The sequence below is a fragment of the Bombina bombina genome, chromosome 6 (assembly GCF_027579735.1).
Source record: "Bombina bombina isolate aBomBom1 chromosome 6, aBomBom1.pri, whole genome shotgun sequence".
In the NCBI taxonomy this organism is placed as follows: Eukaryota; Metazoa; Chordata; class Amphibia; order Anura; family Bombinatoridae; genus Bombina; species Bombina bombina.
Window position 1 is genome coordinate 1,045,836,363 of NC_069504.1, and position 852,500 is coordinate 1,046,688,862.

The window sequence follows — 852,500 nt, forward strand, 5'->3', positions numbered from 1 at the left end:
ACAAACACAAGACCCCCGATTAGCCGAAGGAACTCTCCTCCTTAAAAAGAAGATGACCAAAAGAAGATCTCCCCACTGAGAAGGTCCCAACTGGTAAGAACCCAGAAGACTAAACCTCCAAGCAGAATGCTCGCCGAGGAACGAAAGGAATAAAAGGAAGAAATACCCAACCTTCGGACCTCCCTAGGACACACTCTCCCCACAGACATGGAAGCGACAAAGTCAAAACCGCCCCGGAGAAAAACCTTTTTCAGAGAGATCTGAACGGAACACTGGGATACATTTCCCCACCCGGATTCCATGAAAGTCTGTAAAGACAGATACACCAACTCCATGAAGAAGACTCGACCTCGGCTGTGTATATCACTCTCCACCCCTGCGCCAGAAGGCGAACTGGAGGGCATAATCTGAAGGGTAAATTTCACAAGATCTCAAGAAAACTTCCTGTCCTAAAGACAAAAACAGCATCCAAGATCCACCTTGGTGTCTAGATCCAACTCAGAGGATCAAAAAGACACAAGAAAAACCCAAAAGGTCTATTAGCAGGCGAAGGTAAGAAACCCATAAAGGCCGAGGCCCGGGAACTACTGTAAAATCTGTAAGTAAGATACTGCTGCCTTAACCCCCAGATTCCAAGAAGGAAACCTAGGATCAGAACAAGGATTACTGTAAGACACGGCTCCTAAGAACTGGATATGCTAAAAAACTAAATTTATGCTTACCTGATAAATTTCTTTCTTTCTTGACATAATGAGTCCACGGATCATCTCATTACTATTGGGAATATCACTCCTGCCCAGCAGGAGGCGGCAAAGAGCACCACAGCAAAGCTGTTAAATATCACCTCTCTTCTCTCCAACCCCAGTCATTCGACCAAAGTAAAAGGAGAGAAAGGAAGCAACAAAGTGCAGAGGTGACTGAGGTTTATAGTATGACAAAAGCCTGTCTTTAAAAAACAGGGCAGGCCGTGGACTCATTTTGTCAAGAAATAAATTTATCAGGTAATCATAAATTTTGTTTTCTTTCTAATGACACGATGAGTCCACGGATCATCTAATTACTATTGGGAATCAATACCCATGCTAGAGGACACAGATGATATTGGAGGGACAAGACAGGGAACCTAAACCGAAGGCACCACTGCTTGAAGAACCTTTCTCCCAAAAGAAACCTCAGCCGAGGCCAAAGTATCAAATTTATAGAATTTTGATAAAGTGTGAAGAGAGGACCAAGTTGCAGCCTTGCAAATCTGCTCCGCAGAAGCTTCATCTTTGAATGCCCAGGAAGAGGAAGCAGCCCTTGTGGAATGAGCCATGACTCTTAGGAGGCTGCTGTCCAGCCGTTTCATAGGCCAAGCAAATTATACTCTTCAGCCACAAAGAAGTGAAGTAGCCGTAGCTTTCTGAACCTTGCGTTTCCCAGAGAAAACAACAAACAAAGCAGAAGACAGACGAAAACCCTCAGTCGCCTGCAAACAGAATTTCAATGCACGCACTACATCCAGATTGTGCAGCAGACGTTCCTTCTGAGAAGGGGGGTTAGGACACAAGGAAGGAATAACAATCTCCTTATTAATGTTCCGATCTGAAACCACTTTAGGGAGAAACCCTAAGTATGCAAAACTACCTTATCGGAATGAAAAATAAGATAAGGAGACTCATACTGTAATGCAGAGAGCTCTGAAACTCTATGAGCAGATGAAATAGCAACAAGAAACAAAACCTTCTAAGATAACAACTTAATATCTAAGGAATGCATAGACTCAAACGGAGCCTGTTGAAGAACTTTAAGAACAAGGTTAAGACTCCAAGGAGGAGTAACCGGCTTAAACACAGGCCTGATTCTGACCAAGGCCTGACAGAATGATTGCACGTCCAATACATCCGCCAGACGTTTATGTAACAAAATAGACAAGGCAGATATTTGACCCTTTAGGGAACTTGCTGAACCCTTCTCCAAACCGTCTTGGAGAAAAGACAAAATTCTAGGAATCCGAACTCTACTCAAAGCGTAGCCTTTGGATTTACACCAATACAGATATTTTCGCCAAATCTTATTGCAAATTTTACTGGTAACAGGCTTGCGACTCCACACTTAGATAAAATTAAGCGTTCAATCTCCAAGCAGCCAGTTTCAGAGAAACTAGATTTGGATGAAGGAAGGACCCTTGAAGTAGAAGGTCCTTTCTCAGAGGAAGTTTCTAAGGGTGGAGAGAGGACATCTCCACTAGGTCTACATACCAAATTCTGTGAGGCCACGCTGGAGCAATAAGAATCACCAACGCCCTTTCTTGCTTGATCTGAGCAATGACTCGAGGAAGAAGAGCGAACCGGGGAAATAGGTATGTAAGACTGAAATTCCAAAAAAAAATGCCATAGCATCTATCAGAACCGCTTGAGGGTCCCTGGACCTCAACCCGTACCTTCGGGAGCTTGGCATTCTGACGAGATGCCATGAGATCTAGATCCTACTGTCCCCATTTGAGAATCAAGCTGGAGAACACATCCATATGTAGTTCTCATTCCCCCGGGTGAAAGGTCTGACTGTTCAAAAAAATCTGCTTCAAAATTGTCCATTGCTGGAATGTGAACCGCAGATGTTGGGTTTGTGGGTTTCTGCCCACTGAATAATCTTGGACACCTCCTTCATGGCCAAAGAAACTCAGAGTTCCACTCTGATGATTGATGTAAGCCTCTGAGGTTATATTGTCCTACTGAAATCTGATAAACCAGATGTAATCTAAGTGATGCCAGGCCAGAAGAGCATTGGAGATTGCTCTTATCTATAGAATGTTTATGGGGAGAACATACTCTTCCCAAGTCCATGTCCCCTGAGCCCTTAGAAGGCCCCAGACTTCTCCCCAACCTATCAGGCTGGCGTCCTTTGTCACTATCACCCAAGTAGGTCTGTGAAAACAGGTTCCCTGTGAAAGATGATCCTGAGACAACTACCAAGGAATAGAATCTCTTGTCATCTGATCCATATTAATTTGCTGAGACAGATCCGCATAATCCCTGTTCCACTGTCTGAGCATGCATTACTGCAGAGGTCTGAGATGGAAACAAGCAAAAGAAATAGTGTCCATGGTGGCTACCATCAGACAGATTACCTCCATACATTGAGCCACTGTTGGCTGAGGATAGGATTGAAGAGACTGACAAGAATTGAAAATCTTGGATTTTCTGACTTCTGTCAGAAAATCTTTTATCAAAACGTAATCTATTATGGTTCCCCTTGTAGATGGAATTAAGGAACTCTTTTCCAGATTCACCTTCCAACCATAAGAGCGCAGGAAGGATAGGAGAAACTCCGTGTGGGAGTTTGCTAGATTAAAAGACTGGGCCAGAACCAGAATGTCGTCCAGATAAGGCGGCACCGCAATACCCTGTAACCAGAGCACTGCCAACAGAGATACCAGAACCTTTTAAAAATTCTGGGAGCTGTAGCAAGACCGAAAGGAGAGCCACAAATTGGAAGTGTTTGTGGATTAAAGCAAAACTCAGAAACTTGTGATAATCCCTGTGGATGGGAACATGAAGGTACGCATCCTTTAAATCTACAGTTGTCATAAAATGACCCTCTTGAACTAAAGGAAGAATGAAATGAATAGTTTCCATTTTGAAGAACAGTACTCTGAGAAATTTAGTTTAGACTCGAGATCCAAGATTGGTCTGAAGGTTCCCTCTTTCTTGGGAAACACACAGATTGGAGTAAAATCCCAGACCCTGCTCCTGAATTGGATCAGGAACTATCACCCCCATTTTGGATAGATCCCGAGCTCAACGAAAGAATGCCTCTCTTAATCTGGGTGACAGATAATCTTGAGAGAAGAAATCTGCCCCTGGGGGGGAAAGGTTTGTATCCCTGGGACCCAATGTATATCGCCCAAGGATCCTGAACATCCCGAACCCAAACCTGAGCAAAAAAAGAAAAAAAAGTCTGCCCCCCACAAGATTAGGTCCCAGATTGGGGGCAGACCCTTCATGCTCCTGTCTTGTAGAGGAAGAGGAAGCCTTGAAGTTTCGAAAGGAACGAAAATTACTCTGATGTCCCTTCTGCTTATTTCTCTTATCCTGAGGGAGTAAATGTCCTTTTCCTCTTGTAATATCAGAAATAATCTCAGTCAAAGCTGGGCCAAACAAGGTCTTCAATGAGAAACATCTGCTTAAAATAGGAGAAAAAGGGTACCGCCTTGGGGACCATTCCGGCTTCTCTCATTCCTAAACAATAAGTTCTGTAGCCCGATCTGGTACGGGAATACATTCCAGCATGGAAGGTACATCATAATACTTGTTAAGTTTACTAGACTTATTAGGGTTGACAACAACAGTAGTGTCAGTCGTCCAGAGTAGCCTCCTTGAGTAGTAAATGGAGCTGCTCTAGCTTAAACTTGAAGGATACAACTTCAGCATCAGAGGAAGGAATTACACTGTCAGAATCCGAGATCTCACCCTCAGATCCTACCGAAGAATCCTCCCCATCAGAAATATGAGAGGGAATATTCAGAATAGCCACAAATGAGTCAGACACCTTACGCACTGATTGTTTAGACTTTCTCTTGCACTTTCCCTGTAGCATGGGAAAGACGACGCATCAGAAAACTGCAGAAAACATGGAGGGTAACAATGTCTTGCAAAGAGACCCTAGACGGAGCTTGAGAGGAAGCGCAGGGCACTGTATTAATGGGTAATAAAATTTGGGACACCTGAGGAGAATATGCGGCATATTTTGAACATTGTCAGAAGACTCCTGGACAGCATCCGTCTTATACAATGTTGGCTCAAAAGGTCTATCCTTAAAAATGAATGTTCTCTCAACACATGAGGAGCAGAAAGGAATTGGTGGTTTAATGTTAGCATTCAAACATAAAGGACATCTGTAATCTATAACAGAGGCTTGACCAATCTTTAAAAATATCCAAATTTAATAAAAAAAAACAAAAAAAAACAGTTTCTTGACATTTTAAAACGAAACTGCTTTATTTTTGATGCAATGCAAAACGGAACTGCTGTATTTATTAATGAAATACAATAACTTTACAAAAAAATAAAAACAAAACCTCAAACAGCCTCTACACCTCAGCTACAGCTCTGCTGAGGTGCCTACCTTGCTTGATACTGTAAATATGTGAATGTGAAAAGCGGAGGTACACAGAGCTGTACAAATGATGCCAGATGATCTTTTAATCGATATGAATAAAAAATGGCCAGTTGCAATGTTTTTCTCCTCTGTATACAAGAAGGGAGAGAATAAGTGCGCAACTGCTAATTTTACCGCCAAACAAGCCCTGCGTAGGCGTAGCAAAAATAACGTCTATCCGACATTACCAGTGAAACTCCGTTAACTAACAGAAATGTCACAAACATTGAGCCAAGTCTCCTCAAGTCCCCAGTGCCTGCAATATACTGCCTTACATAATCCCCTAAAAACACTAGAGCCAAAGTCCAATATCAGGGAAATAATAAAATGCCATAAGTATTATTTTTCTTAATACTGTTTAAGAAAATAAAAGTTAGCACTTATCTCATAAAATCTGCCTGGCAGCAAAGCAGCTCACTAGGTTTGAGAGGTCCTCTCCCTCACATGGACCTGTGGAAAATAATAAGGGAAGCACTTTTATTTAAATATAAGGGAGGCGCCACCAATGATCTACTGAAGAGACTGAAATGGACTACAGCTACACCCTGGAGTAAAAACAGCACATACTTGTACTGCAAATAAAATGATAATCTCTTGATTGAAGAATCTTTCCAGACACCTAACTTTACCACTTCCTTACTTTAACGTAAGCAAAGAGAATGACTGGGGTTGGAGGGAAGGGAGGTGATATTTAACAGCTTTGCTGCCTCCTGCTGGGCAGGAGTGATATTCCCAATAGTAATTAGATGATCCGTGGACTCATCCTGTCATTAGAAAGAAAAGGATGAACCATAAAGACATCCTTCTTCCTAACAAAAGGAAGGGAGAACCTTACATTCTCCAACGCAAACAGGAACTAATAAGTTCTGCTTAAAAATCCTATAACCAAATTAGGACGGGAAGACCATCCCAATAATAGGGCATGCACCAACAGTGGAGGAAAATATTCCCCCAGTGCGATAGATACCGGTACAATGACTCAAACGGTCACTTAAAAAAAAAAACTTCCTTTCTCTGAGAAGACAATTGCCCAGAAGAAACCTAGTTCCGGTCTCTAGGTCCCCTAGATCCATATGACCTAGTATCAAGCACCCATCCCAGATATACCTTAACAGGTCCCGCCTGTTAACTAGGATAGATGGGCCTGCTGTACCTGGACCGGAAAACTAGAAGAAAAAAAAAAACTCCTCTTATATAGAAGGAGCAAACCCAACTAGCCTCCACAACAGGTCCTGCCTGTCATTCAGGATACAATGTATCTGCCGGAACAATCAAAGGCAAGAACGAAAACTTCTTAAGTTCCAGCAAAGCAAGAACAACTGAATAATCAAATTAAAGAAATTAAGCTCAAAGGCTTAAAATGTTTTCTCAAAATCATTGGGGGAACTATCACCCCGAACAGAAATCTATAAGCTTCCACCGGAAGTCTCCAACAGATCTCGACCATCAAAGTCGATAGTACCAAATATCCCGTGTGATGAAATATCTTTCTAAGAAGAGTTTCTAAAACAACCCAGAGCTCCAATAAAATAAATAAAAAAAATGTATGCTTACCTGATAAATTTATTTCTTTCTTCACACAGTGAATCAACGGATCATCAGCAATTACAGTTAGGAATACCACTCCTGGCCCGCAGGAGGCGGCAAAGAGCACCACAGCAAAGCTGTTAAGTATTGCTTCCCTACCCACAACCCCCAGTCATTCGACCAAGGGAAAGGAGAGAAAGGAAATAACACAAGGTGCAGAGGTGCCTGACGTTTATATAACAAAGAAAAAAACTGTAAAAAAAAAAAAAAAAACAGGGCGGGCCGTGGACTCACCGTGTCAAGAAATAAATACATTTATCAGGTAAGCATAAATTTTGTTTTCTTTCTAATGACACGGTGAGTCCACGGATCATCATCAATTACTGTTGGAAATCAAGCTAGAGGACACAGATGATACGGGAGGGACAGGACAAGTAACCTAAACAGAAGGCACCACTGCTTGAAAAACCCCTTTCTCCCAAAGAAAACCTCAGCCGAGGCAAAAGAATAAAATTTATAGACTGAAGAAAAAAAAAAAAAAAAAAAAAAAAAAAAATCAACAAAGGAGGCCAAGTTTGCCGCCTTACAAATCTGTTCTACAGAGGTCTCCTTGATGGACCAAGAAAAAAAAACCCACCCCAGAGGAGAGCTGTAATTCTCTCAGGAGGCTGCTGTCCAGCAGGCTCATAAGCCCTACTAATAATTCTTCTCACCAGAGAGAAAAAGAAGTGGCGGAAGCTTACTGGTCTTTGTCTATCCAGAAAGACAACAAACAATACAGAAAACTGATTAAAGTCCCTTGAATCCTGAAAATAAAATCTAAAGGCCTGCACAACATCTTAGTTGCGCAACAGATGTTCTTTATGATAAGAAGAATTAAGACAGAGAGAAGGAACAACAAGGTCCTGATAAAAATCTCTGTCTGACACAACCTTAGGAAGGAAACCAAACTTGGTACTAAGAACTTTCTTATCTGCCTGAATACAAGATAAGGAAAAACATACTGCAAAGATGAAAGTACGGAAACCCTCCGAGCAGAAGAAATACCTTTCCAAGCTAACAACCTAAATCTATGGAATGTATAGGTTCCAACAGAGCCTGAAGGAAAACCTTAGGAACAAGGTTAAGACTCCAAGGGAGCAACTGACTTAAACACAGTCCTGACTCAGACCAGGGTCTGATAAAAGGACTGTACATCCGGCACGTTCGCTCAACACTTGAGCAGCAGAATGGAAGTACCGAAATCTGACCTTTGAGGATACCAACAGAAAAAACTATCCACAAGGACTACTTGGAAAAATAAAAAGATCTTTGGGATCCTTCCATATCTTAAAGAAAATCTTCCCAGTGAAAGGCTTTCGAGTCGGAATCGTGGTCTCAATAACCGATTTGAAAAACCCACGTTTAGCTAACAAACGCGTTCAATCCTCAAGCACACGGCTTCAGAGACAACAATATTTGGATGAAGGACCCCTGCAGCAGAAGATCCTTCCTCACCAGAAGTTACCACTGTGGTAGAGATGACATCTCCACTAGATCCGCCTACCAGATCCTGCTATGCCACGCAGGAGCTAGAAGAAACCAATGCACTCTCCCACTTAATCAGAGGAAGGAGAACAAACCGAAAGGAGGATATGTCAACCTGAAGTTCCAAGGAACTGACACAATATCTATTAAAGAAGCTAGGAAACTTGAAGTTCAGACAAGACCCCATCAGAACCAATTCTGGAAACTCCCAATTGGTAGATAACCTGGAGAACACTTCGGAAAGTAGTTCCCACTCCCCGGAATGGGAAATCTGTCTGCTCAGAAATCCGTTTAGGAGATGTCCAATCCAAAAAACGTGGATGGCAAATAGACAGAAACTGTGAACACTCGCCCACAGATTAAAATCTGCAAACTTTTGTCATGACAAAGGAACACACAGTTCCTCCCTGGAGGAAGATGAAAGCCACAGAAGCCATGTTGTCTGACTGGAACCCGATAAACTGGGTTAAAGACAACTGAGGCCAAACATCAGAGCATTGAAAATCGCTTTCATTCCAAATGATGAAGGTGAGAATAAACTTCTCCTAGTCCCTACGCCTTCAATGATCCCAGACTCCCCCTCAGCCCAGCAGGCTGGAGGCCGCGGTCCCAAATGCCCTGAGACCAAAGAACCCGATAAAGCTGACACGGGAAGAGAATCCTGTCAGCTGAAGTAGATTCTCTGAGACAGTCCGGACAGTCCCCATTCCACTGTCTGAGCATGCACAACTGCAGAGCTCTAAAATGGTATCGATCAAGGGAATGATGTCCATGAAAGCCACTATCAGACCAATCAACTCCATGCACAGAAACTACTTGCCTAACAGACTGAAGAGAAAAGCAAGAGGGAGGATCTTGGCTTTTCTGACCTCTATCAGACAGAGTTTATTCGATAAAGAATAAATATAGTTCCTAAGCACACTACCCTTGTAGATGGGACAAGGGAGCTCCTTTTCACTTCCATTCGTGGAAAAATCAAAAACCTCAGAATTAAATCTTAATTTAATGGTACTCATTTTATTGACCTTGGAATGATGAAGGGCTGAGTCGGCCCTACTGGGAATTCAACCTGGATCTTGGATCTTTTTTGTAGTCAGGGCATTTACCAACTGAGTTACCTCAACGGCCATTGCTTGTAGAAAGATGACGCCTTAACCAATAGGACGTCCAGGAGGGACGCCCCTGAAAATCCCAGAACCGAAATTGCAGCCCAAAAAGAGAAAACACTGGAAGCTGAGGCAAAGCCATTGAACCACAACTGAAGGAGTTGTGCCGGAAAGGCTCAGACATCTGAGATAATTGAATGCAAACCTAAGGGTACGCATACTTAAAGACCAAGGTCGTTATAAACTGAGCCTCTTGCACCAAGGAAGAATGAAGCGAATAGTCTGCATCTTGAAGACGGGTTACTCTGAGAAACATGCTTAGACTTCACCGTCTAAATTATGACAGAAAGTTCCTTCTTTTTCACGAACAGCATGAAAAAGAAACTAAACCCTGTTCTAAACTAGAACTGGAACATTCACTCCCAGGGAACACCTTTCAGAACATGCCTCTACTTATCTTGTCTACAGATAATCCAGAGAAAGTGGAATACAAATGTATAAATATATAACAGTCAAAAATAAGCAGATAAATATTGCTTTTATACAGCATGAAAATAAAAAAAGTGCTGCCAAGGTAGGGAAAAACATAATTTCACCGACCCTAATAGCTTCACTTTCTCTGGGAAAAAGCCGAACATAAACAATTTAATTGAAGTCATACAAGGAACCCCAAAGGGAACCCAGAGCGAGGTGCGCTTAGTGAACCAAACAATCAATCTAGTGCACAAACCATATGGTTCCCGTGGGATCGGGCAGTGAGTTCAAAACAATTAGAATGAAAGGTGCAGGCGGCAAAGCTCCTCTGGTCCTCGGAGTGAAGGTTTCTGAAAATTATAAGTGAAAAAGAGGGCGCCACATAGCGTGATACTGTTGTTGTAAAATCAGAAGGCAGAATATTCAAAAAGGCTTACCAAATGGCTCTGCACCGTTCTATGACCGGTGCTATCAGGCAGACTAACACTCTCAGTGGTTAGCACACTGGGTGGCCTCAGCTGAACTGCAGACAGGTGGATCTCAGTGTTGCTTGATTGCAGTAACCAAACGTCTGTATAGACCATGTATTGCAGACTGCAGTGGATTTTAAAATCAAACACCTTTTCAGGTTAGATCAATAAAAATGTAAGACAACTTCCGTATAATAGAATTAAAATCTTTAATCCATAGAAGAATTGCTACGCGTTTCTAGACCAATGTCTGGTCTTTTCCTCAGGCATAAAAACAATATAATCATCATTTTTTTCAGTGACTGTTTAAAAATTAGATGCCTAAGGGATAACCCTCATATACACTGATCCATTCTTTTTTCCCAGCGCGAAGACCACTAACCGCATAGAAAAAAACATCTAAACAAAAGGCAGGCAGAACGTCAGCTCCGCTTCGTTCTCAAGCCGGAGAATAGAGCAGAGTAGAATACAAGTGCTCAACCCCTCTAAAATGGCACTGCTCCGTCATGCAGAGAAGGAGGCATGGCCAAAAGTCGGCACGGAAAAAAAACTATTCCGTTAACTAATTTCCTCTACTATGAGGTATATTGAACTTAAAAATCAGCAATTTTAACCCCTATGTCAGGGATCAAACCGGAGAGCTATATCCAAAAACTAGTATAATAGACACTGGCACCCTCGCACAGTTCCTATAATGTAACTAACCACTGGGGATAACACTATGCAGAACCATAAAGAAAGGCGCAAAATACTCTGTCTTAACACCACCTGTATCATTCCCTTTTCTGATGAACTAGGGAACCTAATAGGGTACTATATTATAACATAAAAATATATACAGCAACTAAGATTTACCCCAATGGTAGTTAACTCCTTCCCTTTGTGAAGGAGGATAACAGTCTCCATTTGTCTCATGCATTGTGCCTGCTAATGCCGTATCATCCAAAAGGAAGTGTCCCATTTAAAAACAGAGGGTCTTAACCCCTTCAGTGCCAGCCTTCTAGCCCCAGAAGAACAAAAGGCACTTACCTGCATTCTAGCTGTCCGGCAGTCAGACGACTTACAAAATTTGTGAGGATGCCGCTCCTCACAGAGACCTGTGTAAAAAGAAAGACAGAGTAAGATTACTCAAGTTTTCTATACCAGGGCAGCACCATGTTGGAAAAATGCAGCAAAGCCAACTTTACAAGTTCATAACTGCTTTAAAGCCATCACAGCCCTGCTGAAGAGACTAACGTGGAGTACAGCTATACCCAAATTGTGATGGAAGGCCAGAGCAATCTTGCCCAGACTTCAAAATAAAAAAAATCTTGATAGAAGAATCTTAATCAGGAGACCTAATTACTTCACCTCCTCCTTGCACAAGAGGCAAAGAGAATGACTGGGGTTTGTGGGTAGGGAAGTGATACTTAACAGCTTTGCTGTGGTGCACTTTGCCTCCTCCTGCTGGCCAGGAGTGGTATTCCCAACAGTAATTGATGATGATCCGTTGACTCACCGTGTCATTAGAAAGAATGAAAAACTATCCAGACCGGAATAGCAAGTAAAAAAAAAAACAGGCAAACGCCCTGAAAAAAAAAGGAGTGTGCAAACAAAAACAGGTCCTGCCTGTCATATGACACAATCCCCCTTAGAGCTCGTAACTAGGATTCTAAATAACATAAAAAACAAAAGGTAAAACAAGAAGACAAGGAATAGGATCCCATCCTCCCCTCGTCTAGTTAAAATCCTTACCAGATTTAGAGGACTAAGATTCAACTGACGCATCAGTACTGGGAACCTCTAACATTGCCAAAACCTCTTTCAAGGAGTAAACGCAGCCGTACCCTTCTAAATATAAATGCTAAGCACCCAAGTCAGCACACTCCGACCCTGGATGTTCTCCCTCTGAAGCTTCAGAGGAAACCGCATCCCCAGAGGTCTGATCGGACACAATCCTTATTTTACACGAATGTCCCTGGGCAGGAGAGCCTGGAATACCCCTGCGCTTACGCATAGCAGGAATAGGTAATATCGCTAAGACCGTAGAGATGGCCATGCGGAAATGCATAGTAACCTCTGGTGGAAACAAACCCCTTACAGGCGAAGTAGGATCAGAGCTTGGGAAAACTGCATATGTAAGAACAGAATGTATGGAACACACATCACTGGACGAAAAATCCTCAGAGGCCGATTGCTCAGTGGTCTCTAACATCTCAACATTCGTTGATGAGAACAGCTTATAGCGGCATACGGAACATAATTGAGAGGACTGGATTACCCAGGCCTCCTCACAATATACACAGGTATCAAATTCTGTATCCGAGGGATCCCCCTCTAAAATATCAGAATCCTCCATAACTTGTCCATCAAATTAAAGAAAAAACAAACAACTGGAACCTTATACCCCCAATGGCTGGGGCACTCACCACCTCCTATGACCCAGACAGATAGAGAAGATGCTCCTCTCCGCAGATACCCATTCAGGAATTGGAAGCAGGGAAAAAACATAATTTATGCTTACCTGATAAATTCCTTTCTTCTGTTGTGTGATCAGTCCACGGGTCATCATTACTTCTGGGATATAACTCCTCCCCAACAGGAAATGCAAGAGGATTCACCCAGCAGAGCTGCATATAGCTCCTCCCCTCTACGTCACTCCCAGTCATTCGACCAAGAATCAACGAGAAAGGAGAAACCAAGGGTGAAGTGGTGACTGGAGTATAATTTAAAAGATATTTACCTGCCTTAAAACAGGGCGGGCCGTGGACTGATCACACAACAGAAGAAAGGAATTTATCAGGTAAGCATAAATTATGTTTTCTTCTGTTATGTGTGATCAGTCCACGGGTCATCATTACTTCTGGGATACCAATACCAAAGCAAAAGTACACGGATGACGGGAGGGATAGGCAGGCTCATTATACAGAAGGAACCACTGCCTGAAGAACCTTTCTCCCAAAAATAGCCTCCGAAGAAGCAAAAGTGTCAAATTTGTAAAATTTGGAAAAAGTATGAAGCGAAGACCAAGTTGCAGCCTTGCAAATCTGTTCAACAGAGGCCTCATTCTTAAAGGCCCAAGTGGAAGCCACAGCTCTAGTAGAATGAGCTGTAATTCTTTCAGGAGGCTGCTGTCCAGCAGTCTCATAGGCTAAACGAATTATGCTACGAAGCCAGAAGGAGAGAGAGGTAGCCGAAGCCTTATGACCTCTACTCTGACCAGAGTACACGACAAACAGGGAAGACGTTTGTCGAAAATCCTTAGTTGCCTGCAAGTAGAACTTGAGGGCACGAACTACATCCAGATTGTGTAGAAGACGTTCCTTCTTTGAAGAAGGATTTGGACACAAGGATGGAACAACAATCTCTTGATTGATATTCCTGTTAGTGACTACCTTAGGTAAGAACCCAGGTTTAGTACGCAGAACTACCTTGTCTGAGTGAAAAATCAGATAAGGAGAATCACAATGTAAGGCTGATAACTCAGAGACTCTTCGAGCCGAGGAAATAGCCATTAAAAACAGAACTTTCCAAGATAACAATTTTATATCAATGGAATGAAGGGGTTCAAATGGAACACCCTGTAAAACGTTAAGAACTAAGTTTAAACTCCATGGCGGAGCAACAGTTTTAAACACAGGCTTGATCCTAGCTAAAGCCTGACAAAAGGCCTGGACGTCTGGATTTTCTGACAGACGCCTGTGTAACAAGATGGACAGAGCTGAGATCTGTCCCTTTAATGAGCTAGCCGATAAACCCTTTTCTAAACCTTCTTGTAGAAAGGACAATATCCTAGGAATCCTAACCTTACTCCAGGAGTAACCTTTGGATTCGCACCAGTATAGGTATTTACGCCATATCTTATGGTAAATCCTTCTGGTAACAGGCTTCCTAGCCTGTATCAGGGTATCAATAACCGACTCAGAAAAACCACGTTTTGATAAAATCAAGCGTTCAATTTCCAAGCAGTCAGCTTCAGAGAAGTTAGATTTTGATGTTTGAATGGACCCTGTATCAGAAGGTCCTGTCTTAGAGGTAGAGACCAAGGCGGACAGGATGACATGTCCACTAGATCTGCATACCAAGTCCTGCGTGGCCATGCAGGCGCTATTAGAATCACTGATGCTCTCTCCTGTTTGATTTTGGCAATCAATCGAGGAAGCAGCGGGAAGGGTGGAAACACATAAGCCATCCTGAAGTTCCAAGGTGCTGTCAAGGCATCTATCAGAACCGCTCCCGGATCCCTGGATCTGGACCCGTAGCGAGGAAGTTTGGCGTTCTGGCGAGACGCCATGAGATCTATCTCTGGTTTGCCCCAACGTCGAAGTATTTGGGCAAAGACCTCCGGATGAAGTTCCCACTCCCCCGGATGAAAAGTCTGGCGACTCAAGAAATCCGCCTCCCAGTTCTCCACTCCCGGGATGTGGATTGCTGACAGGTGGCAAGAGTGAGACTCTGCCCAGCGAATTATCTTTGATACTTCCATCATTGCTAGGGAGCTTCTTGTCCCTCCTTGATGGTTGATGTAAGCTACAGTCGTGATGTTGTCCGACTGAAACCTGATGAACCCCCGAGTTTTTAACTGGGGCCAAGCCAGAAGGGCATGGAGAACTGCTCTTAATTCCAGAATGTTTATTGGCAGGAGACTTTCCTCCTGATTCCATTGTCCCTGAGCCTTCAGAGAATTCCAGACAGCGCCCCAACCCAGTAGGCTGGCGTCTGTTGTTACAATTGTCCAGTCCGGCCTGCTGAATGGCATCCCCCTGGACAGATGTGGCCGAGAAAGCCACCATAGAAGAGAGTTTCTGGTCTCTTGATCCAGATTCAGAGTAGGGGACAAGTCTGAGTAATCCCCATTCCACTGACTCAGCATGCACAATTGCAGCGGTCTGAGATGTAGACGTGCAAAGGGTACTATGTCCATTGCTGCTACCATTAAGCCGATCACCTCCATGCATTGAGCTACTGACGGGAGTTGAATGGAATGAAGGACACAGCATGCATTTAGAAGCTTTGTTAATCTGTCTTCTGTCAGATAAATCTTCATTTCTACAGAATCTATAAGAGTCCCCAAGAATGGAACTCTTGTGAGAGGAAACAGAGAACTCTTCTTTTCGTTCACTTTCCATCCATGCGACCTTAGAAATGCCAGAACTAACTCTGTATGAGACTTGGCAGTTTGAAAGCTTGAAGCTTGTATCAGAATGTCGTCTAGGTACGGAGCTACCGAAATTCCTCGCGGTCTTAGTACCGCCAGAAGGGCACCCAGAACCTTTGTGAAGATTCTTGGAGCCGTAGCCAATCCGAATGGAAGAGCTACAAACTGGTAATGCCTGTCTAAGAAGGCAAACCTTAGATACCGGTAATGATCTTTGTGAATCGGTATGTGAAGGTAAGCATCCTTTAAATCCACTGTGGTCATGTACTGACCCTTTTGGATCATGGGTAAGATTGTCCGAATAGTTTCCATTTTGAACGATGGAACTCTTAGGAATTTGTTTAGGATCTTTAAATCCAAGATTGGCCTGAAAGTTCCCTCTTTTTTGGGAACCACAAACAGGTTTGAGTAAAACCCTTGTCCTTGTTCCGACCGCGGAACCGGATGGATCACTCCCATTAATAACAGATCTTGTACACAGCGTAGAAACGCTTCTTTCTTTATCTGGTTTGTTGACAACCTTGACAGATGAAATCTCCCTCTTGGGGGAGAGAATTTGAAGTCTAGAAGGTATCCCTGAGATATGATCTCTAGCGCCCAGGGATCCTGAACATCTCTTGCCCAAGCCTGGGCGAAGAGAGAGAGTCTGCCCCCCACTAGATCCGGTCCCGGATCGGGGGCCCTCGGTTCATGCTGTCTTTGGGGCAGCAGCAGGTTTCCTGGCCTGCTTGCCCTTGTTCCAGGACTGGTTAGGTTTCCAGCCTTGTCTGTAACGAGCAACAGCTCCTTCCTGTTTTGGTGCAGTGGAAGTTGATGCTGCTCCTGCTTTGAAATTCCGAAAGGGACGAAAATTAGACTGTCTAGCCTTAGCTTTGGCTTTGTCTTGAGGCAGGGCGTGGCCCTTACCTCCTGTAATGTCAGCGATAATTTCTTTCAAACCGGGCCCAAATAAAGTTTGCCCCTTGAAAGGTATATTAAGTAATTTGGACTTAGAAGTTACATCAGCTGACCAGGATTTTAGCCACAGCGCCCTACGTGCCTGAATGGCGAATCCTGAGTTCTTAGCCGTAAGTTTGGTTAAATGTACTACGGCCTCCGAAATGAATGAATTAGCTAGTTTAAGGACTCTAAGCCTGTCCGTAATGTCGTCCAGCGTAGCTGAACTAAGGTTCTCTTCCAGAGACTCAATCCAAAATGCTGCCGCAGCCGTAATCGGCGCGATGCATGCAAGGGGTTGCAATATAAAACCTTGTTGAACAAACATTTTCTTAAGGTAACCCTCTAATTTTTTATCCATTGGATCTGAAAAAGCACAGCTATCCTCCACCGGGATAGTGGTACGCTTAGCTAAAGTAGAAACTGCTCCCTCCACCTTAGGGACCGTTTGCCATAAGTCCCGTGTGGTGGCGTCTATTGGAAACATCTTTCTAAATATTGGAGGGGGTGAGAACGGCACACCGGGTCTATCCCACTCCTTAGTAACAATTTCAGTTAGTCTCTTAGGTATAGGAAACACGTCAGTACTCGCCGGTACCGCAAAGTATTTATCCAACCTACACAATTTTTCTGGTATTGCAACAGTGTTACAATCATTAAGAGCCGCTAAAACCTCCCCTAGTAATACACGGAGGTTCTCCAATTTAAATTTAAAATATCTGAATCCAATCTGTTTGGATCAGAACCATCACCCACAGAATGAAGCTCTCCGTCCTCATGTTCTGCAAGCTGTGACGCAGTATCAGACATGGCCCTAGTATTATCAGCGCACTCTGTTCTCCCCCCAGAGTGATCACGCTTGCCTCTTAGTTCTGGTAATTTAGCCAAAACTTCAGTCATAACAGTAGCCATATCTTGTAATGTTATCTGTAATGGCCGCCCAGATGTACTAGGCGCCATAATATCACGCACCTCCCGGGCGGGAGATGCAGGTACTGACACGTGAGGCGAGTTAGTCGGCATAACTCTCCCCTCGCTGTTTGGTGAAATTTGTTCAATTTGTACAGATTGGCTTTTATTTAAAGTAGCATCAATACAGTTAGTACATAAATTTCTATTGGGCTCCACCTTGGCATTGGAACAAATGACACAGATATCTTCCTCTGAATCAGACATGTTTAACACACTAGCAATAAACTTGCAACTTGGTTACAATCTTATTTAACAAAAACGTACTGTGCCTCAAAGAGCACTAAACGATTAAATGACAGTTGAAATAATGAACTGAAAGACAGTTATAGCATCAATCCTTAAAAACAACACAACTTTTAAAGGTTTGTTCCCATTAGTAAAGTAACAATAATTAAATTTGAAAAATAAAAATTACAGAGCAACGTTTTTAATCACAGTCAATATATAAGTCTCACAGCTCTGCTGAGAGAATCTACCTCCCTCCAAAGAAGTTTGAAGACCCCTGAGATCTGTTAGAGATGAACCGGATCATGCAGGAAATACAAGAGTAACTGACTGGAATTTTTTGATGCGTAGCAAAGAGCTCCAAAAACGGCCTCCTCCCCCTCACACACAGCAGTGAGAGAGAAACGAAACTGTCACAATTAAAACAAGCAACTGCCAAGTGGAAAAATAATGCCCAAATATTTATTCACTCAGTACCTCAGAAAATGCAAACGATTCTACATTCCAGCAAAAACGTTTAACATAATAAATACCTATTAAAAGGTTTAATGTACTTTTAACAGAGTAATTCCGGTGAAATACCATCCCCAGAATACTGAAGTGTAGAGTATACATACATGTCATTATAACGGTATGGCAGGATTTTCTCATCAATTCCATTCAGAAAATAAAAACTGCTACATACCTCAATGCAGATTCATCTGCCCGCTGTCCCCTGATCTGAAGCTTTTACCTCCCTCAGATGGCCGAGAAACAGCAATATGATCTTAACTACTCCGGTTAAAATCATAGTAAAAACTCTGGTAGATTCTTCTTCAAACTCTGCCAGAGAGGCAATAACACGCTCCGGTGCTATTGTAAAATAACAAACTTTTGATTGAAGTTATAAAAACTAAGTATAATCACCATAGTCCTCTCACACATCCTATCTAGTTGCTGGGTGCAAGAGAATGACTGGGAGTGACGTAGAGGGGAGGAGCTATATGCAGCTCTGCTGGGTGAATCCTCTTGCATTTCCTGTTGGGGAGGAGTTATATCCCAGAAGTAATGATGACCCGTGGACTGATCACACATAACAGAAGAAAAACGTGACCACTCCCGGTCAACATGCTGCTCATGCAGGACCTGGCCCTGCTAAAGAAAAAGTGCTCTATCTTAAAGAAACTGTGCAGCTCCCAAAATGAAAATAACCTGTACGTTCCATATTAGCCTAAAAGCCCAAACATTCTTACACATAAGCAGTCAAAATCACATAACAATATGATTAAAACTGTTCAATAATCCCCCTCAGGAGATATTAACCCTTGATTCTATAAAGATAAAGAGTCCCACTGTGACCCTGTCTTCTATCGTTATACATGTGTGTAAAATGATAAAACGATCTTACTGGAATCTATGCCGTGGAACAGTGATACGGTCCTTCAAGTTTGACAGATTGTAGCAGCACATCTGACATGGACTTGAGTGAAGAAAGCAGGCAGCGAAACTCGTCAACGCTGATTGCTTAAGGAACTGTTAATAGGAGTCTGGATGGGTTCGCAGAAAGACTCTCCCTGCATCTCCAGACTAACTCATCAATGCTCTCACTGAGAGGCTGACAGGATTACTTAAAACTCCAGTCCCATCTCGAAGAGTACTACCCTCCATAAGAAACTACTCCGAAATCTTCTGACACTTCTCTGCCAACCTCCTGTGACGAAAGGCAAAGAATGACTGGGGGGCGGATGAGGGAAGTATTTAAGCCTTTGGCTGGGGTGTCTTTGCCTCCTTCTGGTGGCCAGGTTCAGTATTCCCACAAGTAAGGAATGAAGCCGTGGACTCTCCTCATATTAAGAAGGAAATGTGCCTTTTTACCATGGTATTCTTTTTATTATCGGTTATTTTTAGAATGCTAACAGATTCTGCAGTGCTTTTCTTTGTTGAAAAGATACCTAGGAAGGTGTCTGGAGCACTACATGGCAGGAAATTAGTGCTGCAAGCAAGTTGCAAATGAAGAACATTCTAACAAAACTGCTGCCATATAGTGCTCCAGACAAGTGCACTCTCCTGAGCTTACAATCCTGCGTTTCAGCAAAAAAAGATACCAGGAGAATGAAGAAAAATTGATAACAGAAGTACATGTGAAAGTTGTTTAAAATAATAAGTTCTATCTGAATCATGAAAGAAAACATTTGGGCTCAATGTCCCTTTAACACATGCAAAGGGGTTAGACAACTAGTTTGAGCACTTTATTATTGCACTGTTTGCATGGAACATCTGTCCATTTAAGTTTAAATCTAAATGACCAATTACTTCAGATTTTAAGGCAAAAAAATAAATAAAATATGTCGGCATGTTAAAATGTTTTAACACAGTGTCCCTGTAATAAGTATATCAAACTTAGTAGACCTAAGAAGCCTCCTCACACTGTCACGTGCCCTATTACTAGTGTCCCATCCCCAAATGTTGCCCCACCCAGTTTGGACCTTCTAAATATAAAGCCAGCCCCATACCTTGCTCTCCTTTTCTGCCAGTCTTTGGAACATATTAGCATAGATCTTCCGCTCTTTTTCTTGCTGCTGGCGGATGCGTTGCTGGCACTGCCCTAGCTGAACTCTTGCAGCCTTGTTATTTGGATACTGTTGGAGCACTTTCAAGAAATCCTCCCGTGCTAGCTCCAGCTCATTCACCGCCATGTAGGCTTCAGCTCGTCGGAACAGGCCTTTCTCATTAACAGGGTCCAACTCTAAAGCCTGATGGAAGACAGAATTGTGGAAATAAGAAAAAAAACTCACGGTTGACACAGTGATGTTAAAGGGGCATGAAACTTTTTTTTTCTCTCTCAGTTATCAAATTTGTTTTACTCACTTTGTATCCCGTGGTGAAAAGTATACCTATGTATACTCAGTAGCTGCTGATTGGTGGCTGCACATATATGCATCTTGCCATTGACTTTCAGCAAACTCCCAGTCGTGCATTGCTGCACCTTCGACAAAGGATACCAAGAGAATGAGGCAAATTAGATACTAGAAGTACATTTGAAAGTTGTTTAAAATAGTTTTCTCTTTCTAAATCATGAAAGAAAAACTTTGGGTGTCATTTAAATTTAATAGAGTCTAGTAAGCCAATTATCTTTGCATACAACAATGTTAAAGGGACATAACGCCCAAAATGTTTCTTTCATGACTCAGATAGTAGAAAAGTAAATTTATGCTTACCTGATAAATTAATATCTTCTTTGGTAAGACGAGTCCACCGATTAATCCTTTACTTGTGGGATATTATCCTCCTGCTAACAGGAAGTGGCAAAGAGCATCACAGCAGAGCTGTCTATATAGCTCCTCCCTTAGCTCCACCCCCAGTCATTCGACCGAAGGTACAGGAAGGAAAAGGAGAAACTACAAGGTGCAGAGGTGACTGAAGTGTAAATCAAAAAATATATTCTGTCTTAAAATGACAGGGCGGGCCGTGGACTTGTCTTACCATAGAAGAAATTAATTTATCAGGTAAGCATAAATTTACTTTTCTTCTATAAAGGTAAGATGAGTCCAGGGATTCATCCTTTACTTGTGTGATACAATACCAAAGCTACAGGACACGGATGAACGGGAGGGACAAGACAGATGGTTAAACAGAAGGCACCACTGCTTGAAGAACTTTTCTCCCAAAAATAGCCTCTGAAGAAGCAAAGGTAACAAATTTGTAAAATTTGGAAAAGGTATGAAGCAAAGACCAAGTCGCAGCCTTACAAATCTGTTCAACAGAAGCATCATTTTTAAAAGCCCATGTGGAAGCCACTGCTCTAGTAGAGTGAGCTGTAATTCTTTCAGGAGGCTGCTGTCCAGCAGTCTCTTATGCCAAACGGATGATTCTTTTCAGCCAAAAAGGCAAGAGAGGTAGCTGTAGCTTTTTGACCTCTACGTTTTCCAGAATAAACAAACAAAGAAGATGTTTGACGGAAATCTTTGGTCGCTTGCAAGTAAAACTTCAAAGCACGAACCACGTCCAAGTTGTGCTTCTTGGAGCAAGGATTAGGGCACGAGAAGGAACAACAATTTCCCGATTAATATTCTTATTAGTAACAACCTTAGGAAGGAATCCAGGTTTGGTACGCAAAACCACCTTATCAGCATGGAAAACAAGATAAGGCAAGTCACATTGCAATGCAGATAGTTCAGAAACTCTTCGAGCCGAAGAGTTAGCAACTAAAAACAGAAATTTCCAAGATAGAAGCTTAATATCTATGGAATGCATAGGTTCAAACGGAACCCCTTGAAGAACCTTAAGAACTAAATTCAAACTCCATGGCGGAGCAACAGGTTTAAACACAGGCTTGGTTCTAACTAAAGCCTGTAAAGGAGATTTTAGGAGTATGAGGCGCAAATAAATGCTACAACCTTAAAAGAGTTTTAAATGTGTTGCTATATAATAGGACAATTAAAATAAAAGATACCTTTGTACCAATAAAGATTACTTTATTTTAAATCGTGAATAAACAAATGTGTGTTAAATTAATTCTTTTCAATCGGTATACGGATATTTTTATATACAATTCTGTATTTATATTTAAAGATCTGTCTATAAAAAGTCTATCAAAAATCTGTAAAAAATATATAAAAAATCTATTAAAAACAAATAAAGATCATAGAGGGGAATAGTAAAATTTCATGTAAATGTAAAAGATTGGAAGAATTATTCTGGATATATCCTGTCTGGGTATGAGAAGAACCTGACTAAGCCAAGTATATATGTGTTGGGAAAATATTCCACAAGTAATCTTAAAATGTGTAGTCGAAATAGATTTGCTAGTATATATGCAATACACCTAGTACATAAAAACCTAGAGTAGTGTAAATAAACATTCAATTCTCAATTGTTACACGTCAGTGGAAGCAGTTTCTCCTTATCAATTCCTATTATTGGCAGAATTTTTGAAGAATTTTAAAACAAAAACAGAATTTATGTTTACCTGATAAATTACTTTCTCCAACGGTGTGTCCGGTCCACGGCGTCATCCTTACTTGTGGGATATTCTCCTCCCCAACAGGAAATGGCAAAGAGCCCAGCAAAGCTGGTCACATGATCCCTCCTAGGCTCCGCCTACCCCAGTCATTCGACCGACGTTAAGGAGGAATATTTGCATAGGAGAAACCATATGGTACCGTGGTGACTGTAGTTAAAGAAAATAAATTATCAGACCTGATTAAAAAAACCAGGGCGGGCCGTGGACCGGACACACCGTTGGAGAAAGTAATTTATCAGGTAAACATAAATTCTGTTTTCTCCAACATAGGTGTGTCCGGTCCACGGCGTCATCCTTACTTGTGGGAACCAATACCAAAGCTTTAGGACACGGATGAAGGGAGGGAGCAAATCAGGTCACCTAAATGGAAGGCACCACGGCTTGCAAAACCTTTCTCCCAAAAATAGCCTCAGAAGAAGCAAAAGTATCAAACTTGTAAAATTTGGTAAAAGTGTGCAGTGAAGACCAAGTCGCTGCCCTACATATCTGATCAACAGAAGCCTCGTTCTTGAAGGCCCATGTGGAAGCCACAGCCCTAGTGGAATGAGCCGTGATTCTTTCGGGAGGCTGCCGTCCGGCAGTCTCGTAAGCCAATCTGATGATGCTTTTAATCCAAAAAGAGAGAGAGGTAGAAGTTGCTTTTTGACCTCTCCTTTTACCGGAATAAACAACAAACAAGGAAGATGTTTGTCTAAAATCCTTTGTAGCATCTAAATAGAATTTTAGAGCGCGAACAACATCCAGATTGTGCAACAAACGTTCCTTCTTTGACACTGGTTTCGGACACAGAGAAGGTACGATAATCTCCTGGTTAATGTTTTTGTTAGAAACAACTTTTGGAAGAAAACCAGGTTTAGTACGTAAAACCACCTTATCTGCATGGAACACCAGATAAGGAGGAGAACACTGCAGAGCAGATAATTCTGAAACTCTTCTAGCAGAAGAAATCGCAACTAAAAACAAAACTTTCCAAGATAATAACTTAATATCAACGGAATGTAGGGGTTCAAACGGAACCCCCTGAAGAACTGAAAGAACTAAGTTGAGACTCCAAGGAGGAGTCAAAGGTTTGTAAACAGGCTTAATTCTAACCAGAGCCTGAACAAAGGCTTGCACATCTGGCACAGCTGCCAGCTTTTTGTGAAGTAACACAGACAAGGCAGAAATCTGTCCCTTCAGGGAACTAGCCGATAATCCTTTTTCCAATCCTTCTTGAAGGAAGGATAGAATCTTAGGAATCTTAACCTTGTCCCAAGGGAATCCTTTAGATTCACACCAACAGATATATTTTTTCCAAATTTTGTGGTAAATCTTTCTAGTTACAGGCTTTCTGGCCTGAACAAGAGTATCGATAACAGAATCTGAGAACCCTCGCTTCGATAAGATCAAGCGTTCAATCTCCAAGCAGTCAGCTGGAGTGAAACCAGATTCGGATGTTCGAACGGACCCTGAACAAGAAGGTCTCGTCTCAAAGGTAGCTTCCAAGGTGGAGCCGATGACATATTCACCAGATCTGCATACTAAGTCCTGCGTGGCCACGCAGGAGCTATCAAGATCACCGACGCCCTCTCCTGATTGATCCTGGCTACCAGCCTGGGGATGAGAGGAAACGGCGGGAACACATAAGCTAGTTTGAAGGTCCAAGGTGCTACTAGTGCATCCACTAGAGCCGCCTTGGGATCCCTGGATCTGGACCCGTAGCAAGGAACTTTGAAGTTCTGACGAGAGGCCATCAGATCCATGTCTGGAATGCCCCACAGCTGAGTGACTTGGGCAAAGATTTCCGGATGGAGTTCCCACTCCCCCGGATGCAATGTCTGACGACTCAGAAAATCCGCTTCCCAATTTTCCACTCCTGGGATGTGGATAGCAGACAGGTGGCAGGAGTGAGACTCCGCCCATAGAATGATTTTGGTCACTTCTTCCATCGCTAGGGAACTCCTTGTTCCCCCCTGATGGTTGATGTATGCAACAGTTGTCATGTTGTCTGATTGAAACCGTATGAACTTGGCCCTCGCTAGCTGAGGCCAAGCCTTGAGAGCATTGAATATCGCTCTCAGTTCCAGAATATTTATCGGTAGAAGAGATTCTTCCCGAGACCAAAGACCCTGAGCTTTCAGGGATCCCCAGACCGCGCCCCAGCCCATCAGACTGGCGTCGGTCGTGACGATGACCCACTCCGGTCTGCGGAATGTCATCCCTTGTGACAGGTTGTCCAGGGACAGCCACCAACGGAGTGAGTCTCTGGTCCTCTGATTTACTTGTATCTTCGGAGACAAGTCTGTATAGTCCCCATTCCACTGACTGAGCATGCACAGTTGTAATGGTCTTAGATGAATGCGCGCAAAAGGAACTATGTCCATTGCCGCTACCATCAAACCGATCACTTCCATGCACTGCGCTATGGAAGGAAGAGGAACGGAATGAAGTATCCGACAAGAGTCTAGAAGTTTTGTTTTTCTGGCCTCTGTCAGAAAAATCCTCATTTCTAAGGAGTCTATTATTGTTCCCAAGAAGGGAACCCTTGTTGACGGAGATAGAGAACTCTTTTCCACGTTCACTTTCCATCCGTGAGATCTGAGAAAGGCCAGGACAATGTCCGTGTGAGCCTTTGCTTGAGGAAGGGACGACGCTTGAATCAGAATGTCGTCCAAGTAAGGTACTACAGCAATGCCCCTTGGTCTTAGCACAGCTAGAAGGGACCCTAGTACCTTTGTGAAAATCCTTGGAGCAGTGGCTAATCCGAAAGGAAGCGCCACGAACTGGTAATGCTTGTCCAGGAATGCGAACCTTAGGAACCGATGATGTTCCTTGTGGATAGGAATATGTAGATACGCATCCTTTAAATCCACTGTGGTCATGAATTGACCTTCCTGGATGGAAGGAAGAATAGTTCGAATGGTTTCCATCTTGAACGATGGAACCTTGAGAAACTTGTTTAAGATCTTGAGATCTAAGATTGGTCTGAACGTTCCCTCTTTTTTGGGAACTATGAACAGATTGGAGTAGAACCCCATCCCTTGTTCTCTTAATGGAACAGGATGAATCACTCCCATTCTTAACAGGTCTTCTACACAATGTAAGAATGCCTGTCGTTTTATGTGGTCTGAAGACAACTGAGACCTGTGGAACCTCCCCCTTGGGGGAAGTCCCTTGAATTCCAGAAGATAACCTTGGGAGACTATTTCTAGCGCCCAAGGATCCAGAACATCTCTTGCCCAAGCCTGAGCGAAGAGAGAGAGTCTGCCCCCCACCAGATCCGGTCCCGGATCGGGGGCCAACATTTCATGCTGTCTTGGTAGCAGTGGCAGGTTTCTTGGCCTGCTTTCCCTTGTTCCAGCCTTGCATTGGTCTCCAAGCTGGCTTGGCTTGAGAAGTATTACCCTCTTGCTTAGAGGACGTAGCACCTTGGGCTGGTCCGTTTCTACGAAAGGGACGAAAATTAAGTTTATTTTTTGCCTTGAAAGGCCGATCCTGAGGAAGGGCGTGGCCCTTACCCCCAGTGATATCAGAGATAATCTCTTTCAAGTCAGGGCCAAACAGCGTTTTCCCCTTGAAAGGAATGTTAAGTAGCTTGTTCTTGGAAGACGCATCAGCCGACCAAGATTTCAACCAAAGCGCTCTGCGCGCCACAATAGCAAACCCAGAATTCTTAGCCGCTAACCTAGCCAATTGCAAAGTGGCGTCTAGGGTGAAAGAATTAGCCAATTTGAGAGCATTGATTCTGTCCATAATCTCCTCAAAGGGAGGAGAATCACTATCGACCGCCTTTATCAGATCATCGAACCAGAAACATGCGGCTGTAGCGACAGGGACAATGCATGAAATTGGTTGTAGAAGGTAACCCTGCTGAACAAACATCTTTTTAAGCAAACCTTCTAATTTTTTATCCATAGGATCTTTGAAAGCACAACTATCCTCTATGGGTATAGTGGTGCGTTTGTTTAAAGTGGAAACCGCTCCCTCGACCTTGGGGACTGTCTGCCATAAGTCCTTTCTGGGGTCGACCATAGGAAACAATTTTTGAAATATGGGGGGAGGGACGAAAGGAATACCGGGCCTTTCCCATTCTTTATTAACAATGTCCGCCACCCGCTTGGGTATAGGAAAAGCTTCTGGGAGCCCCGGCACCTCTAGGAACTTGTCCATTTTACATAGTTTCTCTGGGATGACCAACTTGTCACAATCATCCAGAGTGGATAATACCTCCTTAAGCAGAATGCGGAGATGTTCCAACTTAAATTTAAATGTAATCACATCAGGTTCAGCTTGTTGAGAAATGTTCCCTGAATCAGTAATTTCTCCCTCAGACAAAACCTCCCTGGCCCCATCAGACTGGGTTAGGGGCCCTTCAGAAATATTATTATCAGCGTCGTCATGCTCTTCAGTATCTAAAACAGAGCAGTCGCGCTTACGCTGATAAGTGTTCATTTTGGCTAAAATGTTTTTGACAGAATTATCCATTACAGCCGTTAATTGTTGCATAGTAAGGAGTATTGGCGCGCTAGATGTACTAGGGGCCTCCTGAGTGGGCAAGACTCGTGTAGACGAAGGAGGGAATGATGCAGTACCATGCTTACTCCCCTCACTTGAGGAATCATCTTGGGCATCATTGTCATTGTCACATAAATCACATTTATTTAAATGAATAGGAATTCTGGCTTCCCCACATTCAGAACACAGTCTATCTGGTAGTTCAGACATGTTAAACAGGCATAAACTTGATAACAAGGTACAAAAAACGTTTTAAAATAAAACCGTTACTGTCACTTTAAATTTTAAACTGAACACACTTTATTACTGCAATTGCGAAAAAACATGAAGGAATTGTTCAAAATTCACCAAATTTTCACCACAGTGTCTTAAAGCCTTAAAAGTATTGCACACCAAATTTGGAAGCTTTAACCCTTAAAATAACGGAACCGGAGCCGTTTTGAACTTTAACCCCTTTACAGTCCCTGGTATCTGCTTTGCTGAGACCCAACCAAGCCCAAAGGGGAATACGATACCAAATGACGCCTTCAGAAAGTCTTTTCTAAGTATCAGAGCTCCTCTCACATGCGACTGCATGCCATGCCTCTCAAAAACAAGTGCGCAACACCGGCGCGAAAATGAGGCTCTGCCTATGCTTTGGGAAAGCCCCTAAAGAATAAGGTGTCTAAAACAGTGCCTGCCGATATTATTATATCAAAATACCCAGATAAAATGATTCCTCAAGGCTAAATATGTATTTAATAATGAATCGATTTAGCCCAGAAAAAGTCTACAGTCTTAATAAGCCCTTGTGAAGCCCTTATTTACGATCGTAATAAACATGGCTTACCGGATCCCATAGGGAAAATGACAGCTTCCAGCATTACATCGTCTTGTTAGAATGTGTCATACCTCAAGCAGCAAGAGACTGCTCACTGTTCCCCCAACTGAAGTTAATTGCTCTCAACAGTCCTGTGTGGAACAGCCATGGATTTTAGTGACGGTTGCTAAAATCATTTTCCTCATACAAACAGAATTCTTCATCACTTTTCTGTTTCTGAGTAAATAGTACATACCAGCACTATTTCAAAATAACAAACTCTTGATTAAATAATAAAAACTACAGTTAAACACTAAAAAACTCTAAGCCATCTCCGTGGAGATGTTGCCTGTACAACGGCAAAGAGAATGACTGGGGTAGGCGGATCCTAGGAGGGATCATGTGACCAGCTTTGCTGGGCTCTTTGCCATTTCCTGTTGGGGAGGAGAATATCCCACAAGTAAGGATGACGCCGTGGACCGGACACACCTATGTTGGAGAAAAAGTCTATCATCGCCTTTAGTATAATTAATATGTGCTTGTTAGATACCTCGTAATATTGATAAAACGTAGATATATCAGGTTTAAAAAACTGTTAATCAAAATTAGTACACGTAGATTGCGGTTCAAAGTCACTGGAAGTATGGTTAATAAATTATTTTGCTGCAAAATACAGTCGGCCGACTGAAAGGAAAAAGAACTATTTTTCTTCAAATGGTCATCATTATTATATTTTTATGAGTCTATTCTTTTTGCTATTGTAAGTAATAGCTGGATGCTGGGGATGTTATACACGTTGCCCGGGTTGTTGTATACGTTGCCAGGGCTCTACGGTCTAGGAGCAAACAATAAGTAGTAAGGAGCGGGGGTTTACTTACTCCTAGCCGATCCTGGATGTGGATACTTTTTTGGATCGTCCGCTCAGTTGATGTTGCCGGAGATAGTTTCTTTTTCGCTATCTTGATGTCCTCAGTTTTTGGTGCTCACAGCTTTAAGTGCAACAGCACATTTGTAACAGTATCCAGGTCCTCTCGTCCGCTAACAAATAGCGGCTACTTTGTAGCATAGATGTGAAGGCTTTGTTTATCAAATTGCGGTTCCTTTAGTGAAACAAGTTCAAGCAATTTTAAACAGCGTATAGCTTGAAAAAGGCCAAGTTTCACGGCCGAAACGCGTAGCAAACTACTGTCAAAAAGAACAACACTTACGGTGTCCCCAAGGACAACTATATCACCATTTCCAAAACCACTGTTTAAAATTGCTTGAACTTGTTTCCACTGTTTGAGCATGCAAAGTTGCAGTGGTCTGAGATGCAAGCGAGCAAATGCCACTACCATTAAGCCGATTACCTCCATACACTGAGCCACTGACGGGCAAGGAATGGAATGAAGAGCTTGGCAGATGGATAAAATTTTTGATTTCCTGACCTCCGTCAGAAAATTTTTCATGTCCAACGAATCTATTAGAGCTCAGCTTCGATTTGGCCCAAAGCATAAACCAGGGCCCTCAGGAGTTCGAGTGAGATGGGCGTGGCCTATTTTCACGCTCTATGTCTCCACAGCCTTACAGAACCGCACCAGAGCGGTTATAACTAGCCATGTGGGTTCTGAGACCAAAAAGTTAAGTCATGTGTGCCCTTAATAAAGCTGCCCAAAACGTTATTGCCCACAAAAACGTTAAAGCACTCCCCAGTCAAAAAACGTTTGCTCCCAAACATTTGCAATTCAGTGTCAACCATGTTTGTAATTGGCCCCATATGCAAGCTAAGTAATGCCCTTCTTTTAGCTCTAGGATTACTGCTTGCCCTTACCCTCCTGGGTATAATGTCAGCCTTTGTGAAATACACAGTCTCTCCAGATAAATATCACTGAACATACCTCACTGCTGCATAGCATGAAACCGTTCCTCACACTGAAGTTTCCTGTACTCCTCAGCCTCTGTGGGAACAGCAATGGATCTTAGTTACAAATGCTAAGATCATCATCCTCCAGGCAGCAGTCTTCATCCATCTGCTGCCTGAGAGTAAATAGTACACACCAGTACCATTTAAAATAAACTCTTGCTTGAAGAAATTAAAAACTAATATTTTATCACCTCTTTCACTTTACCCTTCCTAGTACTTAGAGTAGGCAAAGAGAATGACTGGGGGTGGAGCTAAGGGAGGAGCTATATAGACAGCTCTGCTGTGGTGCTCTTTTCCACTTCCTGTTAGCAGGAGGATAATATCCCACAAGTAAAGGATGAATCCGTGGACTCGTCGTATCTTTATAGAAAGAAATAAAGTTGTTTTAAATTGTATTCTCTAATTTGTTTATTATCTTGGTATCCTTTGTTGATGTTCGGCAGTGCTCTACTGGGATCTAGGTGAACACATCCGGTGAGCTAATGATGAAAGGCATATATGTACAGCCACCAATCAGCAGCTAGCTCCCAGTAGTGCATTGCTGCTCCTGAGCCTACCTAGGTATGGTTTTCAAGAAAGGATACAAATAGAACAAAAAGCAAATGTAATAATAAAAGTAAATTGAAAAGTTGTTTAAAATGGTATACTCTAGCTAAAAGATACATGGAAAATGTTGGGTTTTATGTCCCATTAAAAAATAGAAAATTAGGTATAATTATGTATGTTGGCCCTGCTTTTTTCTACTTCAGGAATTGGCTTTTCAGCAAAGAAATTCAACTAAGAAGTCACAAGCAGCTTCTGTCGACCTCCCATCATTTCCTAGAGGCTTTTGGGGCGAGGTGGTCCACATCCTTTCCAATTTAAAGGGACATTAAATACATTTCATGCACCCCCCTCTAATTATGGGTGCAGCTAATTTGTAATTCGGGTGATAGAGAAGTCAAGGGGACTAACTCTTAATAGGGGGCGCTATTGGTCAAATACAAAAAGTATAAATAAAACTAAAACAATGGTTTATTCAAATCAAAATGTGTCTGTATGGGGGAACTTCCGGGCAGCAGCCATGACAGGCTGCAAATTCATCAGCTCCTACAACTCTCTGCACAAGAATGTGTAAAATCCCTTCTTTATCACTCCATTACATATGTTTCTTGGACTTTGGATATACTGGAAAGTGAGCTTGTTTAAGCCATACTATTATTTTTTGAGCAGAGACAATACTCAGCGTACCAGAATAGTTTAAGGGTTGCGGCCTACCATCTCACCAACCCCCCGGCAGAGCACTAATTTGCTTCTGTCGTTAGGAAGCAGTGAAACTTCGCACAACACTGCAAATCTTTTTCTCCATAGGACACAATATATTCTCAGAAAACTATTGTTTGTCCCATCTTTGCTTACTGTGTTTCATTATATGCACGCTATGGAGATCCCCTCAAGTTTCATGGGGGAGTTGCGCAGTTTGCTACAAAGCCACCATGCGACCTTGGAAAATGAGCTTTTTATTGCATTTGATCGCAGCAGTGCTAATCCACCATACAAACCTACCCAACCTGAAGTTTGCGAGATCGAAAGAGGGGGGGTTGGCGCTTTGGGGCCCCAGCGTTTATCCCCTACCTCTGGCACATCGACGGACGTCAGACAGCCTGGAGTTATGAGAGCAGCTGTGTGGATTGACTCAAAGCTTGGGGCAAGGACAGCGGTTGTCTTGCAAATCCCTAATGATATGCCTCAGATCTATGTAGGCATCTCACAAGGACTCCAAGCAGAGGGACCGCAAATCATAAGGAACAACAGACAAGCGCTTCCAGCACAACAGCAAGAACGCTTTGCTAGCAGTTACAGCATACTGAAAAGTAACAACAGACAAGCGCTTCCAGCACAACAGCAAGACCGCTTTGCTAGCAGTTACAGCTTACTGAACAATAACAACAGACAAGCGCTTCCAGCACAAAAGCAAGACCGCTCTGGTATGATCCCTCTACTTCATACTAAACCCCCTCTCTCAGCTGTGATGAGGTTGCATGTGTTTCCCTACAATGCAGTTCCACGCTTGCCGGTTCTGATGTGGCCATATACGCATTATCGCATCGTCTGGGACCCAGGAGCTCTGCTTTTATTTCATGATCGAGGGGTGACCTGAAGGCTGTTAGGTATAGCAGCTAGCTGTTAACGGAACATTCTGGCAAACTATGCTAACTTTGGAGCCAATAGTAAGCTACCCCTTAAACCCGTTACTATTTCAAGCAGTGACTCTTTGCTCCCCATACCCTGGCTGATGGCCTCTACCGCATGGACTCTAAGTTGCTGTTGATTGTTACGTACTCTGTATCACCTATGAATCTACATATGTTGGCAAATAAGTGCAGTGTGGTGCTCTATACTAGTGAAATCTTATGCTGCTCATGACCTCTGTGTCTGATGCTTTATAGTATCCTATATCTAGGCACAGTAAGTTTCCTTTTTTCTTTTTTTTTACTCTGAGGTTTCAGCCCCCTTTACAAAACCCTCCTTAGTTTACCTTTAATGTAGGCTGGTCCTGCAAATATATCCTTACTCTGTGCTATCTCGATTTTCACACAGTTACAATTTTGGGTAGATGTAAAAGATTATCACCCGCAGGAGGTAGAGCTAGGACTACCTATTCTTAATTTATATAGCTAGGAATGTAACTGACAGTAAGGGAGATTTAGAGTATTATAAGTGGTTGAGGGCATATCCCGTTGAATATATTTTAGTATTACCATTTGGACATCTAGTACAACCCAGACAGTATGTCTAATTTAGTATCTCCGGGGGAATTCATACTATACCTTTGAAGTCATTAGTGCCAAGTGATTTAAAAGTACCTTCTGATTAACTGCTGTATGCCATTTAGCTCCATGGGTCCCTGCAATATCAATATAGCCCTTTTCCTTACTTGTGCAATAGTGGGGATCTTCAGACCTGCAGACGTATCTCATGTCATATGGACTTATGCTAATATCGCTCACTGACTGTAGGATAAGGATGTTTGCCATATCTATTATGTTTTCCCAGTAGTTACCAGGAGCAGCATGATATGTTGAGGGGGTTATGATTTGCAGATCATCTTTTTAACACCACTTCCTAGATATTTAGTTTTGCCTATTCTGTGCCATAAGAAAAGAAACATTAACGCAAGGTGGAGATTTATAATTAGCTCTTAAGAAATCCTAACAGGGCATCTAGTCTTTAAGGTCTATTTGTTTTTAACTTAATTCCCCTTCTTTCTCTAAGCAATAGCAGGGGTCTTTAAAACCGTAGCCGGGTCTTCTGCCAACAGTAAGCATGTCTTTATCAGTAAAAAAAATAAAAAAAAAAATAGTTTTTCTTTACATATATATAATAAGCGTTTAAACCTTGTTTATTGTGTCCTCCTCATAGCTAACAGTTACAGCATAATGAAAAAATAAAATCTGAGGTGAATGTAATGAGATCCATGAGTGGTCTCTTCTACTCCAGATAGTCTTCTGTAAATATCATTTATTTTCTCTTGTGGGCTGGGGTCCAAGAGTGGCCTCTTGTCATCGTAGAGAAGGCTTAGATTTTCATGGGCATCCATAAACTATGTCTTTACGTAGCACACTTGTTACCACCAATCTTAGACTATGTAGCTCATTATGTATTCTGTTTTTTTTATCTTGTTAATGCTACTTTTTGAAAGCCATTGTGAAATGCTTCACTGTTTTCCCTGTATGCCAAAACTTTACCTCAATAAAAATAAAAAAAATAAAAATAAAAAATGTGTCTGTATGTAATATACAACCTAAAAAAGTGAGGATGTATAGGGAAATAAAAAATACTAATACCAAAATGTTAACAAACAAAGATCTCTATGCGTAACTGTCTATTTATATCAGATGGTGTAACTGAAAGTTAGTGGATGAAGCTGTTGCTCTGTGATATCAATAGCAGGGATAAGGACGGAAGGCTGCACTCTCCTCACATGAAGATGTCATGAAATCTGAAGATGGAAGAAAACGAGAGGCGCCTGTGTGTACCTATAATAGAACACAATAATCGCAATCATTAAACCCTAGTCAGGGTACTCACATTTGTAAAGAGCACTCAGACAGTGCTGTTAGGTACAGGCTGGATATTTGACAGCAACCCAGTTCACTGATCAGTCTGAATACAGGAACATGGGAACATCAGATCTGGGGAAAAGGAAACATACAGGGCGCCTGTGTGTACCAGTAATAAAAAAGAGTGGTATCGGTATATAAACCCTAGTCAGGGTACTCACATTTGTGAAGAGCACTCAGACAGTGCTATCAGAAGCTGGCTGGATATTTGACAGCAATCCAGCTTACTGATCCAACCGGTGGCAGGAACACTGGAACTCAGGAACCCTTGGGCACTGGGGACCCAGTAACTTAAAAGTGAAAAAATATGTTGTAGAGGTGCTGCAGTTAGTGCAGCCAGGAACTCCCTGAGGGAGTGGTAGGTGATTGGTAAGCAAGTAAGGCAAGGTTCCAAGGAAATAAAATTATTAAAAGAAAATGTATTAAAATCAAGGTATGAATAAAATAATGGAACCAGAAGGTAGGGAATGCTAGCAGCCCTCCTTACAAATTGCAACGCGTTTCTCAGCGCTTTAAAACGCTGTTTCATCAGGCATACAATGTAAGCTATGGATAGCCTTTAAATACACATACAAGCCTCACCAATTGTAATACAAACAAATTAACTCATTAGCAAATTAACACCTGGGAATCCTCCCCCACAAGAGGGAGTTCTCAGCAGCTTAACCCATTGTTGGAAATGTATATTTCATTGATCCTATATATATTAATGACACAAGCCACCTTATGTTTTATAAGTTTTTAGATGTGTCAAAATTAACACACAGGCATCTATGCAAGGGGGATGTTCCACTTCATGCCCTGTTTACCAACTGCAGTGTTAGTTATAGCAATTTTTATATAGCTCTCTATTACTCAGAGCAAACTCCTTCCATTAGCTTTATTATCAACATTCTCAAGGAAATGCAATAAACATTAAAGTTTGTCTTACCTTTGGGGGAGGTTATTAGTATTAGTCTGTGTAAAAAAAAACATTTAAATCCGTGGGAAATATGAATGAAAATCATCATCATCATAGGTGTGTGAGAAGACCTGAACTGAGTAACAATATTAAGTCAATAATGTTGTGTAAAATAAGGCTGGGCGCCCCATAGGTTACTAACCTCGGCGTTGTCATTTGATACATAGCTGTTACATGTCGATGGGCGGGTGAGAAACAATCCTAAATGTGGTGGGTGTGGTAATATACCGCGTCCTACAGGTTACTAACATGGGCGCTGTATAAATAGTATGCTACGTGACTATGACGTGTAATGGGGGCAGGTTGACACCCGATATAAACTACAATGTCAACAGCCGAGAAATGGCCTTATATAAGCTGACGTGTGCACAAATATGAATTACTTGATGCAAGTGAGCTAGTACACCCATACGTTGCCTATTTAAAGCACCAACATGGTAACATATACCGGATAAAATTATTTGAACAGGCTGATCGATACTAGCTAAAATAAATACCTGACAGCCTCAGGACAGAATTTATCAAGAGAATCATTGATCAACAAGAGTGCATGTATAACTTACTAGCGTGTGTGAAAATCTAGACGGTACTCATATAAATTAATGAAGTGTCTGAAAAATACCAGTGATCAACTGATTTGCATGTGTAACTTGCTAACAAATGTGATAAGCTAAACAATATTCATACGAATTGGACAAGTGTCTAGGGTGAAACAAGTGATATCTGATTGCGAATTTGTGTATGTATGGGGGACTCAGTGTGCTGTATATAAAAAAATACATAAAAATTAATTAAGCATACAAGAGATGCGAGAGTAAATACAGTATGATATGCTACAATAAAAAAGGTGTAAGTGCTATATATAGTAATATGCTAAAATAAAAAAGGTGCAAGTGCTATAAACAAAATGACCACAGGTCATAACATTGGGGGGTGCAAATGGGATAAGTGTAGCTAACGTGATATCACATATACAGATATGTTAGTGGGTCATAACAGCTCCTAGCAGTAGTATAATATATAATGATCAGAGATAGGTCACTAAGAAATTAGGAAATGGTGGTGTCTTGTCGAAATCTGTGACCCGACTGAATTTGTGACCGTTACGTCACCACATTCCTGACCGCACACGTGACTGGTTGACCACCAATCGCCTACTACAGACACCTCCTTCCAGATTTCGACACTACACCATGAGGGGTTGCAGAATTTTGATTTTGCAGCCTTCACTGAAGCGCCGCTGCTCCACAGCTTACCATGCCTTCATACATTTATTAGCATTCCGAAACGGATACTACTAATATGGAAATGCCTATGAAAGTTAAAAATACGTTGAAACTTTGACAAGCGGCTGCTCCATTTCATTCTTTCTCCATTATATTCTTACTATCATGCTGCTGTTTATATTTTTTAAAATGTACCCGTTATCTGTATGTTTTTTTTTATGTATTTTTAACTTTCATAGGCATTTCCATATTAGTAGTATCCGTTTCGGACTGCTAATAAATGTATGAAGGCATGGTAAGCTGTGGAGCAGTGGTGCTTCAGTGAAGGCTGCAAAATCAGACAGGCTCAGCTGTCGAAATCTGGAAGGAGGTGTCTGTAGCAGGTGATTGGTGGTCAACTAGTCACGTGTGCGGTCAGGAATGTGGTGACGTAACGGTCACAAATTCCGTCGGGTCGCAGATTTCGACACTACAGTGGCCCTAATTTATTTATGTTTACCTGATAAATTTCTTTCTCCTACGGTGTATCCGGTCCACGGCTTCATCCTTACTTGTGGGATATTCTCAATCCCTACAGGAAGTGGCAAAGAGAGCACACAGCAAAGCTGTCCATATAGCTCCCCTCAGGCTCCGCCCCCCGTCATTCGACCGACGGTTAGGAGAAAAAGGAGAACCATAGGGTGCAGTGGTGACTGTAGTTTATAAAAATAAATTTGAACCTGACTAAAATGCCAGGGTGGGCCGTGGACCGGATACACCGTAGGAGAAAGAAATTTATCAGGTAAACAAATTCTGTTTTCTCCTACATTGGTGTATCCGGTTCACGGCTTCATCCTTACTTGTGGGAACCAATACCAAAGCTTTAGGACACTGATGAAGGGAGGGAACAAGTCAGGTAACCTTAACAGAAGGCACCACTGCTTGCAAAACCTCTCTCCCAAAAATAGCCTCCGAAGAAGCAAAAGTATCGAATTTGTAAAATTTGGCAAATGTATGCAGTGAAGACCAAGTCGCTGCCTTACAGATCTGTTCAACAGAAGCCTCATTCTTGAAAGCCCAAGTGGAAGCCACAGCTCTAGTAGAGTGAGCTGTAATTCGTTCAGGAGGCTGCCTTCCAGCAGTCTCATAAGCCAACCGGATGATGCTTTTCAGCCAGAAAGACAGAGAGGTCGCAGTCGCCTTTTGACCTCTCCTCTTACCAGAATAGACGACAAACAAGGACGAAGTTTGTCTGAAATCTTTAGTTGCTTTTAGGTAAAACTTCAAAGCACGAACCACATCGAGATTGTGTAACAGACGTTCCTTGTTAGAAGCTGGGTTAGGACACAGAGAAGGAACAACTATTTCCTGGTTAATATTCTTATTGGAAACCACTTTTGGAAGAAAACCAGGTTTGGTACGTAAAACGACCTTATCTGTATGAAACACCAGATAGGGTGAATTACACTGCAAAGCAGACAATTCAGAAACTCTTCTAGCGGAAGAGATAGCAACCAAAAACAAAACTTTCCAAGATAGTAACTTAATATCTATGGAATGTAGCGGTTCAAACGGAACCCCCTGAAGAACTATAAGAACTAGATTTAGACTCCATGGAGGAGCCACAGGTCTGTAGACAGGCTTGATTCTGACTAAAGCCTGCACAAACTCCTGAACATCTGGCATTGCTGCCAGACGTTTGTGTAACAAAACAGACAGAGCTGATATCTGTCCTTTTAAGGAACTAGCTGACAAACCTTTCTCCAATCCTTCTTGGAGAAAAACTAAAATCCTTGGAATCCTAATCTTACTCCATGAGTAACCCTTGGATTCGCACCAACAAAGATATTTCCGGCATATCTTTTTTTTTTATTTATGTTTTCTTTTTATTTTCAATTCAAAACAGCAGGTGAACATATGTAAGGTTAACAGTTTACAATCATGTCTGGACAAATAAATCATATTTCCGGCATATCTTATGGTAAATTTTCCTAGTGACAGGCTTTCTAGCCTGAATCAGGGTATCTATAACTGAATCCGAAAACCCACGCTTAGCTAGAATCAAGCGTTCAATCTCCAAGCAGTCAGTTGCAGAGAGACTAGGTTTGGATGTACGAATGGACCTTGAATTAGAAGGTCCTGCCTCAAAAGGTAGCTTCCATGGTGGAACCGATGACATATTCACCAGGTCTGCATACCAGGTCCTGCGTGGCCCCGCAGGAGCTATCAGAATTACCGAAGCCTTCTCCTGTTTGATCCTGGCTACTAGCCGTGGGAGAAGAGGAAATGGTGGAACGACCAAGGCGCTGCTAAGGCATCTACCAGTGTCACCTTGGGATCCCTGGACCTGGACCCGTAACATGGAACTTTTGAGTTCTGACGTGACGCCATCAGATCCAGAATGCCCCATAGTTAACTGGGCAAAAACCTCCGGGTGAAGTTCCCACTTCCCCGGATGGAAAGTCTGACGACTCAGATAATCCGCTTCCCAGTTGTCCACTCCTGGGATGTGAATTGCTGATAGATGGCAGGAGCGATCCTCTGCCCATTTGATGATCTTGGATACCTCTCTCATCGCCAGGGAACTCTTCGTTCCCCCCTGATGATTGATGTACGCTACAGTCGTCATGTTGTCCGACTGAAATCTGATGAATCTGGCCTCCGCTAGTTGAGGCCATGCCTGGAGCGCATTGAATATCGCTCTCAATTCCAATATGTTTATCGGGAGAAGAGATTCTTCCCGAGACCATAGACCCTGAGCCTTCAGGGACTCCCAGACCGCGCCCCAGCCCAAAAGACTGGCGTCGGTCGTGACGATGATCCACTCCGGTCTGCGGAAACTCATTCCCTGAGACAGGTGACCTAGAGACAGCCACCAGAGGAGTGAGTCTCTGGTTTTCTGGTCCATTTGAATCTATGGAGACAAGTCTGCATAATCCCCATTCCACTGTTTGAGCATGCACAGTTGCAATGGTCTTAAATGAATTCGAGCAAAAGGAACCACGTCCATTGCCGCAACCATTAGTCCTATTACCTCCATGCACTGAGCTATGGAGGGCTGAGGAATGGATTGAAGAACTCGACAAGCGTTCAGAAGCTTTAACTTCCTGACCTCTGTCAGAAAGATCTTCATTTCTACGGAGTCTATTATTGTTCCCAGAAAGGGAACCCTTGTGGACGGGGACAGGGAACTTTTTTCTATGTTCACCTTCCACCCGTGAGATCTGAGAAAGGCTAAAACAATGTCTGTATGAGCCCTTGCTTTGGGAAGGGACGACGCTTGTATTAGAATGTCGTCTAGGTAAGGTGCTACTGCAATGCCCCTAGGCCTTAGCACCGCTAGAAGGGACCCTAGCACCTTTGTTCAGGAACTGATGGTGATCTTTGTGGATAGGAATATGCAGGTACGCATCCTTTAAGTCCACGGTAGTCATGTATTGACCCTCCTGGATCGTTGGTAAAATTGTCCGAATGGTTTCCATTTTGAATGATGGAACTCTGAGGAATTTGTTTAGAATTTTTAAGTCCAGAATTGGCCTGAAAGTTCCTTCTTTTTTGGGAACTACAAACAGGTTTGAGTAAAAACCCAGTCCTTGTTCCGCTGTTGGAACTGGGTGTATCACTCCCATCTTTAATAGGTCTTCTACGCAACATAAGAATGCCTGTCTCTTTATCTGGTCTAAAGATAAGCGAGACATGTGGAACCTTCACCTTGGAGGAAGGACCTTGAACTCTAGCAGATACCCCTGAGAAACAATTTCTAGTGCCCAGGAGTCCGGAACATCTCTTGCCCAAGCCTGAGCAAAGAGAGAAAGTCTGCCCCCTACTAGATCCGGTCCTGGATCGGGGGCTACCCCTTCATGCTGTCTTGGTAGCAGCAGCAGGCTTCTTGGCCTGTTTGCCCTTGTTCCAGCCTTGCAATGGCTTCCATGCTGGTTTGGGCTGGGATGCGTTACCCTCTTGCCTAGTGGCTGTAGAGGTAGAAGTCGGTCCGTTCCTGAAATTGCGAAAGGAACGAAAATTAGACTTATTTTTAGCCTTGAAAGGTCTATCCTGTGGAAGGGCATGGCCCTTTCCCCCAGTGATATCTGAAATAATTTCCTTCAACTCTGGCCCAAATAGGGTCTTACCCTTGAAAGGAATATTAAGTAATTTTGTTTTGAATTGCAAAACCAGCATTTTTCGCCGCTAATTTAGCTAACTGGAAAGCGGAGTCTGTAATGAAAGAATTAGCCAACTTCAGGGCGTGAATTCTGTCCATGACTTCATCATAAGAAGTCTCCTTTTGGAGCGAGTTTTCTAGTTCCTCAAACCAAAAAGCCGCTGCAGTGGTTACAGGAATAATGCAAGAAATTGGTTGAAGAAGAAAACCCTGTTGAACAAAGATTTTCTTAAGTAAACCTTCTAATTTTTTATCCATAGGATCTTTGAAAGCGTAACTATCTTCTATTGGTATAGTCGTGCGCTTAGCTAGCGTTGAAACTGCCCCCTCTACCTTAGGGACCGTCTGCCATGCGTCCCTTCTAGGGTCAACAATTGGGAACATTTTCTTAAATATAGGAGGGGGAACAAAGGGTACACCTGGCTTCTCCCACTCCTTAGTCACGATATCCGCCACCCTCTTAGGTATCGGAAATGCATCAGTGTGTACTGGGACCTCTAAGAATTTGTCCATTTTACACAATTTTTCAGGGATCACCAAAGGATCACAATCATCAAGTGTAGCTAGAACCTCCTTAAGTAGGGCGCGGAGGTGTTCTAGCTTAAATTTAAATGCTATGGCATCAGGCTCTGCCTGCTGAGAAACTTTCCCTGTGTCAGAAATTTCTCCCTCACCGCCAAGTCAGATTGATGTGAGGGCACTACAGATAAATTATCCTCTGCGTCAGCTTGCTCATTTTCTGTGTTTAAAACTGAGCAATCACGCTTCCTAGGAAAAGCTGGCAGTTTGGATAAAAATGCTGAGAGAGAATTATCCATTACTGCCGCTAACTGTTGCATAGTAATCGCAATTGGTGCGTTAGATGTACTGGGCATCGCTTGCGCGGGCATAGCTGGTGTTGACACAGAAGGGGAGGATAGCGAGCTATCTTCACACCCTTCAGCTAAAGAATCATCTTGGGCTATATCTTAAAGTGCAATTGTACGGTCCTTAAGCTGTTTGGACGCTATAGCACATTTCACACATAAATTTAATGGGGGAACCACCTTGGCCTTTGAACATAGAGAACATAGGCTATCTGAAGGTTCAGACATGTTTAACAGACTTAAAAGTAACTTCAATGCAATAAAATTTATTTTTGACAAAAAACAGAATTTATGTTTACCTGATAAATTACTTTCTCCAACGGTGTGTCCGGTCCACGGCGTCATCCTTACTTGTGGGATATTCTCTTCCCCAACAGGAAATGGCAAAGAGCCCAGCAAAGCTGGTCACATGATCCCTCCTAGGCTCCGCCTACCCCAGTCATTCGACCGACGTTAAGGAGGAATATTTGCATAGGAGAAACCATATGATACCGTGGTGACTGTAGTTAAAGAAAATAAATTATCAGACCTGATTAAAAAACCAGGGCGGGCCGTGGACCGGACACACCGTTTGAGAAAGTAATTTATCAGGTAAACATAAATTCTGTTTTCTCCAACATAGGTGTGTCCGGTCCACGGCGTCATCCTTACTTGTGGGAACCAATACCAAAGCTTTAGGACACGGATGATGGGAGGGAGCAAATCAGGTCACCTAGATGGAAGGCACCACGGCTTGCAAAACCTTTCTCCCAAAAATAGCCTCAGAAGAAGCAAAAGTATCAAACTTGTAAAATTTGGTAAAAGTGTGCAGTGAAGACCAAGTCGCTGCCCTACATATCTGATCAACAGAAGCCTCGTTCTTGAAGGCCCATGTGGAAGCCACAGCCCTAGTGGAATGAGCTGTGATTCTTTCGGGAGGCTGCCGTCCGGCAGTCTCGTAAGCCAATCTGATGATGCTTTTAATCCAAAAAGAGAGAGAGGTAGAAGTTGCTTTTTGACCTCTCCTTTTACCGGAATAAACAACAAACAAGGAAGATGTTTGTCTAAAATCCTTTGTAGCATCTAAATAGAATTTTAGAGCGCGAACAACATCCAAATTGTGCAACAAACGTTCCTTCTTCGAAACTGGTTTCGGACACAGAGAAGGTACGATAATCTCCTGGTTAATGTTTTTGTTAGAAACAACTTTTGGAAGAAAACCAGGTTTAGTACGTAAAACCACCTTATCTGCATGGAACACCAGATAAGGAGGAGAACACTGCAGAGCAGATAACTCTGAAACTCTTCTAGCAGAAGAAATTGCAACCAAAAACAAAACTTTCCAAGATAATAACTTAATATCAACGGAATGTAAGGGTTCAAACGGAACCCCCTGAAGAACTGAAAGAACTAAGTTGAGACTCCAAGGAGGAGTCAAAGGTTTGTAAACAGGCTTGATTCTAACCAGAGCCTGAACAAAGGCTTGAACATCTGGCACAGCTGCCAGCTTTTTGTGAAGTAACACAGACAAGGCAGAAATCTGTCCCTTCAGGGAACTTGCAGATAATCCTTTTTCCAATCCTTCTCGAAGGAACGATAGAATCTTAGGAATCTTAACCTTGTCCCAAGGGAATCCTTTAGATTCACACCAACAGATATATTTTTTCCAAATTTTGTGGTAAATCTTTCTAGTTACAGGCTTTCTGGCCTGAACAAGAGTATCGATAACAGAATCTGAGAACCCTCGCTTCGATAAGATCAAGCGTTCAATCTCCAAGCAGTCAGCTGGAGTGAGACCAGATTCGGATGTTCGAACGGACCTTGAACAAGAAGGTCTCGTCTCAAAGGTAGCTTCCATGGTGGAGCCGATGACATATTCACCAGATCTGCATACCAAGTCCTGCGTGGCCACGCAGGAGCTATCAAGATCACGACGCCCTTTCCTGATTGATCCTGGCTACCAGCCTGGGGATGAGAGGAAACGGCGGGAATACATAAGCTAGTTTGAAGGTCCAAGGTGCTACTAGTGCATCCACTAGAGCCGCCTTGGGATCCCTGGATCTGGACCCGTAGCAAGGAACTTTGAAGTTCTGACGAGAGGCCATCAGATCCATGTCTGGAATGCCCCACAGTTGAGTGACTTGGGCAAAGATTTCCGGATGGAGTTCCCACTCCCCCGGATGCAATGTCTGACGACTCAGAAAATCCGCTTCCCAATTTTCCACTCCTGGGATGTGGATAGCAGACAGGTGGCAGGAGTGAGACTCCGCCCATAGAATGATTTTGGTCACTTCTTCCATCGCCAGGGAACTCCTTGTTCCCCCCTGATGGTTGACGTACGCAACAGTTGTCATGTTGTCTGATTGAAACCGTATGAACTTGGCCCTCGCTAGCTGAGGCCAAGCCTTGAGAGCATTGAATATCGCTCTCAGTTCCAGAATATTTATCGGTAGAAGAGATTCTTCCCGAGACCAAAGACCCTGAGCTTTCAGGGATCCCCAGACCGCGCCCCAGCCCATCAGACTGGCGTCGGTCGTGACAATGACCCACTCTGGTCTGCGGAAGGTCATCCCTTGTGACAGGTTGTCCAGGGACAGCCACCAACGGAGTGAGTCTCTGGTCCTCTGATTTACTTGTATCCTCGGAGACAAGTTTGTATAGTCCCCATTCCACTGACTGAGCATGCACAGTTGTAATGGTCTTAGATGAATGCGTGCAAAAGGAACTATGTCCATTGCCGCTACCATCAAACCTATCACTTCCATGCACTGCGCTATGGAAGGAAGAGGAACGGAATGAAGTATCCGACAAGAGTCTAGAAGTTTTGTTTTTCTGGCCTCTGTCAGAAAAATCCTCATTTCTAAGGAGTCTATTATTGTTCCCAAGAAGGGAACCCTTGTTGACGGAGATAGAGAACTCTTTTCCACGTTCACTTTCCATCCGTGAGATCTGAGAAAGGCCAGGACGATGTCCGTGTGAGCCTTTGCTTGAGGAAGGGACGATGCTTGAATCAGAATGTCGTCCAAGTAAGGTACTACAGCAATGCCCCTTGGTCTTAGCACTGCTAGAAGGGACCCTAGTACCTTTGTGAAAATCCTTGGAGCAGTGGCTAATCCGAAAGGAAGCGCCACGAACTGGTAATGCTTGTCCAGGAATGCGAACCTTAGGAACCGATGATGTTCCTTGTGGATAGGAATATGTAGATACGCATCCTTTAAATCCACCGTGGTCATGAATTGACCTTCCTGGATGGAAGGAAGAATTGTTCGAATGGTTTCCATTTTGAACGATGGAACCTTGAGAAACTTGTTTAAGATCTTGAGATCTAAGATTGGTCTGAACGTTCCCTCTTTTTTGGGAACTATGAACAGATTGGAGTAGAACCCCATCCCTTGTTCTCCTAATGGAACAGGATGAATCACTCCCATTTTTAACAGGTCTTCTACACAACGTAAGAATGCCTGTCTTTTTATGTGGTCTGAAGACAACTGAGACTTGTGGAACCTCCCCCTTGGGGGAAGCCCCTTGAATTCCAGAAGATAACCTTGGGAGACTATTTCTAGCGCCCAAGGATCCAGAACATCTCTTGCCCAAGCCTGAGCGAAGAGAGAGAGTCTGCCCCCCACCAGATCCGGTCCCGGATCGGGGGCCAACATTTCATGCTGTCTTGGTAGCAGTGGCAGGTTTCTTGGCCTGCTTTCCCTTGTTCCAGCCTTGCATTGGTCTCCAAGCTGGCTTGGCTTGAGAAGTATTACCCTCTTGCTTAGAGGACGTAGCACTTTGGGCTGGTCCGTTTCTACGAAAGGGACGAAAATTAGGTTTATTTTTGGCCTTGAAAGGCCGATCCTGAGGAAGGGCGTGGCCCTTACCCCCAGTGATATCAGAGATAATCTCTTTCAAGTCAGGGCCAAACAGCGTTTTCCCCTTGAAAGGAATGTTAAGTAGCTTGTTCTTGGAAGACGCATCAGCTGACCAAGATTTCAACCAAAGCGCTCTGCGCGCCACAATAGCAAACCCAGAATTCTTAGCCGCTAACCTAGCCAATTGCAAAGTGGCGTCTAGGGTGAAAGAATTAGCCAATTTGAGAGCATTGATTCTGTCCATAATCTCCTCATAAGGAGGAGAATCACTATCGACCGCCTTTACCAGCTCATCGAACCAGAAACACGCGGCTGTTTCTGTCCATAATCTCCAACAGTTAAACACTAAAAAACTCTAAGCCATCTCCGTGGAGATGTTGCCTGTACAACGGCAAAGAGAATGACTGGGGTAGGCGGAGCCTAGGAGGGATCATGTGACCAGCTTTGCTGGGCTCTTTGCCATTTCCTGTTGGGGAAGAGAATATCCCACAAGTAAGGATGACGCCGTGGACCGGACACACCTATGTTGGAGAAATGTTACCGTTTCTTTAAATAATAAAAGTGCACACTTTATTACTGAAACATCAAAAAAACCATAAAAAACACATCCGATTTTTATGAAATTTTCACCACAGTGTCATGCTTTGAAAAGGTTGCACACAAATTTTCAGACCAATTAACCCCTTAATGCCCAAACCGGAGCTAATAACAGCAGTTAACCGGTTAACACACTACAGTACTCTGCCACAACTTGCCCTGTGGCTTTTACCTTCCTTAGGGTTATTTTGGTAAGAATATAAGCCTCCCTGGAGCCCTTCCTGATGCCTCCGGACTCCCCACGTGAAGCTGCATGAACTGGCTAGTCAAAACAAGTGCACAATTGAGGCGCGAAAATGAGGCTTCCTTCCTCTGCATACCAGAGTGGAGGGGCCTTTCTGACTAGATTAGGTGTCCAACTAAGTGCCAGGCGCAAATTAATCCCCAAAAGTGTTTTAAGTTGATAAAAAAACACCTATTTAAGTTGAAAACTTGCTAAAAAGCAATTGATTAGCCCACAATAGTGTCAACCAGCATAAGCCCTTAAAATAAGCCATCCTTTTATTGCTGAATCTAATAACAATGGCTTACCTATCCCAGAGGGAATTTCTGACAGTCTTCTAGCATTACTGGGTCTTGTTAGAAAAATGACTGATCATACCTGAAGCAGTTAAGCCTGCAAACTGTTCCCCCCAACTGATGTTATCTGGTTTCAACAGTCCTGCGTGGGAACAGCAATGGATTTCAGTTACTGGTGCTAAAATCATAGTCCTCTTAGCAGAAATCTTCTTCACTTTCTGCTGCAGAGTAAATAGTACAAGCTGGCACTATTTTATAATAACAAACTCTTGATAGAAGAAATAAAAAACTACAACTAACACCACATACTCTTTACCACCCCCGGGGAGATGCTACTAGTTAGAGCGGCAAAGAGAATGACTGGGGGGGCGGAGCCTGAGGGGAGCTATATGGACAGCTTTGCTGTGTGTTCTCTTTGCCACTTCCTGTAGGGATTGAGAATATCCCACAAGTAAGGATGAAGCCGTGGACCGGATACACCAATGTAGGAGAAATATAACCTTCAAGTTTTTAATTAAACGCAGCAGAGTCTATGACTTCATTAAGGCCTGTGGGATACAGAGACGGAAACTTATAAATCCAATATGTTTCTCTCTGTCTTAGTTTTGTGTACCTATTGTATTTATGTGAAGATGGGACCAATCACCTACCACTCCCTCAGGGAGTTTCTGGCTGCAATAACTGCAGCACCTCTACAACATATTTTTGCACTTTTAAGTTACTGGGTCCCCAGTGCCCCAGGGTCCAGTGTTCCTGCCACCGGTTGGATCAGTAAGCTGGGTTGCTGTCAAATATCCAGCCTGCTTCTGATAGCGCTGTCTGAGTGCTCTTCACAAATGTGAGTACCCTGATTAAAGTTTATATACCGATACCACTCAGTTTTATTACTGGTACACACAGGCGCCCTGTATGTTTCATTTTCCCCAGATCTGATGTTACCATGTTCCTGTATTCAGACTGATCAGTGAACTGGGTTGCTGTCAAATATCCAGCCTGTGCCTAACAGCACTGTCTGAGCTGGGTTGCTGTCAAATATCCAGCCTGCTTCTGATAGCACTGTCTGAGTGCTCTTCACAAATGTGAGTACCCTGATTAGGGTTTATATACTGATGCCACTCTGTTTTATTACTGGAACACACAGATCGGATGTTACCATGTTCCTGTATTCAGACTGATCAGTGAACTGGGTTGCTGTCAAATATCCAGCCTGTACCTAACAGCACTGTCTGAGTGCTCTTTACAAATGTGAGTACCCCGACTAGGGTTTAATGATTGCGATTATTGTGTTCTATTATTGGTACACACAGGCACCTCTCGTTTTCAATCTTCTAATTAGGTTACACTGCAGGTATCTGATGGAGAGTTGCTGCACATAGGTCAGCACTAGAGTGTAGTTAAAGCTAGATTTAAACAAGGCAGCACCCATGACTAGAGGGAGGTGGGGAATAACCTCAATACAATGCTTATAAAATGTGTAAGTATTCATTGTTACATCCTGTTCACTCTTAAAGGGACACGAGACAAATGTAAAATGCTTTAAAAAAAAATAAAAAATAAAATCTTTCCAACATACTTTATTTCAGTTTTCCTGGAATTTAACTCTGAAATGTGTGGGTTTTCCAATTCTAATAACTGAAAGTGCACACTGCAGAATTCACAAGCTTAACCCTACTACATGTCTGTTCATAATTGGCATCAGCAGAGGAAGTAACGTCAAAAAAAATAATGCAAGTTTTGTTACCAAAATTACTGTGGCTAGCCTAGTTCTGCATCATTAAGAAATTCGGTTTTGCTCCTTCGAATGGAGAGACATTAAAAAAACAATTGAAGCAAACAAAGTGTTATTCTATTTAGAAAGGCTTTCCCACTTAATCGCAACACACAAACGTCTTTTAATTTTAAGGTGTTGTGTCCCTTTAACACGGTATATCTAACCATATTTACATTGTTACATCAAGTTACTGAGCTTTTTAGAGCATTGCTCCCTCCCCATTTACCTTCTGACAATGCTCCAGGGCTGCACGCTGTTCCACTAGTTTTAGGAAGCAAGCAGCTAAATTAAGGGAGGCTGCAAGGATCAGTGATTTTGCTTTGCTGTCCTCTTCTGGTGAGAGACCCGACTCATGTTCCAACCATGACATGATTTTCTTATACTGGTTAACAGCCTGACGGTAACGACCTTCCTAGTGAGAAGACAGCAAAAGGAGGTTACAATGACAAGAAGAGGAAAGAAAAGCAGAGTAACAAAGATGGTAAGAATAAAAGTTGGAAATAATTAAATATTTAACAACCTTCAGAGTGTGTGCACAAATAAAAACAAACAAACAATCTCTACTCACACTATTGAAGTAGACAGAAACATATCCAGTAGTTCCAAAGCATACAAATAAAATAAAATTAGATTAAAAACAGACTTTTTCTTTCACAATGCAGATAAAATATAGGGGGGGGGGGGGGGACTACGAAATTTATGATTACCTGATAAATTTATTTTTTGACAAGACGAGTCCATGGATCATCATCAATTACTGTTGGGAATATCAGACCTGGCTAGCAGGAGGCAAAGAGCACCACAGCAGAGCTGTGAAAGGGACAAGTCCCAAAAAACATAATTTATGCTTACCTGATAAATTCCTTTCTCCTGTAGTGTAGTCAGTCCACAGGTCATCCATTACTTATGGGATATTAACTCCTCCCCAACAGGAAGTGCAAGAGGATCACCCAAGCAGAGCTGCTATATAGCTCCTCCCCTCTACGTCACACCCAGTCATTCGACCGAAAACCAAACGAGAAAGGAGAAACTATAGGGTGCAGTGGTGACTGGAGTATAATTTAAAATTTAGACCTGCCATAAAAAACAGGGCGGGCCGTGGACTGACTACACTACAGGAGAAAGGAATTTATCAGGTAAGCATAAATTATGTTTTCTCCTGTTAAGTGTAGTCAGTCCACGGGTCATCCATTACTTATGGGATACCAATACCAAAGCTAAAGTACACGGATGACGGGAGGGACAGGCAGGATCTTTATACGGAAGGAACCACTGCCTGAAGAACCTTTCTCCCAAAAACAGCCTCCGAAGAAGCAAAAGTGTCAAATTTGTAAAATTTGGAAAAAGTATGAAGAGAAGACCAAGTTGCAGCCTTGCAAATCTGTTCAACAGAGGCCTCATTCTTAAAGGCCCAAGTGGAAGCCACAGCTCTAGTAGAATGAGCTGTAATCCTTTCAGGAGGTTGCTGTCCAGCAGTCTCATAGGCTAAACGTATTATGCTACGAAGCCAAAAAGACAGAGAAGTAGCAGATGCTTTTTGACCTCTCCTCTGTCCAGAATAAACGACAAACAGGGAAGAAGTTTGGCGAAAATCTTTAGTTGCCTGTAAATAAGACTACGTCTAGATTGTGCAGAAGTCGTTCCTTCTTTGAAGAAGGGTTAGGGCACAATGATGGAACAACAATCTCTTGATTGATATTCTTGTTAGTGACTACCTTAGGTAAGAACCCAGGTTTAGTACGCAGAACTACCTTATCTGAATGAAAAATCAGATAAGGAGAATCACAATGTAAGGCTGATAACTCAGAGACTCTACGAGCCGAGGAAATAGCCATTAAAAACAGAACTTTCCAAGATAACAGCTTGATATCAATGGAATGAAGGGGTTCAAACGGAACCCCCTGTAAAACGTTAAGAACTAAGTTTAAACTCCACGGTGGAGCTACAGTCTTAAACACAGGCTTAATCCTAGCCAAAGCCTGACAAAAAGCCTGAACGTCTGGAACTTCTGACAGAGCTGAGATCTGTCCCTTTAAGGAACTTGCAGATAAACCGTTTTCTAAACCTTCTTGTAGAAAAGACAATATCCTAGGAATCCTAACCTTACTCCATGAGTAACTCTTGGATTCGCACCAGTGTAAGTATTTACGCCATATCTTATGGTAAATCTTCCTGGTAACAGGTTTCCTAGCCTGTATTAAGGTATCAATTACTGACTCCGAAAATCCACGCTTTGATAAAATCAAGCGTTCAATTTCCATGCAGTCAGCTTCAGAGAAATTAGATTTTGATGCTTGAAAGGACCCCGAATTAGAAGGTCCTGTCTCAGAGGCAGAGACCAAGGTGGACAGGATGACATGTCCACTAGATCTGCATACCAGGTCCTGCGTGGCCACGCAGGCGCTATTAGAATCACTGATGCTTTCTCCTGTTTGATCCTGGCAATCAAACGAGGAAGCATCGGGAAGGGTGGAAACACATAAGCCATCCTGAAGGTCCAAGGTGCTGTCAAAGCATCTATCAGGACCGCTCCCGGGTCCCTGGACCTGGACCCGTAACAAGGAAGCTTGGCGTTCTGGCGAGACGCCATGAGATCCATATCTGGTTTGCCCCAACGACGAAGTATTTGGGCAAAGACCTCCGGATGAAGTTCCCACTCCCCCGGATGAAAAGTCTGGCGACTTAGGAAATCCGCCTCCCAGTTCTCCACTCCTGGGATGTGGATCGCTGACAGGTGGCAAGAGTGAGACTCTGCCCAGCGAATTATCTTTGATACTTCCATCATCGCTAGGGAACTCCTTGTCCCTCCCTGATGGTTGATGTAAGCCACAGTCGTGATGTTGTCCGACTGAAACCTGATGAACCTCAGAGTTGCTAACTGAGGCCAAGCCAGAAGGGCATTGAGAACTGCTCTCAATTCCAGAATGTTTATCGGAAGGAGACTCTCCTCTTGAGTCCACGATCCCTGAGCCTTCAGGGAATTCCAGACAGCGCCCCAACCTAGTAGGCTGGCGTCTGTTGTTACAATTGTCCAGTCTGGCCTGCTGAAGGGCATCCCCCTGGACAGATGTGGCCGAGAAAGCCACCATAGAAGAGAATCTCTGGTCTCTTGATCCAGATTCAGCATAGGTGACAAATCTGAGTAATCCCCATTCCACTGACTTAGCATGCACAATTGCAGTGGTCTGAGATGCAGGCGTGCAAAAGGAACTATGTCCATTGCCGCTACCATTAAGCCGATTACCTCCATGCATTGAGCCACTGACGGGTGTTGAATGGAATGAAGGACACGGCAAGCATTTAGAAGCTTTGTTAACCTGTCCTCTGTCAGGTAAATTTTCATTTCTACAGAATCTATAAGAGTCCCCAAGAAGGGAACTCTTGTGAGTGGTAGGAGAGAACTCTTCTCCTTGTTCACTTTCCACCCATGCGACCTTAGAAATGCCAGTACTAACTCTGTATGAGACTTGGCAGTTTGAAAGCTTGATGCTTGTATCAGAATGTCGTCTAGGTACGGAGCTACCGAAATTCCTCGCGGTCTTAGTACCGCCAGAAGAGAGCCCAGAACCTTTGTAAAGATTCTTGGAGCCGTAGCCAACCCGAAGGGAAGAGCTACAAACTGGTAATGCCTGTCTAGGAAGGCAAACCTTAGATACCGGTAATGTTCTTTGTGAATCGGTATGTGAAGGTAAGCATCCTTTAAATCCACTGTGGTCATGTACTGACCTCTTTGGATCATGGGTAAGATTGTCCGAATAGTTTCCATTTTGAACGATGGAACTCTTAGGAATTTGTTTAGGATCTTTAAATCCAATATTGGTCTGAAGGTTCCCTCTTTTTTGGGAACCACAAACAGATTTGAGTAAAACCCTTGTCCGTGTTCCGACCGCGGAACTGGGTGGATCACTCCCATTAGAAAAAGGTCTTGTACACAGCGTAGAAACGCCTCTTTCTTTATCTGGTTTGTTGACAACCTTGAAAGGTGAAATCTCCCTTGTGGAGGAGAAGCTTTGAAGTCCAGAAGATATCCCTGAGATATGATCTCCAACGCCCAGGGATCCTGGACATCTCTTGCCCAAGCCTGGGCGAAGAGAGTCTGCCCCCCACTAGATCCGTTTCCGGATCGGGGGCCCTCACTTCATGCTGTCTTAGGGGCAGCAGCAGGTTTTCTGGCCTGCTTGCCCTTGTTCCAGGTCTGGTTAGGTTTCCAGCCTTGTCTGTAGCGAGCAACAGCTCCTTCCTGTTTTGGAGCAGAGGAAGTGGATGCTGCTCCTGCCTTGAAGTTACGAAAGGCACGAAAATTAGACTGTCTAGCCCTAGGTTTGGCTCTGTCTTGAGGCAGGGCATGGCCTTTACCTCCCGTAATATCAGCGATAATTTCTTTCAAACCGGGCCCGAATAAAGTCTGCCCCTTGAAAGGTATGTTAAGTAATTTAGATTTAGAAGTTACATCAGCTGACCAGGATTTTAGCCACAGCGCTCTGCGTGCCTGAATGGCGAATCCGGAATTCTTAGCCGTAAGTTTAGTTAAATGTACTACGGCATCAGAAATAAATGAATTAGCTAGCTTAAGGGTTTTAAGCTTGTGTGTAATCTCATCTAATGGCGCTGAGTCAAGGGTCTCTTCCAGAGACTCAAACCAAAATGCTGCCGCAGCCGTGACAGGCGCAATGCATGCAAGGGGTTGCAATATAAAACCTTGTTGAACAAACATTTTCTTAAGGTAACCCTCTAACTTTTTATCCATTGGATCTGAAAAGGCACAGCTATCCTCCACCGGGATAGTGGTACGCTTAGCTAAAGTAGAAACTGCTCCCTCCACCTTAGGGACCGTTTGCCATAAGTCCCGTGTGGTGGCATCTATTGGAAACATTTTTCTGAATATAGGAGGGGGTGAGAAAGGCACACCGGGTCTATCCCACTCCTTAGTAACAATTTCAGTAAGTCTCTTAGGTATAGGAAACACGTCAGTACTCGTCGGTACTGCAAAATATTTATCCAACCTACACATTTTCTCTGGGATTGCAACTGTGTTACAATCATTCAGAGCCGCTAACACCTCCCCTTATCAATGCAATTAGTACATACATTTCTATTGGGCTCCACCTTGGCTTTTGAACATATTGCACAAAGAGATTCCTCTGTGTCAGACATGTTTAACAAACTAGCAATTAGACTAGCAAGCTTGGAAATACTTTTCAACTAAATTTACAAGCAATATGCAAAACGTTACTGTGCCTTTAAGAAGCACAGAAAAACTGTCACGGTTGAATAACAATGAACCGGATTAGTTATAGAGACCAAATTTTCACAGTAAAAGCATAAATTTAGCAAAGGATTGCACACATAAGCAATGGATGATTAACCCTTAATATCAGAAAAAACGTATAACAATTGAAAATATAAGCATTTTTATCACAGTCAAAGCACAGTCTCACAGGTCTGCTGTGAGTGATTACCTCCCTCAAAACTAGTTTTGAAGACCCCTGAGCTCTGTGGAGACGTCCTGGATCATGCAGGGAGAAAAAGACAGACTGTGACTGAATTTCTGATGCGTAGTAAAAGCGCCAAAATAGGCCCCTCCCACTCACAATACAACAGTGAGGGAAGCTCAGTAAACTGTTTTAAATTAAAACAAACGACAGCCATGTGGAAAATAATGCCCAAAACAATTTTTCACCAAGTACCTCAGATAATTAAACGATTTAACATGCCAGAAAACGTTTAAAATCTAATTTATGAAATGTCATTAAAAGCCTGCTGCTAGTCGTTCAACACTGCAAGTTAGGCTAAAAGTTATATGCATACAGTATTTTCCCAGTGAAGTGCCATTCCCCAGAAATACTTAAGTGTAAACATACATACATATCAGCCTGATACCAGTTGCTACTACTGCATTTAAGGCTGTACTTACATTACATCGGTATTAGCAGTATTTTCTCAGTCAATTCCATTCCTTAGAAAATAATATACTGCAACATACCTCTTTGCAGGTGAACCTGCCCGCTGTCCCCTGATCTGAAGTTACCTTACTCCTCAGAATGGCCGAGAACAGCAAATGGATCTTAGTTACGTCCGCTAAGATCATACAAGAAAAACTCAGGTAGATTCTTCTTCAAATTCTGCCTGAGAAGAAAAACAACACACTCCGGTGCCGTTTTAAAATAACAAACTTTTGATTGAAGATATAAAAACTAAGTTTAATCACCACAGTCCTCTCACACATCCTATCTATTAGTTGGGTGCAAGAGAATGACTGGGTGTGACGTAGAGGGGAGGAGCTATATAGCAGCTCTGCTTGGGTGATCCTCTTGCACTTCCTGTTGGGGAGGAGTTAATATCCCATAAGTAATGGATGACCCGTGGACTGACTACACTTAACAGGAGAAATACGTTCATGTTTCAAATAGGGCATGCATTTCAAATAGGGCATGCAATTTTAAACAACTTTCCAATTTACTTTTATCATCAATTTTGCTTTGTTCTCTTGGTATTCTTAGTTGAAAGCTAAACCTAGGAGGTTCATACGCTAATTTCTTAGACCTTGAAGGCCGCCTCTAATCTAAATGCATTTTGATAGTTTTTCACCACTAGAGGGCATTAGTTCACATGTTTCATATAGATAACATTGAGCTCATGCACGTGAATTTACCATGGAGACAGCTCTGATTGGCTAAACTGCAAGTCTGTCAAAAGAACTGAAATAAGGGGGCAGTCTGCTGAGGCTTAGATACAAGGTAATTACAGAGGTAAAACATGTATAATTATAACTGTGTTGGTTATGCAAAACTGGGGAATTGGTAATTAAGGGATTATCTATCTTTTAAAACAACAAAAATTCTGGTGTTGACTGTCCCTTTAAGCATCACTTCCCTTCCCACAAACCCCAGTCATTCGACCGAAGGAAAAGGAGAGAAAGAAATTAAAACACAAGGTGCAGAGGTGCCTGAGGTTTATATAAAAAAAAAAAAAACTGTCTGAAAACCAGGGAGGGCCGTGCACTCACCATGTCAAGAAATAAATATTTATCAGGTAAGCATAAATTTAGTTTTCTTTCTAATGACAAGGTCCATGGATCATCATCAATTACTGTTGGGAATCAATACTCAAGCCAGAGGACAAAGATGATACGGGAGGGACAAGACAAGTAACCTAACCATAAAGGCAATGCTTGAAGACCCTTTCTCCCGAAGAAACCTCAGTCGAGGCAAAAGAGCAAATCTAGAGACTTTAGAAAAAGTGAGCAAGGAAGGCCAAATCGCTGCCTTACAAAAATGTTCCACATAGGCCTCTTTCCTGAAGACCCAAGAAAGAACACCGCCCCAGTGGAGAGAGCTGTAATTCCCTTAGGAGGCTGCTGTCCAGCAGGCTCATAAGCCCTACGATAACACTTCTCAACCAGAGAGAAGAGAAGTGTTGAAAACATACTGGCCTATATGTCTAACCAGAAAAACAACAAAAAATACAGGGGACTGATAAAGTCTCTTGTAGCCTGTAGAGAAAATTTAAGATCCCGCACAACATCTAAGTTGTGCACCCAACGAACCTTATGAGAAGGAGTAGGACAGAGAAAAGGAACAACAAGTTCCTGACTAAAATCTCTGTCCGAAACAACCTTAGGAAGAACTGCTTTATCTACCAAAATACGAGATAAGGAAACCACACTGCAAAGCTGAGAGTTCGGAAACCCTCGAGCAAAAGAAGAACAAAACTCTCCAACATAACAATTAATATCTATGGAATGTGTAGGCTCAAACTAAGCCTGACTAAAAACTTTAAGAACAAAGTTAAGGCTCCAAAGGAGCAATTGACTTAAACACAGTCCTGATTCCGACCAGGACCTGAAAGGCGATTGTACATCCGGCACATCTGCCAGCCGCTTGAGCAGCAGAATGGCAATGCCGAATCTGAACCTTGATGGTACTAACAAATAACCCCTTTCACCTGGATAAAAGAGAAGATCCTTGGGGTCCTGTAAAACAGACATCAAGCGCCAGCAGCTGGATGCGAACCAACAACCTTTGAGTTGCAAGGCACAAACCACTAGGCTACATAGTCTGCTTTCATATCTTATAAAAAAAAAATCTTTCTAGGGATAGGCTTACGACCCTGATCTCCAAGCAGACAGTTTCAGAGAAACGATATTTGGACGACGGAAGGACCCCTGAGGAAGAATATCCTTCCCCAGCAGAAGTCTCCACAAAGATAGAGAGACGACATATCTACTAGATCCACCCACCAGATCCTACGAGACCACGCAGGAACTAGTAGAAACCCAATGCTCTCTCCTACTTGAACCGCGGAAGGAGGACAAACAGAGAAGGAGGATATGTCAATCTGAAGTTCCAGGGAACTGCCAGAACATCCATTAGAAGGCTTGAGGATCTCTTGACCTCAAACCGAACCTGGGTTTTGACGAGACCCCAGCAGAACCAATTCTGGAAACCCCCATTTGGGAGATAACCTGGAGAACACTCCCGGATGGGGTTCCCACTTTCCCGGGATTAGAAGTCTGACTGTTCAGAATGCCGTGTCCTAGTAGTCCCTTCCAGAAATGTGGGTGCAGATGGGCAATAACTGTAAGCACCTACCCGCAGAAAAATCTGAAACCTTACCTACGTGACTAAGGAACTAAAGTTCTTCCCTGGCAGGTGATGTAAAGTCACAGAGGCTATGTTGTCTGTCTATAACCCGATAAAATGGGCTAAAGACCACTGAGGTCAAACCATCAGAGCACTGAAAGACACCATCTGCCTCAAAGATTAAGGGAAGAGCAACTTCTCCCAGGAACAAAGTCCCTGCGTTATAATGCGAGCATCGAACCCGCTACCTCTTGAATGATAAGCGAGCACTCTACTTTAAATTGGCCTAGCAGCCCTTTGCTGAGTTGGCCCTGTCGGGATTTAAACCTGTGACCTTGGATCATTTAGACAGGCTTTTTGTAGTCAGGGCAATTACCAACTGAGCTACCTCACCTGCTTCCATTTGAGCTAATTCCCTGGCGAGTTCTCAACGAGTCCCAGACACCTCCCCAGCCCAGCAGGCTGGTGACCGCGGTCAAACGCCTAGGAAGGTCTCCAAAGCGAGAGGGCAGAGACCAAAATCTTGATGAAGAAAAACACGGAAAGGAGACTCTTGTCGATACATCTAGATACTCCAAGACACCCGGATAATCCCCATTCCACTGACTGAGCATGCAGAACTGCTGAGCTCTCAAACATTAATCCCTTGCAGTTGGGACAAGCGAGCTCTTTACCAAATCCACTTCCATCCGTGGAACAAAGAAAAAAAAACAAATTTAAACATTTCATGCCTAAATTAGGACAAAGGTAGTTGGAACAGAATGAAAAAAACTAGACCCTGTTCCTAAACTGAAACAATCCCTCCAAGGGAGGAAGATTCTGAACACATTTCAAGACGGCCTCTCTCTTTATCTGGGCTACAAAGAAACATGAGGAGGAGGAACCTACTCCTGGAAAGGAGAATTTGTAACCTTGGGACACTATACCTACAGCCCCTTAGGGATCTAGGACATCTATTATCCAGGCAAGAGAAAACAACTGAGACAGACTGCCCCCCACAGGATCCAATCCTGTTCTGGGGCGAACCTTCATGCTGGATGATAGTTAGCTGTGGTTTTCTTTACCTACGTCCCCCTGATCTAAGACTGACTGGATATCCCAGAGAACTTTGACTGCTCCTGCTTGGAAAACAAAGGGAAAGACTTCTTCTGAAGTACAAGGGAACAAAAGGCAGCAACAGAAATAAAAAATTGGCCTAACAGCCTCTGTTATTGATCTCCTTATTGAGTCCTCCAAAATGGAATCAGACAAAGCGTTCCAAAAAGAAGCCGCACTAGTCCATAAAAGTTTGTAAACGAACCTCTATCCTAACTAAGGATTGAAGGTCTCTAACCAGAATAGCAATAGCTGCACCATGATATTTAAAGGAGACAGCTATTACAGACAGGTGAAGGGGTAATCCTTGACATCCCCATCCCTGAGAATTTTCTCTTAATACGGTTGAAAACAGGAAAATGTTTACAAATGAATCCTAGTAAATACAGAATTCACTAGATAGAGGATTGACCACGACAGGAGAGTCAAAGTTTACCAAGTAGACAACCCCTCCTAAACAGAAAGGAGTTCCGTCTTGAATCTGAGAACTACTTCAGTACCAGATGAAGGAATTACACTGTCCAAGTTGGAGGTTTAATGCTCAGATGCTACTGACTATCCTGCTCATAAAACTATAAGAAGGACAAAATGTGTAGCAGCCACAAGCGGAGCAGAAACCTAACTATCCGATTCATAAAATAACCTCTTGCGATTTCCCTTTCAGATATGAAAAGCAGATAAAGCCACTGATGCCAAAATACACCTGGGCAGACAATTCTGCACGCAAATAACTTCTCTAGGAGATTGAGAGGAACCGCAGGGCACTGCATGTGATGCCATAAAAAGGCTTGGGGCGACTCAGGAGAAAGCTGTGGCATAACCTAAGCAGCATCATCCAGGGAGACATGAGGCTAAAATAATTTTTATAAATTAAATTATTTAAAATATTTAAACTGACACCTTCACTTTAAGAAATATGTATTTAGGAACAGAGCTCTGTTCCATACTAGAAAGGAAAATTATTCACAGAAAATAAAATAGAATTTCCTTAGGTGAAGGAAATCCAATAAAAAACAACGTACATTGCAATTACAGATATAGTAAACCCATAATGCACGGATGCCCATGAAAGACATGATGCAAGGAAGGTTCTGAATAACGCGCTTGTACTGAAACACAACTCTGTTTAATAAACGCTCTGATGTAATGTGCAGTGAAATTACAGAAGATAACTGACTTTTGGTAAACATTTTGGAATGTAAAACAGAACACTCTTAATAAAGTGACTTATCCGTCTCTAGCTTCCTTTGCTATAGGGCTTGCCCCCAACAAAAATCACTGCTCAGAACTCTGTTATTATTACAATATGGCGCCTCTCCGTTCCGGTGGGGTCACGTGGTCGGACCCAGAGGAAAAATAAATGGCGCCGCTGCACATTACTATAAAGAAAAATTGCGGAGTCCTAGATCACAAAGAATGGAGCGTGTTCCACGCTACATTCCTCAGCCAAAACTGGTACACACAATAAAAAATAAAAGATCTGTGTAGGTGATCATATGAACCCAGAGCCAACAATCTTGCTCTGCTAGCTAGGCACTTGAAAAATATTCTCACCGCCCTATAAGTTCTTCCTACTATGAGGATTCTGAATAACATAGTTATGTTAACATTCTAGCCGTCCAGCAGTCAGACGACTCACAAAACCGCTCCTCACAGAGACCTGTGTAAAAAGAAAAACAGAGTAAGCTTACTCAGGCTTTCTATACCAGGGCAGCAACATGTTAGGAAAACACAGCAAATCCAACTTTACAAGCCCTGCTGAAGAGACGAACGTGGAGTACAGCTAGACCCAAATTGTGATGGAAGGCCAGGGCAATTTTGCCCAGACTTCAAAATTTTAAAAATCTTGATAGAATCTTGATAGAAGAATCTTAATCAGGACACCTCATTACTTCACCTCTTCCTGTACTAGAGGCAAAGAGAATCACTGGGGTTTGTGGGTAGGGAAGTGATACTTAACAGCTTTGCTGTGGTGCTCTTTGCCTCCTCCTGCTGGCCAGGAGTGGTATTCCCAACAGTAATTGATGATGATCCGTGGACTCACCGTGTCATTAGAAAGAAAGCTAATATACTTCTATTATCATATTTACTTTGTTTTTTTGTATCCTTTGTTAAAAGCAGGTAGGTAGACTTGGGAGCATGCACAGTCACTACAAAGCAGCAGTTTTGCAAGAATGCTTTAACAGTTATACATTGTTAAAGGGACAGTCAATACAAAAATTGGTATTGTTTTAAAAAGGAAATTTATGCTTACCTGATAAATGTATTTCTTTCTTGACACGGTGAGTCCACAGATCATCTCCAATTACTATTGGGAATATCACTCCTGGCCAGCAGGAGGAGGCACAGAGCACCACAGAAAAGCTGTTAAATATCACCTCCCTTCCCTCCAACCCGTCATTCGACTGAATGAAAAAGAGAGAAAGGAAGTAACAAGGTGCAGGAGGTGCCTGAGGTTTGTATAACAAAGAAAAACGGTCTGTAAAAATACAGGGCAAGCCGTGGACTCGCCGTATCAAGAAATAAATCGGGTAAGCATAAATTTTGTTTTCTTTCTAATGACACGGTGAGTCCATGGATCAGTTCTAATTACTATTGGGAATCAATACCCAAGCTAGAGGACACAGATGATAAGGGAGGGACAAGACAGGGAACCTAAACAGAAGACACCACTGCTTGAAGAACCTTTCTTCCAAAAGAAGCCTCAGCTGAGGCAAAAGTATCAAATATATAGAATTTTGAAAAAGTGTGTAGAGAGGACCAAGTTACAGCCTTGCAAATCTGTTCCACAGAAGCTTCATTTTTGAATGACCAGGAAGAAGAAGAAACAGCCCTCGTGGAATGAGCCCTGACTCTCTCAGGAGGCTGCTGTCCAGCAGTTTTATAGGCCAAGCGAATTATACTCTTCAGCCACAAAGAAAGAGAAGTAGCCGTAGCTTTCTAACCCTTGCGTTTCCCAGAGAAAACGACAAACAGAGCAGAAGACTGGAAATCCTTAGTCGCCTGCAAATAGTATTTCAAAGAGAAAACACTGAACTATTTCCCAAAATGAATACACTGTATCTGTGTCAGACACAGGCTTAAGGGAATAAATGATGTGTTTGAATTTTCTAAAACAGGGGAGCTGTATTCATTCAGAGGTAAATCAGGTGTAGTAATTGTGTATACAAATATATGCAAGGTTCCAATAAGTCCTGTAACCCCTATTTTTTCACAGCCCCTTTGTTTATCAGTCAGTAATGAAAAATCCCACTGTATCGATATGTAGTGGTAACTTTTGTAATGGAAGTCCAAACAAACACATCAAATTACAAGAAACTCACTCACCCTCCTTCTTTCGTATAGGGCCCTGGAATATGGCATCGCTGTGGATCACAGCATAGTTGAAAATACCTTCTGTAGTATATGCGATGTTTGGTACATCCAGTGAGAGAGAGTGCTTGTAATGCTGCTGGGAGCGGTTTGAAGCCTGGGCAAACCGCCAAACAATGATACAATCAAAATACTTCCACACAGGTGAAAAAGGTTCCAGCAGTAAATGGATCGAGAAAAAGAGGTTTAAAAGTATATCCTTTATTAGTATCCGTAAAAAGTGTACTGTGTAAGTATCACAGAAAAAAACTTTGCAATATCACAGCCAGTAAGCTAGTCAGCCCAAAAGCTCTATATCAAACAGACCAACATGTTTCGTGCTGGTACAGCACATCTAGGTTGTGCAGCAGACGCTCTATCAGAAGAAGGGACACAAAGAAGGAACAACGATTTCTTGATTAATGTTCCTATCCGAAACCACTTTAGGGAGGAACCCTGAGTACGCAGAACTACCTTAATCGAATGAAAAATAAGGTAAGGGGACTGCAAGAGAGCTCAGACTCTACCATCCTAATATCTAAAGAATGCATAGGCTCAAACGGAGCCTGTTGAAGAACTTTAAGAACAAGGTTAAGACTCCAGGGAGGAGTAACAGGTTTGAACACAGGCCTGATTCTGACCAAGGCCTGACAGAAGGATTGCACATCTAGCACGCCCGCCAGACGTTTATGCAACAAAATAGATAAGGCAAAAATTTGACCCTTCAAGGTACTAGCAGTAGCAGATAATCCCTTCTCAAGACCCTCCTGGAGAAAAGATTAAATTCTAGGAATCCGAACTCTACTCCAAGAGTGTTGCTCTGGCTCTTTAGCAGGTGGCTATTAAGGATTTTGAGAAGGTTCTTTCCTTGTGCTGGTTGTGCATCCTGCTGAGAAGAGCCAGTGGAAACAGCTGCACAGCTGCTAAGACTGGAAGGGAGAGATACTCTATGCCGTGAGGAATCCAGTACATAATTGTTATCATACCTCATATCTTTGAGGTTGGAGTCTGTGAGTGCAATCTTGTATTGTAATAAAGGAATACGTTTTACATAAATACTGCACTTAGATAGTGTTTCTCTTCTGCGCTCTAGGTTGCTTTTTAATTTGGAGTTCGCTACTCCAAGAGTAGCCTCTGGATTCACACCAATACAGATATTTATGCCATATCTAATAGTAATTCTTTCTGGTAACAGGCTTACGAGCCTGAATCATGGTCTCAATGACCGACTCAGAAAAACTACGCTTAGATAGAATTAAGCGTTCAATCTCCAAGCAGTCAGCTTCAGAGAAAAGTGAATTTGGATGAAGGTAGGGCCCTTGAAGTAGAAGATCCTTCCTCAGTGGAAGTCTCCAAGGTGGGAAAGATGACATCTCCACTAGGTCTGCATACCAGATCCTGTAAGGCCACACTGGTGCAATGAGGATCACCGACGCCCTCTCCTGTTTGATTTGTGCAATGACCCGTGGAAGGAGAGCGAACGGAGGAAATAGGTATGCTAGACTGAAGTTCTAAGGAACCGTCAGAGTATCTATCATTACAGCCTGAGGATCCCTTGACCTCGACCCGTACCTCGGGAGCTTGGCATTCTGTCGAGATGCCATGAGATCCAGCTCCAGCTGTCCCCATTTGAGAATCAAGTTGGAAAACACCTCCGGATGGAGGTCCCACTCCCCCGGGTAAAAGGTCTGTCTGCTCAGAAAATCCGCTTCCCAATTGTCCACTCCTGGAATGTGGATCGCAGATAGACAGCAGTTGTGGGTCTCCTCCCACTGAATAATTTTGGCTACCTCTGTCATGGCCAAGGAACTCAGAGTTCCTCCCTGATGGTTGATGTTAGCCACTGAAGTTATGTTGTCCGACTGGAACCTGAAGCTAACTGAGGCCAGGCGAGCATTGAAGATTGCCCTCAGCTCTAGGATGCTTATGGGGAGAACAGACTCCTCCCAAGTCTATGTCCCCTTAGCCTTTAGTGAGCCCCAGACTGCTCCCCATCACAGCAGGCTGGCGTCCGTTGTCACAATCACCCAGCTGGGTCTGCGGAAGCAGGTTCCCTGGGAGAGATGTTCCTGAGACAACCACCAAAAAAAGAGAATCTCTTGTCGCCAAATCCAGATGTAATCGCGGGGACAGATCTGTATAATCCCAGTTCCATTGCCTGAGCATGCATAACTGCAGAGGTCTGAGATGGAACTGGGCAAACGGAATGATGTCCATGGCAGCTACCATCAGACCGATCACCTCCAAACATTGAGCCACTGACGCCGAGGAGAGGACTGAAGGGCCAGAAAAGAGTCGAAGATCTTTGATTTCCTGACCTCTGTCAGAAATATCTTCATTGATGAGGAATCTATTATGGTTCTCAAGAACACTATCCTTGTAGCTGGAATCAAGGAACTCTTTCCCAAGTTCACCTTTCATCCGTGAGAACGCAGAAAAGACAACATTATCTCTGTGTGGGAGTTCGCTTGTTGAAAGAATGGCGCATGAACCAGAATGTCATCCAGATAAGGCGTCACTGCAATACCCTGCAACCGGAGCACCACCAACAGAGATCCCAGGACCTTTGAAAAAATTCTGGGAGCTGTCGGAAGGCCGAATGAAAAAGCCACAAACTGGAAGTGTTTGTCTAGAAAAGCAAACCTCAGAAACTTGTGATGATCCCTGTGGATGGGAACATGCAGGTACGCATCCTTTAAATCCACTGTTGTCATGAATTGACCCTCTTGAACCAAGGGAAGAATGGAACTAATAGTTTCCATCTTGAAGGACAGTACTCTGAGGAACTTGTTTAGACTTTTGAGGTCTAAAATAAGTCTGAAAGTTCCCTTTTGGGAACCACGAAAAGATTGGAGTAAAATCCCAGACCTTGCTCCTGAATTGGAACAGGAACTATCGCTCCCAGGTCGGAAAGGTCGCGGACACAGTGTAAGAACGCCTCTCTTTTTATCAGGTCTACAGATAATCTTGAGAGAAGAAACCTGCCCCTGGGAGGAAAGGTCTTGAACTCTAGTTTGTATCCCTGGGACACTAAGTCCACCGCCCAGGGATTCGGAACATCCCGAACCAAGGCCTAAGCGAAGAAAGAAAGTCTGCCCCCCACAAGATCCGGTCCCGGATCGGGGGCAGACCCTTCATGCTGACTTTGAGTAAGTAGCGGGCTTCTTAGATTGCTTCCCCTTGTTCCAAGATTGCTTCCCCTTGGTTGGGCCTCCAGGAAGGCTTGAAATGATCCTGCTTGGGAGAGGGAAAGGAAGGATTACCCTTGAAGTTTCGAAAGAAACAAAAATTACTCTGACGTCCCTTCTGCTTATTCCTCTTATCCTGAGGGAGGAAATGACCCTTCCCCCCCGAAATGTCTGAAATAATTTCAACCAAGCCTGGCCCAAACAAGGTCTTACCCTTGTAGGGAATCACCAAAAGCTTAGACTTAGACAACACATCCAGAGACCGTGATTTCAACCATAAGGCTCTGCGGGCCAGTACTGCAAAACCAGAAATCTTTGCTCCCAACTTAATAACTTGTAGGGAAGCATCCGTAATAAAGGAATTGGCCAATTTAAGAGCCTTGATCCTATCCTGGATCTCCTCAAGGGGAGTATCTGTCTGAATAGAATCAGACAACGCATCAAGCCAGTATGCCGCCACACTGGTGACGGTAGCAATACACACCGCAGGTTGCCATTGTAAACCCTGGTGTACATACATATTTTTAAGTAACCACTCCAACTTCTTATCCATATATATATATATATATATATATCATCAGGTAAGCATAAATGTTATTTTCTTTTTAAAGACATGATGAGTCCACGGATTTCATCCTTACTTGTGGCATACAATACCAAAGCTATAGGACACGGATGAAAGGGATGGACAAGACAGGGAACCTAAACGGAAGGCACCACTGCTTTCTCCCAAAAACAGCCTCAGCCGAGGCAAAGGTATCAAATTTGTAAAATTTAGAAAAAGTGTAAAGAGAAGACCAAGTTGCAGCCTTGCAAATCTGTTCAACAGAAGCATAATTTTTGAATGCCCATGAGGAAGCAACAGCCCTAGTGGAATGAGCCGTAATTCTTTCAGGAGGCTGCTGTCCAGCAGTCTCATATGCAAAACGGATAATACTCTTCAGCCAAAAAGAAAGAGAGGTAGCCGTAGCTTTCTGACCCTTACGTTTTCCCGAAAAAAAAACGACAAATAAAGAAGACAACTGACGAAAATCCTTAGTCGCTTGCAAGTAAAATTTTAAAGCACGGACCACGTCCAAATTGTGTAGCAGACGTTCCGTCCGAGAAGAAGGATTAGGACAAGGTAGGAACCACAATTTCCTGATTAATGTTGTTGTCTGAAACAACTTTAGGAAGAAAACCAAGTCTAGTACGTAACACCACCTTATCCGAATGAAAAATAAGGTAAGGAGAATTATATTGTAATGCCGAAAGCTCAGATACTCGTCGAGCAGAAGAATCCAGAGATAACCACCATTGAAGAGATTCCCTTAACTCCTGATCTAGAGTTATTCGAGGAGACAAATCTGCATAATCTCCATTCCACTGCCTGAGCATGCTGAGCTGCAGAGGCCTGAGACGAAACCAAGCTAACGGTATGATGTCCATTGCCGCCACCATCAATCTGATTACCTCCATGCACTGAGCCACTGATGGCCGAGAAGTGGACTGAAGGACTCGATATGTATTCAGAATCTTTGACCTTCTGACCTCTGTCAGAAAATCTTTCATGGATATAGTCGATTAGAGTTCCCAGGAAGGGTAACCTTGTCTGCGGGATTAACGGATTCTTGTCCGGATTTACCTTCCACCCGCGATTTCTCAGGAAGGATAGCACAATGTCGGTATGGGACCTTGTTAGCTGATAAGATGATGCCTGGATTAGAATATCGTCCAGATAAGGCGCCACAACAATGCCCCGCGGTGTTAGAACCTCCAGGAGAGCCCCCAGAACTTTTGTGAAAATTCTGGGTGCCGTGGCCAGACCGAAAGGGAGAGCCACGAACTGAAAATGTTTGTCCAGAAAGGCAAACCTCAGGAACTTGTGATGATCTCTGTGGATAGGCACATGAAGATATGCATCCTTCAGATCCACTGTCGTCATAAATTGACCCTCCTGAATCAATGGAAGAATGGTACGAATAGTTTCCATCTTGAAAGATGGAACTCTGAGAAACTTGTTCAGACTCTTGAGGTCTAAGATAGGTCTGAAGGTTCCCTCCTTTTTGGGAACTACAAACAGATTTGAATAAAAACCCTGTTCCTGTACTGAACGAGACAAATAACTCCCATGGAAGAGAGGTCTCTTACACAATTTAAGAACGCCTCTCTTTTTATCTGGTCTGCAGATAATCGTGAAAGAAGAAATCTTCCTCGAGGGGGGGGGAAGAATTTCTGAACTCCAGTTTGTATCCCTGAGACACTATTTCTATTGCCCAGGGATCCTGAACATCTTGTAACCAAGCCTGAATGAAGAAGGAAAGTCTGCCCCCTACCAGAGCCGGTCCCGGATCGGGGGCAAACCCTTCATGCTGACTTGGAAGCAGCAGCAGGTTTCTTGGATTGCTTACCCTTGTTCCACGATTGGTTGGGTCTCCAGGTAGTCTTGGATAACGAATAGTTCCCTTCCTGTTTAGAGGAAGAGGAGGTTCCCTTGAAATTTTGAAAGGAACGAAAATTACTCTGTTGACCTCTCTGTTTGGATCTTTTATCCTGAGGGAGGAGATGACCCTTGCCTCCCGTGATGTCGGAAATAATTTCCTTCAAGTCAGGTCCAAACAGGGTCTTCCCCTTGTAAGGAATAGCCAGAAGTTTAGACTTGAATGACACATCCGCAGACCAAGGCTTCAACCATAAGGCTCTGCTGGCTAAGATGGAAAAACCCAAACTCTTAGCAGCCAATTTAGTAATCTGCAGAGAAGCATCCGTAATAAACGAATTAGCTAATTTAAGAGCTTTAATCCGATCCTGTATCTCTTCCAAAGAAGTCTCAGTCTTAAGAGACTCCGCAAGAGCATCAAACCAATAAGCTGCCGCACTAGTGACCGTAACAATGCAAGAAGCCGGTGCAATAGCAAACTCTGGTGAACATAGATCCTTTTAAGTAGACCCTCCAAGTTCTTATCCATAGGATCTTTAAAAGCACAACTATCCTCAATAGGGATAGTAGTCCATTTAGCCAAGGTGGAAATAACTCCCTCCACCTTAGGAACCATCTGCCAAGAGTCCCTAACAGCGTCAGCTATAGGGAACATCTTCTTGAAGATGGGAGAAGGAGAGAAGGGGATACTTGGTATCTCCCATTCCTAAGAAATCTCTGAAGTTCTCTTGGGAACTGGAAAAACAGAGTAAGAAGGAACTTCTAAGTAGCTCTCCAACTTACTCAACTTCTCCGGAGGGACCACTATTGAATCACAGTCGTCCAAAGTCCCCAAAACCTCCCTGAGTAACAGGCGGAAGTGTTCTAGCTTAAACCTGAAAGAAACCACTTCTGAATCAGTCAGAGGTAAGGAACTTCCTGAGTCAGAAATTTCACCTTCCGATAGGACCTCCATACCCTCCAACTCAGAGCCCTGTGAGGGTACGTCCGAGATCGTCATCATAGTATCAAAACTGCATTGACCACATAGTTGTCCTTTTTACGCTTGCCTTGAAATATGGGAAAGGCAGATAACGCATCAGAAAGTGTAGAGGACATAACTGCAGCTAAGTCCTTTAATGTGACTGCAGCAGAAACTGGAGAAGAAGTACATGGCACTGCTTGAGCTGGCGTTAAGGGCTGTGACGCTTGGGGAGAAATCTGCGGCATACTCTGCATCTCATCGGTAGACTCCTGAGAAGCATTCGCTTTGGACAATTTTTTTATCAAAGAAAATGTTTGCTCTATAGTGTAGAGCCCTCTCAATACATGAGGGACAAAAAAGGAACAGGAGGTTCCACATTTGCATTCAAACACATGGCACATGTAACATTCTGGACATCTTCCAAGTCCATGATAACTAAAAAGAAAGGAAAAATTGGTATTGGCCCTTTAAATTATACAGGCCCCTTAAATTTGTAGCCAAACACTATGTGTACAAGCACTAATATGAACAAGGTCTCTTAATACATCCTGAAAAATAACAGGATACTGCGCCTTTAAAAAATAAAACGTCCAACAATTTTACTGCACTGGATAATCTGTTACTCAATTTCTTTACTATGCCTTTTATTCCAGAAAAAAGAAATGAGACCTCCTCGCCTCAACAGCTCTGCTGAGGCGCCTACCTGCCACCAGGTACTCCGACCACTCTCCCAGCAAACTCCTGATCGGGTCTCAGAATGCTAAAATCCGCCTGCTTATCCAACCATGCGGTTTTAGCGTAACACCTGATAGCGATGAGGATCACTGATACACTGGATGTCGGGACTCCTGAGCAATTAGTAACTGCGCGGCTTCTCTACTGAAGCGTGCAAAATCTAACCCCGCCCTTCGTGGGCGTCAGGAAAAAAACTTCCCGGCTAAGACTTTAGTAAAAAAAAGCTGATCGCCGCTGTGTCATCCCAAGCGTAGCCCACAAAAGCACTGCCTTATACAGGAGCCTTCTTACTCAAAAAGCTCCAGATAAATATAGCCCCCTAGCGTCTTGCCCACAGTACTTATAAACAGTGTCTAGCAGAGGAGCCCTCACCGTAAAGAGCCCATGTCCCCCATTAACATAGTCCCAGCATAGGCCTGTAAAAGTGCAGTTTGCCTTGTCCAGTATGAAAGCCATACAAACTGTCTAATAGGGGAAGCCCTTCACCTAGAGAGCCCATGTTCCCAATGACATATGAATAAGGAAGTGCATAGTCATTTCTGAGATAAGATATGGCCCAGAAAAATAAAGACTGCACTTTTCCTCGATGCTGTCAGACAGCATGACAGCTCCCCCAGGATCAAGATGTCTTCTCCCTCCTATAGCCCTGTGAACACAGATAGGGCCTGAGTTAGTATCTGCTTAGGCCATCACCAGAAGGGCAGCAACACAGTATGGGAGGCGCAGTGAGAATCATGTCCCACCAGTCCCCATTGCTTTAAAGCCACCAATAGCTTTACTCTAGAGACTGACAAGGACTACGGCTACACCCTAGAATAAAATAGCACTCACTGGTACCATTTTAAAAATAATAAACTCTTGATTGAAGAATCTAATCTAACACCTCACTTTACCTCTTCCTATCACTAACACAGGCAAAGAGAATGACTGGGGTGGGAGGGAAGGGAGGAGCTATATATACAGCTCTGCTGTGGTGCTCTTTGCCTTCTCCTGCTGACCAGGAGGCGTAATCCCACAAGGATGGATGAAATCCGTGGACTCATTGTGTCTTTAAAAAGAAAATGCTTTATTTAAATTTGAAAATTTATGTAAAAAAATGTTACTGTCCCTTTAAATGTTAAAAGTAACTTTTTATTTTCTAATAGCAGAGCAGCGGCTCTAGAGAAACCCAGACAGCTTCTAAACCTCAGCAAGCCCTGCTGAGGTGCCTACCTGTCCTGCTGGTTACCGGAATCAATAGAAGTTAAAGATCCTCAGGCTTTCAGGTTAGGGCAGCAAAACTATTTGGGAGGCACAGTGAGGATTATACCCCACAAGTTCCCAATTGCTTAAAAGCCACCACTGCTCTACTGTAGAGACTGACATGGGCTACGTCTACACCCTAGGAAGAAGCAGAACAAAACTTGCTCTGCTGTAAAAATAAAAAAATCTTGATTGAAGAATCACCTAAAAACTTTACAACCTCCTTACTTTTAACATAGGCAAAGAGAATGACTGGGGTTGGAGGGAAGAGAGGTGATATTTAACAGGTTTGCTGTGGTGCTCTTTGCCTCCTCCTGCTGGCAAGGAGTGATATTCTCATGAGTAATTAGAGATGATCCGTGGACTCACCGTGTCATTAGAAAGAAAGATAGATAATGCCTTTACTAGCCATTCCCCAGCTTTGCACAACCAACATGGTTATATTAACAGACTTTATAACCTTTAAACCTCTAAATATTGGTCTGTTTCTAAGTCCCTAAAGACAGCCCCCATGATCACATGCTTTTGCATTTGTTTTTCACAACAGGGAAGCTAGTTCATGTGAGCCATATATATAACATTGTGCTGACGCCCATGGATTCTAACAACACAGCACTAATTGGCTTAAATGCAAGTCAGTACATAAAGTCATGTGGTCAGGAGGCTGTCAGAAGATGCTTAGAAGCAAGGTAATCACAGAGGAAAAAAAAAAAAAAAAAAAAAAAAAAAAAAGAGTATGAATATAACCATATAACCATGTTTTCTGTGCAAAGATTATCTATCTTTTTAAACAATAAAAAATTTGAGTTGACTGTCCGACTGTCCCTTTATAACATTGCTGCAACTAGTGCTTAAAATCATTATTGTAAAACTGCTGCTATGTACTTCTCCTAAGCCGACAGATAGATTAGATCAAGCTGTGGGAAGTCTATCCCACATCTAACTTGTGCACACACTCTCCCTGTTAGTTTTCCACTAAAAATAAAACAATGTTAACGAAAAAAATAACACTATTTCACGATTCATAAAAACTAAGGCCTAGTTTCCATTGCCGTTGTAAACTGTGTGAACTGCTGGTAACATACAACTTCTCCATAGACTTAAATGGAGGTATGTTTTGTTACAACCAGTTTATAACGGCAATAGAAACGAGGCCTACATTTGGCAAAGAACAAAAGGGACTGATGTGTGAAACAGAGAGGGTTATCAAGAGAATATATTGTAGCAGGAGAGCTAACAGGCACACATGGGCGATAATCAGATCCAACTGTTAAGAGTGAAGTAACAAAAAAGGCCAAAAAACTCGCAACCTAAACTGGACTAGCAGAAGTTAAACATGGGGTCTATAGTCAGTGCTGTACCTTAAAAAACTGTGTTCCCCGCTCCTTAACCAGAAGTCCTTGTTCCAGCTTTTCCTCCGTGTTCATTTCCCAAGACTCCTTTGCCTGTGGAGAAAACCAATATCAGAATATAATGACCTACTAGAAAAGGGCCACCCAAACTACACACATGGCCTTCCAAAGATTTTGTGTTCCTCTGCAACAATGAGCAGAACACACAATAGTAATTTGTGAGTCCCATGCCTCTCATTAGGCAACTGAATGTGTAATTATACCGATTTTCAAACCTTTGTGTAGAATACACAATTAAAAACTACATAGGAAATTAGTTTCTATTCATTAACTGATTTTAACTAAAAATGTAATTACATTTTTTATTTTAATTTCAGTAATCATCTACAGCATAAGTGTGGCCCCTGGCTAATAACACAATTAGTGACCAGTCCTCCATACCAAATTTTTGGGCGCCCCTGTGGAAAATCAAAATGGTCACTACAAAGAAATCATTTACATGTATTTACCAAGCCATGCATTTGTTTTCAGCATGTGCATGACTGTTGTAAATGGAACACTACAAGCAACATTACTTGGTAAACTTGCATAACCGGTTACGTGTGGCTATGAAGTATTTATAGCAATTTAAAATTAAAGCAACAGAAGATTATAAAGCCCTAACTGCTTTATTATTATTTATGTCTAATAGGTTAGAGATCTAACTGCACAGCATCTTTTATGGGAAATAATTCACTGCTAGTTGAAGTCAAGAGTGGATTCTGCTAAAAAAATAAAAATAAAATTATTGCAAAAAAAATTAAAAAATTGTAACATTAATTTGTTCCAATACATTAATATTATTGTTTAATTTGTCTAATTTTGACTTAAACACACACTTGAACTGAAGTTCTCAATTTCTATCCACCAAATTGTAACCCCTCCCCACATGTTAGTCAAATGGTGTCATGCCCTAGGTCTAGAGAATGAGTCCAACTGTCACTTCTATATTTCTATATCCTTTTGTACCTGATTACTACTGATACTTTTTTCTTTTTTTTATGCAATGCCATTTATTTTTTGCTTGCGTTTACCTATCTAGGGTGGTTGGTTGACTTTGCATTATTTACCTGCCATCTCCTGTATCCCACCTCTCATATTATTGCTCCTTTTATTTATTTTATCGCACCCTTTAGCTGTAGCAAGAGACATAAAGCAAGGGGGGGGGTTATCAAAAACGAAATAAATACACCGATCTAGTGAAAGATCAGTGATGTTTTTTTTGTCTTCCTATTATGTCCTATAAGAACCAGGATGTGTTTTATTTGCTACAGGGGAAAGAGATGTTACTAAAAGAATGTGCGCAGACCCACACTGGGGTACACCAACCTTTTCAAAGCTTTTAAGTTTGACTTCATATTGCACATCAGCACCAGGAGGGATCTGGAATTTTTCGTTGCCAGCACTTCCAAACCCATATCTGGAGGAAAGAGAATTTGACACATGGTATATTGGAGGAAAGAGTATTTGATACATGGTATATATTTAATGCCCAGATACACTAACTTTCATTTATTGAGCTTTTAAACTGTAAACTTAAATCTAGTATGCACATTGAATACCATGTCATCTGATGTTTGATCATAGAATGTTACTTGCTCAGTTTGTATAACAAGATATAATGCCCTCCACTAATATTGGCAACCTTGTTAAATGTGAGCAAAGAAGGCTGTGAATTATTGTTTAACCTTTTGATCTTTTCTTTAAAAAGTACACAAAAATACTCTGCTCTCATGTATATCAAACAATTGCAAACAACACAGGTTTACCCCCCCCCCCAAAAAAAAAACATTTGTTCAATATATGTGGTACAGTTATTAGCTCCCTTTTAGTCAATACTTTGTGCTACCTCCCTTTGCCAAGATAACAGCTCCGAGTCTTCTCCTATAATCAAAAATGGAGGAATGGGGGGCGGGGGGCAGAGCCAATGGCTGAAGCGTCAGTACGTCTTTTCTTGGAGCTCCTGACACGAAAACGTAATATTAGAGTTTAATTTATGTTTCCCGGCTTCATTTATACATTGAAACATTCAGATTTTCAATATCCCTGCGAACATTTAAAGAACTAAGTTGGGAGCTTCAGAACTACGTAACCAGCCTATGCTCTTCAGTGAAGCTACATAGTGAGCGACCACACAGACTTGAACTCTAATCTCATTGTATACATCTTGAAAAGAAGTTTAGGTCTGAATTGGATTCCCATACCTTGCGTTTGCATGTGAGACAACCCGGAGAAGTATTAAGACAAATCAAAATTACGTTGTGAGGCGGGATCCGCTGTTTTGACTATCAGTAGTTTCTGCAAGCAACCTGAAATATTGGCCCTCTTTGCTGTGCTCAACGATCCATGGAGTTTAGGCTGCAGCATACCCCCCCCCCCCGCGCTCCAGGAAACCACAGTGAGATAATTCTGCTACTACTATTACCCATATTTTTTTTACCCAAACAATCTTAGTGTTGCAAAAGGAACCCAGTCTTATTTGCGATAGTTTACACTAGTAGAAGTACAAGACACTCGCTGTTCCCAGTTCCCCTTGGAAACCATGAATATAATTGAAGCTTGGGAAACAGAGGTGCTGGGTCTTCTTCAGCGACACTTAATGGAACTTGAAAGTCAGCTGTGTCAAGTTGTGGATAAAATAGCTGCCTGCTATGAGGACACAGACCCCTTCGCCCGTAGAATTTGTTACCAGGTTCCTCCTTTGGGCGAGTTTGAGGAGAGTGATCATGGGTCTGAGAGACCTAGTACGAAGATACACCAGATGAAACCTACATTGCAAACCCTTGCTCCTCCAGAGAATAGATAGAAGGGAGCCAATTCAACCAAGTACTTGAAACCAGGGACTTTTGCATCAGCGCTTGAAAAAATGCCCTGCCGATCCTGACCATTTGGTGGAAGCTAGAGGTCTGGGGAAGATTCAATGTTCACTCTATCCTGATCTTATGACTTCATGTCTGCTCTTCATACTGTCTTAGGCTGGAAACAAGCTTCTGACATCAGTAATGCCTCAAGTAAAGTCGACATTGGTTGAATCTAAATATCCCCGAGACAATTCCTCTTCTGGGGCTCTTGTATTTCCCTCCTGATTTTGCTAAAATTCCTAGTATTAGACAGCAGGAGTTAGATATCGTGAAAGTTTCTTACTTGAACAATTTATCTAGCGCTGTACAGTTATTTCCACTTTGTTCTTTTACATAAGTTTCTTCTGTTTTGTCAGCAAAATGTGCTTCTTACTGTTATTGCTTGATACAGTCTTATAATAAAGAGCCCATTCCCCACCTTTTTGGAGAAAATTTATACCATAGGCATGTATGGTGGGACAAGATAATACAAAACTTAAGTTCACATAGGTTTAGAGCCATTTCTGGTAAACTGATCAATCTGAGTCAAGCTATTTCACACTATTTTATATCCAGTATCTTTGATTCATGAGGTAATCTCTAAGCCATTAAGTTGTTATGTTGCACGGAGAAGAGACACACTCCTATTTTATTTTAACACTATATGTATCCTTATGTATATTAAACTAGAAATGCTACCATATGAATTATCAGTAGAGAAAACTGATATTTGATTGGATTTGGAACATATCAATTTAAAATATGCTTTTACTAAAGCTTTTAGCATTTCTTTGGAATACACATTGTCTACCAATTAGGATTGAGATTGCTATGCAATATATGTAGTTCTATGTTTATCATTTGGTAGGACTATTTTATATTATGCCATTGAAGTGTTGTCTATGTCCGGGGCAGCATGATACTATATCACTTCAATAGACTACCAAATTTACCTATATAAGGCATTCCTTTATATATAGTTATTAATAAACATACATTTTACTATGAGTGCATCTACTGTTCAAGTTTATCCAGTTAGTAACTATTGTCCTAGATCATTGGTATAATGATATTTACAACAGTATTACATATTTTACAGTACAGTTGCTTAGGTAAAAATTTACCTTGACAGACTATCCTCTGCACTTTCATGCCTAGTAATATTGTTTCTATTTATATCCTTATCGGTGAAAGATATGCTTTCTGTAAATGACATCTCTCACTATTCACCAATTAGAATGTGCATTATATTTGCTATTTCATTAGAATTTTTCTTTCGCTAATTTCACATAGCCTCATGAGAAAGGTAGAACTCACACAACTATTAGAACTGGTTGGGTCCATGCATCCATATACTGCAAAAATATTCTCAGACACCAAAAATTCAATTAAAATACAAATAAATGTGCTGCAAGGATTCATACGATACGCCTGATGTGCATTTCATCGTTGGGCTTTTTCAAACGCGAAAAAAAAGCCCAATAGTTGTGTGAGTTCTACCTTTATTTAGTTCATTGTTTGGGAGACTACGTCCTCTTTAGTTACTTTAAGGCCTTTGGTGGAACTCACATAATGGGACAACAGTTGCCGATTGTTACATGACTGCACCTCTTATCTTTTCTATTGCTGATTAATTTTTTGTGTTTTTTAATTCTGGTGCTGTTTGGATTCCATCCAATTTGGATTCTTAGAATTTTAAAATATTTATTTTATTTGTATAATAAAAGTTATGTTTTATATTAACCTGTGATATAGTCACCCTACCATGTATCACTTTAAGTGAGCGCTCTTTATGCGCCTCTTGCTCTCTGTTTTTCTTCTCCTATAATGCCTGATGAGGTTGGAGAATACGAATCTCTCCAGATCCTTTAAATTCCGAAGTTGACACTGGTGGACTCTCCTCTTCAGTTCACCTCACAGGTTTTTTATGGGGTTCAAGTCAGGGGACTGGGATGGCCATGGCAGGACCTTGATTTTATGGTCAGTAAACCATCTTCTGTGTTGATTTTGATGTATGTTTAGAATCATTGTCCTGCTGCAAGATCCAACCACGGCCCATTTTAAGCTTTCTGGCAGAGGCAGTCAGGTGTTCATTTAATATCTGTTGATATTTGATAAGAGTCCATGATGCCATGTATCCTAACAAAATGTCCAGGTCTTCTGGCAGAAAAACACAGTCCCAAAACATTAAAGAACTACCACCATATATAACTGTGGGCATGAGGTACCGTACTTTTCCATATGGCTACCTCTCTGTGTGCACCAAACCCACCTCTGATTATTGCCAAAAAGCTCTATTTTGGTAACATCTGACCAAATAACCAAATCCCATTTGAAGTTCCAGTAGTGTCTGACAAACTGAAGATGTTTGAGTTTATTTTTGGATGAGAGTAGAAGCTTTTTTCTTGAAACCCTTAGAAATAACTTGTGGTGATGTAGGTGACAGTTTTGGAAACTTTCTGACCCAAAGACGCAACTAACTTCTGCAATTCTCCAGCTTTGATCCTTGAAGATTTTTTGGCCACTCGAACGATCCTCTTCACAACATGTTGAAACAATATAGACACATGTCCTCTTCTAGTTTGATTCTGTAATGCTCGTGGGATATTTCACTATCAGACCAAACTTGGCCAGTAGTCTTATCCCAGGGTCAAGTGGAATGATAGGAAATATCCCAGGGCAGAGAGAGAGTTTGTAAAATGAGGTTGCAGACAGGGCAGTACTTAGCGGCAACAGGAAGTTAATCCAGCAGTATGGCAGGTCAGGGGTAAACCAATAGAAGGACCCGGAACAGGCAGGAGTCAGCAACAAAAAGATATCCAGCAGTATAACAGTTAAGGGGTAAACCAATAGAATGTTCAGACAGGCCGAGTTCATCAATAGTTAAGCAATCCGGCAATGCAAAGGTTAAGGCAAGCAGAGTAGTCAAAACAGGTAGAGTTCATCAACGGTAAAGCAGTCCAGCAATTCAGGGGTTAAGGCAAGCAGAGTAGTCAAACAGGCAGAGTTCAGCAACAGTAAATCAATACAGCAATTCAGCATACAGATATACAGCACCCAGGAGCACAAGAAGTAACACCTATACTTGGACACATGTGAGAGAGACTGAGGCCTTTACATAGGAAAGACAGGGCAGGCAGTGATGTCATCACTGTGCTGCTGTTACACTGCCGTATCCCTACCAACAGGTGGAGTGCCTGTGTCCATGGTAACAGCCACAACAGAGCAGAAGAGCAGCGTGACAGATTTAGAACATTTGCAGTTGATTGGAACTTCTTAAATTTTGCCCTGATGGTGCAAAACAAAATTTATGCTTACCTGATAAATTTCTTTCTTTCTTGACATGGTGAGTCCATGGATCATCTAATTACTATCGGGAATATCACTCCTGGCCAGCAGGAGGAGGCAAAGAGCACCACAGCAAATATCACCTCCCTTCCCTCCAACCCCAGTCATTCGACCAAAGTAAAAGGAGAGAAAGGAAGCAACAAGGTGCAAAGGTTTTTAATACAACAAAAACCTGTCTTAAAAAATAGGGCGGGCTGTGGAGAAATAAATACATTTATCAGGTAAGCATAAATTTTGGTTCTTTCTAATGACACAGTGAGTCCACGGATCATCTAATTACTATTGGGAATCCATACCCAAACTAGAGGACACAGGGGACCCAAATTGAAGGCACCACTGCTTAAAGAACCTTTCTCCCAAAAGAAGCCTCAGCCGAGGTAAAAGTATAAAATGTATAGAATTTAGAAAAAGTATGTAGAGAGGACCAAGTTGCAGCCTTGCAAATCTGTTCCACATAAGCTTCATTTTTGAATGCCCAGGATGAGGAAACAGCCCTCGTAGAATGAGCCGTGACTCTATCAGGAGGCTGCTGTCCAGCAGTTTCATAGGCCAAACGAATTACACTCTTCAGACACAAAGAAACAGAAGTAGTCGTAGCTTTCTGACCCTTACGTTTCCCAGAGAAAACAACAAACAGAGTCAAAGCCTGACGAAAATCCTTAGTCGCCTGTAAATAGTATTTCAACGCACGCACCACATCTAGGTTGTGCAGCAGACGCTCCTTATGGGAAGAAGGGTTAGGACACAAAGGAGGAACAACAATTTCTTGATTAATGTACCTATCCGAAACCACCTTAGTATGGAACCCTAACTTAGTACGCAGAACTACCTTATCAGAATGAAAAATAAGATAAAGGGAGTCACACTGCAACGCCGATAGTTCTGAGACTTTGTGGGCAGAAGAAATTGCAACAAGAAAAAAATAACTTTCCAAGATAATAACTATATCTAAGGAATGGATAGGCTCAAACGGAGACTGTTGAAGAACAAGGTTAAAGGGACACTGAACACAATGTTTTTTTCTTTCCGGATTCAGATAAAGCATGAAATTTTAAGCAACTTTCTAATTTACTCCTATTATCAAATTTTCTTCATTCTCTTGGTATCTTTATTTGAAATGAAAGAATGTAAGTTTAGATGCCGGCCCATTTTTGGTGAACAACCTGGGTTGTCCTTTCTCATTGGTGGATAAATTCATCGACCAATGAAAAAGTGCTGTCCAGAGTTCTGAATAAAAAAATAAGGTTAGATGCCTTCTTTTTCAAATAAAGATATTAAGAGAACAAAGAAAAATTGATAATAGGAGTAAATTAGAAATTTGCTAAAAATTGCATGCTCTATCTGAATTACGAAAGAAAAAATGTGGGTTCAGTATCCCTTTAAAACTCCAGGGAGGAGTAACAGGTTTGAACACAGGCCTGATTCTGACCAAGGCCTGACAAAAAGATTGCACATCTGGTATACTCGCCAGACTTTTATGCAACAAAATAGACAAGGCAGATATTTGACCCTTCAAAGTACTCTCAGATAAACCCTTCTCCAGACCCTCCTGGAGAAAGGACAAAATTCTAGGAATCCAAACTCTACTCCAAGAGTAGCCTCTGGATTCACATCAATGAAGATATTTATGCCATATCTTATGGTAAATCTTTCTAGTCACAGGCTTACGAGCCTGAATCATGGTCTCAATGACAGACTCAGAAAAACCACGCTTAGATAAAATTAAGCGTTCAATCTCCAAGCAGTCAGCTTCAGAGAAACTAATTTGGGTGAAGGAAGGGCCCGTGAAGTAGAAGGTCCTTCCTCAATGGAAGCCTCCAAGGTGGAAGAGATGACATCTCCACTAGGTCTGCATACCAGATCCTGCGAGGCCACGCCGGTACGATGAGGATCACCGAAGCCCTCTCGTTTGATTCGAGCAATGACCCGAGAAAGGAGAGCGAACGGAGGAAATAGGTATGCTAGACTGAAATTCCAAGGGACCACCAGAGCCTCTATCAGTACAGCCTGAGGATCCCTCGACCCGTACCTCGGGAGCTTGGCATTCTGACGAGATGCCATGAGATCCAGTTCTGGCTGTCCCCATTTGAGAATCAAGCTGGAAAACACTTCCGGATGGAGTTCCCACTCCCCCAGGTGAAAAGTCTGTCTGCTCAGAAAATCTGCTTCCCAATTGTCCACTCCTGGAATGTGGATCGCAGATAGACAGCAGTTGTGGGTCTCCGCCCACTGAATAATCTTGGCTACCTCTATCATGGCCAAGGAACTCAGAGTTCCTCCCTGATGGTTGATGAAAGCCACTGAAGTTATGTTGTCCAACTGGAACCTGATAAACCAGGCTGAAGCTAACTGAGGCCAGGCGAGCATTAAAGATCCCTCAGCTCTAGAATGTTTATGGGGAGAACAGACTCCTCCCGAGTCCATGTCCCCTGAGCCTTTAGAGAGCCCCAGACTGCTCCCCATCCCAGCAGGCTGGCGTCCGTTGTCACAATCACCCAGGTGGGTCTGCAGAAGCAGGTTCCCTGGGAGAGATGTTCCTGAGACAAACACCAAAGAAAAGAATCTCTTGTCGCCTGATCCAGATGTAATCGCGGAGACATATCCGCATAATCCCCGTTCCATTGTCTGAGCATGCATAATTGTAGAGGTCTAAGGTGGAAACGGGCAAATGGAATGATGTCCATGGCAGCTACCATCAGACTGATTACCTCCATACATTGGGCCACTGACTGAAGGATTGTCTGAAATATTTTCATCGATAGGGTATCTATTATGGTTACCAAGAACACTACCCTTGTAGCTGGAATTAATGAACTCTTTCCCAAATTCACCTTCCATCCATGAGAGCGCAGGAAGGATAACAACATCTCCGTGTGAGAGTTCGCTAGTTGAAAGGATGGCGCCTGAACCAGAATGTCGTCCAGATAAGGTGCCACTGCAATGCCCCACAACCGGAGCACCGCCAACAGAAATCCCAGGACTTTTGAAAAAATTCTGGGAGCTGTCGCAAGGCCGAATGGAAGAGCCACAAACTGGAAGCATCTGTCTAGAAATGCGAACCTTAGAAACTTGTGATGATCCCTGTGGATGGGAACATGCAGGTACGCATCCTTTAAACCTACTGTTGTCATGAATTGACCCTCTTGAACCAAGGGAAGAATGAAACGAATAGTTTCCATCTTGAAGGACGGTACTCTGAGGAACTTGTTTAGACTTTTGAGGTCTAGAATTGGTCTGAAAGTTCCCTCTTTTTTGGGAACCACAAACAGATTGGAGTAAAATCCCAGACCCTGTTCCTGCATTGGAACAGGAACTATCATTCCCAGGTCGGAAAGGTCTCGAACACAGTGTAAGAACGCTTCTCTTTATCTGGTCTACAGATAATCTTGAGAGCAGAAACCTGCCCCTGGGAGGAAAGGTCTTTACCTCTAGTTTGTATCCCTGGGACACGATGTCCACCGCCCAGGGTTCCTGAACATCCCAAACCCAAGCCTGAGCAATGAAGGAAAGTCTGCCACCCACAAGATCCGGTCCCAGATCGGGGGCAGACCCTTCATGCTGACTTTGAATCAGTAGCGGGCTTCTTAGATTGCTTTCCCTTGTTCCATGACTGGTTGGACCTCCAGGAAGGCTTGGACTGTTCCTGCTTGTTAGAGGGAGAGGAAGGCTTACCCTTGAAGTTTCAAAAGGAAAAAAAATTACTCTGACATCCCTTCTGCTTATTCCTCTTGTCCTGAGGGAGGAAATGACCCTTACCTCCCGTAATGTCGGAAATAATCTCAGCCAAGCCCGGCCCAAACAAGGTCTTACCCTTGTAGGGAATCGCCAAAAGCTTAGACGACACATCCGCAGACCATGATTTCAACCATAAAGCTCTGTGGGCCAGTACTGCAAAACCAGAAAACTTTGCTCCCAACTTAATAAGCTGTAGGGAAACATCAAGGAATTGGCCAACTTAAGAGCCTTGATCCTATCCTAGATCTCCTCAAGGGGAGTAGCTGTCTGAATAGATTCAGACAATGCATCAAACCAGTAAGCCGCCGCACTGGTGACGGTAGCAATACACACTGCAGGTTGCCATTGTAAACCCTGATGTACATACATCTTTTTTAGTAACCCTTCCAACTTCTTATCCATAGGATCCTTAAAGGAACAGCTATCCTCCATGGGAATAGTGGTTCTCTTAACCAAAGTGGAAATTGCCCCTTCCACCTTGGGGACCATCTGTCAAGACTCCTTGATAGAGTCAGCTATTGGAAACATCTTCTTAAAAATTGGGGATGGAGAAAAAAGGGATACCAGGTCTCTCCCATTCCCGAGCAATAATCTCTGTAGCCTGGTCTGGTACCGGAAAGACCTCCACTGTGGAAGGAACATCAAAGTATTTGTTTAACTTACTTGACTTCTTAGGACTGACCACGACAGTCAGGTCGGAGTCGTCCAGAGTGGCCAAAACCTCCTTAAGTAACAACCGGAGGTGTTCTAGCTTAAACCTGAAGGATACAACTTCAGCAGAAGGAATTACACTGAGTCTTCACCCTCAGATGCTACCCAAGTATCTTCCTCCTCAGACTCCTGGGAGGAAACATTCAGAATAGCCACGACTGTGTCAGAAACCTTACATTTCCTCTTGCGCTTTCCCTGTAGCATGAGAAAAGCAGATATCCTCTGCGGTAACTAATGCGCTATGTGGGTAGCAATGTCATGCAAGGCATCCCCAACTGGAGTTTGAGAGGAAACGCAGGGCACTGCATGTGTGGACGATGTTGTTTGGGACACTTGAGGAGAAAGCTGCAGCATATCTTGGACAGGAGGCCCCTGAACAGCATCCGCCTTAGCTAATGATGGCTCAGATTCTAAAAGTCAATCCCTGTAATGTAAATGTTCTTTCAATACATGAGGGACGAAATGGAATTGGGGGTTCCACATTACAGTCAAAACACAAGCCACATGTAACATTTTGCAGGGCCTCTTGATCCATCTTAACTCAAATTTATAAACAAAATAAACTCAACAGCTTTATTTAAGTTTGAAAATATTAATACCAAAAAAAAAAAAAAAAAAAGTTACTGTCACTTTCAATTTTAAAAGTAAAAATAATTTCTCTTTTATTCCTTGGCTACCGCAAAAACAGCAGTGTACAATAACCCTCAGGCAGCCTCCTCACCTCAGCACTCCTTGCTGCGGTGCCTACCTGTCCCCCTGTGAACCGGATTCCTCAAACTATGATCCGGACTAAAGTCTAGCTGTTCAAAAACGGCTCTGTAAAACTTGTCACTGATTCCTTTAAGCAGAGACGCAGTAACACACTCCAGACTGAACCCGACATGAAAATATCCGGAAAGGCGCACAACACTAATTGCCGCCTCAGAAGCCCGGCCTTCCTATTCGTGGGCGTAACCTAACTAGAAAGAAGCCGGTTGCCATTATTATTAATGCCAGAGCCGTTACTTCCATAGTAAAAACACACTGACTCTGTCCCCCAAGAACCGGAATGAAAACCGGAACAATAACCATATCTGAGCCTTCAGAACTAGAATAAAATAAGTCTGAGCCTCTCTCCAAAAGACTATACGTCCCCAGTGCCTGCACACACAGCCTACTAAAATCCCATTAAGCCCAAATAGGATTGTTAGTGTCCCAAAATAAGGCTTAACTGAAAAAGTGCCACATTCATCAAGAAAATAAAATTAGGCACTTACCTGAAGAACAATCTACCCGGCAGCAGGGCAGCTCACATAGTATGAGAGGTCCTCTACCTCACATGGACCCGTGGGAAAAATAAGAAAGACTGAATAATCCTAGTGAGGCTTTCCGTATAGGGCAGCAACAATTGTTTGGGAGGCGCAGTGAGGATTATACCCCACAAGTTCCCAACTGCTTAAAAGCCACCACTGCTCTACTTTAGAGACTGACATGGGCTACGGCTAAACCCCTGGAGGAAGCAGGACAATCTTGCTCTGCTTCAAAATAATAAAATCTTGATTGAAGAATCTTCTTTCAGACACCTAAATTTTACCACCTCCTTGCTTTTAACGTAGGCAAAGAGAATGACTGGGGTTGGAGGGAAGGGAGGCGATATTTAACAGCTTTGCTGAGGAGCTCTTTGCCTCCTCCTGCTGGCCAGGAGTTATATTCCTGATAGTAATTAGATAATCCGTGGACTCACCGTGTCATTAGAAAGAGAAAAGCATTTTCAATGCTTTTGCTATTTTCTTATAGCCACTTCCGATTTTGTGAAGCTCAACAACCTTTTGCCACACATCACAGCTATATTCCTTGGTCTTACCCATTGTGATAAATGACTAAGGGAATTTGGCCTGTGTGTTACCTCATATTTATACCCCCGTGAAACAGGAAGTCATGGTTGAACAAATCCCTGTTCCTAGTCACCCAGGTATAATATAAATATATATATATATATATATATATATATATATATATATATATATATATATATATATATATATATATATATATATATATATATATATATTTTTTTTTTTTTTTAATGTGAATATACTTCAAATATATTTTTCTCATATGAATTCATGTGTTGTGTTTGCATTTGTTTAATATCAATGAGAGCAATGTATTCTTGTGTATTTTGTTAACAAAAGATCAAAAGGTTAAACAATAAAGGCAACTTTTCACAGCCTTCTTTGCTCATATTTACCAAGGGTGCCAATATTAGTGGACGGCACTGTGCATAGACTGTACTGTTGCATGTATGATCAAAATGCAGATCCTCATAAGACTCAATGTTATGGGGTAATATTCGATCTGCAAACGATTAATGCTGAATTTCTTCCCAGCACTAGCTGCAAAGATTGTAGTGCTCTGAGCGCACTTACAATATCCTGTATTTCTTACTGCTTAGTATTATATAGTACTGACTTACTTCGGCTTCAGATACAGCACTGCTTCTTCACCCTTCTCCATCTGCTGTACAGCTTTCTCTACACCAGGTGGGATCCCAAGGCTTTCTCCTTCTCCTACTTCAAACTGCAAGTCCCTTTCATCAAATACTCGTTCAGCATGTGTACCCCTCAAATACACTGTCAATATATACAAGAACAAAGATATTGTAGAATAGAATAACTGATAGTCCTATGTACATGCTTGTTATTCACATATATATAAGGTTACTACAAATGAGGCTACTTTATGCTACGTTAAACTATATTAGCCATTTTCAACATACATTTCTATATGTGTATTTAACAGAATGGCACAGCATATAAATTTGTTACACGTGGAGCCTAAGTGTGCAACATAGTGGCAGATCAGTTAAAAACATGTACCACTATATTATCCTACAGTAATGTCCCACGCTTATACTAATCTTATCAGGTATGTGGTATTGCCTATAAAACGAACACTGCTAGAAGCTATTTTGTTTGTAAAAAACAACAACATATAAACCAAGGAAGTCATTAATGGGACAGTAAAATAAATATTTATAACTTTCATGATTCAGATACAGCATGCTATTTTAAACATATTTCCAATTCAATTCTATTATCTAATTTGCTTCATGCTTGGTATCCTTTGTTTTAAAAGCTTTCCTTTGTATGCTAAGGAGCAGCAATGCCTTACTGGGAACTAGCTGCTAATTGGTGGAGACATATTGCTCTTGTCATTGGCTCACTAGATGTACTCAGCTAGCTCCCAGTAGTACATTGCTGCTCATGAGCCTATCTAGGTATGCTTTTTAACAAAGGATACCAAAAGAATTAAGTAATTTTGCCAATAGAAGTAAATTGTAAAGTTGTTAGAAAAAACAACAACTATGTTCTGTCTGAATCAAGAAAGAAAAAAGTTAGTTGTATTTTTTGTCATTTGGAACACATTTCAACTTTGTTTTCTTAATGTTGTACAAATGTTTATGCTCACACAGTTAAAGTTAGAACCTTACTGATCCAGAGCAGTTACTCCCTCGGGAGGCTGCTGTCCAGCAGTTTCATAGGCAAAGCAAATGATACTCTTCAGCCACAAAGAAAAAGAAGTAGTCGTAGCTTTCTGTCCATTACGTTAAACAGAAGACTGACAAAAATCATTAGTCGCCTGTAACAAGAATCTTAGTACACATACCACGTCCAGATAGTGTAGAAGCCATTCCTCCTGAAAAGAAGGATTAGGACACAAAGAAAGAACAACAATCTCCTGATTAATGTTCCGGTCTGAAACTACTTTAGGGAGAAACCCTAATTTAGTACGTAAACCCACCTTATCCGATAAAAAAAAATAAGGTAAGGAGACTCATACTGTAATGCCAAGAACTCTGAAAACTCTACGAGCAGATGAAACAGCAACAAGAAACAAAAACTTTCCAAGATAATAACTTAATATCTAAGGAAAACAGCGCCTCAAACGGATCCCCTTGAAGAACTTTAAAAACCAAATAAGACTCCAAGAAGGAGTAACTGGTTCGAATATAGGCCTGATCCAGACCAAACGATTGTACGTCTGGGAGGTCCACCAGACGTTTATGTAACAAAATAGACAAGGCAGATATTTAACCCTTTAGGGAACTTGCCGAAAATCCTTTCTCCAAACTTTCTTGGAGAAAGGATATAATTCTAGGAATCCAAACTCTACTCGAAGAGTAGCCCTTGAATTCACACCAGTATAAATATCTTATGGTAAATTTTCCTAGTCACAGGTTTACGAGCCTGGATCATGATCACAATGACCGATTCTGAAAATCTACGCTTGGATACAATCAAGCGTTCATCTTCAAGTAGTCAGCTACAGAGAAACTAGATTTGGATGAAAGAAGGGTCCTTGAAGTAGAAGGTCCTTCCTCAAAGGAAGTCTCCAAGGTGGAAAAGATGACATGTCCACCAGGACTGCATACCAAATCCTGCGAGGCCACGCCGGTGCAATGAGGATCACCGATGCCCTCTCCTGCTTGATTCGAGCCATGAGTCGATGAAGAAAAGCAAACAGAGGAAATAGGTATGCGAGACTGAAATTCCGACAGCCATTGTGGGTTTCCACCCACTGATCTTGGCTACCTCTGTCATGGCCAACGAACTCCGACTTCCTCCCTGACTGTTGATGTAAGCCATTGAGGTTATATTGTCCGACCGGGCCGAAGCCAACTGAGGCCAGGTCAGGAGAGCATTGAAGATTGCTCTCAATTTCAGAATGTTTATGGGCAGAACAGACTCCGACCGAGTCCATGTTCCCTAGTCTCAGAAGGCTGGCATCTGTTGTCACAATCACCCAGGAAGGTCTGCGGAAGCAGGTTCCCTGGGAGAGATGATCCCGAGACAACCAAAATCTCTTGTCTCCTGCTCCAGCTGCAATCGCGGAGACAGATCCGTATAATCTCCATTCCACTGCCTGAGTATGCTTAAATGCAGAGGTCTGAGATGGAAACGAGTAAATGGGATGATGTCCATTGCCGCTACCATCAGCCCAATTACCTCCATGTACTGAGCCACTGATGGGAAGGAGAGGACTGAAATGCTAGGCAAGAATCAAAAATCTTTGATTTCCTGACATTTGGCAGAAAAAAAATTCTATTATGGTTCCCAAGAAAACTACCCTTGTAGTTGGAATTTTTTCCAAATTCACCTTCCATTCGTGAGACCATAGGAAAGATAACACCATTTCCATGTGTGATCTTGCTTGTTGATGGATGGGAACATGCAGGTATGAATGAGTCCCTTAAATCCACTGTGGTCATAAATTGACCCTCTTGGACCAAAGGAAGAATGGAACGAAAAGCTTCCATCTTGAAGTGCGGCACTCTGAGAAACTTGTTTAAACTCTTGAGATCTAAATTTGGTCTGAAGGTTCCCTCCTCTTTGGGAACCACGAACAGATTGGAATAGAACCCCAGACCCCGTTCATGCATTTGAAATAGGAAGTATCACTCCCAGGTTGGAGAGGTCCCGTACACAGTCTAAGAACGCCTCTCTTCTTATCTGGTCTACAGATAATCCTGAAAGCAGAAACCTGCCCCTGGGAGGAAAGGTCTTGAACTCTAGTTTGTATCCCTGGGACACAATGTCCACCGCCCAGGGATCTTGAACATCTCAAATCCAAGCCTGAGCGAAGAAGAAAAGACTGCCTGCCCCCCACACGATTCGGTCCCAGATTGGGGGCAGGTCCTCATGCTGTCTGACTCAACAGCAGGCTTCTTGGATTGCTTTCCCTTGTTCCAAGACTGATTGGGCCTCCAGGAAGGCTTGGACTGCTCCTGCACGGAGGAGGGAGTGGAAGGATTTCCCTTGAAATGTCGAAAATTACTCAGACGTCCTTTTTATTTATTTCTCTTATCCTGAGGGAGGAATGACCCCTACCTCCCATAATATCAGAAATTATCTCTGTCAAACCAGGCCCAAACAAGGTCTTTTCCCTTGTAAGGAATCGCCAAAGGTTTTAGACTTAGATGACACATCCGCAGACCAAGATTTTAACCATAAAGCTCTGCGGGCCAATTTGGCAAAGCCTGAAATCTTAGCTCCCAGCTTAATAACCTGAAGGGAAGCAACTGTAATAAAGGAGTTGAGCCACTTAAGGGTGATTATCCTATACTGGAATTCTTCGAAGGGAGTGTCTGTCCGAATAGAAGCAGACAACGCATGAAACCAGTATGCTGCCGCACTAGTGATAGTAGCAATACAAACCGCAGGTTACCATTGTAAACCTCGGTGTACGTACATTTTCTTGAGCAACCCCTCTAACTTCTTATCCATAGGATCCTTGAGGAACAACTACCCTCTATGGGAATAGTAGTTCTCTTGGCTAGCGTGGAAATTGCCCATTCCACCCTGGGTACCGTCTGCCAAGACACCTTGATAGAGTCCGCTATGGGTAAACATCTTTTTAAATATAGGAGATGGAGAAAAAGGGATACCCAGTCTCTCCCATTCCTTAGCAATGATCTCAGAAGCTCAATCTGGTACAGGAAAAACCTCCACCATGAAAGGTACATCAAAATATTTGTTTAGCTTACTGGATTTCTTAGGATTAACTACGACTGTGGTGTCGCTGTCGTCCAGAGTAGCTAAAAAACTCCTAAATTAACAGACGGAGGTGATCTAGCTTAAACCTGAAAGATACTACTTCAGTATCAGCACCAGTTAAGCTCTGTTGAGGTGCCTGTCTGCCACCGGATCGAATAATTCACAACTAGTAGGCGTCCGGACTCTTTTAAGACACTTTAGAACAGAATGTGAGGCTTTTCTACTGCATCACATAACGTAGCAGAGAATACTCAAGCAAACATTGTCGCGTCTTAGCTCCGCCCATCGTGGGCGTATCAAAGTTAAACCTCCCGGGCAGGTAATGACTGTAAAAATAAAGCTGTCGGGAGTTGTGAAAATGCACCTAACCTATGAGCCACATCTCCATGTCCCCAGTGCCTGCTGTAACTGCACTTATAACATGTCCTCACACTCAAGGATAACCTTTGTGTCCTTATATATAATAAAGTGCAGATTTTCCTGTGTATATACCCCAGAAAATAAACTTAGCGCTTACCTTAGAAATCTGCCCGGCAGTAAGGCAGCTCACCCTCACATAGACCTGTGGAAAAACAACGATAAAGTCTGAGTAATCTTATTCAGACTTTCAGTATTAGGGCAGCATTAGATATATGGGAGGCGCAGTGAGAATTATGTCCCACAAGTTCCCATTGCTTTAAAACCACAACTGCTCTACTGAAGAGACTGATGTGAACTACGGCTACACCCTATCAGAACAAACAACACAAGCTTGTGTTATTTAACCAACAAAAAATAATAAACTCTTGATTGAAGAATCTTATCAAACACCTAATATTACCATTTCCTTGCTCTAATGTAGGCAAAGAGAATGACTGGGGTGGGAGGGAAGGGAGGAGATATTTAACAGCTTTGCTGTGGTGCTCTTTGCCGCCTCCTGCTGGGCAGGAGTGATATTCCCAACAGTAATTAATGATGATCCGTGGACTCATTGTGTCATTAGAAAGAAATGTATTTGCAAGTCATATGTGATTGGGGAAACCCAACATGCCAAAACAAAACATGAAATAGGTGGTGCAGTGGAGGTTCCATCAACCAATTAATAATGGGGATATGGGTGGGACCAGGGTCATTTCATTGGCCAGTCCAGGCACATAATTAGGTAGTAGGAGCATGGCTAAGTAGCAGAACAAGGGGGCTATTTTGTCCCTCCTCTTTCAGGTTCATCTTATTCCAATTTTCCCTCCCCCTTAATCATGTGACAGACATCAGCCAATCACAAAATGCATATACTTATAGAATGTGAACTTTTACACATGCTCAGTAGGAGCTGGAGCCTCTGAAAGAGTGCATGTTTTGATAACGGAATTATATTAGGATTTTTTTTATTTTTTATTTTTAAATTGCATGCTTCATCAATCATGAAACTTTTACTTTGACTTTAATGGCCCTTTAACATTGTAATTTTGTTAATTTACAAAATCAAGAGCAGTTCTGGTATACTCTTTTTTTTAAAAAACCTGGGTCACAATAGCAGAAAAATTACATGCTGTAATTTTTTTCAGCGAGTAATTTCAAACCTAGCAACCTTGCAATGTTGTTAAAAGCACATAGTTAAAAGGATATGAAACCACATTTTTCTTTTGTGATTCAGACAAAGCATACCTTTTTAAAAAGTTTCAAATTTACTTTTATTATCAAATTTGCTTTGTTCCCATGATAATTCTGTGCTGAAGAGAGTGCTGTCATATAGTGTTCTAGAAATGGGCCAGCTCCTAAGCATACATCCCTGCTTTTCAACAAACGATATTAAGATAACCAAGAGAAATTAATAGAAGTAAAATTTGAAAGCTGTTTAAAAATCGCACGCTCTATCTGAATCATAAAAAGAAAAAATTGGGGTCCCATATCCCTTTAAAGTACCGCAGGGGAGATAATAACTGCCGGTTCCAAATCAAAACTGCTGCTGACCAAATTAGCAGCGGCAGATGCACAGCTGGGTCACTCAACTACCTCTGCTAAATGGCTTACCGGCCGTATCTGCTCAGGATCGGCAGTTCTTCACGGCTAGAGTGGTAATTTAACTGTGTGTTTAACCCAGTTCTGGGGTTAACCACATAAAATTGCAGGGTAGCCAGTGTTAAAGTTTCAGTCTTTAAAGAGTCAAAGCATGTAATTTTTTTTTTTAACTATGATGGCCTTTTAATATTCCTGGTCTCCTTTCCTGTGGCCAAATAAGGGCAGATGTGAATGTACTTGGAATCTGAACTAACCAATCCCTTTGTAGAATGTGGCAGATATACATTTTCCCTACACTTATATATGAAGGAGGCACTCCCACTTTTCTGGGAGAAAGTGGAATAAGCCTTTAAGACGCATTTTACAGCAAAGGCTGGTAAAATAAATGAATGTATATTACAAATGTTGCTGTATTTTCCTTAATTAAACATTTTACAGAGAGAATAAATGTTGACTTTGATGTTCCTTTAACAAAGTAATGTTCACATATTGTGCTGTTAACATAGTACTATGTGATTTCATTATGTTTATTCCTTAGAACATATGGCTATACTGCATTTCAGGATACTTACACTCCACTATAGCCCCACCATTGGGCCTGGAGTAGCCTTCGCCTTTAACTCTAATCCTTCGTATGATTCCGCCATCATCTTCCCCAGAGAGGTCTTCACCTTGAAAGTCAAAAAGCTCCACCTAGAATGACAGATATCAATGAAGCAAACAGTATTTGAAATGTGTAACATAAGTGTGCACCATGTGAGCTAGAAGTGTGGTGTGAATTGATATTTGATATAGCCCATGATGCCATGCATCCTAACAAAATGTACAGGCCTTCTGGCAGAAAAACAGTCCCAAAACATTAAAGAACTACCACCATATTTAACTGTGGGCATAAGGTGCTGTACTTTTCCATATGGCTACTTCTCTGTGTGTGCCAAACCCGTCTGTTTATTGCCGAAAAGCTCTATTTTGGTAACATTTGACCAAAGAACCCAATCCCATTTGAAGTTCCAGTAGTATCTGACAAACTGAAGATTTTTTAGCTCGTTTTTGGATGAGAGTAGAGGCTTTTTTTCTTGAAACCCTTCGAAATAACTTGTGGTGATGTAGGTGACCACAATAGCCGTGCATGTCATCTAATATCCTAGCACGGCTATCGGTTTAGATGTGGAAACGTCACTTCATTGGTAAAGAGCGCTGTGCCGTGGGCAGCTTGAGGCTCTGACATTAGCGAACTGCCGCGGAACAGAAAGAGTAGGTTTAGCACCCGTTTTTTAGTAACTAATGAAAGAAACTATAGTTTCTTTTTAGTGATGGTAAATCTTAGCGTTTGTTTTTTTTTTAAACGCCCTAATTTACCATCCCTTTAAGGGTGCTTGGTGTATGGATGATATAAATTAAAAGCAAATGAGAACAATAAAAATGTGAAAAAGTGGAACACACAAGGTAAAAACCTGGTGAGTATGAGACACTCTGAAAAATGTGCTAAATTCACCAATCATAAGTTTAGGGGCCTATCAAGCTCCGTATGGAGCTTGAGGGCCCGTGTTTCTGGCCAGCCCTGAGGCTCGCCAGAAACACCAGTTATGAAGCAGCGGTCTAAAGACCGCTACTCCATAACCTGTCCGCCTGCTCTGAGGATGCAGACATCACTGCAATTCAACCCGATCGGGTTGATTGACACCCCCCTGCTAGTGGCCGATTGGCCGCGAATCTGCAGGGGGCAGCGTTCCACCAGCAGTTCACATTCAGCGATCCGCGATTCCGCTGATCGGATGATGTTGGACAGACACATAATAAATAGGCCCCTTAGTCTTTATGTAAGCCAGGAACACAACAGGAAGAGACATTCCACGACAAACTATGCAGGGGCTCTGAAAATAGTCTAAGCCAGCTTAGCCCCCCTTTCCCAAGTTATGTATGTTTGTGCACACCGGGTGTTGACCTCAGAGAATCCTGATTTCCTAAATACACATGCATTAATCAGAAAATGACTTAGAAGCTAGAAGAGCAGACAGCCCCACCCCCTCTATATGAAAAGACCCTTTAGACTGAATTTCCTTGGGATCTCCAATTTGAATATCTTAGACTGACATCATTGCTATTATCCTGGGGGTTCCCCAAAACTGGCATTAGGACCCTTACACAATGGGAAAGTAGAAGGATTGCAGGCAAACCTGTACGTGGTTCTTTGTCCTGTCATTACAAACTTTTACTCAACTGTTCCTCATTCTCTAAATCTTATGTCGTGAGGGACTGGGAGAAAGATTTGGGAGTAGTGCATCAGGACGAAATTTGGCAGCGAGCTATTCAAGATACGAAACTCTCAGTTCGCTGCTCTAACCTATTTGAAAATTATTACTTAGATGGCATTGGGTCCCAAACAGGTTGGACCGAATTTTTTCGCAGAGATAAGCCGATTGCTGGAGGGGTTGTGGCCAGAGAGGCACTCATTTACATATATGATGGGGTCGTCATAAACTAGACTTAGTTTGGTCCCAGATTGTGGATTTACTGCTCCAGCTACAATTGGTACAGCATTTAACTAGTGATACTGCTCTTTTTTTTTTACTACAGAAATTACAAAAACCAGCCAGGGCCCTTTGTATCTCCATTCTTCTCGCTACTAAATTAGCAATAGCCAGACAGTGGACAAAAGATACTCCTATCCCCCTACCAATGGTCCTAGACATTCTTGTCTACATCCAGAGAATGGAAGAGTACTCTTTAAGAGTAGAAGGACGTACTGACTTTTACTGTTCAATCTGGATCCCATGGGATGAAAACCAGCGGACTGAAGTGCAGTCAGGGTAGGAGCTCTAGACTTAAGCAGTCATACATAAGGTATAGCTTTACCTCGATATTGTCACCGCAATTTGCCCTCATCCATCCCAACACCCCCTCGAAGCCCCCCCCCTCCCCCTTTTTTTTCTCTCCCTGTCTCCTTTTTCTTGTTTCATATATTTGTAAAAAGGCTCTTCGGACCTCAACACAGAAATGTTATTGTGTTTATGTCTATGTTTTTTGCAGATTGTATGTCACTACAATCTTGTTTTACATTCCTAGTTACTTGAAGACTGTCTAGATGCACCAGATTTATGAGCTTTTCTCGTATATGATTCTAAGTTATTCTAGCAGACGTTAATTTGTGTGCCCTCCTTTGTATGTCAAGTGTGTGGACCCACCAGTAGTCCTGGCAGTCATCGTTGGCACTCTAGAACTTTCATGCGCTAAAAAATAAAACGAGGAGCCGCTTACTCAGGTTGCCATGTATTTTCCACTTTAATGTGACCCTCACTTTTGTTGAAATCCTGAACTATATCTCGAAAGTCTGTTCAACCTGTTGTATGAAGTGTTATTGCTACCTCAATAAAAATTAAATTTCTTTTTTTGTAAAAGACCCTTTAGACCAGTGGTTTAAACTTTAAAGTACAGGCCCTGGCTCCCATGCATTGTCCAGTGTAGACTCCCACAATGCACTGCTTTGATAAATGCCCTTTTTACTCTGTTATACAGTTCAAGTCTGATCACTTTACTTGGCATTCACAAGAAATAGATGACTGTGTATGTCCGTAGTGGGATACAAATCCCACCCTACGCTACTACTTGGGTAAATGTCACTTCCAGTTCCTAGTATATCCTGTATTAGAGCACTCACTCTATATAAGCGGCCTCCACGGGAGAAGAACACTTTGCCAGTGGCACCTAGATAAATGAAGCTTGATACCCCTGCTTAAGACAAACAGGAGCAGGTGGAGTCTGCAGACCTGGGTCAACATCTGACACTTTGGGGCTTGGCTAGGAGTCAGCACAATGTTATTAACAAATAAGCAAAACTACACATGGTTACAAAAACACTCCCAGATGGGCAATATAATTGGATCATCTACAAAACATTTATGAAAAAAAGAATGGGAAAAATAAGGTACTAAGTACATAAGGTAAAAATCACAAGTCACACTGGAACAGGAGACAAACAAGGAGGTCTTTTTTATGCAAATTAGATATACATGGTGGGTAACTATGGGAGGAAATCTGACTCCGTTTTACATTATGTCTCACCTCAAAAACCAACACAGCATTGGGTGGGATTTTAGGAGGACTGCCTGAAGCCCCATAGGCATACTCTGGTTTACAAATAATTTGACAAATCTCTCCAATTTTCATAGTTGCCACAGCAATGTCCCATGCCTTGATAACTTGTCCTGTGAAAGAGACAGATACAAAGAAATAGAAGGTAAGAGGCATGTGTAAAAAGAAATTGAGAACCAGTAAACACCTTGTATGTTTCTGCAGCCCTCAGAGAGATTAACATATCAGCAGAGCGTGAATAGTATTAGAAAATATTAACACCTTGTTTGCAGCAATTGTTTTTTTAATTGGTTAAACTACAACCACTAATTTCCATATAAAAAAAAAAAAAAAAAAAAAAAAGTCTCCGCTTAAAGGGTCATTAAAAATTTATAGAATTGGAATCAGCAAGTGCATAATACATTTTTTTTTTTAAAAACACCACAATGAAATAACACCTACTCTGAATTTTAAATGACCAGCAGATTTTTTTTCTGACAAAACAGAATTTATGTTTACCTGATAAATTTCTTTCTCCTACGGTGTGTCCGGTCCACGGCTTCATCCTTACTTGTGGGAATATTCTCTTCCCTAACAGGAAATGGCAAAGAGAGCACAGCAAAAGCTGCCCATATAGCTCCCCCTCTGGCTCCGCCCCCCAGTCATTCGACCGACTGTTAGGAGAAAAAGGAGAAACTATAGGGTGCCGTGGTGACTGTAGTGTATGGAATAAAATTTTTTAAACCTGACTAAAAGCCAGGGTGGGCCGTGGACCGGACACACCGTAGGAGAAAGAAATTTATCAGGTAAACATAAATTCTGTTTTCTCCTACATTGGTGTGTCCAGTCCACGGCTTCATCCTTACTTGTGGGAACCAATACCAAAGCTTTAGGACACGGATGAAGGGAGGGAGCAAGTCAGGTTACCTAAACTGAAGGCACCACGGCTTGCAAAACCTTTCTCCCAAAAACAGCCTCCGAAGAAGCATAAGTATCGAATTTGTAAAATTTGGCAAAAGTATGCAGAGAAGACCAAGTCGCTGCCTTACAGATCTGATCAACAGAAGCCTCGTTCTTGAAGGCCCATGTGGAAGCCACAGCTCTAGTCGAGTGAGCTGTAATTCGTTCAGGAGGCTGCCGTCCGGCAGTCTCATAAGCCAATCGGATGATGCTTTTCAGCCAAAAAGAAAGAGAGGTAGCAGTAGCTTTCTGCCCTCTCCTCTTACCAGAATAAACGACAAACGAAGATGATGTTTGTATGAAATCCTTTGTTGCTTCTAAATAGAATTTTAAAGCACGGACCACATCTAGGTTGTGTAACAAACGTTCCTTCTTTGAAACTGGATTCGGACATAGGGAAGGAACAACTATTTCTTGGTTAATATTCCTGTTGGAAACTACTTTTGGAAGAAAACCAGGTTTGGTACGTAAAACTACCTAATCTGCATGAAATACCAGATAGGGAGAAGTACACTGCAAAGCAGATAATTCAGAAACTCTTCTGGCAGAAGAAATAGCAACTAAAAACAGAACTTTCCAAGATAGTAACTTAATATCTATGGAATGCAAAGGTTCAAACGGAACCCCTTGAAGAACTGAAAGAACTAGATTTAGACTCCATGGAGGAGTCATAGGTCTGTAAACAGGCTTGATTCTGACTAACGCCTGTACATCTGGCACGGCTGCCAGACGTTTGTGCAACAAGACAGACAGAGCAGATATCTGTCCCTTTAGAGAACTAGCTGAAAGACCTTTCTCCAAACCCTCTTGGAGAAAGGAAAGAATCCTAGGAATTTTGATTTTACTCCAAGAAAAACCTTTGGATTCGCACCAACGGATATATTTGTGCCATATCTTATGGTAAATCTTCCTAGTCACAGGCTTTCTGGCTTGAACCAGAGTATCTATAACTGAATCTGAAAACCCACGCTTAGATAGAATCAAGCGTTCAATTTCCAAGCAGTCAGTTGCAGAGAGACTAGATTTGGATGTTCGAATGGACCTTGTACTAGAAGATCCTGTCTCAAAGGTAGCTTCCATGGTGGAGCCGATGACATATTCACCAGGTCTGCATACCAAGTCCTGCGTGGCCACGCAGGAGCTATTAGGATCACCGAGGCCTTCTCCTGTTTGATCCTGGCTACCAGCCTGGGAAGGAGAGGGAACGGTGGAAACACAAGCTAGATTGAACGACCAAGGTGCCACTAATGCATCCACTAGTGTCGCCCTGGGATCCCTGGATCTGGACCCGTATCGAGGAACTTTGAAGTTCTGACGAGACGTCATCAGATCCATATCCGGAGTGCCCCATAGTTGAGTTAACTGGGCAAAGACCTCCGGGTGGAGCTCCCACTCCCCCGGATGGAAAGTCTGACAACTCAAATAATCCGCCTCCCAGTTGTCTACTCCTGGGATGTGGATTGCAGATAGGTGGCAGGAGTGATCCTCCGCCCATTTGATGATCTTGGATACCTCTCTCATCGCCAAGGAACTCCTTGTTCCCCCCTGATTAATGATGTACGATACAGTCGTCATGTTGTCCGACTGAAATCTTATGAATCTGGCCTTCGCTAGGTGAGGCCAGATCAGGAGTGCATTGAATATCGCTCTCAGTTCTAAAATGTTTATCGGGAGAAGAGACTCTTCCCGAGACCATAGACCCTGAGCTTTCAGGGAGTCCCAGACCGCGCCCCAGCCTAAGAGACTGGCGTCGGTCGTGACGATGACCCACTCTGGTCTGCGGAAACTCATTCCCTGAGACAGGTGATCCTGAGTCAACCACCAGCGGAGCGAGTCTCTGGTTACCTTGTCTACTTGAATCTGGGGAGACAAGTCTGCATAATCCCCATTCCACTGTTTGAGAATGCACAGTTGCAATGGTCTTAGATGAATTCGAGCAAAAGGGACCACGTCCATTGCTGCAACCATTAGTCCTATTACCTCCATGCACTGAGCTATGGAAGGCTGAGGAATAGATTGAAGAACTTGACAAGCGTTTAGAAGTTTTAATTTTCTGACCTCTGTCAGAAAGATCTTCATTTCTACAGAATCTATTATTGTTCCCAGAAAGGGAACCCTTGTAGACGGGGACAGGGAACTCTTTTCTACGTTCACCTTCCACCCGTGAGACCTGAGAAAGGCTAATACAATGTCTATGAATAAGAGTACAGTCCGTACTCGAAACTAGTCAGACAATTTTCTATGTCTATTTTTCTACCCTGCCTTGCCTCTGTCGATTTTTGTACCTTTACTCATGTCTTTACAGCGGTTGTAGCTGTTTAATTTTTTAATGGCTTTTCAAATAAAGACTCATTGTTTTTAAGCTATCCACAGTAGTGCCTGCATCTTCTCTTTTTCCTATACCTACATAGTGGCTGGGTTTCGCCACTGCTACGGCACTCTGTTGGCTCTCTATGGAAGGACTATACTGAAACCGGCGTCACTTCCGGTTGTCTCGCTGAGCCCGCAGACGCTGCCAGGAACGCCGCACCTTAGTGTCTCTAATACAATGTCTGTATGAGCCCTTGATCTGGAAAGGGACGACGCTTGGATTAGGATGTCATCTAAGTAAGGTGCCACCGCAATGCCCCTCGGTCTTAGAACCGCTAGCAGGGATCCTAGCACCTTTGTGAAAATTCTGGGAGCAGTGGCTAAACCGAACGGAAGAGCCATGAACTGGTAATGTTTGTCCAGAAAGGCGAACCTTAGGAACTGATGATGATCTTTGTGGATAGGAATATGTAGGTATGCATCCTTTAAGTCCACGGTAGTCATGTATTGACCCTCCTGGATTGTTGGTAAAATCGTTCAAATGGTTTCCATTTTGAATGATGGAACTCTGAGGAATTTGTTTAGAATTGGCCTGAAAGTTCACTCTTTTTTTTTGGGAACTACAAACAGGTTTGAGTAAAACCCCAGACCTTGGGGGGCGGGTCCGAACACCGACCAAGATGGCTGCTTTTAACATAAGCTGAATTCTGGAGCTGAGAGATCTGCTGTCTATCGCTTCACAAGCATATAACTCAAGCCCTAAATTGCAATTGATTTGTAGTTTAATGTCTAAAGAACGGACTCATGTTTTTTTTCTTTTGAATTCCAGCCAAGCAGACTGGAATAAGTGAGGTACGCAGCAGAGGCCTAGTAATAGACCTGACTCCTCACTTACCCTCCCTAAATCCTGATATCTCAGGAGTAACAGCCTTACGAGCTGTCTTGCTACATGAAAACGCAGCGTTTGAAACTACATGGAAATAGCTTCTTCCTATCATTGATCTAACAGAGAGCAGCAAAACTGAATCCAGCTATGGATGAGATATATCAAGCGCTACAGACTTTGCTGGATCAGTTTGAATTCCAAATGCGCAACACTATAAAGGAGGCAATGAAACCCTTAACCCAGGGAAAATCTACCAGGGAGTTGTTTTGTCAAGACCCTAAAGGAGACCATAAACTTGGAGCGGTTAAGAGTTGGAAGGGCTTGGAGAGGAACGGCACCATGGCGGTTCGAGTCTCGGGTATATGTAGCCTTTTACCCATGCATCAATTCTTACCTACCACGGCAGCCCATATCCCAAACCTCGCAGAGAACCTGACGGAGACGCAGAGAGCAGACGGTACGGAGCGGCAAATGTGGAGGTCACAGAATTTTACTACGCTCCTACTGACCGACTCCATGCCCGAATTTGTATGTGACCACGTATGGTCCTATGTGTGGAGAGATGCGGCCACTCACTTCTGGCCATTTAAGAAGCCTGTTAAGTTTACGGGGACACGCAGCCAATTTTGGATGACTCATGCGGTGACAGGCCAGTGGAGGTCAGGATCCACCGGAGACTCTCACAGATGGTATTTATCCCTAATCATTGGGGAGTTTGAGCTATGGTTTCGAATGATGTCTCTCATACTTGGTGACACTGCTAGGGATCCTAGGGGGAAGTGGAGGTTATCTACCAGGGTTCAGTCTAGAGTTGGAATAGGATGAATCATTTTTACTATATCTAGATGCCAGCAGCATACACGGTACGGAAATACTATGAAGTGACATAACTGTCCATAAGACTTTATTACCCATGCTGCTACACCTTTACCTAGCCACTTATAATCTGCTCTCTGAGGACCCAAAATCTAGTTATGACTGTATGGTTTTATAATCAATTAGTACTAGTGTAACACGGAAGCTGGCAGATGCATTTGGTATGTTTCCTTTTCCCCCCTCTTTTAGTTTTGCATGCTACCATAGTCAGTGCATTTTATAATGCTGGTCACCTATGTACGAACAGAGTCATCAAACTTGACTATATTGATCCTACTAGAATGTGAGAACACTAACTGACTTTCACTAATCATAGCAATGTCTTACTATCTTGCTTGATTTATAATTCTGGATAATTAATGTTTGCAAATATTTTCGGACTGCCTATGTGGGTAGGGAAGAGTGAATCGCTGCATTAATTTAAACTCAGAGCCAATTTTATACCATGGCGCTATGTTATGCTGCGGTTTAATAATGGGGGTTTGTTTTCACTTGCGGTTCTATTATCTTAGATACATGTAATCTCGTATTTCCACTAGGACCCAAGAGCACCCACCCCATATGCTAAACTCCCTTCCTTTAACCTGTTATGTGATGGCTTTGTATATTTGTATGTAACCATAGATCTACGCTAGGTGAGTCTAATGTATAGCTATTAACTATGCTCATTTTCCCTTTTCTCTCCTTGGAGTTACAATAGACCTTAGAGAGCATACCTTAACGTAAAGCCACATAATAAGTTTGCTGTTTTATCCATTTTTCTGGAAGTTACTATCCTCCCTATCTAATTTTACCCAATTATACTAGTTGAATGTTTATGATGTCCTCATTGAAATGCTTCATGTTATCAATGTTACTGAAATAATCTTGTTATTTTATGCTCCTCTAGGTAAACCTTTTTAGTGTTTAGTACATTTTTCTGTTTTGGGGCTATTCCTCGACTATATCACCTGGTGACCTCCTCCTTTTATTTTGTCCCTTTGTAATCTGGCTCTTTTGGGGGATAATTATTCTTGTGCCTATATAGAAGATGACTCCCTCTTATATATCGTATAAGTTATTAGTATATGTTACCTTCAAGATTGCTGTATTTCTTTAGCATATTAAAAGGTCCAAAAGTGGCCTTATATCTATATAACCCTCCCACTACTCTTTATAATGCATTTGTTAGCGGTCCAAGAGCGACCTTGTTTATGTTATGGAGGTAGAAAATGGAGGATTTAAATTTGTTATTTTCTATTTTATCATACAGGCAGTATCTGTACAGGGGGATGTATTTTGGCATTTCACTTTCTTTTGCATTTCTTATCTAGGTTCTTATGCCCTTAATGTGAAATGTGTAATTATGTATATTGTAACCTGAGTTTGTGCCTGTAAACCTTTTCTTTTTCCTCAATAAAAAATTTTTAAATAAAAAAAAAAAACCAAAAAAAAACAAACCCAGACCTTGTTCCGCTGTCGGAACTGGGTGTATCACTCCCATCTTTAATAGGTCTCCTACGCAATGTAAGAATGCCCGTCTCTTTATCTGGTCTGAAGATAAGCGAGACATGTGGAACCTTCCCCTTGGAGGAAGTTCCTTGAACTCTAGAAGATACCCCTGAGAGACTATTTCTAGTGCCCAGGGATCCGGAACATCTCTTGCCCAAGCCTGAGCAAAGAGAGAAAGTCTGCCCCCTACTAGATCCGGTCCCGGATCGGGGGCTACCCCTTCATGCTGTCTTGGTAGCAGCAGCAGGCTTCTTTTTACCCTTGTTCCAGCCTTCTTGAACTCGTTTTTATGGCCACAGGACCCTCTCACATGAAGCTGCATGCACTGCTTCCAGAAGTAACTGCGCAACTGAGGCACGAAAATGAGGCCTCCTCCCTCTGCATACCAGAGTGAAGGGGCCTTCCTGACTAGATTAGGTGTCTAAACAACTGCCAGGCGTAATAAAAACGTTCCCAAAAGTGTTTCCAAGTCACAAAACACTCCAAAAATCATATAAATATTATATAAATCAATCGATTTAGCCCACAATAGTGTCAACAAGTATATAGCCCATTTATAAGCCTTCATTCTGTTATGAGTCTAAGAAAATGGCTTACCGATCCCATAAGGGAAAATGACAGTCTTCTAGCATTACTATGTCTTGTTAGAAAAGAGACTAGTCATACCTGGAGCAGAAAAGTCTGCAAACTGTTCCCCCCAACTGAAGTTCTCTGGTTTCAACAGTCCTGCGTGGTAACAGCAATGGATTTTAGTTACTGTTGCTAAAATCATACTCCTCTTAACAGAACTCTTCATCACTTTCTGTTGTAGAGTAAATAGTACAAACCGGCACTATTTTAAAATAACGAACTCTTGATAGAAGAAATAAAACTACAACTAACGCCACATACTCTTTACCATCCCCGTGGAGATGCTACTTGTTCAGAGCGGCAAAGAGAATGACTGGGGGGCGGAGCCAGAGGGGGAGCTATATGGGCAGCTTTTGCTGTGCTCTCTTTGCCATTTCCTGTTAGGGAAGAGAATATTCCCACAAGTAAGGATGAAGCCGTGGACCGGACACACCAATGTACACACCAATGTAGGAGAAATTTCAGTTATTTCCATTGTCCATGCCCCTTATATCATGTGACCGCATCAGTGAATCCCAAACACATATATAATGTAAACTCTTGCACATAGGAGATGGTGCCTCAAAGTGTGCGTACAAAAAGATTTTGCACATTTTGATCATGAAAGTAAATAGGTAAGTAAAAAAAATATATATAAAAACAAAAACAAAAAAATTATGGAATTTTAATTTTAGTGTCCTTTTATAGAGATGATGTGGCTTGCTGTTGCCCTTGTGTGTTGTGTTAACAAAATCACCATTGTTTGGCAAAAATTATAAAATAAACTGCAAGATTGGGCTGCATAGACAGTTGTGTTCACTTGGTTTTTCTGCCATATGTTATTTCTGGTTTCAAGACTGGAAATGCCACTGTTTTTAGACTTAAAAGGGACAGTCTAGTCAAAAATAAACTTTCATGATTCAGATAGGGCATGTAATTTTAAGCAACTTTCCAATTTACTTTTATCATCAAATGTGCTTTGTTCTCTTGATATTCCGTTTTGAAAGCTAAACCTAGGTAGGCTCATATGAAAATTTCTAAGTCCTTGAAGGCTGTCTCTTATCACATGCTTTATTTGCTTTTCACAAAAGAGGAGTACTAGTTCATGTGAGCCATATAGATAACATTGTGATCACGCCTGTGGATTGTGGCAAACACTGCACTAAATTGGCTAAAATGCAAGTCAATAGATAATAAATAAAATGTCATGTTATCAGGGGGCTTTTAGAATATGTTTAGATACAATTAGGTAATCACAGAGGTAAAAAGTATATTAATATAACTGTTGGTTATGCAAAACTGGGGAATGGGTAATAAAGGCATTATCTAGCTTTGAAACATTAAAATTTCTGGTGTAGACTTTCCCTTTAAAAAGGGACACAAGTCAAAATGAAACTTTCATTATTCAGATAGAGCACACAATTTTAAACAACTCTCCAATTCACTTCCATTATCAAAATGAGCACAATCTTGTTTCTATGCACACTTTCTAAGGCACCAGCGCCTACTGAGCATGTGCAAGATTCACACCAATATAAATACAGTATATGCATTTTGTGATAGGCTGATGGTTGTCACATGAAGCCGTGGGAGGGAAAAATAGAACTAACTTGAAAATGTGCTAGAAAGAAACATACTACTCATTTTAAACTAAAACTAAGAGCTTTAGCATTGTCTTTGTATTATGCATTTACGGATTGTGATATTCTGCTGTGTTTAGTGGTCCTTTAAGATTACAGGGTAAGGAGGGCAAAATAAATATTGAAAGTTTATTGCAACGGTTTTCATTTTTTATATTACAATTTCAGTGTTTACTGTCCCTTTAAATGGGCAATACACACGTTGTTTGTTCCATCAAAAAGATAATATTTAAAAAGTATATTAATATTACTGTGTTGGGTAATAAAGGGATTATCGATCTTTTTAAACAATAATAATTCTGGCGTTGACTGTCCCTTTAAATTCAGATACCTTGCCATGTGTTACCAGGGCTCCAACAAAAAATAATGGACGAACAGTAGGTGATCAGGATAAGCAGGTTGGGTGGTCATGATAAGACCTCTTGCCTACAGCCTCAATTTATTATATGCCCATACCAGACCACACATAAGACCTACGTCCCTGTAGCTCATTATTATAGCAAACATTCTTAATTATTATCAAATGTGTTTTGTTCTCTTAGTATCCTTTGTTGAAGAGTAAATCTAGGAAGGCAGATAGGAGCGGAGGAGCGTGCACATGTCTTTCTGTGTCAGCAATGTTTGCAACTATGTATAACATCGCGTAGGCCGATAGAAGCTTAGGAGCATGCACATGACTAAATAGCAGCAATGTTTGCAAATATGTATAAGTTATAACATTACTATAAACAATGTTGCAAACACTACTGCCAAATGGATTAAGGCATGTGCACCCTCCAGAGCTCACCTAGGATTACTTTTTAACAAAAGGATAGAAAGAGAACCAAGAAGATTTGATAATGAAAGTAAATTGAAAGTTGTTTAAAACTACACATTCTATCCAATCCACATAATTTTCATTGTCCCTTTAAATGGATAGTACCTTTATTTCTTCTGCAGTATTTACTTTATTTTTTAATGTAGCTCGAATGTAATTGGTACAGTTACTTTCTGCTGCCTGCCCCTTTGCCAAACTGCCTTTTCCCCCTTTCTTCTGCTGTAGCCAGCCCAGCCAATGTGCAGCCGTGCCACACAGACTATTAGAAATAATATGCAAGCTCGCCCTTGTTTTAAGAAAGCTGCAGCACCAACTGGACATGGCGACTGTATTCCAAGTAACCAGTGAATCTCGTGACAAAGCTAGATCATGGACTACATGCCGTGTGCGCAATTTATCCCAGGTAGAGAGAGAGTGGAGCCACTATATACTGCAGAAAAAAAATGGAAAGGGTTAGAAGGAACTAGCAATTAAAAGGGACACAGATCTAAATAAAACGTTCACGATTCAGATACAGCAGCAATTTTAAACATCTTAGCAATTTACTTCCATTAACAAATATGCAGTCTTTTTATATTTACACTTTTTGAGTCACCAGCTACTACTGAGCATGTGCAAGAATTCACAGATTATATGTACCTGTATTTGTGATTGGCTGATGGCACAGTAGAAAGAAGAAAAGATCTACTACTCATTTGAAGAGCTATTGCGTTGCCTTTTTATCATGCATTTATTGATTATGCAAATCTACGGTATTTACTGGTCCTTTAAGATTGCTGCAACATTAATAACAAGATTATCCCCAATTTAAATGTATCCAGATCTAGTTCACAAGTCCAAAGCAATGAAAAGAGCACTGGCATCATACCTTTCCCCAGGTCAAATGTGAATTTGTCCTTCCTATCTCTGCTGGAATCAAACTGAGTCCCATCCAATAGCCATCCTGTATAATGTACACTAACTTTGTCCCCAATCATAGGACATTCCTCCCCTGTGCCTTCCTTCTTTATCAGCTGCAAAGAAAAACAAATGCAGAGTTAAAAATGTGAAGAGACCAATCTGTTTCATACTAGAGAGCAATGATAGAGATGCTTTGGTGAATTTGTTCAAAATCTAAATCTTAATTCTCTGGCATGTAAGGACTTCAGGACAATACAGCCCTCAACTGCACTACTCCCCCTACATTTCAGACCTTGTCGTCAGATACTCTCACTCCCGTCCCCTTCGCTCTGCTCACGATCTCCTACTCTCCTCCTCTCTTGTTACCTCCTCACATTCCCATTTACAGGACTTCTCCAGACTGGCTTCCATCTTGTGGAACTCTGCCTTGCTCTACAAGACTCTCCCCTAGTTTTAACAGCTTCAAGTGCTCCCTAAAAAGACTATACTATTCAGGGATGCATACAACCTACACTAACCTTTCCTAACTCCATTGCTTTCCCCTTGAACCCCTTAGAATGTAAGCCTATGTGCCCAGCTGTTTGTAGATCGCCTTCATAAGGGCAGACTACAACCGTCCAACTCTCGGCAGGGCTCTCTACCTATGTGATCCCTATAAATGTTATCTTGTATACCACCTATGCTTAAAGCGCTGCAGAATCTGTTGGCACTCTACAAATACCTGATAATACCCAGTGTTTCACTCTGCTTCAACCCAGTGTAAATGCTTTGCTCTGTCTAAAATCTTTATTTTTTAGTGTGTCATTTTATTAACTTAAAAACTTTCCTGTGTCCGTTTTCCACTTGTGATAAGACATGTCATGTCCATTGTTTGCTTAGGTCTTGTGTTTTACCTGGTCTAATTTATGCTCTCTGCAAATTATGACCATGTGACTGCTATTACCCATTAATTGGATACTCGCAGCTTGGCAGGACACATATAGTTGTAGCATGCGTGTAGTTCATAAGTGTGTTGAGTTATACAAGGAGTTAGCTAAAGGAGTCAACTACATTTTTTTTTTTTTTTTTTTAATAATTTTTATTGAGGTAATAATTTGGCATACAAACACACAATTGCAGCAGTATACAATAGAAATCTAAATTTGCTTTTGACAGGTTACAATGCGAAGGTTATAGATTGATAGACATTACACGTGATCTCAGTTATACTAAACAAAGCGTAAAACATATTCAGCTGCTGCAAGAACAAAGAACAGGTACAACAACCATTCAAGAAAAATGCCAATAAAAGTTCTGAACCTTCTTATTTATCTAAGAGGCCCCCCTTGGCCCTCGTAAAACAGAAAATATTAAACAGCTATAGCGGAAGGTTACCCCAAAAGGTAAGAGGCCTCTTATGGACCTCATTATGAAAACCTCAGATTTTAATTTTATTGCACTATAGGTTTGTTAGGTAGGGGAAAAATGAAATTTCAGTGAAGTTGACCAATCTTACTAGTTCAAGCGAGAAAAGCAAGGTCAGCTTTATTATGAAATGTAAGAGTTGCAATTATAAGAGGAGTGGTAAGGGTTGCGGTATAAGCGAGATAAACCGCTCATTTAGCTCTCCCAATAAGGAGGTACATTATGGATTGGGGGGGGGGGAGGGGGTGAGTGTCTAAATGTGGTGGGTAGTATCAATTTAATAAGCAGGTTAAGATCTTATAGAGCGACATGACCATATATATCGGTTCATGAGGCTGTGGTCTACTGGGGGGAAGTTAGAAAAGAAATTACTACATATCATACCAATAGTTTGCTAGGCACGGTGGGGCCAAAAGGTCCATGCTCTCATATTGATATCAATACAATGCCTTCGCTTGCTAAAAAGGTTTAACAGTAAAGCTTTATGGGTGTATAGGTTGTCAAGGGGAAAGTAGGGATATACTGGCGACACACTGGACTAACATAACATTTAGGTTATTGCAAGTATATTAGCCCTAGATAATAACGATGTTGTTGCAGAACCAGCCTGCGTCGAAAATACCATATAGACTCTAAGGCGAAGTTATGTGTCACAACACAGCCATGACCATACGGTCAAGGTATAAGTTATACATTCTAAATATATATTGAATCTTGCAGGTGTATATATTAACATTAAAATAACCCACAGTATATCCAAGACCTATATAAATAGTATTGTGACTGGCACTAAAAACAAGATATTAAAAAAAAGACTGTATATGGAGAAGTTTACAGTTGCCACCAGTAGTGCCCCACCACTGTAATTATAGCTTACAATATATTTTACCTCAGGTCAGGAAAGAGTATTAAGGCACCCATTCCATCGCAAAGAGAAAAAAAAAAAAAAAAAAACACTCCCATCGTCTGGGCATGGAGTCAACTACATTTTAAACAGATATTTCATATTTCTAACCTCCCATGTCAGTTATACATGCTACACTTTCTCCTCTTTGCCTTTACCTTCTCCTTAAAGTCACAGATCCACCTTTCACAACCAACACTAAGGCCCAGATTTATCAACGGGTGGAAGCACTGGCAGCTGCAGGTTCGCATAAGCTTCTTAACCCACTTTGCCACCTGCTATGTGGCGTATGTTAATCCCCCAGACTTTTCTGACCAGTAGATTGACAACCCTTGCTTGCACGCAAGCAGGGGGAGGCGTTGCAGTGTGCAATGGTAAATGTGGGCAGCAATACGCGAAGTCAAGCGGACAGGGGCAAAGATGTACACCCCTGACCGATTTTCTTTGTCATCATGCGCATCGCTACTGGATTGTTGGTGGCCTAGTGGGCGGCACTCACAGGTTTCATGGGAGTGCTGGTGACATCACAAAGGGGGCTGATCCAGAGTGCACGGGAACTGGACGGGGGAAGGATAAACACAATAAAAAAAAAAGTGGTATGTTTAGAGACCCCTTATAAAAGTTTATTTTATAGTAGAGAAGTCCCTCTCTTTTGATTTTTTTTCCTATTTCTGTACTACACAATTGGGCCTCTCTTATGTATAGTATAACCCACAAAAGCCTGTATGGGCCCTTATTTCACATGTAGCTACCCTTGATGACAATTTAGTAAGTAGATCACAGTTACAGCAATGGTCACCTGGGCATTTTCAATACTATTTACTAAAAACTAAGCAAAAATATATATATTTTTTTTTTTTTTTTACAGTTTTTGCTGCAGCTATCACAAATGCCAACTATAATAAATGGTATATTGTGAATCTGCTGGGGCGCTGAAAAAAAAATATATAAATTTGTGTGGGTCACTTGCTGAAATTTGACTTACAATAGGGTTTAAATGTAGGTAGCAAAAAAAGTCAAATTGGCTAAGCACTAGGGTGTAAAAACACCCCCATAATTTATGCTTACCAGATAAATTCCTTTCCTTCCTGGCAGGGAGAGTTCACAACTTCATTCCTTACTGTTGGGAAATACAACACCTGGTCACCAGGAGGAGGCAAACACACCCCAGCCAAAGGCTTGAATACCCTTCCCACATCCCCCAGTCATTCTGCCGATGGAACAAGGAAAAAGTAGGAGAAACGTAATGGTATAAATGTGCTAGAATAATATAAAAAGGGAGCTGCCCGACAAAAAAAACCCCCAAAAAACGGGCAGGGTCGTAGACTCTCCCTGCCAGGAAGGAAAGGACTTTATCTGGTAAGCATAAATTATATTTTCCTTCCATAAGGCAGGGAGAGTCCACAACTTCATTCCGTACTGTAAAGGAAAATATACCCAAGCTCCAGAGGACACTGAAGGAATAATGGGAGGGAACAAAAAAAAAAAAAAAAAAAAAAAAAAAAAAAGAGGAGGACCCTATTCTGAGGGCACCACAGCCGAAGCAAATACATCAAATTTGTAAAATTTAGAAAAAGTGTGTAAGGAGGACCAGGTAGCCGCCTTACAAATCTGATCCATAGAGGCTTTGTTCTTAAAAGCCCAGGAGGAAGCCACTGCTCTAGTGGAATGAGCCGTTATTCTCTCAGGAGGCTGTCGTCCTGCTGTCTCATAAGCTAAGCGGATGACACTTCTCGACCAGAAAGAAAAGGAAGACATAGTGGCCTTCTGAACCCCTACGCTTACCCGCATAGATGACAAACAAAGAGGAAGATTGTCTGAATTCCTTGGTAGCCTGAAGATAGAACTTCAAGGCACGAACCACATCTAGATTTTGAATCCAGCGTTCCTTCAATGAAGAAGGATTAGGACACAAAGAAGGCACAACAATTTCTTGATTAATGTTACGTTCTTCCTATAGTGAAAAAAGGCAAAGAATGACTGAGGGATAGGGGAAGGGGGAGGGATATTTAAGCCTCTGGCTGGGGTGTCTTTGCCTCCACATGGTGGCCAGGTGTTTAGTTTCCCAACAGTAAGGAATTAAGTTGTGGAATCCCCCTGTCTTATGGAAGGAAAGGCTCTGCAGCAAAAGGGTTCAATCTATCCCTAAGACTATTCATCTCTCACCTCTTCAACACACATGAACTCTATTACTATCTCATATCACTCAGCCAATCATGCTTCACTGATACTAAGCTTAGACGCATGCATAAGACACACTAATCTCCTTTCTCTTACCAGCCTTTTCTCCTTGCATCTGGAGATGTCTTGCCTAACCCAGGTCCACCCTCTGCCTCTCCCTGCTCACAACCACACCTACAAAATCTTGGCCACATAATCCTCTCAGCCTAATTTAATGCACTTCTGTTAATACCTTGCAATTATCTTGTGCAGTTTGGAATACACAACAAGCTCTCTTCTATTTCTGACCTATTAATTTCAAGATTACTTAAAGGGACAGTACACTGTAAAATTGTTTTTATATTAATGTATTTTCAATAACTTGTTATGCCAGCTGCAGAGTATAAAATGAATGAGAAATTGCATTTTGAGGTTTATTTGTGTATATGAAGTAGCTGGTTTTGTGCTTTTAAACCACAGCCTATTACAATGGGTTGAGCTTCAGGTAATATATATCACATTATGTTATCACTTTGTGTACACACACTAGTTCCCTTATATTATATTTGTCTGGAAAACTAAAGTTCAATAATTAGAGAGAACAATGGAAAATTATGTTATTACTTAACTATCGTGCACCCCACTGTGTGTTTAATTTCTTCTGCTGGCTTTGTTTACTTAGGATTATCAATAGCCAAGACTTAAGTTTTAAAATGTTCAGTATAGGTTTGGAAATCACAGGCTAAATCAGCTATTTCAAAAGGCAAAATGGGGTAAAGGAGATCCTTGTAAAACAATTGAATACACTACAGCAGGTAAAATAGGACATTGGGAACAATTTGAATGGGAGAAAAAATTTGGGTGAACTGTCCCTTTAACCTATCGGCCCTCACAGAAACATGGCTCTCCTCCTCTAACATAACTGCTGCTCCTCTGTCCTATGGTGGTCTGCACTTCAGTCACTCTCTCAAGCCAGGAGACAGACACGGAGGGGGAGTGACATTCATTTTTTTCTCCAAACTGTACTTTCCACTGGACCCATCCCTTTGTTTCTCATCTTTTGACGTTCACGCTATCTGTCTCTTCTCCCCTGTAGCTCTCATCCTTCCCAGCATCACAATTTTTAGACCACTTTGAAGTCTGGCTCCCACGTGCCCTCTTTTCTAACATCCCTTCCTTCACCTTGGGTGAATTCAACATACGATTGACAATTCTAAAATGCCAGCTGTCTGTCAACTTCTATCCCATACCAGCTTTTTGGCCTGTCCCAGTGGACAACATATCTAATCCACTGTAAAGGCAACTTAATTGACCTAGTCTTTGCCATTTGCAAGCTCCAACTTCCCCTTTCTACTCTTTGACCACCATCTACTAACTTTCTCTCTTACTCTAACTGCAGCATCCTCACAAGACTTGGATCTCTCAGACTTTTCTGCTCAACTGAAATCTCAACTATGCAACATTTCATCCATGTCTTGCTCAGACCTTGTGGCCTTACAGTTTTATTCTAAACTAAAATCAACACTTGACAAAGCTGCACCCTCCACTGTGCATCATATACTTGACAACAACCATGGCACACCAAACAGACCTGCTATCTTCAGAGATGTTCACGGATTGCTAAACGTCAGTGGAGAAAATCACGCACCTGTGCCGATTTCCTGTCTTATAAATTCATCCTCAGATCATACAACTCTGCCCTCATCCTGGCCAAACAAGTCTATTTATCCTTAGTCGTGTCAACTCATGCATCCAACCTTTAACTACCTCCTATATCTGCCTGCACCTCTTTCCACTACCAAACTCATTGCTCAGATTATTGCTGACCACTTTCCTCCTGAAACAGAAGTTGTCTTCATTCTCCTTTCTTCTGCTTACCTCACAACCTGTCCTCTTGACCCTATTCCTTCACAACTTCTTCCCTCTCTGCTTCTCTAACCCCTGCCCCAACTCATCTCTTTACACAGCCTCTTGTCACTGGTACATTCAAGCATGTGTCAATCACAGCAATCCTAAAAAGCCCTTGCTTGACCCCTCTACCCTTTCTAACTACTGACTGGTCTCCTTACTTCCCTTTGTCTACAAATTATTGGAATGACTAGTCTATATATGCCTTACTAAATTTCTCTCAACTAATTCCTAAATTGATTCCATACAATCTAGATTCCTCCCTAAACACTCAACAGAAATTGCTTACTAAAGTAACAAATGATCTGCTTTCAGGTTTCAGCTAAAACAAAGGGTCACTACTCCTTAATAATTCTTCTGGATCTATCTGCTGTTTTAGACACAGTTGACCATCCTCCTCTCCTCTTAAAAATCCTACATTTGTTTTGCATCTGTGACACAGCCCCCTCCTGGAAAACGCCTGCTTTCCTTCTGTCAAAATCTGCCAGTACAGCAGAAGAAATACGTAAAAGTTAAAGAAGGTTTTCTGTCCTCCATGACGATCCATAGGTGGAGAGCGGTAAGCAGCCCTCCCAGTGGAATATAAGCTGAGTGGCTGTGAAAGACCTGGGAGCTCTTAAAAGTTATGGACTACCACAGTAATATATACACAAGCCACAGACAGTTGCTCAAGAGGATGATTTCAATGATGCACACTCTCACCCAAGACTTTCCTGTAAGTCTATCATAATTTGCACTTCACTGTTTATTAACTTCAATCAAGTTGCGCTGTCTGTTTCACATGTGTTTTACAAATACTCCTGAGTGAGGAACCACCCCTCATTCCCAAATACTACAAGCAGCAACAAGTGTATCAAGTGAAAGAGACTGGGACATCTATATACAGATTCCTTATATACATAAATAGAAGACTCCAAATACACAGATTTATAATGCGTTATAGAAAATAACCTAATTATATATTTGATATTTTATTCTCTCCTGGTTTTCTTCCTATATCTTAAACTGCTCATTTAGAGTTTCCTTTAATAGCATATATTCTGATCCTTTGCCTTTCTCAGTAGGCGTACTCTGTTCTCAACACCTCACCCCAGGTTTGCTTTCTTGCAGTAACACTTGACTCTGAATTCACATTTACTCGACATATACAAGTGCATACCAAATCCTGCCGTACACACCTAGGCAACATTTCCAAAATCCGACCTTTCCGGATGCAAGAAACTACAAAATTACTAACTTATTCCTTCATTTTGTCATGCATTGACCAATTAAATTTACTTCTAAATAGCCTTCACAAACCCTGCCTCTGCCCCTCCAAACTATTATAGTCTAGCCTCTACAATGGCTCACTATACTCTCTAGAAAACAAAATTTGAAGTATTAACCATTACCTATATAGCACTCAACAGCTTCACTCCCAACTATATTTCCTTTCATCACTAATTTCAGGTGGCCCTTGGTTTACGCCGGTTTAATTTGCGCCGTTTCAGAATAACAACCTTTTTTTCAGTCATGTGACTGCTATTGAAAGGCAGTGCACTAATTAAAATAGCCAGTAGGTGGAGCTTTCCGCTTGTGTTGTAGCAGTTATGCTACTTAGCAGACTGAAATTAATCTGTGTACACAGAACAGACCTTATCTATCGAGCAGCTTTCAAGCAACAAGATCTAGCAGCCACTTCCCTATTATCTTCCTGTCCAACTGCTTGAGGTGAAGGTGTCCAACTGCCTATCACTCCAGATTGAAATGCATAGAATAGGTGCAGACCCAATATTATCTAACAATGCAGAGAACTGTTTGCAGAAAAATGCAAGTAAAAAATGTTTTTGTTCATTAAACTTAATTTGATGATACAGTCTGTTGTGTGATTGTTTAATTAGGTTTATAATGCTGTTTAGCATTTAAAGTCTTCCTTTCAAAGCTTTAAAAATAATGTATTAGGTGTTATGTCAATTTTGAGAGGGGCTTGGAACCTAACTCCCTAACTTTCCATTGACTTACATTATAAACTGGGTTTCAATTTACAACCTTTCCTTCTGGAACCTAACCCCGGCGTAAACTGAGGGCTGCCTTGTAGTCCCCAAACCATGCTCTTCGATCAACCTCTGACCTAAGACTGTCCACTCCTATGGAATTTTGTGGCGCTATACAAATAAATAAATCTACAACATACACACGCAGTCCAGCTATTTCTGGTTTGAAGGACCACTAAAAACAGTAGAATTATTAAAGGGACACTGAACCTCAATTTTTTTTATTTTGTGAATCAGAGCATGCAATTTTAAGCAACTTTCTAATTTACTCCTATTGCCAAATTTTCTTCATTCTCTTGGTATCTTTATTTAAAAAGCAAGAATGCAAGTTTAGATGCCGGCCCATTTTTGGTGAACAACCTGGGTTGTTCTTGCTGATTGGTGGATAAATTCACCCACCAATAAACAAGTGCTGTTCAGGGTCTGAACCAAAAATTGGCTGGATCTTTAGCTTAGATGCCTTCTTTTTCAAATAAAGATAGCAAGAGAACGAAAAAAAAATAATAGGAGTAAAATAGAAAGTAGCTGCTCTATCTGAATCACAAAGAAAAAAAAATTGGGTTCAGTGTGCCTTTAAGTGCAAAATAAAAAATAAAAAAACAAAATAGCACTTATTCTGAATGACAAATAAGCAGTAAGAAAAAAAAATAGTTTCTCCCTCATTTGCCAGTCCCCTGTAACATGTGACAGCAATCAGCAAATCACAGACTAGTGTACATATACCCTGTGAACCTGTGCACATGCTCAGTAGGAACTGGTGCCTCAGAAAGTGTGTATATAAAAGAATGTGCAAAATTTGACAATAGAAATAAATTGGAAAGTCTCTTAAAACTGTTTGCTCTATCTGAATCATCAAAGTTTAATTTTGACTTTAGTGTCAAGTCAAAATAAAAACTTTTATGATTCTGACCGAGCATGTGATTTTAAGACACTTTCCAATTTACTTCCATTATCAAATTTTGCACAGTCTTTTTATGTTCACACTTTCTGGGGAACAAAATCCTACTGAGCATGTGAACTAGCTCACAGGGTATACATATACTAGTCTGTGATTGGCTGATGTCTGTCACATGATACAGGGGGCCGGAATATAAAAGAAGAAAGAAAAATCTACTGCTCCTAGGATTACCCAGTGGCTGTGGGTAAAGCCCATAATAAGATCATACTTTGGGCTTTACCCGGGTAATCCTAGGTTCTCGGACAGAACGCGTGTGCGACAGATAATAAGACGATAGACAAACGTTCGTCAGATAAGTCTGGTCTGTCCGAGAACCTTTAAAAGCACCTTGTGGGGGGGACCTATGGTTAAGTTCCAAGAGGCGGTTGCGGCGCTCAGGCTCTGATTAGAACAGAACTCTCTGTAGCGTATCTGCCCTTGGCCGTTAATGCATGATCTTATCTGATTAGTTGTGCATCCATTGACTTTACTGAGACACGGACCAATCAGATAATGCATTAACGGCTGAGGGAAAATACTCTCCAGATAGTTCTGTTCTAATTAGAGCCTCGGGCGTTGCAACCGCCTCTGAGAACCTAACCATGGGTCCCACCACCCACGACGTGCTTTTAAAGTTTCTTGGACATAATGTGTGTGCGATAGACAGTTTGGTCTGTCCAACCAAGAACACAAAAATATTTAATTTCATTTTGTTGTAAAAAAATATGGTATAAAACATGAAAAGTCCACATATGAAAAATAAAAATGTTTCATGTTGTAAAAATTTTTTAATTTCCTATTGTTGTAACAAAACATGGTACAAAACATGAAAATTCCACATATGAAATATAAAAATGTTTCATTTCCTATTGTTGTAACAAAACATAAGTGTTTGAGCAATCCAAAATAAAAATGTTTAATTTCCTGTTGGTGTGTTTTCCTAGCATTACCCAGGTAAAGCCAAATGTATCATTTTATTAGCTTTATCCAGAAGTGTCTGAGTAATCCTAGGAATAACTGGGTAAAGCCCAAAGCATGATCTAATTTTGGGCTTTACCCACAGCCCCTGGGTAATCCTAGGATTACCCAATTTCTGACTTTACCTGTAACATATATACATACATATATATATATATATATATATATATATATATATATATATATATATATACATACATACATACATACATATATATATATATATATACATACATACATACATACATACATATATATATATATATATTTCAAAGTAAGAAGAGGCACTCTCAGGTCTTAATAAACATAATTTTATTATTTCTTATTCAGTAAAGTTTTGGTCCTCACATGGACTTTTTCAAAATTGTTTTCGTGTAGAAATTCAGAGCGGAACATATCTTAATAATAAAATTATGTTTATTAAGACCTGTATATATACACACACACATACATACTACATCTGCTTTTATCAATGTTTCACATTATTTGTATAAACTTTGTGCACAATTACAACACACCTTTGCTCCACATTTCAGAAGCCAGCTCCCATCAAGCTGTGTACAAATGTATATCCAGTTCCTTTTTATTTCCAGGGAGCTTCACAAAACTTGTGAGTGATGCAACTCACCTTTTTAAATTAGTTGTTAAAAAAAAAAAAAAGAAGACATATTTAATCATAAAAGTTCTTTAATATCTCCTTGTACCACTGTGTACAAGTTTATATTGATGTGACTGTGTGGATAAAACATGCCTGTAGTATGGGAGTAAGTATATATATATAGCTGTTACTAGTATTTACATAAACTCTGAGGATACAGAAGCGTAATCTAACCCAGCAAATACCCTTCAATATTTCTATATATAAAACTAAAACTCTTAAAATCCACAATACTGCTAAATATAAATGTTGCGCCCCACGTGTAATTCCTTGCTGTCCCCAGTGGAACTGATGAGCACATAAGCCCCCATTACCTTCAGCACCCCCTGGTCGCATTTTGGAGTGATGTCTGTCCCCTCCATGGCTATGTTCTGGGGTCCCTCTGTTTTGAGTTCCTCGGCTGTCATTGTGCAGAAGACTGGGGATTAAGGGGCCCTATTAGCAGCTGTGTTGTAGTGTCGAGTCTAGTTCTGCGGTATACCGCGGTTATTTCAGGTCTCCCGGTAGCTCTGCTCGCAGACGCAGTACACAATGTGGAGCTCTCCTGCAGTGGAGCGCAGGATGCAATAGGCCGGAGTTCCAGTGTTTGCTATGGGCACCACCCCTTGCACTTGTCAGCAATAGGAGGAGGGATCTTCCAGGAGGGACTAGAAGTTTCTAGCAAGGATATATAGGTGTGACCTTATGTAAAACCTTAGTTTAGCTTTCTATATTATTTTCTCTGTAATATACCATGATTGTACTGTACATACGGGTAATGGTAGTTCTAATAAATGCTGTGGGTAATACGACAGTATTCGTGTCCCCAGGGACTAACAGGGGTGTGATGTTATGAGCTGTAATATAGCTGTTTTCTTATAGGCTTCCCCCAGGTGTCACACACATACTGTATTCATCTTTACAGTATTCACCCTTAATAATAAATGTATTTATTTGTACATTGGTATCATGTTTTATTAGTATACTGTACAATGGGCTGAGAAAATAAGGCTCACAGCATTTTTAAAGGGACTGTAATAATATCACACGTAATAAAGCTCACAGTATTGACAGATACACACATGTAAAGGGACGACAATATTTTTATAATCAGGCATAAATGTATCGTATGGCTCATAGCATTTATAGTAAACAAAAAGATCTGTCACGCATATTATAATAAAGCTCATACAACAGGGCAATATAAACCCAACATTTCTATCAACAGTTTCGGTAAACTGTATCAACGTCAGTTGCAAATAATACACTCACAACATTTACACTCAGCTAAAGGGACAGTCCCCTTTTTGACAACATAATAAGGCTCACAGCATAGTACAGTACACATAAAGCTAATAGGATTTATTCAAGATTATGGAGGAAAAAATCAATGTTAAATGTTTTGTAAAATCTATTTTCTTGTACTAGGAAAAAAAAACAAACATATATATATAACTCCCAGTCTACAAATATTACAGTGGGAGTTTTGTTTATCACCCAGTGTGCAATTATTCTTAAAGGGACACTGTACTTGAAAAAAATATATATCTGTCCAATCTAAAAGAGGATATTTCAAAATGTATTACATTGTTATTTTATGTAAATATATGTTTTTGTACTGAATAGCCCATTTTTAAATGTGGGAGTTGTCCCTATTAGCCAGTGAGCATACCTGGGTATCAGTTGCACACAAATCAAATCAGCTCTTTTTAACTCCTGTTTCACCTTAAACCCCATGAGATGGTTACTTTATCAGTTTATTTCTTATAACTGGCTTAAAGGGACATTAAACCCAATTTTTTTCTTTCATGATTTAGAAAGAGAATGCCATTTTAAACAACTTTCTAATTTACTTCTTTTGTCTAATTTGCTTCATTCTCTTGATATACTTTGCTGAAAAGCATATCTAGATAGGCTCAGTAACTGCTGATTGGTTGCTGCACATAGATGCCTCGTCTGATTGGCTCACCCATGTGCATTGCTATTTCTTTAACAAAGGATATTTAAAGAATGTAGCAAATTAGATAATAGAAATAAATTGGAATGTTGTTTAAAATTGTATTCTCTATCTGAATCATGAAATACATTTTTTTGGGTTTAGTATCCCTTTAAGTAGAAAGCATTACATAATAGGCTTTTGAAACTGGGAAAATCTAGGTTACAAAATGGACATACTTTACATTTATTTATTTAATACCAACTAACTTATTCAAACTAATTAAAGGGATACTGAACCCAATTTGTTTCTTTCGGGATTTAGATAGAGCATGCAATTTTCTAATTTACTCCTATTATCAATTTTTCTTCATTCTCTTGCTATCTTTATTTGAAAAAGAAGGCATCTAAGCTTTTTTCTTGGTTCAGAACTCTGGACAGCACTTTTTTATTGGTGGATGAATTTATCCACCAATCAGCAAGGACAACCCAGGCTGTTCACCAAAAATGGTCCGGCATCTAAACTTACATTCTTGCATTTCAAATAAAGATACCAAGAGAATAAAGAAAATGTGATAATAGGAGTAAATTAGAAAGTTGCTTAAAATTTCATGCTCTATCTGAATCACAAAAGAAAAAATTTGGGTTCAGTATCCCTTTAATGTAACCTTAAAAAAATCTGCATATTATTCTCATTCTAAACGTTCCATTGAATACAGCATTATGTCTAGGATTTTGTTTTACTGTTTTAAGCCTTTCTTATGACTACTTTTCATGCAAAAATATTTTCAATCATTAAATGACCATTTAATGCAGTAGCATTACATAATTAACAAGTGCATAATAAAAAGACAATGTTTTAACACCTACTCTGAATTTCAAATAAGCAGATTTTTGTTTCTTACAAATTTATTTTTTCTCCCATTTTCCGGCCATTTATATCATGTGACAGACATTAGCCAATCACAGACTAGTATACGTATACCCTGTGAGCTTGTGCACATGCTCAGTAGGATCTTGTTCCATAAAAGTGTGAATATAAAAAGACTTCAAAATTTGACAATGGAAGTAAATTGGAAAGTGTCTTAAAATTGCATGCACTATCTGAATCATAAAAGGTTATTTTGACTTTAGTGTCCCTTTAAATAGTTCTTCTTCATTAGCCTGATAGAAATGCGAAAGTTAAAGGGACACTGAACCCACATTTTTTCTTTCATGATTTAGATAGAGCATGCAATTTTAAGCAACTTTCTAATTTACTCCTATTATCAATTTTTCTTTGTTCTCTTGCTATCTTTATTTGAAAAAGAAGGCATCTAAGCTATTTTTTTGGTTTAGCACCAAGGACAGCACTTGTTTATTGGTGGGTGAATTTATCCACCAATCAGCAAGAACAACCCAGGTTGTTTACCAAAAATGGGCTGGCATCTAAACTTACATTCTTGCATTTCAAATAAAGATACCAAGAGAATGAAGAAAAATTGATAATAGAAGTAAATTAGAGATTTGCTTAAAATTGCACGCTCTATCTGAATTCCGAAAGAAAAAAATTTGGGTTCAGTGTCCCTTTAAATCTCTTTAACTGTGTGTAGGGAAATGCTGTGTGCCATATTGTGCCCTTTATTTAAAAAGATACGCCACATATTTTCAAGTATGGCTGCTTACAATTTGCACCAATAAGATGCATATTTTTATTGGGCTTATTCAAAAAGAAATGCAAACAAAAATGTGTCCTTTAATTCAAGATAATGGGTCCATATAAAGTTTGTATTCTTACTTTAAAAACATACAATGCTTCTATATTTGCTTGTAAACCACATGACAGTTTGTATTTTGTCTTTTAATCAGATTTGTTATAAAAATATGTTTGAGAATATACAAAAAATATGTGAAATTGCTCCTTTTTATGCTTCTTTTACATCTATTTAATTAATATCTATGTAATTAATATCTATTCAGTTACATCTATGTAATTTATGTTGGAGGTTTAGATTAAAGTGACAGTAAAGTTAAATTATCTTTAATGATCCACATTGGGCATGCAATGTTAAACAACTTTCCAATGTAGTTCTATTAGCAAATTTGCTTTATTCTCTTGATATCCTTTGTTGAAGACTAAACCTAGGTAGGCTGATAGTAGCTAAGGAGTGTGCAAGTGTTTATAGCTGTCTATGGCAGCAGTGTTTGCAACTATGTATAACATTACTATAAACAATGTTGCAAATTATCCAGAGGACCAAGAATTAAAGGGACACTCAGTCAAAATTAAAGATAGAGCATGCAATTTTAAACAAACATCCATTAACAAAATGTGCAGTCTTTTAATATTTACTTGTTTTAAGTCACCAGCTCCTACTGAGCAAGTGCAAGAATTCACAGAATATACATATATGCATTTGTGATTGGCTGATAACTGTCACATGATACAGGGGGAGTGGAAATAGACATAACTGAAATTGGTCAGAAACATTTTTTACTACTCATTTGACATTCAGACTAAGTGCTATTGCATTCTCTTCATGCATTTGTTGATTATGCAAATCTACTGTATTTACTGGTCCTTTAACCCCTTAACGACCGACGACGTATGGGGTACGTCCTGCACAAAAAAGCAGTTAATGACCGAGGAAGTACCCCGTACGTCGTCGGCTAAACTGAGCACTGGAAGCGATCTCGATCGCTTCCAGCCGCTCTAACAGTATTGCAGTGATGCCTCGATGTCGAGGCATCCTGCAATACTGTTCCCGACTGCCGGGACCAGGTTGATCACTCCCCCACGAGTGATCACTTCCGGTTTTGCTCCACGTGGAGCCCGGCAGTCTAGCAAAGCATCGGAAGCGATCGGACAAGTTTCAGATGCTCTGCTTGTGTGCTATGTGCCTCGATGGGTCGAGGCACTTAGTTAGGTATAAAAAATAAATAAAAATATAAAAAAGTATTTTATTATAACAAATAAAAGCCCTGTATAGCCCCACTTTTCCACCCCCACGAGGCTTCCAAGATGGCGATGCCCAGTGCATCATGGGGCCTCTGGGGGTGTCCCTAGCCTGCCTCTCACCCAATCTGAGCCTTCCACAAAAAAAATAAATATAATAAAATATCCCATTTGTCTCATCATGTCAATATTTGTAAATATTGACTCTGATCAGTGTGGATCTCCCTCCCTCTCTCTCCTCACTTGCGTTTTTGTTGGAGAGAGAGACCTGTGTTTAGGAGAGAGAGATTTATTTCATTTATTTGTTAAAAATTGAGAGACCCAAAGGCTCTTTTCAGAGCCATTAACCCCTAGCTTGCCAGTGATCACTATAAATCACTGGCATTTTTTTTAGGGGTTAATTTTTTGTTGTAATTTTTTGAGTGACCCAAAGGCTCTTTTCAGAGCCATTTAGCTAATTTAATTTTCAGAGCCATTAACCCCTAGCTTGCCAGTATAACTATAAATCACTGGCAGTAGCATAGCTGTACTTTTTTACTGTCTGTGCATTTTTTTAGGGGTTCATTTTTTTGTTGTAATTTTTTTGAGAGACCCATAGGCTCTTTTCAGAGCCATTTAGTGAATTAAGATAATTTAAATTTTGTGTGCATTTTTTTTAGTAATTTTTTTTTTCTGTGACAGATACAGTAATGTTACAGAAAACATATAGTGCTGAGGAAGTGTATGCAATCCTTGCATCAGAGTCAGATGCCTCTATGTCTGACTCAGACCCCAATTTTGACCCTGCCATATGCTCAAATACATCATTAGATGCAGTCTCAACTGATAGTGATGTATCTGTGGCTGCTAGCCCCCCTGCCAGAAGGAGGCGTGTTGCTGCCATTGCCACTGAAGAGTGGGTAACACCTCATCTCCAGAGGCCAGATATCCCACCCTTCACAGCAAATCCTGGCATCAATATAGATGTTGCAGGTTTTAGCCCCTAACAGTTTCTGGAGGTGTTTCTGGGCGATGATGTATTGGGGAACATTGTCGACCAAACTAATTTATATGCCCATCAGTTCCGTGCTGAAAAGCCTGAAACATATCTAGCAAAGCAGCAATGAGCCCCCATCAGTGTGCCAGAATTTAAAAAATTCTGGGCATTGACTCATAAAGAGGTCTATGGGTAAGCGCCTGTAGGGGGCGCGTAACGCATCAGACACACGCCTTTGTCCACACCTTTACCTGACTGTGAGTTCATTTGATGGATTATTCCGTTTTTCATTGGATTGGCATTTACTGTGTTTTCATCTAATAAATTGTGGATTTTATTTGCAATCAAAATTATTGTGTGCAGTGCCTGCAATTTTTTCTACTTCCATTATCATAAAGAAACCCTCTATTCACTTCTACTGGAGCAGTAGCCCCATCTGCTCTACCCCCATTTTTTTCCCAGAGTATGTTGAGGAAGAGGTATGAAATGATTCTACATTTCATGCACTTCAGCGACAACAGCCTGTGCCCCCCTAGGGAGCATCCTCAATTTGACAGGCTGTATAAAATCCTGATTATCCACTTTTCTGCCAGGTTTGCAGAGGCTTATACACCTGGAAGGAATATATGCGTTGATGAATCCCTGATGAAGTATAAGGGAAGGCTGGGATTAAAGCAATATATTCCTTCCAGGCACTCCAGGTATGGGGTAAAGGTGTATAAGCTCTGTGAGAGCGAGACTGGGTATACCACTTGTGCTGGGTGAAGAGGGCTCAAGGTAGGGTGATCTTCAAGGGGGTAGTGTTAGGTTTTTTTAAGGGGGGATTGGGTGGGTTTTAGAGTAGGTTTGGGTGTGTGGGTGGTGGGTTTTAATGTTGGGGGGGTATTGTATTTTTTTTTTACAGGTGAAAGAGCTGATTACTTTGGGGCAATGCCCCGCAAAAGGCCCTTTTAAGGGCTATTTGTAATTTAGTATAGGGTAGGGAATTTTATTATTTTGGGGGGCTTTTTTATTTTATTAGGGGGATTAGATTAGGTGTAATTAGTTTAAAATTCTTGTAATTCTTTTTTTTCTTCTGTAATTTAGTGTTTGTTTTCTTTCGTAATTTAGTTTATTTAATTTAATTGTAATTAATTGTAGGTAGTTTAGGTAATTAGTTTAATTATAGTGTAGTGTTAGGTGTAATTGTAACTTAGGTTAGGGTTTATTTTACAGGTAATTTTGTACTTATTTTAGCTAGGTAGTTATTAAATAGTTAATAACTATTTAATAACTATTGTACCTAGTTAAAATAAATACAAAGTTGCCTGTAAAATAAATATAAATCCTAAACTAGCTACAATGTAACTATTAGTTATATTGTAGCTAGCTTAGGGTTTATTTTATCGGTAAGTATTTAGTTTTAAATATGATTAATTTATTTAATTATGTTAAATTTATTTTGTTTAATTTAAATTATATTTAAGTTAGGGGGGTTAGACTTAGGGTTAGACTTAGGTTTAGGGGTTAATAAATTTAATATAGTAGCGGCGACGTTGGGGGGCAGATTAGGGGTTAGTAAATATAATGTAGGTGTCGGCGATGTTGGGGGCAGTAGATTAGGGGTTCATAAGTATAATGTAGGTGGCGGCAGTGTCCGGAGCGGCACATTAGGGGTTAATAATATAATGTAAGTGTCAGCGATAGCGGGGGCAGCAAATTAGGGGTTAATAATATAATGCAGGTGTCAGCAATGTTGGGGGCGGCAGATTAGGGGTTAATAAGTGTAAGATTAGGGGTGTTTAGACTCGGGGTTCATGTTAGGGTGTTAGGTGCAGACATAACTTTTATTTCCCCATAGGAAACAATGGGGCTGCGTTAGGAGCTGAACGCTACTTTTTTGCAGGTGTTAGGTTTTTTTTCAGCCAGCTCAGCCCCATTGTTTCCTATGGGGAAATTGTGCACGATCACGTTTTGCCAGCTTACCGCTACCGTAAGCAACACTGGTATTGTGGTGAGATGTGGAGCTAAATTCTGCTCTACGCTTACCTTTTTGCGGCTAACGCCAGCTTTAAAAAAAACTGTAATACCAGCGTTACTTTAGGTGAGTGGTGAGCTGAAACTAAGTGTTAGCAACGCACCCCTGTTACCGCAAAACTCGTAATCTCGCCGATAGTGTGTGTAAAAAGGAAAATTGAAAAATTACCACCATACACTTTCTCCAATTTTTTTGGCTAAAACGGTTGCTTCAAAGGCATCAAAGCACACCATATACAATACCTTGGGGTGTCAACAATCCAAAAATATACACTTTCATGATAATAAATAAAACTGGGGTACTCGATAGGCCCCAAACTAAAGATTGGCCTATCAGAAGAAATAATATCACTTTTAATAACTAAAATTACAAGTCATAAAATTGTAACATAACCTTCCCAAAATCCTGGCAAACCTATGTATGGGGGGCATAGGTGTACTCAGGGTGCCTTGCAGAAAACAACCTGAAGTGTTTTTTTGCAATAACTTACAACAGTCTCTCCTAAATCATAGTCAAAAAGCAATGTGTGTGTAAAAATGAAAAAATACCACCACACACTTTCTCCATTTTTTTTGGCTAAAACAGTTGCATCAAAGGCGTCAAAACACCCCATATACAATACCTTGGGGTCTCAACTTCTGAAATATATGCACGTTCATGGCAAGCAAATAAATTGGGGTATGTAAAAAAGCCCCCGAAAAGAAGATAGTCAGACAAGATATGTTACATTAGAAAAAAATCACAAACACATGTCAGAAGTTTGGCATTGCAAACCCCAACCAACCCAACAAACCTATGCATATGTGGTATCACTGTATTCAGGAGATCTTGCTGAACAAACACTGGGGTATTCTTTGGCAGTAACACATAACAGGTACTGAGAATCCATGCCTAAAGTACAATTTGTGTGAAAAATAACACACAAAAAATGACTACCAAAAAGTTTGACAGACTGATGGTTGAATAAGTGCATGGAAAGTGTTAAAATACCTGAATTTCAAATACCCTAGGGTGTTTACTTTTCAATGGGGGTAAATTACATTGGCCGGCTTCAGAAATGACCCAAATAAGACATGGGTTCATGATGACAGATGTGAAAATTCAAAGTTGGAAAACTGGAATGCACCCCCTAAAAATAAGGCCTTTTAGCCCCCTGAGAACCCAACAAACCTATTCATGGGTGGTATCACTGTACTCAGGAGATGGTACATTACTGACTGTAATTAAAGAAGAAAGGGATTTGGGAATTATTATTTCAGATTATTTAAAATTTGGTACACAATGCAGCAGTGCAGCCAGCAAGGCCAGTCAAATGCTTGGTTGCATTGGAAGAGGTTTTAGTAGCAGAAATAGCAAGGTTCTTATGCCACTTTACAGATCATTAGTTAGACCAAATATGGAATACTGTGTACAGTTCTGGAGACCATATCTTCAGAAAGATATAAATAAACTAGAAGCTGTCCAAAGGAGGGCTACTAAAATGGTACATGGTCTAAAATATAAAACGTACAAAGAAAGACTCTATGATCTAAATATGTATAGTTTAGAGGATAGAAGGGAAAGAGGTGACATGATAGAAACCTTCAAATATATGAAGGGACTTAATAAAATAGAAGCTGAAAGCATTTTTCACAAAAAAATAAATGCCAAAACAAGGGGTCACAATCTAAAGTTAGAGGGTAGTAGATTCAGGAGAAATTTGAGGAAGCATTTTTTTTACAGAAAGAGTGGTGGATTCATGGAATAAACTTCCATTTGAGGTGGTAAACACAAAGACTGTAAAGGAATTTAAAAATGCCTGGGACATGCATAAGGCTATCCTAAGGAAAAAGTAACATGTAATATGGGTAGCCTTAATGGGCCTTTTTGGTTCTTATCTACCGTCAAATTCTATGTTTCTATGTTGTTGAACACATATTGAGGTGTTTTTTTGCAGTTACACATAACAGGAACTAAGAATCCATGCCTAAAGTACAACATGTGTGAAAAATAACACAAAATAATGACTACCCAAAAGTCTGACAAAGACTAGTGGTTGAATCCATGGAAAGTGTTAAAATACCAGCATTTGAAATACCCTAGGGTGTCTACTTTTCAGAAATATATGGTTTGATGGGGGTAAATTACATTGGCCGGCTTCAGAAATGATCCAAATAGGACATGGGTGCATGATGACAGATGTGAAAATTCCAAGTTGAAAAACTGGAATGTGCCCCCTAAAAATAAAGCCTTTTAGCCCCAGAGAACCCAACACACTTATACATGGGTGGTATCACTGTACTCAGGAGATGTTGCTGAACACATATTGGGGTGTTATTTGGCAGTAACCCTTAACATTCTCAGTAAATGTATTCTTAAATTGCTATTTTGTAAAAAAATCACAATTTTTTCTTTCTTTCAAACTTTGGCATAGATTGGTGGTAAAATAGTTGCATGAAAATAGTCAAAATACCCCACGTTTAATACCTTACGTTGTCTTCTTTTTAAAAAAATATGTTTTTTCCATTTTTTCCCCTCATATTTTATATTTTTTTGTACAGTAAATTATAAGATATGATGAAAATAATTGTATCTTTAGAAAGTCCATTTAATGGCGAGAAAAACGGTATAAAATATGTGTGGGTACAATAAATGAGTAAGAGGAAAATTACAGCTAAACACAAACACCGCAGAAATTTAAAAATAGCCTTGGTCCCAAATGGTCAGAAAATGGAAAAGCGTTGTGGCCCTTAAAGTGTCAGTAAACCTTAAAAATACCCTTTTAATTTTTTTAAAAAACGGCTGTTTTACAGACCCATTCTCTGTGCTCTTCTGAGCGGGTCTGTTTGTTTCACACAGCGCATCGGGCCAGCTGTATAGTCACAGCCCGGGCCCGACCGCACCATAACACTAAGTGCAGCTCGCTCCTGCTGTCAGACAGGGTATATTATGTTTTACAAAGTTTGGCTAATATAATGTTATATAATTCTGCACTATGTGCAGAATTATATAACATTATTTTTGAGGTTTACTGTCCCTTTAAGGGGTTAAAGGACCATTCAATGCACTAGAGTTACATAATTAACAAGTACATAATAACAATACAATGCAATAGCGCTTACTTTGAATTTAAAATAAGCAATAGATTTTTTTCTGACAAATTTTTTTTCCTCCCATTTTCTGACCTCCAAACATCAGCCAATCACAGACTAGTATACATATACCGTGTGAGCTTGAGCACATGCTCAGTAGGATCTTGTTCCCCAGAAAGTGGCAATATAAAAAGACTGAGCAAAATTTGATAATGGAAGTAAACTGCTGCTCTATCTGAAACTTAAAAGTTTATTTTGACTTGAGTGTCCCTTTAATGACAAAGTGTAATGAAGCACTCACCAATTGCTCTGTTATGCTGATGCAGAGTTTAGTAAAAAGTAAAGAGATTAGAGAAACAGATTAGTTTTAAGAAATCTGACATAAAAGGACACAAATCTGACGAGCAATACAACAACTGTAAAAAAGGAACAAAACCATCTCAAGAAGATGGATGAGGAACTGGCAGATAGGAAAATAGTTTTATCAGGACAAATCGGTCTATGACAATATGTATGATTGGTCCAGATTTAAATAAAAAAGAAGAGGACATTGTAACCATAGAACTTCTAGGAGAGAGAGGTTGTGGATATCACACCTACGTCCATTTTAAAGAAGAAGAAACCAGAACAGAGTCATTGGCCTCTAGTTATCAACGTGTCTACCTCAAATACGCTGGAATTCCGCATCGTATTTGAGGCGAGGCTGATTCGCCTTAGTTATCAAGACCTAGACACCGGCAAAAGTAGAATTTAGTGACGTAAGCTTCGATCCGCCGGACTCAGTCCGACACAGATCGATTCTTACGTCACTCCAGATGTTCCGCACACAAGTTCTGCACAATCTGACTACTTTTGCTAGTTATCAAAAAACTAGCAGGTACGCTCGTCACTTTTCCGGCCCAGCGTACCTGGTTTTCAAACCGCCGCCCTGGAGGCGGCGGATTCAATAAGAATCAATGGGAGTCTGACCATAGCGAAAGTTCATGTTCGCTGCTGCCAGACATCCCATTGATTCCTATGGGAGCTGTCTACACCTAACACCCTAACATGTACCCCGAGTCTAAACACCCCTAATCTGCCCCCCTACACTGCCGCAACTAAATAAAGTGTTTACCCCCTAAACCGCTGCTCCCGGACCCCACCGCCACTGTAATAAACTTATTAACCCCTAAACCGCCGCTCCCGGACCCCACCGCCACTGTAATAAACTTATTAACCCCTAAACCGCCGCTCCCGGACCCCACAGCCACTATAATAAACTTATTAACCCCTAAACCGCCGCTCCCGGACCCCACTGCCACTATAATAAACGGATTAACCCCTAATCTGCCCCCCCTACACCGTCCCCACCTATAATAAATTTATTAACCCCTATCTTGCCCCCCCTACACCGCCGCCACTGTAATAAAATTATTAACCCCTAAACCTAAGTTAACCCTAACCCTAACACCCCCCTAACTTAAATATTAATTAAATACATCTAAATAAATGTAACTCTTATTAACTAAATGAATCCTATTTAAAACTAAATACTTACCTTTAAAATAAACCCTAATATAGCTACAATATAAATAATAATTATATTGTATCTATCTTAGGATTTATTTTTATTTTACAGGCAACTTTCAATTTATTTTAACTAGGTACAATAGCTATTAAATAGTTATTAACTATTTAATAGCTACCTAGTTAAAATAAAGAGAAATTTACCTTTAAAATAAATCCTAACCTAAGTTTCAATTACACCTAACACTACACTATACTTAAATTATTCCTATTTAAAACTAAATACTTACCTGTAAAATAAACCCTAAGATAGCTACAATGTAATTAATAATTACATTGTTGCTATTGTAGGATTTATATTTATTTTACAGGTAACTTTGTATTTATTTTAGCTAGTTAGAATAGTTATTAAATAGTTATTAACTATTTAATAACTACCTAGCTAAAAGAAATACAAAATTACCTGTAAAATAAATCCTAACCTAAGTTACAATTAAACCTAACACTACACTATCATTAAATTAATTAAATAAATTAGCTACAAATAACTACAATTAAATTAAATAAACTAAAGTAGAAAAAATAAAAAAAGCTAAGTTACAAAAAATAAAAAAAATAAGTTACAAACATTTAAAAAATATTACAACAATTTTAAGCTACTTACACCTAATCTAAGCCCCCTAATAAAATAACAAAGCAAAAAATACAACCCCCCCAACATTAAAACCCACCACTCACATACCCCTAATCTAACCCAAACCCCCCTTAAATAAACCTAACACTACCCCCCTGAAGATCATCCTACCTTGAGTCGTCTTCAGCCAGCCGACCACCGATGGAACCGAAGAGGAGATCCGGAGCGGCAGAAGTCTTCATCCAAGGGGCGCTGAAGAAGTCTTCCATCCGATTGAAGTCTTCATCCAAGCCGCGTCTTCAATCTTCATCCATCCGGAGCGGAGCGGAGCCATCTTCAGACGAGCCGACGTGGATCCATCCTCTTCTTCCCGACGACTAACGACGAATGAAGGTTCCTTTAAGGGACGTCATCCAAGATGTCGTCCCTTCAATTCCGATTGGCTGATAGGATTCTATCAGCCAATCGGAATTAAGGTAGGAAAAATCTGATTGGCTGATTGAATCAGCCAATCAGATTGAAGTTCAATCCGATTGGCTGATCCAATCAGCCAATCAGATTGAGCTTGCATTCTATTGGCTGTTCCGATCAGCCAATAGAATGCGAGCTCAATCTGATTGGCTGATTGGATCAGCCAATCGGATTGAACTTCAATCTGATTGGCTGATAGCATCAGCCAATCAGATTTTTCCTACCTTAATTCCGATTGGCTGATAGAATCCTATCAGCCAATCGGAATTGAAGGGACGCCATCTTGGATGACGTCCCTTAAAGGAACCTTCATTCGTCGTTAGTCGCCGGGAAGAAGAGCATGGATCCGCGTCGGCTCGTCTGAAGATGGCTCTGCTCCGGATGGATGAAGATTGAAGACGCGGCTTGGATGAAGACTTCAATCGGATGGAAGACTTCTTCAGCGCCCCTTGGATGAAGACTTCTGCAACTCCGGATCTCCTCTTCGGTTCCATCGGTGGTCGGCTGGCTGAAGACGACTCAAGGTAGGATGATCTTCAGGGGGGTAGTGTTAGGTTTATTTAAGGGGGGTTTGGGTTAGATTAGGGGTATGTGGGTGGTGGGTTGTAATGTTGAGGGGGTTGTATTTTTATTTTACAGGCAAAAGAGCTGAATTCTTTGGGGCATGCCCCGCAAAAGGCCCTTTTAAGGGCTGGTAAGGTAAAAGAGCTGGTAACTTTTTAATTTAGAATAGGGTAGGGCATTTTTTTTATTTTGGGGGGCTTTGTTATTTTATTAGGGGGCTTAGATTAGGTGTAAGTAGCTTAAAATTGTTGTAATATTTTTTAAATGTTTGTAACTTATTTTTTTTATTTTTTGTAACTTAGCTTTTTTTATTTTTTTGTACTTTAGTTAGTTTATTTAATTTAATTGAAGTTATTTGTAGCTAATTTATTTAATTAATTTAATGATAGTGTAGTGTTAGGTTTAATTGTAACTTAGGTTAGGATTTATTTTACTGGTAATTTTGTATTTCTTTTAGCTAGGTAGTTATTAAATAGTTAATAACTATTTAATAACTATTCTAACTAGCTAAAATAAATACAAAGTTACCTGTAAAATAAATATAAATCATACAATAGCTACAATGTAATTATTAATTACATTGTAGCTATCTTAGGGTTTATTTTACAGGTAAGTATTTAGTTTTAAATAGGAATAATTTATTTAAGTATAGTGTAGTGTTAGGTGTAATTGAAACTTAGGTTAGGATTTATTTTACAGGTAGGTTAGGGTTAGACTTAGGTTTAGGGGTTAATAATTTTATTACAGTGGCGGCGGTGTAGGGGGGGCAGGATAGGGGTTAATAAATTTATTATAGGTGGCGGCGGTATAGGGGGGCAGGATAGGGGTTACTAGGTATAATGTAGGTGGCGGCAGGGTCCGGGAGCGGCGGTTTAGGGGTTAATACATTTATTATAGTTGCGGCGGTGTCCGGGAGCGGCGGTTTAGGGGTTAATAACTTTATTTAGTTGTGGGGGGGCTCCGGTATAGGGGGTAGAACAGTGTAGTTAGTGTGGGTGCTTAGTGACAGCTTGTCAATAAAGCTGTAAAAAAGCCGAAGAGCAGCGAGATCGGATGAGTGATAACTCTCACAGTCCGCTGCTCATCGCCCCGTACTTGGTGCACGGCTTTTTGACAGCTTTTTTGATAACTTAGGAGAACGTATTCAGGTCCGCGGCGGCAATGGCAGGCGAGCTTAGGCGGGCGTATTGGACCGGCGAAGGCAGGTAAAGTAGACGGCTTGATAACTACCCCTCATTTTCTCCTCTACAGAATCAGAAACCTCTGAACCAGATCCAACGAGTTCTAATGAGAGCAGTTCTCTGTATTTCTCCCCTCACCCCTTGTCTATGTCTTTATCTTCACAGGTTGACAACAAGGATCCCACATCATTTAGGCTTAATAGCCCTATGGTTCTTTCTAGACAGAAATACAGTCTTCAGTGATATTGAGAAGTATTATATTTGTAAGACTGTGTGGTTCCTACTGTCCCACAACTACTTTATGTTTAATAGCGAGTAAGTTTGCAACATCATTGTCAGGGTTTTTTCCCTGTTTTGTTTGCCATGTGCTGCTGGCAGCCATTTTACTCACCTCTCTTGCTAACTATGGTGCATTGTGGGGGATGCTGCTCATTTCCTGCACTTCCTATTATGGCCAGACTGGTGTGCATCATCTGTGTGAGATAGGATGCTGTCTCAGAATTGTGATGTCATTACTTATTATTTAAAGGGCCTCTGTTCAGTATGCTTTGTCTTTGCGTTGTCTCAGACCTGTTTGTGAAAGTTCCTGTGTATTACCTGGATGTCTGACGTCCTTCCTGGTTCCTGATCCCTGGCTTGTTCCTGACTCTGCTGTTTTCCTTGTTCCTGATTCTGGCTCGTCTGACTATTTGCTTTGGCTCCTGACTCGGCTCATCTGACTACCAGCTCTGGTTTTGACTCCTGGCTTGTTATTTGACTTGTGGACTTTTTATTATTTTTTTGTTATTAATAAAGGTGCGATTATTTTTGCACTTCTCGTCTCAGTCTGATTCCTGGCACCCTGATATTATGCAAAGGCCATGAATCCTAATGGTTCTAATAATCCACATTTATCTGCCATCATTTCCAGGATGGATGAACAGGATCACTGCTTGGATCAATTTGCACTAGCCCCGCAAACCCTGCTGACTCGCACTGCACATTTGGACCAAAGTGTCCAACAAGTTATGGCTGCTCCTGTTTCTGCTGCTGCACCTAGTCCTACCAGGAGCATGTCCGGTTCTTCACCTCTACCTCAGCAATATGGAAGCGATCCTATTCTGTGCAGAGGGTTTTTAAACCAGGTGGACATTTACTTTGAGATGTTACCTCAGGCGTTTCCCTCTGACAGAGCTAAGGTGGGATTTCTCATCTCGTTACTCTCTGACACAGCTCTTGCCTGGGCTAATCCCTTGTGGGAGACTAATAAACCTGTGATTTCAAATTACCCTGAATTTGTGGCCTCCTTTTGAAGGGTATTTGATGTTCCGGCTCGCTCCTCCTCTGCCGCTAAACGACTCATGTCCATTCAGCAAGGTACAAGATCTGTTGCTCAGTATGCTATTGAGTTCCGTACGCTTGCCGCAGAGGTTGGTTGGAACAATGAAGCCCTTGTTGCCGCCTTCTTTCATGGGCTCTCTGATGCAATTAAAGACTAAGTTGCTGCCAGAGATTTACCAGAGGATCTCGAGGCATTGGTATCTTTTTTTATCCTAATTGACATCAGACTCAGAGAGAGGCCCTCTTTCAAGGAGCGCTTGCGGAAGCCTCCTGTTCCGTTGTCTCCTACGTGTTCATTCCCACCAATGCCTCCCTCTCCTCCCATGCCTCCTGGTCCCGAGTCACCAGGTACTGCTGAGCCGATGCAGTTGGGATTCACGCGTCTCTCCGCGGCGGAGAGGGCCTTTAGGAGGAGGGAGGGGCTCTGCCTCTATTGTGGGTTACAGGGTCACCTTTTGAAGTCTTGTCCTACATGGCCGGGAAACGCTCACACCTAAAGTCCTGTCGGGGGCTGACCTTGGGTGGTTTATCCTCGTCCCCGGAACCACTTAAGGAGAAACCTTTGGTCACGGTTGTCCTTTCCTGGGTGGACTCCTCCATAGTCACCCAGGCTCTTGTTGACTCTGGTGCTGCGGGATATTTCATTGACATTGCTTTTGTATCAAAGCACTCCATTTTGCCTCGGTCCGTTCCGCTTGCTATTGAGGCCATTGATGGTAGGCCCCTTCAGCCTGCACTCGTTACTCACGAAACTGCTCCATTGTCCATGGCTGTTGGGGCTCTCCATTTTGAAACCCTCCAGTTCCAGGTGATATACTCTCCGCATTTTCCGGTTGTTCTGGGTTATCCCTGGCCCCAAAAGCACAATCCCAGTCTCGACTGGCGCAGGTCCGAAATTTTGTCGTGGTCCCCGCAATGTATTTCCACTTGTCTTCGGAAACCAGTTAAAGTCTTGTGCACTTCTTCGGTATCTCAATTGCCAGAAGAGTACCAAGAGTTCCTAGACGTTTTTGACAAGGTGTGTGCCGGTACATTGCCTCCTTACCGGTCTTACGATTGTGCCATAGACCTGCAACCCGGAAACATTCCTCCTCTGGGCCTGGTTTACCCTCTGTCTGTTGCAGAGAATTGTGCTATGGAGGAGTATGTTACTGATGCTCTGTCGCGGGGGATCATCCGCAAATCCTGCTCTCCTGCAGGGGCTGGCTTCTTCTTTGTGAAGAAAAACGGTGGCGAGTTAAGACCATGCATCGATTATAGGGGTCTTAATCGTCTTACCATTAAGAATGCTTACCCTATTCCGCTCATTACGGAACTCTTTGAACGCCTCAAGGGAGCTACGGTCTTTACTAAACTTGATTTCAGAGGAGCGTACAATCTCGTTAGGATCAAGGAGGGCCACGAATGGAAAACAGCGTTTAACACCAGGAGCTGGCATTATGAGTATCTTGTAATGCCCTTTGGCCTATGTAATGCTCCTGCTGTTTTCCAGGAATTTATTAATGATGTCCTATGAGATATGTTGCAACAGTGTGTTGTGGTGTACTTAGACGACATCCTCATACACTCACCCACACTTGAGGCTCATTGTTCTGATGTTACACGGGGGAGACTAAGTGAGAACGGCCTGTTTTGTAAACTTGAGAAATCAGACTCAAGTAACCTTCCTAGGTTATGTTATCTCCGTTGCTGGGTTCTCCATGGATCCTGACAAGTTATCTGCAGTTCTGCTGTGGCATCGCCCAGTTGGTCTTCAGTCTATTCAACGTTTTTTGGGGTTCGCCAATTACTATAGAAAGTTTATTAAAAACTTTTCTTCCTTGGTCAAACCTATCACAGACATGACCCGTAAAGAGAATGATCCACTCCATTGGTCACCTACTGCCATTAAGGCATTTGATAGTCTTAAGACTGCCTTTGCTGCCGCTCCAGTTCTGGCTCATCCTAACCCTATCCTGCCTTTCGTTCTTGAGGTTGATGCGTCTGAGACTGGAGTAGGTGCCCTCTTGTCTCAACGTCCTACGCCTGAAGGTTCCTTGCATCTGTGTGGTTTCTTCTCTAAGAAATTGTCTCCAGCGGAGTGTAATTATGAAATTGGCGACAGGGATTACTGGCCATAATTTTGGCACTCAAAGAATGGAGGCATCTTCTTGAGGGTACTATCGTGCCAGCGCCCATTCTTACTGACCACAAGAATTTAACTTATCTATCTGAAGCAAAACGTTTGTCGCCCCGACAGGCCAGATGGGCGCTATTTTTGTCTCGGTTTAATTATGTGGTCTCCTACCTGCCTGGTAGTAAGAATGTTAGGGCTGATGCCCTCTCTCGACAATTTTCGCCTCTGTCCAAGGAGGAGTCTGTACCTACTCCTGTTATACCTCCTGACCATATTTTAGCTACCATACGTACTAATTTGACTTCTCCCTTGGGGGAGGAGATCCTGGCTGCACAAACCAATGCACCTCCTGAGAAACCTAGTGGTAAGTGTTTTGTTCCTAAGAATCTTTAAACTAAACTTTTGCACACTTACCACTATCCTAAAGCCACAGGTCACCCAGGCAAGAACCAAATGATTTGGTCTGTCACTCGACAATTCTGGTGGCCAGGTCTTCGTTCTGATGTTGCTGCGTATGTTGCCTCCTGCTCAGTTTGTGCACAGAATAAGACTCCTCGACGTCTTCCTGTGGGTCTTCTTCAACCTATTGCTAATGGTGAGCGTCCTTGGACACATCTTTCCGTGGACTTCATTGTCGAGCTCCCTGTTTCCAATGGCAATACTATTATCCTTATGGTGGTTGACTGTTTTTCTAAAAAGTCACATTGCATTCCCTTGATGAAGTTGCCTACCGCTGAGGAGCTTGCTTCAATTTTTGCCCGGGAGGTCTTCCGTTTACATGGGTTACCCTAAGAGATAGTGTCAGACCGGGGTAGCCAGTTTGTCTCCAGATTTTGGCGTTCCTTTTGTGCTCAAATGGGGATCCAGCTTTCCTTCTCCTCGGCATATCACCCTCAATCCAATGGGGCTGCGGAACGGTTTAATCAAGCTCTGGAACAGTTCCTCCGTTGCTATGTCTCAGATCACCACGATAATTGGTCTGAACTGTTACCTTGGGCAGAGTTTGCTCGTAATAGTGCTATTAATGCTTCCTCCAAGTTATCCCTGTTCATGGCGAATTATGGGTTTTCAACCATCCTTGTTGCCCGATTCATTCATGTCTCAGGGTATTCCGGCTTTGTAGGAGCATCTCCGGCAACTCCGTTCCACGTGGGTGCAGATTCAGGATTGTCTTCATCATTCTATGCAGCGCCAAAAGTTCCGGGCTGATCGTAGGCGTCTGTCCGCACCTTCCTACCAGGTTGGTGAGAGAGTTTGGCTGTCCTCCCGCAACTTGAACCTTTGTGTGCCTTCCAATAAACTGGCTCCCCGTTATGTTGGTCCTTTTCGAATACTCCGACAGGTCAATCCTGTGACCTACGCTCTTGACTTTTCTCCTGCAATGCGCATCTCTAATGTTTTTCATGTATCCCTCTTGAAACCATTGGTTTGTAATCAGTTTACCACTGTGTTCCCTCGTCCCTGTCCTATCTTTGTTGACAACCATGAGGAGTGAGGTCAGCAGCATTATTGACTCTCGTATGTCCAGGGGCCGCGTACAGTATTTGGTTCACTGGAGGGGCTACGGTCCGGAGGAGCGTTCATGGGTTCCGTCCTCTGATGTTCATGCTCCCGCCCTCCTCCGTGCCTTCTATGCCCGTTTCCCCAATATGCCTTTTGTCCTCCCGCAGGGGAGGGGTCGTTGAGGGGCGGGTACTGTCAGGGTTTTTCCCTGCTGTGTTTGCCATGTGCTGCTGGCAGCCATTTTACTCACCTCCCTTCCTGCATACTGTGTGATGCTGCTCATTTCCTGCACTTCCTTTTATGACCAGACTGGTGTACATCATCCATGTGAGACAGGATGCAGTCTCAGAATTGTGATGTCATCACTTTTTATTTAAAGGACCTCTATTCAGTATGTTTTGCCCTTGCGTTGTCTCAGACCTGTTTGCAAGAGCTCCTGTGTATTACCTGGCTGTCTGACGCCCCTCCTGGTTCCTGATCCCTGGCTTGTTCCTGACTCTGCTGTTCTCCTTGTTCCTGATTCCGACTCGTCTGACTACTCACTTTGGCTCCTGACTCGGCTTGTCTGACTATTCGCTTTTGCTCCTGACTCGGCTCGTCTGACTACCAGCTCTGGTTTTGATTCCTGGCTTGTTATTTGACTTGTGGACTTTTTATTATATTTTGCTATTAATAAAGGTGTGATTATTTTTGCACTTCTCGTAGTCTGCTTCCTGGCACCCTAACAGTTTCTCTGCTGCTCATGAACTTGGCTAGATAAACCTTTCAGCAAATTATAACAAGAGAAGGAAGCAATTAAATAATAGAAGTAAATTGGAAAGTTGTTTAAAATTGTATTCTCTATCTGAATCATGAAAGAAAAAATTTGGGTTTCATGTCCCTTTAATGAAGTTCCCTGTATTGCAATGACAATCATTAATAAAGCAATAACACCACCTAGAGGTGGAAATCGGGATAACATCCTTATAAAAAAGCTATTCTGGATATATAAATTAGACAAAATGCAACCTAAAGGGATGAATTCAAAATGGGACATCAGTTATTTTATTGATTGAAGGTCTCTTCTTGCTTTTATATAATTAATTGATCATCCATAATGTTGTTGATATATTTAAATTCAGATGAGTGGTTGTTTTGTGATTCTTTACTGTACAATATTATTATTGTTTTGAGTCATGTGCTTTATAATCCATTTGTTTTTAGTGTATATTGTATATACTTTTATTATTTGAGATGAATTAGTTTGTTTTCATTCGGCTAGTTTACGAGTTTTGCGTTATAGTGAAAAAGCAGCGTTATCAGGTTATAACGCTGCGTTTTTACTACCGCTGCTATTACGAGTCTTGCAGATTTAGGGGCACCACACACTTTTTTGGCCTTACCGTAAATCAACTTACGCAAATTGCATATAGTCTTTTTTCTATGGGACTTCCAAAGCGCCGGTATTACAAGCTTGTCCTGGGAGGCCAAAAAGTGAGCGGTACAGCCCAGTGGCGGCTCGTGGGCTATTCAAATGGGGGTTCACAATTCATGAACTAGGCTTATATATATATATATTTTATCCAGTTTAGTTTAAGAATATGGGAGATCTCAGGTGTAATCTGGTTCAGTTAGTGGTAATCATATTATAAATAATCTGAATGTGTTATGTATAGTATGTATATGTGTGTGAATGTGTATATGTTTATACTGTATGTGTGTGAATGTGTATGTTTGTATGTGTGTAGTGTATTTTGTGTAGTGTGTGTGTATGTTTGTGTTTATGCATAGTATGTGTGTGAATGTGTAGTGTGTGTGTGTCTGTGTCATTGATGACAAACATTATTGATTTAACCAACAACATACTTTGTTTTATAAAGTATAAATAAATGATTGGCATTATATAGGCATTTTGCTGCTTAAAAAGGGTCAGGAACTTTTCAGGCACTCAACCTTCACAGATGGGGCCTACGGAATAGACTGGCAAAATGTAAACTTGTATAGTTTTGTTGCAAACCTGTAAGATTTTTTAAAAACACAGTGAGATTTACACATTCTGGAGAACTAACCCTAAACACTGTGTCACACATTCTCATAGTGTGATCTCTGTGTTGGATATATATATATATATATATATATATATATATATATATATATATATATATATATATATATATATATGTGTAGGTCAAAAATTCCAGCAAGTTCGTTTTTCAGCTTTCTGTTCTGCCTTACTGCTGCTATGTGTACCTTTTCTCCTACTATAACTAAATATTAGTATTTGGAGCAGTATTTTTTATATCATTATCACTATTACTGTTCATCTAGTATTGTCTGCAGCACAAGTAGTACAATAAAACCAGCTTTGCACAGAAGGGTTAAAGAGAACTTCTGTGTAAAGCTGGTTTTATTGCACTACTTGTGTAGCAGACAATACTAGATGTGTCCAACCTGTGGAGACACATAAACACACTATTTATTTCAGTAAATATCTGAAGAGTCTTGAACTTGAAATGTCACTCATGAGTAAGATTTCATTAGCTAAGTCTTAGATCTCTCTAAAAAGTTAATTGAATGTTTATAGAAAGTATATGACAGTATACAGGGGCATGCTACTGGGAATGTGCACAGGGAACAATAGTGATAAGTATGGTACAGACTGCAATATGATGAAATGTTACTTGGCATCAACCAATTATGCTTAGATTGAGATCATATATTGTGTGGGCTCACTGTGTGCCATCTCTGTTATCTGCGTGCAGCAGAATGATGGTAAGTATGGTTACATTTTCTTTAGGAACATATCACATGTCCCAGTACTATATTTTTAATTTACAGCCTTATTTACTATCTAAAGCACATGAGCTCACACCTGTGCACAGGCTTCAGTAAACTAGCACTTGCTGCAGTGAAGTATCAGGTGTACTCACATTAAATGATACGCATCTGCCCTTACAATATTTGGCACAGTAGTTGGTTCGAAGTGAACAATTACTTGGGACGGGAGTCGTCTGGAAGATGCAGTGCAGATGATGGCTGCCACGGTGCCACCTGCCTAGTTCAGAGTCCTGAACACTCCTTTACCTCGTCTGAGTCACCATCCCGCCGTCGCTGCCACCACCACATGATGTGTCCACACGCGTACTGTACAGCTATTTTCGGCTTCTAACTGTTCAACGCACACTTCTATGCCTGGGGGAGTGGGTGGGACCGGTGGAGCTTGAGCTGGCTGATGAGATCACTAATATGTGGACCGGAGTAATCCATGATACACCCGGTCCACATATTAGAGGTGCAGGGGCTCCTAGCTGCCTGATGTATAGATGAGGTGACACCAACGCGGGAGGAGGCTTACTTAAGTAGAGTAAGTTCCTGCCTGGTGGTGTCACCCCCTATCTACATTTGTTGAACGCCTGACACTTATGTAAGCCAAGAACGGTCTTGACAAAGGTCCCTGCAAGGACCGAAACGTTGACCTAACCTATGAACCAATAAAACCTTTATGCTTATTAAGACCTGTGAGTGCCTCTTCTTTACTTGAGAAGTTTATATATATATATATATATATATATATTTATACATTCTCTTTGCAAGTTATTTTTTGCAAATCCTTGAACTAATATTGAAATCCAATTTGAGCGCTGGTATCACATCTTGGCTTTTACTTAATTCCGATTGGCTGATAGAATTCTCAGCCAATCGGAATCTAAGGGACGCCATCTTTGATGACATCATTTAAAGGAACATTCATTCATCGTTAGTCGTCGGAAAGAAGAGGATGCTCCGCGTCGGATGTCTTAAAGATGGACCCACTCCACGCCGGATGGATGAAGATAGAAGATGCCGTCTGGATGAAGACTTCTGCCCGTCTGGAGGACCACTTCTCCCGGCTTGGATGAAGACTTCTCCCGGCTTCGTTGAGGACTTCTCCCGGCTTCGTTGAGGATGGATGTCGGATCTTCAAAACTGTAAGTGGATCTTCAAGGGTTTATTGGGTGGGTTTTATTTTTAGGTTAGGGCTTTGGGCTGCAATAGAGCTAAATGCCCTTTTAAGGGCACTGCCCATCCAAATGCCCTTTTCAGGGCAATGGGGAGCTTAGGTTTCTGGAGTAAGGCTTTTATTTGGGCGGCTGGTTGTGTGGGTGTTGGGTTTTACAGTTGGGGGGGTTGTTTGTATTTATTTTCAGGTAAAAGAGCTGTTTTATTTGGGGCAATGCCCCACAAAAGGCCCTTTTAAGGGCTATTGGTAGTTTAGTTTAGGCTAGGGTTTTCTTTTTTTTTTTTTTTTTGATAGAGCTATTAGATTAGGTGTAATTAGTTTAAATATCTTGTAATTTGTTTTTTATTTTCTGTAATTAAGTGTATGTTTTTTTTGTAATTTAGGTAATTGTATTTAATTTATTTAATTGTATTTAATTTAGGTAATTTATTTAATTGTAGTGTAGTGTTAGTGTAACTTAGGTTAGGTTTTATTTTACAGGTAAATTTGTATTTATTTTAGCTAGGGAGTTAGTAAATAGTTAATAACTATTTAACCTAGTTAAAATAAATACAAACTTGCCTGTAAAATAAAAATAAACCCTAAACCCTGTAACTATTTGTTATATTGTAGCTAGCTTAGGGTTAATTTTACAGGTATGTATTTAGTTTTAAATAGGAATTATTTAGTTATTAATAGTAGGTTTTATTTAGATTTATTTAAATTATATTTAAGTTAGGGGGTGTTAGGGTTAGACTTAGGTTTAGGGGTTGATAAATTTAGAATAGTGGCGGCGACGTTGGGGTTATCAAATGTAGGTAGGTTGCGTGACATTGGGGGAGGGAGATTAGGGGTTAATAAATGCAGGTAGGTTGCAGCGACATTGGGGGAGGGAGATTAGGGGTTAATAAATGTAGGTAGGTTGCGGCGACATTGGGGGAGATTAGGGGTTAAAAAATATAATGGAGGTGTCGGCGATGTTGGGGGCAGCAGATTAGAGGTTAATAAGTATAATGTAGGTGGCGGCTATGTCCGGAGCGGCAGATTAGGGGTTAATAAATGTAATGTAGGTGGCGGCGATGTCGGGGGCAGCAGATTAGGGGTTAATAAGTGTAAGATTAGGGGTGTTTAGACTCGGGGTTCATGTTAGGGTGTTAGGTGTAAAAATAAATTTAGTTTCCCCATAGGAATCAATGGGGCTGCGTTACTGAGCTAAACGCTGCTTTTTTGCAGGTGTTAGACTTTTTCTCAGCCGGCTCTCCCCATTGATGTCTATGGGGAAATCGTGCACGAGCACGTACAACCAGCTCCCTGCTGACTTAAGCAGCACTGGTATTGGAGTGCGGTATGGAGCACAATTTTGCTCTACGCTCACTTCTTGCCTTTTAACGCCGGGTTTATGCAAACTTGTAATACCAGTGCTGTAGGAAAGTGAGCGGTGAGAATAAAGTGCAAGTTAGCAACGCCCTCATAACGCAAAACTCGTAATCTAGCCGATAGTGATTTATAATACACTTTGCTGATTTGCATCTGACAGCTTAACAGTGAGTTGTGAGCTGATGACGCAATCTATGATTAAGCGTTCTAGAGTGCAAAACGTGTATGATGAGCTAGATTGTCCTGCGTTTTTGTTTTTAATTTGATGAATTAAAATTTGTGTTGTTTAAAGGAATCCCGGGGTGTGGCATACTTCTGTACTTTGCCTTATCTTAGTGGCATGGTTCAGCAACATTTTGTCGGCACCCCGCGGCAGGCACTACGGATATCATTAATCCTGCATCGATCTGTTGCAGCAGTTTCCTTGTGTGTGCATGTGGACACACAATTCAAATGCCTGCAGGCAGAGCATGTACACAGTTCAAATGACTGCAGGCCACTGGTTTTCAAACTGATTTCAGCTGATTATTTCACCTGTGCTCAAGTTCAGATTCCCTCAAAATCTGGCCTGTTAAGGGAGGCCCGAGGATAGGTTTGAAAACCAGTGCTGTAGGCAGAGGCTTGAAAGATACTTTAGAGGTAATAGGCAGAGACTGGACACACAATTCAAATAGTTGCAGACAGAACCTTAAAAGAGACTTTAGATTGTATAAGGCAGAGACTGGATACGCAGCTTAAATGGCTGCGGCAGAGCATGAACTAAACTTGCCATCTTTTCTATAAAGAAATACTGGCCATGATCATTAGCATACATTTGCATAAATAATTATACAGCATAAATCAGAAACTAAAGCTGCTAGGAATGCTTTTAAATAACCATTTGTAATTAGATTTTAATAGACTAAGAAAAAGTTTGACCATGATAGCATCTTTATTTCTATATTAAATCTTTATTTTTAACTTTCACCCGGACCTTAAAAATAACAGCCATGTCTGTAAAATACTGGCTGGGTGACAACCCCGTTCTGAAAAATAAAGAAAAAGATGCGCCCTAGAGTATATGTGGGATCCTGCGACTACTAAGAATATCCCCTCCAAGATACACCAAATTAGAATATAAACAAAAAATGATTAAAGTAGCAGCGCTAGTCTAGCACGGATCTTATAGTGATTGAATAAACCATATAGAAATATTAATATTAGAAAAGTTAATATAGTATTTTATTCTGATAAAAAAATAATAGCCAAAAACGAATGTTTAAAAAGTAAGACAGAATAGGGACGTCTCCTTTAAAAATAACAGATACAATTAAAAAGGTGCATACGAAGAGAGAAGCGCTCTACCAGGAACAAACAACAGCTCAGTAGCTTGTTCTGTGGCAAGTTACCACCTAGGAGCAGCCTCTTTTAGCCCAGTTGTGCTTCTTGTCTGTGAAAGGCACATGTTGAGCAAAAAGAGGCTGCTTCTAGGGTGGTAACTAGCCATAGAACAAGCTATTATTCTATTGTTCGTTCCCAGGTTGAGCGCTTCTCTCTTTTTATTTATGCAAATTATGACTCTTAGGGAAGTCTCCCTAAGTGTGATGCGGGAATCCAGACGTGGACCCGTTGCTCAGTGTGCCTAGAGGGATATCCACACTAGGCCGAAACGTACATCTGGGGTTTTGCTGTTTCTCTCGTTCAGAGAAGGATTGCCTGGTATTTTGGGGCTGGACTGTACTGTTAAGTCAGGATCAGACTGATATGCTACAGGAAGGTTCTTCTCTGTAAAAGGCACATGTTGAGCAAAAAGAGGCTGCTTATTGGATGGTAACTAGCAATAGAACAAGCTATTATGCTATTGTTCGTTCCCAGGTAAAGAGCTTCTCTCTTTTTATTTATACAATTAAAAAGGTGATTTCAAACCTTGCTTAAAATCCACAGTAAAAAATTATTTAAAAAATGGTGAGCCACAATATAAAACCTCAGCGGGTTATTAATCTATAAACATCTTATAGATATATCAAAGTGTCAGATAGACTAAATGCAACCCAATATTGGTGTGCAAGTGAATTGGAAATTATTTTTTAAAGTTAGTGCTCGATGGAGTCTGAAAAACTTTTACCTTCTTATTTGGATGTAGGCTAACAATCCCCTCTGCGGATGTCTTGATAAAGCCCAGAGCAGGGCAAAACGCGTTGACCAGGACTCTCACATATCTTTGCTACATTGGACAGCACTATACTCGTCTGCTAATACACCCACCCTGAGTTCTAACTTAGAACGGAGGGAGGTATTTAAACACAGAAGGATTTGGCAAAATATTCCTTAAAGGGTTTTATTTCCTTTCATTCCTTTGTGATCCACTTCCATAGTGGTAACATTTATCTTGTTTTTCAAATAGTGCTATTCAACCGGTATACCAGACAATCAAGTGACCTCTGCAAAGTCAGCCAGCGGTCACGTGATCCACCTCAGGATGTGAATTCCAGCTTGCTGTAACACTCCCTAAGATGCAAGGAGATCCGGATCACCACCCAATTAGGACAACACATAGTGTGCGAGTCGCACACGGAGGTAACCTATATACACTGTCTTTCTTGTTTCAGCCATTCCTCTGGATGCGGTAAGAATCCGCCGAGGGGATGTCAGCCTACATCCAAATAAGAAGGTAAAAGTTTTTCAGACTCCATCGAGCACTAACTTTTAAAAATTGTCTCCAATTCACTTGTACACCAATATTGGGTGGCATTAAGTCCATCAGACACTTTGATATATGTATAATATGTTTATAGATTAATAATCCGCTGAGGTTTTATATTGTGGCTCACCAATTTGTCAAATAATTTTTTATTGTGGATTTTAAAGGGACATGAAACCCAAAATGTTATTTCATGATTTAGGTAGAACATACCATTTTAAACAACTTTCAAATTTACTTCTATTATCTAATTTGTTTCATTCTCTTGGTATCATTTGTTGAAGGAGCAGCAATGCACTACTGGTTTCTGAACACATGGGTGAGCCAATGACAATCTGTATATATATGCAGCCACCAATCAGCAGCTAGGACCTAGGTTCTTTGCTGCTCCTGAGCTTACATAGATAAACCTTTCAGCAAAGAATAACAAGAGAAGGAAGCAAATTAAATAATAGAAGTAAATTGGAAAGTTATTTAAAATTGTATTCTATATCTGAATCATGAAAGAAATTTTTTGGGTTTCATGTCCCTTTAAGCAAGGTTTGAAATCACCTTTTTAATTTTATCTGTTATTTTTAAGGGAGACATCCCTATTCTATCTTACTTTTGGCTATTATTTTACATATCAGAATAAAATACTATCGGCTAGATTTAGAGTTTTGTCGGTAACGACCCGCGTAGCTAACGCTGGCTTTTTTCTGGCCGCACCTTTAAAATAACTCTGGTATTGAGAGTCCACAGAATGGCTGCGTTAGGCTCCAAAAAAGGAGCGTACAGCATATTTAACGCCACTGCAACTCTCGATACCAGAGTTGCTTATGGACGCGGCCAGCCTCAAAAACGTGCTCGTGCACGATTCCCCCATAGAAAACAATGGGGCTGTTTGAGCTGAAAAAAAACCTAACACCTGCAAAAAAGCCGCGTTCAGCTCCTAACGCAGCCCCATTGTTGTCTATGGGGAAACACTTCCTACGTCTGCACCTAACACCCTAACATGTACCCCGAGTCTAAACACCCCTAACCTTACACTTATTAACCCCTATTCTGCCGCCCCGCTATCGCTGATGGCGTCCCTCGAATTCCGATTGGCTGATAGGATTCTATCAGCCAATCGGAATTAAGGTAGGAATATTCTGATCCAATCAGCCAATCAGATTGAGCTTGCATTCTATTGGCTGATTCCATCAGCCAATCAGAATATTCCTACCTTAATTCCGATTGGCTGATAGAATCCTATCAGCCAATCGGAATTCGAGGTACGCCATCTTGGATGACGTCATTTAAAGGAACCGTCATTCGGCGAGTAGGCGTCAGGAGAAGAGGATGTTCCGCGTCGGATGGAAGATGATGGCTCCCGAAGAAAGAAGATTGAAGATGCCGTTGATAGAAGACTTCAGCCGGATCATGGACCTCTTCAGCTCCCGCTTGGATGAAGACTTCAGCCGGATCATGGACCTCTTCAGCTCCCGCTTGGATGATGACTTCAGCCGGATCATGGACCTCTTCAGCCCCCCGCTTGGGCTTGGATCAGGACATCGGAGGAGCTCTTCTGGATCGATCGGTGAACCTGGTATGGTGAAGATAAGGTAGGAAGATCTTCAGGGGCTTAGTGTTAGGTTTATTTAAGGGGGGTTTGGGTTAGATTAGGGGTATGTGGGTTGTAATGTTGGGGGGGGGTATTGTATGTGTTTTTTTTACAGGCAAAAGAGCTGAATTCTTTGGGGCATGCCCCGCAAAGGGCCCTGTTCAGGGCTGGTAAGGTAAAAGAGCTTTGAACTTTAGTAATTTAGAATAGGGTAGAGCATTTTTTTATTTTGGGGGGCTTTGTTATTTTATTAGGGGGCTTAGAGTAGGTGTAATTAGTTTAAAATTGTTGTAATATTTTTCTGATGTTTGTAAATATTTTTTTATTTTTTGTACTTTAGTTAGTTTATTTAATTGTATTTATTTGTAGATATTGTATTTAATTAATTTATTGATAGTGTAGTGTTAGGTTTAATTGTAGGTAATTGTAGGTATTTTATTTAATTGATTTATTGATAGTGTAGTGTTAGGTTTAATTGTAACTTAGGTTAGGATTTATTTTACAGGTAATTTTGTAATTATTTTAACTATTTTAGCTATTGTACCTGGTTAAAATAAATACCAAGTTACCTGTAAAATAAATATAAATCCTAAAATAGCTATAATATAAATATAATTTATATTGTAGCTATATTAGGATTTATTTTACAGGTAAGTATTTAGCTTTAAATAGGAATAATTTATTTAATAAGAGTTAATTAATTTCGTTAGATGTAAATTATATTTAACTTAGGGGGGTGTTAGGGTTAGACTTAGCTTTAGGGGTTAATACATTTATTAGAATAGCGGTGAGCTCCAGTCGGCAGATTAGGGGTTAATGTTTGAAGTTAGGTGTCGGCGATGTTAGGGAGGGCAGATTAGGGGTTAATACTATTTATTATAGGGTTAGTGAGGCGGATTAGGGGTTAATAACTTTATTATAATAGCGGTGCGGTCCGCTCGGCAGATTAGGGGTTAATAAGTGTAGGCAGGTGGAGGCGACGTTGTGGGGGGCAGATTTGGGGTTAATAAATATAATATAGGGGTCGGCGGTGTTAGGGGCAGCAGATTAGGGGTACATAAGGATAACGTAAGTAGCGGCCCTTTGCGGTCGGCAGATTAGGGGTTAATTATTGTAGGTAGCTGGCGGCGACGTTGTGGGGGGCAGGTTAGGGGTTAATAAATATAATATAGGGGTCGGCGGTGTTAGGGGCAGCAGATTAGGGGTACATAAGTATAACGTAGGTGGCAGTCGGCAGATTAGGGGTTAAAAAAATTTAATCGAGTGGCGGCGATGTGGGGGGACCTCGGTTTAGGGGTACATAGGTAGTTTATGGGTGTTAGTGTACTTTAGAGCACAGTAGTTAAGAGCTTTATGAACCGGCGTTAGCCCAGAAAGCTCTTAACTACTGACTTTTTTCTGCGGCTGGAGTTTTGTCGTTAGATTTCTAACGCTCACTTCAGACACGACTCTAAATAACGGAGTTAGAAAGATCCCATTGAAAAGATAGGATACGCAATTGACGTAAGGGGATCTGCGGTATGGAAAAGTCGCGGCTGAAAAGTGAGCGTTAGACCCTTTTTTGAATGACTCCAAATACCGGCGGTAGCCTAAAACCAGCGTTAGGAGCCTCTAACGCTGGTTTTCACGGCTACCGCCAAACTCCAAATCTAGGCCTATATGAACTTTTAATATTTCTATATGGTTTATTCAATCACTATAAGATCCGTACTCGACTAGAGCTGCTACTTTATTCATTTTTTGTTTATAACCCCTTTCTGAACATGTGCTATAATGTTGTGCTCCTTTGTTCCACTACTGTTGAGCTCTCACACAGATGAGTCCTTACACAGTTGTAAAGTTGTGCTCCCACACTGCTCTCGCACACCCACAGGCTCCAAAAGAGAGCTGCTAGGAATGTAACCCACTACTAAGCTTGTGCGATGCCTGCTACAGCTAGTAGCTGCTCCTTTCTCCTAATAATGTAACCTGCACGGGAAAGTGTTTCATCAAGGAGAACATGCAATCAAATAAAACATTGAGAGACAAATATGGGAGACACGTTTCCAATTTGCCCAGAGATTTTTCCATTTTTTAAGCAACTTTCTAATTTACTCCTATTATCAAATTTTCTTCGATCTTTTGGTATGTTTATTTGATAAAGCAGGAATGAAAGCTTAGGAACTGGCCCATTTTGGTTCAGCACCCTGGATAACGCTTGCTGTTTGGTGATTACATATAGGCCTATAGTTATCAAGGTCTGGCGGACCTGATCCGACAGTGCGGATCAGGTCCGCCAGACCTCGCTGAATACGGCGAGCAATATGCTCGCCGTATTCAGCATTGCACCAGCAGCTCACAAGAGCTGCTGGTGCATTGCCGCCCCCTGCAGACTCGCGGCCAATCGGCCGCCAGCAGGGGGAGTCAATCAACCCGATCGTACTCGATCTGGTTGATTTCCGGCGATGTCTGTCCGCCTGCTCAGAGCAGGCAGACAGGTTATGGAGCAGCGGTCTTTGAGACTGCTGCTTCATAACTGCTGTTTCTGGCGAGTCTGATGACTCGCCAGAAACACGGGGCATCAAGCTCCATACTGAGCTTGATACATATGCCCCTTAGCCACCAATTAGCAAGCGCTACCCAGCTGTTGAACCTAAAATTGTACGGCTCCTAAGCTTTCATTCCTGCTTTTTCAAATAAAGATACCAAAAGATTGAAGAAAATTAGATAATAGGAACGTTTTCATTCCTGCTTTTCAAATAAAGATAGCAAGAGAACAAAGAAAAAATGATAAAAGGAGTACATTAGAAAGTTGCTTAAAGGGAAACTGAACCCAATTTTTTTTCTTTTGTGATTCAGATAGAGCATTCAATTTTAAGCAACTTTCTAATTTACTCCTATTATCAAATTTTCTTCATTCTCTTGGTATCTTTATTTGAAATGCAAGAAGTTTAGATGACGGCTCATTTTTGGTGAACATCCTGGGTTGTTCTTGCTGATTGGTGGATACATTCACCCACCAATAAACAAGTGCTGTCCAGTGTCCTGAACAAAAAATAGCTTAGATGCCTTATTTTTCAAATAAAGATAGGAAGAGAACGAAGAAAAATTGATCATAGACGTAAATTAGAAAGTTGCTTGAAATTGCATGCTCTATCTGAATCACAAAAGAAAAAAAATTGGGTTCAGTGTCCCTTTAAGATTGAATACTCTATCTGAATCATGAAAGAAAAACTTTGGGTTTAGTATCCCTTTAAGGATCATTGGCCAAGCAGATTTTTCAACCCCTGTATACAACACTTGCATCAGACATAAAACCCAAAGAATATTGTTTAATGATTCAGATAGAGTGTAAAATGTTTTAAAAAAGCTCTCAAATTTACTTCTATTATCAAATTTAAATTGTTCTCTTCATATTTATTTAAAAGCAGGTAGGAAGGTGTACGAGCTTGCACAAGAAAAAAAGGTAGTAGTCAGCGCCAAATGAGAGGGCACACAAGCTAACTATAGGATAACGATCACCTAACAGGATTGTATTATATATAGAACAAGTGAGGGGAGGTATAGGAGCGCGATATAGAGAGGGTAAAAAAATAACCAGTACTAGGGTATGTTCAGTATGACTGAATGGAAATAAATGCAAATCTTTAATAGGACAAAGTGGAGATGAATGTATAAAGGGTTACTGTATACGTATGGGTATGAATGCAAAGTGTCAACACGCTATAGTATTTATAAGAAACAGTATGAAATGGTTATAAAGAACTAATTAAATCCAGCATAAAAACTGATTAATAGAAAACAGATTTAATCCAACATAAAAACTTAAAAATAAAAGTACTGTATAGCAAAAAGTAATATAAAAAAGAACAATAAATATTAACCTGAGCTCAGATGTACATAATGGACCTCACAGGGCCCTAAAAACCAAATATAGATATGTGGAGGGGACGTCCCAAGAAAAATAAAACAGCAAATGTCCCAGAGTGAAATGAGAACAAATTGTCCCAAATGAAAGTGGAGTTTGAGATGCTTGAAAAAGGCTTCAGGTCCAGAGCTAACCAGGGACATTTAGAAATACCTGTAAAAAAGAAAAAAACAAACTGATGCACAAAAACTTCTTTTAGCCCAGCTAGAACTTTTAGTTTTTGTGCATCCGTTTGTTTTTTCTTTTTTACAGGTATTTCTAAACGTCCCTGGTTAGCTCTGGACCTGAAGCCTTTTTCAAGCATCTCCTACTCCTGGGTTGTTTTTACATCGGACTTTCATTTGGGACAATTTGTTCTCATTTCACTCTGGGACATTCTCTTTTTCGTGGGACGTCCCCTCCACATATCCTTATTTGGTTTTTAGGGCCCTGTGAGGTCAATTATGTACATCTGAGCTCAGATTAATATTTATTGTTCTTTTTTATATTACTTTTTGCTATACTTTTATTTTTAAGTTTTTATGTTGGATTAAATAAGTTCTTTATAACCATTTCATACTGTTTCTTATAATAATTATCGCGTGTTGACACTGCATTCATACCCATACGTATACAGTAACCCTTTATACATTCATCTCCACTTTGTCCTATTAAAGATTTGCATTTATTTCCATTCAGTCATACTGAACATACCCTAGTACTGGTTATTTTTGCCCGAGTACCCTCTCTATAGCACACTTTAGCCCCTATTTTGGTGACGCTCCTATACCTCCCCTCACTTGTTCAATATATGGCAGCAGTTTTATGTGTACATCATATGTTATGCATTTGCCAGAACAGTTGGTGGCAAATGCATTTCCTGAGGTTCTTTTGGGTTGGATGCCAGAAGATCTAGGATTGACACAGTTCCCCACAGATCCTCTGGCATCCACCCAAAGTTAAAGGGACATGAAACCCAATTTTTTTCTTTCATGATTTAGAAAGAGCATGTAATTTTAAACAACTTTCTAATTTACATCTATTACCTAATTTGCTTCATTCTCTTGATATTCTATGCTGAAAAGCATATCTAGATAGGCTCAGTAGCTGCTGATTGGTGGCTGCACACAGATGCCTCGTGTGATTGGCTCACCCATCTGCATTGCTATTTCTTCAACAAAGGATATCTAAAGAATGAAGCAAATTAGATAATAGAAGTAAATTGGAATATTGCTTAAAATTGTATTCTCTATCTGAATCATGAAAGAAAATTTTTGGGTTTAATGTCCCTTTAACCTTGGGGAATGACATTTACATTTAATCCCCTCACAGGCAAACGCAAAAAAGACAGTGGAGATGGGGGGAATTTCGGCTTCCATGTGCCTGCTTAAGAACGCCTACACTGTGTGTTATTGGGAGATTTAGGAACTCCTCCACCGGCATGTAACGGCCAATCAGCGCTTGGTAAATATTCTGCCTAGTGGGATATGTGAAAATGCTGTGCACAGGAGGTTGATAGGAGCTTGTCACAATTTTGTTGGTGGAGCTGTGTTGAGAGGTGAGGGATCATGGGTGGTTAGTGGGTGTTCCAAGGGTGGGGCTAAGGGAAATTCTGTAAAGAGGGACATATGGCTGTCTCAGAGTACAGAGCTCATTATCAGGGACTGTCCCAGTGTCCCTCTCAAATAGCAACATTTGGGAGGTTTTTGCAATGGCCAAAGACCCTTCCCAACCTGTGACAAACCCACAGGACCTGTTCTATATAGCAGTCAATTAGTGTTTATTGTCCCTTTAAAGTAACAGCATACACCAATTTGCATATAACTGCATGTAAAAGACACTACTATAAAGAATAATATGCACAGATACTGATCTAAAAATCCAGTATAAAACCTTTTACAAACTTACTTAGCAGCTCCCAGTTTACTAGTTGTTGAGGTTAGGCTGGGACAGCCAGTGAAAGGGGCTGAGAAACAGCAGACACCCCCCCACCTCATGTGAAAAGACAGATTATACAAACAATAGCAGCTAGAATCTGTAGACATTAGTATAAAAAACAGTCACTCCCAGGTGGGCTATATAAATGGATCTTCTACAAAACATTTATACAAAGAAAATCTACTGTACAATGTCGCTTTAAAAGCAGCTCCCTTGCATTAGTCCAATAATGATACTACTGACTTTATTGGTGGTTGAGTTCGTACTCGTGACTGTCATAGAAATTAGACAATTACGTGTTTTTTATTGTTACTTCCGGTACTCTTTCCCAAAGTTTCTTATTCTACATGGTACAAATCAGTTATCCATAACACAAATCAGACACCAAAGATAATCAACGCATTCCTAAAGATTTGACTCCTTCCGCAACACAACACAATTACTAAATACCGGCGTCTTCCTTATCCTGCGCATCTACCAATCTTATTGGTTGCAATTAAAGCAACTACGGCTAACTAGATTTTATGATTGGTGAGTAACTATAAGTGGGTGGGATTTGTGTAAATTGCTGCGATCTAATTGGCTGCAGGTTTTCTTTCCTCTTGTGTCTGTAACGCGGGAGAAATAGCCGGTGTTTACATCTGAGCATTGCGTGATACATAGAAGGTAATTTATACTAATAAATGAACACGTGACTGGCGCTTCATTAAACATTTAACCATTTATTTATTAATTAATTAACAAATGCAATAATTGGTGTTTTATATCTAGTGGCCTTCGTCAGCATATACAAAATATGAAGTGATCTAAAGATTCCCCCAGGGTATATTATTATAAAATGCAGTTTATCAGTGTTTATAAAAATCTATCTGAAAATTACAATAGGAGCTACTCTCCTAAATTACATGGGGGAAGAACATGACGTTTACACCATACTGCTGGGGACAGAAGCACTGCAGTAAATGTTTTATCTATATGTAATTATCAATGAAAGAAACACCACAAAAACCATCAGAAACATACCGTAATTCAATACATTTATACAATGCACATTAGAAGATATATGCAAATATATACGTGTAACTATATATATAATATATATATATATATATATATATATATATATATATATATATATATATATATATATATATATATATCCTATGACCCTGCAACATGCTCAGCCCTGGGTGCCACTGGCACTCACAGGAAGCTGTGCTGTCCCCAGAGCCACAAGCAGTTAACCCCAGACAGGTCTGGGTGCAAGAACCATAGGGAAAATTACAAAACAAATTAATAAAACACACAGAGAAAACCCAGCACTCACTTACAAGCTCTCAGCTAAGATTTAAAAGCAAAAATGGAAAGGTTAGTCACCGCATCTGGCCAAATGGGACAAGCTCAGGCACCACGTCAAGGTCCTCTCCAATACCTGAGACCCCAAAACAGCCACACAATGCAAGCTTTCAAATCCTGTGCACCCTTTTTTTGTTTTCAGTTTGTTTGGATTTGAAAGCTTGCATTGTGTGGCTGTTTTGGGGTCTCAGGTATTGGAGAGGACCTTGACGTGGTGCCTGAGCTTGTCCCATTTGGCCAGATGCGGTGACTAACCTTTCCATTTTTGCTTTTAAATCTTAGCTGAGAGCTTGTAAGTGAGTGCTGGGTTTTCTCTGTGTGTTGTATTAATTTGTTTTGTAATTTTCCCTATGGTTCTTGCACCCAGACCTGTCTGGGGTTAACTGCTTGTGGCTCTGGGGACAGCACAGCTTCCTGTGAGTGCCAGTGGCACCCAGGGCTGAGCATGTTGCAGGGTCATAGGATGTGTACCCGGTCCGGTATGAGAGTGCAGTTCCCTTCCGTGTTTTGTATATGTCTAGGGTGATTACATATTCCTGTGCACCCTTTTTTTGTTTTCAGTTTGTTTGGATTTGAAAGCTTGCATTGTGTGGCTGTTTTGGGGTCTCAGGTATTGGAGAGGACCTTGACGTGGTGCCTGAGCTTGTCCCATTTGGCCAGATGCGGTGACTAACCTTTCCATTTTTGCTTTTAAATCTTAGCTGAGAGCTTGTAAGTGAGTGCTGGGTTTTCTCTGTGTGTTGTATTAATTTGTTTTGTAATTTTCCCTATGGTTCTTGCACCCAGACCTGTCTGGGGTTAACTGCTTGTGGCTCTGGGGACAGCACAGCTTCCTGTGAGTTCCAGTGGCACCCAGGGCTGAGCATGTTGCAGGGTCATAGGATGTGTACCCGGTCCGGTATGAGAGTGCAGTTCCCTTCCGTGTTTTGTATATGTCTAGGGTGATTACATATTCCTGTGCACCCTTTTTTTGTTTTCAGTTTGTTTGGATTTAAAAGCTTGCATTGTGTGGCTGTTTTGGGGTCTCAGGTATTGGAGAGGACCTTGACGTGGTGCCTGAGCTTGTCCCATTTGGCCAGATGTGGTGACTAACCTTTCCATTTTTGCTTTTAAATCTTAGCTGAGAGCTTGTAAGTGAGTGCTGGGTTTTCTCTGTGTGTTGTATTAATTTGTTTTGTAATTTTCCCTATGGTTCTTGCACCCAGACCTGTCTGGGGTTAACTGCTTGTGGCTCTGGGGACAGCACAGCTTCCTGTGAGTGCCAGTGGCACCCAGGGCTGAGCATGTTGCAGGGTCATAGGATGTGTACCCGGTCCGGTATGAGAGTGCAGTTCCCTTCCGTGTTTTGTATATGTCTAGGGTGATTACATATTCCTGTGCACCCTTTTTTTGTTTTCAGTTTGTTTGGATTTGAAAGCTTGCATTGTGTGGCTGTTTTGGGGTCTCAGGTATTGGAGAGGACCTTGACGTGGTGCCTGAGCTTGTCCCATGTGTTCAGCTAGCTCCCATTAGTGCTCTGCTGCTAATTTGCCAAAACCATACATAGAGAATGAAGCACATTTGATAATAGAAGTAAATTCCGATTATCCTAGCATAGTGAAGGAATAATCTAGATTTTATTAAAGACGCAGAGACGAGTTTTTTGCATAACCTTCTTGTTACTACCTATGCAGCTTTTTACAGAATAACGTTCAATAAAATATAGCCAAGTTGAACATAACAGTGACAACAAGAACAACCAATGAAAAACAAACATGCAAATGAGCTGATGAAACAAGTCAAGGAGCATAATCGTAGTGCTTATAAACTGCCCACATAGTCCCAATTCCTCCTCTTTCTTCTATGATGCGAAGATGTAGAAAGTTCATAAGGAAAGGAAAAAAATAAATTTAGGAATCCAGAGAAGAAAAAACAATTGGAACCCAGTTGAAAACTGGAAAAAATCTTCAAACTGGAACGAAACTGAGGTATCTTGGGGCATCTGACGATGAACATCAAACTTGCTATGAAAAGGTGGCAGAATTTTATAGAAAGCACAGAGACTCCTATTTTGCTAACTTAAAGCAAATAAAAAATTAGTCAAGAAGAGAAGAAACAGCATTAGCAATAGGCTTAAAATAAAATTGCTTGAATGTAGATTCAGAAGACCAATCTGCTGCGTTAAGAATATCTTAAAGAGGAGAAGATTTAAGGAAAGCTTTGGAAGCTGAAGCTTCTCTGACAGAGTGAGCTGAAAAAGAGTCTTCTACTCCGGATAACAAGAGAATCCATTTCACCCATCTAGCGATAGATGTAGAAGTGACAGGCTTATAAGGAGAAACAAAAGAAATGAGAAGTTAAGAGGAAGACGAAGACCTAAGGGAAGAATTTCTGGATTCATACTCTTTAAGGCAAGAAGCGACACAAAGATTGGGTTGATCGGGGAAAAAAGGATAAAAAATAGACATAGAAAAAGATTTTGTTCTACGAGAAATAATAAAGGTTACTCCAAAGGGAGAAAACATTTTAGAATTTATATCAATGGCTCTAACATCTGAAACCCTGCTGAAAGAGAGAATACATAAAAGAGTAGCTAATTTAGCAGACTGTTGTTTGAGAGAAAGATCAGAATTAGATGGCCAATTTTGAAGGAAAGAAATGACCAGGTCTATATCCCAGAAAAATGAATATTTTGAAGAAGGGGGATTTTTAATCCTGATGGCTTTAAGTAAACGACAAATGTGAGGATGTTTACCAATAGGAATATCATTAATGAAATCATGGCTAGCAGAGATAGTAGAACGGGCCAGATTAATGGAACACCAACTACCCCATCTAAACCAGGCTGAAAATAAGGCTTTTTTGTTGCCTGGAGCCCACAATTCTTGGAGAAAAGATTGAGATCTCTCCGAAAGAGCTTCGAGGGTCCAGGGTCCCCTGAAATTTTCCAAGCTACAAGGTTCAGGGAACCGTCCTGAATGAGGGGATGGGGACGATCTAACGGGTCCAGAAGTAGATTGGGAAGGAGAGGGATAAGAAGAGGGGGAAGAAAGGAGAGTTCAAGAAGAGAGGGGTACCAGGATTGGGTTGGCCAGAGGTGAGTGATCAGGTGAAGGGAGATCTGGGACCTGCAAAGATGAGCAAGGGTTCTCAGAATCATGGAAAAGGGAGGAAAGGCATAAGCTCCCTGACTTGGCCATGTTTGGAGAAAAGCATCTGTTGCCGAGGCCTCTGGATCCAGACGCCAACTGAAGAAGGGTTTCATTTGGAAGTTGGACCTGGAAGGTAAAAGATCTATTACAAAGGGACCCCTCAAGGAATAGAGGGCTAGGAACATTTTTGGAAGTAATTTCCAATCGATGGAGTCCTGAATATGATGAGAACCCCAGTCTGCTGCAACATTTGAGAGGCCAGGGATATATTCGGCCTGGATGGAGATTTTGTTCCTCAGACAATGGTGAATAAATTATTTTGTGATGTCTGAAAGAGATTTTGATTTGCTTCCGCCCAAGCGATTCAAATATCTCACGGCTAGAGCTGCAACAACTAATCGTCATAATCGATAATAATCGATTATGAAAATAGTTGTCAACGAATCTCATAATCGATTAATCGATTAGTTGGTTTGCAATTAATTGGTCTGTGCACAACACCAGCTGCTTCACTCCAATGAGCTCCTGCATATGGTATTGTGTTTTATGGTTAGGTCCTTAGCCTAAAGGACGTCTACTTTTCACTTTTTCAGGACAGTATATGTTTACAACTACCCCTGGCTTATGTGCAACCCAGATATAATAGTCATCATTTGGATTGTTTATAGTAAATCCGGTGATTTGGAACTATGCTTTTCATGATATAGTGCCAAGCTTGTTGTTTACACCTTGCACCTAGATTGATGGGAGTTATTTAAATTGATGTGCACTATTATCTGTTTGCACAATTATTAGCGTATTGCTTGCTATTGCTGATTATATGTACTGTATAAATAAATGTGTAAGGCTTTGTCCTGTTATTGATATACAGTCCTTAGCACTTTTGATTTTGTTTTTTATTGTTTTTTTATATTTTTAATAAATTGTGATATGAACCAGATTCAACCTTTATAAGTATATATCCGTTAGTTTTAGAGCGGACTAGATATTTCCCCTAACCTTATAGCTGGTTATTTACCATTGCATATAGATATTCAATATATTTGTATGTTAGAATGAAGTCAGGCTTACTTTATTGAGAGGCCCCTTGCCAAGGTAGAAAACACTTAGCATTGGTGAAGAGCTAACAAAGATAAATATCCCACTTTGGTGAAATTGGCAAAACTCTACTTATACAACTCAACAGCCTTTTCTCTGCTGCAGGAAATATAGCTGCAAACAGAGAACCAGCCTTAGCCAGAAGCATGTGGACATGTTGAGATTTTTGCATTTCAATTCAAAGTTTCTGAAAGAGTGAATAACAGAATGTTATTAACAGTGATAGTCTAACTCTTTCTAGTTCTACCTCTTTTCAAACAGTTTGTGGTTTTGTTTTGTTTAATTATAAAACTGTGCTCTGCTGCTTAAAAATTGAAGAAACAGTTAATGTAAAGTTTTAAATAAAAAGAGAGAAGCGCTCAACCTGGGAACGAACAATAGCATAATAGCTTGTTCTATGGCTAGTTACCACCCTAGAAGCAGCCTCTTTTTGCTCAATATGTGCCTTTCACAGAGAAGAACTTTCCTGTAGCATATCAGTCTGATCCTGACTTAACAGTGCAGTCCAGCCCCGAAATACCAGGCAATCCCTCTCTGAACAAGAGAAATAGCAAAACCCCAGACGTACGTTTCGGCCTATTGTGGGCCTCGTCAGTGAGGTGCAGCCATATCCCTCTAGGCACACTGAGCAACGGGTCCACGTCTGGATTACCGCATCACACTTAGGGAGACTTCCCTAAGTGTCATAATTTGCATAAATAAAAAGAGAGAAGCGCTCAACCTGGGAACGAACAATAGCATAATAGCTTGTTCTATGGCTAGTTACCACCCTAGAAGCAGCCTCTTTTTGCTCAATATGTGCCTTTCACAGAGAAGAACTTTCCTGTAGCATATCAGTCTGATCCTGACTTAACAGTGCAGTCCAGCCCCGAAATACCAGGCAATCCCTCTCTGAACAAGAGAAATAGCAAAACCCCAGACGTACGTTTCGGCCTATTGTGGGCCTCGTCAGTGAGGTGCAGCCATATCCCTCTAGGCACACTGAGCAACGGGTCCACGTCTGGATTACCGCATCACACTTAGGGAGACTTCCCTAAGTGTCATAATTTGCATAAATAAAAAGAGAGAAGCGCTCAACCTGGGAACGAACAATAGCATAATAGCTTGTTCTATGGCTAGTTACCACCCTAGAAGCAGCCTCTTTTTGCTCAATATGTGCCTTTCACAGAGAAGAACTTTCCTGTAGCATATCAGTCTGATCCTGACTTAACAGTGCAGTCCAGCCCCGAAATACCAGGCAATCCCTCTCTGAACAAGAGAAATAGCAAAACCCCAGACGTACGTTTCGGCCTATTGTGGGCCTCGTCAGTGAGGTGCAGCCATATCCCTCTAGGCACACTGAGCAACGGGTCCACGTCTGGATTACCGCATCACACTTAGGGAGACTTCCCTAAGTGTCATAATTTGCATAAATAAAAAGAGAGAAGCGCTCAACCTGGGAACGAACAATAGCATAATAGCTTGTTCTATGGCTAGTTACCACCCTAGAAGCAGCCTCTTTTTGCTCAATATGTGCCTTTCACAGAGAAGAACTTTCCTGTAGCATATCAGTCTGATCCTGACTTAACAGTGCAGTCCAGCCCCGAAATACCAGGCAATCCCTCTCTGAACAAGAGAAATAGCAAAACCCCAGACGTACGTTTCGGCCTATTGTGGGCCTCGTCAGTGAGGTGCAGCCATATCCCTCTAGGCACACTGAGCAACGGGTCCACGTCTGGATTACCGCATCACACTTAGGGAGACTTCCCTAAGTGTCATAATTTGCATAAATAAAAAGAGAGAAGCGCTCAACCTGGGAACGAACAATAGCATAATAGCTTGTTCTATGGCTAGTTACCACCCTAGAAGCAGCCTCTTTTTGCTCAATATGTGCCTTTCACAGAGAAGAACTTTCCTGTAGCATATCAGTCTGATCCTGACTTAACAGTGCAGTCCAGCCCCGAAATACCAGGCAATCCCTCTCTGAACAAGAGAAATAGCAAAACCCCAGACGTACGTTTCGGCCTATTGTGGGCCTCGTCAGTGAGGTGCAGCCATATCCCTCTAGGCACACTGAGCAACGGGTCCACGTCTGGATTACCGCATCACACTTAGGGAGACTTCCCTAAGTGTCATAATTTGCATAAATAAAAAGAGAGAAGCGCTCAACCTGGGAACGAACAATAGCATAATAGCTTGTTCTATGGCTAGTTACCACCCTAGAAGCAGCCTCTTTTTGCTCAATATGTGCCTTTCACAGAGAAGAACTTTCCTGTAGCATATCAGTCTGATCCTGACTTAACAGTGCAGTCCAGCCCCGAAATACCAGGCAATCCCTCTCTGAACAAGAGAAATAGCAAAACCCCAGACGTACGTTTCGGCCTATTGTGGGCCTCGTCAGTGAGGTGCAGCCATATCCCTCTAGGCACACTGAGCAACGGGTCCACGTCTGGATTACCGCATCACACTTAGGGAGACTTCCCTAAGTGTCATAATTTGCATAAATAAAAAGAGAGAAGCGCTCAACCTGGGAACGAACAATAGCATAATAGCTTGTTCTATGGCTAGTTACCACCCTAGAAGCAGCCTCTTTTTGCTCAATATGTGCCTTTCACAGAGAAGAACTTTCCTGTAGCATATCAGTCTGATCCTGACTTAACAGTGCAGTCCAGCCCCGAAATACCAGGCAATCCCTCTCTGAACAAGAGAAATAGCAAAACCCCAGACGTACGTTTCGGCCTATTGTGGGCCTCGTCAGTGAGGTGCAGCCATATCCCTCTAGGCACACTGAGCAACGGGTCCACGTCTGGATTACCGCATCACACTTAGGGAGACTTCCCTAAGTGTCATAATTTGCATAAATAAAAAGAGAGAAGCGCTCAACCTGGGAACGAACAATAGCATAATAGCTTGTTCTATGGCTAGTTACCACCCTAGAAGCAGCCTCTTTTTGCTCAATATGTGCCTTTCACAGAGAAGAACTTTCCTGTAGCATATCAGTCTGATCCTGACTTAACAGTGCAGTCCAGCCCCGAAATACCAGGCAATCCCTCTCTGAACAAGAGAAATAGCAAAACCCCAGACGTACGTTTCGGCCTATTGTGGGCCTCGTCAGTGAGGTGCAGCCATATCCCTCTAGGCACACTGAGCAACGGGTCCACGTCTGGATTACCGCATCACACTTAGGGAGACTTCCCTAAGTGTCATAATTTGCATAAATAAAAAGAGAGAAGCGCTCAACCTGGGAACGAACAATAGCATAATAGCTTGTTCTATGGCTAGTTACCACCCTAGAAGCAGCCTCTTTTTGCTCAATATGTGCCTTTCACAGAGAAGAACTTTCCTGTAGCATATCAGTCTGATCCTGACTTAACAGTGCAGTCCAGCCCCGAAATACCAGGCAATCCCTCTCTGAACAAGAGAAATAGCAAAACCCCAGACGTACGTTTCGGCCTATTGTGGGCCTCGTCAGTGAGGTGCAGCCATATCCCTCTAGGCACACTGAGCAACGGGTCCACGTCTGGATTACCGCATCACACTTAGGGAGACTTCCCTAAGTGTCATAATTTGCATAAATAAAAAGAGAGAAGCGCTCAACCTGGGAACGAACAATAGCATAATAGCTTGTTCTATGGCTAGTTACCACCCTAGAAGCAGCCTCTTTTTGCTCAATATGTGCCTTTCACAGAGAAGAACTTTCCTGTAGCATATCAGTCTGATCCTGACTTAACAGTGCAGTCCAGCCCCGAAATACCAGGCAATCCCTCTCTGAACAAGAGAAATAGCAAAACCCCAGACGTACGTTTCGGCCTATTGTGGGCCTCGTCAGTGAGGTGCAGCCATATCCCTCTAGGCACACTGAGCAACGGGTCCACGTCTGGATTACCGCATCACACTTAGGGAGACTTCCCTAAGTGTCATAATTTGCATAAATAAAAAGAGAGAAGCGCTCAACCTGGGAACGAACAATAGCATAATAGCTTGTTCTATGGCTAGTTACCACCCTAGAAGCAGCCTCTTTTTGCTCAATATGTGCCTTTCACAGAGAAGAACTTTCCTGTAGCATATCAGTCTGATCCTGACTTAACAGTGCAGTCCAGCCCCGAAATACCAGGCAATCCCTCTCTGAACAAGAGAAATAGCAAAACCCCAGACGTACGTTTCGGCCTATTGTGGGCCTCGTCAGTGAGGTGCAGCCATATCCCTCTAGGCACACTGAGCAACGGGTCCACGTCTGGATTACCGCATCACACTTAGGGAGACTTCCCTAAGTGTCATAATTTGCATAAATAAAAAGAGAGAAGCGCTCAACCTGGGAACGAACAATAGCATAATAGCTTGTTCTATGGCTAGTTACCACCCTAGAAGCAGCCTCTTTTTGCTCAATATGTGCCTTTCACAGAGAAGAACTTTCCTGTAGCATATCAGTCTGATCCTGACTTAACAGTGCAGTCCAGCCCCGAAATACCAGGCAATCCCTCTCTGAACAAGAGAAATAGCAAAACCCCAGACGTACGTTTCGGCCTATTGTGGGCCTCGTCAGTGAGGTGCAGCCATATCCCTCTAGGCACACTGAGCAACGGGTCCACGTCTGGATTACCGCATCACACTTAGGGAGACTTCCCTAAGTGTCATAATTTGCATAAATAAAAAGAGAGAAGCGCTCAACCTGGGAACGAACAATAGCATAATAGCTTGTTCTATGGCTAGTTACCACCCTAGAAGCAGCCTCTTTTTGCTCAATATGTGCCTTTCACAGAGAAGAACTTTCCTGTAGCATATCAGTCTGATCCTGACTTAACAGTGCAGTCCAGCCCCGAAATACCAGGCAATCCCTCTCTGAACAAGAGAAATAGCAAAACCCCAGACGTACGTTTCGGCCTATTGTGGGCCTCGTCAGTGAGGTGCAGCCATATCCCTCTAGGCACACTGAGCAACGGGTCCACGTCTGGATTACCGCATCACACTTAGGGAGACTTCCCTAAGTGTCATAATTTGCATAAATAAAAAGAGAGAAGCGCTCAACCTGGGAACGAACAATAGCATAATAGCTTGTTCTATGGCTAGTTACCACCCTAGAAGCAGCCTCTTTTTGCTCAATATGTGCCTTTCACAGAGAAGAACTTTCCTGTAGCATATCAGTCTGATCCTGACTTAACAGTGCAGTCCAGCCCCGAAATACCAGGCAATCCCTCTCTGAACAAGAGAAATAGCAAAACCCCAGACGTACGTTTCGGCCTATTGTGGGCCTCGTCAGTGAGGTGCAGCCATATCCCTCTAGGCACACTGAGCAACGGGTCCACGTCTGGATTACCGCATCACACTTAGGGAGACTTCCCTAAGTGTCATAATTTGCATAAATAAAAAGAGAGAAGCGCTCAACCTGGGAACGAACAATAGCATAATAGCTTGTTCTATGGCTAGTTACCACCCTAGAAGCAGCCTCTTTTTGCTCAATATGTGCCTTTCACAGAGAAGAACTTTCCTGTAGCATATCAGTCTGATCCTGACTTAACAGTGCAGTCCAGCCCCGAAATACCAGGCAATCCCTCTCTGAACAAGAGAAATAGCAAAACCCCAGACGTACGTTTCGGCCTATTGTGGGCCTCGTCAGTGAGGTGCAGCCATATCCCTCTAGGCACACTGAGCAACGGGTCCACGTCTGGATTACCGCATCACACTTAGGGAGACTTCCCTAAGTGTCATAATTTGCATAAATAAAAAGAGAGAAGCGCTCAACCTGGGAACGAACAATAGCATAATAGCTTGTTCTATGGCTAGTTACCACCCTAGAAGCAGCCTCTTTTTGCTCAATATGTGCCTTTCACATAGAAGAACTTTCCTGTAGCATATCAGTCTGATCCTGACTTAACAGTGCAGTCCAGCCCCGAAATACCAGGCAATCCCTCTCTGAACAAGAGAAATAGCAAAACCCCAGACGTACGTTTCGGCCTATTGTGGGCCTCGTCAGTGAGGTGCAGCCATATCCCTCTAGGCACACTGAGCAACGGGTCCACGTCTGGATTACCGCATCACACTTAGGGAGACTTCCCTAAGTGTCATAATTTGCATAAATAAAAAGAGAGAAGCGCTCAACCTGGGAACGAACAATAGCATAATAGCTTGTTCTATGGCTAGTTACCACCCTAGAAGCAGCCTCTTTTTGCTCAATATGTGCCTTTCACAGAGAAGAACTTTCCTGTAGCATATCAGTCTGATCCTGACTTAACAGTGCAGTCCAGCCCCGAAATACCAGGCAATCCCTCTCTGAACAAGAGAAATAGCAAAACCCCAGACGTACGTTTCGGCCTATTGTGGGCCTCGTCAGTGAGGTGCAGCCATATCCCTCTAGGCACACTGAGCAACGGGTCCACGTCTGGATTACCGCATCACACTTAGGGAGACTTCCCTAAGTGTCATAATTTGCATAAATAAAAAGAGAGAAGCGCTCAACCTGGGAACGAACAATAGCATAATAGCTTGTTCTATGGCTAGTTACCACCCTAGAAGCAGCCTCTTTTTGCTCAATATGTGCCTTTCACAGAGAAGAACTTTCCTGTAGCATATCAGTCTGATCCTGACTTAACAGTGCAGTCCAGCCCCGAAATACCAGGCAATCCCTCTCTGAACAAGAGAAATAGCAAAACCCCAGACGTACGTTTCGGCCTATTGTGGGCCTCGTCAGTGAGGTGCAGCCATATCCCTCTAGGCACACTGAGCAACGGGTCCACGTCTGGATTACCGCATCACACTTAGGGAGACTTCCCTAAGTGTCATAATTTGCATAAATAAAAAGAGAGAAGCGCTCAACCTGGGAACGAACAATAGCATAATAGCTTGTTCTATGGCTAGTTACCACCCTAGAAGCAGCCTCTTTTTGCTCAATATGTGCCTTTCACAGAGAAGAACTTTCCTGTAGCATATCAGTCTGATCCTGACTTAACAGTGCAGTCCAGCCCCGAAATACCAGGCAATCCCTCTCTGAACAAGAGAAATAGCAAAACCCCAGACGTACGTTTCGGCCTATTGTGGGCCTCGTCAGTGAGGTGCAGCCATATCCCTCTAGGCACACTGAGCAACGGGTCCACGTCTGGATTACCGCATCACACTTAGGGAGACTTCCCTAAGTGTCATAATTTGCATAAATAAAAAGAGAGAAGCGCTCAACCTGGGAACGAACAATAGCATAATAGCTTGTTCTATGGCTAGTTACCACCCTAGAAGCAGCCTCTTTTTGCTCAATATGTGCCTTTCACAGAGAAGAACTTTCCTGTAGCATATCAGTCTGATCCTGACTTAACAGTGCAGTCCAGCCCCGAAATACCAGGCAATCCCTCTCTGAACAAGAGAAATAGCAAAACCCCAGACGTACGTTTCGGCCTATTGTGGGCCTCGTCAGTGAGGTGCAGCCATATCCCTCTAGGCACACTGAGCAACGGGTCCACGTCTGGATTACCGCATCACACTTAGGGAGACTTCCCTAAGTGTCATAATTTGCATAAATAAAAAGAGAGAAGCGCTCAACCTGGGAACGAACAATAGCATAATAGCTTGTTCTATGGCTAGTTACCACCCTAGAAGCAGCCTCTTTTTGCTCAATATGTGCCTTTCACAGAGAAGAACTTTCCTGTAGCATATCAGTCTGATCCTGACTTAACAGTGCAGTCCAGCCCCGAAATACCAGGCAATCCCTCTCTGAACAAGAGAAATAGCAAAACCCCAGACGTACGTTTCGGCCTATTGTGGGCCTCGTCAGTGAGGTGCAGCCATATCCCTCTAGGCACACTGAGCAACGGGTCCACGTCTGGATTACCGCATCACACTTAGGGAGACTTCCCTAAGTGTCATAATTTGCATAAATAAAAAGAGAGAAGCGCTCAACCTGGGAACGAACAATAGCATAATAGCTTGTTCTATGGCTAGTTACCACCCTAGAAGCAGCCTCTTTTTGCTCAATATGTGCCTTTCACAGAGAAGAACTTTCCTGTAGCATATCAGTCTGATCCTGACTTAACAGTGCAGTCCAGCCCCGAAATACCAGGCAATCCCTCTCTGAACAAGAGAAATAGCAAAACCCCAGACGTACGTTTCGGCCTATTGTGGGCCTCGTCAGTGAGGTGCAGCCATATCCCTCTAGGCACACTGAGCAACGGGTCCACGTCTGGATTACCGCATCACACTTAGGGAGACTTCCCTAAGTGTCATAATTTGCATAAATAAAAAGAGAGAAGCGCTCAACCTGGGAACGAACAATAGCATAATAGCTTGTTCTATGGCTAGTTACCACCCTAGAAGCAGCCTCTTTTTGCTCAATATGTGCCTTTCACAGAGAAGAACTTTCCTGTAGCATATCAGTCTGATCCTGACTTAACAGTGCAGTCCAGCCCCGAAATACCAGGCAATCCCTCTCTGAACAAGAGAAATAGCAAAACCCCAGACGTACGTTTCGGCCTATTGTGGGCCTCGTCAGTGAGGTGCAGCCATATCCCTCTAGGCACACTGAGCAACGGGTCCACGTCTGGATTACCGCATCACACTTAGGGAGACTTCCCTAAGTGTCATAATTTGCATAAATAAAAAGAGAGAAGCGCTCAACCTGGGAACGAACAATAGCATAATAGCTTGTTCTATGGCTAGTTACCACCCTAGAAGCAGCCTCTTTTTGCTCAATATGTGCCTTTCACAGAGAAGAACTTTCCTGTAGCATATCAGTCTGATCCTGACTTAACAGTGCAGTCCAGCCCCGAAATACCAGGCAATCCCTCTCTGAACAAGAGAAATAGCAAAACCCCAGACGTACGTTTCGGCCTATTGTGGGCCTCGTCAGTGAGGTGCAGCCATATCCCTCTAGGCACACTGAGCAACGGGTCCACGTCTGGATTACCGCATCACACTTAGGGAGACTTCCCTAAGTGTCATAATTTGCATAAATAAAAAGAGAGAAGCGCTCAACCTGGGAACGAACAATAGCATAATAGCTTGTTCTATGGCTAGTTACCACCCTAGAAGCAGCCTCTTTTTGCTCAATATGTGCCTTTCACAGAGAAGAACTTTCCTGTAGCATATCAGTCTGATCCTGACTTAACAGTGCAGTCCAGCCCCGAAATACCAGGCAATCCCTCTCTGAACAAGAGAAATAGCAAAACCCCAGACGTACGTTTCGGCCTATTGTGGGCCTCGTCAGTGAGGTGCAGCCATATCCCTCTAGGCACACTGAGCAACGGGTCCACGTCTGGATTACCGCATCACACTTAGGGAGACTTCCCTAAGTGTCATAATTTGCATAAATAAAAAGAGAGAAGCGCTCAACCTGGGAACGAACAATAGCATAATAGCTTGTTCTATGGCTAGTTACCACCCTAGAAGCAGCCTCTTTTTGCTCAATATGTGCCTTTCACAGAGAAGAACTTTCCTGTAGCATATCAGTCTGATCCTGACTTAACAGTGCAGTCCAGCCCCGAAATACCAGGCAATCCCTCTCTGAACAAGAGAAATAGCAAAACCCCAGACGTACGTTTCGGCCTATTGTGGGCCTCGTCAGTGAGGTGCAGCCATATCCCTCTAGGCACACTGAGCAACGGGTCCACGTCTGGATTACCGCATCACACTTAGGGAGACTTCCCTAAGTGTCATAATTTGCATAAATAAAAAGAGAGAAGCGCTCAACCTGGGAACGAACAATAGCATAATAGCTTGTTCTATGGCTAGTTACCACCCTAGATGCAGCCTCTTTTTGCTCAATATGTGCCTTTCACAGAGAAGAACTTTCCTGTAGCATATCAGTCTGATCCTGACTTAACAGTGCAGTCCAGCCCCGAAATACCAGGCAATCCCTCTCTGAACAAGAGAAATAGCAAAACCCCAGACGTACGTTTCGGCCTATTGTGGGCCTCGTCAGTGAGGTGCAGCCATATCCCTCTAGGCACACTGAGCAACGGGTCCACGTCTGGATTACCGCATCACACTTAGGGAGACTTCCCTAAGTGTCATAATTTGCATAAATAAAAAGAGAGAAGCGCTCAACCTGGGAACGAACAATAGCATAATAGCTTGTTCTATGGCTAGTTACCACCCTAGAAGCAGCCTCTTTTTGCTCAATATGTGCCTTTCACAGAGAAGAACTTTCCTGTAGCATATCAGTCTGATCCTGACTTAACAGTGCAGTCCAGCCCCGAAATACCAGGCAATCCCTCTCTGAACAAGAGAAATAGCAAAACCCCAGACACTTGGGGAAGTCTCCCTAAGTGTGATGCGGGAATCCAGACGTGGACCCGTTGCTCGGTGTGCCTAGAGGGATATGGCTGCACCTCACTGACGAGGCCCACAATAGGCCGAAACGTACGTCTGGGGTTTTGCTGTTTCTCTTGTTCAGAGAAGGATTGCCTGGTATTTCGGGGCTGGACTGTACTGTGAAGTCAGGATCAGACTGATATGCTACAGGAAAGTTCTTCTCTGTGAAAGGCACATATTGAGCAAAAAGAGGCTGCTTCTAGGGTGGTAACTAGCCATAGAACAAGCTATTATGCCATTGTTCGTTCCCAGGTTGAGCGCTTCTCTCTTTTTATTTATGCAAATTATGACACTTGGGGAAGTCTCCCTAAGTGTGATGCGGGAATCCAGACGTGGACCCGTTGCTCGGTGTGCCTAGAGGGATATGGCTGCACCTCACTGACGAGGCCCACAATAGGCCGAAACGTACGTCTGGGGTTTTGCTGTTTCTCTTGTTCAGAGAAGGATTGCCTGGTATTTCGGGGCTGGACTGTACTGTGAAGTCAGGATCAGACTGATATGCTACAGGAAAGTTCTTCTCTGTGAAAGGCACATATTGAGCAAAAAGAGGCTGCTTCTAGGGTGGTAACTAGCCATAGAACAAGCTATTATGCCATTGTTCGTTCCCAGGTTGAGCGCTTCTCTCTTTTTATTTATGCAAATTATGACACTTGGGGAAGTCTCCCTAAGTGTGATGCGGGAATCCAGACGTGGACCCGTTGCTCGGTGTGCCTAGAGGGATATGGCTGCACCTCACTGACGAGGCCCACAATAGGCCGAAACGTACGTCTGGGGTTTTGCTGTTTCTCTTGTTCAGAGAAGGTTGCCTGGTATTTCGGGGCTGGACTGTACTGTGAAGTCAGGATCAGACTGATATGCTACAGGAAAGTTCTTCTCTGTGAAAGGCACATATTGAGCAAAAAGAGGCTGCTTCTAGGGTGGTAACTAGCCATAGAACAAGCTATTATGCCATTGTTCGTTCCCAGGTTGAGCGCTTCTCTCTTTTTATTTATGCAAATTATGACACTTGGGGAAGTCTCCCTAAGTGTGATGCGGGAATCCAGACGTGGACCCGTTGCTCGGTGTGCCTAGAGGGATATGGCTGCACCTCACTGACGAGGCCCACAATAGGCCGAAACGTACGTCTGGGGTTTTGCTGTTTCTCTTGTTCAGAGAAGGATTGCCTGGTATTTCGGGGCTGGACTGTACTGTGAAGTCAGGATCAGACTGATATGCTACAGGAAAGTTCTTCTCTGTGAAAGGCACATATTGAGCAAAAAGAGGCTGCTTCTAGGGTGGTAACTAGCCATAGAACAAGCTATTATGCCATTGTTCGTTCCCAGGTTGAGCGCTTCTCTCTTTTTATTTATGCAAATTATGACACTTGGGGAAGTCTCCCTAAGTGTGATGCGGGAATCCAGACGTGGACCCGTTGCTCGGTGTGCCTAGAGGGATATGGCTGCACCTCACTGACGAGGCCCACAATAGGCCGAAACGTACGTCTGGGGTTTTGCTGTTTCTCTTGTTCAGAGAAGGATTGCCTGGTATTTCGGGGCTGGACTGTACTGTGAAGTCAGGATCAGACTGATATGCTACAGGAAAGTTCTTCTCTGTGAAAGGCACATATTGAGCAAAAAGAGGCTGCTTCTAGGGTGGTAACTAGCCATAGAACAAGCTATTATGCCATTGTTCGTTCCCAGGTTGAGCGCTTCTCTCTTTTTATTTATGCAAATTATGACACTTGGGGAAGTCTCCCTAAGTGTGATGCGGGAATCCAGACGTGGACCCGTTGCTCGGTGTGCCTAGAGGGATATGGCTGCACCTCACTGACGAGGCCCACAATAGGCCGAAACGTACGTCTGGGGTTTTGCTGTTTCTCTTGTTCAGAGAAGGATTGCCTGGTATTTCGGGGCTGGACTGTACTGTGAAGTCAGGATCAGACTGATATGCTACAGGAAAGTTCTTCTCTGTGAAAGGCACATATTGAGCAAAAAGAGGCTGCTTCTAGGGTGGTAACTAGCCATAGAACAAGCTATTATGCCATTGTTCGTTCCCAGGTTGAGCGCTTCTCTCTTTTTATTTATGCAAATTATGACACTTGGGGAAGTCTCCCTAAGTGTGATGCGGGAATCCAGACGTGGACCCGTTGCTCGGTGTGCCTAGAGGGATATGGCTGCACCTCACTGACGAGGCCCACAATAGGCCGAAACGTACGTCTGGGGTTTTGCTGTTTCTCTTGTTCAGAGAAGGATTGCCTGGTATTTCGGGGCTGGACTGTACTGTGAAGTCAGGATCAGACTGATATGCTACAGGAAAGTTCTTCTCTGTGAAAGGCACATATTGAGCAAAAAGAGGCTGCTTCTAGGGTGGTAACTAGCCATAGAACAAGCTATTATGCCATTGTTCGTTCCCAGGTTGAGCGCTTCTCTCTTTTTATTTATGCAAATTATGACACTTGGGGAAGTCTCCCTAAGTGTGATGCGGGAATCCAGACGTGGACCCGTTGCTCGGTGTGCCTAGAGGGATATGGCTGCACCTCACTGACGAGGCCCACAATAGGCCGAAACGTACGTCTGGGGTTTTGCTGTTTCTCTTGTTCAGAGAAGGATTGCCTGGTATTTCGGGGCTGGACTGTACTGTGAAGTCAGGATCAGACTGATATGCTACAGGAAAGTTCTTCTCTGTGAAAGGCACATATTGAGCAAAAAGAGGCTGCTTCTAGGGTGGTAACTAGCCATAGAACAAGCTATTATGCCATTGTTCGTTCCCAGGTTGAGCGCTTCTCTCTTTTTATTTATGCAAATTATGACACTTGGGGAAGTCTCCCTAAGTGTGATGCGGGAATCCAGACGTGGACCCGTTGCTCGGTGTGCCTAGAGGGATATGGCTGCACCTCACTGACGAGGCCCACAATAGGCCGAAACGTACGTCTGGGGTTTTGCTGTTTCTCTTGTTCAGAGAAGGATTGCCTGGTATTTCGGGGCTGGACTGTACTGTGAAGTCAGGATCAGACTGATATGCTACAGGAAAGTTCTTCTCTGTGAAAGGCACATATTGAGCAAAAAGAGGCTGCTTCTAGGGTGGTAACTAGCCATAGAACAAGCTATTATGCCATTGTTCGTTCCCAGGTTGAGCGCTTCTCTCTTTTTATTAATGTAAAGTTTTAGTCTGAAGTTTATATTCGTAACACTCATTATGTGGATTTTATTTAAAACATAGAAAACTATTATTGATTCTCTTTTTATCCGATTAGTCGATTAATCGATTATGAAAATAATCGTTAGTTGCAGCCCTACTCACGGCAGAAATGTTGTCCATGCGGAGGATAACTGATAAAGGAGAAGAGTTGTGAACTAAACTCCTTATTGCAAAAGAACCCGCAAGAAGTTCTTTGTAATTGATGTGAAGGCTTCTCTCCGTATTTGTCCATTTGCCTCCAGTAATAAGAGGACCACAACGGGCGCCCCAACCCGAGTTACTGGCATCTGCCTCTATTATCGGATTCAGAAAATTTCCAAAAATGGCTCTGCCATTCCAGGCATCCATATTGCAAAGCCACCAAAAGAGTTCTTGATGGGCTTCTAGAGAGAGAGAAATCAGATGAGAATAAGCATAACCTTTGTGGAGGTGTAGGATCTTTAAACGTTGAAGGGCCGGGTAGTGAAGTGGGGCAGGAAAGATCGCTTGAATGGAGGAAGAAAGGAGGCTGATAATTCCAGCTAAAAGTCTCAGGAGTGGAAGGTTTCTTGAGAACAAGTGCTATTTCTTTCTTTATGTTGGTAATTTTGTCCCGGGGAAGACTGAGGGTAGAGGAAATGGTGTCTATGAGAAGTACCAGAAAAGTAAGATTCTGAGTGGGAGAGAGAACAGATTTTTCTTTGTTTATGAGGAAACCCAAGTTTTCCAATAGAGAGGTGGTAAGTTGGAGATGAGATAAGAGAGTGGAATGATCTTGGTTCATTAAGAGGATATCGTCCAGATATGATTAGACAAACACCCCTGAATCTGAGCCATGCCGTAACAGGTTTCAGAATTCTTGTAAAAATCCAAGGGGCAGAGAAAAGGCTGAATGGAAGGCAAGTGAATTGTCAAAGGATGTTGTTCCAAGAAAAACAAAGGAATCTCCTGAAATCCTGATGGATGAGAACAGTCAAATAATCATTGGTTAGATCCAAGCGAACCAGCCAATTCCGATCCTGAAGACAATCTCGAAGAAGATGAATGCCCTCCATCTTGAAGTGCTGGTAACAGACTGAGGCATTCAAAGTTCTGAGATTTATCACTGGACAGAAGAGACCATTCTTCTTTTTGACCAGAAACAGAGTGCTCACATAACTGTTCTCGCTCCTGAGGACCAGTTCTATGGCCTGTTTTGTTACTAGGGATGACACTTCTGAGTCTATGGTAACTATGTCTGTTTTTGAAAATAAGATGGGATTTGGAAGATACAAAATCTATTATGGCTCCAGAAATAGTTTGGAGAACCCAGGGATCTAAAGTGCGAATTTTGGAGAAATACAGCGAGTTTTCCACCTATTTTGTTGGGAAAAAAAGGGAAGGAAAGGGGGTAGGAGACGATTTACCTGAGTTAAATCTGGAACGGCCTCTGTGACGAAAGGACCTTGATGGCCAGGATCGACCTCTTGATGGGAAGAAGGCAGGATTCTGCGCCTGATTTTGTGATTGGTTTGAATAATAGTATTGGGACCTGGAGTTATATGCGTTATAGCTGGATCGCCCGGGAAAACGGCCCCTTCTTTTCCCAGCCCTGTCAAAACCACTCGATTATGTGTATAGGGTCTTTTTAATGGTAGATTTTGTCTTTGACAAAGTATTGAACGTCTTTGCATAATTAATAATTTTAAATAAATATATGTCTCAGATAGTTTGGGATCTAATTTGTGAAAAATGCTTCTCCTTTCTGTGACTATGGTCTCATTAGCGTTGCCAAGGAAAGCAACAGATCTTAAAATCCATTCCCTAATGACAAAAGGATCAAGGGAGGAATTGGAAGCAATAGCCTCAGTGAGATCAAATTTTTTTGCAATGGGATCAGTGGTATCCATAAGCTTATCCTGACAAGCCCTAAGTAGGCGGTCAGAACCTTTTTTAAGGTTGGAACCTTGGGGACCAAGAAATTTTAAAATATTGGAGTCAATTTCAGGGGTAATGGTCGAATTTTTAGGCAGGGAGGGTCTAGGGCACTCGGCTTTGAGTTTTGACCTAGAGGATTTTTTAAGGGAATTACGCAGGTAATGGTCCATATAATCCGCAATTTCCTTAGAAGGAAACCATTCAGTAGAATTGGGATGTTGGAGTTCATCAGGTTTGGTCAGGGGATTACCCAAAGAATCAAGGAATCTTTTTTTTCTTTCTGAGGCAAATTAAGATGGGCTTTTTTGCGTCACTCATATTTAATAAATTCATCAAAATCAGAGGAGAAAGCATCAGAGGGGATGGAACGATTATTATCTGAAAAATATTCTTACTCAGAAGAGGAGATGATATCATAAGGTCTTTTGTGAGCCTTAGGGTCAGAGACTGATCTCTTTAAAAGAGTGAGATCAGAATCTGAAAAAATACGCCCTGATACACGGCTCTTATGATCAGGGGTTCTGGTGCCTAGAGTAATCTGCCGGCCAGCAGAGGGAATATCTGCGATTTGCAGAGTATGAGGAGAGTCTGGATGAGACAGACTAGACGTTCTTAAGTGCAATTGTTTTGGGGAAGAAGGGGTTAAATGTTTGATTTTTTGATTTGCACTTTTTTAATACAGACGTATTGGGGTTAATGACAGCCATAAGGGAGTTGATTTTATTATCCACTTGTGAAATAAAATTGAACAATTTATCATTCAAGGAATTTACAGAAATCTCCATGTCCTCTGGCTGAGACATTGTTATATAATCAAAGAGGCCAACAATACCAGTTAGCATAAAATGATTGAAATTTGTGGAGTTGAAGAAAAAACAAAGTGAGTATTTGGCAACCTGTAAAATAAAATAAACATATGGGGACACTTAGTGGAGAAAATAAATTACTGCAGTATGTAGAATGAAAAAAAATTTAAACTGGTTTCTTACAATGTATCCGAAAATGTACCGGTTACAGAGGAACAGCTGAGGAGGCTGTAAATTGCTGACAGGCTCTGTGTCAGCTCTGAGGTAATTGAGTGGGGCGTGTCGGAAGACGCGTAATGGCAGAGGAGAGACAGTAGAGGAAATAGAAAAAACGGCTGAAGTTAACACAGCCCAGGAAACGAAGACTAAAGGAAAACCTTCTAAAACAAAGTGAGGCAAGCGGTAAGGACCGCAACCTAATACACAGAAAAACAAAGTAGTATGAGGGATAAAATCTTTTTTATTTATTAAAATGGAAAATAAAAATACCCTAGATTATGGGAAAATTAGCTCACAATTTTAAAACCAGAAATGGGAATATCGCTATTAAATACAAATGTACTGAGAAAAGGAGAATGTACTTATCTGCACAAGCAGCAAAAAGAAAGAGGAATTGGGACTATGTGGGCAGTTTATGGGCACTACGTTTATGCTCATTGGCTTGTTTCATCAGCTCATTTGCATGTTTTTTTATGTTTTATTGAATGTTATTCTGTAAAAAGCTGCATAGGTAGTAAAAAGAAGGTTATGCAAAATAGGAGTCTCTGTACTTGTAATAAAATATACAGCCACCCACATACAACACACTCTCCCTTCTAATAAGCTCTTCATTTTTTTTTTTGCTGGCATAATGAAGTATTTGGTGATAATACACTACATTATGGAATTCTGCAACACATAGTATATCAAGAGTTTAAGAAATCTTATCTCATGGGGTAAAAAAATGTAATCTAACGGCCAGATTACGAATTTTGCATTAGGAGCTATGCGGTGCTAACGAGCAGTTTTCTCTCACCACTCACTTACCTGCAGCGCTGGTATTACAGGTTTTTCTAAACCCGGCGTTAAATGGCAAGAAGTGAGCGTTAAGCAAAATTGTGCTCTATACCAAACTTCAATACCAGCGCTGCTTAAGTCAGCGGTGAGCTGGTCATACGTGCTCGTGCACGATTTCCCCATAGACATCAATGGGGAGAACCGGCTGAGAAAAAGTCTAACACCTGCAAAATAGCAGCATAAAACTCAGTAACGCAGACCCATTGATTCCTATGGGGAAACACATTTTATTTTTACACCTAACACCCTAACATGAACCCGAGTCTAAACACCCCTAATCTTACACTTATTAACCCCTAATCTGCCACCCCCGACATTGCCGACACCTTCATTATTCTTATTAACCCCTAATCTGCCGCTCCGAACACCGTCGCCGTCTACATTATAGTTATTAACCCCTAATCTGCTGCCTCTAACATTGCTGCAACCTACCTACATTTATTAACCCCTAATCTGCCGCCCCCATCGTTGCCACCACTATATTAAATGTATTAACCCCTAAACCTAACCCTAACACCCCCTAAATGAAATATAATTAAAATAAATCTAAATAAAATTACTATAATTAACTAAATTATTTCTATTTAAAACCAAATACTTACCTGTAAAATAAACCCTAAGCTAGCTACAATATAACTAATAGTTACATTGTAGCTAGCTTAGGGTTTATTTTTATTTTACAGGCAAGTTTGTATTTATTTTAACTAGGTAGAATAGTTACTAAATAGTTATTAACTATTTAATAACTACCTAGCTAAAATAAATACTAATTGACCTGTAAAATAAAACCTAACCTAAGTTACACTAACACCTAACACTACACTACAATTAAATAATTTAACTAAATTAAATACAATTAAATAAATTAACTAAATTAAATACAATTAAATAAATTAAATTAAATTAGCTAAATCACGAAAAACAAACACTAAATTACAGAAAATAAAAAACAAATTACAGATCTTTAAACTAATTACACCTAATCTAATAGCCCTATCAAAATAAAAAAAAAAAGCCCCCCCCAAAAAAACAAAAACCTAGCCTAAACTAAACTATCAATAGCCCTTAAAAGGGCCTTTTGCGGGGCATTGCCCCAAAGTAATCCGCTCTTTTACCTGTAAAAAAAAAAAAAAAATACAAACACCCCCCCAACAGTAAAACCCATCACCCACACAACCAACCTCCCAAATAAAATACTAACTAAAAAAGCTAAGCTCCCTATTGCCCTGAAAAGGGCATTTGGATAGGCATTGCCCTTAAAAGGGCATTTAGCTCTTTTGCAGGCCCAAACCCTAATCTAAAAATAAACCCACCCAATGCACCCTTAAAAAAATCCTAACACTAAACAACGAAGATTCACTTACCAGGAGAAGTCTTCATCCAAACGGCAAGATGTCCTCAACGAAGCCGACAGAAGTGGTCTTCCAGACGGGCAGAAGTGGTCCTCCAGAATGGCAGAAGTCTTCATCCAGACGGCATCTTCTATCTTCATCCTTCTGGCGTGGAGCGGGTCCATCTTTAAGACATCTGACGCGGAGCATCCTCTTCAAACGACGGCTTCTTCGTAATGAATATCTCTTTAAGTAACGTCATCCAGATGGCGTCCCTTAGATTCAGATTGGCTGATAGAATTCTATCAGCCAATCGGAATTAAGGTAGAAAAAATCCTATTGGCTGATCCAATCAGCCAATATGATTGAGCTTGCATTCTATTGGCTGATTGGAACAGCCAATAGAATGCCAGCTCAATCCTATTGGCTGATTGCATCAGCCAATAGGATTTTTTCTACCTTAATTCCGATTGGCTGATAGAATGGGGAGCTTAGGTTTTTTTTAGTTAGTATTTTATTTGGGGGTTGGTTGTGTGGGTGATGGGTTTTACTGTTGGGCTGTTGTTTGTATTTTTTTTTTTACAGGTAAAAGAGCCGATTACTTTGGGGTAATGCCCCGCAAAATAGATAGTTTAGTTTAGTCTAGGTTTTTTTTTTATTTTGGGGGGGCTTTTTTATTTTGATAGGTCTATTAGATTAGGTGTAATTAGTTTAAAGATCTGTAATTTGTTTTTTTATTTTCTGTAATTTAGTGTTTGTTTTTTTTGTAAATTAGCTAATTTAATTTATTTAATTGTATTTAATTTAGTTAAATTATTTAATTGTAGTGTAGTGTTAGGTGTTATTGTAACTTAGGTTTTTTTTACAGATCAATTTGTATTTATTTTAGCTAGGTAGTTATTAAATAGTTAATAACTATTTAATAACTATTCTACCTAGTTAAAATAAATACAAACTTGCCTGTAAAATAAAAATGAACCATAAGCTAGCTACAATGTAACTATTAGTTATATTGTAGCTAGCTTAGGGTTTATTTTACAGGTAAGTATTTAGTTTAGTTTAGTTAATGATAGTAATTTTATTTAAATTATATTTAAGTTAGGGGGTGTTAGGGTTATACTTAGATTTAGTCGTTAATACATTTAATATAGTGGCGGTGACGTTAGGGACGGCAGATTAGGGGTTAATAAGTATAATGTAGGTGGCAGCGATATTAGGGGTTAATAATATTTAACTAGTGTTTGCGAGGCGGGAGTGCGGCGGTTTAGGGGTTAATATGTTTATTCTAGTGGTGGCGATGTCCGGAGCGGCAGATTAGGGGTTAAAACATTTATTATAGTGTTTGCGATGCGGGGGGGGGGCCTTGGTGTAGGGGTTAATAGGTAGTTTATGGGTGTTAGTGTACTTTTTAGCACTTTAGTTATGAGTTTTATGCTACAGCGTTGTAGTGTAAAACTCATAACTACTGACTTTAGAATGCGTTAGGAATCTTGGAGGTAGAGGGTGTACCGCTCACTTTTTGGCCTCCCAGGACAGACTCGTAATACCAGTGCTATGGAAGTCCCATAGAAAAAAAGGTTTACGTAAGTCGTTTTGCGGTAAGCCCAAAGAAGTGTGCGGTGCCCCTAAACCTGCAAGACTCGTAATAGCAGCGGTAGTGAAAAAGCAGCGTTAGGACCTGTTAACGCTGCTTTTTCAGCTTAACGCAAAACTCATAATCTAGCCGTAAGGTTTTAAACTATTATTACTGTTAACTTCTTTTTAGGAGATGACTGGAGAGCCTACAGATCAAACCACCTCTAAATTCCCATTCCCTTATCAGCCATATAAAATCCAGGAGGAATTCATGACTGAGCTGTATAAGGTCCTGGAAGCTGGGAAGGTTGGCATATTTGAGAGCCCAACAGGAACGGTGAGGGTTTACATTTTTTTTATGGAATTGTCTGCAGAAAATGTTGGCATATTAGAAATAAAAGATAAGGGCGATATAAATATTGTTGCAAGTTTTAGTACAGTATTCATTTTACCTGCTTTTCCTGTAATTAAAGTAAGAAAGTGTGTTTTTTATGCTCGCTCAAGAAGTTAAAATACAACCATGTCCATCCTATATGCTGCATAGAGATTGGTTGATATGTGCAGGAACTCATAGGTATCAGTCCCTAATTGGCCACTTTAAAGGGACAGTAAAGCTCAATTTAAACTTTCATGATTCAGTCAGGGCATGTAATTTTAAACCACTTTCTAATGTACTTTTATCATCAAGTTTGCTTTGTTCTCTTGGTATTCTTAGTTGAAATCTAAACCTAGGTAGGCTCATATGCTAATTTCTAAGCCCTTAATGGCCGCCTCTGAATGCATTTGACAGTTTTTCACAGGTAGACAGCGCTAGTTCATGTGTTTCATATAAATAACATTGTGCTCATGCATGTGGAGTTATTTAAGAGTCAGCACTAGTTGCCTGAAATGCAAGTCTGTCAAAAGATCTGAGATAAGGAGGCAGTCTGCAGAAGCTTAGATACAAGGTAATTACAGAGGTAAAAAGTATTTTTCTTTCAATTACAGTAATTGTTATGCAAAACTGGGGAATGCTAAATAAGGGATTATCTTTAAAAAAAAATGTTTGTTGTTGTTTACTATCCCTTTAATGGAGATGAGAATTCAACCCTTAACGACTGCTACATACCCTGTAAGTCGCTGGTTGTTAAAGGGACAGTATATACTCATCTTCATTTAACTGCATGTAATAGACACTACTATAAAGAATAAGATGCACAGATACTGATATGAAAATCCAGTATAAAACTGTTTCAAAACTTACTTAGAAGCTGTCAGTTTGGCTCTGTTGAAAAGGTAGCTGGAAAGCCCACTGCAAGTGGCAAATAAGACACCCCCCCTCCCCCTTCTTTTGCATATGAAAAGACCCTTTACACAAACAGGAGCAAGCTGGAGAAGGTAGCTGACGGTATTCACAAAAAACTTTGGGGCTTGGTTAGGAGTCTGAAAATCAGAGCAATGTTATTTAAAAATAAGCAAAACTAAACATTTATTTAAAAAAAAAACCTTTATGGGCTATATAAATAGATCATCTACAAAACCTTTATGCAAAGAAAAAATGAGTGTATAATGTCCCTTTAAGGGATTGTCTGCCTGTAATAGTGCGTCTTGCCGCAAGCTGCAAGACTGTGCTATTAGAACCTTCCTCCTGCAGGCTTGCTAAAATAGTGTGGCAAGACTGTGCTATTGAAATACACACCCCTTATAGAAAGACCAGCGACGTACAGAGTTAAGAGACTTTTCAAAAGGGGTGCCTATGGTCTGCAAATTAATGCAAGTGATGCTTAAAATGGCAATTTTGACTGCTTTAAAAACATTTATTATGTATGCAGATTTTTTTGCAATACAGTGATTAATTTCTGATGCATATATAAAAATGACTTATATGTCCCTTTTAGACACATTTTGAAATATTACTTACAACATTTTGCTTTACTCCAGTATTAAAGCGACACTAACATCAAAATTAAGCGTTCACAATTCAGACAGAATATTCAATCTTTAAAAAAAAACAAAAAAAAAAACTTTCCTGTTCCATTATCAAATTGTGCAGTCTTTTTTCTATGTATGCCTTCTTAGGCACCATCTCTTACTGAGCAAGGTGCAAGAGTTCACAGTGCATGCATATGAGTCTGTAATTCACTGGAAAGTGAAGGAAATGTTGAAATTTGTTGGATAAAAATCTACTGAAAATGTAAGTAAATTCTATTGCACTGTGGTTTCAATGTGCATTTGATACAAATCTTCTGTTATTAATGCTCCTTTAATTTGATAATATAATATTTTTTTTTAAACCGCTGGCATCTTGCTTAGCCATAGCTGGGTGTAATTTAACTAGGGATCAATGTAAGCAAATATGCTGCTCATCTTTATGTTTGTAAAGTCAAATACTTACACTAACATTTTAAACTATATTACAAGTTAAGATAAGTTATTTAACTTTTATCTGATCACAAGTTTTGTTCAGTAAAAAAAATGGGTTCTTCTGGACATACAGATGAACAACCTTGACATTTTATCGTAGTCTATAATCATTTGTGAGATAGTGAACCTATTATACACTTCTCTCGTTTTAGCTGTAAAATGGTATTTTACTGTTTATTGAAGCATACCATTTCTACGTGTTCTTTGTAAATCAAAAAGTTGGTTTATTGTATGTTATAATTAGCTAATTAAAATGTATCTCTCTCCATTTTAGGGGAAGTCTTTGAGTTTGATCTGTGGTGCCCTCTCTTGGCTACATGACTTTGAGGAGAAGAAGCGCCAAGAGGAAGCTCAAGTATTATGTGAAAAAGACAATGAGGAGAAAGGGAAGGAAGAGCCGGAAAAGTCACTCCCCAAATCTGTCTCAGAACCTGATTGGATAACCCAATTTGTACAGAAGAAAGAGGAATTGGATATGAAGAACAAGATAAAGGTGCCAAATTTACTCCATGTTCTTAAACACTTTCTCATACTGCGGTCTCCGGATGCTAAGAAAGAAAAGAAACAAGCCACAGCGCTGAATAAGCGTACATAAAGCAGCTGTAAGAAAGGATTCCCTCTCTTTTAGGGGTTAAATTACACTGTCTGCAGAAATCTGCAGGCTGGTAATAGTATACAGCTGCGCTGCCCTCAAAGGAGCAGCTAAATGTGTAGTAACTGGCTGAAAGGATAATAAATGTGTATATATATTTAATTTAAAAAATATCGTTATGAATTAAAAACTAAAAACACTTGCACATATAAAATAATAAAACAGATTAGTTTTCACAAGCTAGTTTGCATAAACAGTGGCCAGAATTCAAATACAAACATCAAATATACACCATTTCACATATAAACAATAATATGTATATTGCAATAAATAATAACATGTATATTGCAATAAATAATCCTCCAAAATCTAGGGAATATAAAAGTTAAAAGTCTGTGGCCTAGAATACGAGTTTTGCATTAGCCTTAAAAAGCAGCGTTGTCCGGTCCTAACGCTGCTTTTTAATGCCTGCTGGTATTACGAGTCTTTTTTGGCCAGACTTGGAAATACCGCAAATCCAATGGGACCATAGCGCCGGTATTACGAGTCTTCCAAAAAGTGAGCGGTACACCCTCTCCTGTCAAGCCTGGTACCGCATTTTAAAGTCAGTAGTTAAGAGTTTTACACTACAACCCCGTAGCATAAAACTCTTAACTAAAGTGCTAAAAAGTACACTAACACCCATAAACTACCTATTAACCCCTAAACCGAGGCGCCCCCCCACATCGCGAACACTAAAATAATATTTTTAACCCCTAATCTGCCGAACCGGACATCTCCGCCACTATAATAAATATATTAACCCCTAAACCGCCGTACTCCCGCATTGCAAACATTAGTTAAATATTATTAACCCCTAATCTGCCGTCCCTAACATCACCACCGCCTATCTACATTTATTAACCCCTAATCTGCCGCCCCCAACGTCGCCGCCACTATATTAAAGTTATTAACCCCTAAATCTATGTCTAACCCTAACACCCACTAACTTAAATATAATTTAAATAAATCTAAATAAAATTACTATCATTAACTAAATTATTCCTATTTAAAACTAAATACTTACCTATAAAATAAACCCTAAGCTAACTACAATATAACTAATAGTTACATTGTAGCTATCTTAGGGTTTATTTTTATTTTACAGGCAACTTTGTATTTATTTTAACTAGGTACAATAGTTATTAAATAGTTATTAACTATTTAATAACTACATAGTTAAAATAAAGACAAATTTACCTGTAAAATAAATCCTAACCTAAGTTACAATTACACCTAACACTACACTATAATTAAATTAATTACCTAAATTAAATACAATTAATTACAATTATTTTTTTTTAATCTAAAGTACAAAAACAAACACTAAATTACAGAAAATAATAAAGAAATTACAAGATTTTTAAACTAATTACACCTAATCTAATCCCCCTAACAAAATAAAAAAAGTCCCCCCCCCAAATAAAAAAAAGCCCTACCCTACACTAAATTACAAATAGCCCTTAAAAGGGCCTTTTGCGGGGCATTGCCCCAAAGTAATCAGCTCTTTTACCCAACATTAAAACCCACCACCCACACAAGCAACCCTACTCTAAAACCCACCCAATCCCCCCTTAAAAAAACCTATACTAACCCCCTGAAGATCACATTACCGGGAGATGTCTTCACCCTACCGGGCCGAAGTCCTCAACAAAGCCGGCAGAAGTGGTCTTCCAGACGGGCAGAAATGGTCCTCCAGACGGGCAGAAGTCTTCATCCAGGCGGCATCTTCTATCTTCATCCATCTGGCGCAGAGCGGCTCCATCTTCTAGACATCCGACGCGGAGCATCCTCTTCATCCGACGTCTTCTTGAACAATGATGGTTGGTGATCCAATCAGCCAATAGGATTGAGCTCGCATTCTATTGGCTGATTGGATCAGCCAATAGGATTGAACTTAAATCCTATTGGCTGATTGCATCAGCCAATAGGATTTTTCCTACCTTAATTCCTATTGGCTGATCGAATTCGATCAGCCAATCAGAAATTGAATGGACGCCATCTTGGATGACGTCACTTAAAGGAACCGTCATTGTTCAAGAAGATGTCGGACGAAGCAGATGCTCCGCTTGGAATGTCTAGAAGATGGAGCCGCTCTGTGCCAGATGGATGAAGATAGAAGATGCCGTCTGGATGAAGACTTCTGCCCGTCTGGAGGATCACTTCTGCTGGCTACGTTGCAGACTTCGACCCGGTTGGGTAAGGTAATCTTCAGGGGGTTAGTGTTAGTTTTTTTTTAAAGGGGGATTGGGTGGGTTTTAGAGTAGGGTTGGTTGTGTGGGTGGTGGGTTTTAATGTTGGGGGGGAATTGTAATTTTTTTATTCAGGTAAAGAGCTGATTACTTTGGGGCAATGCCCCGCAAAAGGCCCTTTTAAGGGCTATTTGTAATTTAGTGTAGGGTAGGGCTTTTTTATTGGGGGGGGGGGGGCTTTTTTATTTTGTTAGGGGGATTAGATTAGGTGTAATTAGTTTAAAAATCTTGTAATTTCTTTATTATTTTCTGTAATTTAGTGTTTTTTTTGTACTTTAGATAATTTTATTTAATTGTAATTAATTGTATTTAATTTAGGTAATTAATTTAATTATAGGTTAGGTTTTATTTTACAGGTAAATTTGTCTTTATTTTAACTATGTAGTTATTAAATAGTTAATAACTTTTTAATAACTATTGTACATAGTTAAAATAAATACAAAATTGCCTGTAAAATAAAAATAAACCCTTAGCTAGCTACAATGTAACTATTAGTTATATTGTAGCTATTTTAGGGTTTATTTTATAGGTAAGTATTTAGTTTTAAATAGGAATTATTTAGTTAATTGTAGTAATTTTATTTAGATTTATTTAAATTATATTTAAGTTAGGGGGGGTTAGGGTTAGGGTTAGACTTAGGTTTAGGGGTTAATAACTTTATTATAGTGGTGGCGACGTTGTGGGCGGCAGATTAGGGATTAATAAATGTAGTTAGGTTGCGGTGACATTGGGAGTGGAAGATTAGGGGTTAATAAATATAATGTAGGTGTCGAAGTTGGGGGCAGCAGATTAGGGGTTAATAAGTGTAAGATTAAGGGTGTGTAGACTCGGGGTTCATGTTAGGGTGTTAGGTGTAGACATAACTTTTATTTCCCCATAGGAATCAATGGGGTTGCATTAGGAGCTTTACGCTGCTTTTTTGCAGGTGTTAGTTTTTTTTTCAGCCGGCTCTCCCCCATTGATTCCTATGGGGAAATCGTGCACGAGCATGTTCAGCCAGCTTACCGCTAACGTAAGCAGCGCTGCTATTGAGGTGAGATGTGGAGCAAAATTTTGCTCTTCGCTCACTTTTTTGCGGTTAACGCCGGGTTTGTAAAAACCTGTAATACCAGCGCTGTCTGTAAGTGAGCGGTGAGCATAAACTGCTCGTTAGCAACGCACAGCTTCTAACGCAAAACTCGTAATCTAGGCGTGTGTTTCTTCAAAAGGTCTTAAAAGTCTTTTATTATGTCTTTTTGTTAAAAGAGCAAAGCCGTTTGTTGGTTAGTAGTTTTAAGCCAGCGTTTCATTAGTGTAAGCTGAAGGGCTGAAGAATTGCAAATAGCTGCAGAATGGGGGCGAGATAAAGGACAGAGAAATCCTTTTAAGGCAAATATAAAATTCCAATAGCAAGGTGTATTTAAATACTTACACCGAATGCCTTTAGTTGTTCACCTGGTGTCCAGAGCTATTTCATTCTTCCTTTCCTCCGAGCTTGAGAAAGGCTGTGAGCAGCCAAAACGCGTTGCTCGTTATTCTTGGAGGTGTGTCAAACTTTGGCTTCCGTAGCCCTAACACAAGGACGCTGCAGGAGTTCATTGAACTCGCAAAGATTCTATGAAGTATAGCAGCAGATTTATTTGAAATATCCACGGAGGCGAGGGAGAGTGAAATAGCTCTGGACACCAGATGAACAACTATATATGTGCAAGTATTTTTTACATTTAAAAGAGCTGTTTAACTTAGGACAATGCTCTGCAAAAGGCCCTTTTTAAGGGCTATTGGTAGTTTAGTTTAGATTAGGGGGTGTTTTTATTTTGGGGGGGGCTTTTTTATTTTCATAGAATTAGGTTTCATTTTTTTATTTTTGATCATTTTGTTTATTTTTTCTGTAATTTTAGACTTTTTTTTTTAAATTTTAGATTATTTTTTGAAATTTAATGTTTATTCGGTTTATTGCGATGTGGGGGGTTGCGGTTAAGGGGTTAATATTTTAATTATGTTATTTGCTTTGTTTAATTTGCGGATTAGGGGTTAATTACTTTATTATCTTGCGATGTGGGGGTTGGCGGTTTAGGCGTTTGTTAATATTTCTTGGGGGCGCTTAGTTTTTTTTTTGTTTATACTTAGTATGGGCGGTTCGTTTTTTTGTGTTATACTTTGTTCGGGGGGGTTAGGTTTTTTTATTATTTCGTGCAGGCGGTTTATGTGTTTCTTAAGCACACAAATACCTAGTTCCTTCTATGTGAATAAAAAGCTCAATCCTCAAAAATCTAAAGGATCTCCTAACCGATAGACAAATATGCATACAATGTCACCAAGAAAGGGTTGGCGCTAAAAAAGCTATTCGTACCCCACTGTTATATCTTTATATCATGTAAATAATATTTATATAAAAAACAAATAGTAATGGTAAATGAGTATAATGGTGTTGAGAAAAAATAGTGATTTATTATAGAAATCAACTCTTAAAAAAACGGATGCATCCGTTCACATTTCATAAATACATATTTCTTAGTTTGCAATTTGAGTGCATAAAATCATATAATACACATACCAAATAGTTTTTTGCAAATCAACAAATTTCTTGCAAAACGATTACCGGTACTTTCTTGCAAATTAAATGTTTAAAAGTCTGTTAAAATGTCTCTCCTTGAAAATGGCAATTCCTCCTTGTGGAATTGATACAAAAGAAGAGAATTCCTTTTATTTTAGTAGTCTATACAGTGTATCAATGTTTCTTCTTTTACTCACTGTTTATCCACAAAAGTCTGTTGATGTTTTATCACGTGACTGAATTTGACTGTTCAGAAATCCTTCAGTTTTGTTGGTCTCCACCAATGGCTGTTAAAGTGTACAAATTCAAATCCCTCTTTAAGGGTATTGCCGATTTTTAGAATGAACTAGCGTTTTTGCAGCTCAAGGATATCTGTGCAGTGTTACTGACCTTGCTAGTAGCAAGTAACTGGGAATTATACTTATGAATACCTTGGAGTAAATACTTGAGATATAAAGTACCCAGAGATTCAGTATACTTGCTAGATTCTTAGCTAACATTAGTATTTGTTCTTTAGGTGATAGTTACAATTTGAATTGTATGTATTGAACACACAAACGTATACTTCAGCAGTTTCTACGCATTTCAGCCCTTGGGCCTTTATCAAGATGCCTGAAGGTTCATTATTTCGTCCTTATATACTGGATATCCTGATCTTCATTTGCCTTTGCAGGTGTTTTTGATCCTTCATTCATAGAATTAACTGTTTCAAACTTTTTTAACACATATATCATAAAAGATCTTTCTTTACAGGATTTTGTACAATTGTACAATTTAAAGAAGTTTTTTTTTTTGTTATTTCATGCGGGCGGTTGCTTGTTTTTTTCCCTTAATGCTTCATTTGCCTACGCTGCATCTATGTAATGCTCGTTGAATATTCCACTATCAGACCAAATTTGGCCAGTAGTCTTCTTATCCCGGCGTCAAGTGGAATGATAGGAAATATCCCAGAGCAGAGAGAGAGTTTGTAAAATGAGGTAAGCAATACTCAGCGGCAACAGGAAGGTAATCCAGAAGTATGGCAGTTCAGGGGTAAACCAATATAAGGACCGGGAACAGGCAGGAGTCAGCAACAAAAGGATATCCAGCAGAATAGCTGTTCAGAGGTAAACCGATAGAATGGTCAGACTGGCAGAGTTCAGCAACAAAGTATCAATCCAGTAGTTCAGGGGATAAGCAAGCAGAGTAATCAAACAGGCAGGGTTCATCAACAGAGTATCAATATAGCAATCCAGTAAACAGAAATACAGCACCCAAGAAAACATGAAGTAACACCTATACTTGGGCACAGGTGAGAGAGACTGAGGCACTTACATAGGGAAGACAGGGTGGGCGGTGATGATGTCATCACCGTGCTGCAGTTACACTGCCGCAACAGGAGGAGCAGCATGACAATCCAGGTGGATTCCGAAAATGGCAGGGTGGTTAAAGAATCCACAGCCAACATTCTTTTGGCTGACTCGAGTAGCCAACATTCCTTTGAGGATGCGTGGGCAAGTGGCGACGGACGTGTTAAAAACGCAATTATAGTATAGATTTTGGGTTGACTTGCCCTTTAAAAAGCCATATGAAATAAAGATGGCTGCACAGTTGTTCTGGAAAACTGATGGTTTCCTTTTTTCTCTTTTTAGGAGGAGCAGCTACGAAGAAAGAAAAGAGAAGAACGTCTGGAGCAGATTCGACATAATGTGCAGCTGAAGTTTGCTTCCAAAAGGAAGGTAAGTAATGTACAAATCCTCACAGAAATTAGCTGATTACACAACACATAGTCTAAGTGGAAATAACCTCTGGGGCTGTAATATGCGAGGGAAATCAGGAAAAAAAAATGTTTTCTTCATTCATTCATTAATCTTTATTGATTTTGTCCAAAGAAAACATATGTTACAATTGACATCTCTTTAAATATAAAGCTTTTACGATATTGTTCAGATACTTGTTGGGTAAATACAGCTCAAAAAGGTAAGGGTGAAGCAAGGAGTAACTGGTGCAATTCTAAATGTCCAGATTGCAATATAATATCTCCAGATGAAATGTGTGTCAATTACAAATAACAATTATTTAACTTAGATTATGGCAATCCTAATAATAGAAAAGGAGAAAAGTAGGATGAGAAAGGAAGAGGGGGATAAGAATAGAAAGATCAGAGGAAAAGGGGAAAGTTTGTGAACCAGACCAGGGAGAGAGTTAGGGAGCAATGAAGCGTGGGCTCTTATCATTGAGGTAGAGCAGTTTGAGCATATTTGTCATCTGATTGACTCATATTAGTGTATTTGTGTTAGCAAGATTTCACAGTAAAATGTAATATCTTGGAATATAGCTAGTTTATTTAATCTGAGCTATGAATACTCTTTGATTTCCATCAATTCTCTAGTTCTCTCTAACCACTCGGTGATACTAGGTACATGTGTGGACTTCCAGTGTCGTGCTAACTTTGGCCACTTTGGAAAAGAGTGATCCTAATTTTACATTTATCTTGGGTCTATTATGTAAAAGGACCATGGTAGGTGTGAGTTTAAATGATTCTCCCAAAAGAATCCAAAATATAGATTCTAGCGACCTCCAAAGGTCTCCAAACAGGGACACATCCACCAGATGAGGAAAACTCTTTTTCTCTTGTAAGGTGTATCCAGTCCACGGATTCATCCATTACTTGTGGGATATTCTCCTTCCCAACAGGAAGCTGCAAGAGGATCACCCACAGCAGAGCTGTCTATATAGCTCCTCCCCTAACTGCCACCTCCCAGTCATTGTCTTGCAGCTCTCAACAAGGGAAGTAGCTAGAGAGATGTGGTGCATTAATGTAGTTTATCTTCAATCAAAAGTTTGTTATTTTCAAATGGTACCGGAGTTGTACTATTTTAGCCTCAGGCAGAAAGTTGAAGAAGAGTCTGCCTGTGGTCTTTGATGATCTTAGCAGGTTGTAACTAAGATCCATTGCTGTTCTGACACATAACTGAAAGATGGGTAACTTCAGCTGGGGGAATAGCGTGCAGGGTCTCCTGCTCTGAGGTATGTGCAGTTTTAAATTTTTCTAGAGAAATTATATGCTAGAAAATGCTGACAATACCGGATTTATTTAAGGTAAGCCTGATTACAGTGATTTAATAACTACTGGTATCATGCTTGCTGTAAAGGGTAATATTTTTATTATTTACTCACATTACTGAATAGATTTAACGTTTGCTTGAAGGTGTATGAACGTTTATTACATATTGGTGATAAAACTTTATTCTGGGGCCCAGTTTTTTCCACATGGCTGACTAGATTTTGGCTAGGGATAGTTTTTTAAGGCCCTCTCACTGTGAGTACAGGTTGAGAGGGGCCTATTTTCACGCCTAAATTGCGCATTAGTTTTTGTAGTTTGAGACATCCAGCTTCCCTGAAGGAGTCCCCTGAACATTTAGGACCTCTCTAAAGGGTTTTTGTGCCTTCCAAAGTCGTTGTATGGGCAGGTAGGGCCACAGTAGAGCTGTGGCAGTTTGGTGTGACTGTTTAAAAACGTTTATATAGTTTTTTTGATCCGGTTTTGAAACTAAGGGGTTAATCATCCATTTGCAAGTGGGTGCAATGCTCTTTTAGCCTATTATACACACTGTAAAAATTTTGTAAGATTTACTGCTTTTTTCACTGTTTTGCAGTTTCTGTGATTGTTTTTTTTCTCTTAAAGGCACAGTACCGTTTTTATTTTTTGCTTGTTCACAGTTATTAAAGTGTTTTCCAAGCTTGCTGGTCTCATTACTAGTCTGTTTAAACATGTCTGACATAGAGGAAACTCATTGTTCATTATGTTTAGAAGCCATTGTGGAACCCCCTCTTAGAATGTGTACCAAATTCACTGATTTTACTATAGATTACAAAGACCATATTCTGGCTTTAAAAAATGTATCACCAGAAGAAATTGACAAGGAGGAAGTTATGCCGTCTAACTCTCCCCACGTGTCAGATCCTATAAATCCCGCTCAGGGGACGCCTAGTACATCTAGCGCGCCCATTGCGTATACCTTGCAAGACATGGCGGCAGTTATGAATCATACCCTTACAGAGGTATTATCTAAACTGCCAGGATTGCAAGGAAAGCGAGACAGCTCTGGGACTAGAATAAATACAGAGCTCTCTGACGCTTTAGTAGCTATGTCTGATACACCCTCACATTATACTGAAGCTGAAGCAGGGGAGCTTCAATCTGTGGGTGAATTTTCTGATTCAGGGAAGATATTTCAATCTGATTCTGATATGTCTACATTTAAATTTAAGCTTGAACACCTCCGCGTATTGCTCAGGGAGGTTTTAGCAACTCTGGACGACTGTGACACTATTGTAGTCCCAGAGAAATTATGTAGATTGGATAAATACTATGCAGTACCTACTTACACTGATGTTTTTCCAATCCCTAAAAGGTTTTCTGAAATTATTACTAAGGAATGGGATAGACCAGGTGTACCGTTCTATCCCCCTCCTGTTTTTAAAAAGATGTTTCCTTTAGACGCCGCTACACGGGATTTATGGCAGACGGTCCCTAAGGTGGAGGGAGCAGTTTCTACTCTAGCTAAGCGTACCACTATCCCTGTGGAGGACAGTTGTGCTTTTCTAGATCCAATGGATAAAAAATTAGAGGTTACCTTAAGAAAATTTTTATTCAACAAGGTTTTATTCTCCAGCCTCTTGCTTACATTGCCCCAGTCACTGCTGCTGCGGCTTTCTGGTTTGAGTCCCTAGAGGAGGCTCTACAGGTTGAAACCCCGTTGGAAGATATTATTGACAAGCTTAGGGCCCTTAAGCTTGCCAATTCATTTGTCGCTGATGCCGTTGTTCATTTAACCAAGCTAATGGCTAAAAATTCAGGTTTTGCTATTCAGGCGCGCAGGGCGCTATGGCTTAAATCCTGGTCAGCTGACTTGACTTCAAAGTCTAAACTTCTCAACATTCCCTTCAAAGGACAGACCCTATTCGGGCCTGGACTGAAGGAGATAATTTCTGACATCACTGGAGGAAAAGGTCACGCCCTTCCTCAAGACAGGTCCAACAAATTACAGGGAGTGCAGAATTATTAGGCAAGTTGTATTTTTGAGGATTAATTTTATTATTGAATAACAACCATGTTCTCAATGAACCCAAAAAACTCATTAATATCAAAGCTGAATAGTTTTGGAAGTAGTTTTTAGTTTGTTTTTAGTTATAACTATTTTAGGGGGATATCTGTGTGTGCAGGTGACTATTACTGTGCATAATTATTAGGCAACTTAACAAAAAACAAATATATACCCATTTCAATTATTTCTTTTTACCAGTGAAACCAATATAACATCTCAACATTCACAAATATACATTTCTGACATTCAAAAACAAAACAAAAACAAATCAGTGACCAATATAGCCACCTTTCTTTGCAAGGACACTCAAAAGCCTGCCATCCATGGATTCTGTCAGTGTTTTGATCTGTTCACCATCAACATTGCGTGCAGCAGCAACCACAGCCTCCCAGATACTGTTCAGAGAGGTGTACTGTTTTCCCTCCTTGTAAATCTCACATTTGATGATGGACCACAGGTTCTCAATGGGGTTCAGATCAGGTGAACAAGGAGGCCATGTCATTAGATTTTCTTCTTTTATACCCTTTCTTGCCAGCCACACTGTGGAGTACTTGGACGCGTGTGATGGAGCATTGTCCTGCATGAAAATCATGTTTTTCTTGAAGGATGCAGACTTCTTCCTGTACCACTGCTTGAAGAAGGTGTCTTCCAGAAATTGGCAGTAGGACTGGGAGTTGAGCTTGACTCCATCCTCAACCCGAAAAGGCCCCACAAGCTCATCTTTGATGATACCAGCCCAAACCAGTACTCCACCTCCACCTTGCTGGCGTCTGAGTCGGACTTGAGCTCTCTGCCCTTTACCAATCCAGCCACGGGCCCATCCATCTGGCCCATCAAGACTCACTCTCATTTCATCAGTCCATAAATCCTTAGAAAAATCAGTCTTGAGATATTTCTTGGCCCAGTCTTGACGTTTCAGCTTGTGTGTCTTGTTCAGTGGTGGTCGTCTTTCAGCCTTTCTTACCTTGGCCATGTCTCTGAGTATTGCACACCTTGTGCTTTTGGGCACTCCAGTGATGTTGCAGCTCTGAAATATGGCCAAACTGGTGGCAAGTGGCATCTTGGCAGCTGCACGCTTGACTTTTCTCAGTTCATGGGCAGTTATTTTGCGCCTTGGTTTTTCCACACGCTTCTTGCGACCCTGTTGACTATTTTGAATGAAACGCTTGATTGTTCGATGATCACGCTTCAGAAGCTTTGCAATTTTAAGAGTGCTGCATCCCTCTGCAAGATATCTCACTATTTTTGACTTTTCTGAGCCTGTCAAGTCCTTCTTTTGACCCATTTTGCCAAAGGAAAGGAAGTTGCCTAATAATTATGCACACCTGATATAGGGTGTTGATGTCATTATACCACACCCCTTCTCATTACAGAGATGCACATCGCCTAATATGCTTAATTGGTAGTAGGCTTTCGAGCCTATACAGCTTGGAGTAAGACAACATGCATAAAGAGGATGATGTGGTCAAAATACTCATTTGCCTAATAATTCTGCACTCCCTGTAAGGACTAAACAGTCTAGTTTTCGGCCCTTTCGAAACTTCAAGAGTGGCGCAGCTTCAACTTCCTCTAACACAAAACAAGAGGGAACTTTTGCCCAGTCTAAGCCGGTCTGGAGACCTAACCAGGCTTGGAACAAGGGGAAACAGGCCAAAAAGCCTGCTGCTGCCTCTAAGACAGCATAAAGGAGCAGCCCCCGATCCGGAAACGGATCTAGTAGGGGGCAGACTCTCTCTCTTCGCCCAGGCTTGGGCAAGAGATGTCCAGGATCCCTGGGCATTGGAAATTGTGTCCAAGGGTTATCTTCTGGAATTCAAAACCTCTCCCCCAAAAGGGAGATTTCATCTCTCACTTTTATCTGCAAACCAGATAAAAAGAGAGGCATTCTTACATTGTGTTCAAGACCTTCTAGTTATGGGAGTGATCCACCCAGTTCCGCAGGAGGAACAGGGTCAGGGCTTCTATTCAAATCTGTTTGTAGTTCCCAAGAAAGAGGGAACATTCAGACCAATCTTAGATCTCAAGATCTTAAACAAATTTCTCAGAGTTCCATCCTTCAAGATGGAGACTATTCGAACCATCCTTCCTATGATCCAGGAGGGTCAATATATAACTACCGTAGACCTAAAGGATGCTTATCTTCACATCCCGATACACAAAGATCATCATCGTTTTCTTAGGTTTGCTTTTCTAGACAGGCACTACCAGTTTGTGACTCTTCCCTTCGGGTTGGCCACGGCATCAAGAATCTTTACAAAGGTTCTAGGGTCCCTTCTAGCGGTCCTACGGCCGCGGGGTATAGCAGTAGCCCCTTACTTAGACGACATTCTGATACAGGCGTCGACTTTTCAAGTTGCCAGGTCCCACACGGACATTGTTCTGGCATTTCTGAGGTCCCATGGGTGGAAGGTGAATGAAGAAAAGAGCTCTCTATCACCTGTAACAAAAGTTTCATTCCTAGGGACTCTGATAGATTCGGTAGAAATGAAGATTTTCCTAACGAAGGCCAGATTGTCAAAACTTCTAGACTCTTGCCGTGTTCTTTATTCCACTTCTCGTCCTTCAGTGGCTCAGTGTATGGAAGTTATCGGTTTAATGGTAGCGGCAATGGACATAGCACCGTTTGCCCGCCTACATCTCAGACCGCTGCAACTTTGCATGCTCAGTCAGTGGAATGGGGATTACACAGATTTGTCCCCTCTACTAAATCTGGATCAAGATACCAGGGATTTTCTTCTCTGGTGGCTATCTCAGGTCCATCTGTCCAAGGGGATGAGCTTCTGCAGGCCAGATTGGACTATAGTAACGACAGATGCCAGCCTTCTGGGCTGGGGTGCAATCTGGAACTCCCTGAATGCTCAGGGCTCTTGGACTCAGAAGGAGGTTCTCCTTCCAATAAACATTCTGGAATTAAGAGCGATATTCAATGCTCTTCAGGCTTGGCCTCAGCTAGCTGCGGTCAGGTTCATTAGATTTCAGTCGGACAACATCACGACTGTAGCCTATATCAACCATCAGGGGGGAACAAGGAGCCCCCTGGCAATGTTGGAGGTTTCAAAGATAATTCTATGGGCAGAGGTTCACTCTTGCCATCTCTCAGCTATCCATATCCCAAGAGTAGAGAACTGGGAGGCGGATTTTCTAAGTCGGCAGACTTTTCATCCGGGGGAGTGTGAGCTCCATCCGGAGGTATTTGCCCAGCTGATTCAACTATGGGGCAAACCAGAACTGGATCTCATGGCGTCTCGTCAGAACGCCAAACTTCCTTGTTACGGGTCCAGGTCAAGGGATCCCAAGGCAGCGCTGGTAGATGCTCTAGCAGCACCCTGGTCCTTCAGCCTGGCTTATGTGTTTCCACCGTTTCCTCTGCTCCCTCGGCTGATTGCCAAGATCAAGCAGGAGAGAGCTTCAGTGATTTTGATAGCTCCTGCGTGGCCACGCAGGACTTGGTACGCAGATCTGGTGGACATGTCATCCTTTCCACCATGGACTCTGCCGCTGAGGCAGGACCTTCTACTTCAATGTCCCTTCAAGCATCCAAATCTATTTTCTCTGGGTCTGACTGCTTGGAGATTGAACGCTTGATTTTATCAAAGCGTGGTTTTTCCGAGTCGGTCATTGATACCTTAATTCAGGCTCGAAAGCCTGTCACCAGGAAAATCTATCATAAGATATGGTGTAAATATCTTCATTGGTGTGAATCCAAGGGTTTCTCATGGAGTAAAGTCAGGATTCGCAGGATATTGTCTTTTCTCCAAGAAGGATTGGAGAAGGGATTGTCAGCTAGTTCCTTAAAGGGACAGATTTCTGCTCTGTCTATTCTTTTGCACAAGCGTCTGGCGGATGTTCCAGACGTTCAGGCGTTTTGTCAGGCTTTAGTTAGAATCAAACCTGTGTTTAAACCTGTTGCTCCGCCATGGAGTTTAAATTTAGTTCTTAAAGTTCTTCAAGGGGTTCCGTTTGAACCTCTGCATTCCATAGATATCAAGCTTTTATCTTGGAAAGTTCTGTTCTTGGTAGCTATCTCTTCGGCTCGAAGAGTTTCAGAGTTATCTGCTTTGCAGTGTGATTCCCCTTATCTGATCTTCCATGCAGATAAGGTAGTGTTGCGTACCAAACCTGGGTTTCTTCCTAAGGTGGTATTTAATAAGAATATCAATCAGGAGATTGTTTTTCCGTCACTGTGTCCTAATCCTTCTTCAAAGAAGGAACGTCTATTACACAATCTTGACGTGGTTCGTGCTTTAAAGTTTTATTTACAAGCTACTAAAGATTTTCATCAAACATCTGCATTGTTTGTTGTCTACTCTGGACAGAGGAAAGGCCAAAAGGCTTTGACAACTTCTCTTTCCTTTTGGTTAAGAAGTATAATCCGCTTATCTTATGAGACTGCTGGCCAGCAGCCTCCTGTAAGAATTACAGCTCATTCCACTAGAGCAGTGGCTTCCACATGGGCTTTTAAAAATGAGGCTTCTGTTGAACAGATTTGTAAGGCGGCGACTTGGTCTTCGCTTCATACTTTTTCTAAATTCTACAAATTTGATACTTTTGCTTCTTCGGAGGCTATTTTTGGGAGAAAGGTCTTACAGGCAGTGGTGCCTTCTGTTTAATCGCCTGCCTTGTCCCTCCCTTCATCCGTGTCCTATAGCTTTGGTATTGGTATCCCACAAGTAATGGAAGAGAAAACAAAATTTATGCTTACCTGATAAATTTATATATATTTGTGGTGTATGCAGTCCACGACCCGCCCTGTCATTTTAAGGCAGGTATTTTTTAATTTTTAAACTACAGTCACCACTGCACCCTATAGTTTCTCTTTTCTCTTGCTTGTCTTCGGTCGAATGACTGGGAGGTGGCAGTTAGGGGAGGAGCTATATAGACAGCTCTGCTGTGGGTGATCCTCTTGCAGCTTCCTGTTGGGAAGGAGAATATCCCACAAGTAATGGATGAATCCGTGGACTCGATACACCACAAGAGAAATAAATTTATCAGGTAAGCATAAATTTTGTTTTATCCCTTGGTACAGGAGAAGTGGTCACCAATGAGATCAGAACTGTCTAGAAGTTGCAGGAACAGGGTAATGTCCACTCCAGAAGCTTTTAAATGAATGTAAATTTTGATGCTAAAGTGCCCGGTTTTTAAAAATTCGATTAAAAACAGGGACACTTTAATTCATCAAAATTTACATTTCACTCGTGTTGTGAAAAAATACTTACCTTTTAATCTTGACAGATGCTCCAGCTTCCTCCGCCTGTCGCAAAGCCTCTTCCTGGGTCTAAAATGAGGAATCCGGCTTCCTCCAATCATGGCATTGAATCAGACACTGATTCCCCCGGGGGGGTAGCCGTTATTGGAGGATGACCGATCCATCATTTCTGACGTCAGAAAAGGCTTGCGACGACTGGGGGAAGCTGGAGTGGCTGTCAAGTTTAAAAGGTATTTCTTCACGAGTGAAATGTAAACTTTGATGAATTAAAGTGCCCCTGTTTTTAAAGCGAATTTTTAAAAACCGGCACTTTAGCATCAAAATTTACATTCACTTTAACAAACAAATTGGGACCATCTCTGAAGGTAGATTTAACAAGCTAATTTAAGGTGTATCAACCAAAACTTTAATTAAAAGAAGCTTGTACATCCTGTCAGGTATGAGTCTGCCCTTGTTGAGTGTGCCTTGTGCCCTGCAAAAAATAGCTAATTTTCAGCTAGATTTAGAGTTTGGCGTTAGCCGTCAAAACCAGCGTTAGAGGCTCCTAACGCTGGTTTTGGGCTACCGCTGGTATTTAGAGTCTTGTAGTTAAGGGTCTAACGCTCACTTTGTAGCCGCGACTTTTCCATACCGCAGATCCCCCTACGCCATTTGCGTATCCTATCTTTTCAATGGGATCTTTCTAACGCCGGTATTTAGAGTCTTGGCTGAAGTGAGCGTTAGAAATCTAACGACAAAACTCCAGCCGCAGAAAAAAGTCAGGAGTTAAGAGCTTTATGGGCTAACGCCGGTTTATAAAGCTCTTAACTACTGTGCTCTAAAGTACACTAACACCCATAAACTACCTATGTACCCCTAAACCGAGGCCCCACCACATCGCCCCCACTCTAATAATTTTTTTTTAACCCCTAATCTGCCAACCGCACACCGCCGCAACCTACGTTATCCCTATGTACCCCTAATCTGCTGCCCCTAACACCGCCAACCCCTATATTATATTTATTAACCCCTAATCTGCCGCCACCAACGTCGCTGCTACCTTACCTACAATAATTAACCCCTAATCTGCCGACCGGACCTCACCGCTACTATAATAAAGTTATTAACCCCTAATCCGCCTCACTCCCGCCTCAATAATATAATAATAAATAGTATTAACCCCTAATCTGCCCTCCCTAACATCGCCGAAACCTAACTTCAAGTATTAACCCCTAATCTGCCGACCGGACCTCACCGCTAGTCTAATAAATGTATTAACCCCTAAAGCTAAGTCTAACCCTAACACTAACACCCCCCTAAGTTAAATATAATTTAAATCTAACGAAATAAATTAACTCTTATTAAATAAATTATTCCTATTTAAAACTAAATACTTACCTGTAAAATAAACCCTAATATAGCTACAATATAAATAATAATTATATTGTAGCTATTTTAGGATTTATATTTATTTTACAGGCAACTTTGTATTTATTTTAACCAGGTACAATAGCTATTAAATAGTTAATAACTATTTAATAGTTACCTAGTTAAAATAATTACAAAATTACCTGTAAAATAAATCCTAACCTAAATTACAATTAAACCTAACACTACACTATCAATAAATTAAATAAAATACCTACAATTATCTACAATTAAATCTAACACTACACTATCAATAAATTAATTACATGAAATACCTACAAATAAATACAAATAAATAAACTAACTAAAGTACAAAAATAAAAAAAGCTAAGTTACAAAAAATAAAAAAATTAATTACAAACATAATAAAAATATTACAACAATTTTAAGCTAATTACACCTACTCTATGCCCCCTAATAAAATAACAAAGCCCCCCAAAATAAAAAAATGCCCTACCCTATTCTAAAATAAAAATAGAAAAGCTCTTTTACCTTACCAGCCCTTAAAAGGGCCTTTTGCGGGGCATGCCCCAAAGAATTCAGCTCTTTTGTCTGTAAAAATAAACACAATACCCCCCCCAAACATTACAACCCACCACCCACATACCCCTAATCTAACCCAAACCCCCCTTAAATAAACCTAACACTAAGCCCCTGAAGATCTTCCTACCTTATCTTCACCACATCGGGTATCTATCACCGATCCGTCCAGGCTCCGAAATCTTCATCCAAGCCCAAGCGGGGGCTGGAGATCCATCATCCGGCTGAAGTCTTCTATCAAGCGGCAAGAAGAAGTCCAGAAGAGGCTCCAAAGTCTTCATCCTATCCGGGCAGAAGAGGAGATCCGGACCGGCAACCATCTTCATCCAAGCGACATCTTCTATCTTCATCCGATGACAAGCGGGTCCATCTTGAAGACCTCAGGCGCGGATCCATCCTCTTCTTCCGACGTCCTAAGTCCGAATGAAGGTTCCTTTAAATGACGTCATCCAAGATGGCATCCCTCGAATTCCGATTGGCTGATAGGATTCTATCAGCCAATCAGAATTAAGGTAGGGAAAATCTGATTGGCTGATTGAAGTTCAATCAAGTTTGGCTGATTCAAGTTCAATCCGATTGGCTGATCCAATCAGCCAATCAGATTGAGCTTGCATTCTATTGGTTGTTCTGATCAGCCAATAGAATGCAAGCTCAATCTGATTGGCTGATTCCATCAGCCAATCAGATTTTTCCTACCTTAATTCCGATTGGCTGATAGGATTCTATCAGCCAATCGGAATTTGAGGGACGCCGTCTTGGATGACGTCATTTAAAGGAACCTTCATTCGGACTTAGGACGTCGGAAGAAGAGGATGGATCCACGCCGGAGGTCGTCAAGATGGAGCCGCTCGTCATCGGATGAAGATAGAAGATGCCGCTTGGATGAAGATGGTTGCCGGTCCGGATCTCCTCTTCTGCCCGGATAGGATGAAGACTTTGGAGCCTCTTCTGGACTTCTTCTTGCCGCTTGATAGAAGACTTCAGCCGGATGATGGATCTCCAGCCCCCGCTTGGGCTTGGATGAAGATTTCGGAGCCTGGACGGATCGGTGATAGATACCCGGTGTGGTGAAGATAAGGTAGGAAGATCTTCAGGGGCTTAGTGTTAGGTTTATTTAAGGGGGGTTTGGGTTAGATTAGGGGTATGTGGGTGGTGGGTTGTAATGTTGGGGGGGTATTGTGTTTATTTTTACAGGCAAAAGATCTGAATTCTTTGGGGCATGCCCCGCAAAAGGCCCTTTTAAGGGCTGGTAAGGTAAAAGAGCTTTTCTATTTTAATTTTAGAATAGGGTAGGGATTTTTTTTATTTTGGGGGGCTTTGTTATTTTATTAGGGGGGCTTAGAGTAGGTGTAATTAGCTTAAAATTGTTGTAATATTTTTATTATGTTTTTAATTAATTTTTTTATTTTTTGTAACTTAGCTTTTTTATTATTTGTACTTTAGTTAGTTTATTTATTTGTAGGTATTTCATGTAATTAATTTATTGATAGTGTAGTGTTAGATTTAATTGTAGATAATTGTAGGTATTTTATTTAATTAATTTATTGTAACTTAGGTTAGGATTTATTTTACAGGTAATTTTGTAATTATTTTATCTCTGTAGCTATTAAATAGTTATTAACTATTTAATAGCTATTGTACCTGGTTAAAATAATTACAAAGTTGCCTGTAAAATAAATATTAATCCTAAAATAGCTACAATATAATTATAATTTATATTGTAGCTATATTAGGGTTTATTTTACAGGTAAGTATTTAGCTTTAAATAGGAATAATTTATTTAATAAGAGTTAATTTATTTCGTTAGATTTAAATTATATTTAACTTAGGGGGGTGTTAGTGTTAGACTTAGCTTTAGGGGTTAATACATTTATTAGAGTAGCGGTGAGGTCCGGTCAGCAGATTAGGGGTTAATACTTGAAGTTAGGTGTCGGTGATGTTAGGGAGGGCAGATTAGGGGTTAATACTATTTATTATAGGGTTAGTGAGGCGGATTAGGGGTTAATACATTTATTATAGTAGCGGTGAGGTCCGGTCGGCAGATTAGGGGTTAATTATTGTAGGTAGCTGGCGGCGACGTTGTGGGGGGCAGATTAGGGGTTAATAAATATAATATAGGGGTCGGCGGTGTTAGGGGCAGCAGATTAGGGGTACATAGAGATAACGTAGGTTGTGGCGGTGTACAGAGCGGCAGATTAGGGGTTAAAAAAAATATGCAGGGGTCAGCGATAGAGGGGTCGGCAGATTAGGGGTTAATAAGTGTAAGGTTAGGGGTGTTTAGACTCGGGGTACATGTTAGGGTGTTAGGTGCAGACTTAGGAAGTGTTTCCCCATAGGAAACAATGGGGCTGCGTTAGGAGCTGAACGCTGCTTTTTTGCAGGTGTTAGGTTTTTTTTCAGCTCAAACGGCCCCATTGTTTTCTATGGGGTAATCGTGCACGAGCACGTTTTTGAAGCTGGCCGCGTCCGTAAGCACCGCTGGTATTGAGAGTTACAGTGGCGCTAAATTATGCTATACGCTCCCTTTTTGGAGTCTAACGCAGCTCTTCTGTGAACTTTAAATACCAGCGGTATTTAAAAGGTGCGGGGGAAAAAAAGCCAGCGTTAGCTACGCGGGTCGTTACCGACAAAACTCTAAATCTAGCCGTTTGTGTTTAGTAGACTTAAACTATACAAGAACAACATCCATCTTACTAAAGTTGACTTTGTCAGCTCCTTATAGCCTTAAGTGATGATCAATAAAATATTCAATCTTCTACAAAGTGTGAGATAGATATTCAGACATTTCACTTGATCCAAAGTATGTTGATTCTGATCTTCTAGCAAAGAGTTATCGTGAAAGCAAAACAGAAAAATTAGTCAATCTCCATCTGTAAATAAATAAAGCAATCAATCAGTCCAGAAATATCTCCTCCATTGTATAAATATATCTGAAATAAACATTTATATCTTTACAGAAAGATAAGAAAGAGAAAATAGATATTTCTCTTGTAAGATGTATCGAGTCCACGGATTCATCCATACTTGTGGGATATTCTCCTTCCCTACAGGAAGTGGCAGAGAGAGCAGCCACAACAGAGCTGTCTATATAGCTCCTCCCTTAGCTCCACCCCCCAGTCATTCTCTCTGCCTGCTTAACTGCTAGGAAGGGCAAAGTGAGTGTGTTGACAAAAATGTTAGTTTTTATTTTCTCAAGCAAAAGTTTGTTATTTTAAATGGTACCGGTATGTACTATTTACTCTCTGGCAGAAAAGGGATGAAGATTTCTGCAAGGAGGATGATGATCTTAGCATTTTGTAACTAAGATCCACTGCTGTTCTCACAAGGGCTGAAGAGTACAGGAAAACTTCAGTTGGGGGAACAGTTTGCAGGCTAAACTGCATTAAGGTATGTTCAGTCTATTTTTTTCTAGACAGACTGTGTTATTTCTAGAAAAGGCTGGCAATATCCCCATGAAGGAAAGGTAAGCTGTATTCAGTAAAAGAGGAATCCAAGCTTGCATAAAGGGCTTATAGTTACTGGTGACACTAATAGGAAAAACGTTTTGGTTTAGTTACAAATAAAACGTTTTTTGAGGGTCTTTAAGGGGTCTTTGTGGCTTGTTTAAGGGTTATTAACCCACATAGCTAGTTTAAGAAACACTCTGTGGAGTTTTTTAGGCCCCATAACATCGAGTGAGTGAGAGGGGCCTATTTTCAGTTGCACAGTTTATTTACCTCAGAAGCATCCAGCTACTTCTCCAGAGATTCCTGCTGTATTTGAGGGCTGTAAAGAGGTTTTTTTCCCCACAAATCGTTCCTAAAGGGCAGGTAGGCGCCACAGCAGAGCTGTGGCAAGGTGCTGAACATTATTTTACCGGTTTTGAAGTTTTTTCAATCCGGTTTTTACATTAAGGGGTTAATTGTTTATTTGCATAGTTGTGCAAAGTTACTAAGGCTTTATGATGCTACTGTAAAAATGTTGTTGTGTTTACTGCTTTTTTACACTGTTTTTCTGAGTTTGTGCAGCTTTTTTTCTCTTAAAGGCACAGTACCGTTTTTGTTTAAAGTGTTATTTACTTTGATTAAAGTGTTTTCCAAGCTTGCTTGTTACATTACTAGCCTGTTTAACATGTCTGACACCAAGGAGAATTTTTGTTCTATGTGTTTAGAAGCCATTGTGGAACCCCCTCTTAGAATGTGTCCCACTTGCACTGATATGTCTATAAATTATAAAGAGCATATTTTAGCACTTAAAATATTGCAATAGATGATTCTCAGTTAGAAGGAAATGAGGGTTTAGCATCTAGCTCTCCCCAAGTGTCACAACCAGTAACGCCCGCACAAGTGACGCCAAGTACCTCTAATGCGTCAAATTCATTTACTTTGCAAGACATGGCCACTGTTATGAATAAAACCCTTACAGAGGTTTTCTCTAAACTGCCTGGTTTACAAGGAAAGTGTGTCAGCTCTGGGTTAAGAACAAAGGCTGAGCCGTCTGACGCTTTAGTAGCCGTATCCGATATACCTTCACAATGTTCTGAAGTAGGGGTAAGGTATTTGTTATCTGATGGTGAGATTTCTGATTCAGGAAAGACGCTCCCTCAGACAGATTCTGATATGACGGCCTTTAAATTTTAAGCTTGAACACCTCCGCTTATTGCTCAAGGAGGAATTAGCTACTCTAGACGATTGTGACCCTATAGTGGTCCCAGAGAAATTGTGTAAAATGGACAGATACTTAGAGGTTCCTGTTTACACTGATGTTTTTCCAGTCCCTAAGAGGATTGTGACTATTGTTACTAAGGAGTGGGATAGACCAGGTATTCCGTTCGCTCCCCCTCCTGTTTTTAAGAAAATGTTTCCCATATCTGACACCATACAGGACTCATGGCAGACTGTTCCTAAGGTGGAGGGAGCTATTTCTACTATTGCTAAGCGTACAACTATACCTATCGAAGACAGTTGTGCTTTCAAAGATCCTATGGATAAAAAATTAGAGGGTCTCCTATAGAAATTTTTTGTTCATCAAGGTTTTCTTCTCCAACCTATTGCATGCATTGTTCCTGTAACTACTGCAGCTGCTTTCTGGTTTGAGGCTCTAGAAGAGGCTCTCCAGGTGGAGACTCCATTAGAGGATATTATGGATAGAATTTAGGCCCTTAAGTTGGCTAATTCTTTCATTACAGATGCCGCTTTCCAAATGGCTAAATTAGCTGCAAAGAATTCAGGTTTTGCCATTTTAGCATGCAGGGCGTTATGGCTTAAGTCCTGGTCTGCTCATGTGTCATCAAAATCTAAATTGTTGAACATCCCTTTCAAAGGAAAGACCCTATTCGGGCCTGCACTGAAAGAAATTATTTCAGACATCACTGGAGGGAAAGGCCATGCCCTCCCTCAGGATAAAACAAATAAGATGAGGACCAAACAAAATAATTTTCGTTCCTTTCGGAACTTCAAGGGTGGTCCCGCTTCAGCTTCCCCTGCAGCAAAGCAAGAGGTGAATTCTGTCCAATCCAAGTCAGTCTGGAGACCTAACCAGGCTTGGAACAAAGGTAAACAGGCCAAGAAGCCTGCTGCTGCCTCTAAGACAGCATGAAGGGTAGCCCCCGACCCGGGACCGGATCTAGTAGGGGGCAGATTCTCTCTCTCTTTCCTCAGGCTTGGGCAAGAGATGTTCACGATTCCTGGGCTTTAGAAATTGTGTCCCAAGGATATCTTCTGGACTTCAAAGACTCCCCCCGCAAGGGGGAGATTTCACATTTCTCAATTGTCTGCAAACCAGACAAAGAGAGAGGCGTTTTTACACTGTGTAGAAGACCTACATACCATGGGAGTGATTCGCCCAGTTCCAAGAGCGGAATAAGGGCTAGGTTTTTTACTCCAACCTGTTTGTGGTTCCCAAAAAAGAGGGAACTTTCAGACCAATCTTGGATCACAAAATTCTAAACAAATTCCTCACAGTACCATCTTTCAAGATGGAGACTATTCGGACTATTCTTCCTCTGATCCAGGAGGGTCAATATATGACTACCGTGGACTTAAAGGATGCGTATCTACACATCCCTATTCACAGAGATCATCATCAATTCCTCAGATTCGCCTTTCTGGACAGGCATTACCAGTTTGTGGCCCTTCCCTTCGGGTTGGCCACGGCTCCCAGAATTTTCACAAAAGTGCTAGGGTCCCTTTTGGCGGTTCTAAGACTGCGGGGTATAGCAGTCGCGCCTTATCTAGACGACATCTTAATACAGGCGTCGACTTTCCAGCTAGCCAAGTCTCACACGGACATCGTGTTGGCTTTTCTGAGATCTCATGAGTGGAAGGTGAACATAAAAAAGAGTTCTCTCGTCCCTCTCACAAGAGTTTCCTTCCTAGGGACTCTGATAGACTCGGTAGAAATGAAAATATTTCTGACGAAGGTCAGAAAATCAAAACTTTTAATCACTTGCCGAGTTCTTAATTCCATTCCTCGGCCATCAGTGGCTCAGTGTATGGAGGTAATCGGACTTATGGTAGCGGCAATGGACATAGTTCCTTATGCCCGCCTACACCTCAGACCACTGCCACTATGCATGCTCAAACAGTGGAATGGGGATTATGCAGATTTATCTCCTCAACTGCATCTGGACCAAGAGACCAGAGATTCTCTTCTCTGGTGGTTGTCTCAGGACCACCTGTCTCAGGGAATATGTTTCCGCAGGCCAGAGTGGCTCATAGTAACGACAGATGCCAGCCTGCTAGGCTGGGGTGCAGTCTGGAAATCCCTAAAAGCACAGGGCTTATGGTCTCGGGAGGAATCTCTCCTCCCGATAAACATTCTAGTACCGAGAGCGATATTCAATGCGCTTCAGGCGTGGCCTCAGCTAGCTGCAGCCAAATTAATCAGATTTAAGTCGGAAATCATCACGACTGTAGCCTATATCAATCATCAAGGAGGAACACGGAGTTCTCTAGCGATGATGGAGGTAACCAAAATTATCCGATGGGCGGAGGATCACTCTTGCCATCTCTCAGGAATCCATATCCCAGGGGTAGAGAACTGGGAGGCGGATTTCCTAAGTCGTCAGACTTTTCATCCGGGGGAGTGGGAGCTCCATCCGAAGGTATTTGCCCAGCTGACTCAGCTATGGGGCACACCAGAATTGGATCTGATGGCTTCCCGACAGAACGCCAAACTTCCGCATTACGGATCCAGGTCTCGGGATCCCCAGGCGGTACTGATAGATGCTCTAGCAGTGCCCTGGTCCTTCAAACTGGCTTATGTATTTCCACCGTTTCCTCTCCTCCCACGTCTGTTTGCCAGAATCAAGCAGGAGAGAGCTTCGGTGATTCTGATAGCGCCTGCGTGGCCACGCAGGACTTGGTATGCAGACCTGGTGGACATGTCATCTGTTCCACCGTGGACTCTGCCAATGAGGCAGGACCTTCTAATCCAAGGTCCGTTCAAGCATCCAAATCTAATTTCTCTGCGTCTGACTGCTTGGAGATTGAATGCCTGATTCTATCAAAGCGTCGGTCATTGATACCCTGATTCAGGCTAGAAAGCCTGTCACCAGGAAAATCTATCATAAGATTTGGCGCAGATATCTTTGTTGGTGTGAATCCAAGGGTTACTCATGGAGTAACATTAGGATTCCTAGAATTTTGTCTTTTCTCCAAGAAGGATTGGAGAAGGGATTATCAGCTAGTTCCTTAAAGGGACAAATATCTGCTTTGTCTATTCTTTTACACAAACGTCTGGCAGATGTCCCAGATGTTCAAGCGTTTAGTCAGGCCTTGGTCAGGATCAAGCCTGTATTTAACCCTGTTGCTCCGCCATGGAGCCTAAACTTGGTTCTTAAAGTTCTTCAAGGGGTTCCGTTTGAACCTATGCATTCCATAGATATTAAGCTTCTATCTTGGAAAGTTTTGTTTTTAGTAGCTATCTCTTCGGCTCGAAAAGTTTCTGAGTTATCTGCTTTACAGTGTGACTCACCTTATCTTATTTTTCATGCAGATAAGGTGGTTTTATGTACCAAACCTGGATTCCTTCCTAAGGTTGTTTCTAATAGGAATATCAATCAGGAAATTGTTGTTCCTTCGCTGTGTCCTAATCCTTCTTCAAAGAAGGAACATCTGTTGCACAATCTTGATGTGGTTCGTGCTTTAAAGTTCTACTTACAAGCAACCAAAGATTTCCGTCAAACATCTTCATTGTTTGTTGTCTATTCTGGTAAGTGGAGAGGTCAAAAGGCTACGGCTACCTCTTTCTTTTTGGCTGCAAAGCATCATCCGTATGGCTTATGAGACTGCTGGCCAGCAGCCTCCTGAAAGAATTACTGCTCATTCTACTAGAGAAGTGGCTTCCACATGGGCTTTTAAAAATGAGGCTTCTGTTGAACAGATTTGTAAGGCGGCGACTTGGTCTTCGCTTCATACTTTTTCCAAATTTTCCAAATTCGATTATTTTGCTTCTTTGGAGGCTATTTTTGGGAGACAAGTTCTACAAGCAGTGGTGCCTTCCGTTTAAGGAACCTGTCTTGTCCCTCCCTTCATCCGTGTCCTAAAGCTTTGGTATTGGTATCCCACAAGTATGGATGAATCCGTGAACTCGATACATCTTACAAGACAAAACAGAATTTATGCTTACCTGATAAATTTCTTTCTCTTGTGATGTATCGAGTCCACGGCCCGCCCTGTCTATTTAAGACAGGTAGTATATTTTTATTTTAAAAACTTCAGTCACCACTGCACCCTATAGTTTCTCCTTTTTCTTCCTAGCCTTCGGTCGAATGACTGGGGGGTGGAGCTAAGGGAGGAGCTATATAGACAGCTCTGCTGTGGGTGCTCTCTCTTCCACTTCCTGTAGGGAAGGAGAATATCCCACAAGTATGGATGAATCCATGGACTTGATACATCACAAGAGAAAGAAATTTATCAGGTAAGCATAAATTCTGTTTTTTGTTTGGTGGCACGCAACACCCTATACAATACATTAACTTTACTATTATTTTAAAAAAAAAAAAAACTAATTTTGGTGCTTATAAGTGGTGCCAAGGACTAAAGTATGTACTCTTTAAGGGTTAAAGGGACACTGAATCCAAACATTTTTCTTTCATGATTCAGATAGAGGATGACATTTTTTTAAACTTTCTAATTTACTCCGATTATCAATTTTTCTTAGTTCTCTTGCTATCTTTATTTTAAAAGTAGGAATGTAAATCTTAGCAGCCAGCCCATTTTTGGTTTAGCACCATGGATAGTGCTTGCTTATTGGAGGCTTACATTTACCCACCAATAAGCAAGCATAACCCAGGTTCTCAACCAAAAGTGGGTCGGCTGCTATGCATCACATAACTTTTTTTAAATAAAGAAAGCAAGAGAATGAAGAAAAAAATGATAATATGAGTAAATTAGAAAGTTGCTTAAAATTTGGTTTAGCATCCCTTTAAGGACACTTTGAGAGCTGCTATCCCTCTACAGTTGAGCTTTTGTTATTTATATGGCAATCACCTTCCAAAATTAGGAGTTTGAGCTTCTGTCCTTTAAAAAGGTGGTGGTACAGGCGATCTCCATGAAAAAAGAGAAATGAAATGAAGGGTTGGGAAAGTGAGAACTAATAATTATAATAATCGCCAGCAAGCTAGGGTTGTTACCCCTCATTCTAAAGATGCAAAAATGCTGTACAGATGAATTTTGCCATACAGACATATTATCTTTTTATTTTAATTTTTAGTAGGTTTTGCTTTTCCATTGGTGAAAAAAATTGAGCATTGTTGCTGAGACTTTAATGGAGGAGGGCACCAAGGTCCTTTTGGGACTCAAGTCATTTGTTCCCTGTTTTACATTTATTTTGTAACGATCGCAATTTTTTCAGTTTGAAAGTTATTGTGCTGTAGTTTGTTATTTGGGAGGTTATTTTGGTTTTCATTATGTATTTAATGATTTTCAGAAAAACAGTTAAGTCAGCAACAATGAATAATAACAGTTGTCTAGCAACAAAATATTAAATGTGGCACCTTACTGATGTCACCAACAATGATTTAAGCGAGAGAGATATAAAAAGACTAAAGAAACAAGATAAGAGGTGAAGGGTCACACCCTATTTTAGGGGAGCACAATACAGAAAAAACATACACAAAAAACAGGGAAGAGGTGGCGCCTATGGCAGTCTGATGTATCTTATTTATACTAAACAATTAATAAAAAAGTCTCATAAATAAAATGACTAGAATGGGTAAATGTCAGAATTAAATGAAAAATGTATTAACACAAGTCTAAATGATCTATTCAAATTAATATTTAGTACAACTATCTTCCTTTTATAACACTGTCTAAAATGGCTAAGGTTTAAGAGACACCAGTGTCTATCTTGTGTATCTTTAGTTAAAATTAAGCTGAAAAATCTCCATCTCTGGAGCAATATCTTATAACAGCATAAATAACATATGAGTCAAATACAACCCAAAACAAGCGATTAAAATAAATCTTAGGAGCGCTCACATATAATTGTCCAGGAATATCAACCGTTCTGTGTATATGTATCCGTAAGGTACATGCTGTTTATTTTTCAACTGAAACGAAATTGTCAGGTGTTAGTAATTCCACAGTCATATGTCCAAATTCAGATTGGTTTTTCCAATTACCACCTTTCTTGTCTTTTGTTTTTATCAGCCATTGTAACCAGAAAACAGGGTGATTGTAAATTTACACCTAAAACGTTATAGAGTATTCACTGAAACAAGACGCTTTCAGATAAAGGTGGTAATTGGAAAAAACAATCTGAATTTGGACATATGACTGAGGAATTACTAACAGCTGACAATTCCATTTCAGTTGAAAAATTAACAGAATATACCTTACGGATACATATACACAGAACGGTTGATATTTCTGGACAATTATATGTGAGCGCTCCTAAGATTTATTTTAATCGCTTGTTTTTGGTTGTATTTGACTCATATGTTATTTATGCTGTTATAAGATATTGCTCCAGAGACGGAGATGTTTTCAGCTTAATTTTAACTAAAAGAGTTACAAGATAGACACCGGTGTCTCTTAAACCTTAGCCTAATAGGAAGCTATTTTAGACAGTGTTTTAAAAGGATGATAGTTGTACGAAATATTAATTTGAATAGATAATTTAGACTTATGTTAATACATTTTTCATTTAATTCTGACATTTACTCTTTCTTGTCATTTTATTTATGAGACTTTTTTATTAATTATGTGTTTAGTATAAATAAGATACATCAGACTGCCGTAGGTGCCACCTCCTCCCTGTTTTTCATTTACAAGATACGACGAGTCCACGGATTTCATCCTTACTTATGGGATATCGCCTCCTGGTCAGCAGGAGGAGGCAAAGAGCACCACAGCAGAGCTGTATATATAGCTCCTCCCTTCCCTCCCACCCCAGTCATTCTCTTTGCCTGTGTTAGTGATAGGAAGAGGTAAAGTGAGGTGTTAGTTATAGTTTCTACAATCAAGAGTTTATTATTTTTAAATGGTACCAGTGAGTACTATTTTTCTCAGGGAGAGCTGCAGGCTTTTCAGCAATGAGGACTGGGGAGATCTTCATTCGCGACTCCCATACTATTTGCTGCCCTGATGATGATGGTCTTAGCATATATTATCTAAGACCCTGTTTGTTCCCACAGATCTGCTGGAGGTGACGAAAAGAACATCTTAATTGTGTGGGACAACTTCATGCTGCGCTCAGCATTAAGGTATGTACAGTCATTTGCTTCTGGGGAGACTGAAGTATCTCAGAACAGGCTGGCATTTATTCCCTATACCGGGAAGGGGTAGTCAGTTTGCACAGGGTACAGTGTGCATGGGTCTCCCCTCTTTATTAGGTGAAGTGCTATCATTGCTCTAATAAGTGATTAACCCGGTGGACATATTGAAATTGTGGGCTTGACGCTGGGAGATTGTGGAGCTATTACACAAGTGTTCTAACGTTAGCTTGCTAAGCTGATGGCAGGACAGGGGAGTGTGTTTTTTGTTTGAGGGGCACATTGGTGGTTCACGGTACACTTTCTGATAGATTGCGTTGGTTACCACCATTTTTATTTCCCATGCGGTTTTTACTATTGCCAGGGACTTAGCGTTTCGCGAGCTTAGCGCACAGTGGTTATCCGGATCCTGACGATCGGCAGCAGGTCTCTAGGCTCCGGTGTGGCCTAAGTCAGCTTGTGTCTGTAACACTCACAAGCAGTCTTAGGAGCGCCGTTTACGGAGTGTTATTAAGTGACTCGTCCGTTTCCTAGGAGGAGGTAGGCGCCGCAGCAGAGCTGTGGCGAGGTGCTAGTGCTAAAGTTTGTCACTAAAGAGTTATGCATTATTAGACTGTATAGATACAGGAAAATATACTAAAAGTCTTATTGTGCTTCCCTGTTATTGCATGGTTTATTACGGGGCAGTAAAAACTATACGGCTTTGATTTTTAAAGAGACAGTACACTCGTTTTTCAGCAAAATTTTCTCTAAAGTGTTTGCTTTCATTTTTAATTACATTAAAAACGACCAATATTGCTATTGCTGATTTTTGTCATGGCTGAACTTCAGGAAAGTACATGTTCTATGTGTTTAGATGCCAATGTGGAACCCCCTATTACTTTTTTTCCCTCATGTACTGAGAGGGCTTTACAGTTTAAAGAACAAATTTTCTTTAATGCAAGTATATCTAAAGATGTTTCTCAGACTGATGAGACTCAGGGTATGCCGCAACTTTCTTCCCAAGCATCACAACCTTTAACGCCCGCTCAGGCTACGCCATGTTTTTCAACTGCGTCGCTTCATTTACCCTGCAAGATATGGCTGCGGATATGTCATCCACTCTTTCAGAAGTTTTATCTAAGTTGCCAGTCTTACAAGGCAAACGCAGTAGGGCAGAGACCCATGTGGTCCCTGCAACTTCTGATGCTTTGATGGCAATCTCCGATGTACCCCCCATGGCTCTGAATTGGGGGGTAGGGAGGCCCTGTCTGAGGGGGAACTGTCTGACTCAGGAAGTGCATTGCCCCCGACAGATTCGGACGTCATGTCCTTCAGGTTTAAGCTTGAACACCTCCGCCTTTTGCTACGAGAGGTTTTGGTGACTCTGGACGACTGTGACTCTATTGTGGTCTCGCCAGAGAAATTGAGTAAGATGGACAGATACTTAGATGTTCCTTCTTATTCTGATATTTTCCGGTTCCTAAGAGAATTTCGGAAATTATTGCAAGGGAATGGGAAAGACCGGGTATCCCGCTCTCCCCTTCCCCTATTTTTAAGAAAATGTACCCTATAGCTGACACCGTTCGGGATTCTTGGCAGACGGTCCCTAAGGTGGAGGGAGCTATCTTTACCCTGGCTAAGCGTACGACTATCCCTATCGAGGACAGTGTGCTTTCAAAGACCCCATGGATAAGAAGTTGGAGGGTTATCTCAAAAATCTCTATGTTCATCAAGGGTTCTTATTGCAACCGGCGGCCTGCATTGTAACAGTCACGTCTGCGTCTGCTTTTTGGTTTGACGCTCTAGAAGAGTCTCTTAGGACTGAGACTTCTTTAGAGGAAATACAGGATAGAATTAGGGCCCTTAAGCTGGCTACTTCTTTTATTACGGATGCTTCCTTTCAGATCACGAAATTGGCGGCTAAGAGTTCGGGATTCTCCATCTTAGCACGAAGAGCCTTATGGTTAAAATCTTGGTCTGCGGATGTATCCTCTAAAGCCAAGCTTTTGGCTATTCCTTTCAAGGGAAAGACCCTATTCGGGCCTGACTTGAAAGAAATCATTTCTGACATTACGGGAAGTAAAGGTCACCTCCTCCCTCAAGATAAATCTAAGCAAAGGAGACGACAGAGTAATTTTCGTTCCTTTCGAAATTTCAAGGGAGACCCCTCTTCCTCTTCCACTAAACAAGAAGGGAATTTTTCACAAGCCAAGCCCACCTGGAGACCTAACCAGACTTGGAACAAGGGTAAACAACCCAAGAGGCCTGCTGCTGCTACCAAGACAGCATGAAGGGGCGGCCCCCGATCCGCTACCGGATCTAGTAGGGGGCAGACTTTCTCTCTTTGTCCAGGCTTGGATAAGAGACGTTCAGGATCCCTGGACACTAGAAATCATGTCTCAAGGGTATCAGTTGGAGTTAAAAAATTCCTTCCCCAGAGGAAGGTTTCTTCTTTCACGATTGTCTGTAGACCAGATAAAAAGTGAGGCGTTCTTACACTGTGTAAAAGATCTCTCCTCCAAGAGAGTAATTTGTCCCGTTCCAATACAGGAACAGGGGCAGGGGTTTTACTCAAATCTTTTTGTAGTTCCCAAAAAAGAGGGGACGTTCCGACCCATTTTAGATCTCAAGAGTCTAAACAAGTTTCTCAGAGTTCCATCCTTCAAGATGGAGACTATTCGGAAAATTCTTCCATTGATCCAGGAGGGTCAATATATGACTACCGTGGACTTAAAGGATGCATATCTTCATATTCCTATCCACAGAGATCATCACAAATTCCTAAATTTTGCCGTTCTGGACAAACATTTTCAGTTTGTGGCCCTTCCTTTCGGTCTGGCCATGGCACCCAGAATTTTCACAAAGGTTCTAGGGTCTCTGCTGGTGGTTCTCAGGCCGCGGGGCATTGCAGTGGCGCCTTATCTGAACGATATTCTGATCCAGGCATCATCTTATCAGCTGACAAAGTCACATACCGACACTGTTCTGTCTTTTCTAAGGACTCACGGGTGGAAGGTGAATCTAGAAAAGAGTTCACTAATTCCACAGACAAAGTTCCTTTCCTGGGAACTCTAATCGACTCTCTATCCATGAAAATCTTTTTGACAGAAGTCAGAAAGTTAAAGATTCTGAAAACATGCTGATCTCTTCAGTCCAATCCTCGGCCATCAGTGGCTCAGTGCATGGAGGCAATTGGATTGATGGTGGCTGCAATGGACATCATTCCATTTGCTTGTTTTCATCTCAGACCTCTACAACTGAGCATGCTGAGACAATGGAATGGAGATTATGCAAATTTATCTCCTCAAATAGATCTGGATCAGGAGACAAGGGACTCTCTTCTTTGGTGGTTGTCGCCGGATCATCTGTCCCAAGGGACGTTCTTCCGCAGACCCTCATGGGTGATAGTGACAACGGACGCCAGTCTGATAGGATGGGGTGCAGTCTGGAACTCCCTGAAGGCTTAGGGTGTGTGGACTCGGTCGGAGTCTCTACTTCCCATCAATATTCTGGAGTTGAGAGCAATATTCAATGCGCTTCAGGCTTGGCCTCAGTTGGCTTCGGCCAAATTCAGCAGATTCCAGTCGGACAACATCACGACTGTGGCTTATATCAATCATCAGGGAGGAACAAGGAGTTCCTTAGCGTTGACAGAAGTATCCAGGATAATTCAGTGGGCGGAAGCTCACTCTTGTTATCTGTCGGCAATCTACATCCCAGGAGTGGACAACTGGGAGGCGGATTTTTTGAGCAGACAGACGTTTCATCAGGGGGAATGAGAACTCCATCCGGAGGTCTTTGCCAACCTGATTCTCAGGTGGGGAAGGCCGGAGCTGGACCTTTATGGCATCTCGCCAGAATGCCAAGCTTCCGAGATACGGATCCAGGTCAAGGGATCCTCAGGCCGAACTGATAGATGCCTTGGCAGTGCCTTGGTCGTTCAACCTAGCTTATGTGTTCCCGCCGTTTGCTCTCCTTCCCCGGGTGATTGCTCGAATCAAACAGGAGAGAGCTTCGGTGATCCTCATCGCTCCTGTGTGGCCTCGCAGGACGTGGTATGCCGATCTGGTGGACATGTCATCTCTGCCACCGTGGAAGCTTCCATTGAGGCAGGACCTTCTCATTTAGGGACCCTTCCATCATCCAAATCTAATTCTCTGCAGCTGACTGCTTGGAGATTGAACGCTTGATTTTATCTAAGCGAGAGTTCTTTGAATCGGTCATTGATACCTTGATTCAGGCACGCAAGCCTGTTACTAGAAAAATTTACCATAAGAAATGGCGTAAATATCTTTATTGGTGCAAATCCAAGGGCTACTCATGGAGTAGGGTTAGGATTCCTAGGTTTTTATCTTTTCTCCAAGAAGGATTGGAGAAAGGGTTGTCAGCAAGTTCCTTAAAGGGACAGATTTCTGTTTTATCTATTTTGCTACACAAGCGTCTGGCAGATGTTCCAGATGTTCAATCTTTTTGTCAGGCTCTGACTAGAATCAGGCCTGTGTTTAGACCAATTGCTCCTCATTGGAGTTTGAATTTAGTTCTTCATTTTCTTCAAGGGGTTCCGTTTGAACCTATGCATTCCATAGATATTAAATTGTTATCTTGGAAGAGTTTCTGAGCTTTCGGCATTACAATGTGATTCTCCTTACCTTATTTTTCATTCTTATAAGGTAGTGTTACCTACCAGACCTGGCTTTCTGCCTAAGGTTGTTTCCAATAAAAATATTAATCAGGAAATTATTGTTCCTTCATTGTGTCCTAATCCGTCTTCTAAGAAGGAGCGTCTTTTACATAATTTGGACGTAGTCCGTGCCCTGAAGTTTTACTTGCAGGCGACTAAGGAATTTCGTCAATCATCTTCATTATTAGTTGTCTTTTCTGGGAAACGTAGGGGTCAGAAACCTACGGCTACCTCTCTTTCTTTTTGGCTGAAGAGTATCATCCGTTTTGCATATGAGACTGCTGGACAGCAGCCTCCTGAACGAATTACGGCTCATTCCACTAGGGCTCTGGCTTCCTCATGGGCATTCAAAAATGAAGCTTCTGTTGAACAGATTTGCAAGACCGCACACACTTTTTCCAAATTTTCCAAATTTGATACTTTTGCCTCGTCCGAGGCTGTTTTTGGGAGAAAGGTTCTTCAAGCAGTGGCGCCTTCCGTTTAGGTTCCTGTCTTGTCCCTCCCTTTCATCCGTGTCCTATAGCTTTGGTATTGTATCCCATAAGTAAGGATGAAATCCGTGGACTCGTATCTTGTAAAAGAAAAGGAAATATATGCTTTTTCATTTACGATACGACGAGTCCACGGCCCACCCTGTTTTTCTTTTTGTTAAACTTCAGTCACCTTGGCTTTTCCTTTCTCTTCCTAACTTTGGTCGAATGATTGGAGTGGGAGGGAAGGAAGGAGCTATATATACAGCTCTGCTGTGGTGCTCTTTGCCTCCTCCTGCTGACCAGGAGGCGATATCCCATATGTAAGGATGAAATCCGTGGACTTGTCGTATTGTAAAAGAAATAAATTTATCAGGTAAGCATAAATTTCCTTTTTGTCTGTTCACATATTGCTGCACATTTTGGTGAGAGGTGCGGCCAGTGAGGTTGGCTGTTCTGTTGTCTTGTAGCATCAGTCATACAAAAATCTTTTGTTACAGAAAAAAACATAGCAATGCTCAAAAGAAAAAAAGAGATCTTATACTTTAAACTCTGTACGCTCCCCTTATAGCCAGCAAGCAATCGACTAAGAAGATGAGAGGCATGTGCCCCTAAGCTAAGTATAATGGAGGAGATTTAAAGTTTAAAAAGGTTATTGGTAGGGTGACAGAGAGTCATCAGGCTTTATGGATTATATAAGTACTGAGAGAAATAGAAAAAAGAAAGGTGTGTATGTGTGTGTGTGGGGGGGGGGGGGGGGGAGAGTATTCAGGGAACCTTCATTATTTATTTTAACTATTTATTACAATTATTTTTCACTTCAAATTGTTTTTTAAAAAGGACACTGATTGATTATCTGAACAAGAGTTATAGGTAATCTAGTTTGTTTGTTTAGCTCCTAAAAGTTGATATTTTTTTGCAATAATAAATATATTATATCTTAAAATAGAGAATGTGGAATTATGATGTTCTGAAGGTCAATTTTTTTCATGCATGGTTTAACCAGAAACGAATCCAAGAATTTGTATTTTTAAATTCAGACTACATTAATAAAACCAAGACTGGTAAATCGCAAAATCTTTGGATAGTAAATATGATTTCTTTCGAAGTGTGTTTGCCAGTTATACTGTTCTTTGATGTTTATTGGAATCTATGTATTTATGCCATCAGAAGTGGCGCTTTTAAAGGGCCATTATAGTGCAGAAATGACATGTTTTAATACTAGCATGTAACTTAGTGACCCTGCCAGTCCATGTGTATTACCCCCCCCCCCCCTCCCCAGCAAATGGATTAAACACATACACCGAGATTACGAGTTTGGCGTTAGCCTTAAAAAGCAGCATTGAGAGGTCCCAACGCTGCTTTTTACCTAACGCTGGTGTTACGAGTCAGGCAGTATAGGGTCTACTGCTCACTTTTCTTCCACGACTCGAGGCTACCGCAAATCCCCTTACGTCAATTGCGTATCCTATCTTTTTAATGGGATTTGCCTAACGCTGGTATTACGAGTCTTGGAAGAAGTGAGCGGTAGACCCTCTCCTGTCAAGACTTCGACCACATTTAAAAGTCAGTAGTTAAGAGTTTTATGGGCTAACGTCGGAACATAAAACTCTTAACTTAAGTGCTAAAAAGTACACTAACACCCATAAACTATCTATTAACCCCTAAACCGAGGCCCCTCCCCCGCATCGCAAACACTATGATAAAATTATTTAACCCCTAATCTGCCGACCGGACATCGCCGCCACTTTAATAAATGTATTAACACCTAAACCGCCGCACTCCTGCCTCGCAAATACTAGTTAAATTTTATTGACCCCTAATCTGCCGTACCTAACATCGCCGACACCTACTTACATTTATTAACCCCTAATCTGCCACCCCCAACGTCGCTGCTACTATATTAAAGTTATTAACCCCTAAACTAACCCCCCCTAACTTAAATATAATTTAAATTAAACTAAATACATTTAACATAATTAAATAAATTAATCCTATTTAAAACTAAATACTTACCTATAAAATAAACCCTTAGCTAGCTACAATATAACTAATAGTTACATTGTAGCTAGCTTAGGATTTATATTTATTTTACAGGCAACTTTGTTTTTATTTTAACTAGGTACAATAGTTATTAAATAGTTATTAACTATTTAATAACTACCTAGCTAAAATAAGTAAAAAATTACCTGTAAAATACTAACCTAAGTTAAAATTACACCTAACACTACACTATCATTAAATAAATTACCTAAACTACCTACGATTAATTACAATTAAATTCAATAAACTAAATTACGAAAAAAAAGCACTAAATTACAGAAAATAAAAAAAGAATTACAATAATTTTAAACTAATTACACCTAATCTAATCCCCCATATAAAATAAAAAGCCCCCCAAAATAATAAAATTTCCCTACCCTATACTAAATTACAAATAGCCCTTAAAAGGGCCTTTTGCGGGGCATTGCCCCAAAGTAATCAGCTCTTTTACCTGTGAAAGAAAAATACAATACCCCTCAACATTAAAACCCACACACGCCTACTCTAAAACCCACCCAATCCCCCCTTAGAAAAACCTAACTCTAACCCCCTGAAGATCTCCCTACCTTGAGCCGTCTTCACCCAGCTGGGCACAAGTGGTCCTCCATACTGCAGAAGTCTTAATCCGATCGGGGCAGAAGAGGTCCTCCAGACGGCAGAAGGCTTCATCCAAGCGGCATCTTCTATCTTCATCCTTCCGGAGCGGAGCGGAGCCATCTTCAATCCAGCAGACGCGGAGCCATCCTCTTCAAATGACGTCCTAACGAAGAATGAAGGTTCCTTTAAATGACATCATCCAAGATGGCGTCCCTTGAATTCCGATTGGCTGATAGGATTCTATCAGCCAATCGGAATTAAGGTAGGAAAAATCCTATTGGATCAGCCAATAGGATTGAGCTCACATTCTATTGGCTGATTGGAACAGTCAATAGAATGTCAGCTCAATCCTATTGGCTGATCCAATCAGCCAATAGGATTTTTCCTACCTTATTTCCGATTGGTTGATAGAATCCTATCAGCCAATCGGAATTCAAGGGACGCCATCTTGGATGACGTCATTTGAAGGAACCTTCATTCTTCGTTAGGACATCGTTTGAAGAGGATGGCTCCACGTCGGCTGGATTGAAGATGGCTCCGCTCAGAGGGATGAAGCTAGAAGATACCGCTTGGATGAAGCCTTCTGCCGTCTGGAGGACCTGTTCTGCCCCGATCGGATTAAGACTTCTGCCATATGGAGGACCACTTGTGCCCGGCTGGGTGAAGACGGCTCAAGGTAGGGAGATCTTCAGGGGGTTAGAGTTAGGTTTTGTTAAGGGGGATTGGGTGGGTTTTAGAGTAGGGGTGTGTGGGTGGTGGGTTTTAATGTTGGGGGGGGTATTGTATTTTTATTTTACAGGTTAAAGAGCTGATTACTTTGGGGCAATGCCCCGCAAAAGGCCCTTTTAAGGGCTATTTGTAATTTAGTATAGGGTAGGGAAATTTTTATTATTTTGGGGGGCTTTTTTATTTTATTAGGGGGATTAGATTAGGTGTAATTAGTTTAAAATTCTTGTAATTCTTTTTTATTTTCTGTAATTTAGTGTTTGTTTCTTTCATGTAATTGGCAAGAGTCCATGAGCTAGTGACATATAGGATATACAATCCTACCAGGAGGGGCAAAGTTTCCCAAACCTCAAAATGCCTATAAATACACCCCTCACCACACCCACAATTCAGTTTTACAAACTTTGCCTCCTTTGGAGGTGGTGAAGTAAGTTTGTGCTAAGATTTCTACGTTGATATGCGCTTCTCAGCATTGTTGAAGCCCGATTCCTCTCAAAGTACAGCGAATGTCAGAGGGACGTGAAGGGAGTATCACTTATTGAATACGATGATTTCCCTAACGGGGGTCTATTTAATAGGTTCTCTGTTATCGGTCGTAGAGATTCATCTCCTACCTCCCTTTTCAGATCGACGATATACTCTCAATTTACCATTACCTCTACTGATAACTGTTTCCGTACTGGTTTGGCTATCTGCTATATGTGGATGGGTGTCTTTTGGTAAGTATGTTTTTTATTACTTAAGACACCTCAGCTATGGTTTGGCACTTTATGCAGTTATATAAAGTTCTAAATATATTGTGGTATATTGAGGTTTACAATTCAGAAAACAAGTATTTGTGCAAATTTTATAAAGGTTAGCCCTAAAAGTAGAGCTTGTTGCTCTTTTTTGAACTAATCAGAAAATAACTTCTATGTATCCTGATTAGACAACATGAGACATTTAATATATGATGAATTTATGTATTAACTACAGACTTAGGTGTTAATAATGATAAGGATTTATAAATAAGATATATATCATATGTTCAATATATATCTAAATGAGAGCCACAGATGAGTAGAAATACTGACACGGTCTTAATCAGTAATGATAGTAACAGGAATTAGACAGAATGATCTCCTTTTACTTCACGCATTCACACACATCCTAAAATATTTACAAGTTCAGACACTCCGCAGACACACATTGTTCGTTTGTAACTGATATTGCAGATAACAGGATTTGCCCAATAATTCAGAATGGTGACAACAAACAGGCAGGTAAGAAGCTTAAAGGCTTTAGTTTTGTTCGTGTACGTTACCACCTTGAGGACCGTGAGTGTTCCGTTACCACAATGGGAGATCCGTGTCTGGGACTGGCAGCGTGTGTGAATGCGGCTTACTTCCGGGTAGCGGTAAAAAAGTAGATCCGGCCGTTCAATGATCCAAGCTCGGTAATAACAAAGTTGCGACAAGATCATAAGATATTCAAAGGTAGCAAAAGTAAATATTGGAATGTTACTTTGCTCAGGATTCAAGTGATAGGAGACCTGAAATAAGAATAGCTACAACAGAGTAGGTATGACTTCAATAATCAGGCAGTGAATGAATGTTACAGGTAGTCCTTAAATAGGGAGGAGACCACATAGGAGGGGTTAGAGTTAAAGGTATACCACATCTCCCCCCCCTTCAAGGAAGCACCCCAGGGGATTCCAAGCTAGGTTTCTCAGGATAGCGGCGATGAAAATTTCGCAAAAGACGTGGAGTGCGAAGATCAGAATGAAGTTGCCAAGAGTTATCCTCCGAACCATAACCTTTCCATTTCACAAGGTACTCCAACCTCCGCCTATAGATCCTAGAATCCAACACAGCTTCGACTTCATACTCCTCCCGATCATCAATCAGTATCGGAGGTGGTCGAGACAAGGAGAGGGACTGAGGTGATGGAAGATATGGCTTCAACAAAGAGACATGGAAAGAAGGGTGAATTTTAAAATCCTGAGGAAGCTCCAATCTCACAGCATTGAGGTTGATTATTTTGGACCCAAATACTGATTTGCAAGCTTTTTACTAGGAACGGAAAGCTTAAGATTTTTTGTCGAGAGCAGAACTAAATCTCCAATTTGATAAGAAGGACCGGCTGTGTGATGGGTATCATACAACCTTTTCTGATAATCTTTAGCTTCTGAAAGATGTTTTTTCAGGATGTCCAGCCTTTCTTGTAAAGTAGTCGCAAAATCCAATGCAGAGGGTGAGTTCACCTGTTGAGAGGATAAAGAGATGGTGGTAGGATGATATCCGTAAGTAGCAAAGAATGGGGATAGTTTAGTTGATGAAGAAGTGGTATTGTTGTAACAGAACTCCGCCAAAGGTAAATAAGATGACCAATCATCCTGGAGATGAGTTATGTAGCAACGAAGATATTGCTCAAGAGTTTGGTTAAGTCGCTCCGTAAGACCATTTGTCTGGGGGTGAAATGCAGTCGAGTATCTTGAATCAATCTTGATTAGCTTGCATAAAGATCTCCAAAAATTAGAGGTAAACTGAGTACCACGGTCAGTTATAATAACTTTAGGCAGTCCATGTAAGCGAACTATGTTGTCTAGGAAAACGTGAGCTGTTGTGAAAGCTGTAGGGAGACCTTTTAGGGGAATGTAATGGGCCAGTCTTGTTAGATGGTCAATAACAACTAAGATAGTATTGTAATGGTGGGATTCAGGTAACTCGACTATAAAGTCCATTGATATGGTACTCCAGGGTTTGTCAGGAATGGGCAGAGGAGATAAAAGACCTGATGGTTTTTTGTGTACTAACTTATTTCTGGCGCAGGTATCACAATGTTTTACGTAATTTGTTATATAAGTATCCATGAGTGGCCACCAATAATTTCTTCTGGTTAGGTCAATAGTTTTAGAAATACCTGGATGACCCGCTAGTGTCCCATCATGGGTTTGTTTAAGAATGGAAGATCTCATTTGTTGGGGGATATAAAGTTTAGAATTATGGTAAAAAAGACCAGTATTGGAATATTTCTGACAGTCTATTCCATGTGGTGGTTCATGCTTTAATTCTTTTAATACCTCTTCTTCTAAAGGTGTAAGTAAACCTATATTTTTTTCTTTTGGAATGATTTGGTTGATTTGATCTTGAGTGTTTTGATCATGTAGTCTAGAGAGAGCATCGGCTTTGGTATTCAAGTGTCCCGGTCTGTATGTTAAGAGAAAATTGAAACGATCAAAGAATATTGACCATCTTGCTTGCCGTGCAGACAAGGTCTTACTTGTTTTTAAAAATTCAAGATTTTTATGATCTGTATAAATCTTAAAAGGCAGTTTGGAACCTTCTAATAAATGCCTCCAGTGGTCTAGGGCACGTTTTATAGCTAGAAGTTCTTTATCTCCTATGCTATAGTTTTTCTCAGCACTAGTCAACATTTTCGAATTGAAAGCAATAGGATGAATCTCAGTCTTGTTCTTATCTTGTTGTGATAATACTGCACCGATACCTGAGTCGGATGCATCGACTTCAAGGATAAATTCCAAATCAAAGTCTGGCATAGCTAGGATGGGTGCTGTTGTAAAATATTCTTTCAACTTGTTAAAAGCATGAGTTGCGGATTCTGTCCACTTAAATCTTTGTTTTTCACTAGTAAGTGCTGTTAAAGGTTTAACGATTGAAGAGAAATTTTTAATAAACTTTCTATAGAAATTCGCAAAACCAATGAATCGTTGTACAGATTTTGTTGAAGTTGGAGTAGGCCAATTCAAAATTGCTGAAACCTTCTCCGGATCCATTTGTATTTTGTTGGGACTGATGATATAACCCAAGAATTTTATTTCTGTGACATGAAAAGAACATTTTTCCAGTTTAGCATATAATTTGTGTTCTTTTAAACGAGTTAGTACCCAGCGTACATGCTTTTCATGTTCCTGTGGTGTTCTAGAATAAATTAGGATGTCATCTAGGTATATTATGACACAAACGTCAATAAGGTCACGAAATATCTCGTTTATAAAAAACTGAAAAGTTGCTGGGGCATTACTCAGACCGAAAGGCATTACGTTATATTGAAAAAGGCCATATCTGGTTCTGAATGCCGTTTTCCATTCGTGACCTTCCTTGATTCTAATCAAATTATAAGCTCCCTTTAAATCTAATTTGGTGTAAATAGTTGCACCAGTTAGACGTTCCAAAAGTTCAGGTATTAAAGGTAAGGGGTACCTGTTTTTTATTGTGATGTTATTCAATGCCCGATAATCAATAATAGGTCTTATGGTACCATCCTTGTTTCTTACTAGAAACATTCCTGCAGCTGCAGGGGATGTGGAGTGGGAAATAAATCCCTTACGTAAATTTTCGTCTAAGTAATTTCTAATATATTGAAGTTCCTCTTGAGAGAGAGGATAGATCTTACCATGAGGGATTTTGGAACCAGGTATTATATCGATAGGGCAGTCAAATTCCCTATGGGGTGGAAGGTTTTCTGCCTCTTTTAAATTAAATACTTCTGCCAAATCCTGATAACACGAGGGTAAACCATTATCAAGAGACGCTATGGTTTGATGTGGGTAACAAGTGTTTGAGCAAAAGGCAGAATCTAATGTTACCTTATTTGAAACCCAATTTATGGTTGGGTTGTGTTTCTTCAACCAAGGGTACCCTAGGATGAGAGTATGCTGATGTATGGATATAAGATCGAAAGATAAATATTCGGTGTGTCCCTGAGATGATGTTACAAGCAGGGGAACAGTATGATGTGTAATAGGTCCTTGTTCTATGAATGAACCATCTATTAACTTAATGGACACAGGGTTTTGTTTGCAAATAACTGGTATTTTATTTTTATTTACATAGGTGGAATCAATATAATTGCCGGAAGCGCCTGAATCAATTAATGCCTTGGTTTGGATATTTTTCTGGTCCCACTGTAAAAAAATGGACAAAGTCATGTGTGTATCATTTGTAATGCTGTAAATAAAGTCACTGGTTATTGTCTTACCATTCTTTTGTTTCTTCAACAAAGGACAAGTGGATACTGCATGTTCCTTTTGAGCACAGTATAAACAGAGATTTTCCAACCTCCTTCTAATTTTTTCCTCTGGTGGCAGAGGTCCTCTAAGAACTCCAATCTCCATAGGGGTAGCACTGCCATGAGTTCTATCATGACTTGTTGTGACTTGATAAGGTTTCCTGGATGGGTTATCATAAGAGGCCCTCTCTGCTCTCCTTTCTCTCAAACGTCGATCCAAAGAAGTGCTTAATTTGATAAGACCCTCAAGGGTATCTGGGATTTCAAGACGGGAAAGTTCATCTTTGAATGATTCAGACAAACCCAGGTGATATTGATTCTTTAAACTGATTTCATTCCACTGAGAGTCCTCTGCCCACATCTGAAACTCAGTGGTATAATCTTCCACATTTCTCTTACCTTGTTTTAAAGACCTCAATCTCATTTCAGCATTTATTTGAGTATTTGAGTCTTGATATAGACTAGTCAAAGCGGAAAAAAAATCATGTAATTAATCTAGGATAGGGTTATTGTTTTCAAAAAACCTATTAGCCCAAGTCCTTGGTTCACCTTGTAGGAAATATATTGTGGTACATACTTTAATCCGCTCAGTGTGATAAGTCTTAGGTCTAAGGGAAAATAATAAGTTACAGGCATTCTTAAATTCCCTGAACTCAGAACGTTTCCCTGAGAAAGGTTGTGGATAATTAATATGAGGTTCAGGTGGATCATGAGGCTTTTGTGAAACATAATCTTTAACTATTGTTTTAAGTGCAGCATTTTCAGTCTGTACTTCAGTCACTGCTCTTGCTAAATAATCAAGTTTGAGATAGACATTATTAAACTCCTTTTTTATTTCATTGGGATCCATAATGGTAAATATTTAGAATCAAAAGAAATTTTGATTGTCTTTGGGCCTGATTATTATGTGGTATATTGAGGTTTACAATTCAGAAAACAGGTATTTGTGCAAATTTTATAAAGGTTAGCCCTAAAAGTAGAGCTTGTTGCTCTTTTTTGAACTAATCAGAAAATAACTTCTATGTATCCTGATTAGACAACATGAGACATTTAATATATGATGAATTTATGTATTAACTACAGACTTAGGTGTTAATAATGATAAGGATTTATAAATAAGATATATATCATATGTTCAATATATATCTAAATGAGAGCCACAGATGAGTAGAAATACTGACACGGTCTTAATCAGTAATGATAGTAACAGGAATTAGACAGAATTATCTCCTTTTACTTCACGCATTCACACACATCCTAAAATATTTACAAGTTCAGACACTCCGCAGACACACATTGTTTGTTTGTAACTGATATTGCAGATAACAGGATTTGCCCAATAATTCAGAATAGTGACAACAAACAGGCAGGTAAGAAGCTTAAAGGCTTTAGTTTTGTTCGTGTACGTTACCACCTTGAGGACCGTGAGTGTTCCGTTACCACAATGGGAGATCCGTGTCTGGGACTGGCAGCGTGTGTGAATGCGGCTTACTTCCGGGTAGCGGTAAAAAAGTAGATCCGGCCGTTCAATGATCCAAGCTCGGTAATAACAAAGTTACGACAAGATCATAAGATATTCAAAGATAGCAAAAGTAAATATTGGAATGTTACTTTGCTCAGGATTCATGAATGAATGAATGTTACAGGTAGTCCTTAAATAGGGAGAAGACCACATAGGAGGGGTTAGAGTTAAAGGTATACCACATATATGTATTGTACTTATATTTGCCTTGAGTCAGGTTCATTATTTCCTTCTTTAGACTGTCAGTTTCATATTTGGGAAATATTAACATCTTTTAAAGAAATTTTTTTCTTACCTGGGGTTTAGTCTTTTTTCAGTTGACTACTTCTTGCAAATTGCGGGCAGCATTAGGCCTGCGTTTGCGTCAAACGCTAAACTTTATTGCTTCATTCTTGTCGCCAAAATTTTTTTGGCACGGAAAAATACGTCTATGACGCAGCTTCGTCATTTCCGGCGTCATACTTGACGTCGAGACCTTTCACACGGTTGCGTCATTAGTGACGCGAGTGTGTCATTTCCGGTTTTTCATTATTTCAATACCCCATTGATGTTTGCCTCTTGCTTTTTTTCTATCAGAGGCCTATGCTATTTGCATTTTTTCCCATTCCTGAAACTGTCATATAAGGGAATAGATAATTTTGCTTTATATGTTGTTTTTTTTCTTACATTTTGCAAGATGTCTCAATCTGATCCTGCCTCAGAAGTTTCTGCTGGAACATTGCTGCCTGACATCGGTTCTACCAAAGCTAAGTGCATTTGTTGTAAAATTGTTGTAATTATTTTGCCAAATGTCATTTGTAATAGTTGTCATGATAAACTTTTACATGCAGATAGTGTATCCATCAGTAATAGTACATTGCCAGTTGCAGTTCCTTCAACTTCTAATGTGCATGATATACCTGCAAATTTTAAAGAATTTTTTTCTGATTCTATCTTGAAGGCTTTGTCTACATTTCCACCTTCTAATAAACGTAAAAGGTCTTTAAAAACTTCTCATTTAGTTGATGAAATTTCAAATGACCAACAACATAATAATTTATCCTCTTCTGATGAGGATCTATTTGATACAGAAGATCCTTCCTCAGATATTGACACTGACAAATCTACTTATTTATTTAAAATAGAGTATATGCGTTCTTTATTAAAAGAAGTGTTAATTACTTTGGATCTTGAGGTAACCAGTCCTCTTGACGTTCAGTCTAATAAACGTTTAAATGCTGTTTTTAAACCTCCTGTGGTTTCTCCATGGGTTTTTCCTATTCCTGAGGCTATTTCTGATATGATTTCTAAGGAATCGAATAAGCCAGGTACTTCTTTTATTCCTTCTTCAAGGTTTTAAAAATTGTATCCTTTACCAGCAAAATCTATAGAGTTTTGGGAAAAGATCCCCAAAGTTGATGGGGCTATTTCTACTCTTGCTAAACGTACCACTATTCCTATGGAAGATAGTACTTCCTTTAAGGATCCTTTAGATAGGAAGCTTGAATCTTATCTAAGGAAGGCCTATTTATAATCAGGTCATCTTCTTAGGCCTGCAACTTCTTTGGCTGATGTTGCGGCTGCATCAACTTTCTGTTTGGAGAATTTAGTGCAACAGGAATTGGATTCTGACTTATCTAGCATCATTCGCTTACTGCAATATGCTAATCATTTTATTTGTGATGCCATTTTTGATATTATCAAAATTGATGTTAGATCCATGTCTTTAGCTATATTAGCTAGAAGAGCTTTGTGGCTTAAATCTTGGAATGCTGATATGACATCTAAATCTAGATTACTATCTCTTTCTTTCCAAGGTAATCATTTATTTGGTTCTCAGTTGGATTCTATTATTTCAACTGTCACTGGGGGAAAGGGAGTTTTTCTGCCTCAGGATAAAAAACCTAAGGGTAAATCTAAGGCTTCTAACCGTTTTCGTTCCTTTCGTCAGAATAAGGAACAAAACCATAATCCTCCCCCCAAGTAATCTGCTTCCAATTGGAATAAATACAAGCCATTTAGGAAACCAAAGTCAGCCCCTAAGTCCGCATGAAGGTGCGGCCCTCATTCCAGCTCAGCTGGTAGGGGGCAGATTAAGGTTTTTCAAGGATATTTGGATAAAATCTGTCCAAAATCAATGGATTCAGAGCATTGTCTCTCAAGGGTATCGAATAGGATTCAGAGTAAGACCTCCTGTGAGAAGATTTTTTCTCTCACGTATCCCAGCAAATCCAGTAAAAGCTCAGGCTTTCCTGAAGTGTGTTTCAGACCTGGAGTCTTCAGGGCTAATCATGCCAGTTCCTCTTCAGGAACAAGGTTTGGGGTTTTATTCAAATCTATTCATTGTCCCAAAGAAGGAAAATTTATTCAGTTTTGAATCGTTATGTAAGAGTACCAACTTTCAAGATGGTGACTATAAGGACTTTTCTGCCTTTTGTTCAGCGAGGACATTATATGTCCACAATAGACTTGCAGGATGCATACCTTCATATTCCAATTCATCCAGAACATTATCAGTTTCTGAGATTCTCTTTTCTAAACAAGCATTACCAATTTATTGCTCTTCCATTTGGCCTAGCAACAGCTCCAAGAATATTTTCAAAGGTTTTGGGTGCCCTACTCTCTATAATCAGAGAACAGGGTATTGCGGTGTTTCCTTATTTGGACGATATCTTGGTACTAGCTCAGTTTTTACGTACTGCAGAATCTCACACGAATCAACTAGTGTTGTTTCTTCGGAAACATGGTTGGAGGATCAATTTACCAAAAAGTTTCTTGATTCCTCAGACAAGGGTCACCTTTTTAGGTTTCCAGATAGATTCAGTGTCCATGACTCTGTCTCTAACAGACAAGAGACGTTTAAAATTGGTTGCAGCCTGCCGGCACCTTCAGTCTCAGTCATTCCCTTCAGTGGCTTTGTGCATGGAAGTTTTAGGTCTCATGACTGCAGCATCGGACGCAATCCCCTTTGCTCGTTTTCACATGAGACCTCTCCAGCTTTGTATGCTGAATCAATGGTGCAGGGATTATACAAAGATATCACAATTAATATCCTTAAATCCCAATGTACGACACTCTCTGACATGGTGGATAGATCACCATCGTTTAGTTCAAGGGGCTTCTTTTGTTCGGCCAACCTGGACTGTGATCACAACAGATGCGAGTCTTTCAGGTTGGGGAGCTGTTTGGGGATCTCTAACAGCACAATGGGTTTGGAAATCTCAAGAGGCGAGATTACCAATAAATATTTTAGAACTCCGTGCAATTCTCAAAGCTCTTCAGTTTTGGCCTCTGTTAAAGAGAGAACCGTTCATTTGTTTTCAGACAGACAATATGACAACAGTGGCATATGTCAATCATCAGGGTGGGACTCACAGTCCCCAAGCTATGAAAGAAGTATCTCGGATACTTACTTGGGCGGAATCCAGCTCCTATCTAATCTCTGTGGTACATATCCCAGGTGTAGACAATTGGGAGGCGGATTATCTCAGCCGCCAGACTTTACATCCAGAGGAGTGGTCTCTACATCCAGATGTGTTTTCTCAGATTGTTCAGATGTGGGGTCTTCCAGAGATAGATCTCATGGCCTCTCATCTAAACAAGAAACTTCCCAGATACCTGTCCAGGTCCAGGGATGTTCAGGTGGAAGCAGTGGATGCGCTGACACTTCCTTGGTGTTATCATCCTGCTTACATTTTCCCGCCTCTAGTTCTCCTTCCAAGAGTGATCTCCAAAATCATCATGTAACAATCATTTGTGTTGCTGGTGGCTCCAGCATGGCCACACAGGTTTTGGTATGCGGATCTGGTTCGTATGTCCAGTTGCCCGCCTTGGCCACTTCCGTTACGGCCAGACCTACTATCTCAAGGTCCGTTTTTCCATCAGGATCTCAAATCATTAAATTGATTAATACTATGTTACAAGCTCGTAAATCTGTCTCTAGAAAGATTTGTTTTAGAGTTTGGAAGACTTACATTTCATGGTGTTCTTCTCATAAATTCTCCTGGCATTCTTTTAGATGGTTTGGATAAGGGTTTGTCTGCAAGTTCCTTGAAAGGACAAATCTCTGCTCTTTCTGTTTTATTTCAAAGAAAGATTGCTATATTTCCTGATATACACTGTTTTGTACAGGCTTTAGTTCGTATTAAGCCTGTTATTAAATCAATTTCTCCTCCTTGGAGTCTTAATTTGGTTCTGAAGGCTTTACAGGCTCCTCCATTTGAACCTATGCATTCTTTGGACATTAAACTACTTTCTTGGAAAGTGTTGTTCCTTTTGGCCATCTCTTCTGCTAGAAGAGTTTCTGAGTTATCTACTCTTTCTTGTGAGTCTCCTTTTCTGATTTTTCATCAGGATAAGGCAGTTTTGCGGACTTCTTTTCAATTTTTACCTAAGGTTGTGAATTCTAACAACATTAGTAGAGAAATTGTTGTCCCTTCCTTGTGTCCTAATCCTAAGAATTCTTTGGAAAGATTCTTACATTCTTTGGATGTGGTAAGAGCTTTGAAATATTATGTGGAAGCTACTAAAGATTTCAGGAACACTTCCAGTCTATTTGTTTTTTTTTCTGGTCCTAGGAAAGGTTAGAAGGCTTCTGCTATTTCCTTGGCTTCTTGGTTGAAACTTTTGATTCATCAAGCTTATTTGGAGTTGGGTGAGGTCCCGCCTCAGAGAATTACAACTCATTCTACTAGATCCGTCTCCACTTCGTGGGCTTTTAAGAATGAAGCGTCAGTTGATCAGATTTGCAACTTAGTCCTCTTTGCATACATTTACTAAATTCTACCGTTTTGATGTATTTGCTTCTTTGGAAGCAGTTTTTGGTAGAAAAGTTCTTCAGGCAGCTGTTTCAGTTTGATTCTTCTGCTTTTGATTTAAGTTTTTTCTTTCAAAAATGAAAATAAACTTATTTTTTTGGGTTGTGGATTAATTTTATCAGCGGAATATGGTTGTTTTTATTCCCTCCCTCTGTAGTGACTCTTGAGTGGAGATCCATATCTTGGGTATTGATATCCCATATGTCACTAGCTCATGGACTCTTGCCAATTACATGAAAGAAAACATAATTTATGTAAGAACTTACCTGATAAATTAATTTCTTTCATATTGGCAAGAGTCCATGAGGCCAACCCTTTTAATGGTGGTTATGATTTTTTGTATAAAGCACAATTATTTCCAAATTTTCTTTGTTGATGCTTTCTACTCCTTTCTTTATCACCCCACTGCTTGGCTATTCGTTAAACTGAATTGTGGGTGTGGTGAGGGGTGTATTTATAGGCATTTTGAGGTTTGGGAAACTTTGCCCCTCCTGGTAGGATTGTATATCCCATATGTCACTAGCTCATGGACTCTTTCCAATATGAAAGAAATGAATTTATCAGGTAAGTTCTTACATAATTTTTTTTTTTTTTGTGATTTAGTTTATTGAATTTAATTGTAATTAATTGTAGGTAGTTTAGGTAATTTATTTAATGATAGTGTAGTGTTAGGTGTAATTGTAACTTAGGTTAGGATTTATTTTACAGGTAATTTTATACTTATTTTAGCTAGGTAGTTATTAAATAGTTAATAACTATTTAATAACTATTGTACCTAGTTAAAATAAATACAAAGTTGCCTGTAAAATAAATATAAATCCTAAGCTAGCTACAATGTAACTATTAGTTATATTGTAGCTAGGGTATCGGTAAGTATTTAGTTTTAAATAGGATTAATTTATTTAATTATGTTAAATTAATTTCGTTTAATTTAAATTATATTTAAAGGGACAGTATACTGTAAAATAGTTTTTCCCTTAATGTGTTTACAATTGCTTTTTTTACCAACTGCAGAGTAAAAAATGTATGTAAATTAGCTTTTTAAGGCTTATTTGTGTATATTAAAGCTCTTATTTTGTGTTTTGAAGCCACAACCTAATAAAATGGGTTGAGCTTGTAGGTATAATCCAATCTCATTACTGTATCACATTGTGCAAATATACCTGCTTCTTTATCTTATATCTGTCCTTAAAACAATCACCAGTACTTTGAGAGAACAATGGAAAATCAACATTGTATTACCTTATCTCTGCTATATTGCATTGGGAGTGTAATTTCTTCTGCTGGCTGCGTTTACAAAGCTCATCTATAGCTGGTACGCGCGGCCACAAACTTTCAGAATAGGTGGGGATACCACATGCTAAATCAACAATTTCAAATGCCAATATAAGGGTAAAGGAGCTACTTGTAAACAATTTAATACACTCCAGCAGGTAAAGTGGATCATTGGGAACAAATTAAAGTAGAGAAAATTTTTGAGTAAACTGTCCCTTTAAGTTAGGGGGGGTTAGATTTAGGGTTAGACTTAGGTTTAGGGGTTAATACATTTATTATAGTAGCGGCAACGTTGGGGTCGGAAGATTAGGGGTTAATAAATGTAGGTAGGTGTCGGCGACGTTGGGGGGGGCAGATTAGGGGTTAATAAATTGTAACTAGTGTTTGCGAGACCGGAGTGCGGCGGTTTAGGGGTTAATAAATTTATTAAAGTGGCGGCGATGTCCGGTCGGCAGATTAGGGGTTAATAATTGTAGGTAGGTGGCGGCGATGTTGGGGGCGGCAGATTAGGGGTTTATAAGTATAATGTAGGTGGCGGCGATGTTGGGGGCGGCAGATTAGGGGTTTATAAGTATAATGTAGGTGGCGGCGATGCTGGGGGCAGTAGATTAGGGGTTCATAGGGATAATGTAAGTGGCGGCGGTGTCCGGAGCGGCAGATTAGGGGTTAATAATATAATGTAGGTGTCAGCGATAGCGGGGGCGGCAGATTAGGGGTTAATAAGTGTAATTAGGGGTGTTTAGACTCGGTGTTCATGTTAGGGTGTTAGGTGTAAACATATTTATACATAGGAAACAATGGGGCTGCGTTAGAAGCTGGACGCTGCTTTTTTGCAGGTGTTTTTTTCCAGCCAGCTCAGCCCCATTGTTTCCTATGGGGAAATCGTGCACGAGCACGTTTAGCCAGCTTACCGCTACCGTAAGCAACGCTGGTAATGAGGTGAGATGTGGAGCAAAATTTTGTTCTACGCTCACTTTTTTGCGGCTTTAAAAAAACCTGTAATACCAGCGTTGGCTTAAGGTAGCGTTAGAAAAAAAAGCCTTGTTAGCAACGCACCCCTGTTAACGCCAAACTCGTAATCTAGGCGATAGTTAATGTACAACCGATTGGAAGCTACAGAGAACGGCTGGTGACACAGTCAGCAGTTGTAGTTGCACGACCCATCTGTGTGATTGTCGTTTCTGATTGCCCCTTTGCAGTGATTAAATACATAGACTTGCAAGGAAACTAGAGCTAAAATGAATGGCCCTTCAAGTCGATTGTTTAGATTAACAAAAAGTGGTGTTTTTTTTTTTAACATGACATGAAAATCAAAATTAAAGTTTCGTAGCTAGAAGCAGTTTTAAGAGATTTTTAAATTTACTACTATAATCAAATTTACTTTTTGGTATCCTTTGTTAAAAAGAATACTTTAGGAGGCGCAGGTTCAGCAGTACATTACTTGGAGGTGGTGATTGATGGCTACACACATATGCCTCTTGTTATTTGCTTACCAAATGTGTTCAGCTAGCTCCTGGTAGTGCATTTCTGCTCTGGAGCCGAGTTTGGAGGTGAACACAGTCGCTAGTCACGGGTATAATATGTGCGTAACCACCAATCACTGGCCATATTCAACTCAAAATTGGCTGTGCATTGTCTGGAGTTACTTTAAAGGGACAGTCTACTCCAGAATTCTTATTGTTTACATAGGTAGATAATCCCTTTATTATCCATTCCCCAGTATTGCATAACCAACACGGTTATATTAAAATACTTTTTACCTCTGTGATTACCTTGTATCTACGCTTCTGCAGACTGCCCCCTTATTTTAGTTCTTTTGACAGACTATAAATGTGCTTACTCTTAAATAACTCCATGGGCGTGAGCACAATGTTATCTATATGGCTCACATGAACTGACACTCTCTAGCTGTGAAAAACTGTCAAATGCATTCAGATAAGAGGTGGCCTTCAAGGGCATAGAAATTAGCATATGAGACTATCTAGGTTTAGCTTTTAGCTAAGAATACCAAGAGAACAAAGCAAATTTGATGATAAAAATTAATTGGAAAGTTCAATCGGGTCTATTTATCGAATGGAGCTTGATGACCCATGTTTTTGGCGAGCGTGCGGGCTCGCCAGAAACACAAGTTATGAAGCAGCGGTCTAAAGGCCGCTGCTCCATAACCTGTCGGTCTGCTCTGAGGCGGCGGACAGAAATCAACCTGATCGAATACGATCGGGTTGATTGACACCCCCTGCTAGCGGTCGATTGGCTGCGAATCTGCAGGGGGCGGTATTGCACCAGCAGTTCACAAGAACTGCTGGTGCAATGATAAATGCCAACAGCGTATGTTGTCAAAATTTATCGATGTGTGGCGGACATGGTTCGCTATAGCGGATCATGTCCGTCCACACAATGATACATGGAGGCCCATATCTCAATCATGAAAGTTTAATTCTGACTAGACTGTCCCTTCCCTTTCACTATCGGCTAGATTTAGAGTTTTGTCGGTAACGACCCACGTAGCTAACGCTGGCTTTTTTCTGGCCGCACATTTAAAATAACTCTGGTATTGAGAGCCCACAGAATGGCTGCGTTAGGCTCCAAAAAGGGAGCGTAGAGCATATTTAACGCCACTGCAACTCTCGATACCAGAGTTGCTTACGGACGCGGCCAGCTTAAAAAATGTGCTCGTGCACGATTCCCCCATAGGAAACAATGGGGCTGTTTGAGCCGCGTTAAGCCGCGTTCAGCTCCTAATGCAGCCCCATTGTTTGCTATGGGGAAACACTTCCTACGTCTGCACTTAACACTCTAACATGTACCCCGAGTCTAAACACCCCTAACCTTACACTTATTAACCCCTATTCTGCCGCCCCCGCTATTGCTGACCCCTGCATATTATTATTAACCCCTAATCTGCCGCTCTGTAAACCGCCACTACTTACATTATCCCTATGTACCCCTAATCTGCTGCCCCTAACACCGCCGACCCCTATATTATATTTATTAACCCCTAATCTGCCGCCAACAACGTCGCCTCCACCTGCCTACACTTATTAACCCCTAATCTGCCGACCGGACCGCACTGCTATTATAATAAAGTTATTAACCCCTAATCCGCCTCACTAACCCTTAATTCCGATTGGCTGATAGAATCCTATCAGCCAATCGGAATTCGAGGGACGCCATCTTGGATGACGTCCCTTAAAGGAACCGTCATTCGTCGGGAAGTCGTCGTCGGAAGAAGATGGGTCCGCGGTGGAGGTCTTCAAGATGGAGCCGGTCCTCATCGGATGAAGATAGAAGATGCCGCTTGGAAGAAGATGGTTGCCGGTCCGGATCTACTCTTCTTCCCGGATAGGATGAAGACTTTGGAGCCTCTTCTGGACTTCTTCAGCCGTCGGATGATGGATGTCTAGCCCCCGCTTGGGCTTAGATGAAGATATCGGAGCCAGGACAGATCGGTGTGATACCCGGTGAGGTGAAGACAGTAGGAAGATCTTCAGGGGCTTAGTGTTAGGTTTATTTAAGGGGGGTTTGGGTTAGATTAGGGGTATGTGGGTGGTGGGTTGTAATGTTGGGGGGGGTATTGTATGTGTTTTTTTACAGGAAAAAGAGCTGAATTTCTTGGGGCATGCCCCGCAAAGGGCCCTGTTCAGGGCTGGTAAGGTAAAAGAGCTTTGAACTTTGGTAATTTAGAATAGGGTAGGGCATTTTTTATTTTGGGGGGCTTTGTTATTTTATTAGGGGGCTTAGAGTAGGTGTAATTAGTTTAAAATTGTTGTAATATTTTTCTTATGTTTGTAAATATTTTATTATTTTTTGTAACTTAGTTCTTTTTTATTTTTTGTACTTTAGTTAGTTTATTTCATTGTAGTTATTTGTAGGTATTGTATTTAATTCATTTATTGATAGTGTAGTGTTAGGTTTAATTGTAGGTAATTGTAGGTATTTTATTTAATTTATTTATTTATTGATAGTGTAGTGTTAGGTTTAATTGTAACTTAGGTTAGGATTTATTTTACAGGTAATTTTGTAATTATTTTAACTAGGTAGCTATTAAATAGTTCTTAACTATTTAATAGCTATTGTACCTGGTTAAAATAAATACAAAGTTACCTGTAAAATAAATATTAATCCTAAAATAGCTATAATATAATTATAATTTATATTGTAGCTATATTAGGATTTATTTTACAGGTAAGTATTTAGCTTTAAATAGGAATAATTTATTTAATAAGAGTTAATTAATTTCGTTAGATTTAAATTATATTTAACTTAGGGGGGTGTTAGTGTTAGGGTTACACTTAGCTTTAGGGGTTAATAAATTTATTAGAATAGCAGTGAGCTCCAGTCGGCAGATTAGGGGTTAATGTTTGAAGTTAGGTGTCGGCGATGTTAGGGAGGGCAGATTAGGGGTTAATAAGTGTAGGTAGCTGGCGGCGACATTGTGGGGGGCAGATTAGGGGTTAATAAATATAATATAGGGGTCGGCGGTGTTAGGGGCAGCAGATTAGGGGTACATAAGTATAACGTAGGTGGTGGTCGGCAGATTAGGGGTTAAAAAAATGTAATCGAGTGGCGGCCATGTGGGGAGATGTGGGGGTGCATAGGTAGTTTATGGGTGTTAGTGTACTTTAGGGCACAGTAGTTAAGAGCTTTATGAACCGGCGTTAGCCCAGAAAGCTCTTAACTACTGACTTTTTCTGCGGCTGGAGTTTTGTCGTTAGATTTCTAACGCTCACTTCAGCCACGACTCTAAATACCGGAGTTCGAAAGATCCAATTGAAAAGATAGGATACGCAATTGACGTAAGGGGATCTGCGGTATGGAAAAGTCGCGGCTGAAAAGTGAGCGTTAGACCCTTTTTTGACTGACTCCAAATACCGGCGGTAGCCTAAAACCAGCGTTAGGAGCCTCCAACGCTGGTTTTCACGGCTACCGCCAAACTCCAAATCTAGGCCTATGTGTTTAAAACAGTTATGGGATTTAACAAACCAGTTTGTGCATTTATTGCTGCTCTTTTATGTAATTTAATTTGCCATCCTATCTAGTAATATGCGATGAAGAATATTATGCTTGACTTTATATTTTCAGAGGGAAGAGGAAGATGAGACAATGCGTCTTCTTCAGCTCAGTCAGGCGATACTGTCTTCAGGAGAAAAGGATACAGCTCAGGCTCTTGATCCTGGAGAGGAAGACCTGCTTCTTGCTGAATATGAAAGTGATGATGAGAAGAAAAAGGGTCTTGAGTAAGAAACTGATATTACTATGCTACTATCCTATGATGTTCGTCTATCTATCTTCTGTCGTGTATATATAAATAACTCTTAAATAGACAATTAAAATAAATATAAATGTCATAAAAATCAGTTGAAACTCCCTAGGTGAAAAAATTATTTCTTTCCTAAGATATGAGTCCACGGCATTGTCAATTACTGTTGGGAATATCACTCCTGGCCAGCAGGAGGAGGCAAAGAGCACCACAGCAAAGCTGTTAAGTATCACTTTCCTTCCCATAATCCCCAGTCATTCTCTTTGCCTTCGGTGCAAGGAGGAGGTGAAGTTTTTGGTGTCTGAAGAAGTTTGGATTATTTCACTTCAATCAAGATTTTATTATTTTGAAAGCCAGAGTAGGTTTGCTTTGATCTTTCCTCTCAAGATTGGGTCTAGCCGTACTCCACTTTAGTCTCTTCAGTAGGGCAGTGGTGGCTTTAAAGTAGTTAGGAACTTGTGAGGTGGGCCTTACTGCGTTTTTCTAAACATGTTGCTGCCCTGGTATAGAAAGCCTGAGTAGGTTTACTCTGTTCTTTCTTTTTTCCACAGGCCTCTGTGAGGAGTGGCATCCCCTCATGTCGGGTAAGCTGTCCTCCTGCCGGACAGCTATATGTGCAGGTAAGTGCCTTTTGTCTTCTGGGGCTAGGAGGCTGGCACTGAAGGGATTAAGGACTCCCTACAATTTATATTGTTCACAAAATCTTTAATGGAGGATATTTATGGCAGTGGACAGGCACTACATGGGCATGTGATTAGGAGATTTAGGGGGTTAATCTCCTTCAAGGCAAGAAAGGAGTTAATCCTGCCTTAATCCTGCCCTATTTCTCTGTATTAGTGGTGTCTTTAGGAGAAGCGCTCTTTTTCACTTACAGCGCCATTCCTATGGGGAGAGTACACTGTATCATGCTATGGGGAGTGTGCACTGTGGCATTTCCTCCGCGTTTTGATAGAAAGCGGAGCAGTGTCCTTGTTATTATTTTATTGTCCTGTATGATGCTTGTTTACATATTAGGGGAGTAAAATCTCCTTGACAATCATTTGTAAGTGTTGGCAGGGTGAAGCGAGATGTAACAGAACTACGCTTCATCCCCATGCCATTTTTCATGGCCCGCCTCCTCAGTGAAGTGGAGCGGCGCCATTTTTGGATGTTTTGACGAGTTAGTGTCCGTAACTCTGCCTTAGTGTCCGTAACTCTACCCTGATAGCGAGAACGGAGCAGAGGTCTTGTTATGTCTATCTCTGGATCTGCAGAGCAGTTTTTTTATAGAGGCCGCCCTGATAGAAGTGTTATTTGTTGATAACGTTTCCTGGATGGAAACATTAATCAAAATAAAATAAAAATAAAGGGCGAATATTTTATAGTCCTCAATTTAAGGTCTGATTTCTGGACAATATATTAAACGAAGGTAATACCACTGTAGTTAGTGGTAAGCAAATCACATAGTTAAAAAGGAGGCTTAATGTTTTGGGACTTTTGTTTCTTGGGACAGTGTCTGTTCCTAGGAACTAGGGATTATTGGCTTTGAGGACCTAATAAAGATTTTTGTCCCTCATATTTAGGATGTTTTATAGCATAATAAAGATCATGTCTCTCAGAAAAATTTGAGAATTATTTGTCTTGCACTTCAGTGCTGCTTGAATAGCATAGATGTTAGGTAAGCATTTTTTTGGTAACTGTTACTGGTTTGATTACCTATTCTGGTAGGGCACAAATACCCAAACTATTGATTGTACAGATAGTTTGTTGCCTTCTGAGCCTCTTGTCTCGAAGGATGATACTGTTCAGGCATTGCCACAGTTTTCTCGTCTAAGGTCCTCTATGGTGTCACATGCAGTGCTCTGCGGTTCCTCTCAATCTCCTGGAGGAGTGTATTTGCCTGCAGATTTGCAGCTCAGGTATACTTTACGGTATCTGCGGCTTTATCTGCTTTGCCTTTCCTACAGGGTAAACGCAAGAGGATATTTAAAGTTTCAGATAGTAGGTTTCTGCTCCACATTCTGCTACACAGGCTGCTCTTTCTCCAAAGTCTGGTTATGAGGATTCGTTGGTAGTTTATGAGGGTGAAATCTCAGATTTGGACAGTATAATTCCTTCATCTAATGCTGAGGTGATCTTCAGATGTATGCTTGAACAACTCGTGGATTGTTAAAGGAGGTTTTGGCTACTTGGACGACATCGATACCCCTGTCATTGTCAACCCTTGGAGTTCTGGTAAACTTACCATTCTTGATGTTCCTTCCTATGTGGAAGTGTTTCTAGATGTACCTTGGATATTTATTGAGGAATAGGAGAAGCTAGGAATACCGTTCTCTCAGTCTCCCGTCCTTTAAAATATTTTCCTTTTGCTGACTCCATTAAAATGCACAGTGCCCTGAGTAGAAGGGAGCTTTTTTACTATGGCTCAGAGGACTTCGATCCCTATGGAGGGTATCTGCTCCTTTTCGGATCCATGGATAAGAAGCTGGAGGTTTCGTTGTTCATTTTGAGCAATTCCTTGACGCGCGTTTCGCATCTGCTTTATGAAAGGCGCCTGCAACTCCGAGTTTACTTCCTTATAAAGGCCGTTAAGCCAGTCAGTATTTCACAATCAGTGATGTCAGTCTCAATCCGCCAATCGTGACTAGTTACACACGATTGGTTACGTGCAGAGGGTATGTACTTCTAGAGCCAATAGCGGGCTGTCACTTGTGACATAAAATGACACGCCCAACTGTCAGACACAATATTAGAACAACGTCCCTCGTTGTGTTATATAATGATTGTAGTGGATGAACACGTTCAACGGGAGTTGCACCCGTAGTAAGGACAAACATTAGCTACAGTGTTTCTATGAAGATTTAAAAGATACTATATCAGACACTGCTTTCTAAATCCTTGTTGCTTATGTCATCCCTGTGCTCCCTTATTCTTTAATATAATAGATTAAACACACACTATTTTCATTGGTAGCATGGTCCACATCTTTATTTTTTGTTAATATACTACTATTAAACGTTATGTTTTATTTGTATTCATATTCTCATACTGCACTCCACTTTATGTGTATATGGTAACCACCTTTCAAGTGTGCCCACCAATACAACTAAAACACTGTCAACTATATATTCAATGACATTACCTAGAAATATAACCTAGCTTCTGATTATTGTTATATTTGTATACGTATATTATGATGTGTCTTATAAAAACCTCAATAAAAGATGAATAAAACAAAAAATAAAATTATATAGGTCAAATTATAGAGGATTTATTTGATCAACTGTCGAGCCATATTTCAAAGTTAAAATGCAGTGTTTTCATCCGCAAAAGAGAGAGCCATTTAAGGACCAGCCTCTCCATGATTTTTCTTTAACCCCTTGGGCCAAAACATAGTAGATCAACGTAGATCTACTTTGTAAGGTACATAGCCCGTACTCGTACTGCATAATGTAGACTTGTGTTGAAGCTTCAGGAAGTCCAAGTAGTCTCGGTTGTCAAGAGAAATCTGAGACTTGCTATTTGTGGGCTTTTTTTAGTGAAAGAGAGGGCAGAAGCTGTACTACCAGTTTTGGGTTTTTTTTCTGCAAGATATATACTATAGATTTGGCAACCTAAAAATGGCAAACAGATTTTATAATTTGATTTTGATATTGACCCCTCTGAATCAGAATACCATCCTTACCCAGCGAGGAAACAAGTGTCACTGATGCCGATCCCCATATTCCCCCCATAAGATCAAAGGCCAATCTCCACAAGAGCAATTTGAAGTCTTGTAGTGGCAATTTAATTTAGAATCCCCCCTTTTTTTATAGCCCTACAATTCCTGATTTTACGAAATCTGCTGGTATCAATGTAGACATAACTCATTTTAAACCAGCAGACTTTTTAAAAATATTTTTGTTAGATGCTATTTTAGAAGAAATGGCTTGCCAAACTAATCTTTATGCAGAGCAGTGCTTGGCTCAGAAATCACCTAGAGATCCCAAAAAACATTGCAGAATTAAAAAAAGATTTGGGGGCTCACACATAAGCCAAGCATCAAATTGTATTGGTCTACCCACCCTGTATTATCAACACCTCTGTTCCTAGCAGTCATTCCCAGGGCAAAATATGAAATGTTAAAGGTAGATTACAATTTAAATAATATATTCCCTCCAAAAGTATATTAAGGGAAAGACTGCTAACTGGATTCACCTGGCTGCCCATCATTCCTTACAACAAGTGAGAAAAATGTCTGGGACCTCATTAATTTCTTGTTAGGATATGTGTACCATCTTCATGTTGATAATTATTATACTTATTTCCCCCTTTTCAAAATGTTATATTGCTTTGACACTGTAGCCTGTGGAACAATTTGAAAAAAATCGTAAAGGTTCCCCACAGCAATTAATCTCCAAGAAGCAAAAGGCAGGAAAAACAGTAGTGTTACGGAGAGAAGAACTCCTAGCAGTCAAATTTAGTCACAGAAAAGCTGTGTATATGTTAACAACTATACACAATGAGGGAACAATGCAGTTTGCATTGTAGAGTACAACAAATATATGGGTGGAGTAGACCTCACTGACTAGATAATGAAACCAGAATCTAGTATAAAAAGCATGCTGTCCATATGCTTCAGATGGCTCTTTTTTAATACTTTTTAATTCAGGTGTCTCTTTAAATCGTTTGCATCTGGCAGAAAAACTCTTTCCTAAATTACTAAACAGAGCTGATTACAAGCCTTTTACTTAAAAATACAGAAATTCCCCAAAACCTTCAGTATGAGAACATAGCAAGACTAACTGACAAACATTTCCCCAGTTCTATCTCCCCTACAGCAAAGAAGGCATTTTCCCAAAAACGCTGCATAGTTTGCGCAAAAAGGGGAGTGAGGAAAGATTTACATTTCTTGGTAAAAAAAAGCTGTATATAAATAATTTGACAATCCCAAAATGTGTGTATTATTTTAAAATTAAATTGAATTGCCATGCTTACCATAAATACGGATGGCTGGTAGCATGAAAATCATATAAATGAATACAGGCTGTTATTCCATAGCAAACATGCCTTTGCCCAAACATAAAAAATCCCCTTTCAGATCTGTGGTGCATAGCTTCAATTAGCAGCCTTCTATGATCCTTTGTCCAAAAATATCTAGACCCATATTTACCATCACATGTCTAAAATCCCCTTTCAGAGCTGGGATTCACAGCTGCAATTAGCGACCTTGTAATTACCAATACCATTGACAAGCTATGAATGTCTGCTATTTCAGAACAATGGGGATTCCAGGGAAGCTTTTACAACCATGGGCACGATCCGATATAGATCGTAGTTTGCGGCACAAGCGAGGGAACCCCCGTCGCCCGTAGTTTCAGCTCGCAACTCGAGCTATCCCATATACGGCGCTGTCAGAGGCTAAAGTGCCGTAAGTATGACAAACCAGCGATGTCCAGAAATCTGCGTAAGTACAAATTTCTGGAGTCGCCAGTGACTTACGGCACTTTAGAAACTGCCGGCGCCTACAAAACCTGACTAAGTTATAAAATCACCCGTAATGTCTAACACGCCTCCCAAACATAGCCCGACACGTCTAACCCTCTATCCGCTATCCCCCCTCACTATCCGAACAATAAAAAATGTATTAACCCCTAAACCGCCGCTCCCGAACCCCGCCGCCACCTAATAAAGTTATTAACCCCTAAACCGCCGCTCCCGGACCCCGCCGCCAGCTATATTAAATCTATAACCCCCTAATGTGAGCCCCTACCCCGCCGCCATCTACCTTACCTACCCCCTAAAGTGAGCCCCTTACACCGCCGCCATCTACCTTACCTACCCCCTAAAGTGAGCCCCTTACACCGCCGCCATCTACCTTACCTACCCCCTAAAGTGAGCCCCTACCCTGCCCCCATCTACCTTACCTACCCCCTAAAGTGAGCCCCTTACACCGCCGCCATCTACCTTACCTACCCCCTAAAGTGAGCCCTTTACACCGCCGCCATCTACCTTACCTACCCCCTAAAGTGAGCCCCTTACACCGCCGCCATCTACCTTACCTACCCCCTAAAGTGAGTCCCTTAATATAGTTAATATAGTTATTATATTATATATATTAACTATATTAACCCTAATTATATTAGGGTTAATATAGTTAATATCGTTATTATATTATATATATATTAAGTATAATAACCCTATCTAACTCTAACATCCCTAACTAAATTCTTATTAAAATAAATCTTATTAATATTATTAATTAAAATATTCCTATTTAAATCTAAATACTTACCTATAAAACAAACCCTAAGACCTAGATTTGGAGTTTGGCGGTAGCCGTGAAAACCAGCGTTAGAGGCTCCTAACGCTGGTTTTGGGCTACCGCTGGTATTTAGAGTCAGTCAGGAAAGGGTCTAACGCTCACTTTTCAGCCGCGACTTTTCCATACCGCAGATCCCCTTACGTCAATTGCGTATCCTATCTTTTCAATGGGATCTTTCTAACTCCGGTATTTAGAGTCGTGTCTGAAGTGAGCGTTAGACATCTAACGACAAAACTCCAGCCGCAGGAAAAAAGTCAGTAGTTAAGAGCTTTCTGGGCTAACGCCGGTTCATAAAGCTCTTAACTACTGTACTCTAAAGTACACTAACACCCATAAACTACCTATGTACCCCTAAACCGAGGTCCCCCCACATCGCCGCCACTCGATTACATTTTTTTAACCCCTAATCTGCCGACCGCCACCTACGTTATCCTTATGTACCCCTAATCTGCTGCCCCTAACACCGCCGACCCCTGTATTATATTTATTAACCCCTAATCTGCCCCCCACAACGTCGCCGCCAGCTACCTACACTTATTAACCCCTAATCTGCCGTCCGCACGCCGCCGCCAGCTACATTATCCCTATGTACCCCTAATCTGCTGCCCCTAACACCGCCGACCCCTATATTATATTTATTAACCCCTAATCTGCCCCCCACAACGTCGCCTCCACCTGCCTACACTTATTAACCCCTAATCTGCCGAGCGCAACTGAGCGCTACTATAATAAAGTTATTAACCCCTAATCCGCCTCACTAACCCTATAATAAATAGTATTAACCCCTAATCTGCCCTCCCTAACATCGCCAACACCTAACTTCAATTATTAACCCCTAATCTGCCGACCGGAGCTCACCGCTATTCTAATAAATGTATTAACCCCTAAAGCTAAGTCTAACCCTAACACTAACACCCCCCTAAGTTAAATATAATTTAAATCTAACGAAATAAATTAACTCTTATTAAATAAATTATTCCTATTTAAAGCTAAATACTTACCTGTAAAATAAATCCTAATATAGCTACAATATAAATTATATTTATATTATAGCTATTTTAGGATTTATATTTATTTTACAGGTAACTTTGTATTTATTTTAACCAGGTACAATAGCTATTAAATAGTTAAGAACTATTTAATAGCTAAAATAGTTAAAATAATTACAAATTTACCTGTAAAAGAAATCCTAAACTAAGTTACAATTAAAACTAACACTATACTATCAATAAATTAATTAAATAAACTACCTACAATTACCTACAATTAACCTAACACTACACTATCAATAAATTAATTAAATACAATTCCTACAAATAAATACAATTAAATAAACTTGCTAAAGTACAAAAAATAAAAAAGAACTAAGTTACAAAAAATAAAAAAATATCTACAAACATAAGAAAAATATTACAACAATTTTAAACTAATTACACCTACTCTAAGCCCCCTAATAAAACAACAAAGCCCCCCAAAATAAAAAATGCCCTACCCTATTCTAAATGACTAAAGTTAAAAGCTCTTTTACCTTACCAGCCCTGAACAGGGCCCTTTGCGGGGCATGCCCCAAGAAGTTCAGCTCTTTTGCCTGTAAAAAAAAAACATACAATACCCCCCCAACATTACAACCCACCACCCACATACCCCTAATCTAACCCAAACCCCCCTTAAATAAACCTAACACTAAGCCCCTGAAGATCATCCTACCTTGTCTTCACCATACCAGGTTCACCGATCGGTCCAGAAGAGCTCCTCCGATGTCCTGATCCAAGCCCAAGCGGGGGGCTGAAGAGGTCCATGATCCGGCTGAAGTCTTCATCCAAGCGGGGCAGAAGAGTTCTTCCATCCGATTGAAGTCTTCATCCAAGCGGCATCCATCCGGAGCGAAGCGGCAGCATCCTGAAGACCTCCACCGCGGAACATCCATCCTGGCCGACGACTGAACGACGAACCTAACACTAAGCCCCTGAAGATCATCCTACCTTGTCTTCACCATACCAGGTTCACCGATCGGTCCAGAAGAGCTCCTCCGATGTCCTGATCCAAGCCCAAGCGGGGGGCTGAAGAGGTCCATGATCCGGCTGAAGTCTTCATCCAAGCGGGGCTGATCGGAACAGCCAATAGAATGCAAGCTCAATCTGATTGGCTGATTGGATCAGCCAATCGGATTGAACTTGATTCTGATTGGCTGATTCCATCAGCCAATCAGAATATTCCTACCTTAATTCCGATTGGCTGATAGAATCCTATCAGCCAATCGGAATTCGAGGGACGCCATCTTGGATGACGTCATTTAAAGGAACCGTCATTCATCGTTCAGTCGTCGGCCAGGATGGATGTTCCGCGGTGGAGGTCTTCAGGATGCTGCCGCTTCGCTCCGGATGGATGCCGTTTGGATGAAGACTTCAATCGGATGGAAGAACTCTTCTGCCCCGCTTGGATGAAGACTTCAGCCGGATCATGGACCTCTTCAGCCCCCCGCTTGGGCTTGGATCAGGACATCGGAGGAGCTCTTCTGGACCGATCGGTGAACCTGGTATGGTGAAGACAAGGTAGGATGATCTTCAGGGGCTTAGTGTTAGGTTTATTTAAGGGGGGTTTGGGTTAGATTAGGGGTATGTGGGTGGTGGGTTGTAATGTTGGGGGGCTTGGGTATTGTATGTTTTTTTTTACAGGCAAAAGAGCTGAACTTCTTGGGGCATGCCCCGCAAATGGCCCTGTTCAGGGCTGGTAAGGTAAAAGAGCTTTGAACTGTAGTAATTTAGAATAGGGTAGGGCATTTTTTTATTTTGGGGGGCTTTGTTATTGTATTAGGGGGCTTAGAGTAGGTGTAATTAGTTTAAAATTGTTGTAATATTTTTCTTATGTTTGTAAATTTCTTTTATTTTTTGTAACTTAGTTCTTTTTTATTTTTTGTACTTTAGCTAGTTTATTTAATTGTATTTATTTGTAGCAATTGTATTTAATTAATTTATTGATAGTGTAGTGTTAGGTTAATTGTAGGTAGTTTATTTAATTAATTTATTGATAGTCTAGTGTTAGGTTTATTTGTAACTTAGGTTAGGATTTCTTTTACAGGTAAATTTGTAATTATTTTAACTATTTTAGCTATTAAATAGTTCTTAACTATTTAATAGCTATTGTACCTGGTTAAAATAAATACAAAGTTACCTGTAAAATAAATATAAATCCTAAAATAGCTATAATATAATTATAATTTATATTGTAGCTATATTAGGATTTATTTTACAGGTAAGTATTTAGCTTTAAATAGGAATAATTTATTTAATAAGAGTTAATTAATTTCGTTAGATTTCAATTATATTTAACTTAGGGGGGTGTTAGTATTATGGTTAGACTTAGCTTTAGGGGTTAATACATTTATTAGAATAGCGGCGAGATTCGGTCGGCAGATTAGGGGTTAATGTTTGAAGTTAGGTGTCGGCGATGTTAGGGAGGGCAGATTAGGGGTTAATACTATTTATGATAGGGTAAGAAAGTAAGGGCAGAAATAGGCGACATTAAGCTATCAGACCATGCTGTAATTCTATTAGATTTAGAGTTAAAAACTTTCCAAAAACAAGCTAGCAATGACGTATTTTTTCCCAAACATTTAGCAAAAAATGCTAGTTTTCAGAATTGGCTGAAGAGCAGATGGCAAGAGTATGCATTACATAATAGGGCATATGAAAACAAATCCGAAATATTTTGAGAATGTGGTAAAGCAGTACTAAGAGGGGAGGTAAAGGCATACCTCTGCAAAAGTAAGAAAAAAAAGAAACAACAGGAGGAACAGCTTTCCAATGCAGTAAGGAACAGTTTTAATGCATATATAGCCCACCCAAAGAGAATGTTTTGGGAGAAATACATAAATTTAAAGACCCAGAGAGACCTACTTATAAAGCAAAATATGATTCAGGAAGAAATGCGTATAAAAGCACTATACGGTGGCTTCAGGGGAAGGTCAGCCAAATATTTAGCGTCTATAACCAAAAGTAGAACTAAAAATAACATAGGGGCAATTAAACAAGGGTCACATAGAGCTACTTCAAATAAAGAGATACAGAAGATTTTCATAGAATTTTTTAAGAATATATATACAGCAAGGATAACCAATACAGAGACCAAAAAGAAATTCTGGGAGAAGGTAAAATTACCTAAATTGTCACAGGACATAATGGAAAGTATTAATTCACCAATCTCATTAATCGAAATAGAACAAGGGATAAGAAAGCTCAAAAGTAATAAAGCACCAGGGCCTGACAGACTACCGGCGGAATTTTATCAAATATTAGTAGAAGAAATAACCCCGGTCCTATATAATGTATATAATGGCTATTTTCTATATCAGAAGCAATGCTCTTCCAGCTTTGCCGCGTCCAACATCTCACTCATCCTTAAAAAAGATAAAGACCCAGAAAATCCAGCATCTTACCGTCCAATTTCATTATTGAACATAGACTATAAGCTATTGACTTCCATAATTGCTAACCGATTAAAACCCTATATATCAGATATCATTCATGATAACCAAACGGGTTTTATGCCTGGGAGAAACCCTGTTAAAAACATTCGGAAAACAATGTTGATAATAGAACATATACAAAATAAAATCAAAAATGACATAGGAGGTGGGATGTTGGACGCGGCAATATTAGCTGTTGACGCTGAGAAAGCATTTGACTACATTAGCTGGGACCACTTATTTACAACCCTAGAGAAATTCGGATTCAAAGATAATATTATAAATGTAATAAAAATCCTATATAACAATCCGATGTCAGCGGTAGTAGTCAATGGTTTAACATCTGAAAAGTTTAGGTTACAGAGAGGGACGCGTCAGGGTTGCCCCCTATCCCCCCTGTTATTTAATCTATCGATCGAACCTTTTGCAATTCATTTAAGAGAATGCCTGTCAGGAATTATTATTGGTGATCAAAAAATGGTGCTGTCGCTCTATGCTGACGATCTACTAGTTTACCTAAGTAATATTGAAAAAACTTTACCATTATTATTAGAAGAAACGCAGTTATTTAGCGAGATATCAGGCTACACGATTAATTATGGGAAATCAGAATTGTTATGGTTAAAGAAGCCTCCGAAGTTGAAAGGACCACTACCTTTTAAAGAAAAAAAGCATATTAAGTATTTAGGTATTATGCTCTCTAATTGTATGACGGAGTGCTATGAATTAAACTACCCTAGGGTATTCAGGGAATGTCAAAGAAAATTATCAATATGGTCCAATCTTCCTATTTCTATAACAGCTAGAATAATGTTAATCAAATCTGTTATATTCCCTAAAATTCTATATCTGTGCCAGAATATTCCTATATTACTATATAAAAAGGATATTAGAGATTTCAATAAATACTGTACACAATTTATATGGGCTGGGAAAAGGGCAAGGATCGGACTAGATAAATTACAACTTAACAAACTAGCGGCAGGGCTGGATTTTCTGAATTTAGAGATATACAATCTAGTTACCACATTAAAATATGCAATGGACTGGATAACGTCCCAAGAATATGGGATAATTGGCAGTATAGAAAATTATATGGCCGAACCATTTAGGTTGGGAACACTGTTACACTGCCCTATAAATAGAATACCCAAGAAAATTGCAAAAATTACAATTTTCATTAATACTATAAAGGCGTGGCAAAAGGTATGTTCCAGAGTACAGGTTAATCCATACTGTACAGATGTGCTCAGCATTGGTGGCAACCCAGAATTCCAGCCGGGTCTGTCACAAACAGTATTCCATCGATGGAAAAGGAAAGGCTTAATGTTTGTTAGACAATTACTGTCGGAAGACCTGTCAGTTAACTCATTCATAAACCTAGCTAAAATTTACGATCTGCCGAAGAAAGATTTCTTTGCTTTTTTACAAGTACGCCACTTCATTAATAGCTTACAAACCAAATATAACCCCAATTGGTCTATGGGGGTGTTAGAGAATGTCATTAAGCTATATGAAAATGGCAAGACATCAATCTCAATAACTTACAATGTAATTAACTCATTTAATAATGAAGAGCATTTACGGGTGATAAAAGATAAATGGCATAGAGAGTTCCCAAATCTAACGCCAAAAGATATTGAGCAATCTTTGAAGTTATTGGGTCCCAACTAATTGGCGAGAATCACACTTGAAGCTAATTAGGAAAGTCTATATAACTAATAGGAATTTATCCAGATGGTACGGGACTACTGTAATGTGCCCGAAGTGTAGTGCAGAGGAAGCGGATATCACTCATTATTTTTGGAGTTGCGCTAAAGTAAATCAACTATGGAGACAAATTAATTATTGGATTAAGAAGAAGCTCGATATAGAATTTGAGATTCAAATTTTTCATGTTTTTTTCCTAGTAAAATATTCAGATAGAGCTAAGGAGAATGACTTAATTAATACTATAATCTTTATAACTAGAAATCTAATTCTGAAGGACTGGAAAGGGACAAAGGCTCCCAAACTGGTGGCATGTAAAAATGGAGTAGTTAAACAGTGTATGTTAGAACAATATGACTCACGAGAACCATCTAGTCCGCTAGAAGAATTCTTTTTTAAGAAATGGAAAAAGTTAATCCTATCGTTACCTCTGAATATACAAATTCAATTGACAGCCGCGTTTAGGAATACAGAATACGTAATGATTAACATCATAGCAGGATTATTCCCGCAGAGTTGGGGTGGATGGTAGAGGAGTCAGAGAGAGAGAGAGGAAAGAAATGGAGAGGGGGGGCCCTTATAAATTTTTTTTTTTCCCCCCCCTCTCTCCCCCCCCATTATCATGATATTCTATAATTAATATATTTGGAATCTTTTACTTTTTGTCTTCTTTCTGTTTATATTAAATATAAGAAGAAGGTTATGTTTAAGATATTAGATTACTGGTGTTTGTTGTTAGGGAAATTATGTGAACCCTAGCTATAAGAGTTAACTTTGTATTAGTTAGTTCGTAACTATAGATGGTACTATAAGAAGTTTATTTGTAAACATGAATAATGAAGAATGTACTTTCTCCAACATAGGTGTGTCCGGTCCACGGCGTCATCCTTACTTGTGGGATATTCTCTTCCCCAACAGGAAATGGCAAAGAGCCCAGCAAAGCTGGTCACATGATCCCTCCTAGGCTCCGCCTACCCCAGTCATTCTCTTTGCCGTTGTACAGGCAACATCTCCACGGAGATGGCTTAGAGTTTTTTAGTGTTTAACTGTAGTTTTTATTATTCAATCAAGAGTTTGTTATTTTGAAATAGTGCTGGTATGTACTATTTACTCAGAAACAGAAAAGAGATGAAGATTTCTGTTTGTATGAGGAAAATGATTTTAGCAACCGTCACTAAAATCCATGGCTGTTCCACACAGGACTGTTGAGAGCAATTAACTTCAGTTGGGGGAACAGTGAGCAGTCTCTTGCTGCTTGAGGTATGACACATTCTAACAAGACGATGTAATGCTGGAAGCTGTCATTTTCCCTATGGGATCCGGTAAGCCATGTTTATTACGATCGTAAATAAGGGCTTCAAAAAGGGCTTATTAAGACTGTAGACTTTTTCTGGGCTAAATCGATTGATTATTAACACATATTTAGCCTTGAGGAATCATTTTATCTGGGTATTTTGATATAATAATATCGGCAGGCACTGTTTTAGACACCTTATTCTTTAGGGGCTTTCCCAAAGCATAGGCAGAGCCTCATTTTCGCGCCGGTGTTGCGCACTTGTTTTAGAGAGGCATGGCATGCAGTCGCATGTGAGAGGAGCTCTGATACTTAGAAAAGACTTTCTGAAGGCGTCATTTGGTATCGTATTCCCCTTTGGGCTTGGTTGGGTCTCAGCAAAGCAGATACCAGGGACTGTAAAGGGGTTAAAGTTCTAAACGGCTCCGGTTCCGTTATTTTAAGGGTTAAAGCTTCCAAATTTGGTGTGCAATACTTTTAAGGCTTTAAGACACTGTGGTGAAAATTTGGTGAATTTTGAACAATTCCTTCATGTTTTTTCGCAATTGCAGTAATAAAGTGTGTTCAGTTTAAAATTTAAAGTGACAGTAACGGTTTTATTTTAAAACGTTTTTTGTACTTTGTTATCAAGTTTATGCCTGTTTAACATGTCTGAACTACCAGATAGACTGTGTTCTGAATGTGGGGAAGCCAGAATTCCTATTCATTTAAATAAATGTGATTTATGTGACAATGACAATGATGCCCAAGATGATTCCTCAAGTGAGGGGAGTAAGCATGGTACTGCATCATTCCCTCCTTCGTCTACACGAGTCTTGCCCACTCAGGAGGCCCCTAGTACATCTAGCGCGCCAATACTCCTTACTATGCAACAATTAACGGCTGTAATGGATAATTCTGTCAAAAACATTTTAGCCAAAATGAACACTTATCAGCGTAAGCGCGACTGCTCTGTTTTAGATACTGAAGAGCATGACGACGCTGATAATAATATTTCTGAAGGGCCCCTAACCCAGTCTGATGGGGCCAGGGAGGTTTTGTCTGAGGGAGAAATTACTGATTCAGGGAACATTTCTCAACAAGCTGAACCTGATGTGATTGCATTTAAATTTAAGTTGGAACATCTCCGCATTCTGCTTAAGGAGGTATTATCCACTCTGGATGATTGTGACAAATTGGTCATCCCAGAGAAACTATGTAAAATGGACAAGTTCCTGGAGGTGCCGGGGCTCCCAGAAGCTTTTCCTATACCCAAGCGGGTGGCGGACATTGTTAATAAAGAATGGGAAAGGCCCGGTATTCCTTTCGTCCCTCCCCCCATATTTAAAAAATTGTTTCCTATGGTCGACCCCAGAAAGGACTTATGGCAGACAGTCCCCAAGGTCGAGGGAGCGGTTTCCACTTTAAACAAACGCACCACTATACCCATAGAGGATAGTTGTGCTTTCAAAGATCCTATGGATAAAAAATTAGAAGGTTTGCTTAAAAAGATGTTTGTTCAGCAGGGTTACCTTCTACAACCAATTTCATGCATTGTCCCTGTCGCTACAGCCGCATGTTTCTGGTTCGATGAGCTGATAAAGGCGGTCGATAGTGATTCTCCTCCTTTTGAGGAGATTATGGACAGAATCAATGCTCTCAAAATGGCTAATTCTTTCACCCTAGACGCCACTTTGCAATTGGCTAGGTTAGCGGCTAAGAATTCTGGGTTTGCTATTGTGGCGCGCAGAGCGCTTTGGTTGAAATCTTGGTCGGCTGATGCGTCTTCCAAGAACAAGCTACTTAACATTCCTTTCAAGGGGAAAACGCTGTTTGGCCCTGACTTGAAAGAGATTATCTCTGATATCACTGGGGGTAAGGGCCACGCCCTTCCTCAGGATCGGCCTTTCAAGGCAAAAAATAAACCTAATTTTCGTCCCTTTCGTAGAAACGGACCAGCCCAAAGTGCTACGTCCTCTAAGCAAGAGGGCAACTCTTCTCAAGCCAAGCCAGCTTGGAGACCAATGCAAGGCTGGAACAAGGGAAAGCAGGCCAAGAAACCTGCCACTGCTACCAAGACAGCATGAAATGTTGGCCCCCGATCCGGGACCGGATCTGGTGGGGGGCAGACTCTCTCTCTTCGCTCAGGCTTGGGCAAGAGATGTTCTGGATCCTTGGGCGCTAGAAATAGTCTCCCAAGGTTATCTTCTGGAATTCAAGGGACTTCCCCCAAGGGGGAGGTTCCACAGGTCTCAGTTGTCTTCAGACCACATAAAAAGACAGGCATTCTTACATTGTGTAGAAGACCTGTTAAAAATGGGAGTGATTCATCCTGTTCCATTAAGAGAACAAGGGATGGGGTTCTACTCCAATCTGTTTATAGTTCCCAAGAAAGAGGGAACGTTCAGACCAATCTTAGATCTCAAGATCTTAAACAAGTTTCTCAAGGTTCCATCGTTCAAGATGGAAACCATTCGAACAATTCTTCCTTCCATCCAGGAAGGTCAATTCATGACCACGGTGGATTTAAAGGATGCGTATCTACATATTCCTATCCACAAGGAACATCATCGGTTCCTGAGGTTCGCATTCCTGGACAAACATTACCAGTTCGTGGCGCTTCCTTTCGGATTAGCCACTGCTCCAAGGATTTTCACAAAGGTACTAGGGTCCCTTCTAGCTGTGCTAAGACCAAGGGGCATTGCTGTAGTACCTTACTTGGACGACATTCTGATTCAAGCGTCGTCCCTTCCTCAAGCAAAGGCTCACACGGACATTGTCCTGGCCTTTCTCAGATCTCACGGATGGAAAGTGAACGTGGAAAAGAGTTCTCTATCTCCGTCAACAAGGGTTCCCTTCTTGGGAACCATAATAGACTCCTTAGAAATGAGGATTTTTCTGACAGAGGCCAGAAAAACAAAACTTCTAGACTCTTGTCGGATACTTCATTCCGTTCCTCTTCCTTCCATAGCTCAGTGCATGGAAGTGATCGGGTTGATGGTAGCGGCAATGGACATAGTTCCTTTTGCACGCATTCATCTAAGACCATTACAACTGTGCATGCTCAGTCAGTGGAATGGGGACTATACAGACTTGTCTCCGAAGATACAAGTAAATCAGAGGACCAGAGACTCACTCCGTTGGTGGCTGTCCCTGGACAACCTGTCACGAGGGATGACTTTCCGCAGACCAGAGTGGGTCATTGTCACGACCGACGCCAGTCTGATGGGCTGGGTGGCGCGGTCTGGGGATCCCTGAAAGCTCAGGGTCTTTGGTCTCGGGAAGAATCTCTTCTACCGATAAATATTCTGGAACTGAGAGCGATATTCAATGCTCTCAAGGCTTGGCCTCAGCTAGCGAGGGCCAAGTTCATACGGTTTCAATCAGACAACATGACAACTGTTGCGTACATCAACCATCAGGGGGGAACAAGGAGTTCCCTGGCGATGGAAGAAGTGACCAAAATCATTCTATGGGCGGAGTTTCACTCCTGCCACCTGTCTGCTATCCACATCCCAGGAGTGGAAAATTGGGAAGCGGATTTTCTGAGTCGTCAGACATTGCATCCGGGGGAGTGGGAACTCCATCCGGAAATCTTTGCCCAAGTCACTCAGCTGTGGGGCATTCCAGACATGGATCTGATGGCCTCTCGTCAGAACTTCAAAGTTCCTTGCTACGGGTCCAGATCCAGGGATCCCAAGGCGGCTCTAGTGGATGCACTAGTAGCACCTTGGACCTTCAAACTAGCTTATGTGTTCCCGCCGTTTCCTCTCATCCCCAGGCTGGTAGCCAGGATCAATCAGGAGAGGGCGTCGGTGATCTTGATAGCTCCTGCGTGGCCACGCAGGACTTGGTATGCAGATCTGGTGAATATGTCATCGGCTCCACCTTGGAAGCTACCTTTGAGACGAGACCTTCTTGTTCAGGGTCCGTTCGAACATCCGAATCTGGTTTCACTCCAGCTGACTGCTTGGAGATTGAACGCTTGATCTTATCGAAGCGAGGGTTCTCAGATCCTGTTATCGATACTCTTGTTCAGGCCAGAAAGCCTGTAACTAGAAAGATTTACCACAAAATTTGGAAAAAATATATCTGTTGGTGTGAATCTAAAGGATTCCCTTGGGACAAGGTTAAGATTCCTAGGATTCTATCCTTCCTTCAAGAAGGATTGGAAAAAGGTTTATCTGCAAGTTCCCTGAAGGGACAGATTTCTGCCTTGTCTGTGTTACTTCACAAGAAGCTGGCCGCTGTGCCAGATGTTCAAGCTTTTGTTCAGGCTCTGGTTAGAATTAAGCCTGTTTACAAACCTTTGACTCCTCCTTGGAGTCTCAATTTAGTTCTTTCAGTTCTTCAGGGGGTTCCGTTTGAACCCTTGCATTCCGTTGATATTAAGTTATTATCTTGGAAAGTTTTGTTTTTAGTTGCAATTTCTTCTGCTAGAAGAGTTTCAGAATTATCTGCTCTGCAGTGTTCTCCTCCTTATCTGGTGTTCCATGCAGATAAGGTGGTTTTACGTACTAAACCTGGTTTTCTTCCAAAAGTTGTTTCTAACAAAAACATTAACCAGGAGATTATCGTACCTTCTCTGTGTCCGAAACCAGTTTCGAAGAAGGAACGTTTGTTGCACAATTTGGATGTTGTTCGCGCTCTAAAATTCTATTTAGATGCTACAAAGGATTTTAGACAAACATCTTCCTTGTTTGTTGTTTATTCCGGTAAAAGGAGAGGTCAAAAAGCAACTTCTACCTCCCTCTCTTTTTGGATTAAAAGCATCATCAGATTGGCTTACGAGACTGCCGGACGGCAGCCTCCCGAAAGAATCACAGCTCATTCCACTAGGGCTGTGGCTTCCACATGGGCCTTCAAGAACGAGGCTTCTGTTGATCAGATATGTAGGGCAGCGACTTGGTCTTCACTGCACACTTTTACCAAATTTTACAAGTTTGATACTTTTGCTTCTTCTGAGGCTATTTTTGGGAGAAAGGTTTTGCAAGCCGTGGTGCCTTCCATTTAGGTGACCTGATTTGCTCCCTCCCTTCATCCGTGTCCTAAAGCTTTGGTATTGGTTCCCACAAGTAAGGATGACGCCGTGGACCGGACACACCTATGTTGGAGAAAACAGAATTTATGTTTACCTGATAAATTACTTTCTCCACGGGTGTGTCCGGTCCACGGCCCGCCCTGGTTTTTTAATCAGGTCTGATAATTTATTTTCTTTAACTACAGTCACCACGGTACCATATGGTTTCTCCTATGCAAATATTCCTCCTTAACGTCGGTCGAATGACTGGGGTAGGCGGAGCCTAGGAGGGATCATGTGACCAGCTTTGCTGGGCTCTTTGCCATTTCCTGTTGGGGAAGAGAATATCCCACAAGTAAGGATGACGCCGTGGACCGGACACACCGTTGGAGAAAGTAATTTATCAGGTAAACATAAATTCTGTTTTTATTTTTGTAACTTTGAGAATTAGTATCAATAAAGCTTTTGAAAAATCAAAAAAAAAAAAAAAAAAAAAAAAAAAAAGAGGCTCCTAACGCTGGTTTTGGGCTACCGCTGGTATTTTGAGTCAGTCAGGAAAGGGTCTAACGCTCACTTTTCAGCCGCGACTTTTCCATACCGCAGATCCCCTTACGTCAATTGCGTATCCTATCTTTTTAATGGGATCTTTCTAACTCCGGTATTTAGAGTCGTGTCTGAAGTGAGCGTTAGACATCTAACGACAAAACTCCAGCCGCAGGAAAAAAGTCAGTAGTTAAGAGCTTTCTGGGCTAACGCCGGTTCATAAAGCTCTTAACTACTGTACTCTAAAGTACACTAACACCCATAAACTACCTATGTACCCCTAAACCGAGGTCCCCCCACATCGCCGCCACTCGATTACATTTTTTTAACCCCTAATCTGCCGACCGCCACCTATGTTATCCTTATGTACCCCTAATCTGCTGCCCCTAACACCGCCGACCCCTGTATTATATTTATTAACCCCTAATCTGCCCCCCACAACGTCGCCGCCAGCTACCTACACTTATTAACCCCTAATCTGCCGTCCGCACGCCGCCGCCAGCTACATTATCCCTATGTACCCCTAATCTGCTGCCCCTAACACCGCCGACCCCTATATTATATTTATTAACCCCTAATCTGCCCCCCACAACGTCGCCTCCACCTGCCTACACTTATTAACCCCTAATCTGCCGAGCGGACCTGAGCGCTACTATAATAAAGTTATTAACCCCTAATCCGCCTCACTAACCCTATAATAAATAGTATTAACCCCTAATCTGCCCTCCCTAACATCGCCGACACCTAACTTCAATTATTAACCCCTAATCTGCCGACCGGAGCTCACCGCTATTCTAATAAATTTATTAACCCCTAAAGCTAAGTCTAACCCTAACACTAACACCCCCCTAAGTTAAATATAATTTAAATCTAACGAAATAAATTAACTCTTATTAAATAAATTATTCCTATTTAAAGCTAAATACTTACCTGTAAAATAAATCCTAATATAGCTACATTATAAATTATATTTATATTATAGCTATTTTAGGATTTATATTTATTTTACAGGTAACTTTGTATTTATTTTAACCAGGTACAATAGCTATTAAATAGTTAAGAACTATTTAATAGCTAAAATAGTTAAAATAATTACAAATTTACCTGTAAAAGAAATCCTAAACTAAGTTACAATTAAAACTAACACTATACTATCAATAAATTAATTAAATAAACTACCTACAATTACCTACAATTAACCTAACACTACACTATCAATAAATTAATTAAATACAATTCCTACAAATAAATACAATTAAATAAACTTGCTAAAGTACAAAAAATAAAAAAGAACTAAGTTACAAAAAATAAAAAAATATCTACAAACATAAGAAAAATATTACAACAATTTTAAACTAATTACACCTACTCTAAGCCCCCTAATAAAACAACAAAGCCCCCCAAAATAAAAAATGCCCTACCCTATTCTAAATGACTAAAGTTAAAAGCTCTTTTACCTTACCAGCCCTGAACAGGGCCCTTTGCGGGGCATGCCCCAAGAAGTTCAGCTCTTTTGCCTGTAAAAAAAAAACATACAATACCCCCCCCAACATTACAACCCACCACCCACATACCCCTAATCTAACCCAAACCCCCCTTAAATAAACCTAACACTAAGCCCCTGAAGATCATCCTACCTTGTCTTCACCATACCAGGTTCACCGATCGGTCCAGAAGAGCTCCTCCGATGTCCTGATCCAAGCCCAAGCGGGGGGCTGAAGAGGTCCATGATCCGGCTGAAGTCTTCATCCAAGCGGGGCAGAAGAGTTCTTCCATCCGATTGAAGTCTTCATCCAAGCGGCATCCATCCGGAGCGAAGCGGCAGCATCCTGAAGACCTCCACCGCGGAACATCCATCCTGGCCGACGACTGAACGACGAATGACGGTTCCTTTAAATGACGTCATCCAAGATGGCGTCCCTCGAATTCCGATTGGCTGATAGGATTCTATCAGCCAATCGGAATTAAGGTAGGAATATTCTGATTGGCTGATGGAATCAGCCAATCAGAATCAAGTTCAATCCGATTGGCTGATCCAATCAGCCAATCAGATTGAGCTCGCATTCTATTGGCTGATCGGAACTAATTTCGTTAGATTTCAATTATATTTAACTTAGGGGGGTGTTAGTATTATGGTTAGACTTAGCTTTAGGGGTTAATACATTTATTAGAATAGCGGCGAGATTCGGTCGGCAGATTAGGGGTTAATGTTTGAAGTTAGGTGTCGGCGATGTTAGGGAGGGCAGATTAGGGGTTAATACTATTTATGATAGGGTTAGTGAGGCGGATTAGGGGTTAATAAGTGTAGGCAGGTGGAGGCGACGTTGTGGGGGGCAGATTAGGGGTTAATAAATATAATATAGGGGTCGGCGGTGTTAGGGGCAGCAGATTAGGGGTACATAAGGATAATGTAAGTAGCGGCGGTTTACGGAGCGGCAGATTAGGGGTTAAAAATAATATGCAGGGGTCAGCGATAGCGGGGGCGGCAGATTAGGGGTTAATAAGTGTAAGGTTCGGGGTGTTTATACTCGGGGTACATGTTAGAGTGTTAAGTGCAGACGTCGGAAGGGTTACCGCATAGCAAACAATGGGGCTGCGTTAGGAGCTGAACGCGGCTTTTTTGCAGGTGTTAGTTTTTTTTTCAGCTCAAACAGCCCCATTGTTTCCTATGGGAGAATCGTGCACGAGCACGTTTTTGAGGCTGGCCGCGTCCGTAAGCAACTCTGGTATCGAGAGTTGAAGCTGCGTTAAAAATGCTCTACGCTCCTTTTTTGGAGCCTAACGCAGCCTTTATGTGGACTCTCGATACCAGAGTTATTTTTATGGTGCGGCCAGTAAAACGCGGGCGTTAGTTTTTCGGGTCGTTACCGACAAAACTCCAAATCTAGCCGTAAGATAGCTAAAATGTAATTAATAATTACATTGTAGCTATTTTAGGGTTTATATTTATTTTACAGGTAACTTGGTATTTATTTTAACTAGGTACAATAGCTATTAAATAGTTATTAACTATTTAATAGCTATTGTACCTAGTTAAAATAATTACCAATTTACCTGTAAAATAAATCCTAACCTAAATTACAAATACACCTACACTATCAATAAATTAAATAAACTACAAATATCTAAACTAAAATACAATTAAATAAACTAAACTAAATTACAAAAAAAACAAACACTAAATTACAAAAAATAAAAAAAGATTACAAGATTTTTAAGCTAATTACAACTATTCTAAGCCCCCTAATAAAATAATAAAGCCCCCCAAAATAAAACAATTTCCCTACCCTATTCTAAATTAAAAAAGTTAACAGCTTTTACCTTACCAGCCCTTAAAAGGGCCTTTTGCTGGGCATGCCCCAAAGAAAACAGCTCTTTTGCCTGTAAAAACCCCCCACAATACCACCCCCCAACATTACAACCCACCACCCACATACCCCTATTCTAAACCCACCCAAACCCCCCTTAAAAAAAACTAACACTACCCCCCTGAAGATCTCCCTACCTTGTCTTCACCCAGCCGGGCAGAACTCTTCATCCGATCCGGGCGATGTCTTCAATCAAGCTGCAGAGAAGTCTTCTTCCATCCGGGCGATGTCTTCAATCAAGCGGCAGAGAAGTCTTCTTCCATCCGGGCGATGTCTTCAAGTAAGCGGCAGAGAAGTCTTCTTCCATCCGGCGTTTTTTTCAAGCAAGCGGCAGAGAAGTCTTCTTCCATCCGGCGATGTCTTCAAGCAAAGCGGCATCTTCAATCTTCTTTCTTTGCTCCTCCGCCGCGGAGCATCCATCCGGCACGACGACTGAACAAGGAATGAGGTACCTTTAAATGACGTCATCCAAGATGGCGTCCGGCGAATTCCGAGTGGCTGATAGGATTCTATCAGCCAATCGGAATTAAGGTAGAAAAATCTGATTGGCTGATTGAACACCTCTGTTTGTTACTTAAGCAGGTTTTGGCTACCTTGGACAACTCCGACACTACTGTCGTAGTCAATCCTAAGAAGTCTAGCAAGCTAAACAAGTATTTTGATGTACCTTCTATGGTGGAAGTTTTCCCTCTACCAGATCGGGCTACAGAGATTATTGCTAGGGAATGGGAGAGACCTGGTGTCCCTTTTTCTCCATCTCCTATTTTTTCTTTTGGCTAAGAGAACCACTATTCCCATAGAGGATAGTTGTTCCTTTAAGGATCCTATGGATAAGAAGTTTGAGGGGTTGCTCAAAAATATGTATGTACACCAGGGTTTACAATGGCAACCTGCGGTGTGTATTGCTACCGTCACTAGTGCGGCGGCATACTGGTTTGATGCGTTGTCTGATTCTATACAGACAGACACTCCCCTTGAAGAGATCCAGGACAGGATCAAGGCCCTTAAGTTGGCCAATTCTTTTATTACGGATACTTCCCTGCAGGTTATCAAGCTGGGAGCAAATATTTCTGGTTTTGCCGTTCTGGCCTACAGAGCCTTATGGTTGAAGTCCTGGTCTGCAGATGTTTCGTCTAAATCTAAGCTTTTGGCGATTCTCTTCAAGGGTAAGACCTTGTTTGGGCTGGGCTTGGCTGAAATTATTTCTGACATTACGGTGGGTAAGGGTCATTTCCTCCCCCAGGATAAGAGGAATAAACAGAAGGGACATCAGAGTAATTTTTGTTCCTTTCGAAACTTCATAGGTAAGCCTTCCTCTCCCTCTGCCAAGCAAGATCAGTCCAAAACTTCCTGGAAGACCAACCAGTCTTGGAACCAGGGGAAGCAATCTAAGAAGCCTTTTAATGACTCAGTCAGCATGAAGGGTCTGCCCCCGTGCCGGAACTATAACCTGGGGGGGGCAGACTCTCCTTCGTTCAGGCCTGGGTTCGGGATGTTCCAGATCCCTGGGCGGTGGACATCGTGTCCCAAGGATACAAACTGGAGTTCAAGACTTTTCCTCCCTGGGGCAGGTTTCTGCTCTCAAGATTATCTGTAGACCAGATAAAAAGAGAGGCGTTCTTACACTGTGTTCGAGACCTTTCCGCTCTGGGAGTGATAGTTCCTTTTCCAATGTAGTAACAGGGTCTGGGATTTTACTCCAATCTGTTCGTGGTTCCCAAAAAAGAGGGAAGTTTCAGACCAATTTTAGATCTCAAGAGTCTAAACAAGTTCTTCAGAGTACCGTCCTTCAAGGTGGAAACCATTCGTTTAATTCGTCCCTTGGTTCAAGAGGGTCAATTCATGACAACAGTAGATTTAAAGGATGCGTACCTGCATGTTCCTATCCACAAGGATCATCACAAGTTTCTGAGGTTCGCCTTTCTAGACAAACACTTCCATTTTGTGGCTCTTCCATTCGGCCTTGCCACAGCTCCCAGAATGTTTTCAAAGGTTCTGGGATCCCTGTTGGTGGTGCACGACATTCAGGTTCAGGCGCCATCCTTTCAACAAGCTAACTCCCACACGGAGATGTTGTTATTCTTTCTGCGTTCTCACGGATGGAAGGTGAATTTGGGAAAGAGTTCCTTAATTCCAGCTACAAGGGTAGTGTTCCTGGGAACCATAATAGATTCCCTATCAATGAAAATATTTCTGACAGAGGTTAGAAAATCAAAGATCTTCAACTCTTGTCTGACCCTTCAGTGCTCTCCTCGGCCATCAGTGGCTCAATGCATGGAGGTGATCGGTTTGATGGTAGCCGCCATGGACATAATTCTGTTTGCCTGTTTCCATCTCAGGCCTCTGCAGTTATGCATGCTCAGGCAATGGAACAGGGATTATGCGGACCTGTCTCTGCGAATTCTTCTGGATCAGGCGACAAGAGATTCTCTTCCTTGGTGGCTGTCTCAGGATCATCTTTCCCAGGGAACCTGCTTCCGCAGACCCTCCTGGGTGATTGTGACATTGGACGCCAGTCTGCTGGGTTGGGGGAGCTGTCTCGGGCTCTCTAAAGGCTCAGGGGACATGGACTTGGGAGGAGTCTGTTCTCCCCATAAACATCCTAGAGCTGAGGGCAATATTCACTGCTCTTCTGGCCTGGCCTCAATTAGCGTCAGCCTGGTGTATCAGGTTCCAGTCGAACAACATAACCTCAGTGGCTTACATCAACCATTAGGGAGGAACTCGAAGTTCCTTGGCCATGACATAGGTAGCCAAGATTATTCGGTGGGCAGAGACCCACAACTGCTGTCTATCTGCGATCCAGGAGTGGACAATTGGGAAGCGGATTTTCTGAGCAGACAGACTATTCACCCGGGGGAGTGGGAGCTCCATCCGGAGGTTTTTTCCAACTTGATTCTCAAATGGGGACAGCCGGAGCTGGATCTCATGGCATCTTGTCAGAATGTCAAGCTCCCGAGGTACGGATCAAGGTCGATGGACCCTCAGGCTGTACTGATAGATGCTCTGGCGGTCCTTTGGAATTTCAGTCTAGCATACCTATTTCCTCCGTTCACTCTCCTTCCTCTGGTCATTGCTCGAATCAAACAGGAGAGGGCATCGGTGATCCTCATTGCACCGGCGTGGCTTCGCAGGATCTGGTATGCAGACCTAGTAGAGATGTCATCTCTCCCACCTTGGAGACTTCCTCTGAAGAAAGACCTTCTACTTCAAGGGCTCTTCCTTCATCCAAATCCCGTTTCTCTGACTGCTTGGAGATTGAACGCTTAATTTTATCTAAGTGGGGATTTTCTGAGTCGGTCATTGAGACCATGATTCAGGCTCGTAAACCTGTTACCAGAAAGATTTACTACCAGATATGGTGTGAATCTGTATTGGTGTGAATTCAGAGGCTACTCTTGGAGTAGAGTTCGGATTCCACGAATTCTGTCTTTCTTTTTTATGACACGATGAGTCCACGGATCATCTTAATTTCTAATGGGATATTCACCTCCTGGTCAGCAGGAGGAGGCAAAGAGCACCACAGCAGAGCTGTTAAATAGCTCCTCCCTTCCCTCCCACCCCAGTCATTCTCTTTGCCTACGTTAGTGATAGGAAGTGGTAAAGTGAGGTGTTAGTATAGATTCTTCAATCAAGAGTTTATTATTTTTAAAGTAGTACAAGATTGTGCTGCTTTGTTCTGGGGTGTAGTCATAGTCTATATCAGTCTCTTCTGTAGAACATTGGTGGCTTTAAAGCAATGGGAACTTGTGGGACATAATTCTCACTGCGCCTCCCATATATTATTGCTGCCCTAACCCTGAAATCCTGAGGAATATATATTCAGGAATTTTTTTTTTTTCACAGGTCCATGTGGGGTATAGGACCCCTCAAACCTGGTGACCTACCTTTAGCTGTCAGGCAGACATATGAGGTAAGTGCTTGTTTTTTTTCCTGGTAGCATAGAGGAAAAAGAGCACTTTATTATACTTCATTATATTACATAAAGGGCTTATGGTTGCTCTCATAGTCTGAGAGAACCAGACTGCGTGTTACAGGCACTGGTGCTGGGAGATAAGCACTTGAATGGTGGTTCTGTATCATGGCGTTTATTTTAATATGATATAACGTCCGGGAGAGTGTTGTGATGGTTAGCCACGCCCATGATGGACGGATCTTCTGTATTGCGGATACAGACCGGATAGTTCCTCTGCCTAGAAACGCATGTTTTCTTTCTAGATCAGGCATTTCTAGGTCCGGAGGGTTGCTGAATTGTTCCCCTATTGAGTCCGGATTGATTGCCAGGAGGGAGTTAGAGGCTCCGGTCTTGCAGTCAGGTAGGCACCCCAGCAGAGCTGCTGAGGTGTAGGGGAGTCATTTTTATTTGTGTATGGGTGTTTGAACACGGTTTCTCTCACATACAGTAAAAAAGTTACACTTTTAAATTTAAAGAGACATGCCAAGCTCCGAAGATACGGGTCGAGATCCAGGGACCCCCAGGCGGCACTGATAGATGCTGTGGCGGCTCCTTGGACCTTCAGTCTAGCATACCTTTTTCCTCCGTTTGCTCTTCTTCCTCGGGTAATTGCTCGAATCAAACAGGCGAGGGCTTTGGTGATCCTCGTAGCACCGGCCTGGCCTCGCAGGATTTGGTATGCGGATCTGGTGGAGATGGCATCTCTGCCACCTTGGAGACTCCTATTGAGGAAGGACCTTCTGATTAAAGGACCCTTCCATCATCCAAATCTAGTTTCTCTGAAGCTGACTGCTTGGAGATTGAACGCTTAATTTTATCCAAGCAGGGATTTTCTGATTCGGTCATAGAGACCATGATTCAGGCTCGTAAGCCTGTAACTAGAAGGATTTACCATTAGATTTGGTGTAAATAACTCTATTTGTGTGAATCCAAGGGCTACTCATGTAGTAGAGTTAGGATTCCTAGAATTTTGTCTTTTCTCCAAGAAGGTTTGGAGAAGAGTTTATCGGTGAGTTCCCTAAAGGGTCAAATCTCGTCCTTTATATAGCCTCTATTTTGTTACACAAACGTCTGGCTTGTAGCCATTTCTTCGGCTCGTAGAGTGTCAGAGCTCACGGCATTACAGTACGATTCTCCTTACCTTATTTTCCATTCAGATAAGGCAGTTTTACGTACTAAATTAGGATTTCTTTCTAAGGTTGTTTCTGATCGGGACATTAATCAGGAGATTGTTGTTCCTTCTTTGTGTCCTAATCCTTCTTCTCAGAAAGAACGACTTCTGCACAATTTAGACGTGGTCCGTGCTTTAAAGTTTTACTTACAGGCGACTAACAACTTTCTTCTTCTTTGTGATTTTCTCAGGAAAACGTAAGGGACAGAAAGCTACGGCTACTTCTCTTTCTTTTTGGCTGAAGTGCATCATGCATTTTGCATATGAGACTGCTGGACAGCAGCCTTCCGAGAGGGTTACGACTCATTCCACGAGGGCTGTTGCTTCCTCATGGGCATTCAAAAATGAAGCTTCTGTGGAACAGATTTGCAAGGCTGCAACTTGGTCCTCTCTTCACACTTTTTCAAAGTTTTACAAATTTGACACTTTTGCCTCGGCTGAGGGCGCTTTTGGGAGAAAGGTTCTTCAAGTGGTGACTTCCGTTTAGGTTCCCTGTCTTGTCCCTCCTGTATCATCTGTGTACTCTAGCTTGGGTATTGAATCCCATTAGTAATTAAGATGATCCGTGGACTCATCGTGTCATAAAAAAGAAAAGAAAATTTATGCTTACCTGATAAATTTATTTTTTGACGCGATGAGTCCACGGCCCGCCCTGTTCTTGTAAGACAGGTTGTTGGTTATTATAAACTTCAGACACTTCTGAACCTTGGCTTTTCCTTTCTTTCCTTAACTTCGGTCGAATTACTGGAGTGGGAGGGAAGGGAGGAGCTATTTAACAGCTCTGCTGTGGTGCACTTTGCCTCCTCCTGCTGACCAGGAGGTGAATATCCCATTAGTAATTAGATGATCAGTGGACTCATCATATCAAAAATGAAATAAATTTATCAGGTAAGTATAAATTTTCTTTTTCTCCAGGAAGGTTTGGAGAGGGGTTTATCGACATGAACCTTGAAGGGACAGATATCTGCCTTGTCTATTTTATTACATAAACGTCTGGTGGATGTACCTGACGTGCAATCGTTCTGCCAGGCCTTGGTCAGAATCAGGTCTGTGTTCAAACCTGTTACTCCTCACTGGTGTCTTAACCTTGTTCTTAAAGTTCTTCAGCATGCTCCGTTTGAGCCTATGCATTCCTTAGATATTAAGTTATTATCTCGGAAAGTTTTGTTTCTTGTTGCTATTTCTTCTGCTCGTAGAGTCTCAGAGCTCTTGGCGTTGCAGTTTAAATCTACCTTACCTTATTTTTCATTTGGATAAGGTAGTTTTGCGTACCAAGTTAGGGTTTCTCCCTAAAGTGGTTTCGGATAGGAATATTAATCAGGAGATTGTTGTTCCTTCTTTGTGTCCTAACCCTTCTTCTCATAAAGAGCGTTTACTACACAATCTAGATGTTGTACGTGCATTGAAGTACTATTTGCAGGCGACTAAGGATTTTCTCCTGTCCTCTTCCTTGTTTGGGGCTCTAGCAATGTGTGGAACTTCAGGTTACTTGCGGAAGCTTTGCGCGGCCATTTTTTGGCATGTTTTTCCCTAGTGCAGGGGCGGTTCTGCCAGCCATTCCATGTGACTGGGTGTGGCTATCTATCCTTCCTGTTGATCTGTGGCACAGGAGACGTAGAGGTTTCTGTAGTCCGGGTCCTGGAAAGGTGGTGAGTGCCCCGGCCATTGGTGGTATAAAGGTGCCTTTTTTTTTTTTTTTTTTTTTTTAAAAAATTTTATTGAAACAGTAAAACATTGCACATGTTACATATCATTATGAAAAAAAAAATAAATTATCAATACATCAATACATCATGAAAAAAAAAAAAAATTATCAATACATCATGATAAGATCCCTACGCTGTATAGCTTCAATAGTCACAAAGTATTACTAGTTGAAGTCCTGTTTCGGAGGGTATCGATAACAGGTACCCAGTCTTTGTTTTAGTATCGTTAGTGGGTAATGGTCAGGGCCCAGGGTGTCTCCCTGGTTAGGATGTGAGGTGTGTTCAAAATAGTGCGAAAGGTGCTAATGAGGTGTCTGTGCTATAAAGGGGGGGATATAAGATGGGTATTCGGGTCTTTAAGCGAGTGTAGATATTCCTCCCAAATGAAACACAAATCATGGAATTCCCCTAAGTTTCCTATTTTGGTATAGTGGTATTGTTCTAGTTTTAGAGCTGTGGTTACTCTGTCTCTCCAGAACTGTAGTATTGGTAATGTATTTTTTTTCCAATTATAAGGGATGTATCTCTTGGCCGTATTTACCATAAGCGTTAACAGTTTAAGTCTGTATATACAACGTATCCGGGGGCGGACATTGAACAGAAATGTCCACGGTGTGTGGGGGACAGGGGAGCCCAGAACTGTCTCTATTTCCCTGCCTATGTCTAGCCAGTATTTCTTTACAATAGGGCAAGTCCACCAAACATGTGTAAATGTGCCCCTGGTTCCACATCCCCTCCAACAGTTTGTATCATAAGAAGGGATCATCTTCCCCAACCTATCTGGAGTGTAATGCCATCTGCATAGTAGTTTAGTGTTCATTTCGGTAACCTGTAAAGAGGAGGCGGAGGAACTCATCTGTCTAAAAATTGTATCCCAAATTTTGGGTGATATGTGTTCATCTAATTCTGATTCCCACTTTTGAACATACGATGGTTGGTGTATGGCTTGATGTGAAATAAGCAATTTATAAGACATGGATAAGGTGCCTTTGCTTGGTAATGGTGCATGGCACATGGACTCAAAGGGTGTCAGGGGTCTAGAGATATTGTTCTTGTTAGCATGCGTCTGGTGGCTATGTGAAACTTGGTGGTATGTCAACCAGTTATGCTGGTTAAGGTTTAATATATCCAAAACCTCTCGTTTAGTTTTAAGCTTTCCATTTTGTAAGATCCTGTACAAAGACATGCTTTGGTGTATCATTGAAATATTCTGAGCACTTGTATGAAGTTGAAAGGGGAGCTGAGTATTGTGGGTCAGGAGGGACAGCGGTGATTGAGGGGATGAGATAGATTTTTGGGACCTTAGGGTTTTATACCATAACCGAAATGTTTCCTAGACAGTGAGTGGGTCAATAGGCTGAGCAGGGTCGGCGCGTGCCTGAGTGGTTGGAGCCCAACACCGGTCACCAAGCTGTGTGGCCCCACTGAGTTTAGCTTCTAAGGTCACCCATTCCTTATGAGCCATATGCTTACACCAGTCCACTATCCTTGCCATGTGAGTTGCCTGTTTGTAAAATTGGAGATTTGGTACTCCCAATCCTCCATGCAGTTTATTACAGTATAGTGTTTGGGTGGCGATTCTTGGGCGTTTATTACCCCAAATAAAGGAATTTATTATTTTTTGTAGCTGATATAGTGACTTATCTGGGATAGGGAGAGGGATTGCCTGGAGAAGGTATAGAATTTTGGGGAGAATGATCATTTTTATAGAGTTGATTCTACCTTACCAGGACAAGGGTTTTTGCTTCCAAGAGGTCAAAGTGGTTATGATATGTGTTTTAAATTTAACGGGATTATTTTGTGCAGATGGGGGGTGATGTAAACACCTAGATACTTTAGTGCCACAGGTTGTTGCTTGAATTGGTGCATTTCCAAATGGTGTAGCTCGTTTTGTGGGGTTCCTACATTAATAAATTCTGACTTGGAGTAGTTAATTTGGAAATATGACATCTCTCCAAATTCATGTAGCTGTGACATGAGTGCAGGTACTGAAGTTTCCAAATTTGTAAGGGTTAGGATGATGTCATCTGCATATAGGGAGGTCTTATATTCCATATGATCTATGACTATGCCCTTAATTTTCGGGTTGGATCTAATGTATGTGGCCAAAACTTCCATTGCTAAAATGAATAACGTGGGGGACAGGGGGCAGCCTTGTCGAGTGCCATTCTTGATGGTGAATGGATCGGATAGACAATCATTTAACTTAATTTTGGCCGTGGGGTTATTATAGAGGGCGAATATTTTGGTAAGGAACTCAGTGTTAAAGCCAAATCTTAGGAGCGTGTGTTTAAGGAAAGACCAATTCAAGCGGTCGAATGCTTTTTCAGCATCCATAGAAAGGACTACCGTGGGGATGTTTTGTTTACTTACGTATTCCATGAGATTAATGATTTTAGTGGAGTTGTCCCTTGCAAGAATTTTAGCGTATAATTTAACATCTACATTTAGTAGAGAAATGGGTTGGAAATTTGAAGGGGTCGTGGCCGGCTTGCCTGGTTTAGGCAAAACCACAACATGTGCTTCCAGCATCGAGGGTGGGAACCTTGCCCCTTGATTTATTTCATTAAAAATAGTAGCCAAGTGTGGGGCTAAGGTGTCTTGAAAAACTTTATAATATTTCGTGGAGAACCCATCTGGCCCTGGGCTTTTCCCATTTTTCAGTGTTTGTATGGCTTTTTTTATTTCAGGGACAGTGAAGGATGAGTTAAGTTGCTTTAATTGGGTCTCAGTAAGCTTGGGTAAAGGGCAGTTTTTGGTGTATTCGCCTAGTATCTTCTCAAAACTGGGCAAATCATTGGAAGAAGGCAGGTTATATAGCTCTGAATAGTAGGCGTGAAACGCCTGGAGAATTGCAGGCGTAGTGGTTAAAGGTGGTTTGTTTGGGGGCTTTAATTCATAGATATGTGATTTAAGTTTTTTCTTCTTCAGAGCTCTTGCTAGGAATTTACCAGCTCTGTTGTTCTCGTAGTGGAAGAGACTATTTAGTTTGTGTGAGAGGTTGTGGTGTTCTATTTGCAAAAAGTCATCTAAAGCTTGCCTAGTCTTTGATATTTCGGCCAGGATATTATCATCTAGAGGGGAATGTTTATGTGAATGCTCCAATTCAGAAAGTCTAGTAGTCAGGTTGTCATATTCTACCCTTTGTGCATAAAGGTGCCTTTTTAATAAATAAAGTTAGTCTAACCAAACGCGCAAGCGATGGAGGACTCTGACGCATTGCAAGGCTCTCCTTCCTTAATAAAGTCTCATTCCTGTGTTTATTGTGAGGAGGTTCTGGTAGATCAGCTTGCTCAGCTATGTTCCACATGCCTTGATAAAGTTACAACATCTAAAAGTAAATAGATGTCTAGTACTACTGAGCCGTCCACCTCTGAGGGTTCTTCGTCCCGGGAGGTGCATTCCCTGCATTCATCTCCGATTGCACATGCAGCGGGGTACAACCATTACTCCTTCGTTGGCCGTCGGACTATGCGGTTTTCGAAAGTGATCCATGCCTTACCACGTTCTGCTAAGCGCAAGCATATGGCTTATCATAGCGGCCCGGCCCAGGGTTTGTCCTCACCGATGGAAGATCCAGAGGCTCTATACGATGACAAGGCCCACTCCGATTCTTCGGAGGAGGTCCCTTCTGGGTCGGAGTCAGTGTCATCTAAACCTCCGGCGTTGGAGGAACCTGGTTATAGGTTTAGGATGGATAATTTGCGCTTTCTGCTATGGCAGGTGCTTGCTACTCTGGAGGTTCCGGAACCTAAGATACCGGAGGAACCTGCGATTCCTAAGCTTGACAAGGTATACTAGGACAGGGTAGTACCTCAGTCTTTCCCGGTTCCCGTTAAGATGGCTAATATTATTACGAACGAATGGGAGCGATTAGGTTTTATTTTTCCCCTTCTATTTCCTTTAAAAAGCTTTTTCCCGTTCCGGATAGTTCGTTTGAAGAGCCCATGGATAAAAAGCTGGAAAACATGTTGAGAAAGATGTTTCAGCACATGGGGTTTGTTTTTCAGCCAGCAGCGGCCGTTGCGGCGGTCTCTGTAGCTGCGACATATTGGTGTGAATCCCTGTGTGAAATGGTCAAGCGGGAGACATCCATCGATGAGATACAGGAGAAGATTAAGGCGCTGAAGATCACCAATTCTTTCATCTGTGATGCCAATATGCAAATTATTTGCCTGGATGCTAAGGTGTCAGGTTTTTCTGTTTTAGCGTGCAGGGCTCTGTGGCTAAAATCTTGGTCTGCGGACATGACCTCTAAGGCGAGGCTGTTGTCCCTACTTTTTCATGGAAAGATCCTGTTTGGTCCAGGATTGGATACGATTATATCCACGGTTACGAGAGGCAAGGGAGCTTTCCTACCGCAGGATAAGAAGGCTAAGCCTAAAGGATCTATTTTTCGTCCCCTTCATGCGGACAAGGCCCAGCGCCAGCAACCCGCAGCGAAAGCGGACTAGTCCAAGGGATCTTGGAAGCCGGCTCAACCTTGGAACAAGTCTAAGCAGAGCAAGAAGCTCGCCGAGACTAAATTGGCATGAAGGGGCGGCCCCCCACCGGTCTCCGGATCACGTTGGGGGCAGATTATCTCTATTCTCAGACGCATGGTTGCAGGACGTTCAGGACCCTTGGGTTCTAGAAGTAGTCTCCCAGGGTTACAGGATAGAGTTCAGATCCCATCCGCCCGAGGGCAGATTCCTCCTGTCAAACCTGTCTTCAAGACCAGAGAAGAGAGAGGCCTTTCTAGAGTGTGTGAGAGATCTCGCCTCTCTCGGGGTTATCGTACCAGTACCCTTAGCAGAAAGGGGTCTAGGGTACTATTCCAACCTTTTTGTGGTTCCAAAGAAGGAGGGCACGTTCCGCCCGATTCTGGACCTAAAGTGTTTAAACAAGTTTCTGAGTGTTCCATCATTCAAAATGGAAACGATCATATCTATTTTGCCCCTAGTTCAAGAGGGACAGTTCATGACAACTGTAGACTTGAAGTACGCTTACCTTCATGTGCCAATTCACAGGGACCACTACAGGTTCCTAGGATTTGCATTTATGGACCAACACTTCCAGTTTATGGCCTTTCTTTTTGGTCTGGCGACGGCCCCAAGAGTCTTCACGAAGGTTCTGGAGGTGCTGCTTGCAGTTGCCAGATCCAGGGGCATTACGATGGCGCCTTACCTGGACGACATACTAGTTCAGGCGACGTTGCTCAGCCTCGCAGAGGATCATTCGAGGGCTCTTCTTCTTCTGCTCCAATTTCACTGTTGGAAGATCAACTCAGGAAAGAGGTCCCTGGTTCCCAGCAACAGGGTAGAGTTCCTGGGCACGATAATAGACTATGTCCATGAAGATATTTCTCACAGATCAGCGGCGCAGGAAGCTTGCGTCCACCTGTCTTGCCCTTCAGTCCTTCACAAGCCTGTCGGTGGCTCAATGTATGGAGGTATGGAGGTATGGAGGTAATAGGTCTCATGGTGTCAAGCATAGATGTCTCTCTATCTCAGACCTCTTCAATTGTGCATGTTGAGACAGTGAACAGCGATCGTTCAGATCTATCACAGCTGATATCCATGGATGCTCGGACTCGGAACTCCCCCTCTTTATGGATTCGTCCGGAGCAACTGTCCATGGGGACATCCTTCTTGCGACCGTCCTAGGAGATTGTGACCACGGACGCTAGTCTGACTGGATGGGGAGCTGTTTGGGGTGCCAGGATGGCACAAGGAAAGTGGTCCAGGGAGGAGCCTCTCCTTCCGATCAACATCCTAGAACTACAAGCGATTTACAATGCTCTGAAGGCATGGCCTTCTCTGGAGTCAGTCAGTTGTATCAGATTCCAGACCGACAACATTACCTCGGTGGCTTACATCAACCATCAGGGGGGTTAGATGAGCTTCCTCGCGATGAGAGAGGTGTCTCGGATTTTGAAGTGGGCGGAGTTCCACGACTGCTGGCTCTCAGCGATTCACATTCCAGGTGTGGACAACTGGGAAGCGGACTTTCTCAGCAGACAATCCTTCTATCCGGGGGAATGGTCTCTTCACCCAGAGGTGTTTGCGGAGATTTGTCACAGATGGGGAGCGCCGGAGATAGATCTCATGGCGTCCAGACTCAATTGCAAGCTATCCCGATACGGGTCGAGGTCCAGGGATTCCCAGGTGGAGCTGATAGATGCCTTAGTGGTTCCTTGGGGATTCAGCCTAGTTTATATTTTTCCACCGTTACCACTTCTACCTCACGTAGTGGCACGCATCAAACAGAAGCGGGCCCCGGCCATTCTGATTGCTCCTTCATGACCGCGAAGGACGTGGTTAGCAGATCTGGTGAGGATGTCATTCTCTCCGCCGTGGAGGTTACCCTGTCTTAGCCAAGAGAGGCTTTTCAGAAAGTGTTATTGATACTCTTATTCGGGCAAAGAAGCCAGTTATTCGTCGTATCTACAATATGGTGTGGAGGACTTACTTGTCCTGGTGTGAGAAGCATGGATATCCTTGGCATAAGGTAAAGGTATCCAGGATTCTGTCCTTTCTCCAAGATGGGTTGGAGAAGGGTCTTGCCGCTAGTTCCTTAAAGGGACAGATTTTGGCATTATCCGTTTTGTTGCATAGGAGACTCGCTGAGCTCCCTGACATTCAATCTTTTGTTCAGGCTCTGTCTAAAATTAGGCCTGTCTTTAGACAGGCGGCTCCACATTGGAGTTTAAACTTAATCCTTAAGGTTTTTCAGAGGGTTCCGTTTGAACCTATGCATTCCATAGACATTAAGATTCTGTCTTGAAAGGTTCTCTTTCTGTTGGCTATTGCATCGGCACACAGAGTATCTGAACTTATCTGGTGTTTCATGCGGATAAGACTGTACTTTGCACTGGGTTGGGCTTTCTCCCCAAGCTGGTGTCTAACCGGAACATCAATCAGGAAATAGTTGTTCCTTCTTTGTGTCCTAACCCTTCTTCTTCAAAGGAGAGGTTACTTCATAACCTGGATGTGGTTCGTGCCTTGAAGTTCTATCTTCAGGCTACAAAGTATTTCAGACAGTCTACATCTCTTTTTGTTGTGTATTCTGGGAAGCGCAAGGGGCAAAGGGTCTCTGCTACTTCTTTGTCTTTTTGGTTGAGGAGCTTGATTCGCTTGGCTTATGAGACAGCGGAACATAAGCCTCCTCATCAGATCACGGCTCATTCAACTAGAGCTGTGGCTTCGTCTTGGGCCTTCAAGAATGAGGCCTCTATGAAACAAATTTGTAAGGCGGCTACCTGGTCCTCCTTACACACTTTTACAAAGTTTTACAAATTTGACGTTTTTGCGTCTGCGGAAGCTGTTTTTGGGAGAAAGGTTTTGCATGCTGTGGTGCCCTCAGATTAGGGTCCGCCTTTTGCCCTTCCGGTTTCATTCAGTGTCCTCTAGACCTTGGGTATATGTTCCCAATAGTAATGAATGAAGCCATGGACTCTCCTCCCCTTTAGTTGGAAAATATAAATGATGCTTACCTGATAATTTCATTTCCATCGAGGGGAGGAGAGTCCACCGCTCCCGCCCGTATCTCCGTTGGGCGGCCCTAAATTTATTCATCTTGTGGCACCTTTTTTACCCTGATATTTCTCCTACTGTTCCTGGTTCCCTCGGCAGAATGACTGGGGGATGAGAGGAGTGGGAGAGGTATTTAAGAATTTGGCTGGGGTGTCTTTGCCTCCTCCTGGTGGCCAGGTTCTAAATTCCCAATAGTAATGAATGAAGCCGTGGACTCTCCTCCCCTCTAAAAACAGGTTCACATTTTGGTATCCATGAAATGAGCAATGTGAAATTGTACATAGATGAGAGGTGAATTTTCTACCTTGTATCTCAATCAAAATGTATCTTTTTGTAAATAATAAGAAATTGTTAACATATTGCGATCTTGTTGGCACTGATGCATTCATCAATAGTGGGTTTTATACAGCATTTGACTTTTATACTATAATATTTTAGTGATGTGCATCACTGCCTATATGATATGCAACCTGGTTTCACAATATTTTGTGCTTCTAACTTTGTATGCGTAGCTTACGTTATTGACATGTTCCCAAATTCCACTGCATATGTAATAGTTAAATTCATGTAAGCTTATGATCCTCTTTTTGTTTTTATTCTAAGTGTGTCTTTTATCTATGTATATGCCAATGATTAGGGTTTTGATTGGCTTTGTGGATCATTTCCCCTTTCGATAATTACCTATGAGATGCACCTGTAGAGCAGCTCTGATGAAGTGCCGTTTGAGGCAGGAAATGCGTCAGCTGTAAGAGGTCTGATCTGCTGTGCCCTTTGTGTTTTTAATGAAGAGTACCCAATAAAATGGACTTTAAATTTTATTCACTTCTCTCCGGTTTTTGATATAACGCTTTCCAAAGTAGGCTGTTTGCTGTGATTAGATTACAAATTGGGGCATTTGGGAGAAGCCTCCGGCATCTTTGGTCATATACTTATGCCATTAGACTTGTAGTGGTAATGGATGCACTCAGACCCCTGCAACAAATATACCTGAGTTTGGTGTTTGTAACCCTGTGAGCTCCCCTACATGTTGCTTATCTGCAGAGTTTTATAGACCACAGAATTTGAGGAAACAGTGGGTGTGGTAAGTCTGAATGCTTTATCGTATTTATTTTCTGGTAATTACTAAATAACACTGTGACTTTCTGCATCTTGTGTTACAATGTACAGTATATATATATATAAGTGTGTTATTTTCTATATAAAGTAATCCCTAGTTACTGCAGTCCTGTACCTCTGCTGTGGAAAATAAGTTTTATTATCCTGGTGTAGAGAAAGAGTGGTGTCATGTTAGCCACTAGATTACAATAAACATAAATTATTCTGCAAACAAATAACATCAGAAATGTATAGGCCAGGGGTGTCCAAACTTTGCTCTCCAGAGGTTTTGGAACTACATTTCCGATGATGCTCAGCCAGCATTTTATCTAGCTGAGCATCATGGGAAATGTAGTTCCAAAACCTCTGGAGAGCAAAGTTTGGACACCCCTGGTATAGGCAATACCTTGGAGTTTATAGGCAATACTATGGAATTTATGAGATATGGCTAATGCCACAAATTCAGATACTTACAAGGCTGCAAGCTCTGCCCACCTTCGCGAATCACTAAAAAATGTATGTCCGGTAACTTATGATGGAAGCTTTGGGCACAATATTCTTCATTCTGTTTTACAATTTAACAAATAACTTTCTCTTGCACTGTTTGTGATCTTTCACTTTATTTATGTTGTATATTACTGCTTGGATTCTCGCTTGCTGGTGAACTGGCATCTACTGTGAGTAGGACGGTGAAGTTTCCTACCTAAAATTAAGTAATTGTATTTATTCACTCAGTATAGTAAACAAATAATAATAATTCAACAATCCCTCCCTTTAGGCATTTCTGGTTTACATTTTTATTGTGAGGGTTAACTGTTCTGATCCTGCGGAAGCCTGGCCGTATGCATTACATGGTTCGGAAAACGTAACGCGGTTGGCAAATATTACACAACACCTGAATGCATCGTCTATATTCAGGCTTTTATTTTGATCTGTATTTTGCTTTTGTTACTTTCTAACTGTTGTGAATAAAATGTTATTTCTTTCTACTGGGTCAGGAATGTTTCCACTACAGCTAATTGTCTTGTGTAATTGCTGCAGGCTGGAAGAAGATGACGACGATTTGGAAGAAGAACATGTAACCAAGGTGAGGAAATATATTGTTCCTTGGAGTTTCAATCACAGAATAAAAATTTTATTGTATGTTTATTTAGCAAATCATACAACCTGTAAAAAAAATGTTGGTTAAATTCCTGCAGTATGCTTGAGACGGTGGAGAAAGCTTTGTATTCAGCTTAAGATAATTTCTTATATGGACCAATAAATCTTTAAAATCATGTTGCAGTACCTAAAGGCAGGGCTCAAAAAATTTCTGGTGAAAGGGTGTCTCAAACGTTGTCCTGGTGCCCAGATCTATGAACCCTAGTGTTGCCTCCCATTTGTTTGCCTCCATGGTCAGCGCTGCGGAATCTGTTGGCGCTCTACAAATACCTGATAATAATAATAATAATAATAATGGTATACTGACTGATTGTAGAGGACATCCTGCAGCCGCTTGCATGGCACTGTGAGCTGCATGCAGGATAAATCCGTGCACACATAACAACTACAACTTCCATCATGCCATGCTTCATTGAATGAGCTTCAGGGGCACAGATTACTGGGTATTGTAAGTTACTTCATGCAAGTTTTTTGACAATTAACAACAGTTGTAGCAGTGATATGATAGATTGATTTCCATAGTGTATTTACCAGAGTCTCTGTCTCTCCTCTCACTCTTCTCTTGTTTGCTTCTGTCTCTTCTCTTTCATGAAGAATTGTTTGACTGGGTACTATCTTTTTTTATAAATCTGTATTTTCGGACCCTTTGAAAATCTTATCCTTAGTTTTTGATTTACGGCTTTGACCAGCAGCTCACGCTCTCTGTTCTCATCTGAGCTGCTGGTCAAAGCCGTAAATCAAAAACTAAGGATAAGATTTTCAAAGGGTCCGATCTAAACAAACTCTGAAAGTAAAGAAAAAAATGTATGGCTTGAGCGGGACTCCGGGAGCTTAGAGAGAGGGGTGGAATGGTGACACAGCTTAGTGATAAAGATAACATAATATATTTATGAGACAGCAGTCGCCTCGCTGAGCTGTAACTGTGTTGGAGGATCCCTACCCATCCCTCTTTCCCTTGCACTACATTGAGGATTTTTACAGTCTAGAGTAAATATTATATTATTTTAATAATCGATAATGAATGTTTATCTTACAGCTATATAACAAACAATAGCTGAGGCCAGTTCAAAAGATATGCTGCTTTAGCAATAAAGATTATAGCTGCAAACTTTATAGGAGCAGTAGTTTTTTAGTTATGCTGTGAGCGTGATGTCTATATGCGTGCACGCTCACAGCAATAAGCAGACTTACAGTTTTCTCAGCATCACTTTCACCCATGTCTTCACGGAGCGGTCACAAAATAAAAAAATAAATAATTGAACATCTATAATAAAAAAATTAAAGGTATTTGCATTTTAAAAACTGAAAAAACATTATGAATAAAAAAAAACACAAAACCCTAATGCCAAGTGTTTAAGGTCCCTTTAAGGACAGAATTGTTTCACTTTATTACCATTTCATGACTACCTAAATATGTGCATGTGTTTTTAGTTTTATGCCTCTTGAATATATCTTTCTCTATTGGAGTGTTTTGAAACATTGTTGCAGAGGCTGTGTAAGCTCTCTTCAAGCTTTTGTAGCAAGTTTATCACTGATTAAGAAATACTTAAATTTGTCAAAATATGTCAGGCATCAAACTCTGTATTCACTTATTAATGCATTCTTAATTAATGTGTAATCATATTTCAGTAGTGTTCCCCTGGGAAATCTCAGTTTACATTAAAGGGTCATTGTATGAAAAAAACAAACCGAGAAATACACCATCCACATTAAATGGCAGCATTTAAATGGACATAGATAGAATGAAGCATTCAGAGTAAAGATTAGTCTGAGAATAACATGTAAATGTATTTTTTAAGTTTCATTAGCTGTTTAAATATTGACAAAATTAGTGTAAAGTTTTAGGGGCATGTGTATCAAGCTCCGAATGGAGCTTGATGCCCCGTGTTTCTGGGGAGCCTGCAGGCTCGCCAGAAACAGCAGTTATGAAGCAGCGGTCACAAAGACCGCTGTTCCATAACCTGTCTGCCTGCTCTGAGCAGGCGGACACACATTGCCGCAAATCAACCCGATCGAGTACAATCGGGTTGATTGACACCCCCCTGCTGCCGGCCTATTGGCTGCGAGTCTGCAGGGGGCAGCGTTGCACCTGCAGCTCTTGTGAGCTGCTGGTGCAATGCTGAATACGGCGAGCGTATTGCTCGCCGTATTCAGTGAGGTCTGGAGGACCTGATCCGCAGTGTCGGATCAGGTCCGCCAGACCATGATAACTAGAGGCCATTGTGTCTATAAAACAATGTGAGATGCAATGTTGTAACTTAGGTTACCTTCTCTGCTCATTGGTTAATAGCTACATAGAGTTTTTTACTTAAGTTAGTAGGAAGTGGTCAGGTAATAGTGATGTATTAGTTTTATTTTAAATTGTAACTACTTTTACTTGGTATTTTTTAAGGCAAATAAATATTATGTTTAACTGCTGCTTGTTTATCTGAATGATAGAATATTTGTGAGTTAAGTGTCCCTTTAACAAACAGTTTCTTAAAGCTATCCAAGTGCTTCAAAACTAGTTTTGTTTTGTATTTCTGCAGTACTTGCTGGATGTTTGTGTTATGAAATTCCTAACTATAATTGAAATGTCTATGTGCTGTGTGTCCTACAGATTTATTATTGCAGTCGAACACACTCACAACTCTCACAGTTTGTTCATGAAGTTCAGAAGAGCCCTTTCTTCAAGCAGATTAGGCTGGTGTCTCTGGGATCACGGCAGGTATAGTAAACATTGTATGCTCAATGATATCATATTTTCTGATATAAGCCTAACTTTATATACTGATTACTGAAAAGTGTGTCATTTCTCCAACATAGGTGTGTCCGGTCCACGGCGTCATCCTTACTTGTGGGATATTCTCTTCCCCAACAGGAAATGGCAAAGAGCCCAGCAAAGCTGGTCACATGATCCCTCCTAGGCTCCGCCTACCCCAGTCATTCTCTTTGCCGTTGCACAGGCAACATCTCCACGGAGATGGTTAAGAGTTTTTTGGTGTTTAAATGTAGTTTTTATTCTTCAATCAAGAGTTTGTTATTTTAAAATAGTGCTGGTATGTACTATTTACTCTGAAACAGAAAAGAGATGAAGATTTCTGTTTGTAAGAGGAAGATGATTTTAGCAACCGTTACTAAAATCGATGGCTGTTTCCACACAGGACTGTTGAGATGAATTAACTTCAGTTGGGGGAAACAGTGGGCAGACTTTGCTGCTTGAGGTATGACACATTTCTAACAAGACTTGGTAATGCTGGAAGCTGTCATTTTTCCTATGGGAACCGGTAAGCCATTTTCTTAGTTTAGTATAAGAATAAAGGGCTTCACAAGGGCTTTAAAGACTGGTAGACATTTTTCTGGGCTAAAACGATTACTTTACAAGTATATTTAGTGGATTATAACTATAAATAGTTCTTTTAATCTTGGGGATGTATTAAAAAAACGGCAGGCACTGTATTGGACACCTTTTTCACTGGGGGCCTTTTCTAGTCATAGGCAGAGCCTCATTTTCGCGCCACTAATGCGCAGTTGTTTTTGGAAAGCAAGGCATGCAGATGCATGTGTGAGGAGCTAAGAACCACTGAAAAAGCTTATTGAAGGCGTCATTTGGTATCGTATTCCCCTCTGGGCTTGGTTGGGTCTCAGCAAAGCAGATACCAGGGACTGTATAGGGGTTAAATGTAAAAACGGCTCCGGTTCCGTTATTTTAAGAGTTAAAGCTTTCAAATTTGGTGTGCAATACTTTTAAGGCTTTAAGACACTGTGGTGAAATTTTGGTGAATTTTGAACAATTCCTTCATACTTTTTCACATATTCAGTAATAAAGTGTGTTCAGTTTAAAATTTAAAGTGACAGTAACGGTTTTATTTTAAAACGTATTTTTGTGCTTTGTTATCAAGTTTATGCCTGTTAACATGTCTGAACCATCAGATAGACGATGTTCTGTATGTTTGAAAGCCAAGGTTCCTCCCCATTTAAATATATGTGATGAATGTGACATAGTGTCCAAACAAAGTAGGGACAATGATGCCACTGATAATGATGTTGCCCAAGATGATTCTTCAAGCGAGGGGAGTAAGCATGGTACTGCATCATCCCCTTCTGTGTCTACACCAGTCTTGCCCACACAAGAGGTCCCTAGTACATCTAGTGCGCCAATCCTTCTTACTATGCAACAATTAACGGCTGTAATGGATAATTCTATTAAAAACATTTTGTCCAAAATGCCCACTTATCAGAGAAAGCGCGATTGCTCTGTTTTAGATACTGAGGAGCATGAGGACGCTGATGATAATGGTTCTGACATACCCTCACACCAATCTGAAGGGGCCAGGAGGGAGGTTTTGTCTGAGGGAGAAATTTCAGATTCAGGAAAAATTTCTCAACAAGCTGAACCTGATGTTATTACTTTTAAATTTAAATTAGAACATCTCCGCGCTCTGCTTAAGGAGATGTTATCTACTCTGGATGATTGTGACAATTTGGTCATTCCAGAGAAATTATGTAAGATGGACAAGTTCCTAGAGGTCCCGGTGCCCCCCGATGCTTTTCCTTTACCCAAGCGGGTGGCGGACATTGTAAATAAGGAATGGGAAAGGCCCGGCATACCTTTTGTTCCTCCCCCTATATTTAAGAAATTATTTCCTATGGTCGACCCCAGAAAGGACTTATGGCAGACAGTCCCCAAGGTCGAGGGGGCGGTTTCTACTCTAAACAAACGCACTACTATCCCTATAGAAGATAGTTGTGCTTTCAAAGATCCTATGGATAAAAAATTAGAGGGTTTGCTTAAAAAGATGTTTGTTCAGCAAGGTTACCTTCTACAACCAATTTCATGCATTGTTCCTGTCACTACAGCAGCGTGTTTCTGGTTCGAAGAACTAGAAAAGTCGCTCAATAAAGAATCTTCGTATGAGGAGGTTATGGACAGAGTTCAAGCACTTAAATTGGCTAACTCTTTTATCTTAGACGCCAATTTGCAATTAGCTAGATTAGCGGCGAAAAATTCAGGTTTTGCTATTGTGGCGCGCAGAGCGCTTTGGCTAAAGTCTTGGTCAGCGGATGTGTCCTCCAAGAACAAATTGCTTAACATCCCTTTCAAGGGTAAAACGCTGTTTGGCCCTGACTTGAAAGAGATTATTTCAGACATCACTGGGGGAAAGGGCCACGCCCTTCCTCAGGATAGGTCTTTTAAGGCTAAAAATAAGCCAAATTTTCGTCCCTTTCGCAGAAACGGACCAGCCTCAAATTCTACACCCTCTAAGCAAGAGGGTAATAGTTCTCAAACCAAACCAGCCTGGAGACCGATGCAAGGCTGGAACAAGGGTAAGCAGGCCAAGAAACCTGCCACTGCTACTAAAACAGCATGAAGTGTTGGCCCCCGATCCGGGACCGGATCTGGTGGGGGGCAGACTCTCTCTCTTTGCTCAGGCTTGGGCAAGAGATGTTCAGGATCCTTGGGCGCTAGAAATAGTTTCTCAAGGTTATCTCCTGGAATTCAAGGAACTACCCCCAAGGGGGAGGTTCCACAGGTCTCAATTGTCTTCAAACCAAATAAAAAGACAGGCATTCTTACATTGTGTAGAAGACCTGTTAAGAATGGGAGTGATTCATCCTGTTCCATTAGGAGAACAAGGGATGGGGTTTTACTCCAATCTGTTCATAGTTCCCAAAAAAGAAGGAACATTCAGACCAATTTTAGATCTCAAGATTCTAAACAAATTTCTCAGGGTTCCATCGTTCAAAATGGAAACCATTCGAACAATTCTTCCTACCATCCAGGAAGGTCAATTCATGACCACGGTGGATTTAAAGGATGCGTATCTACATATTCCTATCCACAAGGAACATCATCGGTTCCTAAGGTTCGCCTTTATGGACAAGCATTACCAGTTTGTGGCACTTCCATTCGGATTAGCCACTGCTCCAAGGATTTTCACAAAGGTACTAGGGTCCCTCCTAGCGGTGCTAAGACCAAGGGGCATTGCAGTAGTACCTTACTTGGACGACATACTGATTCAAGCGTCTTCTCTGTCAAAAGCAAAGGCTCATACGGACATAGTCCTAGCCTTTCTCAGATCTCACGGGTGGAAAGTGAACATAGAAAAAAGTTCTCTGTCCCCGTCAACAAGAGTTCCCTTCTTGGGAACAATAATAGACTCCTTAGAAATGAAGATTTTTCTGACAGAGGCCAGAAAATCAAAACTTCTAAGCTCTTGTCAAGTACTTCATTCTGTTCTTCTTCCTTCCATAGCGCAGTGCATGGAAGTAATAGGTTTGATGGTTGCGGCAATGGACATAGTTCCTTTTGCACGAATTCATCTAAGACCATTACAACTGTGCATGCTCAGACAGTGGAATGGGGATTATACAGACTTGTCTCCGACGATCCAAGTAGATCAAAGATCCAGAGACTCACTCCGTTGGTGGCTGAACCTGGACAATCTGTCACAGGGAATGAGCTTCCGCAGACCAGAGTGGGGTCATTGTCACGACCGACGCCAGTCTGGTGGGCTGGGGCGCGGTCTGGGAACCCCTGAAAGCTCAGGGTCTATGGTCTCGGGAAGAATCTCTTCTCCCGATAAACATTCTGGAACTGAGAGCGATATTCAATACTCTCAAAGCTTGGCCTCAACTAGCAAAGGCCAAATTCATAAGGTTTCAATCAGACAACATGACGACTGTTGCATATATCAACCATCAGGGGGGAACAAGGAGTTCCCTGGCGATGGAGGAAGTGACCAAAATAATTCAATGGGCGGAGAATCACTCCTGCCACTTGTCTGCAATCCACATCCCAGGAGTGGAAAATTGGGAAGCGGATTTTCTGAGTCGTCAGACTTTCCATCCGGGGGAGTGGGAACTCCATCCGGAAATCTTTGCCCAAATAACTCAATTATGGGGCATTCCAGACATGGACCTGATGGCGTCTCGTCAGAACTTCAAGGTTCCTTGCTACGACTCTAGTAGATGCACTGATAGCGCCTTGGACCTTCAACCTAGCTTATGTATTCCCTCCGTTTCCTCTCATTCCCAGGCTGGTAGCCAGGATCAATCAGGAGAGGGCTTCGGTGATCTTGATAGCTCCTGCGTGGCCACGCAGAACTTGGTATGCAGACCTGGTGAATATGTCATCGGCTCCACCATGGAAGCTACCTTTGAGACAGGACCTTCTTGTTCAAGGTCCATTCGAACATCCGAATCTGGCTTCACTCCAACTGACTGCTTGGAGATTGAACGCTTGATTTTATCAAAGCGTGGGTTTTCAGATTCTGTCATTGATACTCTTATCCAGGCTAGAAAGCCTGTCACTAGGAAAATTTACCATAAAATATGGAAAAAATATATCTGTTGGTGTGAATCTAAAGGATTCCCATGGAACAAGATAAAAATTCCTAAGATTCTATCCTTTCTACAAGAGGGTTTGGAGAAAGGATTATCTGCAAGTTCTTTGAAGGGACAGATTTCTGCTTTATCTGTTTTACTTCACAAAAAGCTGGCGGCTGTGCCAGATGTTCAAGCTTTTGTTCAGGCTCTGGTTAGAATCAAGCCTGTTTACAAACCTTTGACTCCTCCTTGGAGTCTCAATTTAGTTCTTTCAGTTCTTCAAGGGGTTCGACTTGAACCCTTACATTCCTTAGATATTAAGTTACTATCTTGGAAAGTTTTGTTTTTGGTTGCAATTTCTTCTGCTAGAAGAGTTTCAGAGTTATCTGCTCTGCAGTGTTCTCCTCCTTATCTGGTGTTCCATGCAGATAAGGTGGTTTTGCGTACTAAACCTGGTTTTCTTCCGAAAGTTGTTTCTAACAAAAACATTAACCAGGAGATAGTTGTGCCTTCTTTGTGTCCGAATCCAGTTTCAAAGAAGGAACGTTTGTTACACAATTTGGATGTAGTTTGTGCTCTAAAATTCTATTTAGAGGCTACAAAGGATTTCAGACAAACATCTTCTTTGTTTGTTGTTTATTCTGGTAAAAGGAGAGGTCAAAAAGCAACTTCTACCTCTCTCTTTTTGGCTTAAAAGCATCATCCGATTGGCTTATGAGACTGCCGGACGGCAACCTCCTGAAAGAATCACAGCTCACTCCACTAGGGCTGTGGCTTCCACATGGGCCTTCAAGAACGAGGCTTCTGTTGATCAGATATGTAAGGCAGCGACTTGGTCTTCACTGCACACTTTTACCAAATTTTACAAATTTGATACTTTTGCTTCTTCTGAGGCTATTTTTGGGAGAAAGGTTTTGCAAGCCGTGGTGCCTTCCATCTAGGTGACCTGATTTGCTCCCTCCCATCATCCGTGTCCTAAAGCTTTGGTATTGGTTCCCACAAGTAAGGATGACGCCGTGGACCGGACACACCTATGTTGGAGAAAACAGAATTTATGCTTACCTGATAAATTACTTTCTCCAACGGTGTGTCCGGTCCACGGCCCGCCCTGGTTTTTTTAATCAGGTCTGATGAATTATTTTCTCTAACTACAGTCACCACGGTATCATATGATTTCTCCTATGCATATTCCTCCTTTACGTCGGTCGAATGACTGGGGTAGGCGGAGCCTAGGAGGGATCATGTGACCAGCTTTGCTGGGCTCTTTGCCATTTCCTGTTGGGGAAGAGAATATCCCACAAGTAAGGATGACGCCGTGGACCGGACACACCGTTGGAGAAAGTAATTTATCAGGTAAGCATAAATTCTGTTTCTTAACATTCGTTTAACAGTAATCATGTTTGTGCTAGACAAGGTCTATTCTTTAAAGGGATATTAAACACCATGTAAATGATAGATACAATTATAATGCCAATAAAGTTGATTTTGATTTAATTTGATATAACAATAATATGCAGAAATATTTTTTTTAAATTATATTAGCTGTATACATATTGAAAAAATAATTCTGTTTTATTATCCATAAATCAATGGTTACCGCCATGTAAATGTTGTACCATAGATTTCCTTCTATGTGGAGGCCAATCAGGGACAGGTATAAATGAGTCACTAGAGTGTGTAACCTATGACTGTGTGGAATGTAGAAGTGTAAAGGTACAGTAAACCTTGATATTTTTATATAAAAAGTTTAGTTATGCATAATGACACAACTTTGCAATAGACTTTCATTATTTATTTTGCCCCCTTTCCATGAAATTTAGCTCTGAAAATTTAGGTTTTTCTAATTCTTAGAACTTAAAATGCACCCTACTGGCTTCTTAATACTAGCCCTGTTACATATTGGTTTATAATTGGCTTTAACATATAACAACTGCAAAACAATGCTCTTTATACTAACATTATGATGGTAGCTAGCCTTGTTGTGTGCTGTCTTAAAGGAAAAGTCTAGTCAAAAATAAACTTTCATGATTAGAGCATGCAAATTTTTATTTTTTTTTATTTTTATTTAGAACTAATTCAGAATGCATTTTCCTTTAGGTCAGTAAAACAGGATTAAACAAAAATATTTATACAAACACACAGTACTACAGGCCGAAATAACAAGTGGAAAAAACAAGATTTTAAAAAAAAAAAAAAAAGAATACAGGCCCGTCCCTTTTGTTCCCAACCATAAGATAGAATTATTCTGTATCTGAATTGGGGTTTTCTCTTGTTAAGTGTATCCAGTCCACGGATCATCCATTACTTGTGGGATATTCTCCTTCCCAACAGGAAGTTGCAAGAGGATCACCCACAGCAGAGCTGCTATATAGCTCCCCCCCCTCACTGCCATATCCATTCATTCTCTTGCAACTCTCAACAAAGATGGAGGTAGTAAGAGGAGAGTGGTGTTTTATAGTTAGTTATTTTCTTCAATCAAAAGTTTGTTATTTTTAAATGGTACCGGAGCATACTATTTTATCTCAGGCAGTATTTAGAAGAAGAATCTGCCTGCGATTTCTATGATCTTAGCAGAAGTAACTAAGATCCACTGCCGTTCTCACATATTCTGAGAAGTGAGGTAACTTCAGAGGGGGAATGGCGTGCAGGTTTTCCTGCAATAAGGTATGTGCAGTTAACATTTTTCTTGGGATGGAATTTGCTAGAAAATGCTGCTGATACCGGATTAATGTAAGTTAAGCCTAAATGTAGTGATTTAATAGCGACTGGTATCAGGCTTATTAACAGAGATACATACTCTTATAAAAGTGTAATATAAAACGTTTGCTGGTATGTTAATCGTTTTTATATATGTTTGGTGATAAAACTTATTGGGGCCTAGTTTTTCTTCTGTTATGTGTGATCAGTCCACGGGTCATCATTACTTCTGGGATATAACTCCTCCCCAACAGGAAATGCAAGAGGATTCACCCAGCAGAGCTGCATATAGCTCCTCCCCTCTACGTCACTCCCAGTCATTCTCTTGCACCCAACGACTAGATAGGATGTGTGAGAGGACTATGGTGATTATACTTAGTTTTTATAACTTCAATCAAAAGTTTGTTATTTTACAATAGCACCGGAGCGTGTTATTGCCTCTCTGGCAGAGTTTGAAGAAGAATCTACCAGAGTTTTTACTATGATTTTAACCGGAGTAGTTAAGATCATATTGCTGTTTCTCGGCCATCTGAGGGAGGTAAAAGCTTCAGATCAGGGGACAGCGGGCAGATGAATCTGCATTGAGGTATGTAGCAGTTTTTATTTTCTGAATGGAATTGATGAGAAAATCCTGCCATACCGTTATAATGACATGTATGTATACTCTACACTTCAGTATTCTGGGAATGGTACTTCACTGGAATTACTCTGTAAAAAGTATATTAAACCTTTTAATAGGTATTTATTATGTTAAACGTTTTTGCTGGAATGTAGAATCGTTTGCATTTTCTGAGGTACTTGAGTGAATAAATGTTTGGGCATTATTTTTCCACTTGGCAGTTGCTTGTTTTAATTGTGACAGTTTCGTTTCTCACTCACTGCTGTGTGTGAGGGGGAGGGGCCGTTTTTGGCGCTCTTTACTACGCATCAAAAATTTCCAGTCAGTTACTCTTGTATTTCCTGCATGATCCGGTTCATCTCTAACAGAACTCAGGGGTCTTCAAGCTGTGAGACTTATATATTGACTGTGATTAAAAACGTTGCTCTGTAATTTTTACGTTTCAAAATTAATTATTGTTACTTTACTAATGGGAACAAACCTTTGCTAAAAGTTGTGTTGTTTTCAGGATTGATGCTTTAACAGTTTTTTTTTTTTTTCTTCAGTTCATTATTTCAACTGTCAGTTAATCGTTTAGTGCTTCTTTGAGGCACAGTACGTTTTTGTTAAATAAGATTGTAACCAAGTTGCTAGTTTATTTGCTAGTGTGTTAAACATGTCTGATTCAGAGGAAGATACCTGTGTCATTTGTTCCAATGCCAAGGTGGAGCCCAATAGAAATTTATGTACTAACTGTATTGATGCTACTTTAAATAAAAGCCAATCTGTACAAATTGAACAAATTTCACCAAACAGCGAGGGGAGAGTTATGCCGACTAACTCGCCTCACGTGTCAGTACCTGCATCTCCCGCCCGGGAGGTGCGTGATATTGTGACGCCTAGTACATCTGGGCGGCCATTACAGATAACATTACAAGATATGGCTACTGTTATGACTGAAGTTTTGGCTAAATTACCAGAACTAAGGGGCAAGCGTGATCACTCTGGGGTGAGAACAGAGTGCGCTGATAATACTAGAGCCATGTCTGATACTGCGTCACAGCTTGCAGAGCATGAGGACGGAGAGCTTCATTCTGTGGGTGACGGTTCTGATCCAAACAGATTGGATTCAGATATTTCAAATTTTAAATTTAAATTGGAGAACCTCCGTGTATTACTAGGGGAGGTTTTAGCGGCTCTTAATGATTGTAACACTGTTGCAATACCAGAGAAATTGTGTAGGTTGGATAAATACTTTGCGGTACCGGCGAGTACTGACGTTTTTCCTATACCTAAGAGACTAACTGAAATTGTTACTAAGGAGTGGGATAGACCCGGTGTGCCGTTCTCACCCCCTCCAATATTTAGAAAGATGTTTCCAATAGACGCCACCACACGGGACTTATGGCAAACGGTCCCTAAGGTGGAGGGAGCAGTTTCTACTTTAGCTAAGCGTACCACTATCCCGGTGGAGGATAGCTGTGCTTTTTCAGATCCAATGGATAAAAAATTAGAGGGTTACCTTAAGAAAATGTTTGTTCAACAAGGTTTTATATTGCAACCCCTTGCATGCATCGCGCCGATTACGGCTGCGGCAGCATTTTGGATGGAGTCTCTGGAAGAGAACCTTAGTTCAGCTACGCTGGACGACATTACGGACAGGCTTAGAGTCCTTAAACTAGCTAATTCATTCATTTCGGAGGCCGTAGTACATTTAACCAAACTTACGGCTAAGAACTCAGGATTCGCCATTCAGGCACGTAGGGCGCTGTGGCTAAAATCCTGGTCAGCTGATGTAACTTCTAAGTCCAAATTACTTAATATACCTTTCAAAGGGCAAACTTTATTTGGGCCCGGTTTGAAAGAAATTATCGCTGACATTACAGGAGGTAAGGGCCACGCCCTGCCTCAAGACAAAGCCAAAGCTAAGGCTAGACAGTCTAATTTTCGTCCCTTTCGGAATTTCAAAGCAGGAGCAGCACCAACTTCCACTGCACCAAAACAGGAAGGAGCCGTTGCTCGTTACAGACAAGGCTGGAAACCTAACCAGTCCTGGAACAAGGGCAAGCAGGCCAGGAAAACTGCTGCTGCCCCTAAGACAGCATGAATCGAGGGCCCCCGATCCGGGACCGGATCTAGTAGGGGGCAGACTCTCTCTCTTCGCCCAGGCTTGGGCAAGAGATGTTCAGGATCCCTGGGCGCTAGAGATCATATCTCAGGGTTACCTTCTAGACTTCAAATTCTCTCCCCCAAGAGGGAGATTTCATCTGTCAAGGTTGTCAACAAACCAGATAAAGAAAGAAGCGTTTCTACGCTGTGTACAAGATCTGTTATTAATGGGAGTGATCCATCCGGTTCCGCGGTCGGAACAAGGACAAGGGTTTTACTCAAACCTGTTTGTGGTTCCCAAAAAAGAGGGAACTTTCAGGCCAATCTTGGATTTAAAGATCCTAAACAAATTCCTAAGAGTTCCATCGTTCAAAATGGAAACTATTCGGACAATCTTACCCATGATCCAAAAGGGTCAGTACATGACCACAGTGGATTTAAAGGATGCTTACCTTCACATACCGATTCACAAAGATCATTACCGGTATCTAAGGTTTGCCTTCTTAGACAGGCATTACCAGTTTGTAGCTCTTCCATTCGGATTGGCTACGGCTCCAAGAATCTTCACAAAGGTTCTGGGTGCCCTTCTGGCGGTACTAAGACCGCAAGGAATTTCGGTAGCTCCGTACCTAGACGACATTCTGATACAAGCTTCAAGCTTTCAAACTGCCAAGTCTCATACAGAGTTAGTTCTGGCATTTCTAAGGTCGCATGGATGGAAAGTGAACGAAAAGAAGAGTTCTCTTTTTCCTCTCACAAGAGTTCCATTCTTGGGGACTCTTATAGATTCTGTAGAAATGAAGATTTATCTGACAGAAGACAGATTAACAAAGCTTCTAAATGCATGCCGTGTCCTTCATTCCATTCAACTCCCGTCAGTAGCTCAATGCATGGAGGTGATCGGCTTAATGGTAGCAGCAATGGACATAGTACCCTTTGCACGTCTACATCTCAGACCGCTGCAATTGTGCATGCTGAGTCAGTGGAATGGGGATTACTCAGACTTGTCCCCTACTCTGAATCTGGATCAAGAAACCAGAAACTCTCTTCTATGGTGGCTTTCTCGGCCACATCTGTCCAGGGGGATGCCATTCAGCAGGCCGGACTGGACAATTGTAACAACAGACGCCAGCCTACTAGGTTGGGGCGCTGTCTGGAATTCTCTGAAGGCTCAGGGACAATGGAGTCAGGAGGAAAGTCTCCTACCAATAAACATTCTGGAATTGAGAGCAGTTCTCAATGCCCTTCTGGCTTGGCCCCAGTTAAAAACTCGGGGGTTCATCAGGTTTCAGTCGGACAACATCACGACTGTAGCGTACATCAAACATCAAGGAGGGACAAGAAGCTCCCTAGCAATGATGGAAGTATCAAAGATAATTCGCTGGGCAGAGTCTCACTCTTGCCACCTGTCAGCAATCCACATCCCGGGAGTGGAGAACTGGGAGGCGGATTTCTTGAGTCGCCAGACTTTTCATCCGGGGAAGTGGGAACTTCATCCGGAGGTCTTTGCCCAAATACTTCGACGTTGGGGCAAACCAGAGATAGATCTCATGGCGTCTCGCCAGAACGCCAAACTTCCTCGCTACGGGTCCAGATCCAGGGATCCGGGAGCGGTTCTGATAGATGCTTTGACAGCACCTTGGAACTTCGGGATGGCTTATGTGTTTCCACCCTTCCCGCTGCTTCCTCGATTGATTGCCAAAATCAAACAGGAGAGAGCATCAGTGATTCTAATAGCGCCTGCATGGCCACGCAGGACTTGGTATGCAGATCTAGTGGACATGTCATCCTGTCCGCCTTGGTCTCTACCTCTAAGACAGGACCTTCTGATACAGGGGTCCATTCAAACATCAAAATCTAACTTCTCTGAAGCTGACTGCTTGGAAATTGAACGCTTGATTTTATCAAAACGTGGTTTTTCTGAGTCGGTTATCGATACCCTGATACAGGCTAGGAAGCCTGTTACCAGAAGGATTTACCATAAGATATGGCGTAAATACCTATACTGGTGCGAATCCAAAGGTTACTCCTGGAGTAAGGTTAGGATTCCTAGGATATTGTCCTTTCTACAAGAAGGTTTAGAAAAGGGTTTATCGGCTAGTTCATTAAAGGGACAGATCTCAGCTCTGTCCATCTTGTTGCACAGGCGTCTGTCAGAAAATCCAGACGTCCAGGCTTTTTGTCAGGCTTTAGCTAGAATCAAGCCTGTGTTTAAAACTGTTGCTCCGCCATGGAGTTTAAACCTTGTTCTTAACGTTCTACAAGGAGTTCCGTTTGAACCCCTTCATTCCGTTGATATAAAGTTGTTATCTTGGAAAGTGTTATTTTTAATGGCTATTTCTTCGGCTCGGAGAGTCTCTGAGTTATCAGCTTTACATTGTGATTCTCCTTATTTGATTTTTCATTCAGATAAGGTAGTTCTGCGTACTAAACCTGGGTTCTTACCTAAGGTAGTAACTAACAGGAACATCAATCAAGAGATCGTGGTTCCTTCCCTGTGCCCGAATCCTTCTTCAAAGAAGGAACGTCTTCTACACAATCTGGATGTAGTTCGTGCCCTCAAGTTCTACTTGCAGGCAACTAAGGATTTTCGACAAACGTCTTCCCTGTTTGTCGTGTACTCTGGTCAGAGGAGAGGTCATAAGGCTTCGGCTACCTCTCTCTCCTTCTGGCTTCGTAGCATAATTCGTTTAGCCTATGAGACTGCTGGACAGCAGCCTCCTGAAAGAATTACAGCTCATTCTACTAGAGCTGTGGCTTCCACTTGGGCCTTTAAGAATGAGGCCTCTGTTGAACAGATTTGCAAGGCTGCAACTTGGTCTTCGCTTCATACTTTTTCCAAATTTTACAAATTTGACACTTTTGCTTCTTCGGAGGCTATTTTTGGGAGAAAGGTTCTTCAGGCAGTGGTTCCTTCTGTATAATGAGCCTGCCTATCCCTCCCGTCATCCGTGTACTTTTGCTTTGGTATTGGTATCCCAGAAGTAATGATGACCCGTGGACTGATCACACATAACAGAAGAAAACATAATTTATGCTTACCTGATAAATTCCTTTCTTCTGTTGTGTGATCAGTCCACGGCCCGCCCTGTTTTTTAAGGCAGGTAAATATTTTTTAAATTATACTCCAGTCACCACTTCACCCTTGGTTTCTCCTTTCTCGTTGATTCTTGGTCGAATGACTGGGAGTGACGTAGAGGGGAGGAGCTATATGCAGCTCTGCTGGGTGAATCCTCTTGCATTTCCTGTTGGGGAGGAGTTATATCCCAGAAGTAATGATGACCCGTGGACTGATCACACAACAGAAGAAAGGAATTTATCAGGTAAGCATAAATTATGTTTTTTCCACATGGCTGGCTTGATTTTTGCCTAGAAACAGTTTCCTGAGGCTTTCCACTGTTGTAATATGAGTGGGAGGGGCCTATTTTAGCGCTTTTCTGCGCAGCTAAAATTACAGACAGAGACACTCAGCTTCCTTCTGCATGATACAGGACATCTCTGAAGGGCTCAAAAGGCTTCAAAAGTCGTGTTTGAGGAGGGTAACAACCACAGTAGACCTGTGGCAGTTGTTGTGACTGGTTTTAAAAACGTTTTTGTCATTTATTATTCCGTTTTTGTTATTAAGGGGTTAATCATCCATTTGCAAGTGGGTGCAATGCTCTGATATCTTGTTACATACACTGTAAAAATTTTGTTAGTGTAACTGCCTTTTTTCACTGTTATTTCAAATTTTGTCAAAATTTGTTTTTCTTATAGGCGCAGTAACGTTTTTTTATATTGCTTGTTAACTTAGTTTAAAGTTTAAAGTGTTTTCCAAGCTTGCTAGTCTCATTGCTAGTCTGCACAAACATGTCTGACACAGAGGAAACTACTTGTTCATTATGTTTAAAAGCCATGGTGGAGCCCCATAGGAGAATGTGTACTAAATGTATTGATTTCACCTTAAACAGTAAAGATCAGTCTTTATCTATAAAAGAATTGTTACCAGAGGGGTCTGTCGAGGGGGAAGTTATGCCGACTAACTCTCCCCACGTGTCGGACCCTTCGCTCAAGGGACGCACGCTAATATGGCGCCAAGTACATCAGGGACGCCCATAGCGATTACTTTGCAGGACATGGCTGCAATCATGAATAATACCCTGTCAGAGGTATTAGCCAGATTGCCTGAATTAAGAGGCAAGCGCGATAGCTCTGGGGTTAGACGAGATACAGAGTGCGTAGATGCTGTAAGAGTCTGATACTGCGTCACAATATGCAGAACCTGAGGACGGAGAGCTTCAGTCTGTGGGTGACATCTCTGACTCGGGGAGACCTGATTCAGAGATTTCTAATTTTAAATTTAAGCTTGAGAACCTCTGTGTATTGCTTGGGGAGGTATTAGCTGCTCTGAATGACTGTGACACAATTGCAGTGCCAGAGAAATTGTGTAGACTGGATAAATACTATGGAGTGCCGATGAGTACTGAAGTTTTTCCAATACCTAAAAGGCTTACAGAAATTATTAGTAAGGAGTGGGATAGACCCGGTGTGCCTTTTTCCCCACCTCCTATATTTAGAAAAATGTTTCCAATAGATGCCACTACACGGGACTTATGGCAGACAGTCCCTAAGGTGGAGGGAGCACTTTCTATTTTAGCAAAGCGTACCACTATCCCGGTTGAGGACAGTTGTGCCTTTTCAGATCCAATGGATAAAAAATTAGAGGGTTACCTTAAGAAAAGGTTTATTCAACAAGGTTTTATTTTACAGCCCCTTGCATGCATTGCGCCTGTCACTGCTGCGGCGGCGTTCTGGTTTGAGGCCCTGGAAGAGGCCATCCATACAGCTCCATTGACTGAAATTATTGACAAGCTTAGAACACTTAAGCTAGCTAACTCATTTGTTTCTGATGCCATTGTTCATTTGACTAAACTAACGGCTAAGAATTCCGGATTCGCCATCCAGGCGCGTAGGGCGCTATGGCTTAAATCCTGGTCAGCTGATGTGACTTCAAAGTCTAAATTACTCAACATTCCTTTCAAGGGGCAGACCTTAAGAAATTATTGCTGACATTACTGGAGGTAAGGGTCACACCCTTCCTCAGGACAGGGCCAAATCAAGGGCCAAACAGTCTAATTTTCGTGCCTTTCGAAATTTCAAGGCAGGTGCAGCATCAACTTCCTCTGCTTCAAAACAAGAGGGAACTTTTGCTCAATCCAAGCAGGCATGGAAACCTAACCAGTCCTGGAACAAGGGCAAGCAGGCCAGAAAGCCTGCTGCTGCCTCCAAGACAGCATGAAGGAACGGCCCCCTATCCAGCAACGGATCTAGTAGGGGGCAGACTCTCTCTCTTCGCCCAGGCGTGGGCAAGAGATGTTCAGGATCCCTGGGCGTTGGAGATCATATCTCAGGGATATCTTTTGGACTTCAAAGCTTCTCCTCCACAAGGGAGATTTCACCTTTCAAGATTATCTGCTAACCAGATAAAGAAAGAGGCATTCCTACGCTGCGTGCAAGACCTCCTTGTAATGGGAGTGATCAATCCAGTTCCGCGGACGGAACAAGGACAGGGGTTTTATTCAAATCTGTTTGTGGTTCCCAAAAAAGAGGAAACCTTCAGACCAATTTTGGATCTAAAGATCTTAAACAAATTCCTCAGAGTTCCATCATTCAAGATGGAAACTATTCGAACCATTTTACCCATGATCCAAGAGGGTCAGTACATGACCACAGTGGACTTAAAGGATGCCTACCTTCACATTCCGATTCACAAGGATCATCATCGGTTCCTGAGGTTTGCCTTTCTAGACAGGCATTACCAATTTGTAGCTCTTCCATTCGGGTTGGCTACAGCCCCAAGAATTTTTACAAAAGGTTCTGGGCTCACTTCTGGCGGTTCTAAGACCGCGAGGCATAGCGGTGGCTCCTTATCTAGACGACATCCTGATACAGGGGTCAAGCTTTCAAATTGCCAAGTCTCATACAGAGATAGTTCTGGCATTTCTGAGGTCGCATGGGTGGAAAGTGAACGACGAAAAGAGTTCTCTATCTTCTCTCACAAGGGTTTCCTTCCTAGGGACTCTAATAGATTCTATAGAAATGAAAATTTACCTGACGGAGTCCAGGTTATCAAAACTTCTAAATGCTTGCCGTGTTCTTCACTCCATTCCGCATCCCACGGTGGCTCAGTGCATGGAAGTAATCGGCTTAATGGTAGCGGCGATGGACATAGTGCCATTTGCGCGCCTGCATCTCAGACCGCTGCAATTATGCATGCTCAGTCAGTGGAATGGGGATTACACAGATTTGTCCCCTCTACTAAATCTGGATCAGGAAACCAGAGATTCTCTTCTCTGGTGGTTATCTCGGGTCCATCTGTCCAAAGGTATGACCTTTCGCAGACCAGATTGGACAATTGTAACAACAGATGCCAGCCTTCTAGGTTGGGGTGCAGTCTGGAACTCCCTGAAAGCTCAGGGTTCATGGACTCAGGAGGAGAAACTCCTCCCAATAAACATTCTGGAGTTAAGAGCAATATTCAATGCTCTTCTAGCTTGGCCTCAGTTAGCAACACTGAGGTTCATCAGATTTCAGTCGGACAACATCACGACTGTGGCTTACATCAACCATCAAGGGGGAACCAGGAGTTCCCTAGCGAAGTTAGAAGTCTCCAAGATAATTCGCTGGGCAGAGTCTCACTCTTGCCACCTGTCCGCGATCCATATCCCGGGCGTAGAGAACTGGGAGGTGGATTTTCTAAGTCGTCAGACTTTTCATCCGGGGGAGTGAGAACTCCATCCGGAGGTGTTTGCTCAACTGGTCCGCCAGAACGCCAAGCTTCCTTGGTACGGATCCAGGTCCAGGGACCCAGAAGCGACGCTGATAGATGCTCTAGCAGCTCCTTGGTTCTTCAACCTGGCTTATGTGTTTCCACCGTTTCCTCTGCTCCCTCGACTGATTGCCAAAATCAGACAGGAGAGAGCATCAGTGATTCTGATAGCGCCTGCGTGGCCACGCAGGACCTGGTATGCAGATCTGGTGGACATGTCATCCTTTCCACCGTGGACTCTGCCTCTGAGACAAGACCTTCTAATACAAGGTCCTTTCAACCATCCGAATCTAGTTTCTCTGAGACTGACTGCATGGAGATTGAACGATTGATCCTATCAAAGCGTGGCTTCTCCGAGTCAGTCATTGATACCTTAATACAGGCACGAAAGCCTGTCACCAGAACAATCTACCACAAGATATGGCGTAAATATCTTCATTGGTGTGAATCCAAGAATTACTCATGGAGTAGGGTTAGGATTCCTAGGATATTGTCCTTCCTCCAAGAGGGTTTGGACAAAGGATTATCAGCTAGTTCTTTAAAGGGACAGATTTCTGCTCTGTTTATTCTTTTACACAAGCGTCTGGCAGAAGTTCCAGACGTTCAGGCATTTTGTCAGGCTTTAGTTAGAATTAAGCCTGTGTTTAAACCTGTTGCTCCTCCATGGAGCTTAAACTTGGTTCTTAAAGTTCTCCAAGGGGTTCCGTTTGAACCCCTTCATTCTATTGATATCAAACTTCTATCATGGAAAGTTCTGTTTCTGATGGCTATTTCCTCGGCTCGAAGAGTCTCTGAGTTATCTGCCTTACATTGTGATTCTCCTTATCTGATCTTTCATTCAGATAAAGTAGTTCTGCGTACAAAACCTGGGTTTTTACCCAAGGTGGTTTCTAACAAGAATATCAATCAAGAGATTGTTGTTCCATCATTGTGTCCTAATCCTTCTTCAAAGAAGGAACGTCTTTTGCATAATCTAGATGTAGTCCGTGCCTTGAAGTTTTACTTACAAGCTACTAAAGATTTTCGTCAAACATCTAACCTGTTTGTTGTTTACTCTGGACAGAGGAGAGGTCAAAAGGCCTCGGCAACCTCTCTTTCTTTTTGGCTTCGGAGTATAATCCGTTTAGCCTATGAGACTGCTGGACAGCAGCCCCCTGAAAGGATTACAGCTCATTCTACTAGAGCTGTGGCTTCCACCTGGGCCTTTAAAAATGAGGCTTCTGTTGAACAGATTTGCAAGGCTGCGATTTGGTCTTCGCTTCATACCTTTTCAAAATTTTACAAATTTGATACTTTTGCTTCTTCGGAGGCTGTTTTTGGGAGAAAGGTTCTACAGGCAGTGGTTCCTTCCGTTTAAGTTCCTGCCTTGTCCCTCCCATCATCCGTGTACTTTAGCTTTGGTATTGGTATCCCACAAGTAATGGATGATCCGTGGATTGGATACACTTAACAAGAGAAAACATAATTTATGCTTACCTGATAAATTTATTTCTCTTGTAGTGTATCCAGTCCACGGCCCGCTCTGTCCTTTTAAGGCAGGTCTAAATTTTAATTAAACTACAGTCACCACTGCACCCTATGGTTTCACCTTTCTCGGCTTGTTTCGGTCGAATGACTGGATATGGCAGTGAGGGGAGGAGCTATATAGCAGTTCTGCTGTGGGTGATCCTCTTGCAACTTCCTGTTGGGAAGGAGCATAACCCACAAGTAATGGATGATCCGTGGACTGGATACACTACAAGAGAAATAAATTTATCAGGTAAGCATAAATTATGTTTTTCCATATATTCCCTATTTAGAAAAGACATCCAACCAAAAATAGTAATAAACAAAACAAAAAAAAAAAAAAAAAAGGGGAGGGGAGGGGGAAGAAAGCGAGAGAGGAAACAAGAGAAGGGAAGAGACTGGGAATTGATTAATATAAGGGGGAATATATTACCATAGCCCAAGCGCAATCAATTCTGAATTCCTAAAGGGATATATCAGGCAATCAATTTCACTAATTGGCTGATTAGAATAGCCATTAGAATTACAGTAGCTCTTATTCTATTGGCTATTCAAATCAGCCAATAGAATTAAAGTAGCTCTCATCCGATTGGCTGATTTGAATTTGAAGGCTCACATCACGACTGTGGCTTACATCAACCATCAAGGGGGAACAAGGAGTTCCCTAGCGATGTTAGAAGTCTCAAAAATAATTCGCTGGGCAGAGATTCACTCTGCCACCTATCAGCTATCCATATCCCAGGTGTAGAGAACTGGGAGGGGGATTTTCTAAGTCGACAGACTTTTCATCCGGGGGAGTGGGAACTCCATCCGGAGGTGTTTGCACGATTGGTTCTTCGTTGGGGCAAACCAGAACTGGATCTCATGGCGTCTCGCCAGAACGCCAAGCTTTCTTGTTATGGATCCAGGTCCAGGGATCCCAAGGCAGCGCTGATAGATGCTCTAGTAGCGCCTTGGTCCTTCAACCTGGCTTATGTGTTTCCACCGTTTCCTCTGCTCCCTCGTCTGATTGCCAAGATCAAGCAGGAGAGAGCATCGGTTATCTTGATAGCGCCTGCGTGGCCACGCAGGACTTGGTATGCAGATCTAGTGGACATGTCATCTTTTCCACCATGGACTCTGTCGCTGAGACAGGACATTCTACTTCAAGGTCCTTTCAACCATCGAAATCTAATTTCTCTGAGGCTGACTGCCTAGAGATTGAACACTTGATTTTATCAAAGCATGGTTTCTCCGAGTCAGTCATTGATACCTTAATTCAGGCACGAAAGCCTGTCACCAGGAAAATCTATCATAAGATATGGCGTAAATATCTTTATTGGTGTGAATCCAAGGGCTACTCATGGAGTAAGGTCAGGATTCCCAGGATATTATCTTTTCTCCAAGAAGGATTGGAGAAAGGATTGTCAGCTAGTTCCTTAAAGGGATAGATTTCTGCGCTATCTATTCTTTTGCACAAGCGTCTGGCGGATGTCCCAGACGTTCAGGCATTTTGTCAGGCTTTAGTTAGAATCAAGCCTGTGTTTAAACCTGTTGCTCCACCTTGGAGCTTAAATTTGGTTCTTAAAGTTCTTCAGGGGGTTCCGTTTGAACCTCTTCATTCCATAGATATCAAACTTTTATCTTGGAAAGTTCTTTTTTTGGTAGCTATTTCCTCGGCTCGTAGAGTTTCCGAGTTATCTGCCTTACAATGTGATTCTCTTTATCTGATCTTCCATGCAGACAAGGAAGTTCTGCATACCAAACCTGGGTTTTTACCTAAGGTGGTATCTAATAAGAATATCAATCAAGAGATTGTTGTTCCGTCTTTGTGTCCTAATCCTTCTTCAAAGAAGAAACGTCTATTACACAATCTGGACGTGGTTCGTGCTTTAAAGTTTTACTTACAAGCTACTAAAGATTTTCGTCAAACATCTGCTTTGTTTGTTATCTACTCTGAACAGAGGAGAGGTCAAAAGGCTTCGGCAACCTCTTTCTTTTTGGCTAAGAAGCATAATCCGCTTAGCATATGAGACTGCTGGCCAGCAGCCTCCAGAAAGGATTACAGCTCATTCTACTAGAGCTGTGGCTTCCACATGGGCCTTTAAAAATGAGGCTTCTGTTGAACAGATTTGCAAGGCGGCGACTTGGTCTTCGCTTCATACTTTTTCAAAATTCTACAAATTTGATACTTTTGCTTCTTCGGAGGCTATTTTTGGGAGAAAGGTTTTACAGGCAGTGGTACCTTCCGTTTAAGTACCTGCCTTGTCCCTCCCTTCATCCGTGTACTTTAGCTTTGGTATTGGTATCCCACAAGTAATGGATGATCCGTTGACTGGATACACCTTACAAGAGAAAACATAATTTATGCTTACCTGATAAATTTATTTCTCTTGTGGTGTATCCAGTCCACGGCCCGCCCTGTCATTTTAAGCAGGTATTTTCTAATTTTTAAACTACAGTCACTACTGCACCCTATGGTTTCTCCTTTCTCTGTTTGTTTTCAGTCGAATGACTGGATATGGCAGTTAGGGGAGGAGCTATATAGACAGCTCTGCTGTGGGTGTCCTCTTGCAACTTCCTGTTGGGAATGAGAATATCCCACAAGTAATGGATGATCCGTGGACTGGATACACCACAAGAGAAATAAATTTATCAGGTAAGCATAAATTATGTTACTATAGTTGCGGCGGGGTCCATGAGCGGTGGTTTAGGGATTAATAACTTTATTTAGGTGCAGGGGGCTCCGGGAGCAGCGGTTTAGGGGGTAAAACAGTGTAGTTTAGTGTGGGTGCTTAGCGACAGGGTAGCAAGAAAGCTGCGAAGAAGCCGATGAGCAGCGAGATCGATGACTGTCAGTTAACAGCAGTCCGCTGCTCATCGCTCCGTACTTGGTGCGCGGCTTCTTGACAGCTTTCTTGATAACTTTGACGAACGTATTGAGGTCCGTGGCAGCGATGGTAGGCGAGCTTAGGCGAGCGTATTGGGGCGGCGAATGGAGGAAAGTAGACGGCTTCATACATAGAGGCCTAAGTGGCAGATATATCATTGTCTGGACGGACACGGTTCACAGGTAGGAAACCTGTGTGTTTGAGATTGCAAATTGCATGGAGCATTTGCTCCCTGTATTTATCATTTGCTTGTGCAGTGCTGCCACCTGCTCTGTGTGAGAGCAGGGCTTGTCAGTCAGCTGCTTTATAAATATCAGTAGGCTTGTATGAATGTGCCTGCAACTCATAGGGGCATAAACTGTTTGATAAATGTGCTTATTTGCATTAGATATCCAGAGGGTTTGGAATCACATTGTCATTCTAAAAGCTCTTATGTTTTTTTCTTCTTTTTTTAGTTTTTTTTAGCAAACGTTATTAGGTTATTAAAACCTTTACAAATCACTTTGTGCAGTAATTGTGCATGCTTGGTCTGACTGAGGAGGGCAGCAATGTCACAGTAATGAAAACGACTGTTGTCAGAAGATGGTGAAATACTTATTGGAAAATATCTTTCAAGATGGAAAACACTGCAGTTTTAATTTTGATCATTGAGATATACATAAGATGCCTTATGGCCCCCATTAGATTTTACACTTTTGATTAAAAATTTAATCTATATTTAAATGTTGTCTATTCGCTATCTCACTTGTTTGGAAAGATCTGTATTCTTCCTGTTTTTTCAAAAGATTTATATAGATAGATATATAGATATATTAGGCTGCACTCTGGATTTAACAATTATAATTTAATTAGTAATGTAATTAAATTAACATTGTTAAATCTGAAGAGTGTGACCTCTACTTCTTGGATCTATTGTATTTTACTGAACCCTGATCATATTGACTTTTTCGTCTGTGTGGGTGCGCACAAACAGCTTGGTGTGTGTATATATGTATATATAAGAGTGTGTGTGTGTGTGTGTGTGTGTGTGTGTATGTATGTATGTATATATATATATATATATTATATATATATATATATATATATAAAATCAGTTAGCCGGTAGCCAAGCACTCCAGCCTTTGAGGTATACAAACAACCTGGGTGCTGTCCTCTATAGTGTGTGTGTATGTATGTGTGAGTGTGTGTGTGTGTGTGAAAATATATATATATATATATATATATATATATATATATATATATATATATATATATATATGTTGAAATTAGAAAATGAATAGAGTGCTGGCAGTCATAGAAGTTCCTAGCAGAGCTTGAGATTTTTTTTAATAATTATCATCTCTTCCTTCTCTCTCTCAACTATCTTTCTCTACTCCCTCCTCTCTTCAATCTCTCTTTTTACCATCTCCCTCATCTCTTATGCCATATCTTCTCTTTACACTCTTACTTCCCCTTTATCATATCTCATCACTCTTTCTTTTTTTTTCTCCGATTTCTCTTAAAGGTACAGTCTACAATATAATTTTCATTGTTTTAAAAGATAATCAATTTATTACCCATTTCACAGTGTTGCATAACCAACTCAGTTATATTAATATACTTTTTTACCTCTATGATTACCTTGTATCTAAGCATTTTCTAACAGCCCCCTGATCACATGACTTTTTATTTATCATCTATTGACTTGCATTTAGTACTGTGTTGTGCTAACTCTTAAATAACTCCTTCGGGCGTGAAGAAAATGTTATCTATATGTCCCACATGAACTAGCAGTCTCCTGTTGTGAACAGCAAATAAAAAAAAATGTGATAAGAAGCTGTCTGTAGTGGCTTAGAAGCAGGCAAAAATGTAGAGGTTTAAATGTTATAAAGTATATTAATTTATCAATGTTGGTTGTGCAAAATAAATTTAAAAGCAAACAGGGATTTCCAGATGTGCTGTCCAAGCAGTTGTTGGCCAAGAAATCTTAGTGCAACAGATGAAAGACTAATCATACTTACTTTCCTTCACAATCTGAAGATGTCCAGCAGTGCCATCACCCCAGAATTGTCAGAAACCAGTGGAGCTTAGGTACACCCAACTACTGTCTGTAGAAGTCTGGTCAGAAGTGGTCTTCATGGAAAACTTGCGGCCAAAAAGCTATACCTCCTGATCTGGAAACAAGGCCAAGCAACGCAACTATGCACAAAAACACAGGAACTGTTGTGCAGAAATTTTGCATCAGGTGCTCTTGACTGATGAGTGAAACTTTGAAATATTTGACTGTAGCAGGAGGCAATTTGTTAACCCGAGAAAGGCACAGGGAGGGTCTGATTTTACCCAAATGTATTCTGCAGCTTAAGAATGACCCGAAACATACAGCCAAAGTAATTAAGAACTATCTTTTTTTTCTTAAATTTAAAGAGTCCACAGCTTGCATTCATTACTTTTGGGAATTAAGAACCTGGCCACCAGGCATGGGACAGGAGTTTTAAGTAGTCCTGACAGTCTCTCAGTGAGGGCTTGGATGAAAGTTAAGAGTCCGGAGATGCAGGGAGTTTCTTTCTGCAAAACCATCCCGACTCATATTAACAGCTCCTCAAGCATTCGGCGTTGTCGAACTTCGCTTTGCTGCCTGCTTTCTTCTCTCAAGTCCATGGCGGAGGCGATGCTACTATCCGCCGTTACACTTGAAAGGCTGTGTTCCTGTTCCACAGCGCAGATTCCGGTAAGATTGTTTCATTTTATTTTATTCATCAATGTACTGTAATGTTAATGTTTCCCGAGAGGCACCACCTTGCGGGTCTAACTTATCATAAGGGTCTCAGAGAGTCTCTTTTAGTATCTTGGAGTTAAAGGTTAATATCTCCTGAGGGGGGTTTATAATCATGTTTAATTGAACCTGCTTATGTGTGATGTTTACTGGGCTTGTGGTTTGGAACATTGGGGCCTTTGGAAGTGACGCAGTCTTTTGGTTGGGCGTTCTTTTTTGGATTGTACGGTTCACCTTGTTTTTGGGCGTGGTTCCGTTTTCCACTTCTGCATTCCCAACCGTGTGGCAAAGGAAAATTTCTAGTCCGCAGGGGTCTGGTCATAGGAGGTGGTGAGTGCCCCAGCCATTGGGGGTGTCAGGTGCCTTTTTTGTTTTTACTACTTCAGTCTATATTTATATATCCTCTATCCAGTTATGGAGGATTCTGATGCTGAGACTATTTTGATTTCAGATTCAGACTCTGTGTCCGGTGACGAATCCGGATTGGCCGGTTATCTTTGTTTTTCCATGTTCAACTAAGCATTCGAGAGGACCTGTGGGATCGTGAGGTGGCAAGGATTGTTTCAGTGCATACAACCTTCAGACATAGATGACCGGGCAGGGGAGTGTTCCGCTGCGTCAATATCGGACATTTGATTCCATCAGAACCTAAAAATCCCCCAGGTGGTGGAGACATGAAGGGCTTAGCGCCCTTTTACCACGGTTGAGTGGTTTGGCCTTCTGTTTGGCCTTTTGGGCTCGATCCAACAGCTTGTACAAGATAGCTGTTTAGCATGCGGAAGGTTTGCAGTTTACAACCTGTTGCAGCTATTGACACCTTGCAGGTGTATGCGTATGCTGTTTATAGTATAGCTAGATGCAGCTCCTACTGCATGAGACCTTTAAAGGGACAGTAAAGTCAAAACTAAACTTTCATGATTCAGATAGGGCATGCAATTTTAAACAACTTTCCAATTTACTTTTATCATCAAATTTGCTTTGTTCCCTTGGTGTTATTTTTGAAAAGCTAAACCTAGCTAGGCTCAAACTGATTTCTAAACAGTTGAAAACCGCCTCCTAGCTCAGAGCATTTTGAAAGTTTTTCACAGTTAGACTGTGCTAGTTCACATGTGTCATATAGATAACATTGTGCTCACTCCCGTGAAGTTATTTAGGAGTCTTCACTGATTGACTACACTGCATGTCTGTCAAAGGCACTTAGATAAGGAGGCTGTCTGCAAAGGCTTAGATACAAGGTAATCACAGAGGTAAAAAGCATATTAATATAACTGTGTTGGTTATGCAAAATTGGGGAATGGGTGATAAAGGGATTATCTATCTCTTTAAATAAGAAAATTTTTGGTGTAGACTGTCCCTTTAAGTCTTTGTCCATTGTCCCCGGTTGACTTGGATCTCCTTTTTTTGGATCTGTGTTTCCGGATGATGGTTGCTCCCTGTGGGGACTTTGTTTAGCTCGGGGTTTCCCGGAGCCGGAAAGTGTTGGTGCCTTTATCTCCCTTGTGTCCTCTGCTTACGCGGAGGTGATGGGGGAGTCTAGCACTGCTAGTAGGTTTTTTTTTTTCATGGTCTCCCTTGGTTGTCCTGAGGCTCTGAGCAGTCTCTTCATATGACTTCTAGCCTTGCCCCTTGGAGCATTGGACTTAGCTAGGGGTGGTTCCTTCCTTTGGTCGGGGCTTTTGAGTTCTTCTCGCTATCCGGATTCTCTGGATATGCATCCATTTCCCTTTTGTCTGGCCTTTTGGCCAGTCGGGGTGTTTAGTTCTAGGGTAAGGTTTCCCTGAACTATTAGATACCCGGACCTACCTTTCTCCCTGAGACTTCCGGTTGCTGAGGCTCTGCTTGTCCTTTTTCCTGACCCAGTCTTGGGTTGTTTTGGAATCTTGGATCTTAGGGCTGGTAGGGGTGTTCTACGGTAGTGGGAACTTTGGCTATGTTCTTATCCCATCTACCTGACCTGGTCATGGTTGGCCAGGTTTTCGGAGTATTTATTACTCTTTGCAACAGTGTATCCCCTGTCATCTAGTGGCTAGCTGTGTGGCCTGCGCCTCAAGGCTTGTTGGTTTATACCCAGCTGTTGGCGCTAGAGGTCCAATTTCTGGTGCGCCTTAGGGTTGCATTCCCCTGGTCAGCTTGCCAGTGTACCTGTGGATTACCTGCTCTTCAGGTGAATGGGTTGGCTGTGCCTTTGCTTGGCAAGATACTTGTAGGGGGGGTCCTTTCTAGGACATTTGTGTTGAGGATTTTCTTCCTATTAGCCAGTGGCTTCGGGCATTGAGGACTGTAGTTGCCCTTCCGGCATCGTCCCTTTTCTTTAGGGGATATTCTCCTCCCTATGGAGATAGAGTCCTTGCTTAAGGTTTCTCCTGGATGGGAGGCGGAAAGGGGGATTGGTTTCCCCTGGGGTCTTGCTGACTCCAACGTCAGACTTGTTGGGCCTTTATTTTGATAGATCCTTAGGTCTAGGGCCTTGTTGTCTGTTTTCAGAGTCAGGTTGTACTTGTACTCTGTGGGGATGGCTGTGCTATCCTTACGCTAGTTCCTGTACCAGTTTCGGGATTATCTTGTTCTGTCTTGCACACTGAGGCTGGGTTGGTCCAGCTAGGTGTGGGTCTGCAGGTCAGGATGACCGAGCGGTCTACGGCTCTGTGTTCAGGTCGCAGCCTCCTCTGGATGTGTGAGCTTGTTCAGTCTATCCTGTCTAGGGTATAGATTTTCCTTTCAACCTGCTTCATTGATTTCAGAAGAGAGTTTACTCTTCCTTCGGGTTCTGAGGGTATACTCTTCTTTTCAGGGGGCCTCGATTGAGGTTTGTGTTCCCCTTTTTAGGGACCTGTGTGTAGGTCTGGTGGCTTAGGTCGCCTGGAGCATGCCCTCTGTCTTGGGGTTGCTTTTGCAGTCTTTTTTTCTTGCTTGACTGCTTCTTTTCATCGCAGGTACCCTCTGTGTCGTCCTGTTATGGACTCTGTGTTCTCAACTTTGGGGATTTTTCTCTGGGGTGTATTACACACTTTTCCGGGTCGTATACTTTGGTATTCTATGTTCAGACACTGGGAGGACTTTGCCTCTTCAGTTACTTTCGGTGCTTGCAGGATGATGGAGAGACATCTGTTCTGCCTCTGTGCCCGGTCATATCCCAGGTTTCGCTTGGGATAGGCTTGGCCTCCTTTCCCTGTTTGGGCCCCTTTGGGCCTCTGTGAACTGGGCTCCCTCTTGGAAGTGTTCTTTTTCTTTTACAAGATATGACGAGTCCACGGATTTCATCCTTACTTATGGGATATCGCCTCCTGGTCAGCAGGAGGAGGCAACGAACACCACAGCAGGGCTGTATATAGCTCCTCCCTTCCCTCCCACCCCAGTCATTCTCTTTGCCTGTGTTAGTGATATAAAGCGGTTAAGTGAGGTGTTAGTTTAGTTTCTTCAATCACTTTACAATGTGATTCTCCTTACCTTATTTTTCATTCCGATAAGGTAGTGTTACGTACCAAACCTGGTTTTTCTTCCTAAGGTTGTTTCCATCAAGAATATTAATCAGGAAATTATTGTTCCTTCATTGTGTCCTAATCCTTTTTCTAAGAAGGAGCGTCTGTTACATAACTTGGACGTGGTCTGTGCCCTGAAGTTTTACTTGCAGGCGACTAAGGAATTTCGTCAATCATCTTCATTATTTGTTGGTTTTTCTGGAAAACGTAGGGGTCAGAAGGCTACGGCTACCTCTTTCTTTTTGGCTGAAGAGTATAATCCGAAGTGTCCTATATAGCTTGGGTTTTGTTTTCCCAAAAGTAATGAATGCAGCTCTTTCCATTTAAGAAGAAAAACATAAATTATGCTTACCTCCACAGCTCCCCACCCTTACTTTTATGTGGGGCGTCTTTATTATTCTTCTGGCACCTTTTACCCTGGTATTTCTTCTACAATTCCTAGGTTAAGCTTTCAACTAAGAATACCAAGAGAACAAAGCAAAATTGGTGATAAAAGTAAATTGGAAAATTGTTTAAAATTATATGCTCTATCTGAATCATGAAAGTTTTTTTTGGCCTAGACTGTCCCTTTAAGCCTTTGGCTGGGGTGTCTTTGCCTCCTCCTGGTGGCCAGGTTCTTAATTCCCAAAAGTAATGAATGCAACTGTGGACTCTTTCCATCAGAAGAAAAGGAAATTATGAGGTAAGCATAATTTATGTTTTAGCATAAAGAAGAAACAAGGAGTCCTGGAAGTGATAGTATGGCCCCCAAAGATCCCTGATTTCAATAACATTGAGTCTATCTAGGATTACATGAATAGACAGAATCAACTAAGGTTGCCTAAATCCACAGAAGAACTTTGGTTAGTTCTCCTAGATGTTTGGAATAAAACATTAATGATTTGCCGATTATTGGGTTATATAAACAGCATCAATATCAGATTTCTTCAGGATTCTAATACTCTACTCAGTGAGGCACCATTTCAGCCACTATTTGCTGTATTTATGATACTGGAGCCACAGGACGGACTATACAGGTCTAGAGCGGCGGCTCATTCCTAGGCAGCGTTACCCCCCAGATTCTCTGGGTTACTTTGACACCTCTGGATTGCTCACCACTAAGGTATCACACCGTACCCACTATTTCTTGCACTAAAACGCTAAAGGGACTGGTATAACCTAAGTATGATAACTGGGGCGCTTACACAATGCTTAGACGCCATCTTCCCAAAGCTGGAAAATCTTCTACAATCCATAATGGACAGAGCACCATCGGAACAGCTTCTGAGACAAGAAGAAAAGGATATTGAGAGATGGGTTACTTTAGAAAATACCCCTAATGTGCAGTTTCCATCTAAAGGGGAGGAGAGTCCATGGCTTCATTCATTACTTGTGGGAATTAAGAACTTGGCCACAAGGAGGAGGCAAAAACACCCCAGCCAAAGGCTTAAATACCTCCCCCACTTCCCTCATCCCCCAGTCATTCTTTGCCTTTCTTCACAGGAGGTTGGCAAAGAAGTGTCGGAGGATTCAGAGTAGTCTCTTATGGAGGGTGGTACTCTTCGGAATGGGACTGGAGTTTTAAGTAGCCCTGTCTGCCTCTCAGTGAGAGCTTGGATGAAAGTAAGAGTCCGGAGATGCAGGGAGAGTCTTTCTGCGAAACCATCCCGACTCAGATTAACAGCTCCATAAGCAATCAGCGTTGACGAGTTTCGCTTCCTGCTTTCTACACTCAAGTCCATGTCAGGAGCGATGCTACTATACTGTCACACTTGAGAGGCCGTGTTCCTGTTCCACGGCGTAGATTCTGGTAAGATCGTTTCATTTTTTTATACACATAATGATAACGCAGAAGACAGGGTCGCAGTGTGATACCTCTTATTTTTATAGAATCAAGGGTTAATATCCCTGGTAGGGGTATTATTGAACAGGGGGGGGCTTGTACATAATATTGTTTGTTGTGTCATTGCTGCGATATGTGTGAGATGTGGCTCTGGCAATGGGTGGACTTTAGTTTCATTTCCGGGAGTATTTGCGTGGCAGATTTGGCGCGCTTTCTCCACAGTTCAGGGGCAGTCCTGCGAGGCATTCCTTCTGTTGGGTTGGGCCTATCGACTTCCTGGCTTGACAAGCGGCGCAGGAGACATAACGGTTTCTGTGGTCCGGGTCATATGAGGTGGTGAGTGCTCCGGCCCTTGGAGGTTATAAAGGTGCCATTTTTATTTAGAGTTTATATAGTCTGTACTAAAGCCGCAAGCTATAGAAGACTCTGACGCGTTAGAGGGTACTCCCTCTTTAACTAAGTCTAGTACCTGTGTTTATTGTGAGGAGGTTCTGGTAGATCCGCCTAATCAATTGAGTTCCACATGCCTTGATAAAGTCACGACATCTAGAAAGAAACGGATGTCTAGTACTACTGAGCCTTCCACCTCTGAGGGCTCTCCGTCCCGTGAGGTGCGTTCCCTACATACATCTCCAAGTACACATGGAGCGCCCCAGTGCATGCCTATTTCTGCTACAGGAGAGATCCGTTTGCCGTCAGATTTTGCGGATTAACTGCAAACGACGGTCTCTAAGGTGATAAGTGCCTTACCACATTCTGCCAAGTGCAAGCGTAAGATAAAATATGTCCATTCGGCCCAGGAGTCCTATACTCCAATGGATATCTTGGAAAGATTATCCGCTGACGAGGATGACTCGGACTCTTCGGAGGACGTTCCTTCTGGAGTCCATGTCATCTAAAGCTCCTGCTGAGAGGAGCCAGACTTTAGGTTTAGGATGGAGAATTTGCGCTTTTTGCTGAAACAGGTACTACCCTCGAGGTTCCGAAAAAGAGGAACCTTCGATTCCTAAGCTTGATAAAGTGTATGAGGACAGGGTGGTACCTCAGACCTTCCCGGTTCCTGTTAAGATGGCTAAGATTATTAAGAATGAATGGGAGAGATTAGGTTCTTCCTTTTCCCCTTTTTCATCCTTTAAGAAGCTGTTCCCCGTCCCGTCATTTAAAGAGCCCATGGATAAAAAGTTGGAGAACATGTTAAGAAAGATGTTCCAAAATACGGGGTTTGTTTTTCAGTTGGCAGCGGCGTTAGCTGCAGTTTCCTGAGCTGCGACATATTGGTGCGAGTCTTTGTCTGACATGGTCAAAAGGGAGTACACGAACAAAAGGAGTTTTCCGGATTATAAACAGATTAAAAACAACACAGTTCATCACAGGGTGCAAAAAGGTTGACAGATATTAAGCGTTTCGGCTGGTGCCATATTCATAGACCTACTGAGTGCTAAGTCAACCTACTATAAAAAGAGGCTGATTTACAGCCATTGGAAAAGAATGTAATTGATTCTTAAAGTAACAACATCACATATATATAATACCTGCAATGGGAATGTAGGATTTGTTAGAATGATATCCAACTTGAAGTGAATTTAGATGTGAATATTCACACTGAAATAGTATAATAATTTCCTCTCTATACAAAAATGAGTACAAGAAAAGGGGTTTATGCCTATATGACCTCTCTGAAAAACCAATGAGGGTCAAACACCTAGTAGTAAATCAATAATATGCGTGCCTGTGGAAGTGGTTAATATGTGATCACAATCTATAAACCTTTTCTTCTGTTAATGCCTGTTGATATCCAACTTTCAAAAGCAGTCCGTGATAGGACAAATTAACAACAAGATACAGTCTCACCTGGATTCCTTTGTACTACCCCAACAACACCACGCTATGCGGCCACTATAAATACATAAGAAATTCTCATTCCCAGTAGTTGATAACATCGTATTCAGAATTGAATCCTTGAATTTAAAAATCCAAAAGATTTCTTGTCTGGGGAGTAATCTATCTTTGTCCCCTCCTCTTTTTGGTATTGTAACATGTTCTATTGCCCTCCATTTGAAAGATTTAGTATTCTGCTGGTGTATGTCTAAAAAATGTCTAGAAAGGGCTGAACATCTATTTTTGTTATGTATATACCCAAGATGTTCTCTGATTCGTGTTCCTATATCTGTTGTTGTCATTCCCACATATTGAAGCTTATGTTCTATGCATTTAATAAGGTAGATGACATATGTTGTAGAACAAATTATACAACCCTTTCTGCTAGATTACGAGTTTTGCGTTAGAGGCTATGCGGTGCTAACAAGCAGTTTTCTCTCACTGCTCACTTATCTACAGCGCTGGTATTATGAGTTTTCTGAAACCCGTCGTAAAAGACAAGAAGTGAGCGTTGAGTAAAATTTTGCTTCAAAACTCACTCCAATACCAGCGCTGGTTAAGTCAGCGGTGAGCTGGTGTAACATGCTCGTGCACAATTTCCCCATTGGAATTAACGGGGAGAGCCGGCAGAAAAAAAGTCTAACACCTGCAAAAAAAGCAGTGTAAAGCTCCTTAACGCAGACCCATTGTTTCCTATGGGGAAATACATTTTATGTCTACACCTAACACCCTAACATGAACCCCGAGTCTAAACACCCCTAATCTTACACTTATGAACCCCTAATCTGCCGCCCCCTACTTTGCCACCCTCTACAGTATAATTATTAACCCCTAATCTGCCGCTCTGGACACCGCCGCCACCTACATTATACTTATGAACCCCTAATCTGCCGCCCCCAATGTCGCTGCCACCTACCTTCACTTATTAACCCCTAATCTGCCGCCCCCAACGTCGCCACCACTATAATAAACATATTAACCCCTAAACCGCCGCACTCCTGCCTCACAAACATTAGTTAAATATTATTAACCCCTAATCTGCCGGCCCTAACATCGCCACCACCTACCTACATTTATTAACCCCTAATCTGCCGCCCCCAACGTCGCTATATTAAAGTTATTAACCCATAAACCTAACACCCCTTACTTAAATATAATTAAAAGAAATCTAAATAAATTTTCCTATGATTAGCTAAATTATTCCTATTTAAAACTAAATACTTACCTATAAAATAAACCCTAAGCTAGCTACAATATATATAGTTACATTGTATCTAGCTTAGGGTTTATATTTATTTTACATGCAAGTTTGTATTTATTTTAACTAGGTAGAATAGTTACTAAATAGTTATTAACTATTTGATAACTACCTAGCTAAAATAAATACAAAAGTACCTGTAAAATAAAACCTAACCTAAGTTACAATTACACCTAACACTACACTATAATTAAATTAATTCCCTAAATTAAATACAATTAAATAAAATGAGCTAAAGTACAAAAAAAAACCCCCCACTAAATTACAGAAAATAATAAACAAATTACAAGATTTTTAAACTAATTACACCTAATCTAATCCCCCATACAAAATAAAAAAGCCCCCCAAAATAAAAATGCCCTACCCTACACTAAATTACAAATAGCCCTTAAAAGGGCCTTTTGCAGGGTATTGCCCTAAAGTAATCAGCTCTTTTACCTGTAAAAAAAATTACAAATCCCCCCCAACATTAAAACCCACCACCCACACAACTAACCCTACTCTTAAACCCACCCAATACCCCCTTGGAGAGAAGTCTTCATCAAAGCCGGGTAAAGTGGTCCTCCAGACGGGCAGAAGTCTTCATCCACACGGCATCTTCTATCTTCATCCATCCGGCGCGGAGAGGGTCCATCTTCAAGACATCCGACGCGGAGCATCCTCTTCATCCGACGGCTAACACTTTTCCCGGCTTCGTTAAGGACTTCGGCCGTAATCAGTTTAAAAATCTTGTAATTTGTTTATTATTTTCTGTAATTTTGTGTTTTTTTTTCTTTTTTGTACTTTAGCTAATTTTATTTAAATGTATTTAATTGTATTTAATTTAGGGAATTAATTTAATTATAGCGTAGTCTTAGGTGTTAGTGTAACTTAGGTTAGGTTTTATTTTACAGGTCAATTTGTATTTATTTTAGCTAGGTAGTTATTTAATAGTTAATAACTATTTACTAACTATTCTACCTAGTTTAAATAAATATAAACCCTAAGCTAGATACAATGTAACTATGAGTTATATTGTAGCTAGCTTAGGTTTATTTTATAGGTAAGTAGTTAGTTTTAAATAGAAATAATTTAGTTAATGATAGTAATTTTTATTTAGATTTCTTTTAATTATATTTAAATTAGGGGTTGTTAGGGTTAGACTTAGATTTAGGGGTTAATAACTTTAGTATAGTGGCGGCGACGTTGGGGGCAGCAGATTAGGGGTTAATAAATTTAGGTAGGTGTCTGCGATATTAGGGACGGCAGATTAGGGGTAAAATTTTTTTAAGTGTTTGCGATGCGGGAGGGCCTCAGTTTAGGGGTTAATAGGTAGTTTATGGGTGTTAGTGTACTTTTTAGCACTTTAGTTAAGAGTTTTATGCTACGGCATTGTAGTGTAAAACTCTTAACTACTGACTTTAAAATGCGGTACCAGTCTTGACAGGAGAGGGTCTAGCGCTCACTTTTTGGCAGACTCGTAATACTGGCTCTATGCACGTCCCATTGAAAAAATAGGATACGCAATTTACGTAAGTGGATTTTCGGTATTTCCAAGTCTGGCCAAAAAAAGTGAGCGGTGAGCCTGTACCTTCAAGACTCGTAATATCAGCGGGCGTTAAAAGGCTGCTTTTTAAGCCTAACGCACAACTCGTAATCTAGCTGTTTGTTTTGAATATCTGTCCTGTCACACATGAATAAAAATCCTTGCCCACCGATAGAAAATCACATGACTTACATTGTGGGTGTCCACATGGAAAGTTCCATTAGTAGATAACCAAGAGCTAGTGCTAGATGTTTTAAGATTACTGATGGAGAGTATATTGCCAATCGTTAAATTTCTTGACAACACACATCTGCAGCCATCCTCTACTACTTATTTCAATTTTTTTATCACCATATAGAATGGGAATTTTTTTTTAATAATACTACAGATTTCTGGATATTCTGTTGAATGTTTAGTAATAAAAAGTGGCTGCTTTGTATCTGTTTTCTTTAGTTTAGGCTGTAATGTATCTCCGCTCTTGAGAGTTTGTGTCTCATGGAAAATCTTATTAATTTCTTTAGGTTTATACCCTCTCTCCTTGAATCTCTTTTTAAGAGCATTACTTTGTTCAAGAAATCATTATTGTCTGAACACAGTCGTTTAGTTTGAATGAACTGACTCTTTAAAATTCCCCTATATACATGTTCAGGATGAGCACTTTTAGCATGCAAAATAGAGTTACCTGCAATCTTTTTGCTATACAAGTTTGTTTCAACTTTCCCAGTGTCTACTGACCCGGATAATTCAATGTCCAAGAAGAACATTCTTTCTTTGTTCCACTCATTGGTGAATTTAACACCTGTGTCTTGTATGTTTAAATATCGAACAAACTGCTCATCTTCTAGTTCCCCAAATCTCCAAATGATAAGCAAATCATTTATGTAGCGTTTGTATAAAATGATGCCCTCCCACAAGGCATCAGAATACACAAACCTACATTCAAGCCAACCCATAAAAATATTGGCATATGATGGGGCAAATTTTGCCCCATCGCACTGCCTCGTAGCTGCAAGTAAAAGACCCCATCAAACATAAAAAAATTATGTTCAAGGAGAAATTGTGTGACTCACAAGATGAATGCCTTTTCAACATTACCCATGTCTCCATCCAGATCCAAAAAATAACCAATGGCCTGGAGTCCTTTGTCATGTGGGATGCTGGAATACAATGATATAACATCAGTTGTCAACCAGCTATATCCCTCCATCCAATGGAAATCATTCATCATGGACAGGACATGGGTAGTGTCTCTTAAGGAACTATGGAGTGATTTTACTTTTCTCTGTAAAATAGAATCCAGCCATTCTGACAGTGGACTGAACAATGACCCTATACCCAATTCAATAGGGCGGCCCCTCACATTGTCCATAGACTTGTGTACCTTTGGTAGATGATGGAATATGGGGACCACTGGATTTTCAACCACCAAATACTTGAATGTATTCCAATCCAAGATCCCCAAACTTACCCCATCATCCACCAAAGATCCCAGTTCTTGCTGGAATAAGGCACTGGGATTTCTTTGTAAGACACGGTAGGTGAGTGGATCATCCAACCAGGGCCGCCACTAGCAATTTTGGGGCCCCTGACTTAACCATTGATCAGGCCCCCCCCTCCCTCTCCTTTGACATGTGCAATTTTTGACCAAGTGACTAAAACGTATATGCACTTTATTCTATATAATAGTGTCTATTTAAACTTGGAAATGTTGTAAAGGTAGTAACATACACTGAAACACACACACACACACTCACACATAAGGATTCACATATAGACACTCTAGCACAGAAACTCAGACACAGACACCCAAACAGACACTTAGCACTTGTTTACATTGACCTGACAAGTAATGAGGTACACTACAGTTTTGTAAAAAAGGAGAATTAGAAAACAAAATATGGAGTTCTGATTATCTTTTTGTAAAGGAAGATGCCAACTAAATGATGACAACAGCATGCAGTGGCTGAAAGGAAGGGCCCTGAACTGCCTAAACAATAATTTAACGGTTAAATGGTAAATTGGTGACTTCCAGAAAGGTCTCATTAGTCTCAAAATCTGTAGAAAGATGTGAACAATCAGTAGTAAGGTCAAAATGTCCTAAAGAGGAACAGACAATGGACACACACACACAAACTCAAACTTGCACATACACCCAAGGAAACACCAACAGAGACAGCCTCAGAAAACAAACAAAGACATACATACACACACACACACACACACACAGAGACACCCACAGAAAACACAGAAAGACATACATACACACCCTCACTTAGACATCCACAGAAAACACACAAAGACATACACACACCCTCACAGAAACACCCACAGAAAACACAGACATACACACCCACCCTCACAGTGGCATCCAGAGAAAATACACAAAGACAAACACACGCCCACCCTCACAGAGACACCCATAGAAAAAGCTCAAAGACATATGCACACACCCTCACAGACATCCACAGAAAATGCACAAAGACATACGCACACACCCTCACAGAGATACCAACAGAAAAAAATACATACACACTCATAGAGACACAAACCAAAGCACAAAGACATAAACACAGACACCCACAGAAACACTCACAGGAGGAAACATGTATGCACCTTGCATCCCCTAAATCAACAGTGTGTGACATGCATGATAAAGAAAATGCAGAAATTAAGAGATCACTTTTTAAAGAATCATATTTGTAAATGTGCAAACAAAAATAATTCTGTGAATTCAAAATTTTACATTAATGATCTGGGTAGATGGCTAGATGAAGAAAAGTACTTTTAAAAGGTTGACATATGTTTGTTTGATATTTTCCCCATTTTCCCCAACCAAGAGCACCACTTCAAATATAGTGTACAAATGTTCCCATTTGTCAGCTGTACTTGTGGATTTTGAAAAAGCTGTACTCTATATGGTCTTGGGGGAACCATAAGCTGTGGTACTCATACCATTAGATCTGGTTAAATTCAGGATTTAAACTTGCTGGTATGCATTTCAAAATTAAGTCAGCTGTAGAGTAAACTGAACAGTTTTAAGTTAACCTGTCTCATTTCCAACACTGAGCAATCTTAGTCTGAGAGTATAACATGTTATGCAGATGTAAGAATTTTAGATAAAATGCCCCCTTGTATCTGGAAAGTCCTTGCATAAAGGGGCAGTAAACTGGAATGTAATATATATATATCATTTGTGTATTGAGGAGGAAACATTTCTGCATGGTTTTAAATATAGAATTTCTACAGCATTGTCAAATAATCATAAATACATTGCTGCTAAAAAAATGTGTTTTTATGGACCCCTGGCCCCACCATACAACTACTACCACACTGAAGTTACAATCTTAAATTGCACAAAGAAATAAAAAACATTTGCTAAGTAATTCCTACCTCCTCTGCAAATGAAAATGATCAGCCGTCTGACTCAGGCACACACTCTACAAACAAAGTGCCAAGTCTGTCTCACACTGTGCATAGTGGTTTAGTGCACACTCAAATCCTCTCAAATGCTAATACTTTACTCCTTGTAATAACATTTCCCATGCTCAATTAGCACTCTGCTGTAGTACCCACTGGTGGCTGCCAAAATTTAATTTTTTTTTTTTTTTTAGTTCTTTCCTCATGGGGCCCCCCTAGCCCATTGGGCCCCTGACAAGAGTCACCCCTGTCACCCCCTGATGGCGGCCCTGCATCCAACTGTTTTATTGCTTCCGCTATATAAGTCTCTAGGTTCATAACCACTATACTACCTCCCTTGTCTGACTGGCAAATTACTAGTTGATCATTGTTACTCAGTTCTTTAATGACCATATTCTCTCTAGGGGTTAGATTGTTTTTTGAAGGTGTGGTTGTCTTACTGGATTTTGGTTCTTAATTTCAAAAGTTTCAGTGTTATCATCAAAGAAATGTTTTCCAAGAGTCAGTTTCCTGACAAACTTGTTGACATCCAGGATTGTATTGAAAGGATTAAAGCTGCGTGTGGAAAAAATCCCAGCCCGTAGCTTAAAACTCTCTCTATGTCAGTCAGAGTGTAATCTAAAAGATTGATTACATTAGTGTTTACACCTTATTCTCTGGTTTTTCCCTCAGTTCATATCTGTGGTTTACTTTTGTTTTGGGCTGTATACCTCACCCTTCTGTTTGCTTCAGTACTGACCGAAAAACTTGGGTTTTAACAGTCTGTTGTTTACTGTTAACAGTAGGGGGCAGAGTATTCACTTTAGCCACTTGTAATTCGTTTGTTGCTAATTGTTCTTTTGGTCTGGCTCCCAAATCAGCTATTAGTGTGTTGCTCATGTTGGTATTGATTGAGGTGATGGTAGTGGGTCTATGTGTGATATTCTGTACAGGGGTTAAAGGACATGCTTCAGAAAAATTCAGAGAGGAAAATTCCTCATCAGTAACCTCTGGATCAGAAAATTACACTTTATTTTGATAATGCCCCTTTGTATTTCTGCGTTTCCTAGGTGGCTTACCCGTGCCACTAACACCTAGATTCATCAGAAGTGTAATTAGTCTCAGAACTAGTAATTTGGGTGTTATTGGTGCTATTTTTCTTATTTCATTGTCTTGGCCAATTTTTTTGTTGTGATCTTGGTTTTTGCCAAATGAATACCTTATCAGTGCTGTAATCCTTCTGATATTTTAGGAATTTAACATGTTTGGTGTAAATAATCTGTTGTTTAGATGATTCAACAACAACACCCTGTAACATTTTATCATAATCATTATACTCAATAACATCTTTGCACTTATTCAACTCTAATTGTAATGCAACAATATAATTTCTAACAACAAGAAGCTGATTGGTTTTATATTTAACTAGCATAGTTAAATTAGTTTCAAAGAACATTCCAACAGGATCAGATTCCAATCGTAGATGAAAGTGGAATCAGTAACTACAAATGTGGGGCATTTTTTAACTCTCAAACCCCTGGGTATCATATCCAAGTCCAAATATTTCTTGAGTATCCATGTATCCAACTTTAGTCTGGTTTCCTTTAATTTCAGGAGTTCCATATTGTAAAACATATCTCTAAGTTTAATGCCTAAAGACTCAGAAGTAAAAAAGTCATCTAAATTGATATCATCCAAATCTTCATCTCCCAAAGCCAGTAAAGAATAAAATGGTGTTACCCTGTGTTTCTTCCATCTTATACTGTGAAAAAGTGCCGTAGCAAAGTATGAACTGTGTATAGTAGGTATTATTATCCCAAGGAATAGGAATAATCAATGTAATATATTCAGTAGAGTCCTACTCATAAACTGATAATTCTCTTGTGATCAAGTTGTTGAGGAAAAATTGCGTCTGCAATCAATACAAAAAAGGGGGAAGTACACCTGGTACAAAGTCATATATCAGTAAGCGAATGGTGTGTATAGTTTTCACACATCAATAAAGTCCCGGCAAACAGCTAGGCAAATATGCACTCACCCATCTTCAGACCGTAAAACCAGTTCCTATGTATTCCTCTCCTGTTCACAAACAGAGACGTTCCCGGCGTCTCTGTCCTGCAAAGAGCAATTCCATCAGCTGTGGCGATGTTGCGTGTATGACCATGCCCCAAACTGCTTTAGCCAGTTACAGGATGCTGCGTCTTGACGTGTGCCTCTGGGACCAATGGTGAGCGAAGATGACTGGACGGTCACAGTAGGGGGGGTAGAATTCAATCCTTCAGCATATGCCTGCGTAAATCATCGGGGCACCGCTATTAACGTAGGGCTAAGGCTTGAGCCATAAACAGGAGACAATCCGGACAAAAAAGGGACTCCTCGCTATCCCTTGAAAGCATTGAAGTACACAAACAAAAGGAGTTGTCCGCATACAGTCTCTAAAAAAACGATCCTTTATTATAAACAGATTAAAAATAACACAGTTCATCACAGGGTGCAAAAAGGTTGACAGATCTTACGCATCTTGGCTGGTGCCGTATTCATAGACCTACTGAGTGCTAAGTCAACTTTAAAAAGAGGCTGATTTATTATTATTATTATTATTTTTATTATCGGTTATTTGTAGAGCGCCAACAGATTCCGCAGCGCTATAAACAAAGGGGGGTACAACAAAACAATTATAGGGTAGAGGGCCCTGCCAAGAGTTGCACTGTTGTAGTCAGCTCTTAAGAAGGTGACCTACAAAGCTGGACTTTTAGGCTTACATGCTAAGAGGGTTCAGGGGATTGCAGTGGGGGAGAGGAACTGGTATTAGGAAAGGTTAGCGTAGGTTGTATGCGTCCCTGAACAGTAGAGTCTTTAGGAAGCACTTGAAGCTTTTAAAACTAGAAGAGAGTCTTGTGGAGCGAGGCAGAGAGTTCCACAAGATGGGAGCCAGTCTGGAGAAGTCCTGTAAACGGGAGTGTGATGAGGTGACAAGAGAGGAGGAGAGTAGGAGGTCATGAGCAGAGTGAAGGGGACAGGAGGGAGAGTATCTGGAGACAAGGTCTGAGATGTAGGGGGGAGCAGTGCAGTTGAGGGCTTTGTATGTCAGAGTGAGAGTTTTGTGTTTGATCCTAGAGGCAAGAGGAAGCCAGTGAAGGGATTGGCAGAGAGGTGCAGCAGATGAAGAGCGACGTGTAAGGAAGATGAGTCTGGCAGAGGCATTCATTATGGATTGTAAAGGAGATAGGCGGCAGGTGGGGAGACCAGAGAGGACAGAGTTGCAGTAATCAAGGCGGGAAAGAATGAAAGAGTGGATTAAAATATTAGTTGTGTCTTGTGTAAGGAAGTGTCTAATTTACAGCCATTGGACAAGAATGTAATTGATTCTTAAAGTAACAACACCACATATATAATACCTGCAATGGGAATGTAGGATTTGTTAGAATGATATCCAACGTGAAGTGAATTTAGATGTGAATATTCGCACTGAAATAGTGTGTATTTATACAACAACCTCTAAAATATAATATAAGAAACGTGATTTTGGAACTTTTGTTACAGGGTGAAGAAAAACAAATAATATACATGGTCAAGAGGGAGACTCCCCTCGACGAGATACAGGAGAGAATTAAGGCCTTGAGGGTCGCTAATTCTTTTATTTGTGATGCCAATATGCAAATTATTCGCCTGAATGCAAAGGTGTCAGGTTTTTCCATATTAGCCCGCAGGGCTCTGTGGCTAAAATCGTTGTCTGCGGACATTACCTCTAAGTCCAGACTTCTATCCCTTTCTTTTCAGGGAAAGATCCTGTTCGGTCCAGGATTGGACTCGATCATATCCACGGTTACGGGTGGCAAGGGCGCTTTCCTACCGCAGGATGAAAAGGTTAAGCCTAAGCGATCTACTTATTGTCACTTTCGTGCGGACAAGGCCCAACGCCAGCTGTCCACCGCGAAAACGGACTCTGTCTTGGAATAAGTCCAAGCAGAACAAAAAGCCAGCCGAAACAAAGTCGCCATGAAGGGGCGGCCCCCGACCGGTCCCCAGACCAAGTAGGGGGCAGATTATCTCTCTTCTCAGAGGCCTGGTTGCAGGATGTTCAGGACCCACAAGTATTGAATGAAGCCGTGGACTCTCCTCTCCACGATAGAAATGAAATTATTAGGTAAGCATAATTTCTATTTTTTCACTAGCAATATCAAGCCTGTTTAGAGGGTGTGAGCAGAAGAATCTTTACACTCAGTGCCGAATTGGGAAATGGCACCAGCAGAGCTAGACCTATCGGCGGCACCGGAGGGTCTGGGTGCAGCCAGGGGGCGGTATAAATCACTCATTTCGACACTTTTGGGCTCGGCTTCCATCAACTTTTCGGGTTCTGGTTAGTCACCTCCTATCCTTCCAAACATAACGGAAGGGTCAGCCCTCTATAAGATCAAACAGAACTCAGTTTATAAATTCTACACTATCCAAGTGTTTTTATCATCTGGTGTGATCAGAAGAAGTGTACTCACGAAAGCAGCAGCTACTAAAATAGGCCATGTTGCTGAGAAGGTGACTTTACACATGTTCAATGCTCTATTCCCATTTGGAACAGATATACTGCTGCATGGCCCCATACTTGAATTGGCCCCACCAGGGCATCTGCGTTATAACTATGCTGGCACTATCGTCTTTCTAAAGTGACATTCATACTGCAGTGATGCCAATATGCAAATTATTCGCCTAAATTCAAAGGTGTCAGGTTTTTCCATATTAGCCCGCAGGGCTCTGTGGCTAAAATCGTTGTCTGCGGACATTACCTCTAAGTCCAGACTTTTATCCCTTTCTTTTTAGGGAAAGATCCTGTTCGGTCCAGGATTGGACTCGATCATATCCACGGTTACGGGTGGCAAGGGCGCTTTCCTACCGCAGGATGAAAAGGTTAAGCCTAAGCGATCTACTTATTGTCACTTTCGTGCGGACAAGGCCCAACGCCAGCTGTCCACCGCGAAAACGGACTCTGTCTTGGAATAAGTCCAAGCAGAACAAAAAGCCAGCCGAAACAAAGTCGCCATGAAGGGGCGGCCCCCGACCGGTCCCCAGACCAAGTAGGGGGCAGATTATCTCTCTTCTCAGAGGCCTGGTTGCAGGATGTTCAGGACCCACAAGTATTGAATGAAGCCGTGGACTCTCCTCTCCACGATAGAAATGAAATTATTAGGTAAGCATAATTTCTATTTTTTCACTAGCAATATCAAGCCTGTTTAGAGGGTGTGAGCAGAAGAATCTTTACACTCAGTGCCGAATTGGGAAATGGCACCAGCAGAGCTAGACCTATCGGCGGCACCGGAGGGTCTGGGTGCAGCCAGGGGGCGGTATAAATCACTCATTTCGACACTTTTGGGCTCGGCTTCCATCAACTTTTCGGGTTCTGGTTAGTCACCTCCTATCCTTCCAAACATAACGGAAGGGTCAGCCCTCTATAAGATCAAACAGAACTCAGTTTATAAATTCTACACTATCCAAGTGTTTTTATCATCTGGTGTGATCAGAAGAAGTGTACTCACGAAAGCAGCAGCTACTAAAATAGGCCATGTTGCTGAGAAGGTGACTTTACACATGTTCAATGCTCTATTCCCATTTGGAACAGATATACTGCTGCATGGCCCCATACTTGAATTGGCCCCACCAGGGCATCTGCGTTATAACTATGCTGGCACTATCGTCTTTCTAAAGTGACATTCATACTGCAGTGATGCCAATATGCAAATTATTCGCCTAAATTCAAAGGTGTCAGGTTTTTCCATATTAGCCCGCAGGGCTCTGTGGCTAAAATCGTTGTCTGCGGACATTACCTCTAAGTCCAGACTTCTATCCCTTTCTTTTTAGGGAAAGATCCTGTTCGGTCCAGGATTGGACTCGATCATATCCACGGTTACGGGTGGCAAGGGCGCTTTCCTACCGCAGGATGAAAAGGTTAAGCCTAAGCGATCTACTTATTGTCACTTTTGTGCGGACAAGGCCCAACGCCAGCAGCCCACCGCGAAAACGGACTCAGTCTTGGAATAAGTCCAAGCAGAACAAAAAGCCAGCCGAAACAAAGTTGGCATGAAGGGGCGGCCCCCGACCGGTCCCCGGACCAAGTAGGGGGCAGATTATCTCTCTTCTCAGAGGCCTGGTTGCAGGATGTTCAGGACCCTTGGGTTCTGGATTTTGTCGCCAAGGGATACAGGATAGGGTTCAGGTCTCATCCGCCCAGGGGCAGATTCCTTCTGTCAAATCTGTCTTCCAGACCAGAAAAGAGAGACGCCTTTTCTCCAACATTGGTGTGTCCGGTCCACGGCGTCATCCATAACTTGTGGGAATATCTCTTCCCCAACAGGAAATGGCAAAGAGCACAGCAAAAGCTGTCCACATAGTCCCCCCTAGGCTCCGCCCACCCCAGTCATTCTCTTTGCCGCTGAACAAGCAGCATCTCCACGGAGATGGTGAAGTGTATGTGGTGATTAGTTGTAGTTTTTTATTCTACTATCAAGAGTTTGTTATTTTAAAATAGTGCTGGTATGTACTATTTACTCTGAAACAGAAAAAGATGAAGAGTTCTGTTTGTGAGAGGAATATGATTTTAGCAGCAGTAACTAAAATCGTTTGCTGTTTCCACATAGGACTGTTGAGATGAAATAACTTCAGTTGGGGGAAACAGTTAGCAGACTTTTCTGCTTAAGGTATGACTAGCCATATTTCTAACAAGACTGTGTAATGCTGGAAGGCTGTCATTTCCCCTCATGGGGACCGGTAAGCCATTTTCTTAGTCTCAAACAGAATAAAGGGCTTAATATGGGCTATAAAACTGGTAGACATTTTTATGGGCAAGATCGATTGCTTTATTTGGGCATTTTATAAAGATTGATGTTGATATTCACACTTATAAAATTTGGGGAACGTTTTTTTAACGTCAGGCACTGGTTTAGACACCTTTTCAGTCAGGAAGGGCCTTCCCTGTAGTAGGCTGAGCCTCATTTTCGCGCCATTACTGCGCAGTTTCTTTTGAGAGCAGGACATGCAGCTGCATGTGTGTGGGTCTGAAAGTATTTGAAAAGGTTCCTAGAAGGCTTCATTTGGTATCGTATACCCCCTGGGTTTGGTAAAGTCGCAGCAAAGGCTGTAGCTGGGACTGTAGAGGGGTTAAAACTTTAACCGGCTCCGGTTTCTTCATTTTAAGGGTTAAAGGTCTCATTTGGGGTGCAATGCTTTGAATGCTTTAAGACACTGTGGTGAAAATTTGGTTAAATTTGAACAATTCCTTCATAGTTTTTCACATATTCAGTAATAAAGTGTGCACTGTTTAAAATTTAAAGAGACAGTAACAGTTTTGTTTAAAAACGGTTTTTGTACTTTATTAACAAGTTTAAGCCTGTTTAACATGTCTGTGCCTTCAGATAAGCTATGTTCTGTATGTATGGAAGCCAATGTGTCTCCCCCTTCAAAATTGTGTGATAATTGTGCCATAGCGTCCAAACAAAGTAAGGACAGTACTGCCACAGATAGTAAAGTTGCCCAAGATGATTCATCAGATGAAGGGAGTAGACATAGTTCTACATCATCTCCTTCTGTGTTTACACCAGTTTTGCCCATGCAGGAGGCCCCTAGTACTTCTAGCGCGCCAATGCTTATTACTATGCAACAATTGACGGCAGTAATGGATAACTCCATAGCAAATATTTTATCCAAAATGCCTGCATATCAGAGAAAGCGCGATTGCTCTGTTTTAAACACTGTAGAGCAGGAGGGCGCTGATGATATTTGCTCTGTCATACCCTCACACCAATCTGAAGGGGCCATGAGGGAGGTTTTGTCAGATGGGGAAATTTCAGATTCAGGTAGAATTTCTCAACAGGCAGAACCTGATGTTGTGACATTTAAATTTAAATTAGAGCATCTCCGCGCACTGCTTAAGGAGGTGTTATCTACTCTGGATGATTGTGACAACCTGGTCATTCCAGAAAAATTGTGCAAGATGGACAAGTTCCTAGAGGTTCCGGTGCACCCCGACGCTTTTCCTATACCCAAGCGGGTGGCGGACATAGTGAATAAGGAGTGGGAGAAGCCCGGCATACCTTTTGTTCCCCCTCCTATATTTAAGAAATTATTTCCTATGGTCGACCCCAGAAAGGACTTATGGCAGACAGTCCCTAAGGTCGAGGGGGCAGTTTCTACACTAGCCAAGCGCACTACTATCCCTATCGATGATAATTGTGCTTTCAAAGATACTATGGATAAAAAATTGGAGGGTTTGCTTAAAAAGATTTTTGTACAGCAAGGTTACCTCCTGCAACCTATTTCGTGCATTATTCCTGTCACTACAGCAGCGTGGTTCTGGTTCGAAGAACTAGAAAAGTCGCTCAGTAGAGAGACTCCGTATGAGGAGGTTATGGACAGGGTTCACGCACTTAAGTTAGCTAATTCCTTTATTTTAGATGCCGCTTTGCAGTTAGCTAGATTAGCGGCGAAAAATTCTGGGTTTGCAATTGTGGCGCGCAGAGCGCTCTGGCTAAAGTCTTGGTCAGCGGATGTATCTTCCAAGACAAAATTGCTTAATATCCCTTTCAAGGGTAAAACTCTTTTTGGGCCAGAATTGAAAGAGATTATCTCAGACATCACTGGGGGTAAGGGACACGCCCTCCCACAAGATAGGCCTTTCAAAGCCAAGAATAAGTCTAATTTTCGTTCCTTTCGCAATTTCAGGAACGGACCGGCCTCCAACTCTGCAGCCTCTAGACAAGAGGGTAATGCTTCGCAAACCAAACCAGCTTGGAAACCGATGCAAGGCTGGAACAAGGGTAAGCAGGCCAAGAAACCTGCTGCTGCTAACAAGACAGCATGAAGGAGTAGCCCCCGATCCGGGACCGGATCTAGTAGGGGGCAGACTCTCTCTCTTCGCTCAGGCTTGGGCAAGAGATGTTCAGGATCCCTGGGCACTAGAAATAGTTTCTCAGGGTTATCTTCTGGAATTCAAGGAACTACCCCCAAGGGGAAGGTTCCACATGTCTCACTTATCCTCAAACCAAATAAAGAGACAGGCATTCTTACATTGTGTAGAAGACCTGTTAAAAATGGGAGTGATACACCCAGTTCCAACCGTGGAACAAGGAATGGGGTTTTACTCAAATCTGTTTGTGGTTCCAAAAAAAGAGGGAACTTTCAGACCAATTCTGGATTTAAAGATCCTAAACAAATTTCTCAGAGTGCCATCGTTCAAAATGGAAACCATTCAAACGATTTTACCTACAATCCAGGAGGGTCAATTTATGACTACCGTGGATCTAAAGGATGCGTATCTACATATTCCTATCCACAAAGATCATCATCAGTTCCTAAGGTTCGCCTTTCTGGACAAACATTACCAGTTTGTGGCTCTCCCATTCGGGCTAGCCACTGCTCCAAGGATTTTCACAAAGGTACTCGGGTCCCTTCTAGCGGTCCTAAGACCAAGGGGCATTGCAGTGGCACCTTACTTGGACGACATTCTGATACAAGCGTTGTCTCTTTCAAAGGCAAAGGCTCACACAGACATCGTTCTGGCCTTTCTCAGATCTCACGGATGGAAAGTGAACATAGAAAAATGTTCCCTGTCTCCGTCGACAAGAGTTCCTTTCTTGGGGACAATAATAGATTCTTTAGAAATGAAGATTTTCCTGACAGATGTCAGAAAGTCAAAGCTTCTAAACGCTTGTCAAGTTCTTCACTCTATTCTACGGCCTTCCATAGCTCAGTGCATGGAAGTAGTAGGGTTGATGGTTGCAGCAATGGACATAGTTCCTTTTGATCGAATTCATCTAAGACCATTACAACTGTGCATGCTCAAACAGTGGAATGGGGACTATACAGACTTGTCCCCAGTGATTCAAGTAGATCAGAAGACCAGAGACTCACTCCGTTGGTGGCTGACCCAGGATCACCTGTCCCAAGGAATGAGCTTCCGCAGACCAGAGTGGGTCATCGTCACGACCGACGCCAGTCTATTAGGCTGGGGCGCGGTCTGGGACTCCCTGAACACTCAGGGCCTATGGTCTCGGGAAGAGTCTCTTCTCCCGATAAACATTCTGGAACTGAGAGCGATATTCAATGCTCTCCAGGCTTGGCCTCAACTAGCAAAGGCCAGATTCATAAGATTCCAATCAGACAACATGACGACTGTTGCTTACATCAATCATCAGGGGGGAACAAGGAGTTCCCTGGCGATGAGAGAAGTGACCAAAATCATAAAATGGGCGGAGGATCACTCCTGCCACCTATCTGCGATCCACATCCCAGGAGTGGAAAACTGGGAGGCGGATTATCTGAGTCGTCAGACATTCCATCCGGGGGAGTGGGAACTCCACCTGGAGATCTTTGCCCAGTTGACTCAATTGTGGGGCATTCCAGACATGGATCTAATGGTGTCTCGTCAGAACTTCAAGGTTCCTTGCTACGGGTCCAGATCCAGGGATCCCAAGGCGACTCTAGTGGATGCATTAGTAGCGCCTTGGACCTTCAACCTAGCTTATGTGTTTCCACCGTTTCCTCTCATTCCCAGGCTGGTAGCCAGGATCAAGCAGGAGAGGGCCTCAGTGATCTTGATAGCTCCTGCGTGGCCATGCAGGACTTGGTATGCAGACCTGGTGAATATGTCATCGGCTCCACCATGGAAGCTACCTTTGAGACAGGATCTTCTAGTACAAGGTCCATTCGAACATCCAAATCTAGTTTCCCTTCAGCTAACGGCCTGGAAATTGAACGCTTGATTTTATCTAAGCGTGGGTTTTCGGATTCTGTAATAGATACTCTGATACTAGCCAGAAAACCTGTAACTAGGAAGATTTACCATAAAATATGGAAAAGACATATCTGTTGGTGTGAATCCAAGGGATTCTCATGGAGTAAGATCAAAATTCCTAGGATCCTTTCTTTTCTCCAAGAAGGTTTGGATAAGGGATTGTCAGCGAGTTCTCTAAAGGGACAGATTTCTGCTTTATCTGTCTTATTACACAAACGACTGACAGCTGTGCCTGATGTTCAAGCTTTTGTTCAGACTTTGGTCAGGATCAAGCCTGTTTACAGACCTTTGACTCCTCCCTGGAGTCTGAATTTAGTTCTTTCAGTTCTTCAAGGGGTTCCGTTTGAACCTCTACATTCCATAGATATCAAGATGTTATCTTGGAAAGTTCTGTTTTTGGTTGCTATCTCTTCTGCTAGAAGAGCTTCTGAATTATCTGCTCTGCAGTGTAATCCGCCCTATCTGGTGTTCCATTCAGAAAAGGTTGTTTTGCGTACTAAACCTGGTTTCCTTCCAAAGGTTGTTTCCAACAAGAATATTAACCAGGAAATAGTTGTGCCTTCTTTGTGTCCGAATCCAATTTCAAAGAAGGAACGTTTGTTACACAATCTAGATGTAGTTCGTGCTTTAAAGTTCTATTTAGAAGCTACAAAGGATTTCAGACAAACGTCTTCTCTGTTTGTCCTTTATTCTGGCAAGAGGAGAGGTCAAAAAGCTACTGCTACCTCTCTTTCCTTTTGGCTGAAAAGCATCATCCTATTGGCTTACGAGACTGCCGGACGGCAGCCTCCTGAACGCATCACAGCTCACTCTACTAGGGCTGTGGCTTTCACATGGGCCTTCAAGAACGAGGCTTCTGTTGATCAGATATGTAAGGCAGCGACTTGGTCTTCCCTGCACACTTTTGCCAAATTCTACAAATTTGATACTTTTGCTTCTTCGGAGGCTATTTTTGGGAGAAAGGTTTTGCAAGCCGTGGTGCCTTCCGTTTAGGCAACCTGATTGGCTCCCTCCCTTCATCCGTGTCCTAAAGCTTTGGTATTGGTTCCCACAAGTTATGGATGACGCCGTGGACCGGACACATCAATGTTGGAGAAAACAGAATTTATGCTTACCTGATAAATTATGGTGTGTCCGGTCCACGGCCCGCCCTGGTTTTTTTAATCAGGTTTGATGAATTTATTTCTTTAACTACAGTCACCACGGCACCTTATAGTTTCTCCTGTTTTTTCTCCTGTCCGTCGGTCGAATGACTGGGGTGGGCGGAGCCTAGGAGGGACTATGTGGACAGCTTTTGCTGTGCTCTTTGCCATTTCCTGTTGGGGAAGAGATATTCCCACAAGTTATGGATGACGCCGTGGACCGGACACACCGTTGGAGAAAGTAATTTATCAGGTAAGCATAAATTCTGTTTTTAGACTGTGTGAGGGATCTCTCTTCTCTCTGAGTTATTGTACCAGTACCCCCAGCAGAAAGGGGTCTAGGAAGGAGGGCACGTTCTGCCCGATTCTAGACATAAAATGTTTAAACACATTTCTGGCTGTTCCATCGTTCATAATGGAACGATCAGATCAATTCTGCCCCTAGTTCAAGAGGGTCAGTTCATTACGACAATAGACTTGAAGGATGCCTCAACAGGGATCACTTCAGGTTCCTGAGATTTGCGTTTCTGGACCAACATTTCCAGTTTGTGGCTCTTCACTTTGGTCTGGCGATGGCTCGAGAGTCTTTACGAAGGTTCTGGGGGCACTACTTGCAGTGGCCAGATCCAGAGGCATTGCTGTGGCTCCCTATTTGGACGATATCCTAGTCCAGGCGCAGTCGTTCAGTCTCGCAGAGGATTACTCCAGGGCCCTTCTTTCGTTTGTCCAATCTCACGGTTGGAAGATAAACTCATGAAAGAGCTCCCTGATTCCCAGCAACAGGGTGGAGTTCCTGGGAATGATAATAGATTCTATATCAATGAAAATAATTCTCACAGATCAGCGATGCAAGACGATTGCGTCCACCTGTCTTGCCCTTCAGTCCTCCTCCAGTCCCTCGGGGGCTCAGAGTATGGAGGTAATTGGGCTCATGGTGTCCAGCATCAATGTCATTCCATTCTCCAGGTTCCATCTCAGACCTCTTCAGCTGTGCATGTTGAGACAGTGGAACGGCGATCATTCAGATCTATCTCTGGATTTCTCTGGATGTTCGGATGAGGGATTTCCTTTATTGGTGGATCCATCCGCATCAACTGTCCCAGGGGACATCGTTCCTGAGACCGTCCTGGGAGATTTTGACCACGAACGCAAGTCTAGCAGGATGGGGTGCTGTTTGGGGTGCCAGGATGGAACAGGGAAGGTGGTCTCGAGAAGAGTCACTCTTTCTGATCAATATTCTGGAACTTCGAGCAATTACAATGCTCTAAAGGCATGGCCTCTCCTGTGGTCATTCAACTCCATCAGGTTCCAGGGGAGGGGGGGGGCGAGGCTCCCTAATAATGAGGGTGGTTTCTCTGATATTGGAATGGGCAGAGTCCCACAGCTGCTCGCTCTCAGAAATCCACATTCCAGGTGTGGACAATTGGGATTTTCTAAGCAGGCAAGCCTTTCATCCGGAGGATGGTCTCTCCATCCCGAGGTGTTTGCGGAGATTTGTCTCAGATGGGGGATGGCGGAGATAGATCTCATGGCGTCCAGACTGAATTGCAAGCTACACAGATACGGGTCGCGATCAAGGGATCCCCAGGCAGAGCTGACAGACGTATTAGTGGTTCCTTGGGGGTTCAACCTAGTTTACGTGTTTCCATCGTTGCCACTTCTACCTCGAGTAGTGGCCTGCATCAAGCAGGAGTAAGCTTCAGCTATTCTGATTGCTCCGTCGCGGCCGCAGAGGACGTGGTTTGCGGATTTAGTGGGGATGTCATTGTCTCCTCCATGGAGGTTACCCTGTCGCAGGGATCTGTTGGTACAGGGTCCCTTTCAACATCAAAATCTAGAGTTTCTGAGGCTGACTGTGTGGAGATTGAACGCTTAGTCTTAGCTAAGAGAGGATTCTTTGAGAAAGTGATTGATACTCTTGTTTAAACCAGGAAGCCGGTCACTCGTCGCATCTATCATAAGGTGTGGAGGACTTACTTGTCCTGGTGTGAGAAGCATGGCTTTCCTTGGCACAAGGTTAAGGTATCCAGGGTTCTGTCCAGGATGGACTAGAGAAGGGACTTGCTGCCAGTTCCTTGAAGCGACAGATTTTGGCTTTATCTGTTCTGTTGCACAAGAGGCTCGCTGAGCTTCCTGATATCCAGTCTTTTGTTCAGGCTCTGTCTAGAATCAGGCCTGTTTTTAGACAGTCCGCTTCTCCCTGGAGTTTGAACTTGGTTTTGAAGGTGCTGCAGAGAGTTCCGTTGAATCTATGCACTCTCTTGACATTAAGTTACTTTCTTGGAAGGTTCTGTTTTTGCTGGCTATTGCATCGCACCCAGAGTATCTGAGTTGGCGGCCTTGCAATATGAGCCTCCGTATCTGGTTTTTCATGCTAATAAGGCTGTTCTTTGCGCTGGTTTGGGATTTCTTCCCAAGGTTGTGTCTACCCGTAACATCAATCAAGAAATAGTTGTTCCTTCTTTGTGTCCTAACCCTTCTTCTCCTAAGGAAAAGTTACTTCATAATCTGGATGTGGTTCGTGCTTTGAAGTTTCATCTTCAGGCTACGAAGGATTTCAGACAGTCTCCATCTCTTTTTGTGGTTTTATCAGGGAAGCGCAAGGGGTAGAAGGCCTCTTCAACTTCTTTGTCCTTTTGGTTCAGGAGCATGATTCGCTTGGCCTACGAGACAGCGGGACATAAGCCTCCTCAGAGGATCACGGCTCATTAAACTAGGGCTGTGGCTTCTTCAAGAATGAGGCCTCTATGGAGCAGATTTGGCAGCTACCTGGTCCTCCTTACATACCTTTACAAAATGTTACAAATTTTACGTTTTTGCTTCGGCATTAGCAGTTTTTGGGAGAAAGGTTTTACAGGCTGTGGTGCCCTCAGATTAGGGTCTGCCTTCTTCGCCCTCCCGTTTGCCATTCAGTGTCCTCTAGAGCTTGGGTATTTGTTCCCACAAGTAATGAATGAAGCCATGGACTCTTCTCCCCTTTAGATGGAAAATATAAATTATGCTTAAATGATAATTTAATTTCCATTGTGGGGAGGAGAGTCCACGGCTCCCGCCTGTTGCTCCGGTGGGTGGACTTAAATTTAATTTTATTCTTCTGGCACCATTTATACCCTGATATTTCTCCTACTGTTCCTTGTTCCCTCGGCAGAATGACTGGGGGATGAGGGAAGTGGGGGAGGTATTTAAGCCTTTTGCTGTGGTGTCTTTGCCTCCTCCTGGTGGCCAGGTTCTTAATTCCCACAAGTATTGAATGAAGCCGTGGACTCTCCTCTCCACAATAGAAATTAAATTATCAGGTAAGCATAATTTCTATTTTTTCACTAGCAATATCAAGCCTGTTTAGAGGGTGTGAGCAGAAGAATCTGTACACTCAGTGCCGAATTGAGAAATGGCACCAGCAGAGCTAGACCTATCGGCGGCACCGGAGGGTCTGGGTGCAGCCAGGGGGCGGTATAAATCACTCATTTCGAAACTTCTGGGCTCGGCTTCCACCGACTTTTTTCGGGTTATGGTTAGTCACCTCCTATCCTTCCAAACATAACGGAAGGGTCAATCCTCTATAAGATCAAACAGAACTCAGTTTATAAATTTACACTATCCAAGCGTTTTTATCATCTGGTGTGATCAGAAGAAGTGCACTCACGAAAGCAGCAGCTACTAAAAAAGGCCATGTTGCTGAGAAGGTGACTTTACACATGTTCAATGCTCTATTCCCATTTGGAACAGATATACTGCTGCATGGCCCCATACTTGAATTGGCCCCACCAGGGCATCTGCGTTATAACTATGCTGGCACTATCGTCTTTCTAAAGTGACATTCATACTGCAGTATGGCCCTACTTTAGGCATCTCCACAGTACATGTAAAACTATATTAAAATGTTGCTAGACTGTTATACCCATAGATTGTTTTGCTAGAAGATCTTATATTTTGATTTTTTTTTGGTTTAGAAATTTTTAAGTTCTTATTATAGTTGGCTTTTTTTCCTTTGTGTTAACTGATTATGTAACATGAGGGACCACTTAGTTTGGCGCTTTGTAGGGGGATATATACAATACAAGTTCAAGACAAATGTAATGTAAGATTTATATTTGCAAAGCCCATTTAGATTCTCACTGTTGGTGGCCGAAACAGTGAATAATAGGGTTACCTACTTTACCCCTACTTAGGCAGTTCTATAAAGACTTGGAAATATTATGTCCCCTTTGTCGCAACAGTTTCCCAGGTTCCTTGCAAGGTTTACAGGTTTTGAGGACTGTACTCAAGGTTTGTTTCTGGATGTTTTATAAGTACATTTGTTTTGAACATTTTTATTTTGTTCATCTTTTGTATGTAATAAAAACAAAAATTACCTTTGATATGACTTAAAGTTAAAAAAATAATAATGCTGTTTTTGATTTTTCTTCTGTTCACTCACTTTTGATAAAAACAAACTTAACATTTGTATATTAAAAAGCATTTATACTGTACAGCATTTATATATATATAAAGTTACATTTAGATGTACTATTGTGGTGAATGCTTCTATTAAAGAGACAATACATTCCTAAGTACAATTACAGTAGCATTGTTTTTCCTTCTGTACCTGCAGCTCTCTTTAACCCATTAGAGAACCCAGATGGCAAAGCTGGGCATCTTTATGCTGGGTGGCGCTATCTTGTAGCTTGTGTAGTGTTGCATCCTGTGATAGAAACAGTGAGCTTTTACAGATCAGTGATTTTAATGGATTTTTGACAGCTGTACTTTGCACTTTCGATTATCTTGCACAATAGAAATAAGAAGCTTTACATATATTCAGTTTTTAACAGTTTAAAAGTTACACAACAAATAAAAAAAGCCCTCAAGAATAATTTAGAGAAATGCAGCCACTGTTAAAATGTACAGCTCCCGCTCTATATTGTGCACTTTAAACTGAGGTGCACAGTAATGCTTGTCAATAAAACAACAATATCACAGATCTGTGAATGCACACTGCTTCTGTCACCATGGGCATGAATTCTTAAACTCCAAGATGACGGAGCCCAGTTTTAAGATGCAGAATTTCACCAACCTGCACTTTAAATGGTTAAAAATAGAGGAAAAACGGGGGCGGAGCCTGGCCACGCAGGGACATGGTCGCTTAATTCCCGGCTCCTAAGCCCTGTGCCTGATAATAATTAAATAACAAGAAGGAATATGCCTAAAACATCTTAAAAAATATAATACAGGAGTGTGATCAATCCCTGCATGTGATCCTTATAACTTTTTGAGCAATCGGCGGATCTTTTTCAATACAGAAGACTGCGGCCTACCGGGACCGCTCACAGCACCTCGCTGACTGGCATCCTACCTCGCGTATTGCGGAGATATCCACCTCACTGCACCCGATTCTCGGGATATCGATAATCTCTTGAGGCAACAGATCAAGCGGCTCCCCGCCGAACGCCACAAAAAGCGGACGCATGATCAGGCCGCAAGGCTCTAGTCCTCTCGCAGTGCTTAAACAACGGCAGCAGCGGCTGTATGACAAAAGAGGCTAGAGGACCCAGAGGACAAGACACCGGTAAGAGGGGAGACCTGTTTGAGCACACACAGGGGTATACCCCATCAATAAGAACCTCATACACGGGGTAACTCAGCTAAACATCATAGCACTGGGCCATTGGGATATCCCCACACGCTGCAAAGAACACCCTATTTTGTATAACCTAGCACCTCTCATAGCATCCACCAGAGAGATACTAGAATAACCAAATACGACCTGCACAAATAAGCTTCTACATCTGCTGGTACACAGGGGAAAAAACTTATGCTGTGAGTTATTTACACCATTGGGCAAAGCACACGTGGCCACTGTAGCTATTCTCAACCTAGTCTCTGACAGCTCTGTGACCATGTCTAGCAGGAAACATAATAAAGGTGACAAAAACATTAAAAGCACCAGCCTAACTAACTTTCTGAAAATGCCTAATACTTGTTCGGATCAACCCCCTGCAGAAAACACAGAGCAGACCTCCCCACTAACTTTCGCTCCAAGTCCTCTGCCCGACATGCAGCCACAGGAACCTCTAACAAGAGGTGACTTAAATGTAATCTCCTCTAAAGCAGACATTAATGTGGTCCTAACAGAAATGAGGTCTTTATTTGGAGACTTGAAAAGAGATTTCCAGCAAATCAGCCAGCAGGTTACCACCTTAGAAACTAAGCAGATAACCCTGCAGGCCCAAGCCGATTCAAACACACAAAGGGCTTTTGAGCAAGAGGGGGACATCCAATTTCTCCTAACCAGGGTGGAAGACTTAGACAATAGGGGGAGAAGGAACAATCTACGCATCAGGGGGGTGCCGGAATCTGTGAATAATACAGCCATTGAGGGCTTCCTACAAGACTTTTTCCGCACCATTAAAGAAACACCGAGCTCCCCTGATATTATGCTAGAAAGGGCACATCGGGCCCTCCGACCAAAACCCCCCCCCAAAGCCCCCCCGAGGGACATTATTGTCAAGTTTTTGAGTTATAAAGATAAAGATACCATCGCTCAGAGGGCCCGCGCCATCAAAGACCTCACTCATGCTGGTATACCTATCCAGGTTTTCTCAGACCTGAGCCAAATTACCTTACAAAAAAGAAGGGACCTTAAGTTCATTACCAGTGTTCTTCAGCGCCATAAAATTCAATATAAGTGGGGGTTTCCTGTATCGCTTATAGCCACCCGCAATGGGAAACAAGCCATCTTTAAAACCCGCACAGACCTCTCTGATTTCTGCAATATTCTGGATGTAGACATTCCAGTACCCGAAGAAGCAGGATCCAGCCAAAGTGCTCCTGATTTACCAACCACAAATAGGGACAATTAATAGACTTTGCACGGGACACTCATTTGATACCTACCGAACATTTCTACTATGCCCTATTTCAACATCAGCTAAGTTTTGTTATAGTTATATTGTACTGTTTTTCTTGTAACTGGTTAATATGTCTTTCTTTTTGTCTTTATTTTGTTTTTCTCCCCTACCAGGGTATACTGTCTTTATAGACCAGCCTATTGGAACCATGAGTCACTAAAGGTTTGCACAATAGTAACCCCATATTTGTAGAGATATCTCTAACTATGCCACCCTAGCCTAATAGCGGTAACCAAAGGCCCCTTAATTTTAGACCTTAATACCTATGATTCATTATGGGGGGAGTACTCTCCCTCCCTGAACCTCCTTTTGCAGTGGCAGCCTTATGAGGCACACTTTCTCTAAATAGACCAGGTCAGTTTATAGACTACACTAGAGGCTTTCAGACCCCTATCCTGGGAATCTTTAGCCTTTGTTTACCTACTTGAGCCTCCTTTATTTACATTGTTTTTAAGTGGTTCTCATGGCTTTATTTGGATGTAATTTTAACCAGGAATCTGTTGAAGCTACTGTTGATATATGTATGTTGCTGATGATGTTGCATCTAGGGGAATAATATTATTGCTATTCTTGTCACTCCTGACCACGCTCTAATCCTTCTACGTCTTCACTATTCTTTCATTTGCTAACCACATCAGGCACAGGGATACTTATCCCACACTCTTTGATACTTTCTGCTTTCTCTAAAACTTCTTTTTCTTTTTTATTCCTCTTTCTCCTGTGTACAGAGAGACAACACTGCCATCTCTCTAAAGTACATACCCTATCTGCTGCCCACACTGGACGTCCCCTTTCACTAGGGTCTGCGTCTAATTTACTTTCATTCTTTCTGATTCTTTCTTTACACTCCTCTCTTTTTCCCCTCCCCCTTTAAGGTTTTTTTTTTTTTTTTTTTTTTTTTTCTTCCCTCCTCTCTCACCCTCCCCCTTTGCCCCCACCATGCCATCCCACGGGGCACAAACCCTCACTTTGTTGACCATAAACACCAAAGGACTGAACATACCTGAAAAACGCTCCCATCTAATTAGAGACGCTATCAGAACACATAGTGACGTTGTCTTCATGCAGGAGACTCATTTTCGTAAGGGCAGGGAACCGACCTGGACAAATCCTAAATTTCCGACCTCATACTTTGCCTCAGGCCCATCAAAAAAAAACGGTGTCGGAATTTTGATTAAGCATTCTGCACCTTTCTCACCTATACACATAGAAAGAGACCCTGAGGGGAGGTTTCTGATTGTAATAGGCCTACTATTCAACAGACTCGTCACATTAGTGAATACATACTTTCCCAACCAGGGACAAAACAGTTTTCTGACCAGACTAACCAACAAGATCCTAGACCTGCGTAAAGGAGCTTTAATTCTTGGGGGGGACTTCAATCTCCCTCTAGACCCAGTCCTAGACACGTCCAGAGCTACGGCTTCTATATCTAAAAAAGTGATTAGACAATGCAACTCCAGACTAGAAGAGTTAGAAGTTCATGATACATGGCGCACTCTTTACCCCACTAGGCGCGACTTTACCTTCTTTTCCCACCCACACAACCTGTACACACGTCTGGACTACTTTTTTACAGATCAGTCCACACTGGCGGGGGTTATAGACTCCCAAATACTCCCCATGACATGGTCGGATCACTCACCTGTCCTGTGTAAATTAAATTGGCCTTCTATCCCAGACAGACCCCACATTTGGAGGTTTGATGACTTCCTGTTGAACAATCAACCAATTAAACTGCAGATAGAGACTAGATTATTAGAGTACTTCCAACACAACAACACAGGGGAGGTCCCAGGCCCAATAGTGTGGGAAGCACACAAGAGTGTGCTGAGGGGGGAACTGATCAAACAAAGAGCTCTAAACTCCAAACAGCTGAGACTTAGGTACTCCACCCTTCTCCTTAAAATCCGAGATCTAGAGATTAAACATAAAAAACTGCCCTCTGACACCGCGACTACCAAAATATTGCAACAAGCCAGAAAAGAGATCCAAGATATACATTCAATTGATCACCAAAAAAAGGCATTACAATTGCAACAAACATACTTTGAATACGGGGATAAACCCGGTAGGCTTCTGGCACGCGCTTTAAAAAGAAAACAATCAAAATCCCATGTTCACTCCATCTTTAATCAGCATAATCAAACCTGTGTAGATAGCCCTTCAATTGCGGAAACACTTAGATCCTACTACCAGAAGTTGTATAACTTAAAAGATGAGAAGGTATCAACTTCGGAGGCAGAAAGAGATCCCCCCCTTCCCCATATTGAGAGATATTTGAGCTCTCTCACATTGCCGACACTGTCGGATAAAGACAGAGAGGAACTGGATAACCCCATCACGGTAAAAGAGGTAACCAAAACCATTGAGGAGCTGAGTACTGGTAAAAGCCCCGGCCCTGACGGCTTTAGTGCCAAATATTACAAATTATTTAAGGATATCCTTTCGCCACATTTAGCAACCCTATTCAATGACATTGGACACACTCAAAATTTCCCCCCAACCATGTTACTAGCACACGTTACCACTATCCCAAAACCCGGGAAGCCACCTAACCGCCCTGAGAACTTCAGGCCAATTTCCTTACTCAATGTAGACCTGAAGATCTACGCAAAAATCCTCGCCACAAGACTAAATGTCTACTTGCCCCATTTGGTTTCACCTGACCAAGTAGGTTTTGTTCCCGGCCGCGAGGCTAGGGACAACACAATAAAAGCCAATCTCTTAGTAAATCACGCCCGACACAATAATATCCCTTCAGTGCTTATATCAACTGACGCGGAGAAGGCCTTCGACAGGGTCAGCTGGGACTTTCTTGCAGCTGTCCTGTCGAAAATGAATTTCAGCCACTCTTTCATACAAAAAATATTGGCCCTCTACTCGAAACCTACTGCCCAAGTTAAAGTTAATAATATTTTATCTGAACCCTTCGACATCACAAATGGCACAAGACAGGGCTGTCCACTCTCACCTCTGTTATTTGCCCTTTCTATAGAGATCTTGGCGCACAAGATACGTGCCAATCATACAATTTCTGGGATACGGGTGGGTGGCCAGGACCACAAAGTCTCGCTCTACGCGGACGACGTTCTTTTGTCTATCTCCAACCCTTTGACCTCTCTTCCAGAGATTCTAAAGGAGTTCGATGACTATGGCAAAGTATCTAATTTCCACCTAAATCACACAAAGTCTGAGATTCTAAATATAAATTTATCCCAAGCTGAGCTGTGTCAAATCCCGCACATATGCAAACTTAAAATTAAAACCCAAACGCTTAAATATTTAGGAATCAACCTGACCCCAGATTCAAATGGCCTATTCGGAGCTAACTACCCCCAACTGTCAAAATCAATAACAGACGACCTATCTGCTTGGAAAAATAAGAGAATTTCATGGCTGGGTAGGATAGGTGTGGTAAAAATGAATATCCTCCCCAGGGTATTATATTATTTGCAGACCTTGCCGACCCCATTCCCAATACACTTTTTACGAAAGTTGCAAGGACAACTAGAGACATATATTTGGGGGGGTAGAAGACCCCGAATCCCTAGACGCACCTTATACTTGGCCAAAGACAAAGGAGGTTTAGGCATTCCATGCCTCCTATTATATAAAAAGGCAATTAACCTTCAAACACAAGTGGAATGGTGCACTAACTCAATAGAAAAGACTTGGGCCCAAATTGGACGCACGATTTTAGGAGTACAGAACCCGGGAACACTGAGCTGGATCTCTAGTAAAAATAGGCCAAACATAATCTCCCATTACCCTTTCCTTAGTGAATTTCTCTCACAATGGGATAAGACACTTGTCGAACACCCACATATCTCCTCCCTCCCTTCACCACTATCTCCATTTACACACAACCCCGACATCCCGTTTTCGAACACATATCACATAAATATAAATAGGGCACAGATAGATCAAACAATGTTTCATAGACTGCTCCTAGATGGGAGATTGAGACCCCTAGAGGAATTGCAGCAATTGGGAGTTCCTCTCACTTGGTATCATCACAGACAACTTCAACACTACTTAAGCACTACTAAAAAAGCAATTTACATTACAAGACAATTTACACGGTTGGAAACACTCTGTCTACTTCCATCCGCCCCAAGACACTTAATCTCAATTATGTATAACCTGCTGTCTTCTCATAAAGACGTTGGCTTGCCTTCATTTGTTAGAAGGTGGAACACAGAGTTGGATGGGGAACTGACGGATACAGACTGGGATAAAATATTTTACAACCACGCTAAGGCATCTGTCTCCGCCGGGATCCTTGAATCTAACTATAAATATCTGTCTCGTTGGTATTTGACACCAGAAAGAATTAGAAAATTCTATAAGAAATCAGATGGCAAGTGTTGGAGGGGGTGTGGTGAATCTGGCACTCTGATCCACATTTGGTGGACGTGTGACCTGATCCAACCCTTTTGGAATTCTGTCTTAGACACGATTGACTCCAAATTAAATGTCAGGGTGAGCAGAAATCCGAGCTTCTTATTATTCCACGGTCTCCCTAAGCTAGTAGAAAAACCCAAAAAACACCTCTTGTATATAATGCTCAACAGTGCTAAAACCCTAATCCCCAAATACTGGAAAACGACCCAAACACCTCAACATTCAGACTGGGAAAATAGGGTGGACAGGTATTTGACTCTGGAGAGATACAGATATATGAGGGATGACAAAATAGAACTACATGAGTACATGAAGGAAATCTGGAAGCCCTTGATCAGATAAAGTCACAAGACATGAAGAAACATCCCCTTCCTCCCTCTTTCCTTCCCCCCCACATACGCTGGGGTTAACCCCTTCCCCCCTTTTTTTTTTTTTTTTTTTTTTTTTTTTTTTTTTCTCTCTTTCTATCATCCTTCCTTTTCTCTTTTCACTAACTACTGGCATGCACTGAACCCTATGTCGCATGCCAGACCCTAGCGTACAGGTGCGCACAAAAGCACTTGAGTTGATTATTGTTGTTACTGTTTTTGAGATGCATGTTGCAGAGTTTGGTATACATCGCTACACTCCTCTCTCAGGTTGCAGAGGATAAGACTCAATGGAGTCACGAACTGTTTTCCTTCTAAGATCACGGACATTAGTTATCTAACTTCCTCCTGTAAGCTTTTGTGTAATAATCATCCCCTGGTTTTGCCATCTAAATTCTGATTTAATGGAGTGTACTGCTTTATGATTCTTATGTGATGCTATTACCTTTCTGCCATTGTCATTTCTTGTTATTTTCAATAAAGCCTTTTGAAATAAAAAAAAAAAAAAAAAAAAAAATAGAGGAAAAACAATATGGTGAGTAATAATAAAAGGGATAGTCTAGTCAAAATTAAACTTTCATGATTCAGACAGAGCATGCAATTTTAAGCAACTTTCTAATTTACTCCTATTATCAATTTTTCTTTGTTCTCTGGCTATCTTTATTTGAAAAAGCAAGAATGTAAGCTTAGGAGCCGGACCATTTTTGGTTCACCAAGCACTACCCATGGTGCTGAACCAATAAAGGGCCAACTCCTAAGCTTAAATTCCAGCCTTTTCAAATAATGATAGTTAGAGAACGAAGAAAAATTGATAATAGGAGTAAGTTAGAAAGTTGCTTAAAATTGCATGCTCTATCTGAATATCTGAATTATGAAAGTTTTGACTAGACTATCCCTTTAAAGTAAAGTAGTTGTGCCCAGCAGTTTAATGTCCCTTTAAATCTTGAATTAGTGGTAAACCTTTCAGGATTAGAATATATATATGTATATAATGTGTATGTATATTTATAAATATATGTATATAATAAAATACATTTACATTATGCTGAAATCTCAATGTAACACATTTAAAAAATGCAAATCTATAAGTTACCTATCTTCCTGTAGAACATGTGTGTGAATGAGGAGGTGAGACGTCTTGGTGCTGTGCAGCTCATCAATGATCGATGCATGGAGATGCAGAAGAATAGAAATGGTGAGTAGGAGTGTGTCCGTGTGCTGTAGCTGTAGTAATTGTTTTAGCCAGGCCTAGGACACCTAGGTGTTGAATAGTATTTTATCTCTGTGTCTCATTGTAGCCTTTGGATATTATAAATCAGAAATTCTTTGGGCTGTATTTTTAGAAAAGAAAAATGAGGAGCCAGAAGGAAAGAAGCAACGAGGAAGCCGGCTTTCTTGTCCTTATTATTCATATGAACAGATGCAATTCCTCCGTGATGAGATACTTGTTGAAGTTAAGGACATTGAACAAGTGGTGTCAATAGCCCGGGGGGCCAAAGCCTGTCCATACTATGGAAGCCGCTTTGCTATACCTAATGCCCAGGTATGAGCTGTAATACAAAGACAGAAAGAGAGAGTGAGTGTTTTATAGCTGTGTCTAGGAAAGATGGGATGTATCTGAGAGAGACCAAACAGCTTGGCACAGCACTACAATAAACAAGAGTGTACTGATTGTGTTTTCATATGGAGAGCACTGAGTATCTATTTAAGAATAGAAATAGGGGTACTAATAATTAAAAGGACACAAAACTCAGAATTAAAGGGTGAGTAAAGTCAAAATTAATCAAATGGACTGGATAGAGCAATACATTTTAAACATATTTGCAATTTACTTCTATTATCAATTTTACTTGGTATAATTTGTTAAAGAGTAATTCTAAGGGAGCTCAGGAGCGTGCACATGTCTTTAGACATCTGGCAGCAGTTTTTGCAACAATATTTATAGTGATGTTATATACATAGTTGAAAACACTGCTGTCATTAAATGCTAGATACGTGCATGTTTTAACCTCCTATCAGCCTACCTAGGGTTTATAGAAATGTTATACATAGTTGCAAACATTGCTAATGCTAATGACACTTGCATGCTCCTAAGCTACCATCAGCCTATCTAGATTTACCCTTCAACAAAGGACACCAAGGGAACAAAGCAAATTTGATAATAGAAGTAAATTGGAAAGTTGTTTAAAAGTATGTGCTCTTTCTCAGGGTTCTTAAAACCTTTTTTCCCAATGCCCAATGCCATGAAACCACATGTCAGTATATGGCCGGGTTATAATATAAAATATTTAATAATTATCCTTTAAAATAAACCTCCAATAAAATGCATATACAAAACAATAAAATTAATGTAAATTCCTTTATATTAGTTAAAATTTATAGACACATTTAATTATATTTATAGAGAACCAGATATAAATCAAAACTGTACAAGTTTAAACTATTATAATATGCTATGCAAAGATCATAAAAAATACCTTATTTATTAACCTTATTCACAATTGAATTTCGTTAAAATACCACAATGAGATACCAAGATATGAGCCACTAACATTCAGACTGGTACAATTAAGTTATTTAACCCACAAATGATTTTATACAATTCTAATTACAGCATTAGAAGTATATATATTCTTAATGTAAACAGTCAGTTTAAATGCCAATTTATCTTAAGCTGAAATAAATTCTTAATTACCTACGTTTAAGACCAATTCTAAAATATATTTGTATATTTGCAAAGATAAATTACTTAGCATTACTAATTAGTTGTGAAATACACAGGGCTATGAAATACAAGTTTTAAACTACAAATTGTCCTTTTAAAATTACTAACTGCAAAAAGGTATGGCTTTACTGGATAGGTAGGCAAGAACAATCATCTAAGGTCTGAAACTCACATGAGCCGATGCGGGGCTGACGGGGGTGCGCCGTGGGAAGAAGTGTCTCTACCCTCCAGGTATTGTAATATTCTTAAAAAGAGACACTGCTTTATATGTGACAGGAAGTAGAAAGTGTTTGGTTTGTTTATAGTTGTTACTTTACTAATTGACTTTATTATGTTTGATATGTTTACTACTCATCCCATAATTATGTAGCCCATTTTTCTGGATGTACAAGATAGGCTAAGATCAAGGAGACAACATGCTAAGGAGCGATAGCTCCATTCTATGATCTGTATTCTGTTATATGGGAAGGTATGCATGTGGGCAGATGGATTGTTGATATGTCCCGAATACTTATATTTTGGAAGGGATGAGATTGTAATGATAAAAGTACTTTTTTCTTTGTGTGTTTATTGCAAACATTTTCAATAAAAAGTATTTTAAAATAAAATAAAATTACTAACTGCAATTTAGTTATAGTTACTAAATACCTTTGATTTAAATATTATATATATATATTTAGCAATATCGTATACTTCACCCAAAATGACCAAATCAATAATTCAGCTTCCAAAACTTGTTTTGCCTCATATGAAAATTAGGGTATTTGCAATATGGATAATAAAAAGGTAGCCCAATCTTGCTTATAGTGACTGTGTTCCAACGCAGCCAGTTATCCATTCACCAGTCTTAGCAAAAAGTCAGCAGCCTTCTTTTAATTCCTCTTGCATTCAGCTTTTTTTATCTTAATCATTGGTGAAACGATATGATAGGCCCTTCGGATCTGCACATCTCATAGGTCATCTTGGGAGACGCCTCCCTGAGCTGTAATACCGTCTCTGATCTATAGGTGGCAGCAGAAAACCAGGAGTGCAGCCCCACCATCAAACATTGCTAACAATTTAATACATTCTTATAAAGTGATTATTTATCATACTATAACTTTTTGCATTAATAAAACTCGCTTGTCAGCATTTATATTTCATTTAGCATAATAGAAAATGTACAATTTGATATCAAACGCCAGTAATGGATCAATTTCTATGATAAAATAGAAGATATCCATGTTTATGGCTAAGGACATCTTGTTGTCTGTAAAACAAAGGCAACAAAAAATGTTAAACATGTATACATCTATCTGTAGTATTTATCAGCTCAGCAAATATTTATCTATATACATATGTGTTACTTGAGTATTTTAAATAGATTTGAAAATTATAGACAAATTAGTTATATGACTTTTTAAGTATACATTCTGCTATTTAAAATCAAACGGCTAGATTTAGAGTTTTGTCGGTAACGACCCGCGTAGCTAACGCATGCTTTTTTCCCCCCGCACCTTTTAAATACCGCTGGTATTTAGAGTTCACAGAATCAGCCAATCAGATTCAAGTTCAATCCAATTGGCTTATTGGATCAGCCAATCAGATTGAGCTCACATTCTATTGGCTGATCGGAACAGCCAATAGAATGCAAGCTCAATCTGATTGGCTGATTGGATCAGCCAATCGTATTGAACTTGAATCTGATTGGCTGATTCCATCATCCAATCAGAATTTTCCTACGTTAATTCCGATTGGCTGATAGAATCCTATCAGCCAATCGGAATTCGAGGGACGCCATCTTGGATGACGTCCCTTAAAGGAACCTTCATTCGTCGTCTAGTCGTCGGAAGAAGAGGATGGATCCGCGCTGGAGGTCTTGAAGATCAGCCGTTCGTCATCGGATGGAAGAACATAGAAGATGCGGCTTGGATGAAGATGTTTGCCGGTCCGGATGTCCTCTTCTGCCCGCTTGGATCAAGACTTCAGCCGGAGGATGGATGTCTTCAGCCCCCCGCTTGGGCTTGGATCAAGACATCGGAGCCAGGACAGATCGGTGTGATACCCGGTGTGGTGAAGATAAGGTAGGAAGATCTTCAGGGGCTTAGTGTTAGGTTTATTTAAGGGGGGTTTGGGTTAGATTAGGGGTTTGTGGGTGGTGGGTTGTAATGTTGGTGGGGGGGGGGGGTATTGTATGTTTTTTTTCCAGGCAAAAGAGCTGAATTCTTTGGGGCATGCCCCGCAAATGGCCCTTTTAAGGGCTGGTAAGGTAAAAGAGCTTTTCTATTTTAATTTTAGAATAGGGTAGGGCATGTTTTTATTTTGGGGGGCTTTGTTATTTTATTAGGGGGCTTAGAGTAGGTGTAATTAGTTTAAAATTGTTGTAATATTTTTCTAATGTTTGTAAATATTTTTTTATTTTTTGTAACTTAGTTCTTTTTTATTTGTTTGTACTTTAGTTAGTTTATTTCATTGTATTTATTTGTAGGTATTGTATTTAATTAATTTATTGATAGTGTAGTGTTAGGATTAATTGTAGATAATTGTAGGTATTTTATTTAATTAATTTATTGATAGTGTAGTGTTAGGTTTAATTGTAACTTAGGTTAGGATTTATTTCTCCTACATTGGTGTGTCCGGTCCACGGCTTCATCCTTACTTGTGGGATATTCTCTTCCCCTACAGGAAATGGCAAAGAGAGCACACAGCAAAAGCTGTCCATATAGCCCCCCCCTCTGGCTCCGCCCCCCAGTCATTGTCTTTGCCGCTCTGAACAAGTAGCATCTCCACGGGGATGGTAAAGAGTATGTAGTTTTATTTCTTCTATCAAGAGTTTGTTATTTTAAAATAGTGCCGGTTTGTACTATTTACTCTACAACAGAAAGTGATGAAGAGTTCTGTTAAAAGAGGAGTATGATTTTAGCACCAGTAACTAAAATCTATTGCTGTTCCCACGCAGGACTTTTGAAACCAGAGAACTTCAGTTGGGGGGAACAGTTTGCAGACTTTTCTGCTCCAGGTATGACCAGTCTCTTTTCTAACAAGACATAGTAATGCTAGTTTTCCCTTATGGGATCGGTAAGCCATTTTCTTAGACTCATAACAGAATTAAGGCTTATAAAATGGGCTCTATGCTGGTTGACACTATTGTGGGCTAAATAGATTGTTTTATATCATATTTATATGACATTTGGAGTGTTTTGTGAATTTTGAAACACTTTTGGGAACGTTTTATTACGCCTGGCAGTTGTTTAGACGCCTAATCTAGTCAGGAAGGCCTCTTCACTCTGGTATGCAGAGGGAGGAGGCCTCAATTTCGCGCCTCAGTTGCGCAGTTACTTCTAGAGGCAGTGCATGCAGCTTCATGTGAGAGGGTCCTGTGGCTGAAAAACAGACTCAGGAAGGCTTATTTCTGTGGTGAATAACCCCTAAGGAAGGTAAAAGCCGCAGCAAAGTCTGTGGCAGGGACTGTAGAGTGTTTAAACCGGTAAATTGAACAATTTGCTCCGGTTTGCTCATTTAAGGGTTTAGAGACTTGAAATTTCAAAGCATTAAGACACTGGGATGTAAATTTTGTAAAGATCGGATATTTCCTTCATAGTTTTTCAAACATTCAGAAATAAAGTGTGCTCTTTTTATTATTTAAAGAGACAGTAACGGTTTTGTTTAAAAACGTTTTTATTGCATTAATAACCTGCCAAAATCTGTCTAACATGTCTGTACCTTCAGATAGCATATGTTCTGTGTGTATGGAGGCCAAGGTGGTTCCCCCTTTAAATGTATGTGCAAATTGTGCCATGGCGTCCAAACAAAGTAAGGACAGTACTGTCACATTTAATAAGGTTGCCCAAGATGATTCTTCAAATGAAGGTAGTGGGGATAGCTCATCATCCTCTCCTTCTGTGTCAACACCAGTTTTGCCCGCGCAGGCGATACCTAGTACATCTAGCGCGCCAATGCTTGTTACTATGCAGCAATTAACTGCAGTAATGGATAATTCTATAGCAAATCTTTTATCCAAACTGCCAGCATTTCCCAGAAAGCGTGATTACTCAGTTTTAAATACAGAGGATGAGCAAGTTGGCGCTGACGATAATTTATCTGTTATACCCTCACATCAATCTGAATTGGCAGTGAGGGAGGGTCTATCTGAGGGAGAAATTTCTAATTCAGGAAAAGTTTCTCAGCAGGCAGAACCTGATATCGTGGCATTTAAATTTAAGTTAGAACATCTCCGCGCCCTGCTTAAGGAGGTGCTAACTACTCTTGATGATTGTGACTCTTTGGTGATTCCAGAGAAGTTGTGCAAAATGGACAAATTCTTAGAGATCCCTGTGCACGCTGATGCCTTTCCGATACCCAAGAGGGTGGCGGACATAGTGACTAAGGAGTGGGAGAAGCCAGGTATACCTTTTGTTCCACCTCCTATATTTAAGAAAATGTTCCCCATTGTCGACCCCAGAAGGGACGCATGGCAAACGGTCCCTAAGGTTTAGGGGGCAGTTTGAACGTTAGCCAAGCGCACAACTATTCCTATTGAGGACAGTTGCGCTTTCAAAGATCCTATGGATAAAAAATTGGAAGGATTGCTTAAAAAGATATTTGTTCAGCAAGGTTTCCTTCTTCAACCAATTTCGTGCATTATTCCTGTCACCACGGCGGCGTCTTTTTGGTTCGAGGAACTAGAAAATTCGCTCCAAAAGGAGACTCCATATGATGAAGTCATGGACAGAATTCACGCACTATAGTTGGCTAATTCCTTTATTTTGGATGCCGCTTTTCAATTGGCTAAATTAGCGGCGAAAAATTCAGGTTTTGCAATTGTGGCGCGCAGAGCGCTTTGGCTAAAATCTTGGTCGGCGGATGAGTCGTCAAAACAAAATTGCCTAATATTCCTTTCAAAGGTAAGACCCTTTTCGGGCCAGAATTGAAGGAGATTATCTCAGACATCACTGGGGGAAAGGGCCATGCCCACCCACAGGATAGGCCTTTCAAGGCTAAGAACAAATCTAATTTTCGTTCCTTTCGCAATTTCAGGAACGGACCGACTCCTAACTCTGCAGCCTCTAGACAAGAGGGTAACACTTACCAGCCTAAACCAGCATGGAAACCATTGCAAGGCTGGAACAAGGGTAAACAGGCCAAGAAGCCTGCTGCTGCTACCAAGACAGCATGAAGGGGTAGCCCCCGATCCGGGACCGGATCTAGTAGGGGGCAGACTTTCTCTCTTTGCTCAGGCTTGGGCAAGAGATGTTCCGGATCCCTGGGCACTAGAAATAGTCTCTCAGGGGTATCTTCTAGAGTTCAAGGAACTTCCTCCAAGGGGAAGGTTCCACATGTCTTGCTTATCTTCAGACCAGATAAAGAGACAGGCATTCTTACATTGCGTAGGAGACCTATTAAAGATGGGAGTGATGCACCCAGTTCCAACAGCGGAACAAGGTCTGGGTTTTTACTCAAACCTCAAAAAAGAGGGAATTTTCAGGCCAATTCTGGATTTAAAAATTCTAAACAAATTCCTCAGAGTTCCATCATTCAAAATGGAAACCATTCGGACGATTTTACCAACAATCCAGGAGGGTCAATATATGACTACCGTGGATTTAAAGGATGCGTACCTGCATATTCCTATCCACAAAGATCATCATCAGTTCCTGAGGTTCGCCTTTCTGGACAAACATTACCAGTTTGTGGCTCTTCCATTCGGTTTAACCACTGCTCCCAGAATTTTCACAAAGGTGCTAGGGTCCCTTCTAGCGGTTCTAAGGCCGAGGGGCATTGCTGTAGCACCTTACCTAGACAACATTCTAATCCAAGCGTCGTCCCTTTCCAAAGCAAGGGCTCATACAGACATTGTTTTAGCCTTTCTCAGGTCTCACGGGTGGAAGGTGAACGTAGAAAAGAGTTCCCTGTCCCCGTCCACAAGGGTTCCTTTTCAGGAAACAATAATAGATTCTGTAGAAATGAAGATTTTTCTGACAGAGGTCAGAAAGTTAAAGCTTCTAAACGCTTGTCAAGTTCTTCAATCTATTCCTCAGCCTTCCATAGCTGAGTGCATGGAGGTAATAGGATTAATGGTTGCAGCAATGGACGTGGTTCCTTTTGCTCAAATTCATCTAAGACCATTACAACTGTGCATGCTCAAACAGTGGAATGGGGATTATGCAGACTTGTCTCAACTAGCGAAGGCCAGATTCATAAGATTTCAGTCGGACAACATGACGACTGTAGCGTACATCAATCATCAGGGGGGAACAAAGAGTTCCTTGGCGATGAGAGAGGTATCCAAGATTATCAAATGGGCGGAGGATCACTCCTGCCATCTATCTGCAATTCACATCCCAGGAGTAGACAACTGGGAGGCGGATTATTTGAGTCGTCAGACTTTCCATCCGGGGGAGTGGGAACTCCACCCGGAGGTCTTTGCCCAGTTAACTCAACTATGGGGCATTCCAGATATGGATCTGAAGGCGTCTCGTCAGAACTCCAAGGTTCCTCGCTACGGGTCCAGATCCAGGGATCCCAAGGCGACGCTAGTGGATGCATTGGTGGCGCCTTGGTCGTTCAATCTAGCTTATGTGTTTCCACCGTTCCCTCTCCTTCCCAGGCTTGTAGCCAGGATCAAACAGGAGAAGGCCTCTGTGATTCTAATAGCTCCTGCATGGCCACGCAGGACTTGGTATGCAGACCTGGTGAATTTGTCATCGGCTCCACCATGGAAGCTACCTTTGAGACAGGATCTTCTAGTACAAGGTCCATTCGAACATCCAAATCTAGTCTCTCTGCAACTTACTGCTTGGAAATTGAACGCCTGATTCTATCTAAGCGTGGGTTTTCAGATTCAGTTATAGATACTCTGGTTCAAGCCAGAAAACCTGTGACTAGGAAAATTTACCATAAGATATGGAAAAATATATCTGTTGGTGCGAATCCAAGGGATTCTCCTGGAGTAAAATTAAAATTCCTAGGATACTTTCCTTTCTCCAAGAGGGTTTGGATAAAGATTTGTCAGCTAGTTCTCTAAACGGACAGATATCTGCTCTGTCTGTTTTGTTGCACAAACGTCTGGCAGCCGTGCCAGATGTACAGGCGTTTGTACAGGCGTTAGTCAGAATCAAGCCTGTCTACAGACCTATGACTCCTCCATGGAGTCTAAACTTAGTTCTTTCAGTTCTTCAAGGGGTTCCGTTTGAACCCTTACATTCCATAAATATTAAGTTACTATCTTGGAAAGTTCTGTTTTTGGTTGCTATTTCTTCTGCTAGAAGAGTTTCTGAATTGTCTGTTTTGCAGTGTACTTCACCCTATCTGGTATTCCATACTGATAAGGTAGTTTTACGTACCAAGCCTGGTTTTCTTCCAAAAGTGGTTTCCAACAGGAATATTAACCAGGAAATAGTTGTTCCTTCTCTGTGTCCGAATCTAGTTTCGAAAAAGGAACGTTTGTTACACAACCTAGATGTGGTCCGTGCTTTAAAATTCTATTTAGAAGCAACAAAGGATTTCAGACAGACATCATCCTTGTTTGTCGTTTATTCTGGTAAGAGGAGAGGGCAGAAAGCTACTGCTACCTCTCTTTCCTTTTGGCTGAAAAGTATCATCCGATTGGCTTATGAGACTGCCGGACGGCAGCCTCCTGAACGAATTACAGCTCACTCTACTAGAGCTGTGGCTTCCACATGGGCCTTCAAGAACGAGGCTTCTGTTGATCAGATCTGTAAGGCAGCGACTTGGTGTTCTCTGCATACTTTTGCCAATTTTTACAAATTTGATACTTATGCTTCTTCGGAGGCTGTTTTTGGGAGAAAGGTTTTGCAAGCTGTGGTGCCTTCCGTTTAGGTTACCTGACTTGTTCCCTCCCTTCATCCGTGTCCTAAAGCTTTGGTATTGGTTCCCACAAGTAAGGATGAAGCCGTGGACCGGACACACCAATGTAGGAGAAAACAGAATTTATGTTTACCTGATAAATTTCTTTCTCCTACGGTGTGTCCGGTCCACGGCCCGCCCTGGCTTTTAGTCAGGTTTAAATTTTTTATTTCTGTACACTACAGTCACCACGGCACCCTATAGTTTCTCCTTTTTCTCCTAGCCGTCGGTCGAATGACTGGGGGGCGGAGCCAGAGGGGGGGGGCTATATGGACAGCTTTTGCTGTGTGCTCTCTTTGCCATTTCCTGTAGGGGAAGAGAATATCCCACAAGTAAGGATGAAGCCATGGACCGGACACACCGTAGGAGAAAGAAATTTATCAGGTAAACATAGATTCTGTTTTTCTAGGTAATTTTGTAATTATTTTAACTAGGTAGCTATTAAATAGTTATTAACTATTTAATAGCTATTGTACATAGTAAAAATAATTACAAAGTTGCCTGTAAAATAAATATTAATCCTAAAATAGCTACAATATAATTATAATTTATATTGTAGCTATATTAGGGTTTATTTTACAGGTAAGTATTTAGCTTTAAATAGGAATAATTTATTTAATAAGAGTTAATTTATTTTGTTAGATTTAAATTATATTTAACTTAGGGGGGGTGTTAGTGTTAGGGTTAGACTTAGCTTTAGGGGTTAATACATTTATTATAGTAGCGGTGAGGTCCGGTCGGCAGATTAGGGGTTAATAAGTGTAGGTAGGTGTCGGCGACGTTGAGGGGGGCAGATTAGGGGTTAATAAATATAATATAGGGGTCGGCGGTGTTAGGGGCAGCAGATTAGGGGTACATAAGTATAACGTAGGTGGTGGCGGTGTGCGGTCGGCAGATTAGGGGTTAAATTTTTTTTATTATAGTTGCGGCGATGTGGGGGGACCTCGGTTTAGGGGTACATAGGTAGTTTATGGGTGTTAGTGTACTTTAGAGCACAGTAGTTAAGAGCTTTATGAACCGGCGTTAGCCCAAAAAGCTCTTAACTCCTGTTTTTTTCTGCGGCTGGAGTTTTGTCGTTAGATTTCTAACGCTCACTTCAGCCACGACTCTAAATACCGGCGTTAGAAAGATCCCATTGAAAAGATAGGATACGCAATTGGCGTAGGGGGATCTACGGTATGGAAAATTTGCGGCTGCAAAGTGAGTGTTAGACCCTTTAATGACTGACTCCAAATACCAGCAGGCGGTAAAAACCAGCGTTAGGACCCCCTAATGCTGGTTTTGACGGCTACCGCCAAACTCTAAATCTAGCCGTAAGTTTTTACCATGTCTGGAAAGTGGGATGTTCTGTGTATTGTAGCTCAGCAGGGACAATTTATCTTGTAGATGGTAAATTACAATTCATGTTTGTATATTCAGTCATTCCCACAGACGGACTGTCTATAACTCACAGGGGTTCCGGTGAGTTCATTACTCATCTTGGGCAGGATGCCCATATATGGGCATACCCTTCTGCGGCTCCATCATTCTAATATTACTTTGAAGTAATTTGTTTTTCTTTGAAATGACTAATGGCCAAATGTTTTAGAGCAAGAAGAAAGGGTCAGTGACAATCTGATGGGAATTTTAGTTTCACACCTTAGCAGGAAATCTTTGAAAGCAATCATTTGTTCTCAGATGTGGAATACATTGTAATTTTGCATATTGAGTGGGGAGGGGAGGATTGAACTGTGGTCAGCCAAGTATCTAATGTCTTACAAATAAATGAATCATTTGGTGCTAACAGCCATATATACAGTATATTAAATAATATATATACATACATTTATTATTTAATAATCTTCACAGATTCCTTGACACACATACCTTTACGACCCTATTTTTATGCTCGGTCTGAAAATTTCTGAAGTAATATACGACAAGATACCTGCAATCTTTTGGCAAAGTGTCTAAAATGTGTGTGTACTTTGTTCCTGATTGTCACACTTTTAGAATGTTGTAAAAGGTAATAACACACACACACACTTATACAACACACACACTCTCATACAACACACACACCATACACACTCTCATACGAGACACACACCATACACACTCTCATACAACACACACATCATACACACTCTTATACAACACACACACCATACACACTCTCATACGAGACACACACCATACACACTCTCATAAAACACACACACCATACACACTCTCATACAACACACACACAATACACACTCTCATACAACACACACACCATACACACTCTCATACAACACACACATCATACACACTCTCTTACGAGACACACCATACACACTCTCATACAAAACACACACCATACACACTCTCTTACGAGACACACCATACACACTCTCATACGAGACACACACCATACACACTCTCATACAACACACACCATACACACTTGCATACAACACATACACACCACACTCTCATACGAGACACACACTCACATATAACACACACCACACACAATCTCATATAACACATACACACACCACACACACTCTCATACAGCACACACACTCTCATATAAAATATACACACCACACTCTCATACAACACACACACACCATACACACTCTCATACAACACACACACCATACACACTCTCATACAACACACACACACACCATACACACTCTCATACAACAGACATACACACCATACACACTCTCATACAACACACACTCTCCTATAAAACACTCTTCTATAACACACACCACACACATTTGCATACAACACACACATCATACACACTCTCATACAACACACACACTCATACAACACACACATTCTCATATAACACATACACACCACACTCTCATACAACATACACACTCACCACACACACATACACACAATACACACTCTCATACAACACACACACACACCATACACACTCTCAAATAACACACACACTCTTCTATATCAGACACACACACTCTATCCTACAACACACACACAAGTCCCGACCCGTAGTTTGAAAAACCCTGCTCTATCTGAATCATGAAAGTTTAATTTTAACTTTACTTTACCTTTAACCTTTCATGGTTTAGGTAATTTAGATTTTAAGTGACTTTTCAGTTTACTTCTATTAACAGATTTACATTGTTATCCTAGGTAGTCTCAGGACCAGAAGTGCCCAACTGGGTCGTAGCTGGTTATTGGTGGCTAGGCACATATGACTCTTATTGACTCATGTGTGTTTAACTTTTTCCCTGTATAGCATTTCTACTATGCACCTGACTTAAATAATGTGTTAAACTCTTTTGCACATAGTTATTGAGCATTTTGTTATTGCTCTATTGCTTGCACATAACACATTTAGAATATTTTATTTTAATGTTTATGCCCCTTTAAATATTAATGTATTGCATTTTGGATTTCTCTTTCAGCTGGTGGTGTTACCGTATCAGATGCTTCTCCACGATTCCGCTAGGCAAGCATCAGGGATAAAGTTGAAAGATCAAGTGGTTATTATTGATGAAGCACATAATCTGATAGACACCATTACCTGCATGTACAGTTCTCAGATCTCTGGATCCCAGGTGAGAATCCTTGACACCCAGCCAAGAATCTTTGTATTCAATTTAAATTATCTTTAAGACTCGCTTATTCCGGTTATTACCTAAACTCTTCATTGCGGCTCTTAGCATTTTTGGTGTCTGATATATTGCTTTGTTTAATTAATGTACATTTTTATCTCTGCCGCAAGCAAGCCTTTTTCACACATCAGGACTTCAAGACTTCCAAAATTGTCAGTGATATGATTATCAGAATTTGATTCTATGTCCCTGCTACATCAGCTGTGCAAGTACTTTCACTGCAGGGTGAATATGTATTAGGTCACATGACATCTTGAAAAATCCAAGTAGAACATCTCTCATTTTGACAGGCACACTGCTTTGTGTCTGAGATTATGTAGGATATCCAAATAATTTAATCTTCCAAAACCGTTAACCATTTCAACTGAAGAAATTATTTTACGTTTATTCCTATGCTTTCTGCTATATTTATTTTTTTCCATTTATCATTTTTGGATTAATTGAATCTGAGCTTCATGCTATATAATTCATTTTACAAGTTTCAAACCCCCCTTGTTTCAGGGGATATTTTCACTATAAAGTTGTAAACCGGTAAATAAATATGCAACATGTCTGAACAGATTTAAAGATGAGTAATATAGGCTGTAGTATTATTATTATCGGTTATTTGTAGAGCGCCAACAGATTCTGCAGCGCTATAAACAAAGGGGGAGTACAGCAAAACAATTATAGGGATCAAATGGGTAGAGGGCCCTGCCAAGAGTTGTACTGTTGTAGTCAGCTCTTAAGAAGGTGATCTACAAACAGCTGGACTCTTAGGCTTATATGCTAAGGGGGTTCAGAGGATAGCAATGGAGGAGTGGAACTGGTATAAAGTAGGGTTAGCATAGGTTGTATGCATCCCTGAACAGTAGAGTCTTTAGGGAGCGCTTGAAGCTTTCAAAACTAGGGGAAAGTCTTGTGGAGCGAGGCAGAGAGTTCCACAAGATGGGAGCCAATCAGGAGAAGTCCTGTAAACGGGAGTGCGATGAGGTAACCAGAGAAGAGGAGAGTAGGAGGTCATGAGCAGATTGAAGGGGACGGGAGGGAGATTATCTGGAGACAAGGTCTGAGATATAGGGGGGAGCAGTGCAGTTGAGGGCTTTGTATGTCAGAGTGAGAATTTTGTGTTTTTAATCCTAGAGGCAAGAGGAAGCCAGTGAAGGGATTGGCAGAGAGGTGCAGCAGATTAAGAGCGACGTGTAAGGAAGATGAGTCTGGCAGAGGCACTCATTATGGATTCTAAAGGAGCTAGGCGGCAGGTGGGAGGACCAGAGAGGACAGAGTTGCAGTAATCGAGGCGGGAAAGTATGAGACAGTGGATTAAAATCTTAGTTGTGTCTTGTGTAAGGAAGTGCCTAATTTTAGAGATGTATTTAAGGTGGATGCGGCAGGCTTTAGCCAAGGACTAAATGTGAGGAGTGAAAGAAAGATCTGAGTCAAATGTGACCAGCAACAGAGGCTGCGTTGGAGCTTTTCTGTTGCTTCTTAAAGGGACATAAACCCCACTTTTATTTCTGTAAAAAAAGCCTATCATAAGCAACACTTCTGTTTTATTAGAAGCAATCATCCTACATGGCACATTTACTAATGGACTGAACTCATTTATTTTGGTCATAGACAAAAATAATTGTTCTTTTAATCATCCACCTGTGGGGTGGTTTCATAGTCTAAAGCACTTTAAAAGCAGTTGATTTGTTTAAGTTCCTCAGTTTCTGTCTTTTGTTGTACTCTCACTACTTCTAAGTATATCACTTTCTCTATAAACTGTCTTTCATCGAGGTAATAATAATTGATGTAACCATACCAAACCTTGCAAATTAAACAAATAGAGAAACACAATTGTTTCAATCGCATCTCATTCTTTCTCTCTGTCTCTTATTTATATATTCGGTCCCTAAGAGGATTTCAGAATTTTTTTGAGTAACTATAAATAAAAGGAGAATAAAAGGAAATTCAGTTTACACAGTACCATCATTGGTTATATGAGATACAATAACTTGGTACATACATAAACAATTGTGCCACTTCTTATAAAACAGTTTCGCCTAGAGTTAAAGTTTTGTCGGTAAAGACCCGCGGTGCTAACGAGGCTTTTTTTTTCCAGCACACCCTTAAGACAACCCTGATATTTACAGTTGTCTGAATGGCTGCGTTAGCCTCAGAAAAGGGAGCGTTGAGCATAATTTAGCTCCACTTCAACCCTCAATACCAGCACTGCTTACGGTATCGGTAAGCTGGAAAAACGTGCTTGTGCACGATATCCCCATAGGAAACGATGGGGCTGAGCTGGCTCAAAAAAAACCTAACACCTGCAAAAAAGCAGCGTCCAGCTTCTAACGCAGCCCCATTGTTTTCTTCTATTGTTATGTTCTGTAATGTTATGTGTTAGAACAGGTGGTAAATAAGTTCTGGTACCTAGTATCCGCTATAGCAGGACCACTCAGCCTCACACCAAACCTTGGATTCACACAGATTTAACTTACAGGAATCCGGTTTTGCTCATTGAACTGAGGGTCACTACTGCAGGGTACAGAGTGAATACGGAGCTGTCACGCAACCAGATTACAGGATGTCTGTATCTCAACAGATAGGAGGAGTATCTATAGATTGGATAGGTAATTAATCAACTAATTAACTAGTGATTAAATGTGATATAGCTGACACATATACAGAGAAGATAGATGGTGAAATGGAATGTAATACAAACAGATGTAGTACAAAGAGATATTGTTATAAGGCCAGAATGTAATTGTTAGGAATTCAGCACTTGAGGGAATATCTTATGTAGATAGAATGATATGTTAGATTATGTTAACAGATATTGTTTATGCAAGGATAAGTTAGTAACAAACGATAAGTCACTTAGTCAAGTTCAGGGTGGTCACAGCAAATGATGTTAAGCAAGCAGCAGTTCAAGCAGAGTAGGCAATGTAACAGGCAGTTGAAGTTAATCCTGCAGTTTAGTGATAGTAACAGTCATTGAATACAGTGCTAGTTAGATTGCTTAGTTGAGAGACATAATGATATCCAAATAGAGTAATAAAATATACAGACCAATTCCTGATGGTTATTTGGAAGGCTAAGTCAGAGCCAGATGAAAGCCTTACTGTATCCTGGATGATTGTTTGTTGAGAGGACACAGCGCGGTACACGCGCTGCAGACACGCTGAGATGCCGGGTGTGACGTCACAGCCACCCGGTGTAACAGTTAGGGGAATTGAATGCTGCTCCTTTGGTTCCTAAGAAACTGCAAGTAACAGAAGAGGCAGACCGGCACACAGCAATAGAGGATTAAGGTAGGCTGCCAAGATTCAAAGCAGCAAGTAAGAAATCCCCACAGCTTGAGGAAAGGGCTAGGTGTCTTCAGAGAGGAGTCACATTAAGTAACTGATTCAAATTACCAAGCGAGGAGCATAGAGAGGAGGGGCCTTAAATAGGGAGAGAGGATTCAGAATTAAAGGGACAGGATTGTAATAGTGAATACCCTGACAGGACACCCCCCTCAAGGAGCCGCTCAGCGGACCAAGGACCTGGACGGTGAGGATTCCTCCTATGGAACAAGGAAACCAGGCGCGGAGCCATAACATTAGTAGCAGGCTCCCAAAAATCTTCTTCAGGTCCATAACCCTTCCAACTGACCAAATACTGAAGGCGGTTTCGAAAGTATCGAGAATCTTGAATAGAATCAATCTCGTACTCCATCTCATCTGTCACATAAGTTAGTGAAGTATCCATCGAAGATGTAGCCCTGATAGAAGCATAGGGTTTAAGGAGTGAGACATGAAATGTTGGATGAATTCTCATGGAAGAAGGTAGTTGAAGAGTGACTGCATTAACATTAACAACATTCTTAATTTCAAAGGGACCCAAATAAAGTGAAGCAAGCTTTTTGGAAGGAACCTGTAATCTTATATTCTTCGTGCTTAACCAAACTTTATCTCCCACCTTATATTCGGGAGGTTTAGAACGTCGTAGATCGTAGTAACGTTTTTGAGCTTTTTGAGCATCGAGTAGTAGTTGTTTTACAGTGGCGAAACCTTTCACTAAGGTATTGATTTTATCATTAACAACAGGTATAGGAGAGTTTTTCGGAGTCTGAACGTCATAAGAAGGATGAAAACCGTAGTTAAGGAAAAATGGAGACATTTTAGTGGAGGAATTGAGCATGTTATTATGAGCAAATTCAGCAGTGGAAAGGAGAGAATGCCAGTTATCTTGTTCTAGAGAACAGTAACAACGGAGATACTGTTCCAGGGCTTGATTTGTTCTCTCAGTCTGCCCATTGGTTTGTGGATGAAAAGCTGTACTTAACCTCCTAGAGATGTTGAGGGATTTACAAAGATGATCCCAAAATCTAGAGGTAAACTGAGAACCTCTGTCAGTAGTTATGGAATTTGGTAGACCATGTAATTTGACAATATGATCTATGAAAAGAGTAGCTGTTTCTGGAGCTGTGGGTAGACCTCTATGTGGCAGGAAATGGGCCATTTTAGAAAAAAGATCAACAACGACCATGATAGTGTTGAAGTTAGCAGAAGGTGGCAGATCGACAATAAAGTCCATGGCAATATCTGCCCAAGGTCTTTCAGGTATTGGAAGAGATAGAAGGTATCCGTAGGGACGTGTATGTTGATGTTTTTTAGTAGTGCAAAGAAAACATGTTTTGATGTATTGCTTGATTGTATCAGACATTTTGGGCCACCAATAATTCCTTGAAAGGATATGAAGAGTCCTATGTACGCCAGGATGACCTGCTAAAGAGGAATCATGAGCTGCTGCTAAAAGCTGATTCCTGAGAACCTTGGGTACATATAGTTGGTCATGATGATAGAACAGTCCATCAGAATGTTTATTTAAATTGAGGTGTGTTATTAATGAATCCTCCTTCTGTTGCAGCTTTAGGGTCTCCAAGAAATCATTTGTTAAACAAATGATTCTGTCCGCAGGTATCACTGAGGCAGGTGTCAGATGATCTTGTGGCTTAGGAGGTATACGAGAGAGGGTATCTGCCTTAAGATTCTTAGAACCTGGACGATAGGTGATCACATAATCAAAACGTGAGAAGAAAAGGCTCCAGCGGACTTGACGAGAAGTCAGGGTCTTGTTTGACTTTAAATACTCTAAGTTACGATGGTCTGTGTAAATAGTAATAGGAAATTTTGTACCTTCCAGGATATGCCTCCAGAATTCCAATGGGGATTTAATGGCAAGCAATTCCTTATCACCAATACCATAGTTTTTCTCAGCTGAGCTCATGACACGAGAATAGAATGCAACAGGATGTAATGGCTGTTCTTGAGAGGCCCTCTGGGACAGAACAGCCCCTATTGCAAATTCAGAAGCATCAACCTCAAGCGTAAAATGACAACTGGGATCTGGGAATTGCAAAATAGGGGCTGAAGTAAATTTATCCTTGAGAGTAGTGAAAGAGTCTTGAGCTCTACTATCCCATGAAAACCTGATATGTTTCTTAGTTAAAGTTGTTAATGGTTTGACAATATGTGAGAAATCTTTAATGAATTTTCTATAAAAATTCGCAAAACCAAGAAACCTCTGGACATCTTTTTTACAAGAGGGTACTGGCCATTTGAGTATAGCTTCTACTTTACTGGTCTCCATAGTAATCCCAGTAGGAGAGATACAGTAACCCAAAAATGAAATAGAGTTAGTATTAAATATACATTTCTCTAGTTTGGCGTAGAGATGATGTTGTCTTAAACGAGATAAAACTAATTTTACATGTTTTAAATGGTTTTCAAAAGTGTCTGAATAGACAAGAATGTCATCTAAATAGATAACAATACATACATCCAAAAGGTCGTGAAAAACATCATTTATGAAGCACTGGAAAGTGGCTGGGGCGTTGCAGAGCCCAAACGGCATTACTGTGTATTCATAAAGTCCGTATCGTGTACGGAAAGCCTGTTAACCACTCATCCCCTGCTCTCATCCTGATTAAATTGTATGCGCCCCTAAGATCGAGCTTGGTGTAGATGGTGGCACCCTGAAGACGCTCAATTAGTTCAGGAATGAGAGGCAGGGGATATCTGTTTTTCTTAGTACATTTATTCAGTTGTCTGTAATCTATAATGGGGCGTAAACTGCCATCTTTATTTTTCACAAAAAACATAGCAGCACCTGCAGAGGAAGTGGATGGACGTATAAACCCTTTTTTCAAGTTTTCGTCTAGATATTCCTTAAGGTGGGCTAGTTCAGGTTGAGACAAAGGATATATATGACCATATGGAATGGTGCAGTTAGGAATGAGATCAATAGGGCAGTCATACTTTCTATGTGGTGGAAGTGTAGCTGCCTCAACCTTATCAAAAACATCAGCATATTCTTTGTAGCAATCTGGTAATGTGTCTACATTAATATGACAAAGTGTATGAGAATCAGTGCAGAATTGCTTGCAATACTGGGAATCAAAAACTACAGTAGAGTCTGTCCAAGAAAAAGTGGGGTTATGCATAGACAACCACTGAATACCAAGTATCATAGGGTAGACAGAACTTGGTAAAACATCAAAAGACATCAACTCAGTATGCCCTGAGTCTGAGGTAACCTTAAGTGGAACTGTATGGTGTGAGATAGGACCAGAACTAAAAAATGAACCATCAACCAAACGGATGGCTAGTGCAACACTCTTTTTTATTAGTGGTATTTTGTGCTTATCAACAAAAACTAAATCTATGAAATTCCCAGATGCTCCAGAGTCAATTACGGCCTGTACGTCTATCTTCTGCTGATCCCACTGTAACGAGAGAGGGATTGATAAATGAAGCAAATTATTATTAACCATATTTACAGTGTGCTTAAATCTCACTCTCTTACCCTTCTTTTGACGAAGGAGAGATGGGCAATCCCTTACGCCATGATCCTTTTCAGCACAATATAGGCACAAATTAAGCAGTTTGCGTCTGGCTTTCTCTTCAGGCTTTAGAGGGCCTCTAATCACAGCAACATCCATGGGTTCATCAACATTCTTGGTAGCATGGGTAGGAAGATTTGCATGATAGGGAGTGTATTTCTTAGGAGTAATGTCAGTTGTGGATTTTTCATATTTCCTTTCCCTGAGTCTTCGGTCAATACCAATACATAAAGTCATGAGATCCTCAAGGACATCTGGAATGATACCTCTAGCAAGTTCATCTTTTAATGAGTCACTGAGGCCCAAGCGAAATTGATTTTTCAGAGCTGGGTTGTTCCACAAAGTGTCAGGAGCCCATCTTTTAAAGTCCGTTATGTATTCCTCTACCATCCTTTTCCCTTGGCGTAAGGATCTCAAAGCTGTTTCAGCAGTATTCTGCTTGTTATGATCCTCATATAAAAGGGACATCGCAGAAAAAAAGGAATCAAGAGAATTTAATATGGGATCATCAGTCTCATAGAAAGCGTTGGCCCAAGATCTAGCTTCTCCACGCAAAAAAGAAATCACAGTCAAAACTCGGATTCTGTCAGTAGGATAAGACCTAGGTTTCAAAGTGAACATAAGAGTGCAAGAGTTTCTAAAGTCTCTGAACATGGACCTGTCCCCAGAGAATTTCTCTGGCGGACTCACAACAGGCTCAGGTGTAGTCTCAGAAGTAGATGGTTTAGTTGCCATATGCTCATTGATAAATTTTCTAATATTCTGGTTCTCAATTTGTATCTCTCTTAAACCCTGTAACATACTATCCATACTTTGTGCTAGAGAACCCACTCTATTGGAAAGCTCACTCAACTGCATGATAGTGGATAGAGGTACTTTTATTAGGCTTGGTAATATGTTATGTTCTGTAATGTTATGTGTTAGAACAGGTGGTAAATAAGTTCTGGTACCTAGTATCCGCTATAGCAGGACCACTCAGCCTCACACCAAACCTTGGATTCACACAGATTTAACTTACAGGAATCCGGTTTTGCTCATTGAACTGAGGGTCACTACTGCAGGGTACAGAGTGAATACGGAGCTGTCACGCAACCAGATTACAGGATGTCTGTATCTCAACAGATAGGAGGAGTATCTATAGATTGGATAGGTAATTAATCAACTAATTAACTAGTGATTAAATGTGATATAGCTGACACATATACAGAGAAGATAGATGGTGAAATGGAATGTAATACAAACAGATGTAGTACAAAGAGATATTGTTATAAGGCCAGAATGTAATTGTTAGGAATTCAGCACTTGAGGGAATATCTTATGTAGATAGAATGATATGTTAGATTATGTTAACAGATATTGTTTATGCAAGGATAAGTTAGTAACAAACGATAAGTCACTTAGTCAAGTTCAGGGTGGTCACAGCAAATGATGTTAAGCAAGCAGCAGTTCAAGCAGAGTAGGCAATGTAACAGGCAGTTGAAGTTAATCCTGCAGTTTAGTGATAGTAACAGTCATTGAATACAGTGCTAGTTAGATTGCTTAGTTGAGAGACATAATGATATCCAAATAGAGTAATAAAATATACAGACCAATTCCTGATGGTTATTTGGAAGGCTAAGTCAGAGCCAGATGAAAGCCTTACTGTATCCTGGATGATTGTTTGTTGAGAGGACACAGCGCGGTACACGCGCTGCAGACACGCTGAGATGCCGGGTGTGACGTCACAGCCACCCGGTGTAACAGTTAGGGGAATTGAATGCTGCTCCTTTGGTTCCTAAGAAACTGCAAGTAACAGAAGAGGCAGACCGGCACACAGCAATAGAGGATTAAGGTAGGCTGCCAAGATTCAAAGCAGCAAGTAAGAAATCCCCACAGCTTGAGGAAAGGGCTAGGTGTCTTCAGAGAGGAGTCACATTAAGTAACTGATTCAAATTACCAAGCGAGGAGCATAGAGAGGAGGGGCCTTAAATAGGGAGAGAGGATTCAGAATTAAAGGGACAGGATTGTAATAGTGAATACCCTGACAGGACACCCCCCTCAAGGAGCCGCTCAGCGGACCAAGGACCTGGACGGTGAGGATTCCTCCTATGGAACAAGGAAACCAGGCGCGGAGCCATAACATTAGTAGCAGGCTCCCAAAAATCTTCTTCAGGTCCATAACCCTTCCAACTGACCAAATACTGAAGGCGGTTTCGAAAGTATCGAGAATCTTGAATAGAATCAATCTCGTACTCCATCTCATCTGTCACATAAGTTAGTGAAGTATCCATCGAAGATGTAGCCCTGATAGAAGCATAGGGTTTAAGGAGTGAGACATGAAATGTTGGATGAATTCTCATGGAAGAAGGTAGTTGAAGAGTGACTGCATTAACATTAACAACATTCTTAATTTCAAAGGGACCCAAATAAAGTGAAGCAAGCTTTTTGGAAGGAACCTGTAATCTTATATTCTTCGTGCTTAACCAAACTTTATCTCCCACCTTATATTCGGGAGGTTTAGAACGTCGTAGATCGTAGTAACGTTTTTGAGCTTTTTGAGCATCGAGTAGTAGTTGTTTTACAGTGGCGAAACCTTTCACTAAGGTATTGATTTTATCATTAACAACAGGTATAGGAGAGTTTTTCGGAGTCTGAACGTCATAAGAAGGATGAAAACCGTAGTTAAGGAAAAATGGAGACATTTTAGTGGAGGAATTGAGCATGTTATTATGAGCAAATTCAGCAGTGGAAAGGAGAGAATGCCAGTTATCTTGTTCTAGAGAACAGTAACAACGGAGATACTGTTCCAGGGCTTGATTTGTTCTCTCAGTCTGCCCATTGGTTTGTGGATGAAAAGCTGTACTTAACCTCCTAGAGATGTTGAGGGATTTACAAAGATGATCCCAAAATCTAGAGGTAAACTGAGAACCTCTGTCAGTAGTTATGGAATTTGGTAGACCATGTAATTTGACAATATGATCTATGAAAAGAGTAGCTGTTTCTGGAGCTGTGGGTAGACCTCTATGTGGCAGGAAATGGGCCATTTTAGAAAAAAGATCAACAACGACCATGATAGTGTTGAAGTTAGCAGAAGGTGGCAGATCGACAATAAAGTCCATGGCAATATCTGCCCAAGGTCTTTCAGGTATTGGAAGAGATAGAAGGTATCCGTAGGGACGTGTATGTTGATGTTTTTTAGTAGTGCAAAGAAAACATGTTTTGATGTATTGCTTGATTGTATCAGACATTTTGGGCCACCAATAATTCCTTGAAAGGATATGAAGAGTCCTATGTACGCCAGGATGACCTGCTAAAGAGGAATCATGAGCTGCTGCTAAAAGCTGATTCCTGAGAACCTTGGGTACATATAGTTGGTCATGATGATAGAACAGTCCATCAGAATGTTTATTTAAATTGAGGTGTGTTATTAATGAATCCTCCTTCTGTTGCAGCTTTAGGGTCTCCAAGAAATCATTTGTTAAACAAATGATTCTGTCCGCAGGTATCACTGAGGCAGGTGTCAGATGATCTTGTGGCTTAGGAGGTATACGAGAGAGGGTATCTGCCTTAAGATTCTTAGAACCTGGACGATAGGTGATCACATAATCAAAACGTGAGAAGAAAAGGCTCCAGCGGACTTGACGAGAAGTCAGGGTCTTGTTTGACTTTAAATACTCTAAGTTACGATGGTCTGTGTAAATAGTAATAGGAAATTTTGTACCTTCCAGGATATGCCTCCAGAATTCCAATGGGGATTTAATGGCAAGCAATTCCTTATCACCAATACCATAGTTTTTCTCAGCTGAGCTCATGACACGAGAATAGAATGCAACAGGATGTAATGGCTGTTCTTGAGAGGCCCTCTGGGACAGAACAGCCCCTATTGCAAATTCAGAAGCATCAACCTCAAGCGTAAAATGACAACTGGGATCTGGGAATTGCAAAATAGGGGCTGAAGTAAATTTATCCTTGAGAGTAGTGAAAGAGTCTTGAGCTCTACTATCCCATGAAAACCTGATATGTTTCTTAGTTAAAGTTGTTAATGGTTTGACAATATGTGAGAAATCTTTAATGAATTTTCTATAAAAATTCGCAAAACCAAGAAACCTCTGGACATCTTTTTTACAAGAGGGTACTGGCCATTTGAGTATAGCTTCTACTTTACTGGTCTCCATAGTAATCCCAGTAGGAGAGATACAGTAACCCAAAAATGAAATAGAGTTAGTATTAAATATACATTTCTCTAGTTTGGCGTAGAGATGATGTTGTCTTAAACGAGATAAAACTAATTTTACATGTTTTAAATGGTTTTCAAAAGTGTCTGAATAGACAAGAATGTCATCTAAATAGATAACAATACATACATCCAAAAGGTCGTGAAAAACATCATTTATGAAGCACTGGAAAGTGGCTGGGGCGTTGCAGAGCCCAAACGGCATTACTGTGTATTCATAAAGTCCGTATCGTGTACGGAAAGCCGTTAACCACTCATCCCCTGCTCTCATCCTGATTAAATTGTATGCGCCCCTAAGATCGAGCTTGGTGTAGATGGTGGCACCCTGAAGACGCTCAATTAGTTCAGGAATGAGAGGCAGGGGATATCTGTTTTTCTTAGTACATTTATTCAGTTGTCTGTAATCTATAATGGGGCGTAAACTGCCATCTTTATTTTTCACAAAAAACATAGCAGCACCTGCAGAGGAAGTGGATGGACGTATAAACCCTTTTTTCAAGTTTTCGTCTAGATATTCCTTAAGGTGGGCTAGTTCAGGTTGAGACAAAGGATATATATGACCATATGGAATGGTGCAGTTAGGAATGAGATCAATAGGGCAGTCATACTTTCTATGTGGTGGAAGTGTAGCTGCCTCAACCTTATCAAAAACATCAGCATATTCTTTGTAGCAATCTGGTAATGTGTCTACATTAATATGACAAAGTGTATGAGAATCAGTGCAGAATTGCTTGCAATACTGGGAATCAAAAACTACAGTAGAGTCTGTCCAAGAAAAAGTGGGGTTATGCATAGACAACCACTGAATACCAAGTATCATAGGGTAGACAGAACTTGGTAAAACATCAAAAGACATCAACTCAGTATGCCCTGAGTCTGAGGTAACCTTAAGTGGAACTGTATGGTGTGAGATAGGACCAGAACTAAAAAATGAACCATCAACCAAACGGATGGCTAGTGCAACACTCTTTTTTATTAGTGGTATTTTGTGCTTATCAACAAAAACTAAATCTATGAAATTCCCAGATGCTCCAGAGTCAATTACGGCCTGTACGTCTATCTTCTGCTGATCCCACTGTAACGAGAGAGGGATTGATAAATGAAGCAAATTATTATTAACCATATTTACAGTGTGCTTAAATCTCACTCTCTTACCCTTCTTTTGACGAAGGAGAGATGGGCAATCCCTTACGCCATGATCCTTTTCAGCACAATATAGGCACAAATTAAGCAGTTTGCGTCTGGCTTTCTCTTCAGGCTTTAGAGGGCCTCTAATCACAGCAACATCCATGGGTTCATCAACATTCTTGGTAGCATGGGTAGGAAGATTTGCATGATAGGGAGTGTATTTCTTAGGAGTAATGTCAGTTGTGGATTTTTCATATTTCCTTTCCCTGAGTCTTCGGTCAATACCAATACATAAAGTCATGAGATCCTCAAGGACATCTGGAATGATACCTCTAGCAAGTTCATCTTTTAATGAGTCACTGAGGCCCAAGCGAAATTGATTTTTCAGAGCTGGGTTGTTCCACAAAGTGTCAGGAGCCCATCTTTTAAAGTCCGTTATGTATTCCTCTACCATCCTTTTCCCTTGGCGTAAGGATCTCAAAGCTGTTTCAGCAGTATTCTGCTTGTTATGATCCTCATATAAAAGGGACATCGCAGAAAAAAAGGAATCAAGAGAATTTAATATGGGATCATCAGTCTCATAGAAAGCGTTGGCCCAAGATCTAGCTTCTCCACGCAAAAAAGAAATCACAGTCAAAACTCGGATTCTGTCAGTAGGATAAGACCTAGGTTTCAAAGTGAACATAAGAGTGCAAGAGTTTCTAAAGTCTCTGAACATGGACCTGTCCCCAGAGAATTTCTCTGGCGGACTCACAACAGGCTCAGGTGTAGTCTCAGAAGTAGATGGTTTAGTTGCCATATGCTCATTGATAAATTTTCTAATATTCTGGTTCTCAATTTGTATCTCTCTTAAACCCTGTAACATACTATCCATACTTTGTGCTAGAGAACCCACTCTATTGGAAAGCTCACTCAACTGCATGATAGTGGATAGAGGTACTTTTATTAGGCTTGGTAATATGTTATGTTCTGTAATGTTATGTGTTAGAACAGGTGGTAAATAAGTTCTGGTACCTAGTATCCGCTATAGCAGGACCACTCAGCCTCACACCAAACCTTGGATTCACACAGATTTAACTTACAGGAATCCGGTTTTGCTCATTGAACTGAGGGTCACTACTGCAGGGTACAGAGTGAATACGGAGCTGTCACGCAACCAGATTACAGGATGTCTGTATCTCAACAGATAGGAGGAGTATCTATAGATTGGATAGGTAATTAATCAACTAATTAACTAGTGATTAAATGTGATATAGCTGACACATATACAGAGAAGATAGATGGTGAAATGGAATGTAATACAAACAGATGTAGTACAAAGAGATATTGTTATAAGGCCAGAATGTAATTGTTAGGAATTCAGCACTTGAGGGAATATCTTATGTAGATAGAATGATATGTTAGATTATGTTAACAGATATTGTTTATGCAAGGATAAGTTAGTAACAAACGATAAGTCACTTAGTCAAGTTCAGGGTGGTCACAGCAAATGATGTTAAGCAAGCAGCAGTTCAAGCAGAGTAGGCAATGTAACAGGCAGTTGAAGTTAATCCTGCAGTTTAGTGATAGTAACAGTCATTGAATACAGTGCTAGTTAGATTGCTTAGTTGAGAGACATAATGATATCCAAATAGAGTAATAAAATATACAGACCAATTCCTGATGGTTATTTGGAAGGCTAAGTCAGAGCCAGATGAAAGCCTTACTGTATCCTGGATGATTGTTTGTTGAGAGGACACAGCGCGGTACACGCGCTGCAGACACGCTGAGATGCCGGGTGTGACGTCACAGCCACCCGGTGTAACAGTTAGGGGAATTGAATGCTGCTCCTTTGGTTCCTAAGAAACTGCAAGTAACAGAAGAGGCAGACCGGCACACAGCAATAGAGGATTAAGGTAGGCTGCCAAGATTCAAAGCAGCAAGTAAGAAATCCCCACAGCTTGAGGAAAGGGCTAGGTGTCTTCAGAGAGGAGTCACATTAAGTAACTGATTCAAATTACCAAGCGAGGAGCATAGAGAGGAGGGGCCTTAAATAGGGAGAGAGGATTCAGAATTAAAGGGACAGGATTGTAATAGTGAATACCCTGACATCTATAAGATACGATGAGTCCACGGATTCATCCTTTACTTGTGGGATATTATCCTCCTGCTAACAGGAAGTGGCAAAGAGCACCACAGCAGAGCTGTCCACCTTGGACACTCCATTCAAGCATTCAAATCTAGTTTCTCTGCAACTGACTGCTTGGAGATTGAACGCTTAATTCTATCTAAGCGTGGGTTCTCTGAATCAGTTATAGATACTCTGATCCAGGCTACAAAGCCTGTCACCAGGAAGATTTACCATAAGATATGGCGGAAATATCTTTGTTGGTGTGAATCCAAGGGTTACTCGTGGAGTAAAGTTAGGATTCCCAGGATATTGTCCTTTCTCCAAGAAGCATTGGAGAAAGGATTGTCAGCTAGTTCCTTAAAGGGACAGATATCTGCTCTGTCTATCCTGTTACACAAGCGTCTGGCAGAAGTGCCAGACGTTCAAGCGTTTGCACAGGCTTTAGTCAGAATTAAGCCTGTCTATAAACCTGTGGCTCCTCCATGGAGTCTTAATTTAGTTCTTTCAGTTCTTCAAGGGGTTCCGTTTGAACCTTTACATTCCATAGATATTAAGTTATTATCTTGGCTAGTTTTGTTTTTGGTAGCTATTTCTTCTGCTCGAAGAGTTTCAGAATTGTCTGCTTTGCAGTGTGATTCACCCTATCTGGTGTTCCATGCAGATAAGGTTGTTTTGCGTACCAATCCTGGTTTTCTTCTGAAAGTGGTTTCTAATAAGAATATTAACCAGGAAATCATTGTTCCTTCTCTGTGTCCAAATCCAGTTTCTAAGAAGGAACGACTATTACACAATCTTGATGTGGTTCGTGCTTTAAAATTCTATTTAAAAGCAACTAAAGATTTCAGACAAACATCATCCTTGTTTGTTGTCTATTCTGGTAAGAGGAGAGGTCTGAAAGCGGCTGCTACCTCTCTTTCCTTCTGGCTGAAAAGCATCATCCGATTGGCTTATGAGACTGCTGGACAGCAGCCTCCTGAACGAATTACAGCTCATTCCACCAGAGCTGTGGCTTCCACATGGGCTTTCAAGAATGAGGCTTCTGTTGAACAGATTTGTAAGGCAGCGACTTGGTCTTCACTGCATACTTTTGCCAAATTTTACAAATTCGATACTTTTGCTTCTTCGGAGGCTATTTTTGGGAGAAAGGTTTTGCAAGCAGTGGTGCCTTCCGTTTAGGTTACCTGACTTGTTCCCTCCCTTCATCCGTGTCCTAAAGCTTTGGTATTGGTATCCCACAAGTAAGGATGAATCCGTGGACTGGATACACCTTGTAAGAGAAAACAGAATTTATGCTTACCTGATAAATTACTTTTTCTTACGGTGTATCCAGTCCACGGCCCGCCCTGGCAATTAAGTCAGGTTAAAATTTTTTCATTTAAACTACAGTCAGCACTGCACCCTATGGTTTCTCCTTTTTCTCCTAACCGTCGGTCGAATGACTGGGGGGGCGAAGCCTGAGGGGGAGCTATATGGACAGCTCTGCTGTGTGCTCTCTTTGCCACTTCCTGTAGGGAATGAGAATATCCCACAAGTAAGGATGAATCCGTGGACTGGATGCACCGTAAGAGAAAGTAATTTATCAGGTAAGCAACTTTCTAATTTACTCCTATTATCAATTTTTCTTCGTTCTCTTGCTATCTTTATTTGAAAAAGAAGGCATCTAAGCTTTTTTTGGGTTCAGTACTCTGGACAGCACTTTTTTTATTGGTGGATGAATTTATCCACCAATCAGCAAGGACAACCCAGGTTGTTCACCAAAAATGGGCCGGCATCTAAACTTACATTCTTGCATTTCAAATAAAGATACCAAGAGAATGGAGAAAATTTTATAATAGGAGTAAATTAGAAAGTTGCTTAAAATTTCATGCTCAATCTGAATCACGAAAGAAAATTTTTGGTTACAGTGTCCCTTTAAGCTTGAACACCTCCGCTTGTTGCTCAGGGAGGTTTTAGCGACTCTGGTAGATTGTGACCCTATTGTAATTCCACCAGAGAAATTGTGTAAAATGGATAGATATCTAGAGGTTCCTACTTACACTAATGTTTTTCCGGTCCCTAAGAGAATTTCGGACATTGTTTCTAAGGAATGGGATAGACCAGGCATTCCGTTCTCTCCCCCTCCTACTTTTAAGAAAATGTTTCCCATATCTGACACCATTCGGGATTCGTGGCAGACGGTCCCTAAGGTGGAAGGAGCTATTTCTACCCTGACTAAGCGTACAACTATTCCTATTGAGGACAGTTGTGCTTTCAAAGATCCTATGGATAAAAAAATAGAGGGTCTTCTAAAGAAATTGTTTATTCATCAGGGTTTTCTTCTACAACCTATAGCGTGCATTGTTCCTGTAACTACTGCAGCTGCTTTTTGGTTCGAGGCTCTAGAGGATTCTCTTAAGTTTTCAACTGGTTAAATTAGCGGCAAAGAATTCAGGTTTTGCCATTTTAGCGCATAGAGCGTTATGGCTTAAGTCCTGGTCTGCTGATGTGTCATCAAAATCTAAGCTATTAGCTATTCCTTTCAAAGGTAAGACCCTATTCGGGCCTGAACTGAAGAAGATAATTTCCGACATCACTGGAGGAAAAGGCCATGCCCTTCCTCAGGATAAGACAAATAGAATGAGGGCCAAACAAAATAATTTTCGTTCCTTTCGAAACTTCAAAGGTGGTCCCTCTACCTCCTCCCCTGCCACAAAGCAGGAAGGGAATTTTGCTCAATTCAAGCCAGTCTGGAGACCTAACCAGACCTGGAATAAAGGTAAACAGTCCAAGATGCCCGCTGCTGCTACCAAGACAGCATGAAGGGGAAGCCCCCAATCCGGGACCGGATCTAGTAGGGGGCAGGCTTTCTCTCTTCGCTCAGGCTTGGGCAAGAGACGTTCAGGATTCCTGGACTTTAGAAATCGTGACCCAGGGGTATCTTCTAGAATTCAAAAATTCTCCTCCAAGTTCACGGTTGTCTGTAAACCAGACAAAAAGAGAGGCGTTCTTATGCTGTGTAGAAGACCTATATACTATGGGTGTAATCTTCCCAGTTCCAAAAGCAGAACAAGGGCAGGGGTTTTACTCCAATCTGTTTGTGGTTCCCCAAAAAGAGGGAACCTTCAGACCGATTTTAGATCTCAAAATTCTAAACAAATTTCTCAGAGTCCCATCGTTCAAGATGGAGACCATTTGGACAATTTTACCAATGATCCAGGAGAGTCAATATATGACCACCATGGATTTGAAGGATGCGTATCTTCACATTCCTATCCACAAAGATCATCACCAGTTCCTCAGGTTCGCCTTCCTGGACAAGCATTACCAGTTTGTGGCCCTTCCTTTCGGGTTGGCCACAGCTCCCAGAATTTTCACAAAGGTGCTAGGGTCCCTTCTGGCGGTTCTAAGGCCGCGGGGCATAGCAGTGGCGCCCTATCTGTACGATATCTTGATTCAGGCATCAACTTACAAACTAGCCAAATCTCACACGGACATCGTGTTGGCTTTTCTAAGATCTCACGGGTGGAAGGTGAACATAAAGAAGAGTTCACTTGTCCCTCTCACTAGAGTTCCATTCCTGGGAACTCTGATAGACTCGGTAGACATGAACATTTTCTCTTGTTAAGTGTATCCAGTCCACGGATCATCCATTACTTATGGGATATTCTCCTTCCCAACAGGAAGTTGCAAGAGGATCACCCACAGCAGAGCTGCTATATAGCTCCTCCCCTAACTGTCATATCCAGTCATTCTCTTGCAAGCCTCAACCAAGATGGAGGTCGTAAGAGGAGTGTGGTGTTTTATACTTAGTTTATTCTTCAATCAAAAGTTTGTTATTTTTAAATGGTGCCGGAGTGTACTGTTTATCTCAGGCAGTATTTAGAAGAAGAATCTGCCTGCGTTTTCTATGATCTTAGCAGAAGTAACTAAGATCCATGGCTGTTCTCACATATTCTGAGGAGTGAGGTAACTTCAGAGAGGGAATGGCGTGCAGGTTTTCCTGCAATAAGGTATGTGCAGTTAATATTTTTCTAGGGATGGAATTTGCTAGAAAATGCTGCTGATACCAAACTAATGTAAGTAAAGCCTTAAATGCAGTGACAGCGACTGGTATCAGGCTTATTAATAGAGATGCATACTCTTATAAAAATGTAATATAAAACGTTTGCTGGCATGTTTAATAGTTTTTATATGTATTTGGTGATAAAACTTATTGGGGCCTAGTTTTTTTCCACATGGCTGGCTTGAATTTGGCCTAGAAACAGTTTCCTTAGGCTTTCCACTGTTGTAATATGAGTGGGAGGGGCCTATTTTGCCGTTTTTTTGCACAGCAAAAATTACAGACACAGACATCCAGCTTCTTCCTGCATGATCCAGGACATCTCTGGAGGGCTCAAAAGGCTTCAAAGTCGTTTTTGAGGGAGGTAAAAAGCCACAGTAGAGCTGTGGCAGTTGTTGTGACTGTTTGAAAAAAAAAACAAAAAAAAAACGTTTTTGTCTTTTATTATTTTTTGGGTATTAAGGGGTTAATCATCCATTTGCAAGTGGGTGCAATGCTCTGCTAACTTGTTACATACACTGTAAAAATTTCGTTAGTGTAACTGCCTTTTTTCACTGTTATTTCAAATTTTGACAAAATTTGTGTTTCTTAAAGGTGCAGTAACGTTTTTTATATTGCTTGTAAACTTGTTTAAAGTGTTTTCCAAGCTTGCTAGTCTCATTGCTAGTCTGTTTAAACATGTCTGACACAGAGGAAACTACTTGTTCATTATGTTTGAAAGCCATGGTGGAGCCCCATAGGAGAATGTGTACTAAATGTATTGATTTCACCTTAAACAGTAAAGATCAGTCTTTAACTATAAAATAAATATCACCAGAAGATTCTGACGAGGGGGAAGTTATGCCGACTAACTCTCCCCACGTGTCAGACCCTTCGCCTCCCGCTCAGGGGATGCACGCTAATATGGCGCCAATTACATCAGGGACGCCCATAGCGATTACCTTGCAGGACATGGCTGCAATCATGAATAATACCCTGTCAGAGGTATTATCCAGGTTGCCTGAATTAAGAGGCAAGCGCGATTGCTCTGGGGTTAGGAGAAATACAGAGCGCGCAGATGCTGTAAGGGCCATGTTTGATACTGCGTCACAATATGCAGATCATGAGGACGGAGAGCTTCAGTCTGTGGGTGACATCTCTGATTCGGGGAATCCTGATTCAGAGATTTCTAATTTTAAATTTAAGCTTGAGAACCTCCGTGTGTTGCTTGGGGAGGTATTAGCTGTTCTGAATGACTTTAACACAGTTGCAGTACCAGAGAAATTGTGTAGGCTGGATAAATACTATGCGGTACCGGTGTGTACTGATGTTTTTCCTATACCTAAAAGGCTTACAGAAATTATTAGCAAGGAGTGGTATAGACCGGGTGTGCTTTTTCCCCCACCTCCTATATTTAGAAAAATGTTTCCAATAGACGCCACTACACGGGACTTATGGCAGACGGTCCCTAAGGTGGAGGGAGCAGTTTCTACTTTAGCAAAGCGTACTACTATCCTGGTTGAGGACAGTTGTGCTTTTTCAGATCCAATGGATAAAAAATTGGAGGGTTACCTTAAGAAAATGTTTATTCAACAAGGTTTTATTTTACAGCCCCTTGCATGCATTGCGCCTGTCACGGCCGCGGCGGCATTCTGGTTTGAGGCCCTGGAAGAGGCCATCCATACAGCTCCATTGACTGAAATTATTGACAAGCTTAGAACACTTAAGCTAGCTAACTCATTTGTTTCTGATGCCATTGTTCATTTGACTAAACTAACGGCTAAGAATTCCGGATTCGCCATCCAAGCGCGTAGGGCGCTATGGCTTAAATCCTGGTCAGCTGACGTGCCTTCGAAGTCTAAATTACTCAACATTCCTTTCAAGGGGCAGACCTTATTCGGGCCTGGTTTGAAGGAAATTATTGCTGACATTACTGGAGGTAAGGGTCACACCCTTCCTCAGGACAGGGCCAAAGCAAAGGCCAAACAGTCTAATTTTCGTGCTTTTCGAAATTTCAAGGCAGGTGCAGCATCAACTTCCTCCGCTTCAAAACAAGAGGGAACTTTTGCTCAATCTAAGCAGGCCTGGAAACCTAACCAGTCCTGGAACAAAGGCAAGCAGGCCAGAAAGCCTGCTGCTGCCTCTAAGACAGCATGAAGGAACGGCCCCCTATCCGGCGACGGATCTAGTAGGGGGCAGACTTTCTCTCTTCGCCCAGGCGTGGGCAAGAGATGTTCAGGATCCCTGGGCGTTGGAGATCATATCTCAGGGATATCTTCTGGACTTCAAAGCTTCCCCTCCACAAGGGAGATTTCATCTTTCAAGGCTATCTGCAAATCAGATAAAGAAAGAGGCATTCCTACGCTGTGTGCAAGACCTCCTAATTATGGGAGTGATCCATCCAGTTCCGCGGACGGAACAAGGACAGGGTTTTTATTTGAATCTGTTTGTGGTTCCCAAAAAAGAGGGAACCTTCAGACCAATTTTGGATCTAAAGATCTTAAACAAATTCCTCAGAGTTCCATCTTTCAAAATGGAAACTATTCGGACCATCCTACCCATGATCAAAGAAGGTCAGTACATGACCACAGTGGACTTAAAGGATGGCTACCTTCACATACCGATTCACAAAGATCATCATCGGTTTCTAAGGTTTGCCTTTCTAGACAGGCATTACCAATTTGTAGCTCTTCCATTCGGGTTGGCTACAGCCCCGAGAATCTTTACAAAGGTTCTGGGCTCACTTCTGGCGGTTCTAAGACCGCGAGGCATAGCGGTGGCTCCGTGTCTAGACGACATCCTGATACAGGCGTCAAGCTTTCAAGTTGCCAAGTTTTATACAGAGATAGTTCTGGCATTTCTGAGGTCGCACGGGTGGAAAGTGAACGAGGAAAAGAGCTCTCTATCCCCACTCACAAGAGTCTCCTTCTTAGGGACTCTTATAGATTCTGTAGAAATGAAAATTTACCTGACGGAGTCCAGGTTATCAAAACTTCTAAATGCTTGCCGTGTTCTTCACTCCATTCCGCGCCCTTCGGTAGCTCAGTGTATGGAGGTAATCGGCTTAATGGTAGCGGCAATGGACATAGTGCCATTTGCGCGCCTTCATCTCAGACCGCTGCAATTATGCATGCTGAGTCAGTGGAATGGGGATTACACAGATGTGTCCCCTCTGCTAAATCTGGATCAAGAGACCAGAGATTCTCTTCTCTGGTGGTTGTCTCGGGTACACCTGTCCAAGGGTATGGCCAGATTGGACAATTGTAACAACAGATGCCAGCCTTCTAGGTTGGGGTGCAGTCTGGAATTCCCTGAAGGCACAGGGATTGTGGACTCAGGAGGAGAAACTCCTTCCAATAAATATTCTGGAGTTAAGAGCGATATTCAATGCTCTTCTGGCTTGGCCTCAGTTAGCAACACTGAGGTTCATCAGATTTCAGTCGGACAACATCACGACTGTGGCTTACATCAACCATCAAGGGGGAACCAGGAGTTCCCTAGCGATGTTAGAAGTCTCAAATATAATTCGCTGGGCAGAGTACCACTCTTGCCACCTGTCAGCAATCCATATCCCAGGTGTGGAGAACTAAGAGGCGGATTTTCTAAGTCGTCAGACTTTCCATCCGGGGGAGTGGGAACTCTATCCGGCGGTGTTTGCTCAGTTGATTCATCATTGGGGCAAACCAGAGTTGGATCTCATGACGTCTCGCCAGAACGCCAAGCTTCCTTGTTACGGATCCAGGTCCAGGGACCCAGAAGCGACGCTGATAGATGCTCTAGCAGCGCCTTGGTTCTTCAACCTGGCTTATGTGTTTCCACCGTTTCCTCTGCTCCCTCGACTGATTGCCAAAATCAAACAGGAGAGAGCATCAGTGATTCTGATAGCACCTGCGTGGCCACGCAGGACTTGGTATGCAGACCTAGTGGACATGTCATCCTTTCCACCATGGATTCTGCCTCTAAGACAGGACCTTCTGATACAAGGTCCTTTCAATCATCCAAATCTAATTTCTCTGAGGCTGACTGCATGGAGATTGAACGCTTGATTCTATCAAAGCGTGGCTTCTCCGAGTCAGTCATTGATACTTTAATACAGGCACGAAAGCCTGTTACCAGGAAAATCTACCACAAGATATGGAGTAAATATCTTTATTGGTGTGAATCCAAGAATTACTCACGGAGTAAGGTTAGGATTCCTAGAATATTGCCTTTTCTCCAAGAGGGCTTGCACAAAGGATTATCAGTTAGTTCCTTAAAGGGACAGATTTCTGCTCTGTCTATTCTTTTGCACAAGCGTCTGGCAGAGGTTCCAGACGTCCAGGCATTTTGCCAGTCTTTGGTTAGAATTAAGCCTGTGTTTAAACCTGTTGCTCCCCCGTGGAGCTTAAACTTGGTTCTCAAAGTTCTTCAAGGAGTTCCGTTGGAACCCCTTCATTCCATTGATATTAAACTTTTATCTTGGAAAGTTCTGTTTTTGATGGCTATTTCCTCGGCTCGGAGAGTCTCTGAGCTATCTGCCTTACAATGTGATTCTCCTTATCTGATTTTTCATGCAGATAAGGTAGTCCTGCGTACCAAACCTGGGTTTTTACCTAAGGTGGTTTCTAACAAGAATATCAATCAAGAGATTGTTGTTCCATCATTGTGTCCTAATCCTTCTTCAAAGAAGGAACGTCTTTTACATAATCTGGACGTAGTCCGTGCCTTGAAGTTTTACTTACAAGCTACTAAAGATTTTCGTCAAACATCTACCCTGTTTGTCGTTTACTCTGGACAGAGGAAAGGTCAAAAAGCTTCGGCAACCTCTCTTTCCTTTTGGCTTCGGAGCATAATACCCCTAGCCTATGAGACTGCTGGACAGCAGCCCCCTGAAAGGATTACAGCTCATTCTACTAGAGCTGTGGCTTCCACCTGGGCCTTTAAAAATAAGGCCTCTGTTGAACAGATTTGCAAGGCCGCGACTTGGTCTTCGCTTCACACTTTTTCCAAATTTTACAAATTTGATACTTTTGCTTCTTCGGAGGCTGTGGTTCCTTACGCTTAATCCTGCCTTGTCCCTCCCATCATCCGTGTAATTTAGCTTTGGTATTGGTATCCCATAAGTAATGGATGATCCGTGGACTGGATACACTTAACAAGAGAAAACATAATTTATGCTTACCTGATAAATTTATTTCTGTTGTAGTGTATCCAGTCCACGGCCCACCCTGTCCTTTTAAGGCAGGTCTAAATTTTAATTAAACTACAGTCACCACTGCACCCTATGGTTTCTCCTTTCTCTGTTTGTTTTCGGTCGAATGACTGGATATGACAGTTAGGGGAGGAGCTATATAGCAGCTCTGCTGTGGGTGATCCTCTTGCAACTTCCTGTTGGGAAGGAGAATATCCCATAAGTAATGGATGATACGTGGACTGGATACACTACAAGAGAAATAAATTTATCAGGTAAGCATAAATTATGTTTTTCTGACGGAGGTCAGAAAATCAAAGATCTTAACCACCTGCCGAGCACTTCATTCCATTCCTCGGCCGTCAGTGGCTCAGTGTATGGAGGTAATTGGACTAATGGTAGCGGCAATGGACATAGTTCCGTTTGCTCGCTTGCATCTCAGACCACTGCCACTGTGCATTCTCAGACAGTGGAATGGGGATTATGCAAATTTATCTCCTCAGATAAATCTGGATCAAGAGACCAGAGACTCTCTTATTTGGTGGTTGTCACAGGATCATCTGTCCCAGGGAATGTGTTTCCGCAGGCCAGCATGGGTCATAGTGACGACAGACGCCAGCCTCTTGGGCTGGGGTGCAGTCTGGAATTCCCTGAAGGCACAGTGTGTGTGGACTCAGGAGGAGGCTCTCCTTCCAATAAATATTCTAGAACTGATATTCAACGCGCTTCAGGCGTGGCCTCAGCTGGCTTCGGCCAAATTCATAAGATTCCAGTCGGACAATATCACGACTGTAGCATATATCAATCATCAAGGGGAAACCAAGGGTTCTCTAGCGATGATAGAGGTTTCCAAAATCATTCGATGGACAGAGACTCACTCTTGCCATCTATCAGCAATCTATTTTCCAGGAGTGGAGAACTGGGAAGCGGATTTTCTCAGTCGTCAGACTTTTCATCCGGGGGAGTGGGAGCTCCATCCGGAGGTGTTTGCACAATTGATTCATCAATGGGACACACCAGAATTGGATTTGATGGCATCTCGTCAGAATGCCAAACTTCCTTGTTATGGGTCCAGATCAAGGGATCCTCAAGCAGTACTGATAGATGCTCTAGCAGTACCGTGGTGGTTCAACCTGGCTTATGTGTTTCCTCCTTTTCCTCTCCTTCCTCGTCTGATTGCCAGAATCAAATAGGAGAGGGCTTCTGAAATTTTGATAGCACCTGTGTGGCCACGCAGGACTTGGTATGCAGATCTGGTGGAGATGTCATCTCTGCCACCGTGGAAACTGCCACTGAGACAGGACCTTCTCATTCAGGGTCCGTTCCAGCATCCAAATCTAGTTTCTCTGCGGCTGACTGCCTGGAGATTGAACGCTTGATTTTATCTAAGCGGGGATTCTCTGAGTCGGTCATAAATACCTTGATTCAGGCTTGAAAGCCTGTCAATATGAAAATTTACCGTAAGATATGTCGTAAATATCTTTATTGGTGCGAATCCAAAGGCTACTCTTGGAGTAAGATCAGGATTCCTAGGATTTTGTCCTTTCTCCAAGAAGAATTGGAGAAGGGGTTATCAGCTAGTTCCTTAAAGAGACAGATATCTGCTTTGTCAATCTTAATGCACAAGCGTCTGACAGATGTCCCAGACATTCAGTCGTTTTGTCAGGCTTTGGTTAGAATTAAGCCTGTGTTTAAACCTGTTGCTCCGCCATGGAGTTTGAATTTAGTTCTTAAAGTTCTTCAAGGTATTCCGTTTGAACCTATGCATTCCATAGATATTAAAGGGACAGTTCACCCAAACATTTTCTCCCCTTTAAATTGTTCCCAATGATTCATTGTACCTGCTGGAGTCTTTTAAATTGTTTACAAGTAACTCCTTTACCTCTATTTTGGCATTTGAAATAGCTGATTTAGCCTGTGGTATCCCAACCTATACTGAAAGTTTCTATACTGGAGTATATTCTTTTGAATAGCCTAAGTAAACACAGCCAGCAGAAGAGATTACACTCTCAGTGGGTTGCATGATAGTTAAGTAATAAAATGATCATTGTTCTCTCTAAGTATTGAGCTTTGGTTTTCTAGACAAATATAAGATAAGGAAGCAAGTTTATGTACGTAAAAGTGATAACATAATGAGATATTACCTGAAGCTCAACCCATTGCAATAGGCTGTGGTTTAAAAGCACAAAACCAGCTTCTTTATATACACAAATAAACCGAAAAATGCAATTTCTCATAAATTTTATACTCTGCAGCTGGTATAACAAGTCATTGAAAATACATTCATATAAAAACAATTTTACAGTGTACTGTCCCTTTAAGCTTCTATCTTGGAAAGTTCTGTTTTTAGTTACTATCTCTTCTGCTCGAAGAATTTCTGAACTATCTGCATTACAATGCGACTCGTCTTATCTTATATTCCATTCTGATAAGATGGTTTTGCGTACCAAACCTGGATTCCTTCCTAAGGTTGTGTCTAATAAGAATATTAATCAGGAAATTATTGTTCCTTCTCTGTGTCCTAACCCTTCTTCTAAGAAGGAGCGTCTGTTACATAACTTGGACGTGGTTCGTGCCTTGAAGGTTTACTTGGAAGACACCAAGGATTTCCGTCAAACATCTTCTCTGTTTGTTGTCTATTCTGGAAAGCGTAGAGGTCAAAAAGCTACGGCTACCTCTCTTTCTTTTTGGCTCAAAAGCATCATCCGTTTGGCATACGAGACTGCTGGACAGCAGCCTCCTGAAAGGATTACAACTCATTCTACTAGAGCGGTGGCTTCCACATGGGCTTTTAAAAATGATGCTTCTGTTGAACAGATTTGTAAGGCTGCGACTTGGTCTTCCCTTCATACGTTTTCAAAATTTTACAAATTTGACACTTTTGCTTCTTCGGAGGCTATTTTTGGGAGAAAAGTTCTTCAAGCAGTGGTGCCTTCTTTTTAGATATCTGTCTTGTCCCTCCAATTCATCCGTGTCCTGTAGCTTTGGTATTGTATCCCACAAGTAAAGGATGAATCCGTGGACTCGTCGTATCTTATAGAAGAAAAGTAAATTTATGCTTACCTGATAAATTGATTTCTTCTATGATACAACGAGTCCATGGCCCGCCCTGTCAATTTAAGACAGATTATATTTCTCCTACATTGGTGTATCCAGTCCACGGCTTCATCCTTACTTGTGGGATATTCTCAATCCCTACAGGAAGTGGCAAAGAGAGCACACAGCAAAGCTGTCCATATAGCTCCCCTCAGGCTCCGCCCCCCCAGTCATTCTCTTTGCCGCTCTAACTAGTAGCATCTCCCCGGGGGTGGTAAAGAGTATGTGGTGTTAGTTGTAGTTTTTTATTTCTTCTATCAAGAGTTTTTTATTTTAAAATAGTGCCGGCTTGTACTATTTACGCTGCAGCAGAAAGTGAAGAAGATTTCTGCTAAGAGGACTATGATTTTAGCACCAGTAACTAAAATCCATTGCTGTTCCCACGCAGGACTGTTGAAACCAGATAACATCAGTTGGGGGGAACAGTTTGCAGGCTTAACTGCTTCAGGTATGATCAGTCATTTTTCTAACAAGACCCAGTAATGCTAGAAGACTGTCAGAAATTCCTTCTGGGATAGGTAAGCCATTGTTATTAGATTCAGCAATAAAAGGATGGCTTATTTTAAGGGCTTATGCTGGTTGACACTATTGTGGGCTAATCGATTGCTTTTTAGCAAGTTTTCAACTTAAATAGGTGTTTTTTTATCAACTTAAAACACTTTTGGGGATTAATTTGCGCCTGGCACTTAGTTGGACACCTAATCTAGTCAGAAAGGCCCATCCACTCTGGTATGCAGAGGAAGGAAGCCTCATTTTCGCTCCTCAATTGTGCACTTGTTTTGACTAGCCAGTTCATGCAGCTTCACGTGGGGAGTCCGGAGGCATCAGGAAGGGCTCCAGGGAGGCTTATATTCTTACTAAAATAACCCTAAGGAAGGTAAAAGCCACAGGGCAAGCTGTGGCAGAGTACTGTAGTGTGTTAACCGGTTAACTGCTGTTTTTAGCTCCGGTTTGGGCATTAAGGGGTTAATTGGTCTGAAAATTTGTGTGCAACCTTTTCAAAGCATTATGACACTGTGGTGAAAATTTCATAAAAATTGGATGTGTTTTTGATGGTTTTTTGATGTTTCAGTAATAAAGTGTGCACTTTTATTATTTAAAGAGACAGTAACGTTTTTGTCAAAAATAAATTTTATTGCATTGAAGTTACTTTTAAGTCTGTTAAACATGTCTGAACCTTCAGATAGCCTATGTTCTCTATTTTCAAAGGCCAAGGTGGTTCCCCCATTAAATTTATGTGTGAAATGTGCTATAGCGTCCAAACAGCTTAAGGACCGTACAATTACACTTAAAGATATAGCCCAAGATGATTCTTTAGCTGAAGGGTGTGAAGATAGCTCGCTATCCTCCCCTTCTGTGTCAACACCAGCTATGCCCGCGCAAGCGATGCCCAGTACATCTAACGCACCAATTGCGATTACTATGCAACAGTTAGCGGCAGTAATGGATAATTCTCTCTCAGCAGTTTTATCCAAACTGCCAGCTTTTCCTAGGAAGCGTGATTGCTCAGTTTTAAACACACAAAATGAGCAAGCTGACGCAGAGGATAATTTATCTGTAGTGCCCTCACATCAATCTGACTTGGCGGTGAGGGAGGGCCTGTCTGAGGGAGAAATTTCTGACACAGGGAAAGTTTCTCAGCAGCAGAGCCTGATGCCATAGCATTTAAATTTAAGCTAGAACACCTCCGCGCCCTACTTAAGGAGGTCCTAGCTACACTTGATGATTGTGATCCTTTGGTGATCCCTGAAAAATTGTGTAAAATGGACAAATTCTTAGAGGTCCCAGTACACACTGATGCATTTCCGATACCTAAGAGGGTGGCGGATATCGTGACTAAGGAGTGGGAGAAGCCAGGTGTACTCTTTGTTCCCCCTCCTATATTTAAGAAAATGTTCCCAATTGTTGACCCTAGAAGGGACGCATGGCAGACGGTCCCTAAGGTAGAGGGGGCAGTTTTAATGCTAGCTAAGTGCACGACTATACCAATAGAAGACAGTTGCGCTTTCAAAGATCCTATGGATAAAAAATTAGAAGGTTTACTTAAGAAAATCTTTGTTCAACAGGGTTTTCTTCTTCAACCAATTTCTTGCATTATTCCTGTAACCACTGCAGCGGCTTTTTGGTTTGAGGAACTAGAAAACCTCTTATGATGAAGTCATGGACAGAATTCACGCCCTGAAGTTGGCTAATTCTTTCATTACAGACGCCGCTTTCCAGTTAGCTAAATTAGTGGCGAAAAATTCTGGTTTTGCAATTGTGGCGCGCAGAGCGCTTTGGTTAAAGTCTTGGTCGGCGGATGTGTCGTCCAAAACAAAATTACTTAATATTCCTTTCAAGGGTAAGACCCTATTTGGGCCAGAGTTGAAGGAAATTATTTCAGATATCACTGGGGGAAAGGGCCATGCCCTTCCACAGGATAGACCTTTCAAGACTAAAAATAAGTCTAATTTTCGTTCCTTTTCAGGAACGGACCGACTTCCACCTCTACAGCCACTAGGCAAGAGGGTAACTCATCCCAGCCCAAACCAGCATGGAAGCCATTGCAAGGCTGGAACAAGGGCAAACAGGCCAAGAAGCCTGCTGCTGCTACCTAGACAGCATGAAGGGGTAGCCCCCGATCCGGGACCGGATCTAGTAGGGGGCAGACTTTCTCTCTTTGCTCAGGCTTGGGCAAGAGATGTTCCCGGACTCCTGGGCACTAGAAATTGTTTCTCAGGGGTATCTGCTAGAGTTCAAGGTCCTTCCTCCAAGGTGAAGGTTCCACATGTCTCGCTTATCTTTAGACCAGATAAAGAGACAGGCATTCTTACGTTGCGTAGAAGACCTATTACATTCTTACGTTGCGTAGAAGACCTATTAAAGATGGGAGTGATACACCCAGTTCCAACAGCGGAACAAGGACTGGGTTTTTACTCAAACATGTTTGTAGTTCCCAAAAAAGAAGGAACTTTCAGGCCAATTCTGGACTTAAAAATTCTAAACAAATTCCTCAGAGTTCCATCATTCAAAATGGAAACCATTCGGACAATTTTACCAACGATCCAGGAGGGTCAATACATGACTACCGTGGACTTAAAGGATGCGTACCTGCATATTCCTATCCACAAAGATCACCATCAGTTCCTGAGGTTCGCCTTTCTGGACAAACATTACCAGTTTGTGGCTCTTCCGTTCGGTTTAGCCACTGCTCCCAGAATTTTCTTAAAGGTGCTAGGGTCCCTTCTAGCGGTGCTAAGGCCGAGGGGCATTGCAGTAGCACCTTACCCAGACGACATTCTAATACAAGCGTCGTCCCTTCCCAAAGCAAGGGCTCATACAGACATTGTTTTAGCCTTTCTCAGATCTCACGGGTGGAAGGTGAACATAGAAAAAAGTTCCCTGTCCCCGTCCACAAGGGTTCCCTTTCTGGGAACAATAATAGACTCCGTAGAAATGAAGATCTTTCTGACAGAGGTCAGGAAGTTAAAGCTTCTGAACGCTTGTCGAGTTCTTCAATCCATTCCTCAACCCTCCATAGCTCAGTGCATGGAGGTAATAGGACTAATGGTTGCGGCAATGGACGTGGTTCCTTTTGCTCGAATTCTTTTAAGACCATTGCAACTGTTCATGCTCAAACAGTAGAATGGGGATTATGCAGACTTGTCTCCCCAGATTCAAATGGACCAGAAAACCAAAGACTCACTCCTCTGGTGGCTGTCTCTAGGTCACCTTTCTCAGGGAATGAGTTTCCACAGACCGGAGTGGATCATCGTCACGACCGACGCCAGTCTTTTGGGCTGGGGCGCGGTCTGGGAGTCCCTGAAGGCTCAGGGTCTATGGTCTTGGGAAGAATCTCTTCTCCCGATAAACATTGGAATTGAGAGCAATATTCAATGCGCTCCAGGCATGGCCTCAACTAGCGGAGGCCAGATTCATCAGATTTCAGTCGGACAACATGACGACTGTAGCGTACATCAATCATCAGGGGGGAACGAAGAGTTCCCTGGCGATGAGAGAGGTATCCAAGATCATCAAATGGGCAGAGGATCGCTCCTGCCATCTATCAGCAATTCACATCCCAGGAGTGGACAACTGGGAAGCGGATTATCTGAGTCGTCAGACTTTCCATCCGGGGGAGTGGGAAATTCACCCAGAGGTTTTTGCCCAGTTAACTCAACTATGGGGCATTCCGGATCTGGATCTGATGGCGTCACGTCAGAACTCAAAAGTTCCATGTTACGGGTCCAGGTCCAGGGATCCCAAGGCGACACTGGTAGATGCCTTAGCAGCACCTTGGTCGTTCAATCTAGCTTATGTCTTTCCACCGTTTCCTCTTCTCCCATGGCTAGTAGCCAGGATCAAATAGGAGAAGGCTTCGGTAATTCTGATAGCTCCTGCGTGGCCACGCAGGACCTGGTATGCAGACCTGGTGAATATGTCATCGTTTCCACCATGGAAGCTACCTTTGAGGCAGGACCTTCTAATTCAAGGTCCATTCGTACATCCAAACCTAGTCTCTCTGCAACTGACTGCTTGGAGATTGAACGCTTGATTCTAGCTAAGCGTGGGTTTTCGGATTCAGTTATAGATACCCTGATTCAGGCTAGAAAGCCTGTCACTAGGAAAATTTACCATAAGATATGGCGGAAATATCTTTGTTGGTGCGAATCCAAGGGTTACTCATGGAGTAAGATTAGGATTCCAAGGATTTTAGCTTTTCTCCAAGAAGGATTGGAGAAAGGTTTGTCAGCTAGATCCTTAAAAGGACAGATATCAGCTCTGTCTGTTTTGTTACACAAACGTCTGGCAGCAATGCCAGATGTTCAGGAGTTTGTGCAGGCTTTAGTCAGAATCAAGCCTGTCTACAGACCTGTGGCTCCTCCATGGAGTCTAAATCTAGTTCTTTCAGTTCTTCAGGGGGTTCCGTTTGAACCTCTACATTCCATAGATATTAAGTTACTATCTTGGAAAGTTTTGTTTTTGGTTGCTATCTCTTCCGCTAGAAGAGTTTCTGAATTGTCTGCTTTGCAGTGTAATTCACCCTATCTGGTGTTTCATACAGATAAGGTTGTTTTACGTACCAAACCTGGTTTTCTTCCAAAAGTGGTTTCCAATAAGAATATTAACCAGGAAATAGTTGTTCCTTCTCTGTGTCCTAACCCAGCTTCTAACAAGGAACGTCTGTTACACAATCTCGATGTGGTTCGTGCTTTGAAGTTTTACCTAAAAGCAACTAAAGATTTCAGACAAACTTTGTCCTTGTTTGTCGTCTATTCTGGTAAGAGGAGAGGTCAAAAGGCGACTGCGACCTCTCTGTCTTTCTGGCTGAAAAGCATCATCCGGTTGGCTTATGAGACTGCTGGAAGGCAGCCTCCTGAACGAATTACAGCTCACTCTACTAGAGCTGTGGCTTCCACTTGGGCTTTCAAGAATGAGGTTTCTATTGAACAGATCTGTTAGGCAGCGACTTGGTCTTCACTGCATACATTTGCCAAATTTTACAAATTCAATACTTTTGCTTCTCGGAGGCTATTTTTGGGAGAAAGGTTTTGCAAGCAGTGGTGCCTTCCGTTTAGGTTACCTGACTTGTTCCCTCCCTTCATCCGTGTCCTAAAGCTTTGGTATTGGTATCCCACAAGTAAGGATGAAGCCGTGGACCAGATACACCAATGTAGGAGAAAACAGAATTTATATTTACCTGATAAATTTCTTTCTCCTACTGTGTATCCGGTCCACGGCCCACCCTGGCATTTTAGTCAGGTTTAAATTTATTTTTATAAACTACAGTCACCACTGCACCTTATGGTTCTCCTTTTTCTCCTAACCATCGGTCGAATGACTGGGGGGGGCGGAGCCTGAGGGGAGCTATATGGACAGCTTTGCTGTGTGCTCTCTTTGCCACTTCCTGTAGTGATTGAGAATATCCCACAAGTAAGGATGAAGCCGTGGACCGGATACACCGTAGGAGAAAGAAATTTATCAGGTAAATATAAATTCTGTTTTTTTGATTTAAAACTTCAGTCACCTCTGCACCTTTTAGTTTCTCCTTTTTCTTCCTATACCTTCGGTCGAATGACTGGGGGGTGGAGTCAAGGGAGGCGCTATATAGACAGCTCTGCTGGTGTGCTCTTTGCCACTTCCTGTTAGCAGGAGGATAATATCCCACAAGAAATCACTCGTCGTATCATAGAAGAAATCAATTTATCAGGTAAGCATAAATTTACTTTCCTATGGGGAAACACTCTCTAAATCTACACCTAACACCCGAACATGAACCCCGAGTCTAAACACCCCTAACCTTACACTTCTTAACCCCTAATCTGCCGCCCCCGCTATCGCTGACACCTTTATTTTATTATTAACCCCTAATCTGCCGCTCCGGACACCACCGCAACCTACATTATCGCTATGAACCCCTAATCTACTGCCCCTAACATCGCTGACATCTATATTATATTTATTACCCCCTAATCTGCCCCCCCCCAACGTCGCCGCCCCTACCTACACTTATTAACCCCTAATCTACCGACCGGACCTCGCCGCCAGTATAATAAATGTTTTAACCCCTAAACCGCCGCACTCCCGCCTCGCAAACACTATAATAAATTGTATTAACCTCTAATCTGCCCTCCCTAACATCGGCACCACCTACCTACAATTATTAACCCCTAATCTCCTGCCCCCAACGTCGCCGCTACTTTAATAAAGTTATTAACCCCTAAACCTAAGTCTAACCCTAACACCCCCCTAAGTTAAATATAATTTAAATTAATCTAAATAAATTTACTATCATTAAATAAATTATTCCTATTTAAAACTTAATACTTACCTATAAAATAAACCCTAATAGTTACATTGTAGCTATTTTAGGATATATATTTATTTTACATGCAACTTTGTATTTATTTTAACTAGGTACAATAGCTATTAAATAGTTAATAACTATTTAATAGCTACCTAGTTAAAATAATTGTAAAATTACCTGTAAAATAAATCCTAACCTAAGTTACAAATACACTACACTATCAATAAATAAATTAAATAAATTACCTAAAATTAGCTAAACTAAAATACAATGAAATAAACTAAACTATAATACAAAAACAAACAAACACTTAATTACAGAAAATAAAAAATAATTACAAGAAGTTTAAACTAATTACACCTAATCTAAGCCCCCTAATAAAATAAAAAAGCCCCCCAAAATAATAAAATGCCCTACCCTATTTTAAATTACAAAGTAATCAGCTCTTTTTCCAGCCCTTAAAAGGGCTTTTTGCGGGGCATTGCCCCAAAGTAATCAAGCTCTTTTACCTGTAAAAAAAATACAACCCTCCAACATTAAAACCCACCACCCACACAACCCTACTCTAACCCACCCAAACCCCCCTTAAATAATCTTAACACTAACCCCCTGAAGATCTCCCTACCTTGAGTCGTCTTCACCCAGCCGAGCCGAATTCTTCATCCAAACGGAGCAAGAAGATGTCCTCCATCCGGGAGAAGTATTCATCCAAGTGGGGCAAGAAGAGGTCCTCCATCCGGTAAAAGTATTCCTCCAAGCGGCGTCTTCTATCTTCATCCATCCGGAGCGGAGCGGAGCCATCTTCCATCCAGCCGTCGCGGAGCCATCCTCTTCAACCAACGGACTAATGACGAATGACGGTTCCTTTAAGGGACGTCATCCAAGATGGCGTCCCTCGAATTCCGATTGGCTGATAGGATTCTATCAGCCAATTAGAATTAAGGTAGGAAAAATCTGATTGGCTGATTCAATCAGCCAATCAGATTGAAATTCAATCCGATTGGCTGATCCAATCAGCCAATCGGATTGACCTCGCATTCTATTGGCTGATCGGAACAGCCAATAGAATGCAAGGTCAATCCGATTGGCTGATTGGATCAGCCAATCGGATTGAACTTCAATCTGATTTGGGGATTGGATCAGCCAATCAGATTTTTCCTACCTTAATTTCGATTGGCTGATAGAATCCTATCAGCCAATCGGAATTTGAGGGACACCATCTTGGATGACGTCCCTTAAAGGAACCGTCATTCGTCGTTAGTCCGTCAGTTGACGAGGATGGCTCCGCTTCGGCTGGATGGAAGATGGCTCCGCTCCGGATGGATGAAGATAGAAGACTCCGCTTGGATGAATACTTCTACCGGATGGAGGACCTCTTCTTGCCCCGCTTGGATGAAGACTTCTACCGGATGTAGGACATCTTCTTGCTCCGCTTGGATGAAGAATTCGGCTCGGCTGGGTGAAGACGACTCAAGGTAGGGAGATCTTCATGGGGTTAGTGTTAGGTTTATTTAAGGGGGGTTTGGGTGGGTTAGAGTAGGGGTGTGTGGGTGGTGGGTTTTAATGTTGGGGGGTTGTATTTTTTTTACAGGTAAAAGAGCTGATTACTTTGGGGCAATGCCCCGCAAAAAGCCCTTTTAAGGGCTGGAAAAAGAGCTGATTACTTTGTAATTTAGAATAGGGTAGGGCATTTTATTATTTTGGGGGGGCTTTTTTATTTTATTAGGAGGCTTAGATTAGGTGTTATTAGTTTAAACTTCTTGTAATTTTTTTTATTTTCTGTAATTTAGTGATTTTTTTTTATATTATAGTTTAGTTTATTTAATTGTATTTTAGTTTATAGCTAATTGTAGGTAATTTATTTAATTAATTTATTGATAGTGTAGTGTTAGGTGTATTTGTAACTTAGGTTATGATTTATTTTACAGGTAATTTTGTAATTATTTTAACTAGGTAGCTATTAAATAGTTCTTAACTTTTTAATAGCTATTGTACTTAGTTAAAATAAATACAAAGTTGCCTGTAAAATAAATATAAATCCTAAAATAGCTACAATTTAACTATTAGTTATATTTATTTTATAGGTAAGTATTTAGTTTTAAATAGGAATAATTTATTTAATGATAGTAAGTTTATTTAGATTAATTTAAATTATATTTAATTTAGGGTGTGTTAGGGTTAGGGTTAGACTTAGTTTTAGGGGTTAATAACTTTATTATAGTAGCGGCGACGTTGGGGGCGGGAGATTAGGGGTTAATAATTGTAGGTAGGTGGAGGCGATGTTAGGGAGGGCAGATTAGGGGTTAATACAATTTATTATAGTGTTTGCGATGCAGGAGTGCGGCGGTTTAGGGGTTAATACATTTATTATAGTGGCGGCGAGGTCCGGTCGGCAGATTAGGGGTTAATAAGTGTAGGTAGGTGGCGGCGACGTTGGGGGGGCAGATTAAGGGTTAATAAATATAATGTAGGTGTCGGCGATGTTAGGGGCAGCAGATTAGGGGTTAAAAAATTTTATTATAGGGTTTGCGATGTGGGGGAGGGGCCTCGGTTTAGGGGTTCATAGGTAGTTTATGGGTGTTAGTGTACTTTATAGCACAGTAGTTAAGAGCTTTATGTTCCCGCGTTAGCCCATAAAGCTCTTAACTACTGACTTTTTTTGACGGTAGGAGTATTGTCGATAGAGGCTCTACCGCTCACTTCTTCCAAGACTCGTAATACCAGCGTTAGGCAAATCCCATCGAAAAGATAGGATACACAATTGACGTAAGGGGATCTGCGGTAGCCTCGAGTCGCGGAAAGAAAGTGAGCGATAGATCCTTTCCTGTCTGACTCTAAATACCAGCGGGCGTTAAAAAGCAGCGTTAGGACCCCTTAACGCTGCTTTTGACGGCTAACGCCAAACTCTAAATCTAGGCGTTTGTTTCTTTATTGTAATAAAAAATTCACTAAGCAGTGCATTATACTTAAAAAAGCAACAATGAAGGGGGCTGAGTCCACAAAGCCAATCAGCATCAGAAGTTTTGTTTGTAACAAAGCAAACTATTCAAAAGAGATCCTCTGATCTGACACGTTTCGCACATAAGATTCTTCAGAGATTATATGTAATAGAAATCATTGTAATATGTATTTCTATTTTAAAAAGCTTTTACCTTTTATATTTTTTTAACTTAATTTGTATAGGGCCATTACTTCCTGTTACAGCCCCACAAGGGGGCTGGGGTCTATACAGGAAGACAAATAGTTTTCTTTCTAATGACACGGTGAGTTCACGGATCATCTAATTACTATTGGGAATATCACTCCTGCCCAGCAGGAGGTGGCAAAGAGCACCACAGCAAAGCTGTTAACTATCACTCCCCTTCCCTCCAACCCAAGTCATTCTCTTTGCCTACATTAGAGCAAAGAAGTGGTAAAGTTTAGGCGTTGGAAAGTAGATTCTTCAAGCAAGATTTTATTATTTTTTAGCAGTACAAGATTGTTCTGCTTTGTCTTAGGGTGCAGCCGTAGTCCATATCAGTCTCTTCAGTAGAGCAGTGATGGATTTTAAGTAATGGGAACTTGTGGGGTACAATCCTCACTGCACCTCCCATGTATTTAATGCTGCCTTAACTTTGAAAGCCTGAGTAAGATTACTCAGTGTTTGTTTTTTTCCACAGGTCCATGTGAGGGAACTGGCCTCTCAAACATACGGCTAGATTTAGAGTTCTGCGGCCAAAGGGGTGCGTTAGCTACGCGTGCTTTTTTCCCCCCGCACCTTTTAAATACCGCTGGTATTTAAAGTTCACAGAAGGGCTGCGTTAGGCTCCAAAAAAGGGAGCGTAGAGCATATTTACTGCCACTGCAACTCTAAATACCAGCGTTGCTTACGGACGCGGCCAGCTTCAAAAACGTGCTTGTGCACGATTCCCCCATAGAAAACAATGGGGCAGTTTGAGCTGAAAAAAACCCTAACACCTGCAAAAAAGCAGCGTTCAGCTCCTAACGCAGCCCATTGTTTCCTATGGGGAAACACTTCCTAAATCTGCACCTAACACCGTAACATGAACCCCAAGTCTAAACACCCCTAACCTTACACTTATTAACCCCTAATCTGCTGCCCCTAACACCGCCGACCCCTATATTATATTTATTAACCCCTAATCTGCCGCCCCCGCTATCGCTGACACCTGCATATTATTATTAACCCCTAATCTGCCGCTCCGTACACCGCTGCAACCTACGTTATCCCTATGTACCCCTAATCTGCTGCCCCTAACACCGCCGACCCCTATATTATATTTATTAACCCCTAATCTGCCGCCCCCAACGTCGCCTCCACCTACCTACAATAATTAACCCCTAATCTGCCGACCGGATCTCACCGCTACTATAATAAATGTATTAACCCCTAAAGCTAAGTCTAACCCTAACCCTAACACCCCCCTAAGTTAAATATAATTTTAATCTAACAAAATAAATTAATTCTTATTAAATAAATTAATCCTATTTAAAGCTAAATACTTACCTGTAAAATAAACCCTAATATAGCTACAATATAAATTATAATTATATTGTAGCTATTTTAGGATTAATATTTATTTTACAGGTAACTTTGTAATTATTTTAACCAGGTACAATAGCTATTAAATAGTTAATAACTATTTAATAGCTACCTAGTTAAAATAATTACAAAATTACCTGTAAAATAAATCCTAACCTAAGTTACAATTAAACCTTTTTTTTTTTTTTTCTTTTTTTTTTAAATCATTTATTTATATTATAGCACAAAGTACATTTCAACCAACAGGAATTTGTCAAATAACTTGTTCCTAATATAAAGAAAAAAAACAACATGAAAGAAAACATTCAGAAAGAAATATTAGCCCATTGCAAAAAAATAAAGCATAAAGCAATTCTGTCTTCCTTGAGTAAACAAAGTCGAAGATTAAGTTCTTCCTAAATTTTTGATTTATATACAATAGGTAAGTAGCATTCTTAGCTCAATAATCGCTTCTATAGTCTTAAACTTAAACTTTTATTATTGTACAATTGTACTACCATTTCCTATTTACCTAAAAATAATAAAAAACATAACACAACAAAAACAGAAAAAAGGGAGAAAAAAGGGAAGAAAAGAAAAGAAAAAAAAAGAAAAAAAAGAAAAAGATCTTCCTTCCTTTGCACAAGATCTCCCCCTCTCCCCCACCCCCCCAACGCGCCATCCCCCCGCTACCAAATACCCAATAGGACTATTTCAGAGTCTTTGAATGGGGTTATCATATACTCTATTTCAGCTACAGAAAAGGTTTTGATAAATTTTGACCATTTACTAAAATAAGCTACAATTTCACGTTCTGAGTTCAGGTCTGTGGCCAATTGTTCTACCCGGTATTGTCTTTTAAGGTAATTCTTTACCTCATTTATTGTGGGAATAACTCTGGTTTTCCATTTTTTGAATATCAAATTTCTCGCGGCCAGAACAACTAGATTTAATATTTTAGCATCCCTGAAATCATCCTTGTTACTTGACAGGAAGATTATGGTTAGGGGAGTAAGTTTGACAAATTTTATTTTCACCACCTTAAATATCCAATACTCTATTCTATGCCAAAATTGTTTAATTTTTGGGCACAGCCACACCATATGCAACAGGTCTGCGGCCAATAAGCTACATTTTGGGCATTTCTTGAAATTGTTATTATTCCATCTATAGGCTTTATCCGGTGTATAATATATCTGATATATAAGCTTTGTGTGAGATTCTCTCCACGTTTCAGCTAAAGTAGTGTCACGGATTAACGTGAGTGATCTCATAATGTGTGCTTCCTTGTCAATATTCATAGATAGATGATCTGACCATTTTAGAGCTAGTTTCTCTATATTACCGCTACCTTTCTGAGAATTAAGATATGAGTACAATGGAGAAATTGAGCAATGACCTGCCTTAATCAGGGCTGGCCACGACTCTAGTCTCCCCCAGGTCCATTTCCAGTTAAACTGGGCATATAATTGGCTAGTGTAATGACTAGCTTGCAAATAAGCGTAGAAATCTTGATTGCCAAGATTGAATTCTAATTTCAGTTCTTGGAAAGATTTAATAATTCCTGTCTCTGTATGATGTAGCTGTGCAACAAGTCTAAGCCCTTGTTCATGCCATTTTTTCAAATGTGGCGCTTGTGAGCCCTCTTGAAACTCTGGGTTCCCAATAAAAGTTTGGTATCTGGGAATGTTAGTGTTTACTCCTGCTATTACCCCGATCTTTTTCCAAGCCTGCATTATTACAAATAATGTTTTAAAATTCTTCACCTGTTTAGGTATTAAGTGCATCGGAGTGTGTAGTAGCGATACTGGCTTAAATGGATAGATTATACTGTTCTCTAACCTGTTATCCGTGAAGTAGTCGGCTTCTGCTACCCAGTCTGCCGCCAGTCGGCCTAAGAAAACTAAATTGTACAAATATAAATTTGGCAGAGCCAACCCAGCAAATTGTTTCGCCAAATATAATCTCTGCAAGGAAATTCTAGGTTTCCTTGACTGCCATATGAATTTTCGAAGCGCCGTGTTAAGTTTCTTGATATCTTGTGTCTTAACGAAAAGCGGGAGATTTTGAAGAATATATGATATCTTTGGAAGAATTATCATTTTATATAGAGCAATACGCCCAGCCAGAGAGAGAGGCAGAATTTCCCAATCTCTCATAAGTGTAATGGCGCGTGCAATAGATGGAATGATATTTAAAGAGTACCACTCATGGGGATTGGCTGATACTATGATCCCTAAATATCTAAATGAATCAATGACTGTCTTGAGTGGGTTATTTAAATATGAAGTATCGGTCTTTTTTAACCAGAGTAGTTCTGTTTTTTGTTTGTTCATTCTATACCCTGCAAATTGGCCAAATTGTTCGATTATATTGAGCAATTTTGGAATATTCCTAGAGGTGTTAGAGACATATACTAGCAAATCATCCGCGTATAACGCCACCTTCGACTCGTGATTATAGATTTTAATACCTTCGATATGTTTTCTGATTTTTATGGCAAGGGGTTCGATTGCCAAATCGAACAAAAGAAGGGAGAGCGGACAGCCCTGCCTCGTGCCCTGCTCTAAGCAAATGCTCTTTGACTCTTGCCCGTACATGGCTAGTTTTGTTGATGCCTGAGTGCATAAATTGTTTATTAAGTTCAAAAAATTATCCTGAAAGCCGTATTGTTTCAGGGTGGTTAAAATATGATCATGGCTAACTCGATCAAACGCCTTCTCCGCGTCAATCGCTATTATCGCTGCGTCGATAAGACCCTCAGCTGACTTTTCTTTGCCGTTTCTAAAGTAGTCAATAGTCAAGAGGTGTTGTCTGATCTTAGCTGCCGAGCTCCTTTTTAAAAGAAACCCCACTTGATCACTGTGAATAACCTCAGCTAGACCTTCCTGCATTCTTTTAGCCAAGATTGAAGCAAATATTTTATAAGTTACAATTAAACCTAACACTACACTATCAATAAATTAATTAAATAAAATACCTACAATTATCTACAATTAAACCTAATACTACACTATCAATAAATTAATTAAATAAAATACCTACAATTAAATACAATTAAATAAACTAACTAAAGTACAAAAAATAAAAAAGAACTAAGTTACAAAAAATAAAAAAATATTTACAAACATTAGAAAAATATTACAACAATTTTAAACTAATTACACCTACTCTAAGCCCCCTAATAAAATAACAAAGACCCCCAAAATTAAAAAATGCCCTACCCTATTCTAAAATTAAAATAGAAAAGCTCTTTTACCTTACCAGCCCTTAAAAGGGCCCTTTGCGGGGCATGCCCCAAAGAATTCAGCTCTTTTGCCTGAAAAAAAAACATACAATACCCCCCAACATCACCACCCACATACCCCTAATCTAACCCAAACCCACCTTAAATAAACCTAACACTAAGCCCCTGAAGATCTCCCTACCTTGTCTTCACCTCGCCGGGTTCACCGATCCGTCCACCGAAGTCTTGATCCAAGCCTCCGAAGTCTTGATCCAAGCCCAAGCGGGGGCTGAAGTGTGACGTCCATCCTCCGGCTGAAGTCTTGATCCAAGCGGGCAGAAGAGGACATCCGGACCGGCAAACATCTTCATCCAAGCCGCATCTTCTATGCTCTTCAATCCGATGACGACCGGCTGATCTTCAAGACCTCCAGCACGGATCCATCCATCTTCACCGACGACTTCCCGAAGAATGACGGTTCCTTTAAGGGACGTCATCCAAGATGGCGTCCCTCGAATTCCGTTTGGCTGATAGGATTCTATCAGCCAATCGGAATTAAGGTAGGAAAATTCTGATTGGCTGATGGAATCAGCCAATCAGATTCAAGTTCAATCCGATTGGCTGATCCAATCAGCCAATCAGATTGAGATCGCATTCTATTGGCTGTTCCGATCAGCCAATATAATGTGAGCTCAATCTGATTGGCTGATCGGATCAGCCAATCGGATTGAACTTGAATCTGATTGGCTGATTCCATCAGCCAATCAGAATTTTCCTACCTTAATTCCGATTGGCTGATAGAATCCTATCAGCCAATCGGAATTAGAGGGACGCCATCTTGGATGACGTCCCTTAAAGGAACCCTTATTCGTCGGGAAGTCGTCGGTGAAGATGGATGGATCCGCGCTGGAGGTCTTGAAGATCAGCCGGTCGTCAGCGGATTGAAGAACATAGAAGATGCGGCTTGGATGAAGATGTTTGCCGGTCCGGATGTCCTCTTCTGCCCGCTTGGATCAAGACTTCAGCTGGAGGATGGACGTCACTCTTCAGCCCCCACTTGGGCTTGGATCAAGACTTCGGAGGCTTGGATCAAGACTTCGGTGGACGGATCGGTGAACCCGGCGAGGTGAAGACAAGGTAGGGAGATCTTTAGGGGCTTAGTGTTAGGTTTATTTAAGGGGGGTTTGGGTTAGATTAGGAGTATGTGGGTGGTGGGTTGTAATGTTGGGGGGGGGGTATTGTATGTTTTTTTTACAGGCAAAAGAGCTGAATTCTTTGGGGCATGCCCGCAAAGGGCCCTTTTAAGGGCTGGTAAGGTAAAAGAGCTTTTCTATTTTAATTTTAGAATAGGGTAGGGCATTTTTTTATTTTGGGGGGCTTTGTTATTTTTTTAGGGGGCTTAGAGTAGGTGTAATTAGTTTAAAATTGTTGTAATATTTTTCTAATGTTTGTAAATATTTTTTTATTTTTTGTAACTTAGTTCTTTTTTATTTTTTGTACTTTAGTTAGTTTATTTCATTGTATTTATTTGTAGGTATTGTATTTAATTAATTTATTGATAGTGTAGTGTTAGGTTTAATTGTAGATAATTGTAGGTATTTTATTTAATTAATTTATTGATAGTGTAGTGTTAGGTTTAATTGTAACTTAGGTTAGGATTTATTTTACAGGTAATTTTGTAATTATTTTAACTAGGTAGCTATTAAATAGTTCTTAACTATTTAATAGCTATTGTACCTGGTTAAAATAAATACAAAGTTGCCTGTAAAATAAATATTAATCCTAAAATAGCTACAATATAATTATTATTTATATTGTAGCTATATTAGGGTTTATTTTACAGGTAAGTATTTAGCTTTAAATAGGAGTAATTTATTTAATAAGAGTTAATTTATTTCGTTAGATTTAAATTATATTTAACTTAGGGGGGTGTTAGTGTTAGGGTTAGACTTAGCTTTAGGGGTTAATACATTTATTATAGTAGCGGTGTGGTCCGGTCGGCAGATTAGGGGTTAATGCTTGAAGTTAGGTGTCGGCGATGTTAGGGAGGGCAGATTAGGGGTTAATACTATTTATTATAGGGTTATTGAGGCGGATTAGGGGTTAATACATTTATTATAGTAGCGGTGCGGTCCGGACGGCAGATTAGGGGTAAATAAGTGTAGGTAGGTGGCGGCGACGTTGGGGGCGGCAGATTAGGGGTTAATAAATATGTAGGTGTCGGCGATATTAGGGGCAGCAGATTAGGGGTACATAGGGATAACGTAGGTGGCGGCGGTGTACGGAGCGGCAGATTAGGGGTTAAAAAATTTTAATAGAGTGGCGGCGATGTGGGGGGACCTCGGTTTAGGGGTACATAGGTAGTTTATGGGTGTTAGTGTACTTTAGAGCACAGTAGTTAAGAGCTTTATAAACCGGCGTTAGCCCAGAAAGCTCTTAACTACTGACTTTTTTCTGCGGCTGGAGTTTCTAACGCTCACTTCAGCCACGACTCTAAATACCAGCGTTAGAAAGATCCCATTGAAAAGATAGGATACGCAAATGGCGTAGGGGGATCTGCGGTATGGAAAAGTCGCGGCTGCAAAGTGAGCGTTAGACCCTTTCCTGACTGACTCCAAATACCAGCGGGCGGTAAAAACTAGCGTTAGGAGCCTCTAACGCTGGTTTTGACGGCTACCGCCAAACTCTAAATCTAGGCCATAGTGAGCTGCAGTGCTGCCTGGAAGAAGTCTAAAGGTAAGTGCTAACTTTATTTTTTCTGGGACACATTGCAGAAAATGAAAGGATGGCACTTTAAAATATGATTGTGGGACAAGAGACATTCAACTATTGCTAGGGGGATAATTTATTATTGGCAGCAATAGCAGGCACTGGGGACAAGGAGATTTATGGCTCAGTAGGTGGTGTTTTTATTGTTACTTTACTCCCTGCGGCTTTAGTAATACATTTAGCCGATCGGGAGGTTAACGTTGTAACGTCCACAATAGGTGGGGTTAGCTGAGGCGGCATTTTCTGTTGCAGCTTTTTCCCCCCTACACTTCCTGTGTTCCGGAGCGGAGAAATAGCTTCATCACAGACATTAGCAGAGTTGCGGTTACCAGTCTACATTTTACAGAAAAATAACAGTTGAGTCCGGTTTTTCTAGCAGAATATTCACTCCGTTTTCAGTCAGGCTGGAAGCACCTCAGCAAAGCTAAGCTGAGGTGTAGAGGTTGCCCGGAGTTTTTTTTGTGATACTTTATATTTTTATTGCAGAAAAATAAAGCAGTTTTCTCTTACTTGGTGTATTCAGTCCACGGATTCATCCTTACTTGTGGGATATCCTCAATCCCTACAGGAAGTGGCAAAGAGAGCACACAGCAAAGCTGTCCATATAGCTCCCCTCAGGCTCCGCCCCCCAGTCATTCTTTTTGCCGCTCTAACAAGTAGCATCTCCACGGAAGGGTAAAGAGTTTGTGGTGTTAGATTTGTAGTTTTTATTTATTCAATCAAGAGTTTGTTATTTTAAAATAGTGCCGGTTTGTACTATTTACTCTGAGGCAGAAAGTGATGAAGATTTCTGCTGAGAGGAAAAAGATTTTAGCATGTTGTAACTAAAATCCATTGCTGTTCCCACACAGGACTGTTGAGTACCGGAGAACTTCAGTTGGGGGGAACAGTTTGCAGGCTTAACTGCTTAAGGTATGCTCAGTCATTTATTTCTAACAAGACCTGGTAATGCTGGAACACTGACAGAGATCCCCATGAGGGAAGGTAAGCCATTTTCTGAAACACAGTATAGAAGGATGGCTTCAGTTAAAGGCTTAAATACTGGTAGACACTGTGATGGGCTAAATCGATTATTTTATTGATGGAATATTATATTTATTTAAGTGTTTGAAACGCTGTAAACACTTTTTGGGGTTTTTATTTCGCCTGGCATTTTATCAGACGCCTAGTCTGACTTAGGAAGGCCCCATAACTCTGGACTGAAGGGGGAGGGGGCCTCATTTTCGCGCCTCAGTTGCGCAGTTGATTTTCAAGATAGCTCATGCAGCTTCATGTGTAGAGGCCTGAGAGTGCAGGAGGACATCAAGGAGGCTTATATTTCTGCTACAAATAACCCTAAGGGAAGGTAGGGCCGCAGCAAAGACTGTGGCACCGTGCTGTAGTGTGTTAAACCGGTTGTTTACTGCAATTTGCTCCGGTTTGGTCATTAAGGGGTTAATTGATTTAAAAATTTGTGTGCAATCATTTCAAAGCATTGGGATCATGTGGTGAAATTTTCATAAAGATCGGATGTTTTTTAGTGATTTGGAAAAAAAAGTGTGTGCTTTTTATTATTATTTTTTTTTTTTTTTAAATAATTTTTATTATTTTGAAAGATGAATGAACATAAGAGCATCAAAAGCATGTACATACATATCAATTGTACATAAAACAGGATTAACAGGATTAACCAGAGATTATAATATATAAAGCAGTCACATATAATGAGGGATACAAGAGAGAATGCTGAGTGTTTGAGTCCATATTCGGTGTCTGTTGGTCAGCAATCTTACTCCCACCTCTCCAGGTGAGAGTGCTAAAGCCCATTTGCTGTGAGAAGAGAACCATATTGCTATTAACCCATATAGATCAGCAAACTCCGTAGAGGTTTCATCATAAATGTTCATACCAAAATTATAACTTAATCATAGAACATGACAATCAGAGATATCAACCAGGCTATATAGAGAAAAGGGAGAAAAACTGTGTCAAGCTATCAAATAGGGGAGGGGGAAAGAACAAAAAAAAAAAAAGGGGAGAGAAACACACACCGACAGGAGATATGAGCGGGGGGATTTGGGAGGGGTTCAGATAGGGGAAAGGGAAGGGGAATGGGCAGGAGTATTTATGTAATATTAGCCACAACCAACCCGAGGAACCCCAAGTTCCCCAAAGTGTCTGCAAGAGGAATTACTCTGGACGAAATGCCCAGATTTTGGTCTGAAGGTCTGCTGACCCATGGACATGGGAGACATAGGACTCCATTCTTTTAACAAAGTCCAATATATCAATCACCTGCTCCCAAGAGGGGGTGACGCGTTGCAGCCACATACGAGCTACAGCTAGTTTAACAGCCAGAAATAGATAAATACAGAATAGTTTCTGAGGTAGTCAGTTTTCTGGGTAAGACGTGAAACAGACATGAACTGGGGGACAAGGGTAAGTGAATACCCCCCGAAGAGCAATATCGGATTGCTTTTTGCCAAAGCGGCTGAATCTGTCGACAAGACCACCAGATATGATGAGGCGTTCCCAACTCCTCACAGCCCCTCCAACATTTGGGTGAATTGACTGCCGAGATTTTAAACAAACGGATAGGAGTCATATGCCATTGGAGCATAACCTTGAGGAATAACTTGTACAGAGTTGTGCAGTGTATAGCTTTCTTGGTAAGTTGGACTGCAATCCGCCACTGTTGTGGCTTGTGCGAGACCATCAGGGAAGATTCCCAGTGCCGTATTGGAGGAGACTTATAGAAAACTGGAGGCTTCATGAGTATGAGATACGAGATGGACAGAAGTTTACCGGGAGATGTCATAGAATCCCAGCGTACTTCCCAAGTAGTTTTAGTCCTCAATGGGCCCGCACCAAAGCCCCACGATATGAGAAGGCTACGTAATCTCCAGAATTCAAAGTGCAGCCGAGGAGGTGGACTAAACTTCCGAAGAAAGTCCTGATAAGTTAGTAACTTATCCCCTGCATAAAAATCTGCTATTCTAGTCAAACCCAAAGCAAGCCATGAATTGGGGTGGGAGTCTGACAATGACAGTAGCAGTCCTCTCAGGGAATGCGATGGCGAGGGATGCGGCGCTACGGACGAAAGATTGCGAACCTTATCCCAAAACTTCAAATTCGATTTTATAATAGGATTAGCCAAAAGGGCTGGCGGCCTAGAGTGTCTGGGGATCCACACCAGATCCTGTAGGGTGAACCCAGCCGGGAGGGATGCTTGTTCAATCTCTGCCCATCGGCTTTCCAACGGCAACCTCCATTGGGTTACATGAGAGAGTCTGGCAGCCGCCCCACCAGCCAGTAGAGGCTGTTGTAGAATATTAGTAGCAAGTCTCGGAACCTTATTGCGCCAAATGAATTTGTTGCATAGCTGCTGAAATTTGTAGATTGTAGATCTAGGAATCGGGATGGGTAGAGAACAGAATAGGTAGGTAAGCTTTGGTAGGAGGCTCATTTTGAAGGCCGCTATACGACCCAGCCATGACAATGACGGAACATTCCATGTGTCGGTCGATTTTTCAATAGTCGATAACAGGGGATTAAAGTTCAATTCAATCATCTTCGGAATACTATGCGAGAGATAAACCCCGAGATGTTTGTTTGATGTGTGTCGTAGACCACACAAACTTATAAGTGCGTTTCAGCTCATTAAGAGTCCTTTCCGAGATGTTAATTGCGTACGCCTCTGTCTTGAGAACATTTAGTTTGTAGTAGCTGACTAAGGAGAATTTGTTCAGTAGGGAAAATAGATGGGGGAGAGAAGCAATAGGATCCGACACAAGCACTGTTAGGTCATCTGCAAACAAAGCAGTCTTCTGCTCCGTTCGATGAATGCAAACCCCTTGGATCAGGGGGCAAGACCGGATAGCCTCGGCTAAGGGCTCCATCATGAGGGCAAAAATAAGTGGGGACATTGGACACCCTTGTCTCGTGCCATTCGTTATCAAAAAAGGTCTGGAGCAAAACCCCAGACCCCTGACTACTGCCGACGGGGTAGAATATAATGCCGCGACTGCCGTGATGAAGGGCTCTGGGAGACCATAGCGCCGCAGCACAGCAAACATATATTCCCAGTTCACCCTGTCGAAGGCCTTCTCAGCGTCCAACGACAGGGTGACACAGGGCAGATGGGAACCATGAGCCTCAAGATAGACATTCAGGAGACGTCTTGTATTATCTGGTGGTAAGACAAAGCCCACCTGATCTGGTCTGACCAGCTCTGGTAATAAGGAATTGAGGCGCGAGGCTAGAATCTTGGCGTACAGCTTAACGTCAAGATTCAGTAGTGAAATCGGCCTATAGCTGCCACAAAGGGTCAGATCCTTTCCTTGTTTCGGGAGGGTAATGATAGTGGCCTGCAAAAATTCAGCCGAGAAGGTACCCCGCTCGCTTGCTAGCGTAAAAAAACGCCCTAGAATGGGGAGTAGCTGGGTTTGAAACTTTTTATAAAATAGGTCAGAGAAGCTGTCTGGTCCTGGTGATTTAAAGGCCTTGAGAGATTTGATAGCTTTTTTAATCTCTATTATCGAGATGGGATTCTGCAATGAGTCAATGCGATCTTGGGGAACCGAAGGGAGGTTCAACGAAGTTAGAAACGTCCCAACACTCTCAGATGTTGGAGGGCAAATTGAGCCGTCCTGTTTCAGATTATAGAGGGCGGCATAATAGTCCGCAAAGGCATTGCCAATATCTGTGGGTTTTATAACGCACCGTCCATCTACCCTCAACAGGGGGATACGTGCTGCCGCCGTTTTTTGGCGTAACCTATTAGCCAATAATCTATCGGCTTTATTGCCTTTGTGATAGTATATTTCTTTAAGCCGTAGAAGTCTCACGGCTGACCTCTCAGACTCCAAGCGTACTATACGAGCCTTAAGATCCATTAGTTGTTTGGACAGCGTATCTGTGGGGTTCGCTTTATGTTCCCCAGAAATCTTCCGGAGGCTCATAGTAAGCTGTGCGAGGGTTTCCCCTTTGCGTTTTTTCTCGGCTGCTGCTATTTTTATGAACGACCCTCGGATATACGCTTTCAGTGCAGCCCACAGAGTGAAGTCGTCTACTTCACCGGTATCATTTAAAGCTAGAAACTCGGCAATGTCTCCGGCAATGGAAGCTTCCGTTCCAGGAGTTGAGAACAAGTGGGGATGCAAGCGCCATGTTGACGCTCGTTGAAGTTCCATGGAGGATCGCAAATTAATATAAACAGGGTCATGGTCAGACCATGAGCATTGAGGGATCCAAGCACGAGTCACACCATCCAGAAGACCCGGGTCACAAAAGAAAAAATCTAAACGCGAATACGAGCGATGTACTGGAGAAAAGTAAGTATAATCACGAGCAGTCGAGTTAAGGGCACGTCAGATGTCAAATTAGGTTAAAGCGATAGATTAAATTCCGAAATTGGTGCGATAATTCAGCCATTGGCTTAGGGAATTTGCGGGGGGTGTCCGATCGCCTATCCAGATTGGGGTCCCATATAATATTGAAATCCCCAGCGAGAAGGAAGAGGCCCTGACGCAAAGTCTCCAATTTCTGGAGGAACTTACGCAGAAACCGAATATGCTGCTTATTAGGTCCATAGTAGGAGGCCAGCGTATACAGTGCACCGTCCAGCTTACAGACAAGAATCACTTATCGCCCCTGAGGGTCAGAGTCAACAAAAACACTCTCATATGAGACATCTTTATGTATGAGAATAGCCGTTCCTCTTGATTTCTGAGAGAAACTAGCAGTTTCAACTATCGGATACAATTTAGACTGGATGGGTATCTTTGCGCCTTTTACCCAATGGGTCTCCTGGAGGAAAACCAGGTGGGCACCAGACTTGGCCAAAGACCTAAGGCAGAGACTGCGCTTAGTCGGAGAGTTGAGTCCTCTCACATTGTGAGTGACACAACAGAATGGCATGGTTACAATTGTGTTTCCTCCTGCTATAGGCTAGGGTCGGGTGGGTTATCAAAAAAGGAGGTAGGGTGCACTAGATAAAGGGGGTAATTAGGGGAAGGACAAATAGGGTGTAAGACAAAGGAGGAGAAAAGGAAAGAAAAAAAAAAAAAAAGGGAAAAAGGAGTAATTAGGGTAAATACAACTCAACACAGTCTCAAAAATAAAAGAAAATAATGCTGGTATAAATAATATCTAAGATAAAATATACAAACAGTCAAATAGGAGTACAAGGGTGCGGTATATAAACAAGGTAAACCGCGTATGCAGTCTCTAGAACACGTTTCCAGAGTACTTTAAGTGGGGGGAGTAGTAGCCAGTGCCAGCTGGCAGTTTAGTTATTAAATCAACATCATTGAGAGAGCTTGACAAGAGAGAGAAAGGAAAAAGTATAAGATGAGGAGGAGGGGAAGGGATAAGCACACAGACTCCGGATCAGGGGAAGAGAGATTGACAAAGTGGATAAAGAGTAAGAGGGGAGAATCAAAGTGGGAAAGAAGGAAGGGGCAAAAAAGGGAAGAATGGGAAGAAACAAAATCAATTTTGAACCAGATCTATTAATGCAATAGTAGTGATTATTAAACAGTAACATAACAGTGAAAATCTAGGTTGAAAAGGCAAACAAGCCACCTGTGCAGCACCCTATCCCCACACCTCTGAAAATCACAGGCAGTTCATCAACCCATCCAGTAAGAGGTAGGTTTAATAGTGTGGTAATGGTGGAGGGAGCATGCAGCACAGGACGGCCCAGACAGTGTAGAATATATCAGCCGGGATGCGGCTCAACATAAACAGGTAACATATAAAAGGTAATACAATGTAAGAAGATATCAACTGTATTGGTAAATCAGGCCGTCAGTTAGCAGAATGCATCCACCCCGCCAACCGGGCAAACATTTATAGTACCCAAACATTACAATAACAGCTGTGATAAGAATAACATATAATCTGTACAATGCAATGGGTGTAAGGCATCCTCAAAACACTAACAGTTAAATCCTAAAGAACCAATATGCCAGTTGGAGAGCACGATACCTCCCGGTGTTGTAGACGGCAAACAGTGCACAAGCCCATCGCAAGATAGATGGGGGGAGATGTCACCGAAAGAGGCACCATGAAGCACAAGTGGCATATACAACGCAGTGTACACCATCTGTAATATAGTTTAACTAGAAAATAAATGACATCTCTAAGAAAACAATGCATGTGAAAGTGGAGCCACCACGAAGCGGTGCACTCAGTGGTGCACCTCCAGTATGTGGCCATTTCACGTTCTAGGTAAAACATAGCACACTGACAATAGTATAGTATAGATATGTTCCTAAGAACTCAGGTATTTCCCGAGCTCCCAGAGTAGATAAGAAAAGGTATCCCCATTGGGAGGTGAGACATTGGGAGGTGAGAGAGAAAAAAGAAAAAGAAAGAAAAGGGGGTGAGTAGAATAAGGAATAGACACATATACACTTAGAATTAAAGACTTTGCATATATCAAAACCTAAGGAGAAAAAACATTTAGTAATGAAAAGTCATTTGCAAGTTATATTTACAGGTGGTTAGGGAGCAGTGAAGAGGTGGAGATACTCCATCTCCCCTATACCTCATGTGCAGTCATCACCAGCTGCTCGGACCTGATTAGTTGTAGCTAAGTCTCTGGGTGGTCTTTGGGGGAGAGGGCCCCATTGTGGGACCAGAGGGTTCAAAGAGCTTTGGAGTGGAATGTGAGGTGGAGATGAAGATGCAGAACTCCATCTCTGCAGAAGGTTTTGACTTTGTTCAAGAGTGGTAACAACATACTGCTGATTATCTTTGAGAACAAAAAGTCTTGTCGGATGACCCCATCTGTATTTTATGTTGTTGGTCCTAAGAAACTTGGTGAAACTTCCAAAAGACTTTCGCTGCTGAAGGGTGTGGTGAGAAAGATCGGCAAAGATGGTGATGTCCTGAAACTGCTCTGGTAAAGTAGGTTTGGACATAGAAGCTCTTACTAGCCGCTCTTTATAGGTATAGAAGTGCAGCCGCACAATGACATCTCTTGGTTTATCAGTTGCTAGACTTCTAGGGCGCAGGGCCCTGTGTGCCCTATCGATGAGTCCCTCATTTGGGTTCACCAGTGGTGCCAGAAGGTTGAAAAATTCAGAAAGGTGGGTGACCAAGTCACTAGAGGATACGCTTTCAGGAATCCCCCTGAGACGCAGATTATTCCGACGGGATCGGTCTTCAGCATCCGCCACTTTGTTTTCTAGCATAATAAGCTGTTCCGCCAAACCCTGGGCATATGCTAGGACATTAGCTTGTTCAACTGCCATGTCTTCCTGTTTCCTCTCAACTGTGTCCACTCTTTCTGAAGTAGACGTCAGATCTCGCCGCATCTCAGCCAGCGAGGCAGTTATTTGGGACTGAAAAGAGGAGTGGTGTGCCTCAAGTAAAGATTGCAAAGATGATAGTATAAACGAAGGTGTTACAGTTGTTGGGGCTGCATCTTGGAGGGCCTGAAGGGTATTGGATACCAGATCTGATCCAGGCGTTGAGGTATTGGAGCTGTCTTGTGAGTCTTCATTCGTAGCTAGTAGCATAGGGTTGAAATGGTCCACCACAGTCCTTTTAGGGCCAACTGCTGGCTTTGGTTTCCGTTTGTTGGATTGTGCCATTTTCAGGTCTACAAGTGGCACAACCGATAATCAAGAGCACAAGCCACAGCTAGAAGATCAAAAATTTGTAAACTGATGTTGCAGAATAAACCGAAGTAGTGTGTATATGTAATAGGATCCGGAGCCTGAAGAGCCCCCCTTCCCCCTAGGCAATACAATTAGCAACACATTTTTAGGAGAGGAGGGCGCTGCTGATTCTCATAAGGTGTTCCTTATCTTTCACATATGTTGCTGTTGGTGCAATATATGACTTCCAGACCTCCGCTGGGGTAGTTGTTGTGTAGGATCAGAGATCATGTATGGCACCCTCCTGAGGGAGTGCCCCCTTTTGGGCGAAGCAGGAAAAAGGAGATGGGGTATGACCCGTCACCACTGAGGGTAGCGGGAATGGGGGGAGGGTGTCAAATCTGGCCCCAGGAATCAATTAAATCTGGTGTTGCAATAGTTCCCTAAAGTAGTGTTCGCCTTTAATTCTGGCGCTGAGGGTCTTTTTCAAAAGTGTACAGCTATACAGCAATTTGCAAATAAGTCACAGTTCCCCTTAGTGTCAATCAAAGGGCTTTGCTGCACAGAAACTAACGTTATCAAATTTAGGCGTATGGAGGATCAATATAGAGCAAAATGTCCAAATATGAGAGCAAAATAAATGAGGTAGATTTCAGTCTACATACTTCCAAGTAGAGATTTTCACATTATAAGGAACAATAATAAAGTGTGTGAATAGGTAAGGTAATGGCTTCTATTTGCCACTCACAAAGTTGCAAGGCTGTCCAAATAAAGTCACAGTGGGGCAGCAACTGTATACGATATTTCAACAAAAGGTAGAATAATGGCCAAAAAGCCAAATCTAGTAAGCCTAAATTAAGTGTCCCTTAATGAAAAAAAAAACAAGCTGCTGACTACTTACAAGCTGCCACGTGGGATGCCGTTAGGATTACTGTGCCTATAGTACTATGAAAATCGGATTACTGACCAGTATATTCACCTCTCCCAGAGTGCTTGGTGGTCCGGTGGTTTTAGGAGAGGGTCTTGTAGCTGTCAGGCGTGTTTTCATCTATGGAAGCTTAACTGCGTGTGCCGATGTGGGCCGCGACCGCGGCCTTTCCTGTGAAATGTTCTGGAGCTCCCAAGCGGCCTAGTTTTGCGGTTGCAAATTTCTGTAAAAACGGGCAAGGAGCAGTGCCAGGTGACTGTCTTAGTTGCTCTAGATGTTTTTTGGGCAATTTCGCTGCATTTAGAGGGTTATATAAGCTAAAATATCACTTTTGTGGCCAGAGCTCTATCTCCACACGTCCTACCAGTTGTGCTGCCGGCTCCGCCCCCGTGCTTTTTATTATTTAAAGACACAGTAACGTTTTTTCAAAAAGTGATTTTTTCTGTATTGTAGTGATGTATAAGTCTGTCAAACATGTCTGAGACTTCAGATAGACCTTGTTCTTTATGTTTGAAAGCCATGGCGGTACCCCCATTGCATTTATGTGTAAAGTGTGCTAAAACATCTAAACATTTTAAAGACCATCCAGTGACACTTAAAAATGTAGCCCAAGATGATTCTTTAACAGAGGGTAATGAGGATAGTCCTTCTTCCTCTCCCCATGTGTCGACACCAGTTACGCCTGCGCAAGCGATGCCTAGTACCTCTAGCGCATTGGCCCCTATTACTTTACAACAATTAGCAGCAGTGATGGATAATTCCCTTGCAGCATTTTTATCCAAACTGCCAGTTTTTCCAAGAAAGCGCGATAGCTCAGTTTTAAATACAGAGGATGAGCAATCAGACGCTGTGGATAATTTATCTGTAGTACCCTCACAAAACTCAGAAGTAGCTGTGAGGGAAGGGCTGTCTGAGGGAGAAATTTCTGATACAGGAAAAGTTTCTCAGCGGACAGATTCAGATTCATTAGCGTTTAAATTTAAGCTGGAACACCTCCGCGTACTGCTTAAAGGGACTGTAAACAATCATACTTCTTACATACTAATTAAATTTATAATTGTATATATATTATATATATATTACTGTGCAGAGTGTAAGCGCTACAGAAGCGAATCAAACCAGATTATTATCTTTGCCGTTTTTTTCCTCCTCTGTCCGCCCATGCAGCCTGAGTCAAATCTTTCCCAAAGTCAGTGCTGCAGGGCAGTTACGTCACACTCCACACTTCCTCCGCCCATCTCTTTACCCAGAGCGTGCATTCTTAGTTAGTATATAGATATATACATATATATATATATATATATATATATATCAATATCAGCAAATAACTATCCTATGGAACAATCTATGTAAATTTTATGCATTCAATGTTATGATCTCTGTGTTATATTTCTTTGTAAATATTCAGGCAAAGATGTTTGAAGGGGGAAATAGATTTAATATTACAATAACTTTTTAAAAAAAAAGATTACATTACAAATTAAAATTTAGTACTGTTGCTCGTTCGTCTGTAGGAGTGACTCACCGCTCTTTCAGAAACACAGAATCGCAATGCACTGCGAAGCATTGCGATTCTGTATAGAGAACAAGTAGGATTGCAGTGCGCATGCGCACGTCAAGAGGGAACGCGCGCTGTGAAGATAGGAGAAGACGGACGTTCGATCGGCTGTTGGCTGCAGGGGCTATGACGGTAAGTATAGAAAAAAAAGTTTTTTTAGCAAGGCGGACAGAAAAGGCTATTTCGGCAGAAGATATTATAAGTGTGTTTAACGCTTCCACTGCGCTTTTTCTCTGCATAACAATAATAAATGCAATATTAGTTTATAATTGGATAATACATGAATTTAATTAAACAAGGTTTACAGTCCCTATAAGGAGGTTTTAGCTACGCTGGATGATTGTGACCCCATGGTGGTCCCAGGAAAATTGTGTAAGATGGACAGGTTTTTAGAGGTCCCCGTATACACTGAGGCATTTCCGATCCCAAAGAGGGTGGCGGATATTGTGACTAGGGAGTGGGAGAGACCAGGTGTACCCTTTGTCCCCCCCCTATCTTTAAGAAAATGTTCCCCATAAATGACCCCAGGTGGGACGAGTGGCAGACGGTCCCTAAGGTAGAGGGGGCTGTTTCAACACTTGCTAAGCGTACAACTATACCAATAGAGGACAGTTGTTCTTTCAAAGATCCTATGGATAAAAAATTGGAAGGATTGCTGAAGAAGATTTTTGTTCAGCAAGGTTTTCTACTTCAACCAATTGCCTGCATAATTCCTGTAACTACTGGAGCGGCTTTTTGGTTCGAGGCCCTGGAGGAGTCACTCCAGAGGGAGACTTCATACGATGAGGTCATGGATAGAATTCATGCTCTAAAGTTGGCTAATTCTTTTATCACTGATGCCGCTTTCCAGTTAGCTAAACTAGCGGCGAAAAACTCAGGTTTCTCTTGTTAAGTGTAGTCAGTCCACGGGTCATCCATTACTTATGGGATTATATCTCTTCCCTAACAGGAAGTTGCAAGAGGATCACCCAAGCAGAGCTGCTATATAGCTCCTCCCCTCACATGTCATATCCAGTCATTCTCTTGCAACCTAACTAAAGATAGGTTGTTGTGAGAGGTCTGTGGTGTTTTTAAACTTAGTTTATTTCTTCAATCAAAAGTTTGTTATTTTAAATGGCACCGGAGTGTGCTGTTTGTTCTCAGGCAGCATTAGAAGAAGAATCTGCCTGCGTTTTCTATGATCTTAGCAGACGTAACTAAGATCCACTGGCTGTTCTCGCACATTCTGAGGAGTGAGGTAACTTCAGAAAAGGGGAATAGCATGCAGGGCCCCCCTGCAAACGAGGTATGTGCAGTAAATTATTTTTCTAAGCAATGGAATTGACTGAGAAATTACTGCTGATACCAATGTAATGTAAGTTCAGCCTTAAATGCAGTGGTAGCGACTGGTATTAGGCTGATGAGTGTGTGTACACTGAAGTATTTTTCTGGGGAATGGAATTTGACTCAGAAAATACTGTTAATACTGAAGTAATGTATGAGCCTTAAAGGATAACTACATTTTCATTTTTTATCCCCAAACTAAACCCACATTTAGAAATATATACATATATAAAATTAAATTGACCTACTGTAATTCAAAAACGAAGCTGCATAACGCCATATAATCGATTTTTATTATTCCTTTATGACGTCACTCTATCCCGCCCTCCAATATGGGCAGTACATATCCCAAAACATCAACCAATCAGACGTTTACTTTTCGCATATAATTATATGTCTATTGCGTATGCGCAATTTGATTCTTTCAGTAGCGCATGCGTGACTGAACCTTCTAAATCTAAACTGACTAATATTCACGGCTGCGCATTTTTCATCTCAATCCATCTGATCGGTTATCCAGGCATTCATATAACATATATTTATAACTATACACAAAAAGAATAGATTTTAATATCATTGCACATAAATAATATCATGATATTAAAATAATATATAGAAATAATATTTATTTATACTAATAAACTTTTAACTATGTCCCAGAACAGCGCATCCAAATCTCCCACTACGAGATCGATAGAGCGGGTCTACTGCTTCAAAAAACCGATCTGGAGAGAGTGATGTATTCAATGACGTTGCAGTATATTGCGCATGCGCATATCTGTTAACGCTCGCCATTTTGTAACCTGGGTTCTCAGCACGGATTGGAAAATGATAACAGCTAGTAACGGAGTGGGTTTGGAAAGAATAAAATATTTGTGGACAAATATCTGATAAACGATAAGTATTTAAAACATGAAGGGCATTATAAATGTATTTATTTCAGTACTTATTATTAGTCTATGATACATTTTTTTCTGACTACAGTGTCCCTTTAACTGCAGTAAAAGCGACTGGTAGCAGGCTTATTAATAACACTTCATAACTTTTAAAATGTATGTTCAAAACGTTTACTGGCATGTTAATCGTTTTTTGTGAGGTACTTGGTGATAAAACTTATTGGGGCATGATTTTTACCACATGGCTAACTTTTGTTTCTGCATAGAAACAGTTAACTGAGCTTCCCCACTGTTGTAATATGAGTGGGAGGGGCCTATTTTAGCGCTTTTTTGCGCAGTAAAAATTCAGTCAATCTTCCTACTTCATCCTCCATGATCCAGGACGTCTCTAGAGAGCTCAGGGGTCTTCAAAATTCATTTTGAGGGAGGTAATCAGTCACAACAGACCTGTGACAGTGTGTTTGACTGTGATAAAAACGTTAATTATTAAATTGTTATCCGTTTTTGGGTATTAAGGGGTTAATCATCCATTTGCTGGTGGGTGCAATCCTTTGCTAACTTAATACATTTACTGTGAAAATTTGGTTGCTATAACTAATTTGGTTCATTGTTATTTCAACTGTGACAGCTTTTTGTGCTTCTTAAAGGCACAGTAGCGTTTTTTATATTGCTTGTAAATTTATTTGAAAAGTATTTTCCAAGCTTGCTAGTCTCATTGCTAGTCTGTTTAAACATGTCTGACACAGATGAATCTGTTTGTTCACTATGTATGAAGGCCAATGTGGAGCCCCATAGAAAGTTGTGTACTAAATGCATTGATGTAACTTTAAATAAAAGTCAGTCTTTACATGTAAAGAAATTATCACCAGACAACGAGGGGGAAGTTATGCCGACTAACTCTCCTCACGTGTCAGTACCTTCGCCTCCCGCTCAGGAGGTGCGTGATTTTGTGGCGCCAAGTACATCAGGGAGGCCCTTACAAATCACTTTGCAAGACATGGCTACTGTTATGACAGAAGTATTATCTAAATTGCTAGAATTAAGAGGCAAGCGTGATAGCTCTGGGTTAAGGACAGAGCGCGCTGATGATGTGAGAGCCATGTCCGATACTGCGTCACAATTTGCAGAACATGAAGACAGAGAGCTTCATTCTGTGGGTGACGGATCTGATCCAGGGAGACTGGATTCAGAGATTTCTAATTTTAAATTTAAGCTTGAGAACCTCCGCATATTGCTAGGGGAGGTATTAGCGGCTCTGAATGATTGTAACACGGTTGCAATTCCAGAAAAATTATGTAGGTTGGATAGATACTATGCGGTACCGGTGTGTACTGACGTGTTTCCTATACCTAAAAGGCTTACAGAGATTATTAGCAAGGAGTGGGATAGACCCGGTGTGCCTTTTTCCCCTCCTCCCATATTTAGGAAAATGTTTCCTATAGACGCCACCACACGAGACTTATGGCAGACGGTCCCTAAGGTGGAGGGAGCGGTTTCTACTTTAGCTAAGCGTACCACTATCCCGGTGGAGGATAGTTGTGCCTTTTCAGATCCAATGGATAAAAAATTAGAAGGTTACCTTAAGAAAATGTTTGTTCAACAAGGTTTTATCTTACAGCCCCTTGCATGCATTGCGCCTGTCACTGCTGCGGCGGCATTCTGGTTTGAGTCTCTGGAAGAGGCCATTCGCACAGCTCCATTGGATGAAATTATGAACAAGCTTAAAGCACTTAAGTTAGCTAACGCATTTGTTTCTGATGCCGTCGTACATTTAACCAAACTTACGGCTAAGAACTCCGGATTCGCCATCCAAGCGCGCAGAGCGCTATGGCTTAAATCCTGGTCAGCTGACGTGACTTCTAAATCTAAATTGCTTAATATTCCTTTTAAAGGGCAGACCTTATTCGGGCCCGGCTTGAAAGGAATTATCGCTGACATTACGGGAGGTAAGGGCCATGCTCTGCCTCAGGACAGGGCCAAATCAAAGGCCAAACAGTCTAATTTTCGTGCCTTTCGTAACTTCAAGGCAGGAGCAGCATCAACTTCCTCCGCTCCAAAACAGGAAGGAGCTGTTGCTCGTTACAGACAGGGCTGGAAAGCTAACCAGTCCTGGAACAAGGGCAAGCAGGCCAAGAAACCTGCTGCTGCCCCTAAGACAGCATGAAGAGAGGGCCCCCTATCCGGAAACGGATCTAGTGGGGGGCAGACTTTCTCTCTTCGCCCAGGCTTGGGCAAGAGATGTCCAGGATCCCTGGGCGTTGGAGATCATATCTCAGGGATATCTCCTGGACTTCAAAACTTCTCCTCCACAAGGGAGATTTCATCTTTCAAGGTTATCAGCAAACCAAATAAAGAAAGAGGCGTTTCTACGCTGTGTACACGACCTCTTACTAATGGGGGTGATCCACCCAGTTCCGCGGACGGAACACGGGCAAGGATTCTATTCAAATCTATTTGTGGTTCCCAAGAAAGAGGGAACCTTCAGACCAATCTTGGACTTAAAAATCCTTAACAAATTCCTAAGAGTTCCATCATTAAAAATGGAAACTATTCGAACCATCCTTCCCATGATCCAAGAGGGTCAGTACATGACCACAGTGGACTTAAAGGATGCCTACCTTCACATACCGATTCACAAGGATCATTATCGGTACCTAAGATTTGCCTTCCTAGACAGGCATTACCAGTTTGTAGCTCTTCCCTTCGGATTAGCTACGGCTCCAAGAATCTTTACAACGGTTCTGGGCTCACTTCTGGCGGTACTAAGACTGCGAGGCATAGCGGTGACTCCGTACCTAGACGACATTCTGATACAAGCGTCAAGTTTTCAAACTGCCAAATCTCATACAGAGATAGTTCTGGCATTTCTGAGGTCGCATGGGTGGAAGGTGAATGTGGAAAAGAGTTCTCTATTACCACTTACAAGGGTTCCCTTCCTAGGGACTCTTATAGATTCTGTAGAGATGAAAATTTACCTGACGGAGGCCAGGTTATCAAAACTTCTAAATGCTTGCCGTGTCCTTCATTCCATTCCACACCCGTCAGTAGCTCAGTGCATGGAAGTAATCGGCTTAATGGTAGCGGCAATGGACATAGTACCATTTGCGCGCCTGCATCTCAGACCGCTGCAATTGTGCATGCTAAGTCAGTGGAATGGGGATTACTCAGATTTGTCCCCCCTGCTAAATCTGGATCAAGAGACCAGAGATTCTCTTCTATGGTGGCTTTCTCGGCCCCATCTGTCCAAGGGGATGACCTTTCGCAGGCCAGATTGGACGATTGTAACGACAAACGCCAGCCTTCTAGGTTGGGGCGCAGTCTGGAATTCCCTGAGGGCTCAGGGATTATGGACTCAGGAGGAAAAACTCCTCCCAATAAATATTCTGGAGTTAAGAGCAATATTCAATGCTCTTCTGGCTTGGCCTCAGTTAGCAACACTGAGGTTTATCAGATTTCAGTCGGACAACATCACGACTGTGGCTTACATCAACCATCAAGGGGGAACCAGAAGTTCCCTAGCGATGTTGGAAGTCTCAAAGATAATTCGCTGGGCAGAGTCCAGGCGTGGAGAACTGGGAGGCGGATTTTCTAAGTCGCCAGACTTTTCATCCGGGGGAGTGGGAACTTCATCCGGAGGTCTTCGCTCAACTGATTCATCGTTGGGGCAAACCAGATCTGGATCTCATGGCGTCTCGCCAGAACGCCAAGCTTCCTTGTTACGGATCCAGGTCCAGGGACCCGGGAGCGGTGCTGATAGATGCTCTGACAGCCCCTTGGGTCTTCAACATGGCTTATGTGTTTCCACCATTTCCGATGCTTCCTCGATTGATTGCCAAGATCAAACAGGAGAGAGCATCGGTGATTCTGATAGCGCCTGCGTGGCCACGCAGGACCTGGTATGCAGACCTAGTGGACATGTCGTCCTGTCCACCGTGGTCTCTGCCTCTGAGACAGGACCTTCTAATTCAGGGTCCTTTCAACCATCCAAATCTAATTTCTCTGAGGCTGACTGCATGGAGATTGAACGCTTGATTCTATCAAAGCGTGGCTTCTCGGAGTCGGTTATTGATACCTTAATACAGGCTAGGAAACCTGTTACCAGAAGAATTTAACATAAGATATGGCGTAAATATTTATATTGGTGCGAATCCAAGAGTTACTCATGGAGTAAGGTTAGGATTCCTAGGATATTGTCTTTTCTACAAGAGGGTTTAGAAAAGGGCTTATCTGCTAGTTCGTTAAAGGGACAGATTTCTGCTCTGTCTATTCTTCTACACAAACGTCTGGCAGAAGTTCCAGACGTTCAGGCTTTTTGTCAGGCTTTAGCTAGGATTAAGCCTGTGTTTAAGACTGTTGCTCCGCCGTGGAGCTTAAACTTAGTTCTTACCGTTCTTCAAGGCGTTCCATTTGAACCCCTTCATTCCATTGATATCAAGCTGTTATCCTGGAAAGTTCTGTTTTTGATGGCTATTTCCTCGGCTCGAAGAGTCTCTGAGTTATCTGCCTTACATTGTGATCCTCCTTATCTGATTTTTCATTCAGACAAGGTAGTTCTGCGTACTAAACCTGGGTTCTTACCTAAGGTAGTTACTAACAGGAATATCAATCAAGAGATTGTTGTTCCATCATTGTGTCCTAACCCTTCTTCAAAGAAGGAACGACTTTTGCATAATCTGGACGTAGTCCGTGCCCTGAAGTTCTATTTGCAGGCAACTAAAGATTTTCGTCAAACTTCTTCTCTGTTTGTCGTTTACTCTGGACAGAGGAGAGGTCAAAAGGCTCGGCTACCTCTCTCTCTTTTTGGCTTCGTAGCATAATACGTTTAGCCTATGAGACTGCTGGACAGCAGCCTCCTGAAAGGATTACAGCTCATTCTACTAGAGCTGTGGCTTCCACCTGGGCCTTTAAAAATGAGGCCTCTGTTGAACAGATTTGCAAGGCTGCAACTTGGTCTTCACTTCACACTTTTTCAAAATTTTACAAATTTGACACTTTTGCTTCTTCGGAGGCTATTTTTGGGAGAAAGGTGCTTCAGGCAGTGGTTCCTTCCGTTTAAAGTTCCTGCCTTGTCCCTCCCTTCATCCGTGTACTTAAGCTTTGGTATTGGTATTCCATAAGTAATGGATGACCCGTGGACTGACTACACTTAACAAGAGAAAACATAATTTATGCTTACCTGATAAATTTATTTCTCTTGTAGTTTAGTCAGTCCACGGCCCGCCCTGTCTTTAAGGCAGATCTAAATTTTCATTAAACTGCAGTCACCACTGCACCCTATGGTTTCTCCTTTCTCGTCTGGTTTTGGTCGAATGACTGAATATGACATGTGAGGGGAGGAGCTATATAGCAGCTCTGCTTGGGTGATCCTCTTGCAACTTCCTGTTGGGGAAGAGATATATTCTATAAGTAATGGATGACCCGTGGACTGACTACACTACAAGAGAAATAAATTTATCAGGTAAGCATAAATTATGTTTTTGTCCCAGGCAGAAAAATAGAAGAATCTGCCTGTGATTTCAATGATCTTAGCAGGTTGTAACTAAGATCCATTGCTGTTCTCACACATGACTGAAGAGAGAGGTAACTTCAGCGGGGGAATAGCGTGCAGGTTATCCTGCTATGAGGTATGTGCAGTTAAGATTTTTTCTAGAAGATGTGAATGCTAGAAAATGCTGCTGATACCAAATTTGTGTAAGGTAAGCCTGAATACAGTGATTTAATAGCGACTGGTATCATGCTTACTTTCTGAGGTAATACTCTTTTATATTTACAATATAAAACGTTTGCTGGCATGTTTAAACGTTTTTATATATACTTTGGTGATAAAACTTTATTGGGGCCTAGTTTTTTTCCACATGACTGGCTTAAATTTGCCTAGAAACAGTTTCCTGAGGCTTTCCACTGTGTTACTATGAGTGGGAGGGGCCTAATTTAGCGATTTTTTTGCGTAGTAACTTTTACAGACTGAGACATCCAGCTTCCTCCAGGAGTCCCCTGAATGCTATAGGACATCTCTAAAGGGCAAAATCGTTTGTTGGGGAAGGTAGGCCCACAGCAAGGCTGTGGAAGTTAGTGTGACTGTTAAAAAACGTTTATATCGTTTTTTTGATCCGTTTTTTGAACTAAGGGGTTAATCATCCATTTGCAAGTGGGTGCAATGCTCTGTTAGCTTATTATACACACTGTAAAAATTTCGTTTGATTTACTGCCTTTTTTCACTGTTTTTCAAATTCTGACAAAATTTGTTTCTCTTAAAGGCACAGTACCGTTTTTTATATTTGCTTGTTAACTTGATTTAAAGTGTTTTCCAAGCTTGCTAGTCTCATTGCTAGTCTGTACAAACATGTCTGACATAGAGGAAACTCCTTGTTTATTATGTTTAAAAGCCATGGTGGAACCCCCTCTTAGAATGTGTACCAAATGTACTGATTTTACTTTAAGCAATAAAGATCATATTCTGTCTTTAAAAAATTTATCACCAGAGGAATCTGACGAGGGTGAAGTTATGCCGACTAACTCTCCCCACGTGTCAGATCCTTTGACTCCCGCTCAAGGGACTCATGCTCAAATGGTGCCAAGTACATCTAGGGCGCCCATAGCGTTTACTTTACAAGACATGGCGGCAGTCATGGATAATACACTGTCAGCGGTATTAGCCAGACTACCTGAATTTAGAGGAAAGCGAGATAGCTCTGGAGTTAGACGAAATACAGAGCATACTGACGCTTTAAGAGCTATGTCTGATACTGCCTCACAATATGCAGAAGCTGAAGAAGGAGAGCTTCTTTCTGTGGGTGATATTTCTGACTCAGGGAAGAGGATGCAACCTGATTCTGATATTTCTACATTTAAATTTAAGCTTGAACACCTCCGCAGGTTACTCAGGGAGGTTTTAGCTGCTCTGAATGACTGTGATACAATTGCAGTGCCAGAGAAATTGTGTAGACTGGATAAATACTACGCAGTGCCGGTGTGCACTGATGTTTTTCCAATACCTAAAAGGTTTACAGAAATTATTACTAAGGAATGGGATAGACCAGGTGTGCTGTTCTCTCCCCCTCCTATTTTTAGAAAAATGTTTCCAATAGACGCCACCACACAGGACTTATTGCAGACAGTTCCTAAGGTGGAGGGAGCAGTTTCTACTCTAGCAAAGCATACTACTCTCCCTTTCGAGGACAGTTGTGCTTTCTTAGATCCAATGGATAAAAAGTTAGAGGGTTACCTTAAGAAAATGTTTATTCAACAAGGTTTTATCCTACAGCCCCTTGCATGCATTGCTCCTGTCACTGCTGCTGCGGCGTTCTGGTTTGAGTCTCTGGAAGAGGCTTTACAGGTAGCGACTCCATTGGATGACATACTTGACAAGCTTAGAGCACTTAAGCTAGCCAATTCTTTTGTTTCTGATGCCATTGTTCATTTGACTAAACTAACGGCTAAGAATTCTGGTTTTGCTATCCAGGCGCGCAGAGCGCTATGGCTTAAATCATGGTCAGCTGACGTTACTTCAAAGTCTAAGCTGTTTAACATTCCCTTCAAGGGGTAGACCCTATTCGGGCCTGGTTTGAGACAACGAAATTGTATTTGAAAATCCAACCAATCCTATACACAGGTAGCACTATAATGGTAAGACTAATAGATAGCACAAATTCAAGTGACTTGTGCAAAAAATTTCTATACCGCAAAAATAAATACAATGCAAGTGTAATAAAGTGCAAGTGCAAAAAAAGTCAGTACCATACAAAAGAGTATATATATGTGTAAAAAAAATGTAATATAAAAAATTGGTCATCTTGCACACATATGTGTATATTTACATTATGTATATAATGTGAATCGTGAATATTTTATATGAATCACATGTGTAATTTATATTATATGTGTTATGTGAATAAAGAGTGAAGTGAAAAAGGACCATTAATAGAATAATCAATAAATTAAATATTAAAACCATTATTTTAGCACTTTCTTCATTATAATAAAAAAATCTAATCATCAGAAGGATAAAAAGATAAAAGATTAAAAAAAAACAACTATAAGCATAAGAGAGATTTTTAAAAGTTATTATTTAGCAGGGTAATGGCTCTTGGAAAGAAACTATTCCCGAAACCTAGCAGTTTTTCCTTTTAAGCTTCTATAACGTCTCCCAGATGGTAAAAGGGCAAATAGTCTGTTGCTTACATGGAAGGGATCATGAATAATTCGATAAGCCTTTAAAAGGCTACGTCTGCTTTGAAGATCTTCAATGGTAGGTAACTGAGCACCTACAATATACTGGGCGGTTTTAACTACCCGTTGCAGAGCTTTGCGATCAGAATTCGTACAGTTTCCATACCATAATGTGATACAGTTAGTTCTTAAAGTTCTTCAACATGCTCTGTTTGAGCCTGTGCATTCCTTGGATATTAAATTGTTATTTTGAACGGTTTTGTTTCTTGTTGCTATTTCATCTGCTTGTAGAGTTTCAGAGCTCTCGGCATTACAGTATGAGTCTCCTTACCTTATATTTCATTCGGATAAGGTAGTTTTGCATACTAAGTTAGGGTTTCTCCCTAAAGTGGTTTCAGATCGGAACATTAATCACGAGATTGTTGTTCCTTCCTTGTGTCCTAACCCTTTTTCTCAGAAGGGATGTCTGCTGCACAATCTGGACGTGGTGCGTGCATTGAAATTCTATTTACAGGCGACTAAGGATTTTCGTCAGTCTTCTGCTCTGTTTGTGGTTTTCTCTGGAAAATGTAAGGGGCAGAAAGCTACGGCTACCTCTCTTTCTTTGTGGCTGAGGAGTATCATTTGCTTGACCTATAAAACTGCTGGACAGCAGCCTCCTGAGAGAGTTACGGCTCATTCTACGAGGGCTGTTTCCTCTTCATGTGCATTCAAAAATGAAGCTTCTGTGGAACAGATTTGCAATGCTGCAACTTGGTTATCTCTTCACATTAAATTCTATACATTTTTTACTTTTGCCTCGGCTGAGGCTTCTTTTTGGAGAAAGGTTCTTCAAGTAGTGGTGACCCGTTTAGGTTCCCTGTCTTGTCCCTCCCTTATCATCTGTGTACTCTAGCTTGGGTATTGATTCCCAATAGTAATTCAATGTCATTAGAAAGAAAACAAAATGTATGCTTACCTGATACATTTCTTTCTTTCTTGATACGGTGAGTCCACGGCCTGCCCTGTTTTCTTAAGGACAGGGTTTTTTTGTTATAAACTTTAGACACCTCTGCACCTTGTTGCTTCCTTTCTCTCCTTTGTTTTGGTCGAATGACTGGAGTTGGAGGGAAGGGAGGTGATATTTAACATCTTTGCTGTGGTGCTCTTTGCCGCCTCCTGCTGGGAAGGAGTGATATTCCCCATAGTAATTTGATGACTTTCCAGTTTGCTTCTCTTATCAATGTTGCTTAGTTCTTGTGGTATCCTTTGTTAAAGGGACATGAAAAGTTGCTTAAACATGTATGTTCTATTTACTTCTATTACCAATTTTACTTTATTCTCTTTGCATCCTTTATTGAAAGATTAGCAATACACTTCTGAAAGCTAGCTGAACACAACAGTAAGCCAATGACTACAGACATATACGTGAAGCCACTAATCAGCAGCTAGCTCCTAAGCCAGGTCATTTTCATTAAAAAATACCAAGAAAACTAAGCAAGTTAGATATTAGAATTAAATTGGAAAGTTGTTTAAAATTATAAGCTCTATCTGAATCATGAAATCAATTTTTTAAGTTTTATATTTCTTTAAAGCATAATTTTCTCCTACATTGGTGTGTCCGGTCCACGGCTTCATCCTTAATTGTGGGATATTCTCTTCCCCAACAGGAAATGGCAAAGAGAGCACAGCAAAAGCTGCCCATATAGCCCCCCCTCTGGCTCCGCCCCCCAGTCATTCTCTTTGCCGCTCTGAACAAGTAGCATCTCCACGGGGATGGTAAAGAGTATGTGGTGTTAGTTGTAGTTTTATTTCTTCTATCAAGAGTTTATTTTAAAATAGTGCCGGTTTGTACTATTTACTCTACAACAGAAAGTGATGAAGAGTTCTGTTAAAAGAGGAGTATGATTTTAGCAACAGTAACTAAAATCCATTGCTGTTCCCACGCAGGACTGTTGGGCCCAGAGAACTTCAGTTGGGGGGGAACAGTTTGCAGACTTTTCTGCTCCAGGTATGACTAGTCTCTTTTCTAACAAGACACAGTAATGCTAGAAGACTGTCATTTCCCTTTTGGGATCGGTAAGCCATTTTCTTAGACTCATAACAGAATGAAGGCTTATAAATGGGCTATATACTGGTTGACACTATTGTGGGCTAAATCGATTGATTTATATAATATTTATATGATTTTTGGATTGTTTTGAGACTTGGAAACACTTTTGGGAACGTTTTATTACGCCTGGCAGTCTGTTAGACACCTAATCTAGTCAGGAAGGCCCCTTCACTCTGGTATGCAGAGGGAGGAAGCCTCATTTTCGCGCCTTAATTGCGCAGTTACTTCTGGAAGCAGTGCATGCAGCTTCATGTGAGAGGGTCCTGTGGCCACAAAAACGATTCTAAGAGGCTTATTTCTGTGGTGAATAACCCCCAAGGAAGGTAAAGCCGCAGCAAAAGGCTGTGGCAGGGACTGTAGTGGGTTTAAACTGCTAAATTGAACAATTAGCTCCGGTTTGCTCATTTAAGGGGTTAAAGACTTGAAATTTGGTGTGCAATACTTTCAAAGCATTAAGACACTAGGGTGCAAATTTCGTAAAGATCGGATAATTCCTTCATAGTTTTTCAAACATTCAGAAATAAAGTGTACTCTGTTTATTATTTAAAGAGACAGTAACGGTTTTGTTTAAAAACGTTTTTTTTTGCATTAATAGCCTGACTAAGTCTGTCTAACATGTCTGTACCTTCAGATAGATTATGTTCTGTGTGTATGGAGGCCAAGGTGATTCCCCCTTTAAATGTATGTGAAAATTGTGCCATGGCGTCCAAACAAAGTAAGGACAGTAATGTCACATTTAATAAGGTTGCCCAAGATGATTCTTCTAATGAAGGTAGTGGGGATAGTTCATCATCCTCTCCTTCTGTGTCAACACCAGTTATGCCCGCGCAGGCGACACCTAGTACATCTAGCGCGCCAATGCTTGTTACTATGCAACAATTAACTGCAGTAATGGATAATTCTATAGCAAATCTTTTATCCAAGCTGCCAACACTTCCCAGAAAGCGTGATTGCTCAGTTTTAAATACAGAGGATGAGCAAGTGGGCGCTGATGATAGTTTATCTGTAATACCCTCACACCAGTCTCAATTGGCAGTGAGGGAGGGGCTGTCTGAGGGAGAAATTTCTGATTCAGGAAAAGTTTCTCAGCAGGCAGAACCTGATATCGTGACGTTTAAATTTAATTTAGAACATCTCCGTGCCCTGCTTAAGGAGGTGCTAACTACTCTTGACGATTGCGACTCTTTGGTAATTCCAGAGAAATTGTGCAAAATGGACAAATTCCTTGAGGTCCCTGTGCACGCTGATGCCTTTCCGATACCCAAGAGGGTGGCGGACATAGTGAACAAGGAGTGGGAGAAGCCAGGTATACCTTTTGTCCCTCCTCCTATATTTAAGAAAATGTTCCCCATTGTCGAACCCAGAAGGGACGCATGGCAAACAGTCCCTAAGGTTGAAGGAGCAGTTTCTACGTTGGCCAAGCACACGACTATTCCCATTGAGGACAGTTGTGCTTTCAAAGATCCTATGGATAAAAAATTGGAAGGATTGCTTAAAAAGATATTTGTTCAGCAAGGTTTCCTTCTTCAGCCAATTTCGTGCATTATTCCTGTCACCAAGGCGGCGTCTTTTTGGTTCGAGGAACTAGAAAATTTGCTCAATAAGGAGACTCCATATGAGGAAGTCATGGACAGAATTCACGCACTAAAGTTGGCTAATTCCTTTATTTTAGATGCCGCTTTGCAATTGGTGAAATTAGCGGCGAAAAATTCTGGTTTTGCAATTATGGCGCGCAGAGCGCTTTGGCTAAAATCTTGGTCGGCGGATGTGTCATCCAAGACAAAATTGCTTAATATTCCTTTCAAAGGTAAGACCCTTTTTGGGCCAGAATTGAAGGAGATTATTTCAGACATCACTGGGGGAAAGGGCCATGCCCTCCCACAGGATAGGCCTTTCAAGGCTAAGAACAAATCTAATTTTCGTTCCTTTCGCAACTTCAGGAACGGACCGTCTCCTAACTCTGCAGCCTCTAGACAAGAGGGTAACGCTTCCCAGGCTAAGCCAGCATGGAAACCAATGCAAGGCTGGAACAAGGGTAAACAGGCCAAGAAGCCTGCTGCTGCTATCAAGACAGCATGAAGGGGTAGCCCCCGATCCGGGACCGGATCTAGTAGGGGGCAGACTTTCTCTCTTTGCTCAGGCTTGGGCAAGAGATGTTCAGGATCCCTGGGCACTAAAAATAGCCTCTCAGGGTTATCTTCTAGAATTCAAGGAACTTCGTCCAAAGGGAAGGTTGCACATGTCTCGCTTATCTTCAGACCAGATAAAGAGACAGGCATTCTTACATTGCGTAGGAGATCTATTAAAGATGGGAGTGATACACCCAGTTCCAACAGTGGAACAAGGTCAGGGGTTTTACTCAAACCTGTTTGTAGTTCCCAAATAAGAGGGAACTTTCAGACCAATTCTGAATTTAAAAATTCTAAACAAATTCCTCAGAGTTCCATCGTTCAAAATGGAAACCATTCGAACGATTTTACCAACAATCCAGGAGGGTCAATACATGACTACCGTGGATTTAAAGGATGCGTTCCTACATATTCCTATCCACAAAGATCATCATCAGTTCCTAAGGTTCGCCTTTCTGGACAAACATTACCAGTTCTTGGCTCTTCCGTTCGGTTTAGCCACTGCTCCCAGAATTTTCACAAAGGTGCTAGGGTCCCTTCTAGCGGTTCTAAGACCGAGGGGCATTGCAGTGGCACCTTACCTAGACGACATCCTAATCCAAGCGTCGTCCCTTTCCAGATCAAGGGCTCATACAGACATTGTATTAGCTTTTCTCAGGTCTCACGGGTGGAAGGTGAACATGGAAAAGAGCTCCCTGTCCCCGTCTACAAGAGTTCCTTTTCTGGGAACAATAATAGATTCTGTAGAAATTAAGATTTTTCTGACAGAGGTCAGAAAATTAAAGCTTCTAAAGGCTTGTCAAGTTCTTCAATCTATTCCTCAGCCTTCCATAGCTCAGTGCATGGAAGTAATAGGTTTAATGGTTGCAGCAATGGACGTGGTTCCTTTTGCTCGAATTCATCTAAGACCATTGCAACTGTGCATGCTCAGACAGTGGAATGGGGATTATGCAGACTTGTCTCCCCAGATTCAAGTAGACCAGTTAACCAGAGACTCACTCCGTTGGTGGTTGACTCAGGATCACCTGTCTCAGGGAATGAGTTTCCGCAGACCAGAGTGGGTCATTGTCACGACCGACGCCAGTCTATTAGGCTGGGGAGCGGTCTGGGACTCCCTGAAAGCTCAGGGTCTATGGTCTCGGGAAGAGTCTCTTCTCCCGATAAACATCCTGGAACTGAAAGCGATATTCAATGCGCTCCGGGCTTGGCCTCAACTAGCAAAGGCCGGATTCATAAGATTTCAGTCGGACAACATGACGACTGTAGCTTACATCAATCATCAGGGAGGAACAAAAAGTTCCTTGGCGATGAGAGAGGTATCCAAGATCATCAAATGGGCGGAGGATCACTCCTGCCATCTATCTGCAATTTACATCCCAGGAGTAGACAACTGGGAGGCGGATTATTTGAGTCGTCAGACTTTCCATCCGGGGGAGTGGGAACTCCACCCGGAGGTCTTTGCCCAGTTAACTCAATTATGGGGCATTCCAGACATGGATCTGATGGCGTCTCGTCAGAACTTCAAGGTTCCTCGTTACGGGTCCAGATCCAGGGATCCCAAGGCGACACTGGTGGATGCATTAGTGGCGCCTTGGTCGTTCAACCTAGCTTATGTGTTTCCACCGTTTCCTCTCCTTCCCAGGCTCGTAGCCAGGATCAAACAGGAGAAGGCCTCGGTGATTCTGATAGCTCCTGCGTGGCCACGCAGGACTTGGGGCGCCATGTACTAAGGCGTCAATTTTTTCGCACAGACCGTATCGAAATAACCCGCCGGCATTCGCACCATGCGGATGGCACTTTGTTACATGAATGTACTAAAAACCAAGCCGTAAAATTTCGCGTCTATTGTGTGTCGAAGACAATCGGATTATTGATAACTTTGAAGCTTCGTTCGGCGCGAAAGAGCAAAGTTAAGAAGCAGTCTGCGACTTGATTGGTTTAATTCTTTACCCACGTGACGATCTAGGTGTCATAATCGCCAGACAAGCGGCAACGTCTGGCGGCTGACATGTATAAGACCATCAAAGCATCAATAACTTTGGTTAGGTGCCTCGAAAAAGCAGACTGGCTGATGCCAATTATAACGCTAGACACAGCTTGGAATGAACCGGTGGCAAAAAAGTGTAAGGCTGCCAACAGTTTTAATAGTCCGGGTATGGCTTGTGAACGCGCTGTCATTGGTTCAAGGTATTCTGCTATTTCATTGTAAAGTTGCATAATAGCTTCTCTGTCCAAACGGAATCTCTGGATAATCTCTCGATCAGAAATGCTTTCCAAACCCATACGTGGAAGGAAAACTCTAGGGACTCTAATTCTTCTACCTCTCCTTCTTTGCAAGTTGTTAACCGGTGCCTGTATAGCCCTTCTTCCTCGTAATTGAATTAATCGGAAAAGAAACATGTGTAAAAGTGTCTCCATCTTCATTCACTGATCCAAAAACCAATAATGCTACAATAGTAGTCTATTCCTTTCACTTAAGTACTTCTACCTGGCGTCAGATTGATACCCCCTATAGTTTTCTATTGTATTCGCTACCTAAATGGTCGCGAAGCAAATCACGCGAAGTTACAGTGAAAGTTGGAGCGGGCGGATTAGTTGTAACATTCATAATTTCCGATTACAGCGAATTTACGTGCGATCGAACATGTAGTAAGTGGAAAAAGGCTTCGGAACGATGAGTTGAGTAAAATTACGATCGCTGATGAAAATAGTGGTTTTTCGAGCAGATCGCAGATTGATACATACAAGAAGCAGATTGTGAGCGAATTTTGACGCGGAAATACAGACGGACGGTCACTTCGAAGCTTAGTACATGGCGCCCATGGTATGCAGACCTGGTGAATATGCCATCGGCTCCACCATGGAAGCTACCTTTGAGACAGGATCTTCTAGTACAAGGTCCATTCGAACATCCAAATCTAGTCTCTCTGCAGCTGACTGCTTGGAAATTGAACGCTTGATTTTATCTAAGCGTGGGTTTTCAAATTCAGTTATAGATACCCTGGTCCAAGCCAGAAAACCTGTGACTAGGAAAATTTACCATAAAATATGGAAAAAATATATCTGTTGGTGTGAATCCAAGGGATTCTCTTGGAGTAAAATTAAAATTCCTAAGATTCTTTCCTTTCTCCAAGAGGGTTTGGATAAAGGGTTGTCAGCGAGTTCTCTAAAAGGACAGATATCTGCTTTGTCTGTTTTGTTACACAAACGCCTGGCAGCTGTGCCAGATGTACAAGCTTTTGTACAGGCCTTAGTCAGAATCAAGCCTGTTTACAGACCCATGACTCCTCCATGGAGTCTAAATTTAGTTCTTTCAGTTCTTCAAGGGGTTCCGTTTGAACCTCTACATTCCATAGATATTATGTTACTATCTTGGAAAGTTCTGTTTGAATTGAATTGTCTGCTTTGCAGTGTGATCCACCCTATCTGGTATTCCATGCAGATAAGGTTGTTTTGCGTACCAAACACCTGGTTTTCTTCCAAAAGTGGTTTCCAACAGGAATATTAACCAGGAAATAGTTGTTCCTTCTCTGTGTCCGAATCCAGTTTCAAAGAAGGAACGTTTGTTACACAATTTAGATGTGGTCCGTGCTTTAAAATTCTATTTAGATGCAACAAAGGATTTCAGACAGACTTCATCTTTGTTTGTCGTTTATTCTGGTAAGAGGAGAGGACAGAAAGCTACTGCTACCTCTCTTTCTTTTTGGCTGAAAAGCATCATCCGATTGGCTTATGAGACTGCCGGACGGCAGCCTCCTGAACGAATTACAGCTCACTCTACTAGAGCTGTGGCTTCCACATGGGCCTTCAAGAACGAGGCTTCTGTTGATCAGATATGTAAGGCAGCGACTTGGTCTTTTCTGCACACTTTTGCCAAATTTTACAAATTCGATACTTATGCTTCTTCGGAGGCTATTTTTGGGAGAAAGGTTTTGCAAGCCGTGGTGCCTTCCGTTTAGGTAACCTGACTTGTTCCCTCCCTTCATCCGTGTCCTAAAGCTTTGGTATTGGTTCCTACAAGTAAGGATGAAGCCGTGGACCGGACACACCAATGTAGGAGAAAACAGAATTTATGCTTACCTGATAAATTTCTTTCTCCTACGGCGTGTCCGGTCCACGGCCCGTCCTGGCTTTTAGTAAGGTTTCAAAATTTTTCTTTCTGTACACTACAGTCACCACGGCACCCTATGGTTTCTCCTTTTTCTCCTAACCGTCGGTCGAATGACTGGGGGGCGGAGCCAGATGGGGGACTATATGGGAAGCTTTTGCTGTGCTCTCTTTGCCATTTCCTGTTGGGGAAGAGAATATCCCACAAGTAAGGATGAAGTTGTGGACCGGACACACCGTAGGAGAAAGAAATTTATCAGGTAAGCATAAATTCTGTTTTAGATGAGCTCAGGAATGTGCATGTATCTTTAGTCATGTGGCAGCAGAGTTTGCAACACTGTTTAACGCATATACTGTTAGATACGTGCACAGTCCTAAGTTCCTGTCAACCTACCTAGGTTTACTCTTGAAAAGAGAAAGAGAAGCAGTTTGCCAGGAACCAGCAGCTCAATAGCTTCTTCTATATCCCGGTTGCCACCTGGGAGTAGCTTCTTTCTGCCCAATTGTGCTTTTCACAGTGGAAAGCTTTCCTGTAGTATATCAGTCTGATCCCGCCGACATGGTCAGTCCAGCCCTGAAATACCAGGCAATTCTTCTCTGAGCAAGAAAACCGGCAACCCCAGACGATAGTTTTGGCCTTTTCTGGGCCTCGTCAGTGAAGTGCAGCCATATCCCTCTAAGCACATTGGGCAAGGAGTCCACGTCTGGTTTCCCCCATCACCCTTAGGGAGACTATCCCCAGGGTCATATTACATATGCAAAACAGAAAGAGAAGCGCTCTACCAGGAACGAACAGCAGCTCAATAGCTTGTTCTATGGCCCGGTTACTACCTGGGAGAGGTGTGTATGTTTACTCTTAAACCATGAGAAGATGAGAAGAAAGAGAATGTAAAGATGTAAATAGAAAATTTATTTAAAATGTCATTATTTATTAACATCGCTGTTCCATTTTAGTGGTTAAAACATACTCAAACTGCTGCTATTTAATGACAGCTTCCTACATCACAAATATATTATGAACATGCCATATTTCTTTTATTTTATGCTCTCAAACTATGATACTATATAGTTTTATTAAAGGGATAGAAAAATCCAAAATTTTCTTTCATGATTTGGATAGAACATACAATATTAAACAACTTTCCAATTTACTTATATTATCAAATTTTCTTCATTCTCTTAAATCAGCAGCTACCTCCCACTAGTGTATGATATGTGCATATTCTTTTTCAACAAAGGATACTAAGAGAATGAGGCACATTTGAAGATAGAAGTACATTTACAAGTGTCTTAAAATAACATGCTCTATCTGAATCATGCAGTTTAATTTTGACTTTCCTGTCCCTTTAATGTATATAAAAAAGCACCTTTGTTCTTATTTTTGTTTTGTCTGTGAAGCAGGCTCAACAGATTTTAATTTGTGTAAATCAAATATGTAGCTCTTTGCTTATAATGTATTTTATAGAAGGGTTAAAACAAACTGAATTAGATGCCATTTAGAGAAGTAATATGTTTGGTGAAGCTGTAATTGGTTTTCTGGTTGAATGAATAAATTGTGCCATTCTTGACCAGTTGTTCTCATTTTTAACATATTAATGTAGCTGCATATTGTTGTGCAGAGCAGATTCGATTCTGGCTTTCATTTGCATTTATATAATAGAGTAGATTTGTATTGTCATCTGAGAGGCAAGAAGGTCACATGCTCAGATCTGCTTGCATGCTGGGTAGGACACTATAGGGTTGAAGCTTATTTGGAATATTTCTATTGCAAATGCTTTTGTGAAATCTACAGTTAAAAGGATATGAGTGAAAATTAAACCTGCATGATTTAGATGAAACGTTATTTTAATATACTTTTAAAGGGACAGGAAACCCCAACATTTTCTTTCATCATTTGCATAGAACATACAATTGTAAACAACTTTCCAATGTACTTCTATTATCAATTTTGCTTCATTCTCTTGTTATCCTTTGCTGAAGGAACACCATTGCACTACTATCAGCTAGCTGAACACATCTAGTTAGCCAATCACAAGACAAATGTGTGCAGGCACCAATCAGCTGCTAACTCCCACTAGTGAAGGATATGTGTGTTTGTTTTCCAACAAGGGATACCAAGAGAACGAAGCACGTTTGAAAATAGAAGTGAATTTAAAAGTCTCTTAAAATTACATTCTCTGTCTGAATCATGCAAGTTTAATTTTGACTTTCCTATCCCTTTAAATTCACTTTTATTTTCAAATTTGCTTTGTCTAGTTGAAAAAGAATATGTACATATCATACACTAACATGAGCTAGCTGGTGATTGATGCCTACACACATTTGTCTCGTCATTGGCTCACGAGACGTGCTCAGCTATCTCCCAGTAGTGCATGCTGCTCTGGAGCTGACTTAAGCTATGTGTATAACCCTTCGCAGGGGGTTAAACACAGTTAAAACAAGCAATAGTGCAATAATAAAATGTTTTAACAATAGCTTTTTGCACTTAAATGTGGTAAATGTTTTTATTTTTACTTTCATTTAGTTGTTATTCTAAGGTTAGTTATACAATCTCTAGATTTTTTTTTTACATATTTAAACAATTTGTTGTCATATTCCCTATCATTTAATTGAGAAGTTCTAATGGATGTTCCGTTGGTTTGAAAAGCTTGAGTTACTTGTAAGCATTCTGGGTATTGTTTAATGATCTTTCTTTGTTGTAACAGATGGAACACATAGGCAGTGAATAGTAGAATCGAATCATATCTGCATTTTAATGTGCTTTTTATTGTCTTCACATTTTGTTCATATTCCTAAAATGTATTCAGTTAAAGAGATAGTACATTCAAAATTAAATTGTGTTGTTAGAACTCTATTGTAGCAGTGTGTGCAACAGTGGCAAAGAAACGTGCAAACTCTTGAACGTCTATAAGCCTACCTAGGCTTACTCTTCAACAAAGGACACCAAAGGAACAAAGCAAATTTGATGACAAAAAAAGTTTTTTTAATTGCATACTCTAAACGAATGTCAAACTTATGGGCTGTTACAAATAGGCATTTCATTGTAAATCATTAAGAGCACTTTTTAAGTCAATCATATAATCGCAATCGTACGGTATAATGTATCTAATGTAATTTTCCAGTGGTATTAGTTATATGATAAACTATAGTTTAAGAGATTTCAGCTGGAGTGTATTTTAGACTAGACCAACAAGGCTTGTGCAATTTGCAACTGCTGTAATATATTATTAAACTTAAAAAAAAATGCTTTATTTTCCAGTTAATCAACACATTACAATTGAGCTGGTGCTTTACCGTAACTGCCTAATTTAAAAATTCATTTCAAAATGACCTGCAGAAAATGTTTCACTAAATATAAAAAATCTCATCACAGAAAGTGAAAAAGTTTTTTCTGCCTCTGAGTTTCTATTATAAGTTTTGCTTATATTGAAGGAGCTAGCTGAACATATCTATTAACCAATGACAACAGGCATATATGAGCAGCCACCAATCAGCAGCTAGTTTCTAAGCCTACGTAGGTATTCTTTTCAACAAAGGATATCAAAAGAATGGAGTAAATTAGATAATAGAGGTAAATTGGAAAGTTGTTTTAAAATTGTATGCCCTATCTGAAACACGAAGAATTTTTTTGTGTGTTTCTTGTCCCTTTAAAATAAACACCACCAAGGCACTGAACAAGATGAAGTCCTTGTGAGAGTATTGGCTTGGCAATATCCCTGCTATCACCTTGATTGACCACAATGGAATTAAATGAGGATAAGGGAGACAAAATTAGGGCCTGCAAAACAAGTGCGATTATTATTAGCTACTTAGATTATTTACTTTATCAGCCAAATCTGTATTATGGAACCAGCAGTATTGAATGGAGTCTTTTCTTCCTAATTGGAAAGAGTCCACAGCTGCATTCATTAGTTTTGGGAAATAAGAACCTGGCCACCAGGAGGAGGCAAAGACACCCCAACCAAAGGCTTAAATACTCCTCCCACTTCCCTCATCCCCCAGTCATTCTTTGCCTTTCGTCCCAGAAGGTTGGCAGAGAAGTGTCAGAATATGTTGTCTCTTATGGAAGGTACTACTCTTCGCAAATGGGACAGGAGTTTTAAGTAGTCCTATAAGCTTCTCAACTTGAGGGCCTGGGTGAACATTAGAGTCCGGAGATGCAGAGGGAGCTTCCCTTTGCGACACCATCCCGACTCATATTAACAGCTCCTACAGCAATCGGCGTTGACGAGTTTCGCAGACTGCTTCTTCTCTCAAGTCCATGTCAGGAGCGATGCTACTAACCTGTCACACTTGAAGGGCTGTGTTTCTGTTCCACGGCGTAGATTCTGGTAAGATCGTTTCATTTTTTATTACATAATGTTAACACAGAAGACAGGGTTACAGTGTGGCGCCTTTTATCTTTACAGAACCAAGGGTTAATATCACCTTAGGGGGATTATTGAATAGGGGGGAATAATAATCGTATATGTTTATTTGATTTTATGCTGCTTTATGTGTGAGATGTTAGACTCATAGGCTGTTATGAAACATACAGATTTCACTTTCACTTTGAGAGCAATGCAGCTTACAAGCTTGGCACGCTTTCTCTCATAGCAGGGTCAGTCCTGCATTGTGCACTATGTGATTCATTCCCTCTTTCCTGACCGGACTTTCAGAGGGGAGTCATACATCTCTGTACTGTCTGGGTTAGAGGAGGTGGTGAGTGCCTCAGCCATTGGGGTATAAGGGTGCTGTTTTTTAAATAAAATAAGATGTTTTATTTCTCTAGTTCTCCGGTTATTGCACTAGCGATGGAGGATTCCGTTACTTTAGAGGGCGCTCCCTCTATTCCTAAGGAGTAATTCCTGTTTATAGTTCCCCCTCTCAATTATGGTCCATATGCCTTTATAATGTGATAATATCAAACATTTCTCCAACATAGGTGTGTCCGGTCCACGGCGTCATCCTTACTTGTGGGATATTCTCTTCCCCAACAGGAAATGGCAAAGAGCCCAGCAAAGCTGGTCACATGATCCCTCCTAGGCTCCGCCTACCCCAGTCATTCTCTTTGCCGTTGTACAGGCAACATCTCCACGGAGATGGTTTAGAGTTTTTTAGTGTTTAACTGTAGTTTTTATTATTCAATCAAGAGTTTGTTATTTTAAAATAGTGCTGGTATGTACTATTTACTCTGAAACAGAAAAGAGATGAAGATTTCTGTTTGTAAGAGGAAAATGATTTTAGCAACCGTTACTAAAATCCATGGCTGTTCCACACAGGACTGTTGAGAGGAATTAACTTCAGTTGGGGGAACAGTGAGCAGTCTTTTGCTACTTGAGGTATGACACATTCTAACAAGACGATGTAATGCTGGAAGCTGTCATTTTCCCTATGGGATCCGGTAAGCCATTTTTATTCAGACAGTATATAAGGGCTTCACAAGGGCTTATTAAGACTGTAGACATTTTCTGGGCTAAATCGATTCAAGAAACCTGCCACTGCTACCAAGACAGCATGAAATGTTGGCCCCCGATCCGGGACCGGATCTGGTGGGGGGCAGACTCTCTCTCTTCGCTCAGGCTTTATGCAAGAGATGTTCTGGATCCTTGGGCACTAGAAATAGTCTCCCAAGGTTATCTTCTGGAATTCAAGGGGCTTCCCCCAAGGGGGAGGTTCCACAGGTCTCAATTGTCTTCAGACCACATAAAAAGACAGGCATTCTTACATTGTGTAGAAGACCTGTTAAAAATGGGAGTGATTCATCCTGTTCCATTAGGAGAACAAGGGATGGGGTTCTACTCCAATCTGTTCATAGTTCCCAAAAAAGAGGGAACGTTCAGACCAATCTTAGATCTCAAGATCTTAAACAAGTTTCTCAAGGTTCCATCGTTCAAAATGGAAACCATTCGAACAATTCTTCCTTCCATCCAGGAAGGTCAATTCATGACCACGGTGGATTTAAAGGATGCGTATCTACATATTCCTATCCACAAGGAACATCATCGGTTCCTAAGGTTCGCATTCCTGGACAAGCATTACCAGTTCGTGGCGCTTCCTTTCGGATTAGCCACTGCTCCAAGGATTTTCACAAAGGTACTAGGGTCCCTTCTAGCGGTGCTAAGGCCAAGGGGCATTGCAGTAGTACCTTACTTGGACGACATTCTGATTCAAGCGTCGTCCCTTCCTCAAGCAAAGGCTCACACGGACATAGTCCTGGCCTTTCTCAGATCTCACGGATGGAAAGTGAACGTGGAAAAGAGTTCTCTATCTCCGTCGACAAGGGTTCCCTTCTTGGGAACAATAATAGACTCCTTAGAAATGAGGATTTTTCTGACAGAGGCCAGAAAAACAAAACTTCTAAACTCTTGTCGGACACTTCATTCCGTTCCTCTTCCTTCCATAGCGCAGTGCATGGAAGTAATAGGTTTGATGGTAGCGGCAATGGACATAGTTCCTTTTGCGCGCATTCATCTAAGACCATTACAACTGTGCATGCTCAGTCAGTGGAATGGGGACTATACAGACTTGTCTCCGAAGATACAAGTAAATCAGAGGACCAGAGACTCACTCCGTTGGTGGCTGTCCCTGGACAACCTGTCACAAGGGATGACCTTCCGCAGACCAGAGTGGGTCATTGTCACGACCGACGCCAGTCTGATGGGCTGGGGCGCGGTCTGGGGATCCCTGAAAGCTCAGGGTCTTTGGTCTCGGGAAGAATCTCTTCTACCGATAAATATTCTGGAACTGAGAGCGATATTCAATGCTCTCAAGGCTTGGCCTCAGCTAGCAAAGGCCAAGTTCATACGGTTTCAATCAGACAACATGACGACTGTTGCGTACATCAACCATCAGGGGGGAACAAGGAGTTCCCTGGCGATGGAAGAAGTGACCAAAATCATTCAATGGGCGGAGACTCACTCCTGCCACCTGTCTGCAATCCACATCCCAGGAGTGGAAAATTGGGAAGCGGATTTTCTGAGTCGTCAGACACTACATCCGGGGGAGTGGGAACTCCATCCGGAAATCTTTGCCCAAATTACTCAACTGTGGGGCATTCCAGACATGGATCTGATGGCCTCTCGTCAGAACTTCAAGGTTCCTTGCTACGGGTCCAGATCCAGGGATCCCAAGGCGACTCTAGTAGATGCACTAGTAGCACCTGGGACCTTCAAACTAGCTTATGTATTCCCGCCGTTTCCTCTCATCCCCAGGCTGGTAGCCAGGATCCATCAGGAGAGGGCGTCGGTGATCTTGATAGCTCCTGCGTGGCCACGCAGGACTTGGTATGCAGATCTGGTGAATATGTCATCGGCTCCACCATGGAAGCTACCTTTGAGACGAGACCTTCTTGTTCAAGGTCCGTTCGAACATCCGAATCTGGTCTCACTCCAGCTGACTGCTTGGAGATTGAACGCTTGATCTTATCAAAACGAGGGTTCTCAGATTCTGTTATTGATACTCTTGTTCAGGCCAGAAAGCCTGTAACTAGAAAAATTTACCACAAAATATGGAAAAAATATATCTGTTGGTGTGAATCTAAAGGATTCCCTTGGGACAAGGTAAAGATTCCTAAGATTCTATCCTTTCTTCAAGAAGGATTGGAGAAAGGATTATCTGCAAGTTCCTTGAAGGGACAGATTTCTGCCTTGTCTGTGTTACTCCACAAAAAGCTGGCAGCTGTGCCAGATGTTCAAGCCTTTGTTCAGGCTCTGGTTAGAATTAAGCCTGTTTACAAACCTTTGACTCCCCCTTGGAGTCTCAACTTAGTTCTTTCAGTTCTTCAGGGGGTTCCGTTTGAACCCTTACATTCCGTTGATATTAAGTTATTATCTTGGAAAGTTTTGTTTTTGGTTGCAATTTCTTCTGCCAGAAGAGTTTCAGAATTATCTGCTCTGCAGTGTTCTCCTCCTTATCTGGTGTTCCATGCAGATAAGGTGGTTTTACGTACTAAACCTGGTTTTCTTCCAAAGGTTGTTTCTAACAAAAACATTAACCAGGAGATAGTCGTGCCTTCTTTGTGTCCGAAACCAGTTTCGAAGAAGGAACGTTTGTTGCACAATTTGGATGTTGTTCGCGCTCTAAAATTCTATTTAGATGCTACAAAGGATTTTAGACAAACATCTTCCTTGTTTGTTGTTTATTCTGGTAAAAGGAGAGGTCAAAAAGCAACTTCTACCTCTCTCTCTTTTTGGATTAAAAGCATCATCAGATTGGCTTACGAGACTGCCGGACGGCAGCCTCCTGAAAGAATCACAGCTCATTCCACTAGGGCTGTGGCTTCCACATGGGCCTTCAAGAACGAGGCTTCTGTTGATCAGATATGTAGGGCAGCGACTTGGTCTTCACTGCACACTTTTACCAAATTTTACAAGTTTGATACTTTTGCTTCTTCTGAGGCTGTTTTTGGGAGAAAGGTTTTGCAAGCCGTGGTGCCTTCCATTTAGGTGACCTGATTTGCTCCCTCCCTTCATCCGTGTCCTAAAGCTTTGGTATTGGTTCCCACAAGTAAGGATGACGCCGTGGACCGGACACACCTATGTTGGAGAAAACAGAATTTATGTTTACCTGATAAATTACTTTCTCCAACGGTGTGTCCGGTCCACGGCCCGCCCTGGTTTTTTAATCAGGTCTGATAATTTATTTTCTTTAACTACAGTCACCACGGTATCATATGGTTTCTCCTATGCAAATATTCCTCCTTAACGTCGGTCGAATGACTGGGGTAGGCGGAGCCTAGGAGGGATCATGTGACCAGCTTTGCTGGGCTCTTTGCCATTTCCTGTTGGGGAAGAGAATATCCCACAAGTAAGGATGACGCCGTGGACCGGACACACCGTTGGAGAAAGTAATTTATCAGGTAAACATAAATTCTGTTGTTTGATACCACGGAGCCATCCACCTCTGAGGAGTTGTCGTCCGGTGAGGTGCGTACCCTACATTTTTATCTCTTTACACATGCAGTTTTCTGTGGCATTGTGCATCCTCCATCTGGAGGGGGCCTTTTTTTCTCCGGACGTTACGGCGATGTCTGTGGCCTTATGCTTTACCTCGCCCTGCTAAGCGCAAGCGAAGGGTTACATACTACACTCCTTCCCAGAGTACATCAAATAATTTTTAGATTTAACTGATAGGGTTATCCGAGGATGCGGTTCTTTCTGAGACTTCAGAGTATGAACTTTATAGGTCGGAGTCTGCTGCCTCTCAATCTCCAGCTGCGGAGGAACCAGACTTTAGTTTTAGGAATTTACGTTTCTTCTAAAGGAAGTTTTTGGCGAATTCAGGGATTCCAGAGGTCATATTGCCTGATGAACCTTTATTTCCTAAATTGAATAGAGTTTGAGGACAGGGTGGTGCCTTCCCTGCTCCTGCTGTCCCAGGTATTCCGCCTTGGACTGTACAGTTAACTGCAGGTGCGACTGTGCCTGAGTGTTGTGCCTTTCGTTACAAAATTGCGTGCCTTCGCGTGTTACTCAGACATATTTTTTTCAGTTATTGAACGACCCTATCCTTATCGGATATGGGAATACTCAGTCTGCTCTTCGCAGGGGGAGCACCTCATTAGACATGTGGGGATAATGTAATCTCCTGATTGTCCATGTATTGAGATCTTTCACAGTTTTTTTTGGAAGATCAGGGCTCCGTTTGGCTGGTCCTGCGGTAAGCCTGTTTCTTCTTGGGCGTTAACCTACGGGTTGCTTTGTATTTTATTTTCATCCGATAGGATGTCCTGTCTATTTTCCTTTTTCCCCTCTGAGGGAGGATTTATGCGGCTTGACGATTAGGACCCGGATTGCAGACTTTTCCTGTTTGGGGTCAGTTCTGTCTGGTAGCTGTTCGGACACGTGGCGTCGCTCTGCTTGACTGGTCTGGTAGAGGCGCCGAGTGCTCATGTTATCCCCTGTGTTCAACTAAGCATTCTAGAAGTTCTGGTGGGTTCGTGAGGCAGGAAGGATTGTCTCAGTTCTGATAGCCTTCAATTTAGATGACTGGCTCAGTGGAGTTCCACTGCATCTCTCTCTCTCTGGTGTCTGGGGTTGTCAGACCCTAGAGCTTCTTCACATGTAGTGGAGGGTTGGTGGGCTTGCGCCCTCTTGCCACCGAGTTGAGCGGTTTGGCCTTTTTTCTTTTGAGGCCCTGGGAATTGTCCTTCTGGACTTAGTCCTCAGCAGCTAGTAGTTTATTGGGTAGTTCAGCTGCCTTGCAGCGGATGGGTTGCAGCATGTGACCTGCTTTAGCTATTGCACATTGACTGTGTAAGGTCTAGCTGTTTTTATGAGACCTTTTGGTCTTCCTCTTTTGTCTCCATGTGAGTTAAGTCTCCTTTCAGAGATCTGGGTTCCCCTCCGGCATATGGTCGTTCCCTGTTAGGGACACTGAGTGTGGTCTCCTTGGGCTCTGCTCGGAGCTGGGGATGCTGTGTGTCCTTTTCTCTCTATGATCTTCTGTTTCTATGGATGTGATGCAGAGACCAGCATTTGCTCGAGTGATTTTGGCCTAGGGGTATCCCCTTGCTTTTTGTCCTGCGGCTGTTTGAGAGTCTATGGGCTCTATTGTCGTTGTACGACTTTTAACGCCTTAGTTCTTTTGGAGCATTGGACTTTGGCAAGGGGTGGTCTCTTCCTTGGGTCGGGACTTGCGAGTTATCTCGTTATCCAGGTTGATCTGGATATTGCATTGATATCTCCCTGTGGTCTGGTTTTTTAGATCAGACGGGGTGTTAAGTTCTTGGATATTGTTTGTTTAAACAATTGGGGGCTCGGATCTGTTTTCTCCCTGGTGCTTCCGGTTGCTGAGGCTTTGCTCAGTGTTTTCCTTTGTGGAGTTGTTGCCTGACTTTTTGGCTCTAGGGCTGGTTCAGGGTTCCCCAGTTCCTGGGAACTTGGGCTATGTCCTTTTACTTGGACTAATTGACCTGGTCACGGTTGGCCAGGTTGTCTGAGCGCTGATGCTCATTGGGCTGGACTTATGCCTTTATGGTCGGTTTCCCTTGGTCAGCTTGCTGTGGTAACCTTATGGATTCACTGCTCTGCAGGTGAATGGGTTTGCATTGTCTCTGCTGCAGCTATTGCACATTGGATGTGTGTTAGCAAGCTAATTATTTAGGGGGATTCCTTCCAAGTTCATCTGCGTTGGAGATTAATCTCTCCTTTAGCCTGTGGCTTTTTGTCTTGTGGGCAGGTGCTCTGCCTTTTTGTCCCCATCCCTTTTCTTAGAGTGGGGGGCTTATTCTCCTTCTTATGGAGGTGTGGTCCTTTTTCTAGGGATTCTCTTGGATTCAGGAGGTTGGAACTGAGAGTTAACCTTTCAGAGAGGGGTGTTTTTCTCTGGGTTGTTACGTTCCATCTGGAGTCTTGCTAGCTCCGTATCGAGATTATGGTGGGCCTTTTGTTAGATTCCTTTGGGTCTACGGCCTTGTTGTCTGTTTCTAAGGAGTCGGGTTGGCACCCGTGCTCTGTTGAGACGGCTGTGGCCATTCTTCCGCTCATTTTTGAGCTGGTGTTGGGGTTCTTCTGTTCTGTTTTCAAGACCTACCAATGCTTGGGCTGGCCCGGTTGGGAGTGGGTTCTGAGATGCGTTGTCATCTTCAGGATCTAGGTTGGCATTGTGGCTAGCCCCCTGGGTTTACAAGCTGATGGTCCCCGGTTACCATTCACCTTTGGGTTCTGGGTGTAACCTCTCTCTCTCTCTTGGGGGTGCAGTGGGTCTCGTTGAGGCCTTTTGGAGACCTGTGTGTAGGTCTAGCAGCTTCGATTGCCTGGAATTGTGCCCTCTGTTTGGGAGTTCTCCTTTTGCAATCTGTTGTCTTGCTGGCTGCTTTTTACTTATCAGCAAGTATTCTTCTGTGTCATCCTAATGATGGCTACGTGTTCTTGACTCAGGGTTTTTTGTCTGGGTCTATTACAGGTTTTTTTTTTTATCTGAATACTATAGTGTTCTTACAATATTCAAGGAGTGACCGCAACACCTATGTGCTATATTATGCTCCGGCACGGGATGGAGTCTGGTCCAAGACTCAATACTAATATAATAACAATAAAACCAAGCCAAGGAGTCTTAGAAATATCAACAAAAGTAATTTATTAAATGTATACACCTGTATATACTCTATAAAGGAAGACAAAAAGTAGATGAGAGCTCACTCACATCCACACCTACCCCATCCACCAGTAATAAATTACTTTTTCTGATATTTCTAAGACTCCTTGGCTGGGATTTATTGTTATTACTATAGTGTTCTTAGTTCTGACGATGTGAGGACTCCGTCTTCAGTTATCTTTTGGTGCTTTTGCACGATGTTGAGAGAGAGGTTTCTCTGTTTCGAGGCCCGGTCCTAAACCTCTGGTTTCTGATTGGTATGGGCGTAGCCTCCCCTTGTCTGTTAGGACCCATTTGGGTCTTTGTCAGCTGGGCTCGCTATTGGGGGTTTTCCTTTTATGGATTTTTCGGTTCCCCTTTGGTTCTTCTTGTTCCTTGGGGAGGGACTGCCTGTTGGGCGACAGTATCTCCTGGAGAGCTGTTGGCTCAGTTGAGTCCGATTTTGCGGTCTTTAGGACTATCTGCGGGTTAGTGCCCTTGGGGCCTTTTCTTTTCAAAGTTTTCTCAGTTTTGGACGAAGCAGGGTTTTTGTTGGGTAGTGGTCTCTGGCTTGGTTCCCTCAGAACGGGCCGCCTATTGTACCCTCCCGTTTTGGCATTCAGTGTCCTCTTTAGCTTGGGTATTGTTTTCCCAAAAGTAATGAATGCAGTTGTGGACTTATGCTTACCTGATAATTTCCTTTTCTTCCGTTGGAAAGAGTCCACAGCTCTCTTTTTCTACGTGGGGCGTCTTTTTATTCTTCTGGTACCTTTTTCACCCTGATATTTCTTCTACTGCTCCTTGTTCCTCGGCAGAATGACTGTGGGATGAGGGAAGTGGGAGGAGTATTTAAGCCTTTGGCTGGGGTGTCTTTGCCTCCTCCTGGTGGTCAGGTTCTTATTTCCCAAAAGTAATGAAAGCAACTGTGGACTCTTTCCAACGGAAGAAAAGGAAATGATCAGGTAAGCATAAATTATGTTTTTTAATATGATTTAGTTCAGGTTCACAGGCAAATGTAATGTCTAAACTTTTGTTATAACTTTGTTATTAAAGGGACGTTATATCCATTTTCTAAATCACTTAAAAGTGATGCAGCATAACTGTAAACAGTGAACAAGAAAATATATACTGGACATCTTTATATAAAATAATGAAGGTATTTTATCTTAAAATTGCTTCAGCTCGCCACAGTAAGTGCTTTGTGTCCCAAAGCTACTCTTTTTACTGTCATCTGCATGTTTAAAAAACAAAGCAAAAATAACAGCCAATCAGCTTTATCAGTGCTTAGCTGACACTTTACTGCGATCTCATGGGATTTTATTGAAATCTTGTGAGTTCATAGTAAAGTTCCTTAATCTGAGAAGGGAAATAGTGGGATTCTGCCTGATGCAGTCACCTTGCAAGTCCCCGTACTAGTATCCTGGTTGGTTGCTTAAAGGAACAATAAAGTCATAATTAAACATTCAGACAGAGCATACAATTTAAAACAACTTTCCAATTTACTTCTATTATTTATTTTGCTTCCTTCTCTTGTTATCCTTTGATGAAGAGTTTATCTAGGTAAACTCAGGAGCAACAAGGCACCTGGGTTCTAGCTTCTGATTGGTGACTGCATATATATGCCTAGTGTCATTGGCTCACCCTTGTGTTCAGTTAGCAACCAGTAGTGCACTGCTGCTCCTTCAACAAACCATGCCAGAGAATGAAGCACATTTTATAATAGAAGTAAACTGGAAAGTTAAAGGGCCATGATACCCAGGTGTTGAAACACTTGAAAGTGATGCAGCATAGCTGTAAAAAGCTGACTAGAAAATATCAGATGAGCATCTCTATGTAAAAAAAAATGAAGGTATTTTACCTAATATTTCCTAAGTATTCACACCCCACTGTAAAGAGACACTGAACTCAATTTTTTTCTTTCGTGATTCAGATAGAGGATGCAATTTTAAGCAACTTTCTAATTTTCTCCTAATATCAATTTTTCTTCGTTCTCTTGCTATCTTTATTTGAAAAATAAGGCATCTAAGCTTTTTTTGGTTGAGTACTCTGGACAGCACTTTTTTATTGGTGGATGAATTCATCCACCAATCAGCAAAGACAACCCAGGTTGTTCACCAAAAATGGGCCGGCATCTAAACTTACATTCTTGCATTTCAAATAAAGATACCAAGAGAATGAAGAAAATTTGATAATAGGAGTAAATTAGAAAGTTGCTTAAAAAATGTGGGTTCAGTGTCCCTTTAAGCAGCCAGTCAGGATGCTTGTCCCAGAACAAGCTAGGGAGTGTGCACATGTTATGTGAAGGCACAGTCGTGATATTTTCCTATTCAGTTTAAGTAAGTTCTGTGAAATCTCATGAGAGCACAGCAAAGGCAATGCATTACCTCAGCACTGCTGCTATTTTTTTTTAACTTGCAGCTGGACAGTAGCTTAAAGGGACATGAAACCCAACATTTTTCTTTCATGATTCAGAGAGAGAATACAATTTCAAACAACTTTCCAATTTACTTCTATTATTTAATTTGCTTCTTTCTCTTGTTATCCTTTGCTGAAATGTTTATCTAGGAACGTTCATGTGCAGCAGAGAACCTCTAGCTGTTGATTGGTGGCTGCATATATAAACTGATTCTCATTGGCTCACCCATGTGTTCAGTTAGAAACCAGTAGTGCACGGCTGCTCCTTCAACAAATGATACCAAGAGAATAAAACAGATTAGATAATAGAAGTAAATTAGAAAGTTGTTTAAACTTTTATTCTCTATCTGAATCATGAAATAAATTTTTTGGGTTTCATGTCCCTTTAAGTATAACTGTTTTCACAGCACTTACTATGGTGAGCAGAATACATTTTGAGGTAAAATATCTTCCTTTTTTACATAGAGATGCTCAGGTGATATTTTCATGTCAGCTTTTTACAGTTATACTGTATCACTTTCAAGTGATTTGGCATATGAGTGTTATGTCCCTTTAAGATTGTATGTTCTACCTAAATCATGAAATAAATGTTTTGAGTTTCATGTCCCTTTAAAGTCCCTTTACAATGGGATGTGGCTACTGAGGACATTTTGAGGTTAAATGATTTACTTCACATATCTTTAAGACTTATGTATAGGCTGCATTTGTTTTATTGTAATGTTGATTAAATAATTACATCATTTGCTCCCGTTTCATGGTTATATCATCTAGCTAAAATGTTTATTCTTAATATTCACACTATTTTGTAATTTTTTATTCTTAATGCTGCACATAGTTTTCCCCATTTAGTTTACCTCTGAAAATGTCCTTCATAAAAGCTGATTCAGGGCCAACAATTCAATACAAATAATCTTCTGAGGACAATCAGTCCTTCATTAAACCTCTCATAATGATGCATGAATCTTATTAGCGTGCCACAGACACTATATAAATATCCATTTTGTAATAAAAGATCTGTACATGCTGTTGGCTGCCCAGATGGTGATTATTTATGACTGCTGCATAATGAATTATAAATATGGGCTCTTAGGCAATGTCTGCTATGTTATTTCAGCATGTATTGTATTTTTAGAATGACCCATAGGTGTCATACCATATACTTATACATATTTGATAGGGTATTTTCCAGGTATGAATTATGAATGCTCTTTGATATCTGCTTGCTCTAAGATTGTGTTTTTCTGTCACTGGAATCCTTGTATATTTTTATAATCATGCCTGAATTTTACCAATCCTTTAAATCATATATATTTTGCTTGCTTTTATTTGTTAAATTGTCTGATACCCTCACACTGGTGAGATATGCACTACCTCACTTGCTTGTGCTCATATATAATTATAGGTGTCCCCTGGAAGTTATATAATGTCACATATGTATTCTATTACTGTTGCTGACACTCTTCCTTAAGTTACTGATCTTTACTGCAACTGCAGAGAGTCTAGCATCATAAGGTCATGTGATTGCTGCCACCAGTTTTTATCTGCATGAAAATAAAATATTGGAAGCTGTTATGTAGATCAGCTAAAGTTTAAGTTTAACAGTTCGGTTTTAATCCCTGTCTAGTGTTATCCCCAGTACCTATTTAGGGCCAGATTACAAAGTGGAACGATAACGGTCACCAGCGGAAGCGATAAGGGTACATCGCGGGTGTTTGCGCGAGTCAGGTTTTTATTACAAGTTGAAAGTAAATGCAATCGCTTGAGCGCAATTACAATTTACACTAAAATGATTACCGCGTCCTCAGAGCTCTCGTTAATTGTTTCACAAAATACAAAAGTGTTACAAAACACATAAAAAATACATGGCATAGTACAGTTACACTCATAAAAACACCATCTAATAAAGATTATTAAAAAAATATTGCACAAAAAAAGTTATGAGGTCTCAGGTGTTTAAAAAAGAAAAAAAAAAGGCTGGCAAAGGGCTTTAACATAGACATGCAAACATATACATCTCTAAAGATGTATATGTGTATATATATATATATATATATATATATATATATATGTGTGTGTGTGTGTGTGTACAGAAATATTTCTATATGTATATGTATATATATATATATATATATATATATATATATATATATATATATATATATATATATATATATATATAAATTATTTTTCTTAAGACACGGTGAGTCCACGGAATCATCAATTACTGTTGGGAATATCACTCCTGGCCAGCAGGAGGAGGCAAAGAGCACCACAGCAAAGCTGTTAAGTATCACTTCTCTTCCCACAACCACCAATCATTCTCTGTGCCTTCAGTGCAAGGAGGAGGTGAAATTTAGGTGTCTGTATAAGATTCTTCTATCAAGATTTTTTTTATTTTGAAGCCAGAGCAGGCTTGCTCTGATCTTCCCTGACAAACTGGGTTTAGCTGTACTCCACCTTAGTCTCTTCAGTAGGGCAGTGGTAGCTTTAAAGCAGTTAGGAACTTGTAAGGTGTCCTATCACTTTGCTGCCCTAGTACAGAAAGCCAGAATAGGTTTATTCTGATCTTACTTTTTTTTCTACAGGCCTCTGTGGGGAGCGGCATCCTCTCATGCCTGGTAAGCTGTCCTCCTGCCGGACGACTAGATGCAGGTAAGTGCTCAGTCGTCTTTGTTTTGGGGGACTTGCACTTTTAAATAATTTGACTGCATTATTATGGGACATTTTATATCAGGAAGGATATCTTTAAGGCAGGACGCAGGCACTGGTAAATAGGAGGGGTTAATTATGGCCTGATTATTGAGTTCATTAGGGGTTAATTAGGATTCCTGGGTGAATCTATGTGGTATGGACTTGTTAGCTTTTTAATTCTAGATAGCTAACTGTTGAGTCTGTTATGGCACTTATTGCGAGAAGCCTGCTGCTATGTGGGTTACAAATAGTGCGAGCGTGCTCTTTAGTGAATGTAATGAGCAATGCCTTTATGGGCTTCAGGACTTGTTCAGGGTTATGGTCCCTAAGTATGTCTCTGCAACATTTATTTTGCCAGTAACATTGTGTGTTTTTTTTTCTTTCTGTATGTCGGCTGACAGAATGAGACGTGAGATTAATGTGCGCTTCATTTCCGACCAGTGTGTTACTACTAAGAATAGCTCCTGCGTGGTTTAGTAATTCCCTCCTTCTTCATTTAGACGGAGAAGCAACATTTTTTTTTCTATCTGAGCCGGTCTGTAGCCACGCATCCTTGTTGCCAATAGAACGGAGGACGTTTCCTTATGTACATCCTCTCTGTGGAGGCTAATTTCATAGCGGTGCTATGTTATTCTCTCTAAAATACAAGTCTCAAAGGTCCTTGTTATGCTTATACAAAAAGTTATGCGTTCACTATCGTTAACCTTTAAGAAAAGGCAGAAGGAGATGTACATATTTATTTAATAAAAAACGGTCTTTCTTAGCCCTATACTTTATTATATTGTTCTAAATTTTATTAAGTTACATTGCATTAATAATGTGGGTGTCACTTACAGTTTATAAGGGGCTAAGTCTGGCTTATTTTTTAAAACAGAATCCTGCTGCTATGTGTAATTTATGCTGTCTCTTGAGCTATAAGAGTTTTTACATACAACTGGGATTCATACCCTTTTTTCTCTTACAAGGTGTATCCAGTCCACAGATTCATCCTTACTTGTGGGATATTCTCATTCCCTACAGGAAGTGGCAAAGAGAGCACACAGCAGAGCTGTCCATATAGCTCCCCCTCAGGCTCCGCCCCCCAGTCATTCTCTTTGCCGCTCTAACAAGTAGCATCTCCACGGGAGGGTAAAGTGAATGTGGTGTTAGATTTGTAGTTTTTATTTCTTCATTCAAAAGTTTGTTATTTTAAAATAGTGCCGGTTTGTACTATTTACTCTGTGGCAGAAAGTGATGAAGATTTCTGCTGAGAGGAAAACGATTTTAGCATGTTGTAACTAAAATCCATTGCTGTTCCCACACAGGACTGTTGAGTACCAGAAAACTTCAGTTGGGAGGAACAGTTTGCAGGCTTAACTGCTATAAGGTATGTTCAGTCATATTTTTCTAGTCAAGACTTAGTAATGCTAGAAGACTGACAAGAATCCCCATGTGGGGAAGGCAAGCCATATTCTGAGACTTAGTATAGAAGGAAGGCTTAATTAAAAGGGCTTAAAACACTGGTGGACACTGTTAAAGGGCAATCGATTGTTTTATAACAAAAATCTGATCTTTTTACAAGTTTTTATTAAATTTGGAACGTTTTTATGGGGTTTATTCCACATGGCATATTTTTAGACACCTATTTAGGCTTGTGAAGGCCCCACAGCTCCAGAGTGGAGAGGGAGGGGGCCTAAATTTCGCGCCTCAGTTGCGCAGTTGATATTACAGACAGCTTCATGCATCTTCACGTGGAGGGTCCAAAGATTAATTGAGGACTTCAGAGAGGCTTATTTTCGATCAAAACTAATCCCCAAGGAAGGTAGGGCCACAGCAGATTGCTGTGGCATGGTGCTGTAGTTTGCTAACCGGTTGCCTGCTTTAGTTTGCTCCGGTTTGGCCATTAAGGGGTTAATTGACTTGAAATTCACTGTGCAATCATTTCAAAGCATTAGGATCATAGGGTGAAAATTTCATAAAGATTGGGTTATTTTTTGAGATTTAGTAAAAAAGTGTGCGCTTTTTATTATTTAAAAGCACAGTACCGTTTTTTCAAAAATTTTATTTCTCCTGTTAAGTGTAGTCAGTCCACGGGTCATCCATTACTTATGGGATTATATCTCCTCCCTAACAGGAAGTGCAAGAGGATCACCCAAGCAGAGCTGCTATATAGCTCCTCCCCTCTACGTCATACCCAGTCATTCTCTTGCACCTAACCAATAGATAGGACGTGTGAGAGGACTGTGGTGTGTTAAACTTAGTTTTTATTTCTTCAATCAAAAGTTTGTTATTTTAAACGGCACCGGAGTGTGTTGTTTTTTCTCAGGCAGCATTAGAAGAAAAATCTACCTGAGTTTGTCTATGATCTTAACGGTCGTAACTAAGATCCACTTGCTGTTCTCGGCCATTCTGAGGAGTGAGGTAACTTCAGAACAGGGGATAGCAGGCAGGGCCCACCTGCAAGGAGGTATGTTGCAGTATATTATTTTCTAAGGAATGGAATTGACTGAGAAAATACTGCTAATACCGATGTAATGTAAGTGCAGCCTTAAATGCAGTAGTAGCGACTGGTATCAGGCTGATATGTATGTATGTATACTCTGAGGTATTTCTGGGGAATGGAATTTCACTAAGAAAATACTGTTTATATTAAAGTAATATTTGAGCCTACACTGCAGTGAAAGCGACTAGCAGCAGGCTTATTAATAACATTTCATAATTTTCATTTTTAAAACGTTTACTGGCATGTTAATCGTTTTTTTCTGAGGTACTTGGTGATAAAACTTTATGGGCATGATTTTTACCACATGGCTGTCGTTTTTTTCTGAATAAAAACAGTTTACTGAGCTTCCCCACTGTTGTAATATGAGTGGGAGGGGCCTATTTTAGCGCTTTATTGCGCAGTAAAAATTTAGTCACAGTCTTCCTATTTCTTCCTCCATGATCCAGGACGTCTCTACAGAGCTCAGGGGTCTCCAAAACTAGTTTTGAGGGAGGTAATCACTCACAGCAGACCTGTGACAGTGTGTTTTGACTGTGATAAAAACGTTAATATTAAATTGTTATCCGTTTTTTGGGTATTAAGGGGTTAATCATCCATTTGCTGGTGGGTGCAATCCTTTGCTAACTTAATACATTTACCGTGAAAAATTGGTTGCTATAACTATTTTGGTTCATTGTTATTTCAACTGTGACAGCTTTTTTGTGCTTCTTAAAGGCACAGTAGCGTTTTTTATATTGCTTGTAAATTTATTTAGAAAAGTATTTCCAAGCTTGCTAGTCTCATTGCTAGTCTGTTTAAACATGTCTGACACAGATGAATCTCTTTGTTCACTATGTTTAAAGGCCAATGTGGAGCCCAATAGAAATTTATGTACTAATTGCATTGATGCTACTTTAAATAAAAGCCAATCTGTACATGTAAAGAAATTATCACCAGACAACGAGGGGGAAGTTATGCCGACTAACTCTCCTCACGTGTCAGTACCTTCGCCTCCCGCTCAGGAGGTGCGTGATATTGTGGCGCCAAGTACATCAGGGCGGCCCATACATATCACTTTGCAAGACATGGCTAATGTTATGACTGAAGTACTATCTAAATTGCCAGAATTTAGGGGTAAACGCGATCACTCTGGGGTAAGAACAGAGTGCGCTGATAATAATAGAGCCATGTCTGATACTGCGTCACAATTTGCAGAACATGAGGACGGAGAGCATCATTCTGTGGGTGAACGATCTGATCCAAGTAAACTGGACTCAGACATTTCAAATTTTAAATTTAAGCTTGAGAACCTCCGTGTATTACTAGGGGAGGTATTAGCGGCTTTGAATGATTGTAACACGGTTGCAAATCCAGAGAAAGTATGTAGGCTAGATAAATATTTTGCGGTACCGGCGTGTACTGACGTTTTTCCTATACCTAAAAGGCTTACAGAAATTGTTAACAAGGAGTGGGATAGACCCGGTGTGCCTTTTTCACCCCCTCCTATATTTAGAAAAATGTTTCCAATAGACGCCACCACACGGGACTTATGGCAGACGGTCCCTAAGGTGGAGGGAGGAGTTTCTACTCTGGCTAAGCGCACCACTATCCCGGTGGAGGATAGCTGTGCTTTTTCAGATCCAATGGATAAAAAGTTAGAGGGTTACCTTAAGAAAATGTTTGTTCAGCAAGGTTTTATATTACAACCCCTTGCATGCATTGCGCCTGTCACGGCTGCGGCGGCATTCTGGTTTGAGTCTCTGGAAGAGACCCTTAGCACAGCTCCATTGGATGAGATTATAAACAAGCTTAGAGTCCTTAAGCTAGCTAATTCATTTATTTCTGATGCCGTAGTACACTTAACCAAACTTACGGCTAAGAACTCCGGATTCGCCATTCAAGCACGTAGAGCGCTGTGGCTTAAATCCTGGTCAGCTGATGTGACTTCTAAATCTAAATTGCTTAATATTCCTTTCAAAGGGCAGACATTATTCGGGCCCGGTTTGAAAGAAATTATCGCTGACATTACTGGAGGTAAGGGCCATGCCCTGCCTCAAGACAGGGCCAAACCAAGGGCTAAACAGTCTAATTTTCGTGCCTTTCGTAACTTCAAGGCAGGAGCAGCATCAACTTCCTCCGCTCCAAGACAGGAAGGAACTGTTGCTCGCTACAGACAGGGCTGGAAACCTAACCAGTCCTGGAACAAGGGCAAGCAGGCCAAAAAACCTGCTGCTGCCCCTAAGACAGCATGAAGTGAGGGCCCCCGATCCGGAAATGGATCTAGTGGGGGGCAGACTTTCTCTCTTCGCCCAGGCTTGGGCAAGAGATGTCCAGGATCCCTGGGCGTTGGAGATCATATCTCAGGGATATCTTCTGGACTTCAAAGCTTCTCCTCCACAAGGGAGATTTCATCTTTCAAGGTTGTCAGCAAACCAGATAAAGAAAGAGGCGTTTCTACGCTGTGTACAAGACCTCTTACTAATGGGAGTGATCCACCCAGTTCCGCGGTCGGAACACGGACAAGAGTTTTATTCAAATCTGTTTGTAGTTCCCAAAAAAGAGGGAACCTTCAGACCAATCTTGGACTTAAAGATTCTAAACAAATTCCTAAGAGTTCCATCGTTCAAAATGGAAACTATTCGAACTATCCTACCCATGATCCAAGAGGGTCAGTACATGACCACAGTGGATTTAAAGGATGCCTACCTTCACATACCGATTCACAAGGATCATTACCGGTATCTAAGGTTTGCCTTTCTAAACAGGCATTACCAGTTTGTAGCTCTTCCCTTCGGGTTAGCTACGGCTCCAAGAATCTTTACAAAGGTTCTGGACTCTCTTCTGGCGGTACTAAGACCGCGAGGCATAGCGGTAGCTCCGTACCTAGACGACATTCTGATACAAGCGTCGAGTTTCCAAACTGCCAAGTCTCATACAGAGTTAGTTCTGGCATTTCTAAGGTCGCATGGGTGGAAGGTGAACGTAGAAAAGAGTTCTCTATTACCACTCACAAGAGTTCCCTTCTTAGGGACTCTTATAGATTCTGTAGAAATGAAAATTTACCTGACGGAGGACAGGTTATCAAAACTTCTAAATGCTTGCCGTGTCCTTCATTCCATTCAACACCCGTCAGTGGCTCAGTGCATGGAGGTAATCGGCTTAATGGTAGCGGCAATGGACATAGTACATTTGCGCGCCTGCATCTCAGACCGCTGCAATTGTGCATGCTAAGTCAGTGGAATGGGGATTACTCAGATTTGTCCCCTCTGCTAAATCTGTATCAAGAGACCAGAGATTCTCTTCTATGGTGGCTTTCTCGGCCACATCTGTCCAAGGGGATGCCCTTCCGCAGGCCAGATTGGACGATTGTAACAACAGACGCCAGCCTTCTAGGTTGGGGCGCAGTCTGGAATTCCCTGAAGGCTCAGGGATCATGGACTCAGGAGGAGAGACTCCTTCCAATAAACATTCTGGAATTAAGAGCAGTTCTCAATTCTCTTCTGGCTTGGCCTCAGATAGCAATTCTGAGGTTCATCAGGTTTCAGTCGGACAACATCACGACTGTGGCTTACATCAACCATCAAGGAGGAACAAGGAGTTCCCTAGCGATGATGGAAGTCTCAAAGATAATTCGCTGGGCAGAGTCTCACTCTTGCCACCTGTCAGCGATCTACATCTCAGGCGTGGAGAACTGGGAGGCGGATTTTCTAAGTCGCCAGACTTTTCATCGGGGGAGTGGGAACTTCATCCGGAGGTGTTTGCCCAACTGCTTCATCATTGGGGCAAACCAGATCTGGATCTCATGGCGTCTCGCCAGAACGCCAAGCTTCCTTGTTACGGATCCAGGTCCAGGGACCCGGGAGCGGTACTGATAGATGCTCTGACAGCCCCTTGGGTCTTCAACATGGCTTATGTGTTTCCACCCTTTCCGATGCTTCCTCGATTGATTGCCAGGATCAAACAGGAGAGAGCATCGATGATTCTAATAGCGCCTGCGTGGCCACGCAGGACCTGGTATGCAGATCTAGTGGACATGTCGTCCTGTCCACCATGGTCTCTGCCTCTGAGACAGGACCTTCTGATTCAGGGTCCTTTCAAACATCCAAATCTAATTTCTCTGAGGCTGACTGCATGGAGATTGAACGCTTGATTCTATCAAAGCGGGGATTCTCGGAGTCAGTGATTGATACCTTAATACAGGCTAGGAAACCTGTTACCAGGAAAATTTACCATAAAATATGGCATAAATACTTATATTGGTGCGAATCCAAGAGTTACTCATGGAGTAAGGTTAGGATTCCTAGGATATTGTCTTTTCTACAAGAAGGTTTAGAAAAGGGTTTATCTGCTAGTTCGTTAAAGGGACAGATCTCAGCTCTGTCTATCCTTTTACACAAACGTCTGGCAGACGTTCCAGACGTTCAGGCTTTTTGTCAGGCTTTGGCTAGGATTAAGCCTGTGTTTAAGACTGTTGCTCCGCCGTGGAGCTTAAACTTAGTTCTTAACGTTCTGCAAGGTGTTCCGTTTGAACCCCTTCATTCCATTGATATCAAGCTGTTATCTTGGAAAGTTCTGTTTTTAATGGCTATTTCCTCGGCTCGAAGAGTCTCTGAGTTATCGGCCTTACACTGTGATTCTCCTTATCTGATTTTTCATTCAGATAAGGTAGTTCTGCGTACTAAACCTGGGTTCTTACCTAAGGTAGTCTCTACCAAGAATATCAATCAAGAGATTGTTGTTCCATCATTGTGCCCTAACCCTTCTTCAAAGGAGGAACGACTTCTGCACAATCTGGACGTCGTCCGTACCCTGAAATTTTATTTGCAGGCAACTAAAGATTTTCGTCAAACTTCTTCCCTGTTTGTCGTTTATTCTGGACAGAGGAGAGGTCAAAAAGCTTCGGCTACCTCTCTCTCTTTTTGGCTTCGTAGCATAATACGTTTAGCCTATGAGACTGCTGGACAGCAGCCTCCTGAAAGGATTACAGCTCATTCTACTAGAGCTGTGGCTTCCACTTGGGCCTTTAAGAATGAGGCCTCTGTTGAACAGATTTGCAAGGCTGCAACTTGGTCTTCACTTCACATTTTTTCAAAATTTTACAAATTTGACACTTTTGCTTCTTCGGAGGCTGTTTTTGGGAGAAAGGTTCTACAGGCAGTGGTTCCTTCCGTGTAAAGATCCTGCCTGTCCCTCCCGTCATCCGTGTACTTTTAGCTTTGGTATTGGTATCCCATAAGTAATGGATGACCCGTGGACTGACTACACTTAACAGGAGAAAATATAATTTATGCTTACCTGATAAATTCATTTCTCCTGTAGTGTAGTCAGTCCACGGCCCGCCCTGTTTTTTACGGCAGGTCTAAATTTTAAATTAAACTCCAGTCACCACTGCACCCTATAGTTTTCTCCTTTCTCGTTTGGTTTCGGTCGAATGACTGGGTATGACGTAGAGGGGAGGAGCTATATAGCAGCTCTGCTTGGGTGATCCTCTTGCACTTCCTGTTAGGGAGGAGATATAATCCCATAAGTAATGGATGACCCGTGGACTGACTACACTACAGTAGAAATGAATTTATCAGGTAAGCATAAATTATATTTTTTCTGTATTTGAGTGCTGTCTAAGTCTGTTTAACATGTCAGAGCCTACAGATAGACGTTGTTCTATGTGTTTAATAGCCATGGCGGAACCCCCTTTACATTTGTGTTTAAAGTGTGCTAAGGTATCTAAGCATTTTAAAGACCATGCAGTGACACTTAAAAATGTTGCAAAAGATGATTCTTTAACGGAAGGTAATGAGGATAGTCCACCTTCCTCTCCCCATGTGTCGACACCAGTTACGCCTGCGCAAGCGATGCCTAGTACCTCTAGCGCATTGGCCCCTATTACATTACAACAATTAGCAGCAGTCATGGATAATTCCCTTGCGGCCTTTCTATCCAAACTGCCAGTTTTCCCTAAAAAGCATGATAGCTCAGTTTTAAGAACAGAGGATGAGCAATCAGAGGCTTTGGATGATTTATCCGTTGTACCCTCACAACACTCTGAAATGGCAGTGAGGGATGCGCTGTCCGAGGGAGAAATTTCTGACACAGGAAAGGTTTTTCAGCGGACAGAATCAGATTCCTTAGCGTTTAAATTTAAGCTGGAACACCTCCGCGTACTGCTTAAGGAGGTTTTGGCTACGCTGGATGATTGCGACCCCATGGTGGTCCCAGAAAAATTGTGTAAAATGGACAAGTTTCTAGAAGTCCCTGTATACACTGATGCGTTTCCGATCCCAAATAGGGTGGTGGATATTGTAACTAGGGAGTGGGAGAGGCCAGGTGTACCCTTTGTTCCACCCACCCTATCTTTAAGAAAATGTTCCCCATAACTGACCCCAGGCGGGACGCGTGGCAGACGGTCCCTAAGGTAGAGAGAGCAGTTTCAACACTAGCCAAGCACACAACTATACCAATAGAAGACAGTTGTGCTTTCAAAGATCCTATGGATAAAAAATTAGAAGGTTTACTAAAGAAAATATTTGTTCAACAAGGTTTCCTTCTTCAACCGATTGCCTGCATTATTCCTGTAACTACTGCAGCGGCTTTTTGGTTTGAGGCGCTGGAGGAGTCACTCCAGAGGGAGACTTCATATGACGAAGTCATGGATAGAATTCATGCTCTAAAGCTGGCTAATTCTTTTATCACAGATGCCGCTTTACAATTAGCTAAGTTAGCAGCGAAAAACTCTGGTTTTGCCATTATGGCGCGGAGAGCGCTTTGGCTCAAATCATGGTCGGCTGACGTGTCGTCCAAGACAAAATTACTAAATATTCCTTTCAAGGGAAAGACCCTTTTCGGCCCCGAGTTGAAAGAAATCATTTCGGATATCACTCGGGGAAAGGGCCATGCCCTCCCGCAAGATAGACCGTTTAAGGCCAAAAACAAGGCTAATTTTCGCTCCTTTCGCAACTTCAGGAGCGGCCCTGCTTCAACCTCTGCAAACGCTAAGCAAGAGGGTAACAATTCACAGCCCAAAGCAACCTGGAAACCCTTGCAGGGCTGGAGCAAAGGTAAACAGGCCAAGAAGCCTGCGGCTGCTACTCAGACAACCTGAAGGGGTAGCCCCCGATCCGGAACCGTATCTAGTATGGGGCAGACTCTCTCTCTTTGCTCAGGCTTGGGCAAGAGATGTCACAGATCCCTGGGCATTAGAAATCGTTGCTCAGGGATATCTTCTAGAATTTAAGGACTCTCCTCCAAGGGGAAGGTTCCACATTTCTCGTTTGTCTTCAGACCAGACAAAGAAACAGGCGTTCTTACGCTGTGTAGAAGATCTAATAAAGATGGGAGTGATATATCCAGTTCCAATTGCAGAACAAGGACTGGGTTTTTACTCAAACCTGTTTGTAGTTCCAAAAAAGGAAGGAACTTTCAGACCAATCCTGGATCTAAAAATTCTAAACAAATTCCTCAGAGTTCCATCATTCAAAATGGAAACCATTCGGACAATTTTGCCGATGATCCAGGAAGGTCAATATATGACTACCGTGGATCTAAAGTATGCGTACCTACATATTCCTATCCACAAAGATCACCATCAGTTCCTAAGGTTCGCTTTTCTGGACAAGCATTACCAGTTCGTGGCCCTTCCTTTCGGGTTGGCCACTGCTCCCAGAATTTTTACAAAGGTGCTAGGGTCCCTCCTAGCGGTACTAAGACCGTGGGGCATTGCAGTAGCACCTTACCTAGACGACATCTTAATACAGGCGTCGTCTTTTCACAGAGCCAAGGCTCATACAGACATTGTTCTGGCCTTTCTAAGGTCTCACGGGTGGAAGGTGAACGTCGAAAAAAGTTCTCTGTCCCCGCTCACAAGGGTTCCCTTCCTGGGAACACTAATAGACTCGGTAGAAATGAAAATATTTCTGACGGAGGTCAGGAAGTTAAAACTTTTAACTACTTGCCGAGTTCTTCATTCCATTCCTCTGCCTTCTGTAGCTCAGTGCATGACGGTAATCGGATTAATGGTCGCGGCAATGGATGTGGTCCCTTTTGCCCGAATTCATCTCAGACCACTGCAACTGTGCATGCTCAAACAGTGGAATGGGGATTATGCAGATTTGTCTCCTGACATACAACTGGACCAGAAAACCAGAGATTCTCTTCTCTGGTGGTTGTCTCAGGATCACCTGTCTCAGGGAATGTGCTTCCGCAGACCGGAGTGGATCATTGTCACGACCGATGCCAGTCTGTTAGGCTGGGGTGCGGTCTGGGACTCCCTGAAAGCTCAGGGCCTATGGTCTCGGGAAGAATCTCTTCTCCCGATAAACATTTTGGAACTGAGAGCGATATTCAACACGCTCCAGGCATGGCCTCAACTAGCGGCGGCCAAATTCATCAGAATTCAGTCGGACAACATCACGACTGTAGCGTACATCAATCATCAGGGAGGAACAAAAAGTTCCTTAGCGATGAAGGAAGTAACCAAATGGGTGGAGGATCACTCCTGCCACCTATCTGCTATCCACATCCCAGGAGTAGTCAACTGGGAGGCGGATTTTCTAAGTCGTCAGACTTTTCCCCTGGGGGAGTGGGAACTCCACCCGGAGGTTTTTGCTCAGCTGACTCAGCTATGGGGCATTCCAGAATTGGATCTGATGGCGTCCCATCAGAACACCAAACTTCCTCGTTACGGATCCAGGTCCAGGGACCCCAAGGCGGCATTGATAGATGCTCTAGTAGCGCCTTGGTCCTTCAATCTGGCTTATGTCTTTCCACCGTTTCCCCTTCTCCCTCGGCTGGTAGCCAGAATCAAACAGGAGAAGGCTTCGGTAATTCTGATTGCGCCTGCGTGGCCACGCAGGACTTGGTATGCAGACCTAGTGGACATGTCATCTGTTCCACCTTGGACACTGCCATCGAGGCAGGATCTTCTAATACAGGGTCCATTCAAGCATCCAAATCTAGTTTCTCTGCAACTGACTGCTTGGAGATTGAACGCTTAATTCTATCTAAGCGTGGGTTCTCTGAATCGGTTATAGATACTCTGATCCAGGCTAGAAAGCCTGTCACCAGGAAGATTTACCATAAGATATGGCGGAAGTATTTTTGTTGGTGTGAATCCAAGGGTTACTTGTGGAATAAAGTTAGGATTCCCAGAATATTGTCCTTTCTCTAAGAAGGATTGGAGAAAGGATTGTCAGCTAGTTCCTTAAAGGGACAGATATCTGCTCTGTCTATCCTGTTACACAAGCGTCTGGCAGAAGTACCAGACGTTCAAACGTTTGCACAGGCTTTAGTCAGAATTAAGCCTGTCTATAAACCTGTGGCTCCTCCATGGAGTCTTAATTTAGTTATTTCAGTTCTTCAAGGGGTTCAGTTTGAACCTTTACATTCCATAGATATTAAGTTATTATCTTGGAAAGTTTTGTTTTTGGTAGCTATTTCTTCTGCTCGAAGAGTTTCAGAATTGTCTGCTTTGCAGTGTAATTCACCCTATCTGGTGTTCCATGTAAGGTTGTTTTGCGTACCAAACCTGGTTTTCTTCCAAAAGTTGTTTCTAATAAGAATATTAACCAGGAAATCATTGTTCCTTCTCTGTGTCCTAATCCAGTTTCTAAGAAGGAACGACTATTACACAATCTTGATGTGGTTCGTGCTTTAAAATTCTATTTAAAAGCAACTAAAGATTTCAGACAAACATCATCCTTGTTTGTTGTCTATTCTGGTAAGAGGAGAGGTCAAAAAGCGACTGCTACCTCTCTTTCATTCTGGCTGAAAAGCATTATCCGATTGGCTTATGAGACTGCTGGACAGCAGCCTCCTGAACGAATTACAGCTCATTCCACCAGAGCTGTGGCTTCCACATGGGCTTTCAAGAATGAGGCTTCTGATGAACAGATTTGTAAGGCAGCGACTTGGTCTTCACTGCATACTTTTGCCAAATTTTACAAATTCGATACTTTTGCTTCTTCGGAGGCTATTTTTGGGAGAGAGGTTTTGCAAGCAGTGGTGCCTTCCGTTTAAGGTTACCTGACTTGTTCCCTCCCTTCATCCGTGTCCTAAAGCTTTGGTATTGGTATCCCACAAGTAAGGATGAATCCGTGGACTGGAAACACCTTGTAAGAGAAAACAGAATTTATGCTTACCTGATAAATTACTTTCTCTTACGGTGTATCCAGTCCACGGCCCGCCCTGACAATTAAGTCAGGTTACATTTTTTTCGTTTAAACTACAGTCACCACTGCACCCTATGGTTTCTCCTTTTTCACCTAACCGTCAGTCGAATGACTGGGAGGGCGGAGCCTGAGGGGGAGCTATATGGACAGCTCTGCTGTGTGCTCTCTTTGCCACTTCCTGTAGGGAATGAGAATATCCCACAAGTAAGGATGAATCCGTGGACTGGATGCACCGTAAGAGAAAGTAATTTATCAGGTAAGCATAAATTCTGTTTTTTCTGACAGGTATATAATTTTAACACATAGTGTTTCTCTGTGACACAAGTGGATTGTTTATCCCTGAACTCAATATCTCTTAGGATGATGCTTTTTAGGCAATGCCACAGCTTATCCTTCCTCGTCCCAAGCCTTATTGACGTCACATGCAGTGCCCTGCGGTTCCTCTCAATCTCCTGGAGGAGTTTATTTGCCTGTAGATTGCAGCTCAGGTATCCTCTGTGGTAGCTGCGGCTTTATCTGCCTTTCCTATGCTTCAGGGAAAATGCAAGAGGACATTTGCTATACTCAGTTAGAAGGTTTCTGCTCTGCACAGGTTGCTTTTCCTCAAGTTTGGTGTGGAGAATTTGCTGGTAGTTCTGTGGGTGAACTCTCAGGTTCGTACAGTATAATTCCTTCATCTGGTCTGAAGTGGTTTCTTTCAGATGTATGCTTGCACAGCATACTGTTAAAGAAGATTTTAGCTACTTGGACGAGATTGATTCCCCTGTCACTGCCAACCTTTGAAAGTTTTTTGTTAACTTGCTCATTTCAATGTTGCTCCTTCTTTTGAAGAATGACGTGTTTTGGATATTTTCGCAGGAATGGAAGAAACTAGGGATACTTTTTCTCCATGTATGCCATCCTTAAAAAGATTTTCCTGTTTCTGAATCCATTAGTATGCACAGTGTCCAGAGTCGAAGAGAGTTTTTCTACTATGACTCAGAGAACTTCGATCCTATGGAGGGTAGCTGCTTTTTTACGGATCCTTGCATAAGCAGCTGGAGGCTTAATTGTTTATCTAGAGCAATGCCTTGTTTTTCTAGTCTTGCAGGGCTAGCCGCCTGGAAATTGTGGCTGACTATTGGCAGGCTGAAAGGCCTTCCTGTAGCTTAGCGGTACAGCCTAGGCTTATAGATCTGCAGTTGCAGTTTTTATATTTTGTGTTTCCCCTATATCCACGCTTCTGGAGTTTCCTTTTCAAGGAAGAGACCTTGTTAGGTCTTGGTATGACAGAATTATCTTCTGACTTTGCAGGTGGTAAGATGTTTTCTACTACACGTCAAGAGAGTAAGACTAAAGGAAAGTTTTCCTGTTTCCTTATCCAGTGTCAGTCATGTCTTTGGAGTCCAATCTTAGTTTTCCTCCCAGGAGCAGATTTCTTTTTTTTTAATATTTGCAATCCAGGTGTGGTGAGAGACTTTTTTGAATGGATTCAGGATATCTCTCTCTGGGAGTGATAGTTCCAGTCCCTGTCTGAGAACAGGATCTAGGTGTTTACCTCAAGGTTCTCAGGTTCTGTCCTTCAAGTAGTATCCATTATTTTTGGTTCAAGAGGGCCTGTTCATAACGAACATAGACCTGAAGAATGTGTATTTTTATACCCCAGGATTCGGGATCTTCTCAAGTTTCTGAGTCTTTCCCACGAGGGCTTAGTTGTAAATTTCGCTACCTTAAAAGCTGAAGGTTGTGAGTTCAAATCCAGCTGTGGCTTTGTGACCCTCTCAGCGAGTCCCCCTTCTCTGAGGGGTTTCTAATAGCCTTGATTAAATCATGATTTGTAGGCTACGGAATTTTCCTTTAAAGTCCTAGAAGGACTTTTAGTTCCTGGGAGTAATACAAGGGTACCTTCTGGACAACATAGGGTTCAGGTGTCATCCATCCTTCAAGCAGACTCTCTTTCGAGAGCTCTTGTCAAATCTGCTTTCCCATAGTTGGGAGATGAATCTGTAGTAGAGTCCCCTTTTTCCATCTACAAGGGTGGTTTATTTGGAGACCTTATTAGATTCTATGGGGCCTATGTATGAAAGGTCTTGCGGACCTCATCTGACAGTGCAGATCAGGTCCGCAAGACCTCGCTGAATGCGGAGAGCAATAGCTCTCCGTATTCAGCATTGCACCAGCAGCTCACAAGAGCTGCTGGTGCAATGCCGCCCCCTGCAGATTCGCGGCCAATGGGCCGCCAGCAGGGAGCTGTCAATCAACCCGATCATACTCGATCGAGTTGAATTGTGGCGATTCTTTAGACCGCTGCTTCATAACTGCTGTTTCTAGCGAGTCTGAAGACTCGCCAGAAACACGGGCCCACAAGCTCCATACGGAGCTTTATAAATGGGCTTCAGTGTCTAGAAGAATATTCTGACAGAGGTCAGATTGTCAAGGATTTATTTTGTTTCCTTTTTCTGCAGTTCACTATGCGGCCAACAGCAAGTTTCTTGTGGTTTGGTAAATAGCTGAACATTTTGCAACCAGAAGGTTGGACGGATCTAGCTACAGTTGACTTAACTTCTCTTTTCAGTGCTTCAATGTATAGAGGGAATTGGGTCTGATGGTTTTCATGGACATCATTCCTTTTGCAGTTTTCCTTCCTTAAAATGGAGAACATTCGTATCTGTCTTGGAGAATAGATCTAGGTCAGTCGACAAGAGTCTCTACCCCGTAGTGGTAGGGATATTTGACTCTGAAGTGTCTGCTCTCCTCTTTAACATCTTGGAGTTGGGAGCGTTTTACAATGCTCTGATGGCTTGTTCTCAGTTGTCCTTAGCTCAATGGTTTTCATCAACTACCAGGGAGGAACTCGGAGTTCCTTAGCCATGTAGGAGGGGTCTTAGATTGTTCACGGGGCGGTAGCTCACAATTGTGTCTATCTACAATCCACATTCCAGGTGTGGACTTCTGGGAAACAGATTTCCTGAGCAGACAGACTTTCCATACCGGGGAGTGGGAACTCCATCCGGAAGTGTTCTCCAGTTTAACAACTAAAATGGGGTTGCCGGAATTGGAGCGCATGGCGTCTTGTCAGAACACCAAGCTCCCTAAGTACGGTTCAAGGTCGAGAGATCCTCAGGCTTTTCTGTCAGATGCACTGGCAGTTCCTTGGAATGTCATCTTAGCATATCCCTTCCCTCCGTTTACTATCCTTCCATGAGTCATTGCTCGGGTCAAGCAAGGAGAGCGTTGGTGATTCTAATAGCGTCTGCGTGGCCTCGCAGGATTTGGTATGCAGATCTAGGAGGAATGTCGTCTCTACCTCCGTGGGGACTTTCTCTGAGAATGGACCCTCTAATTCAGGGGCCCTTTCTTCATCCAAATCTCGTTTCTCTGAAGCTGACTGCTTAGTGATTGAATGCTTGATTTTCGCTAAGCGTGGATTTTCCGAATCTGTCATTGTGATCATGATTCAGGCTTTTAAGCCTGTCACTAAAAAGATTTACCATAAGATTTGGCGTAAATATCTTTAGTGGTGTGAGTCTTAAGGTTCTTCTTGGAGTAAGGTCAGGATCCCTAGGATCTTATCCTTTCTCCAGGAAGGCCTTGAGAATGGGTTATCTGTCAGTACCCTCAAAGGTCAGATTTCCGCCTTATCCATTCTGTTGCACCAGCGTCTGGCGGACGTGCCGCATGTTCAATCCTTTTGCCAGGCCCTGGCCAGAATCAGGCCTGTATTTAAATCAGTTGCTCTTCATTTGAGCATAAACCTTGTTCTTAAAGTTTTGCAACAGGCTCCGTTTGAGCCTATGTATTCCATAGATATTAAGTTATTATCTTGATAAGTTTTGTTTCTTACTGCTATTTCTTCTGCTCTGAGGTTTTCTGAACTCTCAGCATTGCAGTGTGAATCTCCTTATCTCATATTTCATGCGGATAAGGCAGTTCTACGTACCAAGTTTGGTTTTCTTCGTAAAGTTGTTTCAGACAGAAATATTAATCAGGAAATTGTGGTTCCTTCTCTCTGTCCTAATCCTTCTCATTAGGAGCGTTTGTTGCACAACTTAGAAGTTTTGCGGGTTCTTAAATTCTATCTACAGGCGACTAAGGATTTTCGCCAGTCTTCTGCATTGTTTATTTGCTTTTCTGGAAAACATAAGGGTCAGAAAGCTACTGCCAGTTTCTTTCTGGTTGAGAAGTATTATTCGTTTGGCATATGAGTCTGCTGGACAGCAGCCTCCTGAGAGAATTACAGCTCATTTTACTAGGGCTGTTTCTTCTTCTTGGACTTTCAAGAATGAGGTCTCTGTAGAACAGATTTGTAAGGCTGCAACTTGGTCTTCTATACACACTTTTCTAAATTCTATAAATTTGATACTTTTGCCTCGGCTGAAGTTTTTTTGAGATAAAGGTTCTGCAAGCAGTGGTGCCTTCTGTTTAGGTTACCTGTCTTGCCCTCCTAATCATCTGTGTCCTCTAGCTTGGGTATTGATTCCCAACAGTAATTGATGATTCCGTGGACTCGCCGTGTCTAAAGAAAACAAAATGTATGCTTACCTTATAAATTTCTTTCTTTCTTGACACGGCCCTCCCTGTTTTCTCAGACAGTCCTTTCTCTCCTTTTCCTTTGGTAGAATGACTGGGGGTTGTGGGAAGGGAAGTAATACTTAACAGCTTTGCTGTGGTGCTCTTTGCCTTCTCCTGCTGGCCAGGAGTGATATTCAGTATAACAGTAATCAACAGTAATTGATGATTCCCGTGGACTCACCGTGTCGAGAAATACATTAATCTAGTAAGCATAAATTTTGTTTTACATACATATATACTAGGGTGGATTTGAATTAAATCAAATTGTTTGCATTAATAATAACAATTAAAATAGTTTTATTTAACTAAAACAATAACATTATTTCTTTTACAAGATATGACGAGTCCACGGATTTCATCCTTGCTTATGGGAATGGAGACATCTTTTTTTTCTGCCCTGATGTTGTTGATCTTAGCAAACATTACCTAAGATCCTGTTGGTTTCCACAGAGCAGTTGAAGGTAGTGTAAAAGAAATGTCTTCAGTGTGGAGAACCGTGTCATGCTACAAGCAGCATTGAGGTATGTTCAGTCATTTGTTTCTGGGGAGACTTGATGCATCAGAACAGGCTGACATTATTCCCTATCTGGGGAGGGGTAATCAGTATGCACTATATGTATGGAAATTGAGTACCTGGAATCCCTTTATATTGATTGCTAAATATGTCTAAGGATATCTTTAAGTTATATTCAGTGTGGGCTAGACGCTGGGAGATGCGGTTTGCTGTCTAAGGGCTGTCATTGTCATTTCATTATAACTGGCCTGAGGGAGTGCAGTTTTTTTTTTTTTTAAATGAAGTTACACTTGGTAATTGAGGTGTATGTAAGAGGGGCACATGGTTTTTAATACTTTATTTGGGAACCAACATGTTTGTTTTTCTTTACTACCCATGCGGGTCTCAGTAAGGCTAGCTTTACGCCCACGGTGGGCAGGGCCTAATTTTGCGCGCTCAGCCGCGCAGTATCATCCGGATCGGTTAGACAGCAAGGTCCTGGGCTCCGGTGGGGCCTAAGTTGTTTTGTCAAATGAAGAGACTTAAGGAGCTACTCAAGCAGAATCAGTGTGTTCTGGGGGCAGGTAGGCGCCGCAGCGGAGCTGTGGCGAGGTGCAGGGGCCTGAATTAATAAAAAGTTGTTAAAACTGGTAAATTCTATATAATTTGATATTTAACATATCTAAGCAAAGTGGTGCAATATTGTTAAGCTATTTTGGGCACTTAAGGACAGTTTTTATTGCTGTAAACGTTGTTTCTGAGATAACAGAAAAATTGTTGCGCTTTTATTATTTAAAGGCGCAGTACAATTTTCGGTTAAAAAATTTTGTCTATGTAATTTTTACTTCAGAAATTAATATTTCAAATAAGAACGACTATTATTGCTATTGCTAGTCTGTTTAACATGTCTGAACTTGAGGAAACTACTTGTTCTATGTGTTTAGATGCCATTGTGGAACCCCCTCTTACTTTTTGTCCCTCATGTACTGAAAGGGCCTTACAATGTAAAGAGCAGATTTTCTTTATGGAAAGTGTATCTAAGGATGATTCTCAGTCTGTGGAGAATCAGGGTATGCCGCTACTTTCTCCCCAAGCGTCACAACCTTTAACGCCCACCCAAGCAACGCCGGGTTCTTCAACCACGTCTACTTAATTTACTCTGCAGGATATGGCTGCAGTTATGTTATCTACCCTTACAGAGGTTTTATCTAAGTTGCCAGTGTTAAAGGGCAAACGCAGCAGGACAGAAGTCAATTTGAATACTGAGACATCTGATGCTTTGTTGGCTATTTCCGACGTACCCTCACAGGGATCTGAATTGGGGGGTCAGGGATCTTCTGTCTGAGGGGGAGCTTTCCGATTCGGGAAGTGTGTTACCTCAGACTAACTCGGACGTCATGTCCTTTAGATTTAAGTTTGAACACCTCCGCCTGTTACTTTGGGAGGTTTTAGCGACTCTGGATGACTGTGACTATCGTGGTACCACCAGAGAAATTGTGTAAGATGGACAAATACTTAGAGGTGCCTGCTTACTCTGATGTTTTTCCGGTTCCTAAGAGAATCTCGGAAATTATTTCGCGGGAATGGGACAGACCGGTTATCCCGTTCTCACCTTCTCCTAATTTTAAGTATATGTATCCCATATCTGACACTGTTCGGGACTCTTGGCAAACAGTCCCTAAGGTACCCTGGCTAAGCGTACAACTATTAATATTGAGGACAGTTGTGCTTTCAAAGACCCTATGGATAAGAAATTGGAGTGTCTTCTAAAAAAGTTATTTATTCATCAGGGTTTCCTTTTACAACCGACGGACTGCATTGTACCAGTTACCACTGCGGCAGCCTTCTGGTTTGATGCCTTAGAAGAGTCTCTTAAGACTGAGACTCCTTTAGAGGATATTTTGGATATAATTAAGGCTCTTAAGCTGGCTAATTCTTTTATTAGAGATGCCGCCTTTCAGATTGCCAAATTGGTGGCTAAGAATGCCGAATTTGCCATTTTAGCTCGTAGAGCGTTATGGTTAAAATCTTGGTCTGCTGATGTGTCATCTAAGTCAAAGCTTTTGGCTATTCCTTTCAAAGAAAAAACCCTATTCGGGCCTGACTTGAAAGAAATCATTTCTGACATTACGGGAGGTAAGGGTCATCTCCTACCTCAGGATAGAACTGCTAAACTGAGGGGTAAACAAAATAATTTTCGTTCCTTTCGGAACTTTAAAGGAGTCCCCTCTTCTTCCGCTAAACAGGAAGGGAATTTCGCTCAGGCCAAGTCCGCCTGGAGACCCAACCAGGCTTGGAACAAGGGTAAACAACCCAAGAAGCCCGCTGCTGCTACCAAGACAGCATGAAGGGGCGGCCCCCGATCCGGGAACGGATCTAGTAGGGGGCAGACTTTCTCTCTTTGCCCAGGCTTGGGTAAGAGATGTTCAGGACCCCTGGACACTGGAAATCGTGTCCCAAGAGTATCAACTGGAATTCAAAAATTCTCTCCCAAGGGGGAGGTTTCTTCTTTCATGATTGTCTGTAGACCAGATAAAAAGAGAGGCGTTCTTACGTTGTGTAAAAGACCTCTCTACTATGGGAGTAATTCGTCCCGTTCCAAGACTGGAACAGGGGCAGGGGTTTTACTCAAATCTATTCGTGGTCCCCAAAAAAGAGGGCACGTTTCGACCTAAAGAGTCTAAACAAGTTTCTCAGAGTCCCGTCCTTCAAGATGGAGACTATTCGAACAATACTGCCATTAATCCAGGAGGGTCAATATATGACTACCTTGAACTTGAAGGATGCGTATCTTCATATTTCTATCCACAAAGATCATCATCAGTTCCTAAGGTTTGCCTTTCTGGACAAACATTTTCAGTTTGTTGCTCTTCCCTTCGAGTTGGCCAAAGCACCCAGGATCTTCACGAAGGTTCTAGGGTCACTTCTGACGGTTCTCAGGCCGTGGGGCATTGCAGTGGCGCCTTATCTGGACGATATTCTTATCCAGGCGTCGTCTTATCATCTGACAAAGTCTCATACAGACATGGTTCTGTCCTTTCTGAGGACTCACGGGTGGAAGGTGAATCTAGAAAAGAGTTAATTAATTCCACAGACAAGGGTTCCCTTCTTGGGAACTCTAATAGATTCCATATCCATGAAGATTTTTTTGACGGAGGTCAGAAAGTTAAAGATTCTGAATACATGCCGAGCCCTTCAGTCCAATCCCCGGCCATCAGTGGCTCAGTGCATGGAGGTAATTGGATTGATGGTGGTGGCAATGGACATCATTCCGTTTGCTCGTTTTCATCTCAGACCACTACAACTGAGCATGCTCAGGCAGTGGAATGGAGATTATGCAAATTTGTCTCCTCAGATAGATCTGGATCAAGAGACAAGAGACTCTCTTCTTTGGTGGTTGTCGCTGGATCATCTGTACCAAGGGACGTGCTTCCGCAGACCGTCATGGGTGATAGTGACAACGGACGCCAGTCTACTAGGTTGGGGTGCAGTCTGGATTTCCCTGAGGGCTCAGGGTGTGTGGACTCAGTCGGAGTCTCTATTTCCAATCAATATTCTGGAATTGAGAGCAATATTCAATGTGCTTCAGGCGTGGCCTCAGTTGGCTTCTGCCAAATTCATCCGCTTTCAGTCGGACAACATCACGATTGTGGCTTACATCAATCATCAGGGAGGAACAAGGAGTTCCTTAGCGATGACAGAAGTGTCCAAGATAATTTGATGGGCAGAGGCTCACTCTTGTTATCTGTCAGCAATTTACAACCTAGGAGTGGACAACTCGGAAGCGGACTTTTTAAGCAGACAGATGTTTCATCCGGGGGAGTGGGAACTCCACCCGGAGGTCTTTGCCACTCTGATTCTCAGATGGGGCAGACCTGAATTGGATCTGATGGCGTCTCGTCAGAATGCCAAGCTCCCAAGATACGGATCCAGGTCAAGGGATCCTCAGGCCGAACTGATAGATGCTTTGGCAGTGCCTTGGTCGTTCAACCTAGCTTATGTGTTTCCAACATTTGCTCTCTTTCCCCGGGTGATTGCACGGATCAAACAGGAGAGGGCTTCGGTAATTCTAATCGCGCCTGCGTGGCCTCGCAGGACTTGATATGCCGATCTAGTGGACATGTCCTCTCTGCCGCCATGGAAGCTTCCATTGAGGCAGGACCTTCTCATTCAGGGACCCTTCCAACATCCAAATCTAGTTTCTCTGCAGCTGACTGCTTGGAGATTGAACGCTTGATTTTTATCTAAGCGGGGGTTCTCTGACTCGATACTTGATACTTTGATTCATGCACATAAGCCTGTCACTAGAAAGATCTACCATAAGATATGGCGTAAATATCTTTGTTTGTGCGAATCCAAGTGCTACTCATGGAGTAGAGTTATGATTTCCCAGGATTTTATCTTTTCTCCAACAAGGATTGGAGAAGGGGTTATCGGCAAGTTCCTTAAAGGGACAAATGTCTGCTTTGTCGATTTTACTACAAAAGCGTTTGGCAGATGTTCCAGACGTTCAGTCTTTTTGTCAGGCTTTAACCAGAATCAAGCCTGTGTTTAGACCAATTGCTCCACCCTGGAGTTTGAATTTAGTTCTTAATGTTCTTCAAGGGGTTCCGTTTGAACCTATGCATTCCATAGATATTAAGTTGTTATCTTGGAAGGTTTTATTTTTGGTTGCTATTTCTTCTGCTCGCAGAGTTTCCGAGCTTTCTGCGTTACAATGTGATTCGCCTTATCTTATTTTCCATTCTGATAAGGTGGTTTTACGTACCAAACCTGGTTTCCTTCCTAAGGTTGTTTCTAACAAAAATATTAATCAGGAAATTGTTCCTTCCTTGTGTCCTAACCCTTCTTCTAAGAAGGACCGTCTGTTACATAATTTGGACGTGGTCCGTGCCCTGAAGTTTTACTTGCAGGCGACTAAGGAATTCCGTTAATCATCTTCATTATTCATTGTTTTTTCGGGAAAGCGTAGGGGCCAGAAAGCTACGGCTACCTCTCTTTCTTTTTGGCTGAAGAATATCATCCTTCTGGCATATGAGACTGCTGGACAGCAGCCTCCTGAAATAATTACTGCTCATTCTACTAGGGCTGTGGCTTCCTCATGGGCATTTAAAAACAATGCTTCTGTTGAACAGATTTGCAAGGCTGCAACTTGGTCGTCTCTTCACACTTTTACCAAATTTTACAAATTTGATACTTTTGCTTCTTGTGAGGCTGGTTTTGGGAGATAGGTTCTTCAAGCAGTGGTGCCTTCCGTTTAGGTTCCTGTCTTGTTCCTCCCTTTCATCCGTGTCCTATAGCTTTGGTATTGTATCCCATAAGTAAGGATGAAATTCGTGGACTCGTCATATCTTGTAAAAGAAAAGGAAATTTATGCTTACCTGATAAATTTATTTCTTTTACGATATGACGAGTCCACGGCCCACCCTGTCATTTCTAAGACAGGTAATTATTTTTGTTAAACTTTAGTCACATCTGCACCTTTGGTTTTTCCTTTCTCTTCCTAACTTCGGTCGAATGACTGGAGTGGGAGGGAAGGGAGGAGCTATATATACAGCTCTGCTGTGGTGCTCTTTGCCACTTCCTGCTAAACAGGAGGCGTAATCCCATAAGTAAGGATGAAATCTGTGGACTCATCATATCGTAAAAGAAATAAATTCATCAGGTAAGCATAAATTTCCTTTTTTTCATTTTTAATGCTTTCCCCTCCCTCTTCACACTTAGGTCCTTGTACAGATCTATTCCTATACAAACAATCTTCTATCTTCTATGCATATGTAGGTTCAGAAGCAATGCACTATTTGTGAGCTAGCTGCTTGTCACTGTCTCATCCAATGTATTTGGCTTGGCTCCGAATAGAGAATGAAGCAAAGCTGAAAATTGTATGCTGTATCTGAAACCCAAAAGTTATCTGTCATGATTATGTCCCTTTAAGGTCTATGTATCAACTCTATGTTAATTTTATAAAATGTTTGAAGAAGGGGCATGTTATTTCTGCAGACACAAATTCACAGTTTTGAGAACTACAAAACCAATAATGGGCTAGATTATGATTGGAGCACAAAATTGCTCTTTTGCAAATGCGATATTTGCGCTCTACTCAGTGATACTGCTGCACGCAAATGTGCGCTGGTATTAAAAGCAAAGTAAAATGTGATCGTTCGCATTTCATGGAAGCTTTGTGCTCAAGAGAGCGCGCTTCCATAGGCTCCAATGGGAGCCTTGTTCTGATGCTGATAGACACCGCACAGAACCTAGGACAGCGAAGGGAGTAAATCGCACAGCTTTTGGCAGCATATTTAAAATATATATGTATATGAGTCAAAAATAAACTTAAATAGATTACATAGAACTTTCCAATATATTTCTATTATAAAATTAGTTTTTTTCTATTGCTATCCTTTGTTGAAAAGTAAGCCTAAGCAGGCTTATAAGAGCTCAGGAGCGTGCACATGTCTTTAGCAGTCTATTGCAGAAGTGTTTGTAACTATGTATAACATTTCTATAAACACTGCTGCCCCAGGCAGAACATGTTGTGATCTGAGATATCATCGCAGAAAATGCAACATGTCTGCAGAAAGAATAGTACACATGAGGGAATTGTTAGCACATTCGCTTTGCAGCGCTGCTCCACAACAGGCTGTTCTCTTTAAACAGCACTTTGATCTGGCTGCATTGTGTACATTTCCTCTAACACAGTGCAGCCACAGCAAAGCACTGTTTGAAGAGAACAGTCAAATATGGGGTAGCACTGCAAAGGAGCAGTGCATTGATTGATAACTGCCTCTTTTTAACTGCACCAATATAATATATAAAACTTTAATATGCTTTATTATTTAGTTAATCCGTGTATTGCAATAGAGCTGGTGCTTTAGTATAGCTGCCTAATTTAATATTGTATTTAATTTCAAAATGACCTGCAGAAAAACTTTGACTAAAAAATGTCATTGCAGAAAGTGAAAAAAAGTTCTGCCTCTGGGTGACTGCTGTCAGATGGCTTACAGTGAAAGTAAATTTTAATCCATAAAATGAATGCCATTGATTCAGCTTCTAACACTGTATGTAGTCGCTAAGTTAATTTTTTTTAATTCCTTCTTATTTGTCATATTTTCTTGATTTATCTCACATACTGTTTTTTTTTTTTAAATTCTCCGCCCACCCGCTTATTTCCTGGTTTCTCTAGTTTGCAAGTAAGAGCGGTCCCACCTGCACTTACGTGTTAAGCCGTGCGCGCTACCATGTAACATAATTTTTTGCACATGCGTTTAAGTGCTGTCTCTGCTGTGATTCATATGAATCACTCGATGTGATCTTGATGTTGAAGAAGTGCGCGTAAGTGTTTTATGAGCGCTTCTATACAGGGAGTGAATTCAATGAGACACACATGGGTACTTTAAAGGGACATTAAACCCACATTTTTTCTTTCATTATTCAGATAGAGAATTCAATTTTGAACAACATTCCAATTTACTTCTATTATCTAATTTCCTTCATTCTTTAGATATCCTTTGTTTAAGAAATAGCAATGCATATGGGTGAGCCAATCACACAAGTCATCTATGTGCAGCCACCAATGAGCAGCTCCTAAGCCTATCTAGATAGGCTTTTCAGCAAAGAATATCAAGAGAATGAAGCAAATTAGATAATAGATATAAATTAGAAAGTCCTTTCTAAACCATGAAGGAAAAAAATTGGGTTTAATGTCCATTTAAGTTGGGAGTGTGAGTGAGTATATCCAGACGCCACTGGGGGACCAATCAGAATCCTAAAGACGATATTCACCATTTACAAATAAATTATTTTTATTTATCCAGGCGGAACAACGGCTATATATATTTGAGGATTGAAAGGTAAAATTATAACTTTATTAATAAATTACCAAAAAAAATTCATGAATTAAACTCAACCTAATTTTATATGTACTTTGCATTGCTGCAAAGAGGTCCTTGATACTTTACTTTTCCTTTAAGACACACTTCTGAGCTCTCCTAGGATTACTCTTTAAGGGATACCATGAGAACTAGGAACATTTGATAATAGAAGTAAATTGGAAAGTTGTTTAAAACTTCATGTTCTATCTAATGAATTTAATTTAATTTTTTATTTTACTGTCCCTTTAAATTGTAAGAAACTAGGCAAAATAAATATTGATCACTGTAAAGTATTTATTTATGCATAATTTAACGTTTTATGGGAAATGTTCCTTTAATTACCCTTTAACTATGGATACTACAAGAATAAATTATGATCCTACACGGACTATGCTATTTATATCCCCAGTCACTGCTTCAGTAATGCATGGTGGATAATGCAGGTATCCACATTTACATGTGCATCTTATTAATCAGTATTTGTGATTTTTAAAGCATGTTTGTTTTTGTCTGAATATGACACACCTAGAATATCTCAAGGAAGGGATGACAGAAGGGTACACTTAAGAAATGTCACATTAGAATGTTTAGAGGAAAGCTCACCAAGCAGCTGCAGAAAGCACATGACAATTAAATGCATGACAGCAAATGCAAGTAGCATGACAGGTAAAATTGTGGGGCTGGAGCTCTTAGTTGTAGAAGAGGACTATGATATTATCAGTATAACTTAAACCTGGTTTGGTGATTCACATGACTGGGCAGTTAACTTATAGGGTTATACTTTATTTAGGAGGGACAGGAGTAATAAAAGGGGTGGAAGAATTTCCATGTATATTAAACCTGACCTTAAACCTACAGCAAGGGAAGATATTTATTTTTCTTTGAAAGTAAAAATAAGCAGGCAACCTATTATTTAAATAGGAATAGACTTGGCAAAACAGAGGAGGAATATGGATTTGGGTGTAGTAAAAGATAGCAAGCTAAAGATGCGTGCCCAATGCAGCGCAGGGGCTTCTAAGGCTAATAAGATACTAGCATGTATTAGAAAAGGCATTGATGCAATGGAGAAAAGCTAGGGATGCACCAAAATTTCGTCCGCAGAAAAGATTTTTGCCGAAAATGTCATTTTTGGTTATTTCGGTTTTTCGGTTTTAGTGCCTGTTACTTTCGGTAAAATTGTTGTGTAGCATTTTTTAAATGTAATGCTAGCCTAGAGCTGATGTTTGAGTCCATTATTTGACTTACTGTTTTGCATACAATAATAGTTTTCTAGGACTATACTTTATTTAGATAATTGAAAAAAAAAAATCTGATTCTGTTACACAGAACTAGAATAATACAGTATATTGATATTTAATATTGTTTTAAGTAGGGATGCACTGAATTTTCGGTTGCAGAAACATTTTGGCTGAAAATGGCATTATACTTTTTTTTGTTTTTTGTTTTTTGTTTTTTTTTACCTGTTTTTTCTTTTGGTAAAATTATTCTGTATCATATTATTTTTAAGTTACTTTTAATAAACGTGTGGATATTTTATTGGCTTGCAGTTTTTAATTTGATTTATTCATTAATTAGTGTAATTATGCAAAATAATAATAATTTGTAGGAAAATAAAAAAGACCTTTTCGGTTTTGATTTTTGGCCAAGTGCATCTTGGATTTTCAGTTTTTGTTTTGGTCCAGAATTTCCATTCGGTGCATAACTAAGAAAAGCATTACTCTGTCACTATATTCATCCCTGGTAAGACCTCACCTTGAGTATGGAGTGAGTATGGAGTGCAGTTCTGGGGAAAAAGACATTGCAGACTTAGAAAAAGTTCAGAGAAGGCCACAAAACTAATATGTGTAATAGAGAATGTAAGCGATCAGGAGAGTCTAGCCAAACTGGATCTGTTTTCTTCTTAAAATGGAAGAGTCCACAGCTGCATTCATTACTTTTGGGAAATACAGAACCTGGCCACCAGGAGGAGGCAAAGACACCCCAGCCAAAGGCTCATATACCTCGCCCACTTCCCTCATTCCCTGTCATTCTTTGCCTTTCGTCACAGGAGGTTGGCAGAGAAGTTTGAGATAGTCTCTTATGGAGGGTAGTACTCTTCACAATGGGACTGGAGTTTTAAGTAATCGTGTAAGCCTCTCAGTAAGATTATGGATGAAAGTTAGAGTCCAGAGATGCAGGTAGAGTTTTCCTGCGAACCCATCCCGACTCATATTAACAGCTCCTTGGTAATCAGCGTTGACGAGTTTCATGCCTACCTTTATTCACTCAAGTCTATGTCAGAAGCGAGGCTACTATCTGTCACACTTGAAAGGCCGTGTTCCTGTTCCACGGCGTAAATTCCGGTAAGATCGTTTCATTTTATTTCGATACGTAAATGTAATGTTAACGAAACAAGGTAGGGTCCCAGTGGGACTCCTTTTATCTTAGTAAGGAAGGAATCATGGGTTAATATCTCCTGAGGGGGGTTATTGAACAGGGGGGACTTTTAATCATGTTTGTTATATGGTTCTATCTGCAAATGTGTAGCTATACTTAGGCTCACGGCCTTTACGGAACATAACAGCCTTCTTTTAATGACGTGATCTTTCCAGATTGCGTGCCCTTTTTATGACTGGCACAGTGCACCTTGTGACGGGTGCGGTTACGTTGTTTCTCACTTCTGTATGCTGACTGTGTGTGACCAAGAGAGTCTCGCTCGTGGATTGTTTGGTTCACAGGAGGTGGTGAGTGCTCCAGCCATTGGGGGTGTTAAAGGGTGCCAGTTAGTTTTTTGTCATTTTTGTAATCCCACGACTATGGAAGATTCTGATTTGCGTGACACGGTTGCCTCCGAAATGGAGGATGTGTCTTGTGATGAATATGAAATAGTCCGGGTAATCAATGTCCATCAGTTATGTTCCAGTTGCCGTTCTAGAATACTCTCTTCTCCTGAAGCAGTGAGCTTAGAGTGCGTTGAGCCTCTGAGGTTTCCATGACCTGTGAAGTGAGTGTCCCAGGCAATTTTCCAGCTACGCAAGCAGGTGTCCCTATGGCCTTTACTCCTGCGGAGGGTGGCTTGTTTCCTCCAGAGGTTATGGCACGGTTCCGCATGGCCATTTCTATGGCGCTGAATCATTTATATCTCCCAAGTGAAGTATTTCTAAGATACTGTCCGTGTTCTGTTAACCAGGGCCCGTCGAGCGTCGGATCGCCCGATTCAGTTCGGCCTTCTGGGGAAGCGTTGGCCCCTGAGGCTTCAGGGTCCTCTATCTTGGAGCCTTCCGTTATACGCTGGCTCGTCTTCGTGTTCTTATAAGACATGTTTTAGCAATGTTGAAGGATCCCAGTCCTAGCCGAGGCCTTAGAAGCTGGATGGCGTTTGGGGGTGAAGCCAATCTCCTTAACGTAACCATTTTTCTTTTGCTTTATGTTTTTTTGGTTCCAGTTCTGAGCTTGGGTGAATGGGGCTTTAAACGGCTGGTTCCGTTGTTGTCCTCATTCACCTTGGGCGTTTACCCAATGGGTACAAAGGGTAGAGAGAGGGCGCCACAGTAGCGTGATACCGTCTGGGAATGCAGGTATAGATGAGAGTAAAGGCTGTGACACACTGCAAGCAGAGCGACGCGCAGCGTGTAGATGCAGCTGTGTGCGCTCAGTGTGTCCTGCCTTTTCTTCTCTGAGCACTCTGCTGCATCAGGTCGCGTAGCTAAGCACTCAGAGATGAAATAATTGAACTTTAGAAGCGATGCGACGCGGTGCGAAGCAGCTGCATCGCCTCGCGCCGCATCGCTTGCAGTGTGTCACAGCCTTAAGTAATGTGCTTACCAGATCATATGGCACTGTGCTGTGACCAGTGCGTGAAAGCTTGCTAGCCCTTAACAGTGGCTAGTAAACTGTGGAAACCAAGCTCCAAAAGCTCTTTTTCCGGTTGCAGCTTGATATACACCTCCTGGTGACTGGACTTCAATTTGTTAAAAAGAAAAACTTTTGTGTGCTGTTCTATTGGTGTTGGAGTGGCACAACACAGACAACTTCATAAATAAAATAGCTTAATTGTTATGACGCTTTTTAGCTGATGAAACGACCCAGTTGGGGTTGAGAAACGCGTCATAACAATAAAGCTACAATAAAGTTGCAGGAATCGAGTAGCGCACAAACTCTGTGTAAAAAGCTCCAAAGCAACATATGAAGAGAGTCGTTCTATGAAGGAACTCCAAACGGCACTTGCAAAAAATCCAAACTTTATTCCAAGAGTTAAAAAGACGTTATAAAAAACATCCAAAATAGAAAAAGCCAGCAACGACACATCTATTTTGGATGTTTTTTATAATGTCTTTTTAACTCTTGGAATAAAGTTTGGATTTTTTACAAGTGCCGTTTGGAGTTCCTTCATAGAACGACTTTCTTCATATGTTGCTTTGGAGCTTTTTACACAGAGTTTTTGCGCTACTCGATTCCTGTATGTTTGTGTATCTCTGATGTTTGGGGTGTGCTTGGCAGTCCCGCTCGGAGTAGCAGCCAATCCTCCAACCGAAAACAGGGTGTGTGTCCCCGCCCACTCTCCATAGTGCCGGTTCTGGGTCTGTGCACCGGACTTGTCAGACGTGCGCATTCTACAGTGATTTGTGACATCTTATTGAATAATAGAATTATGTTTTTCTAGTTCATGTATCAATCCTTCGGGACAAATTTTCTTGGACCTTGGGCAGTTCTAGAATGTCCTTATACCAGCTAGGTACTGGTCAGATACTTTTTCGGCTGTTACCAGGCTTCATGTTACCCTTGTGGTGCTGATTAATCCTGTTGGATTTTGAATGTCTCTTGGCCTATTCTATGGACTCTGGGTTCGGATCCTACCGAAGTATGAGGCCTGTTGTTTAAATACAACCCCTCCGAACAGAGGTTTATGAGTGCCAATCTAGGTTGGCTGTTCGGACTTCTCGCCTGGGATGCGAATCTGTTTTTGTAGTCATCATCATGATTCTTCAGGTCCCCAGGGACTCAGAATCGTTATTCCATTCTTGGAGTGGGAGATGTGTGTGACCTATGTGGTCTGGTGTGCCAAGTGATTAATAATTTGCATTTTCACTCGAGGTCTTCCGGACACTGACTCTTTAGCTTGTTAAGCATTTTTTTGTGGTGGCAGAGTTTCCTTCCTTCTGCCTTGGGAAGTTAGGCGATATAGCTCAGTGGTAGAGCATTGGACTACAGATCAAGAGGTCCCTGGTTCAGATCCAGGTGTCCCCTTTAAGGGTCGGGATGAGTGGGCATATTCCGTCTCTGCTCAGAGTTGTGTTACTCTAAGAGTTGGTGTTCAGGGGTTCCCTGCCTCTGTGGGGAGCTGCGAAGCTCCAGCTGTTGCCTACTTAAAGAAGATTTTGAAAGATAGATCCTTCTAGGATCTCTGGCTGTTGTCTCTTTCATTACCCTTGGTCTGACCATGGTCTCAACGTTCGGGTGTATTACCGCCCTTGTTGCAACTCTAGCCTTGGGGCTTGTCAAGGGGCGAGGTCGGTTACGGAGAGCCGCCCTTCTGGGGTCAGGTAGTTGACCTTTTATCCTCGTTGCTCTTTTGGGGGCTTCGTGGGCGATGCCTTAAGTTCGGATGGTGAGCAGGGTACAGGGTTCTCATTCGCCTTCGGGTGTTGGTTGCTCCCTTGCCTGTGTGTTTAGCACGTATTAACGCTTGCTTATAAGATTTCTGTGCGATCCAAGTGCCCTGGAGGCTGAATCTTAGACCATTAAGGAAGACCTTGTGACTCTTGGGTTGAGGCTATTGCTAAATCGCCAAGTCTAGGGACCTTAGTGGTACGTTCCTCCTTGTAGGAGGCAGCTTAGAGGAGGCAGCTTAGGGTTTCTCTTGAAGTTGGATCTTCATTTGATTCCTTTTTTAAGTACCCTGACCTAGGTCCGTGTCTCCCCTTGGATGGGTGTGGACGGATCGATCTTACACTAGATGTTTGTGGTCCCACGGGCCTCTCTCCATAGAGGCTGGGGCTCTGTGAGAGATGTCTCGTTTTGTGGCTTAAGCTTTAGGTCCTTCTGATGGTTCCCTACTGGTCTTCTGACGCATTTACGCTGTTCCTGTAGACTCCAGGTATCCTCACCTGGGTTGGCGATATGGCCGAGGGGTCTCGCCTCTATGGTAGGGTAGGTTTCCGTTGTTTATTCCCTTTTCTAGAGTGGAGGTAGGGTTCTCCGGGTTCAGAGTTACCTTAGTATCTGGAGCGACCTGTGGGTCTTGCCTTGTAAGGGTCTTTTCCCTTCTTGCGTTCCAGAATCCTGGAAGAGGAATTGCAATGTACTGACTGGTTCCTCCGTTCCTGCAGCGGGTGGATGAGAATTTGATACCTATGGGGCTCCTGCTATAGGTTGGATTCTGATATATGGAGGGCCTTCTTCCCTTGGGAAGTGTTCCCTGTTTTTAGAGAAGACAGCTGTGTAGGAGATTTTGTACCCTATGTCTATCCTGACTCATAGTACCATACCGTTTGTTGTAACAGTCAGCGGTCTAACCAGGGGCTTTGTTCCTACATTGATCCCTCCTTTCTCTTCCGGAAGTCTGGGATTTTTGTCTTTGGTCTTGACTAGCCTTTGGGCTGGGACCATAATCCTAGAGGAGAGATTGGGGGTCGGTTACTCTATGCAGGGTTGACCGTTTTCTCAAGAGTTGGTTCTCTTTTTTGTGGGAGTTATTAAATGTCCTCCTCTTTTCCACTGACATTTGGTGCTATGAGGGGGCGCTCCTTGGAGCCCGATATTTGGAGGGCTGTGAGCCCTTGGAAGGTTTGCAGTTAAACCCATCTACAGCTATTGCACTTGGAGGGTGTAACCAGCTACGGCTAATTGCACTTTGACTGGGTGTTAGCAAGCTTTGAAACGCCTTCGTGTTTGGGTTTAGCCAAGGTAAGTCAACTTTCTACCTGGAAGCTGGCCATTGGGAGTTCCTGTTCAGATGGTGGGTGTTTTTTTTGGAGAACTATTTACTAGTTGCTGGGATAGTTATCCTATTTCTGCTGTCTAGCTTGCAGATCTAGATCTGATATGAGGCATCAGGGATCTCATGGTTTTCCTGGAATACCTTTGGGTATGGTTCTGGGTCAGGGATATGAGGGTGTTCCTTGAGTCTTTTTTGGGACATGTTTCCCTGTGTATGGATATTTTTCTTTGGGTCCCGGTGTTTCTATGGGGTTTGTCTCCCTGGGCGTTGCTATTGTACGACAAACATGGGTTGTTCTATGTTCTGCAGAGTGGAATGATCCTTTGGATTTCTCTTGAGATTCTGTTCACCTTTTTTGGGGCAGATAGCGGTCTTGGCTAGGTACCTTCATGGGAGTTGTGATCTGCGGGATTGACTCCTCGGAGGTTGTTTGGGCTTGACGAACTCTGGGACTGAGTGGTTTAGTTTGGCTTTGCTGGCGGTGTATCTAATGTGCAGTTAACTGGGCTTCGGGTTTTCACCCGTGTCGTCTATACTTTTAGGGAGTTGAGTAATCAGGCAGTGGTGCCTTTTCGAAGGGGCCACATTTTGTACCCACCTGTTGTTTGCATTCAGTGTCCTCTAGCGTGGGTATTATTTTCCCAAAAGTAATGAATGCAGCTCTGGACTCTTCCCTTTTAAGAAGAAAAACATAACATATGCTTACCTGATAATTTCATTTTCTTCTGAAGGTAAGAGTCCACAGCTCCCGCCCGTGTTTTTATCTATAAAAACAGTAATCTTTTGTCCATCTGACACCTTTTTCACCCTGATATTTCTCCTACTGTTCCTGCGGGAGGTATTTAAAGGGACAGTACACTATAAAACTATTTCTTCCTTAATGTGTGTCCAATTACTTTTTTACCAGCTGCAGAGTATCAAATTAGTTTTTTTAAGGCTTATTTATGTATATGAATTAGCAGATTTTGTGTTTTGAAGACACAACCTAATAAAATGGTTTGAGCTTGTAGGTATAATCAGATCTCATTACTTTATCACATTGTGTACATAGACTTGCTTCTTTATCTGATATCTGTCCATAAACCAATCACCAATATTTGGAGAGAACAATGGAAAATTAACATTTTATTACCTTATCTCTTCTATAACCCAATGGGAGTGTAATCTCTTCTACTGGCTGTGTTAACACAGCTTGGCCTGGAGGCTAAAAACTTTCAGGTAAAGGAATTACTTGTAAACAATTTAATACACTCCAGCAGGTAAAGTGGATAATTGGGAACAAATTAAAGGGGAGAACTATTTTGAGTAAACTGTCCCTTTAAGCCTTTGGCTAGGGTGTCTTTGCTCCTCCTGGTGGCCAGGTTCTGTATTTCCCAAAAGTAATGAATGCAGGTGTGGACTCTTCCCTTCAGAAGAAAATGTAATTATCAGGTAAGCATAATTTATGTTTTTCTCTAGAGTAAAGGTACTTGAGAGGTGACAGGATTACTTTATATAAATATATTCAAAGCCCATATACAGAGATGGCAGAAGCTCTGTTTATTCAAAGAAAATGGTTTGTGACAATAAGTCACAATTTAAGACGGGAGGAAAGGAGATTTAATCTCAAATCAACATATGCGTTATTTCACTGTAAGATCAATCAAATTGTGGAAATCATTACCTAAGGAGGAAGTGAATGCTTATACCTTAGACACATTTAAAATTGTTTAGATATATTTCTGACTAGAAACAGAATTCAAGGATATGATTGCTTGTGTTAAATGGGTCACCTTTTTTTAATAGAATTAATTTAAGGTCAACTGAAACTTTTTTATAAGTCTAATAAGATTTGTATAGGTTGAACTTGATGGACTTCTGTCTTTTTTTTTAACCCCATCTAGTATGTTACTATCAGCTAGATTACGAGTTTTCAGCGCTATAGGGAAATTAACGACCGCCACAAAAGCGCTGCTATTACAGGGTTTGAAAAGCAGGCTTGTGCGGGTGATATGGTGGCATTGAGCTCCAAACCGCACCGAAATACAAGCGCTGCTTTGACGTGCTCGTGCACGATTTCCCCATAGACATCAATGGGGAGAGCCGTCAAAAAAGAAGCTTAACACCTGTGATTGCGGAAACAAAAGCTCCGTAACGCAGCCCCATTGATGTCTATGGGGAAAGAAAAAGTTATGTTTAAACCTAACACCATAACATAAAAAACATGTCTAAACACTAACCCTAATCTGCCGCCCCTGACATCACCGCCACCTACATAATGTTATTAACCCCTAATCTGCCGCCCTTAACATCGCCGCCACCTAAATAAAACTATTAACCCCTAATCCGCCATCCTTGATATCGCCTCCACTATACTAAAGTTATTAACCCCTAAACCTCTGGTGTTCAACATCACTAACACTAAAAAATATATATTAACCCCTAAACCTTACCCTAACATAACCCTAAGCATAACCCTAACCCTAATGTAAGCTTAAGTCTAACCCTAACACCCCCTAATTTAAATATAATTAAAATAAATCTAAATACACCTTACAATTATTAACTAAATAATTCCTATTTAAAACTAAATACAAACTTACCTGTAAAATAAAACCTAAGCTAGCTACAATATAACTAATAGTTATATTGTAGCTACCGTAGGTTTTATTTTTATTTCACAGGTAAGTTTGTATTTATTTTAACTAGGTAGACTAATTAGTAAATAGTTATTAACTACCTAGCTAAAATAAATACAAACGGCCAGATCATGAGTTTTGCGTTATGAGCTATGCGGTGCTAACGATCAGTTTTCTCTCACCGCTCACTTACCTACAGCGCTGGTATTACGGGTTTTTACAAACCCGGCGTTAAAATGCAAGAAGTGAGCGTAGAGCAAAATTTTTGCTCCTTACCGCACTCCAATACCAGCACTGCTTAAGTCAGCGGTGAGCTGGTCGTATGTGCTCGTGCACGATTTCCCCAGGGGAGAGCCTGCCAAAAAGCAGCGTAAATCTCAGTAACGCAGCCCCATTGATTCCTATGGTGAATGTTTACACCTACCACCCTAACATGAACCCCGAGTCTAAACACCCTAATCTTACACTAATTAACCCATAATCTGCCGTCCCTGACATCGCCGACACCTACATTATTCTTATTAACCCCTAATCTGCCGCTCCTGACACCACCGCCACCTACATTATACTTATTAACCCCTAATCTGCTGCCCCAACATCGCCGACACCTACATTATATTTATTAACCCCTAATATGCCACCCCCAATGTCGCCGTAACCTACCTACACTTATTAACCCCTAATCTGCCACCCCCAACGTCGCCACCACTATATTAAATTTATTAACCTCTAAACTTAATTCTAACCCTAACACCCCCTAACTTAAATATAATTTAAATAAATCTAAATAAAATTACTATCATTAACTAAATTATTCCTATTTAAAACTAAATACTTACCTATAAAATAAACCCTAAGCTAGCTACAATATAACTAAGAGTTACATTGTAGCTAGCTTAGTGTTTATTTTTATTTTACAGGCAAGTTTGTATTTATTTTAACTAGGTAGAATAGTTATTAACTATTTAATAACTACCTAGCTAAAATAAATACAAAAGTACCTGTAAAATAAAACCTAACCTAAGTTACAATAACACCTAACACTACACTATAATTAAATAAATTAACTAAATTAAAAACAATTAAATACATTAAATTAAATTAGCTAAATTACAAAAGAAACCAAACACTAAATTACAGAAAATAAAAAACAAATTACAGATCTTTAAACTAATTACACCTAATCTAATAGCCCTATCAAAATAAAAAAAGCCCCCCCAAAATAAAATAAACCCTAGCCTAAACTAAACTACCAATAGCCCTTAAAAGGGCCTTTTGCGGGGCATTGCCCAAAGTAATCAGCTCTTTTACCTGTAAAAAAAAAAAAATACAAACAACCCCCCAACAGTAAAACCCACCACGCACACAACCAACCCCCCCAAATAAAATACTAACTAAAAAAACCTTGAAGTTCAATCCTATTGGCTGATCATGTAGGCTTGGATGAAGACTTCTCCCAGCTTCGTTGAGGACTTTGGCCCGGTTGGATGAAGACTTCTGCCGCTTCCTTGAGGATGGATGTCCGGTCTTCAGTAAGTCGATCTTCAAGGGTTTAGTGTTAGGTTAGTGTTAGGTTTTTTTAAGGGTGTATTGGGTGGGTTTATTTTTTAGGTTAGGGCTTTGGGCTGCAATAGAGCTAATTGCCCTTTTAAAGGCAATGCCTATCCAAATGCCCTTTTCAGGTGAATGTGGAGCTTAGGTTTTTTTAGTTAGTATTTTATTTGGGGGTTGGTTGTGTGGGTGGTGGGTTTTACTGTTGGGGGGTTGTTTGTATTTTTTTTTTTTTATTACTTTGGGTCAATGCCCACCAAAAGGCCCTTTTAAGGGCAATTGATCGTTTAGTTAAGGCTAGGTTTTTTTTTTTTTTGGGGGGGGGGGGCTTTTTTTATTTTGATAGGGCTATTAGATTAGGTGTAATTAGTTTAAAGATCTGTAATTTGTTTTTTATTTTCTGTAATTTAGTGTTTTTTTTGTGATTTAGCTAATTTAATTTATTTAATTGTAGTGTAGTGTTAGGTGCTAATGTAACTTAGGTTAGGTTTTATTTTACAGGTCAATTTGTATTTATTTTAGCTAGGTAGTTATTAAATAGTTAATAACTTTTTAATAACTATTCTACCTAGTTAAAATAAATACAAACTTGCCTGTAAAATAAAAATAAACCCTAAGATAGCTACAATGTAACTCTTAGTTATATTGTAACTATCTTAGGGTTTATTTCATAGGTAAGTATTTAGTTTTAAATAGGAATAATGTAGTCAATTATAGTAATTTTCTTTAGATTTATTTAAATTATATTTAAGTTAGGGGGTGTTAGGGTTAGGGTTAGACTTAGATTTAGGGGATAATACATTTAATATAGTGGCAGCGACATTGGGGACGGTAGATTAGGGGTTAATAATATTTAACTAGTGTTTGCGAGGAGAGTGCAGCGGTTTAGGGGTTAATATGTTTATTCTAGTGGTGTGGGATATGTATTTGTAATTTTCCCAATGTGTAAATATACTTTGAAATTTAAACTACCCAAGTAGTTGTGTATCTCTTTGTTGCTTTTCACCAAGGAACAATAGCTATGTTTAAATGGTGAACGAACAGTGAGACATATTACTGAAGAAGATTTAGGTATTGATAGACACAATGTCTGTGGATAAGCAAGAGATAGATTGTAACTAATGCCTAAGCATTAAAGATAGATATCGTAATGATAAACACTGTGGCTCATTGGAGTTAGTGAAGATAATTTTGCAAAGTTAACTTGGATTAGATAGAGTTCCTGAGACTTCAGGGGCTAATATATGTCACCAGTATAGATACAAATAGGTTTTAGCAAGGTTAGAAAGCAAAGTCCTGGATACAAGGAGTTAATACTGAGGTAACTCTTTAAGGTTAGTAATGAATTCACACACGGGTTTGAATATATCTCCAATTGAATTTATAATCCACAAAGATAAACTTGGTGTTGCCGTTTTCAGGATGTAATATCTTCACACACTCACACATAATCATTCAAAGGTAAAATATTTACAGTTCTCCATTCACTCAAATAATTCTTAAACAGAATATTTGCAGGTTGGTTAGTTTGCGTGATAATGCAAGGTAAAGATATACAAATAGCAAACAGAAACCTGCGATAACTCAGTTGCACATAAATAATGTAAGTACAGCCAGATTACAAAGAAGCAAGCATGATTATCCACTTAGCGATATACAAATTTCCTCTGGAAGAGATAATACATGGAGCGGTACCTTGTGATAAAAAGTTTTCCCCAGAGCGATACTTTACCAACCGCTACAGTGTCCAGTGTGAGTGTGTCTGACTTCCGGAATGCCGGGGAAATGAGATCCGTCACAGCTGATAGTGGAGTGATCTGGAGGTGGATAACAGCCGGTCCTGGCTGTAAGGTTGAAATAAGCTACGAATGGATTAACCACAGGTACAATGATCAAATGAATAAGAGTTATACAAGTATAACCCGGTTATAGCAATTAGGATGCAGAATTGACCTGAAGAGAAAATAACTAATAAGACAAAGTTATTAACTGAACACATTACTGCAATTTTCAGGCAAGGTATCCTTGTATTGAGCTCCTTAAATAGGGTGGAGTTGTATAAGGGCGGGGATATACCTTAAAGGTATATCACAAGTGGGCGGCGATGTCCAGAGCGGCAGATTAGGGTTTAAAAATTTTCTTATAGTGTTTTGCGATGGGGGATGGCCTCAGTTTAGGGGTTAATAGGTAGTTTATGGGTGTTAGTGTACTTTAGTTATGAGTTTTATGCTACGGCGTTGTTGTGTAAAACTCATAACTACTGACTTTAGAATGTGTTACGGATCTTGGAGGTAGAGGGTGTACCGCTCCCTTTTTGGCCTCCCAGGAGAGACTCGTAATACCAGCGCTATGGAAGTCCCATAGAAAAAAAGGGTTTACGTAAGTCGTTTTGCGGTAAGGCCAAAGAAGTGTGCGGTGCCCCTAAACCTGCAAGACTCCTAATAGCAGCAGTAGTGAAAAAATAGCGTTAGGACCTGTTAACGCTGCTTTTTCAGCTTAACGCAAGACTCGTAATCTATTCGAAAGTTACCTGTAAAATAAACCTAACCTGCATTACACTAAAAACTAACATTACAATAAAATAAAATTAATTAAATTATTAAAATACAATTTTCTAAATTACAAAATAAAATAAAGACTACATTACAAAAAATAAAAAAAATAAAAAAACAAAATTATCAAAAATAAAAAAAACAAATTACTCCTTATCTAATGGCCAAAATAAAAAGCCCCCCCCCCCCAAAACCCTAGCCTACTCTAAACTGTCATGGCCCTCAAAACCTGTAAAAAAAAATAAATAATAATACACACCCCCCCTAATCTAAATAAACCTAAGCTAACCATTGCCCTGAGAAGGGCATTTGTATGGGCATTTCCCTTAAAAGGGCATTTTGCTCTTTTACATTGCCCAAACCCTAAGCTAAAAAAAAGAAACCCATGCAAAAAACCTTTAAAAAAAATTAACACTAACCCCCGACGATCCACTTACAGTTATCGAAGTCCGGACATCCATCCTCATCCAGCCGGTGAATTTGTCATCCAGCCGGCAAGAAGTCTTCATCCGGGCGGCCTCTTCCATCTTCATCCAGCCGGCGAAGTCTTCATCCAGACGACATCTTCTATTTTCATCCATCCGGCGCAGACCAGGTCCATCTTGAAGACATCCGGCGCGGAGCATCCTGTTCTTATGATCGTCGCTGGAAAATGAAGTTTCCCTTTAAGTGACGTCATCCAAGATGGTGTCCCTTACATTCCTATTGGATGAAAAATGTCTATCAGCCAATAGGAATTAAAGGGGAAAAAATCCTATTGGCTGTTGCAATTGGCCAATAGGATTAAGCTTTCATCCTATTGGCTGATCTGATCAGCCAATAGGATGAAAGCTCAATCCTATTGGCCATATTGCAACAGCCAAGTAGGATTTTTTCCCCTTTAATTTCCTATTGGCTGATAGACATTTTTCATCCAATAGGAATGTAAGGGACACCATCTTGGATGACGTCACTTAAAGGGAAACTTCATTTTCCAGCGACGATCATAAGAACAGGATGCTCCGCGCCGGATGTCTTCAAGATGGACCTGGTCTGCGCCGGATGGATGAAAATAGAAGATGTCGTCTGGATGAAGACTTCGCCGGCTGGATGAAGATGGAAGAGGCCGCCCGGATGAAGACTTCTTGCCGGCTGGATGACAAATTCACCGGCTGGATGAGGATGGATGTCCGGACTTCGATAACTGTAAGTGGATCGTCGGGGGTTAGTGTTAATTTTTTTTAAAGGTTTTTTGCATGGGTTTCTTTTTTTAGCTTAGGGTTTGGGCAATGTAAAAGAGCAAAATGCCCTTTTAAGGGAAATGCCCATACAAATGCCCTTCTCAGGGCAATGGTTAGCTTAGGTTTATTTAGATTAGGGGGGGTGTGTATTATTATTTATTTTTTTTTACAGGTTTTGAGGGCCATGACAGTTTAGAGTAGGCTAGGGTTTTGGGGGGGGGGGCTTTTTATTTTGGCCATTAGATAAGGAGTAATTTGTTTTTTTTATTTTTGATAATTTTGTTTTTTTATTTTTTTTATTTTTTGTAATGTAGTCTTTATTTTATTTTGTAATTTAGAAAATTGTATTTTAATAATTTAATTAATTTTATTTTATTGTAATGTTAGTTTTTAGTGTAATGCAGGTTAGGTTTATTTTACAGGTAACTTTCGAATAGATTACGAGTCTTGCGTTAAGCTGAAAAAGCAGCGTTAACAGGTCCTAACGCTATTTTTTCACTACTGCTGCTATTAGGAGTCTTGCAGGTTTAGGGGCACCGCACACTTCTTTGGCCTTACCGCAAAACGACTTACGTAAACCCTTTTTTCTATGGGACTTCCATAGCGCTGGTATTACGAGTCTCTCCTGGGAGGCCAAAAAGGGAGCGGTACACCCTCTACCTCCAAGATCCGTAACACATTCTAAAGTCAGTAGTTATGAGTTTTACACAACAACGCCGTAGCATAAAACTCATAACTAAAGTACACTAACACCCATAAACTACCTATTAACCCTAAACTGAGGCCATCCCCCATCGCAAACACTATAAGAAAATTTTTAAACCCTAATCTGCCGCTCTGGACATCGCCGCCCACTTGTGATATACCTTTAAGGTATATCCCCGCCCTTATACAACTCCACCCTATTTAAGGAGCTCAATACAAGGATACCTTGCCTGAAAATTGCAGTAATGTGTTCAGTTAATAACTTTGTCTTATTAGTTATTTTCTCTTCAGGTCAATTCTGCATCCTAATTGCTATAACCGGGTTATACTTGTATAACTCTTATTCATTTGATCATTGTACCTGTGGTTAATCCATTCGTAGCTTATTTCAACCTTACAGCCAGGACCGGCTGTTATCCACCTCCAGATCACTCCACTATCAGCTGTGACGGATCTCATTTCCCCGGCATTCCGGAAGTCAGACACACTCACACTGGACACTGTAGCGGTTGGTAAAGTATCGCTCTGGGGAAAACTTTTTATCACAAGGTACCGCTCCATGTATTATCTCTTCCAGAGGAAATTTGTATATCGCTAAGTGGATAATCATGCTTGCTTCTTTGTAATCTGGCTGTACTTACATTATTTATGTGCAACTGAGTTATCGCAGTTTCTGTTTGCTATTTGTATATCTTTACCTTGCATTATCACGCAAACTAACCAACCTGCAAATATTCTGTTTAAGAATTATTTGAGTGAATGGAGAACTGTAAATATTTTACCTTTGAATGATTATGTGTGAGTGTGTGAAGATATTACATCCTGAAAACGGCAACACCAAGTTTATCTTTGTGGATTATAAATTCAATTGGAGATATATTCAAACCCGTGTGTGAATTCATTACTAACCTTAAAGAGTTACCTCAGTATTAACTCCTTGTATCCAGGACTTTGCTTTCTAACCTTGCTAAAACCTATTTGTATCTATACTGGTGACTATATTAGCCCCTGAAGTCTCAGGAACTCTATCTAATCCAAGTTAACTTTGCAAAATTATCTTCACTAACTCCAATGAGCCACAGTGTTTATCATTACGATATCTATCTTTAATGCTTAGGCATTAGTTACAATCTATCTCTTGCTTATCCACAGACATTGTGTCTATCAATACCTAAATCTTCTTCAGTAATATGTCTCACTGTTCGTTCACCATTTAAACATAGCTATTGTTCCTTGGTGAAAAGCAACAAAGAGATACACAACTACTTGGGTAGTTTAAATTTCAAAGTATATTTACACATTGGGAAAATTACAAATACATATCCCACACCACTAGAATAAACATATTAACCCCTAAACCGCTGCACTCTCCTCGCAAACACTAGTTAAATATTATTAACCCCTAATCTACCGTCCCCAATGTCGCTGCCACTATATTAAATGTATTATCCCCTAAATCTAAGTCTAACCCTAACCCTAACACCCCCTAACTTAAATATAATTTAAATAAATCTAAAGAAAATTACTATAATTGACTACATTATTCCTATTTAAAACTAAATACTTACCTATGAAATAAACCCTAAGATAGTTACAATATAACTAAGAGTTACATTGTAGCTATCTTAGGGTTTATTTTTATTTTACAGGCAAGTTTGTATTTATTTTAACTAGGTAGAATAGTTATTAAAAAGTTATTAACTATTTAATAACTACCTAGCTAAAATAAATACAAATTGACCTGTAAAATAAAACCTAACCTAAGTTACATTAGCACCTAACACTACACTACAATTAAATAAATTAAATTAGCTAAATCACAAAAAAAACACTAAATTACAGAAAATAAAAAACAAATTACAGATCTTTAAACTAATTACACCTAATCTAATAGCCCTATCAAAATAAAAAGCCCCCCCCCCCAAAAAAAAAAAAACCTAGCCTTAACTAAACGATCAATTGCCCTTAAAAGGGCCTTTTGGTGGGCATTGACCCAAAGTAATAAAAAAAAAAAAAATACAAACAACCCCCCAACAGTAAAACCCACCACCCACACAACCAACCCCCAAATAAAATACTAACTAAAAAAACCTAAGCTCCACATTCACCTGAAAAGGGCATTTGGATAGGCATTGCCTTTAAAAGGGCAATTAGCTCTATTGCAGCCCAAAGCCCTAACCTAAAAAATAAACCCACCCAATACACCCTTAAAAAAACCTAACACTAACCTAACACTAAACCCTTGAAGATCGACTTACTGAAGACCGGACATCCATCCTCAAGGAAGCGGCAGAAGTCTTCATCCAACCGGGCCAAAGTCCTCAACGAAGCTGGGAGAAGTCTTCATCCAAGCCTACATGATCAGCCAATAGGATTGAACTTCAAGGTTTTTTTAGTTAGTATTTTATTTGGGGGGTTGGTTGTGTGCGTGGTGGGTTTTACTGTTGGGGGGTTTGTATTTTTTTTTTTTACAGGTAAAAGAGCTGATTACTTTGGGCAATGCCCGCAAAAGGCCCTTTTAAGGGCTATTGGTAGTTTAGTTTAGGCTAGGGTTTATTTTATTTTGGGGGGGCTTTTTTTATTTTGATAGGGCTATTAGATTAGGTGTAATTAGTTTAAAGATCTGTAATTTGTTTTTTATTTTCTGTAATTTAGTGTTTGGTTTCTTTTGTAATTTAGCTAATTTAATTTAATGTATTTAATTGTTTTTAATTTAGTTAATTTATTTAATTATAGTGTAGTGTTAGGTGTTATTGTAACTTAGGTTAGGTTTTATTTTACAGGTACTTTTGTATTTATTTTAGCTAGGTAGTTATTAAATAGTTAATAACTATTCTACCTAGTTAAAATAAATACAAACTTGCCTGTAAAATAAAAATAAACACTAAGCTAGCTACAATGTAACTCTTAGTTATATTGTAGCTAGCTTAGGGTTTATTTTATAGGTAAGTATTTAGTTTTAAATAGGAATAATTTAGTTAATGATAGTAATTTTATTTAGATTTATTTAAATTATATTTAAGTTAGGGGGTGTTAGGGTTAGAATTAAGTTTAGAGGTTAATAAATTTAATATAGTGGTGGCGACGTTGGGGGTGGCAGATTAGGGGTTAATAAGTGTAGGTAGGTTACGGCGACATTGGGGGTGGCATATTAGGGGTTAATAAATATAATGTAGGTGTCGGCGATGTTGGGGCAGCAGATTAGGGGTTAATAAGTATAATGTAGGTGGCGGTGGTGTCAGGAGCGGCAGATTAGGGGTTAATAAGAATAATGTAGGTGTCGGCGATGTCAGGGACGGCAGATTATGGGTTAATTAGTGTAAGATTAGGGTGTTTAGACTCGGGTTCATGTTAGGGTGGTAGGTGTAAACATTCACCATAGGAATCAATGGGGCTGCGTTACTGAGATTTACGCTGCTTTTTGGCAGGCTCTCCCTGGGGAAATCGTGCACGAGCACATACGACCAGCTCACCGCTGACTTAAGCAGTGCTGGTATTGGAGTGCGGTAAGGAGCAAAAATTTTGCTCTACGCTCACTTCTTGCATTTTAACGCCGGGTTTGTAAAAACCCGTAATACCAGCGCTGTAGGTAAGTGAGCGGTGAGAGAAAACTGATCGTTAGCACCGCATAGCTCATAACGCAAAACTCATGATCTGGCCGTTTGTATTTATTTTAGCTAGGTAGTTAATAACTATTTACTAATTAGTCTACCTAGTTAAAATAAATACAAACTTACCTGTGAAATAAAAATAAAACCTACGGTAGCTACAATATAACTATTAGTTATATTGTAGCTAGCTTAGGTTTTATTTTACAGGTAAGTTTGTATTTAGTTTTAAATAGGAATTATTTAGTTAATAATTGTAAGGTGTATTTAGATTTATTTTAATTATATTTAAATTAGGGGGTGTTAGGGTTAGACTTAAGCTTACATTAGGGTTAGGGTTATGCTTAGGGTTATGTTAGGGTAAGGTTTAGGGGTTAATATATATTTTTTAGTGTTAGTGATGTTGAACACCAGAGGTTTAGGGGTTAATAACTTTAGTATAGTGGAGGCGATATCAAGGATGGCGGATTAGGGGTTAATAGTTTTATTTAGGTGGCGGCGATGTTAAGGGCGGCAGATTAGGGGTTAATAACATTATGTAGGTGGCGGTGATGTCAGGGGCGGCAGATTAGGGTTAGTGTTTAGACATTTTTTTATGTTATGGTGTTAGGTTTAAACATAACTTTTTCTTTCCCCATAGACATCAATGGGGCTGCGTTACGGAGCTTTTGTTTCCGCAATCACAGGTGTTAAGCTTCTTTTTTGACGGCTCTCCCCATTGATGTCTATGGGGAAATCGTGCACGAGCACGTCAAAGCAGCGCTTGTATTTCGGTGCGGTTTGGAGCTCAATGCCACCATATCACCCGCACAAGCCTGCTTTTCAAACCCTGTAATAGCAGCGCTTTTGTGGCGGTCGTTAATTTCCCTATAGCGCTGAAAACTCGTAATCTAGCTGATAGTAACATACTAGATGGGGTTAAAAAAAAAGACAGAAGTCCATCAAGTTCAACCTATACAAATCTTATTAGACTTATAAAAAAGTTTCAGTTGACCTTAAATTAATTCTATTAAAAAAAGGTGACCCATTTAACACAAGCAATCATATCCTTGAATTCTGTTTCTAGTCAGAAATATATCTAAACAATTTTAAATGTGTCTAAGGTATAAGCATTCACTTCCTCCTTAGGTAATGATTTCCACAATTTGATTGATCTTACAGTGAAATAACGCATATGTTGATTTGAGATTAAATCTCCTTTCCTCCCGTCTTAAATTGTGACTTATTGTCACAAACCATTTTCTTTGAATAAACAGAGCTTCTGCCATCTCTGTATATGGGCTTTGAATATATTTATATAAAGTAATCCTGTCACCTCTCAAGTACCTTTACTCTAGAGAAAAACATAAATTATGCTTACCTGATAATTACATTTTCTTCTGAAGGGAAGAGTCCACACCTGCATTCATTACTTTTGGGAAATACAGAACCTGGCCACCAGGAGGAGCAAAGACACCCTAGCCAAAGGCTTAAAGGGACAGTTTACTCAAAATAGTTCTCCCCTTTAATTTGTTCCCAATTATCCACTTTACCTGCTGGAGTGTATTAAATTGTTTACAAGTAATTCCTTTACCTGAAAGTTTTTAGCCTCCAGGCCAAGCTGTGTTAACACAGCCAGTAGAAGAGATTACACTCCCATTGGGTTATAGAAGAGATAAGGTAATAAAATGTTAATTTTCCATTGTTCTCTCCAAATATTGGTGATTGGTTTATGGACAGATATCAGATAAAGAAGCAAGTCTATGTACACAATGTGATAAAGTAATGAGATCTGATTATACCTACAAGCTCAAACCATTTTATTAGGTTGTGTCTTCAAAACACAAAATCTGCTAATTCATATACATAAATAAGCCTTAAAAAAACTAATTTGATACTCTGCAGCTGGTAAAAAAGTAATTGGACACACATTAAGGAAGAAATAGTTTTATAGTGTACTGTCCCTTTAAATACCTCCCGCAGGAACAGTAGGAAAATATCAGGGTGAAAAAGTGCAGATGACAAAAGATTACTGTTTTTATAGATAAAAACACGGGCGGGAGCTGTGGACTCTTACCTTCAGAAGAAAATGAAATTATCAGGTAAGCATATTTATGTTTTTCTTCTTAAAAGGGAAGAGTCCAGAGCTGCATTCATTACTTTTGGGAAAATAATACCCAAGCTAGAGGACACTGAATGCAAACAACAGGTGGGTACAAAATGTGGCCCTTCGAAAAGGCACCAGCCTGATTACTCACACCCTAAAAAGTATAGACGACACGGGTGAAAACCCGAAGCCCAGTTAACTGCACATTAGTTACACCGCCGGCAAAGCCGAACTAAACCACTCATTCCCAGAGTCCGTTCAAGCCAAAACAACCTCAGAGGAGTCAACCCCACAGATCACGACTCCCATGAAGGTACCCAGCCAAGACCGCTATCTGCCCCAAAAAGGGGAACAGAATCTCAAGAAAATCAAAGGATCATTCCACTCTGCAGAACATAGAACAACCCATGGTTGTCGTACAATAGCAAAGACGAACTCCCTAGAAACACAAGGACCCAAAGAAAAGAGGTCCATACAGAGGGAAACATGTCCCAAAAAGGACTCAGGAACACCCTCATATCCCTGACCGAACCATACCCAAAGGTATTCCAGGAAAACCATGAGTCCCTGATGCCTCATATCAGATCTAGATCTGCAAGCTAGACAGCAGAAATAGGATAACTATCCCAGCAGCTAGTAAAGAGTTCTCCAAAAAAAACACCCACCATCTGAACAGGAACTCCCAATGGCCAGCTTCCAGGTAGAAAGTGACTTACTTGCTAAACCCAAACACGAAGGCGTTTCAAAGCTTGCTAACACCCAGTCAAAGTGCAATTAGCCGTAGCTGGTTACACCCTCCAAGTGCAATAGCTGTAGATGGTTTAACTGCAAACCTTCCAAGGGCTCACAGCCCTCCAATATCGGGCTCCAAGGAGCGCCCCCTCAGCACCGAACTTCAGTGGAAAAGAGGAGGACATCCAAGACTCCCACAAAAGAGAACCACTCTAGAGAAAACGGTCAACCCTGCATAGAGTAACCGACCCCCAATCTTCCTCTAGGATAATGGTCCCAGCCAAAGGCTAGTCAAGACCAAAGACAAGAATCCCAGACTTCCGGAAGAGAAAGGAAGATCAATGTAGGAACAAAGCCCCGGTTAGACTGCTGACTGTTACAACAAACGGTATGCTACTGAGTCAGGATAGACATTGTGCTACAAAACCCTACACAGCTGTCTTCTCTAAAAACAGGAACACTTCCCAAGGGAAGAAGGCCCTCCATATATCAGAATCCAACCTATAGCAGGAGCCCCATAGGGATCAAATTCTCATCCTCCCGCTGCAGGAACGGAGGAACCAGTCATACATTGCAATTCCTCTTCCAGGATTCTGGAACGCAAGAAGGGAAAAGACCCTTACAAGGCAAGACCCACAGGTCGCTCCAGATACTAAGGTAACTCCGAACCCGGAGAACCTACCCCCCTCTAGAAGAGAGGGAATAAACAACGGAAACCTACCCTACCATAGAGGCGAGACCCCTCGGCCATATCGCCAACCCAGGTGAGGATACCTGGAGTCTACAGGAACAGCGTAAATGCGCCAGAAGACCAGTAGGGAACCATCAGAAGGACCTAAAGCCTAAGCCACAAAACGAGCATCTCTCACAGAGCCCCAGCCTCTACGGAGAGAGGCCCGCGGACCACAAACATCTAGTGTGAGATCGAACCGTCCACACCCATCCAAGGGAGACACGGACCTAGGTCAGGGTCCTTAAAAAAGGAATCAAATGAAGATCCAACTTCAAGAGAACCCTAAGCTGCCTCCTCAAGCTGCCTCCTACAAGGAGGAATACCTCTAAGGTCCGTAGACTTGGCGATCTAGCAATAGCCTCAAACCCAAGAGTCACAAGGACTTCCTTAACGGTCTAAGATTCAGCACCCAGGGCACTTGGATCGCACAGAAATCTTATAAGCAAGCGTTAATACGTGCTAAACACACAGGCAAGGGAGCAACCAACACCCGAAGGCGAATGAGAACCCTGTACCCTGCTCACCATCCGAACTTAAGGCACCGCCCACGAAGCCCCCAAAAGAGCAACGAGGATAAAAGGTCAACTACCTGACCCCAGAAGGGCGGCTCTCCGTAACCGACCTCGCCCCTTGACAAGCCCCAAGGCTAGAGTTGCAACAAGGGCGGTAATACACCCGAACGTTGAGACCATGGTCAGACCAAGGGTAATGAAAGAGACAACAGCCAGAGATCCTAGAAGGATCTATCTTTCAAAATCTTCTTTAAGTAGGCAACAGCTGGAGCTTCGCAGCTCCCACAGAGGCAGGGAACCCCTGAACACCAACTCTTAGTAACGTTCCTGGTAGAGCGCTTCTCTCTTTGTATGCAAATTATTATGACCCTGGGGAAGTCTCCCTATGGGTGATGGGGGAAACCAGACGTGGACTCCTTGCCCAGTGTGCTTAGAGGAATGTGGCTGCACCTCACTGACGAGGCCCATAGGAGGCCGAAACGATCGTCTGGGGTTGTCATGTTCCTTGTTCAGAGGAGAATTGCCTGGTATTTCGGGGCTGGACTGACCTTACTTGGCGGGATCAGACTGATATACTTCAGGAAAGTTTTTTTCTGTGAAAAGCACACTGGTCTAAAAGAGGCTGCTTCCGGGTGGTAAATCGCCATAGAACAAGCCACTGAGCTGTTGTTCGTTCCTGGTAGAGCGCTTCTCTCTTTGTATGCATATATTGATATAATATACTTCAGGAAAATCTGTATACATACATTTTTGCCATTCAAACTATATACCTTCAAGATAACATTTCAGGCCACTCTTGGACCTAACAATAATATACCAAAGGAAAAGCTGCTATAGAAGGTATCCTGAAACCAAAGGGGACCGCTCTTGGATCACAATTGATGAACCTTAGTTTACTTATTTTAGAAAAACACTATTACAATTTTATGACAAGTTCTGAACTATTCTATAGGGTCTCTCTTAGACCCTCGGGCTGGATGAAAGAACAGACTGGATGACAGATAAACTATTGTGGTATATACAAACAAGAGAACTGTGCTAAGAAAATGTAGGCAAAAAGTAACAACTAGTTAGTAGTATTAATTTAGCTAATATCAGTGAGCTAATCCACAATGATGAGGCTACTATATAGCATAAAGATGTAGGGGTGGAGGTCTACTAATTTTCCTGTTAGATCTATCTGAGGATCTGTCCTTTACCTACCTGGGACCTAATCTGTTGATACTCGTATATATTCCCTAATCCTGGGAAATTCTTAAATTTAGCTTGCCCCACAGCCTCGGTCGCAGACAATGGGGACAAAGTTTAATATAGCTTTTAGGGATACTTATAGGACTATGAGTGCATTATACTAAAGGGAGCATTTAAAACCGAGTGGTTCTTCTCTGTCCCTCTTCTGCTGTTGTGAGATTATGACTATATAGGATGAGAATGGCTGAAGCTAGGATGGAAGACCCCAGTATTAATTTAGTGGAAATTATGCTTTGTGTGTGTATATTACTCTGTGTGGGCTCAATAGTAGGCAATGTGTTGCTTTTCACAGGTAAAAAAAAAAGATTAAAAACCTCAGAAAAAAACGAAAACAAAACTCAATTGAGTTTTGAGTTTAATTATGCAACTAAAAGCTTGGGCTTCTAGATTCAACATGGTCTAACATATAAAATAGTGTAATACATTTAGATAGTGTTACAGGTTAAACCAGACATGATACAAACTTAACATTAAACATGAGTAGTAAAGTAATATATGCTGGGAGGATTTTATAGGTCTATCTCACACCAGGGTGTCATCAGTGATTAAAAATAAAATTACAAGGCACTCAGGAACAGGTAAAGCGTCCACATCAATGAAAACATCTCTTATAAAACAAACCAAAATTGGCAATGTGCCTTTTGTAACAATCTAGTTTAAGTTTAGGCCAACATAAGATAAATTAAAGTAACAGGGCACCTTATTCATGAACAAACATATTGTCCTCTTTAATTAAAACGTCCATTTGTAAGATGACTGGTATAATAGTGCATAGTTATGGAAGACAATGCATCTATTGTAACACTAGGGTTCAATTAAATTTAGCCTATTCCCCTCCTCAGTTTTTGCAGATAAGAACATAGGGACCTATAAGAGCTGCCCTCCTGAACATTGAAAGTAGGAATCAAAGAGATTATAGCTGGTGTTTTCTTAATTTGTTTTCTCTGGGAGGGTAGGGGTCGTTCATAGCCAACTTGCCTAGTGAAATCCTCTACCGTCAGCTTTGGAGCTCTGTAGATGTTAGCAAAGTCTTTGGTGGGATCAGGCAACACCGCAAACTGTCCCCCTCCTAGGTCACAGTTTCCAGGCTGTAGGGTCTTCTTCACGGCAGCTGGAATGAGGAAAATCTTGTTTTTGCGTCCTCTTTTCACCAGGGGAGTATCTACTTCTCTTGTCATAGGTTGCCGCTCAATAGTTGTGCAGGCGAGATAGTCCTTCTCTACCGTCTAGGGTGAGTATCTCCCACTAGATCTATAGGAACTCCAGTGGCTTTGCAAGTCAAAGGGAATTTTCTTCTTAAATGGAAGTGTCCACAGCTGCATTCATTACTTTTTGGGAAATAAGAACCTGGCCACCAGGAGGAGGCAAAGACAACCCTGCCAAAAGCTGAAATACTCCTCCCACTCCCCTCATCCCCCAGTCATTCTTTACCTTTTGTCCCAGGAGGTTGGCAGAGAAGTGTCAGAATTTTTAATTTTTGTTTTTGTCTCTTATGGATAGTAGTACTCTTCGGCATGGGACAGGAGTTTTAAGTAGTCCTGTCAGTCTCTCAGTGAGTGCTTAAATGAAAGTTATAGTCCGGAGATTGCAGGGAGTTTCTTTCTGCGATACCATCCAGACTCATATTAACAGCTACTCAAGCAATCAGCGTTGTCGAACTTCGCTGACTGCTTTCTTCTCTCAAGTCCATGGCGGAGGCGATGCTACTATCTCCGTCTCAGATTCTGGTAAGATCGTTTCATTTTACTTTATTCATCAATATACTGCAATGTGAATGTTTCCCAAGCGGCTACCACCTTGCGGGTCTAACTTATAATAAGGGTCTCAGTGAGTGTCTTTTAGTATCTTGGAATCAAGGGTTAATATCTCCTGAGGGGGTTTATAATCATGTTTGTTATGTGATTCAGTAACAAAACGTCTCTCCTTATAATGTGTAAAGTTAATGGGAAACAATCCATCCATACATTTCCAATTATTTGCAAATGAAATAAACGGCTTACCCCTTCTCCTTGCTAAATAGCAAGCTGGTGGTGTGTTCAAATGCGGTAAATATCAGGGCTCACTCGGCCTCCGTGAGTCATCTCACTGCTACAAGTGCCCTTCCGGATCGCTTCGGATTTCTCCAATTCTATATCGACCCTCACCGCAAACCTTCTGTCGTCACAGGGGTCGCCTCCACGCTATACCACTGTGGAATAGAGAACTGAACGGGTCCTCCCCTCTACAGCCAATCCACAGTTGCTTTCAGTGACGTCACCGGGGGTGTGTAAGTCTCGCTCCTCTGCGATTGGTAGATGGCGGATCGGCTCCAGCTATCCTCATCCAGGAGCGAAATACGGGAACAAACAAACCCTAGCTGTGCTCACTAGTTTGGTCAATCATCCAGGTGAACAAAAAAGTAAAGGAGCACCAACCAGAGTTGTATTCAATTAAAAATGTAGTTTATTGAAACAATGTTAACAAACTCTTGGTAGCCCAAGCCGGAACAAAGTTTATGAGGTCAGCAAAAAAACAGCTGACGCGTTTCGGCTTGAAACCGTAATCAAAGCTGCTACCTTTGTTATATAAAACAATCCTTATAAAACACCTAACTGCCTCCTATTGGACAAGGTTCTTAATTGGTACTTAATAATAAACAGTGTAAAGTGTACCTTAAAGTGACAGTACTAAGACCATTCAAATAACATTTCAGTGAATAACAATTCATAACACAAGTAAATAATAATAATAATAAATAAATGCCATGTTTTTACAGATTAAGGATGTAACTTTTTTTCTATCCAAATATGATAGAAACTTATCGTATCTTAAATGAATCCTTATCCTTGCACTTTACACAGAGATGGAAAAAACAGGTAAGTCATTATACAATATTCATACAATATCTGATGCATAGTTCAAATGGGCAGGTATTGGAGTGTAAGAGAATTCCCTGAACCACTATATCTCGAAATTTAATTTCTTCTCATATAACACAATGCATATCAGTGTGGGAAATAATAACCATCACAATCACTATATCATCTGGATTATCCCATCAAAGCATTAATTATATGGGGAAGGGAGAAGAGAAAGGGAGATATAGAAATGTACTTCTACCAAAAATTAATTAAGTCATAGGTAGAATTTAACCCCTCTGGACATCTAGTTTTTAGTTTAAATATCCAAAACACTTCTTTTTTTCCTAGTAGTTTTTCTTTATGCAGGACCACCTAAAAGACTTAGCACTTTTGTTATGTATTTGGGTAAAGTGTTGCACTAGTGGGGTGCTAGCCGTGCCATCCTTTATACTCGAAAGGTGCTCCCTAATTCTAAATTTCACCTCACGTGTGGTGAGACCTGTGTATTGTTTATTACAGGCTATACAAGTAATCAAATACACCACAAATGTTGATCTGCAATTTAGACAGGAAGTCCTCTGATAGGTGTGTCCTGTAACCATAGTTTTGAATGAAACTCCAGTTTCTACCTTTTCGCAGGCAACACATGTACTGTTGTGACACTTGTACATACCCACCGAAGAGAGCCAGGATGAGTTTCTAAGAGTTTTTTGTGGGAGCTTTGTTGGAGAAACTCTATTCCCAATGGTTCTACTTCTTTTGTAGGCAAATTTACAATTTTTGAGGGGTAGGTTAGCCAGCCCCTCATCAGCTCGTAAGATAGGGAGGTGTCTCTTAATTATGTCACACATTTTGTTAAACTGTTCTGAGTATTCTGTGATAAAGAGTAAATTGTCACCCTCAAAATCCTGTTTTTGAGTCAGGGGAATTTTCTTGCTTAGCAAATCTACTCTTTTAATTCTTGTTACAGTATTCATGGCTGTACTCACTACATTTTTGCTGTAACCCCTTTCTTTTAGACGTTTAGAAAGTTTTAAAGATTCATCTTGGTATTGTGCTTCCTCTGAACTATTCCTCCTCAATCGGATGAACTGTCCCTTAGCAATGCCCCTGAAAACACTCTTTGGATGGCAGATGGAGGCATGTAGAAGGGTATTTCCCGAAATGGGCTTTCTGTATACAGTAGTCGAAACATACCATCCACAGATGCCACTGAGTGTCAGACCCAAGTAATTGATACTTGAGGGGTTCCACTCGTAGGTGAAACTTATCCCCAAATAATTTTCATTTAAATAACCTACAAAAGAGTTTAGTTCTCCTTCATCACCACTCCAGATGAACAAAAGATCATCTATGAATCTTTTATATATAACTATCTTCGAGCTCAGGGGGTTCCCACCCCCAAATATGTGGTCCTTCTCCCACCACCCCATAAAGAGGTTGGCGTATGAGGGTGCAAATTTTGACCCATAGCAGTACCACACACCTGGAGGTAGAACACCCCCTCAAACTCAAAGTAGTTATGATGTAACAAAAAATCAGTGACCCTTAATACAAAGTCGCAAAAGGTAACATTTTCTCCATGATATTTCCTCATAAAAAAGGCTATGGCTAGTAGACCTTTTTCATGGGGAAACGAGGAATACAGGGCTTTAACATCAACAGTGAGCCACTTGTAATTTGCTTGCCACTCGATCTTGGAGACAATGTTAAGTATATGCTTTGAATCCTGCACATGACTCCATAAGTCAAGCACCATTGGCTGAAGAAGTAAATCAAGTCACTCAGATAGGTGTTCGAGTAGCGATCCTATGCCACTGACTATACGCCTCCCAACTACATTTTCTGTAGACTTATGTACCTTCGGGAGATGATTAAAGGATTACTTTCTGTTATAATTTTTAAGCTAAACAACTAACATATTAAAGTTAATAAACATTAATTAAAACCTACTGACCTACATTTTCTCCAAAACAAAGTTTCATAACGTTCTAAAAGTTATATCTTTTATTTGCCGATGATGTCACGTTATCCTGCCCACTATTTTCAGCACTGTGTGTTCAAAATACTTAAACCAATAACTTTGTGTTTAAAGCGCCATTTTGAAACCTAGGTATTGTAAACGGATTGGTACAGAGCAAAGGATACCCACGGAGTGGGTTTGGAAAACAATTAAATTTGCAGACAAGATTTCTGATATACGGTAGAGATATGTTAATGAAATGCTATTGATAAAAAGCATATTTGGGGTAGTTAGTTAGTAACAGGCATAGAAAATATTTACTTACAGTGGCCCTTTAAATACGGGAGTAGTGGGGTGAGAGACAAGACGATATTCACTTATCGCTTGGTCGATGTGGCCCTGTTCCACCCCATCATCCACCAGATCCCTGAGTTTTGTCCTAAATAATCTGGTGGGATTGGAAGTTAGAACTCGATAATCATGTGGGTTCGTGAGTTGTCTCAGTGCCTCACCGACAAACATGTCTCTTGACATCACCTCCCGAAGGTACATAAGTCTACAGAAAATGTAAATGGTAGAAGTAAATTTCTATATCTCCTTTTCTCTTCTCCCTTCCCCATATAATTAATGCTTTGATGGGATAATCCAGATGATATAGTGATTGTGATGGTTATTATTTCACACACTGATATGCATTGTGTTATATGAGAAGAAATTAAATTCGAGTTATAGTGGTTCAGGGAATTCTCTTACACTCCAATACCTGCACATTTGAACTATGAATCAGATATTGTATGAATATTGTATAATTACTTACCTGTTTTTTGCATCTCTCGCTAAAGTGCAAGGATAAGGATTCATTTAAGATACGATAAGTTTCTATCATATTTGGATATAAAAATAGTTACATCCTTAATCTGTAAAAACGTGGTATTTATTTATTATTATTATTATTTCTTTGTGTTATGAATTGTTATTCACTGAAATGTTATTTGAATGGTCTTAGTACTGTGACTTTAAGGTACACTTTACACTGTTTATTATGAAAGGGACACTGAACCCACATTTTTTCTTTCATGATTTAGATAGAGCATGAAATTTTAAGCAACTTTCTAATTTACTCCTATTATCAAATTTTCTTTATTCTCTTGGTATCTTTATTTGAAATGCAAAAATGTATGTTTAGATGCCGGCCCATTTTTGGTGAACAACCTGGGTTGTTTTTGCTGATTGGTGGATACATTTATTCACCAATGAGCAAGTGCTTCCCATGGTACTGAACCAAACAAATAGCTTAGATGCCTTATTTTTCAAATAAAGATAGCAAGAGAACGAAGAAAAATTGATAATAGGAGTAAATTAGAAAGTTGCTTAAAATTGCATGTTCTATCTGAATCATGAAAGAAAAAAAAAATTGGGTTCAGTTTCCCTTTAAGTACCAATTAAGAACCTTGTCCAGTAGGAGGCAGTTTTATAAGGCTTGTTTTAGATAACAACGGTAGCAGGTTTGATTACGGCTTTGTGTCGAAACGCATCAGCTGTTTCTTTGCTGACCTCCCAAACATTGTTCCGGCTTGGGTTACCAAGAGTTTTTTAACATTGTTTCAATAAACTAAATTTTTTATTGAATACAACTCTGGTTGGTGCTCCTTTACTTTTTTGTTTACCTGTTATGTGATTCAACCTGCGTGCGTGTGGTGTTTACTGGACTTGTGGTTTGGAACATTGAGGCCTTTGGAAGTGAGATGGCCTTTTGGTTGGGCGCACCTTTTTTGGACTGTACGGTTCACCTTGTGTTTGGACGTGGTTACTTTCCGTTTTTCCTTTTCCGCATTCCCGACCGCGTGGCAAAGGAAATTTTAGTCTGCAGGGGTCTGGTCATAGGAGGTGGTGAGTTCCCCAGCCATAAATATCCTCTATATAGTTATGGAGGATTCTGATGCTGAGACTGTGTTAATTTCAGATTCAGTTGCGAAGAATTCTGATACTGAGACTATTTTGATTTCAGATTCTGTATCCGGTGATGAATCCAGAGTGGCCTCGTTGACAACTGTCAACCAGTTTTGTTCCGTATGCCATTTCAGAGCGCCTGGTTCATCGGGCTCGGGGAATCAAGGGACTGCTGCGCCATCCGCCTCTGGGGGTCCTGTCCTCCGAGAGGCAAGTTCCCTACCAAATCATACTTCTTCACATGCGGGTAACCCAGTTTATGTTTCCTCCATCCGGGGTGGCGTGTTCCCCCCCCGGAGGTTGCAGCACGTTTTTACTTCCACATAATGTTGGCGATTGTTCGTCTGCAGAGTCAAGACGTTTATTTGAGAATGTGCTCTTATCCTATTGTCCCGGGCCTTCCGCCTTGGGGAGGGCCTCTACAGTTCCCCGCGGGTGTAACTGTCCCTGAGTGTTGTGCCTTCTGTTACAGGATTGCGTGCCTTCGCGTGTTGCACAGACTCGTTTTTCAGTTATTGAATGACCCTATCGTTACTAGATACGGGGATATTCAGTCTAATAATTTGAATGGTACACCTCATTAGACATGAGGGGATAAAGTAATCTCCTGATTGTCATTTGTTTGAGATCTTTCCCAGTTTTGTAAGATAGGGCTCCGTTTGGCTGGTCCTCCGGGTAGGCCTGTGTTTTTTTGGCGTTAACCTCCGGGTTGCCTTATATTTTATTTATATCCGATGGGATGCCTTTTATTTGTTTTTGTTTCCTTTGGGAACCTTTTGGGATTGATACTCTTTATTACTTCTTCGGAAGTTGTTTTGGACATGTTAGTCCTATGTTTAATTTGTTTGTTTTCCGTTTTTTCCACTATGAGGGAGAATTTATGCAGCTTGCTGGTTGGGACCCTGGGTGCAGGCTGGTCCTGTCGGGTTTGTTCGATCTTGCGGCTGTTCAGACACGTGGCGCTGTTCTGCACGGCTAGTTCGGTAGAAGCGTCGAGTGCTCAGGTTATCATTGTTTTCCATGATTCAACTAAGCATTTGAGAGAGCCTGTGGGGTCCGTGAGATGGGAAGGTTTGTTTCTGTCCTTATAGCCTTCAGTCATAGAGTACCGGGCAGGGGAATTTTCCGCTGCGTCACTCTATCTGACATCTGATTTCATCAGAACTTAGAGTTTTCCTCCCCTATGTGGTGGAGGGTTGGAGGGCTTAATGCCCCTTACCACAATTGAGTGGTTTGGCCTTGGTTTTTAGGCCTCTGGATTTGTCCTTTTGTGCTTGATCTAACAGCTTGTACAGGATAGCTGTCTAGCATGCGGAAGGTTTGCAGTTTTAAACCAGTTGCAGGTGTTTGCATAAGCTGTTTCTAGTGTATCTAGATGCAGCTCTTACTCTTTGACGTGTACTGTCTGTCTGAGTTATAGAGACCTTTGGGTCTACTTCCATTGTCTCCGGGTGAGTGGATCTCCTTTTAGGAATCTTTGTTTAGCTCTGGGTTTTCCGGAGCTGGGGCTTAGTGCCTTTCTCTTCCTTGTGTCCTCTGCTTGTGCGGAGGTGATAGGGAGACTAGTCCGGCTAGTAGGATTTTTTTTTTTACCTCGAGGTATCCCTCCGGGTTGCCTTATATTTTATTTATATCCGATGGGATGCCTTTTATTTGTTTTTGTTTCCTTCGGGAACCTTTTGGGATTGATACTCTTTATTACTTCTTCGGAATTTGTTTTGGACATGTTAGTCCTATGTTTAATTTGTTTGTTTTCCGTTTTTTCCACTATGAGGGAGAATTTATGCAGCTTGCTGGTTGGGACCCTGGGTGCAGGCTGGTCCTGTCGGGTTTGTTTGATCTTGCGGCTGTTCAGACACGTGGCGCTGTTCTGCACGGCTAGTTCGGTAGAAGCGTCGAGTGCTCAGGTTATCATTGTTTTCCATGATTCAACTAAGCATTTGAGAGAGCCTGTGGGGTCCGTGAGATGGGAAGGTTTGTTTCTGTCCTTATAGCCTTCAGTCATAGAGTACCGGGCAGGGGAATTTTCCGCTGCGTCACTCTATCTGACATCTGATTTCATCAGAACTTAGAGTTTTCCTCCCCTATGTGGTGGAGGGTTGGAGGGCTTAATGCCCCTTACCACAATTGAGTGGTTTGGCCTTGGTTTTTAGGCCTCTGGATTTGTCCTTTTGTGCTTGATCTAACAGCTTGTACAGGATAGCTGTCTAGCATGCAGAAGGTTTGCAGTTTTAAACCAGTTGCAGGTGTTTGCATAAGCTGTTTCTAGTGTATCTAGATGCAGCTCTTACTCTTTGACGTGTACTGTCTGTCTGAGTTATAGAGACCTTTGGGTCTACTTCCATTGTCTCCGGGTGAGTGGATCTCCTTTTAGGGATCTTTGTTTAGCTCTGGGTTTTCCGGAGCTGGGGCTTAGTGCCTTTCTCTTCCTTGTGTCCTCTGCTTGTGCGGAGGTGATAGGGAGACTAGTCCGGCTAGTAGGATTTTTTTTTTTACCTCGAGGTATCCCTTTTCTGGAGGCTCTGAGAAGTATCTTTATACGACTTCTAGCTTTGCTCCTTGGAGCGTTGGACTTTAGCTAGGGGTGGTTCCTTCCTTTGGACAGGGCCTTCGAGTTTATTTCGCTATCCGGAATTTCTGGATATGCTCCCATACCCTTGTGTCTGACTTTTTGGCCAGTTGGGGTGTTTAGTTCTAGGGTAAGGTTTGCCTTGAACTTTTAGGTGCCCGGACCTATTTTTCTCCCTGAGGCTTCCGGTTGCTGAAGCTTTGCTTGGCCTTTTTCCTGACCCAGTCTTGGGTGGTTTTGCAATCTCGGATCTCAGGACTGGTCGGGGTGTTCCATGGTAGTGTGGACTTGGGCTCTGTCCTTGCTCCATCTACCTAACCATGATTGGCCAGGTTTTCAGAATATTTTTTACTCTTTGTCACAGAGTATCACATGGTTAGCCGTGTGGCTTGAGCCTCAAGGGTGGTTGGTTCATACCCAGCTGCTGGCGTTGGATGTCTAATTTCTGGTGCGCCTTAAGGTTGCATTCCTCTGGTCAGCTTGCCAGTCTTCCCATGGATTCCCTGGTGAATGGGTTGGCTGTGCCTCTGCTCGGCAAGCTACTTGTAGGGGGTCCTCTTCTAGGATATCTGTGTTGGGAATTTTTTCTTCCCATTAGCCAGTGTCTTTGGGACAATGTCTATGGAGATAGAGTCGTTGCTTGGGGCTCCTCCTGGATGGGAGGCGGAAAGGTGGGATTGGTTCCCCCTGGGGTCTTGCTGGCTCCATGCAGACTTGTTGGGCCTTTATTTAATAGATCCTTAGGTCTATGGCCTTGTTGTCTGTTTTCAGAGTTGTGTTGTACTTGTACTCTGTGGGGATGGCTGTGCTATCCTTACGCTCGTTCCTGTACCTGTTTCGGGATTCTTTTTTCCCCCTGTCTTGGATCCCTGAGGCTGGGTTGGTCCAGCTGGGTGTGGGTCTGCAGGTCAGGATGGCCGAGCGGTCTAAGGAACTGTGTTCGGGTCGCAGTTTCCTCTGGATGAATGAGCTTTGTTGAGTCTATCCTGTTAGCTTTGTCTGCTAGGATATAGATTTTCCTTTCAACTTGCTCCATTGATGAGAAGAAGGTTTACTCTTCCTTCAGGTTCTGAGGGTATACTCTCCTTCTCGGGGGACCTCAATTGAGGTTTTGTGTTCCCCTTCTTAGGGACCTGTGTGTAGGTCCGGCGACTTAGGTTTCCCTGGGGGTTGCTTTTGCGGTCTTTTCTTGCCTGACTGCTTCTTCTTCCTCGCAAGTACCCTCTGTGTCGTCCTGTTATGGCCCCTGTTTTCTCAAACTTGTTTTTTTTTCACCTGGGTGTATTACACACTTTTTCATGGTCGAATGCTTTAGTATTCTATGGTCAGACACTGGGGCGACTTTGCCTTTTTATTTGCATTCCGTGCTTGCAGGATGTTGGAGAGACGTCTGTTATTTCTTTGTGCCCTGTCTTATCCCGGGTTTTGCTTGGTATAGGCGTGGCCTCCTTGCCCTGTGTGGGCCCCTTTGGGTCTTTTTGAACTGGGCTCACTCGTGGAGGTGTTCTTTTGTATTAGGGGACCTTTCAGTTTCCTTGGTTCTCCTTTGCCGTTGCTCCTTTGGGGTTTTAGACTGGTGTCTCCTTTATTTGTGGAGATGAGTGGTGGTGGACCGTTTGTTGTGCGACGGTGTCTCCTGGAGGACTGTTGGCTCAATCGAGTCCGTTTGCGGTCTCTGGTTTGGCTTCTGGACTAACTGCGAGTCAGTGTCATTGGGGCTTTTCCTTTTAAATTTTTCTCAGCTTCAGACGAAGCAGGGTTTTCGTTATTGGGTAGAGGTTCAGGCCTGGTGCCCTCAGTATGGGCCACCTATTGTACCCTCCCGTCTTGGCATTCAGTGTCCTCTATAGCTTGGGTATTGGTTTCCTAAAAGTAATGAATGCAGCTGTGGACTCTTTCCATTTAAGAAGAAAAACATAAATGATACTTACCTGATCATTTCCTTTTCTTCTGATGGAAAGAGTCCACAGCTCCCCATCCATAATTTTAAGGGGGGAGGTGGTCCTTATATTCTTCTGTCACCTTTCACCCTGATATTTCTTCTACTGTTCCTTGTTCCTCTGCAGAATGACTGGGGGATGAGGGGAGTGGGATGAGTATTTAAGCCTTTGGCTGTCTTTGCCTCCTCCTGGTGTCCAGGTTCTTATTTTCCAAAAGTAATGAATGCAGCTGTGGACTCTTTCCATCAGATGAAAAGGAAATTATCAGGTAAGCATAATTTATGTTTTTTGCTGCAGTGCCCAACATATTGGATGGACAGGGGGCAATTGGAGGCTTAGTCAATGACTGTGTCCTTTGGGTGAAGGGTCTGCAAACTTCTTTTAAAGAGTCCCATTCCGCCATTATCGTTGCCTGAAACTTTGAGAAGTGAGCATCCAGCAGTTTTCGGCAAACAAACAAAGCTGATATGCCAGATGGTTTTCAAGGTGTTCTGATAGGGGTGTAAATAGCACAGTTCTTCAATCAAGTCAACTTTACAAGCTTAGATAGCGTTTTTGGATGGAGTGTTGAACAGTTCAAAGATATGGGAACTCGTAGCAGTGCCACTTGTCTGCTCAGTAACCCGGTTGCCTAAGCACCATAGGTTGTAGACCACTCTTTGAAGTCCTGCAGGGTATATGTTCCGTAGGGATGATCTTATATAAGTTGTGCAGGTCCACTTCAGACCCTAACCGCTTTTCCAGTCAGGTCTGTAGGCAAATTATGCAATCTCAGGCACCGCGTTGTCACTCTCCATGTTGCCGTGCTGCAAAACATAGGCTGGGTGTCTGATCCTGAAGCAGAGATCTGAACTCCAGCAGTGGTGGACAATATAGTTCAGTTTATGGATATTTCCAATAAATGAATAATTTCCAATAATTAAGGTTTAGAGTCAGGAGCTCAGAAACCAACACATCCAGCTGCTTTAGCTATCGGCTTCGCAAACCCCCCCCCCCACTGCTAAACAATTTTATACCCTTGTGCTGAAGCAGTTTTTTTCTGTTGATTAACCACATACATCATGTGGAATGCAGGAATGTTTTTCTTATGTCAATTCTTATGTCATTTTCTATAGAGATTATGGTAAATGACAGTTTAAAGGGTCATTATGGTAAAAAAAATTACATGCTCTAGTTCGACCCTAGACCTATGTTGATCACATAATCTACCAGCAGTGCTCTGCAAGTCTAGAGTGGTGTTTCTACTGTGTGTTTAACCCATTTGTGGGTATTAGGGCATGTCTTTTTTTTTAGCATCCATTCACTTTCACAAAACACCAGCATTTGATGGATCTTTGAATGATCTATCTTTCAAAGGAGGTGTCTTGATATATATTTCTGTGGTGGCTACATCATTCTAGTTGCTAGACCCTCTTGTGCTTTTAGTTATTTGTCATTGCCGGCAGCTGGAAGACCTTTTACACCAGGTCCATGAGGTACCTTGCAAAAATATAAAGAAAGAGAAGGATAGACAAACCAAGAGCTCACTTGGGAACATAAATAATTTTTAGGTGTCGAAGTAGAGAATAGTCACTTGCAACTGATTAGGATATATGTGCATTTAATTATTTTTTTATTTTGTATTTACTTCCACCAAAGCTGTGCATATAGTTGTAATCATTTAAATGTTTTAAACATGCAAATTTAACACTAGCGATGCTGTAATGCTATATGTTTAACCCCTGCAAAGAGGTTAATCACATAGTTAAAGTCTTGCTGGGGATCCGCAGACCAGTGCAGGTCCTGAGCGGAAATGCTGATCCAATTAGCAGCACTAGTTTTCTACTATATTTTGATACATAGTATTGTGAATACATTTATTATGTTGTTAAAGTGTTGATTGTGGTATTTCTTGTTTAGGGCAATTTAAATTTGTTTGTGGTTTGCTTATTAGGACAGTGTGCAGAGGCGGGACCATTTAAAGTTGCTGATATCTCTGGCCTAATTGATTTGGGATCACTTGGGATTTGTGTCTGTAGCACTGCAGTTTCCGTTGGCAGTTTTAAATAGAAGCATGTTTTGAGTATACTTGTATTACCAAAACACTTCTCATTAAAACACCGCCTTCTTCTCAGGGAGCTAGCTGTTGATGATGCAGTTTGCATCATACAAGTAAAGCTGACCCTCTGAGCACATTTAAATACTGAAACAGCAATACGTTTTACTAGAAGCGATTTTGCTAATTGAAGTATATTGCAATCATGCTTTTATTCAAAATTGAAATAAACCCATGCATATTTTAGTTTTGATAATTTCATTTTGCACATTTCAATCATGATAGTTTAAATGCACTTGTGAACCGTTGAATTTTTACAGTTATGCCCATTTAAATATGTAATGCATTTTTAAATTTAATTTTTGAATTCTGTATGTAGAAACAATTTAAATAGTTGCATTTATATACACCGCTTTCCTGTGTAAAATATATCTTGTGCTAGCAAACAAGGCATTTCATAGGTGCGGTTTTCTCAAAGGTCAAACTGGAATTCAGAAATATTCTCTCAGAGTTTAATACAAGAAAGACTCATGATTTAAAGTGATAGGAAAGTCAAAATGAAATTTGCAAGATTCAGATAGAGCTTGTCATTTTTAAAACCCTTTTAAATTCGCTTCTTTTTTCACATTTACGTTATTCTCTTGGTATACTTTGTTGAAACAAATATGTACATATCCTACACTAGTGGGAACAAGCTGCTTGATTGGTGGCTACACCCATATGTTTCTTGTCATTGGCTGACAAAATATGTTTAGCTAGCTCTCAGTAATGCACTGTTGCTCCTTCAGTAAAGGATACCAAGAGAATGAAGCATCTTTGATAATGGAAGTAAATTGAAAAGTTGTTTAACCCCTTAAGGACCAAGGCCATTTTTCAATTTCTTTCCCTTAAAGACCAGGGCTATTTTTACATTTCTGCGGTGTTTGTGTTTAGCTGTAATTTTCCTCTTACTCATTTACTGTACCCACACATATTATATACCGTTTTTCTTGCCACTAAATGGACTTTCTAAAGATACCATTATTTTCATCATATCTTATAATTTATTATTAAAACAAATATAAAATATGAGGAAAAAATGGAAAAAAACACACTTTTTCTAATTTTGACCCCCAAAATCTGTTACACATCTACAACCACCAAAAAACAACCATGCTAAATAGTTTCTAAATTTTGTCCTGAGTTTAGAAATACCCAATGTTAACATGTTCTTTGCTTTTTTTGCAAGTTATAGGGCAATAAATACAAGTAGCACTTTGCTATATCAAAACCCTGATATCTGTCAGGAATACCTGAATATCCCTTAACATGTATATATTTTTTTTAGAAGACATTCCAAAGTATTGATCTAGGCCCATTTTGGTATATTTCATGCCACCATTTCACCGCCAAATGCGATCAAATCCAATTTTTTTTTCAATTTTTCACAAATTTTTTCGCAAACTTTAGGTTTCTCAGAGAAATTATTTACAAACAACTTGTGCAATTATGGCATAAATGGTTGTAAATGCTTCTCTGGGATCCCCTTTGTTCAGGAATAGCAGACTTATATGGCTTTGGTGTTGCTTTTTGGTAATTAGAAGGCTGCTAAATGCCACTGCGCACCACACGTGTTTTATGCCCAGCAGTGAAGGGTTTAATTAGGGAGCATGTAGGGAGCTTGTAGAGTTAATTTTAGCTTTAGTGTAATGTAGTAGACAACCCAAAGTATTGATCTAGGCCCATTTTGGTATATTTAATGCCACCATTTCACCGCCAAATGCGATCAAATTTTAAAAAACATAAATTTTTTCGCAATTTTAGGTTTCTCACTGAAATTATTTACAAACAGCTTATGCAATTATGGCACAAATGGTTGTAAATGCTTCTCTGGGATCCCCTTTGTTCAGAAATAGCAGACATATATGGTTTTGGCGATGCTTTTTGGTAATTAGAAGGCTGCTAAATGCCGCTGCACATCACACGTGTATTATGTCTAGCAGTGAAGGGGTTAATTAGGGATCTTGTAGGGAACTTGCAGGGTTAATGTTAGCTTTAGTGTAGAGATCAGCCTCCCACCTAACACATCAGACCACCTGATCCCTCCCAAACAGCTCTCTTCCCTCCCCCACCCCACAATTGTCCCCGCCATCTTAAGTACTGGCAGAAAGTCTGCCAGTACTAAAATAAAAGGTATCTTTTTTTTTTTTATTATTATTATTTTTTTTAAGCATATTTACATATGCTGCTGTGTAGGATCCCCCTTAGCCCCAAACCTCCCTGATCCCCCCCAAACAGCTCTCTAACCCTCCCCCTCTACATTTTTGGGAGCCATCTTGGGTACTGGCAGCTGTCTGCCAGTACCCAGTTTACAAAAAAAGATATATTTTTTATTTTTTCCCCCCACTTTTCTGTAGTGTAGCTTCCCCCCCCAAGACTAAACCCCCACCCCCTCCCAGATCACTTAGATTATATATATTAACTTTTATACTTTTATATACCCCCCTCTCTCCCTATATATGTATAACCAAATTTGTTCCATAGTGTAATGGTTCCCACCCGCTCCCTCCCCGTGCACGCGCCCGCCCGCCTCCCCCGTGCACGCGCGCGCGTCCGTGCGCGCCCCCAGCGAGCCCGCCCACGATCCCGCCCACCGCTGCATTACTTAATGCACCGATGGCTTCCAGGATCGCTTCCAGCCGCTTTCAACCCCAACGTCGTACAGGGTACGTCGCTGGTCTTTAAAGACCAGGTTGTGTGCGACGTACCCTGTACAACGCATGTCGTTAAGGGGTTAAAATGGCATGTCCTATCTGAATCGTGATAGAAAAAAATTTGGTTTCATGTCCCTTTAACTTTACCATTTTAAACTTGGTGAGGTTTGCCCAAATAAAGATATGAATGGACTTTTATATGAAGCAGGTTATATTATTTAAAACATAAGCAGTTTTATATTTTGCTGAATATTTCATGTTTACGTTTTTTTTTATATGTGTTGCCGGATGCCCTCAGAATAGTCGGGACACAAGAATGAGATTCATGTAAATGGTAAAGGGTAGTTTTTGCTCTCACGACTTGTGGCTCCTGTGAGGTTACACCCATTATTTTTATGAATCTCACAGTTGCCTCTGAAGTGAGGTTATACTCACCAGATGAGTTTTAGTAAATCTAGCTCTTGTTCCTTTGCTATTGTAATTACCTGATAACACATGGGTTTGTAGTCCATCATTTGAAATAGGAGTCTCTCTTCCTAAGAGGGTCACTTATACAATTGTAGTGTTAAGATGAGGAGCAAGGGTCTAGCCCAGAACACCCTAAACTCCATGTATAAGACCATTTGTTTTTTCCAATTCCTTTGGTAATCACCTGTTTTCTAGAGGGACATGTAGCCCCTCATTTGATAGAGGGAAATCCTTTCTTTAATGTGATGGGTGTTTTATATGTCTGGTGTATGATGTAATACAGGAAATTGTGCCTCATTTGGTGAATTCAATTAAGTAGACTACTGCCATTTTTATATCTACCATTGAGAAGGTATGAGGCATCCCCCAATCACCTATGTTTTACTCCCATAAAGGTATGATTTCTAAAAATCTAATACTTATGCTGTATACATGCTGTTAGCATAACACCCAATAACAAAACATAACGGCAAGATCGAGGCATCTTACTGACCCATGAAAACATAGCACATTAACATAAAGGTTTCTCAAACCAGCCTCAGTACTTGTTCCACAATTCTGAATTCTCAGTGACAGATGTAAATCTATTTTGGTCAAAACTAGTGTCCTTTCCCCTTTATTCTATCGGGAGGAAGATCCTTCTTCCATAAACTAATGCCATTCTTTTGTTTGTATAGGTAACATAGAAAATATTTTCATGTCCAACCATATGTCTGTTACTTTAAAAAGAAGAGTATAACTCCATGACATCATGATAAAGTCATTGCCTTTTAATCTCATTAACTGAAATTATGTTAATGTTTTGTGTGATCAGGAGCCAGATATAACTTAGAAAAATGGGGGGGGGGGGGTTCTCTTTTATGAGGTGAGACTTGGTTGGCCATGTTTATTTCACTTTTGAAACTCATCCCACTTGCATCAGGGGTCACTAAGGTTATTTGATTCTATGGTCTCACTCTGTTATATGAGTACTTTGTGCTCAGGGGTCAATAAAATGTTAGGCTTTCGTAGTATTCATTCATTTTGAAGTATTTACCTCTTTATTATTGGGGTGAAGTGCATTGGCCCTTGAGACGTTTAATTTATTCACAGCAAAACTGGGTTGCTAGATAGTGTGATCTTAGTGATCCAAGTCCACCAGGTTTAAACAAAATATATAATACTTTTTCATGTTGCTTTGAGTGGACTTTCAGGATTTATGATAGCTCTTATGTCTTATCTAAGACAGTCTAAATAAATTACTGGGATTTTGGAATGGTAATTTATCACTGTCTGTTGTTAAAGAGATTAGCTAATTCACCAGATTTAAAAAATAAAATAAATAAATAAATAAATCATTTTTTGGTTTGGGGATGTTGCTCCACAAATGTTTTTGTAACACGAACGCCAGAGCTAAAAAATATGACGTTAGTGGGCTCTATAGAGCCTGACAATGTTATATGTGGATGAGACTCTTCATGAAGTTACCTTCAACTATCCTTGTGACAATTTATGTATTCAAAATTGATTGGTCATTTATTCTAGTATATGAGTTGTATAAGAAAAAGTAAACAAAACCAAGACTACTAGTTGTATGTTTACTGGTGTTCTTATTCACCTGCATTGCATGTTCCCTCTTATTACACAGGGGCCGCCTAAAAGCAAAAAATCTGATGTATATAAAGCAGATCCTGTTCCTACTGGAAAAGTTTATGGGCGTTCTAGGAGGTAAGTTTGTGTATAATCCTGTCTTATTTTGTTGATCATTAATTAAAGTCAGTAAGGATTACTGTTCTTCCTCAGTTATGCTATCCACCATTAATATAGATATCTCCCAGCTCTCAGTATTTTTTTATTGTTCACTATTCAGTGTTTATTTATATTTTTTGAGGTTCAAAGCAGATTTGGAAATGGCTTTCTCCAGAAGAGTACATACAAAGCACTGTGTATAAACAGTCTATAAATGAACATGTATATAACTCAAAGAATCTCAGTTTATAATGTTAACAGGCCACTCTTGGACCTCATAACACCAATGAACATCTGAACAGAGGAGGTACATATGCAGTGTTGTGAACAAAACAACATCAAAAAAGTACATTATATATACAGTATATATATATATATATATATGTGTGTGTGTATATATATATATATATATATATATATATATATATATATATATTATAAGATCACAGGAGTGAACTCAAAAAAAATGAGTATCACTACTGGGAGCTTAGGCTGCGCACACTTGTTGTAAAATTAATTTTGATATTTGATCTAATAGTAGCAATATAGCAGAAAATATAACAGAAAATTTAACAATACACAACCTACTTACCACCGTGCCTTTTAAACTAACCTAAGTGATACAGTTCCAGGTCATCACCTGTGATGCCACTTCCACAATCAGCACTTCCACAATCAGCAATCAACAGGTGTAGACCCCCACTGCCCTCCCAGTGTATTTGACTACCTAATCATATAAACATATTAAAGGACCAGTCAACACAGTAGATTTGCATAATCAACAAATGCAAGATAACAAAACAAGATAACAAGACAACGCAATAGTAACTCAGATGAGGAGAGAGCCCAACAGCAGATGGAAGAAATGTACAAAAGATTCCAGGACAGAGGGAAACCCTTGAGGATCCTTGATCAACAGTTGATGGAGTTGGAAACCCCCAAAACTCGTGGACTACAGGAACAACTCACTTTTGTGACAACGTACACAAGCGACAAATCATGTCTTAGAGATTCTTTCAACAAGCACTGGGACATCGTGAAGAGTAATCCAGCGTTGCCTTTCAAAATATGGTACCACCACGCATGGGCTTTTGAAGAGCCACATCACTAAGGGACATGCTGGTAAAGACGGATCCCCCGTCCTTGTTATCAGAAGAAGTCCTGGTTGGAGAAAACAAAACCAGGTTGTTTCAGATGTCTTGGTTGCACAACCTGCAGCGTCTTACAGACAGGACCTTACTTCACTCATCCCACCAAGAAGATGAAGTACAAACATAGCTATCGCCTGACGTGCACAACCACATACATTGTGTACCTACCCCACTGTACCTGTGGCCTGTTTTATGTTGGGAAAACGACTGATGATTTGAGGACATGAATGGCCAACCACAGATCGTCTATACGTATGGCCATTCTGAAGGGAACATCGGACCAACCAGTGGCAAGACACTTCGTCCAAAAAGGACACACAGTGATTGATTTAAAATACACGATCATCAACCATGTACCACCTTTATCTAGAGGTGGGGCAGAGGGAAAATTCTTCTGCAAAGAGAAGCTAGGTGGACCCACAGATTGGAAACCCTCGTCCCGAACGGCCTAAATGTTCATCTAGACTGACATTGTTTTCTGTAAAGTTACATGGCAACTATGTGTTTATTGATTTGTACATGTTTTAGATCTATTCTTTAGTTAAATGACCCTCTTTATACATGTATTTGTACTTTTCTTTGTTCTCTGTTTATCCTTTTTTATTTACTCTTTTTTTCATTTTTCTTTCATTTAATTTATTTTTCTCCTGGTCCTCATGTTATTTCTAATTACTAAGTCGCATACTTAGTTGCTTTGGCAACATAGGCTGTATTGGCACATTTTGCAATGTTTTACCATATATGGGGTTTCCAATACGATACTATGTACCTTTCCCCTTCCCTTCTCTCTCTGCCCCCTCCCTGGTTTAACTTGCATAGTTTTTCATTTTGAACATGTTTATCCCGAGGGTGCACCACGCCCCCTGATTGGCTATCTATGTCAAGCCTCTATGCCGGACATTGCCTGGTTGCGCTGAGCATGCTGATATATGTATTGTCCATTAGAAGTGGGGTTGCGCCTGGAGTAGCAGCCTGTTGACGTTGTTTATGTTTATTGGTATCTTGACTTTGATGCCTTACGCATACTTTAAGCCCTGCTGTTTGTATTTAACATGCCCCTGGGGCTCTACCACGTAGTCTAGCCCCTTGATTGGCTCACAATGTTACACCTCCAGACCGTACAGTATTAGACAGCGCTTAGAACGCTGGTTTCCATCCTGATAGTCCGGCACTTGAGGGGTGCATTGCGTACCAGCTATACGGCTTGTTTTCTAATTACTGGCCAATTTTGTAATTGTAATTATATTATGTATAGCCCTACGATGTATTGTGCAATTTGTCTAATTGTGTTCAATTTACATATTATGCTGTATGTTATTTCTGGGTGATTGGCTTGACTGTGTGGGGGTTGGGCGCTCCTTCATGTTGCAGTACCGTTGATTGGCCATATCATGCCTTACCCAGTATTTGGGGCCGTTGTGGTTAGTTTTGGTTGCTATGGCAACCAACCACAGGCCGGAATCAGATTAAAGCACATATGGCCTATCAGGGACTGATATCAGAGTTTCCCAAAAGGTTTTTCACTGCTCCTTTAACCTATTGTGATCATTGCTATGTACACATTTTTGCTATGTGGTTCTTTTATTAAGATAGGGCACTTGGTGTTCACTTTTAGTTAAAATGTTTATATTATTAGGTAGTCACATACACTGGGAGGGCAGTGAACTGTATCACTTAGGTTAGTTTAAAAGGCACGGTGGTAAGTAGGTTGTGTATTGTTATTTTGTATACACCCCGAAACGTTACATTAAAGGTAACTTTGGAAATCCTGGCGAGTGCATCCCCATTCTTTAATACTATCAACTATCAATACTATGGAAGCACCCTGGGTGGATGAAATGTTAACCGTTAGTGCTTGCCTGCCTGCTGTCTATATATATATATATATATATATATATATATATATATATATATATATATATATATGCAAAACAAGATTAGTGCAAACTTTACAGCGCTAAACCGGGTACCAATAAAATGTGTAGAGAAATTTTTTTCTCAGTTTATAATATATGTGTAAATGATATAAAAGGAATCCCTAAATATATCTTTCTATTTCTGTAATTCTATCTAAAAACTTAGAAAAAGAAACACAGAATAATAATACTGATGTTAACGAGTAGCAAACATTAACCACAATTTAGCAGAAGTAGTTTGTGATATACAAAAATACAGATTGAATGGTGTTTGTTTATGGAGATGTTCTGCATATTACAAAAGTATCGTCTGATTTCTTTTAACTGACAGAACATCCAGCTGCACCCTGGCAGTATTATAGCACTGTTCTTTTCTGAGCCTGGAATTGTTCTCACAAGAGAAGTGGGAAAATTTTGTGACACACACAAGTTCCAAGGATAATCAGAGGTCCCTCACCTGACCGAGAGCTCAGAGTTACCTAGTGGGTGGAATCCTGAAACAGCTACGATCCTATCAAAAAATGTGCTGCCTACTTACCTCATATGATTGAGGGGCCTGGATATACAAAAATACAGAGTCAGAATCCAAAAAGTATGTGTGTTAGACACAGTTCTTAATATTTAGTCCAGCATCCAGAACAGTTTAAAGTGGTATATGGCACAATGTATTCCAAAATAGGCTTAATATTCTAATTACATCCAGGCCCCTCAATCATATGAGGTAAGTAGGCGGCATATAGAAAGATATATTTAGGGATTCCTTTTATATCATTTACACATATATTATAAACTGAGAATATTTTCTCCAACATTGGTGTGTCCGGTCCACGGCGTCATCCTTACTTGTGGGATATCTCTTCCCCAACAGGAAATGGCAAAGAGTCCCAGCAAAGCTGGCCATATAGTCCCTCCTAGGCTCCGGCCACCCCAGTCATTCTCTTTGCCGTTGCACAGGCAACATCTCCACGGAGATGGTTAAGAGTTTTTTGGTGTTTAAATGTAGTTTTTTTATTCTTCTATCAAGTGTTTGTTATTTTAAAATAGTGCTGGTATGTACTATTTACTCTGAAACAGAAAAGGATAAAGATTTCTGTTTGTGAGAGGAAGATGATTTTAGCAGACAGTAACTAAAATCGATTGCTGTTTCCACATAGGACTGTTGAGATGAAGTAACTTCAGTTGGGGGAAACAGTTAGCAGACTTTTCTGCTTAAGGTATGACTAGCCATATTTCTAACAAGACCATGTAATGCTGGAAGGCTGTCATTTCCCCTCATGGGGACCGGTAAGCCATTTTCTTAGTCAAACAAACAGAATAAAGGGCTTAATATGGGCTATAAAACTGGTAGACACTTTTATGGGCTAAATCGATTGCTTTATTTGGGCATTTTATACATGTTTAGGCTGATATTTCACATTTATACACTTGGGGAACGTTTATTAAACGGCAGGCACTATGTTAGACACCTTTTCCAGTCAGGGGGCCTTCCTAGTTGTAGGCAGAGCCTCATTTTTGCGCCATTACTGCGCAGTTGTATTTTGAGAGCAGGACATGCAGATGCATGTGTGAGGATCTGAAAGTTGCTGGAAAAGTTTCTAGAAGGCGTCACTTGGTATCGTATTCCCCTCTGGGCTTGGTTGGGTCTCAGCAAAGGCTATAGCTGGGACTGTATAGGGGTTAAATTTGAAAACTGCTCCGGTTCCGTTATTTTAAGGGTTAAAGCTCTGAAATTTGGTGTGCAATACTCTTAATGCTTTAAGACACTGTGGTGATTTTGGTAATTTTTGAACAATTCCTTCATACTTTTTCACATATTCAGTAATAAGGTGTTTTCTGTTTAAAATTTAAAGAGACAGTAGCGGTTTTGTTTTAAAACGTTTTTTGTGCTTTATTGACAAGTTTAAGCCTGTTTAACATGTCTGTGCCTTCGGATAAGCTATGTTCTATATGTATGAAAGCCAATGTGTCTCCCCATTTAAATTTGTGTGATAATTGTGCCATAGCGTCCAAACAAAGTAAGGACAGTACTGCCACAGATAATGAAATTGCCCAAGATGATTCCTCAGATGAGGGGAGTAAACATGATACTACATCATCCCCTACTGTGTCTACACCAGTTTTGCCCACGCAGGAGGCCCCTAGTACATCTAGCGCGCCAATGCTTATTACCATGCAACAATTAACGGCTGTAATGGATAACTCCATAGCAAATATTTTATCCAAAATGCCTACATATCAGAGAAAGCGCGATTGCTCTGTTTTAAACACTGAAGAGCAGGGCGCTGATGATAATTGTTCTGTCATACCCTCACACCAATCTGAAGTAGCCATGAGGGAGGTTTTGTCAGATGGGGAAATTTCAGATTCAGGAAAAATTTCTCAACAAGCTGAACCTGATGTTGTGACATTTAAATTTAAATTAGAACATCTCCGCGCACTGCTTAAGGAGGTGTTATCTACTCTGGATGATTGTGACAACTTGGTCATTCCAGAGAAATTATGCAAGATGGACAAGTTCCTAGAGGTTCCGGTGCACCCAGACGCTTTTCCTATACCCAAGCGGGTGGCGGACATAGTGAATAAGGAGTGGGATAAGCCCGGCATACCTTTTGTTCCCCCCCCTATATTTAAGAAATTATTTCCTATGGTCGACCCCAGAAAGGACTTATGGCAGACAGTCCCTAAGGTCGAGGGGGCAGTTTCTACTCTAAACAAACGCACTACTATTCCTATCGAGGATAGTTGTGCTTTCAAAGATCCTATGGATAAAAAATTGGAGGGTTTGCTTAAAAAGATTTTTGTACAGCAAGGTTACCTTCTACAACCCATTTCGTGCATTGTTCCTGTCACTACAGCAGCGTGGTTCTGGTTCGAGGAACTAGAAAACTCGCTTAGTAGAGAGACTCCATATGAGGAGGTTATGGACAGAGTTCACGCACTTAAGTTGGCTAACTCTTTTATTTTAGATGCCGCTTTGCAATTAGCTAGATTAGCGGCGAAAAATTCAGGGTTTGCAATCGTGGCGCGCAGAACGCTTTGGCTAAAGTCTTGGTCAGCGGATGTGTCATCCAAGACAAAATTGCTTAACATCCCTTTCAAAGGTAAAACTCTATTTGGACCAGAATTGAAAGAGATTATTTCAGACATCACTGGGGGAAAGGGCCACGCCCTTCCACAAGATAGACCTTTCAAGGCCAAGAATAAGTCTAATTTTTGTTCCTTTCGCAATTTCAGGAACGGACCGGCCTCCAATTCTGCATCCTCTAAGCAAGAGGGTAATGCCTCACAACCCAAACCAGCCTGGAAACCGATGCAAGGCTGGAACAAGGGTAAGCAGGCCAAGAAGCCTGCTGCTGCTAACAAAACAGCATGAAGGAGACCGGACCGGATCTAGTAGGGGGCAGACTCTCTCTCTTTGCTCAGGCTTGGGCAAGAGATGTTCAGGATCCCTGGGCGCTAGAAATAGTTTCTCAGAGTTATCTCCTGGAATTCAGGGAACTACCCCCAAGGGGAAGGTTCCACATATCTCACTTATCCTCAAACCAAATAAAGAGACAGGCGTTCTTACATTGTGTAGAAGACCTGTTAAAGATGGGAGTGATACACCCAGTTCCAATAAAGGAACAGGGAATGGGATTTTATTCCAATCTGTTCGTAGTTCCCAAAAAAGAGGGAACTTGCAGACCAATTTTGGATTTGAAGATCCTAAACAAATTTCTCAGGGTACCATCGTTCAAGATGGAAACCATTCGAACGATTCTACCCACTATCCAGGAAGGTCAATTTATGACTACCGTGGATCTAAAGGATGCGTACCTACATATTCCTATCCACAAAGAACATCATCAGTTCCTAAGGTTCGCCTTTCTGGACAAACATTACCAGTTTGTGGCCCTCCTATTCGGGTTAGCCACTGCTCCAAGGATTTTCACAAAGGTATTAGGTTCCCTTCTAGCGGTTCTAAGACCGAGGGGAATTGCAGTAGTACCTTACTTGGACGACATTCTAATACAAGCGTCGTCCCTATCAAAGGCAAAGGCTCATACAGACATCGTTCTGGCCTTTCTCAGATCGCACGGATGGAAGGTGAACATAGAAAAGAGTTCTCTGTCTCCGTCAACAAGAGTTCCCTTCTTGGGAACAATAATAGATTCCTTAGAAATGAGGATTTTTCTGACAGAGGTCAGAAAGTCAAAACTTCTAAGCACTTGTCAAGTTCTTCATTCTGTTCCACGTCCTTCCATAGCGCAGTGCATGGAAGTAGTAGGGTTGATGGTTGCAGCAATGGACATAGTTCCTTTTGCACAAATTCATCTAAGACCATTACAACTGTGCATGCTCAAACAGTGGAATGGGGACTATACAGACTTGTCTCCAATGATTCAAGTAGATCAGAAGACCAGAGATTCACTCCGTTGGTGGCTGACCCTGGACCATCTGTCCCAGGGAATGAGCTTCCGCAGACCAGAGTGGGTCATTGTCATGACCGACGCCAGTCTAGTGGGCTGGGGCGCGGTCTGGGAATCCCTGAAAGCTCAGGGTCTATGGTCTCGGGAAGAGTCTCTTCTCCCGATAAACATTCTGGAACTGAGAGCGATATTCAATGCTCTCAGGGCTTGGCCTCAACTAGCAAAGGCCAGATTCATAAGGTTCCAATCAGACAACATGACGACCGTTGCATATATCAATCATCAGGGGGGAACAAGGAGTTCCCTGGCGATGAAAGAAGTGACCAAAATAATTCAATGGGCGGAGGATCACTCCTGCCACCTGTCTGCGATCCACATCCCAGGTGTGGAAAACTGGGAGGCGGATTTTCTGAGTCGTCAGACATTCCATCCGGGGGAGTGGGAACTCCATCCGGAGATCTTTGCCCAAATAACTCAATTATGGGGTATTCCAGACATGGATCTGATGGCGTCTCGTCAGAACTTCAAGGTTCCTTGCTACGGGTCCAGATCCAGGGATCCCAAGGCGACTCTAGTAGATGCACTAGTAGCACCTTGGACCTTCAACCTAGCTTATGTATTTCCACCGTTTCCTCTCATTCCCAGGCTGGTAGCCAGGATCAATCAGGAGAGGGCCTCGGTGATCTTGATAGCTCCTGCGTGGCCACGCAGGACTTGGTATGCAGACCTGGTGAATATGTCATCGGTTCCACCATGGAAGCTACCTTTGAGACAGGACCTTCTTGTTCAGGGTCCATTCGAACATCCAAATCTGGTCTCCCTCCAGCTGACGGCTTGGAGATTGAACGCTTGATTCTATCGAAGCGTGGGTTTTCAGATTCTGTGATAGATACTCTGGTTCAGGCCAGAAAACCGGTAACTAGAAAGATTTACCATAAAATATGGAAAAGATATATCTGTTGGTGTGAATCCAAAGGATTCCCAAGGAATAAGATAAAAATTCCTAAGATTCTCTCCTTTCTACAAGAGGGTTTGGAGAAAGGATTATCTGCAAGTTCTCTAAAGGGACAGATCTCTGCTTTATCTGTCTTACTACACAAAAGACTGGCAGCTGGCAGCTGTGCCAGATGTTCAAGCATTTGTTCAGGCTCTGGTTAGGATCAAGCCTGTTTACAAACCTTTGACTCCTCCCTGGAGTCTAAATCTAGTTCTTTCAGTTCTTCAAGGGGTTCCGTTTGAACCTTTACATTCCATAGATATTAAGTTACTATCTTGGAAAGTTTTGTTTTTGGTTGCAATTTCTTCTGCTAGAAGAGTTTCAGAGTTATCTGCTCTGCAGTGTTCTCCGCCCTATCTGGTGTTCCATGCAGATAAGGTGGTTTTGCGTACTAAACCTTCTTCCTAAGGTTGTTTCTAACAAAAATATTAACCAGGAGATAGTTGTACCTTCTTTATGTCCGAATCCAGTTTCAAAGAAGGAACGTTTGTTACACAATTTGGACGTAGTCCGTGCTCTAAAATTCTATTTAGAGGCTACAAAAGATTTCAGACAAACATCTTCTTTGTTTGTTGTTTATTCTGGTAAAAGGAGAGGTCAAAAAGCGACTTCTACCTCTCTTTCCTTTTGGCTTAAAAGCATCATCCGATTGGCTTATGAGACTGCCGGACGGCAGCCTCCTGAAAGAATCACAGCTCACTCCACTAGGGCTGTGGCTTCCACATGGGCCTTCAAGAACGAGGCTTCTGTTGACCAGATATGTAAGGCAGCGACTTTGTCTTCACTGCACACTTTTGCCAAATTTTACAAATTTGATACTTTTGCTTCTTCGGAGGCTATTTTTGGGAGAAAGGTTTTGCAAGCCGTGGTGCCTTCCGTTTAGGTAACCTGATTTGCTCCCTCCCTTCATCCGTGTCCTGATGAATTATTTTCTCTAACTACAGTCACCACGGTACCATATGGTTTCTCCTATATATTTCCTCCTGTCCGTCGGTCGAATGAATGGGGTGGGCGGAGCCTAGGAGGGACTATATGGCCAGCTTTGCTGGGACTCTTTGCCATTTCCTGTTGGGGAAGAGATATCCCACAAGTAAGGATGACGCCGTGGACCGGACACACCGTTGGAGAAAGTAATTTATCAGGTAAGCATAAATTCTGTTTTTTCTCTACACATTTTATTGATACCCGGTTTAGCGCTGTAAAGTTTGCACTAATCTTGTTTTGCATATATTCCTACACTGAGAGGCGGGTTGAGGGTTCACCTTGCCACTCTTTACCTGCACACAAACAGCAGCTCTACCTCTGTATTAGGATTTTTAGCGCTTTCCAATGGTGCCTGGGTTTTCACAGTCACCACTCTCTCAAATCTTTTGTGTTGAATATATATATATATATATATATATATAAACACTTTATGACACATATTCCTCCAGTGAAGACATTGGGAACCACTAGTGGATCTCCTGCAATAAACTACGGGTAGGACAATGATATGAAGGAAACCAGTCAATAATGAAACAATTAAAGGGACAGTGCAATTTTAAACAACTTTCAAATTTACGTTTATCATCATTTGCATTGTTTCTTTGTATTCTTTGTTGAAAGCTAAATCTAGGTAGGCTGATATGCTAATTTCTAAGATCTTGAAGGGCCGCCTCTTATCTCTGCATTTTGACAGTTTTTCACAATTGGACAGCGCTAGTTCATATGTGCCATATAGATAACATTGTGCTCATCCCTTTGGAGTTTCTATGAGTCAGCACTGAGTGGCTAAAATGCAAGTCTGTCAAAAGAACTGAAATAATGGGCAGTCTGCAGAGGCTTAGATACAAGGTAATCACAGAGGTCATAAGTGTATTAATATAACAGTGTTGGTTATGCAAAACTGGGGAATAGGTAAGAAAAGCATTATTTATCTTTTTAAACAATAAACATGTTGGTGTAGACTGTCCCTTTAAGGTCACTCTTGGACCTTAAGATAGGGAAAGATCAGTATGTATATATTTTAGCTTTCTAGTCTGAAAAATCTTAGAACTTGAGGAGGGGTCATATATATATATATATAAAGCTCTTGTCCGTTTTTGGTTCTATTTCCACTAAATACTTTGCAACCCTAATGAGTGGTGTCTTTTGCTACTACTCAGTATTATTTTGCTTAATGTGTACTGAAATAGGAGCCTGCTTTAAAACCCTAATAACTTCCTTGAGATAAGATAATAAACAATGAGATCACCAAGTATATCCTTAAGAAACTATCCCTCCAATTAAATCATTGTGTGTGAGGCTGATAATGGGCCCATTCAGTTTCTCTGTAAATATATGCATGTCTCTGGGTCCTGGAGGTTTGGGTTAAAAAATAAAGCAGCTTAATTTAAAGCATAGATATGAGCCTGCCCTGGTTCAATAACTCAAATGCAAAGAGCAGTATAACTATTTAGATCCCCACTACATAGTATAAAACTATCACTACATCCTCCTTTAGGAAACCTACATTAAAAACAATATTAGCATGGAGAAGGCGGGAATATGAAAATATAATTATATCTAATCATCCCAGAGAGCTGAGAGATATCCATATTGACCATGGTTAGTATAACTGAGGAAGAAGGGTAACCCTTACGGACTGTAGATGTAATATCATATTGAGTGCATGGCAAAGCACTGGAAAATACAAAAGTAACATTAGTGTGACTAGTAAATGTGAGAAACTGGAGCCCCAATAAGTCTCTCCTAGCACCTAAAGGGCTATTAAATACAGTAGAATGGCATAATTAACAAGTGCATAATAAAAAAAGACAATACAATAATACCTACTCTGAATGTCAAATAAGCAGTATTTTTTTTTTCTGACAATTTTTTTTCTCATTTGCTGTCCCCCTGTATCATGTGACAGCCATCAGCCAAATTCAGACCAGTATACCTATACACTGTGAACTTATGCACGTGCGCAGTAGAAGCTGGGGCCTCGGACAGTGAGCATGCAAAATTTGATTATGGAAGTAAACTGGAAAGTCTCTTAAATGCGCATGTGTTTTATTTTGTCTTTAGTGTCAGTTTAATGCAGAAATTTTCTATTAGCCAGTAACAGATGTCATTGCTGAAAATGCAGTTGTCTTCAGAAAGAACAAGGCACATGCAGGAACTGTTAGCGCTGCTCCACATCAGGCTGTTCTCTTCAAACAACGCTGTGCTCTGGATGCACTGTGTAGCTTTCCTTAATACAGTACAGCCAGAGTCAAGCGCTTTTTGAAGAGAATAGTCAAATATGGAGCAGCTCTGTTAGAAGAGAACAGCCTGATGTATAGCAGCACTATAAAGCAAAAGCGCATTGATTGATGACTGTCTCCTAGCCTTTCCTGGCCTGCTAAGCAGTCATGAATGTAAGACGTTCTTGTGAGAAATGCACTATTTATTACTGCATGTTTACCATATGTGATGTTAGATCAAGAGCAAAGGAAACGGATTTATTGGATATTTTAAAAACATAAAAAAAAATTCTATGCAGCTAATTTGCAATGCAATTTTCAACTCCTGTATATATATTATACAACATTAAAATGCCTTTATTCTCCAGTTAATCAATACAATGCAATTGAGCTGGTGCGTTAGTGTAACTGACTCATTTAAATTTAATGTCAAAATGACCTTTAGAAACATTTTCACAAAAAAAAATCTCATTGCAGAAAGTGAAAAAAAGTTCTGCAAATTCAGTAGTAGAGCCCCCACTCCAAACTCACTAAGCATCAGGCAATCCCAGGCACTCACTGATGACGTCACACGCCAAAAAACAACGGCAGTAGAAAAAAGTTAAGCACATAGGCAAGGTGCAATGCCAGTGAAAAGCGTAGAACCAAATACAGTCCCAAATGTAGAAATGAAATCCGGCAGCACAGCAGAGGTTTAAAAAAAAAAAAAAAAAGAACTTTATTCCATCAAATGTAAAAAATACAGCACACGGACAAAACTTTTGACGCGTTTTGCGCCCCCTAGTGGTGCTTCCTTATAGACTAAAGATGATATGCATGATGCCGTCTTATATACCGGCACCATGCTATCTTACACATTAACACTTTAATGTCCCTACATACAAAAACATGAGATCATTAAAAAAAAAATGTGTGTCACAGTATTTGTCCAATTTATATAATGCAGAAATACATAGTAAGGAACAATATCCTATATAATAAAAGGCCAAGTGTGTTTGTCTGAAGCTGTCATGCGCAGTAGAGACAGCATGAGGACAAACACACCTGGCCTTTGAGTCCCTAGCTGATCTGCGGTAGAAGTGGGCATGAGCGGGGGCGTGGCCGGTGTGAAGGGTGCGTGGTCGGGTGTGAATTGCCGTGAAGGGGGCATAGCCGCGCGATAGAAGGGGGAGAGATAGAGAGAGGAGAGAGATAGAGAGGGGAAGGGAGAGAAAGGAGGGGAGAGAGCTCAAAAGAGAGGGGGGAGAGAGAACAGAAGAGGGTGAATAGAGAGAGCAGAAGAGGGGGGTAGAGAAAGGGAGAGAGAGACAGCAAAAGAAAGAGGGGAGAGAGACAGCAAAAGAGAGAGGGGGAGAGAGACAGCAAAAGAGAGGGGGAGAGATAGCGAAAGAGAGGGGGAGAGAGACAGCAAAAGAGAGGGGGGAGAGACAGCAAAAGAGAGAGGGGGAGAGAGACAGCAAAACAGGGGGGAGAGAGACAGCAAAAGAGAGGGGGGAGAGAGACAGCAAAAGAGAGGGGGCGAGAGAAAGCAAAAGAGAGAGGGGAAGAGAGACAGCAAAAGAGAGGGGGAGAGAGACAGCAAAAGAGAGGGGGAGAGAGACAGCAAAAGAGAGAGGGGGAGAGAGACAGCAAAAGAGAGAGAGGGAGAGAGACAGCAAAAGAGAGGAAGAAGAGAGACAGCAAAAGAGAGAGGGGAAGAGAGACAGCAAAAGAGAGGGGGGAGAGAGACAGCAAAATAGAGTAGGGAGAGAGACAGCAAAAGAGAGAGGGGGAGAGAGACAGCAAAAGAGAGGGGGGAGAGAGACAGCAAAAGAGAGGGGGAGAGAGACAGCAAAAGAGAGAAGGGAAGAGAGACAGCAAAAGAGAGGGGGAGAGAGACAGCAAAAGAGAGGGGGGAAAGAGACAGCAAAAGAGAGAGGGGGAGAGAGACAGCAAAAGAGAGAGGGGGAGAGAGACAGCAAAAGAGAGGGGGAGAGAGCGCAAAAGAGAGGGGGGAGAGAGACAGCAACAGAGAGGGGGAGAGAGCCCAAAAGAGAGGGGGAGAGAGAGCACAAAAGAGAGGGGGAAGAGAGAGCGCAAAAGAGGGGGGAGAGAGAACGCAAAAGAGAGGGGGAGAGAGAGGGTAAAAGAGAGGGGGGAGAGAGAGTGCAAAAGAGTGGGGAGAGAGAGAGCGCAAAAGAGAGGGGAGAGAAAGAGAGCACAAAAGAGAGGGGGGGAGAGAGCGCAAAAGAGAGGGGAAGATAGAGCGTAAAAGAGGGGCGGAGAGAGAGAATGCAAAAGAGAGGGGAGGGAGAGAGCACAAAAGAGAGGGGGAGACAGAGAGCACAAGAGAGAGGAGAGAGAGAGAGCACAAAAGAGAGGGGGAGTGAGAGAGCGCAAAAGAGAGGGGGGAGAGAGAGCACAAAAGAGAGGGGAGAGAGGGGGAGAGAGCGCAAAAGAGATGGGGGAGAGAGAGCGCAAAAGAGATGGGGGAGAGAGAGAGAGCACAAAACAGAGGGGGAGAGACAGAGCGCAAAAGAGAGGGGGAGAGAGAGAGTGTAAAAGGGGGGAGAGAGCGCAAAAGAGAGGGGGGAGAGAGCGCAAAAGAGAGGGGGGAGTGAGAGCACAAGAGAGGGGGGAGAGCGCAAAAGAGATGGGGGAGAGAGAGAGCGCAAAAGAGATTGGGGAGAGAGAGCGCAAAAGAGATGAGGGGAGAGAGAGAGCGCAAAAGAGATGTGGGAGAGAGAGCGCAAAAGAGAGGGGGAGAGAGAGAGCGCAAAAGAGAGCGGGAGAGAGTGTAAAAGAGAGGGGGAGAGAGAGAGCGCAAAAGAGAGGGGGGAGAGAGAGCGCAAAAGAGAGGGGGAGAGAGCGCAAAAGAGAGGGGGGAGAGAGAGAGCTCAAAAGAGAGGGGGGGGGCAAGAGAGAGTGCAAGAGAGAGGGGGAGAGAGCGCAAAAGAGAGGGGGGGAGAGAGAGCTCAAAAGAGAGGGGGGAGAGAGAAAGCTCAAAAGAGAGGGGGAGAGAGAGAGCAAAAGAGAGGGGGGAGAGAGAGATCAAAAGAGAGAGGGGGAGAGAGACAGCAAAAGAGAGAGAGGGAGAGAGACAGCAAAAGAGAGGGGGAAGAGAGACAGCAAAAGAGAGAGGGGAAGAGAGACAGCAAAATAGAGGGGGGAGAGAGACAGCAAAATAGAGTAGGGAGAGAGACAGCAAAAGAGAGAGGGGGAGAGAGACAGCAAAAGAGAGGGGGGAGAGAGACAGCAAAAGAGAGAAGGGAAGAGAGACAGCAAAAGAGAGGGGGAGAGAGACAGCAAAAGAGAGGGGGGAAAGAGACAGCAAAAGAGAGAGGGGGAGAGAGACAGCAAAAGAGAGAGGGAGAGAGACAGCAAAAGAGAGGGGTAGAGAGCGCAAAAGAGAGGGGGGAGAGAGACAGCAACAGAGAGGGGGAGAGAGCCCAAAAGAGAGGGGGAGAGAGAGCACAAAAGAGAGGGGGAAGAGAGAGCGCAAAAGAGAGGGGAGAGAGAGCGCAAAAGAGAGGGGGGAAGAACGCAAAAGAGAGGGGGAGAGAGATGGCAAAAGAGAGGGGGGAGAGAGAGTGCAAAAGAGTGGGGAGAGAGAGAGCGCAAAAGAGAGGGGAGAGAAAGAGAGCACAAAAGAGAGGGGGAGAGAGAGCGCAAAAGAGAGGGGAAGAGAGAGCGTAAAAGAGGGGCGGAGAGAGAGAATGCAAAAGAGAGGGGAGGGAGAGAGCACAAAAGAGAGGGGGAGACAGAGAGCACAAGAGAGAGGAGAGAGAGCACAAAAGAGAGGGGGAGAGAGAGAGCGCAAAAGAGAGGGGGGAGAGAGAGCGCAAAAGAGAGGGGAGAGAGGGGGAGAGAGCGCAAAAGAGATGGGGGAGAGAGAGCGCAAAAGAGATGGGGGAGAGAGAGCGCAAAAGAGATGGGGGAGAGAGAGAGAGCACAAAACAGAGGGGGAGAGACAGAGCGCAAAAGAGAGGGGGAGAGAGAGAGTGTAAAAGGGGGGAGAGAGCGCAAAAGAGAGGGGGGAGAGAGCGCAAAAGAGAGGGGGGAGTGAGAGCACAAAAGAGAGGGGAGAGGGGGGGGAGAGCGCAAAAGAGATGGGGGAGAGAGAGAGCGCAAAAGAGATGGGGGAGAGAGAGCGCAAAAGAGATGAGGGGAGAGAGAGAGCACAAAAGAGATGTGGGAGAGAGAGCGCAAAAGAGAGGGGGAGAGAGAGAGAGCGCAAAAGAGAGGGGAGAGGGGGGAGAGCGCAAAAGAGATGGGGGAGAGAGAGAGCGAAAGAGAGGGGGGAGTGAGAGCACAAAAGAGAGGGGAGAGGGGGGGAGAGCGCAAAAGAGAGGGGGGAGAGAGCGCAAAAGAGAGGGGGGAGTGAGAGCACAAAAGAGAGGGGAGAGGGGGGGGAGAGCGCAAAAGAGATGGGGGAGAGAGAGAGCGCAAAAGAGATTGGGGAGAGAGAGCGCAAAAGAGATGAGGGGAGAGAGAGAGCGCAAAAGAGATGTGGGAGAGAGAGCGCAAAAGAGAGGGGGAGAGAGAGAGAGCGCAAAAGAGATGGGGAGAGAGTGTAAAAGAGAGGGGGAGAGAGAGAGCGCAAAAGAGAGGGGGAGAGAGAGCGCAAAAGAGAGGGGGAGAGAGCGCAAAAGAGAGGGGGGAGAGAGAGAGCTCAAAAGAGAGGGGGGGGCAAGAGAGAGGGGGAGAGCGCAAAAGAGAGGGGGGGAGAGAGAGCTCAAAAGAGAGGGGGGAGAGAGAAAGCTCAAAAGAGAGGGGGAGAGAGAGAGCAAAAGAGAGGGGGGAGAGAGAGAGCAAAAGAGAGAGGGGGAGAGAGACAGCAAAAGAGAGAGAGGGAGAGAGACGGCAAAAGAGAGGGGGAAGAGAGACAGCAAAAGAGAGAGGGGAAGAGAGACAGCAAAAGAGAGGGGGGAGAGAGACAGCAAAATAGAGTAGGGAGAGAGACAGCAAAAGAGAGAGGGGGAGAGAGACAGCAAAAGAGAGGGGGGAGAGAGACAGCAAAAGAGAGGGGGGAGAGAGACAGCAAAAGAGAGAAGGGAAGAGAGACAGCAAAAGAGAGGGGGAGAGAGACAGCAAAAGAGAGGGGGGAAAGAGACAGCAAAAGAGAGAGGGGGAGAGAGACAGCAAAAGAGAGAGGGGGAGAGAGACAGCAAAAGAGAGGGGTAGAGAGCGCAAAAGAGAGGGGGGAGAGAGACAGCAACAGAGAGGGGGAGAGAGCCCAAAAGAGAGGGGGGGAGAGAGAGCACAAAAGAGAGGGGGAAGAGAGAGCGCAAAAGAGGGGGGAGAGAGAGCGCAAAAGAGAGGGGGGAAGAGCGCAAAAGAGAGGGGGAGAGAGATGGCAAAAGAGAGGGGGGAGAGAGAGTGCAAAAGAGTGGGGAGAGAGAGAGCGCAAAAGAGAGGGGAGAGAAAGAGAGCACAAAAGAGAGGGGGAGAGAGAGCGCAAAAGAGAGGGGAAGAGAGAGCGTAAAAGAGGGGCGGAGAGAGAGAATGCAAAAGAGAGGGGAGGGAAAGAGCACAAAAGAGAGGGGGAGACAGAGAGCACAAGAGAGAGGAGAGAGAGAGAGCACAAAAGAGAGGGGGAGAGAGAGAGCGCAAAAGAGAGGGGGGAGAGAGAGCGCAAAAGAGAGGGGAGAGAGGGGGAGAGAGCGCAAAAGAGATGGGGGAGAGAGAGCGCAAAAGAGATGGGGGAGAGAGAGAGAGCACAAAACAGAGGGGGAGAGACAGAGCGCAAAAGAGAGGGGGAGAGAGAGAGTGTAAAAGGGGGGAGAGAGCGCAAAAGAGAGGGGGGAGAGAGCGCAAAAGAGAGGGGGGAGTGAGAGCACAAAAGAGAGGGGAGAGGGGGGGAGAGCGCAAAAGAGATGGGGGAGAGAGAGAGCGCAAAAGAGATGGGGGAGAGAGAGCGCAAAAGAGATGAGGGGAGAGAGAGAGCGCAAAAGAGATGTGGGAGAGAGAGCGCAAAAGAGAGGGGGAGAGAGAGAGTGCAAAAGAGAGCGGGAGAGAGTGTAAAAGAGAGGGGGAGAGAGAGAGCGCAAAAGAGAGGGGGGAGAGAGAGCGCAAAAGAGAGGGGGAGAGAGCGCAAAAGAGAGGGGGGAGAGAGAGAGCTCAAAAGAGAGGGGGGGACAAGAGAGAGTGCAAGAGAGAGGGGGAGAGAGCGCAAAAGAGAGGGGGGGAGAGAGAGCTCAAAAGAGAGGGGGGAGAGAGAAAGCTCAAAAGAGAGGGGGAGAGAGAGAGCAAAAGAGAGGGGGGAGAGAGAGCAAAAGAGAGGGGGAGGGAGAGAGCACAAGGGTTGGGACCGCTGTACTGCAAAAAATGCCCCGTGTGAACGGGCTTTAGGACTAGTTTATATATAAACAATACTCAGAAATTTACATACTTATTTACTTGCAATTTTTTGTTATGTGTATGAATTGTAAATGGTTAAAAAAATGATGGGTAACAATACTATCAAGGGTTGTGTAGATAATAGGAAAAAATTTCATACCCCCTAATGTGTGCATATAATTTCTTAGTTGAGGCAGTGATTGCCATCTAACCTATGCGATGTGCTATGTGGTAATTCTGATGCAATATGTTGTAGCTTGTGCTAAACAAGCAAACTTTCTTGTTCAGTGTGTGTTGCAGTATACCACATAGATAAAATGCAATAGCATCTAAGATAAGACAGAAAGAAAGATCAAATCTTCTAATTAAATCTCCAAAAATGTCCTATAAGTATTCTAAAAAACAGTTTTTTTAAGATGCCTAATTGTTGGTCTTAAAAGTAAATAAGTATGTACATCCAATCAGCCAATCGTATTGAACTCGCATTCTATTGGCTGTTCCGATCAGCCAATAGAATGCGAGTTCAATACGATTGGTTGATTGGATCAGCCAATCGGATTGAACTTCAATCTGATTGGCTGATTGAATCAGCCAATCAGATTTTTTCCTACCTTAATTCCGATTGGCTAATAGAATCCTATCAGCCAATCAGAATTCGAGGGACGCAATCTTGGATGACGTCATTTAAAGGACCAGGCATTTGTCGTCAGTCCGGAGGTCTTGAAGATTGAGCCGCTCCTCGTCGGATGGATGAAGATAGAAGATGCTGCTTGGATGAAGATGTCTGCCGGTCCGGATGTCCTCTTCTGCCCGGATTGGATGAAGACTTCTGCCGGTCTGGATGTCCTCTTCTGCCCCATTGAATGAAGACTTCGGCCCGGCTGGGTGAAGACGACTCAAGGTAGGGAGATCTTCAGGGGGGGTAGTGTTAGTTTTATTTAAGGGGGGTTTGGGTGGGTTAGAGAAGGGGTATGTGGGTGGTGTGTTTTAATGTTGGGGGGGGGTTGTATTTTCTTTTTACAGGTAGAGCTGATTACTTTGGGGGAATGCCCTGCAAAAAGCCCTTTTAAGGGCTGGTAAAAGAGCTGGTTACTTTGGTAGTTTAGAATAGGGTAGGGAATTTTTTATCTTGGGGGGCTTTTTTATTTTATTAGGGGGCTTATATTAGGTGTAATTAGTTTAAACTTCTTGTAATTCTTTTTTATTTTTTGTAATTTAGTGTTTGTTTTTTTGTATTATAGTATAGTTTATTTAATTGTATTTTATTTTAGGTAATTGTAGGTAATTTATTTAATTAATTTAATGATAGTGTAGTGTTAGGTTTAATTGTAACTTAGGTTAGGATTTATTTTACAGGTAATTTTGTACTTATTTTTAACTAGGTAGCTATTAACCTATAAATACAAAGTTGCCTGTAAAATAAATATAAATCCTAAAATAGCTACAATGTAATTATTAGTTATATTGTAGCTATATTAGGGTTTATTTTATTTAGTTTTAAATAGGATTAATTTAGTTAATTTTAGGAATATTATTTTGTTTAATTTAATTTAAATTATATTTCTCCAACATAGGTGTGTCCGGTCCACGGCGTCATCCTTACTTGTGGGATATTCTCTTCCCCAACAGGAAATGGCAAAGAGCCCAGCAAAGCTGGTCACATGATCCCTCCTAGGCTCCGCCTACCCCAGTCATTCTCTTTGCCGTTGTACAGGCAACATCTCCACGGAGATGGCTTAGAGTTTTTTAGTGTTTAACTGTAGTTTTTATTATTCAATCAAGAGTTTGTTATTTTGAAATAGTGCTGGTATGTACTATTTACTCAGAAACAGAAAAGAGATGAAGATTTCTGTTTGTATGAGGAAAATGATTTTAGCAACCGTCACTAAAATCCATGGCTGTTCCACACAGGACTGTTGAGAGCAATTAACTTCAGTTGGGGGAACAGTGAGCAGTCTCTTGCTGCTTGAGGTATGACACATTCTAACAAGACGATGTAATGCTGGAAGCTGTCATTTTCCCTATGGGATCCGGTAAGCCATGTTTATTACGATCGTAAATAAGGGCTTCACAAGGGCTTATTAAGACTGTAGACTTTTTCTGGGCTAAATCGATCATATTTAACACATATTTAGCCTTGAGGAATCATTTAATCTGGGTTTTTTGTAAAATAATATCGGCAGGCACTGTTTTAGACACTTTATTCTATAGGGGCTTTCCCTAATCATAGTCAGAGCCTCATTTTCGCGCCGGTATGGCGCACTTGTTTTTGAGAACAGCATGGCATGCAGCTGCATGTGTGTGGAGCTCTGATACATAGAAAAGTCTTTCTGAAGGCATCATTTGGTATCGTATTCCCCTTTGGGCTTGGTTGGGTCTCAGCAAAGCAGATTCCAGGGACCGTAAAGGGGTTAAATATAAAAACGGCTCCGGTTCCGTTATTTTAAGGGTTAAAGCTTCCAAATTTGGTGTGCAATACTTTTAAGGCTTTAAGACACTGTGGTGAAAATTTGGTGAATTTTGAACAATTCCTTCATGTTTTTTCGCAATTGCAGTAATAAAGTGTGTTCAGTTTAAAATTTAAAGTGACAGTAACGGTTTTATTTTAAAACGTTTTTTGTACTTGGTTATCAAGTGTATGCCTGTTTAACATGTCTGAACTACCAGATAGACTGTGTTCTGAATGTGGGGAAGCCAGAATTCCTATTCATTTAAATAAATGTGATTTATGTGACAATGACAATGATGCCCAAGATGATTCCTCAAGTGAGGGGAGTAAGCATGGTACTGCATCATTCCCTCCTTCGTCTACACGAGTCTTGCCCACTCAGGAGGCCCCTAGTACATCTAGCGCGCCAATACTCCTTACTATGCAACAATTAACGGCTGTAATGGATAATTCTGTCAAAAACATTTTAGCCAAAATGAACACTTATCAGCGTAAGCGCGACTGCTCTGTTTTAGATACTGAAGAGCATGACGACGCTGATAATAATATTTCTGAAGGGCCCCTAACCCAGTCTGATGGGGCCAGGGAGGTTTTGTCTGAGGGAGAAATTACTGATTCAGGGAACATTTCTCAACAAGCTGAACCTGATGTGATTACATTTTAATTTAAGTTGGAACATCTCCGCATTCTGCTTAAGGAGGTATTATCCACTCTGGATGATTGTGACAAGTTGGTCATCCCAGAGAAACTATGTAAAATGGACAAGTTCCTAGAGGTGCCGGGGCTCCCAGAAGCTTTTCCTATACCCAAGCGGGTGGCGGACATTGTTAATAAAGAATGGGAAAGGCCCGGTATTCCTTTCGTCCCTCCCCCCATTTTTAAAAAATTGTTTCCTATGGTCGACCCCAGTAAGGACTTATGGCAGACAGTCCCCAAGGTCGAGGGAGCGGTTTCCACTTTAAACAAACGCACCACTATACCCATAGAGGATAGTTGTGCTTTCAAAGATCCTATGGATAAAAAATTAGAAGGTTTGCTTAAAAAGATGTTTGTTCAGCAGGGTTACCTTCTACAACCAATTTCATGCATTGTCCCTGTCGCTACAGCCGCATGTTTCTGGTTCGATGAGCTAATAAAGGCGGTCGATAGTGATTCTCCTCCTTATGAGGAGATTATGGACAGAATCAATGCTCTCAAATTGGCTAATTCTTTCACCCTAGACGCCACTTTGCAATTGGCGAGGTTAGCGGCTAAGAATTCTGGGTTTGCTATTGTGGCGCGCAGAGCGCTTTGGTTAAAATCTTGGTCGGCTGATGCATCTTCCAAGAACAAGCTACTTAACATTCCTTTCAAGGGGAAAACGCTGTTTGGCCCTGACTTGAAAGAGATTATCTCTGATATCACTGGGGGTAAGGGCCACGCCCTTCCTCAGGATCGGCCTTTCAAGGCAAAAAATAAACCTAATTTTCGTCCCTTTCGTAGAAACGGACCAGCCCAAAGTGCTACGTCCTCTAAGCAAGAGGGTAATACTTCTCAAGCCAAGCCAGCTTGGAGACCAATGCAAGGCTGGAACAAGGGAAAGCAGGCCAAGAAACCTGCCACTGCTACCAAGACAGCATGAAATGTTGGCCCCCGATCAGGGACCGGATCAGGTGGGGGGCAGACTCTCTCTCTTCGCTCAGGCTTGGGCAAGAGATGTTCTGGATCCTTGGGCGCTAGAAATAGTCTCCCAAGGTTATCTTCTGGAATTCAAGGGACTTCCCCCGAGGGGGAGATTCCACAGGTCTCAGTTGTCTTCAGACCATATAAAAAGACAGGCATTCTTACATTGTGTAGAAGACCTGTTAAAAATGGGAGTGATTCATCCTGTTCCATTAAGAGAACAAGGGATGGGGTTCTACTCCATTCTGTTCATAGTTCCCAAAAAAGAGGGAACGTTCAGACCAATCTTAGATCTCAAGATCTTAAACAAGTTTCTCAAGGTTCCATCGTTCAAGATGGAAACCATTCGAACTATTCTTCCTTCCATCCAGGAAGGTCAATTCATGACCACGGTGGATTTAAAGGATGCGTATCTACATATTCCTATCCACAAGGAACATCATCGGTTCCTAAGGTTCGCATTCCTGGACAAGCATTACCAGTTCGTGGCGCTTCCTTTCGGATTAGCCACTGCTCCAAGGATTTTCACAAAGGTACTAGGGTCCCTTCTAGCTGTGCTAAGACCAAGGGGCATTGCTGTAGTACCTTACTTGGACGACATTCTGATTCAAGCGTCGTCCCTTCCTCAAGCAAAGGCTCACACGGACATTGTCCTGGCCTTTCTCAGATGAACGTGGAAAAGAGTTCTCTATCTCCGTCAACATGGGTTCCCTTCTTGGGAACAATAATAGACTCCTTAGAAATAAGGATTTTTCTGACAGAGGCCAGAAAAACAAAACTTCTAGACTCTTGTCGGATACTTCATTCTGTTCCTCTTCCTTCCATAGCTCAGTGCATGGAAGTGATCGGGTTGATGGTAGCGGCAATGGACATAGTTCCTTTTGCGCGCATTCATCTAAGACCATTACAACTGTGCATGCTCAGTCAGTGGAATGGGGACTATACAGACTTGTCTCCGAAGATACAAGTAAATCAGAGGAACAGAGACTCACTCCGTTGGTGGCTGTCCCTGGACAACCTGTCACAAGGGATGACATTCCGCAGACCAGAGTGGGTCATTGTCACGACCGACGCCAGTCTGATGGGCTGGGGCGCGGTCTGGGGATCCCTGAAAGCTCAGGGTCTTTGGTCTCGGGAAGAATCTCTTCTACCGATAAATACTCTGGAACTGAGAGCGATATTCAATACTCTCAAGGCTTGGCCTCAGCTAGCGAGGGCCAAGTTCATACGGTTTCAATCAGACAACCATCAGGGGGGAACAAGGAGTTCCCTAGCGATGGAAGAAGTGACCAGAATCATTCTATGGGCGGAGTCTCACTCCTGCCACCTGTCTGCTATCCACATCCCAGGAGTGGAAAATTGGGAAGCGGATTTTCTGAGTCGTCAGACATTGCATCCGGGGGAGTGGGAACTCCATCCGGAAATCTTTGCCCAAGTCACTCAGCTGTGGGGCATTCCAGACATGGATCTGATGGCCTCTCGTCAGAACTTCAAAGTTCCTTGCTACGGGTCCAGATCCAGGGATCCCAAGGCGGCTCTAGTGGATGCACTAGTAGCACCTTGGACCTTCAAACTAGCTTATGTGTTCCCGCCGTTTCCTCTCATCCCCAGGCTGGTAGCCAGGATCAATCAGGAGAGGGCGTCGGTGATCTTGATAGCTCCTGCGTGGCCACGCAGGACTTGGTATGCAGATCTGGTGAATATGTCATCGGCTCCACCTTGGAAGCTACCTTTGAGACGAGACCTGCTTGTTCAGGGTCCGTTCGAACATCCGAATCTGGTTTCACTCCAGCTGACTGCTTGGAGATTGAACGCTTGATCTTATCGAAGCGAGGATTCTCAGATTCTGTTATCGATACTCTTGTCCAGGCCAGAAAGCCTGTAACTAGAAAGATTTACCACAAAATTTGGAAAAAATATATCTGTTGGTGTGGATCTAAAGGATTCCCTTGGGACAAGGTTAAGATTCCTAAGATTCTATCCTTCCTTCAAGAAGGATTGGAAAAAGGATTATCTGCAAGTTCCCTGAAGGGACAGATTTCTGCCTTGTCTGTGTTACTTCACAAAAAGCTGGCAGCTGTGCCAGATGTTCAAGCCTTTGTTCAGGCTCTGGTTAGAATTAAGCCTGTTTACAAACCTTTGACTCCTCCTTGGAGTCTCAATTTAGTTCTTTCAGTTCTTCAGGGGGTTCCGTTTGAACCCTTACATTCCGTTGATATTAAGTTATTATCTTGGAAAGTTTTGTTTTTAGTTGCAATTTCTTCTGCTAGAAGAGTTTCAGAATTATCTGCTCTGCAGTGTTCTCCTCCTTATCTGGTGTTCCATGCAGATAAGGTGGTTTTACGTACTAAACCTGGTTTTCTTCCAAAAGTCGTTTCTAACAAAAACATTAACCAGGAGATTATCGTACCTTCTCTGTGTCCGAAACCAGTTTCAAAGAAGGAACGTTTGTTGCACAATTTGGATGTTGTTCGCGCTCTAAAATTCTATTTAGATGCTACAAAGGATTTTAGACAAACATCTTCCTTGTTTGTTGTTTATTCCGGTAAAAGGAGAGGTCAAAAAGCAACTTCTACCTCTCTTTTTGGATTAAAAGCATCATCAGATTGGCTTACGAGACTGCCGGACGGCAGCCTCCCGACAGAATCACAGCTCATTCCACTAGGGCTGTGGCTTCCACATGGGCCTTCAAGAACGAGGCTTCTGTTGATCAGATATGTAGGGCAGCGACTTGGTCTTCACTGCACACTTTTACCAAATTTTACAAGTTTGATACTTTTGCTTCTTCTGAGGCTATTTTTGGGAGAAAGGTTTTGCAAGCCGTGGTGCCTTCCATTTAGGTGACCTGATTTGCTCCCTCCCTTCATCCGTGTCCTAAAGCTTTGGTATTGGTTCCCACAAGTAAGGATGACGCCGTGGACCGGACACACCTATGTTGGAGAAAACAGAATTTATGTTTACCTGATAAATTACTTTCTCCAACGGTGTGTCCGGTCCACGGCCCGCCCTGGTTTTTTTAATCAGGTCTGATAATTTATTTTCTTTAACTACAGTCACCACGGTACCATATGGTTTCTCCTATGCAAATATTCCTCCTTAACGTCGGTCGAATGACTGGGGTAGGCGGAGCCTAGGAGGGATCATGTGACCAGCTTTGCTGGGCTCTTTGCCATTTCCTGTTGGGGAAGAGAATATCCCACAAGTAAGGATGACGCCGTGGACCGGACACACCGTTGGAGAAAGTAATTTATCAGGTAAACATAAATTCTGTTTTATGTTAGGGGGGTGTTAGGGTTAGGGTTAGAGTTAGGTTTAGGGGTTAATAATTTTATTATAGTAGCGGCGACGGTGCGGGCGGGAGATTAGGGGTTAATATTTGTAGGTAGGTGGCGGCGATGTTAGGGAGGGCAGATTAGGGGTTAATACTATTTATTATAGTGTTTGCGAGGCGGGAGTGCTGCGGTTTAGGGATTAATACATTTATTATAGTGGCGGCGAGGTCCGGTCGGCAGATTAGGGGTTAATAAGTGTAGTTAGGTAGAGGTGACGTTGGGGGGGGTGCAGATTAGGGGTTAATAGGGATGATGTAGGTGGCGGCGGTGTCCGGTCGGCAGATAAGGGTTTAATAATATAATGCAGGTGTCAGCGATAGCGGGGGCGGCAGATTAGGGGTTAATAAGTGTAACAGAAAAAGAAATGGCAGGCACTGCAGACCAGGTGGAATTGCATATAAAAAGTCCCAATTCGAAGATAAATACGGTAAATACCAATCCAAATACAAGGGACCAAAGTGAAGGTGACTCACAATAGGTAAGGGTGGCACACAGGGGACTGTCTGGCGCATTTCACGCCCCCTACAGGCGCTTACTCATAGACACAGTATAGGTAAGACTAGGATGCTATAAATACACATGTAGGCAATTAATTAAGAGTGGGAATTAACCCTATGTAACCCGGACCAAACAGGACCAGGCCTAAAACAGTGTATGTTTATACTATAGCAAGCAAAAACATATATATACAAGCAGGGATCAAGGGGAAAGTTATACAATCTGAATGTATATATTAGTACTCTGGTGTGTTCCAGGTGTTAGTTTTTTTTTCAGCCCAAACTGCCCCATTGTTTCCTATGGGGATATCGTGCACAAGCACGTTTTCCCAGCTTTCCGCTACCGTAAGCAACGCTGTTATTGAGGGTTGAAGTGGAGCTAAATTTGGCTCAACGCTCCCTTTTTTGAGCCTAACGCAGCCCCTCAGACAACTCTAAATACCAGCGTTGTTTGAAGGGTGCGTTGGGAAAAAAAGCAGCGTTAGCTACGCGGGTCTTTACCGACAAAACTCTAAATCTAGCGGTATGTATTTTTGCATTATATAAATTGGACAAATACTTTGACACATGTATATTTTTTTAATGATCTCGTGTTTTTGTATGTAGGGACATTAAAGTCCTGGTAGCCCCAACACATCTGTTTCACTTACTAACACAATCCACTATTAATTTTTAAAGCACATAAATATTTCATAAGATTAAGAGAAAATATATATTTTATTAATCACATATTTTCTACATCCTCTGTGCCCCTTACATTGGCAGTGATGCTTAAATATTCTTAACATTATCCAATGAGGTCTAACTATTTCCGTTTTATGTAAGTTCAGTAAATGTATTTTTTGTCCTAGATCCGAGTTTTTAGTTTCAGAAAGATAATTAGAAATTAAATCACAAAAACAGAAATGTCTATATCTTGGCCTATAACCTATTCACCAGTTGAGATTCCCTTTCTAAAGGGGTCATGGACAGAAATAACCTCGTCCCTTTTACCTATGTAACCCTTATCTGAGCTCCCATACTAATTCCTACTTCTGGACAACATAGGTACACAGAGAAAACTCTTGTAAGTATTGTCTAGGTTATAGACCAAGATATAGAAATTTATATTTTTGAGATTTAAACTTTAATTATCTTGGCCAACCTATTCAATACTTGCCAGGTGAGAGAATGCCAAGCAATATATCGTATTGACAATAGGGAATGGGAACGATGAAACATACACAAATATGATATGAATGCAAAAATAGAGATTTATTTAAGAAACAAAAGAGCTCAGGATTTTCCTTCCAAACTTAAGAGGATGTTTGTAAGACATCCAGCTTATAATGTGACACAAATGTGTGTAGAGTTTTCCATACAGCTGCTTGACATGTATCGGAAATAGTGGCATCATTTTGAAATGCTCAAGATGTAGAGACTGCCCTTGTGGCGTGTGCCTTGATTCCAGGAGGAACTGGCAAATAATTCAACTTCTAAATGTTTGTAGTGTAGGTGGCGCTAAAAATACACTAAGTATACCTAGCAGTGGGTTGATAAACCAACGATACAATGTTTCAGCAAAATATCTATCTTAGGACAGTTTCATATAAATCTTCATATCAACTCTCATATAAACCTTCTGATTCAATAATTGGAGGTAACAAGTGCCTGGATTAGAAATATGTACAATTTTTATTCTCAAGTAAATAATATAAAAAGGTAAAAACACAATATAAAAAACGCAATATAAATAATCAAAGTAATCTCTCATACGATTGGCCCACACTCTTCATTCACAACCGCTTCTAAATTAAATCGCTATTACAAAGGATGTTGGCGATTCTAGAACAATATACTGCTACAAATGAAAATATTGCTAATATGAAAATGATAGTAAACCCTCAAGGTTAATGGTAAAAGAGATACACTTCTAAGATTAATATGCAAACATACATAAAATGGTATTCGTATGACTATCTGGCTGGGGTTCTATTTCCTAGAATCGCCAACATCCTTTGTAATAGCGATTTAATTTAGAAGCGGTTGTGAATGAAGAGTGTGGGCCAATCGTATGAGAGATTACTTTGATTATTTATATTGCGTTTTTTATATTGTGTTTTTACCTTTTTTATATTATTTACTTGAGAATAAAAATTGTACATATTTCTAATCCAGGCACTTGTTACCTCCAATTATTGAATCAGAAGGTTTATATGAGAGTTGATATGAAGATTTATATGAAACTGTCCTAAGATAGATATTTTGCTGAAACATTGTATCGTTGGTTTATCAACCAACTGCTAGGTATACTTAGTGTATTTTTAGCGCCACCTACACTACACACATTTAGAATCTTTTATTTTTAACTACCTAGGAAGGAGGTAGTACCAGAGGTTGGCTAAGTGGGAGTCTAGCGCTCCTCTCAACTACTTTTTATAACTCCAAATAATTCAACTTGTAAATCTTAGAGTAAGACTGTGTAATCCAAGAGGAAATGGTAGACTTTTCTGGAGGTTGACCTTTTCTGTTCATGAGAAGAATAACAAACGATCTATCCGTTCTTCTGAATTCTTTAGTCTTATCAATGTAATAGTGAAGACATTGTGCCAGATACAAGATATAAAATAGTTTCCCATCAACTAGCTTTGAAGGGGAAAAAAAGATGGTAGAACAATGTCTTTAGAGGAATGGAAGTATGAAACCACTTTTGGTAGGAACTCCAGAACCATTAACAGTCAAATTCCACAATGATTGTAATTTCAAAGGTTCAAAATGAACTGTCATTAAAGGGATACTAAACCCATTTTCTCCAACATAGGTGTGTCCGGTCCACGGCGTCATCCTTACTTGTGGGATATTCTCTTCCCCAACAGGAAATGGCAAAGAGCCCAGCAAAGCTGGTCACATGATCCCTCCTAGGCTCCGCCTACCCCAGTCATTCTCTTTGCCGTTGTACAGGCAACATCTCCACGGAGATGGCTTAGAGTTTTTTAGTGTTTAACTGTAGTTTTTATTATTCAATCAAGAGTTTGTTATTTTGAAATAGTGCTGGTATGTACTATTTACTCAGAAACAGAAAAGAGATGAAGATTTCTGTTTGTATGAGGAAAATGATTTTAGCAACCGTAACTAAAATCCATGGCTGTTCCACACAGGACTGTTGAGAGCAATTAACTTCAGTTGGGGGAACAGTATGCAGTCTCTTGCTGCTTGAGGTATGACACATTCTAACAAGACGATGTAATGCTGGAAGCTGTCATTTTCCCTATGGGATCCGGTAAGCCATGTTTATTACGATCGTAAATAAGGGCTTCACAAGGGCTTATTAAGACTGTAGACTTTTTCTGGGCTAAATCGATTCATTATTAACACATATTTAGCCTTGAGGAATCATTTTATCTGGGTATTTTGATATAATAATATCGGCAGGCACTGTATTAGACACCTTATTCCTTAGGGGCTTTCCCAAAGCATAAGCAGAGCCTCATTTTCGCGGCGGTGTGGCGCACTTGTTTTTGAGAGGCATGGCATGCAGTCGCATGTGAGAGGAGCTCTGATACTTAGAAAAGACTTTCTGAAGGCGTCATTTGGTATCGTATTCTCCTTTGGGCTTGGTTGGGTCTCAGCAAAGCAGATACCAGGGACTGTAAAGGGGTTAAAGTTTAAAACGGCTCCGGTTCCGTTATTTTAAGGGTTAAAGCTTCCAAGTTTGGTGTGCAATACTTTTAAGGCTTTAAGACACTGTGGTGAAAATTTGGTGAATTTTGCACAATTCCTTCATGTTTTTTCGCAATTGCAGTAATAAAGTGTGTTCAGTTTAAAATTTAAAGTGACAGTAACGGTTTTATTTTAAAACGTTTTTGTACTTTGTTATCAAGTTTATGCCTGTTTAACATGTCTGAACTACCAGATAGACTGTGTTCTGAATGTGGGGAAGCCAGAATTCCTATTCATTTAAATAAATGTGATTTATGTGATAATGACAATGATGCCCAAGATGATTCCTCAAGTGAGGGGAGTAAGCATGGTACTGCATCATTCCCTCCTTCGTCTACACGAGTCTTGCCCACTCAGGAGGCCCCTAGTACATCTAGCGCGCCAATACTCCTTACTATGCAACAATTAACGGCTGTAATGGATAATTCTGTCAAAAACATTTTAGCCAAAATGAACACTTGTCAGCGTAAGCGCGGCTGCTCTGTTTTAGATACTGAAGAGCATGGCAACGCTGATACTAATATCTCTGAAGGGCCCCTAACCCAGTCTGATGGGGCCAGGGAGGTTTTGTCTGAGGGAGAAATTACTGATTCAGGGAACATTTCTCAACAGGCTGAACCTGATGTGATTGCATTTAAATTTAAGTTGGAACATCTCCGCATTTTGCTTAAGGAGGTATTATCCACTCTGGATGATTGTGACAAGTTGGTCATCCCAGAGAAACTATGTAAAATGGACAAGTTCCTAGAGGTGCCGGGGCTCCCAGAAGCTTTTCCTATACCCAAGCGGGTGGCGGACATTGTTAATAAAGAATGGGAAAGGCCCGGTATTCCTTTCGTCCCTCCCCCCATATTTAAAAAATTGTTTCCTATGGTCGACCCCAGAAAGGACTTATGGCAGACAGTCCCCAAGGTCGAGGGAGCGGTTTCCACTTTAAACAAACGCACCACTATACCCATAGAGGATAGTTGTGCTTTCAAAGATCCTATGGATAAAAAATTAGAAGGTTTGCTTAAAAAGATGTTTGTTCAGCAGGGTTACCTTCTACAACCAATTTCATGCATTGTCCCTGTCGCTACAGCCGCATGTTTCTGGTTCGATGAGCTGATAAAGGCGGTCGATAGTGATTCTCCTCCTTATGAGGAGATTATGGACAGAATCAATGCTCTCAAATTGGCTAATTCTTTCACCCTAGACGCCACTTTGCAATTGGCTAGGTTAGCGGCTAAGAATTCTGGGTTTGCTATTGTGGCGCGCAGAGCGATTTGGTTGAAATCTTGGTCGGCTGATGCGTCTTCCAAGAACAAGCTACTTAACATTCCTTTCAAGGGGAAAACGCTGTTTGGCCCTGACTTGAAAGAGATTATCTCTGATATCACTGGGGGTAAGGGCCACGCCCTTCCTCAGGATCGGCCTTTCAAGGCAAAAAATAAACCTAATTTTCGTCCCTTTCGTAGAAACGGACCAGCCCAAGGTGCTACGTCCTCTAAGCAAGAGGGTAATACTTCTCAAGCCAAGCCAGCTTGGAGACCAATGCAAGGCTGGAACAAGGGAAAGCAGGCCAAGAAACCTGCCACTGCTACCAAGACTGCATGAAATGTTGGCCCCCGATCCGGGACCGGATCTGGTGGGGGGCAGACTCTCTCTCTTCGCTCAGGCTTGGGCAAGAGATGTTCTGGATCCTTGGGCGCTAGAAATAGTCTCCCAAGGTTATCTTCTTGAATTCAAGGGACTTCCCCCAAGGGGGAGGTTCCACAGGTCTCAGTTGTCTTCAGACCACATAAAAAGACAGGCATTCTTACATTGTGTAGAAGACCTGTTAAAAATGGGAGTGATTCATCCTGTTCCATTAAGAGAACAAGGGATGGGGTTCTACTCCAATCTGTTCATAGTTCCCAAAAAAGAGGGAACGTTCAGACCAATCTTAGATCTCAAGATCTTAAACAAGTTTCTCAAGGTTCCATCGTTCAAGATGGAAACCATTCGAACTATTCTTCCTTCCATCCAGGAAGGTCAATTCATGACCACGGTGGATTTAAAGGATGCGTATCTACATATTCCTATCCACAAGGAACATCATCGGTTCCTAAGGTTCGCATTCCTGGACAAACATTACCAGTTCGTGGCGCTTCCTTTCGGATTAGCCACTGCTCCAAGGATTTTCACAAAGGTACTAGGGTCCCTTCTAGCTGTGCTAAGACCAAGGGGCATTGCTGTAGTACCTTACTTGGACGACATTCTGATTCAAGCGTCGTCCCTTCCTCAAGCAAAGGCTCACACGGACATCGTCCTGGCCTTTCTCAGATCTCACGGATGGAAAGTGAACGTGGAAAAGAGTTCTCTATCCCCGTCAACAAGGGTTCCCTTCTTGGGAACAATTATAGACTCCTTAGAAATGAGGATTTTTCTAACAGAGGCCAGAAAAACAAAACTTCTAGACTCTTGTCGGATACTTCATTCCGTTCCTCTTCCTTCCATAGCTCAGTGCATGGAAGTGATCGGGTTGATGGTAGCGGCAATGGACATAGTTCCTTTTGCGCGCATTCATCTAAGACCATTACAACTGTGCATGCTCAGTCAGTGGAATGGGGACTATACAGACTTGTCTCCGAAGATACAAGTAAATCAGAGGACCAGAGACTCACTCCGTTGGTGGCTGTCCCTGGACAACCTGTCACAAGGGATGACATTCCGCAGACCAGAGTGGGTCATTGTCACGACCGACGCCAGTCTGATGGGCTGGGGCGCGGTCTGGGGATCCCTGAAAGCTCAGGGTCTTTGGTCTCGGGAAGAGTCTCTTCTACCGATAAATATTCTGGAACTGAGAGCGATATTCAATGCTCTCAAGGCTTGGCCTCAGCTAGCAAGGGCCAAGTTCATACGGTTTCAATCAGACAACATGACAACTGTTGCGTACATCAACCATCAGGGGGGAACAAGGAGTTCCCTAGCGATGGAAGAAGTGACCAAAATCATTCTATGGGCGGAGTCTCACTCCTGCCACCTGTCTGCTATCCACATCCCAGGAGTGGAAAATTGGGAAGCGGATTTTCTGAGTCGTCAGACATTGCATCCGGGGGAGTGGGAACTTCATCCGGAAATTTTTGCCCAAGTCACTCAGCTGTGGGGCATTCCAGACATGGATCTGATGGCCTCTCGTCAGAACTTCAAAGTTCCTTGCTACGGGTCCAGATCCAGGGATCCCAAGGCGGCTCTAGTGGATGCACTAGTAGCACCTTGGACCTTCAAACTAGCTTATGTGTTCCCGCCATTTCCTCTCATCCCCAGGCTGGTAGCCAGGATCAATCAGGAGAGGGCGTCGGTGATCTTGATAGCTCCTGCGTGGCCACGCAGGACTTGGTATGCAGATCTGGTGAATATGTCATCGGCTCCACCTTGGAAGCTACCTTTGAGACGAGACCTTCTTGTTCAGGGTCCGTTCGAACATCCGAATCTGGTTTCACTCCAGCTGACTGCTTGGAGATTGAACGCTTGATTTTATCGAAGCGAGGATTCTCAGATTCTGTTATCGATACTCTTGTTCAGGCCAGAAAGCCTGTAACTAGAAAGATTTACCACAAAATTTGGAAAAAATATATCTGTTGGTGTGAATCTAAAGGATTCCCTTGGGACAAGGTTAAGATTCCTAGGGTTCTATCCTTCCTTCAAGAAGGATTGGAAAAAGGATTATCTGCAAGTTCCCTGAAGGGACAGATTTCTGCCTTGTCGGTGTTACTTCACAAAAAACTGGCTGCTGTGCCAGATGTTCAAGCCTTTGTTCAGGCTCTGGTTAGAATTAAGCCTGTTTACAAACCTTTGACTCCTCCTTGGAGTCTCAATTTAGTTCTTTCAGTTCTTCAGGGGGTTCCGTTTGAACCCTTGCATTCCGTTGATATTAAATTATTATCTTGGAAAGTTTTGTTTTTAGTTGCAATTTCTTCTGCCAGAAGAGTTTCAGAATTATCTGCTCTGCAGTGTTCTCCTCCTTATCTGGTGTTCCATGCAGATAAGGTGGTTTTACGTACTAAACCTGGTTTTCTTCCAAAAGTTGTTTCTAACAAGAACATTAACCAGGAGATTATCGTACCTTCTCTGTGTCCGAAACCAGTTTCAAAGAAGGAACGTTTGTTGCACAATTTGGATGTTGTTCGCGCTCTAAAATTCTATTTAGATGCTACAAAGGATTTTAGACAAACATCTTCCTTGTTTGTTGTTTATTCCGGTAAAAGGAGAGGTCAAAAAGCAACTTCTACCTCTCTCTCTTTTTGGATTAAAAGCATCATCAGATTGGCTTACGAGACTGCCGGACGGCAGCCTCCCGAAAGAATCACAGCTCATTCCACTAGGGCTGTGGCTTCCACATGGGCCTTCAAGAACGAGGCTTCTGTTGATCAGATATGTAGGGCAGCGACTTGGTCTTCACTGCACACTTTTACCAAATTTTACAAGTTTGATACTTTTGCTTCTTCTGAGGCTATTTTTGGGAGAAAGGTTTTGCAAGCCGTGGTGCCTTCCATTTAGGTGACCTGATTTGCTCCCTCCCTTCATCCGTGTCCTAAAGCTTTGGTATTGGTTCCCACAAGTAAGGATGACGCCGTGGACCGGACACACCTATGTTGGAGAAAACAGAATTTATGTTTACCTGATAAATTACTTTCTCCAACGGTGTGTCCGGTCCACGGCCCGCCCTGGTTTTTTAATCAGGTCTGATAATTTATTTTCTTTAACTACAGTCACCACGGTACCATATGGTTTCTCCTATGCAAATATTCCTCCTTAACGTCGGTCGAATGACTGGGGTAGGCGGAGCCTAGGAGGGATCATGTGACCAGCTTTGCTGGGCTCTTTGCCATTTCCTGTTGGGGAAGAGAATATCCCACAAGTAAGGATGACGCCGTGGACCGGACACACCGTTGGAGAAAGTAATTTATCAGGTAAACATAAATTCTGTTTTTTTTTTCTTTCGTGATTCAGATAGATCATGTAATTTTAAGCAACTTTCTAATTTACTCCTATTATCAAATGTTCTTTGTACTCTTGCTATCCTTATTTGAAAAAAGCAGGAATCTAAGCTAATGAGCCGGCCCATTTTTGTTTCAGCACCCTGGATAGTGCTTGCTGAATGGTGGCTACATTTAGCCACCAATCAGCAAGCGAAACCCAGGTGCTGAACCCAAAATAGTCCGGCTTTGGGTTTAATATCCCTGTACAAACAATTCCAGAATTCAAAGTGCAAAAAAGTCAAATTTATTAGGGGTTTATAGTTTTATTAGGTTTATTGCCATATGGGTTAATGGCGGATTAGGGGTTAATATACTTTATTAGTTATTGCGGTGGGGGTTGGCGGTTGACAGGTAGATTGATATTGCGCATGCGTTAGGTGTTTTCAGGCAGTTGCGGGAGTTACGGGACTTTCATACTCAGGGCAAGGCTTGCTCTGTGCCTTCCTATGTGTGTCGAGGTGAAAATGGAGTAAAATTTCTCTATTTTCGCCGCGTAAGTCCTTGCGCTGAATATGTCATACCGATGTGCGACGCGGTTCTATGTTAGCTTATGGGAGTAAAAATTGCGGTCGATGGGTAAAATATTAGCGCTGCATTTATATGCGGCGCCGTATATATGATACTATATCATGTGGTATTTTGTTTTACAGGAAACTTGAAACAGAATCCAAACTTTCAGACTGTACCAAAAGATGGTGAGTGAATCTTATCGCAGAAATTATATTTAGTATTTGTTATTATTAATATATATATATATATATATATATATATATATATATATATATATATATATACGCGCGTATATATACAGGGAGTGCAGAATTATTAGGCAAGTTGTATTTTTGAGGATTAATTTTATTATTGAAACTGAATAGTTTTGGAAGTAGTTTTTAGTTTGTTTTTAGTTATAGCTATTTTAGGGGGATATCTGTGTGTGCAGGTGACTATTACTGTGCATAATTATTAGGCAACTTAACCAAAAACAAATATATACCCATTTCAATTATTTATTTTTACCAGTGAAACCAATATAACATCTCAACATTCACAAATATACATTTCTGACATTCAAAAACAAAACAAAAACAAATCAGTGACCAATATAGCCACCTTTCTTTGCAAGGACACTCAAAAGCCTGCCATCCATGGATTCTGTCAGTGTTTTGATCTGTTCACCATCAACATTGCATGCAGCAGCAACCACAGCCTCCCAGACTCTGTTCAGAGAGGTGTACTGTTTTCCCTCCTTGTAAATCTCACATTTGATGATGGACCACAGGTTCTCAATGGGGTTCAGATCAGGTGAACAAGGAGGCCATGTCATTAGATTTTCTTCTTTTATACCCTTTCTTGCCAGCCACGCTGTGGAGTACTTGGACGCGTGTGATGGAGCATTGTCCGGCATGAAAATCATGTTTTTCTTGAAGGATGCAGACTTCTTCCTGTACCACTGCTTGAAGAAGGTGTCTTCCAGAAACTGGCAGTAGGACTGGGAGTTGAGCTTGACTCCATCCTCAACCCGAAAAGGCCCCACAAGCTCATCTTTGATGATACCAGCCCAAACCAGTACTCCACCTCCACCTTGCTGGCGTCTGAGTCGGACTGGAGCTCTCTGCCCTTTACCAGTCCAGCCACGGGCCCATCCATCTGGCCCATCAAGACTCACTCTCATTTCATCAGTCCATAAAACCTTAGAAAAAGCAGTCTTGAGATATTTCTTGTCCCAGTCTTGACGTTTCAGCTTGTGTGTCTTGTTCAGTGGTGGTCGTCTTTCAGCCTTTCTTACCTTGGCCATGTCTCTGAGTATTGCACACCTTGTGCTTTTGGGCACTCCAGTGATGTTGCAGCTCTGAAATATGGCCAAACTGGTGGCAAGTGGCATCTTGGCAGCTGCACGCTTGACTTTTCTCAGTTCATGGGCAGTTATTTTGCGCCTTGGTTTTTCCACACGCTTCTTGCGACCCTGTTGACTATTTTGAATGAAACGCTTGATTGTTCGATGATCACGCTTCAGAAGCTTTGCAATTTTAAGAGTGCTGCATCCCTCTGCAAGATATCTCACTATTTTTGACTTTTCTGAGCCTGTCAAGTCCTTCTTCTGACCCACTTTGCCAAAGGAAAGGAAGTTGCCTAATAATTATGCACACCTGATATAGGGTGTTGATGTCATTAGACCACACCCCTTCTCATTACAGAGATGCACATCACCTAATATGCTTAATTGGTAGTAGGCTTTCGAGCCTATACAGCTTGGAGTAAGACAACATGCATAAAGAGGATGATGTGGTCAAAATACTCATTTGCCTAATAATTCTGCACTCCCTGTATATTCTTTTCTTTTTTTTTCTTAAATGGAAAGTCCACAGCTGCATTCATTACTTTTGGGAAATAAGAACCTGGCCACCAGGAGGAGGCAAAGACACCCCAGCTAAAGGCTTAAATACTCCTCCCACTCCCCTCATCCCCCAATCATTCTTTGCCTTTCATCTCAGGAGGTTGGCAGAGAAGTGTCAGAAATGTTGTCTCTTATGGAGGGTAGTACTCTTCGGCATGAGACAGGAGTTTTAAGTAGTTTGTTGTTAGTATCTTGGAATCAAGGGTTAATATCTCCTGGGGGGGGTTATTGAACGGGGGTTTATAATCATGTTTGTTATGTGATTCAACCTGCTTATGTGTGAGGTTTATGGGCTCGTGTTTGGAACTTTGAGGCCTTTGGAAGTGATGCAGCCTTTTGGTTGGGCGCGCTTTTTTGGACTGTTCGGTTCACCTTGTGTTCGGGCGTGATTACATTCCCCATTTCCGCATTCCTGACCGTGTGGCGAAGGAGATATTCTAGTCCGCAGGGGTCTTGTCATAGGAGGTGGTGAGTGCCGTAGCTATTGTGGGTGTCAGGTGCCGTTTTTCTGTTGTTGAGACTGTGCTCGTTTTAGATTCAGTTACGGAGGATTCTGATACCGAGACAATTTGATTTCAGATTCAGATTCTGTGTCCGATGATGACTCCGGATTGGCCTCGTTGACACACGTCGACCAGTTTTGTTCCGTATGCCATATAAGAGCGCCTGGTTCCTCGTGCTCGGGAATCAGGGGACTGCTGAGCCATCTGCCTCTGGGGGCCCCGTCCTCCAAGAATCGAGTTCCCTTCCAATTCATACTTCTACACATGCGATTAACCCAGTTTATGGTTCCTCCATGCATTGTGGCGTGTTCCCCCCAGAGGTTGAAGCACGTTTTCGCTTCCAGATAATGTTAGCAATGGTCCGTCTACAGAGTCCAGACGTTTATTTGAGATTGTGCTCGTGCCTTATTGTCTCGGGTCTTCCGCCTTGGGGTGCCTTTCGTTACAGGATTGCGCGCCTTAGCGTGTTGCTTAGACATCTTTTTTAGTTATTGAATGACCCTATTGTTAACAGATATGGGGAATTTCAGTCTGATAATTCGAATGGTGCACCTCATTAGACATGTGGGGTTATCTCCTGTTTGTCATTTGTTTGAGATATTTCACAGTTTTTTTAAAGATAGGGCTCCGTTTGGCTGGTCCTGCGGGTAGGCCTGTGTCTTTTTGGGCGTTAACCTCCGGGTTGCCTTATATTTTATTTATTTCTTATGGGATGTTATTTATTTGTTTTTGTTTCCTTCGGGAACCTTCTGGGATTGAAACAGGCTGGTCCTGTCGGGTTTGTTCGGTCTTGCGGCTGTTCAGTCACGTGGCGCTGTTCTGCTCGGCTGGTTCGGTAGAAGCGCCGAGTGCTCAGGTTATCATTGTTTTTCATGTTCAACTAAGCATTCGAGAGGACCTGTGGGTCCATGAGGTGAGAAGGATTGTTTCAGTCCTTATAGCCTTCAGTCATAGATGGCAGGGCAGGGGAGTTTCCCTTTGCGTCACTCTATCTGACATCTGATTTCATCAGAACCTAGAGCCTCCCCCATGTGGTGGAGGGTTGGAGGGCTTAACGCCCCTTACTGCAGTTGAGCGTTTTGGCCTTCATTTTTAGGCTTCTGGATTTGTCCTTTTGGGCTTGATCCATCACCTTGTACAGGATAGCTGTCTAGCATGCAGAAGGTTTGCAGTTTGAAACCAGTTGAAGCTCTTCACACCTTACAGGTGTACGCGTAAGCAGTTTATAGTGTATCTAGATGCAGATCTTACTCTTTGACGTGTACTGTCTGTCTGAGTTATAAGAGACCTTTGGGTCTTCTTCCAGTGTCTCCGGGTGAGTTGGATCTCCTTTTAGGGATCTGTGTTTCCGGGTGATGATTGTTCCCTGCGGGGACTTTGTTTAGCTCTGGGTTTTCCGGAGCTGGGAAGGCTTAGTGCCTTTCTCTTCCTTGTGTCCTCTGCTTGTGCGGAGGTGATAGGGAGACCAATCCTGCTAGTAGGATTTTTTTGACCTTAAGGTATCCCTTGGTTGTCCTTAGGCTTTGAGAAGTATCTTCATACGGCGTCTAGCCTTGCTCCTTGGAACTTTGGACTTTAGATAGGGGTGGTCCATTCCTTTGGTCTCGGGGCTTTCAAGTTCTTCTTGCTATCCGGATTCTCTATGCATCCGTATCCCTTGTGTCTGGCTTTTTGGCCAGTTGGGGTGTTTAGTTCTAGAGTAAGGTTTGCCTGAACAATTAGGTGCCCGGACCTGTTTTTATCCCTGAGACTTCCGGTTGCTGAAGCTTCGCTTGGCCTTTTTACTGACCCAGTTTTGGGTGGTTTTGGAATCTTGGATCTCAGGGCTGGTCGGGGTGTTCCATGGTTGTGGGAACTTGGGCTGTGTCCTTGCTCCATCTACCTGACCTGGTCATCTTTGGCCAGGTTTTCAGAGTACTTTTTACTCTTTGCCACAAGAGTAGCCCATGTCATTTAGTGGTTAGCTGTGTGGCTCGCGCCTCAAGGGTTGTTGGTTCATACCCAGCTGCTGGCGCTGGATGTCCATTTTCTGGTGCGCCTTAGGGTTGCATTCCCCTGGTTAGCTTGCCAGTGTTCCCGTGGATTCCCTGCTCTGCAGGCGAATGGTTTGGCTGTGCCTCTGCTTGGCAAGCTACTTGTAGGGGGGGTCCTTTTCTAGGATATCTGTGTTGGGAATTTATCTTCCCCTTAGCTGGTGACTTCGGGCCTTGAGGAGTTGTTGCCCTTCCGGCATCATCCCTTTTCTTTAGGGGATATTCTCCTCCCTATGAAGATGGAGTCCTTGCTTGGGGTTTCTCATGGATGGGAGGCCTAAAGGTGGGATTGGTTCCCCCTGGAGTCTTGCTGGCTCCAAGTCAGACTTGTTGGGCCTTTATTTTGATAGATCCTTAGGTCTATGGCCTTGTTGTCTGTTTTCAGAGTTGGGTTGTACTTGTACTCTGTGGGGATGGCTGTGCTATCCTTAAGCTTGTTCCTGTACCTGTTTCGGATTGTTTTGTTCCCCTGTCTTGGATCCCTGAGGCTGGGTTGGTCCAGCTGGGTGTGGGTCTGCAGGTCAGGATGGCCGAGCGGTCTAAGGCGCTGCGTTCGGGTCGCAGTCTCCTTTGGATGTGTGAGCTTTGTTAAGTCTATCCAATTAGCTCAGTCTGCTAGGGTATAGATTTTCCTTTCAACTTGCTCCATTGATTTCAGAAGAGGTCTTACTCTTCCTTCGGGTTCTCAGGGTATACTCTCCTTCTCTGGGGGCCTCGATTGAGGTTTTGTGTTCCCCTTTTTAGGGACCTGTGTGTAGGTCCTGCGACTTAGGTTGCCTGGAGCGTTCCCTCTGTCCGGTGGTTGCTTTTGCTGTCTGTTTCTTGCTTGACTACTTATTCCTCGCAAGTACCCTCTGTGTCTTCTTGTTATGGACTCTGTGTTCTCAAACTTGGGGTTTTTCACCTGGGTGTATTATACAATTTTTCATGGTCGAATGCTTTTGTATTCTATGGTCAGACACTGGGAGGACTTTGGCTCTTCAGTTGCATTACAGGCTTGGAAGATGTTCTGTCTCTGTGCCGGTCTTATCCCGGGTTTCGCTTGGTATAGGCGTGGCCTCCTTTCCCTGTTTGGGCCCCTTTGGGTCTCTGTGAGCTGGGCTCACTCTTCGAGGTGTTCTTTTTTGTATTAGGGGACCTTTCGGTTTCCTTGGTTCTCCTTTGCCTTGTCCCCTTGCGGGTTTTTGCTGGTGTCCCCTTCTTTTGTGGGGGGTGAGCTGTGGGGGACCGTCTGTTGGGCGACAGTGTCTCCTGGAGGACTGTTGGCTCAGTCAAGTCCGTTTGCGGTCTCTAGTTTGGCTTCTGTACTAACTGCGAGTCAGTGTCATTGGGGCTTTTCATCTTAAAATTTTGTCGGCTTCAGGCGAAGCGGGGTTTTTTATTGGGTAGAGGTTCAGGCCTGGTGCCCTCAGTATGGGCCGCCTATTGTACCCTCCTGTCTTGGCATTCAGTGTCCTCTATAGCTTGGGTATTGTTTTCCCAAAAGTAATGAATGCAGCTGTGGACTCTTTCCATTTAAGAAGAAAAACATAAATGATGCTTACCTGATAATTTTCTTTTCTTCTGATGGAAAGAGTCCACAGCTCCCAACCGTAATTTTATGTGCGGCGTCCTTATTATTTTTCTGGCACCTTTCACCCTGATATTTCTTCTACTGTTCCTTGTTCCTCGGCAGAATGACTGGGGGATGAGGGAAGTGGGAGGAGTATTTAAGCCTTTGGCTGGGGTGTCTTTGCCTCCTTCCTGGTGGCCAGATTCTTATTTCCCAAAAGTAATGAATGCAGCTGTGGACTCTTTCCATCAGAAGAAAAGGAAATTATCAGGTAAGCATAATTTATGTTTTTGTGTTTTGTTTTTTTTAAATAAAGCCTGAAGTTACTCAGTATCACTGTAAACAACATGTGCAATCGAGAGAGCTGATTTTTTTTACAGCTGAATAAAAACTTGCTGCAAATGTACTGTGTTCTAGGGTCGCAGTGACCATGATCGTCCACATTCTAATGTCTCTCTGTTCTTCAGGTACAACTATGAAATCCATCAATGATTTCTTGTTTCATAGTCAAATCGACAACATCAATCTCTTTAAGGTATTTTTTTTTAATTAAACTAAAGAACACATGTTAAGGGTGGGTGCTTTGTGTTTAAATTGTCAACAAAAAATAAACAAGAATATGCATTATATTACAAAAAAATGTGTCATACCAGCGGAAACAAATACTAAAACTTAAACAAATGTAGTTTATGTATTGTTACAGGTAAGTAGAGTGAACTTGATGCATTGAGGAGTTTTCTATTTCTTAATATCTTAATCACCTTTCACCCCTGTCTCTCATGCCAGCACTGGCGCAGGATTAAAGGAACATTAAATTAAAGTCTTTCTGTCATCCATATGGGGGAAAAAATCACTATTTAAATGTTTTGTTTTTTTTGTATGAAAAAAATTAAAGCTGTTTTAAGCAGATTTTAAAACTAACAAAACATATACATCTAGAATACGAGTTGTGAGTTTGGGTTTTAACGCTGAAAAAAATTAATTTCAGCGTTAAAACAGCACCGCAGCCATTACAAGTCTTGACGACGGCATAGCTGTACCGCAAGCCTTTTAGCCTGTAACGCAATGTCAGTCCCGCACACGTAAAAATGACATTTTTTTCATGGGACTTCCATAGCGCAGCCATTACGAGTTTTGCGGTGAGGCTAAAAAACTTGTGTTGCAGCCTTTACCGACAAGATCCGATTCGGCAATCTGCGAGCAGTAGTTATGAGTTTTACGCAACAAAACTGTTACATAAAACTCATAACTAAAGTGTTACAAAGTACACTAACACCTATAAACTACCTATTAAACCCTAAACCGAGGCCCTCCCACATCGCAAATACTATATTAAAGTTATTAACCCCTATTTTGCCGCTCCCGACATCGCCGCCACTAATAAAATGTATTAACCGCTATTCCTCCACTCCCCGACATCGTCACCACTATAATAAAGTTATTAACCCCTAAACCGCTGCCCTCCAGCATCGCCCCATTATACTAAAGTTATTAAAGGGATATTAAACACTTTGAGATGGTAATATAAAATGATAAATTGTATATAATAAAACAACTCTGCAATATACTTTCATTATTTATTTTGTCCTCTTTGCCTGTAATTCCATTCTGAAATTGTGAGCTTTTCAGTTCCTGTTAGAAATGGAAGTGCAGAACACTGTTAAATCTAGCACAACCATTGGCTGCACACTCTAGTGACCAATTTATAACTGACCCTAATTGGCCACAGCAGAGACGGTAACGCCGCCACTAATAAAATGTATTAACCGCTATTCCTCCACTCCCCGACATCGTCACCACTATAATAAACCTATTAACCCCTGAACCGCAAGCCCCCCACAAGGAAATATACTAAATAAATCTATTAACCCCATAACCGAAAGCACCCACATCACAATAAACTGATTTTAAATTAGTAACCCCTAAACCTAACGCCCCCTAACTTTATATTAAAATTACAATTTCCTTATCTTAAATTAAATTAAAACCTATCTGTCAAATTAAAAAAACTAAGTTTAAACTAACAATTAAACTAGTATAATGATTAAACTAAAATTAAAATAACTACCAATTAAATAAAACAAAAATACACATTTAAAAAATCCTAACACTACTCAAAAAATTACAAACTATCTAATTACCAAAAAGAAATACTAAATTACAAAAAATAAAAAATTATGAAAAAATAACAAACAAAATTATCCAAAATAAAAAAGAATTACACCTAATCTAATAGCCCTATAAAAATAATAAAGCCCACCCAAAATAAAAAAAAACCTAGCCTACAATAAACTACCAATAGCCCTTAAACAGCTCTTTTACCTGTAAAAAATAAATACAAACAGTAAAACCCACCACCCAACCAACCCCCTAAAATAAAAATAAAAACTAACTCTAACAAAAACCTAAGCTACCCATTGCTCTGAAAAGGGCATTTGTATGGTCATTGCCCTTATAAGGGAATTTTGCTTGTTTACAAAAAGCCCAAACACTAAACTAAAAAAATAAAACTCCCATAAAAACCCTTAAAAAAACCTATCACTAACCCTTGAAGATCTACTTACAGTTTTTGAAGTCCCGCTTGAACGATCTTCATCCAGGCGGCGAAGTCTGATTTGAACAGCCAATAGAATTTCAGAAGCTCTCATCCTATTTGCTGTTTTTAACAGCCAAAAGGATTTCAGTAGTTCTCATCCTATTGGCTGATTTGAATTTCCAAAATCAAATCAGCCAATAGGAATGCAAGGGACGCCATCTTGAATCATGTACCTTGCATTGAAGATTCAGTGTACAGCAGCGACCATATGAACCGGATGTCTTCAGGATGGACCCGATCTGCGCCGGGATGAAGATAGAAGATGCCGTCTGGATGAAGATAGAAGAGGCTGCCTGGATGAAGACTTCTCGCCACCTGGATGAGGACTTTGCCGCCTGGATGAAGATAGAAGAGGCCGTCTGGATGAAGACTACTCGCCGCCTGGATGAGGCTCATTCAAGCGGGACTTCAAAAACTTTAAGTGGATCTTCGGGGGTTAGTGATAGTTTTTTGTTTTAAGGGTTTTTATGGGTGGGGTTTTTCTTCTACAAGATACGACGTGTCCACGGATTTCATCCTTACTTGTGGGATATTATCTCCTGCTAACAGGAAGTGGCAAAGAGCACCACAGCAGAGCTGTATATATAGCTCATCCCTTCCCCTCCACCCCCAGTCATTCTCTTTGCCTGTGTTATACTAGGAAGAGGTAAAGTGAGGTGTTAGTGTTAGTTTCTTCAATCAAGAAGTTTTTCTTTCATGTAATTAACAAGAGTCCATGAGCTAGTGACGTATGGGATATACATTCCTACCAGGAGGGGCAAAGTTTCCCAAACCTTAAAATGCCTATAAATACACCCCTCACCACACCCACAAATCAGTTTTACAAACTTTGCCTCCAAGGGAGGTGGTGAAGTAAGTTTGTGCTAGATTCTACGTTGATATGCGCTCCGCAGCAAGTTGGAGCCCGGTTTTCCTCTCAGCGTGCAGTGAATGTCAGAGGGATGTGAAGAGAGTATTGCCTATTGAATGCAGTGATCTCCTTCTACGGGGTCTATTTCATAAGGTTCTCTGTTATCGGTCGTAGAGATTCATCTCTTACCTCCCTTTTCAGATCGACGATATACTCTTATATTTACCATTTCCTCTACTGATTCTCGTTTCAGTACTGGTTTGGCTTTCTACAAACATGTAGATGAGTGTCCTGGGGTAAGTAAGTCTTATTTTCTGTGACACTCTAAGCTATGGTTGGGCACTTTATTTATAAAGTTCTAAATATATGTATTCAAACATTTATTTGCCTTGACTCAGAATGTTCAACTTTCCTTATTTCCAGACAGTCAGTTTCATATTTGGGATTATGCATTGAATTATCATATTTTTTCTTACCTCAAAAATTTGACTTTTTTCCCTGTGGGCTGTTAGGCTCGCGGGGGCTGAAAATGCTTCATTTTATTGCGTCATTCTTGGCGCGGACTTTTTTGGCGCAAAAATTCTTTTCCGTTTCCGGCGTCATACGTGTCGCCGGAAGTTGCGTCATTTTTTGACGTTATTTTGCGCCAAAGATGTCAGCGTTCCGGATGTGGCGTCATTTTTGGCGCCAAAAGCATTTAGGCGCCAAATAATGTGGGCGTCTTATTTGGCGCTAAAAAATATGGGCGTCGCTTTTGTCTCCACATTATTTCAGTCTCATTTTTCATTTGCTTCTGGTTGCTAGAAGCTTGATGTTTGGCATTTTTTCCCATTCCTGAAACTGTCTTATAAGGAATTTGATCTATTTTGCTTTATATGTTGTTTTTTCTCTTACATATTGCAAGATGTCTCACGTTGCATCTGAGCCAGAAGATACTACAGGAAAACCACTGCCTGCTGGATCTACCAAAGCTAAGTGTATCTGCTGTAAACTTTTGGTAGCTATTCCTCCAGCTGTTGTTTGTAATAATTGTCATGACAAACTTGTTAAAGCAGATAATATTTCCTTTAGTGATGTACCATTGCCTGTTGCAGTTCCCTCAACATCTAAGGTGCAGAATGTTCCTGATAACATAAGAGATTTTGTTTCTGAATCCATAAAGAAGGCTTTGTCTGTTATTTCTCCTTCTAGTAAACGTAAAAAGTCTTTTAAATCTTCTCTCTCTACAGATGAATTTTTAAATGAACACCATCATTCTGATTCTTTGGACTCTTCTGGTTCAGAGGATTCTATCTCAGAGATTGATGCTGATAAATCTTCATATTTATTTAAGATGGAATTTATTCGCTCTTTACTTAAAGAAGTACTAATTGCTTTAGAAATAGAGGATTCTAGTCCTCTTGATACTAATTCTATACGTTTGGATAAGGTTTTTAAAGCTCCTGCGGTTATTCCAGAAGTCTTTCCTGTTCCTAATGCTATTTCTGCAGTAATTTCCAAGGAATGGGATAAATTGGGTAATTCATTTACTCCTTCTAAACGTTTTAAGCAATTATATCCTGTTCCGCCTGACAGGTTAGAATTTTGGGACAAAATCCCTAAAGTTGATGGGGCTATTTCTACCCTTGCTAAACGTACTACCATTCCTACGTCAGATGGTACCTCGTTTAAGGATCCTTTAGATAGGAAAATTGAATCTTTTCTAAGAAAAGCTTATCTATGTTCAGGTAATCTTCTTAGACCTGCTATATCATTGGCTGATGTTGCTGCAGCTTCAACTTTTTGGTTGGAAACTCTAGCGCAACAAGTAACAAATCGTGATTCTCATGATATTATTATTCTTCTCCAGCATGCTAATAATTTCATCTGTGATGCCATTTTTTGATATTATTAGAGTTGATGTTAGGTTTATGTCTCTGGCTATCTTAGCCAGAAGAGCTTTATGGCTTAAGACCTGGAATGCTGATATGGCTTCTAAATCAACTCTACTTTCCATTTCTTTCCAGGGAAACAAATTATTTGGTTCTCAGTTGGATTCTATTATTTCAACTGTTACTGGTGGGAAAGGAACTTTTTTACCACAGGATAAAAAGTCTAAAGGTAAAAACAGGGCTAACAATCGTTTTCGTTCCTTTCGTTTCAACAAAGAACAAAAGCCTGATCCTTCGTCCTCAGGAGCAGTTTCAGTTTGGAAACCATCTCCAGTCTGGAATAAATCCAAGCCTGCTAGAAAGGCAAAGCCTGCTTCTAAGTTCACATGAAGGTACGGCCCTCATTCCAGTTCAGCTGGTAGGGGGCAGGTTACGTTTTTTCAAAGAAATTTGGATCAATTCTGTTCACAATCTTTGGATTCAGAACATTGTTTCAGAAGGGTACAGAATTGGTTTCAAGATGAGACCTCCTGCAAAGAGATTTTTTCTTTCCCATGTCCCAGTAAATCCAGTGAAAGCTCAAGCATTTCTGAATTGTGTTTCAGATCTAGAGTTGGCTGGAGTAATTATGCCAGTTCCAGTTCCGGAACAGGGGATGGGGTTTTATTCAAATCTCTTCATTGTACCAAAGAAGGAGAATTCCTTCAGACCAGTTCTGGATCTAAAATTATTGAATCGTTATGTAAGGATACCAACGTTCAAGATGGTAACTGTAAGGACTATATTGCCTTTTGTTCAGCAAGGGAATTATATGTCCACAATAGATTTACAGGATGCATATCTGCATATTCCGATTCATCCAGATCATTATCAGTTCCTGAGATTCTCTTTTCTAGACAAGCATTACCAATTTGTGGCTCTACCGTTTGGCCTTGCTACAGCTCCAAGAATTTTCACAAAGATTCTCGGTGCCCTTCTGTCTGTAATCAGAGAACAGGGTATTGTGGTATTTCCTTATTTGGACGATATCTTGGTACTTGCTCAGTCTTTACATTTAGCAGAGTCTCATACGAATCGACTTGTGTTGTTTCTTCAAGATCATGGTTGGAGGATCAATTTACCAAAAAGTTCTTTGATTCCTCAAACAAGGGTAACCTTTCTGGGTTTCCAGATAGATTCAGTGTCCATGACTCTGTCTTTAACAGACAAGAGACGTCTAAAATTGATTACAGCTTGTCGAAACCTTCAGTCTCAATCATTCCCTTCGGTAGCCTTATGCATGGAAATTCTAGGTCTTATGACTGCTGCATCGGACGCGATCCCCTTTGCTCGTTTTCACATGCGACCTCTTCAGATCTGTATGCTGAACCAATGGTGCAGGGATTACACGAAGATATATCAATTAATATCTTTAAAACCGATTGTTCGGCACTCTCTAACGTGGTGGACAGATCACCTTCGTTTAATTCAGGGGGCTTCTTTTGTTCTTCCGACCTGGACTGTAATTTCAACAGATGCAAGTCTCACAGGTTGGGGAGCTGTGTGGGGATCTCTGACGGCACAAGGAGTTTGGGAATCTCAGGAGGTGAGATTACCGATCAATATCTTGGAACTCCGTGCAGTTTTCAGAGCTCTTCAGTTTTGGCCTCTTCTGAAGAGAGAATCGTTCATTTGTTTTCAGACAGACAATGTCACAACTGTGGCATACATCAATCATCAAGGAGGGACTCACAGTCCTCTGGCTATGAAAGAAGTATCTCGAATTTTGGTTTGGGCGGAATCCAGCTCCTGTCTAATCTCTGCGGTTCATATCCCAGGTGTAGACAATTGGGAAGCGGATTATCTCTGTCGCCAAACGTTGCATCCGGGCGAATGGTCTCTTCACCCAGAGGTTTTTCTTCAGATTGTTCAAATGTGGGGGCTCCCAGAGATAGATCTGATGGCCTCTCATCTAAACAAGAAACTTCCCAGGTATCTGTCCAGATCCCGGGATCCTCAGGCGGAGGCAGTGGATGCATTATCACTTCCTTGGAAGTATCATCCTGCCTATATCTTTCCGCCTCTAGTTCTTCTTCCAAGAGTAATCTCCAAGATTATGAGGGAATGCTCGTTTGTTCTGCTAATAGCTCCGGCATGGCCTCACAGGTTTTGGTATGCGGATCTTGTCCGGATGGCATCTTGCCAACCATGGACTCTTCCGTTAAGACCAGACCTTCTGTCACAAGGTCCTTTTTTCCATCCGGATCTGAAATCCTTAAATTTAAAGGTATGGAGATTGAACGCTTGATTCTTGGTCAAAGAGGTTTCTCTGACTCCGTGATTAATACTATGTTACAGGCTCGTAAATCTGTATCTCGAGAGATATATTATAGAGTCTGGAAGACTTATATTTCTTGGTGTCTTTCTCATCATTTTTCTTGGCATTCTTTTAGAATACCGAGAATTTTACAGTTTCTTCAGGATGGTTTAGATAAGGGTTTGTCCGCAAGTTCTTTGAAAGGACAAATCTCCGCTCTTTCTGTTCTTTTTCACAGAAAGATTGCTATTCTTCCTGATATTCATTGTTTTGTACAAGCTTTGGTTCGTATAAAACCTGTCATTAAGTCAATTTCTCCTCCTTGGAGTTTGAATTTGGTTCTGGGAGCTCTTCAAGCTCCTCCGTTTGAACCTATGCATTCATTGGACATTAAATTACTTTCTTGGAAAGTTTTGTTCCTTTTGGCCATCTCTTCTGCTAGAAGAGTTTCTGAATTATCTGCTCTTTCTTGTGAGTCTCCTTTTCTGATTTTTCATCAGGATAAGGCAGTGTTGCGAACTTCTTTTGAATTTTTACCTAAAGTTGTGAATTCCAACAACATTAGTAGAGAAATTGTGGTTCCTTCATTATGTCCTAATCCTAAGAATTCTAAGGAGAAATCGTTGCATTCTTTGGATGTTGTTAGAGCTTTGAAATATTATGTTGAAGCTACGAAATCTTTCCGTAAGACTTCTAGTCTATTTGTTATCTTTTCCGGTTCTAGGAAAGGCCAGAAAGCTTCTGCCATTTCTTTGGCATCTTGGTTGAAATCTTTAATTCATCTTGCCTATGTTGAGTCGGGTAAAATTCCGCCTCAGAGAATTACAGCTCATTCTACTAGGTCAGTATCTACTTCCTGGGCGTTTAGGAATGAAGCTTCGGTTGACCAGATCTGCAAAGCAGCAACTTGGTCCTCTTTGCATACTTTTACTAAATTCTACCATTTTGATGTATTTTCTTCTTCTGAAGCAGTTTTTGGTAGAAAAGTTCTTCAGGCAGCGGTTTCAGTTTGAATCTTCTGCTTATGTTTTTTGTTAAACTTTATTTTGGGTGTGGATTATTTTCAGCAGGAATTGGCTGTCTTTATTTTATCCCTCCCTCTCTAGTGACTCTTGTGTGGAAAGATCCACATCTTGGGTAGTCATTATCCCATACGTCACTAGCTCATGGACTCTTGTTAATTACATGAAAGAAAACATAATTTATGTAAGAACTTACCTGATAAATTCATTTCTTTCATATTAACAAGAGTCCATGAGGCCCACCCTTTTTTGTGGTGGTTATGATTTTTTTGTATAAAGCACAATTATTCCAATTCCTTATTTTATATGCTTCGCACTTTTTTTCTTATCACCCCACTTCTTGGCTATTCGTTAAACTGATTTGTGGGTGTGGTGAGGGGTGTATTTATAGGCATTTTAAGGTTTGGGAAACTTTGCCCCTCCTGGTAGGAATGTATATCCCATACGTCACTAGCTCATGGACTCTTGTTAATATGAAAGAAATGAATTTATCAGGTAAGTTCTTACATAAATTATGTTTTTTATTTTAAATGGTACCAGTGAGTACGGTTTCCCTCAGGGGGATTTGGAAGAAGAATTCTGCCCTGAGGTTGATGATTTTAGCAGCTGTAACTAAGATCCATGTTGGTTACCACAGATCTGAAGGTAATACAGGAGACATCTTCAGTGTGGAGAGTGATTCATGCTACCAGCAGCATTGAGGTATGTGCAGCCTTTTATTCTGAGGAGACTTGGTATGTCAGAAAACGGCTGAAAATGTATTCCCTGTTAGGGAAGGGGTAAGCAGTAGACTTATCTTCAAGGGGGGTGTTACTGAAAGCTATTCAGTTTATTCTGTCGACATTTTTTTGGGCAAGGTTTAAAATGACAGAGACTGAAAGATTCATTATAAAGACACTGGGAGATATGTTTCTCTTGTTAAGTGTATCCAGTCCACGGATCATCCATTACTTGTGGGATATTCTCCTTCCCAACAGGAAGTTGCAAGAGGATCACCCACAGCAGAGCTGCTATATAGCTCCTCCCCTCACTGCCATATCCAGTCATTCTCTTGCAACTCTCAACAAAGATGGACGTAGTAAGAGGAGAGTGGTGTATTATAGTTAGTTTTTTAACTTCAATCAAAAGTTTGTTATTTCTCTTGTTAAGTGTATCCAGTCCACGGATCATCCATTACTTGTGGGATATTCTCCTTCCCAACAGGAAGTTGCAAGAGGATCACCCACAGCAGAGCTGCTATATAGCTCCGCCCCTCACTGCCATATCCAGTCATTCTCTTGCAACTCTCAACAAAGATGGTTGTAATAAGAGGAGAGTGGTGTATTATAGTTAGTTTTTTAACTTCAATCAAAAGTTTGTTATTTTTAAATGGTACCGGAGTGTACTGTTTCATCTCAGGCAGCATTAGAAGAAGAATCTGCCTGTGATTTCCATGATCTTAGCAGAAGTAACTAAGATCCTTTGCTGTTCTCACATATTCTGAGGAGTGAGGTAACTTCAGAGGGGGAATAGCATGCAGGTTTTCCTGTAATAAGGTATGTGCAGTTAACATATTTCTAGGGATGGAATTTGCTAGAAAAATGCTGCTGATACCGGATTAATGTAAGTTAAGCCTTAAATGCAGTGATAGTGACTGGTATCAGGCTTATTAACAGAGATACATACTCTTATAAAAGTGTAATATAAAACATTTGCTATCATGTTAATCGTTTTTATATATGTTTGGTGACAAAACTTACTGGGGCCTAGTTTTTTTTTCCACATGGCTGGCTTGATTTTTGCCTAGTAACAGGCTTTTCACTGTTGCAATATGAGTGGGAAGGGCCTATTTTAGTGCTTTTCTGTGAAGCTAAAAATACTGACAGAGACATTCAGCTTCCCTCTGCATGATACAGGACATCTCTGAAGGGCTCAAAAGGCTTCAAAGTCGTGTTTTAGGAGGGTAACAATCACAGTAGACTGTGGCAGTTGTTGTGAATGTGTTTAAAAAATGTTTTTGTCATTTATTATTCTGTTTTTGTTATTAAGGGGTTAATCATCCATTTGCAAGTGGGTGCAATGCTCTGCTGACTTGTTACATACACTGTAAAAATTTTGTTAGTGTAACTGCCTTTTTTCACTGTTATTTCAAATTTTGTCAAAATTTGTTTCTCTTAAAGGCACAGTAACGTTTTTTTATATTGCTTGTTAACTTGCTTTAAAGTGTTTTCCAAGCTTGCTAGTCTCATTGCTAGTCTGTACAAACATGTCTGAAACAGAGGATACTTGTTCATTATGTTTAAAAGCCATGGTGGAGCCCCATAGGAGAATGTGTACTAAATGTATTGATTTCACCTTAAACAGTAAAGATCAGTCTTTATCTATGAAAGAATTGTCACCAGAGGGGTCTGTCGAGGGGGAAGTTATGCCGACTAACTCTCCCCACGTGTCGGACCCTTCGCCTCCCGCTCAAGGGACGCACGCTAATATGGCGCCAAGTACATCAGGGACGCCCATAGCGATTACTTTACAGGACATGGCTGCAATCATGAATAATACCCTGTCAGAGGTATTATTCAGATTGCCTGAATTGAGGGGCAAGCGCGATAGCTCTGGGGTTAGACGAGATACAGAGCGCGTAGATGCTGTAAGAGCCATGTCTGATACTGCGTCACAATATGCAGAACCTGAGGACGGAGAGCTTCAGTCTGTGGGTGACGTCTCTGAATCGGGGAGACCTGATTCAGAGATTTCTAATTTTAAATTTAAGCTTGAGAACCTCTGTGTATTGCTTGGGGAGGTATTAGCTGCTCTGAATGACTGTGACACAATTGCAGTGCCAGAGAAATTGTGTAGGCTGGATAAATACTATGCAGTGCCGGTGAGTACTGATGTTTTTCCAATACCTAAAAGGCTTACAGAAATTATTAGTAAGGAGTGGGATAGGCCCGGTGTGCCCTTTTCCCCACCTCCTATATTTAGAAAAATGTTTCCAATAGATGCCACTACACGGGACTTATGGCAGACTGTCCCTAAGGTGGAGTGAGCAGTTTCTACTTTAGCAAAGCGTACCACTATCCCGGTTGAGGACAGTTGTGCTTTTTCAGATCCAATGGATAAAAAATTAGAGGGTTACCTTAAGAAAATGTTTATTCAACAAGGTTTTATTTTACAGCCCCTTGCATGCATTGCGCCTGTCACTGCTGCGGCGGCATTCTGGTTTGAGGCCCTGGAAGAGGCCATCCATACAGCTCCATTGACTGAAATTGTTGACAAGCTTAGAACTCTTAAGCTAGCTAAATCATTTGTTTCTGATGCCATTGTTCATTTGACTAAACTAACGGCTAAGAATTCCGGATTCGCCATCCAGGCGCATAGGGCGCTATGGCTCAAATCCTGGTCAGCTGATGTGACTTCAAAGTCTAAATTACTCAACATTCCTTTCAAGGGGCAGACCTTATTTGGGCCTGGTTTGAAAGAAATTATTGCTGACATTACTGGAGGTAAGGGTCATACCCTTCCTCAGGACAGGGCCGAATCAAAAGCCAAACAGTCTAATTTTCGTGCATTTCAAAATTTCAAGGCAGGTGCAGCATCAACTTCCTCTGCTTCAAAACAAGAGGGAACTTTTGCTCAATCCAAGCAGGCCTGGAAACCTAACCAGTCCTGGAACAAGGGCAAGCAGGCCAGAAAGCCTGCTGCTGCCTCTAAGACAGCATGAAGGAGCGGCCCCCTATCCGACAACAGATCTAGTAGGGGGCAGACTCTCTCTCTTCGCCCAGGCGTGGGCAAGAGATGTTCAGGATCCCTGGGCGTTGGAGATCATATCTCAGGGATATCTTCTGGACTTCAAAGCTTCTCCTTCACAAGGGAGATTTCACCTTTCAAGATTATCTGCAAACCAGATAAAGAAAGAGGCATTCCTAACCTGCGTACAAGATCTCCTTGTAATGGGAGTGATCCATCCAGTTCCGCGGACGGAACAAGGACAGGGGTTTTATTCAAATCTGTTTGTGGTTCCCAAAAAAGAGGGAACCTTCAGACCAATTTTGGATTTAAAGATCCTAAACAAATTCCTCAGAGTTCCGTCATTCAAGATGGAAATGGATTCAAACCATTTTACCCATGATCCAAGAGGGTCAGTACATGACCACAGTGGACTTAAAGGATGCCTACCTTCACATTCCGATTCACAAGAATCATCATCAGTTCCTGAGGTTTGCCTTTCTAGACAGGCATTACCAATCTGTAGCTCTTCCATTCGGGTTGGCTACAGCCCCAAGAATTTTTACAAAGGTTTTGGGCTCACTTCTGGCGGTCCTAAGACCGCGAGGCATAGCGGTGGCTCCTTACCTGGACGATATCCTGATACAGGCGTCAGGCTTTCAAATTGCCAAATCTCATACAGAGATAGTTCTGGCATTCCTGAGGTCGCATGGGTGGAAAGTGAACGAAGAAAAGAGTTCTCTATCTCCTCTCACGAGGGTTTCCTTCCTAGGGACTCTAATAGATTCTGTAGAAATGAAAATTTACCTGACGGAGTCCAGGTTATCAAAACTTCTAAATGCTTTCCGTGTTCTTCACTCCATTCCGCGCCCCACGGTGGCTCAGTGCATGGAAGTAATCGGCTTAATAGTAGCGGCGATGGACATAGTGCCATTCGTACGCCTGCATCTCAGACCGCTGCAATTATGCATGCTCAGTCAGTGGAATGGGGATTACACAGATTTGTCCCCTCTACTAAATCTGGATCAGGAAACCAGAGATTCTCTTCTCTGGTGGTTATCTCGGGCCCATCTGTCCAAGGGTATGACCTTTCGCAGACCAGATTGGACAATTGTAACAACAGATGCCAGCCTTCTAGGTTGGGGTGCAGTCTGGAACTCCCTGAAGGCTCAGGGTTCATGGACTCAGGAGGAGAAACTCCTCCCAATAAATATTCTGGAGTTAAGAGCAATATTCAATGCTCTTCTGGCTTGGCCTCAGCTAGCAACACTGAGGTTCATCAGATTTCAGCCGGACAACATCACGACTGTGGCTTACATCAACCATCAAGGGGGAACCAGGAGTTCCCTAGCGATGTCAGAAGTCTCCAAGATAATTTGCTGGGCAGAGACTCACTCTTGCCACCTGTCAGCGATCCATATCCCAGGTGTAGAGAACTGGGAGGCGGATTTTCTAAGTCGTCAGACTTTTCATCCGGGGGAATGGGAACTCCATCCGGAGGGGTTTGCTCAATTGGTTCTCTGTTGGGGCACACCAGAATTGGATCTCATGGCGTCTCGCCAGAACGCCAAGCTTCCTTGTTACGGATCCAGGTCCAGGGACCCAGAAGCGGCACTGATAGATGCTCTAGCAGCGCCTTGGTTCTTCAACCTGGCTTATGTGTTTCCACCGTTTCCTCTGCTCCCTCGTCTGATTGCCAAAATCAAACAGGAAAGAGCATTGGTGATCTTGATAGCGCCTGCGTGGCCACGCAGGACCTGGTATGCAGACCTAGTGGACATGTCATCGTTTCCACCATGGACTCTGCCTCTGAGACAAGACCTTCTAATACAAGGTCCTTTCAATCATCCGAATCTACTTTCTCTGAGACTGACTGCATGGAGATTGAACGCTTGATCCTATCAAAGCGTGGCTTCTCCGAGTCAGTAATTGATACCTTAATACAGGCACAAAAGCCTGTCACCAGGAAAATTTACCACAAGATATGGCGTAAATATCTTCATTGGTGTGAATCCAAGAATTACTCATGGAGTAGGGTTAGGATTCCTAGGATATTGTCCTTCCTCCAAGAGGGTTTGCACAAAGGATTATCAGCTAGTTCTTTAAAGGGACAGATTTCTGCTCTGTCTATTCTTTTACACAAGCGTCTGGCAGAAGTTCCAGACGTTCAGGCATTTTGTCAGGCTTTAGTTAGAATTAAGCCTGTGTTTAAACCTGTTGCTCCTCCATGGAGCTTAAACTTGGTTCTTAAAGTTCTTCAAGGGGTTCCGTTTGAACCCCTTCATTCTATTGATATCAAACTTCTTTCATGGAAAGTTCTTTTTCTGATGGCTATTTCCTCGGCTCGAAGAGTCTCGGAGTTATCTGCCTTACATTGTGATTCTCCTTATCAGATCTTTCATTCAGATAAAGTTGTTCTGCGTACAAAACCTGGGTTTTTACCTAAGGTGGTTTCTAACAAGAATATCAATCAAGAGATTGTTGTTCCATCATTATGTCCTAATCCTTCTTCAAAGAAGGAACGTCTTTTGCATAATCTAGACGTAGTCCGTGCCTTGAAGTTTTACTTACAGGCTACTAAAGATTTTCGCCAAACATCTAACCTGTTTGTTGTTTACTCTGGACAGAGGAGAGGTCAGAAGGCCTCGGCAACCTCTCTTTCTTTTTGGCTTCGGAGTATAATCCGTTTAGCCTATGAGACTGCTGGACAGCAGCCTCCTGAAAGGATTACAGCTCATTCTACTAGAGCTGTGGCTTCCACCTGGGCCTTTAAAAATGAGGCCTCTGTTGAACAGATTTGCAAGGCTGCAACTTGGTCTTCCCTTCATACTTTTTCCAAATTTTCCAAATTTGATACTTTTGCTTCTTCGGAGGCTGTTTTTGGGAGAAAGGTTCTACAGGCAGTGGTTCCTTCCGTTTAAGTTCCTGCCTTGTCCCTCCCATCATCCGTGTACTTTAGCTTTGGTATTGGTATCCCACAAGTAATGGATGATCCGTGGACTGGATACACTTAACAAGAGAAAACATAATTTATGCTTACCTGATAAATTTATTTCTCTTGTAGTGTATCCAGTCCACGGCCCGCCCTGTCCTTTTCAGGCAGGTCTAAATTTTAATTAAACTACAGTCACCACTGCACCCTATGGTTTCTCCTTTCTCGGCTTGTTTCGGTGGAATGACTGGATATGGCAGTGAGGGAAGGAGCTATATAGCAGCTCTGCTGTGGGTGATCCTCTTGCAACTTCCTGTTGGGAAGGAGAATATCCCACAAGTATTGGATGATCCGTGGACTGGATACACTACAAGAGAAATAAATTTATCAGGTAAGCATAAATTATGTTTTATGTGTGGGATTTCCATAGCACCGGTATTACAGGTTGTGCGTTCAGGCTAAAAAGCTTGCATTATAGCCTATACCAACACAAGCCATACCGCCATCTGAGAGCAGTAGTTATGGATTTTGCCAAACAAAAATGTTTCACAAACTCACAACTTAAGTGTTATAAAGTACACTAACAACCATAAACTACCTATTAACCCCTAAACCGCTGCCCTCGTGCATAGCAAACACTATTTAAAACGTATTAACCCCCAATCTGTCGCCCACCCACCCACATCGCCAACACTATTTAGATATATTAACCTCTAAAACGCTGCTCCCTGACATCGCTGACACTAATAAAAGTTATTAACTCCTAATCCGCCACTCCCCGACATCACGACACCTAAATAAACCTATTAACCCCTAAACTGCCGGCCCGCCCGCCCACATCACCAACACTATAATAAAGTAGTAACCCCTTAGCCTCCAGCCCCCCAGATCGTAACTACTAAACTAAACCTATTAACCCCTAGACCAACATAACTATTCAAATAAAATAAAAAATACTACCAATTAAAGCCTAAATTACAAATTTAAAAATACCTAACACTACGAAAAAAAAATAAAAAAATTTAAAATTGCAAAAAATAATAAACACTAAATTACGAAAAATAAAAAACACTAAGCTTACAAAAAATAATAAACAAAATTATTAAAAATAAAAACAATTACACCTAATCTAATAGCCCTATAAAAATAAAAAGCACCCCCAAAATAAAAACACCCCCTAGTCTACAATAAATTACCAATAACCCTTAAAAGGGCTATTGGTAAAATTTACCTGTAAAAAAAATACAAAGTCCCTCCAACAGTAAAACCCACCACCCAACCAACCCCCTAAAATAAAAAACCTAGCTCTAAAAAAAAACTAAACTACCCATTGCCCTTAAAGGGGCATTGGCATGGGCATTGACCTTAAAAGGACATTCAGCTCTTTTAAAAAAAAAAAACTAACACTAATCCCATAAAATCTACTCACGGTTCCTGAAGTCCGGACATCTTCATCCAGGCGACGACACCTTCATCCATCTCGGGGACGTCTTCTTTCTTTATCCCGGAGTCGCGGAACAGAGCTATCCTCGAAGCTGATCCCATCCTGCGTGGAGCGTCCTCTTCATACGGTCACCGCTGTACACTGAAGTTGAATGTAAGGTAGCCGTTTCAAAATGGTGTCGCTTGCATTCCTATTGCTCAAATCAACCAATAGGATTTCAGAAGCTCTCATCCTATTGGCTGATTTGAATTTGAAAAGTCAAATCAGCCAATAGGAATGCAAGATGCTCCATTTTGAAACGGCTACCTTGCATTTAACTTCATTGTACAGCGTTGACCGTATGAAGAGGACGCTCCGCGCAGAATGTCTTTCAGGATAGCTCTGCTCCGCGCCGCCGAGATGAAGATAAAAGACGTCCTTGAGATGAATGAAGGTGTTGCCGCCTGGATGAAGACTTCTCGCCGTGTGGATAAAGATGGATGTCCGGACTTCAGGAACCCTGAAAAGATTTTATGGGGTTAGACTTTTTTTTTTTTATTATTTTTTAGGGTGTTGGTTTTTTTTTAGATTAGGGGTGGGCACTTAATGCCCTTTTAAGGGCAGTGTAAATGAGCTGAATGCCCATTGAAGGGCAATGCCCATACAAATGCCCCTTTATGGGGCAATGGGTAGTTTAGGATTTTTTAGAGTTTTTTAGAGGGTAGTTCAAATCAGTCCTTGGATTTTGTGCGGTATGGAGCACCATACCGCTCAGCATAAGGAGACTTTTCAATAATTTTTTATTTTGGGTTGGTTGGGTGGTGTGTTTTACTGTTGGGGGGACTTTGTATGTTTTTACAGGTAAAAGAGCTGTTTAACTTAGGAGAATTCCCTACAAAAGGCCCTTTTAAGGGATATTGGTAGTTTATTCTAGGTTAGGGGGTGTTTTTATTTTTGGGGGGCTTTTTTATTTTTATAGGGCTGTTAGATTCGGTCTAATTGTTTTTATTTTTGATAATTTTGTTTATTTTTTGTAATCTTAGTGTTTTTTATTTTACATAATTTAGTGTTTATTATTTTTTGAAATTTTAGATTTTTTTTAATTTTTTCGTAGTGTTAGATTTTTTAAAATTTGTAATTTAGATTTTTTAAGTGGTAGTTTTTTTTATTTTATTTGAATAGTTATGTTAGGTTAATTTATAGATTAAATTTAGGATTTTTTTTATTTCACAGGTAAGTTTTTATTTATTTTAAGATAGTTATATTGTAATTTTAATTTAAAATTAGGGGTGTGTTAGGTTTAGGGGTTAATAGGTTTATTTAGTTGCGGCGATATGGGATGCCGGAGGTTTAGCAGTTAATCATTTTAGTTAGTGTTGGGGAGCGGCAGATTAGGGGTGTTTAGACTTGGGGTTTATGTTAGGGTGTTCGGTTTAAACGTAACTTTTTTTTCCCCTTAGACATTAATGGAGTTGTGTTACAGAGATTTTTCATTCCGCAATTCAGGTGTTATTTTTTTTTTTTTAACACTCTCTCCCCATTGACGTCTATGGAGGGAAAGCGTGCACGAGCACATCATATCAGCCCTTGGATTTTGTGCAGTATGGAGCTTAACGCACCATACCGCACAGCATAAGGAGACTTTTCAATAACTCGTAATGGCAGGGCTATGGAGAGTGAAATAAGGCAACTTTTTGGTGTTATTTTTGCACCTTGTTTAGCGCAAAACTAGGCAAATGTTTGATATATTTTGCAGCCCACTCTAAAACTAGATTATTTACATGATGATTACAAATATTTCCTGTTATAATATGGCAGAGGTGGTAGTACTCAGTACCGGCAGGTACTCCCACAAAAAAGCCCTGTGTATAAATAAATAAATATAAACAGGTAAAGAAAATGTACTTTATCTTATCAACACTGAATTAACACTAAGTGGACTAGTAACTTTTTCTAGTAAACTATAGTGATATTTCCATCTAAAGGGGAGTAGAGTCCACGGCTTCATTCATTACTGTTGGGAATTAAGAACCTGGCCACCAGAAGGAGGCAAATACCACATCCTTTAATACCTCCCCCACTTCCCTCATCCCCCAGTCGTTCTTTGCCTTTCGTCACAGGAGGACGGAAGATCAGAGTAGTCTCTTATGGAGGGTAGTACTCTTCGGAATGGGGCTGGAGTTTTAAGTAGTCCTGTCAGCCTCTCAGTGAGAGCCTGGGTGAAAGTTAGAGTCTGGAGATACAGGGAGAGTCTTTCTACGAACCCATCCCGACTTATATTAACAGCTCCACAAGCATTCAGCGTTGACGAGTTTCGCTGCCTGCTTTTTACAATCAAGTCCATGTCAGGAGCGAGGCTACTAACCTGTCACACTTGAAGGGCCGTGTTCCTGTTTTTTCTACATGATATTGTTTATTGTGTAATTGCTGCGTTATGTGCGAGATGAGGCTCTAGCAATGTGTGGTGCGTTTTCTCCTTAGGCAGGGGCGGTTCCTGCCTGGTATTCCATGTGACCGGGTGTGGCTATCTATCTTCCTCTGTTGATCAGCGGCGCAGGAGACAAAACGGTTTCTGTAGTCCGGGTGATAGGAGGTGTTGAGTGCCCCGGCAATTGGAGGTTATAAAGGTGCCTATTTATTAAGTTAATCTAGTCCTTAATATCAGTGCACGTTATGGAGGACTATGATGCGTTAGAGGGCTCGTCCTCTTTAATTAGGTCTCATTTCTGTGTTTATTATTAGGAGGTTCTGGTAGATCAGCCTGCTCAACTAGGATCCACGTGCCTTAATAAAGTTGCGACATCTAAGAGCAAACGGATGTCTAGTACTACTGAGCTGTCCACCTCTGAGGGGTCCCCGTTCCATAAGGTGCGTTCCCTGCATCCATCTCCTATTGCACATGCAGCGCCCCAGGGGCCAACCATTACTCCTGCGGAAGAGATTTGTTGGCCGTCCGATTTTGCGGATCAACTGCAAAAGTGATCCATGCCTTACCACGTTCTGCTAAGCGCAAGCGTAGGGCATATCATGGTGGCCCGACCCAGGGGTTGTCTACGCCTGTGGAAAATTCTGAGGCGTTATATGATGACGAGGCCCACTCAGACTCTTCAGAGGAGGCACCTTCTGGGTCGGAGTCCGTGTCATCTAAATCTTCCGCGGCGGAGGAGCCTGACTTTAGGTTTAGGATGGAAAATGTGCACTTTTTGCTGAGGCAAGTGCTTGCTACTCTGGAGGTTCCGGAACCCAAACTTCCAGAAGAACCTGCGATTCCTAAGCTTGATAAGGTATATGAGGACAAGGTGGTGCCTCAGGCCTTCCCGGTTCCTGTTAAGATGGCAAATATTATTAAGAATGAATGAGAGCAATTAGGTTCTTCCTTTTCCCCTTCTTCCTTTAAGAAACTGTTCCCCGTCCCGGATTCTCAGCTGGAGCTGTGGGGTACTGTCCCTAAGGATGGTGCTATCTCCACGCTTGCGAAGCGGACTATTCCCCTGGAGGATAGTTCGTTGTTTAAAGAGCCCATGAATAAAAAGTTATGGAATGTTATGGAAAATGTTTCAACACACAGGGTTTGTTTTTCAACCGGCAGCGGCTGTAGCCGCGGTCGCCGGAGTTGCGACATATTGGTGTGAATCCCTGTGTGAAATGGTCGAGGGGGAGACTTCCATTGATGAGATACAGGTCAAGATTAAGGCGCTGAAGATCGCCAATTCTTTCATATATGATGCCAATATGCAAATTTTTCGCCTGAACGCTAAGGTGTCAGATTTTTCCATTTTAACTCGCAGGGATCTGTGGCTAATGTCTTGATCTGCGGACATGACCTCTAAGTCGAGGCTGTTGACCCTTCCTTTTTAAGGAAAGATTCTCTTCGGTCCAGGATTGGATTCGATCATATCCATGGTTACGGGAGGCAAGGGAGCTTTCCAACCGGAGGATAAGAAGGCTAAGCCTAAGGGATCTACTTTTCGTCCCTTTTGTGCGGACAAGGCCCAGTGTCAGTAGTCCACCACGAAAGCGGACCAGTCTAAGGGAACTTGGAAACCGGCTCATTCTTGGAACAAGTCTAAGCAGAGCAAGAAGCCCGCCGAAACAAAATCGGCATGAAGGGGTGGCCCCCGACCGATCTCTGGAACAAGTAGAGGGCAGATTATCTCTCTTCTCAGAAGCATGGTTGCAGGACATTCAGGATCCTTTGGTTCTGGACGTTGTCGCCCAGGGCTACAGGGTAGGGTTCAGATCCCATCCGCCCAGGGGCAGATTCCTCCCATCAAACCTGTCTTCAAGACCAGAAAAGAGAGAAGCCTTTCTAGAATGTGTGAGATCTCTCTCCTCTCTAGGTGTCATCGCACCAGTACCCCAAGCAGAAAGGGGTCTAGGGTACTATTCAAATCTTTTTTGTGGTTCCAAAGAAGGGGGGCACGTTCCGCCCGATTCTGGACCTAAAGTGTTTAAACAGGTGTCTGAGTGTTCCATCGTTCAAAATGGAAAATGATCAAATCTATTCTGCCCCTAAATCAAGACCGACAGTTCATGACAACCATAGACTTGAAGGACGCTTACCTTCATGTGCCAATCCACAGGGACCACTTTGAGTTCCTGAGATTTGCGTTTCTGGACCAACACTTCCAGTTTGTGGCCCTTCCTTTTGGTCTGGCAACGGCCCCAAGAGTCTTCATGAAGGTTCTGGGGGCGATACTTGCGGTGGCCAGAGCCAGAGGCATTGCTCTGGCGCCCTATCTGGACGACATCCTAGTTCAGGCGCCTTTGCTCAGTCTTGCAGAGGATCATTCGAGTGCTCTTCTTCTTTTGCTCCAATCTCACGGTTGGAAGATCAACTTAGAAAAAGAGTTCCCTGATTCCCAACAACATGGTTGAGTTCCTGGGTATGATAATAGACTCTATGTCCATGAAAATTTTTCTCACAGATCGTCGACGCAGGAAGATTGCGTCCTCTTGTCTTGCCCTTCAGTCTTCCTCAAGCCCCTCAGTGACTCAGTGTATAGAGGTGATCGGACTCATGGTTTCCAGCATAGACGTCATTCCATTCGCCAGGTTCCATCTCAGACCTCTTCAATTGTGCATGTTGAGACAGTGGAACGGCGATCATTCAGCTCTATCACAGCATATATCCATGGATGCTCGGAATCGGATCTCCCTCTCTTGGTGGATCCTTCTGGAGCAACTGTCCATTAGGACATCCTTCTTGAGGCAGTCCTGGGAGATTGTCACCACGGACGCGAGTCTGGCAAGATGTTGAGCTGTTTGGGGTGCCAGGATGGCACAAGGAAAATGGTCTCGGGACGAATCTCTCTTCCGATAAATATTCTGGAACTCCGAACAATCTACAATGCATTGAAGGCATGGCCTCTTCTGGGGTCATTCAGCTTCATCAGATTCCAGACCGACAACATTACCTTGGTGGCTTGCATCAACCATCAGGGGGGTACGAGGAGCTCCCTAGCTATGAGGGAGGTGTCTCGGATCTTGGAGTGGGCGGAGTCCCACAACTGCTCGGTCTCAGCGATTCAAATTCCAGGCGTGGACAACTGGGAAGCAAACTTTCTCAGCAAACAATTCTTCCATCCGGGGTAATGGTCCCTTCATCCAAAAGTATTTGCAGAGATTTGTCTCAAGTGGGGAACGCCGGAGATAGATCTCATGGCGTCCAGAATCAATTGCAAGCTACCCTGAAACGGGTCGAGGTCCAGGGATCCCCAGGCAGAGCTAATAGATGCCTTAGCCGTGCCTTGGGGGTTCAGCCTAGCTTACATTTTTCCACCGTTACCACTTCTACCTCGTGTTGTGGCAGAAATCAAACAGGAGCGGGCTTTGGCCATTCTGATTGCTCCGTCGTGGCCACGGAGGACGTGGTTTGCAGATCTGGTGGGGATGTCATCCTCTCGTCGTGGAGGTTACCCTGTTGCAGGCATCTTCTGGAACAGGGCCCCTTTCAACATCAAAATATCGATTTTCGGAGGCTGACTGCGTGGAGATTGAACGCCTAGTCTTGGCCAAGAGAGGCTTTTCGGAAAATGTGTGATTGATACTCTAATTCAGGCAAGGAATCCAGTCACTCGTCGCATCTACCATAAGGTGTGGATATCCTTGGCATAAGATGGTGTCCCTTCTCCAAGACGGTTTGGAGAAGGGTCTTGCCGCTAGTTCCTTAAAGGGACAGATTTCGGCATTGTCAGTCTTGTTGCATAGGAGACTCGCTGAGCTCCCTGATATCCAATCCTTTGTTCAGGCCCTGTCTAGAATCAGGCCTATCTTTAGACAGTATGCTTCCCTGTGGAGCTTAAACTTGGTCCTTAAGGTTTTGCAGAGGTTTCCGTTTGAGCCTATGCATTCCATTGACATTAAGATTCTGTCCTGGAAGGTTCTCTTCCTGTTGGCCATTGCATCGGCACGCAGAGTATCTGAACTGGCTGCCTTGCAATGTGAGCCGCTTTATCTGGTTTTTCATGCGGATAAGGCTGTGCTTCGCACTGGTTTGAGGTTTCTTCCCAAGGTGGTGTCTAACCGTAATATCAATCAGGAAATAGTGGTTCCGTCTTTGTGTCCTAACCCTTCTTCTTGTAAGGAGAGTTTACTTCATAATCTGGATGTGGTTCATGCCCTGAAGTTCTATCTTCAGACTACGAAGGATTTCAGATAGTCTACATCTATTTTTGTGGTGTATTCAGGGAAGTGCAAGGGGCAGAAAGCCTCTTCTACTTCTTTGTCCTTTTGGTTGGGGAGCTTGATTCGCTTGGACTATGAGACAGCTGGACATAAGCCTCCTCAGAGGATCACGGCTCATTCAACTAGAGCTGTGGCTTCGCCTTGGGCCTTCAAGAATGAGGCCTCTATGGAGCAAAGGCGTAAGGCGGCTACCTGGTCCTCCTTACACACTTTTACAAAGTTTTACAAATTTGAAGTTTTTGCTTCTGCAGAAGCTGTTTTTAGGAGAAAGGTTTTGCAGGCGGTGGTGCCCTCAGATTAGGGTCTGCCTTTTCCCTCCCGGTTTCATTCAGTGTCCTCTAGAGCTTGGGTATATGTTCCCAACAGTAATGAATGAAGCTGTGGACCCTCCTCCCCTTTAGATGGAAAACATAAAATATGCTTACCTGATAATTTAATTTCCATCGAGGGGAGTCGAGTCCACGGCTCCCGCCCGTGTCTCCAATGGGTGGACCTAAATTTAATTTATCTTCTGGCACTGTTTATACCCTGATATTTCTCCTACTGTTCCTTGTTCCCTCGGCAGAATGACTGGGGGATGAGGGAAGTAGGGTAGGTATTTAAGCCTTTGGCTTGGGTGTCTTTACCTTCTCCTGGTAGCCAGGTTCTTATTTCCCAAAAGTAATGAATAAAACCGTGAACTCTCCTCCCCTCGATGGAAATGAAATTATCAGGTAAGCATAATTTATGTTTTTTCCACCCTGTGTGCATGTGTTTATGTGTGTGTGTGTATGTGTATGTGAACAAGTGCTGTTGGAGCACGAAACATGTCTGCTGCACGGATTCTAGCAGTCCGTATTTACTATGCGCTAGTGTCTGAAAATCTTTCCTGTTTATAGAAGATTGATTTTCACACTATCTGTTTTTAACAAATATGTGGAATAAAATGTGAGACTTTTTTTTTACCTAAGGAGTGCCCGAATATCCTTTTGTACTTTTATATGTGTATATATATACACACACACATTTGTTCGTTTTATTTTTAAATGAATGCTGAATATGGCTTTCTGCGCCAGATTTCTTCCTCTGAAAGTGCTAAACACTTAAATTCTGTGCAAATCTATATATTTGTGTGTTGCACTTTCACAAGAAGAAATCTGTCTCCTTAAATGGCTGAATGCTACTGGCGACGGCCATATTCAGCATTTGTTTTAAAACAAATCTAATGAATGCACATGTCTAATATATACACTCACACACATATTTTATCCCTAAGGAAGCTGTATGTTACAATACGAAAGGATAAATGATTTCACCAATCTCTTTTGAAACGTAGACATTTATGGACCTCTTCTGAATACCTTTCTGTTGGTCATAGAGTATATTGCCTACTGCAGACAAATAATTTCACAGTTGATGTCTTTGCATATCTGTGTTATCTGTTGATATGTGTGGTGATATGTGTGTGTTTGCATGGTGACGTTTCTGGGTTACTGTAGGAAAATATTTCAGCTTTTTTATCCTGCTCTCTTCCTATCCAGGTTCAAAGGTATTGCCAGAAGAGTATGATAAGTAGGAAGGTGAGTTTAAAACATCATTGCTAACAGTTGCTGAAGATAAGTTCTGTTTTAAATACATCATATACTTGTTCCTTATTTAATGAAACGTTATACATTATTCCTTTTTACAATTGTCTTGTCCAACCAGCTCAGTTTTCAGCAGTGTTAAGCTTTTTAACTTTTATATATTGGTTCATTTAGTTAATATTTACTAGTTGATTGGCATCTGCTCCAGGAGGAATCGGCAGAAACTGACCACTCTACCACATGTTGTGTGCTCATGTGAGCTGACAAATTAAAGGGGCAGTCTACTCCAGAATTTTTATTGTTTAAAAAGATAGATAATCCCTTTATTACCCATTTCCCAGTTTTGCATAACCAACACGGTTATATTAATATGCTTTTTAACTCTGTAATTACCTTGTATCTAAGCCTCTGTAGACCGCCCCCTTATTTCACTTCTTTTGACTAACTTGCATTTTAGTGCTGACAAATAAATAACTCCACAGGAGTGAGCACAATATTACCTATATGACACACATGAACTAGCGCTTTCTAACTGTGAAAAACTTTCAAAATGCAATGTGATAAGAGGCAGACTTCTAGGGCTTATATATTATATGAGCCTACTTAGGTTTAGCTTTCAACAAAGAATACTAAGATAACAAAGCAAATTTGATAATAAAAGTATAATGGAAAGCAGATTGCCCTCTTCTTTGGACAGGCATGCATTTAAGCCAACCAGTGCTCACTCATAAATAACTCCAGGGGAGTGAGCACAATGTTACCTGTAGGACAGACATGAACTAGCGCTGTCTGTTAAAAATGGTCAAAATGCACTGATATAAGAAGCGGTCTTCAAAGGCTGAGAAATTAATATATGAGCCTACCTAGGTTTAGCTTTTAACAAAGAATATCAAGAGAACAAAGCAAATTTTAAAAGAAAAGTAGTTTGGAAAGTTGTTTAAAATTCCTTGCCCAGAATCATGGAAGTTTAATTTCTTTCCTATGACATGGAGAGTCCACGACGTCATTCCAATTACTAGTAAGATATTCAACTCCTGGCCAGCAGGAGGAGGCAAAGAGCACCCCAGGAGAGCTGTTAAGTGTAAGTTCCCTTACTCATAATCCCCAGTCATTATCTTTGCCTCTGTCAATGGAGGATGTGTGAAGTTGGAGTCTGAAGATATTTAATCCTTTTATGGGTACTTTTTCCTGCAAGCAAGGATTGGGGTCTAGCTGTGTCTATGTCAATCTCTTTAGTATGAGTAATGGTGGCTTTTAGCAGTTAAAAGGTGATGATGTAGTCTTTGCTTTACTTTTAACATATTGCTACCCCTTTGCAGAAAGCCAGTGTTAGTTACTCTGTTCTTTCTTTTGGATTCAGGTCCCTGTCAGCAGCCAGGTGAGGCTGACAGACCTGCATCTGCTGTAAATGCTCCACAGCAGAAAACCCTGGAGGGTAAGTCCTTTATTATATTTCATTCATGTAATTGGCAAGAGTCCATGAGATAGTGACATATGGGATATACAATCCTACCAGGAGGGGCAAAGTTTCCCAAATCTCAAAATGCCTATAAACATATACACCCCTCACGACACCCACAATTAAGTTTTACAAACTTTGCCTCCTATGGAGGTGGTGAAGTAAGTTTGTGCTAGGATTTCTATGTTGATATGCTCTTCTCAGCATTTTGAAGCCCGATTCCTCTCAGAGTACAGTGAATGTCAGAGGGATGTGAAGGGAGTATCACCTATTGAATGCATTGGTTTTCCTCACGGGGATCTATTTCATAGGTTCTCTGTTATCGGTCGTAGAGATTCATCTCCTACCTCCCTTTTCAGATCGACGATATACTCTCAATTTACCATTACGTCTACTGATAACTGTTTCAGTACTGGTTTGGCTATCTGCTATATGTGGATAGATGTCTTTTGGTAAGTATGTTTTCATTACTTAAAACACTCTCAGCTATGGTTTGGCAGTTTATGTATTTATATAGAATTCTAAATATATGTATTGTACATATATTTGCCATGATTCAGGTTTTCAGTATATTTCCTTTTTGCAGACTGTCAGTTTCATATCTGGGAAATGTTTTTTTATGAAAATATATTTCTTACCTGGGGTATAGTCTCTTTTTCATATTGACTGTCTTTTAAATTTGCGGGCAGAATTAGGCTTGCGAGGGCGCAAAATGCCAAAGTTTATTGCGTCATTCTTGGTGCAAGTTTTTTTGTCGCAGTTACGCAAATTCGTAATTTCCGGCATCTTAGTTGACGCAGAGTCCTTCACAAGGTTGCATCATCTATGACGCGAGTGTGTCGTTTTCGGATGTTTTTGGCGCCAAAAACAAAAAAATATTTTTCTGTTGTGCGTCATACTTGGCGCCAAATATTTTCATTATTTAACACCCCATTTATTTTTGCCTCTTGCTTTTTTCTATGTCAGAGGGCTATGCTGTTTGCATTTTTCCCATTCCTGAAACTGCCATATAAGGAAATTGATCATTTTGCTTTATATGTTGTGTTTTTTTTTCTCTTACATTTGCAAGATGTCTCAATCTGATCCTGTCTCAGAATTCACTGTTGGATTCCTGCTGCCTGATAACAGTTCTACCTAAGCTAAGTGCATTTTTTGTAAACTTGTGGAGGTTTTATCTCCTGCTGTGGTTTGTAATAGTTGTCATGATAAACTTTTACATGCAGAAAATGTATCCATCAGTAGTAGTTTATTGCCTGTTGCTGTTCCCTCAACATCTAATGCGCAAGATATACCTATACATTTAAAAGAATTTATTTCTGATTCTATTCAGAAGGCTTTGTCTGCCATTCCGCCTTCTAATAAACGTAAAGGTCTTTTTAAACTTCTCATAGAGTTGATGAAATTTCAAATGACCGGCAACATACTGATTTATCTTTCTCTGATGAGGATCTATCTGATTCAGGAGATCCTGCCTCAGATATTGACACTGACAAATCCTCTTATTTATTTAAAATTGAGTATATTCGTTCTTTATTAAAAGAAGTGTTGATTACATTGGATATGGAGGAAACTAGTCCTCTTGATATTAAAACTAGTAAACGTTTAAACTGTTTATAAACCTCCTGTGGTTATTCCAGAGGTTTTTTTCAGTTCCTGATGCTATTTCTATATGATTTCTAAAGAATGGAATAGACCTGGTACTTCTTTTATTCCTTCAAGGTTTAAAAAATTGTATCCTTTGCCAGCAGTTAGGTTGGAGTTTTGGGGAAAGATCCCCAAAGTTGATGGGGCTATCTCTACTCTTGCTAAACGTACTACTATTGCTACGGAAGATAGTACTTCTTTTAAAGATCCTTTAGATAGGAAACTTGAATCTTATCTATGGAAGGCTTATTTATATTCAGGTCATCTTCTTAGATCTGCAATTTCTTTGGCTGATGTTGCAGCTGCTTCAACTTTTTGGTTGAAGAATTTAGCGCAACAAGTATCGGATCATAATTTATCTAGCATTGTTAAGTTAATTCAACATGCTAATAATTTAATTTGTGGTGCCATTTTGGACATAATCAAAATTGATGTTAGATATATGTCTTTAGCTATTTTAACTAGAAGAGCTTTGTGGCTCAAATCTTGGAATGCTGATATGACTTCTAAGTCCAGATTTTTATCTCTTTCTTTCCAAGGTAATAAATTATTTGGTTCTCAGTTGGATTCAATAATTTCAACTGTAACTGGGGGGGGAAAGGAGTTTTTTTGCCTCAGGATAAAAACCTAAGGGCAAATCTAAAGCTTCTAACCGTTTTCGTTCCTTTCAACATAATAAGGAACAGAAATCTAATCCTTCCCCAAAGGAATCTGTTTCCAATTGGAATAAATCTAAGCCATTTAAGAGATCAAAGCCAGCCCCCAAGTCCGCATGAAGGTGCAGCCCTCATTCCAGCTCAGCTGGTAGGGGACAGATTAAAATTTTTCAAAGATGTTTGGATCAATTCGGTCCAAAATCATTGGATTCAGAGTATTGTCTCTCAGGGGTACAGAATAGAATTCAGAGTAAGACCGCCTGTGAGAAGATTTTTTCTCTCACGCATTCCAGCGAACCCAGTAAAGGCTCAGGCTTTCCTGAAGTGTATTTCAGACCTGAAGTTATCAGGGGTAATCATGGCAGTTCCGTTTCAGGAACAGGGTCTGCGGTTTTATTCAAATCTATTCATTGTCCCCAATAAAGAAAATTCATTCAGACCAGTTTTGGATCTGAAGATTTTGAATCGATATGTAAGAGTACCAACTTTCAAGATGGTGACAATAAGGACTATTCTGCCTTTTGTTCAGCAAGGGCATTATATGTCCACAATAGACTTACAGGATGCATATCTTAATATTCCGATTCATCCGGATCATTATCAGTTCCTGAGATTCTCTTTTCTAGACAAGCATTACCAATTTGCTGCTCTTCCTTTTGGCCTTGCGACAGCTCCAAGAATCTTTTCAAAGGTTCTCGGTGCCCTACTCTCTGTAATCAGAGAGCGGGGTATTGCGGTGTTTCCTTATTTGGACGATATCTTGGTACTCGCTCAGTCTTTACGTTCTGCAGAATCTCACACAAATCAACTTGTGTTGTTTCTTCAAAGACATGGTTGGAGGATCAATTTACCAAAAAGTTCTCTGATTCCTCAGACAAAGGTAACCTTTTTAGGTTTCCAGATAGATTCAGTGTCCATGACTTTGTCTCTAACAGACAAGAGACGTTTGAAATTGGTTGCAGCCTGTCGTAACCTTCAGTCTCAGTCATTCCCTTCAGTAGCTATGTGCAAGGAAGTTTAAGGTCTCATGACTGCAGCATCGGATGTGATCCCCTTTGCTCGTTTTCATATGAGACCTCTCCAGCTTTATATGCTGAACCAATGGTGCAGGGATTATACAAGGATATCACAATTAATATCCTTAAATCCCAATGTTCGACTTTCTCTGACTTGGTGGTTAGATCACCATCGTATAATTCTAGGGGCCTATTTTGTTCGTCCAACCTGGACTGTGATCACAACAGATGCGAGTCTTTCAGGTTGGGGAGCTGTTTGGGGATCTCTGACAGCAGAAGGGGTTTGGAAATCTCACGAGGCGAGATTACCAATCAATATTTTGGAACTCTGTGCAATTCTCAGGGCTCTTCCATTTTGGCCTTTGTTGAAGAGAGAACCGTTCATTTGTTTTCAGACAGACAATATCACAACTGTGGCATATGTCAATCATCAGGGTGGGACTCACAGTCCTCAAGCTATGAAAGAAGTATCTCGGATACTTTTTTTTTCCGGCGGAATCCAGCTCCTGTCTAATTTCTGCGGTTCATATCCCATGTATAGAAAATTGGGAAGCGGATTATCTCAGTCGTCAGACTTTACATCCGGGAGAATGGTCTCTCCACCCAGATGTGTTTTCTCAAATTGTTCAGATCTGATGGCATCTCATCTAAACAAGAAACTTCCCAGGTACCTGTCCAGGTCCAGGGATCCTCAGGCAGAAGCAGTGGATGCGTTAACACTTCCGTGGTGTTATCAATCTGCTTATATTTTCCTGCCTCTAGTTCTTCTTCCAAGAGTGATCTCCAAAATCATCATGAAGCAATTGTTTGTGCTGCTGGTAGCTCCAGCATGGTCTCACAGGTTTTGGTATGCATATCTTGTTTGGATGTCCAGTTGCCAACCTTGGCCACCTCCATTAAGACCAGACCTTCTATCTCAAGGTCTGTTTTTCCATAAGGATCTCAAATCATTAAATTTGAAGGTATGGAAATTGAACGCTTAGTGCTTAGTCATTGAGGTTTCTCTGACTCAGTGATTAATACTATGTTGCAGGCTCGTATATCTGTTTCTAGAAATATTTATTATCGAGTTTGGAAGACTTACATTTCATGGTGCTCTTCTCATAAATTCTCTTGGCATTCTTTTAGAATTCCTAGAATTTTACAGTTTCTTCAGGATGGTTTGGATAAAGGTTAGTCTGCAAGTTCCTTGAAAGGACAAATCTCTGCTCTTTCTGTTTTATTCCACAGGAAAATTGCTAATCTTCCTGATATTCATTGTTTTCTTCAGGCTTTGGTTCGTATCAAGCTTGTCATTAAATCAATCTCTCCTCCTTGCAGTTTTAATTTGGTTTTGAAGGCTTTACAGGCTCCTCCATTTGAGCCTATGCATTCTTTGGACATTAAACTACTTTCTTGGAAAGTGTTCCTTTTGGACATCTCTTCTGCTAGAAGAGTTTCTGAATTATCTGCTCTATCTTGTGATTCTCCTTTTCTGATTTTTCATCAGGATAAGGCAGTTTTGCAGACTTCATTTAAATTCTTACCTAAGGTTGTGAATTCTAACAACATTAATAGAGAAATTGTTGTCCCTTCTTTGTGTCCTAATCCTAAGAATTCTTTGGAGAGATCTTTACATTCTTTGGATGTGGTGAGAGCTCTGAAATATTATGTTGAAGCCACTAAAGATTTCAGGAAGACTTCTAGTCTATTTGTTATCTTTTCTGGTTCCAGGAAAGGTGAGAAGGCTTCTGCCATTTCTTTGGCATCATGGTTAAAGCTTTTGATTCATCAAGCTTTTTTGGAGTCGGGTAAAGACCCGCCTCAGAGAATTACAGCTCATTCTATTAGATCAGTTTCCACTTTTTGGGCTTTTAAGAATGAAGCTTCAGTTGATCAGATTTGCAAAGCAGCAACTTGGTCTTCTTTGCATACATTTACTAAGTTCTTCAGGCAGCTGTTTCAGTTTGATTCTTCTGCTTATGATTTAAGTTTTTCTTTTTCTTTTTTGAGAATAAACTTATATTTGGGTTGTGGATTAATTTTTTTCAGAGAAATGGCTGTTTTTATTTTGTCCCTCCCTCTCTAGTGACTCTTGCGTGGAGTTCCACATCTTGGGTATTGCTTTTCCATACGTCACTAGCTCATGGACTCTTGCCAATTACATGAAAGAAAACATAATTTATGTAAGAACTTACCTGATAAATTAATTTCTTTCATATTGGCAAGAGTCCATGAGGCCCACCCCCTTTTTTATGGTGGTTATGATTTTTTTGTATAAAGCACATTTATTTCCAAATTCCTTTGTTGATGCTTTTTACTCCTTTCTTTATCACCCCACTTCTTGGCTATTCGTTAAACTTAATTGTGGGTGTGGTGAGGGATGTATTTATAGGCATTTTGAGGTTTGGGAAACTTTGCCCCTCCTGGTAGGATTGTATATCCCATACATCACTAGCTCATGGACTCTTGCCAATATGAAAGAAATGAATTTTTCAGGTAAATTCTTACATAAATTATATTTTTTCTTTGCACACTATGAGTGAAAGGAAGAGGACAGACAATCTGGGACCCGGTGGGGCCTGTTACCCTCAGAAAGGGTTTGTATTTTACTGCAGTTATTTCCTCAAACTTTGGGATTTTTTTTGCGGTGGAGCAAATTCCTGGGTAATCCAGTGAAAGATTATTGAAATCTAATGCTGCCTCTTTAGCCTTTTTGAAGGGTCAAGTATCATAGAGACCCAGGCTTATATTGTATGGGGACAGGGTATATATATATATATATATATATATATATGTCCTCACTCTCCTTTACACAACTAACTAATGGTTATATTGCATATAGGGAAACAAAGCCTCTTTGCAGTCAGGGGTTCCCTAGTGACGACGGATTCTATTTATCATTATTTCCGTCTAAGGCTGAATGTGTACGAAGCTGTTGATACTAAGTCTTTATTTATGCACATAATAATGATGGTTAGGATCGTTGGCACAATCAGGATTTTATCTCTGCACTCAACAGATAGCATATTCTATGATCCTTTTTTATGCGCCTTTTTGACAGAGGCACTCTTCTCCTTATTTTATGTCCGGGTAAGGTAGGACATGAGGGCTCCTTATTGCGTTAGCGGCTTATTGCATTAACAGATTGGATTTAGGAGTACCTAAATCATTTAGCTGCCTTGCTAGCAAAATTATATGTGTTGCGGTTACAATAATCTCTATAAGGGTCCTTTTCTGCAGTGCCTTCAAGAGAGGCTGTTATCTTTTCCCCTGCATTTTGTTAGTAGTTTCAACAGTTAGCAGAAGGGGTTTGTTTTTATTTTTCTATGGGACAATGTACTTTGTGTTGTACTCTATGACAATTTTTCAGGTACAAGCCGGGATTTTCTAAGGACAAGGTTAATTTGCTGTTAACTACTTGGGGTGTGTAAGTTGCTCCCTAATAACTCAATAACTCTAGAGTCTATGCATATATATGCTATGACTGTATGGGGATGTGTTGTTGGTATGGCGGCACTGTGACACACTTTAGTATAGTGCTTTAGCCATTATTAGTTTTGTTAACCTCTTTCTTACCAGAGTTTTTACTTGAGTGCATTCCCTGTATACAGTTGGCGCATATTTCCCTATTGGACCCTTTTTATTTATGCCGTTTAGGAGTATACAAACGGCGGTCCATTATTTCTTTGTTGAAGGAATTTTTCAGGGAATATTTACTTAAGGTGTACACAGTCTTTTTAAATTATTATGTGTAATCTGACTGTAGTTGTATGCTTCACTGTAACTAGTTCCTGTCCGTTTTTTTGTAGTGGACTGGTTAGAATACAGTACTTTTTCCTGATATTTAGGAATTGTCAGTTTCTTTGGTGCCACCCAATGGCGTGTAAGAATCAATGTTTTATTAACTGAGGTGTGAAATATTACTCCTTAAGGGGAGTTTTCAATCTGTACAGTATTATCTGTATTTATCCTTCAGGTTAGATCAACTGTTTATTATCCTCAGGTTATTTTCCCTGTATAACAGAATTTCTGATTTACTTATATTTGATCCCAGAGAATTTTTCTGCCTGAGTATTGCTACTCTGGATTGATCTCTGTGTCAGAACACTGAGATTTTCTTGGGTATCCAGTGTCCTTATGGTGACATAACTCCCTCTCTATATTTCAGGAGCATGACTGGAGCAATCCTAATATAGTTCTGGGTGCTCTCAGGACATTAAATTGCTTGTCTTTTATAGAGTATTTTTATTTAATTGAAACATGATTTCAGCTCTATTTCATGTCTTGAGCATGTTATATGGACATAGGTTTATGCAGTACTCATTTTGTCTAGTGCTTTTTTCACTAAGACCTTATTTTATGTCCCCAGTTTGGGCATTGTGGTTCTATATTATCAAAATAGGATCAAGTGGTTAAGGGCATGGACTGGAATCCCAGAGGTTTGGGTTTGAATCCAGGTGAGAGAAACCTTGTATTTTTACAACAGAGGGAAGCCTTCTTATATGGCGTAGAGGACCTATCCTCCCTGGGAGTTATTGTTCCTGTTCCTCTAGAGGAACTAGGTCCAGGATTTTATTCAAATCTATTTATGGTTCCCAAACAGGAGGGAAATTTCCGACCCATCCTAGACCTCAAGTGTCTAAACAAATTCCTCAGGGTTCCGCCCTTCAAGATGGAAACTATTTGTTCCATTCTTTCTTTGGTTCAGGAAGGTCAGTCCATGATGACCTTTAACCTAAAAGACACATATTTACATGTTCCCATTCACAGGGATAATCATTGTTTTCTAAGATTTACTTTTCTGGACAAACATTTTCAGCTTGTTGCACTTTCATTGCCTTTCTTGCCACAGCTTCCAGAATTTTCCAAGGTTCTCTGAGCTCTATTGGCAGAGATTAGCTTCCAGGGAATTGCTGTGGCGCCTTATCTAGACGACTTGATTCAGGCGTCATCTTTTCAACTAGCAAAATCTCATACAGAGATGTTGTTGTCTTTTCTACGTACCCACAGGTGGAAAGTGAATCTCGAAAAGAGTTCTCTAGTTCCAGCTACAAGAGTGTGTTTCCTAGCGACAATCATAGATTCCCTATCCATGAAGATTTTTCTGACGGACGTCAGAAAATTCAATCTTCTTGCTGCTGGTCTTTCCCTCCAATCTGCCTTTCATCCAACAGTGGCTCAATGCATGGAGGTGATTAGTCTGATAGTGACTTTCATGGACATCATTCCTTTTGTTCGGTTCTATATGCGTACGCTGCAGCTTTGCATGCTCATTCAAAGGAAAGGAGACCATTCAGATTTATCACAGAGGATAAATCTGGACTCCCTGACAAGAGACTCTCTTCGTGGTGGATTTCTCAGGAAATCTGACTTGGAGCCACCATATTAGGCTGGGAAACAGTTTGGGGCTCTCTAAACCCTCAGGACCTGTGGACTCGAGAGGAGTCTTCTCTCCCCATAAACATCTTGGAGTTGAGAGCAATTTTCAATGCCTTTGATAGCTTGGACTCAATTATCTTTAGTCCAGTTTATTTGATTCTGATCAGACAACATCACCTGGCTTACATCAACCACCAGGGAGGAACTCAGAGTTCCTTGGCTATGAAGGAGGTGACTCGCATTCTGCAGTGGGCGGAAGCTCACGATTGTCTCCTATCTGCCATCCAGGCGGATTTTCTGAGCAGACAGACTTTTATTCCAGAGAGTGGACTCTCCACCCAGAGGTGTTTCTCCAGGATAACCCTCATGTGGGGGGTTCTGGTGTTGGACCTGTGGGCGTTTCGTCAGAACGCTAAGCTTCTAAAATGCGGTTCAAGGTCAGAAGATCCTCAGGCCGCCCTGATAGATACCCTAGCGGCTCTGTGGTTTTTCATTCTAGCATTCCTATTTCCTCCATTTGTTATTGCTCGTATCAAGCAGGGGAGAGCGTCTGTGATTCTAATAGATCCTGCCTGGCCTCGCAGGATCTGGTTTGCAGATCTGGTGAAGATGTCATCTCTTCCACCTTGGAGGTTACCTCTGAGGAAGGACCTTCTAATTCAGGGTCCTTTTCTCCTCCCAAGCATGGATTCTCTGAAGCTGACTGCTTGGAGATTGAACGCCTAGTTCTGCTAGATATGTTTTTTCCTATGTGGTCATTGAATCTATGCTTTATGTTTATTGCTGCGACTCTAAGGGTTTCTCCTAGAGCCGGGTACGGATTCCCCGTATTTTATCTTTTCTTCAGGATGGCTTGGAGTAAGGTTTGTCAGTCCTCTGAAGGGTCAGATTTCTGCATTATCTATCCTTTTGCACAAACGTCTGGCAGACTTCCCAGATGTTCAAGCTTTTGTACAGGCCCTGGTCAGAATCAGGCCTGTGTTAATACTTGTTGCTCCTCCTTGGAGTTTTAATATAGTTCTTTAGTTTTGCAGCAGGCTCCGTTTGAGCCGATGCATGTTGTTGATATCAAATTGTTGTCTTGGTAGATTTTATTTCTCCTTGCTATATTCTTCCGCTCGCAGAGTTCTTGAGCTTTCAGCTCTGCAGGGTGATTTACCGTACCTTATCTTTCCTGCAGATAAGGCGGTCCTTCCTACTAAATTGGGTTTTCTCCCTAAGGTGGTGTCGGATCGAAACATTAATCAGGAAATTGTAGTTCTTTCTTTTTGTCCTAATCCTTCTTCTCATAAGGAACGTCTTTTGCATAACTTGGATGTTGTGCGTGCTCAAAAATTTTTCCTACAAGCTTCTAAAGATTTTCAGCACTCTTCTGTCCTGTTTCTTGTTTTCTCTGGAAAAGGTGAGGGTCAGGAGGCCACTTCTACTACTTTTTCCCTCTGGTTAAGAAGTATGATCGTTTGGCTTATGAGACTGCTGGACAGCAGCCTCCTAGGAGAATTTCGGCTCATTTTACTAGAGCTGTCTCCTCTTCTTGGGCTTTCAAAAATGAAGCTTTTGTGGAGCAGATTTGCAAGGTGACAACATGGTCCTCTTTGCATATTTTTTCTAAATTCTTCATATTTGATACTTTTGCCTCAGGCTGAGGCTTCTTTTGGGAGAAAGGTTCTTCAAGTGGTGGTGCCCTTCGTTTAGGTCCTCCTGCCTTGTTCTCCCTTCCTGTTCATTCCGTGTCCTCTAGCTTGGGTATTGGTTCCCACTAGTAATTGGAATGACGTTGTGGACTCTCCATGTCATAGGAAAGAAAACAAAATGTATGCTTACCTGATAAATTTCTTTCTTTCCACGACCCCGCCCTCTTTTTAATATAATTCAGCAGGTTTTTTGAGTAAACCTCAGGCACCTTTTTCACCCTTGTGTTTCTTCTTTTTTCATTTTCCTTCGGCTGAATGACTGGGTATTATGGGTAAGGGAAGTTACACTTAAAGGGACACTGAACCCCGTTTTTTTTCTTTTGTGATTCAGATAGAGCATGCCATTTTAAGCAACTTTCTAATTTACTCCTATAATCAAATTTTCTTCATTCTCTTGATATCTTTATTTGAAATGCAAGAATATAAGTTTAGATTCCGGCCCATTTTTTGTGAACAATCTGGGTTGTCCTTGTTGATTGGTGGATAAATTAATCCACCAATAAAAAAGGGGTTTTCCAGATTTTTTAACCAAAAAGAAGCTTAGATGCCTTCTTTTTCAAATAAAGATAGCAAGAGAACGAAGATGATAATAGGAGTAAATTAGAAAGTTGCTTTAAATTTTGTACATACACAAAATTTGTCAGTCCCATGGCTGGATAGCAAACACAGAGAAGAGTCAGATGGCACTAACTCAACAAACTGAACAGTTTTCATTACAAGAATGACATGGAGGGGCCTATTTATGAGATGTCTGTCTGGCATGATCTGATCAGCGGATCATGTCCGACAGACATCGCTGAATGCGGAGAGCAATACGCTCTCTGCATTCAGCATTGCACCAGCAACTCTTGTGAACTGCTGGTGCAACTCCTCCCTCTGCAGGCCGCTAGCAGGGAGTGTCAATCAACCCAATCGTATTCATTCGGTTTGAATTCGCGCGATCTCTGTCCGCCTCCTCAGAGCAGCCGGACAGGTTATAGGACAGGTTTTAATCTGGTTGAAAATATTTAGAAATTTGGCATCAACCATCCATTTTGTTAAAGGGGCAAAGGGGCAAATGCATCCTTTTACAACGGCATTTTCTGAAAAAAAATAGAAAAAGAAATTCACTGTGTCCAAAAGGATTATCTGTTTCAGCTCAAGCAGTATTAGATTTGTGGCCTTCTCTTTACATAAACTCTTTGAATACAGATGAAGACAGATGCCAGTAAACTAGACTGAGGATAAACCTGGCAGGGACAATGTGGACAGAAAAAATAAAGCCCATAGGAATTGATTTTTCCTTAAAAAGTATATTAAATATGTAATACTTAATATATTTATTAATTAATATAAGACTGCCCGCTTATTTCAGTTCTCTTGACAAACTTGCATTTTAGTCAGTCAGTGCTCACTCAAACATAACTCCACGGGAGTGAGTAAAATGTTATCTATATGGCACACATGAACTAGCAGTGTCTAACTGTGAATCATTTTAAAAATGCGCTGACAGAAGAGGCAGCCTTCAACGGCTTAGAAATCAGTTTGAGCCCACCTAGGTTTAAATTCAACAAAGAATACCAAGAGAACAAAAGCAAATTTGATGATAAAAGTAAATGGAAAGTTGTTTAAGATTGCATGCCCTATCTGAATCATGAAAGTTTAATTTTGACTTAAATTAAATCTATAAATTGGTAATAAAAACAAATACAAATTAGCACATCTTGTGAAACTATCTTTAATTAAAGTTATAGTACCAATAGAAGATTAGATGCAACTATAGACTACAAAATTGAAGTAACAACAAGGATTAACAATATCCAACTCTGTAAATATTAGGAGATACCAGATAACCTAGATTACAATACACAGTTTAACAATTTTATTAATTAATTTGTAAATTAATTTATTTGGTCATAATTCTCGTTACAAAATGCAATTACAATTACATTTCTTTAAAATCTTGTAAGAAAGGTATTAAGGACATTTAACAGACAATGACATTTACATTCGTAAAACTAAATATCTAAATGCACTTTTACCAAGTCTTTTTGTTTTTTCTCCTCCCCAAATATAGAAATCAGGAATCTGTGAACTGTATAATAATTCTAGGAAGAAACCTGATTGCAAAATGATGGATACCTAAAAAAGTTCAGACAGTTGTAGAATTTCTAAGAAAGAGTTATAGAACATTGAACAATGTTCAGTTAATATTGTGAAAGAAAATGAAGTTATAACTTTTCTCAAGAAATTGGATAGACTTATAAAATCATACTCTAAAGAGGAATAGAAGATGATTTTATATCTATTTTGTTACTCAGAGTATGTATTGAACACCATTAACAGAGGAGAATTCCTGAGCTTTGTTTGAGAAATGTATTATTAATTTAAAAAAAAATGTGTTGGGGAAAGAGGGGGAGAATCATTGGATTAATGTTAATGTTATCTGCTCTACGTGGCGGATGGATCTGTATCACATTTTTTTTTGGGGGGGGGGTTCTATGCGATTCCTTTTGTTGGATATAACTAATAAATAAAAACAAATTTAGAAAAAAATCCTTTTATATCAAAGGTGGGACTCGCACTAAACTATGCTTTTCCACTGATTCCTCAGCTGCTGTATAGAAACAGAAGGGAACAAGATTGCAATTCATAATCTGGCCATTGTATGCATTTCTCAAACAACTGGCAATAGAACCACATTTGGCCATTCCAGCATTTCTATGAGTCAGAAAACCAATATTCAGAATCAGAGACCAATATTCCATCCAGATCCAGAGAAATTGTAAGTCAGCAGCCTGGCTGTAAATGGTCAAAGCTAAATCAGCTAGATATTCCAGAACCAGTAATTCAGAATTGTTTCAGATAGAATGATGTCAGATGCATGTTATTTTGACAGAACAAAAATGACTACAAGTACTACTACTTCAGCTTGGATAGTCAATGTATTTCCAAAGCTTAAAAACTGTACTGTACTTAATGTAAAGCTTAGGAGCCAGCCCATTTTTGGTTCTGAACCTGGGTTACACTTACTTATTGGTGGCTAAATGTAGCCACCAATAAGCAAGCACTATGCAGGGTACTGAACCTAAAATGAGCCGGCTGCTAAGCTTTACATTCCTACTTTTTTAAAATAAAGATAACGAGAACGAAGAAAAAAATCATAATAGGAGTAAATTAGAAAGTTGCTTAAAATGGCATGCTCTGTCTGCATCATGAAACTAAAAAATTGGGTTTAGTATCCATTTGAGGTGGTAGAGTGGAATAATAATTTTTTATTCATCTCCCTTGAAGGCTTTTTTTTTTTTTTTATGTAATCCAAACAGCTGATATATAACTTAATATGTGTAAATGTACTTGCTCACAATATTTGTAAGGAATTGTAAAGCGGTACCTGCTTTTTCAAAGATCGAGATATACAAACGTATTAGGTCATCCTCAGTTTTTCCTTTGCTGTATCAGCACATACCTGTCTCTTTAAGAAAAACGTTTCTGGTTTATAATCAAAATGAAAATAAAAAAAACAAACAAAAAAACCCCCAGTAGAAGCCTTAAGCTTCCTTTTATTCGTTAGCAGGAATAAATTGCCTATGTAAATTCATATGAAAGTGTGTTTTGTGATGAGAAAAGGTTACTGCACACAGTCAAATGCTATACTCTTATTCAATGTAAATGGATTATTTTCTTAAGCAATTTTGGTGGCATTCAAGCCCTGTATAATTTTTGTAATGCACAGCTCTGTCTCATTCCCAAAGTATACAATTTGGGCAGTAACCAGATTAATGCACTGAAGAGACATACTGTGACCAGTCCGCAGTGAACAGTGTGTTCTTCTTATGACCAAATCAGATTTAGGGAAATATATAGAAATATGATCCCTGCTGAACAATTGAAATTGTATTACAGTGTTTTTTGCCAAACAAATCACTTGCTTTGTGTTAATGCTTCTGGGTAAGGAAGACAATAACAATATTTTACTGTTTCACAGTTGTTTGGCTTCACAGAAAAATACAAAGGACTGGAGAGTGCTCTTCCTCTGAAAGAGGGACAAAAATCTGTTGGACTACAGCAATATCTGCAGGATCTGAGCCAAAAAAGACAAGGTATGGGTGAGCAACATTTGTTTTGGTTAGGTGTGCTTGTTAAAATATCTACCATTATATGTTAGCTCCTCACCTACTTTTTATATTGTGCCTCAGCTTCAGGAGTCCCTGAAATTCTTCAAGAAGAAGGTGAAAATGGTCATCTACGGGTAGCATCTCCACTGATGCAAATTGAAGGGTTCCTTTCTGCGCTGACCAATGCCAATAAAGACGGAAGAGTTATCCTCCAGCTGCAAGGTATACTCCTTTCTATGTGATTGCACCATATACTAAGCCTTGTACAAGACCTTTGTCCATGAGACATTGTTACTGTGTTTTAGTGTAGTTTAGGGTAGAAACCTTAGTGTTAGGAAGTCTTTTGATTCAGAGGGGCCTATTTATCAAAGCGTCAACTGAAAATACGCCCGAATTCCGCGTTGTACTTGTCGCAAGATTGGTTCGCCATAGTTATCAAAGCTTCAAGATCGCAAGAATTAGAAATTTGTGACTTAACATATGATCCGACGGTCTCAATTCGACGCAGATCGATGCGAATAGAAAACCTCTGGAATTCTCACGTAATTCTGTGTATTCGCCGTGGTATTCGACACAATTTGAAGCTTTTCAAAAGTTATCAAAAAATGAACAGTTACGCTCACATCCTATCCGACGCTGCGTAACTTGTTTTCAATCCGCTGCCTTAGAGGTTGCGGATGCTATAGTAGTCAATGGGAATCGGAAAACTGAAATCTTATGTTCGATGATGCTAGAGTGAAGCATATCACCTAATAAAAATCAATGGAAAGCATTATTAAATATGTATACCCATTTATAAATACCATTCCCTTCCTATAATTCCAAGAAAAGTAAAAAGAAAAGCACATTCACACAAAGGATAGCAAGAGAATGAAAACACTGCACAACAATGAAAAAATTGTAAAAAAAAACCACATTCACACAAAGGATAGCAAGAGAATGAAAACACTGCACAGCAATGAAAAAGATTGTAAAAAGAAAAACACATTTACACAAAGGATAGCAAGAGAATGAAAAAACTGCAGAGCAGTTATGCTATCAATCAATTATACACAATACAAATTATGCTATCAATTAATTATGCACAACACCTGCATATTTACATAGGCATGACATGAACTCAGATTTTCTGTTTGTATGGCAGCGTCGTGGAGGCTTTAAAGGTAAGTCACTCATATTACTTTTATAATAAACAATGTCACGGTTTTCATTCAGTTGCTATGATCCTTTTTTGGAGGTAAAATACCCTTTAAAATTTGGTTTTGGCTCATTTATGTCACTGTTTAACTTTGCGCTTTCAAAATACATTGAAATGATTTGTAAATGGTATTATGAATCACATAAAGGATATCAAACAATATTACACATCATAATGTTCAACATTGCATTCTTTTTGTTACTTAGGTTTGCAAATGTTAATACACCACTTTTCTCTTGTTAAGTGTATCCAGTCCACGGATCATCCATTACTTGTGGGATATTCTCCTTCCCAACAGGAAGTTGCAAGAGGATCACCCACAGCAGAGCTGCTATATAGCTCCTCCCCTCACTGCCATATCCAGTCATTCTCTTGCAACTCTCAACTAAGATGGAGGTCGTAAGAGGACTGTGGTGTTTTATACTTAGTTTATTTCTTCAATCAAAAGTTTGTTATTTTTAAATGGTACCGGAGTGTACTCTTTATCTCAGGCAGTATTTAGAAGAAGAATCTGCCTGCGTTTTCTATGATCTTAGCAGAAGTAACTAAGATCCTTTGCTGTTTTCACATATTCTGAGGAGTGAGGTAACTTCAGAGGGGGAATAGCGTGCAGGTTTTCCTGTAATAAGGTATGTGCAGTTAAAATATTTTTCTAGGGATGGAATTTGCTAGAAAATGCTGCTGATACCGAAGTAATGTAAGTAAAGCCTTAAATGCAGTGATAGCGACTGGTATCAGGCTTATTAATAGAGATACATACTCTTATAAAAGTGTATTTTAAAACGTTTGCTGGCATGTTTAATCGTTTTTTACATATGTTTGGTGATAAAACTTATTGGGGCCTAGTTTTTTCCACATGGCTGGCTTGAATTTTGCCTAGAAACAGTTCCCTGAGGCTTCCCACTGTTGTAATATGAGTGGGAGGGGCCTATTTTGGCGTTTTTTTGCACAGCAAAAATTACAGACACAGACATCCAGCTTCTTCCTGCATGATCCAGGACTTCTCTGAAGGGCTCAAAAGGCTTCAAAAGTCGTATTGAGGGAGGTAAAAAGCCACAGTAGAGCTGTGGCAGTTGTTGTGACTGTTTAAAAAACGTTTTTGTCATTTGTTATTCCGTTTTTGGTATTAAGGGGTTAATCATCCATTTGCAAGTGGGTGCAATGCTCTGCTAACTTATTACATACACTGTAAAAATTTCATTAGTGTAACTGCATTTTTTCACTGTTATTTCAAAATTTGGGAAAATTTGTGTTTCTTAAAGGCGCAGTAGCGTTTTTTATATTGCTTGTAAACTTGTTTCAAAGTGTTTTCCAAGCTTGCTAGTCTCATTGCTAGTCTGTTTAAACATGTCTGACACAGAGGAACCTACTTGTTCATTATGTTTGAAAGTCATGGTGGAGCCCCATAGGAGAATGTGTACTAAATGTATTGATTTCACCTTAAACAGTAAAGATCAGTCTTTATCTATAAAAGAATTATCACCAGAGGGTTCTGTCGAGGGGGAAGTTATGCCGACTAACTCTCCCCACGTGTCAGACCCTTCGCCTCCCGCTCAGGGGACGCACGCTAATATGGCGCCAATTACATCAGGGACGCCCATAGCGATTACCTTGCAGGACATGGCTGCAATCATGAATAATACCCTGTCAGAGGTATTATCTAGATTGCCTGAATTAAGAGGCAAGCGCGATAGCTCTGGGGTTAGGAGAGATACAGAGCGCGCAAATGCTGTTAGAGCCATATCTGATACTGCGTCACAGTATGCAGAACATGAGGACGGAGAGCTTCAGTCTGTGGGTGACATCTCTGACTCGGGGAAACCTGATTCAGAGATTTCTAATTTTAAATTTAAGCTTGAGAACCTCCGTGTATTGCTTGGGGAGGTATTAGCTGCTCTGAATGACTGTAACACAGTTGCAATTCCAGAGAAATTGTGTAGGCTGGATAGATACTATGCGGTGCCGGTGTGTACTGACGTTTTTCCTATACCTAAAAGGCTTACAGAAATTATTAGCAAGGAGTGGGATAGACCCGGTGTGCCCTTTTCCCCACCTCCTATATTTAGAAAAATGTTTCCAATAGACGCCACTACACAGGACTTATGGCAGACGGTCCCTAAGGTGGAGGGAGTAGTTTCTACTTTAGCAAAGCGTACCACTATCCCGGTTGAGGACAGTTGTGCTTTTTCAGATCCAATGGATAAAAAATTGGAGGATTACCTTAAGAAAATGTTTATTCAACAAGGTTTTATTTTACAGCCCCTTGCATGCATTGCGCCTGTCACTGCTGCGGTGGCATTCTGGTTTGAGGCCCTGGAAGAGGCCATCCAGACAGCTCCATTGAATGAAATTATTGACAAGCTTAGTACGCTTAAGCTAGCTAACTCATTTGTTTCTGATGCCATTGTTCATTTGACTAAACTAACGGCTAAGAATTCCGGATTCGCCATCCAGGCGTGTAGGGCGCTATGGCTTAAATCCTGGTCAGCTGATGTGACTTCAAAGTCTAAATTACTCAACATTCCTTTCAAGGGGCAGACCTTATTCGGGCCTGGCTTGAAGGAAATTATTGCTGACATTACTGGAGGCAAGGGTCATACCCTTCCTCAGGACAGGGCCAAATCAAAGGCCAAACAGTCTAATTTTCGTGCCTTTCGAAATTTCAAGGCAGGAGCAGCATCAACTTCCTCCGCTTCAAAACAAGAGGGAACTGTTGCTCATTCCAGACAGGCCTGGAAACCTAACCAGTCCTGGAACAAGGGCAAGCAGGCCAGAAAGCCTGCTGCTGCCCCCAAGACAGCATGAAGGAACGGCCCCCTATCCGGAAACGGATCTAGTGGGGGGCAGACTTTCTCTCTTCGCCCAGGCGTGGGCAAGAGATGTTCAGGATCCCTGGGCGTTGGAGATCATATTTCAGGGATATCTTCTGGACTTCAAAGCTTCTCCTCCACAAGGGAGATTTCATCTTTCAAGGTTATCAGCAAACCAGAATAAAGAAAGAGGCATTCCTAAGCTGCGTGCAAGACCTCCTAGTAATGGGAGTGATCCATCCAGTTCCGCGGACGGAACAAGGACAGGGATTTTATTCAAATCTGTTTGTGGTTCCCAAGAAAGAGGGAACCTTCAGACCAATCTTGGATCTAAAGCTCTTAAACAAATTCCTCAGAGTTCCATCATTCAAAATGGAAACTATTCGGACCATCCTACCCATGATCCAAGAGGGTCAGTACATGACCACAGTGGACTTAAAGGATGCCTACCTTCACATACCGATTCACAAAGATCATCATCAGTTCCTAAGGTTTGCCTTTCTAGACAGGCATTACCAATTTGTAGCTCTTCCCTTCGGGTTGACCACTGCCCCGAGAATTTTTACAAAGGTTCTGGGCTCACTTCTGGCGGTTCTAAGACCGCGAGGCATAGCGGTGGCTCCGTATCTAGACGACATCCTGATACAGGCATCAAGCTTTCAAATTGCCAAGTCTCATACAGAGATAGTTCTGGCATTTCTGAGGTCGCATGGGTGGAAAGTGAACGTGGAAAAGAGTTCTCTATCACCACTCACAAGAGTCTCCTTCCTAGGGACTCTTATAGATTCTGTAGAGATGAAAATTTACCTGACGGAGTCCAGGTTATCAAAATTTCTAAATGCTTGCCGTGTCCTTCATTCCATTCCACGCCCGTCAGTGGCTCAGTGCATGGAAGTAATCGGCTTAATGGTAGTGGCAATGGACATAGTGCCATTTGCGCGCCTGCATCTCAGACCGCTGCAATTATGCATGCTAAGTCAGTGGAATGGGGATTACTCAGATTTGTCCCCTCTACTAAATCTGGATCAAGAGACCAGAGATTCTCTTCTCTGGTGGCTTTCTCGGGTCCATCTGTCCAAGGGTATGACCTTTCGCAGGCCAGATTGGACGATTGTAACAACAGATGCCAGCCTTCTAGGTTGGGGCGCAGTCTGGAACTCCCTGAAGGCTCAGCGATCGTGGACTCAGGAGTAGAAACTCCTCCCAATAAATATTCTGGAGTTAAGAGCAATATTCAATGCTCTTCTAGCTTGGCCTCAGTTAGCAACACTGAGGTTCATCAGATTTCAGTCGGACAACATCACGACTGTTGCTTACATCAACCATCAAGACGGAACCAGGAGTTCCCTAGCGATGTTAGAAGTCTCAAAGATAATTCGCTGGGCACTCTTGCCACCTGTCAGCGATCCACATCCCAGGCGTAGAGAACTGGGAGGCGGATTTTCTAAGTCGTCAGACTTTTCATCCGGGGGAGTGGGAACTCCATCCGGAGGTGTTTGCTCAACTGGTCCATCGTTGGGGCAAACCAGAACTGGATCTCATGGCGTCTCGCCAGAACGCCAAGCTTCCTTGTTACGGATCCAGGTCCAGGGACCCGGGAGCAACGCTGATCGATGCTCTAGCAGCTCCTTGGTTCTTCAACCTGGCCTATGTGTTTCCACCGTTTCCTCTGCTCCCTCGACTGATTGCCAAAATCAAACAGGAGAGAGCATCGGTGATTCTGATAGCGCCTGCGTGGCCACGCAGGACCTGGTATGCAGACCTAGTGGACATGTCATCTCTTCCACCATGGACTCTGCCTCTGAGGCAGGACCTTCTAATACAAGGTCCTTTCAATCATCCAAATCTAATTTCTCTGAGACTGACTGCATGGAGATTGAACGCTTGATTCTATCAAGGCGTGGCTTCTCCGAGTCAGTCATTGATACCTTAATACAGGCTCGGAAGCCTGTCACCAGGAAAATCTACCATAAGATATGGCGTAAATATCTTTATTGGTGTGAATCCAAGAGTTACTCATGGAGTAAGGTTAGGATTCCTAGGATATTGTCCTTTCTCCAAGAGGGTTTGGACAAAGGCTTATCAGCTAGTTCTTTAAAAGGACAGATCTCTGCTCTGTCTATTCTTTTGCACAAGCGTCTGGCAGAAGTTCCAGACGTCCAGGCATTTTGTCAGGCTTTGGTTAGGATTAAGCCTGTGTTTAAAACTGTTGCTCCACCGTGGAGCTTAAACTTGGTTCTTAAAGTTCTTCAGGGAGTTCCGTTTGAACCCCTTCATTCCATTGATATTAAACTTTTATCTTGGAAAGTTCTGTTTTTGATGGCTATTTCCTCGGCTCGAAGAGTCTCTGAGTTATCTGCCTTACCTTGTGATTCTCCTTATCTGATTTTTCATTCAGACAAGGTAGTTCTGCGTACCAAACTTGGGTTTTTACCTAAGGTGGTTTCTAACAGGATTATCAATCAAGAGATTGTTGTTCCATCATTGTGTCCAAATTCTTCTTCAAAGAAGGAACGTCTTTTGCATAATCTGGACGTAGTCCGTGCCTTGAAGTTTTACTTACAGGCTACTAAAGATTTTCGTCAAACATCTGCCCTGTTTGTCGTTTACTCTGGACAGAGGAGAGTTCAAAAAGCTTCGACAACCTCTCTCTCCTTTTGGCTTCGGAGCATAATACGCTTAGCCTATGAGACTGCTGGACAGCAGCCCCCTGAAAGGTTTACAGCTCATTCTACTAGAGCTGTGGCTTCCACCTGGGCCTTTAAAAATGAGGCCTCTGTTGAACAGATTTGCAAGGCTGCGACTTGGTCTTCGCTTCACACCTTTTCAAAATTTTACAAATTTGACACTTTTGCTTCTTCGGAGGCTGTTTTTGGGAGAAAGGTTCTACAGGCAGTGGTTCCTTCCGTTTAAGTTCCTGCCTTGTCCCTCCCATCATCCGTGTACTTTAGCTTTGGTATTGGTATCCCACAAGTAATGGATGATCCGTGGACTGGATACACTTAACAAGAGAAAACATAATTTATGCTTACCTGATAAATTTATTTCTCTTGTAGTGTATCCAGTCCACGGCCCGCCCTGTCCTTTTAAGGCAGGTCTAAATTTTAATTAAACTACAGTCACCACTGCACCCTATGGTTTCTCCTTTCTCGTCTTGTTTCGGTCGAATGACTGGATATGGCAGTGAGGGGAGGAGCTATATAGCAGCTCTGCTGTGGGTGATCCTCTTGCAACTTCCTGTTGGGAAGGAGAATATCCCACAAGTAATGGATGATCCGTGGACTTGATACACTACAAGAGAAATAAATGTATCAGGTAAGCATAAATTATGTTTTTGATTCAGGCGTCAACTTATCATCTGACAAAACTTCCCACGGATACAGTGTGGTCGTTTTTCAGAACTCACGGTTGGTAGGTGAACATAGAAAATAATTCACTGGTTCCAAGGACAAGGGTTTTCCTTCTGGGAACTCTGATAGACTCGGTAGACATAAAAATCTTTCTGATGTAGGTCAGAAAGTTAAAGATTCTAAATACTTGCCGAGCACTTCAGTCCATTCCTCGGCCATCAGTGGCTCAGTGTATGGAGGTCTTTGGATTAATGGTAGCGGCAATGGACATTATTATGTTTGCTCGCTTTCCTCTCATTCCACTGCAGCTGTGCTTGCTCGGACAGCGCAATGGGGACTATGCAAATTTATCTCCTCAGATGAATCTGGATCAAGAAACCAGAGACTCTCTTCTTTGGTGGTTGTCGCAATCTGTCCCAGGGGAAGTGTTTCCGGGACCCTCATGGGTGATAGTGACAACTGACGCCAGCCTTCTGGGCTGGGGTACAGTCTGGAATTCCCTGAAGGCTCAGGGTGTTTGGACTCAATCAATATTCTGGAACTGAGAGCAATATTCAATGCGCTTCAGGCGTGGCCTCAGTTGGCTTTGGCCAAATTCATAAGATTCCAGTCGGACAATATCACGACTGTGGCATATATCAATCATCAGGGGAGAACAAGGAGTTCTTTAGCGATGATAGAAGTATCAAAGATAATCCGTTGGGCGGAGGCTCACTCTTGTTGTCTATCGCAATTTACATTCCAAGAACGGGGAAGCGGACTTTCTAAGTCGTCAGACTTTTCATCCAGGGGAGTGGGAACTTCATCCGGAGATGTTTGTCTCATTGATTCGACGATGGGGCAGACCGGATTTAGATGTGATGGCATCTTGTCAGAATGCCAAGCTTCCAAGTTACGGATCCAGGTCGAGGAATCCTCAGGCCGAACTGATAGATGCCCTGGCAGTGCCTTGGTCGTTCAGCCTAACTTATGTGTTTTTGCCATTTCCTCTCCTTCCACGCATGATTGGTCGGATCAAACAGGAGAGAGCTTCAGTAATACTGATAGCGCCTGCGTGGCCACGCAGGACTTGGTATGCGGATCTAGTGGAAATGTCCTCTCCGCCACCATAGAAATTTCCTTTGAAACAGGACCTTCTCATTCAAGGACCTTTTCAACATCCAAATCTAAATTCTCTGCAGTTGCCTGCTTGGAGATTGAACGTTTGATTTTTATCTAAGCTAGGATTTTCTGATTCAGTCATCAATACTTTGATACAGGTTTGTAAACCTGTCTCTAGAAAGATCTATCGTAAGATATGGCGTACATATCTTTGTTGGTGTGAATCCAAGACTTACTCATGGAGTAAAGTCAGGATTCTCAGGATTCTGTCTTCTCTCCAAGAAGGATTGGAGAAAGGGTTATCAGCAAGTTCCTTAGAGGGACAAATTTCTGCTTTATCAATTTTGTTTCACAAACGTTTGGCAGATGTGCCAGATGTTTAGGTTTTTTGTCAGGCTGTAACCATAATTAAGCCTGTACTTAGACCAATTACTCCTCCCTGGAGTTTGAATTTAGTTCTTCAAATTCTTTAAGGGGTTCCGTGTGAACCCATACATTTCCATAGATATTAAGTTGTTATCTTGGACAGTTCTGTTTTTGGTTGCTATCCTTCGGCTCAATGAATTTCTGAGCTTTCAGCTTTACAATGTGATTCGCCTTATCTCATATTTCATTCTGATAAGGTGGTTTTGAGTATCAAACCTGGATTTCTTCCTAAGGTTGTTCCAAATAAGAATATTAATCAGGAAATTGTTGTTCCTTCCTTGTGTCCTAATTCTTCGTCTAAGAAGAAGTGTCTGTTACATAACTTGGACGTGGTCCGTGCCTTGAAGTTTTTACTTACAGGCGACTAGGGATTTCCGTCAATCATTTTCATTATGCATTGTGTATTCTGGAAAGCTTAGGGGTCAGAAAGCTACGGCTACTTTTCTTTCCTTTTGGCTGCGGAGTATTATCCGCCTGGTTAAGGAGACTGCTGGACAGCAGCCTCCTGAAAGAATTATGGCTCATTCTACTAGGGCTGTGGCTTCCACATGGGCCTTTTTATAAACGATGCTTCTGTTGAGCAGATTTGCAAGGCTGCGACCTGGTCGTCGCTTCATACTTTTTCCAAAATTTTCAAATTGTATATTTTTGCTTCTTCTTTTTTAGGGGGAAAGGTTCTTCAAGCAGTGGTGCTTTCTGTTTAGGTACCTGTCTTGTCCCTCCCTTTCATCCGTGTCCTATAGCTTTGGTATTGGTATCCCACAAGTAAGGATGAAACCCGTGGACTTGTCATATCTTTGTAAAAGAAAAAGAAATTTATGCTTACCTGATAAATGTATTTCTTTTACGATATGACGAGTCCACGGCCCACCCTGTCAATTTTTAGACAGGTTATTTTTTTGTTAAACTTTAGTCACCTCTGCACCTTTGGCCTTTCCTTTCTCTTCCTTAACTTCGGTCGAATGACTGGATTGGGAGGGAACGGGAGGAGCTATATATACAGCTCTGCTGTGGTGCTTTTTGCCACTTTCTGTTAGCAGGAGGTTAATATCCCACAAGTAAGGATGAAACCTGTGGACTCGTCATATCGTAAAAGAAATAAATTTATCAGGTAAGCATATATTTCCTTTTTTTGGGTGATGTAGAGAGGGGGGGATCTTTCCCTTGTTCCCCTTCTCCCAAAAGTTAAAAACAATTGGCAATTAAAAATCCTGTTGTCTTCGTCTGCCCTCTCCCGACGCTGGCGTTCTAACTGCTCTTCAGCTGCCCTGGCCCTATCTAATGCTAATCTTTCCCTATTAAAGTTTAGTCTACCACTATCCCTCTGCCTTTCATAAAAAAAACTATCCCTCTCTAATTCTAATCTGGCACTATCCCTCACACGTTCATATTCAAATCTTTCCCTCTCTAAATCTATTCTAGCTTATTCTATCCTCAACCTTTCCCTCTCTATATCTAATCTTTCCCTATCTACTATAATGCTCCTCTCTAATATCTGCCCCTGTTGCTCAACAGATGATCTTAATGCCCCATGCAACTCATGGTGATCATCCAGGTACTGCCTGTCCAGATGTAACATTTCCCCAACTGCCTCCTCCTCATTGATGGGAGGCAGTTCGTGGCCAGGATCAGCACGGCCATGAGCTGATGGAGCATGAGCAACAGGTGCAGGAGGGGCACCAGGGGCCAGAGCAGCTGGGTCAGGAGGGGCAGCACAGATGAGAGATTCCAAATCCGATGTCCCCTGGGAGATTCCCTATTCCTGGGATTCTTGATATTGGGTCTCTCCCAGGGACGACTCCGTCACATCTCTCATCTGTCGAAGACAACGGTCGATCTCCTCTGAAACCTTAAGTGCACGTTCCATATCTAAAGAAATGAGAAATTAAATATATATTGTTATCCAACTTAATGTAAATTGAAAGATTAAATGCATATGATATTAAACATATATCTTCCATGATTCCTATCAAGATAGAAAATGTAAGACACTGTATTTTAACATGAAAGATTTGTATAGTTAATGTTATCTTAAATGGATAAAATAAATCAAAATATTGATATATATATTTTTTTTTAAAGTGCTTATTATAAAACCTATATCATATTCAACATTGTATTAAAGTATTCACCGTGCAACATCATTTTCAACACATCACTTTTCTTAATTGAACATTTTCAAAATCTGTTTAGACTGTTTCTTAATCACTGACATGATTACAAGCCCCACTAATGCTGTGAGTAGCTTGAGTAGTGACAATGGTGTTGCGCTGAAAATATCTTAGAGGCCTATTTATCTTAGGGCTGTTGGACATGATCCAACAGTGCGGATCATGTCCGCCATACCTCACTGAATGCAGAGAATGCCCCCTGTAGTGTTGTGGACAATGGCCCGTCAGCAGAGGGGGGGGGGGGGCAATAAACAAGATCATACTCGATTGGGGTGAATAGCGGCAAGGTTATGGAGCAGCGTTCTTTATACGGCTGCTCCATAACTACAGTTTCTTGCAAGCCTGCAGGCTTGCAAGAAACTGGTTCTTTCCATCTCCATTTGTAGATTAATAAATGAGAGAGATAGAGAGAGATTGTCTAATTTTTAAAAATATAACCATAAAAATATAACGTTAATGCTGGTGATAGAGCATGCAATTTGAATGAACTCGATTACGGACAAAATAAACTTTTCACAATGCTTATATTGTCTAAAATGTAGCCTTCAATGTTCTGTGTTTCTCACTTAATCATTGTTGTTGAAATCTAGACAAAGAATTGTCATGCAATACACACGTGATGATCCAAACCTTTGATTTATTCTAAGTCGAAAAGGACTGTCAATTCAAATATGTTCTTTCATCATTAAAGGGATAGTCTAGTAAGAAATAAACTTTCATGATTCAGATAGATCATGAAATTTTAAGCAACATTATTATTTAATCCTATTATCAATTCTTATTAGTTCTCTTGTTATCTTTATTTTAAAATAGATAGAAAGTAATATTAAAAGCAGGCCCATTTTTGTTTCAGCAAATGGATACCGCTTGGTGATTGGATGTTTACATTTAGACACCAATCAGCAAGCGCTACCCAGGTGCTGAACCAAAAATGGGCTGTCTTTTAAGCTTACATTCCTGGTTTCCAAATAAAGATAACAAGAGTATAAATACAAATTGATGAGAGGAGTAAATTTGAAGCTTTATTTAAATTGTATGCTCTATCTGAACCATTAAATGTTAATGTTAACTATACTATCCCTTTAAGCTATAGAATACAAAATTAAATTTGAAATTAAATATAGTTCTATTTAATTTTATTCATTTACTCGGTATCTTTGGTTGAAGAAGCAACAATGCACTACTGTTTGCTGACTGAACACATTGGTGAGCCAATCACAATCATTATATAAGTATATCTATCTATCTATACATGTATGCACGTACCAATCATCATCTAGAAGCTTGGTTCTTTGATACTACAGAGCTTTCAAAGTTAACCTTTTCATCACAAGTATAACAATTGAATGATGCAAATTAATTAATATACTTACATTTTCAATATGATTAATCTAGGATTCTCTATCCTAATCCACTGAATAAAGCTTTGTGTTTCATGTCCCTCTAAATGTATGGCTAACTAAAGATAATAAAAAGATTTAAATTTAACAATAGTTAAATTTCCGTATGTGTATCTAAAATAAATGTTCTATGTAAATGAGAACTAACATCATTTGACTGTACTATTCTTTGAAATACTATGAAATGAGAGATTATCTAAACATTCTATGTTATTTCACATTAATGTTTATGAAAGTGATATTCTTCATTAATACAAATTTAACTTTCACATTGAGCTATTGACATTCCTGATAATCTGAGCACACATAACATTCATGTTTGATCTTGTTTTTGTTACCTGAGGAGGAGATTGTAGATCTTGGAGGGGGTCCCAAAGCCCTTCGGACCTCAATTGTATAATAAAAGTAGAATATACATAGTTAGAAATGTGAACAATCATACAAGTAAGAACAATTTAATTAAAAGCAAAGTAATAAAAGCAAATATACCTGTAGAACGGCCAATGCTTGCTCCTTCAGGGGTGCTGCACATAATGTCCGGGTGTGTGGCGGCCGAGGAGAAGCTGTGGCTGGATTGCTGGATTAAGTGTGGATACTGACAGGCAATAGGAGGGTGTCATCACCATCCGTGGCAGCATCATCACTATCTGCATCAGCAGCAGCAGCTGCTGCACTGGTAGATGCTTAAACAAAATACATGAAATAAAAGATTATTATCAACATAATTGCACATCATAATCTCAATAACCCTAAAAATTTGAATTTTTAAAAACAAAATGTGTGCGACATCAAAAATTCATGTAATAGAATGTTACCTGCCAACTCGTCAGTATCATGCCCCACCAAATCCAGACCGAGCGTCATGTTTGCTCCCAGCTTCTCCCTCAGCTGAATATCATACTCTGAGAGTTCAGCCGTATATGGCGCGCCACCATCGGTAGAACCTGCAGCTTGCTTCTCCCTGGCCAGCTTGGCCTTTAAGATTCTCTTAATGTCAGAGAATCTCTTCTTACAGTGCCCAGCGTCTTGGGATGAGTGCCTTCGGCGGAGACACTGCCAGCTATTGCTCTCCAAATCTCTTGTTTTCTGGAGAGCGAGGTCTTTTGGGCTTTGGAACCATGAATAAAATCATAATTCTCTAAAGCAAGGGTAACTAAAACTTTGTTTTGCTCGAAATTAAACTGGATATTTCTCCCAGACTTTGTCTTCCCAGACATAACAAAACAAAATAATATAGCACACAAATGTTGCAAGAATAAATTTAATGAGAACAAAGACCTAGAGCTCTTGTAAAAGCTTAGAAGGACTTAATAGACTCCATTTTAAATTCCCTTTTATAGATAGTTAATACGTAGACAATCAGCCGTTAACAATTATACAATCATCAGCAACTTTTACAGTATTAGGACACCTTTTTTATAATTCCGTCATTGATGACGCCTGTTTAATATAATCCTCGAACAATAACGATCTATAATTGTCATCTTGATGTCACAGTAAAACAATATTATCGAATTAGTTAAAATGTATTTATGGCGCAATATAAATTAGTTAGTGACGGTGAATTGGTCATCCTTGTCTACAGGGTGTCATCCTTGTCTGCAGGGTGTTATACTTGTCTACAGGGTGTACCATTTCACACGGATTATGTGAGAGAGGGCTATTGTCCTACAGGAGAGGGGTCGCATCTTTAAATATTTGATAATACTCTTAAGACGCATGAATCCAGACAATCCTATGATCAAATGTGTGTTTTTATTTTATTTTTTGGATAACTAACAAACAATACATTTCATTTTATTGACAGTCAGTCATTAGTAACGTATATATTATGATTTATTTGAAATGCTTGTATTATATAGTAATCATCATGAACACGTGATAAATATAATCCGCCAACCAAATATTAATATTTTTATTTACACTTGCAAGAACCAATCATATTTCTCTATGATTGGTATATTTGTGTCGCACTTAAAAATTATTTTAGATAATTTTTAGGAGTTAAAAATGGCGCGACCACCCATATTTACTGAGGGAGAATTATTAATACTTGTTTATGGGATGAATCACTATTTCCCTAGGCGCATAGGAGGTGTGAGAGGGATCCAGCACGAGGATAGAGACCGCATCATCTATGAGATGATGCGGAGAATGAGAAGGGTGTCTGGGGTCCGCCGGTCTAGGCGAAGTTGTCTACGGAGGTTTTCGGACCTTCGAAGACACGAGTCGGAGCGATATCGCGATTTTCATTCGAGCATGCAAGTATATTGTGTGTTGTACTTATAAATTATGGATACTTTAAATGACGCATATCTTAAAAACCAAAAAAGGTTGAATTTGAAATGACTTTCTAAGCTAATCATATTTATTTTATTCTATTAAGTAAATATCTTACATTTATTTGATAATAATCAAAGTTTTGTTGAAGCAGGCCCATCTTATATTTTTTGTTTTTGTTTTCTATGTATTTTACTTTATTGCATCCAAAATATTTATGTCATTCTGTAGGGAGGTGTGAAGTTGTAGTGCGCTAAGTGAAAGTTATCAAACACCTTACTAAAACAACAGATCCTTCGTTCTGTTAAATGTAAATGGTAGACAAAAAGAGGGGAAGTAAGGGCACTAAAAGCTTAAGATACCTCTTATAAGCTGACAAATATTTGTAAAATATAAATGACCAGGAACGCTAAATAAAATGTATATACATATTTAATAAACAGTCAAAAAATGAAAAGTTAAAAATCAATCAAACATATATCTCTAAAACATCGGGACGTCTCCCTGTATATCTATTGAAAGTGGACTGTGCCAATAAAACAAATATAACAATCTAAAAATATATAACAAATATGCCAATTGCAATATATTTTTAGATTGTTATATTTGTTTTATTGGCACAGTGCACTTTCAGTAGATATACAGGGAGACGTCCCAATGTTTTAGAGATATATGTTTGATTGATTTTTAACTTTTCATTTTTTGACTGTTTATTAAATATGTATATACATTTTATTTAGCGTTCCTGGTCATTTATATTTTACAAATATTTGTCAGCTTATAAGAGGTATCTTAAGCTTTTAGCGCCCTTACTTCCCCTCTTTTTGTCTAAATTGATGTCATTCACCACCCCATAATTTCTGTAGAGGGTCAATCAAATACAATGTTATTCCTCCTTAGATTATCAACATATTAATTTATTTTATGGAGACATATATAAAGACTAAAAAAGCAGATACAAAAAATCAAATTGGTTGAATGAAAATTCATGCTCCATCATAATTATTAACAATGCTACAATAAAGTTTACTCATATAGATAGATAGACGTATAGTTAAAAATATATATTATGCATGTATATATATTTATCTATATTCTTAAAAAAATATATATTTATATATGTATGTATATCTACATATTTAAATAGACAGAGAGAGAGAGAATATCTATCTATCTATCCAGCATATATATATAGATATATAGATATATATCGATCTCTCTCCCTCTCTCTCTATTTCTCTCTCTAGATATAAATATATGTATATATATATATATATATATATATATATATATATATATATATATATATATATATATATATATATATATATATATATATAAAACAATATTTTGTTTTCAACAGAGACAATAAAGATTACCTGCATTGCTGCTGCAGATACATTATTCTCCAATAATATATAACCTGTATCTAATGTGTACATACAACTTTATATTTTCACAGATCTCAGGCGTCCAACAGAAAGAATCCCCCGGTATGTAAGGCCGGTTTCTATGGCAACACTGAGGAGCAACCGCTCCTCACCACCGTTGCCATTGACCCTCCTTGAGGGTCGTCAGGAGTATTCAGGGACAGATGTTGAAGTCCCTGATATCCAAGGTAATTTTCAATTCTCATACTATGTTGGCATTATTTTACATTACAATTTGTTTATTTTTGAAGGTTCTTTCAGGGTGCAGGTTGAAGGGACACTAAACACAAACATTTTCTTTCATGATTCAGATAGAGAATATAATTGTAAAAAAGCTTACAATTTAGTTATAATATTCAATTTACTTCATTATTTAGCTATACTTTGTTGAAGTGATAACAATGTATATGGGTGAGACAATTACACAAGGCATCTATGATCATTAAAAATTCTGCAGGAGAATATCTAGATATGCTTTTCATCAAAGTATAATAGAAGAATGAAGCAAATTCTAAAATAGAAAAAAATGTATAAAGATTTAAAACATTATAGTCTCTTTCTAAATGCTGAAATAAAAAATGTGGTTTGCATGTCCATTTAATGTATTGATTTAAAAATTAATTTTATTGAGGATTTTTGTATTAGTTTTTAATGAAGTATTTGGTGTATAATATAGGAGTTGTCATTGCTCATACTAACAATTTTTCATTATTGTGCTTCATCTCTGACAGACGACCAAGTACTGGGGGATGATTCTGAACCCGCATTTTGAACAGGCGGTAGTTCAAGAGGAGGTGGCTAGAGTGGAGGTGGCTAGAGTTGAATGTAAGTAAAAATAATCTAATGTTTTAAAAAATTTATCTTGAAAAAGATTTTATCTAACATATTTTCTTTTGGTCTTTTTCTAGATCAAGATCAGGGCACACAAACTGAGCCATTACTCCAAGAGATATTTGAGGAGCTTGCACAGGGCCTCAACATTGTGGCCAGGGCTGTGCGGGCCCTGCAGGAGGCCATGAATAGATTTTAACAGCAATTCAAATATATATTTTTGATAGTTAAAAAAAAAAATTAAACAAAAAAAAAGTTTGTTAATAAATATATATTTAATCTAAATTATTGTGTCGCTGTATTCATTTAAATATTAATTTCAAATTACATGAAACAAAAATATATATAGGAATATGTATAAATAGCATACAATGTGGTAAATGTATATATTTATTATACATTTGGTTTCTCAACTTATTTTAAATACAATTTAAAGAGGAGAATATGAAGATAAACTATATAGCTGATGATTGATGAATGCAGATAGATACATTGAGGCACATTTATTGAGGGCCCGTGTTTCTGGCGAGTATTCAGACTCACCAGAAACACAAGTTAGGGAGCAGCGGTCTAAAGACTGCTGCTCCATAACCCTGTCCGCCTGCTCTGATGAGGCGGACAGGAATCTGCAGAATTCAAACCAGTCGAGTACGATCAGGTTGATAGACACCCCCTGCTGGCGGATGATTGTCCGCAAGTCTGCAGGTGGACGGCGTTGCACCATCAGCTCACAAGAGTTGCTGGTGCAATGCTGAATACGGAGAGCGTATTGCTCTCCGCATTCAGCAAGGTCTGTTGGACCTGATCCGCACTGTCGGATCAGGTCCGACAGATATTTGTTAAATCGGACTCATCATATGATTGGCTTGCACATGTGCATTGCTATTTCAATTAGAAAAGGTTATCTGAGGATTAAAGTGAAAATGAACATCAATTTTATTGTTCATGCTTCAGATAGAGCGTACAGTTTTAATAAAGTTTGGAAGATAGTCACATTCTCAAATTGGCATCATTCTATTTGTATCTGTATTTTAAATCAAACATTTAAATTTATGAATTGTGACCATTTTTAATAAAAACATGAGTTGACCTTGCTGATTGAACATCACCAATAAAATAGTGCTTTCCGTGGGGGTTCAATTGAATTTATCTTGCTCCTCAGCCTAGATACCTTCTTTTTAAAATAAAGATAACAAAATAACTAATTAAAATGGTTAATAGTAGTAATTTAGAAAAATGGATTTCAATTGAATGCTCAATCAGAATTCTGAAAGTACCTAAATCTGCTTAGTGTCCCTTTAGTAAAAGTTAAAGTGAAGGTAAAGTTTATGTAATTTGAATATATCTATGTATTCCTTGAACATAGAATATGCTAATCGCTAACTTTATTTTAGAAAAAAAATTATATTTGTCTTTTTTTTAACTATATTTTTTTACGGAGAGCGTATTGCTCTCCGCATTCAGCAAGGTCTGTTGGACCTGATCCGCACTGTCGGATCAGGTCCGACAGATATTTGTTAAATCGGACTCATCATATGATTGGCTTGCACATGTGCATTGCTATTTCAATTAGAAAAGGTTATCTGAGGATTAAAGTGAAAATGAACATCAATTTTATTGTTCATGCTTCAGATAGAGCGTACAGTTTTAATAAAGTTTGGAAGATAGTCACATTCTCAAATTGGCATCATTCTATTTGTATCTGTATTTTAAATCAAACATTTAAATTTATGAATTGTGACCATTTTTAATAAAAACATGAGTTGACCTTGCTGATTGAACATCACCAATAAAATAGAGCCTAGATACCTTCTTTTTAAAATAAAGATAACAAAATAACTAATTAAAATGGTTAATAGTAGTAATTTAGAAAAATGGATTTCAATTGAATGCTCAATCAGAATTCTGAAAGTACCTAAATCTGCTTAGTGTCCCTTTAGTAAAAGTTAAAGTGAAGGTAAAGTTTATGTAATTTGAATATATCTATGTATTCCTTGAACATAGAATATGCTAATCGCTAACTTTATTTTAGAAAAAAAATTATATTTGTCTTTTTTTTAACTATATTTTTCCCTACCGTTCTGTCCATAACTCCTCCCAACCTCTACATCCGGTTTGTAATGTGCTGTTACGTATAGAGTGATCCTACCCGGCTCTATACGTAACAGCAGGAGCGCGTTCACGATGAGCAATCTATCTGCGCATGCGCGATTCTAAGCGCACCCATCTCCCTTCAACCAACATTAACTGGCCTTAAGCAGAAACAGTACGCATGCGCGAAACTAGAACGCCCGGTGTAGTCTTTGATGGAGAAATAGACTCTAGCGCATGCGCAGTATAGCGAGTGGGCGGATGACGTCGGGTCACGGGCACCTAACGGCCAGAAATTCAACTGGTTGCTCTAAAAACGTGACAAGAAATAAAAAAAAAAATACAGAGCGGGATGATTGTGAAAATCGGCAAAAAAGGATTTTAAATAGAAAATAAAGGCTTTTGAAGTAATAATGTAAAAAATCATGAATGAAAGTCCCATTCATTTTTAAAAAATAATTGGATTCTGTATCAGTGTCAAGGTAACTTTACCTTCACTTTAAACGTTTGTATTGTTGCTTGAAATTATATTCTATGATATTGGTGTCCCATTAATTAATAACAAATATATTTTTTTTAAAAATAGATAGATAAATACATAAATACATCTATCATTATATTTACATTTAGGTAGATAAATATGTACATACATACATACAGATAGAGATATATCAAGGAATATATATGTTTGATGCTGCAAGACAATGAAGCATATAACCTAATAAGTCAATTACAAACTATTAAATATGTATACCCTTCAAAGAATGCAAATATATTATTGATCTACATTTAATGCATTAGTAGATATAGGGATTAAAAAAAGTGCTTTTGATGGATTATGCTACAACTTTGCCTGTCTTTAAAAATCAGGGATTACATATTTCTCTTGTTAAGTGTAGTCAGTCCACGGGTCATCCATTACTTATGGAATATATCTCTTCCTAACAGGAAGCTGCAAGAGGATCACCCAGCAGAGCTGCTATATAGCTCCTCCCCTCACATGTCATATTCAGTCATTCTCTTGCAGCCTAACTAGATAGGTCGCTGTGAGAGGTATGTGGTGTTTTTTAACTTAGTTTATTTCTACAATCAAAAGTTTGTTATTTTAAATGGCACCGGAGTGTGCTGTTTGTTCTCAGGCAGCATTAGAAGAAGAATCTGCCTGCGTTTTCTATGATCTTAGCAGACGTAACTAAGATCCACTGGCTGTTCTCATCTGAGGAGTGAGGTAACTTCAGAGAAGGGGAATAGCATGCAGGGCCCCCCTGCAAATGAGGTATGTGCAGTAATTATTTTTCTGAGGAATGGAATTGACTGAGAAAATACTGCTGATACCAATGTAAAGTAAGTTCAGCCTTAAATGCAGTGATAGCGACTGGTATTAGGCTGATGAGTGTGTGTACACTGAATGTATTTTTCTAAGGAATGGAATTGACTCTGAAAATACTGTTAATACTGAAATAATGTATGAGCCTTAACTGCAGTAAAAGCGACTGGTAGCAGGCTTATTAATAACAATTCATAACTTTTCAAATGTATGTTTAAAACGTTTACTGGCATGTTAATCGTTTTTTGTGAGGTACTTGGTGATAAAACTTATTGGGGCATGATTTTTACCACATGGCCATCTTTGTTTTCTGCATAGAAACAGTTTTCTGAGCTTCCCCACTGTTGTAATATGAGTGGGAGGGGCCTATTTTAGCGCTTTTTTGCGCAGTAAAAATTCAGTCACAATCTGTCTACTTCATCCTCCATGATCCAGATCGTCTCTAGAGAGCTCAGGGGTCTTCAAAATTCATTTTGAGGGAGGTAATCAGTCACAGCAGACCTGTGACAGTGTGTTTTGACTGTGAGAAAAACGTTAATTATTAAATTGTTAATCCGTTTTTGGGTATTAAGGGGTTAATCATCCATTTGCTGGTGGGTGCAATCCTTTGCTAACTTAATACATTTACTGTGAAAAATTGGTTGCTATAACTATTTTGGTTCATTGTTATTTCAACTGTGACAGCTTTTTGTGCTTCTTAAAGGCACAGTAGCGTTTTTTATATTGCTTGTAAATTTATTTAGAAAAGTATTTCCAAGCTTGCTAGTCTCATTGCTAGTCTGTTTAAACATGTCTGACACAGATGAATCTCTTTGTTCACTATGTTTAAAGGCCAATGTGGAGCCCAATAGAAATTTATGTACTAATTGCATTGATGCTACTTTAAATAAAAGTCAATCTTTACATGTAAAGAAATTATCACCAGACAACGAGGGGGAAGTTATGCCGACTAACTCTCCTCACGTGTCAGTACCTTCGCCTCCCGCTCAGGAGGTGCGTGATTTTGTGGCGCCAAGTACATCAGGGAGGCCCTTACAAATCACTTTGCAAGACATGGCTACTGTTATGACAGAAGTATTATCTAAATTGCCAGAATTAAGAGGCAAGCGCGATAGCTCTGGGTTAAGGACAGAGCGCGCGGATGAGGTGAGAGCCATGTCAGATACTGCGTCACAGTTTGCAGAACGTGAAGACGGAGAGCTTCATTCTGTGGGTGACGGATCTGATCCAGAGAGACTGGATTCAGAGATTTCTAATTTTAAATTTAAGCTTGAGAACCTCCGCATATTGCTAGGGGAGGTATTAGCGGCTCTGAATGATTGTAACACGGTTGCAATTCCAGAAAAATTATGTAGGTTGGATAGATACTATGCGGTACCGGTGTGTACTGACGTGTTTCCTATACCTAAAAGGCTTACAGAGATTATTAGCAAGGAGTGGGATAGACCTGGTGTGCCCTTTTCCCCTCCTCCCATATTTAGGAAAATGTTTCCTATAGACGCCACCACACGAGACTTATGGCAGACGGTCCCTAAGGTGGAGGAAGCAGTTTCTACTTTAGCTAAGCGTACCACTATCCCGGTGGAGGATAGTTGTGCCTTTTCAGATCCAATGGATAAGAAATTAGAGGGTTACCTTAAGAAAATGTTTGTTCAACAAGGTTTTATCTTACAGCCCCTTGCATGCATTGCGCCTGTCACTGCTGCGGCGGCATTCTGGTTTGAGTCTCTGGAAGAGGCCATTCGCACAGCTCCATTGGATGAAATTATGAACAAGCTTAAAGCACTTAAGCTAGCTAACGCATTTGTTTCTGATGCCGTCGTACATTTAACCAAACTTACGGCTAAGAACTCCGGATTCGCCATCCAAGCGCGCAGAGCGCTATGGCTTAAATCCTGGTCAGCTGACGTGACTTCTAAATCTAAAGTGCTTAATATTCCTTTCAAAGGGCAGACCTTATTCGGGCCCGGCTTGAAAGAAATTATAGCTGACATCACGGGAGGTAAGGGCCATGCTCTACCTCAGGACAGGGCCAAATCAAAGGCCAAACAGTCTAATTTCCGTGCCTTTCGTAACTTCAAGGCTGGAGCAGCATCAACTTCCTCCGCTCCAAAACAGGAAGGAGCTGTTGCTCGTTACAGGCAGGGCTGGAAAGTTAACCAGTCCTGGAACAAGGGCAAGCAGGCCATGAAACCTGCTGCTGCCTCCAAGACAGCATGAAGAGAGGGCCCCCTATCCGGAAACGGATCTAGTGGGGGGCAGACTTTCTCTCTTCGCCCAGGCTTGGGCAAGAGATGTCCAGGATCCCTGGGTGTTGGAGATCATATCTCAGGGATATCTCCTGGACTTCAAAACTTCTCCTCCACGAGGGAGATTTCATCTTTCAAGGTTATCAGCAAACCAAATAAAGAAAGAGGCGTTTCTACGCTGTGTACAAGACCTTTTACTAATGGGGGTGATCCACCCAGTTCCGCGGACGGAACACGGGCAGGGATTCTATTCAAATCTATTTGTGGTTCCCAAGAAAGAGGGAACCTTCAAAAAATCCTAAACAAATTTCTAAGAGTTCCATCATTCAAAATGGAAACTATTCGAACCATCCTTCCCATGATCCAAGAGGGTCAGTACATGACCACAATGGATTTAAAGGATGCCTACCTTCACATACCGATTCACAAGGATCATTATCGGTACCTAAGATTTGCTTTCCTAGACAGGCATTACCAGTTTGTAGCTCTTCCCTTCGGATTAGCTACGGCTCCAAGAATCTTTACAAAAGTTCTGGGCTCACTTCTGCTGGTACTAAGACCGCGAGGCATAGCGGTGACTCCGTACCTAGACGACATTCTGATACAAGCGTCAAGTTTTCAAACTGCCAAGTCTCATACAGAGATAGTTCTGGCATTTCTGAGGTCGCATGGGTGGAAGGTGAACGTGGAAAAGAGTTCTCTATTACCACTTACAAGAGTTCCCTTTCTAGGGACTCTTATAGATTCTGTAGAGATGAAAATTTACCTGACAGAGGCCAGGTTATCAAAACTTCTAAATGCTTGCCGTGTCCTTCATTCCATTCCACACCCGTCAGTAGCTCAGTGCATGGAAGTAATGGGCTTAATGGTAGCGGCAATGGACATAGTACCATTTGCGCGCCTGCATCTCAGACCGCTGCAATTGTGCATGCTAAGTCAGTGGAACGGGGATTACTCAGATTTGTCCCCCCTACTAAGTCTGGATCAAGAGACCAGAGATTCTCTTCTATGGTGGCTCTCTCGGCCACATCTGTCCAAGAGGATGACCTTTCGCAGGCCAGATTGGACGATTGTAACAACAGACGCCAGCCTTCTAGGCTGGGGCGCAGTCTGGAACTCCCTGAAGGCTCAGGGATTATGGACTCAGGAGGAGAAACTCCTCCCAATAAATATTCTGGAATTAAGAGCAATATTCAATGCTCTCCTAGCTTGGCCTCAGTTAGCAACTCTGAGGTTCATCAGATTTCAGTCGACAACATCACGACTGTGGCTTACATCAACCATCAAGGGGGAACCAGAAGTTCCCTAGCGATGTTGGAAGTCTCAAAGATAATTCGCTGGGCAGAGTCTCACTCTTGCCACCTGTCAGCGATTTACATCCCAGGCGTAGAGAACTGGGAGGCGGATTTTCTAAGTCGCCAGACTTTTCATCCGGGGGAGTGGGAACTTCATCCGGAGGTCTTTGCTCAACTGATTCTTCGTTGGGGCAAACTAGATCTGGATCTCATGGCGTCTCGCCAGAACACCAAGCTTCCTTGTTACGGATCCAGGTCCAGGGACCCGGGAGCGGTGCTGATAGATGCTCTGACAGCCCCTTGGGTCTTCAACATGGCTTATGTGTTTCCACCATTCCCGATGCTTCCTCGTTTGATTGCCAAGATCAAACAGGAGAGAGCTTCGGTGATTCTGATAGCGCCTGCGTGGCCACGCAGGACCTGGTATGCAGACCTAGTTGACATGTCGTCCTGTCCACCGTGGTCTCTGCCTCTGAGACAGGACCTTCTAATTCAGGGTCCTTTCAAACATCCAAATCTAATTTCTCTGAGGCTGACTGCATGGAGATTGAACGCTTGATTCTATCAAAGCGTGGCTTCTCGGAGTCGGTTATTGATACCTTAATACAGGCTAGGAAGCCTGTTACCAGAAAAATTTACCATAAGATATGGCGTAAATATTTATATTGGTGCGAATCCAAGAGTTACTCATGGAGTAAGGTTAGGATTCCTAGGATATTGTCTTTTCTACAAGAGGGTTTAGAAAAGGGTTTATCTGCTAGTTCGTTAAAGGGACAGATTTCTGCTCTGTCTATTCTTCTACACAAACGTCTGGCTGAAGTTCCAGACGTTCAGGCTTTAACTAGGATTAAGCCTGTGTTTAAGACTGTTGCTCCGCCGTGGAGCTTAAACTTAGTTCTTAATGTTCTTCAAGGCGTTCCATTTGAACCCCTTCATTCCATTGATATCAAGCTGTTATCCTGGAAAGTTTTGTTTTTGATGGCTATTTCCTCGGCTCGAAGAGTCTCTGAGTTATCTGCCTTACATTGTGATTCTCCTTATCTGATTTTTCATTCAGACAAGGTAGTTCTGCGTACTAAACCTGGGTTCTTACCTAAGGTAGTTACTAACAGGAATATCAATCAAGAGATTGTTGTTCCATCACTGTGTCCTAACCCTTCTTCAAAGAAGGAACGACTTTTGCATAATTTGGACGTAGTCCGTGCCCTGAAGTTCTATTTGCAGGCAACTAAAGATTTTAGTCAAACTTCTTCCCTGTTTGTCGTTTACTCTGGACTGAGAAGAGGTCAAAAGGCTTCGGCTACCTCTCTCTCTTTTTGGCTTCGTAGCATAATACGTTTAGCCTATGAGACTGCTGGACAGCAGCCTCCTGAAAGGATTACAGCTCATTCTACTAGAGCTGTGGCTTCCACCTGGGCCTTTAAAAATGAGGCCTCTGTTGAACAGATTTGCAAGGCTGCGACTTGGTCTTCGCTTCACACCTTTTCAAAATTTTACAAATTTGACACTTTTGCTTCTTCGGAGGCTATTTTTGGGAGAAAGGTACTTCAGGCAGTGGTTCCTTCTGTTTAATGTTCCTGCCTTGTCCCTCCCTTCATCCGTGTACTTTAGCTTTGGTATTGGTATTCCATAAGTAATGGATGACCCGTGGACTGACTACACTTAACAAGAGAAAACATAATTTATGCTTACCTGATAAATTTATTTCTCTTGTAGTGTAGTCAGTCCACGGCCCGCCCTGTCTTTAAGGCAGACCTAAATTTTAATTAAACTCCAGTCACCACTGCACCCTATGGTTTCTCCTTTCTCGTCTGCTTTGGTCGAATGAGTGAATATGACATGTGAGGGGAGGAGCTATATAGCAGCTCTGCTGGGTGATCCTCTTGCAGCTTCCTGTTAGGAAGAGATATATTCCATAAGTAATGGATGACCCGTGGACTGACTACACTACAAGAGAAATAAATTTATCAGGTAAGCATAAATTATGTTTTTGTGCACAGTTTTGCACCTAACTTGTCGCAATAATAGATATACAGAGACAACAAACGAACTACAGAACAGGCTCAATTAGCAGCTAGCTCCCACTATTGTAACTTAAATATTTTATTTCCTATCCCTTTCAAATAGTGATAGATTTGAAATAAATACATATTATACTCTGATTACGTTATATTTGCAACATATATGTGTGTGTATATACATACTAAAATATGTATATACAATTTTAAAAACTCTCACTCTCCATTTTGCAAAGAATGTCGCTACTTGCTATATTTAAAATTCGATTTAAACTAAAATAAAATTACAATATCTATATACAATAATGTGCTGACGAGAAATGTGCTATGTTCGTGGACAGTACTGAAATTATATAAATAAAGTTGGGAAAAGCCAGAATAGCCGCGACATCGATGACTGTTAGTTAACACCAGTCTGATCCTCTTCGCACCGTACATGACGCGCGTGTTTTTGACAGTTTTTTTTATAATTATGGAGAGCGTATTGAGATCCGCGACCGCGATGTTTAGCAAAGTTTGGTGAGCGTATTGACGCCCGCGAATGCACCATAGTTGACACTTTGATAAATAGGCCACAGAGTGTCTGTTTTAAAGTCATGATTTACAATCCCAGGCAAATATATGGTGTTTCCATTGCTCAACATGAATTATCCCACAAAAGCAATTAGAAAAAACAAAAATGTAATGTATTCTTCATTTGATTTTGACAGCTTAGGGTACTTATTACCAATAAGATTTATTTTTCATACCTGCTTAAATATTGAGAACTGTAGTTTTGGTTCCTCTCATTCCACATCATTATTTTTCTAATGTTCTAGTTCTTTAATTCTCTACATAAGTTCCATCTTCCTTTGGGGAGTTAGTAGATTTAGTAGTTCCTGGTCCATCATATACTATAAAAGGTATCTAATAATTTAAAGGACTGTAAAGTCAAATTAAACATTCACAATTCAGATTGTACATGCAATTTTAAACAACATCCCAATTTACATTTTTTAAATATCAAGTTTTATTGAACTTTTAGCAGATACAGAGCTTCAAAAGGGTTTGTATAACAATACAAAAGTTAAATATATAAGAACATGATCAACTTGTTCTCTCATTACTGAAAGTCTTCTCAACAATTTATCATGTTAGACAAATGAAAATCTAGTATAACTATAAAGAAGAAAAAGAAAATCAGGAGCCTCACTTTATAACAGATATACTATACAATATTTCTCCAATATATATCTATATAGTCACGTAGTTGCAGCATACTCCTTCCATAAAAACCTAATGGAATAATACTCATCTATACATAGTAATGATTTCTTTCCAAGGACTCCATAAAATGACACAAAGTGCTACCAGAATAGCTGTTAGTTCATATGCTAACAAGCTTTTTTCAAGCAAATCTAATCTTAAGAAGAGCAGAAACGTTCATAAAACTAGTATACTGAACATATGATAAAACAATCATAGTATATATCATCCCATTAAAAGGGGTTTAACCAAACAAAAAAACACAAAAAAAAAGTTAATTGAAATAAAAATAATAAGATTAAATCCCCTTTACCTGGCTACTTATCTCTTACTCTAGATAGACATGGTCATGTCAGGTTCTAACACCCTGTAATTAAAAGTTAATCTGGGTCTGATCAGTTTCCAGTAGTGTAATGTTTCTTCTTAAAAGGGAAGAGTGCAATGCTGCATTCATTACTTTTTGGAAATACAGAACCTTGCCACCCGGAGGAGGCAAAGACACCCCAGCCAAAGGCTTAAATACCTCCCCCCACTTCCCTCATCCCCCAGTCATTCTTTGCCTTTGTCACAGGAGGTTGGCAGAGAAGTGTCAGAAGTTCAAGAGAGTCTCTCATGGAGGGTAGTACTCTTCACAATGGGACTGGAGTTTTAAGTAATCCTGACAGCCTCTCAGTGAGAGCATGGATGAAAGTCCGGAGATGCAGGGAGAGTTTTCCTGCGAACCCATCCCGACTCATATTAACAGCTCCTTGGTAATCAACATTGACGAGTTTCGCTGCCTACCTTTCTTCTCTCAAGTCTATGTCAGAAGCGAGGCTACTATCTGTCACACTTGAAGGGCCATGTTCCGGTTCCACGGTGTAGATTCCGGTAAGATTGTTTCATTTTATTTCGATATGTGAATGTAATGTTAACGAAACAAGGTAGGGTCTTTTATCTTAATAAGGAATCATGGGTTAATATCTTCTGAGGGGGGTTATTGAACAGGGGGGACTTTTAATCATGTTTGTTATATGGTTCTGTCTGCAAATGTGTAGCTTTATACTTAGGCTCACAGCCTTTATGGAACATAACGTCCTTCTTTTCATGACGCAATCTTTCCAGATTGCGCGCCCTTTTCGTGACAGGCACGGTGCACCTTGTGACGGGTGCGGTTACATTGGTTTTTTTTTCCACTTCCGTATACTGGCTGTGTGCGACCGAGAGAGTCTTGCTCGTGGGTTGTCTAGTTCACAGGAGGTGGTGAGTGCCCCAGTCATTGGGGGTGTTAAAGGGTGCCAGTTAGTTTTTTGTCATTTTTGTAATCCCAAGATTATGGAGGATTCTGATATGCGCAACACGGATGCATCCGATACGGAGGATGTGTCTTGCGATGAATATGAAATTGCCTGGGTAATCAATGCCCATCAGTTATGTTCCGATTGCCGTTCTAGAGTACTCTCTTCTCCCAAAGCAGGGAGCTTAGAGTGCGTTGAGCCATCTGCCTCCGAGGTTTCCATGTACTGTGAAGCGAGCGCCCCAGTCCATATGGCCTTTACTCCTCCGGAGGGTGGCTTGTTTCCTTCAGAGGTTACGGCACGGTTCCGCATTTCTATGGCGCTGTATCATTTATATCTCCCAAGTGAAGTATTTCTAAGATACTGTCCGTGTTCCGTTAACCAGGGCCCGTCGAGCGTGGGATTGCACGATTCAGTTCAGCCTGAGGCTTCAGGGGCCCCTATCTCGGGGCCAGGATCTTCAGTTGATCCGGCGAGGGATGATTTTGCCTTCCGTTATAGGCTGGCTCGCCTTTGTGTTCTTTTAAGACATGTTTTGGCAATGTTGGAGGATCCCAGTCCTAGCGGGCCGAGGGATCCGAAGCCTTAGAAGCTGGATGGCAAAATGGATATGACGTTTGGGGATGAAGCCAATCTCCTTAACATCGCTGTTTTTCTTTTTCTTTGTTTTTTCCTGTTCCAGTTCTGAGCTTGGGTGAATGGGGCTTTTCATTGGCTGGTCCCGTTGTCGTCCACATTCACCTTGGGCGTTCACCCGTTGGGTGAGGCCCATATTTTATTTTTTGATCTGTCTGGATTTGTTTAATTTGTTTCTTTCTTAAGCTCATGTCTGTTAGATTTTCGTTTTTATGAACGTTCTTCTCTGGAACCGATACTTGCACTTTAGGTCGCATGGGCACTTCCTCGGAAGTTGCGCACTTGTTGAGCAATATAATTATGTTTTTTCTAGTTCATTTACCGATCCTTCGGGACAAATTTTCTTGGACCTTGGGCAGTTCTGGAGTGTCCTTATACCAGGCAGGTACTGGTCGGATACTTTTTCGGCTTTTACTAGGGTTCATGACACCCTCGTTGTGCTGATTAATCCTGTTGGATTCTGAATGTGTCTTGGCCTGTTCTACGGACTCCGGGCTCGGATCCTACCAAAGTATGAGGTCTCCAAAGAGCGTCCCCTCCCAGCACCGAAACCAGAGGAAGACCTCTATGTACGGAGAGGTTATGAGTGCCAATCTAGGTTGGTTGTTTGGGCTTCTCGTCTGAGATACAAATCTGTTTTTGCAGACATCATCATGGTTCTTCAGGTCCCCAAGAATGTGCTTTTTCACTCAAGGTTCTTCCGGATGCTGACTCTTTAGCCTATTAAGCATTTTATTACGGTGGCAGAGTTTTTTTTTTTTTTTTAATAACTTTATTTATTATCGGAATCCAATACATACATGGCAGTAGGGCATAAAGAGTCCAATAGAAAAGTACATGAAGCACTACATTGCAAGATCCTTCATACAATCACATAATCAACGACCCGTATGACTCCACCATGTAGAGGTATGGGTTCACATTTTCTTATAAGTAAAATAACAAAAAACAAAAAACAAACAGAAATATAAACAAACAAAAGGTAACACAGACGCATAATACAAACACATAATAACATACCTGAGCACTCCGGTCTGGTTCACCCCCCATGGACACGCAATAGGAGCAGGAAAGGGAGAGAGAAGTGGTAATAATAGTGACACCATGAAAGAAGGCGTCAGGGTAGGTAAGTTTGTGCACCACCAATGCAGTATTACTGGTTAATTCTGGGGGGCCGGGAAAGACCAATTTCCTTTAAGGTTTTCATTTAAGATAAAAAGACTGTTTCTAAATGGGTAAATGACCCTTTCCCTAACTGCTTCCGGTAAATATAGAAGGTAGGTTCCCCATTTCAGTATGAAACGTTTTATTCGTTTTTCCGGATCACCCTTCACATCTGCCTGTTCTATTAGCATTTGCGTATGTATATTTCTAAGAAGCTTTTGGAGAGGGGGGGTTTTATTACTAGCCCAACCCTCCAAGATCACTTGTTTCGCCAAAACTATTACTGTGGATACTAAGCTGTCATAAGAGGGTGGGTTATCATTAAGGGTTAGGAAAATAATACGTTGAGGTGAGAGAGCTATCTGGGTGTTTGTCGCTTTTGTGAGCCAGTATGATATCTTGAGCCAGAAGCTCTGTAGCTTGGGGCAATTCCAAAGCAAATGCAGCCAGTCTGGTGAAGCCAAACTGCACTTAGGGCAAGTATCACTAGCTCCAGGAACCCATCTAGAGCGTAGGTGCGGGGTTATGTAGGCCTGATGCATGAATTTTAGATGTGACTCCCTCAACTTGGCAGAAATGGTGACTGACTGTATTTTTCTCAGACTTGTGTGAATAAGCTCTTCATTAACTAATAAATCAGTAAAACCGTCCCATTTAGATATAAGCCCCCACATAGCTGAGTTTTCAAAATGTTTTAAGATTAAATTGTATGTGTGTGTGATTTTATATGAGCCCTGCCTTGCTAGCGCACATAGGTTATCCACCTGGGTAGGCTCCCTGAGAAGGCGCCCCTCTGTTTTTAACTTAGTGATATAATGTCTGCACTGAAAGTATGCGAAGCGATGGGAGCTTGGGAGACCAAACACATCCCTTAAATCCTGAAAAGGGACAATTTCCAGAGTCAAAGGATTGATAAGCTGTTTAATCTTTGTGAGCTTTTGATCACGCCACTCCTGAAATGCTTTTGTGGTGTATCCAGGGAGAAAATTTAGGTTACCCTGAATCGGCAAGAACTTACTCACTGATTTGTCTACCCCCCACAACCTGCACAACTTGGCCCAAGCCCTAAGCGGGTCCCTATATAATACGTGAGACTGTATGTGTGAGGGTAGTGAAGTGAAGCTTGCATGGGGCAGGAAGGCCAAGCTTATTGGTTTAACCAAACTATTTTCTAAGGCAGGGACAGTGAATCGATTGTCATCTACAAGCCAATCTAGTATGAGTTTAGTCAGAGTGGCCCAGTTATACCATACAATGTTCGGGAGACGAAGTCCTCCTCTTTCCAGGGGCATCGCTAAGTAATTTTGTCCTATCCTATGTTCCTTGCCCCTCCAGATAAACTGCCCCAGAGCGGATTGTATTGACTTGGTGTCTTGTTTGGTAAGAAGGAGAGGTAACATCTGCAGAGGATATAAGAGTTTGGGCAACGCCACCATTTTAAACAAGTGAATTCGGCCCATAAGAGATAGGGGTAAACTACACCAACCCGAGAGTAAAAGTTTTATGTTGCTTATAGTATTTGACAGATTTAACTGGTATAATTTATTGGGATTCACATGTATATGAATGCCTAAATACTTAAATGAGCCATCTGTCATTTTAAGAGTGGTGTTTGTCAAAGTGGTGTTTTGTTTATTTTGCAGCCACGTGACTTCAGATTTATGGACATTAATTTTGTAACCTGTGAAAGTTCCAAAAGTCTTAATTACCTCTAAGAGGGGATTCAAGTTGGTAGCAGGATTGCCTATAAATAACAACAAGTCATCTGCATACAGCGACAGATGTTGCTTATGGTCTAAAACGTCTAATCCCGCACATTTTTGTCGGATGTGACATGCAAGGGGTTCTATGGCTAGGTCGAAGAGCAAAGGGGACAAAGGGCATCCCTGTCTGGTACCCCTCTGCAATACAAATGAGGGGGAAAGCTCCCCATTAACTATCAAAGATGCCTTAGGGGCTGTATACAACCGTTGGAGAAAAGCTGTAAAGTTGCCTGAAATGCCGAATTTTTCTAGTGACGTATGCAAATGATCCCATTCAATCCTGTCAAACGCCTTCTCCGCGTCAAGGGCGAGGAGACAGGCGTCTTGTAGATCTACAGGATTAGAGGACTGGGTGTTATACCAATAATAGGAGGTAATTGCCAATGTTTTCCTGATATTGATCACTGATGATCTCCCTTTTACAAACCCGGTCTGATCTGTGTGTATGATTGAGGGAAGAATCTGGGCCAACCGGTCAGCTAAAATTTTGGTCAGTAGTTTATAATCGCTGTTTAACAGCGAAATTGGGCGATATGAGGAGGTATCTGTGGGATCTTTATCAGGCTTAGGGATGAGACAGATGTTTGCCTCCGTGAATCTGGCATCTATTTGAGAGGAACCCTCCAAGTATGCGGTATATAGGGAGGCAAGAGTTGGGGCCATCTCATTCACAAGAAGTCTATAGTACTCCACAGGTAGCCCATCAGGGCCTGCCGCTTTTCCGAGTTTGGCTCTATTTACAGCTTTAACTACTTCCTGGGGTAGAATGCTGGCGCTAAGTAGTGAGTTATGCTCTTCTGAGAGAGCCGGGATATGTGTAGCCTCCCAAAAGCTTTGCTTAGCCTCTAAGCTAATCTCTTGGCTGGTATATAAAGAGGAGTAATATTTAATAAATTCTGACATGATTTCTTTGTTGTTTGAAGTTAGATGTGATTTAGATTTTATGGCCAGTATGTGTGATTTAGGCGTATAAAGTTTGACTAAATTTGCTAGCAACTTACCCGACTTGTTGCCATGCCGAAAGTACCGTCCCTGTCTGTGTATATCAAAATTGATATTCTGCTGAGCTAAGTATGTGTCTCTAGCCATCTTAAGCTCATAATATAGTTTTCTAGATTCAGGAGTGGGGTTAGAGAGGTACTCATTATATGCCTCAGTAAGGTTTGCTAAAAATGTCTCATCAATTTTTTTAATACTTTTATTGTGATGTGCAGCGAAGGAGGTGATAGAGCCCCTCATAACGGGCTTGGAGGCGTGCCAAAACAAGTTGGGGTCCTCTTTGTGCTGGTCGTTATCTGAGGCATAGTTTACCCACGCACTTTTCAGATGTTGACGAAAATTCATGTCGTGATATAGATAAGAAGGGAATCTCCAGGATCTACTTGGGGGTCTCATGGGTGTTGGCTGAAGTAAGAAATGAATTGGGGCATGGTCTGAAATCGTTATGTGTTCTATGGTCGGATGCTGGATTTGAGGTGTGATAACAGAGGAGGTGAGGAAATAATCTATTCGTGAAAGGGTGTTGTGTGTCTTAGACAGACAAGTATAATCTCTCTCCAATGGGTTTAGTATTCTCCATACATCTACAAGATTCAAAGTAGTCTTTAAGTTATTTATCAATGAGACCTCCCTCTTATATCTTGAGTGTGAGAAACCTGAGGAGCTAGCTGATGCCGGGTCCCTAAACCTGTCCAAAGGGAGGGCCTGGACCAAGTTGTAATCCCCCCCCAAAATGATAGGAGCAGCGTAAGTGGCCAATTTAGCTATTAGAGAGGACCAAAAGAAGGGGCAGAATTCATTAGGACCGTAAACATTACATATAGTATATTCCAGGTTCCCCGCTTTTAGAATTGCAATTATATATCTACCGTCCTTATCTATCTCTACTTGTGAAAAAGATACCTGGAGTCCCTTTCTTACTAGGATGGCCACCCCTCTTTTCCTACTTTCAGTAGGGGAATACAGGATATGACCTACCCATCTAACTTTCAGTTTTTCATGCTCTTCAGAAGTCAATTTAGTCTCCTGGAGCAGAGCTATATCAGTATGGAGTTTTTTAAGCTGTTGTAGGATCATACTCCTCTTTGCAGGGGACGTAATGCCCCCAACATTCCAGGAAGTTAGCCTAAGGTTTATGGCCATATGGTATTAGTATTAAGATAAAAGTGGGCTAGTGCAAAAAGTGAGCTGCGCGGTGTGTGTCTTTGCTCTTGGACGACTAGTCTGGGACATATTAGGTCAAAGGCCCTCCACGTGAGATGAAAACCATGTGTGTGGAATTTAAATGGAGATCCAAAAAGTTGGAACCCAAGAGATTGACTCACCAGTAAGAAAGGAACAGGGGCAATGTTCTCTGAATTCGTGCCCATGGGGGGAGAGACCACAAGCGCTCTAGAAATGATCTGAGGACGGATCCAAAAAGAAAACATAGTTATAAGCAGGCACTTTTTGAGATGCAAGATATTATCAAATGAGGCAACCATGTGAATTAACAGATCAGAATGTTTGGTACATAACATGAGTAATTGTAATGAAATTTCAGTAAGATTATACATATCATTGTCTATAGTAAACCAGGAAATCTCTAAGAAATGAGAAAACATGATTGCGTTAATGATACATATGAGGTAGAGGTACATAATCACGGCTGCGCCCATGTCTAGGCTTCCTGTCCTAGAGATAATCTGTGTATAAGGAAACCAGAGGAGTAATAAGAACACATAACAACAGCAGATATTATGACATCTCAGCTCTAGGAGCCGGCCCATGGGAAGGTGGGAATAGGGTGACAGAGCCATATGAAACCTTAAGGTATATAGCAAAGCTTTAGAGAGAATAATCATGCCAGTGTTTTGTGCACACAATATGTGCCAGGGAATAGATTGTAGACAATGAGGTAGGGGCGGTGGCGGAGGTGGCGGCGAGTATTGAAGGAATTTGTGCTTGGTATCGATATGGCAGGCCCAAAACAGTACTGCGACATCAACGGCCACTAGTGTCAGAAGGTATGTGGCGAACATAAGGTCCCCACAAAGGTCTACAAGGGGCGAGGCGGGGTTAAAGCACTTAAGGAGGCATAGGAGAAACCAGCAATAACTAAGAATTATCTTGATAGAACCCATACAGAAAACAGGATTAAAGTACACTAAATATTGTTTCCCAACCATAATAATTCTATGTGCAAAAGAAGACAAACCTGCATAAACAGTGCAACAGCAAAAATAGCAAATTGTCATTTGCGGGGTCGTGTATCCGGTCTCACACGAAACTGGAGAATACAAGCAGAACCACAGACCCCGCAAGAGCAAGATACACATTATAAGAAACATGATGTGCAATTAAAGAAACTGTGAACATTGATACTTATTAGAGTCTCTTCATCCATTGTCTTGTTTCCGTTCCGATGCCAGGTATGCCTGTGCTGCCGCAGGCGAATGGAAGGTTTTGGGGCCTGACATGCTCTGGATTTTTAGAGTGGCTGGAAACATGAGCGCAAATTTACGCCCCTGGTCATGCAGAGTGGAGCAAATGGAAGCAAAGTCTTTGCGTCTCTTGGTAACCTCGACTGAAAAGTCTTGAAAAAGCAAGATGCGGTGGTCCTCAAAGATAACTTCCTTGGTCGCTCTGTAGGCTCGTAGGATCGCCAGCTTATCCTGGAAATTCAAGCATTTAAAAATCACCTGTCGTGGCCTCTCTCTGGAATTTTCCAAATGCCTGTTGGGGCCTATGCAATGTGATCTTTCTATGTCTAGAGGCAGACAGTCCCGAGGCAGGCCTAAGATTTTTGGAAGGGTCATAGCAGCAAATTCTAGCAGATCCTTATCTTTAATGGATTCAGGGACTCCTATGATTCGGAGGTTATTTCGTCTGCTACGATTTTCCAAGTCCTCCACTTTATCCATTAGTTGCTGATTTTGTTTCAGTAGGCGTTTTAGAGAGATGTCTGATTCATGCTGTCTGTCTTCGACCCCCGAGATTCTTTGTTCCGCAGCTGACATGCGTGCAGAGAAAAGCCTCACTTCGCTGGTCAAGGTGTCAACCCCCGTCTGCAAGCTATCCATTTTTGGTAAAAAAAATGCCTTAAGGTCCTGCAGGAGTGAGGAATGGTCTCCTGAGGAGTTGCCTTCAGTATCTGCAAATGGAGGGTTGGCCTGTGTTTCTGATAGAGTCTTTTGTCTTTTTTCCAGGTTTTTTGATCGGTGGCTCATGGTGCTACTTAAAGGCGAGGGCAGCCTGTGGAAATACTCGTCTACTTTCATAGAACAAAATGCAGAAAAGTCTGAAAATATTGTAATATTGTGAAGAATCCACCAGGTGGCGTTGTTGAGCTGTGTACTGCTGCAAATGAGTGGAAGAGATGGAGGGGGAATGGAGTATAGAAGAAAAAGTAAACACAAATAAGATGATTGCAGATATCACATCCCAGGCTGGAGAAGTGAAATGACAAAAATTTAGCTATACCAGCTATGTAGATTGTGTTGCTTCCCTCTCCTTCAAACAGATTTCTCACTCGTAGCTAAGGGATCCCAATTATGATCCTGAAAAAATTGAGCTATACCAGCTGCAAAATTTGAAGTACTCGGATAGTATGAGATATAGTTGGAGCACAGGTTATTGCGCTACTTAGGGTTCAGACACTGAATATGCACTTAAGAAAAAGAAAATTGTATTGCTTCCTCACCCTCTAGCAGATCTCACACTCACAGCCAAAGAGTCCCAATTATGATCTTGAAAGCTTGCACTACAACAGCTGAAATACTCAGATAGTTTGAAATATAGCTGTAGCATAGGTTAGTGCACTACATAGAGTCCAGACACTGAATATGCAGTTGTTAATGTAAATCACCCCCCAGCAGTCACAGGGGCACCAGGAGAAAGTGATAGCTGATGTAGCCCTGGGAAGAATACAACTGCTAGCGGTTTGAGTCCCAAAATGAAGATGTGATGGCTTGAGTTATTGGTAATAAGCTGGAGCTAGTTGAAGTGAAAAATGGGTGTACTTGTGTCTGTATTATATCACTCCTTATGCGTGACCAAAGTGGTTAAAAGTCTCTCATGAGTGTGGGGGGAAGTGTCCCTTGGGGTACCTTTTATCCGGGCTCCGGGATGACACAACCTGGGGTGCAGCGGTGCCAACCGTCAATCCAATCTGCTGCGACGTCCCCACTTCTCATCCACTCCTCCCGGCAGCAGTTCTGAAGGCCGATGTCCTTCTAAGGGCTCCGACTGAGCTATAACACAGAGGAGTCGGGGAGGGCTCCGGCAAGATGGCGCCGACCTGCGCTTGTGTGCGCGCCACGTGGGTCAATTAACTTAGCCTTCCAGGGCAAGGGTGATCTTTCTGCCCTACACGATGCTACTTCGGCCAGCTGGGGTATCTTAGGGGGCTACCCAGCAAGGCAATACCGTGGGATAAGCCGGCCGGCAGCAGTAAATGTCATTTAGGTTAGGCAGATTCACGGAGCTCTTCACTCCTGCTGCCAGCCGCTAGCTCCGCCCACCGGAAGTCCCACGGTGGCAGAGTTTTATTCCTTCCCGCCTTGGGTGGATCATATGGTCTGGATGCGCGGACATGTTCTTTCTCTGCTCAGAGTTGTGTTACTCTAAGAGTTGGTGTGCAGGGGTTCCCTGCCCTCTGTGGGGAGCTGCGAAGCTCCAGCTTTTGCTTGCTTAGAGAAGATATTGGAAGATAGATCCTTCAAGGATCTCTGGCTGTTATCCCTTCCATTGCCCTTTGTCTGACCATGGTCTCGACGTTCGGGTGTCTTTCCATCCTCGTTGCAACTCTAGCCTTGGGGCTTGTAAGTGCGGAGGCGAGGTTGTTTAAGGAGGGCCACCCTTCTGTGGTCAGGTAGTTGACCATTTATCCTCGATGCTGCGTTAGGGGCTTAGTGCGCGTTGTCTTAAGTTTGGTTCTCTGGGGTGCGAGCAGGGTACAGGGTTCTCATTCTCCTTTGGGTGTTGGTTGCTACCTTGCCTATGCATGTAGAACGTATTATCGCTTGCCTACAAATTTTCCTTGCGATCCAAGTGCCCTGTGTACTGAATCTTAGACTGTTAAGGAAGTCCTTTGTGACTCTTGGTTTTGAGGCTATTGCTAGATCGCCAAGTCTACAGACTTTAGAGGTGCGTTCCTCTTGTAAGAGGCAGCTTAGGGTTCCTCTGGTTGTTGGATATTCGATTGATTCAGTTTTCGAGGACCCTGACCTAGGTCCGTGTCTCTCCTTGGATGGGTGTGGACGGTTCGATCTCACACTTGATATTTGTGGTCCCGCGGGCCTCTCTCCGTAGAGGCTGCGGTTCTGTGAGAGATTATGAATACGGCGCAGGCCGAAACATGTTAGTCTATCTTTCCTTTCTATAGGGTATGCACCCTCCATATTTTAATTATTTTTCAATAAAGAGACTTTTTAATTAAATAACAGCAACTGACATTTTGTTTTATGTTCTGTGAGAGATGCCTATTGTTTTGCAGCTTAGGCTTTAAGTCCTCCTGACGGTTCCCTACTGGTCTTCTGGTGCATTTACGCTGTTCCTGTAGACTCCAGGTATCTTCACCTGGGTTGGTGATATGGCTGAGGGGTCTCGCCTCTATGGTAGGGTTGTTTTCAGTTGTTTTTTCCCTTCTCTTCTAGAGCGGGGGTAGGGTTCTTTGGGTTCGGAGTTACCTTAGTATTTGGAGCGACCTGTGGGTCCTTGGTGGCTTGCCTTGTAAGGATCTTTTCCCTTCTTGCGTTCCAGAATCCTGGAAGGGGATTTGCGGTGTAGGGACTGGTTCCTCTGTTCCTGCAGCGAGAGGCTGAGAGTTTGATCCCTATGGGGCTCCTGCTATATGTTGGATTCTGATATTTGGATGCTGAGGGTCTGAGGGCCTTCTTTCCTTGGGAAGTGTACCTTGTTTTTAGAGAAGACAGTCGTGTCGGGGGTTTTCGTACCCAAGCACAATGTCTATTCTGACTCATGGTGACATACCGTTTGTAGTAACGTTCAGTGGTCTAACCGGGGGCTTTGTTCATACGTTGACCCTTCCTTTCTCTTCCGCAAGTCTGGGACTCTTGTCTTTGGTTTTGATGAGCCTTTGGACTGGGACTATTATCCTAGTGGGAAGATTGGGGGTCGGTTACTCTTGCAGGGTTGACCGTTTTCTTTAGAGTCAGTTCTCTCCTTTGTGGGAGGTCTTGGATGTCCTCCTCTTTTCCTCTGGTTTCGGTGCTGGGAGGGGACGCTCTTTGGAGCCCGATATTCGGAGGGCTGTGAGCCCTTGGAAGGTTTGCAGTTGAATCCAGCTACAGCTATTGCACTTTGAGGGTGTAACCAGCTACAGCTAATTGCACTTTGACTGGGTGTTAGCAGCTTTGAAACGCCTTTCGGTGTTTGGGTTTAGCAACGGTGAGTCAGCTTTCTGCTGGAAGCTGGTTATTAGGAGTTCCTTTTCAGAGTGTTGATGTTCTTTTTGGAGAACTCTTTACTAGCTGCTGGGATAGTTATCCTATTTTTGCTGTCTAGCTTGCAGGTCTAGACCTAATATGAGGCAACGGGGAACTCATGGTTTTTCTGGAGTACCTTTGGAGTTTGGTACAGGGTCAGGGATATGCGGGTGTTCCTCGAGTCCTTTTTGGGACATGTTTCCCTGTGTATGGATCTCTTTTTCTTCGGTCCTTGTGTTTCTAGGGAGTTTGTCTCCCTGGTCATTGCTGTTGTACGACAACCATGGGTTGTTCTATGTTCTGCAGAGTGGAATGATCCTTTGGATTTTTCATGAGAATCTGTTCTCCTTTTTGGGGGGCAGACAGCGGTCCTTGTCTTAGCCAGGTACCTTCATGGGAGTCCTGATCCACGGGTCTGACTCCTCGGAGGTTGTTTGGGCTTGACAGACTCTGGGATTGAGTGGTTTAGTTCGGCTTTGCCGACGGTGTAACTAATGTGCAGTTATCTGGGCTTCGGATTTTTCTCCTGTGTCGTCTATATTTTCTTTCATGTAATTGGCAAGAGTCCAGGAGCTAGTGATGTATGGGATATACAATCCTACCAGGAGGGGCAAAGTTTCCCAAACCTCAAAATGCCTATAAATACACCCCTCACCACACCCACAATTCAGTTTTACAAACTTTGCCTCCTATGGAGGTGGTGAAGTAAGTTTGTGCTAAGATTTCTACGTTGATATGCGCTTCTCAGCATTTTGAAGCCCGATTCCTCTCAGAGTACAGTGAATGTCAGAGGGATGTGAAGGCAGTATCGCCTATTTAATGCAATGTTTTTCCTCACGGGAGATCTATTTCATAGGTTGTCTGTTATCGGACGTAGAGATTCATCTCCTATCTCATTTTTCAGATCGACAATATACTCTCATATTCCATTAACTCTACTGATAACCGTTTCAGTACTGGTTTGGCTATCTGCTATATGTGGATGGGTGTCCTTTGGTAAGTATGTTTTCATTACTTAAGACACTCTCAGCTATGGTTTGGCACTTTATGTATTTATATAAAGTTCTAAATATATGTATTGTACTTATATTTGCCATGATTCAGGTTTCAATATATTTCCTTTTGCAGACTGTCAGTTTCATATCTGGGAAATGCATTTTTTAGGAAAATTTATTTCTTACCTGGGGTATAGTCTTTTTTCAATTGACTGTATTTTTAAATTCGCGGGCAGAATTAGGCTCGCGAGGGCGCGAAATGCCAAAGTATATTGCGTAATTTTTGGCACAAGATTTTTTGGTGCGAAGTTACGTTCGATGACGCAAATTTGTCATTTCCAGATGTTGTTAGTGCCCAAAAAAATTATCTGTTTTTTTGTGTGTCATACTTGGCGCCAAATATTTTCATTATTTTAAACCCCATTCCTATATGCCTCTTGCCTTTTTTTCTCTATCAGAGGGCTATGCTGTTTGCATTTTTTCCCTTTCCTGAAACTGCCATATAAGGAAACTGATAATTTTGCTTTATATGTTGTTTTTTCTCTTACATTTGCAAGATGTCTCAATCTGATACTGTCTCAGAAATCACTGTTGGAACCCTGCTGACTGATAACAGTTCTACCAAAGCTAAGTGCATTTGTTGTAATCTTGTGGAGATTATATCTCCAGCTGTGGTTTGTAATAAGTTGTCATGATAAACTTTTACATGCAGAGAATGTGACCATCAGTAATAGTACATTGCCTGTTGCTGTTCCTTTAACATCTAAAGTACAAGATATACCTGTGAATTTATAAGAATTTATTGCTGATTCTATTCAGAAGGCTTTGTCTGCCATTCCGCTTTCTAATAAATGTAAAGGCCTTTTAAAACTTCTCATAATGTTGATGAAATTTCAAATGACCGACAACATACTAAATTATCCTCCTCTGATGAGGATCTATCTGATTCAGAAGATGCTTCCTCAGATATTGTCACTGACAATTCTACTTATTTATTTAAAATGGAGTACATTCGTTCTTTGTTAAAGAAGTGTTGATTATATTGGATATTGAGGAGACTAATCTTCTTAATATTAAAACTAGTAAACGTTTAAATTCTGTTTATAAACCTCCTGTGTTTTTTCCAGAGGTTTTTTCCAGTTTCTGATGCTATTTCTGATATGATTTCTAAGGAATGGAATAGGCTTGGTACTTCTTTTATTCCTTCTTTAAAGGGTTTTTTAAAAAAAAACCAAAACAACAAGAATTGGTTTATGGTTTGTCTAGCATTGTTCGCTTGCTTCAACATGCTAATCAGTTTATTTGTGATGCCATTTTTTTCATCAAAATTGATGTTAAATCTATGTCTTTAGCTATTTTAGCTAGAAGAGCTTTGTGGCTTAAATCTTGGAATACTGACATGACTTCTAAGTCCAGATTGCTATCTCTTTCTTTACAAGGTAATAAGTTATTTGGTTCTCAGTTGAATTTGATTATCTCAACTGTCACTGGGGGAAGGGAGTTTTTTGCCTTAGAATAAGACTTAAGGGTAAATCTAAAGCTTCTAACCGTTTTCGTTCCTTTCGACTAAATAAGGAACAGAAACCTATTCCCCCAAGGAATCTGTTTCCAATTGGAAATTTTCTTCAAATTGGATTAAATCCAAGCCTTTTAAGGAACCAAAGCCAGCCCCTAAGTCCGCATGTAGGTGCGGCCCTCATTCCAGCTCAGCTGGTAGGGGGCAGATTAAGATTTCTCAGGGGTGTCGAATAGGATTCAGAGTAAGACTTCCTGTGAGAAGATATTTTCTCTCACGCATTCCAGCAAATCCAGTAAAGGCTCAGGCTTTCCTGAAGTGTGTTTCAGACCTGGAGTTTCAGGGGTAATCATGCCAGTTCCGTTTCAGGAACAGGGTTTGGGGTTTTATTCAAATCTATTCATTGTCCCAAAGAAAGAAAATTCATTCAGACCAGTTCTGGATCTGAAAATTTTTGGAATCATTATGTAAGAGTACCAACTTTCAAAATGGTGATTATAAGGACTATTCTGCCTTTTGTTCAGTAAGGGCATTATATGTCCACCATAGACTTACAGGGTGCATATCTTCATATTCTGATTCATCCAGTTAATTTTCAGTTTCTGATATTCTCTTTTCTAGACAAGCTTTACCAATTTGTCGCTTTTCTTTTTGGCCTAGCGACAGCTCTAAGAATCTTTTCTAAGGTTCTTGGTGCCCTATTCTCTGTAATCAGAGAGCGGGATATGGAGTGTTTCCTTATTTGGACGATTTCTTGGTATTAGCTCAGTCTTTTTATTCTACAGAATCTTACACGAATCAACTAGTGTTGTTTCTTCGAAAACTTGGTTGGAGGATCAATTTACTAAAAAGTTCTTTGATTCCTCAGACAAGGGTCACCATTTTAGGTTTCCAGATAGATTCAGTGTCCATGACTGTGTCTCTAACAGACAAGAGACGTTTTGAATTGGTTGCAGCCTGTCGGAACCTTAAGTCTCAGTCATTCCCTTCAGTAGCTATGTGCATGGAAGGTTTAGGTCTCATGAATGCAGCATCGGACACAATCCCCTTTTGCTCGTTTTCATATGAGACCTCTCCAGCTTTGTGTGCTGAACCAATGGTGCAGGGTTTTTTCAAGGATATCACAATTTAAATCCTTAAATCCCAATATTCGACTATCTCTGACTTGTTGGTTAAATCACCATCGTATAGTTCTAGGGGCCTCTTTTGTTCGTCCAACCTGGACTGTGATCTTAACAGATGCAAGTATTTCAGGTTGGGGAGTTGTTTTGGGATCTCTGACAGTTCAAGGGGTTTGGAAATCTCAAGAGGCGAGATTACAAATTAATATTTTGGAACTCAGTGCGACTTTCAGGGCTCTTCAGATTTGGCCTCTGTTGAAGAGAGAACCGTTCATTTGTTTTCAGACAGACAATATCACAACTGTGGCATTTGTCAATCATCAGGATGGGACTCATAGTCCTTAAGCTATGAAAGAAGTATTCCGGATACTTGCTTGGGCGGATTCCAGCTCCTGTCTAATTTCTGTGGTTAATATCCCAGGTATAGACAATTGGGAAGAGGATTATTTCAGCCGTCAGACTTTACATTCCGGGGAGTAGTCCCTCCATCCAGATGTGTTTTCTCAGGTTGTTCAGATGTGGGGTCTTTCAGAAATAGATCTGATGGCTTCTCATCTAAACAAGAAACTTCCCAGGTACCTGTCCAGGTCCAGGGATCCTCAGGCGGAAGTAGTGGATGCGTTTACACTTCCTTGGTGTTTTCAACCTGCTTATATTTTTCCCGCCTTTAGTTTTTCTTCCAAGAGTGATCTTCAAAATCATCATGGAGCACACATGGCCTCACAGGCTTTGGTATGCGGATCTTGTTCGGATATCCATTTGCCAACCTTGGCCACTTTCATTAAGGCCGGACCTTCTATTTCAAGGTACATTTTATTCCATCAGGATTTCAAACGTGAAGGTTTGGAAAATAAACGCTTAGTGCTTAGTCATAGAGGTTTCTCTGACTTTGTGATTAATATTGTGTTGCAGGCTCGTAAATCTGTTTCTAGAAAGATTTATTATCGAGTTTGGAAGACTTACATTTCATGGTGTTTCTCTCATAAATTCTCTTGGCATTCTTTTAGAATTCCTAGAATTTTACAGTTTCTTCAGGATAGTTTGGATAAAGGTTTGTCTGCAAGTTCCTTGAAGGGACAAATCTCTGCTCTTTCTGTTTTATTTCACAGGAAGATTGCTAAGCTTCCTGGTATTCACTGTTTTGTTCATATCAAGCCTGTCATTAAATCAATCTCTCCTTCTTGGAGTTTTAATTTGGTTTTAAAGGCTTTACAGGCTCCTTCATTTGAGCCTATGCATTCTTTGGACATTTAAATACTTTCTTGGAAAGTGTTGTTTCTTTTGGCCATCTCTTCTGCTAGACGAGTTTCTGAATTATTTGCTCTCTCTTGTGAATCTCCTTTCTGATTGTTCATCAGGATAAGGCAGTTTTGCGGACTTCATTTAAATTCTTTTCTAAGGTTGTGAATTCTAACTTCATTAATAGAGAAATTGTTGTCCTTTCCTTGTGTCCTAATCCTAAGAATTCTTTGGAGAGATCCTTACATTCTTTGGATGTGGTAAGAGCTTTGAAATATTATGTTGAAGCTACTAAAGATTTCAGAAAGACTTCTAGTCTATTTGTTATCCTTTCTGGTTCCAGGAAAGGTCAGAAGGCTTCTGCCATTTATTTGGTATCATGGTTAAAGCTTTTGACTCATCATGCTTATTTGGAGTTGGTTCAGGCCCCGCCTCAGAGAATTACAGCTCATTCTAGTAGGTCAGTCTCCACTTCGTGGGCTTTTAAGAATGAAGCTTCAGTTGATCAGATTTGCAAAGCAGCAACTTGGTCTTCTTTGCATACATTTACTAAATTCTATCATTTTAATGTATTTGCTTCTTCGAAAGCAGTTTTTGGTAGAAAAATTCTTCAGGCAGCTGTTTCAGTTTAATTCTTCTGCTTATGATTTAAGTTTTTCCTTTCATTTATGAGAATAAACTTATATTTGGGTTGTGGATTAATTTTTTTTTCAGCGAAATGGCTGTTTTTATTTTATCCCTCCCTCTCTATTGACTCTTGCGTGGAGTTCCACTTCTTGGGTATTGCTATCCCATACGTCACTAGCTCATGGACTCTTGCCAATTACATGAAAGAAAACATAATTTATGTAAGAACTTACCTGATAAATTAATTTCTTTCATATTGGCAAGAGTCCATGAGGCCCACCCTTTTTATGGTGGTTATGATTTTTTTGTATAAAGCACAATTATTTCCAAATTCCTTTGTTGATGCTTTTTACTCCTTTCTTTTTCACCCCTCTACTTGGCTATTCGTTAAACTGAATTGTGGGTGTGGTGAGGGGTGTATTTATAGGCATTTTGAGGTTTGGGAAACTTTGCCCCTTCTGGTAGGATTGTATATCCCATATGTCACTAGCTAATGGACTCTTGCCAATATGAAAGAAAAATGAATTTATCAGGTAAGTTCTTACATTAATTATGTCTTTTAAGGGTGTCGAGTAATCAGGCTGTGGTGCCTCTCGAATGGGCCACATTTTGTACCCACCCATTGTTTGCTTTCAGTGTCCTCTAGCTTGGGTATTCTTTTCACAAAAGTAATGAATGCAGCTGTGGACTCTTCCCTTTTAAGAAGAAAAACATAAATTATGCTTACCTGATAATTTCATTTTATCTGAAGGGAAGAGTTCACAACTCCTGCCCGTGTTTTTATCTATGATGCGGCTGTAATTTTGTTCTTCTGGCACCTTTTTTCCACCCTGATATTTCTCCTACTGTTCCTTGTTCCCTCGCCAGAATGACTGGGGATGAGGGAAGTGGGGGAGGTATTTAAGCCTTTGGCTGGGGTGTCTTTGCCTGCTCCTGGTGGCCAGGTTCTGTATTTCACAAAAGTAATGAATGCAGCTGTGGACTTTTCCCTTCAGAAGAAAATGAAATTATCAGGTAAGCATAATTTGTTATCTCTGCGTCTCAATCACAAGCTCTAAATTTCACCCAAACTTCTCAAATAATATAGTGCAGATCTGATATACCCTTAGATGAAAAGGTATAATCTTTCATTGTCCTAATGAACTAAACTATGTCCATTACCTGACTCCAACTAAGGGCCAGATTACGAGTGGAGCACTATTGTTCGAGAACGAGCGATATCAGGTTTGCGTGCAAGTTAAATTACGCTTTTATTACAAGTTGAAAGTAAATGCAATCATTTAAGCACAATTTAAGTTAACACTTGTCGGGTTAGTGCGTCCTCAGAGCTCTGGTTAACTGTTTTGCGAAACTAAAAAGTGTCACTAAAGACATCAAAAATAAATTATACAATACAGTTACACTCATAATAACACTAATAAAAAATATTATTTTCTGTGGGAAAAGCAAGCCTTCTGGCTTGTCTAGATTTGTAAATGAACTACACAATAAGTTATTTTCTCTACATTTTGTGCTTAGTGGATGATTTTAAACTCACTTTTCCCTCCCCATAATTTTAGTTGTTGTATTTCTCCCAGAAATCAACTTTACCCAGCAGTGATTCAACTTACTCCCAGCTGATGAGTGGCAAAAACCATGAAACAGCTGTCCTGGAATTGGTCTGAATCACTGTACTAACCCTAGCTAAGCTTAAAAACTGTGTATACAGTGATGCTATGGCGTAAAGGGAAGTCTGCCTAAAAGCAGTGTCAGGTTAGGAAATGTCCAGAAGAAGACCCAAATGCTAGGACGAACACCCTTGCACTCTGAGTTTAATCCAGGACGTGACCCCACGACAACTTCCAAAAAATAAAGTACTCACGATATGGAGCAGGGTTAGCCTGTGCCAAAGTAATTCAAGATATCAGCCAGATAGACTTCTGAATAAGGAACTGGTTTCAGGAAATGTCTTCCACAGAATCAGGAGAGCAGGGATAGTCCACTTATACTCAGACAGAAGGGTAAAACAGGAAACAGTTAATAATGCAGGAGTTGGTAATTTGTTATCAGGCAGTTTGAGGGTTAACACTGTGTAGACAGTCTTAGCAGAGTATGCAACAGGTAATCAGGCAGTTTGAGGGTTAACACTGAGTGGACAGTCTTTGCAGAGTATGCAACAGGTAATCAGGCAGTTTGAGGGTTAACACTGTGTAGACAGTCTTTGCAGAATATGCAACAGGTAATCAGGCAGTTTGAGGGTTAACACTGTGTAGTCAGAACTTGCAGAGTTAACAACATGTAATCAGGTAGTTTGAAGGTTAACACTGTGTTAACAGAACTTGCAGAGCTAGCAACAGGTAATCTGGTAGTTTGAAGGTTAACACAGATTAATCAGTACTTGTTGAGATTGGCAACAGGATATCAAGCAGTTTGAAGGTTTACACTGAATAAGTGTATTTGCAGAGTTTGGAAACAGGTAAACATGCAGATTGAAGGTTTCATAGAAATAACAGTATTTGAATAGTTTGGCAGTACACAGAGTTGTCAGAATTTGCAGGGTTTGCAGCAGGTAAACAGGCAGTTTGAAAGTTTCACAAAACAAACAGTACTTGCATTGTTTGGAGACAGGTAATCAGGAGGTTGAAGGTTAATCCAGCATAGTAAGTGCTTGAAGAGATTGGCAACAGAAAAGCAGCAGTTAGAGAGATTCCACAGCGAATTCCTAACAGAGGCCACAAAGTTAAACAAACAAACGGGCACTGCAGAAACAGGAACCCCAGAATAAAAAGCCTGGTTGTGACATCATCAGGAAGGGGTGGCTCAGACACCTGTCAATCAAGCACACAGAGAGGACTGCAGAGCTTCCCAGCAGCCGAGCGTGACAAGCAGGCTAAAGTAAAAAAGTAATTCATTGTGAACCTCATTTGCATATCTTACCCAGAATCCTTTGCTGCATTGGAAACAATGTATTCAGAGGTTTTTTGTGGGAAAAGCAAGTCTTCTGAATTGCCTAGATTTGTAAATGAATTACACAATGAGTTATTTTCTCTACGTTTTGTGCTTAGTGGGGGATTTAGGTATAGATGTATATCTATGTGAAGAACATTGGAATGTGATATATTTATATTTTCATGTCAGGTTTGCGCACTTGAGAATATGCATTCGGGTTAGCTTTTTTCTTCTCTCCATTGACTTCTAAGGGGGAAGAGGTTATTGCGCGAGTTTTTGCGTGCATCGGGTTAGTGCGCAAGCAATAACTTTTTACTTTCAACTTGTAATATGAGCAGAACTTGAGAATGGATAAATGCAAAAGTATCTCTTTCTCTTGTGCCAGGTACTTGAGGTAAAGGTAGAAGAGCCAGACCTCCAGGGACAAACTTGACAGAATGAGCGGGAAACAACAATGAAAAACTCAGAGTGGTTGGATTGTTCACTTTTACCATATATGATAAGCTATACCAAATAGTTGTCAACAATTTGCTGAGTGGGCAGGGAACAGTTTATGTTGTTTGTGAAGACCATGTTCCATCTAACCAATAGCTTTTAGTATAGCTCATATAGGGTCAATCAGTGGATTTCAGATCTTGTGAGGTTGATAACTGCCTGACACTCTAGGTTGTCCAGAATGCTGGGCATATTCCCATGTTATCATCTGTAAAGTATGCTGTCATTTTAATAGGTAAACAATTGAGTACGTACTGTTAATGCACTGTAAGCAGCCTATAAAGCTACAGCTCTCCTTCACATTTGTATTTGAACTCCCAAAGGGTTAGGTCTTTGGGTTTTTCTGCACCACAGAGAGTCGTCATAATTATTTAAAATGGAGCCTGATTGATAGAGATCACCGACTGAATGGAAACCCAAATCCTCTCATAGCTGCAGATGGGAATCTGTTAAGCAAAACAAAAGTCATCATATCGACCGCACTTGGAATGGATTAGGAGTTTCCATTGTCCAGTTCCTTAACCCTTTCCATTTTGTTAAGCAAAAAAATATTATTGCTTTAGAAAATTAAAGTGGAGTTCATTAATTGGAGGAGGGTCCATAAAAGATCCTCAAGGGGCATAACAAAGGGTTTTGGAGTAACAAAATAGTGCTTTTTCATGCTCTTTCTAGAGAGTCGAAAATATATTTGACAATTTTTTCTCTATTTCTGAATCTTATTAATTTATTCACAGGCACTGTTGCTCAAAGCAGCCTGAAGTTCCTAATGCTCAACCCAGCTGTACACTTTGCAGAGGTCCTGAAGGACTGTCGTTCTGTCATCATTGCTGGAGGGACCATGCAGCCAGTAAGGAGGATGAATCTGCAGCAATAATGTAACTTAGTATAGACACTTGTGAGCCATCCTTTTTGGTAATGGCAGTGTATTTGTTACCGTGATAAGTTCAGCTCTCAAATGTTGGGATTATGAATCATTTTGTAAGAAATATTTGGGTTAATAATGGAGCAATTCAGTAGTTTCCAAATAAATTGCTCTGAAATTGAACAATGCTCAAATGTGTGAAGTCTATATAGTTTTCACATTTATTGGCTGAGCTTTTCATATCAGTATAATATCTCTCACACTGTTATAGTGACATGATATTCAGGTAGTAGTGGTGTATACTGCCTCAATTTAGTCTAGGAGTAAGGGAAATATTTCCAAATATTCTCAGCCATCTCAACCTCCAAAATAGACCTTGTTGTTAACACTACAGCTCTTTTACTCTAAGTCTTAGAGATCTTCATCAGCTGAAATTTTTTTTTCTTATACACCATGAAGAAATCTGAATACATTTTTATGATTTATTTTGGCCCATGACACTTTGGGGTCGATTTATCAAAGCCTTCAGCAGGCTTCGCCCCCTACAACTGCAGGTTCTCACAAGAGAACCTGCAGTCTGTATTTAACAAGCAGTGGTCATAAGACCGCTGCTTCCCTAACCTTTCAAATTTCAATCTCCCCGGTCTCGTCCTGCCCCCTGCCCGCACTTGATATGATATGATATATATATATGATACATAAATGATTGCTACCAGTTTTGCAAATTATAGTTAGTATTTTTTTTTTTATTCATCAATCATTCTGTGTGAGTTTGTATGTGGATTTTCAAGAGAGTATTTGCACAGATGACTTTGTATCCTGTTCTGTTCCATATTAAACTGTATTTGCTTACTCATTTTGTGAATATGTTCATCATTGTGCACTATTGTAGTTGTTCAACTTCTTTTTCTGATAAGCTACAATATGTGCCTCATATCTCATGTTGACAATTTGAATAGAAGCAAATACAAATAAAAAAACAAAAAAAAACAAATGTTTGTCTTTATCTTACAGGTTGCTGATTTTAAACAACAGCTTCTGATATCAGCTGGTCTAAGCCCAGATAGAATTATAGAGTTCTCGTGTGGTAAGTAGTTACATGTACATTTATTTAGACCGCTATAAGAATGTGTTAAGTCTTTATTGATTGTATTTCTGTCACCAGGTCATGTGATACCCCCTGAAAATATTCTACCCATAGTGCTCTGCAGTGGACCAATGAATCAACAACTGGAATTCACATATCAGAAAAGAGATCTTCCTGAATTGGCAAGTAGTACGCATGGGTCCTGTCACACTGTCTGCATTATATGTTTTTGTTGTGGTTTATTTCATTGTACCCTCCCAATCTAGATAATATACAGCTGGAATAGTTCTTAAAGGGTTTCATAGAATGTTTTTTAAAACAGTCCTAGTGTCACTAAATAAATGTGAAGCTGGGTATTGTGGCCTTCAGTAGCACTTTTGCATATCATTCTGAACCATGGATTCTAAGGTAAGAAAGTTACAAGAAGAAATAATGCTGGCTTTTAGGATATTATATATATATATATATATATATATATATATATATATATATATATATATATATATATATATACATATATATATATATATATATACATACACACACACACACACTGACCACTTTTTTAGGCACACCTTGCTAGTACCGGGCTGGACCCCCTTTTGCCTTCAGAACTGCCTTAATTCTTTGTGGCATAGATTCAACAAAGTGTTGAACATTCCTCAGAGATTTTGATCCACATTGACAAAGCATCACTCAGTTGCTGCAGATTTTTCAGCTGCACATCCATGATGCAAATCTTCCGTTCCACCACATCCCAAAGGTGCTCTATTGGATTGAGATCTGGTGACTGTGGAGGCTATTGGAGTACTGTGAACTCATTGTCATATTCAAGAAACCAGTTTGAGATGATTTGAGCTTTGTGACATTGTGCATCTTCCTGCTGGAAGTAGCCATCAGAAGATGGGTACACTGTAGTCATAAAGGGATGGACATGGTCAGCAACAATACTCAGGTAGGCTGTGGCGTTTAAACAATGCTCAATTGGTACTATGGGGCTCAAAGTGTGACAAGAAAATATCCCCCACACCATTACACCACCACCAACCTGAACCAAAGCAGGATGGATCTATGCTTTCATGTTGTTTGTGACAAATTTTGACCCTACCATCTGATTGTCGTAGCTGAAATCGAGACTCATCAGACCAGGCAACATTTTTTCCAATCTTCAGTTGTCCAATTTTGGGAAGCCTGTGTGCGAATGATAGCCTCAGTTTCGTGTTCCTTTCCTAGCTGACAGGAGTGGCACCCGGTGTGGTCTTCTGCTGCTGTAGCCCATCTGCTTCAAGGTTCCACGTGTTGTGCGTTCAGAGATGGTACTCTGCATACCTTGATTGTAACGAGTGGTTATTTAAGTTACTGTTGCCTTTCTATCATCTCGAACCAGTCTGCCCATTCTCCTCTGACCTCTAACATCAACAAGGCATTATCGTTCACACAACTGCCGCTCACTGGATACTTTCCCTTTTAGTAAACATTGACTTCTATGGGGTAATACTTGTATACGCACGCAATATTCTAAGTTTATCTTTTTGAGCTTGACAGGTTTACTTTCAACTCATAATGCCAGTGCAACTCGACTAGAGCAAAAAGCCAAACTTCTAACACAGTTAATGCTCGAGTAGGAGTGTTAATTAGCGCTCCACTTGTGATCTGACCCTATTTTAATAAAAAGGAACTAAAATCTGACAGTTTCAGCAAAATTATGTTGATCTTTAAATCTTTTTAAACAGAGTGTACTTCCTCTGTAATAGCAGGGTTTATAGAAAACACATTGACTTGATTTTTTTAACGACTCATTTCTGGCTTTTACTGAAGTACTTTATGTGGCCTTATGTTTGAATTTTTGACCAGGAATGTGATTAACGTTTTGTGGGTATCAGAAGTTGCATGACTTAACCTGTAATATAAAAACATGTACAACATTTTACAAGACTTGACAAGAATTAAGACAATACAAATAAAGCATAAGGAAAAATATTAGCAAAAATATGACCCAAATCCAAAGGCTCCTCTTAAAATTAGCCACTCAAGCAACTCCTGATATATTTACTGGGAGTTTTTCAAAGTTATATAAAAATGACTAATAATGGTGCTGGGTTTTTGTCTGTGCAGATGGACGAGACAGGCCGAATTCTAACTAATTTGTGTAATGTTGTCCCTGGTGGACTGGTTTGCTTCTTTCCTTCTTATGAGTACCAGAGGCGTGTTCAGGATCATTGGGAAAAGACTGGACAACTAAAGCGTCTGGAATTAAAGAAGAAGGTATGGGAATATCACTACATGTCTCAGAATGTGCATAAATTGATGATAGTAGTAAATTAGAAAGTGTTTTTTTCTTTGTTTTTTTTTTCTTTTCAAATTTAATGCTTTATCTGAATCATAAAAAGGTGAATTCTAACTTCAAAATCTCATTACGATGAGTTACTAGTAACTTTCAAGCATTATCTTTTCATTCTCTATTTCTGATCTACAATTAGGTCAAACTGAAATTGATTCTAATTTCTGATTTTCTTTCAAATAAAGCTACTAGTTTTTATATGGAATAATATTTCTCTTTTAATTGCTGTAGATTATATTATGATGGACAGCAGTTTGTGGGCTTAGATGTTAAGTTTGCTTATTATGTACCAAGAACTGGAAATACCCCATTATTATTCACTCTGGCATTCAGGGCTTTTCTTTTTTTTAATAGATGTTCCTGTGCTGAATAAACCAACTTCAATTTAGTTTATTACCTTTATTTAACCCTTCTTCATCTAAAACATTTTTTTAACATATATAACTGCTGCTCTTATTAAGCCTAAAAAAATGGAATTGTGTTAAACTTCATTATGGAGTTTACCCAAACTTTATTGCACATTACATGTAGGCCTTTAAGCATGAACTAAAAGGAGATTTGAAAGTAAACGTTTGAATGTGTATACTGTCATCATGTAGCAATTAGAAACCATGTATGAATTGTTTAGATGCTTTGTTATAACATTTTTATCCTGTCCTGTTTTGAAAGATTTCTGTTAGTGAATGAAAACTGGTGAGCCAAGAAAGGATGTTATCGTACGTGTCACAATGCAGAATTTTATTTGTTAATGTTTAAAATCAATATCTTAATTGTCTTTCAGCTTTGTACATATGAAATACGAGCATAAGACTTGTAATGCATTGTTATGAGATTACATTATTGTATATAAGCCTTAGGGAGCTATCTCAAGCTAGTAGTAAGCAATACTATCAGTTGTACCAAGGGAAAGGAGTTACATGTAAGATATTTCCATTATTCTCAAAACAGATATTTCAGGAACCAAAGAAAGCCAACCAAGTAGAGCAGGTTTTATCAGAGTATTCCAAGACTATCAAGGTAAGTGGAAGACACAGAGCTGGATGGTAAATAATACGTGGGAGGTTAAAATAACATTAAAGTCTTTTTATATATGCATAGCATGTAGTGCAAAATAAACTATACAAAATAATTATTTGAAAACATTACTCACTCATTTTGTTATCACAATTTACAAGGTTTTGCAAATGATGTTTAAAGGAACATGAAACCCAAATTGTAAACAATGTTCCAATTTACTTCTGTTATCTAATTTGTTTCGTGCTGTTGGTATCTATTGTTGAAAAGCACACCTAGGTAGGCTCAAGACCTGCTGAATGGTAGCTGTGCATATATGCCTCATGTTATTGGCTCATCCATTTGCATTGCTGTTTCTTTAATAAAGGATACCAAGAAAATGAAGGGAATTAAGTAATAGAAGTAAATTTTAAAATTGTTTAAAATTGCATTTTCTATCTGAATCATGAATGAAACATTTTGGGTTTCATGTCCCTTTAAGGTCTCCTTTGCTGTGGCCTTTTAGGGGAAGATACATAGATAAGCTTTTACTTCATTAAACTTTTCATTAAGGATTGAATTTTGGGTTGACTCTCCCTTTAATACACTTCATGGTGTAATGAAAAGAAATGAAAGCTGATTACTGATGTAGGAATGAAGGCTGTGACACACTGCAAGCGGAGCGGCGCACAGCATGTAGATGCGGCTGTGCGCGCTCAGTGTGTCCTGCCTTTTCATCTCCGAGCACTCTGCTGCACTCAGAGATGAAATATCTGAACTTCAGAAGCGATGCGACGCGAAGCAGCTGCTTCGCCTCGCGCCGCATCGCTTGCAGTGTGTCACAGCCTTGAGACAAGCGACAGACTGTTTGGGTCATCTGGAATACTTTTGTACAAATATACATTAATAAATGTTAGTTTTAATGTCTTTTCTTCACTGTTGTAGCGCTGTATTCAGTTTGGGGGGCCTCTGACTGGAGCTCTTTTGTTTTCTGTGGTTGGAGGAAAAATGAGCGAAGGAATAAACTTTTCTGATGATTTGGGACGGTATGTCTAATGCAATAATTATGCTGTTTGTAATAGTAATAAAACAATATCATGTCCTCTCAGTTCAACACATATTTCTCTTGTTAAGTGTGTTCAGTCCACGGGTCATCCATTACTTATGGGATATATTCTCCTTCCCAACAGGAAGTTGCAAGAGGATCACCCAAGCAGAGCTGCTATATAGCTCCTCCCCTCACATGTCATATCCAGTCATTCTCTTGCAAGTCTCAACAAAGAAGGAGGTCGTGAGAGGAGTTGGAGTTTTTTACTTAATTATTCTTCAATCAAAAGTTTGTTATTTTAAATGGCACCGGAGTGTGCTGTTTTTTCTCTCAGGCAGTATTTAGAAGAAGAATCTGCCTGCGCTTTCTATGATCTTAGCAGACGTAACTAAGATCCACTGGCTGTTCTCGCACATTCTGAGGAGTGGGGTAACTTCAGAAAAGGGAATAGCATGCGGGGTCCTCTGCAAATGAGGTATGTGCAGTAAAATATTTTCTAGGAATGGAATTGACTAAGAAAACACTGCCGATACCCATATGATGTAAGTACAGCCTAAAATGCAGTAGTAGCGACTGGTATCAGGCTGGTAAATGTATGCACAGTAGAGTTATTTTCTAGGGACTAGAATTTGACTGAAAAAATACTGTTAATACTGAAATAATGTATGAGCCTTAACTGCAGTAGAAGCGACTGGTAGCAGGCTTAGTGTTAACTTTACACAACATCTGAAATGTTGTTTTTTAAAAACGTTTACTGGCATGTTAATCGTTTTGTGAGGTACTTTGGTGATACATCTCTTGGGGCATGATTTTTTCCACATGGCTAACGTATTTTTCGGCATAGAAACCGTTATAGCTGGTCTCCCACTGTTGTAATATGAGTGGGAGGGGCTTTTTGTTAGCGCCTTGTTGCGCAGTTAAAATTCAATCATAGTCTTCCTGTTTCTTCCTCCTTGATCCAGGACGTCTCCAGAGAGCTCAGGGGTCTTCAAAATTTATATTTGAGGGAGGTAATCAGTCACAACAGACCTGTGACAGTGTGTTTGACTGTGATAAAAACGTTAACTGTTAAATTGATTATCCGTTTTTTGGGTATTAAGGGGTTAATCATCCTTTTGCTAGTGGGTGCAATCCTCTGCTAATTTCATACATTTAATGTAAAGATTTGGTTGCCATAACTGAATTAGTTCATTGTTATTTCAACTGTAATTGTTTTTAAAAGCGCAGCAGCGTTTTTACTTGCTTGAAAATTTTCTGAAAGTAATTTCCAAGCTTGCTAGCCTCATTGCTAGTCTGTTTAAACACTGATACAGATGAATCTGCTTGTTCATTATGTTTAAAAGCCAATGTGGAGCCCAATAGAAATATGTGTACCAATTGTATTGATATTACTTTAAATAAAGGTCAGTCTTTACCGGTAAAGAAATTATCACCAGACATCGAGGGGGAAGTTATGCCGCCTAACTCTCCTCACGTGTCAGTACCTGCGCCTCCCGCTCAGGAGGTGCGTGATGTTGTGGCGCCAAGTACATCAAGGCCCTTACAAATCACTTTGCAAGATATGGCTAATGTTATGAAAGAAGTATTATCTAATTTGCCTGAGTTAAGAGGCAAGCGCGATAGCTCTGGGTTAAGGACAGAGCGCGCTGATGACACGAGAGCCATGTCTGATACTGCGTCACAATTTGCAGAACATGAGGACGGAGAGCTTCATTCTTTGGGTGACGGATCTGATCCAGGGAGACCGGATTCAGAAATTTTAAATTTAAGCTTGAGAACCTCCGTGTATTGCTAGGGGAGGTGTTAGCGGCTCTGAATGATTGTGACACGGTCGCAATCCCAGAGAAGTTATGTAGGCTGGATAAATACTATGCGGTGCCGGTGTGTACTGACGTTTCTCCAACATAGGTGTGTCCGGTCCACGGCGTCATCCTTACTTGTGGGATATTCTCTTCCCCAACAGGAAATGGCAAAGAGCCCAGCAAAGCTGGTCACATGATCCCTCCTAGGCTCCGCCTACCCCAGTCATTCTCTTTGCCGTTGTACAGGCAACATCTCCACGGAGATGGCTTAGAGTTTTTTAGTGTTTAACTGTAGTTTTTATTATTCAATCAAGAGTTTGTTATTTTGAAATAGTGCTGGTATGTACTATTTACTCAGAAACAGAAAAGAGATGAAGATTTCTGTTTGTATGAGGAAAATGATTTTAGCAACCGTCACTAAAATCCATGGCTGTTCCACACAGGACTGTTGAGAGCAATTAACTTCAGTTGGGGGAACAGTGAGCAGTCTCTTGCTGCTTGAGGTATGACACATTCTAACAAGACGATGTAATGCTGGAAGCTGTCATTTTCCCTATGGGATCCGGTAAGCCATGTTTATTACGATTTTAAATAAGGGCTTCACAAGGGCTTATTAAGACTGTAGACTTTTTCTGGGCTAAATCGATTCATTATTAACACATATTTAGCCTTGAGGAATCATTTATTCTGGGTATTTTGATATAATAATATCGGCAGGCACTGTTTTAGACACCTTATTCTTTAGGGGCTTTCCCAAATCATAGGCAGAGCCTCATTTTCGCGCCGGTGTTGCGCACTTGTTTTTGAGAGGCATGACATGCAGTCGCATGTGAGAGGAGCTCTGATACTTAGAAAAGACTTTCTGAAGGCGTCATTTGGTATCGTATTCCCCTTTGGGCTTGGTTGGGTCTCAGCAAAGCAGATACCAGGGACTGTAAAGGGGTTAAAGTTAAAAACGGCTCCGGTTCCGTTATTTTAAGGGTTAAAGCTTCCATATTTGGTGTGCAATACTTTTAAGGCTTTAAGACACTGTGGTGAATATTTGGTGAATTTTGAACAATTCCTTCATGTTTTTTCGCAATTGCAGTAATAAAGTGTGTTCAGTTTAAAATTTAAAGCGACAGTAACGGTTTTATTTTAAAACGTTTTTTGTACTTGTTATCTAGTTTATGCCTGTTTAACATGTCTGAACTACCAGATAGACTGTGTTCTGAATGTGGGGACGCCAGAATTCCCATTCATTTAAATAAATGTGATTTATGTGACAATGACAATGATGCCCAAGATGATTCCTCAAGTGAGGGGAGTAAGCATGGTACTGCATCATTCCCTCCTTCGTCTACACGAGTCTTGCCCACTCAGGAGGCCCCTAGTACATCTAGTGCGCCAATACTCCTTACTATGCAACAATTAACGGCTGTAATGGATAATTCTGTCAAAAACATTTTAGCCAAAATGAACACTTATCAGCGTAAGCGCGACTGCTCTGTTTTAGATACTGAAGAGCATGACGACGCTGATAATAATGGTTCTGAAGGGCCCCTAACCCAGTCTGATGGGGCCAGGGAGGTTTTGTCTGAGGGAGAAATTACTGATTCAGGGAACATTTCTCAACAAGCTGAACCTGATGTGATTACGTTTAAATTTAAGTTGGAACATCTCCGCATTCTGCTTAAGGAGGTATTATCCACTCTGGATGATTGTGACAAGTTGGTCATCCCAGAGAAACTATGTAAAATGGACAAGTTCCTAGAGGTCCCGGGGCTCCCAGAAGCTTTTCCTATACCCAAGCGGGTGGCGGACATTGTTAATAAAGAATGGGAAAGGCCCGGTATTCCTTTCGTCCCTCCCCCCATATTTAAAAAATTGTTTCCTATGGTCGACCCCAGAAAGGACTTATGGCAGACAGTCCCCAAGGTCGAGGGAGCGGTTTCCACTTTAAACAAACGCACCACTATACCCATAGAGGATAGTTGTGCTTTCAAAGATCCTATGGATAAAAAATTAGAAGGTTTACTTAAAAAGATGTTTGTTCAGCAGGGTTACCTTCTACAACCAATTTCATGCATTGTCCCTGTAGCTACAGCCGCATGTTTCTGGTTCGATGAGCTGATAAAGGCGGTCGATAGTGATTCTCCTCCTTATGAGGAGATTATGGACAGAATCAATGCTCTCAAATTGGCTAATTCTTTCACCCTAGACGCCACTTTGCAATTGGCTAGGTTAGCGGCTAAGAATTCTGGGTTTGCTATTGTGGCGCGCAGAGCGCTTTGGTTGAAATCTTGGTCAGCTGATGCGTCTTCCAAGAACAAGCTACTTAACATTCCTTTCAAGGGGAAAACGCTGTTTGGCCCTGACTTGAAAGAGATTATCTCTGATATCACTGGGGGTAAGGGCCACGCCCTTCCTCAGGATCGGCCTTTCAAGGCAAAAAATAAACCTAATTTTCGTCCCTTTCGTAGAATTGGACCAGCCCAAAGTGCTACGTCCTCTAAGCAAGAGGGTAATACTTCTCAAGCCAAGCCAGCTTGGAGACCAATGCAAGGCTGGAACAAGGGGAAGCAGGCCAAGAAACCTGCCACTGCTACCAAGACAGCATGAAATGTTGGCCCCCGATCCGGGACCGGATCTGGTGGGGGGCAGACTCTCTCTCTTCGCTCAGGCTTGGGCAAGAGATGTTCTGGATCCTTGGGCGCTAGAAATAGTCTCCCAAGGTTATCTTCTGGAATTCAAGGGGCTTCCCCCAAGGGGGAGGTTCCACAGGTCTCAGTTGTCTTCAGACCACATAAAAAGACAGGCATTCTTACATTGTGTAGAAGACCTGTTAAAAATGGGAGTGATTCATCCTGTTCCATTAAGAGAACAAGGGATGGGGTTCTACTCCAATCTGTTCATAGTTCCCAAAAAAGAGGGAACGTTCAGACCAATCTTAGATCTCAAGATCTTAAACAAGTTTCTCAAGGTTCCATCGTTCAAGATGGAAACCATTCGAACTATTCTTCCTTCCATCCAGGAAGGTCAATTCATGACCACGGTGGATTTAAAGGATGCGTATCTACATATTCCTATCCACAAGGAACATCATCGGTTCCTACGGTTCGCATTCCTGGACAAGCATTACCAGTTCGTGGCGCTTCCTTTCGGATTAGCCACTGCTCCAAGGATTTTCACAAAGGTACTAGGGTCCCTTCTAGCTGTGCTAAGACCAAGGGGCATTGCTGTAGTACCTTACCTGGACGACATTCTGATTCAAGCGTCGTCCCTTCCTCAAGCAAAGGCTCACACGGACATTGTCCTGGCCTTGTCCAGGAATGCGAACCGTAGGAACCGATGATGTTCCTTGTGGATAGGAATATGTAGATACGCATCCTTTAAATCCACCGATGATGTTCCTTGTGGATAGGAATATGTAGATACGCATCCTTTAAATCTACATATTCCTATCCACAAGGAACATCATCGGTGGATTTAAAGGATGCGTATCTACATATTCCTATCCACAAGGAACATCATCGGTTCCTACGGTTCGCATTCCTGGACAAGCATTACCAGTTCGTGGCGCTTCCTTTCGGATTAGCCACTGCTCCAAGGATTTTCACAAAGGTACTAGGGTCCCTTCTAGCTGTGCTAAGACCAAGGGGCATTGCTGTAGTACCTTACCTGGACGACATTCTGATTCAAGCGTCGTCCCTTCCTCAAGCAAAGGCTCACACGGACATTGTCCTGGCCTTTCTCAGATCTCACGGATGGAAAGTGAACGTGGAAAAGAGTTCTCTATCTCCGTCAACAAGGGTTCCCTTCTTGGGAACAATAATAGACTCCTTAGAAATGAGGATTTTTCTGACAGAGGCCAGAAAAACAAAACTTCTAGACTCTTGTCGGATACTTCATTCCGTTCCTCTTCCTTCCATAGCGCAGTGCATGGAAGTGATCGGTTTGATGGTAGCGGCAATGGACATAGTTCCTTTTGCGCGCATTCATCTAAGACCATTACAACTGTGCATGCTCAGTCAGTGGAATGGGGACTATACAGACTTGTCTCCGAAGATACAAGTAAATCAGAGGACCAGAGACTCACTCCGTTGGTGGCTGTCCCTGGACAACCTGTCACAAGGGATGACATTCCGCAGACCGGAGTGGGTCATCGTCACGACCGACGCCAGTCTGATGGGCTGGGGCGCGGTCTGGGGATCCCTGAAAGCTCAGGGTCTTTGGTCTCGGGAAGAATCTCTTCTACCGATAAATATTCTGGAACTGAGAGCGATATTCAATGCTCTCAAGGCTTGGCCTCAGCTAGCGAGGGCCAAGTTCATACGGTTTCAATCAGACAACATGACAACTGTTGCGTACATCAACCATCAGGGGGGAACAAGGAGTTCCCTAGCGATGGAAGAAGTGACCAAAATCATTCTATGGGCGGAGTCTCACTCCTGCCACCTGTCTGCTATCCACATCCCAGGAGTGGAAAATTGGGAAGCGGATTTTCTGAGTCGTCAGACATTGCATCCGGGGGAGTGGGAACTCCATCCGGAAATCTTTGCCCAAGTCACTCAGCTGTGGGGCATTCCAGACATGGATCTGATGGCCTCTCGTCAGAACTTCAAAGTTCCTTGCTACGGGTCCAGATCCAGGGATCCCAAGGCGGCTCTAGTGGATGCACTAGTAGCACCTTGGACCTTCAAACTAGCTTATGTGTTCCCGCCGTTTCCTCTCATCCCCAGGCTGGTAGCCAGGATCAATCAGGAGAGGGCGTCGGTGATCTTGATAGCTCCTGCGTGGCCACGCAGGACTTGGTATGCAGATCTGGTGAATATGTCATCGGCTCCACCTTGGAAGCTACCTTTGAGACGAGACCTTCTTGTTCAGGGTCCGTTCGAACATCCGAATCTGGTTTCACTCCAGCTGACTGCTTGGAGATTGAACGCTTGATCTTATCCAAGCGAGGGTTCTCAGATTCTGTTATCGATACTCTTGTTCAGGCCAGAAAGCCTGTAACTAGAAAGATTTACCACAAAATTTGGAAAAAATATATCTGTTGGTGTGAATCTAAAGGATTCCCTTGGGACAAGGTTAAGATTCCTAAGATTCTATCCTTCCTTCAAGAAGGATTGGAGAAAGGATTATCTGCTAGTTCCCTGAAGGGACAGTTTTCTGCCTTGTCTGTGTTACTTCACAAAAAGCTGGCAGCTGTGCCAGATGTTCAAGCCTTTGTTCAGGCTCTGGTTAGAATTAAGCCTGTTTACAAACCTTTGACTCCTCCTTGGAGTCTCAACTTAGTTCTTTCAGTTCTTCAGGGGGTTCCGTTTGAACCCTTACATTCCGTTGATATTAAGTTATTATCTTGGAAAGTTTTGTTTTTAGTTGCAATTTCTTCTGCTAGAAGAGTTTCAGAATTATCTGCTCTGCAGTGTTCTCCTCCTTATCTGGTGTTCCATGCAGATAAGGTGGTTTTACGTACTAAACCTGGTTTCCTTCCAAAAGTTGTTTCTAACAAAAACATTAACCAGGAGATTATCGTACCTTCTCTGTGTCCGAAACCAGTTTCAAAGAAGGAACGTTTGTTGCACAATTTGGATGTTGTTCGCGCTCTAAAATTTTATTTAGATGCTACAAAGGATTTTAGACAAACATCTTCCTTGTTTGTTGTTTATTCCGGTAAAAGGAGAGGTCAAAAAGCAACTTCTACCTCTCTCTCTTTTTGGATTTAAAGCATCATCAGATTGGCTTACGAGACTGCCGGACGGCAGCCTCCCGAAAGAATCACGGCTCATTCCACTAGGGCTGTGGCTTCCACATGGGCCTTCAAGAACGAGGCTTCTGTTGATCAGATATGTAGGGCAGCGACTTGGTCTTCACTGCACACTTTTACCAAATTTTACAAGTTTGATACTTTTGCTTCTTCTGAGGCTATTTTTGGGAGAAAGGTTTTGCAAGCCGTGGTGCCTTCCATTTAGGTGACCTGATTTGCTCCCTCCCTTCATCCGTGTCCTAAAGCTTTGGTATTGGTTCCCACAAGTAAGGATGACGCCGTGGACCGGACACACCTATGTTGGAGAAAACAGAATTTATGTTTACCTTATAATTTACTTTCTCCAACGGTGTGTCCGGTCCACGGCCCGCCCTGGTTTTTTTAATCAGGTCTGATAATTTATTTTCTTTAACTACAGTCACCACGGTACCATATGGTTTCTCCTATGCAAATATTCCTCCTTAACGTCGGTCGAATGACTGGGGTAGGCGGAGCCTAGGAGGGATCATGTGACCAGCTTTGCTGGGCTCTTTGCCATTTCCTGTTGGGGAAGAGAATATCCCACAAGTAAGGATGACGCCGTGGACCGGACACACCGTTGGAGAAAGTAATTTATCAGGTAAACATAAATTCTGTTTTTTCCTATACCTAAAAGGCTTACAGAGATTATTAGCAAGGAGTGGGATAGACCCGGTGTGCCCTTTTCCCCTCCTCTGATATTTAGAAAAATGTTCCCAATTGACGCTACCACACGAGACTTATGGCAGACGGTCCCTAAGGTGGAGGGAGCAGTTTCTACTTTAGCTAAGCGCACCACTATCCCGGTGGAGGATAGTTGTGCTTTCTCAGATCCAATGGATAAAAAATTAGAAGGTTACCTTAAGAAAATGTTTGTTCAACAAGGTTTTATATTACAGCCCCTTGCATGCATTGCGCCCGTCACTGCTGCGGCGGCTTTCTGGTTTGAGTCTCTAGAAGAGGCTATTCGCACAGCACCATTGGATGAGATCATGAACAAGCTTAAAGCACTTAAGCTAGCTAATGCATTTGTTTCGGACGCCGTTGTGCACTTAACCAAACTAACGGCTAAGAACTCCGGTTTTGCCATCCAGGCGCGCAGAGCGCTATGGCTTAAATCCTGGTCAGCAGATGTGACTTCTAAATCTAAATTGCTTAATATTCCTTTCAAAGGGCAAACCTTATTCGGGCCCGGCTTGAAAGAAATTATTGCTGACATTACTGGAGGTAAGGGTCACTCCCTTCCTCAGGATAGGGCCAAATCAAAGGCCAAACAGTCTAATTTTCGTGCCTTTCGTAATTTCAAGGCAGGAGCAGCATCAACTTCCTCCGCTCCAAAACAGGAAGGAACTGCTGCTCGTTACAGACAGGGTTGGAAAAGCAACCAGTCCTGGAACAAGGGCAAGCAGGCCAGAAAGCCTACTTCTGCCCCTAAGACAGCATGAAGGAAGGGCCCCCTATCCGGAAACGGATCTAGTGGGGGGCAGACTCTCTCTCTTTGCCCAGGCCTGGGCAAGAGATGTCCAGGATCCCTGGACGTTGGAGATCATATCTCAGGGATACCTTCTGGACTTCAAAGCTTCTCCTCCACAAGGGAGATTTCATCTGTCAAGGTTATCAACAAACCTAATAAAGAAAGAGGCATTTCTGCAATGTGTACAAGACCTCTTAGTAATGGGAGTGATCCACCCAGTTCCGCGAACGGAACAAGGGCAAGGGTTTTACTCAAATCTGTTTGTGGTTCCCAAAAAAGAGGGAACCTTCAGACCAATCTTGGACCTAAAGATCTTAAACAAGTTCCTAAGGGTTCCATCGTTCAAAATGGAAACTATTCGAACCATCCTACCCATGATCCAAGAGGGTCAGTATATGACCACAGTGGACTTAAAGGATGCCTACCTTCACATACCGATTCACAAAGACCATTATCGGTACCTAAGGTTTGCCTTTCTAGACAGGCATTACCAGTTTGTAGCTCTTCCCTTCGGGTTAGCTACGGCCCCGAGAATTTTTACAAAGGTTCTGGGCTCACTTCTGGCGGTACTAAGACCGCGAGGCATAGCGGTGGCTCCGTACCTAGACGACATTCTGATACAAGCGTCGAGTTTTCAAAATGCAAAGTCTCATACAGAGATAGTTCTTGCATTTCTGAGGTCGCATGGGTGGAAAGTGAACGTGGAAAAGAGTTCTCTGTTACCACTCACAAGGGTTCCTTTTCTAGGGACTCTGATAGATTCTGTAGAGATGAAGATTTACCTGACGGAGTCCAGGTTATCAAAGATTCTAAATGCTTGCCGTGTCCTTCATTCCATTCCAAGGCCATTAGTAGCTCAGTGCATGGAAGTAATCGGCTTAATGGTCGCGGCAATGGACATAGTGCCATTTGCGCGCCTGCATCTCAGACCGCTGCAATTATGCATGCTAAGTCAGTGGAATGGGGATTATTCAGATCTGTCCCCTCTACTGAATCTGGACCAGGAGGCCAGAGATTCTCTTCTCTGGTGGTTGTCGCGGGTTCATCTGTCCAAAGGAATGACTTTTCGCAGGCCAGATTGGACGATTGTAACAACAGATGCCAGCCTACTAGGCTGGGGTGCAGTCTGGAACTCCCTGAAGGCTCAGGGATCGTGGACTCAGGAGGAGAAACTCCTCCCAATAAATATTCTGGAATTAAGAGCAATATTCAATGCTCTTCTAGCTTGGCCTCAGTTAGCAACACTGAGGTTCATCAGATTTCAGTCGGACAACATCACGACTGTGGCTTACATCAACCATCAAGGGGGAACCAGGAGTTCCCTAGCGATGTTAGAAGTCTCCAAGATAATTCGCTGGGCAGAGTCTCACTCTTGCCACCTGTCAGCGATCCACATCCCAGGCGTGGATAACTGGGAGGCGGACTTTCTAAGTCGCCAGACTTTTCATCCGGGGGAGTGGGAACTTCATCCGGAGGTCTTTGCTCAACTGATTCATCGTTGGGGCAAACCAGAACTGGATCTCATGGCGTCTCGCCAGAACGCCAAGCTTCCTTGTTACGGATCCAGATCCAGGGACCCGGGAGCGGTGCTGATAGATGCTCTAGCAGCCCCTTGGGGTTTCAAGATGGCTTATGTGTTTCCTCCGTTTCCGTTGCTGCCTCGATTGATTGCCAGGATCAAACAGGAGAGAGCATCAGTGATTTTGATAGCGCTTGCGTGGCCACGCAGGACCTGGTATGCAGACCTAGTGGACATGTCGTCCTGTCCACCATGGTCTCTACCTCTGAGACAGGACCTTCTAATTCAGGGTCCTTTCAACCATCCAAGCCTAATTTGGAGATTGAACGCCTGATTCTATCAAAGCGTGGTTTCTCGGAGTCGGTTATTGATACATTAATACAGGCTCGGAAACCAGTTACCAGAAAAATTTACCATAAGATATGGCGTAAATATTTATATTGGTGTGAATCCAAGAGTTACTCATGGAGTAAGGTCAGGATTCCTAGGATATTGTCTTTTCTACAAGAAAGTTTAGAAAAGGGTTTATCTGCTAGTTCGTTAAAGGGACAGATTTCTGCTCTGTCTATTCTTTTACACAAACACCTGGCAGAAGTTCCAGACGTTCAGGCTTTTTGTCAGGCTTTAGCTACGATTTAGCCTGTGTTTAAGACTGTTGCTCCGCCGTGGAGCTTAAACTTAGTTCTTAAAGTTCTTCAAGGTGTTCCGTTTGAACCCCTTCATCCCATTGATATTAAACTTTTATCTTGGAAAGTTCTGTTTTTGATGGCTATTTCCTCGGCTCGAAGAGTCTCTAGTTATCTGCCTTACATTGTGATTCTCCTTATCTGATTTTTCATTCAGACAAGGTAGTTCTGCGTACTAAACCTGGGTTTTTACCTAAGGTAGTTTCTAACAGGAATATCAATCAAGAGATTGTTGTTCCATCATTATGTCCTAATGCTTCTTCAAAGAAGGAACGTCTTTTGCATAATCTGGATGTATTCCGTGCCCTGAAGTTCTACTTACAGGCAACTAAAGATTTTCGGCAAACTTCTTCTCTGTTTGTCGTTTATTCTGGACAGAGGAGAGGTCAAAAGGCTTTGGCCACCACTCTCTCTTTTTGGCTTCGTAGCATAATTCGTTTAGCCTATGAGACTGCTGGACAGCAGCCCCCTGAAAGAATTACAGCTCATTCCACTAGAGCTGTGGCTTCCACCTGGGCCTTTAAGAATGAGGCCTCTGTTGAACAGATTTGCAAGGCTGCAACTTGGTCTTCACTTCATACCTTTTCAAAATTTTACAAATTTGACACTTTTGCTTCTTCGGAGGCTGTTTTTGGGAGAAAGGTTCTACAGGCAGTGGTTCCTTCTGTTTAATGTTCCTGCCTTGTCCCTCCCATCATCCGTGTACTTTAGCTTTGGTATTGGTATCCCATAAGTAATGGATGACCCGTGGACTGAACACACTTAACAAGAGAAAACATAATTTATGCTTACCTGATAAATTTATTTCTCTTGTAGTGTGTTCAGTCCACGGCCCGCCCTGTCTTTTTGAGGCAGTTCTAAATTTAAATTAAAACTCCAGTCACCACTGCACCCTATAGTTTCTCCTTTCTCGTCTTGTTTCGGTCGAATGACTGGATATGACATGTGAGGGGAGGAGCTATATAGCAGCTCTGCTTGGGTGATCCTCTTGCAACTTCCTGTTGGGAAGGAGAATATATCCCATAAGTAATGGATGACCCGTGGACTGAACACACTACAAGAGAAATAAATTTATCAGGTAAGCATAAATTATGTTTCTCCTTCTTTATTTACTTTCCTTAGTTGTGTTGTGATGGTCGGAATGCCCTTTCCCAATATTCGTTCTCCAGAGCTCCAGGAAAAGATGTGCTACCTGGATAAGACCCTGGTAAGCAAACTATTTTTCACTGTGGAACTATCATCCATTTCAAGGATAAACCCTTTGAAAGGCCTCTTGAGTGTTGCTGATCTTACTGCCTGGTACAGATAAATAAACAAGCTCCTACACATATCAACCAATCACTTTGCAGCATGTAGGAATGTCAGGGTTTTGTATTCCATGGAATGCACTCCAGCCTCTCTGGGCTACGTGGAAACACCACAATTTTCAGAGTTACAGTAAATTACAGGAAGAGCTGACACAATAAATAATGAAAGTACATTCAAATTTTTTTAATTATGTATAATTAAAATGTTATGGGGAATTAATGTTTGAGTTAATGTCCCTTTTAAGCTGATTAGCAAAAGGGATATCTCTTCTCTTTGTTCTTATTGTATAATTTTACTTTGCAGCCCAAGACAGATGGTATATCTCCAGGAAGGGTTCTAATTGAGAACCTTTGCATGAAAGCCGTAAATCAATCTATTGGTAAGAAAAGGAGCAACAGTTGGGTTTGGGGTCCAAAATATACTTTTCTTATGATGAGCTGATTATATTTTTTAAATAAATCCACCTAAATTTCCTTATACGCATGTGTTGCACTGCATTAATCACTATCAGAACTAAAAGCATCACTATGAGTAATGAAACATTGTCTTCCAATCCTTTTTGCATTGATGTGTAAGCTTCTGTATTAGTTTGCTTTGTTTATTCTGTTTTGTGTAATTATTTTTTTTCTTTTTTTAACCATGAATCATTGCCATTGTGTCTCCCCATTCATGTACCTAGAGCTAGAACTTGGCACAGTTTGCAAAGAAATTGTAATTACATTAATTCCAGTGCTGCTGCTTGTTAATCTCATATGTACAATATTTGTTTCTGTGCAGGACGAGCTATCCGGCATCGTGGTGATTATGCTAGCATTGTGCTGTTAGATCACAGGTATTCCCGTCCTAACATCCTCAGCAAGCTGCCCCAGTGGATTAGGAGCAGCACTCAAATCAAATCCGAATTTGGCCCAGCATTTGCAGCTCTACGAAAGGTTTGTTTCCACTTATGTTTTGTCAATATATCATGAATCTAGAGTGTGAAATATCTAACACACAAATGAAAAATCACACATAGCTTCCATGTGATTGCCAAAAGTATGATAAAGGGACCTTTATTTCTAAAATATGGGACTGCCTATTTTGAATCATTTTATATTTCTAAAGATAAGTGAAGCAACCCAAAGATCTAAGGAGGTTGCCATGACTATGGTAATAACTGGGGATATATAATCAAATTACTTGAAAGAGGTGCGTATCTGTTTTAGCCGGTCCATCTCATGTTTAGAACCCCTAATCCTTTTTCCATCTGTGATTCCCCAAATGTTTTCCAATTTCAGTTATTTGCTTATATTTGCTTCCCAGGTTCTGATTTTGTATCTTTATCTGTGTTATATTTCATTGTTCAGCTGTCAGGGGGAGTGCTAATTATCGCCCCAGCTTGAGCGTTAATTGCTCTAGAAGTAAGATTTTTGTGCTTGTTGGTTTGCACTCATATTACAAGTTGAAAGTATACTGTTTTCGCTTGACAACAAAAATCCAAAGTTACAATATCATGTGTGCGTTCACGTATTCCCCCATATAAGTCAATGGAAAAAAACTAACACTCCACTCTCGCGCAATCACAATAGCATATTCTAATTTGCGCTTAGCCAATCACATATTATAAAATGCGCAAACCCGACATGAAAATATGAATATTACATAAATATGCTTTTACATGTTTTCATCTACACAACTGCAAAGGGCTCCAATGCACTTATATACAGTATATGTCTTATGTATGTACATATGTATTTATATGTGTATATATGTCTGTAAATACATATACAAATACATATGTACACATATATATATATATCCAGAGAAATGAAGGTAGCACACTTTTTCAAAGGCCGAACCTTTTATTTAGAGCATATATATATTGCATACGAAGAGAGAAGCTCTCTACCAGGAACGAACAACAGCTCATCAGCTAGTTCTTTGGTGATTTACCACCCGGAAGAAGCCTCTTTTAGACCAGTGTGCTTTTCACAGAGGAAAACTTTCCTGAAGTATATCAGTCTGATCCTGCCAAGTAAGGTCAGTCAAGCCCCGAAATACCAGCCAATTCTCCTCTGAACAAGGAACATGACAACCCCAGATGATCGTTTTTCTTTTTTATGACACGATGAGTCCACGGATCATCTTAATTACTAATGGGATATTCACCTCCTGGTCAGCAGGAGGCGGCAAAGAGCTCCACAGCAAAGCTGTTAAATAGCTCCTCCCATCCCTCCTACTCCAGTCATTCTCTTATGCCTACGTTAGTGATAGGAAGTGGCAAAGTGAGGTGTTAGTATAGATTCTTCAATCAAGAGTTTATTATTTTTAAAGTAGTGCAAGATTGTGCTGCTTTGTTCTAGGGTGTAGCCGTAGTCCATATCAGTCTCTTCAGTACTCCAAGCTGTATAGGCTCGAAAGCCTACTACCAATTAAGCATATTAGGTGATGTGCATCTCTGTAATGAGAAGGGGTGTGGTCTAATGACATCAACACCCTATATCATGTGTGCATAATTATTAGGCAACTTCCTTTCCTTTGGCAAAATGGGTCAAAAGAAGGACTTGACAGGCTCAGAAAAGTCAAAAATAGTGAGATATCTTGCAGAGGGATGCAGCACTCTTAAAATTGCAAAGCTTCTGAAGCGTGATCATCGAACAATCAAGCGTTTCATTCAAAATAGTCAACAGGGTCGCAAGAAGCGTGTGGAAAAACCAAGGTGCAAAATAACTGCCCATGAACTGAGAAAAGTCAAGCGTGCAGCTGCCAAGATGCCACTTGCCACCAGTTTGGCCATATTTCAGAGCTGCAACATCACTGGAGTGCCCAAAAGCACAAGGTGTGCAATACTCAGAGACATGGCCAAGGTAAGAAAGGCTGAAAGACGACCACCACTGAACAAGACACACAAGCTGAAACGTCAAGACTGGGCCAAGAAATATCTCAAGACTGATTTTTCTAAGGTTTTATGGACTGATGAAATGAGAGTGAGTCTTGATGGGCCAGATGGATGGGCCCGTGGCTGGATTGGTAAAGGGCAGAGAGCTCCAGTCCGACTCAGACGCCAGCAAGGTGGAGGTGGAGTACTGGTTTGGGCTGGTATCATCAAAGATGAGCTTGTGGGGCCTTTTCGGGTTGAGGATGGAGTCAAGCTCAACTCCCAGTCCTACTGCCAGTTTCTGGAAGACACCTTCTTCAAGCAGTGGTACAGGAAGAAGTCTGCATCCTTCAAGAAAAACATGATTTTCATGCAGGACAATGCTCCATCACATGCGTCCAAGTACTCCACAGCGTGGCTGGCAAGAAAGGGTATAAAAGAAGAAAATCTAATGACATGGCCTCCTTGTTCACCTGATCTGAACCCCATTGAGAACCTGTGGTCCATCATCAAATGTGAGATTTACAAGGAGGGAAAACAGTACACCTCTCTGAACAGTGTCTGGGAGGCTGTGGTTGCTGCTGCACGCAATGTTGATGGTGAACAGATCAAAACACTGACAGAATCCATGGATGGCAGGCTTTTGAGTGTCCTTGCAAAGAAAGGTGGCTATATTGGTCACTGATTTGTTTTTGTTTTGTTTTTGAATGTCAGAAATGTATATTTGTGAATGTTGAGATGTTATATTGGTTTCACTGATAAAAATAAATAATTGAAATGGGTATATATTTGTTTTTTGTTAAGTTGCCTAATAATTATGCACAGTAATAGTCACCTGCACACACAGATATCCCCCTAAAATAGCTATAACTAAAAACAAACTAAAAACTACTTCCAAAACTATTCAGCTTTGATATTAATGAGTTTTTTGGGTTCATTGAGAACATGGTTGTTGTTCAATAATAAAATTAATCCTCAAAAATACAACTTTCCTAATAATTCTGCACTCCCTGTATATATATATATATATACACTGTGTGCAGAATTATTAGTCAAATGAGTATTTTGACCACATCATCCTCTTTATGCATGTTGTCTTACTCCAAGCTGTATAGGCTCGAAAGCCTGCTACCAATTAAGCATATTAGGTGATGTGCATCTCTGTAATGAGAAGGGGTGTGGTCTAATGACATCAACACCCTATATCAGGTGTGCATAATTATTAGGCAACTTCCTTTCCTTTGGCAAAATGGGTCAAAAGAAGGACTTGACAGGCTCAGAAAAGTCAAAAATAGTGAGATTTCTTGCAGAGGGATGCAGCACTCTTAAAATTGCAAAGCTTCTGAAGCGTGATCATCGAACAATCAAGCGTTTCATTCAAAATAGTCAACAGGGTCGCAAGAAGCGTGTGGAAAAACCAAGGCGCAAAATAACTGCCCATGAACTGAGAAAAGTCAAGCGTGCAGCTGCCAAGATGCCACTTGCCACCAGTTTGGCCATATTTCAGAGCTGCAACATCACTGGAGTGCCCAAAAGCACAAGGTGTGCAATACTCAGAGACATGGCCAAGGTAAGAAAGGCTGAAAGACGACCACCACTGAACAAGACACACAAGCTGAAACGTCAAGACTGGGCCAAGAAATATCTCAAGACTGATTTTTCTAAGGTTTTATGGACTGATGAAATGAGAGTGAGTCTTGATGGGCCAGATGGATGGGCCCGTGGCTGGATTGGTAAAGGGCAGAGAGCTCCAGTCCGACTCAGACGCCAGCAAGGTGGAGGTGGAGTACTGGTTTGGGCTGGTATCATCAAAGATGAGCTTGTGGGGCCTTTTCGGGTTGAGGATGGAGTCAAGCTCAACTCCCAGTCCTACTGCCAGTTTCTGGAAGACACCTTCTTCAAGCAGTGGTACAGGAAGAAGTCTGCATCCTTCAAGAAAAACATGATTTTCATGCAGGACAATGCTCCATCACACGCGTCCAAGTACTCCACAGCGTGGCTGGCAAGAAAGGGTATAATAGAAGAAAATCTAATGACATGGCCTCCTTGTTCACCTGATCTGAACCCCATTGAGAACCTGTGGTCCATCATCAAATGTGAGATTTACAAGGAGGGAAAACAGTACACCTCTCTGAACAGTGTCTGGGAGGCTGTGGTTGCTGCTGCATGCAATGTTGATGGTGAACAGATCAAAACACTGACAGAATCCATGGATGGCAGGCTTTTGAGTGTCCTTGCAAAGAAAGGTGGCTATATTGTCACTGATTTGTTTTTGTTTTGTTTTTGAATGTCAGAAATGTATATTTGTGAATGTTGAGATGTTATATTGGTTTCACTTGTAAAAATAATTAATTGAAATGGGTATATATTTTTTTTTTGTTAAGTTGCCTAATAATTATGCACAGTAATAGTCACCTGCACACACAGATATCCCCCTAAAATAGCTATAACTAAAAACAAACTAAAAACTACTTCCAAAACTATTCAGCTTTGATATTAATGAGTTTTTTGGGTTCATTGAGAACATGGTTGTTGTTCAATAATAAAATTAATCCTCAAAAATACAACTTGCCTAATAATTCTGCACTCCCTGTATATACACACACATATATCCGTCTTCAGATATGTATAGGTATGTATCCCTATATTAAAGCCCTTTGAGACCTCATATCTTTTTTTTTAATAATTTTTATTAGATGTTGTTATGAGTGTAACTGTACTTTGTAATTTGTAATGTATTTATGATGTTTTGTGAAACAGCCAACCACTGCTCTGAAAACGGGATAATCATTCTAGTGTAAATTGCGCTCACACGATGGCGTTTACGCTCAACTCACACAATTGAACCTGCATGCAAATGATCGTTAAAAACACAAATTTTGTATTATCCGCAAACAAGTTAACTCAACTCTTTAATCCCTTGGAAAGGTTATTGATAAATTAACTGTATAATAATTTCCTATGTGACACTGTATCAAAAGACTTCGGTCAAGGCCTCCTCAAAAGAAGAGAGATTGGCATTCCTTCAATGTATCCAAGATCTGGAGGACATGGAAATGATTGTTCCTGTTCCTCTGTCAGAACAGGGGAAGGGGTTTTACTCTAATCTGTTCATTGTTCCAAAGATAAAAGGTAACAATCAGATCTGTTCTTCAATTGGTTTTGCAAGGTCAGTTTATGACAACTGTAAATTTACAACAAAAATCATCACCTCTGTGTTTTGCCTTTCTGAATAGACACTATCAGTTTGTAACTCTTCCATTTGGCCTAGCTACAGCTCCAAGAATCTTCACCAAGGTTCTGGGTGTTTTGCTGTTGGTTGACCAAGCTCAGTATATAGAGGTGGCTCCCTCCTTGGACAATATTTTGGTTCAAGCCCCACCTTTACCTTTAGCAACTGCTCATATGTAGAGACTACTTTGGTTTCTTCAAAGTCATGGCTTGAAGGTAAACTTATCAAAGGGTTTCCTAACCCCTCTCACTAGAGTGTCCTTTTTAGGGGTAATCATAGATTCAGTTTCCATGCATCTGTTCTTAACAGATCAACACATAGTCAATCTTCAATCTGCTTGTTGAAATCTACAGTCTCTTCCTCAGGCTTTTATGCCTCAGTGCATGGAGATTGTAGGTCTCATGGTGGCAGCTTCAGACGCAATTCCATTTGCATAGTTTCATTTACGTCCTCTTCAACTATGCATGTTAAGGACGTGGAATGGGGATCACCCCAATCTATTAATTCATTTTGACCCTTTGGCCAGGCAATCTCTTTCTTGGTGGACTTATCCAAATACAGTTTCTCAGTGGATACTGCTTTGCCATCCATCATAGGAAATAATAAACACGGATGCAAGCCTCTTTGGCTGTGGCGCGGTCTGGGGTCATCGACAGTCACAGGGAGTTTAGTCTCCTCAGGATGGTGAGGTTACCAATATTTTAGAACTCTGTGCGATCTTCAGATCCCTTCAGGCTTGGCCTCTTCTCAAGTCTCCTTCATTCATTTACAGTCAGACAATATCATAACTTTAGCTTATATCAAAAAGCCATCAGACTCTTCATTTGGAAGAATGGTCACTCAATCAGGAGATTTTCGATTAGCTGGTTAATCACTGGGGTCTTCCAGAGATCGACTTGTCTTACCTGAATGAAAAGCATCTCAGATATGGGTCGAGGGACCCTCAAGTGGGATTTATAGATGATTTAGCAGTTCCTTGGCCGTTTCACTGAGTGTATCTGTTTCCTCCAATTGTAATTCTGAGGGTGATTGCAGCAACGCACCTCAGCACCTCTAATAGCTCTTGCGTTGTCACACAGAACATGTTATGCCGATCTGGTTCAAATGTCCAGCGATCCTCATTGGCGTTTTCCTCAATAAACAGATATGTTGTCTCAGGGTTCTCTCTTTTATCAAAATCTTCAGTTTCTCAGCTTGACTGCTTGGAGGTTGAATGATTTATTCTTTCCCAAAGGGGTTTTCTGACTCTGTAGTAGATACCCTAATTCAGGCTCACAAGTCAGTCACTAGAAAAAAATTCTAGCAAATTTGGAAAGTCTATTTTTCTTGGTGTCTAGAAAGGCGTTATTCTTAGCATTCCATAAGAATTTCCAATATTTTAAAATTTCTACAAGATGGATGGTTTGTCTGCCAGCATTTTGAAGGGGAATATTTCTTGCCTTTCTAAGCTTTTACATCTGTCTCGTCTTCCAGATATTGAAGCCTTTGTTCAGGCTTTGGTTAGAATCAGACTTGTTATTAAGCCAATTACTCCCCCCATGGAGTTTTTATTTGGTGTTAAGAGTAATGCAATCTTCTCCATTTGAACCCATGCACGCATTGGACCTTCAATTATTATCTTGAAGGTATTGTTTCTATTAGCTATCGCTTCAGCCAGGAGGGTTTCTTCAGTTATCTGCTCTTTCTTCTAAACCTCTGTATCTGGTGTTTCATCAAGAAAAGGCAGTTTTATATACCTTGTCCAGTTTTTTGCCTAAAGTAGTTTCTTCTGAAAATATTTATCTGGAAATTGTGGTTCCGTCCTTTTGTCCAAACTCCAAATCTTCCAAGGACAGATTGTTACACAATCTGGATGTGGTAAGGGATTTGAAGTTCTATCTTTAATCTACTAAGGAATCATCCAGCTTATTTGTCATATTCTCAGGCAAACGTACGGGCCAGAAAGCTGCATCTGTCACTTTAGCCTCATTGTCAAACTGTTTCATAGAGCTCACTTGGAGGCAGACAGTCTCTGCATTTTTGAATTACAGTTCACTTAACTTGTCTGTTTCTACTTCTTGGGCCTTATAAATATCAGGCTTCAGTGCATCAAATTTGCAAAGCTGTGACTTGATGGTCGATGCATACTTTTACTAAATTTTATAATTTTGATTTATTGTCCTCGGCTTAGGCAACTTTTGGCATAAAGGTTCTTCAGGCAGTAGTTCCTGATAAATAGGTGCCTGTATCTTTTCTTTTTGGCCCTCACATTTTTTAGTGTACTCTACAGCTTGGGTATTGGTTTCCAGCAGTAAGGGATTGTGTACTCTCACCACTTCAAGAAAGAAAACATAATTTATTCTTACCTGATAATTTCCTTTCTTTGTTGGTGGTGAGAGTCCACAAACCCGCCCATTGCTTTTTAAAGACAAGTCCATGGATCATCATCCTTACTTGTGGGATTACACCTCCTGGTCAGCAGGAGGAGGCAAAGAGCACCACCGCAGAGCTGTTATATATAGCTCCTCCCTTCCCTCCCACTCCAGTCATTCTTTTTGCCTACGTTAGTGATAGGAAGAGGTAAAGTGAGGTGTTAGTATAGATTCTTCAATCAAGAGTTTATTATTTTTAAAGTAGTGCCAGAGAGTGTTGCTTTGTTCTAGGGTGTAGCCGTAGTCCATATCAGTCTCTTCAGTAGAGCTTTTGGTGGCTTTAGAGCAATGGGAACTTGTGGGACATAATTCTCACTGGGCCTCCTATACATTTATGCTGCCCTAATCCTGATAGCCTAAGCACATTTAACTCAGGCTTATCTTATTCCACAGGGCTATGGGAGGGAGAGAACCTCTTAAACCTGCTGGACTGTCCTGCTGTCAGACAGCATTTAAGGTAAGTTCTAACTTTGTTCATTCTGGGGAGTAAGACTCAGAGTAAAGTGGGCACTTAAACTTTATTTGGAGCTTACATAAGACTCATTCAGGGCTTCTTATGTTGGGACATTAATCCCTCTTATATGGAGGGTTTGGTTTGGACAGCTATGAGTACAGGCACTGGGGCTGGGAGAAGGCTTGTAGTCTCTTGCCGAATTTTTCAATTTTTGTAAGAATGCAATAGAAAGCAGGCTGAAAAGGATGTTTTGGCTCATTTTATTATATATGGTGGTTACGGTTCCTAATTTAGTTTTCTCCAACATTGGTGTGTCCGGTCCACGGCTTCATCCTTACTTGTGGGATATTCTCTTCCCCTACAGGAAATGGCAAAGAGAGCACCCAGCAAGAGCTGTCCATATAGCTCCCCCACTGGCTCCGCCCTCCAGTCATTCTCTTTGCCGCTCTGAACAAGTAGCATCTCCACGGGGATGGTAAAGAGTATGTGGTGTTAGTTGTAGTTTTTTATTCTTCTATCAAGAGTTTGTTATTTTAAAATAGTGCCGGTTTGTACTATTTACTCTAAAACAGAAAAGGATGAAGAGTTCTGTTTAAAGAGGAGTATGATTTTAGCAGCAGTAACTAAAATAAATTGCTGTTCCCACGCAGGACTGTTGAGCCCAGAGAACTTCAGTTGGGGGGAACAGTTTGCAGACTTTTCTGCTCAAGGTATGATCAGTCATATTTCTAAAAAGACATGTTAATGGTAGAAGACTGTCAGTTTTCCCTTAAGGGGTAAGTAAGCCATTTTCTTAGACTCATAACAGATTAAGGCTTACAAATGGGCTATATACTGGTTGACACTATTGTGGGCTAAATCGATTGTTTTATTTCATATTTTAATGGCATTTAGAGTGTTTTGTGCACTTAAAAGCACTTTTGGGAACGTTTTTTATCGCCTGGCATTGAGTTAGACGGCTATTTCAGTCAGGAAGGCCCCTTCACTCTGGTATGCAGAGGAAGGAGGCCCCGTTTTCGCGCCTCAATTGCGCAGTTTACTTCCATGGCAGTGCATGCAGCTTCATGTGAGGGGTCCTGTGGCATACTAAAACGAACTCTGGAAGGTTTATTTCATTGCTGAATAACTCTCAGGGAAGATAAAAAGCCGCAGCAAGGCTGTGGCTGTGATGGTAGTGTACTAAAATTGTCCAATTGAACAAATAGCTCCGGTTTGCTCATTTTAAGGGTTAAAGTCTTGAAACTTGGTGTGCAATACTTTTCAGGGCATTAGGACTCTGGGGTATTAAAAATCGGACATTGCCTTCATTGTTTTTCAATATATCAGATATAAAGTGTGCCTGTTTATTATTTAAAGGGACAGTAACGCTTTTCTTTAAAAACGCTTTTATTGCATTATTAGCCTGCCAAATTCTTTCTAACATGTCTATACCTTCAGATGGCTTATGTTCTGTGTGTATGAAAGCCAAGGTGGTTCCCCCAATTAATGTTTGTGCAAATTGTGTCATAGCGTCCAAACAAAGTATGGACAGTACTGCCACATTGAATAAGATTGCCCAAGATGATTCTTCTAATGAAGGTAGTGGGGATAGTTCCTCATCCTCTCCTTCTGTGTCAACACCAGTTTTGCCCGCACAGGCGATACCTAGTACATCTAGCGCGCCAATGCTTGTTACTATGCAACAGTTAACAGCAGTAATGGATAATTCTATAGCAAATCTGTTATCCAAACTGCCATCCTACCCTAGAAAGCGTGACAGCTCAGTTTTAAATACAGAAGATGAGCAGGTTGGCGCTGAGGACAATTTATCAGTTATACCCTCACATCAATCTGAATTGGCAATGAGGGAGGGCCTGTCTGAGGGGGAAATTTCTGATTCAGGAAAAGTTTCTCAGCAGGCAGACACTGATGTCGTAAAATTTAAATTTAAGTTAGAACATCTCCGCGCCCTGCTTAAGGAGGTCCTAACTACTCTTGATGACTGTGATTCTTTGGTAATTCCAGAGAAATTGTGCAAGATGGACAAATTCTTAGAGGTCCCAGTGCACGCTGATGCCTTTCCGATACCCAAGCGGGTGGCGGATATAGTGACTAAGGAGTGGGAAAAGCCAGGTATACCTTTTGTTCCACCTCCTATATTCAAGAAAATGTTCCCCATTGTTGACCCCAGAAGTGACGCATGGCAAACGGTTCCTAAGGTTGAGGGGGCAGTGTCAACGTTAGCTAAGCGCACAACTATTCCTATTGAGGACAGTTGCGCTTTTAAAGATCCTATGGATAAAAAATTGGAAGGATTGCTAAAAAAGATATTTGTTCAGCAAGGTTTCCTGCTTCAACCAATCTCGTGCATTATTCCTGTCACCTCGGCAGCGTATTTTTGGTTCGAGGAACTAGAAAATTTGCTCCAAAAAGAGACTCCATATGATGAAGTCATGGACAGAATTCACGCACTAAAGTTGGCTAATTCCTTTATTTTGGATGCCGCTTTCCAATTGGCTAAGTTAGTGGCGAAAAATTCAGGGTTTGCAATAGTGGCGCGCAGACCGCTTTGGCTAAAATCCTGGTCGGCGGATGTGTCGTCCAAGAATAAATTGCTTAATATTCCTTTCAAGGGTAAGACCCTTTTCGGGCCGGAATTGAAAGAGATTATTTCAGACATTACTGCTGGAAAGGGACATGCCCTCCCACAGGATAGGCCTTTCAAGGCTAAGAACAAATCTAATTTTCGTTCCTTTCGCAATTTCAGGAACGGACCGAATCCTAACTCTGCGGCCTCCAGACAAGAAGGCAACTCTTCCCAGCCTAAGCCAGCATGGAAACCATTGCAAGGCTGGAACAAGGGTAAACAGGCCAAGAAGCCTGCTGCTGCTACCAAGACAGCATGAAGGGGTAGCCCCCGATCCGGGACCGGATCTAGTAGGGGGCAGACTTTCGCTCTTCGCTCAGGCTTGGGCAAGAGACGTTCAGGATCCCTGGGCACTAGAAATAGTCTCTCAGGGGTATCTTCTAGAGTTCAAGGAACTTCCTCCAAGGGGAAGGTTCCACATGTCTCGCTTATCTTCAGACCAGATAAAGAGACAGGCATTCTTACATTGCGTAGGAGACCTATTAAAAATGGGAGTGATAAACCCAGTTCCAACAGCGGAACAAGGTCTGGGTTTTTACTCAAACCTGTTTGTAGTTCCCAAAAAAGAGGGAACTTTCAGGCCAATTCTGGATCTAAAAATTCTAAACGAATTCCTCAGAGTTCCATCATTCAAAATGGAAACCATTCGGACAATTTTACCAACAATCCAGGAGGGTCAATATATGACTACCGTGGACTTAAAGGATGCGTACCTGCATATTCCTATCCACAAAGATCATCATCAGTTCCTGAGGTTCACCTTCATGGACAAACATTACCAGTTCGTGGCTCTTCCGTTCGGTTTAGCCACTGCTCCCAGAATCTTCACAAAGGTGCTAGGGTCCCTTCTAGCGGTTCTACGACCGAGGGGCATTGCTGTAGCACCTTATCTAGACGACATTCTAATCCAAGCGTCGTCTCTTTCCAAAGCAAAGGCTCATACAGACATTGTTCTAGCCTTTCTCAGATCTCACGGGTGGAAGGTGAACGTAGAAAAGAGTTCCCTGTCTCCGTCAACAAGAGTTCCCTTTTTGGGAACAATAATAGATTCTTTAGAAATGAAGATCTTCCTGACAGAGGTCAGAAAGTCAAAGCTTCTAAACGCTTGTCAAGTTCTTCACTCTATTCTTCAGCCTTCCATAGCTCAGTGCATGGAAGTAGTAGGATTGATGGTTGCAGCAATGGACATAGTTCCTTTTGCTCAAATTCATCTAAGACCATTACAACTGTGCATGCTCAATCAGTGGAATGGGGACTATGCAGACTTGTCTCCCCAGATTCAAGTAGACCAGGTAACCAGGGATTCTCTCCTCTGGTGGTTGTCTCACGATCACCTATCTCAGGGAATGAGTTTCCGCAGACCAGAATGGGTCATAGTCACGACCGACGCCAGTCTCTTAGGCTGGGGTGCGGTCTGGGACTCTCTGAAAGCTCAAGGTCTATGGTCTCGAGAAGAGTCTCTTCTTCCGATAAACATTTTAGAACTGAGAGCGATATTCAATGCGCTCCTGGCGTGGCCTCACCTAGCAAAAGCCAAATTCATAAGGTTCCAGTCGGACAACATGACGACTGTAGCGTACATCAATCATGAGGGGGGAACAAAGAGTTCCTTAGCGATGAGAGAGGTATCCAAGATCATCAAATGGGCGGAGGATCACTCCTGCCACCTATCTACAATTCACATCCCAGGAGTAGACAACTGGGAGGCGGATTATTTGAGTCGTCAGACTTTTCATCCGGGGGAGTGGGAACTCCACCCGGAGGTTTTTGCCCAGTTAACTCAACTATGGGGCATTCCAGATATGGATCTGATGGCGTCTCGCCAGAACGCAAAGGTTCTTTGATACGGGTCCAGATCCAGGGATCCCAAGGCGACACTGGTGGATGCATTAGTGGCGCCTTGGTCGTTCAACCTAGCTTATGTATTTCCACCGTTCCCTCTCCTTCCCAGGCTTGTAGCCAGGATCAAACAGGAGCAGGCCTCGGTGATTCTAATAGCCCCTGCGTGGCCACACAGGACTTGGTATGCAGACCTGGTGAATATGTCATCGGCTCCACCATGGAAGCTACCTTTGAGGCAGGATCTTCTAGTACAAGGTCCGTTCGAACATCAAAATCTAGTCTCTCTCCAACTGACTGCTTGGAAATTGAACGCTTGATTGTATCTAAGCGTGGGTTTTCAGATACAGTCATAGACACTCTGGTTCAAGCCAGAAAACCTGTAACTAGGAAGATTTACCATAAGATATGGCAAAAATATATCCGTTGGTGTGAATCCAAGGGATTTCCTTGGAGTAAAATTAAAATTTCTAGGATACTTTCCTTTCTCCAAGAAGGTCTGGATAAAGGTTTGTCAGCTAGTTCCTTAAAAGGACAGATATCTGCTCTGTCTGTTTTGTTACACAAACGTCTGGCAGCAGTGCCAGATGTACAGGCGTTTGTACAGGCGTTAGTTAGAATCAAGCCTGTTTACAGACCCATGACTCCTCCTTGGAGTCTAAATTTAGTTCTTTCAGTTCTTCAGGGGGTTCCGTTTGAACCCATGCATTCCATAGATATTAAGTTACTATCTTGGAAAGTTCTGTTTTTGGTTGCTATTTCTTCTGCTAGAAGAGTTTCTGAATTATCTGCTTTGCAGTGTACTTCTCCCTATCTGGTATTCCATACAGATAAGGTAGTTTTACGTACCAAGCCTGGTTTTCTTCCAAAGGTCGTTTCCAACAGGAATATTAACCAGGAAATTGTTGTTCCTTCTCTGTGTCCGAATCCAGTTTCAAAGAAGGAACACTTGTTACACAATCTAGATGTGGTCTGTGCTTTAAAGTTCTATTTAGAAGCAACAAAGGATTTCAGACAGACATCATCCTTGTTTGTTGTGTATTCTGGTAAGAGGAGAGGGCAGAAAGCTACTGCTACCTCTCTTTCTTTTTGGCTGAAAAGCATCATCCGATTGGCTTATGAGACTGCCGGACGGCAGCCTCCTGAACGAATTACAGCTCATTCTACTAGAGCTGTGGCTTCCACATGGGCTTTCAAGAACGAGGCTTCTGTTGATCAGATCTGTAAGGCAGCGACTTGGTCTTCTCTGCATACTTTTGCCAAATTTTACAAATTCGATACTTATGCTTCTTCGGAGGCTATTTTTGGGAGAAAGGTTTTGCAAGCCGTGGTGCCTTCTGTTTAGGTAACCTGGTTTGCTCCCTCCCTTCATCCGTGTCCTAAAGCTTTGGTATTGGTTCCCACAAGTAAGGATGAAGCCGTGGACCGGACACACCAATGTTGGAGAAAACAGAATTTATGTTTACCTGATAAATTTCTTTCTCCAACGGTGTGTCCGGTCCACGACCCGCCCTGGTTTTTAATCAGGTTTGAAAAATTTCTTTCTTCATACACTACAGTCACCACGGCACCCTATAGTTTCTCCTTTTTCTCCTTACCGTCGGTCGAATGACTGGGGGGTGGAGCCAGAGGGGGAGCTATATGGACAGCTCTTGCTGGGTGCTCTCTTTGCCATTTCCTGTAGGGGAAGAGAATATCCCACAAGTAAGGATGAAGCCGTGGACCGGACACACCTTTGGAGAAAGAAATTTATCAGGTAAACATAAATTCTGTTTTACTCCGATATTGTTTAATATGTTTGGGAAGTTACGCCCACAATGAGCAGGGCTATAGTTTTGCGCGCTACCTTTAGATTATTGCGCTGTCCTAAGCCGACAGAAGTGGACGTCTGCACACGTGGCTCTACCAACGCATGCCTTTCTGAATAATCAGGCAAGCGATTGTAGCGTTTTTGTGCCCTTGAGTATCCGGATCGTTTCGATCTATGCTACAATTGTTCCGGTCAGGGAGTGAGACTGTTGGCAGGTAGGCACCTCAGCAGAGTTGCTGAGGCGTATAGGTGTCTGATTTTACTTTTGTTTAACTGCTGGGGTACGTTTTTCTATAATGTAGTAAAAAAGTTGCTGTTTAAAATTTAAAGGCACAGTATCGTTTTGTTATTTTCTTTTCTGTCATCAAATATTTTGTGAACAATTTGATTATCTTTGAACATATGTTTCTTATATAATATAAAAGGTTACTTGTGTAAACTCTTAAAGAGACAGTAAAATTTTTGATTTTTTTTTTTTCTTTTTGTATTTTAGTATGGACATAGGAGCCGTGCAAAATGTTACTTGCTCCATGTGTTTGGATGCTAATGTGGAACCACCAATCCTTTTCTGTCCCTCATGTATTGAGAGGGCTTTAAGTTATAAGGAAAAGATTTTTCATGAGCAAAATTTTTCAAAGGCGGATGCTTCTCAGGAGTCTAATGATGAGATTCAGAGTATCTTCCAAGAACAAAGGAACACCACCGCTTGAAAGTTAAAACAATTATCTTTATTCCAAATACCGTATTGTCCCGAGTATAGGCCGCACTTTTTTCCACAAATGTAAATCTTTAAATTAGGGATGCGGCCTATAATCAGATATTATTTGCCGTTTTTGCAGCAGTGTGTGTGCTATGGATGGCTGGAGCGGAGCAGACAGGAGGGGACTAGGACGCAGCAGTGAGGAGCGTAAAAATGGGAGCTGCTGTTGGCGTCTGGGGCTGGGCAGCAGGTGGACAGACTTGGAGATAGCAAAAAATGAAGAGGATCACGGGTGTTAAAGTTAAAAGGTGAACTTTATTTATCTTCAGTAAAAACATCATATAGACCCAGGATCCTCTTCATTTTTTTGTTACTGGAACCACTGTTTAAATTTTCTGGAGGTTGGTTCCTGTTGTTCAATAGACCTTTTGGCAGAAATGGATTGCTCCAAGAAGCGTGATTGGGACTATCAATTACGATGACGTGGGAAGCAGAGGATTGGCACAAGGAGTAGCGGCGGTCTGTTCTTGAAAGTGGGGAGTACATACGGTTAGAGAATGGCTCAGATGTGGAAGCCTCGGATGACAAGGTAGTTCCCATAACTTATACATACATTCTCTGCGAAACACTGAGTGCATAACCTGACTTAACCATACTCACGGTCCTCAGAATAACCCTCCTGAGTTTAGGACTAAATAGAGACATTACTGTGAGCAGGGAGCTTCTGACAGATGTTTAAGCTTCAATTGGATCCAATTAACATTAAACACAGTTTGCTTTGCACATATATAGACATTATAATTTATACATATACACTTTTAGTTTTTTTTGGAGATGGCTCAAGCTGACAGTGGAGCCTGGTCATGGTGCCTGGAAAATTTTGCAGGGAGAGGAGGATAAGTGTGGAGGTGAAAATTGTAATTTTCTGTAAAATGGCACCAAACTTTAAGGGTGCGGCTTATAAGCGGGTGCGGCCTATACTCGGCACAATACGGTAATTTAAAAACGATACAGGACAGCAGTACCCTGTAATAGGTTAGAATAAGTGTAGCAAAATTGGCTTACGCGTTTCAGCATATAGCCGTAGTCATAGCCTGTTATTCTGCTAGACACCTTCATTTAAAAAGCACTGCCTAAAATTTGATTGGGTATCAAAACTCCACCTCTAACTAATTAACCAATGCCCTGTGTGTAATTTGGTTGTCAAAGTTCAGCACAAGTGTTTAATAAGACTGTTCGTAGAATTGAATCCTAATACTTAGGAACATATGAGCTGAAAGTATAACAAAACAAATCCAACTGCAGAATGACACTATGGACATGTGTCGATTAAGAGTATAAGACAAAACAGTGTGTATAATATTTATATCAACCAGACAGCATAACAATGAGTTAACTGCTTAATGGTTAACTGTGTGTCATATTCACTTGATACTCTTGATTCTCAAAATAAGTGCATGATCAGTATACAGAAATAAGTTAACCAATACTGTGTATGATATGTATTGTACTTGTTTGATAGTTTTGAACATTAAATTTGACACTATCTTGTACATACTAAACCCACTATTGGTTATAGGATGCTGATACTAGAGGTAATGGAATGAGTTTCCTTATTAGATGTCACACAATCTCAAGTACAAAATGTAAGATTATTGTTAGTTTGATTAATCTGTTAATCCAACAACCTAAAGCAGAAAGTTACAAACAAATGTTAATTAAAAGAGCATATCCAATAAGGCATAACTTTAGCTAAAGAAGATTGATTTGGTTATTTCCTCCTTATTGAATAGGGAGGAGGGTGAAAATACATAAAGATTTTAAATTACTCCCAATAGTTAATCAAATCGTATTTGGAGTTCAGACCCTCTGGATGTCTTGTCCTGAGTCTGAACATCCAGAAAGCCTCCCTTTTAGCCAACAGCTTCTCAATATTGCCTCCTCTTTTAGGAAGTTTTACTTTTTCTATAGCAAACCATTGCAAAGTATGTATTGATCCCTTGTGCTTATTCTTAAAATGACAAACCAATGGAGTGCTAGACTTCCCTCTTGTGATGGTTGACAGGTGTTCCCTAATCCTTGATTTTATATCTTCAGAGTATGCCAGAGCTTTCTCCCCAAGCGTCCCAAGATTTAACACCCGCACAAGCAGTGCCCTGTACTTCTGCTCTAGCGCCTGCTGGAGTTACCTTAAAAGACATAGCTGCGCTTATGTCTTCCACAATTTCTGATGCGTTGTCTGCTTTTCCTATGCTACAAGGCAAACGTAAGAGGAAGGACAACCATGTTGTCAGTGAGGTTTCTGATACAATGGTGGCAATCTCGGATGTACCCTCCCAGGGAACTGAGTTGGAGGATATGGAGGTTCTATCAGAAGGCAAAATTTCAGATTCAGAAAGTTCATTACCTTTGACTGATTCAGAAGTTGTATCTTTCAGGTTTAAACTAGAACACTCCGCCTGTTACACAGGGAGGTTTTGGTGACTTTAGACGACTGTGATTCTACAGTAGTAGTCGCTCCTGCGAAGTCGAGTAAATTGGACAGATATTTTGAAGTTCTTTCTTACTCAGACGTTTTTCCAGTACCGAAACAAACTTCGGAGATTATTTCCAAGGAATGGGAGAGACCAGGTATTCCCTTTTCCCCATCTCCTATTTTCAAGAAGATGTTTCCTATAGCGGACGCTGTCAGGGAAACTTGGCAGACGGTTCCTAAGGTGGAAGGAGCTATTTCCACCCTAGGCAAGCGAACTACTATTCCCATTGAGGATAGTTGTGCTTTTAAAGATCCCATGGACAAGAAGTTGGAGGGTCTACTTAAAAAGATTTATGTTCACCAGGGTCTGCTATTGCAGCCGGCTGTGTGCATTGCTACAGTCACTAGTGCAGCAGCTTATTGGTTTGATGCTCTGTCTAAGTGTCTCAGAACTGAGACCACTTTAGAGGAGATCCAAGATAGGATTAAAGCTCTAAAGATGGCTAATGCCTTTAGTACAGATGCTTCTCTGCAAATTACTAATTTTGCAGCTAAGAGTTCGGGGTTTTCTATCCTAGCCCGCAGAGCCTTATGGTTAAAACCCTGGCCTGCGGACATATCATCCAAGTCTAAGCTTCTGGCAATTCCTTACAAGAGGAAGACCTTGTTTGGACCGGGCCTGAAGGAAATTGTCTCTGATATCACAGGAGGCAAGGGTCATCTCCTTCCTCAGGATAAGAGCAGTAAACAAAAAGGACGACAAAGTAATTTTCGTTCCTTTCGAAATTTCAAAGGAAATTCTTTCTCTTCCTCCTCTAAACAGAAAGGGAACTATTAGCAATCTAAGCCTACTTGGAGACCCAACCAGTCTTGGATCAAGGGTAAACAATCCAAGAAGCCTGCTGTTGAATCCAAAACAGCATGAAGGGCATGCTCCCAATCCAGGACCGGATTTGGTAGGGGGCAGGCTCTCATTCTTCGTTCAGGCTTGGGTTCGGGACATTCAGGATCCCTGGGCGGTAGAAATAGTGTCTCAGGGATACAAACTGGAATTCAAGAATTTTCCTCCCAGAGGAAGATTTCTCCCTTTCAAGATTGTCTGCAAACCAGATAAAAAAAGAGGCATTCAGTACAGGAACAGGGGCAGGGTTTTTATTCATATCTGTTTGTGGTTCCCAAAAAAGAGGGAACCTTCAGACCTATATTAGACCTCAAGAGTCTAAACAAGTTTCTCAGAGTTCCATCATTCAAGATGGAAAGTATTCGTACCATTCTTCCATTGATCCAGGAGGGTCAATTTATGATGATAGTGGATTTAAAGGATGTATATCTACATGTCCCTATCCACAGAAATCATCACAAGTTCCTGGGGTTTGCATTTCTGGACATACACTTTCAGCTTGTGGCTCTTCCTTTCGGGTTGGCCATGGCACCCAGAATTTTCACAAAGGTTCTGGGGTCTCTACTGGCGGTTCTAAGACTGCAGGGCATTGCGGTGGCGTCCTGTCTGGACGATATTCTAATCCAGGCTCCATCTTGTCAACAAGCAATATCTCATACCAACGTTGTGCTATCCTTCCTGAGCTCTCACGGGTGGAAGGTAAATATGGACAAGAGTTCCTTAATCCCAAAGACAAGGGTAACTTTCTTGGGAACTCTAATAGATTCTATATCTATGAGGATTTTTCTGACAGAGGTCAGGAAATCAAAGATTCTAGATGCTTGCCGAGCACTTCAGTCCAATCCTTGGCCGTCAGTGGCTCAGTGCATGGAAGTAATCGGACTGATGGTGGTGGCAATGGACACCATCCCGTTTGCTCAGTTTCACCTCAGGCCTCTGCAGTTAAACATGCTCAGGCAGTGGAATGGAGATTATGCAGACTTGTCTCCTTGAATGACCCTGGAACAGGAGACGAGGGACTCTCTTCGATGGTGGTTGTCTCTGGATCATCTATCCCAGGGAACCTGCTTTTGCAGACCTTCCTGGGTGATTGTGACAACAGACGCCAGCCTTTTAGGGTGGGGAGCTTTCTGGGGTTCTCCAAAGGCTCATGGAGTGTGGACTTAGGCAGAGTCTGTTCTTCCTATCAACATCTTGGAACTGAGAGCAATCTTCAATGCTCTTCTGGCCTGGCCTCAGTTGACTTCGGCCAAGTTCATCAGATTCCAGTCGGACAACATAACGACAGTGGCTTACATCAATCATCAAGGAGGAACGAGGAGTTCCTTAGCGATGACCGAGGTAAACAAAATAATTTGGTGGCCGGAGGCCCACTCTTGCCATCTGTCAGCGATCCACATCCCAGGGGTGGACAACTGGGAGGCGGATTTTCTGAGCAGGCAGACTTTTCATCCGGGAGAGTGGGAACTTCATCCGGAGGTGTTCTCCACCCTGATTCTCAAATGGGGTCGGCCGGAGTTGGATCTCATGGCATCTCGTCAGAATGCCAAGCTCCCGAGATACGGGTCGAGGTCAAGGGATCCTCAGGCGGAACTGATAGATGCTCTGGCGGTTCCTTGGTCCTTCAATCTTGCATACCTATTTCCTCCGTTTGTGCTTCTTCCTCTGGTCATTGCTCGAATCAAACAGAAGAGGGCACCAGTGATCCTCATTGCTCCTGCTTGGCCTTGCAGGATTTGGTATGCAGATCTGTTGGACATGTCATCCCTTCCACCTTGGAGACTTCCGTTGAGGAAGGACCTTCTCATTCAAGGGCCCTTCCTTCACCCAAATCTAGTTTTTTCTGAAGCTGACTGCTTGGAGATTGAACGCTTAATCTTATCCAAGCGGGGGTTTTCTGATTCGGTCATAGAGACCTTAATTCAGGCGCATAAACCTGTAACTAGAAGGATTTACCATAAGATATGGTGTAAATATCTCTATTGGTATGAATCCAAGGGCTACTCATGGAGTAGAGTTAGGATTCCCAGAATTTTGTCTTTTCTCCAAGATGGTTTGGAGAAGGGTTTATCGGAAAGTTCCCTAAAGGGTCAGATCTCTGCCTTATCTATTTTGTTACACAAACGTCTGGCAGATGTCCCAGATGTTCAATCTTTTTGTCAGGCCTGTGTTCAAGCCAGTTACTCCTCCATGGAGTCTGAATTTAGTTCTTAAAGTTCTTCAAGGGGCTCCGTTTGAGCCTATGCATTCCTTAGATATTGTTAGATTAGAAGTTGTTATCTTGGAAAGTTTTATTTCTTGTTGCTATTTCTTCAGCTCGAAGAGTGTCTGAGCTTTCGGCGTTGCAGTACAATTCGCATTACCTTATTTTCCAGATAAGGTAGTTTTACGTACTAAACTAGGGTTCCTTCCTAAGGTTGTTTCAGACAGGAATATTAATCAGGAGATTGTTGTTCCTTCCATGTGTCCTAATCCTTCTTCTCAGAAGGAACGTCTTCTGCACAATTTGGACATAGTCCATGCTTTAAATTTTTACTTACAAGCAACTAAGAACTTTCGTCAGTCTTCTTTACTGTTTGTCATTTTTTCTGGAAAATGTAAGGGTCAGAAAGCTACGGCTACCTCTCTTTCTTTTTGGTTGAAGAGTATCATCCGTTTTGCATATGAGACTGCTGGACAGCAGCCTCCTGATAGAGTTATGGCTCATTCCACTAGGGCTGTTGCTTCCTCATGGGCATTCAAAAATGAAGCTTATGTGGAACAGATTTGCAAGGCTGCAACTTGGTCCTCTCTTCACACTTTTTCTAAATTTTACAAATTTGATACTTTTGCCTCGGCTGAGGCTGCTTTTGGGAGAAAGGTTCTTCAAGCAGTGGTGCCTTCCGTTTAGGTTCCCTGTCTTGTCCCTCCCTTTTCATCCATGTACTCTAGCTTTGGTATTGTATCCCACAAGTAAGGATGATGATCCGTGGACTCATCGTGTCTTTAAAAAGAAAAGAAAATTTATGCTTACCTGATAAATTTGTTTCTTTTTAGACACGATGAGTTCACGGCCCGCCCTGTTCTTTTAAGACAGGTTGATAATTTTTGTAAACTTCAGACACCTCTGCACCTTGGCTTTTCCTTTCTCTTCCTAACTTCGGTCGAATGACTGGAGTGGGAGGGAAGGGAGGAGCTATATATAACAGCTCTGCTGTGGTGCTCTTTGCCTCCTCCTGCTGACCAGGAGGTGTAATCCCACAAGTAAGGATGATGATCCGTGGACTCATCGTGTCTTAAAAAAAAACAAATTTATCAGGTAAGCATACATTTTGTTTTTTTCTTAGTTTGCGGCAGTTCTAGTTTGCACCTATTTACCCTACCGTATTTTTAACTTCTTTCTCCTATTCTTGGCTTTACAAAAGACTGGGAGGTTCAGGCTGCGGAATCTGTTGGCGCTGTACAAATAAATGGTAATTATAATAATAAAGTAGGAGGGGTATTAAAGCTTTTGGCGTATGGTGTCTTTGCCTCTTCCTGGTGGACAGGTGATGAATCATGGACTCTCACCACCAAGAAAGGACAAATAAATTTTATTTAAGGGGGGACGGAGTCGGTAGCGGTTAAGATGGCCGCATAAATCCTCAGCCTTGTCTAAGCTACAATCAAAAAGGGGCACTAAAACCTACACCTAACTAAGGAACCTGCATACCCTTGAAATCCGGAACAGCTGCTGCACATCTTGGTGCTATGAGCACCACGGAGAAGACCCACTTGCACCGGTACAAGACACGCCGCGGACCGACGCTACAACATGCACCCTCACCGGGCCTAAGTCACATATCCATAAAGTTTCAACAGATATCATCCATCTCAGTGTAACAGCTCCAAATCGGGGAATTATGCAACCAGGGAGCTTAGAATATCCGCTACGCATATTGAAGGTACCAGCGCTTGTGAAGGAGACACACCTCAAACGGCACTAGACACACCATAGATACAAGACATCGCCCAGGCTCAATTTGGGCCTAACATACAGGACCGGAGGACCATAGTGAATTACAACACTCCTCAACGATACCTGATCACAAGGACTCCAGGTTGCCAGACACCCACGGAAATAAATCTTCAGCAGGTAGAACGCATAACAGTACAATATACATAACGGCCCACAGGCCTCACACTAAAACTCTCAGTCATCATGCTTAGAGGGGGGGGACAAAAAAAATAAAAGGGGAACAGGGCTAATATACTTATAGCGTTATGATACACGCTAGACTAATATATTAGTGCCTCTAAGTGTATGCAAATAGAGCAACACTGATGAAGACTACATCTTCAATTTTTTATCTACGCAATAAGAGAGAACACTCACGCCTAGATTTAGAGTTTTGTCGGTAAAGACCTGCGGTGCTAACGCTGCTTTTTTTTCCCTTCTGAGGATCCTTAGTTATCTGATACTACACGCCGCCTGACCTAGACGCTGTCAAGAACGCCATCCGGCGAAATTGCATCCAAACAGGATTTATCGCTGTGCAAGGACACCCGAGCGCCAGCAAAAGAACTGGCAGAAGTGTCTGCATACAAAACATCTACCAACATACACTACAACCGGGCTGTGAGAGGAATACAGTATCCGAGACCGGTGCCAAGAGAGCTGCTAGACACCCTCCGGTGTAAGTAAAAAGTGTAATACCTAACCTGAACAATTGATTTGCTTTTGACAAGTCCTTTTCTTGTCTCACGTATCCCCTTGCATTAGGATTGATGAGCATTGCTGGGGAAACACATCTTTAAATTGACTGTTTGAACTTTGAAGGATAATCCGTTCCCTATATTAAGTTTACTACACTGTTTTAACTTGTGCACTTGCTCTTATGGCAAGTTGACTGCATATTTTAATGGCCATTTAACTATATGGTCTCTTGTATCTTACTTTTGTTCTTTATGCATCTTTGCTAGAAGCTGTGTTTTTATTATTTTAGCACATATATATTTATATATATATTTTTTTTTAGGGTCTATTTTAATTCTTTTATGAAATTCTGGGTACTAATTATGATTGTATAAGAATAATATATATGAATTGTGAACATTAAAATTAACATTTACTTTTAGCTATCTTATCTCCATATATAATTGGGATCACTACTCATATAGCCATATAGTGATTATTTTAGCTGTACTTTCAGCGCCACAGATTCTTTTAGCATTGTTTGAGTGTCTCTAGGGACTCCCAACAACCTAAATAATTCCCCCAATAGTCTATCCAAGGTGTATTTTAGGAGATAATCACCTATATCTGTAGGCCTATAATCACTCTGTATTGCCAGCGCATTCTTCTGCACACACAAATTTTTTTTCCAGCGCACCCAATATTCTATTGGCTGTTCCGATCAATAGATTTTTCTTACCTTAATTCCGATTGGCTGATAGAATCCTATCAGCCAATCGGAATTCAAGGGACGCCATCAAGGAACCGTCATTCGTCGTTAGTCCGTCGGTTGAAGAGGATGGCTCTGCGTCGGCTGTATGGAAGATGGCTCCGCTCCGTATGGATGAAGATAGAAGACCCGCTTGGATGAAGACTTCTATAGGATTGAGGACCTCTTCTTGCCCCGCTTGGATGAAGACTTCTACCGGATGGAGGACCTCTTCTTGCTCCGCTTTGATGAAGAATTCGGCTCGTCTGGGTGAAGACGACTCAAGGTAGGGAGATCTTCAGGGAGTTAGTGTTAGGTTTATTTAAGGGGGGTTTGGGTGGGTTAGAGTAGGGGTATGTGGGTGGTGGGTTTTAATGTTGGGGGGGTTGTATTTTTATTTACAGGTAAAAGAGCTGATTACTTTGTGGCAAATCCCTGCATAAAGCCCTTTTAAGGGGATGGTAAAAGAGCTGATTACTTTGTAATTTAGAATAGGGTAGGGCATTTTATTATTTGGGGGGGCTTTTTTATTTTATTAGGGGGCTTAGATTAGGTGTAATTAGTTTAAACTTCTTGTAATTTTTTTTAATTTTCTGTAATTTAGTGGGGTTTTTTTGTATTATAGATTAGTTTATTTAATTGTATTTTAGTTTAGCTAATTGTAGGTAATTTATTTAATTAATTTATTGATAGTGTAGTGTTAGGTGTATTTGTAACTTAGGTTATGATTTATTTTACAGGTAATTTTGTAATTATTTTAACTAGGTAGCTATTAAATAGTTATTAACTATTTAATAGCTATTGTACCTAGTTAAAATAAATACAAAGTTGCCTGTAAAATAAATATAAATCCTAAAATAGCTACAATGTAACTATTAGTTATATTGTAGCTATATTAGGGTTTATTTTATAGGTAAGTATTTAGTTTTAAATAGGAATCATTTATTTAATTGTAGTAAATTTATTTAGATTAATTTAAATTATATTTAACTTAGGGGGGTGTTAGGGTTAGACTTAGGTTTAGGGGTTAATAACTTTATTATAGTAGCGGCGACGTTGGGGGCGGCAGATTAGGGGTTATTATTTGTAGGTAGGTGGCGGCGATGTTAGGGAGGGCAGATTAGGGGTTAATACAATTTATTATAGTGTTTGCGAGGCGGGAGTGCGGCGGTTTAGGGGTTAATACATTTATTATGGTGGCGGCGAGGTCCGGTCGGCAGATTAGGGGTTAATAATTGTAGGTAGGTGGCAGGACGTTGGGGGGGGGCAGATTAGGGGTTAATAAATATAATGTAGGTGTCGGCGATGTTAGGGGCAGCAGATTAGGGGTTCATAGGTATAATGTAGGTTGCGGCGGTGTCCGGAGCGGCAGATTAGGGGTTAAAAAATTTATTATAGGGTTGGCGATGTGGGGGGGCCTCGGTTTAGGGGTTCATAGGTAGTTTATGGGTGTTAGTGTATTTTATAGCACAGTAGTTAAGAGCTTTATGTTCCCGCGTTAGCCCATAAAGCTCTTAACTACTGACTTTTTTTGACGGTAGGAGTCTTGTCGGTAGAGGCTCTACCGCTCACTTCTTCCAAGACTCGTAATACCAGCGTTAGGCAAATCCCATAGAAAAGATAGGATACGCAATTGACGTAAGGGAATCTGCGGTAGCCTCGAGTCGCGGAAAGAAAGTGAGCGGTAGACCCTTTCCTGCCTGACTCTAAATACCAGCGGGCGGTAAAAAGCAGCGTTAGGACCCCTTAACGCTGCTTTTGACGGCTAACGCCAAACTCTAAATCTAGGCGTCAGTGTTGATTGTGCCCTCAGATCTCTAAGTCAGGCTCACACACTGAACCTCTTACTAAGTAGTTATTGTGTTGGGCCCTCAAATATATGTACCACCTACAAGGAACGACAGGAAATAACTCAGGATAACTCCTCTGAACATACACTTCCCCTCTAAAAGTTTTATCTCTGGAATAACTAAATGGCTTTAAAATGTTACACTAAAATGGACAAGATGTCTAAGACCCTGCCAACCAAAAGTCAATCAGTGGCATTTTTCTTCAACCCCTCAGACAGCCCCACTATGCCTATTTCTCAAACCTCTTCACCCTATCAAATCCCTCTCTGGACCACCAATCCTCTGCAGAAACGCCAATACAAGAGCTGGTTCAAGTTCTATCTGCAGTTCTATCAGCCTTACCATCTAATCAAGATATTGCAGACATAGTTTGTGCATGTATCAGAGAGGAGATGGCTGAACTAAAACAAGATATTAATACACTGGGTTTTAGGGTAGAAGTGTTGGAAAAGAAGATGGAAATTATAATATGAGAGAAGAATTTAACAAGTTACAATCACAAGTGGACTCCTACCATTCAGCTATTGACTCTCTACATACTAAAATAGAGGACTTAGAAAATAGATATAGGAGGAAAAACCTTTGCATCCGGGGGGGGTACCTGAATCGGTTCTACCAAAGGACTTAGCCACATATCTGCCTGCTCTGTTCATCCATTTCAGAGGTGACATCAGAGGTGACAACTCAAAGGAAGAGATCCCATGGTATAGAGCTCTGAGAGCTAGACCCCCTGACTCTGCACCTCCCAGAGATATAATCATAAAGTTTAAAAATGATAGGGATAAGGAAGAACTTCCTAACCTATTAAGAAAAAATCAACCAATAACATTCAGGGGTACAGTAATTCAACTTTTCGCTGATCTGTCACAGAGAACTCTACAAAAGCGAAAGGAATTCTCTCCACTCACCCAGCTTCTACGCAACAGGTGCATCCTATAGATTGGGTTTTCCAACCAACTTATTAGTAATACATGAAGATAGACACCTAATATGCAAAGATTAATCAGATGTTCAAAAATGTTGTGATGCCTTAGGTCTAGACCTACCGTACCTACCTATACTGTCTGCACCGGAACCAACCAGAAACTCTCAACAGGACAATGCTAACACATAGTCCACAGCTCCAGCCAAACAACCAAGAAAAGCCTTTTACTCTCAAGATCCAGAGCCTATAACTCTAAGACAGACAAAACCCAAATCGCCTCAACATTGAATCCATGAGAACAGAAATTTATATAATTTTGGAAATGCACTGACATTTAATACTGAAATCTCGGAAACCTTATAATACCCTGACCCACCTAACCGTAAGTAACCTAACACTGTTACACAACACAGGACTAACTATTATACTGCTATAAGACTTTTATATATATGTCTGACGACATGAGTCCTATATTCTGATAATGTCTCAAGAGAAATCTAACAGTCTGGCCGCTTGTACTTAATTCAGATTCCAGGTTCATATTAAGTGTACATTTAAGGATATGTAAATTTTTAAACAAATAGAAACGTGCGCCTCTTTACAATGCACAAACTGTTAATTTTCTAATTTTTCTAAAGCTTACCTTTTACTCCCCCCATTGTTTTCTTTTTGTTCAGCATAGGAGGCGAGAAAGATAGCTATTCTTATGGTTTTGGTGTTTTACCCAAATAGCCCTCCTGGCTTTACATGCCAGGCCCTGAATGTTTTTATTACTGGCATTATTGTTTTGTTTATACGTATAAGTCATTGTTACAATGTTGTGATTTGTTTGTTACCTCTCACTTGCAAATGTATTTATGGTACGGTATCTGAACACATGATAGCAATGCTCATAATCATCCAACTCACAATATTAACCTGCTGGCTTCTAAAACCCATTCCTTTAGGATTATAACTCAAAATGTCAAGAAACACACTTTAAGAAATTACAAATAGTGCAGACACTGTACTCAACACTTTCAAAGCACAGCATCAGTCTAGTTAGCATACTACTCAGTAAACATATTCATTTTGTAGTATCACAAACTGTTAAAGATAACGAGGGTCGTTTGTCAGAATACTTCCAAATAAATAAGGACTCAGTTGACTAACCCTTTATTGTATGGGAAGCGCACAAATGTACACTCAGAGGTGAATTTATCAAATAAAAAGCCCAACTTCAAAAGATATCCAGACAGTTATACTCTAAACTAACCTCAGAATTAACTCAACTAGAATATTTAAATTAAAGCGACTCCACCAACACTACTATTCTGAACAAGATACGTAAAGTATTGGATCAATTGGATACTTATCTCGCCATAGAACACCAAAAATCATCTTTAAAATTGAAACAGAAATTTCCATCCAAAGGAGTGGAGAGTCCACGACTTCATTCATTACTATTGGGAATTCAGAACCTGGCCACCAGGAGGAGGCAAAGACACCCCAGCCAAAGGCTTAAATACCTCCCCCACTTCCTTCATCCCCCAGTCATTCTTTGCCTTTCGTCACAGGAGGATGGCAGAGGAGTGCCGGAGTTTCGGAGTAGTCTCTTATGGAGGGTAGTACTCTTCGCATTGGGACTGGAGTTTTAAGTAGTCCTGTCAGCCTCTCAGTGAGAGCCTGGGCGAAAGTTAGAGGAGATGCAGGGAGAGTCTTTCTGCGGAACCGTCCCAACTCCAACATCCCAACAGCTCCATTAGCAATCGGCATTGACGAGTTTCACTGCCTGCTTTCTGCACTCAAGTCCATGTCAGGAGCGAGGCTACTAACCTGTCACACTTGAAGGGCTGTGTTCCTGTTCCACTGCGTAGATTCTGGTAAGATAGTTTCATTTTTCTTCTGTAAAGATAAGACGAGTCCACGGATTCATCCTTTACTTGTGGGATATTATCCTTCCCTACAGGAAGTGGTAAAGAGCACCACAGCAGAGCTGTCTATATGGCTCCTCCCTTAGCTCCACCCCCCAGTAATTCTCTTTGCCTACTCTAAGTACTAGGAAGGGTAAAGTGAAACAGGTGATAAAATATTAGTTTTTAATTTCTTCAAGCAAGAGTTTATTTTAAATGGTACCGGGGTGTACTATTTACTCTCAGGCAGCAGATGGATGGAGGATGATGATCTTAGCATTTGTAACTAAGGTCCATTGCTGTTCCCACAGAGGCTGAGGAGTACAGGAAACTTCAGTGTGAGGAATGGTTTCATGCTATACAGCAATGAGGTATGTTCAGTCATATTTTTCTGGAGAGATTGTGTATTTCAGAAAGGCTGACATTATATCCAGGAGGGTAAGGGTAAGCAGTAATCCAAGAGCTAAAAGAAGGGCATTACTTAGCTTGCATATGGGGCCAGTTTCTAATATGGTTGACACTGAATGACAAATGTTTGTGAGCAAACGTTTTTTTTTGTTGATTGGGAGTGCTTAACGATTTTGTGGGCAATAAACGTTTTTGAGCAATTTTATTAGGGCACACGTGGATTAATTTTCGGGTCTTAGAACCCACATGGCTAGTTATAACCGCTCTGGTGCGGTTCTCTAAGGCTGAGGAAACATTGAGTGAGATGGGCCGGGACCTATTTTCGCGCCTCAGATGCGCAGTTAGTTTTGCCCGTAAGCAGCAAGCTCTAACTCCTGAGGGCCCTGGTGTATGTTTTGGGCCAAATCGAAGCTTTTACCCCACACTTTCAATCCCTGAGGGCAGGTAGGGCCACAGCAAGGCTGTGGCAAGGTGCTGAGAGTGTTTTTTTCCGGATCTGGGCCTATTTTCGATCCAGTTTGGAAATTAAGGGGTTAATTGTTAAAAAATTTGTGGTGCAATCTTAACTACCTATAGTGTGTCTACATACAAAATTTTGAAAAAATTGGTGCATGTTTAGGCTGTTTTGCAGAATGTGTATGTTTTTTTTTCTTTTAAAGGCACAGTACCGTTTTTTAAGATTGTTATTTTTTTCATTAAATAAAGTGTTTTCATGCTTGTTTGTAGTCATTACTAGCCTGTTCAACATGTCTGACATTGAGGAAAGTCAATGTTCAATATGTTTAGAAGCCATTGTGGAACCTCCACTTAGAATGTGTTCCTCATGCACTGAAAGGTCAATAAATTGTAAAGAACATATTTTAGCTACTAAAAGTATGTCGCAGGATGATTCTCAGTCAGAAGAGAATCAGGTTATGCCATCTAATTCTCCCCTAGTGTCACAACCGTTAACGCCCGCACAAGCGACGCCAAGTACTTCTAGTGTGTCTAATTCTTTCACCCTGCAAGATATGGCCGCAGTTATGAATACTACCCTCACAGAGGTTTTATCTAAGCTGCCTGGGTTGCAGGGGAAGTGCAGCAGGTCTGGTGTGAGAACAAACGCTGAGCCCTCTGACGCTTTATTAGCCATATCCGATGTACCCTCACAATGTTCTGAAGTGAAGGATTTGCTGGCTGAGGGAGAGATTTCTGACTTAGGAAATATGTTCCCTCAGACAGATTCTGATATGACGGCTTTTAAATTTAAACTAGAACACCTCTGCTTATTGCTCAGGGAGGTTTTAGCGACTCTGGATGATTGTGACCCTATTGTAGTTCCAGAGAAATTGTGTAAAATGGACAGATTCCTAGAGGTTCCTGCCTACACTGATGTTTTTCCGGTCCCTAAGAGGATTTCGGAAATTGTTACTAAGTAGTGGGATAGACCAGGTATTCCGTTCGCTCCCCCTCCTACTTTTAAGAAAATGTTTCCCATATCAGACACCGTACGGGACTCGTGGCAGACGGTCCCTAAGGTGGAGGGAGCTATTTCTACCCTGGCTAAGCGTACAACTATACCTATTGAGGACAGTTGTGCTTTCAAAGATCCTATGGATAAAAAATTAGAGGGTCTCCTGAAGAAAATATTTGTTCATCAAGGTTTTCTTCTCCAACCTATAGCGTGCATTGTTCCTGTAACTACTGCAGCGTCCTTTTGGTTCGAGGCTCTGGAAGGTTGAGACTCCATTAGAGGATATTCTGGATAGAATTAGGGCTCTCAAGCTAGCTAATTCTTTCATTACAGATGCCGCTTTTCAATTGGCTAAATTAGCGGCGAAGAATTCAGGTTTTGCCATTTTAGCACGTAGAGTGTTATGGCTTAAGTCCTGGTCTGCTGATGTGTCATCAAAAGCTAAGCTTTTAGCCATCCCTTTCAAGGGTAAGACCCTATTCGGGCCTGAACTGAAAGAGATCATTTCGGACATCACTGGAGGGAAAGGCCATGCCCTTCCTCAGGATAAGACGAATAAGATGAGGACCAAACAAAATAATTTTCATTCCTTTCGAAACTTCAAAGGTGGTCCCTCTTCCCCTGCCGCAAAGCAAGAGGGGAATCTGGCTCAATCCAAGTCAGTCTGGAGACCTAACCAGACTTGGAACAAGGGTAAACAGGCCAAGAAGCCCACTGCTGCCTCCAAGACAGCATGAAGGGGTAGCCCCCGATCCGGGACCGGATCTAATAGGGGGCAGACTTTCTCTCTTCGCTCAGGCTTGGGCAAGAGACGTTCAGGATTCCTGGGCTTTAGAAATAGTAACCCAGGGGTAGCTTCTAAATTTCAAAGATTCTCCCCCAAGGGGGAGATTCCATCTTTCTCAATTGTCTGTAAACCAGACAAAAAGAGAGGCGTTCTTACGCTGTGTAGAAGACCTATATTCCATGGGAGTGATCTGCCCAGTTCCGGAAACAGAACAGGGGCAAGGGTTCTACTCCAATCTGTTTGTGTTTCCCAAAAAAGAGGGAACTTTCAGACCAATTTTGGATCTCAAGATCCTAAACAAGTTCCTCAGAGTCCCATCCTTCAAGATGGAGACCATTCAGACTATTTTGCCAATGATCCAGGAGGGTCAATATATGACCATACATGCAAACAGGTGTATAATATGTATTAATACTTTCCCCTTCTGGTGAACCGCAGCCGTCCCACAGTCTCTCCCAAGGTCTGTGTGAATAGATCAGGTGTGCTAGCTGGAGGCGCTGGTTCAGCTTGTATCAGTCGTTGGTATCTTCCTTTCCTTCCTCGGTTGTATAACTCTAGGTGTAAAATAGTGGTGCTGAAATATCAGACAATACACCATACAAAGGTGAATATCTACTCACAGTGTATATTGCAGGCTCCTTCCCAATTTGAAAAGACAATATCACAGATTCAGTAAAAAAGTTTGTCTTTATTTGGCTCAACGCGAAAGCGTTTCAACGGTCCCAGCCGTCTTTCTCAAGAGCAATAAAAGTGCTTTACAAACCAAAGCACTGGTTTGTAAAGCACTTGTATTGCTCTTGAGAAAGACGGCTGGGAACGTTGAAACGCTTTCGCGTTGAGCCAAATAAAGACAAACTTTTTTACTGAATCTGTGATATTGTCTTTTCATATTGGGAAGGAGCCGGTAACCTGCAATATACACTGTGAGTAGATATTCACCGTTGTATGGTGTATTGTCTGATATTTCAGCACCACTATTTTACACCTAGAGTTATACAACCGAGGAAGGAAAGGAAGATACCAACAACTGATACAAGCTGAACCAGTGCCTCCAGCTAGCACACCTCAATATATGACCACCGTGGACTTAAAGGATGCATATCTACACATTCCTATCCACAAAGATCATCACCAGTTCCTCAGGTTTGCCTTTCTGGACAAGCATTACCAGTTTGTAGCTCTTCCCTTCGGGTTGGCCACGGCTCCCAGAATTTTCACAAAGATGCTAGGGTCCCTTCTGGCGGTTCTAAGGCCGCGGGGCATAGCTGTGGCACCTTATCTGGACGATATCTTAATCCAGGCGTCAACTTACCAACAGTGTTAATTTTGACGGCAAATTTCAATTTAGTCTTAGTTTTAGTCTTTTGACTAAAATGCCATTTTAGTTTTAGTCGTATTTTAGTCATCTGAATTGTTTTAGTTTTAGTCGACTAACTCTTCAGTTGATATTAGTCGACTAAGGGGCCTAGTTATCAAGCCCCGTCAACCTCAAATATGCTGGAATTCCGCAGCGTATTTGTGGCGAGGCTGATTCGCCTTAGTTATCAAAGGCTCGAGACCGGCAAAAGTAGAATTTTGTGACGTAAACTTCGATCCGCCGGACTCAGTCCGACACAGATCGATTCTTACGTCACTCCAGATGTTCCGCACACAAGTGCGGCACATTCTCACTACTTTTGCTAGTTATCAAAAAACTAGCAGGTACGCTCGGCACTTTTACGGCCCAGCGTACCTGGTTTTCAAAGCGCCAGCCTGGAGGCGGCGGATCCCATAGGAATCAATGGGAGTCTGACCATAGCGAAAGTACAAGTTCGCTGCTGCCAGACATCCCATTGATTTCTATGGGAACTGTCTGCACCTAACACCCTAACATGTACCCCGAGTCTAAACACCGCTAATCTGACCCCCCCTACACCGCCGCAACTAGGCGGTCCCAGCCGTCTTTCTCAAGAGCAATAAAAGTGCTTTACAAACCAAAGCACTGGTTTGTAAAGCACTTGTATTGCTCTTGAGAAAGACGGCTGGGACCGTTGAAACGCTTTCGCGTTGAGCCAAATAAAGACAAACTTTTTTACTGAATCTGTGATATTGTCTTTTCATATTGGGAAGGAGCCGGTAACCTGCAATATACACTGTGAGTAGATATTCACCGTTGTATGGTGTGTTGTCTGATATTTCAGCACCACTATTTTACACCTAGAGTTATACAACCGAGGAAGGAAAGGAAGATACCAACAACTGATACAAGCTGAACCAGTGCCTCCAGCTAGCACACCTCAATATATGACCACCGTGGACTTAAAGGATGCATATCTACACATTCCTATCCACAAAGATCATCACCAGTTCCTCAGGTTTGCCTTTCTGGACAAGCATTACCAGTTTGTAGCTCTTCCCTTCGGGTTGGCCACGGCTCCCAGAATTTTCACAAAGATGCTAGGGTCCCTTCTGGCGGTTCTAAGGCCGTGGGGCATAGCTGTGGCACCTTATCTGGACGATATCTTAATCCAGGCGTCAACTTACCAACAGTGTTAATTTTGACGGCAAATTTCAATTTAGTCTTAGTTTTAGTCTTTTGACTAAAATGCCATTTTAGTTTTAGTCGTATTTTAGTCATCTGAATTGTTTTAGTTTTAGTCGACTAACTCTTCAGTTGATATTAGTCGACTAAGGGGCCTAGTTATCAAGCCGTCAACCTCAAATACGCTGGAATTCCGCAGCGTATTTGTGGCGAGGCTGATTCGCCTTAGTTATCAAAGGCTCGAGACCGGCAAAAGTAGAATTTTGTGACGTAAACTTCGATCCGCCGGACTCAGTCCGACACAGATCGATTCTTACGTCACTCCAGATGTTCCGCACACAAGTGCGGCACATTCTCACTACTTTTGCTAGTTATCAAAAAACTAGCAGGTACGCTCGGCACTTTTACGGCCCAGCGTACCTGGTTTTCAAAGCGCCAGCCTGGAGGCGGCGGATCCCATAGGAATCAATGGGAGTCTGACCATAGCGAAAGTACAAGTTCGCTGCTGCCAGACATCCCATTGATTTCTATGGGAACTGTCTGCACCTAACACCCTAACATGTACCCCGAGTCTAAACACCACTAATCTGACCCCCCCTACACCGCCGCAACTAAATAAAGTTATTACCCCCTAAACCGCCGCTCCCGGAGCCCACCGCAAGCTACTCTATACATATTAACCCCTAAACCGCCGCTCCCGGAGCCCACCGCAACTATAATAAATGTATTAACCCCTAAACCGCCGCTCCCTGAACCCGCCGCAACCTATATTAAATGTATTAACCCCTATCCTGCCCCCCTACACCGTCGCCACCTATAATAAATTTATTAACCCCTAATCTGCCCCCCCTACACTTTCGCCACCTATAATAAATTTATTAACCCCTATCCTGCCCCCCACTACGCCGCCGCCACTGTAATAAAATTATTAACACCTAACCCTAACCCTAACGCCCCCCTAACTTAAATATTAATTAAATAAATCTAAATAAATTAACTCTTATTAACTAAATGAATCCTATTTAAAACTAAATACTTACCTTTAAAATAAACCCTAATATAGCTACAATATAAATAAGAATTATATTGTAGCTATCTTAGGATTTATATTTATTTGACAGGTAACTTTCAATTTATTTTAACCATGTACAATAACTATTAAATAGTTATTAACTATTTAATAGCTTACCTAGCTAAAATAAAGAGAAATGTACCTGTGAAATAAATCCTAACCTAAGTTACAATTACACCTAACACTACACTATACTTTAATAAATTATTCCTATTTAAAAATAAATACTTACCTGTAAAATAAACCCTAAGATAGCTACAATATAATTAATAATTATATTATAGCTATCTTAGGATTTATATTTATTTTACAGGTAACTTTGTATTTATTTTAGCTAGTTAGAATAGTTATTAAATAGTTATTAACTATTTAATAACTACCTAGCTAAAAGAAATACAAAATTACCTGTAAAATAAATCCTAACCTAAGTTACAATTAAACCTAACACTACACTATCATTAAATTAATTAAATAAACTACCTACAAATAGCTACAATTAAATACAATTACATAAACTAACTAAAGTACAAAAAATAAAAAAGCTAAGTTACAAAAAATAAAAAAATAAGTTACAAACATGTTAAAAATATTACAACAATTTTAAGCTACTTACACCTAACCTAAGCCCCCTAATAAAATAACAAACCCCCCCAAAATAAGAAAAATCCCTACCCTATTCTAAATTAAATAAATTTCAAAGCTCTTTTACCTTACGAGCCCTTAAAAGGGCCATTTGTGGGGGCATGCCCCAAAAAGTTCAGCTCTTTTGCCTGTAAAAGAAAAATACAACCCCCCCCCCCAACATTAAAACCCACCACCCACATACCCCTAATCTAACCCAAACCCCCCCTTACAAAAACCTAACACTAATCCCCTGAAGATCATCCTACCTTGATTCGTCTTCACTCAGCCGAGCCACCGATGGAACTGAAGAGGACATCCGGAGCGTAAGAAGTTAATCCTCCAAGCGGCGCTGAAGAAATCTTCCATCCGATGAAGTCATCATCCAGGCGGCGCTGAAGAGGTCTTCTATCCGGGCGAAGTCATCTTCCAAGCCGGGTCTTGAATCTTCCTTCCGCCGACGCGGAACCACCTTCTTCACCGACGGACTACGACGAATGACGGCTCCTTTAAGGGACGTCATCCAAGATGGCGTCCCCTCAATTCCGATTGGCTGATAGGATTCTATCAGCCAATCGGAATTAAGGTAGGAAAAATCTGATTGGCTGATGGAATCAGCCAATCAGATTGAGCTCGCATTCTATTGGCTGTTCCGATCAGCCAATAGAATGCGAGCTCAAGCTGATTGGATCAGCCAATCGGATTGAACTTGAATCTGATTGGCTGATTCCATCAGCCAATCAGATTTTCCTACCTTAATTCCGATTGGCTGATAGAATCCTATCAGCCAATCGGAATTGAGGGGACGCCATCTTGGATGACGTCCCTTAAAGGAGCCGTCATTCGTCGTAGTCCGTCGGTGAAGAAGGTGGTTCCGCGTCGGCGGAAGGAAGATTCAAGACCCGGCTTGGAAGATGACTTCGCCCGGATAGAAGACATCTTCAGCGCCTCTTGGAAGATGACATCGGCCGGATCAAAGACTTCTTCAGCGCCGCCTGGATGATGACTTCATCGGATGGAAGATTTCTTCAGCGCCGCTTGGAGGATTAACTTCTTCCGCTCCGGATGTCCTCTTCAGTTCTATCGGTGGCTCGGCTGAGTGAAGACGACTCAAGGTAGGATGATCTTCAGGGGATTAGTGTTAGGTTTTTGTAAGGGGGGTTTGGGTTAGATTAGGGGTATGTGGGTGGTGGGTTTTAATGTTGGGGGGGGGTTGTATTTTTCTTTTACAGGCAAAAGAGCTGAACTTTGGGGCATGCCCCCACAAATGGCCCTTTTAAGGGCTGGTAAGGTAAAAGAGCTTTGAAATTTATTTAATTTAGAATAGGGTAGGGATTTTTCTTATTTTGGGGGGTTTGTTATTTTATTAGGGGGCTTAGATTAGGTGTAAGTAGCTTAAAATTGTTGTAATATTTTTAACATGTTTGTAACTTATTTTTTTATTTTTTGTAACTTAGCTTTTTTTATTTTTTGTACTTTAGTTAGTTTATGTAATTGTATTTAATTGTAGTTATTTGTAGGTAGTTTATTTAGTTAATTTAATGATAGTGTAGTATTAGGTTTAATTGTAACTTAGGTTAGGATTTATTTTACAGGTAATTTTGTATTTCTTTTAGCTAGGTAGTTATTAAATAGTTAATAACTATTTAATAACTATTCTAACTAGCTAAAATAAATACAAAGTTACCTGTAAAATAAATATAAATCCTAAGATAGCTATAATATAATTATTAATTATATTGTAGCTATCTTAGGGTTTATTTTACAGGTAAGTATTTATTTTTAAATAGGAATAATTTATTAAAGTATAGTGTAGTGTTAGGTGTAATTGTAACTTAGGTTAGGATTTATTTCACAGGTACATTTCTCTTTATTTTAGCTAGGTAAGCTATTAAATAGTTAATAACTATTTAATAGTTATTGTACATGGTTAAAATAAATTGAAAGTTACCTGTCAAATAAATATAAATCCTAAGATAGCTAGAATATAATTATTATTTATATTGTAGCTATATTAGGGTTTATTTTAAAGGTAAGTATTTAGTTTTAAATAGGATTCATTTAGTTAATAAGAGTTAATTTATTTAGATTTATTTAATTAATATTTAAGTTAGGGGGGCGTTAGGGTTAGACTTAGGTTTAGGGGTTAATAATTTTATTACAGTGGCGGCGGCGTAGTGGGGGGCAGGATAGGGGTTAATAAATTTATTATAGGTGGCGACGGTGTGGGGGGGCAGGATAGGGGTTAATAGGTTTAATATAGGTTGCGGCGGGTTCATGGAGCGGCGGTTTAGGGGTTAAACTATTTATTTAGTTGCGGAGAGGTGCGGGATCAGCAGGATAGGGGTTAATAATTTTATAATAGAGGGCGACGGTGTAGGGGGGGCAGGATAGGGGTTACTAGGTATACTGTAGGTGGCAGCGGTGTCCGGGAGCGGCGGTTTAGGGGTTAATACATTTATAAGAGTTGCGGCAGGGTCTAGGAGCGGCGGTTTAGGGGTTAGTAACTTTAGTTGCGGGGGGCTCCGGGGGCGCCGGTATAGGGGGTAGAACAGTGCAGTTTAGTGTGAGTGCTTAGTGACAGGCTAGCAATAAAGCTGGGAAAAAGCCGAAGAGCAGCGAGATCGGATGAGTGATAACTGTCACAGTCCGCTGCTCATCGCCCCGCGGCTTTTTGACAGCTTTATTTGATAACTTAGGCGAACGTATTCAAGGTCCGCGGCGGCGAAGGTAGGCGAGCTTAGGCTGGCGTATTGGGCCGGCGAAGCCAGAAAAGTAGACGGCTTGATAACTACCCCCCTTAATCTCCAGTAGATTTTAGTTGACTAAAATCTAAGGGGTTTAGTTAAAGTGTAATGTATTATTTAAGCATTTCTCTATAATTTTCAAACTCATTATATACTCCAGGAGTAAACATAACACCTATTATTATTAATTGTATTAAGGTTTAAACATGCAGTATAGACACAGATTTAGAAATTTAATTTTGACAGCAAATTTTGATTTAGTTTTAGTCATAGTCTTTTGACTAAAATGCCATTTTTAGTTTTAGTCATAGTCTTTTGACTAAAATGCCATTTTAGTTTTAGTCGTATTTTAGTTATCAGAATTTCTTTAGTTTTATGCTCATTTTAGTCAAGTTTTAGTCGACGAAATTAACACTGCTTACCAACTAGCCAAGTCTCACACGGACATCGTGTTGGCTTTTCTAAGATCTCACGGGTGGAAGGTGAACGTAAAAAAGAGTTCACTTATCCCTCTCACAAGAGTTCCATTCCTGGGAACTCTGATAGATTCAGTGGACATGAAAAATTTTCTGACGGAGGTCAGGAAATCAAAGATTTTTTATCCATCTGCCGAGCTCTTCATTCCATTCCTCGGCCATCAGTGGCTCACTGTATGGAGGCAATCGGTTTAATGGTAGCGGCAATGGACATAGTTTTGTTTGCTCGCTTGCATCTCAGACCACTGCAACTTTGCATGCTCAAACAGTGGAATGGGGATTATGCAGATTTATCTCCTCAGATAAATCTGGACCAAGAGACCAGAAACTCTCTTCTTTGGTGGTTGTCACAGGATCATCTGTCCAAGGGAATGTGTTTCCGCAGGCCAGCGTGGGTCATAGTGACGACGGACGCCAGCCTATTGGGCTGGGGTGCAGTCTGGAATTTCCTGAAAGCACAGGGTTTGTGGACTCAGGTGGAGATTCTCCTCCCAATCTGTAAAGTCTATTTCAACTATGTAAGTGGAACGCAACTGCAGATCAATTATTGTTTTGTATCACCAGGGTTTTTGGGCTATTTAGGTGAGCATAGACCAGTAAACCTGTGGTGAATTAATATTAAGTTAGAGGTTCAATGCTGTTAGTACTATCACAACATGAATCCTTCTAAGCACAATATTTCCAATACTGTTAGACTGGCACAGTATGGAAAAAATAATGAAAAAATGATAGAAGAAAAATATGCTTCTAATTTAAAGAACTTGAGAGAACAAAAATTATTTTTTAAGCTTACATTAAAAAAACATGTAATGCAGGAGAGAGTTGGTTAATCCTTGTAAGAAGTAAGCTTGGTTTGCAAGAGATATACTTTTAACAAGTCACAGAGAATGCTTCAGTTGTCTTGTAGCTGCAACTTTGTAACTGTGTTTATTGAGAGCAACTGCTGCAGAGTAAGAGGAATTTGGCAAGATGCCCAGACTTGCAGTTGCAAAACCAAGTAACAGTTTTTATTTTGAAATAGTTAAATCCTCTTCAGTTCAAGCTTGAAACTTAAAGCTCAAAGTCTTGTTCTTAAAGCAGCATATATATTATGAAGTGAGAAAGGAGACATTGATTCCCCAGTATGAAATAGTGTGCAGAGTTATTTAGAAAACTGCAGTGCCTGTCAGCTCCAGTTAAATTAAGAGTGATGCTGTAAGTGTACAATAGCAATTCAGCAGTTAAGTTCTCAAATAGTATGCAAGGAATAAAATTAAGAGGTAACTTAGCTGTAAGTCCAAGGATGCAAACAGGATTTTTCAGGGGATGTAATCCTTGTAGAAAATAGTACAGAGTAATCCAAGCAAACAGTCCTTTGTGAAAGCAGTTGGTTTGAGAAAAACAATGCAGCTCAGAGACTGTGTGTAAGCTGTTACTCCTGCTAATGAAAATAACTAAGCACCTGTTTGCTGAGAGGTGGAGCCTTAAGTAACATGAAAGTGAGAGAACCATGTGATGAGAAGTGAGAGAAGTAAAACATGAAATGGAATCCTGACACAATCAATATTCTAGAACTGAGAGCGATATTCAATGCGCTTCAGGCATGGCCTCAGCTGACGCTGGCCAGATTCATAAGATTTCAGTCGGACAATATCACAACTGTAGCATATGTCAATCATCAGGGGGGAACAAAGAATTCTCTAGCAATGATAGAGGTTACCAAAATAATTCGATGGGCAGAGACTCAATCTTGCCATCTATCAGCAATCTATATCCCAGGAGTGGAGAACTATGAAGCAAATTTTCTAAGTCGTCAGACTTTTCATCCGGGGGAGTGGGAACTCCATCCGGAGGTGTTTGCACAATTGATTCTGCAATGGGGCACACCAGAATTGGATCTGATGGCGTCTCGTCAGAACGCCAAACTTCCTTGTTACGGGTCCAGGTCAAGGGATCCTCAGGCAGTACTGATAGATGCTCTAGCAGTACCCTGGTCGTTCAACCTGGCTTATGTGTTTCCACCATTTCCTCTCCTTCCTCGTTTGATTGCCAGAATCAAACAGGAGAGAGCTTCGGTGATTTTGATAGCACCTGCGTGGCCACGCAGGACTTGGTATGCAGACCTGGTGGACATGTCATCTCTTCCACCATGGACTCTGCCACTGAGACGGGACCTTCTGATTCAAGGTCCGTTCCAGCATCCAAATCTAGTTTCTCTGCGGCTGACTGCTTGGAGATTGAACACTTGATCTTATCCAAGCGGCGGTTCTCTGAGTCGGTCATAGATACCTTGATTCAGGCTCGAAAGCCTGTCACCAGGAAAATTTATCATAAGATATGGCGTAAATATCTTTATTGGTGCGAATCCAAAGGCTACTCATGGAGTAAGATCAGGATTCCTAGGATTTTGTCCTTTCTCCAAGAAGGATTGGAGAAGGGGCTATCAGCTAGTTCCTTAAAGGGACAGATATCTGCTTTATCAATTCTACTGCACAAACGTCTGGCAGATGTTCCAGACGTTCAGTCATTCTGTCAGGCTTTAATTAGAATCAAGCCTGTGTTTAAACCTGTTGCTCCGCCATGGAGTTTGAATTTAGTTCTTAAGGTTCTTCAAGGGGTTCCGTTTGAACCTATGCATTCCATAGATATTAAGCCTCTATCTTGGAAAGTTCTGTTTTTAGTTGCTATCTCTTCGGCTCGAAGAGTTTCTGAACTATCATCCGTTTGGCATACGAGACTGCTGGACTCTACTAGAGTGGTGGCTTCCACATGGGCTTTTAAAAATGATGCTTCTGTTTAACAGATTTGTAAGGCTGCGACTTGGTCTTCGCTTCATACCTTTTCCAAATTTTCCAAATTTGATACTTTTGCTTCTTCGGAGGCTATTTTTGGGAGAAAAGTTCTTCAAGCAGTGGTGCCTTCTGTTTAACCATCTGTCTTGTCCCTCCCGTTTATCCGTGTCCTGTAGCTTTGGTATTGTATCCCACAAGTAAAGGATGAATCCGTGGATTTGTCTTACCTTTATAGAAGAAAACTAAATTTATGCTTACCTGATAAATTGATTTCTTCTATGGTAAGACGAGTCCACGGCCCGCCCTGTCATTTTAAGACAGATTATATTTTTTTGATTTAAACTCAGTCACCTCTGCACCTTGAAGTTTCTCCTTTTTCTTCCTGTACCTTCGATCGAATGACTGGGGGGTGGAGCTAAGGGAGGAGCTATATAGACAGCTCTGCTGTAGTGCTCTTTGCCACTTCCTGTAGGGAAGGATAATATCCCACAAGTAAAGGATGAATCCGTGGACTCGTCTTACCATAGAAGAAATCAATTTATCAGGTAAGCATACATTTAGTTTTTTCCATGATTTAGATAGAGAATACAATTTGTAAAAAGTTTTCAAATTACTTTTATTATCAAATGTCATGTTATTCTTTATTGAAGAGATATCTGGATAGGTAGCGTGCACATGCCTGAAGCACTACATGACAGGAAACAGTGCTGCAGACACGTGCACATTCCTGAAATTACCTTCCTGCTTTTCAACAAAGGATACAGAAAATTAAGAAAATTGGATAATAGAAGTAAAATAGTTGTTTAAAATTGTATGTGCTATCTAAATTATGAAAGAAAAATGTCCAATTTATTTCTAGTATTTAAATGATATCTGTTGGTATTCTTTGTTAAAAAGCATACCTAGATAGGCTCAGGAGCACCTCTGGATGCAACCTACTGATTGGTAGATTCACCTATATGCCTCTTGTCATTGGCTCACTCAATGTATTCAGCTAACTCCCAGTAGTGAATTGCTGCTCTTTCAACAAAGGATCCCAAGAAAATGAAGAACAGTATTAGAATGTGTCCCCCCCATATGGAATCCTTATATCACCCATATAAAGCGCACATTACCAGGTATTTATTCAGTATTTTACTTTCATACATCTGAAGTGCGCAGAAGCATGGAATTCATGTATCTTACACACAGGGTTTATGAGAGGCTCCTCAGAAACCTTTGCCTATGGGATCCATAAAGATAAATCTAGTCCTTCACATATTACTTTCATGTTTTGTCAATCACACACTGTATGTTGCACCATCCTTTTCCTACCTTTTATAAATGCTTTGTCTGCCAACGAGGGCTACAGCACATGACATATTAATGTGTCATAGCCAAACATTCTATAGACAATGTCATACAGTAAACATTTTCAGATGAAATTAATTCTAACAGCAGATTTCTTTCTTTTTTTTCTTCTAGTTTTTCCAGCTAAAGAAGACTAATTCTGTTGCTGATTCATGATGACAAGTCAAGAAGATTTCTGCTGTGACTCCTATCTGTACTTTTGCAGTATTTTCATATTGGTATTATTTATAAAAAATAAATGGTTTCCTATATATATATTTTGTTATCACTTTAACATTAAGTTTCACTGTTTTTCTCTTCCTGTGTCATATTTAGATGCTTGGAAGGCTGTATCATACTCCATTAAAAATGTATTTACTTCCTAAACTTAAGTTTTTGTGTTGTAGCAAATTTAAAGATGACACCAAATAAGTTCATTGAACAACACTGTAATAATAATAGCTCTGATTAATCAAGGAAATTCTTGATCTCTCTGAACTATGCCCATAATTATTTTTCTTATTTGTTTTATATATACAATTGAGGTGCATGCTAAAGGGATATGATTCAGATCGAACAGGCTATTTCAGGCAACTTTCTAATTGACTCCTATTATCAATTTTTCTTTGTACTCTTGGTATCCTTCTTTGAAAAAGCAGGAATGTAAGCTTAGAAGCCAGCCAATTTTTTTAACCAAAAACGGGGCGGCTCCTAAGCTTAGATTTTGCTTTTCAAATATAGATACCAAGAGAACGAAGAAAAATTGATAATAAGAGTAAATTAGAAAGCTGCTTAAAATTGCCTGCTCTATCTGAATCATAAAAGAAACAATTTGGGTTTCATATCCCCTTAAAGGGACACTGAACCCAATTTTATTCTTTTGTGATTCAGATAGAGCATGCAATTTTTAGCAACTTTTTAATTTACTCCTATTATCAAATTTTATTCATTCTCTTGGTATCTTTATTTGAAAAGCAGAAATCTAAGCTTAGGAGCCGGCCCATTTTTGGTGAACAACCTGGGTTGTTCTTGCTCACCCACCAACAAACAAGTGCTGGTCATGGTGCTGAACAAAAAAATTGTCTGTCTCCTTAGCTTAGATGCCTTCTTTTTCAAATAAAGATAGCAAGAGAACTACAAACAATTGATAAAAGGAGTAAATTAGAAAGTTGCTTAAAATTGCATGCTCTATGTAAATCACAAAAGAAAAAATTTGGGTTCAGTGTCCCTTTAAGTAAAGAACAGATACTGTAAAAATGGAGTTGTGGATCATGCTCATAAGTTGGCAGCAAAAATATACAGAGAGGCTAAGAACATGATTCAGTTTTATACAGTAATTTAGGTATCACTTTTACCTCTAAGTTCCGATGTAAACATTTGCAGTAAAAATTAAATCACGCGACCGTCTATGCCATTACGTGATTTCAAGGCCGGGATTGGATCATGAGGGACTGCCTACATTGCTAGACACGTCCCCCAGTTCGATTCCTGATTTTGTCAAAGGGGGAGGCTGCAGGACACCTTATAAGGTAGGACGTTCCATTCCGTCCTTTGGCTTTAAAGTTCAGCGCCGTTAGGGCGGCATGGAACGCCCTAAAGGCGTGAAGGGGTTACTGAGATGCATTAAATGCATAGACATAAATAGAAAACACAATTTACTGCAGTTAACTGTGGGGTGTAGTGCATCTTAGAGATGAATGTAGGAGACATTGTGCGCTAACACACAGCTCCTGATTTACAAATGTGTTGCACAGGTTGATCATCCAGGGTTGCCATCTGCTCTGTATGGTCTGCGTTCAGCACAAAATGCAATTAAAAACTGAAAGAGATTACGCTGGAGATAACTGTGCAGAGCACTTAAAGTGACAGTCTACTTGAATGTTTGTATTGTATAAAAAGATAGATAATCCCATTATTACACCTTTCCCCTGTTTTGTATAACCAACATGGTTATATTAATACATTTTTTACATCTGTGATTGCCTTGTATTTTAATCCTCTGCAGACTGCCCCTTATCTCAGTTCTTTTGATAGACAGCATTTTAACTAATCAGTGCTCACTCACAAATAACTCCCCAAGAGTGGGAACAATGTTATCTATATGACACACATGAACTAGCCCTGCCCAAACTGTAAACAAATGTTAAAGTGCACTGAGATAAGAGGCTGCCTTTAGTGGCTTAGAAATTAGGTTATGAACTTACTAAGGTTTAGCTTTCAACAACGTATACCAAGACAACAAAGCAAATTTGATTATACATTGAAAAGTTTAATTTTGACTTGACTGTCCCTTTAAGTCAGTCATTGTTGGGAGTCATCTTGATATCCAAAGAATGATGCTCTCATCAACAGTGATTGTTATCGCTGAGTGAAGAGATAGGTAGCACAATTAGTAGAACCTCTCAGGAGAGAGGGGGATTAGGTTTAGGGTTAACCAATGCACGAGTGCTATACAGTATTCTGTAACAGCTAGACAGACATCATCCTACAAACAAAAAATAATAGGCTATTTCAGTGCAAGATTGGTTTAGTATACCAGTACTGAGGTCCTTCTAGGGTTGCCATATTGCCACTTTAAGGTGGAACATATGAAAAATACATATATCTGGGTTCTTATAATGGAACATTATCCAAACATTTCTTTAAACAGCCCCTGACATGTATTTCTCCAACATTGGTGTGTCCGGTCCACGGCGTCATCCTTACTTGTGGGGATATTCTCTTCCCCAACAGGAAATGGCAAAGAGTCCCAGCAAAGCTGGTCACATGATCCCTCCTAGGCTCCGCCCACCCCAGTCATTCTCTTTGCCGTTGTACAGGCAACATCTCCAAGGAGATGGTTAAGAGTTTTTTTGGTGTTTAAATGTAGTTTTATTCTTCTATCAAGTGTTTGTTATTTTAAAATAGTGCTGGTATGTACTATTTACTCTGAAACAGAAAAGGATGAAGATTTCTGTTTGTAAGAGGAAGATGATTTTAGCAGACAGTTACTAAAATCGATTGCTGTTTCCACACAGGACTGTTGAGATGAAGTAACTTCAGTTGGGGGAAACAGTTAGCAGACTTTTCTGCTTAAGGTATGACTGGCCATATTTCTAACAAGACCATGTAATGCTGGAAGGCTGTCATTTCCCCTCATGGGGACCGGTAAGCCATTTTCTTAGTTTAACATAAAAGAATAAAGGGCTTCAAAAAGGGCTTAAAAACTGGTAGACATTTTTCTGGGCTAAAACGATTGCTTTAATAGGCATATTATACAGATTCTAACTAATTATTGGTGTTATAATCTTGGGGAAACGTTTAGGAAAATGGCAGGCACTGTGTTGGACACCTTTTTCAGATGGGGGCCTTTCTAGTTATAGACAGAGCCTCATTTTCGCGCCACTAATGCGCAGTTGTTTTTGGAGAGCAAGGCATGCAGATGCATGTGTGAGGAGCTAGAATCACTGAAAAAGCTTATAGAAGGCATCATTTGGTATCGTATTCCCCTATGGCTTGGTTGGGTCTCAGCAAAGCATATAGCTGGGACTGTATAGGGGTTAAATGTAAAAACGGCTCCGGTTCCGTTATTTTAAGGGTTAAAGCTCTGAAATTTTTCACATATTCAGTAATAAAGTGTTTTCAGTTTGAAATTTAAAGTGACAGTAACGGTTTTATTTTAAAACGTTTTTTGTGCTTTGTTGACAAGTTTAAGCCTGTTTAACATGTCTGTACCATCAAATAAGCTATGTTCTATATGTATGAAAGCCAATGTGTCTCCCCATTTAAATTTATGTGATAATTGTGCCATAGTGTCCAAACAAAGTAAGGACAGTAATGCCACAGATAATGATATTGCCCAAGATGATTCCTCAAATGAGGGGAGTAAACATGATACTACATCATCCTCTACTGTGTCTACACCAGTTATGCCCACACAGGAGGCCCCTAGTACATCTAGTGCGCCAATACTTATTACCATGCAACAATTAACGGCTGTAATGGATAACTCTATAGCAAATCTCTTATCCAAAATGCCTACTTATCAGAGAAAGCGCGATTGCTCTGTTTTAAACACTGAAGAGCAAGAGGACGCTGATGATAATTGTTCTGTCATACCCTCACACCAATCTGAAGGGGCCATGAGGGAGGTTTTGTCTGAGGGAGAAATTTCAGATTCAGGAAAGATTTCTCATCAAGCTGAACCTGATGTTGTGACATTTAAATTTAAATTAGAACATCTCCGCGCACTGCTTAAGGAGGTATTATCTACTCTGGATGATTGTGACAATTTGGTCATTCCAGAGAAGTTATGTAAGATGGACAAGTTCCTAGAGGTTTCGGTGCCCCCCGACGCTTTTCCTATACCCAAGCGGGTGGCGGACATAGTAAATAAAGAGTGGGAAAGGCCCGGCATACTTTTTGTCCCCCCCCCTATATTTAAGAAATTATTTCCTATAGTCGACCCCAGAAAGGACTTATGGCAGACAGTCCCCAAGGTCGAGGGGACGGTTTCTACTCTAAACAAACGCACTACTATTCCTATAGAAGATAGTTGTGCTTTCAAAGATCCTATGGATAAAAAATTAGAGGGTTTGCTTAAAAAGATTTTTGTTCAGCAAGGTTACCTTCTACAACCAATTTCATGCATTGTTCCTGTCACTACGGCAGCGTGTTTCTGGTTCGAGGAACTAGAAAAGTCGCTCAATAAAGAATCTTCGTATGAGGAGGTTATGGACAGAGTTCAAGCACTTAAATTGGCTAACTCTTTTATTTTAGATGCCGCTTTGCAATTAGCTAGATTAGCGGCGAAAAATTCAGGGTTTGCTATCGTGGCGCGCAGAGCGCTTTGGCTAAAGTCTTGGTCAGCGGATGTGTCTTCCAAGACAAAATTGCTTAACATTCCTTTCAAGGGTAAAACATTATTTGGACCTGATTTGAAAGAGATTATTTCAGACATCACTGGGGGAAAGGGCCACGCCCTCCCACAGGATAGGTCTTTTAAGGCTAAAAATAAGCCTAATTTTCGTCCCTTTCGCAGAAACGGACCAGCCTCTAATTCTACATCCTCTAAGCAAGAGGGTAATACTTCACAACCCAAACCAGCCTGGAGACCAATGCAAGGCTGGAACAAGGGTAAGCAGGCCAAGAAGCCTACCACTGCTACCAAAACAGCATGAAGGGATAGCCCCCGATCCGGGACCGGATCTGGTGGGGGACAGACTTTCTCTCTTTGCTCAGGCTTGGGCAAGAGATGTTCAGGATCCTTGGGCGCTAGAAATAGTTTCTCAAGGTTATCTCCTGGAATTCAAGGAACTACCCCCAAGGGGAAGGTTCCACAGGTCTCAATTATCTTCAAACCAAATAAAAAGACAGGCATTCTTACATTGTGTAGAAGACCTGTTAAAGATGGGAGTGATTCATCCAGTTCCAATAAGAGAACAAGGGATGGGTTTTTATTCCAACCTGTTCATAGTTCCCAAAAAAGAGGGAACATTCAGACCAATTTTGGATCTCAAGATCCTAAACAAATTTCTCAGGGTACCATCGTTCAAAATGGAAACTATTCGAACGATTCTACCTACTATCCAGGAAAATCAATTTATGACTACCGTGGATTTAAAGGATGCGTACCTACATATTCCTATCCGCAAGGAACATCATCAGTTCCTAAGGTTCGCTCTTCTGGACAAGCATTACCAGTTTGTGGCACTTCCATTCGGATTAGCCACTGCTCCAAGGATTTTCACAAAGGTACTAGGGTCCCTTCTAGCGGTTCTAAGACCAAGGGGCATTGCAGTAGTACCTTACTTGGACGACATCCTGATTCAAGCGTCGTCTCTGTCAAAAGCAAAGGCTCATACGGACATCGTCCTAGCCTTTCTCAGATCTCACGGATGGAAGGTGAACAAAGAAAAAAGTTCTCTGTCCCCATCAACAAGAGTTCCCTTCTTGGGAACAATAATAGATTCCTTAGAAATGAGGATTTTTCTGACAGAGGTCAGAAAATCAAAAATTCTAAGCTCTTGTCAAGTACTTCATTCTGTTCTTCGTCCTTCCATAGCGCAGTGCATGGAAGTAATAGGATTGATGGTTGCAACAATGGACATAGTTCCTTTTGCACGAATTCATCTAAGACCATTACAACTGTGCATGCTCAGGCAGTGGAATGGGGATTATACAGACTTGTCTCCGACGATTCAAGTAGATCAAAAGACCAGAGATTCACTCCGTTGGTGGCTGACCCTGGACAATCTGTCACAGGGAATGAGCTTCCGCAGACCAGAGTGGGTCATTGTCACGACCGACGCCAGCCTGGTGGGCTGGGGTGCGGTCTGGGAACCCCTGAAAGCTCAGGGTCTATGGTCTCGGGAAGAATCTCTTCTCCCGATAAACATTCTGGAACTGAGAGCGATATTCAATGCTCTCAAAAGCTTGGCCTCAACTAGCAAAGGCCAAATTCATAAGGTTTCAATCAGACAACATGACGACTGTTGCATATATCAATCATCAGGGGGGAACAAGGAGTTCCCTGGCGATGGAAGAAGTGACCAAAATAATTCAATGGGCGGAGGATCACTCCTGCCACTTGTCTGCGATCCACATCCCAGGAGTGGAAAATTGGGAAGCGGATTTTCTGAGTCGTCAGACATTCCATCCGGGGGAGTGGGAACTCCATCCGGAAATCTTTGCCCAAATAACTCAATTATGGGGCATTCCAGACATGGATCTGATGGCGTCTCGTCAGAACTTCAAGGTTCCTTGCTACGGGTCCAGATCCAGGGATCCCAAGGCGACTCTAGTAGATGCACTAGTAGCACCTTGGACCTTCAACCTAGCTTATGTATTCCCACCGTTTCCTCTCATTCCCAGGCTGGTAGCCAGGATCAATCAGGAGAGGGCTTCGGTGATCTTGATAGCTCCTGCGTGGCCACGCAGGACTTGGTATGCAGACCTGGTGAATATGTCATCGGCTCCACCATGGAAGCTACCTTTGAGACAGGACCTTCTTGTTCAAGGTCCATTCGAACATCCGAATCTGGTTTCCCTCCAGCTGACGGCTTGGAGATTGAACGCTTGATTTTATCAAAGCGTGGGTTTTCAGATTCTGTAATAGATACTCTGATTCAGGCTAGAAAGCCTGTAACTAGAAAAATTTACCATAAAATATGGAAAAAATATATCTGTTGGTGTGAATCCAAAGGATTGCCATGGAACAAGATAAAGATTCCTAAGATTCTATCCTTTCTACAAGAAGGTTTGGAGAAAGGATTATCTGCAAGTTCTCTAAAGGGACAGATCTCTGCTTTATCTGTCTTACTACACAAACGACTGGCAGCTATGCCAGATGTTCAAGCATTTGTTCAGGCTCTGGTTAGGATCAAGCCTGTTTACAGACCTTTGACTCCTCCCTGGAGTTTAAATCTAGTTCTTTCAGTTCTTCAAGGGGTTCCGTATGAACCCTTACATTCCGTAGATATTAAGTTACTATCTTGGAAAGTTTTGTTTTTGGTTGCAATCTCTTCTGCTAGAAGAGTTTCAGAGTTATCTGCTCTGCAGTGTTCTCCTCCTTATCTGGTGTTCCATGCAGATAAGGTGGTTTTGCGTACTAAACCTGGTTTTCTTCCTAAAGTTGTTTCTAACAAAAATATTAACCAGGAGATAGTTGTACCTTCTTTGTGTCCGAATCCAGTTTCAAAGAAGGAGCGTTTGTTACACAATTTGGACGTTGTCCGTGCTCTAAAATTCTATTTAGAGGCTACTAAAGATTTCAGACAAACATCATCCTTGTTTGTTGTTTATTCTGGTAAAAGGAGAGGTCAAAAAGCGACTTCTACCTCTCTTTCCTTTTGGCTTAAAAACATTATCCGTTTGGCTTATGAGACTGCCGGATGGCAGCCTCCTGAACGAATCACAGCTCACTCCACTAGGGCTGTGGCTTCCACATGGGCCTTCAAGAACGAGGCTTCTGTTGACCAGATATGTAAGGCAGCGACTTGGTCTTCACTGCACACTTTTGCCAAATTTTACAAATTTGATACTTTTGCTTCTTCGGAGGCTATTTTTGGGAGAAAGGTTTTGCAAGCCGTGGTGCCTTCCATTTAGGTGACCTGATTTGCTCCCTCCCTTCATCCGTGTCCTAAAGCTTTGGTATTGGTTCCCACAAGTAAGGATGACGCCGTGGACCGGACACACCAATGTTAGAGAAAACAGAATTTATGCTTACCTGATAAATTACTTTCTCCAACGGTGTGTCCGGTCCACGGCCCGCCCTGGTTTTTTAATCAGGTCTGATATATTATTTTCTCTAACTACAGTCACCACGGTATCATATGGTTTCTCCTATATATATTTCCTCCTGTCCGTCGGTCGAATGACTGGGGTGGGCGGAGCCTAGGAGGGATCATGTGACCAGCTTTGCTGGGACTCTTTGCCATTTCCTGTTGGGGAAGAGAATATCCCCACAAGTAAGGATGACGCCGTGGACCGGACACACCGTTGGAGAAAGTAATTTATCAGGTAAGCATAAATTCTGTTTTTTCATAAGTGTCCTCCCTTAAAGTGGCAATATGGCCAGGTCAAAGTTAAATATTTAAAGATTGGTAGAGAAACTGACCAACAAGATGACTCCAGACTAATTTTCATTTGTAGAGAATTACTCAATGGTTTTACTTATGAAGATAGACATAAATTATTTAATTTTAACTTGTAGCAATATTTATAAGTAAATCAAGAAAGGTTCCTTCATTGGAACTGCAGGAGCATCTGTAATAAATTAATGCTTCCATCTTAATTGGTGGAGAGTCCACTGCTTCATTCATTACTTATGGGAATTAAGAACCTGGCCACCAGGAGGAGGCAAAGACACTGCAGCCAAAGGCTTAAATACCTAGCCACTCCCCTCATCCCCCAGTCATTCTTTGCCTTTTGTCACAGGAGGTTGGCAGAGAAGTGTCGGAATATTCGGAGTAGTCTCTTATGGAGGGCAGTACTCTTCGAGATGGGACTGGAGTTTTGAGTAGCCCTGTCAGCCTCTCAGTGAGAACATGGGTGAATGTTAGAGTTCGGAGATGCAGGGAGAGTCTTTCTGCGAACCCATCCCGATTCAGAATAACAGCTCCATTAGCAATCAGCGTTGAAGGGTTTCGCTGCCTGCTTTTATGCTCTCATGTCCATGTCAGGAGCTATGCTACTACCCTGTCACACTTGAAAGGCTGTGTTCCTGTTCCATGGCGTTGATTCTGGTAAGATTGTTTCATTTTTATATATATGATAATATAAGAAGACAGGGTCACAGTGTGGCTCCTTTATCTTTATAGAATCTAGGGTAATACCCTCGGAAGGGGGTTATTGTACAGGGTTTTTTTTGTGTGCATAATATTGTTTGTGTTTAGGCTGCATTTGTTTGAGATGAGGCTCTGTCAGTATGGAACAGTCAGTTCACTTAGCTAGAGATTGAGGCAGGCTTTTTTGGCGCATTCCTGGAGTGCAGGGGCGGTCCTGCATGGCACTCCATGTGACCGGGTGTGGCCTCTGTAACTTCCTCTTTCTCAACCTGCGTTCGTAGGAGACAAAGCTGTTTCTTGTAGTCCGGGTCATAGGAGGTGGTGAGTGCCCCGGCCATTGGGATATAAAGATGCCATTTAAGTTTTTATCAAGTCCGCAATAAAGGCGCAAGCTATAGAAGACTCTGATATGTTAGAGGATACTCCCTCTTTTTCTAAACCTATTATCTGTGTATATTGTGAGGGGGTTGTATTTGAACCGCCTGCTCAACTCTGTTCCACATGCTTTGACAATATTGTTATATCTAAAAAGAATAAGACATTTAGTATGACTGAGCCATCCACCTCTGAGGGTTCTCCGCCCCGCGAGGTGCGTTCTTTGCACTCACCTGCGATTACACAAGCAGTTTCCCAGGGCACTACTAATCCTGCCGAGGGAGGGACCCTTTGGCCACCAGACTTCGCCAGTCAGTTACAGACGGCAGTTTTTGCGGCCATTAATGCATTGCCACGCCCTACTAAGCGCAAGCGAAAAGTACGACACAGCTATCCGTCTCAGGTGTCATCGACTCCGATGAATGTCTCAGATAGATTATCCACTGATGAGGACAACTCCGACTTATCGGAGGATGTCGCTTCTGATTCGGAATTGGCTACTTCTAGACCTCTGTCCGCGGAGGAACCAGATTTTAAATTTAAGATGGAGCATTTGCACTTTCTGCTGAAAGAGGTGCTTGCTGCGTTGGAGGTTCCGGAACTGACACTACCGGAGGAACCTTCGATCCCTAAACTTGATAGGGTTTACGAGGACAGGGTAGTGCCTCAGGCCTTCCCGGTTCCCATTAAGATGGCTATCTCCACACTCGCTAAGAGAACGACTATTCCGCTTGAGGATAGCTCTTCGTTCAAGGAAACCATGGATAAAAATATGGAGTCCATGTTGCGGAAGTTGTTCCAACTCACGGGGTTCGTTTTTCAACCTGCAGCGGTTGTTGCTGCGGTTACTGGTGCGGCTACCTATTGGTGTGTCGCTCTGTCAGTGATGGTCGAGGTGGAGACTCCCCTCGAAGAGATTCAAGAACGAATTAAGGCCTTAAGGGTAGCGCATTCGTTCATTTGTGATGCTAACATGCAGATTATTCGCCTGAATGCTAAGACATTAGGTTTTTCTGTTTTAGCCCGCAGCGCTTTGTGGTTAAAGTCGTGGTCTGCTGACATGGTTTCCAAGTCTCGCTTGCTTTCCCTCCCGTTCAAGGGGAAAGTCTTGTTTGGTTCGGGCCTGGATTCCATCATATCTACAGTAACGGGTGGCAAGGGTGCGTTTTTGCCTCAGGATAAGAAGAATAAACCTAAGGGGTCTACTTTTCGTCCCTTTCGTGAGGACAAGTCTCAGCCCTAGCAAGCTGCCGCAAAGTCTGAGCAGTCCAAGGGATCTTGAAAGCCAGATAATGCTTGGAACAAGTCCAAGCAGAACAAGAAGTTGGCATGAAGGGGTGGCCCCCGATCCGTACTCGGATCATGTTGGGGGCAGACTATCTCTTTTTGCGGAGGAAAAGAGTCGTTCTAGACCCTTGGGTTCTGGAGGTTGTAGCACAGTGTTACAGGATAGGATTCAAGTCATATCCGCCCAGAGGCAGATTCCTCCTGTCAAACATATCTTCAAGACCAGAGAAGAGAGACGCCTTCCTGGGTGGTGTGGGGATCTCTCATCTCTCGGAGTAATCGTCCTAGTCCCTCCGGCCGCTTACCTTCACGTTCCAATTCACAAGGATCACTTCAGGTTCCTAAGATCTACCTTCCTGGACCAGCACTTCCAGTTTGTGGCCCTTCTGTTTGGTCTGGCGACTGCCCCAAGAGTCTTTACAAAGGTTTTGGGAGCTCTACTCGCGGTAATGAGAGCCAGAGGGAATGCAGTGGCACCTTATCTGGATGATATCCTGGTCCAGGCTCCGTCCTACAGTCTTGCAGAGGATCACTCGAGGGCTCTTCTCCTCCTTCGGTCCCGTGGGTGGAAGATAAACGAAGGAAAGAGTTCATTGGTCCCCAGCAACAGGGGGGAATTCCTGGGTACGATAATAGATTCCAGCTCGCGTCCAACTGTCTAGCTCTCCAGACATCCTCCAGGCATCTGTAGCCAGGTGTATGGAAGTGATCGGGCTCATGGTATCCAGCATAAATGTCATTCCATTTGCCAGGTTCCATCCCAAACCTCTTCAGCTGTGCATGTTGAAACAATGGAACGGCGATCATTCAGATCTGTCCCAACAGATATCTCTGGACAGACCGGTGAGGGAGTTCCTATCTTGGTGGACCCGACCGGGGCAGCTGTCACAGGGGACATCCTTCTTGAGACCATCCTGGGTGATTGTGACCACGGATGCAAGTCTATCAGGATGGGAAGCTGTTTGGGGTGCCAGAAAGACATTGGGCAGATGGACTCGAGAGGACTCGAGTCTACCTATAAATATTTCGGAACTTCGAGCGATATTCAACGTTCTGAGGGCTTGGCCCCCCTGGGGTCGTCCCGATTCATCAGATTCCAGTCGGACAACATTACCTCGGTAGCTTACATAAACGAGAAGTTCCCTAGCCATGAGGGAAGTATCTCAGATTCTGGAATGGGCAGAGACTCACAGTTGTTCCATCTCAGCGATCCACATATCGGGTGTGGACAACTGGGAAGCAGAGTTTCTGAGCAGATAAACATTTCTTCAAGGGGAGTGGTCTCTCCATCCCAAGATGTTCGCGGAGATTTGTAACAGATGGGGGACAGACTCAATTTAAATCTACCCAGATACGGGCCGCGATCCTGGGATCCCCAGGCGAAACTGATAGATGCCTTGGGACTTCAACCTAATGTACATATTTCCACTGTTGCCTCTTCTACCTCGTGTAGTGGCCTGCATCAAGCAGGAGCAAGCTTCGACTATTCTGATTGCTCCGTCATGGCCGCGGAGGATGTGGTTTGCGGATCTGGTGCGGATGTCATCATTTCCTCCGTGGAGGTTACCTTGTCGCAGGGATCTGCTGGTTCAAGGTCCTTTTCTTCATCAAAATCTTGATTCTCTAAGGCTGACTGGTTGGAGAAAAGTGAAAAAGTGAAAAGTGAAAGTCTAGTCTTAGCCAAGAGTGGATTTTCGGAAAGAGTGATTGACACACTCGTTCAAGCCAGGAAGCCGGTCACTTGACGCATCTACCACAAGGTGTGGAGGACCTACTTGTCCTGGTGTGAGGATCGAGGGTACCCCTGGCACAAGGTCAGGGTATACATGATTTTGGCCTTTCTCCAGGACGCTCTGGATAAGGGTCCTGCCGCCAGTTCCCTAAGGGGACAAATCTCGGCTTTATCTGATCTGTTGCATAAGAAGCTTGCATTTAGTCCTTTGTTCAGGCTCTGGTTAGGATCAGGCCTGTCTGGAATTCGGCTCCTTCTTGGAGCTTAAACTTGGTTCTTAAGGTTTTGCAGAGGGCTCTGTTTGAACTTATGCATATGCTTCACATTAAGATTCTTTCATGGAAAGTCCTATTCCTACTGGCTATTGCATTGGCACGCAGAGTCTCTGAGTTGGCGGCCTTGCACTGTGAGCCTCCCTACTTAGTTTTTTACACTGATAAGGCTGTTCTTTGTACTGGATTGGGAATCCTTCCCAAGGTGGTGTCGAGTTGTAACTTCAATCAGGAAATAGTAGTTCCTTCTTTGTGTCCTAACCCTTCTTCTTCGAAGGAAAGGTTACTTCATAATCTGGACGTGGTTCGGGCTTTGAAGTTTTATCTTCAGGCCACAAAGGAGTTCAGACAGACTTCGTCTTTAATTGTTGTGTATTCAGGTAAGCGCAGGCGGCAAAGGGCCTCTGCCACTTCTCTATCTTTTTGGTTGAGGAGTACGATCCATCTGGGACATATGAGACAGCGGGACACAAGCCTCCTCAGATGATTAAGGCTCACTCAACTAGGGCTCTGGCTTCCTCTTGGGCCTTTAAGAATGAGGCCTCTATGGAGCAGATTTATAAGGGGCAACTTGGTCTTCCTTACATACTTTTGCAAAATTTTATAAATTTGTCTTTGCTTCGGCGGAAGCAGCTTTTGGGAGAAAGGTTCTGCAGGCTGTGGTGCCCCCAGTTTTGTGGTCCACCTCCTTTTGCCCTCCTGTTTTTTCTATTCAGTGTCCTCTAGAGCTTGGGTATTTGTTCCCACAAGTAATGAATGAAGCAGTGGACTCTCCTCCCATTAAGATGGAAAACATAAATTATGCTTACCTGATCATTTCATTTCCATCTGTGGGAGGACCTAAATGTAATTTTAATCTTCTGGCACCATTTATACCCTGATGTTTTTCCTACTGTTCCTTGTTCCCTTGGCAGAATGACTGGGGGATGAGGGGAGTGGGGGAGGTATTTAAGCCTTTGGCTAGGGTGTCTTTGCCTCCTCCTGGTGGCCATGTTCTGAATTCCCACAAGTAATGAATGAAGCAGTGGACTCTCCTCCCCCAGATGGAAATTAAATTATCAAGTAAGCATAATTTATGTTTTTTCATAGGAGAACTAACAAACACTGGGCAATATACACTATTACTTATACTTCCATCTGCATGTGTCCAAAACAAAAAGGGGTTTATAATGGCAAAAATAGAAAGGAATAGTCCAAAAGTTTCTCACTTTCACTTATTAATAGAATGTTTATATGACCTTTAAGAGAGATGGAGAAGCTGTGAAATAAGTAGGCAGTGGCTTTGTAGCATGGGTTACTAGGTAAAATGCTCCATTACTCCTGTTCCTTCTCTCCCACTGTTCGATTTCACTGTACTCACTGTACTGGTCTGTTCTAAATATTTAATTTACAAATACTCTTCGATACTTTCCACCTCTTATGTTATACCAGTTATCCTATAAAGTGTGTTTGTCCGAAGCTGTCATGCGCAGTAGGACAAACACACCTGGCCTTAGATTGACAACTGGCACCACACCTGGCCTTACATTCACACCTCGCAATTTAGGCAGCAGCGCGTGAGACAGCTGGCACACTTACAGTGGCGTTAGTGGTGAGTATCAGTTAGAAGTGTCTCTCTGCATCAGCTGTGCAGGGTTTGCGCGAGGAACGGGTCTGGCTGTCGCGAGGCATCTCTCTGCATCAGCTGTGAAGGGTTTGCGTGAGGAACAAAGGTGCAAGGCTTTAAAAAGTTAATAAAAGAGCGCAACACTGCGTTATACCTCACACACAAGAACTGCCTGTAGAAGTGGAAGGTTTAGTAATTAAGTGAAAAAATAAAAAGCATAACTGCTGGCTGTAAGAGGCTCATAAAAGAGCCTAGAGCCTAAGACTGTGCTACACAGCCTGTAGCACTTATACATAATTGTTTATTTTTATTTATTTTTTTAAGTGCTACAGGCAATTTTTATATGTGCTGTGTAGCACAGTCTTAGGCTCTAGGCTCTTTTATGAGCCTCTTACAGCCAGCAGTTATACATAATTGTTTATTTTTATTTTATTTTTTAACTGCTGGCTGTAAGAGGCTCATAAAAGAGCCTAAGACTGTGCTACACAGCACATATAAAAATTACCAGTAGAACTGGAAGGTTCACTACTTGCTTTAAATAAAAAAAAACATTACTGTATAACTGCTGGATTGAGCTTGAGAAAGGCTGTGAATCAGCCGAAACGCGTTGCTTAGTACTTTGGTCGTTTTGGGCTTCCGTAGCCTGAAGTTTCTGTTCTGGCGTACAGGAGCGCCTTGCTATTTTGAAGTTCCGTCTGGCGGGCTGAGCTTTCTGGAGGCCGGTTAGTACAGCAAAAGACACAACGGACCTCTGTCTGCTACAAAACCCTTGGGACACGCTGAGGAAATACAAGCAGTTCGCCTTGAGAGGAGCCCCCTGAGACAGTTCATAAACATCTGGTGTAAGTAAAAGTGTGCACCTTATGTTTTTTGTATCTCCATATTGTTTAAAGGATTGTGTATATCCTTCTTCTTGCCCTATCACTTAGCTTTCACGCTGGCTATTAACCCATCAGGAGCTTGCTTGACGCCCTTTCTGCTTTTCTCCAACATTGGTGTGTCCGGTCCACGGCGTCATCCTTACTTGTGGGAATATCTCTTCCCCAACAGGAAATGGCAAAGAGTCCCAGCAAAGCTGGCCATATAGTCCCTCCTAGGCTCCGCCCACCCCAGTCATTCTCTTTGCCGTTTCACAGGCAACATCTCCACGTAGATGGTTAAGAGTATGTGGTGTTTAAATGTAGTTTTTTTATTCTACTATCAAGAGTTTGTTATTTTAAAATAGTGCTGGTATGTACTATTTACTCTGAAACAGAAAAGGATGAAGATTTCTGTTTGTGAGAGGAAGATGATTTTAGCAGACAGTAACTAAAATCGATTGCTGTTTCCACATAGGACTGTTGAGATGAAGTAACTTCAGTTGGGGGAAACAGTTAGCAGACTTTTCTGCTTAAGGTATGACTAGCCATATTTCTAACAAGACTGTGTAATGCTGGAAGGCTGTCATTTCCCCTCATGGGGACCGGTAAGCCATTTTCTTAGTTTCAAATAGAATAAAGGGCTTAATATGGGCTATAAAACTGGTAGACACTTTTATGGGCTAAATCGATTGCTTTATTTGGACATTTTATACATGTTTATGCTGATAATTCACACTTATAAACTTGGGGAATGTTTTTTAACGTCAGGCACTATGTTAGACACCTTTTCCAGTCAGGGAGGGCCTTCCCAGTTGTAGGCTGAGCCTCATTTTCGCACCATTACTGCGCAGTTGTTTTTAAGAGCAAGACATGCAGATGCATGTGTGAGGACCTGAAAGTAGTTGGAAAAGTTTCTAGAAGGCGTCATTTGGTATCGTATTCCCCTCTGGGCTTGGTTAGGTCACAGCAAAGGCTGTAGCTGGGACTGTATAGGGGTTAAATTTGTAAACGGCTCCGGTTCCGTTATTTTAAGGGTTAAAGCTCTGAAAATTGGTATGCAATACTGTTAATGCTTTAAGACACTGTGGTGAAATTTTGGTAAATTTTGAACAATTCCTTCATACTTTTTCACATATTCAGTAATAAAGTGTGCTCTGTTTAAAATTTAAAGAGACAGTAACGGTTTTGTTTTAAAACGGTTTTTGTGTTTTATTGACAAGTTTAAGCCTGTTTAACATGTCTGTGCCTTCGAAATAAGCTATGTTCTATATGTATGAAAGCCAATGTGTCTCCCCATTCAAAATTGTGTGATAATTGTGCCATAGCGTCCAAACAAAGTAAGGACAGTACTGCCACAGATAATGAAATTGCCCAAGATGATTCCTCAGATGAGGGGAGTAGACATGATACTACATCATATCCTACTGTGTCTACACCAGTTTTGCCCACGCAGGAGGCCCCTAGTACATCTAGCGCGCCAATGCTTATTACCATGCAACAATTGACGGCTGTAATGGATAACTCCATAGCAAATATTTTATCTAAAATGCCTGCATATCAGAGAAAGCGCGATTGCTCTGTTTTAAACACTGAAGAGCAGGAGGGCGCTGATGATAATTGTTCTGTCATACCCTCACACAAATCTGAAGTAGCCATGAGGGAGGTTTTGTCAGATGGGGAAATTTCAGATTCAGGAAAAATTTCTCAACAAGCTGAACCTGATGTTGTGACATTTAAATTTAAATTAGAACATCTCCGCGCACTGCTTAAAGAGGTGTTATCTACTCTGGATGATTGTGACAACTTGGTCATTCCAGAGAAATTGTGCAAGATGGACAAGTTTCTAGAGGTTCCGGTGCACCCCGATGCTTTTCCTATACCCAAGCGGGTGGCGGACATAGTGAATAAGGAGTGGGAGAAGCCCGGCATACCTTTTGTTCCCCCCCCCTATATTTAAGAAATTATTTCCTATGGTCGACCCCAGAAAGGACTTATGGCAGACAGTTCCTAAGGTCGAGGGGGCAGTTTCTACTCTAAACAAGCGAACTACTATTCCTATCGAGGATAGTTGTGCTTTCAAAGATCCTATGGATAAAAAATTGGAAGGTTTGCTTAAAAAGATTTTTGTACAGCAAGGTTACCTTCTACAACCCATTTCGTGCATTGTTCTTGTCACTACAGCAGCGTGGTTCTGGTTCGAGGAACTAGAAAAGTCACTCAGTAGAGAGACTCCATATGAGGAGGTTATGGACAGAGTTCACGCACTTAAGTTGGCTAACTCTTTTATTTTAGATGCCGCTTTGCAATTAGCGGCGAAAAATTCAGGGTTTGCAATTGTGGCGCGCAGAGCGCTTTGGCTAAAGTCTTGGTCAGCGGATGTATCATCCAAGACAAAATTGCTTAACATCCCTTTCAAAGGTAAAACTCTCTTTGGGCCAGAATTGAAAGAGATTATCTCAGACATCACTGGGGGAAAGGGCCACGCCCTTCCACAAGATAGGCCTTTCAAGGCCAAGAATAAGTCTAATTTTCGTTCCTTTCGCAATTTCAGGAACGGACCAGCCTCTAATTCTGCATCCTCTAAGCAAGAGGGTAATGCCTCACAGCCCAAACCAGCCTGGAAACCTATGCAAGGCTGGAACAAGGGTAAGCAGGCCAAGAAGCCTGCTGCTGCTAACAAAACAGCATGAAGGAGTAGCCTCCGATCCGGGACCGGATCTAGTAGGGGGCAGACTCTCTCTCTTTGCTCAGGCTTGGGCAAGAGATGTTCAGGATCCCTGGGCACTAGAAATAGTTTCTCAGGGTTATCTTCTGGAATTCAGGGAACTACCCCCAAGGGGAAGGTTCCACATGTCTCACTTATCCTTAAACCAAATAAAGAGACAGGCGTTCTTACATTGTGTAGAAGACCTGTTAAAGATGGGAGTGATACACCCTGTTCTAATGACGGAACAAGGAATGGGATTTTACTCAAATCTGTTCGTAGTTCCCAAAAAAGAGGGAACCTTCAGACCAATTCTGGATTTAAAGATCCTAAACAAATTTCTCAGGGTACCATCGTTCAAAATGGAAACCATTCGAACGATTCTACCCACTATCCAGGAAGGTCAATTTATGACTACCGTGGATCTAAAGGATGCGTACCTACATATTCCTATCCACAAAGAACATCATCAGTTCCTAAGGTTCGCCTTTCTGGACAAACATTACCAGTTTGTGGCCCTCCCATTCGGGTTAGCCACTGCTCCAAGGATTTTCACAAAGGTACTCGGGTCCCTTCTAGCGGTTCTAAGACCGAGGGGCATTGCAGTAGTACCGTACTTGGACGACATTCTAAGACAAGCGTCGTCCCTTTCAAGAGCAAAGGCTCATACAGACATCGTTCTGGCCTTTCTCAGATCTCACGGATGGAAGGTGAACATAGAAAAAAGTTCTCTGTCTCCGTCAACAAGAGTTCCCTTCTTGGGAACAATAATAGATTCCTTAGAAATGAGGATTTTTCTGACAGATGTCAGAAAGTCAAAACTTCTAAGCACTTGTCAAGTTCTTCACTCTGTTCCACGTCCTTCCATAGCTCAGTGCATGGAAGTAGTAGGGTTGATGGTTGCAGCAATGGACATAGTTCCTTTTGCACAAATTCATCTAAGACCATTACAACTGTGCATGCTCAAACAGTGGAATGGGGACTATACAGACTTGTCTCCAGTGATTCAAGTAGATCAGAAGACCAGAGATTCACTCCGTTGGTGGCTGACCCTGGACCATCTATCCCAGGGAATGAGCTTCCGCAGACCAGAGTGGGTCATTGTCACGACCAACGCCAGTCTAGTGGGCTGGGGCGCGGTCTGGGAATCCCTGAAAGCTCAGGGACTATGGTCTCGGGAAGAGTCTCTTCTCCCGATAAACATTCTGGAACTAAGAGCGATATTCAATGCTCTCAGGGCTTGGCCTCAGCTTGCAAAGGCCAGATTCATAAGATTCCAATCAGACAACATGACGACTGTTGCGTATATCAATCATAAGGGGGGAACAAGGAGTTCCCTAGCGATGAAAGAAGTGACCAAAATAATACAATGGGCGGAGGATCACTCCTGCCATCTATCTGCGATCCACATCCCAGGTGTGGAAAACTGGGAAGCGGATTATCTGAGTCGTCAGACATTCCATCCGGGGGAGTGGGAACTCCACCCGGAGATCTTTGCCCAGTTGACTCAATTATGGGGCATTCCAGACATGGATCTGATGGCGTCTCGTCAGAACTTCAAGGTTCCTTGCTACGGGTCCAGATCCAGGGATCCCAAGGCGACTCTAGTGGATGCACTAGTAGCACCTTGGACCTTCAACCTAGCTTATGTGTTTCCACCGTTTCCTCTCATTCCCAGGCTGGTAGCCAGGATCAAACAGGAGAGGGCCTCGGTGATCTTGATAGCTCCTGCGTGGCCACGCAGGACTTGGTATGCAGACCTGGTGAATATGTCATCGGTTCCACCATGGAAGCTACCTTTGAGACAGGACCTTCTTGTTCAGGGTCCATTCGAACATCCAAATCTGGTCTCCCTCCAGCTGACGGCTTGGAGATTGAACGCTTGATTCTATCAAAGCGTGGGTTTTCAGATTCTGTGATAGATACTCTGGTTCAGGCCAGAAAACCGGTAACTAGAAAGATTTACCATAAAATATGGAAAAGATATATCTGTTGGTGTGAATCCAAGGGATTCCCATGGAATAAGATAAAAATTCCTAAGATTCTTTCCTTTCTGCAAGAAGGTTTGGATAAAGGATTATCTGCGAGTTCTCTAAAGGGACAGATTTCTGCTTTATCTGTCTTACTACACAAACGACTGGCAGCTGTGCCAGATGTTCAAGCATTTGTTCAGGCTTTGGTTAAGATCAAGCCTGTTTACAGACCTTTGACTCCTCCCTGGAGTCTAAATCTAGTTCTTTCAGTTCTTCAAGGGGTTCCATTTGAACCTCTACATTCCATAGATATTAAGTTATTATCTTGGAAAGTTTTGTTTTTGGTTGCTATTTCTTCTGCTAGAAGAGTTTCAGAGTTATCTGCTCTGCAGTGTACTCCGCCCTATCTGGTGTTCCATTCAGATAAGGTTGTTTTGCGTACTAAGCCTGGTTTTCTTCCTAAGGTTGTTTCCAACAAGAATATTAACCAGGAGATAGTTGTACCTTCTTTGTGTCCGAAACCAGTTTCAAAGAAGGAACGTTTGCTACACAATTTAGATGTAGTCCGTGCTCTAAAATTCTACTTAGAAGCTACAAAAGAGTTCAGACAAACATCTTCTCTGTTTGTCGTCTATTCTGGTAAAAGGAGAGGTCAAAAAGCAATTTCTACCTCTCTTTCCTTTTGGCTTAAAAGCATAATCCGATTGGCTTATGAGACTGCCGGACGGCAGCCTCCTGAAAGAATCACAGCTCACTCCACTAGGGCTGTGGCTTCCACATGGGCCTTCAAGAACGAGGCTTCTGTTGATCAGATATGTAAGGCAGCGACTTGGTCTTCACTGCACACTTTTGCCAAATTTTACAAATTTGATACTTTTGCTTCTTCGGAGGCTATTTTTGGGAGAAAGGTTTTGCAAGCCGTGGTGCCTTCCGTTTAGGTAACCTGATTTGCTCCCTCCCTTCATCCGTGTCCTAAAGCTTTGGTATTGGTTCCCACAAGTAAGGATGACGCCGTGGACCGGACACACCAATGTTGGAGAAAACAGAATTTATGCTTACCTGATAAATTACTTTCTCCAACGGTGTGTCCGGTCCACTGCCCGCCCTGGTTTTTTAATCAGGTCTGATGAATTATTTTCTCTAACTACAGTCACCACGGTACCATATGGTTTCTCCTATATTTTTCCTCCTGTCCGTCGGTCGAATGACTGGGGTGGGCGGAGCCTAGGAGGGACTATATGGCCAGCTTTGCTGGGACTCTTTGCCATTTCCTGTTGGGGAAGAGATATTCCCACAATTAAGGATGACGCCGTGGACCGGACACACCGTTGGAGAAAGTAATTTATCAGGTAAGCATAAATTCTGTTTTTTAACCCACCAACTGGCATACCAAAAGACTTTTAACCAACGGACTAGTTCTATTAAAGAGACTGTGCATTTGCTCTCCCTCTTTTACCAATTGTAATATTTGTTGTATTGTTGTGATTTTAGTGTATATGTTTATGTATTACATTTTAAATTATTAAGTGTGATTTTTATCTATAGGGATTAATGTAAGCAATTAAAAAAATATTTTTAAAGTTAACCCCTTCACTTTTTGGTTGCTGCACTCATTTAGCTATCCGTTGAGAGAGTGCAGCAGTGGTCAATTACCTGGTTGCAGCTCTCTGCAATCAGTGTAATTAAATCTTTTTTAGCATTTGATAGTAAGGAACAAGGGAATCCTTAATTTCTCACTGCAGCTTTGAGTTGTTTTTTCCAGCGCTAAGGTTACACTCTTATCTTTATAACTGCTGGCTTTAACAGGCTCATAAAAGAGCGTAAGAGTGCGCTACACAGCACACATAAAGATTGCCAGTAGAACTGGATGGTTCACTACTTGCTTTTAATTAAAAAAAAAACATTACTGCATAACTGCTGCCTTTAAGAGGCTCATAAAAGAGCGTAAGAGTGCGCTACACAGCACACATAAAAATTGCCAGTAGAACTGGAAGGTTCACTACTTGCTTTAAATAAAAAAAACATTACTGCATAACTGCTGGCTTTAAAAGGCTCATAAAAGAGAGCAAGAGTGCGCTACACAGCACACACAAAAATCAAATAAAATAAAAAAATAACTTTATAAAACTTACTGCATAAGCTAAAGCAAAATATTAGCAGATAGAAGTATATTTGTTTTTGCAGCTCAAATATAAGCAAATATTATTGTGAGATGGTTATCCCAATTTTATTAGAAGCTATGTAAGTATATTTGGCAGACAGAAGCATATACAAATATGAAAGAGTGGACTTAAATGGTTGGATGTGCACCATTATATTTTGTTGTTTTGTAATTGTTTTGGTCACTTTGGTAGCACTCCCACAATATGTGTGTTAAGATTAAACAGTCCTTTTGTGGTGTGCTTAACCAAAAAAAAACCTTTGTTGTATCTCTTAAATAGGGAGCTGACCAAATCCCTCACCTTTGGTTAATGCACGCCACCCAGCCCAGGTGTGTTCCAGATAAATATACTTAATAAGCTAGAAAGCTTCACACTGTGTAGACATGACTTGCTGCAGTGTGGAAACTGGTTAGTGTAGGACCAGTCTAATATGGGACACCTTGTAAGTGGTGACTGGCTTAGCAGAATATGATCATATTGTGTGACTAAGATCCCATTTCATTTAAAGGCATTTTTTCAGAAAAAATTTTTTTGCAGCTAAATATAAGTCAATATTGTTGCGAGATGTTAATCCCAATTTTATTTGAACTATGTAAGTATATTTAGCAGATAGAAGTATATTTGTTTGTGCAGCTCAAATATAAGCCAATATTATTGCGAGATGTTTATCCCAATTTTATTAGAAGCTATGTAAGTATATTTGGCAGACAGGAGCATATACAAATATGCCATGAAAGAGTGGACTTAAGTGATTGGATGTGCACCATTACTTTTTGTTGTTTTGTAAAGCAAAATATTAACAACCCTAAAAAAAAGTAAAAACATATATACTGCATAAAAAGGCAATAAAGAGTGCCTAATACTACGTAAGCAGCATAATAATAAACCTTTAAAAACCACATATACTGCATAAAAAAGCCGATAAAGAGTGCCTTATACTACGTAAGCAGCATAATAATAATAAACCTTAAAAAAACATATATACTGCATAAAAAGGAAATAAAGAGTGCCTAAAACAAAATAAAGAGTGCCTAAAACAAAATAAAGAGTGCCTAAAACAAAATAAAGAGTGTCTAAAACAAAGTAAAGAGTGCCAAGGACTGCCTAAAACAAAATAAAGACAGCATAAAACTGCCTAAAAAAAATAAAGACTGCCAAAAACTAAGTAAAAAAAAAAAATACTGCCAAAAAAAAAAGTAAAAAGTGTCTAAATCAAAGTAAAGTGTCTAAAACAAAGTAAAGAGTGCCTAAGACTGTGTAAAACAAAATAAAGACTGTCTAAAACAAAAATAAAGTGTGCCTAAGACTGCCTAATACAAAGGCCTCTAGTTATGAAGGTCTGGCGGACCTGATCCGACACTGCGGATCAGGTCCGCCAGACCTCGCTGAATACGACGAGCAATATGCTCGCTGTATTCAGCATTGCACCAGCAGCTCACAAGAGCTGCTGGTGCAACGCCGCCCCCTGCAGACTCGCGGCCAATGGGCCGCCAGCAGGGAGGTGTCAATCAACCCGATCGTACTCGATCGGGTTGTATTGTGGCGATGTCTGTCCGCCTGCTCAGAGCAGGCGGACAGGTTATGGAGCAGCAGTCTTTGTGACCGCTGCATCATAACTGCTGTTTCTGGCGAACCAGCAGGCTCGCCAGAAACACGGGGCATCAAGCTCCATACGGAGCTTGATACATATGCCCCAAAGTAAAGACTACCTAAAAAAAAATTAAAGACTGCCTAAAACAAATACAAGGACAAATAAAGAGAGTGCCTAAAAATAATTAAATGGCAAATAAAGAGACTGCCTAAAACAAATAAAGAGACTGCCTAAAACATGTTAAGATAGTGTCTAAAACAAATAAAAGGGCAAATAAAGAGACTGCCTAGGGAAAATAAAGAGACTGCGTACACAACTTAAAGTGCAAAACAAATAAAGAGACTGTGGTACACACAAAAAAAAGGTAGAGAGAAAAAAAATATATGCAAAAAAATAGACACAAATTATAAAGAGACTACGAGTGACACAAATAAAAGGGTGAGACAAAGAGGCTGCAAAACAAAAGCAGATAGAAGTACAAAACTGCACAATGCCTCCTAAGAGAATTTTAACACATAAAGATGCAGAAAACGTTAAACGCAGAAGAAATGAAGCTCAACGTATACGTCGGACGCATATGACTGAACAACAAAGGGTAAGTCAACGTAAGAAGAATACTGCAAACGAATTTTGAGGGCCAATATGACAGCTCAGGAAAAAGCTCGCCATCAGGACATGCAAAGATCACGTTCTGCTGCCCATAGAAAAAATAATACAGATGCTGAAAGAGCTCTTATAAGGGTAAGCAATCGTGAACGTAACAAAAAAGTTCACACTAACATCACTATCACTAATCAATATAACGCAACTTACAACCATTCACTATTTAATGAAGACAATGTCCAGATGCACACATGTGGGCAACTTAACGTTTTTTGCAAATTCTGCATGGCTAAGCATTTTCCAGAGGAACAACCAAGCGATAAGCTCTTTAATAAATGTTGCAATAAAGGCAAAATCACATTACCTGATATACAAATTTCACCACTGATCCAACAACTAATAACTGGACATCACACACATTCAAAGAATTTTATGCAAAATATCCGTTCTATCAATAGTGCATTGGCTTTTGCATCAATGGGAGCAAACATTGCACCACCTCCAAGATATGGACCATACTGCTTTAGAATAAATGGGCAAATCTATCACCGATCTGATGCCTTGCATCCAAAAAATGATAATCAACGCAAATTTGCACAGCTCTACATTTTGAATCCTGAGGAAACTGCGGACCAACGAGCTGCACTAAAAGAAAATTCAGGATGTCACATTGAGCTTTTGAGGGAGTTAAGTTCATATACAGTATGTCTCAGTATAACCCTTTTGCAAAAGCATGTAAAATGCTCTATGAGGTAGAGCAAGAATGCATCCATGAAGCCTCTTTAAATGGAGTTCAAACTTCTAAAGTTTTTATGGTAATTCTTCAGGACAGCACATCAGATTGGCGAAAATATAACGCACAAAGAGTTAATGAGGTGGCTTTTATTTCTCAAAATTCTGATGGTGAACCTCCTCTTGAACGTGACCTTCTTATTCATTGCCACTCTACATATCAAACAAAAAAAAAAAAACTGAAAAATAAGTGTCTTAGATCCCAATCTTGAACCATTGCTGTATCCTTTGTTGTTCCCATATGGGGACTAAAGTTGGGGTTCCAACATTGCTTTTAACTACAGGCCAACATCAATTAGTGATGTACAAAGAAGAGCAACCAGCAATCCAAGGATAAGAGTTAGTCAAATGAAATACTACTCTTACAGGATTAAAATTCGGGATCAATTTAATCATTTCCTTAGTGCTGGCAAGTTGACACAGCAGTACTTTGTTGACGCTTATGTCAAGACTGAGGCTAACAGACTAAACTATATCGGTCAAACTCAATCTAACCTTCGCATTGAAAAATATACAGGATTAATGGATTACATTCAAAGTGAAGCTGCTGCACAGGGCCTAATGCCTGGAAAAGCAGTTATTTTGCCATCATCTTTTCAGGGAAGTCCACGAAATATGGCCCAAAATTACCATGATGCTATGGCCATTGTTAGAAAATATGGAAAACCGGATTACTTCATCACCATGACCTGCAACCCTAAATGGCCTGAGATAGTCGATAACCTATTTAGAATGTCAAGCAGTGGAGTTCAGACCAGATTTGGTAGCAACAGTTTTCAATCTCAAACTAAATTCTCTTTTGCATTGTATCTTGAACAAACATGTTCTTGGAAGTCCTTGCGCAAAAGTGCATGTTATAGAGTTTCAAAAAAGAGAACTACCACATGCTCATATCCTCTTAATATTGAAAGCCTAAGACAAGCCAAAGGATGCTGAAACCATTGACACATTTATATCAGCTAAAATTCCAGATGAACATATTTATCCCAGGCTACATGCTATTGTAATAAATCATATGATACACAGAACCATGTGGAGAACATAATTTAAATTCTCCGTGCATGGTTGATGGTAACTTCAGCAAAAATTTTCCAAAACAATTTCAAGAACAAACTTTACTTAATGTTGATGGATATCCTCGATATCGGAGACGAAAAAATGAGACCACAGTAATTGTCAAAGGGAAAAAATGGACAATTCTTGGGTAGTTCCATATAGCCCATACTTCTGCTTGAAATACAACTGCCATATAAATGTAGAGAGTTGTGTTTCTGTTAAAAGTGTTAAATATCTCTTCAAATATGTATATAAAGGTTATGATTGTGCAAATATTTCCATTAAGGAACATGCCACACTACAGCATGATGAAATACATTTTTTGGACTCAAGATATGTCAGTGCTCCTAAAGCTGTTTGGAGGTTGTATGGTTTTCTGATGCACCATCAAATACATACAATAATAAGACTTCAAGTTCATCTTCCAGGCGAACAAGATGTATATTTCCATAATGATAACATACAATTAGCTGCAGAAAAGGCACAAGACAGGGATACCACTTTGACAGTATACTTCAAATTGAATGATGAGAGTCATGCTGCACAGCAATTTTTTTACTCTGACATTCCTCAACATTATGTATTTGACGTAAAAACCCGTGAGTGGAATCCAAGACAAAGAGGAGCAGATACAACAATTGGCCGATTGTATTATGTAAATATTTCATCAGATTTGGAGAGATTTTGTTTGAGGTTACTGCTCTTGCACTTAAAAGGAGCAAAATCCTTTAGGGACCTACGCACTGTTAATGGACAAGTCTGCCACACATTCAAAGAAGCTGCCCAAAAGCTTTCACTTTTACATGACAACGCTACATGGGATCTTACACTTAAAGGGCCATAATACCCAAATGTTTAAACACTTGGAAGTGATGCAATATAGCTGTAAAAAGCTGACTAGAAAATATCTCCTGAACATCTCTATGTAAAAAAGAAAGAAGTTTTACCTCAAAAGTTTCTCAGTAGCCACCTCCTATTGTAAAAGATTTCTAAGCAGCATATTAGTATGTCTGTCCTGGGACAGCTTAGGGGACGAGCCTTGTGCACTCTCATATTATTTCCCTATTCAGCTTACTATGAAATCTCATGAGAGTTAAGTCAAATCTCATGAGATCACAGTAAAAGAGTTCATGACCTCAGCACTGCTGATGCTGATTGGCTGCTGTTCATTTCTTCATTTTTTTTATTTTTTAACTGCAGCTGGGAGCAGCTGAGTATAACTTTTTACACAGAACTTACTCTGCTGAGCTGAGGAGATTGTGAGGTAAAATATCTTCCTTTTTTACATAGAGATGCTCAGGTGATATTTTCCTGTCAGCTTTTTACAGTTATATTGCATCAGTTTCAAGTGATTTAGCATATGAGTATTATGTCCCTTTAACGAATCAGCATCTCAACAAATGCCTAAACAAATGAGGGAACTTTTTGCTTATTTGTGTATCTTTGTTGTCCCACCTAATGTCCCACATCTCTTTGAAAAATAGAAACATGATCTTTATGAAGATTATTCACGTCATGAAGGCCACATAGATGATTGCACAAGTTGTAAAATGTTGCATTAACAGATATTCTAAATGTTCTCCTATTACATGGTAAACGTTGTGAAGATTTTGGACTACCTAATCCATCAAACTTCATTCCAGACATACAATTCAACTATGTTACACAGTTGGAAGCCCAAGTCGGAGCACAACTTCAAGAAGCACTAAACATCGAGCAAAAAGCTGCATTTGACGATGTAATGTCTGCTATTGCTAATGAAAATTTACCACACAGATGTGTGTTTTTTAATGATGGACCTGGTGGAAGTGGCAAAACTTATTTACATAAAACACTATTGAATACTTTACGTGGACTCACAGAGGGAGTTCTTCCTGTTGCCTCTACCGGAATAGCAGCTAATCTCCTTGATGGTGGCAGAACTTACCATTCACAGTTTAAGCTTCCAATTCCATTACTGGACGCATCAACATCAAACATGAGAATTACTTTAAAAGATGCTGAGCTCATACGTAATGCTCAATTGATTATTTGGGATGAGGCCTCAATGACACCTGGTATAGCTCTAAAATGCGTAAATAAGCTCCTTCAGGAAATTATGCAGAACAACAAGCCCTTTGGTGGAAAAGTTATTCTCCTTGGTGGTGACTTCCGACAAACACTCCCAGTTCTTCCTCATGGCAATAGATCTGCTATTGTGGAAGCTACTATAAAGTTCTATGATCACTGGGATAAATTCAAAATTTTGAAATTGCACAATAATGTGCGTTTGGTGGATCCAGAATAATTCAGAGGGCCTTCCTGAGGATTTTGATGAGATCCCTTCCAAATTAATATGCCACGATTGTATCATATCTGACATTTTTGGAAAAAGACTTCTTCCATCTGATCTTCACAGTTTATCAAAAAAGGCCATTTTGTGTACAAAAAATTGTCATGTTGATCAAATTAATGAGCATGTATTAAATATACTCGATGGTGATGAAAAAATATATCTAAGTTCAGATTCAATTGACAATCAGACAGATGAAGATGCTCAAAACTATCCCATAGAGTTTCTAAACGAATTAGCTCCATCAGGAATGCCTCTTCATAAGTTAAAAATTAAATTGGGAAGTATTATTATGTTGCTCAGAAATCTTAACACAAAAAGAGGCCTGTGCAATGGAACAAGATTGATAGTTAAAGATCTTAAGCCCGGGGGCGTGTCCAAGTCACGGCCATGATCGGATGCTAAACTCAGTGGCTCCTAGGCTAATTGCAACAATCTACGGATTATCCCTAAGTTAATTGCCCATCCTGCAATCTAACCTCAAATATTAACTAAGGAGAAGATTTGGTGTTGACTGATACTAATATCTCCACATACATACCCTTGCAAGACCCCCCCCCCCCCTCATACCCTTGCAAGACCCCCCCCCCCCCCGGGTTAAGCTACTTTTACAACTACCCATGATGGAGGAGTCTCATTCGAACATACTCATTCTGTTGAAGGAGTTGGAGCGGTTTATCAACCTTACAAACATTATCAGAGACATGTCTCCACGAGACGAAAACAGCCATTTTACAAGCTCTGGAGCCAAAATTACAGAGCCGGAAGAGAGTGCACCTCCTATAAAACAGTTCTCTCTGTCTGCGACAGTGGGACCCATTAAAGCTTTAGAAGACGCTGCAGACAACCTTACAATTCAGCTTTTGTACTGACAGCTTACCACCAGACGCAGACAGCATACCGTCGAAGAGTCAGATGAACGCCGACGTTAGGACGAGGCACCTCCATTGCGGTAACAGGCAGAACCTGCAGTACCCAGTGCCTCTTAACCCACACTTTAGTGACACGCTACATCTTGTTCTCCTACCCATGGGCCCGTTCTGGGGAGCTGCGGCCGACTCCCACAGACGAGTCATGGAGCTTTCCGTTCTTTGGCCTGAGAGTACTGTGGAGAGCAGAGACTGGGTAATTAAAATGCCTTTTTCCTCTGAACTGAGTGACTTATATGTGTTATGGCCTCAAGACTTCGCTCTTGTCTCATGCGACACCTCGGATAAATATTGTGGCATGCAGACTGTCTGTAGGTCAGGAGTAGGCTAGAGAGGATCCCTACACAACCCAGCAAACTTCCTCCATACTATATATAGTGCTAAGTTTCAGCATATGCTTATTATAATGTTCAAATTTTTTTTTTAGACATTTTTTTTTCGTTTTAAGCAATTTGTATTTCATGGTCTATTAGCATTTACTAACGTTATAAGGATTGTAGTACATCAGATTGTTTCATGGGCTGAACTTAAGTCTCTGATCTCAGCACTGATCCTATACGCTATTTCTGCAATGCTTGTTTTATTGGTAGCTTAACTTTCAGATTGACCTAATTTACTTATGTCTAAAGGAAAATACAGCTCACATATTGCTCTAGTGAAGCTTCCCATGTGCAGAGGTATTTATTGCCTTCCTATGATTACCATCCCCTTTAACAATATTAAGGCGCTCAGATAGACTAATAGTGTCTCCTGTACTAACAGATATCCAGTTACATTTTGTAGATGTACAAAATATACCCAGCAGGCATTTATAATCTAGACTGCCTCTATAGAGATTCTCACATGGACTGTTAATTCATAGCTGTTATTTGTATTTAGCATATATGTTACTCACTGCTTTAGCTATGTATATTCTTTTTCTCCCCTTAGCCCTAGCTAAGCCCCCCTAATCCACCCTAGATCATGCGGAAATATGGTTTATATATTCCTTACCATGACCTATCTGTGTTTAAAGCCACTGCTAGACCTTAAATTAGTGTGATTATTTGTAAGAACTCTGTTGGTACATTTTATGTAGTTTGTATGTGTGTAAAAATATCACAAGCTCATTAGTTGCATTAATACTACTATATTCTGGGACCTACTCATTCCCAACTATATTTCTTATAGTACTCTATAACTATTGCAAGCACATCCAGGTAGCATGGGTGATTTACTGATGTATCCTCATGTCACACTATATTCCACGGCCCTCTCTAACAGCAACCTATCTTATGCCTGCCAACTTCAAAGTCTCTCCTTTGATATTACACATATTTTATCTGGACTCACTTAAATTCCAGTCTGCCCCTCTAGAGTTCTTCATATACATGACCTTTGTCTATCTGAAAAACCACATACACCCGTAGCTACTTCCCTTCCCAAATCATAATCTAACTGCCTCCTTCACCCCCCTATACTCTACTCTCCCCTTCAGGTGATATATATTCTCTGCCAACATTTATCCACCTCCTCCATCAACATTCGATTTTAAGCTGTATTTAATACCGCTAAAACACTTCCCCGACCCCCATTAAGCGGCTGTCGCCTGCTGTACTCCTTTACCTTATTCACTACTCACTAACTATGCTCACCATACATATACTTAAAAGCCTCTATGGAATTGGATATCTATTATTTAGCTTTAAAGTGCCCATACGAGTTATCTTTAATCTCCATAAGAGTCATCTTTCATTTGGCTTATAACATACCTGAGCAGTAGTTACCATTACCCAATTTATAATGTATAAAAAGAGGTCCTTCTTTTATAGACTTAACATTCTAGAATACTCTTCCTTGTATCTTTATTGAAAAACTTATCCGCACAGCACATTCCTCAGTTGGTTTTACTACATCTTCGTATCAGATCTCTGTATGTTTCTTACATGTACACCAATGTGATATTTCTGCTGTCAATTTATATTTCATAATGTTATAACCTCTTATACTGTACTAAAAGCAACATGCTTTCAGAATGTTAAAGTCTTATCACTTTATGGGGGGTAGTTATCAACGCGTCTACTTTCCTGCCTTCGCCGGCCCAATACGCCCGCCTAAGCTCGCCTCACATCGCCGCCGCGGACCTGCAAAAATTCGCCTAAGTTATCAAAAAAGCTGTCAAAAAGCCGCGCACCAAGTACGGGGCGATGAGCAGCGGACTGTGAGAGTTATCACTCATCCGATCTCGCTGCTCTTCGGCTTTTTTACAGCTTTCTTGCTAGCCTGTCACTAAGCACTCACACTAACTACACTGTTCTACCCCCTATACCGGAGCCCCCCGCAACTAAATAAAGTTAGTAACCCCTAAACCACCGCTCCTAGACCCCGCCGCAACTCTTATAAATGTATTAACCCCTAAACCGCCGCTCCCGGACACTGCCGCAACCTACATTATACCTAGTAACCCCTATCCTGCCCCCCTATACCGTCGCCCTCTATAATAAAGTTATTAACCCCTATCCTGCTGATCCCGCACCTCGCCGCAACTAAATAAATAGTTTAACCCCTAAACCGCCGCTCCCTGACCCCGCCGCAACCTATATTACATTTATTAACCCCTATCCTGCCCCCTCTACACTGTCGCCACCTATAATAAATTTATTAACCCCTATCCTGCCCCCCACTACACCGCCGCCACTGTAATAAAATTATTAACCCCTAAACCTAAGTCTAACACTAACCCTAACACCCCCTAACTTAAATATTAATTAAATAAATCTAAATAATATTTCTATTATGAACTAAATTAATCCTATTTAAAACTAAATACTTACTTTTAAAATAAACCCTAATATAGCTACAATATAAATAATAATTATATTGTAGCTATCTTAGGATTTATTTTTATTTTACAGGCAAATTTCAATTTATTTTAACTAGGTACAATAGCTATTAACTATTTAATAGCTTACCTAGCTAAAATAAAGAGAAATTAACCTGTAAAATAAAAACTAACCTAAGTTACAATTACACCTAACACTACACTATACTTTAATAAATTATTCCTATTTAAAACTAAATACTTACCTGTAAAATAAACCCTAGGGCCTAGATTTGGAGTTTGGCGGTAGCCGTGAAAACCAGCGTTAGAGGCTTCTAACGCTGGTTTTAGGCTACCGCCGGTATTTGGAGTCAGTCAAAAAAGGGTCTAACGCTCACTTTTCAGCCGAGACTTTTCCATACCGCAGATCCCCTTACGTCAATTGCGTATCCTATCTTTTCAATGGGATCTTTCTAACTCCAGTATTTAGAGTCGTGGCTGAAGTGAGCGTTAGAATTCTAACGACAAAACTCCAGCCGCAGAAAAAAGTCAGCAGTTAAGAGCTTTCTGGGCTAACGCCGGTTCATAAAGCTCTTAACTACTGTGCTCTAAAGTACACTAACACCCATAAACTACCTATGTACCCCTAAACCGAGGCCCCCCCACATCGCCGACACTCGATTAAATTTTTTTAACCCCTAATCTGCCGACCGCCACCTACGTTATACTTATGTACCCCTAATCTGCTGCCCCTAACACCGCCTACCCCTATATTATATTTATTAACCCCTAACCTGCCCCCCACAACGTCGCCGCCAGCTACCTACAATAATTAACCCCTAATCTGCCGACCGCAAAGAACCGCCATTTACATTATAGCTATGTACCCCTAATCTGCTGCCCCTAACACCGCCGACCCCTATATTATATTTATTAACCCCTAACCTGCCCCCCACAACGTTGCCGCCAGCTACCTACAATAATTAACCCCTAATCTGCCGACCGCAAAGAGCCGCCATTTACATTATAGCTATGTACCCCTAATCTGCTGCCCCTAACACCGCCGACCCCTATATTATATTTATTAACCCCTAACCTGCCCCCCACAACGTCGCCGCCAGCTACCTACAATAATTAACCCCTAATCTGCCGACCGCAAAGAGCCGCCATTTACATTATAGCTATGTACCCCTAATCTGCTGCCCCTAACACCGCCGACCCCTATATTATATTTATTAACCCCTAACCTGCCCCCCACAACGTCGCCGCCAGCTACCTACAATAATTAACCCCTAATCTGCCGACCGCAAAGAGCCGCCACCTACATTATAGCTATGTACCCCTAATCTGCTGCCCCTAACACCACCGACCCCTATATTATATTTATTAACCCCTAATCTGCCCCCCTCAACGTCGCCTCCACCTGCCTACACTTATTAACCCCTAATCTGCCGAGCGGACCGCACCGCTATTATAATAAAGTTATTAACCCCTAATCCGCCTCACTAACCCTATAATAAAACATAATTTATGTAAGAACTTACCTGATAAATTCATTTCTTTCATATTAGCAAGAGTCCATGAGCTAGTGACGTATGGGATATACATTCCTACCAGGAGGGGCAAAGTTTCCCAAACCTTAAAATGCCTATAAATACACCCCTCACCACACCCACAATTCAGTTTAACGAATAGCCAAGAAGTGGGGTGATAAGAAAAAAGTGCGAAAGCATATAAAATAAGGAATTGGAATAATTGTGCTTTATACAAAAAAATCAAAACCACCATAAAAAAGGGCGGGCCTCATGGACTCTTGCTAATATGAAAGAAATGAATTTATCAGGTAAGTTCTTACATAAATTATGTTTTCTCTCATGTAATTAGCAAGAGTCCATGAGCTAGTGACGTATGGGATAATGATTACCCAAGATGTGGATCTTTCCACGCAAGAGTCACTAGAGAGGGAGGGATAAAATAAAGACAGCCAATTCCTGCTGAAAATAATCCACACCCAGAATAAAATTTTAATGAAAAAACATAAGCAGAAGATTCAAACTGAAACCACTGCCTGAAGTACGTTTCTACCAAAAACTGCTTCAGAAGAAGAAAACACATCAAAATGGTAGAATTTAGTAAAAGTATGCAAAGAGGACCAAGTTGCTGCTTTGCAAATCTGATCAACCGAAGCTTCATTCCTAAACGCCCAGGAAGTAGAAACTGACCTAGTAGAATGAGCTGTAATCCTTTGAGGCGGAGTGTTACCCGACTCAACATAGGCATGATGAAATAAAGATTTCAACCAAGATGCCAAAGAAATGGCAGAAGCTTTCTGGCCTTTTCTAGAACCGGAAAAGATGACAAATAGACTAGAAGTCTTTCGGAAAGACTTAGTAGCTTCAGCATAATATTACAAAGCTCTAACAGCATCCAAAGAATGCAATGATTTCTCCTTAGAATTCATAGGATTAGGACATAATGAAGGAACCACAATTTCTCTACTAATGTTGTTAGAATTCACAACCTTAGGTAAAAAATTCAAAAGAAATTCGCAGCACCGCCTTATCCTGATGCAAAATCAGAAAAGGAGACTCACAAAAAAGAGTAGATAATTCAGAGACTCTTCTGGCAGAAGAGATGACCAAAAGAAACAATACTTTCCAAGAAAGTAATATAACGATCAAAGAATGCATGGGTTCAAAAGGAGGAGCTTGAAGAGCCCCCAGAACCAAATTCAAACTCCAAGGAGGAGAAATTGACTTAATGACAGGTTTTATACGAACCAAAGGTTGTACAAAACAATGAATATCAGGAAGATTAGCAATCCTTCTGTGAAAAAGAACAGAAAGAGCAGAGATTTGTCTTTCAAGGAACTTGCGGACAAACCTTTATCTAAACCATCCTGAAGAAACTGTAAAATTCTCGGTATTCAAAAAGAATGCCAAGAAAAAAGATGAGAAAGACACTAAGAAATATAAGTCTTCCAGACTCTATAATATATCTCTCAAGATACAGATTTACGAGCCTGTCACATAGTATCAATCACAGAGTCAGAGAAACCTCTTTGACCAAGAATCAAGCGTTCAAACTCCATACCTTAAAATTAAGGTTTTGAGATCCTGATGGAAAAAAGAACCTTGAGACAGAAAGACTGGTCTTAACGGAAGAGTCCACAGCTGGCAAGAGGCCATCCGGACAAGATCCGCATACCAAAACCTGTGAGGCCATGCTGGAGCTACCAGCAGGACAAACGAGCATTCCTTTAGAATATTGGAGAATACCCTTGGAAGAAGAACTAGAGGCGGAAAGATATAGGCAGGATGACACTTGTAAGGAAGAGATAATGCATCCACTGCCTCCGCCCGAGGATCCCGGGATCCGGACAGATACCAGGGAAGTTTCTTGTTTAGATGAGAAGCCATCAGATCTATTTCTGGGAGTTCCCACATTTGAACAATCTGAGGAAATACCTCTGGGTGAAGAGACCATTCGCCCAGGTGCAACGTTTGGCGACTGAGATAATCCGCTTTCCAATTGTCCATACCTGGGATATGAACCGCAGAGATTAGACAGGAGCTGGATTCCGCCCAAACCAAAATTGATTGATGTATGCCACAGTTGTGACATTGTCTATCTGAAAACAAATGAACAACTCTCTCTTCAGAAGAGGCCAAGACTGAAGAGCTCTGAAAATTGCACGGAGTTCCAAAATATTGATTGGAAATCTCACCTCCTGAGATTCCCAAACCCCTTGTGCCGTCAGATACCCCCACACAGCTCCCCAACCTGTAAGACTTGCATCTGTTGAGATTATAGTCCAGGTCGGAAGAACAAAGAAGCCCCCTGAACTAAACAATGGTGATCTGTCCACCATGTCAGAGAGTGTCGTATAATCGGTTTAAAGATATTAATTGAGATATCTTTGAGCAATCCCTGCACCATTGGTTCAGCATACAGAGCTGAAGAGGTCGCATGTGAAAACGAGCAAAGGAGATCGCATCTGATGCGGCAGTCCTAAGACCTAAAATTTCCATGCATAAGGCTACCAAAGGGAATGATTGTGACTGAAGGTTTTTGACAAGCTGATCAATGTTAAACTTCTCTTGTCTGACAAGGACAGAGTCATAGACACTAAATCTATCTAGAAACCTAAAAAGGTTACCCTTGTCTGAGGAATCAATGAACTGATTGGTAAATTGATCCTCCAACCATGAACTTGAAGAAACAACACAAGTCGATTCGTATGAGATTCTTCGAAAATGAGAAGACTGAGCAAGTACCAAGATATTGTCCAAATAAGGAAATACCAAAACCCTGTTCTCTGATTACAGAAAGAAGGGCACCGAGAACCTTTGAAAAAAATTCTTGGAACTGAGGCTAGGCCAAACAGTAGAGCCACAAAACTGGTAATGCTTGTCTAAAAAGAGAATCTCAAACACTAAAAGTGATCTGGATGAATCGGAATATGCAGATACGCATCCTGTAAATCTATTGTAGACATATAATGCCCTTGCTAAACAAAAGGCAGGATAGTCCTACAGTTACCATCTTGAATGTTGGTATCCTTACATAACGATTCAATATTGATAGATCCGGAACTGGTCTGAAGGAATTGACCTTCTTTGGTACAATGAAGAGATAAAATAAAACCCCAGCCCCTGTTCCAGAACTGGAACTGGCATAATTACTCCAGCCAACTCTAGATCTGAAACACATTTCAGAAATGCTGAGCCTTTGCTGTGTTAACTGGGACACGGGAAAGAAAAAAAATCTCTTAGCAGGAGGCCTTAACTTGAAGCCAATTCTGTACCTTTCTGAAACAATGTTCTGAAACCAGAGATTGAGAACGGAATTGATCCAAATTTCTTTGAAGAAAACGTAATCTGCCCCATACCAGCTGAGCTGGAATAAGGGCCGCACCTTCATGGGTACTGAGGAGCTGGCTATAGGTTTCTATAAGGCTTGGATATATTCCAAACTGGAAATAGTTTCCAAACTGATACCGCTCCTGAGGATGAAGGATCAGGCTTTTGTTCCTTGTTGTGAGGAAAGGAACGAAAATGATTATTAGACCTAAATTTACCTTAGATTTTTTATCCTTTGGTAAAAAAGTTCCCTTCCTTCCAGAAACAGTTGAGATAATAATTTATTACCCTGGAAAGAAAGGGAAAGCAAAGTTGACTTAGAAGACATATCAGCATTCCAAGTTTAATCCATAAAGCTTTTCTAGCTAAAATAGCTAGAGACATATACCTGACATCAACTCTAATGATATCAAAAGATGGTATCACCAATAAAATTATTAGCATGTTATAGAATAATAATAATGCTATAAAATTATGATCTGTTACTTGTTGCGCTAAAGCTTCTAACCAAAAAGTTGAAGCTGCAGCAACATCCGCTAAAAATATAGCAGGTCTAAGAAGATTACCTGAACATAAGTAAGCTTTTCTTAGAAAGGATTCAATTTTCCTATCTAAAGGATCCTTAAATGAAGTACTATCTGCCGTAGGAATAGTAGTACATTTAGCAGGAGTAGATACAGCCCCATAACCTTAGGGATTTTGTCCCAAAAAACTCTAATCTGTCAGATGGCACAGGATATAATTGCTTAAACGTTTAGAGGAGTAAAAGAATTTACCCAAATTATTCCATTCCCTGGAAATTACTTCAGAAATAGCATCAGGGAGATTAAACACTTCTGGAATAATTACAGGAGATTTAAAAACCTTATTTAAACGTTTAGATTTAGTATCAAGAGGACCAGAATCCTCTATTTCTAATGCAATTAATACTTCTTTAAATAAAGAACGAATAAATTCCATCTTGAACAAATACAAAGATTTATCAGCATCAACCTCTGAGACAGAAACCTCTGAACCAGAAGAACCATTTATCAGTATCAGAATGATGATGTTCATTTAAAAATTCATCTGAAAAAAGAGAAGTTTTAAAAGACTTTTATGTAAACTAGAAGGAGAAATAACAGACATAGCCTTCTTAATGGACTTAAAAAATAAAATCTCTTATGTTATCAGGAACACTCTGAAAATTAGATGTTGACGGAACAGCAACAGGTAATGTAACAGTACTAAAGGAAATTTTATCTGCATTAATAAGTTTGTCATGACATGCAATACAAACAACAGCTGGAGAAACAGATACCAAAAATTTATAGCAGATACACTTAGCTTGGTAGCTCCAGCCCCGGGCAGTGATTTTCCTGAAGTATCTTCTGACTCAGTTGCAACGTGGAACATCTTGCAATATGTAATAGAAAAAAACAACATATAAAGCAAAATTGATCAAATTCCTTAAATGACAGTTTCAGGAATGGGAAAAAAATGCCAGTGAACAAGCTTCTAGCAACCAGAAGCAATAAATAATGAGACTTAAATAATGTGGAGACAAAAGCGACGCCCATATTTTTTTAGCGCCAAATAAGACGCCCACATTATTTGGCGCCTAAATACTTTTGGCGCCAAAAGTGACGCCACATCCGGAACGCCGACATTTTTGGCGCAAAAGAACGTCAAAAAAAATGACGCAACTTCCGGCGACACGTATGACGCCGGAAACAGAAAAGATTTTTTGCGCCAAAAAAGTCCGCGCCAAGAATGACGCAATAAAATGAAGCATTTTCTGCCCCCGCGAGCCTAACAGCCCACAGGGAAAAAGTCAAATTTTTTAAGGTAAGAAAAAATGATTGATTCAAATGCATTATCCCAAATATGAAACTGACTGTCTGAAAAAAAGGAATGTTGAACATCCTGAGTCAAGGCAAATAAATGTTTGAATACATATATTTAGAACTTTATAAAAAAGTGCCCAACCATAGCTTTAGAGTGTCACAGAAAATAAGACTTACTTACCCCAGGACACTCATCTACATGTTTGTAGAAAGCCAAACCAGTACTGAAACGAAAATCAGCAGAGGTAATGGTATATATATAAGAGTATATCGTCGATCTGAAAAGGGAGGTAAGAGATGAATCTCCACGACCGATAACAGAGAACCTATGAAATAGACCCCGTAGAAGGAGATCATTGAATTCAAATAGGCAATACTCTCCTCACATCCCTCTGACATTCACTGCACGCTGAGAGGAAAACCGGGCCCCAACTTGCTGCGGAGCGCATATCAACGTAGAATCTAGCACAAACTTACTTCACCACCTCCATAGGAGGCAAAGTTTGTAAAAACTGAATTGTGGGTGTGGTGAGGGGTGTATTTATAGGCATTTTAAGGTTTGGGAAACTTTGCCCCTCCTGGTAGGAATGTATATCCCATACGTCACTAGCTCATGGACTCTTGCTAATTACATGAAAGAAATAGTATTAACCCCTAATCTGCCCTCCCTAACATCGCCAACACCTAACTTCAAACATTAACCCCTAATCTGCCGACTGGAGCTCACCGCTATTCTAATAAATGTATTAACCCCTAAAGCTAAGTCTAACACTAACACCCCCCTAAATTAAATATAATTTAAATCTAACGAAATTAATTAACTCTTATTAAATAAATTATTCCTATTTAAAGCTAAATACTTACCTGTAAAATAAATCCTAATATAGCTACAATATAAATTATAATTATATTATAGCTATTTTAGGATTTATATTTATTTTACAGGTAACTTTGTATTTATTTTAACCAGGTACAATAGCTATTAAATAGTTAAGAACTATTTAATAGCTAAAATAGTTAACATAATTACAAAATTACCTGTAAAATAAATCCTAACCTAAGTTACAATTAAACCTAACACTACACTATCAATAAATAAATTAAATAAAATACCTACAATTACCTACAATTAAACCTAACACTACACTATCAATAAATGAATTAAATACAATATCTACAAATAAATACAATTAAATAAACTAACTAAAGTACAAAAAATAAAAAAGAACTAAGTTACAAAAAATAAAAAAATATCTACAAACATTAGAAAAATATTAAAACAATTTTAAACTAATTACACCTACTCTAAGCCCTCTAATAAAATAACAAAGCCCCCCAAAATAAAAAAAATGCCCTACCCTATTCTAAATTACTAAAGTTCAAAGCTCTTTTACCTTACCAGCCCTGAACAGAACCCTTTGCGGGGCATGCCCCAAGAAATTCAGCTCTTTTGCCTGTAAAAAAACACATACAATACCCCCCCCCAACATTACAACCCACCACCCACATACCCCTAATCTAACCCAAACCCCCCTTAAATAAACCTAACACTAAGCCCCTGAAGATCTTCCTACCTTATCTTCACCTAACCAGGTATCACCGATCCGTCCTGGCTCCAAAATCTTCATCCAAGCCCAAGCTGGGGCTAGACAGCCATCATCCGACGGCTGAAGAAGTCCAGAAGAGGGTCCAAAGTCTTCATCCTATCCGGGAAGAAGAGTAGATCCGGACCGGCAACCATCTTCAAAGCGGCATCTTCTATCTTCATCCGATGATGACCGGCTCCATCTTGAAGACCTCCATCGCGGATCCATCCTTCTTCTCCGACGACGAATGACGGTTCCTTTAAATGACGTCATCCAAGATGGCGTCCCTCGAATTCCGATTGGCTGATAGGATTCTATCAGCCAATCGGAATTAAGGTAGGAATATTCTGATTGGCTGATGGAATCAGCCAATCAGAATCAAGTTCAATCCGATTGGCTGATCCAATCAGCCAATCAGATTGAGCTCGCATTCTATTGGCTGTTCCGATCAGCCAATAGAATGCGAGCTCAATCTGATTGGCTGATTGGATCAGCCAATCGGATTGAACTTGATTCTGATTGGCTGATTCCATCAGCCAATCAGAATATTCCTACCTTAATTCCGATTGGCTGATAGAATCCTATCAGCCAATCGGAATTCGAGGGACGCCATCTTGGATGACGTCATTTAAAGGAACCGTCATTCGTCGTCTAGTCGTCGGAGAAGAAGGATGGATCCGCGATGGAGGTCTTCAAGATGGAGCCGGTCCTCATCGGATGAAGATAGAAGATGCCGCTTTGAAGAAGATGGTTGCCGGTCCGGTTCTACTCTTCTTCCCGGATAGGATGAAGACTTTGGACCCTCTTCTGGACTTCTTCAGCCGTCGGATGATGGATGTCTAGCCCCCGCTTGTACTTGGATGAAGATTTTGGAGCCAGGACGGATCAGTGATACCTGGTTAGGTGAAGATAAGGTAGGAAGATCTTCAGGGGCTCAGTGTTAGGTTTATTTAAGGGGGGTTTGGGTTAGATTAGGGGTATGTGGGTGGTGGGTTGTAATGTTGGGGGGAGGGTATTGTATGTGTTTTTTTACAGGCAAAAGAGCTGAATTTCTTGGGGCATGCCCCGCAAAGGGCCCTGTTCAGGGCTGGTAAGGTAAAAGAGCTTTGAACTTCTGTAATTTAGAATAGGGTAGGGCATTTTTATATTTTGGGGGGCTTTGTTATTTTATTAGGGGCCTTAGAGTAGGTGTAATTAGTTTAAAATTGTTTTAATATTTTTCTAATGTTTGTAGATATTTTTTTATTTTTTGTAACTTAGTTCTTTTTTATTTTTTGTACTTTAGTTAGTTTATTTAATTGTATTTATTTGTAGATATTGTATTTAATTCATTTATTGATAGTGTAGTGTTAGGTTTAATTGTAGGTATTTTATTTAATTTATTTATTGATAGTGTAGTGTTAGGTTTAATTGTAACTTAGGTTAGGATTTATTTTACAGGTAATTTTGTAATTATGTTAACTATTTTAGCTATTAAATAGTTCTTAACTATTTAATAGCTATTGTACCTGGTTAAAATAAATACAAAGTTACCTGTAAAATAAATATAAATCCTAAAATAGCTATAATATAATTATAATTTATATTGTAGCTATATTAGGATTTATTTTACAGGTAAGTATTTAGCTTTAAATAGGAATAATTTATTTAATAAGAGTTAATTAATTTCGTTAGATTAAAATTATATTTAATTTAGGGGGGTGTTAGTGTTAGGGTTAGACTTAGCTTTAGGGGTTAATACATTTATTAGAATAGCGGTGAGCTCCAGTCGGCAGATTAGGGGTTAATGTTTGAAGTTAGGTGTCGGCGATGTTAGGGAGGGCAGATTAGGGGTTAATACTATTTATTATAGGGTTAGTGAGGTGGATTAGGGGTTAATAACTTTATTATAATAGCGGTGCGGTCCGCTCGGCAGATTAGGGGTTAATAAGTGTAGGCAGGTGGAGGCGACGTTGTGGGGGGCAGATTAGGGGTTAATAAATATAATATAGGGGTCGGCGGTGTTAGGGGCAGCAGATTAGGGGTACATAGGGATAATGTAAGTAGCGGCGGTTTACGGAGCGGCAGATTAGGGGTTAAAAATAATATGCAGGGGTCAGCGATAGCGGGGGGCGGCAGAATAGGGGTTAATAAGTGTAAGGTTAGGGGTGTTTAGACTCGGGGTACATGTTAGGGTGTTAGGTGCAGACGTAGGAAGTGTTTCCCCATAGACAACAATGGGGCTGCGTTAGGAGCTGAACGCGGCTTTTTTGCAGGTGTTAGGTTTTTTTTCAGCTCAAACAGCCCCATTGTTTTCTATGGGGGAATCGTGCACGAGCACGTTTTTGAGGCTGGCCGCGTCCGTAAGCAACTCTGGTATCGAGAGTTGAAGTTGCGTTAAATATGCTATACGCTCCTTTTTTGGAGCCTAACGCAGCCATTCTGTGGACTCTCAATACCAGAGTTATTTTAAAGGTGCGGCCAGAAAAAAGCCAGCGTTAGATACGCGGGTCGTTACAGACAAAACTCTAAATCTAGCCGTATGATAGCTACAATATAATTAATAATTACATTGTAGCTATCTTAGGATTTATATTTATTTTACAGGTAACTTTGTATTTATTTTAGCTAGTTAGAATAGTTATTAACTATTTAATTACTACCTAGCTAAAAGAAATACAAAATTACCTGTAAAATAAATCCTAACCTAAGTTACAATTAAACCTAACACTTACAATTAAACCTAACACTACACTATCATTACATTAATTAAATAAATTAACTACAAATAACTACAATTAAATACAAATACATAAACTAACTAAAGTACAAAAAATTAAAAAAGCTAAGTTACAAAAAATAAAAAAAATAAGTTACAAACATTTAAAAAATATTACAACAATTTTAAACTACTTACACCTAATCTAAGCCCCCTAATAAAATAACAAAGCCCCCCAAAATAAAAAAAATGCCCTACCCTATTCTAAATTTAAAAAGTTCAAAGCTCTTTTACCTTACCAGCCCTTAAAAGGGCCTTTCGTGGGGCATGCCCCAAAAAATTCAGCTCTTTTGCCTGGAAAAGAAAAATACAACCCCCCCAACATTAAAACCCATCACCCACATACCCCTAATCTAACCCAAACCCCCCTTAAAAAACCTAACACTAATCCCCTGAAGATCATCCTACCTTGAGTCGTCTTCACTCAGTCAAGCACCGATGGAACCGAAGAGGAGATCCGGAGCGGCAGAAGTTATCCTCCAAGGGGCGCTGAAGAAATCTTCCATCCGATGAAGTGATCCTCCAAGCAGCGCTGAAGAAGTCTTCCATCCGATGAAGTGATCCTCCAAGCGGCGCTGAAGAAGTCTTCGATCCGGGCGATGTCATCTTCCAAGCGGGGTCTTCAATCTTCTTCTTCAGGATCCATCTTCATTCCGCTGACGCGGAACATACTTCTTTCCCGACGGACTACCGACGAATGAAGGCTCCTTTAAGGGACGTCATCCAAGATGGCATCCCTTCAATTCCGATTGGCTGATAGGATTCTATCAGCCAATCGGAATTAAGGTAGGAAAAATCTGATTGGCTGATTGAATCAGCCAATCAGATTGAGCTCGCATTCTATTGGCTGATCGGAACAGCCAATAGAATGCGAGCTCAATCTGATTGGATCAGCCAATCGGATTGAACTTCAATCTGATTGGCTGATTCAATCAGCCAATCAGATTTTTCCTACCTTAATTCCAATTGGCTGATAGAATCCTATCAGCCAATCGGAATTGAAGGGACGCCATCTTGGATGACATCCATCATCTGATGTCAAAATTAAGATACTTCAAGGTTCCAAGCAAGGAAAGATATATTTCCAAACAGTGATTAAGTTTTTACTAAAAACATTCTGCTAGATTACGAGTTTTTAGTTTTGAGCTGTGTGGTGCTAACGAGCAGTTTTTACTCACCGCTCACTTACATGCAGCGCTGGTATTACGAGTTTTTACAAACCCGACATTAAAAGACAAGAAGTGAGCGTTGAGCAAAATTTTGCTCCTTAACGCACTCCAATACCAGCGCTGCTTAAGTCAGCGGTGAGCTGGTTGTACGTGTTCGTGCACGATTTCCCCATAGGAATCAACGGGGAGAGCCAGCTGAGAAAAAGTCTAACACCTGCAAAAAAGCAGCGTAAAGCTCCCTAACGCAGCCCCATTGATTCCTATGGGGAAATAAAAGTTATGTCTACACCTAACACCCTAACATGAACCCCAAGTCTAAACACCCCTAAACTTACACTTATTAACCCCTAATCTGCCGCTCCGGACACCGCCGCCACCTACATTATATTTATTAACCCCTAATCTGCCGCTCCGGACACCGCCACCACCTACATTATACTTATGAACCCCTAATCTGCTGCCCCCAACATCGCCGACACCTACATTATATTTATTAACCCCTAATCTGCCGCCCCCAATGTCGCCGCAACCTACCTACACTTATTAACCCCTAATCTGCCGCCCCCAACATCGCTGCCACTATAATAAACATTAACCCCTAAACCGCCGCACTCCCGCCTCGCAAACATTAGTTAAATATTATTAAGCCGTAATCTGCCGTCCCTAACATCACCGCCACCTACCTACATTTATTAACCCCTAATCTGCCACCCCCAACGTCACCGCCACTATACTAAATTTATTAACCCCTAAACCTAAGTCTAACCCTAACACCCCCTAACTTAAATATAATTACAATAACTCTAACTAAAAATTCCTATCATTACCTAAATAATTCCTATTTATTAAACTAAATACTTACCTATAAAATAAACCCTAAGCTAGCTACCATATAACTAATAGTTACATTGTAGCTAGCTTAGTGTTTATTTTTATTTTTTTTACAGGCAAGTTTGTATTTATTTTAACTAGGTAGAATAGTTATTAAATAGTTATTAACTATTTAATAACTACCTAGCTAAAATAAATACAAAAGTACCTGTAAAATAAAACCCAACCTAAGTTACAATAAAACCTAACACTACACTATAATTAAATAAATTAACTACATTGACAACAATTAAATAAATTAAATTAGCTAAAGTACAAAAAACCCCCACTAAATTACAGAAAATAATAAACAAATAACAAGATATTTAAACTAATTACACCTAATCTAATAGCCCTATCAATATAAAAAAGCCCCCCCAAAATAAAAAAAACCCTAGCCTAAACTAAACTATCAATAGCCCTTAAAAGGGCCTTTTGCGGGGCATTGCCCCAAAGTAATCAGCTCTTTTACCTGTAAAAAAAATACAAACAACCCCCCCAACAGTAAAACCCACCACCCACACAAACAACCCCCCAAATAAAATACTATCTAAAAAAACCTAAGCTCCTCATTGCCCTGAAAAGGGCATTTGGATGGGCATTGCCCTTAAAGGGCAGTTAGCTCTATTGCAGGCCCAAACCCTAACCTAAAAATAAAACCCACCCAATACACCCTTAAAAAAACCTAACACTAACTCCCTGAAGATCGACTTACAGTTCTGCAGACCGGACATCCATCCTCAAGGAAGCGGCAGAAGTCTTCAACCAACCGGGAATTTATCCCAGATGAGGTCCTCCGGTGAGGTAAAATCCCCAAGGTCTGTCTCCAATCTAGTCCAAACTACATCCTTTCTTATAGATCCCAGCAACATGTTCTGAGCTAGTCTAGCAGCATCATAATAATCTAGGATATTGGGAACTCCTACCCCTCCCAGTTGCCGGTGTCTGATGAATGTGTGGTAGGGGATTCTGGATTGCCTTTTGCCATTTATAAACTGTATAATGTCTGATTGTATAGATTTCATATCATTTCTTGGAATCGCTATGGGCAGAGTTCGGAACAAATATAATAGTCTTGGAAGTAAATTCATCTTTATAGCAGACAATCTGCCATACCCTGAAAAGTGGAAATGTTTCCACCTGCTTATGTCTGTACGTAAATCTCTATATAAAGGGAGGTAGTTAGCATTATATAGATCTGTGTACTGGCTTGTTAAGTTAATTCCTAAATATTTGATATGGGATTTAACCCAATAGAAGGTGAAATTTATCTCTATTAATTTTTTTGTATGGTCTGGAAGTGCTAGTCTATCTTGTAGCCTGATATGGTAGAAAATTGGTTCAGAATATCATATAAATTTGTAAGTGATAACAGGGGTTTTGTTAGTGTTAACAGCACATCGTCCGCAAAGAGGCAAATTTTATAATCATTGCCTTTTATCCGGAGACCTTCTATTTCAGGGGCCTGTCTGATGTATGCCGCCAAAGGTTCCATACAAATAGCAAACAGTAATGGGGATAGTGGGCAACCCTGTCTCGTACCGTATTTAATATTTATTTTTTGGGATTGGTGGCCCATGGCTCTAATCACTGCAGTGGGTGTTGAATAAATACTCTGTAGGGCGTCTATGAAGGGTCCCTTAAAACCAATTGTGTTAAGAACCGTAAACATGTACGTCTAGTCGATTCTGTCAAACGCCTTTTCCGCATCCAAAGAAAGGACCAGAGAAGGCATTTTAGTCTTGGTCAGGTGGTCCATGATCGCTATCGTACGCCTAATATTATCGGGTGCCTCTCTTCCCATCACAAATCCCACCTGGTCCGGATGAACCAGACCCGGCAGGACATGTTTTAGCCTATGCGCCAATATTTTAGTGAAGATTTTTCAATCTTGATTTATGAGGGATATGGGTCTATAACTAGTGCACCATTTCAGGTTTTTCCCAGGCTTAGGTATCACCACAATCCGAGCATTGAGTAGGTCTTGGGGTATCTCGTAGCCCTGCATAATATAGTTGGAGAATTTTACCAAATGGGGAATCAGGGATTTTTGGAATAATTTATAATATTCTCCAGGGAGGCCATCTGGGCCTGGGGCTTTGCCTGGTTTTAAATCTTTTATAGCTTGCTGAACTTCGTTGGCAGTTACATCTAGATTTAGACTTTCTCTGTCCACTTCCGATAATGAGGATAAAGTTAGCTTTTCCTAAAAAAAATTTCAGTAAGGATTTAGTCTCGTTTGATTGAGTTACGGTAGTTCCATTATATAAAGTGCGATAATACTGCGCAAAACAGTCCACAATCTCCTGTGGGTGGCTAGTTAGAGTACCATCAGATTGTTGAATCTGACGTATTGCAGCTAGTTTAAATTTTTCTCGGATTTTGTTCGCCATGTATCTGTCCGGTTTATTAGTGAATATGTAATAATTTGTTTTAAGTCTAAATGCTAAATTGAGATACCGAAGAAGTGCACAAGACTTTAACTGGTTTCCGAAGACAAGTGGAAATACATTGCGGGGATCACAACAAAATTTCAGACCTGCGCCAGTCGAGACTGGGATTGTGCTTTTGGAGCCAGGGGTAACCCAGAACAACCGGAAAATGCGGAGAGTTTATCACCTGGAACTGGAGGGTTTCAAAATGGAGAGCCCCAACAGCCATGGACAACGGAGCAGTTTCGTGAGTAACGAGTGCGGGCTGAAGGGGCCTGCCATCAATGGCCTCAATAGCAAGTGGAACGGACCGAGGCAAAACAGGAATTTTAGTGCTTTGATACAAAAGCACTGTCAATGAAATAGCCTGCAGCACCGGAGTCAACAAGAGCCTGAGTGACTATGGAGGAGTCCACCCAGGAAAGGACAACCGTGACCAAAGGTTTCTCCCTAAGCGGTTCCGGGGATGAGGATAAACAACCCAAGGTCTGCCCCCGACAGGACCTTAGGTGTGAGCGTTTTCCGGCTGTGTAGGACAAGACTTAAAAAAATGGCCCTTTAACCCACAATAGAGGCAGAGCCCCTCCCTCCTCCTAAAGGCCCTCTCCGCCGCGGAGTGACGCGTGAATCCCAACTGCATCGACTCAGCAGTACCTGGTGACTCGGGACCAGGAGGCATGGGAGGAGAGGGAGGCATGGGTGGGAACGAACACGTAGGAGACAACAGAACAGGAGGCTTCCGCAAGAGCTCCTTGAAAGAGGACCTCTCTCTGAGTCTGATGTCAATTAGGATCAAAAAGACACCAATGCCTCGAGATCCTCTGGTAAATCTCTGGCAGCAACTTCATCTTTAACTGCATCAGAGAGCCCATGAAAGAAGGCGGCAACAAGGGCTTCATTGTTCCAACCTACCTCTGCAGCAAGCGTACAGATCTCAATAGCATACTGAGCAACAGATCTTGTACCTTGCTGAATGGACATGAGTCGTTTAGCAGCAGAGGAGGAGTGAGCCGGAACATCAAATACCCTTCAAAAGGAGGCCACAAATTCAGGGTAATTTGAAATCACAGGTTTATTTGTCTCCCACAAGGGATTAGCCCAGGCACTTTATCTCTGTCAGAGGGAAACGCCTGAGGTAACATCTCAAAGTAAATGCCCACCTGGTTCAAAAACTCTCTGCACTGAATAGGATCGCCTCCATATCGCTGTGGTAGAGGTGCAGAACCGGACATGCTCCTGGTAGGCATAGGTGCAGCAGCGGAAACAGGAGCAGCCATAACTTGCGGGACACTTTGGTCCAAATGTGCAGTGCGAGTCAGCAGGGTTTGCAGGACTAGTGCAAATTGATCCAAGCGTTGATCCTGAAAATCCATCCTGGAAATGATGGCAGGTAAAGGTGGATAATTAGCAGCATCAGGATTCGTGGCCTTTGCGTAATGTCAGGGTGCCAGGAATCAGACTGAGACGAGAAGTGCAAAAATAATCACACCTTTTTTAATAGCAAAAAATAATTAAAAAGTCCACAAGTCAAATAACAAGCCAGGAGTCAAAACCAGAGCTGGTAGTCAGACGAGCCGAGTCAGGAGTCAAAGCGAATAGTCAGATGAGCCGGAATCAGGAACAAGGAAAACAGCAGAGTCAGGAACAAGCCAGGGATCAGGAACCAGGAAGGACGTCAGGCAGCCAGATAATACACAGGAACTCTCACAAACAGGTCTGAGACAAAGCAAAGGCAAAGCATACTGAACAGAGGCCATTTAAATAATAAGTGATGACATCACAATTCTGAGACTGCATCCTGTCTCACACGGATGATGCACAAAAAGTCTGGCCATAAAAGGAAGTGCAGGAAATGAGCAGCATTCCCCACAATGCACCATAGTCAGGAAGCAAGGTGAGTAAAATGGCTGCCAACAGCACATGGCAAACACAACAGGGAAAAAACCCTGACACACTTGAGAGATTATGAGCGTCTGCTATCTTATCTTCTTTGTTGGACTTGAAAAAAATATTGGGTTGCGTGTGTTTAGTTACCGTGGGTAGTTTATTCTGTCTCCTGACTGACATCTTTCATTCTTAGCATACAATTGATAGGTAGGATCTAACGTAGTAGGAATTGTGTCAGGGTCTAGGCCCAAGATTATATCGAGCACCCCTGCAATAGCTCTCTGAGTTCTTTAAATGTCACCCTGCAAATGCGTGGCTCAGATCTATTATCAGGGCCTAAAGTAACTGAAGTCCCACTTGTATATAATTAACCCAGTATCTGGTGTCTCTTTTATCTGCAGAGAAAACGGAATGCACCTCCCAGCTGCAGTTTGCGAGATATCCTCCAATTTATATTTTTTAGTAGGTCACTGTTCTCCTTATTCGCATGCTGACATAGTCTCTATTTACCCTGTAGTGTTTGACACCCGGAGCCGGTTATCATATCTACATCCAGATCTTATAGAGGTGGGTCCAGTATCTTATGTATGTGGGGCATGTCGTAGGTGTCATTTTATATTTTTGACCCCTTGTATATGTGGATACGTAAGAGCACTTACCCAGCACCTTGTACCGCTGTGTTAAGTTCCTTTTGTCTCTTCCCAAACTTCAGCTCGGGTGCAGGCCCGTAGGCTGCGTGTGTTATAGGTGCAGTGTGGGTATCAGTTTTCCCATTTCAAGATGGCGGATCAGTGAGTCTCATACCGGATCTTTTATATTGCGTCTTCTTGTCAAAGCGGGAGTTTCGCACATCGTCCCCCAGCTTCCAGGTATGTTGCTTAATCTGCTTGTCTATTTCTGGTCCTGTTTCTGTGCCTCAATGTCGGCAAAAAACACCTTTATTGTGCACAGTGACACGGAGCTCCGGGTTCACACAACCGGCTCCATGCGGCTCCAAACTCCGCCCCCCAGCTTAGTTGTTTTTAGATAGTATTTTATTTGGGGGGTTGTTTGTGTGGGTGGTGGGGGGTTGTTTGTATTTTTTTTACATATAAAAGAGCGGATTACTTTGGGGCAATGCCCCGCAAAAGGCCCTTTTAAGGGCTATTGATAGTTTAGTTTAGGCTAGGGTTTTTTTTATTTTTGGGGGGGGGGCTTTTTTTTATTTTGATAGGGCTATTAGATTAGGTGTAATTAGTTTAAATATCTTGTAATTTGTTTATTATTTTCTGTAATTTAGTGTTTGTTTTTAATTTATTTAATTGTTGTTAATTTAGTTAATTTATTTAATTATAGTGTAGTGTTAGGTGTTATTTTACAGGTACTTTTGTATTTATTTTAGCTAGGTATTTATTAAATAGTTAATAACTATTTAATAACTATTCTACCTAGTTAAAATAAATACAAACTTGCCTGTGAAATAAAAATAAAACCTAAGCTAGCTACAATGTAACTATTAGTTATATTGTAGCTAGCTTAGGGTTTATTTTATAGGTAAGTATTTAGTTTTAAATAGGAATTATTTAGTTATTAATAGGAATTTTTATTTAGATTTATTGTAATTATATTTAAGTTAGGGGGTGTTAGGGTTAGACTTAGGTTTAGGGGTTAATACATTTAGTATAGTGGCGGCGACGTTGGGGGCGGCAGATTAGGGGTTAATAAGTGTAGGTAGGTTGCAGCGACATTGGGGGCGGCAGATTAGGGGTTAATAAATATAATGTAGGTGTCGGCGGTGTCCGGAGCGGCAGATTAGGGGTTAAAAATTTTCTTTTAGTGTTTGCGATGCGGGAGGGCCTCGGTTTAGGGGTTAATAGGGAGTTTATGGGTGTTAGTGTACTTTTTAGCACTTTAGTTATGAGTTTTATGTTACGACGTTGTACCATAAAACTCTTAACTACTGACTTTTAAATGCGTTACGGATCTTGGCGATAGAGGGTGTACCGCTCACTTTTTGGCCTCCCAGGACAAGGACAGACTCATAATACCGGCGCTATGGAAGACCCATAGAAAAAAGACTTTACGAAGTTTACGTAAGTCGTTTTGCGGTAAGGCCAAAGAAGTGTGCGGTACACCTATACCTGCAAGACTCGTAATAGCAGCGGGCGTAAAAAAGCAGCGTTAGGACCTCTTAACGCTGCTTTTTTACCTTAACGCACAACTCGTAATCTAACCGATTGTTTTTAAAGAAATATACTTTAAATAAATAAATAAGTTTTGTCTCTTTATTTAGTTATAAGTAATTATGTATTATTTATAGCAATATTCTTCATGTGCATTTTAAACTTTATTATATTTTAATTTACTTTAAATAAAAATATGATCTTATGTCTACTTTATGTGTTTATATTTTTTCTTATTTTTTGAAGAATAACATAATAATTCCATACACATTTTGGCCCGTGTACACGGGCTTTAACACTAGTATAAATATAAAAGTGTAAGTTCAGCTTTTCCTGTAATGTCTCTTTTGTAAGGTACACTGTTTTGATAAGGTCTGATACCACTGAGTGAATGGAGAAAACGTTATATTAAATGGAGTTGAAAGTTGAGTGCCTCTTTTGTTCGAGTCCAGTGTTCTTGAAATAGTGACCAGTATCATATGTTGATTTTCTTTTACCATCAGAGGACTATAACACCTCCTTCTTGGCTAATAGACAAATGTGAGTCAAAGGGCTAATCTGAATTTTAGAACATAAAAAAGTATTGTAGAAAGTGTCATAAAGGTGAGAACTTAAAGGGAAATGAAACCCAACATTTTTATTTCATAATTTAGTTAGAACATACAGTTTTAAACAACTTTCCCGTTTACTTATATTATCAAATTTGCTTCATTCTATTGGTATCATTTGTTGAAGGAGCAGCAATGCACTACTGGTTTCTAACTTAACACATGGGTGAGCCAATGACAATCGGTATATATATATATATATATATATATATATATATATACATACAGTCACCAATCAGCAGCTAAAACCTAGGTTCTTTGCTGCTCCTGAGCTTACCTAGATAAACTTTCAGCAAAAGAAAAGGAAGCAAATTAAATAATAGAAGTAAATCGGAAATTTGTTTAAAATTGTATGTTCTGTCTAAATCATGAATGTCTAATTATGACTTTACTGTCCCTTTAATATTCTGATGAAATATTGATATGTACTTCATGAGTTACTATTAGCAGTAATGCAGGTCTAGATTCTGTAAAATACAATAGTGAACTGTGTTAAAGGGATAGTGTAATATAAAATGGGTTTCTCCTTAATGTGCTTACAATGAACTTGTTATACCAGTTGCAGAGAAATAGCACCTTTAGGTATAATTTTGTATATGATATAACTTACTGCCAACTAAAACCACAACCTAATAAAATGGGTTGAGCTAGCAGTGCAAGCAGTCCACATGATCTTTTCTAATTTTTTACACAAGTCCTCCTGTATTCGTTTTTTACTGTTTACTCAAAGGCCAATACTTAGAGAGGACAATGTAAAATAAACATTTTAGTACCTCTCTCTCTGAGACACAAATTGAGAACATTATTTTATCTAAACCTACTTGTTTACATGGTTTTGTGTAACCAGAACTTAAGATCAGAAATGTTCAATTTGGTTGGGGATATTGACAAAATCAGCAATTTCAAATGAGAAAATAAAATAAAGTAAAATGGATAATTTGGTACACAGAGGGGAGAAAATATTAATGTACACTGTCTCTTTAAACACAATAGACGGCAGATAGCTATAGAGTCTTGAGTTTAAAGACAAAAAAATACAAGAGAGTCAAGTCCATCAATGCTTGAGCATTTTTACACAGTAAAATTGTGTTGGATAATATGTCATGTATATAAAACATTTTAAAGGGCTAATCAAAACCATTTAGCTTTATAAAATGTGCACAATGTTAAAGACTTATTAAAATACTTCTTGTCCTTTGATCCCTATAACTCCGAAGATTATGCTTTTGGCTTTTACAATAGGATTTTCTTCATAAACAGGGAGAGTCCACAGCTGCATTCATTACTTTTGGGAAATACAGAACCTGGCCACCAGGAGGAGGCAAAGACACCCCAGCCAAAGGCTTAAATACCTCCCCCAATTCCCTCATCCCCCAGTCATTCTTTGCCTCTCGTCACAGGAGGTTGGCAGAGAAGTGTCAGAAGTTTCGGTAGTCTCTTATGGAGGGTTGTACTCTTTGGAGTCCTGTCAGCCTTTCAGTGAGAGCATGGATGAAAGTTAGAGTCCGGAGATGCAGGGAGAGTCTTTCTGCGAAACCATCCCGACTCATATTAACAGCTCTATAAACAATCAGCGTTGACGAGTTTCGCTACCTGCTTTCTTCACTCAAGTCCATGTCACAAGCAACGCTACTATCTGTCACACTTTAAGGGCCGTGTTCCCATTCCACGGCATAGATTCCAGTAAGATTGTTTCATTTTATTTTCAATATGGAAATGTAATGTATGAAGAAGAAGTCAGGGTCCCATTGGGACACCTTTTATCTTATGAAATCAAGGGTTAATATCTCCTGAGGGGGGTTATTGAACAGGGGGGACTTTAATCATGTTTGTTATGTGATTCGGTCTGCTAATGTGTAGTGATACTTGGGCTCGTGGCTTTTCGGAACATAGGCCTCTATTGAAGGTTGCGCGGTCTTTACGGACTGGCGCATTTTTTCTTGGACTGCACCTTATGAACAGGCGTGGTCACGCTCCTGTCCTTCATTTCCGTATTCCTGACCATGTGGCGACGGAGAGATTCTGTTTCACTAGAGTCTGGGTCATAGGAGGTGGTGAGTGCCCCAGCCATTGGGGGTGTGAAGGGTGCCGTTGATTTTTTTTTGTCCATATTTATAATTTCCAAGTTATGGAGGATTCTGATTTTTTGGAGACGGATGTCTCTGATTCAGATTCTACTTCTGGTGAAGAATATGAAAGGTCCTGGGTTATCCATGCCCCATGAGTTATGTTCCGAATGCTGCTCTGCTTTCCGGAATCAGGGATCTTAGAGTCTGCTGAGCCATCTGCCTCTGGGGATTCCATTTCCCGCGAGGCGCGCACCCCAGAACCTTCCTTTGCTACACAGGCAGGTGTCCTGAACGCCGTTTATCCTTCTCTGGAAGGTGGCTTGTTTCCTCCAGAGGTTACTGCACGGTTCCTCATGGCCATATACATGGCATTGGCACATTTACAATTTCCACCTTGTCCATGTTCTAGTAACCAGGGCTCGTCGGCTGTGGGATCGCCTGGTTCAGATCAGCCTTCTGGGGATGTGATTTCCTCTGAGGCTTCAGGGGTTCAATCCTCGGGCTGGGGTCGTTAGTTGCCCCAGCAGAGGTAAGTCTTGCTTTTCGTTATAGACTGGCGCGCCTGCGTGTTCTGTTCAGGCATGTTTTGGCAATGCTAAAGGATCCCAGGCCTAATGGGTTGGGGGATTCTCGGTCTTCCGTTCCAACCTATAAGCAAGGTTAGATGACAGGGGATGAATCAATCTTCTTGTTGTATATTTCTTTTACGTATCTTATTCCCGTTCTGAGCTTTGGAAGAATTTGATCTCTGACCGGCTGGTCCTGTCAGTGTGTCCGTTCTTCTGGGTGTTAATCTGCGGGTGTTGCCCTTTTTTATTTTGATCCAGTTAGGATGTAATTTTATTTAATTTTGTAAGCTCAGGTTGTTATAAGTTTTTCCTTTGGAAATATTCTCTTCTCTGGAATTTGATACTAGCGATTTTGTGGTGGCATTGGTGCTTGAAAAGTTACAAAATGTTATGTCTGCCGTTTGTCTGTTTAAATTGTCTATCCCCTATGGGTTGCGACTTCCAGTGGCTTGGACAGTACTTAGGGCCCTACATATCAGGCTGGTCTTGGTTGGGTACTAGTTTCTGTCCTGGGTGGCCTATATCAGACACGTGGTGCCCGTTATACTTGGCTGGTCCTGTTGGGGTGCCGAGTGGCTCACTCTGGTTTTTGAGTTGCGTTTTCTTGTTTTACAAGTTATTGTTTTCCTAGACGCCAGGCTAGTCCTCGTTTTATTCTTCTGGGGGCATCAGAGGGGATTGTGCTCAGTCCTACTTGTTCTATCCATGTTTAGCAGGGGGTTCTGAGGTTGGATCCTGCTATGGTGTACTCTGTAGGCTCCTGTGTTCTTCAGGCGCTAGAGTTCTTTATCCTTCCCTAAATGGGTTGGGGGCAGGGTTTTTCCATGGAACTCCGTGTTGCCAGTGGCGTTTACTCGTTTCCTCTTTTAAGGATTCCCTTGAGGACTCTGTTTTCATCGATGACGGTATCTCTTCCTTTGGGTCGAGGTGGTGTGGGCTTTTTGTCCCCTTTCCTTGGGGCTAGCCTTCTGGTCATCTGTTCTGGAAGTTTGGGCCTTTTTGGGCTTTTTGCTTCTTCCAGGATCTCATCTGCTCCCATAATTTTGGAGCTTTGCAGATTGTTGTCTGCTTTTTCCCTGTGTACGCCCCTGCTTAGGCGTTTTGGGTTTTCCTCCGCCAGGGTTCAGGATGCTTGTTCTTCAGTATATGCTTATGGGAAGTTGATCCTGATTGGATCTTGGAGATTTTGGTTATCTGCTCAATCTAGTTTACTAGGATTGAGGTTTGTTCTCTTGTTCGTTTTGCCTTAGTCTTGGACTTAGTGGGTGCTGTCCCTAGAGCCTTTGGAGACCTACCAGGGTAGCTGGGGCGTTCTTCATTGCTTAGCACCTTTTCAGTGGGGAGTTTGTATCCCGCTGTCGGTCTTTATTGCACTCTGTATCTGGGCTACTTACTTGAGAATTCAGTGTCCAGGGTACCTTGGATATGATGTCCCACTATGGTTTTTGTGATCTTTGATGCTTTGATAGCTGAAAGTCAAGAGTTCAAATCCAGCTGTAGCTATGTACTCTTCATAATGTATGTCCTCCAAATATCCTTGCTGAGATTGCATCGCCTGTTGTGCAAGGTCAGTTCTGATTGAAACCTGGGGGTTCCTCAGGGGATATTAAGGACAGTTTGGTTCTGTATCCAGGTCTCTTTGGACTGGTTCGGGACGGCCCAGTTCTCCCAGTACAGGACATCTTATGTTCCTATGGGAGGATTTTTCTCTCTCTTCTTTGAGATTTGGATATTCTACTGGACCGGCAGTGGTGGCTGAATGGTTCCTTCATTCGGTTTTTGACCCTTTGGGTCCTTATTCAGCTTACACTCCACATCTGTTTTGGGTGAGCTGTTTTGTTTTTGTTTACCCTTCCTTGGGGTAAGCTTGTCATTCCACAGTATCTGCCTGGTGCTGGGATGTCATTTTTTTCCTCTGTTTAGTGGGGTTGTCCCTTTTGCCTTGCGTGCAGGTTGCCAGGTGTAGCTGATCTCTTGTGATGTGCCATTATTGTAGAAGGTCTCCTTTGAGAGTGTCCTTATTCTTTGGGAAGGGAGCTGCGTTTGGGTTCTGGAACTCAAGCTCTTTTTTGAGGGGTTGGATCCCTCTCCTTTCCTTCCTGAAGATCTTGGGTTAGGGAATTTTCATCCCTTTGTCTTTTCGGACATTACCAGTTGATTTGTGCTGGGTCTGTTGCCCGGAGTGAGGATTAGGGCTCTGTCTGATCTGTTGATCTTTGTCCTCGTATCAGAGTTAGATCTTGGGAGCCTTCATTTGGTGGGCGTTTTCGCGATGAATCCTTCCTCTGCAGGTAGTTTTTTCTCTGCGGGTTCTGGGTCTATCCTCCCTTCCCTGCCTTTCTTGGGGAAGTGTTGATTTGCAAGATTGTCTTTTCTATAGACAGTTCTGTGCAGCTTCTAGCTTGATTAGCTAGGGTTAGTGACTTGTGTTCTTAAACCTTTTGTTGCAAGAAGTCTGGAGCTTCTATTGAGCATATTCAGTTATTCTGATGCTGTTTCTTTGCGGCTCCAGGGACGGTTCGTCATTTGTTTGCTCTATCCAGAGTGTGAGTTAGCTCTCTGCGTAGGGGAGGGGTTCTTCCATTCTCCCTTTAGTTTCAGGGCTTGTCTTACTCCCCCGGAAACGGTTAGCACTTTGGACTTTGAATCCAGCAATCTGACTGTCTTATCTTTGTTTACTCTTTTGGAGTTCTCTTGGTTTTTTTTCTTTATTGCCCTAGTTCCTGTGTGTTTTCTGGGGGTCCTTGCGGATTTCCTTATCTGAGGTTTATTTCCGGGCTGAGAGTCTGCAGGATTTTGTTTCCTCAGGGGCTCTTGGGCTCGGTCGAGTCTAATGATTCTGAGCGGTCTCTATCAAGGGCCTTGCTGGTTCTAATTGATGGGCAGCTACTCATGCCTTTTTTTGTCCTTCTGCTTCTGATGACGCAGTTTTTTTGTCGGGAGTTTGGGTGTTTTTAGCCTTTTGTACCCGCTCGTTTTGCATTCAGCTTGGGTATTGTTTTCCCAAAAGTAATGAATGCAGCTATGAACTCTCCCCGTTTATGATGAAATACTTAAATTATGCTTACCTAATAATTTTATTTTCTTCAGATGGGGAGAGTCCACAGCTCCCCGCCCGCGTTTTTTGTGTGGAGCGGCCGTAATTTTTGTTTTTGCTCTTCTGGCACCTTTTTCACCTTTTTTGTCTCCTCCTGGTGGCCAGGTTCTGTATTTCCCAAAAGTAATGAATGCAGCTGTGGACTCTCCCCGTCTGAAGAAAAGAAAATGATCAGGTAAGCATAATTTAAGTTTTTTCATCTTCTGTGGTATCTTTACCTAATATCTGGTAAAAAGGGTTAATATGTTTCCAATTCGTATATTCAGATCCGGAATGAAACAATATTTTACATGGACTTTAATTTATCCATTTTAATGAAGATATGCTATAACTTACTGTTTAATAATGCGATAAAATTCTCTGTGGCTCCAGCCACACAAAAAAAAATGTGCAAGTGCCATTTGGCTAGAGTGCCGATTTGAAAACAGTTCAAACCGTCAACTCACAAAAAAAAGTAAGAGTAATACAGAGATAAGGAAGGATTCCAAACATCTTTTCCATAAGGAAACTAAGTCCACAACCCTAAAAAGAAAGAACATATATTTTACATTTCTTTCTAATGGCAGTGAGAGTCCACAAAATCCATTCATAACCTATTGGAAATGCTTCACCTGGTCACCAGGAAGAGGCAAATACACCTCAAACAAAGCATTACATATCCCTCCCACTTCCCCTACCCTCCCAGTAGTTCTTTACCTTGTTTAATGGAGTTAGGCAGAGAGAGGTGCTCTGCTGAAGATTACGAGTGGAGTTGCTGTAAGCCATATGATCCTCTTAGTAGAGTTTTGGTGTATGCTAGCTGCTGGATGTTGCAGGGAAGGAGCCTGAGCTATTCTCCCTTTCTAGACAAATAGTGTTAGTTACACTGATTTCCCTATATGTTTCAGGACCCAGTCTGGATGGAGAGGACTCTGCTATCAACTGGGTAACTTCTGGTCACCCTTCCTTCCCCTCTGATGACTTGTTGTCAGGGGACAGTAAACATGTAAGCATAAGCTCTCACGTCATGGAAGGCGTATCTATATTTATTTAACTCTTGGATATATGAGGGACAGTGACTCTCATTTTTACATATGCTGATTAGGAGGACTCTTGTAGAAGTCGTCAGCAATATGGGATATACAGTGCTTGCATCACTTTAGAAGCAGCACCGGGTCCTCTGACTAGACTTACTATTCGGACCCGGTGGGGTTAATTTCAGCCAGTGGGAGTAAAGCTCTCTTTCAGAAATGGGCATATGTACTATACATGATCACAAGGGATCCCTTCACATGTAAGGCGTGCACTGAGCTTAAGCATTATTTCTACTATGTTTTCTCCAGCAGCAGTGGACGTGCCGGATAGCAGAGGGAGGCCTCGTTGATGCTGGAGGCCTGTTTTTGTGCCTTCCCATAGTCTTTTTATTCCCTAAGAGGTTTAGACTTTATTATTTTCCGTAAGACATAATATATTGTTTGGCTGCACTTATTTTATGACACGTGTTAACTTTGGCGGTTGTGTCTTTGCTATTGCGGCCAGTTTAGCCTGTGTTTGCTGTGCTTAGACTCCCTTTCATTCTGCCATCTAGAACTCTACTGCACCGGAGCTATATTTGCAGTGTAGAGAGCAAGGTGACTGAGCGCAAGGCATCGGTCCGGCCGGTAGAATAGGTTACAGTCTTTTCCTTCCTAAGATAGGGAGAGTCCACTGCTTCATTCCTTACTGTTGGGAAATACAACACTTGGCCACCAGGAGGAGGCAAAGACACCCCAACCAAAGGCTTAAATACCCCTCCCACTTCCTCATTACCCGAGTCATTCTTTGCCTTTTGTCACGTTAGGAGGTGGCAGAGAAGTGGCAGAAGATTCAGAGAGTCCTGAAAAAGGGCATCTGCCCTTCGAGATAGGACTGGAGTTTTAAAGGACCAGTCAACATTGTAGATTTGCATAATCAGCAAATGTAAGATAACAAGACAATGCAATATAACTTAGTCTGAACTTCAAATGAGTAGTAGATTTTTTTTCAGACAATTTTAAAAGTTATGTCTTTTTCCACTCCCCCTGTACCATGTGACAGTCATCAGCCAATCACAAATGCATACACGTACCATGTGACAGCAATCAGCCATTCACAAATGCATACACACTTATTCTTGCAGATGCTCAGTAGAAGCTGGTGACTCAAAAAATTAAAATATAAAAAGACTGTGCACATTTTGTTAATGGAAGTAAATTGGAAAGTTGTTTAAAATTGTATGCTCTATCTGAATAATGAAAGTTTAATTTTATTGAGTGTCCCTTTAAGTAGTCATGTTAACCTCCCTTTGAGAGTGATGATGAAAGTTAGAGTCTGGAGATGCAGGGAAAGTTTTTCTGCGAAACCATCCAGACTACTGCTAACAGCTCCTAAGCAATCAGTGTTGACGAGTTTCACTGCCTGCTTTCTCTCACTTAATTCCATGTCAGGAGCACTGCTATAAGACTGTCACACTTAAGAGACTGTGTTCTGTTCCACAGCATGGATCCTGGAGGTAAAATTGTTTAAATTTTTACACATAAAACGCTATAACAGGGTCACAGTGTGGCTCCTTTATACCTTGATAGGATCTAGGGTTAATATCCTCTGAAGGGGGTTTATTGAACAGTTGGGGTTAATTAATCAGTGTATTAATTATTTACATGCTGCTTTGTGTGATTTTTTCCTGGGCTGATAGACTGTGTGTTTTTGGCTGGAACAAACAGGTTTCACTTTTAAGTTTCACTTTCGGTTTTGAAAGTGTTGCACAGCTCCTATTACTTGCTGTACTTTTAATAACAGGGGAAGTACTGTTTTGCACTCCATGTGACCAGGTGCGGTCTATGTTCATTTCCTCCATTCTGGCTGAGACTTGAACCTGAGGAGAGCGTTTCCTCTGTTAACTGTCTGGGTCTAGGAGGTGGTGAGTGCCCCAGCCATTGGGAGTATAATAAAAAAATGTTTTTATGGACTTCCGGTGTGCGGCGTTCCAAGGGCCACTAACTTATGTAGCTCCGTCTATGTTGTTACCCATTAAGTTGTTTGATGGTCATAACTTTCAGCCATCCGTATTGCCCTTAACAATATTTGTGTCTGGGAACGTTTTATGATCAAGGATTACCATCTCTTGGCTACCGTGAAGCAAATTTCTACTGACAGAAGCTGGCTGGCACTGTGGCGAGACCTAGTTCTGCCACGCTGTATATAGTTTTCCAAAGTTCGCATCTCCTTTTATATCCTGACAAAATGGAACATATTACTGGTAACCTAATTGAACTGCTCGCACCTTTATTTGACTCCCTATCTGCATCAATAGGGGAACTTCTAAATGAAGTCCAACTGTATAAGAAACCACATGGTTTAAGACAGGCCTCTGCTAACGCAACATTCGTTAACACTGGAGTAAAAGTGGAGACAGCCTCTGATCGATCTGCCCTAATACCAGCTGCCACGGGATCTGTTAATGCTCCAACAAACTTTATCTTCACGCCTACTACATCTGACTACTTGATGATCAAAGCAATGGATAAGAAATTGGACCTTCCTTGCCCTGCTGTGGAAAATATCTGCCCAGGGAGCTATAATGTGAAAATGGCACAATGGTGTCCTTTGAATGGAGCCGTTTATTTTGAAGATAACTGCATACCAGGCCCGACACGCTTTCCTGCACAAATAATGTAATGGAATCCAAGGTTCAAAAAGAACATATTGCGCAGGATTTAAAGATAGAAAGAAACCATGTGACATCCTTCACTTCAAGATATCTGCTATTGTGTAGGCAAAACGAAGCGATCAATGGTCTTAACTTTTTGTGGGCTCTGAGACGTAGGAGAGGTTTCGGCTAAGTGGATTTATTCTGGACCTGACAGGCCGATTAGAATAGCCTCATTATTATAATAGAATATTTCTGCTGCATGGCTAATTTACAAATCCGCTGCACTTTAACCGTTATGTTGATGACAAAGTTTTGTCATGTTATAGATTTCCAAAATGTGTTCTCTAGATTGTAGAATCCAAATGAAAATGTTGCACTTTTGGATTCTACTACTCTGGAGCTAAGGGGTTTGGCTCTACATCTGAGTTAAGGTTGCCAAGATCTTATCTTTTCTCCAGGATGGGCTGGAGAAGGGCCTTTCTGCTAGTTCCCTGAGGGACAGCTTTCGGCCCTGTTGGTTTTATTGCACAAGAGACTGATTGAGTTTCCAGACGTGCAGTCCTTTGCTAAGACTCTGATATGGATCAGACCTGTGTTTAGATGTGGGGCTCCTCCTTGGAGCCTAAATCTTGTTCTTCTGGTTTTGCAACAGGTTCCATTTGAGCCTCTGCATTCGGTTGACATTAAATTGTTATCTTGGAAGGTTCTCTTTTTAATGGCTTTTGCCTCCACGCAGTTTCTGAGATCTCTGCTTTGCAATGTGAGCCCCCTTATCTGATTTTTCATGCATATAAGGCAGTTTTACGTACTAAATTAGGTTTTCTTCCTATGGTTGTGTCAGATCGCAACATCAATCAGGAGATTGTGGTTCCTTCCTTGTGTCCTAATCCTCCTTCATCGAAGGAACACTACTTCACAATTTGGATAGTTCTATCTTCAAGCTACTAAGGAGTTTAGACAATCTTCCTCTTTGTTTGTTGTCTATTCTGTGAAGCTTAAGGGGCAGAAGGCTACTTCTACTTCTCTATCTTTTTGGTTAAGGAGTGTCATCCGCTTAGCTTACGAGACAGCGGGACATCGTCCTCCTGAGAGGATAACGGCTTATTCCACTAGAACAGTTGGTAGTTCAAATTGAAGATCACAGAAACAGCAAGTTTAAACATAGGTCCAATGTTGAACAATAAAGTCCAATACAAAATTAAGAATACTTAAAGGGATATGAAACCCAAGTTTTTTCTTTTGTGATTCACATAGAGCATGAAATGTTAAGCAACTTTCTAATTTACCCCGCTTATCAATTTTTCTTTGTTCTCTTGGTATCTTTATTTGAAAAGCAGGAATGTAAGCTTAGGAGCCAGACCATTTTTGGTTCAGCACCCTGTGTAGCGTTTAATGATTGGTGGCTACATTTAGCCACCAATCAGCAAGTGCTACCCAGGTGCTAAATTAAAAATTAGAAAATTGCTTAAAATTGCATGCTGTATCTGAAAGTATGCTTTGGCTTTCAGGAACAAGGTAGGGAAGGCAATAACTCAGCCAAGAGTGATAGGCTGAGTGAGCTTTTATAGGAGCTCCCACACCTGAGTCTTCTAAGTGGGAGTTCCTGAAATTAGGACATGGCCCCTTTAAATCTCTGCAGCGTGCAGATGCGCGCACCTAGGGAAGGTTGCTGCACCAGGAGCAGAAGGATTTGAGTATGAAGCAATCATTCCCCAATACCGGCTAGCAAAACTCTAACCACATCCAAATTGTGAAGAAGTCTCTCTGACGAATTCTTAGGATTAGGACACAAAGAAAGGACTACAATTTCCCTGCTTAAATTATCAGAGGACACAACCTTAGGAAGAACATCAAAATTTGGTTCTTAAAACTGCCTTCTCCTGATAAAATATGAGATAAAGGAGAATCACAAGAGCGAGCAGAAACTCTTCTAGCAGAGGAAATAGACAGAAGAAACAAGACTTTCCAAGAAAGAAACTTAAAGTCCACCTTATGCATAGGCTGAAATGGAGGAGCCTGCAAAACTTTCTCCACCTTGAAACCTAAATTTGGTGTTGAAATTAGTTTAATAACAGGCTTAATACGAACCAAAGCATGAACAAAACAATGAATAATCTGGAAGATTAGCAATCATTTTGTGAAACAAAACAGAGCAAAAATCTGACCGTTCAAAGAAATAGCGGATAAACCTTTATTCAAACCATCTTGTGGAAAGCCTAGGAATCCTGAAAGAATTCCGGAGAAAACCATGATCAAGACACCAAGAAAACAAAATTCATGCTTACCTGATAAATTTATTTATTTCTTGACACAGTGAGTCCACGGATCATCTAATTACTATTGGGAATATCACTCCTGCCCAGCAGGAGGCGGCAAAGAGCACCACAGCAAAGCTGTTACATATCACCTCCCTTCCCTCCAACCCCAGTTATTCAACCGAAGCAAAGGAGAGAAAGGAAGCAACAAGGTGCATAGGTGTCTGAAGTTTATAACAAAAAACCCTGTCCTTAATAAAACAGGTTGGGCCGTGGACTCACTGTGTCAAGAAATAAATACATTTATCAGGTAAGCATACATTTTTTTTTCTTTCTAATAATACAAATCATCTAATTACTATTGGAAATCAATACCCAAGCTAGAGGACACAGATGATAAGGGAGAGACAAGACAGGGAACCTAAACGGAAGGCACCACTGCTTGAAGATCCTTTCTCCCAAAAGAAGCCTCAGCTGAGGCAAAAGTATCAAATTTATAGAATTTAGAAAAAGTATGAAGAGAGGAGCAAGTTGCAGCCTTGCAAATCTGTTCCACAGAAGCTTCATTTTTATTTAAATTCTTTTATTAATAGAAAATCTGTGCACAGTTTACAACAATATTGTATCAAGCAATGATTTAGATGTTTCAAGAATTACATTTCTTGTACAATAATACAGACTCTAACGTTTTGTTTAAACAAAAAGTAACTAGGTATAACTAGAAGGAAAAATAACAAATAATAATACATGTCCAATCTCAGAATATTGATTATAATGGTATATAATAAGTTACAATAAAGTTGCAATAAATGCACTAAATACTACAAACATTATTTTGCAGTGAATTCCCAATTACATTTGAGGAATTAGTTACGTTCCTATTATATTCATCCCAGATAGCCTGAAACATAATGAAACATTCTGTGCTCCCATTCTTAAAAGCGGAATATTCCTCCAGTTCCAACAGCTCAGTGACCTTAGCTCTCCACATTCCCAATGAGGGAATATCCTTCGTCCTCCAACATCTACCTATTAGCATTTTAACGCTATTGGTAAATATCCGAAATAGGGAAAGAAGAGATTTAGAGGGCAATTGGGTAGATTTATTCAATAACCAAATCTGGGGATCAGGTGGTATAGTAACTTGTAAGATTGTTTCTACTTCATGTATTACCTCATACCAGTAATGGTTTATTCGAGAACACCACCACCACATGTGTCCGATTCCACTTCCCACATGGCCGCATCTCCAACAATTATTGCTAGTTTTAGGATATAGTCAAACCAAACACTTTTAAAAAGCGCCAAACAAATATATTTGAAAAAACAAAATAAGCAATTCCCTAAACACATTTCATGATTAGCAATTAATAGTATAAATAATAAACTCCAATGGGCAATAAAACATTAATATATAAATAAAAAGTTGATCCTACTTTGTTGCAGGTAGTGTCCCTTTAAATAAATATGTTTCAATGTCCAGGATGAAAAAGTAAACCAATTCTCCTTTCTTGTGCAGCTCCTTTTTAATCACCGGTGTGATATCGATGAAGAAATGTAGCTTGAAAACTAAAAGAGAATGGACATGGAGCGCAAGGAAGAAAGCAGAAAGAATATCATAGTGCAATATGTCTGAATCAAAATACAGTTTATTATAAACAAGAAACAAACTCACAAATTAAAACCTCAAACAGTATGAGGTATGTGTGCAGCGTTAGTATAGATGATACTATACAGTGTCATGGAGTCCTACTCCCCCCTCCTGGCTATCCTGTCTGTGACCATCTAGTGCCCGGTGCTTGCTGCAGAAAGTAGGGGAGCTAATAGAGGTCCTCCGAAAAACAGTTCCCTCGTTCAGTAGGTCAACCCGTGTTGCCGGCAACGGTTCCTCCTGACCTGAAGGGGTAAAACGTAACACTACGTGTGCTTTTGTACCCGGATAAAAGTCGGGGGGTCTCTGAGGAGGGAATCATCAAACCTCCAAGTGGTGGAAAAGGGGCAAGAGGAGGGTCTTTGGAACTGGCAGCCGATTATAGCATGATCTGACCAGGTTAAAGGGTAAATGTCAGTGGAAGTGATATGTGATAAGCTGGTGTTGTCTGTGAAGATATAATCAATTCTTGTGTATAAGTGATGGGGGTTAGAGTAGAACGTGTAGTCTTTATCGTCTGGGTGCTGGAGACGCCAAGTATCATGGATTGCCAATTGCGAGAGAGATTGTTTAATTTGCCTAAGCGTTTTAGAAGAAGACGTGCCTGTGGAGCAGTCTAGTGTAGGGTCAAATGCTAGATTAAAATCACCCCCCAGGACCAGGCTACCTCAAGAATTTTTTTAGTAAGCTGGTAGAAGAAAGGGGCAGGATTAACACTGGGAGCGTAAATGTTTACAAGTGTTATATATTTGTGAAATACAAATCCCACCAGGATTATATATCTTCCTTCTTTATCTTTATGAATAGAGGACACGCGAAAGGGCAACCTTTTATTCACCAAAATCCCTACCCCATTATGCTTAGTAGTATGAGAAGAGAGGTAAACCTCACCAAACTTTTGAAGGCCAGCCTTGGGTTCAAACCCTCTTTTAAAATGGGTCTCCTGAATAAAGAGGATATCACCTTTATTTCTCTTATAATCTCTTAGGGCCATCAACCTTTTTTGTGGACTGTTGAGACCCTTTGTATTGTGGGATATGAACTTAATATTAGTCAGTATGCTGGTCATTAGGCTAGAAATAAAAGTATTCGGCAAATGATCAAAGTATCTAGACCATATATTATTTTTTTTTAATGCTTTCTGTGTTTTTCTTTTTTCTTTCTTTTTTTCTCTTTCTATCTTTCGACATTATGCAATGGTGATCTTATACATACTATATGACGAATTCTATCCATAACCAGTATATTTTAATTATTCAAAAGGGTTGCAACCCACTAGATTAGGTGGGGGGAGATCATAAAGGTAAGTGGTAGGGAGTTGAGAAAAGAGGGGAGGGATAGGGGACAACAACAACAAAAAAGGGGAGGGGAAGGTCTTAAATTGTGCCATTCCATATGGCCAGGATCATTTCGTAGGTATCTAGTTTTTCAATTTTAAGGTAGTGGTATCTCTCTAGGGTAATTAATTCTTGTTGTTTCCATTCCAGTATGGAAGGTATACATTGTGTCTTCCATCTTTTAGGTATTAGTTTTTTTGCCCCTGTCAACATTATCAGGAGTGCTAATTTGGCTGGGTCTGTGATTTTGGGTATCAAACTAAACAGTATACTTTCTGGTGTATTTGGAATAATTATGCCCATCTTATCTGAGATGCAGGAAAAGATTTCCTCCCAGAAAGTCCGTATTCTGGGGCAAGTCCACCATATGTGGAGAAGGGAACCTTCCTCCCCGCAACCTCTCCAGCATCTGTTGCTCAGAGAGGGAAATATTTTGTGAAGTTTTGAAGGGGTGAGGTACCACCGACTCAAGAGCTTTATGTAAATCTCTTGTATAGTAGCCGAAACTGAGGACCTTTTTGTAAGCTCAAAAGTTTTTATCCAAGAGTCAACTCCCTATTCTCCCTATTCCAAATTATAGTGTAGGATGGAAGCGTTTTGGGGTTGTCTATGGAGGTTAGTTTATATAAGATAGATATGAGATGCCTAGGCGCACCTGATTGGGTGCATAGTTTTTCAAAGGACGTAAGTTCCCGTCCCATATCTTTCTTGTGTTTATGGTGCGATATATAATGAATTAGCTGATTATATCTAAACCAAGATGAGAAGATCTCCCTATGTGTTTCCTCTAACTGAACTTGTGTTTTAACAATGTTAAGAAAATGTATGGACCCTGTTCTTAGGCTATATGGTTGTTGAATGCGAGACCCCATCTTACAGTATGGGAGGGCTGTGTTTTCTATTATAGGTGAAAGGGGAGAATGGGTAGAAGAGATGTGTGTGCTGGTCGCTAGTGTCTTATCCCATTCAGCTAATGTTTCTGCAGTAATTATGTATTTGTGCAGGTTTTTTGGCCTATGGGCCGGAGGGGTCCATGCCAGTGTTCCTACATTGTTCAGCTGAAAGATCTGCCTGTCTAGGTGTATCAACGCCTTATTCGTATTGTTATGGGACCACTCAATTATATGCTGAAGGAAGATCGCTTTTCTGTAAGCTGATAATTGTGGTACTCCCAAGCCTCCCCTGTCCCTTGACAAATACATTGTCTTCTTCGGAACTCTAGGTTTTATGTTTGCCCAGATGTACTGTTCAATGATTGTTTGTAATTGTTTTATATAACCTTCCTGCATAGGGATAGGTATAGTCTGGAGGAAGTATAAGATCCTAGGCAAGACGTTCATCTTGATCACTCCTATCCTCCCAAGCCACGACAATGGCTTGTTCTTCCGTATGGAAAGATCTCTAATGATGTCATTTTTTAATGGAGTATAGTTTTGTTTAAAGAGATCATGTATGGAGGGCGTCAAAAATACACCCAGATATTTAAGTTTGTGTTGGGCTATTAATATCTTGTATTTCTCTTTTAGCTTTTGTATGTGGTGAGACGGAGTATTTATATTCAATAATTCCGATTAATTTAAGTTGAGGAGGAAGTTGGAAACCTCCCCAAATGAATTGAGTTCTTTAAACAACTCGGGTACAGAAGTCTCAGCGTCTGTTAGAGTAAATAAGATGTCGTCTGCGTATAAGGATTGTTTAAATTCCGCATCCCCTACCCTTAAACCTCTAATTTTGGTATTGTTCCTAATTTTTTGAGTTAATACTTCAATGAATATGGCGAATAACAGGGGCGAAAGTGGACACCCCTGCCTCGTCCCATTATTTATAAGAAATGAGTCTGAGAGCATGCCATTAACTCTTACTTTTGTGTTTGGGGCTGAGTAAAGAGCCATAGACATATTTAGAAAGGCTTCTGGTAGTCCCATTTCTCTCATTGCCCTCTGCAGAAGGCCTTCTCCGCATCGGTTGAGAGTAAGACCATTGGGGTCCCTGACACCCTTGCATGATTTACTAACTGTATGACTTTCGTAACATTGTCCCTAGCTTCCCTCCCAGGTACAAATCCCACCTGGTTGGTAGAGATCAAGTTGGGTAGAAATTTATTCAACCTGTTCGCTAGAATCTTAGCCAAAATTTTCATGTCCGTGTTAATTAATGATATCGGCCTAAAATTCCCTGGGCATGTTGGTGGTTTTCCTGGTTTGGCGAGTACTGTAATATGCGCTTCTAAAAGCACTTTTGAGAGCTTGGGGTCCTTCCCAAGATTATTAAATAGTTGTAGCATATGCTTGGCTAGAACTACTTTGCATTTTTTATAGTATTTTAACGAAAACCCATCTGGGCCAGGGCTTTTGTTTGAGGGGGAGTCTTTAATGGCTTGGTGTAACTCTGCTGTCGTTATGGGGGCTGCTAGGGAGTCTGCTGCTTCCTTGTCTATAGTCGGGAGTCCTAAGTCTGAGAAGTATTGATTAGTTTTGTCTTTAAATGTCGGAGTGTCTTGTGTTCTGTTTTCATCTAGGTTATATAGTGTATGGTAATATTTCCTAAACGTATCAGCAATGTTAGCACTGTCTTTTACTTTGTGGCCCTCTGATGTGGTAAGGGAGTGAACATATGTACTTAGTTGTTTCCTCTTCAAGCTTATAACTAGAACCTTTCCTGGCTTGTTCCCACCTTCATAGTAATACTGTTTGAGAAATAACACTTTACGTTGGTGGACTTCATTCAAGTGTTGTTTTAGTTCTAGTCTAGTGTTTGTGAGATCTCCCGTAATTTTATCGTCCGAAGGGTTCATTTTATGTTTAGCTTCTAAGGAGCTAAGTGTTTGTAGTAGTTTCGAATGTTTATCTCTAGCAATTCTATTCAATTTGGATTTATGTTTTATTAAGATTCCTCTAACTACTGGTTTATGTGCCTCCCATTCTATCTGATGAGATGTGGAGGAATGTGAGTTAAGTGCAAAGTATTCCGTTATGTCCTTCTGGATAGCTTCTACCAGTATTGGGTCATTCATCAGATAATCATCCATTCTCCATATCTTAGCTGAAATAGGGATATCAGGCCACAGCACCTGGCAGGTTACCGGTGCGTGATCCGACCACATTATAGAACCAATGTCACACCTATTCGTGATGGTTAAACCTTGTGAGTCCGTGAATATATGATAAATTCTCGTGTAGCAATTATGGGGATTCGAGTAAAAGGTGTAATCCCTATCTAGTGGATGGAGAGTTCTCCATATATTGTGAAGTGTAAGACTTTGGAGAGTGCTTTTAATGGGTTTCAACGTAGAGTTAGGTATACTGGAGGACCCTCTGGATGAGTCCAGAGAGGGGTCAAAGGAGAGATTAAAGTCTCCCGCCAAGATAGTGACCCCTTGAGAGTGATCAAGGAGTAAATTAGCAATTTTTTAAAAAAATCCTGATTTTGCAGTGTTAGGAGCATAAATATTGAGGAGTGTAATGGCCATAAAGTGATCCCTTTAGGAGGATATATCGTCCTTCTTGGTCTCTTTCAATGTGAAGTACTTGTAGTGGCAGTGTCTTGTGTATGAGTATGCCTACACCGGCTTTTTTGTTTGGCCCTGAGGCGAAGAATGCTTATGGGTATTGTACATTATACCATCTGGGCTCCCTCCCCCTCTGAAAATGAGTCTCCTGAAACATCAGGATGTGGCTACTTAACTTATTCAACTCTCGGAAGGTAATGGAGCGTTTGCCGGGATTGTTTAATCCTTTAGCATTCATTGTGGTCACCTGAAGCGTATGATCTTGGAATTTACTGACCTTAGAATACATTTTATCTTTCTAGGGGTGGGGGGAAAAAAAGGGGCGAAAGAGGAGAAGGAGGGGGAGAAAAGAGTTAGATCAAGGGAAATTTAGTCTGATACAGAGGGGGTTGTAATATATTTCAGAATTACAGTGAAACAATAGTAATTTTGTCAAAAGACGCAGTGTCTCTAACTGAGAATCTAAACTAAACTAACAGGGGTAGTATACCCAATTCGGCAATAGACAAACAATAACAATGTATAAATAAATAATTAAACACCCAGCTTTGTAGGAGAGAATGACATTGTCAGGTAGGGGGGAAAGAGGATGGGAAGAGTTAGGGGACCTAGGGGAGGGGGAAGGGGGGGAGGAGAGAGAGGAGGGGTGTAGAGAATGTAAGTGAGGAAGGCCAGTACTGAGATGGAGGGCTCTCTTTACTTAAATATTTGAAGGTCTGAGGGGAGTGATGGGGGGTGAGGGTCGGGGAGAGGCATAGGCTAACATTAAAGAGGAAATGAGCATTATTATACAGTGTACATTCAGAGTTTCCAAGGAGGAAATAACAGTATCTATGAACAGTAAGTACATTTTTAGCATGGAACAAATACCTTACATGGTACCATCAGATTTTCTAAGGAGGAAATAACCATGTCAATAAACAGTAAATAATTTTTTTTCCTTTTTTTAAAAAAAAAAAAAAAATGGAACTAATACCTTATATGAACATTTATAACTTGTTCCTCTAACCATAACTTTTTTCTAGGGCAGAGTGTAAAATGTGAACATTAAATATAACTCATCCTTCTATTGTAAGAACATAACAATCCCTGGGGGTGATGTGAATATATATCTATATTTCAAGGAAAAGGTCCTAAGGATCCATTCCTTACCAATAGCATATGAAGCTTGTTCAGCTATCTGTGTCATTTTAAGCTAAACATACTAACTGCCATCTTTAACTACTCTTAGTATATAGAGGTTAGCATTTTTCATATTTATAGGTTGCTGTTTGAGCCTTTCATTCTAATAGGAAGATGTTAAAGAACAGTCTTTGTAGAGTCCGTATGATTAAACAGCACTACGTATCTATATGCCATTTTACAGTTCCAGAAACCTAATTATCCCTTATACAACAATTCTGAGGGGCCTCACCATTTTGAACAGCAAAAGGAGTACTTATCTAGGCTTCAGAGGTAGAGTCCCTGAGGGATGTAGATGGTCTGTGTGCTTCACTTCTTGATGTGAGATCCGTGCTCTTCTCTGAAGTTCCCTGTAAGTCCAGGTCCTTGTAGAATAATTGGGGGTCAGTCCCAGGTCTGTATATGACAGTCCTGTTGTTGTGGTTGACTATCAATGAAACAGGAAATCCCCATCGATACAGAACTTTGATTGAGCGAAGATGAGAAGTTCCCGGCGTTTTTGGAGAGTTGCTGGAGAGAGATCAGAAAATATTTGTATTTCCTCACCTGCGTGAAAGATAGGATGCTTCGATCTAGCACACTTTATAATTTCCTCTTTGTCTTTAAAACTGAGGAACTTTACTATAATGTCTCTAGGAGGCGCTTTGGGGGGGCTTAGGCCTAAGAGCCCTATGAGCCCTTTCAATGGGAATTTCTTTTGCTGAAGGGGTGTCCATCATTACCCTGAATAATGCCTGAAGATATCCCTCTATAGCTGGGGGGTGAACCGTCTCTGATATGCCCCTAAATCTGAGGTTATTGCGCCTGCAGCGGTTATCTAGGTCCTCCATTTTGTTTGTTAGAAAGTACAGGTGTTCTGATTGATTCTGAATTTCTTTTGAATTGTTCTGGAGGTTGACAGTTAAGGCATTATGATGTTCCTCAATCTTTAGAACTCTTTGATCAAGAGCACTCGGGTCCTTTCGTAGGTCCCCAAATAAATTCCTCATTTCTTGGGGTACACCTTTTATATCTTCCTTTGAAGACAAATGCTATATATTTTCCTTAGTGATGAAGGGAGAATGTGAATTATCAGTTTGGGGTTCCTGTGTTGTTCTGTGTTCTTGACTATGTGCCATAGTGTCTCTTGAATTGTCAGGTCTAGAGTCAATTGGTTTGAGATAATGGCTTAAAGGGTTAGAATTGTTAGTTTTCCCAGTTTTGTTCTGACTTTTACAAGGCATCCCCTAAGCAAGTGACCATATGGAGTTAAGAAGAGTGATCCTGGTTCAGAGTGACCGTGTCTGCACCCTAGTATTAATGATCTCTTAAAGTTTAGTTGGAGTTAACCTCTCATTTATATAGTGAAAGGCTCCAGAATGTGGAAAAGAGCAAGGCAAAAGTTAAACAAAGTTTCTCCCTGTTTCCAAAACAAAACTGTTTGCAGTACAATGGGGCAAAGGCGACACAGATCGCCACTCACCAAGACCTCTGCACTGCTCTGTCGGCTCAAACAAGCGGCCTCTGTCTGTGACGCAGCTCCGTTGGGTCTATTAACATCTATGTGTCAGCCGAGTTCCGATGTAGAGATCCGATCCACAGACTGCCTCAGTGCACCTGCTCCACTCGATGCCGTAGGTAATTGGTAGGTTTATCCCAGTGGTGCTTGCTTCCGACCAGTATTCACCGTCACCGAGGACGCTCACTGCTATCGCACTAGGCCTCTGAAGCGCACGTTGCAAAACGATGCTTCTAATACTGTAAAATATGTCTGACCTAATTATCTTCTTCTGTCAGACGATTGTCCCCACTTTGCTGGTTAATGTCCTCCAGGAATAGGGTTAGGAGAGAAAAGGGAAATGCCGGGTTTTAGCTATACTGACATTTTGGGTATTAGGAGCCCTTCTATTTTGCGGCCATCTCCCTGCGTGGCCAGACTCCACCCCCCTATACCATATTTTTTAAGCTGGGAGGATAAATTTTCTGAGATTGGACGAAAGTTTAAATTAAAATAAACAACAGAACATGAAATTACATTAGATACAAACTTAAACAAACAGTATATATTAGTAACCATAACATTTGTAAGAAGTGTATGAGTCATTCTACAATACACTTTACTTGGGGGAAGAAGTATCGCCTAACTAACTCTCAGGTTAGAATTATTCTAGATATGTCAGGATAAGGGCATAGGACAAGTGTTATATTTTCCCAAATGAGAAATGTGTTCGAAAAATAAAGTGGATGAGGAAATCATTAAGAGTGCCAGACAACTAACCGCTGGAGGAGTGCCATCTCCACATTACAAGGTGTAAGGATGGAACCCCTACAGGCTCCATTTGGTTATCAGTTATCAATTGTGACGTCAAATTTAAGGCTCTAAAGGGTTCCTTACCAGTGAAATATTTAAATTATGTAACAAGGGCAGACATGGCTAATAAGTTGACATAGGGATTCTTAATGTTGTGAATGAGGGACTAGGGTAGCAGATCAGATATTCCGCAACATGTTATGCTATTACACATGTCTCAACTCAAACAGACAACAACATTATAACTTGTGTAGCACTTATCAATGATCAATACATTACCAGAACGTGTTCATCCCCCACTCTTCCGTAACTGCTAGAACACTTTTAAAATAGAGAAAACGGGAAGGAAAAGTATATTATGACCGTGAGACCTAAAGGGCGACATAGGCCCAAACCAGGTCTGAAATACAGTGAAGGCAGAGTAAAACAAACAAATGTCAAAGAGTGGAAACACTTCATGGCGGCAGGGCTCCATCTCCTGGAGGTAAGGCGCTTGTCTGTTCCATCTCTGTTCCATTGGTGTGATGATAATTGCTTCAGCTGGCGGGTTGAATTTGATATTGAGAGATCTAGAAAGTTGATCAAGATCATTGTAATGCTTATAAATAATTTGTGACCCATTGTGGTTTATTATCAGACTGAAGGGAAAGCCCCAGCGGTATTTTATACAATATTCTTGTAGTGTGCTTGTGATAAACTTGATCTCCTTGCGCCTCTGGATCGTGTAGGGGCTGAGGTCTTGGTATATTTGCAATGAGTGCCCTTGGTACGAAATAGACTGCTGAGCTCTAGCTGCCTGCCAGATAGTGTCTTTTGCAGTGAAACACAGAAATCTGATGATGACATCTCGTGGAGGTTTAGGTGGAGGGTGTAGCGCCCTGTGGGCTCTGTCAATATCCTCATTAAGCAGCAGTGGGGAGTTAGGTGATAAGTGGTGAAATAGCCCTTTAAGGTATTTTTTTAGCTGATCTTGTAGTAAGTCTTCGGGAATACCACAAATTCGCAGGTTATTCCTTCGGCCACGATTGTCCAGGTCCTCTACCTTATTTTGTAGGGACTGCACCATAGAATCTTGAATGGAAAGTTGCTGCGTGTTGGAGCTAACAAGACCCTCCTCCAAGTATTCAATCCTAGCACCCATCTCATTCAAATCTCTTTTCAAATCTCTCATCTCTTCCTTTATGAATGATTTTAACGACTCCAGATCTGATTTGGAGGGTAGTGTCGCCAACTTCACTTGTATGGCCTGCAGTGAAACCTGTTGATTGTTTTTTGTCTCTGAGGGAAAAGATAATCCTGACATTTCAGGGGTCCCCATAGTCGCAGCTGAGGAGGTATCCGTTGCTTGAAAAAAAGAAGATACTGAAGGGGTCTGTAGTTGTGTTTTTACAGGTTTATCAGATTTTTGTCCTTTTTTTGGAGTCATTGTAGAACCCTTTAATAGGTGGATTGACCAATTCAAAATGGAGCAGTTTTCCCTTGTATATGGTATGTGGGAGGGGGATGGGTGATTTTCCCTGATTATGAACAGGGTTATGTTCTGTTCGGTATGGATGTGGGTTTTAAGTTTCCCTGCTTAGTAGACTTTGGGCTGGTTATAATTAGCAGATATGCACCACAATGTCCATGCTAGTGTTATTAAACCCAGTGCAAAAATCAACTGCAGCAAACACTCCGGTGAGGTCGTTTACCTTATGGGACCAGTTATGCTGTTGTCTCAGCCCAGCCACGTGGGTAACATGATCAGCGAGCGGTGGTTGTAAGAGCAGGTAGGGAGGAACGTTTCCTCGGAGTTCCGTCCTTTTGTCTCCGGCAGCGGGCTATAACCCGGACCTCCGCTGGCTGTGTGTAAGTATGAGCGCAGCTGATGTTGAAGGAGGTTTGAGGTCTCCGTTAGGCAAAGATGACGGCGCCCGGGAGTGTCCCAGATATCGCATCTAACCGCCGCTGCTGACTATGCTCCAGGGGTCAGGGAATTTAGGCTGACTATCTTTGCGCAACTCTCCAGTGTCCTTTTTTATTTATTGTAGCTGTCTCCTGACCGCATATAGAGAGCTGAGAGTGCAGGCTGATACGGAGCTATACTAATGTGCAGCCATGTTCCTGCACGGCTTGGCTCCGCCCCCGTCAAGAAGCTTCATTTTTGAATGCCCAGGAAGAGGAAACAGCTCTCATAGAATGAGCCATAACTCTTTCAGGAGGCTGCTGTCCAGCAGTTTCATAGGCCAAGCGAATGATACTCTTCAGCCACAAAGAAAGAGAGGTAGCCGTAACTTTCTGCCCCTTACGTTTTCCAGAGAAAACCACAAACAGAGAAGAATACTGACGAAAATCCTTAGTCACCTGTAAATAGAATTTCAATGCATGCACCACGTCCAGATTGTGCAGCAGACGTTCCTTCTGAGAAGAAGGGTTAGAACACAAGGAAGGAATGACAATCTCCTGAATAATCATCGATCTGAAACCACTTTATGGAGAAACCCTAACTTAGTACACAAAACTATCTTATCTGAATGAAAAGTAAGGTAAGGAGACTCATACTGTAATGCCGAGAGCTCTGAAACTCTACGAGCAGATGAAATAGCAACAAGAAACAAAACCTTCCAAGATAACAACTTAATATCTAAGGAATGCATAGGCTCAAACGGAGCCTGTTGAAGAACTTTAAGAACTAGATTAAGACTCCAGGGAGGAGTAACCGGCTTAAAGACAGGCCTGATTCTGACCAATGCCTGACAGAACGATTGCACGTCTGGTACATCCGCCAGACGTTTATGTAACAAAATAGACAAAGCAGATATTTGACCCTTTAGGGAGCTTGCTGATAAACCCTTCTCCAAACCCTCTTGGAGAAAAGACAAAATTCTAGGAATCTAAACTCTACTCCAACTACTTTGGATTCACACCAATGCAGATATTTACGCCATATCTTATGGTAAATCTTACTAGTCACAGGCTTACGAGCCTGAATCATGGTTTCAATGACCGAATCTGAAAATCCACGCTTAGATAAAATTAAGCCTTTAATCTCCAAGCAGTCAGCTTCAGAGAAACTAGATTTGGATGAAGGAAGGGCCCTTGAAGTAGAAGGTCCTTTCTCAATGGAAGTCTCCAAGGTGGAAGAGATGACATCTCCACCAGGTCTGCATACCAGATCCTGCGAGGCCACGCCGGTGCTATGAGGATCAACGACACCCTCTCTTGTTTGATTTGAGTAATGACTCGAGGGAGGAGATCGAACAGGGGAATTAGGTATGTGAGACTGAAATTCCAAGGTACCGCCAGAGCGTCTATCAGTAACGCCTGAGGATCCCTTGACCTCGACCCGTACCTCGGATGCTTGGCATTCTGCCGAGATGCCATGAAATCCAGCTCCGGCTGTCCCCATTTGAGAATCAAGCTGGAAAACACTTCCGGATGGAGTTCCCACTCCCCCAAGTGAAAGGTCTGTTTACTCAGAAAATCCGCCTTCCAGTTGTCCACTCCTGGGATGTGGATCGCCGACAGGCAGCAATTGTGGGACTCCACACACTGAATTATCTTGGCTACCTCTGCCATGGCCAAGGAACTCTGAGTTTCCCCCCTGATGGTTGATGTAAGCCACTGAAGTTATGTTGTTGACTGGAACCTGATAAACAGGGCCAAAGCTAACTGAGGCCAGGCCAGAAGAGCATTGAAGATTGCTCTCAGCTCCAGAATGTTTATGGGTAGAACAGACTCCGACGAGTCCATGTCCCTTGAGCCTTTAGAGAGCCCCAGACTGCTCCCAATCCCAGTCGGCTGGTGTCCATTGTCACAATCACCCAGGTGGGTCTGCGGAAGCAGGTTCCCTGGGAGAGATGTTCCTGAGACATCCACCAAAGAAGAAGATGTAATCGTGGAGACAGATCCACATAATCTCCGTTCCACTGCCTGAGCATGCATAACTGCAGAGGCCTGAGGTGCAAACAGGCAAACGGGATGATGTCCATGGCTGCTACCATCAGACCGATTACCTCCATGCATTGAGCCACTGATGGTTCCCAAGAAAACTACCCTTGTAGTTGGAACTAAGGAACTTTTTTCCAAATTCACCTTCCATCCGTGAAATCGCAGGAAGGATAACAACATTTCCATGCAGGATCTTGCTTGTTGAAAGGACCAGAATATCGTCCAAATAAGGTGCCACTGCAATGCCCTGCAATCGGAGCACCGCCAACAGGGATTCTAGAACCTTTGAGAAAAAAACTGGTGTTTGTCTAGAAATGCAAACCTCAGAAACTTGTGATGGTCCCTGTCTTGAAGGACAGTACTCTGAGGAATTTGTTTAAACTTTTGATATCTAAAATTGGTCTGAAGGTTCACAGACCCTGATCCTGCATTGGAACAGGAACTATCACTCCCAGGTCGGAAAGATCTTGAACACAGTGTAAGAACGCCTCTCTTTTTATCTGGTCTACAGATAATCTTGAGAGAAGAAACCTGCCCCTGGGAGGAACAGTTTTGAACTCTAGTTTGTATCCCTGGGACACGATGTCCACCGCCCAGGGATCCTGAACATCCCAAACCCAAGCCTGAGCGAAGAAGGATAGTTTGCCCCCCACAAGATCCGGTCCTGGATCAGGGGTAGACCCTTCATGCTGACTTTGAGTCATTGGCGGGCTTCTTAGATTGCTTTCCCTTGTTCCACGACTGGTTGGACCTCCATGAAGGCTTGGACTGTTCTTGTTTTGTAGAGGGAGAGGAAGGCTTATCCTTGAAGTTTTGAAAGGAACAAAAATTACTCTGACGTCCCTTCTGCTTATTCCTCTTATCCTGAGGGAGGAAATGACCTTTTTCTCCCGTAATGTTGGAAATTATCTCAGCCAGACCCAGCCCAAACAAGGTCTTTCCCTTGTAAGGGATCGCCAAAACCTTAGACTTAGATGACATATCCGCAGACCAGGATTTCAACCATAAGGCTCTGCGAGCCAGTACGGCAAAACCAGAAATTTTTGCTCCTAGCTTAATAACCTGTAGGGAAGCATCCGTAAAAAAAGAATTGGCCAACTTAAGGGCCTTGATCCTATCCTGGATCTCTTTGAGGGGAGTGTCTGTCTGAATAGAATCAGACAATGCATCAAACCAGTATGCTGCTGCACTAGTGACGGTAGCAATACACACCCGCAGGTTGTCATTGTAAACCCTGGTGTACATACATTTTCTTGAGTAACCCCTCTAATTTCTTGTCCATAGGATCCTTAAAGGAACAACTATCTTCTATGGTCTGTAAAATGTAGACCGGTAACCGCAACTCTGTTAATGTCTGTGACTAAGCTATTTCTCCGCTACGGAACACAGGAAGTGTAGGGGGAAAAAGGCGCGCAACAGAAAATGCCGCCTCAGCTAACCCCGCTCATTGTGGGCGTTACAACGTTAACCTCCCAATCGGCTAAATGTATTACTAAAGCCGCAGGGAGTAAAGTAACAATAAAAAACACCATTGGAACATGGAGGTAAGCATCCTTTAAATCTATTGTGGACATAAACTGCCCTTGCTAAATTAAAGGAAGAATAGTCCAAATAGTCTCCATTTTGAAAGTTGGAATTCAAAGCTTTTAGATCCAAAACTGGTCTGAAAGTTCCCTCCTTGGGAACAATAAAGAGATTTTTAAAAAATCCCTTTCCCTGTTCAAACAGAGGAACATAAACTATTACTCCTATGGATTCTAAATCCAGAACCAATGGAAGAAAAGCCTGAGGTTTTAAAGACTTCAGAACATTTGACATAAGAAACGTTCCTCTGGGAGGCCTAACCCTGAAACCTATCCAATAACCTTCGGAAACTATATTCAGAGTCAAAGAATCAGAAAAATTCCAAAACCATGCCTCCTGAAAGAGACTTAACCTGCTCTCTACCAGGGAACCTGGGTTAGGGACCACACCTTCATGCGATTTGGGAGCAGGAGTGGACTTCTCCTCTTTTGACTTGTTCCAATTAGAGCTTGGTTTCAACCCCAGGGACCTTGCTTAGCTGAGGAGGAATCAGATCTTTGCTCTTTATTCTGACAAAAGGAATGAAAATAGCTAGAAACCTTAACAAATTACCCTTAGATTTCTTATCTTGGGGAAGAAAATCTCCCTTTATTATTATTATTATTATTCTTTATTTATAAAGCGCAAACAGATTCCGCAGCACTGTCCATGGGTAACAAAAATAAAAGGACAGTACAATATGAGACACCAGACTAAAATTTAACAAACAAATAAAGTAACTGAAAATAATGGAATCTAAATCGGCACCAAACTATCGGCTAGATTACGAGTTTGGCGTTAGCCTTAAAAAGCACCGTTAAGGAGTCCTAATGCTGCTTTTTAACACCCGCTGGTATTACAAGTTTGTCAGGTACAGGTGTACTGCCCACTTTTCTTCCGCAACTTTTCCATACTGCAAATCCCTTTACGTCAATTGCGTTTCCTATCTTTTTAATGGGATTTTCCTAATGCTGGTATTACAAGTCTTGGAAGAAGTGAGTGGTACACCCTCTCCTGTCAAGACTCCTACCGCATTTAAAAGTCAGTAGTTAAGAGTTTTATGGGCTAACGCCAGAACATAAAACTCTTAACTAAAGTGCTAAAAAGTACACTAACACCCATAAACTACCTATGAACCCCTAAACCGAGGCCCCCCACATCGCAAACCCTATAATAAAATAATTTAACCCCTAATCTGCCGACTGGACATCGCTGCCACTTTAATAAATTTATTAACCCCTAAACCGCTGCACTCCCACCTCGCAAACACTAGTTAAATATTATTAACCCCTAATCTGCCGTCCCTAACATCGCCAACACCTATCTACATTTATTAACCCCTAATCTGCCGACCCCAACGTCGCCGATACTATTATAAATTTATTAACCCCTAAACCTAAGTCTAACCCTAAATCTAAATCTTTTTAGTGTGCTAAAAAGTACACTAACACCCATAAACTACCTATGAACCCCTAAACCGAGGCCCCCCACATCGCAAACCCTATAATAAAATAATTTAACCCCTAATCTGCCGACTGGACATCGCTGCCACTTTAATAAATGTATTAATCTCTAAACCGCCGCACTCCCACCTCACAAACACTAGTTAAATATTATTAACCCCTAATCTGCCGTCCCTAACATCGCCAACACCTATCTACATTTATTAACCCCTAATCTGCTGACCCCAACGACGCCGATACTATTATAAATTTATTAACCCCTAAACCTAAGTCTAACCCTAAATCTAACCCCCCCCCAACTTAAATATAATTTAAATTAAACTAAATAAATTTACTACAATTAAATAAATTATTCCAATTTAAAACTAAATACTTACAGATAAAATAAACCCTAAGCTAGCTACAATATAACTAATAATTACATTGTAGCTAGCTTAGGATTTATATTTATTTTACAGGCAACTTTGTATTTATTTTAACTAGGTACAATAGTTATTAAATAGTTATTAACTATTTAATAACTACCTAGTACAAAATTACCTGTAAAAAAAATCCTAACCTACAATTACACCTAACACTACACTATCATTAAACTAATTCCCTAAGCTACCTACAATTAATTACAATTAAATAAAAAAAAAAAAAAAACAACAACAACCTAAATTACAGAAAAAAAAGAATTACAAGAATTTTAAACTAATTACACCTAATCTAACCCCCCTAATAAAATAAAAAAGCCCCCCAAAATACCCTATACTAAATTACAAATAGCCCTTAAAAGGGCCTTTTGCGGGGCATTGCCCAAAAGTAATCAGCTCTTTTACTTGTAAAAAAAAAATACAATCCCCCCCAACATTACAATCCACCACCCACACACCCCTACTCTAAAACCCACCCAATCCCCCCTTAAAAAAACCTAACACTAACCCCCTGAAGATCACCCTACCATGAGCTGTCTTCACCCAGCCGGGCACAAGTGGTCATCCATACGGCAGAAGTCTTCATCCGATCAGGGCAGAAGAGGTCCTCCAGACGGCAGAAGGCTTCATCCAGGCTGCATCTTCTATCTTCATCCTTCCGGCGCGGAGCGGATCCATCTTCCATCCAGCCGACGCGGAGCATCCTCTTCAATCGAAGTCCTAACGAAGAATGAAGGTTCCTTTAAATGACATCATATAAGATGGCCTCCCTTGAATTCCGATTGGCTGATAGGATTCTATCAGCCAATCGGAATTAAGGTGGAAAAATCTGATTGGCTGATGCTATGAGCCAATCGGATTGAAGTTCAATCCGATTGGCTGATCCAATCAGCCAATAGGATTGACCTTGCATTCTATTGGCTGATTGGATCAGCCAATCGTATTAAACTTCAATCCGATTGGCTGATAGCATCTGCTAATCAGATTTTTCCTACCTTAATTCCGAATTTGAGGGACGCCATCTTGGATGACGTCATTTAAAGGAACCTTTATTCTTCGTTAGGACTTCGATTGAAGAGGATGCACCGCATTGGCTGGATGGAAGATGGATTCGCTCCGCGCCGGAAGGATGAAGATAGAAGATGCAGCCTGGATGAAGCCTTCTGTCGTCTGGAGGACCTCTTCTGCCCCGATCAAATGAAGACTTCTGCCGTATGGAGGACCACTTGTGCCCGGCTGGGTGAAGACGGCTCAAGGTAGGGTGATCTTCAGGGGGTTAGTGTTAGATTTTTTTTAAGGGGGGATTGGGTGGGTTTTAGAGTAGGGGTGTGGGTGGTGGATTGTAATGTTGGGGGGGATTGTATTTTTTTTTACAGGTAAAAGAGCTGATTACTTTGGGGCAATGCCCCGCAAAAGGCCCTTTTAAGGGCTATTTGTAATTTAGTATAGGGTAGGGAATTTTATTATTTTGGGGGGCTTTTTTATTTTATTAGGGGGATTAGATTAGGTGTAATTAGTTTAAAATTCTTGTAATTCTTTTTTTATTTTCTGTATTTTAGTGTTTTTTTCATAATTTAGTTTATTTAATGTAATTGTAATTAATTGTAGGTAGTTTAGGGAATTAGTTTAATGAAAGTGTAGTCTTAGGTGTAATTGTAACTTAGGTTAGGATTTATTTTACAGGTAATTTTGTACTTAGCTAGGTAGTTATTAAATAGTTATTTAATAACTATTGTACCTAGTTAAAATAAATACAAAGTTGCCTGTAAAATAAAGATAAATCCTAAAATAGCTATAATGTAAATATTAGTTATATTGTAGCTATATTAGGGTTTATTTTATAGGTAAGTATTTAGTTTTAAATAGGATTAATTTATTTAATTATAGTAATTTTATTTAGATGTGTTTAAATTATATTTAAGTTAGGGGGGTGTAAGGATTAGGGTTAGAATTAGGTTTAGGGGTAACACATTTAGTTATAGTGGCGGCGACGTTGGGGCAGCAGATTAGGGGTTAATAATTGTAGATAAATTGCGGCGACATTGGGGACGGCAGATTAGGGGTTAATAAATATAATGTAGGTGTCGGCGATGTTAGGGGCAGCAGATTAGGGGTTCATAGGTATAATGTAGGTGGCGGCGGTGTCAGGAGCGGCAGATTAGGGGTTAATAAGTATAATGTAGGTGGCGACGATGTCGGGGGCGGCAGATTAGGGGTTAATAAGTGTAAGGTTAGGGGTGTTTAGACTCAGGGTTCATGTTAGGGTGTTAGGTGTAGACTTTTTTTTTTAACTTTCCCATAGGAAACAATGGGGCTGCGTTAGAAGCTGGACGCTGCTTTTTTGCAGGTGTTTGTTTTTTTTAAGCCGTCTCAGCCCAATTGTTTCCTATGGGGAAATCGTGCATGTGCACGTTTTAGCCAGTTTACCGCTACCGTAAGCAACGCTGGTATTACAGTGAGAGGTGGAGCTAAATTTGCTCAACGCTCACTTTTCTGAGGCTAACGCAGCCATTCAGAAAACTTGTAATACCAGTGTTGTTTAAAGTGAGCGCTGGAAAAAAAGGCTTGTTAGCAACGCAAGTCTTTACCGACAAAACTCATAATCTAGGCGTATTTCTTTCCTTGAAAAGAAATATTTAAGTCTAGATTTAGAGACTGCATCAGCAGACCATGGCTTTAACTATAAGGCTCATCCAGAAAGAACAGACAAGGAAATACTCTTAACATTAATCATAATGATGTTGAAATTGGCATCCCCAATTAAAGGAATTTGCACATTTAAGTAAACCTAAAAGGTTAATAAACTCTTGTCAGAATCCTCTGAAATCCAATCAGAAAGACTATCCAACCAAATGGAAACAGCAGCAGAAACATGAAATAGCTGGTCTGAAAAGATAACCTGCTTGCAAATAAGCAGGTTATGTTTTCAGATATAAAAGGATCCAAGCTTCCTATTCAAGGGGTCTTTGGAAGAAGTGCTATCTTCCAAAGGGACAGTAGTATGTTTAGGCAAAGTGTAAATGGTGCCATCTGCCTTAGGGACAAATTCCCAAAGTTCAATATTAGAAGCTGGAAGAGGATACATTCTTTTAAACCTTTCATAAGGATTAAATAAATTACCAGGTTTAGACCATTCTTTAGTAATAATTCTAGCCTCAGCCACTGGAAAAACTTCAGAAAAATCTTTTGCAGGTTTAGAATAAGAATCTAGATGATTAGTAGATCCCTCTTCAGAAACAAAATGTTATCTTTATCTTATCAGCTTATTTTATCTCTAAAGTAAGCAAAACCTCCTTTAATAAAGAACGAATGTGATCAATTGAATAAAAGGAGGAAGAAGCAGGCTCAAGATCAGAGGCAGGCCCCTGATCATCAGAGAAAACCTCACCCCAGAGGCTTCATTATCCTCATGAGACACAGGTATATTATTACTAGTAGAAGGCAAATCATGTACTTACTTTTTATGTTTACTTGAAGGAGGAATGACTGCCAATATTTCAGACACTGTAGCCTTAAAGGAAAATGAAACCCCAAAAAAATCTGTCATGATTTAGGTAGAACATACAATTTTAAACAACTTTCCAGTTTACTTCTATTATCAATTTAATTCTCTTGATATCATTTGTTGAAGGAGCAGCAATGCACTATTGGTTTCTAACTGAACACATGGGTGAGCCAAGGACAATAGGTATATATATGCAGCTACCAATCAGCAGCTAGAACCTAGGTTCTTTGCTGCTCCTGAGCTTACCTAGATAAACCTTTCAGCAAAGGAAAACAAGAGAAGGAAGCAAATTAAATAATAGAAGTAAATTAGAAAGTTGTTTAAAATTGCATGTTCTTTCTGAATCATGAAAGAAAAAAAATTAAGTGTCATGTTCCTTTAATAAATTCCTTCATGTCAGGAGCAATATAAACTGAATCTTCCTGTAATGAACAAAGAGAAGGAGCAATAATACCTTTGGAGGCAAGTGCAGCATTAGATTGGTTTGAATGCATCAAAACATTGACAGGTATCACATAAGTATGAAGGAGGTGATACATCAGCCTGTTTACAATACACACTTAACATTGGTAGAACAGTGTTCAGAAATGTCAGCTTCCAAGGTAAGAAAAGAAACAGATTCAGAAGATTCCATAGTGAACAATTTCACAGTTATTAATCACCAAAATAAGCGTTCTCATAGGAAACGAAGATACATTTCCCCCGGACAACAGCTGTATCTGCAAGTGAACCAAACAAATGAATATAAAAATCTAAAATTGCACTAAAAGGAACGCAGCCATGCACGCATCTGTGCACACGAACCCATGTGGCCAACGATAAGTTACTTTTATTCTATGGGGGGGGGAATTATCCCCAGGAGTAAAATAAATCATATGTCCCAAAAAAGAGAGCCCCTTATATATGGGGAGAAAGCAACTAATCTGACTCCAGCTAAAAGCTGGTTAAAACAAGGGTTACAAAATTTAAAAATAAAGAACTTTTACCTATAACACTCTCCTACCTGAAAGCAGGAAACTAGTCCTGTACTGAAAACATATCAGCAGAGAACATAGGAGTTAACTGTAGACTCAATAGGAGGAGGCAAAAGACAATTCCCTGCAACATCCTTGGGAAGAGTGACTTAAATTCTCTTTCGAAAAATAAAAAAGGCACGCCCTGAACATCCTCTTGACAAGCACTGCACTCTAAGGCGAAATGGGCCTCAACTCAGTCCGAGAACCGCTCTCAATGAAGACATCATCAGCACATCTGTATTCTTCAACTTCCTCCAGCGGAGGCAAAGATAAGACTAACTACCATATAGGTGGGAGGAGTTATAAAGATCTATTGTGGTCTGGGAATCTTTGCCTCCTTCTGGTGTCAGGGAAGGTAGTTCCCAGGAGTAATGGATCGTGAACTTACCACTTTTTTGAAGTGGATGGCAGGAGCGCGGGATATTAGAATTACATCACTATATTACAAAGTTATAGCGTATCTTCATCAGAATAGATTAATTAAAGTCCATCTAAAATATTGTTTCCATTTCGGATCTAATTATACGAATTGGAAACTTCACCATCATTTTAATAACTATAGGAGAAACTTAGTGGAAAGCTTAGTGGAATTGAAGCTATAATTGTAAAGATATAAGATGAACTTTGTAGCTAAATTAGTAGTAGTAAGAGCTAGTGTTGTTCACAACCAGGTTAAATCTTCCCATATGAGGCCCCAGTATTCACTGTGCATTATGGGGGCAAAACAGGTATCAGTGGTGATGCTGCTGGTTGCACAAACTATTGTTGATCTATACATCCTTTCTGCTGTTGTTACAAGCCATAAGACTCCTTGAAAAGTCTGCATTGCAGCAGTGGAACGGACAGAAAAGCAGAGAATCGAATGCGCCATACTACTGGCTTGAAGCGCTCATCCTCGGCATTCGTTACAGAGCCATTGTCTGGTCTAGACACGTGTAAGACCTAGTGGGCAGCAGCTGGCTGTGGTCTATGCAAGTGACTGTCGATGATGAAGTAACAGAAAGAACCTTGAGTAAGCAGTGGTATGTTGGTGCAGTTGCTGTTTTAAGGCCATTGTAACCCTATATTACCCAGCGTGATCAGGATAGTTTGCAACCTAATGAGCAATGATAACTGCAGTCTACTAATTGAGCTGAAGCAGAGGGACTATTGTAAAGGATTTTCATGGTGTGCCTATAGCTAATGCATCTTTGTGCTTTTCCATCTGCCTAACAGTGAACTTACTTCTTGGAAGTAGCATTTTCCCTTCAAGCTTGCGTGCATGCTTCTTTCTTATGAATTGAAAAACTTTTCACAGCAATAATATCTGTTGCTCTTCTCTGCATTTTTCTGCAGAACTGTGGCTCTTGCTATACTAATATCTGACCTACCTGATGGACTGTTTTAAACCGTTTTTATTAACTTTTGCAGACTTTGCCTATTTATATATGTGGATTGATGTATAGGCAGCTTGTTTAGTTTCTTTCGCCTAGATTTAGAGTTCTGCGTTAGCCGTCCAAACCAGCGTTAGGGGGTCCTAACGCTGGTTTTTACCGCCCGCTGGTATTTAGAGTCAGTCATGAAAGGGTCTAACGCTCACTTTCCAGCCGCGACTTTTCCATACCGCAGATCCCCCTACGCCAATTGCGTATCCTATCTTTTCAATGGGATCTTTCTAACGCCGGTATTTAGAGTCTTGGCTGAAGTGAGCGTTCTCACGACAAGACTCCAGCCACAGAAAAAAGTCAGGAGTTAAGAGCTTTCTTGGCTAACGCCGGTTCATAAAGCTCTTAACTACTGTGCTCTAAAGTACACTAACACCCATAAACATCGCCGCCACTCTATTAAATTTGTTTAACCCCTAATCTGCCGACCGCACACCGCCGCCACCTACATTATCCCTATGTACCCCTAATCTGCTGCCCCTAACATCGCCCGACCCCTACATAATATTTATTAACCCCTAATCTGCCCCCCCCAACGTCGCCGCTACCTACAATTATTAACCCCTAATCTGCTGACCGGACCTCACCGCTACTATAATAAATGTATTAACCCCAAAACCGCCGCACTCCCGCCTCAAAAACCCTATAATAAATAGTATTAACCCCTAATCTGCCCTCCCTAACATCGCCGACACCTAACTTCAAGTATTAACCCCTAATCTGCCGACCGGACCTCACCGCTACTATAATAAATGTATTAACCCCTAAACCGCCGCACTCCCGCCTCAAAAACCCTATAATAAATAGTATTAACCCCTAATCTGCCCTCCCTAACATCGCCGACACCTAACTTCAAGTATTAACCCCTGATCTGCCGACCGGACCTCACCGCTACTCTAATAAATGTATTAACCCCTAAAGCTAAGTCTAACTCTAACCCTAACACCCCCCTAAGTTAAATATAATTTAAATCTAAAAAAATAAAATAAATCTTATTAAATAAATTATTCCTATTTAAAGCTAAATACTTACCTGTAAAATAAACCCTAATATAGCTACAATATAAATAATAATTATATTGTAGCTATTTTAGGATTAATATTTATTTTACAGGCAACTTTGTATTTATTTAACCAGGTACATTAGCTATTAAATAGTTAATAACTATTTAATATATACCTAGATAAAATAATTACAAAATTACCTGTAAAATAAATCCTAACCTAAGTTACAATTAAACCTAACACTTCACTATCAATAAATTAATTAAATAAACTGCCTACAATTATCTACAATTATATCAACTAAACTAAATTACAAAAAAAACCAAACACTAAATTACAATAAAAACAAACACTAAATTACAAAAAATAAAAAAAGATTACAAGAATTTTAAACTAATTACACCTACTCTAAGCCCCCTAAAAAAATAACAAAGCCCCCCCAAAATAAAAAAATCCCCTACCCTATTCTAAAATAAAAATTGTAAAGCTCTTTTACCTTACCAGCCCTTAAAAGGGCCTTTTGCGGGGCATGCCCCAAAGAATTCTGCTCTTTTGCCTGTAAAAAAAAAACATACAATACCCCCCCCCCAACATTACAACCCACCACCCACATACCCCTAATCTAACCCAAACCCCCCTTAAATAAACCTAACACTAAGCCCCTGAAGATCTTCCTACCTTGTCTTCACCACGCCGGGTATCACCGATCCGTCCAGAAGAGGGTCCGAAGTCTTCCTCCTATCCGGCAAGAAGAGCTCCTCCAGAGGGTCCAAAGTCTTCATCCTATCCGGGCAGAAGAGGACATCCGGACCGGCAGACATCTTCATCCAGACGGCATCTTCTATCTTCTTCCATCCGGCGCGGAGCGGGACCATCTGCAAGCAGCCGACGCAGAGCCATCCTTCACCGACGGACTAACGACGAATGAAGGTTCCTTTAAGGGACGTCATCCAAGATGGCGTCCCTCGAATTCCGATTGGCTGATAGGATTCTATCAGCCAATCGGAATTAAGCTAGGAAAAATCTGATTGGCTGATTGAATCAGCCAATCAGATTCAAGTTCAATCGGATTGGCTGATTGGATCAGCCAATCAGATTGAGCTCGCATTCTATTGGCTGATCGGAACAGCCAATAGAATGCAAGCTCAATCTGATTGGCTGATCCAATCAGCCAATCCGATTGAACTTGAATCTGATTGGCTTAAGATAGTAGATGCCGCTTGGATGAAGATGTCTGCCGGTCCGGATGTCCTCTTCTGCCCGGATAGGATGAAGACTTTGGACCCTCTGGAGGAGCTCTTCTTGCCGGATAGGAGGAAGACTTCGGACCCTCTTCTGGATGGATCGGTGATACCCGGCGTGGTGAAGACAAGGTAGGAAGATCTTCAGGGGCTTAGTGTTAGGTTTATTTAAGGGGGGTTTGGGTTAGATTAGGGGTATGTGGGTGGTGGGTTGTAATGTTGGGGGGGGGTATTGTATGGGTTTTTTTACAGGCAAAAGAGCAGAATTCTTTGGGGCATGCCCCGCAAAAGGCCCTTTTAAGGGCTGGTAAGGTAAAAGAGCTTAAAATTTTTATTTTAGAATAGGGTAGGGCATTTTTTTATTTTGGGGGGCTTTGTTATTTTTTAGGGGGCTTAGAGTAAGTGTAATTAGTTTAAAATTCTTGTAATCTTTTTTTATTTTTTGTAATTTAGTGTTTGTTTTTTTGTAATTTAGTGTTTGTTTGTTTTTGTAATTTAGTTTAGTTGATATAATTGTAGATAGTTTATTAAATTTATTTATTGATAGTTTAGTGTTAGGTTTAATTGTAACTTAGGTTAGGATTTATTTTACAGGTAATTTTGTAATTATTTTATCTAGGTAGCTATTAAATAGTTATTAACTATTTAATAGCTATTGTACCTGGTTAAATAAATACAAAGTTGCCTGTAAAATAAATATTAATCCTAAAATAGCTACAATATAATTATTATTTATATTGTAGCCATATTAGGGTTTATTTTACGTTAAGTATTTAGCTTTAAAAAGTATTAATTTATTTAATAAGAATTATTTTATTTCATTAGAATAAAATTATATTTAACTTAGGGGGGTGTTAGTGTTAGACTTAGCTTTAGGGGTTAATACATTTATTAGAGTAGCGGTGAGGTCCAGTCGGCAGATTAGGGGTTAATAATTGTAGGTAGGTGGCGGCGACGTTGGGGGCGGCAGAATAGGGGTTAATAAATATAATATAGGGGTCGGCGGGGGTTAGGGGCAGCAGATTAGGGGTACATAGGGATAACGTAGGTTGCGGCGGTGTACGGAGCGGCAGATTAGGGGTTAATAAGTGTAAGGTTAGGGGTGTTTAGACTCGGGGTACATGTTAGGGTGTTAGGTGCAGACATAGGAAGTGTTTTCCCATAGGAAACAATGGGGCTGCGTTAGGAGCTGAACGCTGCTTTTTTTGCAGGTGTTAGGTTTTTTCAGCCCAAACTGCCCCATTGTTTCCTATGGGGGAATCGTGCACAAGCACGTTTTTGAAGCTAGCCGCGTCCGTAAGCAGTGGCGGTAAATTATGCTCTACGCTCCCTTTTTGGAGCTTAACGCAGCCCTTCTGTGAACTCTAAATACCAGCGGTATTTAAAAGGTGCGGAGGGAAAAATACACGCGTAGCTAACGCACCCCTTTGGCCGCAGAACTCTAAATCTAGCCGTATGTTTCATGAACATAGTAGGTTTTACTTGTGTGGTGTGCATTCCAATATCTGAAAAAACTAAAATATTTTTTGAATTTAAGAGTGCTGAATTCCCTTACTGTTGTGATTAGGATGTTTAATATGGTTTCTTTTTTTGTAAAGGTTTAGATTATATAAAGTGATGACATCCGCCATGTTGGAACCTAAGTTTTATCCTTTATCTAAGAGTGTGCAAACAATGTTCCAACATGGCGCCACCAATTACTAAAACAATTTTCAGAGTTAAATTACAGGAAACTGGGACAAAATAAATCATTAAAGTGCATTAGAAGGTTGTTTTTTTACTATACATAATTAAATATTTTATATTACACTGTGTTATGTCCCTTAAAAAAAAAAACATGCTAGCTAGCTGAGATGAAATGTTGCACAAGGAATGCAAGTAACTGTTTCAAATTTACAGACTCATGTTTTAGCGATATAAATTAGCTTGCATATATAAAATTCTGCACAAAATACCCACAGTTCTGTTATCCAGAATTAAAGTCTAATATGGTTAAAGTGCTTGTTTAAAATTATAGAAAAGTCAAAACTGAAATGTGCTTGGGTGTATTTCACTTTTAAACAGAATATTTTTTGCAATGTATTCCATTAGCAAAAATGCTTTTAGTAAAAGTTATTTCTTTCCTAAGATATGGTAAATCCACAGAATCATCAATTACTAGTGGGAATATCACTCCTGGCCAGCAGGAGGAGGCAAAGAGCACTACAGCAAAGCTGCTAAACATGTCACTTTCCTTACCCATAACCTCCAGTCATTTTCTTTGCCTGCGGTGCAAGGAGGAGAAGTTTTGGTGTCAGATCTACAATCAAGATTTTTTTATTTTAAAGCAGAGTAGGTTTGCTCTGATCTTTCTGTCAGTCTCTTCAGTAGGGCAGTGGTGGCTTTTAAGCATTTGGGAACTTGTGGTGTACAATCCTCACTGCGTTTTCCCCAAAACATTTTGCTGCCCTATTTAGATTTACTCAGTCTTTCTGTATTTCCACAGGTCCATGTGAGGGAAGGCATCCTCTCAAACTAGGTGTCCTGCTGCCGGACAGAATATTAAAGTAAGTGCCAATTTTATTTTTCTATGTAGCAGGGGGAAATGTCAGGGTGCAGGTTTTTATGGCAGTTTTTGCAGGCACTGTTAGTGTGAGGAGTTATTTATTTTATTAATGGCTCAGTGAGGATCCATTTTTTGTGACGGATTTAGTACTTTTTGGTGGTGGTGGGGGTTATTGTTTGTTTTTAAGCCTGTTTTCAAGAAAGTTTTTTTTTTAAATGGCTTTTTTGTTTGCTCCCTTTTAGGGAGGTTCTTATTCTTTAATGTCAGGGATTTTTTGGCGCTTTTTTTCACTTCCTGTAAGAGTGAGGTGCACATATTTCTGATGCTCTGCTGTTTAGAAGGCTTCTTGCTGTTTTTGCTTCTCTGGAAATCTGTATTGTAAACCATTTTTTTCCTCAGTTTGCTGCCGGTTGCAGGACAGGTAGGGCACCTCAGTAATTCTGCTGAGGTGTAATGTGGTACCTGGGGTATGTTTTCTTGATTTGGTAAATTTAAAGGGAACATTTATTTAAGAACGTTGGTTCTGTATTATATCCTTTGTTAAAAGATATAAAAAAAAGTTTTTTTTATTTTTTGTATTATGGATCAGGAGGCTGTGCAGGATGTTACCTGTAACTTATGTTTTGATGCCCAGGTGGAACCCCCAGTACCTTTTTGTTCTTAATGTATTGAAAGAACTTTAGCTTATAGAAATAGACTTTTCTTCTTAAATGGAAAGAGTCCACAGCTGCATTCATTACTTTTGGGAATTAAGAACCTGGCCACCAGGAGGAGGCAAAGACACCCCAACCAAAGGCTTAAATACTCCTCCCACTATCCTCATCCCCCAGTCATTCTTTGCCTTTCGTCCCAGGAGGTTGGCAGAGAGTGTCAGAATTTTTTATTGTCTTTTATGGAGGGTATGGAGGGTAGTACTCTTCAGCATGGGACTGGAGTTTTAAATAGTCCTGTCAGTCTCTCAGTGAGGGCTTGGATGAAAGAGTCCAGAGATGCAGGAAGAGACTTTCTGCAAAACCATCCCGACTCATGTTAGCTCCTCAAGCAATTGGCGTTGTCAAACTTCGCTCTGCTGCTTGCTTTCTTCTCTCAAGTCCATGGCAGAGGCGATGCTACTATCCGTCACACTTGAAAGGCCGTGTTCCTGTTCTACGGCATAGATTCCGGTAAGATTGTTTCATTTTACGTTCTTTATGAATGTAGTGTAATACAAATGTATTCCCGAGAGGCTACCACCTTGTGGGTCTAACTTAACTTAAGGGTCTCAGTGAGTCTGCTTTAGTATCTTGGAATCAACGGTTAATATCTCCTGAGGGGGGATATTGAACAGGGGGATTTATAATCATGTTTGTTATGTGATTCAACCTGCTTATGTGTGATGTTTACTGGTTTGTGGTTGGAACATTGAGGCCTTTTGGTTGGGCGTGCTTTTTTGGACTGTATGGTTCATCTTGTGGTCGGGCGTGGTTACGCTTCGTCTTCCATTTCCGCATTCCCGACCGTGTGGCGAAGGAGAAATTCTAGTTCGCAGTGGTCTGGTCATAGAAGGTGGTGAGTACCCCAGCCATTGCGGGTGTCAGGTGCCGTTTTTGCTTTACTTAAGTCCATATTTGCATTTCCTCTATCCAGTTATGGAGGATTCTGATGCTGAGACTCTGCAAATTTCAGATTCAGTTATGGAGGATTCTGATACTGAGACTATTTTAATTTCAGATCCAGATTCTGCGTCCGGTGAAGAATCCGGATTGGCCTTGTTGACACATGTTAAACAGTTTTGTTCTCTATGCCATATGAGAGATCCTTGTTCCTCGGACTCGGGGAATCAAGGGACTGTTGAGCCATCTTCCTCTGGGGGTCCCGTCCTCCCCCTACCGCCTCATACTTCTACACATGCGGGCAACCCAATTTATTCCCCATGCAGGGCGGTGTGTTCCCCCCGGAGGTTGCAGCTCGTTTTCGCTTCCACATATTCTTGCCGATTATTGGTCTGCAGTGTCCAGACGTTTATGCGCGTTTGTGCTCGTGCACTATTGTCCCGGGTCTATCACCTTGGGGAGGGCCTGTACAGTTCCCTGCAGGTGTAACTGTCCCTGAGTGTTGTGCCTTTTGTTATAGAGTGGCGCATCTTTTCATCTTGCTCAGACATGTTTTTCAGTTTGAAAATCCCCGTATCCGAGAAGGATAGGATAATTTAATGTCTACTTCGAATAGTGCACCTCATTAGACATGTGGGGATGATATAATCTCCTGACTGTTATGTTTTTTTGAGATCCTTCCCAGTTTTTCTTTGGAAGCTTAGGGCTCCGTTTGGCTGGTCCTGCGGTAGGCCGGCTTTCTTATTGGGCGTTAACCTGCGGTTTGCCTTATATTTCTTTTTATCCGGTTAGGATGCCTTTTAATTTGTTTATTACTTTCCTTCGGGAATCTTAAACTGGGATCGATACTCTGTTACTTCTGCGGAAGTGTTTTGGGACATGTTAGTCCTATGTTTGTCTGTTTCCCTTCTTTTCCTCTAAGGGAGGATTTATGCAGCTTGACGGTTATGACCCGGATGCAGGCTGCATTATTTTCTATGGCGTCTGGTATGGTCGGACCCTAGTGTTCCTCCCCCACGTGGTGGAGAGTTGGAGGGCTTAATGCTTTCTTCCCGCCGGGTGAGCGGTTTGGCCTTTTTTTTGAGGCTCGAGGATTGTCAGACTTGGTCCTCAGCAGCTAGTAAGTTAAAGGGTAGTTCAGCTGCCTTGCAGCGATTGGGTTGCAGAATGTAACTAGCTGCAGCTATTGCACATCTACTGTGTACTGTCTAGCTGTTTTTCTGATCTGCATGCTAGGTCTCTTTTTAGGGGCCTGGGAGATGTTTGTTCCCTGTTAGGGACACTGGACTTGGTTTGTTCCTACCAGAGCGGGGTTGGTCTGCGCCCCTTCTCCTTGTGATCATCCGCTTGAACGGAGGTGAGGTGGAGACTAGCCTTTGCTCGAGTGGTTTTGCCCTCGAGGTATCCCTTGCTTTATTGTCATGAGGCTGTTTGTGAATCTAGAAGCTCTAGCGTCGTTTTAGGACTTTTACAGCCTTGGCTCCTTAGAGACAGCGTTAATTTTGACAGCAAATTTTGATTTAGATTTAGTTTTAGTCTTTTGACTAAAATGCCATTTTAGTTTTAGTCGTCTTTTAGTCATCTGAATTGTTTTAGTTTTAGTCGACTAAAATCTAAGGGGTTTAGTTAAAGTGTAATGAATTATTTAAGCATTTCTCTACAATTTCCAAACTCATGTTATAATTTATGATATTAAGGTTTAAACATGCAATACAGACACAAATTTAGCCATTGTGATATATAAAGTCTATATTAAACTTGAAATTAAATAAAACCAAGTTTCATAAACAAACATAAGTGCAACTTTAAAATATAACTAAACAAACTGTAAACTGTATTGGCTGTAACGCCATTGCCCATATTACCCAATATAAAAACGTTAACAGTTCCGGCAACTAAATTAACACTGCTCTAGAACTTCTTTTTTTTTTTTTTTTTTTAAACAAAAGAGCAGTAATGAGATATGAATTGATTATAACATATTGCATAACGACAGCCTCTTTTGACTAAAATGCCATTTTAGTTTTAGTCGTATTTTAGTCATCAGAATTTCTTTAGTTTTATGCTCATTTTAGTCTAGTTTTAGTCGACGAAATTAACACTGCTTAGAGAGTGGGACTTTGGCAAGAGGTGGTCTCCTCTTTAGGTCGGGACTTGCAAGTTTCTCGTTATCCGGGTTGATCTGGATATTGCATTAGTATCCCCTGTGGTCTGGGTTGTTATTCAGACGGGGTGTTAAGTTTGCGGGTTCTGTTTATCTAAACAGTTGGGGGTTCGGACCTGTTCTCCCTGGGGCTTCCGGTTGCTGGGTTTCATTCAGCATTTTCCCTTGTGGATCCCGTTGTGGGTTGTTACCGGATCTTTAGGCTCCTGGGTTGGTTCGGGGTTCCCCAGTTCTTGGAAACCTGGGCTATGTCCTTTCCTCGGATTGCTTGATCTGGTCGTTGGCCAGGTTTTCCGAGTGTCGTTGGGGCTGGGCTTAGTCAGGTTGCTGTTGTATCCATTGAATCTCTGCTCCGCAGGTGATTGGACTTGCAGTGTCACTGCTGCTACTATTGCACATTAGTTGGGTGTTAGCAGGCTAGTTTTTAGGGGAATCAATTTCAAGGGGGATTGACCTCTCCTTTAACCTGTGGCTTATGGGAGGTGCTGCCTGTTGGCCCTTTTCCCTTCATGGGAGAGAGCTTAGTCTCCTTTTTATGGAGATGTGGTCTTTTCTTAAGGCCGCTCCTGGTTCAGGAGTTGGAACCTGTGAGTTTCCCTAGCTGGAAGGATTTCCTCTATGGGTTACGTTCAATTTGGAGTCTTGTTGTCTGTTCTAAGGAGTCGGGTTGCACCCGTGCTCTGTTGGATAGGCTGTGGCCATTCTTCCGCTCGTTTTGAGCTGGCTTTGGGGTGCTTCTGTTCTATTGTTCAGACCTGCCGTTGCTGGGGCTAGCACCTGGCAAAATGCAAAAGGAAATTTAAAGAAACCGTATGTAAGGTTTCTGATCCTGAGGTGGCTAATCAAAGTCTTTCCTCTCAGAAGTCTGATTCTTGTGCATCTGAGGGTGAAATTTTAGATTCAGGCAGTATAATTCCTTCTACTGATGCTGAAGTTGTGTCCTTCAGATTTAAGCTAGAACACCTCCGCTTGTTACTTAAGGAGATTTTGGCTACCTTGGATGACTCCGATACTACTATCGTTGTTAACCCTAAGAGGTCTAGTAAGCTGAGCAACGGTTTTCCTGTTCCAGGCTGTGCTTCTGAGATTATTGCACGGGAGTGGGAGAGTCCTGGTATTCCTATTTTTAAAAAAAATGTTACCTATAGCTGACTCTATTAAGGAGTCGTGGCAAACGGTTCCTAGGGTGGAAGGAGCTATTTCCACTTTGGCTAAGAGGACCACTATTCCCATAGAGGATAGTTGTTCTTTTAAGGATCCAATGGAGCAGCCTGCGGTATGTATTGCTACTGTTACCAGTGCTGCAGCTTACTGGTTTGATGCTTTGTCTGATTCTATTCAGACAGATACTCCTCTTGAGGAGATCCAGGACAGGATTAAGGCTCTTAAGGTTAGCCAATTCCTTTATTTCAGATGCTGCCTTGCAGGTCATTAAATTGAGAGCAAATAACAGAATTTATGCTTACCTGATAAATTACTTTCTCCAACGGTGTGTCCGGTCCACGGCGTCATCCTTACTTGTGGGAATATCTCTTCCCCAACAGGAAATGGCAAAGAGTCCCAGCAAAGCTGGCCATATAGTCCCTCCTAGGCTCCGCCCACCCCAGTCATTCGACCGACGGACAGGAGGAAATATATATAGGAGAAACCATATGGTACCGTGGTGACTGTAGTTAGAGAAAATAATTCATCAGACCTGATTAAAAAACCAGGGCGGGCCGTGGACCGGACACACCGTTGGAGAAAGTAATTTATCAGGTAAGCATAAATTCTGTTTTCTCCAACATTGGTGTGTCCGGTCCATGGCGTCATCCTTACTTGTGGGAACCAATACCAAAGCTTTAGGACACGGATGAAGGGAGGGAGCAAATCAGGTTACCTAAACGGAAGGCACCACAGCTTGCAAAACCTTTCTCCCAAAAATAGCCTCCGAAGAAGCAAAAGTATCAAATTTGTAAAATTTGGCAAAAGTGTGCAGTGAAGACCAAGTCGCTGCCTTACATATCTGGTCAACAGAAGCCTCGTTCTTGAAGGCCCATGTGGAAGCCACAGCCCTAGTGGAGTGAGCTGTGATCTTTCAGGAGGCTGCCGTCCGGCAGTCTCATAAGCCAATCGGATGATGCTTTTAAGCCAAAAGGAAAGAGAGGTAGAAGTCGCTTTTTGACCTCTCCTTTTACCAGAATAAACAACAAACAAGGAAGATGTTTGTCTGAAATCTTTTGTAGCCTCTAAATAGAATTTTAGAGCACGGACTACGTCCAAATTGTGTAACAAACGTTCCTTCTTTGAAACTGGATTCGGACATAAAGAAGGTACAACTATCTCCTGGTTAATATTTTTGTTAGAAACAACCTTAGGAAGAAAACCAGGCTTAGTACGCAAAACCACCTTATCTGCATGGAACACCAGATAGGGCGGAGAACACTGCAGAGCAGATAACTCTGAAACTCTTCTAGCAGAAGAAATTGCAACCAAAAACAAAACTTTCCAAGATAGTAACTTAATATCTATGGAATGTAAAGGTTCAAACGGAACCCCTTGAAGAACTGAAAGAACTAGATTTAGACTCCAGGGAGGAGTCAAAGGCCTGTAAACAGGCTTGATCCTAACCAGAGCCTGAACAAATGCTTGAACATCTGGCACAGCTGCCAGTCTTTTGTGTAGTAAGACAGATAAAGCAGAGATCTGTCCCTTTAGAGAACTTGCAGATAATCCTTTCTCCAAACCTTCTTGTAGAAAGGATAGAATCTTAGGAATTTTTATCTTATTCCATGGGAATCCTTTGGATTCACACCAACAGATATATCTTTTCCATATTTTATGGTAAATCTTTCTAGTTACCAGTTTTCTGGTCTGAACCAGAGTATCTATCACAGAATCTGAAAACCCACGCTTCGATAGAATCAAGCGTTCAATTTCCAAGCCGTCAGCTGGAGGGAGACCAGATTTGGATGTTCGAATGGACCCTGAACAAGAAGGTCCTGTCTCAAAGGTAGCTTCCATGGTGGAACCGATGACATATTCACCAGGTCTGCATACCAAGTCCTGCGTGGCCACGCAGGAGCTATCAAGATCACTGAGGCCCTCTCCTGATTGGTCCTGGCTACCAGCCTGGGAATGAGAGGAAACGGTGGAAATACATAAGCTAGGTTGAAGGTCCAAGGTGCTACTAGTGCATCTACTAGAGTCGCCTTGGGATCCCTGGATCTGGACCCGTAACAAGGAACCTTGAAGTTCTGACGAGACGCCATCAGATCCATGTCTGGAATGCCCCATAATTGGGTTATTTGGGCAAAGATCTCCGGGTGGAGTTCCCACTCCCCCGGATGGAATGTCTGACGACTCAGAAAATCCGCCTTCCAGTTTTCCACACCTGGGATGTGGATCGCAGACAGGTGGCAGGAGTGATCCTCCGCCCATTGAATTATTTTGGTCACTTCTTTCATCGCCAGGGAACTCCTTGTTCCCCCCTGATGATTGATATACGCAACAGTCGTCATGTTGTCTGATTGGAACCTTATGAATCTGGCCTTTGCTAGTTGAGGCCAAGCCCTGAGAGCATTGAATATCGCTCTCAGTTCCAGAATGTTTATCGGAAGAAGAGACTCTTCCCGAGACCATAGACCCTAAACTTTCAGGGATTCCCAGACCGCGCCCCAGCCCACTAGACTGGCGTCGGTCGTGACAATGACCCACTCTGGTCTGCGGAAGCTCATTCCCTGGGACAGATGGTCCAGTGTCAGCCACCAACGGAGTGAATCTCTGGTCTTCTGATCTACTTGAATCATTGGAGACAAGTCTGTATAGTCCCCATTCCACTGTTTGAGCATGCACAGTTGTAATGGCCCTTAGATGAATTCGTGCAAAAGGAACTATGTCCATTGCTGCAACCATCAACCCTACTACTTCCATGCACTGCGCTATGGAAGGACGAGGAACAGAATGAAGAACTTGACAAGAGCTTAGAAGTTTTGATTTTCTGACCTCTGTCAGGAAAATCCTCATTTCTAAGGAATCTATTATTGTTCCCAAGAAGGGAACTCTTGTCGACGGAGACAGAGAACTTTTTTCTATGTTCACCTTCCATCCGTGTGATCTGAGAAAGGCCAGAACGATGTCTGTATGAGCCTTTGCTTTTGACAGGGACGACGCTTGTATTAGAATGTCGTCCAAGTAAGGTACTACTGCAATGCCCCTCGGTCTTAGAACCGCTAGAAGGGACCCTAGCACCTTTGTGAAAATCCTTGGAGCAGTGGCTAACCCGAATGGGAGGGCCACAAACTGGTAATGCTTGTCCAGAAAAGCGAACCTTAGGAACTGATGATGTTCTTTGTGGATAGGAATATGTAGGTACGCATCCTTTAGATCCACGGTAGTCATAAATTGACTTTCCTGGATAGTGGGTAGAATCGTTCGAATGGTTTCCATCTTGAACGATGGTACCCTGAGAAATTTGTTTAGGATCTTCAAATCCAAAATTGGTCTGAAAGTTCCCTCTTTTTTGGGAACTACGAACAGATTGGAATAAAATCCCATTCCTTGTTCCTTTATTGGAACTGGGTGTATCACTCCCATCTTTAACAGGTCTTCTACACAATGTAAGAATGCCTGTCTCTTTATTTGGTTTGAGGATAAGTGAGACATGTGGAACCTTCCCCTTGGGGGTAGTTCCTTGAATTCCAGGAGATAACCTTGAGAAACTATTTCTAGCGCCCAGGGATCCTGAACATCTCTTGCCCAAGCCTGAGCAAAGAGAGAGAGTCTGCCCCCCACTAGATCCGGTCCCGGATCGGGGGCTACTCCTTCATGCTGTTTTGTTAGCAGCGGCAGGCTTCTTGGCCTGCTTACCCTTGTTCCAGCCTTGCATCGGTTTCCAGGCTGGTTTGGGTTGTGAGGCATTACCCTCTTGCTTAGAGGATGCAGAATTAGAGGCCGGTCAGTTCCTGAAATTGCGAAAGGAACAAAAATTAGACTTATTTTTGGCCTTGAAAGGCCTATCTTGTGGAAGGGCGTGGGCCTTTCCCCCAGTGATGTCTGAAATAATCTCTTTCAATTCTGGTCCAAATAGAGTTTTACCTTTGAAAGGGAAGTTAAGCAATTTTGTCTTGGATGACACATCTGCTGACCAAGACTTTAGCCAAAGCGCTCTGCGCGCCACGATAGCAAACCCTGAATTTTTCGCCGCTAATCTAGCTAATTGCAAAGCGGCATCTAAAATAAAAGAGTTAGCCAATTTAAGTGCGTGAACTCTGTCCATAACCTCCTCATATGGAGTCTCTCTACTGAGCGACTTTTCTAGTTCCTCGAACCAGAACCACGCTGCTGTAGTGACAGGAACAATGCACGAAATGGGTTGTAGAAGGTAACCTTGCTGTACAAAAATCTTTTTAAGCAAACCTTCCAATTTTTTATCCATAGGATCTTTGAAAGCATAACTATCTTCGATAGGAATAGTAGTGCGTTTGTTTAGAGTAGAAACTGCCCCCTCGACCTTAGGGACTGTCTGCCATAAGTCCTTTCTGGGGTCGACCATAGGAAATAATTTCTTAAATATAGGGGGGGGGAACAAAAGGTATGCCGGGCTTTTCCCACTCCTTTTCTCCAACATAGGTGTGTCCGGTCCACGGCGTCATCCTTACTTGTGGGATATTCTCTTCCCCAACAGGAAATGGCAAAGAGCCCAGCAAAGCTGGTCACATGATCCCTCCTAGGCTCCGCCTACCCCAGTCATTCTCTTTGCCGTTGTACAGGCAACATCTCCACGGAGATGGCTTAGAGTTTTTTAGTGTTTAACTGTAGTTTTTCATTATTCAATCAAGAGTTTGTTATTTTCAAATAGTGCTGGTACGTACTATTTACTCAGAAACAGAAAAGAGATGAAGAATTCTGTTTGTATGAGGAAAATGATTTTAGCAACCGTAACTAAAATCCATGGCTGTTCCACACAGGACTGTTGAGAGCATTAACTTCAGTTGGGGGAACAGTTTGCAGTCCTTGCTGCTTGAGGTATGACACATTCTAACAAGACGATGTAATGCTGGAAGCTGTCATTTTCCCTATGGGATCCGGTAAGCCATGTTTATTACGATTGTAAATAAGGGCTTCACAAGGGCTTATTTAGACTGTAGACATTTTTTGGGCTAAATCGATTGATATTAACACTTATTTAGCCTTGAGGAATCATTTATTCTGGGTATTTTGATATAATAATATCGGCAGGCACTGTTTTAGACACCTTATTCTTTAGGGGCTTTCCCAAAGCATAGGCAGAGTCTCATTTTCGCGCCGGTGTTGCGCACTTGTTTTTGAGAGGCATGGCATGCAGTCGCATGTGAGAGGAGCTCTGATACTTATAAAAGACTTCTGAAGGCATCATTTGGTATCGTATTCCCCTTGGGTTTGGTTGGGTCTCAGCAAAGCAGATACCAGGGACTGTAAAGGGGTTAAAGCTTAAAACGGCTCCGGTTCCGTTATTTTAAGGGTTAAAGCTTCCAAAATTGGTGTGCAATATTTTCAAGGCTTTAAGACACTGTGGTGAAAGTTTGGTGAATTTTGAACAATTCCTTCATGTTTTTTCGCAATTACAGTAATAAAGTGTGTTCAGTTTAAAATTTAAAGTGACAGTAACGGTTTTATTTCAAAACGTTTTTTGTACTTTCTTATCAAGTTTATGCCTGTTTAACATGTCTGAACTACCAGATAGACTGTGTTCTGAATGTGGGGAAGCCAGAATTCCTATTCATTTAAATAAATGTGATTTATGTGATAATGACAATGATGCCCAAGATGATTCCTCAAGTGAGGGGAGTAAGCATGGTACTGCATCATTCCCTCCTTCGTCTACACGAGTCTTGCCCACTCAGGAGGCCCCTAGTACATCTAGCGCGCCAATACTCCTTACTATGCAACAATTAACGGCTGTAATGGATAATTCTGTCAAAAACATTTTAGCCAAAATGAACCCTTGTCAGCGTAAGCGTGGATGCTCTGTTTTAGTTACTGAAGAGCATGACGACGCTGATATTAATATCTCTGAAGGGCCCCTAACCCAATCTGAGGGGGCCAGGGAGGTTTTGTCTGAGGGAGAAATTACTGATTTAGGGAATATTTCTCAGCAGGCTGAATCTGATGTGATTACTTTTAAATTTAAATTGGAACATCTCCGCATTTTGCTTAAGGAGGTATTATCCACTCTGGATGATTGTGAAAATTTGGTCATCCCAGAGAAACTATGTAAAACGGACAAGTTCCTAGAGGTGCCGGGGCTCCCAGAAGCTTTTCCTATACCCAAGCGGGTGGCGGACATTGTTAATAAAGAATGGGAAAGGCCCGGTATTCCTTTCGTCCCTCCCCCCATATTTAAAAAATTGTTTCCTATGGTCGACCCCAGAAAGGACTTATGGCAGTCAGTCCCCAAGGTCGAGGGAGCGGTTTCTACTTTAAACAAACGCACCACTATTCCCATAGAGGATAGTTGTGCTTTCAAAGATCCTATGGATAAAAAATTAGAAGGTTTGCTTAAAAAGATGTTTGTTCAGCAGGGTTACCTTCTACAACCCATTTCATGCATTGTCCCTGTCACTACAGCCGCATATTTCTGGTTTGATGAACTGATTAAGGTGCTCGATAGTGACTCTCCTCCTTATGAGGAGATTATGGACAGAGTCAATGCTCTCAAATTGGCTAATTCTTTCACTCTAGACGCCTCTTTGCAATTGGCTAAGTTAGCGGCTAAGAATTCTGGGTTTGCTATTGTGGCGCGCAGAGCGCTTTGGTTGAAATCTTGGTCGGCTGATGCGTCTTCCAAGAACAAGCTACTAAACATTCCTTTCAAGGGGAAAACGCTGGTTGGTCCTGACTTGAAAGAGATTATCTCTGATATCACTGGGGGTAAGGGCCATGCCCTTCCTCAGGATCGGCCTTTCAAGGCAAAAAATAGACCTAATTTTCGTCCCTTTCGTAAAATCGGACCAGCCCAAGGTGCTACGTCCTCTAAGCAAGAAGGTAATACTTCTCAGGCCAAGCCAGCTTGGAGACCAATGCAAGGCTGGAACAAGGGAAAGCAGGCAAAGAAACCTGCCACTGCTACCAAGACAGCATGAAATATCGGCCCCCGATCCGGGACCGGATCTGGTGGGGGGCAGACTCTCTCTCTTCGCTCAGGCTTGGGCAAGAGATGTTCTGGATCCCTGGGCGCTAGAAATAGTCTCCCAGGGTTATCTTCTGGAATTCAAGGGACTTCCCCCAAGGGGAAGGTTCCACAGGTCTCAGTTGTCTTCAGACCACATAAAAAGACAGGCGTTCTTACATTGCGTAGAAGACCTGTTAAAAATGGGAGTGATTCATCCTGTTCCATTGAGAGAACAAGGGATGGGGTTCTACTCCAATCTGTTCATAGTTCCCAAAAAAGAGGGAACATTCAGACCAATCCTAGATCTCAAGATCTTAAACAAATTTCTCAAGGTCCCATCTTTCAAGATGGAAACCATTCGAACTATCCTTCCTTCCATCCAGGAAGGTCAATTCATGACCACGGTGGATTTAAAGGATGCGTATCTACATATTCCTATCCACAAGGAACATCATCGGTTCCTAAGGTTTGCATTCCTGGACAAACATTACCAGTTCGTGGCGCTTCCTTTCGGATTAGCCACTGCTCCAAGGATTTTCACAAAGGTACTAGGGTCCCTTCTAGCTGTGCTAAGACCAAGGGGCATTGCAGTAGTACCTTACCTGGACGACATTCTGATTCAAGCGTCGTCCCTCCCTCGAGCAAAGGCTCACACGGACATCGTCCTGGCCTTTCTCAGATCGCACGGCTGGAAAGTGAACGTGGAAAAGAGTTCTCTATCCCCGTCAACAAGGGTTCCCTTCTTGGGAACAATTATAGACTCCTCAGAAATGAGGATTTTTCTAACAGAGGCCAGAAAGACAAAGCTTCTGGACTCTTGTCGAATACTTCATTCCGTCCCTCTTCCTTCCGTAGCTCAGTGCATGGAAGTGATCGGGTTGATGGTAGCGGCAATGGACATAGTTCCTTTTGCGCGCATTCATCTAAGACCATTACAACTGTGCATGCTCAGTCAGTGGAATGGGGACTATACAGACTTGTCTCCAAAGATACAAGTAAATCAGAGGACCAGAGACTCACTCCGTTGGTGGCTGTCCCTGGACAACCTGTCACGAGGGATGACATTCCACAGACCAGAGTGGGTCATTGTCACGACCGACGCCAGTCTGATGGGCTGGGGCGCGGTCTGGGGATCCCTGAAAGCTCAGGGTCTTTGGTCTCGGGAAGAATCTCTTCTACCGATAAATATTCTGGAACTGAGAGCGATATTCAATGCTCTCAAGGCTTGGCCTCAGCTAGCGAGGACCAAGTTCATACGGTTTCAATCAGACAACATGACGACTGTTGCGTACATCAACCATCAGGGGGGAACAAGGAGTTCCCTAGCGATGGAAGAAGTGACCAAGATCATTCTATGGGCGGAGTCTCACTCCTGCCACCTGTCTGCTATCCACATCCCGGGAGTGGAAAATTGGGAAGCGGATTTTCTGAGTCGTCAGACATTGCATCCGGGGGAGTGGGAACTCCATCCGGAAATCTTTGCCCAAGTCACTCAACTTTGGGGCATTCCAGACATGGATCTGATGGCCTCTCGTCAGGACTTCAAAGTTCCTTGCTACGGGTCCAGATCCAGGGATCCCAAGGCGGCTCTAGTGGATGCACTAGTAGCACCTTGGACCTTCAAACTAGCTTATGTGTTCCCGCCGTTTCCTCTCATCCCCAGGCTGGTAGCCAGGATCAATCAGGAGAGGGCGTCGGTGATCTTGATAGCTCCTGCGTGGCCACGCAGGACTTGGTATGCAGATCTGGTGAATATGTCATCGGCTCCACCTTGGAAGCTACCTTTGAGACGAGACCTTCTTGTTCAGGGTCCGTTCGAACATCCGAATCTGGTTTCACTCCAGCTGACTGCTTGGAGATTGAACGCTTGATTTTATCGAAGCGAGGTTTCTCAGATTCTGTTATCGATACTCTTGTTCAGGCCAGAAAGCCTGTAACTAGAAAGATTTACCACAAAATTTGGAAAAAATATATCTGTTGGTGTGAATCTAAAGGATTCCCTTGGGACAAGGTTAAGATTCCTAGGATTCTATCCTTCCTTCAAGAAGGATTGGAAAAAGGATTATCGGCAAGTTCCCTGAGGGGACAGATTTCTGCCTTGTCGGTGTTACTTCACAAAAAACTGGCAGCTGTGCCAGATGTTCAAGCCTTTGTTCAGGCTCTGGTTAGAATCAAGCCTGTTTACAAACCTTTGACTCCTCCTTGGAGTCTCAATTTAGTTCTTTCAGTTCTTCAGGGGGTTCCGTTTGAACCCTTACATTCCGTTGATATTAAGTTATTATCTTGGATAGTTTTGTTTTTAGTTGCAATTTCTTCTGCTAGAAGAGTTTCAGAATTATCTGCTCTGCAGTGTTCTCCTCCTTATCTGGTGTTCCATGCAGATAAGGTGGTTTTACGTACTAAACCTGGTTTTCTTCCAAAAGTTGTTTCTAACAAAAACATTAACCAGGAGATTATCGTACCTTCTCTGTGTCCGAAACCAGTTTCAAAGAAGGAACGCTTGTTGCACAATTTGGATGTTGTTCGCGCTCTAAAATTCTATTTAGATGCTACAAAGGATTTTAGACAAACATCTTCCCTGTTTGTTGTTTATTCAGGTAAAAGGAGAGGTCAAAAAGCAACTTCTACCTCTCTCTCTTTTTGGATTAAAAGCATCATCAGATTGGCTTACGAGACTGCCGGACGGCAGCCTCCCGAAAGAATCACGGCTCATTCCACTAGGGCTGTGGCTTCCACATGGGCCTTCAAGAACGAGGCTTCTGTTGATCAGATATGTAGGGCAGCGACTTGGTCTTCACTGCACACTTTTACCAAATTATACAAGTTTGATACTTTTGCTTCTTCTGAGGCTATTTTTGGGAGAAAGGTTTTGCAAGCCGTGGTGCCTTCCATTTAGGTGACCTGATTTGCTCCCTCCCTTCATCCGTGTCCTAAAGCTTTGGTATTGGTTCCCACAAGTAAGGATGACGCCGTGGACCGGACACACCTATGTTGGAGAAAACAGAATTTATGTTTACCTGATAAATTTCTTTCTCCAACGGTGTGTCCGGTCCACGGCCCGCCCGGGTTTTTTAATCAGGTCTGATAATTTATTTTCTTTAACTACAGTCACCACGGTACCATATGGTTTCTCCTATGCTATTATTCCTCCTTAACGTCGGTCGAATGACTGGGGTAGGCGGAGCCTAGGAGGGATCATGTGACCAGCTTTGCTGGGCTCTTTGCCATTTCCTGTTGGGGAAGAGAATATCCCACAAGTAAGGATGACGCCGTGGACCGGACACACCGTTGGAGAAAGAAATTTATCAGGTAAACATAAATTCTGTTATTTACTATGTCCGCCACCCGCTTGGGTATAGGAAAAGAGTCGGGGTGCACCGGAACCTCTAGGAACTTGTCCATCTTGCATAATTTCTCTGGAATGACCAAGTTGTCACAATCATTCAGAGTAGATAACACCTCCTTAAGCAGTGCGCGGAGATGTTCTAATTTAAATTTAAATGTCACAACATCAGGTTCAGCTTGTTGAGAAATTTTTCCTGAATCTGAAATTTCTCCATCTGACAAAAAAAAAAAATTTCAGATCCTCACACATGCATCTGCATGCCCTGCTCTCAAAAAACAACTGCGCAGTAATGGCGCGAAAATGAGGCTCAGTCTACAACTAGGAAGGCCCCCTGACTGGAAAAGGTGTCTAACATAGTGCCTGCCGTTTAATAAACGTTCCCCAAGTTTATAAATGCAAATTGTCAGCATAAATATGAATAAAATGCCCAAATAAAGCAATCGATTTAGCCCATAAAAATGTCTACCAGTTTTTTAGCCCATATTAAGCCCTTTATTCTGTTTGTTTGACTAAGAAAATGGCTTACCGGTCCCCATGAGGGGAAATGACAGCCTTCCAGCATTACATCGTATTGTTAGAAATATGGCTAGTCATACCTTAAGCAGAAAAGTCTGCTAACTGCTTCCCCCAACTGAAGTTACTTCATCTCAACAGTCCTATGTGGAAACAGCAATCGATTTTAGTTACTGTCTGCTAAAATCATCTTCCTCTCACAAACAGAAATCTTCATCCTTTTCTGTTTCAGAGTAAATAGTACATACCAGCACTATTTTAAAATAACAAAACACTTGATAGAAGAATAAAAACTACATTTAAACACCATAAAACTCTTAACCATCTCCGTGGAGATGTTGCCTGTGCAACGGCAAAGAGAATGACTGGGGTGGGCGGAGCCTAGGAGGGACTATATGGCCAGCTTTGCTGGGACTCTTTGCCATTTCCTGTTGGGGAAGAGATATTCCCACAAGTAAGGATGACGCCGTGGACCGGACACACCAATGTTGGAGAAATGTCTGGTTTTGCTGTTCTAGCTCGCAGAGCCCTTTGGTTAAAATCATGGTCTGCGCATGTTTCTTCTAAGTTATTAGCTATTCCCTACAAGGGTAAGACCTTGTTTGGTTGAACTTATTTCAGATATCACAGGAGGAAAGGGATCTTTTCTTCCTCAGGATAAGAAGAATAAGCAGAAAGGGTGTCAGAGTAATTTTCGTTCCTTTGGTAACTTTAGAGGTAAACCCTCCGCTTCCTATTCCAAACAGGAACTATCCAAGTCTTCCTGGAAGTCTGATCAGTCTTGGAACAAGGAGAAACAGTGTAAGAAGCCTGTAGCTGACTCCAAGTCAGCATGAATGGTCGGCCCCCGATCCAGGAACGGATCTAGTAGGGGGCAGGCTCTCTCAATTTGCTCAGGCTTGGACACGAGATGTGGGCTATGGAAATTGTATCTCAGGGGTACTAGATAGAATTCAAGACTTTTCCTCCCAGAGGCAGGTTCCTTCTCTCAAGATTATCTGTAGACCAGATAAAGAGAGAGGCATTCTTAAATTGTATCAAGGATCTTTTTGCCCTGAGATTTTATTCAAATCTGTTTGTGGTTCCCAAGAAAGAGGGGACTTTCAGACCAATTTTAGACTTAGTGTTTAAACTAGTTCCTCAGAGTACCGTCCTTCAAGATGGAGACTATACGTTCCATTCTTCCTTTGGTTCTAGAGGGTCAGTTTATGACAACCATAGACTTAAAGGATGCGTACCTTTATGTTTCCATCACCTGGATCATCACAAGTTTCTAAGGTGTGCTTTCTTTGACAATGATTTTGAGTTGGTGGCTCTTCCTTTTGGTCTTGCCACAGCTCCCAGAATTTTCTCAAAGGTCCTGGGGGCTCTTTTGGCAGTGATCCGGTGCATTGCAGTAGCGTCTTATCCCATTCTGGTTCATGTGCATTCTTTTCAACAAGCAAACTCTCATACAGAGATCTTGTTGTCTTTTCTTCGCTCCCACGGTTGGAAGGTAAATCTGGGAAAGAGTTCTCTGATTCCAGCCACAAGAGTAGTGTTTTTAGGGAGAAAAGAAGAGCGTAGGCACCGGATGGTTTTTCAAAAATGCAAATGTCCTTTATTCAGGTGATAAAATGCAATGCAACAACGGATGCTAGGAAAAGCATAAACCTCAGGGCTTAGGTGGAGAAGTGGTCACCCACGTACCCTATTGCTGACATGTTTCGGCAAGAGCCGTAATCATAGCTACAGGGTAAGAGTTATGCCTGCCTTATAAAAGAACAGATCACCTGTGATAGGTTAAAAACAAAATTGTTACGTGGTTGATACACACCTCCACCTATAGGTCAAAATGTATATTTACACTGCCCTGTATGGAAATTAACTCCTTATAACCCACTTAAGTACATGAGGACAGTTTATTTGTTTTCATAATAACCAAAGAGCCTTCAATGAAATGGTTCAATATATATCTTGTTATTATGTACTACTTTATGTGAAAACATAGCTAGTTTAGCAAAAATCATATTTATCTGCTTGCTTACTTAGCATTTTGTGCAGTTGTACCATTACAAAAAAATTGTTGGCTCCATATGTAAACAATCATTACCTATCTATCATGTATTGAAAATATCTAAATTGAGGATATCGAACAATAGTCCACATAAGGGAAAGGCTGGAAAAATGGCAATAGTGGTTACATTTGCCCAAATAATAATAAAAATATTAATAAAATACCTTATAAAATGAACTTGATTACTGACTTAGTCTAAGTAAAACATTTATGATGACTGTATGTTATAATGTTTATAGTTCACCCTTTGTAACTATATAAACTTCATCCAATATAACATATAGTATTAGTACATATATATATATGGGGACACAGGCTAGCACCAGAAATTGATAAGGTCATATTCAGAATTCAGCCCATTGGGCATTCTGGTGTGCAGCCTGTGTATCCAAAACACCTCCCTTTTAAGAAGCAAGGTGTCCCTGTCACCTCCCCTGTTGTTTGTACCAACAACTTCAATGATCGTCCATGATAGTGTCCCTGGATCTTTATTGTGTTTAACCTTGAAGTGGTTCACCAGGGGGGTGGTGAGTATACCCCTTTTGATGTCATTTATATGTTCCCTTATCCTAGTCCTTACTTGTCTAGACGTTTGTCCTGTATATTGAATGTCACAGGTGTCACAGTTAAGAAGATATACTGCATAAGTTGACCTGCAATTAAAGAGCGCTCTATGTGCAAATGTCTCACCAGAGTAAGAACTCCTAAATATATTACCCAGTTTGGCATGACTACATGCTATGCAGCTTCTAAAGCTGCACCTATAGACCCCTTTGTAGCTAAGCCAAGAGGATGTATTTGTCTCACTCGTTTTCAATTGTGTAGGTGCCACATAGTTTCCTATAGTTTTGCCCCTCTTGAAGGCGAATCTCAACTTCTGTGCTGCAATATGTGTTAGATCATCATCTGACTTTAAAAGGGACATGTGTCTACGTATAATATTGCATATTTGGTAATACTGTTTACTGAACTGGGTCACGAATGTAAGTTGCTCAGATTTTGTATTACTTTCTGTGAATTTATCCTTGAGTAGGTTGGCCCTATATAAGGCCCTTACTTCATCCCGGGCCCTAATAATGTCCTGTTCGGGGTACCCCCTCTCGAGGAATTTTCCACACAATTCCATCTCATGTTTGGAGTGTTCACTGGTTTTGGTACAGTTCCTTTTTACCCTAGTGAACTGGCCTTTCAGTACCGATTTAAAAACCTGCTTGGGGTGACTGCTCTGTGCGTGTAATAGGGTGTTTCTGGTTATGGGTTTTCTGTAGAGCTCTACCCTTATATAGTTAGTCCCTTCACCAAGGAGGGTAACATCTAAAAAATTAATTTTAGAGTGCCCAAATTCATGAGTGAATTGTAGGCTTGCATTATTGACATTGAGATGCCCTACAAACTCTTGTGCTTCATTTTGACTGCCATCCCATATAAACAACAGGTCGTCTATATAGCGACGATAATAGACGATATTACCCCTATATGTATTTATATCTCCAAAGATGTGGCACAGCTCCCACCAACCCATGTATAGGTTGGCGTAAGAGGGAGCAAATTTGGCCCCCATGGCTGTGCCACATCTCTGGAGATAGAACACGCGTTCAAATACAAAGAAGTTGTGAGTAAGCAGGAACTCAGTTACTCTGAGAATAAATTGAATACATTTCTCACTATATCCAGTGGATCTCCTTAGAAAGAAGGATATGGATTCTAGCCCAGAGTTATGTGGGATTGACGAATATAACGATTTTACATCGACTGATAACCATCCATAGCCCTCCTTCCAAGGGATTACTTCTATCTCTTTCAATAGTTGCTTGGTGTCTCTAAGGTGACTAAGAAGTTCCCCCACCAGGGGTTGAAGGATCGAATCAAGCCACTTGGATAGTGGCTCCAACATGGAGTCAATCCCACTAATGATGGGTCTACCCTCAACATTCTCCAAGGACTTGTGTACCTTTGGCAGAATGTTGAAGGTAGGGACCTTAGGATTCACCGCATATAAAAATTCACAGGTGCCATCATCCAAAAAGCCCTCTTCCCTCCCATCATCAATCAAGTGTGAAAGCTCTTTCTGAAATCTGTTTGTAGGGTTGAAGTCTAGTGTAATGTATTGTTTGGGGTCATTTAATTGCCTTAGGGCCTCCTTTTCAAAGAATGTCCTATCCATTAAGACAACAGAACCACCCTTGTCTGCGGCCCTGACTACCAAATTCATGTTTTCACTTAAGTTTTTGAGTGCTTTTTTCTCCTCATTATTAGGATTACCCTTAATCCCAAGTTTGGTAGTGTATGCCAGATTGGTCAAATCTTCCTCTATTCTCTTCTGGAATTTTTCCAGTACAGGACCCCTCGACTGGATGGGGTAAAATTTAGATGTATTTCTTAGTTTAGGGCCAGTGTCACTAGTGTGTGAGATTACACTATCCACAATGTGACTCTCCCTTTGTAGTGTCTCTAAACCTGCTACATCACAGCATTCCTCAAATGTTAAATTAGTTCTCATCACCTTAGGGAATTGTTCCACACAGGGATTATCAGACAAAAGGTTTTTGAAATGCTTTTTTAATGTAAGTGACCTAATTAATTTGTTTACATCCAATAGTGTGGAAAAAAGATCAAAATTATCAGTGGGGACAAAATTAAGTCCTAACCCTAAGACCCTCTCTTCAGCCTCACTTAATGTATGACTGGACAGGTTGATAACCGGTGTCAGTTGTACTTCCTGCCCTGTTGTCTCCTCCTTGTTGTAGACCTTGTTTTTAAGTTGCCTCCACCTCTTCCCCCCCCTTCTTGTCCTATTGGGGGCCTGGAAAAAACCTGTTCTATCTCTCCCCTCTCCCTTTCCACTGTAGTGGCAGTTATGGGTAATGGGGTCTCAGATGTCCTATCCAGTTCCTGATATCTGGATTGTTTACCCCTCCCTCTTCCTCTGCCACCCACATTAGTATGTGCCGAGGTCAAGTTCATGTCCCCAGTTTTATTTATATGTGTTGAGGGGACCTGTGTATTTTCATCACCTGAGGATACTCCGGTGTTATAATCATCCTGGGACTCCACTTCACTATCTGAAAAAGTTACCTTTTTTGGTGTTTGCTGTCCCTTCTTATTACCCTGAACATGTGATGTGTGTTTATCCTTGTTAGTGTTTCTATTGTCCCTTTTGAATCTGTAACTAAGTGACCTCTGTTTTTTTGTTTTTTTTTTTTAATAAATTTTTATTGAGGGACTGCATAGTACAATGAGCAAATATACTTAAAAATGTACATTAGTGATAAATCAAACGTTGTATAGTACCCAGATGCATATTAAACATTCAAAGAGTCCACTGATTTGATAATATAGTTCAAAAATACAGTACACGCCTGTTACATGTTTGATATATGCTATAATATTTAATAGTACTCCAGGTATTGTAGTCCTCATTTTCATTCCCTTTATGCTTGCTAGGCCACTCTTGGACCTGCTATGAAGAGGTGTTGTAGAACTAGGGATTCATTATAAACCAACAAAACAAACAAAAATTTGCATCCTAAAGTGATGTGTTATGATAACATGCTAAAACAAACATTCACGTAAAGTAGATGTGAACAGCCAGAACTGGAAAAATCTAAATAATATAACACACTCCGGGTACTCATGACTAATAGAGAGGGTGTTTAAAAGCAGGCGTTGGAGAAGGTTTTACAGCACAATGGTTGTACAATTTTTGAGGTCACAGTTGGCGAGCAATGAAAAGTAACTCATTAATGTAAATAAACGCTTATTGCAGGGGAACGCTTCAGTGTCTCTATTCATTTATCGCCTATACAGTTTAGCCTCTGAACTATCTGTTTCTGTTGATGCCGCTTCTGTAGGATGTATGTGTACCCCTTTGTGCGCTGGCCGCGCCCCAATGGTCACTATAAAAATGCGTAGCATGCGCCATCAATTGATCATAGGAGAAGATGGTGATTTCTTATAGGGATCTACAGAAGTCAAGTGTTGCCTCCCTTAAACTGTTAGCATCCTCCCCCCTGCATATGTGCAGATTTAAAGTAGAATATGTGATATCTATATGTGCCTAGTCAGTGCATATACATGACAGCCAAGCCTTTTACCATACAACAGAATCATAATATTCCCCAGCATAGAGTGTTCTACCCATAATAACTAAAAAATAAATACAGCAAAATTAAATAAAACAGCCCCGGGTCAAATAAGAACATACGAGATAGGATAATATGAGTCTTGCAAGGTGTACTTTGGTAAAGCCATCATCTAGTGTCTTTCAGCGTTTAACACCCAGATTTTCAAACATTATAATACGTCTTTTACCCCCCAGAGTATTCCAACATAGGGTACCTAGCCTTGAACGTCTCTGGAGGGGTTGTTAAAACAGGTTTAACCCCTCTAATCACCGGGGCTGTCTTTCCAAACTGCATGAAGGATGTGCCTGGGTGACCCCATCTCCAAATTGAGCCGTATGTTTTACTAGGTTTACCGATCTGCAGATTATGGATTAAGGCATCATCCGGAGGATCCTCTGATATCATGCGGGTCAGCTTCTCTGCCTTCCCCCTCTCCACAAGCGGCAGCTCTGTTTGCGGTATCGCTCCGGGTTGCAGGGTTATGTCAGATCGTTTCCCAGGCGGTCTAGCATTTACAGGTGTTCCACACACATCACCGGCAACACAGGCGATATTGAAATCTTGAGCTTTTACTGAGTTGATGCCGGGAGCTATTACCGGATAGTAGGTGGTATTCTCCTGCTCCTGATAACCGGAGTAAGGGAGGAGGTAGGTAGCTTTCAGGATTCGGGTATCATCCAAGATTGTCGGAGAGGGTGATGGTTGATAGCTGGATTGCTGTGAGGAGTCCTAAGACATTTGTATGCTAAACAGTTTAAGGTCTCCGGACTCCGTGGGTATGCAGGGCTTGCATATCAAAGCAGTTTGTGGTGTCAGTGCTGCCGGACATGTTGATGGCACCTTATCCATAAGGCGCTGCAATTCTTGTGCAGATGGCGCTTTATCGATTAGGGCTTGAAATAAGGCCTCTAGTTTGGCGCTTAGAAGGTCTGGAGTAGCGGGATGGATTTCAGCCCCCGTGGGTTCGGTAGTGATCATTACGATTCCTTGCTGCATTGTTATGGTAAGATCTGCCCTTGCTAGTTCGAGTGGTGAGCCTTATATCAGGTGAAGCTGTGATTCTAACCAGTTCTGGCAGATGACCCCAGCAAGCCGGGGGGGGAACGTTGCCTGTGTGTATGCCGCCGCAACAGGCCTCAATTGTCCTTTTCCTTCTCAAGGGTCATATATACAGCCGCAATACCTTGGTTTAGTTTGCAGGTAGTGTGAGGATACGATACCAGTCGTATTTGTAGAGGTTACTGTGGTTGTGGAACCATAACCGGCGGATTATGATTTCTTCTCCTGGAGCTTTAGAAAAATGCGGCCATTCACAGCCACTACTTGGACACGCCCCCCGTGACCTCTGTTTTTTATTCCAAATGTAGACTTTATTGTTATCGTAGTCACTTTGGTCTCTAAGGTATTTTTCATGTTTTGTTTCCATGATATTATTTTTAGCATCTTTCAGGGAGTTTCTTAATATACTGTCATATTGTGCATACTTAATACATGTGCTACGAATGCTCAGCTCAGATTGTAAAAGCTCAATATTAACAGATATACCATTAAGTAATTTACTCTTATGATCAATCAACATGTTAATAAGGCGTATAGAGCAGTCTGTTAATATAGCATTCCATGCAGTAATAAACTCCGAATCCTCCACTGGAAACGTGGGGAACTTGGTGATCCGTAGACCCCTGGGTATAATGCCCAAGCTAAGATATTTTTGTAGAGTCCAAATGTCCCATTTTAGTCGGCATTCTTTGATCAACAGAAATTCAGCCTCCTCAAAAAGCTTGCTCAGTGGCAACTGTGCCCGGTCAGTAACAAATAAAGTCTCAAGTTCATTTTCGTCTAGCCCTCTGTCCTCTAATTTGGAAAGTGAATAAAACTGTGTTTGTATTTCCATGCTTTGATTTGCCTCCATGTTGGATTATCAAGGCAGCCGTGAGATAAGTGAAATGAAATACAAAAACCTCAATGTGATAAACAGTGCAAGCAAAAATGAATTCACTGGGATATTCAGTGACAAGTTATCAAAGAAAGTTAATGCAGCACCTGTATCACAATACTAGGTAATGTTAATTATAAACTCACGTCAGTCCCACATGTATACATAGGTGCCTTGAAAACTCTCTCCCCCATAAATGAGCTCCGTGTGGTCTGTAGTATAAACCTCCGGTATGCACGCTACTGACAACAGCTGATTCTGGGGACCCACCTCTGGGTGCATGGAAATACAAACACAGTTTTATTCACTTTCCAAATTAGAGGACAGAGGGCTAGACGAAAATGAACTTGAGACTTTATTTGTTACTGACCGGGCACAGTTGCCACTGAGCAAGCTTTTTGAGGAGGCTGAATTTCTGTTGATCAAAGAATGCCGACTAAAATGGGACATTTGGACTCTACAAAAATATCTTAGCTTGGGCATTATACCCAGGGGTCTACGGATCACCAAGTTCCCCACGTTTCCAGTGGAGGATTCGGAGTTTATTACTGCATGGAATGCTATATTAACAGACTGCTCTATACGCCTTATTAACATGTTGATTGATCATAAGAGTAAATTACTTAATGGTATATCTGTTAATATTGAGCTTTTACAATCGGAGCTGAGCATTCGTAGCACATGTATTAAGTATGCACAATATGACAGTATATTAAGAAACTCCCTGAAAGATGCTAAAAATAATATCATGGAAACAAAACATGAAAAATACCTTAGAGACCAAAGTGACTACGATAACAATAAAGTCTACATTTGGAATAAAAAACAGAGGTCACTTAGTTACAGATTCAAAAGGGACAATAGAAACACTAACAAGGATAAACACACATCACATGTTCAGGGTAATAAGAAGGGACAGCAAACACCAAAAAAGGTAACTTTTTCAGATAGTGAAGTGGAGTCCCAGGATGATTATAACACCGGAGTATCCTCAGGTGATGAAAATACACAGGTCCCCTCAACACATATAAATAAAACTGGGGACATGAACTTGACCCCGGCACATACTAATGTGGGTGGCAGAGGAAGAGGGAGGGGTAAACAATCCAGATATCAGGAACTGGATAGGACATCTGAGACCCCATTACCCATAACTGCCACTACTGTGGAAAGGGAGAGGGGAGAGATAGAACAGGTTTTTTCCAGGCCCCCAATAGGACAAGAAGGGGGGGGGGAGAGGTGGAGGCAACTTAAAAACAAGGTCTACAACAAGGAGGAGACAACAGGGCAGGAAGTACAACTGACACCGGTTATCAACCTGTCCAGTCATACATTAAGTGAGGCTGAAGAGAGGGTCTTAGGGTTAGGACTTAATTTTGTCCCCACTGATAATTTTGATCTTTTTTCCACACTATTGGATGTAAACAAATTAATTAGGTCACTTACATTAAAAAAGCATTTCAAAAACCTTTTGTCTGATAATCCCTGTGTGGAACAATTCCCTAAGGTGATGAGAACTAATTTAACATTTGAGGAATGCTGTGATGTAGCAGGTTTAGAGACACTACAAAGGGAGAGTCACATTGTGGATAGTGTAATCTCACACACTAGTGACACTGGCCCTAAACTAAGAAATACATCTAAATTTTACCCCATCCAGTCGAGGGGTCCTGTACTGGAAAAATTCCAGAAGAGAATAGAGGAAGATTTGACCAATCTGGCATACACTACCAAACTTGGGATTAAGGGTAATCCTAATAATGAGGAGAAAAAAGCACTCAAAAACTTAAGTGAAAACATGAATTTGGTAGTCAGGGCCGCAGACAAGGGTGGTTCTGTTGTCTTAATGGATAGGACATTCTTTGAAAAGGAGGCCCTAAGGCAATTAAATGACCCCAAACAATACATTACACTAGACTTCAACCCTACAAACAGATTTCAGAAAGAGCTTTCACACTTGATTGATGATGGGAGGGAAGAGGGCTTTTTGGATGATGGCACCTGTGAATTTTTATATGCGGTGAAGAGGCGCTCTGGTGCAGATGATCCTTGGCTACAAATGATTCTAAACTAACAGTTCAGAGTAATACTCACAAAGATGTTTGCACATGCAGTGCAATAACAGGTGAGCCGAAGCTTCAGAGCCGCTCGGCTGACTCGCTAGAGGGTGAAATCAGCTGTTCACTGGGTAATCACTTCACCAACGATGTGGGGAAAAAAGATACCTATGACATAAAATATAGATACCGCCCTTGGTGCAGATTATCCCAGGCACAGAATGCACATACAACAGATGTCGAGAAGTAGCCTGATGAAACGGCATGTTAGCCGAGAAACACGTTGCTAAGTAATTTTTATATTTTTAATAAATACTTTTATTTTGTCTACCTTGCTGGTGAATTGTTCTATTTGCCTTATTGATCCCTTGCTTGGATTAACCTCTATCGGCATATCCACCTTTATTTTCCACCACTCCTCCAACGATCCAGGAGCAGCTGTACAGGCCTCAGGGAGTCAGCCGAACGGCTCTTTAAGATTCGGCACGCCTGATATTGCACTGCTTGTGCAACTCCGTTTGTGAGTATAACTTCTCGACATCTGTTGTATGTGCATTCTGTGCCTGGGATAATCTGCACCAAGGGCGGTATCTATATTTTATGTCATAGGTATCTTTTTTCCCCACATCGTTGGTGAAGTGATTACCCAGTGAACAGCTGATTTCACCCTCTAGAGAGTCAGCCGAGCGGCTCTGAAGCTTCGGCTCACCTGTTATTGCACTGCATGTGCAAACATCTTTGTGAGTATTACTCTGAACTGTTAGTTTAGAATCATTTGTAGCCAAGGATCATCTGCACCAGAGCGCCTCTTCTTTTTTTGTTTCTATACAGAACGCAGTCATCTCTTTTTCAACATCTTTGGAGAGAGCAGCTATCGTTTGGGACATCATTTCCAGATTGGACATCACTCTATATTGGGACTTTCACTTGCATCTATGGATGTATATTTCCTAACCATATGACTGTGGTGACTATTGTTATGTATTTGTATTTATAATTATACAGTTCATATTGTTTATTTTTTGTAAGATATAAAAACTTAGGATCTATCCATATTATCACTTTTTTGAAATAGCATAAATTAGGCGCACCTTATTTCTGGACACACTACTTAGATATAGTAGAGCCCCATTGTTTTTATATGCGGTGAATCCTAAGGTCCCTACCTTCAACATTCTGCCAAAGGTACACAAGTCCTTGGAGAATGTTGAGGGTAGACCCATCATTAGTGGGATTGACTCCATGTTGGAGCCACTATCCAAGTGGCTTGATTCGATCCTTCAACCCCTGGTGGGGGAACTTCTTAGTCACCTTAGAGACACCAAGCAACTATTGAAAGAGATAGAAGTAATCCCTTGGAAGGAGGGCTATGGATGGTTATCAGTCGATGTAAAATCGTTATATTCGTCAATCCCACATAACTCTGGGCTAGAATCCATATCCTTCTTTCTAAGGAGATCCACTGGATATAGTGAGAAATGTATTCAATTTATTCTCAGAGTAACTGAGTTCCTGCTTACTCACAACTTCTTTGTATTTGAACGCGTGTTCTATCTCCAGAGATGTGGCACAGCCATGGGGGCCAAATTTGCTCCCTCTTACGCCAACCTATACATGGGTTGGTGGGAGCTGTGCCACATCTTTGGAGATATAAATACATATAGGGGTAATATCGTCTATTATCGTCGCTATATAGACGACCTGTTGTTTATATGGGATGGCAGTCAAAATGAAGCACAAGAGTTTGTAGGGCATCTCAATGTCAATAATGCAAGCCTACAATTCACTCATGAATTTGGGCACTCTAAAATTAATTTTTTAGATGTCCTTGGTGAAGGGACTAACTATATAAGGGTAGAGCTCTACAGAAAACCCATAACCAGAAACACCCTATTACACGCACAGAGCAGTCACCCCAAGCAGGTTTTTAAATCGGTACTGAAAGGCCAGTTCACTAGGGTAAAAAGGAACTGTACCAAAACCAGTGAACATTCCAAACATGAGATGGAATTGTGTGGAAAATTCCTCGAGAGGGGGTACCCCGAACAGGACATTATTAGGGCCCGGGATGAAGTAAGGGCCTTAGATAGGGCCAACCTACTCAAGGATAAATTCACAGAAAGTAATACAAAATCTGAGCAACTTACATTCGTGACCCAGTTCAGTAAACAGTATTACCAAATATGCAATATTATACGTAGACACATGTCCCTTTTAAAGTCAGATGATGATCTAACACATATTGCAGCACAGAAGTTGAGATTCGCCTTCAAGAGGGGCAAAACTATAGGAAACTATGTGGCACCTACACAATTGAAAACGAGTGAGACAAATACATCCTCTTGGCTTAGCTACAAAGGGGTCTATAGGTGCAGCTTTAGAAGCTGCATAGCATGTAGTCATGCCAAACTGGGTAATATATTTAGGAGTTCTTACTCTGGTGAGACATTTGCACATAGAGCGCTCTTTAATTGCAGGTCAACTTATGCAGTATATCTTCTTAACTGTGACACCTGTGACATTCAATATACAGGACAAACGTCTAGACAAGTAAGGACTAGGATAAGGGAACATATAAATGACATCAAAAGGGGTATACTCACCACCCCCCTGGTGAACCACTTCAAGGTTAAACACAATAAAGATCCAGGGACACTATCATGGACGATCATTGAAGTTGTTGGTACAAACAACAGGGGAGGTGACAGGGACACCTTGCTTCTTAAAAGGGAGGTGTTTTGGATACACAGGCTGCACACCAGAATGCCCAATGGGCTGAATTCTGAATATGACCTTATCAATTTCTGGTGCTAGCCTGTGTCCCCATATATATATATGTACTAATACTATATGTTATATTGGATGAAGTTTATATAGTTACAAAGGGTGAACTATAAACATTATAACATACAGTCATCATAAATGTTTTACTTAGACTAAGTCAGTAATCAAGTTCATTTTATAAGGTATTTTATTAATATTTTTATTATTATTTGGGCAAATGTAACCACTATTGCCATTTTTCCAGCCTTTCCCTTATGTGGACTATTGTTCGATATCCTCAATTTAGATATTTTCAATACATGATAGATAGGTAATGATTGTTTACATATGGAGCCAACAATTTTTTTGTAATGGTACAACTGCACAAAATGCTAAGTAAGCAAGCAGATAAATATGATTTTTGCTAAACTAGCTATGTTTTCACATAAAGTAGTACATAATAACAAGATATATATTGAACCATTTCATTGAAGGCTCTTTGGTTATTATGAAAACAAATAAACTGTCCTCATGTACTTAAGTGGGTTATAAGGAGTTAATTTCCATACAGGGCAGTGTAAATATACATTTTGACCTATAGGTGGAGGTGTGTATCAACCACGTAACAATTTTGTTTTTAACCTATCACAGGTGATCTGTTCTTTTATAAGGCAGGCATAACTCTTACCCTGTAGCTATGATTACGGCTCTTGCCGAAACATGTCAGCAATAGGGTACGTGGGTGACCACTTCTCCACCTAAGCCCTGAGGTTTATGCTTTTCCTAGAATCCGTTGTTGCATTGCATTTTATCACCTGAATAAAGGACATTTGCATTTTTGAAAAACCATCCGGTGCCTACGCTCTTCTTTTCTCTCATTGATACCGTTTGGATATGGTTGAGGCACGGAAGGTAAATTGGCAGTAGAACATTCTCCCCACAAGGTGCCATAAGAACTTGGAATCTTTTCGTGAAGCTGTGGACTCTCCCCGGTTCTGTTTAGTTCACCTGCTCCACATCGTGACGTCACGTTTTCCCCGGATCAGCCGCTCAGACGCTGACACGCTGTAGGGATCCACACGGCTGCTCGACCTCCAGGATATTGTTGATCACACAGATACCTTCGTGAGAGGATCCGGAGCAGGATATCAGAGGTGGGTCCCCAGAATCAGCTGTTGTCAGTAGCGTGCATACCGGAGGTTTATACTACAGACCACACGGAGCTCATATATGGGGGAGAGAGTTTTCAAGGCACCTATGTATACATGTGGGACTGACGTGAGTTTATAATTAACATTACCTAGTATTGTGATACAGGTGCTGCATTAACTTTCTTTGATAGTGTTTTTAGGGACCATAATAGAATGCCTACTAATGAAGATATTTCTGACAGAGGTCAGAAAAACAAAAATCTTCGACTCTTGTCTTGTCCTTCAGTCCTCTCCTCCGCCGTCAGTGGCTCTATGTATGGAGGTAATTGGTCTGATGGTAGCTTCCATGAACATCATTCCGTTTGCTCGGTTCCATCTCAGACCTCTGCAGTTATGCATGTTAAGGCAATGGAATGGGGACTATGCGGATCTGTCTCCGCAAATAGTTCTGGATCAGGCGACAAGGGGCTCTCTTCTGTGGTGGTTGTCTCAGGAACACCTCTCCCAGGGAACTTGCTTTCGCAGACCTTCCTTAGTGATCGTGACTATGGATGCCATCCTTCTAGGTTGGGGAGCAATTTGGGGGTTATTGAAGACTCAAGGTTTTTGGACTCGGAGTCAGTTCTCCCTATAAACATTCTAGAACTAAGAGCGATTTTCAATGCTCTACTGGCCTGGCCTCAGTTAGCCTTAGCCCGGTTTATCAGGTTCCAGTCGGACAACTTAACTTTGGTGGCGTACATCAACCACCAGGGGGGGAACTCAGAGTTCCTTGGCCATGTCAGAGGTGGCCCAGATAATCCAGTGGGCAGAGTCTCAAAACGGTTTTCTTTCTGCGATCCACATCCCAGGAGTGGACAATTGTGAGGCGGATTTTCTGAGCCGACAGAGCTTTAATCCAGGGGAGTGGGATCTTCATCCGGAAGTTTTTTCCAGTTCAATCCTCAATTGGGGGCAGCCAGAACTGGATCTCATGGCTTCTGAGGTATGGCTCAAGGTCAAGGGATCCACAGGCTTTCTTGATAGATGCTCTGGTGGTTCCTTGGAATATCAGTCTAACATACATATTTCCTCAGTTCGCTCTCCTGCCAAGAGTCATTGCTCGGATCAAGCAGGAGAGGGTGTCGGTGATTCTCATAGCGCTGGCGTGGCCTCGCAGGATCTGGTATGCAGATCTAGTGGAAATGTTGTCTCTACCTCCGTGGAGACTCCCTCTGAGGAAGGACCTTCTACTTCCGGGTCCTTTTCTTCATCCAAATCTTGTTTCTCTGAAGCTCACTGTTTGGAGATCGAACGCTTGATTTTATCCAAGCGTGGGTTTTCAGAGTCGGTCAGAGAAGAGAGATTTACTATAAGATATGGCGTAAATATCTGTATTGGTGTGAATCCAGAGGCTACTCTTGGAGTAGAGTCAGGATTCCTAGGATTTTGTCTTTTGTCCAGGAGGGTCTGGAGAAGGGTTTGTCAGCTAGTACTCTGAAAGGTCAGATTTCCGCGTTATCTATTTTGTTGCATAAGCGCTTGGCCGATGCGCCAGACGTGCAATCTTTTTGTCAGGCTTTGGTTAGAATTAGGCATGTGTTTAAGCCTGTTACTCCTCCCTGAAGTCTTAACCTTGTTCTTAGAGTTTTACAGTGGGTTCTGTTTGAACCTATGCATTCCTTAGATATCAAGATGTTATCTTGGAAGGTTTTATTTCTTGTTGCTATTTCTTCTGCTCGGAGTGTTTCAGAACTCTCGGCTCTGCAGTTTGATTCTCCTTTCATCAGTCTTCTACTTTGTTTGTTTTTCTGGGAAGCACAAGGGTCAGAAAACTACGGCTACTTCTCTTTGGCTGAGGAGTATTATTCGTTTGGCCTATGAGACTGCTGGACAACAACATCCTGAGAGTATCACTGCTCATTCCACGAGGGATGTTTCTTTTTCCTGGGCATTTAAAAATGAAGCTTCTGTGGAACAGTTTTACAAGGCTGCAACTTGGTCCTCTTTGCATACTTTTTCAAAGTTTTATAAATTTTATACTTTTGCCTCAGCTGAGGTTTCTTTTGGGAGAAGGGTTCTTCAAGCGGTGGTGCCTTCTGTTTAGGTCTACCTGTCTTGTCCCTCCCTTATCATGTGTCCTCTAGCTTGGGTATTGATTCTCACTAGTAATTGATGATTCCGTGGACTCACCATATCTTAGGAAAGAAAACATAATTTACGCTTACCTGATAAATTTATTTATTTCCGGATATGGTGAGTCCACGGCCCACCCTGTATTTAAGACAGTTCTTTTTTCTAAAACCTCAGGCACCTCTACACTTTTGTGTTATCTTCTTTTTCCATTTTTCCTTCGGCGGAATGACTGGAGGTTATGGGTAAGGGAAGTAACATAGATAGCAGCTTTGCTGTAGTGCTCTTTTCCTCCTCCTGCTGGCCAGGAGTGATATTCCCACTAGTAATTGATGATTCTATGGACTCACCATATCCGGAAAGAGATACATTTATTAGGTAAGCATAAATTATGTTTTTAGTGTTTCAGCAGCATATGCACAAATGCTGTAAGTGCCCTGTGCACCAGCATGCAAACACCACTCCTCAGAGAATCAGCAGTGGCTTGTGTGACACAAATTAAAGGGATATAACACCCAACATTTTTCTTTCATGACTCAGAGCATATCATTTTAATCATCTTTCCAATTCACTTCTATTATCAAATTTGCTTCATTCTCTTGTTATCCATTGTTGAAGGAGCAGCAATGCCCTAATGGGGAGCTAACTGAACACATTGGGTGAGCCAATGACAAAGAGACATGCTCAGCCATCAATTAGCAGCTAGTTCCCAGTAGTGCAACACTTTGTGTGTGGAGGCGTGTCCACGAATACAGTCCAAGGAATTGTCCTCCTCAACCAATAAGTATTTGATCTTTGAAACTTGCATTTTCTTTTTCAAGATGCTAAAATGCCAGTGTTGGCAACAGTGAAGTTAAAGGAATGAACAATTTATGTTAAAGAAATACAGCAGAAAAATAAACTTACTCTTGACAGAATTTTAATTAAAAAAAAAAAAATTATAATAATTATATCTGGTTAATATGTCAATGAGTGACTAGAATGACCTTCAATATTTTTCTGATGCAAAGTAATATATAATATATAGAATATTTTACTTCCTTGTGCAAATTCCTTCTCTAACAGATGCTCAGCACCATTACTTTAGACAGCTGGTGCAGAAGTACAACTGGTATTTTATGTATTTAAGCCTCCCAATCATCTTCATCTAAGTCCCCTGCAGATTGGTGCGGTGCGGGCAATGGTGGGATTGTGTCCGATATGCGGGCAAACGCCCCAGAGGTAGTGTCCCCGCTTCCATCTCCTGCAGCTGGTCCTTTTCCAGAAATACCTAGAAGAATGAATAATGCATTACAGCCTTTTTTCTCTAGTAATACCTTACAGCACAATTTTCTCTTATGAAGCAGTAACAATATTACATTCTAAATATATACTCATGTAATATTCAAACTTTATTTTGCTTTGCTACATTATCACACACACAAACCTAACTGGATTTATTATAAGAGTATTGTTTAGATGTAATGCAGCAAGCTTTGAAGATAGAAACATATTTACATGTCATCATTTTCTTAAAATTGCCATTACAGTGGGGGGGAAAGTTACATATGTCATTTTAACACCAGCGATGCTGCAAGTCCCAAAGGGGTTAAACACATTACAGTACTGCTTTGGAGCTGCAGAACTGCTGGCCCTGAGCAGAAACTGCCGCTGACCCAATCAGCAGCAGAAGTTACACCGCTGGGCCGTGAGACTATCACTACTGAATACTGATTGGGCCAGAGCAGTACTTTAACTATGTGTTCTAACCCCTTTGCAAGGAGTTGCAGGGTCACTAGAGATAAAATTACATGCTGTAACAAATTAGTAGGATACACAAGATATAATAAGAAACAAGTGATCAGTTACTTGTAGAATACTATTGGGGGAATGGTAAAAGAAAATGAAATTACAGCATGAAAATCAAAATGTACTTTGTAGCTCAACCAACTATTCCATGCATTTTACATCATAAGAGGATTTTCATGTTAACTTGAAATGCAGATTTGAATGAAAATGTTAGTATATTGTTATCCGTGTATAATATACATCCATAGTTATGCCCTGCAAAGCAAAAATCTGCCTGAAGAGAAATGTCCGATGACGTCTATGTTCCTGGTCTCCTTTGCGGTCTTCAGTCAAAAGCAATGCACAAAGTGGAAATTAGAACCTTAGTATGGCACTTCTCTATTTCTCTAGTCCCATTGAGGGAGAGGGAAAAGTAAGTTTTGCTTACCTAAGGGATATAAAAGCCATAAATAAACATAATTCGGCTAAAGCATGCAATTTTAAGAAACATTTTAAATTAACTTCACTCTCATGGTATCCATTGTTGAAAAGCAAACATACATATCCTAAGCAATGCACCACTGATTGTTATAACACTAATGTCTCCAGTCGTTGGCTCACAAGACGTGTTCAGCCAGCTCCCTGTAATGCATTGCTGCTCTGAAGCTGATTTTAAAGGAACATAAACCCCATTTTTTCATTTCATGATAAAGCTAGAGCATACCATTTCTATTATCAAATTTGCTTCATTCTCTTAGTATCATTTGTTGAATGGGCATCAGTGCACTATAGGGAGCTAGCTAAACACATTGGATGAGCCAATGACATGAGGAATATATGTGCAGCCACCAATCAACAGCTAGTGCCCAGTAGTGCACTACTGCTACTGGGCCTTTCTAGGTATGCTTTTAAACAAAGGATTCCAAGAAAATGAAGACAATTAAGGGTTAGACACATAGCCATACATCAATAATAAAATGCTCTTAAGAGATTAATGCATTTCCTTTCTGCATCATGTCCTTTTACTTATAAAAGCATGCACTATAGAACGTGCACTGTATGTTTACTGTGCTTAAACATGTAGGAGATTTAAGTTTGTATTTAATGTGCAAATCTTACAGCAGTACAGCACCATGCATCAAGCTTTCAGTACTTCTATAGTAACCTTCATCTTAGTTGCGCAAGATGTTAAACCTGCCCTACTTGAGTATACCTATAACCAGCAGTAATATTTTTCAGCTAGTACACATCCACCTTAGATTTACAATGATCAAGAAATTGTGGGCTTAGACAAAGAACACTTTTCCCTATATCTATAAGGAATCAAAAGCTTGTATGGTGCTTTACTGCCTTAGGCGTTACAAAAATGTAAGACAACCAATCAGATCCTAAACATGGAATGTATGGCCCTACTGGATAGCTGAAAAGATAGCTATCCCTTCTGCCCTATGACATTTGTAGAGAACTCTGAAAATGACAGAATAGAACTAAATATGTTCGCTAGAGAGAATCTCTGAAGCATGTAGATTCTGTTTAGACGTCTTGAGTTTGCGAACACAATTTCATCATATTGTTATAGAATAAAGCATCTCTTCAGCCAAGCTAAAATGTTTTTCTTTAAAAATGACCTTCATACAGTAGTTTTCCAGTTACTGAGTTATTCTGGCTGCTATGAGTTCTGCAAAAAACATAAAATTATGCTTACCTGATAATTTAATTTCCATCTGTATCAGGAGAGTCCACAGCTTCATTCCTTACTTGTGGGAATACAGAACCTGGCAACCAGGAGGAGGCAAAGAGTTAAATACCTCCCCCACTCCCCTCATCCCCCAGTCATTCTGCCGAGGGAACAAGGAACAGTAGGAGAAATATCAGGGTATAAATGGTGCCAGAAGAACAAAAAATTTTGATCCGCCCAACGGAGAAAAACGGGTGGGGGCCATGGACTCTCCTAATACAGATGGAAATTAAATTATCTGGTAAGCATAATTTATGTTTTCCATCTTAATATGAGGAGAGTCCACAGCTTAATTTCTTAATTGTGGGAAACATATACTCAAGCTCTACAGGACACTGAATGAAACGGGAGGGTAAAAAGAGAGGCGGACCCTATTCTGGGGGCACCACAGCCTGCAAAAGCTTTCTCCCAAAAGCTGCTTCAGCCGAAGCAAAAACGTAAAATTTTTAAAACTTTGAAAAGGTATGTAAAGAGGACCAGGTAGCTGCCCTACAAATCTGCTCCATAGAGACCTCATTCTTGAAGGCCCAAGATGAAGCCACAGCTCTAGTTGAATAAGCCGTAATCCTCTGAGGAGGTTTATGTCCCACTGTCTCATATGCCAAGCGAATATTGCTCCTCAACCAAAAAGATAGGGAAGTGGAAGAAGCCTTCTGCCATCTACGCTTCCCAGAATAGACCACAAACAATGCCGAAGTCTGTCTAAAATCCTTTGTAGCCTGAAGATAGAATTTCAGAGCCCGAACCACATCCAAATTATGAAGTAACCGTTCCTTCATGTTGCGATCAGACACAACCTTAGGGAGAAAACCCAACCCAGTACTAAGAACAGCGTTATCAGCATGAAAAACTAGGTAAGGAGGCTCACATTGCAAGGCTGCCATCTCAGAGACTCTGCCGAAGCAATAGCCAGTAGAAAAAGAACCTTCCAAGACAGTAATTTAGTGTCAACCAAATGCATAGGCTCAAACGGAGCCCTCTGCAAAACCTTAAGAACTAGATTTAAGAGAATCTAGATTCTGATGAACAAAAGGACCCTGAACCAGCAGATCCCTGCGACAAGGTAACCTCCATGGAGGAGATGACGACATCTCCACCAGGTCCACGAGCCGCATCCTTCGTGGCCACGATGGAGCAATTAGTACTGCCGAAGCTTGCTCCTCCTTGATGCGGGCCACTACACGAGGTAGAAGAGGCAACAGTGGAAATATGTACATTAGGTTGAAGTCCCAAGGTACCGCCAAGGCATCTATCAGTTTCGCCTGGGGAGCCCAATTACCTCCATACACTGGGCCTTAAGGAGGTCTGAAGGGCAAGACAATTGGAAGTAATTTTGCAACGTCTCTGGTCTGTAAGAAATATCCTCATGGATATCAAATCTATCATCGTACCCAGGAATTCCACCCTGGTACTGGGAACCAGAGAACTTTGAGTTTATCTTCCATCCATGAGATCGAAGAAGTAGAAGAGCTCTTGAATGATCCTCTGCCAGCTGACAGGACGGAGCCTAAACCAGGATGTTGTCCAAAAATGGTGCTACTGCAATACCTCTGAATCTCACCACCACGAGCAGAGCCCCCAGAACCTTTGTAAAGACTCTTGGGGCAGTAGCTAGACCAAAATGGAAGAGCAACAAACTTGAAGTGCTGGTCCAGGAACGCAATTCTTAAGAACCCTTCATGCCGATTTTGTTTCTGCAGGCTTCTTGTTCTGCTTGGATTTTTTCTAAGATTGAGATGATTTCCAAGTTCCCTTGGACTGTTCAGGCTTCCCGGAGGGCTGCTGTCGTTGGGATTTTTCAGAACGAAAGGGACGAAAATTAGGACCCTGTCCTTTAGGTTTATTCTTCTTATCCTGCGGTAGAAAGGCACCCTTGCCCCCAGTAACCGTGGATATGATTGAGTCGAGGCCTGGACCGAAAAGAATCTTCCTCTTAAATGGAAGGCAAAGTAGTCTTTTGCTCCAAACCCTCCAATCCTTCGGCATCTGTGACACAGCCCTCTCGTGTCTCTCTTCCTACCTGTCAAACCGTACCTTTAGTGTAGCCTTCTCTGGGGCCTCCTCTGCCCCGTCACCACTTTGTCGGAGTACCGCAAGGCTCTGTCCTCGGCCCTCTTCTCAATCTACACGTCATCACTAGGTTCCCTAATAAAGTCCCACGGTTTCCAATATCATTTGTATGCTGACGACACCAAAATCTACTTCTCAGCACCAGACCTATCTCGTTCCTTCCTAACCCGTGTCACCAACTGTCTTTCTCACATCTTATTCCCCCCCCCCTTCTTCCAAAATCTTCACCCCCAATCTCTCTATAACTGTCGACAAATCCATCATTACCCCCTACCCTGCATGCCCGATGTCTCGGGGTCACATTTGACTCAGATCTTTCTTTCACTCCTCACATTCAGTCCTTGGCTAAAGCCTGCCGCTTCCACCTCAAAAACATCTCTAAAATTAGACACTTCCTTACACAAGACACAACTAAGATTTTAATCCACTTTCTCATCCTTTCCCGCCTCGATTACTGCAACTCTGTTCTCTCTGGTCTCCCCTCCTGCTGCCTAGCTCCTTTACAATCCATAATGAATGCCTCTGCCAGGCTCATCTTCCTTACACGTCGCTCTTCATCTGCTGCACTTCTCTGCCAATCCCTTCACTGGCTGTAAAATCAAACACAAAATTCTCACACTGACATACAAAACCCTCAACTGCACTGCTCCCCCCTATATCTTAGACCTTGTCTCCAGATACTCTCCCTCCCGTCCCCTTTGCTCTGCTCATGACCTCCTACTCTCCTCCTCTCTTGTTACCTCATCACACTCCCGTTTACAGGACTTCTCCAGACTGGCTCCCATCTTGTGGAACTCTCTGCCTCGCTCCACAAGACTCTCCCCTAGTTTTGAAAGCTTTAAGCGCTCCCTGAAGACTCTACTGTTCAGGGATGCATACAACCTACCCTAACCTTTCTTTATACCAGTTCCTCTCCTCCATTGCTATCCCCTGAACCCAATTAGCATTTAAGCCTAAGAGTCCAGCTGTTTGTAGATCACCTTCTTAAGAGAGGACTACAACAGTGCAACTCTTGGCAGGGCCCTCTACCCATTTCATCCCTATAATTGTTTTGGTGTACCCCGCTTTTGTTTATAGCGCTGTGGAATCTGTTGGCACTCTACAAATAACCGATAATAATATTTGCATCACAGATAAAATAATTAGCTACCCTCAAGGCCTTCGAATTTCCTGGATCTCCTCAAGGGGAGTTTCCACCTTGATCATCTACGATAGAGAGCTGCACCAATAGGTAGAGGCTCCAGCCACCGCTGCAGGTTGAAACAAATACCCAGTGTGCTGAAACATCTTCCTTAGCAGAGTTTCTAGCTTCTTATCCATGGGCTCCTTAAACGACGAACTATCATCAAGCGGGATAGTAGTGCTCTTAGCGAGCGTGAAGATAGCTCTATCCACCTTAGGGATGGAACGCCACAACTCTAATTGAGAGTCCAGAACCGGGAACAATTTCTTAAAGGAAGAAGGGGAAAAAGAAGATCCAAGTCTCTCCCGTTCATTCTTAATATTTGCCATCTTTACAGGAACCGGGAAAGTCTGTGGCACCACCCTGTCCTCAAACTTTATCAAGCTTAGGAATAGAAGGTTCCTCTGGTAATTTATGTTCCGGAACCTCTAAAGTAGCCAACACTTTCTTTAACAGAAAACTTAAGTGCTTGATCGTAAATCTAAAGTCTGGTTCCTCCGCAGCTGGAGGTTTAGAGGCAGCAGATTCTGATCCAGAAAAAGCATCTTCTGAAGTATCAAAGGTGTCCTCATCAGCGGATAACCTAGTATCAGATAAATCCAACAAGTTGGTAGATGACCCCTGGGAAGGATAGCAATATTTAACCTTTTGCTTGCGCTTAGCAGGAAAAGGTAAAGCACTGAAGGCTGCAGACATTGCTGACCAACTACAAATGGCAAAGTCTGTCGGTAAGAGGGCCCCTCCTGAAGGAGGATTAGCAGTGCAATGGGAAGCTGCATGTGTAATAAGAAGAGATGAATGCAGGGAACGCACCTCATGGGACGGTGACCCCGCAGAAGTGGACGGCTCGGTGGTACTAAACATCTTGGTTTTCTTAGATATAAGTACTTTATCAAGGTAAACAACAGCACAAAAGTACTGAAAACCAAAGGGTGCGCCAATTAAATATTACGTGATCGGTGTATGGAGATATATATAAATATGCTTAAATGTAAAACCTCAGCAAATCCTGGTAAATAATTTGACATTAGATGTTTCTCTAACTCTAACACAGTAGGGGTTGTCTATCTCTTACAGTGCTCATGTCCTCTGTTCTATGTTGGAAAAACGAAACGGATGTTCAAGGACAGAGTACAGGAGCATAGGGATGATATCCTCTATGAAAGGGACACCAGTGTAGCACGTCACTTTAGGGAGGCACACAACAGCAGCACTGTATCTTTATAATTTGTAGGAATAGATAGAGGAATAACAAATGGAAGAGGAGGTGATGAAAACAAATGCCTTTTAAATAAAGAAGCTAGGTGGACGTACATACTAAATACAGTCTCTCCACATGGTCTAAATGAAAGAATAGAGTATGCATCTTTTTTGGGCTGATAATTTTATTGTAAAATTCTTTTGATGTGAGAAATTTATGGAAAACTGATAAATTTCCTGCTTAAAGAAAGTGTTTAACAAATGTAAAAGAACAAAGAAATATCCTGTTTTATGCTACTGCATAATTCTGTTAAAAGCTTCCTATCCTTTAACATGTTGATTCAAATATAATATTATCTTACAATTATACTAACCGACTATTCCATTAGGTGTAATAAGAATGAGCAATGTTTGCATAAGAGTGCACATAGGTTCTGGTTTGATGCAATCATTTTCAAACACAATGTATCACGTACATTTACTCTAGACTATAATTCGGTAACATTTAAAGAGGTTTGGCTCTAGTAACCAAATGATTGGAAATGGAAGTACTAAGGTAACCACGCCCTCATCACTAAAAACCAACAAAAGTCTAGAGACACAGGTGATCGAGAGTCCTGACGAGGCCCCTGCTTTCGCTTAGCATTGTGGGGGGCGAAACGCACGTCAACTGACACTTACAAACAGCTAAAGCGGTTTTTAGAAGCCCGGAGGAATAAGTACACAGGCAACTACACCCACCACAGTCGGGGTCTCTACAAGCAATGAGACATGACTATATGTGAAGGAGAATCTAAAAAGTATAAGACGTCGGAGGCTGTTGTCCCGGTCTTGTTAAAGTGCCTGAAAGGAAATACCTGGTCTTCACTTACCGCAACACTCTGCAAGGCTGCATTTGTCATCGGTTCAAGCAACAACTAAACTTGGTTGTAACAACGTCTAACACCTTCTTTTGCTGGCTAAAGAGGACGTTCTTACCTCAATTTATTAGCTAGCTATACTTGATGTATTCACCGGATGGAAGCAGGATCAAGCTTACAATACCTTGAAATCCAAACCTTTAACCCCTGGAGGATTTTCTCACCTTGTGTCTCAGCCTTGATTCAATAAGGACTTTGAGCTCATTAAGGCCCTGTTTGCCTATACATCCCAAGGAGGACATTACCCACCATACTAATCAGGCCGTATAATAAATATGGCTTTGGTGTTAACTGTTCTTTAACATAGTAGATAAGGTTGAAAAAAGACTGAAGTCGAGTTCAACCTATACAAATCTAAAATACTTACAAAAAGCTCCAGTTAAGCTTAAATAACCCCACTAAAAGGTGACTCATTTAATACTAGCAATCATATCCATGAATTTTGTTTATATACAGAAATGTATCCAGACTATTTTTAAATGTATCTATGGTATTGGCATTCACTACCTCTAAGGTAGTGAATGCCACAATTTTATTGCTTTTACAGTGAAAAAATGTTTCCGTTGCAGGATCTCCTTTCCTCCAACCTTAAATTATGACCTCTTGTCAGAAGCATTTTCCTTGGAATAAACAGAGCTTCTGCCATCTCTGTATATGGGCCTTGAATATATTTATATAAAGTAATCATGTCACCTCTCAAGCGCCTTTTTTCTAAAGAAAACAGACCCAGTTTGGCTAGCCTCTCCTCATAGGTTAATTTCTCAAATCCCCTTATTAGCTTTGTGGCCCTTCTATGAACTTTTTCTAGTTCTGCAATATCTTTTTTTAGCGATCGGTCCCCAGAACTGCACTCCAAACTCAAGGTGACGTCTTACCAGGGCTTTATATAGTGACAGAATTATGCTTTCCTCCCTTGAATCAATGCCTCTTAATAAATGCTAGCATCTTATTAGCCTTTGAAGCCGCTGCCCTGCATTGTGCACCCATCTTTAGCTTGTTATCTATTACTACTCCCAAATCCCTTTCCTCCTGTGTTTGGCGAAGTCTTGTCCCATTTAAAAAATACGTTGCCTGCTTATTTTTACTTCCAAAATGTAGAACCTTGCATTTTTCCTTATTAAATCTCATTTTCCATTTACTTGCCCATAGTTCTAATTTTTGCAAATCCCTTTGTAATAAGTTTGTCCTGCTCTGACCTAATGACCTTACTTAACTTAGTATCATCTGCAAAAATAGATATGTCGCTATTTAATCCTTGCTCCAAGTCATTTATAAAAATATTAAAAAGAACAGGGTCGGGGGCGGGGCCAACTGCTGAAGCAACAAGATGTGCCGTCTCGGAGCTCCTAAAATCTGACAACCAAAATACTCCTCTGTGACACCCTAAGGCTTTATATATTTTTGTATTTGGCTCTTATTATACCCTAGGATATTATTCACAAAGATTGGGACTAAACTACCATAAATTGACAAAATACTGGTACTAAGGCCTATTAGCCAGCTGAGACCGCTACGAAGCTCCCGCCATCATACTTGAAACTACCCACGCACTGCTTCAACGGATGGGAACATACTCATTATACTTGCACCTTTAGTATAACCATGGAGCAACAATTTCTTCTAGCGATCCACGCTCTAATGCGCTCGATGGACTTACATCAGCAAGCTCTGGTTGCTGAATTGAGAGCTGTGACGGGCTCATCGCAAAGCACAATAATAGCTGGAGAAGTGAGGGTGGAGGTAGACCGGCTGGAACTACACCTGATACAATACAACATAGATTTGCCCCAAGACACTGCCGACTTGTGTACAGCAAATAAGGGAGAGCTAGATCCGAGGTCAATGATACTGCCTAAAATACCTTCAACCCAGCAGCACTCCCCGGTCCTCACAGGGCTGGGGCGACAGAACGCTCCATACTTTGTGACGCTGCAGACTCCGCCGCTCGGTGTGACCAAAGTATGCAGTTCCCAGCTGACACTTTATAACTCCTATGGGCCTGAGACAGCTGATTTATCTGGAGGTCCTGCTGTAGACGATCGGAAGCAGTGTGGTCCGTGGAGCTCTCCCTCACAGGCGACCCGATCTTCTGGGGAGGATTGCTCAGAAGCCCTTAACTGCTCCACTTATCTTAAAGGTCTCACCCAGGGAGATCGCGGACTGTCTGCTCGTCTGATTCCACGTAAGGATAATTCAGGGCTTCTCTTCTTCACGCCTGTACTGTTTACTCAAAGTACATTCCCATCTAGGGTACACAGAGTGGATGCTCCTTTTTACATATTGTCTTAGCTAATGAAGATTGGTCTCTCCCGCTATATCTCACATACTAGATGTCTTGCCTGGGGTCATATCCACTGTCCCAGTGAGACTCCACATCGATATTTGATTTTACTATTAGACCTCCCCTAAGCCACAAACTCGCATTCTTAGAGTTTTTCTTCATATCTTTTTTACTAGCAGGACTACCCGCATAATAATTAAGTTTTTGATGTGGTTTATAATGCATGCTGTACTATGTACTTATCCTTTGTTGTTATATATTATATTGTATTATAGGTCTCACTTACATAGGAGATCCATGCGTCCTTTCCTAATCCATCCTGCAGTCTGTAGTACCCATATCATGACTGTCTAATATGTCTGCTAGTTATTAATCGAGCTATGTATTCGCTGAATCTCTATACATATTTAACCTTGCTTTATACAGTGCTTATAATCTGACCTACTGAGACTATTAATGTACACTCGTATCATCACAAACATTAGAATTTGTGATGTCCGTCTCCTTGGACTTCACTTATCACATGGGATATTCACACACAGGAAGGCCCCCTACTTTAGTCTCTCCCTAATATCACAGGACATCCCCTCAACCAGTATTTTTTAACCATATACTCTTAATAAGAATTCAGTTCAATGTGTGTTCAATCACTGTTGTTATTATTATGTTTGTACTAGGCAATAGGCACTCCTATCATTCCTTAAGATCTGTAGCTAGCTAATCCTAATAATTACCTAGGACCATATACCACTTTTCATTAACTTATGTTCTTTCATTGCCATGAGCTATGATCTCCCCAACTGAGACTCTGAAAAGCCCACTCTGGCCTTTATTTAAACGTAGCACGACAGTCTTTGTCCTACGGATGGCGGCCGAGTCTGTGGGATAGGATGAGTCAACTCCTTCACAGGATGAATATGTAAAGGCTAAGGAGTGACTAATATATTTGTCTTATCTCAGTTATATGGAGCTAACCGTACCCATCTTTCAAGATTTTATATTTTACTTAAGTAGTTTCATTGGGTAGTTCTATTAGCAGTACATAATTATTTCTTGGTGATAATTTAAGCTTTATCCCCATTTAGCTATGATAAGCTCCTATCATAGTAGCCTATTGATAACTTTGTGTATGCAATAGCTCCCTACTCCTTTGTAACACTTTTTATGAGTATGTGCCCCTCTGTAGATAGGACCCCTATAGTTACCACATTTAATTATACGCAGTGACTGATAGGCTGTTTTCCTTGACTATACATCATTTGTTGTACACTGATGCCCTTGGTTTAATAGTAGTGTCTACTAATATGCTCGACTTAAGTGTGGTTTCTCACTATTTATTTGTTATTGACCCTGGATTGTTTGTTGCACCCTATTCATCTATGCGACTCATAATTTTTGCCCTTATACCGCTTCTCCTTAGTTTACTAGTAATTTACTGACATACCTTAGCTGGCTCCGCCCCCCCTCCCCTTTCCCCTCTCTAATATGAGCGGCTCTCGCCCGCTGCATTCCCTCCCCCACATGCTATGGTCCAAGAGTGACCGAAACATGAGCCATATCCCCTTGTTACGCTATTATTAACATAGTTTGTACAGAGGTTTTCTTCTGTTGCTTTGGGATACAAATTCTATATACTAAACTATAAAAGTGAAGTTCAATTTTGATTCGTCCATGGCTTCACTTATGCTTTATTGGAATAAGATACGATTTTGTAACCTGTACTTACCTTGGATGTAATTACTTGCTTCTGGACGAATTATGTTTGTTTCTCTCTTGTTTGTTAATCTCACAACTTCAATAAAAAAAAAAAAAATTACAAAAAAAAAAAAAAAGAACAGGGCCCAGTACTGATCCCTGGGGGACGCCACTGATTACGTTTGTCCAGTCTGAGTATGATCCATTTACTACAACTCGTTGCTCCCTATCTTTTATCCATGAGCTAACATTTTAAGATATTCCCAGTCCCTTAATTTTGTGCATTAATCTCTCATGTGGCACTGTATCAAATGCCTTTGCAAAATCTAAGTATATCACATCAACTGATTCCCCTTTATCTATATTTTTACTTACTTCCTCGTAGAATCTAATTAGATTAGTTTGACATGATCTATTTCTCCTAAAGCCATGCTGATTAGAACTCATAATCTTGTTTACACGAATATGCTCATCGATATAATCCCTTATAATCCCTTCAAATATCTCTCCCACTATTGATGTCAGACTAACTGGTCTATAGCTTCCTGGATCATCCCTACTTCCCTTTTTGAAGAGTGGCACCACATCAGCTTTGCGCCAATCCTGGGGTACCATGCCTGAGGATAATGAATCTTGAAAAATTAAGAGTAGAGGTTTGTCTATAACAGTGCTAATTTCCCTTAACACCCTTGGGTGTATTCCATCTGGGCCTGGGGTTTTATTTACCTTAATATTATCCAGTTTTTTTCCTGATATCCTTTAAACATAACCCAGTTAATGATATGGACTGGCATGTTTTATTTTGTTCCAAAGTACCATCCAATGGTTCCTCTCTTGTGTATACTGAAGAAAAAAACTGGTTAAGTACCTCAGCCTTCTCCCTGTCATTTATCATTCTACCCTCCACGCATTTTAATGTACCTATATTATCCTTCTTAGATTTTTTGCTATTTATGTACTTAAAGAACATTTTAGGGTTAGACTTAGAATCCTTGGCAATTAATTTTTCATTTTCAATTTTGGCTAATTTGATTGCTTTTTTGCATGTTTTGTTACATTCCTTATAAATATTGTATGTTGAGTCTGTACTATTTTCTTTTAATAATTTAAATGCCCTACGTTTTTTCCTAATTTCTCTTAACACATTTTTATTTAGCCATAACGGCTTTGATTTTTTATTTTTATAACCATAAGGTATTTGTTGATATGTATATTTATTTAACAAATGTTTAATTATCATCCATTTATCCTCTGTATTTTTATTAGAGAATGCATTGTCCCAAATTATATTATTTAATGATTTCCTTAAATCGTTGAATTTTGCTTTCTTGAAATTAAAAGTCTTAGTTAAACCTTAAAGACACTGCATATGAAAAGAGATTTCAAATGTGGCCATGTTATGATCACTGTTACCCAAATGTTCTTTGACTTCTATGTTTGATATTATATCTGTATTGTTTGATAGCACTAAATCCAATATAGCTTTACTCCTAGCCGGCTCCTCTATTAGTTGTGACAAGAAGTTATCCCTGAGAACATTTAAAAATCTATCCCCCTTAGCTGAATTACTAGTTTCATTGGCCCAGTTTATATCAGGGTAGTTAAAATCTCCCATAATTACAGCACTGTTATTAGCAGCCTTACCTATTTGGATAAGTAGTTGAGTTTCCTCCGGGTCAATAATGTTGGGGGGCTTGTAGCATGTTCCTAGTAATATTTTTTTAGGATTTTTCCCCCCACTCTTAATTTCAACCCACAGGGTCTCTACATTGTCACTTGTATCATAAATATCTTCCCTTATTGTAGGTTTAAGGTTAGGTTTAATATACATGCAGATTCCTCCACCCCTTTTATTATTCCTGTCCCTCCTAAATAAAGTATACCCCTCTAAGTTAACTGCCCAGTCATGTGAATCATCCCACCAAGTTTCAGTTATACTGATAACATCATAGTCCTCTTCTGCAACTAAGAGCGTCAGCTCCCCTATTTTACCTGTCATGCTTCTTGCATTTGTTGAAACAACAAATATAGTGATGTCCATAAAAGCACCAAGCAGGAGAAGAGATATTAGTATAAAACGTCCATTTTATGGTATAATGTTTAAAAGAACAAAAGGGCACAGCACACAGAGCTGCTGCTGATGCGTTTCCTGCCTAGCGGCACTTCCTCAGAGCTAAACTACAGATGAGATTACAGGTGTTAAATTGCTTACGGAGTTGTCTGCTTAAACCAATGAAGCAACAGTATTTCATCTCCGCTGCCTATTGATACAGACAAACTCCTTAATTCACATTTTAAAAGTCACATTTCATTTGACCTATCACAAATGCGTTTACAAATTAATCTATAAAACCTATCTTAAAAAAGATTATAATATATAGTTAAAAGAGTGACTTAGAAAAACATTTTACATATGCTATAGAATTGAAGTTGGTAACACTATATATACTCAAATCAAGGAGTTTATAACATTTAGTTGAGACCACTTTTTAAACATTAAATCTTAGGGAAACAAACTTATATACTACCTTTTCAGTATAATAAATATAAATGTCTTCAACAATATTTTCTAAGATCGTCCCCATTAACTCAACGCTGAGCCCCATAACAAATTGTGTTCTATATATTGCATTTTATTGTGTTAGATTAACAACAGTTATAAATAATATCAGAAACAAACCTACAAGAAAAAAATTAAATTTCAGAAGTTCATAAGCTATCTTCAAAAAGGCTAATTGTGATCTATAAATAACTTAACATCACTAATTTTATTAATTCCCAATGGATGTCCTGTTTTTAGTGTATAGATCCAAAAGACCTCTTTTTTGCTAAGGGCCATATACCTATCAACTCCTCTTGCATTAACTCTTACTTGGTCAATACCCTGAAAATGAAAAAACTTTAAACCCTCATCGTGCTTGGCAAAATGTTTTGCCACCGGCGTTTTAGGGACTTCAGCTTCTTAGGACAGAAGATGTTCCCTTATCCTGTCCTTAAGAAACCTTGAAGTGAGACCCACGTACTGAAAATTGCAAAAGCCACAGGTAATAAGATATACGACATAAGTTGAATTGCAATTAAGCCTATTCCTAATGTCGTATATCTTACCTGTATTTGTAGATGTAAATGTATCTCCTATTGTAGCATAATGACAACTCTTGCAAGGTCTGCAGCCACATTTAAAAAAAAACTGCTTTTTTAGAGAGCCCGTTTGTCTTGACTCCAGTATCACTTACACTTGTTGCAAAGTTTTTAGCTATTCTGTCTCCAATTGTTTCTGCTCTACTGGATACAAATTTACAATTACTGGATATACTTCTGAGATCATTATCCTTTTCCAATATAGGCAACCTCTTTCATTTCACAGATATTACTATATTGTCTACTAAAAGTAGTTATGAAACTAATATCACCATAACTTGCCCTTTCTTTCTTTCTTTCTATCAAAAAGGAGATTATTTCTGTCATATCCAGATACCTGACCTGCAATATTCTGCAACAAGGAGGAATCATAACCTCTTTCTACTAGACGTGAGGTCAATTAATTTGAATGCTCCCAATAGGATTTTAAATTAGTGCAATTCCGTCTTAATCTGATGTACTGGCCCTTAGGTATACCCTTTTTCAGATGATGTGGATGGGATGAATCTGCTCTTAAAATAGTGTTACCACTAATTTCCTTCCTGTAGACTTCAGTAATGATGTTGTCTTGATCGTGGGATAAAGATACATCCAGATATGGCATATTAGTTTCAGAGGTATTATAAGTGAAACTTAAATTGCCCCTGTTGTTATTCAAATATTCCATGAACAATTCTAATTCAACTACTGGTCCCTCCCATACTAGGAGAATGTCATCTATAAATCTTGTATAGAATTTAATATTATTTGCAAATGAATTCACCTCACTAAAGATGAACATTCTTTCAAAGTCTCCTAAGTAAAGGTTTGCATAAGATGGGGCGAATTTCGCCCCCATCGCTGTTCCTCTAAGTTGTATAAAGAACTCGCTGTTGAAGATAAAATAATTATGCTCAAGTAGAAAGGAAATAACCTCTAGTATATAATCAATAAGTTCTCGACCATAATCAGAAAATCTTGATCAGAGTAGACGTGTGGGACCACAGCTCCTGCCATAATTATGCATTAACAAGCTAAAAGCTAATAATATTTCATACAAAATTGCCCTAGATCACCCTTGAAGCTGAAAGACCAGCCTGGTTATCATTGATGTGCCCGCAGAAGGTGAGAATAATGAAAATTCGGGGGCCCGAGTAGCACCTCAGTGTTAGGCCTTCAGGCCGAGATCGACAGAGCCGATGAGACTCCTTGCCGCAATCGGACCCTCATTACTGGAGGGTTAATGATATCAGCCTGAGGGCATAAGGGCTATAGAAGCCATTAACAGCTAGAAACGGACACTAGATTTTCTACTGGGGAGAAGTTAGCCCTTGCATAGCATTACGAAGCGATACCTCCTGCACTGGTGAGAACTATACATTCTTCAGGATGTCAGATTTTAAGAGCGCACTACAAGCTTTATTTGAGGTCTACGAGACTGCAATGCTGGCTAGGTTTGATAGCCTTTTGCTGAAAATGCAGTCTGTTGGTGGTCAGGGCTCTGCTACTACGGCAATGGCGGCGCGGGAGGTGGTCTCTGTCAGAAAACAAAGGAACACGCCATGCTTTACCGACCAGGCACTGCAACTAAGCCAAGATATGACTCGTGGGAACAAGTGGATCCGATCACTCGCAGTCTCTTACCCATTCAGACTCAGCAGTGGGAACCGTTCCTGTGCCTGTAGTAGCGGGACTTACGGAGCCTAGAGATGGCTGTCAAGACCTGCAACTTACCCTATATTCATTTCCCCAAGAGAACGGGGGTATTAACCCCATGCTGACTTGCGCTGAGAATTCACTTAATTTAGCCCTGGTTACTGGACGTGGGGTTCTGGCTGTCCCTATGATTGCGGGCTTCCAGGACAGAGGCAGCGCAGGTCAGCCATTTCGGGTCCTGAGTAGGCTCTCCCATAAGAGACTAGCAGCATTGGAATCTGCCTCAGTTGGATGTGTGGAGCCTGGCTGTACAGCTTTTTCGCTAGCCTGCAGGAAAGGAGTGGGCTGAGGAGAGTCGTTGAAAGCGGATTTGAGTCTCGGGACATTAAGTTGATGTCTGATGATTTTAATCTCACAATTATTAGAGCACAGTTACTGCACATTATATATTGTGTTTATGAAGTCCTTGGGCTGATACAGTAATGTAACATACCCTGGTTAACATGACTATGACATAATCTAGGTCACGGTAGCTAAATCTATGAGAAAAAGGGTCAGTCTAGTTGTTTCAGTCACATCTTCATCTCTGAATTGCCTAGGTAGCTGAACTACACTTATAAATAATATATATACGTGTCATTGTACTACTAACTCCTAGTATGTTGTAGGCCTACTTTTTGTGATCTTTTAAAGTGTGTATCCTGAGAGCTGGAGAGAGCGATGCTTATATAGCATATACTTTAGTAATATTGAACTAACCTAGTTAATCCTGCTATGTGAATAGATCACCATTAAACCTAATAACCTTAGTGCCCTATTAAATGTCTGTTTGTGATCCCTTCTCCATATATACCCTGTAGAAAGTCTGCTCCCTTATCTCTATTGCGGTCCCCCCCCCCCCCCCGAGATTATACACTGGTGAGGAGGAGAGTATTTACATCTACTACCACTCTAGGTTTCGCCCCCCCCTCCCTTTCCACCCTCCTCCCCCCATTTCCACCCTTCCCCCCTTTTTCTCCATTACCCCTCCTCTCCCTTTCTCCCCCCCCCCTTTTTTTCCCCCCCTCTCTCCCTCCCCCCCCCTCTCCCTCCTCCTTCCCCCCCCCCCTCACAAATGTAAGGTAAGGGATAACTAGCTTATCCTCCATACTCCTTTTTGGCAGAGTTATACTGTCTCTGCCCTGTTCGTAGAACCAGTGACGTGGCTTCTGCCTATATAAATGAAAAAATGGTTCTCCGGATTAAAAATGAATAGATTTATTATGAATATTAACCTGAGTTCAATGTCTACAGACTGTTCATCACCATAATCTTAGTATCGATGTTAGCTCATTTGTATAACACCTGTTTTTGTATGTATGTGTGAAGCAGTCCATGTAGTTCTTTGTCTCTGACACAGCGTTGGGTACTTGTATCTTTAATGTTATTATGTTTAACTGGAACATCCTCGCTCAATGTTATTATTAGTTTTAGGGACCTACCCATGGTCCTAGCTGTCATAGGAAGGAGCCTATAAAATGCAGGCCTTGTCTAGGCCTGCATTATTTAAAACCCCTCTGAGTAGTACCTTCAATATAGGGGTCCAAAAGTGGCCTCAGCCATCTTGGAGGGAAAATGAGGGTGATATCAGGTTTGCTTTTTAATCTTCACACATTTGACTACATTTCAACTTGGGACAGTTATATGAATATTATGTTAAGGGTACAAAAAAAAAAAAAAAGTAAATCTTACCAGCATGTTCTTTACAGCTATCAAGCCTTTATCATGAGGGATGCAGGAGTAGAGCGAGACAACATCAATAGGTACAAAAATATTATTTTTGTCCCCATTAACCTTTTGTAGTAATCTAAGAAGATGCTTAGTATCTTTTTAGAATCCGGGTAAAGATTGCACCACCGGTTGCAATTGTGCATCCACCCATTGTCCTAATTTTTCTCCCAGGGAACTAATAGCTAAAATAATTGGTCTCCCTGGGGGATTGATCAGTGATTTGTGCACTTTTGGTATTGAAGACATTTATATTTATTATACTTAAAAGGTATTATATAAGTTTGTTTCCCTAAGATTTAATGTTTAAAAAGTGGTCTCAACTGAATGTTATAAACTCCTTGATTTGATTATATATATATTGTTACCAACTTCAATTCTATAGCATATGTAAAATGTTTTTCTAAGTCACTCTTTTAACTATATATTATAATCTTTTTTAAGATAGGTTGTATAGATTAATTTGTAAACGCATTTGTGATAGGTCAAATTAAATGTTGTGACTTTTAAAATGTGAATTAAGGAGTTTGTCTGTTTCAATAGGCAGCGGAGATGAAATACTGTTGCTTCATTGGTTTAAGCAGACAACTCCGTAAGCAATTTAACAGCTATAATCTCACCTGTAGTTTAGCTCTTAGGAAGTGCCGGTAGGCAGGAAACGCGTCAGAAGCAGCTCTGTGTGCTGTGCCCTTTTGTTCTTTTAAACATTATACAATAAAATGGACGTTTTATACTAATATCTCTTCTCCTGCTTGGTGCTTTTATGGACATCGCTATATTTGTTGTTTCTGCATTGAAGTATTATTCTTTAGGGGTAGTGGAGAGCCCCAGCGAGTCCAGCATCGCAGCCTATGCCTGATATTGGGAGTCGGCATTTGCACTCAGGTGATACACCCCCCCCTCTGAGAGCACCAGCGTCAAGCGCTTTTTCAGACTGGTGAGTTTGTGATTACACTAAGGATCATGCTGTGCGTGTAAAGTCCTTACGAAACCGCCATAGAAGAGGATTAACTTGACAGAGGTGGGGTAAGTCACTGTTTGTGCATATTACTGAATAAAATCACTTTGTGGGGTATGGATGACACTGTGACGTCCGCAATGTGTGAAGCTCAGAGGGAGCTGTAAGTCGCTAATGTCTATACAATTGTTATATTAGTTTGAAAGATAAGAAAAAATGTGTGTATGTGCGCTAACAGCTGCGGGGATTATATCCATAATGGATATAATCCCCGCAGCTGTTAGCGCACATACACACATTTTTTCTTATCTTTCAATATTTTCTAACATATCTGTTTTATGGGAACGGATTAGTGTTTGTGCAGGGGATAGATTTGCTCACCTTATACCTTCTCTTTTAGCGAACTTATATTAGTTTGAAGCTACACGTGAATATCTCTGTATGACAATTATTGGTGTTATTTTCTTGCATTTGTTGTCATACATTTAATTTTCATGTGCATTCTGATGCTACTTGGTGTGCTTTCCTCTATACTTTCTAATGTGACATTTCTTAAGTCATCCCTTCCTTGAGATATTAAGGGAGTGACATATTCACAGACTGATCTCTCTGTTCTATTGTGTTCTAACTGGCCCTCCCCCCCTTTGCCTAGTTTAAAAGGTTCTCTAAACGTGCTACCATCCTTTACCCCAATACACCTGCACCCATGTCATTCAGCTGCAATCCATCCTTACTGTACAAATTGTACCCTAGTGAAAAATCAGCCCAGTGTTCTAAAAAGTCAAACCCCTAATTTTTACACCATGTTTTTAACCATGAATTAACAGACCTTAGCTCCTTCTGCCTTACTGAGTTAGCACACAGCACTGGTAATATCTCAGAAAATATTACTTTGGAGGTCCTTGCTTTAAGTTTGCTACCTAACTCCCTGAAGTCATTTTTTAGGACTCTCCATCCCGCCGATTCCTTCATTAGTACCAATATGCACCATGACTGCAGGATCAGACCCACATCCCTCTAACAATCTATCAATACACTCCACAATATGCCTAACATGAGCCGTTGGAAGACAGCAAACTGTTCTATGTATAGGGTCTGGATGACAAATGACCTTATCAACCTTCCTAATAATAAAGTCTCCTACCACCAATATCTGACTCAGTCCCTGACTTGTATGCCCCTTTTCCATGACTGAAGAACTGCCCACCATAGTATGCTGCTCTTCCACAACTAAAGGACTGTTTACTATACTAGGCAAAACAGCCCTCTCTGACACTGCCACCCCCGAACTGATATCCCCCACATCTTCACTTAATCTGGCAAATCTATTGGGGTGTACCAGCTCAGAACTGGCCTGTCTCTTCCGCTTACCTTTACTTCGCCCTCTAACTGTGACCCAGCTACACCCTGGAGTCTCCTCATCTGAATCCTCCCCATTCCCACTGCTGGAACCATTAACAACCAGCTCAGTCTTATCTATTTCCCTTTCAAGTGTCTGAATTTCATGCAGTGTTGCAATTCATTCCTCCAGATCCCCAATACGAGTTTCTAAATAGACAATATGCTCACACTTGCCACAAACATATAATCCCAGAAGCGGCTGCTCCAGTGATGCAAACATGTGGCAAGCTGTACACTGAATGAGATTCTGACACATTCTTAATAAAACGTTTAACTTAAAAATATAAAATAATTATATTTCCCCTTGGTTACTCCAAACCCTTGTTTGCCTAACTACCTTGGTTAGCTAACTATTATACTAAACAGACAATCTTACTTTAACAGAGAATCAATACAACAGACCCAATTAGAGCAGGCTCAATAGAGTTACTGTGCTAAATATAAAGGTTTGCTAGGCCCACACAGGTGAAAATAATCCCACCCCTAATTACCCACACAGACAGAATTTTTTTTTAAAAAATAAAATGGTAGAAATAAATAAATAATAGTATTGTCACTACTTGTTACATAAAACCTATAAATGGTACCATTATGAAGTGTTTTCCTTTGGTTGTTGCTACATAATACTACTCTAATCAGTTATTATTTTAGTCCAGTAGATGCTATCCACTGCAGTGGTATATTTACTTAGCTTACTGGTTTGACAGAATGCTTTATGCCTTTTTCAGTGATGTATTTTTATCTGTAAATAAAACTATTGCATTTTCCTGAGCCTGTGTGCATTTGTTTGGTGGTCATTAAAAATCTCCCAGCCATATATCTACATTTTAGATTTAATAAAGGGAAACCCTTCTCTATTGAGTGCTGCAATCCCCCACCTGTTCACAGTATCTCATATAGCTCTACTGTGCCATATTCTCTTTCTAAACGATGTTGAATTATATATATATATATATATATATATATATATATATATATATATATATATATATATATATATATATATATATATATATATATATATATATATATATAATAACAAAAAGAACTTGCACTCACTGGACTTTTCAACAAAACTTTACTTGGCAAAGAAATAGCGACGTTTCGGGGACAGTGTATCCCCTTCCTCAACACTGTCCCCGAAACGTCACTATTTCTTTGCCAAGTAAAGTTTTGTTGAAAAGTCCAGTGAGTGCAAGTTCTTTTTGTTATTGTATACCCAATTCTACTAGCACCCTGGCAGTTGCAATTGAGTGAGAGTGCACATCTTTGCCAACGGATATATATATATATATATATATATATATACATAAATAAATAAAATTAGATGAGTATAAATATCAATATATACAAAAATAACAAGTATATAGATTAACCATCGATTAGTTGCATGCAATCAATGATCCGTGACTCAAAAAAGTTACTCAATAATAAGTGACTCAGTTGAAAATTTAAAAGGACACTGAACCCAAATTTTTTCTTTCATGATTCAGATAGAGCATGCAATTTTAAGAAACTTTCTAATTTACTCCTATTATCAAATTTTCTTCATTCTCTTGGTATCTTTATTTGAACCTGGGTTGTTCTTGCTGATTGGTGGATAAATTCATCCACCAATGAACAAGTGCTTTCCAGGATTCTGAACCAAACAAATAGCTTAGATGCCTTCTATTTCAAATAAAGATAGCAAGAGAACGAAGAAAAATGTATAATAGGAGTAAATTAGAAAGTTGCTTAAAATTGCATGCTCTATCTGAATCATGAAAGAAAAAAATTGGGTTCAGTGTCCCTTTAAGCTAAAAGACAACTGGAATATATATATATATATATATATATATATATATATATATATATATATATATATATATATATATATAGTCTCAAAGTTAGAATAAGCACTCACTGGACTTCAGCCGTCTGTGTAATAAAGATTTTATTTGTGACGTTTCGGGACACCAAACAGTCCCTTCCTCTGACAAACAGCAATCAAAAATGGCAAACTTATAAAGGTAAGTGGAACCCTCCCCTATCGTGTGAACCAATGAGTGAAATCAGTGTATGAGGACAGAAGAAACCAGTCTCCTGATAGGATCATAATTCAGGTAAGTCTCACCTGATAGGCTGAAAAACGTGTGTAATTATATATACCATAAGTGCAATAAAAGTGAGCATAAAAAGTGTTTAAATCATGTTAAAATTGTGTAAATAGAAACACCATTCTGGGTCCGCAAAAAAGCAACTGTCGACTGGCAGTCTACTTGAAAATAAACCATAATGCAGTGGAGGTCTGAGTAATAAAAATATATGTAAAAACCTAAATTGACCAATCGTAAGTGTACATACAAATCACCTTTCATAGCCACCAATCAGAAACGGCCATACGGAAACTGGTCACTAGTACAGCCTCCCTGTCAGGTACACAAGGTATTACGTCATTCAGGTAATTGTCAATCCAGCTTTGTATTATGTGGTATTATATAAACAAGCCCATGTCGAAACTAAATCTAAATCAACCGTGAAAATCAGGATAGGTATTAGCCCTAGACTGCCCAAATAGCTATACATAGCCAAAAGCCGATGTGTGTGAACCCAAACCAAAAGCTGTGCGGTTTGTGTAACTCGAATCGATACTGAGTGATCAAATAAACCATATGTATTAACGAAAACAACACATCATCCAATGGGGTAACACCATTGTGCCACACACCACTGGACTACCAATCCATGGTTGTCATAGCACAAGCTTGTATTGCCCACCC

General features: G+C 41.4%; 3 protein-coding genes, 1 non-coding gene and 1 pseudogene across 4 annotated transcripts in view; 3 read left to right on the top strand and 2 right to left on the bottom strand.

Moving 5' to 3' along the window:
• Nucleotides 1–116,014, bottom strand: part of FKBP4 (FKBP prolyl isomerase 4) — a 121,029-nt gene extending 5,015 nt beyond the window's left edge. The window contains exons 1-9 of the mRNA XM_053718815.1: nucleotides 115,726–116,014; nucleotides 104,398–104,542; nucleotides 93,932–94,074; nucleotides 90,442–90,562; nucleotides 83,791–83,947; nucleotides 72,031–72,121; nucleotides 70,672–70,755; nucleotides 47,961–48,146; nucleotides 20,006–20,245 (exon numbers count right to left, since the gene is read on the bottom strand). Of these exons, the coding sequence (XP_053574790.1) occupies nucleotides 20,006–20,245; nucleotides 47,961–48,146; nucleotides 70,672–70,755; nucleotides 72,031–72,121; nucleotides 83,791–83,947; nucleotides 90,442–90,562; nucleotides 93,932–94,074; nucleotides 104,398–104,542; nucleotides 115,726–115,818 (1,260 nt within the window). The 5' untranslated portion in view covers nucleotides 115,819–116,014. The remainder of the gene's footprint in view (nucleotides 1–20,005; nucleotides 20,246–47,960; nucleotides 48,147–70,671; nucleotides 70,756–72,030; nucleotides 72,122–83,790; nucleotides 83,948–90,441; nucleotides 90,563–93,931; nucleotides 94,075–104,397; nucleotides 104,543–115,725) is intronic.
• Nucleotides 116,015–151,665: 35,651 nt separating this feature from the next.
• Nucleotides 151,666–704,210, top strand: DDX11 (DEAD/H-box helicase 11). The gene is made up of 29 exons (XM_053718816.1): nucleotides 151,666–151,709; nucleotides 176,929–177,075; nucleotides 179,416–179,634; nucleotides 186,192–186,278; nucleotides 234,686–234,840; nucleotides 274,008–274,053; nucleotides 276,727–276,834; nucleotides 338,819–338,906; nucleotides 339,055–339,254; nucleotides 351,704–351,856; nucleotides 398,431–398,439; nucleotides 418,525–418,548; nucleotides 423,015–423,028; nucleotides 510,870–510,949; nucleotides 546,260–546,304; nucleotides 552,560–552,627; nucleotides 576,995–577,033; nucleotides 592,837–592,951; nucleotides 593,048–593,188; nucleotides 642,111–642,223; nucleotides 643,253–643,325; nucleotides 643,404–643,507; nucleotides 645,441–645,590; nucleotides 646,615–646,683; nucleotides 647,605–647,705; nucleotides 660,078–660,162; nucleotides 660,567–660,642; nucleotides 661,041–661,195; nucleotides 703,959–704,210. The coding sequence occupies exons 2-29, from the start codon at nucleotides 176,932–176,934 to the stop codon at nucleotides 703,998–704,000; spliced, it is 2,703 nt and encodes a 900-aa protein (XP_053574791.1). The 5' UTR covers nucleotides 151,666–151,709; nucleotides 176,929–176,931; the 3' UTR covers nucleotides 704,001–704,210.
• TRNAC-ACA (transfer RNA cysteine (anticodon ACA)) lies at nucleotides 473,452–473,523 on the top strand. The gene has a single exon. It is a non-coding gene; the product is annotated as a tRNA-Cys (tRNA).
• A 24,083-nt stretch (nucleotides 704,211–728,293) lies between the features above and the next one.
• LOC128664877 (uncharacterized) lies at nucleotides 728,294–730,946 on the top strand (annotated as a pseudogene).
• Nucleotides 730,947–828,887: 97,941 nt separating this feature from the next.
• Nucleotides 828,888–852,500, bottom strand: part of LOC128664121 (WASH complex subunit 1) — an 86,779-nt gene continuing 63,166 nt past the window's right edge. Inside the window, exon 11 of the mRNA XM_053718817.1 lies at nucleotides 828,888–829,255. Coding sequence (XP_053574792.1) covers nucleotides 829,110–829,255 — 146 coding nt within the window. The 3' untranslated portion in view covers nucleotides 828,888–829,109. The remainder of the gene's footprint in view (nucleotides 829,256–852,500) is intronic.

Bases quoted from the DNA above. Each gene is read 5' to 3' on its own strand.
- DDX11 (XM_053718816.1), top strand. From the start codon at position 176,932: ATGACTGGAGAGCCTACAGATCAAACCACCTCTAAATTCCCATTCCCT. The intron at 339,255-351,703 runs GTATGAGCTGTA...TTTCTCTTTCAG, and splicing joins TTGCTATACCTAATGCCCAG to CTGGTGGTGTTACCGTATCA. The intron at 592,952-593,047 runs GTATGGGTGAGC...ATTGTGCCTCAG, and splicing joins TCTGAGCCAAAAAAGACAAG to CTTCAGGAGTCCCTGAAATT.